Source organism: Podarcis pityusensis, assembly GCF_964106645.2.
Source record: "Podarcis pityusensis genome assembly, chromosome: 6".
In the NCBI taxonomy this organism is placed as follows: domain Eukaryota; kingdom Metazoa; phylum Chordata; class Lepidosauria; order Squamata; family Lacertidae; genus Podarcis; species Podarcis pityusensis.
Window position 1 is genome coordinate 61425482 of NC_138030.1, and position 1147309 is coordinate 62572790.

The 1147309-nt window shown below is 41.3% G+C and overlaps 16 protein-coding genes and 8 long non-coding RNA genes across 68 annotated transcripts; 17 read left to right on the forward strand and 7 right to left on the reverse strand.

Moving 5' to 3' along the window:
* Positions 1 to 7678: 7678 nt before the first annotated feature.
* Positions 7679 to 9889, forward strand: FOXD3 (forkhead box D3). Its single transcript, XM_081011849.1, has one exon. The coding sequence runs from the start codon at positions 7774 to 7776 to the stop codon at positions 9124 to 9126; it is 1353 nt and encodes a 450-aa protein (XP_080867975.1). The 5' UTR covers positions 7679 to 7773; the 3' UTR covers positions 9127 to 9889.
* A 19264-nt stretch (positions 9890 to 29153) lies between these two features.
* On the forward strand, positions 29154 to 56002 carry ALG6 (ALG6 alpha-1,3-glucosyltransferase). Its single transcript, XM_081011876.1, has 14 exons — positions 29154 to 29255; positions 33263 to 33347; positions 37525 to 37614; positions 38996 to 39084; positions 43126 to 43208; positions 44529 to 44593; positions 45576 to 45761; positions 46281 to 46416; positions 48138 to 48223; positions 48871 to 48955; positions 51189 to 51259; positions 54431 to 54499; positions 54627 to 54825; positions 55442 to 56002. The coding sequence occupies exons 1-14, from the start codon at positions 29174 to 29176 to the stop codon at positions 55637 to 55639; spliced, it is 1524 nt and encodes a 507-aa protein (XP_080868002.1). The 5' UTR covers positions 29154 to 29173; the 3' UTR covers positions 55640 to 56002.
* A 1278-nt stretch (positions 56003 to 57280) lies between these two features.
* On the reverse strand, positions 57281 to 147328 carry ITGB3BP (integrin subunit beta 3 binding protein). 5 transcript variants are annotated; one of them, XM_081011863.1, is made up of 12 exons: positions 141852 to 147328; positions 103526 to 103653; positions 96674 to 96771; positions 88412 to 88454; positions 83873 to 84008; positions 79516 to 79591; positions 78325 to 78403; positions 77073 to 77166; positions 75804 to 75857; positions 71562 to 71587; positions 64636 to 64689; positions 57281 to 61050 (listed from the first exon to the last, which is right to left on the reverse strand). In XM_081011863.1, the coding sequence occupies exons 2-12, from the start codon at positions 103550 to 103552 to the stop codon at positions 60988 to 60990; spliced, it is 750 nt and encodes a 249-aa protein (XP_080867989.1). In that variant the 5' UTR covers positions 103553 to 103653; positions 141852 to 147328; the 3' UTR covers positions 57281 to 60987. The 5 variants fall into 5 exon arrangements, with proteins under 5 accessions (XP_080867989.1, XP_080867992.1, XP_080867990.1 ...); XM_081011866.1 differs by lacking the exon at positions 71562 to 71587 and having other exon boundaries at positions 141852 to 142849; XM_081011864.1 differs by lacking the exons at positions 71562 to 71587; positions 96674 to 96771; positions 103526 to 103653; positions 141852 to 147328 and adding exons at positions 70956 to 71029; positions 139347 to 139372.
* EFCAB7 (EF-hand calcium binding domain 7) lies at positions 94486 to 148221 on the forward strand. Of its 13 annotated transcripts, XM_081011776.1 has the most exons (19): positions 94608 to 94707; positions 98667 to 98729; positions 100353 to 100540; positions 104250 to 104461; positions 104640 to 104726; positions 106706 to 106901; positions 107775 to 107899; positions 111241 to 111382; positions 111845 to 111954; positions 113375 to 113526; positions 113705 to 113838; positions 117859 to 118007; positions 118804 to 119013; positions 121198 to 121305; positions 122740 to 122824; positions 124856 to 125193; positions 126568 to 126610; positions 129687 to 129762; positions 147339 to 148220. In XM_081011776.1, exons 3-15 carry the CDS (start codon positions 100354 to 100356, stop codon positions 122812 to 122814), a joined length of 1887 nt encoding a protein of 628 aa, XP_080867902.1. In that variant the 5' UTR covers positions 94608 to 94707; positions 98667 to 98729; position 100353; the 3' UTR covers positions 122815 to 122824; positions 124856 to 125193; positions 126568 to 126610; positions 129687 to 129762; positions 147339 to 148220. The 13 variants fall into 13 exon arrangements, with proteins under 13 accessions (XP_080867903.1, XP_080867901.1, XP_080867902.1 ...); XM_081011775.1 differs by lacking the exon at positions 98667 to 98729 and having other exon boundaries at positions 94590 to 94707; positions 147339 to 148219; XM_081011778.1 differs by lacking the exons at positions 94608 to 94707; positions 98667 to 98729 and adding an exon at positions 95215 to 95298.
* PGM1 (phosphoglucomutase 1) lies at positions 132374 to 161488 on the forward strand. The gene is made up of 11 exons (XM_081011810.1): positions 132374 to 132725; positions 150644 to 150806; positions 151590 to 151736; positions 152453 to 152578; positions 153257 to 153447; positions 154450 to 154604; positions 156235 to 156350; positions 157466 to 157601; positions 158032 to 158215; positions 159976 to 160110; positions 160792 to 161488. Exons 1-11 carry the CDS (start codon positions 132480 to 132482, stop codon positions 160879 to 160881), a joined length of 1689 nt encoding a protein of 562 aa, XP_080867936.1. The 5' UTR covers positions 132374 to 132479; the 3' UTR covers positions 160882 to 161488.
* A 141-nt stretch (positions 161489 to 161629) lies between these two features.
* LOC308480410 lies at positions 161630 to 180368 on the reverse strand. 2 transcript variants are annotated; one of them, XR_013988086.1, is made up of 4 exons: positions 180134 to 180252; positions 178624 to 178696; positions 165274 to 166066; positions 161630 to 162172 (listed from the first exon to the last, which is right to left on the reverse strand). It is a non-coding gene; the product is annotated as an uncharacterized lncRNA (long non-coding RNA). The 2 variants fall into 2 exon arrangements; XR_013988085.1 differs by lacking the exon at positions 165274 to 166066 and having other exon boundaries at positions 180134 to 180368.
* A 180-nt stretch (positions 180369 to 180548) lies between these two features.
* ROR1 (receptor tyrosine kinase like orphan receptor 1) lies at positions 180549 to 338131 on the forward strand. 3 transcript variants are annotated; one of them, XM_081011755.1, is made up of 9 exons: positions 180549 to 180663; positions 291626 to 291697; positions 303212 to 303499; positions 304691 to 304721; positions 325198 to 325325; positions 326840 to 327157; positions 328246 to 328491; positions 333745 to 333956; positions 335374 to 338131. In XM_081011755.1, exons 2-9 carry the CDS (start codon positions 291628 to 291630, stop codon positions 336796 to 336798), a joined length of 2718 nt encoding a protein of 905 aa, XP_080867881.1. In that variant the 5' UTR covers positions 180549 to 180663; positions 291626 to 291627; the 3' UTR covers positions 336799 to 338131. The 3 variants fall into 3 exon arrangements, with proteins under 3 accessions (XP_080867881.1, XP_080867880.1, XP_080867882.1); XM_081011754.1 differs by lacking the exon at positions 180549 to 180663 and adding an exon at positions 180943 to 181607; XM_081011756.1 differs by lacking the exon at positions 180549 to 180663 and adding an exon at positions 231100 to 231198.
* On the forward strand, positions 194838 to 267080 carry LOC308480423. Its single transcript, XR_013988101.1, has 3 exons — positions 194838 to 194931; positions 224676 to 224764; positions 266947 to 267080. It is a non-coding gene; the product is annotated as an uncharacterized lncRNA (long non-coding RNA).
* On the forward strand, positions 309619 to 319985 carry LOC308480426. The gene is made up of 2 exons (XR_013988105.1): positions 309619 to 309732; positions 310114 to 319985. It is a non-coding gene; the product is annotated as an uncharacterized lncRNA (long non-coding RNA).
* On the reverse strand, positions 333757 to 344505 carry LOC308480405. Of its 2 annotated transcripts, none has more exons than XR_013988074.1 (4): positions 344401 to 344505; positions 339436 to 339520; positions 335951 to 336062; positions 333757 to 333897 (listed from the first exon to the last, which is right to left on the reverse strand). It is a non-coding gene; the product is annotated as an uncharacterized lncRNA (long non-coding RNA). The 2 variants fall into 2 exon arrangements; XR_013988075.1 differs by having other exon boundaries at positions 333845 to 333985.
* Positions 344506 to 344584: 79 nt separating this feature from the next.
* Positions 344585 to 377690, forward strand: UBE2U (ubiquitin conjugating enzyme E2 U). 4 transcript variants are annotated; one of them, XM_081011855.1, is made up of 12 exons: positions 344634 to 344821; positions 344911 to 345011; positions 348177 to 348258; positions 349855 to 349947; positions 351331 to 351428; positions 353047 to 353173; positions 354610 to 354679; positions 357626 to 357714; positions 360008 to 360089; positions 370232 to 370326; positions 371535 to 371677; positions 372562 to 377690. In XM_081011855.1, the coding sequence occupies exons 2-11, from the start codon at positions 344931 to 344933 to the stop codon at positions 371660 to 371662; spliced, it is 945 nt and encodes a 314-aa protein (XP_080867981.1). In that variant the 5' UTR covers positions 344634 to 344821; positions 344911 to 344930; the 3' UTR covers positions 371663 to 371677; positions 372562 to 377690. The 4 variants fall into 4 exon arrangements, with proteins under 4 accessions (XP_080867982.1, XP_080867981.1, XP_080867980.1 ...); XM_081011854.1 differs by having other exon boundaries at positions 372565 to 377690; XM_081011856.1 differs by lacking the exons at positions 344634 to 344821; positions 372562 to 377690 and adding an exon at positions 344585 to 344627 and having other exon boundaries at positions 371535 to 371681.
* A 26096-nt stretch (positions 377691 to 403786) lies between these two features.
* CACHD1 (cache domain containing 1) lies at positions 403787 to 524638 on the forward strand. 2 transcript variants are annotated; one of them, XM_081011733.1, is made up of 27 exons: positions 403787 to 404797; positions 450316 to 450378; positions 464037 to 464185; positions 470164 to 470270; positions 479885 to 480011; positions 482975 to 483119; positions 483998 to 484214; positions 487592 to 487741; positions 487975 to 488208; positions 492041 to 492190; positions 492460 to 492583; positions 494767 to 494884; positions 496350 to 496518; positions 499152 to 499294; positions 500065 to 500246; positions 501602 to 501712; positions 507107 to 507229; positions 508766 to 508865; positions 509026 to 509142; positions 510397 to 510557; positions 512590 to 512676; positions 512854 to 512970; positions 513311 to 513462; positions 514865 to 515026; positions 516228 to 516305; positions 517315 to 517416; positions 522167 to 524638. In XM_081011733.1, exons 1-27 carry the CDS (start codon positions 404555 to 404557, stop codon positions 522403 to 522405), a joined length of 3870 nt encoding a protein of 1289 aa, XP_080867859.1. In that variant the 5' UTR covers positions 403787 to 404554; the 3' UTR covers positions 522406 to 524638. The 2 variants fall into 2 exon arrangements, with proteins under 2 accessions (XP_080867859.1, XP_080867860.1); XM_081011734.1 differs by lacking the exon at positions 403787 to 404797 and adding an exon at positions 407963 to 407984.
* Positions 524639 to 532818: 8180 nt separating this feature from the next.
* On the forward strand, positions 532819 to 574972 carry RAVER2 (ribonucleoprotein, PTB binding 2). 2 transcript variants are annotated; one of them, XM_081011761.1, is made up of 14 exons: positions 532819 to 533113; positions 546971 to 547037; positions 550787 to 551256; positions 553958 to 554149; positions 557770 to 557896; positions 559694 to 559776; positions 562370 to 562468; positions 562726 to 562837; positions 564528 to 564793; positions 567167 to 567278; positions 569034 to 569182; positions 571300 to 571389; positions 572689 to 572814; positions 573435 to 574972. In XM_081011761.1, exons 1-14 carry the CDS (start codon positions 532922 to 532924, stop codon positions 573579 to 573581), a joined length of 2232 nt encoding a protein of 743 aa, XP_080867887.1. In that variant the 5' UTR covers positions 532819 to 532921; the 3' UTR covers positions 573582 to 574972. The 2 variants fall into 2 exon arrangements, with proteins under 2 accessions (XP_080867887.1, XP_080867886.1); XM_081011760.1 differs by having other exon boundaries at positions 532829 to 533113; positions 559691 to 559776.
* Positions 574973 to 575581: 609 nt separating this feature from the next.
* Positions 575582 to 609908, reverse strand: JAK1 (Janus kinase 1). The gene is made up of 25 exons (XM_081011735.1): positions 609673 to 609908; positions 600876 to 600953; positions 599098 to 599296; positions 597354 to 597477; positions 595339 to 595492; positions 594435 to 594598; positions 592682 to 593021; positions 591619 to 591801; positions 590718 to 590875; positions 589402 to 589525; positions 588458 to 588647; positions 588070 to 588176; positions 587161 to 587301; positions 586295 to 586382; positions 585913 to 586040; positions 585495 to 585630; positions 584177 to 584328; positions 583671 to 583821; positions 582797 to 582891; positions 581635 to 581827; positions 580824 to 580948; positions 579750 to 579922; positions 578895 to 579012; positions 577181 to 577291; positions 575582 to 577004 (listed from the first exon to the last, which is right to left on the reverse strand). The coding sequence occupies exons 2-25, from the start codon at positions 600879 to 600881 to the stop codon at positions 576903 to 576905; spliced, it is 3462 nt and encodes a 1153-aa protein (XP_080867861.1). The 5' UTR covers positions 600882 to 600953; positions 609673 to 609908; the 3' UTR covers positions 575582 to 576902.
* Positions 609909 to 664179: 54271 nt separating this feature from the next.
* On the forward strand, positions 664180 to 697247 carry AK4 (adenylate kinase 4). Of its 3 annotated transcripts, none has more exons than XM_081011868.1 (6): positions 664180 to 664498; positions 665319 to 665473; positions 683453 to 683572; positions 687475 to 687647; positions 689292 to 689410; positions 690600 to 697247. In XM_081011868.1, the coding sequence occupies exons 2-6, from the start codon at positions 665329 to 665331 to the stop codon at positions 690712 to 690714; spliced, it is 672 nt and encodes a 223-aa protein (XP_080867994.1). In that variant the 5' UTR covers positions 664180 to 664498; positions 665319 to 665328; the 3' UTR covers positions 690715 to 697247. The 3 variants fall into 3 exon arrangements, with proteins under 3 accessions (XP_080867994.1, XP_080867996.1, XP_080867995.1); XM_081011870.1 differs by lacking the exon at positions 664180 to 664498 and adding an exon at positions 665066 to 665192; XM_081011869.1 differs by lacking the exon at positions 664180 to 664498 and having other exon boundaries at positions 665201 to 665473.
* A 5785-nt stretch (positions 697248 to 703032) lies between these two features.
* On the forward strand, positions 703033 to 752211 carry DNAJC6 (DnaJ heat shock protein family (Hsp40) member C6). 5 transcript variants are annotated; one of them, XM_081011747.1, is made up of 20 exons: positions 703033 to 703299; positions 714470 to 714647; positions 725799 to 725949; positions 728321 to 728370; positions 728504 to 728652; positions 730806 to 730940; positions 731911 to 732044; positions 733178 to 733372; positions 734053 to 734170; positions 735199 to 735278; positions 736814 to 737007; positions 737117 to 737197; positions 737729 to 738175; positions 740487 to 740639; positions 741587 to 741658; positions 742798 to 742932; positions 746530 to 746796; positions 747610 to 747755; positions 749046 to 749222; positions 750214 to 752211. In XM_081011747.1, exons 2-20 carry the CDS (start codon positions 714635 to 714637, stop codon positions 750313 to 750315), a joined length of 2799 nt encoding a protein of 932 aa, XP_080867873.1. In that variant the 5' UTR covers positions 703033 to 703299; positions 714470 to 714634; the 3' UTR covers positions 750316 to 752211. The 5 variants fall into 5 exon arrangements, with proteins under 5 accessions (XP_080867873.1, XP_080867869.1, XP_080867870.1 ...); XM_081011743.1 differs by lacking the exon at positions 703033 to 703299 and having other exon boundaries at positions 714197 to 714647; XM_081011744.1 differs by lacking the exon at positions 703033 to 703299 and having other exon boundaries at positions 714197 to 714647; positions 740490 to 740639.
* Positions 752212 to 754461: 2250 nt separating this feature from the next.
* On the forward strand, positions 754462 to 764383 carry LEPROT (leptin receptor overlapping transcript). Its single transcript, XM_081011874.1, has 4 exons — positions 754462 to 754596; positions 756333 to 756408; positions 757623 to 757809; positions 762375 to 764383. The coding sequence occupies exons 1-4, from the start codon at positions 754581 to 754583 to the stop codon at positions 762489 to 762491; spliced, it is 396 nt and encodes a 131-aa protein (XP_080868000.1). The 5' UTR covers positions 754462 to 754580; the 3' UTR covers positions 762492 to 764383.
* Positions 764384 to 796024: 31641 nt separating this feature from the next.
* LOC308480361 (leptin receptor-like) lies at positions 796025 to 853095 on the forward strand. 3 transcript variants are annotated; one of them, XM_081011757.1, is made up of 19 exons: positions 796026 to 796205; positions 813636 to 813694; positions 815503 to 815811; positions 816603 to 816726; positions 823351 to 823556; positions 831078 to 831223; positions 832093 to 832237; positions 835523 to 835816; positions 835903 to 836020; positions 843123 to 843322; positions 845450 to 845598; positions 846959 to 847118; positions 847244 to 847326; positions 848431 to 848647; positions 849116 to 849298; positions 849951 to 850046; positions 850541 to 850643; positions 851088 to 851163; positions 852202 to 853095. In XM_081011757.1, exons 2-19 carry the CDS (start codon positions 813655 to 813657, stop codon positions 852217 to 852219), a joined length of 2667 nt encoding a protein of 888 aa, XP_080867883.1. In that variant the 5' UTR covers positions 796026 to 796205; positions 813636 to 813654; the 3' UTR covers positions 852220 to 853095. The 3 variants fall into 3 exon arrangements, with proteins under 3 accessions (XP_080867885.1, XP_080867883.1, XP_080867884.1); XM_081011758.1 differs by lacking the exon at positions 796026 to 796205 and adding an exon at positions 796332 to 796355; XM_081011759.1 differs by lacking the exon at positions 835523 to 835816 and having other exon boundaries at positions 796025 to 796205; positions 835870 to 836020.
* Positions 817065 to 884126, reverse strand: LOC308480409. 5 transcript variants are annotated; one of them, XR_013988084.1, is made up of 9 exons: positions 883908 to 884034; positions 883155 to 883222; positions 881405 to 881513; positions 878046 to 878202; positions 874323 to 874452; positions 870839 to 871006; positions 864801 to 864842; positions 859714 to 859761; positions 823333 to 823421 (listed from the first exon to the last, which is right to left on the reverse strand). It is a non-coding gene; the product is annotated as an uncharacterized lncRNA (long non-coding RNA). The 5 variants fall into 5 exon arrangements; XR_013988080.1 differs by lacking the exon at positions 859714 to 859761 and having other exon boundaries at positions 817065 to 823421; positions 884027 to 884126; XR_013988083.1 differs by lacking the exon at positions 859714 to 859761 and having other exon boundaries at positions 817065 to 823421.
* On the forward strand, positions 855216 to 859704 carry LOC308479513 (leptin receptor-like; the record flags this gene model as incomplete). Its single annotated transcript, XM_081010223.1, has 2 exons — positions 855216 to 855326; positions 856308 to 859704. 2 exons carry the CDS (start codon positions 855216 to 855218, stop codon positions 857121 to 857123), a joined length of 927 nt encoding a protein of 308 aa, XP_080866349.1. The 3' UTR covers positions 857124 to 859704.
* Positions 859714 to 874308, forward strand: LOC308480412. 2 transcript variants are annotated; one of them, XR_013988088.1, is made up of 4 exons: positions 859714 to 861860; positions 870665 to 871045; positions 871905 to 872030; positions 874014 to 874308. It is a non-coding gene; the product is annotated as an uncharacterized lncRNA (long non-coding RNA). The 2 variants fall into 2 exon arrangements; XR_013988089.1 differs by lacking the exon at positions 859714 to 861860 and adding an exon at positions 863828 to 863959.
* Positions 884127 to 884229: 103 nt separating the features above from the next.
* PDE4B (phosphodiesterase 4B) lies at positions 884230 to 1146592 on the forward strand. Of its 7 annotated transcripts, none has more exons than XM_081011763.1 (17): positions 884230 to 884364; positions 920251 to 920364; positions 923519 to 923748; positions 1085075 to 1085269; positions 1088560 to 1088596; positions 1089201 to 1089271; positions 1090835 to 1090884; positions 1117823 to 1117935; positions 1133658 to 1133751; positions 1135640 to 1135815; positions 1136544 to 1136642; positions 1136792 to 1136956; positions 1137800 to 1137899; positions 1138903 to 1139057; positions 1139178 to 1139300; positions 1142696 to 1142878; positions 1144571 to 1146592. In XM_081011763.1, exons 2-17 carry the CDS (start codon positions 920323 to 920325, stop codon positions 1144934 to 1144936), a joined length of 2199 nt encoding a protein of 732 aa, XP_080867889.1. In that variant the 5' UTR covers positions 884230 to 884364; positions 920251 to 920322; the 3' UTR covers positions 1144937 to 1146592. The 7 variants fall into 7 exon arrangements, with proteins under 7 accessions (XP_080867889.1, XP_080867890.1, XP_080867891.1 ...); XM_081011764.1 differs by lacking the exon at positions 884230 to 884364 and adding an exon at positions 916890 to 916980; XM_081011765.1 differs by lacking the exons at positions 884230 to 884364; positions 920251 to 920364; positions 923519 to 923748 and adding an exon at positions 952652 to 953278.
* LOC308480408 lies at positions 1079995 to 1102116 on the reverse strand. Its single transcript, XR_013988079.1, has 4 exons — positions 1100997 to 1102116; positions 1097786 to 1097978; positions 1097355 to 1097681; positions 1079995 to 1080243 (listed from the first exon to the last, which is right to left on the reverse strand). It is a non-coding gene; the product is annotated as an uncharacterized lncRNA (long non-coding RNA).
* Positions 1126859 to 1131248, reverse strand: LOC308480414. The gene is made up of 4 exons (XR_013988091.1): positions 1130998 to 1131248; positions 1128808 to 1129826; positions 1128459 to 1128655; positions 1126859 to 1127270 (listed from the first exon to the last, which is right to left on the reverse strand). It is a non-coding gene; the product is annotated as an uncharacterized lncRNA (long non-coding RNA).
* Positions 1146593 to 1147309: the final 717 nt, after the last annotated feature.

Genomic DNA, 1147309 nt, shown 5'->3' on the forward strand with positions numbered 1-1147309 from the left:
ATATAAGAGAATAACAGTCTGAAGGGTGTCTACGCAGAAGCAAGACCTGTTGAATTCAGTGGCGGCTACTCCCAGGTAAGTAGGGTTAGGATTGTAGCCTTGGTCCCTAAAACAGCGATCCTGTACCTGGGAAGTAAACCCCACTGAAACAAAATGAATTTACATACATAAGATTACGCTGGGAGGACCTGTTTGTGGTTGGATCAGGATCCCGGCTCAGCCATGAAGCACACGGAGTGACCTCAGCCTGACCTACCTCACGGTGTTGTCGCAAGGACAAAATGCGGAGGCGGGGAAATCCTGTAAGTCGCCTTGAGCTCCTCGGAGGAAAGGCGGAATACAAACGCAACAACTACGCGGGAATATGCTCCGCTAGCCACAAAATAGGACCAGGAATGGAAAGAAGCTTCTCTAAGCTTCGCTGTTGAGAACACTGCAAGGGGCACTATCCTGGTTCTTTGGTTAGCATCTCTGGCGGTGCCACAAACGCTTAGCCATCTCGTTTCTGCTATAACTAAGTCTGGGAGGGTCAGATAACCCGGACTACGAGAAAGAGAGAGAAAATAACTTTTCCAAAGCCATGCAGGAAACTTGGCGGCTGGAGGAGAAGGCTGAATTTGAACCCGGGACTGACTTCCAGTCAGTTTGAGGGTTAACATCAGGGGACAAGTTCAAGGCTGCACCCCATCTCTGGTAGATGGGGGGGGGGACGCCGACACACAGACACAACCCTTCTCAAAACAGGTATATATATATATATATATATATATATATATATATATATGCCCATCTCCATCTTTCCTCCCTGGTCGTTGCGCGTTTGGTTGGGTTTCAGATGTTTGTTTGTTTGTGTTTCCGCGGTTCCCTGCTTCTTGAGTGTTGCCCTGGTCGGCTTTCCCGCGTGTGTGAAAGGGGGCTTTGTAAAACGGGACAGATAAAAATGAGCCACAGCATATTGTTTGACAGAGTGATCCAGGATGATGAAGCGCCTTCTCCGAGGGAGGGGGCGCGGGCGTCGCGAAAATGGAGAATCCCTAAAAAACAGACCGAAGCGCTCCTTTCCTTTCTTCGCTTTGTGACCGGAGGGGATCTGCGGGGAAAGAGAGAGAGAGAGAGAGAGGAGTCGGCGCAGGATCACGTCCAAGCCGCTCCTTTCAAAAGGGGAAGTCATTTGTTTTGTTATCGAGACAGCTCTGGCCTGGGATTCTCCTGCGTCCTCTTCTCTCTCTCTCTCTCTCTCTCTCTCCCCTTCCCCTCCCCTTTTTCCTGACGGCGGATGAAAAGAACAATTTTCGAGAGAAAGGCCCGTTTTGATTAAATCTGACATGCTGCTGATAACTCCATGCTAATGTGAAATAATTAACATAATAGCCATAATTAAAAGCACGCTAACAATGCCATAAATTTATCACACAATTTTACTAGCTTTCTGCCCTTAACTGCTCTCTCATCGTTAATTAAACGTGTTGCCTTTTGCAGAATGGATGTTTGTACATTTCCAGGACAAATATATCCAGTTTTGGAAACAGGACGCGCTCTTTTGGTTTTTGCTTCTTTTTTGCTTTTTCGTGAATTTGCTTTTATTATTAATATTATTATCTTGATTCTATGGAACATTATTTATCTATCTATCATCTATGTATGAATGAAAACGAGAGAGAGGTGTTGAGATGAAAGTGGTGTTCCCTTTTGTTCTAAAACCTGCTTATGGTTGGGGCCACACCAGGTTGTGGCTGCAGGGAGAGGTGGATGGAGGAGCCTCGCTTGGATCCAGACTGCGCTTTTTCCATCACCTCCTCTCCCAGCCCGCTCCGGCCTTGCAGGAAACCTGGGGAAAGTGGAGTCAGAAACACGGTCCAAGGGGGCTCACAAGAGGCGATTCCCCGCCGCCTCCCGCGCTTCAAATCCGGGCCACTTCCGACGCAGCCACCAAAGATTTCAGCCCAGAACAGAACGTCTGGTCCTTTCCAATTTCTACTCTCAATTTCCCCCGCATCTCCGATTGGTCGACATGCTTCTTTGGAAACAAATGGAAATATGTGTCCGTTTTATTATAAAGCACCCCCCTCTTCTGTTTTCCTTGCCTTTATTTTTTAAAAGCCCAGTAGGTACATCTTTCTTACAAACCCCACCAGCCACCCGATCATGCAGGTCAGGGATATATATACCTAATTAATGAAAGTAATTGCGTTAAGGAGAGGAAAGAGGACACCTTGGGTCCCTCCTTTCCCTTAAAAAGATTAGAGAGAGGATCTGAGTCCAGCGTTGCGATTCGCTCTAGCCCCCCCCCCCCCGCCACCTCCCGTCCCACCTGGTCTCCGGATTCATCTTCAACTCGCTTCCCCGGCCAGATACTCTCTCGCTTTGGTCGCATTAGAAGCGAAGGGGACGGGAATTAATTTCTCCTCTCCATCATAAGTTGCTCCTCTCTCTTCTCCACACCCCCCACCCGCAACCTCGGCTCCCGGCTTTGATGCTGGTTATGTCTCTATCTGACTCCTTATCGATCTAGGCTGTACAGTTTCCTTGCCTCTCGTTGCTAAATCTTTTGTGTGCGTATATATCACATGCACACAACCTCTTTTCTACTTCTAGTAGCTCAAGTAAGGTCAAAAGCTCTTCTTCACCCAACCACAATATATATGGTAGATAGATAGATAGATAGATAGATAGATAGATAGAGGGGCTGGGGGCAGCCACCCTAAACTCTTCCAAATTGGGTGCCTCTCAGTACCCTCTCCCCACACACCTCCTGTGAAAGTTTGCTTATTATTATAAAAGGGTTTCTCTCCCCCCCCCCGCCACTCCCTCCGTGGCTCTAGCCCCCTCCTGCCCGCCCGACATCCCAGCTCAGCTTAGCGCTGATGATTGAAGACGTGTGGGTTTTAAGAGCAAACTTCAATTAGGCTTAAAACAGGATTTACTTAACACCCGAGCACTGTCAGATGGACTGGCCCGTTGCAGAGGCGCTTTCTCGACGGTGACCTTCCTTCTTCTCTGCTCCCCTCCCCATACACCTCAACCTCCTCCACCACCACCACCATATCACCCATTTCCACCCACTCCACCCAATATATTTGGACGCAGCCTTATTGGGGTAGCGGGGGTGGGGTGCTGCTTTCAAAAGCAACGCTTTTCATTTTTTCCATTTATTTTATTTTATTGTATTGTCATGCTGGACAAGGAGGGCAAGACAGCCCCCAACGTGGCCACCATATTCAGAGTGACCCGTAGTCCGGATGACAAATCCTTTCCACTCCGCCTTCCCCCCCCCCCGCAAACCCCACAGTCATTTGATGGAAATGAATGGCAAAAGGAGATTGGGACGACAGCGGCCAGCCTTCCCGCTCAGAGCTCCCTTCAACGCCAAAGGGAGACCCAAACTTTCTGTCCAAAAGGGGGGTTTACCTTTTCTTTTCTTTTCTTCCCTCCCCCGCTCCTTCTCCTCCTCTCTGCGCCTTCTCTCTCTCTCCCCCCCCCCCCGCATCAGATGGTAACACTGATTGAACAAGAGATTAGCACAATAGATCTCTAATCGAGGGGAAACGTTTCTTTTCACGCTAAGCACCGTAATTAATGGTATGAATCAATTAATTTGACTTTTATTGTGTCGAAAGGGGAAAAAGCGCAACAAATGAAAGCGAGGCTTTTAGCGTGGGTCATGGCGCATTTTGTTTTTGTTCCTCCCCGTTTACATTTCCCTGAGAGATTTCGGGAAGAGAAGATCTCTCTCTCGGAGATCTCCAGCTCAGAGAGGTCATCCAGACTCCGGGCAGAGCTCAGCCAAAGGGACAACTTTTATTTTAAAGACCCCAGGAAGAAGAAAGAGGAGGACGAGGAGATCCTACTTAGGAGCTCATTATTCCTTTCTTTAAAAGGAATCCTGTTGTGTGGATCGCAGATGCTATAAAATAAATGGGCTAACTCCAATTCCTCGCGGAAAAAAGGGAGAGTTTATGGACCGGATTGACAACATTAAAACTGGGATCATTTGAAGGAAATTTAAAAAAAAAATACACAAAAAACGGAAATCAATAGAAAGGACTGTCATCCTCACCAAAAGAAAAAGGATATGCGGAATTGGGCGAAGCACGGCGGATTTTCACGCACCCGCCCCCCCTTATGGATTTCCCCCAAGCAAGCATCTCATTACCTCGCCGCCCTGATCAGCACCTCAGCGAAAAGATAACATTTCTCCACTGTTTTTGATCGATACTTAGAAATACACTAACGTCCAGTCCGTTTCCCCACCGCGACCCAGAGAGCAAGTTCGTACTTGAGTTTTCTTTATTAAAAAGAAGAAGTAGAAGCACGTGATGAGGGCTTGTGGGGTGGGTGCTGGCTTATTTCAGAGTAGTTTCTTTTAAATCCTTTCCTTTACAGAAGTTGAGGGGTAGCGATTTGGGGGGGGACGGACACAATAAAATAAAATAAAATAAAATAAAATAAACCCAGACGCAAAGAAGGACCCTGAAGCATAGCTGTCAACTTTCCCCTTTTCTTGCGAGGAATCCTATTCGGAATAAGGGAATTTCCTTTTTTTAAAAAGGAAAACGTTGACAGCTATGCCCTGCAGCTCGGCTTCTTTTTACCTTCGTGTTCATTTAGCAGATCAAGTTACGCTGAAATAGAGAGAGAGAGAGAGAGAGAGAGAGAGAGAGAGAGAGAGAGAGACCCCTTTTAGGCGGCCGAAGAGCAGCCCCACCTCCCCGCTCAGCAGTTTCGAAAACTTCGGATTGTCCCAGTTTCCCGAATAGGTGAAACAGCGAACGCCTATCCCCTCTCGTGTGAACAAACAATTCAGAGGCAACATACACACCGAAAATTAGATTTACTCCTATGGCTCCCCTCCCGGGTTTCTTTGGGTTTGGTGGAGGAGGGAGGACGGAATAAATCAATCTTGTATTTTCCCAGTGCCACGCGTGTAATATTCGCCCCTCGACCTCTTTATTCCCCAGTTTAGTTCCCCACCGCGACACCCTCGCCGTAGCAGCTTCCCCGTGTCCTTACAAAGACTGACCCACATTTTATAGGCTGCTAACCTGGATGACAGATACAGATACTGCGCTGGCAGAAGTAACGCCACTGAGTTATATAAACATATATATATATATATATATATTGCTGGGGTGGAAATAGTTTGATTTGTCTGCAAAATGATATTCATATACAATATGAATATAGCTATAACTATCTATATCTATCTATCTATCTATCTATCTATCTATATCTATCATGTATCTAAATTAAATCTGTGTCTGTATATCGCCTTCTGGTTTATTTGGAACTGTTTGAAGGCTGTCCTTTCTCCCCTCATCCAATTCCCCTTTTTGTGACGGTTGTTGGTGTTTGTTATCCACATCGCCTCCCAAATCACAGGCGATTATTGCAACAATACACAGGATGAACAAACACAAAACAAAGCCACCCACGGAGCGGGCTGTTTCCTACCTAAACCCGAAGTTATTGCTCTCCATTGACATCTCTGACACAAGAAAAGGAAATAGGAATTTGCAACAAACTTTGACGACTCCCTCCTCTCCCCCCCCCCCCAGCTTTTCTACTTCCTTGGGAGAAACCCCACCTTGATCGGAGCTGAATGGAGCTTTTTCATTCGCACACAGCTCCCCCCCCCGCCCCATTTCCTACTTTTGCATATGCTAACGCGCCGTCCTTTCTACTTCGTTAGCACCTCGGCAAAATAATACCAGTCACAACAAAGCTAAAGATTTCTGCATTTACATTTTCTCTTTTTTTCTTCTTTTGTGGTGCGGGTTTTTGTTTTTGTTTCTCTGTTTGTTGTTGTTGTTGTTATTTTACGTCTTTTTTTGTTTTATTCCTTCTCTGCAACTGACCTAATAGATTAATCAATAGCTATTTTCTTATCTTCGGCTCCCAGCAGATGCTGCCGTTGTTTGGGAAGCTGGGGGAGGAAGGGAAGGAAAAACAAAAACAATGGTGGGGGTGTGATTTTCACAGACCTAAAGTAGTTCTGGTGGTGGCTGTTGGTGTGTGTGTGTGTGTGTGTGTGTGTGTGCGCGTGTTCTCAAAATAAATTAAAATAAATTAATAAACCAGGGGCTGGTCCTTGGTCCTGGCGATGATCCCTTCAGAATTTGATCCCGGCCCGTTTAGCACAGCTGGAGACTCCTTCCCCCCTTTTGTTATCTGACATTATCTTATTTACTTTGACAGAAAGAGCATGGAGTTCTTTAAAAGAGCAACTCCTCCGCCTTTCGCAAAATTTCAGCTTTTTGATTTTTTATTCTATTGACAGATGCGTAGATGGAATAATTTGAGCCCTCCTTTCGTTCCCAACAGAAGAAAGTTGCCGGACGAGATAGTTAAAATGAAGGCAGAGCGAAGAGGGGGCTTGTGAGGGTCTCTGTGTGTTTTTCACGTGTCAAAGGTTCTTTCTTTCTTTCTTTCTTTCTTTCTTTCTTTCTTTCTTTCTTTCTCTCTCTCTCTCTCCTCACCCCGCCACCCCCAGAGCCTCCCTGAAGGGTCTGCACTGATAACTCGGCTGCGACCAAGGGGGCGCGAGAGCCGCTGTTGTCCCTTTGTTGACAATTCCGCGCAACAACTTGAGTTTTGCCTGGCTTGCCAGCGGGGCTGCGCTGACGTCAGGGAACCACGTGGCCCCGCCTCCTAGTATATCTTGCACGGGGAAAGTAATCTATCAGGCGAGCCTTTTTCAAAAGGGACTTTCAAAGTGGCCAACGAGTTCCTCCTCACGCCCGTCGCTTCCCCCGCCCTCCTTCTTTCCTTCCCCCTCTCTCTCTCTTGGCTGCAAAGACACCACCTCCCCCCCTCCCGCAAGACCACCAGCCTAAACCTTTAGAGGGAGGGGGCAAGAAAAGAAGGAGGGAGAGGGCAGGAAAGAGAGGGAGAAAGATCCTAAAAAGAGAAGAGGTGGAGAGGAAAGGAGGTGTCTATTGAGAAGTAGGGGGGTTATAGTCAAAGCCTGGAGCCGTGGCTGGAGCTTCCCAGCCCCGCGATGGGGAGAGCGGCTCGACAGGGATCTAACCTGCAGCGCCGGCGGCACTTCCGATGACTTGCGAGCAGCAGCAGCAGATCGCGCGATCCCTCCGGCCGGGGACAGCCTCGCCGCCCGGGCGCTCCGATGCGCGCTCTCCTGCCGCCTGCGGAGACGATTCCCCGACGAGGAAGCAGCCCTGAAGTGATCCCAGCCCGGAAGAGGAGCCAGGCGAGGAGTTGGAGCGGAGAGCAGCTTCAGCCGCCTTCCTCCTCCCCCTCCCACCCGACGCCCCCCGCTCCCCACCGTCCTCGCCTCCTCCTCTTCCTCGCCGCCGCCCCGTCGCTGCTGCCGTCGCTGTCCTTTACGGAGGGGCTGGTGGGGGAGTCCCTCTTCGCCGCCGCTGCTACCAGCACTATCCTGATCCTTGATCGGAGAGAAAGAGGGAGACCCGGCTGAGAGATCGCTCCGAGAGGACTTGGAGCTGTTCCCAGATGCCTGCCCGGGGAGAAGAAGGCGCCGAGGCCGGCAGCTAGAGGAGGAGGAAGAAGAGGAGGAGGAAGAAGGAGGGGGGAGGAGCAGGAGGGAGGGGGGAGCCGCTTCCTCTGCCAGCTCCGCTACCTGTTGGAGACGGATCTTCGAAGGAGGGGGACTGGATTGGCTCCCGGGCGCCTGGCTGGCCCCCACCCTTCCTCGTTTTGTTTTGCTTTTTTAAAAAAAATATTAGCAGTAGCATTACCCGCGATATTATTATTAATCCCCGCTCTCCGTCTCCCGCCACCCTCCCGCCAGCGGTGATGACCCTGTCCGGCAGCCTGAGCTCCAGCGACATGTCCGGCCAGGCGGTGCTGACGGCCGAAGATGTGGACATCGACGTGGTGGGCGAGGGAGACGACGGCCTGGAGGAGAGAGGCTGCGGCGGCGGCGGCGGAGGGGCCAGCGACGGCGAGGCCGGCTGCAGCCCCAGCGCACTGGCCGCGTCGTCGGGCTTGCCAGTCCAGCTGGCCCTCGACGAGGCGGCCGCTGCAGAGCTGCTGCTGGCCAAAGAGGCAGCGGAGACGACGACCAGCGGCAGCAGCAACGGCGGCAGCCCCGTCGAGGAGAAGCTGGCCGGCGAGGAGGGAGCGCCATCGGGGGGAGCGCCGTCGGGGGCCGCGGCGGCGGCCGCTGCTGCTGCCTCCAGCGGCGGCAAGCCCAAGAGCAGCTTAGTGAAGCCTCCGTACTCGTACATCGCCCTCATCACCATGGCCATCCTGCAGAGCCCGCAGAAGAAGCTGACGCTGAGCGGCATCTGCGAGTTCATCAGCAACCGCTTCCCCTACTACCGGGAGAAGTTCCCCGCCTGGCAGAACTCCATCCGACACAACCTGTCGCTCAACGACTGCTTCGTCAAGATCCCCCGCGAGCCGGGCAACCCGGGCAAGGGCAACTACTGGACGCTGGACCCGCAGTCCGAGGACATGTTCGACAACGGCTCCTTCCTGCGCCGGAGGAAGCGCTTCAAGCGCCACCAGCAGGAGCAGCTGCGCGAACAGACGGCGCTCATGATGCACAGCTTCGGCGCGTACAGCCTGGCCGCCGCCGCCGCCTCGGCCGCCGCCGCCGGGCCCTACGGCAGAGCCTACGGCCTGCCCCACGGCGCCTACCCGCACCCGGCCGCCGCCCTGCAGTACCCCTACATCCCCCCCGTCGGGCCCATGCTGCCTCCCGCTGTGCCGCTGCTGCCGTCCAGCGAGCTCAGCCGGAAAGCCTTCAACTCCCAGCTCAGCCCCAGCCTGCAGATCCAGCTCAGCGGACTCAGCGCCGCCGGATCCGCAGCCGCGGCCGCTGCAGCCGCCGCCGCCGCCGCAGCCGCCGCCTCGTCGGGGGTGAAAGCCGAGCCCAGTAGTCGGCCGTCGTTCAGCATCGAGAACATCATCGGCTGCGTCGGCGGGCCGGCCGCTACGTCGTCGGCCGCCAGCGCGCAGACTTTCCTGCGGCCGCCGGTCACCGTCCAGTCGGGCCTCCTGGCGCACCAGCCGCTCTCGCTGGCGCGGAGCACGGCGGCCATCGCGCCGATCCTCAGCGTGCCCACGAACATTATCTCGGGACAGTTCTTGCAGCCCGCCGCCTCTGCCGCGCCCGTGCAGGCCAAGTGGCCGGCGCAGTAGGCTCGACGGGGCCCCCGCGGGATGCTTCCCCTCTCGCGCTCCTGCTCTTAGGACGGCTCTTGGGTTTTTTTATAATAAGAAACGGTCGTAAAGATTTTCTACCCGCCGTCTCCGGAGACAGCAGAGACTCCGAAGAAGAACGGAAAGCGGCAAAGTCCACGGACTTCTTGGGACTCCAGTCGCTGGTTCCTGGACGGCGCCCTCTTGGAGGCCGAACCGTTGCACGGACGCTTCTCCAGCGCTTAAAAACTCTCGCGCTCCCGCTCACACGTACAAAAAGGAATGCTGTGTCTGTCTGTGCAGGTAAAAAAAAGCCTAACGCTCAAAATCCCACGGCAAAGTATTTGTACATATTTGTATTCGGGCGAAAGCGGGAGGCAAAAGACTGTCTTCCCTTTTGCGGTTTTTATTTTTTTAAAACGAGCCACATTTGGGGGGGAAATAAAGGAAACACACGCGCGCGCAAGCAAAGGATTGGGAGCCCCGAACTTTCACTTTTGTTGAAGGTTCTTATTCTCCTCGGTCGTTTCCTTCGGCAGGGGAAAAATAAGCCCGAACACACACCTGAATAATGAGGGGAGGCATTTTGATTTTGGATAGGAGAAAAAGAAAAGAACAAAAAGAAATCGAGCAAAAAATGAAATAGGGGAATTCCCCTATCGTTCTATTATAGAAGTCTGTTTATATATGAATGAATATATGTATTCTAAATGTTATCCCTTCGTGTTGTACACAGCTTTGTAAATAAATTTTTAAAACGGTGCTTTTGGTTGTTGACTTCCTACTCATGGGAGCGTGTGAAATCACTCGAGGCAGAGGGGATGCCGTGGAAAAACAATTTCGCGGCGTCAGGTAGGAAGTCGAGGCCCTCAGGTGGGAGAAGATTCCGTTTAAATCGCTGGGATTCGCTTCCCCGCAAAGGTGGGCATTCCGATGCCTTAAAACGAAATAGGCGAAGGGTAGCTATCACAGATTCCACGAAAAATATCGCCCTTAACATTTTTAAAATAATGATGTTGATGATGGAAAACATATAAAGACAACTTCCCATTTAAATACCTGCAAAATTACGCAGCGCGAGTTTTAATTTCGCAAAGAATCTTATATACAGATTTTAAGATCTCGGGTTACTGAAAATGCCTTCGTTAATAAAGCAAGCTGGACCAGGGTTGTTCGCTGAGGCCAAATTGTTTCTCGGTGGTGGTGGTAAAAGGACAACACACCCCTCCCCCCACAAAGCTATAGGAGAGGAAATCGAATTAAAGACGGAATCAGCATTAACAAAAATTAAATTAAGTTTTCTATTCTCATCCAATAACCGGCTAACTTAAATTCTCCGCCAAGGTTCCTTTTCCTTACCCAAATAATGCATTTCCTCCCGCTTTTACAGCAGAGGAAAAGGCGTCAGGCTTCTCACCTGCTCGACTCTGAAGGTGTGGGTCGCTTTGTGCGATGTCTGGGAATACTGGGATTTAACTCCAGGTTTTCGAACTAAAGGCTTGGAACGGTTTTTGTTTTTTTCCCCCTTCCTGAAATAGAAACAAAGGTATAGGGCACAACCCAGAATCACCCACCTTTGTGAATGAAAGCTCCTCTTTTAACAAGCAGCTACGCGGTGAGGTTGCGGCGCGATGGAAAAAAGAAGGTGTGCGTTACAAACCGATGATCGAAGGGGAAAAAATGTCTTGAAGCAGGAAATCGTGCCTTTTTGCTGTGTCCGATCGGGTAAAGACGTCTCTATAGCTATTCCTATATATCAGTAGCCTTGTAGATAGAGATCTGTGGCTAGAGAAATGGGGATATTTGGGGTCATATTTTAAGTCACGGAGGGGCCTGGCGAGGAGGTGGAGAGGGGAGCCATTTGACTCAATGGGCGCCTTTCCCCTCGACTTTCTGAGAATGTAGATCCCACCCTATGGCGTGATATAAACCATTTCGGAGCGAATTTGTTTGCATTCTGAAAGAAAGGAGACAACCGAAAGCTTCAAAGGGTAGGAAATATGGGTATGGCGCGCACGCGGGTATATATCTGATATCTCTATCTATCTATGTATTTTATATATATATATATACATGGCAGTGGAAGTGCAAATGACCCCTCTCTCTTTGGAACAAAACATGCGCTTTGTCAGTTGAGGAAAGGCAAGGATTTCGTTCTGCTCTGTCCCTGGTCAGGAACGGGCCTTGCTCAGTTTCCTTTAGCGCAGGCAAGAGGCTGGATACTCGCCTGGATGCGCCTTTAAGGAGGGCCGCTGTCCTTGCCTGGTGCACAATTTGTTTTCCAGATAAACCATAAATATTATTCCACCCTAAGTAAACATTTAGACCTCGGGATATGTGGACGAAAATAAAGTAAGCTGCCTGGTGACGGGGGGGGGGGGCGGCGGGGAGGAGGCGGAGAGCGAGTGCTTGAACTTTATAAATAAGGACCTGCTAATCATTTGACACTCCGAGGCAAACAGGCAGCTCATCCAAGCGGGCGATTAGGTATCAGCCGCTTTTCCAAGCAGGTCCCTACATGGAAGCACCGGGGGGGGGGTGTGTTCCGTCCTCCCCCCGTCGGGCCGCTGTGGCCTCCTCCCATTTTCGCTCCTTTCTGCCCCCCTTACCAAAATCTCTCTCTCTCTCTCTCTCTCTCTCTCTCTCTCTCTCCCTCCTTTTAAAAAATCTCTCTGCTTGTCTGTCTCTCTTTTCCTTTTATTTATTTTTTCTTCCAAGGCCAGAGAAACGGATTTAACTTGCTCGGTGCGCTGCTGCCTCTCCTCCTGCTGCCGCTATAAAAGTCACAAGTTGTTTCACAGTTGTGTCTGGCTAATCGGTTTTTACACAAACAGCAAATGGTCCGTGGGTTGTGCAAAACCCCGGTCTATATTTAGCTGATACCCCTGGGAAAAGAGGAAGGGGGCTCTTCTTGAATTCACGGGCCGGCTCGCCGTTGCTGCTGAGCCAGGCCTTCGCCATGACATTGGATAACAGAGGGCTCATTCCAGCCCTGATCCTTTGTTACTTATAAAATTACTCCCTTCATATTTCCGCGCATAGCTCCAATGCCTCGCATGGCGGAGGGGAGGGTGTGTGTGTGTGTGTGTGTGTTGAGTGTCAACAGAAGCCTTTTGGTTTAAAGTGGAATAAGGTCCACGCAACACACCCAAAGGCGTCCACGGGCATCATCTGGAGGTACAAGAGAAGGAGGGAGGGCAAGGGAAAGAGAGCCGTCAACTTTCTGCCCAATTGGCTCCGCTTGACAGAAAGGAAAGGGGGGGGGAGAGAGAGGAAAACCTCGAGACTTTTCTGCTTGGACCTTTTTTTTGTCTCGTGGCGTGCAAGAGAATATATAGGGCATGATAATCTGGAAGGACATTGCTGCTTGGGTACCAGGCACCAAGGTGTAGAGTTAGGGGAATTTCCAGTTTCAACAGGAATTATAAAATTCTCTCTGTTTTTCTCCTTCTGCGTGTATCAGAGCAGCTCCTTGATCCGAGCAGGAAGGATCGGGGATCCAGATTCCAGATCGAGGCGCTTCTCCTTCTTAAGGGGATCCCCGCTCTCTGACCAGCTCAGAGGTGGATCCTTTGAGTTAAATCGAATCCTTCTCCACGGCGTTAGGTTGTGTCCATGCGGCTGGGAATAGTTAAGAGCTAGGCATTTGCATTCGCAAACCTAAAACCCCCCAATGGCTGGTGCCTGTGCTGAAGGCCACAGGAAAGCGCATTTGGAATTATTAGTGTTAGGCATAAGGAGCTGTGGTGAGAGAGACAGAGAAGGAAGGAAAGAGGGCGGCCATTGATGTTAACGCCAGGAATCCGGGGAGAAAAAGTCCGAAGAAGAGGCAGGCAGGTGAAGCTGGACTCTGGAAGGATGACAGTCTTGTAGTGGCAGAGTGACGCCTCTAGAGGGCTTTTGTCGTGCGCAGAGTTCTCCTGCTCTCTTGGATCGTTGCCTTCCAGCCTCCAGGCCCATTGAATGAAAACCGGGACAGAAAGAGGGGCGCCTCATTTTATCCTTGAATCTTGGGTTGGGGCGTCGTCATATCATGGCAAGAGGAGGAAGAGAACTTTACATTTTAGGGGCTAAACAGGGGGAGAATCCCAGAGAAAGCCACGAGAAGATGACTATCGTTGTGATCATTCAAAGATGGTCATCCTTACGCGGCTTAACTGGGGAGATGTGCAAGACACGGGAGGAGGCGGATATAGTTGGGCAGATGCTCGGATATATAGGCAGGCGAGAGAAAGGCGGGAGGGGAATTCTGGGGAACAGATAATCGATCTCGAATGCTAGGCATTGATTTCGCAGAATATATGCCCGTTTGCCTTCTGACCCTTCTGAAGCGTCAGTCAATGTCAAGAGGGACGTCATATTTTTCAGGATAGACACCTGGGTGTTTGTGTTTCATCTGGTTTGAATTGGGGAAGGGATGTTAGGTGAGTAGATGCATCTCGGTACACCCCCCCCCAAAAAAAAGTGCTGTGGAAGAGTAGTAGTTACAACAAAAACAACCCAATTCGGCTCTTTTCGTTGGTTGCTGCAGTATAGTAAGCGCAGGTGTAGGGGGCGATAGAGATAGTAGTATCTTGGTCACGTTTCGGACCCCAGGACCTGCCCGTTCCTTCCTGCCCAACTATGGCGGCAAAAGAGAAGGCAAATTCTTCCCAATTCCAGCAGTGCCACCAGCCCCTTAACAAAAGGCCAGCCCCCCTAACAAAAATCCTGGCTACGCCCATGCCACGATCCAAATTCTCAGAATACCATAATTTTTCATTTTCATTGTCCTTCCATTTTCTCTTCTCTGCCATCCTCCAGACACCCAACTGTTCAACTAAAACAAACGCCTGTTTTAACCAGACATGACACTCTGTCCTCTGGAGCATTTTCAAAGTAACAAGATAATGGGTGGTGTTCAACTAAGTCTTACTCAGATCAGACCAATTGAAATTTATGGACCTAACTTAGGCAGGTTCATTAATTTCAATGGGATTGCTCTGAGTAAGACTTAGTTGAACACTACCCTTTTAGTTGTTTATTATTATTTTGTTACATATATCCCCCTTTTCCATTAAGAATCATCTTACTAACAATAAAATCCAAACAGATAATAAGTCAGCAACATCCCAATAAATCTCACAGTAAAGTCAGACCCAGTTAAATAAAACAATTATAGCAAGGATGCAGATTAACCATAGAGCATTGAAGAAAAACACATCACTTCACTGGCAAAACATCTGTTTAAATAATATGGGGTTTACCTGTCGAAAAGTCGGGAGATTTCATCAGGAGAAGGGAATCCTTAAGATAGCCTGTTCCCAAGCCATTTAGGGTTTTGAACATTATAACGAATGGTGTGTGTGTGTGTGAGTGGGGGGGAGGTTTGGCTGGGCCAGCAGTTGGTGATGGATTGTGTCTTAGTCATTTCTCCCTTTTGGATTCTCCCGTGCTGAAGCTGAAAGACCTTACCTGGTGGCTCAGCAACTGAAGTAAAGAGACATTAGGATGAGGCTTCTTTGGAGGGCTTGGAATTTTTGGAAAGAGGCTATTGCTGCCCCCACCTGTACAAACGTTGGGACAAATTGATGGGAAAAGCTATGGCACTTTTCATAGAGTCCATGCCACCCAAGAACACACACCTCAGCTCTTAGTATGTACTGTATAAGGAAAGCAAAATGTCAGTGCTGCCCTACATCTCTAGGGTTAATCCCCGGGGGGCAGCTGGTGTGTGGAGGAATTTGTATACAGAGATCCATAGAGTTGTGTGTGTGTGTGTATGCATGTTGGGGGGTGGGAATCAATACCTTGTTCTTGCTAATAATAATTGGGATAGGGGGTGGCTTTATTATTCTCAGTTTTATGCAGCTATTCCATTAAAAAAACATTAACTGTAATGAAACACACTATTCATAGAAAGAACGGGCATTTAGCCACCTCTCTCACCTTTTCTAAGCTACTATGCAGCCTCATACTGAGTCAGGCTATTTTATTTATTTTTGTTTATTATATTTATATACCACCCTTTTCTTCCAAAGAGCTCAAGGGGGTGTAACATGGTTCCCCCCTCCCATTTCATCATCACAACAATCCTGTGAGGTAGGTTAGGCTAAGAGATGGTGACCAGCCCAAGATCACCCAGTGAACTTCTTGGCTGAGCAGGGATTTCAACCCTGGTTTCCCATGTCCTAGTCCAGCACTCTAACCATTACGCCACACTGCCTCTATTGGTCCATCTAGCTCAGCCTTCTGGGAAGGCAGGAAGGGGCCTGTCTCAGCCATGCCTGGAGATGCCAGGGACTGAACCTCGGACCTTATCGTTCATGCAGAGCACATGCTGTCTACCACAGCAACAGCCAGCCTCTTCCCAAGCTGTTAAGTTACATCTTTTGCTTGTATTGCCAGATATTAAAAGCCTGGCCTATACGATCTGCATAATCAAGTGGAAAAGCCTTTCCTGGATTGTACCACTTTAGGTTGCAGGTGGAGGGATTTTATACCTGAATGTCTGAAAAACCAAAAGGGATAGGAAAGGCTGCAAAAGGATCTTCCCCAAACTGGGTGAATTGCCAACTTAAGCTGGGTATAAGTGGATCACACTGGGGCAAAAAACCCTCATGAATTTCATATATATACATAGTGTTTGAACTAGCTACGAACTAATTAGGAAAGAAATAATTTGGGTCATGGCTCTATGAAAAAGTACCTATGAAAAAGGCAAAGTCCATGCAAGGGATCTTTAGGGAAAGGGAAGGAAAATAAAACTCGGTGCTGATATTCTCTTTTGTGCAAATTGATGGCACATCCACATCTGGAACACTTTGTACAGATCTGGTTGTCCCATCTCAACAAGGCGATTGCAGTGCTGGAAAAGGTACAGAAAGGGAATGCGAAATTATCAAGAGGCTTAGAGAAGCACTCAGTTTAAAGCAGTTATCTCCTATGCTAAATATATTTAAAAATATATTAATATGTGCACATGTGCACCTGCAATGTTGCAAGCCCCAATACTCAAACAATTTGAGTGGCTGCAGCAAAAAAACCCCACAGAATATTAAGGAAGGTAAATCCTTGGGATAGGCTGAGCCAAGTGTCCTAATGGGGATACAAATCGCCACCCTCCCCATTCATCAGATTAATCATTTGATGAATGGAAGTGGATCAGCTGTGTTTGTGGGGGGGGGGGTTATCTGCCTGTGTGCACATGTGTATTATGTGGAGTGACCACCCATTTTTAGCCACATCCACACATGGCAGGTGGCGGGTGGGTGGACCAGGGGTAAATGCAGCACTTGGGCCAAAAAGAGTTTATTACCCCTACTTTAGGGCCTAAGCACGTGCTTAAGAACCTGATAGCCCTGTTTGTGAATGAAAGGTGGCTTTGGGGAGGTGGGGTTGGAGCAGAGAATCAGCAGAGGAGTGCTTAACCCCATTCCCACCCACTGCTTTTCCATTCCAACTCCCCTTGCCTCTCTCCTCCCATTGGATTTCACATGTGTTTGACTTCACAACTGACCAGCTAACCTACTGACTTCTCCAACAAGGGGAATAATAATACTCGCCATCCTTACAGGACAGTTTTAACCACTACTGAAGTTAAGGGTATCATAGTGCTTTGAACTATGCTTGTTTAGCTGCAGCTTTGGAGCTGTGGGTGCAGCGAGGGCTTGAATGGAAGATTGCATTCCAACCTTATCCACATCTGTTTGCTTTCCATTATAGAAGTCCATGATAGGTGGTAAGCTCCTGCTGGGGATAGGGCACAGAGACTGCAAACTGAGCTTTCAAGGGTGGGGCACCAATAATTTTGGGTCCCCTTGATCCAAAGCCCCATTGATCCTTGGTTCCCCAAGCTACACCATCCTCTTTAACTAAGGGCACACTTTTGCACACTTTTTCCCCCAGTATCAGCATGGTCAGCTGTATCAGCCACAAACCACGAGGTGATATACATGGAATGTGCTTCCCCCCCTTCAGAACTATTGTTTTTCTTCATGTGCAAATGTTTCCCTCTATCGATTGCCTTGAAAACTGCCTTATATCACAGAATGAGGATCACCTAGTCCAACCCCCCTGGAATGCAGGAATATGCAGCTGTCCCATACAAGGATCAAACCTGCAACCCTGGCATTATGAGTACCACGCTCTAACCAACTGAGCTATCCAACTAGGTCAGACTATTTGCTATATAGCCCAGCATTCACACTCTGGCTCTGGAGTGCAACTCCTTTCCACCCAGCTCGGGCGATGGGAATTATGGTCCAAGTTGGTGGAAACCTGGTCGACTCTGACTGGCAGGCAAGTGGCCTTTCCCTTCCTGATCCCTTTAACTGGAGGTACCAGGTATTAAGGGACTCGGGTGGCACTGTGGGTTAAACCACTGAGCCTAGGACTTGCTGATCAGAAGGATGGTGGTTCGAATCCCTGCGACGGGGTGAGCTCCCATTGCTCGGTCCCTGCTCCTGCCCACCTAGCAGTTTGAAAGCACGTCAAAGTGCAAGTAGATAAATAGGTACTGCTCTGGCGGGAAGGTAAACGGCATTTCCGTGCGCTGCTCTGGTTTTGCCAGAAGCAGCCTAGTCATGCTGGCCACATGACCCAGAAAAACTGTCTGTGGACAAACGTTGGCTCCCTCGGCCACTAAAGTGTTCATGACTAAAGTGTTGGTGCTGACCTTTAAAGCCCTAAACGGCCTCGGTCCAGTATACCTGAAGGAGCGTCTCCACCTCCATCGTTCTACCCGGACACTGAGGTCCAGCACCGAGGGCCTTCTGGCGGTTCCCTCACTGCGAGAAGCCAAGTTACAGGGAACCAGGCAGAGGGCCTTCTCGGTAGTGGCGCCCTCCCTGTGGAACGCCCTCCCACCAGATGTCAAAGAGAACAACAACTACCAGACTTTTAGAAGACATCTGAAGGCAGCCCTGTTTAGGGAAGCTTTTAATGTTTGATGTATCATAGTATTTTAATATTCTTTTGGAAGCCGCCCAGAGTGGCTGGGGAAACCCAGCCAGATGGGCGGGGTATAAATAATAAATTATTATTATTATTATTATTATTATTATGACTGGACTTAACTATCAGGGGTCCTTTACCTTTACCTTACCAGGTATTAAACCTGTTTGGAAAGTTTCTGCTCTATCCACTGCATTGGGGTCCTCTTCCCTCAATTAATTGGCTGATGACTAATGAAGCGAGCCATTGTGGGAAAGTGGTTGGAGAGTCACAGACTAGCACCTGGGAGACCAGGGTTTGAATCCCTGCACAGCCATGAAGCTCATTGGGTGTGTGGGGATTAAATAAGGAGGGGGGATGGGGAACCAAAGAATTATAGAATTGTAGAGTTGGAAGGGACCCCAAGGGTCATCCAGTCCAACCCCCTGCAATGCAGGAATCTCAGCTAAAGCATCCAGGTGACCATTCACAGATAACCATTCAGCCTCTGCTTAAAAACCTCCAAGGAAGGAGAGTCCACAACCTCCCAAGGGAGATTGTTCCATTCTTACTGTCAGAAAGTTTTCCCGTGCTCCACCTTGAGCTCCCTGGAGAAAAGTTGGGATATGAATGAAGTAAGCAAGCAATCCTATGCACGCCCAGGATAGAGACCCACCGTGTTCAACTGACCTCGCTCCCTAAGAACCGAGTGTAGCAGGGGTTGCAGCCTGGAACCATTCGACTTGATGCGTCGACTGCAGCCGCAATCCTACTCCACGTTTCTTCCTGGAAGCGAGGCCCCATGAGACTCAGTGGGCCTTGCTTCCGAGTAGGACTGCGCTGCAAGTCAGGGAGGTGGCAGGAAACGCGGAGGAGCGGGGCTTCCCCTAGCCTTGCCTTCCCCAATTCATTCTCATCTAACAGCAGGGAAATCCTGCCGCTGCACATCCCCTTCTCAAAGGCAGAGAGCAGCTCCTTCTGGGAGCTGGCCGTGATTTACTCCCTCCCAGGCTGCAAAGCTGCGACGGCGCTTGGTTCAAGTGCGCGCTAGCAATGTTTCCAGCGCCCGCAGCAGCAGAGGAGGGCAGCTTGGAGCGCAGCCCTCTCCGGCCGTCGAGCGCCTCTCACCGCGACGCTGTCGCTTCTGCCGTGACTTTGACAGCTCTGCTGAGATCAATGCTTGGGAAAGGCGTTAAGGGCGCGCGGAAGGACGCTGGGCGGGTCGAGTCTGATCCGGGAGGAGGTGGGAAGGCTGGGGATGCATGAGATTCTTAATCTCTAAATCGTGGGTTCGAGTCCCACCTTGCGCAAAAGATTCCTGCGTGGCAGGGGGTTCGACAAGATGACCCTTGTGCCCCCTTCCAGGCTGTACAATTCTATGATTCAATACCCTCACGTTAACCCTTGGCGGGCTGGACGGTTCTGTGGACCCGCTCCTTTCCCTGGCCTGCCGCCCAGGGCAATGATGAAGACCCTGGATGAAACGATCAGGAAGAAACCAGCAAGCCAGAAAAAAACACCAAGATATTTTCTGAGCTGCAGGGAGGAGAGAAATCGGTAGCACTTTTAAATTCTTCCCGGAATTAGAAAGGAGTTGTCTATGGGCTGAGAGGTGCAAAAGAATGAAATTGGAAATCCAAACGGGTGATAGCTTTTTAAAGCAGCACTCATATGTGCCTTACTTTCAGTTGCAAGAGCCCCAGCTTGACCTTCCTCTAGGTGAGCTTATTACAGTATTAGACCTTCTGGCGGACTGAAAGGAGGACTTGGCACCCCCTAAGGCTTTTGTTGGGAAGGAAGCACCGCGTCGGTGTAAAAGGGGCTTCCTCCCAAGGAAATGTGTGCTTAATTTAAGGGTCGAGGCACATAGAAAGCAATCGATGGTGAATAGCTCCCGAAAGGATTGGCAGGGTTAGCGAACAGGTTGACAAGCAATGGTGGACTCCAACTCCCATCAAGCACAGCCAATGATGGGGCTGTAGTCTAGCGACGCTGGAGGACACTGCAGTTACTTACTTGATCTTTGGTTTCTCAGCCAACTTTTCTCCCTTCCTTCAAAGGTTTGTTTGAAGCAACAGTCCAGAAATGGTGCGACAGGTCTTGACCCTGTGACCCACACATTAATTTGTTTTCGATGGGATTTTATCACAACTAACTTTGCTGAATGCTAAAATAAAAAAGAATCTCCAAACTAGACCCAAACAAAAGTATAGAAGACTTGATGATGCATTAAAAAAATAATTTGCAAACTCTTTTATCAAGAAGGGCTGGAGCAGGTAAAACTACGATAAACTCATTACATTGATAGCTCAGTCCTATGTCTACTTAGACATAGGTCCCACTGAGGTCAGTTTCAAACATGCTTACAAAGAAGTAAGACTGCAATCCTAACCATGTCTACTAAGAAGTACCATTGAATTCAATGAGGCTTATTCCCATCTAAGTGGGGTTAGGATTGACTGAACACACTGGAACTTGCCTCTCAGTACACATGCATAGGATTATATTCTATGAGGACACAAAAATACTACTTAGACTGTATCTGTGAGATGTATTTGATATCTATGTATGTATGATTTAAATATACTGCTAAAGTCTCTTTGGCCAAATATATGTCGCTCAAATAGGAAAATCTGACATTGTCTAAGAAAGAAGGAGTTCACACATGTAGAGTTCATCACTGAAAGACTGTAGGCTCTCCCAGGCTGCCCTCCATGTCCTGCAGCCTGAGTCTGAACAACCTGGCTACAGGCACCTGCTCTCCTTGGTTCTGAAGATACAACCACTTGTGTGGATTTAGGATGTACCCCTCTACATCTACAGAAATGCATTGATAATGGAGAGAGAAACAATTCTCTTGATAGCCTCACCTGTAAGAAAGCTTTTACAGTGTTTTATTTTACATTTATATCCCACCTTTTCTCCAAGGAGCTCAAGGTGATGGCATACTTCTCCTCATCTTATTCCCACAGCAATCCTGTTAGGTAGGTTAGGCTGAGAGAGTGCATAACTGGCCCAAGGTCTCCCAGGTCCTAGTCCAACACTCTAACCACTATACTACAGTAGCGGTTTGGGGCTAACTGCCACCTAAATGGAAGGGTGAATGATCTTGGTGGTAAGATCTTAAAGCCAGAAAATGTGTGTGTGTGTGTATAACCTTTTGGCAACTTTGCACCTTTGCAACAAGAATAGAAGTTAATTCACAGTTAACTAAAAGAAGTTTCCTTTTGCTTCTGGTGTGCCCCCCCCCTTCAGGGGGTAGAAGGGATTTAATTGAACTTTTAAGTTCAATTACATCTCCTTTCCCCGTCTCAGTCAAATGTGTGTGTGTCACCTTTTTAATTTTCAAATTGCAGAATCAATCTAGTTTACTCAAGCTGTTTAAATATCAGAACTGAACGTGAGGGAGGGAGGCTTTACCTTACTGGCTTATTATTATTTTTTAAAAATAATAATTCTGATTTAGAATAGGCTGGATTAGCATGGATATTGCATTTTCAAGGACCCTGCCACTATTAAATAGACTGTTAAGTGCATTTTATGGTTGGTGAGGCCGTTCCCCTTTCTATCTGGAGGGACGTGCTAAGTTCATGTCTACCTGCTACATTACACACTCGTTGACTAAAATACTTCCTGTGGATGTAATACCAATGCTCTGTATCTTTTAAGTACATAACACTATCTGTTTTAGGACTAGTAAAACCGAACTTCATAAAAGTCCCTAGAACCTCAAAGCTGGAGACAGGGGTATCATTTGGATTTAGACAGTTATGTGCTTTATTAAGGGGAGTTGATATCAAAAGGTGATCAGGAACAGTGTAAAAAAGGTAGGTCTGTAGATTTTGCATCAAGCCTTAAAAATCCTGGGGATTCTGCCTCCCACATTTCACAAAGCATATTTTCCACCACTGAGCTACGGCCCTTCCCAGTGGCGGATAGATGTGAGGGGACCAAGGTGAGGCAAAAGACCAGAGAAGAGATGACTCTGGTCATGGAACAGAATTTTTGCTGAGGGGATAGAGAGGAAGGGCCATCTTCTGCCATGTTCTGAAGGCACAAGTGGTAAGACTTGTTGATGGGCTGAATATGTTGAACAAAGGAGAAAGCTTATAGGACTGTTGTAACCCTTTCCCTATACAGTGGTACCTTGGGTTACATACGCTTCAGGTTACATACGCTTCAGGTTACAGACTCCGCTAACCCAGAAATAGTGCTTCAGGTTAAGAACTTTGATTCAGGATGAGAACAGAAATTGTGCTCCGGCGGCACAGTTGCAGCAGGAGGCCCCATTAGCTAAAGTGGTGCTTCAGGTTAAGAACATTTTCAGGTTAAGAACGGACCTCCGGAACGAATTAAGTACTTAACCCGGGGTACCACTGTAAATATCACCACACATTTCAGAAGGATCAGTGTGCTGAACATGTGTACACAGAACATGGACAATTGGGAGACATTGAGCAGTTCCATGGAGTAACAAATTCTGCATCCACCTCTTGCATCAACAACATTAGACTGTATTAACAGAGTTTATATGCAAACATCATCTGCATCGATATGTACACCTTGACCCCAATATGTAGTCACCATCTGGTGGCTGCAGACTAATTCAGAGCTCACCATTTGGCTCACTTATTTTCAAAATAAGAATACCAGGCATTGATTCCACTAATTAAAATTGGATTTCAATGAGAAGGAATTTGAATTCTATTAATTTAAAATGTCTTATAAATGAAAACCAATCAAGCAATTTGTTAAAGACACGGCAGTTTATCTTTCTGTTTCTCTCCTTTTCTGTATTTAGCTGGCCTGATACTTAGACTAAAAGTGTGCAGGCGGTTGCTTAGGATACTTACTTTAAGGACATTAACAAGAGACTGGACAATGTAAAGCACACATTTCCTCCTAGAGGTGAGCAGCATTGACTATCTGCCATGCTTTCATCTAGTCTAATGGAAAGGCTGGTTTCTGAGTTTCAAGGCCTATTGTGTAAATTTAGGGAGAAAATTCTCAAGTTATAAAGCTCTTCTGCAATCCTAATCCCTAATCCCACTAAGATGGGAGTACGTTCCACTGAATTCAATAGGATTGACTTCTAAGTAAACGTACTTAATATTGCAGTGTTAGTTCCTTCTACTACAGGGGCAGGCTTGAAGAATCTCCATAGCTTTTCACTAGAACCCTGACAGCCTAGTGGTGGATGGCAGGACCAACTGTCTGCCCCATTCCACGAGCAACACATGGGGACAACCTGCATATTTATAGTACTGTACAAGTACAAATCTGATTCTGAATGACAGATCAGGGTGGGACTTGAATGCAACATTTTATACCTGGCCTGCATAACTTTCCAAGGATCTTATCAATAATTGATATTTTGCAGGCAAGGAACACTTAGGCTGAGAGGTAAGTGATTAGTACAACACCTGCCATGGCACTGGGAGATTTTTCATTTTCATTTTTCTTGCCAATCTACTACAAAGCCGTCAGAATTCTACAAGCAGATCCTGCTCCCATTCTATAAAATATCCTGATCCTAAGGTGCGGTCTGAAGAAGAAGAAGAAGAAGAAGAAGAAGAAGAAGAAGAAGAAGACGACGAAGAGTTTGGATTTGAAATCCTGCTTTATCACTACCCTGAGTCTCAAAGCGGCTAACATTCTCCTTTCCCTTCCTCCCCCACAAGAAACACTCTGTGAGGTGAGTGGGGCTGAGAGACTTCAGAGAAGTGTGACTAGCCCAAGGTCACCCAGCAGCTGCATGTGGAGGAGCGGAGACGCGAACCCGGTTGCCCAGATTATGAGTCTACCGCTCTTAACCACTACACCACACTGGTTCATGACATATCAACTTAGATGCAACTAAGCAGCTTTAGTGTCTGGATGGAGGGGGCTTCTTTTAAGCCAACATGGACAGATTTATTTATTTATTTGTGATAGTTGTACACTACACAATAAAAAATATCCTTTGGGTGACTTAAGAGTAGGATAAAAAAACATACCAAGCACAATATAAAGCTAAAATAAAACAAACAGAAGCAAAATATTAAAATAGCAGAACAAAATGGGGGGGGGGAGTTTTTTATCTGCAGCCGAAAAAGACCACAAATATGCAATTCCCTTTCAGCCATGAAGTTCACTGGCTGAAACAGTCATTATTTTATTCATTTATCCATCACATTTATAGCATGGTTCTCTTCACCACCATTTTATCCTCACAACAACCTTGCCCATTAATTCTCTTAATGAGCCAAGCCTGGGGATTGAGAGAGTGTTGAAACCCTGGTTCTTCTGGAGACTTCCTTCCATTGCCTCCACTTTCAAAATCTAGACTGCAATCTTCTTGGGGAAGGGACCTGCCATCTTTATACAGTGGTACCTCGGGTTACAGACACTTCAGGTTACAGACTCCGTTAATAGTACCTTGGGTTAAGAATAGTACCTTGGGTTAAGTTTGCAACTCATTACCAAACTTAAAACCATGGAGAAACCTGGTTTGAACAAAGACATTGGATTCTTATCCCATTATACATGACTAAGCCATTTCTCACCTTCTCACCCCTTGCCTTTTCCTGTAAGACCCATTACAGTCGTTAAGAGTCGTCAGCAGGCTCATCCCAGCTATCTGCCTATCTCCCATTCCCACCACCCTTCTGAGTAATACCCCTCCCCACTTTCTCACTATATAGAAGGATCTGGCAACTTCTGTTTCAGTGTATCTGAAGAAGTGTGCTTGCACACGAAAGCTCATACCAAGAACTAACTTAGTTGGTCTTAAAGGTGCTACTGGAAGGATTTTTTTTATTTTGACTTGGGTTAAGAACTTTCCTTCAGGATGAGAACAGAAATTGTGCGGCGGCGGTGCAGCAGCTGTGGGAGGCCCCATTAGCTAAAGTGGTACTTCAGGTTAAGAACAGTTTCAGGTTAAGAACGGACCTCCAGAACGAATTAAGTTCTTAACCTGAGGTACCACTGTATATGTCCTTCCAGCATTGTATTTAAGCACCCACCTGGTAGCCAGAGGAGGCAAAGAATTGACTGCAGGCAAGAGAACTGGGATGGTGGAGGAGGGCACAGCACTCTCCACCCAGCGTGGAAAACCAAGCAGGCTGCCAGAAGAGAGAACTTTTTCTGGCACAGGCCCTGCATGCACCTGAGGACCCATGTCCTAACCCTTTACCATACATTTCCACGGAGGTAGTGCTCCTGTTGCAACCCACCTTGGATCAGGTTGCAATCAGTTGAAGATCAGGGCTTCACGCCAAACACAGGTAAAGGTACTTTTCTAACCGTGCAGGGGTCCTTTACCTTTTTATGCCAAGCACGGAAATGCAGTGGGGCTGCCTGATATAGCGTGCTCCATCTCGCTTCTGCCACCTATAAAAGTATTTTGCAGCCTGGCAACTTTTGCAGCCTTGTTACTCTGTGGTGCTACAACAGCAGCCTTTCTTTAGAAAGTATGCAGCGCAGCATCCCTCAGAATTCAAGCCTGCTTCTTCTCTGCCAACGGCGCAGCAACTTCTCTAGTAACAAACGCCCTACTAAGGAACTCCCTGGAGCTGCAATTGCAAACCCCCACAGTGTTCAAACTCGACCTCGTGCAGGGTTAAGGCTCGCCTAAGGGCCGGCCTGGCTCTGCTAGAGATTGCCCTAGTTCCTAGGCTACCATCCCAGTCCACGGGGCGCGCTTCCGAATGAGAGGCAGCACTTGAGCTCAGGGCTGTGACTGAGCCGAACGCTCCAATCCGTGGGAAGAGAAGGGACGGTAACGTCACGACGCGCGCGCGGCTGCCGCGTCAGGAGGACCTTCTGCGCATGTGCCTGACCAACGAAGGCGGGGAGGAAAAGCAGGTCGGGCGCGCGCCTGCCCATTCAACTTCCTCTTCGCGCCTGTCAGTCTCGGTGAGTTCGAGAGCGTCCGAGGCAGGGGAGCCTCGCGCGGAAAGGAACGGACACGCCACGTGTTGGACTGGCGGGGAGGGGGGCCTGAGCGAGGGAGAGAAAAAAGGCGGGCTTGCATCGGGAGCGCGCTCCTGAGCTGAGCCAGAGCCGGGAGCGCGGCGTCACCCGGCTGGCAGAAATTGATTTGAGGGGCGGGCAGTTGTAGGAGGGTTGCAGGTGACGAACGAAGCGGGCGGGACCCTCTATTGGAAACTCAAAAGGGGGGGCGGGCTTTCTGAGCTGCGCCCGACTCGAGGGAGGGAAGGCAGAGCCTCGTCCTAGAAGGAGGCGTTGCTTCACCACCACCAACCACCGCCCCCATCCTTTTCCTTTGACAGGGTGTCGCTCCAACGACTTTCTCTTCTCGGGTTTGTGTTTTGTTGGCCCTGTCAGCAAAAGGGGCGACCCTGGTCCTACTCAGCCCTCTCAGATGATTTGCTTAGATGCTGTGCCTCGGCTGCTGTAAAACCCATTTCGGCCCTGGGTTATGTGAAGTAGTCAGTTTTATTGAAGAAACATGTTCTGGACGCGTGTGCAAAGTTTCTTTCCCTTTCTCTGCTGAGCCACTGAGCATCTCTACCCTCGCGCGCGCACATAACGGGGGCAAGAGGTGGAGAGTGTTTTGGTAGGCAAGTGAGCTTTTGAAAAAGCGTCTGCCACAACACTTCTGGGTATTTTTTTTGGGGGGGGGGAATAACCTCTTGGGAACTGCAGAGCAACATTGCAGGTCTGGTGTGCAATTTATGCTTAGTAATTCCATTGCCGTGTCTTACTTTATTTTTATTGTTAAAACCTATCAAGGTAAACGGACCCCTGACCATTAGGTCCAGTCATGGCCGACTCTTGGGTTTCGGCGCTCGTCTCACTTTATTGGCCGAGGGAGCCAGCGTACAGCTTCCAGGTCATGTGGCCAGCATGACTAAGCCGCTTCTGGCGAACCAGAGCAGCGCACGGAAATGCCGTTTATCTTCCTGCCGGAGCGGTACCTATTTATCTACTTGCACTTTGACGTGCCTTTGAACTGCTAGGTTGGCAGGAGCAGGGACCTATACACACCTGCAATTGCAGCATGGAATAAGAGGAAATAATATTGACAAATACAGTCTTCGGTTTTAAATATTTATAAACCTGCATTAAGCTATGGCTTAATTACACGGTATTGAGTATTGCCATTGAACATCAGGAGCCCCAGATAGATTAAATTAAACCTAGTCCTTGAATGTCCATTGTGCAGGAAAATACAAGATAAAGTTTCCAACTGTTTTGGTTTAATGGTTGACTTCTGTTTTGGTATAGGTTAAGCTCAGCAGAATTCTGAGTAAATATGAATAGGATTGCACTGTAACTCTCCTGAAGAAGAGCCTGCTGGATCACGCCAGTGCCCCATCTAGTCCAGAATTCTGTTCTCAAAGTGGCCAACCAGATGCTTATGGGAAGCCAGCAAGCCCGAGCTGAGTGCAGTAGCGTGCTTCCCACTTGTGATTGCTAGCAAGTGGTATTCAAAGGCTTACTGCCTCCAACAGTGGAGGTAGAACATAGCTGTTGTGGCAGTCAGCCACTGATAGCCTTCTCCACGAATTTTTCTAATCCTCCTTTAAAGGAATCCAGGCTGGCAGACATCACTACCTCTTGGGGAGTGAATTCCATGGTTTAACTATGCATTATGCAGAGAAATACTTCCTTTTTTCTGTTCTGCACCTTATAACATTCAGTTTCACTGGATGTTCATGAGCGCTAATAATATGTGATATTATTGATATATATGTGATATCTTGATCTTTTTTTTTCTAGACTATGCATAATTTTATACATCTCCCTTCTTTCTTGCATTTTCTCTAAATTAAATACCCTTAAATGTTACAACCTTGCCTCAGAGAGGAGCTGCTCCACCCTCTTTATCATTTTGGTTCAGCTTTTCCAGCTCCTGATATGCATGATTTATGTATTTATAATTTCTGGCTTCTGTCAGATTCTCAGAAAAGATAAACACTTTGAGTTTCTAGGTCAGGATTTGCTTTTGTTTTCACAATGGTTTGTGAATTGTACCATGTTGTCATTTTAATGCTTCACTGCTTGACTCATGGACCATTGACAACCAGGCATTATCCTTGTTATCAAGCACAGATGAAGAACATGTGGACCTCCAGAGGTTGTTCGACTACAACTCCTGTAATCCTGACCCTTGAGTATGCTGGTTGGAGTTGATGGAAACTGGAGTTCAACAACACCTGGAGACCTGCAGATTCCCTATTCATGCTCTAGTCTAGACTATCATTAAGGCCTAGCACGAGACAGAACTAAAGGGGGATATCTGGGGACAGGATTGCCATTTTGTATGTTTGATTGTCAAATGTAAACTGTGGGACCTTTCAATCTTTTCTGGCCATGTGGGATTATAGCTCCCTATCTGCTTAAACCAAGAGAATAAGTGTTGCTCTGTGCATGAGTAAATCAGCAGCAGAACATACAAGTAAACATGCATAGAACTTAGATCATGGCTGTGATTCCTTTAGTCCAGCTGTATTCTATTGGCCTTTCCCCAAATAATAGTGGTGGTTTAGCTTGTAGAATTGGATTGGTTACTTTGATTACACTTCCGAAATTTATGATCAGCTGAAGTTACATTTTCTTTGACATCTCCTGGAACTACAGTGGTACCTCAGGTTACATATGCTTCAGGTTACATACGCTTCAGGTTACACACTCCGCTAACCCAGAAATAGTGCTTCAGGTTAAGAACTTTGCTTCTGGATAAGAACAGAAATTGGGCTCCGGCGGCAGCAGCAGGCCCCATTAGCTAAAGTGGTGCTTCAGGTTAAGAACAGTTTCAGGTTAAGAACGGACCTCCGGAACGAATTAAGTACTTAACCTGAGGTACCACTGTATAGCCATCTGCACTTTTGCCAATGTAATCCGTCCAGCTAAATTCTCCTTGTGAACAGAGACTGAGTAAAAATTTGATTTTGCTGATATCCCTGGCAGCATTAGAGAATTCTTTGCTCTAAAGATTACTTTGCTGGATGCAGTAATGGCTTTCGCTGGATTTGCCTTTCCCATAGTAGCATAATCAAAAAGGCTGCATTTGCTCACTGTCCTACCTGTGGATTTATCTCTGTATATAAACTTTAGGGGCAGAAGCCAGAATTTTGTGACATCATTGTTTCTGTTCTTGTTTCAAGGTGATTTCGGAAAAGCAACTATGGAAAAATGGAGCTTAATGACAATTACTGCATTACTAGGCCTTCTTGTCCGTTGGACTGTGTCCCTTGGTTCTTACTCAGGTAGTAAATATTCTGAATGTATATGAACTATTGTAGTGAAATTACTGTTAGAAGTTTCTTAAAAGGAAATAAGTATATAGTAGTTAAAAATGAAAGGTATATAATAATCATGTTCTCAACTCTGAATAGCCTTGTTCTTTTTAAAAAAATGTGTTTTATTGCTTTTTCATCATTATTATTTTATTTGTATGCTGCCTTTTCATAGTTAAAACTATGCTCAAGGCGGCTTACAACATAGAAGCAGTGCTTTTTTCTGGGGGGATGCAGAGATATGCATACCCCTAAACATTTTGTTAATCCAAGTTTGGCCTCATTGAGGGGCAGTATTTCAATATGAGTAGGAAAATGAGAGTACCCCTAAACATTTTTAAAGAAAAAAGCACTGCATAGAACTATTTACATAATTAAAAACATAAAAGTTGTCATAGGCAATAAATAAAGCACATCAAAAAGTACACAACCAAACTGAATAATTTTCACATGTAACAAAATTTAAAATGCAATAAAGAATTTCCTTCATTTCCTGACAGCACTACAACCATAGCTATAACTATTAGAATAAAGTAGTGTTATCTTCCCATTCCCTGTTCCGCCACATCATACTCGTAACTATTTTCTTAGCATTTCATGTTTACTTTCAGTTTGATGAAAATGAAATCTATATCATTTAAGCTTGTTATAAATCTAAGCCAAATACAAAAGAGAACAGAAGAAAATATTACTGTTGTCACACAAATGTAGTGACAACTGTAGCTGTCTAATGTAGTTATTTAGAAAAAAAAAACATTTAGTCATACAGTACAGTCTTTTCACAACTATGATAAACAACATCTGACCTCTGTCTGGGTGTTGACCTCTCACATGATTCATGTGAAAGCGAGAGTAGCTGTTCTTCCTGGCCCACCTGCTTTGTTGCAACTCTAGGAACCTGCTTTACATGTGAAAAGCTCTTTGTGCAGCTTAGAATCCTTCTGATCATGTTGCTTGGGGAGCCTACTCAAGAACAGGCTCCTTTCTTCAGCCTTTCCCCAACAATACATGGATGGTGGGAAGGTGGGTCCAAAAAGCACAACTCTGGTCTCCCTTCACATTATTATAATCTAGTTACCATGATGTGGAAGTCAAAATGGGAAGATTGGTATTTAATTCTGGTTGTACCCTCACCTGTTCAAATTAAGTGAACAAAGAGGAAGCAATTAAGATTCTGCTATGTCTAATGTGTTATGTTTTTTGGTATAACAAAATTAACTTTCCAGATGCAATAGTGTCTGAATATTAAGTTACAACTACTGTTCTATTCTGACGAAAACATCTAAGAACTAAAAAACAAAACAAAAACAAAAAAGGCCAACACTTTAACAAACTTTCAACATACAAAGGAGAGTTAAGTTGAAGCTGTTAGTAGTTGTGTATATTGCAACTTGTACTGTATGCCTTGTGTATTGTAATGCATAGCGCTGACCTGCTCACTTTTTGTTTAATGTATGTATTGTTAGATGCTCACTGGGGACAAGGAACAATTCCTTGCAGTTGAGTAATTTGTTAGATCAGTCACTATGATGGACAGATATACTCCCTCTCCCCTACAGTTGGCCAGGGTGGCAATTCTTTTGTACATATATCAAGTGAAAGTGGTGATGAAATGATGGTAGAGAGAAGCTACATTTTATACTTGTTGCCTGTATTAATACAAACTGCTTATGAATCACATTACATGTTTTCTAAATAGGTACAGTAGTAGCATAAACCGCCATAAAAGACTTGGATGCAAAACCCCAAATGTTCATTCATAAAATCCAACTATGTATCCAATTTGCTGGTTACCCTCAAAATGTATGCAGGTGCTGCCCAATGCAATGGCAGTTGAGATCGAAAGGCTGACATGAGCGGTTCTAATTCAACATAGTTCCAACTTAAGGCATGGATAACCAGATATAGGAAGGTTACTTCTGTTCTGAGTCCACTATATTTCAGATGCATCAAGCTTCTTTTTTTACTTTGCTTTTCTCACCATATATTTTCTTCCAGGTGGGTTTGCTGAACTAGTTAGCATTAGTGAATGTGGCTAACAAATGACATTGAACACTACTGGTTCAATTTTTTTCATAGTTAAGAATAATATAATACAATGTAAAGGTGAAGAAGAATTAATATGAGGAATTAAATTTGTTTTTGTGTGTGAGAAATATATGTTTGTGTCATGAAGCTGCCCAAAGTCTTAGTTGCTTCTATATATGGGTTGCATCAAAAGCAATGGAGAATGTCCTGGTCTTTGACTGATCTTAGGGCAACTTTTTATACTTTTTATATTTGGGAACCTCTTGTTCTTCAAAGGCACATCTCGTTCACTATAATAAAGCAGTACTGTATGCTGCTTTGAGGATCTGCTTAGTAATAACTTTTAAAATGTTATACTTTACAGCTTTTGTCTCCCTTGCAAAAGGTGTATGGAATTAAAATGTCCCCTTTGGAAGCAATTCATTGCCTGCAGCCCATGGCTTCAATACTGCACACATGCTGTTTAAGGCTCACTCATTACAATGTGCTTTTGCAACCTAATTTCCCAGAATAGCAACCCAAGGCAAAATATAAAGTGCAAAAACTAAAAAGAAAGAACCAAATAGTTTAGCTGATCAGTTTGGTATTTAATTACTCACCACTACTACTTTGCCTTGAGATGTCAACCTATATCCTTTTGCATCATATGTACAAATAAACCCCAAACAATTAGAAATGGGTACCAATTTTTTTCAATGCATTCTGCTTGGTTCATTTTGGAAAACAACAACCACAAAGCACAGCAGATGCTAAAATGCTTGCCCTTGCTTTGTTTACTTTCACTGCTGCCTCAGAGTTGATAATTTTAACGGGCCTAGTTTTGACTGATTCTGGTTTTGTATTATATATTTTGCTGTTTGGACATCAGTTTCTCTTTGGTTTTGTAGTGAGAAGAACACTGTCATAAACTCCTTCTAGGAGAAGCTATCACTGGTTGGTAATTTTTGTAGGTTTCTCAGTCTTCCCAGCATTGTAAATAATAGTGATAGATATAGATCTGCAGTAAAAGACAGCAGTGGTCAAATATCAAGTATTTCCATCAGACATTATTGTTTTCTGTGTAATCAGTAGGACCCTTGTAGGAATGTTTCCCATCCTTTTGGTTGTGCCCTGTACCTGGAGCATGGGCTGCTGCCATGTGAATGTTTTCTTTTGCTGAATCAATCCTATTTCCCTGTATTCATCCATTACGTTGGTAAATGGGCAGAAGGAAGTTATTGCACATGTCTCTTGGCACATATTCTTAACTCTCTTCCCAAATGTCCATAGAGGAGTCTTCTGTTTGTAGAAGCACTGGCCTATCTGAAACCCTTTCCTCTTAATATCCTTCTTGTAGTAATTGTCTGCTCTCGGTGTTGCAAAAGGACAGATTATGTCCTTCTCTGCTGTTTGTGTGAATCGCTCAAACATAGATCATATGAAAGAATTATAGATAGCTTTCCTATATTTAAAAGAAACTCTTCAATCTCCATGAAGTTAGAGTCAATACCATAGAAATAAGTGTGTGCTCTCAAAAGCTAATCAGGAACGACAGGAAATGAATAATCTGTGTGCCTAATTGTTTAATGTGATACTGCCACAATTGGCTTGTTCTGTAGTATTCAATAAAGAAGAAACTCATGCAAATTTTGTACTGATTTTAAAAAGTTACAGGAAAAAACAAAGAATTTCTGACGAGGGAAGAATAGGGAACTAAGAAGAATACTCATAAAAGATGTATTCAGAAAATGGAAATGTATCCTACGTCTGATACTACCCCAAGAACTTATTCTCTTCCTAACAGAGTTGATTGTAAAATTACATGCAAATACCTGTCACACTTTTGCTACAGAGGGTATATTAATTTCCAAGCAAAGCATTGAATTGCAGGCATTAATAGAGCAAAATTAATTTATACATGCATTAACAAATGATAAATATAGTTTCCCATCTTTTTTCTTTCTTTTAAGGTGCAGGAAAACCACCTATGTATGGAGACTACGAAGCTCAAAGACATTGGCAAGAAGTTACCTACAATCTGCCAGTCAAACAGTGGTATGCCTAATTTTGATTTTTTTTTATTCCCTTTTTATATGGAAAGACTATAATCTTGGGGTGCATAAAACCTTCCTGCCTACACAGCCCTTTGCAGTGTAACCCTACATAAGGCTGCAAAGAAGTAAGCCCCAGTTAAGTGTACATAGCATTGCAGCCAATTACCATTTCCTTTACTTATTTTTGTTTCCCTTGAAATATCTCATTCTAGAGCTACTTAGATCTATATAATACCTGTATCTAAAATGTTTTAGAACAATTTGGTAAAGTAACAAAAAATATATATCGTATAACAATTCCTGTCATCTGCCTTTAAGATGAGATCCACCAATTTTAATATTTTAGCAAAATTAATATTTGAAAAAAATATTTTCCAATTTGTCCAGTTAAATATATTTTATAACTATCAGTACCGATTTGTAAGTGATACGAATTCTCTGAAAACTGGAGTTCAGACATAAGCAGTAGATTTCTGGTTTCCATATCTCTCAACTTGTAAGAGTGGTGAGCCCATTTACATGGCCCGCTCTCAGAGACTGATGGGACCAGATATGTTCCTGAATGCTCTGGGGAATTTTCCAGTGGAGAAAGCAGGTGATCCTGTCAAAGACCTTGTCGCTGTGGAATGGCAAGAGGAAATGGGCAGTAGACACAATCACTGCAGAGCATTCTCTCTGGCATTTTCGAGCCCAAGGAGTTCTTGGTACTCTCAGGAGCTCCAGACTGTAAAACAGTCCGGATGAAGACTGGAGTGCAGGTGGCGCAAGTCTCACTCTGAAGCCAACTGAACACTGCCAAGAACACACAGTCATGCCTATAATGTGGCAGTGAGGCTGCAAAAAAAGAAGAAGGAGGCTTATTTTGCAGTGCACATTGGGTCCTCTAGTTCTGTTGCCAATTTGCTACTGGACCAACTTCAAGGTGTTATAAAGCCCTTAACAACTTGGAACCAGTTTACCTACAAGATTGCCTTTTAGAGCATATTTTGTCATTACATTGTGTCCTCCAGTTGTAATAAATTGACCACTTTGATGTGCAGAAGATGCTTCCTTGCCACATGGTCAAGTCATAACTTATCTTTTATACGTGCTCATAAGTTGAGCACATAAAGAACAGTACAATATTAAGAACAATAGCAGGGCTGCAAGATACTTTGGAGGTTGTTGCCTAACAATAGAGAATACAGTGGTACCTTGGTTTACGAATTTAATCCATTCTGGAAATCTGTTCTTAAACCAAAGAGTTCTTAAACCAAGGTGTGCTTTCCCATAGCAGCGAGAGACTCAATTTACAAATGGAACACACTCAACAGAAAGCGAAACATGTTCTGCTTCCAAGGCAAAGTTCACAAACCAAAACACCTACTTCCGGGTTTGCAGCGTTCTTAATCCAAGTTGTTCATAAACTAAGCTGTTCTTAAACCAAGGTACCACTGTACTGGGATAATCGGCCAATTGACTTGGTATACTGTCACTGTATATAGTAATGATGTTGTTGTTTTTACTATGTGTGTGTGTGTGTGTATAGAGAGAGAGAGTAAAGAGAGAAATTGTTTGCAACATGACCTAATTGCAGGAATGTATTTGTCATAAAATGTGTGGTTGGTATTGGTATTGGTGAGAAAGGGGGAAAAGATTGCTTAAGAATTAGCTGTTTTTAGAAGTTGATAGCAGCATTAAAATTTACAGCCAATGGAATGATAACCAATAAATCTGCACTGTCTGCCATCAAAACCAAATACTGTACTACAATTAGCCAATACATGCTACTAGTTTAAATTTGGAAACTTACAATTTGTTCTGCATATATTGCTGTATAGTATAACAGTGTGAGCAGTGTAATGGGATGAGATTTCATTGTTTGGTGACAAACAAATTTGTGATCCCCTGTACTGGGTGCAAGGTGGCATCTTTTGAACGTTTGCCCCCTAAAGTCCTTGCCTTTGAAAAGGCAATGATTACTATTATTATTCAGGTATGCTCAAATGGTATTATCATGTACTCCATGTTCACTTCCTTTGTTCTGGAAAAAAAGTATATTAAAAAAGGTAGGCAGTAAATGAGAAATGTGATTTGTATGTAGTTTTCCTGTATGTAGTTTTTCTGAGCCAGAGGCACAAATTTAAATATTTCTGCCTTCTCTATCTTTCTTTGGAGCCCATGCATATTTATCAAAGACAATCTTGACAGCATCTTTTTCTTCTTATATTGCATGTTAGAAATGTGACAGTTCTTACCTTTTTTTCACACCTATACACAAACTTTTCTTTGGAATCTAAGTTCAAATAAGAGCATGGAATTGAATGAGATATTTACTAGTAAATCGCAAGACATCAATATCCAAATGAAGGAGTTAAAACTATCCTGGCATGAGAAATTTTAAATGGTGGGATAAGGGGCAGAGATGCAGCTTTAAGAAATATGATTTATCATGAATTGTTCATAAGATACTTCAGGCTGCTCATAAGGTATTCAAGAAATATCATTTATTGTAATAAATGTCAAAAATTGGCTGCATTTGAGTGGATAGACTGGGAAAGCTAAGAACTTGCCCCTTGGCAATTATAAAATACTAGTCACTCTGTTTCACTGAGATTTAAAGGTTCTGATGTCTTATTTTTGTAACTTTTATTTTCATTGAATAAAATCTTCTGCCTTTCAACTTGAAGATGTGGCTAAATTCTGACTGCTCTCCACAGAAACATAAGAACAGAAAAGTCGTATGAATGAAATTCCTTTATCTTTGCGCTTTCTTATTGTCCTCTAGAGGTTACTTTCTTGGGCTAGTTTAGAGGGCCTGTTGAATTTGTTGTTATTGGTATGACTGAACAGGCTCATGACCTTTGTCATCTATTGTGCTGACAACTTGGTACTGTTGTAATTAAGTAGAGTTTACTTTTTAGCCCCTCCTAATTCTTGTGAAAGCCAGCAGTACAATTTGGATACTGTTGATATGGAGCAGCTCAGGTTCAGTAGTTTGTTAGCTCACAAGAATGGCCAATCATTCTTTTAGCTCAGATGTTTGGGTTTTATGATTTTGGAGAACTAGTGTTGGATCTTAGAATCCCTTAGATAAAATTGGGCTTAAGACTGCAAAACCTTGAAGGCTGTAATGCTCTAACCACTTTTGTGGGTGAGCTGAGAGTTTGTTTGAACCATGGGTTAGAATCCGGAGCCTTAGAGGGAGAGTGTGTCAGTAACTATATTAGTGACTTTGTATTACTGTAACATTTTTATATGCAACTCTGTATTTCTTTAATACTAAAGTTGTATTTAGTATTTAGTAAACTTTAATTCTAAAGTTGTCTGTTGACACTTTAGAAAACACCATCTTGTCAAAGCCACGGACTTTGTTAGATGAGGGTCCTTGGGTACATATCTTCAGCTGAAGGTGATTGCAGAAGGTTTCAGGAGAAAGGCTGGTCAGGTTGGGGAAAAGTGTCCAATGAATGTAGGACTGACTGGAATAGAGCCTTGTATTTTTGGAGCTGCTCACATATATTGAAAAAGTGAAATTAATGGCACTGATGAATCAGATCTTGTGAATCATGGCAATTGGAACAATAATTACCTTTCATAGCCCAGTAGATTTTTGAATTATTCTAGCTTTGTTTCCTAGAAATGAAAATGTATTTCCCAGAACAATATCAGCTGGTTACAGGCACAAATTTTATATCCTTCAGAATCTTTATGTCTTGTATTCTGCCATAACACAAACATCAACAATTGCATCCAAAAACTCAGGCAAGTCTTTGTTTTATTTAAAAAAAGAATCTACAACAAAAATGCAGTAAGAGCCATATTTTAATTTTATTTTTTTTACTCTTATACTGAAACTGTCCAGCTTCGTAGAAAAACAACATGACCCTGGGTTGTATCCATTGGTTGTGCGAGTAGAATGCTGCCTGGGTGGAATGCAACATGTATAACCAATCTGTCTTGTCCTCTCTTCCCCCCTGGAAGTGCTCTGTATCCCATGCAACCCCTCCCTATAGGGTTTGGGACACTTCTGAACAGTAAGGACTGTGGTTTACTGGGCTGCAGTGCAAGTGGGGAATTGGACAGCACTGAGCAGGGGGATCTTGCTGCAACGGGGAAAGGGAAGGAGGAAGATCTGCATTCTGTGTGAGCTGCATTCTGACTACATATTTATTTCAGGGTTTCCTTTTCTTTTTCAGGTACTTCAACACCAGTGACAATAATTTGCAATACTGGGGCCTTGATTATCCGCCTCTTACTGCTTATCACAGTCTTCTGTGTGCTTATGTGTAAGTTAAATATGTGAGCATTATTTTAAATGCATTTTTATTGCTAGAAGAAATAGAAAAATGCAGGCTGATCCATGTATGGGAATTCTGATGCACACCTACAGCATTCCCCATTCACAATAAGTGTGGCAATTACACACTTATGACTGTGTACACACAAGCAGCATGTGGGAGTGCTTACCCGTGTGGTAAACAATCACAGATGAGGCAGCTCTGTATCTCCTGATTATTTAGTGGATAAAAGGGAGTTTGTAGTTGGCTAAGTTTCTATGGCTACCTCATGAGAAGAGAAGAGAAGACTCCCTCGAAAAGACCCTGATGTTGGGAAAGATTGAGGGCACAAGGAGAAGGGGACGACAGAGGATGAGATGGTTGGACAGTGTTCTCAAACGTGAGTTTGACCAAACTGCAGGAGGCAGTGGAAGACAGGAGTGCCTGGTGTGCTCTGGTCCATGGGGTCACGAAGAGTCGGACACGACTAAAAACAACAACAACAACAAAGTTTCTATGTACAGGCAACTCCCAATTTACGCAGGGGTTACATTCTGAGGCACCACGTGTTTACGTGAAATCACGTATATTTGAAACGCCATTGTAAAAGTCTGCAGGCAACCTCTGAAACTCCCTGAACAAAACCCTTTAAAAACCAGCAGCACTTACCAGGCGCCAAACTCCACCAGGGTCACTCCCTCCAAACCTCCTTTCTCAAACTCAGACCTTCCACAGGCCTCAAAGGTCAGTGCAAGCGCTCCTGGAATTGCACTTGCAAAGGCTCATGGGATTTCTAGGTGTTGTTTTTGTACTTTTTTCCATTTCTGGGCTATTTTTTCCACTTTTAAAGTCACACGATGCACGCATGTGCGATTGTGTGTCAGTTGGACACGCGTAAATTGTTAGTTGCCTATATTATGTGGTAATGCAATACCCAGCATTGTGCCAGAAGATGTGGCATGACTTCCTCTGCCTTAGTGTTATGCCTGAAGCAGAGATTGTGGTCTATTTTACATATTCTATGATCAGGAAGCAAAGAACCAGCATTTATGGTTTGTTTGGAGCAAAATAATCCATGATTGCCTTTTTGGAGAAAACACTAAGGCACGTTTTGTAGTTTGTTGTTGCTGCTCACACTGGGAGGGTAGGGAGTGAAATGGGAGCCATCAACACACATTAACTATGGTTTGCTGTGGTGCACAAACATAGCCTGTATGTGAAAAGATAAAATATTTTCAGTTCTCTGTATTGCTGATAAGTGCTTAATTATAATTGAAACTGAAGCAGTTTCTTCATGATGATTCTATGTGTGTCATCTGCATTTGTTAAGCTGAAGCAATTAGCAGTGTGAATAGTCTACTTTTTAATGTTTTGATGCTTTGTTTTATAGAGCGAAGTTAATCAATCCAGATTGGATTGCTCTGCACACATCTCGTGGGTATGAGAGTCAGCCACACAAGCTATTCATGCGGGCAACAGGTAGAAAATAGCCTTTTTTCCGACATAAGTTCAAAATGTTCCTGATCCAGTTCTATTTTTTGCAGTGCAGATTACCCATACAAGGGGTGTTCTTAAGGTGTAAAGATGCAAGGAGATAAATAATTCTAACTGGGAATGGCCTCAGCCCCCTAATGCTAAAGCAATTTCCTGCTGACAAAAGACTATAGTGGGAGAGATTGCTCAAGGTATGGGTTACATGGTCAGGGGTACAACTGACAGCCATTGCTCATGACCCAATATTTCAGATAAATTAGACTGAAGGGCATAAGAGACAGAATCTTTTCAGTGTTGACCTCATACCTATGGAATATGTGCTTCTTGGCTCCATTAGTTCATGCTTTTTAAAATGGGTCTCAAAAATCCAACCATTTGGGGCTGCTTTTAGTTGATATGCTGGGCTGAATGTTAAACTATTTAATGATCTGTGGAGAATATAGTTTTTAATTCTTTAGATATGCCAATGTGCTGCTGGCTGTGAATTGTTTTAATCTGTGGTTTTATATATTATTGGAAATTGGACATTATAGGGTTTTTTGGTTTCTGTCTAACTGCCTTGTATGAACTTAGTTCTACAAGGTAACACGGTAATATTCTACAGTAATGGCAGTATATTGAGAAGTTACCTATTTGACATAATAGTTTTGCCAATTCCTACTATATAACGTTAAGTTTTGATAGCACTCTGAAGTTCATGTCAGTTATTAACTATGGCCTATGCTTGTCTGATTTTTTAAAAAAAGAATTTCATAGTTCTTTTCTGTTAGTTTTTAAATTTAGCGGTTGGAAGGGCTGTCATGCTCAGGGATTTTTAATACTGAAGTAACGAAATTATATATTTTTAAGAAACATTGGAATGAAGAAGGTGTTATTACGCACGTTCAAAATCAAATGCTTATAGGTGCTGTGAATCATTATATAGTAGCTTTTCCCAGGCTTCAAAAAAGTTCCAATATACAACTAAAAGTTCAGTGTTCATTTGCCTTTACAGCTAAACCAAATGGAGGATAACGACAATGATAATTCTCAGATGCGTATCAATTGATAGTTCACGTGGTGATCAGTGAAGAAAAACATGGACAGCATTGTCACAAGAGTAATGTATCAGGCAGCCCAGACAATGCATTTATTGGCTTATATTCAGTCTTCCTCTGTTTCACAGGATTGACTGAAGTCCTGTAAAAATCTCTTATGACGTGTCAGCATTGTCTTATTGCTGATTATCCTGGGCAGAAGCAGACACTCCTCCACACCACCTCTTGCATTGGCCAGAAACCTTTCCATCTGGTCTCTAGTAATTGATTATATTTTAAAAATCACTAGAACCAAATTACCCTTGAAATGGTCTTTAATAATGCTCAAATCAACACGCTTGACAAATCATTGATGTACAAACTAAGAAAATGGATAGACATTCTTTTTAACAATTGCCATTAAACGAGTGCACCAGGGTTACAAAATTCAATACAGTTAAATGTTGACCATTAGTTTTAGATGTTTTAGAAGATTCTCTCTGTGTTTCTGAAGCACATGCACAGACAACAGATTCTTCCAAATAAATAAAAACCATAGGAGTCCCGGAGCTCATTCAGACACCAGGATGTGGCATTTCATGAGTGAATCCTGAAGAGCCTTGACCTCAGACACTCTTTTGTCCCTTATTGTGTTGTGGTCCCCACCTTTACTTTCGCATTTCTGGCATACCATAGTTTACCATTTCTCCCCCCCAATCTGGGTAAACTATGGTATTGCCCATGAACCAGGATGGCTTACTGTTCTGTCTGAATAACTCTTTAGTGTTGGGCTTCCAGAACAAATAGTATAGAGCTTCTGAGACAAGGCAATACTTTTAAATGATCAATAATAATAATAATGATAATAATAATTTTATTATTTATACCCTGCCCATCTGGCTGAGTTCCCTCAGCCACTCTGGGCGGCTCCCAATCGAGTGTTAAAAACAATATAGCATTAAATATTAAAAACTTCCCTAAACAGGGCTGCCTTCAGATGTCTTTTAAAAATAGGATAGCTGCTTATTTCCTTGACATCTGATGGGAGGGCGTTCCGCAGGGCGGGTGCCACTACTGACAATTCCAGTTGGCTTGAAATAGTTAACAGTAGTCTCTGTTCAAAAAAGCCTGTGTTGTGAAGAGCTCTCCAAACCACTGTGTTTATACTACCCCAGCATCATATTCCAGGTGGCTGGTGTGTTTGTGTGTGTATTTCCTAATTTTTTTGCTTTGAAATCCTGTAATCTAAAGAAGAGTTCAGTATCACTCTCTTCCATCATTTTGAATATTATGGGTGCAAATAAAGGTATCATTTCAGTTGCTCTACAACTTAAAAGAAATTTCAAGGTTATATTCTGTCATCTTGGAGGAATTTGGGGTTCTAGTCTTACACGGTTCTGAGCACATGGGCTACAATCCTTATGTAGAGTTAAGTCTTCTTTAATCTCATTGACTTCAGTGGAATTGAAGTGTCCTGTGTGCAGGATTGAAGGGTTCAGCTTTAACTCTGTCAAGGACATTTTAATTATAAATGATTAATTTTAAACATTTAGGGAAGTTATTGGCATTCTTTGAATGTAACTGAATGAAGTGAGTCAGAAAAAGAAAGAAAGCAATCCATTTTGATTTCAGAACTGCTACGAGGAACTGCCCTGCAAGCAGTTCATTTTTTGAACTCATGTATATATGGCTTGAACAGCTTCTGGGATTACTATTTTAAACATGTCATAAAACCTTTAAGCAGATTTCGAGTGGCATTGGGCTGATCTTTTTGCAGCTATACCTCTTTGGTAGCATTTCTGAAGGAAGCACTTGGTTTTATGAGAACTCATTATCAGCTATGAGTACCAGCCCTATGATGCCACTGGATCAAATTTTGTAGAGTTTTCCTAGCCTTGAGGCTAGCTGGTTTCTGATATTACCATATTGACAGTATTATGACTTATGTTTAAAATAGTAATCCCAGAAACTGCTCATGCCTTATATACAAGACATGACTCCAAAAAAAATTACTGCTTTAAGGTAGCTCCTTGAAGCACATATCATTACTGTATGAAAATGAGGCTTGCCGGGGGCTCACTTGGAGATGGTGTTTCTACAATTAGAAGCTCAAGCACTAAGAGATGATACAGCTTCTATGTTGTTTTCCCCATTGATTCCTTTACATACCTTTCCCCGCTGCCTACCGCACAAGGAGTCCAGTTTTACCATCCTGCAGGCAGGGGAAAAGGAGTGGAAAAGGAAGACCAATATGTGAGAGACATATTGACTGTGTCCTTGTTCAGCACCTTAAAGCATTTTAAAAAGCAGGGATGGGAAGCTTTTTTCCAGCTGCATTTAGGTTTCAAGGGCCAGACGTGGGCGGGGCAAAAGTGGGAAAGTTATGAAGGTAAATTTTACCTTTGTGCAGTAGCCTAGTTTCTTCTGTCTCTCACTTTTCTCTGTCTTCTAGCTAGACAAGCAATAGAATTCAGGGACACATTCCAGCCAGACAAAAGCACTTGGGGCACTAAGAAGGGACAGTGAGGGGTGTGGCCTGGGGAGAGTTCCAAGGGCCATATAAGGATGTCTGAAGGGCCACATTCAGCCCCAGACCTGGCATTCTTCACCCCTGATTTAAAGGTGTAGACTGGACACTATCTCAGGTTGAGGATCTGTCAACCACAGCATGAATCCTGTGTTTTCTTGTGGCCACAGAATCTTTGAAAAGGATATTATCCCTAAATCAGTTTTGAGTGTATGTGCAGACTTACATTTGGTTGAACTGTATGTGTGTAATGAATTATTGTGTCTATAGCACATAAGAGTTAATCTTGGCTGCTTTTGATATTTTAAATAATTCAAATATATGTCAGATGCAGGTGATGGGGAAATGGTTATGGGGGAAGGCCAAGAATAATAGCATTGTCACAGTTAGGAGACAATATTTGAAGCAGAATAATCAATAGCCCAGTTGGCTAATAAACAATAGTAGTTTGATTCATACATAAATATATTTTCTATGTTTCAGTTTTTGTTGCTGATATGCTAGTTTACATACCTGCAGTAATCTTGTACTGTTGTTATTTAAAAGAGACTTCAGCTAAGAGGAAGGTTGGTATGATTTCTTTTTCTTTCTTTTTTTGGACTTGCGATGAAAACTTTTCTTCTAGAATGGAAGGCAAGCATGGGGCTACTTAATGCTACAAAATCAGAAAATATTTTCTTCTAACATAAAATTGATAGCACAAATTGCTAGTTTGTTTTATAGTTAATAATGTTACATTGACCTCAGTTACTGGAAAGCCTTGCAAAAACAAAATGTGTTGCAAGTAATGTTGACCATTTTTTGTATAATTAAGAAACAAGGATTGCAAAAACAAACAAACAAACAAACAAACAAACAAACAAACATAGTATGCAGCATAATGCAAATTATATTTTTACTCAGAAGTAGGTCCCATTAACTTCAGTGGAATTTAGTCCCAAGAAAGATCGCATAGGATTGTGGACTTGTTTTTCTTCATTATAAATACTTTTGCCCTGCTTTTCCACTAAAAATGCCCAAGGCTGCTAACAATCTGGTAATGGCCACAGGAAAAGCCTTCTCCCAGGCCACCTCCAAACGCCACTCAGATGTTGATAGGACACAGATGTTGATAGGAGCCTCTACATCAGATGTACCTGCTCACATTGGAAGAGACTTTCTTTTTAGCCTTACTTGCACTTTAGATGCTCCCCGCCCACTTCCAATGTCCCTGCCCAATGAAGGTCACAGATCTTACTGTAGTCAAATATTTGTGTGTGCTTGGGGCTAAATTCAGTACATGCTTTTGAATCCCACATTTAACATTTAGACTGGCCCTTTTAATAGCCACGAATAGCTGGCTGAATCACAGTTTTGGCCAGTAGAACAAGATATGTTTGTAGAGTGATGCAGTGGATTCTCCGTTGCCTTCTATGCATTGTTTCAGCTGGGAGAAGTGAAACGTGTTTAAGGTCACATACTCTTTTGAGGTTGCATGGGGATGAAAACATTTTTTCATGGGCAGCCTGGGCTGCGTACCAGTAGGCAGCAGGACAAGGGGCAAAATGCAGAAGAGCAATGGATGTGCCTCTTACCTTTGTATTCTAACAAGTAGGACTACATTCCAGCCTTGCAAAAGTCACACACCCCTTTTCCTTCCATCCTCAAGACAAGTAAGCAAGCTCCATCACAGTTCAAAGCCTTATTCCAAAGCAGAAATACTTAATGAGGATGTAGGCCAGGGCTGCTGAGAAGTGTGGCCTGAGGGCCACATAGAGAGGCTTGGAGGCTGCACTTTGCCCCCAAGCCTGAGGGTTCCCCACCCTTGTTCTAGTATGTGATGACTTATTACAAAATTAGCTTATTTATGTTTCTTTTATTGTAGAATGTCTGTCTTTCTTTCCCAGATTTCTAGTGCTCTCTGCATACTGCTTTATCCGGGACTCATTCTGATTGATTATGGACATTTTCAGTATCCTTGGCTATTCTGTGATGTCATCTCTTTACACTTTACCAGTTCAATGGATTCTCTTAACCCAACACCAATCTCTTTGCTATAGAGCAACAAGGGGTGTAATGGTTTAGGGGAAGTATGTGAACAGGGAGGAATAATTCCTGTTCATTTCATAAGATCTTTATAAGAGCAGTGAAAAAGATACAGATAAAGGATACAGCCCTGTGCATGCTTACCTCAGAATAAGCCTCATTTGAACACAAGAGCAGCTAACTCCAAGGTAAACATGCATAGGATTGTGCTTAGGTATTAATGGTACAGCTAAACATGTGTCGATACATGTTTGTTCAGTATGAGGTGCGTGGTATAAATACCCGAAGGTGAGTTCACATAGGCATATTTATCTCAAGATGACTGAAATAAAAGTTGTATGTGTGAAAAAGCCATCGGAGATTAAACAGCAAAGATAACAATTTGATGTCACCTCACGTTATCTCAAAATGAGTTTCAGTGGAGGCAATCCATAGGAATGTATTTTGCATGGATCTTTATGGAAAGGTACCAAAACTGCACATCATTATGATGGTTGCAGCCAGTATGGGCAAACTACAAATTTTCAGGGTCCTTGTTTCATGTTATTTGAGAAGTGTAGGAACTGCTCCACAACTCTGCTTGCTTTTGAGTTTCTGGTAATGCCAGAACAGAGACACACAGATGATGTCGTTCCTTCAGGTTCTGTCATATTGGTCTTTGAGAGCTCAGGGCAAAATCTCCTCACAGGTAAATGCTTTGAAGTCACATTTATTTCAACTGGAAGATTAATTAAACGTCAAATCAAATTGCTTAAATCTCTCCCATTGAAATCAGTGGGACTTCAGACTTTGACAAGATTAAATTTATGGCATGGGCAATCAGTAATGGTGGCGAGAGGAGACCATCTGAAGTATTTCCTTTATAACCTAACTTTTTAAATCTGTTTTGTCCTTAACATTAAAAACATATATAATTCTGTGAGCCTTGGCTTTGCTTTGTGGGGAGTGCTTTTCCTGTCTTATGATTTGGACCTCTTGGGCTCAATAGCATTCTGCTTGGCTCTAAACTACAAACAAATGGAGCTGTACCATTCATTGCCCTTCTTCAGCTATCTCTTGGGAAAGTGCTTCAAAAAAGGCCTGGTGGGGAAGGGGTGAGTATCTTTAAAAGTTGACATCCAGAAAATGGTCCTGGAATGCACTTAGGCAGGCTTGCCTTGGGAATTTGTGCATGTCATTCATTTCTCGATTAAGCTTTTGGAGAAGGGATTCATGTCATTATAATTCTTTACTCCCCCCCTCCCCCAGAAGAACATTTTCTCCTAAGTCATTAAATAACATACTAAATAGTTTTAAGAGTGTCCATAGTGTATCAAAATACACACGACTATCTTTTCTCTTCAACACCTGTCATTAGTTAAGCACAGGTCACAAATGGACACCCAGATTTAGAAGATAAGAGTTTAGCATATCTTTTTTAACATTTAACAGTTTTCTTATCCCTGATCTCTTCTCCTGTTAGCTATCTCACGTTAGGTTATTTAATGTCTGTCGTTATGCACGGTACTTTAAAAGTCAGCTTTATTTTTTGAGAGCACACAAACATTACTATTTTCTTTCACATGAGCACTTCTTCTTCAGGGCTTGGATTATTTTAATTTTTTTTCTTACAGGCTGTTACTGTTAATGAAACTGGGGTTTACCGTAGGTGTTTCTTTTGCTCTCTGTTGGCTCCCGTTTTGTACAGACGTTGAACAAATTTTGCAAGTGTTCAGAAGGCTCTTCCCAGTTGATCGAGGTTTGTTCGAGGTATGCCTCATCTTCCCTGCCCTGCCCCCTTACAAGCTTCTTGTAAATGTTTTATATTTTTAGCTCCCTTGAGAAACCTTCACTTTGACCCTTAGGGATTTCATGTGGAAGATACACCAGAAGGCTAGTAATATGATCTGGCTTCTCTGACCGTCATTTCTTGCCAGTTATTTAATCCAGCGTTTAACCCCTAGCTCAGCTGGCATCTTCCAGGATATTATATGAGTAGACAACATTTATCCCATCGTCAGATCTATAGCTCAGACGTACATTTTTCCGTTTGACCAGATTCCATAGTAATTAACAGTGTCCTTGCTCAATCTTATCTAGAGGGTCTAAAAAAATGAATACATACTGGATTCTCTTTTTTTTACTGTTCTAAAATAGTCATTGGACTGATGCTAAAATGTTACATGCTTTAGAAGGCATTGAGTTTCCTGATTTGCTGTGTTGGAAAGTGCCATCTTGCTTTGCTAAAGTAAGGCCTAAAGGTGTTGAGTATAAAGTATATGATTTTATTACAGATATGACTTATATTAAGTGGTTTGCACCAGTGAGAGGGTGTGGGGAAGAGAGAGTGAGAAATAGTGATACAACTCATCAGTGGACTTACTTCTGAAAACCATTAACATCCCTGGTAGTGGTGCTGGCACATTGGTAGAAAAATTTAGGCTCACTTGTATGTTGACATTTTACACGAAGTGTGAGGTATATAGAAATTCACAAGCCAAAGAACTGTCAAGTAATTTGGTGCGTTTACATGTGTATTTTTAGGGAGGCAAGATATGTATTTTTTTGATCCACATTGCTAGGTTTCACTGATGTTTTATAATGAAGAAACTTCACACGATTTTATCCAGGATAGCTCAGGTATTTTTGATCTAATGTTAGCTGAAATGTTTTCTGAGCTGAGCAGAGGAGTGACTGATTTGGATATTAATCTGGATAAACTGAGAAACTGTCTACGTAAGCAGTGCACAGTAAGTTTATACTGGGTTGCCTGTGACAGGTTCTTTGAATTGGTTCCCATTTACAGAGATGCCTGCAAGTGCTGATAGTTGTAAAACTTCTCTGGCTATTAAACAGGCATCTTATATGTTTGTGGGTGCTGCCAAGCACTTGTCACCTTCAGCAAATTTGCAGTGTGTGTTCTGTACACTTGTAAGTGAACAAGGAGGGATGTCTCAGTTGTTGGTAGTAGCTTTCTTGCTGTTATGTCTACACAGCTGTGATTCAAGCAGCTGTTTAGGGATGAGTTTCATGAGCATGCTAGCTGTGTGGTTACAAATTTAATTTGGAAAGTGATCCTAGCACAACTGCTAATGTCTTTAGACTTCTTGATTTATTAGGGTTAACTCTGTCATTGCTAGCAACTAGCAAGCGGAGCTAAATATGTTCTAGTAGCAGAATGTGGCAAAATATAGTGTGGCTTCACATTTGCAAAAAAAAGTTTCAAACTTCTCTTACTTAATATGCTACAGTATTGTTATAAGAGATTTTTCTAACACAGGCTCTGGCTCTTGTACTCAGTAACGTGCTTCTCTGTTAATTAAAGGCTTGTTTTAATCAAAATGACATTGCCCACTATTTTGAACCAAGGTCACACAGATGCATTTAATCTCGGCATCAAATATACATCCATGCAAAAAGATCCCTGCCATTCAATGTATAAATAAGGCCCATCAACAAAAAATAATGCAACACTTTAAATATCTTCTCAGGATAAAGTGGCCAATGTTTGGTGCACCGTAAGTGTTTTTTTCAAAGTAAAGGCAGTGCTGTCAGCAGAAACTCAACTTAAACTAAGGTAAGTAAGAATAGAAGTCCATAGCAACTTTCAAGTCTGAATTATGTTACACTGTTGGTAGGATCACAAGATAGTATTTTAAAACAATGTAATAATATTGCCCTCTCTATGGTGGTTCCCACGTCTGTGGAATGCCCTCCCCTTATGGTTATGAGTAGTGCCAACATTGTTATCATTTCAATGCCAGCTGAAGACTTATATCTGCCCAGGCATTTTAAGTTTTGCAAGTTGATTGCTATTTAACTTGCTTTGTTTTTTCTAGCTGCTTTGATGGTTTCTTTTACAATTTATTGTTTGTTTTATGATTTGGTTGGTTGGTGTTTATTTCATTTTGTGTTCTGTACCTTACTCTTGAATCTGTATTGATGAAGGACAGGTTATACATATTTTTAAATAATAAATACATTAAATGTCAGATTCTGGCACTGGTTCAGCCATCTGCATGGAAACAGAGTTGATTTAAACAGTAGTGTCATGTGGTTGTTTTCTGCTTGTTTAATTTGTAAGTTTAAAATTAGGAAATTCAAAACAGGAACCTTATTTGTTTTTTAGTGCAGGTATGAAAAAATCAGGTTTGATCCATAGTTTTAAGAAGGTGAATCCATTGTTACTGAGATAGCATTTTTAATACATTATGTTATGTTCAGCTTTGCCTTAACATTCCTGACTGCACTTCCCAGTTGCATAAAACTAACTCTGCAGCCTTCTATCAAAGGATTTAAATATGCTTTGGTAAGTGTTTAATGAACTTTTTTTTTAATTTAATGTAATTTTTGTATGTTTTATAAAAGAAACAAATATCTTTCTCCATTCACACTCTGTTCAGTTTCATAGAACAACATATATATGTACCATAAGATCTCTTCCAATAGGAAACCAAAAACCTGGCCATTCTGAGTAACCATAGGTGCTGTATCTCAGACCAGTCTGACTGCTCATTATTCTTGTTTGCGCACCAAAACATGGTGCTCTAGAAACAGATTATGAAGTTGGAATCATCCATACGTCGTAAGACTTATTGCTTTCTTTCCCACAAACACGTATGTACATATGAACGCACACACAATCATATATAGGATGAAAATATACCACAGAATGGAAATTAGGATGAGGCGGCAAAATATGCACAGAAATTGCTATATAGACCATTTGGCCTATGCAGGAAATCTGGAGCAATGTCACCCTGGCAGATGACTGTCTGGCCTCCGCATGAATTCCTCTAGTGAGGGGAGCCCACTACTCTCAAGGTAATTGGTGCTATTGAGAAACTTCTGAAGTCTATCCTCCCGTAAGTTATGCTTATTACACCCTTGTTCTGCCCTTTGGGACAGCAGAGAACAAATTTGTTTAAAAGCTTATGATGCAATTTATCTGGTTCTAAAGACATCTAGCTCACCTAAAGTAGCTAGGTATTTCCTGACCAACTTGGAACCACAACTCCTAACCTCTCACCATAGATATAATTATAGAATTGTAGGGTTGGAAAAGGTTCCAAGGGTCATCTAGTCCAGTGTTCCCCAACCTTGGGCCTTCAGCTGTTTTTGGACTACAATTCCCATCATCCTTGACCACTGGTCTTGCTAGCGAGGGATGATGGGAGTTGTAGTCCAAAAACAGCTGGAGGCCCAAGGTTGGGGAACACTGATCTAGTCCAACCCCGTGCAATGCAGGAATCTCAGCTAGATCAGACCTGATGGATGATACATGATCAGTCATGCTACTTGTGCAAGGTTGCACACTTAAAAGTTATTTGGGCAGTGGAGTTCATCTATTCATGTCACATGGATCGTCACATATTAATCTAGATTAAGGAGAACCAACTCCGCCTCCTGGAAATGAGGAAGCCTAATTAAATAAACATTTATGTGGTAGCCTAAACAACTGCAATCCCATTAGCAGGCCTGTTGGTCCAAATTGCCCAAAAAGACTCATAAATCAGATGACTAATATTATAGGCTTGGAGAATAGCCACTGTATTGTGGTGCTCAAGGTTCTTTTTTTACCTATGCCTTATGTTAATAATCTCTGATAAACAGCCACCCTTGTCTCCGTTACTTAATTTTTGAAGTTTATCTGTCATTGCATGCTGAAGCTTTGCCTAAATAGTCACACAGTACTTTTAAAAGGATCAGTAAAGTTACTCCGCTGTGCTACTTTGTATTTCTTAAAAGTTACTTAAAACACTCTTAACAGAACACAATTATAGCAGTCCTCCAGCAATACGTAAGTGGTATTTTTCAAATTGCTGAAGGGAAGGGAACTGCCTTTAATTTTTTATTCTATAATTTTTCTTCAAAATACTTTAATCGCGCAAAAAAGCCGAGCTGGATTTAAGGAAGTTTGACTGGTCCAGCAACACAGGGCACAGAGTCCTATGTGTATCACATTTTACAATAATGTAGAATGGAAGATGGGGTGGGGGATAATTTTTTTGTGTTGCACAGGCTGCCGCTGAAATTTGAGACCTCAAGTTCCACCACTGAAAAAAGCCTTGTATGGATGAGTGTTCACTTCTTATTTTGCTTTTTTTCCAGATCAATATTACTTGTAAAAAATAACAGTCATTATTGCAATAACTTTAAAAAGGAACTGTGCTTTTCTCTCGAATGTTGTTTTTATACTGCAACTTAAAAATATTTCATACACTTAGTTATGGTAACATACCCATTTTAAATGTACTTGAAAATAAGGAAAAGTGGTCTTAAGCACAGTGACATTTCAAGCAGAATCCTGTGACCTGGCGCTCTCCAGATATTGTTGGGCTACAGCTCCCATCAACCCTCACCATTGGCAATGGAAATTGTAGTCCAAACATCTGGAACACTATGTTGGGAAAGCCTGCTTCTATGGATACATGTAAGCTGTTCCTGAATAGCAAAAGCATCCTCTACACGTTCCTGTCGATGGAAATATAAACAGTACTTGTTGCCTCTGTGTTAACACTTGTTACCTTTGTTTTTAACAGGTTAGCTGTGCATTATCCTTCTTCCTATTCTCATTCCAAGTGCATGAAAAATCTATTCTTCTAGTTTCAATGTAAGTTGCATTTTCTGCTTTAAAAATATCTTGCATCATTATCTGTTGAAATGGGAAGTAAATAAACAGCACATCTGATGAAGTGGATCATGGGATCTGATCTAGAATCGGGCTCCAGCATCTATGCAAGGGTACATCTTGAATGTGCCGAAGCACAAGAGAATTGGTTCAACTAAATAACATTATTCCCTTTGCCCAGGGTGCATGAAAGGGTATTTAGTATACCTGGCCAAAGGAGGTGCCTTCTATGTCTTATTTTTGAAAAGCTAAATGTTTTAGAATGCATTGTTGTCTTCCATCCTTTTTTATTTTTACACCCATCATGTAAGAAGTAGACTTGGGAAGTAGGAAAAGTGTGGGGAGGTGGAAAAAGTGACAGCTCTAAAATTGATCCACATGGTGGCTGGGCAAAATATTGTGAAATAATAGAAAGAGAAGGTGACACTTGGAGGTTGCAGAGTTTTGAAAAATTGAAAGGAAAGGTGCGAGACTGGTTGCATTATGCCCAAATTTTAGAGATCTTTAAAAAAGATAAAAAAATCGGCTTCCAGGTGGAAAAATCAGAATTAGAGTTGGAATTACTTGAACCTAAGACGAAAGTGCTTTCAAGAATGTATAACTTGTTGCTTAAATGGAATACTCAAGATGAGATGGTTAAATCAGCCATGATTAAATGGGCACAAGACATTGGATACAACATTATGTTTGAAGACTGGGAAAGGTTATGGACCACCGGTATGAAATTTACGGCATGTAGTGCCTTAAAAGAAAACATTATGAAAATGATGTACAGGTGGTACATGACCCCAGTCAAACTTGCAAAGATATACCATTTGTCAGACAATAAATGTTGGAAATGTAAGGAGGCTGAAGGAACATTCTTTCACCTCTGGTGGACATGTCCGAGAGTGAAGGCCTTTTGGGAAATGATTTATAACGAGTTGAAAAAGGTATTTAGGTATACCTTTAATAAGAAACCAGAAGCCTTCCTCCTGGGCATTGTGGGCCAGAGAGTGTTAAAGAAAGATAGAACTTTCTTCTTATATGCAACTACAGCAGCAAGAATTCTTATAGCTAAATATTGGAAGACACAGGAGCTACCCACACTGGAAGAGTGGCACACGCAACTGATGGACTACATGGAATTAGCCGAAATGACGGGCAGAATCCGAGACCTGGGAGAAGAGGCAGTGGAAGAGGACTGGAAAAAATTTAAGGACTATCTACAAAAACACTATAAGCTATATGAAAGTTGAGAATTTGCTAAGTTTTGAGGAAAACATGCTTCAGTATTGAGAATTGAAAATGATTGAAATTAAGTTATAACGGTGAAAAGTCTTAATTTGGAATATATAAATAGATGAAAATACAAAAACATACGAAACAAGGTATTAATTTGCTGTATAATACTCTTTTATTGTAAAGAATGCAGGGATGGAAGATTTGGGGAAGTCCAGTTGAATATGAAAAAAGATGTGGAAATGTGAATTTTCTTTTTTTTTTACTTTTTCTTTTCTTTGTAAAACAGCTTTTGTTGTGTAAATTGATGATGGATTTTGACTTTGGAAAATAAGCAATAAAAAATATTATTAAAAAAAATAAATAAATAAAATTGATCCACATGCTTCAGAGATGGCTTTTGCCAAGTTCACAAGATGCTGAACATGCATTGAAGTCACATGCTCAGCAGGAACCGTAGAACCAGGTTCCTATATCACAGAAATGTCAAATCTGAGATTTTGGGATTTACTTGGGACTGAAGAGCAGTTTTTGCATCTGTAAGTCTGTTTGCCCAGAATGTTAAACCATGGTGTAGTGCTACATGCTTCAGCTGAAATGAATCTGAGCAAGACTCAGGCTTGCACGCTACTCCTTTCCTCCTGCATAGCTGGAAGGATGTTTCTAGTATTTACTTTCCGGCTTCTTTGGAAAGTGTCTCGTTTTATCCAGACCGACAAACTGTAGTTAAACCAGCCAGCTTCAGAAACCATGATTTTAAAGCTGGCTTGTTTTGAAACTGAAATGTTGTATGTCTTTCATTATCTTCATTATCAAGCCCTTCAGTTAACTACTTTCAGATACAGTGGTACCTTGGTTTGCATACTTCTTGGTTTGCATACATTTTGGATTACAAACACTTCTAACCCGGAAGTGCGTGTCCTGGTTTGCAACCTTTTTTTGCATTACAACCCATTTTTTTTGGATTACAACCCATTTTTTTTGGGATTACGAACAAATTTTTTGGGAGGCCGCATTGGTGAAAGCGCCCCTTGGGTTACAACCTGTTTTAGTTTACAAACGGACCTCCGGAACAGATTATGGTTACAATCCAAGGTACCACTGTATTTGCTTGCAAGATTTGCTCTTATTGACAAGGGATGGGATATGGCTGAGTGATAGAACACGTCTGCACGCAGTATGTCCCTGGTTCAATTCCTGGTCTCTCCAGTTAGAGCTGGAAAAGGCTCCTGCCAGAAACGCTGGAGCCAGTCAGCACTGACATTACTAAGCAAGATGGGCCTCATGGTCTGACTTGGTATAAGGCAGCTTCCTGTGTTAAAAATGAGTCAAGTAGTAGTAAGGAGTGGGACTTGCAATAGAATGTTGAAGTGTGGGGTGACAGTATTGAATATGCCAGCCAGCCAACCTTTCTTCCATTTTCTAGGTTCACTATATTTTGCTTTGGTTCCTTTGCCAGTGCCTCATCCCCTGACATCCCACATTCAGTAGCTACTGTGCATACTCAGCTCTCCCCTTACAGTTTCCCCTACTAAATATTGCTAATGCCTTTATCTTGGTTTCTCAGTGGCCTTGTTTTGGTTACAGTTCTGGTGGCACTCACCATTTGGATTTTCTGTTGCTATATATACATGATTGTAAGAATAGTAAGTGGTGTTAACACTTCACTTACCCCCATAGGAAGGTGCATAAACAATCTCCATGTGCAATTTATTTTACTCTGTTGCCCTAATGGGCTGCTTGGCCATTATTGTTATGTATTGTGTATTAATGTGCTTGTGGTCTGTATTCTAAATAAATGCCCCTTACTCTTGTTTTGCGTCACTTTCGTTAAAACAAAAAAATAATGTATGATGTAGCAGCTCCGCTATCAACTAATTGAAATGCTACCTTGACAATGTTTATGTAGGTTTTATTTGCTTTTCCCCATAGACCCGTCTGCTTAGTTATACATGAAATTCCTTTTATGTCTACATGGTTTCTACTTGTTTCAACCTTCAGGTGAGTTTGAATATTAGTATTTCTAAATAATTCTAACTTGAGTTTATTGAGAACTTCCCACACCCTTATATATTGTTGGGCAAATAACCATGATAGGGCATGAACTAACTTGTCTCTTTCTCCACAGCATGCTCCCCCTTCTCCTGAAGGATGGCCTGCTCCTGCCATATATTGTGACAACACTGGCCTTTCTCACAGTGTGTGCAACTTCTTTTTCAATATTTGAAAATACTTCTGAGGACGATATGCAGCTAAAACTTTTCCCCACTTCCATTAGACGATGCATTCCATGGTTCAGAACATTCTCAAAGGTTATTAGGAGTTCAGTAAGTAACTTACAAAAACCTTGTCTTTTATGCACTGATTTGTCTAAGGGGTGATGCTTTCCTTTTGTTTATGTGTTTTAAACATAAGCTACTGTATAGCTGCCAAGGTCCCCAGTCACACCACTGCCATGATTCCCACCGTGTGCAGATGCTGCTGGTGAAGAAAATTGCTGGAACATTTTAAGCAGTTATCTGGGGCAGCATCTGACACTTTTAGTGTGGCATGAAGAAGCTGCAGCATGCCTTGGCTGGCACTTAACAAAACAACCCTGCAGTTTGGCCATTATGTTCAAACCAACCAACTGTGGTTAACATTGAAAACAAGCATCAAGAAAAGAGGAGAGGGAAGGATATGAGTAGAAAGTTTGATCCAGCTCATTTGGGCTTGTTCACCTCACACTAAACCATGGTTAGATTCGGCATCCTAATATGGATGACGTGACCATGTTTGCATCAACCCTGGCAATTGGTACATAAGATGTCATGTTAGGGACACATTGTATTTTCTGAAATATCTTCCATAAGGATGATGAAAACAGAGCACCTAAGCAATGAAACGACTTATTGGACATTGTAAATCAGTGATAACCAGTGTACCTTTTCTCTCTCCTTTCAGTTCCTTGTCTCAATAACTCTGATGGGCATCCTGACTTTAATGAGTGCTACATTGGATCCTCCACAAAGGCTACCAGATTTATTTCCTCTAGCTGTCTCTGCTGTATCCTGCTTGCACTTTCTATTCTTCTTGCTATATTTTAATGTCATTGCAATATGGGAATCAAGAGATAGCCGAAATCAGAAAAAAACCAATTAGGTCAAAGTGCCAACCCGCAAAACTAATGACTAAAGCGAGGGGAAACCTTTTAATATTTTCATAGAACTATGTCTTAAATCATATGTAATGTGAGGTATAAATTGCTTTCTTATTTTATGTATTTGCTGGGGAAAGCCACACAAAAATGTTTACATGTCAATTTGTGCTGTTTCAGGAATGTGAATAGCCATTATTAAGAGAGGTTTTGAAATGGACTCTTTGTCCTCTGTATGCAATAAAAGGGAAACATCATACTTGATTATTTGTTGAAGATGGAAAGCTACTGGTACCTTGAAAACAATTAAGTAATATTTTGGCCACCTTTACTGGCTTATTTTGAATAAAATTTCCAAATTAATTTAATAGTATGAGTTTCAGTTTAATGCACTTCAAATGAAATGTGATGGGGATGCAGAACCATATTTTACGGCGTATCTTGTCTGTTGCTACTAAATGCTGTCTCTTCTAGCCTATTTGATTACATACATTAAGCTGCCTTGTACAATATTTCACTATTCTCTATGATATGCTTAAAATCATCAAGGCCACTGAACTAATATTCATGACTCAGTGTCATGGTTCATGCTTCCATGACAGTCTTATTTCAGTATTAACCTTTATACTAGCTAAAAGTCCATAACAAGAGTTCCAAGGCGTTGTTGTGGCCAACATTATTTTTAATGTACATCAACATGTAAACCTCCCAGCGATATGCAAATTTTATAACCAAAATAGCATTTTTAGTCTATATGGATTCTAATTCTATAATTCTAATGCAGCAGATCTCGAAGAACTCAAATTGTGCGAAGTCCTTTTTCTGTAGCACTCTCTTGTAATAGTCTTGATATTTAATAGCCTGCAATTCAAATATTGTTGGGTTTTTAAAAATGAAGTTATTGCACGAATTCAAATCCATTTGGAATTCTTTGGTGCTTGATGGTTGTTTCCATGCCATCTGCCTGCACTGACAAAAGTATACATGGCGTATAAAGAATTAGACCAATTTCTAGCAGCCACTTACGAAGACTTGACATTTCTGCTGTATTTGACACATATTTATCATGGACATGAACAATTAGTTCATTGTTCCTAGCCAAAGTCTTACATTCAATACACATTGACTTTGAGTATTCATTTTAAATACAAAATTCAACTAGCTCTGATTTAATTTGATTTGTTGCCATATTTTAGCACCTTATTCAACAAGACACTATACACTTATCATCACATGCTTCTATTGCATATCAGCTCCACCCAAATTTATTCCTTTCTGCTGTTCTGAAAACATGTACAGCAATAAGACAAAGCCCTCAAAATGGGATAAAGTGGCACTACATCTTTCTGATACAGATTTTCAGTTTGCAAGTACATGGTTTGGTTTGCTGCCATACAAAATGCAACATAATCTGAATGTAGCTCTTTACAAAGCTCAAGCTGCCTAGTATCTTGTGCCAGGAAGCCAAAATTCTGCATGCACAGTTACAATCTATTATGCAAACAAATGCTAATGATGTCCTTCCCCCTCTATTTTTCTAATGGCCCTGCTATGCTCTATGAAAATGAACAGAAGCTGAGAGCATAGGTTCAATCATGGGGACTTGAAATTAAAACATTGTGCTGGAATGTGAAGATTATTAAAAGTAAAGTTGCCACAGAGCAGTAATACATAATTTATTGTATTAAAGGGAATGATATCTCACACCAATGAAACTTGTATTTTTCCTACACCAAGTGAGCCTTCTAAGTCTCAAGTATACAAACCCGTATACACTTTCAAACTGTATCCTTTAAAGTTTTGTATATCAATCCATCAAAGGTCCAGTGTGCTGAAAGAAACTGCATGCATAAAATGTTTGTTTAGTTCCTGTCAGTCTATATCAAGCACTCCAGGTTCCCAATATTGGATCAAAGATTATACCAAACAGATGGTTGGCTCTGTCAGCCTGGATGGTGCAATTGCCTCTCTTTTGGGTGTGCCCCAAATCCAGCCAAACTTCCTTCACGGTTGACCATCTGTTGGATGGCTTGTTGCTCAGATATGTGTGCAAAGAAACCCACTGGTGTGTGCAATTTCCCCTGGAGTGGAGGCCCAGCGTTCCTATGCAATTTGGATATATTTATTGTGAACTGAAGAGGATAGCATGTGCTGAATGTGCAGCCTTGTCACACATAGTAATGAAAGTTAAATCCTAAGCAGGGAGTTGGATTCAGAGATGCCTTGCACCAGCGGGAACTGGTGTGTCGGGATAGTTGGCAGAACCTCCCCACTTCATCGCAACAGTTCCCATGCTATCCTGTAGGATTCTCAGGGCTATGTAAGGGGAATTGCTGGGTGATGTTTCATGGACCAGGTAGGAAATCTCAATTTTCCAAACTGTTGTCTGGTTCCAACCCAATGTTTTATTGAATGATGACATTAACAATAGTCTGTTTCTACCCCATTCTTAAAGCTATTAGTGTGGTAGGAGAGCTGATTCCCCCCCCCCCCCCAAATCTGGCAACCAATGTACTCCTTTGGTTTCAGATAATACATGAGTCTAAGAAGCCCAGGACACAATTTTTACGGCCCTGATACTGATTTACCAGAAGTAATGCATGTAACATTAAGTCTGCATGTGTATACTCAGTTCTGACCAAACTAAGCCTCCTAGCCTCCACATATGAAAGGGCTATCTTATCTATGGATCACTTCCACATTTCCCTTATTAAATACTACCAAGCTTAACTTTACTCCTTTCTCATAGCAGTTATTCCTCCCAAGAGGCATAGGTACCGCAACCACTGGAGAGCCAATTCAAAGTATGGAGCAACGTGGGCCTAGTGCCAGCCTCACCTCCCTCGGGTCTAGAGCCGCAGATGGGAAAAAGCGGGCATATTCAGTCTCTAGAGTGCTATCAGCAACTGAACTGCTCCAAAATGAGGATTGTGTGGGTTTTCATTTACTTCATTAATTTGTTAAAAAGGTAAAGTAAAGGACCCCTGACAGTTAAGTCCAGTCGTGAACAACTCTGGCGTTGCGGTGTTCATCTCGCTTTACTGGCCGAGGGAGCTGACATTTGCCCGCAGACAGTTTTTCCGGGTCATGTGGCCAACATGACTAAGCAGCTTCTGGCGAAACCAGAGCAGCGCACGGAAACGCCGTTTACCTTCCCGCCGGAGCGGTACCTATTTATCTACTTGCACTTTGACGTGCTTTCGAACTGCTAGGTTGGCAGGAGCAGGGGCCGAGCAACGGGAGCTCACCCCGTCACGGGGATTCGAACCACCGACCTTCTGATTGGCAAGCCCTAGGCTCAGTGGTTTAGACCACAGCACTACCCGCATCCCAAATACAGTTTGGTAAAATATTTCTAAGATGTTGAAGCACTGCAAAAATCACTCAGGGAAGGAGAGTGTGAAACAGTCGCTCTTGCTGACAGAGCACTGATCTCACATTTCCATTAGCCATTTCTTCTGCTTGTAGTCATCAGAAGCCCGGAGCAAGTATTCCCCAGCATAGAAAAACATTAGTTTTATGTGTATCTCTTTTCTTTGTCCTTCAGATGGCCTTCAAGGGTGATAAAGTGTGAGTTATCTGATCTACCTTATGTAGAACTAGGAAATGGTTCTTAACAGACCCAGCTGTTTCTGAAAAGAGAAAAAGCTTAGTACAAGTGGCTGAGAAGCAGTACTTTAATAGCCTTGGGCTGCAATTCTGAAGAAGCCTACAAGGGAGCAAGTCCCAAGGAAATCAGTAGAACTTACTTGTAAGTAAACATGCTTGGGACCGAGTTATGATGCCGCAAACAAATGAAGAGGCAGCAATGATGTTGCCCCAATAAAGTCCCTCAAACTGTGTAAGTGAAACTGACTAGCAATTGCATCTTGAGAAGAAAAAGTCCCTCAACCTTTTCCTACTTAAAAGCATATGCATATATTTGAAGTAACTAGCACTGATAGCAGTGAAATACCTTGAACTGAAACCTGTACTCTTTACACTGAAATGTCTAAGCAAATCACTTTTTTAAAACAATTTGTCAACACCAAATTATCCTTCAAAAGTTTTATTCTATAAAAAGAATTGTGACCCAATTATAGTTGACAACTTCAGTTTTGAAATTGGTACATGCCGAACAACTTATTACTGTCTGCTTGGTTGCAAAAAGCTGCTTGCATGGGCAGAAGGCACTTACATTCCACACTGGGAGCAAGGGCTCCACAATTTCTACCTGTTTGTCTCCCACCCCTTCTGCAGCTCCCAAACCTGTTGTATAGAGCCTTCTAACTTTCAAGAGCGGCTTTTGGGGGATCAGAAGGGGACCCAGTGCAAAGCAAGAAGGAAAACCTCCCTATGTAGTGTCTTCAAACCATCATAAAGGGTATATATACAGAAGAGATGAGCAAGCACATTCTTAAGGCTCCACTCTTTGCTTACACTCAAAATGGTGAAGCTGGCATTTCAGTGTCAGTCATCTGAGAAGGTACATGCCTCAGCTTCACCACCACCTAAATTTCCATTAAAAATAGTCTTTATGTTAAAAAGTTATTAAAGATGTACTTGGCCCTCTAAACATTCCAGCATAGTTACCATTTATTTTGACTGAAACGTGATATCATTTGTGGATCTCAGTACATGCTAGGATAGGTTTTACTGATTCCTGTCCTTGCAGGTACTATTGCAAAGAAACATTAATCTCTATGGTGTTGCTTTTTAATGATTTTGCAGCATAAGTTCAGGCACCACAAAGCAGAAGAACATACTGATAGCTTTGCTAGCAGTGCAAAACTAAAGTTATGTGGTGCTTTTGTAAACCAAAGTAACTAAAAAGGCATTGCAAATGTTGCATGTGAGGCACATAAGGTTTTGCTAGCAAAATGATGGTAGTGAGCCAAAGATAGATGGAAAATTGCTTGCTTTTGGGTGTGCTGATAAGTTGCATAAACAATGCCCTGCATGTTGGCAAGCAGTTTTCATTGTTTGTGGTCAAACTGGCACTCCTTCAGAGAAAGCATGGAGCATATCATTACTGTGAAATTTACAGTTTGTTTGAAGGCCTGGGAAATAGTGTCCATCCTTAAGCACAGCTCTTCTTCCCAAAACATGAGGGGAAAGCTCACAGAGGCATTTTACCAAGGTAGGGCAAGCGTAGGGGCCTGGTGCAGAAATCCAGCTTGTGCCATTACCCATTTGCATAAAAGAGCTATGGAGAAGTGTATTATTTACATTGAGATTATCTGGTTGTGCAGATTGTAAAGTTTAAATTAGACGCAAGAAACTGTATCTAGATGTGCACCTGCCTAGTGCACTGAGCAATCCTTAGCTGGTATTTGCTGGGGAGATAGATTTACAGGCGTTTCTTTTCAACCTTTTAAGTAGGATCAGGCAGTTGTAGAATCTTGCAGCCAAGCAGAATATATTCTTCAGATATGGCCTGTGTAGGTTAAAAAAATGATTAAAATAAATGACAATTTTGGCATCCATGTTGCCCTTTGAACACACTATTTGTGGTTTAGCTCTAGCTTTCCTGTGTATATACAGAACACCTAGAAAACAAAATACCCCACTTCCTTGAAAGCATCCTGGATGTTAAAATACAAATGCTTCCCAGTATTATTTTAGTTCACAATTTAACATGGGGCAACTTCATGTGTCAGCTTAATATTTCAAGGGACATATATAATGAAAAACCCCAAATACATTGATCCGGTTGCTATTACCAAGAGCCAGTTTAGAAAGCTTCAACCTACAAAGGATTTGTTTCCTAAAAGTAGGGTTATAAAGGATTAGAATAAAGAAGTATAAACTTAGACATATTACATAGCATCCTTGGGTTTGAATATGTTCTCTGTTTTGTGACTACCTTTCAGCAAACTCCTGTTTCTTTCCTAGCTGCTCTGGAATAACGGGAGGTGATTTTTCTAATTAAGAGACATGCAAGAGCTTTGCCTTTTGTTCAACTGGCAGTTCATCAACTCATTATGCCAGCTGTGTTGGCTACAATTTTGGCTTCCATCGACCAAGTCTTAAGACTTCAGCTTGCTTTCCTGGCATGAGCATCCTACAGGGTGGTGTCCATTAGCAAGCATCGAAAGGAGACTGTGCATGCCCTCAATGTGCATGTAGCACCTCAGGAGGCAGGTGGGGAGGGGAAATGCTACACATAAGCACGTTACTTTTAGATGCTTGTGACAGATGCTAGAGAGTCTATTGCTGTGCTCGCTATGTTTGGAGCCTCCTTGGTGCATTTTATGCCATGGAGCAAGAAGCCATATTAATGCACTGCTTTTCACATTCTTGCCGCCTGCCATAGCGCCAACGTTTCCCTTGGAGGAGCATGGCTGCTACTGCAAACCTGCACGGTCACCTAAGCAGTGTTGCAGGAGTGGCAACTCCTGGATCTTTCTGCAAGTCACCTCCATTCACCTGGAGCTATATGTCATAGGTCCAATCAGAGGGATGTGATTCTAAACTGATAGATCTTTCAACAGCTGGGTTCTTCAGCTCGCTGTATCTTGCAGAAAGACACTCTACTCTCTCAAGGATCACTGTACTTTTGAAATTATGAACCAAGAAGACTGGTGGGTGTAGGAGATGGCTTTGGAGAGAGGACTCTAGATCAGGGCTTCCAGAACTTGGGTCTCCAGCTGTTTTTTGACTAAAATTCCCATTATCCCTGACTACTGGTCCTGCTAGCTAGGGATGATGGGAGTTGTAGTCCAAAAACAGCTGGAGACCCAAGTTTGGGAAACCCTGATCTAAATGGTTAGTGGGCCAAGGTTAGCAGCAGTTTAGGAAATGAGGGTTAGAACTTAGAGAAGATGAGAAACAGGAATAAGGGGGTAGAGGAGAAGGCCAGAAACAGGAATCAGAAACAGGAGAAAGCTGGAAGGGCAACAAAAGAGCTGCCTGTCTGGCGAGAGGTGAGGATTTATATTCTGATTTCAAAAGAACAGCCACATCTTTGTCTACAGGCAAAATTGCCATCCTATCATGATAGTATGAAACCACTGATTAAAATAATTGAGCAATCATTAATTAAAATGCCATTTGGTAAAAGATATCCTGCAATCAACTTCTTTTTTTAAAGGGAGTTCTGTAACAGCACAATTCATTGCACGCATATTCAGAAGTAAGCCTCACTAACTTCAGTGGAGTTTATTTCCATCTTCTAGATTATTTGAGGCATGATGGTGTCTTTTGTACTGTGGCAAGAACAAAGCAGCCATGTCTGTTCCCTCAGCAAAAAAATTGTGGTGCTTTGCAGCAATAAAAATAGCAGCATCTGTAGTATACCATACAGCTAAGTATTTACTGTCCAATACCAGAATTTGCTGCAGTACTGCCAATATGGCAGTTGATGCTCAGAACTCAAGTCCCTTTTTTGCACTGTGTGTGTATAACAATACAAACAGCACCAGGAATGCACAAGGCATGGCTTATGTTTGCTACACTGAGATTGGGTCACCTGAGATTGAGCAGGAGTCCTTATTTTATCACTGACTGACATTAAGAACTGCTAACAATTCTTTTTTCAAAACTTCTCATTCAGCTAATAATATAATGAAGGTGTTTGGAAGAGATGGCATCCTATCAGACACAACACTGGCCATGTGGAATGGGTAAAGGACCAGGTACTAGCTACAAAAAACAAATTTAAATGCAGCTAATGTAGTTCTTACCACGTGTGAAAAACTGCAGATTTTATAAAAAGTGACAATCTGTATGAGTCTGTAAACTCAGAAACAAGAGCCATACATTTTGATGGGCTTGTCATTTCCTTGACAAACATTTTTTAGCTTTGATTAGGGTTCTTGGCTGACATATTGGACAGGCTCAATGAACTTAATGTTTGCCTGCAAGGCAAGACCTGGAATATCTTCATTATGTTTCAGAAAGGATGGCATTCTTCTAAAAATTATGCTATGGAATAGCTCTGTGCAGCAAGATAATTTAATTTTGTTTGTCTGGGGACTTGTGTCCTAACCAAACATTCCTTGTCTACTTTAAGTCGAGGAACAGGATCTTGCTGCTCCCCACAACCCATCCTCTGGGCCACATGTTGCATACAATGCTGGAATGAAAAGGTCTACAGGAGGAAAGTTCAGTATATGCAGACCCAGCTGATGCAATAGTTTTTCCTGCTCAAATAGTTGGGGAAAGAGTAGATCACACAAATCAGACCTACTCAATTTAAATGGTGCATTAAACACCATTTTGTCACATCCAGCTTATGAATGTGGGGTGGCCCTTGGAGAGGGCATGGTGTTCATGTCCCACTGCACATAACTGCATGTTTTAAGATGAGTTGGGCTTTGGAAATGCCAGTACTCGAAAGTGAGAAACTTGTCTCATCTCGTTATTCAGCACATATATTCCTGGAGAAAAATGGCAATTAAAACAGCACGATTTTAGTAGAGCTTCAGAGTAAATTTTGCCTTTGCGCAAGGGAACCTCGTCAAAGTTGGAAGTCATCCTATTTTGAGCAATTGTAAAATTACATCTCATGAGCTCTCAAGTAAACTAGAATTTCCTGAGCTAGCAAGAAACAAAAATGGTTCAAATACTTGCTAAGTTTGCTTTGATGCCGTGCCAAAAATAGAACGCATTTCATGTGGTATCATCCCAGCAAATATTTCTTTGGATGAATGAAAACACAAACAAAAAACTGTTTTGGAAAACATTCTGACATATAAACTTACACATGTGTGCTAAGTAATGCCTTTTGAAAGACATTATGTCTGAACTAGCCCAGCATATTGATTAATACACATTTTGGGAATTAAATAATCATCAGTTTGCAGAGAAAATATTAATAATTAACTCTCAGAGTCATTTACATTCAAATTAAGTGAACACCAGTGAAAATAGTTCCCCCCCCCCATTAATCAAGGGGTGCTAGAAATTAAGTCCCACAAATCTACCATTCCTCAAAAAGCTTCCAATAAACACATAAATTTTAACTGTACTTTCAATTACAGATTTCAATCCTGTCTTTTAAACATGACGATCTCCTCACCTCAGTTGATGAGGGACTTAAGGTACTCAAAGCTGTTGGCAGGTTGGAGATAGTCTGTAAAACAAAGAACATTTTTTTTACATAACAAGAAAACCAATACAATTATATATTGCAGTTTATACTTGCAGTATAGAAAATGAAAAATCTAACATAGTCACTGGACACAATCTAAAATGTAGTTGGGCCCACTGTTTTCATTGAGATGCATTCATCTTGTGGAACACAAATTGCTTTTAAACACAAGTTAATGCAAATGTTGAAGATTCTATTTTAACAATAGTGGCAAAAACAGAGGCTTACCCAAAAGGTTTCATTGGGTTGTTAGAACTTCAAGCTCTTAGGATTTGGCAAGTTAAAAACGGAGGTAAGAAAGAACTCCAAGCCTACCACCAACACATTCTTGTGCTGACCATCAGGAAGCTACTTTTGTCAGGCATGTTGCTAGGTCAGCCTTACCCCAACGTGGTGCTCAACAGATGTTCTGGATGACAACCCCTATAATCCCCAGCTAGTACAGGCCACAATCAGAGATCATGAGAGCTTACAAGGTCCAAGGCATTTGAAGGACATAAGATTGGGGGGACTTGATGCTTGCTACTTTAACGGCCCTGTGGCTGAGGCCCATGACACAAGCTAATTTATATGTATAGGTATCCCTGGAGATTGCTTCTTGGGAGAAAAGCAATGACAAACCTAGACAGCATCTTAAAAAGCAGAGACATCACCTTGCCAACAAAGGCCCGTATAGTTAAAGCTATGGTTTTCCCAGTAGTGATATATGGAAGTGAGAGCTGGACCATAAAGAAGGCTGAAGAATTTCCTCCGATCGGGAGGAATCCGCTCCGTGGAAAACAGGGTCTGAACCGCCACGGCGAGGCGGAGACCCATCAAAAACCACAGGCGGGAGAAGCCTGTGGACGTGGGATTCGGCCGGTACCTTTGCGCCCCCCCTACTCGCGGGGAAACCCGATTTCGGGGTTCCGGAGCGACGTGGGGTGAGTGGCGCGGTGCCTTGAATCGACTGCTTCTTTCACGGAGTGAAGCCGCATTGCTGCTGCCGGAGAGCGCTGACTTTTTCCTGTGGACAATTGGAGCTTAAATAACTGTCCGTGAGTAGAATGGAAAATTGGAATAAGAAATTTCCTTTAATTTGGCACTGAAGCGGAAAGGTATAAACAGGAAGTCTGCCTTCCGCTTTTTGTAAATAGATTGAAGCAAAGACACGGCAAGCTAGAGCTTAGAAAATCGTTTGTAAAGGATCAATTTTCATCATTTAAAATTACTGAACCCCCCTTGGAAGCAGGAGAAGAGGGGGGAACTTTTTCTGGACTGATTAAACTTGCAGAAGACAAGTAAAGAAAAGCAATTCTCCACCGTCCTGAACCTGGGAGCAGGGTGTCAGGACAGACGTCTTCGGGAAGTTCATTGACTATAGACAAATGTTTTTGACAGATAGTTAAAAGAAGAGAAACATCTTGATTCCATTGTTCCCCTTCGCATCTAAAAGGAACAAAATATTGACAAAATATCTGAAAAAGGAAACTCTGTTGTTAGATTTGCTTTAAAAAAAAAAAAGAGAGAGAGAGAGATGGATACAAATAGAAGCTTTTTCCCCTAGAGGGAGCTTGTGAAACTGTTATTAAATTCGAACTGGGGAGCTTTGCAGCTGCAATAGATTAAGATCGTGGGAATAGACTCTGACCTTCAACACGAATGTACTCGGAGGCTCTGGTGTTGGCCTTTTGTAAGACAAGTGCTTTATTGGAACAGTTACATGAGAAGATGGATTTGATGACTGTTGGGATCGGAAAGTTTGGACAGGCAGTGGGTACTTATTTAGAACCCACTCAGGAATTAACTCAGGAGTGTGCTTTGACAGATCAGATGAGGGAGGAGGTTGTTGCTGGACCTAGTGAGGTAGAGATGGAGGGAACTGTGGCCCAGCAGGAACATGAGTTGTTGGACTTGACGAATGAACCTGGAGGAAGCCAGATTTGGAGAGACAGAGTTCTGTTTGGCTTGGAGATGGGGAGCTGGATAGACCCCCCTATGCAGGGATGTTTTGACCTTTCAAGTCTGGCTTTGGGCCGGGAGGCGTTCAGAGTTGTGCGGGCCCTTAACTTTGGAGGAACTTTGAAACATGCTTTTAAATACCACATGGAGTTCAGTGTTGACTTTGGAAAAGGGGCTGATCTGTCGAGAAGGGACAAAAACATTGTCAAGCTGGAGTCTCCCCGAGTGAAAGGAGCAGAAGATAAAGTAAAGCACAGGTATAAATATGAAGAAGATCTGCGGATGGGACATGGAAGAGATCCAAGGGCCTCGGATATAAGGTTACCAGGTTGATGGACTAGATGGATGGGATAGAAAGGACTGACAAAACCCAAGACCAGGAGAAAGAGACGTTGGATGAAGATTGAAAGAAAGTTTTAAACAAATGATTTAGGAAAATCTTGTAAAAGTAAAGAGTATTAGAAAAATGTTGGAATGAAATTATTTGGCTTTAGCAGAAATGTTAAAAAGAATTATGTAAGAATATGTCATGGTTAAGAGAATTTGGTATAAATAAGATTTAAGTTTTTGGGCCTTTTATGGTAAGATAAGGTTAAAATAGATTAAGGTAATTTAATGACAGAATATTATGAAAGATGGAAATGATTTGCTGAGATAATTAACAACTAGAATACAAAAAAGGGAGGTGTGAGGAGGTCGATGAAACAAGGTAATGACAATGATTTGGGAATATTGGATTTGTTTTTAATTTTTTTGTCTATTTTTGCTTTTTGATTTTGATGTATTATGTGTGTTTTCCCCCCTCTTTTTGACCTTGTCTTTTTTTATTGATTCGTATTGTTTAAATGCTACTTGTTTTTTCCTTCTTTTTTTTCTTTGTTTCTTTGTAATCTTAAAATTCTCAATAAATATTATTTAAAAAAAAGAAGGCTGAAGAATTGATGCTTTTGAATTATGGTGCTGGAGGAGACTCTTGAGAGTCCCATGGACTGCAAGAAGATCAAACCTATCCACTCTTAAGGAAATCAGCCCTGAGTGCTCACGGGAAGGACAGATCCTGAAGCTGAGGCTCCAAGACTTTGGCCACCTCATGAGAAGAGAGGAGTCCCTGGAAAAGACCCTGATGTTGGGAAAGATGGAGGGCACAAGGAGAAGGGGACGACAAAGGATGAGATAGTTTGACTGTGTTCTCGAAGCTACTAACATGAGTTTGACCAAACTGTGGGAGGCAGTGGAAGACAGGAGTGCCTGGCGTGCTCCGGTCCATGGGGTCACGAAGACACAACTAAGCAACAACATCCCTGGAGAATGAAGATGGTAATACTGGGGAACACTACTTTGCTTATGGGATGTGCCCACTGCAAAGTCAGTGATCATATATATATATAGTGTGTGTGTGTGTGTGTGTGTGTGTGTGTGTGTGTGTATAGGAACAAGCAGGAGATCTGAGACTCACCACCAAAGGTCCAGTCTTGTCTATGTCTTGTCCTGTGTTTATTGTAACAATATCAGGCCCCACAGTGGGCTTCTTACCATTCCATTTTGCCCTTTCTCCAACAATGCAACAAGTTAGTCAAGATACTGGCTTTCCCAGGGTCTTACAGAGTGTTCAATGGTCAGTGGGGATTTGGGGTTACATAGGAAGCTCCTTATACCAAGTCAGACTGTTGGTCCATCTAAGTAAGTGTTGTAAATACTGTCCAGCAGCCAGGACTCTTTCCCAGCTCCAGCTGCAGATGCCAGGGATTCAGCCTGGGACCCTGGCCATGCTATGGATGCCCTCTTACCACTGAGCTACAGCCCTTCTTACAGATTCTGGTCACTGCACCACAAGGGCTCTGAGCTAAATCAGAATTAACTGCGACGCTGTGTAGAGACCTTAATCAACTTTGCCATTCAACTTCAAGAGACCTGCCCAGGTCAAGGGGCATTACACAAGTCTTTCTAGAGAACCACCCTAATCTGCTTGTGCAAAGTGGGGGAGAATCTTCTGTTCCTCTACCCATCCACCAGCACAGTGAAAGGTCATGATCTAGTTGAAAGTTTACTCTCTTTTATGCATGTGTGTGCAAGTTTAAATGCTTTAAACCATGAACAGCTCTAAAGTGGAGAGGGAGAGAGGAAAAAATGGCCACCTGTCTGGTGATATAAAACCAATCTTCTCTTAAATGTGCCAGAATAATTTTTCTCCACCTCAACTACAGTTAAAACCTTCAGTCTATTCATTACTGTCCTTTTATAGTATTTTTATTTAATAAAACCTATTAAGACTACCATACAAATCTCTTTACTTATGCTTTTATCTTTTAACTGATCAATTTTTATATTGCTGACATCCCCTCTTCACCATTTGCTCATTTAAAAATTCATAGTACATGAGCTATGTCTCTGGAGAAAATGTCTATAAAATTTGTTACAGCTGGCAAATGTGTATGAGTCAGTGATAGCACATGACTAAATGCTTCACAGAAAATAAAACTTGTTTCTGTAGTAAGCAGAACTGTTTAAATGTTATTTATTTTTATGTTTCAAAGAAAATATATTGTGAAGTGCTGCATTGATTTAATACGCAACAGTGTCTGTGTACACGCTGTATAAGGAAAATTTATGAAACCTTTGCACAACTCCTTTAATTGAATTTTCCAAATCTCTCACCACACACAAATAATCAATATCTTCTGCAGAGAAAACCAGTCAGAATTATTGCAGTCTTTCTTTTCAATTTTGTTGTCATCAGCACATACAGAGCACCTGGATATTTGTAATGTCTGGATAGCAAGTTATTTACACCTCTTAAAATGTAATTGCTATTAAGTGACTCCAAACCAATGCACCTTTCCTTTTTTATTATTTAAAATAACTATTGTACGTCTCAAAGAAGACATATTTAGGAGTATTTATAGTAATGTACGAATTACTATACATAACACTTATATAATTAATAGTTTTCATTTCACCTGATATCTAATGTCAGGGTTTGGTTTTTTTTGTAAAAAGCATTGTAGGAAGAGATCTGCAAGAAAAACACGTTGTAAAAGTAATGCATCAAAGTTCATGTACAATGGCTGAATGGTAGACCTTCACATAAGGAATGCAGTTTGACAGGTCAGTGAATGTTTGTGCACATCTGTATGGTTGGTTGTGTATATATATCTGAAGCTTTATAGTCATATGCCTCATATGCATTTCTATGTCTGCCACCAAAGTTAATAGCTTAATATTTCATCTACATAGCATAGGATAGTAAATAATTGGAGAAGTTTGTAGTTTGCCTCCCAAGTATCTATCACACTTGTAGCTCCAGCCTGTGATGCTAAACATGCCAAAAGCTGTATTTTAAAATTCACACCCTAATTACAGCCACATATTAACATAAGTGTCTTTGGGGAAACAAAGCATTTTTTTGTTGAGATGAGAAAAAGATCTAATTGTGCAGTATTTGTAGGTCAAATGAATAACTGAGTTCTGACCATTTTTCTTCACAATAAGTAGTATCTCTCTACTAGACAGATTAAAGTCTCACCTGAAGCAAAAACACAAAGACACCCCACAAAAATCAATACAGCCAAAACTTTGTCTCTTACAAAATAATCTCAAGAGTGGCACAGCCTTCGAGGCAACCAAGGCTGCAATCTTACACACACTTGTCTGCGAGTAAGTCCAGGGTGCCAGCAGTATAATGGGTCCAATGCACTCTATGTGGATTAGGCCTTATGCCCCCTCTTGCAAAAGAGGACACAAATTGGTTTAAGCTTTGTATCCTATTTTGCAGTTTGGTTGGACAACCCCAAAACAAATTAGGGTCACACAAGTAAAAAAATGTTTGACAGACTGAATGTGAACAGGTAGAGCTTTTTTCCATACCAGAAAAGGCTTCACCTGTTGAATTTTGACCTGCCACACAGCTGTTAAAGACAGCTCTCTGGAAGAGGAGTGGACACAAAGCCTGAGGCTTGCTCAAGGTCATCCCCATCACAACAAACCATAGTTTATCATGTCATCATAACACAGCCAGTATAAGGCAGATCCCTCTGTTCTTCACAAAAGAACACCTAAAAAGTGCAAGGGATGAGGTAGTAACTAACAGGACTAGAGCACTTATTAGCTCTGTTCACCGTTTTAAATGTCAGGCAATATCTTCCCAATTCATCCCACAATTTTTTTCCATTGAAAATCTTTTGTTCCTTTTTTAATCTTCTGGGACAACTGGACTGGGAACCAAGTCACTACATGGTTGCAGCAGCCTGGACAACCCCCCCCCCCAAACTGTAGACTCAGATACAGTCCGCTAGCCTTCATTTGCCTACCTCTGATCTACACTGGGTGATGATGGGAAACTGGACAAGCTGGACCAAATCAGGTTGGAAGCAGTACATCAAAGCTGTGTAACAGAGAACAGCACTTTTTAAAGCCTGCAGAACTTTGGTGCTTTGTCTTGCATTGAACAAAAACATTTGTAAACAAATCTTTCAATCCTGGTTGATTAGGGAAGAGTTGAGTAAAAAGTCTCTTTTAGATCTAGCATTTACTGAAACCCTGCCTAAGAACCAGCAGGATAAAGGTTCGTTTTGTTTGTATTCACTCCCACAAAATGCTAAAACTGTTAAAAAGTTCCCCTTTGAAATATGCAGAGTGCAACCTACACACACATAAAGCATGCTTTGGACAGCAGCAAGATGACTAGATTTCATCTCCTGGCAGCTGCTCTCAAGTTTGCTTACATTCTCTTCAAAAAACATTTTGTTTACTGTAAATGCTAGTCATGGGCAAACAATGGGGCCATTTTTTATGTTGCTAATGCAGAATGATATACTAAGATCTACATAATGCTGCCCATTGACAAAGGAATGTTCTGAATTAAGTTGTTTTAAGTAGAGGCTGTTTATGTAAAGTAAATAAATTTCATGCCTTACCATGTGATGATAATGTGACATTCCATCTGTATCAAGCCAAAGAATAGTCATAGGTTTCATGTCCTGAGCGTAACTAATTAAAAATAATTATGGAAAACCACATCCAAAAGTAAAAAAGCTAAATAAAGAAGACAGTCTTTCTCCAGCCTTTATTTTCATTAGGACAGCAGAAGGGATCAAAGTTCCCATTCAAGAAGTATTTATTATATTGTTAACATGCTAAAAGTGCGTCATTTTGACCCATATGATTTCAGAGTCATACTAAATTTTCACTGCTTGGGTCATTAGTGTTACAAATGGAAGAAACATTATGATGCAGCATGTTTCACTGTTGTTCTTGAGCACAAATAAGGCTATATGGTTGCTTTACTTAGAAAGCAACTAAAGAGATGCTTAGTATACTATGGCACTGGTTTCTGTGGGCTTCATTAGGCTAAGAAGAGAGTGGGAGAATTTGTAAGCGAAACCAACTTCAGAACGAGTAAGAATTCCGCCAAATGAAAATTCCTTAAGCAAACTCGCTCTTCTGTCCTGGTTTTCTGCAGCCCAACTTGACCGATTTTCTAAACTTGCAGCTGTAAGGATTCTTGTATGTGACCAAGATTAGATTTCCCAGCTTAAAATTGGTCACGGATATTCTAGCGATTGGTTTCCAGACAGTAGCTTGGATCCAGACTTTGCTCCCATCAGCAAGCTCATCCCCTGCATGGAGTTCTCCTTGGGGACACTTGGGGAAAGTGGGAGAGAGGCAGGGCTGGCCCACCCATACAACAAGGTGAGGTGACTGCCTCAAGTGGCAAGATCCACAGGGGCAAGATCCACAGGGGTAGACCCGGCCTCCAAGGAATGCATTGCCCACTGCTGTGGCTGCAGCAACAACACATAGAGCATACTCCTTGGACGCTGGATCTGACACCTCCTCAGCAGCCCCCCACCCCCACCCCAATGCCCTCTCTACAGTGGCCTCTTGGCGAATAGGAGGTGCTGCTGGTCTCCTCCCACCCTCGTTCCTTGTTCCCATGCACTTCACTCATCTCTTCTTCCTTGGCAGGGGAGAAGCACCATTTTGTGCTTCGCCTCAGGTGCCAAAATGTCCTGGGCCGGCCCTGGAGAGGGGACTATAGTTGATTATTCTTTCTGCTTGCACCCTCTGATAGTTAGGGGATCCTCCGAAAAGATTAGGGGCTGCAGGGCAAATCAGCAAAATGGTCTTCCCCTCTCTTTCACTGGATCAACTCATCTAAAAAGATTTGAATTTAACCCGTATATGTTTATTCTGACTTACCCCTCGTATTACAAAGACATGGAGATGGGAAAGTACTGCTTCTCTGTGCTATCGTTTACATACCTAGATCCATATGTGCAATTGTTACCTTGGATTTTAAAAGCAATAATCTCATAGCTCTGGTTTATATACACAGGAACCATTCCAACAGATATTAAGTAGGCCTGGTATGTGGCCCAATGCAATTTTGTTCCCCTACCAGTTGTAGTCTTGCATAAACTCAACTCTGTTCCACTCAGAGGCAGTAACTGACACTGTGATGTTCTAAACTTCAAAGTTAAAAAAAAGAAGACGATAACTAAGGTCTATATATTACATTAAAGAGAGAAACAGCTCTTTTCAACGATCCTATGAACTGATACAAGGCAATTTTTAAAAGTACATAATAAGGAGGTGGGGAGAAACCAAGGAAAGAAAGTCATTTGTTTACTCCATGTTAAAGATAAAGAATGAGAAAACACCACTCAACACAACTGACACTTGGCAAGCTAAGTCTTCATCGTTAAAATGTCCTTTATTCTGCTTCTTTTAAAAACTAAATCATAAACCACGATGGAAAATTAATCTACTTGATCAAGATGTGTGGCTGCCTGTCTGGCATCAAGAACACACTGCTGAGCTACAGAGATTTCACTTCATATCGATATAAATGCTAAATGACTTCAAGCTTAGGAGGAAGTATTGCCTTGAGTTTAAGGCACAGGACCAGGAGTCAGCTCTCGTCTCATTTCATACTTTACCTGGGAGGGCAGACAAGCCACTCATCTTTTCAGCATTTAACCACAACTTTGTAGTAAAAGACACACAGGCACCTTCTCTGTACCAGCTGGTGGGATGGTCTATATTCATACCCCAAATGTGCTTACCTGGCTAGCACAGTGCCAAAGCTCTCATTTTACTACAGAGCTTTGTTACTACATTTCTGAACATTTTGGGGAAAGGCTACAATGGGACAGCGTTACCCACTCACACAGAGGAAAGAACAATTCCTCCTGGGAGAGCCACTGACTTACACGACCCCGGTATACATGGCAGAACAGTAAAATGGCATGGATGTTGTAAACTCATCTGCAAGGCTGGTGCGTTGCATGATAACACAATGCGCATTTAGAAAAGTGTTTTTGGAAACTCAGTCAAGTTTAATTTAAAAGCTTAAAAAAAAAAAAAAATCTGCCAAAGGGGTGGGTGTTCCACAGGATTTCATGGAAGTAGCTGGTATATTTAATCTGCTCGAAAGCTCATTCTAAGCCACTCATTCGCAGAATACCAAAACCATAATGTGCCTGTTCTCCAAGAGATGCCTATGCCCCATATCAGACAAGCCGTGACGTCAATGATGCGCTTCCTCTGTTTAATGCAAGGCATGTTCTTAAGCACCTCGCCGAAATGGGACTTTGTAAAATAGAGATCATATGTCTCTGGGATGTGGCAAGGCTGTATTCATAAATGTTTGCAAAGTACGCTCAGGTCCTCCGGTAATAGACACTAGAGAAATATTATTATCATTATTAAAGCCTTGAGATACATCAAGGCTTTATAGTTCACTCAAAAGCCTACACCTAAGACAAGGTGATGTGGATAAGGAAGAAAATGTAAAAAAATAAAAAATAAAATAAACATGGAGGCAGTTCATATACAGATAGTTAAATAAAGGTTCTTCTCAAACTGGTAGGGTGCTCATATGCCAATACCAAGAACAGTTCTGACTACCATCCTGTGCCCAGTAACTCAGATTGACAAGTTAAAGATATATTACTGGGCAAAAAACTGCAGACTTAACTTTTTTAATGGGGCTGACTAGTAAATGGGGCTCAACCTTTCCCGAAAGCCAGAGCTGAGGCCAAACCATGTGGGAAAAAAGGAGAGAACAGAGCATCTGCAGAGTGCATTCTCCTAACCACTGCATGGATAACTCTGTCCAACATGCATGGATAGCTCTGCCTCCCAGGAGCTGAGTGCAGCACCCACACAGATGGGTGAGGGGGGGGAGGAGTTGACATAATCCACAAGAGTTCCATCATTCTCACCACAAGGCCAGGATGCTCTGGATCTGGATTTGAGAATTTGTTCTTGATTCTGGGCCAGAAAGACAGAATAGGTATGTTGCTGGTGAACTGCCCACAAAGCTGCTTCGTTGAGCTAAGGCGAATTAATAAATACCCCTTAGGGACATTGTATGAACACCTTAACATGAGATAAATGCTGGTGTCCATTTCACCTTGTGTGCAGGCAAGCAAATCACTTAGCAATTGTGGCTTCCTATCTTTTGCAAACACTTCAAAATAGAGAGGTATGTATCTGTCACCCGTTATGGCAGACGGCTGGTTCTCCTCCACTGCAGCTCCTTCTGGTGTCACATCCAACAGAAGTGCAGCTGAAGTCCCCTTGGAGCCATGCCTTTTCTGCAATTGTACCTTTTATATGGAATCATTTTCCTCCTGAACTTGGGCAGGCAGGCACCATCTTTTATTCTATTTCGGCATCTCTTTAAACCACACTTATTTAACCAGGACTCTGAAGATGTGCAATTCCACTTTTTGTTCTTACTCCCCACCCCCGCCTGCTGCAGCTGAATTTTAGCCTCTATACTGTTGTGCTTTTTAATAGTTTATCATTTTTATCTTGTGTATTTTTAATATGAACACCACCGGGAGACTTCAGTAAAAACGTGGTATATAAAAACATATCAAATAAATGCATTTTTAAAATGCATAGTTTGTTCAGTTAGGCACTTCTGTAAACTGAAAGCGGCGGGTGGGGGGGGGAGTCTTTATCTTGCCAACAGCTTAAATGTCATACAACCAAAGAGAGGGCAAGAGACCTAAATTTTGCTGAAAAGAACACAAATCTGATACGGTCTCTTGCAAAAGGCCTTTTCAAGTCTTTCAGAAGAAATTTGCTAAATGGACCCCTTTGACAACTGTTTGCCATCAAAACAAATAATATGGGGGAGTTACCTTGGGCAGGCTGTCTTGCATTGGTTCTTCTTAGCAGCTTTCCTGCTTGCTTTACTAAGGAACAAAATATATTTAGATATTCTGAGAACTCTACTCATGTGATGCTAATATAGAAAAATGGTACAAATGTGTTTTTTCTCTAACGTTCCAGGAAATTTTTCAATTAAAGAAAATACTGGATTGAATTCATAATTCCTCGAGCGGAGTTCTACTCCCAGAACAGGGCACTCCCAGATCTCCCTTTCCCCTGCAAACCTTTGTACATCGGAAAAATCAGAAGAAAACAATCACCTCCCTTTTTCTCACACACACTTCTGTAGACAAAAGTTCTGCTAAATCTTTTTGGACATGGCTAGCAGCAGAGTGCAATCCTAAACACACTTACTAGGGAGCAAGCCCCATTGAATACAGTGGGACTTTCTTCTGAGTAAGATACACCCGATTGTTAGGCCAAAAGTAAAACTAGTGTTACCCCTCAATACCTTCATTGAACAACAGGCTCAGGACACATCACTGTGGCACCTAATTTCTCACCCAACTTGATGAGGAACCATTAGTGGGAAGTCTTTTGGTTTAGTCAGTCAACCAGCTACAAATACACCTAACACTTACCTCATCCAGCCCACATTTTAGCAGCTTCTCTGCAATGTTATTATGCAGGACTTTGTCAAAAGCCTTATTGAAATCAAGATACGCTACGTCCACAGCATTCCCCTGATCCACCAAGCTTGTAATGCCATCAGAAAAAAGAAATGAAATTGGTCCAGCATGACTTGTTTTTGAGAAGCCCACACTGGGTCTTAGTAATCCTAGCATCCTTTTCTAAGTGTTCACAGACTGATCACTTCATTATCAGTTCTAGGCCAAGCAAAACACTCAAAGAGGATGTGAAACAGGCTGAAGGGCAAGGGCAAGGGCATGGTGTTGGGAGAGTCATGAGGGCCAGACAGAGGCTTGGAGGGCCACATTTGGCACTTGGGCCTGAGGCTCCCTACTCCTGCTTATAGTAACTTGGATATAGAGACCTGTAATATAAATTCACTTGAGTTATACCAAGAGTGATCTGTATTGTTACCACTTATCAATTATTTGTTTGCTTAATTATGTTGCTTAATATGAAGTACTCAATATGGAAACTAATCTGTATTTCTGCAATACGTAATATTTCTAGGATACCTAGGCATGCTCATTTAAAACAAAGATTAAATATGTGAAAGGATGCATATTAATTCTTTCACAAAAACGGAAATTATGAAAAGTCCTTCTTACTTAGCTTTCTGGTTTTGCTCACTTCGCCTTTCAAGTTACCAGCGGTCTCTGAAACACCAATAATATTTTCAAGCTCTCTGGTGCCCTCTAAAGCCTGAAAAAAAATTATTTTTTTAAAAAAAGCTAAGTCTTAATGCCGAATCTTCTAACAAAACAGAACTCTTAAAACCTCCCACTCTTTCTGCATCATTAGTTTAAATGGCTGAAAAAAATTCTATATTACTAACATTTGATATTAGAAATGGAATGCTTCCGTATGCAAAGTACGGTCAACAGGTGTGAAGTTGGAAGCCTTGTCGCATCCCCACAATCTGAGCACCTTATCGCTGAAGGACACCATCAGGCTGCCACTTTGCCTTTTCAGACTGTTTGCTTGCCTGAATCCTGGTCAGCTCCCCTAGTTTACCCCAACCAATCTGTATCCGGCCATGCCTTTCAATCAGAGGAAGTGTTGCCCTGACTTTGGCTTCTAGCCTGGACCACAGAATCCATCCCAGCCTACCACCTCTGCTTTCTTTCCAGCCCTTAGGACACGACCCCACCAGGATTCAGGTACAGAGCGGCAGGCAAAACAGGTGCCCTTAGGATACTCATAGGTGTGACCTCGTGGGGCAAATAGCAGCTGAAGAGGGGCAGTTTAAATCAGGAAACAGATATAAGGGAAAGTGTTAACATGCTTTTTTTAAAAAACAAAACTGTGGGAGATGCATGATCAGACTCCACAATCACACCTAGTTTGATCCTCACAGTGGAATCAGAAAACCAACTATTTTTCTGGGTAGAGGGTGGAGACTGACCTGAGAGAACAATAGCTAATAAAATTATAGGTATTGTTAGATGTGGGCAAACTTTTTGGCCCAGTAGGCCAATTAGCTATCTGTCCCGTGGGCTAACTTCCACCCACCTGTCAAAGTCTCTTGCATAACACTTTCCAAGTGCCCATCTGCCAGCTGGTTGTCGGATGCCTGGGGACTGCAGCGCAAGGGCTTTCTGCAGAGATAAGCTGCACAACCATGTTGTCAGCTGCACAGATGATCCAGCTGCGTCTCTACCTGCCCCACACATGATGTCACATATGAAAAGTAGGCTAGGGAAAACAGCCTTGCAAGTCAAATTTGATCGGTGGACCAGAAGCTCCCCACCCCTACTCTATAATGAAGATTGCAACAATTGAGAAGAAAGAAAGAAAGAAAGAAAGAAAGAAAGAAAGAAAGAAAGAAAGAATCAAGGCTCAAGACGGGGGAGAACAGACCTGTAAATTGGTTAGGTTTTGTCTGATTTTCATAAATCTGCCCAGAGAATCTTCAACTTCAGACTGCAGTATTAATAGTCTTAAGGAAAGAGGGAAACAAGGAATTATTTAAATTGATGGCATAATTTCTGAAACAAGAACAAAAATGAATAAAAACCAAGTAACACTGATATAGCTTTGCCGGCAACATCCCTCCCCTGGCTGTGAAATACTGTAACTTGTTGGTATATAACAGGTAAATAAGTCTAGGGTTTATCGTACATCAACCACTAGCAAAATGCACACATTTCTAGCATGTATAATTATACTAATTTCCCATCATTATCTTACCTCCTCCCTAAACTCCAGCATAGAGAGTCAGTTCCACCCACTTCCCATGGATAGTGCAAAGAAACCCATCAATACTCCTGCACAAGATTCCAGCCCAGCCCAGTCCTACACATGGGACTCTTTAGGACAGGGTTTCCCAAACCTAGGCCTTTGGACTACAACTCCCATCATCTCTAGCTAGCAGTACCAGTGGTCAAGGATGATGGGGATTGTAGTCCAAAAACGGCTGGAGCACAAGTTTGGGAAGCCCTGCTTTAGGAGACAGTAAAAAGCAGATCAGGAATGGAAGGGGGGGGGGGGAGAGAAGTGGAAAAACCAGTAGGATCATCCAAAAGGCTAGAGAGTGCACCAGAAGCACAAGATTGCATGAATAAATAAAGCAAAAGGATGAAGGCAGCTTAACTAGCAATGTAACTTTTTCTCTTATAGAACAGATTTTAATTGGAGTGACATAAGCCTGAAAGAACTGAAGCAGTGCCGTAGTACCAGGCAGCTCATTGAATAGACAGACAAATTGTATAGAATAAATTCTGGGAAAACTGGCTGCCATTTCTAAAATATTGTCAGGAAAATAATTAACTCCCACAAAAACAAATTCAAGTAGGTTTTGATTTTTTTTTAGAAGAATTTTTGTGATTTTATGTTAATCTGCATTTACCTGTGTAACACTGTGATAGAAAACAAACATTTCTTAGGGTTTTTTAAAACTCAGTTTTGTTGATAATTAATAATTGCAAAAAGACTAAATAAAAATTACTCCCCAATATTGCTACAGCAGAAACGGCTTTCCCAGAGGCTCTGTTGCAATTAAATTTATGCCTCTCTATGCTTGGTTTAAACTATAGAATTAGGTAACATTACTTTTCATAGTCTTCCATTTCAGGATGCCCCCTTCTGGGTGATCTGATTAGCAAGTTACTGCGTTTCTCTCTGTTTCCTAGGAATAAGACAATCAAGAAATAAGAATTAACACTATAACCATCCTGTAGTTGAAGACAAAAATCAAAACAGTATAAAGATTTACCATCTTCTGCATGAAAGATAAACATGAACTATTTTCTCTATTCCCACCCCCTTTTCATTACAAATGCACCGTAACCTGACATTTAATTAATTACAGCTTTTCCATTATAAACATCTTATGTTAGAAAGGAAAGCTACAAATACAAAAATAGAAATGGTAAAGTTAATACTACTACTAATAGATTTAAGAGGTTAAAAAATTCCCGACATTCATTTCACTCCATAGAAATGTAAGATTGTTGGCAAATGCAAGATATTATGTATTATTAATTTGGATGCTAGGTATATGAAAGAACATGCTCAATAACCACTATAATTTCCATTTGAAATTATTTCTTTACTAACCAAAGTTATATAGCTGCCCCATAAGATCAAACTCACAAAAAACACAGAACAATTGAAAACACTACTCTTAAGGATCCTACATAGTAACATGAGAATGGTGCAAGGGACTGCAAGAGAAAAGAGTGAGGAGCAGAAAATGCCATCCTTGCCCAGTACGCTAATGGGAGCCTGCAATCGATCCCAGCGCTCCCTGCAAACAGAATGAGCCCTTCCATTTGCAGAGGGTTAGTTGCTATGCAGTGCAATTTGCCTTAATATTGTTCTCTGTACATATCAATGTTCAACAAGACTATATATATATATATATATATATGAATGAGATTTTACTGGATTTTGTATTCGATCTCATTGCGAAGGCTCAAGGATAGAGGACAGACCAAAACAAAGAGTGTAAATGAAAAAGCCCTTAGGGATATGGGGATATATGTGCGTGTGTATGTGTTTCAGGTCAAAATACATTTAGTGTAATAACAAGTGCAACTTGTATAATTGCACTTATACATCTATCAATAATAAAGAAGTTTAACACTGTTGCAAGATAAAAAGAAAACATTAAATATATAGGAGACAACTCAGAATTCTACGTCCTTACCACCATTTTGTAGCTTGGTGAAACTAGAAAAGGAAAGCTATTCCTACTTTACTGAATAATTATCCATCTAAATGTCAGCTGCGGACACGTGATCTCTCTTTTTATGTGCAAAAGGACTGTTCCCTTATGCCCATATTTAATTACAATATGGAAATATAGCACACACTCACCTTTGCCTTTGACATCCCGGCACACAGGCGTTTTACTCCTTCAGGCATTTCCCCCTTTTTTTGTCAGAAATGGCATGCGAAAAAAATCCAACAGATTTTTTTCCCTGTTTCACTTTTTCCCTCCCTCCTTCCCTCCCTCTCTCACACACAAACACAGAATCACATATGAACATCAAAAGCAAAACTCATATAATATCATCAATAAAAGATTGGCTTGGGAAGTGGGGAGATAACAGCATTTGGAGTTTTCAAGTTGTATGTACACTTCACTGCTTTAAAATGTCAGTCAGTTTTCAGTTAACAGGGCAGAATCAGCAGAGCAAAGATGTGCTTTCACAAATGGTCATATTGTGTTTTTTCTCCTACAAGCAACTGGCTGCTTTGTGTAAAATGGCTGCATTTTGCAAAACGGCCTGTGATATGCAATCAAATACAGATAGCGTCTCACTACAAGTATCTAGATCAAGTAATATGGATTCCTAAACCAGGTCCTCTGCTTCCTCTTCTTCACCTCAACAGTAACTCCTTTCTTGTATTATTCTGTGAAATTAAATCACAATACATTTCTCATCTCATGCTAAAACAACAACACCCAAATTATTTGAGGGCAGGAGCAATACTTTAGTATACCTAGAAGACTGTTAGGTTTTCAAGTACTGGCAAAATGTGTTTGGTTCCGAAGGACAGGAAGCAGAGAGTAAGGCTAAATGGACACTTCTCCCAGCAAAGGGATATAAAGTTAAACTGTGGAATTAACTAGCGCAAGTAGTAACACCCACCAACGTCAAAAAAGGTTTCAAAACAGATGGAAGATAAGGTTATCAATGGCTATATACTGCCTCCATGATCCCAGGCCCCATGCCTCTTAATACCAGTTGCTGGAAAACAACAATGCAAATCAGATATTGTCCTGCTTTTGGCATCTGGTTGGTAACTGTGGGAAAAGGATGCTGGACAAAACAGGCCACTGGTCTGATCCACTAGGGCTCGTCTTATTTTCTTATGAGATAAGCGTTTTGATTTTTTTAAAATTATGCCTTGTGGAACACCAAGATGCATGGAGAACAATATTAAGGCAAATTGCACTCGATAGCCACTAGCCATCTGCAAATGGAAGGATGCCTTCTGTTGACAGAGAGAGGCGGGATCCAGTAAAGATTCCCAAGTGGAGGATCCTTCAGGGCAGATTTTCCACAAACAGAAGTGGAGGGGAGAAGAGGGAACCATACTATTCCACTTCTGCTTGTAGAAGTGCTTCATTAGTGGAACGGATGCTCCCACCAATGATGACTTAGTTGAGATATAAACCTTTGTGCTACCATGTTCTGCAAATGTTCACTGTAAAGAACTTGCATAAGCCTGAAAAAGATTGTGCATGTATGATGATGTAGACTGACGGTAAAAGGTTAGAAGATTTGCACAAGATCAGACATACAGACAAATTAATGCAGGGTTCAGCATTATTAAAATATGATTAGCCATCATTACAGGGCTCAGTGTTAGAGCATATAATTTGAATGCAGAAGGTCCCAGGTTCAATCCTCACCATTTCTTATCAGGGCTGGGTGGGATCCCTGCCTGAAACCTTGGAGATCTGTTGCCAGTCAGTGTAGTCACCACTGAGCTAGGGGGACCGACGGTCACCCTATACACAAGGCAGCACCCTCAGTTCCATTGTACAGGGCAGGTAAGACCTTCTTTACTTTCCCCAATACAGATGCCAAACCTGTTAAATGTTATCATAGCAAGTTTCAAAGGGCAGGGAACTAGTAACAGCACAAACTCGCTGGATTAACAAACTCTGCCCACTCTACACAGTGAGAAATTTGGTTCCATTAAATTCAATGCCTGATTCCAGTTGTGTAGCTGGGGGGGGGGGGGTGTCAGACTGGGCCAGTACGTTTCCAAGCACAATTCAAAGTGTTGGTGCTGACCTTTAAAGCCCTAAACGGCCCCGGTCCAGTATACCTAAAGGAGCGTCTCCACCCCATCGTTCAATGCGGACACTGATGTCCAGCACTGAGGGCCTTCTGGCGGTTCCCTCACTGCGAGAAGTGAAGTTACAAGGAACCAGGCAGAGGGCCTTCTCAGTAGTGGCACTCGCCCTGTGGAACGCTTTGCCATCAGATGTCAAAGAAATAAACAACTCTCTGGCGTTTAGAAGGCATCTGAAGGCAGCCCTGCTTAGGGAAGTTTTTAATGACTGATGTTTTACGGTATTTTTAATTGTTTGTTGGAAGCCGCCCAGAGTGGCTGGGGAAACCCAGCCAGATGGGCGGAGTATAAATAATAAATTATAATAATTATTATTATATGGGTTGCACTTACCTTGGGGGTGGCATGCCAGAGCCCAAGATGACGCCCAAGTCCAGGTGCCCCAGAGCACAGTGTGATGCTCCCCAAAGCACCGCAGCCCAGGGCTGTGCTCACAGGGTGTTGACTGCTGCATTTCCCCCAGCAGCCAGAGGGCGGCTGAGAAGGACGCAACTGGCATGCGCTGGTCCTGCGAGCAGCACTGAGCCCGCAGCGCGCCTGAGCCATTGTGTCTCTACTGGGAGTGGCTCGGGCACCTGCAGGCACTATGTCGTTCAAAAAAGCAGTGTGGGGCCAGCCTCTGCCCCCCACCTGCCCCTCAGCTGACCTCCAGCTGGGGGGGAGGCAGCGGGCAGACTCTGTGCAGGCTCTGCGCTGCTTGAAAAAGCAACACAGGCCCACAGGGCGCCCAAACGGAACACGGCAGCTCAGGAACTGGGACTCTGGCAGCACGCCCTGCCCTGCCAACAGCTTACCATGCCCCCTATGCGCAGAACGCACATGCTGCCCCAGGCGCCCAAGCGGCTAACTATGCCACTGCTTGATTCTCCTCAGCGAGCAAAAGTAAGCAAAACTAGTCAGAGAATCGTTGAAGAGGTTTGTGAAGGCTGCAGAAAAGTTGGACTTTACCATAAAGATCCAAATTCATATTCGTGGGTGGGTGGGTGGAAGGAATCAGAATTACCGAACAAGACATAAATTACTAAATCAAGAATTTGACTTGGTCAATAACCAGAAAAATTCTGCAGTAAGTAGGAGAGAATGTTCAACTAACCATTTGATAGACCATTTCCATGCTCTTGTACATTATTGCTCCTGGGAGTTGAAAAAGGACTGATTGGGCACGTTCCTGTTGTTGGTGAATAAGACTTGAGATTCTTCTTACTCCTTGGCAATGGTGTTGCAGACACCTAAAGAATAATAAATAATGGTAACAAAACAACCTGTACAGGATTATTATGCAGTGTAAAGCACATTCATGTTTTCCTTTTCAACCTTGACAATATCCAATTCTGCCTTTATATTTCTAGTCAAGGAAGGCTATAGAATTCTCCTATAACAGATGTGGGGAATCATGCCTCTCGGTGCATTTTTAGGTATCCCACACACTTTAACACTTCAAAGCTCAAGTTCCTAGAACAAACTATGTTTCTAGTCCTTGTGCTGGTAACATGAGTCTCACGTTTAGTCCTTTATGCAAACAAAAAAGAATCAAATGATTTTCAAGCCCACCCATCTATTCCAAGGGACTAACACAAGACGTTAACTTTTTGTTTAACAATTCATGATGAAGGAAAATAGCTACAACACTCAGGGCCATCTATCACATTAGTGGAAAGAACAATCAAATTAAATGAGCAAACTACCTCTCATGTTCCAACTGAAATGGTCTTTTAGAAAGGTGACTCTGAAAGGTGAAGCTATATAAATAGCACAAAACTTGCCTTATAGCAGGGATGAGAGAACTATGGCCTTCCAGATGTTGCTGAACTCCAACTCCCATCAGCCTAAGTGCAAATGGCCAATGGTCAATAATTAAATAAGTTGTGATTCAAGAACTTCTGGAAGACCACAGGTTCCCCATCCTTGCCCTACAGTAAAACACTGTTGCTCCTTAATACTCCGGAACTATGACTGTAAATGCTCAGCGATTCCAAATTTTGAGAGCGGGTGGCGCTGTGGTCTAAACCACCGAGTCTCTTGGGCTTGCTGATCAGAAGGTTGCTGGTTTGAATCCACGTGATGGGGTGAGCTCCTGTTGCTCTGTCCCAGCTTCTGCCAACCTAGCAGTTCGTAAGCATGCCAGTGCAAGTAGGTAAATAGGTACCGCTGCGGCGGAAAGGTAAACAGTGTTTCCGTGTGCTCTGGCTTCCATCACAGTGTTCTGTTGAGCCAGAAGCGGTTTAATAATGCTGGCCACATGACCCAGAAAGTTGTCTGTGGACAAACGCCAGCTCCCTTGGCCTGAAGCAAGATGAGTGCCGCACTTCATAGTCGCCTTTGACTGAACTTAACCATCCAAGGCTCCTTGACCTTTACATGTTTTGTATAAATACTAGGTTTGGTGTGAAAATATTAGTGGATTAGCCTACCAATCCTCAACTTATGACACAGCAGCCTCGTATTTAAACCACTAGCCTAGAAGTAATAGGCAGGAAGAAACTGCATGTAGACAAGTGAGCAGGCTGGTGAAAAAAGGATGAAGAGCTTCATCACTCCCTCTGCACTGAGCACAGATGCCAAGTGGACTGCCAGAGAAGGAAATCCCCTCTTTCATGACTAGTACAGGGCTACTGCAAGAAGGGAAGAGCTTGCCTTCCTTCCTCTGCCAACCCCCAGCAGACTAATAAACTTTTTTCTTTTTTTCTTTTTTTCTGCAGACTAGTGACTTCTGTGGTCTCATTTATAAGGCTGCAATATAGCCATATTCTGCTGAATTGCTTGTGGCCTATTTGGGTGACTCCATAGATGTAGGCCTAATGTAAACATCACCCATGCAGTGGATCCTAGGTCACATCAGCAAAATCTGAATGAAAGAATCACTTGGGAACTAGCCACGTTAAGCCCCATGAGTCACCAGAGGGTGCAGCATGGCTCTTTCCAAATGACCCACTCATCAGAAGAATCCCTGCCAACAGTATGGCACGAGATGCAGAAAATGTGGAGTCGGTGGAAGAAGATTGGAAGAAATTTAAAGACTATTTACAGAAATATTGCAAAATTAATGAATGTTAGAATGATGTTGGATTGAAGTTAAGTGGTTTCTAGCTGTATAGGTACAAAAGAATATGGAAAAATTGGTTTTTAATATGTAAAAATCTAACGTTACAATATATCAAGACTAAGGATTAGGATTAAAAAGGAGGGAAAGGAATTGTTGGATTAACAAATTGAATTGGAATACAAAAGAGGGAGGTATGAGGAGGTCCGGGAAACAAGTCAACGTAAAAGAAGTGAGGAAAAGATGGAATTGTTTTTAACTGTTTTTTCTTTTTTTTCTACTTTGTATTTTTCCTTTTTATTGTTAATTTTTTTTATTAATGTGATTTTTTTTCCCTTTGAAACTTTAATAAATATTATTTAAAAAAAAAAAAGAGATGCAGAAAATGTGCTACACCTGGAGTAAGTTAAAAATATACATTACCGTAAGTATTTTGCAGACTGATAGATTGGTGTTACTTATAACCCGATTCTAAAACAAATCTTCCAAAGCAAACTTAAGTTAAAAGAAATATACTATTAGCAACGAGACAATGAGGTAAAACACTAAAAATACACCGATCAGACAGCTGTACAGTCACAAGTTCAGGTATACTGAAGTACTGTTTGCACAGGACTATGGAGTTGGAATCCCTGGGAGCCTTCCCATGGAAGCTTGGCTGACACCATCTTTGGGCTCTTTTCAACATCAGGTACTTATGTAGTGTGGACCCTTCAATTTTAAGCCTGTGTCTTCATTTGGAATGGGGGGGTGTGTGTAGTGAGTTTTGTTTTTGTTGTATTTTTTACTTTATGGTTTTATGTTGTATTTAATTTGTTGTTAGGGATTTTACTTATTTATTGTAACCCAGCCCAAGAAGTTTATTGTTATGTGGCAGCATACAGATGCCATAAGTAAATAAACCAAAGGATTAATTAAGGTGCAATCCTACACTCATTTGCTTGGAAGGAGACCTCACTGAACTAAGTAGGACTGTCTTCTGAGTAAACACGCAGAGTTAGGAAAAGTAAAGAGTGAGAATTAACATTTCTCAGTGCAGGAAGGATGGCTCTCTAGATGTTATTGGCTTCCAACTCCCTTCACTTCTGACCCCTGGCTATGCTGACTGGGGCTTATGGGCGTTGTAGTCCAACAACATCTGGAGAGCTGCAGAATAGCCACCTTTGTTTCAATTGGGAATGACTGATAGTAAACTCCTATGCGTGTTTCTGAAACATATAATAAACCATTTTCTCCCTTTCTCCTTTCCTTTTCACATAACTATTTCAATTATCTTAAAGCTCTGGATAAGGATACAACATTTATACTAGCAATAGTAATAATTCTGCTTCATAGACAGCTTTAGAAATTAATTCCATCACTGAATTTTGGAAAACCTGAAACCTCAAGCTTTCAATGAAGAAATTTTGACACTAGAAACTTCCTAAATAGTTAATCTCAACACAGACATTTTTCCCCCTTTTAATTTCCATTTCAGAAGGAAAAATAGCTTTAGGGTGGAACAGAATCATTTCAAGCTGGACTGCTCGCCTCCAAAAATGCTACTCCAACCAAGGAAGCAGATGCAAAATTACAGTCACAGCTGTATTCAGAGCACAACAAGGTGGGTAATGGAAAACTAAATTGCTAATTAAATTGCTAATGATTTTTGTTAGTGCCCCTGCTGTATTTTGTCACCTTTGCTTAAATACAAAAAGTATACAGAAGATTTTTAACACTGCCAAGTTTCCAATTTTGCTAAGTACCACTGAGACCTCTGAAGACTACCATCTATAAAGAAACTGTTGGTATGTAGAAACAAAACAGGAGGCTCATTTTATTTACCAAACATTTAGGTATACATTTCCCCCCACCAATTTTGCCTCCTTAAAGGCTACCTGCCCAATGAACTCCTCTGCATTATTGTTCATAGCAACGCCCACAGTTGGTATTGGAAGATAATAAACTGGCATATGTCGTGACATGATGGCACTGGAAAAACGGAATGGCCACATTTTATCAGAGAGAGAGATGGGGTGGGGGTGGGGGACAGCAACAGTACAATTTTATTTTTATTGTGATAACTGTAGGGGAAATTTATTGCAGTGTTAGTACTTTATCGTTTCATTATGTTAGATTAGCTGAGAGAGGTAATTATATTCTCAACATAAAAATGTCTTTAATGTTTTCATTTCAATTTTGCAGTTTATAATATGCAGATTACGGCATTATCATAATCCCATATTGTTATATGTACAGAGAGATGGCACTGCATTTGCTTCACAAATTACGGAACTAATTTCTAATAAATGATTTCACAAAGGTCCCTAACTCATCTGAGAGAGGCGTGTACATAATAAAGAACAACCACTGCAGTCTCCTCAGTTATAGCCAATTGCTTCATGTAGGCAAAGTCCGAATATTATATAAGAATAGTTTTTCTCCCAAAGACGTCTGGCAGTCAATTCTTTTCCATATTCAGGAATGCTTTACTGCAGATTGCCAAGTAATTTATGATAGTCTCACTGAACATTCTGATCATTTATGTATATCCTAGAAAATAATTTAATCGTCGTGTGCGCCACACACACACACAAACACACACACACTTACTTTTCCCATGGCAAGGCTTTCCAACTTCAGAGCTTTCTTAGCACTAGAAAAGAAAAGGGGGGGGAGCAAGTTTTATCATATTTCCAAAGCAAAGTTTATATTGATAAGCTTATCAGTGGTTATCAGACCACATACAGCATTTTTTACACTAGTAAAACTAACCTCATACATGGCATATAGTTTTTGAATACTGCTTTGAAAATTTGATCCTATCCTGATTGCCCCCCTGCCCAACCTGTCCACTATCCCAATGTCACACTACCAAAAAAATAAATAAAAAACAATTGCTTTTTATATAAAACTGATAAAGAATGAGATTATACGGACGTGCATAACAACTTACCTTCTGTGTAGGTGTTGCAATTATTTTGCTGTTCACAGAAATAATGTACTAGGCATTTAACCACCAGTACATTCAAGGTGAAAAAAGTAGTTCTTCTCATCATTTTAGCTCTTAACATGATTCAATGCTACTAGACTTTGACTTAACTAGGGAACAGATGCTCTATGTCTTTACAGGTCCCTAAACCATACCAAACTATTTTCTCGTGTTCTTCACTATACTGATTCAGGAACACGCCAAGCTTTCTCTGTAAAATCTGTTCTGCTGAACTGGATGCCCAGCTGTTAATGGCAACACTAGGAATGGAAAGCTGAATATTTATAATACTTTACATCGTACAGCTGTCTTCTAAAGAGCAGTCATCAAAATTTTATTGAATGCAGACTAAATACTCAAAGGAAGGAAAGGTCAACATAAATTAAGACTATTTTTTCCCAGAGACAACTCCAACTTTTAAACTACATTCTTAAATCTTAAACAACAGTTAAAGGCCTTTTTATATAAAGCAACTAAAAACCCTTAAAATCATCCAATAAAAGCTTCAGAAGATTATTTTAGATTAAACAAGGTTTGCAGAAACATTTCATTTCAGAATAGAAAGGCGCAGGCACCATATTAGGAATAGGGCATTTTGATTTAGTAACCAAGATCTCAATGCTAAAAATGCTCATAAGGTTTAACAAAGCCCAGATTCTGCAAGCATAAATGGCTTGGCATTCCAGCAGGGCCACAGTCTGAAATGATTTCACTCAAAGCATTTTTGTAACCTTGTCATTCTTCAAGGTGAACCATAGAAAGAAAGTTTAAAAGCATATTTGAAACATGACTGTAGTATGCTAGTTCCAGTTTAACATCTTATGTTGAAAATAGATCACTGAAAAACATTTTTGTCTTAAAAAGCAGACTAACTATACTGTGCAAGATTTACATTTTTTTATATTAAAAAGCCATCCACATTCTTGCCAAGGGATAGTCAAAGCTGAAACAGTTTGACAAAAATTCTTAACATCATGTTTCTTTTTAAATATAGTGCCTCATATTGCTTAAGGAATGTAGACTCCATTACATCTTCCACCCCAGTGGCAGCAGAGAAACATTTTATACGCTAATACATTCACTCTGCAAAGGTGCTCTAGGGGACCATGTATTTGCATGCTATACTAAGGCATGCTATGATGGAAGTTTTTATGACGGACTTCAGAGGAAGCTGGAAGCCAAAGTACAGCTGAATCTGGACTCAAGGTAGCTTTATGATTAGGATAAATGAAAAACTACATGAAAATCACATTAAATTATAGCAACCTGAAAAAAAAGACTTGACAAAAAAAAGTGGCAGAATGGTCAAGAACTATGCTATTTAAAATCTTCCAGTGACTTTGGCTGGTAGTAGTTATAGGCCTGGTTTGGACATCACACAATGCATGGGCTCCTGGAGAGATTACAGCCATTTTACTGCTGTGCTATGCTGAGCTAAACCATGGTTTGGTTTAGCATGTAGGCTCATGATTTAGCTCCCTGCAGATTAACCATGAGCGATAATCAAAATTTGTCCTGTGGTTTATAGCTTAGAGTTTGTCTGGGAAAGCTGAACCACAAGCTTGGGTTGGACAACCTGCAGGAAAAACAGTGACTTTGCACAGCAGCTAAACAATGGGGGGTGGGGGTGGGCAAAGCAGCAGGAACTCAGCAAAAAGGATGGGGACAAAACTAGAATTAGTAGGACGCCGTTTCCGTGTGCTGCTCTGGTTCGCCAGAAGCGGCTTAGTCATGCTGGCCACATGTACGCTGGCTCTCTCGGCCAATAAAGCGATATGAGCACCGCAACCCCAGAGTCGGTCACGACTGGACCTAATGGTCAGGGGTCCCTTTACCTTTACCTTTTACCTGCCATTAGCTCTGGCTCCACCTACTGGTGGCCTCCTTGCCTTCCACCCTACAAGTCCAAACAGGCATAACTACCACTGTGCCCAACATAAATGCTTGCCTCCCCAATGCACTAACAGTAACAGAGGCAGGTGGGAGCACTAGTGCCAATTTAAAGGGCAGGAAATTCATTCAAGGCTCCACTATGAAAAAAGTTGCATTAGAAGAATTTGTTTATTTCACATCACTGTTTATGTCTCATAGGATATCAGTATCAGAAAATAAATTATATTTAAGATGGACTAGCCTGTCATTCAAACTAGACTGCCACAGCTGAACAAAGTAAATGCATGAAAATGTGAATTCTAGTTATCATTGACTCTGGGTTGGATAGAGACTAACAATGCAGTCCTATGCATATCTAGGCATGAATCAGTCCTATTGAGTTCAATGAGATGTATTCCCAAGTAAACACAGTACCGTATTTTTTGCTCTATAAGACTCACTTTTTCCCTCCTAAAAAGTAAGGGGAAATGTGTGTGCGTCTTGTGGTGCGAATGCATGCTGCGCAGCTATCCCAGAAGCCAGAACAGCAAGAGGGATTGCTGCTTTCACTGCACAGCGATCCCTCTTGCTGTTCTGGCTTCTGAGATTCAGATTTTTTTTTTTTCTTGTTTTCCTCCTCCAAAAACTAGGTGCGTCTTGTGGTCTGGTGCGTCTTATAGAGCGAAAAATACGGTATATGTATAGGACTGCATACAAAGTTACAGTGGTACCTCGGGTTAAGTACTTAATTCGTTCCAGAGGTCTGTACTTAACCTGAAACTGTTCTTAACCTGAAGCACCACTTTAGCTAATGGGGCCTCCTGCTGCCGCCGCGCCACCGGAGCACGATTTCTGTTCTCATCCTGAAGCAAAGTTCTTAACCTGAAGCACTATTTCTGGGTTAGCGGAGTCTGTAACCTGAAGCGTATGTAACCTGAAGCGTATGTAACCTGAGGTACCACTGTAGTTTAACTTAGGAGTCCAGGAAGAGCAACAGCTAAATGCTTCTGTTTACCAGTTCCATGGAATGGTATGGCAGATGGACCCTTTGGGGAAATGTCTTTGTCCTTCCATCCCATCTATCCATTCATAAGTTATAGTTGGTTATGCTCACTATTTGTCAATGTACTTAAAGGAGGTAACTAATGAGTGGCAGAGCAATTCTAAGTGGGCTCAAAGAAGAGTTGGGTGCAATATCCACCACTGGATCCTAAGTCCTGCCACCTCAGCACACACCAGCCAGGGACAAAGGTGGAGGGCATTTTTTCCCTTTCTTGATATGCTAGTTGCAGGCTCAAGTAGCTGAGGGACCCAGTTCCATGGGGCTTTGGATTTGGTGCTTGCCCTTGTAATGCCTCATTTTGAGGCTTAACACTATCCACCTGCCTGGGTGCAACTGGGGTCTCCACCATGGCAGAGATCATCTGCACTGGCAGCACTCCTCTCTGCTGGTAGAGGCCAGCAGTGAGACACCAGGCCACGATCCTAACTCCTTCCAGCCATCAGCATCAGGGAATTGATTAGGAGTGTGCTCTGCGATAGCTTATTCATTACTCACAGCAACACTAGTTGTCTTCCATATACTTCTTATCAGAACTTCCGTAACCATGATATGCTACTTTAGATTTGGGATTGAACTATTGTAGGACTTGAGGAGAAGCCAGGCCCATTATTCTTCTCTCCAACACTATTTTTAATGACAAAGGAAACCAGCAAACCCCACCCCACTTTGGAGATAGTCAGCAGTGTTCTGAGAAGCCTACGCTATACCCTGAAGAGGTTATGACCAACTCTTCTATCAGCAGTCATCTCCATGATTGTACTCAAAGATAGCGTGCCTTAAACATCTATTGACCCCTCCATATGCACTACTCCACCACTTCCTATCATCTTAAGGTGGTCTGCTTCAGAGGAACATACGCAGCTGCCTTATTCTGATTCATCGGAGACAATGGAAGGGCAGATTATGTATACATTGCCACCCCAGCCCCCATAATCAGGAACAGTTAGCATGTAGCCTACCTCACACAAGATATACACAAGTGTATCTGCCCAGTTAGAAACATAGAATTGTAGAGTTGGAAGGGACGCTCAGGGTCATCTAGTCCAACCCCCTGCAATGCAGGAATCCTGCCCACAGCTGTCCCTGGGTGGGCCTGAACCACCAACCTTCTGGTTAACAGCCAGATGCACTGACCCATTGCGCCAAAGGCTCCCTGAATTGTTCTGTCTGGCTATAAGCTTGTCAGAACAGGGACCTTTCTTTCTAGCTCTATATGGAACGCCTGGTGTATGTATCAATAATAAACAAACTAACTAACTAACTAATGTATGAGAGAAACACATTTATGTACTGCTTCAGTGAGCACTAATATGCAACAAAATACTTGGAAAATGAATGGAACAGAAGGATTTTTATTACATACTCTTTTAATTCTGTATCTTCAAACACTTGTGTTTAATGTCTTGGGCAATGCTGCAGACCTAAACCCACTTAAGGATAAGTCTCATTAAACCCAAAGCACAACCCTAACCACATCTAGTCTGACGTAAGTTAGACTGTATTCAATGGGGCTAACTCCCAGGAAAGTGAGATCAGGACTGTGTCCTTAGTGGGATTTTCAACTGAGCAAACATACTTAAAATGCCTGGAAAACATCTCTTTTCACCTATTCTGTAGCAAGCAATCCCACACACTATAGGGTCTAAGTTTTGTATTGGTAAGCAGAAAACACTCTACATATGCTCAGAGCAGGGGCGCTGCATCCTGTTTCACCACTTGAGGAGAAATGGGAAGTGATGCCTTGCCCTGCTACTTCTGTCACTCCCACACCACCTACCTGCTCCTGCCATCGCCACCCGTTCTGCTGCGAGCTTTGTCACATCTGTCACTGACAGAGAAGTGACACCACCATCAGTGCCGACTCGGGTCAAGATCTCGCCAATTTGGGGCAAGATGGACGTGATCTTGCCCCCAATCGGCACCAATGGTGGCGACAGGGCACCGGTGGGGGTGTTCTGCCACCCGAGGCAGTGGCTTCACCCTGCCTAATGACAGGGCTGGCTCTGGCTCAGACACACATCTGCCATCCCTGTTTCTTCCTAAGGTTCCCTTCCATGGGTCCTTTTTATTGAGCATTCCCAATGAGATGGCAGTTTGTGGGGGCAGCAGTCACACCGCTTCATTCCCAACCTGTGCGTATCCCGCCGTAAGCAACCAGCAGCTGAAATCGCACAGCTTTTCACACCACAACAGGTCCTGCTTATATTTCTGTCCTGCTTTTGATGTGCTCAAAGACATCAAAAGGGATATATATACATATTACGGTAGCCTAATTGGAGAAGCGCCACAAAAGAAACCGAAGCACTACTAATGTACTCCCATTGCGTTGAGAACTTATTGGAGTAGTAGCCGAAGACCCGTGCAAGGAAGCCCTCAGCCTTGAATAATAAAATAATAATATATTATTTATACCCCGCCATAGCTGTCAACTTTTCCCTTTTCTTGCGAGGAATCCTATTCGGAATAAGGGAATTCCCCTTTTAAAAAAGGGAAACGTTGACAGCTATGTCCACTCTGGGAAGCTCCCAACAGAATAATAATAATAATAATAATAATAAAGCGACAAAACATCAAACATTTAAAACTTCCCTAAACAGGTATACAAAAAACCTACATAGGGCTATACTCTGGCTCTCTCCAGTTGAAATGAAATGCACATAAGGAAGGGAAGGGGGGGTGTAGGGGGAGATGAAATGCCCCGTGGGCCCACCAGGTCCTGCCCGTCTAGCCAGCTACCCCTCACCCCGCCCGCGACTCACGGCATGTCCGGCGCCCGACGCGCCTCTTCGCCTTCCCAGCCCTCGAAACTGAGATTCCCGCCGTGCAGCTCTCAAAGCGCTCCGGGTAGAAACACGGCCAGTCTGCGGGGAAGAAGGCGGGCCCTGGAAGCTCCGGGTCTCGGCCCGGCCTGGCAAAGGCAGACGCGGGTTACTAGGCGACGGCGACAAAGAAGGCAGGGCCGCAAAAAACGCCCAAGGCCAGGTCGGACTTTCTCCTCATTTGCTTCTCGTCTCACCGTCTTTTATATTCTCTCTCTCTCCGCCCCCCCCAACCTCCGCCCCTCTCATTATCACCGCGGTTATAGCGGCTGTTCTCACAAGCGTGTCAAGGACTTGCAAAAGCGAAGTGGCTTCAAGTCACGCAATTCGGATTTAAGATCCGGGTTGGTCCAAATAAAGAGGCGGCGGCGTTCTGTTCCTTTCTGAATCGTGTCACGGTCGAATAGTTTGCCGCTTTGGGGGGGGGGGGTAAACTGAGAGTGCGTGAATTTTCTTGTATTCTCAGGTAATATGTTTTTTTTTGGGGGGGGGGTGGCTGGGAAGCTATTCCTCTGCAGAGATGAGGAAAAGGCTTTTTCTGCTGGTGCCTAGATGCACTTATGCAAATCACAGCCCAAGCCCTGACTTCGACATTGGGTTTTGGAGCTCCATCTGGCAAAGTTTAAAGACCTGTTGTTGTTGTCGTTATTATCAGGGCTTTTCCCCCCAGAGGGAACTCACAGGAACTCAGTTCCGGCGCCTCTCAGGTGAGCGCCATTGCTATCCTAAGAGAAGAAGAAAGGAAGTGTTCCTGGTGAGCTCCTGCACCTCTTTTTCTATTAAAAAAAATAGCACTGGTGGTAATTAATTAATTACATTTATGTACCGCCCCTCATCACAAGATATTAGGGCACTTCACATGATTCCCCCCCAAAAAGTACCATAAAATGTTGCGACATCTTTTATTATGGTAGGAGCTGGCTCACTGGGGTTTGGTTACAGGTTTTGATCAGGCGTATTTACTTCCTGTGCATGGCAAGGAAACTGTAGAGAAGTGGTAACTAGATGTACCTTACTCTAGGGCAAGGATGTCCAACTCCCGATAGACTGTGATCTACTCACAATATAAAAACACTGGCAGTGATCTACCCATTGTCGTTGGATGGACCAAAGTTCTTGAGCTTTTTTAGGAAGCCTGAGTTGTTGAGGGTTTTTTTGGGGGGGGGGAGAAGGCGATCACTGAGGGGCCAGAGATCTACCAGGATCTACCAGGAACACCCCGCGATCTACCAGATCTACCTGTTGGACATGCCTGCTCTAGGGTTACAATTTGCTTCCAATCCTTGAATCAGATGATTCAGTATGTCATCCTCCCAAACCACGCATTGCTTGTCAACTGCACACACTGATTTAGGGGCTGGTCTGCATGGTAGAATAAGGAATTGTCTGTGCAGTTGACAGTGTCTCGTCTGATTTAAGCCCTGTTCCCTGTCTTTCCCACCCCTGGTGTCCTGTGTGTTGACTTCCTGTGTACATGAAACTCGTGCAGTCATGCATGTCTAACTTGTACACTGGAGCCTGGAGGTAGGGATAGAAGGCTTGATCCCACTTCCACCTTAGTTGCATTGAGTCTAGGCAGATTTTTAACATCTACACAGAGAATTTTGACTGCAGTGGTGTGCTTACTTGTGTGCTTACAGTTGTGTGCTTACTTAGGTGGAAATAAATCACATAGAATTGTGGGGCTTACTTCTGAGTAAACATGGATTGGTCTGTAAGGGCCTTTTGAAAGAATGTGGCTTCACATGGGTGTAGCCAAGGCGTGGGACAGCTGCCCCCCAAATCAATAAAAATACATAGCAAACTGAGGTCCTGCCCCCCCCCCCCGACAAAAGGCCTGCTCCACTAACAAAAGCCCTGGCCCCTAACAATATCCTGGCTACGCCCATGGCTTTTGCAGAGGGCGTGTTCTGCTGAGAATAATCCAAACACTGTTTCTCTTCAGGACTTCTGTAATATAGTATCACACAAATGAGTTGTGTTAGCAGGGAAAACTTCATCCTTCAGTAAGTATTGGGAGAGTTCTTCTTAGGCAGCCAGTTTTCCACAATAATGAAAGCAGATTTTGGCAGCATTTACCCATAAAATTTAATGTATTAAAATTAGGATACAGCTATTATGCCTATTACCTTGTTCTTCTGTTCATCACATCACCTAGTCTTCTCCTCTGTGTGCACTGAGGGCTAATTAGCGTCTTGCTCCTGGTCATCAATTTTGACTTTGGAGTCTAGGAAATGGTCATTCAGAGTGAATATTTTTGCAGTATAATTCAATCCCAAGTATTTTAATTGAACTTATTTACAAATATACCAGTAAGCATTTATGGAATGTTTACTCTGTTTGGAAGTAGGCACTTAGTAAGCAGTGTTTGAGAAAAGGACATAGTATGTGGAAGGTGTTGTTCAGTATTCCTCTGTGTAAAAAAACATTGCCTGATACTGTAATGCCACAAGTGTGGACAGGTGTGGGAACTGGCAAAGTCTTCCTTTGTTGGAACTGGACGTGCTGCATCTAGTACATTCAGGTCCCAGGAAGAATATCATTTGGACATGCTCTAACTCCCAAGTACATTCAATTTAAATTGAGGCTGGCTTCTGGAAGTGTATGGTGTGTTCCAGTCTGGCTGCACTGGCACAGAAGTACAGTTGGAAAGGGCAGTTATTTTAAATAAATAATGGGGGGAAATGTAGGTGTGAGATTTTAATGCCATCTATTCTATGTTGAAATAACAGAAATTAGAATTTGAAAATTCAGTCAAATTGTCTACAGCCACCAACAGTAGACGCTACAAAATTGTTCCCTAGTCTATATTTCTGTAGTGCACTATCAGTGAAGTTTATATTTTAATAACCTTAGCAAAAGAGCTTCCCTCTACTAAATAATTCTTGCATGCTGTACGTTGAGTAACATATTGGAAACATCTCTGTGCTGCACAGCTGCCCAAATAAGAAATGGCTAAGTAATGAGAGAACTGAGGTGCATAAACAAGTGTTCATATTTGATAAAACTGGTTACTGGAAAATTAACATTTATTCTCTTTTCCCTCATTGGCTAGAACTCGCTTTCCTTTGTGTGTGCTAACACTGGTGCTTAATTATTATAGTGACACCCGTTTGCAGTAACTGGACTGTGTCCCTGTTGGGTCCTTCTTATGCCACTGTAATATGAAACTGTCAGGCAAGGCGGTCTGTGCATTATAAATAGGGTACTTCATCCATGATAAGCGATTATTATCTTTCTTTCCCAAGTGTAAAAGGCCTATATAACTCAAGAAGGTGCGAGTGATTTAGGCCTCCTGAGTAAGGCTCCAATGAGTCCTGAAGGGGACCCTACCTATGTTGTTGTCTTGTTATTGAACTTGAAATATTCAATTTATTATAGTGGAATATATTTTCAGAAGTCAGCACTGGATAAAATAATGTTGCAGGCTGTTAGACCAACAGTAGCACACGATTTAATGCCCCTCTGTGATGGCCTTCTAAAAACCCTCATCACCTTTGTTATAGAAGAAAATTACTATTGACATTTACTAACCATACGTGAGGAAAGGCTGTGCAGAATTATATCAATTATTTAAAAAGAAAATGCATTTATGTGGTCCTTTTATTCTATACAATTTTCTTCTGTTGCACTATTAGGTTCTTCATCCAGGCAGCTACTGCATGTGATGGGCTGCCCAATTCACAAACCCATTAGGTTAGAACACTTGCATTTAAATCCACTTGGCCCTTTTGAAATAAACTGCCCCAAAGACAATCAGACTGCCACCCTCATGCCTATAACCCATTTATTTGGAAGAAAGTAATATTATTAATTTCAGTGGCCCTTACTTTCATATAAGCATGCATAAAATTGCAGCCTAATCACTCAGTCAGCTGTACATAGAATCAGGTGCTACATTTCCCCAGCTTCTGAAATCACAGCTTTTCTAATCTAAATAATCCCCCCACAAAGATGCTATCAGTCTCATGGAGGAAATAAAACAGGTACCTGAACTAGATGGCCCATCGGCCTGACTCAGTGTGTGGCAGCATCATATATTTTATTCTGTTGCTCTTTTTTTGGTGAGCCTCCTATCTCACCTGAATCCTGATTAACCTACCCTTTGCCTGTTTGTTCCAGATTTCTTCTGGCCTACCTAAACACTCTTACTGTGTTCCAGTCTGATTGTCCTCCTTTATTCAGGTGAATTCCTGATTTACACAGCTGACCTGGAGAAGAGTCCTGTTAGAATCTTGAATGTAAAGGTTAATGAAGTAGTTTCTACCCATTCCCTCTCAAGATGTTTACACTTCTGCTGTTGCACACCTTTATATTTAAACCTTGGATTTTCAGATCATGCTTAGGAGAATCCTTGAGCTTCCTTTGAGGTAATCTGGTTTCCTTGGTGAAAAAAATGGCAGTGGTGAACAAGCTTCCTAGAATAGATATTTCCCTGCAACAAAGAGCCACAAGGAAGTGTTGAGTGTGTTTAGGGTACAGTGCATGGGGAATAGTAAGGTAAACTAGTGCATTGTGTTAGCTGAACTTATTCTAGAACATGCCCCAGAATCACTTGGAATGCAGGGAGCTTCATGGTGGATGTTCAGGGCTTGTTTGACAGATGAGTTGCTGTGGAAAATGGTACCTTGAAGGCTGAAGGTTTGGAAACCACTACCTTATAAACCACCAGTTTTAGATCAGCTTAAGGTGGAAATGTTGCCTTTGCTAGGGACAGAAATTCCCATACATTTCATCAAAGCCAGGATTTGTGTTTAATCAAATCCATTTCAATAGAATGAGAAGCCTATTCACATGGCAATCCAGCACATGTTGGCTGCTCGCCCGCGGGCAGCTGGTCAAGTGCACCTGCCAGCCACATGCAGGATTCATCTTTCAACACACATTGGTAGATACTGGGGAAATGGCATTTTCAGTGGTATGCCAAAAGCTGATTCTGGTGTGAGGCAGCAGATGCACACAACTCAGGGAGCTTGCAAGTACAAGAATTTTGGGTGTTTTTCCTGCACCTACTATGCACTCATGCCAGGCATGAGATGGATTTTAAAAAGATAAGGTAAAAAATACTTTGTTGCAGAGCAAGTCTTAGCCATTATGGGATGTCCTGCCGTAATAATCCCCCCCTTCATGCCTCATTCTCCACTGCATCTATATTGTGCTACAGTGTAATGTGTAAACTTTTATGTAATAATGAGAATTTTCCAGCTGTTTCAGAGGAACTCTGGGTTTTCTAAAATAGCTGCTCCCTGGGATCTCCTTGAGCCGCCACCACTCCAGCAAGAGAGCTGGGTAGAGAACACCCATTCCTCTGGAGAGTTCTAAGAGCTGGGTGCCAATGATAGTTTCCACAAAATTTGCAGCAGCTGTAGCGGTTGCAGGAAAACCTCGGGGACTGGGGAAAGGGGGCTTTGAAAAACAACTCCACTCCACAGACCACCCTTCATTGCCACAGCTTTTGATAGAAACAGAACAAGGAGTCATACGATACCATTTCGTAGATTAGACAGTGTGTGGTATGCTGGGTCTATCATTGTGAGGGCAATATGAGACACCTGCAAATCTGATTTTATTATTGTGAATGGCTTTGAAAATGATGGCTATCAAAGGTATATAAATATTCTAAAAAGAAATGCAAACATATACGTCAAAGCATATTTGCAGACTATTCCCATTTTTGCAGAAGCAGAAGCTCACAGCAAAGTCCAGTAAACACCCCCTCCCACCTGAGAGGGATGGACAGATGGTGATGTGATACTGAAATATGCAAATAAAAGAAATAGGCTCTAGATATGTTTGCATTATTCACAGGATGGCTGGCAGTCAGGAGAGCAATGCATCCCTCTTCAGTGATCAGACCCCATCCCAGGAAAGTTCTCAAGCAAAAAGATCCCAGAATTATGAAGAGGAGACATTTTATAAGAACTGCAGAGCAGCTTATTTAGCTGTCTTCAAAAGCAGCTTAGAAAACATTAAATCAAAAGAACAACTGTGTTTGGGTGAGTATATTTTTTTAAGTTGTGATCAGTTTGGGAGAAATCTTGAATTCTAGCAGTAGATAATATATCTGAGTGCTTATCGTATCTTGCACATGTTAACTGTTTTAATGGATCTAAGAAACCTTGATACAATTCATGTGCCATATTTCTCTATAATCAAACCACTGTTGGGTGGACACTCACTGAAGTGCATCAGGAAGAACCCCAGGTGTCTTACCCTTGCTGCACACTAGGGGGGACACACTAGGGAGGCCCAAGGAAAGACAATCAGGCCAAGCATCTTACTGTGATCAAAATAGTATCTGTACCTAACTCTCTTCTCCCTATGAAAGGTGAGGAGAAGTAAGTTTATTTCCACTGAGTGACAAAAATAATAGCCACTTTGCATATTGTTTTTGATGGATACACAGAAAGGACACAACCCTACTCATTCTGCATGCATAGATTAATAGCTATGCTATATAAATCAGTATAATTTTATTGTTCATGGGAAAAGTTGCAAATTAATTTTAAACCAAGACATCAGTTTCTTTAAAAAATAAATAAATCATTCCAGCATGATCTAGAATAATAGAATTGTAGAGTTGGAAGGGTTCATGGGGGTCGTCTTGTCCAACCCACTGCAATGCAGGAATCTTTTGCTCAGTGTGGGGCTCGGAAGGTTTTCAAATTTCTCCAGAAAGTTAATAATCATAGAGACAGGCACACCTTACTAGGCAGGGCATTCCACAACTGAGGGACCACCAATGAAAAGTCCCTGCAACAGCTCAGTGCCAACCAGGTAGTTCCCAGTGGTGGCACCAACAGCGAGGCCTCGCTTGCCAATCATAGTCTGATATGGTTGGTATTGGGGAAGATGCTCTTTTCAGTACTCGGGCCTGAAGCCATTTAGCGCTTTATATGGTAGTACTAATGCCTTGAATTGAGCCCAGTAACTCCCTGGTAGTCAGTGTAGTCCTTTCAGGACTGGGGTCCCATTGGACTGCCCCATTTATCTACCTAGCTGCCACATTCTGTACTAGATGCAGCTTCTGGACCATCTTCAAGGACAGCCACACATAGAGCACATTACAGTGGTCCCAGCAGGAGGTCACTATAGCATGGACAACTGAGACCAAGCTGTCCCAGTCCAGGAGCAGCTGTAGCTGATGAACCAGCCTAATCTGGGCATAAGCACTCCTAGATGCGAAGCTATTTGAGACTCCATTAACAAGTTGGAATCCAGTGATAAGTTGGAATACTCCTAAACTGCAAACCTCATATTCAAGGGTTGCAAAACGCTGCTCAGAACAGGATGTACACTTAATGACCAGACATGGGAACTACCCATCTACAGCACTTCTATCTTATGAGGATTCAACCTCAGTTTTTTGGCCCCCATCCAGTTCATCACTACCTCCAGATACGCGTCCAACACTTTTGCAGCCTTTCCTGATTCCAATGGAATGAATAAATAAAGTCACATGTCATCAGCATACTTACGAGACCATGTTCCAAATCCCCAGATGACAGCTCCCAATGGTTTCATATAGAAACTAAATGACATAGGAGACAGAATGGACAGTAAAGACATGGTTGTGTACACAAATTCACCTGTGGAACAGATTATTGGTGGTGCATTGGAATGTTACATAGACGGTAGCATAAGTTTAGAAGAGAACAAAAGTATAAAAAATTTGATAAACACTGCATCCTGTTGTAATGTCCTTTCTTTGCAGTTGATGCTATTAATTAGTTATATATTGGCATCAATATACATCAAAGGATCATTGTACTTTACATCCCACCTTCTACATTTTTACAGAATACTCTGATGATTTCAGAGGCAAAGTTCTTACACATTAGCCTTACATGGCGTGACTCTAATATCAGGCTAGTAGAATCAGTTTGTAAATCTCTGTTAGCATCAGATAATCTGGATTTTAAATATGAATGGTGTGAACAAATGCTCACTTGCTCTTTTTTATGCTATTTCTTTCATCTCTGTCCATATGTCACTTGGGAAGAGGGCATGTGTTTGGCCATGTGCACTTCAAGGTCAGTTTAGGAAAGACAACGGAGAGTTCAAGCTTTCCATATTCTTAACGAGATGTCTGGATCTTTAGAAAAAACAAACAAACATGTTTTAGCCCATTACAGATTTGTGTCGAGGCTTAGAGTTCAGTTCTGGCTAGGAATAAAATCACCGGAATGGCATTGGTTATATGGTGTTTGATTAATAACACAGATTCTGCTTTGTAATCTACAACCTGGTTCTTCAAACTCTTGTTTATATGAGTTGTACTTACTTTATGAAATGTAATGTCCTGAGCTAAAATGTCTCTGTAGACACTTATCAGAGTCCAAGTCTTTTTATCAGGTACATTTAAAGAGTACAAGAAAAGAACTTCTTTTAAAAATAGTCTGAGGAGACTAGTTAGCAGTTCACAGAAAGTACTGAGTTCCCAGTAAGTATAAATAATATACCAACCAGCAGAATTTCACAATATATTTCAAGAGAGTTGGAGTTTTAAAGTGTTTTTTTAAAAAAATTTGAAAAAAATGAATATCATCTTGAAGAGGGATGCCAAATTGCCTCCCAAGAAGCTAAACCCACCCGCATAGCAAAATGTACCTTGCAGGCAATTACCACAATTCAGCAACCCATGCAACTAGATTCAAATGCCCAACAGGCCTTTAGACTTCACTTTTAAAACAAAAGCCTTCCGGACAAACTATTTTTGAATATAGGCAGAATTCCAAAGTAGTTTGTTACTCATCATTGGGGTTTGCTATTAGAAAGGGAAAGAAGCTGAAAGTTCCATTAGGCAGTTTCAAGCTCTTAAGCATAATATCAGCAACAGCTGCAGAACATCCTTGGAGGCTGGATGCGCTGCCTCCTTGACAGCTGCGCTCCCCCATGATGCCTCTAAAGCAGCGTTTTGGCAAATCGGAGGCAATACTTTGTCTCCTCCCACCCTTCTTTCCAATATATATACTTATTACCCTCTTGTTCCTGTTGTAGATCTTCATTCATTCCTTTTCCCCCTGCTAGTGGTTATTTTGTAGTTCACTCTCAGGTGCCAAAATGTCTTGGACCAGCCCTGGTAGTCACATTGTTCTTGCACCAGCACCTGCTGCATCAGGAAAGATTGCACAAATACTAGCTATTAAATACCTCCTGGAATTGCACTGGTGGGCCTTTAATGCACAATGGGGTTACAGGAGTAAAGCTAAAGGTAAAGGTACCCCTGCCTGTACGGGCCAGTTGTGACCGACTCTGGGGTTGCGCGCCCATCTCGCTTAAGAGGCCAGGGGCCAGTGCTGTCCGAGGACACTTCCGGGCCATGTGGCCAGCGTGACGAAGCTGCTCTGGCGAGCCTGCACCAGCGCAGCACACGGAAATGCCGTTTACCTTCCCGCTGGTAAGCGGTCCCTATTTATCTACTTGCACTTAAGGGTGCTTTCAAACTGCTAGGTGGGCAGGAGCTGGGACCGAATGACGGGAGCTCACCCCGCCGCGGAGATTCGAACAGCCGACCATAAGATCGGCAAGTCCTAGGCGCCGAGGTTTTACCCACAGCGCCACCCGCGTCCCTTGTTACAGGAGTAGAAAAGAGTAATTTTCAGTAGTAGCTACTTACAGAGTGTTTTAAGAAAATGATATATACACCGTCTTGTCAGTGTCACTAAATGCTTTTTTTTTTTTTTTTTTGGCTTTATTTTGCAGTACTTCAGCAAGCTGGAAGAAATCCATCTCAGAAGACAGTTAATAAATACTGGACGCTGCAAACCACCACACTGAATTTTGATGATTTTTGCTTCATCTTAAAACAAGAAGAACCTGTTAGGAAAACAGAGTTGCTCAAAGCATTTGCAAAAATAGATGTAAATAATGAGGGCTGTATTTTACATAGTGAGCTGTATAAACTTCTTACAACTGTAAGTACCTCAAAGGGTAGTTAGGACTGATACTTTTAACAATTCATATAAACCACAGGGGGAATATGTTTAAACTTTAATAAATCATTACTGTTTGTGGGGAGGCATAATAACTAAATATTGCAGTGTTTTCCCTTCATTGCTTTGCAACTGAAGCTGACTTTTTTTTTTTTTGCAGAGAGGTGAAAAAATGACCCATGATGAAGTTAATGCAATCACCAAATTGGTGGAAGTGAACAGTGATGGAAAGTTTGATTATTACAAGGTATAGTGGATAAGACTACATAGGTTTGTATCTAAAGTTACTTGAACAGACATATGCTTTTATATTGGGGATTTCCTGCCCTCTCCTTCCCACTAAACCCTCAGGAAAGGTCTTCAATGTGGTGCAGTCTTGACTGGGAGTCGGAATGGGTAAAAATTGGGGGAAAGCAGATTATAATAGTGGAGGTCCCCTGAGCCCTGACATGCTGTTCAGAGGGCTTAAACAAGAAAGAGGTGAGGCTGAATAAGTGAGAGTGATTTGGTTCTTAAACGCCTAATAGGATATTTCCATGGTGTCAAAGTTTTCTGGTCACCTTTTAGTAATCCTTTCAAAGGAGGTTACAGCAGTTCAGAATGTGATACATAGGTGTTAGAGGATCTGATTGTCAGTGCATGCTTTCAGAGAAAAGTATGTCAGGCACTAAAAAATTGCAAGTTTTTAGTTGTGATATATTAGAACAGCTCTTCATGTTGCAGACATGAACAATAGAGCTCAGTGTGGTTGGCCTTTGACAAAGTAAAGGTATAGGTTTGCAACCTTGAAGTATGCTTATTAATATGGTAATGTAGCTAGTACTTATAAATATCTTATCACACACTGTGTCTTGGATGCAAAGTACTAGGAGTGGAGGGAGAAAATGTATTGGTGCTATTCAATGTGCTGCTTGGCAAGGGAGTGTAAGACTTCTCACAGTGAGGCACCACAGTACATCAGAGGTTGTGTTATAGTATGACAACCATGATAAATAAGGAAGATACATGCTGTAGCATGGAAACTCTAGTCGGCTATAAGAATCTCTTGAGAAGGAACTTGTGCAAATGGAAGAGCTTCTCTGAATATGCAGTCATTTATGTCATGTGACACTCTTTCAATATGCTAGAAATGAAGAAGCTTTTTACTAAAGGGAGAGTCACTGTCAGCCTGAGTGTATTAGAACAATAGAAATATAGAGTTGGAAGGGACCCCAAGGGTCATCTAGTCTAACTCCCTGCAATGCAAGGATCTTAGCTAGATCATACATGTATCAGTGAAATCCAAACTTGCACTGGCAGACTTGTGCTCATGCAGTAAGTCATCCCTCTCCTCCCCGCAAACTTCACTCACACCCCAGATCTGCTCTGCAGGGTCCCCCCAGTCCTCCAAAGCAGATTTTGAAGACTGCAGGGGGAGGAGAGGCAGGTAATATCCCATTGTGTGAGCAGAATTCAGTTCTGCTTGCAAACATAAACCTTTGGACACAACCCTATATACAACTATATATTTATGGCAGACATCAAGCTTAATACTTAAAAATAGAAGGAGCGTAGAGAGTGTCAGAACAGGAGTAGTATCCCATCGAGCTATATTGACAATGTCTTTTTCTCATAAGAGTTCACAGTGAATATAGAAGAACATCCCTTTTTTAACAAAGAAAAATAGGATAAGGAATGTATATGTGTAAAATAAGTGTTGATTAAAGGCTGTTCTTTCCAAATACTTTCCCAAGTATGCAGTGTCATCTATCACAATACTATCTTTCTGGCCGTAGCTAAAGCAATGTTCTTTTAAAAAATGCAACTGTTAATTTTATGTTATCCGGAGTTTGTTAATCTTGGAGTTTACCTTATCTGAAATGACTGTGTTGTTCATTAAAGTTTCCCATCCAGACTCATAGAAAAGAAAAGAAAACTCCTTCATTTAAAATTAGACATAAAAAGCCAGTCTGTCCACAAATATGTCTGGTAGACAATATAAATCTTATCTTCGGGTACCTTTCATTTTTATTTTCTCTCAGTTGTATGATCTCCTCATTGAATCATGTCTCCATTTTATTGTGCCACTGGAGAGTGGTCAGTTTGATTCATGAAAGCAAGATGAGGATTGTACTAACAGAAGAAATGTTTTTTATCTGTTGATCTATTTCTTGCTTAGTAGTGCCTTTGTTTATTTTCCTTCTAAAATACTTAAGAGACCAAGGTGTGTGTGTGTTTTGTTTACAGTTTTGTAAATTGTATATGACAACCAATGAGCAATGTCTGAAGAACGCACTAGAGAAACTGGAGGTTGACAGTAAACTGAAGCGTCAGCAGTTTGGAAGTCAACTTGAGACTTCATCAGAACTGGCTACATCACTAATATCAAAAACAATACCAAAAACTGCAAGGAAAACAGAATCCAAACCAATGCTAAAAAGAGGTAATAATTTTTCAAACAAGAAAGCTCTACTTCATAGAGTGTCATTTCCCCTCTGCATGACACCTTGGATATAGATTTTTTTCTCTCTTTTTTGAAATGTGTGTTCATTTATTTCACTAAAAATATTTGCTTTATCAATGGTAGAAATGTCTCTCTGGTATTTCCAAAGCCCTAGGCTCAGAAGAAGTTTTGCTACATCCCTCATTTCAGCATTTTTCTTTCTCTAGCATTAGCTGATTAATGTTTGAGTGACCCCATTCACACAGCATATCCCAATAGCACTCTTCTGCTGCTGTTGCAATGCCACAGAAGAAGCAAGCTACAGTTTGGCTTTCATGTCTTCTGAAGCTTACTTGCAGTTTGTTTTTTTCCAAATAAGCTAAGAGCAAACCTTGGACCAGAGATCTTCCATATGTTGTGTTTTGGCAAATGAACTTTTCCTGCATTATGAGTGGCTGGTTCACTGAAAGCTGGCAGAATGTCCACTCTATTTAATAAAAGGGCAGTTTACAATTTAAATTTGGCCTTACCCTGATAAGATTTAGCACGGTATTATATGACACCAACTTTGTGATATGGGTTATTTAATGTTTGAATTAATAGATTTGATAGATTCTCTAATCTTTTAGTGCAAATATCACTTGGCAGCTGCTGGGTTGGAGATTCATTACCAGTAGACTTGGCAGGTTCAGTGCAAATCAAAGCAGATACCAAATTTTTCCAGTGCATATACTGGCCCAGCAAAACACAAATCAGTTTACCAGACCAGATTAACTACTATAAGGTATATTTATCATTCTGTATCTATTTTCTCACTTGATGAATGTAAATATTCATAAATAAGGTGCTATAAATAAAACTCTGCAATTGTAGGTCACTGCAAGACTTCTTCACAGTGTTCCTCAGCTCCAAGTTGCAAAGCATCTGTTTCTTCCACTATCAGTATGGGTGCCAGCAGCAACAAACATTCGAAGCTCATTGAGGCAAATGCTGCAAAGGTAGACTTCGTTAATTTAGTTTGACTCTTGCTCCCCCTCACCAGGTATAGACATTGCATTTTAAATAGAAAGCAATTTTTCTCTCTTTTATAGCTTATGTTTTATTAACTGCTTGTCAAGGGCAGCAACACAGCACACAGAGATTTCTGGTTGCAAAACACTATAAACATTTTTAGATAATGTTGGTTTTGCTGACATCCCGTTATTTAGGATCATTTTTCAGGTGTGAAGGTTTGCTAGAACAAAACATGTTTTTCTATAAAGGAAAGCACTCTTGGATAAAATTGTTAATGACTGTTTGAGAAATGCAAAATTGAATAATTTATTAGTACTTTAAATGCTTAAGTAGCCTGAAAGATTATATATCACAACCCTCTATAGGCAAGGTAATTGGAAATAAATATCTTCAAACGTACCCAGATCAGAAGACATTAATTGGTAAATATACACTGTAGCCTGAAAATATTGACTGTTATTTAGACTAATAAGTTTTACAAGTAATTTCTTTTAAATAAGTCATTCATTCAATAACCATTCCTAAGGGAGAAAGACAACAAAGTCACTTTGCTAAGTCAATATTTGTAGAGTGTTAATATTGATCTTTTCCCTTTGTTTTCCCTTTCCTGATTCAACCTTTACTAGTTTTCTTTCAGCAGAAAATAATAGCTAGAGAAATATAAAACATTAACCGGAAACTGCTAAGATACATTAAAAATGTGCACCTTGAGACCTCTGTGTAAGGGAGAACGAATGGTTATGACCACATAATATAACTGCAGCTAGAAGACTGAACTGATTGTTCTCTTGAGTTACATTTTTGTTTCAAATAACAACTCTGTATTTGTTATTGAACTCTGAAGTCCTTTATATCTTTAACATTGCTAGACAGTGACATTTGTTCTATATTAAAATTTAAAAGCATCCTCTCCAAGGATTTTTTTCTGTGTGTTTAGGTATCCAAACCCCTATGCAATTTAGCCTGTAATTCCAGTATGTTCAAAGATGATATGTTGTTGGTTATAAAAACACATACAGTAGTTTTCTACTAGTTGTAATTGGTTCAGTTTCAACAACCTATTAGATGGTAATGAAAACTAGCTTTCTAAGCTGTTAGCGAATGATCAGTTTGGTCATCACAAGAGTGATCCACCGCCTGCTTAAATAGTGAAGTTCCCAAAGATGAGTTTAGTGTTCTGAGTAGGTTTCTATTAAATTTTTGCTAATAAAAGTTCATCATTGTTCTTTTGACTTGCACCCCATTGTGTATCTCTTAATAGTATTCTGCTGATAGCTATTTGTGCATGAGGTGTTTTTGCAGGTGGAACAGGAGTATTCCGAAACAAGGTTTGGTTTCCTAACAGGTAGGCACTGCTAGAAAGGACAGGATCAGCTGAGGTGTCTGGATATTTTCCAGTATTTTTCTGAGCACTACAATTACCTCAAACCATTAGGTACCAGTTCCACTTCAACTATTTTCCCACTACATGTAATACACAAAGAAGAAAAGCAGACTCTTGCCGCATATGGGGAACTGTGTGGTCCCCAGCTTCAAATAGGGGATATATGTGAATTTCCTTTCCCATCACAAGGTGCAGCAGAAAGCTGAAACCCAAATAACACTTGGATGTCTACTTTACACTGGTTATTGCAGCATGCACAGGCTATGTGGCAAATCAAAAAAATCAAGAATATATGATAAATTTCCAAGCCATTGCAGTTTCTAATTGCAGACATCCCTGACAATTGGGAAAGCTTGATAAATTACAAGGAACATTCATCTATATGCTTATACCCCCACCCTGCCTCCAGTCTACCACATAAGAATAACAGCAAAGCATTCGTAGGAGAGCCCTTCCAGTTATGCTATATAAAGTTGAGCAGTGTATGTGATAAATTGCAAAAATATCCATCTTAGTCAATTGTCCTGTACTGAAGATAGTCAACTCCGTAATAATATGATATAAAAGAGCAATAGAACCTGTGACCCCCTTATACGGTAAGTGTTCTAGTGAATGTAGGAATAGGCTGTTATGAAATAAATGTAGAAGAATATGTAAAAAAGCAAAATCCATCTGAAATATTGTAAACCAGAAAACTTGGTGAATTTCATGCCATAATTCATTGCAAACAGCAGTAGATGCCATCATTTATGATTTGTCACTTGACTTGGGTTAACTATTCTCTTGGATTTAGGCATAGACAAGTATACTTTTTCCAGTATAACCATTCCTATGATTTAAATCTGCAGTGTCAATTAGCAAGGCATGTAGAAAAAGCCATTCTATGCTTAAACAAACACAGTGGCATCATGCAGCTTTATCCCATACATGGTATCAAGTCCTACTCCAAAGTAACTGTAAGTAGGCTTGTAGCCACAAGCCTTGTTCAATTCATTGGACCATATATGGGGAATTTTAGGCAAAATGAATGGCAGTTTATCTTATTTAATTGTGCCCAAAGCTAAAAAGCCATGGCCATTTCTCTAATACACTTTCAGCGTTTAATCTTAGTTTTCTGAGTGTGGATGTTCCTTATTATTCAACATTTTGTTCTTTCCCATGTCACACTCTGCACTGCAAATTGAAATGAGCCATACAATGTGCAAATATCAGTTTGAAGAACACTATATTATCTTGGTTTACAAGTAGATACAGGGTCTGTAGCACCACCTTATGCTCTTCAGAAGCATAACAGGCTAGAGTTAGGGTTTTTTTCTGAGTTTTTCAATCCTTTCCACAACATAGACAGTGTTTTCTGCAGAATTATTGCAGCTGAATTTTTCTGTTACTTGAGCCATACAAATCCACTCTGGCATTTAAATATTAGGAGTCAATATAGTGCAGTCTCAACAAGAGTGAATAGTGAGATGTCCCTGATTGCAACATTGTCTTAGCTAAGAATTTACAAGGTTGCCCTAGCAAGTTACTGTTTTCTCATCCTCTGCAACAACCCCGTCTGTAATGTGGGATAAAACTGGAAACCTTAAAGCGTTGTTATAGGGATGACTGAGATGATGTACATAGCATACTCTCAACACTCCAAGTGCCATATAATTTATAAGTGTTATTATTGCTGTTGTTAGCAGTACTGTTCTAAGTTGTATCAGAAGATACGTTGTTGTCGCAAGCAAATTTTCTGAAGGGGAATGTTCCAGTTTCCAATTATCAAAAGAATTATGCAGTAAATAAGGTTTGGAAAATAAACCTTCAAAAGATCGGACACTAACCTTTTAAGACTTAAAGAACCGCTTGGCCAACAGATGGTAGGAGTGACTAGCAAAGTCACTGCCTTACAAGGAATTAAGTAACTTCTTTTATATTAATTATTTGATTTGTCTCTAGGAATGGCAACAGGCACAGTCCAAAGGATGCTTCTTCTTAGAGGAAAATGGAGAGATAATTAGTCATAAATATAAGTTGTTTTTATCTCAGAGATCTACAGTATGCATTACCATTAATCCTGTGAACCTTTGCCAAATGGAAGGTAGGAATACCTTTTAAAAAACAACAACTAGGGGTTGAAAACTGGGAGATGTCCCTGTAATAGAACTGCACAAGGGATTAACGGAGCAGCCCAAGATAAAATGTAACCATTGCAGGGTTGCAAATTCTTAGTTCTAGCATTTTTTTAAAAAAAACAAAAACATAAATGTTAATATTTGCGGCATATGTTGCTGCTGTTAACAGCAACAGCAGCAGCTTTCTGGTCTTTGACCACAATAAAGATTGATTGATTGATTGATTGATTGATTGATTGATTGCTTGTATGCTGCAAACATGCATTCAATCACAAACATGCATGACAACTGTTTTCACTGCATGTGAGACCTTACAATGATAATGGGCAAAACACGATGGATTCTTTTGGTACCACTGTATTCAGCTGCATCACTCAGTTAATGACAGATCTTTGACTATTAGTACAATTTTGCTTGCTTTTTGACAGGAAAACCCTCTCCTTGGTTAGTGGTGGACACAGCTTTGTACATACTCAAAGAAAATGAAACTGAAGAAAACATACAGCTTGTCGGCTTCACTGAGCTACGAAATAAAGAGGTCATAGACATTTTTAAGTTACCTTTACTGACATTATATATGTAGCATATTAATAATGATGATATCTATAAATGGCTGGTACTTTGTGCTTTGCCATTGAGAAAATAGCTAAATTATCAATGAAGTAGTCAAGGAAACTTAATATTATTCCTAACAGAATTAATACACTGTTAATTATATACTTTCCAAATATTTCCCCTGTGAACAGATGATAAAAGCCAAAATCTGAAGAATCCCTTTAAAAAGTTACTTATGTTGGTTAGGCCTGAGAAGACTGTTGATTTCCTTCACAACACATAAATGTGGACTTGAATAAGCAACAGAACTTTCATTTTAATTTCCAAACTGTCCTCAAGTGAGTGTAGTAGAAATACTAAGATAAATCAAATACTTATTACTTTTATTTCCTCCTATACCAGATATGAGTCAATCCAAATGGAGGGATTATCTTATTATAAACCCAATGTAAATAGGAGTCCAAGGCCTTCTATGTCCAATCATTTTATTTATTTATTTATTTATTTATTTAGCACAATAAGTATACATATGTAACCCACTTCTGGTGCAGAGTGCTGATGTCTTCGCTCAATATAGCATTTCTTTTGGAGGGCCATTGCAGTGTTCCCCACATTTGGCGTACTCTGTTTTGTATGTGATATAATGCCATTATTACCCCTTTTCATCGAGGTCAAACAATATGTGACTTTAAGGATAGGATTCAAAAACATTTGGACTGGCCACATCCTTTTGTTTACAAAAAGTAGTTGCAGGAGTACAAAGACTGCCAGAGTATAGAGTTTAATCCTAAGGCCACACATAATTTTCTCATTGAAAGTTAGCTCTGAACCTGCTTCTCCAGTGTTTGAAAAACGACAATTGGTGAGAGAGATTCCCCATGCTCACACTGTTTTCGAGGTTTTACATATTGTTTTTGTTGCTTTGTAAACCACTTAGAGACTATCTTAAGCATTAAGTATATAATGGTACATAAACATATAAAATAAATTTGTTTGTTTACATGAAAATATGCCCACTTCCAGAAAACACATCAGGGAACTGGGCCCAAATCCACTGCATTCCAATCTACTTTATAGAGAGTGGGAAGGTGCAGCTCTCCTCCACATTTTATGCATTAATTACAGCAAATACTTGTGTACCCAGGTTGCCTCGTAAAGGGTGAAGCAATGCTGTGTGAGCTTTTGAGCACAGGCTTCTCCTTTCTGAGTCCAGAACTCAATTTGGTGTACTTCATTGGCTCTTACTTTATTATCTCTAGTTCCTTTTTTAATCTATGTGATCTACATGTGGGAAAGGTCTACAAGATATGAACTCAAATACTTGTTGGGCTTGTATGAGGAGAAAGAATGATGGTGGTCAGAAATCTAAAGCATCCTGCATCTATTTTTTCCCTTTGTGGTAGGTTTTTGGTTGGAGAGGCGAACTTGAAGGTGGTGTCTATTGGGTAATTCCTTTCACCACAGGCTGTAGATTCAGAAAATCAAAAAAGCAAATTAGAAGAGAAGCCAAACTTGTACATGGAGATGGAGAATTCACAGCTACCAAAGAGTTCCGGTAAGGCAGGCCAGCTTTTGTGAAATTTAGGCTCTTCATATTTTAACAAAAATATGTTGCTGAAAAAATTGTCTCCCAAAGAAATCAGTCTTCTGAAATGAACTGATGAGTGAGTCCAAGGGATGAAATGAAGGAAGCAGACAATCTGTTGAGCTGCTTTTTCTCTTCAACCTTTCAGAGCAGCCTTATCAGAAATATTTGAAATGATTGATTTGGATGGGAATGGCTTTCTCAGCCTGGAAGAGAACAACTTCTTTGAAATGAGAACTAGTGGAGAAAAGTGTGATGAAGAAGCTTGGGCCATATGCAAAGGTAACACTGAAATTATCTATATGCAAATTTAACCTCTCTATGCCCAAGTGCAGTGTCATCTATCTGAATGCCTTTGGCAATATTATTCAGTTAATCATATGATTAAATAGAAATGCTGATTACATAGATTCACAGTTCATTAGCATGAGGCTACATGGAAGGAACAATATAGTTCGCTAACTGTTAATGTAGTTTGGGTGTATTCATGGGCAACGTTATTTTTCTAATGAAAATATACCATAGAATTCAGCATCTTAAGCTCTGTGTGACATATATTGCTTTGTCATCTCCCCCCTCCCTTATTGCTTTGTGCTGTTGTTACGAGGTCTTTCTATTACTTCATAAATTCATTTCTTTCCTCTTTCTTCTTTTAGCGTGCATCTCTGTAATATCAAAGGCAGCTCCTTCAGTCCCCTGACTGTCATTTTCAGTCTCCCTGCTAGCTCTCCCATTTCCTTTTGCTTTATTTTGCTCTTGCCTGAGGTCAGACTGTAAGATGTCCCTAATAGGGGGTTATGTTGGAGAATAACAAAAAAAAGGGGGCAAACCCTCCACTGCTTTATCTCCTAATGGCTTCTACTCTTGCAGCTTCAGTAAGTCTCGTGTCAGTTGTGGGGGGCATTCCAGATGGTCATTTTATTGCACAGTAAATGTACAGTTGTTATTCATTTGTTGCAGGGGATCTAAATGTCTTTGCCCTAAGGTAATGTTTCTTTTTCATTTCCCCAGCATTCAAGCAGCAATATTTTGTTAATGGGAAAATGTGATGTTTTCCTGCACATATTCTACAGTGCAGAGCAGGAGTAGAAAAGCACAGGCCCAGGGACCAAATGTGGCCCTCAGACTCCTCAGACCTTGCTTCCTTCATAGATCACACCCCCTTACTGACTTTGTTTTGCACCCTCCTCAACTGTTGTTGTTTGGCTTGAATTGTGATGATGCCCCTTGCTTGTATGAATGGAGGGAGAGAGAGAGAGAGAGAAAGAGAATAAGCCTCTTACTTTTGCATGGCTGGAATGTAGTCTACTGTACAAAGGTAAGAGTCAAATCTGTTGTGCCACCACTCCAGACTCTGGAGAAATATGGTTTTGTGTCACAGGCACCAATTGATTAACGTCCATGACTTCACCAAAATACTTCCCAGCACATTTCCTGCATTATTTTGTAAAGCTTGTTTTATTTTAAATTACTTCTAGACTGGTATACAGGCAGCGCTTTCCATGTTAAAATGAGAGTTCATATAACCTACCATCCTCCTCCACATAAATGTCCTGCTACTAGTGTCCACCATGTTTTGAAATCCAGCGCTGAAGTATCTTCCACTTTTAGAAAGAAAATGGGTGGAAAAATCATAGAATTGTAGAGTTTGAAGGGACCCTCTGCAATGCAGCTGTCCCATGTAGGAATCGAACCTGCAACCTTGGCATTAGCAGCCCTGTGCTCTAACCAAATGAGCTATACAGGTTCTATTACATAAAAAAGAATATTGAGATATTGGCACTCAGAGGGGGAAGGGAGGCAGAATAGATTTGTGTTTGCATGAAAGGGCCCATGTTATGCTGGCTGCTTGGTCATCATAATAATCATTCATTCATTCATGTCAATTGCATTTTTTTAAACAGTTTTATAACGTGTTCACGCCTTTGGAAAAATCTGGCTGCATAAATGTTCCTGTATATGTAGATATATTTCATTGCAAATAAAACTTCAGGAGGTTCACGTAACCGCATTGAAAACTATGTCTGTTCAGCATGTGTGCACAAATGCATGCCACCTCATTCTCCTTACTGTTGGGAAGTGCGTAATGAGTTCATGCATGGCAAGAATTGCATTTCCTGACATGGAAGAGAATTGAATTAGCCCTTACTCATCCAGAGTGCTGTATGTTCTCAGTTTTGAATTTTTAGATTGTAAATACGTTTGATAAAACTATGACTGTGCATGCCTTCTGAGACTTTCATCTAAGCATTCAACTATTCATAATCCACAGACATAGTTCAATTTATTGTCACTTCTTATTTGGCCTTCAGTATCACAAATTAGGAATTGCATGCTAAGAATAAATGATCTCGCACATGGATGATATGAAGGTAAATTCATTAATGCTTATGAGAAACTTCGTTATTATTACAGCACAAAATAGAAACTGGAATTAATGAGGTGTACCAGTAGGCTTGCAACAGCTTAAATAGACATTTTAAAGGCTGTGGTGCTTTGTTAATTCCGGCTAAAATATTCAGCATTTGACAGATCCTGTTTCATATTACTCTGTAAAATCTTTAGAGCTTTTTATGTTTTCATTAAGGAACACAAATTCAGACATCCTTTATATGATGGCTTCAGTCCAAAGGACCATGTGACTAATTCCATATGCCCAAGGGAAATTGAAATTGAGGGGACTTCCATGAAGATCTCAAAATCTGTTGCTCAAAGAAGGGAATTATAAAAATCTCACTGGACATGCCCAAGCCTTTGGGCAGACATAAAGTTCTCAGCTTTGGCTTTGCATTTTGTGCATTTGGTTTCTTATATATTTGAGAGTAGGGGACACAAGTCAGAGAACAAGGAAATGTATATCCCTTCCTCAATAATTCTTACATTTTCTGGAACAAACACAGCAACAATACTTAGAAGACATTAGCCGGCCCGTCAAAAGGAAGCAACAGCAAAAGCTGTGAATAGATTACTTGGCAATTAATCAGCTGGAGGGTTCAGATGAACCTCATAAATCTTGAGAACAAAGTTCAAGCAGTTTATAATAGCACCTGAACCCTTAGATTTATTCATTTGGTAATCTCTTTTAAATAATACATAGTAAAGAATTAGCATTGTAATGAAGATGAGAAATCCATTTTTAAATATTCTGTGCTTTAAGAACATTTTAATTTTGTATTTGCTTGATGACCTGGTTTTCTAGCAAGAATTTGCTAGAAGAATTTGCTGAATATTATTGGAACCATATTACTTTTCAAAAATCAAACTTATCTAAGATATGAGCTCACAGCATCCATAACATAAAAGCCTCTCTCAGTGATGAAAGTGAATGATAATTTCATAGATGCAAATAGTGGCATTCTTGTATCAATCCAATTCTCATACCAAGGATTGCCGCTTGGTTCCCCCTCCACAATTATACACTGCAGAAGACTGTAGACATTGTTTATATACTGTATTCATTTACTTTGCAATACCTTGTCTTCCATTGATTTAAAAGCCAATATTGTGTTTATTCTTGTTGCTGAAGAAATCTAGGTTACTACTGATCTAGGTTGCTGTTTCCAAAAATGGGGATTGGCCATTAGCCTCTTTCATGCATCACAGTATATCATAGTTAATAGTTTACCATGAATATGCCCATCTTGGCCAATTTGCTCTTCCCTGCTTGCCCTGGGAAGAAGAAAGCCATAAGAGACCTTACAACGAACCACAATTTGTGGCCAAGGTTTTTATTGATTTGCTGATAAAACTCCACCCACTGCCTCAAATAATTTCAAGAGAAACTCGTTTAATTTGTCATTTCTTGCATGTTAAGTTTTCTGTGAAGCCAAATAAATAACTTTGTCATGTATACATTTCATAACAAATTTTCTGAAACACAAGGATGCAAAATCAAACCTTTATAATTACTGACATATATACCAGGACTGGGGAATCTGGTATATACGACAGCTCCTGTCTTCCCTTATTATTTCCTTGACGGCTGGGGATGATGGGAGTTGCAGTCCAACAACATTAGGAGGGTCATAGGTTCTCCACCGCTGATGCAAACATTGCCATCAAAGTGCTGGTTCTTCACAGAGTTTCACAAATCAAAAAACCACAGGCCTGCCTAAAGGAGCTTACAGTAGGAGGCAATGTGAACAAAGGAAGTAAGAGAGGAGCAAGTGTGGCAAACAACAAAATGAAAAGAGGGATGGGAAGGGCCAAGGGATAGAATCCAATGTTTGTTTCTCCTGAATACAGGCAATTTTGATCGTTTCCACTGTAGCCTGTGAAAATATTTGCCTTATGTTTTCTTAGAGAATTTTGATATGAAGAACAATGAACTCACAAGACAGGGATTTATGGATCTGAATCTCATGGAAGCCAGTCAACAAGGCAGGGATCTTAGCAGTCTCTGGATGACTTTGCGGTCAATGGGCTACAACAAAGCATTGGAATTGACTGAGGTATGATCAATGTTGGGCAAGGTGAGGGGGAAGTAGCCACAATGTGCAATTTTGCTGATCTTAAGTTGAACCAGTTACAAAGTCGTAATGTAAGTATGTGCCTCAAGCTTTGCATGTTATCATAGAATCATAGAATTGTAGAGTTGGGAGGGACCCCAAATTAATTAATAGTTTATGTGTCATATAGATACCCAAAGTAAAGGCATCACATCTGTTATCCAAAGGGAAGGTATCCAAAACTTTCTCCAGTCCAGCAGGTAAAAGGGACTAATGAGACTGACAATATGGAATGGAATCCAAAAACAGTGCAGCTGGCAATTGGTGGTGGTTCTTGCTGCAGCAGTTCCTTTGGCCAAAGAGGCAAAGCAGCTTTTCAGATGAAGCAAAAATTGAAGCTCAGAATATTCTCTGGCATGCATATGCATTTGCTACCTCTTCAGATATTGTCCATGGCCATGTAAGGCTAAGTAGTTCCCAGTTATAGCTTGGAAATAAGATAACGGTCCATTTCAGTCATCAGGGGAGCACTGGCTGCTCCCTGCTCCATTGTTAGCATTAACTGTAGCGGAGCATTATGTAGCATTGTCACAATCATAGCTAACCAGGGAAGGAGCATTCAAGGCTTTTAAAACCAACTGTTGCGCCTATCTTGCAGTTTTAGGTCATCAAATAGAACAGGTCTAAGGTCATTTTCAGGTTCCCCTACCCAAAAATTTAAATTTGGTTTCATTGAATGGATCAAAATATGATATCTACAATGATAGATATAACAAATGTCCCCCCTCACTCTTTATAGGCATGCCCCTTTTCCATTCGCGTCTATGCAGAAAAATGCAAACCCAGGATTCAACCTGTTTGTCTGGAAGCAGGTGGTGAGCAACTTAAGACAGCCATTTGTATGAGTGTGGCTAATAAAGAAGACACTAAGCCGATGGATGCCAGTGAAAATATAGTTATTTACACTTATAAAAGTGATACACGGATCACATCTGTTATTGGAAACAAGGTATTGTATGAAATATATATAACAGGAACAGCCCTTACATAAGCATTTCCTTACAAATTCTTTTTGTATTTTTACCATTTGCTTATCACAGTCAGACTGGGACCAATCTAACCCTTCTAGTTAAGGGTCTTTGTTGTCAATGACTTGAGCTGGACTCTCACGTTGAAGCCAGACATGCAGTAAGCAGTAAATTCTGATCAAGCAAAGCCAGGAAATGAGGTGTGACTGGCTCAGCGGGACAGTGCTATGTTGCTGCCTTCCTGACTGTGTCACTGCTGTTTACAGGATAAAGGTGGGGCAAGGCGATGGCAAGGTCAGAGCTGCATGGGCACTCCAGTGGAGACAACTGGGTGTTCTTGCCTGTTTACTAATCAGCTCCAGTCACCTGATGGGCCCAGAGAGGCATCAATTGGAAGTCCCTTTGCAGAACAGCTTGTTATTGAAACCACTCGTAAATGGATTTCATAGGTGATCTCTTCTCAAGTTGTTGCCTGACATCTTAATGTTGTCAGGTGATTGACCCTAGCTACATCTCAAAGTTGGGTAGGATGCAGGGTAAGTTCCCCACTTGTAGCCTAGATTGTCAGCCAACCTGTGATAGGCTTTCCCCTATGATGATTGTTGTCACCATGCTGTCAACCTGGACTTGGGTGGTGGGGAGCCTGCCTAATGACCAGTTCACCATATCCAGATTTATACTAGGTTTACAGCAAAGAAAGGGAAGCGGTTTGAATTTAAGGATCAAATGGATCACGTGAATCGGCCTAATGAACACTCTTCATTTCTCCTTCCCGATTTCTGTGTATATATTCAGGAACTAGAAAAGTTGGTATATTGGGCATTTCCACTGTATATTTTGCAATTTAGCTTTACTAGGTTTATTTCAACTTATTGCAAGTTTTCATATATTCAGTATTCATATTAGTGAAACATTTTATTGCCGACAAATTCCATTCCAAATAAGCAATGAAATATTAAGAAATAAAAAAAGGAAAATGGCAAACAGCTAGTCTTCAGTGTACTCTATACTTAATTATTTATCCAGGCTAATCAATATCACATTAGCTCAGTAACAGAGAAAAGCAAATAGACCAAACTTTCTGTAGTGTTCTTTGCAAATGAACTTTAAGGACCTTGTGTGTACGATAAAATATGCTTACCATAATAAAATATTTCTAAGCACTTTGTTTACTAAAACATGCTATACCAAATGGCAATCCATTTAAACCCGAGTAGTCCAAATAACAAAGGTCCTCTTGTCTATATTTCCCTCTACAACAGCTTTAACCACTTAGTTGCCAACAATCCCACCTTAGGCTATAAATCCGGTCCATTTTTTATTTTAAATCTGTTGATGTGAAGAACATATGTAGAAAATGGAGTGGGGGATAACCATGTATGCTGTCCTCAGCTCCTTGAAGGGAAGGTAGGAAATAAATGTAACAAACAATATTGATGATGATGATGATAATAATGCTTGTTGGTTATTCAGGGCCATTATGACCACCATGCAGGTTGCCCTGCATGACATGGTTTAATGCCTGGATATTTCTGTTTCAGCCATGGCACTACTGAGGAACCAAGCAACTTTTAATTTAAAGTTCAACTTTGCTTTCCTCTTAAGTTGTTGCAGTGAGTTTCTATCTCTTCAAAACACCTAAAAATACACAGATGCCCACTAATAAGCCCTGGAGCCTGAGAATTATTGGCCTATAGACACAATAATGACATTCATAAACATTCATGATCTCCTTGGACAGTCTACTCCCAAACCAGCCTTTGGGAGTACTGAACTGCTGGTGATAGACCATGACACAACTGGAACAAACCACTGTCAAAACCACTATTTGAATTTTCTTACTGGGTCTTTTAAGGCTAGAGATAGGGACATAAAAAGCCACACACAATTTTTAAGAAGCAAAACAAAAATAAGTTTATCTGATATTGCTGGTTGAATTTAAAGATGGGTCCTGGGCCTCAAGGGGGTTGAAAATCACTGCCCTGTATAGACTGAGTTAAAAGCAGAACTCCCATAGCTAATACTAGGTTTATGATCTTTTCAATGGACAGTATTTAGATAATTTCTTAATGGTCTTGCTTTTTCTTGTAGTGTCATTAATATTAATCCCGTGGATTGATACTGCTCTAAATGTGTTTATGCTAAAGTTGCTTTTCTCTTAACAGTCTGAAAGCAAAACAGTAATTCACCTCAACAATGAGCAAAGTAGAAACTGTGTCAGTAATAGAGGACTCAACACTTTTGCCATTGAAGTAGCATCCAACTCCATGATGGTAATTGCATCTATTTATTTAAGATATGTATATTCTGCCTTTTGACCTGCCTTTTGACCTGTCAGGGTCCAAAGGGCAGCTTAAAACAGCAAATGTAATAAAACAATACCACAAACAAACCAGGGACAAAACTGATGCTGTTTAAAGCTGTGCAGTAATACGCTGTAAACAAAACGTTATACACAACCATTTATGTCCTGTTCTTTAAAAACATTTTCTTGCAGACTTGAACACGTGAAAAGAAAAAGTGTCAAATTTTAGGAAAGTCTAGACAACGTGATAGGCTAGACTTTGAAAATACATTTTGTGTCCATGGCTGGGTATTGGCATTCATCATAGCCAAATGTGTACAGTATTTATTTCATGCTGTTGATAGATTTGTTTTCCTATTCTACAAATTTGCACAATGCTTTCAAGTACAGGATAAACTTCATTTCACCACATCTTAGATCTAGAGTTATACCCATGGATCTCACAATAACAATTTTCAGTGTTTTCCCCAGTGAACACCTCTCCAAAGTAAACCCCCAAACTGTTCTCTAAATGTGAATGTTTTGGTACAAGAACAGCTGATGGAGAAACTGCCTCTAGTGTCCATGCCTGTGCCTTTTTCTGTTCTGTTTCCCTATTACATATGACCCAGCTGTCACTAGTTCCCAGGTATAGTACTGAGTTTTTGGTAACTATACTTGAAAAGCATTCTCCCTGTTTTTGCCTTGAGGGTTCCCTTTTTGAAATTTTGTTAGCACAAGTTGCCAGACTCATTTTTCACACTTTCGCTCCCTTCACGGAGTCACTAGAGTTCAGTCACTTTGTGGGAATGAATGCATATTACCCATAGTGCACATCCACTTAAATACATGCATGTGAGCATTGAGTGCACAGCCCGCCATTTCACACATTGCAGCCGCAGAGGTATATTTTGAATGGCTTGTCACATATTGTAGAACAGTTATGTTTCTCATGCTTTTCATTAACCAAAAGTCTAGGCTTTTTCACAATAGTATATCAGGGTTTTCACAATGTGTAATAATGGAGGGAAAGGATGCTTGGCCAGTAATCCTCAGTGGGTGGAATCCACTTGGTCTTCCTTGTGCTTTTGCTCTAGTTGGAAGTGTCACTAATGGAGGGAAGGGGTGATTTTTGCTGATTTCCTTCTCCCCCCAGCAGTTCCCAATGCTTCCTCAAAAATATGGTAATTATGTAGAATTCTAGAGGTAAATCTCTAGCGTATTTACAAAAGTCAAAACATAGATGTAATTCTATAACTAGTTACAGGGGAAGTGTGGGATAAACATTCAAATCAAGAAAAATAAATGGGATGTGTGTGTTAATATATCCTAGGTAACTATCGACACTTTCCATAGTCCTTGCACAATACAAATCATTTTTCTCTTGAAATTGTTATTTCCTTTTTCTGCTTTTTGTATGCAGGTCTGTCAGCATGTGATGCCACAGAATGAGCAAGAAGAATGGATATACAGCTGTGTTTATTCTATCTTGCCTTAAGCTATCATAGGTAGGAAATGGCATTCTTTTGGTCCTTGTAGAAAAGATTCAATCTTGCACTACACGTTGATACATGGATGGCTTGATTTATCTCATCATTTTTAAAACCAAGAATCTGTTCCTCATTTTAGATTATTGTGGTTATCTTTTCAAGAATCTATCACAAATCTTCAGCCTTTGCCTTTCTGTACAGTTTCATACATAAGCAGGGGACTTAACAGAGGTGGCCTGATCCAAAAAACACGTTCTAATATTCCTAGACATTTCTGTGCATAAAGACAAACATCAGAGTGCAATATGAAGATGATGCCTCACATCAAAGTTTCTTCGCTCCACTTTCAAAACTGCAGCTTTCTGTGATTGCAAAGCTGGCTGTGGCCTTTTATCTGGGATTTGGGTCTGAAATGGTCAATCATGCATTCATAATCTTAAACCTGTACTATTGCTGCATGTTTGTGTACAACTGGTCATGAAGACTCTGCAAAAACTGCACCTGCAGGTCCACCTCATTCTCATCCTTGTGAATAATACAATCAGTGCATTGTCTGTAGCATCCATTGTCTGTGCTATCCTTCCTGCAGGTGATGGACTTGGCCTACAGAGCCCTTGATAGCTAAAATCCATGATATTTTAAATATTAACCCCTCATATTACAATGTCTAAGATATACCAAGAGGGTCCAGTTGATTATGGCAAGTATGTGAGGAGTATATAGAATGAATTTACAGAGCAATATTTGCAATGGCTCATCCACAAAAATTAACTTAAATTTTTGAAGAGTAGCCAAAACCTGAGTTTGCCATCTTTTGGAAGCAATGTGAAAACATTTTAATTGTTCTGGCTTTGGGTGGTGAGAATTAATACAACAATAAGCAATATTTAGCATGACTATTTTTATGACAGTCTTAATATGTGGAATATATATATATGGGAAGTTGCTTTTTCCAAGCTCTATTCCTTGCTCTAAATTGGATTGGGGGATGAGAATTGTAAACTGGCATAAGCTTGCTCACCTGAGCTGTAATAAACCAGGCTGTGTGCACTTTTATCAGTTCTTCCCCTCCATTCTAAAGAGTACCTCCATTCAGGGTGGGACCAGACTGTTGGTGCTTAAACTAAAGAAGTAGCAAAGTAGCTTTTGAACTGATTGGGGAAAGCCAACAGGAGCTGAGTATTGGCTTAGGATAAAACATCCCTAAGAGATGTGTGTGAAAATGTTTGATTGTCCAAATGTGAGAGGATGATACCAAATGCCATAAGGTGAAAGGCATGTGCCAGAGGCATTTGGAAAAAGAGAGCTGGCATAGGTGTTTATATGCTCATGCTAGAGATTGGCTAGAATAAAGATGGGTGGACTGGAGTGCTTGGTTTTAAAGGAGAGCAAGGAATACAGAGAGCACAATGGAAATGTGGTAGGCATGGTATGAGATACGAACACTATACAGTGGATAGGGAAGGGCACACTGGAGGTGGTGTTGCTCTGTACCTCAGTGATTTTGAGTCAAGCAAACTAGAAATCCCCACAGGGCAGACTCCTTCATGGAATTCCTGTGGGTGGCAATACTGGGCCCAAGAGTAATATAGGAATGCAGGAATGCAAACTTTGCCGCACACACACACACACAGGAAAAAAGTATCAGGCGGACAATCCAAGATGCAAATTAATAATTCAAGGAGCACATCATTAAAGCATTAAGATCAACAATAAATAATTTTACAAATTACCTAAAAAGACAACAAAATGATCTGGACTCCTTGGCAGGTTTTGAATAAGCATCCACAAATTTATTAGTTGAACACATGATAGATAAGGCAAGGATATGTACAATTTTATAACATGCAGAGAGCAATATGTGCAAAGAAATCAGAGGGGAGCTGATGGAAGTCCTTGGTGGGGGGGAGTGGGAGGGATGGGGAGGAAAAAAGGGGGGGAAATAATGTAATTGACTATTTGGACTGATAATTTGTTATGTTGAAATTGTTTAATAAAAATATATTTTTTAAAAAAGATCAACAATAAATAATATTGAATACATTAAAGGAGGAAAGCAGCTAGAGAGGCGGTTCAACTGTTGGATGACAAAGGAGTCAAAGACATGCTAAAGGAGGAAAAGGAGATCGCATAGATACAAAGAATTCAATCTTGAATGCAAACAATGTAAGAGATCCCTGTGCTTTAGCTAACTTTCTAAGGAATGGAATCTTGGGAACTGAAATAAACAGTGGTGACAAGAGATGAAATTCTAGACTTTATTGATGAAATAAAAACTGCCAAATCAGCTGATCCATAGGGCATCCATCCATGAGAAAAATTAATGTCTGTCATGGGAAAACTGGTGGAAAGCATTGTTATAGCTAGGATTGCCAAGCATATGGACAGTGGCGTAGCGTGGGGGGTGCCAGGGGTGCCGGCCGTACCGGGCGCAACTTCTGGGGGGGGCGCGAGTCCAGAGGGAAGGGGAACGCCCCTCGCTCAGCCCGCGCATCCCTCGCCCGCCGGCAGCTTCTCCTCCTCGCCTCGCTCAGCGCCGCCGCCGCGGATGCCGCCCAGACCCCCCAGCGCCCAGGGCCATTTCCCGGGGAGCCTCCTCTGGCACATGCCCCGCGCAGGAGGAGGAGGGGGAGGCGGCTCCGGGATGCTCCCTCCCGCCCCGGGAGGCAGAACGCAACGCACAACACACACACACCCTGTCGCCCCCGCGGCAGAGCAAGGCAGCCAGACGCGGAGCAGGGAGAAAGGCTTGGGCTCACCTTGGGGCAGCCTCCGGAGAAGCGAGTCCCGAGGAGGAGGAGGAGGAGGAGGAGAAGCCGCCGCTGCCGCTGCCGCCGCCGCCGCCGTGCGCCCCCAGCACCGGGAGAGAGGCCGCTGGCCGCCCGGCGGGCCATGGTTCCTTCCTCCGTCGGGCGCCCAAGGGGAGGGGGCTTTGGCTGCCTCGGCCCGCGGGGGCTCCACAAATAATAAATTTAATAAATTCCTTTTTTTAAAATAAGATATTTATTAAAGTTTTCAATTTTATACAAAGAGAAAAATGCAAAAAATAGAAAAAATATATATTAAAAACACATAAAATTCACAACTTATTTTTCAATAACATATTTCCCTGACCTCCTCATACCTCCCCTTCTTGTTTTCTAGTTCAAATTATTTGTTCAGCAAATCCTTATCTCATAGCATTACCGCTAAATAACACCTTATTTTCTATCCAAGTTCTTGAAACTTAAACTTTTACTTTAAAAAACCATTTTTTCATAACCTTTTATACCATTACAGCTAGAAACCACTTAACGTAATTTCAATCCAACATCATTCAACATTCCTTAATATTGCAGTATTTCTGTAAATAGTCCTTAAATTTCTTCCAATCTTCTTCTGCCGACTCTTCTCCCTGGTTGCGGATTCTGCCAGTCATTTCTGCCAATCCCATGCAGTCAATCAACTTCATCTGCCATTCTTCCAGAGTGGGTAAATCTTGCGTCTTCCAATACTTTGCAATGAGTATTCTTGCTGCTGTTGTAGCATACATAAAAAAAGTTCTATCTTTTTTAACACCAACTGGCCAACCCAGTGGCGTAGCATGGGGGGTGCAGGGGGGGCCGGCCACACCGGGCGCAACATCTGGGGTTAGGGCAAATCCATGGGTTAGGGGGCGCAAATCCACAGGTTAGGGGGCGCAAATCCATGGGTTAGGGGGCGCAAATTACTTGCCTTGCCCCGGGTGCTGACAACCCACGCTACGCCACTGCATATGGAAGAATAAGTCTTGCTGAAGGAGAAACAGCATGGGTTCTGCAGGGGGTAAGTCTTGTCTAACTAACCTTTTAGAGATCTTTGAGATGATAACACACTGAGCATATCCAGTAGATATTGTATGGGGTGTGTGTGTAGTATCCCACCCTTCATTCAAAGATCCCAGGATGGTTCTCAACAGAAAATGAGAATACAAAATATATAATAAAACTAAAACAAACCAATAACCTCCTAATAACCAACAGGAAGTTTACACATTGCTACCCCTATCGCTAGCAAGTCATTTTGCCAGGGGTGAGGAATTTCCAGCTGCAGATCTAATTAGGCTCCTCAGCCCCAATTTAGCCCATAAGACTATTTCTGCCAAGCTGCATCCACTTGACATCAGATGCAGGGGAAATAATAATGGTGTGTGTGTACTGCGTCATGTGTTCTATTATGCAGGGCAGGGCTTACCTGCCCCACCCATATGTTATTCAAGTTGGCACCCCTGCTGCCAACACTTTCAGCTCCCACTGCTCTGCTGTTTGCTTGCTCAGATACTGATTCAAGCAAGGGCTGTCAGCTTACACCACAATCCAGTTTTAAGTTTATATTGAGCTTATCTGGTGCACAGAGGGCATTTCAAAGAGGATTCAAAGACCATGTCCACCCTGTGGATACAGGGTCTTTTCTTCTTCGCCATATTGTCCATCGACTCTGATGGAAGAAAACAGTGTGACCGAGATAATGGCCATATTAAGTTTATATTGAGCTTATCTGGTGCACATAGTTGATGCAGTGGCCCTGAACAAACTGGACAGGGCAATGTTCTGGAATTTAAAATTAGGCCACAACTTTATTGATTCCCGGTGTAGGTTGGATTTGGCTTAGGCACTGGAGGGCTGGTGGAGGGCAGGCACATGATAGAGTCAAGCCTAGGATTAATGGGTCCTCCCCAAGACACAGGTTTACACGGATGACCCTCCCAAGCCACTGAAGAAAGCTCTGTGGCCCATCTGCCATACACCTAGGCTTTTGGACAGAGACTTCCAACTAGACTCCTCTAAGGGGTACCCTCTTATTCCACTGTTCTGTGGTGGCGTTGATGCACCACTGCACCCCCCGCCTGATGTTAAACTTAAAGAATTTCATGCAATGGCTTCTCCGCCAAAGTTGTGACCATTGCTATGGGGAAGACAAATCCAATATTAAGTTTATACTGAGCTTATCTGGTGCATCAATGTCCATTAAAGACTCATAAGCAGTTAGGGGAAATGACAGGTCCTGTTAGGAACCAGTAAGTGTCTACAGAACAGGAAGCAGAGAGTAGGAATAAATGGAGAGTTCTTACAAAGAAGGGATATAAGAATAGGATCATTATTTGGATTGCTGTTTTTAAACTTGTTTATAAATGGCCAAGAGTTAGGAATGAGCAATAAGGTAGCAAAGTTTGCTGACGATCCCAAATTGTTTATGACAGTAAGAACAGAAAGGAGTTCCAGAAGCAGCCTTCCAAACTGGATGAATGAGCATCAAAATAGCCAATGTGAGTGAATGTAAGCAAGTATAAAGTGATGTACATTGGGGTAAAAAATCCTAATTTGATGTATATGTTTTCAAGTTTTGAACTGGCAGTTACTGGCTAGGAGCAGTGGTGCATAGTTCAATGAAAATGGCAACACAATGTATGACACCTATGGAAAAAATGATTACCATGTCAGGGTTAATTAGATAAAGAATTGAGAAAAACCGAGCCAATACATATCTTTGGTACAACTGCACTTGGAGTACTGTGTACAGTTCTGGTTTTCACATTTCAAAAGGGAGAATTGAAAAAGTTTCAAAACGCCTATGAGGAAATGTTACAACTGCCTACTAAAAACAGGCTTATAATTTAAATAAGAGATCAGATTTATGTGACCTTGTCTAAGAAAGTGCAAGAAGTCTTGAAAAGCTATATTTATATCACAGCCACTCTTGTAGACTGGCTTCTTATGCTGTAACAGGATACTAGGCAAGTAAATGTCAGTTATGAAATTTAAACCATGCTTGGTCGAGTGCAGAAACTGCCTGCTTAAGTCTGTCTAAAACTGTTCTCATATATATGTTTGTGTGTGTGTGTGTGTGTGTGTGTATATATATATATATATATATATATATATATATATATAGAAGAAACTGTAGAACTAATGAAAACTTCATGTTTGGAAAGTAATTTTTAAACAGAGAAGCTAAAACAACATGTTTAAACAAGGAATAATAAATGAACCATGTATTCTAAAGTATAAGGAAGGCCTCTAAAGTATAGAGAGATAAGTAAAAATAATAAATCAAGGTACTGATTTTTAAAGTCCTAAATTTCCTTGTACCAGTATACCTTAAGAATCTTGGCAATTGTTCCATCAGGGCAAGCATAGTGTGATTTTCTGTGTATGCAGTTTTTTCCATCACCAAACATCTACTGATCCCTTTTGCTGCTCATGAATAAAGGCATCCATTTACCAAATATTGCCATGCATGGTGTCTATGGCGGTGCACACAGAATCTTAGAACTGTAGAGCTGGAAGGGACCCTGAGGATCATCGAGTCCAACCCCTTGCAATGCAGGAATATGCTGCTGTCCCATATAGGAATCGAGCCTGTGACCTTGGTGTTACCAGACCATTATCTAACCAAACTATCCATGGATTTTTCCATCTCCCTTTGTATATTGGACTGAAAAAGCCAAACAAATACGTCTCTTCCATCATAAAGTAAGGCTACATGATCTAGCACAATTGTTGGTAGTTACCATCTATATAACCCAAAGACAAGGCAGAATTCTTGTTTTCAGAGGGCTTGCCAGTGTGGGCCTCCCTGTACTGTAGCTGAAAGCATCAGCCTCTGGTAAGCTAATTTTTAAGAACAAAATAATGAGAACTGCTTTTTGTTGTTCTAAAGTAAAATAAAGCTTCATGAAAGTCAAATAGGATTTGCAAAACCATGCTTATACTTTGGTTTGTAGGATGCCGAATTATTTAATTTTAAGCGGTGATGGTATTAAGTTGTTTTTTTTTAAAAAAGACTTTTATAAAATTATGACAATATGCATAAATGCTTTGCTAGATAATTCCAAACTCCATCCTCATGCCACACTCCGCAGGTTACAGCATCATGCAGAACCTGCAAGAGGTCTCTACATGACTTCAGATGAGGCAACTCTGACCTTTATCCAAACAGTAAGTGGAGTTTTTTCTTCTTCTAATACTTGCCTATTTGAAGCTAGATTAAAGCAGTCATTCACTTTGCACAAACCAGATGTTTCATATGTGAGAGCATGAAGTAATGTCTAAGGGCTTAGGCAGACACACACAGACTTCTAAGGACTATTAAACACCTTTCCCAGGTGTCAGTTGTCTAAAAACGCCCACATTTGGGGAAATTATTATTCCAAGTATTTATTCTCTGAGTTTCTTCTTTTATAAAATGCATTTGCCAAAGTGTCAGCTGCCAAATAAGGAGAGGGGTCACCCCTGCTAAAATTGTTCCTTACAAAACTTCTTTCTTCCCTCTCATCCAGAGGGGCAAAAATACAGGTACATGTTTCTTTTTGTCTAACCATAACCCCCCCCCCCATTGCAAGGTAAAACAGCTGGAGAAGATTGTGAGAAATATCTGGGGGGAAAGGGTTAAGCAGCCCCTGTCTCACACACTCAACTTAGTCTTCCATCACAGAAGGCTACATCTGTGGCTACATTTCGTAAACTAAGAAAACTGGAGAAACTACACACAATTGAGCATCACCATAAGAGCATATGACTTGGCTCTGCAGGGTCAGACTAAAGTCTGTTTAGTGCAGCATTCCATTACCAATAGTAGCCATTATGAAAATGGCTTATTTCCCCTCTTCCATCCCAATTCTTTTTCCATTTATATTGTGCATTTTTTATTTTATTCCTGAGGGACAAGGATTGTCTTATTATTTATATCTATATTTATATTACATTCTGGGAGCCTTTTTGCCACTGATAAGTGGGGTAAAAATACTTTAAATAACTGGGGCATATGCAGTATTTAATCTTCTACCTGACTGCTCATTGTTCCATTATGAAGAAATCACTTTTTAAAAAGTGGAGTGAAGTTTGCTTCTGATTTTAATCCAGAAAAAAGCTGTATCCAAGATACTGCAACTTCAGGAAACATTGCTCAGTGTAACCAGTTTGAGAAGCTCCACTTCAGAACTCATCAGTGTACAGTAACCCAGAGCTATAAACTCCAAAAGCAATTTGTGTGGCACATAATGCTTATTTTAGAATGCTTTGATCTGTTGAGCTTTTAAAAAAAATCAAAATGGGTTGTATCACACTAAGGTCCAATCAGAGTAGACCCATGGGAACTCCTGGACCTAAGTTGTGCTTATTAATGTCAATGTGTCTACTCTGAGTAAAATTAGCATTGGCTACAATCCCTTGTTTTTAACCATTTGACTTTATTATTGACCTAACCTCCCCCCCCCAAGCCATCTTCCCTTCTCTGAAAATTGTGGCCTAATTGAATAAAATAGATTATAATTAACATTGTATGTGTATACATGGTGTTTTTCAATGTATAAGGGGGCTGGCCCCTTTCCGAGGAGCTTACTATCTTAAATTCAGCACACCATGGAGGATGAGGGAGGTGGTGACAGATAAGCAAGGAAGTAATATAGGATTGTTACACTTAACCATGCTTTGATACAGTTAAAACTGGAATGAAGAGATTATACCATACTTCAGATGTGATTTTTTTTTAAGGAGGTGAGCAAATAAAATCACTAGCAGAAGGTGGATTGGTAACCCATATGCAAGAGAACTAGTTGATGATTATATATTTGTTAGCAGTGCTGATGTACAGCTCAAAGACCCCGTTTTGCCCCCCAAAGAGCAAGGTGATGGACAAATAAAAGCTTGGACTTTGTCTATGATAAAATTTAAAAAATCCTTCCAGTAGCACCTTAGAGACCAACTAAGTCTGTTATTGGTATGAGCTTTCGCATGCGTGCACACTTCTTCAGATACACTGAAACAAAAGTCACCAGACCCTTATATATAGTGAGAGGGTGGGGAGGGGTATTACTCAGAAGGGTGGTGGGAATGGGTGAATGGCTGATAGGTGTGCTAAACCTGTTGACTGTTAACGACTGCAATTGGTCTTACAGGAAAAAGCAAGGGGTGAGATGGCTAAAAATAGCTTTATCGTGTATAATGAGATAAGAATCCAATGTCTCTATTCAGACCAGGTCTCTCCATGGTTTTAAGTTTGTTAATAAGTTGCAATTCAGCAACTTCTCTTTCCAGTCTATTTCTGAAATTCTTTTGTAATAAGACAGCTACTTTGAGATCTTGTATAGAATGTCCTGGGAGATTGAAGTCTTCTCCTACTGGTTTCTCTGTCTTGCGATTCCTGATATCAGATTTATGTCCATTTATCCTTTGGTATCTGAAGAAGTGTGCATGCACGCGAAAGCTCATACCAATAACAAACATAGTTGGTCTCTAAGGTGCTGCTGGAAGGGATTTTTTTATTTTGTTTGAACAAAGTGAAATAGTCATGAATGAAATATGTCTCGAATCTGTGCGTACTCCCGCTGTCGGCTATGGGCTGCCGCCGTCTTATACATCCATACCTGCTTCAGTATGAAATCAGTGAGCACAGGCTCGGGCTTCGTCGGCGCAGCACCCAGCCGGGAAGGGGAAGCGCCGAGTGGGGCTGCAGGCGGGCGATCCGGAAGGGGAGTCTCATCTCCGGCGCCTGCGGCTTTAAGAGGGCGGAGCTGGCTGCTCGGTGTGAGAGGTGACTGCCGAAGTCCAGCCCCGCCGCTGCTACTAGAGGCGGAGAGAGGCGAAGGCAGAGTCACCCTGCAGCCAGCCCAGCTCCCCAAGCGCGCCCGCCCGATCCAGCTCCAGCCCTCGGCACCATGGTGAAGATCGTGGCCGTCAAAACCAAAGCCTACCCCGACCAGAAGCCCGGCACCAGCGGCCTCCGCAAGCGCGTCAAGGTGTTCCAGGGCAATGCCAACTACGCCGAGAATTTCATCCAGAGCATTATCTCCACCACCGACCCCGCCGAGAGGCAGGGGGCCACCTTGGTGGTCGGCGGAGACGGCAGGTTCTACATGAAGGAGGCGATCCAGCTCATCATCCGCATCGCCGCCGCCAACGGGGTAAGGGGGGCCGGAGGCGCGGGGGTCTCGCTCTCTAGGCGCCCTGGCAAGCGCCCTGGCGGAACTGGCGAGCTTCGGAGGTTCCCTCTCGGCGCGCAGCTCGGGGCTTCCCCTGCCCTCCCTTCGTGCGTTCTCGGGCCCCGCGGCTGTCCTGCAACACAGGCGTGTGAAATGAAGCTGGGCGCGCAGGACAACTCGTTGCCCGAGGGAAAACAAAATGATCAGGCATTGCCACCACAAACCATGCTCCTTGCTTCCTGGTCATCTTTGGGCCTGCTAATCAGGCTTTGGGTTGTGTTCTGTGCGCTCTGATGGGCTCTGTGCACTAGGCTAGTGGCTGTAGGCATCATTATAAAGTTTCATTTTTCCTAATCTTCCTTTCATGCGTCCCCTCCCCATTATTTTGAGTGGAGTGTTGTCAGGATTTGCTGGTGAATGGAACTGCCATTGCATTGTCATAAGCAAGAGAAATAGCCATGGGAGAATTTAAAATCCTTGTCTAAGGTGGTAGGAAGGGAAAACTAATTCCACACCTGAAGCTTAAATCCCAAAACAAATACAAATTTCTAGTATCAAATTCAAAGGAAAAAATTATCCTGCCTACAGAGTTTTTTTTTATCATTCTCTTCCGTTTTGTGTTGCCTTAATGACAACCACAAGTGATGTGCTCTAGGCAAAAATATGTTCAGAGTGCCCTTTATGAAAATGTTTCTTGTGACTGTAGCGACTGCTAACAGAGAACGAAACACCAGTAAAGTTAGAGCAAGTTGGGACTGAGGTACTGCTTAGGTAAGTTAATTATTTTTACACACACATCCGTTGCCATTAGAGGGGGGTGTTTGTGATGGCACTCCTCTTGCCTACTGCAAAAGGCTCGGCAATCTCTGACATTTAGCTTAACCTTTCAGGCATTAGAGATATGGTTTCTCTTGCTTTGCTGCAGGAGTACGTGCAGCTCGTAACAAATCACTTGAAAGGTGACCCTCAATTTAAAATAAAGTAGGATTTTTGGAACTTTGCAAATGGACCTAAGTTACCTCTTAATATGTTTGCACAAGTGTGACCTTTTGCAAAGGCCTTGATTGTGCAAAAGCTTGTGGTTATGTACCTCATGACAGTTAAAAGTCCACTTCTTATATTTTTTAAAACTCTTGATTTCCACCCCTGCCCCCTCTCCCAAAGGCAGCTTTAATGCCAAGTGCATTGCTAGGCCTCTTGGCATGGTTCTAAAAAGGCCTCGCTTCCCTAGCAGCGAAAATGCTGGCCGCTCGCCAGCCAGGAACTAAAATTATGATTAGCATAGATTGAAAGAAACTATCCTTCAGGTACATATTTCAAACAAATGCTAATGAGGCATGAGCAATAAATTAGTAGGTTTTTCTGTCCCTTTGAAAGTAAATAGATTGCCCAATACTATTTAAAGGTAATCTTTCTAAGGGAGAAGGATAAAACTTGTAAGACTGATATCTGGGCTTCTTAAGCCTGCACAACCTGAGACCTAGCAACCTGTGCAAAGTTCACCAGCCATGCAGCCTCACAGACCCTGACAACAATCCTTGTGGTTTCCCAGTCCCAGATAGGAAATCAGTATTGCTGCGTTAAATGAACCCTTGATGGGACACTATGCATGACTCCTGGGTTGTGTCACTTGCAAAGTAATGGGTTTGCATTTCTAGTCTATGGTGATTTCATTTAGTAGTCAAAGTGTAGCTATGCCTGTAACCAATCTAGAATACATAATAACATTTGTTTGGCACTTTCAAAATGTTTCACATACGTTATCTAGTTGCAATACAACAACCCTCTAAAGTAAGTCAGCCCTATTACCCCCCTTTTGTAAACGTTGAGCCTGAGGGAGAGTAGCATGTCTAAGACCATCTAAGGAGTTCATTACAGAAGCGGGATTTGAACTGGAGATTTACTGTTTTGTAGCTCAGTCTCTTATCATTTGTGCTCCATTTGCTCTTGTCTCCCTTTACATACCTACTGTACTTGCATTATTTATAGTCTTAATGGTCTAATTGTTGAATTTTTCAAAGGTTTAAAATGATTGGGCTCAAAATTTGAGTTTGTACTATGTTTTTTAAGGTGCTGCCCTTAGAATAGGAGTGCTTACCATTTCTTGGTCTGAGGACCACTTTAACCCTTGGTTAGTCCTTCAGGGGCTTCGTGCCAGTGATGGGTGTGGTCAAAAGTGGGTAGTCAGACAGGCACACAACCCCTCCTCCTCAGCTGATCCAGGGTTACTGCCTCTACTCTGCTCATCAAATGAACGATTTGCTGACTGGGAAAGGCCTTTGGCTTTTTTGTGGCCTTTTAGAAGTGGGTGGGATGTTTTTAATGTATTTCTTTTTCCTCTTGGTATTAATGTATCGGTGGACGGTTGCCATGGGCAAGATATGGTGGCTAACAAATAATAATAATAATAATAATAATAATAATAATAGTTGTTCTGAGCTCCAGTGTTGTATCTACAACCCCAGTGTTGTATCTACATCATCCCCACTCCCCTTGCCACTACTGCCAAAATTGCTGGAAGCAGGCAGCAGGGGCAGACAAACTGGAGGGGTTGGATCAGTCCCCACCCAACTTGGGGTTAGCTGCTCCCTCCCCTAGGATGTTTTAAGTCCAAAGTTTGAAAGTCACAAGTACGGGCTTGGAAGCACATGGATCCTACAGGTGTGTTCAGCAAGAAACTCACTGTTGAGAGAATATTTGGTAGCAAGCCTATCAATGGCTGCTTGCCACAATGGCTACATTCTACCTTCACAGTCAGAGGCAGTATATCTCTAAATACCGTTTGCTGGGAATCACAAGTGGGGAGTGTGCTGCTGCACTCAGGTCCTGCTTGCTGGCTGTCCGTAGGCATCCAGTTGGCCACTGTGAGAACAGGGTGTTAGACAAGAGAGGGCATTGGCCTGATCCAGATGGATATTCTTATGTTGTGTGTGTTGTTTTTATTTTAGGCATTTATATGCCACTCTTCATGCATGCACCTTCCCAAAATGGTGTAAAGTGGCCCTATTTTACAGAATATGAGTATACACACACACACACACACACACACACACACACACAATGTATGCATGTAACAGACATTCAATTAAATTTAATCATGTGCATTGTCCGCTGTGCAAGATTCAAAGTTGCCCTAAGAAACTTGATAAAGATTACCTGTGCTTTGGATGTTTTTTTTCTGCCTGACTTAATTATAGCACATGATTAGTCTGTCCTCGGTGGACTAATCAAAGAGATCTTAACCAATGTGAATTGGCTTGTTAGCTTTGGAGGTATGCTTCCTAGTTCTGCCGAACTTTATTGTTTGCTTAGCACTTGGAAATTTTAAACCAAAATGAATAGTTTTTTGGCTGCAATTGTATGCTACTTACATGGGAGTATGTTCCATTTATGTCAGTGGTGCTTACATGTCTGATGAGCAGAGAATTCAATCCATGCTGGCAAAACAGAGTCCTGCATGGCTGAACCCTGCCAGATGTCAGCTGATGGACAGGTAGCTGTGATTTGGGCGAAGCAGGCTTGGAGACCAACTTTGATCCTATGGCAGGCCAAGATGCGTCCATGGGCCGGAGATGCTCCACCCCTTCTGTAGAAGATCCAATAGATGTGGTGATCCCTTTCTATGCCAACAACTGCATTCCTTTGCCAGTATTCATTTGGGAGTTGTACACCAGGGATGGGCAGAGCTTGAATAGGTGGTGGGCACAGAAGAAAAGAAAACTGGGCAGGCCACCTGTTCCTCTCTTTCTGCTACTTCACTCCCTCCCCTTTTTTTCTCCCTCACTCAAAAGCAATAGCATTTTATTAAGAAGCCACAGCATAAAAGTGGGGTGCTGTCCTTTAAATTTTAATCACCCCCTCAGATGTATAATGATCTTACAGCAAACTTGTTATTCCTTAACCGTAGAGGTCCTTCAGAATTAGAGCTTTAGAACAGGGTCAGCAAACTGCAGTCTGCTTTCATGTCACCTTTGGTTTAATTTAATGTGAGCACTAAGGAGGGGTGAAGGTGGATGAAAGTAGGTGAAAAGTAGGGAAAGGCTGCCCCACCTGCTTCTAACACTGGCTTTGTCCACCCCTGGCAGATTGCCCCTGAGAGAATGCAGCCTTACACAGGTTTGTTTGTTTTTTGGAGAGGGGGTGTTCCCCACTCTTGTTCTAGAATAAAGTTTTTAGAAAGGAAAGAGTAATATTTTAGACGAAAAGTACAACACAGCACTAATTTTAAACAGTTTTCAGAACACAGGGAAGTGTATATACAGATCTGTTTGAAGAAGGGAGGGCACAAATGGGCAGGCATTAGGATTGGCTTCAGCTAAATATAAAGGCTGGTTTGTCCAGATTTTGGAAGTATACCCAGGGGACCTTAAGGGAACATGGCGTGTTTCCAGAAGACTGAGCAATAGCAGTGCCTCTGCTTATGTCATAGCAATGCCAAGTGGCGAAGGATGAGTAAGAAATTAGGTCACACAGAGTCCTAGTCTTCTTCTTTTTGTAATGTGTGTTGAAGCAATTTCTGTTCAAGCTACATTGAACATACATCTGAGTAAACATGCACATTTCTGAATATGCAGTGGAGATAACTTTACATTTTTAAAAAGAAATGGTTTTCCTCTAGCCAATCCACAGATTTTGGTATTATGCTTGCAAAGATCTCCCACCATCCCGAAAACAAATCATGAACTGTTGAAATCTAAGACAAGTTTTCTCTCTGACTTCAAATGAATCTTATAATTTAGTATGTCGGAGCATAGTTCACAGGGTCTCTAGTGTTGAACAGGCCTTATGCAACCTTTTGATAGCATCCAAGGTTGGGTTGCTCCCAAATGTTTCAAAGTCTAAACTGGCACATAATGAGGCATGAACTGGGCACATGTTGAAATATACACAGGAGGATTTCAGCATACCAAATGAGTGAAATGGTAAAGTTAAAGCAACTTTACTACGTAAAAAAGTGGCTGTGTCAATCCGCATTCTGCGCATGGCAGATCATGCTTTTCTAAGGGATATCTGTGTCCAGTTAGTGTGTCTGAAAATAAATTCACGCTGCAGTCCTTTACCCACTTACCTAGGAACAAATCCCATTGTGCTCAGTGTGAATTCAGAGTAGACGTATATAGTGCTGTGTATTAACAGCGCAGCTCTGTAATACCTACTAAGAAGCCCCACTGAATTCCATAGAACTTAATTCCAGGGAAGAATTGTAGCCTAAGGCTGCACAGACCAGTGTTGGGAAACCTTTTGCCCAGAGGGCCTATTAAGCCCAGCCTCCCTCTTCATTTGGCTCACAAGGCTGCCTTTGCTAAGCCATGCCCAACTCCTCCATACCTGGCACTGTATATAGCATCAGTGGTAGGGAGGGTAAAGACAGGACAAAGCAGTGTTGATCAACTGTGCCTGCAAAGCCCTGTGCCTTTGCAAGCACCAACGATCTTTGCCTGACAGTGCACCATCAGAGACTGTTTGCAGGCAACCGTAAACAGAGAGGAAGGATGTCTGTTTACAGACATGGCTTGGATTCATTCTACAGACGTAAACAGATATTTTTTCTGCTGATTGGTGCTGACAGCATACCTTCAAAGGAACAAGCCCCTTTGAATTTGTCATCTGATGTCATAATGATGTCATGTGATTTCCACGAGGGCAATCCCACCCTCCTGTCAAAATTGGCCTACAGTGAGGTGGGAAACCACCACTCATCAATGAGGTACATAGCAGAATGAGTCTGGGTTCATTACTATGCCTAGAATTAAAGGCTAGGGATGCCTTTCACTAGTTCCACTTGGTGTTTAACAGTCATAGCTGCTTTGATCAGATATTGCTAATGGCATGCTATATGACACTGGCTTTGACAGTTGTTTGGGAAATTTAGCTTCTGCAGAATCCATTGACTGATTCTAAGCAGAATCTGTAGTTGGGCACTGACAACACGTGCCCCAGAATCTACATGCATTACAGGCAATGGCCATGTTATGTTGGGGTTGTGTTCCAAAGCACCGTGTACTTAAGTGTAAGTGTGTATATTGGGAACACCATTGAAAAAGCGTGCAAACAGCATAATCACTCTCTCCAAACCTTCTTGCTCAAACACCAACTCTCCACAGACATCAACGGTTGGTGCAAGGGCTCCTGGGATTGCACTTGCAAAGGCTTCTAGGATTGCTAAGCACTGTTTTTGCTCTGTTTTGCCCTCTCTGTTAGGGCTGATTTTGTGGCTGTGCACATATTGAATGCGTGTAAAATGTACTAAATACCTTCCAGAACAGTTCAAGATGCAGGATCTTGACCTGCTAAACCATAAATGGCACAACTTACCTAAAATGTCACAGTGTCCCCTCAGTCCCTTTTATTTGTAATGTTTAATATAAACCAAGAATATCCTTGTAAAATTAATTAGTGCCATGTTTGGACAGCAAAGGTCTCTACGTTGGCTTTCCTGGCAGGCTGCTTCAGGAGAGCTGCTCTTTCCTTTTCCCAGGAACAACAGAGGCAGAGCTACTTCCACTACCTCAAACACCACAGGAAGCTTTAAACCACCCAGGGAGTGGGTGGGAACCAGTGACACCACAACTCTCTTTAAAGCCATTAGGATAGATTACTCACCCTGACTGCATTACTGCTGAGAGAAGAGAGACCTGTTCAAAAAGCACCTAGGACTGCCGCCAGGGGGAGCCAAGTTATATTCTACAAGTTGAATGAGGATGCTTTTCTGAATCAAGCAAAGCTGTATCCGAATCAGTAATCAGGGGCGTCTGTAGGAGGTGGGGACAACAGGGACAGTAAGCCATATGTTCCAGATTCCTTGCTTTCTTTTCTTTCTTTTTTAAATAAAAAATTGTGGGAATTGAACTGCAAGGCCAAGAACTTTTAAAAAGAAAAAAATTCTGGAGCTGTAGAATGAACCAAGTTATTGAAAACTGAAAATAATGAGATTATGAACACATGCAGATTGCTGCAACAGGTAGCATATAGATGCAATACATAACCCAATGTGACGTGGAAATTATTTTTAGTGAGATAAACACTTCTGCACCTTCAGACTTGGAGGATTGCAATGAAATTGTTTTAAGGATCCTAATGTTAGCCTTTCTTTTTCTTGTCAGCCATCCTAACTTCAGAAGTAGTGTTTAATGCAGACTAGCCAATCTCAGAAATGCCAGCAGTAATGTTAAGTTGTGACAGAATTTAATAAAGTGTGACTTCAGAAAAATAGGTTTGTTTTTTTTTTTAAAAAAAACACACATTGCGACTACAGTATTTCTTCTTCTAACAGAAGCAGAGATTTTCTCCTTTTGTTCCTTCCAGTCATTGCTGATGCTGTCCTTTGTGATAGAGAAGATTTTTTTAAGTATTCCAGTGCTAATAGAAAATAGTAGGGGAAACTTCTTTTTCCAAAGTTTTGGCTTCAACCATACCAAAGATTTCATAATTGAATTCTGGCCTACATTAACCAGAAATAGTTTCCAGAAGGGCAGAAACAACAGTGTCTGGTCACACCTTATAAACTGACAAATTTATTATGGCACAAGTTTTTGTGGCCACAAGATTCTTAGCTGTTTAATAATCTGAAAGGAGAGCTTATTCTATGTTAGGAATGTACAGTTTCCCTTTGGGACGTGCACTTGCACGTATGTACCACAAGAGGAAAGCCTCTGCCTATGAATTTAACCACATTGCAAAGTTCAAGTGCATGTGTTCCACAATTTTCAATACAGACAGGGTTTTACAAAAAACAAAACAAAACACTGCTTTCTTCCCTTACCTAAAACTTGATGTTTTCCATGCTATATATTGGGCCGGTCATTTTCCCAAGGGTGAGGCTACAGTGAGGGAATATATACAATTCCATCCTGGAGATAGAATTACTGATTTGCATACATCTTAAAAGGAGATGGAAAGATGGTAAAATCCACTTATAAAAGAGTGCTGCCTCCCACTGGTATCAAAACAGGCTAAGACTTTTAAATTTATGTGTGCTCTGGATTTGTTGGGGAATTATGTGTTGGATTTGTTAGCTGTGGCATCTCGTTCACCTAATTCTGGCTTAGTTGGTGCTGATTTAGGGGCCATTTCCCCCAGGCAGTTTAGTTTAGGAGCTACTCCTTCAGTTTTTTCTACCTTTTCCCCAGTTTTGCCCCTTCAAAACTGTACTTCATCTGCCCATTGTCATACATGGCTTGTGAGCCACATGTCTGGTCAACCCTAATGGGAGGAATAAACTCCATGAAAGGTGAATTATCATAGCAGTTCGGAATATAGGGACTGAAGTTGTGGTGCTACAGGGACTTACTAGGCAGGGGGCCTTCTCGATAGTGGCACCCACCCTGTGGAACGCCCTCCCATCAGATGTCAAGGAAATAAACAACTTTTAGAAGATATCAGAAGGCAGCCCTATTTAGGGAAGTTTTTAATGTTTGATGTTTTATTGTATTTTTAATATTCTGCTGGGAGCCGCCCAGAGTGGCTGGGGAAACGCAGTCAGATGGGGGGTATAAATATATTATTATTATTATTATTATTATTATTATTATTATTACCTTTACCTGCTACAGGGTTGCCCTAATTCCTTGTGCAAAATATTTTGAGCTCCTTACACAACTCTCTAAAACCCATTAAAAGGCATTGTGTTTCTGTCTTTTAAGATCAATGTTTCAGGTTTATTCTATGGAATGGAGATGTGTTTTCTTTTTTAATTGTTTGTAATACGAATGTTAAAGCACATGGGTTGCTTAGATTGTCATATGCATTGTAGTCAAGCAAATGGCATTTTTAATAAAGTTGCTATGATCAGCTTAAAATTAGGTGTATCTGGAATGAAGTGTTTGAAATCAAAGCAATTATACTGCACTTTATCCAAGGAAGGTTGAAAATTGGGTGCAAAATTTGGCATTGCCAATAACTCTTCTGTTTGTTATATTAGCTCAGCTTACAGTATGAAGCAAATCCTTTTTGACACTGGAGAGTTTTCTAGTTATTAAAATAACAGAGGGCTAAGGAAACTGTAGGTAACTGAGAAGTCCTGACTTCCATTTTAAGAGTGACCTTTTACATGCTAGACTCCACAAAATAACTTTCGCACTACATTACCACACTTCTAACAGGGCTTACCTTCTCAACATACTTGCCTCTTGATGAAGACGATGTTAAAGTAGGCTCCACAACTGGAAACCAGGCAGTCAATTTATAAACCTGCTTATCTGGCTGAAACAATTCTAGCTTCGCATTGGTTTAGAGAGCTCAGCCTGGTGACAAATCAATCAATGCTTCTGACTGAGGAGCTGACCTACTAAACAGCTTTCTCTCCCCATCTCCTCTACCCAAAAAAGAATGTCCTACAGATTTCATTGCGTTTAAATCCCGCTTGTGGTGACAACCAGGAGCTCAGAGCCCTGCCGCTGTCGTGATCAAAAGGCTTTAAAGACTTCTACAACATCCATTTTTCCTCAGGGATTGCAGTGTGGAATTGGATGTATTCTCTCTGACAGTGATCTTTCAGAGCAAGTGCAAGAAAAGTTCTTCAGTTACAGAAACCACATTCAGCAGAAGGTTCAAGGAGCTATTTTAGGGTACAGAGCTACTTAACTGAACCTCTAACCAAGAGATCTGCTATTACCAGTATCAAGGCTGATTCAAATATATTTTTTCACTGTTGTTGTATTTTTCTATCTTTATTTTTTAATGCATTTATATGAAAAAGGATCATGGAAGACAGTCCATTGCCAATCCTGACTTTGCCAACAGCACCTTACTATGACCAGAAACCAGGAACTAGTGGATTACGGAAGAAGACATATGTTTTTCAGACCAACCTAAACTACCTGCACAATTTTATCCAGAGTATATTTTTCTCCATAGACCTAAGAGATCGACAAGGATCTACTATGGTAGTTGGAGGAGATGGGAGATATTTTAATAAGCTTGCAATAACACTGATAGTTCAGATGGCTGCTGCCAATGGGGTTGGTATATCATAAATGTGATTGCATCTCTAATACCTAACAGCTCTCTGATGTGCTGACTCTTTACGTGTTAAAAGTTCTCAACATTTTGTAATGCAATAATAACACATTTTTATCTGGATGCTACTGATTGACTACTTAGGGTCAGATATGGTGATTGGTGGGATGTGGGGGTGGGGGTTGCCTTAGCAGTCTTGGAAACTATAAATTTATGTTGTTCTGTAGTCTAGCTTTGAAAAGTTGGGTTTTGATGGAAACGTAGAAATATTTCCTATTGTTTCCGTGTTGTCGACAACAAATGGTTGGCTGTTCAGTGGATTTCAGTGTTAGATTAACATGTGCAAATATTGTGGTATAGTATAGTAAGAAGTGTATGATTGCTTGAGAGAAGGATTTTGTGTCATCATCCCCCTCCTCTGCTCTTCTTAGAGTAGCCAAAGCTCTGTCATTCTCCATCTGAGCTACTCAGTAGATGAATCGACAAAGCATGTTTTCAGTTTCTCAATGGATATAAATAGCTGTGTTATGAGAATTGCTGTAAAACCATGGTGTTGGATAAGTTAGAGCGATGCAGAGTCAGCCTCCATTCTAGTTAAATCTTTATGTTAAGAATTATTTCTATCATTTGGTACAGTGTTAGAAACTGAGATATGAAAGCTAGGAGCTAAATGGCACCTTAAACCTGGGTTATGGGCGCAACAACAGAATCTCTAGGCGTGCTTTTTTAAAAACAAGAATACAAAGCTGAAAATGAATGAACTGCAGCTAAAATATTATGTTCACTTTTCACATGGTCTACTCCTTCCCCTGCCCACCCCCTAATATTCTTAAGAGGGTCTCTTCTCCAATCTTCACAGAGTAGCTAGAAGTGGAGAGGCAGAAAAAGGTCCTCCTTTCCTTCCACTCTGCAGTTTTAATCTGAAATCTTAAATGCAGTACTGTGCCCAGAGCTCAGAAACAGCTCGCACTAATGAAATTCCCTATCACAAAATGTGCCTAGAACAATGGGAGTTTCAAACACTGATTTGGTGTAGGGCAGTTAAATCATTCGTTTGATTTGATTGGTAAGTTTGGAAGGATAATGTTAAAATTGCATTTGAACCTCTGGTGTGTACATGTGAATATTGTTAACGCAAAAGAGAAATCAATATGCATTCTAGCCAATGGAGGTTTTCCATACACGAATGTCTGAAAACTGGCATTGGAGGTTAAATCAATTTTAAAATTAATAGTTTTTCACCAGAATTTGATATCAAGTAATTCATAAGGGCATGTAGAAGACCATGGTTGTGTTTGGATATCATACACAAGCATAGTTTAGCATGCTGAGAACAAGCCCCAGGGAGCCTCAGGCTTCTGTGCCCCCTCCCAAGGCATAAGAGGGTGTAGGTGGTTCTCATATAATGCTGCATTTTAATGCAGACAGTTTTGGCTTCAGAGTTCTCAGGATCAGGCAATTGCAACTGGTTATTAAACCACATGTAAACTTGGGGGGGGGGGGGCTGAGTATGTATATTGTAGAAAGATCATTCCAAAGGTGTATCTAGTCCAACATTCTGTTCTCACAATGGCCAACCAGATTCCTCTGGGAAGCCTGCAAACAGAACAAGAGGAATAGTTCTCTCCTGCTGTCATTTCCTAGCAACTGGTATTCAGAGGCATGATCCTGGAGGCAATATACATCAATCATTCCTGGTAGCCATTGATAGTCTTATCCTTCATGAATGTGTCTAATCCCTTTTTTTAAAGCCGTCTAGATTGGCACCAATCACTGTGTCTTGTGGCAGTGAATGCTGTACTGTATAACAATGTGATGTGTGAAGGGATAACCCAAATAAAATACTTTGGAGGTATCTGCTCAAAATCAGGGAAATGAACTTCACATTGTTGTCCAAATGATACCTTAGATTAGGGCAATTTATTACCAAGGGTGGTTCTTAAAGGCAACATCTTAGCAGGTCAAAAGCTTCCATGATACAATGCTTGTGGGCTTCCTATAGGCATTTGGTTGGCCAGTGTGTGAGAACAGGATGGGCCATGGTTCTGATCCAGCTGGCTCTTCTTAGGATTGTTATGCTTCAAAAGAGGTTGGTGGGCAGGGAAGAGGCTCTCTTAAAGTTTTCAGCAGTATGGAGGAACCATGGTTAGAAACTCAATAATTGCAGCTGTCCCTCTCTCCCCCATCTTTGAATCTCAAAATGTTTAGGAAAGTAAATAAGTGACGAAAGTGTGTTGTTTCCTTCTCACAATTTAGACCCACAGGCTGTGAGCATTTATTTCATTTCATTTCATTAATGTTATTGAATTTATATACCACCCTATACCCACAGGTCTTAGGGCAGTGTACAGAATAAAATCAGAATATAAAACCACAAAATACATAATCAAAATAAAAACAACAACCAAATAACACCCCCCCCAAAAAAAACACATTTTAAAAGGGGCATAGGATGTGTTCACAGTGAACAGCTTGTGTGTGTGTTTTGATCATGTTAAAGTCAATGGATTGGATCAAGATTTAGCCATGCTTTCAGTAGCTCCATTGAAATAAATGGGAATTACCGAGTTCTACTCCAAGCCTGGCAAAGATCTAACCCAGTGAACTAAAGTGCACTCAAGTCTGCACTGATTTACAAAGGCCAAATAGGTCAAGAGAATAAATGGAACAGAAATGAGTTACTGTAAAATTGTAACATGAAGCTATTCAGCGTGGGAGCATGTCAGTCATCTAAGACCTTCTGTAGCAAGCCTTAAAGTGACCATAGGACTGTAGGAAACTCACGTGTGAAGCAGTACTTAATTCTGATTGCCACGGCAGGAATTTGTTTAGTGGAGAATTCCAGAGCCCATGCCTGTCCCGTGCTGACGCAACAATTTGTACAGTTTATTTCACCACATCCCGTGCTTCTGTGCAGCTGATTGGGGATAAGCACCCTATGCTTGCTGTACAAAGACTGTGCAGTAGCTATTGGATGATACAAACTCCCTCACTTAACCACACTTGGCCTTTCTGCTCTGTTGTGCTACAATTGGCACCAATTGTCAACAAATTTTAGAATGTCTTGTACTTGTGGGATTTATTCTTAAAGATTAAAGAGCTCTCCCCCTCCGCCCTCTACTCTATCACTGTCATGCCATTTCTTCTACACTTTTGCCACTGCTCTGCTCATTTGTTCATTTGGGCCCCTTTCTGCTTACTATTAGTCTTTCTTTCAGGGTATTGGCCACTAGGTGTGTTAACTTTCTTGAGCTCAGCTTCCAAATCTGTCAGTAAAGTAGCCCAGATCCAATTATCTTGGCAGACCTACACACACTGGCCATTATGGACTGGATTCAGTTAAGTAGGTGTGCTTGCAGGAGCCAGGACAACAAGGCCCACTAGTGCAATGGGACCCCTAGTCAGCCCCGATTATCAGCTGGTCTGGAGAACCACCAGAACAGCATGTGGGAGAAGGAGAGGAGAGGTGGGGGGGGGGTCATTTCATCAGGTGAACTGAAATGCTTGCGACTGGAAGAGTGTTATGTTGACTTCTCCTGCAGGGTTGTATCCAACTAGGTTCTACTCAGAGTAGACCCATTGAAAGTAATAAAACTAAGTTAGTCATGTGTATGAACTCCAATGGCCTCCTCTGAGTCGGACTAGTATTGGCTAAAATCCTATATACGGTATCTTCCAAATGAAAAAGCATGATACATTTTTTTTAAAGGGTTACTTTTCCATCTCACCCAAAATCAGTGCTGTTTTAGAAATGCCAGAACTCACCGGGAACACCTCCCTTGTTCTCTTATAATGGCAATGGTGCCCACCTGAGAGGCGCCGTAACTGAATTCTGGCTGAAAAAGAGCCCTGCCAAAAATTACAACTATAACAGAACAAAGAAACCAAAAACAGGACTTTTTAATCCAAATGATAACTAGACTGCAATTTAGTTCATAGCACACTTGTTTAAAGTCTGTTGAAACTGGTTATTTTGTGCAAGTAATTTAGTACACAGCTGCTACACTTGTGGCTTTAGTTCTAGAAAGCTCTTAATTTAGCAGTGTTTTAGGTCATGGAATTTAAGACCAGGATCACCTCACATTATTTGTGAGTGTCATACATTAAATACAATGTTATTAAATGTTTTTACTTCTGTGAAATGTTTTTCAACATCTGGTAATATATTTATGGCCTTCATTCATCAGTAGTTGTGGGGGTTAAATGAAATATACTTCCAAGGACATCTGCTAATATAAACTTCTTATGAGATGAACATGTCACGTCTTAGGTGTGAGCAGTGGTAGGTGATAGAGGCAGGTACAATTACCTCTTTGGAATGATGAATCCAAAGGATTTCCAAATAAGACCACAAATACTTGAGAAGTGATTCATTACCTTTTATTCTGGTTATTTTTCACTGGCTCCTATGGGACTACACTACTGTAAATGGTTGGTCAGTTAAGTAATGTATTTTCCATTTTTTACATGATGATTTAATTTAATTAAGGGAAGTTAATACGTTAGTAGCTCCCTGGCTTGGCATGCCTAGGCAGTGATATCTATAATTGGACTTGTAATTATAGGATGGTTTACAGGGCCGTAGAAGCCACATTTAGACTGCTGATGTGTCGTTCCGGTTTCCTTCCTGTCATATAGATGTTCTAAAGAAGAAAATGGTACTACAGACAGCAACTAGCTTGACTGGGGAATCTGATCTTTACTATTTAAGGGCCCAAGAGCCAGCCATGTGAAAAGAAAAATGGAGATGTACTCTGACATGAATTTGATTAAGAACATAGGTAACACAATGCAATTTAAAATGACAGAATCCATCCAGGTTGTATAAATGGATCTATTTTGAATTGGTATTTCAAATAATCAATTTATTTTCCACTTTAGGAAATGCAGCAGATGAAATATGTTTTGCTTAAACATTTTTCCTTGATCTACAGAGAACTCTTGTGTAGTACATGATGAACCCTCCTTCTTGGAGCTTAGAAAATGCTATAATGTAGATAGTAGTGACTTGTCAGTGGTGTGTGTGTGTGTGTGTGTGTGTGAGAGAGAGAGAGAGAGAGAGAGAGAGTATACATATATATATATGGATGATTTCATGGTTATGTTCTGCTAAGGGACATTCTTTACCTTTGGGATGTACAAATGAGCTGTTTGGATAGCTGCAGGAAATGAGATTGAAATGTGCATGTCTAATGTTTCAGTTGTAACTTACACCAATTTCCGCCCTCTCCCGTTCTCCCTCCCTCTCAGTCGCGTCCTAATTGAGCAAGTTCCTATGAACTTACACAGGAGTCACAACAAGCTATCAGTATACTTACTGCTCCTGAATATGGCCAGCTAAGCCAAAGTTCACATAGCTCTCACCCCAAGGGCTCAGAAGAGAGACACAAAGCTCTTCTTCACTCTTAAATAGGAAAGCACCAGAATACCTAAGTGGGGAGAAAAGTACCAGCCCTATTTATCTTAAAAGCAGGCAGAAAACATCAGAATGTTGCCGGACTTGAGAAAGTGTGTTGATGAGATGAGTTGCATTGTTGATGAGTATTGATGAGATCAGTTGCATTCTTCTGTGTTAAAAGATAAAAAAATGATCCTGTTAGTTTTGAAAAGGGGTCAGAGTTAGTACCTAATCCTTAAACCAGGTTAGTGACATAGCTCGAAATAGCTAACTACTATTGATGGCATGTTCATGGTATTCCCTAGGTATGTTAACGATAGGTCATTAACAGCAGAATTGGGGCGTGAGCCAAAAGATTGCCCCAAAAGCACATGATATCAGTAAAAGCTGCTGAGCCTTTAGCCCCTTTTTTGTGCGAATAATATTTAAAACAATTCATTTTTACAATATATTTATATATAGCAGCATTTATTTTCATGTTACCAGTGCATTTCCTATTGATTCCAATTATTTAAAATAAGTCATATACAGATGTCTTAAATAGAATATAAAGGATGAATAACAAATATTAAATAACATAACTTTTAGAGAAGGCTAAAGTATTACACTTACACCATTCCCTATGCAGTTGATCTGCCCCATCCACAGCTGTTCAAAGTTGCTTGCTTATATATTACGCAACTGACCTCCATTTCTTCAGTCTTTCTTTATAATCCCCCTGTTTCTTTAATGCTATTATTAACATGACTATTGTCACTTGCTCCCATGCCCTCCTGACTGATTCCTCCTTATGAGAGTCATAGTTTTCGTTCCATGCTTTTACATGCATAATTCTTGCTAAACCATTGGACAATCTTGGGTAGCTAACATGCCTCCACTCTTCAGGATTTCTGACTCTGACCCAGGATGCTTGGGTAAGAATCTGTGGCAGATGTTCTCCGGAGCCAGCATTATAAGCCCCCATGGCTGGTGCAGATGCCTTCTCTTTCCTCTTTTACATACTTTTGAGTGTCAGAGGCAGGGAGAAAATGGGTCAAATATTTCTGATGGGTCAAGGTCTTGATAAGGCGGCAGATGTTTGCGAACATACAAAGGGTTGAGTAAAGACTTTCAGGGAACAAGTTCTATGCACAAAACCTTTCCCCTGGAGAAAAGGTTTGTATGTATTGGGGGGGGGGGGATACTTTCCACGAATTCTTCCTTTCTCTTCTGAAAATCTGCTATAGAGTTGGGTGATCCTCCTGAACTGTGGGAGGGGTTGCATAAGGGGAATCCATGAACATGACTTGCATCCCTCCAGTGGAGACCCTCACTGGATTGCAGTCCTTCCCATAGCTAGTTGGAGTTCTGTCTGTGGAAGAGCAAGATTGGATCAAACTCATATTTTATTCATATTTAGTGGAAGAAAGTACAATGGCTCTTTGGCTTCATTGGTAGTGAGAGGCAACTTGATGAACCATACTGGATTACTGTGATAAGTTTTACAATCATAGACTCATAGATTATCTAGTCCAAGGAATATGCAACCATACAGGGATCAAACACATGACTTTGGCGTTATCAGCACCACACTAACCAACTGAGCTGACTTGTTGGCTTGAGCGACATGAACGGAAGGTATATATTAGTGAAAACCAAAACTTAGCTGTATAGTTTACTTTATAAGGGAAAAGCCACTGGTTGCAAAAGAAAAACAGGTACAGTAAAGCTTCTGTTGGAGAATATTTAATAGAAAAGAAGTACAGTGAGAACTGCTAAATTGTAATTTCACTTCCTATAAGCAGCATAGAACTACCCAAGATACGCTCAGTGCTTGTCCACACTTCCGCTTGCCTTGAGTGGTTTTCCCCTTGGCCACTCCTTTCCCAGTGAAAATGCATTTTTTAGCTCTAAATAGGAACAAACTGTAATATGCAGAAAACCCAGTTGTTGTTTGCTCAATTGAGTGCTAAAGAGCAGTCCCCTTCCCCAGGGAAAGCACCAGGACAAGAGGAGGTGTGGATAAGCCCTAAATGCTGCATGCAGTAATACAATGGAGGCTACCTAGAAGTGATCAGAAGTCTTTTGGCATTTCAAATAGAATGTGACCCTACAAATATATATGAGTTAAGTAAGAACAAAGTCATAAGTTATGGATAAATTTTTCTTTTTCTTTTTGATTATTTGTAAGTATTTATTTTTTATAATCTTAACTTTCATATAAATAAAATCTATCTTAAAAAAGTTACGGTGGAATATTAGAGCTCAAAACAAACTTGCTACACTCCACTTAGTGCATGGAAAACTGCCTTAAAAATTAAAAAAAAAAATGCAGCACAGTATTTCTAAGAATCTTTGAAAGGATTTGCTCATATAGAGTTAGCCAGCATGATGTTCTGCAGATGTTGTTGGACTCCAACTCCCATCAAGGATGGGAACTATAGTCCTACTTTTGCAGGGCACAATGTTCGCTACCCTGATGCATAGCAACCATTTTTTTAAATGTTCACAAGCTGTATGTTTCTAATGCACTGCTGTTTCCCCTTCCCTTGAATTGTTTTTTCAGATTGGCCATTTAGTAATTGGACAGAATGGAATCCTTTCCACCCCAGCCGTGTCCTGCATTATTAGAAAAATAAAAGCAATTGGCGGCATCATTTTGACAGCAAGCCACAACCCTGGTGGACCTAATGGGGATTTTGGCATTAAATTCAATACTTCAAATGGAGGTGAGTACTTCTGACCGCCAGTCCCACTCATCACCTGTGATCGCTTCCCTCTTGACTACTGTTAAATCCATTGGGTGGGCTGCTTCAGGGTAGAGCAGAAGTTGAGGAAAAGGGAGAGGGAGGGAGTTTGAAGGGGAAACCAGGAAGGAATTGTAGAAATTGAGCAGTGCAGTTAGAATGCTACACTTAGTTTCAGCAGTGCCACAGCAATGCATGCCCTCCAGAGGTTGTTGGACTACAACTCCCATCAGTCCCTGCAAGCATGGATAATAGTTAGGGATGATGGGAGTTGTAATCATTGGTACCACATTGGCTACCCTTGTTTTAAGATAATGCTGCATTTACTACTTTCTTACCCAGACGTGTCTTGCTTGGGTTAAAAAGCAAACAAGGTTTTCCTTAAAGAAAAACAATGATAATATAACTCCATTTAAGGTGTTGTTTCTTCTATGATCTACACTGTCAATACATATTCATTTCATATGAAGACAGGAGTGACTTGTCCGTTTAAATTTAAAACTCTCTTTGTGTGTGTGTGTGTGTGTGTGTACGCACGCACACACATACATACACCCCTTTTGTATCGTAGGACGTTGTAGCTTTCTTTTACCACTGATGTGCTGAGAATTATGCAAACAGTTTTGTGTTAATGTTCTGAGCACATATATTAAATCTACCTCCTTTTATCATTATCTCCAGAGGTGCACTTTTCTATCTCTGACTCTGAGAGCATATCTGAGCATATCTTTTGTGGTCTGCCATAAAAATCTGTTTTCTCCCTAGGGCCTGCTCCCGAAGGAATTACTGATAAAATTTTCCAAATTAGCAAGACTATTGAAGAGTATGCTATATGTCCAGATCTAAATGTAGACCTCAGTACCATTGGAAAGCAGCAGTTTGACTTGGAGAATAAGTTTAAACCATTTACAGGCAAGTAAAATCCATTTTCTCCTCTTATTAATGAAGGTTCTCACTTGCAATAGCTAGCAATTTAAATATTGTAGTATTATTTCAACTTTGAAAGCCTCAAAAGGAAACATTCATTGGACTGGGTTCAGACATGCTTGACTTACTTCATTTCCTTGCTTAGAGTAGACTTACTGATAATCATGACTAAACTCTGGATCCAACCCAGTCTCCTGAATGAGAGGACATGTAATCAGCCCAGGCAACAAAGACACATACATGTATGTTTTTTGTTTTGTAAAACACTAACTTGTTTAGTTCCATTTTGAACTACCAATTGATCTATCAAAGTTTGTCTCTTACGTCCATATCCCACTTTTACAATTTGGTAATTGTGACATATTGCCATGGGGCATTGTGCTAGTGGGTTTGTACACAAAAATGTTGGGCAGTTTCACCAAGGACCAAGTTGTAAATCTCAAACACTATTTTCCATTGGGGTTATATTAGCACATACAAGTTTGGAAAGATGAGGATTGTTTCCTGAAGTTGCGCATCTTTTGTACTCTTCCCTCAAAGTGGAGATGTTCCATATTTGTATACAGTAAGCACATCTCTTGGGCGTTTCCCCTATTACTGTTGCCGAATGATCATCAAAGTATCTACTTGTATTGAATTAGTAGTATCTTTTATATCATGGTTCTTCAAATAATTGTGGGTTGTTCTGTTTTATTTTTCAGTTGAAATTGTGGACTCAGTAGAAGCTTATGCTAACATGCTGAGGAATATTTTTGATTTTAGTGCACTGAAAGAACTGCTCTCAGGTCAAAACCATCTAAAGATTCGGATAGATGCTATGCACGGAGGTAAGAAAGATTACAGAGGGACACTTCCACTGAAAAAGTACAAATGTTCTACTCTAAAACTGCTTGAAGATATATTTCATATTCTGATAAGGGGAGAGGAAGAGAGACTGTTTTTTCCAAGCACCATCACTAGCTTGAGGAAGCCATTTAAAAAAGGCCTTGTGTTACAATACTGTCAAGTTTTCCACCTTCCTCTTCTTTGTTCCATGAGCTTGAGGTGAAGTTCTTCTGAACAGGGCTGCCACTACCATTAGGCAGAGTGAGACAGGTGTTGAGGGTCACAGAGTGAATGGAGTTGTGTGTCTGCCTTGCACCCTCAGAGCATCCTGCTGCTGTCAGGTGCAATGAAAGAAGATGTTCCATTGCTAGTGTTCAAGGAAAATTCTAGTTTGGTTGGCCTGTTTGTAGAAGGGGAGAGTGCCATCTTGCCTCAGGCAGCAAAATGTCTTGCTCCAGTGCTGCTCTTCAACTTCATGTACCCAAACAATTTTGTGCATTTAAATGTTGTTGAAACACTTGTGTGAAGCATATAAATATTTCTTTAAAGTGTATGAGCAGTCAACCATTCCTTAACCACATGCATTTTATAGCAAAATCTTTAAAAGAATACAATAAACTTTTGATTGCCAGTAATTTACACGTGCTTCTGTTTTATCTGTCCATTCATTGCTAAATCAGTTGTCGGCCCGTATGTAAAAAAGATCCTCTGTGAAGAACTTGGAGCAGCAGCAAATTCTGCTGTGAACTGCGTACCCCTCGAGGACTTTGGTGGTCACCATCCTGATCCAAACTTAACCTATGCTGCTGATCTGGTCCAGACCATGAAGACAGGAGAATATGATTTTGGAGCAGCCTTTGATGGAGATGGGGTATGTGGAGCTATTTTCCTCCTGGTTCTCTCAAAGAGGAGAGGACTGTTCCTGACAACATGTGGAACATGAAGAATTGGACTAGACCTATCATTGGCACAACTTACCGTATTTTTCGCTCTATAAGACGCACCAGACCACAAGATGCACCTAGTTTTTGGAGGAGGAAAACAAGAAAAAAAATATTCTGAATCCCAGAAGCCAGAACAGCAAGAGGGATCTGGCTTCTGGGATAGCCTCTTGCTGTCCTGGCTTATGTGATAGCCGTGCACAGCCTCTCCCGGGCAGCGGGATCAAGGCTCCCCCAAGTGCCAAGCTCCCTTTAAAGAGCGTGCGGAGCCACACACACGCTCCACGCAGCTCTTTAAAGGGAGCACTGAGCAAAGCCTCCCGCCTGCATTCGCTCCATAAGACACACACACATTTCCCCTTACTTTTTAGGAGGGGGAAAGTGTGTTTTATAGAGCGAAAAATACAGTATATTGAAATCTAGGATGAATTAATTGCTATGTTCTGGAGTTGTAAGGGGAACTTGTTCAGGACTGTATGCTGCTTATAGAATAATTATAAGCTAGAGGGTTGTAATTTGTATTTATTTTTTGAGCAAAGCTCTATAATGGCAATCTTCCTGCATAATATCTGGAGAGCGCCAGGTGAACATGGTGCTAAACTGAGCATAAACATCCCACTCACGTTATGCAAGTAACATCAAAATGCACATTTTAAAAACTACAATATTAATGTTTATAGAGTCCTTCCCACAGGACAGCTGGGGGCCTGGAGGTGGGAAGGGACAGTCCAGCTAGGACAGGTTCCGGGGTGCTTTTCACTTGCCAACTTCTCTCTCTTGGAATCCTGGATTGTATTGTCAATGTGTTTTAAACTTGATCTTACTCTCAGAGTTTATGCGGAGTACGCTTTTGATTTTTTTCTTCCAGCCATTTGTATCAACGAGGTAACAATCTGTTGCCACTATTATTATTATTTTACTGTCTTCATTAGGATCGCAACATGATACTTGGAAAACATGGATTCTTTGTTAATCCCTCAGACTCTGTCGCTGTTATCGCTGCAAATATCTTCAGTATTCCTTACTTTCAGCAGACGGGTGTTCGAGGATTTGCCCGGAGCATGCCAACAAGTGGAGCAATTGACAGGTAGGATTCTACATGTGGAAGGCCTTCTGCTTGATTCATTTGCTTCGGATGGCTCCTCCTTTCTGTCAGTTGACTATCAAGGATGGTTTATCTAAATTATGGGTGAACCATGATTAGGAATGAATATGTTTTACACTCTCACATTGTATCCTATTAGGGTGGACAGATGCGAAAGAGAACAGGGCTCTGACACCTTTAATAGCTGTGTACAAGAGAGAATTTCAGTTGACGTGGCTTGACTGATAAACTACTCATGCTGAAAACTCACTCTTCTCCACAACTATGAAATGTCCGGGAGCCACTGCCCACCCTCTTTTCCTGTGTGTGCTTTGGGAATGCTTGTAGGGATTGAATGATGAACAGGAGTGAGGATGATCTGTGTGCAGACAGAACTGGTCGCATGAACTGAAGGTTCCTTTGGAGTCCTGGGACTTGAAACCAAATTAACAGATTTATAGCTTCCCTAATTCCTCTTTAAGATGGTACTTTCTTAACTGATGCCTGTTCTTTTAAAATAGTGGTTCTTAACTGCTGGCTAGATTTTTATTACAGCATCTATTAAATGGATTTGTTTTTTAACAGTTTTTAATTGGTTTTATTGTATGTGTCATTTCAGTGATCAGTCTGTTAGCTGAGGGGGAGGATAAAAATTTTGAACACACAGGAAAGTGTTGGGTTTTTTTAGTGTATTTTTAATTGTTATTATGTACTGCAAGCAGTATTGGCTTGGATTCAAGATACAGGACATGCCTAGTAAGGTTCTGGTTGTTGTTACTATATTATTATATAAACAACCAATCTGCCAGGCAAGCTACTTTTGGGACTCTTCTCCCATTTTAAAAGTGTGTTGTCATGTAGCATGAGGGGCTTTTATTTGGGGAAACCAAATCCAAAGAGCCCCTTTCAGCACACAGATCAAGTTGCATTGGACCTTTGGGACCTGGCCTTGCTCTCAAGGCCCCCTTTGTCTAAAATGTTGGAATCTGATGACTTCCAGCTCATCCATTCCTAGCTGATGCTTGAGTAAGGTAAGCATGCTCTTAAAAAGCACAGGAAGCTGTCTTATACATTGCTCCATCTAGCTCAGCATTGTCTACACCAGGGGTCAGCAACCTAAGGCCCATGGGCCGGAAGTGGCCCACAGAGGTTGTTTGACCAGCCCACGAGCCGCCCACTTGCACACTGTGCTAAACCGGCACAGCATGGCACAGGTACTCGCTTCCACGGCACCAAAAATCACGTCTCTGCATGCACAGACGCCAAAAATCACACCTGCACAGATGTAGACACCGAAAATAGCAGGCGTGTGCGCTCACACACGCGATCTGGCCCACAAAGGGATCTCTGCAGGACCGATCCAGCCCAGGCAAGATAAACCTTGCTGACCTCTGGTCTACACCGACTGGCAGCAGCTCTTTCAAATGGGGGACATTCCTGCCCTTACCTGGAGATGCTGGGGACTGAACTGGAACCTTCCTCATGTGAAATAGTTCTGCCACTGAGCTATGGCTCAAAGGGGCTGACTTCCGAAATGAGCCTTGCACCTCTGGTTTATTAAGTGGAATGCCCAATAACAGCTGTTCTTCTCTATAGTAAAACATTGGTGATTCTCCCTTGACCTCTTTTGCAGGGTGGCCAAAGCAACAAAGATTGCTTTGTATGAAACTCCGACGGGTTGGAAGTTCTTTGGAAATCTGATGGACGCAAGCAAACTGTCCCTCTGCGGAGAAGAGAGTTTTGGTACTGGTAAGTAAACAGCCTCAATATCCAGTTGCTTTATTTCCGTTTTTGTACCCCGCCTTATATATTGTAAACAGAAGACCACAACATACCAAACTGACTGCAATACTATAAAAAGCAACATCTAAACAACATAAAAATTGTTTAAAACATAAAAATGCTACTATAAAATGTAAATTCAGTTCTTTCCGGGGGGGGGGGGGGGATAACAGTTAAGACACCATACAAAATGCATAAACAGTAAATCAGTTCCTGTTTACAAATATTTTAATAAAAAGGGGATTATAAAATACAACGCATACTTTAGTCAAAAGTATCTCTACACTCAAAAAGACACTCTACAAGATAGCTCCGCCGGTAGAGGATGACGCTTTATGATTCTAAGTATGCACGCTTTATAACTACCATTCCATCAGACATAGCATGAAGGCTTTAATCCCATATACATTTATGTAAGAGTAAGACACATTCTCCTTGATGGGGCTTATTTCTGAGTAGGTATGCATATCACTGTGCTATAAAGCAGAGAAATCTAGCTTAGAGCCAGCAGTAGCAGAGGTCTGGATTGAACCCCGTGATTTTCTTTTCTTAAACTCTTAGGGTGACATCTAATTGTGGCCACCCATCAATGGCAGTGGACTTCCACTGGGGCAACATAATTTACTCTTCCCCTGCAGCCTCCATGAAACCTCTTATTTGTTCAGGAGGATTAAGGGTAGAACAGATGGGGGCACGGGGAGCAAAGAAGAATAAGTTGTAGAAGGGGAAATTCATTTGCACGCTGCCCTTAATATAATAAGTTTATAAACCAAACTTATTGTTGACTATGTTTTCTGTACAAACCAGTAGATAACAAACATTTTTACCGGAGAGAGGTCTTAGTATGCAAAATACTTGTTTCAGCCCTCTGATCATAACACACATGTTTCTCAGTCAGTGAAGCATTAATTGCCTACTCTTTATTATGCTTTTAGTGCAGCCATCTACCAACCACCTGTATTTTGTGCAAGGTGCAAGTTTTGTGAGTTGCAGATTAGACATTGTTTTCCCCCACTATGGTTAACCCAAGTTTTTCTCCGGTTGTTCTACTCTTCCATTTGTCTGATTTGTGTGTGCTTCAGGGTCTGACCATATCCGTGAAAAAGATGGGCTCTGGGCAGTCTTGGCATGGCTGTCAATCATTGCTGTCCGTAAACAGAGTGTGGAAGAGATCCTGAAAGACCACTGGCAAAAATATGGGCGGAACTTCTTCACAAGGTGAGGATTAGCACATTTCACGTAAGAATTGTGTCATGGCAGTGCCACACATTTTATATGTGGCTAGCTGGAACAGGCAGAACTCCCATAGCCCCATATTCCATGAAAGGAACTGATATGCAAATTTGGAGAATCAAATTCTGCACCAAACGTTAAAATACTGATCAAACAACCTGTTTGAATGTGGCACTTGGGAAGGGGGACCAAAAGCCACTTTACAGATTCAGGAGCTGGGGTGGCTGAGTAGGAACCAAAGAAGAGAGCTCTCCCTACTGCCCCTTATTTTTAATCCAGCGCAAGAAGTTTTACTAGTAAAGCACCCAGCAGAGACTGTATAAAAAGCTAAACATGAAAAGGCATGTCAGGATGGTGGTGGTTACTGGTCATATTTGCCCCTCTGTCTCATTAAAGTCTCCCTGACTACTTCTAGGTATGACTATGAAGAAGTGGATGCTGATGGTGCCAACAAGATGATGAAGGATCTAGAGACGATGTTCTTTGACCGTTCTTTTGTGGGGAAGAAGTTATCAGCGGGGGACAAATCTTACACTGTGGAGAAAGCTGATAATTTTGAGTACAGTGATCCTGTGGATGGAAGCATCTCAAGGAACCAGGTAGAATAAAGATGGACTCGTAGATTTAAATTCCTAGAAAGATATGCTTTGCCTTATAAATCAATTTATAATGATGCCCTTAGACATGTACACAGCTTACTTGAGAAAAAAAATTAATTTTGTATTTAGTTCCATTTTGTGATGGTAAGACCATGCCTGGTCACCTGTGGGAAGCATAGAAGCCATATCAGACTTCTTTATTCTTCCCATGGCTACAAGGAGCTATTATGCTAAACAATAACTCACACAATTTAGAGCCTTATAATCACCATTTCTATTGGAAAATGTCATAAGAATGAATGCCTCTTACGTTGCCCTCCATCTCCTGAGGTCCTTTTGACTTGATCTGGAAAAGCAAGAGAAAATTTCTTTTGGACTCTTGATCATCTAAATCAGGCTTCCTCAACCTCGGTCCACCAGATGGTTTTGGCCTACAGCTCCCATGATCCCTAGCTAGCAGGACCAGTGGTCAGGGATGATGGAAATTGTAGTCTCAAAACATCTGATCTAAATAGTTGTTGCAGACTGTGCAAAAAGAGTGCCATATCCTCCTAGTGGTGCAGCAATAAAACTGCTAGCACATTTGCAAAGCTAAGCAGGGTCTGGTCTGGTTTTAAATTGGATGGGTAACTGCATATTGAGATTCCTGCATTGCAGAGTGTTGGACAAGATGACCCTTGGGGACCCTTCCAACTCAACAATTGTATGATTCTAGGATTCAATATGAGCTTCTCTCATATTGAAGGCAAATATACTTCAGAGCTAAAGTGACACAATGCTTGTCTGTTTCAATGAACAATAGTAAAATGGGTTGCTTCCCTAGGAACTATGAAATCTGAGGATATTTCACCCCTCCCATTGCAAGAATCTGCTGATGTTTCAGAAAGGAGGGGGCGGATTTTGCTCATTACTTATTCCGCTCCAGCCTGACTTCAAAGAGGGAGACTGAGTGTTATCTGTGTATAGATAAGGTCGCTGCTCATGCAGCTGTAACACTCAGTGCAGTCCAGCATCTCCATTTAGTCTGTAGATAGTTTGTATAGTAGCTGTAGAGAATAAAGGAAGTTATTCTACAGAAGCTGTCGTTCGTGTGGTTCATGCTCTGCTGTGCTCCGCTTTGGTGCTCACAGCTCTGAGTTGTGAGTCCACAGCACTTAGACCTGCTTCCTGCGTGGAAGGTCTCTGGAAGTGCTTTCCAGCTCGCCTGGCCCAGTCGGGGCTGAAGAGGTTGACCCCATTTGGTGGCACTGGCTCAAAGGCGAAGTCGACAAGATCATCTGTCCTGCTTGGGTGCAGTTAAGCTCACTTGGAAATAATTTGCCTGCCCTGGTTTCACTGGCCTCAGCCTTTACATTAGCCCCTCTAGAAGCTCTTCTTTAAATGTTTCTTTGCCCTTTTCTTGTCCAGTTCTATTTTGTGTGGTGTCTGCCTTCCCTGAGTCTTCCTATAAACATAGCTAAGTAGTTCATTTAGCTGGATAATAATTAACGGACAAAGGAACTACAAGAGATATAACTTCATGGCATACATAATATTATTTCTTTTATGCATCTTTTTACGCATGTGTCGCTCTGTTCAGCAAAAAATAATATTTGGGACTCTTGTCCCCCAAACAGCAATATATCAAGGATCACCAAAGAGGACAGTTCACCAGCTGTCGGATGTGGTTTTCTAAACGTATACACACTTTTTTGTATCTCTGCAATCTGAAAGGAGTGGCCTTCCAGGAAAACTGTTGTTGTGTGTTTTTCTCTTGCTAGGGTTTGAGGCTGATCTTTGCTGATGGTTCTCGCATCATCTTCAGACTAAGTGGTACAGGAAGTGCTGGAGCAACTGTGCGACTGTATATTGATAGCTATGAAAAGGATGCACCCAAAATATATGAAGATCCACAGGTAGGTTTCATTGCCACGTTCAGGACCTCATTCTGTTCCATCTGTCCTTGAGACTCCTTTCCTGGGGTGGGAGTGCTTAGATTCTCATCATTAGACTAACTGATACAGATTTTCATAAATGTGCTCAATTTTTGATTTATTTGTAGCGAAGACTGTGGGAGGTGAAAAAAGAAAGCATAGACTGTCCTGGTCAGAAAAGTAAGAAACAGGGATGCTAATATATATTAGCATATTTCTGAACAAAGGGGTCATAATGAGGCATACAAAGCACCAAAGCTTATTAAATGTGTAACTATGAGTGCTAGAAAGTTGTCATTCAGTGAAAACTGTGCTTATCATGATTTTGTAATGTTAAAACCAATATTGAGTCTGCACTGCATAGGATGATTATAGCCATGAAGCAGAGGCAGATTTAGGGTGCTGAGTCGAGAAGGTGCCTCAGGGGATACCACAACAATGATGTAGAATGGAAGGTGAGAGGCAGGAAGGGCCCCTCCAAATTTTGGCGTTGCATTGCACTGAAATTTGAACTCCCAAAATCTGCCACTGCATGAAGGTTTCTAGATCTTTAGCTTTATCCATCTTTGCAGTGCTTCTGAATAGGATGAAATAATAAACGTTGCACTGTTTCCAGGATTTTGACTTATTTCTCTAATTTTTACCTCTTTCCCTTCACTGCAGGTCATGTTGGCTCCCCTCATCTCCATTGCACTGAAACTTTCACAGCTTCATGAGAGAACAGGCCGCACCGGCCCCACAGTCATCACATAAATGTAACACATGAAGCCATTTGGGACAGGTTTCATGGAGTGACTGGCAGCTGTCAGTTGGAATTAGCTAGTTTTACTTGCTGTTATCAAGTTTATTCCTAAAAATGCTAGCTAGCACTGTATTTAAAAGCCCTATAAAAGGATAGATGTGATATTTTTTAAAAGTTTACACTATGTGTATGCTGATATACATTGTCTTTTTAATGTCACCTGTTACCTTTATCATTCGTGCAATGGACTTACTTAGTATACACTGCCTTTTGGTTTAGCAGGCATTGTAAGATGTGGCTGTACAAAAACAACAATGGGAGTAAACCCTGGAAAAAGATTACTCTTCCTTACTCCGGAGATCCTCTGCACAAAGGTGGTTTTCTTTGGTTTTATTGGCAATGTGTAGGCTTTCTTTTTAGCTTTGTGCAACAAAATGTACAATCACTGTGAACAGCTGTCTTTCCAATCACCATGGAATGTCTTGTTTCCAAGAGAAAAACAAGAACCCCAAAGAATCAATTGAACTTTGTCCCATGATACACAGATTGCACTGCCAGCCCTGCACAAAATTCACCATTGATACAAATGTTACAAGAGATTAAAGAAATGAAGCAGTATCACTGTGGAGTGCTTTTATTTATTATGGATTATTTTTATTATCAGCTATCTGAGGTTAAATAGCAATCTTATATAGTCATGCTGCAAGTGGAGCAAAAAACAACAACTCCAACCCCAAACTAGGTAAGATATTATTAGCATTTTACTATATATTTCTATATTATTCTTGTTGGAATGCCAGCTCCCTACTCGCTCCAGTCATCTTCATCATCATTTTATTATTCACAAAGTCAATGCTCTAGGCGCTGTACAGTTTTGTGTAAGACATCACTCGTTCCTGCCCACAGACTCTCAATTCTGTCACTATGCTTTGCTAGATGAGACATGGTTTTCAGCCGTGTCTCATTTCCTTTGGCCCTCTCCAACTACCATAATTCCTAATGCTGTCGCAGCCCACACTCTTGAGTTGAAAAGGATCTGGCATTGAAAAGGATATTGTGGAAGCCAAGAATATGTCTCTGGGGGTGTGGCCCCCATCACTAGCTGCAGTTCCTTTCAGATAGTCTGGAAGTAGCAGTTACAATTCCCTTCTAACGTTTGCAAATGTCCTTGCTTTGATTTCCCTTGTCATTTCAACATTTCAGTAGGGAACGTTGCAGAGAGGTTCTTCAGCTGGATCGGAAAGCACTTGTGAAGCTGCGCTGCGAGCTGGATCATAGATGGGAAATGAAGACATCCATATCCTCAGCGCCAAGACAATATAAAACATAAATTCAATTGTATCCTTACTTCAAAGTGAGTCCCTTGGAATCAGTGCAACAAAGTATACACACGGTTAAGCTATGTAAGAATTTCTTCCATAAGAGCCTTAATACACAAATGAGATGGCTTGAGTGCAAATTGGCCCTTCTCTCCAAAATGTTTCTCTTTATGCTCAGGCAGGTGTTTCTCTTCTTGGGAAAGTCACCAAGTTCTGATGGGTGCTAGCATGTGTGTGGGACCTGCTACCACAAGAGAATAGATTAGACCAGTGGTTTCCAATTGGGGGTCTGTGGCACCCCCACCCAGTGGTCCGTGGCACCATTCACATATCAAAAGCTACTATAGAGAAATCAAAATTTCCAAAAGTAGGGGGTCCATGGCTTGGCTTTTGAAAAATGGGGCCTGCAGTTCTTAGCTAAGTGGGAACCACTGGACTAGATCTAATAATTCTGTACTTTTAACCAACCTAAAAAGATCATTTATCAATCTCCTCACCTGAATTGCATAGAGGTTTATAGTTGGAGGCAGTATGATTCTGAATACTAGCTGCTGGAAATTGCAGGAGGAAAGTGTGCTCTTGTGCTCGGCTCCTGCTTGTGGATTTCCTGCAGCCATCTAGTTAGGCCCTGTGAGACCAGGATGTTGGACTAGCGAGGCCAGTGGCAGATCCAGCAGGCTTGTCTTGTGTTAATGATCAGAAAGTACAGAAGCCTTAGGAGTTGTGTGGCTAAATCAGGATATATTTTCGAGGATCTCTGGCAGCTGTTTTCCAACTGGACTACATTTTTTATCCACTGTTCTTTGACAGGCACCCCTTTTTCCTTCCCCCGTCTTCGTTAACAGCATGTCCCAAACGTACATGAAGTTAGAGTGAGATAAACAGATCAGGGCCTTCATCTAAGGCTTCTAATAGCTGTGCATTCAAATTGCCTGAACTTTGCCACTAACAGAGGAGCCCAATAAACTACTCTGCACAGTTTTTCCTGCAAGTGTCAAGAACCATTAACGTAAGCAGTTGCTGCGGCTTTGGAAAAACTAATCATGCTGCAAGCCCCGTCCCCACAGCCAAGAGAGCCCAGATGGAGCACGTAATGAGGCCTCCAAATTACTTTTGGGTGTCTCCTTCCCTCCCTTACCCTTTTTAATGGGAAAACTACCATCATAATTGGACATGACAGCTTCTAAATACCAAGTCCCAGGAAGGAGGAAAATATTTGCTCTCGCTTTTATTCAGTGACACAAGTTCAAACTTTTAATAGTGAAATATATATCCTTGTTTATCCTGAATGGTGTGATGTGGGGGAAAAGAAGCCCTGATCTAGATTGCAACACACTATCTGGGTGCATTTTAAAAACACCCCTCTTTAAAATACATGCTAAACTTATTTTGGTCATGCCAGTTTGGGTGTATCCATTGCAGTTCTGTGGTGGAATTGCTCTGCAAATATGAGTAAGTCCTCTCTAGCCTAGTTCTAGCATGTCTATTCCAAAATAATTCCCAGTGAAACTTATTTCCTATAAGCCATGTTTAGGGTTATATCCTTTCAGAGTTTTGAGGAAGACCAGTGCTATTCATGTAATTCCTGCTGTGTTCAATGGAACTTACTCCCAGGTAAATGTGTGTAGAATGCAGCCTCTGTTTCTATGGATGACTTTTACCTAACATTCTGAACAACAGCTGCATATTTTAAAAAATGGGCATCAGCCATTGCTTCTTCAACCCTGAATCCTACATGTAACCTGATACCTGCAAGCACTCAGCAGTCTAATTCAGTCTTCATCTTCAGACTTCATCTAAATGCGGACCTCAAGGCTTCAACATCCAGCCTAAGTTTAGGATGTGGTTTTCTTTTGTTGCAGGGTGGGGTCTGACCCACCCAGTTTGGGTGACATATAACCTGATAAAAAGAAATCTAGAAAAATCTGAGCTATTTTGTGACATTTTGGTTGGCTCTGATAACTATATTGCCCAACAGTGGATTTTGGAATAAATATTTCTCAAATCAAAAGGTGAGTGGTGTTATCAATATACTGGAACCATATCTAAATAACAGCATTTTGCAACCTTTATTTTGGATTTTAAGCAGTACTTAATGTGTGGGTAGCTTTCGGTAAAACCTTCATGCGAGAGCTTCAGTGGTCTGTGAAGCTTTGCTTAGGATTCTATTGAGCAAGATCAAAACATATTCCAAAGTGTGAGCCACAATTAACAGAAGTGAAATTCTCTGGGAAAAGGAGGAGTGCAATTTCAGTTAGGAGTATCGCCCTTTTCTCTAGCTCATACGAAAAGAATAATATTTCCATCTTTTTCACCTTCTTCCCTACTTTGTAGAAAGATGCATTTAGTAGAGGCTGCCAACATGGTTCATAGCCTGTAGAGGTCACTGTGGTCCTTAAAGAACTCGAATTTCAGGCCTTTGCGTGTGATACACTTTATAAGAACACAAGAACAAAAGTCCTGCTCTTGTCCAACATTCACAAAGACCAACCAGTTGTTTATGGGAAGCTCACAAGTAGGAGAGTTTCACAAAAGAAACCTGAAACTGTTCTTAACCTGAGGTACCACTTTAGCTAATGGGGCCTCCTGCTGCCGCTGCGCCACCGCTGCACGATTTCTGTTCTCATCCTGAAGCAAAGTTCTTAACCCGAGGTAATATTTCTGGGTTAGCGGAGTCTGTAACCTGAAGCGTCTGTAACCCGAGGTACCACTATACTGAAAACAGTTTAAAACAACTTTTATATTGCCACTGTGACAAGTAGTCCTTGATAGACCCATATTTCACAAATTCACTGAATCCCTCTTTAAAATCTTTCCCAGCTGGTTGCGGCCTCGTGGTAACAAATTAACTATATGATGTGTGAAGAAGCATTTCCCTTTATCTGTCCTGCAACTCCCACCTTTCAACTTAATTGGATGACCACAGGCTCTAGTCTTATGAGAGCAAAGAAGAAAAACGTCTCTCCATCCACTTTCCTCCCCCTCCCACATCATTTTATAGACCTCCATCAAATCCCTCCTTATTCAGCCCCCCCCCCCCGCCTGCAAACCTCAAAAGCTCCAAGCACTGTAATCTTTCCTCACCATCTTTTGGTGGCCTCTCAGTGACTGGGCACTGGCTGGCAACCAGGAGCCAAAATTTACAAGAGGCTGTGGAGGACACCTGAGAGACAGGAGAGACTGGCAGGCAGAAGTGGATTAAAGCATTATGCTAAAGCAGATTATGGGCTTCTTACTTAGAGCTGCCAGCCAATTAAATAAATCTAAGCCAATGAATGCTATGATTCTTAATTGACTGAATGATTCAACTTTCATCAAGGGTAGTTTTTCAAGGCAGCATCTTGGCAGCTCGAATGCTTCCATGATAAAATACTGGGCTTCTCATAGGCACTTTGAGAACAGGATGCCGGACTAAATGGGCCACTGGCCTGATCCAGCAGCCTCTTTTATGCATACACTAGTTTATAAAAATAGGCAATAATAATATAAAGGTCTATTTCACAACTAACGGGGGTTACTATTTTCCTGGTTTTTAAAAACCGATTAATCTATTAAAAGTTACAGCGCTAGACTCTATGCATCATTGACCCATAACTCTGCTTGCCTCCTACTTACTTGACTTGACTAGTATTCACAAATACACAGAAAGCCTGCACAAATGCAGGCCTGTCCACCTATTCACTTGCACAGCTCCCTCCTTCAAATTCACCTCACCTCGTCTTACACAGCACAGACAGAACTCTGTTCCATATGGATGTCCAGATCAGAAACCAAAAACTTTCTGGAGACAAAAATATATGAAGGATCCTTTGACTTCCCCTACCTTTAGGTAAGTTCTTCAGGGCAACTTCTTCCTGAATGAGTTTCTCTCTACTTGCTGGAAAAAGCACAGATCACTTTTACCACCTGATTTATTATTTATTATTATTTCCCTCCAGTAAGAATCTGGTCATTTCCTCCCGGGTTTGTGCAGTCAGAATGTTCAAAGTTGCCAGGAATCTTAGGCTTTGTCCAGGCAACTATTTCTCCATATACTCTGTTTAGAGGAGATAAAGGTATATTTAATATACCTGAGCAGTTGATTTTGTTGAGACCATTAAAGCTAGGAGGTTTTGTTGCATAATGATACAGGAATCTGAAATGTTGCCGCTGCAGAAGAGGCATATTGTAGATTTGATCAAAATGTTTACACATCTTGTTACTTTGGTAAGTAGACATTTCTTGACCCATGGGGACTAACAGTGTTCTAAATAAACAGAAGCAGCATCCCCAATAACACTTCCATGGCAACCGCCATGATCCAGTGTCAGTAATTTGATCACTGGAACCACTGTGATGAAAGAAGGGGAACTTTTCTTTGGGGCAGAGGGGGGTGCAGTTGTTTACTCAGTTTGTCTAATTCCTGATTTCAGCTTCTCTGTCTAGCCCAGATAAATAAAAGGGTAATATAAAAGATTGCAAATAACACCTAGTCTAGCCAATGGAACTGTTAAGGGGAAAGTTGCACTTTTGTTTTCTTTTGTAAGGACTCCTTTAGCAAATTTGTAAATATGCACCCATTTTCTCTTATGCAAAGCTAAAAATAGTTCCAAAAGTGCTCTGGACCTTGAAGAAAGGGGACTCCTTATCATGAGTATTCTTGAAAGCCATTATCAGCACTGATGCAATTCTGGTTATGGTGCTAGATTTCAGCTTTTTCAAAGTACTTATTTAAAGTGCTGCAAAAACTTCCAGAACCAGTTCTTCTTGTGACCATGGCAGGACATACAATGTGAATGTAAGTACAGTCGTACCTTGGAAGTCGAATGGAGTCCATTCCGGAAGTCTGTTCAACTTCTGAAACGTTCAGAAACCAAAGCGTGGCTTCTGATTGGCTGCAGGAAGCTCCTGCAGTCAACTGGAAGCCATGGAAGCCCTGTTGGATGTTCGGCTTCCAAAAATAGTTTGCAAACTGGAACAGTCACTTCTGGGTTTGTGGCGTTTGGGAGCCAAAACTTTTGGCTTGCAAGGCATTTGGGATCCAAGGTACGACTGTACAATGATCACTGACCACTCTGAAATACAGCCATCAACCCTCTAAACCAGGGTCGGCCCACCCACAAGGCCAGGTGAGGCAACCACCTCAGGATGCATAAGGGCAGCAGATCTGTATGTAGATCTTTCTTCCCCTCCTTATTCCCAATGTAGATCTTCACTGACCCCTTCTTCCCTGGCGGGGGAGAGGGGGAACCATTTTGCAGTTTGTCTCAAGTGCCAAAATGTCTTGGACCAACCCTGCTCTAAACTAATGTGCATAGACAGACTTTAAGAAGCTCAGTGCTGGGAGTAAAGAGGCCAAAATCTCCCTGTATGTGGTAAGCAACTTCTAAGTTCAAGAATCTCTGATCAGGATGAGAGATGCATCAGGGGAGAACAGGGAACTTAACCCTTCCCCCCCCACACACACTATTTCCTGTTTCAGATCATACTCACCAAGCTTCCCCTTGCAGAATTCCAAATTGGGCACGAAAGCGGTTCTCCTGATCTTTATAGATTTCCAAATAACAACACATACTCGGTATTCTGCAGAGTGAAATCCACGGGGGGTGGGGGGAGTTGCAGGTGGGGAAATATTATGTAACCCCTCCCCTGCCACTTCTGTGATCTCTGTTGTTCCCTCTGGAAGCCACATTTCAGTATTTGAAATTGTTGTCCTCACGCCTCTGCCTTTAGTATCTAGCGTAGACCTCAGTTTTCATGTGTTGAGACATTTAATTGAAAATGTCACTATGTTAAAAGCATGGCTGCTGTCAAAATGCACTTCTAGAGAGGGCTAAAATAACCTTCCATACAGTGGGATCTAAAGCAACCAGATGCTTGTCAACTGAATCTACCTTAAGTGCGTCTGTGTGTCTAATTTTAGGCAAAGGACAAAACCAAACCTGCCTATAAATGTATGAGTTGCTAGTCCCAGCCAGCAAGATGTTAAGCTAACACGTATGAGGCCCAGGTGCTCTTGAGTTTCCTTGTGGTTACAGCTGTTCCCCAGTTGTTGTGGATATGCAGTTGGCATTGTTTTGCCATTATCCTCTGAGCAGCTGAACAGTAGAAGATTGTACGGAAGAACAGAAGGACAGCATGTACTCATTTCACTGTTGAATTCAGTGCTTTGTTCTCTGTACTTATCTCCTGTCCCAAAGGGCTCATCCTGATATGAAGCAACATGCAAAACGATTGGAAATTATAATACAGTGGTACCTCGGGTTACATACGCTTCAGGTTACAGACGCTTCAGATTACAGACTCCGCTAACCCAGAAATAGTACCTCGGGTTAATAACTTTGCTTCAGGATGAGAACAGAAATCGTGCTTCGGCGGCGCAGCAGCAGCGGGAGGCCCCATTAGCTAAAGTGGTGCTTCAGGTTAAGAGCAGTTTCAGGTTAAGAACGGACCTCTGGAATGAATTAAGTACTTAACCCGAGGTACCACTGTATTCTATAACAAAGTAAAATCCAGGTACCCTCCTTTTTTAAAAAAAGAAAATGCAATCAGTTCTGATTTTTGAAAAAGTGAGACACTCTCCCTTGTTAGCTCCCTTCTTTAGTTCACATCAGAAATGGGATACATCCTTGCAAAAGGCAGGTACCTCTTCAACCGACACATCATTAAGTCAGCAGTGCAAACAGCAAGGCTCATAGTGGAAGTGGTGGTGAAGGATTCGGGGTTAGTGAAGGTGACGAGCAAAGAACTGTCCCATTAAACAAGCACGTCAAATCTCCCAAAATAATCCCGCACACTACACATGTAGGGTCTGGGGGATACAGAAGTATTCTGCTTTGAGTCTACTCTCAATACTATGGGTGGAATTCAACATTATGTCTGCGCAAGCATATCAGCTTGCCAGATGGAATTATCCCCCTCTCCCCACGTGCTTTTCTGGGGATTCTCCTGACACACACCCTTCCCTCGAGCCAATGGAAGAGGTGCAGTGGGAGGATGGGGGAAGCCCTGTTGAGCAAATGGAAGCTGTGATGGAGTTTGTTAGGTGAATCCTGCCCACTGTGTTCACCTTGGCCAGCAAGGCATTGCTTTTCCCACCTGCCTTGCCCCACCCTCCAGCCCTAGGTGCCTTCATAAGGGACCTGTTTCCAGAGGAAGAACTGATGAGAGAGATGCTCTGTTTGCCATCAATGGGTGGTTTGTTTCACCTCCGATGCACCACCTCCAGCCTGAAGAACCTTCAGAAGAGAGTTGCTGCCATAGGCATTATGTGGATGTGTATTTTAATGAGCTGAAAAAAGTAAAAGATGATGAGTTATGATGGTGTGGAGGCTGTCAGTATGAACTTAATGCTGCTTAGTTTAGATTTTGGTTGCTAGACGTTGTTAATATTGTTGTATAGATTATAAATGCTGTAGTGATTTATTAAGCATAGAATATGACTTTTGCTTTAAATGTGATGTTTAGCTTATTTTGTTAGTTGCTGCTTTGTTAATAGTGTTTTATAGATCATAATTGTTTCAGGGATGATTTATTAATTATTCTATGTGATTTATGTGATATTGTATTATGTTCTATCATGTTGTTGTTGCTGTTGTTGTTTAAGCCTATCTGGGATTCATTTGAATGAAAAGCAGCATAGAAATATAATCCACCCATCAATCTCTGTGCTATTTGCACCTCCATGTTGATAACCTACATAAGCTGGAATGTACATTTGAATTTTAAAGTAGCTCCCTTTTGCATGCCACTATACTGCATCAACAATGGTCACATATGAACACATTGGAGTTAGATCCAGATCCAGAGTTAAGCCCACAATTCCATGCACACATCTGGGAGAAAGGCCCATTAAACACACTGGGCCTTTCTTCTGAGTTAGCATGAATAAGATTGCTCTACACATTAGTTGCACTTAACATGCATCAAAATCAATGGGACTTAAGTGGTGGCCAACTTTTCATGGTGATTTCACTTAGATCTTACTGCAACTAACCAACCCAAATAATCACACGATACACTTTCAGTTTTTTTGTGGGAAAATGTCCTAATATGGGCTGTTCGATTTGTTTTCTTCATTTTCAGTCTGAGCAAATATGCATTGCAATTAGTGCTGCTGGTTATTTTGTTGCTAAGGGTACACACACACACACACACACACACACACCACTTTCCAGTTCCCCTTGTAGCACTGCGAGGCAAAAGTTAACATAGCCCACATGTTCACTTCTTTCCTGACACAACAAAGGGGGAGGGAGAGCAGAGAAAAACAATTTGTCATTTGTGCTTCCACTGACTATTGCAATTCAGGTCAATCGGTCTGGATGCCTGAATGGGGCAAGAAAGATTGCTATAGGCAGAAATGGGTCAGTAATAGCTGAATGCTTTTCAAGCTGCACATAGCCTTTGCATTGGACACACGTTGCATGCTTGTTTTAAATTATTTCACAAAACGTAGCAATTCCCATCATGCTGACACAGATCATAGGCAAACTTGTTGACTGTTTGCAAACACCCTCAGTGACTTAGGAAGTTTCTTCTGTCTCTGTTGCAGTCACTATGACAAAACCTTTGACATGCCTTGACAAAAGCAGCAGCTTGGTGCGTGTTTGTTTCATAAAATTGCTATATCGCTCAATTGTAGGGAAAAAAAGAAACCTCAAAGTGGTTTACAAAGAAGATAAAACAATAAAACTATCACTAAAGATTTTTTACAATCATAATCTAAAACATACAGAAAGTTAAAACTGCAATAGAATAGACTAAAGCAGATCAAAACACATATAAACTTTCTAAACATCTCGGTAGGTTTGTTTAAATATGAATGTCTTCATCAGGCAACAAAAAGAATACAGTGAATACTGTCTGATTTCAATAGGCAGGGAGTTCCAAAGTGTCAGTGTTGCCACACTAAATGACCAGGTTCTTGCAGAGGCAGTGTTTTGCTCAAGTGCTATTTAAATCAAATACATTTACATTTCCTTACATTTATGTCCCACCTTTCTTTCATCATGAAACGCAATGAGCTATGCATGTGGTTCCTAGGTCTCATCTCTAGTTATCCCATCCCAGACTTGCCTGAGTATGCCTTGGGTCTCACAGGGTATGCCATGCTGCATCACCACTGCCCCCTAGCAGCGCATTGTGCTAGAGCTGTCACATATGCAGCATATGACTATGTCACCAGTGGTCTCAGCCTACCAGATCTACTGTACTGGCAGCACACAGCGTTAATACATAAATCAAACAGAGTGGGGTGCCTACGTAGAGCTGGGAAACATGCACCAAAGAGCCCTACAGTACCATTTTCAGCTATGGAAATGGAAGCACAGGGTAGGGGGAAAGTATCTTGGCCATTTAAAATAATGGGGACAGAATGCATAGCTTCTCTATTGACTGTTTCCTGAATGGAAACAGTTGTGCCAGCTACCAATCTGATTTTAGAAAGCTTGGACAGTCAGTCAGGAGACTGTTGTGGCAAATTGCAATGCAGTGCACAGACTGAAAATGAAGAAAACAAATCGAATAGCCCATATTAGGACATTTTCCCACAAAAAACCTGAAAGTGAATTGTGTGATTATTTGGATTGGTTAGTTGCAGTAAGATCTAAGTGAAATCACCATGAAAAGTTGGCCACCACTTAAGTCCCATTGATTTTGATGCATGTTAAACGCAACTAATGTGTAGAGCAATCTTATATGGTGCAAGTGAGGAGTGTGAAGGGAAAGGGCAGCTGCTGTGGGAAAGTTAATTCCAATGGCCAGTTGCATCTGCCCCGGCCTCTAGAGGCATTGTGCTATAAGTTAGTTTTTTGTGGTGAGTGAATGGCATAGAGTTCTGCATCTTTAGTTTTATGCAACACTTAGTCCCAGTTTGGATCTGAGATAGCAATAAATATTTTCACAAAGGCCTAATTTCCTTATGCAAAAGAGCAGTTGAGCAATCCCTCCCACACTTTCCTTTCCTTACCGGCTATTGCACATCCTACCAGAATCCAATTAGATGCAGATGTTTGGGAGTTTGTGTTTGTCTTCCTCCCCACCCCCCTTTTGCAACTTCACCTAATACATCTGACTGGTGCGGCAAAAAAGCTGAACGACCACAAGGCTTAATTTGTGGAAATCCATTTGTGTAGGCAACACATTTGTACTCATCCTTAACAAAGCAGTTAATCAATATATGGTCCCAAAATAAATTAAAAAATTCTGCGATGTTAGTAGATTCCACCATCTGACGAGGCGATGCTTAACTAAACACTTTATTAATCTGATTTTTAGAGAGTGTTCAGATATAGCAGTCGTCTGATGGAGCAACATGCCTTGATGTTCCATTAGTGGTAGTTTAGAACATCTGTTAATCTTGCGGTGATAACTGAAGTCATTTTCTCCTGCCCATAAATCTAAATATAGGATCCCAGGATGCAATTTGTATGTTTTCTGGAATCCCACAAGAGATCAGAAGCACCTACAGAATTTTGACTTATCTGTCCTGCCCTTCATCAATCTTTGGAGGAGAAGACTATATAAACTAGACTAGGGTTGAAACCCATGTGGCATGAATTTGTGCTAAAGCCATTTGTATCTGCAAGAGGATTCTGGCTCTGCCCTGTTAATTGGATTAAGGCTGGTTTGAAAACTTACTCTGACAATAGTTGAATATTGGGCTTAGTCTGAATTCAGTTCTTCAGATAACTGCATATTCGACAAAACAGGCTTCTTTGATTTTTTATTTTTTATTAGCAATTGAATGAATTTGTGCTGAACTGCAAAAACTCTTCACTGACTTTAGCACTCCATATTCAGTAAGTGCAAATGATGAGCAGGTCTCTGGGAAATTAGAAGATTGTGTGTATGGCTGTTTATCAGAGGTAAACTGATAAGCTGAGCTACCCTTTTGCTCTGTGTACTTGGGTACCAAGCAGCAGATGAAACAAGAAGATGGGCTTTGAAATATAAATGGAAAGGATCTTGGACAAACAACAACACTGTATGTTTACTAAGGCTTACTAAGGAGTAGTAAGCCACTTACTAGGGAGTAGGTCCCATTGAACTTAATGGGAGTTACTTCTGAGTAAATATGCAAAGGTTCATACTGCTGAATAATGCTGTTTGCAGGTTTTAATTATTTGGCTTTTCTGAACACTGGTCTGTGTATTAGGTGGTGGGGAGAATGGCCACATTGGCTATCTAGTGTGTGAAGGTCCAACAAAGGAAGGTGAACTCCCCCCCCCCCCACAACACCATAATGAAAAGTTTGTCGAAAATTCTTCATATCTAAAGTTTGCAAATATTTAATACATACACTTTCTGCTCTGAAAGCAAATCAGGAGACAGTGACTACAAATTTACGCACACACCCCTCCACATGCTGTGAAGCTACAAGCATTAAGTTGCTCTGTAATTATAATGCCTCAAAGAAGAAAGTTTTATAATAGCAGTTTTCTGACTCTCAGCTATTAAAATCCATGGCACAAAATGAAAGAACATGATTCTAAACAACCCTGAGCTTTTAATTCTGCTCTGTAGTAGAAGGCAAAAGCTTTTTTTTCTGAATTGTGCTGATGTAATTGAAATAGTCAAACATTTGGAAAAACTGTAAACATTTTTTGCTGCTCCCAACTGGTAAGAAACCTTTAACATTTGTCCTTAAATTTTACTAACACATTTCAAAAGCGCCTAACAGCTGCTATTCTAAAGGCTGGAATCTTATAAAATAGCAACCTCACTTGTTTAATCTAACTGATTTATGGAACTTAAATGCTGCTTTCCAACTCTGCAAGGAAGACCTCTTTGGACACATTTTAATTATCCCAAATGACTTTCTTTGCTCTGTTCTATTTTGAAATCTCCTGGATAAACAATCTAACCAAGTTGACTGTCACTGTTCGCCTAAACCAGCTAGTAGCTCGGGTGTAATTGTTATGCTGGATAACATTTGAAGTTAACATTAGGGTGGTGGTCTTCATGCATTTCCTTTCAAAATAAAATATGTAAACAAAAAAAGGGATTAAAATGCACTCTTCCCTATATGCTAGTTTTATTTCACAATATATGTTTATTGGAATGTTGTTACCACTTCTCCACGCTAATGAAGGTTGCAGTTTAATAAATATTAATCAAAATTTAGAAGATGGTTTAGAAGAAGATGATTTAGAGGACAGTCTTTTCCAGCACAGGGGCCCATTCCCCCATAGATAATATATAGGGGGCTGCATGATAATGTCTGCAGGGCCAGAGGCAAAAGTAGGCAGAGTAATGCATGAGATTCTGACCTTTGTACAGTAGGCTATGTTCCAGCCACACAAGTCAGAGGTTGCTACATTCGCACACAAACCTCCCAATCCGGGCAAACAAGAGTATTACAATTCAGGGGCCCATTCCAGTAAAACAAAAGGTGCTTAAGATAGGTGTAAAGCTGAGCTAGTGAGGGGTGTGTTTTTGGGAGCCCCAAGAGATGGTGGGGGAAGAGCATGCAATTCCAGGGGTTGGGTTGCTCCTTGTGCCCCTGCTGTTCAATACTGGAGCAAAGAATACTTGAATGAAAGTTTAAACCCCAAGAGTGCAGGCATGTGGTGTTTCATTCATTCTCTCTCTCTCTCTCTCTCTCTCTCTCTCTCTCTCTCTCTCACACACACACACACCATTCATTTTAACTCAGGTGTAAATTGCCCCCTGTGCCCTTTTAACGCAACCATCAACCTGAAAACAACAACATGGGAGAGGATTGAATATTGCAGAACCATCAAGCCCAGAATAATACATAACAGTATGCAGTAAAACAGATTAAGGGGGAAAGTTTTCTATTTTTTAGAATCCCCCTTTGAAGCAAACTGTGACCTCAGAAAACAAAGGGAGGGTGTGTGTTTTTGGACAAAAACTGCAAATACACAACAGATTAGGAATTTGTATTTAAGGAACAGTCAAAAGTTTTGGAAAGCCACTTTGTCACATACTGTATAAAGTAAAAGAAACATGAAAAGAAACATAAAATCATGCAACTGTTTCTCAAATGGAAAGGTAAGTGATGCATGTGCTGGAAGTTGGGAGGGAATTTCTCAGTCTGTTTAAAGAAGCATTATATAATGCTCCCCCCCCCCCATTTAATGACCCCCATTGCATCATTTAACCTTTACATGTTTCTAGCCTCACATTTGGCTTATTATTACCTGAGAAGAAACTACTAATTCTGAGTAGTTTGAGGGTCTCCAAATGAGAAGGGTGTCATCGTACATCTGAACGGATTTTTAAAAAAATGTTCCTCCTTTTATACTCCAGAGAACAATAACAGGAAAGGGATTAATAGGAGAGGATGGAGGATTAAAAAGAGTCTGCTTCCCCCCCCAATCCCTTATTTCTGTTCCTTGTTTATAAATCTTGAGTGCTGCTCACCAGATGACTGACTGTATCTCACCACAGCAAAGCCAACATTATTTCAAATGGTCACATCAGTTTCTAAGATCCCAAGCCCTCAAGATTATACACTTCTTCCATTGTTTCCGCTTGATGCAAGCCCCCCCCCTTTAAAAGAGGCTTTTCCTTTTCATTCTTATAAACTTCAATTAAGAAGTTGATGGCTCTCACATTTCAGAGTGTATGACCCAGCGGACGTTGCACTTTTTGCCTTTATTCATTCGGAGAGCAAAATGAAATTCAGTCTACAGCGGCTGACTGAATATATTCTCTCTGACGTTTCTGCTGCAAAACAGAGCAGTACCTGAGGGCTTCAAACACAGCAGGGAGCAAAACTTCCAAGTCTTGTAGAAATCAAATAGCAAGACTTTGTGATAACTTAAACCCTTTTATTAAAAAAAAGTAAAAAGTTATCAGCTCAGATATCTCTGGATTGCAACTGTAACTGAAAACCTCATGTTTCCACTGCTAATAAACAGAAATAACATTTCTCATTCAAGGGGCAATAACGAATATAGAAATAATTTCACCCCCAATCCACTTTTGAAAGAATGGTACCCCATGTCTCACCCAGCTATAGAACAATGATGTAATTATTATCTTAACTTAGAGAATAAATATTTTGGACTGGACTCAAGGGCCAGAATATATGTGTGTGAATGTTGTAGCTAGCCTTGCTTTTTAAGAGGGGGTAGCTCATTCAATGGCCTTGAGCCAGTCACCGTTTTGCAGGAATTATGGTGATCTCTTTTACAGCATTACTTTCAGAGTGCTGAGCGTTCCAGAAATGGTAATGGAGTATGTGTGGAAAGGGTGCAATGCTCCTTGTATCTCACTGGTGCTCGTGCAATAGCCATGCTTGGCGAAATGGGATGCTTAAAGCGCTACAACATTGTTTTTATTTGTAGGAGTTAGGGGCAGCAGTACACAACTTGACAGTGTTTTATTAAAGTTTCATAGCACAGAGAGTAGTGAAAAGTGTTTTTAATTCTATTTTTTGTTTTGCACATGGTGTGTACACAGCCTTAAACATTTGGCAGCTGCACTGTTTCTTGCTGCACATTGCCTCCATGGTTATTCTCCCTTTCCTTCCAGTTCCAGAAGCATGTTTGACAAAGAATGAGGAATCTTTCTACTAAATCAGGCATGTCCAAAGCTCAACAACTTTGGGGTAAAAAAAGGTCAACAACTTTGGTTGGCCCTTTGGTCAGCCCTCACGGCTCTTCACTTTATCAAATCTGGCCCTCTTTGAAAAAAGTTTGGACACCACTGTACTAAATGTTTTGGGGGAAATGTTCATAAATTACACTATTTATTAGTATAATTGGAAAGTATGAAGCGGGAGGCATATTTTGGAAGGAATATACAGACATTCTTGCAATGTGGTTGTAAGCCCATGTGACCAACAAATGTGCAATGTTGTCATCTATGGGAAGCCAATTTCTCACATTGCAACATTTGCTTCCACATAGTTACATTCACTTTACAAATTATTCCCAGATAGTATTCTTATTATTATCATCGTTTTTTTTTAAAAAATTAAAAAGTAGTCTGTCATGCATAATTTTTCTTACTGGAATTAATTAAGGAGATCAACTGCAAAACCGTTTGCTGTTTCAGAAAAGAATGTTGGAATACACAGTTCGAAGGCTTTTCCTACATAGTTTTTCCTCTGATAGTTTTATAAGGTCTCAGTGAATTCCAGTAAATTATATATGAGAAATCTAACCGCTATACTATGGTCTGCCTTTGTCTGAGACCCCATCTTTTTGATACATTTAAAGCAATATCATATGGTTTAAAATAGTCATGGCGTCCACCAAAGAGCCCCAGGAAGGAGGAACTCTAGTTTGTGAAGTGTGCAAAGAGTTGTTAGGAGACTGTCTGACAGAGCTACAATTTTTAGAATAGTTTAATCACCAACCCCTCTTTCTAGGGGACTCTGAGAACTGTAGCTCTGTAAGATTAACAGGGGTCTCCTACAAACACTCAGCACCCTTAACTAACTACAGTTTTCAGGATCCCTTAGGGAAGTCATGACTAGCAGAGCCTTCTAAACTTTTAGACATGAATCATTCTGCGACACAGTAATTCAGTTTTGCTAGCAAACTGGATGTTAAACAAACCCCTTTCCAGTCCTGGGACGAACCCAGGGAGCGTTCACACGACACTCCTACACACTGCAGCTGACACACTAACATGTCACGACACACAGTTTGGAAAGCTCTGATTTAAAGTGTTCGGATACTGCTTTAAATGTATAGGTGGGGCCTCAGTCTTGCTTATTCTATATCATTACAGAGTTATATGGATATCTGATACTTTAATTATCATTATTTTTTAAACTGGGTCTCGTTTTGTTACTTTCTCCTGCTTCTCAGGTTTACACTACTTCTCTGGGCTTGTCTTCCCGTAAGACACACTGAATTCAATGGACCTTCCTCCAAGGTAAGTGTATATCGAATTGCAGTCTCATTCGGTTTTCAGCTCTTCCGCTGTGGCATGCCACAGGCTTTCTGATTGTTGAGAGTTAAGGGGAAAATAGCAAAAATATTTGTGTTGACTTCAGAATGCTGCAGATTAAGAGCAGATGTATTCCCCAAGCATGTGTTTCAGCTTTCATTGATGTGCTCTGAAGAACATTCTGTAGGCCAGGAAGTATATTGCATTTGCTAATTGTGGGCAACTTGGCAGATGGGGAGCTAAAAATAATGTTTTTATGTTTTATTACTGTAAATTATTTTGTTCCGCCTCTCAAACAGAATATATCTGGTGCATTTAATCTATCGATCAGTTTTGCATTACACATTTGCAGTACTTTCCAACAGAGTTGTCATCAAGGCACCAGTCAACTTTCTGTGCTAAACCAATTAATAGTATATATTTCCACAATCCACCCCCCCATCTTTCATGACTAAGAGACAGGGCCGGCCCACCCATGAGGCAAGGTGAGGTAACCACCTCAGGCAGCAGGATGCACAGGGGCAGCAGATCCCAATGCAGATCTTTATTCCCTTCTTGTACCTGATGTAGATATTCACTCACCTGTTCTTCCCTGGTGGGGAGGGAGGCGCCATTTTGTGCTTTGCCTCAGGTGCCAAAAGGTCTTGGGCAGGCCCTGCTAAGAGAGAATAGAATTAAAAAGAAGCACTAAGAGCACACTCCTAAATAAGGAGGAGGAGTGAAATAATAATACAGTGGTACCTCTAGTTATGAACTTAATTCGTTCCGGAGGTCCATTCTTAACCTGAAACTGTTCTTAACTAGAGGCATGCTTTCGCTAATGGGGCCTCTTGCTGCTGCTGTGCCGCCGGCACACAATTTCCATTCTCATCCTGGGGCGAAGTTCTCAGCTTGAGGTAACTCTTCCAGGTTAGCGGAGTTTGTAATCTGAAGCGTTTGTAACCTGAGGCATTTGTAACTCAAGGTACCACTGTAATGATAATAGTTGTGTATCCCACTTTTCCTACCAAAGGACCCCTAGGCGGCAATTAGCAAAGTGTTAAAATAGTACCTTCAAAAAAAAAGGATGTATATTAGGGTTGCCATATTTCATAAAGTGAGAATCTGGAAACAAAAGTTGTTGAGATTTTTTGGGGGGGCAAAATCTCAAAAAGAAGAAGATTTTGAGCTATTGTAAAGGAAATTCAACAAAATCTACACTTTTGGCATGGGTTGTCCTACATCCAGATTTTCCTGTACATTTAAGCAATTTTGCCCAAACACTGTTTCTGATGGCCAAATCCTGGCTTTATCTAGGAAATTCCAGACATATATCCTTCATAAATCTGGTCCTTTTTCTTCCCCATGATGCAGCAGTGGAAAATTGTCTCTAAAGGTGACAGACTTGGCTCAGGGGTTCAGTCCCCTGCTGCTGCTTCTTAGGTAAGCAACTCATCCAGTACCGGAAATGTTTTTGGTCAGCAATTTCAAACATGTTTTCCTGTACTAATAAGTTCCTCTACTTCAATTTGCATCCTGATATGGGTGAGTAAACCTGATCCTCTTGTATCTATTTAAAATGATGTGTCAATAAATAGACAGTATTCTAGCTCAGATTTAGCTGCAGCATCTTGAGAATGTGGGATATACTAGATATGGAGCCATAATGAAATGGATTGGGTTTTCTCCTGTGTTGCCACCCACTAGGTCCCTGTTAAAGGTTATTTCCCCCCCTGTGGAGCACAGGTTGCCTCCATTTGTAGCAAGGCATAAGGCCTAAACCAGGGTTGGAGATCTTTTTCTGTTTGACAACAGCATTCCATTTTAGAAAACCTTCTAGGGGCCATATTCTGGTGGTGGGCAGGGCCAGAGGGAAGTAGGCAGAGCAATTAATGTGAATTTATTTTTGTAGACTAGTTTCTACACACACACACACACATTTCTTTCTTGTCTTTCATCCAAGCAAGCAAGAGGCATTATCAGAGTTATATTAGACCCATAAAGACATTCAAAGAGAGTGTGAATGAAACAAGACCAGTGAGAGGTATGGCCTGAATGCTAGAAAGAGAGGCCTTTAGGGCTGCATTTGCTCCCCAGGCCTAAGGTTCCTCACCTTACAGACTTCCAATAGGAAACGGCTTATAGTTCTATTTCTTTTCCATCCATGTGTTTCATCCTGAGGCAGAATGTGAACGAGACTAAAAATGAATAGGGCCCCTGGGTCACATTATAATTTGAGGAGGCCCCAAAATATGTCATATTCCTAAAATGAGAGGAGCAGAGCTGCAAAGTATGGATAGGATTGCAGCTTAAATCAATTAACACAGCCTAAAATGTTTGGTAGGCATATTGGCATGCTCAAAGTAGCTTACTGACAGGGAACACTTAGAAGATATACCAGCCAAGAACCTAAACAAGAACTTTATTCTTCCTCTCCAACAAGAACAAAGCGGAAACAGGAAAGTCTTGACTCCACCCAGAGTCAAATAAAGCCCAGTGCCATCGAGCGACCACGACGCTATTCATACACATAATATACTGTACCTCATTCTGTCTTCCTAACGAAACTTAACACCATGCCCCTCAGCAGGAGCGGACTACTTTTCTCTTGCTTCGGCCGGTAAAACCACAAACCCACTTTAGGTAAGAGCAGTCTTCTGTTAGCTTACTTTCATTTATTTTCCTGGTTGGCTCAAGCCATTTTGCTGCCTGAGGCAAAAGGGCAATATGGCGCAACATCCCACCCCCACCCCCACCCCTCATACAGAAGCCAAGCAGACTGGCAGCTTGGTGAGGGAACAGCATCCCCCACAGCTCCTCAGAGCAGCAGGTTAGCTTAGGGGGCGCAGGGCAGGCTGTGAGCACCCAGCTCTGTTCTTACCCCTCACCTACTCCATCCATTGCCTCCCTCTGCCTAATAGCAGGACCTTCCCTCAGTTGCCTCAGCCTTTCCCATAAACCACGACTAGAGAGCTGTCCTTTTTGATTATTTTCATTTCCTTCTGCGCGGCCTTAAAACTAATTTTGAACGTGCTCGTGGCTTTACAATTGAAACTTCCAAGTATTTCAGAGCCTGGCTGGGCCTTCTCACACAGACAGGGGGGCGAGGGACTTCCCGCGCCGATTTCCCGCGCTAACCCAGCAGGGGCCGCTGGTGAGCCGAGCACAAGGGCTGCCTCTCCGGCCGCCTCCAGCCAACGGGGCTGCCTCGGCCTGGGATGGGTCGGCCTGGAGCGCCGCTTTGGGGAAGTGACAAGCGGAGGAGGCTGAGAGCAGCGAGAGAGCGCGCTGGGAGCGGCAGCCACCTCGAGGGAGCCGGCTCCACAGCGCAGAACCCCGCGAAGGGGAAGGGTAGGGAAGCGGGGACGGGGCAGCCCAAGTGCCGTCCCAGCAGCAGCAGCAGCAGCAGCAGCAGCACCTCGGCTCAGGATCCCGTGGATGGTGGAGAGTGCGAGGGCAGGCGAGGAGTGCCGGCTCAGGGATGCAGCGGCACCTCCGGCCGCGCGGCTGGGAGAGGAGCCCTTTCCTGCTCCAGCTGCTCTTGTGGCTGCTGCACACGCGGAGCCTGGCGGAGCCCGCAGCCCAAGGTAAGAAGAAGCCAGGCCCCCGGCCGCCCAGGCGTCGCCTCTTTGGCGGCGGGGCTGGAGGATGCGCCGGTTGGGGATTTCCTCCCTCCCTCTCCTCCTTTCTTGCTTCTCCTCTTCCTTTGCCTCGGCGGCGCTGCAAATGCCTGACTCCCTGGCTCCTTTCTCTCCGTCCCTCCAAGTTGTTGCTTGGAGTTAGGGGGCGGTTTGTCCAAGCTGCGGGTTGCAGGAGAAATTCCGGAGTCTGTAAGGCGCTGGATCAGCCAATCCCGCCGGGATCCAGTGCAGATGAACGCGGGATCCCCTGGCACACGAAATTCACAGCGGCGTTAGGGTGCGAACCCACGCGCGCTCGCACGGGGAAGGGGTTTTCGTGGGGCGCCCCTCCAAATAAGTCTGCTCTGTGGGTGAGGGTGATGGATGGTCGGGTTCTGAGAACTTGGGGTTTATGGGAGCAAGGATTCAGCCTCTCCCGGAGTGTTAGAGCATAAGAGCATGTCAGGGCCAGGAGTGTAGCCTCTGGACATGTGCAGAAAGCAGTTTCTCCCAGTGTGGGGAGAAGCGAAAACTAGGGTTTGAGTCCTGGTATGTGTCACTGCAAAAATGAACCTATAAGTCGTTTTATACGCACATACTCCCCTTTCCTACGATGCTCCTTCGTTCAAAGTGCCTCCGCGGTTGCTGACGTTGTGCCTGCTAACTCCGAGCGCCTGCAGTTGTTTTCCTCGGGAGCCGAATTGGGTGGGCGTTGCCCCAGGCTTAACTTGCAAAACAAGAGGTTCCGGGGCCCCCAGTTCGCTGAGAGTCTGCTCTGCCCAATGCTAGATATGTTTGGGATGGTTGTGTTTACTCAGTGACCGGGTGTGTGTGTGTGTGTGTGTGTGTGTGGAGATACTCTGTACATGCTCAGAAGCAACTCACATTTTCCAGCAGCAGGCGCTGAAAACAAAATCTGAGGCTGGAGCGCCGTGTCTGCCTGGAGGGGTCTCTCCACTTCGGAGTCGCTGCTGTTCAGGGTTCCTTCGACTTTTCCCGCCTCGTCCTATTCCGTTTGTTTGGCTCGCTCGTCCTCTCTAAGAGCTTTGCCAGGAACCACCCGAGTGTCTCCCCTCAACCCCATCCTCCCTCTCTCTCTTTTGCAAGAGTTTGCATTTTGTTGAATGAAACTGGAGGTCGATGCGTGAATCTGAATAAACAAAAGCCTGGAACTCGGCAGTTGTTTACTTTATTGCTCACCCGTTTTCGCACTTTTGTAGCAGAGCTCAGTGAGATCTGTGCATGCAACTGTAAAGGCCAGCACAGCATCTGCAGAGCCTAATGGTAACTGTTTAGTTAGTCAGGCTGATCTGTGGATTCCTAAGCATTATCTGAATTGGTACTGAAAAGACGACAAAGCACAATGGCAACATTTAAAGCTAAATTAATAAGGCAAGCCCAGGCCTTACTAATGGCTCCGTGGGAAGCATTTCAGGGCTTCCTTTTATTTCTTTTTTGGGCTGGTACATAATTGAAAGGGGTGATGGTTTGCTCCTGTGGATTCATTGGAACCGTTCCTGGAGGAGGGGAGGTGAAAAGCTGAGAGGTGACTGAGGCTGCAGTCCTGACCCCATTTACCTGGGAGTAAACCTCATTGGCTGAGCTGGGGAATTGGACCATGAGGAAACAAGGAGTGCCATGGTTCTTAAGGATTGTTTCTGAAAAGTCTTTAAATGCAACTGGAAAGGCAATAAATTGTCATTGAAATAGCTGCATCAGAGTCTGTAATTCTACACTTTTTTTAAAAGAAAAAACATTTGGTTGAATACTTCGTAAAAAGCTGCAGACGTAAGATCACTTATAGTGCAATCCTATGCATGTCTACTTGGAGCCAGTGAACATGGCAGCCTTAATGTGGATTATCTTAATCTGTGACTGCTCAAGAGAATATGATGATGTTGAAGCTAACTTGGTATAGATCTCACCAGTGCCGTGGATAGGAGACACTACTGAGAGCAATTCTGAGCTTAGGCCGTGTCCCTAAATATGGAAATATTATAAATAAGCCACCCATAAATATAAGCATGTGCCCTTGGTCACTATCCTTTGTCTCTTCTCTCTGATAATTGCAGGCAGGGACCTATTTTCTTCTCTCCCTCTGTCCCTGTTAGAAGACAATGTACTTGATAACACTGCATAAATAACAGAAATCAGTTAGTACTACCTCAGCCATATCCAACTACTCTTCTAATCACAGTCAATCCTTTCTGTGAATGCTTGATGGGTGAAGTAAGGCTTTCTACTATATGTCACTGAATGTGATTGACAACCTTGGGATTGTTATCTTTTCCGGGTTAATGATGAGCACAACAGGGTGATTTTATGTATATGCTTTGTATGAGACATTCTTAGACCCTATAGTTGTAATATGTGTTTCACACGTGCATAAAGCTAAATGCTTTATGATTGCCAGCTGAATGTGTGAACTAGAAAACATTGCACATGAGGTTGTCTTAGGTCATGTGAAAATCTTATACAGTGGTACCTCTGGTTACATACTTAATTTGTTCCGGAAGTCTGTTCTTAACCTGAAACTGTTCTTAACCTGAAGCACCACTTTAGCAAATGAGGCCTCCCGCTGCCGCCGCGCCGCCACCGCCCAATTTCTGTTCTCATCCTGAAGCAAAGTTCTTAACCTGAGGTACTATTTCTGGGTTAGCGGAGTCTGTAACCTGAAGCGTATGTAACCTGAAGCGTATGTAACCCGAGGTACCACTGTATGTGGTGTTAAATTGGTAGTGTCAAACAAAAATAATGATCGCTGGAACTTTTTTCAGGCTTTGCTCTTTCCACAAAACATGGAAAATCAGGATTCTCAAACTTGCAGGGAGTTGAGTACAGTAGGCTTCCCTCTGCAAAAGTTTGACCTCTAGCTGACATATCTCCAGAGGTAGGGTTTTCCGTAAAGAGGACACCTCCACTGAGAAGGCTCTTAGACCATCATTGTCTAGAGATAGTCTCAAGAGATGGCCTACCTCCAAGGATCAGTGGCTGGACTGTGACACATTGGTTAAGGCACTCAGGAAAGTATTTGGCTCCCAAGCTATTTAGGAGCTTAAATATAAACATCCAAACTAGAATCAGAAGCAAAAAGGCAACCAGTGCAGATCACAGATAATATGTGTAATAGGACTCAGGAACTGAGCATTCTGCAGCCTCTGAACTGCCCTCAAGGACAGCCCCAAGTAGAGTGTGTTACAGTAATCTAGATGTGAGGTTATCATGGCCCGGAAATAGTCCAGGAATAGCCATAAATAAGCAAAGTAGACATAGCTCGAAATATTCTTAAGGGACTAGTTGCTTGCAACATGTTCTCTGATTCAGCTGAAGTGTGTGCTGGCAACTAACTTTAGTTGCTACAGATTTTTACATTAGGGAGTAAGAAAGAATTTCCTATTTGGGAGGCCATGTACAATTCTGATCTAATATGATTATATATGCATCTTTTAATGTGGAAGGGTGAGTAAAATATCACTTTATTTTGGAAAATACTATGCAGAGAAAAAATGTAAAAGCTAATAAGTGGGTGTTTATCTTTTTCTTAGGAATATCTTCTGTGGAATTTTAAGTCTATAATTTATCTTTCTGAAGGCTTAAACATTTAATCCAGTATTTAGATAATGTTCTGCTGAGTTTTTACATTTCCCATCACTATCGCTCTTCTTGTAAAATACTATAACCAAACTGTCTCTTAAGAGACAAATTTGGAGAGTTTCCCTGCGATTCCAAGCATTCCTTCATATTTCTTCTGTAAAACATCATTCCAAGTTAGACGGTGCATTGTTATTCTTTTGGAACCAGAGCAGGACTCAGAGATAATAATGTCAATAATTATTTTTCTCTGATGCAGCTTTGCTCTTATGTTACACATGTGAAATTTCTAGCCAGGAAGAAATTGCAACAGGTAGTAACATAAAGCTTATCCAGTTTTATTTTAAATATATATATATATATATATATATATGATGTTTTAAAAAACATTTAATTGTAGTTCTTTAAATTAAATCTTTTAAATAATTCTAGACCCACAGCACTGAAAATACAGCACAAGATATTACAAAATATTTTACTTCTCAATTAGTAGATGTCAAGGAAATAAACAACTATCTGACTTTTAGAAGACATCTGTGATATCTTAGCAGTTTGAAGTTGTTGCTTCTGAAGTTACTCCCATATCACTAAGCTTGTGAATCTTCTCTCCACGTTGTTCATGTGTCTTCCACGTCTGCCAAGTTATGAACAAGCCTTTTCCTTGCACACACAGGCAAACCATAACTAAACTAGGAGGCCTCTAATTAAAGTGTGAAGCTCTTGTTACCAGTTTTGGAACAAACCAGGATAGTAAACCATGGTTTGAATTTTGTTTAATACCCTGGTTTGCTCTGAAGCAGGTAACCAGGGTGAAACCAGGAAACTATGGTTAATTGAAGACTTCTGGTTTGCTTGTGCTGTGAAGGGATAAGCAAAGGGGTTCCATGTACAGGCAAAAAGCTCATTTATGTGTAAAGTGGTACCTCGGGTTACATACACTTCAGGTTACAGACTCTGCTAACCCAGAAATAGTACCTCGGGTTAAGAACTTTGCTTCAGGATGAGAACAGAAATTGTGCAACTGCAGCGCAGCAGCAGCAGGCCCCATTAGCTAAAGTGGTGCTTCAGGTTAAGAATGGACCTCCAGAACAAGTTAAGTTCTTAACCCGAGGTACAACTGTAATGGTTTAGTAAACCGAGATAGGAACACAGGAGTGATGGGTTAGCTGCAGTTTTCCATCTTAGCTAAGTATATATAATTTTTATACATGGTGGTACATATATGACTGCTTGCTATTATCTATGCAGAAAGGAAGTAGCCATAATATACTCTATTTGTGATGAACATTTATTGGTTCCATGAGTTGACCCAGACCCATTTTCCCTCCGTAACTTTAGAGTTTCATCTGTTCCATAGATGCATACCTGTCAATGTTTCAAAATCCCAAACAGGTGGATTTACATGCTTTCTGTTGACCTAAAAATCCATCTGTCAAACTCTCTGTTCCTGACCCCTGAGCTCCTCACCCTTTGACCCAAGGTGAAGGGTAAAGCCAATAAACTGATATGGTATTTTAATAGTTCTGCTAATTCAGATCACATTTGTGTCTTGTTAAAGGTGAAAATAGAATACAACTTAAAGCACCAACAGTGAATGCTAGTTTAAGATTGTGCTTAGATAGTTTACATTTTTTAAAAATATGTATTTCATCTTGCAAACCTTGAGTTCCCTTAATTGCTGGTGACATTGACAGGAAACCTCAAAAGGGGAAACTTCACAGGGGGGACATGTATTTATTGGTCATATATGGAAAGTAGATTGGAACAAAAGAAAACAAGTAGACACATGTCAAATATTTTAAGGAGGCAACCCAAATATCTTAACAGCTTGTGTTGGCTGTTGCAAGTCTCTCTGCCTCAGCTTTGCAAGGGAGATTGTGAGATCCATAGGCTGTTTGGCAGGAGTTTCAGCGTGAAGATGGGGATTTAATGTAGAAGTACCGCGGGTTAAACTGCAGAGCCTAGGGCTTGCCGATCAGAAGGTCGGTGGTTTGAATCCCCGCGACAGGGTGAGCTCCCGTTGCTCGGTCCCTGCTCCTGCCAACCAAGCAGTTTGAAAGCACGTCAAAGTGCAAGTAGATAAATAGGTACCGCTCCGGCGGGAAGGTAAACGGCATTTCTGTGCACTGCTCTGGTTCACCAGAAGCGGCTTGAGTCATGCTGGCCACATGACCCAGAAAAACTGTCTGTGGACAAACGTCGGCTCCCTTGGCCAATAAAGCGAGATGAGCTCCGCAATCCCAGAGTCGGTCACGACTGGACCTAATGGTCAGGGGTCCTTTTACCTTTACCTAAAAATACTACCTCACCAAAGTCCCACCTCTTTGAGCTTTGATGGCCTGAGGATTGGTGCAGCAGAGGGTTTTCTACAATTTCTCTTGCTTTTATCAGCTTGATTCCTGGTGCTAACACTTAACATTTATATTAGTGGTAGGGTTCAATTTCTGATCTGTATCCCTTGAGAAAGAAGAAAATCAGTGGAAAAGGTGGGTGTGTTGAGATGCCATTTGACCAGCTTGACCTCACTGTCTTAGGTGGAGGAACATTTTTTAATCGTTGCTTGGTTAAAATAGAGAGCTGCAGATAAAACGTTTTAAGTGTGTTTTATGTGCAATATACAATGTGACACTAGATGGCGATGGTGAGCCTTATGGATAATTCAATGTATTTTGAAAACCCCTTTAAAAAAAGCATTTTCAGAACTTTTTTATACATGTGCAGATTCCACCCTAGTCAAACCAGCCATGATGGTGGTTAACGATCTAAACTCCTAGTTTTGCTTTTGTTTGCCATGATGAAAAGAATATATTTGGCCACACTGAGGGGGCTTGTGCATGGGCCACACAAAGTCATTTTGCACTGCAGGAGTTCTTTGAACCTATATCCTGTTTGGAGCATTATTTGCCTTGCCTTGCAATAAAAAATAAAAAATTCCCCCACCCATAAATAATGTTGTACTTGCTGTGGATGTCATCAACAAGGGCAAAAATAAGTGAAGAAAGTTATCACACTGGAGTGGATAAAGAAATAGGGAGGTCTTCCCTAAATTTTGAGACTTTTGAGAGTTAACAGTGGGGAACATACTCTCAGGAAACGAACTATGCAGACTGTGGACCAATATGTACACTGTCTCTTTGGAATGTTTTTGGTGTCAAAGGTGGTGTGCCTATATAAGAAAATGAAATTAAAAAAAGGTGTTACAGGGCCTCCTTGACAGTCTCTTGACAGGTAGTACAGTCCTCATCTGAATCTACAGTAATAGTTGCCAACCAAAGGGAAAATGGGAACAGACTCAGAGGTTATCTGAACATAAGGCGTGGTGGTGAAGTCACTTTACACAACAAATTTTGGGCACTGTTAATGGTGGCAAAGTGGAGGACAGACAGATCTGACCACAATCATAGCTGTAAAGTTCTTAACAGCAAGGCAGGAGACTGTGAAAAGTTGCATTTGGATTTTCCATCCAGCATGTTTTTGTTCAAACCCTGATCCTGTATGACCTAGCTCAGGGGAAGGCAACTTAAGACCCAGGGGCCAGATCCGGCCCAATCGCCTTCTAAATCTGGCCCGCGGATGGTCCAGGAATCAGTGCGTTTTTACATGAATGGAATGTGTCCTTTTATTTAAAATGCATCTCTGGGTTATTTGTGGGGCACAGGAATTCATACATTATTTCCCCCCAAAAAATATAGTCCAGCCCCCCACATGGTCTGAGGGACGGTGGACCGGCCCATGGCTGCAAAAGGTTGCTGACCCCTGACCTAGCTTTTATGTTTACCACCATCAAATCATAGAGTTGGAAGGGACCATGAGTGCCATGTTGTCCAACCCCTAGAATGCAGGAAACTTGCCCAAAGTGGGGCTTGATCTTGTGTCCCTGAGATTAAGAGCCTCATGCTATACCAACTAAGCTAACTTGTTTGTTCCATTTTTACCCTACCTATCGGGGTGGAAGAGTAACTGTTCCTAAGGAAGTATTATTTTCACATGTTACTTTAACAAATGTCTTCTGGGAGGTATGTGCTGATTTATATACTCACAAAAAAGTCTGGGTAACTTAAATTAAACTTTCCCAAGCAAGAGTTAGACATCTGAAGATCACTTGTGAGTACATAAACCTGGAGAAAAAATGCCTTCCCCGAGGTGTGACACTGGATACTGTTCTTTAGAGACAGGCAGAGAAATGCAGTGGCCATTTGAGACCCTAAAAATCTCACAGTTGAAAATGATTCAAAAACCCCTAACTAAAAGCAGGTGCTTGTTGCACAGATGTTATCTTGCATTCCAGGAATATCTATAAAGCTGCCTAATGCAAAATAAAAACAAATAACTGTGAAATCGGTCGAATAAAAGCATATCTCTTGTCAGAGCTAGCAAAGTCGTGTGTTCTCGTTGCTTAAGAAAACTGGTAAACAATGCATTTTTATCACTTTAAAATCTTTGGATATGCTTATTCAGCTATTTTAAATATTCTGGTATTGTAAAGCAGCTGAAATAGAAAGTGTTTATGGTATGGGCGTTCTTGAAAGTAGAGAGAAAGAGAACAATTAAGATTATCAGGAACGTTTCAGGCAGAGCTAGGAATCTCCACAACTTTTGAAATACAATATTCAAAGTGCTGATTTGACTTCAGAGGCGAACCTAGGGTACCTTGCACCCTTGGCAAGGAGATGTATTGGTGCCTCCCACCTCTCTCATATCACTTTACCGCACATGCTGTGGTGTGATAAGTATGAGAAGCTTCTGCTGCATTTGATCTTGCTGTGACTGTGGCGGTGTGCCCCCCCATACATCATACATTCCATGTATGGAGTGTGTGATAGGTGATTTTTGTGGGGGGCGGCAGGCCTTCGCCAACCCATAGGTATGCCTCTCTTTGACTTATAGAGTCTTGCATGGCTTGGGACCCCAAGTCCTTGTGGACTGCCCCCGCTGCATGCAAGCTTGCTTAGACCAGGCATGGCCAAACTTGGCCCGCCAGCTGTTTTGGGACTACAATTCCCATCATCCCTAAACACTGGCCCTGTAAGCTAGGGATGATGGGAATTGTATTCCCAAAACAGCTGGAGGGCCAAGTTAGGCCATGCCTGGCCTAGACCCTGAGATTGCCACCAGGTGGTTCCATTCAGTCTCAACCCTTCAGTCACAAAGGTTCTCACTGCGGATTGGACAATGATTTAGGTCATAAGCAGTGGTGCATATGCAACATGTCTATTTTTATGTGCTACCATATTGATGGCCAGCCCTGTGGGCATGTATTAATTATATCAGAATTAACAATGAGGGTTACTTAAATTGACGTTATGGTATTCCCCATTTCCTACAAACTATAATAAATATTAATTGAATTTTGGGAGACTTAAACAGAATTCAGTTTATTGTAGGGCAGTTAGTAAGTAAAATGATGATTTCAATTTTATCAGTCTGGTAGTTTTAATGCACTCGCCAACCTGCTGTCTGGGACACGTTCCCCCTTTCAAACCCCCTCCCCCTTTGATTCAGTGCTGAATATGTGGTTCATAAAGAACTCTTCCCACCAACACACCCAAATAATATACTTTCCTATCATGGAGCCTCCCCATACATTAGTAATTTGCATAGAATTATAGCATTCCAGTGTCATGATGTTATATATATCTAGGTGTCATGGGCTTATCATGTGATATATTATCCTTAAAAAAACTCCAACCCTTTATAAACTTGAAATCAGACATCAAAGTACCGTAATTTGGAGAGCATTTAAAGCTGAGAAGTGATGATGTGAAAAGAGTATTTAACCCTTTAGCTGCCATCCTTTCCCTCTCCCCTTGGTATCTTCCCCCAGGTGCTTAGAGTTTATGAGGATAAATATACATTTTATTTATCCATCCATTCATTTTTTTCTTTCTTATGGAGATTTATATCCTGCTCCTTATTCTCCATTCAGGACAACTAATAATAATGGAAACAAACTGTGAAATACAACAATGTTCTGCAAATATAATGTAACAATAACAGTACTGTATAGTAAAAACAAAGTCACATGCAGTAGGTAAAGCAAAGGCATCAGATAAAAAACAAAAATTGGAAAAGCCTGTCTTAACAAAAAGTTTTTTTAAAAATGCTGAAACATCATAAGAAAGTGGATTAGCTGAACCTCATGGGGCAAGAGTTCTGTTTAGGTGCAGCTGTGGAGGAGAAGGGCCCTACTCTCATGTCAATCACTATAATGAAAGTGGCTGACCATATCAGGCATCTGCTGCTTGCAAGCAATCTCCACCATCTCCTCTTCTGCTGTTGCCAAACTCTGGGTTTGTATTCCAGTCATGTGCCTCACGCCGTCATATGTCAGTGATGCCAGTTATGTCAAACCCCTGACTGTTCGGCAAGGCCGTTGATTTTTCCTTTTTTCATTTCTTATGTCTGCAGTTCAAATTCATCGCAGTGCACTCTGCCAATATTCCCTCAGAGCAGACTTAATGTTGGATAGCCCAGGGCTTTTGAATGACCTTGGAGACTGCAATCTAGACTGTAAGCCTAGAAGTGCTAATTGTGTTTCTGTGTTCATATCTGATGTTCATATCCTTCTGCGATAAAACTGGTATCCCATTGAGAGAAGGACCTACTAAGGTATACAGTATTGCATTGGTGCATTTTCTCTAAGTGATACATCAGGATAATCTTTGCAGAGGAGGTGCTTAGTTTTTCTTGTTTAGGATTATGCTGGAATTGCATTATAGCCACTATAGATTTAGGGATCAACCCTCATAATTCACTGCCTCTTTTCTAAGCCACCCCCCCCCCATCCTTTGGCTATTAAAACTTTGTGTGGGTATAGGGAGAAAGCAGCAATTTACCAGCGATGTCCTTTAGAATGGTTTTTGTGTAGTGAAGCTTGGATTCCTTTGACTGGTGAAAAGAGCTGAGAAATGAAGCTCAGTTCTGTGGCCTAAGGGGTTGCAGCAGGAAGCAATTCTTGTGGTGTTAAAGCAGATTGTTTTTGTTCCCTCTTACTTTCATTCCTGAAGCTTTTGTTGTGAAATCTTATACATTGGATGATAATTGGCTAATAGAAGCCAGTCTGCATACTGCATTTTTATGCAAATATAAGCATGTTATAGAATTGCTAATCACTGGAATCTCTGATATTGCAGACATCTGGATAAACCCTGGATGAATTAAACCCTCACTGAGCAAATCCCCATGAGGTTAAGTATGTTGCATTCCAATCTTTCCTCCTGCTGGCTGCAACAACTTGGAGGGTTTTATTTAAGGTTAGGGGTTGCTTGTCTGTATAGAATTTAATATTGCATTAAAATATTGTGCCTTTTGATAAAGAGATACAAATTTACAGTAAATTCTAAGGAGACAAAACTGGTAATAGCTTGAACTTGCAGGCCCACTAAGATATATTACCACCTTATGGAGTTGCTTACATGAGATCAGTGTGGTTCATACACTATAATGACTGCTTTGACTCCTGCTATCATTGGAAGCTATTTTTCATTGCTAGCTTTGCAAGTTCTCTTGTGTTTTCCAAGACTTTGAGCTATTTTTCTAGATGCATTTCACTGAGAAATACATATGTGTTTTCTTCATCAGCTGTCCGAACAATGGATAGGCTCCCTCCCTGAAACTGCAGCATTAATCCTTATTAATATTGACTCTTGGTGTCCTGCCTTCCGCTTCAGTCACTTAGGATTCTGTGGAGGACAGTGGTGATGCTTCTGGGATTTCAACTGCTCATGCAATGGTCTACTTGCTTGAATAGAATTACTCTTGTGCCCATAGTTAATACTTAGGTGAGATATTTGGGTTCATTTTTGTTCTGATTATAATTTGTCAGGATGTGTAACATACCATTTCCTCACAGCTTAATGTGTATAATAATGTATTGTACTTTGAGAATCCAGAAGAAAACAATTCCATAATTAAGGAGTACCCATGGAATATGTCCACCCTCTTTCTTCCTCCTCCTGTGCTATCTTACCTTAGGCTTAGGCCACTGTAGACTAATAATGAGGCAGTACAGTGGTACCTTGGGTTAAGTACTTAATTCGTTCTGGAGGTCTGTTCTTAACCTGAAACTGTTCTTAATCTGAAGCACCACTTTAGCTAATGGGGCCTCCTGCTGCTGCCATGCCGCCGGAGCATGATTTCTGTTCTCATCCTGAAGCAAAGTTCTTAACCTGAAGCACTATTTCTGGGTTAGCAGAGTCTGTAACCTGAAGCGTATGTAACCCGAGGTACCACTGTACAATTTTTGCACAGGGGACCTTACCACCTCAGGTTTCATGTAGGGTTGTGCATAAAAAATATATAAGTGAAGAACTGGCCACTTCAAAGCGAATACTTAAATTGCCTTTGCTGAACTGAAGAGATGAGCTTTGTTACATCCTTTGATCAACTGAATTTGTTCAGCTGTTTCTAAGCAACTGTTATACCAAGCCAGTTGCAAGGTAAGGTGATTGAGATTGGTTCACATGGTGCCAAAAGACCATTTCAACCATTTTTAGAGCCAAATCTAATAAAATGCTCAGAATAAGAACAGCAGGTTTCCAGTGAGGGAGATTCCAAGCAGTGTGCCTACATGGCATCCAACCCCCCCCCCCCCGCCGCCGCTTATTGCCAAGTCTGTGAAGAGCCCATTTTTCAAACCATGGCTTATTGTCAGTTCTGCTGCTCTTGGAATTACTTCAGATAATCCCATAAGATGATAAAAAGACCTAAGGGTAACAATCCTGTCTTTCTAAGTAAGGGGATTACGGCTGTATCTATTAAATGTAATTATTTAAGAGGTTAAACTTACACATGTTACCTGTCAAAGCAAGTGTTAGAACTATTTGGATCTTTAAGAGAATGCATATGTTACACCTACAAAGCTCTTATTTTTGTTCTGCTTTTATATAAATATTACTCTCTCTTTAAAGACATGGTTGAAGTGGAAAACTGTTCATGATCTTAAGTATGTGATGCTAACTTATCTTGAATTCTTTCCTTTCAGTTGGCAACGGAAAGATCTGTTATTATCCCCTTCAATTTAAATTCCCCCTCCCCATTTTTTCATACTTTGAAAGGACTGCAGTGGAAACTCTTAATGAGCTGGCCAGATTTCAATAGTTTGGTGTATAATTTTCAACCTGGGAACTAATTTCTTATGTTTGTAATGTTTAGAGTGTTAGTTTAGTTGCGGGAAACCCCAAAATCTTTCTCACCTACAAAGCTCACTAGGTGATAGGCATGATTTAACAGCCACTGTCCTCTCCACCACTTGACCCAAAAAGGGAATAGTCACCACTGGATGGTAGGTGTTCAGCTCCTGACAGTTCAGGGAGAGCCTTAGCATACCAACATTCCTTTCAAGGTCATCATTACCACCTTCTGTAAGGTGCATTTACAATTCCCTGGCCATACTCAGTCAATCCCCTCAAACTACTTCTTAGAAGCCAAGACGAGCAGGGGTGGGGTGACCTCCTTCAAGTGCCTTGTCAACATAATCTGGCCACAAGAACTGAAACTGATCCCTTGTACAGTGCTAAGACCTTGGACACTTTGCATATTGCAACTCCAGCACCATCAAGTTAATAGTAACTTTGTCCTCAAAGTTCCTTGCAGCTTTTGTCACAATTGACCCAGAAGATAGACTGGGACCAACCAGCTGCTTCACTATTCTGAAAAGTTCAGCTGGATTTCAACTTAAGGGTGCAGTGGTGGAAGGAAAGTAAGCTCTCTTTGCTGCTGCCATGCAGTGGGCTTGGTTATACACACTCATGACTGTGCTCAAGTCAGGGGTGGACTTTGGTAATATGTCACCCTGAATGAGGACAAAATTTGGTGCACCCCTAATAACTATTATTTTCATGCTCTGCTCCCTCTTGCCTTCTGTTCTGTGTCCCCTCAGCTTGGAGCCCTTTGGAGGAGAGGCCCCCACACCACCCTAAATCCAATGTTGGCTCAGTCATATTCACTATGAAAGCCGTTCTGTCTGTGCTGCAGCCATGATCCAGTCTTCAGCTCTTCAGAATACCAAGGAGCAATTTTAGAAGGCCAATGCCAGGCAAGCCGCTCTGGAGCAGGCATGCAACAATTGGGGTGGCACCACCCAAAGGACCCTCTCACGGCTCTCACCTCCGCAACTTAAATTCACCCACTGCATCTTCTTTTTCTGTTTGTTTGCTTTTATTCCATGATCAGAAAAGACATGTTGCATGCACAGTTATCACCCGACAATAATACTTGGAGTGAGCAACGTGGAAGGAGTGGCTGGATATAGTCTAGTTAGCCCAAAGTCACCTTAGCTCCTGTGTCAGTCAACCTGTTTAATCCCCCTCCCCTAATTGTTCTGCTCTTGCTAGAGGAGAGTTCACATTCTGTGGAAATATTACCTTAAAAATCACTTTGAGATTTTGTCTTCTCTGTTCTAAGAACAGCAGAGTCAACCAGTTGTCCATAATCAGTCTAGACATGCAGTCTAGTTTTAAATCTGGGTTTTCAATATTTTAAAGGGAGATACAGTCTATACAGTATATCCAAATAATGTCTACTAAAACAACATACAGTTAATGCAAACTTGAAAGAAGTATTTTTTAAAATGACCTATATCTCTAACAAATTATTTCATAAGTCACATATTTATGGTGGAACAAGTGGATAGTATTCTAAATGTCATTGTGCTTTATTCTTTAAAGGGGGGGGGATGATAGAAAAACCAAACCCCAAGTTATTTTAATTCAGGGAATTTGCTCTCCTGAATGGGAAATGGTTGCTTTCTTTGCTTGTCTGTGTGGCCTTTTTGTTTATACTGGCTTGCTCACAATTTGTTCAGTGAAAAGATTCATTTTAGTCCGCAAAAATGTGTTTGTTGACTATAGCCTTGAGGTTATTTCTCATCCTTTTGAGTTTTCATGGTTTTGTTCAAAGTAAAATGGTTTAATTGTGTTTCAAAGTGATGATTATTCATACAGTATTGCACAATTTATGGGTAGTCTGAGAACCAAACTGAGAACCAAACTGTCCTGTGAAATTCAATGTTTAGGATCCTGCATTAAGCAGTACTTAGCTGATTGATGTTTTTCAGTTTGTCAAGACTTTGAATGAATACTGTAGTTATTAAAAATATGTGAAACCCAGTGGAAGGGGAAAAATTAGGATGAGATGATGAGATATTTTGACAACTTTGTTAGGTCGGTGTCAGCCCCTTGGCCTACAGTGTCCCTTACTAGCAACACCGAACAAATCACAAGATTCAGACATGACCTCACTACTAAGTTACGAATGCTTTGCTAATAGAATTCTCCATTGTGGCGCCTCTGTTGACCCACTGCAGAAGTTGCATGTTTGAGCCTATCTCATGTGATATCTTGAATGTTTGAAGTCTTGGTCTGATTTAATTTACAGTATTTTGGAAGGAGTATACTGATAACTAGGTAAATCCATTATCATCTTTGTAGTCTAAGGCTAAATAGCATTTACATACACACTTACCTGGAAATAAGCTTCTGTAACACATTAGGACTAACTTCCGAGTAAACACACATTGGATCACATTGTAATGTCTCCTATTATGTTTCTGTCATAGGCAGATATGGCAGTGCAAATGCTGAAGGCTGAGGTGTGATAAAGTAATATGTTAACTCTGAGGCCTGTTAAATCTCTAGGTTGTTTTGTAACCAAATATCTCCCCCCTCCCCCTTTGTGTCACTGCTCATCTTTTATGACACCGTCAACCATTGTGCAAAATATATGCCCCTGGGAGAATCCTTCCATAGTGTGTGTTTCGGGTTGGCTTGCTATCCAAATCACTGTGACTTTCTTTGCTGAGCCTAAGTGACAACTTTCATGCCAATAATGTATATTTTATGCTGTGGCGGATGAAGAACAGCAGCCGTTTTCTAAGCTTTCATCTTCTTGTGTAATGCATCTGAGCCCGAAACATGCGGTCACCAGATGAACATTGATCCTTGGCCAGGATTTTGTTTTGTTTTGTTTTGTTTTTGCTTTTGAAGCTTTGTTTCCTCAGTGAGGGGTGAATAGTTACAAGTGGTTTAGTAAACAGAGTATATCTCTCTTTACACATACTACACTTACAGGTTTACAATTGGGATTTTACTTCCTTCTGAGTAAACGTCTGCTCTACCCCACCTTTCCTCCAAGGATCTCAAGGCAACATTTTATTCTCACAGCTACTGTGCAAAGATAGGTTAGTTAGGCCAAGAGATAACGACTGGCAACAAGGTCACCCAGTAAGCTCTATGGCTGAGTAGGGATATGAAACCGGGCTGTGAGTCTGATGTGCTAACAGACATCAGTGAGTCTGATGTGCTAACACTGACTTTGGATATATTGTATTTCTAAAAATGACTGCATCTGATAATAACTGCATCTGATATTTTGTGTTTCATTTTATTTGGGAGCTCAAGCTCTTTGAAATCTAAGCACGCACACAATTGCAATTCCCAAACAATGTTTCTCTGGTTTTGTTTTTTTTAGTCCTGAAGAAAACTGAGTTGACCATACCAAGTTAGATTGGATGCCTTATCATCTCGCCTATTCACCAAGTTGACCTCCACATAGTTATGCAGGACACTGTTATGCATTTAACAGTGGGCAGCCCACTCTTATAGGTAGTCTTTAGCCGCGTGTGTACAGTTCATTACATGTGCAAAGATACAGGGGCTTTTGTTTTTAGTAGACTACAAGCTAAAACAAGGTCTGTGTGACAAAGAGGATAAAAAGGCAAATGTGACAGGACTTATTTGGGCTGCTGTACTCATTTATTGTAACAATGCTGTAAATAAAGTACCTGTATCTAGATAAAAAAATAAAAAAGGCAAATGGGATTATGGCTTGCATCAACAGAAGTATAGTATCCAGATCATGAAACATAATGGTATCATACCATACAGTCGTACCTTGGGTTACAGACACTTCAGTTTACAGACGCTTCAGGTTACAGACTCCGCTAACCCAGAAATAGTACCTTGGGTTAAGAAATTTGCTTCAGGATGAGAACAGAAATCACGCAGCGGCGGTGCAGCGGCAGTGGGAGGCCCCATTAGCTAAAGTGGTACCTCAGGTTAAGAACAGTTTCAGGTTAAGAACGGACCTCCAGAACGAATTAATTTCTTAACCCGAGGTACCACTGTATTCTGCTTTTTATCACATTTCACGTGGTGTACTGTGTGCAGTACACAGCTGCTCAAGAAGGATATTAACAAACTGGAATGTGTCCAGAACAGGGTAACAAAGATGATGAGTTGCCAAGAGAACAAGGTGAAAGGTTGAAGGGCTTGAGTACAGTTACCCCCAACAGGTGATTAAGAAGTAAGATGATAGACATCTTCAAATATTCAAAGGACTGCCAAATATGTGATGGAGATACTTTGTTTGCTGTTGCTTCAGAAGGTAGGACCCAAGCCAAAGTGTTCAAATTATGAGAAAAGAGGATTTCGACTAAACAGAAATACTTCCTAATGGTAAGAATTGTTTCACAGTGGAACAGGATGCATTGAAAGGTGGTGGACTCTGCTTCTTTATAGGTTTTAAGGAAACGCTAGGGGTGTTATAGCAGTGGTTGCAAGAAGCCAAGGATAGCTGTTGGTGGTTGTGCTTTGTTAGTGCCATCCCAGTTTGGTTGTAACATACAGCTAAGTTTCATGACTTGTTGCTTCCACTTGTGCCAGGACAGGACCAAAGCATGTTGCTCGATTGTGGTAAACCATTAACTCTGGTTTATTGTGATGTGTGAATGGGGTCTGCCTGAAGTAGTATGGTCCACACAGATTTAGCACCTCTTTGAAAACTAGACATAGTTCTTGCACTACAAAGCTGTGTAATGACAGGGGTTGAGTGTCAGTAACTGCTAGGGATGATGGCAGTATACTGTGTCCAGTACTGGAAGTTGTATGTCTCAGCATACCAGTTGCTGGAGAGCACAAGTGGGGAGGTTTTTGTTGCACTCATATCCTTCTTGTGGGCTTCCACATGTGAGGGCACTTGGTGCATTAACTCATAGCATCCAACACACAACCCTCTGATAAAACATTTATGCATCCATCTAATTCCTCATTATCTACAGTAGAGGACTGGAAATCCGGCAAACTGAGTTCTCCTTCCACGCCTGTCATTGGCTTGCTATGTGACCTTGGCTAAGTTTCTTGCTTCCTCATTTGTAAAATGGGCACTAATAATATTTATCCACCTGTGCAACACACTTTCACATCCTTGAATCTATGAAAGGTGCTTCTGTATAAGAAACACAAGGCAGCATTATTAATAATTTCACATGGAGAAAAAAACTTAATGACTATTTGGGGCAGGTTAACGGTTTATTTCGCGAATAGGCAAAATGTTGTAGCAGAGAACAACATGGTCTTGCCTTTGTAAAGGAAGAGAAAAGGTTTAAACTGGGCAAAAATGAACGAAATAGATGGAAATCCTGTTTCTTGTTATCTCCCGTTATTACTTTTGAATATTTATTTTACATGATTTAGTGGCCATGAAAAATTATGGACCAGCAATCAGTAGAAGTCTTTTACGTTTTTCTCTAGAGAAGGAGGAAGATCTGTACTGCAGACTTATTAAAAGTTCAGCTGACTGAGCGGGGCAGGAGAGTGTTTTGAGAGAGAAAAGATGAATGCTTGGATCCTAAATTGCTTCTCCTTTTACATGAAGTACATGTGTGATTTCTACAAATTCCTCACACCGTATCCTACACCTTACTTGAGAATCCTCCAACTCCTAGGAGCAGATTTTTGTGGGGGCACAGGAAGGGGAAAGCTGTGTTTCATTAATGTGAATTTTGTTCTTTTCATAGAAAGTTAGGATCCAAGCCAGTGTGTTTGTGCGTGTGCATATATCTCACTAGCCTCACATATTTATTATTTAATCCTTAATTATTATTACTATTAGTTCAATATATATTCTCCCCTTCTTCCCAAAGGAGCTAATACATATATGTGCTCATGTAGACATATAAATATCCTAAACATGTGACTAAAATTGTGTGGCATGCTGGCCTTTGCTAGGACCTTGAGGTTGTATTTTCACTCCTTATTGCTATAAGGTTTAGATTCTAGCAGAGGCTATGCATTATATCAGTGCTGGAAGAATTGACCGTCTTTCAAGCACCCAAATGAGAATGCACGTACTTGCATGCACTTGGTAAGATTAACTACTCTGAAAATTATAATTTTATTTTGATGGAGGGATTGTGCATGTGGAAAGAGGACATTAAAATGAATTTTCTGACTGGTACTACACCTGCTTACTTGGAAGTGGTTCTATTGTATTAAGTAGAGTTCCAGTTAAGTGAGCTTAGGATGGAAGCCCAAATTTGTAAAGATGGAAAAAAGAATTGTACTAACAAAGTCTACACATGATACTTATAATGGTCATTGGAGTTCTGTTTGTAATGGTTCATGCAGGTATATGAAATTGGACTTTATAAGTGTCACATATTGCATCATGGTGAATTTGAAACTTTAATCTAAATGTTGGCAGAGAGAATTGCCCATGCCTGGCTTGTTAATTCGTCAGCAAAGATCATGACTTTATATGTCTACCCTATGCATTTGTTCATAAAGATTCATGATGCATTAATTGCCTTAATCTAGAGGGTGGTGCAAAATGTGTATGAATGATTTAGGCTGATCATTAATTTAGTTTCCTTCTGATTTTCTTAGAGCTTTATGTTCCTTAAATGCTGTCAGTGTTTTGGAAAGCTCACATTTGACCACTGTAAATTGGTTTATATTTCCAGCACGGCAGTTATTTAATTTCCTGTTGGAAGTCTACATATGTTGAGGCTGTTTACAATTTGGCAAGGTCCCAGAAGAGTCTATGGTATCATTACCATGCTGTGTAGTTTGTTGGAGGCTTTACTTATTAAGGGTCCTATCAGTACTGAGGACTGAATTTTATAAAGCTCTCCTACAATATAAGGGAGTCAAAGTGAGGACAATGTGTGTATTTTTTAAAAAAACATACTTTCCCCAAGTTATGACATCATTTTTAATCTTTATTGGCTTTTTCTTCCAATTAAATGAGATATTAATACTACATGGCCAAGATTCTAGATTTCATTTTGACACAGCATGACAGAGCTCACAGACCAAATGTCTGTAGCAACTTTCAAAACATGTTGTGTATCGGTTCTCAATTCCAGCATCCTGTAATTCGCCACACTGTAGGTCTAAGACTCAGATTGTCTCACATGCTTATCTTATCAAGTAAGTTCACCTCTTTAAGAATCACTAATGTGACACTGCTGTGGGTGTGACTCTGTACAAGACTTGGGAGCTATTTTTGAAGCTCAGGTTCTCCTCTACATATTTATTGAATGCATCTAGATGCAGCCATTCTCAACCTGTGGGTCCCCAGATGTTGTTGAACTACAACTCCCATCACCCCTAGCTAGCAAGGCCAGAGCTCAGGGATGATGGGAGTTGTAGTCCAACAACATCTGGGGACCCACAGGTTGTGAACCGCTGATAGAGGCTGGCGTTATATTTCCTTTCCAGCCCTCCACATCTCTAATGTGCCTTTGTGTATATTTGTCTCCAGACAATTGGGAACCCTGAGTTTCTGCTCCTTGGAGAGATGTGTACATTCATGAACACATAGCAGACATACTTAAGAGTCCACATATGGTGAGGTACAGTGCCTGCCACTTGCTCTCAATTTCTTCCTGGGTGGGTGGAGATCCAAAATCTTGACTTGCATGATCTGACCAAGTGAGCATCAGAATGTTCTATCCTTGTGGTACAGATGAGAACTTGGATTTGCCAGTAGCTAAGACACAACTGAAAGACAGCTTTACACAAAGGAATGTTGATATTAATGTCAGCATTTCATTCCTCCATTGCTGCATGTGTGATTGTTACATCACATGTCTGTGTTTACTTTCTAGGCTTGGAAAGTGTAAGAACGGAAGCCGGTCTTACCTCTCTTCCGCTGTACTGTATTTTTGTACTTTTCTTTCTCTCTCTCTTGGAGAAGAAGTAAGAGGATTCCATGATTGCTTTGTCCTATATACCGGTATATTGCTTAATAAATACTTAGAATGCACACACTCATGCTCCACAATCGTTTCTGCTATACTCTGCTGAGTGAGCGTGCACATGTCTTTTGATATGTGTCGCTGGTGCACACCGGGACTGAATTGTGAACGTCCCAGGCTGCGCTTCATCAGGAAGACGCCCAGAGAGGTCTGTCTCATTCTGTGGTCTGCGTGTACCCCCCAGGCGATCATGTTCCGACAATTAATACTTCGAATTGCATGCAGTCACCAAAACCTTTTTTTAAGTTACATCTTATTCTGATCATATTGATCTGTACATATTAACTGTAACAAGAATATTAATCTACCCTCCCTTTTTGCTTTGCTGTTGACGGCACAGATTGAAGTTGAGATGAGTGTGGAACACTTGGGAAAATACGGTACATTTAAATGTATTTGGGGTGAGTAAATTGATAGTATATCAGTAGCAAGATTTTAACTTTGTTTTAACAAGATTCAACTGTAACACTGAACCTAAAATAAGGAGGCAACAATTCATAGTTTACTTTGTAATTATGGATATATTTTATTTTATTTATTATTAAATTTATATTCTGCCCTTTGTCCTAGAAGAGCCCAATTGCAGACATTAAGTTATAAATAAGTAAAAACATATTTAAAACATCTTAAAAACAATTACACTACAGACTCTAGAATAAACTGTGAATTGGCACTATCTCCTCTGGAAGAAATTCTGAAAACAGCTTCCAAACAAAAATGTGCAAGACAAAAAGATGTTCTCAGCAACACTTCAAAACACAGCCTCGGGCTTCCTACATCATTTGTAGAATTTTATATGGTGATCATATGCATACTCAAACAAAATCAGTTACATTTAAAAATAAGTTGGACCTGCTTTCAAAATAATTAGTTTTAGGATCCAAGTTAGAGACAACACAACTGAATGAAGTAAAAAAAAGGAAGAACTTCTTTTGTTTCCTGCATGTTTTGCTTCTTAGATAATAGCATCAGCTCTGTTTCTCAGCTTCCACTTCTTCCCCACAGGAGATGCAGACTTTAAGGTGTGAAGAAGAGTTAATTAAAAAACAGGATTCTGCTTTTCTTTGTAATTTTTTTTTTAGCACAGAAACACCTCTGCCTGTAATGCTTTATACTTACCTATATGTACTTATCTGGCTGCTATCATCCAGTGTCTTTTTAAGCTTGAGAAAGGATCTTTTTAATTTCCATTTGGGGTCAGAATAATTGATGTCATTTTGACTTAAAACATTTCCAGCACTACAAAGCTTTTAAGGCAACTGAATGTTTCTCTTGCAAGTGAAAAGCCAATGAGACAAACCTGCATTTCTTTTTCAACCCTTTCTGAGATTGTTACAATATTTTGAGATGTCATCATTTTCAAGTGGCTGATTTGATTAATTGTTAACAAACAAACAAAAAACCTTTCAGGAATAGGAAGATTTTAAAAAGAAGAAAAGGTTTGGTTGTTAGCAGAATATCATCAGCCTGGCAAAAAAGCAAACCTCTTAAGTCCTTAGGTAATTAAAAAAAAAAATTACCCACAGGTACAGAAAGAAATGTTAATACTGACAGTCTATCAGTTGCAGCTCCAACAACTGTGCTTAGGGAACTGGGTTTTGTCCAACAGCCCACTCTTAACTATTATTTGTCAAAAGTGGAACTTGCTTCCAAACATGCGTGCAAAGGTTATAATTGCACACATGAGTACTCTTCATAACTGACATGCTATAAATGATTGCTGTGATACAGGATTTATTTTTAAGTACAAAAATAGATGTAAAGCATCTATGACAGTTTATAAACAGGAACACATGACATGAAAGTTTTACCCTTGGATTTCTCCCATGACGAAGTTTCCTCATTAATTCACAAATAGCCAGATATGTGTGGAATCACTGAGGTGGTGCTTGATCCTTTGCAATCTTCCTTGGACATGGCATGGAGGCTGGCAGATTACCTTGATTTAGATATTGGCATGTATAGTGGACCACTGGATTTTAGCAGAGCACATGTTGCACTTTGCAAGATTCCAAGAACAGATCTAGAATTGATCTGTTAATTAATTTCCTTCACTTAGGTGTTGTGTTATGTCCCACAAAGATTAGCAGTGTTGCCACCATTGTTTAACACACCTGTTTGGAGACTAGTGCCATCAGTATCCTGCCAGCGTATACCTTTTGCTGTTGTTGTTGTTGCTTTCTTAACACTCAGTCCGTAAGTTTTTGTCCTGAACTAGTGTTTGTGACCTGTGGGTTTATGACCTGAATTGTACATCCAGTTACAGAGGGGAGAGATAGGAAGCCTGTTTTATTTTACTCAGTGGATGGCAAATGAATCCAGAGCTTTTTGGTCCAAGGCTATGTTCTACATACTAGACCACACCGGAGATTAATATACACTATGTTCATTATCAAAAATATCAAACACACATATAATTGAGTTGTAACCAGAAGGTACAGCTGATTAGGTGGCTGCCTTGCTGCGATTGTTCATAGTCTTTAATTACCAGAAAGTAGTAAAGCAGAACTACAGCTACAGGTGTTTTTCTCATTTCTTTATCTTCTTTTGCATAAATATGAGTGCAGGTCATTCATAATGTGAAATTTTCCAATGGGAACCACTTATAATATACAACAGATAATGGATAACTCAGGCTGCTAGCTATCAACAAAATATGCTCTCAGCAGTTCTTTTATTACCTTGGGGATGAAAACATGAATTATTGAGGTAGGACACTTCCAGTTTCCCTTTTGTTAATTCCCCCCCCCCCCATACATTATGTTTATAGTTTACGTGTTTTAAATACTTTTCAATTGCTATCTTTGCTTTAGCATGCTTTAAAGTAATTTGAACCATGTTGGTGGTCTTCGAAGAGATCCAGAAACAGGTTTGGCTGATATTGTGTAATGTGAATACAATTAGTAGGGTGTTTTTCTTTCTACTTTCAGCAGAGAAAGCTATAATAATAATAATTTTTTATTTATACCCCGCCCTCCCCAGCCAAGGCCGGGCTCAGAGCGGCTTACAAGCAATAATAAAAACAAGATAAATGATTACAACTTAAAAACAAAAATAAAATACAACATTAAAATAATGGAACATTAAAATATTAAAATGTAGCCTCATTGCAGGAGGAGAAGGAAAAGAAAAAAGAAAGAGAGGGAGGGAGGGAATCAAATTGGCTCCAAGCCAAAGGCCAGGCGGAACAATTCTGTCTTACAGGCCCTGCGGAAAGAAATCAGATCCTGCAGGGCGCTGGTCTCATGAGGCAGAGCGTTCCACCAGGCCGGAGCCAGAGTTGAAAAGGCCCTGGCTCTGGTTGAAGCCAATCTAACTTCCTTAGGGCCTGGGACCACTAGGGTGTTGTTATTTATGGACCTTGAGGCTCTCCGTGGGGCATACCAGGAGCGGCGGTCCCGTAGGTACGAGGGTCCTAGGCCGTGAAGGGCTTTAAAGGTCAAAAGCAGCACCTTAAATCTGATCCTGTACTCCACTGGGAGCCAGTGCAGCTTGAAAAGCACTGGGTGAATATGCTCCCATGGCAGAGACCCCGTGAGGAGCCTCGCTGCAGCATTCTGTACCCGCTGGAGTTTCTGGGACAGCTTCAAGGGCAGCCCCGCGTAGAGCGAATTACAGTAGTCAAGCCTGGAGATGACCGTCGCATGGATCACTGTGGCCAGGTCGGGGCGGGAAAGGTAAGGGACCAACTGCTTGATGCGGCGAAGGTGGAAAAATGTCGCCTTGGCTGTTGCTGTAACTTGCGCCTCCATGGAAAGGGGGGCGTCAAGGATTACACCCAAACTCTTAGCGGAAGGCAATGGCACTAATTGGGCCCCCGCAAGAGAAGGGAGTTGGTCCCTCATCCCCATGCCATCCCGACCCAGCCATAGGACCTCTGTCTTATTTTATTATTATAAAAAAATAATACTTGGCAAAGTTGTCAAAACAATCATTTATTATTATTAAATTTCTATACCACCATTCATCCAAGGATCACAGGGTGATTTACAATATAAAAACATAAAAAATACCATAATAACAAACAAATAACAACAAGGCTGTAAAATTGTTGACCATCAAATTGTGGAGAAATATTTATTCAGTTATTACTCAATTCTAGGTAAAATGGTATTAATAATTATGCTGTTTAACATATTTAAATTGCATATTTTTAAACAAATAACTTTTCTGTGACTATTTGCATATTGGGACATCTGCTAAGATCTGCCAGAGAGCCTCTCTTAGCTGTGCCATCTTTAGCAGGGGGAGAGCCTTTCTAGTTCTGTGACTGCATTCCCTCTGGCATACAGTTGGCACCTACTCTCTTCAGTTTTTGACAAGGGTTGAATACAGGCAGCGACCGTTTTAGGTGTGTCTGATATGTTCAGGACCACACATGCGTGCATTGTGCTGAACCCAGAAGTGACCGCAAAACGTCACAAAAAGGGGCGGAACAGGCTCTTTGCAAGCTTTCTCAATAGTGTTTCAAATATACATGATGTTTCTTAAATGCATGGTGCCTTGGAATGTAATCCCTGCATAAATTGGGAGTTGCCTGTCCCTGCTTATGTTGAGATTTAGTTCCGGAATTTATTTGTTTGTAGTTTAACTGCCTTGCTTTCTAGTAATTGCACTATGTATTCTATATTTGTTTTAATTACAACATGCCACTGAATTACATTTGCAATAAGCAACAGGTGAGAGGTGTGTCAAATATAGGGCAGTATTTTAATAGCTAGCCCAATGAGCGTACAATGGGACTTACTCCGCTTCCCCCAATATATACACCATGCCTGCTCTAAATCTGCCCCAGAGGGTTGGAGGAACCCCTAGAACAGATTTGTGATGGGGTGGGTAGGGGAGAAGGAGAGAATGTGCTGTTGCACAAGCAGAAATTCTCAGGCTCAAAATACATGTCACACGGATGTTTGGCGAGTAGCTACATACTCCTTTTTTCTTAAATACTACAGACATAGCCTCTCCCCACCCATTGTTATCAAAATCTCAGTTCATGTTGAGGGGAAGGTTCATTCCCCACTGAGAAACACTCCTCTACACAATACCCAGGGATTCCTCAGTAGGTCTAAAAGAGCTACTTGGCAGGCAACTCCCTACAGAGGGAAATTTGAAAAACGTTCTACAGTAGTATTCCCCAAACTGTTGCCCTTCATATGTTTTAGGCTACAGCTCCCAACAGGGGTGAGGAGGGCACGAGGTTGGGGGAGGCTGTTATAGCGTGCTGTGGAGTCTGAATTTTCGGATTTTGCAGTAAAAGAAGCCTTGCACTGGATTCTTGATGGTGGTGGTGGAGATAAACAGATGATGGAATTGCAGCCAAAAGACAGCTCTGTCATGCTGCCAGAGAGGAAAAATTCCCAAACCTGTGAAGAGGTGGTTACTGCCAACTGAAGAAGGAAAGATTAGTTGCTACCCATGAAATATAAACTGAAATCCTTGTTAAAATTAAACTGTTTACATTATGTAGGTTGACACTAACTGATTCAGGGTTCACCCTCCCACTCTTTCTGCAGAACAAGGTTGATTTAAAAATTGGTATACAAACACTGAGAGAAATAAGAACAGACGGCAGTTTAAAATTTTTCACCAGTCGCCGCCCAGTGAATACTGAAATATGTATTTTTTTAAATGAAATTCAAATGATATAATGGTATCGGCCAAACAGTGTATGCATTCTGATCTGTGGCCTGGTTTGCACATAATACAAAGCCATGATCTGTTCAACAAATCACAATTTATCCGTGGGTTCTCCCACAGAAGATCATACAAGCCAGAGCTTGTCACTCCAGAGTCTGTTTTCCAGGTGGTCTTGCCCAATGCCTTTATAATTCAATAAGCATTTGGGATGGAGTAGCCAAAATAATAATAATCACAGTTTTAAAAAGGGTGGTGGGTTTGTACATAATACACCAAGGTTCATGAGGAGACCACAGACCATGGCTTCAGTTTGTGTTTTGTTGGAAGTAAACGTACCACAGTTAAGCTACTTAGGAAGGTTCACTCATAGTACCAAACTATGGTTTAACAATAGAGTCCTAGAATAGTAGAGCTGCCATCTGGTCTAACCTCCTGCAATGCAGGAATCTCAAGAAAAGCATACATGACAGAGGGCCATCAAATCATGAATTAGTGTTATATGAATTAGTGTTTTACAGGCCAATGACTTTCCAAAAATTCAGCAATGTATCCTGTGACTATGAATATATTAAGATCTTAAACAACACCTTAAGCCACCCTTGTCATGCATTTTCCCACTTCCTCATACACCATGTTCATAAGGTCCTCACTTTCATGTCTATGGTCACCTGCTAATGTCAGCACTGGTTAAGTTCTATATTTTTGTCTCATCACATAAGTAAATGTTCATTCACATGCAAGCCCTGATCTGTTGATGAATGTTTTCTGCCACGCTGCATGCACAAAGGGCATTTGCTAGGCAGTGCACCTCTGACAGCCAGACCTCCATCTTCATCTCTATACTAGGTGGGTCAAATAATGGATAATCTCTTGTACAGCATTGATTAATACAGGATAACCTCTAACTTCTCTTCCTGGACACAGGACACTATATTCTGGTCTTCAGGGAATCGAAGCAGTACATGCTCTTAAGCAGTACATGATCAGAACAATGTAATTGCATAGATGTTTTCTCAAAAGTAAGCCCCACTGAATTCAGTGGTGAGTGTAGCAGAAAGCCACTTCCGGCCTGCCCAGGAGGTGGGGTTGCGGGCTTCACGCCCACCCCCACATGAGCGGGGGCTGGTTTCAGCCCCCGCGAAAGCAGGGGAATCCCGGACGCGTCTTCCCCCCCCCCAGCCAGCCGATTGGCTGGCTGGGGGGGTGGCTTGCCCTATTTAGGGCCGGCGGAGAGGGGGCTCGCCCTCTTTTCGCCGGCTAGCCCCGTTTTCCCACCCTCCCTCCCTTTGGGTAGGCTTTAGGTAGGTCTCTGACTTTGCTATGGACTTCGGTCTGTCGCCACAAGGGGCATGGTAGGAATTTTTCCCAATTGGCAATTTACAGGCATTTGGTTTTTCGCCTACCTCGTAGCAACTCGTCACAACTCCTCGGCATTGGCGGTTAGGCATTGGTAAGAAGGGGTTAAGAGGATGTGGGGGGGGAGGAACGCCATCACCTCCCCCCAGTGAACGAAGGGTGGTCCGATAAAGGACTCCGGGGGGCGTGTCCCTGTCCGAAGCCTATGGAGGTGTGGGCTAAAGGCACGCCCCCGAGCGGTGACCCGGGGGAGCTCCTAGTTGACGTGCCTCAGCAGGAGACTCCCCCTCTATGGTGTTAACCCTTCCTGTGTCTCCAGCAAATGGGCTGGAGCCGGATAGTCGATAGGACCAATGCCTAAGCCAATGCCTCTCATTCCTGAATTCAATAAAGTTGTGGCCTAATTCGCCCATTTAACCTTAAATTATGGTGTCTTGTGTCTTTATTTATCCTGGTGGGGGGCGGGAACTCGCCACGCAAATGTGCCAAAATTGTACATACCAATGCTCAAAATGGCTTATATAGTACAAGAACTACACAGCTTTTATGGGTATTTAAAATATCATTATGTTGATATTAGCACAGTCATGTTTATTTGCCTTGAAATAAATGGTTAATTTCAAAGTGATTAAAACTCTGCACTTAGAGCACCCTTTCAGCTTGCAGCAAACTGAATGTTATGCATCACAAAGAGAGTTAACAATGATAAGTCTTCCCACAGGGCGATTGGCCTGGTTTGGCAGAAACAGCAGGGCGCTAATAGGGCTTTTCTGCTTCACTCTAAACAGGCTAGTCAAGCATCTTAACTTCCCACCAAGCTCTGTTACCTTTTGTACTTTTAATTCCAGCTTTCTATAATGCTGTCTTCTGTCAGAATAGGGGGGAAAGGGACTTGGAAAACATTCAGTTTCTATGCAACAGCATTTACACTGCTTCCCTTTGCTGTTTTTTCTTTCTTTCAAAACTTGGGCTGGTGCGTTTCAGAAGGCATTAACTAATGTATATAGTACAATGAAAGCGAATTTTCAAACATTCATAGCTGAGATTTAAAATATTCTCGTTGCATTCTAAGAAAATAAATCCAAGTCAAATGCTGGCACCTACAGTGGCAATACACATTGTGTAGAGTCATGAAGCTGTGTAATATATTGCCTTAACATTAGTGCTGGTGCCTCTGCCTGTGATGGCATCATAATGCCATTGTACTGATACAGTTAATTATTGATGTTTTCCTTCACTGGTCCCAAGGTGCTGAGCAGCTAATCTCCAGGGGCTCTACACAGACTCTTAGATAAATGCAGTGGGTGGTTTGAAGATCACATGAAATTGTGTGCTGCTAAATAATGTGTGTGTTTTTCAAATGAAAGCATTGTGCTGCATGTTGTTGTTTTTTTAAAAAAGAAAATGAATGCTGGACACAATAGGAAGTGAATACTTGAAAGCAGAAATATTTGAAGACTTGCCTTTTTCAAAGTTTTCCTCTTTGAAGGAGAGCTCAATTGGTGGCTTTGGTTTCTACTGTTTGGCTCCGCTATATCTTGGTAATCTTGGACTGGTGCTTTGTTTTATTAGTTGCTGACTTTTATTATTTCATCTATGACTAATTTGAAATGACTTTTCGTGTTTCATTGGAACACTTAAAAACATATTACTGTTATATGTTTGTTTAACTTTATATTATTGTTCACAGTCTTGTGAAAAATTCTCTAAAATGCAGAAACATTCATGACTGGAACATCAGGTTTCCTTGAAGGCCCATGATAAAAGGGATCCATAACATCAAACAGAGTGTTGTGCTTCGAACATTTGTGTAACTCTTGACCCATCACAGATACCCTTCTGTAGAATTAAAAAGGGTATCTGAACTGACAGAAACAAATCTGCCTTGTTCCAACTCTGCTGTGAGACCTCATTTGGATCCTTTTGGAAAAAAGCCTTACAGATGGAAGCCCTGTATTAGAATTGAAAGTTGTTAGCTAAGACATTATTTAGTGGGGGAAGGGAAGAGAGAGTATTTGTTTCTGAAGAACTTAGAGTACCTGTTGATCTACAAACCCTGTTTGAAAGGACCAGCTGAAGCAGAAAGCCCCAGAGGGTTAAGTGGAGGCAGGTATTCTGTAGACATGATAAGCTATCTGCTGATCAGGGAGTCTCCTGTTTCTGCTTTGGAATGAAATAGTGCGGGGGGGGGGGAGAGAGTTCTATCCCCCCCTTCCATCATTGTGTCCAAAATCTTAAAAAAAAAATCTTATTGGGTTTCTCAGAGACCTCTGGTAGCACTTTGAGCAGCAGCAAAACAATAACACAAAACACAAAAATTGTGCATGTAGGAGTTAAAAGTAAGTCGTGGAGAGGAGAAGCAGGGAGGGTGGTTGGAGTTGCTAAGGCCTCTTGTGTAGTGGAAATATATATATATATATATATATATAAAGCAGATAATCCAAAAAGGAGATACAGAGGGCACTTGGAGCCATTCATTGTTGTTGTTTGCTCTGCTTTCATTCAGTTTGACTCGCTACTTCTCAGTTGTATTAAGCATGACCCAAACTAAAGGGACGAAATGAAATTAAACTTTTATTACTTGAAGGAGAATCTTTCTTTTTTATTTTTAAGATGCCATTAAGCCAGCTTGCAATAGATCTTAAAACACTGTAAAGAAGGAAAGTATTTCCTCTGTCCTGGGGCAGCAGATTGATTCTGGCAACAAAGCATCAAGGCTTTTCTTATGCTTCTTTTCTTATGCTTCTCTTACTGGTTGTGTATCAAATGCTACAGGCCCCCTGCTGGCTCCATGTGTCACTTTTGTTCATGCCTCTGAAAAGACCACAGCTACTGTTGGGTTCTTCATCTGTTGTAGCTCTGACTCCTTGAGGCAGCTCTGGTGTATGTCCCCCCCCCCTTTCTTTTTAAATACTCTTTATGATAAAGAATATTGCATTCCTTTAGGAATCACCAGTTAACTTGGCTGCCTGCTGCTAACTGATAGTTCCCAAGTCTTGGTGCAGGAAAATGTCAAAAGAGTTGGATGACACTAAAATGTCACAAATGTGGCGTTGTGCAGTGTCAATTAAAATTGAAGTGTTGGAAGGCATGAAGTATTCTGTGCCATTTGATGATTAGCTGTTCGTCCCCAGTGGGACAAACAGGGATCAAAATGCCAAGTTTTCAGGAGTGAGATGGATGGCTGAAACACACAAGGCTGCCTTGGTGACTGCCTCCTTATTGTAGCATGTGCTTCCTAAGTGGATCTGATACGGTTTTTTCTGGGGGCTTATATTTCCTGCTTGATCTGAGCTACTTGAATGTTGCTGTGGGTTGATGTTAAGTTACTTGTTTTTTTTATCATAGTTTGCCTTTCTATCATAGTTTTTATTCCATAGGCCAGGAGTGGGCAGCCTATGACCTTCCAGGAGTTGCTGAACTACAACTCCTATCAGCCCCAGCAAGCATGGCCAATGGATAGGGATGATGGGAGTTGTAGTTCAGCAACATCTGGCAGGTCAAAGGTTCCCCACTGTGTCATAGGTAATTTATGTAGCCTACCTTGAGAACTCTCTGAAGTATATAAGGCAGGGCTGGAAATTCTAAAACAAATAAAGTTGATTAATGTTATAGAACTGTAGTGGTGCTACACTGTTCATCAGTCAGTTCACGTAATCTTTACATTGTTATCTACATCTTGTTTGGCCTGGGAAAAAGTTTTGTTGCTCAAATGTTTTATCTACTCTTTTGCTGCCATAATCCGAAGTACCGGTAACTCAGCTCTCATGCTTTGGGATCCAGCTGGCAAACTAGTTCACCTGAAATGAAGTTTGTTTGTGTTAGATACTTGTCAGGGGACTGCCATCAGTGCCGGAGGGAGAGAGCAAAATCCAGAGGGATTCCGGAGAGCGCCCTGGGATTGGAAGAGGCAGCCCATCTTCTGGGGAAGAGAATCAGCTTAGCACCAGTGGAGAAGGGGGGCAGATGGGGGAAGCGGCGAGGCGGTCCCATGACTCCTTGCCGGGGACCAGCGGGGAGAGTAGAGCTCCTCCGCTGCCTACGCCCTCCTTGCGCAGAAGCCTTTTGCGCAGAGAAAGTAGGAGGAGACTAGGCGTCAAAGAGCTTCTTTGCTGGAAGAAGTTTAAGAAACGCCCACTGACGGATTCTGCCAGCGATTGAGACAGCCACGGGTGAGTGGCTGTCCGGACAGAAAAGGTTCACTCAGGCAATCCAGCCAGGTGTTTGCACCGGCTTACGCACGAGCAACCCCTAGAACCATTACAATACTGTTATACATTTTTACTATACATAGTTGCCCTGGGGAATTGTGTAAGCCTTCACTGGTCACCCTTTGCAATCCTATTACAGTACTTGTATAGTACTTGCCTTCCAGATGACTCTACCTTTCTAGATCACATAACTATGCTCAAATCTGCTGAATTTTGAAAGCATTTCTATATTACAAATGAAGCATTGTACATGCTTTCTAGAATATGTGAAAGAATGTTTGCGTATGGATATTTTAAACTTAATATTTCAAAAATTCTTTGACAGCCATTCGACTGTGGAAATCATTCGTCCACTTCTTAGCTATGCGGTCCTTATTTATATGACACACACAAGTGTGCCCATTCCTATGTAGAATGTAGGCGAGCTTAGTAAGCTAGTAATGGGCCTGCTGAAGTAAATATGTTTTTGAAAATAAGCAAACTGGTTTTATCTATTGCAGTGTTCCTTTAATAATCAGCAGAGTCTTGGACATTCAGCAGCCTTTGCGTCTATAGGTTAAATAATGGTTTTGGAAGTCCAAATAACAATTATGATAAGGGCAGGGCTTTAACCTAGATACCTGTTCAATATGGGTGCAGTATCATTAGGCACACATTTTGAGGAAAGTAATATTTCTATTTCTTTTTCCCCTCTTACTAGGTTTGGAGAGGGGGGTGGCAGAGAGGAAGTTCAAAGCTTAAAGTGGGCACTGTGTTAATGGCTTTATGACTGTGTCCCCAGACACAGTAGCTAATTGATAGCTGGCTGAGCTGGCAAACTTCGTTAGTGTCATTAGCACTTCTTTAAACAGAGAAGTTAATTGTGCTGGGGATGAATCTGCTTCTGTTCTGTGTAGTAATAGTGAGGTTTCTACACAGGAGTGAACTGAAAAGGAATGAAAGAAATCTGTGAACGCTTCACTTATCCAGATATATTTTGAAGGTTTTTTACCCCATGCTTTTGATAGCTTTCAGACATTATATATATTTTTTTTCTGATGGCAGACTGCCTCAGTGACATTCTCTTTTATCTGGAGACATCTTTTAATTATCACAGCAGTATTGGGTTGGATCCAAGGTATTCTTCGGCATGCAGAAAGTGTCTTCCACTCACCTCATGCCAACTTGTTGTGGGAGGAAAAATGAAACAAAATCCAAATATGGCCTTTCACTGGCTCAAGAGCTTGTGCAACCTCTTGTAAAAGCATCATTATGAGAACTGCTATAGAGCCCATGTATTATGATGCTGGTCAAATGGTTATTTGCATCCATTTCCTTTCTGCACTTACCGGTAGTTACATGGCTCCAGCATATTGTGTTTTCATACATTCCAGATTAACAACAGAGTACTCTTGAGCATAGTATCCATATTCCAAATGACTATTCCAACACAAGCCTAACCAAGATCTATGCAAAAAATTAGCTTTCTTAATTTCAGGTACAGTGACAATTTTTTTAAAAAGGAATAGTGCTCCTGCACTTCTTGCTAGGTAGATCAGGGTATTTGGCAGATACAGCATTTCTTATTCCAGCACCACAAACTGAACAGTAGGCTGAAATGTTTGTGGGGTTATGTTCCAGGGGTTCATGTGCAAAAATTACACAAAGCTAGGAAGACCCCAGAACTGCCCCCTCCCTAACTTAGCAGGCTCTGGGAAGATTGCATGAGGCCTCTGGAAGCCGGTGGCTCCTGAGAGATCCACCCACAGTCTTCCAGAGGTCTACCTTGCTTACTAGGCTCTGGGAAGGTCACATGAAATCTCATGGGTTCTTCATGAGCTCTCGCAAGATCTTGGGTGGCCTCTTCTGGCTGTTTCTTGCTGTTCTCCATTTCTTTATTTTCCTGCCACCTGCGCAAAGCTGCAATCACATAAGTAAATCATGTTGTGGGTTTACTGCTCTTAACACATATGATACAAGAGCCCTGTCCTCTGAAACACCCCCCCCCCCCCAGATTTCAGAGGGCATCTCTATGTAAGTACTTTTAGTAGTGTGGCACTGTAGTCTAAACCACTGAGCCTAGGGCTTGCCGATCGGAAGGTCGGTGGTTTGAATTCCCACGATGGGGTGAGCACCCGTTGCTCAGTCCCAGATCCTGCCCACCTAGCAGTTCAAAAGCACGTCAAAGTACAAGTAGATAAATAGGTACTGCTCTGGCGGGAAGGTAAACAGCATTTCCGTGCGCAGCTCTGATTTACCAGAAGCGGCTTAGTTATGCTGGCCACATGACCCGGAAGCTGTACGCCGGGTCCCTTGGCCAATAAAGCGAGATGAGCGCCGCAACCCAGAGTCGTCCGCGACTGGACCTTACGGTCAGGGGCCCCTTTACCTTTACCTTTAGGGGACCATCATGGACTGATTGATGGATATTGTTCTGCTTCTGAACATTTCTGATATATTGGAATGGGTAGAGTTTATTATTGTCTTCCCCCATATCTCACTTGACCACTTCAGTATGCAAAACTGCAAGTAGCTCATAATGTTTGTTCTGCACTTCTAAGGAGAAGTGGAATTCTCTGCCCATTGACATTAGGTCGGTGCTGTACTGTTTTTGACACCTGCAAAAAAACTTTTTTGTTTAGGCAAGCCTACCCAGATATGTAAATATGCTGTGAATGTAACTTTATTTTATAATGTGTATTTTTAATTGCTGATTTTATTTATATTTATATTTTAATGTTTAGGTCAATCTTTTTTACAATATCAATAATTTTAATGTATATTTTATGTAAACTGCTTAGGGGTTTTTATGATTAATGCAAATTCTGTTAAATAAATAGTCTGGCTTCGAATGGAAATAGTTTCCTGCTATTGTACATTGTGAAATGAGATGGTATCTTGAGTTAGAGACTTTTAAGCATTAGGTTTATGGGGAAATATTCTATAGAAGCACTTCTTTCGCTTTGGCAATCTATTTTTATTTGCATGTGTTTAGAATGAAAATCATTTCATTAAAAAGCAATTTGTATATTCTGGAAAAGTTTTTTGTTTTTTTTTAAAAATCACCACCACCACCATCATTATTAAAAATTGAAGATGCAGTCTATAGGACCCGAAGTTACGTTCTCAGCAAATTCCATGGTGTTTGGCTGGCTGTGTTCTGAGATTATGAGAACTTGAATTCCTTTACATTCACAACCATATTAAGTTCTCCTCTGGGAATTAATTATTCAGTATAACTGTCATACAAATTAAGAATAGATTTCTTCCCACATCATAAATATGTTTTTGCAGTTTCAACTTTTCCCAAATGGGAAAATGCCATCTTAGTGTGTATGTGTATCCAACACAGTAGTGTTGTAACAAACACTGATTGTGCATGCCCATAACAAATACTGATTGCACATGCAAGTACTTTCAGCTTTGAAAGGAAACATCTCTATTATAAAAAAAAGTTGATTGTAGTAATGGATATACATGGTGAGATGTATAGTTGGTAAGTAGTTATGTTTTGATTTAAATGTTCCCCCCCCCAAAGAAGTCGCAATCTGTGTATATGTTGGCACATTCACTAGTGTGTTTCAGCCTACTAAATTTGTCACACATGGATTGAACCAAGCACAAAATAGTTGTGAGAGAGATTGCTTTTTAAAAATAAAAAGTGCAATACCATCCTTTTATTTCAGTCTTTTCTACTGCCTTGCATGAGAGCGATTTCTAAGTATTACCATATGTCCGCGTTGGTCTTCAGAGCTGCATAATAATTTCTGTGCTTTGCTCCCTAATTCATGGTAGAAGAAGGCATGCCTGCTATTGAGGCGGCTAACCTGTAACCTTGCAGCCACAGCCAACATGGACTTCTCTTTTTTTAAGAATTTTTTTTATTAACCGACCAATCACATCAAATCAAACCAAATTACATAAATTCCAAATTACACAGCCGAATTTTAAATTTTTGTTGGGGGTACCCAGATTTCAAGTTCCGAAGGGGATCCAATCAACTTCTTGCTTCTTACTGCTGTTTTAATGTCCACAAATCTAACCTTATGATGTTCACAGTACTATCCAGTCCTTTCTTATTGTTTTTCCACATCTCTTGTTGTTATTTTCATATATTTTTCCTTTCTCTTTGTGACCTCTGATAGTCTCCACAAGCTGGTTAGAACATTTTGTAATCCTGCGTGGATATTATTTTTTTTATCCAGTAGCCATATCCAGACATTTTCCATATAACATCACTTCCATACATCAAAACAGTCTTAGAGTCATTAATCTTCACCAATCTGCCTCCTTTCTCAAAACCTCTGAGGAGATTCACCAGGAATGCAGTCTGAAAACAAGTCCTTTCTTCCTCCCGGCTATAAATCCTTTGGCAAGATGGCGACTCCGAATTAATTGCTGTGCCATTCCCAAAAGCTCTTATTGCTTCTCGATCTCCATAAAGCATACTTTTGGTTAAAGTTTATCTCCACACAGACCTTAATCATCCTGTTTGGGTCAGTTCAACCGACGGTTCTAATGAGGAGGGGTTCTTGTAAATCACATAGAAGGAAAGTAAAAAAGGTCCCCCCCCCATTCAGTCCCATTGTCAACATACCCAGCCTTTGGTGTATCTTCATCGTAAAATATTCCTGTTTCTCCAACCTGTCGTCTTCTTTCGCAGAGGTCACTTAAATTAGCAGACTTCACTCCCCTTCTTCACTTGAAATATGTGCATTTGCTTCTTTTGTAATTAATTATTCCAAATTGCTGCAACTAGTGCGCGATCAGAGACAGCGTCCAGGAGAGCCGAGGTCCACACGGGGGCATTCTGCCTAGGGCCCTCACCCCCTTCTTTCGAATTAGGGGGTGATTTATGGGCACAGCAGGCAAGGACAGTGTTTCCCATTTCCTTGGGGCAACAAGGGAGGCTGCCTACTCCCATAACAGCCTCTTAATTACCCCGTGTGGGTCAGGGAGATGGTATTGTCGGCCATCTTCCAATGCGACCCCTAGTGCCCCCCCCGCCAATATGGACTTCTTAAGGGCTGCATTATATATGCTGTCATACACATGTGCCCTCACACTATTGCTGTGATGTTTCCCTTGTTATAAGCCGGGGTGGGGAAACCTAAGGCCCAGTGGCCAAATGGAACCCTCTAACTGGCCCGTGAGACTCTGCTCAGCCTGCTTTGCAGCCTCCCAGGAAAAGGCAGTTGTCCTCATGTCCTTCTTGTGACTTCCCATAGGCTGTCTACTGTGGATAACATGATGCTTGATGAGTTAGGCCTCTGGCGTGATCCAGCAGGGCTCCTCTTAAGACTATGCTGCCTTAGTGTGATTTAGTGATAGTGCAGAATATCACAGTGTTGCTCTTGGTGGATATCTGGAAGGGAGTACACTATGTAAATGCTTCAGTGAGTGCACTGGCCTTCCTGTTATGTTCTAGGTACAATTCAAGATGCTTGTTTTGATTTGCAGACTCCTAAATGGCACAGCTCATTTACCTGGCTCCACAGTTTCCGTTCTCAGTCATTGCCTGTCCCATGTATAATATCCGTATGATAAGGTAGACAACAACAAGTGGTTGCTTCCTTGCTCTATGATAATGATGAAGCACAGGGCTTTCAAGTGGCTACGCTCTGCCTCCACTATTGTAGGTTGTATGCTTCTGAAGACCAGTTGCCGGAAAATGCAAGACTTCTCTTGAGCACAGCAAGTATTTTCTTATGTTTTTACTCTTTCTCTGAATGTTTTCCAAAATCTGTGTCTGAACACTTTTTGGAGACTTTGATAGACTTTAATTGCCAGAGATAAGTAAGGATTATTTCAATAACTTGTAATTGTTTTATATTGGGATTCCGTTCATATATAGTCACTACCTACTTTGATGAATAGGTTGAGATGGAACAATTTATGAAATAAGAAACATGCACAACTTCAGTCAGTGACTCCCGAGGATTCTTTCCATGAAGAATGATGGAGTCACATAATAAATTGAGGGATGAGTAACTTGTATGACCAGCTGTGATAACATGGTGGTATTATATTGTATTTGTTTTGACTGTGTCCACAGAGAAGAAGTGATCTTCATTAAGAACCTGATATCAGGTCTTTGCTCAATGAGGGGCACACTACGCATTACATTGAAGCCATGTGTAATGAAGGCCTTGTGGCCCTTTCTCACTTGCAAAGTACTCTCAGGTCCCAGAATGCTGTGTGTTGGGAAAGAGACAGTAAGGGAATAAATCACATGCTGCCTTTGTCTATTGCTTAAAAAAAATGGTGAACAACTTATCATTTTTTTAATGTGTATTAATAGAGATGAGAGTAAGAGTTCCTTTCAGTAACGCTTTCAAAATATGCGACCTTCCCTCCCTCCCAGTGCGAGATCATATAGAAGAAATAGTAATTGGCTCAGTCTATGATCAGGTTTCAAGAAAAAAAGAAAAGAAAATATTGTTTCAAGCTGCTTTGAATGCTCTCATATTCAAATGTGAAATGGGCTGGAGGTACATGATATGACATGGCAATTTAAGGTCTTGCTTTAAAGGACATGTGCTTTTTATTCTCTAAGCGACCTCTTTCTTACTTTACTGTAGGGAAAAGGGAATGGGAAGTTAACAACCTTGTCACAAGTCCCTAGTGGGCTATAGGGTTCTACTGATGGTCTCCTCAATGCCCCCACAGGAATGGGGAAGTTAGCAACCCTGTGTGCTGCAGGACTACACTGATGTCTCCTCAGTGCCCTCATGTTACAAATAAAAACTGGGAAGTTACCAACCTAGTCTGCTTCAGAGCTCCACAGATGTTTTCTCAGTGCCCTCAAATGTTAAATTGCTGGCATTTACAAGATCTGACAGAGAAATTCTTCACGTCTGGACTAAATTTCTAACTATACTTGAGTGGGCGGGCAGATTGCTGAAATTCTTACTATATGGAACAAAAAGCACTATTCAGAGTCTCTTAGATTTCCTGCTTGGAGTGACTGAAGAACTAAAAATATGTAAAAATAATGGATTGCGAGATGAGACTGTGGCTTCCAAAAACCCGAACTTTTCAAAGTACCTAAAACATCTACACAATTTAGTTCAAATCATTACTGCTTTCCTTTCAGATGAGTTTGTAAGGTGCCATGAAGGAAACTCCTGTCTATTTAATTAAATAAATACAGAACGCTTTATTAAAAGGAAGTGTAGCCTCAAGCTGGTAGACATTTTCTCTTGTCACTCTAACTTAGCACAGTAAAACATTTTTCTTTCTCATCAAATAGCTGTATGTGTTTTACCTGACCTGTTTTAACATGGCTGGTTTTACTTAGGACTGAAAAGGAACAAATGCTTTTCATCAACTGATGCCATTTGCAGGCATGAAAATTGGGTTGCTGAGGAGGGGGGAAAACCAAGAAATAAAAGGGTTTCTAAAACAGAGTTCTGGAATGATGTTTAAAACTCTGGAACAATGCTTTAATGAGTTATTTGAAGGAGTTTTACATTGTTTACTTTCTGAAAGTTAACTGATTTTCTTTCTTTTTAAAGTAAGTAATACAAAACACTTGAAATAATTGCAGAGAGATATTGTTTTAGTTTTATGTCCGCACTAAACATTTAAACTGTCCTCACTACTTCAAGCACTGAAAAAAGGAGCTATAAAAAATGTTCTCAGGTCTTAGTTGGTTATACTTCCATCTTAAATAGAAGGAAGCCAGGATAAATGCTGGATACTGGATTTGGACCATATTCTATATGTTCCTTCTGCAAATGTCACAAAATTGTGTAAAGTATTGATTTGCAGCTCTTGCTTATGGAATCTGTCAGAAATATTCTGTCTTTATTTGTGGGCCTCTTTCAATCACTGACTTTTTTGAAGTGAATTTCTCTTAACCAGCTGCGAAGCATTGTTTTAATACCTACTGTTAGTTTCCTGATGATCCATGATATGTCTGAAGCCCCCTCCTTCTTCAAGATGGGAGCAGTATGGAGAATTCTGTCCCAGATCTCAGGTGTCATGCTCCTGCCAAACTTGCGTACTGAATATTTGGATAGACGTGCTTTTGGCAGCTATTTGCATGAGGAGGAAGGCTCCCTCTATCAAGAATGGGATTACTTTGGTAGGTGGCTCAATGTTCCCCTATCTTCCTACCAACAATCACAATCCATTCAAATACACAGTGTGGTGATCACACAGGGCCCCTGCATGTTTGACGGTCTATTGACCCTGTGCCACCACTGCAGTTGCTTTTTCCGCTGCCACCACTCCGTATCTCACAGGGACACACGGAGTCCAGTCAGTTGTTAACATTAACAAATAATCAAGTTTATTTTTAAATACAGGAACAAGCTTATGGTTACAGTTAATTTTTCTTGGCAGTTTCTTAATCTTAGTTCGTATCGACTTCAAACTGATTATTCCCAACTACCGTATTTTTCGTTCTATAGGACGCACATTTCCCCCTCCAAAAACTAAGGGGAAATGTGTGTGCATCCTATAGAGCGAATGCAGGCTGCGCTGCTAAGCCCAAAGCCAGAACAGGAAGACGGAGCACTGCGGAGCGCTCCGTCTCGCTGTTCTGACTTGGGAACAGCCTTGCTAGCTTCTGCAGGACAGCGGGGTGAAGGCACCCCGCTGCCCTGCAGAGGTTTGCGCGCAGCCGTCCCCAAGCTAGAGCAGCGAGACGGAGCCCTCCGTCTCGCTGTTCTGGCTTGGGAACAGCCTTGCTAGCTTCTGCAGGACAGCGGGGTGAAGGCACCCCGCTGCCCTGCAGAGGTTTGCGCGCAGCCCTCCCCAAGCTAGAGCAGACGGCTGCGCGCAAACCTCTGCAGGGCAGCGGGGTGCCTTCACCCTGCTGTCCTGCAGAAGCTAGCAAGGCTGTTCCCAAGCCAGAACAGCGAGACGGAGGGCTCTGTCTCGCTGCTCTAGCTTGGGGACGGCTGCGCGCAAACTTCTGCAGGGCAGCGGGGTGCCTTCACCCCGCTGTCCTGCAGAAGCTAGCAAGGCTGTTCCCAAGCCAGAACAGCGAGACGGAGGGCTCCGTCTCGCTGCTCTAGCTTGGGGACGGCTGCGTGCAAACCTCTGCAGGGCAGCGGGGCGCTGCGCTCCAAAGGCTTCAGGGATCTTTGAGGCTGGCGGTGGGGGAAAGCAGCGCTTCCCCCCACCGCCAGCCCCACAAGCTCTGGTGAATGTACCTTGAACGCACCTTGTTTTGGAGGGGGAGAACAAGAAAAAAAATCTTTTTCCCTGTTCTCCCCCTCCTATGATCCGGTGCGTCCTATGGTCCGGTGTGTCCAATGGAGCGAAAAATACGGTATCTATCTGACTCCACCTAACAATTCCTCTCACTCTCTCACAATACAACTCTACCAACCCACACCTAATCCTCCCTCTTCCTTCTTCAACTCCCAAACCTTAACTGACTTTCAAAACCTCCCACTCTAACTTTTACTCCCCCCTTGCATTCCCACTGGCCAATCACATACTCATTCATTTAACCCTTTCCTATGAGGCAAATGCCACACACAGCAACCCAAATTGCTTGGATTGTGTCATGTCTAGTTTGGCCTCAGACAACTTGTGTTGGTTTTGAAAGTCAATGAAGGCTTTATTTTCATGCTTCTTGCTGACCTTGGAAGCCCAGGGTCACAATGTGGTGTAAGAGGAAGGTTTTCAGTGAAGGTACTTTTGTTAGGGCATGGCGTAGAGGTTTCTCTTCAGGTGTCCTTATTCAGTGTGTGTACGTCAGTCATGGAGTAGCCCAGGTTTGACGCAGTAGTAGTAGGGCCATCAGTCCAACCCTCACACCTTCAATTATGTATCTTCTCATTGGACTAGGTGGTTCACAACTTAATTTCCTTTACAGGAGTGTTTCATTTTGTTTTTAAGGTGGGCGTGTGATCCACTGTTAGGGCTGGGAACAAGCTGAAATTATTTATTACAATTTATATTTGAATAATGAATTGTTTTACACTACTAGTCAGATGACAGGTAGATTCTATTATACACTGTTACTGGAGGAAAGGTTTACTTTAGTGACTATTTTGTGCTCTTCTTATAACCAAGCACGCACAAGTTCTAATTTCCTTTTGTATAATCATAGAGTACACTGTTCCAGGGCTATCTTTCCTAAAAATTCCTGCTGCCAAAATGTTTATGATGGAAATACTCTAAGTCAACTGTTTGCATAGTTTCATACTTCAAGGGTCACAGCTTTCTATGTATAGTGCACACACAACAATACCTTGCTGCTCTTAAAAACTTTTCTCCCTTTTTAGACAGTGTCCTGAAAAAACAAAAGGATGCTCTGATTATGTTGCAGTAAAAATAAACATAGTGCAGTTTTAATTGTTTGAGCTGATGAATTTGTCTACAACAAAAAGAAAAGGCAAAGGCAAAGCAGACTTGGCTGTTTATGGCATAGTCTCACAAGAAGCTGGACTCGTCCAGTAAAAGGCTTGTTATCCTTACTAGAATTTATGATAATAGCAGGAAGGCTGTTAGGATCAGTGCTAATTTAGCACTGGGATGTCGTAAGAGATTAAGAGTAGACTATGGTATTATGTATTTATTCAATCTGCCTCCCTCTTCTGCCCAGCTTCATTTTTTTAGCTGTTCTTAAATCCTGTTATGCATTACATCAGTATCTGTATTAACTCAACTGGAGTTTGCAGTCTGTTAGAAAATCCTGCTGGAGTTGTTGTTGCTTTTGTTTTAAATCAACCATTAAATGTCACTAAGGGTTAATTTCTGATATCCCAAATTCTCATACTTGAAAGCCAGAAAGAAGGGCAACAATTCATACTTTTTCCTATTGTGGCAGCCTGTCACTTAGTTTGAGTCAACAGGACTTGCCTTTGGGAAATCATATCTCAACTTTATAAACCAATATATGTATGAGCCTTCTGCTTACACATGTAGCACTTCCCTCCCTCCTTTCTAATAATGCCTTAATTAAACCCAGCAGTTACCATAGTTTCCTATTCCATCCAACCAGGAAACTGGCTTGTTCCAAACCTGGTTACCATAATCACTAGGTCAAAATGGCAAACTATGGTTGATTGACTACTTCCTGGCTTATTGCAGCATGCTGAAATGGATGGAAAGAAGGGGCAGCATGAAAATGGGGTATATTCACATTGTTCAAACTAAGCCAATGTTTCTCGCAGGACAACAAAGCAATCACTTAGATTGGTTTGCTGGGCTTTGTTTGAATTTCTTCCCCTCTCTCTCTCTCTCTGTTTTATTCAATAGGCATTTTAAAGTTGGAGCCAAATCAGTCACTTTACTTCAAAGTATCTCAGTTTGGTGGAACTGAGTTTGCAAGCAACATTTCTGTAAATGTAAGTTAATTAACTTATGTTGCGGCAAAATTTTCTACATCAAATTTTACATCTTACATCAAATGAACTGTCAAAATCATTAATGGTTATGCTAAGTAGGTTGCTACTTGGTTCATGTTCGTATTCCATATCTTGGAATATCATATCATGTCATGGCCCATCCCTGATAAGGAAAAAACACACATCTGTTAGTTTACTCTTTATCAGCAAGAAAAACACTTCAGCAGGTTCCATGGTGCTCCAGATACACACACGCTTTTAGCCTCTAGGCAGGGGTCCACAGGTCTTAGCCGTACGGAGCTGTTGCAGCAACAGAGGGCCCCTGCCCTCTTTTGGCTTATATGCCCTCCTCTGTTGAGTTGCCTGCTTACAACCTGAGACTTCTCCTGTATGGAAGTCGTCACTGCTCTTCCCTTTTCAAGCCGCTCCTGGTTCTAGGAGACAGTGGGGCAGGGAAATGGGGGGATATACTAGCCCGTTCCTCACATGACCCATCCCTTCTCCCTCCGCCACATCCTGTGTACTTTCCTCCTGCCTTGACTCTCCCTCCTGCCCCTGACTCCTGCTTTTTGGGTGGCATCACACTCCATAAATTACTTGTCCCTTCTCCTGGGTCACTCTCCTGGTCCCCAGCCTCTACCACACACACTTCGGAGCTCTGCCAGTCCCTGACATTTATGAATATGCTGTGACTATTTTGCAGTGTCTGGTGTAAATGTCTCAAGTGCCTATATTAACATAAAATAAATTCCATTCTTGTTTATTATTATGAAATTGCTGTCCCCCATGAATTTTTAAACTAAAATATTTAGTGAAGAAAATCCTGATTTATATATTTTGTAAATATTGCACATCCTGGGCTAACATGATTGTATGCAAAGGATAACAACTCTAAAGCAAGTGTGTGAATAAATGATGGAAAATCCAGCCTGCTTTTCCAAATCTCTTGTTCATTAGGGTAGATGGAATCCCTAGAAGACTTTCCCCAAACAGGTAAAGAGTATTTTAAGGCAATGCATAGAACTGGTTTTGTCATCCTCTCTTGAATTTTTCAGGTTTCAATTGCATTCCTCTTGGGAGCAACATTTCTTTGTTGCTTTTTCCATTTGTAAATTATTTGCATAATTTTCTTAGCTATCTATTATTTTCCTCTTTCCCGCCAAACTTTTTTAAAAAAAGAAACAAACATTTGGATGGCACAGCTTAGCACTGCTAAAACTGAAAATCAAGGTATTCTGGCATTTCATGTTTTACTTTAAAAGTTTTCAACTGTTTTAAAGCAAAACATATCAGTTCCTGGCAAGATAGCTCTATTTGTGACTTCTACTTTGTATTATTATTATTATTATTATTATTATTATTATTAGCAGGAGGAACCAGAGGCAGATTAAGGGCACATGTACACACTGTATGATGAACAGCATTCAGTGCAGAGTGGAGGCACCTTTTTGGAACTCTGTACAAATGATATCATTGCCATGTCATCCGCATCCCATATTCTGCTGGAATGGTTATAATCCTTTTTGTGACGAGAATGCACTTCTCAAGTGCTTCCTGCATGCATATGTACACCGAGAGCGCTTTCTCAGGTCACTTTCTATTGCGGCAGACCTGCTGACATTGCAGGACTGCGTCACTCCCCCTCACCATATTTAACTTGCCTATGAATGAAATAGGCAAAATAGGAAGCAGTATAGTAACTTAGCTGCTTCTGTATACTGATATGTATCCTCTTCATATCAGTATATCAACACACTAGTTTCCAGCCCCTCTCTTTTTGAAAGACTGCAAAATATAGATATGTATAGGTATATATGTATATTGTATTTTTCCGTGTATAAGATGCCCCCATGTATAAGACGCCCCCTATTTTGGGGGACTCAAAATTAAGAAAACACCCCTCAGCACTACCCATGTATAACATTAAACCTGTTTGTTTGTTAACTGGCTTGACCTCTCCTAGTCAAGAAGTATGCCCAGGTAGTTTAAATGCTTTCTTTTTATTGTGTTTTAAAAGATGTGACCAATGTAACCGTTTTGCAATCTCAGTAATTTATTTATAACCCAGCCCAACCAAGGCCATTGTCCAACCATGTTTCTTCATAGATGGAATGTGGGTCACGACCAGAAAGGCCTTTCCCATGTCAGTTAAGAGGTGCATAAGAGCCAGCAGTCTGACTAGTCATAAATATTCCATGTTCACTGTTTGGTTCAGCCTAGACTGATCCAGAAAGTTAATATTAAATATTTATTGCACAGCAATACCTTTGTAATAGCAAATCCAATTGAAGATGCTTTCTGAACTTGCTTCATTACAACAATACTTTCATTTTTAGTAACCTGGGCCTCGGCACATGATTTTTAATCAGACATTCATTTCACATTGTGGGTTTTGTTTGTTTGTGTTATGCAGTGCTCATTGAAACTAGTGCCTCAAATGCAGGATAATTTGAATGAGACTTGGGGTTCTGCAAGCTATTGGTTTCCACCATTGTTCTTTAATATGAAACAATGGGGGAATTTTCTTCAATGACAAGAATAAATCAGAAGGATGAATGGAAGGTAGAAGAATGTCATCATTGTGTGTTTGATTCTGCTCTCAGCAGTGCAGGTGTAGGGTTCTTTTCTTTCTTTCTCTTGTAAGAGCAGATCCACAATGTCTTGTCCTTGTAATTGATTTTACAAGATGCTCAATGATTTATGGCACATATGTACCCTGAGAGTAAGGTCAGCCTAGTGCGGAACACCTGTGTGTCTAAGCACAACCTGTCAGACCCAAATGATTTAAAACTGTCAAGTTCTATTTTTTTTAATCATTTGCCACCATTAAAGGCAAACTCACATTTAACTTTTTTTTTTTTTTGGTTCAGTTGTTGCTTGCAATGCCATATGATTTTATTAAAGGATTGCCATGCATGGCCAAGGCCCATGTTTCCCATCTGTCAAATAGGAAATCTAAAATTTGTTTCATATGATGCATTTTTAGCAAATACACCCTGGGAACACATGGAAACAACCCTCACCCCCTGGAAAAAACTACACACAAACTCTACACATACCCCAAGAATACAAATAGCATGGGAAGTTTCTTGGGATTCTAATTAAGTTCCAAAGAACCTCCAGGTAACCTAGAAGCTGTAGATTGCTTACCTAGTTGAAATGTACCCATTGTGCCTTATAGGCACAAAATATTGCATAAGAGAGAGAGTTGTTTACTAGAATAACAAGTTTTCCAGAATGTGGATTCTGACTCTGTTTCGGATGCATGAAATGATTTATTTTTCTTCAAGCCTCTTAATAAAAGAGCACCTGAAATGTTTTTCCTTTATTCCGTATCAGGATTGAATTGATAGCTGTAGCCTTTGTAGGTGTAGTTTGCACGTGGGTACTTTAATCAAGCACCTGTCTTTCAGTACAATGGGAATGTGAAGCTTGCACCCATTGCTGAATGTTGAGAGGGGTCTAGTGAGAAGAAAGCCAGAAATTACAAAACATGGTAACAATCACACACAGCTATTTCAAGCACATGGCATATTTGTTAACCAACTCATTTTTTATCATTGGATGCAGGGAATGTCCAAATTGGATAGATATTTACAAAAATATGACCATAAATCAGAGACGCAACAATATACCTTAGAGTAGATATTAGTTTTATTTTTGTATTTATTAATTTCATAAAATTTATATACCGCTTGATGGTAAAAAAACCAACAACCCTCAAAGCAGTTTACAAAATATAAAACACTACATTCAAGAAGAAGTTACAACTCCCTACTTTAAAAGTACAAAAGTTAAAATACTAAAACAGATTAAGATGACCTTGGATGAAAAGATGGAAAGCACATGCCATAAACATCATGTAGATACAAGTAGCCAAATAAGTGTTGTGAACAATTATGTTAAATTATGTAAAGGTGCAAGCTTTGAATAATAAGCCAATATCTTGTTATCACTTGCATAAGGAAATAGTTAAACAATAGGAAGGGAAAAGTTGACAGCACTGCAGCCACAAGGTGTACGTTTCAAATCCTTTTTTTGTATTTTGTTTTGCACCCACATGTCACTTAGGTCTAGACAGAATGTGTAACTTAGTCCAATTTGCTGATAAGAGATCAGATTCCTCCTTGCAGGCAGAGGTAACAGGAGTAACAATTTGTATTAGCATTTGATCCCCTTGTAGTCAGATCTTTGCATGAATATTGTTTCAGATTCTACGTGGTTTCCTTGAAGACTGGGGCAGTCTTTCTCCTCACTGATTGTCCATCATTGACTGTGGTGAAGTCAACACCAGCAACTACCAGTTGCAGTAGTGCTATTGCAAAACTACTAACCTCTTGCCACAAGAATATCAGAGAAAAAGGAGACCAGATAGCTTTGTTTTCATTCAAGTCTCTTTAGCCACTCTACACTAGAAATTTCTCATTCCTCCTATTTCTGGATAGTTTTATAACCCATCCCTCTTTCCAGGGAACTCTGGGAACTGAATAATAATAACAATAACAATAATATATGTGTTGCCCCACTCTGGGTGGCTTCCAACAGATGTAAAGCATAATAAAACATCAAACATTAATAAATTTCCCTATACAGTCATACCTTTGAAGTCGAATGGAATCCGTTCCGGAAGTCCATTCGACTTCCAAAATGTTTGGAAACCAAAGTGTGGCTTCTGATTGGCTGCAGGAAGCTCCTGCAGCCAACCAGAAGCCACGGAAGCCTCATTGGACGTTCGGGTTCCAAAGAACGTCTGCAAACTGGAACACTCACTTCCGTGTTTGCAGCATTTGGGAGCCAAAATGTCCGAGTACCAAGGCGTTCGGGATCCAAGGTACAACTGTAGTGCGGATGGGGCCTCTGTGTTAACCTGGCATGGCTTTCAACATGCTGGCACTTTTAATGGGCAACATGTATAAAAAAACCTATTCAGCAATATACATGCCTTTTGCAGGAATATGGGGAACTAAATTAAGATAAGTGGTAATTGTGCTCACACATAACCAGTGGCTCATCATAGTAGTAGTGAAGCCGAAATCTGTGTCCTCTTGTTCCACCACAATCCTATGTTTGTTTACTTGTACTGAAGTATTTTTAACAACTCTCTCTTATACAGCAGCTGGAGCTACTGTTGCTACTCAATATCAGAAAAACTTTATCTTGCCTCCAACCCCGCAAAAGCAACATTAAGTGTCTACCAGGGCAGAAACTTGCATATTCAAACATATTGTTGCAAGCCACCCCAAATTTTGCCTAGTGGTAGCAAGATTACAGGGGTCTTGGCACTTAACCAAGGTTTGTGTTCCTTTGGAATGAGGCATGGTGGTGACATGCTTTGCGATGGCTTACCATTATCAAACAAACCAGGCCGTTATCAACCTTCTGTTTCTTCAGTGACCCACCCCTAGCAAGCTGTTGCCAGGCTGGCCTCATGAAAAAGCTAGCTGGTAATATTTCCAGGCCTTGCTAAATTCTTGAATTTATGGGTTTGCTCACATTCTAACCCTTCACTGAATGTAGAGGTTATGGGAGGGGGAGTCTGCCCCCCACAATTCATAAGAATATTTTAACATAGGGGCGATGAATGTGAAATGTTGGAGCAATGGTAATGATGAGGTAGACCATAAAAAACTCATGATACCGTATAGAAAGTGCTTGTTAACATGAAGTGCTGACTTTCATGCCGTAAAACCTGCAAGTGGAGCATTAATTGGGACAGGACACAAATATTGCACACAGATCTGCACAGATCACTCACAGCTAAACCCTAGGCAGAGTGAAGTGCCTCAGCATGTTTTGCTCACCTGGAATGAGCCAGTGCACAGTGGCGTTATCATAAACACAAACTTCCAGGAGAATTTTATTGATCAGCATACTAGTGCCTTGTAATCTTTTATCATGTTTATTTATACAACCACACCTTGATCATTTATTATTCTAGTTTTAGACTCAGAGCCTGTGATTTAATGCCTTAGCAAAGGCCACCCAGTGAGTTCAAGGCTGAGTTGGGACTTCAGCCCAGATTTCCCAGGTCTACAGTGTATGAATGTTTCATGCCTAGAGAAAAACTGAGGTGGCTGCTGCCTAAGGTGCTTTGTTATTCCCTGTTTGGTACAAACAATTATGTTCACATGTCCATTTTTTAAATTTTTTTTGCAGGAGCTCCCTATTCTTAAAACTGGGGTGCCCTTGTGGAGTGTACAGCTTCTGAAAGGGTTGAAACCAGTGATCTCCTGAGGGAGTTGTGGTGCAACTTTCACTGTGAACGCAAATACAGTGATTGCAAGTAGAGATTAGCTGTTGGTGCCTGTTAATTAGAAGGTCGGATGGGGAACTGAACACTCAGCTTGCCGCCTTCCAGAGCTGTGCAGCTGAGAAATGAAAGCAAGATGTGCTGGCAGAGAATAGCAGGTGTCTGCCTACACAAACGCTGGCAGGTATATTTTCTACATCATAAAGTTTTAATTGCAAGTGTCTTACAGTGATGTGGCATTTTGTCTGTCTTTAGATGTCGTGGATTTCTTTTTTGCCTTGTGGAACCGGGGGTGGGTGGGGGGAAGCATTGTTTTTGTTTTGTTACTGCCCATACAAAATGACCTGTCAAGAAGCAGAATTTAACATATTCATAGGGTCGGTAACCTTTCTCGACCCTGTGTTTAGCACTGTTATGTACAGTGGTACCTCAGGTTAAGTACTTAATTTGTTCCGGAGGTCTGTACTTAACCTGAAACTGTTCTTAACTTGAAGACCACTTTAGCTAATGGGGCCTCCTGCTGCCGCTGCGCTGCCAGAGCACGATTTTTGTTTTCACCCTGAAGCAAAGTTCTTAACCTGAAGCACTATTTCCGGATTAGCGGAGTCTGTAACCTGAAGCGTATGTAACCTGAGGTACCACTGTACTGTATTTGCGGATTGAATTCTTTTTTGAAGTGAGATGCAGCACTTGCTTCAATATGTTTATGCGAGTAACAAATTGGTTTAAGGCTGGATAGGCTTCATGTAGTAGTTCTAAATTAAAGCCAGTAAAAGGGAGGCATTTGAATCCCATCAACAGTTGCAGGACACTTAACATTACATAAATGCTTGGCTCCCAAAACGCTTTCCTTATTTCAAATGGTTTTAATAAGATAGTGATTTATACTTCTTGAGAGATGGAACTGTTATCAAAGAATGTTAACTTGGCTCTCACATAAAGGAAACATTGATAGGCCCAGTGCACAGCTTGGTCTCTGACTTTTTTTGGGATGCAGTTTTCACTGAAAAATACTGTATTTGACATTGCTGTCTGTGTATCAGTGGGCAGGCATGTGGAAACGTTCTCTTTCATAGAGGACAAAGTATGGAAATATGCACTTGCACAAACTCTGGCTTGGTGAACTGCATTTGTTAACTTGCTTTACCCTTCATGTGGTTTATCAAAGGGCAAAGAAACAGGTAATGGCATGTATTCCTTCAGTCCTGTTTTAAGATAGGACTGTAACTTGCTCCTTTCTAATTGCTCACTGTTATAATTTAATTATTTACACTATTTCTAAACATGGATGGCATTCAGAACAGAAAAATAAAATCTGAGTTCTCCAACACTGAATGGGAAGGGCAAGAAGTGACTGGAACACTGGAAAGATCAGTTCTGTTCTTGTATGGAGTACCTTCATTATATCATGCCGATGGGCTCTGTAATTTCTGGCTGTGAATAGATGGGGCTCATGAAAGACCAAGGTGGCATGTATTGAGGTTGGATGCGCATCTGACCTTTTTCAAAACCACCATACAGATGTGAGTTTTTTACACTGTAATCCCATCTGAAACCTTGAGAAACAGAATGACAGTGTTCACTAAGATGAAGTTTAGACTTTATGGTATTTGGGAAGGGCCCAGGGCGAAAACCTTGATTCCAAACAAGAGTTTTTGGCAGGTCTTTAAAACAGCTGATGGAGGATAGTGTTGCTTAAACATGGTTACTTGGGCATTTATTTGAAAATAAAAGAGAACTCAGGTGTTTAGGATGCTCAGAAGGAGTTGGGTTCTTTGGCAGTGTGGGCTAGTCAATTCAGATGTTTACAAGATGCAAGGATTCCAGACTGATAAATAACATGATTCTGCTAAGTTTGTGTATTTGAGTGACAGCCATAAGCCTCTTCCTAATTCTCTCAATACATATGCTGAATATGGGGGGTGGGGATCAAGGCGACATTTGCTAACTGTGTTCCCAGACTCTGAGCCAATAATCCACAATGTGAAAGAGGCTTCTATGCATATATCACTGTACATGCATTGGCTACTTACGCAGCACCTTGCACAACCACTTGCTAATTCTTGGAGAGCCATGCACATGCATGGAGGCCAAGTGTGAAGCCAACAGGTGCATCCCACTGAAACAAGATTAGGGGTCCTCACTTTATATGTTGTACTGGAAGCATGAGAAACTACTTACACGTGTCCAGACTGGATCTTGTACTGTAGATATTGCTCATGGATTCATTTTCTGATGATGACATCTGGTGGACACATTTCACCACTATGAAATTTCAACATCCTCTTAAGATCTGTGAGAGCCGCAGAGATTTAGCATGAATGACATTGCATTTCTTTTGATTGATTGATCCTGACAAGGAATATCTGAAGTTCTGAAGACACAAGCTCTGCAGCAGTGATTCTCAAGTCAACAGACTTACTGAGAGCCTGATAATGAGTCATTGGCTGTAGGTAGCATTCACTTTGGCAGTGCCAAAGAATGCTTCAACTACCGCACAATTTCACTCATTTCACATGCTAGCAAGGTTATGCTTAAAATTCTACAAGGCAGGCTTAAGCAGTATGTGGACCGAGAACTCCCAGAAGTGCAAGCTGGATTTCGAAGGGGCAGAGGAACCAGAGACCAAATTGCAAACATGCACTGGATTATGGAGAAAGCTAGAGAGTTCCAGAAAGACATCTACTTCTGCTTCATTTACTATGCAAAAACCTTTGACTGTGTTGGACCACAGCAAACTATGGCAAGTTCTTAAAGAAATGGGAGTACCTGATCACCTCATCTGTCTCCTGAGAAATCTCTATGTGGGACAAGAAGCTACAGTTAGAACTGGATATGGAACAACTGATTGGTTCAAAATTGGGAAAGGAGTACAGCAAGGCTGTATATCGTCTCCCTGCTTATTTAACTTATATGCAGAATTCATCATGTGAAAGGCTGGGCTGCATGAATCCCAAGCTGGAAGTAAGATCGCCGGAAGAAATCTCAACAACCTCAGATATGCAGATGACACAACCTTGATGGCAGAAAGTGAGGAGGAATTAAAGAACCTTTTAATGAGGGTGAAAGAGGAGAGCGCAAAATATGGTCTGAAGCTCAACATCAAAAAAACGAAGATCATGGCCACTGGTCCCATCACCCCTTGGCAAATAGAAGGGGAAGAAATGGAGGCAGTGAGAGATTTTACTTTCTTGGGCTCCGTGATCACTGCAGATGGTGATAGCAGTCACGAAATTAAAAGACTCCTGCTTCTTGGGAGAAAAGCAATGACAAACCTAGACAGCATCTTAAAAAGCAGAGACATCACCTTGCCAACAAAGGTCCGTATAGTTAAAGCCATGGTTTTCCCTGTACAGTGGTGCCCCGCAAGACGAATGCCTCGCAAGACGAAAAACCCGCTAGACGAAAGGGTTTTCCGTTTTTCGATGCGCTTCGCAGGACAAATTTCCCTATGGGCTTGCTTTGCAAGACGAAAATGTCTTGCGAGTCTTGAGATTTTTTTCGCTCCCCCCCCTTTTTCTAAGCCGCTAAGCCACTAATAGCCTTTTAGCCGCTAAGCCGCTAAGCCTTTAATAGCCGCTAAACCGCTAATAGCGCTAAGCCGCTAATAGGGTTGCTTCGCAAGACGAAAAAACCGCTAGACGAAGAGACTCGCGGAACGGATTAATTTTGTCTTGCGAGGCACCACTGTAGTTATGTATGGAAGTGAGAGCTGGACCATAAAGAAGGCTGATCGCCGAAGAATTGATGCTTTTGAATTATGGTGCTGGAGGAGACTCTTGAGAGTCCCTTGGACTGCAAGAAGATCAAACGCATCCATTCTGAAGGAAATCAGCCCTGAGTGCTCACTGGAAGGACAGATCCTGAAGCTGAGGCTCCAGTACTTTGGCCACCTCATGAGAAGAGAAGACTCCCTGGAAAATACCCTGATGTTGGGAAAGATGGAGGGCACAAGGAGAAGGGGATGACAGAGGACGAGATGGTTGGACAGTGTTCTCGAAGCTACAAACATGAGTCTGACCAAACTGCGGGAGGCAGTGGAAGACAGGAGTGCCTGGCATGCTCTGGTCCATGGGGTAACGAAAAGTCGGACATGACTAAAAAGTACTAAGTCACAGTGATTTCTAGATCCAGGAGAGGAATTCATGAAGGCAAAATTCCATTAGTAGATCCTGGTAGTAAACGGCACAGATGATTCATAGTTAAAGGAGTTGGGGAGGAGAGTTGGAAAGTGTTTTTACGAGCCATGGGTGTGTTCACTGTTACATGCTCAAGGGTGTGTTTCAGCCTAGATGGAAAGAAATGAGGCAATGCTGGAATACACGTAAGTGTATGTGTGCAAAAAAACTGTGCTGCTCATCAAAATAGAAAAAAGCAACTGCATAAAAACTAGGGCTAAAATTCTGATTCCAGGGAAGCCAGTGGCAAAACTCTTAGGCTCTTACACCTTGTGTTCTTGGCTCCGCTTTTCATTTCATTTTAAATGGTATTAAGCAATAGAGTCCTGTAGGAAAAAACTAGAATGTGGATATGAAGCATGTTGGCTATGATTTTTATAGGCTGCTGCATATGCTGCTGTGGAATAGAACAGCTTTCCTCCTTGGCCTCCTTGGTATAATCTTTCTGGCTTCCACCTGGGGTTATCCAATTATGTGTTTGAACGCTGAGAATAAGCCTGTTGCAGGCTACATGTCACATATCTACTCATTTATTTAGGTGATGGGAAAGTGGGGGAAGAAGCTCAAGTCTCCCTTGGTTAGTGCGTCCCAAATTTTAATCAGTATGGTATTTCCTCTTCCTTGAAGACCAGAGGGAACACCTGTGTTTTTCTGAGAGTGCCACAAGAGACAGTTGGCAAATGCTATTGTTTCTGAGAAAACAGATGACTCTCTAGTTCAGAGGGGAAACGAATTAGAAAGTTCATCTGCATACATTGTCTTCAAAGGCTGCACAGAACTCCTTCACAAACAGTTTCAACAAATTAAAGAGTGAGACCCCCTGACACAGCTAATAAGATGTCTGGTAAATTGCTTTGACAAAGCACCCAGCTCTTATTGGAGACCTGAGGGTTTGTAGTAAAGGTCAGGGTAGGTTGGCATGACGCAATTTTTAAAGCATTTCTTAATCATCCTGCCTAATTTAATGTGTCAGAGACATGCCTTTCACTTCAAAGGATATTCTAAACTTAAAATTTCACCATCGTTCTGTATCCTTGAAATATGCATCATATGCTTTAACTTTCGTTTTCCTATCACAATTGAGTTTAAAGGTTTCACTTAGTTTCTTATTTGCCTTGATTTTAAGTATTTAGTTAATAAATCAATCTATAAATCAACCTCAGTGCAGGAAATATATATTGGGAGATTTAATGATGGCAAGTGTATTTTGAATGGATAAGCTAAATGAATGAATGAATAATTTACTTGAAGAATTATCCTAAATGCATTGCAAGAGGCAGTGAATTAAACTATTTAGTGTAATGTCATCAGCTCACAAGTCACGAATTTGTGATTAGTGAATTGAAAGGTTCATTTCACCAATTATTTCGCTAATGGTCCGATCCTATTTTGTATTCTTTAAGATGACAGATGCTGCGTCCTTTTCCTTTCATCCAATAACAAGCGAGTCTCCTATTTTGATCTGAGCTTCTAACACAGCTCTTCTCTTTGATTGCTGTTTGGAGAATGTAGGTACATATACAATGTAGGCTACCTCCACCTTTGAGTGTATCTATATTAGGACAACTTCATTAATGACTGCAGTGGTACTTGGTGAGCTTAGAAAAGAATACCAAAAAGCATATGCTTTGTAAATTGGAAAATATAAGCTTTCTAGCCAAGAGCATGAGAAAAGCCCTGCTGGATCAAGCCAAACTCCCATTAAGTCTATCATTCTCTTTTCACAGTGGCCAGCCAGATGCTATGAGAAACACAAGCAGGAGCTGTGTACAATAGTGCTCTCTTCACAAATAAACACTGGCTACAGTTTTTGGTTGAGGAGGAGAGAACTTAACCACAAACTTGGCTTCAGATGACATACACTAAGTCAAATCTTGGGTTAGCTCACATACGGTATGAGAGTAAAATAGACTGAGGGAGGAGCAAACCAACTGTGAACTGTTCTCTAGGAGCACTCACATCCCAGTAAACCATGGCTTGACCTATCATAGCAAAACATACAGCTGTATCATAGACTATACTTATAATATTGTAGGGGTTTGCCTAGCAGTCACTTTTCCTTCGGGCCTTTGACGCTAAGCACTAATTGTCAGAGAGAAAATACCAGGGCAGCTTACAAAAGGTGTGTTGAAAACAACTGTGTGATAAACTTAATGTTCAGTGCTTAAAACTAGGATGTGATCAGCCTCGGTACTGACAATGCATATAAAATTGTCTGCTGTCCAAAATAATGAGATCAGCTTTAAAGTCACGTGGCTTTTTAAAAGCTCTTTGTAATTTGCCATTTACTTCTCAGCCTTCAGGGCAGGCTTGTGTTGTATGTTCCAGCTTTGCTTTGTAACTGTGTGGGTTTGAAATTAGCCTCTGTTTTAATTAAATCAGCACTTTTCATATAATCACGTGGCTCCAGAAAGTTGCATTTTTATTTGAGTTGAGCAGCATAAGTATTAATTATGTTTAAAAATGAGACAGCTGCTTCATCATTTATTTTTTGTGCCTAAAACATTCTGGTGACAAAATATGTATATGAGAGTAGAGCTCTTTGATGGCAGGTTCACGGTTCAAATAAATACATTAACACCCTTCAGTTTTTCTCTCGTTTGGCCTGAATCAAATCTTTGCTGTTTGGATAGAACTTCAATGAATACTAAGGCTGTTAACACAAAAATGAAGATAATAATGTATATTTTTGTTACATGTTGCATTTATTGCAGAGTTTTGAATATTTAGACAAGCAACTGTGGAAGACAGGTAAATTCTTCTCTCTTGGGTCGCAGAAGCACCACCCCTTAACTATGAAAAGATAGGCTCCTATTCTCCCAATCTTGCAGAGGAAAACAGAGAAATACCAAGTCAGGTATATGATGACCCAGAGTGTTTGAGACCACATTAAGCCAGCCCCCCCCCCTTCAAGGCTTGCAGACTAGAAATGGTTAGCTGGGTGGGTGAACTTTGAATTTCAGAAGAAAAAAAACCTGTGGAGTTTGTGTTTGTCTTACCTTCTCCCACAGTGGGATCTGCCTGTCACTTACCACACCTAATTTCCTTCTGACTTCAAACACTGATTGCTGGAACGAATAATAGGTACAGCAAGTTGAGAATAATCAGGAGTAGCCAAAATTGGAAAAGCTGCAGGGAAGAACGAGGCGCTAAACCTAGCAGAGCATGTGAAGAAGTCAGTGAGAGGTGTGGGGAGAAATCTGAGAAGGGCCTGATCCTGTTATTATTAGACTAGCTGGAGAAGTAGTCTAATGGGGTATAAGGCAGCACCACATCATACACCATTATGAAAAAGAATCCTCTTTTCCAGTCTCTGAAGCAGATATAATCATAGACCCGTGGAGTTGGAAGGGGCTCCAACTCTAGTCTAAAGGTACCATATGCTTCATAGCGACGCCTTGTCATGGAAAGCCTTGTTGTAACTTTTGAAGGTTCTGCAAAGAACATTGAAGCTCACTCTGTTAACAAATATGGGATTGTCATTTTTGAACGATTCACACGCCAACCTACTTTTGAAGCGAAAGGAAATTTCAAAAGCAGTTATGTTAAAAGGGATCAGCTCTTAATAGGGGGGGGGACTTTAAAATTCAACTAGGTTGACACAAACCGTATGTGTGAGCCTAAGCAGCTTTTTGGATTTGGACTGGATTTCTCTCAGATGATGATGATGACTCCGCCCTTAATTTCAAAGGGGCCCAGGGTGGTAAGCACACATAGGAAGGATGTCAGATGCAGGATACTATCTTAATTCAAGCATGGTGAAAAGCTGACAATACCCTAAATGGAATTTCAGGCCAGATTCTATGTTCATGTCCAAAAACAACACCTCTATTCAGTTTCTGGAGAATGCATTTAATTTTCCCCTCTGAAATTCTTGGGAGGAAGATATAATACAAATCCTGACAATGTTAAATATATTGCTGCACTGGCAGTTTCCAGATTCTGGAACGCAGAGGGCAAGCATGACTGAGAATCCCAACTGCAAACTCATGTCTAGGAGTTCTTTTCCTTATTTGCAGTTCTTGCTGTTAACAAGTTATATATAAACACATATTTGGAATTTTACTATGCACAGATCAGATACTGAAATTCATATTCTAAGGTGATTGTATCCCATTTTCTCATTCAGCTTATACTTTTTCATATCAGAGTGGCAGGCACAGAGACATCCTCTTTTCAGTGGTAGTAACTGTATTATATATATTAAAGTTTATGTACTGCAAATGTAATAACTTGAGTACCAAAAATGCTATTCCTTTTTAAAAAAATGAATTTGCCACATTTCATTCCCCAACATTTCATCATAATGTTTTGCTTATTGGAGCAAAAATATGTCTAAGATCCATATTTTAATGATAAATGAATATGTGGCATTGCATGATCACCTATAAGAAGCTTTCATATAAGCATTATTAGTAATACCCATAACATGCAGATTTGCTGATTCCATATTTTTAAAAATTGCAAAAGATGCAATTTCCAGATGCATTTATGTTAAAACGATAGTTTCATGTCATAATTTATCATCATCATTATCCCCTCATTTTCTTTTCTTCTGTAATAATGGCTGCTCACAGGCTCTTGTAGAGAAGGTTGTTATAAAAACTTAATGGCTAAGTGAAGCCAAATCAATTCAAATTAGAAACAGAACAGATTGTGAAATTAACTAGTGTACCCAAACGTGATAGGCACTCTCTTCTGTATCTAGGATCCTTGTGCTATGGGACCCTCCTCAGTAAGAAGTTGGGGATGGAAGCTTTGTTGTTGTTTAGTCGTTTAGTTGTGTCCGATTCTTCACGACCCCATGGACCAGAGCATGCCGGGCACTCCTGTCTTCCACTGCCTCCCGCAGTTTGGTCAAACTCATGCTGGTAGCTTCGAGAACACTATCCAACCATCTCGTCCTCTGTCATCCCCTTCTCCTTGTGCCCTCCATCTTTCCCAACATCAGGGTCTTTTCCAGGGAGTCTTCTCGTCTCATGAGGAAGCCAAAGTATTGGAGCCTCAGCTTCAGGATCTGTCCTTCCAGTGAGCACTCAGGGCTGATTTCCTTCAGAATGGATGCGTTTGATCTTCTTGCAGTCCAAGGGACTCTCAAGAGTCTCCTCCAGCACCATAATTCAAAAGCATCAATTCTTCGGCGATCAGCCTTATTTATGGTCCATCTGCAGTGATCATGGAGCCGAAGAAAGTAAAATCTCTCACTGCCTCCATTTCTTCCCCTTCTATTTGCCAAGAGGTGATGGGCCCAGTGGCCATGATCTTCGTTTTTTTGATGTTGAGCTTCAGACCATATTTTGCACTCTCCTCTTTCACCCTCATTAAAAGGTTCTTTAATTCCTCCTCACTTTCTGCCATCAAGGTTGTGTCATCTGCATATCTGAGGTTGTTGAGATTTCTTCCAGCAATCTTAATTCCGGCTAGGGATTCATCCAGCCCAGCCTTTCTGTACAATAATAGCTTGCAAACACTCCCTTGACCTAAAGATGAAGGGGAGGTGGTCTTCCAAATGTTTCCTAAAGTTTACCAATACGTACCAATTTTACTCTTACATATATGCATACAAGAAAAGCTATAGCCCAAAAGGAATGTAATAACCTGTCTTCCACCTCCCTGCCCACCCCAAGAGGCCTATTTTTAAACCACTGGAGCAGAATCAGTTCAGTTTTTGAATCCCACAGGCAGTCTGGATACACATACCACATGTTCATCACCATGCAGGTGTGAAGGGAAAGGGAATAGAGTTTTAGGCAGCCTTGAAATGTTACACTCTTCAACGTGCTTGACATTTCTAATGCTTTTAAAAGGAATGATGGAAGTGCAGTGAGTATTTTTCACTATGAGTCCCTTGTTAACGGTGCAGTACTGGTGAGATCAAGGAAACTTGCCCTGCCTTGTTCTCTCTGGATAACTTATTTTGTGTAAGTGCCCCTTTAACTGAAAGACTTTGCCAGACATGTGAAGGAGTGATGAATTCCCCACACAAATATCAGGAGTCGGAAGCAGCCTAAAATAGCTTACAGATAAGTAATATAAAACTGGACAATTCCCAGATGATAGGTTGGGTTCCACCAAGAGTGTCTCATAACTGGTTGAGCCAAGTGACAGCTGTAGGTTTGGAGAGAAGAGTAGCTGAGTTCCTGGTAATGTGGTTGAAACCAGCGTGTCCCAATCTAGGAAAAAAAGAGTCCCTTGATAGGTGTCCTTAGTAAAGTAAAATAAAATAGGGATCTGGTGCCATACATAATGGAAACTGATACCAGTTCCTCTAATGGAGAGATGTAGAAAGTGGAATTACCCAAGGATCATTATTAAGACCTGTACCTTTTATCACGTCCATTGATTATCAAAAGTTAGTGTTGAGCCGTGAGCTGGTTAAAACAAAAATTAGTTCCAGAGGGATCTCTTCAAACAGGGTGAATGGGCAGTAAAGTGTCAAATGTGTTCAATTTAAACAAGTATAAAATGATGCACTTAAGGGTTTAAAATCCTTATTTCACAGGTGGAAGGTGTTTTGTTTTTTAAGTGTCAACACACCTGACACCTGTAGTGCACATGGGGACTTGCAGAATTAGTCCTATGCTACAGCCAGCAGTGCTACATCAATGGTAAATATTTGTGTACGGAACTAAAATGGAAAGAAGGGAATGCAATGCTAAACCAGAATTGGCTTTTTCTTTTCTTTTTAGCACTGCAACATGAGACCAGCTGCAAGGGAAACTGCTGCTTGGACAAGCCCTGTGATAAATTCCTTAATCATTTCATAGGAGTTCAGTTTTTGTATAGGAGAGGCAATGGGAAAGTGACTAAGAGTCATTTGAGTTTGTAATGCTGGGTCAGCTATTTGCTTGGCTTATACATTTTGACATCAGGACAAGATAAACCTTCTGCACAGACCTTGGCAGGTGGAGGATAACATCAGAATGTCTGTCCTGTCATAGTTTTGTTGCTCTTCTAACTCATGTTTATATGATATGTTTACGCCTTGCGTGGTTTATTGTTGCACTGAGTTGTATGTAAACTCTCCATAGTGAATCGTGGGCTATAAATGCATTTAAATAAATAATGTGACCAACTTCTCAACTATGATAACTACCTAGAACATTCCCAGTATAAAGTGCAAAATGGGCAAAAGGTCTGTTCAGTATAGTGAATTTCAGATCTGAGTATTACATGCCTTTGTGTGTACTGTATTATAAAATAGTGAATGGCTAACATGTTGGCTACAGTGTAGGGTCCTGCTATATCATTGCTATGGCTTAGTGGTTAAAAGCATGAATGATGGACTTGGTAGTCCCAGTTGAGATTTCAATCTGATAATGGACCGACTTCCTCCTTGTAGGCATGTTGCTATCTTACAGTCTTCCCATGTTGAATATGGAAAACTGTAATTGCTGGCCTGTTTCACAGGAGTGTTGCAACTGTACTGTGATGATTTATATGAAGTGATTTGAGCACTCAAGAAAAATATATTATGAACATGTTTTGCATGGCTCTTGGCACAGGGCATAGTGTGATTAACAGGCAAAGGTGTGGGACTCTGAATGTGGATTAACAAAGAAATCCCGCAATGGCTTAATCTAGCCCTGGGCAGGAAAGGCTTCTTAAGCGTTCATCTTTTTTTCTTAAGGAAGAGTACAGAGCCAATCCAGAAAATTTTTGCTCTAATTATTCACCTATTATAAATTTGAAAAAAATTAAAAGTGCTTACAGTAGCCACAAGCAATCTATGATTCTGTCATCACCCTCCATACTTGGTATACCTTCTCAGTGTTTTCAGAAGTCTTGCAACTTTAGCTGTCAGGTCTGTTTGGATAAGAGTTATGAAAGGAGCAAGAACAAGCTAAATATACAAGACCATTTAAGATGTCTAACCCTTAATGCAAACCATTTATTTTAATGGGCTTTCTCAAACAATGACCTAATTTATTGTCTGCACTGCAAATACATATCTTCAAGGGTCTTTGAAACTACCATGCTGACAGAATGTTCACCTTTTTGTTGAGAAAAGAGGTGACTGCTCAACTAAGAGTGGTTTTGGGTGTTAGACAGACTAGAGAAAGAGGATGCACAAATCAGCCTGCACTTGTTTTTACACTTCTGTGCTTTTTTTTTGGCATTTTGCTTGCAGGAAGTTTTTTTTCGTACTTGTGTATTTTGACATATTACAGTGAAGGAAGAAAAAAACAAAATGCAAAATCACATGTGCTTCCTATGACCCCAAATACATTCAAGGAGAAAGCAAGTGACTCAGGCAAGAGAAGGCGTGGGGAAATGGAAGTTTTCCATTGCAGCTGTGTTCTGGAGGGCATTTCTTCTTTTGCAGCATGAAACCTACATTAGCCTTAATGCTGAATCTTGAGACTGTAGCCCTATTTGGACATTGATTCTCTTTGTGTGTAAACACATGAGGAGGAATGTGGGGTGGGACTACCAATCGCTGCCCCCTCTGGCATGCCACCTATGCGTAGTTTAGAGCCCTCCATACATTTGAGGGCAAAGGTCTGCAGTGGGAACGCTTATCTACTCATGGAGTCTACTCATCTGACCTAGAACTCTGCACAACAAGGATGAGGAGCCTCCATGCGTAGAGAAAGTTGCCCACTGCAGACCTTTCCCTCAAACTCATGGAGGACTTTAAACCACGTACCAGTGATACACTGCTGGGAATTGGTACTATGTACCTGCTTCTCCCTGCCTGTTTGGAGACTCGTCGTCTGGTAGGGATCTAACCTTAGGACTTGATGAAGCAAGAGTTTCCTACTCTTTCGGTCAAATGTTTTCCTTATAAATAAAGATCATCGAGTTCCTAAACTTAGCTGTTGAAGAATACTGGATTATTCCAAACTAAGGAAATTTTTACTTCCAAGTGTATGTACAAGAAAATAATCTAATGGGGGAGGAGAGAGATATTTGAAAGAGAACAATTTGTGTGTGTGCGTGAAGAAAAGTCTGGCTTTTCTCATTTTCCTGCACAGACTGACTCGAAAGAGACCCCAATAAACGCTAGCTTTTTTCAAACAATACAAAATAAGTTCCCTATTTTATTGGAAACAGGCCTCCCTCTTGTGACAAATCACCTGTAAACTTGCAGGCCATTGACACACAGATACTTTCAAGAGCTCTGAGCTGAGGAGGACAAGGGGGTGAAGGAAATGCCCAAAGCAGCTTTTTTTTTTTTAAATGAACGGTTTGAGTCTCACTTTCCCAAAAGGTCCTCAGAATTCATTTTAATGAATTGCGCTCTAATGCCTCAGTCCATGTTGTTGGAAAATGCTTCAGTAGTTTTCAGTAGCTGGAACTTGGATTTTCCATGAATGGTTATGGATAATTGCAAGCTAGGACTCTTGAGCTTGTTCTGTGGTTTGTACTTTTTCATAGTATTAGCTTTTAGCTCTGTGTTTTCAGGTCTGTATTGCTTGCATTAGAGTTACACACAAGTGTGTGTAGCAAAACCACAAGGTTACTTCTGCAAGGCAAAAGCAGCTTCAGGAGGGGATCTCTCAGAGCAAAGATCTGAGCTTAACCACAGCTTTGTCACGCCCCCCCCCCTGCTGTTGCCACTCCTCCCTAATTGCTATTCCGTCTCTAGGGTTTCAGGCAAAGGGGATTAGATTTGCCTTCTATACATTTTTCTTACTAGACTTCTGTTTCAATATATTTGCTGATTCTTTTCCTCAGTGGTAGTAGGCTGCATAAAACACACTTTATTCAAAAATAAAGTGGGCATAAAACTCACAGGCGCATATTGTCTTTCTTGTGTCCTATGCAGCTCTCTGTCTTACTGCTGTGTGGTTAGTCACATGTGGGCTGGTTCTTCCATCAGAACCTGGAGTAGTATATCCTGTTGGCTTTGCTCCATATCTCCTTGTACTAATAAATCAGAAAATTGTGGTCAAAATAGGTCTAGCGGCCAAAATATTACCCCCACAGCTTAAAACACAGATGTATATTTTTATTTAGAGCAATGTTAAAATCCAGATATGAAACTCAGACTGCCTTAAACCCAGACTTTTACTTCCAGGACAAAACACATGCCTTCAGTTATTGAAAATTCACCCTTTACAGGGTTATAGCATATTTTACAGCTGGCTGTGTGGCAAAGAGGTGTTTGAATAAAGTGTATTAAAACATAAGAGCCAACTCCTAGGGGCAGGGCCCTAGGGCGGGGGGCTTTGGCCCCCACAATAAAATACTTGAGGGGGCCAGGGACCTCCAAAGTTGATTGGCATTCAAATGGTGTATGTGCACTGTGTCATGTGATTGATTATGTGGGGCAGGGCTTACCTGGGCTCCCACAATATTTTATTCAAGCTGGCACCCCTGGTGGGAAAAGTTGCTTAATTCACATTGGCTTCAAACTCTGAAAAATAGATGATTGTTATGTTGCGTAGCCCATGAACAATGCACATTGACTTAGAATAGGTATAGGAGACCTTCCTTACCTCCCTTATCACTTCCTATCATTCTTTCTTTCTTTTGCCACACTTCCTTCCTTCCAAGTGGGCTACCTGGACTTGTGCCAAACATTTGAACTGATGCTGTGAAAAGAGCTTTCCCCTTACCTTTCAGTGGGGCTTCTATCCTTGCTAGAAATTTGAACTGGTTTCTTGCAAGGTTTCCTATCCCTCTTCTATTGCTCTGTCAGTTTTGGCTACCCCTTCCCCCCTCCTGCCCTCCCACAAGTTCCCCACCTATGGCTTAGAGATGAAAGAAATGTGCTACTCGTTCTTCCCATCCAAGGAATTATTCATAGATTCATAGAATTGTAGGGTTGGAATGGGTCATAAGGGTTGTCTATTCCAATCCTCTGCAGTGCAGGAATCTTTTGCCCAATGTGGGGCTCAAATCCATGACCCTGAGAGTAAGAGTCCTATTTTGTACTGACTGAACTTTCAAAATGAAGATAAGTTCCAAAGCAGTTTGCAGTATTACATGAGGATCTGTCATTTGCGGGTTTTAAAAAAACAATCAATTGATGGCTCCTTGGAACCTAGGCATTGAATTTGTGTGACCATGACAGATTTGTAGGTTCTGTGGAAAGTCTCCAATTTTGCCACAGGACCAGTAAAGAGTGCAGAAGATGACATATTGCTCTATTTCAATCCTGAATAGCTTTTAAACTACTGTTATGCAGGAAATTAACAAATAATGCAATTACGCTACAGTATTGAGTGGAAGTTCAGAACTAAATGCAGGGGCTTATATGTGTTCTAATTAGATTACAGGTTATTAGTATCCTCATTATATTTTTTTCTCTTTTTTAATCTGCATTTTACCTTCAGTTGCAAACAGTTTTTAATATGGCGTGAGCACCTGCTATTTAAAGTGAAAAACTGAATATTCCCACTGGATAGTGGCTCATAAGAGAGTGTTTCCTTGATCAAAATGTGTTCACATACCAGATACTAAGGAAATAAAGTTTTAAATACTCATTGCATTATTCTAGTGATGCTGTCGGCTTTTTTTAAAATAGCAGTTAGCCTTTTCAAAGTAGCTAGTGCATATGTTTATACAGTGTGGAAGAATAATTGCCCCTGGTACTTACCTCTCTTAGTTTTTGGCTTCATAGATGGGGCCCTTTCTGGTTGTGCTGCAGTAAAAGATTCCTGAACCTTCTCTGACCCTTCACAGTGATACTTGAAACTGGCCCCCTTTCCATCTCATACAAGGGTAAAAATGTCTTTCCTTCCCGTTCTCCCTTTTGGCCTGAAAGTTGTCAGAGGTCCAAGTACAATGTTACTTGATCATGATTTGGAGGATATACTGAGAGTTGTTTGCCAAAAGCACAATTAGTGTTAATAATAGATTAGCATGAATTTCTGGTGTTACATGCAAAAGAATTTGGTGCTTCTATTAGCTATGCGGCTTTATGCATGTGATATCTCGTGTTTGTAACTTGCATGTGGAGAGGAGAGTGGTACAAGCATCAGTGGAGCTCAGATTCAAATACTGATGGATATTCTTATCCTGATCTAGTACAGCTAGAAAGATAAAAATAAATCTTAAGCCTCGGTTACTAATTAAACTTGCTGTGTTAAATTGACTAGTTGGTTGAATTAATAAAAAAAGTGAACCCTAGTAAACCAAACAAACATATTCTTGAATATATAAATTATCTTCCGTACAGGAACTTACACAAACTATGGATGTTAGGCATTTCTTCCTTTTCTGTCTCACATCGGAGGATGCCTTTTCCAAGCACCTTAAACTCAAAGAACCCAACTCAGAAGTGCCATGTCATTTTGTAATAAGCAACACGATCAGCTTGGCTCTAGCTGTCATATCTAATCCCATAACTTGGGAGCCTGGCACCATATGATTGAAATAACCTGGGATGACTGATGTAACGGATTTGTCTGACACCAAGGGAAGGTTTCAGCTTGCATGTTCAGTGACCAAAGTTTTTGTGCGTGAGAGAGAGTGTGTTTACTAGAGGGATAGCATCAGTAAAACACTTCACTTGTGAGGTTAGCAAGTGACTGTTGCTTGAATCAGCAACATATTTTTTCAAAACTGCCTTCATAGCAGGCAATATTCCGGTAAATTGAGACTATATATTTACTGGCAAAATACACTCAACTTTTATGGCAGTTGGTGATAAATGACAACAAGATGAATAATTACTCTCTTGGTAAAAGAAAACACATTGAGGTGGTGGTGGTGGGGAAACATACGTAAAACTGCTAAATCTACCTTAAGTAATATTATTTAGAACCAGAGAGCTGTGGATCAATGAGGGGCACATAAAGACAGTCCATTGGATTCAATTCAGACTACCAAGGCCTATCACAAAGTTCTGTGGGAGGTCGTTGGGGAGAAAGGCATTTTATCTGTGTAATTTTTAAAAGACTGGTTGGCTGGTTATGATCCATTGGGCCAACTATGGTCATTTATTGAATGATTGCAAGTAAGACCAAAAGTAACCATGAGTGTACACAGTTTGGGCATTCTGTTGAACAGAGTAGTCAAGGGGCTCCAGACAGAGATCTCCTCAGCTCATGCTACACTGCCTTCATGAATAGAATTTTAACTCCATTATGTGGAGAGGAGGGGGATGTAGCAGAGGGGCTGGGCCAGCAAACGTGGCCCCACTTTCTCCTTCATGTGCTTGGCATTGGATACCTAAATAGGGCTATTATAAACCCTACTGAACACATAACCGCGTAGGAACTACGTTGGGTGAAAAGGAACTCCCCAACTTCCACGGCACACTATTTTTCAAATGTTACCCTTAACATTCTAGTTCCTTCTCATATTACACTGTAGGTTATTACAGCAGTGAATTCCTATTTCTGTGTGAAACTTTTCCTTATTGTTTGATGATAAATCTTCCCTGGCCTTTTTCAAGTTCTCTGAGGAAAATGGTTTATAAGCTAGTGTGCAGTGGAAGGTCACCTTCAGGACAGACGTATTACCTCAGCCTCCTACTAATACAATGGTATGTGACTTTGGTTTAATTTTATATGGTGAGCTGTTAATTGGATATTGGAGACTGCTAACTTTATAGTGCTGTAAAATTGCCACAGTCAAGGTGTGCATATTTTTTTCCACAGTAGTTGAGGAAATATATATACGCACACACACACAAAGAGCAGGTGTTTGTGTCATTTCTTTCAGAGAAAAATATACCGTATTTTTTGCTCTATAAGACTCACTTTTTTCCTCCTAAAAAGTAAGGGGAAATGTGTGTGCGTCTTATGGAGCGAATGCAGGCTGCGCAGCTATCCCAGAAGCCAGAACAGCAAGAGGGATTGCTGCTTTCACTGTGCAGCGATCCCTCTTGCTGTTCTGGCTTCTGAGATTCAGAATATTTTTTTTCTTGTTTTCCTCCTCCAAAAACTAGGTGCGTCTTTTGGTCTGGTGCGTCTTATAAAGCTAAAATACGGTACTTTGAAATAATTTAGTGCACAGTTGCATCCCCCCAGTTCCTTTCTCTTTCTGAAGTAGATGGATAAACATGTTACCATGTTCTGCCAGGCCTTTGGTCAGGGTTCAGTCTGACTCCACCTCCCCTTTCATAAGAACTTGAATGAAAGCGGCCTCCCAATTTTTCTCACAGGCTTATATAAGTTCAGCACAAACAGTTGGGCCTGGTGAGCATTTAAGGTCCCCAACCCTAATCTGCGGGTTGCCATCTGATTGGATTTTATTCTGAGCCCAGTTTTGTCTGGGGAGGGCGGGCTATAAATAAAAATTATTATTATTATTATTATTATTACCCACTGCTTATTGTCTGAGCCTCCTTGTATGAGTTACAGTCCCCAGTAATCAGCTTTCCTTTTTCCATCATCAGCCCTATTGCTCATGAGGTATACCATATGAAATTAATAGTAGTACCAAGTCTTTGTAATTTTAGTGCTTAAAAATGGACGATTTGTATCCTTATTTCCTATTAATTAAAAGAAGATCGTGGTCTACTTGCACTGTATGTGCAGTAATTGTGTGTGGAGGATACAGATAGGGCTCAACTGAGTCCCACTTCTGCTATACCCCCCCAACCTTGCCAAATGACATGTGTATGTATGTGTAGGCAATATAATGAATCAAGAGGATTTCACTTCCTGCATATTATTTACTTAAACCCCGATAGATTGAAAAAACAAAACAAAACAAGCTCAAAGTGGTTTACAAAAAAATAAAATCAAGAAACATTTGCAACAGTACTTTGTGCCCATGCATGCACTAAGGTAGGGAGAAGAGGAAAAACAGGACTCTGCTGAGCACCCAGTAATTTGTGACTTAGAGATATCCTCCACATATCAATCTTTTATTTGTTTTGTGTGTCCACAAGTTAAATTACACACCCATTTTTAAGTTCCAGAAGGCCGATTAGTATTTATCGTCCAAAGGAGGAGGTGACGCTTACCATCCAAAGGAAGTACACTTGGAATTCTTGTACCCGCTGTAGTACTTTATGTGAAAGTGCAGTTTATGAATATTTAAATAAATTAATTAATTAAATAATTTTTAAAAATGCACCTGTGGAGCCAATTCCCCTGCCCACTTGGTCTAAGAAATCAAACCAGTGCCATATAAATAAACAGACTTTTTGAATGTGGTCTTTGATTGTTATTGAATAAACAGACTTTTTGAATGCGGTCTTTGGTTGTTGTTGCTCCTATTAAATTGGCGGATGCCTCAGAGACAAAATACATCATTTCAAAAATGTTTAAGTAGTGTTAAGAGTATATAAATCAGGTGTAGGGCCTTGAGGGACTGCTGCTCTGAGCTCACACAGGTGCATACATTAGTAAAAGTAATAAACCACACCAAGAGATTGGTGGACTTTGTTTCATCTTAGGTTCTGTGTGTGGAAACCTCTATATTAAGAATGATCTACTACTTGAAGTGTAGAGGAAGAAACATTCCACATTCTGCTTCAAAAGCCCTGTATAAGTGCACTACTGGTAGGAATCTGTGTTTTCTCACTGTCAGAGTAAGGACGGATGTCTAACTTGGATATTTATTATACAGATTTCAGGTGTTAATGGATTCAAACAGGAGGCATCTATTTGAAAGCCTGAAGTGATGGATAATTTGTAATATATAAACACAAATGAAGAGAAAAAAATGGCTTGCTACATTGTTGGCTGCTGAAATGTAATTTTTAAAATAACTTTGAAATAAGGTGGCGTAATACTGCATCTCCTAAAATTTGTTTTCATGCTTACTGCCATGTTATTTACATAAAATAATATGCACTATTTTAAATTGTCAAACATCAAAAAAATGAAAAACGTTACTTTATATTGCTGAATTCAAGACTGCATCTTCCACCTCTGTTTGGCTAATGGAAGCTGCAGGGAGTGGCAGTGGTGATTTAGATCAGGAAAATGGCACACAAGGAAAAGATTTAACACTCCCTGACACCAGTCTACTTCCATGATCAAATTGACTGCTTCAGACAGCTATTCTGAAATGTATTATTATTATTATTATTATTATTATTATTATTATTATTAATAATATGAGAGGTCCCAATCATGGGTGCTGATTATAAGTATTTAAGCCCTCCATGTAGGATGCCTTAGAAAATACTATTGTGTGTGCTTTTTTAATACCAATATGTCTTAGGTTCTCTATGGAATTCCGAATTTGGTTACAAGATCAAACTAAAACAGAAAAAAATAAATGTTTAGGCAGGACAACAAAAAACTTGTCTTTATATCAGTTAGCCTAAATAGTATTTTTATAAATGAAATCCAGCATTTGTGACATTCCTAATCCTTGTGCCCAATCACTCATTCTGTCCCCGAGGTTCTTCTAAGTAATTGATATTATCTGCACTGCTTTGAGTTTTATGTTGTAAGTGTATTACACGTTTCAGAAAGTTTAAAAAGAAAAGTTGGCATAAATCCTACGACTAGCAATTAATCTGCATGTAGTGCAAGACTGTACACATCCAAACCTCAAAATTCCCATGTCGACAAGTTAGGGAAGAAGCAATTCTTCATCTATAAGCCAAACTGCTTTCTTTCTTGACAGAATGTTACCTTTCAAGAGGCTTAAAAGCATTATTCTGCTCATCATATTTATAGGCCTCCTCAATGGTCTTTGGAGCATACAGGAATAATCTGGGGTGTTGAAAGAAGAGAAGTATGCAACTTACCAGCAAGATGTAGGCAAATACCACCATTTTGGATATCTCTCTGCATTTGCCAACCCTCTCCCCCAATACTTCCATTATTTTGTTTGAAGGATTGTTTAGATCAGTCAGAACAAGTTTGCCTTCAGCAGTTCGAACTTAAATGAGAAGGAAAATGGGTCTTGACTAGACTGAAATGTAAGAAATAAAGATTTGGTTTCTTACACAATGGCAATACATCCAATTGAAACATATGTTGGAAAGGCAGTTTGGCCCTGACACTATAGCAGCATCGGAAACACCCATGCTGCTACAAGATTTAATCTCTGCAACAGAAACAAAAAACTCTACACTTGCACTATATAAAACCCTACTCAACAGGAAGAAATACGATTTAGAGTATGATAGACAAAAATGGAGTGAAGAGTTAGGGGTGCAGAGAACAAATGATATATGGGAGTCAAGTATAAAATCAACAGAAATCGCCTCTATGGATCTAAGACTAAGACTTATTCAACAGAAAATAATATTCAGAGTCCACTGGACTCCAGCAAAACTATACCAGAAGAAAATAACAAGTGCAGACAATTGCTGGAGATGTGGGAGTAAAAATGCGAACTTAATACATATGTTCATTAACTGTCGGATGATAAGATCACTTTGGTGCGAGGTGAGGATATATATAGCAAGAGTAATAAAAAGAAATTGTTATTTAGGGGAACTGAATTTAATTGATTGCAAACCAGATAAAGTTACAATTAATAATGCTCTATCAATTATTTCTAATAACAAAGCTAACTGATTTGCTGCCTAGCGGTTTGGAAGTGAAGCAGTAAGGTAAGTAATTTCAACATACTTCAGATAATCTGTAAGTATGCAGAACCTCATATCTGCCCTGACAAGCACCACTGAATTTCCAGAACTTATAGAATGTTACTTTACCCAGCATGACAACTTGGCCCTATTGCTAGTCAAATGCATCACTACACCTATAACAGTCTTGATGCATATGATAGGAGGTCTATAGTGATGGATGCTGCCAAAGGATATTTGTTCCACATTTGTCATAGTTTTTGCCCAGTAACAAACAAACTAGGGTCTACCTAGGGCAGTGGTTCTCAACATGTGGGTCCCCAGATGTTGTTGGACTACAACTCCCATCATCCCTGACCACTGGTCTTGCTGGCTAGGAATGATGGGAGTTGTAATCCAACAACATCTGGGGACCCACAGGTTGAGAACCACTGACCTAGGGCAACACTACTGCTGGGCTCCAAAACTTCAAAGGCTGTGAAGGAGTTCATATTTTTAAAAAACCTGAAACCAAGTCTAATGTAAGCAGAAAGTATCAAAACTTTTATTAATTCCTCCTCCATGTACCAACAGAGAACTAGTGAGTTTTGAAAATGTTGAAATTAGCAGTTGCATAAATAGTGTGTGAATTGGTGAAGATACAACAGATCCCCTTGGCAGCCTCAGAACCCTCTAAATAAACACCAGAACCATCCATGGGGAGGAGGTGACATGAAGAAATATTAGAACTGAGGTGAAGGTCAAGGCAACTTAATGCTACCCTTTGAAAAGTGCAATATTGGAGTTGAAAATATTATTACTATAATTTTTAAGGTAGTAAAGAGAAGCAGAGGTGGGAGATCATGGGGATATCATAAAAGAAGAGTACTGGATAGGTGAATGGATGCTTACACGAATCCCCAGAATGAGAATTCGACACAAAATAAATAAATAAATCTGTACCCCTGCGTGAGAAGGATTTGAGCCCTTCTCTGCCAGCTCAGCAGCAACTGGGGATATTCAGCTCTCTGCTGCAGAATGTGACTTTGTTAGATGTATTGCAGATGTTTTTTTGAAGGCGTATGGAATAAAAGATCTTAAAACACCATAAAATGTGCAGAATAATGTTTCTAATATGTGAAAGAAATGAGTAAGTGAAGTTCATGAGGTAACATATTGTCAGTGGTACACAGTTTAAATACCACAGATGATCACATAGGGAGAACCATTTCTTATATGCTATGATAACAGGAAGAAGGCTATTTTTATCGAAGGAAATGATTCTTCATCAAAACTAGACTCGAACCTTGCTTGCAAATTGCTTTGGGACTTTTTTTTCAGTGGGAAACGATGTATAACATTTAATAAGCCTAATAATAATCCTAAACCTAATGTCCCAGCAGGGTCAGCAGCTTGTGGTATTAAAGCAGATCAGCAAAATGCTTCGATTGGTGTATCACTTTTCATGAAGTGGATTTTTCAGCATTTTGCAAAATGTAATCTCTGTGCAATTCAGTGCATGTTTAATCAGATGCAAGTTCAGTAGGGCTTACTCCAAAATAAGTGTTCATGGGATGACAGCCTGGATTCAAAGCCAGTTTTGGGCTTTAGAAAATATCCAGGGGAAACCCTCAACTAAGGATTGTCAACCCCAGAATAGCTCTCTGTGTATTTCAACAGAGATCAAGTTCAGGGAGGTCATTTGGGTGGATATATCAGTGGCTTACACTGTTTTCTCAACATTCTCTGTAATGTATTTGACTATATACATTCTGCATAGGAAGTGGTTGCCCACTCTGTAGGGCAGCCAGAGGCATTCTGGCAAAGGTAAAGGGTACTATGGTAACATTTATTTCACACACTTCTTTTCACCTTCTTACTTAAGTTGTCTTTCTTTTATAACAAAAGCGGTGTTAAAGCACATTAAGGGCTTGCAAAACTGAAATAATTGCATGTAGGATTGGTTCTGGCTGCTACAAGTCTGGTTTTGGAACAGTGATTCAACAGAAGCATTACCTCCCAGCTCTGTATTAACGTTGGCATTGCATCTATGCCCATTATTGAACTCCAAATGTAGAAAATGTTTTCTCTGTAGCACACAAAGTCTTTGTCATGATGCAGTAGCTTTTTCAGCAGCTCTTAGAAGGCAAGTTGTGGTTCTGTTTATCCTGTTTATTTTCAGTTGTTTGTTTTGTCTTTGTATCCTTGTTTGGTTTGTATCTCCCGTCTCATCTGCTACTAAAGATGCTCAGCTGCTGGATTTGATTATCTGATAATATCAGCATTAGGGAGTGTTTCTCTTATGGATTTGTTAGTGCACAGAGGAAGTTTATTTGTATGGTTCTGCAGAAATCTAGATGTGTGTGTTCCATGGATTTAGTTCTTTTGAGCAACAGTTGCACTGTGCTCTTAGTGGCTGACCTTGGTATGCTATGTGCAAATTGCTTTGGGACACAATATAATGAGGAAACCCTCAAAAGAAGATTTAGATAAAGTAGTAATAAATAAACAATAGAGAAAACACAAGAGCTATGAAGTTATTTCTATGAACTTAATATTTCTGGGTTGGATCTAGTCTAGGGCTGCAGTTTTATCCCTTAGAATACAGTGGTACCTCGGGTTAAGTACTTAATTCGTTCCGGAGGTCCGTACTTAACCTGAAACTGTTCTTAACCTGAAGCACCATTTTAGCTAATGGGGCCTCCTGCTGCTGCCGCGCTGCCAGAGCCCGATTTCTGTTCTCATCCTGAAGCAAAGTTCTTAACCTGAAGCACTATTTCTGGGTTAGCAGAGTCTGTAACCTGAAGCGTATGTAACCTGAGGTACCACTGTACTCAGTGGGAGAACTTTGTGAGGCTTGCTTTGGACTGAAAGTTAGTTGAGCTTAGTTCCCATAACAAGGAATGGAACTTAAGTCATGACTTACTTGCCCTATTCATTAAAGATGGAACCTAAGTGCAGCTTAGAATTAACACGCTGTTCTGAGCAGCTCCAAATCTCTCTCCAAATCTGTGTGTGTGTGTGTGTGTGTGTGTGTGTGTGTGTGTATCTTTCTGCGGATCTTTCTGCACATTATTTGGTTAAAGAAATGCATCACAAAATTGGAAAGGTGCAAATTTCAAAGGATAGCTCTGTTCATATTTGCATGTTGTTTCAGGACGTGCAAATTGAGTGATATTGCATTAAAATGTGAACTGAGTTGTATTTCTCCCCCACCGTAGTAGTATCAAGCATTATTTTGTAAATCCAATAACAGTGTAGCAAACTACTTAACTAAATCACTGCCTGCTTTTGTTTCCATTCTGGTTTCTTTCTTTTATCTCTTTATTTTGGGTAACATAACAGTGTTACCTTTCAAATAAGGAATAAGCCTGATGTGGACAGTGGTAGATGCATAATTTTCTCTCTCGCGTGCAAATCCCTTTCAATTGGGAAAAGCAGTGTGTACTTCCTATGCACTTCTTTTCTTATTAAAACATACCACAAGGAATAGTCACTTTATATGTGAACATGCGGGACCCATTATTGTTGGTATTGCCACATCCAGTCTACAGGAGTTACTGGTCCACAAATGAGTTTTACAAGCCTTCCCACTCACCCATATTTAGTTCAGTGGTTTGAGGATTAAAAGAAAAACCACAACACCTACAAAAACCCCCCACCTGTTAGCCTGGAATTTTACATGCCATAGATAACGGGTGAGGAACCTCAGGCCCAGGCCTTTCTGTCTGGTCCTTGAGACTCTGTTCAGGCAGACACACCTCAGCCACAGCTCAAGTATTTTTTGCTGTGCTGGAATGTGTCCTTGAACTCTGCTAATACTTCTTGCTTATCTGGATGAATGATAGAGGGGTGTATGACAGTGTGTAGAAACATGGGTGGAGCTGTGGTCTAAACCACTGAGCTTCTTGGGCTTGCTGATTGGAAGGTCGGCAGTTTGAATGATGGAGTGAGCTCCCGTTTCTCTGTCCCAGCGTCTACCAACTAGCAGTCTGAAAGCACACCAGCGCAAGTAGATAAATAGGTACCACTGGGGAAGGAAGGTAAACTGTTCTCCCCTGTGCTCTGGCTTCCGTCACGGTGCTCTGTTGCGCCAGAAGTGGTTTAGTCATGCTGGCCACATGACCTGGAAAGCTGTCTGTGGACAAACGCCGGCTCCGTCGGGCTGAAGTGAGATTAGCACCGCTCCCCATCATCGCCTTTCACTGGACTCAGCCGTCCAGGGATCATTTATCTTTACCTTTACTGTAGAAACTAGCCTACAGTCCAAAGGTAACATTAACATTCATTTTTCTGCTCATTTTTACCTCTCGCCCCACCCTCAAAGGGCATGTGGCCCTTGGAACATCATCCAGATGGGAAAGAGGCATCTGGGCTAGAAAAGATTCCTCACCCCTGCCACAGGTGATCCAGCCAAGTGGCTGTTTACAAATTTGGCATGTCTCTACCCCTGCATTTACCTTTGGAGTAGGAGACTGCCTCATACTCCTTCTGCGGTGCAAGTTTTTTACCCTCTGAGATTTCTAATATGGAAATCTCATATGGATCAGACGCCTTCACAGAATTGATGTGAATGGCATTACCAGACCCCAAGAGTAATTTTGTAGTCAGGATATATTTTCAGTGCCCACAACCCAATCAAAATGTCTGAGCTGGAGGGTGAAATCCGGGGAGCATTCGAGGGGGAAGCTTTTGTTGTAATGAGTGACTGACTTCAGTTTATCTTCGCATAGAATGGGTAAATGTATGTTTCATTCATGACAAAGAGGATCTTGTCAAAGTAGCTACACTGTCGTCAGGCTGTCCTCAAAATTAATTTTCTTTCTGGGCTTGTAAACCTAAGACCATTTATTTAATTGAAAAATCAAACCTGGTTGTTGTTTTTTAATGACAATGAATTTATTTGCAAATCAGAACCATTTCTGAGATTCCATTGTTCGTGTCCAAGACAGTATGTTGTAGGTTGCTATCGCATTTCAATGTTATTAAACATTTGTCAGCCCTCCCTCCTTTCAATTCCTCTCAACAAGCTTGTGCCCCTCTATCATCTGCATTTATTAGACCCTGATGAGAAATGTGTGACTGAATGAATGTTCCTTTTGTATTCTGCTCTACTGAGTGAGGGTGGCACTGGGGAAACTAAATATGTAGGATCATTTTGCCTGAACAAGTTATTGCTCATTCTATTAATCTGTAGGTTATTGCAATCCACATGATCAGCATTTTCTTTTGTGTTGCTTTCCCATAGAACTTTTATGATGACTTCGTTTATATATCCAGGTGAGAGGCTTGCTTTGTATGCTTGTTCTGAATTCTGAACCTATAATTAGTTTTTCTTCTGTCTGTTCACAAGTTTATTTACAGAGGCACACTAATAATTTTCTGCACATTTTACAGATACTTTTTTGGGGGGAGGGGGTTGGAATATTAGAGAGGGAAGTGACTTGAATTCTAGCACAATCTGAAGATTTTGTTTAGAAGGGAAGAGAAACTAAAATGAAATTTGATGAAAATATTCCTCACAAAGGTAAAAAATCTGTAGGTGTGTACATACATATGCATACACATGCACTGTGCATATGTCTAATGTTCTCCTAACTTGTCTAGATTATCAGTATTAGATACTTCAATCCTAATTCTTTTTCTCCTCTTTTATTTATCTCACCATTTTATATGAGAATTAAAGCAATCATATAGACATAGCTGAATTGGGTTTTCTGGTGCAGCCTATTAGAATATTACTTTCTCAGTAGTTGTGTTATTGCCTTCGATACCCAGGGGTGTCATGTTAGATTAACTTTCACTTGAGGCATTTTAGGTTCATTTGCACAGGTGTTTGAGCCTGTGGCACTCAGGGTTTGTCTATACTTGGCTGTACCAATATCACGTTTTCACACAGAGTCAGCAGCTCTAGAGGCTTTGATGGGCTGAGCCAGTTTTAAAGAAGCTGCCCACTGCTGCCCATTTTGTCTCAGCTAAGCATGGTTTAAATGTTTAGATGGCATTCTTAGAGTGTGGAGAAATCGTATCTGAATTTAGCAGATCATGTGGCAGGCTACAGTGTCCTGGTTAAGATGTTGTGCAGGAAGAAGGATGCAAGATGAATCCACTCCCCAGGCCCATCTGCTATTCATGTCTGTGGAAAGTGCATTCCAAATACCTTTGTGCCAAACAATTAATGGCACCTTGGGAATATGGGTAGCCTTCTCCTGGTGCCTGGGAAAGCAGAAGCTGGGATCAGTTTCTATACTCACCTCTTGAGAGTAGGTACAATTCCCTGCTGCTGCTTGTTTGGCCACCAGAAGAAGGCAGCTTCTTGCCATTTTTCAGTAGCTTAGACATGGGAATACCGTATCCTGCTAGGAAGCATGCTCGCTGGAACAGAACATTCCCCAAAAAGGCAGCATTACAAGCTGCCTTCTGCTGGTCAGGACAAGTAATGGGAGATCTGACTAGATGATCTCCTTATCCCTGCCCCCTCACTCCTCTTAATGTGGGAAAGAGGTATCTAATCAAATCCTTGGCAGCTGCTATCCTGCTAAAAAAAACCACCCCACACAACCTGGATATAATTGCACAGTACAAAAGTATCTGCAATAAGAGAAGCAGAGTGGGATCCAGTTAGGTGATTGCCTTCCTTCCTGCTTTCCTTCCTTCCTACAGGGTGGGAGGCAAGTGTAAAGCCTGATCTGTTACTATCACTAACCTGATTTTTAGGACAATACAGGATGAGTGGGTGGATTGGTCCTGCTCCTCTTTCATGTTACTGGGATGAAGCAGTTTCTTTTATCCTTTGACAGTACAAGGGCATGCATGGTGTCTCTACCTGTTGCCAGAACAAGAGATGCTGTGATGGATGGATAAATAATTGCTGGCCTGGCTCAGGTCCCCGAGTCCTGCTGCTGCTGCTGCTTTTCCTGGCTGGGTTTGGTGCTTTTCGCACGCAGTTCACTTGGAATGATTTGAACTAGTGTGGGACCTCCTTGCAGTAGTCTAAAGCCCATTGTGGGAAATGTAGAAAAGCACCCCAAATTATGGGCACTTCAGCTATAAAAACCCACAGTAAATTCCACAGTAGCTACTGTTTCAAAAAATAGCCTGAAGCGTGGTTTAAACATGACGACTTCCACATGGAGGTCAACCAAAACTACTTACCTTGTGGTGGCAAGGCATTCCACATGAGGGTTGTAGTAAATTAAAATACCTTTAACAGCTTGCACAGGCCCTTAGCATACAGAGCCTGCGTGGTGGTTTTGTATGGGTCTATTAGCGGCAACACATATACTATAGTCTTGTATTTTATTTTATTTTATTTTTGAATTGTCATAGCTGTCACATGGCATTTCCTTGGGGGAGCCATCATGTTTAAACCAGGCCTTATTTGATAGCCATTTGTGTCTTGAGTGTTTTCATATAATGACGTGAACATTGTTAATGGCTGTAAATCTAGGCTAATTGGAATAAAGGGGGGAAAATAGTACTTTGGGCTGGTCTAATAACTGTGGAATTTTTATCCTGGAAAAAGAATCCATGATTAAACAGGACACTAGCAGACATCTTCCACCCAGCCTTTGAAATGGAGATGTATGGATCTAAAAAGACCTGGGGGCATGAGGGATAGAGTCTGGCTTATTGACATTGCTGTATAGGAGGCACAGCTGCATGCCTCTCAAGCATTTTGACAATTTAAAGGGCAGTTAGCCCAGGCCCCATAGTTAGTTTTTTCATAAAATCAAAATCAAAGGGTAAGGAGGGAGCCAAGCAATAATTTATTGGTGTACACAGAGTACTCATTAATTTTAAAGGTTTCTTTTTAAAGGCAGGAGGAATAATTCATGATGAATTGAATTTTTAAAGGGGAATAACTACTTTTTACCTTCTCTTTTAAAATAAATTTACTCCTTAAGTAGTCTTAATTCTTGAGGGTGTTGTCTGATTGCTATTTTGGAGCGCCAATAAAAAAATGGAAAGGTTTTCATCACTCAGAGCTCGCCTTTGAGCAGCTGAAGGGGCTCATAGTCCAGGGGAAAACCTCTGTAGGTACTGGGGATGGCATGGGCCTCTCGACCTAAAGATCAAAGGGCAGATTGGTTGACAACCCTTTCCCATTTCACCCTGTAAAATGCAACCACCTTTGTGCGACTGATAACAGCATGTTACTGCAGCAGACAAAAATGGACGTGGTGGTACAGTTTGTGTAGCTCACAGAGAAAACAGTTTGGGGGCAGGGGAGACACAATTGCTAGGTGAGCATAAGGCTCCCTACTAGTGACCCCGGTCAATGCTTCACAGCCGCATATTTATACTTACAAAGACCAGTATTTTCTGTTTTAATAAACAAGTCTCTGAACATATAACCCATTGGTGAAGGTGGTGATGAAGACATACGAGACGGGGCATTCTTGGTGACAGCATTCTGCTTATGGTACTCCCTCCTAGGTTGTTTAGGCACATACCTCACGTATTTGTTCTAGGTATGTTTAGGCACATACCTCACGTATTTGTTCTTTTGGAAATATGTGGTGTTCTGGTGATATCTATCTATCTATCTGGTGATATTACCTATCTAAAATCTAGCTATTTGTATGGATGAGGATCTACTTGATGTGTTAAATGGTTTTTTTTTTATTAATGTCCCATTTGGGGGGGGTGTTTGTTTTTTGCTGCCCTGTGCTCCATTTGAGAAAAAGGGTGAGATATAAAGATAAATAATTGCTTACTTCTGAGCCCATACCTGGATTGATTTCTACATCCAAACTTCATTGCAACCTTTCATTGCACTACTAGAGAAACTAGCAGTGAATCTGGCAATTTGTTAACCAACAGGAATGGACAAAGGGAAAGTCGGAGTTGCATTGGTTCACTCTCATCCCTATGTTGTGTGGGAACTGGTAACAAGGAACTGTTGGACAAAACCAATAGTCAGGATTGAAGGACAGACTGGGAGGCAGGACCCTACCACTCATTTCAATTGTGAATTGGACAAACTATTATTTTCTCTAAAATTGGAAATTGGCTTGATTAATTTTGAACCACTGGTTACGCTAGAAGTCTAACAAGATCTGAACTCCTCCTTCATCCCTTTGTGTGAAGCTCCAAAGCTACATATCTAGCTGCATTGGCATTAGCTGGGTCCATGACAGGAGGAAGGAATTCTCTTTTCCCTTTCTCTGTCTTTTCCTTTTGACTCCACTCTGACTCTCCGGGTGCCTGAAATACTGCTACTGCTGCAGCTGCATGCAAAGTACCAGGGAAGGTGACCGAGGAGGAGGAAGTATGAAACTCTTGCCTTCCTGTCTGTTGCCATTGGATGAGGAAGTGGGTGGGACAGTTCTTCTCAGGGATGGATTGCAATTCAAGTAGCACGCTCTTCAGATGTATCTCTTCACAAAATCTCAACAGTTCCTGCAAAAATGCTCAGTCTTATTTAAATTGTTCTAAAATTCAAATTTTCCTAGCTTGCAACTTCCTTCTCTTCTGGTTCTTACGTCCCATGTAAGACATTCCTTCTCTTAAAGTGATGGGCACACTTTCATAGCACATGGTAATCAATATTAGTATTGGATGTGTATTGTGTGTTCATTAAATGAGATCCAGTTGGCAGGATAGCTGATACTTAATGTGTCTAGCTAATTTAAAAAAAAAAAAACAACTTAGGAAATTACATGGGGGAAATCTCCATATATAGTTTTCTGTTGGACTTTATTTCATATGAAACCATCTGTTCTTAACCCTCTGCTGTGATTCATTAAAAAAAAATCACTAAGCTCAGCACTTTAGAGGGAACAGTTGTAAAGTACCATTCATAGTCATGGAGAGTTGTCCAAAACTCACTGATATTTATCATCCAGTGTTCATATAACTCTGTTCATACATTCCTAATGCCAAATATTACTGAATCTGTTTTACTCCTTTTCCTCTCATATAATATTGGTGTGTGTTCTTTCACTGGAATATTATATGGCCATATAAATTCTGCATTGGGTCTATCTACTAAGACAGGGGAAGGGTGGCGGAATATCCATCCATCCATAATAACAAGATTGTGTTGTTATTGCAGATAGTTTTCACTTAACCATCAAAAATCAGACTGTGGTAGTAGTTCCACATACAAAGTGAATTTTAATAGGCTGTAGCACTGCCCTACAGAAATCTGGGCTAGAATTGCAGTTTCTGGTGGGGACTGGAATAATTTCTGGAGGAAGCCCAGCGCTTCGTCTTCTCTGGTGAGTTTCAGCTGTGCTTAGAAAATGAACAGCAGCTTCCAGTGCAGGGAGCGGATGTGTTGTAGGATAAGGGCCTAGCTTGAAACATCCCTGGACAATATTAGATGCCCACCCTGCCCTCCTGTGGCCTTCAGCATTTGCAGGCATTCTGTTGCCCCCGCCCTTTAGACTTAAAACCTGATAAATTTCAAACAGATTGGACAAAGAGAGCCCATTTTACATACAGTTCAAAAGGGCCATATATTCTATAAACTTCCTATTACTTTTGATGGTGACCCACCCTGTGTTTTATTCCACTGCTCGTAACTCTGATATTTTCTGTGTAAATGGTACAGATGTTTTCAGTCTTGCTGCTACACCTCCAAAGGATCAAACCTGTCATGTTTCAGACAAAATTTCCCAGTTCTGTACGTATCAACAGTGCTATTTTTCTAGTTGGGTTGATTGTGAAGAGACTGATTGTGGATAGACTTTGGTTGTTTATTGTCAGGGAACTGACATCAGAGCGGGAGGTGAAGGGGAGGCTCCTGGATGATGCTGGAGAAGGACCCAGCAGCAGGGGGAGAGGCGACTCAGTGGAGGGGGAAGCATTTAAGCGCAACACCAGGAACAAAAGTGAGCAGATGGGAAAATCGGAGAGAGGGCTCACGGACTCTTCACTGGAACTCAGTGAGGAGGGGACAGGTCCCCCGCTACCCACGCCCACCCTGCGCAGAAGGCTCCCGCGCAGTGAGAGGCGGAGAAGATTGGGTGTCAAACAACTCTTATGTTGGAAGAGATTCAAGAAACGCCCACTGACGGATTCTGCTAGTGACTGAGACAGTCATGATCAGAAAGGGCTGTGCAGTCAGAAAGGTTTAACAAGGCAAATTAGCCTAGAGAGGCACCAGTTTACGCACGAGTAACTCATACTCATTACATTTATTAAAACAGAAAATACTTGCTCTTTGTATGATTGTGGGGTGGTTGTGGAGAAAACTTGTCCAAGATCCCATCAGATTGTTGGAGACTTCTTGAAGCTTTGAACTTATACTTCCTTCGTTTCTGAGTGAAGAGTTGGCATGTCTTGTCAGTTTCACAGCTTTGTCAGTTCTTCCCCTTCTTAGAAGTTTGAATAGACTATTCCGGGGAAGTATTCAATTGTAGTTCTGGGCCTCCTATCTGAAAACAATGTGAAAATTGAAATAAAAACAGTTTCTCACCAGTTTCAGTTTTCATGTTACATGTGTGAATGGGACACTGTGCTGGAGTGCTGGGAAGTGGGACCACACTCTGGCCTTGACCGTACCCTCCAACATTTCTCCAATGAAAATAGAGACATCCCATTCCATAATGATAATTTCTCTATTTATACATCACACATCTTACCGGGTTGCCTCAGCACTCTGGGCAGCTTCCAACATAATAAAACATTACACATTTTTAAAAAACCTTCTCTATACGGGATTGTCTTCAGACAGCTCAGGGGTTGGATAACTCCATACCCTCCAACATTTCCCCAATGAAAATAGGGGACATTCTGGGATCAAATCAGAAACCAGGACAGCTTCTCTAAATCAGAGATGTCCCTGGGAAATAGGGACACTTGGAAGGTTTGCTTGACCCATCTCTGGTATTGGAAATGCTGCCTGGCTCCGCCTCTAGAGCTCTATGGACCCACCTAATGTAACCATCTTACCTATAATATTTATTTGCATGTACGAAGCATTCAATTGTGCTTATGTGCCTATTTGATCTGATTTGTGCCTCTTATGAACCTGTATATTCTAAATATGGATGTTTGCTTAACAATAGGATCAAACATAAACAATGAGGTAATAATTACATGTCAAGGTAGGCCAGATTTTGCTCTCAATGTTTTGCTTTTGATTTTACAACGTATCATTAACTTTAACCTGTAGGTTAGATGTCTAAAGTCCTGCCTATAATTACTGATCTAGCTATCAGATAAATCTATCTGTCTCGATTCTTTTTCTTTCTTAACATAAAATAAAACCTGTTATATGGGTATTGTGTTTCTTGGTCCTAAAACAAGACTTTTAATTTTTAATTCTCTGAGAAAATTTGAGTTATGAGTTTTTGCTTTTTAAGTTTTTAAAAAACCTCCTGCCATACAGAGATATGGGGAATTAATTTAATCCAGAGATTATTCAACTTTTGTCTTGGCTGATCAACAGACATTTGATTTCTTCCAAAGGCTGTTATGATGCCAATTGACTTCAGTGGCCAGGAACCATGGTAGCTTTACAACTACTTGCCAGCTGTTTAACTGAATTAAAAGAAGCTGAAATACTTCATTAATTTTGTTGTTTGCATAGGAACAGTAGCTATACTTGCTTTGCATCACCACAGTTTTGTGGGTGGCTTACAAGTCTTTTAAAAATCTGTCTTCTCAATATGGAAAGCAGTAGGGAGTCCCTTAGTGAATAATTTAGCAATTTAATAAAGCACTGTGGAGTGAAAAATGTGAAAGTGCTGACATTACTTTTAATCTCCAATAAACTACATGGAAATCTTTACTGTCCACATATTAACTTCCCTAAATATTCTCTTCTTTATCTGTAAACTCATGAATGTACCTGAGCTTATTTTGATGAATGAATCAGTGCAGTGGTGTAGCGTGGGTTGTCAGCACCCGGGGCAAGGCAAGTAATTTGCGCCCCCTAACCCGTGGATTTTAGCTGCGAGTGCGAGCGCGCGCCCCCCAGATGTTGCGCCCGGTGCGGCCGGCCCCCCCTGCACCCCCACGCTACGCCACTGAATCAGTGCCACAGTACAACTACTTGATGTTAACATTTTTTGTTACAGCTGTGTACAGCAACATTTATTCTACTTTTGCCCATGGGTTTCCCTTTTTGTGACTGTTGCAGTAATTTATGTCCAAAAGCAGAACAGTAGACAAAAAGCTTGGCAAACGGACTGAATTTGTGATATGTAGGATGCCAGTTTGAAAACTGCTTAAAGAAACAAGGTCTTATGATATGATTAGTTTCTTCTATGACAAGCTATGCAGTTGTAGTCTTTTAATCCCATTATATCCTGTTCCTTTGACAGAACAATCTTGCAACAGCTTACATAAACAATTTCTTTATGCAGAAGACCTGAAGTGAATCGCACAAAATTGTTCAACATATTTCTCATTGTCTCTTGCAATCAGTTCAGTATGGATGCTGGTCCCCAACATTTTCTTCTGTGTATGGATGGAATTTCATTCTAAATAGCACCTTGGGGGCTTTGTCTCATCTGAATAAAAGTTAAATGCAAATAAGGTATATGTACCTTGAGTTGTTTTCTGAGCATCAAACTGACGTACATACATAATAATCATGTTTGACTTTTCAGAGACAAGGAAAGCATGGTTCTCCATCAGTTTTGTACCCAGATGCAACCTTGCATGAGTCAAGGTTAAGATTACAGAAATATAATGTATGAACCAGACCTGCACATCTACAAAAACATCCAAACTCCTGCGGCTACTACTAAGTCATTTTTATAGTCCCTTGTCAGTTTGCCAATCCTTCGCATCAATTGCCTGATAGGATTCAAGGCCTTATGTTATCTCCCCCCAACCTAGTGCCCTCCAGATGTTTTAGACTACAGTTTCCACCAACCCCTACCAGTGCCTACATGTTACATGCTAACAGTCAAAACATGTAGTGCCACAAAATACATTACATGATGGCACCATGCTTTGAACTCCCCACCCATGATATCAGCCAGTGAGTTGGAGTGAGCGGCAGGAAATGTTGAAACGTGATGATATTGTGTCACACATTTTGTAGCACTGCATGCCATTGGGTAGAAGATGAGAAGGGATGTGAGGCTGTTCTCACAGAAGAAGGGCTGTAGCTCAGTAGTAGAGCATCTGCCATCCACACAGAATGCCCAGTCTCCAGCATCTCTAGGTGGGACCGAAAATGTCCCCTGCCTGAAAGCCTCAAGCAATGCTGTGAGTCAGTGTAGATAATACTGAGTGAGATGAACCCAAGGGTTTGACTTCCTATGTTCCTAGTGGTAACCATGTGCTCTAAATAACATATAGATCTCGCCGAATTGTTTTCATTGAGTTTCTTATTCAGTAAGCATGGGCATTTAATTTTCCTGTGGCATTTGGCCAATAACAAATAATCCTGAAACCTTTATTTCAGATAACAATGCTCGTGATTTTCAGCAGAGATTACGCAGCACAACCAACAGATTCATGAGCTACAGTGTGCTCTCTCCCTCGGCTGTCACTTCACAGCAACCATTGACTTGAGCTACCTGAACTCTTTCAAGTTCAAGACCTAGTGCCTGAGCTTGTTTTAACCCTCCTCCTTTCCCACCCCAATCTTCTTGTAGGTAATGTCTTTTAAAAAGTAAGCTCAAGGACAGGCACTGTCTTTGTAAGCTGCCCGGGGGGAGCCTTTTTAACTAGAGAAGGGTGAAAATACTTTAAAGTAAATAAATAAATAAATTTGTATAGCTTTATGTATTGCATCATAAAAACCACCTCTAAGTGATTTGCAACATGTTCCTTTTCTCACGATTTTTTTTTTTTTTTTTTTTTACAAAATGAACATCATGCTGCATCTTGGAGATTTATAAGACTAGGAGCTACTTCTTTATATTGTAATCTAGGGTTGTCATGTACCTACTTTAGTTGTTGAGCTACCTGCTGGACCTTTATGATCTCTATTGGTAGTGAAGTATGGTTGTCAGACACAGCCGCTAGTGGCGTTTCAGAGCTTTACAACTGTATTCATGATTCCATCATTAAGAGTTCTGGTTTGTGCACTGTTGTCTAATCCAGAAACTTGTTAGAATCTTTTTCTGTTACTCAGTAGGACAACTTGCAATGTTTTTGTGAATTTGCAGGTACTTGAATAAGGCCTGTCACTATGTTACAAAGTGAAGTTATGCACCATAGCTTGAGCACAATTTACAGGACCATTGGGACGAAAGGTATTTGGCTCACTCAACTGAGAGTGAAACAAATGTAAAGTAACTGCCCCTTATGGATTATTATAAGACAGGGTCAACTAACCTGTTCTGCAAGTGAAAGCTAGCACAAAGATTGCTGCCGCTAGTGTGATGAGGCTTTCCCCCATCCTACCTGTATGCGACCACTAGGCCTCCACCAAATTCACTTTGGAGGGTCAAGAGAATCCTTAGAATAGCACACCAGAAGGTAGGGGGAGAGGAAAGGGCAGATAATTCTGTCTTGCAAGAAGAACAATCTCCTTAACGCTGTTGAATTCCCACTCATATGTTTTAGATTTTTTAAAATAATCTCTCCATCCTTGTTTTCTTTCCTACTGATAGGAAAGAAGGTCAGTGTCCTTGAACTACTCTTACATTCTCAAATCTCAGTTATGGCCTCCTTTCAGATCTATTGGAATGCAACTCTCATCAACCTTGGTCAGCACATCCTTGATGGAAGTCATAATCCCAAACAAAAACTGGGGTGGTATGAGGTTGGCAAAGGTTGCAGGAGGCCAAAACTGAGATCTGAGTATCGCTCATTGCCATAGAATCATAACTACATGACTAGGTGTTATTTGCTACAGTTGGAAGCCAATACAAAATATTCCAGCAATGGATTACACTGAATTGACACTACTTCCGAAGCAATAGCCACTAATATCATTTGCAACCCAGCAGTATCATATAAAGCCAAGTGAGTTGAGTTGTGGGCTGACAAGGACAGGTCTGAAAATGAAAAAGGCCTTTCCTATGGGCATTATGACATCTGAAAACTATACCTGATACATTATAGTGGGCTTTTGTAATGAATTAGTGTTATATCACGGACACAGGAACACTTTGGACTTTAACAACAAAGTAAGCTTTATTCATTGTGAATTCAGCACAGTAGGCTGTTCTGTTCTGTGCTCTACATGAACACATGATCGAGACATACATTAGTAACTGCCCTCTCTCTTCCAGTTTCATGGGCCCATTTGTATCCCATGAAAGTAAGGAGGTATTTTCAGAGACTTGGGGGGTGAAAATTTAATATTTTTCAGGCTGGGTGGTTTACAGTGATAGAAGCAAAGTTGCAAAGGATTGCAGTATTTCTTTTACTGTGGGGGGGGGGGATCCACTTCCAGTGGAGTGGTATTGGAATTGCAATAAGCAGCAGTTTAATGCACCTCTTTTTGCAAACAAAATGGCCTCATTGTAGCAAGTACTCTTGAAGACTATGCAAGAGAAACAAACTAAAACTTAAAAAAGCAGAACTTGCCCCAGTGTCAGCAGTGTCTGCAGTTTCAGGTGGAATGGGTGGGATGAATTAACCTCCTTTGTAATTTTGTTAAGTGATTTATTTACATCTGTAATGTTAACCTTTCTCCAAGCTAATGGTTAGTGATGCAAAGGGGGAATCCATGAGAAATTAGTTTTGATCGTGCATACTGATTTGAGGTGGGCAAAGGATAAGGGAAATAGATGAGTGGCAGAGAAAATGTTTTTAAAATAACTACATTTCACATGCTTGATTCTCTCTCTTTATATAAAAACTATTTCCTCAAATCTGTTTGTCATTTCCCCTCTTTCTCTGCATTACACATTATTGAGCAGCTTTTTTTTTTTTTAGGTACGGAAATGAGACCCATGCAGAAAATGATGCAGTTAATAAAACATGAGCCTAGTTGGGTCATATTCTTTAAGTGTTGAATCCTTTTCTTTTCTTTGTGCCTGTTTTATCTGTTTAGCCTATAAACCTCCTTACAAGCAAGAGATCTGTTTTATCCTTTATAAGAGGGGTGCTTAGGTGTCCATTGGGTCTTTGATAAACTGTAGTGCTCATATTTTTCACATATACAGTTTGCTGCAAATACTTCGCACAAAGCCAGGAATATCAATTTTCTAGCAAAAATAGCTGCTATAAGAATTGGCAGAAGACCAGATTAAATCTAATGGTATAACTGAGCTCAAACCTCATTAAAACATCTCCTGGTTGCAATGTCATCTTGATCTTGACCTGGCTCTTGCCATTTGAACCTATTTCTTTGAAAACTTTGACCAGTCCAAATAAAGAGTGTCACAGGGGATAAAAAGGCTACATCAACTGATCTCATACCAAACGTATTACAATCCAACTTGCCATGATTCATCTAGCGTAGCCTGGGTCATAACATACATAGGTACAGAGACCATTCTGCATTACTCAGAAAAAGTGGATCAGGCCCCATCTGCACTATACATTTGAAGCATTATTATACCATTTTAACAGTCATGTCTTGCCCCCTCAAAATCCTAGCAACTGTAGTTTGTTAACGGTGCTGAGAGTTATTAGGAGACCCTTAGTCCCCTCACAGAACTACAGTTCCTCAGAAAGTTCCTCAGGAAGAGGCATTGGCTGATGAACTACGATAATTTCTGTGAGGGGAAAAGAGGTCTCCTAACAAATTCTCAAAACCCTTGACAAACAACAGTTGCCAGGATTCTTTGGGGGAAGCCATGACCGTGATATGATGCTGCTTTAATTGTATAGTGCAAGTGTGGCCTCAAGCTGCACTCTAAGCAAATGTTACCTAAGAGAAATGCCCTAGATCCAAAATACGGTAATCCTGGAGCATAAAATAGGGGAAACGTAACTATGCTATTCAACATTTCTGTCCTTTGTTTTGTTGGTGTTATTCCCCCAAAGAATATTAGGCCCAAATTCCTTCTGCTAAAGCCTAACTGAGACATTAGAATAGTACTGGAACTTGGAAAATGGGAAAATTTCAAAAGCAGGTTTTAGAGAAGCTTAGTTTTAATTTTGCTATGATTCATTTGTGTCTTCTTATGGTGTAATCTTCTCACCTCACAAATTCACTGTGAGCTGTTTCCTAATCATGAATGACATTCATTCATTGTTCTTACAAAATCTCAAGTAAGAACATCTATTTAAGAGGAGGAAGGAGAAGCTTTGGGGTTGGTTATTTTTTTGTTGGTTTTTGTTTTGCATTTGGGCCCTTTTCTTGCCCAGGGATTCAAATTCTTTCATGCAAAGCAGTGATGAATAAAATGTAAAAGAAAATAGATGTACAACAAGGAAAGCAACTGGGAAAAGCTGTTTCCTTTGGGATGCTGAACCACAAAAATGTCCCCCAAAACCCAGTTGGCTTGATGAAAAGGCCATGTGGGAAACATTCCCAGCCTCAGGCTGGTGACTGTTAGAAAGGATTCTTAATCATCACATCATCAGGTTAGTCAGAATGCTACTATTTAACTCAAGAGTTTTTGTGCTGCTGTGGATACTATCTGAGTATTCCTGGAACAGTAATTTCCTTTTTGACCTCTATGGATATTACTTATAGAAAGTGCAGTCATAAAACAATTCTTAAAATGTCAGGGAAAATAGCATCTAATGGGACATATGAGCCAAGGAAAGCATACTTGAGTTTGGGAGCATTCCCACCAAACCTCTGTAATCCTAAATCTACTAATAAGCCGTGCATCATTGCCTGCATAGTTCAGCATGACATTCAAAAAAGTATAACTCGTATTCCGGCTTTGCTGAAATCACAATGTTCATCCATGCATTGGGTGGGTGTGCTGACGGGGACAACGAACAACCGACACTGAAGTGCAAGATATATTATTAATAATTTAGAATGCTTGCCTTCATGGTAAAAGAATGAGTTTGATGTTGATACTTCTTAGGTGTTTCACCAATGTAAACCTTTTATGCTGCATTTGCACAGGATTTATATGCAGGGCAATGATTAATTAAATATTGTGTTTTGTTCCTATCTCATCAATTCATGAAAGGGCTGGCCCAGAATATTTTGCTGACCGAGGCAGAACAAAAAATGGCATCTCTCCAAAGCGCTGACAATTTGTCACAAACACTCCTCTGTATCTCTTTCTAGGGGTAGGGGGAGTACAAAATTAATGAGTTAAATAACTAAAGATTTGCCTGAGGTTGTCCAATCCCTGTGCCTAAAGGTAGGGCTAGACAAAGGAAGTTTTCATAAGCTAAATTTGGGTGTGCAGGATTGTATCACAGAGATAAAGGAAAGAATGGGCAGGTAGGGAGTGACTATCATCAGGAAGTCAGTAGGGCTCCAGTGTTTACTTGATTTGATGTATAAATTAAAAACCTTTAATTGACTAAAAAAGTGCCACTGATTAATTGGGTGGTTTATTAAAAGATAAGAAAAACACTAGGATACAATTGCTTATAAAGGCAAGGAGTCTCTTAGGAGGAGCATTTCTCTTTTTTATTGCACTGGAAGAAATGCCTCTTGTACCAACTGTAACACATGTGCATTACCTAAAAACAATGGGGTTTTTTTACCTGTAGTGCCCTACAGGTAAAAAACAGCTTTAAGGGCCAAATGGGGAGGCCTGCTGGGTCTAACTAGGTTCCCCACACTTTCAACTAAGGGCTTTATAGCAGCCCTTTATAGGTAAAATCGTGGTGTTTAATGAGTTTATCCGAAGAGACAATGTAAAAATGGGGGTGGGTGGAACTAGAAAGGGATTAAAAGGACTTGAGCAGTGGAACACAACAACAAAAAGAGGTGCATTGCTTGTTTTTTTCTGCTTGAATGGGGATGATGTCAATGTTGCTGTTCCATCTTCTCTAACTCATTTAAAATATGGCCCATGCTGAAAATTAGTTGCCAACCAGCAAAAGGCATCTTGAATGGCTATGAGTGTTTATAGCTTTGTGAGCATAAACTCTGGCCCGTTGGATTTTATCATCCAACATAAACTAAAGGTTTTAAGCTGTTGCTCTGTAAAGTGCTGTGCCCATTTGATGCAGTTTCAGCAGTCAAAAGCTCCTGTACAAAGGAACAGCGTGATTTTTGCTCAGATGCTGACTTGCTTATTTACCGCTCCCTGTAGCTTAGACTGTGTCTCTCCCCCACCCGCCCCAAAGTTTTGGAAAGGGCACAGTTATATGACAACCACCACCACCAACAACAAAAAAAAGAGCATCAAAGGCAGTCTTGACAAATCCTTTCATAGAGAGCCGAACTAGTATTTTGTTTCAAATGACTGAAATTTTTGTTTCCTTTTCTGAGCCAGCAGCTTGTCTTTCTCTTAAATACTGACGTTAATCTCCTTATTTGGAAGCAAACCAAGCTCCTGTATTTCTAATCCTCCCAAATAGTCTATACTTCGGATCGCCTTACATGACCAGACACTTTTACACACACACACACACGCCAACAATGCACCCTTAATACATGCTCTCATACTTAGTATTCAGGCATTTTCCACATCACCTACAGTAGACAGAGTTCTCTTTAAAGCAGATTAGGTGCCTTTTCATGCATTACAAAATGATGGCACGCTTGTTCTTTAAAACCATTCTGTTAACAATCAGAATTTTGCAAATACGTCTTCATTCAGTGCACTTTCTTCTTTTGACCTTAGTAAAGAGAACCACATGTGGCCGATAACAGAATCCATAGCTATGGTCAAGAACACTGTGTGTACACAAGACATGTGCGTGTATCCAAGGTTTTTTGTTCATTTATTGAGTCACCCACCCTCACGACTGATCCTTAGACAGCACTATAAAAGCTGTTTACAAACTAGCCTGTAGAGGTTAGGGTGGGAGGGCTGCTGATTCTGTAGAAAAACACCCCTTTGAGGATCTATACAACTTTGTAACATGCAGAAATCAGCATTCTCAGAGAAATAAAAGAATGGAACTGAGGGAATTCGGGGGGTGGGGGTGGGTGGGTATTGTGTGGGAGGGAGGGGGAAATGGGGGGGAATAAGGATGATATGTTTCTGGATAATATGTTTTGTTTTAATTTTGAATAAAAGAAAAGAAAAGAAAAAAAGAAAGAAAAACAAATACCCCAGGTACATATAGCACATGCACGCATCGAGAGACTGTGCTGGATAGTTAGCTACAAGCATGTTATGCTAGATTGATTAATTAGGTCTAAATTATCCAGAGCAGAAATGGGGAGCCATCTTAAACTTTACTGTGACTAAAAGACTGATATTCCTGCATTGGAAAGATAAATATACAGTTCCATTTATTCAAAGGATTGAAGACATGACTGTACTAGCTACCTAGGAGAAGATTGCGTATAGAAGTAGACTTCGCATGGAGAAGTATAATGAAATTTAGAAATCATTTATACAAAATGCAGCAGATTAAAAAATGTAATTGTTGACTGTTAACAATTGTTACAATGGTATACTATATTCTTTTCTTTCTTTTTCTTTTCTTCACTTCTTCACTTTTTAATTAAAAAGATAGCCCCTTATGCGTGAAGAAAAATAAAAAAATAATAATTAAAAAAAATAACCTGAGGCTCACACTCCTTTCTGCGCAACCTGCCAGGGGCCACATGGCAATGGTGAGCAGGGACAGAAGCAAAGTTATGCATAAGGTAAAGGTAAAGGGGCCCTTACCATTAGGTCCAGTCATGACTGACTCTGGGGTTGCGGCGCTCATCTCGCTTTATTGGCCGAGGGAGCCGGCGTACAGCTTCCGGGTCATGTGGCCAGCATGACTAAGCTGCTTCTGGCGAACCAGAGCAGTGCACAGAAACGCCGTTTACCTTCCCGCCAGAGCAGTACCTATTTATCTACTTGCACTTTGACGTGCTTTTGAACTGCTAGGTTGGCAGGAGCAGGGACCGAGCAACGGGAGCTCACCCCGTCGCAGGGATTCAAACCACCGACCTTCTGATCGGCAAGTCCTAGGCTCTGTGGTTTAACCCACTACGCCACCCGGTCCCATTAAGTTATGCATAGTCAGAAGCAAAATTTATGTTACCTTTGTGCAGTAGGCTAGTTTCTGTACAAACTCACATCTTTATATTCCATCCTGGCAAACAAGAGGCACCATCAGAGATCCAGCACACATTCTAACAAGGCAAAAATAGCCAAGCAGTGGCAAGTAGCAGTTTGGCAGCAATTCTTATATTTGGGGAAATGGGGAAATGTTCACAAAAATGATATTCTGTATGGCCCAGTCACACAGGCTGAGATATAGAAGGCCATCATCACCCTTACCTACTTTCCATCCTCCTGTCACTTTGTAATAATAATAATAATAATAATAATAATAATAATAATAATTATTTATTTATTTATATGCTGCCCATCTGACTGGATGGCTCCAGCCACTCTCTGGGCAGCTTCCAACATTAAAAAATGCCTATCTACTCTGGAGGAAGCCCATTGTGTTCAATGGGACTTCCTCACAGGGTAAATAATAATAATAATAATAATAATAATAATAATAATTTTTATTTATACCCCGCCCTCCCCAGCCAAGGCCGGGCTCAGAGCGGCTTACAAGCAATAATAAAAACAAGTTAAATGATTACAACTTAAAAACAAAATTAAAAATACAACATTAAAATATTGAAACATTAAAATATTAAAATGTAGCCTCATCGCAGGAGGAGAAGGAAAAGAAAAAAGAAAGAGAGGGAGGGAATCAAATTGGCTCCAAGTCAAAGGCCAGGCGGAACAACTCTGTCTTACAGGCCCTGCGGAAAAAAATCAGATCCTGCAGGGCCCTGGTCTCATGAGGCAGAGCGTTCCACCAGACCGGAGCCAGAGTTGAAAAGGCCCTGGCTCTGGTTGAAGCCAATCTAACTTCCTTAGGGCCCGGGACCACTAGGGTGTTGCTATTTATGGACCTTGAGGCTCTCCGTGGGGCATACCGGGAGACAGTGGCGTAGCGTGGGGGGTGCAGGGGGGGCCGGCCGCACCGGGCGCAACATCTGGGGGTTAGGGTTAGGGGGCGCAAATTACTTGCCTTGCCCCGGGTGCTGACAACCCACGCTACGCCACTGCCGGGAGAGGCGGTCCTGTAGGTACGAGGGTCCTAGGCCGTGAAGGGCTTTGAAGGTCAAAAGCAGCACCTTAAATCTGATCCTGTACTCCACTGGGAGCCAGTGCAGCTTGAAAAGCACTGGGTGAATATGCTCCCATGGCAGAGACCCCGTGAGGAGTCTCGCTGCAGTATTCTGCACCCGCTGGAGTTTCTGGGACAGCTTCAAGGGCAGCCCCACGTAGAGCGAATTACAGTAGTCAAGCCTGGAGATGACCGTCGCATGGATCACTGTGGCCAGGTCGGGGCGGGAAAGGTAAGGGACCAACTGCTTGATGCGGCGAAGGTGGAAAAATGTCACCTTGGCTGTTGCTGTAACTTGCGCTTCCATGGAAAGGGAGGCGTCAAGGATTACACCCAAACTCTTAACGGAAGGCAGTGGCACTAATTGGGCCCCCACAAGAGGAGGGAGTTGGTCCCTCATCCCCATGCCATCCCGACCCAGCCATAGGACCTCTGTCTTCGAAGGATTTAGTTTCAATCGGCTCCCACGAAACCATCCAGCCACAGCTTCCAAGCATCTGGTCACTGTGTTCGGGGCCGAGTCGGTGTGGCCATCCATCAGCAGATAGAGCTGAGTGTCATCAGCATATTGGTGACAGCCCAGCCCAAAGCTCCGGATAATCTGAGCAAGGGGGCGCATAAAGATGTTAAAAAGCATTGGGGAGAGGATTGCACCCTGCGGCACTCCGCACACCAAGGAGTGGCGCGACGACATTTCCCTCCCTGGTGCCACCCTCTGTCCCCGACCAGAGATAAAAGAGCACAGCCAGTTACGGGCTATGCCCTGTATCCCCACGTCTGCGAGGCGGTGGTCCAGAAGATCATGATCGACCATGTCAAAGGCTGCTGACAAATCTAAAAGGATCACCAGTCCTGACCCGCCTCGATCCAGCTGTCCACGGAGATCGTCTGTTAGGGCAACCAGAGCTGTCTCGGTCCCAAAACCAGGATGGAAACTGGACTGAAATGGATCTAAAGCCGATGTTTCCTCCAGAAACAATATAGGACTGCAACCTAAATAATAAAAAAGAAAAAGTAGCCATTTTCCCCCCTGCTGCGTTTTGCCAGTCCAGGAACATGTCGCATTCTCTTACTAGATTGCCAACAAGCTTGAAAAATCCTTGGATGCTGAAATTGCTAAGTATACACAAATGGTGCCACTGTGTCCTTAGTCTGTGCCAAAGCAAATTTCTAGAAGTTATGTAATTCTCCTCTGTAGCAGTTGAATTAAGTCAAATGTTCTGCATGTTATGAGTTGCTAAAAGAGAAGCCTTCTCTACAGAGGACTGGAGTATATCAAAAATTTCACTGGCAGATGCCAGGGCATCAGGTTTCACAAACTTCTTAACATGGGTGTACCGCGTACTTTGACTTGTGCTCCCTGTCACATTAGTGTGATGCTCTTGCTTATCGCTGTGCACTGGTTTCTAAAAATATGAGCTAAGCTATCTGAAATGCACTGTCTCCGTGGGGTCACCTGGGTGTCTGTAAAGGAAGGTCCAAAGAAAATTAACCACCTCCCTCCCTCCTGATTGCTTATAAAGCTTTTTAAAATTGTGTTTAATAGAGAACCTTCTGTATTGTTCTACTTTTAATTATCTATACCTTCTGATTACTGGAATTCATGGAAGATGTTGCTTCCTATGTAGGTCAGTAAAAACTAGCAAATTTCCATTCACATGACCAGGAGTTGGTGTTTCAATTGCAGCCACAATGCTAGAAAGAGTTCCTTCTAGGTGCTAGTCATGTATTTGAGAGTCATCACCATTGGACACAGTGACCACAATCTAGCACAAAATTAATTATGCTAAACCTATTGAAATTGATTAGCTCTAGTTTAGATTTTGACCAATGTTTTAAAGTTACCAAATCTTTAATAAAACACACATTAAAACTGTACATATATGAATGTTTACTTGGAGCTATTCTTCTGTTGCCCATTGAGGCTTACTCCCAAGTTAGGGTGTTTGTCATCAAAAGTCCATTTGTTATCAAGCAAGGCTGCAAATTGATACTGGGTTAATTTAGAACAAGTACCAGGTTGTTCATTCTAGCAGTACCCCTGGATTCACTCCTTCATGTTGACCTTCTCTCCCTTTAAGGTTTTTCCTTCCTGTGGAACATAGATGGCAGATGAAGCCTGGTTTTGTAGTGCTTGCACCTTTCTCAAAGATGATAGCTTTTTATCTCTATTTCCTCTGTGCGTGCACACGCACACACCTGTTACCTGCTGAGTGATTTGTTTTGTTCTCTTCCCCTGCCCCGCTTATGTTTAATAATTCCAAACTGAAGTGTCAATCATGTTTGGCAGTGGCTCAGGTTTTTGCTATAGACCAATAGGTTCATGAAGTCCTAGACCAAACATTTTTTGAATGTTGTGTGCTGCCAACTGTTTGCAGTAAGTAGCCTTATAATAGCCCCAAATTGGTTCTGGGTCTTTGTGAATGTGTTTGGCATTTAAAGTCCTTAACAATGTTTTAGGGTACTACAGCCAGTCACTCTAGCATCCAGTAAGGACTAGTTACATTTTGGGGATCACTTGAAATATTGTTCTGTTGCAGCAAGACGTTTGTAACAAAGCTCCATAGTTTATGAAATCATATGAAAATATATGTACTTAGTATATCCTTTGAAAGCTTCAGTTGATCTGCATAATTTTTTTCTTATGCAACTTTTTCGGTTGCAGAGATGAGAAAGATGTTAGCTATGTCTGCCTTCCAGAGAGTGTTGTTTACACTGATAGGATGTGTTTTCGAACTTAAAGTTGATCTTATATCTGACCTTAACTAAAAGACCAAGCTGCTAAAAATAGATAAGTAAATCATGAGGTGTGAATTCCACTCATGAAAAAGTTGCTTAAATGTGTATCAAGATTCACTTGCTCTCACAGCACCTCTGTTTGTGTGCCATGTATGACAACTGTTTTTTCTATTAAGTTAGACACTTAACATCTTGGCTGAATATACTCTAATCAGTAATCCCTGGACCAAGGTAAATTCCCAGAGCAAATACTACTAGAGTTGTGTTGGCTCTGTCGGGATTCACTGTAATCATCACGTTCTATCTCTGAGACTAATTTTTACCTGGGCTAATAATAATAATGTTGCTGACTTTAATAGAGAACCTTATGAGAACTCAGGCCTGCAAAAGATTAAACCAGTGTGCCCAGAATCTTCTGGTATCTTGCCATTCTACCCCCCAAGTGCTGAGCGTAGATAGTCAGTCTGTGATGTCTCATCATCAACAAGTTCCACACCTCATTCATCACTCTCAGTAGCTTTAGGCATTACTACAACAAAGAGTGGCATGGAGTTACCGCTTAGTGTGTACATGAAAGTGAAAGCCCCAGTGGCAAAGATAAAATGATAGTTTATTCTGATGTGCCATAAATAGTGGTGGTTGTAATAGCACTGCTGCGTTTTTCCCTGTTCTGGAAATTAAGATAGGGAGTCTGCTGCCATTCAGATTCACAGGGAAGGAAGCTTATAATGCTAGCTAACGATGTGGGCTCTAAGTGGTGTTTTGATAGATTCTACTTGTGTGTCGTAGTACAGTGGTACCTCGGTTTTCGAACGTAATCTGTTCCGGAAGACCATTTGAGTTCCGAAATGTTCAAAAACCGAGGCACAAAGGGCAGTCTGCAAATTTAATAGAGAAAATTGAGAACAATAACATATACACTCAGCGAAAGCTGTTCGACTTCTGAGGCGTGTTCGAAAATGGAAGCATTTACTTTCGGGTTTACGGCGGCTGAGTTCCGAAACATTCTTCAACGGAAACGTTTGAAAACGGAGGTACCGTTGTACCCTGCAGATAAAGTCTATAAGATATGTATAAACTGTAAAATTAAATCCAGAAACCTGAGGGGAAATGGTACAATTGGTATAAACCATTCTGATATTTTTTAAAAAAAATAATTAGCAGCATATAAATATTTTCATGAATAAAAAATAAATAAATAATTTATAAATATATACAGCAGGGATAACAGTAGTGGCGCCCGCCCTGTGGAATGCCCTCCCATCAGATGTCAAGGAAATAAACAACTACCTGACTTTTAGAAGACATCTGAAGGAAGCCCTGTTTAGGGAAGTTTTTAATGTTTGATGTTTTATTGTGTTTTTAATATTCTGTTGGGAGCCTCCCAGGGTGGCTGGGGAGGCCTGGCCAGATGGGTGGGGTATAAGTAATATATTATTATTATTATTATTATTATTATTATTATTACTACAGTTCCTGATTAATCAAAGGTAACAGTATGTATCCATGCCATCATTATAGCGTTTATGGGTAGTGTATAAGCTTATGGGTTGTTTATTTCAGTGAATTCTTACTGAAAAGTTCTATTAAAACCACTACTATCTGTTTCAGCAGGCTGGACACTTTAACCTGTTTGAAATTCAAAGCGCAAAACTAGTGCAGTGGAAACCCTTTAGAGTTACAAAAATTAGCACATCCGTTGCAGATTGTTTTCCAAATTTCATTGTATGAGACATCTCACCATTATTCCCATCTCCTTATACATGGAGGGGGAGAAGGGTTTACAGATGCGGCCACACAGTGAAACATGACAGAACTGGTTTTGAACTCAGGTCTTAAAAGTTCATGTTAAGATTTCAATCTGAGACCACAGTGACATTTGAGTAGCACATATCATAGCGGATGCATTATCTTGGTCAAAGTGCTTCAGGTTGTTCCACTAGGGCAGGGGTAATCAGCTAGTTCTGAATCTCTGCGACATTCTAGTACAAGCTATTCAAGGCCATGTTTCATGCGAGAGGCATATCTGCCATGGAAACATCGTATCTAGCTGGGCTTAGTCATTTGCCATGCCATACAACAAAGGCTAACAGCAGTACAGTATGTTGTGAATTCATCTACGTTTGGCTCCGGTTGATGCCAGCTCTTGTAATGGGAGATGGTTGGGATTCCCAAAGTGACCTATTCCCAAAGTCACATGAGGGAGATTCCATTTGATGAACTTCAGCAAGCAGATGATGGGTTGAGCAGGTGGCTTTGCAGGTTGCACATTATGGACAGTTCAGTGCTTCATTATAGACAGTTCAACAAGTATACGTGTTCACCATTTGTTTCTATTTATAGGGCATAACACCACACTAAAAAGTGCATCCCTTTCTCAGCTTCTGCATGCATAGCGAGTTGGCAGTATGATGCCTAATGAATCTGGGGAGATGCTACCCAAGACAGTTGATAGACAGTTAATCTGACAGTTCTTCCTTTGATGCAGTTCTAATACCCTTCTAACATTTCTGCGTGTTGAGTGCATGTGATTTTCCCAGTGCATGTTACCAAGCACAGAAGATTGATGAACCTGTTCTCAAGTCCATCACACATTATTATTATTATTTTGGAGAATTAGATGCTGAAACACAATCCAGAGAACTAAACAACAGTTTTTAGTCACCCATCACACACTGAAAACACTCCATGCAGTGTTTAAAGCTTCTTTTTTGAAACTCAGGGAATTTGAAAAAAGCTGTTTGTGATGCAGCATATGTGATGGAGCTGATGTTAAAAAATGAATAGGCTTTTAAAAGGTTCTTGCTTGACCTGTGTGCATACAGATTTGTCTAGATTGTGACCCATCTCTCTTGTTTTGACCTGGGACAGTAAATTTGTAGCTATTGGGGTGGGGGTGGGGGAGAGAAGACCAATACAACAAATAGTTTGATTATGAAAGGCTGCATCAGATTTGATCGCACATGAAACTCCTATGTCGCATATGCAATAAATCAATAAAGTTAGATATGAGTCAGCTTCTCTCTCATGTGTGTGTGTGTGTGTGTGTGTGTGTGTGAGAGAGAGAGAGAGAGAGAGAGAGAGAGACTAAGTTGGCTTACTACCAAGAAGTATTTAATTACAGTTGTGTCTCATTAGTCAAGAGTAATTTCTCATCATATATTTCATTAAATGTGTATAAAGTAGGTATTTTGGCTGATATTCAAAGGACCATGCGACTAGTTCTGTGCTACCAATGGATATTTGGATTTTCTGTTTCTTAAACAACAGTTGCCTAGGCCACAGAGTTGTTTTGCAAAGCTAAGGAGTGTGTCTGGTGTTAAAAGGAAGAAAATAAAAGAAGTCAAAAAGTACACTGAGTTACTGTAAGCCTTTGTATTCACCTAAATTTGGGGGTCTTTTTTACTATTTATATTTTGCTTTTAATTTTATGTCCAACGAAAGGTATGGAGCAGTTCTTTATAACTTGCCCTTTGCCTGTGAATCTTTCATTTATTTATTTTTACACTGACTTGGAAACTGTGTTCTAAATCCTAGATGTTGAAGAGTTAACCATTCCACAGATTGCATTTCTCAGTTCCTTTTGTTTTCAAACCAGAATTATTAGCTGTCATTGTTTAAGCGATATGATATATTAATTTCATATTTTCCTTTACAAGCATCTTAAATGCACAACTACCACATTCATGTAGATAGTTTCAGTGCTGTCGCTCAGATTGAAGCACATGATATTGAAATAATTTTTCAGTTAATTGACTTGGCATCCTACAAAGGGACTTCATGGCATATTTAAAAGTATTTCTGAATTCATTTCGTGGATTGTGGAAACCAGAATGCAGATTGTTAATGTGCAGGGTTAAATATAGAGAATGGTACTTTTGCTGTTCTCATTTATGTTTAAATGGCTGGTGTGCCTACAGGCATAGCTAACTAACTGTGAATCAGTCAGGCACAAGAGGTGCTTTGGTCTGATAGGAAGAACAGGTTCTCCCTGAATTACTTTTGATCAAGTTCCCACTGGAAACTGGATTGGCTGGCACACAGGTTTCTGTTTTGACTTCACAATGTAAATTCCAGATGGAGCATCATTTTTCTCACCACAGCTTCCTTGAATTCTATACATTGGCATAGTTCTGTTTCATGGATACTATTACAGCTGTGTTTTTTTCTTTATGTGCCTCAAATTTACCCAATATTTTGAGGAAGATGTCTGTTTTAAAAGGGACTCCTGTATTGTTGTTAGTCGTTTCCATTTATTGCTCTCGGGTTTTATGCCACTTTTCCACACACACACCCTTTCCCACAGGGTGAATAGCATTTTATTCAATTACAATAAAAATAAAAATTCCAAGCAATTTTTATTTTATTTTAAATTGTAATGTAAGAAAACAGTGAAACTACAGAATCAGGGAGCAACATGGCAACTTCAAGACGAAATACAGAAAATGGTGGCCTTTATTAGTGACCATCAAAAAGAAGAGACACAAGGGGTGAAATGTATCTTCCAAGCCATGGGATGAAATTCTAGAACCGTGGTGCCACTGTGTAGAAGACCCTGGCACAAATACTCTTTCAGCAGCTGTGCCATTTGCTATCTTCTCTTGGCAGGGATCTAACACTCGGAGGGGCAGAAGTTAAAGTTTGTATAGAAGGCTCTGTTTTCTGACCCCATGAAGCTCAGGCTTAAAGACTATTCTCTAAAATGAGAGATGCCATCTTGGTCAAGTCATGTTTTCTAATGTCAAAGTTTTGCCTTTTTGTTGCTTATTCATTTACAACAGAATGAGATAATTTTCTGTGTTATAGAATCCTGTGTTCCAGGACTCAGATCTTTCACAGGATGCAGATCTCAGTATGTGAACTGGTGTGTTCTCCACCTCCATACTGCCAAGATGCACCTTTTTTGTTGGCTCTTTAAAATCTATTAAATCGGTATTAAATGGGGTATTTTTGAAACTTACGTGATACAACCATCAGTTGTTAACGGTGCTAAGAAACAGGGCAAAAAGCACCACATGCAGAGTTATTGGTAGCAGTGACAGTCTTGTTCCTAATGTATCAAAGGAGTCCCTATCTCCTACTCTGTAACCCAGGGGGATGCCAGTGTAGTGCTTGTGGCTGCCTGTGTGCCCATCAATGCACAGTAGCAGCTGTGCAATGTCTTGGTTTCAGTAAGTGTACCCTCAAAAATCCACAATGCATGAGACTCCTGTTTGCACTGGCTCATCTTCTTCTACATGTCTCCATAGCAGCCATTTTGTGTTACACCACACTCCCATGACAGTCATTTTTTGACTGGAGCCTTCAGCAGTTTCTCAAAATTCCAAATGTATCCACTGGCCCTAAAAGGTTGGTGACTCTTGCTCTAACCCATCCTGCTGGCTAGCAGCAAAGAGGCATGGGTGAAATCAAAGGATGATTCCCCTAGCAGTACAGTAATGTCCCGATGCTTCACAATGCAGTACAGGCCCAGGACAACATGAGTCATCTTTATTTGTCCTAACCACTCCATCCTCCTCATTTGGAATTTGGGCCTGAAAGGAAAAGCATGGATACCTGGAGTGTAAGTTGTAAGCAAGCACATTTTGTGATATTGCACAGATCATTGCTGATCACAGTGCACATTGTTAAGACCTCGGCTTTAGCCTCCAATCTGTGAGCTTTGTGGAACTTGGTTTGAGGTGTTATGCATTTTCTTACCGGTGGTGTTATCTGAAATTTGTTGTTGGTTACAATGGACTCTAAAGCATTATCTCTGAAAGAAGGCATCAAAGAATATTTCTAGATATTTCTCTATTCCAGATTCTGTCTGTAATCCAGTTAGTATTTTGTGTAAAACTGCTGTGCAATGGTAGCCCTGGGTGTCAATTAGAGAGGGCGAGGGGGATTTCCCTCCTTAGCGCTGCACACATGATTATTTCTCAGTGGTTCTAACTTCACACAAAGCAACCATGTTAAAACAATTAAGTGCACTATGTTAAAACAATTAAATGTGCTATGTACAATTTAAGGAATGCATGCCAAATGCTCAAATTATTGGCTTTTTAAAAAGGTGTGGCAGTCCTGTGTTGGCATTGTTTCTATAGCTGCTCTGATATTTATAAAAATTGCCTTAACACACTGCTTCTTTGCTGTTTAACCTTGAATGTGTCCAAGAGCTCAGATTTGACCTTGCTGGAGCTCACTCCTCCTTGCTAAAAATATATTTCCTTCTCCCACTGAAATCTGAAGGTGCCCCTGGAAGGTAGTTTTTTATTTCACACTGGTGAATGGGCACACTTTAAACATAAAAGTTGTTTTTATGGGCATTCTATCCTATTTCACAGTTCACTAAAAGCTCTTTAGGTTTTTAATTAGTGATGTTTAGTTAGTATTCATGCTTATTTGAAACTAAGTATCCCTTAAATTCCCCAAGCAAAGTGTGTTTGTTTAGAAGATTTACTTAACATCTCCAGTGGCACAAGACATTTTCATGTTCTTTGTTCTGAGGCAAAAAAGAAACCTAGTCTCAAATCCTCCTGCAAATCACTTTAAAACAACAATTCCAGCTTTGAAAGTCTCTCTCTCTCTCTCTCTCTCTCTCTCTCTCTCTCTCTCTGTTCCATAGAAAAATCTCTTTCCTTGAGCTGCGTAAGAAATAGGTGTTGATGTACTAACTATACAATCCTAAATGGCAACCTGTTATGAAGTAGACCAAGCATATATTTGCTATACTTTCCACTAAAATTTTCCCTCAAAGTAACTTTCCCCCCATATATTTTCATTGGGATTTGTCTTTACAAATTCTGATGTTGAGTATTTGTTTAGCATTTGACATCCAATATCTAATGGGATTTAATATTTGGTGCCCGTTATTTGATATTTGACAGAATTATATATTTAACAGCCAATGGCCATTTTATATTTAATGTTCAGCAGTTTATAGTCTATATTTTATAATCGTAGCTTTTATATTCTGCATAGGCAGCCCAGACTCAGAAACAGGCTTCATCCCTATCGGATGCATCGGATCCACTTCTGTTATGGGGGAAGATTTTGCATCTATCATGCACACACCACTAAACAGACAAGTGGCCTGTCAGCAGTAATAGCATCAAACACCAGTCAGTTTGAAAGTAGAGGGACAAATTCCAGGCCTTCCCTCCCTTCTCTAAAAGTGATCAGCATTGTCAAATCTGACAACGTTAACTACCCTTGTTTTCCCCGAATGATGAATATTTTGGTGGTGGTTTTTTGAGAACAAAAACCTTTATGAACTATCAACAGTATTCTCCCCAATGTGATTTAGTAGACGTTCATTCAGTGGTGCATTGACGTCCTATAACAAGAACTTTATTTATAATCTGAAGTGTTTATGCTGAGTGTGAGATGACTGGTTCGAAAACTTACATTAATTTAAACGAATGGGTAACCCATCCTACTCCCCTGAGTGACGCAGCAGCCATAACGGTGGGGTACATGGGGCAAGCATAAATAGAGCACAAAATATATACCACTATGAGACTTGCTTTCTGATATCCCATCCAAGCATTTTTAATATCTTCACACCTGGTATGGATTAAGGAAATGGCAGTGAGGTTTAACCAGGACTGTTTTGCCAAGTTCCTTTCTCTATATATGTCAAGAATAAATGACTGACAGAATTTATCCAGTCAGCACATCCCCAAGCTTACTCACATTTTGTGGAGGCTTGTGAGGTTTAAAAGGCCCAGTTCTCTGTGTGTGTTCCCACTCTTGGGTTAAAAATTCCGATCTGAAACAAAAGCCTAAGCAAAATATAACCTTAGCCTGCTTTTCATAATAGTTGGTGAAAACTCAAACCTGATTAGAGTTCTTTTCTTCTTCTAAAATACTGATTCAGATTTCTATCAAGATTCCTGAGAACTGCACTTTGAAAACACTGCGGCCCCAAGAGAACGGACCCTTCGGGTTTTAGAGATGCAAATAGATCAAATTTGCATGCTATTTCCTATTCTCTGTGATTCTACAGCCTGGCCCTTAAATGAACAGAAGGCCAGCCCTGAAATGCAGGAGTGGGGACTGGATCTGGGAGGTGGGCCAGATCCTTATCTCCACACACCCCTTCAGGCTCTGCCTACCTGTCGGTTACCTGACATCACAAACATGTTAGGTGAACCCTGTGAGCTGTTAGGTGACCACTGTGGAGCATTACAGAAGTGCTGAGCATAGGACTTCCCAAACGCAGCTGATACCATTTGGGAATTGCTGCACAAGTGGCTTTGAAGGCACTGCCAATCAGCTGATTGACGTTGCCTGCAAAAGCCTCTTTTGTCCAAGCCCATCTTTACCTGCCCCATATATGAACATCAGGTTTGGGATAGGTGGGTGTGGCCAAATGGAAAGGCCTGGTGGGTCTAATTAGGCCCATGGGCTGCAGGTTCCCCAGCCCTCCTGAATTGCTTCTCACCTTGAAGAAATGGCACATTATGAATCACAGACTGAAGCACCACTGGGCCATGTAGAATTATGCTCAAGATGGCCCAATTAATTTGCTATTTTACCTCCAGCTAACTTATTACCCTGGTAATATTTGAAGGTTAGAATTCTATAGAACAGGCGGATAATACTTCTACTGCTTATGACAGGGTTGCCAGTTTAGATAAGATGGTGGTACTAGCATGGGTGGTGCTACCATTATGAGCTGTTTTGCCACAACTTTCTGGCCTTCAAACTCTATTAGAGCAACTTGGACCAAGGGGAAGCGGAAAATATCTCATGCAGGTAATACATGAATTTGGCTGATGGGCCCAAGATACAGTGAGTGGTAAGTTTAGACTAAGAAATTGTATACTTCAGGAAATGGGCATGCATACGAGGGTTTGAAACACCTCAAGACTAGAGTCAAACTCACATTCTGTACAACCATGAGTATCCCAGTGGACATGACATGGGGATGAAATAACATCTGGGCAGGTGCAAACTCGTTGACAGGAATTCCTTCCTGGCCTTGATTTACATGAGCATGAGGACTGGATTTAGAATTTTGACTTGCCATGCACATGCAAATTATTACCAAGAAGCCGTTCCTGTCAACATGCCATTCTGGGTCAGGCTTTTGTTCACCATGTCATTTTTTTTTTACAGTGTTTGAACCTATGTATATGTAAACAGACATGCAGGTAAGTTTGCAAAAACATTAACTAAATATGTGGGCTTTCAGTGCTTTCCTCACCTATTGAACACAGAAACCTGGTAATTACTGTGGCTATATGGAGGGAAAAGATAATCAAGTTATGGTTTGCAGTGCAGGGAGAAAGATATTCGATAAATACTCTATGAAGAGCTAGTGGTGGAAGATCTCCCAATGTTTCTTCAGATTCTTATCTCATTCTAGGCCATTGATTCTTTCTGAGTAACATCTCTGTCTTGGCTTCTTCATAAAACAGAGATTTCAAGGTCTCACAACAGTGATCAATATAACTCTTTAGTGTGTCTCCACAAAAGAATAATCTTCTTTACAGTCTCAGATAGATGACTCACTTGAGTGGCGTATCTAGTGCTGGGTGATGAAAGATGACCACTTTTGGTTTCATCAGTGCCAAGACTCCAATTGAGTTGTCATTGCAGTGACAATTATATCCATACTGAAAACCAGACTTCCACTGAAAGGCATATATAATATAATTATCTGTATAGCAAACACCATTAGAATAAATGCATGTTACTTTCTATTATTAATGCCGTGAGGAAGCTTTGTATCTGACCAAGTAAACTTTGAATAGACCCATTAAGATCACTGAATTTAAGTGTGTAACTAGATTTGATCCATTGATCCCAATGGGTTAAGTGTCTAAGTATCACTTAGGAGTCAGCTACATTAGTAAAAAAACAGTGTTTTGAATGTGTTATAAACATGCAACACCAGTAAAAATACAGTAGTAATAATAATAATAATTCTGTGCGATTTTCCATAGCATTCTTTCTCTTTTGTTATAACGATTTAATTTCTGACTTATTTATAGTGGGTTTCCCCCTCCTGTGTGTAGGTCCACCCTTAGATACAACCCATAATTCTTAATCAAAAAATGATCAGTGTGTATTTTACAATCATTTTCTTTAATTTAAAAAGTGATATATAAAATATATACACAAGTGTTAAACAATACTGACATATTTATGAAGCTGAAAGCAAATAAAATCAAAATGTTGTTTTAAAAGAATTAACTGGAAACTTGTTGTAAGGAATCTAGCACAGTACTTCTCAAAAAAAATTGTGGACCTTTTAAAAAATGCTAATACATTTTTTTTTCTTTAGCACTGGCATTGTCATCAAAACCACTATTCTTAAGCCTGGTTGCTGAGAAGGGCTCCTTTACCTGGTAAATTTTTAGGGGGAAATTAGCAGACAGCACAAGGGCTATGCTATGAAAATCATGTGCCCCAGGCCATGGACCCAGTCAACAGAAAAATAAATGAAACAAGTACAGCATCAAGTATAGATATTCTTGGAGGTTCTGCAACCTTTCTGCAGACCAGGAAATTCTAATTTGAAAAAGTAAATAAATAACAGAAGCAATGCAATGAGAAACATGGGTGTGCGGCTTTGGCCAAAGCTGAAGCAAAAGTAAAAAACAGAATGAGCAATGTGGTTTGGATCAAGCATCCCTTGTAGAGAGATATGCTTAGGAGAGTGTGTGGTGCTGAGGTGTTTTTTTTTCTCTTCTGATTTTCCTTTGCCTCCTGCAGCTGCTTGTGTCATCCCAGAATCTGTTTAGGAAGGTTAAATCTCCAGAGCAGATTTCTGTGTGTGAGTGCAAGTTGCAAGATGCTCCCACTGGATAAAATAATTTTATAAGAAGCTCTTCCATTCATGGAACTCAAAGCCTGCATCCAACACATTATTTATTGGCAGACTCTCAAAAGAAATATATAATCTTACTATTACTAGAAAGCAAACAATAGACAAGAAACAAAAATATTTCATCGTAAATGTGCATTGTTCTGTAAGCAGAATCTACATTTATATTTGTAAGTATCCATACAACATTTCATTTTTGCATATTTTCAGTTATTTCAACAGCCAACTGGCCATCCAAAACACTTTTATGTAATTTTAATCCTACAAAATATTCTGAGACAATTTCCCTGTTTCTAAATCTCATGGAAATTTTGGCATTCAGATTACCTGACTATATGGTACCTCTTTTAGACAATATATCATTTATATTGCCTTAAAATTCTTGGCTTCATGGTGCCATGTATGTTAAAAGTTGGTTCCATGAAAACATTTATGGATGAATTATAATGCTTTCAGCCTCTGTGTTTACATTGGGAATACTTGGCTGACTTTTAAATAAACTTTACTACCAGGTGGGCTTGAAAGAGAACTTTTTTTTCCCTTTTGTGTGTGTGTGTTCATGTGTTTGTGGGGTGTTTTTTTACAATGAGAGTGTAGTGTCCTTACTATGCATGACTTTATTGGCTTTACACAAACACCTGATTCAGTTAAAACCTAACTTTTTTAATACAAGCAGAGTGGAATTCAGTGCCACAGTCAGCAAAAACATTCCTGCTTGGCTGACAGAACAGTCTCTCCCCCGACAACCCTGCCACTGCCAAGCTGTCCTAGGGCTTCTCTCAATCCCCCAAAGCAGATTTGGGAAGGTGGGTTGAGAAGCCCAATTACACTAGCAGGAGTTCCTAGTATTTTCAAAGTCAACTGTGCCAATAATTTGTTTGTGCTCATACACACACAAGTAAGCATGGATGCCTGTGTAGTTTGAACAGCTGCTTTTGTCTTCAGTGTAATTTTGGTCTTAAAACTGGTATTAACATTCAACACCTTTGAAAGCACATCACATTTTTCAAATTTTGGCAAGTCATGAGGATGCGCTGTAGGAAGTGGAAAGGAACTTTGAGATTTGGAAGCTCCAGTAGATGATTATAGCTTGCCATATGGCTACCTGAGCCCAAAGCTCTTATGTTACATTACAGTGGTACCTCGGGTTAAGAACTTAATTTGTTTTGGAGGTCCGTTCTTAACCTGAAACTGTTCTTAACCTGAGGTACCACTTTAGCTAATGGGGCCTCCCGCTGCTGCTGCGCCGCCGGAGCACAATTTCTGTTCTCAGCCTGAAGCAAAGTTCTTAACCCGAGGTACTATTTCTGGGTTAGCGGAGTCTGTAACCTGAAGCGCCTGTAACCTGAGGTACCACTGTACTTTTATTTTGTTTGTATCCTATTCAACATTTCTGTATACAATGTTAAGCTACTGAGTGTGATTATGGCATTGCAATAATCTTCTCCTCAAAAGCTACAAAAACACATACACACACCCTGATTAGTCCCTGAAGATTTAGCTTGTATGGAATCTCATAGTCAGCGGTGGTCCTTTGACCACCGGTGTGGTGTAGTGGTTAAGAGTAGTAGTCTCGTAATCTGGTGAACCGGGTTCGCGTCTCCGCTCCTCCACATGCAGCTGCTGGGTGACCTTGGGCTAGTCACACTTCTCTGAAGTCTCTCAGCCCCACTCACCTCACAGAGTGTTTCTTGTGGGGGAGGAAGGGAAAGGAGAATGTTAGCCACTTTGAGACTCCTTAGGGTAGTGATAAAGCAGGATATCAAATCCAAACTCTTCTTCTTCTATGATGAGGCAGGGTGAGGCAGCTGCCTCAGGTGGTACGTGCTGGGGGGCAGGGAAGGCAGATCTGTGAGTGCCATGTGACCTACCTAGTACCCCCTAGGTTGGCCTTCTGCCCTCAAGTGCAATGGAAGATACATTTGTACCTCCCGAACGCCGCAAAGCTGGAAGTGAGTGTTCCAGTTTGCGAACGTTCTTTGGAACCCGAATGTCCAACATGGGTTCCGTGGCTTCTGATTGGCTACAGGAGCTTCCTGCAGCCAATCAGAAGCCACGCCTCGGTTTCTGGACATTTTGGAAGTCAAACAGACTTCTGAAATGGATTCCGTTTGACTTCCGAGGTATGACTGTATTTCCCTTTCATCAGTATTGGAGTATGATTAAACTGCCAATCCAACAGGCTTCTGTATGTGCCTTGGGGGAGGGTGGCATCTTGTCCTTCACCTCAGGCAACAAAGTGTCTTGAGTCAGCCCTGCTTATCATCATCATGACTCCTGCTTTTTCAACAGAACAGTCTTGTGCTTCAGAACAATGCTTGTCTTTGCATTCAGAACAATGCTGGCACTGCTCAGGATATCTTAATACCAAATACTTTTCAAAACCATCTATGGTATTACATAGGCTACAGCTTGTATTAACTCTTTCTTCCCCCTCTCTGATTTCTTTCAGCAATGAATGTGTCGGCTGCTGCTGATTTAATGCCTACATCATCATGGAATGTGTCAAGTGAACTAGACAAAGGTAAATGCAGGGGGGGAAAGAGGAATTAAAAATCATCCTAGATTTTAAGAAGCCATTCTTAAAGTTCCTTTGTTTTGTGCTTGATCATAAATCTGCTGTTAAAGTCACAAGAAGGAGGAATTGAGACCTGTTTTGTATGCCAAGCAATCATTTGATATTCAATTACACCCCAGTTTGTGATTTCTGAAGAATGTTGGGATTCACTCCCTCCCCTTTCTTACTTCAAGTAACACGTTCCACATGTTAAGAAAATATGTCAAGATGTGAATTATAGCAGTTTATGACCTACCTGACATTTCATCTGTGCCTCTTGGAATCTGGATTCAATATTACCTGCCTGGACTCTATGTTAACAAGCTTTGGTCTAAGTAGCCTTGCATGCACATTTTGCTATGAAATTTGGAGGCAATCAGTTAGTTGCTGGACTGGGAAGAGGAATGAAAAATCTTTTAATATTTGTATACAGCATGCAGAGAATTAGGCTGTTGAATACACACACACAGTGGGCATGTGTTGGTCTGCAATTTCATTTGTGCTTGCATGAGAAACGAGTCTCCCATGCACACACAATGTGAAGTTGTTGCATACCTGTTTTCCATGTCTTCAAATGGCTGTTAGTTTCTGTGATCTGTGTATAATCTGTACAGTAGAATCTCAGAAGCCGAACACCTGTAAACTCAAACGTTTTGGCTCCCGAACGATCGGAAACTGGAAGTGATTGTTCTGGTTTTCGAAATATTTTTGGAAGCCAAACATCTGGCATGGCTCCCCCCCCCCAACAAAAATCCTGGCTACACCCATGTACAGGAGTTCATTCCAGTCCTACACAGAGATATTGCCCACATTCCCAAAGCTGTCATTTTCCTCCACAGGGAAAAATGTATTGACACTTGTTTCTCTTGCTTCTCATCTAGCTTCACCCATGCAAAGCATCTTTTTTCTTTTTCTGTCTGTTGATCGTGTGCTTCCACTGCTTAGAAATATGATCATGGAAGGTGGAATTATTGGCCTCTTAAAATACCCTTCTTTCTTTCACTTTCTGGTCAGGGGAAAGTTGCCTTACAGCCCCTCCAAAGGGGTGGGAAGAAAATAGGAAGTTGCCTTATCCTGGGTTAGAAAGTTTGTCCCTCTCCAGTCCACCCTTACTGGAATGCTCAGACAGAGATCTTTCTCATCACTTGTTACCTAGCCCTTTCTTTAAAATATTTTATAAAAACAAAGTTTAACCAGGTTTAAAACATGCAGAACATGTGCTTTCCAATCCCACCCCGATAGGATCGAGGGTTTCCAATGGTCAGTTCTGGGGTGGGATTGCCAATCTCTTATCTGGCCTTTAAAGTACTGCAAAGCATTGTTTTATTAAATATAATAGCAAGGTCAGTAGTTCACCCACAGTGAACTTCCAGTGTTTTTAAACGTGCATTGAGAAATGACAGGTCATGCAAACATACAGCCTAAAGAAATCAACTTCCACCTGTTTTCCACAAGAGCTGGCATGTGGTCTCAGAAGCATCCATATAAACCGGATTTTAAAGCTTGTTAAACGCCTCATGTAAATTGGTTCCCAGCCAGCACTCCCAATTAAGCAGATGTCCCTATTCAGTGACCTTCACAGTTCCTGCCACTCTTCAGAAGCACTCCCTCCCCCAACAACCCCACAAATGTATACACTTCAGTGTTTCATTGGGTATGTTTTTCATGTTCTTATTAAAATATTGTAAAACTGAATGAATATTTTTTTTAAAAAACAACAACAAACTTGTTATTCTGTCTCCCCTGCCCTCAACCTGACTACTTCTCCAGTGACTGTCTACCAACTGAGACTCATTCAACTTTCGGTTTTGATTAAATAAGCTAAATTGGCAGCATTAAACAGTTGCCTGTTTATTCTTTTTATCAGGAAATGAAATTTAAAAGGGACGCAACCACCCGTGAAGACCTGTTGAAAGCAGCAATTGATGCAGCAGGGAGGTGGTGGTTTCTCACCAAAACTTTAAAGAGAAATAAATGCTGCATTTTTTTAATTAAAAAAAATCATTTTTAAAAGCATCTCCGGATCATCAAGTGCTTTTCTAGTTCTTCCTACCACCCTGATTTCTCTACCTACTTTTCAGCAGACATTTGTTACAGAGAAGAGATTATTATGTTGTTGCTGCTGCTGAATTTAACAGTTGTCAAAAGGGCATTGCACATTAGAAATCTGAGTACAGACTTTTGGGGAAAATAGAGTCTTGTTATGAAGAAACAATAGATTGTCTTAGGACTACTGAGAGGACAGACACAAGATCTTGTGATTGCAGAGCACCAGTTCATATATACAAGTCAATCGTGGCTAGAGCAGGGGTGGTGGACCTCTGGCACACATGCCTAATTAGGCATGGTACAGATCCCAATTTGGCCCACAATGTTGTTTCTTCCAAACCACACCCATATGCTACACAACCGACATAATAAGGGACTGCCAGTGCACAATCAGGAGCCTTACAGTACACACACTGTTATGTATTGGCAAGGGAGACTTCCTGTTATTGCCAGTCAGCTGATTGGCAATGAAATTGAGCCAACTGGGATGAGCTTCACTATTGAATTCCCCTTGGGGAGCTCTGTAGCCAGCTGATCCTTGAAGGGGCTTTGCAGGAAAGAACTTGCACTGGCTGCCAATATGATTCCGGACCAAGTTTATGTTTCTTGTGTCTTGTGCTAATATACAAAGTCCTGGGGAGCTGGAGATCATCAACCTAAGAAGGTAGCGCATCTAGAAGAAGGAAAACTCTGGTTTTAAAGCTCCGCTGCTTTACGGGATATCTTTGGGAGAAGGAAAGGCTAAGGTACCAACCCTACACAAATCTGGAGTGGAGTCCCTAAGATAGTTGGATTGCATCTTGCATCTTCTGGCAACTCCTGCAGCCAAGCTGGTGCCAAACGTATTGCTTTCCTTTCCTTTGGACCACATCAGTTGTTTGAGCAGCTCAGAACCTCCATACACACAGCCCGGGCTTGCCCCCTGGGAAGGTCAGTGCTGCTAATACAGCAGTCTGACTTCACCCCTAGAGGCACACTCCATTGTCTCTTGAGACAGATGGATACCAACTATAGGCAACTTGGTATTAGCATGGCTTAGGGACTGGCTGCCTAACTGCTTATGATCCTGTCCAATAACTGCAGTTGTTAGGAAGGGCATGTTAGTAATCCCTCATGGCCCCTGTTTTCTGCTCCGCCATCATCAGGAGTAGGGCTTTTAGGATGATAGTGCCTCTTCTCTTAGACAAGCAGCAACACGATATGTTTCAGACCCTTTCTGAAAACCTTGCTATTCAGGCAAGCATTCTTCAAAAGTCTTCCAAAGATGACTGCAGCTGATAGATTTCTCCTTAATATATAAAAATTCTATAGCAGCAGGGATTCTGTAAAATCATTGTCACTGCTCAAACTCCCCCCCCCCCCGCAGTTTTTGCTCCCTTTCATTTTTGGTTGAATGCGTGAATCCTATGCTCACTTACTTTGGTGTACTGCTGAGGATGGCTCTGTTAATGTTGGTTTTGAGAGGGTCAAAATCCTCAGTGTTCAGATTCTCTAATATTCTACTGAATCTAATGTTTTTGGTCACTCATTTCTGTGGTGGTTCATAGATTATCCATGAGTCTCCTCACAAAATCTTTAAATGTGAAATTGCTTCATGTGGTGAAAAGAGGTAAAATTACAGCTTTCATATTCATGCACAATTTACCTTTTCATTTTCTCTTGCTATACAGGGATATTCAGTAAATCAGGTACCCCTTATGGGACACGTGTGTGTGTGTGTGTGTGTGTGTGTGTGTGTGTGTGTGTTTTCTATTTGTGGGGTCCCATGAGTAGCTGAGGCAGTAAATTACTATGACTTTGTTTGAGAATTTTTTTAGTTACAGCACATTAGCTCTTTTGTTTGCTTTTCCACTGATAGAGTGTGTGTTTTTGTTTGAGAATTTGTGTTTCTTGAATGTCTCATTTATGGGTAATATAGGACGTAAAATGTGAAGGTCGTACAACAAAAGCTACCAAAGAAATTGACCTAAGTACCATTCACCAGTCTGCTAAACTGTTTCAGAAAATGTGTAACTTATTTCAGACTTTGGTTAGGTTTTCCCCCTTATAAACCCCAGTGTGTATAATGAATGTCTGACGTTACACACAAGGTAGCTATATATAATAACCTTGCTCTGGCTCATCCAGCTATCTCGGTTTATTTGAAAGATTAATAGATCAGAGGGCCAAGGGACGTGTTTTATTGTACATTTCTGCTCCAGATTTCCTGACATTTGGGGTTTAAAAAATAGACCTTTAACAGGCAAAGGAAGGGCTAATAAGAAGCAGATTCTAATGTGATTGTATGTCAAAATGTCAAAAATAACTGCTTATCTTTGACTTCATAGCATTACTCTTCAGCCATTTTATTCATGTAGATGGGTAGGCACATACATTTATTTATATATACACACAATCTGCTTCATTGCATTATTCTCCATCCTCTATGTATGTGTGATATATCTACACATGCAAATATATATCTATGTACGCATAGTGGAGACCTCTACCTATTTGTACACACTTTTAGCAAGTTAAGGTTTGGAATAAGACACAGTTTGGTTTCTAAAGCGACAACAAAATTCCTTGATGTTTTTCAGTAGTTTAGGTTACAAGATGATACGGATTTTTGTATGCTAGCCACAAATTACTTATTTGTTATAAACAATAATTTGTAGCACATAGCTTTTCTAGACTGTGATTTCCTTTTCTTTTTTTATACAGTTGTTGAACCTTCTATTTTAATCATACATTTGTAAATGCTACCAGTGTGTGTGTGTGTGTGTACCTCTAACAACATAATTGTTGTTATAATTTGTGCATTTGCTTTGGGCCATTTTGGAACTGATACATTTTATAAATTAGTAACAAGTGTGTAGACCTCCTGCTTGTTTTATAAACCAGATTTCAAGTACAGAAAATGTAATTCCTCCACACCAGTTTTCACTTATCAAAATTGTCACCAAAGCTCTTTGGAAATTTTAAAATGCATTCAGAAACAAAGCAGTATGAAAAATCTAAAACACAGAATTGAAAACTGTCAAAAGGAGCATAGTCAGATAGAAAATTCACTTTGTATTGACAGCTAAAAGTTTGCTTGTTCTCCTTACCATCTTTGAAAATATTGAAGGCCATTCTAGAGTAAATCTCAGTTTAAAAGATGCAGCATAAATTAATAAATAATGTCATTAAAGTTTGGTCATGTTTCATTTTTGAAATCTCATTTAATATTTCAGAATGGTAGTCACTCTAAGAGTAACTGCTTTTGTTTATTTTTGTTTTTGTGAGGAGTTATTATTCATTCAATCATATATGGCATCATATATTGTTAACTTTCTTTATACGAAAATTAGGAATAAATATAAATATATTTGTTCTAACTTTTAAATAAATTCCAGTGTCTGTTCATCTCATGCCTATTACTCTGCTGCTATACATTTGACTGTGTGCTAAGGGGATATTATTGAATTGAATTAATACATTTAGGAATGTGCTGTCTGGAATGCACTATTAAAATACTTTTGCCCTTGTTTTACTGCCTTTTCCCTTCAGTGGGGGTCAGAGACTGGGGTTTCATGGAATTTTATTCTGCTTCCTTTTCTGTTTCAAATATTGACATTTATTTATTTAAAACATTTCTTTAAACTTGATTTTCATCATAAATCATCCAGGACAACAAAACTCAATGAAGCAATAGTGGTTGACAGGAAAAGGCAAAATTAACTTATCTATTTAAAGCTTTGAAGAAGGAAACTGTATTCACCTGGTACCTGAAGTTCAGAGAGCAGGCACCAGAAGAGCATTTCATTATTGGGATGCCATCACTGAGAAAATTCAGTTCTGAGTTGCCACCTACCTAACCTCTGAAGGTGTGGGCACTTAGAGCAGGGCTTCCGACGGAGATATTATACTTAAAGAATGGGCAACTTCATATGGAAGTTTCTCTGCTCCCAAAACATACAGTGAGGTTAGAGTATATGGTTTGAGTGCCAGACCAGGACAAGGGAGACAGATTCAACTGTCCACTTGGCCATGAAGCTCACTGGGTAACTGAGTCAGTCCCCATCTCTCTCTCTTTCTTGGTCTAATGTACATGAAAGGGTTGTGATAAAATGAAGGGAGGGAACCATGTATGCCACCTTAAGCTCCTAAACTGAAGGGTGACAAAAATATAATAAATGAATCCCATAAGCTGATATGCAAAGGGACATTGTCTTTTCCTTTTTCATCCTGTGGCTTGAGTGTTGGTAGTCTAAATAAATCAGAAAGGCTGATAGAGATGTATGACACTGCGAAGCTGTCTAGCTTCTGCTGTCTGTGTTTGTGTGTGTGTGTGTGTGTGTGTGTGAAAGAGAGAGAGGAAGGGAGAAAAAAAGGAAGAAAGAACATGGCTAAGCTTTCAGAAAATATCCACCCTAATGCCTATTGCTTGCTTCTGTATATTATTAGCTCGGAAAGGAATATATGCAGTGGAACAATAAAGAGAAAACACAATCCATTCAGCACTATGTGTTTGGATAAAGCTTTCTATGAATGCTTCATTGAGAACTTTGGTGAAATAAAAGCAAGCTGGCTGAGCAAAATGAGTTGCTGGCCTTTGCTTCCTGCTTGAAATGCTGATGACCAAATATTTCCATTCACGTCTCTTTTAACTTTTTGATATGCTTCATGTGGGTTGCCAAATAATAAAAAAGCATTATTCTGTTGTCTGAAAAGTCAATTTGCATTTTCCTTGTTTTTATTAATCAATATGATGAAATGATTCATTTTAAAGACGCTCCTGCATCCTCTTTTGCTGCCATCTTCATTACCCCAAGGAAAAGGAAAAGAGGAACTAAGGTTCTTTACTTGCATTCAATTCTTATTTTTGCAGCTGAATGGCTTGGAACAGATTCTAGCATGACATCCTGGTAGTAATAACAGCAGCATTAGCAATGATAATGAGCTTTTTGCTTTTGCCTTAGCATGCCAAATGTTCATCAGAATAAGTTGCAACTTAAGTTTAAGTTAGAGTAATCCTACAAAGATTCAAATTCCTTTGCAAGAATTTGCCAGTTTTACTTAAAACGCACCTGGACGCCACCACTTAAAGTAGTAAATAGTCTGAAAGCTTTCCTGTTTTAACAATGCACATATTTTTTCTTACAATGCACATTTTGTGGTTTCAGAACTCCTTAAACTTAACTGTGTATTAAAGCACTATTCCATAATGAAAAAATGAGGGGGAAAGTTGCAGAATAAAGACACCTAATATTTAGTTTTTGCATTCTTTGTCTCCAGTTTATACTCTTAGACTCATGAAGGTGACTTATGATGTGCAGTGTTTTCTTTGGCAATGCCTCAAAACCAGAAACATATTTAAGGCCAAGCTTTCTAGATATTATCTCAAGTAATTTAGAAGTTCGTTATAGGGCACCCACTAGGCCTGCTACAGTAAGGGTCTGTCAGCATTTTACAGTGGTTTATAACTTGAGCATAAAGAAAAAAAGTCTCTGTGGGTTGAAACTTGGCATTTAGGATTTAAGACTGGGAACAGATTGTTTTAACAAATTGAAAAGTAAAATTGACTCGTTATCAAATTATATGTGGTCTAAATTTTAGATTTCTGGTTTCATCTCAAAATTTCTGACATTAAAGTATTTTCTGAAAGCGTCGTCATACATGCTTGGTATCAAACAAAGGCGAATATATGTTTTTTAAAAATGAAGAAAATGCTAACTGATTTATGGTACAATCCTTAAATCCTCCTAAATTCAGACATATAATTGGTGTATTCTGTAGCAATTAGCTTGAGTGCCATAGCCAAAAAAATATTAAAGGGTTGATGATATAATTTGGGTCAGGATTTATATTATGCAACCTGTTTTCAATGACAGTGTTCATGTCAAGAACAGGTGAAGCAGTAATAAAACAATTGTCCTTCTGAGGATCCATCTTGATACTATGGTTCTCCCTCCCCCTCTGCACAGTGACCTAGGTAGCAAAACTCCGGTTTACTCAATGCTGCCCCACCCTTTCCTCCACACACCAATTGGGAAATCCTGTTTTTACTTGAAAATGCATTTTCCTGACACTGTAATCAGGTGGGTAATCCATGGCCTTATGTGTGCAGCATCTGGTAGCACTCCGGGATCTCTCTTCCTTTCCATAAACCCTGCAGTGGCATTGGAGCTTGGAGACTCAGCCTAACAGAGCAGCGTAACATCCTTTAGAAATCTGTTCTAGCTGCTACACTTCATGGAGAGGAAAGATACCTTTGCTACTGCCCTCTGTGATGACTTCTCATGGCCTCCCACACCACACCACAGGGGTGTGATCCAGAAGCTCCTCTTGCTCCTCTTGTGAATATTTTATTTCCACTGGGTATCATGTGCTTTGCCACACTTCTTGGTGCAGTCCTGAAACAGGGAAAACTCCACAATGGTGTTGGGAAGATGCTTCAGAAATGCCTCCTTGAGACTTTATGTCCAAGTAAACCTACATAAATTCAGATTACAGGAACTATAAGAGGCAGACATAGGGTGGGAGGGAAACTTATGGATGTGTGTGTGAGAGAGTAAGATAATGAATGATGGATGGATGGCTGGGGTGTATACTTGGTGTGTGAATGGATGACTTGTGGGTTGGGGGCTTGTGTGAAAGTAAGAACGAATGAATGAATGACAAATGTGAGAGAAGGGGGTGACAAAAATAGTTATCCCTGCTGATTGTTTTGTCCTTACACATGGCTGATATACAACATGCAACCATTTTCTTCCACAACAAAGGGCTAGGTAAGCCATTGGCCTGATTCCATATGACAACTCCTTTTATCTATATCTGGTCATCTGAATACAGCTACATCTCTGTAAAATTTATATCTGTGTTTTTGTGATGATGCAACCATATTATAACTGTATATTAAATTATCCATTATTTGTCGACGTGTCAGAAACAAATCAGCACCCTGTTAATTGTTCCTCACCCGTGCTTCTTTGGAAATACTGTATGTTCTGTGTTAGTTTTCTGTACCCTTGTCAGCATGACGATCATAGAAAAATTAATATTTCCCTCTTTGACTCTATTGCACTTTAAAGCAGCTAAATTACTCTCTTTGAAGTGTAATCAAGTTCAGCATTGTAAAGAAATCTAATACTTAAAATTTGAATGCGGTTGCTCAGAAGCTGTGCACTATTAGTAAGATTTTATTAAATGCAGATTTTTGTGGGAATTCAAGAATGTATGATCTGACTCAGGCTATACTTTAACAATGAGTTTTCTTTTAAGTGTTCAAAGCATGATGCCAGATTATATGGACCCCTAAGTGAGTGGTGAACCCACTTCCCCTTGCTCACTTGTAAAATTGTAGTCAACTGTCTTCATTGCTATAATACCTTCTTCAGTAAAATGGTGATCATATATACCTTCAGCCCCTTGTGGGTTCTTTGCCCACAGTATTCATGATATTGCAACGTCTTTGATATGAAGCTAAACATCTAACCAAAGTTTACATAGGCAAAATTGTGTTAAGGTGTTAAAAGCTTGTAAAATTAGGTCTCTTTAATCACCTCCTTAGCCTTCTAAATTACAGTTCCGCAGTAGCTCTGTAATTGAAAGAAGCACATATATTTACAAAATTGTCCATTGAGAGTTAACTTTTAGGTGGGTTGGATTTTAGTAAAGATGTCCAGGAACAACATTTGCTATTGGCTACTAAATCTGAACATCTGGATAGGAAAAGGTGGCCCTTTGAAGAGAGAAGCTGGTTAAATTTGGATTTAAAGAGTAAACGTGCCATACTTGAAGGAAATTAATAGAGATAGGTAGCAGTTGGTGTTGTGTTGCATGGAAGAAAACATTGGCACTACTGATAGCCAAAAAATGGAACATAGATCCAATAATGGACATTTGAATCCTAACGCAATGCCAAAAAAAGAAGCTAGAAAAAATGGAGGCTGTAGGTCTTGTGGGAAATGAAACCAATACATGCATCAACATCAGAAGCGGATAGATTTCTAGTTCAAGAGGGGGAAGAAGTTTATTTTCTTTAAGAAACTCATTCTTGAAAGGAACCAACAGACCTGTTTTCTGACCAGATCCAGAGATACATGCCTATTTAGCTGAACATTGGGAATATTAAAGTGCTTGCTAAATGTTGTTAAAGTGCCAGCGTTACTTCATGCTACTCATTTATGTGTGAAGGCCTACAGCTACCATAAAATTATATTAATGTATATACAGATGAGTGGTCAAGCTTGTAAGGTAAAAAAGTAAAGGACCCTTGGACGGTTAAGTCCAGTCACAGGTGACCATGGGGTGCGGCACTCACCCCGCTTTTCAGGATGAGGGAGCCAGCATTTGTCCACACACAGCTTTCTGGGTCACATGGCCAGCACGACCAACTGCTACTGGCACACAGAGGACCATGTCAAGTGCCAGAGCGCACGGAAACACCATTTACCTTCCTGCCACAGCGGCATCCATTTATCTACTTGCACTTGTATGCTCTCGAACTTCTAGGTTGGGAGAAGCTGGGACAGAGCATGGGAGCTCACCCTGTCACGCGGATTTGAACGCTAACCTTCCAATCGGCAAGCTCAAGAGGCTCAGTGGCTTAGACCACAGCACTACCCGCATCCCTAGGTCAAGCTAGTATAACTTGCTAGAGAGTTGGGTTTATCTGGTCTAGAAAACTTAGTTGTGGCTTCCCATAGGCAGCTTACCTTTTCAACAACATTGCTTGGATAAATAAAGCTACTATAACAAAGGTCAAACAGGGTGAGTATGTATAAAAAGCTACAAAAAAAAGACAATTAATTTTTCAAATTAGGTAGTTGCCTTCACCTGAAACGCATCTGCTGGACTAAGAAGACAATTCACACAATATTTTATGTCCAAAATACAGATAGATATAAATGCATACTCAATGTGTTGGTTGTTAAACATACTGAAGAAAAGCTTAGCTTTGGTACCAAATGTAAGTTTCAAATGATTTCAAATTGTTTCCACTTTCAGAAATCTGATAATAATCATATAGCAATAAAATGAAACAAGTGTGCTGGGTGAACAGTGACAGAAGTAGCTAAATATTATATAAGGCAATGCCGAGCCGTTATCTATATTGTCTAAATAACATAACCATGAGCACATTTGGAATGTGAAAGAGACAGAACAGATCTTCCAACAGCCAGCTTTATGAGTATACATCTAAATGTAAGACAGCATCTTCAGTAGATTATTTGTGACACTTTCCCTTATACTACTTTACATATTTGTACGTGTTGTATGTAGCAATAGATATACATCCACTAATCTTTCTTGATAGGAAAAAGAGATTCATTCATAGTTGATATGCTAGAATACATTATTTATGTTTGAATAGAAATTTCTTGGGTGGAAGAAACTGATTTGTTTAAAACTGTGTCCAAGTGAGCAGTTGTTTTGTCTAATCCCTCTTCCTCATGTATTTGACAGATTATTTCTTGAAGCTTGATGAGCCCATGAACAATATCACCACTACCTTAGGCCAGACGGCAGAACTGCACTGTAGGGTTTCTGGGAATCCTCCTCCAACTGTGCGTTGGTTGAAAAATGATGCTCCTGTTGTACAGGAACCCAGAAGGATATCTTTCCGTGCGACGAACTATGGATCTCGATTACGAATAAGAAACCTTGATACCACAGACACCGGCTACTTTCAGTGTGTGGCAACAAATGGCAAGAAAACCGTTTCTACCACTGGGGTACTGTTTGTGAAATTCGGTAAGAAGTCCCTCTTGCTGGAAAAGTTCCTCTTTCAAGAAAAGTTGGGTAAAATGGAGGCAAAGATAAATGTTTTCCCATCATGCCCAACCAAGTTAACACAGGACATAGCTGAACAAAACTGCATATTCAGAATAACAAAGCAAGCAGATTTATCACTTTATTCAAGATTACAGATGTAATCAGATTACATCTGATTGATGTTAATACAAGCCATTGCAATCTGATTGATGTTAATACAAGCCGTTGCAATGGAGAATCTTGTGATATTGTTACATTATAAACAGCTTGTTAAACAAACAGTGTTGGAGGCAGGCGCAACTAAGAGCCAAACTACATGTTATATTAAATGTGTAAGCATTTTTTATTACTTAAATATCAGCCACACAGGCTAGGATAGCACTGAGATATTGGTGTGCAGGGATTTAATGTTTTCTTTTCCTGCTGTCCTGCTTGGGCGGGGAAACCATTTCCCACATATGATGCTGTTGGTGCCAATGGAAGCTTTTCTCCCATGGCTAAATGCAAAATGCAGCAAAAGAATTAAATCGCAGGATACGTCCACCCTGATGCTGCTTTGAGGCCCCAACCTCTGCAGACTAGATTTAAATAGTAATTTCAAAATGTGCCCTTAAACTTTTTGCATGCATTTAACATCACATTTTGTTTCTCCCCTAGCACTGCTGGCCAGTGGGCTACTTCTGCCCTTAGGCACAAGAACATGTAATCTGTTATTGTTGTTGTTATATATCTTGCCTTTCTTCCACCATGGAATCCAAGCTGGCCTTACATATGGTTCCCAGACAATCACCCATTCAGGCATTCAGCAGACCCAAATCTGTTTAGCAAGGTAGTGGCCTCATGTGCCTTCTCATATCATATACTGGGGTTACAATACTGAGCAGACTGAAAGCTAAACTATACTAACCACACACATAAACACACACTGTCTGTCATTGTATATAGAATGCACTCATTAAAATATTAAGTGATGTAAGAGCAAAATGTATACCTATTGATAGCAGAGAAATACATAGCAATAGCTTTGAATCTTATATTAGAAATTTGGAACAATAAAATATAATTAAAATTGACTTAAGCAAAAACAAAAAATTTCCTGCTGTAAACTTAGTAAAAACTAACTCCTCCTCCTCCTCTTCTTCTTTTTTTAAAAAATTCTCATTTTTCTAGGTCCTCCGCCAACAGCAAGTCCAGGAACATCGTGAGTTGTTAAATACTTACTATGTTAATTAATTCTGTAATGTTTTTTAAAAAGTAATTTTATAGTTCATATGTATTCTGCTCTGAATTCAACATTAAGAATAGAATTGTGGTATCATTTTAAATTCATTATATGTATATATTCACACATGCACGCACACACTAGGAGTTGTACAGTGGGTCATGCCCAAGCTAGAGAACTGCTTCTTCCGTCAGCTAAATCAAATTGTTTGCTTGCTTCCATGGTCCTTAATCCACCCTAACTCTCCTGAATGTTTGGAAAGAGTGCAGATGACAGACCTGAGATGTTACCCACTTTTGACAGATGCTTGCAGACACTGTGCTTTTTCTTAGTCTTTGCTGTGGGCAAAGGAAAATGTAGGCTACAGCTCAAAGCATTTTAGAATCCAGTCCTACAAACACAGGATTATATTCAGTTGAAGTCGCAACAGAACATTCTCTCCCTCTCCTCCCACTACATACCCCCTAAATCTGTTCTTAGGGTTCCCCCAGTCCTCCAGAGCAGATTTGGGAATGTTGCAGGGTGCATGAAGGAAACCCCTTTTGCACCAGTACTGATTTTGTGTCTGCATAAGTATTTAATTTAATAACACCCATAGTGTTTACTATCACACTGGCCTTGGTCAAATGCAAGAGGAGAGGAAGACTGTGGCTGTGTACAACCCCGTTTCCTGCTGACTCTGAATCCAGTGTACTCACACCACTGGTTTGAGAAGTGGTGTACACAACCCATACAGTGGTGCCTCGCAAGACGAAATTAATCCGTTCTGCGAGTCTCTTCGTCTTGCACGGCTATTAGCGGCTTAGTGGCTATTAGCGGCTTAGCGGCTATTAACGGCTTAGTGGTTTTAAGAAAAAGGAAACAAACTCGCAAGAACTCGCAAGACGTTTCGTCTTGCGAAGCAAGCCCATAGGGAAATTCGTCTTGCGGAACGACTCAAAAAACGGAAAACTCTTTCGTCTAGCGAGTTTTTCGTCTTGCGAGGCATTCGTCTTGCGGGGCACCACTATATTATCGTGTTTCTCCTGTTGCTTCTTGTGAAATACTGTGTTCTGATGTGTTTCCCCCCAAAAAACTAACTTCAATCTGAATGTGGGGGAGTGGGGGGTGGAATGACCTAGCTTTCGTCTTGGAGGAGCCAGGACCAGGTAGCACTGCCACCCTTGTTAACCACACTATGTATTGTTCAAAGCTTTGATTCCTGACCTTTCACTTGTTGCTGTGCCTGAGGAAATCACTCTAGGTTTCCTGACAGGCCCTGAGCCGAAGGACCTAAGAATGAACTCATCTGCAGGGTTTTCTGATGATCATTGAGGGAAAAGGGACCTAGTATGGTCCAACAACTCCAAACAAGCTACAGGCCGACTCGTTGAAAACCAGCAAGTTAAATGCAAGCAAGGCAGAGAGTTAAAAGCTCTTTTCATGCTGGGTTTTTCTGGCATGAAAAGAGCTTTTAAGCTCTCTGCCTTGCTTGGGGGTCAAGGCTCGCTCAGTGCACCAGTGCACTGGAAGGCTAGGGATGCTCACACAGAAGTGGTTCCAAGGTGAGAGGTTGAGTTTACATATTTTTGCATATGTATGGCCTTGAACCCCTGCATAAGATTCAAATGGACTGTGCTGTTTATACTATGGCAGCTACGGTTGACCAGTAAAATTAAGCTACTCAAGCTATTAAGGAATCTCAACTTGATTAAAAAGCTAAAAAGATATGCAGAAAAAGGGAACTGTCCATGACTGAAAGCTTTTGTTACAATGGTTTTGCCATCTTATTCACTTTAACTTTCTAAGAACTCCTGCTGATTTTTAACAGAGCCTAGTTTTGTGTATTTGCACTTAAGCTTCCAGCTCAATCCTAAACATGTTTACTCAGAAGTAAACCTCAATAGGGCTTACTCCAAATAATATGTGCACAGGATTACAACCTTAATTGCTTGATGGTTTTGCACATAATAATTCTATTTTAACTTACTCTGTGACACTAATAATGATATTACGATACTGCAATGTGGATAATCCTTTTAGCATGTTTTTTTTTAAAAAAAGTATGTGATGCTGTTAAATCATTTAGCAACATGAAAATAAATTGTTTTGCTTGAAGTAGGCGATGTAGATGGTTAATTAGCCCTGAACAGCATCTCCTGTGGGACAACTCTGATTTTAAATATTCCCATTCTTAATCTGTGATTAAACAATTCATGCTGTCAGGCCTGCTAAATACATTGTGCAGGCTAAGGAATATTTTGATTGCAATTCTCAAAGAGACTTACCTTTAAGTAAAGGTGGTGTTGTGCAAAGTGGACCAAGGATCTATTGCAATACAATTGTGTCAGTCTGGGGAAGGCTGTCAAAGAAGAAAGTGACATGTTGCTATCCTTTCTAATGAAAAATCACAAAAATGCACCTTTAGGTTTTAGGCAAGCAAATAAATAAAAGTATTCAATTTACTTAAAGCATTTTCTTTTCACTTAGTGGCATTCCTTCTTCTAGCTTTATGGCCTTGAACAAAAATCCCATGTCCGGTATATGCTTGCTTTCCTTGACCATCCAGAAGAGACTTGTAAGAAGAGGCACAACTTCTGTCCTGTTATGCATTGCCTTCGTCTACTTTAAGTTTTACTGTTAATCAAGGTGCAGTAGATTGATAGCGGGAAGGAACATGAAAAATGAGTAAAACTAAACTAAAGGTTGGGAGTTGTGTGGGGTTTTTTTTTACTTTGCTTGAGTAAGTTTTCTTCTGGAATTTGCAGCATAACAGAGTTGATAAATGTTGGTTTCTCACTTTCTCTCTCTGCAACCGTGGGCCAAAGTACACATTGCACAGGGAGATCTGTCACTGGGAGCAGTGTGAGTGCTAATAACATGTAAACCTTTTCTAGTCTGCTTCCCCACCCCCCATCATCACTCTCAGGTTACCATTTGCTCTGCATTTGTAATGCAGACACCTGCATGATGACTGTACCCCCCCCCCATGTTGCAAATAGTTCTGCTTGGGGGAAGAGTGCATGATGAAATGGTTAAATGCCCCCACCTCCTGTGCTGCTTCCTTGGTCTTACTAAGAGCCTCACCTCACCCCACCGCTTCATTTAAGGGAAATGCTGAGAATTCAGTCACATATCTTATTGGTCTAATGGGTAAAGTGTGAAAGAAATGGTGCTAAATATGGAGTTGAGTGTCCAGACTGGAACAAAGTTAGAAATTGTAATGCCCTCATTCCAAGTCCTTGAACTCTCAAGGTCTCAAGCTAGAAAGAGAGAGGTTTGTTGTGTTAAGCCATAATGAATCATGGATTTCAGTAGTAATGAACATGATGTATTACTTTCCATAAGTACCCATTCAAATGGCTTTAACAGAAAGAAAGCCAAAGTGCAGTAGTTAGATATTGTTACGTGGCAGATCAGTCAGTACTTTTTCTGATAGCTCCCCAAATGTGTGATGAAGAGTTGAAGCTAGAGAGAACCTTAATACCTCCATCCCCACCAGATGCACCAGTAGCAGTTGTTCACGAGGGCATAATATATGAATGAGGTCTGCACACGTAGAACCTAGCATAATCCTGGTCATATGGCTGATTTCCCAGGTTAAATTGATATCCAAGTGAAAGAAATTCAGTTGAACTAGATAGTGCCCATGTCCTGATATTCATCTAGTTTATGCTGGTAGGTTCTGATCCAACAAGTAATATGTACATTGAATCTTGCTTGGTGTTAAATGTTTGCAAGAGTGCTTGCACAAATGTATCAATTTACAGTTCTATGGTTTCCCTTTGGCTGAGTGGAGAAATTGTGACACCACTTACCTGCAATAGAAATATATGACAGAGGAACAGGACTAGAAATGTTATGACACCATTGAGTTGTTAGCATTTGTATCATTGGGCAGGATTGAACTAACCCATTCCTGCTTATACAACAGGGCTTTCCCCCCTCCCCTCCTCTCCCCACCCCTCCCTGCTGCACAAACTCTGTGCCTCCCCCAAATTCACTAAAGAGGGTTGGGAGAACCCCCAAAGCATTTGGGTGGGATTGGAGATCCTTTTGTCAGACAAGCAGAAATGCTGACAGAAAGATCTACTTAGCACCATTCCTCTCTCTTTCTTTAGTGCTAAAACAATCTTAAAAAAGCAACTAACAAAACCCAGTTGGAGAACATTTCAGCCTCCCATGACACTCTGTTGGTGACCTTAAAGTGAGAATTCTTGAAAGAAGAATGAAATCACAACTTATGGACAAGTTCAATTCTATCAGCTGAACAGAGATAACAAGTTTTTTAACCCCACTGCAGGTGTTAATTAGCTAGCAATGGCAGGATGTTTGTGTTACCGTCAACACTGCTTCGGGACTGGTCACTGTGCTTATTTTACATACATTTAATCTTTACTTATTGTCACAGTCTAGTTTTTTTGTACTATTTCCTTTTCCTCTGACCACACCGGCTACATTCCACACACACCCTAAAACCATGCATATGTATTCTTGCTAATTGAAGATAACACTTCATGACTCTAGTGAAGTTTTTGCCATCTTGTTCTTCAGAGTGCCACAAGATGCTTTTGACTAAAAACAAAAAAGACTAATATGGCTACCCCTCTGACAACTGTGCCAAAAATAAGATTTAAATATCATGCAACGTTAAAATACACACATATTAAAATAACAGTAAAAACAACAAAAAATGATCTTAAATATAATTGCTTGCCTGGATCAAGGCATTGTGTCTGGCTGCCTCAGTTATGTTGAGAAGCTGGCATCTTTGTGCTCAACATACAGAGGTTGGAGGGCCAGGTTGGGAGAGTGAGTATGACACTGGTATGAGGCAAGCAGTGTGGCTCAATTGCCCTTTATTCATGTAGAAATCTTTGACTTTCCCAAGTAGTATGTTATGTATAGTTCATCTGCTTATAAAGTCATATGGGAACATTTTACTTTTCCTATTCTGCTGCTAGCAACTTTTGTCATAGTATACCTTACTTGATCCTGCTTTCTTTCTCTGGTGTAAAATATAGGGAAGATACATTTATTATATGGGACGCGGGTGGCGCTGTGGGTAAAACCTCAGTGCCTAGGACTTGCCGATCATATGGTCGGCGGTTTGAATCCCCACAGCGGGGTGAGCTCCCTTTGTTCGGTCCCAGCTCCTGCCCACCTAGCAGTTCGAAAGCACTCTTAAGTGCAAGTAGATAAATAGGTACCGCTTTATAGCGGGAAGGTAAACGACGTTTTCGTGTGCTGCGCTGGTGCTGGCTCGCCAGCTGCAGCTTCATCACGCTGGCCACGTGACCCGGAAGTGTCTTTGGACGGCGCCGGCTCACGGCCTCTAGAGCGAGATGAGCACGCAACCCTAGAGTCGGACACGACTGGCCCGTACGGGCAGGGGTACCTTTACCTTTACTTACATTTATAACACAATATCCTGAATTCTAGGTTAAGGTTAGAGTCCAATAGCATCACTGAATTTAGTGGGATTGCTTCCTAGTGAACATGTATAGGATTTCACTGTAGAATAACCATTAGACTTTTTCACTGTAAGGCAGCCATTTTAAAATAATAAAAATGATGATGATGACGACGACGACAATGCTTCTTTCTAACTACCAAGAAATAGACTTGACCCCCAAAGTGTTAAAATCATATCCCAGTAGTAATCCATTATTTGCCACGCATTGAAATCTGCGATAATTTCCATGACCCAGAGAGCAGCCTACTCTTTTAATGGCCTTAGAACTGTATTACTTCCTTAATCTTCAAGCTGTTTGGCTGCTACCATGATGGATCAGCAGTCAGAAGAGAGATAGAACAGTCTGGTGCTACAACAGCAGCAGCAGCTGCAGACATGGCATAGCAGATTCCAAGAGATAAGAGGATTTCTTAAAAGGGGAGAAAATACTTTTAGCCTGGGAAAATGGGTTGAAACTTTAGCCTTTTCCATCTTCATGTCATTTCCTCTCCTTTTCCACTTCTTATATTATTATCCTAGACTTTATGGTGCACTTACATCAGTATAAATCAGAAGCAAGCTCACTGAAAGCTTTGAAGGATTTTACATTGCTGTAACTAAGAGGAACACACAGAGATATCTGGCCATAGAATCAAACTAAGAGTTAAACTAAATTAAACTAAGAATGGCTCTCCAATACAAAATCTCAATGTTAGGTTTCATTAAAAGGCACAAATCTTGTATGTCTCCACCATGTGCATTTTCAAATTTAGAAGCATTTCTAAAAAGTTTCGTGCATTAGAAAACCCACTCTAGTGCTGTGTAGCTGCAATGGATAAGAGGATGAACCGTGAGCTAGGATGTTACAGGTTAATAATTTCTGTATGCCAAGCATCTCAGAACATTGAAGCCAGATCTGTATGTGCTTGCCTTGAGCTACTGCACAATTTTTGTGTTACTGAATCGCTGGAAGAGTTGCTTAATAACAACTGGCCAAAAACAGTTAAATCTGGATATCCTAGGAACTCAACAGATTGGCAGAATTCATGTAGGGGTTAGCACTTGAGACTGTAGGGCTGAATTTCATTAATAATGTGTGGGAGTGGGAGGAAGTAATAAGCTGAGCAATTTGGGGTGTTCCCTTCTGGAAAGTTGATAGGTTCATGATGCATAGTTTTTAAACTAGGGGGTAGCCAAAAAAGCCACAGGGCTGAAGGGCGGAAACTGTGAATGCATCATTACATCTGAATTTCCATTACAGCAAAATCCTGCCTTGCCCACAGTGGGCAGATAGACCTTCAGAAGTCAGGTCATGTTTGCAAACTGTGGAATTTTATCGATAGATAAAAATAGGATCTTTGTATTTTGTTTTCTACTCACAATTTTCAGAATGGGGTGGGCTATAAAACAAGCAAACAAGCTCCTCATAGGGGTGAGGGAATCACAGCAACAAATACCTAAAGCCCCCAAAACAAAACCACTCAGTCCACTGTGGGTGTCTTAATGCAAATGGCCGTTTTGGTAAGGACTGCAAAAAGGGCAAGAAAGATGTTTTCTATGCCAGAAGTCCAGCGTTAATCCTACTCTGCCATGCATATACCATGGACTTGAAAGAGTTGGGAGACTTTATTGAATTTTTAAAATGATTGCTGATTCATCCCAGTTGAGGCAAAGTCTGAGGTTTGCTCCTTTTATCTGTGATTGAATATCAGCAACTGAGAGGCTGATCTGATAAAGCCACATGCTCTCCACTCTTCTCACTCCACGCCACAAGAATTCCAGTTTTATTTCCATGGGAGAAAAGCTTGCTGACTTCTCCTTCTTAGCCTGGCTTCATTGCCAAAGTGTATATCTTCTGTGATGCCTACTAGAAACTGAAAACAATCATTATACTGCAACCAATGTTTTGGGGGCTCAGGGCAGGGTGACTTCATGGTATTAATGAGACCATTTTATAACAGACAGCCTTGTGAAGAAGATTACATTGAAACTCAATATGAAGCCAGTAAGGCCAGATTCATTTATTGCTTTCGATGGAACAGGGCACATTGTAAGCTATGTGGCCCAAACCAGTTCCACTTAAAGTTAACAAAGCTGCCCATTGTTGTGAAGAAGTGTCAATCTTGCAGACTTCAACTTAAACAAGTTTACCCTGTGCTTCACCGATCTTTGGAGTAGCCAGTGGTCTCAATCTTTGGGAATGTGTTTATTCAGTCTAGTAAAAACATTAAAAAGGGGAATAAATCCCTGGTGACCTGAACTGCCTTTCACTGCTGCTATAAACCATAGAACATTTAGAAAGGACTTTTAGAGGTAAAGATAATATAGTTTGCATAGCCAGTGTGTATATTATGGTCTTGAGTGGTAGTTACAGAGGTCACTTGCAACTTATATTACTTCATCACAAAATCATTAAGGGTGCAGAAGAAAGATTATAAGGTGTTACATCATTTATTCCAAAAATTAAAACCATATACAGTGCTACAGTGCTGGCCATATCTAAGTAAGTAAAGTGACAGAAATGTAATGGTAGGAGTTCCTATCAGAAGTCAATTGCTGTAAAACGGGGTTAAACATTGACTTCACAATGTGGCGAGTTTATTGATCTTGTTAACAGCAAAAAAATGTGCATGGTTATTTCTGTGGGAAAGCAAAACATTTATCCACTCCCTTGTTATCTAGATGGTTTTTCAGTTCTGAGTCGACTAATGCCCATGCCACCCGTTTTCATTTATATCCCATGCAATTCCAGGGGCAAGTTACTTTCACCTTCCTTATTCAGGTTCATGTCCTGTTTTGAAAGATTTCTGTTCAGATTGCATAGTGGTGGGAGCTATTCTCTTAGTTCCAACAACAGGTCCTTGCACTGTATCAGCAATAGCTTTTCACATTCCCCCAAGTTTCAAAAGAGGCTCATCCAGCTCCACTGTGTACATTATAGGCTGACAGCCTTGCCTAGTCTTGAACTTGAGATTTATTTTTTATTTTATTTATTTAATTTATATACCGCCCTATACCCAGAGGTCAAAGATTAAACTACCCATGTCAAGGCAGAGCAGCTATTATCATTTGGAATTGTTCCACACTTGTATTAATTTAGATAACTCCTTTGTTGTGAGAACAGGCTGATACTACCTATGCCAAAATCAAGTGCAACTGTCCATTAACAAAACCAGTGATGTGGACATGGCATTGTATGTTATGATTCACATACAAAGCATATTGCTCATAAATTTAACATTGCTTCATTGCTTTGGTAGCATATAGGCATCTTTTTAAACAATACTTGGCTGAAGCTGTTTTTTTAATGCATTTGTAAAATGCATGTTTTCTATTACCAAGCCCATGATAAGAGTTTTGCTTGATATAAACCAGCTTTCTAGCCAGCCTTAGATTCCAGTTTTTGGACTTGATAAAGTAAAACAACACAAGTATGCCATAACCAAGTTTATTAAAACAGGGTTGTCTTAGACAGCTTCTTTGAAACATCTTTGTAACCTCAGGTAATAATTTTTCAGCGATAAGTCAGATAAATGAAATGATTAATGCACACAGGTTTATCTGTAGCATTACTAAGAATATCATTAAAAATTGACCTTGTCATAAAACGTTTTACAGAAGAACATTAGCCATACTGTTTACTCTATTATTATTTTTAGATGATGTCCTTGCTATTTTTAAAAGAAACCTTTAAATATTGACATAACATGTAAAAAAAATGGGGAAACATTATTGTGCCGTCCTCAAACCTTTTGCATCTATTATACTAGGGACAGACTCACATGAAATCCAACTATAGCTAATAAGTCTTGGGGTATCTTCTGAGGGACAAAGGAAGCTAGACAGTGGTGTGGCAGGGACACATGCTGCTCCATACAACTTTTTCATAACCAAATACAAGGCAGAAACACATGGTTTCCTTATCCCAGAGGATCAGCAACCTAGGCCTAATTGTATGCAGCCTTTGGTCTAATTTCCAAAACTCTTTGCAAATGGAACAGGAACAGTTATTTTGCTCTCCCCTGGCAGCCCATTGGGTGCAGAAGAAACAGGTAGGGAGAGAGAAAAGGACTAGTAGAAAGGACTGTTCAGGACTGAACAAAGCTGTACTAGTCACCTGGTCACTGCTGTTATTCCTGTGCTGTATAGTACATTTCATCCCCATGTCTAAGATGATAACGGGATGCCAACAAAAGCAGATTAATTAGGATTAAAAATCCTGGACACCTGTGAGCACCATGTTGGGTAATGGCTTTCAGAGTTATTTTCACAGTGATTGCATATTTGACTCTATGTAGCCCAAGACTCCAAAGGTTTGCTTAGGCCAATCAAATGATAGGATCTCTAACATTTTGAATAGCAGTGTTGTGTCCTGGGAAGCAGAGAAGAAATTAGGCAAGATTCTAGAAATAAGAGAACTACAGAGATGGCTGGCTAAGAGAAAAGGTTTTTTTCAAAATAAAGTATTAAATATTCCAAGTTATTGGTACATTTTAAAATTGTTTTTGTGCTATTGACGTCTTTGTAAGTTCAATTTGACTAGCATATTTACATATATATTCTTCAAAACTCTCACTGCAAGCTTGTGAGAGAAATTGTAATATAAGAGGTTTGATTTAAGTTTGCTTTGGTTAAGAGCCATTGCTCTTTTAAGGGCCCTGCATTGGGACTGTGCAGGCATATTATGGGGGAAGGAAAGGTTGCACTTGATAACTTTCACCCCTTCCATTCCCCTGACTCATATCATCTACCAAGCCATTCAGGCTGGCCCCACATTTCCACCAGGTTTCAATAAGGAATCAGCGTGTGGCTACATGACTAGCAATATTGTGACTTCTGCTCATGGTCTTTAAAAATAACATTGTCCTGAAATATAAAAATTCAAAAGTTTTAAAATAAAGCAGGGGCTGACATACGTAGGAACTGTTTAAATGTCCATCTTTAGGCTTTGTGTTTGGAGGGGTGTGTGGCTGTTGGCTTGTTTTGAAGTTTCTGTCTGTGGTGCTGACTTTCACCTTGCAAAAGACTCACTTTTCCTTGCTGATGAAAAAGCAAGATCCCAAAATCCAAAGTCAGGAGCTAGCATCATTCACAAAAAAACCCCCTCTAATTGAGACATAGAATGAAATACCTCTCAACTTGGGGGCTGTTGTGGGTGCCTGCTATAGTGGTGGTCTTCCCTGTCCCCGAGAACAATGAGTTACCTTCTGCTTTCCCCACACTCCCACACCTTCATAGACTCACTAGAAGTGATAGAAGTATAATTTGGTAATTTTGAAGAAAACACCTACTCTTCGGCATGAGTTAGTGGCAGGTCTTAATTTTCAATGAAGCACATGTCCATAGATGTTTGTTGCTTTAGGAATCAGTTTCTTATCTCAAGAGTAATCTCTTTTCCAACTTTTTCCGACACCATTTTAATATAGCTCCTGAGATTCTTAAAGCTGACCAGTTATTCCCCAATGAATAGCTTCTATTTATACGTGTCTATCAGGAGTGGAATTTATGAAAGGCGCACAAGTTATGTGAACTTCTAATGTTTTCACAGTTGTTAAACCACTTCCTCTATTTTAACTAAGAGTAACTGCATATAAGACATTGGGACTCAACAGCTGCCCCAAATGATGTTAGAAAGCCAAGGCTCTAAACCAAACAAACCCCAGATAATTTAGCAGCAGCAAAGTTGACATTTCTCCTTCACGTACAGCCATGGGGAAAATAAAGTGCACCCTATTTGAATTCTGTGATTTTACATATCAGGACATAATAGCAATCACTTGTTCCTTAGCAGGTCTTAAAATAGATAAATACAACCTCAGATGAACAACAACATATGACATATTATACCGTGTCATGATTTATTTAACAGAAATAAAGCCAAGATGGAGAAATCATGTGTGAAAAACTAAGTACACTCTTACTGCTTCCATAGGAATTAAGAGGCTAAGTAGCGGACAGGGGCTGTTAATAAAATGCCCTTGCTTAATTGATCATCAGCAAGTGTGCCCACCTCTATAAAAACTGAAGTTTTGGCAGTTTGATGGTCTGGATCATTCTGGTGTGCTTTAACCAAGGAGGAAAGATGACACAATACTCTTAGATAAGCAAGTGCATTGCTGCCTGTGAAACTGGGAAAGGTCACCTCCAGCCAATTTTAAGTCTATCATTCTACAGTGAGAAAGATTATTCAAAAGTGGAAAACATTCAAGACAGTTGCTAATCTTCTCAGAAGTGGATGTCCCAGCAAATTCACCCCAAGGTCAGACCATGCAATGCTCAGAGAAACTGGAAAAAAACCCCCAAAAGTTACATCTCAGGCTCTACAGGCCTCAGTTAGCATGTTAAATGTTAAGGTTCATGACAGTACAATTAGAAAAAGACAGAACAAGTATGGGTTGTTCGGGAAGGTTTCCAGGAGAAAGCCTCATCTCTCTAAAAAGAACATGGCAGCATGGCTTAGGTTTGCACGCGATTACACCCCCCCTCCCAGTTGAGAAGCTGTTTGAGCTGAATACAACCTTCATTCTTATGCATCTTTATCTCAAGATGGCAATCCTGGTGGCAGTTGCTTTGTTTTGAAGAGTGAGTGAAATTTCTGCTCCCTGTTATAGCAACATACACAAAGAAGAAAAACAATCCTACATCCATAGTACCTTCTTTGTACTAAAGTGTTCTTGAACTACCATGCCTCAGCCTTCATGAAAGAATAGTCCTATTCACTTTCGCTTGCCCTAGTGCAGTGGTGAGTCTTTTAGACCTGCTTTCTCCCACTGCCCTTCACATGTTGATGGTTGAACATCTGTACTGAGGAAGCTTGCTCTACTTCAGTGATTTAGAACCCTGGATAGAGCAGGCAGCCCACTGCAGATATTCAGGGAGGGGGGTGGCGACATCTGGGGGCCTGCAGGAACAGTAAGTTTCATCCCTGCTTTCCCCCTTATGTGATAATATTCATGCTGGGAAAGGAGGGAGGAAGAACAGCTGAATAGGGCCTGCTTATGTGCCAGGTCTGCTAGTCAAATCAGATGGTTACATTGGGATGAAAAGTTCTGCAAGGTTTGTCACAATAAGAGGAGCCCCCTCTTCATATAAGGCAGTGAACCATTTTGTACTAGGGGACTGCACAGAGACATGAGAGGAGCTGCTTACTGGTGACATACAACCCCCTGCACTAGAGACCACATGGGTTTTCTAAGCCCTCCTCACCAACCAGGAGGGAACTGAGCAAAAAGGCACTGGCAGTGTGGGTAAGTGTGTCCAAAAAGAAAGACTCTGCAACTGAGTACATGAAATGGAAGAGGCACACTTTATTCCATCTCAGGTCATTTGTTTCTGGGCACTTCATCAACTGGAGTAAGGGAGGGGGAGAAGGTGGTGGGTGGCCAACCCCTAGAGAAGACCAAGTAGAATGAGATTTGCTGGTACACTGCATCCATCTTTATGTGTAAAAAGAGACTTTTGGCACAGGGAAAACACTTTAAGGGGACATAGAATAAGAGTTAGTTTAAAGCTGTTTTTCCAGTAGACTTCAATTAGAATTGTTAGTGTATTTTTTCTAGTTTTTTGCAATTAGTAATATGTATTACGTTAGAAACCAGCCAACATATACATCTTAAGTTTTGTCAATTAGCGTATTTTGCTTTTCATTTAATAGTTAGATCTGGTCAGTCTGTTTTTCATCATGCTTAAATTTGTAATATTGGCTCACCAAGAGCAATATTTATTTAAACATATAGCCATAGTAATATATTATTATGCTATGTGTTCCCCCCCCCCCTTAAGGCAGGGCACTAGTGATGCTGATGGTGCCAGCTTAATAATGTCTACCAAAAAGTAAGTCCCGCTGAATTCAATGGGGCTTACTCATACGTAAGTAGTGTAAGGATTGCAGCCTGAGCTTTCTTTCTAAGAGATGAAACCACTGGTTTCATTCCATGTTTTGACCTGATACGAAGTCCTCGGATGACAATCTGCATACCCCACCCCACCCCCAAGACAAGGACCTGGAGGAGCAGGACAGGTCCTCTGAGTCTAATGGTGAGGATCCCCTTGAGGGGCTCTCTGGATTGGTACCTGATGAGGAACCCCTGGAACTCTCTGAGCAGAAGGTGCAGCAACCCTGCATTCCTCAAGAGGAAGGTCACCAAAGTATTTGGGTCCAGGCCAAAGAACAATGGTGCAATATGTGTCTGCAGACCCAGAGTAGTTAGCCTCCTTGTAAGTAAGGGATCTATTTGTGAGTAAGCCATACCTGTTACTCCACAGCTAGCAGTATATAAGGCATCCCTCTTGAGTTGTCTAGTTGTTGGAAACAACATGGGTCTTTAGCTCCTTTTTCCTGATTCTAGGTTCTCTGTTTTACTGCACCTTGCCTGACCTCCCTGTTGTACTGACCTTGGACTATTTCCCCATCTTGTTTCTGGATGATGTTTGAACCTAGACTGATTCTCTGTGCTTGACCTTTGTTTTCCTGAAATGTGCTGAATCTGCAACCCTGTCCTTATTTGTAGTACTTGGGAGTACCAAGCTTATATATTTTGTAACTAGTACCCTAGCCCCTGAGAACATCCCCTGGAGAGTGACATAATCAGATATTCATATCCTTCATAACTAAAGCAGTCTCTTTTTGGCAGGAACAGAAGAAAACTTAGAACAGAAAGGTATGTTTATTTTTAGAGGTTTGGTTTCCATGGATAAGCTGCCTTTGTTTATAAAACATGGGATAATTTGGCTTTTCTTCTAAAAAATTTTTTTTAATAAAAATTGGGGACACCACTAAAATAGTATGTCATCATTCTATTGAAATGTTAGTGAAAACCTTTATAAATACTGTATAAATCTCCACCTTTAAGAAATAAGTAGTGAGACTATACTCTGTATACTTTTCTTTATTTTGAGACTGCACATTTCCAGGTATGGTATCCACAGCCAGCTAAGCATGGAGACAAGCCTAGGACACTCACATTCCAAGAACCACCACTCCATGCATTCCGACCTGCTGTCCTCAATTGACATTTGCAGTGAACACCTAAAGAAGATGCACTTTCCCATTTTCTTCTGTTGAATTAAAGGTTGACTGTTACCATTTTGGTGCTCAACAGATTTTTGCATTGCTTGTTCATAGGTGAAAAGAGAATTCTACTAGTTAATGATGAAAATGAGGAGTCTCAGGATAGTATTTACAGTAATCCCTCATCTTACACATTTGACTTGTGGAATTTCAAACATTCATCAATGAAGGTGGGCTAGTTGAAATTGTGCAAGTCAAGTCCCAGACAAAGGAGAGAGCTTAAAAACGCTTTTTCTGCCTGCTATGGAAAGAGCCTTTAAGCTCTCCAAATTGCTTGTGGAGCAAGGCCTGATCAGCATACCAACTCTGGAAAGCTCTGGGATCTTCCTGGGAGACAATGTGACTTCCCATGAGATCTCGTGTGAGCATCCTTGGCCTTCCAGAGTCTGCGAGAGCGCTTCAAAGCTGTTTTCACAACAGGTAACCCAAGTGGACCAAGCACAAAAAGAGTTTTGACGCTCTCTACCTTGCTTGCTGAGCTTGGCACATCATCTCTGGCAGTGCTAGGGATGCTCCCTCCCTCTCCCATTAGCCATGGGGTGTGATTTTTGTGTATACTTGTGTAACTCTTAGAACTGAACCCCTGTGTAAGATAAGGCATTTCTGTAGTCAAGATAATGATCAGCATCATAGTGTGATTGCTGAATTACTGATCTTCCAAATGAATATGAGGAAATCGTATCCTGATCAACCCTTGATGGTTACATGTGATTGTTACGCTTCTCAACATACAATCAAAGAGCTATTTGCCTAACAGATCAAAACAAAAACCTGGACCAGTCCTGCCTCATCTTTTAGATCACTTATGGGCCCGTCACTCTTTTTCTATCTGGTGATGCAGAAAAGCAGAGATACATCAAGTGCCTGGGTAGGCTAGGATGTTGCTGCCATTTGGGACGGAAGTGGGAGAAGTCCTCCTCCTCACCCTATATCAAATTGTCCTCAGGTTTCTGTCAAAATACCAGTGTTAAGTAATTTGGAGACTTCAGTAGCACAGCAAAGCATATGAGCATTTTATAATGAAGTGTAGACTCCAGCATGTGATACAAAGTATTTGACCAACAAGTGTGCAAGTTACAAAGTGGGCACTATCAGAAATGGATGGAAAAGTAATTGTCAGCAAGATTATGTTCTAAATGCAGCTACATGTATTTATTTTAGATAGGAAGTCAGGGCTGGTGGTAGAGATCAGCGTGCACAGCGGAACTTCCCCTCCTTCTCCTCTCCCTGCGTGACACTGTGCCCACCCCTGCCAAAGCTGCTCTGGGAGGTTGGGGTGAAATCCAGAACAGATCTGGGTATGAGACAGAGGGAGGAGAGGCAAGCGAAGTTCCACTGCGGAAGCAGAATTCCTTGTGCAAATGGGAAGACTTTGCTGGATATAACTTAATATCTAGAGGCATAGTTTTGCATGTGGTTTACTGATATGCTTACAATACACTTATTGATTTATGTTTAATAACATATGTATTGCCTCAAGTTCCGTAAGAAGAACTTGTTAAAGAGACGTGGGACCTTTTAAGAAATCGAGGATGAGTTTGTTGCTGTCTCAGTTATTGATTACTTGGCTTGCCTGTGAAAAGAAAGGCAGTTCATATATGCCAAGTTTGCCTCATTAATGCCATCATTATCTTCAGTATTTAGAGTTATAACTAGTCCATTACACACATGGTATTCAGCAAAAAGAACAGTAGACCAAATCTTACATATAAAGGACTTCTGTCTTAAGGATTGTATAGAATCTAAGTAGTTACTTTGGGATTTGGCACAATGTTTATGGCCATGTATATCATTCTGGAGAAATACTAAGAGGTAAAAAGTATCCTGTTCTCTACCTCATAAGCTTAAAAAAAAAAAAGTTAAAGGCTCATACTGTGTTAAAGTGTGCGTATAATAATTCCTACTTATGGCAAAGAATATATGTGTGCAGCATTCCTCTAGAGAATCTCAGCTTCCTGGTCCAATGTGTCAGATAAATAGGTTTTGTATGTGCAAAAACAGTGAAGTGTTTTACTAAGGAGGACCTCAGATACATTAGACCTATATTATTTATGCTAGAAAGCTACAACAAAGCCATGAAAGGGTGGCTGTCTGGGTGGCCAGCACAGATACAACTGCTTGACTGTGAAGTTGTTGCACTTCATCACTGTTAATAAAGCTCATGTTAAAAAGGTATCAAGTATCAGCTAAAAAGGAATTTGGTAGAACAAGAGTTTTAAAAATAACCTAAGGGCTAAAGCTTTGCTGGTTCCACAAGGGAAGTTCTTTCCTCTCACATTTCAATTTAATTGGGATTTAACTTCGACTTCCTGGGCTAACAACTGAGCGTGATTATCCGGTGATAAGTAACACCAAATCCAGCTGCATTTTTACTATCTGTAGCTGTAAAATCAATGAACACTGAGTATAAGACTGGTATTGGTTCTTATTGTAACCCACAGAGCAAATTGTGAGAGTTCCATATAGCTAGGTGAAGACAGCAATAGAGCAGTAAAATATTTGTCTGAGCAAGAGTTTTTCTTGCTACAAATACTGTAGCAAGTGGAGCCTAAGTTCTGCACTTGGAATATATTATGCGAACAAATCAAACTGATTGTTTTTGCATAATGCTGGTTCTGTCAGCCAAGGAGCTCTACAGAGCACTGAAGCTCCACTCTAACCAGAACTCCAGTTCAGTCTGTTTAGGCTTTCTAAGATGTTGCCAGATATACTGCCCACAGGGTTGGCCCACCCATGAGGCAAGGTGAGGCAACTGCCTCAAGCAGCAGGATCCACAGGGGCAGCAGTTCCTGATGCAGATCTTTATTCCCCCTGCACTTGTTCCTGATATAAACCTTCACTCACTTTTTCTTCCCTGGCAGGTATGGGTGGGTGTGCCATCTTGTGGTTCTCCTCAGGTGCCAAAATTACTTGGGCCGGCCCTGACTGCCCAACCTGTCTTCAAGGTTATCCAGGCCATCATAAGAATTAGAACTTTTCAGGTTTTGTTTCTAGCTTTTATTGTAGTTTTGGTTTTCTGGATTTTGGTTTGTTTTTAGATCTTAACTGAGATTCTCAGAATATCAGTTTCTGCACCTGATGCCAAATGAGATTAAGAGCCTCATGCTGTACCGACTGAGCTACCCCAGCAGCTAATGTTCATGTGCTGATGCAGCAAGCATATGAAATACAGATGCTTTCGTACAAGATACAAAATCCAGTAGCATGCACGGTGCTCAGCAGTGATAGCCATAGCCTATTTGTCTAATCCTCGTGTTGAGTTGTAGCCAACTAAATTATACTCATTAGAATTCTACCCATTAAAATGGATGAACCTGTGTTATGTCCATTAACTTCAATAGATCTATTCTGAGTAGAGATAGCATTGAATACACCCGTTGTGCAGATTTCTTTATCATAAGTTTGGGAGGCTAGCCGTTCTCCAAGGGAAACCAGCATAGCTCCATCAAACAAAAAAGGCAAATTCTAGGCATTTCTTGCCATTTTCATAATGTGAGCTTACGAGCTGTAGTTCACGTTCAGAAATGATGTAAGAAAGCTGCCAGGAAAGATCCAAGCAGTGTTATCAATGCTGTTCCATAACTGGTAACAGCTGCTGTTGATCTGACAGCAGCTACCATAGTTTTGTCCTCCATTCAGAGCTGGAAAGGAAACCACTTCTGGAAAGGAAGTGATTACTGCAAAACATTAATATGCAAAGAAGGAGGTTATTTGCAGAGGGCTGGATTTGGCCCATTCTCACTACCAGCACTGGGTTTGTTGTGTAGAATTGTTGGCTGTATGGCTACAGAGTGGCAAGGGCTGTTTGTATTTACGAAAACCTGGACAGCCTACTCGTCTGTATGACCAAGAGCTTACCCAAAATATTTTTATATGCTAAACATGCATCCAGAATTGTGAATTCAAGGCACTAGCCTGAAAACAGTTACTTGGAGGGGATTTTGTCATCTAGTCCAACCCCCTGCAATGCAGGAATCTCAAATAAATATATTTAGGTGTTGGCCATCTGTCATGGATGCTTTAGCAGTGAAATTACCTTGCTTTGTTCACTGAAGAAATTGGATTTTTCATTATCTATTCTTCTAAGGTATCATATGAGCCATTAAATTACGTCAACATAGCATTATTATAGCTGTTTTATTACTTTATTTTGCTTTTTGCTTCAGATAACTCATGTGAAACTACCTGCATCTTCAGTCAGTAACAATGGGATCCTTATGGGATTGTGTCATTATCTAAAAGATTCCAGTGGACAGTAGATTTGGTAGTGACCACACATTTGGAAAGATACATTTTTTGCAGTTTACAAAAGTGTTGTCTAATGTACCTGCTACAACATGCATCCAGACAATGTAGTTCCATGCAGGCTTTAGAAATATCACTTTATAAGTGGACAAAGCAAAAACCTAAGTTTCAGAACTGCATCTTAATATTGTTTGTTTGTTTGTTTGTTTGTTTGTTTGTTTATTAGATTTATATCCCACTATTCCTCTCAAAGAATCCCTGGCCACATATTAGCATACTTCAAATAATACAGAAACAGTATGTGAGATAATTTTCTCTCTCCCCTTCCAAAGCAAAATATAAGCTCTGAATTTCCAAATTTTTGTCATGAAACAGAGTGAGCATGTATTTAGTTTTAAGTTGGACACAAGTAACTATTTTGTACTCTTTTGGAAAGTATGACGGAATATTATTTATCCATTTGCATTAATGTTTTCTTGCCAAGCAAAAGCTTTTACATTTTACTCCACATAGAGTTGGAACAACATTACAGAATATGGCAGAGAGTTTAGGAATATGAAAATAAATCTTATGGTTCTAATACATGTGTGTTGGTATGTTCTGCTATATATAACATTTAAAATTACCTATCTGAAAGCCCATAAAAATCTTACCCAATTGAACAGACTCTTTGCCACTCGTTTCATCTCTAGTTTTGTAAATCAAATGAATGCATTTCTTCTCAAAGTTCCTTCTATTTATTTCTTTTAAATTTAAAGCCCACTCACTTTCTCCGGCATGGCGCAGCATTTGCGTCCTAGCGCATCTCGCTGCCATTGCCAGGTCACTTCTTCCATCTCCCAAATGGCCAATGGGAGATGTCATATCCTCTCCCAGAAACCACAGATTTTTTGAATTTGGGTCCACCATTAAATTGGACCAATAGCGGGCAGCCCTGGAGCAGGAAGTGGGAGTCAGACATAGCTGACTGGAGTCTTCACTCAGGTCCTCTTCCAAGCCATAAATTCCAGCAGCCATGGGACCCAGCTCCGCGGTTAGAGCTGGATCTCCCTCCCTCCCTTCCTGTACAGCAGGACTGTGACTCCAAGGGGCAAGTCAAGCGTATGATTTTGCTATGGAAGTATCTGGTTGCCATATTTGGGGCCCGGGAGCAATTTTCTCCCCCAGACAAAAGTGGGTGAGTCTGGGCTGTTTTTATGCCTAACTCATAGCAATTGTCACAACTTTTGGCAGATTAGACATTGGGTTGGATCCTTAGTCAGGGTCAGAGGGGGGTGAGGTGGAAGTCTCCACCTGCCCCCCTTCCAGGAAAATGGGAATCCCTCTAAAGGGATCCTAGGGGAGACACTTCTTTCCAAATGCCCAGGGTTTTACTTGCCCCATGAATATGGCTTGGCCAAAACTACCCTGCAGGCCAAATGGGGAGGCCTGGTGGGCCTAATTAGTCGCAAAGGCTGGAGATTCCATAGAACAGAAATAAACCTTGCTGTGAAATGCTGTTTCCCAGACTTTCTATGGCACTCGTAGCTTGAGGCAACTGTCGATCTCTCCAGCTTTGAATATTATTGTTTACTCACACTGTATATTTCTATATGCTGCTTAGTTTCTCCTGGTCCTTAAGGTTCCATGACACCCTACTTCTTTACTGAGAACAGCCTCCACAGTGCTCATCAGGGTGTAATTAAGTTGTGCCTATTTGATTTTAGTGATGAATATGAAGAAGATGGATTTTGTCAGCCATACAGAGGAATAGCATGTGCAAGGTTTATTGGAAACCGAACCATTTATATGGAGTCCTTGCATATGCAGGGTGAAATAGAAAATCAGATTACTGGTATGTAAAGTTTGCTTCTATTTTCAGCTAGATTGCCATCATTCTTGACCTTACCATAATCTACACTATAGCAAGCTTGCTTGGGATTTAGAATGTTTAATGTACTCATAGGCAGCAGAATATATGGTTAGCTCTGTGTAAACATATTCTTAAGGAAAGAAACATTACAACTTTTGGAAATGCTACCATGAAAACGAAACTGATGCTTAAAAAGATGTAAAATGAAAATATATTTGTATATATTTTTAAGCTTCATCAACTGTGTGTGTATTTTTACAACCATTTAACTTTATAATATATACAAAGGCTACAGACAAAGTTAGTGGTGCTTAAGTTCTATCGAAAACAGAACAGTAAATTTATAATGACTTAACTCTAGCTGCATTAATGGGGTCTTCAGTGTCACTAGGGGTGACGTCCAGTTGGTGCCCCTGCACTTACAAAAGGGCTTTTGCTGCTGTGAACACCTCTGCTAATAGAAAAGGATGGGAGATTATTATTGCTTACTCCTCCTCCCTGCAGGCCCAAAGTAACTCCCCCCCATTCAGCTCCAGAGAGTTGGGGGAACCTTCAGAACAGTGTAGAAAACCTCCTATGGAGCAGCTGTAGGGTTCTTTTGTTACTGAAGGTGGCCACAGTGTCAAAGCCCTTCCGTAAGTTGTGAAGGCCATCAGTTGGATTCCACCCAACGTCTGCTTTATAGACCAGTGTCCCTTAAAGCAGGGCTTTACAATTTGTCAGTCAGCCCATCAAACTCAGGCCTTGTATTGTAACCTGCTAGTTGCGTAACAACTACCCTGTTTTAGTTCCACACAGGCAGCAAAAAGAGAAGGGAGTCTATAGCATGGGACCTTCAGCATGTCAGGTCACAATTCACGCAGTGTTGTCAATATTCAATGTGAAATAGTTTTTGAAAATTTCAAACAGACTTTCATCTCCACATAGATAGACTTCCCATTATGTATCTTATTTTGGAAGTGGTTAGCCCATGGGTAGGCAAACTAAGGCCTGTGGGCTGGATCCGGCCCAATTTCCTTCTGGATCCGGCCCATGGATGGTCCGGGAATCACCGCGTGGACCGCCAGCGCACGTTCTTTCCCTCTCCCTCACACAGCGGCAGTGCCTCCTCTCTCCTCCTGGCTTCTCCCTGCTCGGCCTAGAGGAGGAAGGGGGCTGGGCTTTGTTGGTGTCAGCAGCAGCAGCGCTCGAGCAGCCACCATTTTAAGCAACCTCTCTCCGGAGCCCTTTTGCGCGCCACTCATCTTCCCCCCACTGCCAGCCCCTGCCACTCGCAAGACATAGGTAAGCAGCCACCAGGGCTCATGGTGCTCTTGCATCATCCCCCCCCCCTTCAAAATATAGTCTGGCCCCCCACAAGGTCTTAGGGACAGTGGACCAGCCCCCTGCTGGAAAAGTTTGCTTACCCCTAGTTAGGCTATGAACAACCATTATGGTGCTGAATATGTCACTTCACATTGTATTGCCTAAACTTTTTTGGTATGGTTATATTACAGCTGCCTTCACTATGATTGGAACCTCCAGTCATTTATCTGATAAATGTTCCCAGTTTGCCATTCCTTCACTCTGCCATTACGCTTTCCCATACTGCGATGAGACTTCTTCAGCTGCAAAGCCACGGGATCTGTGCCGTGATGAGTGTGAAATTCTGGAAAATGTCCTTTGCCAAACTGAGTACATCTTTGCAAGATCCAACCCGATGATTCTGATGCGTTTAAAGCTGCCTAATTGTGAAGATCTTCCACAGCCTGATAGCCCAGAAGCTGTAAATTGTATCCGCATTGGCATCCCTATGGCAGATCCGATCAACAAGAGTGAGTGATAGCTGTAAACTTGATGTATTGCATACAAAATATCCTACCCATCTTTGGATAGGACTAAATGTCAAGAAGAATTAGTAATATGCTTTGTGGTCACAGAAGTTCATATTTTCAATTACTAGCCTGGTAGGAAGCCCCACTCATTATTCCAGAATCCATCTTCCAATGCACCCACCCATTTGTTTGGATTTAGTTTGCAAGCTGCTTATTTAGAATACAGTGGTACCTCAGGTTAAGAACTTAATTCATTCTGGAGGTCCGTTCTTAACCTGAAACTGTTCTTAACCCGAGGTACCACTTTAGCTAATGGGGCCTCCCGCTGCCGCCGGAGCACAATTTCTGTTCTCATCCTGAGGTAAAGTTCTTAACCCAAGGTACTATTTCTGGGTTAGCGGAGTCTGTAACCTGAAGCGTCTGTAATCCGAGGTTCCACTGTAGTGCATTTTAAAATATAAATTAACCACTATTATATTTTGAACTGCTTTTTGTACTATTCTTACACCAGTTAGTGTCTGGTATCCAAAGCCTTGCTCATTAAAATCCCCATTAGCCATTCCATTAAAGTAAACGGCACTACTAATGGTAAGTAAAGACTTCTTAAAGGGCCAAAGGTTGCTATGCAGTGCTTCTTTGCTACATTAGTAGGCCTGACCCCAGACACTGAGTAGAGTTCATGTTAGATCACAGACTGATTAGAATTAACATAATATCAAATGGCTGTATTTCTAAGATAGCGCAACAACAATTGGATCTCACAGCTGCTCTTTACTTTCATGCCAAAGTAAGGGATTAATTTCAGGTTTCCAGGGCAGTTTTGATTTCTTATATGTCTTTTATTCTAAAATATTTGGGATAAGTGTTTTTTTATTTTATTCCCGAAACCTAACCTTTATATGTTCTCAAGTGTATGAATGAATAGCAAGCCTAGCATTATGGCCTCTGCAAATTGAGGACCTGAATTAAATTGAAGGACATGGGTCAGCAGAATGATACCTTCTCTCACTTTCATGTTCTTACACCAATCAGTATGTGCACAATACCCCTCTGATTCACCACAATTGAACCGCTGTTGTCATTTACAGATCACAAATGTTACAACAGCACAGGAGCAGACTACCGAGGGACAATGAGTGTCACAAAGTCTGGGCGACAGTGCCAGCCGTGGAATTCTCAGTACCCACACACACACACGTTCACTGCTGTGCGATACCCAGAGCTGAATGGGGGACACTCCTATTGTCGAAACCCAGGGAATCAGAAGGAGGCTCCATGGTGCTTCACCTTAGATGAAAATTTTAAATCTGAGCTTTGTGACATCCCTGCCTGTGGTAAGTGTAGTAGAACTCTCCCATTTTGAAAGGGAAGCCTAAGTCTGGGTGCAACAAAAGGAATTCTCAAAAACCACAGTTGACACAATTATGAGCCATGCCGAGGGTTCAGCCCTACAACTAAGATGAATAAGGTGCAGAGAGTTGAGGAAGACTCATATTATGCTGGTGAGCAACCGTCAGGAGAGGTGTGGATGAGGAACACGAAGGCCTGAAGGCAAGCGACAATGCAGGCTTCATTATAATTACAGGAGTCTGATGGATCGTGTCTGTCTTCTCGTTGTTGGACTTCAAAGAGTTTGAGGCAGGGAAGCTTTCTTAATACAAGCAGCATCCACAGTTCCTGCGTTTGATGGGAAACATATTGGATCTCCATGGAAGCTGCTGGCAGGTTCTGGGAACTGTGAGACCACACCAGCCTGCTTATCAAAAGAGACCCATACACATACAAAGAAACATACTCACTTTCTACAGTTGCCCATGGGCTGCGTTGAAATTGCTTCTTGTGGCTGACATGCCAGTTTTACCACCCATGTTGTTGTGAATTCTGCAGCTTGATACCATTTCCCCATCAGGTCTATAGTGCATGTGTCTGACTTCAATTATTATTTTATCAGCTTGGATGTTACTAAAAATAGCTATGTAAAAAGTAAGATGCAAAGCAGCCTCTCTTTTCCAGAAAAGCGTGTTATTACTTTGGACTGGAGAATTTTCAAATTAATGGTTGCACTGTTCGGCATTTTGAAATGTGTACAATGTTACGGAAGTGTGAGGTATCTTAGGACTGTAATGTCCCTAAACAGAATACTCAGAATTGATGGCAGGTTGAATAAGGAAACTCACTTGATTGAGATCTATTCAAAACTAACAAGGCTTTGTGGTATTATTATAATTCTACGTAACTGGTGAATAATTTGTGCATGAAGCTTCAGAAGAAAGGACACTAAAATAATCTCAGCTTGACTGGAGACTCCTGATGTACAATATTTTAAGATATTTTAGATTGCAAAGGTGCAAATATTATGACTATGATACTATGGCGGTGGTGAAGTATTCCCAAAATTCCTGCTTCCTCCCTAAGGAAAAAAGCCACCAAGGACAGGTAGGGGAGGAGAATACCCCCCCCCCCCCGGTATTCTAGTTTTTTGATAGTTCCACTCTCCTTAGTAGGCCCAAGAAGTTCTGAAATAGACTTGAAGCTGCCAGCTAAGGTACAGTGTTACGATTGTATCTACCAGTACTAGCTAATTTTAACCATAAGCAGCTCCTGCCTGCCACCTTCTGATGTGAAGTTATATAAAAAGGGAAAGCAAGAATATAAGGAGTGATTTTTCTCTAATCAACCCATACCTAGAAATGTATGTTTTACATACATTAGCTAAGCTTAGCAGGCATACATACTTTTGCCCGCCTTCATGTCATACCGATATATAGTACTACATCTAAATATATAAAACTAATGTGTGTTTTAAAGACTGGTAAGACTATGGTCTGGTTCATATATGAAGTTGCCAGACCAAGAAAAAACATTTATTAAAGCAGGAACAAGCAGTGAACTTCTCCCACACACACCTCTGACTTCTGATTTATTAAATTACAGTTTCCCATGACTTCTGAACTGAGAAACTGCCTTATCACTTAAAGGGATCTCTACAAACCAAGATCGAACTGTGGTTTGCAATTCTGGTTTGTAGTGAGCACTTAAACCAGTTTCTTGGTCCAGATGTTATTGCAAGCCATGGTTTAACAAACCAGGAAATCATACAATTGTAAGAGCCCTGCTGGATCATGACAAAGGTTCATCCAGTCCAGCATCCTTTTCTCACAGTGGCCAACTAGATGTGCACAAGCAGGGCATGAGTACAACAACATTGTCCTCACTTGTACTCCCCAGCAATGGGTAGTTATGATACTGGAGGTAGCAGTATGCAGCCATCATGACTAGTAGATAACCTCCCCTGAAGTTCAGTTCTGCTCCATCAAAACTTAGATTGCTGAACTGAGAATGTTACATTCAAACTGGGACGATAGGTTTCCAGAACATTTCTCTACAAGATAAACACCTGAATGTGTTTAACAAACTTCCGATCCTACAGTTATAATTTATCCAAAGGATAAAATCACCACAGCCCTTAAAGCAACCCTGAAAGTATTTTAAAAGTTCTACTAGTGAGCACTGATCCATAGCATGAATCTTACTTACATATTCTTGTGAAAAATATTGGCTGATGAAAAATATTGGCTATCACGAAACAGTACAGTGGTACCTCGGGTTAAGTACTTAATTCGTTCTGGAGGTCTGTTCTTAACCTGAAACAGTTCTTACCTAAAGCACCACTTTAGCTAATGGGGCCTCCTGCTGCTGCCGCGCCGCTGCTGCATGATTTCTGTTCTTATCCTGAAGCAAAGTTCTTAACCCGAGGTAATATTTATGGGTTAGTGGAGTCTTTAACCTGAAGCGTATGTAACCTGAAGTGTATGTAACCCGAGGTACCACTGTAGTATCATTCCGGAAACACTGTCCTTGAGACTTTTCAGACGTCTTCTGTTGAAACCTTCAAATATGACAGGGCAGAATAAAAGGGAATGTCAAATACAGCTTGAGTTGAACTTAAAATGCTTTTGAAACATGTACTTCCTTGAGCTTCTGCATATGCCTCCTATCATGTACTTTTTTCTGTTATAAACAAGGAGGGAAAGAGGTGAAATGTTGCTATAGGTTTTGCTGCCAAAAATTCAGAGTCTCTGTTCTTTTCTTATCCTTGAAAGATTCATCAAGTGGCTGTGATGGTCTTGGTCTCTCTCATCTTTCATCACTTTGCTACATGTGGCTTCTTTGACTTAGTAGTTCACATCTTCTCTTCCGACTTGTCTGACTTTACTGTCAAGATGTGTCAGCCTAATGTTCAAGCTCCCACTCACCTCTCTGGGCAGGGCTTGAACTAGACCAGCATTTGGTTTTTCTGGATGGAACCCCCAATTCTTTTGGCAGCATGCCTTAGTGGCCAGCATTTGTTATGGCTGCTTCAGGAGTGTGTGGGTGGTGGGTGTCAGCAGTGATCAGCTGTTTGCAATCCAGGAGTGATGTGTAGTCCCCATGAGGTTAAAGTTCTTGCAAGAATGGGGAAGACCATTATCTTTTAATATTGGAGAAATTAAAAAGATAAACTCACAGCCTTAGACATTTTAAAAAATGGAAATAGAAACATTTGTATTACGCAAACAAGCATCTTACAAGAGAGGGAAGTTTCCATTAACTTCCTCCCCACCACACTCCAAAGTGTGCATGATCAAGAACAAATAAGAGCAACTCTCCTCCTATTACAGTATAATATCTACATGCACCTTTCTTTCTTTCCAATGGTTTTTTTTGGGGGGGGCAGGTAGGAGTTGAGAATACCAGAAACAAAAAGGAAATATGCCATATAAAAACACAAGATTAATAATTAAGGAGGACTTAATGGATTGCCTGGCATGCTATGGTCCATGGGGTCACGAAGAGTCACACACAACTAAATGACTAAACAACAACAACAAAATAACATTCACACACCACTACCATCCTTCCCAGAGGATCTTTCAGGGTGTTCCCTTCCTTCATCTGGCCCTTATACCTGGTATGTAAGACTTAGGTGTACATAAAATACCTACAACAGATGTAAGTGGCTCTCTCTCTCTGTTGCATGGCTTGCTTACTTAATTGCAAAAGACAGGAGAGCACCAGGCTGACCTATTCTAAGTGGGTTTTATAGCACACTTGGACACTTGGAAAGTCCGTAATGCCACCTACAACAGTAGGTTCTCTCAACTCTTTTGTCACCTGTCTCATTGTCTTTCTCTCTCTCTTTCTCTCTCTCTTTCTCTCTCTCTCTCTCTCTCTCTCTCTCTCTCTCCCCCCCATCCTCCATTCCTTCCTTTCGTCCTTCTAAAGCAGCTCCATTTTCTCACCATGAAGCATTAGGGTCTTCTGAACTCTACACAGAATGTTACTCAACACCTTTGGCATTTTTTCAAATATTTTAAAAAGAACAACACACACCCAAGAGTGGGAGATATATACCCATCGATATATACAATGGAAGCCTATATGCCATTCTTTCTCAGCACTTGTCACATTCAAACAGTGCCACTAATTACCCAATGGATGGCACACAAAAAACCCTAATGAATCAGAGAGCCAGAGATTAAGAGTTGTACTTTTGCCCATACCTAGAAAAGCACAATTAGAACTACTTAAAAGAAATTTGAGAACTAGCCTGCACTTGAATTTTAGGAATGAAGTTCATGTCACAGTTAAGATAATGCAGTGCCTCATTCCTTCAGGGTTCTAAACTCTAGTATCTGTTGGCTCTCTGAAATAGTATACATTATCTATGTGGCTTTTTCTGAAAAGATATGGAAAACATTCCACCCCATTTGGTTTGGCCAAGGCATTGTATACCTGTCTGGCTTCCCAAATATGTTGGCAATTTTTCAGTATAATCAAAAAGTCTCAGCCAATTTTTGTGTGTGTGGAAGGCATTGAGAGGCACCTAGCCCATTTATGGGTTATAGCATTGGCACCACAGATGGACATTTTTGTGATGTTACTTACGTAAACCCACTCTCTGCAGAGAAAACAATTGGTTCCCCTCACCCCATTAAGGCAGTTTTGAGCTGCAAAACTGCTGCTCTGCCAAAATAAAGCATTACAAAAACAATTAACTATGCACTAAGCTCTTGTTTTTCTTAATGTCTAATCTATCCGATTACAGGGCAACCATAGCCAGTTTGGGTGGGTATCTATCTTTTTGGTCCAGGTTATCTCAATTCTTTGTCATCTGCTGTCAAGTTTTTCCTAAAGAATACCTTTGCCATGTGTCAGGCCTTTTAGAGAAGCATGAACTCCAACACTAATGTGAATATAATTATTTGTTGGGGATTTAAAAAATGTTCCTCCAAGTGCACTTCATACCCCATGGTTTCTGAATAAATTCTTATGATAATGGTTTGGATTTAGCTGGCTTTTTTCCAAATAGGATCTGTGGCTATCCACTGGAAGCTCGAAGTGCCTTCAAACGAACTGTACTCAAACTTAATAGCACACAACTATCTGGTATTATTGTTGCTCAGTCAAGAAATAGAACAGTCATCAGAAACAGTTCATGTGGCACACAAAACTTGTGTTTTATTTCATGTACAAAACTGCATTCTTTAGCATGAGATTTTATGCTTTTCTTCCCATTGTTCCCCACCCCTCTTTTTCTGAATTAGACACAAAAGACTCCAAAGAAAAGAATAAAATGGAAATCCTCTATATATTGGTGCCAAGTGTTACAATTCCCCTGGCTATTGCCTTACTATTTTTCTTCATCTGTATTTGCCGCAACAACCAGAAGTCTTCTTCCCCTCCAGTGCAAAGGCAGCCTAAGCATGTCAGAGGACAGAACGTAGAGATGTCTATGCTGAATGCATATAAACCAAAGGTATTGTTGGTGAAATCTACTTTATATGCCTATGTCATAAAAGAGAAATGTTTCCACTTAGTATTCTAGTTCAAAGAACCTTTGCTATTTTGGTCTCTTCCAGCTCTTTTGGGTGCAATAGTTTTCCTAATGATGTGTCAATCCCAGCTGACTGTATTTCACAAATACTAGTAGGACAATATTACAATTGTTTCCACTCCATAAAATATTCTTTCTTCTGTGAATATAAAATTGTATTGAGTTTGGACATATGCTAACTGATTCAATAAAAACAAGAAATAAACCAAATTCCCAGTTTTGTACATGAGACTTAGGCTTTGTACATGAGACTAAATCCTGTACTCATTTACTTAGAGCTTAGTCCTATTGGACTCGGTGAGACTTACATGTGAGTGGCTATGTATAAGATTGCACTGTTAGGCTGCCATCCTAAGCACATTTACTACAGAGTAACTCAAGGCACTTGCTACATGCTTAGTATAATATCATAAATTGTGTCCGCTCTTGTCATTCATTTAATAGAAGCAACTGATAGAGATAAAGTGTCCCCTGACAAATTTCCTTTGTACTTGGTTTATGTTGGCATGGTGCCTCATATGTGTTTTACACTTCTTTGCATTTTGTACACCACCATATGACAAATACCCGTCAGACAAAAACTAAGCAGATTTATAACTGCTTAACTTAAAATGAACCCCTTTCCTGCCAAAACTTTATGACTTCATTTTCTTTCATACTTTTCCACTAGGTTGGTTAAAACAGACAATCCTGCATGAGGTCAGACAGAGGTCATTTCACTTTCATTACTAAAATATAATTTACAATATGCCAGACCTAAACAAGTTTTAGCCTAAAGGATTTGTATAATATAAACCATCTGTGTCTCAACAATACAGCTAATTTCCTGCCATCACTGCACAGTCAACTGGCTGCTTGTTTAAATGCCTCTGCGATATATTAATTCACACAGTATTTATCTAAAATTTGTAAATGGTTAGGAAAATTAGAATTCAGTCCTGAGTGTCACTTTCAAATGATAATAAAGTGCATTGGGGCTTTCTGCTCCTCCCCTTTTCTTTTTCCTCTTTTGTTTGCAATACTGCTTTGGCAAAATTGGAGTGACAGTAGCAAGGATCTCAAGTAAAGGAAAACTTAATTTCCGAAAGGTCCTGAACATTGAGTTCCCCACTCAATTACTGTCACCTACTTCATGAATGGAAACATTGAAGTTTACATGCTTTATGACGGAATTATTTTTAACTCTGTATCTATAAAGTAAAGAAATGGGAAGGGGTGTCTTGAAAACCACTGCAGCACCACTCTTGTTATAGTATCCTCCTACAGTATCAGACGTATGGCACTGAGATTTTAGCCATCATCCAAATTAATTGTTGACATGTCGTCTTCTTTCTAACAGAGCAAAGCCAAAGAGCTGCCTCTATCTGCTGTCCGTTTTATGGAAGAGTTGGGTGAATGTGCCTTTGGCAAAATCTACAAGGGACACCTTTATCTACCAGGCATGGACCATGCTCAGCTGGTTGCAATTAAGACCCTAAAGGACTGCAACAATCCACAACAGTGGGCAGAGTTCCAGCAGGAAGCCTCTCTGATGGCAGAACTGCATCATCCCAACATCGTTTGCCTTCTTGGCGTTGTGACTCAGGAGCAGCCAGTCTGCATGCTTTTTGAGTACATGAATCAAGGGGACCTGCATGAATTTCTTATAATGCGATCACCACATTCAGATGTTGGGTGCAGCAGTGATGAGGATGGTACTGTAAAATCTAGCTTAGATCATGGAGATTTTCTGCATGTAGCAGTTCAGATTGCAGCAGGGATGGAATACTTATCAAGTCATTTTTTTGTTCACAAGGATCTGGCTGCTCGAAATATTTTAATTGGAGAACAACTTCATGTGAAGATTTCTGATTTGGGACTGTCAAGAGAAATCTACTCTGCAGATTATTTCAGAGTTCAAAACAAGTCCCTCTTACCCATTCGTTGGATGCCCCCAGAGGCAATTCTGTATGGCAAATTCTCTTCCGATTCAGACATCTGGTCCTTTGGTGTTGTCCTGTGGGAGATTTTCAGCTTTGGTCTCCAGCCCTATTATGGATTTAGTAACCAAGAGGTCATAGAAATGGTTAGGAAGCGACAACTTTTGCCATGCTCTGAAGACTGCCCTCCCAGAATGTACAGCTTAATGACCGAATGTTGGCATGAGCTGCCATCTCGGAGACCAAGGTTTAAAGATATCCATGCCAGGCTGCGTTCTTGGGAGGGGCTGTCAAGTCACACTAGTTCTACTACTCCTTCTGGTGGAAATGCTACCACTCAGACAACTTCTCTCAGTGCAAGCCCAGTTAGCAACCTGAGTAACCCTAGGTACCCTAACTACATGTTTCCAGCACAGGGTATACCACAAGGCCAAATTGCTGGATTTATTGGCCCACCAATACCTCAAAACCAGCGATTTATTCCTATAAATGGATATCCAATTCCTCCTGGATATGCTGCTTTCCCAGCTGCTCACTACCAGCCTGCAGGCCCACCCAGAGTAATTCAGCACTGTCCTCCACCAAAGAGTCGTTCGCCAAGTAGTGCGAGTGGATCAACCAGCACCGGGCACGTGACTAGCTTACCCTCTTCAGGATCTAATCAGGATGCAAATATTCCTTTGCTGTCTCATATGTCTATGCAGAGTCATCCAAGTGGGATTAGTATAACCGTTTTTGGAAACAAAACTCAAAAACCCTACAAAATTGACTCCAAACAGACATCTCTATTAGGAGATTCCAGTATTCATGGACATAATGAGACCGTGATTTCAGCAGAGATGTAAATAAACAAGACTTTTGTAAATAAACCTATTTACAATATGGAATATAGAACGTTTTTAGAGGAGATTTATATTCAAATATTTTATTGGAGATTCTTCTGGCTGTATAAAGAGATATTTGCAATAAGTATCTTCTGTGAAGTTTATTTGTGCTTAACAGGATAAAGAGGTGCCAACCGTATTTTTCAAAAATGGAGTTTACACTCAATATCTTGGGTGAACCCTTATTTTACAGCTACCAAGGAGAAAGAAATTTGTGTGTGAGAGAGTGAGTGAAAAAGAAACTTAACTGTGATATGTTTTATTTAATCACAGTTCCTTAAACCAAGTAATTTCTGTCTCAGCAATCTTATTATTCTAAACCCATTTTAATATTGGTCACTTTTATGAATGAATGTGGTTAAGACAAATGTTGAGGACAATTAAGTACGCTCCTGTAGAATGGAAGTTGTACTCTTTTTTGGTCTAATGTGGTTTGAGGGCACCACAAGACACAAGTACCTGATCCAGTGATAGGGTGAAACCAAACACAGTGATAAATTTGCTTGTATTTCATTCTAATGGCACACATTGGGCATTGACTTTTATTATTTCCTCCCCTTTAAACAGCATCCACAAATCAGAAGTGTAGTGGATGTGCAATATATTATCAAAACGACAATTCCTTTTTATACAATAATTTAGTTCAGACATATTCAGTTTTGAGTATGTAAACAGTTTCTGTCTAGTGATACATCTAAGCTCATGCATAAACTAGGACAAGCAATAGAACCCTCTTGGAACTGCATACGATAAGTGAGTGAAAATTATACTTCTTGACGTTATATCTGTAGTTGCAATAGAATTTTTGTATCCCTTTGTTGCTATGCAACCCTTTAATTAAAGAAAACTCTAAATTCTTATTTTATAACAGACAATCAGTTTTCCCAAGAATATTTATTATTTCAAGTAAAATAAATAGCTTTTGTAGTGATATCCCTGAAATGGGAAGCCTACATTCCATCAGTTGTACACAACAATTTTTTAGAAATTTTCTATGATAACTTTTGTATGTCATTTCAAATAATGTGAATTAGAATTAACTTTTTACTAGAAAATTGCATTTTTATTACTGAATTTTATTCAGGTGTAATCAATCTGGATTATTTTGAAACCACTGTAATGTTTGAAAAAATACTGTGTAAATTACAACCTCTCAGACTTTTTTATTAAAATAATTTTTGTATGGATTATATACACAAATCTTTCAGACACTTGACAGTACTTTTTTTCAAAATCTTTTGCACAAAAATGTTGTCTTTGTATAGCAGAAGTGAAAAATACATCCTGCTTTTTATTTCTTGTCTGTTTCTCATTTTTTAACTGCGTGGATATGCCTTTAAAATATACAAGGTGACATTTAGACAATGTTTTAATACATATTTTGTTTTCATTGCATGCATTTGATTACTGTATTACTTTATTAATCTACTCATTGAGGATGTTGCACTAAGGTAAGCATGTAAACGTAGCAACACAGACTACTTTATGCAGAAGCTAAGTGCATTTTTGTATTTCAGACACCACCAGAGTGATATTAAACTCTGATTATTATATGCTGCTGGTTATTAAAACATGGTATTAAAGAAGAACATGCATATTTTCGGAATGATAATCAATGTTCTGAAAATCTCAGATGAATTAAGCGCCACATCCTGCTAGCCTTCCTTATACAATAAGTCAATTGAGACTATTGTTATTAGTCATTTGAGACTATTGTTAACCATCATCCATCGCCAAACTGTCCCCAGATCAATCTCACAAAGTGGGCTATTTTATGTTTTTCTGTGTACTGCTTACTTTCATGACTCTACAAACTGCTTCTGAAAATTTCCCCTTCATTTTCCAGAGTTATTTGCCGTGCAATGAGGTAAAGAGACAACTGTCTGAGGAAAAACAATTCAAAAGCCCCCCCTGGGCTCTTCTATTACTATTATTATTACAATTCTAGTCACTATTGCTAAACAGATCAAAAGTTCTCATGAGATGTATTCTGAATGACAAGCCAAATTGCATATATTTTAATTTGTGGATGCTTTAAGCATCTTCAAAATACAAGCCAATTGTGTGTCTGTTAAATATAGAATATTGGCAGTGAAAACCATGCACTGAGGAAAAACTGAGCCAGTTGTCTTGCGCAATAGAAAAAATTGTTAATGCCAACTATCAAATCTTTTTCTTCTTGCACAAGGTACAGGTTGTGTGCTTTTTTAAAAAAAACAACACTTAAATAGGAACAGGAATTCACAAAGGAGCTAATGAAGACAAGAAAGCAGTTCAACACTATCAATTGGATAATATGGGTAGGGGAAAACTTTGCTAAAGAATCAACATTTTGCAAACTGTGGTGAAAATATGGTTTCTGCAACTTGGACATACAGAGGAAGAAGTGTCACAAACCTTCACACTTTAAATGATCATTTCGTCTTTCTTCAAATAAATGAAATATAATACTTTAATCTATACCTTATGAAGCTTGAGAGATGCAAATGTAAGTTCAGAAAAACAGCGAAATTAAAGGACAAAATCCTGTCTAATCCTGCTAACAGAAAAAAGCAGCTAATTTAAAGGTTACCTCACACAGTTTAATAGTTTCCTTACCTTTCACAAAGATTCAATAGAGGGGCACTTTTACAAAGCAAGCTTCACAGCTGGAACTGGGAATTAGCTTGCAGTGAGTTAAGGACTGAAAATAAATATATGACAATGAACATGACAGGTCTGAATACTGCATGGTTCTTGGATCTGACAAACCAGCAAAATAGGATTTTATTTTTGAAATACATGCAAGAAGACTTGTACACTTACTGACCAAATCTCTTGCTGGACCTGGAGCCATACTTGTACCCAGTTCTGCATTCATGCATTCAATGGGGTAAACAAGGATGGGGCATCTGTGGGTGTAGCTTGACATCAACTCCCATCACTGTTCACCATGGTCATGCTGGCTGGTGGGAGCTGGACTCCAGCAACATGAGGGCCACAAGTTAGCTACAATTATGAGTTCTCACATATGTTGTTAGTTGCTCAAGAAAAGAATTCATGCAGTGAGTAGAATTAAGTTTGGATGGTCAACCATGAAGCTAACTGGGTGACCTTTCACAAGTCACTATATTATCAGCCCAGTCACTATACAATGCAGTTGTGCCCCAAGGAACAATGAGGCTGCTAGCAATAAAACTGAGGACACTATGGCCACATTCAGGTGCAACACGGAGCCATAGGCTATGGCTAAGCAAATTATGCTGTGTACAAGCTATGTGCTGGGGCTTGCAGCTCAAAGTCTCTCCCACATTGCACTTCTTTTCCTCCAGTGAGCAAACAAACCACAGAGTAGCTAGTGTTAACTACCTCTGACCCAACACTTGTGGTTTGTTTAGCTCCAAGCAAACCACAATCTAAAGCCAAATCTCAGTTGTAACTTGTTTGGGAGAAACAATTCCTGGGCCAGCCACGAATGCTAAGCCAGCCACTACATGGTTTGTTTGGTCACTGGAGGAATGAACAAAATGGAAGCTGTATGCACAGGCTCTTTTGCTTAATCAGGGCTTATGGCTTGATGTTACATACACAGTGAAACAGTGCATTCCAAAACTCATGGGTATGTGTGAACAGCATGCTCACTAGTAACAACTTCACTAACTGCACATTTATTTTGGCAGGCTGTTTCTTCACATAGCTCAGCTGGATCAATGCACTGACTAACCAACTAACACATGAACCAGAAAGTCCTTGAGAGTGTGGACTTCAGCCTAGAGCAGGGATAGCCAGTATGGTGCTCTCCAGTTGTTGGGCTGTAACTCCCAACATCCCTGACCATTGACCATATTGGCTAAGACTGGCTGAGGTGAATTCGACCATTTCCAGAGTGTACTATGTGGGTTGTACAAATACTATTAATTGTTTGGCTCAGTGGTATTCCCCTTTATCAACCATTTCAGCTTTGCAAGCTGGTTAAGGAAACTCTTCAAGAAAGTGTCAGAAACAATGAACAAATACAATACTTAAAGAGCCTATTTAGAACATACGTGTGATGCCCAGAGCAAGAAAAAATAAACAAAACACTGTGTGCACATTTACCCACCCCCCTTTCCAAATACCGTATTTCCCTCCATCAACAGGAAATAAAGCAGTCACATTCTCTTACATTGCACATGCAAATCACTGCTACAGCATAAAGATTTAATGATATTGGAGACCGATTATGCAGCTCTTACTCATAAAACCACATCCATCGATTCTCAGAAAAGGTCTGTCTTCTGGCTGGATCTTCAATCGCTAAGGATCATCACTCACCAAAACCCCAGTCTCTCTGTGGGCCTAAAAACCCTTTGGCTTCACAATGGGGCAGCTGCAACTTTCTGTAATAATTTTTATAACCATATTTTTATGAGGGTAGATGATTCATTCAGCCGAAATACCCCAATCATATTCTTGTTTGAGCTTGAAAAAGTAAGAACATTTATATTGCTGAGGTAGTATATAATGCTGAAAACACAAGACACTACATATTGAGACTATGTATTGAATTGGTCTCTGAGAAGAACAACCTTGAATCATCAAAATAATCTTTATGTCCGCAGTGGGACAACTGATTTCAAACCAATTTCATTTCTGAGTGGAATTGTCCATTTTATTCCAGTAGTGCTAAATATGCATGTGTTTAGTAGCTGGATTTCAACTGTTCTGACAGATTACAGTTGAATTGCATCTAGGGGTGTGCATATGTTTTGTGATGAATGGACAACTAAACAACTAGTGGTCCAGTTCACATTTATCCCAATGCTCAGAGGATGAAACATGAAAGAATGGAAGCACTGTTAAAGGTTTTCAGTGGGTGGGGATTACATGTTTTTGCTGGCAGCAGAGCAGAAAAGCAGTAGCTGCTCTTGGCAGCCACCCATCTCCCCAGAAGCTTCCAACACAGGGTAATTCTGGGATACCTGGGAAGATAAAATGGCATCAGCTGCAGCAATTATCACATTTTCCATTGGTAGCTACTAATTTTTGCTGAAAATGCAACGGAATGATGTTGCATGATGACATCTGAAGGGTTAGGTGGTGGCTTCCAATATCTGCTCTAGTGTAGCAATGGACAAAATAAATAGATAAATAAAAAAGGGGGAAGGGGAAATTTCAATGGAGATTTGAAACTATACTGAATAACAAAATGAGCACATGAAGGAAACGCAAAACAAATGCAATTTCAATGAAAGAAATGTGAGATGAAGAAAGCTTTTACATACAAAATCAAATGCAATCCCCCCAAACAAACACAAGAGCTGTTGCACACACAGCTGTGCTAAGGGTTGGTGAGATAAAATATAATCTTTACATGAATCTGGATGTGAATTAACAAGGGACCTTTAAAGTAGAGGAATCCAGCAGAACAATTTATGTTCCTGTTTCAATCCTGAGAGAGTCCTCTGAACAACAACTGCAGAATATTTGAAATATTAGGTGTCCAGAAAAAAGTCTGAATTCATTTTCATTTCTCCATCTTTGCTTTTTAAAAAAGCTTCTCTACCACAGAACAGCATGCAGGATCTTGCCACTGATGTGGGAGTATAACCACCATGAGATATAGAGGATATAGATATATACTAGATCTATAAAAGCAAGCTCATGCAGGTGGGGATATCTGCAAAAGAAGTCTGTTGCAAAATTAATCCCAGGAACTCTATATTTGCTTAGGCCCTGTGACAACATCTTGTTTTTTGAATTGTTGGCCTCTTCCCCACCCCCACCCTGTGTAGTTGTACTCTGTCCATACCTCTCCCCAAAGTATTTTATATCCAGAATCTGGCTGTTATATGATTTAGCTTCAGAATTTGGATCCTTTTCCTTATCTGGAAATTGCATCCAGATTTCATCACAGTCCCATGGAAATAAAGCACCCGCGTTCTGGTGCTGCATTTGCAAAAAATGCTTTTAAAGCAGAAAGGCCGTGGTATTGAGAACATAGTTTTGCAAATGTTACTGGCACATACTGACTTTAATTACTTTAATTAATGGCCAGTAGAATGATTTAAAGAAGCAAGTCTTACAGGAGTAGTTTTATCTTGTTTTATGACTAATACTACATCCCCTTTAGGGTAGAGATGACAAACTTGTATCCAAACATTTCATTCAACATTAGCTTACAACAAAAACTACAATAAACTGCTAAGCGAGGGAAATCATAGCAAGGATGAAATGTGAAAGCTTTTAAAACTGGGGGAAGGCCACAATTTATTAACTTTAAATTGGCCAGTGGCCCATACCAAAAATGTAGTTGTGCATGCTTTGACACTCTGTCACAACACAGGTATAAATATTTTACCTTACACCAGTACATGTGCTTGTATTCTCTCAGGTGTGTTTTTAATCAGCTCAAGGCCCAAACGCACAACACAAGTACTCTCACGCACACAACACGCGCACACACTTCCATGTTCAACAAGGCGCAACAGAATGGAGATGAAAGTTTCTATTCCTCGACTACAGATGTGCAAAAATACCCCAGAAAGCATAGAGCATCTTGCCCATCTCTTCCTCGGGTCATCATTGTGTGGGAAAGCCATGGTGAGTCAGTTGCACTTTTGCCTCCTCTGCCATTTTGCCCTCGTGTGTTGATTTCCACCATGAAGTTCTGCTTAACATACACTTCCATCAGGGCCAGATTTAAGTTTGCTGAGGCCTTAAGCTACTGAAGGTAATGGGGCCCTTTATACAGTGGTACCTCGGGTTAAGTACTTAATTCGTTCCGGAGGTCTGTTCTTAACCTGAAACTGTTCTTAACCTGAAGCACCACTTTAGCTAATGGGGCCTCCTGCTGTTGCCGGGCTGCCAGAGCACAATTTCTGTTCTCATCCTGAAGCAACGTTCTTAACCTGAGGTACTATTTCTGGGTTAGCGGAGTCTGTAACCTGAAGCCTATGTAACCTGAAGCATATGTAACCCAAGGTACCACTGTATGTCCAGCTGTCCTTTGTCAACAACAAATTGTCGCTGTTTTTTGTGTTGAATATATGCTATATGGTAATTTATGGACCTAATAGGTATCTAAAGCCATTTGCACATGCAGAATGTAGGCACCCTATATACAGAAACGAGAAAAACAGTTTTATATTAGGCAGCATGCTAGCAGGAGGGGCCCATGACTTACATCATAGGAGCCTACACAACACAAAAAACACTGTTGCTGTATGTAGGTTTTATTTTGTTCTTTATCTTATATTTTGGAAATGTACATCCAGGTTTTTTCCCCTTTAATTTTTTTTGGGGGGCCCAAGAGAATGGGGCCCTAAGATATAGCTTGTTTAGCTTATACATAAACCCAGCACTGACTTCCAGACCAACCCACACCTGGGAACTGTACCAGGACTTGCTCTGAGGCACCAAGCCTGCTCTTGATGAGCTGGACCTTAACCAACCCCCTTGGCTCCTCCTCCTGCAATCTGTGCTTCAGCCCCACAGCAGGCGTCTGAGGGATGTGGCCAAGGGGGTTGGTAAGGGCTGCTTAGCCCCCTTCGTTTTGCCTCCACGCCCCATAGCATTTTAAAGCACTTGCTTCCTCGCCCTTACTTTTTTGAACACTTGCTGCTTTTGGAGAGCCTCCCCGCTTCTGTAATCTGATTCCAGCAGAAGTTGAAGAACTGTAGTTTCAAGGTCTGGATGAAAGCCTTCTTCTGATTGGAGGTAGGACAAAAGAGCAAACAAAGGCTTGTCCTGATTGGTTGGGCGAGGGAAAACTAATGAAGCAAGCCGAGGGAAGGCACGCTGCTGTTGCTAGGTTACACTCCGTACACAGGGTATGGCCTAGTTCTTGCTCTGCCTTTGTAGTTTCCCCTGCCCTTGGGTGCTATCTATGCCAGTAGCTGACCTTATATCTAAGAATAAGAAATGGATCAGGGTTGACTTCTTTGCTCTGCTGTCTGTCTGTCTTAAAAAAAATAAAAAAAATTGCCGCTTAAAAGCTCTTCTATATCAGGATTGCTTTGCCAGGGTAACTTTGTGTTGGCAGATCGCAGCTCAATTCAATTCAACAGTTTGAAAAGGCAAAATGTTCTAACCTTTTATTTTTGTGGTCTTTAGGACAGATTCTGTGGGAGAACATGAGTACTATGAATATGCACTCGAGAGCTTACTTGTTGTTGGAAAGAGAGTTTATAGAACACGAAGAAGCCAAGATCTTTGTGAGTACAGCTGGATTCCCAACCCCCAACCCCTACAACTTTGTTTACAGTGGTCAAGATCAAGACTGAAGTATAACACTGTATCCATCATCATTATAACCCTCCTCATCGTTAATAAGAAATGTAATTTCTTCTCTCTACTGTTCCATAAATCAAGATTATTATTATTATTATTTTAATGTTACACATGGTAAGTGATGTTGAAGAGCCTAACTGGATGAAGTGGGCTAGAAATATTCTAAATAAAAAACAGAGGTGGGGCAGTTTATTATGATTCTTTCTTTAAATGAATTGTGCATTGATTTTGTAACCAAATGATGAAAAATGCTTCTGACTGGGATCCTAACTGATCCTCTGCGTATAGAGAGAATTCTTCCATTTGTAGAGGTGAGAAGGATCTAGTAGACATTCCCACTGATAACATCTTTTTGCCAATTTCTCCTTCCTATACTGCCACATATGGTGGTTCAAAGAGTCCCCCAATTCCCTAGAACAGTTTTTTGAGGGGCAAAGGGGCTCCAGGGAGAAGAAATGAGGTCAATTAAAGTCACCTCCCCATTTCTGCTGGCTCACAGGATGCTCCCACCTGCAGAACTTGAGCTTCTGACCCATCTCCCCCTTTTCTCTGAAAAAGACCTAACTTTCTTCCTCATACTTCTGGAAATGCTGGGAATTAGTTTACTATCATCTCAAAGCTTCTCTGCTAAAGTGCTTAGGATGGTGCATAATAGACCAGCCCTTCCTTCTCCATTTCCTAAGAATAAGGTTGCCATCTTAAAAAACTTCACGACAGGCAGAAACCTTACCGGTACAGCCTTTTGCAGCACAGCAGTGGGATGGTGAGGAATGTTTTGCTTGTTGATCCTCTGCACCATGGTCACTCAGCAGTTAAAAACACAGGAGAGCTAACCTGTGCCAACCCCAAGTGAAAAAGCCGTAGAGTGACCCTTCTGCCATGTAGGGGTTTTCCAGCAATGCCAGAGCAGTAGCAACCACCTAGCCTTCATTTGTGTGGGGACAACTTACAATACAGGGACAACTAACCTTTCTCAGCTCAAGGGCTGCATTTCCAGGGGGTTCATGTCAGTGGTAAGAGGAGACAGAGGCAAAAGTGTACAGAATACACCTCTCCCTCCTTCCCTCCACCTCTCTCCTCCAGGCAAGCAAGAGGCATTATTACAGTGTAAGTGTGGTGGTTAGTGTGTTGGGCTTGACTGGGGAGCCCCGTGTTCAAATCCCCACTCAGGCATAAGGTTCCTTGAGCCAGTCTCTCTCAGCCTAGCCTACTTCATGGATGTTATAAAGAAAAAAATGGGGAAGGGGACAACTGTATGTGTACCACTTTGAGTCCTTCTAGGAGGCAAAATAGAATAGAAATGCAATAAAAATTAATAATTTTTAAAAATCTAACCAGAGAAAAACACTTGAAGGTCACAGAGCTGGACCATTGTGGGATGATGTCAAGGAAGGGGACATGACCAGCTGAAAGCCCCAAGAGCCAAATTGAGGGTCCTTAAGGGCCACAGTCAGTCCCTGGGCCTGAGGTTCTGCAATCTTTTCTAGATGATATCTGTCTCAAGAGACGATGGAGTGCACCTCTGGGGGTGAAGTCAAACCATTGCATTAGCAGCTCTGAAGTGACTTCCCCGGCTTGCAAGCCTGGCCTGCTTGTATGGAGGTCCTCTGCTGCCCAGATGATAAGACCTCCTCTTGCCCTCACTCACTGATGTGGTCCAAAGGAAAGCAGATCAATACATTTGGCACCAGCTTGGCTGCTAGAGTCGCCAGAAGGAGGCATACAAGGTGTCATCCAACCGCCTCAGGGACTCTACTCTGGATTTGTGTAGGGTTTATTATTTAGCCTTTTCTTTTCTCAAAGATATCCCATAAGGCAGCAGGGGCCTAGGATCAGAGTTTTCCTTCTCCTAGATGGGCTACCTTTCTAGGTTGATGAACCCCATCTTCCCCCAGCAGTAGCCAAGCAATTATTATTTCCTTAGTACAAGGTAATGGTATATGTTATACTACTTCTCAATGTAGGGATGGGTTTTTATTATATATCCCTTTTAGTTTTTTCTGGGGGGGAGGGGGAGTAAGAATGTTGTATTGAGAAGATGATTTACATACCTATCCTTAAAGCAATAAATTTAGAATAAGGAATGGACTGTGGAACAATCTGGAGTTAAGATGAACACAGAGGAATGAACCAAATACAGTATGTGAGTTGTGTTGATGAGTTGTTTTGCTTGAGTAGGAATGAAGGGAAATGGTGGGAGAATGCATAGTGTGAAATATTATTTTATCTAAAACATCTGTCCATAGAAAGAATGGATCTTGCAAAGAATGTGGATTCCATCCTTTCCTTAGTAGGAGGCAAATAAAGATGTACATGATAGGAGACTTTTAAAATATTGTAAACACCCTTTGCCTGCGGGGGAGCATGCCCTATCAACTCAAATGAATCTATAAATAATAACTAATTTCACGAGTGATTTAGGTGAATTTATGTGTGCATAAAACAAGGTATGATGATAGATAAAAACTGCAATAAAACAACTTACAGACATACTTTGAGTGAAAATGTACAAAGTAACATGATTCAGATACACCAGGAAATCATGTTTCTCTCTCTCTCTCTCTCTCTCTCTCTCTCTCTCTCTCTCTCACACACACACACACACACACACACACACTATATATATCCAGGTAATGTACAGCCGTATAAAAATTAATAGCAATACAAAACAATTATTAAAGTGACCATTACATAGGCTATCAGCATTCTGTCTGTGTGAATGGAGCCTGTCCAAATGCTGGATTTGCACACCCCCACCCCAATCTTCTCTTCCTCTTTCATGTGATGGAGAAGGAGATGGGAAGCTTCTGCTTCTAATTTTAGACTAACTGTATCTGAACCCAAGGAACTGGGGTTAGTTTAAGTTAAGGTTAGTGAGAATAAGCCAGAATTAAACTGTGGTTTCAGATCCTAGTTTGTTGTCACTAGTCATAATCTGATCAAACCACAGTTCACCAAGTTCAAACATCACAGGGAACTGTGGTTATTTTAAAATCAGAAGCTTATGATCTCCTCTAGCACATGAAAGGAGAAGTAAAGTGATAGTCCCATCAAGTCTGAATTGGGCTGCTTTCATTTTCTTTTCTCAGGGCATTACTGTTGCTCCTGTGGGAGACAGCTTGATGGAATGGGTAGCTGAAATTGAAGGCCTGAAGGATACCTTATGGGAAGGTAGCCATACTGTTTCCTATAAATGTTGTGTTGCACTGTGATATTGCACTGCCAAAACAATTACAAATGCAATGTTTTTAATGTGCCGTTACTACTGCTTGCCAAATATATAACCCTTTACATATAAATGCTTTGCAGTCTCTATTGTGTTCTCTCTTCAATTACGTTGCAATATATTGAGGGGTTATATTATATTGTCCAGTCAGTCTGGAAGTGGAACTTGAATCAATGTCTTCCAGATCTCAGTCCAATACCTTAACAGAAGCATTTCAAGAATAATTTTACTCCTTTCACTCTTTACAATCCAATAAAATATCTATTCCTGTTGTAAACATTTGTCTGGTTTTAACACCAATGAACAATTCACACTGGGTTGTGAATACAGTGTATAGCTTTATTATGTCATGTAGTGCTTCTCAACACAGATTTGAAGCATATATGAGTGTCATTAGGTGTGTAGACAGTCCTTAACTACATGAACAGTGCCAGTGGATTCACTACAGTTAGGTAACATAGGAATATAGGAAGCTGCCTTAGATTCAGTTGGACCATTGGTCCCATGTAGCTCAGTATTATCTGCGATGACTGCTAGTAGCTCTCCAGGTTTCAGACAAGGGACACTCCCAGCACTACCCAGAGTCTTTCCCATTATGTGGAATGAAGCCCACACGCTTGGTGCAAGTATATATGTGAAAATAATTGCTCCTGTGCTTTCATATATTGCATCATGAGTTCAGTCTTAATTTTTCTAAAACTTTGAAATAATAGGTCACCTCCCTGAAATGTTTTGTGATGTAGAAAAAGATAGAAAGAAGAAGAAAAAAGATTTCAGTAACCTTTTGAAATGACTACACATGTATTGATAGCATTGCAAATTTTCAAAAGCAGATGTTTTGCAACTATGAAATATCACAGCATAGGCATTAATATGTCTATATCTTTATGTAAGAAGTGGAATAGCATATAAACTTTAAACACAATGAATTCGAGCTCATTGCTCTATTATTTGCTAATTCAGAGGTGGCTATCCATACAGCTACCATCCCCAACCTGATGCGGTCTAGTTGTTTGGGTCTGCAGCTGCTATAGTCTTTCACCATTGGCCATGCTGGTTGTGGCAGAAGAAAGTGGTACATCTGATAGGCACCAGGTTAGAGAAGGCTATCTTAGAGGTATAAATGTGACACTGTATGCATCTCTCTAAATCCCCTGATGCACCTTAGGCTCCTTCTGCCCGTTCTCTTTCTGTTCCTGTCATCTGCTTTCCTCTCACACATTTGAAGTCCTGTTCACCACAGCAGGAGAGGGAAGGAGTGGGCAACAAGACCAGGAAGAGAGTGGGTGGGAGGAGCTGCAGCTGCCTTATCTCCCATTGCTGCATTAGATTAAAAGGTTTGCATCCGGTGTCTGCATTGCAAAGTAGCAACCCTAGCTATAAATATTTCTAAAAATATGTCAATATAAAGCTACAGTCTGTGCAAGCTTACATGCGAGTTAGGCATATTGATGACAGCAGGACTTATTTCCAAGTAAATGCATGCAATTTGGGGCTACACGTGCACTTAGATGTTCTGATTTATTTATTTTTTGTACTAGGAGCTGAACTCCAACTATCATTAAGGTACACTGAAGAGTACAACAGAGTCCCTCCAAGCATCACTTTCAACACTATTCCGTTCCATCCCAATGGTAAGGATGGCACTGATGGTGATGTCCTTCCCATGGTGGTTGCTTAGCAGCAGAGGCTAGGTGTCCTTGACCCAGTCATGCTCCTAGATTTCAGAGCGGTTCTACTTCAAAGTGCTTTTTAGCAGCTACACATAATTCAAATGCTAAAGCCTTTCCTTAAGGATAGGAATCTATTGACTTGCTACATTTCTCTCAGGTCCTTAGAGCTGCATTTTAGCTTCAAAACAACCCTATAAAGTGGGCTTGCCAAAACCAACCAAAGCTAGCTGTAGTCATTACACCAGTTATAGCTTTCTAATAATTACCTACGTGATAGTTAAACTTCTAGTATAGAAAAGTGTTGTGAATATGTACACTAACCAGATGAGGCAGAAACATTGTTGGTTTGTGGACAGTCTGATCCAGATAGAGGTGTACAGGTTGATTCAGATGCAGTTACAGCCCTGCTGAAGACTCAGTTTCACAGCTTGGGAGTCGCCATTGATCCTGCACAGTTCTTAGAGTCCAAACTGGCAGTGATGACTAGGATTGTCCTTTATGAGCTTCAGCTGGTACTACAATTCTGCCCTTTCCTCCAAATCAGACCTGGCCACTATAATTCATGTACTTATAGACTTGACTGCTGCTTCTGTAGTGCACTCTAAATTGTACTGCTCTTTAAAGACATCTAGAAATTTCAATTAGTACAAAAAGACACTGCTAGGTCTGTGGTTGTTGCCTGTTTGTTGTCAACTGGAGGTAATGGGTCACATTTTTAAAGCACTAAATGGCTTTGGGACCTTGATGCATTAAGTATAGCTTTCTTCCATATGGACTCTTTCATGTACTTTTTAAGTATCTGAGGTCCTGCTCCATTCCCATCCCAACAAGCTGAAGTTTGCTTACTATGTAGGAGAAGATCCTTTTTTAGCAGTAGAGCAGATTCCATAGAACTGGATCCCCAGGCCAGTATTACTGCCTCCCTTTAGACCCACAGGTCAGCATATGTCTTTTTAAGGAGGCCATAGGTGCAGTAACTCTGTTGTCTTTCTGCTTTTTGTATAGATTACTTCTGCTAATACATTTGCAACCCCTTTCAATTTTTATTTTATTTTATCTCTGGTGTTGTGTACTTTTTTGCCTTTATTATGTTGTTTGTTCATTGCTATGACAGTTTTGTTAGTCGCTGTGAATTATTTGATAGAAAGCTAGATACAAATTTTAAATGAAAAATAACTCAGATCTTTAGATATCTGCATAGCTTTCTTTTGTTGTCTAGCTGTAGGGAATAAAACTTATCATAGCCTGTCTAGCATAATTCTGATACAAAGTTTCAACTGTCTTATTGGCATATAAGTGTATGAACCTCCATTCTGAGCATTAATGATTTGTCTTCCATGCAAGTGGACCCAAAGACTGGAAGACCTTGTCTGGATTTTCTAGATGATCCTACCAAGTGGGACAGCAAACTTACAATGACTAGTATCCTACTTTGTATCCAGGTAAAGAAAGAACCGTGCAAAAAATAATTTATCTTACTTTTCTTTTGTTATGAGGATAATTGGGGTCTGATGCCAGGATCCAAATAGCTTACTTAGGTTCATGTAATAGGTTTCCATGAGTCCAGTGAAGTCCCTGCCACCGCTCACTATTTGAAAATGTGTTCACTCTCCCTCCCATAGCACAAACTGTTTATGAAGCTTCTCTCGGTTTTACAAGTTTCAGAATCAGTTTGCTGGTTAGTAGGAGAGAGGGCCCATAAGGGAAAAAGTATAGCACACATGCACCAGCTTCAAAGAATTGTTTTCTCATTTTTTTGGATTCCAGTCACAGTATTGATTTCAAACCTAAATTGTATTTGTACAAAGCAGGAACCGTTATTCATATATTTGTTTCATTGAACGCCATAGCAGTTTGCTATTGATTTTCATAGTCAAAACATGGAACCCAAAAAGAAAGGAAATCTGTTTCAATCGAGAAGTAGTTGTTGCTTTGGATGTAATATATCAGCAGTTTTGTACAAACTCATTTCTTTGGCCCCATTTTCCAATTAAGGTATGAAATGTGGAACTCAATTTTGTTCATCTTTTGTTAATTCACCTCATTTTGCTCATGTGCTTCACTTACTCCTTATTAGCCTTGTCTGAAACAGCTTGGATAAAACTGTTGTGAGAAGCAATAAAATAAAAGCAGAAAAAGGCCACCTTTTAAAAGCTGTAGCAGTAACTTCTTAATTTGGATAAGAATTTAATCTGTATGTGAATTATGTTTCAGACAGAACTTCAGACAGTTCTAATGGTGAACATGAATAGCCTAGCTGCAGCTTTTACCAGTTCTATCTTTCATATGTTCTTTCTGTCACTCTTTCACAAGCAAACCAGTGTGGGCAAAGTAATCAACATGGCTAACTTTCCATCATGAATTTTTGAGTGTTCTGGGACAAAATGTGCCTACATTTCTTTGGTGCCGCGCAAAGACACCCAGCTGAATCTTGTTGGGGAACCCTGAGAAAAAGCTGTGAGTGAATTCCTATCTTCTGTGTGCAGAGTATTAGACTGCACACACCCCGTACATTTAAAGCACACACACACACACACCAAAAAAAGAATCATGGGAACTGTAGTGCACCCCTCACAAAGCTGCCCTTAACAAACTGCAGTTACCAGGAGTCCATCTGGGGCTGGATGTGCTTTAAAAGTATGGTGTATGTGCAGCCTAACGCTCTACACACGCAAGATAGGAATTCACCCGTAGATTTTTCTCATGGCGGGACTGGCAGCAATCACCTCTGTAAGGAAGTTGAGGCTGCAAAGTCGCTTCCCTGTTAACTGGTTTAGCCATAGAGAGATCTGGCTCACTCCACTGCCCCCCCCCCATTACTCCACGTCTGCCACTCAGCCATGGCAGTCAGGAGTGGCATGGTTTAGGCAAACAGAGCAGAACGGTGGGAGGTGGAGGCTGACCATACTGTTTTCCTTGTACATACACACACACAGCAGGATTTGCCAAAGAAGCAAATGTTTGTATCCTTCTTTACAGTCATGAAATGCTTTTACTTTCTCTGAATTCTGGTGATTCATAAAGCTTTATAAACTGGTACGCCCATGTATCTCCCTGCAGGTTTTGCTGTCTATTCCAGTTTTGAAAAATCCAGTGAACTTGGAGGCAGCTCATTTGCTGAAGAACAATTATCCCCTGTATAGGAAAAAAGTTATACAGTGTGTCAAAACTAGCCAGCACCTAGACGGTAATAAACCTCCATGCTTTATGCTTTTAGTCATAAATATATTCTTTGAGCACCATGGGGAGTTTTAGAAGAACCCGTTTAAATGGCTTTCTTAAAAAACCACTATTTTACACAAGGCAGTAAATTTTAATTAGTGTGATTGGCAATGTAACTTGAGTATGGGTTCTCTAGGCAGATCTATGATCTCACAAAGCATATTTGCCAGGCAGTGTTCAGAGGTGATGCAGAGGTCATGAGCTGGGAAATGAAGCAAGGGCAACACTGGAACAGGAGAAAGTTAGAGTTGTTAGCCAGTGATTTCTTTAGATGCCACATTTACCCTACAGCATGACCCACAATGAAAAGTAACCACATAGCAATGCCACTATTTTGCTACTACTTTACATTGAGGTTTGAGCCCAAGTAAATATTGACATTGGAACTGAGATGTATCCTGCACCTTCCATGTATTCTGATCTCACCTGAGCAGATCAAATATGTAATATAATTCAGACACGTTAAAATATGTGTAACTATAGGCCACATTCACTGGACCTCCAAGAGCAGCCTTTGTCAACCGTGGGTCCCCAGATTTTGTTGGACTACAACCAGGACTTTTTTTCAGTGGGAACTCACTGGAACTCAGTTCTGGCACCTCTCTTGTGGGTTCCAGCACCTCCAGTCATTCTAAGAGAACGAGGGAGGCCTTCATGGTGAGTTCTGGCACCTCTTTTTCTAGAAAAATAGCACTGACTACAACTCGCATCATTTCGTTCCAGCATGGCCAGTGGTCAAAGATGATGGGAATTGCAGTTAAAGAACATAGGGGGACCCAAGATTGAAAAAGGCTGAGCACAAGGGTGGTTTGGTCTTCATATGGCAAGACCCTATATGAGCATTCTTTCCTTGAGGTTGTGTTTGACTGGAGGATGCGGTTCTCAGCTGGGGTAGTTGTAGCATTATTACTATACAACAGGCCTCCTGGGTCAAGACATCATTTTTATTCTGCACCTGTGATGTGAATGGGTTTGTTCAGACAAGTTAGAATCCGTTCAGGTCTTCATTGACCCCATACAATTTCCTATGGGTTGGCACTAAGTATGGGGCAGCCTCAAAAGCCAGACAGGATGAAATGAGGCACTTGTTGCACATGGTATGTAGACAATTTGCCACTGCACTTTGAATGGTCATAGCAGTACTTCTTCAAGCTGCGGTGATTGTGCAAACTGCAGCAGTTGCATGTCCACCTCACACTTGCAAACACCAATTCACAGAACCATTGCATCCATGTAGTTTTGGCCAGGTTTTGAGACCACTGACATTCCTGTGCACTGGGTTCAACTGCATCTGAACTATGTATTAGTGTGCCCTTTGAGGGGGGGCATGATAGGATTGTAAGTGCCCAGAACATTAAGGATAAGCAAATCACATATTTTTAAAAGTTGCTCTCTTTATAGCTATCAGTTTGGAAAGATCTCTCAGCACATTCAGGCGTCCCCAGGAAGATGAAGAATATGGCCAAGAAAGGTAATAAATTATGATTAAGAGGCTGTAAATGGGCCACAAAAAGCTTCCAATTTTATAACCATCCAAATTAGGGTAACTGTATAAATTAACTCCTTTTGTATATTTCTGGTTGATCAGTTGGTTGGTTAATTGGTTAATTAGAAAACTAGTAAGCCACCCTTCAGAAAAAAATATATCAGGATAACAATAAAATGATAGAAACAATAAAGATATAAAACCTCTATAAGTTGAAACAGTGGAAGAAGCATTAGAACAAAACCATAAATATTTAGCAGGATGGATAAAACCATAATAATAATAACTGTTTATTATGGCTGAGTTTGTGTGTAACAGCTAAATTTAGTGTTACATGCATGAGCCTCCGCAAGCCCAAGTGAAGCCATAGGCTGAAATGTTCCCCACTCCCTTCCTCCCATGTGACTGGGAGAAGGATTGAACTGTGATTCAGTATCACATTCCACAATTCATTGCTTGTCACTACATATTGTTTAGAGCTTAAAACACTAGTGTGAGCATCTTAAATTAAGCTTAGAAATGAACCGGCAGCCAATGCAGCTGTTTTAGAGGAAGGTTTATACGAATTCTAAAGGCAACCCTATCCAGTAATCTGGTCACTGCATTTTGAACCAGTTGACGTTTCTGATTTGTCTTCAAGGGCAGCCCCACATAGAATGCATAGCAGTAATCTGGTCTGAAAGTTACCAGAGCGTGGAATACTGTGTCCAAATCATCTCTGTCCTGAGGCACCGTTGCCAATAACCAAATGTAGCTAGAAACAGCTGAGCCACTGAGGCCAGCTGGGCCTCAGGTGACAATATTGGTTCCAGGAGTACCCTCAAGCTACAAACATGCCCCTTCCTGAACTCCATCCATTCCCACCAGAATTTCTGTGGTAGAAAAATATTGGGACAGTTTTATGGGGCAGGAGAGCAAAAATCTTTAGAGTTGAGGGTACTAGGAAAGTAAAGAGGTGTCAGCCTTGTTGTTAGTGGCTGAAGAAGGTTCAGAGTTGAACAGTTTCTCACAACTTTAAATAAAGAGGGAAGTATAAAGTCTTTGAAGAGCAGCTGCTAACATCTTACAGGACAGCAGAAGCAAAAGCGGAGGAAAGAGCAGGGCAGGAACATCAAATATACCAAGAATAATGATGTTCTTTGTGCTCAAGATTCTTGTCATTTTATAAGATACGTTGCTGGTCTCCTTCCTCTTGAATTCTTTGAAGCCTGCTGAAATATCTGTGGTAGTAACATGCCCAGAGGGTTTTTTGGAGCTCCTATACATGGCTCCCTCTGTTTGGCTTATTTATAAAATTATGCTGCTGCTTTTATTTTTAATTATTCAATTATTTGATTTGGTGATAGGCCTATTTTACTGAAGTATGTCCAACAGTGAATAAGACACTGAACGCCCTAGGCACTAAGCTATACAAAGGCTGCATACAACTCTGCCTGCTTTCTCATAGTGTCCCCCTGCCAGAGAGAGAGACCATCCTTTTTTTCTTCATTTACACCGGACCGAAAGTCAGGAAAGAGCCCGCTGCCTAGCTCTCACCTGTTTGTTTGTTTGTTTGTTTGTTTGTTTGTTTGTTTGTTTGAATGACATGATTATACTTTTCTTTAAACACAGCACAGCATAGCTTGCTTCTGAATTTCTGAGAAGCCATAACCTGCCCTGTGTTATAGCCAAGTGTGTTGGTGTGTTTCTGATGACTTTATCAGAGGAAGAGGGAAAAGCTTTCAGTTGGAATTTCAGTGCAGCTCTGGGGGTCTTTAAATGCAATCGTTAGGGGTGAAAATGTAAAGTTTCAGTATCTTTATAAACTCCCCCCCTACACACACACACTAGTTTTTGGCATCACGGAGCCAGCACAGGCAATCTCACAGCCATTGCACCCAGAATGTTTCATTCTGTGGAAGAACCTTCTTGGTCCTTAATTCAGCAAAGCGGGAGGGGGGGGGCGGGGGAGTCTAGGTAGGCCTATGGGATGCTAACTTGCCCCTCCCATGCTCATTTCTGAGGTGATTGCCTCAGTTTGCCTAATGGTAAGGCTGGCCCTGATCTTGAGGCACCATCTACTTCATGTGGGCTGTCCATCACTTTACAGAAACTGGACTGCCATCTCTCAGGGAAGCTTCAGTTGTATGCTGCATTACAGATTCTCCATTACAGATCCTGCATTGAGCAAGTGGCTGGACTAAATTGCCTCCAAGGTCCTTTCCAACACTGGTTCTATTCTATGACTCAAAATACATCATTTCCATTGTTTCTGATATAAGACGAATTCAGTATTTATTGTGTTAGATTTTTTTAAAAAAACAAAGACCAGATCACAGATGGAAGTTAACTGCTTTTCTTTTTTTATGTGATCTCTTTCTACAAACAGGATCATGTAGAGAAGCAGGAATATGAATAAGATTTTCCATAGATATTGCCATCCTGCAAAATTTTTAAAATGCTACCAATTTTTTTTATATAAAAAAAGTCTGGATTGCTAGCAGCCTGATTCACATGGAGGTTTGTGAGTCGTGTACAGAGGGAAAAAATTGAGGGGAAAATGGTTGGTTCATATGTGAACTTACTTTGCTAAACACATCCCTAATATGAATTTTTGAGGCTTATTTCTCTTGATGTTGTCCAAACAAGTTATAAGGTCATTTTTCTTAGTTTTGGGGCAGGAGATTCATACAAAGGGATTTGGGAAATAACCAATCCAGCTCACTCAAACTGGGTGCAAATATGTAGGCCTGTGTTTCGTTAAAGTCATACTGTTTGTCTTTGTGTGGAAAGGGAGCAGTAAGAAATGTGGTCCTTTCAAGCCTCCTTTCTTTTTCATTTTCTTGCTGATTCTGTTGCTTTGTAGAACATTCTGCCAGAAAACCTGTGTCAGATAGCTAATTGCATAATCCTCTCTGAAAACTCATCCTTCTCCCAAATGTATATTTTCAGATATGTTACCTCCATATCGTATGAAGAATATTACTGGACATGGTATAAATTGGCCACATCAAAAGCTGCAGAAGAGTTTAAAAGCCCAGGTAAGCTGATGCTTTTGGCTTAGCAAAAACTAAAGATAGCAAGCCTGATTCTGATCTTGTGCTAGATTTGAGTAAGTGCAAGGGCTCATTCTCATGACCTCCCAGTATGGCAGCTGAAGTTTTAAGTCAGGCCACACAAACTTTCAGGAGCAATGCCATACACTAAGGAAATTTTTGAATGAAAGCTGGCTCATGACTTTGTGAGATTTTGGTTAGTCTTATTAAAGGTATTATAACACTGTAGCTTCTGGAGCAGTTGCTTTTTTTTGTTATGGACAAACGTAGCTACCTTCTTTTTAAGATGGTTGGATGGCGGCTAACAGATTGAGGTTGAATCCTGACAAGACAGAAGTACTGTTCTTGGGGGACAGGAGGCGGGCAGGTGTGGAGGATTCCCTGGTCCTGAATGGGGTAACTGTGCCCCTGAAGGACCAGGTGCGCAGCCTGGGAGTCATTTTGGACTCGCAGCTGTCCATGGAGACAGAGGTTAAATCTGTGTCCAGGGCAGCTGTTTACCAGCTCCATCTGGTACGCAGGCTGAGACCCTATCTGCCTGCGGACTGTCTTACCAGAGTGGTGCATGCTCTAGTTATCTCCCACTTGGACTACTGCAATGCGCTCTACGTGGGGCTACCTTTGAAGGTGACCCGGAAACTACAACTAATCCAGAACGCGGCAGCTATACTGGTGACTGGGAGCGGCCGCCAAGACCTCATAACACCGGTCTTAAAAGACCTACATTGGCTCCCAGTACGTTTCCGAGCACAATTCAAAGTATTGGTGCTGACCTTTAAAGCCCTAAACGGCCTCGGTCCAGTATACCTGAAGGAGCGTCTCCACCCCATCGTTCTGCCCGGACACTGAGATCCAGCACCGAGGGCCTTCTGGAAGTTCCCTCACTGCGAGAAGCCAAGTTACAGGAAACCAGGCAGAGGGCCTTCTCGGTAGTGGCGCCCTCCCTGTGGAACGCCCTCCCACCAGATGTCAAAGAGAACAACAACTGCCAGACTTTTAGAAGACATCTGAAGGCAGCCCTGTTTAGGGAAGCTTTTAATGTTTGATGTATTAGAGGATTTTAATAATTTTTTTGGAAGCCGCCCAGAGTGGCTGGGGAAGCCCAGCCGGATGGGCAGGGTACAAATAATAAATTCTTCTTCTTCTTCTTCTTCTTCTTCTTCTTCTTCTTCTTCTTCTTCTTCTTCTTATTTAAAGTTGCATGTATGTGCCAGTACCACATGATTGATATTTTTCACCCACCGTGTGCTCTTGAAATGCTCAAGTGATATGTAGGAGCAAGACTGGTGCAATACATTGTGTCACCTGAGGCAGACAGTGGCCATCATCCCTCCCCCCCCCCCATTTCCTCTACCTCTGCTGTTGGTTCCCCTCCTCCTTTCCCTTCTGCTGCCACTGTTACCCCTTCCTTGCCTCAACTAGTTACATTAAACTTAACTTCAGGAGTGCCAGCTTGGTCCTGCGACCATGGATGCCCGGGGCTGTGGGTGCCATGCAGTGTGCATGGCCCTAGCACTGGAATTTGTGGGTGCCCAGTCCCTTCATAGGGAATTTTGTGGGTGCTTGGACACCCAGGGCCCCAGGGAGTTGGCACCTACGCTTAAGTTTAAACAGAATTTCTAGCTGTTGCTGCAAAATCAATGGCAGCACAGGCATTCTCCCAGTCACCTTTTTCAAAATGCCTTTGCTCTTCCTCAGAGCATGGCAGGGGGAAGAAGGGGTTGTACTGAAGCTTCTTGCTGCTCTGATGTAGCAGCAGCAGGGCTGGTAGATAGGGGACCAGTTTGCCATTCCCCCAAACAGAATTTTTGAAAACTAAAAACATGTACACAGAACAATTCTAATAATAAGTTAGAATTTAAAATAGCAGCAGTAATAGAGCGAGAAATAGAAGTCACTAGTGTCTATGAAAATTGGTTATACCCTGTCTCCTGAATAATAAAAGGTTGGTGGCTCAGTTACTCGCCAAGGAAAGGCATTCTACAAATGGGACACAAACACTGAGAAGGTCATTTTCCTGGTTGCTGTCTTCCTAATGTCATCTGGCAGAAACACCCATAGAAGAAACCATGAAACATGTCTTAAATTCACTTTTGTATATAGGATTTTATTTAGGGTTCATGTTGCTCGCTGAAGTTTTCCTTTAGCATTCCTTCAACTTTCATACTATGCTGAAAGGCATAGTATGTTTAAGGATCAGGCTTGTCGTTCAGACCCTTATTGTTTCCACTAAACATAATTGTTCTCCTGTTGAAACTGTTGGCAATTCTCTTTCTAGTGTTTGAAGACCCAAACTTCATAGGAAACCGCTATGGATGGAGGGCAGAAAATGTGGACAAAGGACAATGGGATAGTCTTACGTAGGTATCTTATGAAAAGTCAAATTGTGCACATCTAGAAGCAGCAAAATATGGTGCCAAATTTGGGGTCTTGGTGTTATAGTGATTATATATGCAAAATGTCTTTGTGAGGGTATCCGCAGTAAATCAAAATGTATGCTTTGAATTATGAAGCCACAGGGCTTCATAATACATAATCATGTAGCAATAATAATAATACGGTGTAAGGTCTCCATCAGCAATGAGTTCACCTATCTCTTTTGTGAAAGTTTAACAGCAGAAAGAAAGAAAGAAAGAAAGAAAGAAAGAAAGAAAGAAAGAAAGAAACTTCTGGGGTGTTTGAAGCAGGGGTTCCCAAAAGTTCATAATGCTGTTGTTCAGAATGCAAATTTGTCTCGCTTAAATGCTCAGATGTATTATGAATTCAGCATTGTTTTCTTGAGAGGTCTTCTCTGGGTCAAAATATAAAAGGAGATTATGGATATGCATGAGCTGTAAGTTTTTAACTGCTCTTCAAAATTTCATTTCTATTTTCATCCCAGTCCTAGGTGCTAATTGTTCCAGGGAACTATGCAGTTCTGAAGTTACAGCACATCTCGAGGCAGCTCCTGAGCCTTGGGAGCAAGGGAGCTCAGCAATCCTTGAACTTGTCTGTCCAAATGAGCAAAACCTTGACAGGGTTTCCTTATAATTTCTTTCTGTAAACCCTTTCATTAGTCCATGTCACCCTAGTTAGACTCTTAGGGTAGGGTTCCTTCGTGTCAAGTGGCTGCTGAAAACTCATTGAAAATATAGGCACCTTTTGACAATAGTAAAAGCAAAAAGAAAACTGAAATGACATGTTTGACTCAGAATTAGTTTTGGGGACAATTCTCTTTATTATTTTATCCAATGTGTGTGGTTGCTGCCTCCTAAGTAGATTTAAAATCTTCTCTTCTTCTTTGTGTCTGTTTGGGATTGGGAGAAGAGGCTTGTATTTCCAGTATGCCTCTGATACCAGGTACTGGGGATATAATGCTCATGTCCTGTTTGTGGTCTCCGTGCATCTGGTTGGCCACTGTGAGAACAGAATGCTGAATTACTTAGGGCTTTGGTCTGATCGGGCCCTTCTTATGTTCTTAATTATTTGTGGAAGACTATCAAGTTGCAGGAGGCCCATACCTGTCCCTATGGATCTCCAAATAATCTTGCCTTTATTTGTTTTTGTGACTCAGTTCAGTGTTCCTTTAGTCCACTGGCTCTATAGAAAATGGCTTTTGGTGGCACAGAGGACTAAATGGACAGTATTGTTTTGCTGCCTTCAAACAACTGAGTATCTGAGAAATAAATTGTCAATAACTCTACCTGTCACCCAGCCTGGCCCTCCTTTGTTACACATAACAGTTACTGCTTCGTTTCTGTCTCTAATCACTGATCTTAGTGCCTCTGTATCTCCACAAGGAGCATCATCAGGGTCAGGATACAGCACTCAACCAAGTAAATTTGCAATATTTCACATTTTGTCTCATTAAGGAGAGGAGGAGTGGACAAGGAAGTTGACTGCTAGTGGATTCCTCTGATTTCCCCAATACTGCAACCAGCCCTCCTTTAGCTGCTACTTATTTTTCCCTGTCATTTTCAATACTTGCATATGACAGAATATGCAGAATGGGCTGGTCCTGGGGCTGTGTGGGGAGTGCGTCCTCATCCTTATAAAGGCCAATCATTCCATTTTATTTGGAACTTGCTCTGGGGACAGAGAAGCATGTGCACTCCTGTCCCTCTGACCCCAGAGCAAATAATCAGTCAGTCTGATTATAATGTCTAAAGGTTATAGAATAGATTATACACATATGGAAGAATCTATTTTACCTGACTTGCACTATGTATTTAATGTGTGTTTTGAAACATGCTGAAGAAGATTGCAACTAATTATTTCATATATATGTTTATATATACAGGGCAGGGAAAGGCACTTCACCAGATAGTTTTGCCCACAAACTCGCAGAAACTCTATGAATATCTAATTTGAAGTTCAAATTGAAGGAAAGCAAACTATGGGACTAAATGAGTTTATTTTTCTTTCTGAAGAAACTCGAGGAATATAGGGTTAATTTTTCTTTGACACAACTTCCTTGTTTTATTTCCCTTAACAGAAGTTCTTTGTGTTATGCATTTGATAATTGCTTCATTATGTAGCACCACAGCATCCTACGTGACCCAAGAAAACATTCCAAAAAACTGAGAACGTCCTTTTTGACCCATCTGTCCATTTTTTACTTTAAAAAAAATGCAGCATGAACAGGCTGGAGCTGTTTGAGAAAGCAGCATTTGCTGTGAATCAGAGCAGCTTTCTCATGTTAACTTCATAGGAACATGAAAGGAACTTGCTATGATCCCCCACCCGTTTGAATTTGCCTGAGTGAAATGGCCACCTCCCACTGCCATCTGGCGGTAGCAGACAGACACTTTCCAAGCTGGTCTCCTTTTTATTTGTTGCTTCATTTGGTTGGCAAAAAGCTGATTCCCCTAAATATTGCATGTCCAGATGAGGACGGCTGCAATCCAGTTTTGCTTGTAGTGAAAAAGTTGTCTGCGTGGCTGACCCTGTTGTGTCGCAGCATAAAGCCATACCTGAAGGCAGAGATTGGCGTCTGAATGGTGTAGCAAGGCATCTTAGAATGTTGTCTTTTGCAGGGAAGTGCCAATTGGGTTCAGCTTCAGGCAGGAAATGCCTTGAGGTGGCATTGGCTGCCTGAGGAGCACTTCAGCATGAGCAGAGATATGTCATAGGCATCTTGAGCTAAGTGCTTAAAAGCAATAATTCAGTACAGGCTTCTAAGTAAGCTCTGCTCAAGGATGAAGCACTCAAGCATGTATTTTGAGTGTTTTGCTAGTATATTGACTATATTAAGTTTATACAATGTATTGTGTGTTGTTGTTTAGTCGTTTAGTCGTGTCCGACTCTTCATGACCCCGTGGACCAGAGCACGCCAGGCACTCCTGTCTTCTACTGCGTCCCGCAGTTTGGTCAGGCTCATGTTTGTAACTTCGAGAACACTGTCCAACCATCTCGTCCTCTGTCATCCCCTTCTCCTTGTGCCCTCCATCTTTCCCAACATCAGGGTCTTTTCCAGGGAGTCTTCTCTTCTCATGAGGTGGCCAAAGTATTGGAGCCTCAGCTTCAGGATCTGTCCTTCCAGTGAGCACTCAGGGCTGATTTCCTTAAGAATGGATAAGTTTGATCTTCTTGCAGTCCATGGGACTCTCAAGAGTCTCCTCCAGCACCATAATTCAAAATTATCAATTCTTCGGCAATCAGCCTTCTTGATGGTCCAGCTCTCACTTCCATACATCACTACTGGGAAAACCATGGCTTTAACTATACGGACCTTTGTTGGCAAGGTGATGTCTCTGCTTTTTAAGATGCTGTCTAGGTTTGCCATCGCCTTTCTGCCAAGGAGCAGGCGTCTTTTAATTTTGTGACTGCTGTCTCCATCTGCAATTATCATGGAGCCCAAAAAAGTAAAATCTCTCACTGCCTCCATTTCTTCCCCTTCTATTTGCCAGGAGGTGATGGGACCAGTGGCCATGATCTTCGTTTTTTTGATGTTGAGCTTCAGACCATATTTTGCGCTCTCCTCTTTCACCCTCATTAAAAGGTTCTTTAATTCCTCCTCACTTTCTGCCATCAAGGTTGTGTCATCTGCGTATCTGAGGTTGTTGATATTTCTTCCGGCGATCTTAATTCCGGCTTGGGATTCATCCAGCCCAGCCTTTCGCATGATGAATTCTGCATATAAGTTAAATAACCAGGGAGACAATATACAGCCTTGCCGTACTCCTTTCCCAATTTTGAACCAATCAGTTGTTACATGTCCAATTCTAACTGTAGCTTCTTGTCCCACATAGAGATTTCTCAGGAGACAGATGAGGTGATCAGGCACTCCCATTTCTTTAAGAACTTGCCATAGTTTGCTGTGGTCGACACAGTCAAAGGCTTTTGCATAGTCAATGAAGCAGAAGTAGATGTCTTTCTGGAACTCTCTAGCTTTCTCCATAATCCAGCGCATGTTTGCAATTTGGTCTCTGGTTCCTCTGCCCCTTCGATATCCAGCTTGCACTTCTGGGAGTTCTCGGTCCACATACTGCTTAAGCCTGCCTTGTAGAATTTTAAGCATAACCTTGCTAGCGTGTGAAATAAGTGCAATTGTGCGGTAGTTGGAGCATTCTTTGGCACAACCCTTCTTAGGGATTGGGATGTAGACTGATCTTCTCCAATCATCTGGCCACTGCTGCGTTTTCCAAATTTGCTGGCATATTGAGTGTAGCACCTTGACAGCATCATCATTTAAAATTTTAAATAGTTCAGCTGGAATATCATCACTTCCACTGGCCTTGTTATTAGCAGTGCTTTCTAAGGCCCATTTGACTTCACTCTCCAGGATGTCTGGCTCAAGGTCAGCAACCACACTACCTGGGGTGTACGAGACATCCATTTCTTTCTGGTATAACTCCTCTGTGTATTCTTGCCACCTCTTCTTGATGTCTTCTGCTTCTGTTAGGTCCTTTCCACTTTTGTCTTTTATTATGGTAATCTTTGTACGAAATGTTCCTTTCATATCTCCAATTTTCTTGAACAGATCTCTGGTTTTTCCCATTCTATTGTTTTCCTCTATTTCTTTGCATTGCTCGTTTAAGAAGGCCTTCTTGTCTCTTCTTGCTATTTTTTGGAATTCTGCATTCAATTTCCTGTATCTTTCACTATCTCCCTCGCATTTTGCTTGCCTTCTCTCCCCCGCTATTTGTAAGGCCTCGTTGGACAGCCACTTTGCTTTCTTGCATTTCCTTTTCACTGGGATGGTTTTAGTTGCTGCCTCCTGTATAATGTTATGAGCCTCCATCCATAGTTCTTCAGGCACTCTGTCCACCAAATCTAAATCCTTAAACCTGTTCCTCACTTCCACTGTGTATTCATAAGGGATTTGACTTATATTGTATCTTACTGGCCCAGTGGTTTTTCCTACTTTCTTCAGTTTAAGCTTGAATTTTGCTATAAGAAGCTGATGATCTGAGCCACAGTCAGCTCCAGGTCTTGTTTTTGCTGACTGTATAGAGCTTCTCCATCTTTGGCTGCAGAGAATATAATCAATCTGATTTTGATGCTGCCCATCTGGTGATGTCCATGTGTAGAGTCGTCTCTTGTGTTGTTGGAAAAGAGTGTTTGTGATGACCAGCTTGTTCTCTTGGCAGAACTCTATTAGCCTTTGCCCTGCTTCGTTTTGAATTCCAAGGCCAAACTTGCCAGTTGTTCCTTTTATCTCTTGACTCCCTACTTTAGCATTCCAATCCCCTATAATGAGAAGAACATCCTTCTTTGGTGTCATTTCTATAAGGTGTTGTAAGTCTTCATAGAATTGGTCAATTTCAGTTTCTTCAGTACCAGTGGTTGGTGCATAAACTTGGATTACTGTGATGTTAAAAGGTCTGCCTTGGATTCGTATTGAGATCATTCTATCATTTTTGAGATTGCATCCCAGTACAGCTTTCACCACTCTTTTGTTGACTATGAGGGCCACTCCATTTCTTTTACGGGATTCTTGCCCACAGTAGTAGCTATGATGGTCATCCGAACTGAATTCGCCCATTCCCGTCCATTTTAGTCCACTGATGCCTAGGATGTCAATATTTATTCTTGCCATCTCATTTTTGACCACATCCAACTTACCCAGGTTCATGGTTCTTACATTCCAGGTTCCTATGCAATATTTTTCTTTACAGCATTGGACTTTCCTTTCGTTTCCAGGCATAACTGAGCGTCCTTTCTGCTTTGGTCCAGCCGCTTCATCAGCTCTGGATCTACTTGTCCTTGTCCTCCGCTCTTCCTCAGTAGCATGTTGGACGCCTTCCGACCTGAGGGGCTCATCTTCCAGCGTCATAACTTTTATATGCCTGTTGCCTTTGTCCATGGAGCTTTCTTGGCAGGGATACTGGAGTGGCTTGCCGGTTCCTGCTCCAGGTGGATCACGTTTGGTCAAAACTCTCCACTATGACCTGTCCATCTTGGGTGGCCCTGCACGGCATAGCTCATAGCTTCTCTGAGTTATTCAAGCCCCTTCACCACGGCAAGGCAGTGATCCATGAAGGGGAATGTATTGTGTATAATGTATATAATAAGATATTAGATTTTTATTGTTTTTAGGAACATAAGGCACTCCCCTGACAATTATGATCACATCTTAACATGCAGAAATGGGAATGGGAATTTTCCCAAAGACATACTCGTGCACGTGGCCCTGGATTTTTGCTGCTTCCTCTGTGCAAGCCAATACATAATAATAATAATATAATATCAAACTTTTATTTATACCCCACCCTCCCTGGCCAAAGTCGGGCTCAGGGCGGCTAACATCAGATATATAACATTGGTATAAAATCAAACAACAATTAAATTACCTCCTAAAAACAGGTCGAAATCAAATTAAAGTCTAATTAGATGGCTTTCCGCAGGGTTAGGGTTGGGAACAGTAAGTTTGAACATTTGCAGTTTCTCTTTTAACATGTAAATTTGGACAGGAAGAAAAGAGCAGAGTGATAGTCATAATTTCAGCTCCGCTAAATATACCAGTAATTTTATCTCTGTGATTAAAGCTGAATTCATAAAACATTTTAAAACAGCACATAAGTCTGTTTTTATGTAGCATTTGTTCCTACAAACTGTGGTGAGAATGGTCAGCCACCTTTTTTGTGGGCACCACTGCAAACTTTGCCTGTAGCAGCTTGAAATAAACAGTTGTCTGAAGGCCCTCATTTTCTGGAGGCCCTGTGTGCTTAGCCTTGTCATGGTGGACTTTCCATATCTGTTGGGCAGGATGAGAATACCATTCAGCTCACTAAATAGTTGGAGCCTATAGATTACTGTCTCTCAGTTCAATTACAGTTGCCTTGCGGGGTGGGGGTGGGTTTAAGTTGATAAGCACATGTTAAGTGGTCATCGGATTTCACACACTGATACTTCATAAAGTACTTAGGGCAATGCTTATTACAGAACTAGTCTCTCTGCTGCAGAATGCAAGCTTCTGCTATGTACAGAGCTCTTCTGAATTCTGCAATTAAAATGAGTTGTTTGAAAATAAAAAGCTTCAAAGCAGTCACTAGCTTCACTTACAAAAAGGGCTCTCTTTTTGACATCACATCTCTCATTTTGCTAGACCTAGTAAGCAACATTATGCACCAAAATGCTTCGTAGCCATAGTTAGTGATTGATCCTAAACATTTCTTCTTTCTGGGGTATCTCCTGCGATGACTGGGTAATATCCCCAGAACACTAGTGTGTTGTCATGTGTTCTGACATTCTGCAGGTGACATTCATGAGCAGCTTTTGCAAGTTTAGAAGGTCCTATGTTAGGCAACTGGACTTTCCGCAAGGAAGTGTATCACATATATAAAAGTCAGTTTCTGCCCTATGGTCATAGCGGGAGCAAGAAATGCTGAATAAGGTTTTACAAGGAACTGTGGGCTCATTTTTTAATAAGCTCCCATTGAGTACTGTGGGGCAAAGTTAGTTGGCTCCAATTGGTGACACTTTGGGGAATAGGTGGTGATTAGGACATTAAACTAAATTCTTTCTTGTTGCAGCGAAGTGAGCCTTAGATTTTGTTTGTTTCCCCTTGATTTATCCATATGCACCAGACAATGTAGTTTGTAACTATTTGTATAAAACAGCAGTGGCGAATAATAGCGAGAAAGGTACATATGAAGATGAAATGGGTTTTTTTAAAAATATTGGGAAGGGTGTCTTAAATTCAGTTAACAGATTGAGAGGGAGCACAGGGATTTTACCAGCTTAATGATCATTGAAACACTTTGAGCATGTAGTACATTTTTAAGAAACTCCCCCTGCAATTCTTTGTGGAAATCTAAGCCATTTATGCCCCCATGTGGCTGAAAGGAGAATTTATTTAACCAAATTAAGTTTACATTTAATTGAAAGTCACTCCCCCCCCCCCCCGTTTTGTCAGTGGGAGCAGGAGAATGGATAAATCAAGAGCTTACACAGACTTTTCATTTTTCAGAAGATCAAGGGGCTCTTGGGTTGATTTCCTTCTAGATTATGCATTGTCAGGAAGTAGAATTTGAGTTATGGTGGCAAGCAAACCACAAATCACACCGGACAAAACAAATTTTCTCCCACCAGAAACCACTGAAGCCAAAATATATGAATTTAGTGTATGTGTGTTAACTTTTGTGATTGTCATAGACATCTGTTTAACAGTGTCACAAGACTCAATCCCCTCTCTATGCCTGAACAATACTTTTACATTTAAAAAAAATAAGGGAGGAACCTGTAAGACTAATACCACTAAAGAGTTTATGTGACCCATTTAAAAGAGTGAAAAATTCAAGGTTAACCCCTCCCCATTGCAGCATTGCTCTGCAGATAATTAAGTTCTTGTTAACTTTTTTTTAAAAGTATATTTCCATTGAAAGATCTGTTTGCCCCTCTCTGTAGCACTGGAGAGCATCTAGTAATGTTGTCTAATTTTAAGGAAAGGGTGGATGTGGTTCCAGAATTTGGGGGTGGTATTGATTTAAATTTGCTTTCATTGTGGCTGTATTGGTACTCTGAGCAATCCACCCGTATGGTTGTGTGGGTAGGCAAAAAAATAATGATAACTGAATAATTCATCGTATCTACTTTTTAAGGACCAAACAACACATGTTGTGGGAGATCTGATTGGATTTCAAAGTGTCATTTTCCATGTTTTGTCTAGTCTTTTTAATGTTACCACTCTTCTATATTGTTGTGATGTGTAAGGGTATAGCTTTTCTAATATTACAGGGCTGTAATATTTCTTTCCAAGGTTAGGTCTGTTTTAGCTGCAACAGTCAGCTAAAGGATAGCCAAAATGCCCTACAGATGTTGTAGGCTGCAACTCCCATTGGTCCTGACGATTGTTCATACTGGCTGGAGCTGATGTGAGTTGTAGTCCATCTGCAGAGCATCTGGAGGGCACCATGCTGACTACATCTGGTGCATATTTCCCTCTGCCACAGCCAAGGCAGATAACTAGAGTTACTCCAGTGGAATATATACAGTGTTCAAGTATTCACCTTTACATCGCATGCTGTCCGTTGCTCAGATTCTGGTGTGAACAACTGCAATTGGTATAGCAAAAAGCATCTTGTTAATAATGTTTATTGCTCTGAAAACAATGGTGCAAAATGCAAAGAAGCAATATGAGCAGAGCATTAAAAATAAATGAATTCTGGGAATTGTGTTTGCTGTTGTGAGTGAGAGCATGTGAGGTGCTGAGGCACACGCATTCTTGTCCGCAGGAGTCCATAAGTGCATGCTTGGGAATGTGGGTTATCCTGTCAATCCTACTTCAAAGGGTCTCTTTCATGCTTTGCAGATAAGAACCTGCTTTGTTATCTTGCTGAAAGTTGGGTAAAGTGCTAAATATCTTGAAGAGCAAAACCCCAGTCAGGACCTGCCCACACTTTCATGAGGCAAGCTGAAACAATTGCCGCATTCAGCTGGGGGTGGCAAATGGGTGCCCCCAAGACCTCTGCTTGCTTGCTTGCTTGCTTGCCTTGTGGGTTTAAGTACAACATCTAGGTGCGGTAGCAACGCAGCAGTGGTGGTGCAGGGACTCTCCCAGTCACCTTGCCCAGAATGCCTTGCTCTGAGAAAAGACCCCTTGGCCCTTCCTCAGAGCAATGTAGGGAGGAGGTGGAGAGGATGCCAGTGCTTCCACCATTAGCATGGTGGCGGGGGGGGGAGGAAGAGGATAAAAGGGGGAAGAAGGAAGTGGTGTAGGTGGCCATGTCAGGAGCTAGAGGAAGAAGATAAGGAAAAGGTGGCACTAGTGGCAAGGAGGAGGAGGAGTTTGGGCAGAGGTGAGGAGGCTGTGGCCACTCACGTCAAGCAATGCAATCTCTTGTACCAGCATTGCCCCCAGCTGTTTTGATTTTGTGCATGCTGAAGTATTTTTTCAGATAAGAATTAACTTTGGACTATTCTGGAGCCCTAACCTGAAAGCCATCTGCTGCAGATAAGATTAACTGAAAATCAATTAGGTTTCTAAGACTTTACTGTAGCAAACAAGTCCATATTTCTGTTCATGGCCCAAGTTACGTTCAACCGTGCTCATTTCCTTTTTGGTTCTTTATCATTTCAGGCATCGATTGTTAATCTCTGAGTTTATCAAAAACCAAAAGAGAGAAAGGTTGGTAGAAAGCAAGAAAAGTCATCCTCTGCTAAGCCCATCTCCAGGTACTTCTGAGACTCCAAGATTTTTGTTTTTTACTTTCTTTGAAGCGACATGTGTAGGCGGAAGAAATAGCCAACTTTCCCTGAAGTAATTGGGACTGTTGCTTGTGAACTTAGAGCTAAACTGATTTTATAATATACTGTATAAAAATATAGCCATCTCTTTTCACTGTTGAAGATCATGTCATTTAGATGAATGAAAAGGTGTATGGGTGTTACACACTTCCTTCTTTGTGAAGAGCATTTGGGGGGGAGGTCCTATTAGGGCTAGGACAAAATCCTCCTATTTTGCACCAAACTACTGCTGCACAAACATGGAGAATGCCATTCCAATTCCTTTCTGGATTGCACCAGGAACCTCAAATGAAGACCTTCCAGGTGGTGGCTTAATGCTTGGAGGGCTCATAGCCTGGCTTGGAACAGTACGCCATCACAGAGAAGATTGATCTGCCAGATTGAAGATATTTCCCAAAACTTAATGATCCATCCCTGACAAATGCTTATCAGTCTTCCCTGTAACACCTCCAGAGGATGATTTCACATTCTCCCTAGGCAATCAGGTCTATGGCCCAGAAATGCAAGACAGAATTCTTTCCATAATATGCGGCTTAAATCATTGTTGCCACGCTGCCTCTTGTCCTTGCATGAGTGGCAAAGGTGAACCTCAATCTTCCCTGTGAGTACATTTTCAACATATGGAAAATGTTATTGTACTCTCCTTTAATCATATCTTCTGTAGCATAAAGATATCTGGTTTCCTCTTTTGTTCTATCTGCATGGTGGGCAGATTTCTATAAAATGTGTTAACTTTTTCTGTAAAACCCAACATGTAAACATTTTGAGCATACACTCTACCTGATGGACTTTTGCATAAACAAAACAAATTTTATACCTAAAACAATAAATATTAACCCAAATCAAAGGTTAATCTTAAGCCATATTCCCAGACACAAATAATTATATGCATATTATTTCTCAAAATGATCATAAAAAGTCACTTCAAAGTAACTACCCTACTCCTAATATACTAAAACACCATTTGAGTTCTTTGAAATATAAGCAAAATTATCTAGCACATATGTTAATATAGTATACCACTTTTAAAAATTTTAAAAAACCACAAATGTTGTGCTCCAATTTACTTACAGTTTTACACACCAAAAAAATCATTTATTCTCTTGTTTCCTTTTGCATAATTCCTACTATGAAAGCATCTGGATCCCAGAGTACTTCTGGAAGAGAGTCTAAGAACAGGAGCCAGGATGAGGAGCAATGGGAGAAGGAAGCGGAAGATCTAGTAATGTGGTCTGCAAGTCTTGAGCACATGAAATTGGATTAAACTACGATCACTAATGTAATCAAGGTTGAGAGCAATATTGTTGTTGCAATAGGATCAAATGTCCAGCCATTAACCAGACCCCCCTACCCTGTACAGTTTAATACGAGGGAGATCATCTGCATATTAACTGTGCAGTTTAATAAGTGGGTGGCATGTTCTCATAGTCAAGGGTCCTCTGCCTGAATTACAGCCCCCAAAGTTCTGTATTATGAGGCTGTGAATACTGACAAATTGATGAGCAGAGATTGATGGTGGGTCACATAAGCCTTGGTTGGTTTTTTTTTAAGTGTTTCATCATAGATAAAGACTACAAATGAAGTAAGCACACTTTAGCACCAATGTGGTGCTGTTGTTGTTGTGATTTATTTTAATACCTGGGATGTGCAGGATGCTTGATGAAGTGAAGACAGAGAAAGGGGAGGCAAATGAATGCAGAGATAGAAAGGGGAAGAGCATGGGATTGTTTCAATTGCACGTACTTAAGCTTAGTTAGAATGGAGTATGCTGACTAGGGGGATGTTCCAAAGACTTAAAAGTTTGGAGGAACCTAGAACCTCCGGCTTTGAGTACATTAGTCAGTTTTCATCTTCTGCAATCTTTTGCTCCATAGGTGATAAAACATGTAGCACCTGGTCACTTGTGGCAAACTTCCAACAATACCTTCCAGCCCCTGTGACTCCAGCAAAATCCCTATATTTGGTATCAAGTTGTTGGGTTTTACTGACCTGAAGTCAACTTTGGTGTAAAGCAGTCTAAAATCATGTCAGCCATAGGTCCAGCCTTATTATTTTTATATCATCCATATAAAAATCAACATATATATTAGGGAGCATAAATGAAGGAGAATTAGCTCACTATATGTGAGAAACAATTTCATCATTGCTACTATTTTTCTTCAGCAGGTCAAGAACATAATTGAGGATATCCATGCTTCTTCCACTGTACCCTTGTCAACATATTTCCTTATCTAATAATGACTTACTAGCTATTCCTGACCATACTATTGGTTAGAAAATATAATTTTTCTTATTATTCCATGTCTGTTTCTTGTCCTCATATAACCCATGTGCTCTGAGGCACAGCCCTGTTTCTGCTTTCACCTCAAAATCTGATGCCCGGATAACACATTTGGGTACAGCATTTACCAGCCACACAAACCCCAAACACAGAATATATATCAACCTTTGCATTTGCCACCCATCAGCCAGCTATGATATCAGACTCTTGGGATCCTTTCCCACTTCTCCACCATATGACAGCCAAGGCAACTTTTTCTGTCCTTAAAGCCTGAGTCGGTGTGCCTGCCTAGCTCACTAGACTGCTCTTAGCCACTCCCATTCATTTTGATCAGGTATGCCCAGGTGGCTTGTGCCTTAAGGCTAGTGTCTGAGATCCCAGGGTGATTTGATGAGCACTGGAAAGGAGACAGAAGGGTGAGAGGATGACATGTATCACAAGATGGGGAAGCTTTTAATGTTTGACGTTTTACTATGTTTTTATATGTGCTGTAAGCTGCCCAGAGTGCCTGGGGAAACCCAACCAGATGGGTGGAGTATAAATAATAAAATTATTATTATTATTATAAGATACAACATGCCTTTGGGAGTGACAGGCATCCTTCACTGATCACTAGGGGGCCCACTGAATTTCGCTTCTCGCCTCTGGTTCCTAGGGATATGCATAAGCCACTTCTTCCTCATCGTCTTTCTAGTGAGAGAGAAATAAGTCAGGTTATTCACAGGCAGTTCTGGCCACCCTTGTCTTTCCTGTACGCAGCAGGAATGGCCGTGATTGGACATACATGGTCATAACATCCCCACCCAGTGACTTGGGTGGTGGAAAGCTTTCCAGTGCTGCTCCCTTCCTATGGGCAGCTATCCTTTGGCAACACACAGTCTGTCTCTCACCATGTGCTTGTGCAGTGCCTAATTTGGGTGGGCTGTGATCTCAGCCAGGATTACCAGAAACTACAGCCCTATAAATACATTATATTTTCAGAATAACAGCTTGCTAGGGCCTCTGGTCATCAAAGTGCTTTGTCCAATGCAAGGCCTGTTTACTGAGTGCATCTTGTGCTGCAATAATTACCTTGAAGTACAGGGCTGATAGTTCCAAATTTAAAAGATAGTATTATCACAGATTTCTCAATTCAAAGTACTAGAGACATCGGGAGTTCTTAATCAAAAATAGGCTTTAAGCAAATGATCATTAACTCTGTGAGCAGAACCAGGCTTTTCCGTTCTGTGCATTTTTATAGGCACTATTTTACTGCAGGCCTTTTTTATGAGTTCTGGGATCGTGAGGCTTAAAGAGGGGACACAGCCAGGATTTGGACGTGGGAGGAACAAAGTGTCAAGCTGAGCAGGGCTCCACATGCACATCTGGGACCATTTAGAGCATATTCTTTGTGCGTGTGGTGTTTTTTTTTTTAAGTGCTCCAACCGATTATAGGCAAGTAGCAGCTCTGCCGAATGAAACCAAGCAATGTGAATGTGAGAAGAGTAAGTCAGTTGAGCTTACCTGACACTCCTGGATACTGTGACTGGCCTCAGCATGGGGACGAACAAACATGGTGAAGCATGCTGGTATTTTGCCAATTTCAGCATTCTCATACTCTCCAGTCGATGAAGTTTCATGCCGTAACTTTAACAGCCTGTTCCTAAAAAGAGGTATCTGCACAGAATCACACTGTAAGCGATTCACACTGGATCAGTTATATTGACTGATGCGCTGTTGAGTTTTGACTTCAATGTTTTGTATGTGTAGAAGAGGGGTGCTATATTGGCAGGTACTATTTGAATGGGGAAATGCCCGCAAATTCACTGCTTTGCAGCAGCTGGCTCTGACAGTGCTGCTACTACATTAAAGGAAATGGAGACCATGAGCTGAACCACCACATTTCTGTGACCCATAGAGCAACCTCCCTCCCTCCTATGTGAACTTATAGGAGCAGGCAGCTTAGCCTGGCCTCCTAAACCCGGCACACTAAAGCATACGTAATTCTGCTTCTCATGCTTAAAAAGAAATGGTGGTTTTAAGTTTCACCACTACTTGGAGAATAGACACCCATACCTTAGAATAGAGCCCCATAAAATGATCATGTAAAAAACCAAAATTGGTGTGTAGTTGGGTGCAATACTATTTATGGATAAAGAATATGAAGAAATCCCTTCATGAAGGAAACCAGTGTAAATGCACTGATATCACTTATGGGCTTATATCTTCTTTTGCAGTGAGAACTGGATTGCAGTGTAGTGTTCTTCAGCTCAATGTCCTCTAGAAGGCACTATATCACTGTGAAATTCACAGTTTTTTTATTCCTCTTAGGAAATAAGCCATTTGTAATTGCTTGATTTGAAGCCAGTTATCATCGTTTTCCTGCTCTTAATTATAAAAGTTTTTTAAAATCATTTTAACACAATACAGTGCATCTTTTTGTGAGAAAGCATGTTTTGTTCAGTATGATGGAATTTACAAGTGAAGGACCGTCTCAAAATGTTTTTTTAAAAAAACAAAAATACATCTAAAGAATATTGTTAAGTGTTGAATCCTGTGAAGAATTATGGCATCTAAACTTGGTATTTGAAAAGTTATTTAATGTCTTTATTAAATAAAATATTTTTAAAAGCATATACATAATAGGAGAAACACTCTGGAAGTTGCAAGGGAAATAAACAGGGTACCCAGGGGTGAAACCAGGCTTTATTTCACCCAGGTGAAAGACCCAATCTGGCACCCACATGTGCATTTGCGTACATACACACATAGGCTGGGAGGCTTCACCTGGGGCAAAAAATCCTGGCCAGCCCCCCGCCCCATAGCTACGAAGGTACCACAGTGATCAGGACTGTATGAAATCACTGAATGACGTACATTTGAGTCAGGTCAATTTCAAGTGATCCAATTTACACTGCTTTGGAACATGTTTTTTTAAAGAGCCTGGCTAGCTTTTCAGATACTTTTTAATTCAATAACTTTCTAAAGAAATGCCTGAAGTAACTGATATTATAGTTTGAAATCTTGTTTATTCTGTTATATTTTACTCCAAGAAGACCTATTTATCCTAAATAGCACCCAATAAGGCAGACATGTACGTATAAAATATTTTTTTAAAAATGTGATCCCATTGAGATCCCAAGATGAAATATTGCAGGTAGCTCTTAGAAATATTAAATAATCAATAAAAAGTTTTTGAATTTTTAAACTCATATTAATTTTTTTAATCACTTGTACTTAAATACTTAAAAATTTGTAACTTAAAGTAAGTCCATCATGTGACGTAGCATATTAAAGCCCATGAGGTTCTGAAGAGATTGGTGTTTTTAGTTTTGACGTCTCTCAATTGGATGACATAAGGTAAAAAAGTTGGATCACTTGATATGGAATGACCCAGTAGTGCTGTAACAGGGAACTGCAATAACACTGAAATACACGTGTCTTGTTAACATTATTCGCAGAAAAAGGCATTTAGTGTTAAATCTTAGTGGCTCCATTCCCCACCCTTTTAAATGCAGTCCTGACCCCCCACTATAGTCAGTGCTAAAGCTTCCCTCTATTTCAGCTCAGGATTGCACCCTGCACAGCGTATGTAAAAAACAAACTCACATACTAGGGACTTCTCAACAAACCAATCCATGTACAGTAGTACCTTGGTTACATACGCTTCAGGTTACATACACTTCAGGTTACAGACTCCGATAACCCAGAAATAGTACCTCGGGTTAAGAACTTTGCTTCAGGATGAGAACAGAAATCGCGCAGCAGCAGCGGGAGGCCTCATTAGCTAAAGTGGTGCTTCAGGCTAAGAACAGTTTCAGGTTAAGAACGGACCGAACGAATTAAGTACGTAACCAGAGGTACCACTGTATATACTGCTTACTTGCCGAAATGGTTCTAAGAGGCTCACAAGTATAAAAACCAGTTATGAAAGTATTGGCCCCACATAATTAAAATACACAATAAAACAGTTTCATCAAAACATTAAAATAAGCACCCATAAATAAAATGTACAATAAAATGCCATTAAAACAGCACTGCTTAAAACCATAAGGAAAGTTCAAATCCGCATATCAACCAATAGTCTAAAGTGCCCCAAGAATGAGGCAGATAAATGGAAAGCTCTTTTACAGAGGAAGAAAACTTCCAAGAAACTGGGGGACAGATTTTGACTCAGCGCTCATTGAAACAATATGAGTAACCCTCTTTTAAGATTACCGCAAAGTCCTTCCGAGATCTGACAGATGCAGAGCCTCCTACTCTGCTCTTCCTTCCCCCACTCTACATTTATGAGAGTGTTTCTGTTTTGACATGGTAATAATGACCTGATGAGAAGAGGCATACTGTGAGGATTAATAACAACTTGACAAGATGTGACTAATGATGATGGCAGGTTTGTTGAAGAAAACCCAAGTACCTTGGTCAGATAGTGCTGAGGAATGCAGAGGGTGTTTGAAAGTGCACACATGCAGGGCGATGTAGCAGGCACTAAGGGGGCTCTGACCTTTAGCTGGCTCACTAGTCATCAAAACTAGATTCAGGGCAAGATAAACAGAATAGAAGCAGACTGTGAAGGCACTAAGGGGGAAAAGAGGGGAAATGCTTGAAAACATATGAAGGAGGAGCTAGCCTGATAAGTTGTGCATCCTTTTGCATGGTTTTGTACGTTTTGTTGTATTTTGTGCATTGTGATTTGCTGTTATTTTGTTGATTATAGATTAGTGATTCTTTATTGCAATTGGTAAGTGTAAACTGTTCAATTATTATTTGTTGTTGTTTAATTTTGCTGTTTACTGTTGGATTCTAGTGGAATCTTGGATATTGCTTTGTTTGATGTAAGTTGTTTATTTTAAAGTTATTGTGACTTTTTATATAGGATCTGATTGTTACTATCAAGGTTTATGTATTATTATTATTATTATTATTATTATTATTATTATTATTTCTGTTGGAAGCTGCCCAGAATGGCTGAGGCAATGCAGCCGGATGGGTGGGGTATAAATAATAAATTATTATTATTACTATTGCCTAATACATTGCCACTGAATTCATGACCCCATAAAAATGGAACTCAGGTGCCAGTCAAGGAGGTAAAGACAAAAGGTGAGGCCTCACACACTGGCATATGGATAACTTCTACTCTTGCACCTAGTGACTAGCCTGACTCTTCCCACCCAATCAGAAGATGCCTAGGCTGCAACTTTCCAGAGCTGAGAGTGACTCCAGGTGTAAGCAATTAGCATACCGGCCCTCTTTAGCCTTGAAGCCCTGGTGCCGACTAAGTAACACAGGTGTAATTAACGAGAGTGAGAGCAACTTGCTGAGAGAAAAACTGTTCTCTCCTGTGCTCACCTCTTTACCCAGAAGTCTGCGCTCCTCAGAGAAACAATGTTTGTGAACAAGACCCCTCAGTATCTCGACAACAGAATTTCCTTCCAGAGGTAAGTCCAACTTTGAGCTGTGTTCCCTATGAGGGGGATAGATAGACATGTCACAGGTTTCTTCTTTCCTCGGGATTCACCTACTGTTTTGAAAGTGCTTCTCTCAGTTGAATGTACCTCCATCCCCCTTTAAAAAGCAGAATCAACCGCAAAATGCTTGAGGGAAGAAATGGGCTGGAGATGTTGCCATCAGTTCTGACCGGTCAATGCTATGCCCAGCCAGTTTCTACCAAGAGGAAACAAGTTCCCCACATCCTGAAGGTGATGCATCTGGAGGGAAAGCAGTGAGTGGGATTCCCCATTCAAAATATGCATGCAGCTAAAGTGAAAACTGGGCTTGATTTGATGTGACTTCAATTGCCTTGAAACCCTCTCGGACTGTTTGTTTGCTTTCAACACCTTTCCCTCCTCCTGTATGGTATAGTAAACGTTCCCTGTCTTGTGGCAAAGTTTCCAGACAAATGCTTTTGTTTAGAAAAGTTTAGGTGATAAGTTACTGTAGGTACTAATGGTTACACAGTGAGTTTTTGATACAGAAGTGTTGCAGAATATTCAGAATAATAAGCAGTGGCTCAGATAATGTGTGTTTGGGAATCTTCTCACCTCCCAGCAGATGCAGACTGGGGATCTCTGTGAGAACAGAAGTGGATTATTGGGCTCTGTAAACTTAACAACATTGCAGAGGTGCTGACTCTCCCCTGAAGATCTGTTTGTAGGAGCAGAATGTTTTGGCTGTCTATTGGAATGATTAAGCTCCGCCCTCACCTTTGCTTAATCCGTATATTACAGAATGCCTACCCCTATATTTGATTGTGTGAACAGGGCAAAACATGACATTTAGGCTGACCACATATCCTACCATACAGTGGACAGGCCTTTATTTGGAGGAGTGCTATATTTAAAGGGCTGTCCATAGAATCATAGACTCATAGAATCATAGAGTTGGAAGAGACCACAAGGGCCATCGAGTCCAACCCCCTGTCCAGTCGAAGTCCAGTTTAAAGATGAAGAGCCATTAAGAGTGGAGAGCATAGGTCTGCAAGTTGGCCACTAACAGTTAACACTTGGGCAGCACGCAGGTCACCAGATCTGTGGAATTTATTTATTTCAATTTATTGTAATTATTTCTGAATTTGCAGCGCTGCGTATGAATCAGCATATGCAAATCTGATACAAATGTTTTCCTCTTCTGCCTTTTTTTAAATGATTCATGGGGATACATAAGTGGCCACCCTAACTGCATGGTAGGCATGATGAAAAAGGGCACACATTGACCAAGGTACATGTCATAAGTCAATAACTGACTTCTAATGGACCTCATACTCTCTTGCTGCTGGTGAAACCTTCAGCTAAATTCCACAGCTATCATCTTAGCATCTGTCTGTCTTGTTTTAACAGACACATTGCTTTAAAAACTATGTGTCTCTGGGCTCCTGGTTTCAGACTGACTTGGAAGTGATACACCCACCTTCCTTGGCTGATGTGCTCCTGTGAAAAAGGACCAGGTTTTTTTGGAGGGGTGGTGGTTGAGGTTTGCATTCATTATACTTTCCATTCAGATTCATTTTCACTTAATAGCACCTTTCATCACAATGATCTAAAGTGACTTTTTATATAAGGACTACTATTAAAGGAAAATAGGGCGAGGAGAAAGAGAGAGAGAGAGAGAGAGAGAAGCCAGCAAATGAGACATTTCTGTGCCACTTCTTACAGACATTTGATTCAACAAGTAATAAAGGCCAGCTGCTTTGTCTGAAGTGTCACAGCAGGGTGGAAACGAGTGTGGAAGAGGAGAGAGCTGCTGGCAAAGGAAGAGCTCTGCTGAACTCTGCCAGGGTTATTATTAAATGATTAAGTTTTCACAAGAAGAAGAAAGGCTGTCTGCAGCAGTCCCAATGGCTGCAGGATAAACAGCTCAAGCCTTCAGCAAGCAGCAGCAGGAAATGGAAAGGGGGCACTACCAGCCATCCTTAGGAAATGTGAGGTTGAACTCAACTTTTTTTTAAAGGAAAGCTTATCTGGGCTCACCTCTCAGTCCAGACAGAGCCACTTGACTCTACATGTGCCCTGTGGAAGGGAGACACACAGCTCTGCTGTGGACACTTTAATTGTCATGAAGTGGGTCCAGGTACTGACTGATGTACACCTCCCTTTTAGAGATTGTGGCAGTAAACATGTAAACCTGTTTAGCTAGAGGTGCAGTAGTAGATTTTGAAGTGCAGGAACATCTTCAGGATGAACACCTCCAGGAGAGTTCATAGCCTTTCAAAAAATGCAAACAGCTGCATTGATCATGTGTTTGTGTGTGTATGTGAGGGGGTAGGAGATGAATATATAAGTTGCACATTTGTGTCATCCCCAATCTCATGTTCTGGGCTACAATTCCAATATCCCTGCTGGTTTGCTGAAGGAATTTGTGGTCCAACCTTCTCCAATCTGGTGCCCTTCAGATGTTTTGATTTAGCATAATATCCAATTTATTCTGGTCAGCTGGCAGTCATAAAATGGTAAACTGGCAAAAAAGGACTTTGCATGTTGGACTTTGGCTGGGAAGACCTGGCTGGCCATGAAGTTCACTGGCTGAACTTGGTCCAGTCTTTGAGACTAGTCTACCTCACAGAGCTATTATTATGAGGATAAAGTGGGGTGCCCCACACCCATGCTCAGCTCAAGTGCTCTGGCAAATGATCACATCACTTCCACTCTGAAAAAGTGTCCTGCAGTTGCATCACCTCACATTTCTCTTCCATGACTACATTCCCGTGGCTTTCCACAGGCTATCATATATTAACAGCTATTATCAGTACTGTGATAAGGTAAGGGAATAATCCTACTGTGGTGCACACAGTTCAATTTCTCTGCATAAATCATACAAGGTTATTTGCCGCAGCTTTTATCCATCCCTAGAAAATGTGCATCACTTTTAAATGATTATTATAAATTGGGGGAGTGAGGCTAGGCCCCAGGGGTAATCCTAAATAGTGCTGAATAATATTGTCAGACATCCCTCGTTCTGTATAATGTTTTCATATTCCAGGACAAAGTAGCTCCATAAAGCATCATGGATATTAAATCTGGTTCCACAGAGCAGATCAAAATGTTCTTTAAAGGGTAATGTTTTGTTTAGCTGCCAATGCAAGATTTGAATTCAGGGCCACAGAACCCCACCCCAGACATAAACAAATACAACTCGGCTTATTCTTTCTGCTTTTCATGTGACCATAACGGAGACCATTTGTGTTAAGAAACAATGTTTTGCCAGGGCTGAGGAATTTATTACCATTGTTTTTTAAGAATAAATTGTGAAATCCTTTGCATATTTTAACCATAACAATATACAGGATGTTGCAAGTCTCTCTCTCTCTCTCATCATCATTATTATTATTATTAGTTCTTTCTCCACCCTATCCTAAGGGCTTCAAGAGGATTTACAATAATTTAAAAACCAAAAAAATAGAATTGCATGAGGTTGGTTTTTTAAAAATAAAATAAAAATCCTCATAATGTTCAAAAAGATTTTTTAAAAGTAATAGCTAAACCTGAACTTACACCCTAGCCACAGGGTGATTTTCTAGTAGTTGAAGTGAAAGGTGGTGGCTGGTATTTTGATAATGGTAACATCTGATGAACAGAATGAAAAACTTGGGTGAATGCACAGCACCAGTTCCGCAATGAACATCCATGTGGAACTCATTTCCACTTTTGCAAAGATAGAAAATAATGGATACCAGCAAATGATTGATGCTAAATAGAAACAAATCCTCCTAAAAGCACAAAGTGCCTAAAGCGCCCTTGTAGCACTGGAAATTGACTCAAATGAGATTTAATGTTGGATAATTATTAAAGACTGTGCACAAAATGTAATCCCATCCTTCCACAGCTTGAAGTACAAGGATGCAGAATCACCAGACCTCTTACTTGCACGTGCTCAGCAAAATAGATTTCAGAATCATGCTCCCCACTTCAGAATGTTTTCCCCTGTTTTCTCTAGTTCTTGTGGTCCCTCCACTTTTTTGTATTGTGAAAAAACAACAACAGTAGTGTTGTTGCATCATGGGGTCATATCCTATCTTCAGCCGGTGTGCTGGTTCCTATATTGCTTTTACCGGTGCTTCAAAATGCAAGAGGTGCCTGAAAGAGAAGAGTGAGTAGCTGGCTAAAATCCTACTACTATTTGTTTATCACCAAGAGGTCAGATTAACAGATGAGGGAAATGAGTAGGGAGGCAAGGTTATGGGAGGGAGGAAATGTGCCCCAGGAAACCATGACCCTAGCTGACATGCAGGTCAGGGAGGTGCCCCTATAACCCCTTTCTCCTTTCTCACAGTTGCAGGAAGATTCATGAAGACTACTCGGAGGCTAGGGATATCTGGCACTGAGGAGCAGTGGCGCTGTGAGGGCAGGGCTTTGGGGCAGACATACAGGACCCCATTCAGCAGAAGAGCCCTCAGGTGCAGCATGCACCAGTTTATCGCATTTTGAAGGGAAGGAATACACTTTATGATCCAGAGAGGACTCTTATTCCCACATAGGACCATTAATTCCAAAATGTCATAACTATACTATGACTGAGAATTTATATAGCACATAGTCCGTTGCAGGGGGTTGGACTAATGTCCCTTCCATTTTGGTCCCTTCCCACTCTACAAGTGCTGAAGTAGACTAGAAAGAGGAGGCTGTGTCAGGTCTGAGAATGAGGTAAAGGCACATTTAGAGCTGCCATCTGATTTAATGCAAAGTACGGTAACTATAAGCTTCTCGGCATCCCTCATTGCATCCCACGTATATAGTCATGGTTGACATGTGTGGCACTGCTATTGATGAAGATATACTTTGAAAAAGAGCTAATTAATTCCATCTTAATCTATCATAGCTGATGAATCTCTCTCTCTCTCTTGTTACATCCTGCCTGATTAAACTGGAAGTGTTTAATGCCTTGGTCAGAGAACAGCATAAGGATGTGGCTGAGAATATTGCCCATGGTTTCTTAACAAGCAGATGTGCCCAATGTAGCCTAACATTTCCTCAGTTGCCATCCTCATCATGAAACTTGTGAGTCATTTCTTATTTGTGTAAGCATACTGTAAGCAATCTCTGGGTGGTATGAGATTCCAGGGGTTCCAGGCACTTACTCAGGGTTCAGTTACCACAGCAGAGACAGTGGTGTCTTTATGATGTATGGTTTATTCACAGAGATATACAACCTGGGCCTACAGTGGAGGGGTTCACAGCCTTAACACCCCAAGAGGACTTTGCTTCTCCCATAGCCACAGCTTTGTATTTGAGGAGAAATCAGCCCTCTGCCTTCCTAGCTTCTTGCCTTACTTTTAGCTTCTACCTCACATACGCTTTGTCATGGAAGGGAAGGTTCTTGAGAGAAGAATAAAAAATTGGGACTCCAGACAACCTGTTCATTAGGCATTCATCCTGATTCACTTGCACAAACCTTATGATAGACTTCTTCTTGTTGTTGTTGTTTACCAACCCTTTACCTTAAGGTCTGGGGGCAGGTTACAACAATCTATTAAACAATATTTATAAAATTAAAAAAACTCAAAATAAGAAAGAACACAGTCATTAAAGAAAATAGGATGGGTCCTAAAAAGACACATCTCAAGTGTCTGGTTTTATTGAGCATTTGTTCGGAATATTCATTCTGAATGCATCCTGATTTGCTTACATAGTTATAGACCTTCCCATTGATCGATCATCCATTCCATACTTTTCAGTCCATTTCCCTGACAATATCCCAATTTCAAAAAGTTACTTGGTGTTGTTTTTAAGTGGATTTGTTACATCAGGGCAAGAGAGAGCTTTAATCCACTTTAATTGGGCAAGCCAAAATTTCTGGCATGTGCTTGAATCCATCCCACAGAATACTGAGAGTCTGGAGGTGACCTAGATTGCACCAAGGTTAAAAAAGAAAGGAGGGTTCTTCCTTCTTCTTCCCATAATTCCAAACACAGTTTGGTCCTCATTTTCCTTCCTACTTGGCAAGTAGGATGGCCAACGCTTGTATTTTGCTTTAATTAAAATAGCAACAACAACACCACTGGTACCTGGACAGATCCTGGAACAGATCAAGAGCTGGCCCAAGAAAAGACCTGGAATGTAGCCTGAGCAGGTTTTGGCAGGCTCAAGTTGCACCCAAGGCGTTGATTAAAAGCATTTGAATGTCACCTTGTATCCAGAGATACATCCCTGACCATTGGCTATGCTGGCTGTGACTGGCAGGAGCTGGGAGTCCTACATCTGCAGGGCCGCAGATTCCCCGTTGCTATTCTACAATAAAATAAAGAGTGGCTTCTAGTGGATTCAGAGGCAGTGGCCAGCACAAAATCTTACAGTGTAAACCTGTGCATATCTACCCCGAAATAAGTCCAATAGAGTTCACTATACCTTACTCTCCCAGGTGTGTGTGTGTAATCCAGCTTTATTCTACTAGGTATGGAGCTTTAAGAATAAGGACGAAAGGATAAGGAAGAGTGGGGCAAAACAGGGGAGGAAACAGCCACCCTTTGCTTTTCTGCCAGCTGACTGGAAAGCAAAAGAATCCAGCCAGTCCAATTGTTGTTGTTTTTTTCTGGTTGGTTGGCAGCCATATTGGCAGGACTTGCCAGAAGCAACAGCCCAGGCTGCACTAATTAAAGAAGGATTTCTTTTTTGTGTTGGTGGGCCCTCCTCTCTCCTTCTGGAGTTCTGGGTGGCCGAGTCTCTGGAGCCAATGGAGCAGCCCCAACAGATTATCTAACAGGGCCAATTCTGTGAAGGGGAAATTCAGAAACACAGAGGGAACCTGGCAACCAGGAGTTGGGGGCATGTGGCTAATCTCACTGCAGATAAGGCCCAGCATGAATGTAATCATTCACCCACTGTCTGCTGGATAGAACATAGGAAGCTGCCTTACATCAAATCAGATCAGTGGTCGTTTTAGATCAGTATTTCTACACTGACTGACTGTAGCTATCCAAGATCTCTCTGTGCGTGTTTTAGTTACGAGAGTCTCTCGTAGACCTACCTGGAGATGCCAAGGATTGAACTTGGAACCATTTGCATGCAAGGCACGTGCTCTACTAGTGAACTGTTTCATCTTTGTCACAACTTCCTTCAGGGCTGGTGATATAATTGGTGTTCCACACTTGCTCTGCTGCAGTTAAACTATTTGGGTATAAATATATAACCACTCCACCCAATATGATTTTCCTTGGGCTCCTCACAGCCTCAGTAGCACACTGTATTATTTACCCCTGCACATAGCTGAGTAGAGAACTATACCTCTTTTTTCACTTGTGGAGGGCTAAGGCACAGTCCTTATTCCTCTCTCTTCTATTATTATCATTATTATTAATTCAGTTCCTTCCATGGTAAAATGCAGTAAACGAGATAATGATGCTTTAGTGCAGGCTTCCTCAACCTCGGCCCTCCAGATGTTTTGGGCCTACAACTCCCATGATCCCTAGCTAGCAGAACCAGTGGTCAGGGATGATGGGAATTGTAGTCTCAAAACATCTGGAGGGCCGAGGTTGAGGAAGCTTGCTTTAGTGTGTGAAAAGCAAAATCATCTTCTGGACAGTGAAGACAACTCTGGGAATATTGTGCTGCAAAAAGCCTTTACAACATTGGGGTTGGATTTTTGTTTTTGTTTTTTTAGTAAAAGTAAAGGTAAAGGGACCCCCTGACCATTAGATCCAGTCATGACAGACTCTGGGGTTGCGGTGCTCATCTCGCTTTATTGGCTGAGGGAGCCAGTGTACAGCTTCCGTGTCATGTGGCCAGCATGACTAAGCCACTTCTGGCGAACCAGAGCAGCGCACGGAAACGCCGTTTACCTTCCTGTCAGAGCGGTACCTATTTATCTACTTGCACTTTGACGTGCTTTCGAACTGCTAGGTTGGCAGGAGCAGGAACTGAGCAATGGGAGCTCACCCCATCGCGGGGATTCGAACCGCCAACCTTCTGATTGGCGAGTCCTAGGCTCTGTGGTTTAATTACCTTAGTCACAGCATGGCAGACCCCTGGCAACCTGAACCTGAAGTGGCTCAGGGAGGCTGGAATTTATCAGTCATTAGTCATGGCATGTATACTCTCAAAATGTTTTTCTGTGTTCTAGTAGTCATATTTGAATGCTTTCAAATATATGCTTGCTTGCTTGCTTAAATATGCTTCTTTATTGAGTTTGTGAGACTAAACATGGGGAGTGTATACCTTGTGATCCTTGGAGGAAAGATGGGATATAAATGTAATAAATAATCTCAGGAGAGAGGCTACATCAGTGCTCTGTCCTTCCTTTCTGCAGGATGCTCTTTTTATCTGCTCATGAATGATCCTCTGGTGGATGATTAACATCTTCCTGTTTCAAAGGATGGTTGAGATATGGATAATTTTCATACCTGTCAACTGGGACATCCTGTTTTCCCCCACAAGAGCATGGCGGCCATTTTGGGCGCCTTGCTCTCGTGTGATTTCAGGCCAAGATCTCACCCTAAAAAAAAGTGGGGTTTTGGGGTCCTCTCTCTCACTTGACTCACTTAAGTTCACTGATTTCCACTGGGTCCACTCTGGTATGACATAGCTGGATAGAACCTTGTGAATTTACTTTTAACATGAATTTGCCTGCCTAAAGAAGACCGCTTGTAGAAATCACATTCACTTGGGACAGTATTTTGAGTTTCAAATGCTGGGTGGCCTGATATTTCATAGTCTGAGACATATCCACGCTTCCTCTCTGCTGATCTCTGGCTGGTTTTTGGAACAGATCCTTTTTCGCGTTAGAGCATTGACATATTCTCGAATAATCACACATTGTCTTGGCAGTAAACTCTGCTGCCTTGTGCAATCTTCTCCCGTAATGCATCTTCACACAATGGCCCTAAACAGATGGTTGTGACGTACCTTCCCCACCCCCATTAAAACATAAATGGAGTGGAGATACTCAATTACTTGATCGTAGGTAGACTGTTGTGGGTCACAGATGAATGGCTCTTTCATTTTGTACTCGTACTTACACCACCCACCTTTTGTCTTTGAGAAAAACCACATTTATATGCCAGTATTGTACTATTTTATTTTCAAAAGACAAAGTTCCATCTGAGTTTAATAGGATGTCTCATTACCACATCCTGATTCGTTGCTCATCATGCACTCTGAAAAAGAGCCTTTGTTCTCCTTTGCATCTTTTTGCATCCTTTATTTTTATTTTTTTAAAAAAGTTGTTAATGTGCATATCAAGAGGAGGCCAGCAGAGGGGGTGCACATCTTCATGTCCTCTGCATTCATGTTGCAATTAGTTTACTAAGACTAAGAGCCTTAAAAAAAAAAATTTTAACTGCCTCTATTGCTTTTCCTTCTTTTCAGACGAATTAGGTTGCTATTTGTAAGGCTAGGGTAAGATCAGTGCCCTATTAAAGTACATGCCAAACCTTATGCTGGAGGCCAGCACTGCTGTCACTCATGCCGTTTTGTACATTCTCTTCTTTGCCTGTGGCACTCAGACTAGGTTGGCCAATTGCACATTGCCAGAAAGAGAGTGAGAGGGAACGTAGCACCCCAAAAGAGGACACATACTCGCAAAGGATTTGCAGATGCTAATATAATTGTATACAGTGGTACCTTGGTTCTCAAACTTAATCTGTTCTGGAAGTCCATTCCAAAACCAAAGCGTTCCAAAACCAAGGTGCGCTTTCCCATAGAAAGTACAGTGGTACCTTGGGTTACAGACGGTTCAGGTTACAGACGCTTCAGGTTACAGACCCCATTAACCCAGAAATAGTACCTCGGGTTAAGAACTTTGCTTCAGGATGAGAACAGAAATTGTGTTGCGGTGGTGCTGCGGCAGCAGGAGGCCCCATTAGCTAAAGTGGCAGCTCAGGTTAAGAACAGTTTCAGGTTAAGAACGGACCTCCAGAACGAATTAGGTTCTTAACCCAAGGTACCGCTGTAATGCAAAATGGATTAATCCGTTCCAGACCTTTAAAAACTCTCATGCTAGCTCTGTTCTAGCTCTAATCTGCCACAAGTTTCATAGAGTAGTGCCTATTTTGCATTTCTAGTTTGATGGGAACAACATGGGTTTTCATTTTTATTAATTCTTGCTTAGTCCCGTTTGCTTTTTCGAAGAAGAAAAATGGAAGATAATAATACCAATATTGCCATTCTTATGTATTTATAATTTTATATTTACAGTGCCGGTTCTTGTGCTTGGGATTCTGCAGTTGTGGGACCCAGTTCTAAGAAAACATTTATTGCCTGTTTGAAAGGAAGGAGTACCCAGTTCAGAGGTGAGCTACCCCCACCCTATTAATGCAGGAAATCTTAGTCTTAGATGTTTGGGTGTAGCCCTCAGATTACACTCTAATGCGTAGAACACTCATGCTCAGTTCTTTGAGTACAAGGCAGCCAAAAAAGAACCCAAGAGTAGCTTAATTTATCATTAGGGACCAAATCATTCCAAGTCCAGAGAAATTTGAATAATAGGAAATGTGGTTCTTGATCATACATAATCTAGAACCTAGAAAACTATGTTCTTCTGTACTGCATGTGCTCAATATCTCTAGAAACTGTATGTGGAACAAGGAAAGTTGTGTGTGTTTACCGGTAAGTGTCTGAGTCAGTAAAAAAGCACAGACATTGTAAAGACAAATGAGACTACCTCAGTTTTTCTATTTCTAGAAGTTTATAACTTCTTTTAATAAAAGCCGGTAGTATGTATGTATGTATGTATGTATGTATGTATGTGTTTGTTTGTTGAATCTGCCATGTGATCAGCAAACATTATTACAGTGGTACCTCAGGTTACATACGCTTCAGGTTACATACGCTTCAGGTTACAGACTCCGCTAACCCAGAAATATTACCTCGGGTTAAGAACTTTGCTTCAGGATGAGAACAGGAATCGTGCTCCGACGGCACAGCGGCAGCAGGAGGCCCCATTAGCGAAAGTGGTGCTTCAGGTTAAGAACAGTTTCAGGTTAAGAACGGACCTCCAGAACGAATTAAGTACTTAACCCGAGGTACCACTGTACAGTATTATTTTTGGTTAAAAGATGTATACTCCTTTAGCATCTTCCATAGGAATGCAATTTTTTAAAGAATGTCAGCTAATTGAAGCATACAGTATACTCCACCTGCCAGATTGGACTGAGAAAAGCTTATTATAATATAAAATATCTACCAGTACAGTAATATCACCTAATTTGGGGTGAAACACAGCTGCTGCTTGACACTCCCATGTCAGTCAACAGCAGTTAATGGCAGCATGTGAAGGAAGAACTCATATGCTGAATAGATCTTTCAGCAGGCATTTCAAGAAGCATTAAGCAAGGAGAATTGCAGTGGTAAATTTTGGTTGGTTAATCAGTGTGGAGAGAACCCATCCTGCTGTTACAGAAGTGCCCCAAGACCTTTAACAGCCTGTGTTATCCTGCATCAGTGTTCATCTCATAGAAATATCAAAAGGCAATGTTGCTGGTCATATAAAACAAATCAGAAAATCTGTTGGGAAGATGGTGAGTGTTTTGAAAGGAATACTTATAAAATGTGACCCAGCCACGAAGCAGTTTCTGCTGTACTTAGATGAGTCAAATACCCTAAGGGAGAAGTTCAGCATACAAGACTTTGTGTTAGCTGAGATGATTTCCTTCCTGCAGGAGAGAATGGGAGAGTTAATGGACCAGACCTCTTTCCCTATTACACAAAAATAGAAAATGAGACTGAAATTGTCTGTGTCAAACTGCAATCAATAATGTTGAAAAAAAGAAAATCAAGTATTTTGAATCTGCCTTTCATAAACTTCTGATCCATCAAGACAAACAAAATCCAGCAGCTATCTATGGTGGCTCACTAGGATGCAGTTAACCCCTCTTTTTTCAGTTCCAGGAAAAACAGGAGTTATCAAAAGGTACAGTATTTTTATTTTATTTGTTTAGTGATTTCTCTCCCACTCATGCAGTGCCAATGGGCAGCTTACAAAAATTTTAAACCATGATGTCATAAAATTCAATAGCCCATCTTGTCCAACATCCTACTGTCATAGCAAGCAGCGCCTGAGTTCAACAGTGCTCTCCCTTCTTGCGATTCCAGCAGCTGGTATTTAGAGGCCTTCTGCCTCCAGCAGTAGAGGTAGAACATAGCATTGTGGGTAGAAGTCATTGATAGCCTTATCCTCTATAAATTTGTTTAATCCTTTTTTATTTTATACCATAAAGTTACAAAAGAAAATACGTATATATATTAGATTAGGGCTGCCATATTTCAAAAAGTGAAAATCTGGGTTGCCATACTTCCGGATTTTCATGGACATTTCAGCAATTTTCACCCAGACTCTGTTTCCGAGGGCCGAATCCTGGCTATGTCTGGGAAATTCAAGACGCATGGCAGCCCTATGTTAAGTACATCTAGGGAGAAATTCCACATCACACTATTCTGATTGCTTCGTTGATGCAAGCATTTCTGCTTGTCAGATGGAACAATCTTCCCCTCTCCTCCTGCATATGCTGTTCTGGAGGTTTCCCTGACCTCCCAGAGCTGATGTTGGGGGGTGGGCAGGAGGCACGTATGTGGAGGACAACGTGTGGATGCCCCATTGTGTTAGTGGGAATCATTGCGCTGGTTCCCACCAGCACAACTATTTAGCTGAATCTGGCTCATCAGATTGTATCCAATCTTAGCCCTGCTCTGAAGAGACCATTGAAATTAATGTATATGACTGTTGTGTTTTTCCCTCTTAGTTCAATAAAATGGATAATCTCTGCCCATTTCTTTATTGCTATTAATGTGTAAGGTTCCGGGACCTACTTTTTATGATTGTAGGTTGTTTTGTTTTAATATTGTGTTCTAATGCTATAACATGCTGTGGGATCTTAGGGTGAAGTGTGGATAATAAACAAACAATAACTTGGTTTCATTGGTTTTAAAGGAGTTTACTTTGAGTAAGACTAGCACCAAATTCAACCCATAATCTAATCAGTTAATATGAGATGTGCATAAATATACCACTCTCTACAATCATAGTTCTGATCTGTTCTTCATAGTTATTTATTGCTGCAGCATATCTGTTCAAATGTTCCACTTCCATTGTTCCTGTCTGAATAAGCAAAGTAAACTGCAAACCATCCCCGGCATGATCTCAGTTTACTTTATTTCTTATCTTCTATAATGTAACATGCATGTTACTTTCACACTGCTAATCATCACCCAAGTTATATTTTCCATTGACTTTCTTGACTGTCTGGCTTTCTTCCCCCCCTCCACCCTCAGAAAGTTGAGCAACCAAAATAATAACAGCTGCCAATAAATTACAATACATATTAGTTCTACTTTCTGTTCATATCCAAGCTCTTTAACATTAACTAATTCTACTTTTATTGCTATATAAGTCATCTCGCATCTTTTAAAAAATATGTTACCAGTACAAATGAATACTGTAGCATTGCAACACTAGGATTTTCCTCAGTGCTCGCAGTGTCAAGAAGCAAGCACCTTTAAAGTAGTTCTCACTCAGATTAATAATGCACTGGTGACACCTGCTTTCCAAATATATTTCCACATACTTCTTGGAAGATTTTTCTTGAGAGTCTGCAATAAATTCAACAGTAATAATCTTACTGAAAAGATAATACCGTGATTAATTTTATATATTTTTCTGTAACCTATCCCTACTGGCTCTGCTGCTCTCTATTTTAAAGACTGTTCCTCTTCTCAGTCTTTGCTTGTTTGATTTCTTTAGTGTTCTTTCAGTTCAGTACTTAAAATGGATAATCTCTGTCCATTTTTTATTTCTATTAATTTTCCAAAAGTAAATTAAATTAGTTTTGATTAATGCTGTAGTCTTCTCAAGTTATACAGCTCCCAGTGATCAACAAATGTACTTCCCATCTCCTCCAACTTATAAGATTCCCATGGATATATTTTAGCTTCTCTTCCAATTTATTCCAATTAGGGCTGTGCCTTAGAGGTTCATAAACTGCTATCCGCTCCTTTATACTACACTATCCTGCTGCCAGGCAGGAGATTTGATTTATTCCAAACATGCAGATTTACTTTTACTATAACATTACTGTACAATTATATTTTCAGCTCTTTTTCTCTTGCCCAGGGTAAATAGTTCAGGGGCATTTTAATAGTCTGCTGTTCAAAAGATAATAGTGGTGTTAATTATCTTGTCTGATGCACTCTAGTAAGTCTAATAATTGAGCTGCATAGTAATATAACTATTAAGTTGCAGAAAAACTAATTGACTCTGCTTATTTTAAAATTGTTTTTCTCCCCTTGAATCATTTGCCATTTTCCATTTTACAAAAATCCACAACCTTTTGCCATTTTCTCACCTTACATTCCTTTATTATCATTCAAAAATGTGGAATAAAAGCAGAGGTCTGGAGATTATATGCATTTTCATTCAATAAATTTTTGCAAACCAATATATATTCCTCCCCTCTGTTTCTCTAGACATTCCTGAATGTTATTAATCATGGGATTATAATGCATCCCTCCCAATTTATCTCATTCAGAAGAGAGTAAGACACCCAGATGTCTAATCAGTTGTGTTTTCCACTTGTCAATAAACATTGTTTGTATCTCCTCTCAATGATATGGTGTGACAATTCCCCAAGGAAACACTCAGTGTGTGAGGTTCCACTGGTGCAACAGAATTTATGTTTCCTTTCCTTCCACTGAGTGCCCCCCAAACTTTGCCCTGGAGGGGCCCCCACAACTGTCTGAAGGTGATTTTTTAAGATGCATGAGCATGTGGGTGTAGCTGGGACAAGAGCAACAGCAGCAGATCTGTTATGCACATGGAAGTTCTGATGCAACAAGCTGTTGAATACAGTCCAATGTTGGATACAGAGACATGAGCAAGTAGAAGATATATGTGAAGAATGGAAACATAAAAATTAGCAAGAAAATATCTTTTACACAACCATATTTAACTTATAGTGGTGGGAAAATATTGCACAGGGTCCGGAGCTAAAAACTGTAGCTTTATTTACTGTGGCAAATGCACGCATATATTATTTGTTGAAAACCTTATGATTGCCTTACCTGCTTCAGTGCTTTTTTCCACCTATTTCATTCTGCTTTGTGAGGAACTGAGAAAGTATGGCAAGATCATGTAATGAGCCCTGGATACATAAGCCTACTTAATTATCAAGTAATATTATGCAACTTCTGAACTGGTTTTTTGTCCTTATCAGTACACAAATGTGTGGCTTGTCATAACAGCTCCGACAGATCTTGGCAGCCTGCTCATTCTCTTAGTCACATCTTCCTGCAAATAGTACTATTATTTGTCTGGAGGAAAAAACCATATGTTCTTGTAATACATGTTGTGATAAGTCTGCTATTCCCCTACTCCCAGATTATTCAGCTTGGGTTTAAAAGCACCCTTCAAACCGTTCTTCAGATTGTCACAAAGACAACATTAAGAACTTTTAAATGGTATCACAAGATGTAATCAAATGATGATCAGCTGGCTTTTGTGGAAGTAAGACTACTTCTTTACTAGCTATTTTTTTCTAGATTGGATATAATTTATTCTTTCAGTTATCACAAAGATTTCAGGCACTGTGTCACTGCCAAACTACTATGTTCTATGGTTTTCTATGTTACTGCTTAAGTCCTGTGATAGTTTTTCTTGAGTATATGCACTTGTAGCACTAGCCTGTCCTGTGTGGACCAGCAAAGATCTCTTGATGCACCTGAGATGATGAGTGGTCTGTGATGCAGTTTATGATGTGGTTGCTGATGCATTGCTTTGCCTAGGCTTCCCATTTTGTTTTTCCTAGTACAGCAGAAGCAAACCAATACATCCAGGGCTATCAATGGCTACTAGACATGATTGCTATGTTCTGCCTTCACTGTCGGAGGCAGTATGTCTCTGAATACCCATTGCTCGGAGCCACAAGTGAAGAGTGTGCTGTTGCCCTCAGGTCTTGCTTTCAGGCTTCCCAGAGACATCTGGTTTGTCACTGTAAGAACAAGATATTGGGCTAGATGAGCCTTTGGGTTAATTAGGTCCGGCCCTACTATTAGACAGACTGGTCACCTCAGTCAGCTGATTTTGGTTGTCATGGAAAGGCAGCAAAATGTAATGTATTATTACATTTGTGTAGCAAATGTGTAGCAAAATGTATCCAGTATACCTGAAGGAGCGTCTCCACCCCCATCGTTCTGCCCGGACACTGAGGTCCAGCGCCGAGGACCTTCTGGCGGTTCCCTCACTGCGAGAAGCAAAGCTACAGGGAACCAGGCAGAGGGCCTTCTCGGTAGTGGTGCCTGCCCTGTGGAACACCCTCCCATCTGATGTCAAAGCGATAAATAACTACCTGACATTCAGAAGACATCTTAAGGGAAGTTTTTAATGTGTGATATTTTAGTGTATTTTTGGTTTCTATGGAAGCCGCCCAGAGTGGCTGGGGAAACCCAGCCAGATGGGCGGGGTACAAACAAATTATTATTATTATTATTATTATTATTATTGTTGTTGTTGTTGTTTGTTTGTTTGTTTGTTTGTTTGTTTGTTTGTTGTATTTTAAAACAAAATTCCATAGAAGGAAAGGTGTGCTTTCTGTCTCAGGTGCCAAAATAACTTGAATAGCCTTGTGTACTGTGCACAATTTTAAATTAAAAGCCTCTACCAGTTATTCCGCCCCCCTAACCCAGGATTGGAAATTAGTTAAACATGGACTATAATAAAAATATTTCCTATGTTCTTTTACTTAACTGGTATAGGCTTTTAATTTAAAATTATATTTTGCATTTTTATGGTTATGTTCTTTGGTTAATTAATGTGTTGTACTGAGAAATATTAACCGCTGATCATTTAGAACTTTGAAATGGTATTTTTAAAAATAGTAGTGTTGTGTTTTGATGATATATATAGTAAGCTGCTTTACAAGAACAATGTGCCCTAAAAAATGCAGACTGGAAATGCATTTAATAAATCTGTTTCCAGTTGTTTGTGGTGAATTAGCACTAAAGGCCCCCTGTAGTTGAAAGGACCCAAGACAGAACTAACATTCAAACTGGAGTTGTGCAGGAGAACTTGTTTTGGAATGGACCAACCCTGTAGCTGGCAGGGGTGGGAGGGTTGGAATTGTTAGATATCTATAGAGATCTGTCTGAAGCAAGCCAACAGAACAAGAGATTATCAGTGCACATTCTTGTGTTTCTTCCTAGAACATAGAAAATGGAGCATTTCATTTCTGATGGGCCAGCCTGTCTTTATAACCTTAAAATACTGCCAAAGTTGTATAACTTGCATTGTAGAAAAGCTGGAAAACATTACAGAGGCAACACTGCTGAGGAATAAAAGAAAACATCATAGGTTATTGCCGTCCCGGTCCAGATCTAGAAATCGTCTGTTGCCTGTCTTGAACTCTTCGTAGTCTCCCTTATCTGTGGAAATACTTTGGACGTCTTTTTATCTGAGCCAGATGGTCTCATAATAGTTTCCTATCATCATTCCTTTGCTCTTTTTTATTTCAATCCAAACAATTTCTTCTCTGCTTGCCAAACTATATATTGTATGACATTCTTTCTTCAGACACACTGTGTCTCAGTCTTGGCATGCTTCCACCTGCCCTGTTGTGTCTTTCGCTTCTATAAACTTTCTGTTTCAGAATTGTGTTATCCCATCTGTTTTTACTTCAGTTCTGTTCTCTGTTAATCCTATTACATAATATATTGATTAGTCACAAAACAGAAAAAGATGAATTCCATGGATTCCAGTAGAAAAGAATATGAGATGATCTGGACTATATTTTCTGTCCTTTTCTCCATAAAATTCTAAAGAATTAATTAGTTTGCAGTTTAGGGTCTTTATATCCCAGGCCTTTATATCCCAAACTGCCATGCTTTTCACAACCACCTCATTTCATCCTGGGGATCACTAACTAAAGTTTATGCATGAGCAGATATTTTAACCTGAGTCTCCCTGGTCCTAGCCCAACAAACCAACCACTACAGTATGCAGACTTTCACCAGGCACGCATATTTTGTTTTAATTAATTTTGTCTTATAATGTTGTCTTATTCAGTGCTATTTTTTTAGAAAAAGAGTTGCTAGAACTCACCACAAACACCTCCCTTGGTGTCTTAGAATGGCAATGGTGAGTTCTGGCTGATGAAAACCCTGGTCTTATTATAATTTTGTCTTTATTGTATTCATTAAAATTAGGCATATAATCTGCCTTGTAGCTCTGTATTACATGTGTGTTGAATCCAAAAACTGTGTTTTAAAACAACAGTATGGTCCACTTTCAGTTACGATACGATACGATATCTTTATTGTCATTGTCCCTTGCGGAACAATGAAATTGAAAACTACATAAAACTACATAAAAACTACATAAAACTACATAAAAACTACATAAAACTACTACAAAACTACATAAAACATTCAAAAACCCCTAAAAACTCTAAAACCCCATTTTAAAACACACTATACTACAGAAACCCCTTATGCTGCGTTTAGAACTAGAATTGCATTAGCGTGGAAACTGTTTTTCAGGCGGCTAGTCCTGGCCTTTATAACCCTATACCTTCTTCCAGAAGGCAGAAGCTGAAAGAGATCATTTCCGAGGTGCGTACTATCATGTGCTATCTCTGCGGCTTTCTTATGGCACCTGGCAGCATAGATTTGATACAAATAATTTAGTTTCCTTTAGTTTTACTGTGTGAATGATTAGTTGTTATCATTTAGTATTTATTTATTTAAAATAAAATATTTTAAAATAAATAGTTTTTAAAAATATTTTTATTAGTTTTTAATATGAAACACTTTTACTTTATAACATATGCTGGACAATTTATTCATGCCACATCAAAAATATTGTCTCACTTCTCCTTTGTTTTTATTATTAAGTTTACTCTTCTTTACACAACTGAATTGTGTTCATCATTGCTGGTGGGATCTAATGCATTTTTTTAGAATGCTATGACTGCCCAGTCCTGACCAAACTTTGGTATTCATTCATAAGCCAACCCACTCGAAGCCTTCTCCTCCTGGAGGAAGTTGCTAAGCAAGTCATTGTTATTGCTGCTAATGCCTTTATGAACTATGTGGTAGTCTGGCACAGCACCAAGACTAACACTGTAGCTTTGGCTAATAATTATTGTTATCTAGAGAAGAACGTGGGAATTTGTGTGTGCCTTTCTTGGTCTTAGTAACACAAATCTGCAGTGCCTCTGTTTTGTATCCAATACCTTTATTCTGTACACCTGATATGTGCAAGCTGCTGGGACTTTCTCCTGCCTGTGTTGATGGTACCAATAGACAATGTGGGGATTTGGAGAAAGTGTGTATTAGGTAGAGGTAAAGGTACCCCTGCCCGTACGGGCCAGTCGTGTCCGACTCTAGGGTTGTGTGCCCATCTCACTTAAGAGGCCGGGGGCCAGCGCTGTCCGGAGACACTTCCGGGTCACGTGGCCAGCGTGACGAAGCTGCTCTGGCGAGCCAGCACCAGCGCAGCACACGGAAACGCCGTTTACCTTCCCGCTATAAAGCGGTACCTATTTATCTACTTGCACTTAGGGGTGCTTTCGAACTGCTAGGTGGGCAGGAGCTGGGACCGAAAGATGGGAGCTCACCCCGCCGCGGGGATTTGAACCGCCGACCATGCGATCAGCAAGCCCTAGGCGCTGAGGTTTTACCCACAGCGCCGTCCGCGTCCCTAGTACCTAGTGTGTACTAGTACGCATATAATACTAATTTTGTTTTGCTTGTCATTCAACCCAAGTCCTACAGTGTTGCTGGTTTTTTAGGGGGACTTTTTGGTAGCATCCAGGTTGGAATGGGTATAAAAAGACATGTGGCATCTTTTAAATGATGTGGGGCTTAGAAAATATATAAACAATTTTACATCCCACGAATTTCAGAAAAAGAGTTAAACAAGTTTAAACCTCTCCCAATTGAAATCAGTAGGACTTAAGGGAGTTTAACTGTGTGACTTTGATAATATCTTTCAGTACACTCAAAGGTAACTCTATGTCCTTGCTGCACAATGCATCAACCAAAAACATAGCACGGGCAATACATAGGCAACTTCACACAGCATCTAAAAGCTAATTGTAATTCATACTTGGTATGTGCCGAGAGATTTTCTTTCAAGCCTTCTTTCTTTCCCACATTATTCTCTTCCCCTTGTTTGTAGCAAAAAGAGAGGTATGGCTGCACATCTCAATCAAATTCAGTTTATAACAATACTCTCAAGGAACAGCCTGATTTCTTAAAATTGTCAAAGTCCTGCAATTCTAACTGTTGTTTATGATTATTGGACTATTGCGGCTCTCTAGGAACACAAACACATAAGGAGATCCCCGCTCCATCAGGTCAAGGTTCCATCTAGTCTAGCACTCTCTTCTCACAGTTGGCCAACCAGAGGCTCATAGGAAGCCTGCAAACCGGACCTGAGTGCAGACAGCACTCTCTTCACCTGAGATTCCTAGCAATTGGTATTCGGAAGCATATTGCCTCCGACAGTGGAAGCAAAACATAGCCATCAAGGCTGGTAGCCGTTCCTTTTGTCTTCTCTGGTTGCACAGTCAAAAACCAGCCTGCATTTACTGTATAGTAGATATTGCTGATGAACAGCTTATTATTAACGTTTCTATACCACCCTTCATCCAAGAATCACAGGGCAGTTTACAGTATAAAAACACAATAATACATTCCATAGTAATAAACAAAAACAATACCCCCTCCCCATATTTGGCTTAGAAGCTGCTCCCATTATCAGAGAAGTACTGTATTCACAAAGAGGGCATGAAAAGGGCATTAGAGAGTGGCACAACGTATAGGTGTTTCTGTATTGACGCCAGCAGCCTTGAAGCAAAGGTGGGGGATTTTGAGATCCTGGCAATAAAAAAGCCTCCCACACATTTTTATGTCCTTGTGTTCATTTCCCAGCTTTGCGTGATCACTGAACTCAGAGTAGCATACCTGTGGTTCCTATGAGGTCACCTCTCCACGCACTGACCAGTAGACCTGTTGAGTTCAATTAGCTGGTGGCTTCATGTGCCTTCAGGCCACATCCTCGATAACCATAGACATTATGGGCATACATACCCGGTAACATTCCTCAGATGAAAGTAGGGACATTTCTCACTCCTCCAACTCCTCCTCGACCCCCATATTTTTGTGTTCCCTCCTTCAGCGGAGCATTTCCTATCAGAAGAAGTACAAGTGCCGCTGCCACTACCACCAGCGAGGCACAGCACACATGCCCTCCACCGTCTTGAGGAAACCCCTTAATCCCAATTTTATTTTATTTTATTCTTTGGTAGATATACAAAAAGAAAAACACACGCCAATACAGTGGTACCTCGGGTTAAGAACTTAATTCGTTCTGGAGGTCCGTTCTTAACCTGAAACTGTTCTTAAGCTGAAGCACCACTTTAGTTAATGGGGTCTCCCGCTGCCACCGCACGATTTCTGTTCTCATCCTGAGGTAAAGTTCTTAACCCGAGGTACTATTTCTGGGTTAGCGGAGTCTGTAACCTGAAGCATCTGTAACCCGAGGTACCACTGTAAATGAATCTTAGAAAGGGGCAAGATTAGACACGGACACAGAAAGTGTTTTTAATATTAAAAAAAAGAGATTCCTCCTTTCTTTCTGCCTCTCAGAGCTGGCATCTCACTTGGGGCTGGGCCTTGGCGGCGGCGGCAGCGGCAGCGGCAGCGGCCGCAACCTTACCTCCTCCTTTCCCGCTCTCCAGCAGCTTCTATGAGCTGTCCAAGGGAGGAGGCTGGCAGCGGGGGTCATGGAGAGACAACCGGATGCTGCCTCGCAGCCACTGCTACCGCCATCGTTGCTGTTTAGGACAAGCGCTGGCTCATTCTCCTCCCTTAGCTTGGCAGCAGTGGCACTGGCGGGGGAAACAGGGACATTCCGGGATCTAATCAGAAGCCAGGATGGCTTTCGTAATTCCGGGGCTGTCCCTGGAAAATCAGGACACTTGGAGGGTATGTGGCATATCAGAAACCGAATGGAGCAAATTAAACTCTTTTTTAGGCAAAACTTGTTTGGGGATTAGGGAAGCGAGCCAATTAGCAATAGGCACAGCCAAAGTCTGCTTGTAACTTGAAAAAAAGAAAAGAAAAAGAAAAGAAAATCTCTCCAAAACTGAACTGTATTATTGCTTTCCATTATTAAACTCCAGGGGTGGGGGTGGTTTCGCAAGTTCAAAGTAGAAGCTGGCTGTGCCTGATGTTATTTGGTCTGTATCACCAAAAATACCCTCCGCTGATTAGGGAATCAGGACAGATTTGAAGAATGGTTGGACATGTATCACTGGAAAACATTAAATCCAGCCCCAGTATTCTATATGCTATAACTGTCTTCACCCTTGTGTTACCTGATGCATACTCAATCTAAGTATGTATTCACAGTGCAATCCTATATATTTCTATTCAAAAGAAATCCCATTTAGCTCAGTGGTTCTTATTCCTGGATAAATGGGAGGAAGATTGCAGCCTTAAAAGACCCACCTTGCAGCTTACATGGTTCATTCCTTGTCTTTCATTGCAGCTGTGAATGAGGATGACATCTGCAAACTGTGCCTCTGTGCCCATCTAAATATATAGATGTGTCTATATATGGCATCTGAAAGCTGTGCTTTGCATTCACTTTTAATGGGGACAGCCAGGTATGTTTAAGGAGGAGATAATTAGTTCATGTTCTCATTAGCTAGCAAAACTAAAAATCTGTGATAAAAATCTGAACTGGAGAGCGAGTGATAAGTATTCTAATCCTATTTGTGGGAGAAGGGAAAGAAAACCAGCTGGGAATTTATCTATCCACATTTGCAACTCTTTGTTGTTTTAATTAAGTCTAAAAGAGCCCATATTATGCAATTTAGAAGTCTGTTGAAATACATATATAATTGTAATTTTAATTCTGTGGTAATAATCAATGAATTGCCATTTTAATTATCTGGCAACAATCAACTGAACTGCTAATTGAAAGAATTAACCAAAGGGAGTTGGGGGGGATAGGGGATGCCATATGCAACTGTGTTCATTGTTAATGAAATATCACTGTACCTTTAATGCAGATATAAGATATCCCCTATTTTTAGAAGAAGTATGTTCTAAGCAGGGTCTGGTCTGGATCTCATGGAATGGCAATTCTATCTTGAAGAGAAGGAATAAGGTTTCAATTTTTCCTGGCACAAAACTGCTTACTGCTCAATCCTGAATTACACCTGCTGGCTGAGGATAGGATCACTCCTAAATCCCCCTGTACAGTAGAGGCAGAATATATACTGGCCCTGTGAATTTATGCTGGCATAGTGACATGTTTGCGCTGGTGAAGGCACAGCATTATGCCAAAAAGAAAAGGAAAGGTGGTTTAAGTGAAAACATTCTTATTAAATTAATGGAGAACCCCAAGGTGACTCTGAGCTCTATCCAAACAGAGGATAGGATTCCAGCTAACTCTTCACAACTATGGCTTAATAAGGAAACACGGATCTCAAAAATCTATGCCTATGACTACAGGAACTTAGAATGCACTTCAGGGGACTTTGGTAAAGGGGAGCTTAGCAGGGAGGGAATGTATCAAACAAAGGTGTAGGGGTACTTAGTAGAGAGGGAATGTGTTAAACAGCTAAAACTGCTCCTGGTATCAGACAATTCGATCTAAGTTTTTCAGTTAGTTGGTTGTTAGTAAGGAGTGGCATTCAGGTGAATGTAAGGTAGACTTCCGCATATTTACTCAGAATGCGGATAAGATGGAGATAGTAGCCCATGCAAAGTGCAAATCCCCTCTCTCTTGCTCTTTGACCCTCTTCTCCCCTCTGTCACAGCAAAAACTATTTCCTCCCCCACCTTTCACTGGATGGAACAGGCTCCTGCAAACCCCGTCTCTCACCCTGTGACCCATCCGCCACAACACCCCTGTCCACGCAAACCCAAGACTCCACTGTAACAGGCCCCTGCAGTGCAAAGGTCCTCTCTTGCTCTCCTAGACCCACTCTCTGCCTGCAGAAAAAATGTGCTCTCTCAAACTCCCACTCAGGTTCTTGCTCTTCTCCTCCCACTGGACCCACCCACTACCTGCAGTTTGGAGGAGGAAGAGCACAAATATGGGAAGAAGGTGTCCCATTTGAAGTCCAAATGGAACAAGGGGCACTTTTGTCCCAAAAAAGGGATGATCCCAATTTTCTAGGGATGGGTGGCAACCTTAAGTTCCATATACTTAGAAATTATGTAACATTGTGGTTTGCAATAGAAATAAATTATAGCAAAACATTTCTTTGTTGAAGGAATGTTCTCAAATGAACAGCTACAGGCAAGTGTCCTCTCATCACCATGCCCATCCCTATGTTATAAGCATTGGCTCAAATCCAGATGAACTTTGTTGTGATTATAGTCTCATAGAACCCAGGGGTGGGGTGGGGGAGTTAAGGATGGCTTTCAGTGAACTCTCATAACTAACTTGAAAGCTGAAATGAGTCCCAAATATAAACTTAAAGGTTGGTAAGGGAGGAGCTTAGTATAACCCAAATATTATATATAAAATGTGAAACAAAATTAAGAACTGTGGTCCTGCTGAACTAACGTTCAGGAGGGTTGCACAAAACAGAATCACAGATAGTTTCTTAAGGCCAATGAAAAAAAGCAACACAATAAGGTAGTAATAATTATGATGAGTAAATAATACTATTTACTAAATGTGTTACATTCAGAAAAAGCTACTGGGAACCTGTTTTAATTATTTTTTTTTTGCTGGGCAATGGCTGCCAAACTTGGTTATAAAAACACTAGCTTGGGGTGTAGGGTGGGGTAATTTATTACTGCCAGTATTTACTCCAGTGAGTAGATACTGTACATCTGAAGGGTTAAAGAGGCTGCTCTACATTATTGCAAATTATTTTCTGACACCCCAGGAGAGTATTTTACCACTTGGATGTCTAAGAGGCCCCCCCCCCCGAGGTTTTGGCCTATCACATTCTCTCTCTTTCAAGTTGCACATCCCAAGACAGAAGCTGTCACTGTTTGTTGCTAAATCAGTTAGACTTTTACATGCACGCCTGTATTTTTTTTCCTGGTGCTTTGTAAATGTTTTCTCAAGAGTAGGCCACCTCTTGTGAAAATGTGTGGAGCATTTGAAAATGTTCACCTTTCAAAAATGAAATACGCTTACAGAATATTAAACATCCCAGTGCAGTTTCCAGGTTTAATATACAGGGCAGTTATTTTTTATGGGAGAAAGAACAGTGATAGTTTTAAACAAAGCTAAATTTATTATGCTTATAGCTCCAGGAGATATAGATATAGATATAGATATAGATATAGATATAGATATAGATATAGATATAGATATATATCCTGGAGCTATAAGCATAATAAATTTAGCTTTGTTTAAAACTCTCTCTCTCTCTCTCTCTATATATATATAGAAGCCCAGCTAAAGCAAGAACAGGGAACACCATTTTTTGTATCCTGTTGTTAGGGAAAAGTTCCTAGAAGGAAGTCTGGCACAAAGGGTGCTGCGAAAGATTTAATAACAATGGGGTGCAAGGGCGTAGCCAAGGGGGGGCAGGGAATCCACAAATATTATTAAAAACCATTGAAAGTACTCAATAAAATCAGGTTCTGCCCCACCCCCAGCAGCATCCCGCCTCCGTGATTTCCCAAAAATGATGGGGTGATCCTTTAAAGATGAACTTATTTGTTTGGATCCAAAATGATGATCTACGTTCGCTAATAAACAAAGGTGGTTCTCCCTCCCCACTTTTCAATAGTTTCTGAACAGTGGGCTGTGATATGTTCTGCAGATTCTCGCAGCCCAAACAGGTGAACGCTTCGACTCTGGAAAAGCTTTGAGAGGACCCGGCTTTCCACAAACTGCACTGGCGATGATGTGGATTGGATGTGTTTGCTGGAAAGTTTCTGAATGTCTTAGAGGGCGGGGAGCAGTCAGCGGGGAGCGCGCGAGGCTTTCCCGGACTCTCGATTCCAATCCACACATTGTTGTGCACAAGAGCCTGCGCGCAGCTTGGTGGCACCAGACACCTCCCTTTCCCCCTCGGTGACTCCAATCCCGGCCCTGCCGCTCCTGCTCCTCTCTCTGTTCCGCAGTTTGCCGCTCTCCTCAGCCGCCGCTGTTTTCAGTCGGCAGCCGAGGCAGAGCTCCCAGTGTCCCCGGAGCCGGAGCGCAGGCGAGCCAAGCCACTGGCTGCCCGTCTCGGGGAGGAATCGGACGCGCGGCGCTGCTCGGCCGACCCATTCCGGCTGCAAAGAGGTCCGCGGAGGGCTCGTGCGCCCGGCGGCCCCTGCATGGAGGCGTCGGCCGCTGCTCCCCGGAGCCCCGAGGCGTAGCGCCCTCCTCCTCCGCCGCCTGCAATCCCACACCGAAGTTTGGGAGGCGCTCGGGAAAGTTTGAGCGCCGCGCTTTACGCACGGCGGTGGCCACCGTCCCCAGCAGGGCGCTCCAGAAGTCGCCCCCCGCATCATGGCGAGCAGGCCGGCAGAGCTCGAAGAGGCCGCCCGGCCGGCTCGCCGCTCCTCCGGCGGCTCGGCTCCCCCCTTGCGAAGGGGCAGCGTTGGCCAGCGGCCCCTCTGGGTTGTCTACATGGCGCTTTTCTGGAGGCTTAGCGCCGCCGATTCGGAGTTTTCCATTTTGGACGAGGCGCAAGTTTTAGCCACTCAGATGAGGAAACTGGCCACGGAGGAGCTGGGGGTTGTCACCATGCAGGTAAGCTTCCCTTCTCCCCGGCGCTCTTTCCCATTCTTCCCCCTGAATTCTTCCCCTCCTCCTTTCTCTCTCAGCTTCGCTTCCTTCTTCCTGGTTTTCTTTCTTCCCTTTCCCTTCATCCTTCCTGTTTTTCTCCCACTTTTCTTTTTTCTCCCATTCCAACCCCCCCCCCCGCTCTCTTTTCAAATCCTGTCTTCTACCTTTTCTCCCTGCTCCTCTCTCCCCCCCCCCCCCGCACCAGTGGGCTGCTGCTTGTTTATCTCCTCTGCCTTTTTGTTGCTTAAAATTTTGCTTGGAAGTGGCACCCCTCCCCTCAACTTGCAGGGAACTGGAGTTTTTACCCGCTTAGTGGCGTCCCTCGCTAGATCTCCGATGTGGAGCACCACGCTGGCTCTCACCGTTGTTGTTGGGGCGGGGGGCGGGTTAGGCAGAAAGCGCCTGTGTTTTCTCACCGTTTGCAGACTTTTGATCAGAGCAGGCTGCTGAATCCTTTCATATAAGAGCATCGATGAATGTTGAAACATGATCCGCTGGTTTCAGGCTGTTGCCCCCCTGGGCAGAGATACTTGAAGGAGGAGGCTTGGAACTGGGTTTTCTGCATAGTGTGTGTGTGTGTGTGTGTGTGTGTGTGTGTGTGTGTGTTGTATGTTGCTCCAAAGACCTGCTTCATTTTTGAGGTAGCTATGGAAATCCTTATCTTTGACAAATCCAATTTTGGCAAATTTGAGAAGCTTGAATGCTTCCAGCCACTTAACGCTAGGGTCGTAATTAGTAGCTAAAGCCAGACTACTTGGAAGCAAGTAAAATGAGATTTGATTGTTGACTAGCATTGCTTTCTCCTGGATCTTTTTGTGTGTGGTGGCAGAGTTCTCTTTAAAAAGAAAATGCATTAACAGGACGATGATCCTATGCATGTTTTCTTGGAATTAAGTTTCATTGAGTTCAGGGGGCCTTATTCCCAAGCAAATTAGGATAAGAGTGTATCCTAAAGCTATCATTAACATTTTCTCTCAAAGTTGCCAAACTGCTCGATAATTTTGCTGGGTAGAGGAAGAGAGCACTCCTCCGTTGAAATATTTTTATTTAACATTTTAGAATTTCCTCCCCACCCCCAATTTTCAACCCAACAGCTAGGTAGGAGAAAAATACTAGAAATATATCAGAAAGATAAATGGAAATTCTGAGAGGATTGGTGTAGTTTTCTTTTTTTTGGCGAAAAACAAAACACAAAAAGCAGTTTAACAAATTTTTAGTATTTTAACTCCTGAAACGCTTTTCCTGGCACTGGGTAATTTGCCCCAGTTCAGAAAGAGCGAGATGATTAGCAATTATAGTCTATCTCTGCCTTTGTGGTTGCATATTAATGACAGTTTGACTATTGTGCTTTCTGTAAAGGAGGCTAATAGCTGTGTTACAGCAACCAACTGCAGCCTCCCCTGACAAAAGGTGAAATTGGATCCCCAAACACACTGCAAATGCGAGGTAGGGTCAGTGGCAAAGGCAGTTTTAAAGCCTCCCAGATTGAAAAGGAGACGCTTCATGGAAGCAGCAGGGGTCTGTGCCCAAATGGCCCTTTATCTTCTTCAAACTGGCTCCTTTCTACTAACTTTTGAAATATTATTGTTTTGGCTCCCTCCTAGGGCTCTTGGGCTTTTGTCAGAGTTTCTTTCCCCCTCATTTATTGTAAGAAACAGCACATTAAAAATGACTATGCTTAACAAGGTAGATAGTAGTAAATTATTGATATACTGAACTATGGAGAATTTAGAAGTCAGTTCCCTTCTCCCACAAGAGCCGATGGCACATTTCTCTCCCTGTGTGTAATCTGTAGACTCTGGGAATACTGTTAAAGGAAAATGCTACTATACCATTAAAAGAGATGCTCTCATTTTATGAACTTCCCCCTTACTGGTACATGCCTATGTATAATTATGTTTGTGTAAAGTGGTCTTTTCTTTCTTTCTTTTTTACATCAGGGCATGTAAAAAATGCATTTGCATGCATTATTTGTCATGTTAATTCTTTAGCTTGTTGGGCGATTAAGTATCTGTCACTAAGAATTGTGGCTTTTAAAGGTTTATTGGCTTCCAGAAGAAATGTTTGATGCCCATACTAAATATATTGTCTTACTGTTAACTGGGACGGGTGAAGCTAGATGCCATCAATTCAGTAAAGCCAGAGATTTTCGTATATCGTGGTAAAAAAAAAAGTTCGTTGTTTTTCATTTGTTTCACCTTGTTTCAAGCTTCCCATGGTTTCTGCAGAGACTTTACTGCAGAAGGAAGTTAGAGTAAAAAGACTTAATTCAGAAGGTGGTGATTTTGTTGACTTTTATGTATAATTTAGCTGTAGATACTGAAGCGTGTTTGTTGTCTCAAATATCTGCAGTCGTAAATCTGGTATAATACAGGAGATCTCCTTATGGTCCTGTTGACATCATCAGGTGTCCATAATAATTGGGAATGTGTCAAAAAAGAACCTAGAGGAACAGTGAAGGACCTTTACATATCTTAATTGTTGTGAGTGGGTATCTAGCAGTGGAGACAGCAGGAAGGAGGCCTAAAAAATCAGAGACCAACTAAAGGAGATATGGGGAATGACAAGGACAAAGCCCAGAGAAGAGAGAATAAATCAGGGCGAGACTGCAAGTTGTGATTGTAAGGAGGTAGAATTTGATTTCAAATGCTTTAAATGATTGATCAGAAGAACTGAGGAGACTGAAATGTTCTCCCTGACAATTCAGTGAAGGAGAGAGAAGGGGTTGGAGAAGTTGAATAGGTGATTCTGGGCTTTGAATAGTTCACATCATTATGTTTGGAGTAACAGGACTGTATAAGGAGGTGACACCAACCAGAATAATGTGAAAATAAGAAAGCGGGTAGCCACTCCCAGATTTGTGAAACCAATGATGAGAGAATGGAAGGGGCAATCTGTATTGCAGTTGATTTGAAAGGCAAAACAGTATTTCTATTCCCTGTGAGTGGGGTGGCAGTGAGATGGCGTATCAAAAAAGTTTGTCAGAGATTGACTTGAGTAAATTTGAATCTATGGGAATTAGTTAAGATTGCCCATGAAGGCTGTGTGAGGAAGCAACCAGCCTCAGTCCCCCATCCCATACAGAAATGGTCCTCACAAAGGGAGAAGGGATGAAGGAAAACCTCTAAATCTTGAAGGAGCTGCAGGAAAGGTGAGAAGGGTAAGCAAGGGTAACCAATGTGACAATCGGCCTCAGAAGACCCTGTAGTGGGTGGTTGTATGCAGTAGAGAGCTTGATAAGATTCAGAACTTTTGTTAGGCGTTTCTGAATTTCCTACAGCATTCTTTTGCTGCTGTTCCAGGATTTTCGTTTACTCCTGATATGTTTCCGTCTTCTGTGTTTCATTCTTACAGTCCTAATATCCCTTAATGTGAAGTGCTTGAAGTTCTTATATAAATGTAACAAATTCATCCCAAAGCATGTTTGATATGGAGATGTGCACCTATGTATAGTTGTGGGGGAAAACCACACATCTGTTGCGCAGTGAGTGAGGTTAGTAGTAGGAATGCATTGATCTAAACATCAGGATTGTTTTTCATTTTGTATGGCACACAGAATTACTTGTAACTGAAATGTTGATGTGTGGATGTGGGGCTTTTAGTATAGATAGATGTGTTGATTTGCATTTAGTATAACCTGAAGTGTATGTAACCCGAGGTACTGCTAAAGGAATGGCATGGCTTTCGTTTTACAAAGAATGTGTTTCATCTTTGATCAAAAAAGTTAACCAACATATGTGTGGTCTGAATTTGCATGCTTATGAATATTACACAAAATGTCTAAAGGATCCTTCATTTTGACCATTTGGTCATATTCTGGTACTCGCTGGAATAAATAATCTAGAATATATAGACATTTAATCAGTAGGTTTTTTTTAGTATTTTACTGAAAGCTAGTTATACTTTCCTTAACCTAGTCTCCAAAAGTTGTGTTGTGGTTTATAAATGAGAAATGCTATGACTCAGAAAAAGGTAATACAGTATACCTAGGGTCACATCCAGTGTTAGCCATGCTCAGAGTAGACCTGTTGAAATTGATATAATTTTTCAATTCATTTCAATGGGTATACTCTGAATAAAAAATATGTGTAAGGTAACATCCTAAGGCTTCAGTGGTATACCTGGTATATAGGAATTTGGCCACAATTGTAAGGTATCTTAGTATCTTGCTATACCTTTTGTCAGGCTGTACTGGTAGGCTGGTTCTGAACTGTTTGCTTGTGTCTGGGAAATTGGAATAAATATGAAGTGACTTGCAATATCATTACTGGGGGATTTGTTTCCTGATAGACCAGTGAAATAACCTTACCAGAATTGGAATGAAACCTTAAGTACTTTTAGCTGGAAGAGAAACCCATTGAGCTCAGTGAAACTACCTTCTGAGTAAATACGCATAGGATAAGACCGTTAGCCATTGCTATTTGTGAATTCTTTGAAGAAGGAGAAGCTAGTTCATGCATGTGTACAGTATACGTCACTTGAACACTAAATACTTAACTTATTTTACATACAAGAGACTCAGCCAAAAAGTGTGAATTGTCATTATTATTTATTAAATTTCTATACCGAAGATCACAGGGCAGTTTACAATATAAAATGGTCTCCTTTGAATAATAATTGTGTTTGAATTTGGTATTGGAGGATATAAAATTACTGTTGATGATGATTAATTGCTAATAGAATAATGTGCATGTATGTGACCCTGTTGTAAGATGCAAACTAGGTGTTACATGGGAGATGCTTTTATAAAATGAAAAAGCACATTGTTATGAAAATTAGGTTTGGGAGGCTTCCAGCTTGATAGAAAACTATGTTAGGAAGGCCTTCTCTTTATGTTGTGTTAATTGTTCTGCTTAAAATCCGCCCGCCCCCCCCCCATTGGATGGATGGAAAAGTAACTGTTTTCCTCCATTATTGATTGGAAAAGAACCAAAGAAGACCATTCCTAAATCACAGTGGAAATCTTGGGGTTGGGGAGGGGGGAATTAGGAGACAATTACATGCATTCTCTATGCCTTATCCAGGTTGTTCCTAAGATGATTCTGTTCATTCCCCATCATGTATCCACTGTACATTAGTATTTGGAGATACGGTGTGTGTCTTTGTCCCTCATCCATAACAAGTATAAGTTACAAAATGTCAAAATATTTATCATGTTAGTGTATTATAATTAGTACTGTGCTGAAATCTGCCCTCCCAATTTCACAAAAAAAGTTTGTGAAATAGGCTTTAAATTTTTCTTATTCTTAGGACACATTAGAATTTATGTAGGTTTTGAGTTTTCCTTGTTATTGGGAAGTGGCCAAAGACAGTTGTGTTTGGTTTTCCTTTCAATAAACAAATCTGTAGGCTGCCTGCACTTCCTGATCTGAAAAAGCCCATGGGGGGAGACATCTCTGGATATCTCCCTCTGGACTTTAATTGACGTGTAGGCACCTGGGAAAGCTGCAGAGGGGAAATTCTGGATTCAGCCCATAGCGTTGTTGTACTTTGGCCACTAAACACCATGTAATTAAAATAGGAAAAGTAAGTGTATCATCATCACCCCAGCTCTTGATAGGTTTCTAGTGTTGCATACCCCTGATCTGAGAGGGGAAGGTCAAAGAGGTTTCTTGGCTCTGCATAGCACGAAACATCCTCATGTTTTGTATTTAATGAAGCAAAAACAGGCTTAAAATATGCAGGGGTCAGTGGATCACTTCAGAATTGGGAGTGCTTAGTAATTGGATGAGGCATTGTGCTAGCTGAAGGTTTAGCATATGAAAAGCTGCTGTTTTGTCGAGTAGAAAAATTCCCAAGATTGTTTTAACACAGAACTGCTTATATAAAAGTGAATGTGTCTGACCGCAAGGAACACCACAAATTAATTGTACTTCAGGCTAAAGCAGGAGTAGCCAGTGTGCTGCCCTCCAGATGTTGCAGGAATACAACTTTCATCATATTTGACAGTTGGCCATGCTGGCTTGGATTGAAAGGAGTTGGAGTTGAGCAGCATCTGGGAGATGATGCTACATTGGCTATCCTAGTCTAAAGTAGGACGACCAGATAGAAAATATAGGATTCCTGTACGTATTAATAGTTGTGCAGAAGAGGGAATTTTAGCAGGTGTTGCTTGACCTGCAAGCAACACCTGCAGGTTTCTCCTCTTCTACAGCTACTAAAGGTGCAAAGATCCTTGCTTGGCCATCTTTGCCTAAAGGCTTCTTCCTTTCTATTTATTGCATTATTTACACACTTGGAAAATTGTTGAAGCTAAAGGAAACATGAGAGGGAAGAAAATTCCCCTTCCTTCTGCTCTGCTTTGTGTCTTTGGCAGTGCTTTGGGCTACATTATCTATTGGCATAACTCGGCCTACAGAGAATTAAAGCATTTGTATAAAAGTCAAATTATTCTAGTTTCACCAGACAGTCGGGCTTTGTCTGTGGCTTATGACATGATGGTGGAAAGTGATCAAATAAATGTGATTTGTTAAAACAATTGACAAAGGGATCCCAGCTCTAATTATGTAGAACAAGATTCAAAATATTAATTAGCCCTAAGTTTGACAGAAACACGTTAATTGTTCTGCTGGTGTGTAAATGTATAATCTGGTGTCACTGGGGCACACATTGCTGTGGTCTGCTTCATAGTATATAGAAGACTTATGCTGCCAGGAGTTCAGACGACCAGAGGATTCTAATGGAAGAGACAAACCTATAAGCAAAGATGGTTGTGTACACTTGACTATCCCAGTGTATATCTAAATTTTGCAATACAAAAAGGTGGACATGGACTACATACTCCATGCTTGTGGGTTTCATATACAGATTGACTGAGCATCAAGAAGGGATCTGTTTATAGGCACCTGCAGATCTTGCACCACAGGCAACTTCACCTGAAACACAGTGCTCAAAGGATAAGCAAGGATCTGCAAGCTAACCAATGAGAGTGATATCATCAATGTTTTGATGAGTCAGTAACTAGTTTAGGCTGGAACGCCTCTCTTCATAGGTGTCAGCCTGTCCTTTTCAAGAACAGCAAGGGAGATGCTACTTAGCCTCCTCATACCACTGGAAAGGGCTGGAGCAGGACCTTTTCACATTGGCCAGGGGTGCCAAAGTGTTGTGCAGCTGTGTGTTTAGGCCACTGGTGGCAAGAAATTCCATGCAGGAGAATGTGTTGGCTGGAGTGCTCTTTCCTTGCTCTGCATCCAGCATGGAAACCCAAGCAGCCTGGTAGAGAAAGGAGACTCCCTCCTCTGTGTCTAGCATGGAAATGTGACAGGCTGCTACCAGAGCAACATCGTTCTCCGTCCTTCCTCTGCAAGGAAGCTAGAAATTTTGTTTTGGCAGAATATTTACTTTTGTGGGCCTGTTTACAAGGTTGGCATTTTCTTCTCAAATTGTCCAGAAGCTTCATGTCAGTCCTGGTGAATTAGCAAGCAATGCAAGTGCATTTTATTTTAAACAGCATTTAACGGTTTTCTATGGGTGTAATATTTTTGTAATATTTTGCACTAATCTAATGGCATGCAATATTGTAATATTTTAGACTGTAGTTCTGAGAACCTTGTTGCTGTCAGCTGCCTTTGGCATCCCTATGGTGAGGAAGAAAAGAGGAGCTCAATAACCATTGCTGTATTTTGAGGTGTATCTTTGACTTTCCAACCACCTACAACTTCAGTAATGAAAACTTCCTCTTAAGATAGGGGCATTCAGCTGCTTTTGTGCAAACTGTTGCTGCTCCTTATCATCCCAAAAAACTCCCATATTTCATGCAGTAAACAGGCTCTGAAAATCAGAGGCCACAGACAGTGATAAAAAAACCTGCTTTTTCAGAATGTACATATCAGTTTGATTTGGTTTCAGTTGTATGTAAAGCTTATTATATCATATATATATGAGTGAGTATCAAGGTGTTTCTGTGGTTTTTGAGCTGAATATTAACATGTTATTGTGTAGTGTCTTCCTCATCAGGTGTGCTAGTTGATGTCATACCTACAAAAATTGAAGAAAATAACAATAGTGCACAAATCATCATCATCATGGTTTATTTGTATGCTGCCTCTCTATAAGCTAAACCATGTGCTAGGCAGCTTACAACATAAAAAGATTTACATCATTACAAAATGATAACAAAAATAATCATAACCAATAAATTAAAATCTCAATGCAATTAAGCAATTCCCACATAAGACATAATAAGATCTTACAATAAAGATTAAAAAAAATCATACAAATAACAGCAAAAATTAAGCATGTCCAAAATTAAACATTGACCCCAACAAAACTCCTAAACAGTACCCCTCTTCCAATCCCAAGAGTCTCTAGGCATGCTGAGCAGCAGGTCCTGCAGGAATCATATCAAATATAGTCTCTCTGGCCTCTTTAGCAGTCCCACCCACCCAGGCCGTGTGAAAAGAGGCTGGCAAGGCAGGGAGCATGTAGAGCAAGACTTGCAGCAAACAAATGCCCTAGCATGGTCAAGGAACTCTCCTTAGGATAAAATAGTGAGATGCAACCTATACCTGTACAGTGGTCCTTGCCCATCTCCTGTAAAGATCTTTGTAGAACAGAACTCAGGTTCTAGTAATTTTCCTGCAGGCAAACTAAACTGAGTTGATCTGACTTACATGGGAAAAGTAGATTTCTCAGTTTGGTGCTATTCCTGCGAAGCAAGATGTCTTCCGATTTGTTGGTCAGTGAACGAATGGAAGTGGTTTTAAAGATGTGACTTTGAGTGTTGGAATTTGGTAGTTCCAAATGGCACTTGAATGTAATGCAGGCTACCAAAGGAAGTTGCCAGCTAACTGCTGTGGCGCATCACTCGCTTTTGAATGAAGCATATAACTGAGACAGAGTGAGAATGGAGTTTGGGCTGTTACATTCCACATGAGCCAAGGGGCCTCCTATCCTAATGCCCTGGATGAGATGTCTGAAGCTGATTTTAATCTGTTTGCTTTAGAGAGAGGGTTGTTACTTTCCATGTTGTGACCATCAGAAAAGAATGATGACCTTATGCGTTTTGTCTCTTGGAGAATTATTGCTGTGCACACTGGTTATCTGTTCATCTGAAGGAACGACAGGAAGCAGCTATTAAATTGCTAGATATTCCTGATGCATTCATATCACTTTGTTTATAAAACAAATTGCCTCTTCTCAGTAATTGCCAGGTACATGAACAAAATAATGACATTGTCAAAGGTGATGGTAGAATAGTGGACTGACAGAGGATTCTTCAATACTGAGACTGTAGGAGATTTATCGTTAAGGTCATATGCAAAGTGCATTGAAGGACCACTTCAGGGAGTTGTGGAATCCATTCATGGAAACTGTTTATGTGCAGAGAATGCGCAAAAATGTTGCAACTCTTTTTGAGGAGCAGCTCGTTAACAAAAGTGGCACCTTATTTGCATGGCACTGAAGAACAATTTGCATCTGTTTGGTATGCCTGCCAAGTTGAATATCAATAAAAAATACTACCCTGAAGACAGATGTTACGGACTAAATGGTGATTTTAAATCATGATGTTGATATTGGAACAGTTTTCCAGATGTGAGAATCAGAGCTTTTCTCCAATGCTGTCAAGTGTATATCTGTTGGCATCAAGTAACATTTCCTACCACTTCTAGAGGAGAATCGGCACAACTCTGGTGCCATGATATGTGGTTGATAGTTTGAGATGAGGCTATGCATGCTGAAGACATTCCAGGAATATCTTTAGATATTATCAGTCTTTTACCTGCAGAGAAATGGAAAATATCTTGGTCTGGGATAGATGCAACCTCTCCAGTTATTAAGAGTTCAAAGGAGGAACCAGGAAGCAGATACTTCCCAGCTGTTAATACAAAGAACTAACAGAATATATATGAGAACTTTATATGATAAACAAATATTTCAGCTGATTAGGACCTTTGCAGATTTTGTTACATAACTACTATGGTTACATAACTACTATGGTGTACATCATGTCCTTACATCCAGTCTTATACCATACAAGAAGACTGCAAGAAGATCAAACATATCCATTCTTAAGGAAGTCAGCCCTGAGTGCTCACTGGAAGGACAGATTGTGAAGCTGAGGCTCCAGTACTTTGGCCACCTCATGAGAAGAGAAGACTCCTTGGAAAAGACCCTGATGTTGGGAAAGATGGAGGGCACAAGGAGAAGGGGACGACAGAGGACGAGATGGTTGGACAGTGTTCTTGAAGCTACAAACATGAGTCTGACCAAAGTGCGGGAGGCAGTGGAAGACAGGAGTGCCTGGCGTGCTCTGGTCCATGGGGTCACGAAGAGTCAGACACGACTAAACGACTAAACAACAACAACCATACAGAGTGCTGACAATGCCAACAAGACAACCCATCAAAATAAGGCTGCGGTTCTATGCACAACTTACCTGGGGGTCCATCTTATTGAACTCAGTGGGACATATATCTGAAGGGTTTGTGTTGTAAAACGTTTATTTCAACAATAGAGCAAATTAACTCTTTTGCCAACTGAATTAAGCTTTGTGTTATAACAATTTGGTGTATACTCGGTTTGCATTAATTATAAGCATCTTGCTAGAACTAAAGTTGACCAGATTAACAGCTCAAATGTATTTCTTCTTTTTAAGCTTCTGGTTGATGTAGATTATTTAAATATCTGACAAACTTTTTTTTTTAATGTTGAAACTGATAAATGCTTTATGGGGCCATTTCCCCTTCAAAAATGGTGTATACTACTGTAATTGGAGTGGAAGTCAGTGAAGTAAAATATCATCTGTTTTACATGATTGTGTGTTGGTTTGGTTCCAATCATAACAGTGTTTTAAGAGAGACTCTGAATGCTCAGGACTACAGCATTTTTCATCATGTTCCTCTTCCACTTGCTTTTTTTATGAAACATTTTGGAAAGATATAACAAGGCCCTAGTGGAAAGGCAGTTAATGTTGTCATGCTTAGGAGGAGGAAAAAATCTGAATTTTTAATTAGGCTTTAGTTGTTTCTTCAAAGCGTCAAGGCATCATTAGTGATGTAAGTCTTGTTGCATTAGCGGAGACTGACATTTCACTTCAAACACAGAGAATGCAGCTGTCCTGTGCAGATAAAAGTTGCCAAATGTGGTGCAGCAAGGTGGATTTGTAGATAATTAGCTGTCCCATTTTTACTGCTCTGCTGAAGAACCCTGCCAGTCATGTCGGGGAAAAGAGAAAGCTGGAATTATTAACTGGGAGAAAATCCAAATATGCCATAAAACACTTCTGGAATCACTTCAGCTGTGGCAGGGCTGATAAGATGTATGTTAAGGGAGCACACAAAATGAGTACAGTATATGATATCGCAAGCTGCCGCCGCCACTTTTTTGATTAAAAAAACCTCAAAACGTTAATTTAGTCAACTGGAAATAGCATGGGCTATAATGAATCCTTTACTGTGTAGTAAAATAATTGCTTTGGATCAATTAGTCTCAACAAGACTTTGTAGCAAATAATGTAGTGTGGCATAGTTTTGAATGAACCCTTCTGGATCAAGATACCCCAAAGTAATCCAGCCTTACTGGATCAGTCCAGTATCCTGCTTTACCACAGCAACTGGTATTCAGTGATAGGCTGTCTCTTGAATGTGGAGGTTACAGTATGTAGAGTTCTCATGACTAACAGCCATTGCCAGTCCTGTCCTTCATGAATTTGTATGTCTAACCGATAGTGGCTGGTACCACACCACATCTTGTGTTGTGGCAATGAATGCCATAAATTTATCACTCCTTTTTATTGAAGCATTTTGAAAGAAAGTGGGGGTAGTACCGGTAATTCACTGGTTTCTTAGCTTTAGTTGCTCCTGCTCAATGTTTGAAGTTCCGTGATGGACCATACGAGTACAGAGATGAACCTGCAGCAGAGGTCTCCTACAAGCTTTATACGCTTCCATGTTCTTTGAAAGCCTGATCAGAACTTGGTTTAAGAGCTTAACTGACTTCACTAAGTGGTTAATACTCACACTCCTATGGTTCACCATTAATTAGATTTGAAACTATGGTCTGAAGCTAATTGCAAGTTTCAGGTTAATAGCAAAGCTTAGTTTAGCATTCAGCATCCATAAGGTTAGTGCTGATAAAAGTTTCATCTGTGGCAAGGCTGGTTGGAAGAGGGGAGGGAGGATTTGTGTCATACGTAAGTGTGAAGGAGCCCACCTTCTTGTGTGACCTAGTTGTAATTATTATATGCTGGGATTCACTGGTGTTTGCTGTGATAAACATATAGGACCAGTTCTGATGCAACAAACTATAGTTTGTTAACTCAAGAATGACATCAGGACTGTGTGCGCCATTGCTCCTCATTCTTGTTTCATATCTTGGTTAGTAGGCCAATATTATACCAAGTTTCTTGGTCCTAGCATAATGAAATGCCGTGGTTGACATTATTCAGACTAGAAGCCCCCACAGCTGTTGTGCAAGGGGAGGAAAGCAGCAGTGGGGTGAATATGCAGCCCCAATGCTTGTTCTTGACTTAATAAACCAAGTTCATGACCTCTGAAACAGCCCTAAAGTGCAAAGGAGAGATGCATAGTTCCCAACTCAGAGGACACATATGCAGTTGTACTTTGCTAGTGCATGTAATCCGAAGTGTTTAGAGAATGTACATTTCACCAGTGCCACGCAACGTATGAATGCATATCCAGTGTATTTAATAAATAAATGAAAACTAAAATAAAGTGTGAATAGTTGTACAACACATCTGTAGGCTATGTTTACTGAAGGCATTCATGTTATAAATGACTCCATGGGTGTAGCCAGGGGGGGGGGGGACAGGAAGGGGCAGCTCCCCCCCGTCAATACAATTCAATAATAATACATAGCGAACTGAGGCCTGCCCCCCCACCACAAAAAAATCCTGGCTACGCTCATGGATGACTCATGACAGTACATTTTAGTCCCATAAATTTGTAAAGTATATTCTCATAATGGCTAGTTGCAGAAGGCTTTCATCACATTTGGCGACTGTTTTCTCTTGTTATTGTAATGTAACAGTTGTTTGGTTTTAGCACCCAGAAAGTTAAGTGGAAATGGGTGTATAAATAATTTGTAATGTGTATATAGAGCGACTTTAACCTTAAATAGCACCAAGCCTTTAGATAGCAATCACCAATGATCAAAGAAGTTGCATTCTAGTTTCAGGGAGAAAAGTGGTTGAACAAGATGAAAACTAAGGTTTTAGAGAAAAACTTAACTGTGAATGAGAAAGAGAAGTTTCAGGAGAAGACAGGACTAACATTGGTTAAGAAAGTGAAATATTTAGGGGTTAACATGACTGCTAAAAATGTGAATTTATTTAAGGATAATTATGAAAAATGTTGGATTGAAGTGAAAAAGGATTTAGAAATATGGACAAATTTGAAGTCATCATTGTTAGGCCGAATTGCTGCGATAAAAATGAATGTGCTGCCAAGGATGTTGTTTTTGTTTCAAACATTACAAATTTTGGATAAGATGGACTGTTTCAAGAAGTGGCAGAAAGATATTTCTAGATTTGTTTGGCAGGGCAAGAAGCCTCGAATAAAATGTAAGATACTAACTAATGCTGAAGAAAGAGGTGGATTTGCCCTGCCAGACCTTAAACTTTATTATGAATCAGCTGCTTTTTGCTGGCTGAGAGAATGGCTGCTTCTTGAAAGCACTGACGTGTTGAATCTAGAAGGTTTCAATAATGTATTCGGTTGGCATGCATACTTGTGGTACGATAAGGTAAAAGTACATAAAGCATTTAAAAATCATATTGTTAGAAAAGCATTGTTTAATGTCTGGATAAGATATAAGGATTTGTTAGAAAAGAAAACCCCAAGATGGTTGTCACCAATGGAAGCGAAGGCACAGAAAAAACTCAATATGGAGGCCAAATGGCCGAAATATTGGGAAATTCTGGAACAAGATGGAGACAGATTAAAATTGCTGAGCTTTGAAAAATTGAAAAACGGAGTGCAAGATTGGCTCCATTATTATCAAATAATGGAGGCATACAATCTGGACAAAAAAGTTGGTTTCCTGGTGGAAAAATCAAAATTGGAAACAGAATGGTTAGATCCAAAAATTAAGAATTTGTCAAGAATGTATAACTTGCTGTTGAAATGGAACACTCAGGATGAAATGGTGAAATCAGCTATGATTAAATGGGCACAAGATGTTGGACACAACATAATGATGGCTGACTGGGAACAGTTATGGATCACAGGTATGAAATTCACGGCATGTAATGTTCTAAGAGAAAATTTAATGAAAATGATTTATAGGTGGTACATGACACCAGTCAAGCTTGCAAAAATTTACCATTTGCCCGACAACAAATGTTGGAAATGTAATGAGACTGAAGGTACATTCTTTCACCTTTGGTGGACATGCCCAAGAATTAAGACATTCTGGGAGATGATTTATAACGAAATGAAAAAGGTATTTAAATATACCTTCCTGAAGAAACCAGAGGCCTTTCTCCTGGGCATGGTCGGCCAATTGGTGCCAAAGAAGGATAGAAGTTTTTTTATGTATGCAACAACAGCAGCAAGAATACTCATCGCGAAGTATTGGAAGACACAAGATTTACCCACTCTGGAAGAATGGCAGATGAAGTTGATGGACTATATGGAATTGGCGGAAATGACTGGCAGAATCCGAGACCAGGGAGAAGAGTTGGTGGAAGAAGACTGGAAAAAGTTTAAAGACTATTTACAGAAATATTGTAAAATTAATGAATGTTAGAAAAATGTTGGAATGAAGTTATATGGCTTTAGTAGAAATGTTATAAGGAATTAAGTATAAATAGATTAATAGAGTATTAAAGGGAAAAATAAGGTTAGAATCTGTTAAGATAATTAAAGGATAGAAAGCAGAGGAAGATGGAAAGGAATTGCTGAAACAATTAACAGAAGTGAAATACAAAAAGGGAGGTGTGAGGAGGTCACTGAAATAAGTGAATGAAAGATAAGATATTGAAATTGTTTGATGTGTTTTAAACTGTTTTTGTTTTGTTTTGTTAGTTTAACGTGTTATGTAGTGTTTTTGTATTGTATTGTATTGTTCTTTTTTTTCTTATTTTGTTGTAGTGTTTAAATTGTTGGAAAAGTAATAAATATTATTTTTTTAAAAAAGAGATAAAGTACAGTGGTACCTCGATTTACAAACGCATTGGGTTACAAACGTTTCAGGTTACAAACTCTGCTAACCTGGAAGAGTTACCTCGAGTTGAGAACTTTGCCCCAGGATGAGAACGGAAATCATTTGCCGGTAGCGCAGTGGCAGCAAGAGACCCCATTAGTGAAAGCATGCCTCTAGTTAAGAACAGTTTCAGGTTAAGAACGGACCTCTGGAACAAATTAAGTTCATAACTAGAGGTACCACTGTATAATGGGACGCGGGTGGCACTGTGGGTTAAACCACAGAGCCTAGGACTTGCTGATCAGAAGGTCAACGGTTCGAATCCCCGCGATGGGGTGAGCTCCCATTGCTCGGTCTCTGCTCCTGCCAACCTAGCAGTTCGAAAGCACGTCGATGTGCAAGTAGATAAATAGGTACCGCTCCGGCGGGAAGGTAAACGACGTTTCCATGCGCTGCTCTGGTTCGCCAGAAGCGGCTTAGTCATGCTGGCCATATGACCCGGAAGCTGTATGCCGGCTCCCTCGGCCAATAAATCGAGATGAGCGCCACAACCCCAGAATCGGTCATGACTGGACCTAATGGTCAGGGGTCCCTTTACCTTTACCACTGTATAATATAGCTTGCTTATTGATTTTTTCTTGGACTCCGCCCCCCTAAAGCAATATACATGGATCCCCCTCTGTCTCTCTGTTTTGGCCTCACAGTAAATTTGAGGCAAATTGGGTTTCAGGGCTGAGGGGGATTTTGACTTTTACGTCCAAAGGTCCTAGATAGTGTACCAACAACATTCACAAGTTCTTTTTCTGCATCTTTTCAACTTCAATATATAGTGTATTCTAAAAGATGCTTGTTAGCTTGTGTCCTCCAGGACTGTTGTTCTAGGTCTGATGGATTTTTACCTTGTTTAATTGGTTAACATTTGCCTTGCTTACCTCTTTGTGCCCCTTCATTCTGTTCCAAGTGAATATTATATTGCTTTCTGAAGATGCAGCAAGTGTTGTTCTAATGGTACAATAATTATAGAATACAGAGGTGGTCAACCTGAATTGCATGTTTGTAATGGACGCGGGTGGCGCTGTGGTCTAAACCACAGATCTAGGGCTTGCCGATCAGAAGGTCGGCGGTTCGAATCCCTGTGACGGTGTGAGCTCCCGTTGCTCGGTCCCTGCTCCTGCCAACCTAGCAGTTGGAAAGCATGTCAGAGTGCAAGTAGATAAATAGGCACCGCTTCAGCGGGAAGGTAAACGGCGTTTCCATGGGCTGCTCTGGTTCGTCAGAAGTGGCTTAATCATGCTGGCCACATGACCCAGAAGCTGTACGCCGGCTCGCTTGGCCAGTAAAGCAAAATGAGCACCACATTCCCAGAGTCATCTGCAACTGGACCTAGCGGTCAGGGGTCCCTTTACCTTTAAGCTCATTCCTATTTTGCCTTTCTCTTCAGTGAAATCAGTGACTAGATGGCCTCTTCAACCTACAGAGCAGATGGTCTGTGCATGTGGGTGCATGCATGTGTATACAAGACCAGCACAGGCATATTCTACAAATTCTCTACATGATATAAATCAGTATTAATTCTGATACAATTTTAGGCAATTTCTGTTGTTGCATACAGTCAAGGCACTGCTAAAACACTCTGAAATAAGAAAATACCTGAATCATATATTATTGTTACAAAAAAACAAGACTATTGTTGCTAAAGAAGAAGAAAGGTTTTTGTGTGTGCATATACCACAGTGTGTGTGTATTCAGCAACAGCTATTGATGGTTTATACAACTTTTCTGTCAGAAAATACCAAAAGTTGAATACAAAGGGAAAATCAAAATGTCCCATAAAACCACTTTAGTAACAAACAAAAACAAATAAGAGTAACAAAAGATCAAACCACAATCCCCACAAACCAATTTTTAAAAACTACTAGCCCTTTGTTATAAAGGTTGGTGGAACAGGAGAGTCATTACTAATTTTCTAAAACCAGTAAGTATTGTAAGTAGGTCAGCCTATAGGCAGTTTTTTCTGTAAGTCAAGCATTCATTTGACCTAATGCAAATGTGGATTCCTGCAAATTAATGATAGGTGAGATTCATATGTGTGTAGGCGTTCCCAAAGTCATACTGGACAAGTTAGAGCAGGGTGGCTCTCCAGATGTTGTTCCAGCTAAAACTTCCATTGTCATGGCCGAGGTTAAGGGATAGAGTCCAGCTGCCACTGGACAGCCACCTGTTCCCCATTCTTGACTGAGAGCTTTAAGTGTTCTATAAGCAGCACCTTAAAATGATATTGGAAACAGACAGAAGTACTTAAGGCCTCCTTCAGACCTCCAGGTGTATTCTGAAACATTTCATTGATACAATAATAATGCTTTGGTGGTGGATTTATGCTCTGCTATCCACACATTTATGCTGCACTCTTGCACTATAACACAGCAAAAGTAGGAGTATAAAAACCCAACAATAACATTTGTGGTATGAAAAGTCATAGGAGTTCATCAAGAAATTACAGGATGTGCACAGTTTGAAAACAAAGTATTATATATGTACTAAAACCTTTGCAGGCACAAGCAGTCTTGAAAGTGGGATTGTGTATAATGCCATCATGAACACATATCATCAAGAATGCACAATAAAAAGAGTGTCTGAAGCGGCCCTGGAATGGACTCTGTGACTTGCCTTTTACTGGAGAACACATGATATAGGACACTTTTAATTATTTCTCCACCAAGAATGTTTTCGATGTTTTGCGCAAATTGCTAAATTCACCGAAGGGTGTGCAGTGCCTTCTCAGAAACGAATCTCCCTTTAGTACTGTGGGACTTACTCTCAGGTAAGTGTGTGTAGGATTGCAGTCTTAAGCGAGAGGCTGCTTAAAAAAGAAACAGCGAATGGTGAGCTTCTAATAAACCTCATGCGTGGGAATTGGGCAAGTGAGATTTGAATGTGTTTGTAATACATTTGGAATCAACTATGTGATGTAAGGCAAGGGAGGTGCGTGGCGCTGTGGGTTAAACCACAGAACCTAGGACTTGCTGATTAGAAGGTTGGCGGTTCGAATCCCCGTGATGGGGTAAGCTCCCGTTGCTCGGTCCCTGCTTCTGCCAACCTAGCAGTTCGAAAGCACGTCAAAGTGCAAGTAGATAAATAGGTACCGCTCCGGCGGGAAGGTAAAATGGCGTTTCCATGCGCTGCTCTGGTTCGTCAGAAGCGGCTTAGTCAAGGTGGCCACATGACCCAGAAGCTGTATGCCGGCTCCCTCGGCCAATAAAGCAAGATGAGTGCCACAACCCCAGAGTCGGCCACGACTGGACCTAATGGTCAGGGGTCCCTTTACCTTTACCTTTATGCAATGTAAGAGTAAACAGCTCCATTTCTATATACTCATACATGCTAATTGCAAAGCCGTGGAAATTTTCCTCTTAGTGTGAAAATTAAAATCTTGATCATGCGTGTAAATTAGTGTGTGAGCTTGTGCTTCACAATCTCTTTATAAAATGTGTGCACATTAAAGGGATGTTTTTAATAGAGGTACTGCCTGGATGAAAGAATCCTTTGTGGATAGAAGCTATTGTGCATTTCTGAATCTCTCGGCAGTTCCTGTGGAGCTTCCAAAGTCCCTGTGACTGAGCAAAAAAGAAGAAGGAAAAAACCCCTTCTAATTTTAAGCTTGAATGGACAATAATTGGAGGTGGAGGAAAGGGAGAGAGGGATGGGGATTGGGGGATGGGAATTGGTAAAGGATTGGTATTGGCATTTGCGATGTGAGCATTTAATACTCTTTATTCATCCTCCTGCAAATGGAGCTTTTGCATTTGCATTCTGACTGTGAAGGGAAAGCGAGGTTTTCTTATTTCATTCAGATTTAGACATCTTGTCATAGATATAAGATCCAGACCATGTGTTGGTTCAGGTTCTACCAGTAGTGTGTGCTTATTTTCCCTATTAGCTAATATTCTAACTATATTACTTAAAAGAACAGTTTACAGATTACAGGGGGTTTTTTGGTCTGGGAAATATATTACTGATTAGCAGTGGCAGAATTCTTCTTCCTCCATTAAGAAACAACAGAACTGTTTGTTCTACATGGAGGTGCAATAAATGATGCTGTCTAAAGGAAAATAAAAAGGCAGGGTGCTTATATTTTGTTAGAATATGCAGGATCTATTTTCTTCTTATTCAAGGGAGTTCATATTGGACTCTCCAGTCCCCTTGTAAATGTTTTGGCATCTTCTAAAGCGAAAGCATGCCGTAAGTCAGTGCTTGTTATCAGTTATTATGTATTTACATTGATCCGTCTCTTTCCACAAGAAGATGTTAAACATTCATTAAATACAAAAAAGGCTTGCATGGCACAGGCAACACTAAAGTGGTGGGGGGGGGATGAGTGTTCAGACCCCTGGGCTCTCACTTGTGGGGTGCCTCAGGGTTCTGTCCTCTCCCCCATGCTTTTCAACATCTATATGCAGCCGCTGGGAGAGATCATCAGGGGGTTTGGGCTGGGTGTTCATCAGTATGCGGATGATACCCAGATCTACCTCCCTTTCAAATCGGAACCAGTGAAGGCGGTGAAGGACCTGTGTGAGTGTCTGGAGGTGGTTGGAGAATGGATGGTGGCAGACAGATTGAGGTTGAATCCTGACAAGACAGAAGTACTGTTTTTGGGGGACAGGAGATGGGCAGGTGTGGAGGACTCCCTGGTCCTGAATGGGGTAACTGTGCCCCTGAAGGACCAGGTGCACAGCCTGGGAGTCATTCTGGACTCACAGCTGGGAGTCATTCTGGACTTACAGCTGTCCATGGAGGCGCAGGGACCTGGATTGTGGGTGCCAAAACAGAATGTTTAGTTGCCACGGGGGCGGGGGCGGCAACAACTTTTTATTCATTATTTTGATAAGCATGAACTAAAATGCCGTTCACATAAGTGACACATTGTTAATATCACATTTTTAGCAAAAATTGTTAATACATGTTTAATTTGGTGTTGACAATAAAAATATTAGCATCATACTTCAATTTTCAAAACACTCTACTCTTTATGATTAAGCTCCTTAACATATTGTCTATCCTTAACATATACTTTGAGGCTTCAAAGTGCATACATTTCAGTAATCCTTGAATGTCAGCCAGGCGCAAAAAATGGCTCCCAGGTGCTTGCAAGTGGAGAATCTTTAGGCGCAAAATGCTAATTTTGGCGCCCTGCTAATTTCGAACCCTGTGATAAACATGTATCCAGCAGTACCCCCAAGCTGTGCCCCTGCCCCTTTAGAGAGAGTGCAACCCTGTCCAGAACAGGCAACTAGCCTATCTTCTGGACATGGAAACTACCTACCCATAAAGCCTCCACCTTCCCAATACAGTGGTACCTCGGTTAAGTACTTAATTCATTCCGGAGGTCCGTACTTAACCTGAAACTGTTCTTAACCTGAAGCACCACTTTAGCTAATGGGGCCTCCTGCTGCTGCCGCACTGCCGGAGCACGATTTCTGTTCTCACCCTGAAGCAAAATTCTTAACCCGAGGTAATATTTATGGATTAGCGGAGTCTGTAACCTGAAGCGTATGCAACTTGAAGCGTATGTAACCCGAGGTACCACTGTATTCAAACTCAAGTTTATTGCTCCTGTTCCTGGCCTCCACTGCATTAAGGCAGCGGTTTGGGGCTTGCACAGCCTCTCCTGATTCAGAAGTTATGCAGAAATAGAGCTGATTCAGATGTTACAGAGAAACAGAGTTTTGGAATTTTTTTTTGTTCACACCATAGGATGGAATAACAATTATCCATTTGTTTCCATCTTACACAACCAGTGTATTTTATTTACTGGGTAGCAAAACAATTGAAACAGGAAATGACCTGAGATACGGTTTCCATGACACCCTTCAGTCGCGTTCAGTTTTCAAGAAGATGAAAGGCTAAAGGATGTCTTTTGATAGAGAGAAACTAATTGGATGGCTGAAATTGGGGAAGGTTTAATTTAAAGAAATAAAATGAAATGGAGCAAAAGTGGAACAGCTGTGTTTGTGTATATACTTATAGTCCTCAGTTACAACATTCTAAAGAGAAGGTGACCTAACAGAGCCTAGAGCATACAAAAAACAAAAACCCAATGCCTCTGAATGCACAGGACTTTTTTAAACAATAAAGTATATTCTGATTTAAAGTGACAGCTGAAAGAGCAAACCAGTCCCTGGCCAGACAGTGATGAGGCATGACAGAATGGCAGAGTCGTCATTGCATCCACAATCCTGTTGTTGTTGTTCATGCTGGCCAAGGTGGCAGGCAAAATTCTGTTCTGTAGCTGGCAGAGCATTCGGGCCTGGTGTTGTCAAGTGATAGGATTGGGGCCAGCTTCATATCTCTCCCCTGTTTAAGATAGGAGTGGGATCTGTTTAAGATAGGAACGGGAAGGGGAGGGGGACTGACAAAGACTTCCCACTTCCCTTAAGTCCCTGAGATCAGAAACTTTGAGCTTCTGATGAGTTTTATGAGCTTGTGATGTCTCCATTGGGTAACAAGGGGATGAGGTGTCTTGTCCGTCCATGGAACAAAAAGTTATTGGTACTTGGTTCAACTCTCTTGTCTTCCAAGATTTTGCAGAGGTATACTAATGTTTCAGTGACAATTATCTGGGAAGGGAAGGGTGGAGTCTCCTCTGGCAATCCACCAGCAAGTCATACACACACCTTTTGGAAGGCACTAATAATAAAACATAATGGAACAATTTGAAGGAATTAAATATTAAATCTTCAAAACTTCAAACAGCCCCCCTCCTTTTACTATGGTGTTGCATAAAAGGGCCATTTATATCCTTCCTTATATTTATATATTAAGTGAAGCTGAATAATTTTGAATTTTGCTGAGTTCTTGTTTTCTATAATATGACCACACTGAGGCAACAAAGCAAATGCCATGTATCTTTAATTGCTTTTATCATATCTTATAGAAGGCACGGAAGATTTACAAATCCTCCTTTAGTTGACCAGAGATTTCACTCCAACATCCTGTCAAATTATAGCAAGTTTGAAATAATATACATATGCCCCAAATACCAACATTTTAAACTATGCTGCCATTCAGTTTTGATAACAATGTCAAAAGTACACCACAGTAGCTTACAGCACTGGGCAATAAGCCAGGCTGATACTTGCCACTAAAGCTGCCAGATGCCACTAAACGCAGGCCCTGTTAGTTTTATATTTTTTATGATAAAAATGGCACAAGCCTCAATGCTTTGGGTCCAAGCTTGACACCTGCCAAGTGTAGCAACTGAGGAACAAGTCCTTTCATGTTTAACACAAAAGAGCATAAAATTCTGTTTACTCCAGTGAGCTTGAGACTCTATATCGATAAGATTAGCAGCTGTTGCATTCCTCACCCCAACTTAAACAATTGTTACGTAAACAATTCCCCCACTAAATGACTGCCCAAGTTCTTGTTGGGGCACTGGATTCCTGTAGACAATGGTAGTTTTTTATTTGGTTATGCTTTGATGGCCAACTGCAGTCTTGTCTCCTCCTGTACTTGAGTATTTCATCTGACTGCAGAAATCAAAGGAGATTTTATGTATGTTGTGTCCTGTATTAATCCTCTGAACAGCATACAAAGTGGTGTGTGCTAAGCCTTACAAGCTCAGTGGTGAGCAAACCAAGTATTGTTTCAGTACTGTTATTATTATTATTTATTAAAGCTGTATACCGCCCTTCATTCATCGATCTCAGGGTGGGTCACAGCATAAAAATACAAGATAAAAACACAAAATACACAACAACAACAACAACAACAACAACAACAACAACCCTTCCTTCCCTCAAACACACTTAAAAGGGTCTAGGATGTTAATCAGCCAAAGGTCTAGTTGAAGAGGAACATTTTTGCCTGGCATCTAAAGGTATATCATGAAGGCACCAGGCAAACCTCCCTGGGGAGAGCGTTCCACAAATGGGGAACCACTGCAGAAAAGGCCTGTTCTCGTGTTGCCGCCCTCTGGACCTCTCGCGGAGGAGGCACACGAAGAAGGGCCTCAGATGATGATTGCAGGGGCCAAGTAGGTTCATATGGAAAGGAGCAGTCCTTCAAGTATTGCAGTCCTGAGCCATTTAAGGCTATATTGGTCAAAACCAGCACTTTGAATTGGACCCAGAAACTAACTGGCACCCAGAGCATTCGGACCAGGATGTTAGAACATAATCTTTATGTATCACTTTACGATAGCCTTCTAGCAGGGTAAATGCTTTCCATTATCTAACAACATTTCCCAATCTCTTTTGATTCTGTTTTGTCTTACATAGCAGAGATACTGACATGTCACATGCCGAAAGAAAAATGTTTTTCTTCTTCTCATCTTGGTTCCATTCAACCGGGAGCTGTGGGCCTGTTTCATCTATTCATAGACTTAATGGATGAGCAACTCTTAATCACAGAATTAATGCAAGAACATAAGCTTGCGATCTTGTCAGTATTTGGAATGGAGGTCATCTGAAATGATGTACCAGAGTTGCACTAGCACACTCATTCCATAGTTTTGCAGAATATCTGTGTGGTAGATAAGCTAGAAGAGCATTCAGCATTTAAATACTAACTCCTGTTCCAGTTTCCAAAATCTGGATTCTTTTATCCAGCCCTCAAAAACCCCACCCTTAGACATTGTCAGAATTCAACATTGGCTGTGTTCACTCATAACGCTAAATCAGGGTTTAGCTTTGGGTGCAGGAACCAAAAAAAGAGTATTTGTTTTTGTTTTGTTTTTAAAAAACTCTTCAGAGTGGTTTCCAGTCATGGGGTTTATAAATTTAATGAAATAAATAAATAGGCCTGAACAAAGCCTTAGGCTTTTTCACTCCTCTCTTCTCTCCTCCTTTTGAGCAGAAGGATAATTTTTCCAGCATTTAGTTTCACTTTCAAAGATTCCTTGCTTGTTATGTATGAGTCTGAGGTAGTGATTTAAACCTCTGGTTAGTTAAACAAACCAGTTTCATAACCCACTGTTTTGAAGTTGGCTTGTTTGGAACTGACCAGAGATTGCTTTTAACCACAATGTCTGGTTTGGTATGTGACAAGGCAAGATCTCTGGTCTATACCAAATGACAAGCCAAGATTCTTTTCAGAGTGAAACTAAATGTGAGCCAAATTCTCGCGGCTGTGCAGGAGTTTTTATCTTCTCTGGTTATCTCTCCTCAATAATTCTGTATTTAATGAGCATTATTTTTAAAGTGCGTGGAAAGAATGAAAGAAAAGATGTTAGGTTTCAGGTGGTAGATTCAAGTTGAACAGCAGGCAGCAGTATGCTTAGAATTTTTAAGGGCCAAATTAAGAACACTAGCTTGTTAAATGAATCTTTTGGGTGACACACTCATATATAATTGAGCAAGAGGTTCCATAACCTGCTTCTGTCAACTGTTCTAGTGGCAATAGCACTATTTTAAGAACTCCAGATTCTCAGAATGCAGATTAAGCATGTACATTCTGTGACTTCACTATGGCTGCATTCAAATGGCAGTTTATTCCATTTCCTTAATGCTTAATTTCTGTGTTATATTTCAGCTTTCACACAATGCAAAAGCCACTTCTGGAAATCTTGCAGGCTATAGTGGAAGTTTAGCCATTTTTTTCTGTCTTAATTGCTTCCAGGGGAAAAAGTCCATTTGCAACTGCATTAACCCAGAACGTTGTGGCAGTGAAGTGACAAAAATTTGGGGCGGTATACAGGCATACAGTTCCTTACATGTTTTTATGGAGGAATCATGGAGGAACTGGGGTGAAAAGTGGGTGGAAAGGGTGGGGGAGTAGTGACATTGTCCAGTGATGTTAGTTGTGCCACACAATGCCAACTGGTGTGAATGAACTCTTAACATGACATGCTGGTATATGTCGAAAAGCCCTTATTCCATAATGCAATAGGTGTGAAAGGGACGTTAGAAAATAGTATAGAAGCACTAGCGTTATAATCAGGAAAAGTAATGCAATAAATCCCAGGTCTGAAAGCACCCTATGTTTATTTACTTGTAATGTAATCTGCTAAGGTACCGCAAAAAGACAGATAATATGCTGACTGCCTTACCTTGGTGTGAAAAACTGTTTGCGTGAAAGCCAAACAAGCCTTGCACAGCTCATTATTTCAAGAGGAAAGAATGCCATGCCATCAGTTGGGAAGGGCAGTGTTTCCCCAGGGTTTTCCAAGAGAGCATTTTCTACATTTTTAGATTGCGGCGTTGCTCATAAGATCACAAAACTTGTCTGTCAATCAGCTCTGTCCTTAGTTGTGCACATGAATCAAGCCTGCTGCTGAACACAGAATGGATTTTACTGTTGAGATAGTCTCATGTTTTTAGCGTTTTTCTAAAATACTGAATATTTTAATATAGGTTTTCGTAGTTGTAACTTGAAAGCAGATGAATGTTGTAATATGGACTCTGTCCCTGATGAAGGCCTTTGACCTCATCAGCAGGAAAGGATTTTTACACTACTCAGTAAGATGGGATGCTCACCTAAGCTTCACAAAATTATGGTGTCCTTCCACAAGAACATGCACGACACCATCTAGTACATAGTTTCCCAGGGTTTTCCAAACTTGGGCCTCCAGCACTTTTGGACTACAGTTCCCATCATCCCTGACCATTGGTCCTGCTAGCTCGGGATGATGGGAGTTGTAGTCCAAAAACAGCTAGAGACCCAAGTTTGGGAAACCCTGGTCTAGTATGATGGTTTATTCTTGGATGCCTTCCCCAACACAGGACCATGTTCTTGCCCCAACTCTCTTTGGCATATTCTTCTCTCTGTTGCCCTCATATGCCTTCAGCTTGACTGAAGATGGTGTGTACTTGCATTCAACCTGGCAAATCCCATGCCAAGTGTGGCAGGTCCTGATCTGAGAGATATTGTTTGCAGATGACACAGCCTTGACAACCCACTCAGAGGAAGCGCTACATAGACTCATCAGCTGTTTTGCCAAAACCTGCATGGAGTTCGGCCTTACTATCAGCCTGATGAACACCAACATCCTGGGTCAGGACATTGCCAGCACTCCTCACATAAGCTTCGGTGACCACATGCTTGAGCTGGTAGATGATTTTGACTACTTAGGCTCCACCATAACCAGCAACCTCTCAATCAACACTGAGCTGGACAAGCATATCGGCATGGCAGCTATGGCAATGGCTTGCATCTCCTAAAGGGTATAGGATATTGTGATGGTAATGTTCAGTACCAAGATGAAGGTCTGTCAGGCTTGTGTGTTGCACACACTGCTCTATGGAAGTGAGTTGTGGGCAACTCACTTCCATGGAGCTAGGAGTGACATATCAATGCCTTCCATATGTCTTCCATCAGGAAGATTTTGGACATCACATGGCAGGACAGAGTCAAACCAAGCTGTGTTTTCCCAAGCCCACATTCCCAGCATGTTTGCACTCTTGTCTTGGTGACGTCTACGCTGGCTTGGTCATGTCCACAGAATGGAAGCTGGCAGATCCCAGAAACATTCTCTACGAGAACCCGAGGGTCATCTGGTAGAACCCCCTGCAATGCAGGAATCTCAACTAAAATATCCATGGCAGGTGGCCAGCCAAACTCTGCTTAAAAACCTCCAAGGAAGGAGAGTCCACTATCTTTGGACGGAGTTTGTTCCACTGTTGATCAGCTCTTCCTGTCAGAAAGTCAACTGAAAGATGATATAATTGCTGGGTGGAGCCCTTCTCCAGAAACATGTACAGAATAATGGGTTATGGCTTTTTGTGGGGAGGCTGTTGTATGTTTAGAGAAGGACTAATAAATTAGAGGAAAGTGGGGGGAGGGAGTTCTTACTTTGAAGTGGGGGTGGCATGTGAAACTTGGGGATAAAACTAAAGCTCCCAGGACAACACAAGCCTAAAAATCAATGCAAAATAGGACACCATCTGGAAATTATCCTGTACCTCATTCTTTGTTTTACCAGTAAAACAAAACGAAACAAAAAACCCCAATCCCTCATAATTGCTAAACTGTCATGCAAATTAAGCCTTGGCTTTGAAAAAGATTCAAAAGGTTTTGCTCTGATTTTTCATACTTTAAAAGGAAAATACTGGGACCCTTATTCTTTGTCTGCATGAGAGAACAGCTTGCTGTATAAGACATGCAACAACCCAGTTTGTTCACTTTTATAGTATGAATAATGGTTTGGGGCTGTGAATAAACAAAAATTAGATACAGACACTCTGAAGACATTTTGTAGCAGCTTATGAAACAGGTGGCTGCTGCATGGGTCACATACAGTAGCTTTGAAATTACCTTAACTTTTAGAATTATGATTGGACGCTGTATTGAACATCTGTAAATAAATGTGAGGAATTTGCTAGCATTTGCTTCTTCTTCTTTCATAATTTACTGTGAGAGTCACCACCTCATAATTAATAGCATATGTAGAATTTCCCTAATTCCTCGGTGTTGTATCCCTGGACATTTTGTTTTTATTAGATAATGTCATTATCTGCAAATTCCACTTTGTTCCAAGAGGTTCTGGACTTTGGAAACTTCAAAGCTGTCAGTAGAAAACTTCACCTTACAACTAAGATTTAGTATAAATGCAACATACAAAACATTACAGATTTAATGGATAGCTAGATTATAACTCAGCAAATTTACATTTAGAAATGAACCTGAGCACATTCACTGGGAACCTAATTTTCAAGGAGATGTACTCACAGTTTCTATCTTTTTTCCCCTCATGTTGAAAAGTGAAAGAGGATACTGCTTTGTTCTATTAAATTTCTTAAACAGTAAACAGGAAATCAAGAAACGGTGATGGCACAGTATATACAAAGTACAGCTTTGTGGAACAGTGTCTTGCAGCTTTGACAAAACGTTGTGTTGTTTTTGTTTCTTTTAGAATCGCTGTTTTTACCTCTCATTAGTGAAAGAATGGAAGCTGCATCTACTAGATTTGCAGAAACCATGTTCTCATTCACACACACATTTCACACAGTCATACTTCAAACACGAGTGGACCAGAATCTGTAGTAACTCTTTAATATACTAAAACATACTGTATTGCTATGGAGAGAGAAACTCATTTAAAAAAAAAAAATCTGACCAGAGTGCAGTGAAAGAGGGAAATATGATAGTATAAAAAAGAGCCTTGATCTGAAGAGAAGTGTATGTTGAAGAGCCGTATGGACTCTGTTCCCTATGACTGCCCTACTTACCCCAAGGCATTTCCCTCTCTGCTGTCTGATAGCTGGGAGTTGGAAAAAGATGCCTTAATATGAACCTGCTGTGTACTTCAGCTATGATAAAATTAAGTACTCTGCTTCGTCAGAAATATGTTTGCCATTTAATGCTATCTTCCACAAATTTTCTTTATTAAAGAATAATTACTTTGGAACTGGACATACTGAGTTGATTCGCAAGACACAGTTAGCCAAACTATGGTTTGGTGAGTGTGTGACCTTCTAGAGCACAGCAAAGCAAAGGTTTGGCTTACTGTGTTGTCTGGACTTGGACTAATGGTTGAATTTTCTCCTCACTACGCACAAGCTTGTAGCCAAGTTTGTTATTTTGGTTAGTGAGATGAGAGATTAAACAAGGAATCCCAGTTTGGATGTCATGCTGAGCCAAACATCAGCTTAGATTGATTTGGCTTTGTTCTGGGAACCTACACATTTGCAAAGTCTTGCTAAGCCATAGTTTGGCTTACCATGTCCTGTGAACTGGGTCTTCAAATAGGGAAATTGTAATGTTTCATTACTATAATAACCATTACCTTACTTTGTGTCATAGTTATAGATTACTGAAACATTGGCTACATTCTGACATTGCGTGCTGCAAGGAGGAGATGGAAATCAAAAGTGAAAAGTTTCCAGTGGCCATAGTTTAGTGTTGCAGTTGACCCACTAACTTGCATTTGATCTTAACTATGATTTGTTCATAAACCATGGTTTGTAGTTAATTTTCCCCCAAACAAAACATAGTTAAGATTTAACCATAGTTTGTCAGTTTCAGGTGGGACTAGAGGGGTGAAATGGAGGAAAACTATTTTTCAGTCTCTCTCTCTCTCTCTCTCTCTCTCTCCCCCCTGCCCCCATACTGAGGAGCAGGACAGTGTGTAGATGGAAGTCCTTTAGTTGTTAGTAGCCATGAAACAAGACCTTGTCACTTGAAAATATATTCTACATTTTAAAATGAGGGCCTAACAATGTACCATGTTCACTACTTGAAAGTTGCACGTCTATAAGACTTTGCTGACCTTCCGCTTATAACTAGTTTTCTGAAATAAAGCTTACTCATGTTTTTAAACTGTAATAATATGAATGGAAAAAGTGGGTCACAGCACGTAGAGTATTGTGCTTGTAGGCAAGTGAATATATTGCAAGTACATGCGCATGTGGCCTTAACACTGTTATACAACTGTATATGGAATGAAATTCTATTAACACTATGTGTTAATCAAGTCTTGATGCTGTTTAAGTCTAGTGGTCTGAGTATGGGATGACATCCAGTGTTGCTCTCTCACAAGAAGCCCCCTTGCACAATGGGACTTTATAGCCTTTGCTTCCCACTCTCAAAATTTGCTCTGGAAAGTTTGGAGACTCTCTGGAGCAGATTGGAGGGCACAGCAGATGGATGAGGGGAGAATATGGAAAAACACATGTTGTGTAAGTGGACATCCATGAAGTATTGATATTTGCAGTAGACCTTGTGGCTAGAATTCCATAGCCAGAAAACGTTCACCTGCAATTTTTGCTCAGTCCAGGGGTATTCTGTGCTCAGAAATCTGGACCAAAAAAATAAAGTGCTCTCATTTAAACAAATTGAGCATAAAATAATGGTGCCCTTTTAAAATTATTTTTATATTGTCCCCCCCCCCCCCCGTTACTGCTAATGGTAAGAGATTTGATTAATCACCTGGTAAGCATTGCTCATAAAAAATGATAAGTTGAAATACAGGGCAAGAGTTTTACAAGACTAGGTAAAAACTGGTATAGATACAGTTTTTAATTTTTCATCATTAAACCCTGAAAATTGTGTGCCAAGAAAACTACTCCCAGCACTGCAGCTTTAAAAGATACAGGTAGAGTTTCACTTAAAGTTATTAAGCCAATTGCTTATTGAGTATTTTTGCTGCTACACAGTGAGGCAGAAGTGAGGGGTAAGATCCATGATTCCCTACCACTTCTGGTCCTGCACTGATTGTATAGCATATTTCAGGTATGGAAATGCTGGAGAAAGTTTGACCTATTGCTATCTTATTTGTGTGGCCTCTGATTCCCACCTGCAAAAGTTGATACAGATTTGCACATGGCATGAAGTGTATGCCAACTTTATGCAAATATTTGCCCTCTTGTGAGTGGAGCAAAGGGCCAGGCCACATACAGTGTACTGGGTCTGAGTCTTCTCAAGTATTGAGATAATTAAGGCAAAGGGACCCCTGACCAATAGGTCCAGTCGTGGCCGACTCTGGGGTTGCGGCGCTCATCTCGCTTTACTGGCTGAGGGAGCTGGCATACAGCTTCCAGGTCATGTGGCCAGCATGACTAAGCCGCTTCTGATGAACCAGAGCAGTACACAGAAACGCTGTTTACCTTCCCGCTGGAGCGGTACCTATTTATCTTCTTGCACTTTCATGTGCTTTCGAATTGCTAGGTTGGCAGGAGCAGGGACCGAACAACGGGAGCTCACTCCGTCGCGGGGATTTGAACCGCCGACCTTCTGATCGGCAAGTCCTAGGCTCTGTGGTTTAACCCACAGCGCCACCCGCGTCCCTATTGAGATAATTGCAAGTGTTTAATTCCCATAGGTGGAATCTAATTGGTGCTCCTAATTGGTGCTCCTAGTGCTTTTGCTCTAGAGAGGGCACATAACTATCTTTTTTGACACCTTTCACCTTATTCTGGAGAGTTCCCTAACTCTTCAGTGCAGATTTTCAGGGACTACTGCAATAGGCTGCAGTAGGAGTGGAAATTGTCAAAACAGTCTCCTTTCTTTTTTTATGAGTGGGTCACCTCCCACTGAATACAATAGGATACAGTAAGAAAGACATTGTGGTGACTTGGTAGATCATCTAGCAATGAATTAATTCCCATACGCCTGGGGGCCACCAGGGGGCGCATTGGAAGATGGCCGACAATAACATCTCTCCGACCCACACGAGGTAATTAAGAGGCTGCTATGGGAAGTATGCAGCCTTCCCGCCCCCCCAAGGGGATGGGGGGGCTGCCTTGCCAGCGGTGTCCATAATTCAGCCCCGGATTTGAAAGAAGGGTGTGTGGACACTTGGCACAAGCCCTCGTGTGAAGTCAGCTCTTCCTGACGCTGTCTCCAATTAGCGCACTGGTTCGCTTTGGCTTGAAATATATAATTGGAAAGAAGCTAAAGTACATACATCAAGCGAAGATCGGGAGTTAAGACTGCTGATTAATGGATCTCTGTGAGTGGAGCGACGGGCGGGACAAATAAATCAAGTGATGAACCACCATTAAAAAACTGGTATGTCTGGAGTGAAACGGAAAGGGGGTGGAGGAAAAAACTTTTCTTTCTTTTTTGCCTTATGTGAGTATTAATAACCCTCCACCCCAGAGAGAAGAATCGTTGCAATTTATTTATCACAAGCAGGAATTTAAGAACTGTGTGGAGTGAATTATTGTTCAAAGAGAGGATTGGTAAACATTGGAGAACGGAGGAAAGTTTTATGATGCAGTTTCAAATGGCGTCTCGCTAAGACAGGCTTGCCTAAGAAGGACGGGGGGAGGAGGACCAGGGTCATCGGAATGCGAAGGATTTTTGGAATGTGATCTAACCTGGCAGAGCCCTCTGAGATATGTTTGGCAAGCCTGAGGAAATCAATGGACAGACTGAGGGAAAGCTCTTTACGGAGGTGCGGAATGGCGTCTGTCCTTATGTGCTATGACTTTTGGAGAGTGTAAAACCCACACAGAGGATGTTTGTTTTCAACCCGCTTGTGAAGATTATCAGAGATCGCAAAGAAAGGAATATATGATAACAACAAGAAGATGAGGAAAGTAACAAAGAGACTATCTGGACAGAACTGGATAGAACTGTCTAATTAAAGCAGCAATATAAGTGATATTTGGACCCCTTTTCGGAGCTTGGAAGTATGGGTACCCCCAACAAAAATTTAAAAATCTGGCTGTATAATTTGGAACTAATGTGATTTGGAAATAATGTGATTTGATTGGCCTGTTAATAAAAACTATATTTTAAAAAAATAATAATTCCCATATGCTTGAATTGGGGACTTCTCAGACAAGAATCTTAGCAGGTGGCCTTTAAGAATTCCCAATACCATATTGGCCCAAATATAAGCCACACTCCCCCCACCCAAAAAAAATTCTGACCATGAAAAGTTAAAGTGCGGCTTAAATTCTTGACCTTACAAAAATTGGCTTTTACAATAACAATAACACTGCTGAAACAGACATACGGTAAAACAGAATGGGTGCCTGAGGAATTTTAAGGGAACGGCTTATATTCCGGTATTGCCTTTTTTTCCTCCCCCCCCCCCACTTGAATTTTAAAGGTGCAGCTTATTTGCGGGTGCGGCTTATATTTGGGCCAATTTCACATTGATCCTAGTCTGTCTTTCTGCCTGTCTGTCCGTCTCTATCAGCTATAGCACTGGTTTCTCCATCTGCAAACATTTCCTGAGATCTACTTCAGCTGGTTCTGCCTCTGCCAATCAGGCAACAAACTCTCTCTGTTTCTTTCCGCTAGCGTAGAGGTGGCAGTGGTGGCAAAACGATTTTCATACTTCTGCTTCTTCAGGGAGTAAATTGCTGTCTGTCACTAATAAGGACTTGTTTGTGGTCATGTTTCCAACCCAGTTAGATCTTGAGGTTTGTAACTGCTGTGTAAGGGCTATGGTTAGAGTTGTGGATTCCTGAGTAGTGGCAAGCAAAGCAGATCTTTTCTCCTTCACATTAAGTAACAGTGGTGAGAGTCTCTTCAGAATCTTTCAGGCATGGATTTAATGCAACTCTCACTTCTTGAAGCTTGAATACTTCATACATTTAATACTTTCCCTTACATGGCCTGCATTCATATATCAAAACATCATTGTTTTGATCTGAATCATCTTCAGATGTTCCTTCTCTCTGTGTATAATCATCTGTATAGATCTGCCCTCCCCCAGATTTCAGTTTTGGGGTTCTTTACATACATACATACATACATACATACATAATTTTATTTGTATGCTTCTTTTCCACAGTTCAAACCATGTTCAAACATGAAAAAATACATAACTGCAACTACAACTAACAAAAGTATCAGAAACAATAAGTAAAATATTTTTTTTTAAAATCGACTGAACAATTTCCACATAAATCACAAGATACAAAAAAACCCCAACAGCAACCCCCAAACAACATTGCAGCCCAAGAGTCTGTTCCAGCCTCATCTTTTGTAGCTGGAGTCAGTCAGGGCCCCACCCAACCAGGCCAGGTGGAAAAAGGCTTGCAAGGCAGGGAGCAGCACTTCCAGGAATTGGTCAAGATGGTCATGGTCAAGGTCTGCCACAGTTTCTTCCATTGTTCTTGGAAGAAAGGTCACAGCTTTACCAAAAAGAGCATCGTGGGCACAATTGGAGCTCAGTAAAAAAAGTCTGTTCCAACTGTTAGGTTTCCATTAGATAAGGAATCCATTAGTGCACCTACACCGAGAAATGATGAGGAACTTAGCCCTCAGCCTGCTTTTAAAAAGCTCATATCTCAGATTCCACTGTTTCTCCCTATGTGCTTCTAAAACAGCAAGGCACGGCCTTGTCGCTTGCAATTTAACAGAGACATGGAAAGAAAGTTGATGGGGACAAGGTTCCACCAATCTAGAAAAAAACCACAGCAAGTAAATAAGTTAAGGGGCCTTTCAATGTAGCAGCAAGAGGGAGCTAACCAGATGTCTGGGGGCAGAGAATTCCAGTACTAAGCTAGAAAGCAATAAAGATAGGCAAGAGATGATACAAATCTGGTTTCAATTTGATTTCACTTAGCTGTTTTTCTACAGTTTGCCAAGAACAGCTTAGGATGTTACAGTCCCTAGCCATTCACTTAATTTTACATTTCATTATAGCTTGAGTGTTGGGGAGGCCAGTGGACTGCCGCTTTAGGGCTGAATTTACAGACATGACAGGGACCATGGGAAAAAGCGCTTGCTTGTTCCATGCATGTCCTGTCACGTCTAAATGTAGTTACCACATGATTTGCCAATTTGCATACTAGCACAGTAGTGATTGATGGCCTTGAAGGGTGCACTGCTGTCGTGCTAACTCTGCATGTAATGAGCCGGCTTGGATGCTGTGTGTGGAAAATGCACCTTTGGCCACTGTCACGCCTGTTTCCCTTCTTTTAGATGACTTTGTCATAAGCAGGTGTGTGAAGCACATCAGTCACAGAAAATTTTCATAGCAATTCAGTGTGGAAAAGAAAAGAAAACGAATGAATGGATTATATTAATAGTGCTTAATAAGAATTAATGTTGCTACATGTTTATATAGATTATAAACTAAAATGAAATTTGTTAGGAAATGAATCAGACTACTGGTTGATGAAAAAGCTGGTGCAATAGGGAGCAATCCTATATTCATAGGGGCAAGTTCCATTTAATTTGGTGGGGGTTCCTTCTGCATATACGTGTATCATCAGATTACTGTGACTTATAAAATTATCTAAGAAATAGTATCTATTCTCATCCCTTTTCTATGCAATTAGCATTGGAATTAGCAAGATTATGTTGTAACTGTGTCCTTCTTACTTCAGAGATGGCCAAGAAAAGAGAGGCTTGCATATAACCTTAAGTAAAGTGAAAACTATTTTGAAAGGGAGACCGACATTTTAGCATTGCAATTTCAAAAACCTGACTAATAAATATTTTATGTGCAGTGAACCATCCTCAAAAATTAAATATGAATGAGTTTAAGGAAACCTTCCTCTTCTATAGTAGAATGGAAATTCTGTAATTTCAGGAATCAATGTATGGTGCGGATTCAAGTTTCTTTCAAATTAATAAGACACTGCACCCATGATTGGCATAGGGGTATCCTAAATAATGAAAATAATATATAAATATGATGTTTGGAAGGAAATTGCATTATAGTGTTTATTTTGAATAAACAGGTATGCTTTTCCTAAGGACATATAAATCTTTTTTTGTTGCAATTCATCAGACAGGCGAAGTGACAAGTGATTTATACACCCACCCCAATCTGTAATAGAAATTGTTTTAATTGTAGCAATTTGTCAAAAGCAGTAGGTCTTGCGTAATTTAGGGTAGCTGACTGAGAGAAAGCAGTTGGATATAATTGATAATTACTGGGAAATAGTCCCAGCCTTTCACTTCCTAATTTATAAGTTTAAAAATATATCTACTCACCAGCGTTGCAGGTTTCATACAATCTGCAAATCTGGGTCAGGAATGTTTTCTTTTTCTTTTTAAAACCTTAAATAAAATACCCTTTCAGGCCCATAACCACTTTCCTTTGCAAGTGAGCAATTTTTGCTACTTAGGATGTAATGCTGAACATGCTTACTTGGGAGCGTGTCCTGTTAAACTCAGTGCAGCTTACTCCTGAGTAGACATACGTAGCACTGCAATGTTAGTGGAGCAGGCAAGGAAATGGGACACTCCCCCCCCCCCCCCGGCCTGAGGATGTGGTTTTTCATTTCTTCAGTTTGTATCCTTGAGTGTTGCAGCAGTTAATATCTCCAGACCGAACAGTAATAGTTGTTGTTGGAGGAGGCGGTGTGGGGAGTATTGCTGTAAAGTAGTCTTGATTTCTGCTTTTCAGTGATTCAGTATAAGCAATAGAATAATTAGGATGACCCGTTAAATAAACTGTTCTTGACGTAAAGCTGGCGATAGATGGCTTTCAGTACTAAACCACAGGAATTTTGACCGCATGCTAAAGATTTGTGTATGGTTTTGTTAAAAAGGAGGAGACAAACCCTCCCAATGGCTACATGGCGATATTACTTGTGTGGAAAGTGGCAATTTTATCTTGTGGGTGGCTGGTTTTTAAGCTTAGGATAACATTCCAGGTATCTGTAGTCTGAAACTTGTGCCATAATAAACTTGTTAGTCTTGTTTTGTTGCAATAGCCTACTACACTGTTACCACACTGAATATTATAAATTCTTCTTTATGAAGCTGAATTCCAAACATTTTAAACTTTTTCACTTCTAGGCATTTCCCCCTGTTCTGTTTGTGCCACCATAAATTTGTTAATATCAAGACTCCAAAGGTGGTGAGAGCTTTTTTTAAAAAAAAGGAAACAATGAGGTGTTTGTTTTCAAAGGTGTGCAGTAGAAACTACTCCAGGTTGACTCTGAGGTGTCCACATAGCTATTGCCAATATTGTAAATCTGCGGTGTCATTTTTTGTATGTGGAAAGACATTTAGATAAGTTCAGAGAGTAATACCTTGTGCCTAGGCTGCTTCTTGGGCCATATACATCTATATAAGCAGCCTATAAGGTACTCCTTGTTTGCTTGGGTTACTGCAAAACAGATAGTGCTGAAGTTTAAAAGTGTATAACTTTGAATCCAAAGTTAGCATTCGTTTGTTCATTTTGTGAATTCTTTATATTTTAACCTTTGATTTTCAGCAATGTTTTGTTTATATTTTCTTTGCTTAGCATGCCACCTTTAGCAATGTTCACTTAAATATTGAATGAATGTTCTTTGTCATCCTTCAGTAACTTATTTTCAGGGTGATTCACTTTTATTTATGTAAACAGTGAAAACACAAGAACTTTAATGTACTCATGCACTGCACTCCCAGCATGTGAAAACTATATATTTCCAGCTTTGCCTGTACTGATCAGATTTATAGTGCATACAGCATTGCATGTATTGGACCTTTTTTTTCTTGTGGAGTATGAAATTACACAGGCTTATCCCATGCCATTAGAGCTGTGAGTGTGCAGCCTGTCTTGTGATTGATAGATCTGTAAAGTAGAGAAACACAGCGCCAAGAATGAAACGAAACTCTCTCGACACGAACATAATCCTTCTGAGGCCAACATTCCTCTTAGATTCTGATAGGGTTTTCCTGTTTTCTGTCTTTTAATAAATATCCACGAAGAACAAAACAGAAGTCCCCAATTGTGTTAGAATGGTTTCTCATATGACGAAGCAGCTACTCCTGGCTCATATTTTGGGAACAGAGAAAAAAAAAGTGAGTTAACTGGCAAGTCAACTTACTCAGCTAGTACAAAGCAAGACATTGGTGACCAGGAGTTACAGCTTTGATGGTGGAGATGAGATACTTCAATTTTATACCTGTGTTGGTTTCTGCAAAAATTGTACAGGTGATGGCATCTGCATTTTGCAGCTGTTCCATGTATGTGACCCCATAGCAATTGCTAGTACTGTATGTAACTGAGTCTCTTCCTTCCTTGGTTTGCCTCAGTAGCAACAGCCTTTCAGGTCACTGAGCAGCATAGGTAGCCTCCCTTTGTGCTCATTGTTAGTGCCATAACTACTAGAAACAAACACATTACCGTATTGGCCCGAATACAAGCCGCACCCGAATATAAGCCTCACCTTCAAAATTCGGTGCCTTGGGGGAGGCTTGGGAGCCGTGAACCTGACGGGCGCCATGGCCCTGTGCTCCCGACGGCCCTCGTGGCAGCTGTTTCAGCAGCGATATCGTATGGTCGCGAATATAAGCCGCACTTTAGCTTTTTACAATCAGAATTGGGGGGGAAAGTGTGGCTTATTTTCAGGCCAATAGGGTATTTAAAGACAGAGCCACATGATGGGAAGCTTCACTTCCATTGGTGGCTGCTGCTTGCCATCTTAATTTACGCAAAATGCCCCAGCCTATAGATCTATGAAATGTCAGCTGGCCACTAGCACTGGTCCTGATGAAAGAGAAAAGAACAAAACTTGGCTTTAGATTGTGATCTAGGAGGAGAGAGCTTAACAAAGTCTGAGCTTGGACAATATGCTAAGCTTAGCTGCCACTCTACATTGACCTGAAAGTAATAGGGTCTTTTCAGGTTGCGTCCTGCGGCGACCCGGAAGTACTGGAAAGGGTTACTTCCGGGTTTCGCCGCTCGCACATGCGCAGACGTGCAAAATGACGTCACACGCTTTCGCAGAAGTGGTGAATCGCGACCCATGCATGCGCAGATGTGGGTTGCATTCCTTTTAGGTTGCGAACGGGGCTCCAGGACGGATCCTGTTCGCAACCAGTGGTACCACTGTATATTTCAAAATTGCTTTTGTACTGGAAATGCTCCTCTATCTTTTACAATTGGACACTGTACCATTTGATAATGGCATTTTTGGACTCTTGAGTGTGGCTCTCCCCTTCTCTCCCCCCCCCCCCGTTATGTCATTCTGCTCTTGACCTCTATTGAGAATACAGGAATCCACTGGATAATTATCTACTATTATTGTAGATTATAGTAAATATATTTCCCTTGTCCCCTACTCCCAGGCTCAAGATGAAGAAAATTAATAGTGTATGGAGGTTTATTTCCACCATCTGCTTTATATTCTGAGGTTGCATAACATCAATTTTAGTTTTCTGTAAGATTGCCATGCGCATTGTCATGAGTATAACGTTAGTCAAATTACATAGACTAAATGCTGAATCATTTTAACATGTGGAACTAATTTTTTTCCTTCCCCCCTCCCCTTCTTTGGCTTCAAAAAAAGTATCTTGATGACATTTTTGGTAGTTTTCCAGCTCTTCTTTACTCAGGGTAAATAAGGGTTTCGAAGAGGTTATGTCTAGAAATACAGTGTCCCAGTTGGGGCTTCAATCTTTTCCCCCTATGTTTTTAATGGTCTCAGTTTGGATGTCTTCAAGTAACTGAGCATAGCTTTGAGCAATTACACTATCCCATTGACGTCTATAAATAAAATAAAGCAGAGTGCAGAGAGCCTCTGCCAGCTCAGGTTCTTTCAGAAATAGAGCCTAGTGGAACAGCCTCTTACATTGGTATAATCTGTTGTGGTAATAATAACTTGCTGTTCACCCTTTTGGGATGTTTGGGCAAGGGTTTGATTGTCATAAGTCGCTGCGAAAAGGAAGTGAAGGACTGATGTAATAAAGGTATTAAGAACTGAAGAAACTTTCTCAAAGTCTCCTTTCCGTCCATTTTGGTTTTGTTTTGTTTCTAAGATTCTCTCCCAAATGCTAATTCCAGCTAAGGGTTTGAAAATCTGTTTAATGAAGATGCTAGGTTAAATATGCTTGCATGAGATACAGGTATATATGCTTTCTTAAGCAGTGCTGCAGTGGTCCAGCCATGCTGCCTCTCCAGGATTCCTCTTTTCCTAGTTAAGATGCTCCCTGTCTTTTGTCCTCCCTCCTCTGTTCCTTAGCAAACTCCGGCCCCCATCAAAAGACAGAAAGCAAGTCATACAGGTGGATGTGGAAATAAGGGTTCTAACTAGCACATTTATTTACTCAGTGCTACCTGTCTCTTTTTTTTTGCAATCAACCAAAACTAAAACCAGTCAACAAAACAACAGTTTGATCAAATATAACAATTCAGAGCAGCAATAGCAAGCATCAAAACTAATTGGACCAAAACCAAAGAGAATACAACAATCTTCAATTGGTGCCCAAGTTATATAGGTGCCAAGAAGGACCTCTCTAGAGAGCACAAGCCTTAATTACAGTACTGGCTCAGAAAAGGACTTATCTCCACTTCCTGTATTCAAGGGATAAGGCAGAAAAGTGAATGGTATGAGTGGTCAGACTTTGCTTGTTTCAACTGTAGTTGGGAGGGGAAGTGCTTTGCCCCGTATTGGGAAAATATTTTATTGTTTCTGTTGCAGGGCTAGCTGTGTGTATGTTTGTGTACTTTCTTTAGTTTTGTCAAATGTCATAGGAAAGGGTTGACTCTTCCCCGCCCCCAGCTCTGCTGCTACAGTGCAAATTATAGCATCACTGGGGCTGCTTTTAAGTAAAAATAAATAAATGTTAGGTCTGATCACATGTAGTTTGGCCATAAGCCTAGTCAGGCTAGGAGCTTCTGTTCCTCTTTTCCTCCCATCCGTGTGAATGGCGATCTAGAATCAGCACAGATGCATGGAGCAGTATGCATTCTCAGATTTATTTAGTTATAAAAATTGTATACAGCTTAATGTAATGAACATCTCCAAGTGGTTTACATAGAAGTAATTAAAGCAGAACACCATTTAATAAAACTGAGCATTAAAAATTCATTACTTTTAAAATATTAAAAAGAGCCTATAATTAGAAAGTAGGAGTTGGTAAGAGTCTAGGCAAACTTGCATAAACCTAAGTTTTTGAGAGTTGTTTTAAGATGACCACTTCATGACCGAGGGTTGGTATTCCAAAGACTGGGTGCCATCGCTGAGAGAGCCCACTTTTGCATTGTCCCCAAGGGACAGTCTGCTGGTTGTGAATTGACCAGTAGGTCATCCATAAGAAAATCTTACAGCTGAGCTTGGTCTGTATCAGGGGACATAGTTCTGTTATATGTCCTTGTCCCAAGTTGTTTACAGCTTTAAATGTCAACAACAAACTAATTGACCATGGACTATGTTGTTAGGCTGATTTACATTTTGATAAAACATATGGTACAGTTAGTTATAATATTGAGAGTTCACAATTTGCTGCTCATGGTGAGAGCCTGGATGGGTTCAAGAGGGGCAGTGAAGGTGCTCAAAAGACTGGAATGAGAGTCTGTTAGCACAGAGTGGGGCCCTCTCTCTGATTGAGAGCAGGGGAGTGGGTTTCATTGCACCAAGTAAGAAACGGTGTGGGAACTGTTGATAGGACCATTTGGTTCTTCAGTGAATTGAATGTCCTGTTTTCTTCATCCACGTATTTTGTTAAATTGGAATTTCTAATTGTTGTAGTTTAGGTTTTTTTGCTATATAATGGAGCTGTTTATTTGTTTGATGTTTATTGGACATACTTTGATGGATTTTATAATTCTGTTTATTGCTTTCCCCCTGTATATTATTATTTTACTTCCTTGTTCCCCGCTCTGGAATCGACAATATTCAATGAAGAGTGAATTATAAGTACTTCAGATAAATGTATAAATAAACCCAGCAGTTTTGTATATGCCAGTCATGTTTAAACATGAATCAATGATGGTAATTTGTCAGATATTCCACATACAGTATAGATAAATTCGCGTATGCCACATTTTCACAGTGTGTGATGCAAAGCGCATGCAGAACTGCACTGCATTATCCATATCAAAGGGCCCAACTACATATAACTCCAATCATGCTGCTTGCAATCACACAATTTTTCCTTCATTTAATTACAGGAACCATGGGGAGAAAAGATAGAACATTTCAATGATCACAGTATTCATGTGCTGCTGTTAGGTAGCAAAAATTAAGATTTGAAGCAAACATTTTCATAGTGGAAAATTTTATACTTATTTTTTCGACTCAAACTCTCACTTGAAAACATAAGCTAAGTAACCAAACAAATGATTATCGGTATTCTTTTTTCCTAACTATATTCATTATTTTTAATGCTTCTTCATAGATCTGTAAAAGCTCAGGTTAAGGGCTAGCTTCGTATTACGGATAGAAACCTCAGTGTTAGCTAAGAGGCTATTTCTTTGTTTCCTTTGATGTCCAGATATTCAGCAATTTGTGAGTGGAAAAGAAAATGCAGTTCATTTTGCATCAAAATGACACCTTTAATGTATTTTCTTCTGATGTTAAATTAGCTTCTCTAAATTGGGTGGGGTGGGAAAGGTTTGTTTGTAGTCTTAGAAACTGATCAGAGCTTTTAATAAAGGGGATAGAATGAGAGGAAGTTTCAGTGTTGGGCTTTTTCATAATAGTTGTATCTTGCCTTTTTAATCCTTTTAGGCTCACTGGGACTTGTAAACTCAGAAGATTTACGGCCGCCCTCTCCAGGGGTGGCCTTAGCATTAAGAGTTCAAATTTCTTAAATTCCTGAAGTCCCCAAGAGGGAAAGGAATAAGGGAAAGTGACAGTCATAAGCTCAGTGGAACAAAACGTAAGATTATTCCACAGTGTTTTCTGTGACCAAGGATATGTCTTCCCTGAATGATGGCAAGAGGAGTGCTGAGGATAGAATTTGACCTGCCAAACTGCTGCTTATATCTTTATTTGCTTAGATGCTACATCTAGTTCAGATAAGGTACTTGCATCCTTAGCTGTGAATCGCCTTTTTTGCTACAGCTCTGTGATTTTTGGATGGAGGGTGGTTCAGTGGTACCTCGGGTTAAGAACTTAATTTGTTCTGGAGGTCCGTTCTTAACCTGAAACTGTTTTTACCCTGAGGTACCACTTTCGCTAATGGGGCCTCCCGCTGCTGTACGATTTCTGTTCTCATCCTGAAGCAAAGTTCTTAACCCGAGGTACTGTTTTTGGGTTAGCGGAGTCTGTAACCTGAAGCGTCTGTAACCCGAAGCATCTTTGACCCGAGGTACCACTGTATATAAATTGAGTAAACTAATAAACTAAAACTCTGTAAAGCACTGCACACAAAGTGCGGCGCTCAAAGAACTAAACCGGACAACAAAATTAATATGATGAAGTGTTTTGAATCTGTTGTTGCTCGAAGTAGTCAACAATACATTTTATCTTTTAGAATAAGGTGCTTGGAAAGCAATTTAATCTTAATATTAACACATATGGCACACTTAGGATCAAATTACTGCTGTGCTTTGGCAGTGGGTTACACTCCCACCTTAGTTAAATGTACTGTTCTTGGTTTGTTCCTTTTCCATTTCCCCCCAAAAATGCTCTTTACCATTTGTCTTTGGTCCCATATTTCTTTAAATTAACTCATTGTTGGCTTTGCCTGTATGCCTAAAATTGAAATGTATTTTTTAAGTAGTTGAGCTTAATTGTGATTTAAACTATTGATTTAATATGAGTTTCCCAATTTGTAACTCATTTGTTTCCTGAGCAAAAGAGTGCATATTATACAGTTGTGATAACAGTTAATACAGATTGGTCTTGCAAGTAAATGAAGCTTTTATGATACAAGATGCATTATCTAAAATGGGTCAGCAACCTAAGGACCATGGGCTGGAAATGGCCCATGGAGGTCATTTGACCGGCCCACGAGCCGCCCCTAATTGAGCTTCCCGCTTGCGCGCACACTGTGCTAAACCAGTGTGACACGGGGACCTGCTTCCGCAGCGCCGGAAATTGCGCCTGCACACACGCAGATGCTGGAAATTGTGGGCGCACGCACTCATGCACATGCACAATCCAGCCCACGGACAGATCTCTGCGGGACTGATCCGGCCCAGGCAAGATAAACCTTGCCAACCCCTGATCTAAAACCTCTGACCAGGAAGCACAGATGTATTTTTGTGCCACATAATTATAGCTGCTTAGAGCAGAGAGGAGGAGCCTATAGCCCTCCATTTGCTGCTGGACTCCAGCTTCCTTAACCACTGACAATTGGCAATGCTGTCTGGGGTTGATGGGAGTTGGAGTCCAAGGGCATCTGGAGGACCACAGGTCCCCCACTCCTAGCTTGCCAGCTACAGAAGGAGGTGGGAGCATTATAAAATGAAAGTAATCCAGATTGGGTTTGCATTCTCTTATCACTTATGTGAAGACAAGAGCCACACTCTTGGTTAAGCATGCTATATGGTAGCTCTTTGAATAACTGTGTTTCTACATGACATGAAAAATAAGTATTCATGCTATTTTGTTGGTAATTTTGAATATTCATAATTTGGCAGAATAATAAATGGTACATATGGGTATTTAGTTACATGATATAGGCATATTAACAATATAAATTTAGGAGCCTATAGAATAAAACAAAATTCTAAGTTTAGAAAGTGTAGAAAATAAATGGGGAAAACGATCATAACCTTTTTTCCATGGAAGTACCGGTAATCTTTTTTCTTTTAAAATACATATGTATTATGTAAAGCAGTCATGATGCAAATGTAGTTACTTTGCCTATACTTCTCTACTGATAAGAATAATAAATTTCTGTACACAACTCTTTGCTAATTTGACCAATCTCTGTATACAGATGTCTGCGGGGGGGGGGGGATGCTCCTTTGCACTCTAAACCATTTCCTCCAAACAGATTTCAAAGGGGCTCCTTGTAACTCCCAATTAGCTGATCAGCTGTTACAACAATCTCCTTTGGAGCTGGCAGTGTCAGCCAGCTGATTGGTGCAGTAAATGTGTCTTAAGAAGAGGTTGCTGTAACCATCAATTAGCAGATTGGCAGTTTTGGCAACCTCCCTTAAACACTGCTTAGAGCCTATTTTGGCATTAAGTGGAACAACAACAACAACAACAACAACAACAGGTGATTGACAGATGGGCATTCCTGCTCACCTGTCAGTGTTTGCCTGCAGCTTCAGTTCTCCACCATCAGCCCTAAAGTAGGAAAGATAGATGGTGCTCAGGAGATGTTTGGCTTGTTACATGCATCCACTGAGTCCAAGATCCGCCTTCCTATTGCTTTGGGAACAGCCCGTCACCAATAGTGAGATGGTTACTGAAGGCCCTTGATGGTAGTGGCTCAATGGAAGCTATGTACTGTCTCCTTTCTGCCCAAGCCAAGCCTTCTTAAGATCTTTGGGGGCAAAGATAGACTGAGCAGATGCCTGCCTCTGGGCTGGGAGCTAAGGTTGGATAGGCTTCCTCTCAATAACCCAGTAGAAGCCTTGATCATTGCTTTGTAGGTAAGGGTTATCCACTTCTAAAACCTCTTAGCTCCCTCACTGCTGCTGACCCAGATGTAGGAACGATAAAGGAGAAGACCAGCAAGACATAGACTGGAGAATGCGAGCAAGAAGGGAGGGTGGGAGCGGAGCTGGTTTGTGTGCTGATGTGTGTGAGTAATATATAAACAATTTAGTTTTGTCTCTCCGTAAGGAGCCTTCACTTTTTCCGTGCCATTCCCTTCAACAACATGTATGTATACAGTGGGAAAAGGGAGGTACAGAATGCTGCTGCTCCTTTTCCACTGCAGGAGTCCCAAAGCAAAGCCCGTTGAGTATAAGTGAAATCTAGACAGGCTCCTAATGAAATTTAGAATGAGAATTTTTTTTTATTAAAAAAACCTTTTTGAAAAAGCTGCATTGCATTAAATGTATGGTATATGTAAACAATTACTTTATTTGGGGAAAGCCATGTTTGAAATGTGAAGCATAGCTATTTTAAATTCATACCACTTGCACTCAATGTCAGGCACTCTGGATGCAATATCCTATATATTTCCACAAAACACAAACATCTGTTTAATTTAATTATGGAAGCGTGTGTGTTTTTAATGAAACTGCTGTGGTTTTTCCGTCTCTTATTACCATAATTCTTTTAATCCTTAATCTTCTCTTTTATATTACCTGTTCCGTATGTAGCTGCTTTTTTCACCTAAATATGCTCAGTCACTGATATTATACCGATGTGCCTAATCAATCTTTCTTAATTTTATTACAGCGGATATTCAACTCCTTTGTGTACACGGAAAAAATTTCAAATGGAGAAAGTGAAGTTCAGCAGGTAAGAATTCCTTTGCTGATCAGCATTATATGGCAGTAACACTATACTGTAGTAGTAATCAACCTAAAATTTTATATCTGCAGTAGCTGGTTTCTGTTGTACTTTCGTATATGTCTAAAGTTATGCTCTTTGTATGTAAGTAGAAGTTTGATATATTTTGGCATAGGCAGATTTTAGCACAGCTTACTATTTCATGAATTGCATGGTGCCCCCCCTTTAAAAAGAGATAATTGAGGTTTGACTCTGTCATTCTGCATCTCTCTCCCCCTTGATGCCTGTAGATGGCTGCATTCACACTAGACTAGGATTCTCTAGTAAAGTTTCTCTGAGTGGAGAAAACAGCATTCAAACCTCCTGAAGTGTAAATAAGACAAAACAAAACAAAGGCAGTTCATCTGGAAGCACTTTTGCTTGTCCTCTGCCTGCGGGGAGGAAAGCAGATCAAAGGATGATGGAATGAGCAGGGCCATGTGGGCCCACAGAGAAGGACCATTTGGAAGCAAAAAGCCCGCAGAAGAAACAAAAAGAAGATGCAACTGCGTCAATTATCCCAGTGCTGATGATAAACACAAGGGGCGGGTTACATGGCCTTCTACACTGCACTGATTAGAGCTGGCAAGGAGGCCATTGGGCCCTCTGTTTTCTGAAATGCTTATAGAAAGGATTTAAACTCCCCTCGTCCCTGTATGTTCCAAAGCATGCTAGGGCTTGTTCTAGGGTGTGTACTCCTTTCATATAGCGCTCCAGCTAGGCCTCTTGGGCTGAAGTGTCAACCTATGTGAACCAAGTTTTCTCTAGAAAACTTGGATCTCACATGCAGCTGAACATTCTGGGGAAACTGTACTGATTGCAGACCAGTTGACATTCCAGTGTTTGTCTGTCACAATTGATCTTCCCACAGATGAACTCTGGCAAGCTTCTCTGCAACCCCAGAGTTCCTCAGATAGAGAGCCACTGGCTTAGTGGCTATTGGGAAAAGAGTGGCGATAGAAGAAGGCCCTTGCTTCCTTTCCCCACGAGAAATCTCTCTTATCCATTAGTGTGAAGAGAAGAGAAGTGTTTTTAAAAGGGAAAATAGAGTTGATCGATCTTCCATTATTCTGTGGGGAAAGGAAAGATGCTGCCACTTAATTCTCATTTGTGTCTGGAATAGAGGCTAGAATCTTAATCTAAAACAAGCACCCTTTCTTTCATATCAGGTTAGTTTTCAAGCTAACAAAAACAACATTTAAAAGTTTTACCTCATTTCTCATCCCATATTTTACTGGTAATGTAAATTTAGTGTTTCTTTATTTAGTATGGTTTTATCCTACCCAACTCCTTTCTTTAAGGAGTTCAGGGCTGTGTGCATGGTTCTTCCCCACCCTCATTTTATCCTTACCACAACCTTGCAGAGTAGGCTAGGCTCAGATAAAGTGAATGGCCCAAACAGCTTCATACCAAAGTAGAGATTTGTCTCTGGGTCTCCTTTGCCCTAGCTGGATCCTCTAACCACGCCTCACTGGCTATGTAAATGTGGAATACGTGCCCCGTTGTAATTGTTACTAAGGCAAGATGTGACATATATTTGGTGGTGGGAGAAGTGGACAGTTGTCAGGCAAAGTGCAATACCTTTTCCATCCCTTTCACTGCTTAAGCCAGTGGGTTTCCAAAATTTGTTTTCCCAGAATCCCTTGGACGGTGTGCTGAGAAGTTTCCAAGCATCCCGTCATGTGTCAGTAGTACCCTTTCCCAATTACCATTAGGCAACCAGACTGCTTTCTCAAAACATAAAAAATGGAAATTGGCGGGGAAACACTTAAGTCTCCATGGTGAGACAAGAACGTTGTCATACGTCTTTAAAAAAACACCTCACAAAGTTTTGAAGGGAGAGTTGTATGAAGCAGCTGTGTTGGAATTCATTTGTAGATTTGACACTATCAGACTTGAGCTGAATAGAGACAAAGTGACTACTGCAGAAATTAATTGTCTCTGGTTAGGTGTTTGCATCTCAGTATCTTTTGCTCTCTGGATTGGATTGCATTCACATTTGTGCTTTGTGTAGTAATAGGACTTATCTGTCTTGTGCATTGCTTGCATTCTGGACTCACTTTGCAGTGTGTATATTCACGTCAACTGAGGATAACCCCAAGTTTATAGAGGTGGGATTTGACCCCCAAGTTCATGACACAAAAATGTCTTTTATCTTAATGGCACCAAAATTCTTTGTTGTTACATGCAGACTTAAAACAGAGTTTATTTAGTGATAGCCGATAAGTTCTAGTAGTACTGTCACAGGCCTGGAGAACAGAGTTCAAGTCTTCACAGTGCTCACTTGGGTGGACTCGCTAGGCCTCACCAGCTTCACATGCAATTTTGAGGCATTGCTTTCATATCAGGGTTCAAAATTAGCGGGTGCCAGGTGCATTTTGCACCCAAAGATTCTCCATTTGCGAGCACCTAAAAAGTCTGGGTGCCAGTTTTTGAGCCTGGCTGACACACAAGAATTACTGAAATGTATGTGCTTTGAAGCCTTGAAGTAATTGTTAAGGATAGACAATATAGAGTTTAACAATAAAGGGTAGAGTGTTTTGAAAACTGGAGTATGGTACCGATACTTTTATTGTCAACATCAAATTAAACTTGTATTAACAAGTTTATCTTCAGTGTATCTGAAGAAGTGTGCATGCACAATAAAGTTCATACCAAGAACAAACTTAGTTGGTCTCTAAGGTCCTACTGGACATTTTTTTATCTATTTGTATTGACAATTTCTGCTAAAAATGTGATATTAACAATGTGTCACTTAACGTTAATTGTGTATTAATTCATGCTTAACAAAATAATAAATTAAAAGTGTTACCAACCCCACCCCCTCCCAGTGGTGACTAGACATTCTGTTTTGGCGCTCACAACCCAGGTCCCAAAAGCCATTTGGCTCCTAGCTTGTCTAACCTAGCTTCTAACACTGCTTCATATGTACGCGTACCTGAAAGTCATTGAGGCTTACTTCTGAATAGACATGTATAGAATTGTGCTTTAAATGGGGTAAACACACGTGTCTGTCCCCAAGTTCCTGGGAGGAAAAGTATTTTCAGTCATCAAATGGGTGATTTTGGCTGGCTGGCAGTGCAAGTAGTCATGGCTGGAGACTTATTGAGTAATGCTTGCTGTTTATACCAGCCTTGTAAAAATCAGTTGTCTGACCAAATTTTAGAAACTGAAATAAGATACTGTCAGAGAGAGTTGACCTGACAATGATGATGATGATACTGTAATTGCAAGTACCCTCTCAGTTGCTTGGTTATAAAAACAGCTACCACCAATTTTTTATCTCCAGTGAGCTTCTTGTTCTCCTAGAATCATAGAATTGGAAGGGGCCTCAAAGGTCTCCTGGTGCAACCTTCTGCCACTGCAGCAAATCCTCTACAATGCCATCTCTAATTGGTGGCTATCTAGTCTCTGCTTAAACCTCTCATGCATCCATCACTTCTCAAGGCAGGCCTGTTTGGATGCTGTTCCGCTCATAGCATCTGGATGTTCCTCCTGTTGTTTAGTCTAAATCCCCTTCCTTGTTATTTGAACCCATCTCAGCATACTTAGTGTCAGAGGAAGCAGTTGATAATACCAGGTCATATGAACTGGCTATAAATGAGTGTTCACATATTCATTTTAATTAACAGGTTTATCACCTTGGCTTCCATCACTGGCTAAGTGGCAGTGAGCTATGATAACTGATAACATGATAATTGATAATAGTGTCACGAAGAGTATCAAGATAATTGGTATACCCTTCAAGGAGTACACTGCTATCAGCCAAGTGCTGTGTATTACATTACCATTAGTCATGCTTAGGCTCATGTTGACATTGTTCAGTAGTTCTCCGAGTTCAGTAGTTCTCTAGTTAACCATTACTGTTCAGGGCAATATTCAATGTGAAGATTGGCTTTTGGAAGATACAGGTTAGAAATACTGGGCAACAATTTCGAGTTCCAATATATATTTGACAAAAAATCGAGAAAAACATTGATAGATTAGTGTGGTGCTGTGGGTAAAATATTTTTAGTGACTACAAGCTTGCTCCTTTTTTTTTTTTTAAACCACAGATCCAAAACTGCTCTGTGGTAAAGTTCCTTTGTGGAAATACCAGAGAAGGTATCATTTATTTTCTGCTTTCTGCACACTTGATTTTTTACATTTTTTACATTTCTTTGGCACACATACAAATTCTTTATACACCCATGTTTTGCAATAGGAACCCACTTTTCGGGTATGACAGTGTTTTAATCACATGTGCTAGGCATTCCTGTGGTCCCGCTAAGATGGCAGCCACTATGTAGAACTTATACCAGTGTAACTAGCTGGTACCCTTTGTTGCTCAATCTAAAAACACAATAGTGACAGGGAGGGTGAGAGATGCAGTGTAACAACTATGAAGATCATTTGAAAAGATCCCTAGCAATTCTGTCATCACCCACCAAATACACATCACTCCCAATAACACCCATGGGTTACCCATGTTTTGTGATGGCACAAACACTTCTCCTATGCACAAGCACAGCATCAATACCTTTTACAGAACAGGTGATGTCTCCTGTAGCTACAAGGTCTCTCTGAGGCTGTGCTCAGCTAGAACCCCTGTGAGGTGGTTTCCCCTCTGCTGCATTTCCAAGTTTATATCTCCCACTGCTGTTCACATTCACCTGATTTCTTTCCCCAGTGTTGCAGAAGGTTTTATCTGTGCATTTGCTGTCTCCTGTGTATGCTCTAAAGCCCCCTGATCTGTTCACACCACAATGGAATGACTGCTTCCATTTTCAAATCACATGGAACCTGGATTGAGTGCATCAAAGATAAATATTTCTCTAAAGGCAATAGTATGTGGATAGATTGCAGTTAACGTTGTGTGAACTTGTCTTAAAAAATGGTGGTGGGAGCATGCTAGAGGCGCAGCAAACAGTGATGTGAAAACACCTTAAGGTAGGAGACCAAATTCCCAGGAAGCCTAAGTTGTAGCCTGCAAACAACCACTATTTTTTCAGAGAGAATACCAGGGCCACACAAGGAAAGGTTTAACCATCCCGGCAAGCTACATGGAAGTAGCTGGAATATTCTGAACAGAAAACCCATAGCTGACACTAGGAGGAATGCTTGAAGCGTGCGTATCTTAATACGAAAAAGCAAATGGAAAGAAGTTAGGTGTCATTTGGTGTGGATTGCCTTCCGTGATTCACTTATCTTGGATACATTGAGCTGCTTTGTCAGTGGTATGTTCTCAAACCAGCCTGTTCTGGCAGGAACTGGTTGGAGTTGTAGCCCAGGACATCTGGAGGCCTCCATGTTTAGGGAGGCTAACATAAACTAGCATGATAGCAATTGTCATTCCATTTGAGTACTCTGTCCTTGAAAAGTGACTAATGCTGGGCACTTCAAAGGATGTATTTAGGTAAGATGTTTATAAACTATGCTTCTGGGAAAGAGATGAATTCCCAAGCTGTTATGTTTGGTTTCACCCTTTTGAGTAGATAGTCTATGAATTCAAGTTTATTGATCAAGTAGTCAGTTGACAAAGAGAATGGACAATAGGTCTATTCTGTTCCTTAAAAACAGTATCCAGTGTGTGTTATTTCAGATTGAATTGTAACAGTAGCCAGAATCTGACTGTGGAAACACATCATAGATTTGATTGTATCCCCTCCCCCCGCTCCATTGAGTCTTATGAGAGATCATTTTCTTTACCCTGGCTCTGAATGGCACAACATTTAGCTGTGGTTGCAGGTGAGAAGGAGGTTTGAAGGGTATAGGATTCAGTCCTCCTCCAACCTGTCCACTCCTCCAGTCTGTAGCTTTATGTCCGCAGAATGGCACTGATGAAGCAGATATACTGGCATACTGCTCACATACCACAGTAGTGCTGATGTGACTTAGTTTCTACCAGTTTTACTTGGTTCTGCTAGTATAGCAGAGTTTCTGCCATATCTTATAAGGCAGACAATAGGCAGACAGTTCTAAAGCATAGGTGGCTCCTCAAGTATGTGAATGAACAGTATATGACACTTGTAGAAGTGCATATTCCACAGATCAAAGTGGTCAAGCAGGCATGTATGAGACAAGGTGACCCTTCAAATAAACTCTTCCTAAGTCGTTAATAGTAAAACTTTGAACTTGGCCAAGTAGCAAAATGGCTGCCAATGCAGAACTTTGACCAAAGATGCAATATGCTGATAGGATCTCACTCCTACCCATGCAAAATGGTGCAGCATCATTATGTAATGCAGTTTCTGGACCAACCACAGTGGAAGTTCACATAGAGTGTGTTGAGTAATCTAACTTTGAAGTTACCAATGCCTGGACGACTGTGATCAAGCGATCCCAGAAGCAGTCACAGTTGATGTACTAGCCTAAGCTGGTAAAAGGCTGTCCAATCCCCAAGGCCACCTGGGTCTTCAGTGACAAAGTTGGTTTCAAGAGCACTCCCAGACTGCAAATTTGCTTCTTCACATCTGATTTCTGACACTAGGACTGTACAAGTCAAGGTTATTAATAGTAGTTATAATTTATGGTAAAGTCAGTAGTCCTCCTGGAGCCAGGTGATGTTTCAAAAACAAAACAAACTCTGTATTTGAATGTACGTCCTATGGAGACAAAATTCTATTGCCATAAAGAATGGCCCCAGGATTGCTGCCAATTTTGGTACAGTGACAAAATGTCACAGAATATACATTGTAGGAATTTAATATTTAATTGAAGGACATTTTTAAAAAGACCTATAATAAATACGGTAAAATATGCTATGTGCATGAAAATAAACATTTAAATATCCTGAGATACTTTTACCACTGTACATCCCCGATCACATAGTGTAGCCAAGACAACCTTCTTGTTGAAAACTTTGTGTGAATTTGAGAGCTAAAAGGATTATTGTCAAAGTAACTGTAAAATCTAGGCCTTTTGAAACCATCTTGATTCTTTCAGAGACAGTCTCATCGGCTTTATTTGAAGGATAATGCCTTTCACTGCCATTTTCTGGGTGGTCTGCACACCACTTAAAATCATATGGGTTAAATTATACAATGGGTTTTAGAAGAAGGGGGTGGTGGTGAGGTTTCTGGTAAAGCCTCCAATATATATTGCTTACACCACGGCCCTAGATGCATACATTAACTCTTAACAATATATAAATAAATGTCTAAACATTCTAAGTATTGTGACGAATACTTAGCTGTCAGAGAAGATAGATGAGGCCCCTATAGAGTATAACTACCATGGATAAAAGCTCAGGATTGAAAAGAGCAAGAGAGTAAGTGAGCACTTCTGTTTTAATAATAACTTGGCTCTTTAGTGCTAATGAATCATGAGTACTGGAGGGTTATGTGTAGGGTAATATATACAAATGGATCGTATTAAAACAAATGCAGACAAATTGTAAGCAAACCTAATCCTCCATCAGCCATTCCTCTTATTGTTCATTAACTTCTTAACTGACACTCTAAAAGCATTTATTGCCAGTTTGTCAGCCGAGAGAACGTTTCTGGTAGGTTACTGATTTCATAATCATGTTTTTATAATGTAGAAAACGTACCAATTTTCTGCAACCCAAACAAGTGAAAAAATACAACTGTGGCTTAAAGTTAAAAAAATGATTACTATGTTAAATTTTAATACTGTTTACTAAAACCTTAGACTTTATTCTTTAAAATTCAGAGTTGTCTGTCATTTGGAAGGGTATTTCCATCAAAGTCCTTCCCCCTCTTTAATAGTAGGGAGCAAAGTCAGTATTGTGGGAGAGATTTAAGGAATAATGATGGGCTTACCCAGTAATAGAAAGATTCTCTGAGAAATCATGTTTCTGCTGCCTAGAGAATATAATACAAAGCTTGAGAGATGGGGAAAAGAGTATTATTGGCAACATATATAAAATAAGTAATTATGAAACATTTTGTTATGATATATGATATGATGAGGTGCGAAGGACTTGAAGTCAGGAAAGTTAATTCTGCTTTTCAAAATATACAGCAGCAGCAGAACTATGTAATTAATATCCACTCTCCGACAGCCTTCATGAAAATGACCTTGATTTATTCTACTCCAGCTAAGATGCTTTTCAAATTACCGTACTTCCAGTTCCTCTCTGCTTCTGCATCAGACCTTGATATGCTAGGGATGCTTTCTTCTCTGACAGTATTCCCACTTGGCTTCTGGTGATTTCAACATTCATGTTGATAAACTCTCTGAAACAATGTAAGGGGTCTTAAAAATGGAACCCTAGGCTCTAATACTTTGCCTTCTGTACCACCAAGGCAGCATGTCTCCTGAAGGAATGACAGTCTGAATTGTGCTATCCAAATGTGGAGCATCGACAACATTACAAGCCTCTGGTTAGGTGACTCAGGGAGACTGCAGCTCCACCTTGTCCTATAAATCTTCAGCTCTGGAGACAGTTTTTCAATCTGTGTAGCATCTCGCAGCAAAAAGGCCCTGCTCACCACACTTACCCCACACTCTGCCTGTGGAATGCGACTGTTTACTTTCCTCAAGATGAGCTGCTTTCTTCTAACATTTGGCTCATAAGCTGTTGCCTCTGGAACTTCGCTTTTTCTTTTCTTTTTTACTTGTCCTAGAGATTGCGCTGCTTGCTTCTAGCCCCATCACACTAATGGCTTTCTCACTCCTGACCTTTGGGGATCTGAACTTTTTACAACTTGCATTCCTGCTGCTCGGTGGACCCTGACATAGAGTCGTCTTCTGTCCCCAGCTGCTCCCTTTCACTTCCACTGTTGGAGTAAATACTCCTCTCAATGGCATGAACATTGTCTTGCTCTTGCTTCCTCTAAGAATTGCTCCTCAAAGAATTTCTCACTGTTGCTCCGGAATTTATCCTGACAATCACCTTTTCAGTATCTCCATTATATCTTCTTTCCCCAAATCTATTGAGGTTCCTTGAGGTTTTCGCCTTGGTTGTTTTCTAGTCTCTCTTTACCCACAGCTTTGAGTGCCATCTATGTGCTGATCACTTTAATCACTTCCGGGGTGACTGTTTAAAGATTCTTAAGCCAATCTAGGATCTAGGTCAGCCTGCTGCCCTTTACACATTATCCACTATTGGGAGTTAGCTGGCATTGGTCTGTGAACTCCTTTCTTGCTACTTGACAGGTGACTTTCAACCCAAAACTTATTTCTGCTGTTCCATATGGACTAGTAGCATGTCCCCCGCCTTTGAGCAAGGACTTGTGGAAGGCAAGAACTTCCTTTCAACTATAAAAAAGTCAACAAAGGATAGTTAAAGAAACCAAGATAGTTCAGGAAAAGAAGGCACATTATTGGCACATTAAAAAGAGACATACAAGCATTCTAATTAATTACTATTAAAAGGGAATCAAAGCTACTATCTTAAAGCATACAAGAGAATAGTGACTTCACATGTAATTATATAGAACAAAAACAACAACAACAATGATTCAAGATGGCGGCACGGCAGGGAACTGCATAAAGAGACTCAGCGTTGCTCCTTCCACTTCCACTTCCGGGTCACCACGATGCATGAGTGCAGGGTCGCACATCAGTTGAACACATATAAATCGGTCATTGCCTGTAGTTTCAGATGGCCTTCGTTTGATTTAAGCTGCAGAGGAAATAGTGTCTCTTTGGTGCAAAGTTATTCTGTAGGACGTTGCTAAATGTGCAGCCCCATTAAAAAAAACCAACATACACAAGTTCATCTGTTTGCTGAAGATTTGCTAGGATATGCAGGGAGAGATAACTGAGAGGGGCAACCTCTTTGATACATATTTCAGAAGTAGCTCTTAGTAATTTTACATGCAGCAACTTGTATAAGTCTGCTTGTGAGAAGGGTCAGGAAGTGTCACTGTTGTATAAACAAGCCACCAGTGCAGGCTTAACTGTAGCTCTAAGGAAGGTGTTAGCATTGTATCATATGGAAAGAAACAGCTGATAGATAGCAGGCATTCCCATAGATCTCCTGTTTGTAATTCAACCTGTCATCAGATAGGGGATGAGGCTGCTTCCTAAATCCAACTATGAGTTAAGAGATGATATCAGATACAGCTTGGCAATGGAACATACAAAATAGTTTCTGGAGAGGATATAATAAAATTTCTGTGATTGTAGCAAACTCCCTAGTTTGAATTATACAGGACAATGGCTAGCAGTATCAAGCCACTTAGGAAGCTATGGGTGACAATAGAGGATATGTTTATTAGAGTTTTGTGAATGACAAACCAGGACTATAGATTGGAAGGGTATGTTTGTCTCTTGTTGTGCTAAATTCTTTGCAGCTCTCCAAAGTCTGCTGTTTTAAATTAACAAATGAATTATTATTATTATTATTATTATTGTTGTTGTTGTTGTTGTTAATATTATTATTATTATTATTATTATTATTATTATTATTATTGGAATCATGCAGTTTTAACTCCTGCTACATCAACTGTCATTATATAAGTGCTGGCTTAATTTATGCATGTTTTGAATACAATTTTATAGCATACAAATTTTACAGCTGGCATCAATAAAGCATGCTCTGAAGCGTTTTTTAATTCTCAACCAGTGAGGAGGCAAGGAGTGGGGTGGAGGAGAGAACATCAGAGAGAGTTTAGCATTAAAAGGAGCTTTTAAAGCTCAAGGGGTATATGCAAATCAGTAAGCTGTCTCTGAGGAAATGGAGAGATTCACTGATGTTATGAAGAAATATTGTCAATAGGACCAGCAGCATTTGATGTGCTTTTTACACATGGGTATAAATATGCAAACAGGTGTTATCCATGTATGCATAGTAACCAAACTCTGGCTCCCAGATCCCATTGTTAGTGCAAGGGATAGCAGCCATCTTGGCAGGAATGTGCCATGACTTAATATTTTGGGAGCAAGAAGGGAAAGGGGGAGAATAGAGGAGAGAGTAGGGATGGGAAAGCACTTTTGTTTGTTGGGCCATATCAAAAGATGGCCACCCCTCTGCTAATCCCTCGTGCCCATTTTAAGGGGTGCACAAGGAGTTTAGCGCTCTGAATGCAGTGTTGCACCAGTCATATGCTATAGCTTCTGCTTGAATCACATAAACTAGAGTAATGTGTTGCAGTGGGCTATTAAGTATATTGTTTGGTTTATTCTAATAATAATACATGACAATACATGATTTGTATTGTCAAGAGGGCTAACAGATTTATCTCGCATGTATGCCAAGTTGGTGCTATCAGCCAGATCTACTAATATATATGACAATTTTCCTACTGAGAAAAACTGATTCTGCAGCTTTGGTATTTTCCAATAAAATGTGGAGGATAGAATACTTTATATTTCATAGTGTAAAGGGGAAAAACTCACCCAAAAGCAATTGGTTTGTGGAGGGGAAAACAGAGAAACCTCCTCAGCATTACCTCCTCACTGACAATTGAGACCAATTTAATGGTGTTAGACTCATAGCTTAGTTGGGACTATTAGCAGTCCTCTGGTGTGTTAGTAATAAATCATTCTACAATGCCAATTAGGTATAATTCTACAAGTCATTTCATTTGAACAACATTCTGTTAAAAACTATGTTCCTTGGAGACCTGTAATTGAGCTGTAGTATTTGATGGAAACAATTGAGGCAAAGTCACTTCTCTTATCAGTGTAGGGCTCATTATTCATGTAAGGAAGTAAATCATGATGAAATGACCTGTTATTAATAGTTAGGAAGGACATTTGTCAGTCTCGGAGACTAATGAACAGGCCAATTATGTATTTCAGGAATCCATACACAAATTGAGTTGTGTTTTCAGGTTCCTTTAGGTGGAATATTGTGTGTGTAAGTAAGGGGTGATTGAGGGTGTTGAAAGGCAGCCACTTAGACATTACTAATTAAAGAACTTTATCTGCCTCCGAAGGCAAGAATGCATTAAAATATGATATTGAACATTTTGCTGTGAGCTGTAAATTGTTAAAAGATTATTCTCTTTCTTGATTTAGCCTGCAAGCTGGAGGTAGCTTCTTGAAAGAATTATGAAGAAAACTTGAAATCTGCTCTCTCTCACATACACATGTATACACAAATATACATATATAATTATGCACACACACAACCACGCACACGCAATATCTTGGGATTTCTGTTTCTGGTTCCTGTTTTTAACAGGTTGCTTACAGATGTGGCTCCATGTAAAACAGGATGTGTAAAAGGAAGCCAGTTAAAGAAGAGGCACATCCTGTTTTAGGGGTAAAGAGCTACTGTTTCCGTTTTGGCACAACAGCAGCTATTCCACTTATGCAGATGATGCTACTCTATGTGTCCCCTTACTGCAAATTAGCATAGGGGAATAGTGCTCTGGTTCATAGCACTGATGGCCGAGAAAAACACTATCTGGAGAATACACTGAGTGTCAAGCATGATAATAGAATTGTATTCTGCGTACTGCAAAACTACATTTACATACGGGTTTTCAATACGTATAGTAAAGACGTATTGAGAACATTTATACACACATCTGGTTTGGGGGCCCCTAGAATGTAACTCTTATTATATTTCTAAACTGTTTCATCACAGTTAATACGGCACTAGAATTATGTGTAGGTTTTCAGCAAATCTCTATCATGCATCCTTCAAGGGACCATAACATATAGGTCTTCTAGATCAGTTTTTTCATTGTGGATGAGTGCATTTTTGGGACTCCGTAAATATGCCTGTGGAAAATTTCAATTTTATTACCACCATGACAAAAGGATATCTTATCAGCCTAAATTTACAATGCTACTAGAATACAATAGGTTAGCTTAACTACTGCTTTGTTCTGGCACATATATGGTGTTGGAGGTCAGATGAGAGCCATGCCATCCTCATGTACTACATTAGCCAAAATCAGTTAACCAGTTGTATATGTATTAATTGGAAGTTTAGTTCCTTTGATATCAGTATCGGGATGTTCGATTTCGATTAGTTTGATCTGGTTTTAGAGTTAAAGCTGAATTGAAAAATGTGCAGGTGGCCCCTCAGAAATGAAAACTCAATGCAGTGCAAAAAAAAAGTATATTAAATGCTCTGTAGCAGATTGGGTTCCTTTAGCAGAAGCCAACACAATAACTCTTGGTAGCACAGGGGAGCTTCTCTCCTTCTCTTCCTCCTGTGCTTCCACCATATTCACTCTGGAGCAGGCATAGGCAGACTCGGCCCTCCAGATGTTTTTGGCCTACAATTCCTATGATCCCTAGCTAACAGGGCCATTGGTCAGGGATGATGGGAATTGTAGTCCCAAAACATCTGAAGGGCCGACTTTGCCTATGCCTGCTCTGGAGTGTGAAGAAAATCCCCAGGACAATGGGAGAGGGGAGGAGATGAGGCTCCTTCCATCAGGGAAGCAGAAATGTTTGTGTTAATGGAGTAATATCATTAGCACAACTCTGAATATTCCCGCCGCGCCCCCCGCCCCAAATATGTGTCGTCCCAGATTATTTCATCTTTTTCATAAATTTGACCATTTGTCTTTAAACTGTTCATATTAACACTAGCTGTTCATAATAGCAAAATAAAGAAGCTTTTCTTTATGGTAAATATTGTGGGTGGGATCTTGGGTATGTTGCTTTCTTTTAGGCATTTCTTTTGGGGCATTTCATAACAAGTATACAGTATATATGCACACCCAAAAGCAACTTTGATTGACTGATTTATTTATTTTCTTTAAATTGTTTAGCTTGCAAAAAAGATCCGGGAAAAATTTAACCGGTATTTGGATGTGGTAAATCGGAACAAGCATGTAGTGGAAGCTTCATACACTGCTCATCTGACATCACCTCTGACTGCAATTCAAGACTGCTGCACCATTCCGCCGTCTATGATGGAGTAAGTATTCAAAAGCATCCCAACTGAGCATTGCCTTCTTAATTGGGGTAAGCCCATTCGTCTGGGGACATCTTGACCTGGTCTTGGGGCAGGGCCCATGTGAGAGAGGCTTGGCGGAGCAGACAGTCTGAAATGGTTTCAAGTTGAACGCTGATCCCATGGGAATTATGGACATCAGGTTGTTCTGTGAAGGCAGTGAAACCTTTTCACTCCATGGACTGCATTCCTTTCTTCACAGCCTTCCAGTGTTGTGCAGAGTTAGAAGCAAAAAGTGGGTGGAATGTTACCTTCACACAGTAGGAGTGTTTCTATAGACATATGTCCTTCTCTGTCCTCCATCTGTGAAAGCAATAAGCATTATCACTGCTCATGGACATAATTCTACCCAGGCAGAAGTATGCAAAGAGGATATAGAGAAGGAGGCTCTAAATATTTGGCCTTGAATTTGCCCTGATTTTTTGTTTGTGGCCCAGTTTAAATGGTACGTGTTGTACGATGTACTTGCATTATCAGGTCAGCTTTTAGCCAGTACGTGAAAGTATAACTATTTTCAGCCTAGTGCTTTGGTTTGGTTTTGGAACTTGGTGCTATTGAATTTTGCTAGTGTGTTGTAAAAAGCAGAAAAAGTTTGTTGTAGTAAGGCATTACAGAAGGAAAATTGGTTAATGTGTCAGGTTTCAAAATTGATTTATAAATATGAAAGACTTGTTTGGAAAACATGATTAATGCTTCTTTTAAAAAATACCGCCGGCCTGAAAGTTGAAAAGGCTGCACATTTTTGGACTGTATATAAAGTACTTTGGTTGGCAGATAAATATTAATTAACAGACATAAAAGACTCTAAACAGATAATAAACTGAAGGATCACTTCACTTACAGAATGCACATAAAATGATCTTTATATTTATTCTCTACCTTTACTAAAGAGAGTTGGCTATGGAAATAGTGACCTTTGCTGCAATTGTGTCTTGCAAATAATTATTGAGAGTCCCAGTGAATATTGGGCAGTGGGAAGCAGGTTTACTAAAAACAGATGGCTTTTATATGGTCTTATAAAAGCATACTTCTGTTTAATAGCTCAGGACTTCCTGAATTACGCTGATAAGGCATTTGTTGGAATACAGTTACAGATTTAGTGATAAGTACGTTAGCTGTGTGTGGCTTTTAATTTTTAGAAGAATTAATTTTGTAGTGCAGTTCTGAGCGCATTCTCTGCCCATACCAACCTCACTTTGCCCAGCCTATTTTGAGCCAAGCTAGAAATAGCAGGGGGCTGTTCCTTATAGGAGTTACTATTTAAGTGTGTTTCCATACAGAGTACACTGGAAGCATTGAAAGGGGCTGTGCATTGATCACTGAATATAGTTAAGTTGTGAGTGGGCAGCTCACAAATACTGTGGGCACAAGCCATGAGTTCCAAATCAACAAAGGTGTGAAGAAGTCTGTTAGCCTTAACCACACTGCAGGCCTTTCTTTCACATGCTCTGGATGAGCAGCTCCAGCACTTCTTCACAAAATCACAGAAGAGCAGTGGAAGACTTAACACATTTGAGGTTCCATTGTGGAACCATAAGGACATAAGAAGAGCCTGCTAGATCCAGCCAATAGCCCATTTAGTCCAGCATATAGTGGCCAACCAGTGGCCTGTGGGGAATACTCTAGCATTCTCTCCTCTCCTCCCTCCTGTACTTAGTAACTGGACTAGAATGATTGCCATCTGGAAGGAAAGTTGTGTTAAACAGAGGATGTGACACAGGCATGGACAATGCCAAAGCAGGCAGAGATACTGTATTTTTTGCTCTATAAGACTCACTTTTTCCCTCCTAAAAAGTAAGGGGAAATGTGTGTGCGTCTTATGGAGCGAATGCAGGCTGCGCAGCTATCCCAGAAGCCAGACCAGCAAGAGGGATTGCTGCTTTCACTGCTCAGCGATCCCTCTTGTTGTTCTGGCTTCTGAGATTCAGAATATTTTTTTTCCTTGTTTTCCTCCTCCAAAAACTAGGTGCGTCTTGTGGTCTGGTGTGTCTTATAGAGCGAAAAATACGGTACTTATAGAGGGCTGTTTTAGTCAGGTTTTATTATTCTAGCCTGAAGCTGAGTACAGCCAGATTCCAGGAGCCCAGCAATCTATGGTTAATGTTAACTGGTTTGTCTGAAATCAGTCAACTTTGAACCAAGGGTTATGAAGCTGAGTTATTTCAATAAACCATAGTTAAGGTTAACCACCATTTAGGGTTTGAACAGAAGGCTAAATTGCAAGTAATCTAAACGAGAAGCAAACTGGAGAGAGGAGGAAACACATAAACCCAAGATTTGCACAGGCAACTTCCATCATGGTTAACAATGATTTATCATGTTGACTAAACTCAACATTATTTGACTCAGTTTTTGTTCTCTGTGCCTTAATTGATTATGCTGGGTTGTTTTTTTTAAAGAAATCCTTAAGGGACATTTTCTTTATCTCAGTACACTGAGAGAAATTCTTATCACTGTAACATATTACTTGACAAGTCTAAGGTAGATTCATGAGTGTAATATTTACATGGGTAAACCAACAGATCTATTTTTGAAGATCATTTACTTCATGAATGCGATAATTGCTTCAGAAGTGGTCTGGCTCACCTTTTTAAAATAGCTGCTTAAATATTTGCTATTGCAGTTCAGCTTTATCACAGCCTTTTCTTCTGTTTACATGCCCTCTCATGGGCTGTTAAGTTGTGAGATAAGGAGATTCCCATTCTGATCTTTCAAGTTGCTGGTGGAGTTGTATTTTCAAGAATACGAAACTGGATTTGGACTCAGCTTAATGGAATTTCAACAGTGTGCAAAGATGGCTGTAGAGATTTGGAAGGACTGAGTCTTACAGTTTTGGAGTATGTGTATTATACAAACAATTTTCTTAAGCACTCTTTAGAAATTAGTATTTGATTTGTAGGAATCCAAGTATGGGATAGGCTAGGAAGACTCCTTCTAACACAAGTATTATCAGGGCATACAATGACAAAACTATTATTTCCGTCACAAATCGCTGCAGTGAGTTAAATTCTAGTATAATTAAGTGCTGAGAGAATAAAATAGAACCCCTCCCCATTATCATAAAATTCTGTCCTGAGTTCCTAGTTATTCTCACTATTAAAAAATAAATAAGCATTTAAGAAGCCTTTGAGATTATACTTAGCACCATTCATGTTAATATAACACCAGATAAACAACATTTGTTTCATCCAGACATATTGGAAAGTCTCCAGGTTAGTCAAATGGATAATGGTTTACTGTGTTTGCATTCCTTAAAAACAGGTGCATGCTTAAGTGCTTTCAGGATTAGAGCTCCATTATTAGTTCATTATAACTATTTTAAAATAAAAGCCATGTTTAATATTTCAGTACTGTACTGCAGTATGCAGATAAAATATTAATTACAAGAATATGCCTTGCTATTAAAAAACAACAACTGGTTTTAGCATTTTAAATAAAATTGTTAATTTTGAATTAGTTTGTAATGTAGCTGCATTTACCCCAGGGAAAACACCTTTATAGAAATTTAAACAAAGAATGGAAAAAAGGACAGGTCTTGTTACAACAACAGATGAGTGTCATTTTTATATACACATTCTCTTTCTTCACCCCCTATTTTCTAAAACTGAAACTGCATAGAAGAAGTTGATTTACTTTGTGAATAGAGGCTGAATGCAATCCAATTGGAGCTTACTTGAACACTGTTTTGATGTAAGATTCAAAGCTTCTGCAAATTTATTTTATCTTCTACATTTGCTGATCTTCTGCTTGTAAATCCTGTTGAAGGAGAATAAAAATGACTGCTGCCTGATGGGAATTAAATGTCTGAAGTTCAAAGCAGTTTGCACATCAGAGCAAACGTCAATCAAATGAACATCTTGCAAGCTAGGCAGGGAGCGAATTTCTCCATGGGGAAGAGATCAAAGTGGGAGTCACAGTTCTGTTTTCTCCCTCTGGATGCAGTTTCGATCAGTTGTTCATTAAAGTGAATCCAGAAGGAAGGGTTTTCATATAGTATAGAAAAAGAAAGGGGGAAAGAAGAGGGTTGGGTAGTGGGAATGGATGATACTTTTTCTTGCAGCTGAAGTTAAGAGCACATTTTGATCATTTTTAATTGCAGAAACTATTTTCCACCAAAAAACTCCCCCCACCCCACCCCTGGATTGTTTGGGGATTTGTTACAGATACATTTTTTCAAGAGTTTTTATAGAGGACATGTTTTTAAACCTGCTTAGTTAATCAACATTCTTTGTTTGAAAAAGATGGAGGGACTAGTTAAACAACTCCCCAGTCCCTATTTAGAGTGCCTATATATTTTATTTGTCTGGAGATCTAGAGTTCATCTTACATTTTTTGTGATTAGTATCTTAATCATTAGGAACACGTCAGGTTTTACGTTTAAGTGCTGTTATTGTATACATTTTAAGGATGGTGAAAAATAAAATCATGAAATTGCCAAATTGCCTGAAACAATTATTAGTACCATTAATAACATTAGTTGCTTTTAGATTTTAATGGAGGTGTTGTAAGCCATGGACACCATGCAGCAACTTCCAACGAGTACATCCTCCATTTTCTTTTATGCGGAAGGTATTTCTGGGCATGCACAATGGGGGGGAAATCCCTGTATTCATCTGGTGCATTTTCATTCTTAAGTTATAGTGGCGGCACCTCAGTGGGACTTACATCTGAGTAAACAAAGTTAACAAGGTTGTATGAAATGAGACTAATTTCCTTAAATTTTCCTTTCCTGTAATTCATATCCCTTCTGATTTTTTTATTTGGAAGGCAGAATGTAATGCAAGATGTTGGGAACAGACCTGGATATGTTTAGACTATAGCAGAAATGAGTTAGTTTGGATGGTTTCTGCTAACTTAGGTACTGTGTAAAATTTACAGAAGGATTAGCATCAAGGCCAGGGGTCGGCAAGGTTTTCCTCGCCTGGGCCGGTTCACTCCAGAGGAGATCCCTCCGTGGGCCGGATTGCGTGCGCATGCCCACAATTTCCGGTGTCGGCGCATGCGCAGACGCAATTACCGGCACAGCGGAAGTGAGTCCCCGCACCACATTGTGCCAGTTTAGCGCAGCGCACAGGGACTCGCTGAGTGGGCGGTTCGGTTCGGGGGCGGCTCGTGAGCTGGTTAAACCACCTCTGTGGGCTGCTTGTGGGCCGTGGGCCTTAGGTTGCCTACCCCTGATCAAGGCTGTGCAAAGTTGCTAACAGGCCTAAAGCAGTGCCATAGCTACCGGGTTTTTTTTGTCTTGGGTGAACTTGGCTAGCTAGGTGTTTTGCCCTGGGTGAAGCCTCCAGAGGGGTGCTGTTGCAGCTTCCAGATTGTGTGTGTGTCCATGTGCGTCTGTGTGTGTCCTGTGTGTGTGTCCGTGTGTGTGCGCAAATGCACATGGAGGATGCCAAACTGGGTCTTTGGCCCCAGGTGAAATAAAGCCTAGTTTCACCCCTGCCAAAAGATATGTAATAAAGGTGAAAGGTAAACCTCCCTTGGGGAGAGCATTCCACAAGTGGAGACTCACCATAGAAAAGGCCCATTCTCATGTTGCCACCCTTTGGACTTCTCATAGAAGAGGCACACAAAGTAGGGCCTCAGATGATGATCGCATCAATTCATATGGAGGAGACTGTCCTTGAAGTATTGCGATCCTGAGCCGTTTAAAGCTTTATAGGTTAAAACCAGCACTTTGAACTGGACCCAGAAACTAATTGGCAGCTTTTGCAGTCAGGCCAGGATTGGCGTTATATGCTCAAACTGTCTTGTTCTGTTGAGCAACCTGACCACTGAATTCTGATCTGCTGAAGTTTCCGAACCATCTTCAGAGGCAGCCCCACGTATAATGTACTGCAGTAAAACGCTCTTCCCCTAATGCAAGCTCAAGGAAGAGTCCATATTTAAACAACAGAACTAGTTTTTTTGTCTTATTAATTTTACTATTGCATTCATTTTAGGTTTGATGGAAACTTTAACACTAATGTGTCTAGAACAATCAGCTGCGATAGACTGTCTACCACTGTGAATAGCCGAGCGTTCAATCCTGGCCGTGACTTAAACTCTGGTAAGTAATGCATACTTGAGCATGTAACTTCTGCCTTTTGCTGCAGAAAACCCACATCCAGCGCCACAGCAACCGCGTTTTATCTGATGCTGCCACACTGTTTTTAATTTCCAAAACTGAATGAGAGGAATACGTTTTCCTGCAATGATGTTGATATTCCAATATACCATGTAATTGATAGGACTTTATATCAAACTTAATTTGTTTTCTGTGTAGCCATCTGCCCTGGCATCAGTAATGTCAGTTCTTCATAGTGACATTACAAAGGGGCCTCTTTGATCTTTTGAGTTCATCTAACATAGAGGTTCTGCAGCAAACTGGCATTAACTCTGATTTATGAAGATGCCCTGAAATACTTTGTTTCTTTGATGTGCTGTGGGGTTTCTATACTGGGGATTGACCCATTTGCTTGGCATGTTATAAAGCTGGAGGTGTGGTTGCTGTCTAAGACTGCAAGACTTTTCACAAGAGATTGAGCCTTCGGTTAACACTACTTTATTAGCATTGTTTTCAAATGGAAATAAATTAGCTTTACTGTTTAGAAAAGGGGATGGGGTGGTGAGAAACCTTTTGTCATCCAGTGGTATATGTGGTGGGGGTTTTTTTATAGCATGGGAGGGTTCTGATTTGACTTAAACTCCTTTGCCCCCCCCCCAAATGAAAGGTACAGATTAAGGGGCTATAGAGGTCAAAACGAAGGTGTGTGTGTGGGTTTATAGGAGATGTGCAGTCAACTACAGATATAGGAGTGTGTGTGTTTGTATTATATCAGTAATGTAGGGGGTGCAGGGGTGTGATTTTTTTTACTGGAGAGGACTTTGTCCTACATTTTAAATGGAAAAGGACCATCTCAGGAGAAGCTGCTGTGATTGTAACAAGCAGGGATCACTCTTCAGTTAGCAATTGCATTTTCTTTTCCTTGTTACAGTGGTGCCCCGCAAGACGAATGCCTCGCAAGACGAAAAACTCGCTAGATGAAAGGGTTTTGCGTTTTTTGAGTCGTTCCGCAAGACGAATTTCCCTATGGGCTTGCTTCGCAAGACGAAACGTCTTGCGAGTTCTTGCGAGTTCGTTTCCTTTTTCTTAAAGCTGCTAAGCCGTTAATAGCCGCTAAGCCGCTAAGCCGTTAATAGCTGCTAAGCCACTAATAGCCGCTAAGCCGCTAATAGCCATGCTTCGCAAGACGAAAAAACCGCAAGACGAAGAGACTCGCGGAACGGATTAATTTTGTCTTGCGAGGCACCACTGTACTTCTTCTCCACCCATTTTCTCTCATTGTCAGTCCTACAACTGATGATTTTGTAATGCTTGGAGTAAAGACAGGTGCAATTTGGTCCAACATCCAGCAATGCAGGAATCTCAACTAGATCATACATGATAAATGGCCTTCCAACTTCTGCTTAAAAACCTCCAAGGAGGGAGACTTCACTACCTTTCCAAGGGGGTCTGTTCCACTCTAGAACAGCTCTTACTGTCAGAAAGTTTTTCCTGGTGTGTGAAATGGTATATGCTGGCATGGCTTCACAGCTGAAGGAACATACTCGTGAAACTTGTATTTTTATATAGTGTATCTTGATTTCAGCAAGGCTTTTGACAAAGTTCCCCATTATATTCTTGTGGAGAAGCTGGTAAAATGTGGGTGGCCTTGTGGGGGTTTCTGGCCTTGTGGGGGTTTGGATTAGATGACTTGGGGGTCTCTTCCAACTCTACATTTCTATGATACCAGCATATCAAATACTAATTCAAGCCATTGGCCTTCCCTCGCTCACTTGCTGCTGTTACATCTTTCTCTAGCTGGGGCGGGGGGCGGGGATAGCAGTGCACTGAAGCAGGCTGCCTGAGATGGAACTAGCACAGCCTTCTTTTGTGTTTATTTCATTAACTTTTTCCAGGTAGAGGAGGTGGCACCAATGGTAGTGAGAGAAAGGGCAGAGTGCAGGGAGATGCATGACCGATTGCTTGAACAAGTATTCAGCTTGCTGGTATGAACACCTGTCCATTCCACTGAGAAGCCAGGAAAGATCTGCCATGAATTCTGATTTTAATTCACATCTGTCTTCACCTTTAGTTCATTTGCTGCTGTGTGGATATAGAGATTCTTTATGGACCCACTGCCATGTAGCTGATCCTTCCCGGGTCAACTCTTCACTGTTGGTGGCTGTGTATTCTCAAAGGAGAACTATCGCTGCTGTCACTGCCATAATAGGCCACTATATCTGGTTCTCCTCTTGTTGGTTTAATATGGTAGAATGCAGGAAGAGATATCCTAGGAGAGGTTATGCACCTTTTGAAATGCCTTTCAGCTGTCCCAGGAATCATCCATGCTACATACACTACAGCTTTGAGCTGAAAAGGTGGTTGAATGTTAACGAACATAAAAGGCAAATGTGGCTGGTTTCCTTCCCTTCCCTTTTCCTTTTCTGGCTGTCTGATTTATCCCTTGTGGGCCATGTGGGTTTCCATTTACAATGAATAATTATTATTTTGAGTTTAAGTCAGGAATCATATAAGTGAAGATATGGTATTAAAGAAAACACCCAGCCAGATTTTAAATTTAGGCCCCTAATGTTCTTTAGGGAATTGCAGCATAGCTATAAAAGAATGCTGGTGCTGATGATTCTCTTCCCTATATATGCCAGGGAGTGTCATGTAGGAGCTCACTTTTTTGTGAGTTTAGACTATAATCCTTTGCACTTCCTGGAAAAACAAACAAACAAACAAACAAACAAACAAACAAACAAACAAACAAACAGTAAAGCTTCCAGCAAATTAAGGCGAAACATTACAAAACTACTCATCATTACTGATCTGTTTTGTTAAGGGATCGGGTCTGTAAAAACTCTTGAATAATGTGGTTTCTATACAAATAGACAGATTATTCTTGATACCTAAACAGGTTTGCAGTTGATTGTAGCCTCAAAAGCCTTTCTTCCTTATCTTCATCTTCAGAAAGTTCTGATAGTTCTTTCCCTCCAGCTTGTTAGTTCATTCTGCCTTCCCTAGGGAGAGCTGCCAATTTTGCCATAACCCTGTGCTTATTTTTCTATGACCACAGTGTACAATCTTCTGTGAGATAAGCAGGGACTACTTCAGCTGGAAAAATAAGCTTTCTAACCCCCCCTCCCACTTTCAGGTATCCTTTTATTTTTCATCCAGTAAAGCTGCAAGAATTCCCTGCTGAGATTTCTTAGTTTCTTCCTTGCTACAATCCCTAAGAGGTGTACTTTGGGGGTCTCCTTTTATCTTCTTTCCAAGCCTTTTACTCTTTAAAATGCTTTCCTTTTATGCCATGTTCCTATGTGAGGCTTGCTAAGATGGCATCCATGGTATATATCCTAGCATTTAAACTAAGTAAGCAGGTATCTCTCTTGTTTCTGGTGCCCAGATAGATTTATTTAAAGCACAGTAGCATTGTTCCATAATGCATTGTTCCATTTATCTCCTCAAGGTATTGGTTTAGCAAAAAATAACCACATTCCTGCTAACACATTCCCCCTACTAACTCCTATCCTAGAAAGAATGACCAATCACTTTTGTAAAATTCTGCCATTCTGGAGCTGTGGTGCTTTTCCTGCAGAGTTGCAGTGAGCTGTTTAAAAGGGATCCTGAAAAACTTTTTGTGGAGGTAATCGGGTTTTCTGGAAGAGTAAAAGTGCCTTACTTCTAAGATTAGGAGCACCTGGAATTTGCAAGCCTGCTTTTCATGACTTTTTGGCTCCTCTGTTTATATCTCTCTCCCCTCCCCCCCTTTTTTAACCAATGTGTATTTATATAGCTGCTAAGCGAGGATCATTCGTGCATTTGATAAAATAAGCTTATATGTGAAAGCTTAGGCACCGCAAAACTCTTTCCTTGTCCCCCACCCCGCCCCTGCCCAGGAGTTAGGTAAAAATATTTGCCACATGCCCAGTAGCCGTCTCTTTATTCAGGGTTGAATCTTGGCACTGTGAAAAGGCAAAATCCTGAGGTCATCTCTTTAAGTGCAGGGTGTCCAGTAGATTTTAGCTACAGGCATGGGTGTGAACATTTAAGAGAGGCATACTGACAATGCATGACTTTGGTGCAATGCTGTCAGCTTTGCAAAATCCCACACAAAGCCCTTATTAGTTCTTCATGATTAAAAATTACCTTAAAGGCGTGAAGCACGTAACAGGAGACGGGCCCCTTGTGGAGACAACCTTAAAAAACTTCAGAGAGAATGCCAAAATGATAACGCTTGGCACTTATGGATAACACTTGCAAGATATAAAGCGTATTGGAATCATTAACTAATTAATCTTCAAGCATACTAAAAATGGAACATGATTACTCATTATGTAACAGTTACTTTAATAAGTCACATATTGAGTATTAAAGTTGAGTGCCTTAGGCTAGAATGAGAGCAGCACCCTTTCCACATTATATATGTAATATGGCAGTCCTCTGTTGGAAGCTAAAAATAGATTCTCTCTCACCTCTCCCCCCCCCTTTATGTCAGTTTCCTCAACTGTGCCTTATGTGTTTTAGGCATCCTGAGGAATGGGGCGTTGAGAGGCAGGAATGTCACTTAATGCACATCTAAAGTTCTTTAAGAAAGCGTTGGGGGACCCAACCAGCCAGATGGGTGGGATATAAATAATTAAATTATTACGATGGGATAAAAACCTCAATCTGGATCAAATGTTTTGCAGTGCAACTTCTTTTATTGTACAGTTAAATTTCAGGTAATAAAAACAGCAAATTTAAAAAGTGTTCTCTCTATTGCTAGTGATAACGATTTCCCACGGTAAAATATTTTATCGTCTTTTATCATTGCATAGTGCATGCCATCAATTGACACACACTGTTGTTTGGACAAAGCTTGCCTCCTTTTGAAAATCAGTCTGTGTTTATTGGTGGTTTTCTTTTTAACAGCTCTATATAGCTCTGCCTAAAAAGCTAACAATATGAAAGTATGACCCAATTACAATTCAGTATCATTGTTGCCCATCATAGCACCAGACCCAGTCAGTTTTGCTAACTACGCAAAAACAATAAAAGTTCAGACTTAAAGTGAAACGTTTGTTGTTGTTGTTGCCTTGTAGGTAATAACTAGCTTTAGCCAAGTACAAATACATTGTAATTTTTCAACCTTTTCATTGCAGTAGAAGAGATGTACCATATTGACCTGAATATAAGCCACACTTTCCCCACAAATGTCAACTGTGAAAAGTGCAGCTTATATCCACGACCTTATGGTATGCACCCAGGACAACTTATATTCAGGTATTTTTCTTTTCTTTTCCCCCCTCCAATTTTTCAGGTGCGGCTTATATTCGGGCCAATACAGTATGTGAATCTGGTGACCCTTAGGGTAAGGTTACCAGACATCCCCGTTTCCCAGGGACAGTCCCCAGATTTACAAATCAGTCCCCATACAAAATCCATTGAAGTTGAAAAGTGTCCCCGGATTCATTGAAAAAAATCTGGTAACCTTACCTTAGGGGAGAGTTTCAATTTGTTCTCTTGCCTGCAAGATACTTTATTCATGACTGCATCTTTTCTCTGCCCAGATTGTTTGCTGAAGTGCAAATTGGGAGTATTGTTTGTGTGTCTGACAATAGTAATGTGGGCCTCAGTTCTTCCCTAATTTTCATAGTTTTTTTCAATGTTTGTGCTTTAATCCTAAAGTTGGGAGCGTGGAGACTACTGTGCAGATGAACCCTGGCTTCATGTCTATTAATTTAAAGCAGTTCCATAGTGCAGTGAATTGAGTACGGTTCCTGATTCAATCTCTTGGCATCTCCAGTTATGAAGGTGTTCAGGTAGCAGAACTGAGAAGGACCTTTGTGGAGGCCCCTGTAGAGCTAGTGTCAACCAGAGCAGATGGAGCTGGCCCAAAGGTACCAAAAGGTTTACTTGGCTTTGATAATCAGAGCTGGATTGAATGTTCGCATTTCTACTGCAAAAAATATCCCTCTGGTACCTGAAATATCTCCTGAAATCCCAGATTGCTTAGCTCTGTTTGCCCTTGTTCTGCTATTTCTTCCCAAATCAGCAGGAGTTTTTTCTCATGGCTTTTTGCATGCAGACAACATTATCCCAGAAACCGGAACACATAATCAGCTTGGTAGCATCATGGTGATTACATATATGTGATATATGTGATTACGTGATGCACATATGATATATGTGATTACATGATGCTACCACAAAACCAGTTCCGATTGAGGGCAATGCTTCCTGCCCTCATTCTGAATGGACAAAATATTTTCACCCCTGTTTCCACTTCCTCATAATTCACTGAAAGGTGAGGTGCTTTTCACAGCTGGCAAGTGTTCACAGATGAAGCGTTCTCCCTGTGCTCTCCCTTAGTAAATAAATGTTATGGTGTATTGGGGAGCAAAACCTGTGTTTATGCACTTAATGATCAGGGCTGGTGCCTGGCTGGCCTGGCAGCCAGGAAGCTGGTGAGTGAGTGGTGCAAAGGTTTCAGCAAGATAAATCTGCTGGCAAGGCTCAGCACAGAGCAATTACTCCAGCAGACAGGTTTCTTAAATGTTGGGAGCAAATCCTGACTCAGCAATTGGGCAAGGCCAGCAGGGCTCCTTTTGAATGCCCAGATCCCCTGATCCAGCTGGGCCATCAAGTTGCAGAATACCTTCCAGCTGCTATTCAGAGTGGTGCTGCAAAGCAGCGAGGATCAGCCAGCAACTCTTTCTGTGGTGGTCCAGGGCTTAAGGTGCCAGGGCAATGCTGTTAGCTGTTTTGCTCTCAGCTGGCTGCTGACTTACAAAAATGAGGCTTAATAGTTTATGTTGCATATTAGTCGATAGTAGTCAATCTGCTTTGGAAGGTGGGGGAACCCCCAGAACAAATTTAGGAGGGAGCAGAGGGGGAGAATGTTCCACAGCACTATGAGATATCATTGAGCTCACGGAACATTCTCCTTAGCACTGCATTGAATACAATGCCTAGGAAGCATCAAATGATGTCGTGTAGAGTTTCAGAATTGGCTGCACAATACAGCTACTACCCAGATTTCTTTCTGCCCTGGAACTGTATGATCAAGATGGTGCTATATATTGGCATCCTGCTGTTCTCATCTAGCAGTGAAGATCACTTGTGTGGTTCCCCTTTGGAAGCCTAATACCAGACCAAAATAAACTGGTCCATTGCTTACTGTTAGCTTTAACAATGCCCATCCACTGCCTAAGAGATAATAAAAGCTTTCAAAGCCTTCGGGACATGTGTGTAGCTCTAGATCATTGTTCCTATGTTTTTTTATATTTTTATATTTGCATTTTGAAAACTGGCACCTGGAGTTTGCTAGTTTCATTGGAGATATTTGTATTCGAGGACGCTTGGTCCTTCCTTAAAAAAAAAGTCTATTCAGTAACATTAACTTAGTATTGGTAGATTTGCTTGTTTAGGTTTAGCTGGGAACAGCCTTATCAGGGGTATACTGCAGTTCTCCTGTTTCCCTCCCAATCTGTTTTTCTTTTAAAAAAAATAAATCCCCCAAAATGTAATTTAGCATAAGGAGCTGACATAGAGCTGGTGTTCTGACTTATTTGGTAAAATGTGTCTAACAGCTGTTTCTTCTCCAAGCTTAAATACCGCCTGAAAATTTCAAGTCTCACTCCATAAATTAAAAATCTGCACTTGAAAAGCTGTCTATTTGAATAATTAAGAAAGTGCAGTCTGGGAGAGTAAGTGAGCATAGTCTAGTAACTTGAACTTGCAGCTAGGAGCAAATTCCCCAAGGCTTATATTACTTGCTTGGCTGCTTCACTCACTTTGAGCTTTTGGATAAGTTACTGCATTTCTCTGCACACAGCTCCATATTTGTAAGATGAGAACAATCCTGCCTCATTTGTGCGTTTGTGAAGGTGCTTTGAATGGAGTCGTGGTGGGGAGTCCTGGTATCTGCACCGTATTAGTACTATTCTCTTCATACTACACAGGCTTATCTAATATTAAGACTTTTTTTTATTCTATATAGGAAAGAGCATTTAGTATTTTTGGATTGTTTGAAGCTGAGGCTCACAGTCATGAAATAAAACCAGTTACTTAGAGCAGGGAAGTTCGCCTTCGTAGAAAAAGCAAAGCTAAGAGGTTTAAGGAAGAGCAGCATAGGTCCTGTTCTGCGAATTTTGGGAAAAGATTTGTGTTCAGGGAAAGAACAAGCATGGTAACTATTAAAATGTGGCAGAGGAAGGAAAAGGAAGACAAGAGTCATACAGTGAAAATATATACAGTGGTAGCTCGGGTTACATACGCTTCAGGTTACGTACTCTTCAGGTTACACACTCCGCTAACCCAGAAATAGTGCTTCAGGTTAAGAACTTTGCTTCAGGATGAGAACAGAAATCGGGCTCCGTTGGCAACAGGAGGCTCCATTAGCTAAAGTGGTGCTTCAGGTTACGAACAGTTTCAGGTTAAGTACGGACCTCCGGAACAAATTAAGTACTTAACCCGAGGTACCACTGTATTGTTGTAAACACGCTCTTAAAGTGATATAATTAACTCAGTGGAAGAGAACAAGTTCAGTTTACAGTGAAGTCTCATTATATCATGGGTTAAAGTGAGACTTGCATGTGCTGGGAAGCATGGAAACAGTGTGAAGGAATGGGACCTGCTACAAAACGTTGCAGTATATCTTCACATCTTTCCCCCACCCACCCGAAGAACACCAGGAGAGAACTTCTGGTGCAGGGTTTCAGTCAGCAATGTTTCTTCTGTACCAGAGATGGGGAACTTGTGGCTTTCCAGAAGATATTGTTAGATTCCAGTTCCCATCACCAGCATGGTCAGTGGTCAGGAATGAGTCTGCTATAGGTCTGTAGTTCTACCTGGACTATAGATTTCATAGCTCTGTGGGGCTGAGGTATGCTTTGGGTAGCATAAAATGATAGGTGGCCACCACTGAAAGGAGCAGAGCTTGGCTCCCATTCAAAAGCTGAACTGCTACCCAGCTCTGGAAAGCTTTTGTGGGGACTGACCAAGGGACCCTTCCTTATGTAGGATCACCATTGACTTCTACATTTGTTTTTGGCTATTTGCCTTGAAATGTTTATTAAGTTCTAATGTTTCACTTATTTTACTATAGCACAGCTTCATGGTTAGTCCATATGTAGAAATCCTATTGTAGTGGTATATACAATGTAAGGCGCATTTACTGTATACAGTCCACCAAGGCTATTTCGTTCAGGAAAAATATATATCCTATTTTACCCTTTGGCCCAAAGGTTTCCTGGCTGGTAACAAAAATCCGAAGTTGCAAACACTTCCACAGCTATTCATCTCAACCAGTACCATAGGTCTGAGAAAATGCCTGGGATGCTTACTTTGCTGGTTTGTGGACACATTGCAGAATTGAGGGTGGCATGTAGCCTTGCCTAAATTTGCCTAAAGCGTTAGGAGTGAAACATGTCTGGTTTTGGGGGAGGTGTCCGAAAACATGTTGGTTAAAAAATGAAAATACAGTAGACCGTTGATAGTGGGCATTCTTACAATTATATACTCTGTAAAAAAGCATTCTCTTTTGATTTCAGTCACGTTAATGTTACTTTAAAGAAACAATTAACCTGTTATTTTAAAACATTCTTCTGATTATAATACCATTCATTCACCTTCTCTTTTTTAAAAATTAGTACTTGCTGACAATCTGAAGTCCAACCCAGGAATTAAATGGCAGTACTTTAGTTCAGAAGAAGGCATTTTTACTGTGTTTCCAGCTCACAAATTTCGATGTAAGGGCAATTACGAGCACCGCAGCAGGTACGGTTTTATTTATTTTTTATTTTTTAAAAAACAAAATCTGAACAGAAAATATATCGTTGGTGATTTTATTCGATATAATTTGTAGGCTGCCCTCCATTATGAATTGTTTTATCAGTAAGGATGGTAATATAATAATCTGACCATACCCTGTGAACTTTTAATACACTCAAACAGGCGTGATGAAAATATGGATTTTAAGTGGGTTTCAGCACATGGTGAAGTTGTAGCGTGATTACTGCCTCAGGTGCTCAAACTCTAGCTCAACAGACATTCAGTGGCCCAATGCTCAGCTGATTGCAGCTCTACAGTGGAACTGAAGATTTCAAATAGGGTGACACATGATGGTTGCTCGTGAAACAATCACATGGCTATTTCCCAGTGAGCTAAACAGTTTACTGGTATACTTAATCCCGATTGCCAACATGATAGTTCAGTCTTTTGAACAATTCCCCATTAACATCTTCACTTAAAAAAATAAAAAATAAAAATCTCAATCTAAAATATTAACAGAGCTTTCTCCAAGAAGTATTAAAATAAAGAAAGCTGAAAGAGCTTTCCAGAAAGGATGGTTATCTCCTTGCTACACACAACACTCACATACTTTGAAATTGCTATACAGTGGTGCCCTGCAAGACGAATGCCTCGCAAGACGGAAAACCCGCTAGACGAAAGGGTTTTCCGTTTTTCGATGCGCTTCGCAGGACGAATTTCCCTATGGGCTTGCTTCGCAAGACGAAAATGTCTTGCGAGTCTTGAGATTTTTTTTCGCTCCCCCCCCCTTTTTCTAAGCCGCTAAGCCACTAACAGCCTTTTAGCAGCTAAGCTGCTAAGCCTTTAATAGCCGCTAAACCGCTAATAGCGCTAATCCGCTGAGCCGCTAATAGGGTTGCTTCGCAAGACGAAAAAACCGCTAGACGAAGACACTCGCGGAACGGATTAATTTTGTCTTGCGAGGCACCACTGTATAGCAGAAGCTTAATAGGCTGCTGCCAAACCAGAAAGGTGTGGCAAGTGGAGTTCCATTATTCAATTAAGTTGAATGAGTGAAGAAGTATTCAATTGCAAATGCTGGAAGGGACTGAAGACAACTTCTAGATTAAGAAGTCTGTCAGCAGTCAAATGCCCTGATCCAGCAAAAGCTATCTACGTGCGGAAACAGGTTCCTTGTGTTCCATGTGCAAGGATGTAAGAGAAGTTTATTGGGAAGAAAAGTAACTAATATGAACATAAGATTGGAGCTGGATCAACCCAAGTGGCCCATCCAGACCCTGCTCTTTTCTTCCGGCTCAGTGTTCTTGCCATGGTTAAAAACTTCATTTGACATTACAGTGGTTTTAAAATTTGCCTCTTTTATTGCTTTATCACATGAATTCTGGGAATTGTAGTTCTACGAGAATACAAATTACCTCTTAGATAGGTTTGTCCCATTAATAGAAAGGTAATTTTCAGAGCTGCTTCAGAAGTATCAGTGATTAAACAAGGCATGTATTTGTGGCATTTTTATTCCACTCATTTGAATGGATGTTTGTCAGCGTTTCCTTTGCATGTAAGCTTTGCATGTCCACTATGTGTTTTAAAGATCCTATATGTTAATACTGTACCAGTGTATGGCTGTAGGTTGTTTTAATATTAAGAGCTGATGATGCCAACAAGTATAATCTTATAGACTATTTTCCTGAATTCCTTTTTCCTGTAATAAGAATTATCTGGGAGTCTTTGATATAGTAATATTTAGACACAAAGATCTTTTGTTTATGCCAGAGAGTCTTTGGTCTTGACAAATTGAGAGGTGGAACAGGGTGTGTATGTTCCTGTTTTGTCTTTTTAATTTCCTTTGTCGGGATTCCTTTGTCAAGATTTTCAAACCTCAGTGGAAAAAACAACAACCTTGTTTTAGTCAAACCCTTCTCAACATGCAAATACTCTGCTCCCTTAATAGACCTGACAAAGACTTCCTTTTAATAGTATGCAGAGATAAGAAAGTCTTGCAGATTATTGACCTTTATGAATGAATTACATTCTAGGGCATTAATAGGAAAGACTATCATGGCAAGAGACTTTGTCTGATGATCATAAACCCAAGCCTAATGCACTAATGCAATTTTACACAGTTTGCCTTTTTCCCTACATGCTAGCTATACTGTGCTGTAATAATTTCTCCAGCTGCTTAGCAGTCACTGCATCAGCTGATATAGATGTAAACCGGTTCAGACCTCATGCTTTCAGTGCAAAACAGGGATTCTTTGTTGAAACAAGTTCTGCATGATGTAAACATCATAATTGGTTGGACTATTACTAAATGATGGATTTAAAATTGGATACCCAAGGCTTACTCAGATAACCCAGTATAATTTTTCCTGTTGCATTCGAGAATTAGACTTGCACACACTGTTTGTGTACCATTCACACAGTTGCACAGCAGACTCTCTGGGGAAGCTAATTCACTTTTAATGCTTGAAATCTTTATCATGGTTTGTCCTCTCAAAAGTCTCATCAGGTAAGGTCACTGTTATTCCAGTGTTTATAAATATTTGGGGAGAATTTTGTCCAAGGCTGCCAAACAAGTCAGCCGCTAAACTGGGATTTGCTCAACCAAAAATAAGCAGATGAAAGAAGTAAATATAGCATCCGTATCAGCTCTCAAAACATGTTCAAATCATTGTTTAAGAGCTCTTTAATATGGTGCCTTTTGCAGTTCTTTGCACAGTGTGATGTAGTGGTTAGAATGTTGGGACTAGGACTTGGGAAACCAGGGTTCACTGCCTCTCAGCCTAACCTACCTCACAGGGTTGTTGCGCGGATTAAATGAGGAAAGGAACACCTCCTTGGGAGGGGGGAGGGGGGTGTAAATGCAATAAATATATAAATATTTACAATACCAAGGAGTGCCTTCCAATGAATTCTCCTTCAGTTTTGTTCAAAGCTTCTGTGCAGCTTCCTGACTTCTTTTTCAATTTCAGGCCTGTCTACGTTTCTACAGTTAGACCTCAGTCTAAACACATAGTTGTCATTGTGGACCATGGGGCTTCCGTTACAGAGACACAACTCCAAATTGCTAAGGATGCGTCCCAAGTTATTCTCAACTCAATAGATGAACATGATAAAGTGAGTTAACTCTTGCAAGACATGTTATGGTTTTGAATGTTCATTTTTGTTTGGGGGGGTGCCTCCAAGGCCCAGTGTGTCAGTACTGCACTTCCTCCAGTCATAGCTTTAGGCAGGCTTAGAGTGCCCCTAAAGCCTGGTGCTGGTGCACCCCCGTTTTCTAGCCTTGAAGAAATTCAGGATTTTTTTCCTCCGTGTGATTCTTGGCTTCAAATGTGCTCTGATCATCTGACGCCCAGCATTTTTGCAGGAGAAGAAGAGGATGAGCATGGGGCAACTATTGTACATATAATACTCTGCTTCTCAAGTGATCCGTGCAATGGAACAGGGATGTTTGCTGTGGTTTGCAAATTTGGGGACCTCAGCTGGCAATATATTGTGGAGGGATGGGGGGTGGGGAGAGATGAGTCTTCAGTAAAACTTCCTTCTGTGGCTACTTAAAATGTGGTAGTTCCCACACAGGTTATTCAGAAGACTCATAAACGTGATTTTGTTAGGACCCTAGCCCTTCCTGTTGTCTCATACTTGGCAATAACATCCCTTTCTCCTTCAAATCCTATGCTGGTGTAGCCCTAATGCCCGTTACTTGTAGTCTAGAAGCTCAGTAGGTTTACGTATGGGCAGAAACTGCAAGGTTTACCTATGAGCAGAAACTGTCATAATTCCTTCGCAAAACAAGGGCCAAAATCTCTCTCACACACAAGTCTAACCCTTTTCAGGTTTGACAGATTTATACCTCAAGTGTTCTTTTCTTAGACAATTGAATCTTAAACCCACATAGACTTTTCTGTTGGCTTATCGTGGGGTGTGCTATAATACGGCACATAAAGAATTCTAAACGGTAGGGTAATCCAACATATGTATTTCTCTCTCTTAAGATCTCTGTGTTAACCGTGGCAGACACAGTGAGAACCTGTTCCTTGGATCAGTGCTATAAGACATTTCTGTCTCCTGCCACCAGCGAGACAAAAAGGAAAATGTCCACCTTCGTTAGCAATATAAAGTCATCTGACAGCCCTACCCAGCATGCGGCAGGATTTCAAAAAGCGTTTCAGCTGATACGAAATACAAACAATAGCACAAAACTCCAAGCAAGTAAGTCTATTATTATGCAGTATTAATGGGGTCCCCCTCCTCACCCTCTTACCCTTGCATCTTTCTTTCTTGCATTTCCTTTTTTATTTTACTATCTCCTTTTAGCAGGGGTTATAGAGGGTTGTAACATTTTGAAGTACTAGTTTTTATTTTTATTTTACCTGAAATGACAGTGTTTGTTTTTAAATGAATGTGGTGCACAGCAGCCAAAAGAAGGTTTCGTTGCATCTTTGTCTTCACCTCTGCCAATTTTCCTTTCCTCACATGCCTTAGTAACTGCAAGGCCATGTTAGCTAGATGTTCCGCACAGAATCATCTCATGGGGCAAATAAGGTGATTCCTTTCTGAATCCAACTAATGTCTGAACTGCTATAAGTGAGTTTTCATCCACTGGTGCAGAATGACCCAGATAATGAAATATATGTAGTTCCAATTTGAAACTTAACAAATTTGGGCTTCACCAGTATCTAGTCCTGAGGCCTAGGGTGTTATGTGCTGTAGGTAAGATAAAGGTCGCACACTGTCTGCCACAAGTCAAGTAACAAACCTCAGACAAAGGGGTTTTTTCTGTATTCAAACAAAACAAAACACGCATTTCATTCCCAAGATAAATTTTAGTTTAGTAAAAACAAGGACTGAGAGTTTCATTTGTGCCAGCGCATACTCAGACTCTGTCTTGGTGTCTGTGCACAAAACCAGGCCTCACCCTTGAAATAAGTGAAGAATGTGGGAGATTTTGCAGTCAAATACATGAAAATGCTCCTAAGCAGATGCAGGGTTTGCTACCATGGAGCCACTGCAGAGCAGAAAGAAGAGCTTCAGATTGGAAGGTGCCCTTTCCAGGCAGTCTTGACCCCAGACAGTTTACTGAAGGAATCGAGCACCATTTGTGTGCAGCAGCTGCTGAAAAGCAAGCACCATGTACCGTTCCAGCTCCAACAGCATGTTCTGAGGGCAGTTGTACAACTACCAGTTTCATCTCTGCATGGGTTGCTTTTGAGCACGCCATCGCATCTAATCCGATAAAGTTGTTGTGACCTGCTTGAAGCCCAGAATTCGTTACATCCTGATGGCAGCGTGTCTCTCACAAACCTTCTATCAAACATTTGCTGTCTACACAGTCCTGTATATACGTAATAGTATACACGAGTAGACGATCCAGTTTGAAAAGACGAAAAGTAAGATGGCAGGAATTCAAAACCTCCATATTTATAGTTATAAGTGCTAAACAAGCGTATGTAGAGTACATAATACAGTGGTACCTCTGGATATGCATACCTCTGGTTACATATCCTTTGTGTTACCCAGAAGTATTTTCCCGGGTTTCGGCGCATGCGCAGAAGCACTCTACTGCATTGCATGCATGCACAGAACAGGCACCTCTGGTTGCAAATTCCTCGGGATCCGACCGGAGCTCCAGAATGGATCCCGTGTGCAACCGGAGGTACCACTGTAGTTACTGAAGCATCAAACTCCCTAACTGGTGGGGTATAAAGTATGAGCACAATACTTAGATCTATATAAAACTCCTTGCAATGCAGACAGATAAAGTCAGATTGGGCAGGTGGCACCCAATAATGAACTTTTATTTTGTTCTGTTTCAGTGTTCAGGGTTTCGACGCTGTTTTACAGTTTCAGCTTTATTTTCGTAGTTCGTTGTAATTTTTTCCTTGTCTCAAAAACACGGGCATGGTTTTTCTATCACTGTGGGAAACCCTTTTTTTCAAAAACGGCTTCGTGTATCACTTTTGTTCCTTTCTAAAATAGGCACTGGGAGCGTATGCTAGCCTTTAAAGCTGAGGTATTGTATATTGTGCACAAACAACAGAATGGAGGGGCCATACCACTCCATAATTTCAGAAATAGGACGTGCAAAGTACTTCCATTTCCTTGTAAACAATCCTCTTGCTTGTTTTCATTTCCAGCAGAAAAAAAATATTATTCTGGTGTGTTGTGAGGTTTCTAACTTCCTGCTCTCCCAGCAGGCTCTGCATGCATGTCAAATAAGCCACACAGTATTTTTATTTATTTTTTTAAATGGAGATTTGAAATGCACATTACTGAGGCATATCTGGTTTGAGAGATAAGAATGATACTGAAAAGATGGCTGTTTGCATACCTCTCAGCTAGTCTCCAAAAGAGCAGTGGCCACCTCTAATTAATTTACATTCTTACAGTTCTTTCATTCCAGAGGGTTTCACAACACTTTCATAAATGATAAATCCTTACAAAGCTGTTACGGCAATTCAGTAACCTAGGATAAAAACAGAAAACAAGTGCCAATAGTCAGATGGAATACAGTCTGTTGACAATGGAAAATATATGGCCAAGGGTTTAAAAACACTTGGGTACCTTGCAATGCAATTTGTTTAAGTATGCAATAGAAAAGTAAGATCCTAAAATTGTAAGGAAGAACAGTAGCTTGGGCTATAGAACTGCAAAATAAATTAGGTTACTGCTACGACCTCTTTAACAGTAGAAGAATGATGTTATGAACAAGTGAGTGGTGTCAATAATATTCCCCACACTCAATGTTTTCCAGGCACTGACTGGCCCACTGAATAATGCAATTCTGTAAACTACTGTCTGCCTGTTGATTTGGAAACAAACCTCAGTAATATTCTGCTACTGCTGGATGGCAAATTGCATTTTCTACTTCATCTGCCATTCTTCCAGTAGCCCAGAATGGTTGGGGATGTGGTTAGTTTGGAAGTGCTACATTAAGAGTGATGATACAGAAAACCAGCTTTCATTTCTTCTTTATATTTCCTACTTCCTTCATCCAAAGTGCCAAACTAGATGTGTGTTATGTTTGTTATGCCTATTTGCCTAGTAAACATAGATGGGAGTCTGCTTTTTTGGGGGGGAGGGGGTGTCAGAATGTGTACCTTACGTGGCTATGCTCAGATGCTTTCAGCCTCGTCCAGTTCCAATATTGAAAGGGGTGAAATAAGATCCTATAGGTTGGATCCGGTGTATTTACTCAGGTCCATTAATTTCATTTCGTCTACTCTGTATACAATCCTATATGTTGTTGCAAATTTAGGAATAAAATATTGTAGTCTCCTGGCCAACATGCACACATTGCCATCCCCTCCAAGATGTACACCACACACAACCAGTCTCCCAAATAGCACAAATCAATGTTATTGTGTTTGGATTAAAGGTTTCTTTTATGTTAGATTCTGGCTTGAAAGCTCTGTAGGATGCAGTAGAGCTCCTCCTGACCAATCTACCCGCTACCTATTATTGCAGTGGTGGTTTTTATATTTTCATTTACTGCAAAGAGTCTTGATGCTGGGAATCCAATGTTGCAGATACATAGCATAATGTAACATGTTTTCTAGTCTAACAAGCTCCCATCTTACATATCTCAGATACAGATATGGTCATAATTTACTTGTCGGCTGGAATAACGTCTAGGGATTCATCAGAAGATGGTAAAAAGACCACACTTCGTGTCATCAATGAAGAAAATGGTTTTCTTAACAACTCTGTAATGATCCTCACGTATGCTCTCATGAATGGTAAGAAGTTATCTTTTTAAAAAGAAAAGAAAAATTAAACTTCTAAGGTTCTTTAGGCTTTGATATGGTCAATGGTCAGAGATGATAGGACCAACAACCCATTGTGTGGGTAATGAGAGGGTTTTTCTACTATTTATAAAGATTTCCACATTTGTGCATATATGATGTTTCAGAATTGCTTAATAGGCCAGAGATTTACATCTTCTCATCTGACTGTAACATTTCTTTTGCAGAGGGAGTGACAGGTTTAAAAGAATTAGCATTTCTCCGAGATCTGGCAGAACAAAACTCGGCAAAATATGGAGTACCTGATCGAACTGCTTTACCTGTGATAAAAGGGAGCATGATGGTACTGAACCAGCTGAGCAATTTGGAAACCACAGTTGGCCGGTTTTATACAAATCTCCCAAACCACATGGTTGATGAAGCAGTGTTCAGTTTGCCCTTTTCAGATGAAATGGGAGATGGTGAGTGCTTCAGGGACCTGAAAATGAAGATGCTTTTAAAAAATAAAAAATGGAAAGGTTTACAATGACTTATGTATCTAACAAACTTTGTAGGTGGCATTTTTACATGTCTGCACCTTACAGAAGCTATGAAATTAGGAGAGTTCCTGGAGGTATTGTACTAAAAACCCTCCATCCACAGTACAAGAGGCTTATTTGGAAAACGAGGCCAGTGTAGCATGATGTCCAAAGATGGTGATGCAGTAGGCTATAAGTAGGTTTGCTTGTCCTAGTACACCATAGCAAAAGTTAATGGCTTACTGTGCTTTGCCCCAGTGTAAACAAGAGCAGCAAACTGCAATCCCTGGCCTAGCCTTACATCCAAACCGTGAGTACGGTTTGTTTTGCTCCAGACAAACCACAGTGTGAAACAAGTATTTATTCTTGGCTTACCAATCTTTTTACTTGAGTGAAACAAGCCACAATCTACAATCTGTACATAATGCTAAACTAGGGATTATGGTTTGTTGCTACGGAAAGAGTGAAGCAGAAATGAGACTCCACATTTATGGTAAATTATTAGCCGTTGCCCACAATGACATGTGAACCAGGCCATTGTCAAGAATGGTTTCTCTTGTTTCAATTGCTGCATATTCCCAAAGGCCTAACAAAATTCTGACGGCTGCTTTTGTTGTAGAAAAGTTACATGAGGAGGAGGCAAACTTTCACTGGAAAAATGGCTTCCGCTTTTGAATTGAGGCTCCCTCACCACCATTAGCTTTCTTTGCTCTCGAGTTCCAGATTCATGTTTGTAAGAGTAAATGCATGTCTGGTAATCCATGGGGAAGAACATTGGCTTGTGGCATAGAGGGGACTTCAAGTAGCCACTTGGGTTGCTTCTTCACCAAAAATTTATCTGTGTGACATTTTATTTTATTATTAAATTTATACACCACCCTTCATCCGAGCCAAGATAGTGCTGGGTGCTTAGATAAAAACAGAAGACAGAGCTGGATCTTGACCAGTGTCTGTGGTCAAGCTGGTGAGGTTAAAGCAGGCTGAAATTCAGGCCAGAAAGGATAGAGGTTATTTACATGCTTGGAGAAGGTGGTTAATTCCTGTAATAGGTGTGGTGGCATTTTTTCTTCCAATCAAGTTGATTGCCTAGGGCTGCTGGGTAGACTGGTGTCAGCAGTGGCCAGGAGCTATATTTGTCAACTCCATTTGTTGCGTATGTGATGCTTTTTTGGAAGAAGAAGAAGAAAGATCTTGTGGTGCTGTTCTGCACTTTTGTGGATTGACTGCTGCGATATACGTCAACGTGATGGCTGTCCCTGGAAATCTTAGTTTTATTTTATTTTATTTATTTGGGATTAAAGCTTAACCTCATTTGGAGTATTTGAGAAACCTAGCCATCATGCCTCTATTATGAGGAAAATAGAAAACAAAACATAACAGTTCCACAAGGAGTAGAGCTGTAAGCATTTTATTTGGATCAAATTCTTTCTGCCAAGTACTTTTGGATGCTCTTAAAGCAAATTCTCTTTGCTGTATCACGTGACCGATATCATAAAAGCTTCGATATATATTAAGAAACCACCATTCAGATGAGGAAGTAGATGGTTCCTTCTACAATATACAACAAAGGCATTCCAACTTGTAACAAAATTATTCTGTCATTGACTCTCCCACCTTTTTAGTTCTTAGGTAGTGTGTCAGTTTCACCGTAACAGCCAGTTCCCAGTTTTCCCACCCATTCATCTATTGTTGGTAAGATCTGTAAACACCATTTTCCAGCATATAGTAGCCTCAGTGCTGTAACTGTAAACAAGATTAAGTCCCTAGATCCCTGCCTCCTTGGATTTTTTTAATGCTGCCACCATCCCTGACATACGCATGTTGGGAGCACGACCAGCATATCAGGGTTGCTCTATCCCATCCCCTGGTCCTACCACCAGCTAGCTGAGCCACAATTGCTACTATCTCAGCTGCTGCAGCAACGGTGGTGCTGGACCCCATTGGACCCTAGCGATTGCCCCACGGTACTCAGTCCTGACTTTAGACCTACAGAAACAATATGCAGTACATAATTGGCACTTGAATTACACACAAGTGTCGTATATTATGGGCAAACAGCTGGTTTTCCAAAGCATGGAGATGTGCAGCAGCGATCTTGCTGAAATTAAGCAGGTCTTGAGTATGGTCTGTTCCTGGATGACAAACGGCCTGGGAACCCTGTGTTTGCTGCTTTGAACTCCCTGGAGAAAAGGCAGGATGTAAATAAATCCATAAATATAATTGTGTATTACTATTTCTTCTCTTTTCCTAAGCTCTTCTGTTCCCACTTATATATAGTGCTATTTATTATCTGGGATTCTTGCTGAAATTATTTTGGGAAGTCCATCATTGATCTCCATGCTACCCTGGAGGCCAAAGGAAGGAATAGTTCACCAAACTTGCATAATTTTGTGCGACTATTCAAAGGAGCTAAATATGCATTTGCAATTCAAATCCCTTTTTTCTTTATTTTGGGACGGTGCTACTTGGCAGTATCCAGCTTTGAATTGAATTTACTGGACATGATTCCTCAAATTACCATAAAAACTAATCATGCCCATCTTTAAGTGTTTGAAAACATTCATGCATTTTTCTTTTATCCAGCTACACTGGGCATAAACATTGCTGCTTTCATGTTTAGAATTATAATGCTTTCTTTTACCCTGAACCTACTGATATGCATAATCACCAAATGTCTGCTTAAAGATGCCTGTGATTAAACAATATACAAATTGCTGGAATAATAAACAAGCAAACCACAAAAGTATATTGGAGCAGCATAGCTGGTCCACTTTATGCTTCCTAACAGTTGCAATTTTATTTTTTTTATTCCTTCTACCCCACCCAAAATATAAAAAATTGGCACATAGGTTACATCAATACTGCTGATAATATAATGAGTTAAATTCCTTTAGGGAAAGTGCTGTAGCATTTAGTCTGTTAATTGGTTTGATTAATTTATTTTAATAAATTAAAAAGGTGCCCCCTATTAATCAGGCAATATATTGTTTTAATTAAGTAGATTAATTATTTCCAAGTTCTGTGCTTTGCCACACAGGATGGCTCTTGCCTTTCCTAAAACGAGATCTGCAGGCAACATCTAAACACAAAGAAAGGTGCTCCCTTTCAGAACAATTGTTGGTTCATGTACAGTTGTGTGTACTAATGTAACTGATTGATTAAATTCATATTATGGTGTTAGCCAACTTAGAGTTCTCTCCACCATCCAGTGGTCTCCTTCTTCCTCAAGAGACACTGCCCCTTCTCCCTTGCTGCCTTGTACGCCTGGACTTGCCTCCAGGAAAACGTGTGATGCCACCTTTCTGACTTCTGTCAAATCCCTCCTCAAAGACCACAGTTTTCGTGAAACCTAGGAACATACATAATGTGGCTATAACTTAAGCCCAAGCATGTGAAACTGAAACAACTGTGTATAGCTTCCCTGCATATATTACTTTACAATGGCTTTTCGGTGGGTTGTACGTCATTCCATAAAACCATATACAACTGTCTGCTGGTGTTTCGCAGCATAGTTTCTCATGGGACCACAATGCTATCCTCACAATATTATTGCTGTAGAGATTCTGAACACTCACCTAGAGTGTCTGTTGCAATGGCTAATAGAAGCCGCCCTGCTCCCTCCGAAAGAGGTAATTTAGACTGCGCATAACTTCTTGGAAGTAAATCCCACTGCATGCAATAGATTGGGCCACAAATCACCTTTCTATCTCCATATATAGCTACCGGAGAGTTCCTTATTGCTAACTGTATGCGTGCTTTTTCTTGTTATTAATAGGTCTGATAATGACTGTAAGCAAACCTTGCTATTTTGGAAACCTACTACTAGGAATTGTTGGAGTAGATGTTAATCTTGCCTATATTTTGGAAGATGTCACTTATTACCAAGATTCTTTGGCTTCCTACACATTCCTAATAGATAATAAAGGTAACTTCATGGCAATCAAAATACTTCATGTTTTAAAGGTCAATAGTCAAATCTGTATTGTTTACTTTCTGATTCAGGTTGTCTCTTTGTTTTTGTCAGCTCGTAAATAATTACCTATTGGCACTCCAAAATTCTGTTTTTGGTTTTTTTAAAAAGGGGATTGCAGTGTAGTGCTACATGTTTACTTTGGACATTTTTATATAGCAGGTAATGTGTCCTGTATATGATGATAAACATGTGTGCCAACTCCTTTTTCTTTTCATTTTTAGGCTATACCCTTATGCACCCCTCCCTTACCAGACCCTACTTGCTTTCTGAACCACCGCTTCACACAGATATAATACATTATGAGAATATTCCAAAATTTGAGTTAGTTCGACAGAACATCCTTAGGTAAGACTTTGAATTAATGCTTCATACATACTTGCTGCATGCATGCTTACGCTTCAGTGGAAATTATGCTGTACTCAATGATTACAATTCAGCAGCTGTGATTCACTTGTGGTCCTACTGGTGTTTTTAGTGGGCAGATTCTCCATACATCCAATAGGAAATCTCATGGTTTTGAATTGTGCTCATAGGTTCAGTTGCCATAGTTTAGTTTAAGGCTGCAATCCATTCTCTTCCTGCAAAAGTACCATTGAAATTAATGGGGGCAGCACACAATTATTTGAGCTTGCTTAAAGTTTCCCAACATTTCATTGGGAACATTGCTCAGGAGAATATTGGATTGTTCACAGGCCGTCATCCCAGAGCCAAATGGTACTTTCTTTCATTTCTTCTGGGGATGTGTCTCACCATTTTGAATACCTAATCACCAGATACTCATTCTGGATTTTATTTCCTGTTTTTAAAATCCAGGTATTCTTGGGTAAATTCACTGGGGTGACAAGGGACAGTCCTGTCCTCTGTTCAGATGTCTGCAGATTATTGTTGTAACTTTTCTCTCCTACTAGCTCTTATTTTAACAAAGTTAATTTGTATGCACAGTGGAACCTCAGTTCTTGAACATCTCCGTTGATGAACGTTTCAGAACCCAAACGCCAAAAACCTGGAAGTAAATGCTTCCGTTTTCGAACACACCTTGGAAGTCGAACAGCTTGCGCTGCGTGTTTTTCAGTTTTCTCAACTGAATTTGCTGACAGCCCTTTGCGCCTGTTTTTGAACGTTTCGGAAGTCAAACTGTCTTCTGGAACGGATTACATTCGAAAACCGAGGTTCCACTGTATCCTGATCTTGAAATCATGACTTGTAAGTCAATATAAACATCATTCCCATCCCCATTCAGCCATTAATAATTTTTACAGACTACCTCCACCCCAATGGATTTAACGAAGTGGAGATGCCAAGAGTGGAAACATTGATTCTACTGGTGTGTCCCAATTGTAATGACAACAGATTTTTCAGCCTACTTCAGTCTCTGTATTATTGCTGTTACATGTTTTCAAGGCTGCAGCTAGCCATTAATCTTTAAACCCTGCCTATATTGTCCTTGCTATATAAACTTTGGTATACTCCACATATTTGACCACTCACAATTCAAATCGCTTTACTAAATAAGTCTTGACTCTAAAATAAATAAATGTTACCCTTCTTAGGCTTATTTATCTTGTATTTATAAAACAGCATGGACAATAAACCTGAGGCTGCAAATATATAAACACAGAAATCAACTCTGTTGGTTTTGCTGTATGTCATCCTGCACTTTTAGTTCTGTGTTCTGCCACATAGGCTCATAAAGGAACTACATGGTTTAGAACAGACATGGAAACCATCAGTTACTTTGAGAGAAAAATGCTAGGCTATCAAAACACATCAACTTGCAAAGGACTGGACAGTGTTATACAGTCTTGCAAATAGCTTTTATACATTCATCTGCCCACTGTTTGGTCTTCTCTTGCAGCTTCTTAATAACCTTTTCCCACTTCCATTCCCTACTCACAAAGTACCAGGGCACCATCCTTTCTGTCTGCCTGGGCCCTTGTAGACTTCTGAACCAAATGCCCCTCCTGGCACTTTAAGCTTGAGAGAGGTGGCAACAATAATACCCCAGCAATCCTTAGCTGGGGAAATTGACAGCACAGTGCTATCCACCACAGCCTGTCTAGATATTGGGAACACCCGGTGTGGAAGAAAATTGCCATCCTTCAGGGTTGCCCTGTGCACTGATGCACAAAGACTGTTTCATAGTGCAAAGATTTCTGAGCAAACAAAGATTAATTTATCAGCTGATAGGAAGTGTTGTCATTTGTACTGTTGAGCATACAAGCAGCTAACTGTACCTCTGCTGCTAAACACAAACCAATGCCTCTGGTGATTTCATTCCGCTGGTGATATTATCACCGAGATCTCTCATCCAGAACCAGTCCATCTGATCAGAGTGGTAATACCACAACCAGCAATGTTTTGGGTGGGGAACTGGTAATTATAATGTAGCAAAGCATTCCACTTCCATTTTAATTAAGAAAAAATTCCTTAAAGCCCTTCTTTAAGCAATCTCATTTTAGAGTAAACAGAAGCATCAATGTTTTTCTCCCTGTTTAATAAGTGATGGATATTGTTTGTTTCCAACTTAGCCTCCCTCTAGGCAGTCAGCTTATTACTGTCCCGGTGAACTCCTCACTGTCTTGGCATGTCAACAAACTGCGAGAAATTGGGAAGGAAGCCTACAATGTGAGCTATGCTTGGAAGATGGTAAGTGACAGAGCACCCTTTAAAATATGCTAATGTATTGACACGGAAGGAGAATTTTAATTGCAGCAGAACAGGTATTCTTTTCTTAATATTTCCAAGAATTTTGAGTCTGTTGCATGGCCTCTGGGCTGCATGTTATCCGCATAGAAGCCTAGCTCTCAGTGCTGAAGGTTATACCCTTAGTAAATTGTTATACCCTTAGTTATAGCCTTAGTAAAGCTGGAAGGTAGTCAGGTGAAAACTTTAAAGGGCCTTACTATCAGCACTTCGTGTTGTCAGTAGATTCCGCTTTTTCTGTTTGCAGTTACCATTTCAATTCAAAATAAAAAAGGGTTCCTCACCCCCTCTACAGACCGACAAAGCTGTCCACAAAGGTAAAATGTTGATTTGCAGGCATGGTTTGAATCCAAACTACATCTGCAAACACACAACTTCACTCTCAGTGAGCTCACTTGCTGAGGAACAATAGATTGTCTCTTGGTGGCCATGTCTTTACTGTTTCACATATGACGCCATATATGACCCCAGTGTGGGACAAGTTGGCATGTGGTAAACAGCCTCATGGAGCAAATCAGGACCCTTGATTTGGCACCGTTAAGCTTGCCACCACTGTTCTACATGATCCAATATTCTAAAAAGTCTAAACTTCCCACTCCTGAAATTTCTTTTCTTTGAAGTATAGTTGGGATGAATTAGGAACACTGGTTCCCATATACTTCTTGCCACAGCACTAACATACACGCCAACAAGGAGGACTGACATATGTGACTACTCCCAAATCATGCCAGATCTGAGCATGGCATTTTCATAGCTGAGGGTCAATTTAAATATTCAAAATTTTAACTTGTCATGTAACGATGCCAACTCAAACAAAATATTTCATCACAATAGTGTAATGCGTCAATTTCAGAAAGTTGGAAGGAAACCTCACTCCTAAACTTTTGATGTGCCTCTTCCAAGTTGCAGCACAGTCTTCCATGTTGCAGCACAGAGTGGCTTTGACAACTTGTCAGCCTCCATGGTGAGGACAAGAGAGAGAAAAATGGGTTGTATGCTCATACACAGTGTACAGAATTATCTTTTGGGGCAGATCTATAACTGCTGACTTCCTGGGGCTACCTTTGTGAACTCGGAGCTGTGTAGTTTTTCCCTCAGTAGTTCACATCATTAAACTACTGAATTGTGCCTGTACTACTTCTTTGTCCTAGCCATTCTGGGTTGTTGTTGTTTTAAGAAACAAGAAAATATTTAGTTGCTGAGCCACTAACCTAAAAATTTTTTTTTATGCATGTCTCAATAGTTGCACATTTAGAAGTACTCTTCTAAAATGTTATTATTAATTGCCTTCCACAAGGCGATGTGCTCTAATTATATAACTTGTCCAAATTTTAATGATTCTTAATTTATTTTAATACAAATGCTTTCCTTATTAAGTTTGACGATCTTGTGGTTGTTTTTATTTTAGGTTCAAGATACATCATTCATTTTGTGTATTGTTGTGATACAGCCAGAAATACCTGTTAGACAACTTAAAAATCTCAACACCGTACCCAGTAGCAAGCTGCTTTACCATCGACTAGATCTCTTGGGCCAACCCAATGCTTGCCTGCATTTCAAACAACTTGCAACCTTAGGTAAAGCGTTTATTTTCTGAAATCCATCCATTCACCAATCCATTGCTGTAAGCTAAAATAGTTATACATTATCAAATCACCAGTCGGGAAAACCCTGTTTGATCCTTATCCAATTGTTATTTATATAAATAGCATCTAAGATGTCCATTTCATATGTTAGATAAGGAGAAGCTGAACTCTTGCAACTGTTTTCTTTTTTGTCTTGGAGATTGTATGTTCAGTGAAAGATTTCAAAAGACCCACTTTCGGGTGTATGAAAATCCAAAGGAATTATTGGCTTTATGTCCCAAGTCCTGGGGACTAATCCCAGCCCACACAAAGCAGTGCAAAAGCCTCCAAAGGCTGATAGTTAAAACTCCAGGGAACTATGTGGTTCCATAGCACAGCTCAGGAGAAGAAGGGCCCCAATCTCTGTGCTCATCTGACCAAGCTCTGGAGCATCCTCCTATTTAGCTGACCTAAAGCTTAGAAGGGAAATCTCAGTATGTTTCGCATGCAGAAAGTCTCAGGTTTAGTTCCTGGCATCTACTCTGCCTGAAACTTTGTGGAGCCACTGGTGTGATTCAGTATACAACAGCTTCCTGTCTTTCTAATTGTGTTTCACCCTTCCAGCTTTGCTGTCTGATAACTCCTGATACCCTCTGTTTTCAGTGGTGTTGCCTGTCTCAGCCCAGCATAGGCTTTGGTACTCTTAACGGATAATAATAGAGCGAAAGTCTGCATGTCTGCCCTTGCTGCTACTGCGGCGTGCTGCTTTCTTTCAGCTGCTCTCCGCATTCTCCAAATCTAATGGGCCAGTCAGCACTGTGGTTAAATGCTACAAAGTGACGTGTCTTGAGATTGTCAGCTTCATTAAAAAAACAACGAAACCCTCGTGAAATAAGTATACCAGAACCAGGTAGCTGCATAATTTACCTTTCGTCAGAAAGGTTGGGTATGGGTAGTGTTGTTACAGTTTTTCAAAGCTGAGCTTGATTCTCCTCGCTGTCAAATAAATCATTAGCAATAACGTGAAAACATTGAAGTTCTTGCCAGTCATGCTGTATCCTGTTGACTTTGGAATTATGCAGATTTTATTCCGAGCTATAAATATTTAATACCATCAATCCCTCTGAAAGAAGCCAGAAGTTAGAACTCTGGTGAGAATATACTTTGAAATATTTTTAATTGGTGAGTTCAGAGACTATAAAAACTGTGTAAAACTTCTGAATGCAGTGGAGCATCTTTTTTTTTTCTTTTTTGAAAAATACCTGCAAAGTTTTGTGTGTTAAAATACAGCACATTCATTTTAGAAATTTGCCTCAGGTTATATTGCAATAGAAAAAATGGAACTTGGAGAGAAGATAAACAATTATTTTTATGCAAAATACTTTTGACAATTTATTTTGACATTAGTGTTCAGACCCAGTTCCTTGTGGAAACAGCTTTTCACTTCCGTATATTTTGTCCCCTAAAAATGAATATGCCCCATAAAGCTTCTACCACATTGTGCCCTCTGAGGAATGACCTTCTTCCCCTGCCATCTTTTGAATAAGACTAGACCAAGTGAAAGTAGGCAGTCTTGTAAGCTTCTTGATATCACAGAGTTATAGAATTGTAGAATAGAAGAGTTGGAAGGGACCCCAAGGGTCATTTAGTCCAACCCCCTACAATGCAGGAATCTCAGCTATAAAGCATCCATGACAGATGGCCGTTCAACCTCTGCCTAAATACCTCCAAGGAAGGAAGAAGTTAAGACACTTGTTTAAAAACTATTAGCAAAAGTAGTTTTATCATTGTTGCTGCTGCTGCTGCTGCTGCTTATTTAAAGATCTAGGAATAAATTTCACTTGGCTGATTGAAAAAATTATGAGAAAAAGAATCCTGAACAGTTTTAATTCATATTTTCCATCCGGTCATATTAACTCAAGCATGTGCAATGCCAAACTAACATTGTTGAGTGCCTAAGGACCCCTTCACACAAATTTTCTCAGCCTAGGCAAGCTACTGTCTTCAGGTGGCGTGTGCAACCTTGACAGCTGCCTGAGGTGGTCTGAGAAGGCTGCTTTCACTCTAGAATAGATACACCAGGGCAAACATTGCTTATACACCTTTGGGCTGCAATCTGTATTCATGCTGACTCATGTGCACGCAGGCAGCTGGCTACCCACCACTGTCTTGCTGTGGGTGGAAACTCTGGGAAGTCCATGTGGACACCTCAAATGGAACTAGTCGCTGGGTGCCCCGAAACAGCAGACCCAAGTCTTTCTCACCCTTTCCTGTACCCCTTAAGATCCCAGGCACCAAGACCTTCTGCATCTAGTAGCTGCTAGAAGTCCTGTTTCCCTGTGGCATCCTTCAAGCACAACAGGTGTTTCTCTCCTACATTTAAAGCTCCTTCCCTTCCTTTACAGTTGAGGAAAGGGAAGAAGGAAAAGCTTCAGTAGTGTACTGTTGCTGCAACAGTACCCCCTGGTGGCCACGTACGCAGCAACACTGATGTTTGAAAAGCATCTCTTGGATTATTTTTGCGTTTTCATCTTGGGTTGGGTTGCTCCAGTATGTTACTAGCAACAGCATCACTGAGTTTTCATATGGCTGGGTTTCAGGGGATATATTCTGATGTGTATATTGCATGTATGTTGCCTTTCCAGAAAGCCCTACGGTAATGCTGTCTGCTGGTAGCTTCTCTTCTCCTTACGAGCATCTGAGCCAGCCTGAGACGAAGAGGATGGTGGAGCACTACACGGCATATCTTAGCGACAACACACGCCTCATTGCCAACCCTGGTCTGAAAGTACGTTGCTTCATATGCCCTTCATTTTTGGCTTTTTACCTTCTTTTGTTACCGTGATAAGTCTTGCTGAAACATTTATTTGAGTTTCCTTGGCTCCAGATTTTCAAGAAGCATCTGGGTTTTTGCTTCTCTGGTGGAGTCTTTGGCTGCATCCCTTGGTTTTCTGCTAGATCAAATAGATGGTTTGGTTGCAATTTTTGCACTTTTCTCAGTGCCAGGAGTACTTTGTACTTAGCAACACAAGGAGTGAATTAACTTGGCACATGAGGAGTAAGAAGGATTCTTTGCCCGGGCTGGAAAGAATAATGTTAACTGAGTTAATACACAACACACACACACTTCTCAGCTACTTGGACTCAAAAGTAGATTCCCAAAGATAGTGAGATAATGCTGTGTAACCATTTTAAGAGTCCTCAAGTAAAATAAACAATATAAAGGTTTGTTGGATCACGTGGGTGTTATCAGATCAGTGTTACAACACCAGGAACGGAGAACACTCTTTGTATTTGGGAGCATGGAATATAAAGCTGGGGACAGTATTTAGATCTACCCAGAGTAAAACATAAAATACAAAAATGCTAAGCATTTCCTTAGTATATTTGTTTTTTCATTTCTTGAAATTTGCTGTGTCCATCTGGTGTGAGAAGATTTTAAAGAAGTAATTGGGTTTAGATTATCTCCGATGAGTCTTTAGGAAACCCTGCAAGCAGCTTATTATCTTTTCAGGCAAGTCTTAAAAGAACCCTGCTAGGTCTGCCTTTGTTTTGCAGTTCTCTGTCAGAAATGAAGTAATGGCTACCAGTCACGTCACAGATGAATGGATGACACAAATGGAAATGAGCAGCTTGAACAGTTACATTGTCCGCCGTTACATAGCAACGCCCAATGGGGTGCTCAGAATTTATCCTGGTTCCCTCATGGACAAAGCATTTGATCCCACTAGGAGACAATGGTGAGTTTTAGGATCCCATTATGAAAGGTTTAAGAAAGACTTCTAGGTTGATAATTTTGTATGTGTGAGAGAGAATATTTTGTGCTGGATTCGTAAAAAGTCTTCGTGGACTAAACAAGCAGAATTTTCCTCTAGTGAAATAGTATACAGTGATGAATTCAGTACTTTAAATCTGTAGTGGATATTGCACTGGATGCTTGCGTTTTCCAAGATAGCTTCTTTTTCTTGCCCTTCTGTGCAGCAATGAATAATGAACGCATCTGCATATGGTTACTAAAATCCACCTTCCAAGCTTATCTCGTGAGGTTCTCATTATGAATTTCATATTCTTGTGGCAATCTTGAATCTCACTCTTGCATACAGCAACCCCCCCCCCCCCCCCCGGTTCTGGAGATGTCTTATGCTCTTAATTCCACACATAAGATTATGCTAGTTTTAACAGGAGTCTATTAATTATGCACAAGCATGGTTTAAGAAAATGTTTTGTGTACACAGTAAATGTGATAATAAACATGAGGGAACTCCTGAGTGTGTTACATTCCATATGCTCTGTTGAAATAAGCCATCCAGGTGGGGGTTGCAAATCAACCAAGAAACTAGTTTATATACCAAATGCAGGGTTTCCCCCTCAAGCTATTCACACTGTCAATCACTTCTGTCAAGTCTACTGGCGCGGTTTTCCTCTCGCTCTCTTTTAAATCTGCTCAGTGAGCAAAATACAGGAGAAATAAGATAACCATTTTCCAGCTATCCTGTTATTCTACATCTCAAATGTTTGCATTCTCCCCCTCCCCAACAAGAGTCTATCTTAAGAAGCTTGTTACAGTAACCTTGTTTTAATTAGCTGGATAGTCCTACAGTATATTTCACAACCAAGCAGCAGGCCCGAAGGGGCTGTCCCTGCAGCAGCAAGAAATATCACAGGAAGTAAAAGCTGCAGATACCTCCAGAAAGGTTTATTTAAACAGCAAATACCCTTCATGTTTTGAGTGCAGAAGTTCATCAAGGGCAAATCTCTGAAACAATAACATACATCACCCGTTGCATTTATTTTATTTCTGGAATTTATTTCCTATCATTCTCAAGTATAATCAACGTACACATGCAAAACCTTTTTTAAAAAAACAGTAACTAGAAGTTACTCTTTAAAAAAATGTTGATATAGTTTAGGCACATTGGCTCCCAAAAGCATAAGCAAGCTAAATTCACTTTGCACATAGTTCAGGTGTGTGTGTTTTTTAGCAAAATTCAGCTTCCATGTGTTTTGCAAACTCCCCACCCCCCACCCCAGCATTCATTGTTGCCGTGCAGAGTTATTTTATTACTTTAAATATGCTTATTTTCCTTTCTCTTAGGTACCTCCATGCTGTGGCAAATCCGGGATTAATTACTTTCACTGGGCCCTACTTAGATGTTGGAGGAGCTGGTTATGTGGTTACCATCAGTCATACGGTTCATTCTTCAAGGTAGATTTGTTTTTGGTAGTGACCAACGTCCTTGAGCCACAATTAAACCTGGCTAATATTTTATGTAAGAATCTCCTCAGATTCAACTCCCTGGAGGAGTAGCTATGTATCCAAGCTCAAGTTCAAGGGAACTAAACCATGCAGAGTGTATTTTGGTGGCATCTGAAAACATGGGCTATTAAACTTTTTGAACGCTTTAGTTTTTGTATAGCAAGTCTATATAATGCAAGAGGTGATGAAGCTAGATAATAGTAGAAGAGGCAGTGGAAGCTTGGTGTCAGTGTGGTGTGTTTTCATTTTATTTTTACCTAGCTATTTAGTTAATTTCGTGTTTATAGACTTGTTAAGGTGCACAGAGGTTGTGTGCGCAAGTTTGCATTCCCCATCCCCTATCCAATAGATGAGTTGCTACTTCTATGGCATGGATGCTTCTTCCATGTGGTTAGGGTGCCATATTGCAGCAGTTGGTGACAGGCTAGTGTGTTATTGTAGGCAGAGAGTTACACTTTGGTCAGGGAGAGCCTCATGCAGCCATGAAATTTTACCCAAGAATTATTTAAGAACTCACATGTGAAACTGCTGATCTTCTAACAAAGCTGTGTAACTTGAGCCTAAAATCAGTCTCCATACCTGAGGATAGGAAAGTGGGCAAAGTAACATTTTTAAGGGATCTAAGGAGGATCTGGATAATTACAGGTTGGTTAGCTTTTAATGGCTGTTCTGAGAAAGCTGTGGAAAGCATTATTAAACATTGAATTACCAAGCATGTAGGCGAATAATCTTGCTGAAGCAGATTCACGATTGCTTGTGCGAGGGTAAGCCCCTGTTTCACTAACCTAGAAATAAGAGGGAAGATCCTCTTATGAACATAGGAGCCAACTCCTAAGGACTGAAGTCCCCCCCATAAATTATTTGAGGGGGGCGGCCCCCACAAAGTTGATGGGTATTGCCATTCAAATGTTGTGTATGTGTCATAGCTGTCAACTTTCAGATTTGAAAATAGGGTTCAGCAGCCTTGAAAATAAGGGATCAGCAGCCTCACCTATCCCAGGGACAGTCTACGGGATATCTAACAATCCTGGATAGCAGCGGGAAGCAGCGGGAAATGGCGCTGGATAAGGGAATTTCCCGCAAAAAAAGGGAAGGCTGACAGCTATGGTATGTGTGTGCCACGTCTTGTGACTGATTATGCTGGGCGGGGCTTACCTCATCTCTCCCTCCCAATATTTTGTTCAATTTGGCACCCCTGCTTATGAATCAGTAACTGGTTCAGAAACAGGAAGCAGAGAATAGGAATAAGCAGACAGCTCTCCCAATGGAAAGAGTGTAAAAAATATCAAGGATCAAATTCATGTGTTCACAAATGATATGGGCTTAGGGGGCAGCAGTAAGGTGGCCATGTTTGCAGATGATTCCTGAGGGTTGTTAAAACAAAAAGGGATTGCATGGAGCTCAAAAGGATATCTTGAAGCTTTTACTGAATTTATTTTCATATATTGTACTCCCCCTTGAAATGTTTTTCATAAAAGTGTGGATTATAAATACGTACATAAACAAACAAAACAAAATATATAGTACAGGTGGGAAAATGGTACCAGATGTCTGAGAACAGGGAGATGGTTCCCCCCACACACACCTTTTAAATATTATTGTGAAAAATATGCCAGTATAGGCTCTCGGAGACTGTGTTTTATGGCCCTTTGATGTGTCAGTTGCTAAGGCAACAATATGTAGTCTTGAGCTGAGGAGCAAAATAGGGGTATCAGCAGACCTCCACATATGGGCAAGATGTTATCATTTATTCACAGCGGCTCTTACTACTTCTGCATCTTTTAAGCTTTAACATACACAACACATACCAAATAACCATACTGTCTCCAGTTTAAATTATCATGATTGCGCCCAGCTAATGTTGGCTGTCCTCAAAATTTTATTTTTCTTGTGTTAGAGGGTTTTTGTTCTGATAATGTAAGATTCCCCAGCGTCCATTAAAAAGGGGGGGCACTTCCGCATTGTTGGGGTGGGGGTAATATTGAAAAACAGAATAATTGACACATTGGATGAAGAGAATGAGAGGGCAGATTGGCAGAATTTAATTCAGGTAGTGGAATGCTAAAAGATGCACTGAATTAACCTAGGGCGGTTCCACAGAATCAGGGTTTTTTAAGGAGTGGTGGAGGTGCTTGGCACAATGTTTGTTTCTTATTTGAAATTTATGGTTCGCATTATGCATTTCTGCTGGGAAGTTACAGGACTTGCACTACATGTGGCTGGTCAGTAGTTCTCAGACTACTGGGAAGTAGATCTGATTGTGGGCTAGAATTTGAGACCCAGTTCTCTCTCTCCCCTCCCCCATTTGTCACATGGAAAGAGATAATGGGAGAGCCAGTTTGGCATCATGGTCAGAATCTCAGACTGGACTGATCCCCACTTAACTCCCTGGGTCACCTTGGACCAGTCACTATTTCTCATCCTGTTTTGACTTCTGAATACAGTATGGTTTTGTTCTGTATATTCTTTTGGTGTTTGCTCTGGAACTCAACAAAAATTACATTAAAAAACTTATTTCAACCCTAGTTTAACCTCCTAGGAGTGGCACCTTAAAAACCCAACACATTATTTGTGGCATAAACTTTCATGGGTTGGAGACCACTTCATCAGATGCATGGAGTGTGATCATCAGCTGGCAGATATGTATCCATGTGATTGTAGAACAGGGGGGCGAGAGAGTAAATAATGAGATCGGAAGTAAATGTCGCACACAAAGTGCAGACAGTAACAGTTGCCTTAAAGCTTAAGCTCACAGGGTTATTGAGAAGGTAAAATGGGGATGGAGAACCACACATACCACCTTGAGTTCCATGGAGGAAAGATGGGTTATGAATGCAGTACTGTCACTTGGGCAGTGGGTACCGCCGAAGTGGGAAGAAACTGAGAAGACTAGCCTGTGATCTTGAGTCTCCAGGATCTTTAGGTCTTATTCTGTCCATCCTGGACCCATGCTGGAGTGTTCCCATAACTGTTTTTTAAAAGCTGGCTGGAATGAACAGCAGCACAGTTAGCCTAGGATGGTGTGCCTACCAGATCCAGAAAGATACTGGTTGTGCCTAAACAGGTGGGAATCTTTGCAACCAACACAGGGCCAAGAAACCGAAATGTATATTCAGTTGGCAGTGTAACAAATCCCCCGTGGATATGAATTTCATATTCCCGGCGTGCCTCATCTAGAGGTTCATGCTTAACACAAAGATCAAGAGGTCGCAGATGGAGTGGTCCCTTTGGGAGAAATGTTTGTCCATCGACAAGCTGCTTCTCTCCATACTAATTTTGCCGTGCGGCTCTATTATCCATTTCAAAGGCTGCTTGGTTTCATTCAGGGCCAGATCATTTGGTGCACAGTATTACACCCAAGTTTACACTATAGCATGAAACCTGCTTACGTTGAAGTGTTCCGACTGAACTGGCTTGTGGGTAAATTATACTTTCTGAAAGGATTAGTTTGCAGTAAAGGGGCTAATTTCATGGATTTTGAACAATAAACGATGAAGTAACTATTGCATCCCAGCCCTTATTAATCATACAATTTTTCTACTACAAGAAAAAAAATAAAAAGGTCTTTTCAGAAAACATAATTTATCCACAAAGCAGTTAAGTCGGAACACTTCAATGTAAGCTGATTTATTTTAGGCTGAAGTCCAAGTTTTCTGACCTAGATGGTGGGTCACGCTGTGTCCATATTCATTTTAAACCCAAACCTTTCAAATGGGAATTAGAAGAAAACCCTTATGGGGGGGGGGGGGAGAGAATGACCTTTCAGCTTCTTGGAATTTTAACATCTTTACAGGGAATTCATATTCCCTTTCTCATGATGGAAGGATAAGTGAAAAGCTGTGAAGAATTTTAATAAGCAGAAGGTCTGAAGGCCACGCAGTTCCCCAGAAGCTGAAAGGAATCTGATCCTTTAAACAGCATCTATCCACAGAAGGCAGAAGTATTTCTGTAGCTTCTGTAATGCTTCAGGGGACCTGCAGGCCTGTGATGAGCCAAGGGATTTGTTGTTGGTTTTTTGTTTACCATTCAGGATTTTTAAAAAGTTGATCTAGCACTGCTGTATTTTAATGAAAACCAGCACTGATATTTTTTTAAAGACAAAAAAATTATGACTGATTGCTGTGTCCTTGGTACTTTAACGTAGTGGCGGCTCTGCTGTGCTTTCATAAGGAGAATGTTTTGGTAAAGATCATATTTTGAAGCGAAACAAAATGTTATAAACAATTGGTGTGTGACTTTCAGATGCAAAGAATGCTGAAATGCTCCAGTTCATTGTATACTGCCAAAGAATAGAAACTAAATTGTGGTTCAAATTTTGAGTGTTACTGGACTTAGCTGCCAGATAGATACAAAATTGTGTTTCCTCTGTTAACTTTTAGGCATGGCCCATTCTCACAAGAATTTTCATTAAGTTAATTGTACCCGGTTCGCTTTCGTAACTCCTTGTCCAGTAAGAGCTGAAGTGTTTTAAACATATGCATACATTTATGCAGTTCAACAATCAGAATCTTCTGGAAAGTTCCATTAAGAGACATATCAGCTTACTTGCCTACTTACTTGACTTGCATTTTATCTACTTTTATATTTATATTTATCAATGATATGGAAGATTCTGAGTTACATTAGTCATGATTCGCAGGAATCTTAATCCAGCTTTATGAATGTGGAACTCAACAGTATGATTTGTTAAGGTGCTGAACATCACCATGAGAATGGTGTCATGCTTTACTTTTGGTCATTTATTATGCTGCTCTTACGCTGTCCAAGCATATTGTAGGATGGAAGTGATAGGAGGTGCAAAATTTTAATTTGCTAAAGTCTTTTTTAAAAAGTCAGGTATGGACCAATGAGATTCAAGTTCACAATTCTCGAGAAACTTAATCAACTTCCTCATGGCTTTCTCATATCTGATATTGTTTTCTGTCGAAATTGGAAGGAAGTGGGCAAAAACACAGATCCGACCCTTAATTGCATCAACTACAAATGTACTACTTCCCTACCCTGACATGCAAGTTTACTGTTTTTGCCCATTGAAAATTGTGGTATTTCATAGAGTAAAATTGTTTACCACCACATGTGTGTTTACCTGAGATGTATGTTAGTTGCTCTTTCTGTTAAGTATTTTACCTAACTCTGAGGGGGGAATTGGTTGTCTCTGTGATCTAGTGAGAGGCCATTATCATGGTTTATGAGCTCATGGGGCAGGCTGATTCCTCATTGATTCAGAATCCATAGTCTGCTTTTCATTTGGCATGTCCATGACCACTATAAAATATAAAATGTTTTGGGTTTTTTTTTATAGCATGTATCTCAAGACCTTTCCACCCCTCTTTATTATTGTAGTTCACAAAAGTCTTCAGGCCATTCGGTTGCTGTGATGGGCATTGATTTCACTCTGAGGTATTTCTACAAGGTTCTAATGGACCTGCTGCCCGTTTGCAACCAGGATGAAGGGAATAAAATAAGGTAACTGTGTGTTAGTTGCATATTTCACAATGTTTTACCTGTTTTAGAATTCTGTTCAATAAAGTCTCTCACTCAACACTTTTTTTAAAAAAACAACACATTGCATTGCAACCTAAATTCATTATCCTTGTCAAATCTGTTGAAACCTAGAAGCATAATCATGTTGAATGTGTGAAGCTCTTAACCGCTGAATTGCCAAAAAAAGTAACCATTTTAATCTGTAGTAGCAGGAAGATAGAATGCAGAGCACCATAGAGATTAACTGGTTAACAGTGACAAGTGCTTTCATAAACCACTAACTTCGTTATCTAATATATGACATTAAACTATCTTCAAACAGCTTAATATTGTTGACCTGCACCAAAGATGTTAACCCTTGTCTCCAAGTTTGGACAAAACAGGAAAAAAGACTAGTCAATTGGAGATTTCCTAGTTTGTTTGGCGGTTTCTTAAGTCAACATGTGATCACCCAAACACTCTCCTATTGTTTTTTGGCTGCTATCTTAGATTATCATAAGTTAAGTATCCAAACACCTGGGTCTCTCCATCAGAGAAAATGTGTTTGGACAATTGTATTTGCTTAATAAACTGAGATAGGAATGAGCCTTTTATGCTCTTACCCAGCTTCTTTGCTGCTCCCTTCATGTGAGCCAGCAAAAAAGGCAGGAAGACTTCAGTTAACTGCAGTTTCCTGTTTCATCCATACTGAGGAATTAAAACAAGATATTAAGCCAAATCATAGCTTAATATCCTGGCATGTTCTGAAGCTGTTAACCATGGTTTGTCTCTTTGGATGAAACAGAAGACTATAGCTAATAGAAGATTTCCTGAGTTGTTCATTCCCTTGCACAAAGGTGGGGCAAAAGGGTTGTGTGCACAACCAGGAGGCTCATTCATATCTTGACTTGTTCTCTACTCCTGCCTTCTGGTTTGCTCTCCAATCCTGATTACTTCTTGGTCTTGACTCTTGACGTTTTCTCCAACTCTACTCTGGTTGCCCATGGATTCTGATTACCTTTTGGTCCTGGCTACCAGCTATCAACACCTGGCTCTTAAATACCTTCAGAATGATCCCTCAAAAGTCTCAAAAAGCAGAGTTCTGTGGACAATGCTCTTGAAAATTTAAAACTGTACCATTATAATCAAAATGCCAGCGAAAAGTAGATTTTTTGTGACCTGTATGTTATGAAAGTTAAGCTCATTTTCATGTATTTGTTTATTTTGCTTGTGTTAGCTGTGGTGATGGGCGAGAAGCAGTGTAGGGCACTGAATTTCCAGTGGCTTCAGAAACTTCGCTTCCCATTTAGCTGCATATATTCTGCGACAGATTTTCATGATTTTCAGACATGCAAGACTACAAAGTCTCTGCTTCAGTGAACAAACAGAAATGTGCAGAATGCATCTCGTACCAAAGTCTGTGATTTGTATTTGTCTCTACAGCTGTTTCTGCAAAATTGCTCTCAACATACAACGTGCTAAATGTACTTTTATAGGTATTCTGATCTAGGTTTCGTTTTATTGTACCCTGTTGGGCAGGTGCTTTATTATGGAGGACAGAGGATATCTTGTGGCACACCCTACTCTTATTGACCCCAAAGGCCATGCTCCAGTAGAACAACAACACATTACACACAAGGTTTGGCTAAGTCTTTGTACTTATCTCTATCGATCGATCTATCTATCTATCTATCTATCATCTATCTATCTATCGTGTAAGAGATATAAATGTTAATTTAGCAGCTGCTGTTGCTTTGTAAAATTAAAAAAAAGTTAAAATCCTTACCTTTTATTTGCAGGAACCTCTGGTGGCAAATGATATTCTAAACCATCCAAACTTTGTGAAGAAAAACCTTTGTAACAGTTTCAGTGACAGAACAGTCCAGAGGTTTTATAAATTTAATACCAGCCTGACGGTATGTGTGGCGTGTGGGAGGGGAGATGTATGTGTGTTTTTGTTTGGCTGTTTGTTTTCTTGCAGCTGGATGCATGAAAAATAGTAAAATACCATGAGTGGAATTCAATACCACACTACTGTCATAGTTCCGTTGGCACAAGTGTTTCTTCATGTCCAAAGGAGCGATCTCCCCTATCATCTCCCCATGTGCTGTTCTGTTCCAACCAATTTGGGGAGTCTGGGGGGGGGGGGGATTTGTAATTTTACAGTAGCTTCACATAAACTTGAAACACAAAATAAACCAAAAACAGAACAGAGGAGGCTGGTCACTCAGGAACAGTACCTTTTTCTGTGCACCCCAAACTCCAAAGCTATCTCCCCTCCCGCACACACTCATATTCATTAACTTCCTATAATTCCTGTCCATAAACTCCGCTAGCCAATCACAGTTGTGAACAGCCCAGTCAATCACAAGCATCACTGTGCCTAGCAGGTCCAACCATCATCCTTGTCCTCCTAGGTTGGCGGGGGCAGGGCGGGGTTGAACTTGAGGAGGAGGAGGAGTCTCTCAGCCTAACCTCCCTCACAGTGTTGAGTTCAGTTAGATTCACGGCTTAAGCGTCCACAGTAACTTTGCAAGGATGCATGTTGAGGAGAAAACTAGACCAAACTGGTCCAGCCTCCAGTGCCCCCCTAGGTCACCCCTCAAGGTCCAGCCACCACTGAACCCAGGTCTCAAAAAGAAACTGCATTATTTGGTTTTGCTTATAATAACCCTTTTTTAAATGATTAAAATGAATGGTGGGTTCTGATAACTAGTTTGGTGCTGAGTGGATACTTTTAAATCCTTCATGATAACTGAGGAAATAGTATAAACTGAGTTCAGGGGGGGGGGGAAATCAACTTAGAGTCAAAATGAATACTCAGGAAACAAAAGATATTGATATTGTGGATTCTGTTTCCACCTCCTGTTTAACCTTTCTATAAGAAGTCAAGGAAGACACTCCAGGTGCTATATTGGTGAGTGAGGAAATCTTCAAGAAGTGTATCCCTTAACAACCCCTTTGTGGCATGTGAAGGGGGCTTTGTGTGTTGGTAGCACTTTTCCTGCGCCAGTAACAAGAACTACGCAACCCTAAGTAGAGGGGACCCTGTAGGTTTTCATTGCAGGGTGACTTTTTTATTTCAGAAACATTTGTGGTAGTAGTAACACTTCACCTCACCAGGAGACATGTTCCCTGCCATATGTCTGATGCGTTTTCCTCTCCTTTAGGGTGATCTGACAAATCTTGTGCATGGCAGCCACTGTTCCAAATACAGGCTGACAAGGATACCTGGAACCAATGCCTTTGTTGGAATCGTAAATGAAACGTGTGACTCGCTTGCCTTCTGTGCATGCAGTATGGTAGATAGGCTCTGTCTGAACTGTCACAGGTAAGAGAATTTTTTTTTTACATCCGCTATAGTGATTGGATTAAATTTATCCAAAGTGGAGGCCTTAGCTAATGTGCATTAAAAAAAAAAGTCATTCAATGAACCATGTGTGAATTGCAGAGGAGTATTTTAAATCTTGTTTATGTAAAAAGCTTTGCACACTTCTTATTTTTGTGCACTGTAATATTTTAAGTGCCTCATGTCTGAGGCATCTGCTGAAACACAAGCAAAAGCATCCCTGGATACCTGGTTGCTGTGTCTCCCTCTTCCTTCCAGAGTAGCAGTGGCTGCTATTCCCTCTAACTATGTATATAAGAAATGATGGCACCTTTACTGTTGCACCTGCCCAGGCATCGAAAGCTGCAGCCTAGTCATATTGACTGTGGAGGTAGAATTCCCACCTGTTGCATCAAAGGAATAGAAATGCCATCTACTTAATCTTGCCCGCTGGGCAGGTAGCCACTGGATTGCCACATCTGAGCTCTGCTTCCTGCTGGGAAAGGCTCAGAAACCAGGCTTTCCCCTTTACTGCTAAGAGCTGTTCGACAGTGGAATTTGCTGCCAAGGAGTGTGGTGGAGTCTCCTTCTTTGGAGGTCTTTAAGCAGAGGCTTGACAACCATATGTCAGGAGTGCTCTGATGGTGTTTCCTGCTTGGCAGGGGGTTGGACTCGATGGCCCTTGTGGTCTCTTCCAACTCTATGATTCTATGATTCTATGATTCTATTTGCACACTCCCGAGGAATTTGGGAGTATAGTCTCTGGGTCAGCACTGTGATCTTTTAGGAATGAGATTTGCATCTTAATATGAAGCAGAGTTTGGTTCTAACATCAGCATAACTTCCTTAGTGCCTATGAATTCTTACCTGTCCCTGATACCTTCTGAGTATTCAGGCTCTATCATTAGTATTGTGTGTGAGAGAGAGTTTTGTAATAAAAGACACAAAACACACACACACACAAAAGGCACAGAACAAACCACATAGGTGATACACAGATAAGTAATAACAGTGTATAAGGCACCATTGCCTGTCATTGTGCCTCATGTGGAAGTACTGTTTTCCACATGAAGCATAATTTTATAAATTTCCCTTATTTGTCTTTTTATAAAGAGGCTTTCTAAACTTTCTTTTTCTCTCTCTCACACACACATACATATAATACCAGAACCTGGGTTATCTAATGATGGCGATTGGTGGAAGATTCAGGACAGAGAAAAGGAAGTAGTTTTTCATTCAGCACACAATAAAATTCTGGAATTTACTACCGCAAAATGTAATTTAACAGCCACCAACTTGCACGGCTTTAAGAGGAAATTAGGCAAATTCATGGGGGATATCCTTATTAGTCAAGATAACGGAGTGCAGAATCAGAGGCAGCAGAGTTTAGGATACCAGCCCACGGGAAACAACAGCTGGAGAAGGGTTTTGGGCATCTGGTTGGCCACTGTGGGAAGCAGAATGCTGGTCTGGATAGCCCTTTGATCTGAGCCAGCAGGGCCCTTTGTCCTGCAGTTGCATTGGCAATATGCTCAGTACAAGACAGAGTGCACTGAAACTATGAGATATTCTGCAGTACAGTGGTACCTCGGGTTAAGAACTTTATTCGTTCTGGAGGTCTGTTCTTAACCTGAAACTGTTCTTAACCTGAGGTACCACTTTAGCTAATGGGGCCTCCCGTTTCTGGAGCCTCCCACTGCTGCCGCACCACCGGCACATCCTGAAGCAAAGTTCTTAACTCGAGGTACTATTTCTGGGTGAGCGGAGCTTGTAACCTGAAGCGTCTGTAACCTGAAGTATCTGTAACCCGAGGTACCACTGTATATGACATCTTTGCCCAAGTGGACTTTCAGGGTTAAAGTGAAAGTGTGCATATGAAAGAGATTTGACCCAGGATAAGAGACTCGCAGACATCTTTTCTTTCTTTCTTTCTTTCTTTCTTTCTTTCTTTCTTTCTTTCTTTCTTTCTTTCTTTTAGAAATAAATGTGATTCTAATAAGCATTGTCTCGTTTGTTCTTTCTTTCCTTCCTGAAGAATGGAGCAGAACGAATGTGAATGTCCTTGTGAGTGCCCCCTAGAGGTTAATGAGTGTACTGGCAACCTTACCAACGCAGAAAGCAGGTAAGTTAGGAGTAGCACAATAATGATTCCCCCCCCCCCCCGGTAAAGTTCACCACACATATGCGTGCGTTATATTTGCTGATAGGTGCACAGCATGCTATAAGTTCTAAATCGGAGTACATTTTCTCATAACTCTTAGTAACTGATTTCCCCCCCTGTGCTTTTCCCAAACTTTAGAAATCCTAGTTGTGAAGTCCATCAAGAACCTATGACATTTATTGCAGTTGATCCCAGTCTACAAGATGCTCTTCCTCAATGTATTAATACACGGTGCAATCAAAGGATGGAGAGCAGGTGAAGTTCATGGGTTTTACATACACACACAAGCACGGGTGAATCTAAAATAAAACACCTGTAGTGTGGTAACAGCAAATCATGATTTAATTTAATAGTGGGCCTTGTCACAAAACTGTCCTTGACTTAAAATCAGCGACACTGGGAAATGAGGGGAGGTGGCCTTATACAAGCTTAGCATAACATGCTGCCACAACAAAATGGTCTTGCTTCACTTTTAAGGAAAATTACGCCTTAACTTTGGGGGGTGGGGGGTGGAGAACAGTTTCAGTAGTATGTTTTCTGAGATTTGGGACAGCAGAGTTCTAATAATCCTCATTGCCATTTCCTTGTCTTCCAGGGATTGCTTTGGTGTCTTGGACTGTGAGTGGTGCATGGTAGACAGCGATGGAAAGACCCATTTAGATAGATCCTACTGCGCTCCTCAGAAGGAATGCTTTGGTGGAATTGTGGGTGCCAAAAGCCCTTACGTGGATGACATGGGAGCCATTGGTAAGGATGGTCATTGTGGACACACATCAATGTATTTAATGCATTCATATCTGGCGTAAAGTCAAACCTGGACAGATTGCACAAGTCACTTGGAACATCCTTGCGACAGAATATCTTGGGGCTTTCCCCTGCATTTTCAGCCATTGCAAACTGTAAGATGAAGTGCCGTTGTCGGTGTGTTTGTTGATCACATTGCTCCCTGATACTCTGAGAAGCTGCGGTTGATGAAGCAGGCTGGGCAAGCACTGGGGTGCAAGTGGTGGAAATCTCTTTCCAAAGTGGACAAAGGATGTGTTTAGGACACATAATCGTGCCTGTCATGTGGCAGTGAAGGCAGGAAACAACCCATACTGTATCGCAAGCATTGCATCCTCAAGGTGTCCATTGGCAGAATTGTTTCATGTGGTCCAGAGACTCATAACCCCAGATTTAGGGAATGGATCCCTGGAGTGCATGGTGACTAGCTGTGAGCAGCTTGCCAGACACTTTGAGGACAACGTTGTTGACAAAGCCCTGAACAATTGGGCCCAGGATACCCTGAAAAGCCACCTGAACCTTCATCCAAAGGAGAGCTGTTAGTGGCTTCCCATGTTACAGAGGCCCACTTAGCCTCAATGATAATTTGGACATTTAGTGTTGTCGTTCTCATACCGTGGAACGCTCTTGAAGAAGAGATTTGGCAAGCATCCTCACTTTATATTTCCAGGCATCTTTTTTGTGCTGATGGGCCTTTGCACCTGATTTATTTTTGATTGATCAGTCACCTGGATGAATATCTGTATTATTGTTTTACATATTTAAAATGATGCTTTATGTTTTATACTATACAATGCCTTGATACATCTTATCATATGGCAGTATAGAAATATTTTAAGAAAAAACAAACAAACTTGGACAGAGAATTTTGCATCCATTCGTACCAATCTTCCAGCATATGGCTCTTGTGTGTGTGTTACCTAGAATAGTCAACAGATTTGTATTCTTACAGTGTGTCCCTTTAAAGGCTGATACATTTTAATTTTGGGAGTTTCTCTGTGCAATCAGTACAGTCGTACCTTGGAAGTCAAACGGAAGCCGTTCCGGAAGTCCGTTTGACTTCCAAGGCGCAGCTTCTGATTGGCTGCAGGAGCTTCCTGCAGCCAATCGGAAGCCGCAAAAGCCCCGCGGATGTTCAGCTTCCAAAAGAACATTCGCAAACTGGAACACTCACTTCCGAGTCTGCGGCATTCGGGAGCCAAAATGTTCGACTGCTAATGCATTCGTCAACCAAGGTACAACTGTGTTATACAGTAATTGTTGTGACTTTCTCTTTCGCTTCTAATTTACGTTTTGGGTGGTTTGAACTTTTTGCAAATCATTTACATAAGCTTTATTTTTTCCCTCCTCCCCCTCTGAAATAAAGGAGATGAGGTGATAGCTTTGAATATGATTAAAAGTGCTCCAGTTGGTCCTGTTGCTGGAGGTATTATGGGATGCATAATGGTGCTAGTTCTGGCAGTCTATGCCTATCGTCATCAGATTCACCGCAGAAGCCACCAGCACATGTCCCCACTTGCAGCACAAGGTAAGAACTTTTTAAAAACAAAAACCACTATTTTGTGGAGGGTGGGAGTTGCAGAGAGTATGCAAATTGTTCAGAGAGTTTCTGGCCACAACAGCTGAAACAACTTACTTTGAGGGTTGCCCCAGCACTTTTCTGATAATCCAAGGTTTATTGTAATCATGCGTCTCAGAATGTTCATTTCAAATTATCTGCTGTGACATAGAATGGGCCCTGCTGCCCTCTGCTGGATGCAGAATTTAAAGCTGGACTGTTCTAGCTAAATGACCTTAAAAACATAGCAGCACACCTCTTTCTAGGCTCTTGCAAATACAATTTCTCATCTTAGAGTTTAGGATTCTACATTCCTGTCTAGACTCCTGACCATTACAGATGTGAATGATTTCAGCATAAATATGTGTGCATTATGTTGTCATGATACTTTTGAATGCCTCCTGCTTCCAAAGTTCCTTTTTCCTAGACGTTTTCTTCTGCTCCAACTGAACAGAAGATGACATATACCAGAAACACAATGAGAAAGGGTATCCGGTATTAGGGAATTTCTCTTTATGAAATGAAAAAACAAGCGCATTATTCCTCATTTTATTATACCGTTTCCTAAAATTAAACTAAATAGTGTGCCCCGTGAATGTTGACAGCCAGTGTGCTAGTCCTGGACAAGCAGTCACAGGAATTAAGAAACAGCCACCATTCAATAAAAAACTTAAGAGCATAACCAGAGCCTTCTGAACATAGACTGTAGGAAGCCCATTATCTGACAAATATGAACAGTTGTTATGCTAGCACACTCACAACTGACCCTATGAGCATGATAAGCAAAATATTTTTTAAGGGCGCTGTTGAAAAAATTGAGTTTCATGATAGCAGTTTTAATAGGCAACTGCTTCAGTAGTAATTAAGTCAAAATAAGTCACCCATAGTTTGTGACTAACTGTTGTTGAAGTGGCTCAAGAAAGGAAAGCAAGAGGTTAACAAGTTTGCACCCTTGTTTTCAATATTGGTACGTTCCCTTTCAGTACTTGCTGTCCATAGTTTTAACCAAAATATTAAAATGGTTGGCAGTAGGCTTCTGGACCTCAGATCTCTTGTTCTCAGGAAAAAAGGGGGGCATCTCATGGCCATTTCCAAAGCTGGGTACTTTTGCAGGCTAATGCAACATCTTCACCCTTAACAGTTGCAATTCTCTGTTTGTAATGGTGTGTAGAAATGTCAGTCCGCATGTCCAACCTGGAGAATGAGAGGGACGAGAGGGATGACGACAGTCACGAAGACAGAGGAATCAGTAAGTATGAAGCAGTCACATTGTCGTTGCAGGTGGGGAAGACTATGGGATGAGGCTCGGTGCTGTTTCTTCCACATGCCTTTCCAACACATAGCATTTATCACCATCAGGATGACAAAAGTGCCTTACGGTTTTGGGTCCCAATCATTCCCGCATCAACCCTGCGAGTGACACTGCAGTATTTGCCTGCTTACAGACTGGAGGCAACAATAGAAAATTATTGACTTGCCCTAAAGCCACCCACTGGCTGAACAGTGATTTGAAGCTGGGCCAACATTCTGTTCATTGTATCACTCCACCTCCTGCCTCCTTACATTCTTTCAAAGATCTTACACAATCTGGCAAATATAAATGCAGCCCTTAGTTCAAACAGCTCATGAACCGCAGTTGATCTTAACTTGCTGATTTCTGTGCCCTCGCTGACGGTATGCTTGCTGTCAGACACCAAGTCACCTCCCAGAATCTAAATTAGACTTGCTAGCTTTCAAGGAGCCTGAAACATAGATATAAATGTAGCAAACTGAATCACAGCTATTATTCTACAGGTTCCAGTGGTTGCCTTGCCAGCTTTTAGCTGCCACTGGTATTTTTTGCAGCAAACGCTGTAACTTAAGGTGCCTTAAAGACAGGTGTGGGTACAATTTGCTTCCAGATTTGTCATGAAGCACACACAGTGCTGACCCTGCGACAGAAAACCAGCAGCTACTCTCCTTGTTGTGAGATTCAGAAATTTGATCGATGTGCCGTCATCCCTCCACACAGTTTTAACCCTCATGTGTTCAGACAAAGGCTGAAGATGGCGCCTATTATGAATTCCACTGGACATATAAAGTACAACAATAGATTTTTAAAAGGGAGGGGGGAGTTTGGTCAATATTGGAATTCCACAGCAACCTTATAATGATCTCTTTCATAAAATCTTTTCTAAATGGATGCTTTATTTGAAAATGTGTGCTCAGTGTAAACTTTTTTCTCCCTCCTCCCCCCTTCTTATTCTGCTCACTCCTAGTCAGCAACACCCGGTTTATAGCAGCAGTTATTGAGCGCCATGCGCACAGCCCAGAACGTAGGCGCCGTTACTGGGGACGCTCAGGAACAGAAAGCGATCATGGTAAGACTTTGGAAGTTGCTGACGTCTGTATTATGCGCTCATCTTACTTCTGCCTCTTGGCAGCATTGCGGACAAATCATCAAACAGATCGTTCCCAACGCCGCTCCTTGTTTCTTCCATACTTGAAAACAATTTTGACACTTTCCCATTCCAGGGCAAGACTTTATCCAGCATCAGAAGCTATTTTTGTCAGGGTGATCTTCCAACACGAATCCTTTAGCTTAAGTCTGTGCTCAGTATCTTAATCGTATGGATAGCACCAGCATTATTACATAACCTCTCAGCATTCCAAGAGGCGCAGGACGCCACTAATCTCACACTCCCTCCCCCTTTTGCCTCCTGCTAGTCCTGACGTCTTTCGAATTCTCCAGGAAAGAGGAGAAACTCTTCATTCCTTTGTGTCGTTTGAAATGAACTGCACAAGTTTTATAAAAACAGCCTTTAATTTCTAGCAACATGGGCCTCCTGGTTGCTGGGTTAAATTAAGCTTGTGTTAGGTTTTTGTTAAAAAAAAAAAAAGTTGAATGCTGTCTTGGCTTCCTGCCGTGCATTATATTTGAGCAAAGAACATGCGACACACAAGAAAAGATATTGATTCTATACAACCATATATGGCTATAGGTAGGGAAGATGTTTATTCTGATAGCATTTGGGTTTTCTGGCATTCCCTTTGTTGCTGGGCTATGGGTTTTGCCACATAATTGACCTATGAGAAATTGCTAGCAAGAGTGAGCAGCTGCTTCTAAGTCTTCAAACCTGTATCAAGTTGATGAGTCCACTAAGAGGATTAATATAAGTTTAGCGAGTGTTTCTGCCAGCGTTGTCAGCTGTATCTTCGTGTCACTTTTACTATAAATACGGATATGTTATGTTGCTAAATGTGGGGACAGGGAGAGGACTGTGTTTGTATTTTATTTCTTGGAGTCCTTGGATGTTTCTAGATGACAACATCTCCACCCGGTACATGAAATGAAGAGCTGATTAAGACTCCGAATACACATCTCAGAACGCACAAGAGGCACTTGCTTATTTGATTGTGTTCCCCCAATTATAATCTGTGTCTACCTGGAAAGTATGTGTTTCAGGAAGAAGTCTAACCTAAGAAGGGAAACCAGTAAGTGCCAAAGTGGTACAGTCATGGGGAAAGACTATATCACACGAGTGCTAGCACTTTTCACTTACCTCCAAAGTTACCCACCACCAAGCAAGGGTAAAGATATCATCTATCTCTGTGCTTGCAACAGTATACTGTTGCTAGGTATTTGAATCCATATTCTTCTTCAGTGCTTGCGGGTTGAAGGCAAAAAGTGGTAAATAATGACAATGGCAATAATAGTCTGGTAAAAGAATGTGGCGCATTTTATCAGTGCCTGGTGGACAAAATCAGAATTTGAAAGAGGAAACATGGCAATGTCACACTAGTTAGACAGACATGTTTTTAGCACATTTTTAAAAATATAGAACATGTTCTGTTTTGTTCGTTGGACCAAATCAAAAGGGAAAGGGGGGGAAATGTAAACCTGTGTTGTATATTTGACATCTTGTAGGAAGTATAATGCTGGTCCCCTGTGTGTATTCTGAGGCAGTTCAGGTATTTGAGAGGACTATACCGCATGAGTGTTTCCATATTACAGTGGGTTCAGTTGGTTACAGGTATGCAGCCAGACCCTGAGTTACAGGTATACATACACATAAGTTTTTGAGGGTGATGGGAAACAATGAAGTCAGAAGAAAATGAAACACAGAAAGTTCAGAAACAGTGATTATTACATCATGAATAGTGCTAAATCACAAAACAGTAGCTGTTGCTCAGACAGACTCCTTGTGTTATCACCAACTACCATTTTGTGAATGGCCACTGTTAGTTATGAAACTATCGCTGTCCATGCACTTTCTGCCTTTCATTTTCCTCTGACCTCACCGTTTACAATTCTCGGCTCACACACATGTACACGTTCCTGTAATTCACAATAAAACTTCATGCATCTAATGAAGTGGCATGTACAAACGGTTTGCCAGGTGGGGTTGAGTCACTACACTAAATTCCCAGCAGATGGACCATTTCTGCATACTGGGAAGGAAAGAAGGAATGGCGAGGTGGTGGCGAGGTCACCACAGTGCAAATGCGCTGACATGAGCACCAGATTGGCTCTGCCGGTGTGTTTGCACCATGCTGATCTCCCCATTTCCTCACCCCACCCCCTCAGTAAGCAAGAGCAACAGATTGGGAAAAGTAGCCTGGCAGTTCTGACCCACCTGGCAAGCTGCTTTTGGACAGTATTCCATAAATGCTTATGCCATAATAAGTTTGTGAAAGCTGCCACAATACTTTTGCTTTTTTTATTTAGGTGTATGCCCAGAGGTGTATTTAAGGTTATCCCTAAAAATTCTGTGTGTTTAGTGGCCCTGAAACACTGCATAATTTCTTTTTACCGGTCTGTTTCCAGAAGCAACATAAAGTAGTCAAGGACCTTGAACAATAGCTTGTGACTTTGGGCGTGTCCAACTTGGGATGCCTCGTTTTATGACTGTAAACATGTCATCTGCATTTCTCATCCTGTTTGCTGCTCTGAAATGGATCCTTGGGGCATCTACATGGCAGACGTTCCCCTTTCTCCTGTTTCCTTTTAATCAGAGAGACTGGCACAAGATTAGAGAGTGTCCACCTTCCAAACGGATCTCTGTAATTCCTTGCTTCAGACAATTTATAGTGTCCACTAGCTTTTCTAAAGATAACTCCCTTTTAAAATGAGATGTGTTTCATAACCCAGTATGTGAAAAATGGTTCCAAAGAAGCATGCTGATATATTAAGGTGTCTGATGTTTCGTAACAAATTACTAAATACAGGTTGGAGATTGTAGTATTGTGTTTGAAGGGGAGCAAGGCAGAATCAAGTAAGTCTAGAACAACTTGAGAGAGTGATATATTGCATAACAGTAAGTACAATCACAAGCAGGAAGACACCCCCAGTCACCAAATGTTGCAAATAAACCTTGCCTTTCTTGCATTTATCACCCTACAGTATTGATGCCATAAAGCAGGGATGGAAAAATCTCCAGCTTGGTTGCCTGGTGCCACCCCACGGACCCCTCTATGTGGCCCTTGAGACTGTCAGAAGCTGACAGTTTTGGAGGAAATATTTGTCTGATTGGCTTAACTAGAAACAGCTTTTTAAAAATAAATGAGTAAGCAGGCCATTTAGTAACACTTTTTGTGGCTTCGTGGTCATGGACTATTAGGAAGCAGGCGGAAGACCAGTTCATTCCAGTGAACTGTTACATGTTGAGTGTATTACTGTTTCTCACTGATTTTGGTAATAACAAAAATCTTTCACAGGGGAGTGGTGCATGCTGGGTGTAGGAAGCTGTTTTGGTTGTTGATGATTTATGCAAAATGTCGCATTGTCCAAGTTTATTTGTAAGGTACTGCACTCAATTAAATTTTGCAGTACAAAATCTGAAGACTTCTAACAAGTAGGCATACATTGCACCTTCTTTTCCTAATACTATTATTTTTAAAAAAATGTATTGTTATTGAAAACTATTTCTTGCCTGTTCATATATTTACAGAGTATGTGTACATTTCCATATATTTTTGGGTGGCAATGTTATTGGACATTGCTCACCCTCTTCTCCTCCCCCACCCCCCATCATCTTTAGGGCTTTTCTCTCTCTCTTTGTAGCGGACTTCAAAAGCTCACTTAAGTGCAGCCAGACAAATTAGCTGAAATATCCCCTCAAACTGTGGATTTTAATGGTGCTGGTTCCAATCAATGTTGCCAGTAACTGAAAGGCAGATAAATGCCCCAAAGCATCAGTGCAGATAAAAGGAAACACAAATGAGATCCCATAGGGGATCTTAAATTGTTATTTATTTTGGTTTTGTTTTCTTAGAGATAATGCCATTGTGTCTCAGTTACGGCACTGAACAAATTGCATTTGCTCAGGCAACAATGAGTCTTCTATCCAAAGAGAGATTCAGTACATTATACTGGCTCCAAACAGGTTCCTTGTATTGCTGTATTGTAGCTCTGGGCATGTTTTCATTTACTTCATTGCAAATGGTTAAGTACAAAAGATAAATGGAGTAGCCATGTTAGGGAGATCTTTATGATTACTGGACTTGTGATGGCTGTTTTCCCTCCTTCCTTTTTATGGTGACATCTGACTAGTTTAGGTCCACACTTCTGTCTAGGAGTCCACTCTGAGGTAACTTATGTTGACATACAAAACTGGCAGGTTCTGCTCAGGCTGAAGACCGATTTGATTTGTCATGGATACTTTCCCAAACATACATGAGTGTGATCTGTTGACCTCCTTGGACAAAGAAGTTAAAGCAGTATAATTATAAAGTTGCCTTTTCAAATGAAAATTTGAATCATGTGTGAAAACCAGGAATTTCAATGCAAGGCTTTATAGAGGCAAAAACCTGGGAGAGTATGGAGGAAAGCAAACAAGGGGGTTATTGGGTTGTTTTTGTTTTATTTTGATTATGTATTTTGTGTTCTTATATGGAGATTTGTATCTTGTGAACCGCCCTGAGACCTGCGGGTACAGGGAGACATACAAATTTAACAAATAATAAATCCCAACACCCAAGCGGCATTTAGGATTGCTGCATTTTGGGTGCATTATTTTAGTGGTGTAATAGAAGCTTAGGGCATCGAGCACTGTGCATTTCTGAGTTTGTTGTTGTTGTTTGCCTATATACAGTCATCGCCTCTTACCAATATGGCTTTATATTTTCCAGGCTACAGTACTATGAGTCCTCAGGAAGACAGCGAAAACCCTCCCTGCAATAACGACCCATTGTCAGCTGGTGTAGACGTGGGCAATCATGATGAAGATTTAGACCTGGATACCCCTCCTCAGACTGCTGCCCTCTTGAGTCACAAGTTCCACCATTACAGGTTGCATCACCCAGCACTTCATCACAGTCACCACTTACAGGCTGCGGTCACAGTACATACTGTAGATGCGGAATGCTAATGACCTCTGGCCTTGGGAGGGAAAAAATGCAGCTGAGAGGAGACTTGACGTTTAAACCGTTATGAGGCAGGGTTTTGACTAACTTCATTGGACTCATTTCACATGAAAACTTTACATTTCCAAAATGTAAGGTTGGCTCTGAAGTGGAAGAGAAATTAGCATGATGAATGAACCTGCCATAACATTCAATAAAATGGAATAGTAGGAATGTTCGGCCTCCAAACACAGGAAGGAAGGTTTATACAGTAAACGGAGCCTTTTGAACCCTGTTGGTCTGAGCCAAGAAAAGAGTGTGCTCAGACAAAGGAGAGAGAGAAAGAGAGAGAGAGTTTATTTCCTTAACTGGAAGAACAGAAATCTTTGCAGCCAGAAACAAAGAAAGTGCCAGTTCCAGAAATAGACATTGCCACGAGGTTTCCATTTGTTGAGAGGCTTTTTTGTGGGTTGTTGGGGTTTTTTTTTTTAAAAGAAAAAAACACACGTTCCTTTCACTTACAAATTGCTGTATGGGACCTGGAACAGTGCATCTCAAGATTTTTTAAATAAAGGATTATTTTTGTACTATTTATTGAACTCAAAACATTCATGAACTCTGAGGGAGAGGAAGATAAAAAACAAAAGCATCAGATGCTCTCCGTGAATGCAGTCTATGTTTTATTTGTGTTGGTGAAGTTGTGGTTCTTTTCAAGAAGACTTGCCACCCCTTTGAATGGGATATTCTCCTCCCCCCACCACCACCATACTATAAAGGGAAAATGAAGAAATTGTGAGCTGATTTGTTTACATGATTGAGGTTTGGTTTCCATGGTCATTTTGTACACTTTGAAGATGGTTTATAACACAGTATTTTTATATATAAATATATATTTTAACGTGGGGAGGAGGGGTATCAAGCCTCCTGGCTAAAGCACTGAGGAATCCTCTCCCCACACTCCATCCTGTTCATTCTCAGACCTGGGCAGGATTTGCTTCCATGCGCAGTGATAATTCAGTGTTTAAACACTCTTCATAACTGGTGAAATAGAAAACAATAATGGGTGGAATTCACTTGGTGACCTTATGTTTGTGGAAGGGATGGTGATTCAGTGGACACCTCTGGTTGGAGAAGGAAGAGGAGAAGCAATTTCTGCTAACCCCCCTCCCCCCCCCCGCCCTAGTGACCCCTGAAATTAGCTCTAGAGTGTTGGGGAACCCTCTAGAACAGGGTATAGGATGGTGTTATAGGGATGTGGGTGCTGCTGTGAACTCTGAGGGAGAGGAAGATAAAAAACAAAACCACTGAGCCTCTTGGGCATGCTGATTAGAAGGTCGGTGGTTCGAATCCCCGTGACAGGATGAGCTCCCGTTGCTCTTTTCCAGCTCCTGCCAATTTAGCAGTTCGAAAGCATTCCAGTGCAAGTAGATAAATAGGTACCGCTGCCACAGGAAGGTAAACGGCGTTTCCATGAGCTCAGGCTTCGTCACGGTGTTCCATTGCACCAGAAGTGGTTTAGTCATGCTGGCCATGTGACCCGGAAAGCTGTCTGTGGACAAACACTGGCTCCCTTGGTCTGAAGTGAGATGAGTGCCGCAACCCCATAGTCGCCTTTAACTGGACTTAACCACCCAGGGGTCCTTTACCTTTACCTATAAGATGATGGTGTAAGGATGATTTGGTGGTGGTGGGATTCTATTGTGGCAGATGTCTGCTGGATCAAAAGCCCTTCCCTGAGTGTAAGGGCACCAGTTGGTTTCCACCCCAATGGTCTGTTGTTTCTGACCCTTTTCACATTCACTAAATGGATAGATCAACCCATGGGGAGGTAGATGGGGAGCTTTGTAAAGTTTTGGGCCATTGTGAAAGGTTTATTTTGGAACCCTAATGATGAGCCCCTTGTCACCTTTATCTGGAATTTAATACTGCTTTAGTGATTAGCATCATCTGCTGGGTGCCACATGGGTCATCATAATTTTCAATTAGTTTTAAATCAGAGCATTTTGTTCATTGTGATTCAAATATTATGAAAACATTCTTGCACTGTGCTTATGATAAACATCCATTTATATGTAGGGTTTTGGTTTGGTTTTTTACAAGATCTCTAGATATTGTTTTAATGATAGGGTACCTAATACTTAATATGTAAAAAATGGTTCTTAAGCAGTATGGTAAAGTAAGGATGCTTGTGCTACCAGGATCCCCTTTATACTATGTATAAAATTACAACCTCTAGTGGAATAAACTGTATATAAAGTATGGGTCTGTGAGTTCACTTTGGAATAGTTCCTTTTGATATAACTGGACATAACTTTGTTTCAGCAAATTCTCATTTCAGCTCAGAAGTAGATTGTCTTCAAACATTAGGTCACTTCCCCCAACTGTGTCATCTTCGTGTCTCACTTTTCAAACTCAAAACTTCATGAAATACCGCTGTGGAGAGTGCATGTGGAAGTCACCATTTTCTGATACATGTGGACTTTACAGGAATCCAGTAACACGAACTGACGTGGACTCTCCTTGCAAGGAGCGCAGCAGCAAATGCACAACAAAGGCACATGACAAAAGAGCTAACCTCTGTTGATGTCGCTCTCTGCTGTGGCTCTCCTGACACTGGGGTGGGTGTGTGTGTGTGGGTGTGTGGGTGGGTGTGTGAAAACAGCCTGGAAATGTATACCCCACACTTGTGCTGTATGCAGCTTGGATCCATTCTTGCCATCCATAGTGATGGAGATGTGTATCTTTCAGACTTTAAACTCTGAAACAGGTATTGCAGTTGAGAAGGGTGAGAACAGTTAGCATTACTAAATCAGTGCTTTATTGAATGGGCAGGCTGAGCCTCTTCAAAGGCAGTTTTTAGATTGTGCATCAACAGAGAGTTTGAAATGACCTTACTCCTTTCTGTTACCGAGAGAAAGGGGGAAAGCACATGGGCAGCTGCACTGCAATCTTAGGGTGTCCTGGGGGGGGGAGGGGGAGAAAGGGTAATCGGGAGCATAAGCCAAGGAAAAGAATAAATTTATACCGATGAATTGATGGGAAAGCCAGTGAACTCGGAAAATCTGAAGCGGGTTGGGAAGGAGATGTACCGAGAATGAGGGTGAAAGTGTTCTGGCCAGCCTCTTAGGTTTAACAGCTCTGGTTCACCTGATCCATCTGCTGCTCAGCTTTATACTTTTTACACATGTCCTCATCAATCCAAAAGCTACAGATTTTGATAGGCACAGTATGCTCACTGCCACATGTGCAAAGCTTTCGTTACACCAACACACTTAAAAGTACTTCAAAACCCACAATTGGACAATATCATTTTTTTTTTAACCAACCAGAATGTCACAGAAGTCCTTTGAGTTCTCCTGTACCCTTCATCAAATAAGCTTTTACACAAAGCAGGAGGGTAACGAGAACGAAGAACAAAATTAAGCTGATGTAGCCATGTTGTCAGTTTGCAGACTCTGTTCAAATATGGACTTTGTTCTGGTTGGTTCTTGCATATTGTTGATGAACTAGCACAGCTTGCAACTTTTCCAGCAGTGTTTATATTCCAGATTTGCTGCCCTCCAAATGTTTCAGACTCAACTACCATCTGATGGGCTGATGGGATTTGTAGTCAAAATTATCTAGAGGGCATCAAGTTGAGGAAGGTTTTCCCAGAAGAAAGCAGCATAGAATTCGGTCACAAGGAGCATCCCTGCTAGAGGGTTGGCACATGCACCTCTCAGATCGTGCATGTGGTGGCAGCAGGGGCAGGGCATAGCTCAGTTGTTGTTTAGTCATTTAGTCGTGTCTGACTCTTTGTGACCCCATGGACCAGAGCACGCCAGGCACTCCTGTCTTCCACTGCCTCCCACAGTTTGGTCAAACTCATGCTGGTAGCTTTGAGAACACTGTCCAACCATCTCGTCCTCTGTCGTCCCCTTCTCCTTGTGCCCTCCATCTTTCCCAACATCAGGGTCTTTTCCAGGGAGTCTTCTCTTCTCATGAGGTGGCCAAAGTATTGGAGCCTCAGCTTCAGGATCTGTCCTTCCAGTGAGCACTCAGGGCTGATTTCCTTAAGAATGGATAGATTTGACCTTCTTGAAGTCCATGGGACTCTCAAGAGTCTCCTCCAGCACCATAATTCAAAAGCATCAATTCTTCGGCGATCAACCTTCTTTCTACATAGCTCAGTAGTAGAACACATTATTTGCATGCATAAAGTCCCAGGTTCAATCCCATGCCTCTCCAGGTATGACTAGGAACGTCCTCTGAAATTCATGTGAGCCAATACTTAACTAAATGGACCCAGTGGTCTGAGTATAAGACTGTTTCCTATGCCCTGGGCTTTCAGGTGCTACAAAGCACTGTAGCAAGGAGGAGATGAAACTGACCTTTCCCTCCCTCCCTCAGGCGGGAATGTCCCATGAGTGACATTCCACTTCCAGGAACTCTGAATCCCACCTACCCCATGCATCTATATTATCACCTGTTTTATCCCTGTACTGGTAGTGCTTAACTACAGTTGGCCCACAGTTAGCATGTAACAATAATAGTAAACAATAGCTTTTAACTTTTCTTGCAGGGTAGCCGATGCCACAGACTTCTGGCATTCTGTTCTCATCTTCAGAATTGGTTGAATTGAAGAATCATCCTTCATGTTGGCTAAGGAGACCCATGTTGGCTACAGATCAAGGTCACAGAAGGGGACTCATTAGTCTGGATTAAAACCTTGGCTTTTGCTGGCTCTGCTTTAACTTTAAAGATCACATGCTCTTTATCTGGAATCTGCTGCCTGCCTATGTGTACTTCTGACAATTAAGTCCTATTAATATGCACGTTTCGGGATTTTTTTACTTCATAGGGGCATTAAAGGCATGACTAGATTTAACTTTGTGTCACTACTGTTAAATTATCCTCTCTCTTTTTTTACTTGAGATCTAGAAGATAGCTAGATTTTATTATTATTTTTAATTGAGTAGTTGACTTCTGCATGTTTCTTCATCCTATCATCCCTGAGTGTAATCTGAAATGAGCACAGCACCTAAAAGAGCCTAGGTGCTTCCACACACCATTTTAATAATAATGCACTCTTAAGGAGCAAGCCCCTTACTCAGCACTCAGCCTGATTAATCTGCAGAACTCAAGATATTACTCATTATTTTCTGCAATTAAATAAGTTGCCCTACTATGGATTACGGCATCAAAGGATAAAGGATAATTTTACTGTGCACTCAGTATGAGCAATAACAGACAATATTTTCCCCCAGACTTCATGCTAATTAAAAAGAGATATTTATACATTGAAATTTTAGGGTGGGAAACTTTGCTGGTGTTAAACTCTGGACTAGAGAGTTTTCTAGACACACAGTATAGATTTGTTTTAGCCCAGGAATTAAAAGCAATTGCTATAATGCAGAAAACCTGGGTTCCACAGGGTGCTCATCATTATATATCAAGTGAAAAGAAATGTGCTGAAATGGATCTTTGACTTCCTGTAGTTGTCTATAAAAAGCCCATGTGCTTACAATTTTCTGGGCCAAAGCCAAAGGCCTAGCAATATGAAAACCAAGGCACAGCAATTCTTCTTTACACCCTAAAAGGGTGTAATACACTGGGCCCAGTACAATAACCCAGCTGAATATATTTTGCAGACATTTTCATGCATCTGCTTTCATCTTCACCCCCATTTCCATGCCTTGCCCCTTTCTTTTTCTGCAGCCCCCTTTGCATACAAACCCCATTATCACATTCACCCCCTTGCCCTCCTCCTTGCTTTTCTCAACTCTCTCTTGCACACAGACTACCCCAAATTGCCCTGCCTCATCCTTTTCCCTATTCTGCAGCCCCCTTTGTGCACACATCCCATGATGATCTATGCTCTTGTATCTTTAAGAGCATGCCTGACAGCTTGTTCAGTTGGAGAAGATTAAATTCAGGCAGTGGGTGTTGTCCGTATACGTGTGTTTGACTGTTAATAATTTACTACGTGGAAGCCGAAACTTCACGTTGAAGACAACACATGGTACCAGGTGTGAAGTACAGTCTGTAAAGGCACTATAGAATATTGGAGGATTCCATATCCTTTATCCGTCTCGCAGGAGGTAGCTGAGAAATGGAAGAGTGATAAGTTTGAATAAATGGTGTTGAAGGGGCACTGAGTATTTTTTAAAACAGCAGCAGCAGCAAGCAGTTTAATAAGGAGGGTGGGTACAACATAGAAGCTAACACCAACAAGCTAGCTCAACACAGCCTTTCTGAACTCACTTCTCACTGTACTCACACCTTGTTTTAAAAGGCCATCCCATCTCCAGTGCTTGCCCTACTGAAAATGGCCACTTTTTCCCTCTCAGTGATTCTCCATCCTTGCCTTATTCAGTTGGGTTGCCAACTGCTATAGAATAAGTTCAGATGATTGAACAGAGTTTAATCTCTGCAGTCCATTTTTAAACTGGTCACCATACTCCAGGGAAGTAATCAAATAATTTATCCTCCATGATTCTGGATCATTTGAACCAGAGAAGAACCACTTCTGGTTTTCCATTCATTTATTTGAAGATTTCTGTTGAGTAGCTATGCCTAACCACAATGCAGTAGCATCATAATATTTCACAGTAATGTCCTTCAACCATTGAATGGCAGTTCACCACTCCAGACAAGCACTGCAGCTCATGAAATGGGCAGCTGTTGTTGCATTCTTTGATTCTTTTTAATGACTATTTACTTTACCTTTTATGACATTTAGGAATCTTAACAGAAGTCGTTTCCATACCTACATAAAGATTGTAAAACCAGCTAACAGAAGGTGGAAAGAAATATTTACTTGGTCACTGGAGACTAAACTACTCGTTTTACAAAATGGTTTATTCTCTCCGTTTTAAAATGATAAAACATTAGCTGTTAAATCGACTGCAAACCCATATTTAACAAGATGAAGGATGTTACGTTGCTATACAAGGTGTGTTTATACAATAAGACACAGGATACCAGGCGAACATAGATTTTAATGATCCAGCAGGTTACAAACTTAATATGTTGTGAGTACATTACAGATTTTTTTTCTTAAAGTAGCTTTCTTATATGTTCAAATCTCTAGTCAACTGTGTCCTGAGATGAACATAATTTCAACTGCATTTCTATTTGTCTTGCCCAGAATGGATGGGTAGTATTTCAAAGTCTCTTGGCTTTTATACAAATATAGCAAAAGAGAGAGCAGTAGCAGAAGCAGACGACTTCTGATACTTGTGCCCTAATTGGTCACCCTGATATTACCTGTGTTGAGAGTGGGACAGAGGTAATGCATCTGCTTCTCAGTCTCTTGTGGCTTTTGGTACCCTTAACCATGGTATCCTCCTGGACTGGCTCTGTGGGATGGGTACTGGGTGCTGTTTTACAGTGGCTTCTTCACTGCTTCCAACAGGGTTCTGTCCAGAGCAGGGGTCAGCAACCTTTTTCAGCCGTGGGCCGGTCCACCATCCCTCAGACTATGTGGTGGACTGGACTATATTTTGAAGGGAAAAAATGAACGAATTCCTATGCCCCACAAATAACCCAGAGATGCATTTTAAATAAAAGCACACATTCTACTCATGTAAAAACACACAGATTCCCGGACCGTCCGCAGGCCGGATTGAGAAGGCCTACCCCTGGTCCAGACAATAGTGTTGGGAGACTGTTTTGACCTCATGGTCCTAGTCCTATGATATGCTGCTACAGTCTTGCTCCTGGTATTTATCATTATTGTACTGAGTTACTTGTACACCACTTAGAGACAATCAAAATTAAGTGATATATCAATTGACTACATAAATAAATAAGTGAAGTCATTGCTCAGTTGCAAACTGCAGGGAGCGGAGTCCTGCATTTGCAAGTGGGGCAAGTTTTTCCTGTTACGCCGATTGTCACCTGCAGTCACGCTGCAAAAGGAAACTGGCAAATATCTGAGACGCAAGAAGTGCTGACAAAGTGACATTAGGTTATCACAAAGGGAAATGGTCACCAGTTCTATTTGCCCTCTGCCCAAATCTATCAGCTCTGTGCAAAAACTTTGCATGAAGTAGTTAAACCATGCATGCCACACTTGCAGTAGCAGCAGCACCATCAACTCATAGGAGCACCAACTAAGCTACAGTGTTCTTAGAAGCAGATGCATTACTTCTGTCCCACTCTCAACACAGGTAATATCAGGGTGACCAATTAGGGCACAAGTATCAGAAGTCTGTAGCTATCCTGGGTTAGCCAATCATTTCAGTGCAACACCCCATATTCTAAGTTTTACTTACGGTACTTTAAATACTGGCTTGCTCGTGCAGCCAATCACAGGATCAGACAGTTGATTGGTCCGGTTTGTCAGACAAAGCCTGCAAATAGGTGTTGGTCTTTACTGATGTGCAATGTTTAATGCAACTGGAAATACAAAAATGCAGCCCAAATACAACTTGCAGCTGTAGAAAGTGAAGGGGTAATTAAGTGTGGAACCAACCAGTCTATGATGGGATGTTATAGATTGTATTGCCCAGGCCTGGCATTTAAGTAAAGCGCAATCAGGTTATTTATAACAATTCCAATATGGAGGATTCAGCAACCTTTAACTACAGGAGTCAGCTGCAATGTGTGACTAATGATTTCCCAGGAAATACTGCTAACAACTGCTGCTTGTATAGAGCCAAGAGTACAGGGAATCCTTAAAATTAATTTTAGTTATTAACTTTCATGAATAAGTTAATTGAAAGGTGGGGAAAATATTGATTTTGCTATAGAACTGTTTTGTTGGTGTTTTTAGACCATAAAACAGAAGAGGGCAGAATCCAAACTTCCCCCCACCATCAGTGGGGCTTTACAGATCAATGGAGCCAGTGTCACATCCACAGCTCTGCCTTGCCTAGTAGCTCGGGCAGAAGGTGGGGGGCAGACCGGCCAGTAAGCTTGCTGAAGCAGTGATTGGGCCTGATATTTGTTGCATGGTGGTAGTAAGACCCTGGGTTGATTGACCCCACCACCAAAACACCAAGTTTCAGGACCATTTGCTTGGCTACTACTCTACTGGCAAGCCCTCTTTCAAGGGACATGTTTGGCAGAGTGACCTTTGTGTTCCTCCATTGTTAGTGGGTGGCAGAAGTAGAACTGGGAGGGTCACAAGGCGGGGTGGAATTTCTCTACTCAACAGGAGTTCTTCATTCTGACCCCATCTGTTTATTTTATTTTTATCCAGCTGACCTGGTGGCTGTTGAAACCAAACAAGATTTTACGTCCTTTGTGTTTTTAACTTCTGAGTCAGTTTGGTTTTTTTCTTCTTTTCTTATAATTTTTTAACATATTTTTGCGATTTTTTAAATTTTTATTTAGTTAACCAAGAAAGCCATTTTAAACGACAATAATACTTATTTTTTAAATAAATTTGTATTCTGTCCCAAAGGAGTGCAGGGCAGCAAGCAACAAAGCAGCAGAGCAATGCAAAAAGTAAAAATGAAGAAATATTTATTAAACAAAATACAAAAGGGCCATATTTCTAAAACAGAAAGATTTGTTTCACATTTTATGCCCCTAGTTTTTTTCTACAGAGGCTGTTAAACGTGGCTAAATCTAAGTGTCTGGAAAGCTCATGCAAACTCCATGCCCCCATAGGAAAACAAGTACAAAGCAAAAGCAGAAAAGAAAGATCCCTAACGGCAACTAAGTTTTATTTGCTTTTCACACTCCGCCCTTCCTGTGAGGAACTTCCAGAAGCTCTCACGACTCCTAACGCGCACGAGAAATGGCTTTTAGAGTGCCATTGTAACACCACGTTCTGGCCAAACGGTGCATTGTATGCCTGCCTGCTTCGAAGTAAGTCCTTTGGAGTTCAAGTATGCATATGACTGTAGCCTAGCTCACTTCCATTTCAACTCGCCCCGTTTTCTGCGAGCTGCATATGCAGCGCAACAGGCACTGCTCCCCCCGCCCCACCTCCCCGTTGCATCTCGACTGCTGGCGAATTGCCCTTTGCCTTCCACTTCGCGCGCTCTTACGCAGCTGCTCTAGGTAGAAAACCCGGCTATTTATTAATTAAAGGGTTAGCAAAGGGGAAAGGAGAGCAGTCTTGCTAGCTAGTCGTGCTCGCCCGGCTCGCAGCTCTGAAGTTCCAAATAAGAGCAGCCGCGCCTGTTTCCGAAAACAACGGCGTTTGTTCTTTAAGCGACCTAGCAAAAGTGTGTTATCATTTTCTTTCGACCGAAAAAAAAACCCCCAGCCACGCCAAACAGCGCTCTGACTGTGGTTGTGCGTGATTCTGAGGCGAAGCCGAGGCAGCGAGAGTGCAGTGATGTACTTCAGAGGTTAGGGGGCATGTCGGGGGGCGCGAGGGGAAGGCGGAGGCGGGCGAGACCGTCCTCCTCTCCTCTCTTTGTATGCAGCGTGGCTGCTGGGTCCTGCGCGCGGGGTGGCGCCCAGCTCCCTCCTCCCCAGGCTCCCGCCCCCTGCCGCCGCCCCAGACCCAAGCCCAGCCCGCCCCGACTGGCTCTCTTCCCCCACTCGCTGCCTCCACCCCCCGGGCGGTGTGAGAGCTGCGTTCGCGTCCGGGCCGGCAAGATGGCGGCATCGTCGGGGTCCAGCGGCGCCGAGCTGCCCGGGACTCTGGGGGAGTCGGAGGGCGCGGGGGCGGGGACGCCTCGCGCTCTGGCCCCCGAGGAGATCGCCCGTAGGCTGCGCGGAACCAGGAGGGAGCTGAGCAACAGGCGCAAGATCCTGCTGAGGAACCTGCCCGCCGAGAGCAGCAGCCAGGTGAGCGAAACGCCCCCATTTCTCCCCTTCCCTCGCGGCGCGTGGGGAGCGCAGCTCGGGGCAGAGCCCTCAGAGGGGCGGCGGGGGGGGGACGACGAGCCACGGGTCCCCCGCTTTCCCCGGGGCTGGAGCAGAGAGTTAATGGGTTGCAGCTGTGGAAGAAGGAGCTTGGTCACGCAGACTTGGTCACTCAAGGAGCGTGACGGGAACCCGTGGGGAGAGAAAAGATGGCCCGGGGGCTCATCGTCTCTAGGTAGGGAAGAGGTAATTTAGAACTTGCCAGGGATAACGGAGGCGACTGGGCTGGGAGGGAGGCTTGTAAAAGCACATCCTCTCCAAAGTGGAAGAAGAAGGGGGAGGGCCCCCCCTTTTAATGTTGGGAATAATAAGATTCCAGAACTTTGCAGGTAATGATAAGTGACCCAGGTGGGTAAGTATCGTCATTCATCTCCTGAGATAGTGGGAGAGAGGGGACGTCTCTATAATTGGTTTAAAGAGAACACATGCAGAAGCCTAAGTCTTGAAAGTTCTAGGAGGGGTTGTGGGCTGGAGGGAGTTAAGGAAGAACACTCCCCTCTCGCTTTCATAGCAGCAAAACATGCGGAGTTGTCTTTCGCTTTATTGCAATGGATACAGTGCCGTGCATAGGAGTTTGCTTGTTGCCCTGTGTTGGGATTGTACCTTACACTTGGTGGCATGAGCAGCAGCTCAGCAGGAACTCCCATCCCTGAATAAAGAAAGTCAGAAGGCAGCCAGAATAGGAGAAAAGAAGCAAAACAAAATGGGCATTGCTTCTTGTTCTCCTATTTGGAAAGCAGATGAGATTTTGTTCAACATCCTGTCTGTGCCTTGTTTTTGCCTTTGGAAAAAACACTTGTATGTTCTCATCCTCCCCAATTTGTTTATTGCTTTGCATGTCTTTTACTGTTGCTGAGACCATCAGTTTTAATTATTTTTCATATTCACTCACCAAGAATATATAGGGAATATGTAGGGTAGGTGGAGGAAAGTTTTGTAAGAGTTTTATTTTATTGACTAAAGAACTTGCACATTCTAAATTGCTTCCCATTGCTAACATCAATGACACTTAACTGGAATAGATAGCTGAAGCTGTTTTTCTTTCTTCCCCCTTGGCTTTTCTAACTCTTGTGTAGAATAACTGTGTTCTGTTGCAAAGGTTGTACAGTAGTTCAATGAGAAGATACAGACGTGGATAGCCAATAGGAGGTTTTTGGAGTTATCTTTTTCAGCCTTTTGGGTACTGTTAGAAATCATTGTTTTCCATTAAGTAACAGATTTGTAGTCTTCATGATTGCGCAGGTGCATCTGAAAATTGGGGAAAGTTTGGGAAAACAATAAAGAAGTAGAACTGGGATTAAATTTTATTGTTTTAAATTGTCATAGATTTCCAACTCAAGATAAGAGGTTTTTGCAAAGGCAGTCTCAAGTTCCTCTAACATTTACAGTTTTGGAATAAAAGTATAATAATCCCATGCCATATCCAGTTATAAGTGGTCAATCTCATGCAATAAAACATGCAAATTAACCAGGACTTTCTAGCTCCTGTTATGTTCCTGAATGCTGAACAAGTTGCCTTATTCAGTGACAATCTCTGTGTGCTTTGCTTTAGTGGGTGGAGGTAGGTTATACAGAATTGAGTTTTAAAGAGGCTATTAGTCCCCATAAAATTACTGTATTGATATGCATAAAATGTTTACTAGTGGTAGGGACACACTTCTAATGAAATGCATTACTGTTAAAATAGTAAGGCGTTGGCAAGTTAAAGGCAAAGATTCTATCATGAGCAAGCTAATGAATGTCACTGAATGAGTCTGTGGATAATGAAAATGAGTGATAAAAAGAAGACAATAATATTCTGTTCTGTCAAGTACCACATAGAAAGTTCCAAAGTCTGGCATCTTTATAATAGAGTGCAAAATGTTCCATTTATTTTATTTTATTTATTAAATGTATTCATTGCTTTTTAAAAATAAGTCTCATATCAACTTGCAATAAGTTAAAATACAGGAAAGGTGAACACTAAGAACGAGGCCATAAATCAAACCAGATTAAGATCTTACAGTTCTTGCAGAGACTGTGCCAGTTCCTTTCATTTGCTGTGAAGTGGATATGATAAAAAAAAACCTTGAAACCTGTTGTGTTCCTATTTTGCCCTATGCATGGATGCGGAGGCATTCAAAATACAAAAGCTCAACTCAGTGTGGACATCAATAGACAATTCCGATTTTAAGATCACAGGTGTGCCGATTGTAAACCCCATACACTTTCCACCATCACCCTACTTAAAATAACTTTCAAAATATGTTTTACCAGGAGTGACAGTGAGACAAAAGAAATATATGTGTGCACCATGGCAAAGAATTGCTTCTGCAACTTGTCTATGGTCTGCCTTCAGCCTCAGATAGAAGTACATATTTTTGTGGTTTCAGTGGAACTTACAGGGTGAGATCTAACTAACTCTTTCTCTGAACAGACCACCCAAAAATCAATTGACTTAAATCTGAGTATGGTTAATGTTAGATATTGCACATAATGCTGATCATATATGGATACAAGGAAGGCCTTTAAAATGTCACAGCAACTTACTTTGAAATAACGTCCATTGAACTCGGACTTGCTGCTTAAGCAAACATGCGTAGAATCATACTGTAAGCCATTTTAGGTTTCAGCTTTCCAATTAGCATTCTGGGGATTATTAATTGATTTAAAAATAATGAGACCTTCAACAAAATATCACATTGTTGAGGTTCCAGCCAGCTAGTTAGAGCTTCTTTCAGAAGTTTCTGTTCCATTAGAGTGGTACCTCGGGTTAAGTACTTAATTCGTTCCGGAGGTCCGTACTTAACCTGAAACTGTTCTTAACCTGAAGCACCACTTTAGCTAATGGGGCCTCCTGCTGCTGCTGCTGCTGCTGCTTCTGGAGCCCGATTTCTGTTCTCATCCTGAAGCAAAGTTCTTAACCTGAAGCACTATTTCTGGGTTAGCGGAGTCTGTAACCTGAAGCGTATGTAACCTGAGGTACCACTGTATCTTCAACTTTTCTGTCTCTAGTACAGTGGTACCTCAGGTTACATACGCTTCAGGTTACAGACTCCGCTAACCCAGAAATAGTGCTTCAGGTTAAGAACTTTGCTTCAGGATGAGAACAGAAATCGGGATCCAGCAGCAGCAGGAGGCCCCATTAGCTAAAGTGTTGCTTCAGGTTAAGAACAGTTTCAGGTTAAGTATGGACCTCTGGAACGAATTAAGTACTTAACCTGAGGTAACACTGTACTCAGTTTTCCATGCTCACTGAGCATTCTTGGTGGGTTGCTGAGTCTCCCCAGTCCCCCATATATATACTTTAAAAACATTTCTGTACTTTCCCCTAATCTGCTGATACTTCTCTCTTGTTCATGGTCAGTGCTGTTTTGGCCACATAAGGAACTACACTGTCTGAACGAGTTTGCTGCATAGCATAGATATGTATTCAGACTCTTGTCCTGTAAGAATAATTGCTTGAAATAGATTAAAATATTCCTTAAAATTATGTACTTTCTGACAGGAAAACCGGTTCAAATGTTTTTCCGTAAGAGGGAGTCATACTGCTATGCTGTGCTGAAAAGTAATTTTAGGACATATGTCTTCATGGTCCAAATAGTCCTTGTAATAGAAACTTGCAATAGGATTGCAGGGATTGTTACCAAAAAAGGATTTCACTGCCAAGATGTTTTCATTTTCATTAGCCATGCTGTCTGAGTATTCTTTAAGCTCATTCTTTATCCAGGCTTTCTTGGATATCCATTGGAATATTGGATTACACGTAGATAGGAGTAAACACATGGTGTCTAAATATATTTTGCTTTTGGAAATATTGCAGCCTCAGAACAAGAATAATTTAGATGATAATTTGAAATTTATACAAAAAATCAGTTCAGCAACCAGCCACTCCAGGATATTGCCCAGGGAGGGAGCATTTGCCACTAGCCCAGGGCGGTCCAGGCCGCATGCAGCCCTCACTGCCTCTTTTGGCGGCCCTCAGCAATATTTGTCACCCTCTGCAGCCTTCATGCTGCCTTCCCAAAGCTGGGTTATCGAAGCACTGGGCTTTGGTAAGGAGACATGAGGGCTCTGGCAAGGTCCTAGAGACCTCCAGCCTCCATCACAAAACCTAGTTAGCGCTTCCCCAGCTTTGGGAAGGAGCTGAGAGGGCTCTGTGACCCTCTCAGAGCCTCTTTCCTAAAGCCCAGCACTTTACTTAGCCAGCTTTGGGAAAGCAGCACAAGGACTGTGTGTGTGTGTGTGTGTGTGTGTGTGTGCGCGCGCCAACTTTTGACTTCACTCACTGCGCAACAAGGCAGTGTGCGGCCTGCAGGTTCCATGTCGAAGTACTTTTGCAGCCCACTTGGTATGAAAAGTTGGAATGCCCAGCACCAGCCTTTAGTTGTTTATATTTTATTGGGAAAGTTTCTTTAGAATTGGATTCACCTCCATTCCTTGAGGTAGGGAAGAACTGTTCCCTCTTATAATGAGGCATTTGGAGCCTCCCTGGCCCATCCTGCTAGACTTTGTAAGCCAAGTGGTGCAAAGATCCATAGCCTTATCTACATCCTAAGACCACATCAACTGAAACTCATATATCACTATTGGACTACCCAATGGGAAAGGGCACTTAGACTGGAGTCCTTTCTGCTGGCTTGCAATGGACTGGCTTGAGTTATTCCAACATTGTGTCTCTATACTCGATTTCATCAAGATTCTGTAAGTCCTGGAAGCTCATAGATCCTTGTCCGTCTATTTTTAAATATACACTTTTAATTTTACAGACATCTGATTATCTGTTCTAGGGAAACCTCTAGATACATGGAGACCATTCTCTTTATGTAGAAACTGATACTTTATTTGGAGGCAGGGAGTGTTTCATACTGATAGGCACTAAGCCACCAACACTCGCTAGTTGAGAGAATGATGCCGTAAATATGCATTTGAAACTAAATTGCCATATTTTATCATTTGTACTTGTTTTGGAAATGTTTTCTGGTAGCTTTGTAGTGATACATACTTCTGTTTCTTGGCATTTGAAAATGGGGAACTCTTAATCTTTAGTCTTGTGGAAGCATAGCTTTTGGTTCTGGAATATATTTATTAAAATCAGCTGCAATTAGAAAAGTCCATTTAATGAAAAAGCAAGCTTTCCCCCCCCCAAACTGACTGCAAAATAGCAGGTACTCATCTTTGCTGCTGCTTCAACATGACTTCATTTGCCTTTTCCTAGAAATAATAAATTGTGAGAACACATAAGCTCTTGAAAGTACCATAGCTTGCTTGGTACATTAGAAATCTGACTATGATTTAGCATTTTTATGAGTTAACATGCAAAAGTGGACTTTATTTGATAGGTTAGAAAATATAAAATGTATTAGTTGATAAAACATTCATCCGCACTTTCGAATCTCTGCTTAGTGTCACAAGCTGCATTTTTCATAGTTAAAGTCATTTGCCTCAGAACTATACTTCCTGTTCATTGTAGTATGTATTTATTTTATTTTAAAAATGTATATTCTGTACCACTTAACTACAATAATCTCTAAGTGGTGTACAAGTAACTCAATTCAATGAAGATAAAAGTTAGTTCAAGCTATAAAATCAGAATTTCAGTTGTTAAAATGCCCACTAATTTTTTATTTTTTTTTAAGTCTTCAGTAGGTGCTGGATGTTTAAGAGGGAGGGGGCCTCTCCGACCTCAACAGGAAGAGAGTTCTACAAAACACTGGACATATGGCTCCTGGTGGATATAAGCCATGCATCTGAGCAATGGGGGACCACTAACAGAGGCTCACATGAAGACCCCAGTGATTGGGCAGGGGTATGAGGGATTAGTCACTTCTTTTGGCAACCTGGACCCAAATTGTTAAAGGCCTTGAACCTGGCCCAATAGCAAATGGTCAGCCAGTGCAAGCTTTTATTAATCTGCTGGCATTGCAGTGAGCAGTCTTCTAATTCTGGTTCCTTTTCATAAAGGATGCTGCTATGATTTTGCTGGTGCCTCTTATTTTGTCTAACTAGGAGACTGAAGAAGTACATATGCTAACTAATGACCAAAGGCTATACTTAGCTTTGCAGGAAATAAACAAGAAGATGGGATCCTCTCGTAGCATGGGATAGTAAGAAAGTCTTATTATAGCTATCTACTTTCTCTTTGTAATAATGTGGGCAGCACAGCTAGCTGTCAAGAAGCTAAAAGAGACCGATCGGCCTTTTCCCACGCTAGTTAAGCTGGTGTATTGGGAGTTAAGCTGATTTCATTCTCTTAAAGTCAAAGGTTATAAATTAACTTAACAGAAAGTACTTTGTAGTAGTGGGTTGGTGATCTAGCTGTCAGTAGTGAATAAGAAGGTACTATTTGAGATGAGAACTGAGATCAGAGTGTGGGTAGAGTATGGGGTTTGAATTGGGGTGACCATGGATAAAATCCTCACTCAGCTGCAGAGCTAATTGAGTGACCCTGGAGAACTTCCTACCTCACCATCCTGATGACAGGGTTGCTACGAGGGTGAAAAATTAGGTAGCTCTATTGATTCCTAGACTCCTTGGAAGAATAGTGGGATAGATGTGGATGATAAATAATGTGACTGTTGAATAGTGTTGCACTGCAAGCAAGACACTAATTTAGCTCCCAAGACACATGGGAGAATATGCATTCCTTTTGGAAAATAGCATTCCTGAATCTTCTTTCTTATTTGGAGTTCTCAAAGAAACACTTAACAGGTCAAGAGGCAGACTCTAGCAGCCCTGTTTAAAAGTGTGCTAACATTGTCAGGTTGTACAGCAGGAATGGGGAACTGGGTTTCCAGAAGCCTGAGTCCTGGGTTCTTAACTTTGCCCAACCCACCTGGCATCACTCTGAAATCAGCTGGCCAATTCTTATCTGTGGAGAGTGGCAAGCTGTATTGCAAAAGAAAATCCAAGCTAAGCAAGGCCTGAAGCTGCTGCCTGTCAGCTGGTCAACTACCCTGGAGTTGCCACCTATCAGCTGAAAGGTGGCAGCTTCAAGCCTGCTGGAATTCGCCATGCCCCACTTTGGGCAGGGGTCAGTTGCATTGCCAAGTTCCCCATGCAGAACCCAGTAGTGCAGATGATGCCAGCAGGCTCGCGCTCACTGCCAATCAGCATTCCTTGCTAATGCACAATTGGGAGTGATATTAGTTGTGTGGGTCAAGGGGGTGTGATTAATGGGTATAACTAGAACCCCTGTCGGGCCTAATTATATCCATGGACTGGAGGCTTTCCACTCCTGTTGTAGAATATTGGCCTGGTTTGCATGATGCAGTAAGCCAAACTATGCATTTGGGGAATCGCACAACCCCCTGCAGAGAAGCCACTTTGCTCCTTCCTGGTACTTCTATTAATTCCGTGGTATACTGAGCTAAGCCACATTTTACTTAGCGTGTTGCCCAAACCTGGGCTCATGGTTTAAGCTCTCCCCTTTCTAACCATTAACCGAAGCCAAGGTTTGTTCTAGGCTGCAGCTTGTGGTTAGTTGAGGAGATAAGTTGAGCATAATAGCTCAGTCAGTAGAGCACGAGACTCTTAATCTTAGGGTTGCGGGTTTGAGCCCCACATTGGGCAAAAGATTCCTTCATTGCAGGGGGTTGAACTAGATGACCCTCATGGTCCCTTCTAACTCTGATTCTATTATAAGCTCGTGTTCAGGCAACATGCTGGTCTAGCTCAGCATGGAGTGGCAGTAAAACAGGACTGAGGAAGAGCAAAGCAGCTGCGAATTTGGTTTGCCATGCCGTGCTAGCTAGGCCATTGTTTAAAGTACAGTATTACTTGCCAGAAAGCATAACAAATTCCTATATATAGAGACAGGCTTAGCTGATCATTTTAGTGAGTGAATCATTTTTAAAAATATTGTTTTATAGGTGTCAGCTAGGGATTGTTTTTATTTGATGGGTACTCCAAGGGGAATGATGTGTGCTGACAAATTTCAGAAGATGCATGTGTGAGTTTCAGGCATGCTTTCAACCTTCTGTAAACATCAAATATATATTTACACATAACAAATTGGTCGAACTGACCATTCCTTCACTTTAGTGATGGTGATTTAAGACTCCAAAGAAATGTGCCTTTCTCTCATCTCCCTATGCCAGTCAGAATCCCCATTCTGGTCACAACTCCCCCCCCCCCCTTGCATTTAACCCACCATAAGGCAGATATATTGGATTGCTGAGTAGTAGCAATAACATACTGTCAGTGTATGTAGATAGCCTGAGGAGCAGCATCATGTTTTATTAACACAGCATTTGACAGCTGTTAACCGATGAAATAAGAGACTAGTATCCAATCTGACTAAAAAGAATACACTTGATCCTATTCAGATCAAACCCCTATTACCCACTAAGCTATGTATATTGAATTAGCAGATTGGCAAGGTGGGAGTGTGTTGTGATCTAGGGCACTTTGTAGAGTAGAAGGATGTGTCGTAACAAATTCAGTTTCATTGGAGACCCTCAAGGCAGAGTGAGTGTGTAAATATATCATAATCAGTTTGATTAGGGCCAAAAGTACTCATTGTTTTTAATGCAACAACAGGGCCTTCTTGGTCACAGTTCCTCTCCCTGGTGTGGTACATCTGTCTTGCTCATAATTAACATTATTATTAACATGTGGAATTTAAAGAACATTTCTGTTCAACCAGCCATTGGTGGCTGAAAGATACTGTTCCTGGCAACTTTGAAATTCTTTAACCTGTGAGGATATTTTATTGCTTTTGCGTTGTTCTTTTATGTTTTGTTGTTTCGGGAGGAAAGACAGAATAAAAATTTAATCAGTAAGTAAAATTTGCCACGTCTTTCTGTAGAACAGGGCTGGCTAACCTTTGGTGCCTCCAGATGTTGTTCTTAATCTCCCATCAATCATGGTCATACAGTCCAACAACATTTGGAGCATCACAAGTAAGCCATACCTGCTTTAGAAAAATCTGTGGATAGACTGGGAGGGTAGCACAGGCCTCCCCTGTATAGTTTTCCAAATCAAAATCTCCATATGAAACTGATTATTGTTCCAAAGGTGCTATTTGAAGGGCAAATAGCCACATCAGGGGTGATTTCTGGTAGCAAATGGCCCAGCAGGAAATGGTTAAACTCTCCTCCAGCACAGCAGTCCTGACCTAGATTGGGAGGCCATACCAAATGCTCTTTTTAAAAGGAAGAGACATAGCCAGTTGCACATTAATTGAAAACAATGTTCCACAGTGTGCAGGTCGACTCCTAGTCAGGTTGAAATTCTGATACAGGCACTCCTCACACGCTAGATACACCAGGAGAAGCAGCAGCTATGCCAACCATAAACTGAAATCAAAATAAACTGAACAGTGCAACATAAATGGGCAATGAATATGAAAGTAGCATTAGATTATGATTTGGATAGATTGTTATTTGGAAGTTGTAATAAAAGTAGCAAAAAAAAAAAAAAAAAACCAAAACAAAAGAAACAAAAAAACAAATACTAATAATGGTTGTATCTAGTTGGCACAAGGAATTTTGCCTGTGCTGGGGAACTTCCTCTCTCCTTTTCCTGTGAGCTCCCCCAAATCTGTCCTGCCTTCCATCCCACCACACAACCCTGTGAAGCATGGGGGGGGGGGGAGGAGGAGATGAAGTTCCAATGCACAGGATGAAGTCCTTGTGCTATATGACTTCTCTGGATGCAAACCAGTGTTTTTAGTTGTAAATTGTTTTGCAAGAAGAGACTCATAAATTAAATTAATAGCTTGTTTACACCCCCAAAGTAGACCTAATTATTTTTATAATAATCAATATCTATGTATCTCTTCCTGTGCTGTGGGATTCCACTACAGTGGTACCTCGGGTTAAGAACTTAATTCGTTCTGGAGGTCTGTTCTTAACCTGAGGTACCACTTTAGCTAATGGGGTCTCCTGTTGCTGCCGCGTCGCCGGAGCACGGTTTCTGTTTTCATCCTGAAGCAAAGTTCTTAACCTGAGGTACTATTTCTGGGTTAGCGGAGTCTGTAACCTGAAGCCTCTGTAACCCGAGGTAACACTGTATTATTGTTTCATCATTACTTTTTTCCACCTTTCCTTTCTCTTCTAAACTACCGTATTTTTTGCTCCGTAAGACGCACTTTTTTCTTCCTAAAAAGTAAGGGGAAATGTCTGTGCGTCTTTTTTTTTTTTTTTTTAAATATTTATTGGGGTTTACAATAAGAGTAAATATAACAAGCAATATAACAAATATCTTAACATACTTTCACATTTTTTTTTTGGACTTCCTCACATCTCCCGCTCCCACTTTCATCGTTATAACTTTTTACCAGCAGTTTATTATCTTATTTACATTCTTATATCCCATCTGTATATTTATAATCTTATAATTCTCAGAAAGGGTTATATTTTCTCAATCTCACTTATTATCTTAAGTCATCTAAGTTAGTGGTGCTCAATTATTTATGATCTAGCATCCTGCTTAGCATTCACTCAAATTGCAATGTTTTTGTAAATAATTCTTAAATTTCTTCCAATCCTCCTCCATCTTCTCTTCTCCCAGGTCGCGAATTCTGCCGGTCATCTCGGCCAGTTCCATGTATTCTATCAGTTGCATCTGCCATTCTTCCAGTGTGGGTAGATCTTGAGCTTTCCAGTGCTTTGCAAGTAGTATCCTTGCTGCTGTTGTTGCATACATAAAAAATGTCCGGTCCTTCTTTACCACCCCTTGGCCGACAATACCCAAAAGAAAGGCCTCTGGTTTCTTTGTGAAGGTATACTTAAATACCTTTTTCAGTTCATTATAAATCATTTCCCAGAACGCCTTCACTTTAGGGCAGGTCCACCAGAGGTGGAAGAATGTTCCTTCACTCTCTTTACATTTCCAACACTTATTATCAGACAGGTGGTAAATTTTTGCAAGTTTGACTGGGGTCATATACCATCTATATATCATTTTCATTACATTTTCTTTCAAAGCATTGCATGCAGTAAAGTTCAACCCAGTACTCCACAACCTTTCCCAGTCCTCAAACATGATATTATACCCAATGTCCTGTGCCCACCTTATCATAGCCGATTTAACCATTTCATCTTGTGTATTCCATTTTAACAGCAAGTTATACATCCTTGAAAATACCTTAGTCTTTGGTTCTAACAATTCTGTTTCTAGTTTCGATTTCTCCACCTGGAACCCTAGTTTCTTGTCATTTTTAAAAACTTCTTTAATCTGAGCGTAATGTAACCAGTCTCGCACTTTATCCTTCATTTTCTCCAAACTCTGCAATTTCCAGTTGTCTCCATCTTTTTCTAGTATTTCCCAATATATTGGCCATTTAGCCTCCATATTGGGTCTTTTTCGGGCCTTAGCTTCCAAAGGTGAAAGCCACCTTGGAGTTTTATTTTCCAGCAAGTCTTTATATTTTGTCCAGACATTAAACAGTGATTTTCTGACAATATGGTTCTTAAAGGCCTTATTTGCTTTAACCTTGTCGTACCATAAGTATGCATGCCATCCAAAGGTATTGTTAAACCCCTCCAAATCTAACACGTCAGTGTCTTCAAGAAGTAGCCAGTCTTTTAGCCAGCAGAACGCTGCGGCCTCATAGTACAGCTTTAAATCTGGCAGGGCAAAGCCCCCTCTTTCTTTCGCATCAGTTAGTATCTTAAACTTAATTCGAAATGTCTGTGCGTCTTATGGAGCGAATGCGTGGTCCCTGGAGCCGAATTGCACAGGGGGAAAAAGCAGATCATGCTCTTTTTTTTTTTTTTTTTTTTTTTGAAAGAGGGAAGTGGATGTTGAAACAAAGCCGCTGGTCCACAAGCGATCGGGAGGGAGATAAGGGACGCTAGCAATAAAGTAGGCTGCCTGGGGGGGGGGGCGGTAAAGACAGCGAACTTGCAAGGAGAGGAGACAGGAAGACTAAAGCAATGAGAAGAGAAATTAGAAGAAAAGGAGGAGCAAAAAACTGCTCCAGCTAAGGAAAAGACACTTAAGGCAAACGAGGGAAGGGGGTGTTGAAAGGAAGCAGCTGATCGGCAAGCGTTCGAGAGGGAGATAAGGGACGCTAGCGATAAAGGAGGCTGCCTGGGACGGGGGAGGTAAAAGCCCATGGATCCTCAGGATTTTTACATTGGGTCACCCCAAATTCAACATCAGATCACATAGCATGTCCATGGCTACAGAGTGCACCAAAAAAAAAATCACGCACCCACTGTTGCGTGGGGCCGCAATGGCGCAAAAACGTGGTTACAAAGCATGGATCCACATGGATTCTCAGGATTTTTCATTGGGCTACCACAGCATGAACCACAAAAATCATACATACACTGTTTTGTTCAGAATATTTTTTTTCTTGTTTTCCTCCTCTAAAAACTAGGTGCGTCTTAAGGTCAGGTGCATCTTATGGAGCGAAAAATACGGTACTTTCCTTAAGCACGAGGTTTTGCAGCCCCTGTTTGTTGTGGCTATAATCACCTATTTTCCTTTTCTTCTAAAGCTCAGATTAACAGTTTTGTAATGTCATATAGTTCAGACATCTTAGCATTTTCTCATCATTGCATTTCTTGAAGTAAACTTTCTGTGAACTTTACTTTCTGTATTACCCCTCCACAAAATGACTCAGTTCATATACCATAGTAAAACAAACCTTAGTTTACAGATTGTGGTTTATTGGGAGCAAATACTGGTTCAGGCATAGCACTAAGCCAGGAGTTGTGGTGAGTTTCCCCTATGCAATTGCAGGGAGAAAGCAAAACAGCTCAGAATGGTGTGCGTTCACAGTCAACCATTAACTATGGAATAAGCCTGTTATGCCAACAGGCTCAGCATATTCTTCTTTGATGAGGAAAATCTAATGCCCCTTCTGGAACTATCTTGATTTTACCAGCCCAAATATGGTATCTATATACATTGCCTTGTCTCTAAATCTCTGAGTTTATTGTCCCTCTGGTGAGTCTATAAAGTTCCCATTGACCCCCAACCCAATTTCGAAGTCATTGACAAGAGAGGAGAAGCACATGTTCCTTTTCAGTACACAACAGGAAGAGGATGCAACACCCCTTGGAAAAAAATAAGAAGCATTTAGCACCTGTGAAACAGGTGCTAGCTGCTGAATTCCTCAGGGATGTGCACAGAATTGCCTAATTATAGAGGAGGGAAAATGCATTACAAGAGTAGTACTGTGTAAGTTCATTGAAATGCTGAAAATAATTGTGTTCTCTAATTATACTTCTCTGTGACCTTGTTTGCAATGGTAAGATGCACAGTTTCAGAATGTAGTCTTGGTGTGTTGTAGAAGCACACAATAAAATTTGGGAGCATGCAGACTTTCCCCTATGACTTTAGATATTGCTAACTACTTATTGACATGGTGTTTAATGCTGTATCTTTCAATAAAATGTGACTGCTGAAGTTTGGATCAAAAATTATATTTTTGATTTTTCATTTCTGTGAAGAACAAGGCAATCTATCTCAGTAAGAGATTTCATTTTAAACAGAAGCAGTTTTGCTGTACAATGCAGAATAAATACCATTGAGTTGCATTATTAGCAGTGGTCTACATCATCCTTATCTGGCAACTCAGTATGCCAGCCTTTTATAGTTCTTTTTTTCATTAGGCAAAAAGTAACTACTCTAGGAATTCCACTTTTCAAAGGACAGAGCTTGTGGCTGAAGTGAGTGCTCACTCATATTGATTCCTAATTAATGTTTTGTATAGCAGTATGTCTATGGAGTAGTTCTTTATTTGGAACAATTCGAAAACCTTAACATTAAAATAAAAATGTTCAGTGCACTGAGTTTCTTCTGATGGATTGTGTTGTTTTTTTTCTTTTGCCACCTCCCCAGGAAATCCATAATTTATTAAAAGACTTTGAATTGAAGTACTGTTATGTGGACAAAAATAAAAGAACAGGTAAGAACCAAGAAGTATTATTTATTAATCACCTTCCACACATTGCTTACAGCTTAAAAAACCAGTTAAAAACAAGTGATGTGTGTGTATTTATTTATCTAGCTCTGTGTGTGTGTGTGTGTGTGTGTGTATACACACACAAAAAGAGTTTACGCCCATGGCAGAGAACTAGGACTATAAGATTTTGCATACAGAGCTAGTTAAGTCCATAAGACACACATGTAGTTAAACTGTGACTTCAGTGCCCTTGTTCACACATAATGCAAAGCTGTGGTTTAATGCTACAGTGGTGCCTCGCAAGACGAAATTAATCCGTTCCGCGAGTCTCTTCGTCTTGCGGTTTTTTCGTCTTGCGAAGCACGGCTATTAGCGGCTTAGCGGCTATTAACGGCTTAGCGGCTTTAAGAAAAAGGAAACAAACTCGCAAGACGTTTCGTCTTGCGAAGCAAGCCCATAGGGAAATTCGTCTTGCGGAACGACTCAAAAAACGGAAAACTCTTTCGTCTAGCGAGTTTTTCGTCTTGCGAGGCATTCGTCTTGCAGGGCACCACTGTATATGAATGAGCCTTGAAGGATTCTGAAACTGACACTCCCCATGTCTGTTATCCCATTGTTTGCATGGGAACTTAGCATGTGCATTGGAACCTCTTGTGTGTGCAAGGAGTATGGAAATGTTGCCAGATTCAATTATTTCAATATTATCAGAACTGCCTTAAATTTCCTTTGGTTTAATCAGAAGTCTTTCATTGGTCTTATATTCATGTTCAACAACACAATTTATTTAGTATGAAAAGCAGGGCTTCCTTCCTTCCTGTTTAACTCAAGGACTAAACACCAACAGTGAGTGAGGCCAGAGCCAAAGTGGGTAAAGTTGGAGCCACCCCCAATAAGAATAAGAATTTATTATTTGTACCCCGCACATCTGGCTGGGTTTCCCCAGCCACTCTGGATGGCTCCCAACAGAATATTAAAAGCACAATAAAACATCAAACATTAAAAACTTCCCTAAACAGGGCTGCCTTCAGATGTCTTCTAAAAGTCAGATAGTTTTCCATTTCCTTGACATCTGATGGGAGGGTGGGTGCTACCACCGAGAAGGCCCTCTGCCCAACTCTTTTTCTCTTCTTTCTCTCTCCCACACAAGCTTGCACTGCATCAGTCATCACCCATTCACCATCAACTCTCCCTGCCACTCATTGCGTTAATCTATTCACATACACACAAATAACTCTCTTTCCTCCTCCTCCTCCTCTCCTCTCTCCCACCCTTTTTGCTCTCTCCTTCCCTTTCTTGCACCTTCCCTCCTGTCCCCATGGGGCAATTCAACTTAGATCAAAAGCTTCCATTGGCACCAGTGGAAGCTTTGCCTCCTAAGTCTAATGGTGGCAGCTTATAGGAAGGTCTTACTGTCCCCTCCCAAAAATGTAAATTGCCCCCATGCAGTGGTTAGACTTCTTAATGGTATTGTAGTTTGTAGGCATCATAATATAATTCCTTTGAGCAAAATAGGAATTAGTAGTTTATAAACATCACACTTACTTCGTTTCAGTTTCACTACTGATTGCTAACATATTTTCTAGAACATGAATTGTATTTATTTATATAAATAAATAAATAAAATTTATAGATGAATAACAGAATATATAAGGTTGGTGGTATCACACATCCTGATTGGTCAAATTGTGCAATACAGAATTTTTTTGAGGAAACAGCTGTTTCCCTTCAATTACAAAACATATTGTACATTATAAGGAAGCTTTGCGTAGCTGGTATCTAAACCAAAGCCTTAATGATACAGTAATACTTACTCTAATCTATCTATGTATGTGCTTAATTAGTATAAGATGGTCCCAGCTACGATTCAGTTAAACCTGCTTTTAAAAAAAAAAGTGTCACTATGCTTATAATTTATTTAGTAAACCTTTTAGACTTGAGGATAGTGTAACCTCTGATTATTCAGGCTTGAAAGAAAATGTTAGCATTCCTGATTCTCAGTGGTATCATCTTTCCACTCAGTTTCACTTCTACTTGAGCTTCGGTGTTCAGTAGAAGCAGATGATTAATAGGCAATCTGGAATAAAAGATGTTTTCTGTTTTAAACCATAATCTTGCAACCAGAGCTTCCTGGAATTGAATTTCAGGAAAAGGCTCTATTGAAATATGATATGTCAGCAATAACTCTAAAAGGTTACAGCACATGAGGCAGCACAGTCACCCCCACAAACACATCATGGCAATTTTTGACAAAACACATGGTGAGGGAGGAGGGGGCACGGAATTAATAGGTACATCCCATGTTACTTGGTTTTTATTTAACATTATACAGCTGTGTTTGTTTTGAGCTGTTGACCACACTACTAATAATATTTAAAGTATGCCCTCGCATAGTAAAGACAAAGAATATTTTCTAAGTAAGCCTTGCTTGTACAGTGGTACCTCGGGTTAAGTACTTAATTCATTCTGGAGGTCCGTTCTTTACCTGAAACTGTTCTTAACCTGAAGCACCACTTTAGCTAAAGGGGCCTCCTGCTGCTGCCATATCATCGGAACACAATTTCCGTTCTCAACCTGAAGCAAAGTTCTTAACCCGAGGTACTATTTCTGGGTTAGCGGAGTCTGTAACCTTAAGCGTATGTAACCCGAGGTAGCACTGTACAGTGATTAGTACATAAACAATATTACTATAGAACTGGGAACTATCTATGCTTAGGGTGGTGGCAAGGGAATCTTCCTCCCCAACAGTTCCCTAAAAAGCCTCTTCCGGAGGGCTGGGGAACCCTTAGGAAAGGCCTCATATTTTTAAATAGGGGATTACGGGGAAATGGGCAAGGCTTCCCCAAAATGAATCCTGGGAACTGTAGTTTATCTTTCACAGAGCTGTAATTCTTAGCATTCTTAACAAACTACAGCCCCCAGGATTCTTTGGGAAAGTTGTGTGCTTTAAATATATAATGTGGATATGACTTACATTTGTAAGAGTGGAACATCCACTTTCTATGAGCAAAGAGAACTGTAACCATGAATTCTCAAACCTTTACTTTGCTTCAGAATTCAGGAAGAAGAAGAAGAAAAAGCAATAGGCCCTGATTTACATTTTACACTGTTGCGTTCGTACGGAGCCCCCGGTCGTCTCACGGACTATTGACCCGTACACCCACTAATCCGCTGCCACCAGCCAGGTCGTCCCTGGTAAAATCACTTCAGTCTCAGTCAGCTTTTCAATTAATAAAGAAGAGTGTATTTTATTTCAGACACAAACAAAACTTTTACAGCATTCCAAATGTTGTTGCTCTTTATTTTGTTAGTCTTATTTTCCTCTCTCTATCTCTTCTACCTCCCCACACTCAAGAACCCACAGCCCTAACTGTCTCTCTATTACCAACTGCCTTTCCCAACCAGCCAACCCACGAAAACCCACCAACTACCCACCAACAACTCCCAACCAACTCCTCCCAGAACTCCTCCCAGAACTGGTTTTATAAACCCACTGACTCCACCCCTGTCCTGTCTGTGCAACCTATTTAACTATTTCCCCTCCAGCACTCTCTCATATATGTTAACGTCACATACCCTATCCATTGTTTTATGTTTATTGTGATCTTGGGGCATCACAAAAGTCAACCACCAACTTCGTAATAAATGCCGGTACTTTCCTTGCTCTGAGGCTCATCCGACAAGCCAACATTGTTGCTGAAGATGAATTGTGGTAGACTATGTAAATATCTGTTGCTGTTTTTGCTTTCTTCCAGCTTTTGTTACTTTACTGAATGGAGAGCAGGCTCAGAATGCAATACGGTTGTTTCACCAATACTCCCTTCGAGGAAAAGAAATCTCAGTGCAGCTTCAGCCAACTGATGCCCTGCTCTGCATTACCAACTTACCACGCTCCTATACACTGCAAGAGTTTGAAGAGTTGGTGCGGCCCTATGGCAATGTTGAAAGACACTTTTTGATTTATAGTGAAATCACTGGGTATTCGAAGGGCTATGGTTTTGTGGAATACATGAAAAAGGATTCTGCAGCTAAAGCTAGGTTGGACCTTCTAGGGAAACAAGTAGGTGGGAATGCCCTTTTTGCTCAGTGGATGGATGTCAATCAGTTAACTCCAGAACTCATACATTCAAAGTGCCTTTGTGTGGAAAACCTCCCTACAGACTACACAGATGCAGAGGATCTGATGCAAACTTTTTCGTCGAAATATAACCCTGTGTTTTATCAGGTATGTAGGACTTTTAAAGCCACAGCTCTTGTCTTTGGGGGCTGTGTGGTTTGACTACTCACCTTACATGGACTTTCCTTTGTTTGATTTTTAGCTTAATATGTTCAAGCTGGTGAATGATTATAGTACGCTTGTAACAGCTCCAGTAGTAGTATAAAGGTTTATTAGGGTTGGGTATGGCTGGCCTGCATTAGTCACCTGAAAATTATGTAAAAGGCCATCTGGGCCACTTCCTTGCATTTACAGAATTTCTGTTTGAGGAAGCAATTCTGGGAAACATTTTAAACTTTCACTTATAAATCTTAGAGTTTCTGGTATTTCAGGGGAGGGGAGTTGGAAACAACAGAATAAAGCTCCCTCAGTATATATAAAAATGTTATATTTTAGAACCCCAAATTGGAATTTAGAAATCATTTACTGTAAATTGGTAAAGATAACCTACTGACTGAGGAAAGCAATTGAAACATCTGATGAAGTTGTCTCTAATTCATGAAAACTTGTGCCGCAAGAAGTCTGCTAGACTTCAAGATTCCAGAAAACTCTCTGTAGTCCCCCCTCCCCTTCAATAGACTTCAGTTGGCAATCTCTTTGGATACTAGAAAAGACGGGGGCAAGAACATCACCTTTGTTTTGAAGGGGGTGAATGGGATTAGACAATTTAATACTGCTTGTTTATAGTATTGGAGAGGGGACTATAGCTCAGTGGGTAGAGCATATGTTTGCATGGAGAAGGTGCCAGACTTAAGCTCCAGGATTTCCAGTTAAAAATATATTGAAAGCCAGAACTTAGAAGGTCTTCTGCTTGAGACCACGGTGATCAGTATACTGGACTAGATGCCACAAGACTGCTCCATGTGTTCATAGTTATTTCCATTGTGCTGAGAAACATCCTTATATTTAATATTTTTCTTTCTTACCTACCTCTTCCTTTTAAACTAATTTAAACTAGCCCCTTCTCTTAATATATGTTGGAGATACATTTGTCTTAGACTATTTCAGCTGTGGGCTGTTTAGTCACAGATGTTATTTTTTTCTAAACATTATTCCAGTTTTGTTTACATGTAGTTTTGGAAGAATGTACACTGCTTCCTATCTCTTTGACCTGTCACAATATTATTGTCTAAGTATATAAATATGTTGGGTTGGTGTGTTTTTTTACAGCAACCTTTGTGGCTTAAGGATATATTTTAGGATATTTTTGGTTGATAGGCATGGTTTATTATGAAACTTCAATGCATTTTGATAGGGTTTGCACCGGTTGATTATACCTATTATGTTTTTAATGTTGTCCCAGAGTGATTCCATAAGACAGAATAAACAGCTGATGCATGTTTATCAAAGGGCAGAAGCTTTCAGCTGGCATGAAATAAGCCCTGATGAGCTCTATATTTCCTGTGAGACAAAATCGTTTTAGATGTTTTGAAAATGGGATACAAGTAAATTACCGTATTTTTCGCTCTATAAGACGCACCAGACCATAAGACACACCTAGTTTTTGGAGGAGGAAAACAAGAAAAAAATATTCTGAATCCCAGAAGCCAGAACAGCAAGATCCCTCTTGCTGTTCTGGCTTCTGGGATAGCTGCGCAGCCTGCATTCGCTCCATAAGACGCACACACATTTCCCCTTACTTTTTAGGAGGGAAAAAGTGAGTCTTATAGAGCAAAAAATACGGTAGTTCACTGTGGAACCTTCAAGATATATAGAAATGCAGCTAGTTTTTATTCATTTTACTATTTTTATTGTAACATATGTTAATTGTATTACTAAGCTTTGTAACACTGGTTGGACGTTGTATCCAACAAACAATCCCTGCTTTTCACTAGTCGATTTGATAATTACATAAAACTGACGCCATCCATATCTTCCTAGGGAATACTTACGTGACAGTAAATGCTACTGAAATAAGTCTTAAGTTGTTGGTGGTGATCCAGAAGGGTACATGTGCCAAATTCTTTCCTCTGGCCAAATATCAAGGTCTTTCCCCTCCTCCTCCTTCTCCTTCTCCTTTACTGCAGCATAACTCTCACCTCTAGTGAAACGCAAACAGCTTTTGTTAACATGGCTATTTAAAAGGCAGCTTCTGGTGCGTTTTCGGGAGACTGCTGCAATCCTGCAAAGAAGCAAGAAAACTAACATTTGCACGTGTGCAAAGCAGTTGGTTTCCTGTACCTCCACCAATAACTGAGGTGTCAAAACTAAATATATACCACCAGCTAGAATTTCATTGAATTTTGCAGATGTCACCACTGCAGTTTTTCATATTATTTAAAATGCAAAACTTTTCAGCCAAACTGTACATGAAAAAAATTAGTATTCCTCACCCATAGGAAAGAAATGCAAGGGGGGCGGGTGGGGAATGTGCCCATGGTTTCAAAATAATCCCCAGTTTAATTCCGTCCCTTAATGCTCCATAAAATAACTGTCAAATTTATTTCATAGCTCAAGTTCTTCATGAGATTAGATGGCAGGGCAGCAGTAATTCAAGTACAGTTCTGTGTGGCTGTCATCTGCAAAATATTTGTGTATTAAATTTAGCTTGGAGGGAGGAGTGATCAGCAATGTTAATCTGGTCTTAGAAACACATTACTTAGTATTTTTCACAGGTGGTTCGTGCTTGAGGTGGAAGGATATAGTGCTGTCTGGAAACTGATATAGAGAGCATGTACTTCATTCATTGTGTTGTGAAATGTCCCTTCAGCTTGCTCAGGATGAAGATAGCTCGGTTGATGGCTTTGCAGTCGTTGAGTATGAGACAGCAGAGCAGGCAGAGGAAGTCCAGCAAGGCACAGATGGCTTGACTTTCAGAGAGAAGAGAGTGCATGTTTCTTATTGTGCTCCGGGAGCTCCAGGGCGTGGAACTCTTGCTACACTTATAGCAGCACAACGCATGGTAAGAGACTGTACCACACCACCACCCCCCAGGGAAAAACATGTGACAAATGCATTTAGGACACTGGACATAAAAAACTGAATTATATATTTATATGATGGCTGTATCTTTGGGCATGGTAGGCAATTAGTGGCTTTGTTCATACATAGTACTGACCCAGGTCATGATTTAGCAAGAACGAACAAGTATGCAGATACCCACTCTTGACTTGGCAAGAATGAACGAGCATGTGACTACTCTGGGGGCAAATCATGGCTGCTTTGCTACTTAGCTACCAAAATTATGGCTTAGCATTACATGTGAACTTGTGCTCATAGTTTGTCTCCCAGAAAGGAGCGATGAGCAGTAAGCTGTGAACAAACTTTGGTTAAGGCTCATGGTTTGTTGAGAGTGAAACAACCCGGGAGCCCAGATTTGTGTGTAGAACTAAACCAAATCATTACTTAGTTCTGCGTAGCATGGCAGTGACAGAAGTTGTGGAGGAGTAAAGTGGTTGTGGTTTTCTCCATGGAAACTCACACAGCTACTCATTCTTGCTAAGCCACAATTTGGTTTACTTCTTAACTGGGCTCCTGATAAAACTGTTCTTAGTTATAAACACTGTGGTTTTCCCAGGTTTTCTCTCCCACCTTGTTTGCATCACTAGCGTATGATATGGTGATTCTTGCAATTTTTTTCCTGAACTACAAGCCAATAAAATCTCTCCTGAAATTTGAGCCAAAGGCACCTGTATATATGCCTAGAATGTTCCCCTTGCTGGATTAGGTCTAGCTACCTAATTTTGTCTAAACTCTTTGGTATTTAAAAACACAAAGGCCAGAGGGGGTGGTTATTGAGTTTTGTCTGACGCTTCAGAGCACTGTAGTTAAGCAATTTTGGAAAGAATTGCTTCCATAAGAGAGTGCTATGCCATGTTAAAAACAGGCGGTGCTAGTAGGCATGGTACTGACCAAAAAGCGGAGAAGTATACAACAATTTCAGGATAGTAGAGTTGGCTTAATTTCATGCTTGATGAGGAGTGAGGCTTTCATGCCTTGCTTGTCATAAGAGATTATTCCTCGGAATGTTGGGTAGCGAGGTATTACTGGAAGTTGTGATTTTTGTATGCAGCCTTAGATCAGAATGAATTCCACTGCGTATGTAATAGTGACTCACAAACTTCCTTAGGACATAATGTTCTTTTCCCTCTCACCCAATTTTGAATTTTCTGGCAATGGCCAGTATGACATGGCAATCGAAAGGAAGAATGAAAGCAATAGGTAGCACAAATGAGTAATGTGGAGTATAATATGGCTTGATAAACAAAAGAAGAGCAAGATGCCATGTAGGGCAAAGCAACTTTGGCACTCGCATACTGGACCTTGGTGCAAAAGCCTTGCATATCACCTACATCTAGGATGCCAGCCAGATTTTTTTTAAATGAAGAACCTTGGGATTCCATTTTGCATATGAAACCACTGAAGCACAGCCCAATAATACCTCAAAATGAGAAAAACAGAGTTTTATTTTTTATTAGAATGTAATGCTGACATGCTGAGAAACAGGCTGCTAAAATCTCAACTCCTTTGTTCTTGGATGTGTGTGCTCGTGTAACCCACTGGTAACCCATTGGAAAATTGGAAATTTTCCAGTTTCTGATTTCACAGTCCTCTCATGAGGAGAATTGGCTGTGTGACCAGGCCTTTCATGGAGACTCTATTTTGTTGGAACAGTTAAGAGTTCACTAGGAAGTTACACACATACAAACATTGATTCCTTCAAAATAAAATGATATCAATAGATAAATGTGCACTGAATAAAAAAGAACCATGGTTTTACACGGCCATCTTTCTCAAGCTGGAACACTTTCACACTGGCAGTCAGGCTCAATACCTTGATCTGAAACTGGGATCTCTTCTCACTGTGTGAGACCGTGGCCTGTGGCAGAGAAGCAGTGTGTTAAGCTGCAATTCAGATTGGTGCTAGTGATCAGGTGGTCTTGTCTGATAAAATATATTCTCTAGTAAAATCCAGTATTGGTCTTAGTTCCAGAAGAGAGGAGCAGTTGGGCAAATATTGGCTGCTTGTTTTCTTGAATTTTTAGACAGGTTAGACATATTTTGATGTCAAGTACGCACAGTTGGGTTGTGTGTGTCAAAGTGGTGTTGGAATTATGCTTCCATACTTTGTGGAAATTGGTGCTAATTGAACTGTGCCTAATGCTCAAGTATTGTTCCTCCTTCCTTTGGAAGTAAATGTTTAAGGTCACATGACTCAATGCTCTCTAATACCAAATGGTCCCAATTTTAATCTCTGGCAACTCCAGATAGGGTTGTCTGGAACCCTGGAAACCCCTGCCAATTAAAATTAGATAATACTAAGTCAGATGGACCAATGATTTGGTGTGGTTTAAGGTTATGCCTTGTGTTAAGGATTAAATATAAAATGGGCCCTGTTGAAAAGTACTGAATTAACAAAGAAAGGTACAGTACAGTGATGTGGAAGGAAGGAAAAGTTAAAAAGTGTCTATATCAGTGGTGTTGGCAGATATAGAAAGATATGAGTAACATAATCTAACCTAGTGATTTGATTGGTTGACATGTATTTTCAGTAAACAACATTGTAGGTTCTATTTTTTATATATATTCATAGAGTAGTAGTGAAATAGTTATGGGGACTTTATGTTATCTTTGAATATTTTCATTGTGATAGTACATAGGTAGTTTTGTCTTTGGTTAAATATTTTCTTAGACCAGTTTTGAGTATCTACCACAGCCTTTCTCAACTTTGGGTTCCCATATTTTGTTGGACTGCCACTACCATCCATATGCAACAGGGGCAGCAGTCAGGGATGATAGGAGTAGTAGTCCAAAAACATTTGGGAACCCAAGTTTGAGAGAGGCTTATTTGTAAAAGACTATCCGAGATTACAGTTAATATTATTAGCTTTGACAGTGCATATAATTAAGACAGCCTGCTCATCTTACTGTCTCTTATCATGACTGCTTGGAAGCCACAAAGTAAAAAATAAGATTGCCTGTTTGTAAATGTTCATGAAGTGATGCCCCTTGCAGCCACAGATCCTTACCTTTAATAAGCATATACAGTGGTGCCCCGCAAGACGAATGCCTCGCAAGACGAAAAACCCGCTAGACGAAAGGGTTTTCCGTTTTTCGATGCGCTTCGCAAGACGAATTTCCCTATGGGCTTGCTTCGCAAAACGAAAAAGTCTTGTGAGTCTTGCAATTTTTTTCGCTCCCCCCCCCCGCCTTTTTCTAAGCCGCTAATAGCCTTTTAGCCACTAAGCCTTTAATAGCCGCTAAACCACTAAGCTGCTAATAGGGTTGCTTCGCAAGACGAAAAAACCTCTAGACGAAGAGACTCGCGGAACAGATTAATTTCGTCTTGCGAGGCACCACTGTATGCAGTAATTGAAATCTAAATGGCTAGAAGGGAAAATGGGAGCATCTCTAGCCTCTGGCAGAGTTACAAAAGGTTTCTCAATGTGTTCAGTCTTACATGTGACTGAGAAGCTACTTGAAGTTCAACAGCTATATGCAAGCAACTCTGCTTTACAAAATGAACTTTCTTCTATCTTGGGAGAGAATCTGATTTCCCCCCCTATTTCTTTATAATTCAAGATGAGGAACAACAGAAAAGGTTTGCTTCCTGAACCAAATGCAGTGCAAATTATGAAAAGCTTAAATACCCCAGCGATGTTACAAATGTTGTTGCAACCCCAGTTACATGGATGTTCGAATAAACTTGGTAAGATTTTTTTAATATATCTGTCTGTCTCCGTCTCTATCTATCTATATCTATCTATCTATCTATCTATCTATCTATCTATCTATCTATCTACAGTATATCTGAAGTGGGGGAAAGTCTCCACCTTAGTAATGGCTTTTGAATACAGACTTACTGTATCAAAAACAGGTTCTGGGGCCACGTTCTTGTGATCCTTGCATTGCATTGGCCCTAATTCACATATCCTTGGAGGACCTCACTGCTTGCTTGCTTTATAGAAACTATCCATTTATTCCTGTGTTCTGACTCCTTGAACCAGTTACAGATCCGTAAGAGAACCTGTCCTCCTCTTTTTCTTTGTAAAAAATGCTTTCTGGATCATCCATGGGATATACCGGTTGACTCTTCCGAATACCCACAAAAGCTTTGGTGATACTTTGCTCAGCAGGGTTTGTTTTTCTGTGTTTCACTAATTCTAGCTTTAATATGTTTTCAAAATTGGAACATCAAGAATTAGCCCGATAGCCATAACTGCTGCATATTTGCTTTTCGTGTAGCAGCACAAGCTGTGTTGGGTGCTGCTCAAGTGAAAACTCATTTCCGTGCCAAGCAGAGTGTGCAAAGTTGGCTTGCTCTGCTTTACCTCCAAAAGCTCATGTGTGCTTTCCCTTTATATTAGCTATGGCTGGTGCATAATTAAATGCAACTGTACAGTTCTTAAGAATCAAAAAGGAGATTTTGTTTCATCCCTTTCAGATTCTGCATTGGCTTCCATAGTCTTTCACCAGCAGAAGTAACTCTAAACTGTATCATTCTCTAATTGGTGTGCTTTCTTCTTTGTGGCCAACTGGACAAAAACTGCCAGGACGTGTTCATTGTTATCAGCATTCAAGGACTTCACATTGTCATTAAATTGGGGCGGGGGGGAGGAGATAGGAAAATTCACACCTAAGAGGAATTGTCAGTTTTGTTTGCATGCTACTAAATACAGTGGTACCTCGTGTTATGGACGGGATCCGTTCCGGAGGCCCGTCCGTAACGTGAAATGCTCACAACTCGAAGTGCTGCGTCTGCACAGGTGCATGGCACGATTTGGCACTTCTGCGCATGCGGAAGCAGCGAAACCTGGAAGTAACCCGTTCCGGTACTTCCGGGTTGCCGCAGGACGTAACGCGAAAAGACGAAACACGAGGTATGACTGTACCAAAGCAAATCCAATGTGAAGTGCAAGCAACTGTAAGGCATATGAAGAAGTTTCATTGGCCCAATTTACAAGTAATGCAATGGTTTATTGCTACGTGCAAAAGCTAATGACAAGCCTAAGCAAAGCCTTAAACTTGAGCGCTCCACTCTTCCTTTCTTCTGTGTCTATGAGACTATACAAATGTTGAGTTTCACTTTTCATCTAGCTTGTGTCATGTGAACCAGATCTCTGGTTTGAAACAGACTGGTCATTTTCAAAATAAGACATGTTCAAAACGTAGCTTTTGAAGGTAGCCTTGTTAACTAACCAGAGTTTGTGACAGGCCTTAATCTCTGGTTTGTATGCAACAACAAGCAGAGATTCTAAGCTGAACTTCTCTGTGAGAGGAGGAGAGGCAAGGAGCCCTCGATTTTGTTTGGGTTCATTCCAACAAAACTATGATTTAGCATTTTTTGCAAATGATGACGTCTTAGCTATTTACACATCTAGCAGAACAATTAAAAAATAGCAAGGAAATTGTGACGTTTATAGCAATTATTCATACTGTTTATATATACAGGCATTAAGTGCTGTGGATTTATAATAAATATGACAATCTGTTTACTCTAAAGCAGTCCTTGGAGCTCCCATGAGTGTGCCCCACCTTGTAAACCCATCAATCAACCCAGCCTTTTTGCATTTCAACAATGTTCATCAGGTATGTCTATAAGCTGATATAAAATATTTTCGCAAAGTAATTTAAGTCAACATGCACAGTGAGAATTCACGTGTCAATTGTATGCTAGGGTTGTAGTCAGTATAGCATTAAGGGGAACATTGCTTCAGTGCAAATATTTCTCCTTGTGCAATGGAACATTCTCCCCATCCCCACCAGATCTGTTACGGGGTTTTCCCCAACCCAGCAGAACAGATTTGGGGATGGCACATGGATAAGAAAGGAAGTTCCATTGTGCAACTGGATCTTACTTTGCTCGTGCAGCTCTTTAGTTCAGGCACCCCCAAACTCTGCTCTCTAGATCTTTTGAGACTACAACTCCCATCATCCCTGACCACTGGTCCTGTTAGCTAGGCATGATGGGAGGGCCGAGTTTGCCTATGCTTGCTTTAGTTGAATACCACCTGTTTTCATTGACTTCTCATATAATAACAATAATATATTTTATGATCCACACTTCAGAATGGAGTGCTGAAATATCGTTGGAATTCTTACTCGAGTATAAGCCGACTTTTTCAGCACATTTTTTATGCTGAAAAAGCCCCCCTTGGCTTATACTTGAGTGAGGCGGGCGGTGGCTGCGGAGGGACGAGCGGCCCAAAAGGAGCCCTTTCTCGCTGCTGGTACCGCCATCGCCACCCATCTCTCAAGGGCAGGCACTGGAGCCATGGTTGGGAGAGGCGCTGTGCCGTGCCTCTCCCAACCACGGCTCCTATGCCTGCTTTTGCAAGCATCAGAGGTGGCGGCGGGGGGATGAGCTGCCCGAAAGGAGCCCTTTCAGGCTGCTCCTTCCTCCTCCTTTGCCGCTGTCAGCAGTGGAGGAGGAGGAACGAGCAGCCCAAAAGCAGCCTTTTCGGGCTGCTTGTTCTTCCTCCACTGCTGCTGCCACCACCAGGTTTGTGGTGTGGTGAACCAGCTTATACTCGAGTCAATAAGTTTTCCCAGTTTTTTGTGCTAAAATTAGGTGCCTCGGCTTATATTTGGGTCGGTATATATGGTATATCATCTTACAATGCAATACAATAATGCTTGCTTTCCTAAATACACTCTCAAAAGAGAGAGAAAAGGCCCAAATATCACTGATTTATTTATTAAACAGCAGACAAAGAAAAGGACCTGTTAAAATAAAGCATCTTTCAGTTAGGGAGATGTTCAAAGCATGACCTCATTTTGAACTGTCTGAGACAGCATGAAATCTTGGGATTTTTTACTTGACCCACAATGACAGATTGTTCTAAAGTTTGGAGGAGGGAGAAGTAAAGTATAAACCATAAAGCGAATATAGCGTTTCCCTTTAAAATTCTATTGTATGGCTAAAGGAAAACACATGCTAAGCCTCCAACTTGTTCTCTTAACAGACTGTCTATAAGGCAACATGAATCTAAAGATAATAAGCCTTGTTTCACTTTTCTAGAAATAACGCTGAAGCATTTGGATTTTTGTTTTTGTTTGTTTTCTAAACCAGAAGAGAGAGAGAGAGAGAGAGAGAGAGAGAATAGGTATAACGTGATATGCAGTTGATTCGCCCTCGGCAGATCAGAGGGTCAATCACACTTCTGCATTTGGAAGTGTAACTGCTAAAGTTGTGTAGGTGTTAGCTGTTACCGCTATTATGTAGGACTTTGGTTTATACCCTAAGAAAATCCCCCCTCCCCCCCCCGGGAAATATCACTGGAAACACATGTTGCATGGTTGCATTTTAAAAAGTAACCCTTTCCCAAATACATGTCATTGGTGTTCATCTCTATAGTCTTTGCCAATTATGTAACTGCTTTGCAAAGGAACAGGGATGCCTTTCCTCAAATGACAGTGAGGAGGCATGTTTGACTGATGAGGCTTGAGAATCCAGCCTTGGATTAGGTATGCAACGACCAAACAAGGAGGTGCTTTTTCTTTGCAGCAGAATTCTGCCCTGATTATACTTAACGGAAGAATTATGGTTTAAATGAGTCATTAAACTTGACCCAGAAAGATTAATTAAACTGTCATATAATCAGCTATATTTTGTTTAACACCATACTTGTGATATCATTGCTGAAAGATTTATTTTTATACTTAACTCCTGACTGATTTAAATTGCTGCAGCTTCTTTAGAATCCAGTGGTTTTGTTTTTATGTAATTGGTTGAAGAAAGTTGGCAGCTCCCTTTATCTGTGTTATACTGCAGTTTACTTCCAAATGTGTTTTTGATAAAGTTGTTTTGTTTGAAGAATGTATAAGTCCAATGTCATCTATTGAAACAAACGTTGAGGGGAGCGGGGGAGCAGATTAAATGCTTTGAGGTTCAAAGTGATTGCTGCAGGGGACTTTAGGTAGTATAAAAAAAGAAGGGAATAGATAGTTCTTCCAATTTATAATGGAGACTATCCCGAATAATAGAGTAACTTTAAATAACCTCTTAACAGAATTATGAATTGACAAAAGCAGATAATTAATGTAGCTCTTGAATTTACCTTTCTTTAAACTGAGATTGTAGAGTTTTCTGACAGACATATGAAAATATTTCTTCTTCTGTATCTGAATAATGCTGGTTTCATATATAACTCATTTCTCCCCTCCCACTTGAAACTGACAGGGACCAGTTCTTGGAAATGCATCTAGTTTGCTGCTACAGAACCTTTCCAATTTACAGCTGGCACAACTAGCGAAGCTTGAGAATATTCAGACAAATAGTGTGAGTTGAAATCTTAGACTGACCATAATAAACCTGTAGTAATCTCCTTTAGTCTATAATTCTGGATTAGATAAAAAGTGGGGAAGTCTTCCTCCTAGAGAATGTTATCTTGTTGCACACTAAATGTTTCCTTGCTTCTTTGGTCTTCTGTTAATCCAGTAGTATACTCAAATAAATTACCTGCATTTGAAAGGCTGAGAAACAAGTCTACTAAGGCATCTCTTAAACGTATGCAATTCTTTTGTACTTCTTTGCAGAAACCAGGCTTGCTTGGAGAACCTCCAGGTGTGCTGCTTCAGACAATGTTAGGAATGGGTGCTGTGCCGTCAGTGACCACAGACATGGGGAGTCACGGAGAAGCACGCAATTGCAAGTAACATTTCGATTGCTGTTATAGTAGCAAACTCCCGCTTCGAAAATATGCTTCTGACTCAGGTGGTGAACCTCAGTCCTGGAAGCCTAATGCAGCTTTCCAGGCCCCTCAGTCTTGGCTTTCAGGACTCTTTCCCAGGGCATATTCCTTGGCCATGGGTGGCCCTCTGTTTCAGGGTTATGACCCTCAATGGACCTGCTGCGCAAGTGCTTTTCTCTGCCTCGAATGTGTCTTTGAACTGTGTAAATGGCTCTTGCTTGCTGGAATTGAACAATGTTTGTGTGGAGGGGTATAGGTGCATGCAGATACCTCTGACTTTTTATGTGGTAGGACTGTAGCCTGTTGTAGAATGCAGCCCACTGAACCAAGGTAAAGAGCCATAGTCGTTGCTCCACCCACTTTTGCATGTGGCCCCTGGGAGGTTGTCCATGAGGGAATGTGGCCCTTGAGCTAAAAAAAGGATTTCCCGCAGTGCATGTATAATTAAGAACAGCAGCCCCTTTAGATAGCATGCTCTTGGCTTTGTTTTAGCAACTGTGTTAGAAACGAGAATGTTTAACGAAGACAGTTTATGGGTAGCTATGGTTGTTTGCCATGGCGGATTTCAAATACCTGGTGGAGGGACTGCAATCCTGTTACAGGATAAAGTTACCGGTAAATAATCATAGAATTGCAGAGTTAGAAGGGACCCTGAGCATCATCCAGTCCAAACCAAATGCAGAACTATGCAGTTGCCACATACAGGGATTGAACACGCAACCTTGGCCTGTGTGGAAGAAGGCAGCAGAAAAAACAATGGGCGTATCGCCATGTATTAAAAATATATATATATATTGTCTTAATGAAAGCTCCGCCTCCAGTTCTACCCATGTTCCTTCAAGAGGCTTCCATGTTTTGCAATTCCCACTTCCTCTGTCACACCCTGTTTACTTACAGAACAATGAATGTCTTTGGAATGGGGGCATGGGCGTAGCCAGGATTGGGGGGGGGGGCAGGACCATCATGATTGGTCAGTTACGTATTTCTTTCGCTTTGCTTGATCTAGGGTGGCAGCTGCCCCTCCCTGTCCCCCCTTGGCTAGTCCCATGGCTCAGGGGTGGGGTGGACGGACAGGAAACGGGGGCAGGGGCAGGAGGGCCTGAAGGAAAGCGTGGCTGGCACCATTTTATTGTAAGTCCAAATTGTTTCCTCTGTAATAAAGAGGAGGTGGACTGACATACTGCTGGGCTGGAATGGCCAGTATGTGATGGCAGTTCTGGAAGGAGTCTATGTCTTACGTTCCTCTTGTTAGCAGATGGTGGCCCTCATATTACTTGACAATTCAGATGTTTTAAGGTATGAAGCGCCGTAGCTTTCTCCTTCACCACAGAAGATTCTTCCTAATGCTTTCTTGCCTAAGGCATCCTCTTTTAATTCTTCTCTGTGAAATTTTAATGCACAAGATCCCCCTTTTCAGTCGCTAGCAACGGTTAAGGTGTAAGACCAGTTGTATAAATAGCAAAGTTAGAGAGTCTTTTGAGTTTTAATGCATTTCCTTGCCAGCCACTAGTATTATCTTTTCTGTTGCAATCATTTAAATAGATTTCTCAGTGTTTTTCACATAATAAACAACATGAGCATGATGTTCTAGTAATAATTCTTGCCTAATATAGCTTCCTTTTTTTCCATTTATGGTTGGCTGCGCAGTATCTAATCGGACTGCAGCTCAAACGCCGGTTGCAACAGGGATTGGCATGCTGCCATTCTTTCCAAATCAGCATGTATCTGGACAAGCAGTGCCAAGGCAAAACAACACGCAGGACAAGCTGTCAACCGCAGTAGGACTGACAGAAGGCACTGGCTCAGGGTCCCAGGGTTACCTGCAAAGCTTACCAAATGTCGCTGCTGGAGGCTTACGGGCGGGACATCTCAAGCAACAAGGCCAGGCAAAGAGCCCAGATTCAAGCTTGGGGGTAAGAAGTTGAGTACATTATTTTGAAAAAAAAAATGTTTTTAAAACTTGTTTTTACTGATAACTTTGTTTTATTATCATTGTAAACTGCTTCAAATTTATTTTGCTTCTCTTTACATTCAAGAGGTGTATAAATTTTGTAAGTTCAGTACAGTCGTACCTTGGAAGTCGAATGGAATCCATTCCGGAAGTCTGATTGGATTCCAAAACATTTGGAAACCAAAGCAATGGCTTCTGATTGCTTGCAGGAAGCTCCTGCAGCCAATCAGAAGCCCCACTGGACGTTCAGGTTCCAAAGAACATTTGCAAACCGGAACACTCACTTCCGGGTTTGCAGCATTTGAGTGCCAAGGTGTTTGGGATCCAAAGTATGACTGTATTGCAGTTCCATTCGGGTGCTGGTGTTGTTAAAGTCCATAGGAAATAACACCTTCATGTAATATTTCCATTACTGTTCATTCTTAATTTCACATGGATTTAAAACCACTTCTCTTATTCTTGCAGGAGATGACATGTTAGTGCTGTTTAATAATAACTACCCAGCTGAAATTTTATATTTGTAATTATTCTGTGTGGGGGTTTTATTGTGCAGCAGAATCTGATGTATAGATAATCAATGTTTCTTTTATAATGTAAAGTATATTATATTTAGTTAAAATTTCAAAACAGTGCATTGGGACCAGTGCAGAGATAATTAAATGGGCTTTCTAAACTGCAGTTAAGAAGAGTTAGGTCACGATATCATCAGCACTTTACATTGATTGCATTGAATTCCACTGCCTGTATTAACCACAGTGCAACACTGCATTATCATTGCCAGTGACATTAACTGCAATTATCTGAAACAGGCTTAAATAAACGAACGAACAAATGAATGCATGAATATGGCTATGGGTCATGGATGCTTTTGTTGTGATTTCTGCATTCCAGGAGGTTCGACTAGATGACCCTCAGGGTCTCTTTCAACTACTACAACAACAACACGACAAACCCCCATAAAATCTTAACCAAGATTTGAAATCTAAATTGATTTTAGTCATATCGAGAGTGTTATGGAGAGGGAAGAGTGTTTATTCTTGGGCAAGGAATAAATGCAGGTTACTTTGGAAACACATTTTTAACTGGAGCCTTTTTGCATTAACGTAATTTCCATGTAAGTGGTGGTTTGCAAGACGTCCGCTAGGAGTAAATAGATGTATGTTTTTGCTGTGTTGATACAAACCTGACCTGTGGTTCTTCCTTTGTCTTTCAAGAAACAATGACTGGAAAGTGAGGAAGAGTCATACAATTCTTATCCATTCACGCCTTATGCATACACAACTTATGAAAATTCAGAGTGGGGGCAAGATTCAGTATGGCGCCTGTAAATGAAATGCAACTTCCTCTTGCTCCTCTCCCCTGTCCTGCTCACATCTGGGTGTGTCTCCCAACCCACCAGAGAATGCATAAATGAGGATAATGTAGTGAGGAAGAGTTGTTGTCATTTAGTCTTGTCCGACTCTTTGTGACCCCATGGACCAGAGCACGCCAGGCACTCCTGTCTTCCACTGCCTCCCGCAGCTTGGTCAAACTCATGCTGGTAGCTTCGAGAACACTGTCCAACCATCTTGTCCTCTGTCGTCCCCTTCTCCTTGTACCCTCCATCTTTCCCAACATCAGGGTCTTTTCATGAGGTGGCCAAAGTATTGGAGCTTCAGCTTCAGGATCCGTCCTTCCAGTGAGCACTCAGGGCTGATTTCCTTCAGAATGGATAGGTTTGGTCTTTTTGCAGTCCATGGGACTCTCAAGAGTCTCCTCCAGCACCATAATTCAAAAGCATCAATTCTTCGGCGATCAGCCTTCTTTATGGTCCAGCTCTCACTTCCATACATCACTACTGGGAAAACCATAGCTTTTACTATACGGACCTTTGTTGGAAAGGTGATGTCTCTACTTTTTAAGATGCTGTCTAGGTTTGTCATTGCTTTTCTCCCATGACAAGGCAGTGATCCATGAAGGAGGGTGAGGAAGAGAGGAAAGGTTAAATCCCATTTATAGAAGCAGAAGTCCACTGCACAAACAGGATAACACAGTTGAATATCATTCTTGGACCCTTTTTTTTTGGTTTTGTTTGTTTCTATACCCATTTTCTCTCTTCATCTTCACATAGGCACCCACCCTAAACAGCAGATTGCCATAATGCTGAGTTACTGTTTCCTTCCTTATATAGGATTATAGAATTGCAGCCTGAATCTCTTCAGCTCTTTGGGTCTATGTTATGAGAAGTAAAATTTCCCTAATAGGATGTTTAATTTCAATATCTGTTCAAAATGTATTTTTTTATGTTGTTCAACCTTTAGTAGACGTGTCGAATTTTATTCACTTTTTACTTCAGAGTTCTTCAAAAAACCAGACCTCTCTGCTGGGAGAACCTCCCAAGGAAATCCATCTGAGTACCAATCCCTACTTGAACTTAGCAAGTGTGCTGCCTTCAGTCTGTCTTTCAGGTAAGCAGGTAACCGGTGCCTCTGAAGGAAACCCTTGGGTTTTCTCAAGAGGGAGAGTGTGGTTACTGTAGTTGTAAATAATGCCAGCGACCGCGGTATTTCAAATTATTTAAAAAGAAATCATTTTAAGAAGATTACCATTAAAAGAAAAAATTATCAGGTATTCTGGGCCAAGGCTGTTTAGGGCTTTAAAGGTCAGCACCAACACTTTGAATTGTGCCCGGAAACATACTGGGTACCAATGTAGTTCTTTCAGGACCGGTGTTATGTGGTCTCGGCGGCCGCTCCCAGTCACCAGTCGCATTCTGGATTAATTGCAGTTTCTGGGTCACCTTCAAAGGTAGCCCCACGTAGAGCGCATTGAAGTAATCCAAGTGGAAGATTACTAGAGCATGCACCACTCACCTTCACTGGATTTTGCCTTCTTAATCTAATTTCATATGATCAAACTAACTCATCCACGGTCTCAACTAAACTGTGTGTCTTGAACAAGTTACATTGCACATAACAGTCAGTGTCCCACCTATTTAACTCCAAGAAAATGCTGATAATGAAAGCCAAAATACTACATGTTTTGTTGACTTGCCAAGCGGCAGCAGGGCCCACCCACTTTGGATTAGGCCCACGGGGGAGGGGGGCGTGTATCTTAATCCTTTCTGTGCACACCAAAGCCTCCACTCCATGAGCTGCTATTAGTTGCAAGGGGAAACGTGTGTCTTAATTTAATTCTGCTAGTTTTGCCTCTGCAGCTAATTGCAACTATGCGTGTGTGTGAGTTTCAGAACTGCAATAGGGTAGGGTACAGTGGGACAACCCTCACTGAATGCCCATAGTCCCAGTTAAAAATGGGAGCCCCCTACAGCTGTTTTTACAGAAAGGATTTACTTGGAAGCACCAAAAACAAAGCTCCAACATAATATGCAGTTTAGCCCTAAGGCCAGAGCTTACCCATTATGAGACAAACATGGGGGTTTCCATCCTTGTGCAAATGCGCAGAGGTGGGGAGGCATTTATGGTGAGAATTGGCAGTCCTAGTGCTTTGCATATTCCACTGATCGTTCACCACAAATGCTCTATGCCATTTTTAGCTCATTTTCTCCCAGCTAGGTTCCTGGCTGAGGGGAAAACAGCCTCAAGAGAGCATTTGCTCCTTACCCCCTGATTCTCCTCTACAAAAAGCCTCTGAGCCTCTGCATTTGATCTGGCCTGGTGCCTTACCATCTGTCTGTCATGCTCCCTATATATCGGAAGTTGAGGAACTGTGAATCCCAGTTATAACTTAAGTAAATGACTACAACCTACTCCTTTAAATCAGAACTTTTTAATCAGGAACCTAGGGCTCCGTGATGATACAGAAGCATATATAGAAGTCAGAATAGTAGTGAAAAGACAGAATAGTAGTGAAAAGACAGGAAAAAAGTTTTATACAAACTTAAATGCCTGCTCTATCTCTTCCCAAGTGTTGGTAGAGGCTTCCAATCGAGGCCTAGATTCTGATATTAAGAGAGAAGCCAATGGTTAGTCAGCAAAATTGCTGTTCTGTATTACTGCCAGAATTTCATGGGAACTTATACTTCGATGAAGAATAAGATCTTCAATCAGGGTGATAACCAAGTGCTCAACATCACTCCTTCCTTTTTCAGCCTAGCTTTGGCCTTTGGGGCTATGGATTGATGGTGAACATTCTGTTTTAGATGAAGCCTTGTTTTCGATCTTAAAGGACATGTAAGAATGCTTTTTTTCTTTTTTGAGCAGCAGCAATTGCCAGCAAATCCAGTAATACTAAGCAGCAGGCCGGACTTTCAAATAACTCACTCAGTGCTGCAGCTGCTCAGGGAACCACAGCGCAACAACCGGTGGAAAGCTATTTTAACTATTCACCGCAGTATGAGGATTACACACAGGTATGTGGCTTGAATATGGTTTCATTGCAGCTGGTGGCTGTGTGTTTTGTTTGGGTCAGAGTTTGTTATAAAAGCATGACTGGGTTCTAGGCAGATGATCATTTAAAGAGACCCATAAATTATCATGCATTAAAAGCATCAGACAGTGAGTCAGATTTCTAGCTGGTAAATGTTTTGTGTGATGTAAGGGATGGTATAAGCTTTGGAATACCATTCACAGAGTCATGAACCTTTCTGTGCAGGAAACTGATAAAGTTGAATAAAATGGTTTATGTGTTGGTTTTGAATAGAACATTAATGGGAAGAGTATAACTATTACCTGTCTTGCATTTTGCCACTTTTTTAGTTCTTGTGAATTTGCTTTCTTCTAAAGTGCCTGGTCTGCCTTGAGTGTGTTGCTGCTAATTGTGGAAACTGTTGACAGCAGGATTCTGTAGGTCTCTGCTGGCAGACAATCCTGCTGTCAACAGCTTTTCATACATTTAATGGGAGTAGACACAAATGGCACCATTTAATATGGAAGCACAGTGAGGCAGATGATTCTAAACTGGTGAGGGGCTGCTAATAGTGCACCTGGAACCACATGGCAAAGTATGTCCTGTAGACCCAGTACAACTCGAGAGGGATCACCAGCACTGTTTTCCATTCAGGAAGTTTCTGACACTGATGAGAAGTAGCTATGGCATGCAGACACACATGTACAACACTGTTTTAAGGCTTGGGGGAAGTTGATCTAGTTGAGCTGCTACAGCAGCTTAGTTTATTGAATCCTGAAAGAGAGAATTAAGAGCATTTGATAATCAGCTGGTTTGATTAAGTTTCTCACTGGCATTTCTCATAATTTATTTAATCCACGCCAAAAGTGCTGAACTGTGAATGTTGCTGGGAAAGCCGCCTTTTCCTCTGTGAACATGGGGCTGAATTAGCTTTTACCAGACCAGCCCCCCTCAAATAAATACACTGTAGCTACTAGCTTGTTATTGATTATGCAAGCCAGGGTGCAGCAAAACTAACGATTAATTCACCAAATACAGCATTTATAAAATAAAACATAATAAAATATAAATTTATTCATATAAAAATTGAAATAACAAGCATTCTAAGTAAATTCTACCTTAGCTTGTGATGAATGTTGCTAAACAGATGGCAAGACTTGGATTTAGTCTTCTGTTTTAACTCAGTTTATCTAACCTGCACAAATTCCAGTTGGCCTTTCATCCTCTTCTTTATTTTTTTCTGGACAGTCAGTCAGTATACATAATAGAGGCCAACAGGTCATTAAAAATGGGTCTCATGACAACTTCAGCCTGGTTGGTTTTCAACTAGTCTTGCAAATATTTTCAAAAGCCAGAGTTTAAGTCAGTTCGTGTCACATTGACATTCTCATCCAAGTGTATAAAGACATTACAACCTGTTAGCCAAGAAGCATTATTTGCTGTAATACTCAAAGTTATCTTTCAGCCGAGACAGAGGATTTTACATTTGAGAAATACAGATAAGCACGCAAGGGCAGAAACTTGGATGACTGCAACAACAGTTACACTAAGTAAGGTCCTGAGAACAGGATGCTGGAATAGATGGGCAAGAATTTTCTTATGCTTTGAGCTGTTTTCCACAAATCGAAATTTGTCACAGGGACTGTATTGGTTTCTTTCTAAATTAAAGGATGTGCCTAATAGATGGAGCCAATCTATTAATTCTCCTGTAGCTGTGCAAATTACTGCATAAATTATAGGATTATGATTGTCAAAATATCTCAAGACCCTGAGTATTAAATATTTTCCAGTACTTCCTGAAAAACCTTTAAGTTATAAACCTGTTAGATATTGTTGGGGGACTAAAGCTGATAAATCAAGGAATCAACTAGGTAAGCACATATAAAAACACAAAATATTGCTGAGTGATTAGCTATAGGAAATGAAAGAGAATAAGTAAGTGGGAGCAGAGAAAGCACCACCTTAACTTTCTCTTGCATTCAGATGGAGCAGATTGATCCAGATTAACAAAAACAAGCATATGTATTTGTTTTTGCAAAGCTTGTGCTTTTAATATCTCATATTAATCATGGTGCGAAATTGCATAAGTTGATAAATTAAAAATTGCCTTGTCTTTTGCAGGATTCAGTCCAGCAGTGGTATCAACAATATGCCCAGGCATACCATACCATCCAAACTAGAGTAGGGGAATTAGAAAATGGTGGCTCAGAGGTAAGTGGATGATGATTCAGTATGCTTCACCAGTAGCCTATGTCAAGGTTGTCAGTAAACAAGGCTAGATTTTGAAATTCAACCAAACTAACGAGATTACACAGCACTTCTTATAATTTTCTCCCTGAAGTTCTTTCAGTAACCACATTTCAGAATCTTCAGGACACCTGTGTGCCATGAAGTAACCAAACACTATTTGAATAATTTTTTTTTTCTTTGCAAACTTGAGCTTATCCTTCTTAAAAGGTGGGGGGGGGGGAGGCTAGGCAGTGTGAACCGTAGAATTCTGAATTTCCCTTTTTGTGGGATTCTTTTCATAAATGAAAATTATCCAGGGTATTTATAGGATAGGTATTTGTTGGTAGTAGAAACATTCCTTTAATGGAATGAGGTGCATTCCTCTTATGCTCATGATCTGCATTTATAATTGCTTGAGTTTTCCTTTGCTGATCTGGGCACAGGAAATCAAGAAAATTGTTCATTGGGCTCTAGCAAAATCTCAATACCATTGTCAAAACGCCTGTAATTTTAGGGAAGCATTTTAACAAGGTGATGTAGCAAAGGTTACAGCATCTGAAAAACAGAATGAATTGGTTTTCATTGGTGTTTGGGGTAAAACATCTCCCAAGTTTGGTACTGACCATGTTTCTGGCTCAGATGTCTGAGAAAAAAATACACTCTTCCCAAACAGTAAAGGGAGATTCTCAGAGATACTTTGCCTTTAAGAAACTTACACTACAGTGGTGCCCCGCAAGACGAATGCCTCGCATGACGAAAAACTCGCTAGACGAAAGAGTTTTCCGTTTTTTGAGTCGTTCCGCAAGACGAATTTCCCTATGGGCTTGCTTCGCAAGACGAAACGTCTTACAAGTTTGTTTCCTTTTTCTTAAAGCCACTAAGTTGCTAATAGCCGTGCTTCGCAAGACGAAAAAACCGCAAGACGAAGAGACTCGCGGAACAGATTAATTTCGTCTTGCGAGGCACCACTGTACTTTTGAATACAGGCAACAACAGATTTGTGTGTGTCCATTTGAGGTGTGACTACACACGTGCACATCGCAGAGACCCAGAAGTGGTAGGAAAAGCAGGCACAGTCAAATGGGCTTATGCACCCTCTTGCTGTCACACATCATGACCTGGACTGCAACCCCTGCGCAAATTGGGGGTTGCCTGCACATTGATACTCTCCTCTTTCTGTCACAGAATTTATGATTAATCGTTTCTCCCGGAAATATGTCTCCGTTTCTGTTCAGTGGCCAGCAACCGTAGTGTTTCCCTTTCTGTGTTTTCTCCATGTAGGAATCTGATAGTGGAGTGTATGGGGACTTCAGTAGCTACTTGCAAGTCATGCCATCGTATTACACTGCCACCCAGGGGTCCTTCCATCCAGGCATTTTGCCACTGGCGCCTCAAAACCCACTGAAGGTAAGAGGAAAGAGTTGGCACGCATATTCCTGAAGCGGCTGATAAATTACACTACACATCTGTGATGGATAGCCTTTCAGCATTCTCATGTATTTTTAAATAGTATGCAAATGAGAAATTTCGTTAGGTACAGCTTTCCAAATGCAGTGGATGAGTAGGATGAAAGTGCAATAAATAAATGAGCTAGAATTCCTTCACACATACATATGAAATGTAGTCAAATTTTTATATTATATATATATAGAGAGAGAGAGAGAGTGAAGCAGAGAGACCAATTTGGAAAAGTTCTGCATACTAGTCTGTTTCTCTGTTGGCACCTACATGTTGCTAGGTTGATGTCTTGTGCTGCCACCTAGTGTTCAGAAAACGCATAATGCAGCTTAAGAATTTGTCAGGGCTGCTATACAAAGTCTTTTGACTTCATTTGGTTGCTATTGAAAAACATTCCAAGTAGCCTTATGGTTTGTCCTAGTCCATTTATTTTATTTTATTTACGTAACTAGATCTAGTGTTGGTCATCCTTAGAGAGCAGTATAGTTTGCTTATAGAAAGGATAATTCAGTATTCTTTTAAATAACTGCAGACACATTGCTGTAATAATGGACTTTTATGATGTTTAGATGGCACCAATAAGAAATGAAAAGCGGGGCTCTTCGTACCTCATCACCACTCCAGAAGATGGCCCAGTGGAATACGTTGGTCAGCAAACTCAGGGCTCGGGAGTACACTATGCAGAATTGTATCTTAAAAGAAAACGTGTTTATTAAGATCAGCATCTTGCTTGGAGTCAAAGCCACATTCATGTCATCCTTACCTTTCACTTTTATATGTATTGTAGATATTGGAGAACCAATCTATGTAGTTTCTCTGAGTAAATTTGTGTGTGGGGAGCTACTAATGGCAGATACCCTCCAGACTAGTTTCTATACATTGAGTGACAATTAAGTTATTTCTTAAGCTCTTAAAGAAATGGCAGCTTTGCCCCCTTGAGAATGTTTCTCGAATCAATAAAATAAGAGTGAGAGGAAATGTTCTTGCTGGGGAAGTTGCAGTGGTAGTCTTAAAGAAACAATTGTGCTGGGTTTTTCCTCCTTCAAAGATTTAGATTCCTGGCTGCAAAGTTAAGTTCATGTTTGATCCTGATAGCAATATTCCTTTATTGGCTTTAATGGGGCTTGCATATTGGATTACAGCCCAGACAATGGTTAGGTTGAGTATAATCATTGCAGTACAGTCTAGTCAAAGTAGGCAGATCTTTTCTGGATTAAAAAAATAATAAAATAGCAGTTGTAGCTGCTAAAGTGGAAGTACGCTAGGAAGATATCAACACACTTCATTAAAATAAATGGTTGCTGGCAATACCAAGTGTGCATGACAAAATTTCCATGAAGAGAATTGATACTAGCTGTGCATTTATAGTCTTAGGCTTCTAAGTCTATTTCTTGTTAATTGGTTTCTTTGGGGGAAAATAATGTGAATTTCCATTTAGTATCCAGTGGAACTGAATGCATTGCTATCTTACTGACTTGCATTTAGTTTAAGGATCTATCTGCTCCACACCCTATGTCTATACTACAGTACTCTTGATTAATCACTGCCACCTTGGAAATTCTTCAGTATCTTTTCTTGCACTTTATAACCATGGCAATTATTTGTGTTCACTGGACCCGGGTGGAATGTGGTGTATTCATGCTTTTTGCTGGCTTTTAATTTATTTCTAACTAAGATTCACAGAAAGCTACTTTCCTGTTGTTTGAAATAACCAATACAGCTGCCATTTTCCATAGTGACCCCAATTTGTAGGTTTTTGTTTCTGAAGTAAGATTTAAAATGCATGAGGCCCAGCATTAGCAATGGTAAAATCTGCAGTGGGAGGTTATGAAGAAATGTACATCAATGAAGGCAGCATAGCTTGTCTCCAGTGAAGAGAAATCAAGGTAAGCCTGATTGAAATCCAGTCAGATTTAAAGTTAGGTGCAGTTTACAAGTTTCTTGATTAGGAGGCTGTTATATAAAACTAATATACATTATTCAGAAGTAACAGAACATCATAGCAAGATTTTTCTTCTCTGTGTTTAGTATTATTCACATTGAATGTATCTTTTCTGAGCAATCAATTTCTCTGTAAATAAATTGGCAAGCTACACTGAAGTATAAAGCTGGCGTGGCTTATTGTGTGCTCCTGAAGGTACATTGTGAATGTTTTGGAGGGGGGAAAGGCCTGTTGTGAAGCTGAGAAAGGGGAGGAGTTGTGTCCTATGAATGCATAGTCTTGTGGCACATTTTAAAGACACTTAGGGTGCAATAAAAAGGAAGCCATGTCAAATATCGGCAGGGCTACCTTTCTGAAAACTTGATTTGTTGAGCTAGTTGAATATTTGTAACCCTAGTACATGACAACTCTTTTCTTGAAAAGTCAGTGATCCCCTAAAGTGTATGTGTGGTATTGTTAACATGACTGGAGGTCATATTGCTTGAATTTTTAAGTTTGTTGGACAGGCTGGGCAACCTCCAGGCACCATAGGTTACCCCTCACCTGTGACCTAGAAGCGCTGCTCTATTTAATTCACGTTGTACTTATGTACTAACCTATTTGCACAGCAAGGGCCCAGATTTTCACAGCAAACTGGCTGCCAGTACCAGTGAGGTTATAGCTGGCACTGTGATTCTCCCAACAGTTTGACTTCACCTTTAGAGGTGCACTCAAGACAGCCAACACCCCTTGAGAAATGTTGTCTCAGCTACGAATGAAGGCAATGCATTAATATTAATTGATAAAATCTTTATTTTTTATAAAGAATAACAAAGTGCATACAGAGTACAGTGGGGGGAAACAGGCAGGATTTGCAAGAGGGTTCTTTACTTGATAGCATTTCTAATTTGTTACACATTACATTATTGCAAATTCTGAATAATTCCTGAAAAGCAATATCTGACTTTAGGAAAAAGACTAGCCTCCAAATTAGTCTTTCATCTGTTAAGACAAGCAAATTTACAGAGTAAGGCAATGCATGCATTCTGGCCCCAGAGCTTGTACATGACTCTCTCTTCATTGCAGAACATACTGAATCCTACTAGCAAGTGCACAATGCAGGAATAATTTACATCCACCCCCCTACTCCAGGTTGGCATATGTTATCTCTTGTAATATCTTCATTTACAGAGTGTGCATTAAAATCCATGCACCATTCAGCCTTGCTGGAGAAATGTCTTCAAAACTCACTATTCTGCTTAATTGTCACTTGCAATCTGTTACCCAATAAAAACCCCAAATGTTGTCATGCTTCAGTGGTCTTTCCCCTGACATTATTTTTGCACCCCTAAGATTATATAGAGTTTTCCTTTTAAAAGAGAAGGAAAATATGAGAAGGACTGACTTCTGTGATGTAGAAATTTTGGACTAGAGCAGAATGCTCCAGGACAAGGTGCCAATGGTGTCTGGATTTTAATGAATATACTAAAAGCAAATGCTACAAATATATATCAAGAGGGAGAAACAATGCTGCGATGACAGGAGTTACTTCAGGTTTGCTGAACACAAACCACTTTTGCAAGTTGATGCAAGCTCAAAAAGTAGCTTGGGATGTGTGGCACAGATCCAAAGTCCCTTTGTGTGTAGGACAAAACTGGCGTTGGATTCCAACCAAAGTTATCTAGCACACCTCCTTAATATTCATTTTTGAATGCTGTCAAGAACATTTCTATTTATCTGCCATGATTAACATTTTGTACTGTAATGACAGCCACTACACTGTTTGGAAATCATCTTTTGCTCTCTAATACAACATGATTCAAACTTTGTATAGGCACCTATCACTTAACAAGTAGCCTTAAAAGATTTTTCCCCTCCCTCTAAAGTACTTGGCCCAGCAGCTGAGATGCTACAGGTAGACCCTGTTGGCACAGATATATGAACTGGCAAAATGTTCAGCAATGTTCTCTGCTGCTTATCGGACTCACGTGTTGGCTACTCAAACAGAAAAACCCTTTTCAGACACAACATTACCAAAGTACAAAATTACACTAGGTAAAAAAAAGGCCTTGTACACTTTTCAAAACATTTAAGTGGCAAGTATAAAATGCATGGATTACATTTTTTGGATAAGTGCTTCAAATCCTTGAATCAGATTGTGAAAGCTTGTCCGCTCACCTGGGTCTTGAACCCAACACTTCCCCATCAGTTGGTTAACCTAGTAAATGAAAAGGGTACGTTATGGCTTACACATCGAAAGATTCGGACATTAAGTTTGTGTCTACATATACAAATTGTGATTAAAAGAGCTTTTTCCTGTGAAAGCTCATAAACATCAAGCTGATGGGAATTTGCTCAACACAAGACGATGCATAATAATTCTTAATGCCTTACCTCTGGTGGGCAATTTTTAGGACATGGCAAACGTTTGCCTTCTCCTAATACCCGCACAAGCCGTGTCACTGTCATCTGGCCTTGAGTTGGTCCAATCATATTCAGGAATTCCTGTAAGTTATGAAAACCCACGTTTAATCTCATTTCTCTATTAGTAAAAGGGTACGGCTGGGCTGGATGCAAGAGTCAAGGGAGAGGGTAGGAGTGGTGCCTGCTTGATGACAAGGGCCCAAAGATAGGTAGCAGAACCTTGGACTATTGGTGTGGAGGTGGGTGAAGAGAGGTTAACGGTGGGGGGAATAGTTGGGATACGTACAGTGGTACCTCGCAAGATGAATGCCTTGCAAGACGGAAAACTCGCAAAACGAAAGGGTTTTTGGTTTTTTGAGTTGCTTCGCAAGACGATTTTCCCTATGGGCTTGCTTCGCAAGACGGAAACGTCTTGCAAGTTTGTTTCCTTTTTCTTAAAACCGTTAATACAGTTGCGACTTGACTTCGAGGAGCAACTCATAGCACGCGGTGTGGTAGCCTTTTTTGAGGTTTTTGAAGACTTTGGTGATTTTTGAAGCTTTTCCAAAACTTTTCCGACACCGTGCTTCGCAAGACGAAAAAAACCGCAAGACGAAAAAACTCGCGGAACGAATTAATTTCGTCTTGCGAGGCACCACTGTATGCATGCACAGCTGCCATTCCAAAGACCAGCAATGTTGGGTTGTACATAGGTAGAAGGGGAGGGAGCATGGGCACTGGGGTGGAGGGTTACGATAAATGGAATGCAAACAAAAGCAAGTCAGCTTTGCTGTAGAGACCAATGCGGATTACAGAAACCTGGGGAGACAAACTGGCAGAATCCAGGCTTCAGTTTATTGAATGAACCCCTCCTTCCCTCTTTGTTGACCTGTTGTGTCTAGCTAACCAAGGATTGGGACGCCCAACCCCTTAGGAACAGTTTCACATCTTTGCAAAGGATGGACCCCTAAAAGAGAAATTTCCCAAAATAGAGAGGGAGGGTGTGTGTGTTAGTTACACATCTTTGTCTCATGAGACAAAAACGAGAACCAAGTGTCCTCCAGGTCAAGCTCAGCACAACTTTAAAGTACAGGGAGCCTGCGCTTGGAGAGTTTTAAAGGCACCCAAAGAGAAGTTTAAGAACTGGTAACCCAATTTTATAATGACTATATCCAGTGCTTTTTTTTTTTCAGGAGGTACTCAAAGAGGTGCAGGTAGTGTATACCCTTAACTGTAACAACTTCATGGTGAGTACTGGCACCTATTTGTCTAGAAAAAAAAGCACTGGCTATATATCAAATTGCTTTCTTAAGATCCCTAGACAACCTAGAAGTAGTAATGGTTCTCCTGTGAACATAAATAACTAGTTTCAAACAGAAATCATGGGACCATCTATATAAAGTATGATCATTTTCATCAAATAAAAGGTCTATGTTCATCCTTTCATTTCATCCCAACTTAAGCTTAGGAGTTTCATAAGTGCTTCGGGGGTGGGGGGGTGGGGAAATCATTTTCAGACAGTGAACAACATTCCCCTAAATGCAGTGTTATCCATGTATGCACACACTTAACTGCCCTGAAATCTGGGACTTTTAAAGATTATTGGGGGGGGGGGGGGAGGACCCCTTAAAGCACTTACACACACTTTACTCTTATTTTGGAAGAAAGCATATGGGAAAGAACTTTTCCTTTCACAGCTACTTACTGCCATTGGACTGCATGCAGGATCACAATAGGTCAGTAGCTCATAGAGGGTCACTCCAAAAGACCAAACGTCTGAAGCAATGTAGAATTTGCTCTGCAGTAAGCATTCAGGAGCATACCTGTAACCATATAACACTTTCATTTACTTTTGGTACAACTGCAGCACAAAAGCCAAAACTCACTTTGCATCATTAAATAGTGGAATTCTGGATAGTGGTGTTGCCGTCGCAACAGAAACTACTAAGATGACTCCATATGCTTCACACAAAAGTATTATGCATCAATTGAACAAACAAGAAAGAAACAAATATTGAAATAATTAAAGGTAGGAGAAGATTGTAAAGAGAAACAAATATCAAAGTAAGGACTAATCTACACTGGTCAGTTAAAAACATTAAAAACGTGTTATAAAAATGTGACACCAGAAGGCGCTGTAGAGCAGTGAGCCATCGTCAATGTAAAATTGCATTGAGAGCTTATACTACTTTTTTAATAGTGTTTTCCAGATCAGTATAGATCCAGCCTATGTCTGTTTTCAGGCAAAGACAACTATGAGGCACTTTATAGTTTTGCAAGTAATTCCTATACCTAACCATAAATGTAAGCATAAAATGCATCAATAAATACATGTACATGCCACCACCTGTCAGACTGCTCTTGAACTAGAAAATGCAATACAAGAACCCTTTCTTATGGTCAAGTGATCATTATCAAGTTAAAACCTCCCATTACTTATTGATAACACCTACCATGAGGATAATCCGTAGTGACACACAGTGCAGTTTCAGCTAAAAATAATATCTCTTGCAGCAAAAACTTACTAGCTTGTCACTATATATCTCTCTTTCTTCCTTACCAGAACACAGGGCTGTCTTTTTCATCATTGACTTTGTAATATTCCTTATCCGTCTCAATTGCTTTGGTTAGCCCGAAGTCCCCAATCTTCACTCTTTGTTCATTTTCAACTAGAACATTCCTTGCAGCTAAGTCTCTATGAACATACTGTTGAGATCCCAAGTAGTCCATTCCCTGATGGTTGAAGACACACAAAATTTCAAGTATTGTTTCATTCTCTTGCAATTAATGCTTTTTACCTCAAGCACCTCTAACAATGTTCTTTAGAATTTGTACACCCAATCCTTCTGTTTGGTAAGCTTTTCAGTGCTTATAGTCTGAACCCTCCTACAGAACGAGCTAGAGTTTTGGAACTAAAGCACATGGCAGTGTGAAGAATCCCTAGGCCTTAGGCTCTTTTTACTTTTTCTAAAAAGTCCTCTCTGTTTCTGCTGCTGCTTGGTTACATATAATTTAGCCAGAGAGAAAATTAGCAACAAAGCTCACTTTAATACAAGGCTGTATTATCATTTTCAACATCGTTTTCAACTTTCATAAATGAAATCATTCACCTCATAAAACATGGGGCACGTTAAAGGTAAGAAACCTGGAGCAGAGATAAAGTGAAGGATATACATGGTTTGGTATCAGGTTGTATGAAGAACCAGCTACACACACCTTAAAACTCCTTAAACCCCAAAGTGGGATTCAGGGGACCTGTATCCTGCCATCACCAAGGTCAATAACTGGTGCCCCCACACTTGTGGACTCTGTCCCCCCCCCCCCCAGGAACTTGCCTTTTAAGCAACCCCTAAATACTTTTTGCATTTATCCAAGCTGCTTATGGCTGTTGTCCCATTAGCTTTTATTAGCCTTTTTGCTCAGTTGGCTTATTCTTGCATTTTTATTGCAACTGAAAGGCTGGCCTTAACTGGTATGGAAATGTTGAATAAATTATTTTTTTCAAAAAGCTAACAACCCACCCCCATATTCATGCATTATGATTTTAAACAGATATTTCAATTCTGAACACATGAATGAAAATTAAACATCAAGACACTGCTACAACTAGATATTAAAATATGTACAGCATTACCTTGCAGATTTGTACAGCGTATTTCAATTGCTGTTTCAGACCAATTTTATTCTTGTTTAGCGGAAGATATTCCTTTAGGCTTCCAGAAGGAAGAAACTCCATGATCAGCTTAATTCCATTTCCACCTTTGATCAAGAAAGCCAAAATTATCTCAAGCAATTTTCAGAGTCAACACCTATTATATAGTGAGTCCAGCCAGTGGTAGTATGGTAACATCTTTATTCAGGGCAGCAAGCAAGTAGAAAGACAAACAAAACCCCAGCCCTGCTGCTATATATAGACACCTAGGCTAGGACTACCCAACGCAGCTAATTAAAAGCAATCACTACCTCCCTTAATTAGTTCCTGGCTGCTCTGCTACCGTGCTGTGCCTGCAAATTCAATACACAACACCCTTGACCACATTATTATTATTATTATTACTACTACTACTACTACTACTACTACTACTATTATTTATATACTGCCCTATACCTGGGGGTCTCAGGGCGGTCAAGTATTACTTTTAAGTATTTTCCATGGTCCATTTAATCCAGTGTTTTCCTAACACCTTTCCATCCCTCCTAATATCTTTCCGTTCCAAGGAAAAGAATGATTCACAATGACCGGAAAAAAGGTCAGTTTGTCCATTTTCCCAGCTGCCATAACCAGGGGATGTAACATGCATAATAAATATGTTCAATGGGATTAAGTGTATTGTATTGCTAGAATTTAGTAATTGGTCTTTTCCTAAAGATATCTGGGGGGGAGGAGGGATAATTTAAAAGTAAACAGGAAAACTCAAAACATTTACAGAACTTCCAAGACTTACCATCTTCGGTGCAGATTCCTTTGTATTTCACGATGTTTTCATGATAAAGCTTCCTCAGGATTTCGATTTCTTTCTTTAGCTCAGCAATATGGTTCCCACCACAGTCAGGTTTCAGTGACTTTACTGCCACTTGTTCTCCAGTATTATCACCCTCAGGGTCGTACCTGCAGAGTTCAACTTTTCCAAAATGGCCCTAATTTCAAAAATAAAATTTAAAAACATGGTCAGCCACCCACACTCTTGCTTTGCAAAAGAGAGAGAAAGAGAAAGCGAGGCAGCTACTTCACCTAGGAGAATGCTTCAATGATACCCAGTGATAGGCTGCATTCGTGATCAGCAAACCACTGCAATAACAGGGTGACCTCCACTATTCAGAAGTTCCACAGAAGAAAAATGAATACGAACCAAATCCCTGCTAGGTTTCTTTTACAGACATTTGAATCTGCTTCTGGCTTTATTGCTTAGTGGATCTGTGGTTCTTGGGACAATCACTTAACCCTTATGGACCAAAAACCACTCTATGCTGGGCGCTTCCGGGTATCTGCTTCAGTCCCTCTTTGCAATACCAGAACATATCTAGCAGGGGTGGCTAACCAGTAGCCTTCCAGGTGGCGTTGGACTATGTTGGATGGGGCAAATGGGAGTTGTGGCCTTCCGGATGGTGTTACTTAGTTACCACAGATGTCAAGCAATAAACAGAATGTCTATAAAACGTGTGTGAGGTGCTTTGTCTCACTGAAGTGTTTGCTACAAGTAAAACGGGGGCCTGGAACTTACACCAAGAGAGGTGCGACTCCCAGGCAGGTTTGAGCTAAGGCATATCTCTACTCAGAAACCTTGCCCTTTGCACTCTGTGCTGCTTTTGGAGCCCTATGCATATTTACTTATGTCAGAAGGGAATATTCCACACTTCACTTGCTCTATAAACATATGAACAAATCCATTAACCTGCACAGAGAAATGGGCTGACTTAACACGTTATTCCCGTCTCTAAAAACAATAGAAGGAACACAATGCTGAATGATCACAACAAAAATACAAGCCATCTATGTTTCAGCACACTATGACTACAGGTGCAAAAGGGGAATAAGAGCACCTTGTACAGCACCTCAGTGCCAAATCTTCAAAAAATACTGAGCAGCAGCAATAGAAGTAAACATACCTCGCCTAAGTCACGAATGCGCTTCAAGAAGCGTTTCTCAAAAATGGTAGGATCAATCTCCGCATTAGGCTTCTTCTCCGAGACGATATCAGGATCTGACACAGGTAAGAATATTAGTGTGGTACAAATGAGTACTTTTACCCTTCAAATCTATTTTTACATACGCTTACTTTGCATTTCAACAGACCCCATCACCTTGCTGAATGTTCTGTCAAACTGCAGATTCCTAACATTTGTGTATCTTCCTCTAAATCATTGGCCCCAGTAAAAATCTTCCCAGAAGATGGACAATTGTTTTAGAAATGAGGGAGTTAAACTGGCAAAGGGAAGCTGGCAATATCTGAGGGCAGGGATTAGCAGTCACCCGCTCCATTCTGAACGTTCAGAGTAAACCTTGTAGTCTTATTCCTAGCCAAGAGCCAACCACCCTCTCACCAAGGCAAGCAGAATCATAGCACAAGGTGTGGGCAATAAGACTACACACCACCTCTCATTGTATACTAAGGGCTATGGAAGGGGTATTAACACTGGCAAAATAATCATTAATACACAGGAACTGATGGTGAGGCAGAGCTTGACAGCTCTACCCTTCCGTCACCCTGGATGCTTCCATAACTACTGTAACACAAACAATATTCCATGACAACGGCAATCCAAAACAGTATCGGGTTGCGGATTTTTATGTACAGAGCCATCTTGGTAACTATCTTACTTTCTGAACAGCAAATCCCTTCTGTGCCTGCGGGGGATTATATATGGCTTTTTTATACTGCCATCAAGATGTTTGCAAATTCATTAATGTTAATGTATCCCACAGAGCAAAGAAAATAAAACTGACAATGAAGAGGGGAAATAAGCAAAATAGATTACTTACTTTGTTCTTCTAGCTTGTTGATGTCTCGCATGATTGCTCTGAAGAATGGTCTCTGGCTGGGGTCATAGTGCATGCACTGCTTCATCAGGTCAGCCAGCTCCTTGCAGGATGGGACTGGAAGCGTGAAATGCCCTTCATAAAACCTCTCCTTCTGCAAGATTGGTTGGGAGACACCTGTGTTATTCTTGGAGCTAGGAAACATGCCTTCTTTCACACCCCAAGTTTCATAAGAGGCTGCCTTCCAGCAGGAAATATCCTTTTGTAGGGGAGCTCTTAGCAGTGGACTGAGGTTTTGCAAAACCCCACTGGGGTTTAATTAGGCTACTCAGAACGTGGCTTCTGTTTGTAAAACTCTACTGCGCACTACGAAAAGGTTCTTCGGCTGACATCTCCACTTGCCCTACACGCTTTCTACAAGAGAGCTAAAAATGTATTTCCACAAAAGGCAAAATATAGTAAGAAAGGGATACCTTAACGCCGCCACGCCACAGCCCCCCAGGCCTTACCTCTGCTAATGTCTTGTCTTTAAGTGGCACTTCTCCATTGTAGCAAATTTCCCACAGTGTTGTACCAAAGCTCCACTTATCAGCAGCCACACTTAATTTTTTTGAGTCTTCTACACATTCTGGTGCAAGCCAAGGGATGCGCTCAACACATTCTGGGAGGAAACAAAAAATTGAGGTGAAAACGGTTTTGAAGCGAGTCATGGTATTGGTTGCTTAAATACATGTTCCTTTTTAAACTACTTTTTTTTTGGGGGGGGGGGAGTGTACATTGAAGAGACTCACTTTTAACGTAAGCACAGAACTATTAATAGAAATAGCCACTCCTATAGAGAAAATACATGGAAGGAAAGAATCTGGAAGCAGTTATGGAATGGGTGTGGGTTCGAACCCCACATCAGGCAAAAAAAAAACCTGCATTGCAGAAGGTTGAATATGGTCCATGTGGTCGCTTCCAATCTACAATTCTATGTATCTGCCATATTTCAGCTGTGCGAACAGCCTTGAACTACCTGAGTCACTTGAAAGATTCATTTATTGCCCTCTTGTTTCTAGGGAGAAACTTGCTAAATCTTGTTTTTTCACTTTTCTAGTATTCAAAGGATCTTGATCTATATACGCACATCATTCTTAATTATTGTGTAAACAATCTGCCCATTTTGAGGTGTCCTTTGAGTGCCCTATATTGCAAGAAGGGTGTATAAATATCACATTTTCAAAAAAAAACCCAAACCAGTAATTTTGGCCTCTTGGACCCATGTATACCAAATTTCAGGGCTGCACATCATCAAGAGTTATTCCAACACTTTTTTTTTAACACAAACAAGTTCAAAGTTGCCTTCATATCATGGGCTAGTCAATTGCTTCAGAACCCTAGTTTCTGCCATTCAGTAGCACTGAACAAAATGAAAAACTATAGTTAACTGGCTTGTCTGTTTGCTCACACAAAAGGAGGAACAAAGTACTGCAAGCAGAGAGTCAAAGCCTAGATATGAGCATGTAAATGCAACCAGTGTGCAATTATGTTATGGCATTCAGTATCATGCTGTGGGCAAGTTAGTCCTTCTAATATTAACCCAATTATAATATTAAGGGCAGTTTGACTTTTTAAGCAGAAGTTGAATGGCCATCTGTCTGTCATGGATGCTTTAGTTGCGATATGGACAATGTCAGCTATTCTCAGTGCATCTCTTTGGAAAATTAGTGCCAACACACCCTAGACATACACACTGATACACAGATACAGATGCATGATACAGGTAATAACAAGTAAGGTTGTTTTCTTTACAATTCTGATAAAAACTATTTTCTAAAAGAATACCTTTTCTAGACAGCACTGTTATTGGAATTCCTGGGTCACTCAGTTTTATGAAAGGTCCATATTCATTGTCAATTCCTTCTCTTGCCAAGAGTATATTTTTTGTGCAAACGTTTCCATGAACTAGATCTTTGTCCTCCTGCATTTATAAGAGAATGTCATGAAATTGGCATGTTACGACAATGGCATCCAAATGCACTGAAAACGTTTTTGAATAATCTGAAAAACATGCTTAGAACAACAGTTCACAAAACACTACTGAAGTTCACAGAAGGCAAGCTTCCCCCTGCCCCACCTTTCCACTCACTTCAAGACTGTGCATAACTGGCTTATCAGAATGCATAGCCAATGCAAGTTGCATTTTGTGATATGGAAGACTTGCAGAAAGAATTGCTATCAGTAGATAACATCTGGGACTTACCAGGTAGCTCAATGCACTTGCCAATTGCTTTGCTACTTTGAATTTCCAAGGAGTAGTAAGCAGATCGCTCTTGCGGTGCATGAAGAGATCCAGAGGTCCAAATTCAACAAACTCTTCTACCATAATGTCTGCAACAGGCACAGGAAAAAAATTAGTGGTGTAGGAAGAGCACAGATACTTTAATCTCTTTCATGCATTTTTAATTGAGAGGGAAATTGCAGGAAAGGCATATTTCAGGCAGGTTTAACTTAGAAGCATATGCATCACCAATATATATATATAGAGAGAGAGAGAGAGACAGAGAGACGGAGATGTAATTCTAAGATGAGGAATTCAACTACCACTTCGTTTTGAAAAGCAGTACTCAAAAGATTTCACTTACTTTCCACATCACGGACACAAACTCCATGGAGGAGGACGATGTGTTTGTGGGAGATCTGCCTCATCATGCTTGCGGTCTCAAAAAATGCCTATTGCACACACAGGGTGACAGAGCAGAGATTTTAGATCAACAAAACTATGAAAGGAAGAAGCAGCAGTAAAAGCCTACAGACAGCCAGTGTCTAAACAATAACCAAGTTCAGTGATGCGCATATGTTTAAACCACTGCTTGAGTTTGTTATTATCCATGAGCAAAATTCCCCTCACCAATTACAGGTTTTATGTAAAGTCCTGCAGCCACAGAAAGATCCTGGAGTGATTCATGTGGCTGTAACAGAAACACAGGTTGCCAGTTTCTAATGACTTATAAAGGGAAGCAGTCTGCTGCATTTCTAAAGCTCCAGTGATGTGCAGTCCAAGAAGCACTTGCTGGTCTGCACCATTAGAGGAGCAGTAGCTTAAGATGCAGCTCCTGTTTCTACCCTATAATGACACGCAGGAAATGAGAAACCCCTATGCAACACACATCTTCCCCTCCAGGCAAGAAAGAAAGATTTCCTGATAAAATATGTCAGTTACTAACAGAAATTTGGGACACCCCATTCCTAACTGGGAACATGAGACAGATCTTTCACACACAAAGAGACTAGTTTCAGTTCGACAAATACCTTTAATAAATGGGTATTTTATCTCTTCCCAAGTGGAAATATGCATTGATGTAGCCTCACAAACAATTGTATGAACTCCCACCCAGGTTATAAACCGTAATTTCAAATGGGGTTGACAATCGTTTAGAGTCTTGCATTCCAGACTGCCTATAAAAACGTAGCAGCAGTGACAGCAGCCATTTCATAAAGTGAAACATACCAGAGAAAAGTGCCTGTGACTGGGGTCCAAGACTTTCAGGAGAACCTTCATCGCCTTTTCAGCCTGATAGCTCTCATCTTCCTTATACCTAAGGACCCCAGAGTAAATCTGCGTTCTTGTTCCTCTGCCAAGGTGCTCACCCTAAAGTATAGTTTAAATCCAACAGTTAGAAATTGTGCCATACTTATCCATTGGCTTTAGTATTGCAAGGACCATCACATCACTTTGAGTTTTCATTATCAAGAAGTATATTAATTGTACTATACTCATTTGATAGATAAGAGATCAGTCTTCTCTCTCAAATGAGTCCAGTGTGACAGATATAATTAGAATATTGCCTAATGGCTTCTTTTTCAAACTAACAAGATATGAATGCAATTATTTTGAAATCCTTAGCACTTGGGTTGCTATCTTTTCTTCAGATTGCAAGTCAGTTTGATGGGACAGCTTTGATAATAAGTCATTTGTATTCAAATGAATTCAAATGAATTCTGGAGTCACTAGAGTGTTCTGCAAATTGCAGTAAAGTTACTTTATGCTTTACAGAATCATGTGTGGTATGCATTTCTCATTAAGGAAGTCTTCCTCTTTAAAACAAACTGATCTGAGTAACCTTTCACCTAAAAACAGCTTGACTCATAGCTCCCTCTCCAAAAATAGATTAGAATATCCTTTTTGCAACAGATTAATAGCAGTGCATACAATAACTTGCAGGATTTTAAGAAGGCGGAAATGAACCTTTTTGTTATCACAGAACCCTGAAGGTGCATTGTAATCTGAACATTTACGACTGATTTCAACAGAAGTTGGGATAAGGTGATCAGTGTTTTCCTCCATTTTCTTAGACATTAATTAATATTTATCAAAGAGTAATAAAACACAAAATGTTTAAATGTCATGATCACTTACTTGTATTATTTCTTCTTTAAGGATTCGGTGGAAGCTCAGCTGTCCTAACGGGCAGACTGGTTGCCATTCTAGGGATTTCTTTGTCGCCACCAGCAAATTGGAGATTTCTAGAAATACAAAAACCGTTCACTAAAACACTTCAAATAGATTTGCCACTTCATGTGATGTTTCGAGAACAGTGGCAATTAGCCAGCACTGGGGTATTACTGTAGTAGGTAAAACATATGCTGAGCATACGCTTCAGCATTGCCTTGCTTAAAACACAGAAAGCTTAGATGATACAGACTTTTTCTATGAGAAACACAAGTTGAAGTTAAAGGTTTTCCGTGAGAAATATACGGTACTTCTGTAAAGTATCTTTACAGAAAGACCACCTTAAAGACTCTACCTCTTGGCTTTGGCTGACAGCACTTCTTTAGTGTGAAGACTATATTGTCTGTCCTAAGCATCTGTCCTTTTAAATGGTCCATCAACTCCTTCAGAGATAGAAATAAGCGATCAGATCCATGTAAATGACATCCATCTTTAGTCATTTCAATCTGGAAGTTCTTGTACTGTTTTGTAGGGTTCAGCATTTGCTGTGGGAAAGGAAGGGAGATAGAATAAATCATCATCAAGTTAACCCAAGTAACATGGAGATAATAATTAGGTCTAAATGTATTCCTGAGGAGATTCCAGTAAATGCAGTGAAATCATACTAGAGGTTTGTTTATCAAGCATTTGATGAAGCATTTTCATCCTATCTTGTGACACAATGAAGGAGTCCTGGATGATTCATTACATGTATGATAATGAGAGGAAACATCACATGTATTTTCTCAGCCAGAATCTGGAACAATGTCATCAATAGCTTTGCCATCCAATGTAGGTTGATCAGTTAACAGTGCCATGTCAATCAGAGAGGTACAATGACAGATGATTTTGGATCTCCTTGACACCAAAATTTCAGATTAATACTTTAACTACACATAGATCACACTCCAACTGGTAGTAGAATTACTACAGATGAGAAGGGACTGCCACACCTAGATTATTATTTAATCAACCACTCCCTGTCTCTAGTTTACCTTCCAGATAGCAGAAAGGTACATAGTATGGAGTCTGCTTAAATTTGTCACATGCAGAAATAGACTCAGCTAGTTTCAGCTTGTAGGCTCTCTCAGAAATAAGTGGGAACAAAATGTCACACTTGTGCTGGAGTCTCATGAGCATATAAAACTAGCAAAAGCAAGACTTTTCTCAATCCTAAATCCATAAATTATTTTTTATAGATCAAAGTACAGTCTTTACAGCTAAAGCTATTGGGCATATAAATGATAACTCTTATCGTACCTGTGAGTATTCACTACATATAACAGTCATGAGGATGTTATGGAAATCTGTACAGCTCCACCTCAGGACATACATCCCCTCCTCATTTCCTTCTTGCTTCAGTTTGTTGATCGCATAATCTGTGCTGGAAGTGTTCAAAAATGAGCAGTTATACGCAAAAGCCTCTTGAAAGCAAGTCTGTCATGTAGCAAAACTGAGCCAATTTTTTTTAAAAAGGGGATAACCACAGAATAGACATTTCAGGTAGGGGCCATCGGGAATTCCAAATAAAAATAAGAGTGAGAAATTCAGAATATTAAATTCAGTTTTCATTACTTTAAAAGTTTGGCGATTCTGTAGATGGCAGTTTAAGAGCAGGTTCAAATTTTGGACTGTGACTCATATTTCTTAACATTTGTTTTTTTAAAACAACTTTTTTTAAGATTACTGAACAAAGTATCCAAGAGGTAAGTTGTTTCAAAAAGAGGAACAGACAATCTACTACTACTATCTTTTATTTAGATACAGTTCCCACAAGTTGCAAAAAGTTGCAAAATCCTTATTAAACACATAGAAAGCATTCCACAACCAAGAATACCATGCTTATTCAAAAGTACCACCATATGGAGGTACCCGTATTTTTCGGCCCATAGGGCACACCGGCCCATAGGGCGCACCTAGTTTTTTGGGGGGAAATAAAGAAAAAAAAATTATTTCCCCCCCAGGCGCGGGGCTGGGGCGGGGGAAGCCCGAGCTTCCCCCGACCCCAGCCCCCAGAACAGGCAGCTCTCCACAAGCCGTGGGAGAGCTGCGTGACCTCGCGCAGCCCTCCCACGGCTTGCGGAGAGCTGCGCGAAGCCCGAAGCCTGGGGGCGCTGAGCTCAGCGCGCCCCCAGGCTTCGGGGTGCAGGCAGCTCTCCTACGGCTTGTGGATAGCTTCCTGAAGCCTGGAGAGTGAGAGGGGTCGGTGCGCACCGACCCCTCTCGCTCTCCTGGCTTCAGCGAAAGCCTGCATTCACCCCATAGGACGCACACACATTTCCCCTTCATTTTTGGAGGGGAAAAAGTGCGTCCTATAGGGCGAAAAATACAGTATCTTCTCTAGATGTTCATATTATTATTATTAAGTTAACCAGTGGCACTGAATGTGGGAAGGGAATACTTTAAGAACAACTTCAGCAGCTGAAGCTGTTATCAGTTCCTTCACTTCAATGTAACCGTTTACTTTGGTTTTAATTATTCTGCAGAGTCAAAGTGGCATTGGCAAAAAATAACATGCATGTTGTTTATGTGAACAAAACTTTACAAAGTATAGTATTTGAAGGATATCAACTAACCATATTGGACCATGGCAGCCATTTTTAATGTTGTGTTTTATCAAGGGCGGTGCGACATCAGTGCAGAGATAATGATGGGCATCTGCAGTAAGCCTGAAATACCCATCTATCAAAGCGGCAAATGACAAAGCTTCCTCACACGAAGACAGCTTGAATTCCTAGAGCAGAAAAGTAATTTCATGAAGAATTATTCCTCTTCAATTAAGAAACAAGAGTAACCAACATTTAGGAATCCATTTGTTTGCTTAGGATTTTGAAGGTTGTAAAATGTGTATCTATCACACACAGTGGACTTGAGAGGAATTAAGTTAGTTAGTTAGTTAGTTAAAAGGATCTTCAGCTTAAATCCATAGCACCTGCTCTGAGGAGGATAAACTGAAGACCCGTTAAAAGGAAACACCTCCTCTAGATCTTGGCATTTTCCTACAAAAACGTTCAGCCTTCTCTGGATTCAGATCTACTGAACCTCAGACACAGCGTCCCAGTCATGGGAAGCAGATCTTGTATGCACAATCAAACAATTTGCATAGGATAGATTGCTACCTTAATTAACAATACACAGTTGGGTTTCTGTCAGTACTTTTGCAAGTGGTTTGGATGATCACACACACATATATGAGCTAGATGAGTCTCATGTATTTTCCAGTCCTTTGATGACAGTGTAAATAGGACAAAGTTCCAATTTCAAATAAGGTTCAGCAGGCTACTGCAAAAAGGGTAAGATGAGCCTTGTCACATGCTAAAATTCTCTTGTTAATAATTTACACTGATAGAATAACCTCCTTAGTGCAACACCTGATTTTCTACCAAAGGGCATAGAATTCAGGAATGGTAATTTTGTTATCATTTGCACAGAATTCAAAAGTGTATGAACATGTGTAATGGGATCTAGAGCTCTTACCATCCTTTTGTTATCTTGCTTGTAAATGCAGACCGTGGATTCCTTGATCACAAGGTGAGTAATTTCGGGAAAGTAACAAAAACTATTCCATTCTTCTCTCTTACTTTTTTCTTCGTTTTTCTTGGCTTTGCCATCTGATCTTTTCCTCTTTGTTTTGTGTTTCTCTCTCTCGCTCTGTGTAACCTGTGTGACACAAACACATGTAGATTAGGGGCAGAAAGATAGAAGAACCCTGAACTTGAACAGTTCTGGAACTGTCTGTTGTGCCGTGTGCTTGCACAGAAAAGACATAAAAGAACACTGAATGATAAAAGTGAAATCAAATTAATTGTAGGCAATTGTGTTGGCCTACAAAAAGGCAGTTTTATATTTCTTCAATTATAACTGAATTACAGGGCTTGTCCACATTTCTGCTTGTCCCATAATGAGAAAGCATGGGTCCAAGCAGTTTTTCATTTGTCCCAAGGAAAACCCACTGTTTACCACTGAATCGGAACAAACATCAATCTGCAGAAAAACAGTTTGTTCCGATTCAGCAGCAAACACTGGGTTTTCCCAGGAGAAAATGGTGTGGCAAGTGGAATGAGCCCCAAATGAGGCTTTAGAAGTGCAAGACATCCCATTAGTATTGAACCATGATATGAGCAGGTTTGCAATGCAAACACCTGCTCCTTCATTCATTCTTGATCATCTCACACCCATAAAACAAAGAGTTCAAAAGTCCTGTAACTGAAAAGATCTCTGTCCATTGTTTGAACCTCCTTCTGTTGTACAGTTTTGTTCTAATGAAACCTTATTTAAGAAGACACTTCTACCAGTACAAAGTGTGTTTATAAAGAAGTAAACACATCTAAGCCATAGCTACCGACTGGAAGCAACTTTCATGACCTCAGAGGCTGGGTGATTTACCTATGAGATTCCCAATTATAGCTGTTTCTGAAATTAACAATGCTGTACAGATGTTATTTAAATAAATAGGTGAAATGCAACGAAACAATTCCTCTAGCGCAAGGACTTTTAGCAAGGCAACGGAACTGGCACTTAAGCCCATTAGGATACTTACAATTGGTTTCAGCCGCCACTGGATTCCATTATTGCCTGTTACCATCACTTGATAACATGGGATGATCTCAGAGTAACCCGTGTCAAAGATCTTCTCATTCTCTGATGAAATCAACAACGAGGCAGTCTCGAGTATTTCTGCACCAAAATGTTGCGTTAACGTTTCCAATGTCGCCAAGTATTTCACTTTCAGATCATGCGGAGAAACGCTGCTGTCGCAAATGGTCTTCTTGTTAAATTCCTTAAGGAAATCCTTGAAAACGTTGTTTATCCGTGTTCTGGTTAAGATGTTCCTCTGTCTTATGGTCTTGCTCAGGCTTTCAGGAATAAACCGTTTATAGCTGGGAAGGGGTGGGGAAGAGATGCATATTCATGGTTTCTGTCAATGTTTCATTTATTCTAAGCTGCCCAAGGGGATATTTCATGAAAAACAATGTATAGAGAAACAAAAAATCCTTCAAAATATCAGATAAAAATACTGAATACATATACGTAAACACATAAAAGCATATTTGTTGTTTTTGAGTGCAATGTATGTAAAGATATGTGGTTCAATTTATTCCCCTTCCAGCTCAGAAACCTCTCCTTGAAATAGAGGGTTGATATCCTTTGATGTGTCTACCACTGACAGAAGGCATGGTTTCCAAAACTTGGGTCTCCAGCTGTTTTTGAACTACAACTCCCATCATACCTACATTGCAGGGCCCTGGTGGTCAGGGATGATGGGAACTGTAGTCCAAAAACAGCTGGTTGGGAAACCTTGATCTACAGTAGGCATTCCCAAATTGTGATCTGAAGACCATCAGTGTTTGACAAGATTTATTCAAATCAGCAGGAGGTCTGCAGTCTGTGTGTGTGGATTTGTGGTTGAAGATGGGAGATAGCACAACCACTGCACTGAATATTCATATTATTTTTAGTTATATTTGTATCACTTCTTATATTGTATTGCAGTTTATTGCTCAGGTCTGATGGTTACTGCAGACTTGATGGAATATACGTTTTGTTTGATGAAGTATATTCGATTTGTTTCTATTTCTTTATGTATTGAATTGTGGTGGTCTATGGCTCTTAGCAATAAAGATCAGCAGCAATAAAAATACAATTAAGAACCATATAGCTTGGTCAACTGCCACACTCTACACAAAATGTGCCGAGCAGAGACGGACGACCATCCTGAATCACATGTCCAGATGGAACAGCCACTAAACACCTTCCCTTGACCAAGGCTAATGCCTTGGTCAAGGAGCTCTTAAGAACAAATTAGAGAGTTTACCTGGCCCCAACTGCTACCATATTAGTCATGACTAGCTAATAAAAGTAGTGTTCTGGACAACAGTAATAAGGAACAGTGAAATAAATAGAGCTAAAGGGAGAAGGTAATGCTTCTGGTAACTGCAGAAATGTGCTACTTGATTGGTACAGTTGAGACCAGGCTGAAGATTTCCAAGTCAGCAAAGACCTGGCTAAACTACCCTCTTGTAGTCATGCAATATCAACAAGACAGCACAGGCACATACTGTTGCTTTGCAAACAACAGAAGACAACTGAGTGGTGTGGAATTGTGTCTGGGATTCTGAGGGGAGAAGGCAGGAATTCAATCACATCAACTACTGAGAGACACACCATTAAAATGCTTTGAGTTCAGTGACAACTTAAGTCATTACAGTTCACACCAATAAAGGTTCAGGACTATGTACTATGAATGCCTTCAACTTCATAAAAACTTTTTAAAAATAAAAATTCCGACTCACCTGAAGTCTCTGGAAACATCTGGCAACTTCAGGTCTTTTTTAAGTGCATAGTGTGAGATTGCAAGCACAGCCATCCCCAGACACTCATTTTCAATTTCATTAATCTCCTGGTCATTTTTCGGATCCCGAACAGGTGCAAAGCATCTTATCAAATCATTTTGTCCCTAATCAGAAAGCAGGAGAAACCTGTTTTTAGCTAAAGGCATGGCTATATCATTTCAACCACCAGAAACCCATGAAGAAAACTATGTGAAACATTTTATAGCTTGAATCAGCAAACGGGCAAGGCCACTTCTTCACGACAAAAAATAAATAGTTAACACATATAGGGTCAAGAGGCCCAGGTGTATGATGCAAAAAGGTTCACAAACCTAATTTACTTATATCACATTATCTATAGGTAACTTTTCTGCAGATGTGCATCTAAAGAAATATAAAATTAAAATGAATCTATTAAAAAAATTGTTGAATATTTAGTCAGTAGCAGCCAGTGGTGTGGGTGGAGCAACATGGCTCCCCCTGTTTCCCAATACAGTGTGTCACTGGCACTTATTGAGAGGGAGAGGCAAGGTGCAGGGAGCTCAATGTGCAGCATGTGGAGGTGGGAAGCATCATATTGGCTCCACTGCCATGCACAACACTGGGCGAAGCTCCATGTGCCCTTACCCTTGGCAAGCACCAGTGGCCCACCCCACTTCACTAACCACTACTGCATTTAGACAGTGTACGAATTGAGAACTTAAATTGGATTTTATATGGATCATTTTAAAAATAATCGATCAGGTCATGAACATGATCATGAGACCCACCTCCTCCTGAAGAAACAAATAGAGTTGTACTGATAATTTTTTTTAAAAGGATGCTGCTGCTATACCACCAAACATAAAATCACTCTCTAACTTACCTGTGCAAAGATATATTCTAGAGAACTTGCATCAAGTAGAGGTGTTCCTTCTTGTGCTAGTTTCTTCTCATAAGCACTCTTTGATTTCTTTGGAGAATGTCGCCAGACCGGGGGTTCGCTTTCGTTTGTCCCATGCCAATTAGTAAAGTAAAACCTTGAGGAAGTAAAGAATGGGACTTCAGGAAACTATGTGAGGTCATGTGCAAAATTTAACCTTTTTAATATAAGACTGGAAAATAAGGACTCAGCAAATGCCAAAATAGAAACTGGTCAACAAAAATAACATTCAGCTAATAGGAATGGCAATTCGCTCATAACCACTCAAGTTGAGGCTGCTAATTTAAGCCATCTTAGCAAAGCCATCTGCAGCTGAACTACCTAGTCTCTTATACTGCTCCCCCTCAAGCCCCCCAACCTCCTTGTGCAGCCCAAGCCAGTGATGGCCGTACAACCTTCTTAACACAGAAATTCCCCTTAACGTGACTTAATCCTAGCAACTACTTCCTGCTAGGCACCAGTATCACTCAGAGTAATGACCACACAAGGTTGGGCAAAACAGAACACTAAACTCCACCCAATAGGTTTGTGACCTTGGGGGGGAAATCCAATTTACCATATTTAATATCTGGTACAGTACTGTTTAGTTTAATTGTGCCACTAACAATACTGTCACTGAAGCGATGAAAACAGAGTAAATTTAAAAGAGCATTCTGATAAGCAGGTGGTGCTATCCTGTTCACATGGGTCTCTGGAGCAGAGTGGGCAAGAGTGAGCTGTATACTGGAAAGTCCACAGTTCAAATCCTCCCCATGAACTTACTAGGTGGCTTTAGATTTTGTGAAATGTAAGTAATAAAGGAGGATTCTGATGATAAAGATCAACTGAATTAGAGCTGGGAGGTGGGTGGTATAATATGTATGCTCAGGAATTAAAAGCTAGAAAATTAGACCGTGTGTGTGTGTGTGTGTGTGTGTATACATACTATCTATCTATGCGCCTTTTAGGTAAAAAATGATGCATGAGTCTGGGAATGGCCACATCTCCATCAGATCAGCAGATATACCTTCTCATCCATCTCACTGCTCTACTTTATGTAGCCTGGAAATACAAACCATCCTAAAAAGGGTGTGTGGAAATGAATATGAGAAAGCGGCCATTAATTTGCTTTTTTCTTCCTTAACACATACACAATCTTGCATCTTGTATCTGTTTTTACTTTGCTGTTTTTTGGACTGTAGCCAATTTCTCTTTGTGCTAAATAGGACAACCCCGCCAGGGTTCAAAGAATACACTTTTGCAGGCTACAAAATGCTGTAACAATTGTTCCAATGGCAGTCAGAGATCAACGTCACCTCAAAGACCACGTTTCAAGAAACCCACAGTTCATATAAGTTTAAATCCTTATACACAGAGACTATAAGAAGTTCAGATCCTCCTGTAGTAAGTAGGGTTGACATACATCCGGAATTTTCCGGACCTATCCGGAATACCGAGGTTGGCAGCAGTGTCTGGGTGGAAATTGGCAGAATGTCCATGAAAATTCGGGTGTATGTCAGCAGTGCCATTTTTGTCAATTTTTCATAAAAATAGTTCAAAAACAGCATTTTTAAAAGTGATTTTGGAAAAAAAAAAGCTGAACAACTAGGGGGATGGGAGCTCTGTCCAGATTGGCAGTGTTTGAAACATGGCAACCCTAATTGTAAGACTACATCAAACCAAATAATTATGACTTTGTGCCTGGCTTAGCTATTCATTGAACTTATACCTAATCTTCTCTCAACACCCCTGGAAACTCAAGGCAACAATCAAATAACAAAAGTTACAATAAAATCATTTTGTGTCATAAGCAGTAAGACTAAAACCTTTTCAAACCTTTCAAGTCAGACTCTTGGAAAGAGATATCCAAGGCTACAGTCTGAGGACTGGTTGCAAATTGAATTAAATACCATATTCTACAGAAAGTCACAGGTATTTGAAAAGATTTAACAATGGAATAAAAGTCTTGTTACATGTACCTCATGCGATAATGTACTCGGAGTACAGTTTTGTCATCTATTTGGAAGACATGATTCGGGGCATACCACAGCTTTGTGTGTTCGTCAAAGAGTGCAAACAAGTTGTGGCACAATGGAGATATTGCTGTTAAAAGAAAACAATGTAAGTTCATCAGCTTGGGGAAAAGCTCACTAAATATGTATTCACACAAGTACTTAAAAAGAAAGAGGTGATAGGGAACTGAGCAAAGCACAAGACACCTAGAACTAAAGGGCACATTGCATGTGAATAGCAGCCAGTCAGCACTGTGTGCCAATCTTGGGGGGGGGGGGGTGTTACACAGTACTAGACACTTGTGAGGACAAAGTTGGATAAAACAAATACAGAAACTTCAGCCCTGTTTGCATGTTAGCAATCATGAGAGAAGTGGGAACTGTTTTGACATAAGTTGTCAATAGAAGAACAGAGGAGATATTAAACCATCCTTATGAAGGCAGCCTTGTTTAGGGAAGCTCTTAATTTTTAACAGACTATTCTTTTTTAATATTCTGTTGAAAGCCACCCAGCCAGATGGGTGGGGTATAAATAATAAATTATTATTATTATTATTATTATTATTATTATTATGCCACTGCAACTACCCTTCTGAAATTTGACAAGATGCATCCCCTCAGAAGGAACTACCATGCCTACAAATATCACTCAATTCAACCAAAATATAGCAAAGTTATTGCCTGTTCCTTTTTTTTTTGTTGGGGGGAGTAGGGTATCTAGGACAAAACCCCTTAATTTGGTGGATATTGGTCTGCACAGGGAAAAATCCATCTACTGTACTTCTGTCAAAGGGACTTAAAAAAATTATATCCATAACAGCGAGTGTGGGAGGCATGATACTTTGTTCTTCAGTATCAGGATACAGGTCTGCACCCTAAACCAAATCTGACAGCCTCAGAATCACTTCAGATCAAATGTTGCTCTTTTCCAAAGCAAGGTACAAACCGAATATTGTGACCAGTGCACACCTTGCTAAGACGGAAGAGAACATATTAGGGAACAGGACATATTAAGGAGGACTTAGTGGGTCACATTTGTACATGGTGTCCACACAAGCAGAGGCTAAACTGAGAATTTGTTAAACTAATAATTATGAATGAAAAGGGGGGGCGGGGAAGCTAATACAATATCTAAAGGAATATTTTTTTAAAAAAAATCAGAAAATTATTCTATTTAAACCAGAAAAGGTAGTTGAGAATGGAATAGAATGAGTTTGAGTGTTGGCGACTGGTGGTATCTTCTTTTTGGGACTGTCTGTCGTAGTTTAAACCAAGGCTAAGGACTGGAGGGATTGTGTTCATTGTTTGATTGCCTCATATTGTGCTTCATACTTACTTATTTTGTTTTTTATATGTTGCATTGTATATTTGTAAGTCACACTGAAAAGCTTTTATAAAGCTACTAAGCTTCATAAATATTATGATTATTTTTGCGGCAGCATCCTGGAGGGCCCAATCTTTCACTGGATAACACAGTGAAGCCATGAATTCTTGGCCAACTCTAAATCCATTAAGGGAAAAGAAACTCTAGTTTTCTCAAAAGAATCACCTACAGGGAAAGAGTGTTCCAAAGGCCCACAAACAAGTTTAAAAGGGTGGGAGCTGAAAAACCTGTTTGGGAAATTTTGGCAGACACTAGGCTACAGCACACCAAGCTAACTGCATTGGCATTCAGGTTAAACAGTAGTATAGAAGACAACAAAAAACTCACAGCATTTCCGGGCAGATTCAATGCAGAGGTCTTCTGCTGTATACCTGCCAGACGTATACCTAAGAGAAGGCTTCTCTTGCAAATAGAATGCTACTTCCAGGCCTGGTTCTTGAGCTTCTGTGTTCACTTCATTTTTCCTGGAACTTCTCAGTTTGGCACAGAAAGCCATGGCTTTGCAGTCTTCTCTTACATTAAAAAACTATATACAGGTACATGAAAGGGGAAGAACCAGAGAACAGTACACAGAAGAGTTAGATTGTACTTCCGTTTTCTTCTTGTCTTGCAGCTAAGGTTGTGTAGGCATCTGGGGATAGGCATCAATGTGAGAAAAAACTCCAGAAAATACTATTAAAAATAAAGACTCTAGTAACTATGGTCAATTTTGGATACACAGTTTTCTTGCAACAATGAGGTGCTAATGAAGAATCCTATCCAGCTTTTAAGGCACAAACATTTTTGGCTGGGACTGACAGTCAATATTAGTTTCTTGATTTTACAGTGGCACCTTGGGTTAAGTATTTAATTCATTCCGGAGGTCCATTCTTAACCTGAAACTGTTCTTAACCTGAAGCACCACTTTAGCTAATGGGGCCTCCTGCTGCTGCCGTGCTGCCAGAGCACGATTTCTGTTCTTGTCCTGCAGCAAAGTTCTTAACCTGAAGCACCATTTCTGGGTTAGCGGAGTCTGTAACCTGAAGCGTATGTAACCTGAAGCATATGTAACCCGAGGTACCACTGTAATTGCAAATAACATCAGCTATTCTGTTTGGGGCCTGGGATAAAAAAAGTTTCAGTGCACTGTCACAGCAAGGCATCTTATCTGGAACTGCTTTTGCTCTTTCACCTGCTTAGTGAAATGGATGGCTTAATGCCGTTTCCTGTGTGTAGACACTGTACATATTTCTATAAAGTGTTTTTAAAACTTAAATAGTGCTTTCCTCCAAAGGTGGGTGGCACATACCAGATATCTCACTGCAGCAGCCAGCTATGGGCAATTCAGGGGTGCAGGGTAGCGAGTGGGCTGAATGCTGTACAGGTGGCTCCAGCTATTGATAGATCCAAGACCAATGTACAGGTCTTGATCAATGGAGAGGGGCCAATTTTAGAATGCTGCTAGTGAGCAAGTCAAATGGTAGCTTCTCCTCTGCTCTACACCCTCTCAAGCTCTGATTCTGGTTCTATGTTTGCAGGACCATCCACTTAGATGCCCTCTCACATGGCGCAAGCCACTACTAACAGCACACACACTCCTAATGATATAAATACCAATATAGTATTTCAACAGTAAAAGGAGTACACCACCACAAATTTGACACTGCTGAATTTGGACTCAGCAAGTTCTGGGACTGTCAGTCGCCACAGAAATTAACAGATCCACCTCTGTATCACCAGTGGCTTCCTAATTCAGAAGGGGTCACCCATGCGGACGAGTTGTTGCATCAATCTAACTGGATTCTGGATTCATTTGTGCTCTGCATAGCATTGAGACACACACTATTGTTTCCTGCTTGACTTTGTGACCTCACTTTGTTGAAGAAGAAAAAAATCCTTTCTCTCTGTACTCAGGACATACATGCCTATCCACCTAAGTACCACTTTGAGCAACTGACAAAGTGGGCTAACCAATTCTTATACTATAACAAATTGAATCTTTAAGTTGCCACAATACCACATATACTATTGACTGGCAGGAAACAAGGACTAAACTGATTTTTTAGAAAATGGTGTGTGGTTTGGTCTTAAATTTGCTAACACTGTAATTACATTAAAATACATACCGGCATTTATATGGCTGTTTGAACTTCCAAGCCAGCTAAATAGATGTGACTTCAAGATAATCCAGAATTTATTCAACCCTGAACAAGAGAACAGAAAATAGTATCAAATCCTGAAATTTTAGGCTACAGGAAAATAATGCCAAAGATAATTTTCAGTTTACCAGAACAGGGTTTTAGGAATGCTCTAAAAATACGATACTTTAATCATCTAAATGTTCTAAACTAGAGTGGCTATATATTTGAGGTGGGGAGAGAGAGATTTCCATTCTGTCTATAATATAGCTAAAATACAGAGGCAAAGCCAACTTTTTAAAAACTCTCATCCATGTCTACTGATGTTCCAAACATCCCATGTTATCATTTTACAACAGCAAGGAATCTTTTTTCCATTGGGGAGCCACATGTCCTCATGGACAACAACATTTAAGAAGTGGTGGGATCAGTAGGTGGAGCAATGGCTACATTTCAATCATAGGCAAAAGTAGTTGAGAATGTAAAGCAGGATTGGCAAGGGTGTGGCCTGGGACAAATGGTGTAGCCCAGTGGTTTTCAACCAATGTGCCGTGGCACCCTGGGGTGCCTTGAATGATGGTCAGGGGTGACATGGGCAACACTGGCCTCTGTCCCTCTTTCCTTCCTCTTCACGTCTCTGCCTCCCAAAGGATTGCACAGCTGTTTGTTGCAGCAGCTCTGGCTACAAGCTTCCCAGGCAAATTGTGCCTCTGGGGCTGACCAGGGATGCTTCCTAGGCCGCTGTGGGGCAGTGTAAAGAGGCACCTCTCTTTGGGGCAGAGGGGGGAGCTCAGAGACCAGGGCAGCAGCTGTGGCTGCCCAGAGGCCTCCCGAGGAGAGGAGGCTGAGGGAACACTCCACAATGGAAGGTGTTATAAAAGGGTGAAAGGCTGCCAGCTCTGTAGGACCATTTTGAGTCCACACCCCCTTTAGAACATCCTAGTATTCCACTCCATAGGGTCTCACAGCAAAATTAATTTCTCCTGAAGACTACAGAATCTAGACACTCATTGGAAATGCCTTGTTTTTTAATAATAACTTAATAGAGGAACAATACATTTGAAAATTGATTATACCACAACCACTGAAACATTTGTGAGAACTACTATCAAGGAAGAATACAGATTTAAAGATGAAAAATAAAAGCTACAGCTTTCCCGAAAACCTCAACTCAAGTCAAAACTATTGCTTTTGAGAACTGCTTTCATGCTACACTTAACCCTTAACTCTGGTCTCCAATTATAGCAACTATTCCAGGAATACAGAAAGTAGTGAGTGCAATTCTTTTGCAATAATCTTCTAGGGGCCAAAACAATCAATGCCCAGTCAATAAGTACTTACTGCAAAGCTGTCCTCATATTCTTGTATTCAGTAGGATTTTTTTATTTTTTATTTTTAAAAAGCAGCTCTTCAGCAACAATCTAGTCAGTGGGACATAGTCATCCACAATATTCACCTTGGTTGCTGAGTACTCCGTATCCAACAAATGACACCATTTAGCTAGACACTTAATACAGTTGTATCATGGGAGAAGAAAAGAACAGAAATCTACACTTACGATCCACACAAACAATACCTTGTATGCTCACGAGCATTTCTACTGCTTTGGGAGAATCATGCCAGGGTGCAAAGAGCAGCTTCTTCCACCACCTGCTGCAGGGATTTGTGTAAGGTGGGGGTGGAACCTCACTGCATCTTTGGCTTGTTGTTGTCTGCTCTCTATGGCAATGGTCCCCAAACTGCCCACCCCGCACTCCAGACTGGCCACAGACCGCTTGAATATTACTGAGGGTTTTGATGGGCTGCTTAAGGATTTTCCTGCTGTTGTAGCAATTGTAATGCACTGTGTTAGGTGCTTTACAATTTTTAATTCTGTGGTCCATGCTGTAGACCACAGGGACAAAGCTGACTGCACTTTGGGAACCCCTGCTCTATGGTGTTCTATTAATATATATTCGTTGGCTAAGTATATTTAAAAGCAAGTGACAACTGTAAAGTATTTTGGGCCTGGCTCCATATACCTCGGCAGTCGAACACCTTGCGAGTCTTGGCTCCCGAACGCTGCAAACCCAGAAGTGAGTGTTCTGGTTTGTGAATGTCTGATCAGGTTCCGGGGGTTCCGATTGGCTGGAGGAGTTTCCTGCAGCCAATCGGAAGCTGCGCTTTGGTTTCCAAATGTTTTGGAAGTCAAAAGGACTTCCGGAATGGATTCCGTTCGACTTCCAAGCGGTTCTCAACCTGTGGGTCCCCAGATGTTGTTGGACTACAACTCCCATCATCCCTGAGCTCTGGCCTTGCTAGCTAGGGGTGATGGGAATTGTAGTTCAACAACATCTGGGGACCCACAGGTTGAGAAAGGCTGTCTTAAAGCAAGACCAATAACCTTGGATGGTGTGAAAAAGCACGTAATATACTGGATATACTGATGAATAATTATTCCTCTACTTGAAGCAGTAGATGTGTTAGACATTAAGAACTTAATATTATAATGGCAATTGTTTGCCCGTAAGCAGTAGCTTAATTTAGCTACTGAAAATAGTATGACATGTAATCCAGAATTTAAAATTACTCTTAAAATATTAATGTTGGAAGGCAGCTTTAGGGCATTAGGTAGTGTTTACAGAAATCTATGGCCAACATGAAAAATTTACAGCATTATAATATCTATGTACTGCTAATGGAGCTATTTCACTATTGGAAGAAGATTGCAAGGACAGCCACTAAAATCACAATTCTTTTATGGATATTAATGGAGGAAAACATTAAAGGATTCCACTGTTAACTTCTGTGGACAGGAAGGGAAACCAGTTCCTTCACAACTGAATCTTTATCTTGTTACCCAAATACTTCTTAGTAAATCTGAATAGCTGCAACTCATCTTCCCAACCAATTTTTAAGAAGTGTTTCAGATTTGGGGAAGGCAGCACATAAATAAACCAAACAATTATTTTTTGCACCCTACTCTTCTAACCAAAGGGCACCAAAAGCAGATAATTTTTATTACAAGACTTTTATGCCACTTTTCAGGACTGGGGTTCTTTCAAAGTAGCTCACAATTAAAACAACAGAAGCCTGCCCATTATCAATACAAGCATTAAAACCACATTTTAAAAAAAGAAAAACTCACAAACATAAAAAACACTGAAGGCCAGACAGAATCACTTTGCCACACAGGCCTAATTTAAAAGGTGTTGTGTTGTTTTTTTACACAGCACACTTAAAATTCAATAAGGAGGGAGCCAGCTATACAGCTAGGGCAGGGTTTCTCAAACTTGGGTCCCCATCTGTTGTTGGACTACAACTCCCAAAATCCCTAGCTAGCAGGACCAGCGATCAGGAATGCAAGGATCCTTTTCAATTACCTCCGAAAACTATTCCAATGCACTAATCATCTGGCTAAGTGTTGGGTCTGGTAAGCCCCAGGATCCTATCTGATCAAATGCTGGCTTTTCCCTTGTCAATCATAGTCTTCCTTTCCACTAGTCATAGCACAGTAGTACAGGTCAGCAACAAGTGAAATATGAAGTGGCTCTATGGTTGGCAGCACAGACTGACAGCACAACCAGCAGCTCATTTTATGATCAGATGAGGTACCTAGCACAAAATACACCAATTATAAATACAATCAGAGCATTTGAAAAGAATAACAGCTTTATCTAGATTGCTTTCAGTACTTACCATATTTTTCCGTCTATAAGATGCCCCCATGTATAAGACGCCCCCTATTTTTGGGGACTCCAATTTAAGAAAATGGGGAGAGATGTATCCGTGTAGAAGATGCCCCCAAATTTTTGACATTTTTTTAAAAGGAAAAAAGCCCTAGTCTTATACACGGAAAAATACGGTATTCAGTCATAGTACAAAAGAGTTCAAAAATGTTCTGTGCTTATTTAAAAAAAAAAACAACCAACACCCCTTTACTGATCAGCTATTGCTATAGAATCACATTTACCGTTTAGTTTTCACACAAAGATATGCATTTGACCAACTTTATGAGGGAGAAATATTAGATTGCACTATAGACCATAAGCCTCAAAGAACTACAACTACAATAGTTTTATTGTTAAAATAACCATGATTTAAATCAGTGACAGAGAACCTGTGATCTTCCAGATGCTGCTGAACACCAGATCCCGTCAGCCCCAGCCAGCATGGCCAGGAATTATGAGACTTGCAGTCCAACCACTTCCAGAGAGCCACAGGTTTCCTACCCCTGATTTCCTGTTTCCAGGAAGTGTGGGAAAAGGAAAGCAGCCTTTCATAGTACATGGAGTCTTTTTGGAGTGTCACATAAGGAGACACATGAGTCAGAGCTACTCTGGAATTCAGCAGATCTGTTCTAACCTTAAGATCAGTCTATTCAAATATCTGTACCTCTAGGATCCTTATCTAAGGTAGCCACGTTCTATTGGCCAGGCATTTCTTCTGACTAGGGAGGAGAATCCTTCCTCTGCCCCACACACATAATTTATAGCAAGGTATGGGACAAATCAAGAAAATGGGGGCCTGAAAGGTGTCAAAATGCAATAGCCAACTAGTTCTGTACTGCCTAAGAAGGAAAAGAAGACCTTCTCAGGGCATCAAGTGAAAAATTCATTCTCTCTCTCTCATCAGATATATTTTAGGGATGTAGCTAACCCTGTTCCCTCACCCACATGCAGATGTTAGAGAACTGTTTATTTTGTTTAGTTTTGTTTCTCCTCATCCTAACCACTACTTTTCACCAGTTGGCTTCTACTTCCCCTTTGAATGATGGGGTTTGATTTTATTTCTCTGAAGAAATGCTGAATTTGCTAAAATACATGTAGGGAGAAAAGCTGATTATATTTAATGTAACATGACCCACTCCCCCCAAAGGGTGCATGTATGAGGCCTTTGAGAAAGAATTATATATAGATATGGTCCAAGATCATGAAGGAGTTCATCATTTCTAAAGGAAATTGCATCCCCCTCTCCACACATAAATATTAGCAAAATGTTTAGGTGAAGAGATGCAATGGCATGCACACATACACACACAGTCACACACACGTGCGCAATAATGAAGAACAAGCGTAAAGTCTGCCTTAATACAGGTGCCTATTTTAAAACAGTATTTTACAGAAAATCATAATCATATTTGCTCAAAAGGTCTTGTTTAGCCACACACTAATGCACTCTACGTAATTCCAATTCAGCTGGTGCAGTTCTGGGTACAAGTACAATGGTACCTCGGGTTAAGTACTTAATTCCTATCGGAGGTCTGTTCTTAACCTGAAACTGTTCTTAACCTGAAGCACCACTTTAGCTAATGGGGCCTCCTGCTGCCGCCATGCTGCCAGAGCACGATCTCTGTTCTCATCTTGAAGCAAAGTTCTTAACCCAAGGTACTATTTCTGGGTTAGCGGAGTCTGTAACCTGAAGCGCATGTAACCTGAAGCGTATGTAACCCGAGGTACCACTGTACAGTCTTCCCTTCCCTTCTCACCCCCCCCCACCCTGCCCTATAACATGATGAGATCTAGAGAAAGACCTACTGGCAGAAGCATTTGGGGTACATGTATGCCCTGCATTCCTCAATTTGTCTCACCACTAAAAAAAGTTACTTAAAGTACCCGTGAAGCACCTTATTTTTTGCTGATAGAAATATATCCATGTAGAAATATATCCATGGTATAAGGTAAAGATAAAGGGACCCCTGACCATTAGGGCCAGTCGTGGCCGACTCTGGGATTGCGGCGCTCATCTTGCTTTACTGGCCGAGGGAGCCAGCGTACAGCTTCCGGGTCATGTGGCCAGCATGACCAAGCCGCTTCTGGCGAACCAGAGCAGCACACGGAATGCCGATTACCTTCCCGCCGGAGCAGTACCTATTTATCTACTTGGACTTTGATGTGCTTTCGAACTGCCAGGTTGGCAGGAGTGGGGACTGAGCAACGGGAGCTCACCCCGTCATGGGGATTTGAACTGCTGACCTTCTGATCAGCAAGCCCTAGGCTCTGTGGTTTAACCCACAGTGCCACCCGCGTCCCATGGTATAAGGTACTTACTTACTAATGGGGGTTTTTATATCAGAACCCCCAACACAAATCAGTGTATGAAGCAAAAGAAGAAGACATGCATAGTCCTGAGAAGGCTGAACTGCTGTATAAAAATACATAGAAGATAAGCTAATGTAGAATTATTTATCTGGGCAATTTATGTAACATAAACATTCAAAGAAAATTCCTAAGCAGTTTCATCTTTTTCATGAGACCCTATTCTAGTCTATCACTGCACAAGTACTCATTATAATAGGCTCCTCTGGTCCCTTCAAGTATTCAAGATAGGACACTTTCACACGCAGTCTTTCACACACGCAAATCCACTTAGCATCAGAGATCTACCATGGCTCCTGCATTGCTATAACACCTGCAACAGCTTCAGCTAAAAAGGTGTGGTTTCCTGTACACTTTAAAAAAAGAAAAGAAAGAAATGCATTACTTTTCTCCATCTGTGGGCAAAGTGTATACGCTGATGCCCACACTGCAATTCATATATTTTAAAATCAAGAGTCGTTTTTTAAAAACTGCTTACACATGCTTCAACAATTAGGTAATTCACAAGAAATGTGTTTTTGGCAGCAATCTACAACACAAAAAACAAAAAAGTATTTTGACATCAAATTCCAAGTAAACAAGCATAGGAATGAATGGAGCTTAATGGGACTTACAGGTAAGCATGTTTAGGACTGTCTGCAGTCATAGTTACCAACAACTCCTGTAGCTAACATGCAACTGTTTAATTTTAAAGGGAAATAGACTGATGCTCTTACCCCATAAATCTTATTGCCTATGAAGAGAAGGGCTTCAGGCAAGTTACATTTAGATTCTTCATTCATCCCACCTTGAAGACTTATAGGTACATAATAATATTTTAAATATAATAATAATAAACCCAAAGCATAATACAGTTCCTTTTAAACCCCTGATCTCTGCACCTGACAAGCCAAGCAGCCTGCTTAAAAGACTGCAGTCCCATAATATGTGTCTGTCTCTCTCATCAGGAAGAAATACCACTACCCAGTGGGACTTACAAACACAATTGCAAGAATGCTTGCTCCGTAGTATCCTAAATGCCCAGTGACATGCATGAATATAAAATAGGTGGAAATGCACAGTCCATTTCAGGTATTTCTAAGATGACCAAATACTGAGCTCATTAGTATGGGGAAGGGGGAGAGATGATTTCAAATTCTGTTTTCCATTGCACAAAGTGGTACTACCTAACTTTATTATGGTAATTTCATCCACATCCATATTTCTTCACTTTGTCAAAACTATAAACTGTAACATTGTAACAACTGGCTCTACCACTCTAAAGAGCCTAACAGTTTGTGCTTTGGTCACATTTTAGCCAGTATCAGTGCTGATTAACAGCAACACATTTTTCACCTGGTGAAAGTAAGTTTCACCTGGTGCAAGTTCATCAAGCTCATTCTGTACTCATATTGCTACTTTACCACTCCTAAAATCTGAAGACTAAGATGTATACCCTAAAGCACAGTAGATTGAGCAGTTCAAAATAGGCTTCTTAAAAGTACATTTAGCAAAACAACTGCTACTATTTTTCTCTATGACACAGAACTGTTCTTTCACACGAAGTCAATGTCCTTATGCAACCTTGCTAATTGTGCCCGTTTCAGTTCCTCTTTCCTCCCCTTCTCACACCATTTGTCCTAGAAGGACAGCTTCATTTCTCTGGCCCTCCCCCAAGCAAAACACAAAACAGTAAACAGGGAACTTCCTGATGCTACAGCTTTCTTCAGAAGCCGTGCCATGATTCAAGATTAGGACTATTAGTGCCCTTTTTCGAATTCTGTAGTTCAACATACAAAACCCAGCGATCGGCAACAGCTGCAAGTTCTTTTCTGGTTTTAAAGAAACCATATGGTAAATTGTGTGTGGACGGGGTCATCTGGTTATCGAGAACTGAGCAAACACACACACACCCCTCACTATTAACACCAAGCTGTCTCAAGAACACAGACCACCTCTGGTGCGATTATAAACAGGATGTCAGCCATCTCCACTTCTGGATGTTTGTTACCAAAGCGCAAGGACGACTTGTGCACGCGAGCTGGCTATGTATGCAGAAGGGAAGGAAGCGGGTTTGCTTCTCCTCTCGCTCTTCTCTTTTTTCTGCAAACCTCTGGTCTCGTACACATCCCCAGCAACAAGTCCACCCGTCACCCCCCCCTCCATCTCTTTTATTTGGGGGTGGGCAACAGTCGAATTTCTTGGCTTCTGCGTGACCGACCCCCCCCCACGAAGCCGCCTACCACTTAGTCGGGCCACCACCAACCCCCACCGAGCTTGGTGCCGCCTACTCTGGCCGGCAGCAGCAGCAGCAGCAGTTCTCGAGGGTTTCAATTTCCCCAGTCCTGCCTGTAGGGCGCCGGGGATCGAAAGCACCGTCCAAAGCAGCAGCCCTTCCCGGGAGCTCCGGCCATTGCCCCACTCCTCGGAGGGAGGGAGGCTGGCTGGCGGGTTTCCCCTTCCCAAGGCGGTCCCGCCTCTTGCACTGAGTCCCCACCCTTGGAAAAGCACCGCGGGGGCGGGGGGGGAGCTTTGTGGGCAGGAGACCCCGAGCCCTGTCCCGCAAAACGGGCAAGCGCGACCCCCAAGCTGGGCGGGCCAGGCTTCTAAGATGGCAAAAGAAGAGTCACCCCCCGGGGGGGGGGGACGGACGCCATTCACCCCGCAGCGCCCCGGGGTAGGAGGAAAAGAGGGCTCCTTTCTCGCCCTGCGCCCCTCGACGTACTCACCGCTTCCATGGGCGCCTCCTTGGGCGAAAGGGGTTCCGCGCTGCTGCTGCCCTTCCTCACTCTCTGCCCCACATACTTTCCTCTCCAGCCAGAGCAAGGAGGGTGGGGGAGAAACGCGGGGCTTTCCAGGCTCAGACCCCAAGGGGAGTCGAGGTCCGCTCCCGCCCACGCAGGATGGCGACGGACCCACTGAACCCCTCCGCTCCTCTGGCCGACGGCTGAGTGAGGAAGGCAGCTCCGCCGAGCCAGTGCGCAAGCGCCGGGGGGTTGCCCAGCGCAGGCGCACTGAAGTTTCCTCAGCCTTCGCTACGTTTTCGGTCTGTCCAGCCCCTTGTGTGTGTGTGTAGTTTTTTTTTAAAGTGACGTATTGTTCTGCAATTGCTGTTGCTGGAGTCCCTTTCTCGTGTTGCCACCCACCGAACCTCTCCAGAAGGAGGCACACGTAGAAGGGCCCCAGAAGATGATCTCAGAGTAGGTTCATAAGGAAAGAGGCAGTCCTTGAAGTATTGCCGTCCCAAGGCTTCACAGGTCAAAACCAGCACTTCGAATTGGGCTCAGAAACTAATTGGTAGCCAGTGCAGTCGGACCAGGTTCAGTGTAATAGGCTCAAAGTGTTCTGCTCTGATGAGCAACCTGGCTGCTGAATTCTGCACCAGCTGAAGTTTCCGAACTGTCTTCAGAGGCAGCCCTATGTATAACACACTGCAGCAATCTAACCTTGAGCTTACCAGAGCATAGACGACAGTAGTTAGGCTATCCGTGCCCAGATGGGGCGTAGCTGGGCCACTGCGCCATCTGAACCTCGTGAGACAGCAGAGGATCCAGGAGTACCCCCAAGCTATGAGCCTGCTCCTTCAGAGGAAGTGCAACCCCATCAACAGCAGGCGATCTCCCACCCATCTGGTCTAGGGAACCACCCACCAACAGTGCCTCCGTCTCATCTGGATTGAGTTTCAGTTTGTTGGCTCTCATCCAGTCCATTACCGAGGCAAAACACTGGTCCAGCACTTCCATTGCCTCACCTGCAGATGCAAAGGCGAAACAGAGCTGATTGTCATCAGCTGATGTACTCCAAACCTCTGGATGATAACCCCACCCAGTGGTTTCGTGTAGATGTTAAACAACATACAGGATAGGATTGAACCCTGCAGAACCCCACACTGAAGGTTCCACAGGGCTGAAAAGCATTCCCCAAGCAACAGCCTCTGGGAACAACCATCCAAGCAGGACTGGAACCACTGGACATTCACTCCAGAAGGATACCATGGTTGATGGTATCGAAAGCCGTTGAGAGGTCGAGAAGAACTAACAGGGACATGTTTCCCTTGTCTCTCTCTTGACAGAGGTCATCTTACAGGGCGACCAAAGCAGTTTCTGTGCCAAAACCAGCCTAAACCCTGATTGAAATGGATCCAGAAAATCAGTTTCTTCCCAAAGCCCCTGGATCTGGTCTACAATCTGCACCTAGATGGAGGGCAGAGTGGTAGCTAGGGGGGTGGGGGGCACTGGGTGCCACACTGCAGGGGGTGGCACTTACTCCGCCAGAGCCATGCATCTTTCCTGGGAGCTATTGGGTGGCTCAGGCTCCTGCAGGCTCCATGCTGCCCGGAACAGCAGTGTAGCCAGGCCTCCCCCTCAGCCACTCTGCAGTTGAGGGAGATGCGGTGGGCGGACTCTGCACTGCTTGAAAAAGCAACGTACCTGCACCACCCTGAGCTCCCTAGCTATGAAGGTCCGGCTTCCACCAAAGGAGCAGCATTAGATTAAAAGGACAGAAAAAAGGGGGTGGGGCATCTTCTGTGTCTCTTTGTTCAAGCCTGTCATTCTGCTCCTAGGACCTCCCCCTAACCTACCTCATTCAAAGTTGAAAAGCTAAACCTCTGCCCACTAACACCCAGCAGAGCAGGGGCCCCATTCTCCCTTGGCTGAGAGTCATACCCTAGCAGTTCTTCTGCCTTTATTACTAACAGCTTGCACATTTTAAATAGTGAGCATGTTTGTGCAATTGTTACACAACACCACTTTCTTAAACAGATGGGTTAAAGAGGAGGCATTTGTAAAGATTCATATCAGTGTATATCTTGAGAAATTATCTAATGATGCCAGACCCAGTGTGGTTAATAGAATTTTTCTACAATCAATCATTGTTTGAGTGACAAAAAAACTAGAAAGCTCTAGAATAAACAACCCTAGAGGTTAACTGACTCAGAATGAACTTCTAGTGATTTTCTCATCCTATAAACGGAGGCTGTGTATATATTACCATTTACTCCAGCTCCAGTGGTGTTTGAAGCCAAGTACACATGGCATTAGCCACAATCCATATGCATCCAGTGTGTGCAGTAATGTAAAAATGTGACCTGAAATACAGGTGGGGGGAACATCTTCACAGATGGAGACCCTTCAGCAAATATGAAGGATAAGAGATTTTAAGCAGCAAAATAACTAGCTAACAGCATGTTCCTAACCATTTCTACTCAGAAGTAAGTCCTACTGACTTCAATGGGGCTCACTCCGAGTTAAGTGGGGTTAGGATTGCTTAAAGCTGAAAGTTCCCAAAGACATTAGATAAAACAATCTGAAGTTATAATGAGATAAAAGATAGTATGTACAAATATGCATTCATCTATCACTGCCTGAAGAAGGCACTCAAAAGCAAAATGGAAAATGAATATTAGCATTCCCAGGTAGGAAGTTCAAGCACCAATGAATACTATAGGAAATTTATGGAATAATACACACCATGGCATCCTTTTTGAAGTGATAAATCTTATACTGGATACCCTGAACTAAACCCAGTTTAGTTGGCACATATGCAACCAAATGTGCAACCAAATGGCAAAATAGCATGGATTGCACAAATCAGTCAATGTTTTTGTGTATTTATATATTATTGCTATTCACGTTCTGCTTTTCTGTCCTGCAGCGGGTCTCAAGAGATAATGAGTTGATTAGCAGGGGGAAATAAGCCACAAAGGGGAAGGTAAGGATTGACTCAGTCTTGCCATAAAACATTATGGCACCAGAGTTGATGAGAACTAAAAATTGTCAGCTCCCATCTCTATGTCAAACAACAACAAGAAGCCAACTGTATGGATCCAGAGCAGGGGACATTTTGCGTTTGAGCTACAAGGTTGAATTTGGTCCCTGGTTCCCAGCTCATCATCAAACAACACGGAAGACTCTTCTTCAGGTGTTGTCTAACATCTTCACTGTAAAGTAAGAACACATAGAGAGAAAAATGTTTGGACAGGGTAGATCTTCTAGACAAGGGAAGGGCAAAATTGAGCGGCAGGGGAATTGTTTAGCAGTGTTCTGTAAGATTTCCTCCTTTTTCCTGCAAATGACACCTACTGGCACTGGCAGAAACTCAACAGATGCAAAAGGGGTGTGTGAGTTTGTGTAGTGTAAGAGGATTTTACCAAGCAGAAAAGGAAGACAGCAATGCTTGTGGTAGAAGGTGTGCAGAATGCGGTACTAGGATTTAGAAGTATACACCTCCACCCTGCCCTCCCACCTCAGGCCTTGAGCCAAGCTTAGGAATCTTATAGCTCTGTCGAAATCGGCCTCCCCGATTCTGGTGGCCTTCGGACATTTAATCGGCCCCAACTCAAATTGTTCCAGGCCGCCTGCCACGCTGGCTGGTACTAATGGGAGCTTAAGTCCAACATCATCTGAAGGGTGCCAGCTTGACGAAGGCCGCTCAGCGGAAAGCCCTGGTCTGGCCATCCATAGACAGAGATATAATAATAATAATAATAATAATAATAATAATAATAATTTATTATTTATACCCCGCCCATCTGGCTGAGTTTCCCCAGCTACTCTGGGCGGCTCCCAATTAAATGTTAAAAACAGTACAGCATTAAATATGCTAAACCCGAGTAATCCACATCTTTTCTAGGACAGCGTAGCAAGGCAAACGGGAGCTAGTCTCCTCTCTCCCTCGTTTTTTCCACCTATGTTCCATAGACTTCGTCTCAGCTGCACGACACGTGCAGAAACACGCGTCCTTTTCGTTTTGTTTTCTCGCCTCTGCGTTTCGGCTTGGCCCGCTCTCTCCAGCACGGCTGCACCGCTTGCAGGCGGCTGTTCTCCCGCCAGGGCGTTGCAGAGCCGGCCTGTGCCCTTGCTGATGCCAAGCGCAGCAAGAAGACGATGCGCCCTAGGACCCGGGCAGCTGCAGTGAGCTAGAAGAAGAAGAGGCCGGGCGGAGCCTCGCAGCCCTCGGTGCTGCGTGTACGCCGAGACGTCACTGCTGGAAAGTGGAAGGTGGGCGGAGGAGGCGGGGAGAGAGGTCTTTACCGAAAGTGGACCGCGCTTGGCGGGGTTTGGATGTGATATCCTGGAATTCCCATCAAGTATTGATTTAGTTGTGAGATGAATAGATCAGGTTTCATGCGTGCCACTAACTTTGTCGTGTCTCCCCGCTTGCCTCGAGTCCTTTGCTGGTTTTCAGAGGCTGGAGTGGGGATCAATCCTGCGCTTGCTAACCTTTCGCGAGGACCTGAGCCCTCCCGTCTTCTCGCCGCCGGAGGGGAGGGGTGTGCGCGCGCGGTGCGGGAACGAGCATTACTCACGGCTCTTCCTGGAAAGTCAAGGTTGGAGCAGTAACGATGGCCGAAAAGAGCTACAACAAATCGCACCACTGCAGATGGAAATCGTTTTCAGAAAGCTGCGTGCTGCTCAGGCAAGCAAGGTTGCTGCGGTTATTGTAGAGTCCACAACAACACCTTCATTAAAATGCCAGCCTTTACTACTTTTTTAAAAAAACATTTATTCCGCATTTGCTTTTACCACGGAAAATCCACACACCAGACCATCATTCATAGCACATTCAGAGCTCATCATCCGTCTCTCCCCTCCCCCCACGGAACTGTAGTTAACCTTCCACACAGAGTTAAACGCTCAGCAGTCTTAAAAACAACAGCAACAACAAACAGTTCCCAGGATTCTCTAGAGGGAGGGAGGGAATGTGCTTTAAGGGTAGGGTGTATACGAAGTATTTATTTATTTCATAACATTCACAAAGGGCTTGATTTTAGAAAACAAAGCGGTTTACAAAAGTAAAAAATGACACACATCTGCCGCCACTGCTAGTGTGGAAGCTCATTAGTGTAGGTTTTCGGGTGGGACGTGGAACTATGGGTATCCAGTTTGTGATGTTTCAGTGGGTGTCCTCTAACAGCACACCATGACTTCAATTTGCTCCTCGTTTCAGCTCTGCCTAGCTATTTTGTTTCCTGTGGCCCTTTCCAACTGAGCTGTCCCTCATGCATATTTGCTTATTTTTACTGATTGCCTCTTGCTGAAGTCGCATTTGAATTTCAACAACCCGGTTATAGAGTTCATGTGGGGGGGTTACCTCAGAGGCTGTGATCACGGTACACGCACTGAGATATTTTCTTGCACAAGAATGCAATATACTTTTTATTTATATTTATCTAATGGAAATGGATATTGCTCATCCCTGCAGAAAAAGCCATGGAGCCAAGCAACAATTTCGCTGTGCTAATTTCTGGTAGCAACCATGCAGGTAGGAGCAGAACCACCTTCCGCTTCCCCCAGTCACTCTAGAAGAACACCATGGTCAATAGTGCTCAAAGCCATTGAGAGGTCAAAAGAAACCAAGGTGGTTTCATTTCCACCATCTGTCTCCCAAGAGAGGTCATCAATCAGGTTGACCAGGGCTGTTGTGGTGCCAAAACTGAGTCTGAAACAAAGCTGGAACAGATCAACACAAGCCTAATACCTTATACATTATGTTCCAAGTGCCATCAATAGCCAGCTTCCCCCCTTTGAGATTACAGTGGGGATCATATAAGACTCCAAAAGTTCTGCACCTGCATAGAACTGGGAATTACCTATGATCAGTGTATAACTGATGTCTTTTGGGATTACTTGTTTTTCCATTATTCAAGCCTTTCCTGTTACATTTCCCTCTGTAATAATGAAGCCAGACATAAGTTTTGTTTTGACATAGGATGCATTCCAATGTGGGGGTTATTGCATTAGTTTTTCTGATTACAATGTTGGTGCTTCTGCCCTGATTTCCAGTGTTCCTTTTACACTGCTTTACCTGCTGTGTTGTGGAATTGTGGCTTTTTTAAATTGATGTGCTCCCATGTCATACTAAGGTCCATCCACATCACTGGCTGGCGTGTGACACAGCAGAGGATGTCATTGGACATGTCACCAACCACTACACACCCTATATGCGCATGTGTGCTTCTGTTCCCCCATGGGTTGCCTATGGAAATGGTGGGAAAGCACAGTATGCCAGGATACCACCCCAAATTTTGTCCCACAATTTTTGAAGGTTAATGGGGCTGAAAATGGTTTCCCCCCCCCAGAAGCAATTAACACAGAGATGAGTGCTAAACTTCTGCTTGATTCTGCTAGATTTCCAGAAGCAGCTCAAGTGTACTTTCAGTTTGATGCAAATGTGTATTTTCCAGTATATAGTAATTAAAGCTGGGAATACCATAGCATTAGCTAAAGTGAATCCTGAAGGTATGAAAAAGTGCCAAACATGATACTGCCTCCTGGCAAAATCAGGTGTGGAAAGGTTACCTAGTAAGCAACAATGGGGAGAAAGTTTTATAAGCTCTTGCTTAAGATACACATACTACAATGATGTCTGAAGGTGAGTAGCATAGCCTCGGAGACAAAGCATGGTACAAACAGTAGTATCTGGAAATTGGGGCAAGAAGCAACAAAGAATCTTAAGCACCTTATAGGATAAAAAAACCTACACTGGCATAGCTTCTGTGGACTGCATCAGGTGCTCTGGATAGCACCCACAAGACTTTATGCCATAAAAAATGGTTAGTCTTTAAGGCGCCATAAGATTATTTTTACTGCAACAGGGCAACATAGCTCAAATGCTACCTGTATGGAAACTGGAGCTAGGATGTTCCTTTGCCATAAGCTCCCCTTTGCTCTAGAGGGGAATGATTTCCTGCTTCTCATCAGTAAACTTGATGCTTGGTCTTTAATTCCAAGGTGGAAACAGATGATTGTTTGCTTTTCCTAGAGAGCTGAAGGCTGTTTTAAAAAGATTGATGCTTGTCAATTGTACATACCTCATTTGCATTGCTAGCAAACCGGCTTTGCAGGGTTTGGTATTGTTGCAAAACCTGACTGAACCTAGTTGGCAATGTGTGTGGGAGGGGATCAATGTTTCGTTATAAGTTTGGTGCATGTGTTTGTCAGACTAGGTGCCAGACCCCTCTAATCCCTGGACCAAGCAAGTGTTGAAATCTAATCAAGACAGGCTAGCTTCCTGAACCCCTGGATCCACCAAGTGTTAAAATTAATAGCCAGGTGAGGTGTAAGGAGAACAAAGGAAAGGGGCTCTGTGGAAGACAGCAAATGAGCAGGGCCCATCCTTCAAACTGCACATAGTAAGAAGGGCAAAAACTAGAGTTGGGAGTTGAGAGTTTGTAGTGATATGACCTAGAAGTAAAGCAGCAAGCTGGAGAAAAAAAATCAGAGCAACATTTGAATCCAAGGCTATAGCTATGGGAGAAAAAGTACTCTTTTGGGGTGTTGATGCTGTGAACCCCTCCATCATAGGCTCAGGTTGTATATATGTGTAAATAAACCATATATCCTAAAGACAGCACAGTCTCCTTTGTATGTCATCCTCAAACACCTGTCAAAGCCCACACCTAAAAGGGCCAGGGCCCCCAATGCCATTGCTGCTCCTCTTGCCATTTCTTACTGGCTCTCCGCTTGTGACCAAGGCAGAGAGAAAAAGAAAGAGTGTCATGCCATCAAGCTATGGGAGGGTAACTGCTGCTTCTTACTCCCTTATCTGGCCTTTCCTCTCTGAGAAATGGTGGGGATTGGGCCCAGCATGAGCAAGCAAATTATTGTAGGGAGGAAGAGAGCGGCTAAAAGACACCCCCTTCTAAAACAAGAACAACACATGGCTTCCTTCTGTATTCTTGCATTATTTCAAAGCTCCAAGTCATGTGGAAATGAAACCAGCCGGGTTGAATTGAGTTTGATTTTTCTTTTCTTTTCAACTAGATAATTTTGATGTATTTCAAAAAGGAACAACAGAACACAGGGCAATGTTGCTGTTGTTGTTTAGAACATAAGCTATGCCCTGACTTTGAACTTCAAAACTGGTCCCTGGCAAGAAGTTAGTTTGTTGAGTGGGCAGATTACAGTACTGCAGAAACGTATAATTTGGTATGTTGGAGGTTTAAATTCTTTGCATTTGGGGCAAATTCTGTAACCATGGGAAAGCCCTGGTTTTGCATCCAAAATATCCCACATTTAATCCCTGCCATCTCCAGTTTGGACTGGAGAAGGCTCTTGCCCAAAACCTGCAAAGAACCACAGCCAGCCAGGGCACACAGTACTGAAAACCAGTGCTCTGACTCAGTAGAAGGCAGCTGCATTTGTTCCTTATTCTCACCTGGCTTTCTCTCCCCAAAAAACAAGAAATTTTACTTTTCATGTTGACTGTTTGTTCCTTTAAAAAGTCACATTAGACGGTTAAAAAAAAAAAAAGATGATACCTAGGTGTATCATCTTTTAATCTGTTTCTAGTTGCATACTATATCTGGCCAGGAAAACAGGGCAGTTTGCCTGTCTTTATTTACCTGGTAAATGAATAATTGCCCTTTTCACCTTTTGGATGAGTCTGCAAATATAGGTATACATATCTATACAACTGCACAGAAGACAACTCTGCACGAGCATGCAATTGTTGTTTCCTAAGGGCAACACACCTGAGTTTATGCTATTATTATTATCATCATCATCATCATCATCATCATCACCTTCCTCCACTGTCAAAGACAGTTAACTTCTGAATACCAGTTTATGGTAATCACAGGTCATGAGAGTGGTGCTGCACAGAAGTCCAGCTTGCAGGCTTCCTATAGGCATCTGGTCAGCCACTGTGAGAACAGGCTTCTAGGGTAGGCAGGCCATTGGCCTGATTCAGCAGGCTCGACTGTTGTTGTTGTTGTTGTTGTTGTTGTTGTTGTTAGGCACTTTTATCCTACTGAAAAGAGCTCCAATGGCAGGGCTGATTCCATATATAAAGTTATATGGAATTACAAATGTAAAACAAGTAAAGACCAGTGCTGTGGTTTGGAATGTAGCTGAAGACAGTATCTATGTAGGGAAATAACTGTGTGGACCTTGGGCATGATAAGACTTACGTTGCAACATCTGGCCCTTGGCTGTTTAGCAAGAGAGTCTTTTCATCTCTGGGTGGCTTCTGAACCTTTATCCAGGACGGCTGTATCTGTTGTGTTATATGAGGTCAACTTATTACAGATAGCCTGTGCAGGTAATGGCAGCTGAAATGGCAGCCACAGGCAGGGTTAGGAAAAGCATGAGGCATAACCAAAACCCAGGCAGAACACTTACTGTTGCCCACACGGTAAGCAAACACCCCTGTGGCATGCCCATTGTTTGTTTCCAGCCTAATTCTTTTGCTTCGTCTGCTCCCTTTTGGAATTACTTGGGGGGAGGGGGAGAAAATTACCTAAGTCTCCAACTGAGAAGTAACCAACAGGCATGGTTGCATTGGCTGTTAATTTTTACCTTCCTTTTGTTAGCTCAGAAAGAGACAAACCCTTTAACTAAGACTGTAATCTCTTAATCCTAGATTTGATAAAACAGGAAAATGGGATTCTTAGTATTTGCTCTCCTTTTAATCATTAAAGCCCCATCTTAGTCATAAAATGGTTCCTTTTTGCTCTTGGGGTCCCCAAAGAGACCTGATTTCCTTTACATGTGACTGTTCCTCCCTGCCTTACCTCCTCCTCTGTCACTTGCTGAACAGGTGCCCTCATCTCAACCACAAAAAAACCACCGCCTTGTAGACATATGGAAAGTTATTAGCCCTTCCCCCTTCTCTCTCTCTCTCAAAACCAAACCCTCACTCTCTCATATATTCTGCTTTCAAACCCAATCAGGTCCCATTTTCTTTGGGAAACCTGCTCCCTTTTTTACCCTTTTACTCTCAGATCATTCTTCAAGGGTGTGTTCACATTACTGTCCTAGAGCATAGTTACACCCCACCTGTTGTGTGTGCACTCTCCGTCTTCCACTTAGTGTAGAAGCACAAGAACGGTGCTTGTGGCGACCATAAGGGGATATGTGTGGGAGATTTGCTATCAAACCTAACAATGCCAGTTAGTATGTGAAGGGGTTAAGGACCACGGAGTTCTAAATTTATAGAGTAGGCTTACTGATGTCACACCCCCTCTTCTCCTGAGAGGGAAAAAGTAAGGCATGTAAGGTGGTGGGGAACACTCAGAGACGGGGGATTGGTGGTAGGATGGTGATGGGTGGTCAGAGGGAGAAGCGGGAGCAGACTGGGAGGACGAGGTGTCAGAAGCTGAAGAGGTAACAGGGTTTTAGTGAGCAGGAAGTGGCTGTGGCAGAGAACAGTCCAGAATCCGAGTGTGCTGGTCCCGGGGGGGGGGGAAGGTACTAATACCGTAGCCGAAGTTCAGTCCAGAGTCACTAGCAGGGTAGACAATCACTAGATGAGACGCGAGGTCCGAAACAGGGAGCCAGGCGGGGGAGCAGGAACGCTGGTAGGGCAGCAGCAGGAAGCCAGGCGGGTAACAGGAACACTGGTAGAGCAGAAGCAGGGAGCCAGGCGGGGAACAGGAACACTGGTGGGTCAGCAGCGGGCAGCTGGGCGAGGAACAGGAACACCGGAGAGTCAGGAGCAGGAAGCCGGGCGTGGAACAGGCACACTGGGAGTGCAGATCTAGGTCTGGGTAAAGCAGGTACTCCACAACGACGTTGCTCCCGCAACCTGGGACCGGGCTGCCTGACCTTTATCTTCTTCTAAGGCCGGGGGCGGTCCCGGCCCCCAGGAGCCCCGCCTCTCTTGGCCTTAAGGCGAGCACTCCTCCTGGGAGAGACCAGTTCCCTTCGCCTCTCTGCCCTAAGCCTCTGCAGTTCAGGAGAGGCCGAAGGGTTACTGGGCCCCAGGGGAGGCTCACCTGTAGCCACTGAGTCCTCCAGCACCTCTGGGGCCAGAATGGTCTCACCTGGTGCCTGCCCCTGAGGATCTGGCACAGGTGCAGGCTCCTCAGCATCTAGGCCTTGCCCCAGTTCAGCCGGCCCTGGAGGCGGGGACTCCTGTGCCGGCTGGGATTCCTCCGGTTCACTCTCAGACTCGGAATCCCAGGCCATCACACCATCCCCCCTCCCAGGCCCCCCCCCCTCAATTGAGGGTCCGGACCCGGCTTGTTGGGGTACGCCGCATGAAACTCTCGGAGGCAGGCAGGCGCGTGGACGTTGGTCGCTGGTTCCCAGGAACGGTCCTCCGGCCCATACCCCTTCCAGTCTATGAGATACTGCAGCTTTCCCCTGCGGTATCGGGAGTCCAGAATGCGTTCCACCTCGTACTCAGGCTCTCCCTGAACCAAAACTGGCTGCGGTCGGGGACGGTTCGGGTGGAACTCGTCGGGTGGGGCCACCGGACTCAGAAGGGACCTGTGGAATACCGGGTGAACCTTCAGGGTTGCTGGCAACCGGAGACGGAATGCCACCGGCGAGACCTGGTGCACGATGGGAAACGGGCCGGTGAAACGGGCGTCCAGCTTCCGCGAAGGTCGAGAAGGGTGGAGGTGGCGAGTGGAGAGCCATACCAGGTCACCGACGTGGAGTTCCGGCCCCACCTGGCGGTGGCGGTCGGCCTGGACCTTGTACGCCTCCTTGGCCTGGCGCAGCTGCTCCATCAACAGCTGTTGCTGGGACTGGAGCTCCTGAAGCCACTCTGTCACCGCAGGGACCGCAGATGCCGGCAGCACATCCGGGAACAACCGTGGATGAAAACCGTAGCTGGCCTGGAACGGGGTCTGCTGGGTGGACGCATTCACCGCGTTGTTATAAGCGAACTCCGCCAAGGCTAGGTGGTCATCCTGCTGGTAGCTGCAGTAACACCGGAGGTACTGCTCCAGCACCGCGTTCGCCCGTTCCGTCTGGCCATCAGTCTGTGGGTGGTAAGCAGATGAGAGACAGACCTCTGTTCCGAGGGCCTGGTGCAAAGCACGCCAAAACCGGGACGTGAACTGAACGCCACGGTCGGACACCACACGCTCAGGTAGACCATGCAGGTGGAAGACATGCTGAAGGTACAGCTGAGCGGTTTCCTTAGCTGAGGGTACGGATGGGCAGGGGGCACAGTGCACCATCTTCGTGAAATGGTCGGAGAAAACTAGAAGGCAGGTGTAGCCCCGAGACGGGGGTAGCTCCACTACAAAGTCCAGAGAAACTGTGTGCCAAGGACGTGGTGGAACCGGCAACGGCTGAAGAAGGCCGGGGGGTCGCCCGGTAGGCCCCTTGGCCCGCCTGCAGACATCACAACCAGCGACGTAGCGAGCCACGTCAGCCTTCAGACGGGGCCACCAAAACTCACGGCTTACCAGATGGGTGGTCCGATACCGCCCAAAGTGCCCCGCTGCTGGAGCATCATGGGTCATCCGGAGAACCTCAGCCCGCAGCGGCCCTGGTGGGATGTACAGGCGCCCGTGGTGCAGCAGAAGACCCTGATGCAAGACCAGCCCTGGATACTGAGGGCATGACCCTTCGGCCAGTTCCCGGAGTCGTTCCTGGGCCCAAGCGTCGACCCGCTGCTGTTCCCGCACCCGAGCCTGCAGTGGCTCAACCTCCTGGGCAGTGGCGTAGCGTGGGGGGTGCCAAGGGTGCCAGCCGCACCGGGCGCAACATCGGGGGGGGCGCGAATCCAGAGGGAAGGGACAAGTTCCTTCCTCCGCCGGGCTCCCCGCAGCCACCGCCAGCCTTGCGCCCTAGCGCGCGCGCGCCCCCCGCCGCCGCTGCGGCTGCGCTCCACTCACTGCTCGCAGGAGGAGCAGCCGCTGCAGCAGCGCCGACGCCGCCACCGACGCCTGGCCGGCACGGGCAGCCTCCGCACCCCGACGCGCCGCCGGGCCTCGCCGCGCCCTGCGCTCCCCAAAAACCTCCGAGAGGAAGCCGGTGGGCGGGCAAGGCCCGGCTAAGCCTCTCGCCAGCGGGTTAAGGGGCTTTCGGTTTTAAAAGGATTAGCTTGGGAAGGGGCGGGGGGGCTGCTCGCCGGCAAGCGCCTGCTCCGCGTTTCCAAAGGCGCTCGCCATCCGAGGGAGACGGAGCGCTTGCAAGGAACGGGCTCCGTGGAGCAGGTTAGGAAGAGATCCCTTCCCTGGCAGGCCACCGGCTTCGCCAGCTGTTTCCCATTCACGATCAGGAGGAACTTCAGGCTGCTTTCAGCTTTGGTAGAGGGAATCTAAGCAAGGGGATGGAGCCGGTGCCCTGAGGAAAGGCGGCAGCATTGGGTTTGTTTTTAGTTTAGAGAAAAGGCAAGCAAGAGGCGACAGGAGAGAAGCCTGCAAAACTAAGGCATGGCAAGGAGAGAGTGGACAGAGAGGAAAGTTTTTATCCCTCTCTCTGTACAATATAACTCGTGGGCATCCAGTGAAGCTGAACGTTGGAACAGTGGCGTAGCGTGGGGGGTGCCAAGGGTGCCGGCCACACCGGGTGCAACATGGGGGGGGGGCGCGCTCGCACTCGGGTGCTAAAATCCACGGGTTAGGGGGCGCAAATTACTTGCCTTGCCCCGGGTGCTGACAACCCACGCTACGCCACTGCTCCTGGGTGGCCAGGAATGCAGCTGGTGGTAGAATCGTGGTGGGTACTGCTTGCTGTACCATGTCTGCGTTGTCTTCAGGTTTCCGGGACAGGGCATCCGCCTTCTGGTTTTGGGAGCTAGGGATGTAGCGGATCCGGAACTGGAACCGGGAAAAGAACAACGCCCACCGGATCTGCCTTTGGTTCAGCTTGCGGGTGGTCTGGAGGTACTCCAGGTTCCGGTGGTCGGTTCTCACCTCCACCGGGTGTCGTGCCCCCTCAAGATGGTGGCGCCAAACCTCAAAGGCCACCTTGATGGCCAGTAGTTCCCGCTCCCACACGGTATAGTTACGCTCCGCTGGAAGGAGCTGGCGGGAATAAAAGGCGCAGGGTAAGAGTGGCGCTTCCGGTCCGCACTGCTGAGACAAGACGGCACCGAGAGCCGTACTGGAGGCGTCAGTCTCTACCACAAAGGGTCGAGAAGGATCCGGATGCTGCAAGATTGGCGCTCTCTGGAAACAGGCCTTCAACCCTTGAAATGCCTCCTCTGCCTCCTTGTCCCAGGAAAACAGCGTCTTGGGGCGCAGTAGCCGGGTCAACGGGGTGGTGCGATGAGCATAATCCGCAATGAAGGTCCGGTAATAGTTGGCGAACCCCAGGAAACGCTGTAGGTCCTTGCGGTTCCGAGGTGCCGCCCATTCTCGAACCGCTGCCACCTTCCCAGGATCCATCTGCACCCCACCTGGTGAGAGTCGGTGACCCAGGAAGTCCACTGACCGCTGATGGAACTCGCACTTGCTGAGCTTTGCATACAAACGGTGCTCGCGCAAGCGCTGCAGCACGGTCCGGACATGACCCTCGTGGCGCGCCGGGTCACGGGAGTAAACCAGAATGTCATCCAGGTACACCACCACGTACTTGTCTAGCAAGTCCTGGAACACGTGGTTGATGTACCGTTGAAACACAGCAGGCGCGTTGCACAAACCGAAGGGCATAACCAGGTATTCGAACTGCCCGTACCGGGTCCCGAATGCTGTCTTCCACTCATCCCCGGCTTGGATCCGAATCAAATTGTAGGCACCCCGGAGGTCTAGCTTGGTGAACACCTGCGCCCCTTGCACCCGCTCCAGCAACTCTGAAATAAGGGGCAAGGGGTACCGGTCTGGGATGGTAATTTTGTTCAGGGCCCGGTAATCGTGGCAAAGGCGGAGCTCCCCACATTTCTTTTTAACAAAGAGCACTGGCGCAGCAGTGGGCGAGGTCGAAGGCCTAATGAACCCGCGCTCCAGGTTCTTGCGCAAGAAGTCCTGCAAAGCCTCGCGCTCTGGCTCTGTTAAAGAGTATAAGCGACTCACCGGTAGGGGCGCTCCGGGCTGGAGGTCTATGCCGCAGTCAAAGGCCCGATGCGGCGGCAGCTGGTCGGCCCCCCGTTCCTCGAACACGTCGTGATAGTCCCGGTACTCAGCGGGGAGCGTTGCAGCAGCCTCCTCAGTGGGCGCAGCTGCTAGCATTTCAGTCTCAGCAGGAGAACTTGGGTCTGGGAAGTGTACAGTCCGTTTGACCCAGTCAATCTGCACATTGTGAGCCTCCAGCCAGTCCATCCCAAGCACCAGGGGGAACCGGGGCATGGAGGCAATATCCAAAGTTCGCATCTCACGGTGCTGCTGGAGGCACAGGACCAGGGGCTGAGTCTCCTGAGTAACGGCACCCGAACGCAGGAGCCGCCCGTCGATTGCCTCCACCTGTACCGGTTCTGGCTTGTTCTGAAGTGGCACCCGATGATGGGCAGCAAAAGCAGCGTCCATATAGGAGCAGGTTGCCCCCGAATCCACTAGAGCATGGGTAAGAATCCAGGGTCCACCTGGAGGGTATAGACGTACCGGAACCATAAGGTGTTGTAGTTCAATTGGTGCGGCCCCATTCTGTGCTGTTTGGGACCCCAGGTAGCCAGGGCCATCAGCTACTGGGGTTGGCGGTTTCCCTGTGGCTGGCGTTTCTCAGGACAGGACCGGGCATAGTGTCCGCTTCCGCCACAATAGAGACATAAATTCCCCTCCCGACGCCGCGACTTCTCTGCGGGGGAGAGGCGTGGCCGCACTGCCCCAAGCTGCATAGGTTCCTCCAATGACTCAGCTGTGCCTGTGGGGCTGCTGGTAGAAACTGGTGCCGAGAACTGAAAGTGCCGGCGGCCCCGAGCCTGACGACGGTCCTCTAGCCGATCGTCTATCTGTAGACTCCGTTGAATGAGGGTGTCTAGCGTGGTGGGGCGTTCCATAGTGGCCAGCTGGTCCAGTATCTCGTCTGAAAGCCCCTCCAGATACTGGTCCCGAAGAGCAGAGTCATTCCAGGTCAAGTCCTGTGCCAGCAGCCGGAATTCCGTGGTGTATGCGGCCACCGTGGACTTGCCCTGTTTCAACCGCCGAATCGCCCGGTTGGCTTGACTCCCCTTCTGGGGGTTGCCGAACGCGGCCTCCAACAGATTGCAAAACCCCACATAGTCCACCAGCAAAGGGGAGTCCTGCCTGAGCAGCGGCAACGCCCACTTGGCCGCCTGGTCTTTTAACAAGCTAATCAAAAAGTGCACCTTGGTGCAGTCGTCAGGGAAGTTCCGGGCGCGCCCCTGAATGTACAGCTTGGCCTGGGCGAGAAACAAGGGAAAGCTGGCCGGGGCCCCATCAAATTTCTCAGGCAAGGCCACTGGGTACTTGCCAGGAGCCGGGGCGTCGGCCCCAGGAGCCGGGAGGGCGTCCAACCGCTGCTGAAGTGCCGTAACCGCATTACTGAGCTGCTGCACGGTGTGCGTCAAGGCCTGGTTCTCCTGGGCTATTGCCAACAGTCTAGCCGCTTGGTCGGCCATGGCCTCTGACTCTTCCCGAACGCACCCCAACAAAGAGGGAGTGCGGGTGAGGCGGGAGCAAACTGTGCTGGTCCCGGGGGGGGGGGGGAAGGTACTAATACCGTAGCCGAAGTTCAGTCCAGAGTCACTAGCAGGGTAGACAATCACTAAATGAGACGCGAGGTCCGAAACAGGGAGCCGGGCGGGGGAGCAGGAACGCTGGTAGGGCAGCAGCAGGAAGCCAGGCGGGTAACAGGAACACTGGTAGAGCAGAAGCAGGGAGCCAGGCGGGGAACAGGAACACTGGTGGGTCAGCAGCGGGCAGCTGGGCGAGGAACAGGAACACCGGAGAGTCAGGAGCAGGAAGCCGGGCGTGGAACAGGCACACTGGGAGTGCAGATCTAGGTCTGGGTAAAGCAGGTACTCCACAACGACGTTGCTCCCGCAACCTGGGACCGGGCTGCCTGACCTTTATCTTCTTCTAAGGCCGGGGGCGGTCCCGGCCCCCAGGAGCCCCGCCTCTCTTGGCCTTAAGGCGAGCACTCCTCCTGGGAGAGACCAGTTCCCTTCGCCTCTCTGCCCTAAGCCTCTGCAGTTCAGGAGAGGCCGAAGGGTTACTGGGCCCCGGGGGAGGCTCACCTGTAGCCACTGAGTCCTCCAGCACCTCTGGGGCCAGAATGGTCTCACCTGGTGCCTGCCCCTGAGGATCTGGCACAGGTGCAGGCTCCTCAGCATCTAGGCCTTGCCCCAGTTCAGCCGGCCCTGGAGGCGGGGACTCCTGTGCCGGCTGGGATTCCTCCGGTTCACTCTCAGACTCGGAATCCCAGGCCATCACACCAAGGCAGAGAGGCGTGGAGGCTGGAAAGAAGGGCAGATCAAGAGGCAGAGATCAGGCAGGCTGCTGAAGATGCCAGGGAGTCTCCCCCTCCTGCGACCAGCTCTCCCCCCCCCCCCCCGATCTCCCAGAACCAGACATGGAATGAAGAGTGCAGAGCAAAGAAGGACAAGACGAAGAAACCTCAGGTTGCTGGGAAAGGACCCAGGGGAGCAGTCATGGAGAGTGCTGGAAAGGACAGAACCTTCAGTCCTGGCAACTGCCCCACTGGGGCAAGACCTACTGGGAAAAATTGCTGTGATCACTAGGCATAAGGTGTCTTGAATAAAGAGTTAACTTCACTGATACTGTGTGTTTTATTGTTGACCTGCTCCTGACTCCAGCTCCTGACTGTCATAGTCTCATTGCTGAGCAACAATGTGCAGAGCTCAGTGGAGGAGGAAGCCAGCCAACCAGAAGAATCTCTGAGGTGTACAGTGGTACCGCCGGTTGTGGATGGGATCCGTTCTGGATCTCCAGTTGGATCCTGAGGTTTCCACAACTGGAGGGACAGCTTCTGCGCATGCACGCACGGCAGTGGAGCACTTCTGCACGTGTGCGTGTGGCAAAAACCCAGAAATATACTTCCGGGTTTACCGCTTACATATCCCAAAGTTTACATAACCGGAGGGATATATATGTGGAGGTACAACTGTACTTGCCTGGAGGCAGAAGTCAGGTCCAGTCCTAGGTTTGGGCGAATAGCAATCCACGTGGTCAGATGGTCCAGGGGTCAGGAAATCCAATGATCATGGGGTCAAGGGTCAAGGCCTAAGACGAGAAGGAAGCAGCAAGGTAGGGCCCAGCGGCGTAGCGTGAGTTGTCAGCACCCGGGGCAAGGCAAGTAATTTGCGCCCCCTAGCCCGGGGCAAGGCAAGTAATTTGCGCCCCCCCCAACCCCTAACCTGCCGATCTGAGTCGAGTTGCTGCTGGCGCTGCCGCCCAAACCACGCCGCTTGCCCGGAGGAGGGGGGGGCAGAGAGGCAAGGAAAATGCAACATGGCCCAGCAGCTGCAGCTGCAGCAGCAGCAGCGGAGGCGGGGCTGTGAGGAGGGGCTGCCTGGCACGTCCTCCGCGGCCCTGACGCGCGGGGCTGAGAGCCGCTGCCTGCCGGACGCCTTCAGCCCGGGCGCGCGCACAGCTCGTCGGTTCCACGAGACATGGGGCTCTGCTACAGCCTGCGCCCGAGGCTCTTCGGCGACTCCGGAGGCAGCGAGCGCGCCCCCCCCAGATGTTGCGCCCGGTGCGGCCGGCCCCCCTGGCACCCCCCACGCTACGCCACTGGTAGGGCCAGGAACTTCCAGTGTTGTTACCCGCATCTGACTGCTGCTGGAAGTTCTGCTTAAGAAGGCTGAAGCCAGCAGGTTATCAGTGCTTTCTCTGTGTCCTTGAAGGCTGATCAGCTGCAGGTGGAGTCACTCCCCCTTCTCCCCCTTCAGGGTTCAGCAGGTGAAACAGACTCCTGGCCCATGGCACCGACACTGAGTCAGGTAGGATGTAAAGGAACCGTACCTAAAAGGATAAAACCCAGCTTTAACGGCTCAGGACAATTTTTTATATATAAAGTTAATTTAGAACCAAATGAGACTTTTTCAACAGTACCCCTTTCTACCAGTGCAATCCCATACATGCCTCCTCAGAAGTAAGTACTATTGAGTTCAGTAGGTTTTACTTCCAGGTATGTGTGCATAGGATTGCAGTTCAAGTAGATATTTCCCCATTCCACTTGGATATTGCCCCAACATATGCAATGGAAGGTGAAACTGAAGACCAAATACACAAAATATACTTTATGGAAATAGCGTTCATGTAGTCTATTCCATGAGGAATGTGAAGCTTTTAAAAGAACTGGCTGAAATGAAGACTCTGTGCTGGGAATGAGTTTGTTTGCAATTTTTATGCCTCCAAGGAAGATATTTCCCCTAGGAGCAGGCAGCGCTGAAATAATTTGTTCTGGGAAACCAAAAAGTGATAAGGCCTTTTCAAACATTTTTATTTAAAGGACGGGTGTTTTAGTATACTATTTGAGATCTATCAATATAATGTATATATAATCATTATGAAAATACATTCATAACTGTATTTGGGTTATAACCAATATTAGTCATACTCAGAGGAGAACTACAACAATTAATGGGCATGACCAAGGTCTCTTTATTTCTGTGGGTCTGCTCTGGGTGTATATTAGTTGGATACAAGACATTATTTCCATATACAGTGGTACCTCGGTTTATGAACGTAATCCGTTGCGGAAGTCCGTTCTTAAACCGAAACCGTTCTTAAACCGAGGCACACTTTCCCTAATGAGGCCTCCCGCTGCCGGTGCCCTTCTACCGTTTGGCTTCTGTTCTTAGACCGAGGTAGAGTTTGCAAACCGGGACACTACTGGTTTTGAAGAGTTCTTAAACCAAATAGTTCTTAAACAGAGGGCTGTTCTTAAACAGAGATACCACTGTATCTAACAAAAAACTAAAATAATGGGGGAAATCTGGAGCAAAGAGTAGGAACAAGGTAATCGTGTATGAGAAAGTACTGTCTACTCTTAGCTGTGGACCTAAATGAGGAGTCGGTAATTATCTGGTTGGAAAATTAGACCAGGGCTTGCCAACCTTCATGGGTGAGTGGCCACTTTTGAATTTTGATAAACTGTTATGGGTGCCCACCACAAAATGACTGCTCTTGGGGTATGGCATAACACAAAATGGCTTCTACATCTAATTTTTTTGTGAGAGGGGGATTGTGTTCAACCAAAGATGAACTGTTCTGGAAGCTCTGCTAGTACCATCTTGGTAGTCAAAGATAACCCCACAATTATTGGTAGTTGCTGCAGCAATGAGCTCATATATGTTTATATATATATGAACCCTTATTTGTGGGCTTGAGGGTGCTGGGCTCTGAGCTCAGAAAAGGGAACTATCTGTAAGACTTTGGTATTTGCCACCTATGCCCCCATCTAGTCAAGTGAGGTGATGGGAAGTCCTAGACAAAGTGAGCTATGATGCTCTGTGTATAAAGAATATGTGCACTTTTGCTTAGGTGCAGACAAGCCATCTCTTTGGTGCAGTGTTCATCCTGCGTTTGTAAAGTCTAGGAGACCTACACCCAATCTTTAATAAAGCACTAGAACTGGCCATTCTGATTTTTTTGACATCCTTCTTTGGTATCCCTGCACCCAACCACTCACAAAATCCCTCCTTTGGGCCAGCAGTTCAGAGCAGGAATACAGGACCCCATTTTGTGGCATGCTGCCCATTGGTTAAAAGTTATACCTACATCAGCCACCACTATACTTGTTCAGTGAGCCCACCAGCACTTCATGTGGTGCCTATGAAAGTTTTCAGTAAATATTGCCTCAAAAATCAAAATGCACAAGAGTCTGTTTATTCTTATTGCTCAATTTCTGTTTGCACATTCTCAGCCTCTCATGCACTGAACATGTTCCCCAAAACATGTCCACATTTTATTGGATACCAGAACTGGTCACCCACCTTCTGTTCTGTTCTGTACAGAGGAGAGGTGCAACGAAAGATGCAGCACCACAAACATGGTAGTGGCTGTTGGGAGGATATATTTTGGGTTGCCTGACCTCCAGGGCTGACCTATACATGCTGCTTGCATGCTTCAGCCCAGCAACAGCTGGCTGCAAATTATTGCATAGATTCCCTGGCTGGGGTCTGCCCTCCTTTCCATTACTAACCAAACTTTTACACAGCCATGGAGTCCTCTCCCTTATAGAGAGTTACCATGGAAAAAGGAAAGACTGCACTGGAGTGAAGGGAATAGTCCCTAAGCCTAATTACACACATACCAATAATGGGGTGGTACACATACAAAAAGATGCTGGCCAGGGATTCCTTGTAACAAGCAAATACAGGAAAAGGTGAGGCTTTGAGAGAAGCAGCCGCAGCCCCATGTTGCCTCTGGGTTTTTGCTATGTTGCCTTCCCTGAATTGCCTTCTCCAAATCAGCACTGAGAAAGAACTACTTTTATAATGGCATGTAGTTTAGAGAACAAAGACCCAAGTTCCAGGAACCATAATGGCATAGATTGTGAAAGCATTGTCCTTTGCCAAAATCCAGTGCCAAAATCCAGGCCTGTCTTGATTCACATGCATGGGAACAGCCGTTTGTAGAGGCCCAGAGTAAGTAGCAAAATCCAGCTTGCTCCAGCTTGTTCTTCAGCCCCTGTAAGAAAAACCATTCTGGAAAATGTATCTGTTCTGATATGTGGTTGCTAAGCAGTTGCTAAAAACATCTAGGCTTGATTTTAAGGTTACTGATAGAGAATCTGCAGGGCTTTATTATACCAAGTTTTAAATCTAGCTACTGTATTAAAGAAATGTAATAAATGAAAGGGCAGAAAGGAATTAAGATGTGTTGCTTTTTAAAAGCACTATATGTAATAAAGAATATATCATGAACATAAATGACTCCAGCAAGCATTGACTTACTGCCCTTTCTCAGTCTGTCTGAGTACTTCTCAGTATACCTGAAGGAGCGTCTCCACCCCCACCGTTTAGCCCGGACTCTGAGGTCCACCGCCGAGGTCCTTCTGGCGGTTCCCTCACTGTGAGAAGTGAAGTTACAGGGAACCAGGCAGAGGGCCTTCTTGGTGGTGGCGCCCACCCTGTGGAATGCCCTCCCATCAGATGTCAAATATATAAACAACTATCTGACTTTTAGAAGACACCTGAAGGCAGCCCTGTTTACGGAAGCTTTTAATATTTGATGAATTATTGTATTTTAATCTTTTGCTGGAAGCCACCCAGAGCAGCTGGGGAAACCCAGCCAGATGGGCGGGGTATATAATAATAATATCCCACAAACTTCCCCCAGGAAAAAGGCACTGGTGGATAGCTCAGTTGGTTAGAGCATGGTACTGATAACACCAAGGTTGCAGGTTTGATCCCCATATGGGACAGTTGCATATTCCTGCATTGCAGGGGGTTGGACTAGATGATCCTCAGGGTCCCTTCCAACTAAAAAAATAACAATCTATGATTCTACAAAAACCCACTCTTTGCTGCTGAATCAGAGCAAACTGCAATTCAGGTATTCCACAGATTGTTGTTCTGATTCAGCAGTATAGAGAGGGTTTTCACAGGGAAAGCATCAGGGCAAAAATAAGAAGTGCTTGGAGAAGGGCTTGGAAAGCCTGGACTCATCCCTAGAAATGCAGAGCAAATGTAAACAAGCACTTACTAAAACTATTTTAAAATGCAAAATGCATTTTAATTGTGACATTTCCTTAAATTTCCAAATGCGCCCTCTGGCCTGAAAAGGTTGGCAGCCCCTGGTCTAAGTCTTTAATACTAGGGCAACTTTAGGAACTTCAGTTAGTCAAGCGGGTAGCAGATTCAATTGAGCACACATGGCCAATACAAACACCATAACAGTTGGCTTCTATTTTGGGAAAGAGGCCAAGGATTAAAGATCCTGAAAACATTTATATATTGTCACAATATTTTTAATGTCTTTGGAAAAATAAAATTTAAGAAATGAAGGATACAGAAATTCACAACAAAAATTGGCATCAAGAACTCTCTGCAGCACTCACTGACTTCAGTGAGTCAGTGCTTTGGCAGCAAAAGGGGCCATACTGTAAGGGGACTTGCAAAGAGACAGGAGATGTTATGGATCTTTATAAGGTGGTTTCTTACATTCAAAGTTTTCTTACATCATGACTGACACGTACGTAGAAGCACCAGGATTTTGTTCTGCACAGCCTCTGCTTACAGCTGCAGCTGTGAGAACATGTAGAATATATTGCATGTGGCCATTGCTACACAAAAGCTCTTCCTGTGCCAATCATGTGGTAATTGCAATGTTGGAAATGCTTTTAATTCAGAACATGCTAGGACCATGTTGTGGTACCCAGGAAGGTATGGTGTATGTTCTGACAGAGTGAACTTCAGTTTTGTATAGGAAATGCTATGCTGTACTCAATATGTGATATTTTCTCTAGGTTGCACACCCTGATCAGTCTAATTAATCAGTCTAATTAGCAGCATCCTACTTTTGTTATACCATGTTTTCCTGAATCCACTTTTCCCCCCATGCACAGGTTAGCTTGCAACTGTCTCTGCTCTGCTCCATTTAGAGAGAGTAATGTTCCTTTGGGAAATACTAGTTTGCTGATTTGAGTATGTTTACTATTGCAATACTTGGCTGTTTCAAACAAGATTCTTTACTGATTGCCAGGAAAAGAAAAGAAAAAAATCCCACTAATGGTAGTCAGCCATGCCAAGAACTAAAAGCAAAGAACTTAACAGACCTTGGTTGCTGGGATTGAAGTTTTTCCTATAAAAACTGGACTCAGATCTGCTGGCATAAGACAGGGCATGTATAGTAGCAGAGTTAATGCCAGAGAGGGGCAAAAGGCTAGGGAAACCCATGATGTTGATGATCTTTCAGGTTTCTTCCCTGAACTCTTAGCCTCTTCATTTTAAAAGTCTAGTCCTCTTATTAAGGGAGAGAGAAAATGAAAACAACAAACAAACAACACAAGCAATATACTGTTTAATTGCTCAGTTAGAAGCAAATATGATCCCACATTCAGGTTTTCTAGATAGTGAATGCAAAAAAACAACAACAGTGGGATAACTAACTGATGCTTGTCCACAGCACATTTTCTATGCAAATGCAGATTTTTTTTTTTTAATTAACTACTTATATTTTGTGTTATGTTGTGAATTATAAAACTCCACCCAATGTCCACTTGGTTTTACCTCATCTCTAAGTTTGCTTTACTTGAGCTTTCTTCTTCTTCTCTGAATGCCAAACTGATTTCATTTTGTACTGTGCCATGAGGACCTATTATACTCCTTTCCTGTCACTGGGAAGGCCAGGGCATCACTGCAGGCTGTTATCTAAGCGCTGGGAGCTGCATCGTTCTGAAGTGTCAATCAGCTCATCGGAGCTCCCTAAGGAAGGTGCTACATGGCTGCATTGTAACAATGGTGTAGCGTGGGTTGTCAGCACCCGGGGCAAGGCAAGTAATTTGCACCCCCTAACCCATGGATTTTAGTAGGGGCAGAGAGCTGCGAGTGCGAGCGCCCCCCCCCCGATGTTGCGCCCGGTGCGGCCGGCCCCCCCTGCACCCCCCACGCTACGCCACTGCATTGTAAACATTTTGGCAGGTGTCAATACCAGAAGCGCCATAGTACTTCAGATTACTCTGGCCCAGGCAAGTTATACGACTTGTAAACAGGCAATGGCCTGTGGCAGAAATGCAGGGAGGCACAGCCCAATGAAGTTAACACCGTTCCTATAAAATCTATCTAAGGAGGCTCTGTCCCTGACTCATTCAAATTCCTATTGAATTTTTTTTTTATTATTATTATTATTATTATTATTATTACATGGGAAACACAGTTTGTTCTGCACAGACATTTTGTGCATTTTTAAAAGCTAAAAGAACATCGCTCTGCTGTAAATCTTTGAACACCTCCACCCCTCTGCCCATTTTTGAATTATTTAGCATCTCCTGTCAACTTATAAAGTTAATTAAGGCAGTCAATACTGAGCTTCGATGTGAAGCAAGAGGGTCGCTGGGAAGAAGACAACTGGAAACCACCCAACCTTCCTTTGTCCTTCTAGAAATGCTCTAAGTGGGCTGCATTGTAACTGACAGACTTCCTTAGTGGTACTGACAAGCCCCAACCAAACACTGGGTTCAAAGCAAACATGCCTTAATGTAAAGAGACGTGTGAGCACAGTGATGCAGGCCCAAATGTAGCACACAGCAAGTCCTATAAGAAGGGTCTCCTTGGGAAACATGAACACTCTCTCTACAAACTAACTAAAAAAGGTGACAAGGCTTGAACAAACGCAGCACTGTGGCCCTGTTACAGGACTGCTAAGCAGGAAAAAGAAAGAGAAGCAAAGAAAGAAAGAAAGAAAGAAAGAAAGAAAGAAAGAAAGAAAGAAAGAATTTAAGAGCAGCTGGATCTTCAGAGAGATCAGTGGGTGAAAATTTTGCAACATGGAGATAAGCATTATCACTTGCTCCTGTCTGAAGATCAAGCTACAGTTAAAAGGGAGAGAAGCAGAGACTGGTGGAAAAAAAGAGGCAGCCTTATTCTCTAGCAAATAGATTATGCTTTATTGAGGCATGTGATTTTACAAGACAAACTGCCCTTTGGGTGCAAGGAATAAGAAACTAGGAAAATCGGAAGACCTGGTGAGGGTCATCTAGTCCAACCCCCTGCAATGCAGGGATCTCAACATGCCGTCCCCCATCCAATCTGAAACCATACTGGACCCTGCTTAGATTTGTGAATGTGCTAGCAGCTTTATTGCTGGACCACTAGGAGCAGGATTAATGTTTGAAAAAGCAAGAAACAATAAGCCCTAGTAGAAAATTACCCATACCTCAAGAGTTGACCTCACTATACAAAATCAACCAAAAATGCAAACCTAGAGCAGCGCACAAAGCATTACTTAAAGGGCCTGGTTTTTTTAAAAAAATATCCACAGCAATCAAACTTTTCAACATGTGCTTAAACACAACCAGAGAAGAAAGAGGTTTCTGTATGTTGTGAAGCTATTGAAAACACAGGATCCCTCCTAGAAAAAAGGAGGCAAACCTCTCGTTCCAATCATATTGGGATGGGGGTCAGCGATCATTCAGAACTTATCCTAGCAAAAAGAAGGCAAATATCTCATTTCAATCGTATTGGGGTGGAGGGATAATTCAGAACTTATTTTGTGGCACATAAAAGTCTTAATTCAGCATGGAAAAAAGCTAACTCTTATGGGGTTATTTGCTTCACAGGATATGAGCAGGAAGGAAGTGCTCAGCTTCTAAAAAAGAAAGTAGACAAAACATGCAATGGTATCTCTGTATGGTTGCATAAACAGCAATCGTAAATTGATTCTTGTTCTTTTCGTTACTGTGCATAATAAAAGGTGCTGGAGAGGAGTGTTTAGGACTTTGAAGTTTGCTTTGTGTTTCTGTTTAGAATAAGGTTTGTAATGTTGGGTGTTCACAGTATTTTGAATCCAGAAACTGTTTACCCCACTCAAAACACATTCATATCTTCTGTATTTCCCCTTTGATATAACAAGTACCAGATGTGTGCAACTTCAGCCAAGATCAAGACTTGGCTGAGTCCATCATGTTTGTGATGCATGGGATACAACAGAAACCAACAAACAAATTCACCCAAAGCAACATCTGACTGCACTTTGGAATGATGTCCAGATCTTAAATGCTGGTTTGGCTTTAATAATGTTTTTGCTAAAAACATTTTTTGTTTAGGCAAGCCTATGAAGACATGTTTTAATCTGGTTGGTGTGTTTTTTTAATAGCTTATTGCTGATTTTAACTGTTTTTTGAATAGTCGTTTCAGTTGCTGGGAGCTACTGGCTCCGTGCAACATAAAATAGTATTGTTCACCTGCACAGAAATCTGAAGAGACTGAACACCTATTTAGCCTGTGGAGAGCATCTGTGCAAGGCTAAATAGAGCAACCCCTCAACAAAAAAGTCAAACAACATTGTGGTCAGCGTCTACTACTATAGGCCACCACACCAAAGAGAGGATGTGGATCGTGTCTTCCTGCAACACATGTTTCAGAGAAGCAAGAATTAGAAGTCACAGAGAAATTCAACTGCCCTGATGTTTGCTTGTTAGACAAATGCTAAGCATGGAATATCGAAGAACATTCCTGGCATGCACTGCAGAACAACATCCTCTTGCAGAAGCTGGAGGAAGGACTAAGGAGATTAGCTGCCCTCCATTTGATCGTAACCAGTAGTTTGGTCAGTGAGGTTAAATCAGGAAGAACCTGGGTGGGGGAGAGTGACCATTCAACACTGGAATTCTTATAGTTATGGAAAGCTAAAAGTCAGTACTGTATAGGCAAAGATGTATAGTGGATTTCAGGAAGACTAGTTTTAAAAAACTCAGATACTAGGTGAGATTCCATGGCTAGATATACTAATGGAGAAAGAAACTCAAGATGTAAGGCACAATCACAAACGTTTCCAATGAGAAAGAAAAACGGGACACATCTTTAAAAGGCCTGTGAGGAGGGCGAGGGGAAGGGCGGGGGATTGGACTTTGTTTCCTTCGGCTACTTGTATGGATTGTTGCATATCATAGAGGCATGGATATTTCGCCTGTTTGTAAACATATCATTCTTGGTTATCCATTGGGGAGTATAATGTTAATTTAGAAACCTAGCAAATACTCTGAGACTCAAGTATCAGTGGTACCTCCGTTTACGGACTTAATTAGTTCTGGAGGTCCGTTCTTAGCCTGAAACTGTTCTTAACCTGAGGCGTGCTTTCGCTAATGGGGCCTCCCGCTGCCGCCGTGCGACTTCCACTTGCATTCCGGGGCAAAGTTCACTACCCGGGACACCTACTTCTGGGTTAGCGGAGCTCATAACCCGAAGCATTCGTAAGGAGGACAGTACATAACCCGAGGTTCCACTGTAGTTAAAACTCCATTGCACATGTAAGAGATGACATGTCTCTTCTGAAGTTAAAAGACTCCAGACTTCCTTGAGCCTGTAACCTGAGGGGGGGGGGACATGTGATTGACAAGGGAGAATGTACATAAACTGGTAGATAGCTAGGAGGCTGGCAGTTCAAGGTACAGTGGTACCTCGGGTTAAGCACGTAATTCATTCCAGAGGTCTGTTCTTAACCTGAAACTGTTCCTAACCTGAAGCACCACTTTAGCTAATGGGGCCTCCTGTTGCTGCCGCGCCGCTGGAGCACAATTTCTGTTCTCATCCTGAAGCAAAGTTCTTAACCTGAAGCACTATTTCTGGATTAGTGGAGTCTGTAACCTGTAGCGTATGTAATCTGAAGCGTATGTAACCTGAGGTACCACTGTATACAATAAGGAAAAAGCTTTGTAAGCCTGGCAGATAGGCAAAAGGGCTTCTATTTCACTATAGTTTGGTGAAGAACAAGAAGTAAACTATAAATGTGCACAAAATGGTTATGCTTTAATTTCTGTTTTTAAATCCTCAGTTTTGCATAGTACAAAGACTGTGGCCCAGGGACTGGGAACCTGGGGTCCCCCAGCACTTATGGGAATCCAGTTGCCATCAGTGCCAGTCAACAGGGCCAACAGTCAGGGGAGATGGAAGCTGAAGTTCAACAACATCTGGAGTTCGCCATTCCTACTGAAACCAATAACTTCATAACACTGGAGCCAAGCTGAAGTGGTTAAGCATTCTTTAGATTCCTCCCAGTACATAAAACCTAGGTTTTAAAATTTCAGCAAACCTAAAAATCAAGACACTCTGGCACCCTCTAGCGTCCGGTTCTTAATTTTGCAGCATTAGACAGCAACAATGCAAGACTTTCAAGGGCTGCTTCCAGCATTGCTTCTGTTTTACAAAGCCTGATACAAGTTTGAGAGCAGTTTCTGATGTTGTAACAAATGCTGATGGAAATGTGATCAAGCACTACTTTGGTTTTTATGCTTTTTATGCACCATGGAAGATGCACCAACTATAACTGCCCTCCCGCCCAATCTCTTGAAGGACAGAACACATACGTACACCCCCAAAGTCAAGGTGTGCATGTTTTGTTTTCACAGAGAAGCAGCAGCCCAGCTCAGTCACACTTCTTGCTTTGGTGGCTGTTCCATTCCCCCAACTGGGCAATCACTGAAGTCACCCATCAGAAATCGTCTATCAAGCTAAGCTCCCCAGTTTACACAGCTCAAATAATTTGGCAGTGTGACTCACATCTGTGCACTGGTTCTCAGTGCCCAGTACTGTTAATGTGGTAACTATCAACATTTCTGACCATTATTAACATTATGAAGACAAATTCTATCTTCTTCCCTACACCCATTTTCAACACTCAAGTAGGGGGGTGTAAAATGATGTGAACCCGGATTGCTCTTGATTAGCATGGAGTGGCTCTGTAAGGGGTCAGAATGTGAAGGTAGTAGCCAAATTATATAATATTGGTCTTTGGCTCTGTGTTGCATTTGCAAGCTAGTAGCAATTCCCTTTCAATCTGGTCATGATAACAAATTTGTAGCTTCAAGAACTAGCAGTGCCTGGGTGCTTGGTTTTTTAAAATCTCCTGTCCCCATCTTTTTCCTATTGTGTTGTCTTTCAGATGAAAAGCCTGCAGCTAGGATCCATCTTGGGTTTTTTTGCTTATTGATTTTATATATGTGAGCCATTCTGGGATTTGAGGCTGAAGAATGTAGAATTGCTTAAAATAAATACCCAATCAGGAACAGGCCATGTGATCAGACTCTCCTTCCCCTCTATTATGAAGCAGAGATTTCTCCACCAGGCTTAACTATGACTAACAACTAAATTGGCAGCAAGGGGAATTAGAGTTACTGAAGAAACTGAGGTTGTCTGATTAATCTAGGATCTGAAGCTAGCTGGTTTCAGGTCTTGTGTTAAGTAGAACCTAGGTTAGTCCTGCACATAGTTAATGTTGATTTTGACAGGGCGCTTGTCCCACCTGAGCATTATTATATTTTTTTAAAATAGTATTTATTAAGGTTTTAAGTTTACAAAAAGGCAAAAGGAAAAAACACCAAATTAAACAATAGCAAAACAACACATCACAATAAAAAAACAGAAAAATAGAAACAATTAAAAACAAATAAAAAAAACAAATCGAGCCTTCCCATAACTTATCTTTCATTTGCTTGTTTCCCTGACCTCCTCACACCTCCCTTTTTTGTATTCTAAATCAATTATCCATTTCAGCAAATCCTTTCCCTCTCTTCAAAATTTTTATCCTGAAAATTTATCTTGATCTTAATATAAGTTTACTTTCCCTCTTTTCACCAATTAACAGTCTATTTTTCTTAAATCTTTGATACATTTTTGCTAAAATCACATAGATTCATTCCAACATCATTCTAACATTCATTAATTTTACAATGTTTCTGTAAATAGTCTTTAAATTTCTTCCAATCTTCCTCCACCGACTCTTCTCCCTGGTCTCGGATTCTGCCAGTCATTTCCGCCAGTTCCATATAGTCTATCACCTTCATCTGCCATTCTTCCAGAGTGGGTAGATCTTGTGTCTTCCAATACTTTGCAATAAGTATTCTTGCTGCTGTTGTGGCATACATAAAGAAAGTTCTGTCCTTCTTTGGCACCAATTGGCCGACCATGCCCAGGAGAAAGGCCTCTGGTTTCTTAAAAAAGGTATATTTAAATACCTTTTTCATTTCGTTATAGATCATCTCCCAGAAAGCCTTAATCCTTGGGCATGTCCACCAAAGGTGAAAGAATGTACCTTCCGTCTCTTTACATTTCCAGCATTTATTATCGGGCAAGTGATAAATTTTCGCAAGCTTGACTGGTGTCATGTACCACCTGTATATCATTTTCATTATATTCTCTCTTAAGGCATTACATGCCGTGAACTTCATACCTGTGGTCCATAACTGTTCCCAGTCAGCCATCATAATGTTATGTCCAACATCTTGTGCCCATTTAATCATAACAGATTTCACCGTTTCATCCTGAGTATTCCATTTCAACAGCAAATTATACATTCTTGACAAATTATTAGTTTTGGAGTCTAACAGTTCTGTTTCCAATTTTGATTTTTCCACCTGGAAGCCAATTTTTTTATCCAAATTATATGCCTCCATTATCTGATAATGAAGCCAATCTCGCACTCTATTTTTTAATTTTTCAAAACTCTGCAGTTTTAATCTGTCTCCCTCTTGTTCCAAAATTTCCCAATATTTCGGCCAATTAGCCTCCATATTGAGCTTTTTCTGAGCCTTTGCTTCCATTGGGGACAGCCACCTTGGGGTTTTATTCTCAAGCAAATCCTTATATCTTATCCAAACATTAAACAGTGCTTTTCTGACAATATGGTTTTTAAACGCTTTATGTGCTTTGACCTTATCATACCACAGATATGCATGCCACCCAAAAACATTATTAAAGCCTTCTAAGTCCAACACATCAGTGTTCTCAAGAAGCATCCATTCTCTCAGCCAGCAAAAAGCGAGTGATTCATAATAAAGTTTTAAGTCTGGCAGGGCAAATCCACCTCTTTCCTTAGCGTCAGTTAATATCTTAAATTTTATTCGAGGTTTCTTGCCCTGCCAGACAAATCTAGAGATATCTCTCTGCCACCTCTTGAAACACTCCATTTTATCTAATATTTGCAATGTTTGAAACAAAAACAACATCCTTGGCAATACATTCATCTTTATCGCAGCAATTCGGCCTAGCAATGATAACTTCAGATTTGACCATATTTCTAGATCCTTTTTCACTTCCGTCCAACATTTTTCATAGTTATCCCTAAACAGATTCACATTCTTAGCAGTCATGTTAACCCCTAGGTATTTCACTTTCTTAACCAATGTTAACCCTGTCTCCTTCTGAAACCTTTCTCCGTCACTGTTAAATTTTTCTCTAAAACTTTAGTTTTCATCTTACTCAACTTAAATCCCGCTACTTGTCCAAATTCTTGGATCAGTTCCAATACTCTTTTGGTACTAGATTCTGGCTCCTGTAATGTCAATACCAGATCATCAGCAAATGCTTTCAGTTTGTACTGTTTAGCTCCAACTTGTATACCTTTAACTGTTTGGTCCCTCCTAATCATGTTTACAAGAACTTCCAGGACCGATATAAAAAGCAATGGAGAGATTGGGCAACCTTGTTGTGTTCCTTTCTCTATCTTAAATTCTTCCGTCACTACATTGTTCACAATTAATTTAGCCTTTTGTTCTGAATAAATTGCACCTATACCATTTTCAAAACCTTGACCAACCCCCATCCCATGTAGATTTTTCTTCATAAAACTCCAAGAAATATTGTCAAAGGCTTTCTCCGCGTCCACAAATATCAAAACTGCTTTAGTATTAATATTCACTTGTAACTTTTCTAGAATGTTAATTATATTCCTCGTGTTGTCAGACAAGTGTCTACCCGGGAGAAAACTGGCTTGGTCTTTATGGATTTCTTCTACTAGTACCTTTTTTAATCTTTTAGCCAAAATATCTGCAAAAATTTTGTAATCCACATTAAGCAAAGATATGGGGCAGTAATTCTTAAGCTGTGTCTTCTCAGACTCTACTTTCGGTATAAGTGTAATGTAAGCTTCCTTCCACGACTCTGGCGCCCTTTTCCCTTCCAATATTCCATTACAAACTTCTTTTAATGGCTGTATTATCCATTCTTTCAGGGATCTATAGTATCTTGAAGTCAGTCCATCCGGACCTGGAGATTTACCCAATTGCATATTCTGGATGGCCCCTTCTATCTCTTGCTCCGTTATTTTGTAGTTCAACATTAGCTTATTTTCTTGAGAGATTTTTTGTAATCCATTTGTTTTCAAAAAAGAATCAATGTCCATTTGTTTCTGAATTTTCTGTGTATATAGTTGTTTAAAATACCTCTGAAAACACTTTCTAATCTCCACTGGATTCTGTATATTTTTCCCTTCTACTTCCAAATTTGTGATAGTGTTAAGTTTTTGTCTTTTTTTCATTTGCCAAGCCAGCAGTTTTCCACATTTATTTGCCGATTCAAATGTCTTTTGTCTCATCTGTTTAATTTTCCATTCTATTTCCTGGTTCATCATTTTCATATATTGTACTTGGTATAACTTTATCTCTTTCAAAATCTCCTGCGACTTTGGTTTCACTCTCAGTTTCTTCTCTCCTTCCTTTATTTTCTCCAATATTTTATCTTTTTTCTCATTTTGGACTCTCTTTTGAATCGCATTCTGTTGTATCAAAAACCCTCTCATAACCGCTTTGCTTGCATCCCAGATTACTCTTTTTTCTACAGTGGTGTTCATATTTATCTCAAAATAGTCTCTGAGAGTTTTTTGGGCCTTCTTAGTCACTTCTTCATTCCTAAACAATATGTCATTCATCCTCCATCTGAAGGAACCAGTTGGTGTTAGTTTCAATTCCATCTTTACAGCATTATGGTCGGAGCAGATTTTCGGGCATATTTCCACCTTTCTAGTTTTTGGAGCCAGTCCTCTAGTTACCCAAATTTGGTCAATTCTTGTCCATGTCATTTTGGCCTCAGAGAAGAAGGTTCCCTCTCTTCCCAAAGGGTTTTTAATTCTCCAAATGTCAACTAAGTCCATATTGTCAGTCATATCAAAGAAAGTCTTTGGCAATCTGCCATCCTTAGCGACTACCTGTCTCTGTGTTTTATCCATATTTGTAGACACTACACCATTCATATCCCCCATCAAGATCATATTATAATCCATATAGTCCATCAAAGTCTCATGTAGCTTCTTAAAGAATTCCGATTTTCCCTCGTTTGGTGCATAAATACCTAATATCAAAAACTTCTCTCCTTGCGATTGGATTTCAATTGCTACAAATCTTCCTTGATCATCTTTAAAAAGAAATTTCAGTGATAAGCTCTCCTTTGCATAAAGTACTCCTCCTCTTTTTTTTACTTTGTCTGATGAAATAAATTCTTGTCCCAATCTTTTATTTACCAGTAATTTCCTATGTAGCCTTATCACATGTGTTTCTTGTAAGCAAATCAAGTCCAATTGTTCCTTTTTTAATACATGAAAGACTCTTCGTCTTTTCTCAGGGGAATTCATCCCATTAATATTCCAGCTTAATATTTGCAGTGCCATAATGTAATTATTTTAAGTCACCTCCAACTGCGCCCAGTGCTTCTTCTTGTTCTGACGGTAGTGCTGGTATCCCTTTCACTGGGTAGTCCAATCCAAAATTTAACTTTGCTAAGTCCAGTATAGGTGATCTTTTGTCCAGTACTCCTTGCTCTAGTACTCTGTCTGGTGATCTTCTGTCCGGTACTCCTGGTTCTTTTCCAAGTCCCTTCTGTAGATCCTCTTTGTGGGTGCTCAAAAATTTGTCTTTATCTTCAACTGATCTTATTTTTATTTTTCTTCCTTTAAAACTAAAGGATAGGCCTTGAGGAAATTCCCACCTAAAGATGATACTGTTCCTTCTCAGCAGATCAACCAAATCTCCGTAATTGGCCCTAAGGTCCAAAAGATATTTCGGGATATCTTTAAATATTTCCACTCTTGACTGCAATATTCCCAAAGGCTTCTGAAAATGCCAGCCCAAAATTTTATCTCTCTCCTCTTTGGACCGGAGGGTAATCAAACAGTCTCTTACTCTATTCTTCTTCCCTCCTCTTCCAAGCCTGAAGGCACTCACGATTTTCACTCCTTGTTCCAAGTCCAACTTCCAAAACTCTGCAAATTCCTGCATAAGAAATTCTATCAAAGTATTTTTCTCCAATTCGGGTACACCTCTAATCCTCAAGTTCGTCTGTTTTTCCTTAAGCTCAATCATAGAAAGAATCAGCCTGTGATCCTCAACCTGCCTCTGAATATCTGGAACTTTCTTTGTTTCCAGTTGTGTTACTTTGGCTTCCACAACTTCCACTTTACCCTTTGCTTCCTCTGCAATTTGACGGGTCGAGGCAGACTCCTGTATCAATTTCTGTATTGCTTCTATATTAGTATTCACCTTTTGTCCCAGACTATTTATACTTTCTGTATTAATGTCAATTTTGGCATTTGCGGCATCCACCTTCGCATTAGATGCATCAACTTTTATATTTGTCTCATCTACTTTCCTGCAGAGTTTTTCCAAAGATTCAGTTATTTTACCCAGCACCGTCGCTAAAGCCTCTTCTGATGACATTCCTCTTTGTTTAGATTGAGTTGGCACAGCTGCAGATGGTACAGAAGGACCAGATGCTGACACTCTTCCCTGCCAAGGCTTCCCAGATCTCGTTGTTGATAAATCTACTTTCTCTTTCCCAATTGCCATAACACTCAAAAAGTCCAAGGTCAATCCCACAGTCAGACAATTTTATCTTTCTAATGGAAAATTCCCCTGGTCTGGCTCTTACAACAGTTTCCACTACTACCTCTAGGGGGAAACAGTTGCAATCTGTGCTTATAATTATCCAAAATAACTCTTTTTAAAACGTAGCTCAAAAAAGAAATTTAGTTTCAATTTTCCGTTACTTTTTCTCCCCCTTAAGAGTCAGAAGGGCAGTTAGAAACAATTAAGCAGAATGTATCTCTCTTTTGACAGTTAACAGTCAGAGCGCATTCCAGATACGGCAGCCTTATTGTCTATTTGCAGCCCGTTCCCAGGGTCTGAGCAGTGGAGTTTTAATTTCCTTCCCTCTCTCTTGCAGGTATGAAAAGTCCAAAACTTCTCCCCCCTCTTCTCCTGCTTCCAGGGGGGAGTTTTCTAATTTAGAAATTGAGATTTTAATCCTTTCCAGTCGGCTCTCCAAGACTCTAGCTTGCAGCCTCTTTGCTTTGTTCTGTCTACAAAAGCGGAAGGCAGACTTCCTGTTTATGCCTCCCCGCTACAGTTCCAAATTACAAATTTCTTCCTTTAAAAAGTTCCAATATGATTGTTCTTAAATAATATCTTTGAAATCCAATTGTTCTACTCACGGGTAGTGTCTTTTTAAATCCAATTGTTCACAGGAAAAAGTCAGCGCTCTCCGGCAACGGCTATGCGGCTTCACTCTGTGGAAAGAGCAGTCGATTTACAGCACCGCGCTGCTTACCCCACTTCGCTACGGATCCCACGAACGGGTTTCCCCGCGAGTAGGGGAGGCGCTGAGGGTGCCCGCCGAATCCCGCGTTCACAGGCTTCACCCGCCTGTGATTTCTGAAGGGTCTCCGCCTTCGCCGTGGCGGCCAGACCCAATTTCCACGGAGCAAATTCCTCTTAGTCAGAGGAATTCAGCCATTACCGATGGCGCCAACCCGGAAGTCCCCACCTGAGCATTATTTAGCTGTTAACCCAATCCCCAGAATAGTTCCCACCTGCACATTTTTAAATTCATGTATGAACAGCAACTTTGGTTTTTCCCATTTATACCAGTAGTTATCTCTTTTGTGTTTGTCCCTGCCTTCTAATTTGGTGATTCTGTTATGCAAGTTAAGTACTGACAGGGCATGATCACATATAGCTGCTCACGTTTTGTTTTGTTTTTAATTCCCCCTTAAGAAGTGTGCAAAAGCACAGTGTCGCGCAATTGTCATTTGCTTGTGCAGCTTTCTGGTTCTGTGGAAATGTGAGGGATAAAAGGAAAAGTATATATAAAGTACTGTACTGTATATTAAAAGGCCAAGCACCTGGCACATCCTTGCTGCCATGATGGAAAAGAAAGGAATTGTAAATTCTCAACACACTCTTTTCAGAATGGTGCCCAATATATCTAGTGTAGAAAGTTTTCTTCTTTTTCTTTGGCGATCATTTGTAGCCGAGTAAAATTGTCTTCCATGAACACGGTCTTAGCAGTGAGTCCGTAAGTGACTGTGGAGGCCAATTCTGGATCCACACGTCCTTCCACAGTGGGTACATTGGTTTCCAGGTGAGAGTTGATCATGGATGAGGGTTTGCCAAACATGCCTTCCTCTTAGCACGTTTCTCCCTTTCATCCTGATTTGAGTTTGAGTGTCTTCAAAGTCCATGACACCTTTGGTAAAGGCTGTTCTCCAACTGGAGCACTCGCAGGCCAGCGTTTCCCTGTTGTCGGTGTTTATACTACATTTTTTTAGATTTGCTTTGAGACAGTCTTTAAACCTCTTTTGTTGACCACCAGCATTACACTTTTCATTTTTAAGTTCGGAATAGAGTAGTTGCTTTGGCAGATGATAATCAGGCATCTGAACAGCATTACCAGTCCAATGAAGTTGATGTTGAAGAATCATTGCTTCGACACTGGTGATCTTTGCTTCTTCCAGTACAATGGCATTAGTTTGCCTGTCTTCCCAAGTGATATGTAAAATGTTTCGGAGACACCCTTGATGGAATCTTTCAAGGAGCTGAAGATGGCATTTATAAGTGGTCCATGTTTCATAAGCATACAGTAAGTTTGGTCGTACAATAGCTTTATAAACAAGCATTTTGGTTTCCCTGCAAATGTCCCGGTCTTCAAACACTCTGCACTTTAATCGGGAGAAAGCTGCACTCATAGAGCTCAGGTGATTCTAGATTTCAGCATGAATGTCAGCCCTTGTGGAAAGATAACTGCCCATGTAGGAGAAGTGATTGACACTTTCCAACATTACACCATTGAGTTCAATTTGTGGTGCTGCAGAGGGGTTGTTTTGTGCTTGTTGGTACAACACTTTGGTTTTTTGGATGTTGAATGAAAGGGCAAGCTTTTTGAAAGCTTCTGCAAAGATATTTAGGATGGTTTGGAGGTCATTCTCTGAGCGTGCACACACTATGTTGTCATCAGCATACTGAAGCTCTATGACGGATGTTATAGTAACCTTACTCATTGCTTTCAGCCTGCTCAGATTGAAGAGCTTTCCATCTGTTCGATATGTGATTTCTACCCTGGTGGGATCATGTGGGATCATGGCAATGAAAATAATAGAATTGGGGTGATAATAAAACCTTGTTTAACACCTGATCCTACTGTGAATGGTTCACTTTGAGAGCCATTGTCGTCTGCTATTGTTGCTGTGATATTATCACAGAGGAGCCGTAGGGTGTTCACAAATATATATGGGCAGCCAATTTTCAGAAGCATTATGGGCATTATGATTTACAGTGTCAAAGGCCTTGGTCAGATTGGTGCCCAAAATATCTAGTGCAGAATTTTTTAACGTGGTTTGCTTGTGCAGTTATCTGGATTAGTGCAAATCTGAGCGATCAAGAGGGAGGACCCAGGAAATAGTTATTAGCACAGGTGGAAAAGAAATGACAGCATAGAGGAAGTAGTGGGCCCAGAAAGGGGAGGAAGAGAAAGCGACAATGGATCCACCCACTCCAAAGCACCAAGTTTTGGAGCCCAATTCCCCCCCCCACTCATCCTATTATCTCCATATAGAGTAAACTCAAATTTACTGGAGAGGGACAAACATGGGAGATTGGTACTGTTTGAGGTCAATGTCTTGTGGACCATGCAAATTAAATGGGAATGCAAACAGCTGAAAACATACAGTAAACTCCAGTGGATACAGGCCCTAAATAGCTAACCATGCTTAATCCTGTCAGAGGAAATTTATAGCTCCAAAAATATTGCTTAGAAACATTACCTTGTTCTCTCTCGCTCAAATTGTCTAACAATGACTGTGCAACTGATAGCATTATGTTTGTGTTTCTAGTGAAACGTTCACCATGACCATATATTTTTGTCTTTGTTCCCACAACTTGGGAAAGGGACTCACCCATCAATTCTGAATGCCAATTTAAAATGTTTAAAAGTCACAGTGGAAGATTTGTGTCACATACACACAATCCAGTTAAAGTACTTCGTTACCACTTTCCCAGGCATGACTTCTGCCAAGGAATCCTGGGAACTGGAGTCTGGAGTCTCCTAACAACTCTCAGCACTTTGACGAACCACTACAGTTCCGAGTATCTGTTGGACAAAAGCCATGACTGTGACAGTGGAATCCAAGTGCTTTAACTGGATTGTGTGGGTGTGCTGTTATGCTTTGCTAGGCTCCTTATACCTTTGGATGAATGACGGATATTTGTCAGATTCAGGTTTCCAAACTGTGTCATTTTAAAAGTGTCCTTCCATTAAAAAGGTGATTGTGCAGCAAAGTTTGATTTTCATTTTTTGGAGAGATCACCAAACCCACCTGTCACTCTTTACTCTAATGTCTATAACTTATGGGAGAACCTCTAAACAGCAGAAAGGAGTTACATGAAAAAAGCAAACTTTTGCTTTCAAATTTTATTGAAGGTACCATCTTGAAGTGAAATGTTAAGCTGCAAAAATAGTGAATGTGTGTTTTCCAGCTTTGGTATGTGCTGCTGGCTTTGGTTTTCATCAATAAAATACAGCCAGGTTTTCAGGACAGAACACAGTCTTCTCTGATCACCGCTTGCTGAGTTCCTGTGACGCTAAGATGGCTGCCATCCTTCAGTTATCACAGTACTGTACCTTTTGTATAGACAGCATCAGCACAGTGATAACTGAGCCAGGGCAGCCTGTCAGTCATTGCCTACCCATGTTCTTGGGATGACTGGACTTCCATTTACCAGATGCAGATGGCCCCAAGACTCAAAAGCTTTACTTCTCCTCAGCTGCATGTGCAGAAAGATGAAGGTCACAGGGGGCACTGATGCTCGACTCTCGTCACCGCTGAATCTGATACACACATAATAAATATACAGGAAAATTTGCTTGGAAGCTTATTCAGTAATTGAGCAACCATGCTGCAGGCACTCTAGTTAATTGTTCATGGTATGACTAGATGTATTTTTATACAAACTGCTCAGAGAACAACAAAAATCACTGGTACAGCATTTATTGACAAAATGGTGGCCGAGTCATTCCAGAGAGACTGGCATCATGCTCAAAAGACTCCTATTTGTGCAAAAGAACAACACTGTGGTTGAAAAGCCGTTCACACAGGGGGGAAAACATGGCATGGCTTGTCTTTCACAGCTCTGCTGAAACCAACTGAAATGTTGAGTCAGGATTCAGTGATGCGTAGTTATTAGACTGGCACTCCTACTAGGCCTTATTATGTCACTTTCCTCAGGAAACGTTTCACATGAAATCATGTTTTACACAATACCTATTTTTAAAAGCAGTTTTCAGACTTGGGATGGGGAGATCCTGAAAGAAGAAACATCACCCAATGAACCTCAGTTTGTTTGCTCCGTCACCAGCATGTACTTTCCAGAAACTCCTGAAGATATTTTTGTTTCAACAAGCTTTTTCCAGCTAAATGAAAGGGTCTCTGCCTTAGAGGTTCATTTTGTATTGTTTTTCACCTATCTTCAGTAGTTGTTTTGTACTCTTGTTACAGTATGTTTATAAATCACGCTACTCATGTAACTGGGAATCCCATTCAATTCCATCAGACTTGCTTGTGCATAAACATGCCTAGGTTTGTGCCACTGGACCATTACTAATAGAACAGGTAGAATAGCAATGGTGTTGCAACTGCAATTTTTCAGGCTTCTGTCTTGGGTGCTTGCTTATCTAGCTGTTGTTGTTTTTGTATTTTTTACACCTGCTTTTAATGGTTTTTATGGTATGGTTGTAAATCACCTTTGGACCTATGTGAAAGGTAAATCAAGAACTAATTAAAAAACACCACCACCACCAAGACCACCAGAGCTGTTATGTCTTGTTTTGACTACAAATCTAATCTAGGTCTCAGAGTTTTAAAATCTAAGCAGATGACTAACTATGTGGGGGGCAGGGGGGAGGTCCAAACTGTTTTGTCCACAATACATTTAAACTTCTAGGTGCCGAATAAAGAAGGAAGAGTGCAGAATTGCTGTCAGCAAACATTAAAGATCCTCTGGGTTTGCAGTGCCTGGTTTGAGGGTGGAGGGGTGGGAGGGAAGATGCCTTCAGTTGGCCTACCTCTCCCTCACTGCCTTTCTTCCTCCTCCTATTTCTTCTTACAGCTGCCTGCTCTCTCCAAGAAGAAAGCAAATAGGTAAGATAGAGAGAAGGGAGGGCTGTCAGCTGCTTCTGACCATCTTCGCACTACCATCACCTGCTTGCTCATCACTTCTGATCCAAAGAACAAGTGAGCAGCAGTGCTTAGAGGTTATGGCATGACTGGACCCCTAGATTGTGACCCACTGGAGGTACCCAGTCACATCAACATCTGACACCCATCCCAGAAGGTAAAATCATTATTACCATATTTTTTGCTCTATAAGATGCACCAGACCACAAGACGCACCTAGTTTTTGGAGGAGGAAAACAAGAAAAAAAATATTCTGAATCTCAGAAGCCAGAACAGCAAGAGGGATCGCTGCGCAGTGAAAGCAGCAATCCCTCTTGCTGTTCTGGCTTCTGGGATAGCTGCGCAGCCTGCATTCGCTCCGTAAGATGCACACACATTTCCCCTTACTTTTTAGGAGGAAAAAAGTGGGTCTTATAGAGCAAAAAATACGGTAATTTACATTACTTATAAGTACCCCATGCCAACAGCAACATTCTCTGAGCAGCTCAGGAAATAAAACATTCTTTAAAAAGCATTCAGCAATACATTAAAAAAAACACCACCAAGATAAAAGAAGATATACTGTACAAAACCTGTAAATTTCTGTTTGCATACCATTTGCTATTTTGTGTGTTTTATTCATCATAGCCCAACAGCACAATCAAAGGCAAGTCTACACAGAGGCAAGTCTTATGGAGTTCAATGGGACTTCCTCCCGGGTCTGTGCGTATAGGATTGTAGTCTTAGGTTAAATAGGGTTTTTGTGACTACCTACTGTAGCATTAATAACTGTTGTGGTACAAAAAGGAATTTCCAGGACCCAGGGCTCATCTGTGATTACATCTTTCCAAAAACAATGCAGCAAAACTCTCGGGAACTGATCCCAACAGAACTCTTGTCTCTAGTAGTGTTACTCCCTAACGGAAAGTCAGTGCCATCCAGTGCTGGAGTGTTGCATTTGTTATGAAACCTGCCAGTTCCAATTTCAGGAGAGAGATCAGAGATGGGGTGACTACTCTAGCCCGGTGGCTAAGAGACTGTTAATGCAATAGGCAGCCTCAGGCAAACTGCAACCCCCCTTCCAGTAACAGGGGGATAAGAATGTGATCTACATTACAGGTCTACCAGAACGGTTACTGAGATGAGGTATGGTAAAGCACTCAGAATATGAAAAAGGTACTGCAGAAGTGCTAAATATTACTAGCAAGTCTTCAGAGCCATGCTTTGTCACGAGGCCCAAGTTCCTGAATAATAAAATACAAAATGCTAAGAAAATATATTGGGCACTGCAGCGCACTTTCAATCTGAAAAATAGGTACTGCAAACTTTGCATTAGTGAGGAGTGGGAACCTGGGTATGTGAACTCTGAAATAGCAAGGAGCCCTCAATGAAATTTCCTTGTGATAAAGATATACGAGACCTATTGCTGAAAGGCCAGCCATCCTTATGTTAGCCAAATGACGAATGATTAAATGAACCTAGCAGCACTGTGGCCATTTAAACAGGTGGAAGCAGCAAATCACTGTGTTTCAAATGCTCATGTTACATCAAAAAAACACATATTGCAACTGATGTTTCACTATACAAGCAGGGTATAAGGACTTTGTTTCACAAAGCATTTCAAAATGTTTCATCCCAATTCAGGACCTGCCCAATTCAGGCAGCCCATCTCTAATTAGGCAGGGTGATTTTGGGCAGCATTAATATGCATATACATCAATTGCATCCACACACAAACTTATAAACTATATTGCTTATCTTCACCCCCACCACCGCCACTTCCTTCCTTCTGCTGTCTCCACCTCTATATTTAGATTGTAAGCTTGTTGGGGCAGGGAACTATGTATTGCTTATAAAGGTAAAGGGACCCCTGACCATTAGGTCCACTCTTGGGTTGCAGCGCTCATCTCACTTTATTGGCCGAGGGAGCTGGCATACAGCTTCTGGGTCATGTGGCCAGCATGACTAAGCCGCTTCTGACGAACCAGAGCAGCGCACGGAAACGCCGTTTACCTTCCCGCCGGAGCGGTACCTATTTATCTACTTGCACTTTGACGTGCTTTTGAACTGCTAAGTTGGCAGGAGCAGGGACTGAGCAACGGGAGCTCACCCCGTCGCGGGGATTCGAACCGCCGACCTTCTTATCGGCAAGTCCTAGGCTCTGTGGTTTAACCCACAGTGCCACCTGCGTCCCTGTATTGCTTATAGTTCTTTGTTAAATATCATGCTCACTGATAGTTCTGAATAAACAGAAAGCAAACAAGCCGTTTTTAAAAAAATTGTAAAGAGGGAAGCCTAGTTTGATTTTTTGCTCAGGTAAGCTTAACTTTACCTTATTTACTAATGTGCCTTAAACCACTCCTCCAGCCCCATGGAACAGAAGATTTCATCAAAGGGTTCCTGCTACATTTGGTGCTGCACACCAGTTTGTACTTTTGCAGTCAAAATTGAGCCTCAGTGCCCTCTGGTTATTCCAAGGAGCTTTGGGACATAACCTCTTACTGTACTCTTACGGGTCTTAACAAACATAGCAAGAAACCAGAGCAAGCCCTCCCTCTGCTAGAAACAGTAGTGCACTCAATTACTGGAATGCAAGTAGAATAAAAAAGGCAACCTGCAGAAAGATGTCAACATTTTCCATATGAAGACAAAAGCTAATGAAAAATTACATAAGAAGATGGCTTATATAAGTCTGGTGATTTAGGATGCCACTCAAATCAATGGCTGCTTAGCCATTAACTTCAGCGAGACGTGAACTGTAACCTCAGGCTACGATGTTCCTTGACATTTAGATCCAAAATACAAAATGTTAAATCAGTATTTCTAGAAATGAAAGAAACAGAACTGCACATAAATAAATAAATAAATCTGCATCTAAGTTCCCGAACTAACTATGTATGTATACGCCAATGAATGTTTCCAGATTACAAGATGGGAATCATAAAGCCATCAAGCAATTACACAGAGAAATCTTGCATACTTTGTTAAACACAAGAGGGCAATAAAGAGACAGAAAAACTTCTTGGAAAAATACTTTTAACGTCTTAAAAATAAATCCCAAGCAAATGTTACATAACAGCAGACAGATATTTACACAACGGGATATGAAGCCCCAGCCATCCAATCTTGGTTAGTTGGAACCTGGAATGATCCGACAAACCTATTTACCCAAAATTTCTGGGTATCTCCCACAAACCCCTGTGCCAGTATAAAAGAAAACAGGCATGTAACATAATAGCCCCAGATCCAGAGATCATACTGTGTATAAGCAGCCGTGCATAAGCTGCAAGATGTAAGATGTGAGGATTTCCTGCACTCACCACAAAACAGATGAGCAATATATTCAGTTCAGATAGTGATCACCTGTTGGGGAAGGAGACACTGCCTTGAGTCAGTCTCCCAACCCCCCAGGTCAGCACTGTATGCACACTTTCAGGTGTTGGGTGTGGGTTTTCCCCCTTGTGTTTGTGCTGGCCAGCATCCATAAGAGCAGTGCACACACAGATGGCTGTTTCCAAGTACAGACTTGGCACTCACACTTATTCAGACCTCTTAATACAAACCTGTCATTTTCAGAGACGATGGTGCCAGATGTTGGAGAAGCTGAATAACCGGGTTGAAAGAGGCATTCTTACTTGAGACCTACAGCAAAAAAAGCAAAATAACATATTGCCTTGGGGTTTTTTGGGGAGAGGAGAAAGATCGGAGGCAGTATTTGAATGAGTCCTCATTACAGTATAATTCACATACTCTGCGAATCAAATTCCCCAAGTGAAGAAATAACAGACTCTGAAATTGAACAGAGCTAGACAACCGACTTCAACTTCCTTACCCATCTTCACATGCCCATCATCTAGTAAGTATAAGTACTTCCCATATATAAAGTACATGTTGTGACTGAACCATAAAGTGAGTTTGCTGCTACTCCCAATCTTCCTATTCCAAACAAGCACAATGCAACTAAAGTGAAAAAGTGAATGTCTTGAATCTTGCCATTTAATGCCTATTAGATTGGAATGTGAAACCTTATTTTCCATTTCACTTTTCTTTTAAAATGAACACTGGGGTGCAGCTAGCTCTCCAGAATGAACTAAACAATAGGAACTGCCAATGGTAAAGAGGCTAAACCAAAACAGCACCCAGTCTCTCCAGAAAATACCTATACATGAAAATAGTGTAATAAAAATAGGCAGTGGTTTGGATCAAGAGGAAGCAGGAAAATTGAGAATTAGCAAAAGTCACCCCTTTTCATGGTGCACAAAAAAGTGCAATTTCTTTAAATATACATGTGCTCCTGAGCTCCTTGGAGAAAGAGCTATAGTTCTGGGCCATGCCTCAAGCGGTAGAGCACATGCTATGCAGTCAGACTCATGGAATTGTAGAGTTGGAAGGGACCCAGAGGATCATGTAGTCCAGCCCCTTGCAATGCAGGAATATACAGCCTGTTTATAAGGATGGTGTAAACTATATGTTGTACCACTGAGCTATAGCACACTGCACTGTTCCAACAATATTTTTTTAATTATATAATCTGTAATGACAATCAAAGTTCAGCTTGTTGCTAAATGTATTTTCCCCTTTCCCCATAGCACCATATGCTTCATTAATAGCCTCCACACTACCCAGAATTTACATCTACAAGAAGGAAATGTATCACAATCATGAGTAGCAAGAATTAATATTTTAATCAAGGGAGATATTAAGTACAATCCACTGGGAAACTTGTATGCAAGGCCTATTGAAATCAGGGCCACATTCCAATGCGGTTTGAGCAGGAAAGGGTCCCAGCAGACAATGCTGTATGAAATTACAATAAGAGCAGAGCTCCGAGTGCTCTGGGTGCTACTAAGAAGAAAATCTGTATTTTTGAAACAAATGAATTACTAACAGAAGGAAAATGTAGACACAGCAACGGAAAAGCCATACTTCTGAAAGTGTCATTAAAATCAATCAATTTCCCAATAAGTTTAATGAGCAAGACTTCTGCCCTATATTTTATTTTTGAGTTCTCTTTCCTTGAATATTTTAAAGCACCAGGCTCCAACCTTTTGTGAGTCAGGGCCCATATTTAATCCCAACCTTCAACACTGGGTAAACTTACTATTATCCATCTAAATGGCTCCATCTTTTTAGATCTTCCTTTCTCTCACTTGCTTCCTTTCTCACCCTGTCTGTCTGTCTTTTTTATTTCCTCTAGGAACAGACCTTAGGTGAGGCTCCAGGTAACATCCTACCAAATGAAAACCTATATGGCGTAGGCAAGTCCTATGCAGGTTCCCCAGCCATAGGCTTAAATGGCTGTTGTCTGTGGCTTAAGAAGAACTGAACATTGATGGTCCACAAGAATCACACAAACGACATAAACAAAATCTCAGCTGTGCCATCAGTCATCAAAAGGCTTCTGGCTGCCTTTCTTTGGTCCATTCTTCTCCTTTCCCTTCTACCACACCTTTCTTTATAGACATCTGTTATTTGAGAGTCTACATATGACAAGAGAATTCTCACTCACCCTGAAAGGCAACTTCTGCTGTCAGAGCACCAAACAAGTGAATAATTCAACACATAAATCTCCAAAATGCCTTATTAGTTATGCATTAGCTATTATTCACAGGCATGTAATCCTGTCTTTCTTTCTTTTCCCTGGAAGCCTCATGGACCAAACAACCTTCTCCAAAAAATCCTCAGATACGCACTCCCAAACCTGTGCTCTTGTATAAGAACAATGGAAGAGATCAGGTTAACATTATGGCAGCATTGATCCTATGTCTCCCAAGACAAAGGCTGCAATCCCACTTACCTGGGAGTAAGCCTCACTGAATTCAGTAGTGTTACCTCCGAGCAGACCTGGTTAGAACTGTGAGGTTAGTATCTTCATCTCTTCCCATTATCAAGTGAAATGGAGACAAATTTTGCTCACAAAGAAGTTTAGAGTCAATCGCTTCCAAAGTCCTTATTAGCACTCAAAAATAAAGGGAAGAGAAGAGCTAGCTGTTATTTCTAGAATGACTCTGTCATATTCAGGTGTGCTGTAGATCAGTGGCAGAACACCTGTTTTAGTATGCAGAAGGTTTTAGGTTCAATCCCTGGCATCTCCAGGTGCGGCTGGGAAGGACTTCTGTCTGAAACTCTGGAAAGCTGCTGCCAGTCAGTGTAGGCAATACTTAGCTAAATGGACCTATGGTCTGACTCAGTAGAAATACAGCAGCTTCCTATATTCCTATCAAAATTCACAGATGCTGCAGTCATGGAACCAAGGCCATAGACCTGGACCTTTGTCACTTATTGGCCAAAGAGAGCAAACATCCCCATATTTTGTTAAAATATAACCTCAGTCAGTCACCAAGAAGCAAATGGTTTATCCAAGCATTCTGACGGAGTGGCCATTCTGTTTGTTCATATATAAACTTAGCCCTAGAAAATCCCTGGGTTTGCCAAGTAGAGTTAAATGATCTTATCTCCCCTATAAAAAAAACCTAGGATCCAACTGCAGGTGAGACTGGGGGTTGGTAGTATCTCCACCTCTTCTCCTTATCAACTTGTTTTTGGGTGCTCTGCTGAAGCCCTCCTTCTGATAATTCCTTGATCAGAGGGACAGCACTCAGCAGCAAGAGACAGGGCATTTTCAGTGGTGGCACCCCAGCTATGGAACATCTTCCTTAGAGAAGCTTGCCTAGCATCGACTTTACAATAATGTTGGCACTAGGCAACAATGTATTTTATTACCCAGCTGTTTTAATCTGCTGGAAGCCAATTTTTTAAGCGTTTTATTCAGTTTTATTTTTCTTAAAATTATTTATTGCACACAGTTCAGAAATGAAATAAAAGATGTCTGGCAGCATGAAAATGTTTCAGGTAACACAAGCAGAAGGGACCTAGGGAAGGAACTTCAAGTCCAACCTCTTGCTCAAGGTGGGATCCTGGCAGGATAAGCTGCCCAGTCTCTGCTTAAACATGAGCGCCTGCTGCTTCCCAGGGTCAGCCTGTTCCTCTGTGTCAAATATCTCCTACTACTTCTAATCTTTAGCTGGGGTCTGCTTCCCTGATATTTTCACCCTGCCCTCTGGAGCAAGAGAGAATAAGAAACAAATAATTAGTACATTTGGATGAGCAGGAAGACCTTGAAGCTCGGCTGGCAAGTAGCCAGTTGACACAAGCGTGTTCAGAAACAGCTAAATTGCAACATAAAAATAAAACAGGAGGGAGAAAGAGAAAGGAAATGCTCCCTGGATCTTGCGGGAATAGCTTCATAGGGATTTGTTATGCCTAGAACTATCAGATATCCTTGATTTTTTTTTAGATGTCATGTATTTGAAATTTGTTCCCTAACTCCATATTTTCAGAGCTTATTCCTGGAATCTGAGGGTCAGACTGTCCCAGGCTTTACCTGGCCCAGTAGTTAATTTTCAGGATGAGCGGGAGGGCTGGTAGTGACTCAGTGTGTGATGGAAAGACACTCTGGCCATACCCAGAGGCACTCTAGTCTTACATGCATTGCCAGGAATTGAAAACAAGATGGAGGTTAAGGCTTCAGTCCTGCATGCTTAATTGGGGGTCAGCCCCAATGAACTAAATGGACCTTCTTTCTGAGTAAACGTGACTAGGATCAGTTGGCATACCACGGTTTCTGGATAAACTCAAGCCTTACAGGGCCAGTGTGAGACAGTAACACACTACTGGCTTCTGACAAGAGACATACAAGTCCTGATATCTGCTCAGCCAAGATGCCACTAGTTGACCTTGGGCAAGTTACTCTCTCTCAGAGAGGATAAATGTGGTGTGCATGCTATGACTGCTTATAATAGGGGCAGCCTTTTAAACACCCAGGGCCCTAGTTGTGCAGATGAGGGAATTTTAGCTGATGCAACTTGCAACCCACTGTGCACCTCGCCTCACCACGGTACTGGTGGGGCTAAGCTCCATCTCCCCAAATCTCTCTGTCAAAAAACACAAGATCCCCAAAGTTAGTGTTGTCAGCTGACAGGCTAGAGATCATGTGTGGTCTTTTGAAACCTCTGAAGCAAGAGCACAGCCACAGCCACTAGGCTGCCCTTTCCATTCCTTCAGCATTTCCTATCCAGCTGCCTTAACAAGCATGAGTTGATCTTGCCCTAAAGCAGACTGAGGAGAAAGGTGGGTGACAGGGGCTAGTGGTGGAATAGGGCAGGTAGCACAGAACTGCATCTTCCTTCACTTTTAAAGTGACAGGCAATAGAGAGCTAAGAGCTGACAACGCCCCCCTCTTTAATTCAAAAGATGATCATTTCATGCACAGCCTCAAGACATTTTGGCTTAAAATCCAAACTCTGCAGTAAAACAAACAGAACAGAGCGCACTACACTGAGTCACTGACAATCTGCTGCCCTTTCAGTGCATCTTCAGCTTTATTATATTGGAAGGCACCCCTGGCCCTCCCTACCTTACCAGCTGAAAATAAAAGAAGATGCACTCCAAAAAGTGCCCATACTGGAGAAACACGACTCTAAAGGAAGCTGCTTTGGACCAAATCACACCAATGGTCCATTTAGTCCCCTCCTGTCTACTCTGAACGGCAGTGGCATCTCCAGGGTTTGAGGCAGGAGACATTCCCAGCACTGAGAACAGCAGCAGGCCAGAACAACCGGCTCGCCTGCCCTTTGCCAGCCCGGAAGCTTTGGGGTATCCGAGTAGCAGCACTTGTCCGAGGAGCGACCCTCAAAAGCGCGCGGTGCCAAGGCTGCTTGACAACAGCCTCCAGCCCCAGCTGTAGCTCCTCCTTTCGGGATACTCACCCCAGCCAGCCGGGGAGCCTCCTCCGTCTTCCTCTTCCTTCTGCTTCCGAGGCTCCTCCCTCTGGATGTTTCATGTAAACAACATCTAGGCTATATTTACAATCGCTTGACTGGAAGGGAGCAGCGCCAGGATTCTTAAGCAAAATAAGAGTGCGCAACGTTTTTTAAAAAGCCACCCAGGCACCCGCCCTCGGGGGCTCACTAGCCATGCGCCCCCCCCCCGCCACCTCCACAATCGCAGCGCAAGAGGAGGTCTCCCCTCCGTAGGGTAGAAAAATTCGCCTCGTTCTAAACATCCGCTCCGTCAAAGGGTTCGGGGAGAAGATGGGACCCCACCCCTACCCACCTCCCCGTCCCTCGGGGGTGGGGAAGAAACCCCAAAGCAAAGCAAAACATTCGCTCCCGTACCCGAAAAGTGCGCCTGCGGTAGGCGTGCCTGATGGTTAGAGCAGAATAATTAGCCAGCTGTTAGGGAGCCCCGCTTGTAAACAAAACCCAGCGTCTCCAGCGGCGTGCAGCCACGGGCGATCGCGGATAGGAAGGGAAAACAAGGGGGAAGGGAACCCGAATCTGACCCGCTACTCCTCCCCTCAGACCCCGCACCCTCGAGAAACACCCCTCCCGTCTCCGTCCTATAAACATGCACCAACCTCGGTAGCTGGGCTTTCCAAGAGAGTCTGAAATGTGAATGGAGACCTGGCAGCTCGGGAGTTGGGCTGCCTGGCTGCGATGCCCTGGAAAAACACACACGCCCGCCCGCCCCCTCCCTGATCCCGTCCAACCCCCCGCTCCCCGCAAGCCGCTGCCTTCTGCCCACCCACCTTTCCAGCCGCGTTTTCTACCCCCTCTCTCTTTTTTTCTTTGTTCTTAGCGATCTTTGCATGAAGATTATCTAATGACGCAGCATAGACTCGCCACAACGTGACTGTCGCCATTTTTCTGTTTTTATTATATATCTCTCTCACTGCCATGTGATAGATTAAAAAAAAAAAAAAACACACACCACCGAGAAAGACACACACACACACACACACACACACACACACACACACTTCCGGGTCTCATGACCAGAATGAAAGCAGCAAAACAAGAAAGGAAGGAGACAACTTCTGGGGAACGTGTGGGCACCTTGTCTCGGTCCCTCTCCTATCCAAGCGGGAGTCTCAGCTGACAGAGCGGCAGCAAACACATGGCGCATCGCTTCTAACCTGCACACCCGATCAGCTGGTGGCTAAAGTGTCCGATCAGGACCACACGACGCAGGGCAGGCGTCGCTTACCCCGGACTTACTGACAGTTCAGATGGTATCAAAGCAAAACTGGCTTCGCTCCATCCTTGGCACCCGAAAGGGCTTTCTGCAACATGACATCTTGGGGAACCAACTCAAGGCATTTAATTCTACTTCCAAAATGCATTAAGGATACTAAACATTATCCCTTGGGTTTTGTTTCATTTCGAAAACTGCTGCTGTTTTAAAGCACAATGGTAAACAACTTCTTTTCCTGCTTTTTAAAACATCAATAATAAGAAGGAATGCCAGGGATTAAGGGTCAGTTTACATGTGTACACACACACACACACACACACACACTGGTGGTGCCTAACAATTGGTATTCATGCTCAGAACCAAAGGTGTGAATTGACTGCATTGAAAAAGCATTCAGATGCAGGTGACATGCAGTTCTGTGGCTGTTTAATTTCTGGTGGCAGCTTTACACATGCAAATGAGGACTGCAGCCGCCTTTACTATTTTAAATATTGGCATGAGCTATGAACTTTCATATATCCAGTATTCACACAAAATAGCATAATGGTGTGTGTTGGACCTTCGACGGTTCATATGGCATCTTCACTGTAAGCCCCTCAAGCATGGCACAGCTTCAGTGGCTGCCTCCTTCTCCTTCTCTTGTGGAGAGGAAGGAGGGCCAAAGGAGCCCCTCACCAGTGGCAGTGGCAGCAGCAGCAGCAGCAGCAGGAGAAGGAGCCAGTGGCCACTGAAACAATGCTGCTGATGCATTCAGCTCCACCCCGGCTCCTCCCATTGCACGCACAACACCGTGCGCATAATGTCGCCCCCCCCCCCAATTGCCCTTGCAAGCTGTTGCCTCTGTGCTGGAAGGAGCTTAGAGAAAAGAAATGCCATGGTGCATTTGAAGTTGCCTCCATCTTCCCCAGCTGCAACAAACATGTCTCTTCCTTATCAGTCTCTACAGCCACAGCAGGCACTGCAACCTTCCAACAGTTTGACTTCGCCCCCAAGGCGAACTCCTACATTGTCTCCCGAGGCAGACGAATGCCAACATGCCATTACATTTTATAAAACAAAATATAAAAGTTCAGGCGGTGTAAATAAAGCAATAAAAGTTCAGGCAACATATAACAGCGGTATCAACAGCACCATTAGAACGGAAACCTTCCATTAAAACAGGAATGCAGAGCCTCTGGACCAGGGGTCAAATGCAGCCTTCCTGGCCTGTCTAACCTGTGTTCAGGATTCTCCCCAAGCCACATCCCTCACTGGCCTGGAATGTGTCCTTGAATTCTCCTAATGCTTTTTGCTTGCCTATAGGTTCCATCTGCACTATATATTTGAAGCAGTATAACACTTCTTTAAACAGTCATCGCCTCCCCTTAAGGATCCTGGCTATTGTAATTTGTCAAGGGTCCTAGGAGTTGTTAGGATACAGTTTGCCTCACAGAGCTTCAATTCCAAAAGCTCTCTGGGAAGAACAATTGATTGTTAAACCACTCTCGTCATAGAGAGGCAGAGAGGGACTGAATACGGAGAGTAGCCTATTGTAGGAACCTAACATTCACATTTGTTGGTCTGCTCACTTTTGCCTCCAGCCCTGACCACCGCTATTATGCAGGCTGCAGAAGGTTGTCCAGAAAGAAGTGCAGCCCTGTGGCTGAGAAAGGTTCAGCCAGCATAAGCCACACCACACTTTGACCTCTCAGACATCCCTCATGGGATATTTCTCCCAGGTTTCTTGTGCTGCAGAAACGAACAGTTCCATGATTCTCCAAGTGGTAAGAAACTCAAAGCAGTGCTCAGATTTATTACCATTTTATGAAGCATCCTTTTGTGAAGAGGGTGTGAGAATCTCTCTACTGCTAATACACACACAGCCTAAAGAGGACGCGTATGTATGTCAAGCATGCTCAAGTAGCCACAAAATGTGGAGTGAAATTCCACAGATTTGTACTTGTACTTAGCTTACAGTATTTTGTTCGTTTATTCAATTTCTATACCACTCTGTGGTGCAGCAATAAAACTGCTAGCACATTTGCAAAGCTAAGCAGGGTCCAGTATGCTTTCAGCTTGGAAAGGGGGCCGCATGTTGAGATTCCTGCATTGCAGGGGATTGGACCACATGACCTTCGGGGATCCCTTCCAACTCTACAATCACAGAACAGTTTATAATATAAAATATAAAAACACAAAAGTGCACTACATAGTAACAAACAAATCCCCCCTTTAAAAGGCCATAGACTGCTTAATTAGCCAAAGGCTTAGGAGAAGAGGAATGTTTTTGCCTAAAGATATGCTGAAGGTCCCTGGGGAGAGCATTCTGCAAGCTCATGTTCCCTCCTCTAGACCTCTCATCAACTTTGAATAATCAACAATCAGTGCAATCTTAAAACAGGTTTACCTAGTAAAGCAGGTATAAAAATGACTCCCAGGGCCTTAGTACTTTAAGGCTGCAATGTACAGTGGTACCTCAGGTTAAGTACTTAATTCGTTCCGGAGGTCCATACTTAACCTGAAACTGTTCTTAACCTGAAGCACCAATTTAGCTAATGGGGCCTCCTGCTGCCACTGCGCCGCCGGAGCATGATTTCTGTTCTCATCCTGAAGCAAAGTTCTTAACCTGAAGCACTATTCCTGGGTTAGCGGAGTCTGTAACCTGAAGCGTATGTAACCTGAAGCATATGTAACCTGAAGTACCACTGTACTTTCTTTTGAGCAGACATGTATCAAGTTCAGCTTTGTGGCTTGTATTTTTGTTATACAGCGTATGTGTCAGGTTGTATATTCTGCAGGTGGTGTTTTGCCCTCAGAACTTGGGTACAGAAACTTTTAATGTTGAATGGTGTCGATTCAATGAGTAGTGATAGTTATGTAAAACAAATGTAGCTGCATTAATTGTAATATTTATATCCATCTCAGTGAAAAATTTGTGTTCCATAGATCTCTGGGGAACGTTGCATTTTCGAGGGGGAGGGGGAGGAAGAATTTATAGAAATGGCTAGGTCCGCCTCCAAATTGTGGCTGTTCTTTAAAAATTCCACCACGTGTCTTGTCCTCTTCCTAGACGTTGCAAACCTACGAATTAGCAGTCTTGTTAGAAGGTTGTTTCTTAATGTGTGGGTGTGGTTTTTGGTTTTTTTGTTTTAAAAAGTCATATTGTGCAAACTGCATGATACCGCCTCGTCTAACAGAAATCAAGGCAACTTCCGAGTAAGCACGATTCCGGCTGCAAATACGGTAATTGTTCCCTACTCACTCGGTGCCAGTAGGGGGACCCGCTGCCTTCCTTTTTCTCTACTGTGTTTCCAACCCTTAAAATTAGCAAAGGGGATGGAGAAACTCTGCATCCGAGGAACAAACTTCCAGGTTTCAAATAGTTAAAAACAAATAGTACGCTTTTGATAAAATGATTGCTTCTACCTCTAGACTACTCGCTGCTGATTAAAAACATTTCCTGCACGAGCTGTCCTTTGTAACATTACGAAACAGCGCCTACGTATCAAAAATCCCCATTTTAAAAATCACACATTGCCGAGTTGCACCTACATTCCAGCGTCTTCCTATAAGCAAGGTGGGTGGAGAAGGGCGGGACACGGCCGACTTCCACTGGGCTGCTGGGATACGTAGTCCAGCCGAGCGGCAGAGGTTAAATAACAGTTTTTAAAAGTGCAGATCAGTACTACAAATCCCGAAGTTCTTTGCTTCCTACAAGGGGCGGAGTTCTCCTCGCTGTTGTCTACATACAACTGGCATTTCTTTGCTTTAATGATGTGCTGGGCTGGCTGCTGCTGCTGCCGCCGCCGCCGCTGCTTTCGCGGGCAGGATGAGTAATTGAGAGCAGCAGTTTGCATTTGCAGGCACTCACTCTCTCCTCTTAAAGGCGCAGGCGGAGCAGCGGGACAGCAAGGGGGGGGGGTTGCATTGCGAGCTTGTATTTTTTCATTGGATGTCAGGATAGAGAGATAACATGTGAAACAATCAGTTGAACATTTTAAAAACGCCATTTTGCGGGTTTATTTGCTTTCCTGGTGTTCCCTCGGCCCTCCTCTCTTTTATAACGCTCCAAAGAAGTGGTGAGTTGACTTTTCTTTCTCTTTACCCTAATTGGCTATTTTTGTTTAAATCTGGGCGTGTGTCAGTTTTCCCGACTAGGATAAAAGAATGGACCGCGTTGCTTGCTTGCTTGCGCCCCCCCCCCCTTCTCCGTTCAGGCTTCAAAAGTTTTCTGGGAGTTTTCTAGAGGTCTCTAAGCCAAGTTAGTGTTTGGGGCTCTCTCTCTCTTTTTGTAGCCTGTTGCTTTAGCGGACGGCAGGGCTGAATTTTCACTCATAACGGCGCGAAGGAAGTTTCATTATTGATTTCTGTGGAATCACTGCTGCCGCTTAAAAGGCGTTTGGGGAGACTTTGTCCACGTGCAAAAAAAGGCGAGGTGGGGAAGGGAGAGTGCACACGGGCATAGCTCTCGTTCAAACTTCTGCAATTGTGTGTTCCATATTGCTTTCTCTGCCTCTGCATTTATTTAACTGGCTCTGGGAGGAAGGGATTGGAAGTGACAAACCACCATTCAGTTCTTGGTTCCCCACCCCTCGCGGGGAACATTCCTGCCTCGTCTCCGGAGGTGATGGGCGGGGAAGGAGAAAGTTTTGCTAGATCAACACGGTCGGAAACGACTGCTGTGGCTCTTGCTCCGGACTTGGAATGATTTGAAATCTGGGATGTCCTTCCCCCACCCCGTACTGGGGGTAGTGTTGTGACACGGAAGCAAGGGCAGTTAGGAAGCGTAGGACGGGACCGTATGCAATTCTCTGATAAGGCAGAGAGTTATGGGAGCCGCGCTCTTCTTTGCAGGTTTTACTGGACGTCACGGTTTTGACTCTTTGCTTCTTTTCCTAGATTGGGCGCAATGGCCTCCAAGCTTCTGCGAGCTGTTGTCTTGGGTCCCCCGGGCTCCGGCAAAGGAACCGTGTGCGAGAGGATCGCCAAGAGCTTTGGCCTCCATCATCTTTCCAGTGGACAGTTTTTAAGGGAAAACATCAGAGCAAACAGTGGTAAGTAGAGGCGGGGGGGGGGGAGAGTCCTCCTACTGCTTGAGATCTAGTACGTGCTTTGCTGCATGCAAAAGATACATTTGGGAACGGAGCAGATCAGTTGCAGCAGCTGTCTTCCAGCTCTTTTTCGTGATTTGTTCAAAATGACTGTACACAGTTCCTCTAGGAAAGGAACAGATTGGCATGTGTTGTTTTCGGTGGGGGCGGTAGCATGTATCATCGGAACCTGCACTTTGGAAAGGGCTTCATGTGGAGTACTAACTTGGGAGGAGGACTACAACGTTGCACCTTCCATCTCCATGCTGTCTTAGGGACTTGTGCAAAAGCTGCAATATGAGTGCAGGGCAAAGATTAGAACCAGTTACATGGGAGGGAGAGAGCAGCCTTTCCCCCAGTATTCTGAGAGCTGGTTGTGAAGTCCTCTGTTTAATCTAAACTGACCTGCCACCCTATATTACACAGTATCCTGTATTGTCCGAAGCAAGCCCTATATAACTTGGTGATGCATGTTTCTGAATAGTCATGCAAATGATTACACTGTGAGATTTCAACACCACCACTTCTGTATTTCAGTTAGTAAGGCTGGAGATTGTGGACAAGGTGCTTGTATAGGTCACTTGTGTGTGCTCTGGACCCTTGCCCCTCTTGGCTGATTAGAAACTAGCAGGGAGGGAACAGTTCTTGGAGGAAACTGATTTTCTAGATTCATTTCAATCAGGGTTTAAACCCAGTTTTGGTGCAGAAACCAGGGGCGAAACTAGGCATTATTTCTCCCAGGTCAAAGACGCACATTTGTGTATGCCAGAGGTTTTAAACCTTTTTGATTCCATGGCTCCCTTGACCAACTGCGTTCTTTCTGTGGCACCCCATGAGGCTCAGAAGCCCAGTAATGTCACCCCTTTCCTGCAGATCTAGCAGCCTCTTGTGCTTTTTTGAACACGCTTCCTTGTAGAGTGTTCCCTCAGCCTCTTCTCCCCTCTCCTTGGGAGTCCTCTGGGCAGCTGCTACTGCTGCCCCTGGTCTTTGAGCTGCCCCCCCCCCCCTGTTCTAAAGAGAGGTGCCTCTTCGCACTGCTCCACAGGGGCATGGGACTTGTCTGTCCATTCCCAACAGCAAGGGCTGGCAGACTGGCTGGGCTCTCTCACCTGCTTGCTTGCTTGCTTGCTTAGAGGCTACCTCAGCTCCGGGCAGCAGCACCCCCTGGCCAGCCCCAGAGGCACCATTCACCTGCTGAACTTGTAGCCAGGGCTGCTGCAACAAACAGCCGCACAAGCCTTTGGGAAGCAGAGACACCATCAGAGGAAGTAGGGAAGGGAAGAGGGCAGAGGCTAGTTGCCCGCGGCACCCCTGACCACAATTCAAGGCACCCCAGGGTGCCGCAGCACACTGGTTGAAAACCACTGGTTTTCACAGGCTGGGAGCCTCAATGGCACCCCTCTGGAGGCTTCACTGGGGGGGGGGGAATCCTGGGGGAGGAATCCTGGCTAGTCCCCTCCCCCCCAGCTACGGCTTCTGACAGAAACTGCTTTGATTGCCCTGTATGATGACCTATGTCGGGGGGGGGGGAGAGGGGGAAAATATATTCCTGTTAATTCTCCTCAGCCTCTCAGCTGTGGAGGACATTGGGGTCTCAGATTTCAGCAATGCCCTGTGCAACTCCAAAATTTGGTGCTCCTTGCCTTTCATTCTACTTCTTAGTTGTGGCGTCCCCTGCAGCGCCCCTAAGGCTCTGTGCCCAGTGTGACTGTATCAGTCGCACTCTCCTAAATCAGCCTCTGTTCTCAGTGGCTTTCAGTATCATCCGGTGGTATCCTTCTGTAGCAGCTGTCTGAGTTGGGGTGGGTGGCACTGCTTTGTGGCGGTTCCATTCCCCCTTGGCTGATCATTACCAGAGGGTGATGCTTGGTGAGTGTTCCTCAGTTCCAAGGAGTTTCCATGTGGGGTTATTCAGGGTTTGATTTTCTCCCCCATGCTGTTTAACATTTACATGAAACTGCTAAGTGGGGTTATCCAGAGTTTTGGAGTATGTTGTCAGAAATATGCTGATGACAAACATGCAGCTGTGGCAGTGGATGTTCTCACAGTAGTACCCTATATATAGGGCAGGGGTCAGCAAACATTTTCAGCAGGGGGCCGGTCCACTTTCCCTCAGACCTTGTGGGGGGCCGGATTATATGGGGGGGGGGGAATGAATGAATTCCTATGCCCCACAAATAACCCAGAGATGCATTTTAAATAAAAGGACACTTTCTACTCATGTAAAAACATGCTGATTCCTGGACCGCCCGCAGGCCAGATTTAGAAGGCGATTGGGTCAGATCTGGCCCCCGGGCCTTAGCTTGCCTACCCATGCTATAGGGTGTTGACATGTTGCCAAAAATGTGTTCTTTGCAATCAGCTTTGTTAGGCTGCAGATATGCTCTTAAGCACATTGGCTCCCAGTCACTTGTAGTTTTTTTGTGCATGTGCAGTTTTCTGGTATAAATATCAGCCTTTATTGCACATTTTGGGCTTTGTTAGTCATATCTTATTCATTCCCCAACATTGCCATTTTATCAGTTTGTTAAAAATGTAACAAAGATGAGCCTTGTAAATGATGCATGTTACCAAGTGTTTTGATAAATGAAAATGTCACTTAGCTTCCTAAATGGGAAGTTTTTTATTTAGACTGTAGCATTTAGAAAGCATGCCGCACAGGACAGAATATAGGATCAGATGCTGGCACCAACAGCTGGCCCCATTCCTGTGCCAAAACAAAGACAGCCATCTGCTTCCAAAAGGAGTCCCTGACTTGGTACAGGAATACTTTTTTAAATGATCCATTTTTCCTTTAAAGAGGGTAGCAGACATTAACATCTTTAAATCTGGCAACCAGTTTATAACACTGATGCAGTTTTGTGCTGTTCTTCCTTGCATTGCATAAGATCTTGTTTTGTAGGTGTTTGCTCCATTACAACTGCAGAAGGGAGTAGGAGCAAGCTGCCTATCTAACCACTGCCTTGTACATGCGGCAGATTTGAAGCTGAAATTTGAACCCATAGGTAAAATGTCAGAATTGGCTTATTCTAAATATTTGTTGATAGAATTTGCCTCAAGTTCCCCAGGACTGAACTTTGGCATTTAATTAGGCAGCTATTCTTCATTCTACTACTATGTAATTATCCAGTGGAATCCAGAATCAATAATTGTGCCTAAAAACTAACTATCAATTTGGTTTTGCACTTATGTATTGCTGTATTACTTAGTCTAGTAACCTCTGAATGTGCAGTTATATGGCTTTTTGCAAAATTGTGAACAGATGCATGCAAGCCACATATTGTACTATACTTACATTGCATGTTTGCTTAATAATGGAGTATCGGTTCATCAATTGTGGCAAACTTTTCCCTCTTTCATCACTCCTGTTAAAACCAGCAGCACACCTACTTGCTTAGCATGGGCTGGATCATGCCATGGATCTTGTCTGTATCAAAGAAGCATGTGATTATATAACCTGATACTAACTACAGTCCTTGGAAACAAGTTGCACTGATTTCAGTGGAGTTCATTTCTGAGTAAATGGGTTTAGGCTTATAGCCTTCATGTTGAGCCTTCCTAAGTAGCAATTTTGACAGGCTTACTGAACCTAGTTGCAGCTGTTGAGCGCTCTGTTAACGTGCTGACATCCCAATTATTTAAATGGGACTTGGTATATCTAACTGTGGGTGGCGGGTTATTTCAGCCCGGCAGAGTTTCTGTGGAATAGGTGGCTTTAAGCTCATTGTACTGAAGAAATTAGTTCAAAATATGTCTTAAGTGCTTCTTTAAATGCTGAAAGTATTCTGTCCCCTTATGCATGAATTGTTGTATTGTTGAAAGCAAAAAGGGAAAATAATGAAGCTGTTTTCCTTTCTATTCAGTGTATCTTTCAGGAAATAAGCAGCAGCAAGCAGATACATTTTCTCATTTTCCCCCATCTTGTGAGGATGAGAAAATACAGTGCTTTCAACTTTAGTGTAACTTTATTTTAATGTATTAATTTATGATGAATGTAGCCTTTAAAATGCTGGATGGAAGTATTTCATGGTTTTTGATCCAAAAAAATGCTTCCACTAATGTAAAAGTGGGAAGGGTGGCTCAGCAGGAGACAATCTGCTTTGCATGCAGAATCACAGAACTGTAGAGTTGGAAGGGACCCTGGCGATCATCTAGTTCAAACCCTGCAAGGCAGGAATATGCAGCTGTCCCATATGGGAATCAAACCTGCAACCCTGGTGTTATCAGCACCAAGCTCTAACCAACTGAGCTATCCAGGCCAAGTAATGAACTTCCCAGGTTCAATATCTGCCATCCTCAGATAGGACTGGGAGAGAGACCTTTTGAAAATCCAGCAGAGATGCTGCTAGATGATATTGACAATCCTGATCTAGGTGGACCCATGGCCTAAGGATAATGCAGCTTCTCCCCCCTCCAATGCTTCTGTGTAAGAGGAGGGGAGGACATCTTATCCAAATCCCCCTGCATCCCCAAAATTCTGTTCCAAAGGTTTAGGGCACTGTCCAGAAGGGTAGGGGAGGGAGCTGGAGGGGAAGGGGGAATTTGAGGAAACAGGCTCACCATTTCTTATGTTAGCATTACTGGAACAAAAACTATTTCACTAATGGAACAGCACCATTGGATTTCACCCACTATCTACAAATTATTCAGGACTGCATCTTGTCTCATTTATTGAAGCAAATTGCTTCTCTGCTTCAGGAAGCAAATGTCTTCATGCCTTGTAATTATAACAAGACAAGAGGTTGCAGGGGACGGCAGGAAGAGTGTGCTGCCTAGCTCTAGGGTTGGAAGCCTGTGGACCTCCATATCTTGTTGGCTCCTATTGACCCTGGCATTGGCTATGCAAGCTGGAGCTGATAGGAGCTGGAAGTTCAGCAGCCTCTTGAAGGATTACAAGTTTTCCCACCCTAGCCTGGATGAATGTATTCTGATAGTGCTGTGAGGACAAAAATGCAGCATACTGATGAATGGAGCATATTTGAAATTTTGAATGCTGGTCATTCACTAGTGCCAGCACAGGGTCTGCTGTGCCCTCATTCAATAACGGCAATAGTGTTAGATCTGGTTTGCTCTGCCTTTCAGCATCTACCCACTTAAGTGACTCCAAAACCCAGCAACAGGGAAGTACTTCCATGGTTTAATTTACTGATTATATCCCCCTTTTCTTTCCCAAGGGAAGCCGCAAGAGGCGAACAACAAACAGAAAACAATTCAGCTTAGCACAAAATATCAGAATGGTCAATATAACAAAATGCGGCATATATAAAATAAACCAAGGCTACATTCATGTCAAAACAATGACAGAAGAAATATATCCAGAAGAAATAATTCAATATCAAAGGTCCTACTTCTGGCCTTAAGATTCCCACCCTATGTTCCCATATTTGGCTTCATTTGTACAATGATGTGGGCTGCTTCTCCATGGGATAATCCCATACCAATACATGATAGATGGTATGTGCCTTGATTCTACAAGAGAAACACAGCTGTGCTTGGTATCATATTGAATGTACTTTTTCCGTTGCCCCCTTAGTCAATTGTTTGAAAACTTGTTATAAATGAAGAGTCAGCAAGATACTCTGGATAGTGTCCTAGGTTTGCCACCAGAGCTCACTCAGTTCTACATATCATTTGGGCAATTAACAAATTACTGATAAAAAGAATTAACAATAATCTTAATTGCACAAACCTAAGTTTCTAGGTATGCACTTGAATTCTTTCCACCTGGAGGCATTTAGGCACCCTATTTGATGAGTTTCTGTGGCATGTTAATAAACCTTGAGTTGCAAGGGGTTTTTTTTAGAGTGAATGTCACCCCAGCTGTGTTTGGTGAAGATTTGAATGGAAAGATTATACTTGCCTGGCCCTTGCACCCTTAAGTAGGGATAGAATACCACTCAAGTTGATTACATCATTGGATATTAAAATTCAGCATGACAGGTGTGTATGTCTTTGTTAGCAAGAACAAAGCTCTTTTTCTGATCTTTCCCTTACTCCATTGTTTCTGCATTACCCTCTTTGCACAGATACAGTATCTGTGTCGCTCTGTTATTATGTCCTTCTTAGCTAGTTGGGTAAATTTTGGACAAATAGTAATTCGGTATCTGAAAGAAAAGTGTTGTTCTTATTGGTTACCTAGGAGATGCAATGTCAGATAAGAGAACTTGGGTAATTTAATGTTATGTTCCTCTGAAGGAGAGAGTGACAGATATATACTTTTTAAAAGCAGGACATTAGTCTAAACACACTGAAACTTTCAAACTGGGACAGGAAATAAAAGGTTGCAGGACGAAGGGTGTTATGGTGCAAGGATAATCCTTCTTGGGTAAAGGAACTCAGTGTCCCAGAAAAAGAATTTGGTTTGCTTTTTTAATGAAAAGGCTTAATTATATAGTTGTTTTCTACTTTTGTTTTGTTTTGAGTGGTTCTTGGGAGATGGGGGGTTGAATGCAAGGCCAGATCCCAAACTCAACTGTTAGGATTTGCACATTTATAAATCTTTTTCACTATTGAATGAGAACAATATTGCAAATTGAAGTGGCCTCCTTCTGGTCTGGGTAAAGCTCTGTTACACACCTATGGCAGCAAGCCACTCACGCAGGTTAAATTCTTGCTCCTATTCTCAACTATAACACTAGGCAAGAAAAGTAATTGACTTCAGTTTATTATGGGCTTGCTGAAACCGTGTCTTCTTCTAATGGCAAACTCTGCCTAAGGGTTTATCCACACTTCCTCTTGTTCTGCTGCTTTCCCTCGGGGAAAACCACTCTTTAGTGCTCAGTTGCAGCAAACAGCAATTCAGCATTTTCCCAGTTTGCCATTTATTCTCAGGCGGGTTTTCCCTTGGAAAGTAGTAGATCAAGCAGAAAATTGCTCAGACCCATGTTTTCTAGGCCCTGCACAAGTGGCAGAGTGGATGAGCCCTAAGGCTAGACAACTAGTTGCAGGAGACAGGTCTTCACTCTTTACCGAAAGATATCTGAAATTATTATGAATTTTAGTACAGTGGTACCTTAGGTTACAGACGCTTCAGGTTACAGACTCCGCTAACCCAGAAATAGTACCTCAGGTTAAGAACTTTGCTTCAGGATGAGAACAGAAATCACGTAGCTGCGGCGCAGTGGCAGCAGGAGGCCCCATTAGCTAAAGTGGTGCTCCAGGTTAAGAACAGTTTCAGGTTGAGAACGGCCCTCCAGAACGAATTAAATTCTTAACCCGAGGTACCACTGTACTTGGGTAGTACATGGCTAATCAAATAACAAAGTTAAGGGTCACCTTGATGATTTTTTTATGATCGAAAGGCACAATCCTTATGGTGTTACCTTCTCCTAAGCCTCACTTCTCCCACCCTCTGATTTGTTGGTGACTCTCCTACATCCATGGGTGTAGCCAAGGTGGGGGATGGGGGGGAACTGCCCCCCTAAATTAAGTAAAAAGTATTCCACTAACTGAGGTTCTGCCCCTCATAACATAAAGCCTGCCTCCTAACATAAATCCTGGCTACGCCCATGCCTACATTCTGATTTGTCCGATAATTTGTTGGGGAGGCACAAGCAAGACTAATGCTGCTACAGCTTTCATCTCTTTGAGGCAATTTAATCAAAGGAGGGCTCCCCCCCCCCCACGGATAAGGTCCATAGGTTTGTACAGTGTGTCTGTGGGTTTTTCATAAGTCAAAATTCTCTAATTCCTTATGGAGATCAAATTGTTTCACATGAATTTTCTGGATGGGAAATTGGAATTTAATTTTATATTGGACCTGTGTCTTTAGCATTTGTTTTAGGGGTTGCTACTATGTAAGTATGCAGCGCTGCTCTGCATCATGTCATAAAGATGTGGAACAACAAATGACCAAGCGACGCTTGTTGTTCAGACTTCTAGGCATATTCCAAAAGCGATACCTTTCCACCCTGCTCTTTTGTATCACTGCTAAATTCACTCTTGACTTCTTGCCAGCCCATATAGGTTTATCATAATCTGACATGCTTTCAAGTCTTTTACGATAAACAGTCACAGTTTATTAAACAAGAAACATAATCTGTGTGTGGAATCCTTGTTAATTATGGGGAATCTTACCAAATCCAGGAGACTGCAATTTAAACCAATTGTAGCTTTTAAATAACAATTCACCCAATGTAGCAAATGGAAATTCTCTATAAAATTAATCCTTATGTATTTTATTGGACTTTCCATCTGGTTTATTTTATACTTAATGGTTGTTTTCTGTTTGGATGTTTATTTGTTACCTTCAAACTTGTTTGGTTTTTTTTAAATGCCCATGACATTTTGTCTTTTTCTTCCCCAACCCAAATTCCCATCTAGTTCTGAGCCTTCAGGAAATGTCTTCAATGCAATGCAATGCAAAATACCATGATAAAAGCAATGGGTTTTTCCTTTGCCTTGCTAAAGTTCATATTGCTTCAGAACAGTACTGAGGATTGTTATAATGGCTTTTGGGTATTGGAAGAAGCTGGTCTTAATAGATGAACTCTAATCAACTTGGTGCATAATTTACTGTGGTTAGTGTAGGATTAACTACAGCAAATATGCATGCTTCCTCATTAATGAAAACCTTTTGCTACTTAAAGAAAAACTAGAGGTTTTGTTTTGAGGATTTTGGCCTTGATCACGATGGATAGAGTGCATTTGGCAAGTGAAAGCAGTTAAAGAGCTGTTTGAAGATACCTTACACGTATACAGTGAACCACATGCAGTGGTACTAATAATTGTAGTGACTGCAAAGGCGTCCTGAGTGTGTAAATGTATGCGCAGTGGACTCAAACCACGGCACGTTCAGACCCTCTGCTTTTCCAAACTTCCCAATAGTACAGAGAAGAGCTTTCTGTGTGTACAGATCTTCTCAATGAACACACATTCATTGGAGGTGGGAGCTTGCCACCCCAATGCAATCCACCTGCAAAAATATTCATTAGAAGTGCATAAAACAGCTTAAAAGGTTTTCAAGACTGGCTATATTGCACTATAGATTTCATAGGGATTTGGGAAAGTTGCATGAATTAAAGTATAACACAAGAATTCCGTGGGATTAGAACTAGCTTCAGTGACTAACAGAAGAGCACTGTGGTTAAGCCAGGAGGACCATTTGCCAGTCTCATTGGAATACTTGCGGGGAGGGCCGTTCACATGTTTATTTGAGTTAGGCAGCAAGGAAAGAGTCACTCATGCTATAAGAATCATTTCCTAGTGTGGACAAATCTTTTACTACATCTTGATCACTCCATAGGGCATGCTTTTAAGCATGTTTGTAAAGGTTTGTAAAGGAATAGTAAAGGATTTGGCTGTTTCCATTCTTCCAAAGAGTATTCCAACTGTGGATGTAATTCTGATACGTATTAATGATTGAGAATGTCAAAGATGAATTGGAATAAAAATATGATTTATAATATAAAATCCCTCAGATTGTTTCAGCAGGAGTCCAGTTCAAGTGAGCTGTACTGTGAAGTTCTATGTACAAGTATATGGAAGTGACACTTTTTAGGTTGAATTGGGTATGCTTTAAGAATGGAAGGCGTGCCTCCACATTTTTAGGGCAATTTTACACATGGGAATAGGCTGTCAGCCAATGTACACTTACTTGAGAGTTGATCCATTGGACTCACGGGAATTTCTAAGGACACATTCATAGAATTGGGCTGTGGAACCTGTTGGTGAAAACAGAAAAAACAAACAAAAGCGCCATCTTATTAATGCCTACTCAAGAAAACTCTTATAGGATTGCTAGATGCTACTTATGTTAAAAGGGTTATTCTTTATTCCACAATAATAAAGGTATATAGAGTGCTCCTTTACTCAGCATCACTCTGTACACACTTGAGTTCATTAGTAAAGGTAAAGGGACCCCTGACCATTAGGTCCAGTCGTGGGCAACTCTGGGGTTGCAGTGCTCATCTCTCTTTATTGGCCGAGGGAGCCGGCGTACAGCTTCCGGGTCATGTGGCCAGCATGACTAAGCTGCTTTTGGCGAACCAGAGCAGCGCACGGAAACGCCGTTTACCTTCCCGCCGGAGAGGTACCTATTTATCTACTTGCACTGTGACGTGCTTTCGAACTGCTAGGTTGGCAGGAAGAGTTCATTAGTAACCAAGAGCAAATGTTAATTGCTCTTCTTATTAAATGCAAGTAAAATAAACATGCTAAATTAGATCGCTCTCTAGGGCACCAAAAATTTTGACCATGAAAACTGAAAATATTCTAATGCAAGTTTACCCGTAGCAAATTTCCCTGTGGTAGTTACCCTAATTTGCATAGAATTTTTTTCCCGGAAAAAGAGTCAATTATTTTCTGACTTTCAAATATCAGAACACTGGTTTTTCACAAGCACCATAAGTGATTTCTGCTAGTTATCTCAATTTAGGATTTATTGGCCTTTCCTAGCTAAGAAATGTGGGTTGGCCTCATAAGCGCCAGCATTCCTTGGAAAGGCCAAGGACTGTATATTCATAAAGTATTGCTTTAATTCTCAGCTTTCTTTATAGTTATTGAGGCATATTCTGAGAATATGAAGCTTTGGTTCAAGGCCTTGTGGGTTGGGAGCAGAGAGATCTCTCCCCCCCCCCCAATTTTATATAATGTAACTTTTGACATATGTGGCTCTTCACTTTATGATTAAATCGGGTATGATCTTTCACCAATTCTATGTTCGCATTGCTAGGCTCATCAACTGGCAGGGCCTAGGCCCTGTTCAACCTTTGTGCCTGAATGATGCACTTGCATCTTCCTGTTACTATTCAAAGCTGTGGATGTGGCTCTTCTATGTCTGGTTTTGCCTGCATGAAGTGTCTCTTGCCATCTGACTTTGAAAAGCAGCTAAGGGATAGTTTGCTTCCTCCACCTCTTGCAGCTCCTAGGACAGGCATTTGTCATCTCTCTCATAGAAATGGAATGCTTTCCATTGTGATACTATTGGCCAGTGGTGAAAAGGAGGAGGTGCCTTTTAATTATAATAATAGGTGTAGGGTAATTTGTGACTCCATCTTCATTGTTATTCATTCACAGTTCTAGGGATGTGTTTGTGAAGGTAGCACTTTGATGCTGTACTTGAGCAGACAGATCTTACTCTCACCCCAGATAAAGACACTGAGGTTTTGAAAACAAGCCTGAGTCTGTGAATGAATTGCCGCACAAACCAACTCACACGAACAACTGTCTTGGGGAGTGGCTCATCCTAGCAACAGTGCATTCTCAAGCTTTTAGCAAAGTTGTTAAAACAAAAAAGCAATCAGGAAGATGTTATTACAGGTCATCTGCAACGGTTGGTTTCATAACTTGTGTTTTTCTAGTTCTCTTAAGGAGCATTAGCCAAGGTTGCAGTGAGGAGTGGAAAGAATGTTGATGTGTCTGTAAAGAAAAATCTCTTCAGTGAAAATCAAAATTGATCTTCACTGACACTATGTGTGCACAAGAATCTCCCCATCTGATTTAAACTTGCTTTAGTAAAATACCTTGTTTTAACCAGTGACTCATCTTTACAGTAAAATGAATGAGCTCACTTTTCAACATAAGGTTGATTATCTGGAATATGCTGTGTATCCAACTTCTTTATGCTTCCGGCAGGGAAATGCAAATAAATACCCATTAAGTATTATAAAAAGCATTCCTAGCAATGAAGATGTGAATTAACAGTTTTTAAACTTTGGAATACCTTTTATCACTGGTAATGCTAATGATTTGTATATTTTCTTTCTCCATTTGCTTGGCACAGTTACTTGCCCCTTCTGAAGGACTTTGTCTTAAGTTCCATATTAAAATGGGAACCTTCCTGTATCCCACTTTGTGGTGATTTCTAGCTGACTCTGCCACAGAAGTGTCTTGACACCTCTCAGAATTGTCCTAAATATTATTGGTGCTTGCTGATTTGGGGCTGAAATTTATTTTGCTTCTTTGTTTAGAAATACGCCATCAAAACTTGATTCACAATAATACAGCCGTTTAAAATAAAGCTTCATTTGGACCATAACACCAAGATGTGGTAGGGCGTTATTGAAAAGGTGTCTGGGAAGGAGATGGGATGAAAAGTGTTTGGTACAGATTAGGTGGCTGCCTACTAGAGGGAGAATGTTCGCAGTGGTGCTGCCTGTTTGTCAAAAGCCCTTCTTGGGAGGATCACTTGGTGTCTACATTGTGATCTTTTGGGCACCAGGTCTCAAATGTTTAGTGTTTTTAAAGATCGTTTGCACTATGGTTGTTCCCTGTCACTGGTTTTACTTTGGAATTATTCTTCTCTTATTTTTATTGGTTTTTGTTTTGTTTCTATGTTTGTTTTGTATACTCATGGGCAGTGGTAGGGGGATCTTTTTCAGCCCAAAGGCTGCATCCCCTCATGGATAACTTCCTGATGGGTGCATGCCAGAGGTCAGTGGAGCTAGCAATGTGACCATCGTCTTTGTATAGTTGACTACAATTCCCATCATGCAAAAGTGTCTCTCTCTCTCTCTCTCTCTCACTCACACACACACACACACACACACGTGTGTTCCATTCTTCTTCCAAGCAAGCAAGAGGCATTAAAATAGTTCAAGGGCATGTTCCAGGCAGGGAAAAGTAGTTGAAGGGAAACTTGAAGAGGGACTGTATTCATCCCCAAGGCTCATCACTCAGCTCTTGGACTTTAAACTGCTCAAATAACTTATTATTAGGTGGAATATAAATAGTGTAAGTAAATATTCCTGATAAACAAAAGTGCCTGATGCAACTACTGATGGCCAGAGCCATCCTTTAAAGCAGTAAGTCCACCCAGTGTGAGAAAAGATGTAATTCAAAGATGTAATATAACACAGGTGTTTTAGTTAAATTCCTAACTAGTGTGCTGAGTTTCAGTGGTAACCAAGTTATGGAATACTCATCCCAGTTTTCGATTGTTTGCAGGGTTGGTGTCCCCTCTCAAAAAAAAAAAGGTTTTTGTTTCTGGACAGGAGCTTTGGTTGTGCCATAATTAATAATTTACATCAGCTTAGTATAAAGAATAATGTTTTGTATGAGAGCCAAACACTAGTTAAACAGCAGTCTTTTATGAAATGCTTCCAAGTGCCTGCCATTCGCTACAAGGTTAATGCTGCATTCACTTTAGCCATAAGTGGATCTGTTTTATCTCCTAGAGTTCTCTTCTATACCTGGGACATACAGGGTTTGTAGTGCCATAGAGGGAATTTAGAAAAAGCTGTGTTTATGTCTCTTTTCATTGCACCATTCCAAGATGGGGCACCAACCATGAAAACCCACCCCCCTTCAGGAATCCCTCAGATTCCATAAGTCACTGGGCACAGTGGTACCTCGGGTTACATACGCTTCAGGTTACATATGCTTCAGGTTACAGACTCCGCTAACCCAGAAATATTATTTCGGCTTAAGAACTTTGCTTCAGGATGAGAACAGAAATCGTGCTCTGGCGGTGCGGCGGCAGCAGCAGGCCCCATTAGCTATAGTGGTGCTTTAGGTTAAGAACAGTTTCAGGTTAAGAACGGACCTCCGGAACGAATTAAGTACTTAACCCGAAGTACCACTGTAGTATATAACTGTGCAAATGGAATTACTCTTGCTTGAGCAGTGGAACTCCCCCCCCCCTTCTCCTCCCACCATGTGCCCCCTGCACCACACCCAAATGTTCTTCAGAGCAGATTAGGGGAGCACAAGGAGAGAAGGGAGAACGTCCCATGGTGCAAGCTGAAGTCCTTCTGTTCATGTAAGGAGTTACTCAGTGTTACAGCTCTGTCTGTGTAGATCATCCTAATTGTCCCTCTATCCCTGCAGTCAGTCCAAATGTTACCAGGAGATGTTACCTAGACCAACGTCTAGGGCAACATGGTAACTATCACCATAACTATCAACCAGCTGTCCAGTTGAAGAAGAAAAAATCTAGGGTATGGCCTGCCTCGTATAATGAACCAACAATATTTTGAGACAACCCCATGCCCATCAATGTTAGTCATGATGTACCAAGCTAATCCATTCAAGGCGATTTTGGTTATTTATCGAAATCTCCCAGAACCACCATCCTGGGATTATCCAACAGTACCCCAGAAACCACCTCCACCAGCTCACTGAGGAGGACTTCTGAGCAGTGTAGTGGATGCTACACCAGCAGAATCCCTGCTTTGTATCTCTGGTGCCACATCACATGTATGTATACTGCTTACTAACAGCCATGCCAAACGATAGTTTGCATGTATGAAACATATACCATAGATGTGATAGCAAGCATGCATATCACCTGGAACAATGTTTTAGGATGGAGTTGGTAAATGTGTTCTGTGTGTATGAATTAGGCCATGACACACTCTTCTGTTATTTTGACTTTTGCTATGATGAATAGTAATTGGAACTGACAGCTGGTGCAGCAAATCTCAGAGCTGGCCTTACAAATATTTTCCCCTATTAACCCTGTAGGAAGGCAGGCCTGGATTTGTATCCTCTGCCACGCATTTCTGTTACAAGACCTGTTATCTCCTGTCCCATCCATCTTTATTTTGAACTGCTTCCCTGTCAGAGAACACTTACAAGCCGTGATATTTGGTTTTTCTGTCTAGTATATCTGTTGTCTCTGAAATCAAAGATTTGTTTAGCTAACGATGCAGTCTGCTGAAGAGAGGTTGTTCTAGCTTTTCTTGCAGAAACTATTGTGAAGAAATCAAAAAGCTTTTCTTGTGTCATATACTAATAAAAGTATATTTAGGGAAAGGGTTGGATTGCTCCCTTTCACCTAGTAAACGAGTTGCAGACTTTTCCACTGCATTCTTGAGTTAATATATAAAGGTACTGGTCAACTGAGAGCATTGGTAAGGAAGGGTTAGCTAAAGGAAGTTTGAATGGGTGAAAGGTTACTCAATCTTTAGGCATCTTAACATGCTGTATATATTGTTTAACAATTTAACATATATGTAATTGTAATGGCTAAATTATCAGCAGATAAAAGATGACTTAATATGATTTTGTAGTACTGGGGGATAAATGTGCCTGGTAAAAAATAAAAAAAATAAACTTAACATCTTCCTGGAATAAAGTTGTCTGTATAAACACATAACTATTTATTTATTTATTTATTTACGCTGTGGTCTAAACCACTGAGCCTAGGGCTTGCCGATCGGAAGGTTGGCAGTTCAAATCCCCTCGACAGGGTAAGCTCCCATTGCTTGGTCCCAGCTCCTGCCAACCTAGCAGTTTGAAAGCACGTCAAAGTGCAAGCAGATAAATAGGTACCGTTCCGGCGGGAAGGTAAACGGTGTTTCCGTTCACTGCTCTGGTTTCGCCAGAAGTGGCTTAGTCATGCTGGCCACATGACCCAGAAAAACTGTCTGCAGACAAACGTCGGCTCCCTGGCCAGTGAAGCGAGATGAGTGCCGCAACCCCAGAGTTGTTCGCAACTGGGCTTAACTGTCAGGGGTCCTTTACCTTTTTTATATTTCTTAAGTCTGTGTCATCTTATACAGTGGTACCTTGGGTTAAGTACTTAATTCGTTCCGGAGGTCCATTCTTAACCTGAAACTGTTCTTAACCTGGAGCACCACTTTAGCTAATGGGGTCTCCTGCTGCCGCCGCGCCGCTGGAGCATGATTTCTGTTCTCATCCTGAAGCAAAGTTCTTAACCCGAGGTAATATTTCTGGGTTAGCGGAGTCTGTAACCTGAAGCGTCTGTAACCTGAAGCGTATGTAACCCGAGGTACCACTGTACCTGTCTCTGTGTTAGCCTTCCCTAAAAAGAAAATCCAGTCAGGCAAGCTGAAGATGATTTATTTACAGCATTTTCACCTCACTTGTTAACTGAAGCCTCAGAATGGCTTACAAGAATCTGTAGTGAGACAGTTTCTGCCCTCAGGTTTATAATCTGAAAAACATTATGCACAGGGAAAGGGGCAGGGGGTAGGGAGTAAAGAAGAGAAGAGCAAGCTCACACACCAGTTCTTAAAAAATCCTGTTCTTTTAACGGCCAACTGGGATGGAAACAGTTCAGATAGCCTGATGGAATGGCTGCTGGTAGGTGATAGTTGACTGGAAGGCCAAAGGAAGTTGGTCTACTAGCAGGAGTGATGGAAAATTTGTGATTCTCTACTCTTCATCAGCTCTTAGCAGAAGCAACAGACCTGGGATAGTTTGGTCAGTAGAGCATGAGACTCTTCATCTCAGGATTGTGCATGCAACCCGTTAGGCAAAAGATTCCTGCATTACAAGGGGTTGGACTAGATGACTCTTATGGTTCATTAAACCTCTACAGTTCTGTGAGTCTTTGATCATATGCCTGTAACTTCTATGGGTTTTTTGTTGGGGGGAGGGTGTTTTCAGCCCAAGGACCACACCCTTTCCTAAACAACCTTCTGAGGGGTACATGCCATTGGTGAGTGGGGCCTGAGGCAAAAGTGGAAAGTGCAACTAATAATAATAATAATAATAATAATAATAATAATAAATAATTTATACCCTGCCCATCTGGCTGGTAAATTCTACCTTTGTACAGTAGTTTCCACACACCTATCCTCTATCCAGGCAAGCCAAAGGCATCATCAGAGCTCAATGACACATTCCAGTAAGGCAAAAGTGTGTTTGTGTTGGAGGGGGTGTTGAAGCAGGACTAGTGAGGGGTGTGGTCTGCGGGTAGGAAGCAGGGGTGCCAACTTGAATAAAATATGGGAGGGCAGGCAAGCCCCACCCCACAGAAGCGATCACCTGGCGCTACATGCACACCCCATTTGAATGTTTTGTTCCTCTTGTCTGGACTCTAATCTCATTTTACCAGCTGTCTGGCTGCTGCTGTTCCTGTTCTGACAGGCAGGTGGGTTGATTACATGCTTGTTTTAGGTCTTCTATAAAGCAAGATAACCTGCTTTTGTGGAAAGTACATTTTATCCTGTTTTGAATAATACAGTTCAATTAAAAACAATGCTTGTGATGTCACCTCATATGCTATCAAAAAGCAACTTTAAAAATGCATTCTATGTACTGTCAAGGATCTAGAACACTATTCTAAATGTTACTTTAGTAACATTCAGATACGAATAGCTTGCTGAAAAGCTATTTGGAGTGTTAATAGCTATTTTGCATCATTTACAAAAAGCAGGGGCAAAGTGCAAGGTGTTTTGTTTGTTTGCTGGGGGAGTATTTATTGAGTGCTCATTTAAATTCCTTTTCAGTGTTTTGAACTCTTTCGAGCTTAGGTCTTATTTCTGTTCAGAGCTAAAATGAAATGTTCATGTTGTTACATGCCCAAGCTATTGAATGCCTGGAAATGTAACAGCTCGGTTTACTCTGTCAGTAAGTTGCTTTGCCAGATAAGTTGTCTGTCATGCATTGTTTCCTTTTACCTCTTCTCTCCCCCTTCCCCAGTTAAATCTCTGAAGCGTCTAATCTGAATCTTCCTTACATGGCAAATTATTCATAGCATGGAGAATACAGGGAGAGTGTTTTTTATCCCTTTCTCATAACCCTAGAAATTGTGGACATCCAGTTAAGCCTAATGTTAGACTATTCAGGACGAGGCAAGCAGCAGATAATTAAACTATGGAACTCTATGCCACAGGAGGCAGCGATAGCTACCAGCCTAAAAGGTAAAGGGACCCCTGACCATTAGGTCCAGCCGTGACCGACTCTGGGGTTGTGGTGCTCATCTCGCTTTATTGGCCAAGGGAGCCAGTGTACAGCTTCCGGGTCATGTGGCCAGCATGACTAAGCCGCTTCTGGCAAACCACAGCAGCGCATGGAAACGCCGTTTACCTTCCTGCCGGAGCAGTACCTATTTATCTACTTGCACTTTGATGTGCTTTCGAACTGCTAGGTGGGCAGGAGCAGGAACCGAGCAATGGGAGCTCACCCCATTGCGGGGACTCATTCAGAATATGTCCAGAACATTATATATATATATATATATATATATATATATATATATATCTCTTAGCAGAACAATAACAAGTTATTGTTTCTTCTTTCATTCCTGAACAGATGTTGGCATACTAGCAAAGCAGTATCTTGAGAAAGGCCTTTTGGTGCCAGATCATGTATTCACACGAGTAATGATAACAGAACTGGAAAAAATGCAGACCCAGCCTTGGTTACTTGATGGTAAGTGACCCCCCCCCCTTTTCTTTAAACATTTTGAGTGCTAGTAAAAACCATTTTGCACTTCCCTCCTTCTACAGGCTCTTTTAAATTTGATTTAAATAACATGCTATTTGTGGAAAAGTAATGTAACATGAAAACAGCCTTTCCAGTATTTTTAGCAACTGGTGGTGTAATGGGGAGGTAAGTAAGAACACCCTGAGAGCTTCTAAGGACAGAGGATTCATAGTTAAACCTTTGGCAACTATGATTCCACACATGGAAACTAAGGGATGAAAATATCTGGGTTTCTTTCACAATGGTGCATTTATTGAGAAACTGAAGAAAGGTGACCACAGTCCAAGCCACCTTGGATTTCTCTTGGGGCAACTCAGTACAGTTTCGTACCTGAATTATCTTCAAGTACTAATATGGACTACTCTGCTCCTAACATCCCAACACATTCGATTTCATTTTGCCTCAAATGTTCATTTGGTGAATGAATTGGGAGGTTACTGATGATGCCTAGAGCAGTGTGTCCTGCAACTGGCTATTATTGGTTTCTGCGTCGGCACACAATTATGTTCAAGAAAGAAAATGGCCGCTTTCCCCTCAATACCTGAAAAAGGTGAAAAAGACTGGCCTACTCTTTTAGGAAAAAGAACTATGATAATACTGTGGGAGATACAGGATACTAAGCAGGAGGTATTATCTTTTCCTAAGGTCATCAGTGTGATGCCCACAGGGACCAGTGTGCCCACCAGCAGGTGCCCACAAAACATAATACTGTTGTAAAGATCCCTTTCAAAATCCAGAGTGTGTGAATGTTCAAGGCTTTCTGCTTTCCCTGTTCAGTGCCTGTTTGCTTGGCTTACCCTACGCTAATCACATAGCCTTGAACATGTCAATGTGTCATTGGATGCCACAATTGGACACCCACCATCCCATTTGTTCTGAACAGAGGAGAGGTACAAAGAGCTGTTCCTAGCAGTTCTTGTTGAAGATGGTATCTTTTCCTGCATTGATAGGATATGCCCACAGCACTTTGTGGTCCTGTCTCTTTTTCTGCTATTTAGATGTAACAGCTATTTTGTGTTATGCCATGCCCTCATGGCAGCTATTTGGTGAGTGGTGCCCACTGACCTCAAAAGATTGGCAACCCCTGCTATATTCATGTCCTGTGTTAGACTGTCTCTCAGCTACTTCTGCTGTGGCCAATGAATGCAAAAGCACTAGGAACTTATATTTTTGAAAATATAAGATGGAAATTTTATTGCTGTTTAATGGGTGATATCCTATGTAGCCTGAGGGGGTGTCTACTTGTGCAGTGGTGTGTGTGTGTGTGTGTGTGTGTGTGTGTGTGTGTCTTCTTCCTCCACTGACCCACCTGCAGGGTCCTGCTCAGGTTTGGGCAGGCTTATGTTTGACAACACAGTCCTTCTGGTAGCTAGGCCCCAAGCCATCTAGGAGTTCAAAGACAAGTGCCAACACGTTGAATTGTGCATTGAAAGCAGTAGTAGTGCTGTCTGTTGTTTCAGCATGGTCTTGACCTTCTGAAATGAAATTGTGCAGTGGTTGAAAAACACATGCTTTAGCTTTGCCATCCTTCTCAGTGAAAAATGACACATAGGAGTCTTGCTACCCTCCAGTGCTTGGGGATATGACTAAGCTGTGAGGCTCCTGGATCGGCCTTCTGTTGCATGAAACAGTGTGATCTCTCTGTGTGTCTGAAGTGTGGCAAGTAGCAACTGGTAGGTGGGAAGGAAGGCATAGAGCCAAGATAAATTGCTAATAGCAACATCATCTGTGTGCTATGAACAATTGCTAGCCATGCCTCATTTATGCTAATTTGCATCCTGATTATTATTATTTTTTTAAATAGATGCTTCATCCAAAAATTATTTTCTTTTTAAAAAGCAAGTTTCTTTGCATTCAGGAAGCTTGAGTTTATGATGAATTACTATGGGAAGAATTGATTATATGGATTTCTGAACCCAGCCTCCATATTAAAGCAGGAAGATAGAGGTCAAAAATAGAACAAATACTACTTTTGGGGGGGGGCAGTACTCGCCCATGCATACTTGAATTTAACTTACTGTAAATAATAATAAAAATTCTGCAACACTCTCCATCTCTTAAGACATTACTGAGTAATGTGTAAAGGTAAAGGACCCCTGGACAGTTCAGTCCAGTCAAAGGTGACTATAGGATGTGGTGTTCATCTCGCTTCAGGCCGAGGGAGCCAGCGTTTGTCCACAGACAGCTTTCCAGGTCATGTGGTCAGCATAACTAAACCACTACTGGTACATGGAACACAGTGATGGAAGCCAGAATTCACGGAAACGCAGTTTACCTTCCCGTAGCAATGGTACCTATTTATCTACTTGCACTGGTGTGCTTTCCAACTGCTAGGTTGGCAGGAGCTGGGACAGAGCAACGGGAGCTCACCCTGTTGCACGGATTCGAACCGCCAACCCTTCTGATCGCAAGCCCAAGAAGCTCAGTGGTTTAGAACTTTAGACCACAGTGCCACACTGGACAATGAGACTTCTAGCCAAGTTGGCAGATCAGATGAGAAAGACTTTCTTTTCTGCCCAGGGACTTATTTACTAACTAACCTTGAGTAGCAAAGCAATAAAGGCTTTCTGCCTTGAAATGCAGCTGCTACTTGGCATTAACCAACTTTTCCCAACCTGAGGCTCTCCAGATGTTTCCACCAGTCACAACAGCATGGATCAGGGATGATAGTAGTTGCAGTTCAAGGCATCCTGGGGGAACCAGGTTGGGGAAAGCTGGTGCAAAGTGTGCATTAGTTTGAGATGGTATAAGGCACATACATCTGATATAAAAGTGAAGGAGCTCTATCTAAGTTGCTTCAGAGAAAGCTCTGGGCAGGAATCTAGCCACAAATTATGCACTATTTTGCTCACTATAATATACTTATGATTTATTCAGTAGTTGTCTCCTTTTTTCCCCTTGACCAAGTTCCAGATCTATATCTCTATAATATTAAAGAGGTGGCTTGCATGAGACTTAAACAGCCACTAGCTTGAATAAATGTGTCCTTGCTGAAATACTGCAGTATTCAGAAAGAGAAATAAGTTGTTGCGGGTTCTGAAATGTTCCTGTTCATCTACATGAAGAAACCAGTGTGGGTTGAGAGCTCCAGGAACTAATGCACATGGCTTGCAGTACTGTAAAAGATCATGTTGTTTCCTAACGAAAGACATGAAGTAAATCTTTAACACTCCCTTCCTCTCTTACAGTGATTCTCACTGTTGCAAAGAACATGTGTAGATCTAGTCAAGACTGCCAGTACAAGAAGATAGCACTGTGTATTTATAAAAAGAGAAAAACCCATTTGTTCTGTTAATTCAGTATGAGGTAAACCTTGTGGTGGAAAGCAAAGCAAAACACCACTCGGGGGCTGTTGGACAGTCTGAATTGGGGAAAAATATGGTTATCAACCAGGCCCTGAGTAAAAGGAATCTGCCTTCTACTGAGTTGGGCCATTGATCCATCTAGCTTAGTATGGTGTGACACTGACTAATAATAATAACAATAATAATAATAATAATAATATTTGTACCCTGCCCATCTGACTGGGATGCCCCAGCCACTCTGGGCAGCTTTCAGCATATACAAAAGCATAATGAAACATCAAACATAAAATACCTTCCTGTACAGGTTTTGCAACGAAAGCTCATGTAGTAATTAAAGTAGCTTAATACTAGCATATTCTTTTGTGTGGGGTAGCAGTCAGAACAATCTCTGATGTGATTGCTCCTATAGCCTATTGCACTTGAGATCCTGATACTGTTTCAAGTGTGGAGTCACAACACAGGTAGATAGGTATGTGATGAATTCAAAATTCACAGCAAACTCTTGTAACAGGTTATTAATTTTTGTTCTCTTTTTGCACATAGGTTTTCCAAGGACACTGGGTCAAGCTGAAGCACTTGACACAATATGTGAACTGGATCTAGTGATAAGCTTGAACATCCCATTTGAGTCCCTGAAAGACCGCCTAAGTGCTCGTTGGATTCACCCAGCGAGTGGGAGAGTCTATAATATGGAATTCAACCCACCTCAAGTACATGTAAGATAACTAGTCCTCCCCAAACAATGTGACTTAGCAAGAGAAACCATAGACTATTCATCCGCCAGTAAAAATGGTGAATTATCTTAATAGTTGTCAGTGTGTTGCCATTGGGTTTTGATGTTGTCTTCGTTCAGGGGAACTCTCCAATGCACTGCTTCTCAGGCACACAAATAATTCCTTCCATGCACCATTTTGAAACAGGAAGGTCAGGTGAGTTCCATCTGTGCTTGCCAAATGGTAAAGAGAAGGAACCATTTGTGTGTATGAGAAGTAGTACATAGGAGATTTTCCCTGGCAGGAAACAATAGAACCCAGTGGGAACATGGAAATTCATTGAAAACTACCGTATTTTTCACCCTATAGGACGCACTGGCCCATAGGACGCAACTAGATTTTTTTGGGGGGGGGGAATAAGGGGAAAAAAGTTTATTCCCCCCCCCCAGGCACGGGGCTGGGGAACTCCGAGCTTCCCCCACCCCAGCTCCCAGAACAGGCAGCTCTCCGCAAGCTGTTGGAGGCCAGCGCGAAGTCGCGCCGGGCTCCCACAGCTTGCGGAAAGCTGCGCGAAGCCCGCTCTGGGAGCTTGCGGGGCTGGGGGCGGGGGAAGCCCGAGCTTCCCCTGTCACCAGCCCCCAGAACAGGTCCCAGAGCGATCCGGAAGCCCGAGCTTCCCCCATCCCAAGCCCCCAGAACGGGTCCCAGAGCAATCCGGAAGCTGCGCGCAGCTTTGCGATCGCTCTGGGAGCTTGCGGGCCTGGGGGCAGGGAGAAGCGGGCTTCTCCCCGCCGCCAGCCTACAAACCACATCGGGAGACAGCGGGATGGCGCGCTGCGCCTCCCCGCTGTCCCCCGAGCTTGCGGGGCTGGCGGCAGGGAGAAGCACACTTCTCCCCGCCGCCAGCCCCCAAACCAGGTCGGGGGACAGCGGAATGGCGGCGTTCTGCCTCCCTGCTGTCCCCCAAGCTTGTGGGGCTGGCGGTGGGGCTCTCCAGGCTTCAGCGAAAGCCTGCATTCGCCCCATAGGACACACACACATTTCCCCTTCTTTTTTGGAGGGGAAAAAGTGCGTCCTATAGGGCGAAAAATACGGTATTTTGTAATACTGGGTGCTACTTAACACTACAGTGGTACCTCGGGTTAAGTACTTAATTCGTTCCAGAGGTCTGTTCTTAACCTGAAACTGTTCTTAACTTGAAGCACCACTTTAGCTAATGGGCCTCCTGCTGCTGCTGCTCCGCCAGAGCACAATTTCTGTTTTCATCCTGAAGCGAAGTTCTTAACCAGAGGTACTATTTCTGGGTTAGCGGAGTCTGTAACCTGAAGCGTATGTAACCCGAGGTACCACTGTATTGGCGTTTTTGTGTACTCACCAATTGGCTTGGCCTGTGTTCCCATTTTTTCCACATTGGGTGTGGCTCTTTTGGGTGAGGGCTGTGTATAATTTGGCATGCCAGTAGCACACGTGTCTGTCTGAAGTGTTTGGCTATATTGTGCCCCTAGTTCCTTGTCACAACCAAGGCTGTGAAGATAGGCCAAAATTTGACACCTTTTTGCCTGAATGTTAATTTTATTTTTAGCGCAGCATAATCATTTCCCTAGGTAATACTAACATGTTGATTTGTTATGCCACTCTTGTTAACAGGGGGTTGATGACATTACTGGTGAGCCATTAATCCAACGGGAAGATGATAAACCTGAAGCTGTTGCTGCTAGGCTTAGAAAATACAAAGATGCTGCAAAGCCTGTAATGGAATTGTACAAGTAAGTTGGAAGCCCATGCTCCATCTAAGACTAAATTTAATTGTTACGGTGTATGTGCCGTGGCATGGCAGTAGAGTTTTCATATTATTTCATGAAAATTCTGCTGCCATAATCATGGCATATACATTTCTGGAAGCAGTTTCGTTGGCCAACTTAATATGCTCTAAACTGTATTAATTATTAGTACATTATATTATTGAACTTTGGCTAATGAAATCATAGCTGGGCATCTAGATTAAACTTTGGAATGAGATATCTTGTCTCCATATCATTTAGGAAACCAAAATTTGTGGTTCAGGAAGGTGATCACCACCCTTAAAATAAAATTAAAAAGCACTTTTAAGAGAGTGCAAGCTTTGGAACTTGGAGCATGCATGAGTGGCTATATATATATATGTATATATATTACACGCACATACTACCTTATACTGTCATACCTCTGGTTACGTCCGCTTCATGTTACATTCTTTCAGGTTATGTCCTGCGGTGACCCAGAAGTACCGGAAAGGGTTACTTCCGGCTTTCGCCGCTCGCGCATGCACAGACACGCAAAATGACGTCATGCGCATGCACAGAAGCGGCGAATTGCGACCCACACGTGCACAGATGCGCTGCTGTGGGTTGCGCTCTTTTCATGTTGCGAACGGGCCTCCGGAACGGATCCCGTTCTCAACCAGAGGTACCACTGTATTAGAAAATAGCTATGTGTACACAGAACATATGCACAAAGGTTACCACATGTTGGTGAAGCCCATGGATCTCCTTGCACGGGTTCTATTCTTGGAGAGAACCGAGTGTGATGGAAAGTGGAAGTACAGGTACTGTGCGTCCACACACATACCGTATTTTTTGCACCCTGTTCTAATCTGCAAATCCACTCCAGAGGTTTAGACAAACACACAAAATCCAAACACACAAGGCTCTTCCATGTGGGAAATAACATGCCATTTATATATAACAGTCCTTCATTTCTCTTTTATTCTGTCGGTGCCCATGGCTTGTGGAATATTTCACACATTGCCTTCCTTGGTCACAAGTGCGAATACAAGTATACACACTAAAAAAGGGAATATGAATCAGCACTCTATCATAAGATAATAATTGCATCATAACTAAACTTGCAATACCAGGGTTGGTTGGTTTGTAAAGTTTCTTCATTTACATTTTTTTTTAAATTTCTTTATTTCAGAAACAGAGGAATCCTACACTCATTCTCTGGGACAGAGACCAACAAAATATGGCCTTATGTGTATTCTCTGGTGTCCAGCAAAATTCCTCCACTCCAGGCCAAAGAAGCAAACTAAGCATTTCCAAAACAAGCAAGAGTTAATATAACCAGAGTTGATTTTCTATTAAGTTTGTGGTGTCCTGTATCTGTGCTCTGCCTTTATATATATATATATATATATATAGAAGCAGCTGTCTCCCTGGTTTTACTGGACAATAGCTGCAGAAATATAGTGATAGCTAAGAACATCTCTGAAAATGCTACATGGAATCCTAGTCCTCAGCATATTAAGTACTTGTGCATGGACTTCCAAGGAATCCTAAATTGTTATGCAGAGACAGATATACCTTAGGAGGCTTACAGAGCCTGTTGTCTGTTCCATCTAGCCACAGCTAGTTCTTCTGCATATTCAATGTGCCATTTCATGAATGTTTGGAATTGTTTTCCTTGATCTAACACTCCACAGCAATTTAAAAACAAACACTTCTTTAAATGTACCTGCAGTGCAACAAGCACTGTGGAGCATATATGCATTATATAGTTCAAATAACAAAAAATGTGTTCGAGTATCAATTAATGGGGAATGGAAATTATGGTTGTTTTTAAACATGTTGGTTTGTGGAAAATACCAACATTTAAGAATATATATAATAAAAATGCTGCTGTAATGTTTATGGAACTAGTTTGTAATTCAGTGGTGTGGATTTAGGCCATCCTGTATACTAGGATATAAAGGTGGTCTATTTTTTTATCAAGAAAAGTTGCACAACTTTGATAGTATTATTATAGCCTTAATATTATATAGTGTTACAGCCTGATAGTAACTGCCAATGAGCTTCTGCTCTCTTTAAATCACATTTAAAATTGTCCCAAATTATCTCCCAGACAAGTGATCATATGATTTAACATAATGACCTGTCCAGATGATCACTATTATATTGAGCTGCTTCACAAGTCACTTGTTTGCAAGTCACATTAAGTCATAGTTTAACCACTGAAATGGCATGCACTTTTACTGCTAGTTTTGTCCGAACCAGAGACTTGTTGTTTCCTCCCATAAACAAATCACAATCAAGAAACCTGGAGCAAATCTTGGTTACGGCTTGTGATTTGGACAGAAACAAACCATAAACCTAGGTTCAGATGTAATGGCAAGCCAGATCATTGCTTGTTTCCTGGGCAGTGGCAAAAGCAGGGGAAGAGTGCAATGCCTGCAATTTTGGCAGTATGCACTAGCATGCTGTGTGTTCACATTAAATGTTTAAGCCCTTTAGTTTAACTGTGGTTTATTGTGACATGTGAACCAGGACAGTAAGCAACAAATTTTCATGACCACACAGTCTAGGAAAAACGCTGTTACAAATGTAGAAACTGTTGCCAATATATATCAATGGTTTGATTATTAGACTTGTTCATATAAGGACAATCAGTTGCGAAGGCTCACATGTGCAAAAGGAAAAAAAGTTATGTACTGGACCAAAGACTTAGGCTATGTACACTTTAGCCGTGTTAAAACACAGTGAGGTGGTTCTCTCCCACTACATTTGAAGTTGCATTTGCATGTTGCTGTACACACTAGAAAGGGTACAGGAATATCCTACCCAATGCACATTTCCTGTTTAGTTTTTCCATGCCTGCAACCCCACTACCAGCTCCTATTTATAAAGTGCTCATTGTGCGTGCATGGTCATTATGCATGTGCAATGGCTGTCTCAAATGTACACCGCTCAGCTTAATTGCATAGTGGATGTGACTTAAGTTTTCAAATTGGATGGAAGCTGGTTTGAAGGGAACACATCAAACAGCTGTATTTCTCAAGAAACTACAGGATAGATGTGAATTGTGGCCAATAACACATATGCATGGCTTCAAACCCAGGTGGTGCAAACCAGAGCCAGATTATATGGTAATGTGTACATAGCTTTACTTCAGTTGGTCTGTGTGTGTGTGTGTTTTAACCACCTGTCTTTAACTGAAGTCCTTTCTCTCCTGTGTGAGTTTGGCCTGTTTTAAACCAATTTTCCTTTTCTCTAAGTGATCTGTCTTTGTCCACATAAATCTTAAGATCTCTTCTGTTAGTTCCAATGTACTTTTCTGTGAACGCTTATTTGCATCATTCACTAGAATCTGAATGAAAATGAAGGTAAGTAAGCACTCAGGTCTGAATGGAAGCAAAATGGTCTACTATGCACATATTCCTTGATAGCTGGCCATTTGGAATGTTGCTCTTGAAATGTGTTGCTAAGTATGCTAAGCTGACTTGAACACTGAGCAGATTGCTACCAAATAATTTTAGACCAAAAGCTGAACAGAAACACTTGATTTTTCCAGAGCAATTGTTTCAAAACTTTTTCCTCAAAGAACCAGTTTCTGCATGGCTGTTACTTCTAAAGAATTCCAGGATTCCCTGAACATAACGTAGGATTCTAGGTTATATTTTAGCTTATGATTTGGCTCTTGCAGTACATGCATGGGCCAGCCATAATTCATGATTCTTGGTGTTGATCCATGCAAAATGGAGGTGGTACCCTAGAGTATTTCCAACACACTCCCTCAGAGAGAGCATTTAATCAGATCAGTAGTGATGGGAAAGCTGGTCTGCCATTATAAGATCTCACTGTAGAACCTGTAGCAAGGAATGCCAGAGTTCTCCAGACCAGTCTTAAAGCTACTGTTGTAGATCAAATCAAATCAAATCAAATGTGCTTTAACTTTTCTCTTCACTTTCCTGCATGTTGGATTGGTTCCAGAGCAAAATAACTTGCACTTAAGACCTGTTGAATTCAGTGTGATATGTTAGTGATGAGTAACTTGTATCCCACTGAAATCAATAGGATGTAAGTGCAACTTAACTTTGTTTCCACTTTTCTATTTCCTTTCCAGTAGTACAGGCATAGCCAATGTGGTGCCCTCCAGAGTTTACTGCACTCCAACTTCCATCAACCCTCACCATCGACAATGCTCTCTGGGGCTGATGGGAGTTGTAGCTAAACATCTGGAGGGCACCATGTTGGATACCCCTGCTGTAGTATATGAAATAGTCAAAGGCTATTGGTTAAAGTGGGTGTGTATCTCCTATTAATGCGAGGAGCACAAAAATGTAGGCTGCTGTCCATGGAGAAAGAGTGTGATACTTTTCCGTGAACAGATTGTTTTCATGCTACACAGCATTGAAGTAAAGCAGACTTCCTTTTGTACCACATGGCAAAGAAATATGATCTGTTCGTTCATGGGCAGATCAGCAGTGATCTCAACCATGCTCCATCTTTCCTGCTCCTGAGCTTTATCTCCAGTCAGCAGCACTGGCTGTGGTTGAACTTTTCCCCCTGCACTCGCCCCATGGCTTGTTCAGCTGGTCAGAGATTATAGCTCAGGAGTGGGGGGGGGGCACTGCTGGGGAGAGGCCAGTGGACCAGACTGGGAAGTCCTGCAGGTCTTACCCATCTCCACCCCAGAATCAAAAACTAGTTTCTCTTTAAATGGACGAAACAAAAAAACTGGGAGTTTTCCATAATTCTTAAATGTCTAGAGACGTGTGTGTGTATGTGTGTGTGTGTATACCCATTTTTGTGTATTTTTTTCCTATATCCAGAGTTCATATAGCAGCTTTTCTAAACTGGAAGCAAATACTGTATTTTTGATGCGTAATATTTGACAGGAACTATAACTTGATCTGAGTGTCCTCAAGTTGCCTTATTTTATATAAAATGTGGGGGGAATGTATTTAGGGGAGAAATTATTCTGAATTATGCTTTGTAGTACCCACCACCAAGAGATCTATGCTAGTTTGATGATAAAATTATGCCGTTTAAGCTCCCCCGCTCCCCACTGGCTAGCGTATTATACAAGAAACTTCATACTATTTGAGTATGGGCTACTGTATTAACTGCCAAACTAAATGAAATAACATTTTAACACCAGCAGTGCAAGACTACAGCTTAATGCCATCTTACACCTACATTAGAGTTTGTTCTACCCAAAAGCTGTTTGCATAACTGTTTGAACCCACTAAGCCCTAGCGGCATAGGTATAATACTTCACAATGTCTTAACCATGGTGAACCTTGGGGGTCTCAAATTTCAGTGGCACTCTGTTTGACACAAAAATTTAGCACCCCTTGCTTCTCTTGCTCCACTCTAATTCATAGCTGCAGCACCTAGTGTGACCAAACTAGTTACGTTCCCCTAAAACCCCCTCTGGTGCAGTGGAAATGTTGGTTGTTCTCAGTTCTCTTCTCTACACTTGGATGTAAAGTGTGGATAAGCACTTTTCCCTGAACATCCACATCCTAACAGACAAGGCTCTGTCCATGATATGTATTTCCTTTTGAGAAGGAGGAGCATGCTATCTGAATGCCGCCTGAGCTTTTCAGGCTGCACTGTTGTAGAGCAAAGTGACAGGGAATGGCAAGCTGTCATCTGGCTCTGCCAGTACCCAAAAAAGCATTCTGTATACAAAGATGCATCCCAGGAACTAGACTCTAGCATTGCTGCTTTTTTCTTTTTTGCACTTTTATCAAGACAATCTGGACATTCAGTGTAGATGAAGCAACTACTATATTTGTGCTTTAGAAAGACTAAAGGTCTTCTGAAGGTCACCTGTCTCCTGAGACTGCTCATGTGGTGCTGATAACACCAAGGGTGCAAGTTCGATCCCCATAAGGGACAGTGGCATATTCCTGTCTTGCAGGGGGTTGAACTAGACAATCCTCAGGGTCCCTTCCAGCTCTAGTTTTTGATTCTATGTACTGAGGACCCCAGCACTGCAACTCTATAACATCTAATGCAGGGAGTTTCCAGAAAGAAGGTGAAGGGTTTACGTATCCCTGTAATTGGCTACAATGATGAGCACATTTTAAGCTAATAACAAAGAATCCAAAGAGTTTTAACAAAAAATCCATTATCTCTCACTGTGACTACTTCTGAGTGGGCCAGGTATACATGAGGCCATAGATTATATTGAGAAGGCTCAAATGTCCATGAATAGTCATAATGTTAATTTTTTTAAAAAAATAAGTGATTTTCCATGTGGTGCACATAATTAAATGTGTGATAAATGTATGTTTACACAAAGAATTGGACACCAGTGATAGAATGCACTTTTGTATTTTTTATTAGATCTTCATTTTTATACAAAAAGCAATATCTAGAATAACTGGGGAGATGGGTCACCAAGTGCCCTCTCCTTCCCTGGCTTCCAAGGAGAAGCTTCTTTTAGTAAACCATCTCCTGAAGGTGTCTTAAGTGATGGGAGGGACATTGGGAGATACCTTCATTCACTGAAACTCAAAGCACTCTAGTTTCAAGGGGGCAGGAAGGTCTGGCTGCCTTCTAGGGGGCTTCTTTGTTCAGCCTGTGGCAGGTGGGAGAAGACTCATATAAGGGTTTGATTCATGTCTTGACTGAGTTCTATATTTTATCATGTTTTTCTTCACCATGGGCTGTCTCCAGGGTTGCAGAAGCAGAAGTCATGTTTGTACAATGGATCCCCTTCTTTCATCTGCTTTCCCCTGTAGACCCAACAAAAGTCCTCGCCAAAGAGTTGTGCAGGGGGGTGGGGACTGACCAAACATTCTGGGCCTTATCATTTGGGGCTGCAGTGAAAGAAGGGAACCCCAAACTGGCCAAGGAATCTTGCACTCTGCTGTCTTCATCTCATGCAACATTGGATTTTAATACAATATGGTTGAGGTTACTTGCTCAGCACCCCAACTTTTCTTACCTGCTTGTATATCTATGCATTAAGAGTAACTGGCCTATGTGAGCAGAATATATTGAGTATGAGACTTGGGCTGCTTCCAGACTGTAACTAATGTTAACAAATGTTGTTTGACTTTAGAGTGATGGGAAAGAACTGCAGAAAGATAACAAAGAATCCATCCACTTCTGTTATTCTGTGTTTTTATTTCAAGGTTGTAAAACCCTTCGGCAGAGCTCAGTTTGTGCTTTTTTAATTTTAAGTAAGGTTTATTTTCAAGTCCTTTGTAAATAAGCCAGGGGAGAGCTGGAAATGTGAAACTGGGGGAGCCAAGTGTGTGGAGATAAAGGAGCTTGGATGTGCTCTTTTGACTTGGATGTAACAGCTCTGAGAAATTTGACTTGTTCAAAGTGATGGATTCACTTTACATATTCATTAATTTCATATTCAAAGCAAGAGTGGTCTAATTATTAAAATATATTGCTAGGTGAATTTTATAGAATTTATAGAAATTATTCCAGGGTCAAAATACATTATTGTTGCTGCTCTGAGTACTTTCAAAAGCGCTCCATTTAGAAGCTACCCAGATACTATGTTCTCTATTGCTTTGGTTTTTAGCTTTTCCTCAGAATCACAGTCTTCTGTAATGCACCACAATTTTCACCTCATGATGTTGGCACTTTACTGTGAATCTGATGTATTTTCTAAAGTTATGGTTCTGTTTTGTACTAATGACAGTATGTTGGGAGGGAGTTCTGTACTTAGTTGTTCTAGGGAACAGTATTTGTATGTACTGTAATTGAGGGAGGTGGGGGGTTTTTTGTTTGTTTTGGATAGTCTCCCTCCCCCCCCCAGAAAATCCTACAGCTGTATAACCATTTGATATTTGTAAATAAAGTTATTTTGAACTTACTCTGCATCTTCTCAGATGTGTTTCATTCCATTACCTACATTTGTTGGTGAAACCCAATTCTGTAAATTATAAAGATGATTCCACCTCTCTATACAGTACTATGAAAGGGAAGATCCAAGTTTTCTAAATTTGTGGTATTTGGTAAGTTAAAATAAACTATTACCTTCATGCATAGTGCTGCAAGGGAGGAAATAAGCAGAACAAAGAACACAGGACGTCTGCCAAAAATAGCAATCCTGAGTTGAGTTCATACTTCTGTTTTTCCTGTGGTATGCAGTAACATAATGTGATGTGATGTTCCATTTCCACACACACATGATAAGCAGCCCCAGTAAGCATGGCCAATGGGCAGGGATGATTGGAGTTGTAGTTCAACAACAACTGGAGGGCCAAAGGTTCCCTACAACTGCTCTAGAGGGTAGAGGAGGGGGCTTGCAGCACCAGGCTTGCTATTCATTGTTGACGTCATCTCATTTCACCCAGGAGGAGACTTAATTGTATGCAAGTCTAGCATCTTCATAAGCAATTGATTGACTATGCATATGTTAAAAAAAAACCTGTAGCTTATATCCCCCCATGTGGTGTATAGCACCATAAATTACTTAAGACATATGAGGTAATCTGCACTTTGAGTGTGTGAGTGAGAGAAAGCAGTGAGGCAGGGACGGACTGTGAATTTACAGAGTTTTGACCACAAATAGGTGATTTTCAAGCTTGTGAGATCATCTTTGTTTTTGACTAGAATTCGAAGATGAACCAACCCAGAGCCACATGCAAACAGCACACCATTAGAATTAACCAGCAGGCCACCCCTGAGCATATTCTGGGCTTAGAATTTTGTTTTCAGTCCCAGAACTGAACTGAGCTCTCAGTGCTTTCATATCAAGACCACTTCTGGTTAGCTTTCTTCATTTTGGCAGCCTTATTTCGGTGGAATGGTTTTGCTCTTGCTGTTATTAAACAGTTGGGAGTTGAATTCTTGCTATCTACTGCAAATCACCCACAGTTCTACCAGTAGATCCCAATCTGCCATTTGTTCACCCTGGTCTATGTTGACCACCAGCTCTTTAGCATTTCAGTCAAAAGCTTTCTCCAATCCTCACTGGAGATGCAAGGGCCTGAAGCCAGGACTGATTTGCATGCAAATCATGGGCTCTACTACTAAGGTAGAGCGGGGTCAATTACCCCAGTTCCAGTGCTGGGTCTTGCATTTCCTGCTTGCTTCTCCATGCCCTACACGATAAGCCATTGGAGGTGGCAATTGTTGCTAGAAATCTGAGTTGGACAATCCTCTCCCTTCCCTCTGGAATGAATTAATGTCCAATCTCCTCCTTCCCAGTCCTATGCAAAATGCTAAGCTTTGACCACTACTGTATTTATTGCTGGTTGAATCCAAATTGGTTCATGCATAAGTGGAACTGACTTCTCTTGCAACAGAACTTCACCTTCGTCTGTTCTCTTCTGTAGCTCCTACATACCCTGAAAATCTGCTCCAGGAGGTTGAGGGGGGACCCTTTGCTGAAAGGAGAGGAAAGTATTCTGTTGCATTCTTGCAGTGTTGGATTCTGCCCTGTGTCCTAAATAATGTGCCCAACAGCACAGCTTTAATTAGCTGAAATTTTTTTTGCTCTGTTTAAATATACATTACAGTCATGGATGCAACTATGAGGAAAACTGGAATAAAAATAAAGTGCTGGAAGCCCACATTTAACAAGAGGATTATATTTGTTCTAAGTGATAGATTAGAGGAAAGACATTTCTGCAGAGCTATTACATAAATCGGATTTTGTTTGTGGGCTTAGACATTCAGAATGAAGAACTCTGTTACACTGGGGCTGCTTCTAGACTCACTATTTTCAGGTGGGATTCAATCATACCCCCAGCAAACTCAGGCTTGGCAATTAAAACTGATTTGAATCTCTTATTGGACAAGCCCACCTCCACAAAGATCAGGCTCTATTTAGGAGGCCCCACAGCATAATAATATGTGTATTAAAGGGTCCTAACTTCGCATGCTAGATGGCCATTCTACCCTTCTATCGTATTGTTCTGTGTCCAAAAGGCTCTGATATTGTAGCCTATATGCATTGCCTTTCGCATGAGATCCATAGAGGCATTTACTGTAGCCTCCAACACGTTTTATTAAAATTACCTCTGACTTCAGAGTAACCCAATATATGTCTCTTACAGAGCCAAGAGCCAATATGCTGCAGGGGATAGTTTTAGACTAACTAAGGAGACTTCAGCTCAAATCCTCTCCAAGTCATGGGTTGATCTAGGTTAGGCACATAGACTTAACCCAGACTCTCACTGCTTTGTTAGATTATGAGAGGGACATCTATGCCTCCTTGATGAAAATGAGTGAGATAAAGATCAATAAAATCTGGGCCTCAAATACCACAATATGCATCATCCCATCCAGTTTTCTTGTAGGGTAATTAAGTAGCAAGCACCCCTTGCATAGGGGTAGACTTCAGGCTTCTGGAATGGACTGTGTTTTACTATAACCCCACATTCACCAACTGAAGTAAGGTGCAAAGCAGTGCGAGAAGAATCTGCATACAGAGTTGGATGCAAAATTGGGGCTTGGGTGGAGTCAATAATCTTGTGCATCCCATAACTCATTCCCTGGGATAAGCTGCAAGTTCAAGGACAAATATTCACCTGAGTTTTTAATACAGATCAGGGATGCTAACACAAAGCTCTACAACAGGCCAACAGAGCTGCAAAAAGACCTAGTCAAAGGAAACCAACCATTACTCTTATTTTACAAGTGAAGAACACTGAGATGGAAAGATAAGTAGTCAACAGAAAGAAGGTCAGCCAGGACAAATTAGTGTTGTCACTAAATGATTAGAGGACAAAAATCCATGCCAATCCATCATAAAATATCTATCAGTAGATCACCTGTCATAAGAACAAACCTATTGGATTGCATCCAACATTTTTCCTACCCTGAGTAGACTCATTTAATTTAATGACCATGAATAAATTATGTCTTAAAATTTACAACCCATTTTCTTTTTCTTATGGCTCAGCAGGGGAAGCCAAGGCCTACATCACATTATATCACATTGGTCTTTGTCTTTCAAAAAAAATTGCAGCATGTGATTCACGAAGTCAGTTCTTTGTATGCTTGGTTGGGACAGCAACACATGACATCTGTGTTACTAGTCATACATTACAAAATCAATGAGTGTAGACCTGTGTAAAATATGCAATGTTTTTACACTATTCCTGTATAAGCTCCTCAGGGAGGGATCTGTCCTCTTGTGCTCTGAAACACATCATGTATGTTAATGATTATATAGTACATGGGATATTTAATGTTATGCTTAACTTATTCACTTTTTATGGGGCATCCACACAATGCTATCATCTATTGCATGTCATCCTACATTTCCCTTGTGGGTTTTAAAAAACTTTTCTCAGACCAACAGAATATTTGCCTTTCCTCCCCAGAAGAAAAGAAGAGTAGTACAGTCTCTACAGGTGCAGGTGCCTTTAATACAAGTCTTTTGGTCTTTTATTATTATTATTAAAGGGGCAGGATTTTGATGTGGGCAAGTAAACCTGTCACAGAAGAAGAGAAGAAGAAGAGTTTGGATTTGATATCCTGCTTTATCACTACCCTAAGGAGTCTCAAAGCGGCTAACAACTTCTTTTCCCCTTCCTCCCCCACAACAAACACTCTGTGAGGTGAGTGGGGCTGAGAGACTTCAGAGAAGTGTGGCTAGCCCAAGGTCACCCAGCAGCTGCATGTGGAGGAGTGGGGAATCAAACCCGGTTCACCAGATCACAAGTCCACTGCTCTTAACCACTATACCACACTGGCTCTCAAACAGCTCAAAACAGCTCAAAACAAACAAGCAAACTCAACAGCTCAAAACAGCTCAAAACAAATCAATTTTAACCTTTGTGTTGGGTTGCCATTTATTATCCCGTTTCTTTTTGAAAATCCATTGCATAAGTACACCTTGTTCCATGCATGCAACAACTTAGTTGAATCCTGCCCAATTTGGCATGGTTTTGCAGCAAGGTCTGGATTTTTGTAGCACTAAAATCACTGAATGGTAAAGACTGACACTAGTCCACATTAATGTGATCTAAGCTAGTGAGAGCCACTGTGGTGTAATAGTTACTAGACTAAGGCTGGGGAAAAATTGGAATTCAAATCCACAAAGCCACAACGCTCACCTGAGAGCAACAACTCATGCTGCCTGGAGGTCCTTATAAAAAAGGTGGGATATAAATGTAGCTTAAAAATATATAGGCATGTTTACACTTTAGTGTGACTATGACTGGCAGCTATTCGATAGTATCTCTGGCATGTAACAGCATGCTATATATTGCAAAAATATGCATGCTGTGGCAGGCAGCTTGTGATGTATTCCTGAAAATACTAGGTGGTCAAGAGGAGAAGCAAACACAGAGAACTTGAGCAGAATGCAGGGAGAAAAAGAAAAGTCTAAATGGGACAATTGCACTTAGAACAAGATTTGAGAGGCAGTTCTCCACCCAGCAGGAAAGCTCCAAGGCTTTGAATATTCCTCTCTAGGACTGTTCACTAAGAGTCCTCCAACTCTGCCCCAGCATCTAGCTAGCTGAAGGTCTGAGTATATTTGATTTATGGGTTGGGTATATACAACACTTAAATCCTTATTTCTGTATCTGGCACAACTTTGAGACTGTTTTAAAAGAGTTCTGTATGTGAAAGAATAAGTGTAAAACAAGATATAGCAAGCCCTTTAAAAAGAGGAAAAGTTGCTAAACCTCAACTACAAATTGACTAGACCAGAAGCTTGGTGTAACAATAAAATTGCAAGCACACTTGCAAAGCTAAGCAGGGTCCAGCATGGTTTCAAATTGGATGGGATACCAAGTGCTGAGATTCCTGCATTGCAGGGGGTTGGACTAGATGATCCTCGTGGTCCCTTCCAACTATACAATTCTATGATTTTATCTGGTCCAGTTAATTTCACCAATCCAGAATAATTTATAAGACAATAGGGCTGCATTTATAAACATACACTTAAATGGGAGTAACCTACTAGGACTTATTTCTGAGTACACACATATAGGATTGCCCTATGAGAGAGAAGCAGCTGCAATGAAGAAAACAGAGTGAACTCACTTTTTTCACAGTGCAAAATGGTGCCTGTACATCCATTATTTTTGTTAATAGCTGCAGACCAACCAATGCTAAACTGGAGCTGGTTCTAAAACAGAGGTCCAGAAGAAATTGCTCCATGGAAATAAACAGTTGGTGCAGGCATGTTTTTTCTTTAGTAAGGTTACACCACAGCAGGAAGAATGGAATTTTATAAACAATCTCATACTTTACATTCTATAAAACATCAAAGCCACTTACAGATTTATATGACACAGGTCAGTATAATTTATTCTCTTCTCAGTATACTTTATATATGTTTATTTCATTTTTTGATATATAATTTGGGTATTTATTACAAGGAGGAAACTGCATTCTGATAAACTCTGGAATGAATTCTCAAGACAAAAATAGCTAAATGTGGGAATTAACTATCCAGATTTCTAAACCGCACAGATTCTAGGTTGCATGCTAGAATCTATCATAACATGTGAATTATGAACATCAGCTTCACAAAGAACACCTTTTAGCTGTTTTTCCTTCATCCTGTTTCTTGTTGGGAAAAAAGTAACAGAAAGATCTGGATCTTTTAAAAATAAATAAATGAACAAACGTTGCCTGTAGAAATGAAATGAGGAAAAACATTTTGACTCCAGATCCTCTGTTCCATGCCAGATTTTATAAAATATGCTATGTCTTCTTGCATCCTCATCCTTCCTCTGATTTTGTATAATCCGAACTATAACCCAGCATTATACACCGTTTTCATACAAATTATCACCACATCACTGCCTCGGACTGAGGAACGTAGCCTTCATGACCTATGACTGGCTGTGAATGACAAATCAAAAGTCAGCGTTTCAGAAATCAGCTGGGTTTTTTTTCCCTGCTGAGCTGCAGCAAGGAGAGGGAAGGGAGGATGAAAGAATCTGAAAATAAAGGTAAGGAAAACCTATAACTAGGAACATGTACAGTGTTATAAACATATGATGCTTGAGTCATTTATGTGGTACTATTTACAGTCTATTCTGCTGAGTAACCATTTTAAAATTGCATCGTGCATCTTGAATGCAAACAAGCCATGTTTAAAAATAAATGCAGTTATATAATATGCTAAGGGATAGACTTTGTATGAAATCTCCTTCTTATTTGAAGCACAAATTAGGATGCCAAATTTGTTAGTTCATAGCTGTGAATGCAGTATGTCTTACAGTATGACTGCAAGGCTTTCTTCAAATACCAATGTATATATTTACAGTGCAACCCTAGTCATGTCTACTCAGAAGCAAGCCTTACTGAGCTCAATGGGACTGATTCCCAGGTCATTGTATATAGGATTGCAGTCCTAATGTTTAATGTTATGTTATCTGATAATATTGATAATAGCAAAAAGAAATGGGATGTCTCCCCATTAAAATATTTATGGAAGCTTGTGGTCTACAGTAAATAAACAGACCTCTACTTCCTTTCAGTGTGTGTATGAAAAGTATCCAGTATTTGAGGATACTTGACCTTCATAATTGTATCAGAGTGATATTGCAAAACTGAACATAATTTTCTTCTTTAGGGGAAAATACTTTTAAATCTACATTACAAATCACCTGACATTTATGTCACATTATTTCTGCTTTGAAATCTGAATTATCAAAACTAAGGCTGCCCAAAGGAGTGAAGGGAGATTGGTTGAACTGTGTGCTTGTCACAATGTTGCTGAGACAGTGATGTGACATTACTGCCACTATTCGATGCTATAGGTAGGTTTATTCCACAATTTTGCATTGAAGTGTTTGGCCTTTCCTATCATGTTTCTGATTTATATACAAATGTCCTTTCAATTTAGCAAAAAATAATGTGAGCAGTATAGATTCAGATGCCGAATTTGGGATGAGGCCTCCATCTTCCAATGCTCCTTGAGGGAAAGAGCTGTTTATTTCAGTCGCAGCTTCATCTGAGAGGTACAGCCTCTTTCTATCGCCTCATGTAATTTAGATGCTACCAATAGCAGCCTGAAGACAATGCAGGGGTGCACTATATTTAGCCAGCTGTGACAGCATCTGTTTCCTTCTGATCCAAGAAACCCAAAGCTCATATGTGCAGCATTTATGAATTTCTTTAACCTTTAAGGAGAAACCATGGTGGTTTTTTTGCCCTTGAAGCTCATGGTTGTGTGTGTTTGGTTTTTTTACTGCATGCCAACGGTAGTATAAGCACTCTCATTTAATTGCTGACTGACCTAATCTGTTCTGCATACGGCTTTTACCCAGCTGCAGATTAATCCTCAGAGTAGGAAAGAAAGCCTAGGCCTCAAGTCTATATACACTGTTTCCCACTCAGAGTGGAGTTAGAGTTGTTGCAGAGTCAGGCATGTTAAAAACAACATCATGGATTTTCCCATGCAGCACAAAATCTATAGGATATTATATATTACAGAAGAGGTAATTGTATGAAGGAGATCTGTAGAGACTATTTTGAATGAATCATAAGCCAGTCATATGTACACACATTAAACCATCTTATCAATTGAATTATATAGAAGCTGCAGTATATATTCACTTCTTCACCTTCTACTTTCAAGGTGTAAATACCTTTGTATGAGAATTGCATATTGCATAATATTACATTAGCATATTGAATTAAAAGGTGAAGAATAGTTGGTACCTTTAGCTGAATCAAACAGTAAAGCTTTTCTGGGACTGTACTACTTCACACTACCAGAGGACTTGCACATTCAAAAGCCCCTCCAATAAGAAATAAAGCTGCCCAGCACATACGTACAGAAAAATGGTGTACCAGGGTGAACGCTCCTAGGTTTCGAGACTTAATTCTCCCTTACATGCTAGCTTTGTACATGAAGGGAAATATATAATGTGCTCCCGCTCCTATTGTTGTACAGCCCAGGAAATCTTTTCAACTTGATTCTGCTGAATGTATAAACATGTGCCCTGAGAGATTATTTAGGGATACAAAGAAAACATTCCTGACTCTAGATCAAAGTGATTAGGGCCAGTCTCCTCATTGGTACATGACTAGGGATAGACAAATTTGTCATTTTTTATATCTTTCAGTTTTCCAAACTTCGGTTCTCAATAGTTTGCAAGTGTTTTTTTTTTTAAGTCCCCCTAATATGCACTTTGTACTGTTTTCCATTTTGCCCAATACTGATTGTTGCAAAGCTATTTCCCCCAATAAAAAAAAATGTTCATTTTTTTTTTTACTAATATATGCATTTTATGCACACTTGTCCTCAGTATGTGGAAAAATATTTTTTTACACATCACTTGGCAAACAAGTACATTGCAAAACTCTGAGAAGTGCGACTTTTTGAACCATGGCTATTTTGTTTCACAAATTCACTAGATTTGCCTTTAAATGTGATCTGAATCAAGTTTCTCCCCCATCTCAGAATATGACTCATTTGGCTTGTTAGTGTCAAAGGGGCACTTTCCCTGGATTCTATGACTCACATTCTCAAGCCATCTGGCTGCATTACGTAAACTCATCCCTTGTTTTAAAGATACCTCTGACTTGGTGCTCTTTTTAATTATTTTTGCTGCATTTTGGTCACACAGTGCAAGATGCATGATGTGCTTTGTTAACCAGTAATTGGACTGGCTACATAGAAGATCCTAGCTCAGGCTGCAGAGTATACTTACTCAGGACTCTGAGCTCGACTGAACATAGCAGGACTTACTTCTGAGTAAACATGCATAGGACTACATTGTCAGTGCCTGAAGCTACATTGCATTTTCTGCAAGTTGAGCATAGTTCTGTAATTCTTTAGCGCAGCCAAATAATAGAAACTGTCACTGTCAAAAAAAAAGCTTTAGTATTTTGTATTTTGATGGGGCAGCTTCTGTTAATTGTTGACTGCTATTTTATATTGTGTTTTACACAGTGTTTTACTACAGATCATTTTGATTTTTTATAGTTTTAAAATCATTGCTCATATCTGTCAACTTTCCCCTTTTTTTAAGGGTAATTCCCTTATTCAGAATAGGATTCCTCGCAAGAAAAGGGAAAAGTTGACAGGTATGTCATTGCTCCTAGTTGTCTCACACAGCAACAATTCCCAGAGTGGTTTAGCAATTTTTGAGGGGAATAAGGATCTCCTAAGAACACTCAGCGTCCTTAGCTAACTAGACTTCCCAGGATCCTTTGGAGGAAGACACAACTGCTTAAAGTGGTATGACACTCCTTTAAATGTATAGTGCAGATGCGGCGACAGTTACACTTATCCTAGTACTACACATGGACATTTTAAAGTACGTCCTACCCTATCCTTTTGTGGATTTTTAAAGGTTAACTCTGGAGAAATCCTTTTAAAAGGTATTTAAAACATTCACAGAACACATACACACGCAGAGTACTTATGAGGTGAACCAAGGCCTACTCTCTCCTTTGTGTTGTTTTTTTCTTATTTTAACACTTATTTCAACACTTATTTCATCCCATTGCACCTCTACCGTGTACTTTAAACACTATAAAAATGGTACAGAAAGTTACTGCATGCCACTTTCTATGTAATGGTATGTACAAAGAGCATTTTATGAACAACAAGATGACTGATCCCATGTACTGATGGCTATTTCAGAATGGCACAGGATACCACGTACTCAGTTATTATGCCCCACAAGTGGCATAAGGAACATACCAGTACTATGTATATGCCATTTTCCATACATACATTGCCCATTTGTACATACAGTTACACACTTCCTGCAGAAAAAAGTGTTTTTACTTAAGCCACGATGCCTAAAAGCTGCTCCAAGCAGCTTTGCACTGTTACAGCAATCAATCAATCAATCAATCAATCAATCAAAAGAGAGCAAGCCCTCAGTTGACCTCCTAAGTACAATGGCTGAACCAACCCTCAGAAAGAGTCGTAGATCTAAAGAACTAAACTGCAGGTCTGTGGCCTGTTTGCACTGGTCTGATGACTGGTTTCGCAGCAAAATCTGGTATTCTCTGACATCCCAAATCTAATCTAATATCTGTTTACCCTAACTGGAAACAGTTCTCCATGCTCTCAGATACAGACCTTTCCTCAACACCTGCTACTTGACCCTTTAAAAACAAAACAAAACAATAACCCTATGAGGTAGGTGAAGCTGAGTGACTGGCCCAAGGTCGCCCAGTGAGCTTCATGGCTGATTGGGGATTTGAACTCTAGTCTCCAAGGTTCTAGGTTAGCACTCCAACCACTATACCACACTGGTTTTTATTATGAGCTCCGCCCATGTGGCCCAGATCTTCCCAACATTATCTGAATAATGTGGGAGAAGCACAAGCTGCAGTGAACCCCACACCACCCAAGGACAGACCTTAGGACATGGTAGGCCATGCTAAAAAGAATACTAATAATCATTTCAAATATTATTCATAAGGACAAACTAATGGTAGTGTGGGTCCACCACAATCATTTGTGTGCACCCAATTCTAAAATGCATGTTTCAGGACTATGGAATCTTGCCCACCCTCCCATTGCCACCACTACTGCAAGGCTTACTTCTAACAAGTCATTCCTCCAATATCACATTTTCATCAGCCAGGCTCCAGTTTGAAAGTGAATCCAGCTAGGAGATAAATATTTTGGGTGGTAAAAGGCAGGGTGCTGTGGAAGGAGTGTTCTGAACTCCTTTCTTTACTGAGCCAAAATAGGCAAGCTGGTAATGAGATGTAAGTGTTGTTGTAGGGACGCGGGTGGTGCTGTGGGTTAAAACACAGAGCCTAGGGCTTGCCAATCAGAAGGTCGGCGGTTTGAATCCCCGCGACGGGGTGAGCTCCCGTTGTTCGGTCCCTGCTCCTGCCAACCTAGCAGTTCGAAAGCACACCAGTGCAAGTAGATAAATAGGTACCGCTCCAGTGGGAAGGTAAACGGCGTTTCCGTGTGCTGCTCTGGTTCACCAGAAGCAGCTTAGTCATGCTGGCCACATGACCCGGAAGCTGTACGCCGGCTCCCTTGGCCAATAAAGAGAGATGAGCGCCGCAACCCCAGAGTCAGTCACGACTGGACCTAATGGTCAGGGGTCCCTTTACCTTTACCTAAGTGTTGTCGAACCAATTGAGAGCAGTAGCCATAAAGCTATTGTGTTAAATATACATGCAAATTGCTAAGAAAACTCAACATGGTCACATCTGATTTCAAAAGAGGAAACCACCCCGAAATGAAGAGATTGGTAAAAAGCCAAGGGGGTCAAATCTCTCTGAAATGCTTGGGAGTTGTTTAAAAACACAAAATCAGAACTGGCATGCATACTGCAGATCAGAAAAGGTATCACCAAGGCCAAGAATATGCCAGTATACAAGCAGAGTAGAGGAAGCTATTAGAGACAATAAGGTTTCCTAAAAATGGAAGTTTTGAACATGCGAGAACAGAAAGGAACAGAAATTTGGCAAAAGAAATGCAAGCAGACAATAAAGGATGGTAAAATTACATAAAATTTTAGGAGCACATTGCTAAAAACATAAAGACAATCACTGTCAACAAAATCTTTAAATATATTAGTAGTAGGAGAAGGAGAAGGAGAAGGAGAAGTAGTAGTAGTAGTATAGGGAGGGAGTGATAAGGGAGTTAAAGGCGTGCTGAAGGAAGATAAGGTTTGCTGAATGAATTATTTTCATCTGTCTTCACGGCAGAATATATCAGATCCTCCAAGTGTCCCTATTTTCCGAATTCTAATTGGATCTGTGAATGTCCCGCTTTCCCTGCCAGAGCTTGTGGCGGCTATCGGCGCCAAAAAAAAAATATTATTATTTTTTGCAAACAGAGCCAGGAAGTCTGCGCGCGAGTATCACTCTTCGCTTTTTCCTATCTCTAGGGACACGCCTGTTCTCGGTACAAAGACTTGCTCTGCCAGCAGAGCCAGGAAGTGTGCACACGAGGATCACTCTTTACCTTTTCTCTATGGTGCTAGCCTGGACTCATCATCCACCGGTGGATCCAAGGCTGCTATCTAGACCTGTCCGAGCTGTGGCATGTCGGTGCCCAGTAAGCTGCCCATGAGCAGGCGGGAAAGGCTCATTGAGAAGGTCCCTCTCTCTGTCTCCCCTTCCCCCCTTTAGGGTCTCTCGTATACTCTGTGTGCCTCAGTGCCAGGATCCCCACCCCACCCTAGTGCATTAGCCATTGATTGCAGATAAGCTGACTCTATTCTGCAATACTAGAAAGATCTAAGAAAAGAAAGAGCGACCTGCTAGTAAAAATGATCTCAAGCTCTCTCAGTCCTAATTAAAAGTTATTTGTCCAATGGGCATTTGGATAGCTAGTTAAAACACACATCTCTCATGTATGGTCAGGGAATGCCCCCCTCCTCATTTTTTTGTGTTAGCAGACTGGAGAAAGTAAGTACTGGGGCTTGGGAGGGTGGAGAGTGGAAAAAATGGCTGAAGCACTGGGACCCCATTTCCCCCCTAAAAGCTTTGCTCCCTTCCTTTGATCACTGTACTGCTTCAATCTTCATATTGTGTTTCTTTTGGCCACTATGTGACCCCCGAGCCAAGGAGATAAGTAACAATACAAGCTTTAGAATACATCTGAAGGCAGCCCTGTATAGAGGTTTTTATAAAAACATTTAATGTTTTTTGTTATGCTTTTTTTATAGGTTGGAAGCTGCCCAGAGTAGCTGGGGCAACCCAGTCAGTTGGGCAGGGTATAAATATTATTATTATTATTATTATTACTATTATTATCAAATAGGATGTCCCTATTTTTTATCGGAGAAATGTTGGTGGGTATGGAAAAGTGAGAGGGGAAATGCAGTGGAAAGCACAAAATAACAGCCAAGTGCTTGCAATGTCATGTAGCTTCTTCGAAAACATATAGGCATGACTGCTCACTAAACAACCCATTTAGAAGCTTTCACTCTTCCTTCTGACTCCCTCTTGAGGCTTATATAGTAGATGTCTGGAGGCTTGCAGCCTGTATTGTCAGCACCAGCCTTATCCACCTGTAGCCCAGCCTGGCTGATTACTGGTTGTACTCCTCATGAGCAAGTGGATAGTCTAGGAGCTGCTTCTTCACATCCAGGTCTTCAAAATATTCTAAAAAGGGTGGTTTGCCTACTGATGGAGTGGGGGAAATGTTTAGCTTTGTTAATGTTCCCACCCATCTTTTTAAACTATGTTGGTGCTGTCTTTTCATATCTATTTCTTCTTGTCAAAAGCCACAGTGCATAGGGGTAAGCAGCCATATTGACCCTGACTCACTTTAAAAGTTGCTTTAAAACATTTGGGCACTGGAAACCCTCTGTAAAGCAACACTTTGCGGCAACTGCTCTTGGAAAGTTTAATGCCTTTCATTCATTTCTATGAAACGTCTGCCACTTGCACAATCTTCTCAAACACCTTGACAATTCTACAGTGAAACAGACATTGTTCCATTGAATAATTGTGGAAGAATTCATTGATTGCCTCCCACCCTCTTTCCACCTGACCTCCCACTTCATACATTCTTTATGAAATCACATTCATTCTCTTGGATGAGGAAAGGAACAAGAGAATGACATACAGACTGAAATTGCTTGATAACTACTGCTGAAATGAAAGCCTTGGGAGAATAATCAATAAAAAGGGAAAGGCTGCTTTATTTGGTGAGTCAATGAAGAAAAACACAAGGCAAGCAAAACTAGACAGGATGCCAGTAATGTTAGAGGAAGAGTTTGTAAAGAAAGTCTTGACATTTTTGAGGGACTGAATAAATAGTTTGCTGGACAGCAAAAGGAGGTGGCTTGGAACTTCCATCAGCTGTATGTTTCAGAAGGTATGCTTCTCAACTGCCATTGACGGGAAGCCCCACTGGGCTTGATTGCATTAAGAAGTTACCCATTGGGATGGGGTGGTTTCAATACAAAGTGCTTATGAGTGGACTTCAGAAGGGATATCTCTGCTCACTAATCAGCTGATTGGTGCACAAAGCCAGCCCCTTTAAACTTGTTACCTGACATCATAATAATGTCAGGTGATTGACAGATAGGTGGTCCCACAAGGGTAGGAAGGTTCTAGCTCACCAGCCAGATCCAGTTATGCACTCCTAATCTAGGTGGCAACAAACAAATTTCATTTTACATAACAGTGTTTTGGGGGTGCCAGCTACCTCTTTCTGGAGATCCAATGTGGCAGCAGTGGACTTTGGCTGTCAGTTGGAATATTTTAAGTTCACCTATGTTCAACCTGTGTATTTGTAAATAAATGCAAATATTACAAAATGCAATAAACCTCCAGTAATCCTTCATTTGAAAGGCAAACACAAACCTCTGGAGCTTGTCACAGCTCAGACAAGCAGAGAGAGCATAACAATATACACAGATTTAATTTATAGAAGTCTAAATGCAGTCACTGAGTGGAAGTCCTAGTAATGAATATAAGCACTAGTAATGAATACACATCTTGATGCACTTCAGTGAGCTGCAGGCATAAAAGAAAGCATTACATTTATCCAAATTATCTCAGTAGTTCTTAGCTGCATTCTCTTGCAAACATTTAGCATTTTGCACATAGATGAAAGTGCAGCAGCATCTTGTGCTAAACAATGTGCATGGACTGAAGCTGGGACATAGCAGAAAGCTTTTTCCATGTTCACAGACCACTGTATAGATCTCCAAAATGTGTAGATATTGGTAAGAATATTGTCCATTTCGAAACCTTTTTTTGCGTTTGCTATAGACTATTCTAACAATATGTATGAATATTATACTGGTTCAGCAACTTATATAGCGTTTAGAAACACCATTTTATAAACAAACTTATGCGGAGGAGCAACAGAGGAGCATCTTTTTGTATGATACAATCAATCTGTAAATGTTACTCCATTCTAATAAGCTAATCATCTTCATTGCACTTGTGTGCTATAGCCTGGCTGACAGGATTTGTTCAGGAGCCCAGAAAGGATTAATTGGGATTCTAATGAATTTGCACTGAAATCACTCAATTTCACTGCCACTCTACTCTTGTTCTATAGTCCTTCTGCATCACTGTACCCAGTCAGAGGAGAACCTAACCTCTATCTGGGTTAATGAAGCTAGGACAATATAAGCATGAGAACGCAAAAAACTTCTGACACTGTATTTCATAAAATATATATTGCCTATGATTGTGTTTCTATGTTGGCTGAAAAAATATCTGTGTTGCTTTCTCACATCATGGAATAATTATGGCTAGGCTCAGGCTCTGGGATTTTTGTGGGTCAAAGGAAGAGTAAAAGCTTCTCAGTAACAGGGTACTGCTCCCAGGCAGTTTGGAGTCCAACAACTCTTTCTTTTCTTCAAATAATTGCTCTTCTTTTGATTTGCTGTAACAACAGATGAATCATTAAGGTCATCCTAAACCTAGCGACTTTGGGCATGGTGACCAGTTGCTCTTTGATATTTTTGTGTGTCACAGTTCTGCTGGCTAATCATCATTAACCTGCCTCCATGTTGACCCAGGTTCTGTTAATGCTCTAGGGAATGGTGTAAACCCTCTAGCCACCACTCTCAAAACATTTCACTCCATAGTGACTTTGTTGTATCAGTTACCATCTCAACATTTCGTCTGAATCTACTCCTACCTATCTAGCAAGTAAGACCTTCCAGTTTCCCAGGCTGCAACGTGATGGTAGAGAAGTCCATTTGTAACTGCGCTTCTCATGCTGACCCCACCATCAGGTGTTTTTTTTTTTTATTTAAAAAAAAAAAAGATTTATATACATATATTCACCCTACCAATAGTTTTTGCAAAAGTCACAGAGGTTAGCAGCTGTAAGTCAACTGCATTGAGCCCTATAACTGCTTAAATTGAGCTGATATCATTTGTGTTACTCCCAAACTGAATAGTAAGGCCTTGACAGTCTTGGAAAATGAAGCACCCTAGAGGTACGGTTAGGACTGCAGCCTTTGTAAACAGAGCTGTATAGTAAGGCTATAGAAAAAATGGCTCAAGCCATAGGTGGCAGGTTTAACAGACAGAGCCTGTTTCTACAGCACTATCTTTTCCTTTCAGAAAAGGTTTCTTAATGGACCACATTAGGGCATGCAAAGGAACTCAACTTATTTCAGCAAGTTAGGGCCACTTCCTTCCAGTGATATGGTTGTTTTTGCTTTTCTCTTTCTGCAGATGGGCCACCTATTGCCACATTTTAGGCTGCAAATCTGTGCAGTCTAAAAACCCTGTTTAACCCAGTAAGACTTACTTTTTAACTAACATAGCACCCAGTGTTTTAACACCCACATGTACCTTGATGCTATTGTTGGACAGATCCCCATCTACTTCACTTTTCCTTTAACATTCCAGTTATCCTGATTACAAACTCAGGGTAGCTCTAGGCTTCCCTTCCCCTTCCTTTGGTTGTAGTCTCTCTCTTTCTCTCTCTCGCCCCTTCCTAAAACAAGGGAAAGAGGCGGCAAAAAATAAAATAATAAATAAACCTGGGAGAACTGGGACGTGAGAAAGTGCTGGAGTCAAGAGTGGAGGGAACATACAGGGCGTGGGAGGGAGCTGGGAAAACTTCCGCTTTTGTGTAATTCTGCCGGCTGACTTAAAACCGAGGAACACTCCTGGGTTGTGGAACGCGGAGCTCTGCAGCTTTCACCGTCGGGATTCAGTAGGGCTGCTCCTGCTGTGGAGCCCCCGCGTCCCCTTTCTGCATGACCATTGAGATTGACAGTTGCATGGCTGGCGATGCTCTGTGCACGGAGAGGAGAAGCCCAATGGCAACGGAGGCACGGCTAAGGCGCCTCCCGGATTGCTTCCGGGCACCAGATCTCTGGAAAGCGATGTGCTCCCTAATGGCCAGGCCCCGGCTCTCGTCCGTGGAAGGCGAGGCGTGCCTTGCCCAGGCTGCTCCAATCGCTTCCAGGCAGAGAGGCGGGGACGGCGGGTAGGCTGCCTCCGCGCGCGCATACACCCACCAGCTCGCTCGCCAGGAAGGCCCTGCTGGGGCTGCAGCCCCCTTTCTGGGCGTGTGGCTGCCTCCGCCTCTCGGGGAAGGTTATGCACTTGTGATTCCCTTTCTTCCTCCTCCTCCTCCTGCCGCTTCCTCCTTTATGCCGGTGGAGACCCTCTGTGCCTGACTAGCCCATGAGCCTCCTCGGGAGCTACCGGAAAAAGACCAACAATGATGGCTATGAATCTTTGCAGCTCGTGGACAGCAACGGTGACTTCTGCGGCAGCCGGGAGCGAACCGGCGGCGGCGGAGGCGGCGGCAGCATCAGCAAACAAGGGGTGATCCCCGCGGTGGTGGCGGCAGCAGCAGCAGCCCGGAGCCCAGCGCGACAGCAGCACCAGCCGCTCGACTGCAGCACCATGGACAGCTCAGGTAGCGGCTTTAACTTCTTGGCCGGGGAGGGGAAGGAGGCTGTGGGTGATGGGAGGCTCTGGTTACAGCCCCACCTTGCTTCCCAGCAAGATCTGAGAGGCCCAGGCGTGCTCTGCTGCTGGGAGGATGGCAAGGCTGGCCGGGGTCCAGGCCATCCTCCGGTTTCTGAGGCAAGGAAACCTAAGAGGGCCCGGTGTTGCAATTTTAAAGAGCTTTGAAGACCAGCTAATGAGGAAACGTATCCCAGCTGTCACTCTCTTCTGTTAATTGATGGGGAAAGGAGTGAGGAGAGATGCAAAGGAACTGCTGAGGTCAGTGTATTGTTCTCAGGATGTGTGCTAAGTGGGCAGGAGAGTGATGGAGGGAAGATGGCTTAGGTTTCATTGGGTGGTGTGAAGAAATCATAGTAAACTCAGGGTGATCATTGGAAGAAGGAAAATGTATTTTTCAGAAAGTATTGGGTGCATGTCCAGTTTATCTTATGGCGAACATGCTTAAGAGCAGTTTTAAAAGGACCACATTATAACAGTGGAAAAAGTGCTTTGGGTCATTGTTTAATGGGGGTAAAATATAACTGAATATCAGATGTGGAATAAATGTTGATGTTGTGTTGGAAGTGAAGGCTACTAAACAATGGCTCATTTATTTCTGCAAACAACTATCCTGAGTGGCTTGGCCAAAAGAGTTCTTTTGTTATCTGTAAACGCTAACAAGCATGCTAGTATTGTCTCTAGATCTATTGATAGGGAACAACACAAGAATAAATTAGGAAACACTGCTTTATTGGCAGGTAAATAAAGTTGTGCCTCCTCACAATAGCAAAGGGAAGGAAAGCTTGAATGTAATTTTGCTGGAATGTTTTCTTCATGACCAGTGGAATTAGACTGGCATGCTGCATGAGTTGGGAAACTACCCCCACCCATTGCTAAATCTTCCAATTGTATAGCCAGATGGCTCACAGGATTGGTAATGAGAAGCTATGCACTTCAGGGGTCCTGGTTCAGATTGGCCTGGATTGCTGAGAGTAGTTATTGATGGATTATCAGCTATGTACTGAAATGTGTGGATGGGTGTGTTCCTTCCTTCCTTTTTTTTTTAAAAAAAAGGGTATTTCAATACTATTGATACCAGCTGTGTTTGCTAACAATTTTATCCATAGCTCTGTTTCATTTCTGACGCTAGCTTCATTTTTCCTCCAGAGAACATCTTCTTGATGTATAAGCAGTTTCCACAAAGTGATGTGCTGCCAGTCCGTTTAAAAATATATTCTCATATCCAGTGAAGTGGAATCCCAAAGCACAACTGTTAGAGTGAGAATATGATAGTCTACAAGAACTTAGTCCCCATCCTTGAATTTATGTGGTGTGATTAACTTGGTTGATATAAAGAGGATTGGACTTGAGAACTGGTTTATTCACTGTCTCAAGGTTGGGGGTAGAATTCCAGATGCTTTACATGATAGAAGAGTAATACACATGATGAACCATATGTCCTGAATTTAGGAGTCCAGTTTATAATACAATACAACTGAACTAATGGTTTATTTTAAAAAATAGACTCCATGTAGGTTTCAAAATGGTAGAAGAAGAACTAAGGCATCTGCTGTGATTACTCCTCTTCCCCCAATGAGCTGAGCAGATGTTAAATTGTAGCCTGTGCTGGCTAGGCCTGATGGGAGTTGTGACATAAAGTACTTGGAGGACACCAGGCTGGGGAAGACTAGTATAGTCACACACAATGCGTTACCTCCACTTGGTAATTAGCAGAAGGCCAAATCCCAGTTTACATGCATCAGTTCGTTTTAAACAAACAGGTGTGTTTAGTGTTAGCGTGCACCCACAATGGAATAACTTTGATCTAAGAAAACTTTGTCTTGGTCTTGTAGAGGTAAGGAGTATTTTTTCCTAACTGTTACTGATCAGAGAAGGATGTAAGGGGTAAAACTTTGGTTTCTATTGGAATAGAAGGAGAAATGAGGTCTGTGCAAACTCATAAATTGTGCTGGACTTTCCAGGTACAGTTCAACCCTCTTGACCCTTGCCCATCTTGGCTTTTTAAAGCTAACCATAGGAGATTAATAGGGTCCAGGGAGTGATTGGTGCTTCATTGGAATGGGTGAGGAACCATTTGTCTTGAAGTAGGCGGTGGTGTGTCCACTCTTTAAGAGAACCTCCCTAGACCTGGAATTCAGTGGCAAATATCCTCTTTTTGGAGAAGGTGCTTGAGAGGATCGTTGCAATTGAGCTTCAGACATGCTTGGAGGAAAATGAATGTCTGTATCCATTTCAGTCTAGCCTCGGGCCCATTCATGGCCCTAAACTGTCTTGATCACAGTGGTTGATACATTTGTTAGAAGAGAGATGGAGGGGAGTGCAATCCTGTTTATTCTTTTTAGAAGCTTTCGATACCATAGACCATAGCATCCTTCTGGAGGAGCTCAATGAGGTGGTGTTTGAGGGCACTGTATTTCAGTGGTTCCACTCCTACCTCCAGGGTCATTTCTAGAAAGCATTTATGGAAGGCCACTGACATCATTGGAGTTCCCTGTGGTGTTCTATAGGATTCCAACTCGTCCCCCATGCTATTTAACATCTATATGAAGCCCCTGGGAACTGTCACCAGCAGTTTTGGAGTTAAGTGTTACCAATATGTGGGTAGCACTTCTATCTCTCTGTTCCATCTGAATCAAGAGAGGTGGCTGAGGTATGAACGCAATGATGTGGGCCAACAATTGGAAACTGAAGCATGAAAGGACAAAGGTGTTATGTGTTCCAAGTCTTGAGTTGAAGAGGTTCTGTACAGAGTTGCAGTCCCCTGGAAGGATCAGGCTTGTCGCTTGGGGGTACTCCTCAACCCAGTGAAGTCACCTGAGGCCCAGGTAGCCTCTGTGGCCAGGAGTGCCTGTTTCCAGCTCCAGCTGGTTTGTCAGCTACACATTGTGGGTTTCACCTTGATCTGGTAACTTCCAGATTGGATTATTGCAGTGCTCTCTATGTTGGTCTGCCCTTGAAGTCAACTCAGAAGCTTCAGCTGGTTCAAAATGCAGGGACCAGATTACTGGCTAGGGTTTTCTTTAGAACTCTTGTATAATCCCTATTTTAAAACAGCTACACTAGTTGCCATTTTGTTTCTGGGCCTAGTTCAAGATGCTCACATTAGTGTTGAAAACCCTACATGACTAGTTTTGAGACTACAATTTCCATCATCCCTGACCACTGGGTCCTGCTAGCTAGGGATCATGAGAGTTGTAGGCCAAAAAACATCTGGAGTGCCAAGTTTGAGGAAGCCTGCTATAAAGTTTTCAGTGAATGCTGGAGACATACATCTTTACACTGGCCTTTGACAACTGAGAAGTGTGTTTCCAGAAGGCATCCTATTCCTGTGACTATAATTTGTTTTAACAGGTTTTATTACCAAATATCCAGATCTGCAAAACAGATATATTCAACACTATTGTAGCGACTCATTTAAGATTAGAGGAGGAGGTGTAACTTACCCTTACTTTGTTGTTCTGTGTAGTCCAGTATTTGTATTTTATAAATTAATTAAATATTATTTAATTTATTTAAAAAATAATAGAGAATTTTAAATTATTGTAACCTGCCCTGGGGCTTGCTGGTGAAGGCAGGTAATAAATGTAATAATGCTGATAATAATACAATCCTAGAAAACTTGACAGAAACGAGTGCAAAAGTTGGCTTAATTTTTCATTAAGAGCATTTGCACTGAAATTAAGTAAATGGTAAAGAGGAAAGCCACAGGGGGCAAAGTTTTCAAATACTGAATCTGCAGCTTTGAAATCTAATGCTTTTGAGTTCTGAGGCCACAATCAGAACACCACAAATTAATTGGTGTTCCCTGCATTAAGGAAGAGACACTCTCTTTCTTCCTCCACCCTAGTTCACTATTCTTCTGTGCTCTGCCCATGGGCAAACGTATCTGTAAGGTATAATGTTTTTTAGTATTGCATGTATGTGTCTGTATTGACGTGGTGGGATCGTATTTCTGCAGATCTATAAGCTCTAAGCTTCCAAAGAATATAGGAATCAAGTGTGTTGGCGCTTGATAAATGCCACAAAGTAGTATCCACACACTGGGGTAAAATGAAAGGAAAAACTGAATATAGATTTGTCTAAAGACATATAACATGTCCTATGAACTTGAGGCAGGTAAAGAGATCTTAAAATTAAAATACATATATGCTTCCATTTTATTAGAATATGCTTAGGCTCATAATTCCATGGACCTCTGAGAATAGGCAATTTCAGGCCAGCCCTGGGAGAACCTCTGTGTCTCCTTGCTGGTTATATTTTTTGTCTTGTGCATTCTTGAGATGGCTGAGTTATGATGGAAAACATGACAGAAATCTTTTAATACCTTTTTGTCCCAAGACCATAACATTCTAAATGGCAAATCCAAATACAGTTAATAATGACGTAAGACCCCTTCTGGATCAGGCCAAAGGATTGTCTAGTCCAGCATCTTTTTTTCCAGCAGTGAAAAACCAGATGGCAATGGGAAGCCCACAACTAGGACATGAGGGCAATACCAACTCCCGATGCTGTTCTTCAGCAACAGGATTTCAGAAGCACATTGCCTCTGATCTTGGAGGTAGTCATTTTGGTTCTTTTAAAATTATTGGATAGATTTCTAGTACACTGTTTAGAGTGTTTATTTTCCTTAAATGGCTTACAAGAGATCAATAAACTACATTAAAATTCAAGGCTTGAATAGCAATAAACAACTGAGAAAATTAAAATACAGTAGTAGATAAAATAGTCATCAGTGGTATGCAGCCATCATGGCTAGTAGGCTTTATCCTTTGTGAAATTGTTTAATCTAGGTTGGAGGCCATTACCACATTTTGTGACAGTGAATTTAATAATTTAACAACTTGCTGGAAGAAGTCCTTCTCTGTCCTTAGTCTTCTGCCAGTCAGCTTCTTTGAGCGACCCAGTTCTAGTATTATTCAGAGAACAAAAAAAATTCTCTGTCCACTTTCTCTACAGACATAATTCTATACACCACTATATGCCTCCTCTTTTTGCCTCTCTACCAAGCTAAAAAGCCTTGTGAGGACAATGATGCTGTCAGTACAGATTCTAACAGTGCCATCCCATATACTTTGGTTTGGAAGCAAGTTCCATAGAATTCAGTGAGACTTTCTCCCAGGGAAGTAGGTGTAATATTGCAGTTTTAATCATGGGTAGCATATTACTAGAAAACATTGCCATTGAGAGGCAAACCTGCCATGCTATGCACTGTATGAAACTGCAACTGTTTGGCATTTATTTAGTTTTAAAAGTGTGCAATACTAAGCAACAGGTCTAAGAATCGGGAGAGGGGGTTGCCTGTTCTAGATGGGGTCACACTCACTCTGAAGGAACAGGTATGAAGCTTAGGAATGCTCTTGGGGTCATCTTTGTCCATAGAAACTCAGGTGACCTCAATGGGGAAGAGTGCTTATCACCAGCTTTGGCTGGTACGTCAACTATATCCTTTCCTGAACAGGGATAATTTTGCCACTATGTGTGCCTTCCCTCATGGCTGGTCTGGAGACTGCAGCTGGTGCAGAATGCCACAACCCCAGTGGTGAGTGATGCCTCTCATCAAGCACATATCACACTAGTGCTAAAAGATATGTGCTGGCTGCCTTTAATCACTGAACCAGTTTTAAGGTTCTACTACTAACATATAAGGTCCTGAACAACTCCGAACTATGTTACATTTCCCAACTCCGAACTATGTTACATTTCTGGTAAGGGCATTAATATCACTTCTAATACATCATGGCTACATTTCTATGTGCATACAAAATACTATAACTGCTGCATGCGATGCATATGCAGGCCTAGCAGGACATAGATTAACCCAACTGCGGCTAGAAATTTCCAAACCCACTTCCTCTATGTAGCTTCCATTGTCTCAACCAAAGTGCCTCTGACTTAGCCTGCTGCAGATTCCTTTCCCTCCATGAAGAGCTTTGTTCCCTCCAGGTATCTTGTGTCTTTCCATCTCCCTTCCTTGCTTTTAGCAGAAAGGCAAGATGGGAACTCAGCCCAGAATGCAAAGAACTACTGGAAACCAGTTCTGTGAGCATCTACCAGATCCTTCAACTGCTTGTTCAATACCTCATGATCAGTGGGTATTAAGGGACTTCTGAACATCAAAAAAGACCAACATACTACAATTATGTCCGCTTCAAATTTACTGTATGCATACTGCATAGCTAGTATACTTTCAAAGTAATCAAAGTAATCAAACTGAATGCACTAGGATAATGAAAAGAGGCATGTTACATAAAACAGATAGCAATTTATGCCTGAATATAGAAGCCATGTGGTGAATATTATACAGTTGTTTAAGCTGCTGCATTTGTTCTGCAACAGCTGGTGTGTGTGGATGCATTGTTCAATTGATCACTAGCAAAAATGCTTCTGACCCCAAACTGCTCCTGGGATAATATTTTTCCCCTGCTCTCGAGATTTTGCATTGTAAGCTATTATCAGTTCTTGCAAACCTTCATGCTTAAAAAAATATACATGAGAATATCTTCATTTTTATTATTTTCATTCATTTCATTATTCTAATTTTAAAAATGTCTATGGTGAGCTACTCTCTGAAATTTATAGGCATTGCATACCAGTTCTAGTACTTCTATGAATTTAATTATCTTCCTTTTTATGATAAAGGCACATGCATATTTCCAGTTTATTACTTCTAGCAATACATCTTCTGCAGGCCTTGCTAAAAATTCTAATAATTCAGTTGTAATAACTAGACAAATGAGAGTATGTAGAAGACTGTACAGTTCTTTACCATCAGCACCCGTCAGATTCTGAACAGGTATGAAAAAACATTTCCACTGATTTCCGTAAAGCAGTGCTGATGACCATAAGCAGATAATTTTTTTTGCCATGGTGTGCTTTGTTTTTTTAGGGGTGCTGGTAGTAGTGATTTCAATATAATTGCTATATGAGGCCCTAGGGGTGGACATTGGCAATCTTTTGTAATGGTTGAAGAGCAACATTTTTGCCTGCTGTAAAATAAAGGCACCAGCTGAGCCTCTCTGGGAAGAGCATTCCACAAATGAGGAGTCACTGCAGAAAAGGCCTGTTCTCTTGTTGCCACCCTCTGGGCCTCTCATGGAGGAGGCACACAAAGAAGGGCCTCAAATGATGATAACAAGTTTTGGGTCAGTTCATATGGGGAGAAGTGGTCCTTGAAATATTGTGGTTCTGAGATGGTTCTGAGCTGTTTAAGGCAGCATTTCCCAACCTTGGGCCTCCAGCTGTTTTTGGACTACAACTCCCATAATCCTCAGCTAGCAAGACCAGTGGTCAGGGATGATGAGAATTGTAGTTCGAAAACAGCTGGAGGCCCAAGGTTGGGAAACACTGGTTTAAGGCTTATAGGTGAAAACCAGCGCTTTCAATTGGGCCCAGAAACTAATTGGCAGCCAATGCAGCTTGGCCAGGATTGGTGTAGTATGCTCAAAACCATCTTGCCCTGGTGAGCAACCTAGCTGTTGAATTCTGCACTAGCTGAAGTTTCTGAACTGCCTTCAAAGGCAGCCTGATGTATAACGTGTTGCAGTTATCTAGCCGAGAGGTTACCAGACTACAGACAGCAGAAGTTATGCTATTCCTGTCCAGATAGGGGCACAGCTGGGCCACCAGCTGAAGCTGATGGAAGGCACTCCACATGAGTCTTAAGCAACAGCAATGGATCCAGGAGTAACCCGAAGCTGTGTGCCCACTCCTTCAGTGGGAGTTTAACACCATCAAGAACAGGCAACCTCCTATCCATCTGGTCTATGGAACCACCCACTAACAGTGCCTCAGTCTCATCTGGATTGAGCTTCAGCTTGTTGCCTCTCATCCAGCCTATTAGCAAGGCAAGACAAAAGTCCAGCACACCCACTCCCATACCTGCAAATGTAAAGAAGAAGTAGAGCTGTGTGTCACCAGCATAATCCAAAACTCTGAATGAGGGAGGTTTTATGTACATGTTAAACAGCATGGGGGATAAAATCAAACCCTGAAGAACCCCACATTGAAGGCTCCATGGGGCCAAGGAGCACTCCCCAAGCAGCATCCTCTGGAAATGATCACCGAAGTAGGAAAAGAACCATTGCAAAGCAGTGTTACCCACCCCTAACTTGGACAGCTGCTCCAGAAGGTTACCATGGTTGATAGTATCAAAAGCCACTGAGAGGTTGAGGAGAATTAATAGGGACACATTTCTGCTGTCTCTTTCCCAATGGTGGTTATCATACAGGGTGACCAAAGCAGTTTCTGTGCCAAAACTGGGCCTAAACCCCAATTGAAATGAATCTAGAAATGCAAAATATCACTTTAAATTTGCTTTCTGAAACTTCATAGCTGCAGGGTGGACTATGAGAACAAAGATCCTCTATTTGATTGACAAAACTAGATTCATTTACAAAACACTGACCATTCAATTAGTCCAAAATACCTTCAGACCAGGAAATGTCAGTGAAGATAAGACCTTTGGAGTTGGGTTTCTCATAGATTAATCTCAAGAGCTAGCAGTGATCAGCTGAAGTAAGCAAAGTATTCTTTGATTTTCTAGAAGTTAACATCTCTTGTCTTTTTATATTTGCTTTTCAATAAGCCAAGAGATATCTCTGTATCAGTGAAAACAAAATAAACCAAAACAATCTGTTAGACAATGTCTCGTCTGTCTTTCTCCTTTTTTAAAACAGAAGAGTCCATTTCATAAGCCTCTTTGTTTCTAAGAACTGAATAGCACCGCCAGATCGCTTGCACATCTTTTGCCATTGCATCATTAGTGCTTGTTTTTACACAGTTTTGCCCTTGACTGTGTTTCGTATTGTTGTTGTTTAAATGACAGTTCTAAGCACAAATTTAATTGCTTTTTTGCTAGTGAGATAATAATTTGAAAAAGTAAATAAATATAAGATTTTAGTGCACATAAAGCTTAAGTAACAAGCTGATAGAAATGTCAAGGTAATGAGAAAAAGTTAAACATTCCCTCTCCCTTTTCCTATGGTAGGTGAAATCATGCAGGATTATAACTTAGTCTGCCATCAAGGCTATTAGAATCAGAACAGTATTTATTGTTATTGTGTTATCTAATTAAGGTCCGTAAACCATAGAAGAATAAAACAACAATGTACAAGGCAATTAAGACTTTCATAAAGGTGTAGATAAGGCTATTAACAGCAGCTGCATTGAATTAAAAAAAAATCCTTCCAATGAGATGTTAGCAACTGACTTAGGAAAGCATGCCTGTTACCAAATATCCTAGTCTTATTTCACAACCAAAGTAGCAGTTCTTTACCAAAAAGTTCAGAGTTAACTAGTTTATAACTGATGTACTACATACCGTAATTGTTTGTGGTCTCTGTTGAAAAAGTGGAAAGAAGAATCAATTGCACTAGCTATGCCCAAGAGGCTCTTTGGATCCCGGCTATATTCTTGGCTATGCAAAAAGGACTTTCAAATCTGTAGATGCAATGCTAAGCACATAGAGTGTTATGCAGAGGTGCCCTAGTATTTAGTAGAGCTTTACACTCCCACCCCCAGGTTGCCACTGTGCTGTCTGGTGCACAGCATTGTGGCCAGTATGTTAATTCCAAGGCAGGCTTTCCGCACCTTCCCTGTAAGCATTTGTAGGGGGAATCTGTGGACCCCTGATGAAGAGGCTACTGCCCAGAAACACAACAACAGTTAGCTTTTGGGTGCTTGCAAAGGAGGTGTGGAAGAAGAATCTGCCTTGGAATAAATAGCACAAAGGTGGCCCAGTGGGGGACCGAGCACTCCATTAGGGCACCTGCACATACTACTGTGTAACCGTTTAACCCTGTAAGTTCTGATTCTCCTCACAACATCTGCACCCATTTGCTCATTCTTAATTAGCAGCTGTGCTGTTACAAACACACCTTTGTTTTATTTTATTCTTTTGTGTTCATGTATGCTCCAGTCCAAGGATCCATTGCCCATTCAACTCTGTGGATCTGTTTCCTCCTTTGGAGTGAATGGGAATGCTGATGCAGTCATTCACTCAATATATGTGGTGTAGCTTCCACAAAACAAATTGCAGATTGACAAAATGGTTCAAAGAGAGCTGTGCAATGGGCTTTTAAGTAGGGGAACTTGCATAAGAAGAGTGAGAGATGTTAGAATGCTCTCTCTGTGCATGGATATCATTGCGCTTGCTGTAAGAATTTATCACCGCTGGGTTTCAGATCATAAGAACCCAATGTCTGGATACATGTCAGAGTGTGAATTTCCCAATGTAATTCTGTTAAATTCTCTTTAAATGGGTAGTGTATTCAAATGCTGAAAATATCTGATGCCACAGGCTTAGCCTGTCCAGGGAAGATGGACTGATAAACAGAAATTCTTTTGCATTTGTCAGAGTTGGGCATGGTTGATAGTATGCCTTTGTTCCATTCTTTTAAATGCCTTGCAACTTTACTTGAGACATGTGGTTCTGTATTTAGCAAGCCATGCATTAGTGATATAATGACTCAGATGGGCTTTGTCACATCAACACCTGCCTCTGAAAGCTGTCTCAGGTCCTGCAGTACATCCTGCTGAGCAGGAACCTGAAAACAGGCTTTCCTATCTGAAAAATGCTTCTTTCTGTGATACCCTGTTTCCTGTTGCTAGTCTCTCTCTGTTCCAGGTACATTCACCTCTGATTCTGTCCAGCCCACAGCCCACAAGGAACAGAACAAAACAGTACAGTACAGTGTTTGTTGCAGAACTGGTGCTCCTCATATGTGCCTGGTTTTGTAGTGACCATGCAATGTCATCGGTAGCCTCTCTTTTTGCACCATTTAATCTGATTTTTTGCTTTCCAGGAAAAATTCTGTTAACCTTTCTCCCCCCTAAAACAAAAATTGTAACATTCTTTGATTATGTCACTACCACAGTTAAATAACTCTGATGCATCCTGTTGTTTACCAGAGATTGTGACTAACTTGGTTAGCATTTACATCTCCATTTGCTCGTTCCTAACTGGAAGCTGCATTGTTGCTGCTGATGTGTGCTAAGACCTGGTGCTTGTGGTGGTTGGTAAATCTCCAGCAAAGCAGTGTGTGTGTGTGTGTGTGTGTGTGTGTGTGTGTTGTCTTATGTCTGGTTTTCTTCTTTTAAGGTGCCTCGTCTCCGGACATAGAGTCTAACTATGGGGGAGGCCTGTTAGACATGATGAAAGGAGGAGCAGGGAGACTGTTCAGCAACTTAAAGGATAACTTGAAGGACACTCTTAAAGACACTTCTACGAAAGTTATGCAATCTGTTGCAAGGTACTATGAAACAAAAGCCCTGGAGAGCTCAGCTAGTAAAATAGTAAGCTTAGTAATTATTTCCCTGTCACAGGGAAATAATCAGATTTTAGTAGGCTTGGACAAAGGGATTATTTAGCACCCTGGTGAGATCTTAGGAGGGAAACAGAAAAGGTTGCTGTGAATTAAGCTGAATTCACTAATGCAAAACGTAGAAGCCTGAAGTTTGAATAATATTATGATGGCCCTCAAGCCACTGTGGCAAACTCCAGGAAGTCCATAAGGAAGGCATGGAGCTACTAACTTTCCCTTTCTCTTGTTCCTCCAGCTGATACTCAGGAGCATACTTCTAGATATGAAACAGTTCCCTTTAGCCATCATAACGAATTAGCTATCAATAGCCTTATCCTCTATGAATTTGTCCAATCCTCCTTTTAGAAGCTGTCTTGTGGAAGTGAACCCCATAAATTAACTCTGTACTGAGTGAAGCTTTATTTCTGCTTGTTTGCTCTGAACTTACTGTCAGTCAAAACCACTGGTAGACCCTGAGTTATAGACAGGAAGAAGAACTTCTCTCTAGCCATAAATTATTCACTTTTTGGAAATGAATATCCTCAAAAAGGTTAGTGTAGAACTGAAAAGGGTTCAGAAAAGGGCAACCAAAATGATCAAGCAGATAGGAAAAAAATCCCCTGTGAGGAAAGGTTACTGCATTTGGGGCTTTTAAATTAGAGAAAAGGCAAGAAGAGGTGATATGACAAAAATTTATAAAAGTTTGCATGGTGTGGAGAAAGTATAGAGAGAGAAGCTTTTCAATGAAGCTAAATACTGGATGATTCCAGACAGACAAAAGAAAGTAATTTTTCACACAGTGCATAGTTAAACTATGGAATACACTCCCATGAGAGGCAGTGCTGGCTACAAATTTGGACGCCTAGAAAAGAGGGTCAGAGGAGGGTCATGGAGGATAAGGCTATCAGTGGATGCTAACCCCAATGGCTATTATTCTGTCTTTGCTGTCGAATGCCATTTTACTGGAATCACTGTTGTCTTCAGGTCCTGTTCATGGACTTTCCATAGTTATCTGTTAGGCCACTGTGAGAACAGGTGTTGGACTAGATGGGTCACTGGCCTGATCCAGCAGGCTCTTCTTGCATTCTTAACTTGGTCTAAAAGTGTGTGGAATTCAAGATAAGTAAGGGATTTGTCTGAAAGCTGAGATCTTCAGTATTCAGGCTAGTGGTAACCATGAGCACAAATTCATGAGGCAGCTTCTTTCCTAATGTTCAAAGTGACCCCTGCAGCCACCATTTTCTTGCTCTAAGAGGCCCTTCTGTCATTTTGCTCTTTGAGTCAAATGTACTGAAACAGCAAAGGAACATTTAATATTAGTTGAGTAAACACCATGGGTGGTATCTAACAAAGTAGTTCCCTTAGTGCAAGAATTTCTGTTTGCACAATGGAACTTGCCCTCCCTAAATTTACTCCAGAGGTTTTGGGGAAAACCCAGAACAGATTTAGGGAGCATGAATGAAAAGAAGAGGGAGGGGAAGTTTTCTTGGCTGCCCAGGGATCCTTGTCCTAACAGAACTACATTCTTGGATACTATCTATTGAATTATTTAGCTGCCATTATATGCAGTTATCTACAAATAAAGACCCAGGATGAGCTTTGTAGTTGTTGTTTTTTTAACTACCTAATTTCTAATATTACAAAATAGCTTGAGATTTTAGACATTTCCAACAGAGTCGTGAGAGTGAAAGGCAATGAATCCCAATTCAGGAATGAAGCAACTGTGGCCATCCCAGAGGTTGGGCTACAACTTCCATCATCCCTGACTACTGTACTTCCTGGTTGGTGTTTATGGGAGAAGGAGACCAGCAACATCTGAGGTCACAGGTTTCCCATCCCTCATATACTTTACTGTTACCTGAAAGAGAGCGAGAGAGAAAGCTCATGGGAACTATTTCTTAAACCACCTTAGGTTCCATGACAGAAGAAAAGGAGGGCTATACATATAAAAATATTTTTTTGGTTCATCTCTTAACGCATTCTGGTGCAGGGCCAGTTTAAAATCAATAGCTAATTGACATGAAATATCTTCATAATTGCAAGAGAGAGAGATATTCAGCTGCATAGTCAGAAGTGAAGTAATATGAATCCAGGAATCAGAGAGGAACCACAGGGGCATAGTGCACCCCCAAAATATGGGGAAATGCTGTGCATTACAAGATGCTGCAGTTGTCTCTTTGCTGAGCGAATATGATTATTACTTTACAGACACAGGGAAGTCTTGTGCATAGGCCTTAATGGGACATGGAACATCTATAAAATTTCTGTTGATTTTGGTGTGTGTATTAACCAGCATTTATTTTCCTGTCTTTTAAAATAGCTACACCAAGGGAGAACTAGATATTTCTTACATTACCTCAAGAATTATTGGTAAGTGTGTGAGTTACTTCAAACAATGAAGCAGTGCTCCATGTAGCAATGCAGCCATGTTAGACTTGTTAATTGTCAATCTTGTATCTTTTCTGGTTTAGAATGTAAACTTACATTTTTCATGTCTTGATAGTGATGTCATTTCCTGGTGAAGGAGTTGAACTAGGATTTAGGAATCATATTGATGATGTACGGACGTTCTTGGATACAAGACATCCTGACCACTACACAGTTTTCAATTTGTCACCGAAGTCTTATCGTACTACCAGGTTTCATAATAGAGTAAGTGACTTCTGCCGGTACTGTGATTTGACACAGACTATCACAGGGTGTTAGCTCTGTTTGTAAGATTATGCATGTTATCTTTACGACCTTCTCTATGCAAAACAGGTGCTCTACTGGTGAGCTACATCCACTCAAGTTGGCAAGGAAAAAAGAGGTGCCTAAATTATGGAAAGGCCTCTAAAAGTAGAGGTTCAGATGGGTACTTCTTTGCCTGCTTTTAACCAATATCATAAGACCATGTTATTCTGATGGACTTATATTTTTGGATGGAGCCTGTACTAAGTTTTTGTTTGTTATTTGCTGATATTTATATGGTGCTGTCTTACTGATATTTGGCTAGTTTGTGTATTGTTAGGACACTTATTGTTAGACTGTTATATGCTTCCATTAAAAAAATCGCCTTGGAAATAATGTGGAAATGAGTGCTTAACTTGTGCTGTATTCTACTATAATCCACTATAATTCTGGAAGTAGCTTTTACATCAAGCTGCTTTTATATAATATGGAAATTAGATTTTAGGGAAGTGTCATGAAAATGGAATAAACTGCCATGTGAATGCAGCTTTTGAGAACAATGGCAGGGCCTAGCCCCAAGCTGGATAAATACACTTACTGGAAACAAATACCATTGAGACTAATGAGGTGTACTACCACAGAATAATGTGGGTGCATGCAACCTGGAATTTTGTAATAGATTGTGGACAAAATGCTAGGGACTAGTGTATACTTGATACAAAGAGCACTTATTAGTCAAGCATGCAGGAAAAGTAATGCATATTTCAGAAGAGCTACTTTAATTATTATTTAAATTATTTAATTATTATTAATATTATTTAAAATAGTTTTAGGCAGTTTTTCTGGGCAAAGGCCCACCCAGTGTATCTTCTTCACTGTTCATTATTCTGTATGTGGTGTTATCTAAATTTGCACAGACAGTTCTTTTGCTGCAGTGCAAAGAATGGCTGGCACTTATATTGTTGTGCCTCAATAATAGAAGAAAGTTCTTGTTCATGGAAACTCATGTATTAGCTTAAGCTGCCTTAATCTTGTGGCTTTCAGTGAGATGTAAGCAGCCCAGTTGTACACAGAATTGCAGCCATTGTCCTTAGTTGCCACAGGTCTCTTTGCAATTATATCAATTTCATTTGGTTAGCGACCTCTCTCCCTTTATTAAATATATTGTAATTTTCAAAGTAGTATGATTGTTTTTTTAAAAAAGCCATGCCTGAAATTTTTGTTTTTAATTCCTGAATTCTGTAATAAATTGTTACTGTTAACTGGGTAGCTGCTGAATTATTGTGTGCTATGCAAGCACAGTACTCAAAACACTAGGGCTGCATGCATACACACCATACATTTTAAAGCACAGTATTATTAATATTATTGTTGTTGTTTCAACAAGTTATATACAGTTTAATTTACAATCATCTCTAAGTGGTGTGCAGAAGATTAAATAAAATTTTTTTTAAAAACTATTTTAAAAAAACTTCAACTAAAATGCTTGCTGGAATAATAAAAAAAGTCTTCAGTGGATGCCTGACCTAAACTGGAAATTTGAAACAAAATTTGACCCACAACACTGAATGCACAGCTCCTAAGAGATATGAGCTGTGCATCCAAGCCTTGGCGGACCATTAACAGTGACTCCTCTGATGACCTCAGTGATTAGGCAGGAACTTAAGGTATCAGGCAATCCCTAAGGTATCCAGGGTCTGAGGGCCTTGTAAATCAGTGTAGGAACTTCCACAACTTCTTCCAAATTATTCTGGGAACTGTCATTTGTTTAGGGCAGGTATAGGCAAACTCAGCCCTCCAGATGTTTTTGGACTACAACTCCCATCATCCCTAGCTAACAGGTCCAGTGGTCAGGGATGATGGGAGTTGTAGTCCCAAAACATCTGGAGGGCCGAGTTTGCCTATGCCTGGTTTAGGGTGCTGGGAATTTTAGCTGTGAGGGGAAAACTACAGAAAAGACTTGAATCTTTTCTTTCTAAACCATGAATTTTTATGTTTGCTAAGCAACCCTTTGTTTAATGTTTGAGAAACGTGCTTAAAGGGGCAGCTTGTCCATTAAAATGAATGGAGCAGATGACCTAACATGTTACTATGAAATTTCAAATTAACCTTTCCTTACTTTGTGACTTCTTTAGGTATCTGAATGTAGCTGGCCAATTAGACAAGCACCAAGTCTCCATAACCTCTATGCTGTATGTAAGAACATGCATAACTGGTTGCAGCAGAATCCCAAAAATGTTTGTGTCATCCACTGTATGGTAAGTCAGGCAGTAAGTAATCACTTTTCAAGAAAAGTCTGATCACAAAACAGCTTGTTTATAGAGGAACTGAGAAACTGCTGACTCATTTTTAAAAGCTCATGGTGGTGTACAATAAAGTGTGTATGGTGGTATCCAATTAAGTCATTTGTTGTCAGCGAAATTATTTGATTGTGGTGCCCTAAATATTTTGTGGTTCTTCCCTCAACCTTCTAGAGCAGATTTGGGGAGGGTGCACAAAGTGAGATGGGGGGGGGAGTTGTGCAACTGTAAATCCTTGTGCTGACAGGACCTGTTGGTTGGATTCTGCCTGCGTATTTTTATTTTTAAAGATCAATTAATTATGGATAACTTTTTAGTAAGCCTAATTGATTAAAAGTCACAGTCTTACTAATATGCTTGATGCTGTACCCCAACAACAAAGCCAAAAAGAGGAATAAAAAGGAATATCAATTCCAGCCTGTCAGGGACACAGAAGTACCTTTCTGAGTAAATCTCAGCTGAACAGAAGGCTGATTCATGGGTTACTGAGCCAGTGTGGAGATAAATAAAAGCTGTTTCATTGTGGCATTGCTACAATGTTGACAAGCTTCTTGCCACATCTGCCTACTCAATTGCATGGAGAGTCTCCACACTAGAGCCACTACTGTAGTTGCTAGGGAAATGTAGTGCTGGTATGGAGGCTGGAAGATGCAGTAAGAGGTTTGCTGATGGTTTAATAGAAACAGTTTTTCATAGACTCTGTATTGGTCCTCAGAATTAATTGTGTGGATGTCACTGGCTTATGAGTTGTATCTTTACAGTAGTTTGGGAGCATTAATGGTATTTGCATTCAATTGCTACTGTATGAATTTAGTATTAAAGCCAGGAAGCTTCTATCTTGAGAGAACCTTGATCAAATAATGTTGTATGCATTACACAGAAACTGGCAAACCTTCCCCTCTAATTAGCCTGATAGATGCTCTTGTGTTTTATTTGACAGGATGGTCGTGTAGCATCAGCAGTCCTGGTCAGTGCAATGTTCTGTTTCTGTCATCTCTTCTCTAATCCAATTCCTGCCATTCAGTTGTTAAATTCAAAGAGACCTGGAATAGTACTCTGGCCATCCCACAGAAGGTAAGTTTTCCTGACGGACCAAATGTCTAAACACGTGAAATGTGACTTTCCATTTCTTTATTTCTTGGAGTCAGATTTTATTCAGTTCCACCCTTCCTGTCTGTTTAAAGCTATGTATCTACACTGAAATCAGTGGGAATTCATTTTATCCAGTCACTGACTGGTTGAAGGCAGATTGGCAACAGTTCAGCAAAACAAATGCTTTCAGCTAGGGCTTCAATGATCCCACTGGGTTCCTAAAGCTGCATTCCAAAACACAAGTATTCCTAAATTGCTTTGGTCCCGTATAAATTAGACTGTTCCAGTATAAGTGGGAGTAATAATTTTTAGTCATTAGTAATCTCAAGCCCTGGATTTTTGACAATCACAAGAGCTTCAAGACTTTAAAATGTGGTATCCCTACCACAAATGAGGAGCTGTAATCCAGCAGCATTTGGAGGGCCACAGGTTCCTGATCCCTATTCTGAACTTTAAAGGAATATTAACTTAGGACCTGTTTTTACACTCAATTGGTAGTAGTCCTGTTGTCAGGGGAGAGAAGAGCCAAATCCTTTTGCAGCTTTCAAACAGAACTGCATCAGGGATTGCATTTGTAAGATGCTTATGTTATACTTGCTTTATCCTCATGGGATTTTTGCCCCTGAGATCTCTAATCTTATATTTTAAAATTAGACACAGCATTCCTGTTCCTTGACAGCAGGATTTCTACTATTGAAAATACTAGATTCTGCAACTTGAGGAACCCCAAATACTTTTATAGAGTTAAAGGATGCAATTATTATTATTATTATTATTATTATTATTATTATACCCTGCCTATCTGGCTGGGTTTCCCCAGTCACCCTGGGTGGCTTACAGCATATCAAAAAACATAATAAAAACATCAAGCATTAAAAACCTCCTGATACAGGGCTGCCTTCAGATGTCTTCTAAAAGTTGTGTAATTCTTTACCTCCTTGACATCTGAAGGGAGGGCGTTCCACAGGGAGGGCGCCACTACTGAGAGGGCCCTCTTCCTGGTTCCCTGCAACTTCGCTTATCCCAGTGAGGGAACCAGCAGAAGACCCTCGAAAGAGGACCTCAGCAAAGCAGTAATATGAATGGACCCCTCTTAATTATTTTTCTCATTGCAGGTATGTAGGATATATTTGTGATCTAATAGCAGACAAACCTATTCAACCTCACTGCAAGCCTCTAACTATCAAATCAGTCCTCTTCAGTCCAGTGCCCTGTTTCAACAAGCAGAGAACAGGCTGCCGGCCTTTCTGTGACATTCTTATTGGAGAAACCAGAATCTTCACGACCTCCCAAGAGTATGAAAGAATGAAGTGAGTGCCACTGTGTTTACTTAGAATACCTCTGCACCCATATATACAAAGCAGGGGAAGGAGCTATCTAGAGCACACAAGTTACTTATGCCCCCAGGCACCAGTAAACATGCTGGTTGTATCCCCTGGTTGATACGTGATCAACACCAGTCTGAAATATAGGTATGGGTATCTGCCTGGGTCTGTGTCAATACAGCTGTGGCTATTTGAATGGGAACCAGGATTTCCCAATGCATATGTGTGTAGCAGCTTCCTATCTTCACACTGGCTCTTATCATACATGAACTGGGAAGTACTGCCACCATACATGTTGGCCATGTTCTGGATGAGCCCTTCACACATTGGGCACCTACAGATACATAATGTTTAAATAGGGATAATGTTTTGCCTCTGAAGTTTGATTTTTGTACTATGGACTGTTTCAAATTCTGTGCATTTTCTGCATAGAGTATATTTGTGGATGTTGGAATAGGCTGTAGCTTGTGCTATGAGAGAGAAGGGAGGTAAACAAACCAGCCAAACCAAGACTTCCTTCTTGTTAACTGGCCCAACCTACTCCTTCTACTGGGTAGAGTGGTACAGTACTTGGGTGTGGGTTAAGGTCACTGTGAATTTTGTTTTGACAGTTCTGATTAATATTACAAGAGTTGTAAAGTAAAAGTTATTTTACTTTTCTTTAGGGAATTCCGTATTCAAGAAGGAAAAGTTGTAATTCCGTTAGGAGTCACTGTCCATGGCGACGTAGTGGTTTCTGTCTACCATATGCGATCAACTATTGGGGGACGACTTCAAGCTAAAGTATGACTTGATGCATTTGTTGAATGTAAAGCTAAACAAGTGGGGGGGGGGGTTAGCCAACTCCAGATTCTTTAATACTGTGGTGAGGTTACAGTGGGATGTCAAAATCGAAAGACACAATGAGAAGATCAAAAGCAGCTGCTGAAGTCAAATCACAAAAGGGAAGAGAGAATGGTTTCCGGATGTTTTTCAAGACATTCACTTTATCAAGGGAAATTTATTCCAATACTTTGGGGGTAATGCTTGGTACTGCTCTTCTTTCAGCTCATCTAAGCAGACCAAAAAGAAAACAGATGTTCCCTTTCTGCAGTACACAGTTCTGCACCCAATTTTTTTTTAAAAAAACTGGGAGATATGGAAGCAAAATAAGAATGAGGCAGTGGTGCTACTTATTGAAAGATGTTTGGTAGTTTGTCTAATAATATTGCTGAACAAGTATTGATGTCACTTTAGACTACAGTCCAGTTCAGAAACTTATGGAGAAACTTGAACTGTCTTCACAAAGTAATATCCCTCTATGTGGTGACAACAACACATAAATTCTTATTATGCATAGTCCATTCCCTTTCCGAAAGGGGTGGACAGATCATGCAGAACTAAGTCAGAATTTATGTTATTACTGATAACATAAAAGTGATAATAATTCTATATTGTACAGAATAATTCTATACCATGAGCAGTATGTTTCATTCGTGTCTTAGTCACATGAATATTAGGAGGGAGTGCCATCATGTTTTATGACTCAGATATCATTACATTTTATGTACTCATGGTAAGCAGGGCAAATGGGCTTCTGTTTCTACCCCCACTGTAAGAATTGAATGCAATAGAAAGATCCATATTTCCTAACCCTGATCCAAAAGTATGCAATATTTTCATACTTTGTTATAATGAAGGATTTGAATTTGCAAAATAACTGTTTAAGCCTGCTACACACTAACTTACTAATACCTGCATACTATACACCAAATATTTTATTTTTGTGAGGGGGGTTGATTTTAAAATTGTGTTTTAATGTTTTCTTTTAGATGACGAACACACAAATATTCCAGATTCAGTTTCACACTGGATTTATAGCCTTGGGAACAACGGTATTAAAATTCAATAAGTAAGTATCTCATGACTAGAAATGATGCTGTGTTCTGAGTAGTTAGCTGCATATGGATTATTGCAGCGACACCCATAAGTGTTGATATTGCAATCAAGCAACACCTATTTCAATAGAAATCTCAGGAGTTTGAGTAAATGAAGCATGTAGTTCCCTATTTATCTTAATATAGTTCATTGCAAAAGCAATGCATGCTTTTAAAATCTCTTTAGCAAAGGTAGTAGATACTAGGCTGGGCATTCTCCTGCTTCATCCCATGATTTCAGGCACATTGGAGTTTTGTTTCAAGCAGAAGGCCTGCATAGGCCCAGAAACAAAATCCACAGAGAAGCCTGTATACTTAACTGGTTGTCATAGATCTACCTAATAATACAACAAAATTATGCTCCTTAATTAAGGAATATTCTAAAATAAACTAGAGAAGTCCTGCCTTCTAGACACTGTAATTTTGCTAGTGAGTAAGATGTTCTGTTCCCTGGCATGAAAATGTTCCACTTCTCCTAGTAGCAAAATAGGATGTGTTTGAAGTTAAGGTTGAGATTAAAACTCATATGTGAAAATTCTTAACTTTCTCTCCATAGTATTTAATTGTAAAGCCCAAGGGGCCATTATGCTCTAAATTTATCCCTCTGCTCCAGGGCAGGACCATCCATACAAGTCATGTAGATCATGACTTGAATGTTTAAAACACACGTGGTCAGCAAGACTAAGCAAGGTACATTACTCCAGGTGTCTGTAAAGTAGGCAGGTTAAATTAGCATCCTGTGAACCAGCCCCTGCATGTGAGAGCCATAGCAGATAGCTGCTCTCATCTTTGCAAAGCCACCATAGAAGCTAATGCCAGTTCTTTCAGCCACGGCTCTCTTGTTTTGCCTGCTGCCTGAGGAAGCCAACCTCTGTTATGATGAGCAAGGAGACAAACACTGGTAGCAACAGTAGCATGACTGCTAAATGGGCTAAAATAGGGATGGCTATGGCAACAGCAAGAACTTTATCTGCTACATCTAGCCCAAGGCTTCTATACATGTTAGAGCTGGTTCAAGATTTCTGAAGTAGCAGAAAGGAGCCCTTTAATACAACTCTGCTCACTGAGGCACAACATGTTTTGAACTAAAATAGCTTTTTATCAGGGAGAAAGTTAAATGTGAATCAACTTTCATTTTGCATGCTCTAAAATAAAAGGTAGGTGTCCTGTCCCTGTGGATCACTATTAAATACTCCCTGAACCCATTTGGACTAGAATTACAAATCCAAACTATCCTCTTCATCTGCAATCAGAAATTTCTTCTGAGATTTTAAATAATTCAGATTGAGAGCACAAATAAAAAAATCCACTAAGGTAATATTTTGTCATTGCTCCTGTCCACTAGGATGTCACACTCTGTAAAACTTACTTTACATATATAGAATGCGACATATTTCAGCCATATCAAGTACTTCTTTGTGCTCATCCTATGCAGGCTCAATATTTGATTTTAACAGGATATCTTCAAACTGTTTTATTTTAATTTGAAGAACTTTCTGTCAATGTTTAGACCTGAATTGGATGCATGCGACTCATCAGACAAGTACCCCCAGCTGTTCCATGTCATGTTGGAGATAGAAATAGATTCTGCTGATAGACAGACTGATCTAACACCTCCATGGGAAAACTTCACAACAAAAGATATCAACCCCAGCATTCTTTTCTCATCGCACCAGGAACACCAGGACACCCTTGCCATGGCAGGTAAAAGCTCTATAGTTTTAGTGCTGCAGTTTTGACTTTAATGAAAATGCCAAAGTTGGCCATTTATTTCACACATTTTTGGTATGCCTTGACGCTTTGTACATTATAGGTAGAGGTCCTGTAGATGCGCCACAAGATAACCTGAAGAATGTGGGGCAGGGTGCATTCTTGTCATCTCTCAGCTGGCAAGGTATGGGTAACATATCTTTTCAGAACTCATAATTCACATACTAGTTTTCTTCTATCCCTTATCTCATTTCTTGTCCCCAAGGAGCTCGGGAATGCTGTGTTCACATGGCCCCATGGCAAGGCATAAGCATTTTCTTGACTCATAGGAAAGAACTGGCCAGCATATAGACATGCATAGTATTCATAGGCTCATCACACTTCATAGAGCTTCTGGCCAAGTTCTCATGACAGGCTTATTTTGTGCTCATCATTGCAGTTGACTGTAATAATGTCCCTTGGAAAATCAATGTGCTGTCAGCACTGTGTGTTTCCAATTTTGTGTTTAACCCAAAGTACTTGGGTTAAGTGTAAACGTTGCTATTGCTGGTAGTGTTTACTTCCACATGTGGGGTGTGTGTGTGTGTGTGTGTGAGAGAGAGAAAGAGAGAGAGAGAGAGAGAGAGAGAGAGAAGGGGTATTTCCCCCCTTTGTATCTAGCACTGAAGGATCAACAGAACTACTAGCTAATCTTGAGCTTCTTTTGGCCACTTAGATCAAAAACTGGAGAGAAGTAGCTCTCATCCCAGCTCTGAGGACCGGGCGGCACTGGTGCATGAAGAAAGTGAGCAGTCAGATGATGAACTCTTATCCCTCTCCAGTCAGCATAGTAACACCAGCAGTGACAAAATCCACGGGGCACCAAAGCATACCAAGAAGCATCAAGAGCCACCAGGTCCACCACCCCCAGAGGATGTCGATCTTTTAGGCTTGGAAGGCAGTCCTATGAGCAAGAACTTCTCAGCAGCACCTGCCGCACCGCCCTCAAACTCAGACTTGCTGAGTGATCTCTTTGGGGTTGGTAACTCTGGAGGACCAAATCAAGGTGGACAGTCGGCTGTTGAGGATGTATTTCAGATGGGTGGCACTGGATCTACACAATCTACCCCACGACGGTCTGCAGCTTCAGCATCCCCATCTCTGTCCCCAAGAGTAGGAGAAGGTAAAAACTCCTAATTGTGACACTTAAAAAACCCAAAACCTTCTAAAAAATTCTTGGCAATCATTTCTAAATAGGATTCTCTTTCTACTAGGAATGGGGGAGAAACTCAGTTCAGTTCACATTTGAAATGCATACCACATGCATATATTGTTAACAATAACATACATGACACTAGGGGAAATGTGCAAAAATAGTATCACAAGAGAAATGTGAACTAAAAGGATGGCAAATATTAATGAGGACTTTTAAAAAATGCAAATTGATGTGGCAAAGTGAACTTAAGATTGTACAAACAAACCCTTAAACAACTGCAGAATTCTAAGAAAGATAAATGCTGTTTTATATTAACAGTTACTTGTCTGAAGCGTGGTAGCCTAAGCTGTCAATTTTAGTTTCTAATTTTTACAATCAAGATTCAGATAGTATTATTTCATGATTATTAACTTGGAGTAACCATTGGCTTGGTTCTGAAAATTGTTAATGGGAGAAAACTTTCTGCGTGTTTTCAAATTTGGGAAATTTCCTCCTGCCCTTGGTGCTCCTGTGATGTCCCATCCCCCCCTTCTCAGGAAAGTCTCCTGACCCAGGTGAGAACCTTTTTGCTGGGTGCAGGAAGTTGGAGATGTAATGGGAGAATGAAAGTCCCCTTCTGTGAACTCCCTTCCATTCACAGTTGTGAGAGCTCAAGCCTTTGTTTATGAGAACAAGAAATTTCTTGTTGTATCAGTCACAAATCCTTTATTATCTCAAGTCATTCTGGTCACTTGTTTTCTGTAAGAAATTCTGAAATCCCCCTAACAAAACAGCCATGCTTATTGTTTACCTGATTCTGTTTCAGCCCCATAGTGTATGCCAAGGAGGCAGTGCATGTTGTGGCTGCCAGTGGAACATGCTGAGTTTTTAGCACGTAATCACAACTGCCAGCTTGCTTCTGATTGTGACAGCATGCTAAATGCCTATCCTTCCTTAGCACATGCTGGCAGCAGTCATATGTCATCCCCTCACCCCACCCCCAACACTGATTGAGTGCTGTTGTTGTCAGTGTTTTGATCCAATAGCAACTGGGCACTGCAGGGGGGGAATGTGCCATATTTTTCCACGTTTACGTGCGTTGCAACAGGAACCATTTAGAATTTGCTGGTTTTTATTAAAACTCATCACATTATTCTGTCCTTAAAAATGAAAAACCTTCATAAACAACTATTGGTATGCAGTTAAAGATGCCTGCATAGTCCTAATAAATGCATGAATTTCAGTCCCTGCCCATACTTCTATCAAAGTTTATTTGCTATCCTCACAGACTTGCTTCTGTCCCTTTAACAGATTCTCTTGCTATTTTCTTCTCTTTCTACCTGGCTCCACTCCCCATTTTCCTAGGCTTCTGTTACCTCCCACTTGCCATCCCACTCCTGCTCTCTTCTCTGCTTTTTAGCCACCTGCCTTTTAGCACTATGCCTATCCCAAATTTTCTGATGATACAAAGCCCCTCCTGTTTCTTGGTCCTATGTGAAACTTTCTTCCGTTCAACCTGATTCTGAACATCTGTCACAAAACCTGCTGTGCACTGACATTACTGACACATTCACCTTGAGCTGACAGAACACCTGAACATGGCACCACAACAGCTCGGGGGCACCTTCTGGGTACATAAGAAGCAACATGCATTTTAAATGCTTCCTCTTTGTGTCAGAATTGCTGTTCCTTAAACCTTCTAGCCTCTTAACTAAATTTAGAAGATAAGAAGAAATATCTTAGTTCACAGTGAACACAAACAGAAAGGAAACATGAGAAGAAAGTACTGAAATGCTAAAAGTGAATGAACTCACTGAACTTGTGTGCTAGTGAAATTTATGTACATTCTGGAGGAAACAGTTGGTATAAATGAGAGAGCTGCAGAACATAACGAGAAAGATCCAAATGCAAATCAAGAGCAAACTTGCCTATTGCAAGGAGTTACTGCCTTCTTGATTGTTTTTTTTGGTTGCCCGAGTTGAAATTTAAACACACTCCCATAAACTCTCAATTTCACGTGCGTGTGGAAGAAGGTTGTCACTCTCGTTTCAGCCTCTCCTGCTCCTTCCTCCGCCAGAAGATGGAGCAATGTAATCAATACCTCTACACGAGTCTTTGTCTTCTATAGTTCTTGATTTGATGGCAAATCCTTAATCTCTTCCCTAATTGTATCCTATTTTTATGTACAAAACAGTTAGGAGTAATATGGGTTTGCTCTGGAGTAAAGGAACACAGCTTAATAGTGGACTTGGGGTGAATGGGATACACGTTTAATAGAACAAATATGTTGTTCTTGCAGCAGCTGCCTTTGACCCATTTGGCAGTAGTCCCAAGAAGCCTGCCCCTGATCTTCTAGGTTCTTTTCTTGGTTCATCAAATGCCACCACTGATCCTTTTCTTCAAGGAGCACGGAGTCCCTCACCTACTGTTCAAGGAGATCCTTTCAATATGGGTAGGAAACATTTCAAATGCCCACTCTTTTGTTTTTGAATAGAAGTTTAGTGGTGATAACCATCTCTTCATACACTTGCAGATTATTCATAAGGTCAAATAGTTTCTCTTCCAGTTTCTTAAGTGGTTAGTGGGCCTCAGATATACAATACTAAGATATGATTTTCATGTTTTGAAGTTAACAGCAACAAGCCATGGGCTCCGAATCGTTCACATGCCAAACAATATGAAATTGTTTGATATGAGGAAGTTTATTGGGGAGACTGTATTCTTTTCCATAAAATTTGAAAAAGACTGAAATCCTATATACACTTATGTAGGAACAAACACCATTGAACTCTGTGGTGCTTACTTTAGAATGAACACATGGAATATGGTTGTGTGGCATCAAAAAGCATGTCATTATGAACTGTAGGTCTAGATGGGCTGGGTTTCTCTGAGGGCTACAGTAGAACTTTTCTCCATTTTAAAGCTTAGTATAAGTGCATCTAAATTTTCCAGCAGGCTGCAAGCTTAATCTAATACAGTGGTACCTTGAGTTACAAACACCTCAGGTTACAAATGCTTCAGGTTACAAACTGCACTAACCTGGAAGAGTTACCTCGAGTTGAGAACTTTGTACCAGGATGAGAACGGAAATTGTGTGCCGCTGGCGCAGTGGCAGCAAGAGGCCCCATTAGTGAAAGCACGCCTCTAGTTAAGAACAGTTTCAGGTTAAGAAAGGGCCTCCGGAACGAATTAAGTTCGTAACTAGAGGTACCACTGTATTAATATCCAGGCTTGGAAAATAGCATGTACTAATTTCTGATACAATGAGTAACCAATGCACCCAGTGTTCTGTCAAAACTATGAATATAGTGAAATAATGTGCATCCAGAATTACTGGAAGGACATTTCCTTAATTTTGATAAACATTGTATGTTAATAGGCAATTCTCTTCTTGTTTAGCTTCTTCTAGTACACCATCTGTTTCCATTCAGCCAGATGTTTCAGGTGATTGGGAATGGCCTAGCAAATCAGGTTTGTCTGAAACTAGTTTCTAACTTGTTTAAGATGATTTGCTATGTGACGTTCATTCCTATTGGCTATGAACAGTGACACTTTCCACTAATTTCCAAATAGTCCACTTTACATTAAAATGAACCTATGTGATGAGGTAATTGCACAAATGGAGACCTCTAATGGTTATTTTAAATAAACTTATCAAATTCATTTGTTCTTATTTGAACATAAAACATGCACACCAAAGATACCAAGAAGATTGTATCTCTGGTCCAAACTAGCTATGAAGTTAAATGTGTCTTTGTATTTAACATGCATTAAAAACAATGCAAATAGCCAATGGTTGGTGCTTAATAATTATAATAATTATAATAATTATAATTAAAAACATCAGGGGAGAGGAATTTAACCCTTTCCTCACCTTTTGCTGTCCTGATGAACATATGCCTTCTGTGGCTGCTGTTTGCATTGGGAATAAATCCCCCATTGGTTTAACCTCCCTTTTCCCTACCTGTTGTGATCCCAATAATCATCACCCTCCACAGAAGCTGCTATTTGCATTAAATATGTGCACATTAAATGCAATGATAAATTTGATATCGTCTATAACTTGGCCCTCAGAAACAAAACATACAACGCAGAAAAAACTAGTCTAAGCTTTAAGCAAGAACTACTCAAATTTGTTTTAAAAGTCTGAGCAAAATGTAACATTTTTACACACAAAGATTCCCAACTCTCTTTGTGCATGCCTAAACATGGCAAATGGCTTGTATGCTATTAAAACTGGCATATTATTCATACTACTAGCTACATTTACACAATTGTCAAAAGCCACTTCATAGAACATGAACGAAGTTAAAATTCTTTAGTATTTGTTCATTTGATGGCAAAATTTAATGAGGGTGCAGCCTGAGAAATTGCCACCACTGGTGAGTTTTGCCAAAAGTTATTTGGGTCGCAGCAGGAACACCTTCAATGCTCTGTTCAATGTATCTTCTTGTGTGAATTTTGTACTTATCATTTATCTCTAAATTACACGTCTGCTGAGGTGTCCGTGTGTTGAGCTGACCAACTGATAAGAAGCAGCAATCTTATATTAATTTTGTATCTGAGGTCATTAAATTATATTTTATAAGCGTTCTCTTTTTTCTTCTTAGGTGGTCTACGTATGGGGAGCAAATCAGCTGCTACCAGCCCTACAGGGTCACTACACAGCACACCTACACATCAAGCCAAACCACAAACACTGGATCCTTTTGCTGACTTGGGAACTCTTGGTGCAAATCTGGCAGGTTAGATTAAACCTGAACATTGTCCATGTTTTTGGCTACCCATTCTACTCAATCAGATGTGCATTTTTACACTAGGCAATGAAAGGGGGACCACAGTGAATTGCACAATGGAGCAATTAACCACTTGCCTGCTTCTCTGGAATGAATAGCCCTTGCAAACCCATCCATGGCAGGCAAGCAAATGCTGTAGAACTACATAGGTTGATCCTGTGATCCTGACATATTATTGCTGCATATTCAACTTGTTATGCTTTTTATGAAGCAGAAAGAGAGAGAAAAGGCAGGCTGATCTGAGAAAGATGGTAAAAGCAGGCAGATTCAGTGGAGGAGAGCTTTAAAATCTGTTTGCAAAGACTGGCAGATTTAGAAGGCAGGATCTGCTCCATCTCTTGAGTCAATTAATACAGATCGGTAGCTTGATTAGACTTTCAATAAAATGTTGTATTTAATATGAGTGAAAGGCTACTATTTACCTTTGCCTGATCCCACCATAGTTACCATGAGAGAACCACATTGTGGGATGGCATGAAGTAAAGCTATGCTTTCAAGCTCTCACCTCTTTTACACATTCAACAATGGTTTTAGCAGTACTACAACAAAGCTTTAAAACATACACATTTGTGTTGGATCTGCTGAGACTCATGATAAACTGGCTATGTATCTTAAATATGGTTCTGTTCAATTGAATTTGAAAAACCCTTAATTTGCATAAATAACTCCCATTGGGCTTTTACAGTCTTGATTAGCAAACAACAGGATAGAGCAGGTCAGGAAGGGTGTTGAAGTAAAGAAGGCCATAGAGACATTACCAGTTGAGCACTGAAGGAATTGTCCAAGCCTGCCTGTCTGTGGATCTGCTTATGTGGATCTTTCCCCATTGCTTTAAAATTCTCACCAGTCCCCCTACCCTCCAAAAATGCTTTACATTTACAGCACACAACATCCTCCAAAGAATCCTGGGAACTGTAATTTGTTAAGGGTGCTGGGAATTATAGCTCAGTGGGGGTCAAACTACAGTTTTCAGGATTCTTTGGAGGATGTTGTGTGATTTAAATGTATGCTGTGGCATGTGACCTGAGTCAGACCATGGTCTATATCAACTAGCAGCAACCCACCAGACAGCAGGTATTCCCAGCCCTATCTGGCGATGCCAAAGAACAGGGGTCAGCAACCTTTTTCAGCCATGGGCTGGTCCACCGTCCCTCAGATCATGTGGTGGGCCAGACTATATATTTTTTTGGGGGGGGGGGGAATGAACGAATTCCTATGCTCCACAAATAACCCAGAGATGCATTTTAAATAAAAGCACACATTCTACTCATGTAAAAACACGGTGATTCCCGGACCATTCGCGGGCCAAATTGAGAAGGCGATTGGGCCACATCCGGCCCACGGGCCTTAGGTTGCCTACCCCTGCCAAAGACTAAACTAGGGGCCTTCTGCCTGCAAATCAGATGTTCTAACACTGAGCTATATAGTTCTTCTATATACATTTACAAGGTGACGTTTACAGAAATAAAAACTTGGCAATATAGTAAAAATCCATGTTCACAAGACAGGAATGCATAGAGCTTTGCAAGTAGGCCTTACAGCAATATATCTGAGAGAAATTATGTCAATTAACCCCAGAAGGCTATAGTACTTTTTTTGACTATTTTTACAGAAAGCCTTTCTCCTCTGATACTTCTGAATCATGCTCTTCTAACTAACTAAAAAGGCAGCCAGTAAAAAGTGAAGAAGTTGAACTGAGTTTGGTTTTTCTTATATTCTCACTAACTTTTTGTCAGTTGAACAAAACATGAAGAGCAGTACTGAAGATCTCTTGGGCTAATTAAGTACATTTAATATGTGATAGGAAGATAAAGGGAACTGCTACACTAATTTGTGCATGGCTGCTATTGTACACAAATATTTGTGTTTGCAATTCAAGGTTAACCTCCAATACAGGCTTTAATATATGAAAAAATTACCCTGGGAAGGTGGCCTTTCCTCTCCCTGCCCCACCCATTTTAACCATATATCATGATTAATTGGATAGATCCAAGACAGATGGATCTGTCCTGTGAACAATGCAATGTGTGGGTTGCATAGGGCATCACTTAAATGTGGGGCACAACCCTAAAAGTCATGGACTGACTTCTTGTCATTGACAACAGTATGTGAAAAGTTAACCTTGCTTAGTAAATACAGTTGAGGAACAAAGTAGGAAATTCTGGGAGGGGGTGGGAAGGATGAAAATGTACTAAAACTGAGAGTAAAATGTAGGTCACTGCCTTGTTTGCAAGTACCTTCTTCAAGGGATGCTTTCGTCTTTCCTCCTTTTTCTAAATAGGCTTCCCTTCCGTCTTCCCTCCTTGGCCCCCTAATTTCTACCATAACAATAACAGCTTGCATTACCTCCGCTCCCTGTTGTTTACCACTTCATGTGTCCAAACCTCACATTGGTTCTGAAATTAGGTGTCCTGCTTCCCTCTGCTGGTGTTCTGCTGCTCTGCAGGATCAAAAACAGAAAATGTGTCTGATGTCACGTAGTGCAACAACTTGTGGCTATTTCTTCTTTTTTTGAAAAAAGAAAAGTCTGCAGTACTGAAGGGGTTCCATGATTTTAAGTAAAAAGAAGTTGAATATGCAGAATATTAATATCTGAAGTAAAAAAAACCAAGCAGCCAAAAAAACCCCACAAGCAACAAAAAGGCAATTTTTAAATAATCTATAGTTTCTACTATATTTATGTGATCAGAGGAAATGGTGGAAATGGTAAAGTTCTGGTGGTACTTTACCAAAACAAATGGGTGAAGCTTTTGAATTCTGTAAAAAAAATAATTGTTAAGGACATTGGTGTTGATTGGATTTTCATTCTGATCCAGAAATTGCTGCCTGCAAGTGAAAATACCATTATGCTTATTTTGCACAATGTTGTGTTTAGCCTTCAAATTGCTGATAGCTTGGAGAAAAAGAATGACACGTAATCTCTTTCTCTCTCTTTGCCCCCCCCCCCAATTATTAGTAGGTTGAGTAATCATATGTGATCTGTATTTGTGTAGACTGCTCCAGAATGTAATTATATTCAGTATTTACACTCTTGAGTAACTTACAAGTTTAATCTATGCCAAATCTTCCAAGAAATGCATATTTGCTGTTTTCTGGTGCAGCACATTTCAATATAAGCTATGTTGTTTCCACCTGCCCTATGCTACATTGGAATATATACCTATAACCCAATGCTACTAATATTCTTCTTTAAATGCTTATATATATTTATTTAAATATCTGTATATTAAATGATTTTGTTAACAAGTATACAAAAGAATATATAGATGTAGGTGAAATCCAAACATTTATGTGTGCATATCTAAAGTGCTTCCTGGAGACTTTATTGACTTGAGAGGTTTTTATTTTTGCTTCTTGTGCTGCACTGCAACACTTTTCCAACCTTCAGACATAGAAGGGATGGGTGGAAGCCTCAGTGCTTGGACCCAGGTCCACCTGCAGTCCTTTGAATCTTAGTAAGGAAATTACCAGATATCAACTGGTAATTCTGCTTTCCTATTACACAGGCAGTATTATTAACACAAAATGCTTTGCTTCATGTTTCAGGCTGTCCTTCCTTCGCTAGCAAACCCAGCACACCGACAGGAATGGGTGGAGTATTTCCTCCTATGGGGTCACCACAGAAACCATCTCCTCAGCCAATGGGAGGAGGCAGCTGGCAACAAGGCACTGGATACTCTTGGCCACAATCACAGACAAAACCCCAACAAAGCATGCCACATTCCTCTCCACAGAACAGGCCTAATTATAATGTGAGTTTTTCTGCAGCGCCCGGTGGCCAAAATGACCGTGGAAAAGGATCAGGCAGTTCTGGTAAATTGATTTTTTGATCTTTTTAGTCTTCCGATGCGGTTTTGTAGTTTTGAAGGCCTAGAGGTGGAGTATTTCCAAGCTGAAAATATTCAGTCAGCTATAATACAGGCGATGTGTTTTGAAATTAATTTAGACATTCTGGTTTTAAGTGAAGAACTAGATATTATTGCAGACATGATGTCATGCCCTGACCGTTGTCATCACTGTGGAATAGGGATGGGGAAACCTGCAGCATTATGACCTTGCATCTTTCATGCTACTGGGAAGATAGGAAGAAAGAAACTCACTCAGAGGGGCTGTCATATTTGGTGGCAGTCCCATATCTGCCAGAATGTTCAGCTTCACCCTAATTTGTTCTGCATCAACTTAGTGGGTGTCAGATTTAACAGATGTCGTGAGCAAATAGTTAGAAGGCATCTAGTTCTTATTTATCACACTATTTTATTCAGTTTGAATTGCTGAGTGAGTTCAAGTTCAAAATGGGCAAGCAAAACTTGTAAGATTCAACTGGGAAATCCTGCTTGTACATGGATGCTTTAGAAAGGGTGATGTGCTAAGTGACTTGTGTTTTTAGAGTGACCTGTACTCAGCAGGGGGGTGAATGTGCCATCTTTCTCACAACGGTGGTGTTGGGAATAAAAGTGCTTAAACTCCTTCTGTTTGCGCTGCAGAGGAAAAATACAGGTATGCCCATATGTACTTCTCTGCATCGTACGGAATGATTTTGTAAAGTATTTAGAATAATGTGACATTTATATCTTCTTAAATCAAGTAATACTTCCTTTTAACACTCTATACTTTTTTCCCATTAAGAATCCAAACCAAAAGTGTCTGCTGATTTTGAAGACCTCTTATCTGGTCAAGGCTTTAATGCTCACAAAGACAGAAAGGGACCAAGAACAATAGCAGAAATGAGGAAAGAAGAAATGGCCAAGGAGATGGACCCTGAAAAATTAAAAGTAAGCTGAATGCTTTGGATTTGATTTCCAAATTGTTCAAGATTTTGCTTTGACTGGATTGTATAATAGTTGAATATTTAATACTTCAGAGATGTTTTACGATGCAAGCATGATACCAAGATCAGTAACAGGACCTTGTCAGTATTTGGGTTTTGCATGCCTATATTTTTCTAGAAAGCTTCAGTATCCACACAAGGGAACTGGTTGTTCAAAACTGAGAAGGTGGGGATGGACTGTGTCTAAATGTAGGTAAGACTCTGTCTTGATGGTAGAGACTCCCTATTTGTGCAGGAAAATAGTGTGGGAGAAGGATTAAAACAGTTCCCCCATCTCCGTTCTCCTAAACTCTGTGTGGGTGAAAGTTGGCATGCATTCTTCCCTCATGCTACCTGGAAATATCTCTGGCAGTAGAGAACAGCATGCAGGTTCTAGGTCTTGACCTGTGTGGGGAGCAAGGACTGGATCAGGAAAAAGGGCGGCCTTTGGCCTGCTCCCTCAGACCTTAATTCCCTCTCATCACTTTTTCATAATCAGCCAGCTTCAAACCCTTCAACAAGGTGTGGGGGGCGGGGGCGGTGGGGGGCTAAGCCCACTTAGCCCAGCTTCTCCCAGCAATGGCTTTGGCCATGGGGGGTCTCTAAACCCATTTTGCTCTTTTCTAATTACTGTTTAAGGGGTGAAAAGGTCTGTGATCACTATGGCAAATGAAGGTGTTTAGATGGAAGATAAGTGCAAAACTCACTATGCCTTCTGTTCCAACTCTCTTCATATGGTCTGTGGGTTCCAACTAATCACTAGTTGGAATGATTACCAGAAAAACTCATGAATAATTATTATAATTAAACTGACATTAATCTTTTATAAAGGACTAAATAGGGTCTGTCCCAATAACGGTACAAGTCTTTCATTTGGAGGATTATGAATTATGTATATAAGTTACCTAATATTTATTTTGCTAAGTTTATTCTATTTATATTGTTGAATCCTTGGGCATGTGATTCACACTAATTTCCTTGGTCACTAGCTATATCCATGTATCCCACAATTCTAATTTGGAGAGTTACAGAACAATACTAGCTGAATCTCCATATTCAGAAGCAGTTTTATGTATCTGTTCTTGGAGGTAACAATTTGACATTTCCATTTGATGATATCTATCTCCTGTCTTTCTGAGATTCAAAGCAAACTGGGAAGAAGCAAACTATAAACTGTTCCAATCAAATAAGTATTCATGCTAGTATAGATATTCTCTTGCAGTTTGGTTTAGTACTACATTATCTATTTTCACAGATCCTTGAATGGATTGAAGGAAAGGAGAGAAACATAAGAGCCTTGTTGTCCACAATGCACACAGTACTATGGGAAGGAGAGACAAAATGGAAACCTGTGGGCATGGCAGATCTTGTTACTCCAGAGCAAGTAAAGAAGGTTTACCGGAGAGCAGTGCTTGTTGTGCATCCTGATAAAGTAAGTAATAATATTTTATGTTAATCTGTTACCTCATGTACTCGTTTAATGATTCCTACTTGATCCATCCCTGCAATTACTTTCACCATTATCACTTTAAAACAATACGGAGCGAAGAGTCACTGCAGTTCACTGAAAATCTTTGGTGTAGCAATTATTACCAGTTGTGTGGGAGCTTAGGGAAAGTTTATTGGGATAATTTCAGAAATAGTCTGAAAATGTGATATGGCTCAGTCAAGTGAATGAAAATAATAAGACCTTGCATGTTTACTAATTATGTTTCTGGTTTAAGTTTTGCAGCAAAAAAAATGTTTTAAAATAAAAACTGTGGTTCATAAAACTGATATGCTTAGGCTAAGAATTAAAGTCTGATGGGTCTGGAAAAAATTAAACAAGGGGAAATGTTGATAGATTGTGTGGGCAAGATGTGAGGTCATGGTGAACAACATTACTTTATAGCTCAAAACTATATCAATAGGTAAATACTACGCCGGCCTATTGGAAGTTGTAAGTCTATCTCCATAAGAACTACAGATTGCAATAAAGCTTATTCACTAAAGGCAAGTGAATATGTACCAGGAGCAACCACAACCTACTTCTATAGTGTCATTAAAACATACCCTATTACCCCAGGGTAAATGCTGCAAAAAAAAAAAACATGTATGCACAGATCAAAGATATGCTTGCCTTTTATGAGTAAGAATTGCCTCTAGGCAGCTAGGTAGGAAAACTTTATACTATGTTGACTGTTTCTTTTAATCTACAAATACCTGATAAGTAGATGTGGGGATATAGGCTAGAAAAGATTTTTGTCAACTCATAACTATTCTGGGTTAATTCAGGGTTTCATGCCACCCTTTTCAGCATGCTTGCTCTTCTATGATAAGCGTAAATTATACCTACACTCTGCTATTGACTTTCTGTATGAACAGTGTCATCTTTAAGCTTATTTTAATATGTTTGTGATGTATCTTGTTTTGCTTTCTTGTAGGCTACGGGGCAGCCATATGAACAATATGCAAAGATGATTTTTATGGAGCTCAATGATGCCTGGTCAGAATTTGAAAACCAAGGCCAAAAGCCCTTGTATTAGCGTACTTCCTCAGACATTGCTGTAGACCTGTGCTAGTGCTCATATAGTTCCTTGCCACAAGATTTTCACAGCTGAATTAGTATCTGGCTGGAAATTTGGAAAAAAATAAGACTAGCCCTAACACTAAAACCTTTCGTATGGAGAACGGGAAGGTATGGAGGCTGCTCCTTACGTATGCCATGAATTACAGATGCAAAGAGAGGAGTTCTAGAAGTTAATCTTATAGTGTTCTTTCAGGTATAAACAGGGTAGGTAAGGTTGCATTCTAGAAAACTGGGATTGCTTGTCTTGGAACAAGTGAGGTGAAATGAATGGTCTCTCTCACTACGAACCAAATAGATGCTGTGTCACTAGGAATGTGGCTTAGTCTTTGAAAGTTTGTATCCAGGACAAGCTTTGTCAAAACAAAGCATAAGGATGTTCATATGTGGTTATTTGCTGTACACTAAACTCTCATAATAATTTGACCCTTCAATTACTTCTTGTAGTGTTTCTTTTTTTTAATATGACAGCTAGGCAACTGGATATGTCTTTGGCAACTTACTGCTGCCTTAAACATAGTACTGTATTTCGTGTTTCAGACAAGCAGACAGCTAGACATTTTACACCAACAAAGAATTTGGGAAGTGTCTTTAAATTATTATTTATTTATTAACATGCAAAAGCCTGTTGAAGCATTATCCCAAATCAACAGACCACTAAAGTTGTTTGCTGTTCATTATTATTAAAGTAAGGGTGCAAGAATACCTTGCAAAAAAATTCCCAGTTAAAAAACACTTTGAAACCTGCCTCTGAAACAAACTTTGCTGCCTTCTTCAGCATTGTGAAGTTATGTTCTTAATTGATTCAAATTGTATATTTAAATTGAATCAAATATCCAGTTTTTCCAGAACATTTGTGAACACAAGCTAATGTTACCATGTAGCCTCAACTTCTGGACTTCTATAGGTAACTTACTATGTTCATGTAGTTTTGTAAGATCTGAGGTGAGCAAAAAATACGAAAATTTACTTACTTACTAAAGTTATATTGGCCCAGTAAGCAATAATGTTCATATATTCACATTATGGTATCTGATGATAAAACAAAAGTATGTTCTCTCATCTAATGAAACTAATTTTACATAGCACTTTGAACTGTTTCTCCTTTTGCAGAGAAACTTATAATGGGAGTTTTATTTATTGACATTTCCTGAATGAAATCTGGTCTCTGGCTTGCATGGGGTAGATTAATATTATCTGGTCTCCTCTCCTTCAAGCAGTTGATAGTTAAGTCAACGTGCAGCAACAGCCATGTGAAACTTGGTTGTTTATAGAGGTCCAATGTGTTTATAGATGCTGATTCGATATATTTCTTGAAAACCAAGTATCTACAGGCTGTTGAAGGCATCGTGCCACTTGACTCCATTAAACATTGGATCCCATTATGCAGCCGATTTCTTCATGGAGCTGTTGAATAGTAGCTACAATAGTCACTGTATGGGGGGAAATGGTAACATGCATCTGCCTTTTTGATGTTCAACAGGTGGACAAAAAGGTTTCCACATGCAGGGAAAACTCTCTAGATGACGTGAAAATCTTGGTCAAATTGGTGTTTTAAGACAATCTGTTTTCTGTTGTTCTATTTTCTTTATAGTGGGAAACCCTTTTCTGCAGATACAGCATGTCCACCAGCCTATGTTTATTTTTATATTAAATGCCATCTTTTTGTTGTATTGATCCATTATTTATTGCCATTACTGCCAATGTGAAACAAAACACCAAGCTCTCCTTTTTATATGTACAAGATATTAAGACGTTTGAACAACTATAACAAACTGGATGTTATTTATTAACATATTATGAAATGTTTTGATCAAGTATGTGCTTGTCTATTAAAAACATTTTGAAATGTGAATCATGTTCCAGTGACTTGTTTTAATCCTTCATTCACTTCTGCAGATATTGTGTGAATTATGCTTATGAAATATAAATGGATTCAGTTAATGTAGCATCAGTTTTTGAAATTACAAAAATAACATTAGCTTTGTGCATCAGACTAATAGATCTTTTTTTAAAAGCCCAGGATAAATTCAAATTTTAACAAAATAAATATATCATTTAAGCTTCATCTAGTTCAGTAAAAAGGAAAAAAACTTACCCAACTTAAACACCTTCTCTAACTGCAGTGCTTTCAATGGTGCATGAAAGTGAGACCTATGTGTCAAAACTACTGAACTCAAAAGGGCTTTTCCTTTTCCTTTTGGTCCTATCTGCTCGTCAATGTTCAGGTTTACTGTTCTGACTAAAACCACTATTATAATCTCTCTTTTTTGTAAATATGCAGTATACTCAATGAACTGTGACTGGTTGAAAGCATTTGTATATATATTAAAAAGGTGAAAGAACTTTCAGTCCTTTTTATTTGTATTTTATCCTATGCAGAGGAAGACAAAGCGCCTTCAAAGGGGATGTTATTAAGTATATTGATACTGAGGCTGCTGTAGCAGGTGAAAGAAAATAAACCCACTACTCCATGGGACTGAATAACCTGTTCCTGAATGTACTCTCTTGTGTTACCTTACAGTACTATCCTATATGTCTTCATAGGAGTAAGTCCCATTGAGTTCAGTGGAGTTTACTCCTGGGTAAGAAAGAATAGATAGAAATGCAGCTGTAAGTCATTTTTATATGCTGAGAGGAGCAAATGACTTCATTCTTATATAAACTTAAAACTATTGCTCCTCTTTCTGAACTTGCGTCTAACATTATAGAATATGTGTTTTACTGAATGCAAAAATGCTTCTAGCTGCCATGTCTCCCAGCTTTATACCATAGAAGTCAACTCCTGGGAGCCCCCACAATAAAATATTTGAGGGAGCCAGGCCCCCACAAAGTTGATGGGCATTTCTATTCAAATGGAGGGGGTGTGTGCACTGCGTCATGTGATTGATTATGCGGTGCAGGGCTTACCTGGGCCCCCACAATATTTCATTCAGGTTGGCGCGTCTGCTTTATACAAAACATTGGCATTGTGGTGAAATCACTTTCGGGGAAAATTGCAGTAGGAAACAGTAGAAAGCATGAATTAGAAAGGTGTGTGGGTATATAAATATGCATGAGGACCCCAAGGAGCACTAATTAGACAATGCTTAACGCTTGATTTAAGTAATGGAAACCCCTGGCTGTACAGATGCCACCCATATTTCTAAATACAGTGGTACCTCAGGTTAAGTACTTAATTTGTTCCGGAGGTCCGTTCTTAACCTGAAACTGTTCTTAACCTGAAGCACCACTTTAGCTAATGGGGCCTCCTGCTGCTGCCGCGCTGCCGGATCACAATTTCTGTTCTCATCCTGAAGCAAAGTTCTTAACCCGAGGTACTATTTCTGGGTTAGCGGAGTCTGTAACCTGAAGCATATGTAACCTGAGGTACCACAGTATCCATGGGTGTGTGCAGTCAAAAGACTTACCCTCGCTGGAAATGGATCTACATCAATGGATCCATACAAGTGCGATTTATTTGGGCGAAAAAACCAGCACGCCCACAAACTCCCACTGACTTCTTTCGAAACTGAGGTGATGAATTGTGCATGGCTGGCATGACGGCGCTTGCTTGCTGAGGTCTTTGCTTTACTAACAGGGCCATCCTACTACGTCTGTCTGCTCTGAAGTAGGCCCCGCTAACCGCATGAGACTTACTCCCAGGGAAGTGTCTGGGATGGCAGCCCAGACTAAACACCAATTTAAAGTTTTTTGTTGTTTTTGTTTTTAAGATGGAGTTAATATCAGACGAGCACATGCCCGACCTCAAAACCAAAGTTTTTGCTCTGTGGGGCCTATGCTTGACCCTGAAAGTGAGATAAGAGGCCGCCCAAGCCTTTGCAATCCGAATATGCTCTGGGAGGGCAAAGGGAAATGCGGGGGGATGGATCCACAAAAAGATGTTTGAACATCTGGCACAAGCAGCAGGAGGACCAGGACCAGCATTTTAAGCCATTTCTGAGGGAATTTCTGAGGGAAATTCCCCTCACTTCGACTGCCTTGGCGCCGCCCTGAGGCAGCTCATAGGCGTGAAAAGAGTCTTAGTTTCTTTTTTTAAAAAAAGAAAGTGCTGCTTTTTTGTTGTTGTTCCCTTCCCCCTGTGAGAAGGGGAAGGGTTAGAGCAGGAGCCACGTGAGCAGAAGGCGGAAGAAGTCGACACATTATTCTCCGCCTCCTCTGCTTCGTCGTCCAGCGAGAAAGAGAGAGCGAGCAAAAAAGGCGCCCCGCAAAAGAAAAGGAGACATGGCGGGGATTAAAGGTATCGGGCCGCTTCTCTCCTCGCGCCTCTGTCTCTCTTTCTCTCTCCCTCCGCTTTCTCCGTCGGCGCGGCTCTCTCGCTCCGCCGTCGCTATGGCTACCTCGCTCCCGCCCCTGCCCGGGGAAAGTTCCTCTGCAAATACGGCTAAAGGAGCCTTTCGCTGTGCAGCCCCCTCTCGGTTGTCGCCAACAACAGACTTCTCTCTGGGGCAGCGTAACTTTTTGCACTGCGCCGGCGCTGGGTCTCTTTCTCCTCCTTCCTACGCCCTTTTCCAGGGTGTGGATGTGAAGCACGCGGGGTGGGGAATCCGGAGGCGCCGGCGAGGGCAGGGCTCTTTTCTCTGGAGCAACTGCCGAGAAGGGCTCTGGCCGGTCACATTTTGCTGAAAATTCCTTTCCCTTGAAGCCTATTTAAAAGTTCAGGAATTTTCCCAGCTGCTGTGACCTACCCCAAACCATTGTTTTACATGCGATCGGTTTTGATTCGAAAGCAAAAAAAGAAACCCACTATAGTTCTTACCAGTGCTTTTCTTCTAAAAAAAATATGTTTATGGGTACTCTCATTTTCCTACTCATTGAAATACTGCCCCTCAAAGGAGGTCAAACTTAGATTCACAAAATTTTTAGGGGTGTGCGTCCCCCCCCCCGAAAAAAAGCACTGGTTATTACAAACTTTTGGACTTTTTGTTTATTGTAGTCACCAAGGCAATGAGTATACAGCTCATGCGGAGTGTGGTACTTCACCAAGTTTAAAATCTCTCCATCCCAATTGCAGAAGTATAATTTAAGTGATCAGTGAAGCCCTTAAAAAAAGAAAATTCCAGCAAGAGGGTCCCATCCTGGAAGTATGGCTGTCGAAAGTGAAACAAACGTTATTTACTTACTTCATAAGATTTATACACCTCTTTATAGTAAAAACACAATCTTCAAAGTGGTTTGCAAAAAAAAAAAAACAACAACAGTAAAATTAAGGAAAATTCAACAAACCCTACTTTAAAACACACAAAAGTTAAAATACTAAAGCATTGAAATTACCTCGCCTTTCTCTGCATCCAGATAGGCTTGTCTAAATGCAAGAAGTAGTGACCGCCACCAATTTGGGATAACTTAAGGAAGAGAAGACAAATTCATGGAGAATCAGGCTGTCAGTGGATACTAGCAAGTGGTGGTGGTGGCGGGGAGAGCTCTTGCACCCAGGTCCTGGTTCTGGGCTTCCCATAGGCATCCCATTGGCCACTGAAGAGGATGTTGGGGCATTGGTCTGATCCATCAGGCTCCTCATATTCTTAAGGTAGATCAGAATATACTGGTAGATCTCTGGGTGATATGCATTAGATTACTAATGGCAGCAACAAGGTGATTTCCACTCCACCCCTATGTAGGCTGCTGAAATGAAGAAAGCTAGCCAGGAGTGGATTTTTTTTACATGAAATGACTGTGGGCTCAGTTATGTTCTGGTACTAGAAAGAAATTCCTAGGTTCAGGAGGCACTTTGGTATTTAATTCTAACTTTTTTGTTTTTAATTGGCTCTGATTGGAGTTCCAGTAAAAAACAAAGTAGATCCAACAAGCCTGAATTCTGACCACCTCTTGAGATCGAACATCTGCTGTATCAGGAGGCTACACCTTTAACTGCAATGTTGGATCACTTTGTGAATTAAACTGCACAGACTGTGATTGTACAAATGAATGTTAAGCGTGTTAGTGATGTCATTCTTTTTATTTCCACTTGTGTAGCCCTGGTTGGCTTATCGTTCACTGGAGCTATGGGTCTGACGTTTCTTGTATTGGGGTGTGCACTGGAAAGTTACGGGTAAGACTGAATTAATACGAGATATATCACTGTTCTATGTTGTGTGATGGTTCTAAGCATGCTTATTTGGAATGAAATCCTTAAACAAGCGGTTTATGAACGCAGGTTGAATTCTTTTTTCATTCTTACGCCTTTCGGATGATTGAGGGAAATGAGCGGCATCAGAGATTGTAACGGGCTTAATGTGTGGGAGAGCAGTCTGACAGCTGAGAAGGAAAATGAGGGTAGTTTGGTAAACCTTTGCTAAAGCAGTGGGTGTTGAGGAATAGAAGTTGGTATGTCAGAGAAGATGCAGTAGAATGCTAAAAGGTTCACAAATTAGAATCTGAGCTGATACGGAGATAGGAGATGACAAGGGATGCGGGTGGCGCTGTGGTCTAAACCACTGAGCCTCTTGGGCTTGCTGATCAGAAGGTCGGCGTTTCGAATCCCTGCGACAGGGTGAGCTCTGTCCCAGCTCCTGCCAACCTTGCAGTTCAAAAGCATGCCAGTGCAAGTGGATAAATGGGTATCACTGCAGTGGGAAGGTAAACTGCGTTCCCATGCGCTCTGTTTTCCGTCACGGTGTCCTGTTGCACCAGAAGCAGTCATGCTGGCCACATGACCTGGAAAGCTGTCTGTGGACAAACGTCAGCTCCCTCGGCCTGAAAGCGAGATGAGCGCCGTAACCCCATAGTCACCTTTGACTGGACTCAACCATCCAGGGGTCCTTTACCCTTTCTTTAAAGAGATGAAACTGCAGAAAACAAGGGGCAAAGAAGGGAGGAGGAAGAAAATGCAATTGGGCTGGAAAACTGAGTATCCTGAAGTGAGTGGAAGAACAAATGTATATGGCCCTAGATTTATACTTCAGTGACTTTTTCCTATGTACATTGGTACGTCTGGATATGAATTTAATTAGTTGCGGAGGTCCATTCTTACCCCGAAACATTTGCATCCAGAGGCGCCTGTTCTGCGCAGGCGTGCGTGACCGTAATCCGCTTCTGCATAGGTGCGGGTGGCGGAAATCTTTCCGTTACTTCCGGGTTTGTCGCGTGCGTATCCTGAAGTATTTGCAAAGGGGACAGTACGTAACCTGAGGTTCCACTGTATATAATTATGTGTATATTTCTGTGCTCAGCTGTTACGATTTCAGAGGATGATAATAGGTTGTGCATAAAATTCATTTTAAACGGCATTAACTTCTCTCATCTTTTGTGTTTGTCATTCTGCAGCGTTTACTGGCCTTTATTTGTTTTGATATTTTACTTCATAAGTCCTATTCCCCACTTCATCACAAAAAGAGTAAGCGATGATACTGATGCCGCAAGCAGTGCCTGCAGGGAGCTGGCATGTTTCTTCACGACTGGAATTGTGGTTTCTGCCTTTGCGTTTCCTATTATCCTTGCACGCGTTGAAGTGGTAAGGTCTTATCACAAGAAAAGTTTATATGTCACCTTTTGACCCCTCACAGTCCTGGGCAAAATACAACATCCCACTCTTCTGATTGCTCCATTAGCACAAGCATTTCGGCTTGCCAGATGGAATGGACCCCCCCCCCCAAATCTTTCCCCTGTATGCTGTTCCCTCACATTCAGTCAAATTTTTGGGGGGAGGAAGCTTGGTGCTCAAGCAGAAGTCCTTGCACAGGGCTTCTTCTGATGAGAGTCATTAGGTAAATCCCACGCCCTGTTTTTCTGGTGTATGGCACATTGCCTTGCAGATAAACACTTCACAAAATGAGTCATCTTAATAATGTCTTCTGGTTAAGTTGCTGCTCACAGTAAACCAGACACAGCACCAAGCATAATTTCACAAATGTCACTGTGAGTGACGCTGCTGCCCCCTTTTTTTAAAAGAAAAGTTTACATTAAAAAAAATAATTGCTCAGCACTGTAAATAGAAATACTGGGTGAAGCCACTTCTAACTTCTCAGTTGAGGGGTAGGACCCAGAGTAACTGAGGATAAAGAAAGTTATCCCAACACTTTTCCAGGCCCTCTCAGGAATCCAGAGAGGCCTGGATGCTTCTGGTTCTTGAGGTGCCCAGCCATAATATCAAAATGTCAATACATGAAAACATAAAAAGCACTAAAAAGAGTGCAGTGTTAAGTAAGTTATTTAACAAATGCTGCTTCTAACATATGCCTTTTACCAAATCACCTCTTGCTTAAATTTTCAGCTGTGTGATAGTGTCACATTTAGGTCCAGTGTGCATAAAAGCAAGTTGTCAAATGCCAAAAAATTAACAAGTGACTAAATATAAGCCCCCCCTTTGAACTTGTAGCCCAAGCCGAACAGCCTTGGATTTGCCCTGCCCTTGCAGTTACAGTTCTGAATGAGGAAGTTGCTGTTAGTGCCATTAATTTCTTTAGTCCCATATCTCTGGGCTCAGACCCTGACATGCACTGGGGATGGAGCCCAGAGGTACTGTGAATGACTGTGATTGTAGCTGACTCAGCCAGTGTTGAAAGAAAAGTGCTGGGTGTGAGGCAGACACAGATGCTAATAACTTCCTTATTCATATTGTCTCTGGGAATCCAGCCTGAACACGAGAGGGCAAAAAGTTTGTAGTGAGCTGTGCTCTCTCTCTCTCTCTCTCTCTCTCTCTCTCTCTCTCTCTCTCTCTCTCTCTGTGTGTGTGTGTGTGTACATGCAGATGTCAGCTCCTTCACTCCTGACCTTCATGTGTTTAGTGTTAAGGCCTGAAGAGGGCTTCTTAAGTGCACTTGGCTGAACCCCCATTTTGCCCTCAGACTGAAGCAGACTGATAAGTTTTTAGTGGTCTACATGTTTACATGCATTCTGGTTTGTTTCCTTTTGAAAACTTTATTTCGCAATAAGGTTTTCACGTGAATAAACCACTGGTTGTGCGGATGGAATTCTGAAATCTCTGCAGTAAATGTTTTCTAGCTGCAGCCTAGAGGAGTGTAAACACCTAGCTGAACTTATGGCGGTTTAGGCGTAGTTAACACACACCAGATTGCATTGTCTGGCTTTGATGACGGGAGCTCCTTTATATGCCCACCTGTGCTTGCAAGTATGCATAGCAGGACTTCATACTGCTTTCCATTATCTGCTTGGCAACTTTTCCAAATCCACAGAGAGCAGGAAGGTAGAAGGAGGTGCTACATGTTGCGATTACTGATATCTGCAGTTGCTCACCTTCCATGCTTTAAGAAAGTGAACTATTACCTGCTTTAATGAATTATTTTTTGGTGTTTGTGTTAGCTATTGCAGATGCTGTTTTGGCTTTCATTCAGGTATTCCTCTCTATCCACTTCCATACCAGCAGGAGTGAGTTCAGCAGCATCAGTAGGCGAGAGCTGCTGCCCTTGCATGTTGTTATTGTGCTCTGTTCTCCTTCCCCTGTTGGTTGCCTGTGACAAGATAGGCTAATGACAACCATACTGGGTTAAGGACAGCCATACTGGGCAGCAGAATGCTTGGTGATGCTGGCTGTCTTGCTTGCAGTGTCCAGTTAGAAATCCTTTGAAACTCCAGTCTCCTGCTCACTGTTCTTAAAACATCCCTCCCATTCACAAATGGTGAACAGTCTGTTTCACCCAATTTACATTTCTATCTTGTTTACTGTTCTGTTTGCTCTCATTCACTTTGGGAGTTTAATAGGACAGGTTAAGATGAACAAACTTTTTTTTGTTTTTTGTTAGTGCACTTGACTTTGCCTTAATGATTAAGCCACAGTGCTGTGTTACCAGAACAGAAGCACGTAAAGATATATTTACATCTTTCTCATATCTACTAGTATTCTCCCTGGTTTCCTTCTCCCGAGCCCTTAGTTGAGGTTTCATAAACTTGTTATGTCTAGAATTCTCCTTTCCAAGATCTTATCTAATTTATTTTCCAGTAGTAGTACTACAGTCATACCTTGGGTTTACAAACGTGATCTGTGCGGGAGGCACGTTCACAACCCGCAGCGCCGCATCTGCGCACGCGCGCGATGTAATTTTGAGTTTCTGCGTGAGCGCCGAAACCCGGAAGTGACCTGCTCTGGTACTTCCGGGTTCGCCGCGGTCCGCAACCCGAAAACGCACAATCCGCTGCGTTCGTAACCCGAGGTATGACTGTATACATCTTCTGTATACTTAGTCCATTTCTCTTTTTAAGAATGTTAAATAAGAATAAATAATACAGTCCGACCACTAGAGAGAGCTCTAATTCCTTTTCTTACCAAACAATGTTTTGCTAAAGGTTGAAGATTGTTAAACATCTGGAAATGCAGAAACCATGGGTGGGAGGAACATTTTTACAGGTTTTTGGTGAAAGAAAATCTGTACAATACATATAAAACCCAAAATTACTTTACTGGAAGAGCTTAAAGTGAATAATGGCTAAGCCAATAGAATTTTATTTGCTGATCTATGTGGCATATTTATGAAATGTAAAAATATAAGTGCTACGCAGCACAGTGCTTTGAAGTAAGCTGCACAGAGTTCTATGAGACTTATTTGCTCCGAAGTACAGTAGATCTTTATAGGTTTGCAGCATCAATTGTATTGAAACAATATTTCTCAATAGTGCCAGTGCTAGAGATAGAATTTTGAAAGTTACTGCTTCCAAAGGTATTTAGGTATATCTTAGTTTTTGTTAGTTGAGAAAACTTAAATAAAATACTGTGGTAGAAAGTACCGAGTTTGTGTTATGGGTCTATAACTTTAACAAATAATAAAACCATGTAATAAAACCTACATTTTGTTTACTACAATCATTTTACAGCTTCTAGCTTTTTTAGGTGCTTTTATATAAAAAAGGCTGCTAGCAGTAATAATACCATTTTATTTTTATTTTTTAAAAAACTTGCATATTTTTAGAAAGTTCAGAAAACCTATAATATAATCAAGAAGTAGCATTAATATGTATATTGAGCCAAGCAGGGTTACTATAAAGTTTATATCATCAACTTTTAAAAATGGGCTGCTTCCTTTGATCATTGCTCTCAATCTTCCATGTCTGCTTTTTGCTTAATAGTTTGCATGTTTTCAAACAATATTGGTGTGCGTCCCCTGATGCACAAGATCAGGAATCGAAGGCTCATTGAGAAGCACAAGAGATTAGTGACTGTGTTGTCCAAACGTCTTTCTGCCTTCCTTGTTGCAGGAACTCAATGTTCCCAGGTTGACCAGAGTTGTTGTATATACTTCCATTTGAAAGTAGTTTTCCAGCACCAAGTTCTGAGAATAATGCTTGGTGGACCTGTAATCCTATGCCCATTTTTCTGGGAGCAAGCACTATTGAATTCATGGGACTTATTTTTGAGTAGACAGATGGAGGATTGCCCTATTAGTAATCTAGAGCAATAACAATGGAATAATAACATAACAGTTTAAATTTATTTTAACTGTAAGAGATTTACAAGTGTAAATTCTTTTTAATATTATTTTAAAACATTGTCTTTTCAAAACCATTTTACTCACAATTCAAAGATAAATGATGTCATATTTGTCTTTATTTTATCAGTTTCACCCAAATATTAGTTTGGCCAAGGTGGCAAAGAGAAGCAATGTGTGGACAATGGGATTTCCAGGCCTTCATAGTTCTAGTAATGGGGGCAGACTTTTAATTTGCTCTTTTGAGAAGACTATGGCAGGCTGCCGCTAAATTACTCTAAATTATTTTCCCCTTCCATTGTGGATGAGCTTGAAAAATTATCACTGAACATCTTGTAAACTTTTCATGAACTGCTATCTCGACCAGTTTTACTGTACTCATAAAGGACAAATAATTGTTTATATATATATCACTGCATTTTAGCGAAATGTTTAATTAGTTCCTGTAATGACTACTTAGGTATGTAACAATTTCAGATTACATTAGTTTGCTTGGTACTCAAAATTTACTGTTTGATCGTAAGCGCTTTTAGCATCCTGATGTTGTATTTCTTTGTATGTGTCTAATGCTCAAAGTAGGGTGCATTTTCTATCAATGAATAGAGAGTAAATCTTTCTTCTTATTCACTTTGTATTTCAGATCAAGTGGGGAGCTTGTTGCCTTGTTCTGGCTGGAAATGCAGTAATTTTCATTACCATTTTAGGCTTTTTTGTTCTATTTGGAAGAGGAGATGATTTTTCCTGGGAACAGTGGTAGACTTCACTATGGATTTTCATATGGATCTGCACTTTAGGGCTTACAAGGAGCTTTACTATGACACGGATCTTAGAGTACATTGTATGTATGTATGTATGTGTATACACGCATACGCATATGATGACATATATTATTTGCATGCATTAATAGCTTTACACTATTTCAAGGCTTCCCAAACTTGGATCTCCAGCTGTTTTTGGACTACAATTCCCATCATCCTTGACCACTGGTCCTGCTAGCTAGGGATGATGGGAGTTGTAGTCCAAAACCAATGGGAGAAACCATGCACTATTGGATATGGGTCCGCTTTTTGTATCTGGTGCCAGCCTAACACAGGGTAAATGTACTGCCTTTTAAGTACTAGTCTTTGTATTTAGTTGGATACATGCAACTTGCTGCAATTTGTGAGAATTTTTTGGACTGCAACATACATTTTGCAAATTGGGTCTGTCTTGCAGGTTAGATGGATTTGTAGTGATGTGGAGTTTCATTTCAACACTTAAATTTGATACAACATTTGCTTTTTAAAAACAAAACAATCCTGACGTACAGAAAAAAAGGTATTGAAAGTATATCAAATGCAAAAAAAGAGTTTCATTTTGCCAAAGTGCTGAAATAACTGTAGTAAGCATTTCTTCATGACAATAGCACAAAGACATTTTAATGGTAATGTTTGTAAAATACTCAGACTATTTGACTCTTGAATTACTCAGGGTTTGTAATGCTTTGAATACAGTCTTGAAGAGCTTTTGCATGAGTGAGAAAATGGGATACAATCCTGCAGATGCATTTCATGCATTGACAGTTCTATTCTGTGTTGCTGGAAGTTTTGAGATAATTAATTTTAAAAGTAGTTTTAGCTCTGGTAAGAGTAGAGGTATGAAAAATTAACGCTGCCCTCCTCTACACGTTTGCTTGGGAGTAACCCAGACACAAGTTTATTCTACTGAAGACAGTGGGATTTACTCCTGAGTCAACATGCATAGGGTTAGGTTGTGAAGTTGCCTTATAAATTATGCTGCAGCAAAAAAAGAGAGAAGGAATAGAAATTTAGCTTTGATCTTCTTTTCCTGGTGTTCCAAAAGTCTGTCTTTCACCATCATTTTCAGATAATACAGAACACACCTTTTTAAAGGTGGCATGATAAAGGCAAATGATAATGTTCACTTTCTGGCGCAGGGGTGGGTTTCCCGCAGCCTCTGGCCTTATTTCACAGGGCCTTCAACCTGATTTAATATGGGTATTCAAAAGAGTGTGCCTTGCCTTGCTTTGGGATCTGCCCCTCCAAAACTGACTTTGGTCGCACCCACCTTGACCGAGTGTGACCTTCAAAAGGAGATAGGTTTTGCCATCTCTGTTCTAAAAGGTGCTTTACTCTTTAAAGTGGGAACACAAGTTATTTTATAGGTGAGATATAGTGATGAAAGTTCCCACCCCCCATTTAATGTGCAAACTCAAATTACTATTTGTGGTGGTGTGAAATAAGAGTTATTGCAAGGGTTATAAAGGTTCCTGTGAGCCTGATATTATTTGGCTCCAAGCTTGTCATCCTCCCAGTATCTGTGACCTGTTAGCGATTTTCATTATATAGTAAAAAAAAAAAAAAAAAAAAAAAAATTGTGGTACCCTAAATACTCATAGTAATCTTACTCCAAAGTGCCTTTCTCCAAGATTATTGTGTTCTGCAGGAGGCATGTGCATCAAAGCCATGCTGCATGTATTTGATAAATATTGCTTTGCATTCTCTTGTTGACGATGTTTCATATACAGCATATATGAACTTTTGTAACCTTTGTAATTTATGTCATTTGAAGTACTGGAATTGCACAGTATTCGAATACATTTGTGAATGTATTTTTTAAAAACTCAATAAAATTTTACTTCAAAGTCTTTTTTGTGGCGTGTCTTCTGAATTATTGTGTCCCTTTTGATTTTATAACAAATTAAAAGAAGTAAGGACTGCACTGACCTTGATCTGTGGAAAGTAAAATATAAATGCAAGTAAAAAACTTACTGTAAGTGCAGTAAAATGAAATTCCCCAAAAGACATGGCTCTACCAATGTGGGCAGCAGTTTTTGCCTAGTAAACATAACAAGCTCAGTTAAAAGTACTTCCCATTATATAATGTTTGGCACTTATCACTTCTGACAAGAGAAACCTTATAAGAACTGTTTATCTAAACTTGCCTTTAATGCAACACAAACAGGTTCTAATTACATTTAATGGCACATTTGGGTCTACAATCAAGTGAAGATGCAATTTAAGATTTTCTTATTTTCAGCAGATTAAATTAAGCGTTTCTCAAATAAGTGATAGCTTTTGTTCTGTATACATATAATAAAAATGTAAGGTTGTTCTCACATTGTAGTAAGCTTGGCCACAGGTGTGTGACACTGCAAACTGCAGCATGATAAGCAGTGGAGGGACAGCTAGAGCACACTGCTTTGCCCCAGCCATCTTGGGGATCCACTGTTTCTGCCACCAGTTAGGATGAAGAGCCAGCCTAGCGGGAGGAATAGCACAGGAAGGTGATTGGAAGTGGTGGCTAGCTAGCTAGCCTGGTAATCTGTCATTACTGTCACCATTTATAATGAAGAGTTGGCCTACAGCAGATCTCTAGACTGGCTAGCCACCACTTCAGGTCTGTTTCCTGCAGTGATCCTCCTGGTGGGCCAGTGGTCCCACTTGGCTGCAGTGGTGGCATGAGGTGGAACCAGAATGACAAATAGATTAATGGGGGGACTGGAAGGATGACAAAGTCTAGGAGTTGGGGTTGGCACAGTACATGCGGGCTTCGTGAAGGCTAGGCAGATTTGGCAAGCAAAGGTTAGTGGCGGGGATGGGTGGGTGAGATCTAGGGAGGCTTGGTGAGGGGGTTAGATGGGGTTGGCAATTGACACCCCTAAAAACATGCATATTTTCCTTCAGCATTTAATATAGCCTTGGAAGAGCACGGGCTTACAAAATCAGTTGTTGCTTCTAACTTTTGCAAATTACAGCATTCTAACGGTTTGGGTAGATATGTAGCAGTTCTGGGTTGGATTCCCCCTCACCCTGCATCAGCTCCCATGCTGTTCCAGAGGGTCCTCCACCCGGTGGTGGGCAGGGACAAAGGCAAATGTGGATGTGATTCCTACCTCTGTACTGTTGGCTTCGTGCCAGTCACGCAGACATGTCTACACCACCATCCCATGTACACACTCCCCTACATCCAAACAAGCAAGAGGCATTATCACAGTTGAAGGACACATTTGAGCCGGACAAAAAGCACTCGAGGCATGTGCAGAACTGGGACGGTGGGTGGCATTGCGAAAGTCCTGAGGGCCAAATAGGCCCCGAGGCTCTCCAACCCTGCCCAAGGCTATGAAGCCTTCTAGAAAGAAGCTTTGATTCTCTACTGAGGTTAGTCAACATAATTCTTCATCCGTGGTCCATTGTTCCCCCCAATTCTGTTTCTTAGAATCAGTAGCAGTGGGGAGGTTGACATAGTGCATATGCCAATTCAGTGCTCCTGCTGTTGTGTTTGCACCAAGCCAACCTCTCCACTGCCTTTCTCCTCTCCTTCTGGGTAAGAAATTCAACTGGCAGGAGGTCTGGTGAGTGCTGCTGCTGCTGCTGCTCTACCACTCTACCCACTAGTGCTTAGGAGATATGTGCTGGCTGGGGCTGATGGGACTTTTTGTTCAAAGCAACTGGAGGACCCTAGGTTGGTTAAGGCTGCATTAATACAATAACACCAAAAAACTTGATGTTTAAGACTAGATCTTTTAAGTAATTGTCATTGAGACATTTTAAAAACTTCACAATAATAAACTAGTGTACCACTGTGACATTTTACAGGGCAAATACATCCTGCAATATTTCTCTCCCCTCTTTTGTGCTTTATGCCAGCTGGAAACAGAATAACAACTGCCGACTCTCTTTTCTCCCAAGGGGAAATGCGTATCTAAGGTTTAAGTGGTGTTACTTTTCTTGCCTCCTAGCAATATGCCACAAAGCAGATCTTAACATAAGACATACTCGTTGATGCAATGCTGTCTCAAGGTCCTGAAATGAGATACATTACCATCACATCCTATGTGAGTGGTGTTTTGTAGAATAGGGAAACTTCCCTTACAAGATGGAAGTGTGCACATGTGTATGTGTGAAAATTAGTGGCTGAGTTATATGAAAGTTGCTTTAATTGGGAGCTCAACAACGAGAGATTAATAGACCGCTACCATCCATTACCCTAGGACTTTTTGTGGAACAAGGACACTCAGAACTATGACCAATTACATATGCTCACATAATTCCAATTACATTTCAACCTATACTAAGTTTCAGATGAAATAATATTGAATGAATTGTGTATTTTTCTTGGTCTGAAAAATGAGTCAATGCCTGTTGAGGTTTTACCATATTATTTATAATCAGGATTAACAGACTTTGTAGAGTGAGTTTATTGAAGTTGATGTAGCTATCAAATTGTGTTTACCTGATAGACACACTTTAGGACACAGAGCAGTCAGATGAGACTGGCTGGGTTTGGTGTCAAGGTTTTCAAGTCTCAGAAATGAATGTTGGCTGTATTGAGCAATGTTTGAAAAGGTAGTCAAACGGCAGTTTGTTTTCAAGCTGAGGCCATTTACTGGAATAGCAAATGCTATACTCATTATTTGATCAATGCATTACATCTCCATTCGCTACAGTATATTTCTTCTGGGAAGAAAAAGAGAGGGGTAGCACTCACAGTGAGCAATTGGGTTTATGTTCCAAAGAGACTGTTTGTGGGAAATATTTGCAGTATGCAGTATACATCTAGGTTCTGCTCAGGGAATAGCTGACTTCCTAAGATTAGCACAAGGTTGTCTGTGGGGGAAGCAGCAATGCCGTGACCCTCATGGCAGCCATTTTGTACTATGCCACTTTCCAGTGGCTGCCATTTTGTGACAGGCAGCCATAGCACTACCTCAAAATTCAAAATATGCCAACTAGTCCAAAAAGGTTGGTAATTCCTGCACATCACATAAATAATATTACTATATATTGGAAGATGATAAACAGAATTGTTTTCTTATTTCTGTTACATCCTGATTAATATAAAGAGAAATTGGCTTATTGTAGAGGGAAGAGCAGTTGGTGGCCCTCCAAGTGTCCCTATTTTTCAGGGACGTCCCTCATTTAGAGAAGCCATCCCAGTTTCTGATTTGGTCCCAGAATGTCCCACTTTTCCTTAAGATGTCCCTATTTTCATTGCAGAAATGTTGGGAGGGTATGGAGTTATACAATTCCTGAGTTGTCTGAAGGCAATCCTGTACAGGGAAGTTTTTTAAAAAAATGTTTACTGTTTTATTATGGTTTTATATATGTTGGAAGCTGCCCAGAGTACTGGGGCAACCCAATACGATGTGTGGGATATAAATAATATAAAAAATAAAATTATGGAATCGGACGTCCCTATTTTCATTGGAGAAATATTGGAGGGTATGAAATCAGTTATCCAAAGGTTTTTTTATTTTGTAAAAACTGTTAATGCAAGTAGGTTAAAGGACAAACTTGACTGATTGTGCTTGTTTTTGGTTTTGTTCTTCTAATAGCAAGATAGACATTTTGTAGCACACGTCTCCACCAAGGTAAGGTAAGGTAGTATAAATTGTTGAAACTAATTTTATTCCCACCTCTAAATCTTTTTTGTAATGTGCAGATAATGAGGAAGTCTTCTAGTTAAACTCATTATTAGGAGCAGTCAATGTATGTTTCCCTGTAGCACTTCAGGTAATTTCATTAACTCTGTAGCATTTTCCACAGGTTTTTGCAAACTTTTAGGTTTCAGCAAGTGATCATTCATTCATACTGTCTTCTTACAGCACTATTATGTGAATGTTTACTGAGAAGTAAGTCCTATGCTTTTCAGTGTGGCTTATTTCCTGGGCCAGTGATTCCCTAGCCTGCTTTCGAACAACGGTACAAAATGAGAATATTTTCTTGCATCTAATGGCTCTTTACATTTTACGGTCTTTAAGAATGTTTAATGATTGATTTAATTGTGTTTTTATCAATCTGTTTACAAGCAACTGTGGCAAAAATGTGGCACCTGCATTTAAATGTAACTTCAATATGTTTGCTTCTTGGATAAAGGTTCAAAAATCTTATCTCTTAATGTTCATGTGGCATATGTTTATTTATTTATTTTTGTTGTTGCTATGATTAAATAAAACATACTTTATATGTAGCTTTTATGTTCAGCTAGCTTCATTAGTTGATGGTGTATATACAAAATAGACTCCAGTCTTATAATCGATGGGGGGGGGGAATACAGTTTGGAATAATGTTAGATGCAACCTTTGCAAGGGGAAGAGCTGTCTGTCAAAATTGCTGGGTCATGCTTGACATGTTTCACGGCAAGACCTTTCGGTTAAGGAAACTGATCAATATGTGTGAAATCATAATGGATAACCTCAGGGACAGCACTGAGTGGTATTGTTATATTGCAGGCATGTCCAAAGTCCGTTTCAGGGGCCTAATCCGGCCCATCAGCCAGTTTAATCCGGCCCCTGTGGCAGTTTGTTCCCTGGGGTAAAATCCTTAAAAAAGGTCAACAACTTTGGTCGACCCTCACGCATGTTCACTTCATCAAATCTGGCCCTATTATATTGTAACCAGCCGAGTAAGAACTATGTTGCTGCCCAAATGCAAAATGATGACGATGTTGATTAAGAGGATAATTAAATTTCCATACCACCCATCATTCAAGGACGACAGGGCAGTTCACAATATAAAAGCACAAAAAATGCATAACATAATGACAAACAAACCCCCCCCCCCCCCGTTTCACATTTAGCAATTTGGTTAAAGTTCAGGATGAAGGAAAATATTAAAAGTCCCCCTCCCTTCAGCTGCCTCACTATGAATTACTACAGAACCCACTTGTGGATAGTGATGTTTTTAGGTGCCCCTGACTCTTCATCTCTCACATTTGACACCATCAGCATTTTGGGACCAGCATATCCTTATTCTGTGCTATTGCAGGGTCAATTTATGTTTTCCACATGGTGTATGATAAAGTCATACATTTAGAGGAAAAAGGAGAAGAAAATGCAAAATTGCACATTGGAGTGTTCTTCGGCTTCTTTGTCTGGAGTTTTAGAAAGCCATATATTCTCTTTAATTGAATTATAGTGTCTGCTGTGTTAAATGGTCCAGCAACTAATTAATGTCAGGTTCTAGAGACATTTTTTTTTTATTGGCAGTGCTAGAACATGCGGAAATTTTTCATATTATATGTGAAAAAAGACATGCTTATTTGTTCCATAGTCCTCTTCCACTTTCCTCCCCCTCTGAGACATCTTTCTATTCAGCACGTACATCCTATTAAGCATCAAGCACATTTTGTGTACAGCATGGTTATTTTGAATTGGCTTTTAATATAATAGTTGCATGAAGAATTGTATCAAGTGACCTACCAACCATAATTACAGAACCGCTTTCATAGAACAACTAAGGTAACACATTGGTCAGAATAAGTATTGAAAAAAGAGATAGTTCCAGGTTAAGAATGAACAATAAATCCTAGGCCTGTGACTATGTGACAGGAGTTGCTATTCTATGGCTTCATCCCATAACACTACAATAATATTTGAATGCCTATAAAGTACCATAAAGTAGTATATAGCACCATAAAGTAGGTTTCATCCTGCGGTGCTGATCAGATGGGAAGGACCTGCACAATCCCCCCAACCCCACCTTCATGCATGCACATGCACATTGTACCTAACATGCAAAATTTTTGCAGCAATGTGGGATAAATACATGAAAGAAACATGTCCTTGGTGCTGCTAGGGTCAGACATGAAGAATCCTATAGTCCCCCTACGATTCAAAACTCCCAAGAATTGAATTAACATCTGATGGTTTGGGTCCTTCAGGAAATGAAGTCTTGCTCTGCTATGTCCACAGCCCCCTGATGGCACTGTGACATGAGGACCATAAATAATCCTGCTGGGCCTTCCATGTTAGTGGAGATTTAATATCCAGAGAGACACATGAGTTCCTCCAACAAAATGTGCTGATTAATTGGCTAATTTAGTGCCTCCCATATGTATTGGTAACTGTGTCTAGAGCAGGCATCCCCAAACTCAGCCGTACAGATGTTTTGGGACTACAGCTCCCATCATCCCTAGCTAACAGGACCAGTGGTCAGGGATGATGGGAATTGTAGTCCCAAAACATCTGGAGGGCTGAATTTGGGGGTGCCTGGTCTAGAGTGTCTGCAATATACAGAGTAAACTCAGGTGCTTGTCAAATTTCAGTCTCTGTCCAGACTAGTGCAGCAAACTACATAACGGATATTTTAATTTGCTTTCATTCGAAGAAATGGTGGAAGTAATCATTTTAGGAAAACTGGTGGTTGCCAACTGCACTTGAAAAACTGAATGAAAGGGCTATCCTGGAGACACAGATAATTGGAACCACTGGATAGATATACCTATCAAGTATTCTGCATGTCTTTCCTTTCTCTTGGGTTTTTAGATCAGCCAGGAGGTGGGGCAGAGACTTGGGCCTGGAAATGGACTGGAAGGCAGTGAAGATATTAAAAGTACTGGCATAATGGACTCATATTGCCCAGTCCCAATAATCTCCCTTGCCGCCATATACCGCACTAACTGCAGTCTCTGGATTATTTTCAAAGGCAGCCCATACAAATAATGCATTACAGGAGTCTAGAAGGGAGTTTAATAAGGCACGCATGACTGTAAACCCAGTAAACAAGTAGGGCTGCACTTGGTGTATCAGTCTTAGCTGTTAACAGCACTCTGAGCCACAGAGGTTGCTTATGGCTCTAAGGACAAAAATTCAGCTGCCCTCACCTACTCCTCCAGGTCCTCCAAACATACCTTTTCCGGAAAAGGGTGGATTTGTTCACTGCCTTTCATATTATTATATACAGATACGCTCATTGTAGATCTGTTGGGTTGAAATAAGCGACAGACGAATGGCAAGGTGTCGTATGGGAGGCATCTCTCGAGCAAGTCTCGGAGAGTCCCTTTTATTGAATATTACAGCATTTCCACATATGTGCTTGTTGCTGATTGGTTAACATGAAAACAATGCAAAGGTTGAATATAGGTATTAATCATCGATAGATTAAAGGTTGGGAAAGGGAACACAGAATTGGACAGGCGTGAAACCTCCTTATTAAGCTATTAACTAGTGATTAAGTATCAAGACTTAAACTATTACTAATGATTGATTTTGCATGACATGAAAGAACATAACAATCGCGTTCCGTAGATGTGGTCAACAATGCGTTAAGAACAGGTCAGGGTATAATGTTTTCATGAACTCAATATGAACTGAACATTCTAGGGTGATGAGGGAATGTCTTAGTATTAGAACGGTTTGTGCAGCATGTGCAGAAGAAAAGCTTAGAAGCAAAACTTCCCATCATGCCACAGTCATGTGCAGAGGCAAAGCTTCCCTTCATAGATCCATATTAGAACACAGTGGTGTGCTTCAATTTTATTGACAAATAGAATTAGTTAATTAACAGCCCACCTTTACAGTACTAGTTTTCCATTGCTGCAGTTGCTGTGAGTCTAGAGAGGAAAAGCTCTGTTCACTTTAAATGAGCTACTGGCAACCATTAGAATTCTAAGGGAAACAAAACCAGACATATAAAGAACCAGCATATTCTCTCTGTGTGTGTGTGTGTGTGTGTGTGTGTGTGAGAGAGAGAGAGAGAGAGAGAGAGAGAGGGAGATCTCCAGCTGTTCAAGATAAGATGTACCCTTTCCTCTCCCCTCATAATCATTTAAAACGTGCATACAGATCAGATATGTGCTTATTGACATTGAAAGGAATCCACCTTGAGGAGGGAAGTTTATACAGTATTTGTTGGACAACAGACTTGTTTTTTGTAACACTGAAGAAATGCAAAAGGTTCACATGTCAGAATGCCTTTCTCTTTCAGCAGCAGCATAAGTGCAAACCGTGATGCAAATGTTACTATAGAAACTACTTTGTTTCAATTTAAACTCCATAAACAACCTTGCGGAACACAGGTATGCTTCAGATTCATAAGGTGCAACTGTCTGGCTTTACATTTACCTTCCACTTTTCTACACATGCATATTTTACTTTGTATTAAGGCAGTTGATACCTATTATTTTTCTTAGTTACCAGTATTAGAGTAAAAAAAAAAGGGGGGGACAGGGGAAGGCTAGATTAGAGTTTATTACAAAGGATGTGACCTGTCTCTGTGCTCCCATGTGTGAAGAGAGTGAAAATGTCCAAGGCTTATTTTTTTGGCAGTTCACAGTTGACAGAAATGTGAAGATAATGTGTTCTCTGAAAAAAGTAGAATTAAAAAAAAAAAAATGCTTCTGTATGTACTCTCCCCAGTGGCTGGATCTTTAGGAAGACACTATTTTAGAAACATTATTGCTACAGATGATTCCAATTTTCTCCCTGAACAAAAACCTCAGTGTCACCAACCTGGAACGCCTGGGCACCTGCACAGGCTTCACTGGCATACCTGGGCAGGGACTCCAGACTCCAAGCTTTTGGAGGGTTTTTTTTGGGGGGGGGGGAGGGTGGAGTAAGTCTCTAGCCCTTCTAAAAAGAAAATTAGAAAATGTGCAGGTACATATCTCTGTGATTTCAGTGAACTTAGCCAGCCAGTGTGGTGTAGTGGTTAAGAGCGGTAGTCTCGTAATCTGGGGAACCGGGTTCGCGTCTCCGCTCCTCCACCTGCAGCTGCTGGGTGACCTTGGGCCAGTCATACTTCTTTGAAGTCTCTCAGCCCCACTCACCTCACAGAGTGTTTGTTGTGGGGGAGGAAGGGAAAGGAGAATGTTAGCCGCTTTGAGACTCCTTAAAGGGAGTGAAAGGCGAGATATCAAATCCAAACTCTTCTTCTTCTTCTTCTTCCCTATTGCTGTTTTTAATCAATGAATGAAATCAGAGTTGTGATGGATAAGTGAGCTGTTTGGACACCAGGCAGTAGGAGTCCCTTGAGTCCTAAAGGACTGCTGTTTCTCCATCCTCTTTAGTGGTCATTTCCTGCTTTTGTCCTGCAATCTTGGAGATTACAAGGTCTAGAAATGTCCATAGTTGGCTTTGCATTTCCCCCTAGCAAACAGAATGTATCTTTCCTGTGATGGGTTCATGTGACAGCAGGTAGTACCTAGAATGCTGCTACACAAATACTACTACACAGCTAAGGGGGTTAAACAACCCCCGCTCCCCGTCAAAGGCAAATGTGAAAACGTTGCAAAGAGGCTTAGGGGTGTGACTTGCCTGCAGAAACCAAAGACCAAACACTCATTAAGAATTAGCTGTATAGTTAACTGTCAGTTCAATGGTATTCATATCTAGTCAGAAGTTTAATGGCAGTAATTTCCAGGTAATAGATGGTAGCCTAGGATTTGGTTTAGGGTTGGTTTTGTTAGGGAAACAAGGTTCTTGTGCCTTTAAAAACAGTATGGCAGGCAGAAATTCAGCAAGCAAGTGAAGCCTTTCCTGGTATGGAAAAACAATTGTGAGAAAAGCTTCACTACAGTGACTGCAGTTTCTAATTTTGTGTTATGCCATGTCCCCCACAGCAGCTATTTTGTGGCAGGTGCCCACTGCACATTCTGAAAATTCTGAAACTGGTCCAAACAGTTTGGTGATCTCTGACCAAGAGCAATGGATAATTTTGAGTTTTAGTGCCTCCTGATGTTCCCTAGGTGTCTCTGTGCAGCCTAGGCCACTTTCTTATTTATGTGTTTATTATTTATTCCCCTGCTCACCATTCAGTTTGGAAATCTGGTCAGCTAACCATGCTGTTTCCCCCCAAATAGTAGAAAATTGCTTTGTTAATTCCAAGCCCAAGTGAGAGTGTGATGGGGTCTGGATTCTGCCCCCAAACCCTTTACCTGGATGATGCTTCAGCAGCATGAAGGATCAGAGAGGCCTCAGTCTTTTAATTCAATCACTGCAGTCAGTTCCTTTTGCTTTATCCTTTTTCTCTGCTTATATGAATGCATATCATTGCTGCTATTCATCCTGCAGATCAAATCCCAAGAAACATAAGGAAGAAGCATGTGTGTCCAAATAATACAAGATTTTCTGCATCCATCTCCTACTTTGGGCAAGGTTTGCTATGTCGTATGCTTGATGTCTTCCATGTATGCTGAAAGCTTTATTGTCCACCAATTCTGGAAATTGAGAGGTGTTCCAAATATTTCCCCTGAATAGGTATCTCTGTGTGTCCACATTAAGAAGTTCCGCAAGGCTTTTTCTATATGCTTTGTACTTGCTAATCAGTTTGCTAAAGTGAAATGCAACTTGGGAGTAATCGCAAACCAGTGCAGTGATGACTGCATATATCTGTTACTAATTAAAGGGGAAAGAATGATAAAACCTGGGGAAACACTGCAGTTTATGAGTCAACCTATTTTGGACTCGAGTCACAGACAGTTATCTAATTCTGTTATCACTGGTAATTCAACAAGGGTTTTGCATCATATCTATGAAATGCAATAAATACATTCATTTAAAAAAATTATTTTTGCAGCATGTTCATACCATTCCGTGACTGAAGTTTGCACTGAAGTTTACATTTGGGCTCATCCAAAGCACTCTCCTCCTTTGTGCCATTTTCACACACAGAGCAGTGTGGCTGCTTACAGTCCTGCTCAATAAATGTTAATCTTATAGGTGTCTTCATGGTTCATCACTGTCCTGGGGACATTTCTTATCCACTCTGCCAGAAGTTATATTTCCTTGTTGTTTTCATTCTGGCCTTTATTAACGCACTGCTAGACATGTCTGTCAAAACTCTGCTTCTGGCTCTGTTATAAATAGATCAGACTAGGGATTCTATGTTGGATTAGTTTGGTTAAAAAGAAAAACAGATATGGTGAAATAAAAAGAGGATTCCCTCGATGCCTAGATTCAGGTTTGGGGGCAAGGACTCTTTGGTCGAACAGCCCCAGCAGAGACTTAAAATCACAAAATATGCAGCAAAGTAAAGAATGGAAAATCAAAGGGCTTCCTTACAGGGAAAGAACGAAGAATGAGCTCCTTGAACGTTCTGAATGATATATTGCCAGGAGCAGTAAAGCCATATGACATTATTTCTGTAGATTATTTGCATCATGATGGTTGTTCAATGAGAGCAATGATCACATTTAGAGACCAGAACCTGGCCAAGTTTATCTACAGATCAAGATATATATTCTTAAAGGCCCAGATAAAAATTCTCAGATTTTTTGAAAACAAGGCACCACCGAATCCCCTTCTGGAAGCCAAGCACGCAAACCCTAGTAAGGAGAAACAACCTCCCAAAACCCGGCCTGGTCTCCAGAAACGAGAGCTTCAAAAATTAAAAAGGAAAGATGCCCACCTGCAAGACCTGCAACTTCAAGAGAACGAAGATGAGGATCTTTTTTCCGCGGAAGAAAATACCTTAATTAGGCAATTTTGCCATTTTCCATCTCCAATACAAGCTGAAATATTAGAAAGATTGGATATGCTAAGAATTAAGCTGGTTGGGAGAGATATAAACAAGGAAATCAAAATGGACGCCCATAAAAAGGACCAGACTTCCTATAATTTGAACCCTACACAAGAACAAAACCCAGCGGCCTGTCGGCCATGTTACCTTCAGACAATGGCTGAGATTAATCTACCCCCAATTAAGGAAGCCCAGCACACTGAAGAGAACACTACACCACCTCCAATAAGGAGAACCATCCCGAAGGTGAACTCACCAGGCTCTTGGGACAAGCTGAGGTACCTAGATGAGGCAGAATTAGGCCACAATCAGGTTCCGGAAAAATACCTACGGAAAGAGATAACACACTTCAAAGGCCCGGTGACCACTAATGTCAGTATTCAACAGTTAACAGCCGAAACTATAGAACACTTGGCTAGTTTGCCATGTATGGAGAGCAATGGGCCGGCTCATAAAAAAGTAATCCCTAAAAGCACCTTGGGAAATAATTGACAAAGATCAGACCAGAGACAAACACCAGCCGGCTCCCTATCTCCGCGGAAATCCGACATCATTAGATATGAACAGACTCAACCCTCACTCACAAATCAAGCAAAAGCAGTTGTTTCCTTGAAAGACGCACCCAACCCATCCCAGAGCCTTAAAATTGTCTCCTGGAATGTTAACGGCTGGGCGACAAAGCAAATGGATCCTGAAGCAATGAATTTCATATCTTCTTTCGACATTGTGTGCCTCCAAGAGACCTGGTCCCAACAAAGTATCATTCTCCCAAATTATTGCTCCTTTAGCTCCTGTGCTCGTAAACTAACCAACAGGGGTCGCCCCCAAGTTGGCCTCGCCTGTCTTATTTCAACCAGCTTATCCTTCACTATTTGCGAGGAAATTAAATCTTCCCCTTACTTTCTCACCATAAAGATCCATCTCTCAAAGACCAAAAGCCCATGGTTGATAACTACAGTATATCTGCCCCCAGCAATTAATGATTTCGACCGCAATGAAAGGTGGTCTGAACTTTCGTCTTGGCTCCATGATCTTCAAACAACTAACCCAGGACTCCCTCAAATCCTCTTAGGCGACTTTAATGCAAGAATAGGTCCCAACGACGATGATATAATATCTCCCGCAGCACTCCTGGACAATCCCCTGCAGCCCCCCTGGGGAAACAGATGCTCTCTTGATCCTATAACAAATGCGTCGGGGAGGCTGATGGCCCAACTGGCCATGGAAAACGATCTCTGCATCGCAAATGGTAACATTACTCCCTTGTCCTCGCAGCAATTAACGTGCATCACTTCCCGGGGAACCAGTGTTGTCGACTACATTTTATTGACGCCGGAGCTATTCTCAATTTCTACAAAAATGGAAGTGGCTGAATATTTTGGTGGTGACCACCTTCCATTGACTCTAATGTTAAACCTAATAGAGCCACTTCCAGTCCCCTCAAACTATAGAACCACGGTACAAAGCCACCCTGTATACAAAACAAAGAAATGGACAAGCCTCAGCTCCTCTCTTGCCCTGGACATACAAAAATCATTTGATATGTCTGCAGTTCCCTCTGATCCAATCCTGCCCGCTGACCAATACCGGAAATTACTTGATGCTTTCTCAACAACTTACATAACCACCACCTCGCCTACTTACCAACGCCTCTTCTCTGAATCGCCCTGGTTTGACAAGGAATGTAAAGCCCTAAGAAGGCGAATTAGGAAAATGGTCAGAATCATCAAATTTTCCAACGACCCCCAAACCCGTGCAAAGCTCATAGATATTAAAAGGACATATAGAAACATGATTCATTGCAAGAAACAGCAGCACATCCTTGAGGCTTGGTCCACTCTTCGTTCGGCTGTAGAGAGGCATGACTCCCGCTCCTTCTGGCGCCTAGTTAGACCTTCGGCACCATTCAATCCAGCTACCCAGATTCCCGCTGATGAATGGATTGCCTATTATTCAACCAGTTTCGCTTCTCCAAACCATCTTACAGATCTCCTTCAATCCCCCTCGGACCTCAGTTCCTGCTCTCTTAGTCCCACTTCTTCAATAAACTTTACCTCAACTCGCATTTTCAACATCATAATGTCAATGCGAAGGAATAAGGCCCCCGGCCCAGACATGGTCCCGTTGGACCTTTTCCTGACTGATCCTCTTTGGTGGAGCGAACACCTGACTCCTGTATTCACCGCTATCTCCTCCGCCCTAGACATCCCCGACTCCTGGAGAGAAGCTATAATAGTTCCGATCTTCAAAGGCGGCCAGCCAAACATCCCTAGGAACTATCGCCCCATCAGCTTATTATCCATCCCGGGGAAAATATTTGCCGCTGTTTTACTGGAGGAACTTCTCTCATGGGTCCAGGAGAGGAACATTCTACCGCTAGAACAGATTGGTTTCCGAAAGTCAGCGTCAACCATGGACCACTGTTTAACTCTCTATCACCTTGCCAGTAAATACACTGCTCCAAGGCAAGGCCACCTATTTGCCGCTTTCATGGACCTGGAGGCCGCCTTTGATTCCATTCCTAGGCAGAGATTATGGTCCAAACTTGCCCATCTGGGAATTGATCCGCACCTCCTCTCCCTAATTATCTCCCTTTATTCAAACACCACAGCTCGCGTCCGAACTGGTCCTAACGGCTCCCTCACTACTCCATTTCCAACGGCCAAGGGCGTCCGACAAGGTTGTCTCTTGGCCCCTTTACTGTTTAATCTCTATCTTCATGATGCAATTTCCACTTTGAAGCTAGCATCTAAGTATCCTCCTCACTTAGCAGGCCACCCCGTTGCTTCCCTTTTCTATGCTGATGATGCCGTCATCTTATCCAGAACAGCTGCGGACCTAGCAAATGCAGTTAATGCATTTATCGCCTATTGTAAGGCGGAAGCTCTTAATATTAATTATAAAAAATCGAAAGTCCTCCACTTCACTCGTTCCCGCAAACTCAAGTTGGAGCCGCTTAAGATCACAGGTGGCTACTTAGAAAAGGTAAAAGCCTTTAAATATCTAGGCTTAATATTCACTTATAATCTCTCCTGGACCACCCATCTACAATCTGCCTTTCTCGCTGCAACCACGACCTCTAACGCCATTGTCCGATTTTACCACCAGAAGGGCGGCAAACACCTTCCAGCAGCAATTCAAATATTTAATGCCAAAGTTGTCCCTAAATTATTATATGGATGCGAAGTATGGACTACAGCAATATCAGGTAACTTGGATCGCCCACTTCATATGTTTCTGAGATCTCTTTCCGGCGTCCCGAGATGTGTCTCAGGTGCAGCCCTACGACTCGAGTTCGCCCAGCCTTCAATTGTTGGACGAGCATGGAGTCGAGCCATTTCCTACACCTTCCACCTATTAGCATCGGATGCTCGAATTAAAGGTGGCTTTTCCAATCTGATCCTAAGAGATATTCATAATTCCCCTTGGAAAACTACAATTAACCTCAAATTCCGCTCTCTTCTCAATTTGAATTGTAAAACTGTTCTTAACTTAGAGTGTATCAGCCCGGTGGCCCTACCCCCAATTAAAAAGAAACTACAGCAACTTGACTTCTCTAACACAGCTTCTTGTGCAAGAGGACCGTGTTCAGGCCTAGCCCTAGCTATTCCACCCCCTGAAGGGATCCCTCTATACTGCTTCACAATTTTTTCGGAGGCTAAGCGAAGGGCCTTTACCTGTGCCCGTCTCAACTGTTTTCCTACAGCAGTTCTGTCGGGTCGTTATTCCAGAGTTCCCATCGCAAACAGAACATGCTCCTGTAATGACACGGCCCTGGAGACTATGGAACATGTAATGCTCTTCTGTCCCAACTGGACAGATGAAAGATCTCGGTTTTTAACTCCCCTCGTGAATAAGCTCCATCTCCCAATCCAGCCTTGGATAGTGTCCCTCTTTTTGCAGGATTCTGATTGTTGGATTACCGAGATGACAGCTAACTTCCTGCTTAGTGTGATGAAGAGGAAAGCGGCACTAACTTCTTCCTTAACACCACAGCTGCAGTCGATACGCCGCACAACCGAACGAAGTTCCAAGTAGCCTTATTGTACAAGGACAATCGAGTTAGGACTAATCTGAGGAGCTGAAGGACCCTTCAACGGTCCTCCTCCAGCCTCAGCAGTTTTTGTTTTTTCTCTCTTTCTTTAAGTATTCGCCCAGGACGATATCTACCTCTACCTCCCCACCCCCATTTTATGTTGTTATTTTAATGTATATTATGCTATGGCCACTCGGCTAATGCAATAAATCTATTATTATTATAGGCTGTTAGACCTTCAAACTATCCCCTTCTAAGTTGCTTCCAAAGTTCCCAACTTCCCTTAGCGTACAAAGAGACCACACATTTGGTAAGTTAAAAATGGTTTACTTACAAACTCATCAAAGGCCAGATTCATGTGTTTTTCCATACGACAGCAAGAAAATACAGGCAGTATATCTTAGGCTCCAAAATGGTGAGAGTTTCCAAATTATTTGTATAGAAACACAAGGATGGCTTGCTTAAGCCACCCGATCGAAGCTTGGAGCATCCAATTTAGACCACCTTACTGGTAGAGTTCATATGGTAGAAAGTGAAAGTACAGAGTTTGGCAAGCCTTCCTCCCAAGGTGTTCTTTCACTTTCACTCCAGAGGGACAAATAATATGTTTAAAGGCAATATAATCCACTTCATGATGCTAGAGGTCCTGTTTATTGATGAGAGAAAGTGTGGCTTCTCCCTCTTAATTGCTAGTGCCCATATTTTTGCATTAATTTCCCCATATTTTGTAAAGCCAGGAAGGTGAGCCTACAGAATTTGTGGCACCCAAACAGCTAGCCAGCCAGCCAGCATTCTGTGATTCAGTTTAATACTAAGTGTGATTTCAGGTTAAGCCTGCAAATAACCTTCTCTTAAAAGGCTACAATTCTACATACACAAGTCCAGCAGCAAGTGCAACTGAACACAATAGGCTTAAATCCCAAGTGTAAGTTTGGACTGCACAACTATTGCAACCCGCAACCACTGCAACTATTTCATCCATCCTCCTTTTCCCCCTCAGCAGATGGCCTGAATAAGTCCTGTGAACTTGAGTAAAAGGTAAAGGTAAAGGGACCCCTAACCATTAGGTCCAGTCGTGGACGACTCTATGGTTGCAGCGCTCATCTCGCTTTATTGGCCGAGGGAGCAGGCGTACAGCTTCCGGGTCATGTGGCCACCATGACTAAGCCGCTTCTGGTGAACCAGAGCAGCGCACGGATTCGCCGTTTACCTTCCCGCCGGAGCGGTACCTATCTACTTGCACTTTGACATGCTTTCAAACTGCTAGGTTGGCAGGAGCAGGGACCGAGCAATGGGAGCTTACCCTGTCGCGGTGATTCAAACCGCTGACCTTTTGATTGGCAAGCCCTAGGCTCAGTGGTTTAGACCACAGCGCCACCCGCGTGAACTTGAGTATTTTCTCCCTACTTTGTGATGTTTCCTTTAGACGCACCAAAGGTCTAGTACTACTATTGATGTTCACTGCTTGGATCTAGCACTGAAAAGGCATACCAAGTGATTCCCACAAACATGTCTTACTCACTTTCCTGCCCCCACAATGTTTTCAAATACTCCTTCTAGCATGCAAGTCTGAATCTCGCCAGTAGTGAAAAGTGGGTTGGTCTTGCACTGCCCCCTCAATAGCTGCCTTATGACCCCTTTCATCTTGCGAACCTAAAATGGAAGTGCAATATCTAAGAATGCTACAACTGGTCATGGGATGCCTGGATCATGACATACAACTCAAGGTATTGTGACCACAAAGGGAACATCCTCAAGCATGCAGATGCTAGGCGTCATTGCAAATCCGTTGACGGTGGCTTCAGTACATGGTATTTATGGTTCACAATAGCCTGGTTGGCTTAAAGTAAAAGGTTTGTTGATGGAACAAGGTCAAGTACGAAATGATTTGCAAACTGCTTTGAGGTTTTAGTACAGTCAAAAGGTATATTATTTTGTGAAATAAATAAATGCACAGAATAGTGCATTTGCAGGATAGTCATCTAGCATGGTGCTTGTACTTCTTGTACCTTAATTTCTTGTACCTTTTCAATGCAGAGCTATGGCAATTGTTCCGTCAGCATTTCCACTTGCCAGACTGAACAGTCCCCCTCTCCTTGACCTGCACACTGCTGTGGGGGTGGTTGTCCTTTCTGACCCCTCACAGAGCCACTTTGGGGATGGGTGAGAGGATGGGCAGGGAAAGCCCTGTTGTGCTAGTGGAAGTCCTTGAACAGGGTTAATAATAATAATTTTATTACCGGTATTTCTACTCTGTCCATCTAGCTAGTTGCCCCAGCCACTCTGGGCAGCTTCCAATACATATAGAAAACATCAAAAACTTCCTGATACAGGGCTGCCTCCAGATGTCTTCTAAAAGTTGTGTAGTTCTTTATCTCCTTAACATCTGATGGGAGGGCATCCACAGGGAGGGTGCCACTACCGAAAAGGCCCTTTGCCTAGTTCCCTGTAACTTCACGTCTCACAGTGAGGGAACTGCCAGAAGGCCCTTGGAGCTGGACTTTAGTGTCCAGGCAGAAAGATGTGAGAGGAGATGCTTCTTCAGGTATACAGGGACAACGCTGTTTAGGGCTTTAAAGGTCAATACCAACACTTTGAATTGTGCTCAGAAACGTACTGAGAGCCAGTGTAGATCCTTTAGGACTGGTGTTATATGGCCCCAGCAGCCACTCCCAATCAGCAGTCTAGCTGCCACATTCTGGATTAGTTGCAGTTTCCAAGTCACTTTCAAAGGTAGTCCCATGTAGAGTGCATTGCAGTAGTCCAAGTGGGAGGTAACCAGAACTGTACCACTCTGGCGAGGCAGGGTCTCAGACAGTGTACCAGATGGAGCTGGTAAACAGCTGTCCTGAACACAGAAGTGACCTGTGCCTCCATGAACAGCTGTGAATCTGCTAGCAATACTCATTCATTGAATCTGCTCCATTGTGTTTATATATTCCCCCCCCTGTATCTTTTTATCTGTTGTAAGCCATTTTGAGATCTTCTGATAGTAAGTGGTCTTTAAACGGAAAAAAGAAAGAAAGAAAGAAAGAAAGAAAGAAAGAAAGAAAGAAAGAAAGAAAGAAAAGTCAGCTTAAAAGCACATGGTGTGAATATATCGTTAAAACCCAGGAAGGGAAAAACCTGGAAAACTCCACTAAGCTCATGTCTTAATATACCCTTGGTGTTATTAAACCCTACTCCATAATGAATTTTAATAGTCCTCAAACTGGTGCAGAAAGATTTGATCTTATCGGTGTATGGAATTATGTTTATGCGGCATCTTCAGATCTGAATCTTGCAAAGTGCTCTGTGACCTTATTCCATCAAGGAACCTTTACTTAAAGCCAAGCTCTTCTTGTTGTCAGGCTGTTATGAACCATAAGTATCTTGTACTGAAGCCTTCTCAATTGCTTTGCGATGATGCCTAGCATCTGTTAAATACGTGGTGATTGTTTGTTTGGTGATTGCTCAGAGCAGTGCTTGAGCTTAAGAAACTCAACCTCATTTCAAGACAAGTTCAATACTAAATAGGCAAGAAAAATGGGGTGGGAGGACAGGAGGATACGGATCTCAGAAAGTGTTAGTTTTGCTAGAGATGTACCACCTTGCAGAAGAAACAGATTAAAACCTTTTATGCTGATCTTTGAAGTACACGTTAATATGCATCCGAGTTTTTTTGGAAATAGTGCACCTTTCACACCTCTTCATTGTCAGTCCTTTCCCTCATCTATAACACTGCCTTTATTTTTCTTAAAGAAAGAAAGAAAATCTCTCAGTTGTATTTCTGCAGTAATTGAAGTCCTGTTCCTGAGAAAATGAAAGTCTGTTGGCCGTGCAGATGGAACTATGGATATGTTAGCCATGTAAATTAAGCCACATTGTAATGAAATACATTTTTAAATATAATTGAAAGTCATTGTGAAATACAAATGAGTATGGTCTTGCTAATTTGATGCTGTGTGTCTCAGTGAAGCTATGAAAAGAACATTTAAGCTCTCCTCACTTCTTCTAAGGTAGACAAGTGCAGAAACAGTGCTATAGGCTGCATTCAGACATGGCATTTACAGTGTTACAAGGAAGTTTTGCTGATTATCATGCTAGCACTCTATTCCAATTTTTAACGTTCTATTTACACTGCAATACCTGTTGCATTATGGAACTGGGGCTTCTATGTTGCTATATCCCCATGCCATGCTTAATTTTAAATGGCAGGAAAGAACTGTATGCCGGGATACTGCCCCAAATTCCGTCGCATGAAATTGCAACACAAAAATCCCATTATTTCCCAAGTTAACAGGGTTGAAAACAGATTTTTTTTTTCTGGAAGAAATTAACATGGAAATGAGCACTAAACGTCTGTTGGATTCCACTAGATTTCCAGAAGCGGATTTTACATCATGTGAAAGATTGCATAAAATGTGCAGGTAAGGAAATGTCAAGACTATGGAAGAAAATGCCATCTGAACGCAGCCATAGTGTTACATTTCCTTCAAATGAGAGTAAAGAATTAGGTCACTTGTAATGTGCACTTAGAAATCTTTACAAATGCACAAGCTGTGCATAAAAGTAATAAAGGATGGATCTAGACACATCAAAAAACCATTTCAGGAAAATGCGTTGCAAACCACATAATGGAAAATCACATTGCCTAAAGACTGAACTCTGCAGCACCATCTGGTGCCACAGTGTTATAATGCATTTAAAACTTTTTTAAAAAACAAAACCCTAATGTAACAGTCCTCTAACCAGCATTAGTCTAGAGACAGGGGTCAGCAACCTTTTTCAGCCGTGGGCCGGTCCACCGTCCCTCAGACCATGTGGTGGGGCGGACTATATTTTGGAGGGGGGGAAATGAACAAATTCCTATGCCCCACAAATAACCCAAAGATGCATTTTAAATAAAAGGACACATTCTACTCATGTAAAAAAACACGCTAATTCCCGGACTGTCTGTGGGCTGGATTGAGAAGGCGATTAGGCCACATCCGGCCCACAGGCCTTAGGTTGCCTACCCCTGGTCTAGAGACTCTTGCAGCTACCAGGTTGCTTCTAGTCATGTTAAACTCTAGCTAAACAAAAGCTGTGAAGCACATGCCTGCCCTTGCTATATAACTGCCATAGGAGTGAGACTAGTTATGTAAGTGACCCGTCCAGTGTTCTACCACCACCACCACCTCCTTTTTACCGCCAACTCTGGGGCACGCAGGTTGCTATCGCACCAAAGCCAAGAACTGGATCAAATAACATCACCTTTTAAGGTAAGGTTACCAGACGTCCCCATTTCCCGGGGACAATCCCCGGATTTACAAACTAGTCCCCATACAAAATCCCAGATTCATGGGAAAAAAATGTGTCCCTGGATTCACTGAAAAAAATCTGGTAACCTTATTTTAAGGGCAGGTGAGAGACATTTGCTTCCATCATCATTGTTGTTTTGTTACAGTTCTTGACCACCTTCTAGCTGCTTGGAGGTACACATATTTGCAGCAATTAAGACACCGAGTCTTATTACTTATCCTCATTGCAGGGAAATTCTGTATCTTGATATAGAGGAAATTGGAGCCTGTGCTCATGTTTAAAATGTGGATACTGGGGAAGGGTGAGCTGGGGATAATATATATACAATCACTTGTGCACCCAGGACCATGGGGATATCATTTAAGATGTACATGAGGTCCTGAAGCTCTTGGTTCCTGCACAGTCCAAAAGTTTCAAAGTCATAATTTTGTAAATACATGGAAGTGATACAGGGTTAAAAACTAGCACTCAGTCTGATAAGTAACCCCCCCCCCCCAAATATATTTTTCTGTTGAATTCCTCAGAGGGTGCTTACCATGAGAAGAAATGAGGAGATGCACTTCCCCATGGATTATTTGGCGTGTGAGTTAATTTAAGTTCCTCCATGTACAGCCGCTCGCATCAGGAGAGCACCTAATCAATCATCATCTCCCTGATTTTAAGTTGTGGTCTAGCATGGGGGAAGAACTGTGTAAGAACTGTAGGAAGATTAATGCTATTTTAGAGTTTGTATTAGCCCTGAATATGTCTGGAAAATCAGAGACAATCGTTTACATACTTAAGCTGATTAAATATCAGGGAGTTTGGGTAAGAGTGCAAGGATGAAATTATTTGATTCCTTGTTATAAAAATGATTAATGGGTGGGTGGGGAGAAAGGAATGGATCAATCCGACGTTTTAACTGAATGGAGAAGCCCCAGAACATTTTAAACATCCAGAACATTTCATTTGCAATTCAAATGTTAGCTTTTATCCAGCAGGGATTAACAGAGTGGCAGGGCCAGCTTGGGATCCAATTGATCCTGGACCAGCTGAGCCCTCTTCACACCTAGAACGCCCCATTTCAGGTCCCAAGCTGGCCCTGAGAGATCTAGGCCAGGACTGCACACCAAGAGAAGGAACTAACTGCCCTCATCTCAAATCTCGCTATATGTACAGTATAGGCAATCCTCCAAAGGTTTTTTTAGAAAGTGAAACAAATGGGTTTTGCACTGGAAGAATCCTCTACCTCGTTCCCCCACTTCTACTGGTATGATGCCACTTGAGTGGTATATAAGAAAAATCTGCATCTTTGATATTTGTCTCCTTGAAACTAAGCATCCTTGGAAAACACAATCCAGTAGGAATACTGAATCATTTTATAAATTGACATGATGTGAGTGAGAGGCACAGCTTTGTAATTCTTTCTGCTACACTATAATACGTGAATACGTGGGTATTTAGGCATATTGCACTGTAAAGCTATGGCCAAAAGTACTTGAATGGAACACCATTTAATTTCTTAACAAATGTTGCTATGGCTTCAAACCAGGTTTTTTCTTCCTACTAGGCTGCCTTGTTTGGGGAGGGAGGAGATGAGAAGGTATGCATTCACAAGAGATAGATATACTTATTGTATTTTATGCATTATGTTAATACACAAAATTGTCATTGGTTTTAGTTCTGGATATTATTGCAAATAAAAACTGAGTTAATGAACTTCAAACAGGTATGTTGACTGAGTGGGAGAAAGACACTTTCAAAACTGAACATTTAAACATTTGTGCAGTCTTATTTCCTATTAGTAAGCATTTGTGGATCCCTTGTTTGAATAAATTCAGACGAGAACTGTGTGGCCAAAGCACACTGAAGATATTGAATATTTTAATATCAAACACTTGCTGTGAACATTTACAATCTTCCACTGAAGAAAGAGGCAGCTACAACAGAGAAACATTATTTCTTATTCATTTTATTGGAATAAGAGTGCAAACTAATTTACTCACGGCAATTAAGTCTGGTAAATGAATCAACTTAAATAATAGCTGTAGGTATTTAATAGCTATTGCTATAAAGAATGGGTGCAAAGTAATTCCCCACCAATGCAGATTAAAATATAACGATTGTGCACAGCTTCTTACCAGAACTGACAATGCGAATGTCTGGTTTGTGTTCTTATAATTTTCAGAGGAGAACACAGGTAAGCAATCCTGAATCACATCTCATGATTATTTGTTAGATTGCTTACCCATCTTTCACCATGATGTACCAGGGTGGGTTGCAACAATTTAAAAATAAAATATTGTTGCACATCACCCCAATCTCTGAGTGGTGTGAGGTTCCATGGGTTCCAGGCGCTTACCTGGGGTTCGGTTTCCTTGAACTGAGGGAGAGCGGAGATGATGGTATCTTTATGATATAAGGTTTATTTACACATGCATGCAACCTGAGCCTAAGATGGAGGGCCTCACAGCATTAATACCCCAGAAGGTCTTGCTTCTTCCATAGCCACTGAAATATACTTGGAGTCGAGAGTAGATTTCATGCTCTTTATTCAGCTCATAGTGGTGAGGAGGAATGAAAGTTCCCCCACAATATCTGCTTTATATACATTATTTACACAATGGGCCGCATGTGATTGGCTAATCCCGGAATTCTCCTGTAGGCCAATCAGGTTGCGGATTCACTTCCACCTGGAGCTGGATTGGGTGGCTCCTGCAGACCAATCATACTGCTGCATTGTTCTAGGACCAATCAGACTGCTGCATTCTGAATCCTATTGTTCTAGGACCAATCAGATTGCTGCATTTTGGATCCTATTCCAGTACATAACAGCCAGTCTTGGATTCAAGCAGAAATTAAGCATGGCTCTCATTCTCTGTTTCTGCCAGCAGTCTGCTTCTAGCTCAGCACACACCAGCCCAACTATGGCTTTTGTCCTTCTAACTACCAGCCCACCTATTTGCCCTCTGGCACAAAGCAACTTCCTTTCTTATACTAACACCCCATACTTAGGGTCATTGTAGCCCTTGCCTGGCTAATTCAACAATGGGATCCTCCATTAGATTCCACACACATACACCCTCAAACTCACAAAAATATAAAAAGGTACTTAAAACAATTAACAAGAAAAAAGCTTAACCATTAATTTTAATGAATCCAAAATGATCTCAAAGGTCCTAATTCAGAGAAAGTTAGTGTGATTCAGGGCTTATCCACACCTGTGTTTGCCTCACTGCTTTCCCCCAGGGAAACCTGAACTTTAGCGTTGAATTGGAACAAACAGCAATGGGGTTTTCTGTAGAATGCCATTTGTTCTGATTTAGCACCAAAGAGTGTTTTTTCTAGGGAAATTCAGCTGGGCAAAGGCAAAAACCACTTAGACCCATGCCTAGAAAGTGCAGGAGAAGCAGAAAAACCACTCAGAACCCATGCTTTCTAGGCACGGGACAAGCCAAAGTTGTGTCTGATCTAGAGCCATGCCTTATTTAGAATTCTAAGCTTTAACATTTTTGATGGGAGCAGACACTTAACAGCTTGCAGCACCTCTGCCAAAACATTTGCACTGGCTGCCCATATGCTACCAGGCCAGGTTCAAGGTTCCCCTATTAATATACAAAGCCCTAAACAACTTGGGTCCAGGATACCCTACAGACCGTCTGAACCCTTGTATCCCAACTCAGTCACTAAGGTCATATGGATGAGTGCTGTCAGTTGTCCCCACCACCTCCAGTCTCAACAGTAGGAAAGTTACAAATATGCTTGCTTGAAGCACACCATTAGTTGCATGCATACTACAAGTTTCCCTCCTTTTTTGTTCTGAGTTAGTACTTAACTCAGTTAGACCTGCTCTGCTCTACCTCACAAGATAAAGTGCCACAACCAGCTTTGAAACTTGAAATAGTTGTGTGATGTGACACAGAAGTTGGAGTTAGTGTTGCTATTTGGCAGGTGTGGGTGGGTGTGGGTGTGCATGTGCATGTATGAGAGAGTATAAAAGCTGGACTGGGCATGAACAATCTTTTTGACGTGTAAAATGATTTGCTTTGGTTACAGTCTTTGTTTCTGCACCTCTTTTCAGTGGATAGAATAAACTATTCTTGCTCCTCTTCTTTCTGAAGTGCATTTACATGGTTGAACCTCCCAGTGGCGTAGCGTGGGGGGTGCAGGGGGGCCGGCCGCACCGGGCGCAACATCGGGGGGGGGGCGCTCGCACTCGCAGCTCTCTGCCCCTACCTGGCTCTGTATTTAGATGCATTTTACTTTAATTACATCAGTATTTTCATAACAAACAATACATGTGCTTAGGGGGTAAGGGTTTCTTTAACTAATCTAGTGGAAGAGACTCGATTGCTAAAATCCACGGGTTAGGGGGCGCAAATTACTTGCCTTGCCCCGGGTGCTGACAACCCACGCTATGCCACTGGAACCTCCTCAACCTATATCTCTCTACTTCTTTTTGCTAGGCTATGCACACATAGTTCTCTCAGCCTTTAACTTATTAATTTGTTTGGAGTATTTATTTTCTCCCTTCCTCTTACACAAATTCCTGTGGATGCTCATGGGGTTGAGAATTTTATTAGAGCCAGTGCAAAACATCTTCTGGTTTGTGCCTGGGCATAGCTAAAAATTACTAACGGAACACAAAGTGAAACTAAACAAAAGCACATGCCTTGCCCCAAAGCAAGGGGTAGAACCTTTTTGGCCCACTGGACCAAATCTTTATCTCTCCCCCTCCAAACTGTGGTGGTCAACTTTGACAGGGGAGCAGTGCCACCCACCTGTCAATCATTATATATAATGATGGTGTTAGGTGACTGGTAGGTGGACAAGACCTGTTAAAGTTAACCCATGGGGTTGGGGAAAAGGTCTGCCTATTCCTTCAGGGAATATGCTGACAAAACAACATGTTTGTCATGGCCAGAGGCTAGTACCATAAAGTTATTTGGAATGGATTGGACAAAGCAACAACCGGCAAAATTGAAATCTCTGCTCACCAGCTGATGAGAAGAGTGTTCAATCCTGTGAGATACAGAGGCCAGCTTTGTAAGCAGGATTGAACACTCCCACAGTGCCCATTGGCTGATATTACCCAGTGCCATCAGATGATGGACAGGTAGGTGTGGTTTGGGAGAAATGGTCCTGTGGGCCAACTTGGACTCCCTGGTGGGCCATGACTGGCATTGGAGCTGATGATTCCCTACCTAAGGGGTCAGGTCAAAATTACTATATTGTAAGGCAACACCCACAAATTCCCAAATGCAAGCAATACATTCATTGCTGGTCTTAACACCATTGCGTGGTCCCTATGACCCTATTCCATTTTCCTAGCAAGTTGCACTATGAGGATTCATGACTGCTACAATTGGATTAGTAACACTGCTTATAGTTATAGGTTTAAAATGCTGAGAATTAATCTTAAATGCATTTTTATTCATCTTGAATGCAGCTAAGAGTGGGATGTTCAGACCTTGTTTAATGTTTTCCACCATTCTGCAATAGCATGTCTGCTTACTAATGCTGAGCATACAGCATGGATAGCGTCGTTATGTAGTTTAATCACTGGATGGCACTGGCCTAAACTGTATCTGCATAGTCAGGAGTTTCCCATTCACAAGGAGTTTGCTACTGTGTTATTTTTTTCATGAAAATGAAGTTGTTCGTCTAGCTTCCTCAAATGATGTGTTTTGTAAGCATTGCCTTACACATATCATGACTAATGCCTTCTGTGTATTGAAAGCATCTAAAATGACTAAGGACTTTTGAGTCACAGCATCACATTATTGACTAATGTTCAGTTTATTATCTGGTACAACCTGAAAAGCTTTCTCCCTAGGTAGTTACATCATTCATCTTGTGGGAATGTTCAGGATGGCAGGAGAGGATATATTGTTTATTAATAACCTTCCTAACTTGTGCTAGCAAGTTCCTTTACTTAGCAGAGTTTACATTCCCTTTTACACAGCAGAAAACTAGTTGCAAACTCATGTGAGTTTCTTAAGACAATACACAATTCAATCTGGCTTGTCCAGATTGAAATGTGTTCTAATATTTTCCTGGTAAGACCCCTTGAATCCCTCCTAAAAGAATAAAGACACCACAGTCTTATTCATAAGCAATAAAAAGAAAGTTTACTCATGATCAGGCAGAGCACAGTGTGATCCCTGAAGGCAGGCTTAAGGCTTAAATATACAAACAGGTTTACCCCATATGTGGGTTGACCTAGTGACTGCAGTTAGCAGTCTGGGAAGTTCGCAGGATGAAAGGAAGATGGAAAAGAGAGAGAGTGGCAGGATGCCTTGTCCTTTTACCAGGTCTGGAAAGATCATGCCCACCACCCACTAGTCACATGCAAGGAAGTATGCTCCAGGCCAGGAGGAACAGGAAGTTTCAACTGGCTGGACCAAACATTCCCTTGCATGTCCACTCTAGCAAAACAAGGAATGTTGTATTTGACTGCTCCCAGTGGATTACATCCCACACATCTTATATTTGTGTATTTGGTTTTTCCTTACTGTATAGAACAGGTAGTCTGTTAACAAGTTAGCAAGGCACTCCACAGTTCACAAATTTCATTGAGCATATGTGTAAATATTTCCAGCACACTATTGCTAATATTGATGAAACTGAACAGCAAGAAAAATTTCCTCTATTGAATGTAGAGTACAAAACTATCAGAAGAAGTCAGAGACTATGAAAAAAACAATGATGGGATGGCACCTTTAGACAAAATCTATCCAAGAGACAAATTTAGGGTAAATTCATTTATTCCTGTCATGGATGCTCTTAAAGCCAACCTAGACAGAAATGCAACAGGTTGTAGGAGTCCAGCTGGCAATTTTTCATTTTTGGTGAACCTGCTATCAACAGATTCGCAATGGTGGCAACATGTTAATGCAAGAATATCCAAAGAATGTTGACCTTAGTCTGCTCAGTGAACTCTTGCACTCCCAACCGTATGTCAAACAAGCTCACCCAAAAAATTAAAATTTTAGCTACCAAGATATATGTATTAAATAATATTCCAGGAGAAAATTTGGACAGGTTTTCAAAATGCAGAAACAATTTTCAGATTATTCCTGTGTTTAATGGTTACAAACTGTACTGGCGAAATATCGTTTTCTAAACTAAAAAAGGATATAGTATCATCTGTCAACAATGTCCCAAGATTGCTTGTCTGATCTAAGAATTTTCTGCAAAGAAAATTATAAACTGTGACTTACCAATTTTAATGATATAATTGAAAAAAGATCTTGTTCTGACTTTGTATGTAGTTCCTCAAAATATTTTGCTTCAGTTGCCATTTTGTTCCTACCCCTACCCTTTACATGATACTGAGCATGCTTGCCTTATGCGACGGTCAGGTCCCATTGACCTGAAGGGACTGAAATGCTTTACGCACAACCCTTTTTAATGACTCAGCTAAAAGTAACTAAATTTCTCAATGAAATTTAGGCTTTTTACTGGCTATTAACAAAAAGTTCCCAGCGCTCAAACCAATTGACTGTCATGATAGGACCACCCTTCAGTGGCGCTGTAATCACATCTTATTTAATTAACTCTTGATCCACTTCTGCCAGCAAGTCATGCAGAAGTTGAATTACGTTAAGCGATGTAAAAAAAGAGAAAAAAATAACAATGTAAAAAAGTAAATTAAGTAGTCCAGTTGGCTGTTAACATCTCCCCTTCCTCTCCGGAGGAAAGGCTGAGTCACTGAAAATGTTCATGGTGAGAAGATGGTTGCTCTCCTTTTCATTTTTGAGATGATGTCCACGTGGAGGAAGAACCAGATCTGCCCTCTCTGTCCATCTGAATCTTTTTTTCCTGGGCTTTATAGAAAGAGAAGGGGAGAGAAGCAGTGCTAGGGCCTGTTTAGCTCTTTGCTTTGGGAGAGATGAAGCATAGAGGTCAATCCATATGCTGCTGCATTTATTTTGCTGCCTGTTCTTGCTCTGAAATTGGTTGTGGTGTCAAGTCCTCTCTTCTTTGGAGTGAAGGACAAGTCAGGGCAGCTGTACTTCATGCCAGGAGAGACTTGCAAGGCAAGCAACCAGTTAGGATGGTTGCTACCCATTTTATTTATTTATTTGGAGGGTGTTGGGAGCACCAGGGCTGTCCATCTCTTTATTTTGCCCATGGAAGGGCTTTTGGAGGGGGAAAAGAGGATAGGAGAAGGTATGTTTTCTGTGGGCTTTCTGAAAAAGAGGGGAGGGAGTAGAAGCACTGGAGCACATTCAGCTCCTGTTTCCTTTGCTGACCTTGTGGAACAGGCAGTGGGCAACTGATCTGGCCATGGGAGGGAAATGCAGGGCTGGAAGTGATGGAACAAGCACAGGGATCAGCTGGTTGGTTGCTGTATTCGCTCTGCTCCATGCTGGCCACATCAAACAACTACCTGAGAAACTTTTTATAATGTGTGTGTTAGAATGGAGGGGGGTGGATGAAAGAAGCCTGGGGACTGCTGTGTTTGCTTTGCTGCCTGCCAGCCATGCAGAGCAAGTAGCAGGCAGCTACTGGAGGAACTTTAAAAAATGTAGGAGTGGGGGAAGAAGCAACTGCTTGAGACTGACCTCTGCTGAACATTAGCAGTGGGGATGGGGTTATGATAACCTTTTCTTGTTCCTGCTGCCTGCCCTGTAGCAGGCATTGTTCCAAAGTTGTGGTAGGCAGTACAGAGGCATCATTATCATCCTCATCTGTTCCCTGATGCTTACCACCAGCAAGGTCTAGGGATTGCAGCGCAAAGACACAAACACCATTGATACCATCAACGTTACTAGTACCTCGGGTTAAGAACTTAATTCATTCTGGAGGTCCGTACTTAACCTGAAACTGTTCTTAACCTGAGGTACCACTTTAGCTAATGGGGCCTCCCTCTGCCGCTGCGCCGCCATCGCACGATTTCTGTTCTCACCCTGAAGCAAAGTTCTTAACCCAAGGTACTATTTCTGGGTTAGCGGAGTCTGTAACCTGAAGTGTCTGTAACCTGAAGCATCTGTAACCTGAGGTACCACTGTATTACTCATCATTATTAATACAATTTCATATTGCTGTCCCTTTTCTTTTTCTGTTTTTATTGAAGGTGGCAGCTATTTTGTGCTAGGCCACTGTTTCTTTCACAGTCTGTGTACTAAGAAGGTGTGAGCTGAGGCCTGCAGTACAGTGTGCATGCTTCTGCGGCTTCTTCTCTTGTTCTTTTTTAATATCTTTCACTCCAAATAAAACTTTATTGACCTCTTCCAAGGTGCCTCGTGAGCAAAGCTTGGCTATAAACCTCTCTGCATTAAGTGCTGCCAAAGTCCCAGTTGTGAGGATTTCCTACCACTCTGTGTAAGTTTCTAAATGCCATGGGATGTGACACTAAACAAGCAAGCATTTATGCACACATGAGGGAAACACAGAGGTGTGTTATAGCATTGTGTGCATTGCACACTAATTATAACCATATACTGTGCTAGGCAGGTCTAGATTTTCTTTTTTAAAAGCGCTGCCCCCCCATCATATTTTTAAAACAGCCACTTGCACAGCAATCTGCAGTGCAACCCTAACCATGTCTACTAAGAAGTAAGTCCTATAGAATTCATTGGGAAAGTGGGATTAGGAGTGAGAATCCGAGGGGCTTACAATATGCAAAGTTCTCCCAATCAATCTGTTTATTTAGTTCTCAGACTTGCATTCATGGCAATTATTTTTATTTTTTGCTCCGAACCTTAACCAATCGAGGAAGCAGTGTTTGGTTGTTAAATGAGGAATGCCTTTCATTGTTTTTGTGTGTTGACTCTTCATTTTTAGTTTTTGTTGTGAGTCCGGGTGTCCAAAGATGGAAATGGACTGGACCTCTGATAAGCCCTAGTCCTAGCTTCTCTCCTCATTCTCACAGCAAGCAATATTAGTCAAATAATCCACCATTCCTGGCTATCTGCTGTGTATTCTCTTTGTGTCCCTTAATACCAGTGTAGATTCATGTTTTTATGTTTAAAAGTTTGGCGACTTCCAATGAAAGAATAAGTAAGATGGAACACAGTAGTGTATGTCACCTCAGGGGCAGCTTTTTAGGGGAAATGGAACTCTTGTTTATGTGGTGAAACCTATAGTGGACATTTGTTCTCAGTGCGAAATTTCTAAGAAACGAAATGGCCAGGTCCCCCAAGAATAGTACCAAACTGCTCATGTCCTTCCACTCCCTTACGCTCCTAAGTATTGTGCAATTTAACTTCCTATTATGTGTACTTAATTTATGCCCTGGAAAACGACAACAACTTTTTTGAAAGCTTGATGCGGAGCTCTGGCTGCTCTCCACCGAATACAACTTGGGCTGCTGTCACGAGCATATAGTGCCCAAGTGGCGGGAAAGGTCAGAGGCGTTGGGTGACGCTGAAACCGCGCAGGTGTTGGCGGCAGGTGCCGGGGGGGATGGGGTGGCCAAAGCCGCCCCTGGAGACGCCGAGCAAGGTTCGCACGACCAGCACCAGCGGCTGAAGGAGCGCATTATAAGTCCTGGTAGCGAGAGACCCGGGCGCCACGTGACGCTGGCCCCAGCTTCTGGCCAGCCGGCGCTTCCCGCGTCCCCAGCAGGGAGTGCTAGTAGCCGCGCAGGTAGCGAGCGAGAAGCTGCAGCATTTTCCCGCCCGCTGCTTGTCCTCACCAGCACCGCGCGCCCGCCAGCCTCAAGGCTCCTCTGCAGACGGCGCCGACGCCGAGCTGACCGGCTGGCTGGGATAAAGGCCGAAGGAGGCTGGGGGGGGGGGAGGCGGGGAGAGGGAGCTATGGTTCCACTGCCAGCCGGGTGAAGAGCGTGGGGCTTGAGGGGAAAGGGCGCGCGCCTCACACGAGCAGGAGCAGCAGGAGCAGTTTCTCCTTCTTCCTTCCCCCTTCTCTCTTCCCCCCTGCGTGAGAAGAGCAGCCGAGATTCCAGCTGGTCGCCGCAGCAAAGGTACGTGTTTTCCTTTTCTTCTTCTTCTTCTGCCTGGCTAGCTCTGGCTGAGGGTCTTTTGGCACCGACTGCGTTGGGGAGCGCGACCGTCAGTGGGCGCCTTGGTGCGCCACACCGCTATAACCATCACAGCTCACAGGAGCTTTAAGCGTTATTATTATTATTATTAGTATTATTAGTATTGGTATTAATATGGTGCTACCATTTTGGTCGGGTAGGGCTACTTTCAGTTAACTTTGGGTGCCTCCTGGGTGCTTGGGACGGCAGGTTGGCCAGAGAGTAAGTCTCGTTGAAGCCAGGGAGGGCTTACTTCGGAGTAAACATGGCCAGGACTGCACTGCATAAAGGATGCTGCAGGAAGGACCTGCTGAAGTTTGCGCAGGGAGGCAGGGAGGGGAAAGCGAAGAGCGTGTGAGGTGTTGCGACTGGCTGGGAGACGATTTGCCAGGCGATAGAGGCAGGCTTGCGTTTGCGCTGCCGCGGACCAGACTGCGCATCCGCGTCAGTCTTGTTGTCCTCGTCGTCTGTCAAATGGGACGTGCAACAGTTTTAGCGGAACCACCGAGGACAGGAGGAACTCTCTCGGAGTTGACATTTACAGCTGCATGTTGTAATCATTGTAGAGTTTCCTAGGTTATGTTTTAGATCTCTTCAGTCTATAAGTCAGTGAAGCTCCTTTTGTCCTTTGGAAAAAGAGAGGCAACGATGCTTTCAGCTCCTTGGTAGTTTGGCCACCTTAAACGGGCTATTTGTCTTGTTCTCTCAAAAGTTTGCACGACAAGGACTGCAAACTAAAACAAAAAGCCTGGAAAAAAAATAAACCGAAGAGAAGTTGTAATGAACGCTGGTAAGGTTTTCCTTTGCAACTCTCACCAGAGCTATAACCTACAACTCTCTTAGTGATCTGGCACCAATGGCATTTTTGCACATCATGTTTATCATAGTTCCTGTAATGCAGTTGGAAGACCCAACATCTACCACATTTTCATCCTAGCCTTCCTCCAGGGAACTCCTGGTGGCATAGGCAGGGGTTATTCCATTTTTACCATCACAACAAACTACCAAGGTAGGCCACTGCTGCAAGTTTGATCATGGCTGTGCAGGGATTTGCATTCATGAGTTGCTGCTCCAAGTCCAAATTCTAAAAAGCTTTTGGTACAATGTACTGTTGATTTCAGATTGTCAATTTGGGTCAGAGCGATAGTATTCCGGTGTTGGTGACACAGTTTGGAGAGAAACAAAGCCACAAGTGCTGGTTGCTATATCACGGTAAACCAAGGCTCATGGTTTGTTCCTCCTGGCTCCAGGGAGGGAGGAACAAAGGTAGGAGCAATTCAGCAGTGTGCACTAGCATGCTGCTCATTCACAGCAAGTCATGGCTTATGGCTTACCACAATGTGTCAATGTGTATTTACATCAGTTGGAATTGGTTCCAGAAATAGGTTCAAAAATGGTGGGAAATGTTAGATTTTGTACAGCCAAAATCTGCTGGTTGATACTAATAAAAGTCTTGCCCAACTGTGGGGTTTCCCCCCTTTCATTTTCTTATGAACTAACATGGCCCCTTTACACACACACACACACACACACACACACACACGACAGTTTTATTGATTTGAAACACATTCCTAACTTATCTCTTCTTTTGTTTGAAATTACCCAAGCAATGTGTTGTTGGCAGTAACTTTGTAACAGTCATGTAAAGATGCAGTAGCTGTTAAAAGAAAGCATAATTAAGGGTTATGCAATGGGACTGTTTAAGACTTAAGTGTTTTCATTGGCACTTGTTTTGTTTCCTAGTGTAATAATGTTCCACATTTTCAAACCTTGTGGGATTTGCATGACACAGAACAGGGTGAAGAGTCATTTTATTGAGACCTTTGGTTGTTTGCTTAATAAATACAATTTTAAATTATTTTGAAATATTAGCTGTCCTAATATTTTGGAGAGCAAATGAAAACTGCTCCATGGCTTGTGTATAGGTGTGCGTAATGAAATAGAGAGAGAGGGAACTCTTCATGTGGCTATCTGAATTTATTATTTATTATCTACATAGATGAAATCCAAGCAGCTTCCTAGAGTTTCTGCTCACCCAGTGGATTTTAAAAATCCATTTTCCATAGGATAGCTGACCCCTATGCCACATCACAAAGTGCTTTTGAAAGTCCTCCTACAAAGCAAGCCCATATAGTTTTACTCAGAATTTGCACTGTGTCCAGAACAGCTTACTCACAGTGTGAATAAAATTATGAAAGGTGCTGCTTGAAAAAAAATATCTTCAAAGACTTGCTCCATTTGTTTCACATCTTTTTGGATCCTGACTGCAGTGCCTACAAGTACAATTAAGACTAGACAAGATTTCTTCCTGTAGCAAATCTGTATAGCAGAGAGTTAATTTGTAAACATTTGAGAGAAAATATTTAATAAAAGTAGGTTAAAAATTAGGAAGCATTAACAAATAACAATAGGGTTGCCATATTTTGAAGAGCAAAAAAGAGAATGCCATGATGACTCTAATTTTAAATACCCCAAATATATGCTGGCTATAGAAGCTGTGATATATTGCTGAGGGGGGGGGGGCAGGAGAAGAGAAGAGGAAAGCAAGTCTTCAGCCACTAGTTATGTCTATGTCTCATCCAGAAAGTATAGCCAGAGACATTTTGGCAAATTTTAAAAATCTGCCCAGACAGAAATTTTACCCCTGAAAAAGAGGACATGTCCTGGAAAAAGAGGACACATGGCAACCCTAAACAATAACAAATACCAGCAAATAGTGAATTCCAGATATTTGAAAGTTATGAGGGGTAGAAGTTCTGCATGGCATGGGGAAGAATGTGTGACAGAGGCACGGGCACATGCATTCTACCCCTAATTTGCCCTGTGCTGTGCTGAAAAGGAAATATTTAAATAACCACGTTGGAAATATCTGCATGGTTCTAACAATGTTCAGCTGAACACAGTTATAAGGCCCCTTCAGACATTTATGGGGAATGCTTGCACATGAGACATGGTGGCTTTTGTCACACATTCACTTTGAATGCCTTGAGACCACAGCAAATAGGGCAAGAACTGACCTTGCATCAAACTAAGAGACATTGAGCATAGTACCATATAACTAGTTCTGCACAGCTAAGGAAGCTTTGGGCTATGTCCCCTGCCCCCTGACAACATAATCCTGTGTCACATGGTGAACTACGTTTGAAAATGAGGGTAGTTTGAAAAGTAGGGCCTTCTCGGTAGTAGCGCCCGCTGTGTGGAACGCCCTCCCATCAGATGTCAAGGAAATAAGCAGCTGTCTTATTTTTAAAAGACATATGAAGGCAGCCCTGTTTAGGGAAGTTTTTAATATTTAATGCTGTATGGTTTTTAATACTCGATTGGGAGCCACCCAGAGTGGCTGGGGAAACTCAGCCAGATGGGCAGGGTATAAATAAATAAATAAATAAATAATAATAATAATAATAATAATAATAGTTGCAAGCAGTTTTCTATGGCATGGAGGACTGCTATTCAAAGAAAAAGGGTTTTGAAAAACCCTATTCTGCATGCTAAGCCATTGGATTCTTGCCTTGAATTAAGAGAATGAGGTTTAGTGTAGAGATCAATCGAATAAATATAAAAATTGTGTTCTGCAGGAATTTTTATATATAACTTTCAATTTTTGATTTAAGTTTATTTTGTATAAGCTTCACAAGATGATTATATCCTTCAAAGATAACAAATGCAGCACCGAACAGTATGACAGTGTGAAACAGGGCTGTGCTCTTGCTCCAACTCTCTTTGGCAAATTCTTCTCCCCAGTGCTCTCATACACCTTCAGCTCAACTGAAGATGATGTCTCCTTTCATTCAAGGAGTGACAAGGGGCTGTTCGACCTGGTATGGTCTCTGCACCAAGACAAAAGTGCAGTGGATCCTTATCCAAAGATGTTGTTTCCAGATAATGCAGCCTTGACAGCACACTCTGTGGAAGCTCTACAGAGACTCCTCAACTATTTTGTTGAAGCCTGCAAGGAGTTCGGCCTTTTTCCATCAGCCTGATGAAGACCAACTTCCTGAGTCAGGATGTTGCCAGCACTCCAAGCATCAGCAGTGATGACTACATGCTTGAGGTCTACCTGGGTTCCACCATAACCAGCAACCTCCTCATCGATGCTGAGCTGAACACATATATTTATTGGCAAGGCAGCTACAGCAACGGCTTGCCTCTCCGAAAGGGTATGGGAAAATGTTCAGCACCAAGATGGAGATCTACCAGGCTTGTGTATTGAGTACACTCCTTTACAGAAGTGAGTCATGGGCAACTTACAACTGCCAGGAACAATGCCCCAATGCCTTCCACATACACTGCGTCAGGAAGATTTTGGGCATCACGTGGCAAGAACTATGGAATGTAAACATGAAATTTACGGCTTGTACTGCCTTAAAGGAGAATTTGTGGGAAATGATCTACAGATGGCATCTAATGCCGGTAAAGCTAGCAAGGATGTATAGAACAAAAAATAAGAAATGTTGGAAGTGTGGAGAGGTGGAGGGTGACCTCTACCATATGTGGTGGACTTGTAGTAAAGTGAAGGGCTTTTGGGAATTAATCTATAACGAACTTTAAAAAATCTTTAAATACACTTTCCCAAAAAGACCTGAAGCTTTTCTACTGGGATTGATTGGAAAGGAAATTGAAAAAAAAGATAAAAACCTCTTTCTATATGCCACAACAGCAGCCAGAAATATGTTAGCTCAGAATTGGAAAACAGACATAATACCGAATATAATGGACTGGCAGGTTAAAATGATGGACTATGCAGAACTGGCCAGACTATCAGGAAAATTAAGAGATCAGGACAAGCAGAAGTTTCAAGAAAATTGGAGTAAATATTTGATGTATATAAGAAACAATTGTAAATCTTTGAAGACACTGGTAGGGTTGGAATAACTCTTACAGCGTGTAGCTGATAATATGATATATAAAGTACGTGACATTAGAACTTTATTTGATGCTTACCAAAGAAATGGAGGGAAGTCAGAGGCATGATAGAGCCTAAGTTAAATATGTAACCTATATATGTGTAATTTATGAATGTATGTATGTTTACTGAAAATCAATAAAAATTTAATTTGCAAAAAAAAAAAAAAAAAAAAGGAAGATTTTGGGCATCACGTTGCAGGACAGAGTCTCAAACAAAAATGTGCTCTCTGAAGCCCATATTCTTAGCATGCTCACATTCTTGTCTCAGGGACAGCTATGCTGGCTTGGTCATGTCCACAGAATAAAAGATGGTAGGATCAGGTTCCCCAAGGATGTGCTCTACAAGCAACAAGCTTCAGGCACAGGCCCTTTGAAAGACTAACTCTGTGTTACAAAGATGTCTGCAAATGTGACATGAAGGCTGGCAATATCAGCCTTGCTGTGTGGGAAATCCTTTGCAGATGACTGCAGTGCCTTGAGATAGTCAAGTCGTGCATCTGTAGCAGTGACCAGAGAAGGAATGACTGTTGGGAGGAGTGCAGAGAGAAGAAACACCCTGGTGCATCTGCAGCAGCACAACTGGATGTCTTCATCTGCCCCAGTTGCAGTAAAACATGCCTCTCCCATATCAGTCTCTACAGCTACATCAGGCGCTGTAACTCTCCAGTAGTTCGACTCCACCCCTAAAGGCGCACTCTTCCATTGTCTTCCGAGACAGATGGATGCCAACCACAAGCCGTAAAGTAATGTCCACAATTGCAGATAACAATTATGATTTAAAATTCTATGTAAAACAAATTTACTTTCAGTATAATATTGGCATCATGTTAAAAATTATCACTAAGGTCCGCTATGAAGCCAATTATGTATGTCAAGAAAACTGATTACCTTTTGTTTGCAATCAATTGCTTCTCAGTCTTTTGACTAAGATCAAGTGTAGTGTGTTGTGTTTAATGTAAATGCAACTTAATGGTGGTGGTAGACTGACATAGTGAAGTTGTAGTTTTTTGTACTTTGTGTATTCTCTGCTTAGTGCCAGAAGATACTTCTTAAGGAAGCAAATGACCTGAAAGTGAGGAGCTTTTTCATAGTTGTCAGACCAATTCTAGAAGCTTGCCAAAATGGAATGTTTATATGCTCCATCAACTTCTTCCCTGTAGACAGTTGGAAAACTGACATGTCTATACAGAAAATAAATATTCAGCCAGCAGTACCTTCTTAATCTGTAGAATTTTATAAGTGTTTTGTTTTGCAGGGTGGAGGGGGGATTGACCTTGTCCTTTCTGTATTGTCTTTTTGTGTCTACAAAACCTACTCAGTTAAAAATATTTATGTCTAAATGTGATATACAGCCTGTTCCTCTGTGACTCACTGTCTTTGTTTGAAGGCATTATGATATGTGATGATCTATTAAATATATATGAAGTGCTTCTACTAGTGCAAGGATTTCTGCTCGCACAATGGAACTTCCCCTCTTTCTCCCTATGTACCTCCTGTCCCCTCACGCTCTCAAAATCTGCTCTGGAGGGTTGAGGGAAACCCTAGAACAAATTGGGGTTGCAGGAAGAGGAGAAGGAGGGGAAGTTCTATTGCACAACCTTGTGTTGTCAGAACTACTTCATTGGGTATGGCCCATGGTATCAAAATAACCTGTGTTGAGACTTATGCTGATTATTTATACATGTATTCATCACTGAAATAATTGATTCAAATCAGGATTTGAATCACTAGGAATGAAAAAATCAGTTTGAATAAGTTATTTGAAGAATCAAATCTCTCTTTTTGTAATCTGTGTTATTTCCTGACAAGCTTGCATAGTAATTTTTTGCCATAAAGAATTAAACATATTGCAGCACAAGCCTGGATTTACCACCAAGCAACGAACTTGGTTTAAGACTGATTTTTGTTTGTTAGGGAGAAATAAATCACAACCCTGGGTTTGGTAATCCTGGGTTCATTAATCTATTTGCTTCTCAAAGAGGGATGAGCAAAGCAGAAGTGATCAGGATACATGCACCAGAACACAACTCACAGTTTGGTTTCTTAAGCTAAGGTTTTTGTCTTACTGTTACATGCAAACATGACCATGTGGAATCCAAATCATTCCACACTTGTTGCACCCAAAAAGCTATGAGCATGAACTATGGATTGGAAAATACCTCAAAACTAGGATTGCAAATCAGGATCAAACAATGATTTCTCCTACTAGTTTGGAGGAGTTATACAAACCACAGTTTTCTGGTTTGTCACCCAGTGGTAAACCACATTTTACACAAAAGTGGAAATAATGGATTAAAACATAGCATGCAGGTGGAAGAGGAAGTGCTGAAGTTTTCTTTCAGCCTGCCAACCCTGAGCACAGAGCCTGTTGATGCTAAGCCATGTTTCAATGTTAAATGTGAAGCAATCCTCCAAATTACCTTAGCGTGGGGTGCTTCCAGTGTGTTGCTAATTTGTGGATGGGATTCAAGTGCATATCAGTAAGTTCAAGTTGTACATTTAAAGTGGATATGGTGCTCTTGCGCAGTGAAGCCACTTCAGAGAGGGGGAAAATACAAGTCTTTTTTGTCACAAGTGATGGGAAAATGCACTGTAAAATGTGGAATAACAATTGTTTGACCCCATGTTGCGTAACATCCCCATAAACAAATAAGAACGAATGATCAATAAAGGGTGGACATCATGTAATCTCTCACAAACTTTGTGGAAACCAGTTGAGATGAACGCACACCTCATCTGGAAGCAACCATGGAAGTTTCATGGACTACTTATGTAACATGAAAATAGTTGTTTCTTGGTAAGTGTGTGGCAACTCTGTAGTCATCTATGTGTGACAAACCTGTGAATCGATTACTCCAATCCCAGGGATGTAGCTCCCTTGTTTCACAGCTTACAGAATTTCTCTATCTACCTTAGTCTATCCAAGGCTAGCCTGCTATTGGTGTTGGTTAATACTTATTGATAGAAGTGTAAGGCTGCTATGCTGAAAACTAGGGAGTAATTCCTGCTGAAAACAATGGAATATACTTCTGAGTAAACACGTATAGCATTTTGCGGTATGTTACTCCTTCACTTTTATTGGTGCAACCCCGAGGTATATTGAATGTATATTTGCTTTGTTTGTTATTTTAACTTGTATGCTACTTTTCCTCCTAAACGTGGCACAACAGCAAAAATACATATCACTACATGTTTACAATAAATACTAATACCCTGCAACAGATGATTTTTAACAAGCCCCACTCTCGCTCTCGTATTCTTGTGCAGTTCTTAAAGCAACAGAATGGGGAACTCAGTGTTCTGCTGAGCATGTAGAGAATAATTGGGAAAATTACATGGCTTTCAAAAGTTAAGGGTGCAGTCATCCATACTTGTCTTGAGTGAGTCCAATTTAATATTGTGGGATTTGTTTCGGGGGGGGGGAGGATCAAACTACAAGCAGAAGTCTTGCTTTGTTTTTAAGGCCTTTACTTCTTTCAGAACACTTTTTGTAATATATAGCCACATTTCAAATTAAGAGAAAGCTAATTATATGGAGGACCCAATTTTTAGGAGTGTGGAGTGACTTCTAACTCTCAAAGAAATTAATAGGAGATGCATGTAGTTAGTTATGAAAATCAGAACACATAGCCATATGCACTATATCCATATGCATTATTAGTAGGATGTTATGCTTTGGAGGCATTTATTTAATATTCAAAAACAGCTGTTTATTTTTAAAGATAGTTTGGGTGTGCACAGTAGTCTGTTCCCATTTCATGTTAACTAACAGCTGTTGATGTTTTTATTTCACAAGCTTTTTGTCCTGTTAATAGATAAATTGAAGAAAACCCAGCCAGATGGGTGGGGTGTAAACAAACAAACAAACAAACAAAGTTTATGTTTTCACTTGCCATTTAGTGCCAGAACTACTGGATGTGTTCCCACTCTTGTATGGTTTGCATCTGATCATTGGTGACTAATTTGATGTTTGAACTATTGCTGAAAGACCCACTTATATTTTAGTGCTGTTTCTTCTATGCCGGTTCTGAAATAGAGTATAACTTCTTCACTCACCCATTGATTTTAGTGGGTCTGCTCTGAGTATGACCTAGTTGGATGCCACCCCATATCTTTGAATTCAGCATAGGAATGGACTGGATTTTAAAACATAATTAATCAAAAGTTGCCAGTTCCTGTTGATGTTAAACAAATGCTACATACATGCTGATATGTCATTAATGGTGGTTGGGTTTGTTTGTTTTTTTTAAAACGAAAAGTTTGTTGGGAAGTATCAGTCGGAATATTGATAATGAAAAACAAATTCATATACAGTATCTATGGTTCATGTCAGATCCACTGTGAAGGGATATCATCTTCTCTGTGGTGGTATTTCATCTGTGGAATGCCTTCCCTTCAGAGGTACAGTTGCTTCCATTTCCATCTCTCTATTCATTCACAGCAAACTATGGCAAGTTCTTAAAAAAATGGGAGGGCCCGATCACCTCATCTGTCTCCTGAGAAATCTCTATGTGGGATAAGAAGCTACAGTTAGAACTGGATATGGAACAACTGATTGGTTCAAAATTGAGAAAGGAGTAAGACAAGGCTATATATTGTCTCCTTGCTTATTTAATTATATGCAGAATTCTTCATGTGAAAGGCTGGACTGGATGAAACCAAACCGGAATTAAGATTGCTGGAAGAAACATCAAGAACCTCAGATATACAGATGACACAACTTTGATGGCAGAAAGTGAGGAGGAATTAAAGAACCTCTTAATGAGGGTGAAAGAGGAGACCGCAAAATATGGTTTGAAGCTCAACATCAAAAAAACTAAGATCATGGCCACTGGTCCCATCACCTCCTGGCAAATAGAAGGGGAAGAAATGGAGGCAGTGGGAGATTTTACTTTCTTGGGCTCCGTGATCACTGCAGATGGTGACAGCAGTCACGAAAATAAAAGACGCCTGCTTCTTGGGAGAATAGCAATTACAAACCTAGACAGCATCTTATAAAGCAGAGACATCACCTTGCCAACAAAGGTCCATATAGTTAAAGCTATGGTTTTCCCAGTAGTGATGTATGGAAGTGAGAGCTGGACCATAAAGAAGGCTGATTGCCAAAGAATTGATGCTTTTGAATTATGGTGCTGAAGTAGACTCATGGACTGCAAGAAGATCAAATCTATCCATTCTGAAGGAAATCAGCCCTGAGTGCTCACTGGAAGGACAGATCCTGAAGCTGAGGCTCCAATACTTTGGCCACCTCATGAGAAGAGAAGACTCCTTAGAAAAGACCCTGATGTTGAGAAAGATTAAGGGCACAAGGAGAAGGGGATGACAGAGGATGAGATGGTTGGGCAGTGTTCTCAAAGCTACTAACGTGAGTTTGACCAAACTGCGGGAGGCAGTGGAAGACAGGAGTGCCTGGCGTGCTCTAGTCCATGGGGTCACAAAGAGTTGGACATGACTAAACAACAACAAATTCATTCATTCAAAACTGATGTATGGTTACTGGATTATAGATTCGGGCTGGAAATATAAAGTCTCTTTTGCTGTTGAAAAGATTGTTTTTTAAACATGTAATTTAGTCGTCTATACCTTGTTTCAAAAGTTCTATTGCTTTTTTACCTGTGTTTTAAAGACAATGGTTTTATGGGTATTTGGGGGGTTTTAGTTGTTTTGTGGACTTCAGCTGTGCTTTAGCTACAATTCTATCATGTACACTCCTGTATTAAATTTCATGGTTTATGTTTAATTTTTATGAATATGGTATATGAAACATCCTGAGGTCGCTAAAATTTAACACTGGCTTGATTTAAAAACAAATGCATAATCTTACCACATTTCAGATGAAAAGTGGCTGCCTTGAAGTTCGGTTTCAGCTATAGTTGTGTGCCATTGTTGTGACTGAGGGGCCTTTCAGTGGATAGCAGAAGGCTCTGATGAGCTTGAGGCGGCTGTCCCGACTCTGACTCTCCTCCTCAGACTCAGAATTCAAACTGTCAACATGACTGGAGGTATTAAAGGCTGTATTAACGAAGTCAGCACAGTATTCCAATGGGTCTACAGGTTACAAGCTAGTAAAGCACAGCAGAGCATGACAGTGCATGAGTGGACTTAGCTAAGAGGTTGATGCAACATTTGACATTCCCCCGTGCTCCCCTTTTGAAGAGCAGGACAGGCACAGCTATTTGTGCAGTGGATGTCCCAAGCCTCAAGTCTGGATAAGAAGAAGAAGAAGAGTTTGGATTTGATATCCCGCTTTATCACTACCCTAGGGAGTCTCAAAGTGGCTAACATTCTCCTTTCCCTTCCTCCCCCACAACAAACACTCTGTGAGTTGAGTGGGGCTGAGAGACTTCAAAGAAGTGTGACTGGCCCAAGGTCACCCAGCAGCTGCATGTGGAGGAGCGGAGACGCGAACCCGGTTCCCCAGATTACGAGTCTATCGCTCTTAACCACTACACCACACTGGGTAGTCCTCCATCAAGGCTGGGCATGTATGGTTTGTTTGCAGTGTCACCTCCATGTCCTTGGAGATGGAAGTGACACTGACGGAGCTAACTTGCTATCAGACTTATCACCAGGTGCCTCCCCAGAAGGTGTTCCCCTGACAGGGAAAAGTGCCAGTTGGTTCAGTGGCCTGTGATATTGTGCTTGGGGTGTCCTGTGTTGCAGGGGTGCAGGCTGTTGTCTTGCTACCTTGCTAGGCCTCTTCGTTGGCTCTGGATTTCCACCTTCCAAGCTGTTGGGACCCTCTCCTGGGCCAGAGTCCTTCTAGTGTCCCATATTTCCACCCCCCAACTTGCTAGGACCTATCCTGAGATCAGACTTCTCTGAGCATCTCCCACTCCTTCTTGTCATCCCAACTGCCCTCTTTAAGGCATCACCATGGAACTCATGACAGCAACTTTCTCAAGCAGACTATTGCCACCATCCTGTGATTCAGAGGGTGGGTCCTCTGCAGTACTCCTGCCTCCCCAGCCTCACAGAACTCAAAAGCTACAAAATAAGGCAAGGGCTGTTTGGCTGACCAGCCAGCTGCTCCTGAAGCAGAGCTTACAGCACTTCCGGTCTGGTTAGGCTACATAACACTTACTCCCTGCAGTTGTAGCATCTCCTGTGGCTGGTTTAGCATGGCCATTTAGAGCTGTCCAAGGTCCTGTCTTTTTGACCGTCTTCCCTTGTGAGTCTTCAAGCTCACATGTTGCTGGGCACATGCATTTTCTAATGCATTTATGCCAGCTCAAAATGTATCTTAGTTTTGCAGTTTTGATTCTGTCAAAACTTCAGGGATATTGCAGAGGACCTATCTTTTCTGATTTGTTCGGGGGGGGGGGGGATGCTGCATATCCCTAAAATTATGTTTCAAAGTTCCTGTTTTGATCAGTCATTTAGCTAAATGCAAATTGTTCAGCACATGAACAATTGGAGGGAACGTAACAATTTTTACAGCCAGTGTCACAATACCCATGGTAACACTGCCAACAAACAACAGTTATGGTGCAGCATGGCAACAACAGCTTTATGGCTGCAGCCTGTAGACAAAGTATATTGGGGCTGAAAGAGTACAGGAAAGTGTGGGTACATAGAGGCAAAGTTGTTACACTGATGAAACTTTGGAAATTGAATTGTGGGGAAAAAACATCATAGCTATTACTTCATGCACAAATGAAATAAAAACACAACTGAGAATGTGCCCAACTGTCCCTCTGGCTCGGGAATTGAGGGGGAATGTTGGTATTAGTGGATGAACTGTTTCTTTCCAGCAACTTGTTCACCATTGGTGAGCTTCCTCATTACAGAACGTTTGACAAGCAGGAAGTCTGTATGAGGGCTATTAAGAGAACATCTCATCCTCTGAATTTTAGAGATAGTATACATGGCTATTATTTTCACTGTTCTTGCACCCTTCTCTGGGTCCTCTATTTTTTATTCTAACATTGAATGAGAAGAAGGGGGGCATCTGCTTTATGTATTCTTTCAAGACAGATGCTTGCAATAGGTTTGCTTTAGATTGGGCAGTGTGCAGCGTTTGATTGCTTACTTTGTACCCCTGCTGAGAATCGCAACATTTTTTGAACTGAGCACATACAATTTTGCAGTCAACCTGGCTAATTAGAAGTGTGTGCTATGTAATTCAGATTATCCAAGTAGAGATTGCACATAATGCAGTGTGTATTACTGCACTGAAGCTTTTGCAGACTTTACCTATTATTTCAAATTGATTGGCTAAATCCATAAAATAGTTTGAGAGATTCCATTCCTTCAAAGTAGTAAATAACACTAAACTGGTTTGGTAAGCAAATAACATTCCTCCAATTCAGAAAAATAACATAGCACACATCTCTTGGGCCTGTGCCTTGGCTTCCTGTTTGGTCTCTTGGTGCTAATGTCTTCAATATGTCACTGGCAGCCATGACTGATGGGACATTTGTGACTTGCCATGTCCAAGTGAAACTCTAGGGAATGGAAAAGAACAATTTTTCTTATTTTTATCTTATTTTATAAGCAATAAAATGTGTTTTCACAGTGGGCAGCCCTTTTTATTTCATTTTTAGCCTAGTTGTTGTGAATATGAATAATGAATTTCAATTTAATTTCCTGATTTAAAGTGATGGACTTCATTACACTGAGGCTGCATCACATTAAATTTGAATTCCTTCCTAAATAATGTTACAGACCTCGTAAGTTCACCCCATGTAAGCAGCTCCCGTTTAAGACTGACCTTGCATTCGTTGTTGGAATGCTGTTGAAAGTGGCATTCAAGTAGTGAATGCTATACATACCACATTTAAAATTAGAAGTTCTCGCCTTATGGATAGGAGCCCACACATTGTGAGCATCCCCACTGCCATCTGCAGCTTCCAGGGTTGGGAAATGGTTGCTGGTGGTATCCGCACGCATGCAAAATAATATCTGCCTTCCACAGGGCAATCCTTTAACATTGCAATGGGATGGGACTATGTGTGTGTCCATAGACCCTTTGTGAATCAAAGTCTGCAGCTGACACCTGCAATCTGCCTTTCCTATCCTCCCTCTGTCAGTGACATAATGCTAATTCAGTTTTAAATGTTTGAAAGCATCTTCCTCTTTCTGTGAGACCAGATGTGGCATGCACCAAAGCACCCAGTACTTAGCTAAAACTCCCAACTTTGATCTGCATCAGGTACAGTGGGAAATCTTCCCTGGCCAAAGTCCACCCCATCTAGATGTGATTGCTTCTGCGGGAAATTTCAAAGTCAGCTTCCACATTGACCAGAGAGTTTCCAGTATGAGGTAGGTTTTTGTGTGTGCCAGACACAGCCAGCTTGTCTTCAATTTGAAAATGCCTTGAGCAACAAATGAACTTTGGGAATCAAATAAGTTTAAAGGACCCTGTCTAGATTAATACATTGTCTGACAATGAAGTAAAGAGCTTAAGATACAGTGGATGAGATTCAGAGATGCTTTTCTGCAAATAGACCTTTTCCACAAGCGGGAGGTCAAGAGAACCCCCAGAATAGCACAAGGGTGGAAGAGCAGGGAATCGTTCCATCTGGCAAGCAAAAATGCTTGCACCAATGGGACAATTGCCATAGTGCTACATTGATTTCCTCCCTTAGTTTATTCTTCACATGTGTGAGGTCAGGAAATGCTCTTCTGCTTGTGGAAAAGAGCCAATGTTGGGGGCATGCAAGACTTGCTAGTTGAATCTGGCCCTGAAAGTCCGTAGTGTGTGAGGTCTTCCACTGGCTCTTGTGCAACAGTTTACAGAACAATAGCATTGCCAGTATTTCTTCTTCTGGAATACATCTGGATCCAACTCTCCCCCCCCCTCTCTCTCACTCTGTGTGTTTTTGTGATGCCAATTTTAGAAGTTCATTTCTTCCCTTATTTTCAGTGTTGTCAAACCCTTGATTTCTCTAAATAAATTCAACATTACTATTTAGTTGTAACCATGTGGCATGGATATTTCATGCTCAGTTCACCTATGCTGGTGTTCTAGCTATATACTGCTTAGAGTTTTGGCTCTTATATAGGTATATCCAGGCATATTTAGTGCTACGTTTCTTGTGGAAGCCCAGAAAAGAACTGGGGGGTTAAGCAGGATGTTAAGGAATCACTCTGCACCCCCAGTTTGCCACAGTGGCATGCTGCCTCAACACTCACTTTCTACGTCTTTACGGGAGCAGATATTGAGAGAGATGTACATGCAAATCTGCACAGTAATTTGTGGCATGAGCATTGGAAATATTTCCATGTTGACTGAAAACAGTGTTGCAGTTCACCCAGGCTTTTATGGGGATTGATTTGTATGATCTGAAAGCTTATGGTTTTTTTGGACTGCTAAAGGATTAAAGCCTACCATTGTCCAGATCTGACTCAGCACCAGTTCACTTGCTGTTTACTAAATAGAACCCACCCAACCCCCCAGACAAATTTTTAACAATGGCCACATCTAGTTTGGACTGGTGCATATTCAGTGAATATGGAATCTTCCCTTATTTGTAATAGAGTGGATTTGCAGAATCCATTTGGGTTACTTGAATTAATTGTTTGCTATGGATATGAGGTAGCTAAATTTTTCATTTCCTCAGAAGGAGTATCTTCTAAGGTTATTGTAAGATGCATCCTAATTATGGTTTGCTAATAGTGAAAGAGAATATGAAGCAAGGATCCCTGGACGGCACTTTGAGGTCCCAACAATCAGCTGATTATCATGGCATCAAAGCATTCTTTGCAAGAAGCTTCTAAAAAGCCCTTCATGGTGCTATGAAGCTCAGATGAGCAAGACTTTAAAGCTCTGCACAAGGCTCTTTGGAAGCCCTTTGTAAAGAGCCCTGCACTGTGCTTTGATGCACCAGGTGCACCAACCTGGCCACCTTTTTACCTGCCTACACCTGATGTCATGTATGAGGTCGAGTGATTGGTAGGTGGATGTAGCTTAGCCAAAATGGCCTGATGTGCAAAATGTGGAGGCCTTGTGGGCCTAGTTAGACCATGGGTCAGAGGTTCCCTACCCCTGATGTATGGGAAGGACAGTCTATTAACTCTTGAAGCTGACTTTAACTGGTTGCAGCTGCTGTTGTGCTAATAACTCAAGCAGTAGTTTTCCTATAAAGGTACGTCACATTCTGGCTTTGGCTTTTAAGCAGACAAAGCTATTTCGGTTTAGTAAATGTTGATAATATATACTACGGGCTGCAGAAGGAATGGATACTGTTTATTTTTTCAGAAGAGGTTGAGACATACAGTGGTACCTCTGGTTATGAACTTAATTTGTTCCGGAGGTCCATTCTTAAGCTGAAACTGTTCTTATCCTGAGGTGTGCTTTCACTAATGGCGCCTCCCATTGCGTGCGTGCCTGCTGCTCACATCCTGGGGCAAAGTTCACAACCAGGAGCAACTACTTCCAGGTTAGCGGAGCTCATAACCCAAAGCGTGCGTAACCAGAAGCGTTCGTTACTGTAGGACTGGGAAAGAGCACCTTCAAATCCTACAATGGTCTGACTGAGTAGAAGGCAGCTTCCTATGTTCCTTATTCTGGTGAGAAGACAATTCTACCCATATTCTGTTTTATTTTATTTCTGTTTCACATGCTATTAAATAACTGGAGCGTTATATAAAATGTAGACTTCTAACGTGGGGGGGGGACTCTTGCACAATGTATGGCGTTTTTCATTTACTTAAATGGAAAGAGCAGATCTGTGCTTCATAAAAGAATGTGCAGATAGCTCTGCTCTCTCTCAACTGAAATGAATGGTGGGTGTCTAGTCAGTGCTGTGTGTGCGTTGGGGCTCTCAAGGCCATAGAAAAATGAATGGACAGGCTAAATATATGTGAGTTCTGTTGACTTTTTCTAAGATGCATTGCTTCTGTTTTTCTGCTATAACATTGGCAGCATGTTATAACCACAATGGCTTCTATATTGGTGTTATTCTCAAATGCACAATAGCAGTTATAACCACTCCTTTTAAATTGCTGTAATGCTTGACCATGTAAACGTCCTTGTTGGGAGAAGAACTAAACTTGTTACAGTTCAAATACAGAACTGTTGTTACCATAGCTGAAAGCATCAACACCTCTGACAAAATGCCTTTGAATTCTAGGTTTCTTTATTTTTCCACAAATGTACAGGATCTCCAAGAACTGCAATTTTAGTAACACAGAAATCCTAATTAGGCAGTGGGGGTGGGAGAAGAGATAAGTGGCAAGTCAATCCATCACTTCCAAAGTGCTGCTGGTTCACTTTGGGAGGGAGGTGTATTTTTTTTTTTTTAAAAAAAACCCCACATTTCATTGCTTTCAGTGGGAGGGGGAATTCCTGTAAGTATAGGAGCTCAGAACTAGCAAGCAATGGACTTTGGATCCAGCAGATCCAAGGCTGTCCTTCTCAGTCAGCCTTAAGTAGGAGTTGGTTTGCTGTTTCGTAAATATTCTTTATTCTTCTATAAATGCCAGTGTGACATTATTTCCCCCGATGGTTTTTGCCCTCAGATCTGCTGTTTAGACCAAGATGAACTGGTATAATATTTTGACTGGATTTCTACAGCTGAGTAAGTTGTCGGCTACTCTTTCTAAACAACAGCATAAGAAAATAATCTTAGAAGATGCTAGTCGTCTATTTGGTGCACTTCTTTCTTGGCCAGTGTCCCTGAATTTCTCTGTATCTTTGAGGGATTTGATGCTAGAATTAGTAACAGATTGGCAGACGAATATTATAGCTCAAATCATATCAGAGGAAACATTTTTGTGATGAAATTGTTCTAGATAATGTAATAGTATAGCAAGCCGAGCATACAGTTGCAATCAAAATTATTCAACCCCCCCCCCCACCCGGTTGCAAATTGGGTTTGTTACCAAAATTTAAAGGCTTTCAGCTGTTTGCAATGAGCAAATCAAACAAAAGCAATTGAAATAGCTCAACGCAACAGATGCTTTAAGTGGTTTCCCCAATTAGCAACTTAACACTGTAAATTTTGATAATAACCCTATTTGCAATGGGTTGTTTTATAATTTGACCACATACACAGGTGCATGTTCAAAAGATAGGGAACACTATATACTATCTCAACATTAGCAACATGATTCTGTTCTGTTGATTTCTTACAAAATATACATAATATATGGTCAGAATTGCCATCTTAAAGTTAATAGCCACTAGGCTTTTATAGATCGCCTTCACGTGTCGAACCAATGTGTGGGGCTGTGCTGGCTAACACCACCAACAATGTTGCATGTGCTCACTAGCAGTTGTTGCTGTCATCCATACATGCTTCTGCAGCAGGGAGCCTTTGTGTGTTCAGCTGTGTGGATGAAGGTTTCCACGTGATCTGGAATCCTGTGAAACACGTGGTAATGATTTGGTTGTTTAATTAAAAGCATTTCTAAACTGTTCAATATTTAAAGATATCTGCGTGGTGGACAGAATTACAACATGAAAACAACAAAACAGTATCATAAAAACAGTGATACAACATAGAGAGCAGGAATTCAGTGACTGAGGGGTCCAGTCTTATGGGGCAAGGCCTAGGCATAAAAGATATGAAGAAGATGAATGATGCTTTGTTTACTGTAAGAGGAAAGGACATTTAACTGTGCAGGGGGTTCCAGGTCACATGGAAGGCCCCCTCCCTGCACATATTTGTGCTGTCCCCTTGAGCTCCAGGGGAAGGGCTGCACATTGCCTGTAATGTTGTGGGCAGGGCTAATAGTTGTCACTCCTCATACACTGATCTACTGCACGAGGCCTTTATATGTACAGAGACATACTTTTGCAAAGTAAGTACAAGTGGTTTTAGGCAGTGGGGGTGGCCAGTATCAAGACAAAAAACACCAGTTGCAAAATTTAAAAACTTGACAATATAAAATGATGTAAATAATGATTATTATTATTATTATTATTATTATTAATAATAATTTGTACTCCTGAATTTTGTAACTAATTTTTACAGGGAAATATAAATATGCTGTTCTGTAATACATTCGTTTATAATATATACCCTTCCTTGCTGAAAGATGAAGGCAATTTTGGAGTGCTTCTCAGGGGATGGAACTGTGGCTGAACTGTTTCACATCAGTGTACATAAGTCATTTTATATCTATGTGAATCTAGTTCTTGATGTTTTCTTCATGAGTAATGACAAAATAAAAGAATGGGGTTGGTGGGGAACCTAGAATTAAGCTGATGGCCAAAAGATTATTTAAGTATCAGTGAATGTATTTCTGTAATTTTATGCATGTCTTTGGAAGTGTGCGTTCAGTAATTTTGCCCAGAATTTGTTTTATCTTGTGCTAATAAATGTTCTAGCTCTCTGTTATATGAGGTATTCAGACTAATCCTTTTCCCCCCCTGTACCCTCAGATTTTCTTCGAATGGTAATTTCCTATTGCATGGTATATCAGATTCCTCCACAGAGCTTTCAGCTACCATGTGTGCCATCAGAGAAGACTTCTAACATTTCTTTGCCCGCTGGAATTGCAGAGAATGGTCCTAGCATAAATGAGGAACATGGTACAATTAAAGCCAATGCCACATCACTGGTGACTGAAGATCATTTCCTATGTTGCCAGTGGAGTGATACACATATTAACTGTTTTGTATATACTTCAGAAATGGAAATCAAGGCATTTACGTACTCAGAAAGTGGTGCTTTTACATCTCAACAAATAGGTATGCTTGGGGAAGGTACAATCATCATTATTATTGTAGAAAATCATTGTTATTATTGTTGTTGTTTTGTATACAGCCCTTCTTCCATATATCTTCCATGGCGGTTCAAAACATAAAAATACAAGATAAAAACCACAAAATACATAATAAAAGCAAACAAACTAATAACCTCCACCCCTTCCCACAAACACATTTAAAAGGGTATAGGACAGGGGTAGGCAACCTAAGGACCGTGGGCCGGATGCGGTCCAATCACCTTCTCAGTCCGGCCCGCGGACAGTCCGGGAATCAGCGTGTTTTTACATGAGTAGAATGTGTCTTTTTATTTAAAATGCATCTCTGGGTTATTTGTGGGGCATAGGAATTTGTTCACCCCCCCAAATATAGTCCGGCCCACCACATGGTCTGAGGGACAATAGACCGGTCCATGGCTGAAAAAGGTTGCTGACCACTGGTATAGGGTGTTAATCAGCCAAAGGCCTGGTTGAAGAGTAACGTTTTTGCCTGGCACCTGAAGGTGTGTTGGTGTGTAATTGAAGGTACCAACCAACCCCCCCCCCCGAGAGAACATTCCACAAACAGGGAGCCACTGCAGAAAATGTAAGAGGATGTTTTGAATTTCTTGGTATTGGTACCAGTAAAAGAATTAAGATCACCCCATAATTTAAGAACACTTGATTATTTTATTGGGATTGGAAACTTTCTTAGAAATGTGTTCTCTCCAGTACATGGTATTTCAGTGGTTTTGGCTTGCAATGAAGTTCTGAAAAATATGTAAATTTTCCATTTAGATTCAATATGGAATCTACAGTTTTGGTCTAAAGAAAGCACAGAGGAGTTATTTTGTCTTGTGGAATTATCTACTAAGTCACCATACCTGGATGAAGACCTTTCAGTGAATCTGTTGTACACATTGTAAGTATAATCTATGTCAAATGTGAAATTTATGTAGTTTACAATTTTCAGGATTTTTTTTTTTTAATTCTGCTTTACTTCTTCTAATACTAGCGGTGGTAATGGGTTTGGGAGAAGAGTATAGGAAATTATCAGCTGCCCCCATATATCAAACTTTAAAAGCAAATTGTTAACATTGGGATTTCCTCCTGTCCTGCTCTATCTTTGTCCTTTTATAAAACTGCTACTAACATGAGTTTGACCAAACTGTGGGAGGCAGTGGAAGACAGGAGTGCCTGGCATGCTCTGGTCCATGGGGTCACGAAGATACCCCATGGGGTCAGACACGACTAAACGACTAAGCAACAACAAAGCATTTTATTTAGATCAGAGGTCTCTTCTGTCAATATACTTATTGTGCAATATTTCATGGTTTGGCCATAAAGGATGAACTTAGTCTGCCTCATCATGTTGACATCAGATACTTTATATTTCTTCAGTTACTATTGGCATGTTTTCCAGCAGTACCCTTCACGCAGCCCCTTTGGAATTTTTTATTGCTGTTCCATGTGTTCTTTTGAATAGTTAGATGTTTTGCTTACATGACCTGGTGTCCTTTATGTTAAATGCAAAATTTATTCATAAAAGTGTATGTTTGGTTAACTTTGATGATAACAATGATCTAAGCATGTTGCTTTTCATATGAATGGTACACATTTCTGTTAGGACTTGTAGAAGGACTATGTTCATCTCAGCTGCAAACACAACATCAGACACTCATGATACTTATAGTAAATCTTTGTCTCCTATAATGTAAACCTACTGTGCAAAAACATATAACAGAGGATCCAGCATATTTCCAGTCTTTCCCAATCTCCTATCGTAAGTATACTACAATTGTTGATATGGGCTGCCCATATTTTATGAAAGCACTGGCTTCTCTGTAAATATGTAATAGCTATTACAGCCTTGGACATTCACCTCTGTGGGGAACAGTGAGCTGAGTATATTCTACTGAAAACTGCAAGCCTAGACCTATTGATCTCACTGGAACTTATTTCTGAGTTAGAATAGAATTGGCTGAAAATGTGTCAGCATAGAATTAGGCTGCAAATGTATCAGCAAGTAGATTCAAACATCATATCCCACATCATATTTATAGAATACAACATGCTCTCTCAAACATTTCTATGTTAACTGCAGACAAAAATAATAATAATGTGCCCCCTTTTTAAACAGAGTGACTCTAACTTTCTTGTGCCACAACAAGGGTTCTAAAATCAGTCTGTCAAACCAAGGGAAACCAAGGATTATTTCTTGGAATTTGGTGGTGGAATTAGGCTGCATGCAGAGTGAAGAGTTCTTGCTCCAGTCTTTTGGGTATCTGAATGTTGACTGCAATGAGTCAAGCAGTGTAAGCATTTATTGGGATATAAATCTACTGAGAAAAATAGCTGCATTAATTTTGCTCAAACTTTTGAATAGCTGTCCATGATTTATGATATCTCTTAACAGACAGCTTAACAGACATATATAGCCAGGATGCAGTCACAAGTACCCTCATAACCATCAAATATGCAGATGCAGCCAGGCAGTTTCTAACTCTGGCCAAGAACATCTCCTTCGCTGTTCAGTAGGATGAGCTGGAATTGACCTGCATATTTCCTCCAGTGGAACAGATTCCCTAAACAACCAATTCAGATAATGAACTTTTCATAAGAAATTTGATACCTAACTCTCACTTCTACCTTTTGGCAATATGAACATATGTCTTCTTACATTGATCTCTATGGTAGCTGAAAATAAATTACTGAAAGGCTGTTTAAACTCCCAATATACCCAGTTATTTCAAATTCTTCCTTTTAAAAAAATACTCAAAACATATTTTCCACAGATGATTTTAGAGTACAATATTTTTTTGCAAAACTCTAATATGAATAATAGGCAACAATGAAACCTTGCCAAATGCTTTTTTAAAAACAACAACAACAACATTTTTCTTGAGTGCTTCAAAGAATTTTCCATCACATTACAATGCAACTGTAACATATAAAAAAGAGAGAATACAGAACAGTGGCCAATGAATACCACAGCTGGTTTCTCTTATAACTACAGAAGGAAACGGTGGCAAGTGGAACAATGCTGACTTTCCACTTTCAAGTAGTGTAGTGTAAGCTGAAGCCAAACCGTAAAGAGTATATATTTTTTCACTCTGTTTATCCGAAGTCTGGTCCAGGAAAACATTAATTTTACAACTTTAAAAATAAAGTTCTGCAGTTTCATGCCAGTTTCAAGAACTAACCTTTCATGTTGCAAAACTAAGGGAAGTATTCTTTGCTGCTGTGAGCTTTTGTCATTATCTCCTCATGTTAGTTCTTCATGGTTTGTGAACTGTAAACACCACCCGAAAAGACCAATAAAGTTTGTGATTGTCTCATAGTAAGCTTGCAAGAAGATCAAACCTATCCATTCTTAAGAAAATCAGCCCTGAGTGCTCGCTGGAAGGACAGATCCTGAAGCTGAGACTCCAATACTTTGGCCACCTCATGAGAAGAGAAGACTCCCTGGAAAAGACCCTGATGTTGGGAAAGATGGAGGGCACAAGGAGAAGGGGACGACAGAGGACGAGATGGTTGGATAGTGTTCTCGAAGCAACCAGCATGAGTTTGACCAAACTGCGGGAGGCAGTGGAAGACAGGAGTGCCTGGCGTGCTCTGGTCCATGGGGTCACGAAGTCAGACACGACTAAATGACTAAACAACAACAACAAAGCTTGCATTCCATTTCCTCAGACTGCCTTTTAGTGCTTTGGAAGAAGCTATCATTTGGGGGCTCAGTGGATTATTTGGAAGGCTGGCCTTCTCTCATATTTCTGAACTTATTCGCACTGTGTACAATTGTCATTTTTTTGTTATTAATTTCCTTATCCTAATTTTAATATCCCCCCTCAAGATTGGGAGAAAAGTCAACTTGTGTCTACTGCATTCAGTATTGCAGGAACTGAAAGGATTTAAATTGGGAATGGTGTGAGATGCGTGAACCTAGTACTTCTGGTACATTGCTGATCTATGTACTCATCTGTCACATAGGCTGTGCTTACTTGAGCTGTAGCTAAGTTGTACGTGTCAAACATGCAGTGTATGACTGTCCCGCAGCACATTGGCACATATCTGACCAGTCTCAAAAGGGGCTGTGCATTTGTGCTACTTTTCAGCAAGCACTGAAAAGAGTACAGTGAAGGCGCCTGCTTGATCTCAACAGGCAAGGAGTTCCAAAGTGCAGATGCTGCCACAACTAAATGACCGAGCTCTTATAAATGTGGAATGGGTATGATGTGGCACCTGTCGCAGTGCCAGTTGCACTGATCAAAGTGGTCCAGTGGGCACATGGACTCAGTATTTACTTAATGGCAGTGGTGGCTGGTGCATGTTGGAACTGGTAGGGTGGAAGACAAGGAGACCAACAGAAGGTAGAGCCATAACCGATGATACGTAGCATCAACGGATCTGAATTTTTGTCCCATCCTCCTCCCTGCTGAGTTCTACAAGGGCAGCTCTTGAGACTGAAGAGTATGCTGGTAGCCATTCCACCTCCTGGACTGCTTCCAAGAGAGAAGGCAGGCAAGTGGGGGCTGGCTGATGCAGACAGGTTGGACAGGTTGGCCCCATTTGCCCCAATGCACCATCCGCTACTACATGTCACTTTTTCATGAATTTCAGGATGTTCCACATTCACTTAGATTTGTGGGTCATCATCCAAAGAAGTGTTCCAAATGTGCAGAAGAAAACAAGGCTACAGCTGGAGGCTTTGTTTCCCCCTTGACACTGGGAACATCTGTAGCAAAATAACAACAAATGACCTGGCTGCATATCTGGGTCCTGGCCACAGGGTATCTGCAACAGTGTTTTCTGCAGATTGGGAGGTCCTTTATCTCAGTTAATAGCCATACTATCACCAAGGCTCAGCACAAGTGACAGAAGTTTAAGATAGAAAGCATAGAAACATCTATGTTTACATTTCATACGCTGATGAATTAATTTAAATTAAAAAAACCTGTGTTTCAAAATAGGGGTCACTTGGCTGGGCTGCTGTGTGCGAGGCAAGCTAAAACCACTATTTGGTGTGTGGAGTTAATTACACAGTTCTCTGGATGGTCTAATGTGAGACTGGTGCCACACTTGCATTAACTATTACGGACAATTAAATGAAGGATTGATTTTTCTGCAGCTGGTCTTTAATACATATTAAATTTACATACTTCATACTGTAGTGCTTGTGCTTTACATTTTGGATAGTTCAGTTAAATAGTACATTTTTTCAATAAGAGTTTTGCTTGAGTCTATGGGAGTTTTCCAATATATTGAAAAATGCATAAAACCAAATTTATTTGGGGAGGTCAACCGAAGATATTTTGGGCTTATTTGAGTTTTGCAGAAGGAACAAAACAGAATGCTAAATAGCCAGAATATGAATACTTTCCATGGTTTATTCCAAAGCAATAGCAGGAGCGATTGGGTTCAAATGAGTCTCCTTCTTCTTCTTCTTCTTCTTCTTCTTCTTCTTCTTCTTCTTCTTGGAATTGGAGAAGCAAATTATCCAAAAACCTCCCCCCCTTCAAATTCTGTGAAATTAACATTAGAGGATTACTTGAGACTAATGAATTTTGAAGTATGCTTTCTGTGGAAACTATGCTATTGTCTCAATATAAACAGGTTTCAACAAATTTCTGCTGAAAACAAATGTAACCCTGTAAGAGTGAGAAGGCAGTTTGATAGTGCCATTGATACCTATAATGTAGACTTATTTCCCACCCTGACCTGATGTGTACGCTGTTCAGACTTGTTTTGTGTGAGATTCAGGCTAAACTGAGAAAACACCATTCCTCCACCCCAGAAAGGAGACAAAGGGTTGTATCCAATGTTAGTAGAGAGGATCCACTGAATTAATGGACAGGACTAGGTCCATTAATTTCAGCTGGTTCTACTCTGAGTAGAATTTAGTTGGCTACAACCCAAAGGCTGTAATTTGCATCACAGCTATGGTTATCTATTACCCAGTTTGTAACATCAGTTCCTTCAGTCTGTATTTTCCATTCTCCAGGCCCAGATTTGTTTTGAAATTATGTTTAAAAGTTTTAGACTTTTTATTGCATTTGTGTTTATTATTCTTTTTAAAGTTTTTTTTTAAATTGTGTAAGTTTATCTACTTGTTCCAAGGCTTGAATCTCACAGTTTGAAAATTAATTTCATATTGCCTTTCAAACCATATTCCAGTGAGCAAAAATATGTTCTTGCTTTCTGGCACTGTACTTAACATTTTATGGTATGTTTTAAAATACGTAATGAGGCTTTTGTCTTGCACAAAGACCATCCTTTAATCCCCACAGTAGGACTTCCAACTATGTGACATTTGCTGGCATAGCCAGTTTTTAAGGCTGGATTGAGGGTAGAGCCATACCCAAACATATGTGGGAAATCACTTGGAAAATGTTAAGTTTATATGCAGTGTGTAGGTTGTTCCTAAGAAAAGACTAAATGTTGCTATATGGTTTTCCCCCTCAGAATTTTGGATAAATAAAAGCTGCACAATCAAGCTACAAATCCCCTCCACTTCCCAGTGGGGAGGAGTTGCGGTGGACCACATGGCCATCCACTTCCCTCTGGGGGCGGGGGACAAAGTCCTGCTTCACCCGGAGGTTCCTGGTCACGTCATTCGCCAACCAGCCAATCCGCTGGCTGGGTGCATGGCCAGGCCCCATTTAAACTGAGGTGCGAGCCGGAGAGCTTCCTCTTTACTCGCTTCCTTGATCTCCCACCCTCCCTCCCTATTTTTCAGGTTTCGAATTTGCCCTTGCTATGGACCTCGGTTGGTCGCCCTTGAGGGGCCTGGTAGGAATTTTTCCACTTGGCAAATTGGCATGGGCCATTTCGCTTTCACCTACCTCATAGCAGTCGTCACAACTTTGTAAGGATTTGTGGTTAGGCATTGGTTGATCTTATGATGGGGGAGGGGAGTTGTGGCCATCACCTGCCCCTCCAAGTTTAAGGGTATTCCGTTAAAGGAATCTGGGGGCATGGATCTTGTCCAAAGCCCAGGGTGGGGCTAGGGCCATGCCACGACCCCGTCGGGAACCCAGGGGGAGCTCGAGTTGGTTTGCATCAACGGGCTCCCCTTACTGGTGGTTGACCCTTACTGGACTCCCTGCATGACAGGCAGGAGTCAGATATAGTTGGGTCAATTCCAATGCCTACGCCAATACCGCTCACATTCTGTAACCAAGAAAGTTGTGGCCTAAATTTGCCCGATAACATTAACCTAATATCCGTGTCCTTGTGTCTTATTCATCAACAAGAGGGTGGTCTTGGGGTCTCAACACACAATGGCATTAACTCCAGTACTCTTGCTTTTTTGTTTGATTAATATGACTAGGCATTGGGAAAAATTTAAACAAAATGATCACAACCTTTCTCTTGTCATTCTATGGGTAAAAGTGGCATTCTGGTATGTTCAGCATAGTCTTTCTAGAGGGTTTTGATCTAAAATAATTAACCCATCTTAAAAACAACATCTAGTAAAATGCTTTAGACATGCTACTTCATACAAAATATTCACAATTGATGGGTTTCTTTTTCTTTTACAATTCAGAACAGATGTATCATTGGGAAGTACCTCTACACGTTCCCTAAAGGATAATGTCACGGTCACTCACTGCAATGCTGTAAAAAACCAAAAATACAAATGTCAGATAACTTCAGCAAAGTTCAAGCATATTTACATTATGTGGCTCAAGATCACAGATGGAATAACATTGCTTCAGTCACCACTAATGTTAGTCAAGCCTACAGATATTGGTAAGTTTCAGTTTATTGGCCAAAGTGTTTAAATCAGAATAACAATAAGAGTCTGAGGAAGCTTCCAAAATGATGATTCCAGAATATACACTGAGTATACACTATGGCAGAACTTAATTCTATGAAAAACACCCTCCCTCAAAGCAACACACAAATACATAAGCTAGTGTAGAATAAAATGTTGGTATTGCAAGCCATTTTTTGCTTTTCCCAACATACTTTAGTTATATAGCAAAATATAATAAGTAAAATCAGTGATGTAAGTCCTGAATGAATTCCCTAAGATACGTGAAATCTCATCCTATTGTAATTCCAGCAATGTTAAGCTTGTTCTTGAAGCTATCATAATTCATAACAATAATGACACAATCCTTTCCCCACATGAAATTGATGGTGGAAGCTGTTCAGGATCTCAGGGCTCGTCCAGACTTCCATTTGTACCACCGCTTTCGCTTGGGAAAACTCGATTTTTATCGCTGAATCAGAGCAGACGTCAGTCAGGATTTTCATGGATTTATGTTTGCTACAACTCAGTGCTGAAGAGCAGGTTTTCCAGGGGAATGTAGCGGAGCATACAGAAAACCACTTGGACCTTATGGCTAGAAAGCATGGGACAAGTGGGAAACCTGCTTTTTCTAGGCACGGGATAAATGTAAGCCTGGACACGCCCTTGGTATTTTCAGTTTTATGCAGCATATACTTTTTCTACAAGGTAAATTTTGAGCAATGTTCATTAGATCATGGTGTCCTTAAGATTTAATCATACTGTCATTTCTGAGGTAAGAAAATTCTTGGCACAGTAACTTTGATCCCTTCGGTAGGCCGGTTCTGTTCATTGCATGGCTGGCATTGGAAGCCTGAATGACATGAGTTTCTAATGAACTGAAATGAATTATCCTGCACAGTTCTTAACCATGCCAACAAAATCCTTTTCATTTTATTTTTTAAAATGTGGTTGTTGTGGCACAGGGCCATACTACGCAAGATGGTGGCAAGTTCTGTGTGTATGAATATTGAACTGCCTCAGTCACACAGAAAAAGAGGGAAGTAAGGGTCCAGAAGCAAAAGTGTCATCTGGATAAATAGTGCAGAACTCTCCCTACACTTCTCCCCCTGCAGCTCCTCTTATGCTGCTTCTGGTACTGGAGCTCATCTGAGGAGAAGAGTGCATGGGGGAAAGAATTCCCTGAGAGACATGTAGGGAATCTGCAGGCAGGAGGAGTGTCCTGCTTGCATTCTTCCCAGGTGAGTCTTTTCCCATTCTTATAATTGGATGGATGCTCTCCCTTTTTCTGCATGGCTGGGGCAGTGTAAACATAGAACAGCCACTGTCAAATCTAATGTGGCAATTGTTAAGATCCTAGAACCTGCTTCACAGAAACAAAAACCAGCTTTCCCCCGTAATGGTTGAAGGTGTACTGCCAGCACAAAGTTAAGAATAGGCTTTAAGTTTTGCATGGAGGAAATGTTCATCTGAAAGCAGGTAAAATTGCCAAAATTACTATCTTGAAGAATACAGCCATTTGACATATTTTCCATAAATAATCATTTTTGTACCCAGGACTCCTTCCTGAAATCCATGGAATTTTTAAATGCCTAACTCTGGCTGGATCGTGCATACTATGTGCAAAGAAATATTCATTGATTGGAATTGTTAAACTGTTGCATCTTCACAGCACAATGTGGATTTGAAAAAATAAATATATATACATTAACTCAAATGAACTGCCTGGATTCTTGAGGGTGACATCGCTATCAAAAATTGTTGGAAAATCTCATTCCAACCCCTAGAACCTGCTTCATTCCAGCTCAATGAAAAAAGACAGTTAAGAGAAAAAAAGTTTTCTAGTACATTCAGAAGACGCTGAGACTCAATAAAGTTCTAAAGGGTTACTTATTAATGGGTGTTTTAAAATCAAGGTACAGATTCTTTTAAAATTAGAATTTTAGCATTTAAAAAGGTGAAAGCTTTGCTTCTGCTTTTTAATCAAGTCATGGGAAATGGTACAATCAGATGGCGGATGCTTTTAATGTTTTGTTGCTTTCTGGCTGAAGAAGCAGCTCCTTATGAACTTTTGACCATTTATGAACTGTTTAGTGTTTTAACATTCTCACCATAATGAAAAGAACATTTCAGTAGCCTATTTTTCTTAGTATCTTTTTTGTAATTAATTGAAACCTTTTAGAATGACCATTTCATGTTGCTTACAAATTAGGTTAATGCTTTTGAAAGATGATGGGATTATAGGAATAATGCCACAGTGATTCTTTCAAATCATGTCACTGAGTGGCCTGCTACTTTAAAACTGTACTATCTAGCTTAATTATATCTAGAATTAAAAATGGCACTAGGTGGAGTTCATTTCACATCAAATCCTCTGTAAGGCCTTGAAGGAATATACTCTTGTGTGTACAATCAGTCCTCTGGACCACAGCCATTGACTATATCCAGTTAAGGTTGCAACCCTGCATCCATATATAGTACCTAGGAGTAACTCCCATTGAACTGAGGGGGACATGGTTTTAAATAAACATGTATAGGACTGTGCTTTCAGTAAATGCTTGAATTGTACTTTAAGTCCCAATAGCAACTTTTAATTGTTTTCTTAGATGTATTTATTCACTGTTTATCATTTCGTAATACCCAACCAATATACAGTGGTGCCTCGCAAGACGAAATTAATTCGTTCCGCAAGTTTTTTCGTCTAGCGAATTTTTCGTCTTGCGAAGCACGGTTTCCCATAGGAATGCATTGAAATTCAATTAATGCGTTCCTATGGTCAAAAAAAGTCCAAACAAAGCCAAATTTGGTACAACAAGAGTTTATTAACTGCTCTTTAAAGTCACACATACTTTAAAGAGCATATCAAAAATTGAAGGAACAATAAATTAAGTTTCTAAACATGACAGGAAAAACATTTAAAAATCAAAAAAGGGTACATTACATTTTCTAAGACTCTGGGGGACCACTCGAAGAAGGTTCCTCTTCCACTCTTTGCTTCTTGCTGAGGAACCTGTCCATGGTCTGCTGCTTCATCCGCCTTTTCAGCAGCTCCCTGAGAGGCAACATGACCGTCGTATCAAAAATGTTCGCTTGGTCATGTGCCACGTGCTTGTCAGGGTGGTGCCGCTCTGCAAAAGCCTGCACCTCCTTCCACTTCTGGCAAATGTCCCTCAGTTCTTTGGAGGACAGCCGTTCCTCAGTTGCTTCCTCCTCTTCCAGCGAGGCCTGCTCCTGCGCAACCTCTGACTGCAGTTCAACCAGCTCCTGGGTGGTCAGCTCGTGGTCGTGCTCCTCCACCAGCTCGCAGACGTCCTCCTCTGTGACCTCCAGGCCCATGGTCCTCCCCAAGGCAACAATGTCCTGCACCACTGTCGACTCTGGTGCATCAGAGTCACTTGGTGCCACACAGTCCGGCCACAGGCTGCGCCAAGCGCAATTCAAATTTCTCTGGCTGATCCCCTTCCAGGCCGTGGTGATCATCTTCAAGCAGGTGACGATGTCGAAGTGGTCCTTCCAGAATTCCCGCAGGGTGATGGTGGTGCAATCAGTCACCTCGAAGCATCGCCTGAAAAGCTCCTTGGTGTAGAGTTTCTTGAAATTGGCGATGACCTGCTGATCCATCGGCTGGAGCAGTGGCGTGGTGTTAGGCGGCAGGAACATGATGTTGATGAAGCTGAACTCCTCCAACAAGTCCACCTCAAGGCCTTTAGGATGAGCAGGAGCATTGTCCATCAGAAGCAAAGCCTTCAGCGGCAGGTCGTTGTCCAGCAGGTACTGTTTGACAGCAGGGCCAAAGGCAAGATTGACCCAGTCCACAAACAGCACACGTGTGACCCAAGCCTTGCTGTTGGATCGCCACATGACACTCAGCCGCTCCTTGTCGACCTTGTGTTTCTTGAAGGCCCGTGGGTTCTCCGAGTGGTACACCAGCAGGGGCTTGATCTTCAGGTCGCCGCTTGCGTTGGCACAGAAGAGCAGGGTCAGACGGTGCTTCATGGGCTTGTGGCCAGGCAATTTGGCCTCCTCCTGTGTGAGGAAAGTCCTTTTGGGCATCCTCTTCCAAAACAGCCCGGTCTCGTCGCAGTTGGACCTGCTGTGGAACGTAGCCCTCCGTCTTCACAACCTCCAGGAACTCCAAGGCAAAGTCTTCAGACGCAGGAACATCAGAACTGGCAGCCTCTCCATGCCTGACCACGCTGTGGATTCCGGATCTTGCCTTGAACCGGTCAAACCAGCCTCTGCTTGCCTTGAAGACTTCTGGCTCGGCCGAGGTTCCTGGCTGTTCCCGGATGAGGTCTGCGTGCAAGGCCTTGGCCTTCTCACAAATGACGGCCTCAGTCACTGTGTCCCCTGCACGCTGCTTCTCTTCTAACCAGATGAGCAGCAACTTCTCGACCTCCTCCAGAACAGCTGGGCGGTTCTTCACGATCCTGGTGACTCCCTTGGCTGCATCAGTCGCAAGGATCTTCTCCCTCATCTTTAGGATGGTCCTGATGGTCGATGGGTTCCTGCCATACTCCCTGGCGAGGTCTGTCACACGCATTCCACCGTCGTGCTTCCGGATGATCTCCTTCTTCATCTCCAGCGTCACCTTCTCCTTCTTCCTCTCGCTGGCCTCCGCAGCAGCAGCAGTCTTCTTGGGTCCCATGGCAGCACAGCTGTTACCTTTGTAAACTCAGAAAAAGAAAAAAAAAATCAGCAATTCAAACCCAGAACCAAGTCCTTGAATTCCAAACACCCAACCCAAAATCCAAAAACCCCAAAAAAAGTTTTAAAAGTTTAACTTACGAAATGGCTGCAAATCACCAAAGTCTTCAAAATCCTCAAATGGCTGCAAAAGAAGTTTTGGGAAAGCTTTAAAAATCACCAAAGTCTTCAAAAACCTCAACTGTTCCCCCAGCCCCTCCCCAACTGTTGCAAACCCCTCCCCAACTGTTGCAAACCCCTCCTCAACTGTTCCCCCAGCCACCCAGCACACAGAAATTCAAAACCCAGAAATTTTTTCAAAAAACAACAACATGGCCCAATGGTTACAGAAAACCATAAAAATTCAAAAAAAAAGCACACAAGCTCCCAGATTCCTGCAAACCCCTCCCCAGGTGTTCCCCCAGCCACCCAGCACACAGAAATTCAAAACCCAGAAATTTTTTTCAAAAAAAAAAAACATGGCCCAATGGTCACAGAAAACCATAAAAATTCAAAAAAAACCCCACACAAGCTCCCAGATTCTTGCAAACCCCTCCCCAGCTGTTCCCCCAGCCACCCAGCACACAGAAATTCAAAACCCAGAAATTTTTTTCAAAAAACAACAACATGGCCCAATGGTCACAGAAAACCATAAAAATTCCAAAAAAACCACACAAGCTCCCAGATTCTTGCAAACCCCTCCCCAGCTGTTCTCCCAGCCACCCAGCACACAGAAATTCAGAAATTCAAAACCCAGATTTTTTTTTAAAAAAAAATAAACATGGCCCAATGGTCACAGAAAATCATAAAAATGCAGAAAAAAGACACACAAGCTCCCAGATTCTTGCAAACCCCTCCCCAGCTATTCCCCCAGCCACCCAGCACACAGAAATTCAGAAATTCAAAACCCAGATTTTTTTTTTTAAAAAAAATAAACATGGCCCAATGGTCACAGAAAATCATAAAAATGCAGAAAAAAACCACACAAGCTCCCAGATTCTTGCAAACCCCTCCCCAACACCAAGTCCTTGAATTCTAAACACCCCAACCCAAAATCCAAAAAACCCAAAAAAAGTTTCAAAAGTTTAACTTACCAAACAGCTGCAGAAGAAGTTTTGGAAAAGCTTCAAAAATCCAGCAAACTCTTTAAAAAGCTCAGAAAGGCCACCACACCGCGTGCAATGTGTTGCTCCTCGAGGTCAAGTCGCAACTGCACCTCTTCCAGCAATGCACCCTGGGTTTTAACGGTTTTACGAAAAAGGAAACAAACTTGCAAGACGTTTTCGTCTTGCGAAGCAAGCCCATAGGGACATTCGTCTTGCGAAGCAACTCGAAAACGAAAAAACCTTTCGTCTTGCGAGTTTTTCGTCTTGCGAGGCTTTCGTCTTGCGGGGCACCACTGTACAAGGCTAGAACCATAAAAAGATAAAAATCACTAAACAGAAAATACCAGCATGTATGGCTGGAATCACTCATCTGAAAGGGACTGCCTGAACAAAACATCTTGAAGTTTCAGAAGCCTAGCATTGCCAGCATTCCTCTAACATCAAAATGGAAATCCAGAGGGTTGGTGCTAGAACACTAAAGGTGACCATGGAAACAGATACAGGAGCATATGGTACCTCTATGAATGGCCCTCCTGAGGATTGTAGAGACTGCATTGGTCCATGGAGGAAGTTAGACAGTCTCTCAGAAAGCCAGGGCCCATGTTTACGGATTAGCCTGGCAGCACATTGGCAGTCAGTGCAGTGCAACATGCTGTTGGTAGGTCTCTTAGGTCAGCTCTTAGTAGCTGCATCCTGCACCACCTGCATCTTCAAGACCAACCTTAAGGAGATAGCCCCACAGAGTGCATTGCAGCAAACCAATCTTGACATCCACCAGTGCATAGACCACTGTCTCCAAGTTATCCCTAACCAGTATGGCCATAGCTGCTGTACCAGCCAAAGTTGATAAAAGGCATTCCTAGCCACTGAGGCCACCTGTACTCGATGGAGCTAGGAGGATGCCCAGACTATGCATAGGTTTCCTTCAAAGGGAGTGCAAGTCCATCCAACAGAGGCTACTGACCTTTCCAGGACATGGTAAACACTTGGCCACAGCACCCACCCTAAGGGCCTCTGCTTATGGAATTTTGCATTCAATATAGGATTGACTAAGGACCAAATGCATGTTTGCATTTAACATACGTGGCTTGCGTGTTTTTGTTTTTTTAAAATTAACAACTGTTTGTGGATTGACAATTAAGTCCCCTACAACATCCCCTCTGGCTTTTGTACAATTAAGGGAATGCTGTTAGTCACCCTGAGAATTAGAAAACATTACGTCATCCTTTTGCACTGTCTTCTTCATCACTGGAAGAAGCGCTTCACTTTTATTGCTTCACCACTACAACTGTAGGCTGAGGTTCCTTTTCATCGTTACATCCCAGCTATGAAGCCTCTCTTCCAAGCCTTCAAATGCTGAATGATAGAGGGATTTTGAATTAATTGTTTTTTCTTCTTTTGGAAACTGAACAAGCTGCCACCACAGCTCTTCCAGACCACAATCGCAACTCAGGAAAGCATTTATGAATATGTTGAAATACTTTCAGTGAACTGGGGCATGAGGCAGTAGGTTATCCTTCATAGCTTAAAGCCACGTAAGGTTAAAAAGCATGCTCCAGTTACTGTGTCCCTTTGAAAGACATTTTGCATCATTGTGTGTATGCATGTTAATGTATAATATGCATATATTATGAAAAATGAATATAAAATAAAAATGGGAATATAAGTGGCTATTCAGAGTAACCAGCATGCTTAAACTACCTTGTTGATTATAATGTTTTACAGTAAAGCCTGAACCTCCATCACATCTGCATATGGATATGACAGACGAAGGACAGTTAAAGATATCTTGGTCTCGCCCAGCATCAATATCATATCCACTTCAGTATGAAATAAAATGCTTTGCAAATTCAACTGGAAATGTTTGGCAGGTGACGCTTTTCTTGTTCCTAAATTCACTCTATGAAATAAGCAAGCCAAAGACGGAAGTTAAGTTCTGATCTAGGAAATCCTTGTCTTAATATTAACAGCCCTGAACATTTCATTTGTGAGAATTTTATAAAAATAATATCAATAATGCACTACAAAATTTCTGAACATGAATAGAACTATAGACTTTTTCATGTAACTAATACGAACAATGATAGTTTCATATCATGGCATGGTCCAGTAAACGTTGCTGCCAAAGTACTATTGAAATCAATTGAATTAAAGTGATCAAAGGGATTAAAACTCATGACTTGAGTTTTACTGGGTTGCACTAACATGGTTTGTGCTGTAGGGGCACTGATGCATGAAATTATTACTGGGGTTTGTTTTTGTTTTTTTAAAAGTGAGATTAATGCAAAATTCACCTTTAATGGAACCATGTAACATTGGCCTAGCTCAAGCTACTTGTAAAAACTCACTCTCTGAATACATTTTGAACTCTCATGCTGAGCAAGCACAGTTTGGGCCAGAAACCAAACAGATGTGTGAGCAAATAGAAACCACTTCTGTGTCAACATATTAGGATTGGCAATTCCACCTAATGATGTTCCCCATGTACATCAATCCAAAAACTACTTGGGGGGTGACTTGAAAAGGAGATCTGCAAGAACCTCTAGGTGTACCTGAAACTCCTACATGCAGTTCTTTGCATTGTGGCCATAATAAGACCACATCATATCTGGATGTAAACCGCCCCCCCCCGGTGGGGGGAGCTTTCCTCTAATTAATGTATGTCTTGGCTTCAAGTTAAAGTGTTGCAAGAGTGGCATTAAATAGTGTTGTTCTGTTTGTTTTTGACGTAATTTAATAGGTGATTGAGAAGACCATGGAAACGTCATTGATCATAAGCAATACACTATTTGATTCTTCATATGTAGTTCAAGTCCGATGCAAAAGCCTTTATGGACCAGGCCTTTGGAGTGATTGGAGCACACCTTATAACTTGAATCTACAAGGTTTGTCCCCGGTGGAAATCTGATTTGCTAGTACCGTGGAATGCAAAGAATGGACTAGGTGACCCTTGGGGTCCTGTCCAAGCCTACAATCCTATGAATCTCAACATATGATCATTATCTGTTTTGAAAAACATATCCCTATTTATAAGGCATGATGTATGAATACATGTTATAGGAATAATATATGTGTGTGGACTTTCTTCACCAGGCCAGGCTGGGTGGCACGGTTCTGCATCTGGAAACCACAGAACAAATCATACTTTCAAAGAGCAAAATGGCCAAAGAGTTCCTGGACATTTCTTACTTATCCAGTCACTATGCAAAACTGCTTTATGCACATAGATTCCCCCCACCTCCAAGCTCAGATTCTAGTTCTCTGAGGGCAGAGCCCAGTTAGAGGCACTGTGACCACTGAGTGGGAGAATGATACAAGGGATCCTTTTTTTAATGGGATATTCCCCCATGAGTTCCTTATCCCACTGAGAAGATGGGAAACTCTCCCACAAGTCTGGATGCTTCCAGGGGATCTACAGTATTAATAATAATAATAATAATAATAATAATGATATACTGCCCTATTATTATTATTATTGATTGAATTTATATACTCCCCTATATCCACTGGTCTCAGAGCAGTCTACAGAATAAAATAAAAATACAAAACCACAAAATCCATAATTAAAATAAAAACAATAACAACCCAATAACCCCCCAAAAGACCCGCCCCCCATTTTAAAAGGGCATAAGAAAGAAGGAGGCCAATTTTACTTTTCCCTCTATGAGCAAATAGCCATCCATTATTATGGTGGGGGGGAAAGCACTTGGAGAACACCTTTTTTATGGAAACAGAAAGTGCTTAACTTCTCCACCGGTGAGTGGGCCAACCCCACTGACAGGCATCAGTGTGCATGGTGTGTCTGAAAGACGTGTCTCCTTCCCATTTTCTAAGGAAAGAAAAACTTTTAGGGTGATGGAAGGATGGGCTGTAATTTTTTCATGCTTTAGTTCTGGCATCAGGTTCAGGTGTGAGGAAGGAGAAAACACAATTCCTGTGCTTGTGAATAGGAAAGCATTTTTCAGTTTCTTTACAAGGTCTCAAGGGTATGTTCAGTTTGGATGTGCAGTCAAGGAAAAATAGTCCTGGACCCACTCCTTTGTCTGCCTCTCGCAATTGGCTTTCCGGACTCCATCCCATTTCCCAGTATATTGTAAGACTCAGTTTCTGGCAATGCACACAGAATGCATGGGAAACAATGTAGTAAAGGATTATAAGTCTCTAATGCATAAGATGAAATATTAATATTCAGCAAACATGTGCTTTACTGGTCACATACCATGTTGTGATGAGCATGACGAGAACCTTAGGAAGGGTAATATCTTCCCTGCAGGGAACTCAGATAGGGCTATTCTCTCAGTGGCTAATTCTAGTGTTAAACCAATAGAAAAAGAATTAACCCATTAATGAAGTTGTGGCAGCAAAGAAGCTGTTTTGTATTCACCTCAGTGCATTAACACCAGAAGTACAAAATGCTGGAACTAAACAATTATATATTTATGTATTTAATTAGAATTATGTTCAGACCTATATTTAACACTGAAGGCTGTACTTAGTGTAAATTGGTAATGCTGCATATTGCAGTGCCTGGTTTGTGGGAACTCCCTCTGAACTGAACTGCACTGGAAATTTATTCTTTCATTAAAGAGTTACTATGCAGGAGTCAGCAAGCCAACCCTTTATAGTGAAACACTTCATTGTAGTATTTTGCCAATTAGTGATCAAACTGGGTTACTCTGGCTGTGTTTTGTCACCCACCAAAGGATTAAGACCAGTGCTATTTTTCCACAAGAAGAGGTGCCAGAACTCACCATGAACACCTCCATCATTCGTTTAGAATGGCAATGGCACCCACCTGGGAAGTGCCAGGACTAAGTTCCAAAAAATAAACCCTGATTAGGACACTAGGGACAACTGTGCCTCAATACAATTATTTAACTGTTTTTTGGTGTGACATGCACCCTAACCTGGGAGTACTAGAATCTGAGCTTGGAGCATATGGACATTTGACATAAATGTTTCCATACTATGATCACTTATAGTGATCGCTTGTATTATGATGTTCTGTATCTGCACTGTGTTTGTGTGTTTGTTTTGGAGTCCTCTTGAAGAATAGTATGTGCATAGCTGTGGGCACCAAAGCGGCACTGAGTTGCTAAAACCTTATCTATCTATCTATCTATCTATCTATCATCATCTATCTATCATCATCTATCTATCTATTTATCTGTATCTCTATCTATCTATCTATCTATCTATTTCATGTACATCCCAACTTTTCCCCAAGGATCTCAAAGTGGTGTACATAGTTCCCTGCCTTCCCATTTTATAACAACCCTGTGAGGTACATTAGGTTGAGAGTGAGTGAATAGCCTATGGTCACCCAGTGAGCTTCATGGCAGAGTGGGAATTTAAACCCAGGTTTCCTAGGTCCTAGTCTGACACCCTCGCCGCTACACCACACTGGTCCTCTTAAACTGACAAAATGGTTTCTCCTTCATAGAGTGGTATACAATACAGAAAAACTCTGAGCCCTTTTTTCAATGTATGACTCCTTTTCTAGTACATGTGCATGCCATCTCTTGTTTGCTGTTCTCTGTATCTTATGTATGCTTTCACTGAATACTTAAATTGACTGAAGCTTCCACCTGTAGCTAAAAAATTTACACACACATACAGTGTTCTTTTCTATAAAAAATGTTGAGGAAGTACTCTCATTTTGACTCAAGAAAATCACCATTTTATAGTTCAAATCGGGAAAAGTAAATACAGTAAATGGACAAAAGTACAAAGAGTCACAAAATGTTTAGGGTATGATATATATATATATATATATATATATATATATATTCATTTCTTTAACAAAATTTATATACGACTTGATTGTAATAAAACCTTGAAGTGGTCTACAAAATAAAACACTGAAATTATCAATAAAAGACAGTTAAAGATGATTTGACAACAACAAATTTCATTTCAAAAACAAATGAAAATCAACAATAAGCTAAAAACAGACTAAAACACATGTGACAGGTTGGATAAGTAATCTTAAACACTACAATTAAGAAGAAAAGGGATATTCATTGTTTTCTATTGTAAATTATCATTAGCACTCATTATATATATTTTGAAAGTTTACTGCACTGCATACATTTTGGTATGTGATTGTTTTCTTCCAATTTATAATGTTTGTCTCTATTGTCTTTTTTCCACTTTGTTTCTTGTAACAGAAGTCATGTATTTCCCTTCAAAAATCCTGGCAAGTGTTGGAACAAATGTTTCCTTTTATTGTATTTACAAAACCAAAGATAAAGTAATCTCATCGGAGAAGATAGCCTGGTGGTTAAATTTAGCAAAAGAAATCCCTAGGCATCAGTACACACTTGTGAATGACTACATTGGCAAAGTAACGCTTGTCAACTTAAATGCTATGAAGCCTGGAGGGAATTTCCTCTTTAATGCCTTATACTGTTGTAATGAAAACAAGGAATGTAATCACCGTTATGCTGAATTATATATAATAGGTAAGATTCCTGCTTATTTTTAAATTAATGTTGGTACATCCATTTTTTCTTAGATTTTCTGTTGATTAAGTCTGTCTTTCAAATAGATGTTAATATCAGCATCACATGTGAAACATATGGCAACTTGCAAAAAATGACTTGCAGATGGTCCACCAACGCAGACCCACTGCTTTTGGAGAGCACTTTGCTGTTGAGATACTACAGGTACATGTTCATTTTAATCTGATGTTTTGTGAAAAGGTGCCACATTGGAAATGGTGGTGGATCAAAGCATGAAGCAAATAAATGCAGTTGAGCCTAGGACTTTTGCTAGACCAAAGAGGAAAGCCCGAGGTGGAAAGTCTTATAATCAGGAAGCTTAGTTTGGGAATTATTTTTTTATAAGTCTTTCCCCTGTTTCCAGTCTGGTGTGATCTTAATGGCAATGTTTAGGCTAAATGTTTATCTCATATACTGAGGTCCCAGGTTTGAGATTCACTAGTAGGGTTGCCATATTTCAAAAAGTAAAAACCAGGACACCCCAAAAGTTGTTGAGCTTTTTAAAGGAATTGACCGCTAATATCATAGAAAATCTGGACGTATGGCAGCCCTATTCACTAGAGACTTCATTCCTGATACTGCTGAGCACGCTTACTCATTGTGAAGATATTATTGGCTCTTTGGCTCTATCACATCAGACTTTGCTTGGAGGAGGGGACTAAATCCAGGCATTCCCATGCTCCATTATCACTTGCATCAAGTGATCAGCTCTCTGATAGGACATTACTGACTCTGTGTTCAGGGGTCAGTAAAAGGATTTAATCCAGCTAAAATTATTGCTAAGTCCTATTAAAGTGAGACATAAATTACCGGTAGTTGCTACTCACTCCTTCCATTGCTTATAGTAGGACTTAAGCCATTGTCTTCTGAAGAGTGAGTAACTGACAATTTTCATTGTCAAGATTGCATCAGCTAGACTCCTGAAAATGTCTGACAGAAGGTCTTGAATAATATCTATTCTTTAGAAGCTAAAGTGGTTACTGATATTGTTTTGGGGATCAGTTCAAAACAGATGGTGTCCAGTTTAAAAATCCCAAATGACCAGTGTTGAAGGAACACTTCCACACATATACTCCCTATTGTGCCTTGAGGGGGCCTGGTTTATTATCTCCTTTTTTCAGGAAGCACAGTTATAAGTAACAAGTTGTTGGGCCTTCTCTAAGTAGCATGTCACCTCTGGAATTCTCTACAGGAGATGTGTAAGTAATTGTCTCTAAGTCATAGTTCTAGTGTTCTGTCAAATCTGGGCCACTGTTTTTATCTCATGCATCAATTTCACCAATGAGAACAACTTTAAACTATGCTTAGTTCAAACAAGCTAGAATCAAGCCATGGTGTATCATTCTGGCTTCTTCACTAACCATTGTATCAACTAACAACAGTCATCCAAGTCCAGACATAACATGGAGCTGTGGTTAGTTTAAGACTGATCTCACAGCCATGGCAGGATAGAAGGGGAGTAGAGCATATCTCTCAGGTAGCACTTAGGCTGGTGTAGACAATACTGAACTAGTTGCACCAATGGTACAATTTAGTATAAAGCAGCTTCATATGTTCCTATGTGCCTAAGATTAATCCATGCATGTTTAGGTAATATGAAGCCATGCCAGAATTATGTCTGAACTGGCCCATAGTTTCTAAATCACCATAATCTTGTATCACTGCAACACTGCACATAGTTCAGATAGAGACAATGTGTAGCAAACAAAGCAAATCCCTTGATCTTTACACTGATTGAAATTTTGCAGGTGAAATTCTGCAATGCTTTTCCAACCGGAGGTCAGTCATGAGTTGATGTGTATTCTTCCCTTGATGCTGGTAGTTGAAATATACTTTTCATAAAAAAAATAAAAAAATCCTGTGCTAAATCTTCAGAGAGAATTGTACTGATTTAATCTGCATTTGTTTGTCTGACATTAAGAGGGAAAATACAGCTAAATATGCCACTGAGGGGCCAATTAAATAAGCAATTTCCTTTCTGGCTGCCTGCTTGAAAGGTTTATGTGCCACAGGTATGTCTGGTCATTCTAATAATATAGAATATATTTTCAGTACTTTAAAAAAACAACAACCAATCAGCCAATTTAAGACTCACCCATATATAGTGCTTCTGTCAAAGCAACTCCCTAGTTCCATTCCTCCGGGTTGAATACAATAACCACCATGCATATTTCTCCTTTTACTAACCACAGTGCTACTTATGCCTGTGCATACTTGGTTGGTAGTGGGTTAAAGGTTAAGAACCGGTGGCCCAGCTCACCCATCACATTAAACCATAGTTTGTTTTTAACTATGGTTTAATGTGAATGAGCACCAGGATAGTACACTTGGTCAGACGGTCTCACTGCACTCCTCCCTCCTGCTGCTCCAGGAAACAAGCCAGAGTGTAGCTTATAATGAGAACTGAACCTGGGCTCATGGTTTGTTTCACCCAAGAACAAATTTTGTTTATGTAGTTGTTGACGTTCATCTGTCTTGGAAGATAATGGAAAAGTACACCTTCAGGGGTAAAGTAGAATTGTTGGAGAGTTTCAGCGTTTGTGGCTGTGAAGACCAATACAGAAGAGACATGTTGTATTGTAGGTGTGTAGATGAAGATATCTAGTTTTGCTGCTACAGGTTCAACATGGCATTTCTTCTCTCTGTGTTTCTTCCAAAAGTCATTCCTCCTCTGGTCACTGTTGTGAATATACAACCTGTCTGTCTCCAGACTGCAATAGTCTGCAAGGGATTCCCGTATGGCGAGGTTAATGTTGCCAGCCTTCATGTCATGTTTGCAGGCATCTTTGTAATGCAGAGTTGGTCTGCTAACAGCCCTAATGTGGAAGCTAGCTGCTCTCCCTTGGGGATCCTGCCATCTTCCATTCTGTGGACATGACCAAGCCACAGTAGATGTCGCTTAGAACATGCTGGAAAGGAGGTCTTAGGAGAGCACACATTTGTTTAAGACTCTATCCTGCCATGTGATGCCCAAAATCTTCCTGACACAAAGATATGGAAGGCATTGTGGCATTGCTCCTGGTGGGTGTAAGTTGCCCACAACCCATTTCCATAAAGCAGCATGCTCAAAACGCAAGCCTGGTAGACCTTCACCTTGCTATGTTTGGTTATGACAAACCAACCAACCAACAACCAACCAACCAACCAACCAACCACAAGTTCAGGTTCAAAGGTCCCAGCAAGCCAAAGCTTGCATTGTTTCATGTCAGCAACAGGGCCAGATAACTTTTCAGTAATATGCACATTAAACCATAGTTTCTTTTTATCTATTTTTTAAATGTAACATTCAAAGCAGATGTTTGCAGAAGGATTCCAGAGACCCATATGAACTTACCTATTATGTTCCCAGTTGGACATTTTATATCACTGAGTGCCAACTCCCCTTTTACACTAGCTCAGTACTTGGTTATGTCTGCTGTGTGCCACTGAACATAGGTTTGCTATGAAGCCTTAGTTGGAATTGTGGCCACAGTCATTTGGATTGCTAATTCATATTTGATCAGAAGTGGGCGAACCTGCTAGGTGGGTTGAAAACACTTGCAGGGCACAATGGACATATTTCTAACCAGAGGCAAGCAGTATGAAATAGACTAATGTTTATCAAAGCATGAGCTGGGTCATTCTAAGGGAGCACATATACTTGCTGCCAAAGTGGAGTGAGTAAACAGGAGCTCACAAGTGTTTTGTTTTGTTTTTGAATAAGCTATGATTATACTGAGAGGCAAAACAGAGCCATGTGAGTGTAAGATGAAGTGGGAGGTCTAGACAGCTCCTCAGCTTCACTGGGTGTATGCTAAGGAACTGTGCTTTTATAATATCAAAGACCAATATGGAGCTTGTTGGCGGACAGCCATATCCAGAGATGTCTATGTGCATGTGCAAAGCACTTCACCTTGCACTGGGGGTGGTGGGGAAGATTCCTCACCCCACCCCACAACTCCATTCTCTCATGCCTCTTGGTGTGCTGCTCTGGAATAGCCTCTGACCTTTTGAGAACAGCAAAGTAATGCCACTAGAAGATGCAGAAAACCATTTGCAGTGCTTTGGATGCCTGCTTATGAGTCAATATGTTTTTAACAGTGGTACATTTGGAGACAAAGCATGGCGTTTAGCAGTGACAATCTATGGCATAGTGAGCTGGGAAGCTGCCAGGTAAACCTGCCTATCAAAATACAAACGTGGCAGTGTTTACATTCCTACTTCTAAGTGTACTGTCAAAATGCAGGCCAAATGTGTCTTTATAGTAGAACCTCTACTTATGACCGCCTCTACTTGGGCCTGATCCAAGTTGCGACTGTGGCAAACTCGGAAGTAAATACTTGGTTTGCCGCAATTTGCCCATGCACAGAAGTGTGCTGCCGCCAAATGCGCCTGTGCACAATGGCACTTCTACCACCAACCGGATTGACTTATGGATGGACTTCTGGAACTGATTACGTCCATAAGTAGAGGTTCTACTGTATATCCTAGTCATTCATTCACCGGGCGTTTCTCAAATTACAGTGGTGTTCCACCCCAAAAACACATACTGTGCTTGGGAAGCATGTGAGAGGCAACACTGTTGGACTTGATTTAATGAAGCTATAACACCAGGTTGCTAACATTTCACAAAGATCCACTGCAATTAGCATACTGTTACCATTTGTTATGAGCTGAGAATTTGTCAAATGAACCAGTGTGGTGCAGTACTTAGAGTATTGGGCTCATATGTGAGAAAACCCGTTCAAATCCCTTCTTATGGGAAATCTGGTAAAGCCTCTCAGCCTAACTCACTCTCAAGTTTATTCTGCAGTTGCAGACCCAGATCTGAGCATCTCCTAGAATTGAAGGGATACATATGTCATTCAGCCCAGACACAGATATCTGGCACTGACAGCCTTCTGGCGGTTCCCACACTGCAAGAAATGAAGCTACAGGGAACCAGGCAGGGGGCCTTCTCGGTGGTGGCACCCACCTCGTGGAATGCCCTCAGATGTTAAGTAAATGAGTAATTATATAACATTTAGGAAACATCTGAAGGCCGCCCTGTATAGGGAAGCTTTTTAAGGTTTAATGTTTTACTGTGTTTTATATATGCTAGAAGCCGGCCAGAGTGGTTGGGGCAACCCAGCCAGATGGGCAGAGTACAAATTAGTAGCAGCAGCAGCAGCAGCAGCAGCAGCAGTAGTAACATGTCAATTCTGAGGTTTCCTGCCAGGGAAAGGAGTATTAGATTTGGCTCAAAGCTGCTTGGCTGTGGGATCTCTGGGTAGGCTCTCTCAGAACCTTAGTTCCCTACCTTCAAAATGAAATTATTATTTACCTACTTCACAGTAATTGTGAAGAAGAATATGACAAAGGATTGTGAAGTATTCTGTGTGCGAGAAATGCTTTATAAAAATAAATACAAGTTTTATTTAAAAATTGAGGGTAACATATAGCCCTGAATAATTTTTGTTCATGAGTGCACACACAAATGAAAATATGCTACCAATGAGCGAGAAGGAAATTAAGAAACTTGTCTCTTCCCCAGTTTCCACAGCCTGCAAAAAAGTGTACAAAGAGAATAGTATAGCTGATTCATGTTTTATAAAAATTACTCAAGAATCTGTATTTTGAGCTATCCATCTACCTTGAGAGATTCCAGATAGAATTGGTAGTTTTGATTCTTTATAGCAGGAATGGGGAACCTGGGATCCCCCAAGTATTCATGGGTTACAGCTCCCATCATTCCTGACCATTGACCATGCTGGCTCAGCTGATGGGAACTGAAGTCCAACAACATCTGGAAGGCCCCAGATTACCCACCCCTGCTTTCCAACACACTCTTAGGCCAGTATTAGAATAATTCATTCATATTCCCAACAAGATGTACATTAGAGCCAGTTATTATTATTATTTTTTGTGTGGCAGGGTTCCCAGTGACTTAAACAAGCTGCAAGGCATGCTCTTTTTCTAGTGAAATTGCCAATACATTGCCTATTGTTGAATGACTAATGTGAAACTGAATAGGAGCTGGGCACATCTTAATTTCAGAAAGACGTCAAACTCTTGGCTTGGTCAAGTGGGGCAAATCACATCTGTGATGTAAAACATTAATGTAGGGAACGTTTGTACAGATGTCTGCTTGCGAGACGGATATGGATCTGTCACAAGGTCTGTGCATTTACATCTATCTTGTAATAGGTACATTAAGAACCTTTTTTAATGATTGTTTGAGTAGCCATGACCTAAAATGGAAATGGAGAGCAGCCTTGCTTAGCCTAAAGTACAATGACCAAGGTTGCAAACTGATGTGTTCCTGCAAAATTTGCCCTGCTCAGGTTGAATGTTTTGTTTGTTAGTTCCTTAGACTACAGCTCAATAGTGCTTAATTTCTAAAATGAGAGGTACTGAGATCCAAATAGACTTACCAAAGGGATAGTCAATGTGGTACCCACCAGATGTTGTTGGACTACAGTTCCCATAATCCCTATGAGGCAGTTCAAAGTGAATTAATACACATTACCATCGGAAGAGGGGATCCCTGTAAGAGTATTAAACCTGGAGATTAAAATAACCTAAATGCACCACTGGCTTCAGGCAGTGTGGGACAAGGCAGTGATGCAGAGAACAGGTAAAAGAACATGGTGGGGATAGCAATGGCTTCAGTCTAGGCCCAAGCCTTGAAGCAAGTTAATATGAGGGTGCCATTTCAATGCAAAGAATAACCCACAGCAATGTCAGTATAAGCTCATTACCTTTTTGAGGTTCCATTCACTGACCTGGAAGGCTGTAACATCCCCCTGCCCCCCGCCATGGAAAGTGGTTATAGGTAGCCAGTGGGGAGATATAAACCTTCACTTGCTTCATCTATTTTGCATTCAAAATATCACAAGAATTTCCCTTGGATAAGCCCGACTTCTGTTTTGCAAATCTAGCACCATGATACCTTTCATAAACAAAAATATGTTGGTGAAAAAGGTAATATAACAGCAAAGAATAATTATATGTATGAGTTGTTATTCCCTTTTCAGTGTTCACAGGGATTGTTTTGGTTTTGGGAACCATTTTTAAATGACTGATTCTGAAAGAGATATTTAGTCCATTTCAGCTGAGTAGGCAGAGAGAAATTCTTAAAAACAATTATTGTTAAATTGATGGGTAAAAAACATGGTGTTTGAGGGCTTTCTCATCTGTATTAGTTTTTTTTTTACAGCATATACAAATGACAGTTTTGCATTGTTAATCCCCAGATGCATATAATCTCATAGCTAAACTGAAAACAATGTTTTCATGTCTTTTTAAGGAGTGATGTGTATTGTACAGAGTCTCCAAGTATGCCTTCTGATTCGGAGGTAAAAGAATGCTCTTCACAGAGGGATAATTCTTACGAGTGCATCTTTCAGCCTTTTTATCTCCTGTCTGGATACACAATGTGGATAGAGATTAAGCACTCACTGGGGACAGTGACATCACCACCAGTGTGTATCCTTCCAAAAGAAGTAGGTAAGTGAAAAAAATTTCTGAGAATGGATCATTGATAAGTTTGGGCCTCCCAAGGTCTCCTAGCCCAGGGCCTCCAGTTGCTTAAATCTGGGCCTGCCTAGGACCTTCTGCATGAGGGGTAGAGGACTCTACCTACCACTGAGCTATGGCCATTCCCCCTGGTGCTTTTGTACCCACAGGTTGCAGTATATTGCCTTTCTCAAGGGACTTGGGCATGCTATCCAATTCATTAGGGGTTTCTTTCAAACGATGTTGTCAAGGAAAAGTAGTTTGTAAAGTAGCTTTTCACTTTTGTAGTATACCAATAGCTTTTAAGAGAAGGGGGGATTTTGGGCCCTAGCCACACTTTCAAGATGCATATAATATGGAAAATCCCAGCTACCCCACAGTAATTCAGACTTTCATTTGAAAACTGTAAATTACAGAGCTATAATATGCTTCCTTCTCGCATAAATGCCTTTGTGCCTCCCCCTCCAGTTCCTTATCTCCCCCACCCCATACATACACACTATGGTCTCTTCTCTAAGCATTTGTTTTTCTTATGGTATTTAAATTATCCAGTCAATGATGGTGAGCTTGTGTGGTAGCCAGTGACAGCTGGTTTTATTAAAACTGAAAGAAAATTAAGTGTATGAACTACCACGGCATGCAATAACAAGATATTTCCAACAATGGCTTTAATTTTCAATATTCCTCATCTCCTTTTCCATTTTCCATCGCTTCCTTGTTACTTTTCCCCTGTTATAACTTGTCTCCAACTGAATATATACATTCATAGGGAGTACCATATATCCCCAAACTACACCCAGTTCATATGTATTCTCAGCTCCTTGGTGATGATATGCTTAGTATCATACCCAACATTTCAGATGGCATGTGGAATAGAATTTAAAGAATTATGAACATTTTGAAAAGAAAAGCTGTTAGTAACTATGAAGTGTTCATGGCTTTAAACTGGGGTGGTACCACCCTAGTTATGGAATATGCCCTCCACAGTGAGGCTCACTTGCTACCTATATTAAGATATTTTTGATACCAAATGAAGACCTTTTTATTCTCCCTGTGTTTTTACATTTTAGAGTTCTGCTTCAGTGGATTGTTTTATTGAGATTGAGATTGTTTTATTGAGAGGAGACCCACTGAAATTAATGGGCCTAACTTAGTTATGTCCATTAGTTTCAATGGATCTGTTCTGTGTAAAACTTAGTTGAATGCCACACAGTATATTTTAGCCCTTGAAACCATAGTTTAGTCCCGTTGTATTTCTTTCTCTCTCTCTCTCTCTCTCTCTCTCTCTCTCTCTCTCACACACACACACACACACACACACCGCGGCCATCCTTGTGCTTGCTTTTTTAAAACTGGTATTGAAAAACATATCAAAATTACTGAAGTACATACAAAACAGTTCTTGCATGAAGGAGTGCCTCTCCTCATACATCAGCCATCCCTACATCAGGCTCTCTTAAGATCTTCAGAGGAGGCTCTTTTCTATGTTCCATTGCCGGTGCAAGTTATTAATGTTGTGGTGAGGAAGACAGCCTCTCTTTTGTGATGGCACTACAGCTGCAGAATGTTCTCCTCATAGAAGCATAACTGGTGCCAGTGTTGCACTAATTCTGGCTCCTAGTTATCTATCTACCCAGGCATCTTAATGTCTTATACTTGTGATTGTTGAAGTACACTGCTGATTTGGCTGTCCCTGTTTCTTTCTATGTTATTTGCTTTGCTGCATTATTTTGGCCTGTCCCACTTTGTTCCATGTCCCTGTATAGCAAGCTGGCATCAGAATGAGCCAACATGGTGTCCTTCAGATGTTTATGGACCACACTGACACCATCCCTGATCACAGGCCTTGCCGCCTAAGGATGATGAGAGCTGGAGTCCAACAACACTTGTAGGGCACCATTTTGGGTACCCAGTGTATAGATGATGGTCAAGCTATAAATATTTTTAACAAAATGTAATAAATGAATTGTTAAGAAGACAGGATACAGCTATAATGAATATTAAAAAAAAATACATTGCTCTAATGCCAGTATGGTAAGGAAGAACTGACACACAGCTTTATAGGATTCTATTAGAGACCTCATAAACCAGTCAAATTTATTTTGTTTAACTTTCTAGTGAAGCCGTTTTCTCCCTCCAGTGTCAAAGCAGAAATTACAGGGGAAGCAGGACTGCTGAATGTGAGCTGGAAAAACCCAGAACTTCCAAAGAATGATCTCCAATTTCAGATTCGGTATGCTGTCAACGGAACAGAAATTGCCTGGGAGGTATGGCCACACTTAATCTTTTTTTATATATATAACATTTTTTATTAATTTTAACATATGAATTATAATACATACCATAAAACTTCACCACTTGTACAGTCTTTTTATGGACTCCCATCAGCACCTCTGATGATTCCCCGTTTTGACCACTTCTTATGCATCTCTTAAATTCATTATTGCCTTTAATTATCTTAACTAATCATCCTCCCCTTTATCCATTTTTGCAATAATTCCAATAATTCACCTCACAAAACTTCTTGCAAACCTACAAATGTAGTTTGATCATCACTATTACTTTTCAAATAGTCTGTAAATTTACACCAGTCTTCTGTGAATTTCTGGTCCCACAGATTTCGAATCCTTCCTGTTAGTTTGTCTAATTCTGCATAGTCCATTAATTTCATCCTCCATTCTTCTTTCGTCGGTAATTCTTCTTGCTTCCATTTTTGTGCCAATAATATTCTTGCTGCCGTCGTTGCATATAAAAACAGTTTACATTCTATTCTATTTATATCACTTCCTACTGGCCAGACTTAATCTAAATTAGCCTGTGCATCATGAGATGCAAGGGTGCAATGGCGTTTTGCTGCTAGTTTGTAAAAATGTGTGGATTCCAGCATTTGGTTTGTCTAGCAAAATAAACATTTGTGACATGCCTATCTTCAGTAGATTAACTTTCATCCATTGTGTGTGAGGGAGGGGGAAATTGGGGTGTATTTTTCACGCCAATGAGATTTCCACTATATGATGGGTTATTTTCAATTATGAACAATTGCAAACATAAAACTATATTTTAAAGTAAAATGTAATGAAAATATTGTAATCTTTCTTTAAAAAAAACCCACAACTTTATTACAACTGAGAACCAGTGCTAATAGTTTTGTGGGGTGTTTTTCTAACTCCTGCTAGAAATTTGCCCTTGGTTAGACAAATATGGTTTGTGCCAATCTGTTGACACCCCATAAACTTCATGACCTTTCTTGACCTTCTTCTGCCTATTTGTCTATGAAAAAATGATGGGATGTTTTACTACACCAATCTGTTAACATTGGCTGGCTTAGTAAACACACACAAAAGACAAAATTCATTGCATTTCTGGTGCAGGGTTGGTTTTTTTTGTTTTTTTTTTGCAGAAGGAAAATGGAAAGTGGTAACTGGCTGAAATTTGGGCACATTTTACAGGTGACAATTTGTGACAGTGTCCAGGGAGAACTGTTCTTCAGGTCAGCTTATGTGTGACTTGCACAATGAAAAATGCACTGGGGAGTGCTTTGGCCCCTACAAATTGGATGAAGATCTCGGCCTGTCACTCAGAAATGATTTTGTTTGTTACTAGTTTAAGCATCCTTTTTTGTTGCAGGTGCATGAGGTTTCTGATCCATTAGTTAGCTCTGCCAGCACAAAGGTGCAGGATCCCTGCGCAGTATACGTCGTTCAGGTGCGCTGCAGTGTGATTGATGGAGTGGGCTACTGGAGTGATTGGAGCAGACCCGCCTATACAGTTGTTAAGGATATCAAAGGTCAGTCAGCGTCGTACCTGTATGCTTTCAGTTTGTTGGGGTTGGTGTTTTTTGTTTTTTACTAGATTTATAACCAGATAGGCTGTTGTTTGCTTCTTACTGTATTTCCCCCCCCCCCCCCTCAGCTCCCTTGAGAGGACCTGAATTCTGGAGAACCATTAATGAAGATTCAATAAGGAACCAGAAAAATGTTACTCTTTTTTGGAAGGTAAATCAATGGAGGAGGGTAAATGAGATATTTGAAATCTATTTCAGGTTTGTTTTTTTGTGTGATGTTCATGATATATATTGTGGGTGTTGGCTGGCTTTGAAAGATACCAGACCTAAGACACTGGTAATTTCTGTTAGCAAAACCAGTGAAACATAGGTTTACAATAGAGCTCTGTGACAGATCAGAATATGATGTTTGGTGTGGGGCAGGTGGTAATGGCTTGGAGAAAATGGCCTTGCAAGCCAAATTAGGATTGTTGCCTGTCTAATTAGGCTTGTACGTCAGAGCTTACCATGAAGATCATCCCATGATGATGACCCGCCACTCTAGGCTGACAGAAAGTTTCCCATTAGGCACAGGAAAAAGATCTCTAACAAAGAAAAGAGCCTCTTGAATCTCCAAGTGCCACCTTTTTAATAAACAGAAACATTTTCTCATGAAGAATGAGAGAATCTGTTTTTGGACATGGTCCAATCCCTGTTGGCCAAAGCTAGCAGGGGCCTGGCAAGTAAGAACTATTCATAGATTATTATTCAAAAGGGGAAATTGAATTAAGTTAATAGCATTTCAAGCACCCTTACTGCGCAGCCTGCCAGGATGTCAGACATTCCCTTAACAATTCACAGGTCACTCATATTTGTTAACATCACTTATCAAATAGGAAGAAAGGAGGATGATTTGGTAGGTGTCTGATTCTGAATGACAAGCATTAATTCACAAAGGAAAAGGCTGTTTAAAATCAGGTTTCTTATGTAAAATTTATTTCACCAATTAAAAACCCAAATACTTCTCTTTGTGCTACACTACACTTCATACTATAAAACCTAAGTTTGCTTATTTTAAACCCAACATTGCTTGCCCGGCAAACTGTGTTAAATATTTTAATTTATATTTATTGGTATATAGAAGTAATCGAAGGTGGACTGTTATAGGCAGTTATGGACAGATGCATGGTAATTATTATAAACTGTAGCTTTTAGTCTTGCTAACATAAAAATGAGATACCAACCCTCATTTGCTCCTTAAAAAAACATACACCTCTGCCCAAACCAGCCTCAATCCACAATTGAACTGCCTAATGTATCTGAATTTTTCTTACAGCCACTGATGAAGAATCTTTCCTTATGCAGTGTGCTAGATTATGTGGTTGAGCATAATACTTCAGAAAACATTACTTGGTCTGACTATGTAGAAAATGATACTGCCTACACATTTTCATGGACGGAGGATGTACATGCCATTAAGGTTCTAGCTGTCAACTCAATTGGAACTTCCTCAGTCAATTTCATTTTAACTCTATCACAACAAATCAGCACAGGTAAGAAAAACATTTTTTTGATAGCTTCAAGTATTGTTAACTCAGTAATCTAGTTTATAATAAACCATTCTCATTTTGTAATGTGTTCATTTTTTAGATAAGTAGTTATTTGAGTGGTAAGGCCATGTTATTGCTCTTCTACCTATTTAATCATATGAGTTTCTGCTGCCAGCAGAAAATTAGGAGGCAGGGAAAGCCAGGCCACATGGTTCCTGCCATCTGGGCAGGAATTTGGGTTGGGGGTGGGGAGTGCAACTTTCATCATGTGCCTCCACATGCCTAAAAAAGAAGGATCTTCATGGTGCTCCGGTTTCTTTTCTTGTGAGCTTTTCCAAATTTTTAACCTGCAGGCTAAAAGCTGCAGTTGCAATATACTTCACTCTTCTCTGTAGCATCTGATGAGTTCTCTCCTAATTTGTAAGGGACAATGTACCTGATGACCAACGTGCTGTTTTCCTGTTTTGTCAGTAAACATTGTGAAGTCTCTCAGTGCCTACCCAGTGAACAGCAGTTGTGTCATTGTGTCCTGGACACTCTCGCCTGTGGCTTATATAATTACATCTTTTGTAATTGAATGGACAAACTTAAACGAAGAAGAGCCGATTAAATGGATTATGATTCCCTCAAATGTTAGGAAGTACCACATTTTGGGTGAGTTTGTACTTAAAAATCTATTACAGCTTCTCTTGTGTTTCAATATCTTCCCACCAGTACTTGATTATAGATAAAGATTTACTGCAAAACTGTAGAGGCTAGCAACTATTGTACATTTAACATAAATTCCAAAAGGTCTCCACAATAGCCTTTTATTTAACATTGGCGTACAGGTTTCCTTTCCTTTCCCTGTGATAAATGGTATACTTGGTTTCTTATAGTGCAATTTGCTCTGTTAGAAATGGTGTTTCCCAGCTCATCTTTGAAATTTATTGTGGATTATCCTTCTTAAGACAAGACTGATACAGTAACTGAATGGTCTCTGTGTGAGATGAACAGTTACAGAGGATTGTTATGTGTAGTGACTTCTTATTCTTTCCTAATTTCTAAAGGCTGTAAAGCAGGGATGGAGAACCCATGGCCCTGCAGATGTTGTTGGGTAACTGCTCCCACTATGCCCAAACAATGGACATGCTGGATGGGAGGAACATATGAAGGAACACATTAACCCTAATGATAGAAATCAAGAGAGGTGCTCATCTTTCAGCGTTGCAAGGCCCACACTGTTTTACGGATTTTATAGATTAGGAATTGTTAAAAAGTTTTAGTATGCCCAAATTAAAAATGTGCTATGTTGTCTTTGTTCCAGATAATTTCATTCTTATTGAGAAATACAAATTTAGTTTGTTCCCAATAATTCCTGAAGGAGTAACAAAGCCCACAGTGACATATGGATTCTCCAAAGGTGAGCAACTGGCATTTTTAGTAGACTTTTCCTTCAGACCAAGATTTCTTGCTCTAACTTTTAATGAGAAAAAAAATCAGATAATACGTTGGGAATGGCATGGGACATCTCGAGTCTTGATTATGCCAGGAAAATTCAATAATTTTTAAATGAATAATCTTAATGATCTGTAAGCAATTCCAATCTCTCTACTTAAAGCATACATGAGCATTTCATTATTTTTACTTAATTGCATGGTTTCAAGAGAAGAGAAAGGGAAAGTCCCATTGCATGAGCAGAATGCCACTCACACAACATTGGATACAACTTTATATATCCAAGTCTCATTTAACTTTATGGAATAACAAATCAAGTTCAACTGTACGAGCTGATGCAAACAACCAAGTCTGCAATCTTATGGTCACTTAATTGGGAGTAAGGTTCATTCTGTAGGATTACATTGTAAATATTCTCTGTAGTGATAGCTGTTTTAAACTGCTGGGTCTTATTTTCAGCTGGAATTGAAAAACAGAATGATGTGAACTTCTATGTGATTCTACCCCTAGTTATTTCATGCTCCGTTTTGCTGCTTGGAGGTCTTTTGATCTTGCACCAAAGGTAAACCTTTCCTGTATTGAATCTGTTCGCAAGTTTAGATTGAGATGAATAATTTGAAAGGTGTTATAGATTAATCCCTGGAAAGGCAATTTCCAGTAGCAGACAGCAGGGGCGGGGGACGACGACAACAGTGGCACTTACTTGAGCTCCCGCAAGTGTGCCGCTGCTGCTTACTGGGAAGGAGAGTGAAAGGAGCAAGGAAACAGGAACATCTGTGTTTTGCAAGAACATTGGCAGGTGTGCCGTAATGGCTATGCCATTAGGTAATTTTTGAAATTAGGTAATTTTTAAATTCAGTTGACATTTTTAAAGCATCTGTAGGTGCTATTGGTTTCAAGATGGCTTCTAAAAAGAATAAATCTTTATTTGTGAAATACGTATTCAGAGTGAAAAGTGATTATATCCTTCACTGTGCCAAATCAATATCTTATCGGCATATTTCAGAATGAAGAAATTATTCTGGGATGATGTTCCAAACCCCAAGAATTGCTCTTGGGCACAGGGAGTTAACTTCCAAAAGGTATGGATTCCCACTTAAATACATTTCAGTGATTTGTGAGCTTTATTTGCTTTTAACTAATTTATTTACTCATCAAGTTTTTTAACAACCCTGTAAATAATGGCCATGAATAAAGAAATGAAACTTAATCATGTGCCTGCTACTCTCATGCAAACTTAAATACTAGAATGAACGGGGCTTTCTGGAAATGAAAGCCAATGCCTACTATTAAATTGATGAAATTGGGTTCTACATGGGTTCCACAGGTACACATCCAACAAAAAAATGCCCTCATCCAGGGATCTTTTATGTGAACTGGAGACTCTAGTGTATGGAAAACTGTTCTCCTTCAAGGCTTTCACTTCATCACAAGAAGCAACCTCTCATGCTCACAGAAATATGTGCATGGCTCTCCTCTCTCCTTTGAATATAATAAGGTAGCCCATGTGAAGAGAATATTCTGCATGCAGTTGGTGCATAGGAAGCTCTTAGAATGAGTCAGACCATTTCACTCAGTATCTAACTTCCCCCAGCTTGGTTCCCTTTCAGATGTTGTTCAACTCAATATCCCATCAGCCCCAGCCAGCATAGGCAGTGGTTGGGAATGATAGGAGTCCAACAACATCTAGAGGGCACTAGGTTGGGGAAGGCTAGTTTACACTAACTGGTAGGAGCTTTCCAGGGTTTTCACAGTAACCTTTCCAAATTCTACTGGGAAATGCCAAGATTCAACCTAGGACCTTCTGAATGCAAAGCAGGTGCATTCCCATAGTGAATGGGTACATTTCTATAGGATTTTGGTGCATTTATTGGTAAACTGGACTCTGCTAGTGCAGCTGTTGTAGCTTAAATGACAACGTTTACCATTAGATAATTTTACCTTGGAATCACAAATGTTATATTAAAAATTGAGATGGGCACAAGAAATATCCTAATGATCAAGGAGAATGCTTGCTTATTAGGTTTTCCCCCCATTATAAGTTATTTCAGTTTTCATTCCCAGTGAAATATTTATTTTCTCATCTTTATTGTTAATTTTATTTCATTTCATTTAAACAGAGAATGGACATTCTTTGAAGTCTAATCATGATCACTGCCCGCTGAACCAATGTGACAGCTCCCAGACTTCCTATACAGAGTTGTTAGAAGAATTATCTATTTGAATTCAGAAGACAGAATTACTTACATATCATTTCATTATTCTGCTGATTTTGTTCATACATAATAGTGCTGGAAATGATTTTGTTCAAAATTTGCACTACTGGTATACAATTTTGAGAACACTTTCTATATTTCAGACCAGGTAAAGGGTTTGCTGGGTTTAAAGGGAGCATACATATCAAGATAGAAGTTAGGAGGACATGCTACATTATGATTTAATAACATGGGAACAAGCCTACACTTGAGAGCAACCCTCATCCCTTTCTTTCTCTTGCTTGGCTGGGAGGAGGAGTTTGGACACCTTTAGCTCAGCTTTTTGTTTATTGCAGTTTGTCATGTCATCCAGACCAGCAACTTTGGTTAACATGGGCTAAGTTTAGTTACAAACAAACTTACTTCAAACTGCAGTTTCTGAAGCAGGCTTGTTTAAACTAACCATAGTTAACGTTGATGACAAGTCCATAACTGAATGATATGGCAAACTGTTGCTGTTTGCTGGCATCCGTCTGGTGAAGCAAAATGGAAACTTCTGCCACACAGGAACATATGAGCTCAAGAAGATGCTTGGCTTGTTCCTTAATCAACTGTAAGTGAGGATAATGTGTGAATGCAACCAATGTGTGCCATGCTATTCTCACTTTACTCCCCAAGACTCCTGTTAACCAGCCTTAACTGACATGAATGCATAGAGAGAACATCAGTAGTATATGGCTGACTAAATGAGGGGTGGCGTAATGGGAAGGGAACCTGATTTTGCATTTAAGCCTGATATTTCCCATCCTTGGTTTACAACAGTAGCAATAGGAGTCCAGAATGCCATGGCCTTAGAAACATCAATCTATCTGCCATATTTCCATTTATTTATAAATGGTCTTTTAAAATGCTTTGCTAGTTGAACCGACACTTCCCAGTATGTGCTGCTGAGTGTGTTGACCACCTAGAACGTGATTATTCTGTGGCTTCAATAGAGCTCTACGTATGTACAGTGGTACCTCGAGTTACAAACGCCTCAGGTTACAAATGCTTAAGGTTACAAACTCTGCTAACCTGGAAGTTACTTCAAGAGATTTTTCTTAAAGACAAGAGATGCCTGACAACACTGTTACGGAAGTACATGTGATTTCTGTTCATGTCCATCAGAGTACTGAATGTCACACAACAAGATATATGGAAAATCCCACTTGTTTGTTTAGCTATGCACATCTACTCCACTTTAATTTCATTTCATAGATGTATACATCTCCAAATTGCCTTTGAAATGAACATAATTCTTAAAACCTTCTTAATTCCCTGACTGGGTCCTCTGTGGTTATGCATATTACAGTTTCTAGATAGTCTATTAAACTCATTTTTCTTTCTTTATTGTATTTACTTGACTATATCAATAGTGTATTAGCATTTTAAAAAGCAATGTCAATATATGTAACAGAGGATGAGTTCTGAAATCAACAGGATTTTCCATGCCCTCCCTCCAATTTCTGCTTACCTCAGTGCACTTGGTGTAGAAGTTCAGTTTTAGAAGAAGCTCCTAAAAATATTGAACATGTTTGAACAAAAAGTTTATTATTGGAAACACTAAAGGGGCTATACTTCCTAGTGTAAGTATAGCACTTATGTACAGGGCATTGTACCTATGGCTCAATGGAGGCCTTTTTCTACTTTCACCTCTTGAAATGCCTGCAGAGGTGAGAACACAGGCATCACACCAGGGTATTGCAGGGGACAGGAGGTATTTGAACACCTACCATCCAGCCATTCTTAATTACTTAGGCATGGGGAGCTGGGGATAGGGAGCAGGACGAGAGGGAAGACAGAGAAATAAGATTCTGCCCACACCAGAAAGGATGCCCTAAGGTAACATAGAAATACCAAAATGTAATTGAGATTTTCTACAAAAGAAAAATGCAACATAAACAAAGGGCATGCAGTAAAAATTAAATTAGTCATCTTCATTAACCTTAGTTGGTCTACTCTTGAGTAGGAGTAATGTTTCAGACAACCTCATGTCTACAGAATATTGAAAAATCATTATTTTTTGCAGCCACACTCCAATCCTTCAAAACTACCAAGTTACAGTTTCCTCAGTGAAGTCAGTGGGATCACTTTTTCATATCGTGAATACAAATAAATTGCATGAAGGACTTTAAGTGACTGTATTTTGCACTCTCTCGTTATCTTGCAGTTGAATCCAAACTAAATTTTATATGACAGCTACTGAAGTTATGAATGCTCCCTTCGTGTTACTATTCACAGGCTTAAATTGCTGTAAAAACGTTTTCCTGGCACTCCCATTTGATGCATATATTCAAGAGCAAATATTTAACAGCCAAATGCTTAAGCAATTTACTCTGCATTTAACTATTTTATCATTGTAGCATTGTGGGGTGTTTTTTTCCAGGAAACAGTACCTACAACATCTAACTCATATTAACTCACATTAATTCATATTCTAATTCATATTCATTCATGCTAACATATGGCTTATTTGATTTATGCAATCTGTGTCCTTGATTTGACCCTGTAGGTAAAGTATCAGAGAGCTGCATTAGAAAGCTGTAGTGGTAAACTCAAGCCCTATCACTGTGTGATCTGTGGGAGCCTCATACGTCTCTCTGTACAGAAAATCTCTATAGCACCCAAGGGACCCCTGTGTTATATAAGCAGTCTTTCTTCTCCTATTTTAGCTACTGCAATTTTTTGTATTTTGATAGTCATATAGATTTATAAGCCACTTTTCTTTAGTTTCTTCTCTGTTGGGCTTATAAAAACTGCCTACCTGAGCAGGGTAAGAGGAGAAGCTATGCACCTGGAATGCATAGCCTTATCCCATGACTCTAGAACTAGCCCTGGGTAGCTAGTAGGTAGGAAGGAAGCAAAATGGCATTACATTTTAATCAATATCTGATCGGAGTATGGGTTTAGTACCACTGGATACAAATTTGCAGGAAACGGTTTTGATTTTTCAAGAAGCCAGAATAATTCCCCATGCAGACTTAACAAATACCAGAAAACTTCTCGTCAGAGTAGGGAGCAACTTGACCAGATATCAGGATACAGTAGCCTGTTAGGTATGGCACTTGACTAAATTCTTGAAGTTGATAAGGACTGGCTGCTCTTGATAAACACTTGTACCAATGACACGTATATCCATCATTATTTCTACCGGATTGGAGAAGTAAGGGGTGCAGATAGATCGCATCATTTCTTCCATATACTATAGGCTATAAAACTTGTGAACCTTAATTACCCAGGCTGGATGGCTTTGGGTGGACTTTAATAATTTGCAGAGACTGTAATTGTTGACCACAGCCAATTTTACTTGTCAACTTGTGGGTTTTAAGTGCTGCAAAACTTTGCCCTCCCCATTATTCTCATAATTCCTCCTAAATGACATGAATGAAAAACTGGCTCAGAGCAATTGCTTTAACAAATTTTGAGGCCCTTTTCCCTGAAGTGGGTGGGTGCTCATTGTGCTAGTTGTATGAACCAGTTTGCTGCCAAAGTGCACTATAGCCCAGTCCTTCGAAGTGGAAATGGGTAGGAACTTTTTCCTACCAGTCTACTCCAAAGGCATAAATAGGGAGCAAGACTCAGGGCTTCAGCACTGCCAATGTAATGCATGCATACTTTCTCTTCATTGACAAGAATGAAAATCTGGTTCAGAACAATTATGTTTCCCTTTGTTATATAAGCTCATCAGAGACTGACCTGAAATGGAACCTTCAGTATTATCCAAACTCCAATGGTATCATAAATGTAAATGTGTTACAAATTTCTGGCACTAATCTCTCTTTTGTTATAATGCTTATGCACACTACTTAAAATAAAGCATACAACTTCATGAAATGTGAATGCCATTACATTCATCAGGCTTTTAAAGTTGTGCCAAATTAAGAATAATAAAATTGAAGTGTTTAATGTATTTCCTTTTCCCCACCTTTCTTTTCTGTTCATTTCAAGTCATTAATTAATAAATGAGCATTAAAATGTATCTTGTCTTCTAGCCTGAAACCTTTGAACATCTCTTTCTCAAGCATCCTGAAGCACTGTCATTTGGTCCTCTTCTTCTGGAGTCAGAAATAGTGTTGGAAGATATCAGTATTGAGAAAGCAATGAAAGACGAAGACAAACAAGACTTACTAGCTATTGACTCTCTGTTTGCAACCACACAAGACTTGGAGCATGACTCAGCTTGCTCTAGTGGCCATTTCAATAGTGATAGTGTCTCTGAGAATGTCCATGATGCTGAAACCCGTGGTGGAATGACAGGACAATCTAATATAAAATATGCGACTATTTTAACCAACTCCATGTCAAGTGGGCTTTATGAGCCATCAAAGGATCTAAGCAGTTCTTTTGTAAGAGGTTTTGTAGGCCATGATGCCTTAGTTCCAACATCTTTCTCTGGCGGTTCTTGGGCAATGGGAAATCAGTCATTTCTGCTATTGCCTGATTGCGATGAACACCTGTCCCCCCAAAAGCTCTCTCTTTCTGTTGTTTCTTCTGAGGGCTTCTCAGAACCTTCAGAGCAGGGTAGAACTTTCAGTGAGGAAGACAGTCCAAAGAGAAGCATGTTCTACTTAGGAATGAGCTCACTCAAAAGTGAAAATGACATCTTTTTAACAGAAAGTTCCAATGGGGTTTGTCACTTTCACACCAATGCTCTAGCTGGAGGCATGAAGTTTCCTCAAGATATAACCAGTGATCTAAATCCCTTTATCAACAAGTGTGAAACCCCTGTTCAAGCTTTCATACCATACATGCCACAGTTCCAGACAACGGCAATTAAATTGCATGAAACAGCCAGTGGTAAAGTCTAAGCTGCCACCTATTGAAGTGTACTCTTGATGTACTCTTGATTAAGGCCTCTTCTCTCTCCTCGTGATTCGCATTTTTCCGCAATGAACAGGCCCATATTTATTTATTTTTTTAACTCGTAGCCCACATATTTTATTCAACGTTGCACTTCTGTTGCAAGAATATTGCATTTTCTCCAGGTATAACAACGAAACAGCATTAGGTACCTGGCAAAATGTGTTTGCTGCCCTCCCCCTGGCTGATAATTCCATTGTAACTTTTATGTGAAATGTGGCTGAATCCAAATCTTTTGGATGCCATAGTGGCCTTACTAAATTCAAAAGGAACAAATCCTTTCCTCCCCTGTCCCCCATCTGCTCCATGACTGCATCATTCTGAGAACTTTCAAAACCAGAAAAGGACTCTCTTGCTGTATGGCGCTACTGCAAAAACAAACAAACAAACAAACAAACAAAAAACCCTTCAAAAAAAACAAAAACAAACCTCACTGAGCCTTGTATTATATCACCCCATATTCCCCCCACCATTTTATGAACATTTAAAAGACAGTTTAATGTGTGTGCTTTTCCCTATCCACATTTTTAGAAACTTGGGAGAGAAGAGAAAGCCTATCTGTTATCGGAAAGGCAGATACATGCACTCGCACACAGCATGTGTTATGTGGGAGATATAGTGAGCAACTGAAACTGGATGGGTGACTGGGAGCATGGGGAATAAAGTGAGGGCTGGATACTGCTTGATCTAGTGAAGAGACCCTTAAAATGTCCACCTATATTAGATATATTGATTTATACTGAGTGTAGGGTGTTTTGTGTTATTTTTAGTACCAAACTAAGTGCTTTGCTGCATAGTAGACTCAGAACTTACCCACTCTTCTGCTTGTCCTGTGGCTAGAAAACAAGGTTCCGAACAGCTTTTTGGTTGTCCTGTGCTTTCTAAACATGGGTCTAAGCGGTTTTGCCTTTGCTCCACCACCTCCCCCTGGAAAACACACTCTGCAGCTATAAACTGGAACAAACAGTAATTTGTGGAAAACTCAATTGCCATTGGCTCCAAATCAGCACTAAACCATGGGCTTTTCTGGGGAAAAGCAGCCAGGCAAATGCCAGTTGTCCTGAAACACATTATCTGCAAAGCAACTAGTAATAGCTCTCCTCCAAAGAGCACTGTTGTCAAAGGTATTTTCATACAATTTTCTAGCCAGGACTTTAATAGAAGGTGGCAGGGACAGCCCAGACTGTTTTGCCACCTGAAGCAAAAAGGGGAGGTGCCACCTCACCTGGCAGCTGCTGCCCCTGCTGTGCATCCTCAAAGTCGGAGTCACGGGGCTTGCCGTTTGGCTGCGTCAGCTTCCAGCAGTGAGGAGAGGTGGTAGTGGCTTCTCCTCACTTCTATGCTGGGAGGCGACTGCGGTGGCATCAGAGGAGACGCGACAGCAGCAGTGAGATCTGGCCAACTCCACTGCCACTGCTTCTCCAGCAGTGGGGGGGGGGGAGCACACAGTGTCAGGGGGTGCTGCCTAAGGCATCTGCCTCCGTTTGCCTCATGGGTGGGCCAGCCTGGAACATGTGAAAAAAATGTTGAATAGGTATGGGGGGGTTGTGTGTGTGTGTGTGTGTGTGTGTGTGTGTGTGCTGTCTTAAACAACTAGATGTGGCATTGTGCAAGCTTATTCCTAATATCTAATCTCTCAACACTAAAGCTTGTCCTGTCATTTGGGATCAGTGCCAGTCTGTTAACATGGATATGCTTGAGCAACACCTGTAATCATGATGATTCGGACCACATTGCATGGAGGGGATGCCTGAAGAGTATATGAGTACCAACACTTGCATATGCCCAGTCTCTGATTAAAATCTTCAAAGATATTTTTCATCCATTTACCCAGTGTAACAGGGACAGGGCTATCAAGTTCTAACGTTGTTTTGTTTTTTAAGTGGATTTGTCAGTGAGTAAGATACTGTTGCCCTCAGCAATGGATCTTAAAACACCAGCATGCCTTCCTTCATAATTTGGATAGAAAATTGACAGTGCAAACCTAAGTTTGTGTGTGCTCAGAGGTTAAGTCTCAGTGTGCCCAATGAGACTCACTCACTAGTAATGAGTTTAGAATTGGAGCTGATACAAAGGTAGCATAGGCTGTGTTCCAATTCCAATGTTGCTCTTCAGCAGAGAATTGTAGAGAAGTGATGCATCTCTGTCCACAAAAAGCAGGGTGGGAACAAATGCTCTAGGTATTGTTCTAGGTGGGCAGATAACTCATTGGAATTGGCTTAGAAGAGCCATGCTTCTTCCATGGATTTTGGTGGACTGAATTGGTTTAACAAATGTCCAGGTCTCCAATATCCCAGGTCAACAGGGGTTTTGAAAGCTTTCATTTGGTTGTGGCAAGTCACACTTTTGCCACAACCACAAAAGTGTTCCCACTTTCCAAAACAGCTGAAAAAACCATTTTTGACAGCACTGTGACAGCACTGTGAACAGGCATTCAAAGAGATAGCAAATTTATTGACTTTTACCATAGCTACCCCAACCAGTCATCATTTGTGTGTGTGTGTTTAAATATATATTTAATTAATTGATGCTAGCAACCCTAGTCCATTTCAAAGATTCTGGTAACAGGACCAAGCCACAGCTTTCCTAGTAAGAAAAAGCAATAATTTGTAACTATTTCACCATTCAGCTTAACTTTAGGTATCAAAAGCACTGCAGACTGAAATCTATTACATAATTTCTGAAGCTGAACCCACAGTTGCTACCTGTCTAATGAATGTACAGTACATGGAACAAAATCAGCCCTGGAGGAATTGTGTGTTTGGTTTTATCAGTGGCCTGCTGTTTTATTTGAACGTATGGGAAAACTCTTGTTGGTTTTGTAAGCAAGAAGCATTACCACGATGAGTTACCAAGGCAAAACAAAAAAACACTCAGCTCTTTCACCATAGCTCTAATCTTGATTAGCACCTTAACTTTTCTATTTGCTGTGCCTCTGAACTCTGAATGCTGTGCCTTACTGTTTGTTCATGCTGCTTAGCTAATTGTCGTACTTTGAAATTCAGGTTAGAAGGATGTAGTGACCCACTTCTAAAGTATACACACAATTCTAGGCAAAATCACGGGTAGTTCCTGCTCTTTAAGTAGTTATAAAAAGATAGGTTCATGTTTTTAACTGCAACCAACGAAGAGAAATTTCCCAAGTTTTCAGGAGCTTTATTCTTTGTCTTAGTTTCAGTGACATAGACAAACAGAGTGCATATATATACTATCTAGAATTGCTATTAAAATCTCAAAATGACATTCAGTCTTGCACTCCTATAAACTCCTATAAAAGAGGCAACATCTGCATATTCTGCATCTACCATCTGCTCTGTTCTATCTATGCCCCAGCCTAATCTTTAGTAATTACTGTAGCTAACGCTAATGATGCCTAGGAATAAGGCCTTCGACAGTGAAGATTAGAAGCCTGGGCAACTCTTATATAATGCTTCACTTTACGATTGCTTTTTGTGATTCTTCAATCTATGGTCTGTTTTCTCAGTATTTCCATTACTTCAGAGCACTGTAATGAGACTTGTAAAATCTCAGTGTTCAAATTGCCTGGAGAGCAGTGGAGGTGAATAACAAAATACAGCCTCACCAGTCGGAATTGCCCTGCGACATTCAAGAGGACATGAAAATAAACAGTTCCAATAAATATGAATACTTTTTACCTTCATGGACCAATATAAAAAGACAAGGAATTTGTATCATGCAAGTTTTTATCATTATCCCAGTCCACTTATTGTACAATATCTGGAAATTCTAAGAACTAGAATGTATGTAGGTCACCAGTAAAATGTTCCTCTAGGTCCCAAGAGGGAGATACGATTAGGTAGGCAGAACCAAATTTGCTTTGGCTGATGTACATGTATTGATGCTCACAGTAAATTTGGTCAAGATGCACAGCTTTTTGCCCAAATTCTTTCCTGTTATGTAAACACTGGATATATGATTAGAAGTGAACAGGTCCTCCCTTGATATTCCCCTGTTTATCCACACAAAGATGAAAAAGACACCAGAGGGGTGGGGTTGGGAAATTTTAAGCATTACACTGATGCTATTTCTACTTTACACTGTTCTGTCAAAATATAAGGGTCTATGTTTTATGTTCATGTCATTGATTCATTTAGCCCAGGTACTGGCAGGCAGCACCTTTCATGGTTTTGAGCAAAAGCCTTTATTGATCTGTTACATGAAGCTGTTTTAGCCAGGCTATGCTAGGAATAGAAAATGAGGCCTTATACACAATCCCAGCACTGGTCCTTTCTCATTGTAAACAGAACATCACTGGTGGTTTCTGCCTAGCACTATTCCCCCTCCCCGCAACTAAGTTTAGGGAAAATGTTTGGGTTCTAGATAATAGGAAGAATGCAAAGATATCCATGATAAAGTCCTGTCCTGAAAAAGCAGAGGACATCCTGACCCAAAGACAATCACTTGCAGTCTTTGTATGCTACCTCCTCACCCCCCACCCCCAATACTCTCATGTTTCTGGTTACTGCTCTTGCATGCACTACATGTTGCACTCGATGTCATAAAGACAATTGCAGGTACTCAGGCAACTGAAATTGGCCCACTTCCCAACACAGTGCTGATTTATTAAACTGCAATGGCCTTAGGGTGCTTTTGCATTTCCTAGGTACAGGACTAATCAAGCAGCAGCTCAGTGCTTTGGTTGACACGGTAGTATCTGCGATCTGGTAAGAGTCAGAGCATTACATGGATAGGTGAAGCGTAACCACCACAGGTGAACCACTTTGGTAACCACCATAGGTGAAGCATAGTTTCCACCCAGTCCTCAGTGGAAGTAAGCTGGGAGAAGGAGTGCCCTCACCCATAGCTAATAGCCATAGCTGGTTTGTTTTAGTCAATGACAGCTATTTCCTCATCAGGTACCTCTGCTCTGTGCATCACCCTTGCTTACTGCATACCATTGTGGATTGCTCTAGCAGCAGAATTGGTAAGAGGATGTTTTGTACATTTTGCTGTCAAAATGCTCCCAGTTGCTGTCAAAATGATCCTAGCTCCTACAACCTGCTAAATGCCGCACTGTGAGCAAAGCCCATGCAGGTCTATCTATACAGGTATTTAGAAATGATCATTATTATCCTTTGATTCTTACTCTTGTCATTTAAATTGGTGGAACACTGGCCCTGGAGAGCAACATATGAATAGCTTCCCAGTACTTTCAACAACAGTGTGTGTGATGCGCACATTGTGTAGCAGATATTTATTAGAGGAGTGATATGTTTATATGAACGTGGAGCATAGCTTACAACACTTTTTCAGGTGAAAAAGTAGCAAGCTGTATTAATTAACTCTGATTATTGACATTACTTATAAAACCTGAAATAGCAGGCCTGTTCACTACCACATGGTGCTGTAGGAACAGAGGGGTGTGAAGGGAAAGTCAGAAGGCGTAACATACCTTCTGTTGACAAGGAGAACCCCATCAGAATTAGTGGCCCCTGCCCACAGACTCTATAGCATAGTGCATGCTGACACATGTTATTGGGTAGTACTGTGCCCAAATTGCACATAAACCTGCACTTACAGCTTTTGTTCAGGAAGAATCCAGGACAGGTGCTAATGGTAGTTTTTAACCAACACCTTCCTATCAATATACCTCAGCCACTGCTAAGTGCAAAACAGGGTTGATTCTTACAACTTTGGTAGTATAGTTGTAAGTTTTGCTGAGTGATAAATTATTTATCCAGGTTACATTTGAATACACATCCAGGTGGAACATCCATACATCCATGAGTCATTTCTGTTAACCTTCAAGAAAATAACTCAGATTGAATTCACATATGCTATTCACTATTACGGGTCATTTGCAGCTAGATATGATTATATGATAGATAATCTAACTATATTTTTCAAATTGTGGCCTGTGAGTGGCATAAGTAACAAGTACCACGTTGCTTTTGTACGTCTGTAGAATTATGGTTTGTTAACCTCTCACGCCATTCTGTCTGACTATCCTTGGTATTTGAGTGTAAAAATGTTCTGGGTTTTTGTTCCTGCCGAAACTGTGGCTTGAATTGGGCTTTGAACCACGATTTCTTAGTTGTGGGGTATCTCTTGAGCTCATGCTTTAAAATACTTGCCAGAGTACTTTTGTATTTATTTTTGTGAATAAAATGTTTACTGTTGAGGTTGTATTTTAATAACATCCTTGTACTCTTCTGTGTGTAGAATCTTTGTTTAACTTTTGGGACGCAAAGCGTCTGGAGAGTTGCAAAACGGAGCCCAGTGAAGAAATTCAGTGACCACAATATGGGGCAAGAGCAGTGATGCCCAAGCGTGCAGCAATTAGAAGGTTTCAAGCGGCTACATATTTACGATCTTATGTAGAACATATTTACATATTTTTGCCACATGTCACTTGCCTTTCGGTGAACCCCACATCCACCAACAGCACAATGGTGACATTCCCAACACACTTATAGTAGTTGATCAGACATTTCTAAGACAGGACGTTTGCTGCATAGTATCAGATTCTAATGCTTCTGTTACCATGGGTTACCCAGTGGTAGCAGAGAGCAACAGCTATAGAATGCAACTGACTAAAGACATTGGGAGCAATCCAGAGAACATTTACCTTCTTAAATGCCACTGAAATCCTCAACTCTTTGAATTGATGGGGAACCTCAGATCTGGGTGCCAAGTTGGCCCTCTGATCCTCTCCATCTTACCTTCAGAACTCGCGCCAGGCTACATTCATTTTCATGCATCCTTTTTGGGTGTTTGTGTCTGGCTGGCATGTTGCCCATAATTCTGATAATGCTTTACAGAGGTGGGTATGTGAGTGTGTGTAGAAATTAGCGTACTTTGCCAAGCTAAAATTCACATTACTTGCTCTATCCACTTTCTCTCTCTCGCCCTACTCACCACTGGCATGTGCCTGCCCCCCACCCCTGCCATATTGCCCAGAAATCAACAAAAATACTGGCTGGAAAATGCTTCCCTATCCCTCCACTAGAGCTGTTAATTGAGTGCATAAGGCCCCTTGATTTGAGATAAATTCATATGCACCTGTTTTTCATTAGCTCTAGCCTCTTTTCCAACACCATAAGTTAAATGCAAGCTCAGAATGCATTAGGGTTATATTCCAGCAATTATACGTGTTCTTTAATTAAAGGTGTGTTCCCAAAAGGAGAGGAACAGCTTCAGCCTCTTTTAGAGCTCGCAAAAGCCAGGCGATCAGGTGAAGTCTTTCCTCACTCAGGCAGAGTTGCGGCATGAGAAGCTGCACACCTGAGAAATGTGAACTTCTTTTTAGTGCCCTAGTTTAAAAAACCCCCCACAAAAAACAGAAACAGAAAGGCTACCTCTTTTCAAACAATGTCACTTAGCAACTTAGCTTTAAAGGTTAAAATATCATCCAAATATCTGCAGAAAGAGTGGGTGGTTCATCCTGCCTTGACAGCAAAACTCCCACCCATGGTTCCAGCTCTCAGTTGCGAGAAAGATGATGACAAATTTAACAATCTGAGTGCTTTTGTTTTATAGCAGCAAACCCATTCTCTGTATAACGAATTACAAGAAAACTTCAGCACTTTTCGAATGCATGGAAAAGCAAATAAAAAGCCAAACTGAAATGGTTAATAATGATTTGAAATGGATGTTCAGATTACCTTTTGAAGAAGGCAGAGTCTTCTTTCCTTAATGCTTGAGTCCTGCAAATAATGACAAGTAGGCCTGTCAGTCAACAAAGGTACCTGTGAGATTTTCTGCCTCAGGTGCTAAAATAACATGGCTGTTGTTAGATACTGTGCCCACTGGCTTGCAGGGGAGGGATTTCCACTTGCTTTTCCTCCTTAGGTAATCACACATATATGTTTGGTGACTGCAGCGTTTAGTGGTGGGCTGCATATACAACACTACCAGCACAAATAAAACTCCACCAACAGCCCTTTGGGCGAACTCTCAGGCAGATCACTTTTCAGCAGAAGGTTCATACACATTTGGCTACTTAATGAGGAAGTGATGAGACATTTAGTGATGTACACACATCTATTAAGATCAATGTACCTGACAATATGCTAAGAGGTACTACTAAGCATTAAAATCAATATGTGTGCAGCTTGTCCAGAGCCACTAATTGTTCCACTCAGTTGTGTGCAACTAGAGCTGGATGAGACTCAGGGTCTCCAAATCCTGATTTCATAAACAACTGTTTTCACCCAAATCTATATGCATAAAAATAAAGGACAGCCAATTTTCTTTCCAGACTGATTCTTTGCATCTAACCCTCCCCCCCCTCAAAGAAGTTTCTATTTGTGTAAAAACTATGGATATCAGGATGAAACCTCCTGTGTGCTGCTGCCAACATTATCAAGTTTTGCAGGTCGTGCTGCTATAGTTGTGCCACTAAGTAGTTCAGGGTCAGGACCTCCCTCACTGGCACACCATGTGTTCATGCATTTTGTCTTCCGCAGCTCAAAATGTTACATGGGGGGGGGGGGAAATACGAGGCACTACACTTCTGTAAAACAAGAAAATCCTTAATAAAATATTAAAAAAAAAAAAAAATAGCAGAGGCCAAAAGCATTAACAGAGCCATCAGTGTTATTTATCCAAGAAATGGCTTCAAAAAGAGTGGTCTAATGTTGATTGCTTTCTGTGAAGGACATTTCAGGATTTTTATTCTGATGCTTCATTTGCACCCTTTTGGTACCTTTTCTGCACCCACAGCTGGAAAGAGCTTATTGGGTAGAGAACATTTGTGCCCTCACCCTCAGGGCCATGCAAAGCTGGTAACAGGCCCGGGCCAGATGGGAAATAAAGGCCCCATTCTGCTTTTACTTATCTATATTTTATCTTGTATTAATGTTTTATGTATCTTCTTTAAAATATTAATATGCTGTGTTAAAGGATCCCCCTTGACTCTCTTTACAATATCCTACCAGAGGGACTCAGAGTAGGCCTCCTGAAAATCATAGGCCCATGCCAATTGGCTCCCCTACCCGCTGCCTCTGTTTGGGCCTGCTCACCCCCATGCCCTTTCAAAAGGCTTCATTGGGTTTTGTTTCAGGCACCATGCAAAACCTGATACTATATTTGGGGGGGTCAGAAGCAGTGAAATCTCACCAGCTTAGTTAGATAGACTAGCTGGCATGGTTACTTCAACCACCCCCTGCTACAATATATGCTTTTAACTCTCTTTATGGTATCTTAATGCATAATTAGTAAAACTGACAGGTGACAGAACTCAGGTTTGCTTGGTCATTACACAGTCTGTCATGTACTCACAAGAAGGAAGGTTTTCCGGTTCATTCAATAGTGAGGGAAAACAATATGAACATGACTCTGTATTTTTCCCTCATATGTTTTGAAGCTAAGCCCTGGACATTGAAAACAATTTCTGAGAATTAGCCCCTTGGCTCAAGGCTAAGCCATTTTTTTTTTCCTGGTAAGACACTGAAATGAATTTACACTTGAAGTGACTCATTACATTCAAAATTGAAATGCAGTTATGAAGTAGGGATGAAGTAAAAGATTAGCACCTTGATGGGAGATTCTGGTTTGGAAGTATCTTAATTTCCCGGAGCTTTGTTATGAATGCAAGGTTTTACACGAGCAGCAGTTATAAGTCTTCTATTGTTTGTCCATGTGCAAATACAGCAAGGGGCACATTTATGTGTGTGTGTGCACCCTCCTCCCTAAACATGATGTAACATGACTACATCCCCAAAGGCGTACTCCTCCATTGTCTCCCAAGACAGACAGATGCCACCAACAACCAGGGCAAGTTTGTATGTATATTATGGACAATTCCTGTGATTGTTTCATGCCTTTCTTGAACTGGAAGGATTTCAGCAATCTATGTACATGTCTCTCCCCCACCCACCATCACAATGCACACTTAGTGGTGGTGTGGCACATGGTTTCTCTGTCCTTGCATACACACAGACCATGAACTGCCTTGAAGGCCTATTGACCCAGTTGGGTTGTCCTGGGATGCTAACCTCCAAGCTCATTAAAAACCTCTGGCTTCCTTACATATTTCAGGAGCAAGTATATGTTTCAAAGGAGCCAAGTGGGAATTGTCAGTCCCTGCCAAGATCAGTGGTTCTTGACTCTTTATCAATTCTTGGCACAAAGAATAATAATAAAGCTCTTTCAAACCATAACATAGTGGTTAGTTTTAGAGGGCAAAGTTCACAGAGACTTGCAAACAACCCGACATGGTGAAAAGGGGTGTGTGCCAAAGATAATTTTCAGACATTACAGAAGCAATGCCAGCTAGATGTGCAGTTTCTCAAACACAAACCAGCAGTGCCTATTTGTAAGATCTGAAGTGAAACTTGCAGGAAGATACATGACTGCTGTAGATGTGCGTCTCCTGCCATGCCAAGAGACAAAATATCTGCACTTGAGCTTTATTGGGCTCATTTGCGCTGAAGGAGATCATTTGAATGTTAGAGAAAAACACCACCCAGTTGTATTTTACATCTCCAGACACTCTTTCCAGTGATCCGCTTACATGTCAAGAGGCCACATGTGAAGACCTTACTGTGAAAGTCAGCCTCCTGCCAGATTCAGTACATTCTCTGAACCTTTTATTGAAAGATTCGGGACAGACAAATTCATGGCTTTGTTCTATCTCCATTCTCGAAGATACGCTTCTGAATACCAGTGGCTGGAAGCCTCAGGACAGTGCTGTTGAATTCAGGTCCTGCTTCCTGGATTCCCATAGGTGTCTGGTTGGCCACTGTGAGAACAGGATGCTGGACTAAGATGGGCCACTGGGCTGATCCAGCAGGCTCTTCTTATATTCTGAATGTCATCCAGATTTAGTGCACAGTTAAACCATAGAATTCACTGCCACAAGATGCAGTGAGAGCCACCAACTTAAATGGCTTTTAGAAGAGCTAAGATAAATTCATAGAGGATAAAGAAATCAGTGACTGCAATAGTTATATAATGTCTCTGAGGCAGTGGGCCTCTGAATACCAGTTGCAGGGAAATGCAAACAACAGAGGGCTTTTGCATTCATGCCCTGTTTGTGGGCTTCCCATAGCCTTTCCCACTTGGCCACAACGGAAACAGAATTCTGGACTAATTGGACCTTTGTTCTGATCCAACAGAGATCCTGTAGTCTTATGTTCAACTACATAGGCTACAAAAAGTACTTAGTTGATGGTGTGTATTTTAACTTTCTCTTCTGGCATGTGTGCTGTTCCTTTGGCCATTCCTTGCTCCCCCCCCCCCAAGTTCTTTAAAGAAGTGGTGACATTTCTGTAATGGCATAGCTCATACTAACAGCAGATATTAGATACAGTGCTCAGGACAAAAAGCAAAATGTGCTTTATCTCTCAGCGGGAGCTTTACATTCTTTTTAAAAAGAATACCTTGGCCAAATGATAGGAGGCTTCCTTCCAATACAAAAGTCACTTAAGAATTTTTTTTTAATCTGAAGTAGCATTTATCTTGCCTCTGAATTTCAAACTAAAAAGCTTCTCTCCCCCTCCCTGCTATGCTCAAAGGCTTATGCTGCAGTAGCCTGCCATCTTGTGGACTCTAAAGCAAGTTTGAATTTCTACTTGCCTTCAGTTAGTAAGGAAACCCATTATATTTAGATGATAATGGAAACAACTTCAGTTTTTTAAATAATGCACAGGAAAAACAGAATTAATGTTTGTGTGAAACTACAGTATGTGCACTGGCTGATTAAGGCTGCAATCCTGTACCCACTTACCTGGATAAGCCCCATGAACTCCATGAACTTATTTCTGCATAGACATGTATTGGACTGCAGTGTTGGGCATCCCTATTAGTGAGTTGTAGACTACAGCAGAGAACTTGCATATCATAATGTTCCTTCAAACACACAAATGGTATATATTTTTAAATCCCTAAACACACACATATACACACACACAAAGATAAAGGTTTTAGCCCAGCTGGTTTTCTATTTAAAGGATTGTTTTTGTGGGGGGGGGGGGAATGTCCCACAGAACTGGTACAGTTGAGACACAGGTTTACAACTGGGAGAAAACGAGGCTTTAATTTTCTAAAGAACATAAATATCTTAAGGCACAATACTATGCATGTTTACTCAGAATTCAATGTGGCTTACTCCCAAAATATAGGATTATACCCTTAATAGTCTGTTTTCAAGAAAAAGTTACCTTTCATAGAGATTACAGTTTGTCTTCCTCCCTTCGTTTTGTTTGTTTGTTTGTTTGTTTTGTAGGCGGTATACCTTAGGGCTATAGTGCTGAGCATTCATAGTTGGAAGTAAGTAGTTTTTAAAATCATGCAGTTTGCTTAAAGAGTATGCATTGTCAGAACAGGTCTACTAGCCTGTGACGTTTTATGGAACTATTCATAATATTTTCAGGTATGCTTTTGTAAGCAAATTGTAAGCAAAACCGGTATACTATTAGTAGGTCACATACATATACAGTAAAGTATATGCCTAGCCAGCTAAAATCAGTAGGCTGGCAAGCTTGAGTCGGTACTAAATGTTCATATTTAAACTTTTATTTACTCCAGTGGAAAGTTGCATACATGCACAGGGTGGCCACATGCATATCCCTCAAACATCCAATTTTAAGTGAGACACCCCAGAATTACAGAAGCCATCCTGACTTCTGATTCTATCCCAGAATGTCCTGTTTTTGGTCCAACGCTCTCGCTTGAGTGATCTGGCTCCTGCGAGAGCTCAGGGACAAAAAACAAGCATCCCTATTTTGATCAGTTGGAGGATATGTACCTGTATCACAAAAAAAGGGAAAAGGAATGGAAAACACCACCCACAAAAGGTCAAAAGATGCATACATGAAAAGCATAAAGGGGCACAAATAACGAGAGATTTCATCCCAGGCCTGCTTAAGCAATATGTAATATACTCTATCTGGCATTTCATATTTACGTGGTTAAGTAGAGCTCACATAAAATGTGTGCATGAATATAATACAGAGAAGGAGACTTCAGAGGGAGGAAGAGAGCAATTATTATAAAATGATACTTCATGTAGGTTCCCTTCATTAAAATAGTGTTAGGATGAGATAGGAAGCATGTTGCAAGTAGTTGGAGTATCAAACTTCAAACTGGGTGAACCTGGACTACCTCATCTAAATAGAAGGCGAGCAGAGAACCCTCACATAATATTCATCCATCACCATCACCTCTGCTATTATTATTATTATAGCTCCCAAAGTTTATTAAGAACATAGAAAATTGCCTTATACTGAGTCAGATCTATCTCATTGTTGCTGACACTGATTGGCAGCAGCTCTCCAGGGTTTCAGTCAGGGGACATTTCCAGCCCACATACCAAGAACACGGCAGCATTTCTTGAACAACCAGCCCTGTGAAGTCTCAGCCTAGATTAGTAATTTGTTTTGTAACCCACTCATATACGCCTCAATATGTAAGAAGGCTTAGTATCAACACTTACCCAGCCTCCTCCTCTGCGTCAACTGCTGAAAGCAGCTCCTCGGGAAACCTTGATCTGCCTGACTCATTAACCTGCTTTTAATTTCCATAGGAAGACACTATTGCGAAAGACCAGCCCAGATCAAATACTCCACTATTCAGAAGGCATCAAAATGTCTTTGTGATGAGTGATACTTAGGAAGATGCTTTATGCTGAGTCACATCAGTGGTCCATCTACCTCAGTACTGTGCATGTTGACTAACAGGACTCTTGACTGGAACATACCTGGACATGATGGGGATTAAATTTAGGACTTTTTGCATGCAAAGTACATGCACTACTGCTTGAAGGCAGAAAGGCTGAAGGCTCAATTTTGCTAGACGTTCGTTCTTGATAGCAACCCCAGTGGTGAAGAGCCTGGTTCATCTTTCAAGTATGAAAGACAGAAGGGCTCTGTAAGAGAGAGGAGGAGGAGGCAGAACAAAATTACCGGTGAATGTCTTACGTACTTGTTGCGAGAGTCAGTGTGCCTTGATGTTATGATTCATCTCAAATTATAAAGTGACTATTGCTCAGTAACACAAGCCAAGTGAATGGCTCTATATGGCCAGCATAGGCCACTTCTTGATACCTGCCATGAATCCGAGTGCCCATGACTCACTATGTGGAGGCTCCTTAATAAATAACTTGATGTGTCTGCACAGTTCCTTGAGGGAAAGGGAGATTTATGCCCTAATTTTCCCACTGCATTGTGACAAGGGCAACTTCCACAGGGTTCAGTCTGCTCTGGCAATATTGGCAGTGGAAGTAACAAGATCCAACCCATGTGATTCACGGATGAGACCACATCATGTATTTGTTTGAACATAATGCTAAACCACAATTTAGTGTAGTGGTGCAGAACCTCTGGCCTAATCAGGCCTGCAAATCCATTTTTAGCAAGCCATACCCACATGATTTCAGACATGGGAAAGTTCAAGGCAGGGTGGCTGTAAAAAGGAAGAATCAGAAGTGTACTCTAAGGGCTCATGCAGACTTCCTTTTGCGATATGCTTTCCAGGAACAGGCCCATGCTTTAAGGCTCCATGTCTGAGCAGTTTTTGTTTCTCGTCCTAGTGCTTTCCCTGGAAAAACCCACATTTTACCACTGAATCAGAGCAAATGGCAATCCTTGGAAAACCCGACTGCGCTTGGCTCCAATTCAATGGTAAAACACAGGCTTTCCTGGGGAAAGTGTCATGACAAAAAACAAGAAAGAAAACTCTCAGACACGGAGCTTGAAAACGTGGACCTGTGCCTAGATACACAGCACAAAAGGAAGTCTAGATGAGCCCATAATCTTCCTTTGCAGGCAAAATCCAAATGCATCCATTTTTGTATACCACCCTGAACAACTTGGAGAGAAACCTCGAGTCCTTCCTTCGCAGCCACAAATTGAAGGTACAACCAGATGATGCCGGATGAACTGGGAACCAAGGTACACCTTAAATCCAAATGATCCAATTCAAACCAGTTATCCAAATAGCATAATGACTTCCGATAACAATGCTGAATGTGGAGCGTAATGCTATAATGGATTCAATTTGTTGCTCACACTTCCCCTCGCCCCACTTAAAGAGCCATGGGTGCTTTGGAAGCAATTTCCTACCTTCTTTTTAATCTAAGCAGTTACATAATGGTTTAAATTGTCAACTGCTTCTTTAAAAATATGTGGGGGCCTATAAACAATTGCTGAAGGAGAGATTTGTCCCTCGGCTAAATCCATCTTCCCATTCACTGGTTGGCTCAGAGTTGGAGTTCCCCCACAACCTACAGGGCATGAAGAGACCACTTTTGTACAAGTGCAAAAATTAAGGGTACAATACTCTTCTCAAATAAGAAAATATTTTAAAATAAAGGAGGAAATTCAACACTGTGCTATGTTAAACGTTCCATCAGTAAGACCTTTTCAGCTTGCCAGATTGAATAATTCCTTCTCTCCTGCCCCCATGTGCTGTTCTGGAGGTTTTCCTGAACCCCCTCAAACCAATTTGGGGGGCCAGGGGATGGGAAAGGAGGTGAGGAAGTCCCACTGTGCAACAGGGAGTCCTTGCACAGGGCATCTACTGAAGTGAATCCCGCCCTCAGAGTTTTTTTAGTGCAGTACTAGCTTGGACTAGCTCAGTAGCAGCTCCTCAATGTGGCCAGCAAGTTTGGAATTAAAACAAGTACAGTGGTACCTCAGGTTACATACGCTTCAGGTTACAGACTCCGCTAACCCAGAAATAGTACCTTGGGTTAAGAACTTTGCTTCAGAAAGTGCTCCAGCGGCGCGGCGGCAGCAGGAGGCCCCATTAGCTAAAGTGGTGCTTCAGGTTAAGAACAGTTTCAGGTTAAGAACAGACCTCTGGAACGAATTAAGTACTTAACCCGAGGTACCACTGTATGGGAGAACGTGAAGTACTGTATATCCCTTCTTCCCCCTTGCTTTTCTGCTGTTGTTGCCCGAACCCAGGACAAATGGGGATTCTGGTCAGAATTCCCATCCATTCCACCCTTCCAGTAATGCCAATAGCAGCAGAGTTCAAGAGACCCTTCCTCTCTCTATCTCCTCCATTTGTTTATGTGCCCAAGAGAGCAGAGAATGAAATCTGCACCCCACATTAAATGTGAAGAGTTAATAGGGGTTGGTGCTGCCAGGGAGGTGGGGAAATGGAGGGCTGCGGATCACCACCACAACAGTTCGGAACAAAACATAACACTTTTGAGGCACTGAAACAAAGATTCTAAATTGCTAATGCGGCCCAAAGGAAGGCATGAAGCTTCCTTAAGTAAAGAAGAGCAACACCGTCATCCCCTTTCTATTGTGCCCTACTCTGTGGTGCTGTTGAGTAATTTGTAGGCCCAGACTTTACAGCCGTCCCTGTGTTTTACTTCACTTCCATCAGAATGGGGGTTCAGTAGGCCCTGTTGCATTTGCTGTTGATTCTGCTGTGTGAGTTCCTTGACTTCTGCTCCAGAGTGCTGTCCTGACAGCACCATTGACTCAAATTACTAGCTCTTCACCGCTGAGCTTGAAATGGAAGCTTGCTGCTTTCTCTTTCTCTCTCTCTTTTTTTCTGCCCAAATCCAAACAGCGGGCTTTCAGTCAGAACAGTTTCCTTGCCTGCAACATTGGGCCTACCATGTGGTCACTCCCCTCCACTGCTAGAGCTCTTACATGTACCACCATGGCTACACACACTACACATTTAAAGCACACAAACAGCCTACTGGAGTCCTGGGAACTGGAATTATAGCTGGGTTATCATTATTTTTGAAAAAGGGTGAAGGATTTTGAGTGTGGATGGGGACCCTATGTGACCCCACAGATTCCCTCGGTTTTGCACCCTCAGCAACCACGCACACCCTCTGAAGGTTACAAATATATGTAATATATCCTGCTTTGCTAGCACAGTCTCTGACAACTAACATTTTTCAGACTTCATCAATGGCAGGAGCCTGTCTAAAAGAACATTATGAAAAACCCTTGAAGCTATCCTGGTCCAAACATCTGTTCTTGCAAGGTTGCATTAGCAGGGCCATAACTGCATTAGAGTGGAGCTACAAATTCAATACAGTTGGAGATAATGGTGGTATAAGTGTTTCTTCATAGATGATAGTCTAGTGGAGGCGAAATCCGGGAATCAACAGTTTTAAAAAACACAAAAAGCCAGGCTACTGTCAATGCCTTTAATGCACAAGGCACCAAAAGTATTGCAGAAACAATAAAAAGTCCTGTGGCACAGACCTGTTGTCCATTTGTGTTGCAGCAGAATAACATGGATGCTCTTCTGGAATTCGTTGCCATCAAAAGTATTTCAATATAGGAGTGAAATCCAAGCCAGAATTTGAAGCACTTCTCAGTTTCAAATATTTGCCTTAAAAATGAAATAATTCTAATTGTAATGAAAGATTGAACAATACCTTATTTACAAGCAAGTAGCATTAACAACAGGTTTAGTGCTGTCAGTTAGCGATGAAAGGATCCGTTGATTTTGGTTACCTCAGTTTCTCCAGTCTGAAATCTAATTCTCCACATTTCTGCAGCAATTTGTGATTTATTTATTTATTAAAAAATCCTTATGAAAATTCATTGCATTTTAATGAGATCTTCCCCTCATAAAGACATTTTGCATGCAATTTTAACCAATGTACAGATTTGTGCAGAGAATTTCTCCAATATAATGTATTTTTGTATGTTATTTTGACTAATATATTTCTTTTTACACACACTTCCCCCTGATATGTGCATAATTCTAAACACTGTATGAGAACTGTATCGTGAAATTTGGAAATGTGAATTTTGAAGGATAGCTGTGCTTTGGTTCACATATTTCAGAAAGTGTGAATTTGATAGATTCACCTTTGAATGTGAACTGAATCAAATTTCTTCCGCATCCTTAGTTGTTTACTTATGGAGTTCAGTGGAACTTATTTTAAGGTAAATGTGTATAGGACTGAGATGTTGAAAATATTGACATTTTTCACAGGTACTTCCCATACTCCTGACTGGTTGCACTGTAACTACATCCCAGTAATATAAAATGGAGTCCTATAAATAAGAAACAAGTAGATTGCAGACAAATGTGATGTCCTTATTATCATTACAGTATCTCTGATAATTAACAGGTGATTGAATACGTATCAGTTTTTAAGAGGACAATCCAAAAATAAGCTAAATGTTTCTACATATTAATGGGAGCCCCTCAGAATGCAGTTGTATATAAATCTGTAAAGAAATTTATCTAGAGGAACTAGACAGGGATGCCCTTTATACCCTCTGCTCTTTGCTACTGTCATTTATCCGTAAAGGTACCCCTGACCGTTAGGTCCAGTCACGGACGACTCTGGGGTTGCGCGCTCATCTCGCTCTGTAGGCCGAGGGAGCCGGTGTTTGTCCACGTACAGCTTCCGGGTCATGTGGCTAGCATGACTAAGCCGCTTCTGGCGAACCAGAGTAGCACACAGAAACGCCGTTTATTTTCCCGCTGGAGTGGTACCTATTTATCTACATGCACTTTGACGTGCTCTCGAATTGCTAGGTGGGCAGGAGCTGGGACCGAACAACGGGAGCTCACCCCGTTGCGGGGATTCGAACTGCAGACCTTCTGATCATTTAACCTTGGGCTATAGCAATAACAGAAAACATACACATTCATAGGATCCAATATGGCTCTTTGGATACTAATATAATCCCTGTGTCTCACTCCTAGAAATCTTATAAATAAGTCATAAGGTTATTATCTAGTTACAGCGAAATATCAGGCTATAAAATAAATTATAAGATAGCACAGTGGCTACGTTATAATGTTTCGAATGAAAATTTAAAAGATGTTCAAGGGATAACCAAAATACCATTGAAATTACCATAGAATTAAATATTTGGGAATATGAGTTACAAATAAATTGGAAGATAGAGTAAAGAATGATTGATTGATTGATTGATTGATTGATTCATTACCGAAAGCTATTTCATGAGTAGGAGAAAGAACTGGAATTTTGGAATTTCTTCTCTCTCTCATGGTATGGGAGAAAATCTACTGTAAAATAAATATCCTGCCCATAAGTTTGTTTATTATACTCCTAAACATTCCATTAGTTGCTCCATCTGAAATACTGTCAAAATGGCAGAGACTGAAAGTTTTATATGAAACAAAACACACACACACACACACACACACACACACGAGGTAGCTGCCAACATTCTATTAAAAACCAAGCAGCAGAGGTATGGCAGTACCTAGCATAATAACATAATAACATAAAGTTATTAAAAAACAAAATTGGCAGGCAAGCCGCACCTACAATATAATGTCGGCCCTGGACATTGCCCAGACCTAGAGGATATATAACTGCCCAATCATCGCCATACTAAATTCCTGGGTTTTTCTGCTGTTTTCTATAAGCAACAGCTCTAAGTCCTCTATCACAGAGAGGAAAAAAGGTGTCTAAAATAACTAGATTTTGGACAGCTTGTGTGAGTCTATCAGTTAATGCTATGGTTGCAAGCAGGTGAGAAAGGAACAAAATGTTCTCTTCTCTGAGGAGTCACTCAACAATTCTTAGCACCCTCCATAAACTATAGTTATCAGGATTCTTTGGGATAAAGCATGACTGCTGAAGAGTGCTCTAGATCTATGGAGGAAGAGGGAAAAGAATGAATTGACCTCATGCCTCTTACAGTTTATAAGGGTATCCAGAAAGCGGATGGGAATTAGGGCTAGCAAAACAAATCCTATGATATTAAAAAAACTTGTCCTTCTTACATTTCAGAAGTGGCAAATCTTTCATTTTCACTAGTTTATGCACTTTTAAGCAGTTATATCCTAGCACGGGGTGGTTCCATGTCAAAGCACTCTTGAAGCTCACTTGGTATGAAAAGTTGGACCACCCTACACTAGTATATGCAAGTTATACCCTGGCTGGAGAAGTACCTTGCAAAATTCAGAGAAGTGACAATTTAGAAAAATGGCTTCAATTGGCAGAGTTTCAGAAAATGGAAATTAAGTATTTTACCATATGTGGTGGGATTGTAGTAAAATCAAAAAATTATGGGAAATGATATACAATGAGTTGAAGAAAATGTTCCAATTAACATTTGTAAAAAAGCCTGAAGCGTTTTTGTTAGGGATTGTAGGAAAAGACCTGCCAAGGAAATTGAAAAACATCTTCATGTACGCGACAACGGCAGCAAGAGTCTTAATAGCACGAGGATGGAAGAACGAAGAAATCCCGACCAAAGAACTGTGGCAAGAGAAACTGATGGACTGTGTGGAATTGACAAAATTGACACACAAACTACGTGATAAGGACAACTGTAACTTTAAAGAAGAATGGGAACCTTTTACAAAGTACTTAAAGAAACAACAAAATGAACTGGACTCCTTGGCAGGTTTTGAATAAACATACACAAACTTTTTATTGGTAACATATAGATAGATAAATTAAGGATCTTTACAATTTTATAATATGCAGAGTATAACATGTGCTGAAAAACCAGAGAGAGAGGAGCTGAGGGAAGTCTGGGGTGGGGTGGGAAGGTTGGGCTTTTTTTTTCTTGGGGAGGGGGGAGGGGGAAATGGGGGGGGAATGAAGATGATGTGTTTTTGATAAATTGCTATGTTGAAATTCTTAATAAAAAATATTCAAAAAAGAAAAAAAATGTAAATTAAGTAGGTTTGCTTTTAAATGCATACAGAATTGAAAATTCTCCCCCATACCTACTTGCGGTAAAGCGGGATGTTTCAGGAGAGAAGAATGGAGAAGAGGAAGAACTCTTCCCATGCAAAGGGGCGGGGGGCAGCTGGGTACACTTGTCCCAGGCCTCGGAAGGCTAAGCTAATAGGGGGACCCTGCTAGGGACTGGCTGTTTTTTTGTTTTGAGTTTATAACTTCATTCTAACAAAACTCCCACCCTGGGCCTCAGACAAGCTCTGCACGGGCCTGCTTCCCATCATTCTCCAGAGACTACCTTACTCCGCTGTCATTCACAGGAAAACCTCTCTTCTGAAGAAGCCTGAACAGCAGGAAAGGCTCTTGCCTGAGGCCACCTGGACTCCTGAACAGGAACACTCTGTGCATGGATTAGGGATACACTGCAAAGTTTCTGCTGTAGGGCCCCACTTGTACTGAAAAACAGAGCCCGTCTTAATATGCTCCTTTCAGTCATTTACTTCTAAATAAAAATCCTTTTTATTTAGACATGCAGTTTGAATCACAACATCTGAGACAATCCAAGTTTTAGGTTTCTACATACAGCATAACAAAGAAGTTCTGGGCTAGGTTTGTACTACAAAGGAATTACCATCAATAAAACTATAAATATTCAGGTCTGTTCACATTAAAGAAAATGCATTGGCGGTGAAGAAAGCACAGCCTGTGTTGCATGATTTTTTTTTCATGTTGCCAAAATAAATAATTAAAACTAGGCCTGAAATGCAACATTCAGCTTCCAGTTTTAATTTCCAGCTTCTGCAGTTGAACTTGATGTTGAATTGTGTGTGTCTATCAATTTGCAGAGCAATACTTTTTTTACCCCTAAATCCTCTTTTGATCAGATTTCCTTATTTTATTTTAAACTATTTATCTGATGTAGGGCACATAGCAAAGACAATGCAAAGCCCTTCAGTCACTGCATTTTCTGTCCCTTGATATGAAATTGATTTCATGTCGATATTTTAAAAACAAGTTTAAAAGGGGGAAGGAGTAACAGTTCCAGAGCCCAGCACCAAGGACGAGGCCACATCCTCATAATACATTTTAAGCATGTGATGTCTCACAGTCCCACAAAGAATCTTAGTAACTGTAGTTTACTCCCCAAAGAACTCTAATTTCCAGCAACCTTAACAAACTACACAGTTCAGGATGCTTGAGGGGCCAGCCATGCGCCTAAAATGTACTGCATGGACATAGCCTGGGACTCAGACCTCTGCCAATGATACCTCTCCTCTTCTCCAAATTCAGAAGTCCTTTTTTTGTTTGTCCACCCCTCTGCAATTGGAGGGCCTTTTTTAGTAGTGAAGCAGCATGCCTCTTTGCAGAAGCAATTAAGATCCTTATTCTACAAGACTGGTTTTTTTTCACATGCTTAATCATTCCAGCTTTAATAATACTTCCTACCAACTCTTTGAGAATATCAGCACACGTGTGGGTGGCAGAAACGCAGTGGATATTACACTGATTAAAGTCACACACAAAAAACTACTGAGTAATAGAAATTTTCTGAGCACCTATATACCAGGATCAGTGATATTCAATTCCCCCCCATAAATGATCCAGTAATAGGAAAGGGTAGTAAGATATCTCCAAGTTGTTCAGAGTCAAAAATTACTTAACTACTTAGCTTGCTGTTTGTTCTTACATTCACTAAAAATACTGAATCCCACTCTAGATGTGGAGACTTCACCTTAGCATTGCTCACAGACTTTAAGCTCTTCTTTGTGGTTAAGAACTTGCTTTTGTATAATTATGAACGCTGGGATTGTCAGAATGGAGGATTTTGCCCCTGGTACCAAATTCTGTGGTGGAATATATGCACAGTCCTCCGATTCTAATGGGTGCAGTCTACTTAGGGATACACACACACACACACACACACACACACACACGGATAAAATCCTGTTTGGAAAACTGCTACAAAATACTACATCAACTGAAATTCTGAGATTAGAGAGCCCATTACTTAAACAAAAAAAATCATCCCTAATGCCTATTTACCAATATATAAGCACATTTCCCCCATAAACAACACTAATTGACACTAACCCAAATGAGCACAAAATGCTCTCTGTAGCACGACTTCCTGGATTGTAATGATGATTCAAGCTTGTTTGTTTATTCACTAATGTGCATAATCTGAAAATCCACAGCAGGGTTCCTAATTAATATGGGAGAATTAGCAAGAGTCTGCTTTGTAGCTTCCAATTAAACTTCTGCAGAGGCAGAAGAGGTGTTTTGTGCCCTGGTGACAAGTTGCTTCTGTGGCATTGCCATCACCCTACCTGCTTTGTGTTTTTTTAATCTACGACAGTTCACATTGACATAATTGCTTCAGTCTTCATCAGAATATTTCATGTCATATTAATTATGCATTTATTTATTTTTTAATGAATGCAGGACCTGCTACTTTAATTATTCTTCAAGCATCACTGTCCTGGCCTGCCCACCATCTTCATTCCCCAATACTGACCAGCACTTTATTGTTGAGCATGCCCAGCCACCCAACCATGGGTGTGTGTGTGTATATATATATATATATATATATATATATATACACACACACACACACACACACACACACACACACACACATGAAAGAGAGACCTCTTCCCACTGCCACCTGGTAAGCAGAGTGGGAGTAAAGTCACCAGTGTTGCAGTGGGGAAAGTAGCAGCAGGAACACAGCAGTATGGGGCAGGGGGGCAGAGGACACCTGGACCAGGGCTCCTTCAGACTTGGTAGCTTTTTGCTCTTGTTGGCAAGTGATTGCTCTGAGAGTATCCACAGGAGCAATGTTTTAAAATAATTTCCCAAAGAACATTTTATTCTCTTTATTCAGGATACTAGCAGCCTCAAACCCAGCATTACTCAGAATTCTAAGGTGGGAAAAATCAGTGCATTTTTTAAAAATCAGTGGTTAAAGTCGGTGCAATTTTTAAGTTTCAGTCCACCACCTTGATTCAAAATGGTGTCCAATTGTATCAAAACATAGACGAAACCCTGCTTCTTGACTTTAGGAATCATTATGCATGATTTCGTTATGATATCTTAAGAGCTGCATAAATGCAGAGCAAAAAAAATGAACAGCTTTCAAAAATGAATAGGAGATTCTGAGATCCCTCTTCATTCTAGCAATTATGGACTTCTTTCTTATACAGGCGGCGACCATTTTGCACAGGGGTTCCATTCCTGCCCCCTGTGTGTTTCGGCTAAGTGTACATAAGCTTTCCCTGTTCAGCCCCACCCCTGTTTTCGGGCAACTTCTGGATCAGCAACAAGAAGTGTGTGACTGTGCATCAATTTTGGACACATGTAAAATGGTCGCTATCAGACTACTATAGGAAGTTAAATTTGACTTCTGTGGGGTGGGTTTGATGAGTATGAGAGGGTATATTAACCACAATTTTTCTCTTCATGTGTGTAGGTTAAAGAGGGTTTTTAAATCTCATCCTTGGCAGCAAAATAGAAGCTTTGGGAATTAGGCTGCAAAACCTGCCTTTTGAGCAAGTCCAGCTAACGAAGTAAGCTGGCTTCCCCCTTCTTACCTCACTTAACAAAAAAACAAAAACAAAAAACAATTTGTAAAGTAAGTTTAAAATATGATTTACTTACTTGATAGTCTTGCATTGGTTCACAGCAAAGGCAGCAGTAAAAACTATACAGGCAAAATACTTATATTTTGAGCCTGGAGCTGAAGCAAGCAGTGACATGTCTGCTTTAACTGTTGGTTGAAAAAGAGAGCAAAGAGAGAGAGGGCAACAGGAAGGAGAAGGGTTTGTATCTCTTTTTTCTTCCTGCCATATAAATATGCTTAAAGTGGCTTACAGCAGAAATGCAAATCAATACATCATTACAGTATCAAATATAAGTAAATCAATAAACAACTCAAGTTAAATAAATAACACTTAAAATCATCATAAAACAAACTGTCCTTCAGTTAAAACATATAAATTAATAACAAATATAATGATCATCCTAATGTAATCTCATGACAACTATAATATATCTAACAGCCACTGCATGGCAGTACTAAACCAAATTGTACAAAATTAACAAATTTTCATAGGGGCTAAAAGAACTGTGCTCATAGTTCCTAGAAGCTTGATCATATATTGTAAAATAAATAGCAATTAATACTACTATGCTATAAGGTGCATAAGAACTTAAAGTGCTAAAAAATTTCATAGCATGTTTCACAGCAGTTTGTTTGCATAAACTGCTAAAAACAACAACATCTCTTCATCAGTCCTCGCTGGGAGGCACTCTTCTGTCAACAACAAACAGATGGCTTTGATCACCTTTGCTTAGGACTCTCACCACAGTTTCCCATTAAAGACATCAGATAATCCCCAATCCACCTCTCAGATGGAGAATTCTATATTTGTAATTATTCCTCTATATTCCATGGACAAGGCCCTTTAGGATTTTTTCCTGTGAATAGCACTTGAAAGTTGCAATCATATTGTCTTTCAGTGAAGTAGGTCCTTGTAGAATCTCATGCCTTGCTTCACTGACATCATAGCATGCTCAGTCCACAGACCTCGCAACATCTTTTGCCACAGTGGTTTAACAATCAATCCCTCTTCCCAGGGAACCCTGGGAATTATAACTCTCTGAGGGGAATGGGGGTGTCCAGACAACCCTCAGCACCCCTAACAAACAACAGTTCCTAGGAAGCCATGACTATTTAAAGTGGTATGGTACTGCTTTAAATGTATACTGTGGCTGGATTCTGAGACAATGGATGAGGAAGCTGACAAGCAGTTCTATCACCCAGATTTGTTGTAAGTCTGGAAGCTGGCTGAAGGTGGACTGAGGTTGGTGGGGCAGTACCCTGTTTCCCCCACTGAACCAGCCTTTATCAATGCTTACCCACCACTGTTGCTACCAGTGGCCACCAACTCTTGCTCCCACAGGCAGTGCTGCAGCCACAGAACTGCCAGTGATTCACCCACTCACCCTGAATGGGCTTACTTGATGGCACCAGAGCTTTTGCGATGAGTGCCAAGGGCTCACTCAGCTCCAGTCTGCACCAGCCATGTTTTGGGTGATATAACATGGCATACCCTGGCCTCTACCCTCAAAACACTACAAGGTAATCCCGTCCAGGATAGGCTGAGTAACTGGCAACTGCAGCACTACTAAGGAGCAGAACTGGGGGTGGTAGTGCCTGATGGAGGCCCAGGTCAGCATGTGTGGTGGCCACCAGTGGCCCTATGCAGAGGGCCTGCTCAAGCCTTGCCAGTTGTGCAAACAGCCCCTCTTCCTCCCTTGCGGAAATGGTTTATAGAAGTAGCATTCCTGGAGGAGTTGAAGGAGACTGGACCTATCAGTTTTATGGTCAAATGCTGCTTTGCCTTACCTCTTTTATTGCTAGCTGGAATACATGTTCATTCAGTTTCTGTCTCATATTAGTATAAATCCTGGGAACTGTAGTCACACGAAGGGACAAAGAATATCCAGTTAAGAATTGTTGCATACTGTACAAAACTGCGGGGCTTCTAGGGCGAGATAAGGAAATCAATCTGGTTTCAAACCTTTAGTACATACCGTATGTGCATGTAAAACAATTTGTGTGTGGCAAGAAACAACTGTGCAAACGTGTGCTATGTAAAATACTGTACTATGTAAAGCAAATACAGGCTATTCCAGGTTTGGGCAAACAGAGAAACCTCCCCTCTTTCACAAGACCACCTCCTTGTAGGAAATTGCAGGTGGAAATGGGTAATGTTCAAATAATGACGGTGTGCAAATTTTATGAGAAAAACACAGGAATGTCATGTGCTGTGAAGTATCAGTTTGGGCAAATATGGCCACAGACAAACACTTCTTATTTGAGAAACTTCTAAACAGCTTGTAAGGACGAGTACTGAAGTCTGACAAAGCGGTGCAGACTACATTGCGATATATAACATCCCGTGTAGGCCCCATTTTATGACTTCCCTTGTCTGACGGCTAGTACGCCCCTTGCTCATTGAAGAAGGGGTAGAAGATCATTTGTGCCCCCACGGATCTCTGAAGCTAATCTTTCCGCCTCCTGCCTGAGATTTAATATTTCTCTCCCCCCCCCCGCTTCCTCCCAGAGCAACGCGGGCTCTCTGCCGTCCCCACTGACCAGGGCGCAACTGGTGTTTGCGTGTTTGGAGAGGGTCTGTCAGCGCCTGGAGCTGCCTGGGTGAGCCGAGCAGCCTCGACAAGTGGTGTCCCGCCCTCTCCCCTCCTTCACACACACACCAACTGTGTTACGTTGCCGTTCAGCGCGCTGCTTTGGGCAGCCTGGCAGAGCTCTAAGGCAGCCTTAGGTGCCGCTGTTGTCGCTGCTGCTCACGAAGAGGCGCCGCGGAGGAGAGACCGAGGCTGCTGCTGCTGCGCGCTGCTGGGGGAGCATCAGGTGGAGGAGCAACAACGAGCGCTAGTCGGGAGGCGCAGAAAAGAAAGCGCCTTTTCGCCTCTCCGGCGGAAGCAGCGAGGGAGCCTCGTTTCGGGGCGCGCGGGGCGGGCAGGCGGAGAGGGAGCGCGCGCCGCCGCCGCCGCCGCCACTGCCGCCTCCGCTGGGAAGGATAGCGGCAAAGGTAAGATACTTCGGGGCGGGGGGTGGGTGGGTGAGAGGCGAGTAGCCGAGGGACGCCGAGGTGGTGCAGCAACGTTTTCGGCCCCTCAGCCCTTACCAAAAAAACCCGTGGGTACTGGCGTGGGTTGTTTACCTAGGCGGTGTGGGGAGGTGTGCAGCACACTCGCTTCCCCGTCAGAGGGGTACCAAAAGATGACCGGGGTGGCGGTGGGGAGACGGGCGGAGGAGGCATTTAGGGTTTTTTAAAATATAAAAATTGTATTAAAATTAGTTTAAACCACCCAAAGGGAGACCAGAATGCCTCCCCGCCTGCCTACCGACGGTGTTCTGGCTTCTGGAACGTGCAGCACATATGCAAGGCTCTCTGGCTCGCGCTGGCGAGGACAAACTCCTGGCGCCTTTTCGCCGCCAGAGCACCCACAGGAAGAACAGCGCCGGTGAACTTCGGGGTGCCAAGGTGCCTGTCGAGGAGACTTCTAGGGGGCGACAGGTTAAGACTAGCCTGCCTCTTCCCTGTGCTGACAGCTGAGGCGAAGCACCCGGCGGTTGGAGGTTGGGGGACGGGCGGGTGATCCTCTGAACTTGCACCAAACAATCTCTGGAACAAAAACTCTGCCCAAACCGTGCAGTGATTGTGTGGTATCATAACTGAGGGTTAGCTGTTCAGTGGAAAGCAGGGCAATTTGCACTGTTTTGCTTATAGCTGCGCTGTGATTATTTCCTTGCTTTTCTTTTTGACCTACTTTCTGGGGGGTGGCTGGGTGGGGGGATGGATAAATGGGTTGCAGAACTGTGGGAGATATTTGAACGGTTGTGACAACACTAGTTCATGCCTTCGACTTAAGGTTGTATCCCTTAGTCTGCTTTTGATCTTTAATACGATGCATCAAGGAAAATTGGTTTTACCTTAGCATACTCATTCACCAGTGATATACATACATGGTGGATGTGTTCAGGTTACACTCGCATCTCTTTGGCCATAATATTTACACATTATATAGTAGATCTAATTAGGACTGCATCATTTCTGAATTTTACTGCTGCATTTATATAAGATTGAGACATGTGAAAAAATGGGTATCCTCACTAATAAGCAAAGTGTGTGTGCGCACGCTTCATCCATTTTTTTTCCTTTTGAAAAGTAATTTCAGTTATTAATCCTTAAGTTCTCAGCTCTTTCTAACCTGTTGCTATCACATTCATAAGATTTGTAATGGAATGACAGGACACTGGCCCACACATTTTGTTATTTTTGCCTTCTATCATATATTATGTTTAGAAAAACAAAATGAATCAGTCTAAGTTTATCTCTGTTCAGTGTTTTTTCTTGTAATAACAATAATTGTGTGGTCCATTTTCTTTCCTTTATTTTACATCTTTTTAATATAAGTTAATGTTTTTCTTTTCTGTAGTGTGATGTGGAGGGACGTGTGGGTATAGGAAGACCTTGAGAACTGTCCCTCCATTTTTGATTTACATATTGTTTGGAGGACATATTTGTGTTTTTAGGTGGTTGGTTCATAGTGAGGGTAACAGGTGACATGGAATTGATGGAGCATTGTATGTATTTCCTGAACAAGAAAAAGAGAACAATCAATTCAGTTGCTGTGCAGGGACACTCATGGAGGGTCCCATAAAGTAACTTCCTTGAAGATTAAGCATAAGATTTACAGTACATAAAAAGCTAGAGAATGCTGAATAAGAAGGTTGTATTATTTCACGTTCATTGTCAGCAGCTGTATATATTTCAAGGTGTCATTATCTACATGGAAGAAGAAAATCCTTTTACTGGAACTATACTATTTAGGAGCCAATATACCTAATATGTTGGTTGGGTAACAGTGGGTTTTTAAACCATATACAGTATTAAGAAATCTTTTTAAAAATATATATATATTTTATTTTCCAAGATTTTTTAAAAAATAACAACAATTTCCCATTCATCTTAACACCAAATTCATCTTGTTTGACTTCCTGCCACCCCCACCCCCCGGTTTCCAATTTTTTTTCCCATTTCTTCCCCTTGCATATTTGCAATACTTTTCCAATTAATTTTCGCTTCTTCATATTTAACTAAAATATCAAATTAGTTCATAAGGGCTACACCAATCCTGCTAATGTTTTGACATATTTACAGTGGTCTTTAACATAGTCTATAATTTTTTTTTTCTGATCTTCACACTAAGTTTTTCATTTCAGCATAGTCCATCATCTTAATTATCCATTCTTCCTTCGTTGGTACACCCTCCTCTTTCCACTTTTGGGCAGATAGCATTCTAGCAGCCATTGTAGCATACAGAAATAGTCTCTTTACATTCTTTGGTATTTCTTCCCCCGTTATTCCAAGCATATGAATAACGTTTCTTCCCCCGTTATTCCAAGCATATGTTTTTTTATGAAAAGTTTTCTTAAACATCTTTTAAAATTCATTATATATCATTTCCCAGAAGTCTTTTGCCTTTTTACAGGTCCACCACATATGCAAAAACATACCTTCATTATCTTCACATTTCCAACATATTTTAGAGGATTTTTTTTTACATTTTCGCAATCTTTACTGGGGTCACATATCTAAAGAAATCAGTACTGTACTTTATATTTAAATAATGATGTTAGTTTTGGTTATACATGCAACTGAAAACAAAAAACAAAATTTTTCTCCCTTCCTCTTTCATTTTGTTACCTGCAAGATTTGTGTTATGTATATTTAGTTTGAAAGGGTAGTTAAGTATGTAGAAGCAGAAAATTACCCATTACATCTTAAGGCCAAATGTATTTGTTATTACAAGAACATTAATAACAGTACTTTGCTATTTACACCCAACTCCTGCAAACACACTCAAAAGTTGTGTCCAACAAAGGAAAGATAAACACAACCATCAGATAAAGTTAAAAATATTGCAAATTAAAAGTTATTGCAGGCCAAAACTTTTTTATCTGATGCTATATACTAATATTTTCTTGATCAACTTTGTGCATAATATATCTGTATTACAGACCAGATCCTGGGGACCAAGGTAATAATTCGAAGAATGCAAAGGAGAGAAAGAGTTCTTAGGGAGATCATGTTTTAGAACAAAACAAAACACCATATACACTTGCCAGTGTTGTTCTTTAAATTAAGGCTATAGAATGTTAGGATGCTCTGACTTAAGGAGTTATGTCTTGCTTCTAGTGTGACCAGTGGGGTGTCATGACTGGATGATCTCTCAATTGGAAATATTTCTAAGTCTGAAAGGTAGTATCTACGTTTAAAATGCTTTTCTATCAGTTATTCAAGTTCTTTTGTTGTGATGGGTGACCTGCCATTTCTGAAATGGGTGCAAAATTATGTAGTCTTTCCAACGCATTGCGTGTGGCAGTGACATCTGCCTTCTACAACATACAACGTTCTCTTGAATTTCTTGCCAGTCATTCTGCTTTTGAAAGCAACAATTTCTTCAAGATGAGCACAGGTATTTCAGTGACTGGATTCACAGTGATATGACCCTGGGTTGATGGCAGACATTTGGAGACTTGTGGAATGAAAGAAGGCTTGCTGTTAGCTTTTTCAAGGTATTGTGAAGTGGCTGGCAAGGGGTTTACTTAGGAGACAGTAGATTAAAAGTATGCCACCCAAGTCTTAGGGTGCTCCTTCTTAGTATCTTCTTCATCTTTACAGTAGATGGATTGTTTGGATAGACAGATGCTTTGTGGCTTTTATGGATAATGGCATATACAGAATACCTTCTTTTTAATATTTGTGAGCACCTGATTTGTTTTCGGATGGCAGGAATCCCAGTTTCAGCAGATATGAATATCAGTGTATAGCTATCTTGTTTTGTTTGGTGAGGAGAACCCTGAAGAAAGACATGTGTGCATTTTTCAGTACAGTGGTACCTTGGTTTACAACCATAATCCGTTCCGGAGGCCCGGTTGTAAACCAAAACAGGTTGTAACCCAAGGCGTGCTTTCGCCAGTGGGGCAAAACCAAAATTGGTTGTAATCCAAAAAAAGGAACACTTCCGGGTTTGACGTGGTTGTAATCCAAAGCGGTTGCAAACCAAAGTACCACTGTGGTGCTATTGCATAAAAAATTGATTCCTGGATAAACAGAACTGATACAGTTCCTGAATTGTCACACACTTTCCACGCCACTGGTCCGTATTGCAAATATATACTTAGTGTATCATCTTCGTTGGCAAGTTCCTTAAAGATGGCTTGTTCCAGTTTGCCCATGGATAAAAATATGGTGTTAAAAGGGAGCCAAATGGGTAGCATAGGTGACCTTGTATGTCTAAGTGCTGTTTATCATTGAAAGTGAAGTTGTTGCTAAAGTTGTGCACCCTTTAGGAGGTTAATTAGAAGGTCTTCTGTTCAGAAAATCTTAAATGATTTTAATTCATCTCCATTTCATCAACCACTTTATAAAGATTTTATGGTTAGCTTCACTCTGCTTGGAAGCTATTCAGCATAGTTGTTTTTATGATAATCTACACAGCTAATAAAGTATACAAATATTATTTGTACACTTATGCATATTTTCTTAAAATTTTAGCCAGATAATCTCAGGGTGAACTCAGATACGTGTTTTTCATCCCTTGATTATTTGTATAATGTTAAACAGCCGTTTCAGGTCAAAGAACATGTGTTGAAGTTTCATATTTGCTGATGTTACCTCAAACACAATACGGTACTCTTTTAATGAGACCATTCACATATTCACCTAACACACACTGAGTGATGATGAGTGATATATATTAGTCCTCAGATTTTTTAGCATGGTGAGGAAAAAAAGCTATGATGGCTGTAGGTTGTCCTGTTCAAGAATATGTTCGGTAAAATAAAACTTGTGCCTAAAAATGGTAGCAGTGTGGCACACTGCTGCAAGAATTGGTTATCTGGATGAAAATATTGTGGAAAAGTCGTTTTCACTTGAAGATGATCTGAATTCTCAGGGTATATTGATTAGTACATTTTGTTATTGTATATATTTTGTTCTTAAGGATTATCCCCTATACTGTAATCTAAAAAGCCCTTTACTTTTATTACTAGGGATTTGAAGCAAACTCATATGAGGTTTTGGTGGGGGTTTTTTACAAAGGGGAAAAATTAATTCTGTTTTCCTCTTGATTTCTCCTTAGAAACTCCTTAGAAACTTGCGACTGAAAATCAAGCTGTTTTCTGATGTCAGGGGTACAAATTTTTGCAGGCAAATGGAGGCAAACATGGCACTGAAATGAAACAGGGTTCATTTATGCCCTTTTAAATTCCAGCCTAAGATTACAACCCACTTTTACTTACCTGTCAATTACAGCCCAGTTAATGTAATGTTTATGAATGTGTATGCTTAGGGTTCAGGTAAAAGGCTGCATGGGAAGCTGCAATTAGCTGCAGTGTATAATGCAGTCAGAACACCTAATTCTAAATGTCTTTACCTGAAAGAAATCCTCAGTGGAACATAGTATTATGTTTGTGTCCTCAAGGCTTCAACTTAGGAATTAATTCAGTCCTTTGTATACCTTTTTACCTTTATTACACAGTCTTCTACCCAACTATCGCTCAGAATGCATATGTGGGAAGCACTCATTGATAGCATCCTCAAGTCACCATCTCCCTGCATGTGAAAAAGTTGTTGCTGGCATCCATGTGTCTCGAGAGACAATGGAATGTGCCTCTGGGGGTGAAGTCAAACCACTGCATTAGCAGCACTGAAATTACCCCCCCCCCCCGGTGTAAACCTGGGAAGTGTGTATCCTGGGCTGCCCAGATGACAAGACCTCCCTCTTGGCCTTGCAGATATGGTCCAAAGGAAAGCAGAGCAATACTTTGGTACCAGCTGGGTTGCATGAGTTGCTGAAAGGAGGCGTACAATGTGCCATCCAACTCTCTTAGGGACTATACTCTGGATTTGTGTAGGGTTTACTCCTTAGCCTTTTCTTTTTCTGTAGATATCCCGCAAGGCAGCAGAGGTTTAGGGTCAGAATTTTTTTCCTCCTAGATGGATTATCTTTCTAGGTTGATGAGCCCCATCTGCCCCTAACTTCCCTCTATAGCACCTGCAGAAACCACCTTTTCGACCATTGGACCCACTATTGGTCTCATCCCTCCATTCACCAAAGCCTGTCTTCACATGCAGGGGGAAGTCCCTAACAAACCAAGGGGCTGAGACCCATCAGCTATCCTCACCTGGCTAGTTGAAGCCGTTTCCTGGAATGTGACCACTGTCACATGCTGACAGCTTCTAGGAGCCACAGGGGAGAGCTGAATGCAGGGTGGGAACTGAAGTGGGCAAACTACACCAGAAGGAGCATGGCGTGTCCCCCACCAGAGGTACTACCCCTCACTTAACATCTGAGCAAAAAGGCTCTGAGTTATGAAATCTTATATATTTAGGAAAAGAACTATTAGTACCTATGCAACTGTTCTAAATCTGGCAGTAGTCATGATGTGTAGGAGGGAGTGATATCATCCCACCATAGGCTGATTGTCACCATATTTAGAACATCTGCATAAGGCTGCTGCTTCCCCCCGTCACTTCCTTTTTTTGCAATTAAGACTATCAGCACTGTTGCCCATTGTCTATCTAATATTTGAAAAGTGTGCTTTGATTTTCATTCCAGCTTTTTCCATTAGTACCCTAACATTTATCCATCCTGTAACGTTTTAGCGTTATAAATGTAGTTCTGAAGTGGAATCGGTTCAGATGGGGTACAAGGCCAGCCCAAGGCATTCGGGTGCTTCAGCCACATTTCCATGTTCATAAGCTGATCAGACTGGTAGCTGAATCTCACTTCTACAGTAGCAGTGGAACAGTGTTGAAGCTAGGGTTGAACACTAGCCATGAAACAACACTTGAGGACAGGAGGCTATTTTATTGGTCAAAAGGCAGGTTGTGCGGCATACACAGCTGTCTTCCAATCTCTCACTGCCACTCTCTGCCCCCTGCATCTGCTACCTGAGATCAGTGGCTAAGCCGCATGCTCCGCTACCGGGGTCGGAGAGCGGGTGGGGATGTGGCTGGCGCCCCCACAGGGGTGTGACACACATCCTGGGGGCGTGTAGACCACCCACAAGGGCGCTGCCCGCAGGGGCATGGTGCGTGTTCTGGGGGCGTGATGTGCCGACTGTGGGGGCATGGTGACCAGGTGTGTGTGCGGCGGCTGTCCGGGGGGGGCCACGATGGCACCCTACCAGAATAGTGGTGCCGGGGGCGGTCCGCTCCCTCCGCGCCCCCCTTCCTCCGCCAGTGCCTGAGATGGCTGCTTCACTCTGTCTAATGATAGGGACAGCCCTGGGTATTGTTGAACAGTTCGTTTGTTCCAAGTTCCACCACTACTGTGTCCCTGTACATGTCTGTAGTACAGCCTAAAGCTGCAGTGTTGGGCTGCTATAGATCAGTTCATATATTGTATGCTATAACTGGTGTTCAGTTCTGCGTTGAAGGACCTCCCAAATGCTTTCTAGCTTCTGTTTTGCATTTAAAGCTTGAAATGAAATTGTTTCTTATTTGCACAAACAAAATTAATGAGGCACTTTTCTCTAATGCCATCAGATCTGTGTGTTTTCAGGAGACTGTGTGTCTCTTTGAAGACAAGACAATTTGACATGAGGTAAGCCATGCTACTTTTCTGGCTAGAATACTGCAAACATCCGAATTAATTGGATATATCTCACAATTTGGATCCTATAGGTTGATGTAAGAAAATGAGCAAAAAATCGCTTTTCATGTAGTATAGACATGGACTTTTAGAGGCATAGAGCATTTTCCAGAAGCAATTCAGTTAACCTGATTCATATTGGAATGGATATTTTGATTTTGAAATTGGTCCTTTGCAGATAACGAACCAGGGGTAGCCAACATGTCTGTCTTTGGACTCCAACTTGTATCAGCTGCAGCCAATGGTAAAGGATAAAAGGAGTTGTAGTCCAGCAACATCTGAAGGGCATCATGTTGACTATCTCTTTAATTAACAATACCGTCCATAGAAAGACTAAGAATTGTTAGAAAACACAGAAGAGAGATGGATTCACATATTTGTTTGCCTGTGTTGCAAATTATTACATGGTGATAAATACAGGCAAATATGGCACCAAATGGGAGTGGATTTATAGTCTATCCAGATCTTTCACTGCTGTTAAGCAAATCTCTGATTCTGCTGCAGTAGCTGAAGTGACTTCCTTTCATAAGCAAGTTACGAAAACTACACAAGACAATGAAAGTAAGTTTCAAATAATGCACACTGGGGCAAAATAATAATTAAAAAATCCTAATGTTACAAATTCACTGATGGGACCTGAACTGATGGTGACTTATCTGTAAAGAGATCTTGGGTCAGTGGTGGAAAGCTCAATGAAAATGTTGACCCAGCATACAACAGCTATGAAAAACTCAAATTCCATGCTGGGAATCATTAAGAAAGGCACAGAAAGGAAAAACTCACAATACTGTACTTGTCAATGCCTTTATCTGTGGTGCAGTCACACGTGGGATATTGCACACCATTCTGGCCTTCTTATCTCAAAAAGGATATTGTTGAGATCAAGAAGATGCAGAAAAGAACAGCTAACGTGATCATTGGGCTGTAGCAACTCCCTTATGAGGAAACATCCCAACTTTGGGGACTTTATAGTTTGATGTCATCCCCCTGCTGGAGGAATCCTCTTTGCAGAGTGACCTGAAGCACCTAAAGACAAACATCATGGAGAAGCTGCCCATATCAAGGGACTTCAGAGATCTGGCAGGATCTGGCGCTCTCAGGGAACATGGCAGCCGAATCTTCTCCTCAAGGCACAGCTCCATCACAGTATCGGAGGTGGAAGCTGAGTAGACATGTGAGTCCTAGGGAGTGCAGGTTCCTGAAGGTGAAAGCTCAGTCAACCACTGGATGTCGGAGTGCCCACATAAGGAACAAGGACTCCTCAGAAGAAAATGAGATACTCATGAGTAAGGCAGTCCTCGTGAGCTGACCAAATCCTCAGGTGACTCCGATGTCCTGCAGCTGTGCTCTGGGTGGGACTCTGAAGGCTCAGGCTTAAGAGCCTTATGTTTCAAGCACAGAATGTGAGAATTACATGTGTGCAGCCCTGACAAGTCATTGGACTCCCTGTGTTTGGGCCCCCATTTCTTGTGCTGTCTCTGCGCTTTTGACTACCTTTGAATTTGGTTCTGGTACTGTTGACACTCAGCTGCTTTTCCTGTGCAGCAGGGCATTTAAGAAAAAGTGAGTAACAGGGTCATGATAGATGTGCACAGAATTATTCATGGCAAAATGAACTTTGACAGGAGGAGGTATTTGTCTAGACTAGAAATTGTTCAATGAAGCTGAATGCTAGAAGATTCAGGGCACACTTCTCCACACAGTACATACTTAAACTGTGGACTTTAAAGGGGATTGGATGATTTCATGAAGGATAAAACTGTCAATGATTTTGTCACGATGGCTATGTATTGCCACCAGAATAAGAGGCCACATGCCTTTGAATACCAGAAGAACAGCAGCAGAGGACTATTGCTGTTCCCTGCCTATGGGCTTCTCGTTGGCATCTAGTTGGAAACTTCAGGAAATGGGAAGTTGGGATTAGATAGGCTTTTGGTCTAATTCAGCAGGTCTCTTTTATGTTTCTTGTAACAAACCCAATAAACAAGGAGGCAACATCCTATTTTTATACCACCATCCTTGAAAATGCATTCACATAGAAACAAGGCTGAGGAAAAGTTGGGTAAATCAGTTGCTTTCAGTGTTTTCGCATGGCCCTTTACTATCTAAATGTTCACTGTGGAACACACACAAGCACGGAGGAAGATGGTGTATTACTGCATATACAGTTAATGTATCCCATGACAGCAGAAAAGAAAATTATCTCCCCCTCATGTCAATTGAAAAGTAGAGCAAGAAGGTGAAGATACATTTCTTGGTGTCTTAATAGGTGATTACATAGTAGTCCCTTTTCTCCAGACATGAAATACATGCCTGTTTGAGGTTTGACCTGTAGCAGGTTTGGGTCCCCCTCTGGGGGGAAAATCTGCGCATAAATTGTCTTCAGCCTTAATGAGCAGTAGAACCATGCTCTTTTTTTTGTATTGTAGTCTCATTTAGTAATGAGAAAAGTTGTGTGGAAACAGATCCTTTATTATATCTGCTGAATTGGTAATATACTTTGTAAGGTTAAAGTTTAAGTATTCAAAAGAGATGTCTCAAAAAGAACATCACAACATTTCCAAGTTTGTTTCCAAGCTGATTTAAAACAAATAAAAGTGATTAAATGAACTGTTAGGACTATATGGAGAAGGGAGAGGGAAAGGATCTGGTATAATAATGTACAGGAATTTGAAAATAACTGTTATCATTTAAGATAGCAAAATGTTTCTTTTTTTTAAAAAAAGAAGAAACTACTAAAATCAGCTACTGAGAAAAATGCTGGAAGAAATAAAAAGTGAAATTGCAAAACGGCATGTTTGTCTTTGATATGTGTGCATCTATAAGCAGTGTCCCACAAGAATGGGTTGGGTGGTGAAATGAATGGATTTAAAACAGGCCACAACATTGTTGAATAAACTACCAGAAGAGCCCTTATTGCCTATGTCCCTGAGGCTTGCCATGACTGCCCTGCCATTTGACCCCAGAGGCCATCTTACTTCTGAGCTGTTCCAGATTAAGCTGTCTTGCTTTTTGGTCAAGGAAGGGGGACCAGCTTGCCCACCTGTCACAGTACTTGTGCACCTGCCAGAGACGGGGCTTCTTTTGCTTGGCTTCCACCCCCCATCTCCAAACCAGAGCTCAAAACACAGCAAGAACCCCAACATAGATCCCACAACAACTCAATATAAACAATGAAAGAGGACATGATATCAAATGATATTTGAGGAAAATGTCTCATCCCTAGTCAGAAAGATGGATTTGAAAGAAAGAAGGAAAGGTGAATTTCATCACACCAGTAAAGTGGTTGTACCTACGTAACTTCTTCTTGTTGTTTGGACACCCACCACCACTAAGAAACTGCATTGGCAATTTCAGTATTTGATTTAAGTGAAGCTCTCTTCTTGGCCGTAGGAGTCGTTGGACTCGATGGCCCTTGTGGTCTCTTCCAACTCTATGATTCTATGATATCTTGCCCACATCCCTGGCGTACTTGCCATTGCCATGATCCTTGCCATGATCTCAAGACAAAGTCAAAGCTTCAGTATCTCAGTCATGCCCAATCACTTTTGAGAGGCAGTAAACCAGTTGAGACTGAACCCAAGTCATTATTTCCCAAATTAATCACCAGTTACATAAGCAGGGGCTCAGGACTTCAACACTCCCATCAACTCAGGGGACAAAGAAGCCATAGCATCTCTCAGGTTTTAAATCATTTGATATGAGTCATTCTGCTAAGGTTCCAAGATGTCAATGTGCAGCAGTATGCCTCGCTATCCAGTACAAGAAGCAGCTATACTCAATGACCCACATCTTTTTGGGGGAAGAAAGCTGCGAAAAAAGAGAGAAAGAAAAACCCAGGCTTAGCAGCCAAAGCTACCTGCGTTCCTAGCTTCCCAAGCCTCAGTCCAATATAGGACGAATATGTCCTTGAATGCCATTGCTACTAAATCCTATTGATGAGGCCATCATGACTGCCCTTACGCAAAAAGAACAGAAAACATTACCACCAGCAGCAGCCTAGGAACAACCAAATAGCAATCACTATAACTGCATAGAAAAGTCATAGAAAAGGTTAACTCTTCCGCACTTCTTTTACCACTGAACATCTGAACTTGCTAGTTTTCCTTAAGATGGTAAATAGCAGCTGGGAGTGGTGATTTTTTTTTTAAAAAAAGAATGTGACAATAAGGGGAAGGATTATAAATTTGTCTCCCAGTGCCATGGTGCCAATCCAGGCTGAACTTTTCAGAAGGCTATTTGCTAAAACTGAAAGAGACAATCTATTGTTTCATTTAATTTGACCCCGTACTGATGCGGGGGGTGTCTTTCCAGTTGAAATATAGTTAATCATTAGGCAGTTGATTAGTTTGGTCTGAATGCATTATGGATGTGCTTTATTGCTGTTGCGTCAGCATGGAAATCTCACATCTGAAAATGCATGGCATGTTACAAAAGAAACTGGAAGCAGCAGCATCCGTTCTCAACTGGATAACAATTTGCAAATCACTTGTCAAGAATATGACAGACTGTACTGATAAAGAGCTATACGTGATGGCCATGTTTCTAAGGGTCCCTATAAATAGCAAAGAGCTGTGGGATATGAAAAGTATAAGTGGCGAAGCTATCCATTTCTGAACAAAATGTTTTAAGAGGCAATCTAACAAAGCAACTATGTAAAATGACACATAAACTAAGCACAGGGTGCACTGTAACAAAGACAGGTGAAGTAATTTTGCCAATTGAGGCAGAAAATTCCACAAGTCTCTCCCTGCTTCAATCCTTGGCAATAAAAATACAGCATTAAATTAAATACTATAACAGCTGACTGCTCTTTCTTGATACTCAAAATCAGCTGCATTACTCTGCCTTATTTATTTTTAAAGCATTTCTAAACTGCCTATATTTTTTAAAAAAATCTCTTTTAAGTGGTATTCACTATGTACCATATAAAACAAAACAAAAATGCAATTTGAAACAATATTAGACATCTATAAAAAACAAGTAAAACAGAGATTTGGGGGATTCAGGGACATAGATTGGGGTCCAATCTTACAGCTCAGGGATAACTTGGACAAAAAGATCAGCTTTTAGAAGATGATTGCTGCTTCACATGGCAGAGGGAGGGACAATGGACAAATGCCTGGTTTGGAGTCATTGGCCTATGATATTCTGTAGGATGTGATGCCATGATCGAAATGATCTTACAGGCCTATAGAGAGGCTGGCGTTCTTTTAGTTCTGATAGTAGGGCCAGTCTTCTAAAATAATCCAAATCAGTAAAGTGTTTCTATAACGCTTACTGTTAGATAATCCTTTAATCCTTGGGATGTCAGCATGGCAAAAAGGCACAATTTGGGACACACACACCTCGGCGAAGCCTCTGAGCATCCCTCCCCCCCCATTCGTTGTATTGTTAGGTGAGATGTAGTGAGGGTGGTTAGCTCCCCCGCCCCCAATACTACAGAATTGAATGAAGAAGCTGGAAGAACAGTGCTTTCTCTCACAACTTTATGTGCTTTTCAAGGCTCAGATGGGCAACCTGAGCTGTTGAACAGAAAGCAGTTGAAGGAAAGGGGAGCGATCTTGTGGGATGGGGAAGGGGAAAATGGAAAGAGAGAAAGTAAGGAGCTTCAGAGTCAGACGAGAGTGAGTGAAAGGAGACAGCCCGCCACCGGCCATCAAGGTACAGGTCACATCTGTCTCCAGTGACAGAAATAATGGCTCTTGTGCTTTTTCAGCACTGCCATTGTGCAAAAACATGGATCTAAGGTACAGATCCTTAGGGACCTTGGTGGTTGTTGTTGTTGTTGTTGTTGTTGTTGTTGTTGTTGTTGTTAAAGAGATCCCTGCAAAACCACCATCAAATCATAGGCCACCTGGATATGCTCTGTGATTTGTTGGTGGTTTCACTGACATCCTATGTAAAAAAAACCCATGAAGATCCGTAAGGATCCATGCCTAGAAAAATGTGATTTTTTTACTGCACACTCTACCAATGTGAATATTAATTTGATAGCTCTTTTTTTTTAAAGACTCTGTAAAATTGTGCAAATTAAAGAGAATCAGTTTAAATCCTACTGGATCCATCTTTGAGGCAGTGTCTATATGTGCACACTCAGATGGTTTCTGCCTGAGGGAGAAGTGACGGGGGGGTTTCCACAACACCCCCTCAAAATTCCAAATGTGCTGATTGACCCAAATAGGTTGGTGACCCCTGCAGTTTATCCTATAGCTATACGAACATAATTATTTGTGTTTTTTTAATCACGTGAACTGCCTTGGGGACCACTCCTATTCAGTTTGCATAACTGGAATATTTAAATTGTACTCTGCACAGTCTATGCTGGATTTGTTATTGAAAGCATCACTCAAAGTCTCTCTACATTTTCTCTCTCTTGTGGCTGTGAATGGCTCAATGGAAATGTCTTATGGCAGTTCTATATTTAAGAAAGTCTTTTAGATCATAGATGTATGCTCACTTCTTTATAGACAACAGCATTTTTTCGTAAAATAAAAAGAAGGCAACAACCAATTCACAATAAACAGCAATCTAAATTCAACAGAGTAAAAACAATGCTTTATGGCTCAGTGAATACTTAAGTAATATTCTTCCTGTTTATGTCTATGGGAAAACAAATGTGCAACTATGTAAATGCCTGATTTTTAAAGTACGACAAAAAAAAAAAGCTTTTTAGATGCAGTGTAAGGATTTTATCCCCTATAGCAGGGATGGGAAACCCATGTCTTTATGGTGTTGGACCTTCCATAGCCTGAGATAGCACAGTCAATGGTCAGGGATGATGAGAGTTATAGTCAGGAGGGGTTTCCCACCCCTGCTTTATTTTTTCCTTGAGTTATAACTGATCCGTGGAGCACAATACTATACCAGTTGAAAACTTCGTATTGCAGTGCACACACTGAGAAGGGAAGACATCCTGCCAGGACTGAGAATCTGCCTCTTTATCTATGGACTTGCTAATACTTCACGGATTGCATGGCTCTTTCCCCGCCGTCTGTCTCGCCATGTTACCTTTTCGTTTCCACAGCTATTGAGCTGCTGAGTGAGCATAGTGTTAGAACACTGTTAGCTCTGGCATTGCATGCGCTGGAACAGGGGCACTGTATGGTTAGGCTGAGTTGTCAAACAGCAGGAATATATTATCTAAGTTCATGGCAATTTATGTGAGTATCAGCTTGCAGCCATTAGAACTCTAATGTGTTTGAAAGACTGTGAGACTGTATTCCAAGAAAACAATATGTGAGTTTGAAATTGAATGACTGATTAAAGACACCCCACAGAAAAATAATGCGTTATGTTGATAGAAACCTGGATGTTTCAACTTTAAACTAACCTGGTTTACTAACCTATTGGTTCCAAGGTATTAAAAACTTTGTTGGGTCAATCCCGCCTCCTTCGAACTTCTGAATATTTGCCTGCCATCAGGGAGGCTAGGGCTAGTTCTTGAAGTAATTCTCAATGCCCTGAAATAATTGTTGTAGCAACCCCATCCCTACCTTCCCTGGACCTACTTAAAAAAGGCCTGTGTGCCCTGACAGAAGGCAAAAGTGAGGCTGTGTCTGGCCTACCACCATCCATTCCTGGTGGTTAAAATGCCATGTTCAAGTAGATGTTATCACCAGATCAACATGAAGCTGAAAAGTAGAAGCAGGGTCCTGTACGCATCTGTCCCCGACGTTTGTCAACATTTTTATGAAAGCAGATAAGCTGATGTTTGCTTCATTAAATATATTAATATCATGCTAATAATCAGGCTACATTGGACCAGGAGAAAAGTCTTCATAGATACAGATTCCAATTTTGTGGGAAGTATTATCCATATGAAAAGAGAATAAATACACAAGTTTAAATGGGGAAATAATCAGAACCAAGAGAAACTTAATTCATATAAGACGGAAGTACTGTAGGCTGATGGTCCATCTGCATTGGGATGAGATGTGCAGCCCATTTCTGAATGGGGCTACCCTTCAATTGAAAGGTCAGGCTTATAGTGTATGGGTGCCTTTTCATTTGTTGCTACTTTTTGGAAGATCAGCAGATGGTAGTGACTACCTTTTAACATTCGGTGCCCTTCCTGGAGAAGTCACACGTGTCATGCTCTAGTCATCTCAGTTGGTAGAGCATGAGACTCTTAATCTCAGGGTTGTGGGTTCTAGCCCCACGTTGGACAAATGCAGGGGGTTGGACTAGATGACCCTTGTGGTCCCTTCCAACTCTACAAGTCTATGAGTTTATGATTCTACCTCCAGGCTCAACTACTGTAACACACTGTATGTGAGGCTGCCCATGAATATCTGGGCACTGGTACCATGCTACTGACATAATTAATTGGGGCATATCAGTACAATCGTATTCCATTTACGGTACTTGGGTCACCTGTTTGTCTCTAGTAATAACTGAAGGTGCTGGTTTTAATCTTAATATTGGAGGCCTTGTTCCAGGTGAGCAGCAGGGCATTTTCAGTTATGGTACCAACTTTGTGGAATACCCTCCTCAGAAAGGCCTATACCTACAGTATATGATCACTAAACTGTTTCAGACATTGGGCCAAATCCCAACTGTTTCAAAAGGTCTCTGAGTTAAATTTAAAACTGTTTGATTGTTGTTGTTTCAGTTCTGTTGGGTTGTTTGCTTGGATTATTATATATTGTTATATTTATGCTGTTTTTTAATTGCTGCTGTAGCTCTTGCTTTTCCTGTTTTTCCTCTATATATTGTTTCCCTGTTGATTTATGTCTTTCATTGTTCCAGTGATTCTATAGCGTTAGCCATTTTGGGTTGCCTTTTGACAAGATAAGGCAGGATATAATTTTTTGAAAAAAATAGTAAAGTGGCCAGGCTATTCAGAAGGACATGGAGATTTTAATGAAGCACAAATTGATCACACGTCTTCAACGACTTGCTGTTGTATTAGGATAATTGTAACCTAACAAAAACATTTAATCCGGTACTTTGAAAACAATAATACAGATGTGCTTGTTTCTTTTGCAATAGGTTGCGGTTTTTAATATAATTCTTAAAATTACTGAAAATGCAAGACATGTTGGAGGATGCTTGGCCTAAAGAATAAAGTGTTAAGGCAATGTGATTATGGGAGTTGAATAAGGAGGTAGAATACATGATATTTGCTACTGATGTTGAGATAAGAGGTGATGTGAAAGAAATACAAGCAAGGATAAAATTCCTAACTTTTCAGGAACAAATTCTCTGGCAAACTGCAGAATTGGCTTCATTAGATATTTTGAAATGGAAATGGTTAAGAAACCATCTGAAATTATTTGGACTAGCAGATTCTACCTCCTTTCTAGTACATTTAGTTTTTTTTCTCTCCATTTTTTATTAAGTGCAGTTTATTAAGTCCAAATCCAGACAAACCTGGATAAGCTTAAGTATGATTTCGGGAAATGAGTCAGGCTTGAAAACCACAATTTTACATTGTCTTGTTTCTTTAAACCAGGGATGAGAAACTTCCTTACCTTGACAGTTTTGTTGATCTCTAATTATCATCAGCGGTAGCCATCATGGCCAGTGATCATGGGATTGTAGTCCAACACTATCTGGAGGGTCACAGGCTTTCTCATCCCTGCCTTATACCAGAGTTGACCACAGTTAATTTAAAATGGAAGGAAAAGTCTCTGGTTTTCTCCTAGTGGCTGTGCCAAGGAGATGCTAAATGTTCAAAGGCACAAACTAAAGACCTATCTCTACTCATCTGCACCCGGTACAAATATAGACCAGCTTGTTTTACATTCACTTTGGAATGCAAAACAGTTACTTTAAAATTCTTATGAAAGTGACGAGGCTGATTGCATAAGGCACAGCGTGGTTAAGGTTTTCATGAGCTATCTAGCCTTGCTCACAAAATTGTGCCTTAATCCTCCCTGCCTATGTTCCTCAACTGTGCTTTCCAGAGCAGGGAATGGTGATGGTTATGCGATATTATCACAGAGAATGTGGAGAATGTTCATTATGAAAAATCTTTCAATAGTTTATGACGGTGCATCATTTATGAGCCACTTTTCACATTTGAACCTTTATCAGTAGAGACTAGTATGCTAACATGTTACTCCTGGTAGAAAACAGACAGATTTATTGTAGTCACACACAGCAAAAATCCGCCTACAGGAATATGTGCATGAGTGTGCAACATGCGTTAAAGGCCACATAGAGATTTCATTGAACATCTATTACTCATGCAAAATGAAATTCTTTTTGAATGTGACTAATCTGTACTGCGGATGACAAGCAAAATTGAGGGAGATGCTAAATGTCCAAAAATGAAAAGAGTGCTTTATTTTATTGCTGGTGAGAAAACATGGCTTTGGGGCATAAAGAGAAATTACTCGCTTAAAAACAAAACCCAACACCTCACTGAGTGGCCCGTTTGCACAACACCCCAGTTGCACACTTTTCTCTAATACATACAGTAGGTCCACAACTTATGTGGGGGTTACGTTCTGGGGATCATAAAAAGGTAAAACCAAAATTGTGTACAATCAAAACCCATTGGGTTCAATGGCGGATGGGATTCCCAAAGTCATTTCCCCTGGAACCCTGTCCCCTTTTAAATATTTTTGTCGCATGTGCAAAATCTAAATGTACGCAAATTGCAGGCTTACTGTACTAATAATCCAGACTTCCCTAACCTTCTGCCCTCCAGGTGTTTTGAATTACCATCATCCCCCAGGAAGTACAGCTGGTCCAATACATTTGGTGAGCACCAGGTTGGGTTGGGCTGTTATAATGTATTGGCTTACAAATCATGGTTATCTCATTTTCTCAATGGTAATTTAGATATAATTTAAAATGCTGTAAGCATATCATGGGCTCCTGCTGTGCAGAATATATATCTATTACACTTTTAACATGTTCTTCCTCCAAAGAGTGGTTATATATGCTCCCTAGTCAGTTGATCATCATCCATGCAGTTTTAAGGACCAGAGATGCTTCGTCTCATCCCTAGAAAAGTGTTGGCGGCCCTCAGACCATTTCTTGGAAACAATCTTTAAGCAATTTGACATTTTCCCAGGATAAAAATTGATAATGTGTTTCATGAACTCACACTGTATATATGAAGAGCAGAAGTAGTCAATAGCATTTAAAAGAGTGTATCACTTTGAAGGTCAATATGCAGAACACTTAATTTGTGTGTTTCAGGTTTGTGTCTCTAAGTAAGCAGAACGGCTACTTTTCTTGGAATGCTTCTGGCAGGAATACCTGGGCCAGCTTCTTCTGATGTGTGTTTCCTTAATGAGTCCTACTGTGACTTATGGATTATTTAGCTGACACTGTTGCCTCACTGTAGGGTGCTGTGCATCTAAAGGTTTTTAATTCACCATAACAGAAATAATACGTAGTTTTCAAGAAGCTAACCTTTAAAATCCAGCAGTTTAAAGAAAATTGTTGTTCTGTTTGAGAAACAAAAGGTCTTGAGTTGCTATGTTTGTGTTGCAGCTATAATATAAGTGTACTTTTCTTGTTTAAAGGTATAACTGTGTTCTGCAATATTTTTTAACAATTGCCTTGAAAGACCTCCAGAGGATATACAACCAAGGAATATCCCCAGTTCACACCAGTATCTCCAAACATTTAAACATTTAAATTTAGAAAGCGGCTTCTATATCTCAAAGCATTTTTTGTTTTGTTTTGTTCCTAAGGACAGCTTAGTATGGCTGTCATTCAGCTCTGATTAAATTCTAAGTATTTCCCATACCATCTGGTCCATTTCTGTGATGTGACTAATGCATCTGATTTAACACAGGCTCTTAACAAAAGCAGTTTAGGAACATCCTAAACTGCCTCCATTATATCCTCATTGTGCTGTCCGGCAGAGTTTTTTGAGGTGGTGTGGATCCTTTTATAGTTTGGCCCCAAGACTTACAAAGCCTTAACACCTCAGGACCTCAAGGACTGTATTTACCCATATGAACCAACCCAGACCCTGCAATCATCACCCGAGGCCCTTCTTTGTGTGCCTCCTATGGGAGAGGTCCAGGGTGTGGTGAACAGGCCTTTTCTGTGGTGGCTCCCCATTTGTGGAATGCTCTCCCCAGGAAGACTCACCTGGTGCCTTGATTGCATATCTTTAGGAGTCAGGTAAAACCGTTTCTCTAAAACCAAGCCTTGGGCCATTTAAACATTCTAGGGCCTTTTAAATGTGTTTTGTTTTATTATGTATTATGTATTCTCATTTTGTATTTTTATGTTGTGAACTGCCCTGTAATCTTTGGATAAAGGGCATTATGCAAATTAAATAAACGGTAGAAATAATAAATATCCCTTGGCTCATTTTAATGAGGATTAACACTAGGGAAAGGTGATGCTAAACCTGAGTCGAGTGGAGCATAGCCATTTAGGTGCAAGAAGGGGGAGGCATAAGAGGAAGCACATTTATACTCATGTCTGGTTTCACTCTTTCTGTTCTGAGTAGCTTTACATTTTCACTGTTCTTTAGAGAATGGGATATAAATGCAGGTTTTTGATGATACAATACCAACCGATGTGATTTATTGTCTGAAAGGATTTTAATAAGAGTCTTTCATGATGTTACATTGAAAGTTCCTAGAATCCCAGTAGGAATAGCTTACCTGGTCTGAATTGTATAGCACACGTGACTGTCTTTATCCTACCCTGCTATTCACATAACTTCATGGGGGAAGATCAGAGAATTCTTTATTTCCCCTCCTACTCCCAGAGCTTAAGAAGCAAATAGATTGGCAATGCAAGTTTGTCATATTTAATGCTGGTCCCTTTCTGAAGTATTTCGTGTGTTGGCTTGTGCACGATAGTTTCTGGATAACGTTTCTTTGCATCTGAAATATTAATTGAAGATTCTATACTGAGCTGCAATAGCTAGCTTTCTTCAGCAGCGTTTCCTTCCTTGCAATTTGAAAAACAAGATAACAGTGTATACCAATTGGTAGCAGGGATAGAATAAAATCTGAAGAGTGTATCCCCCCCACCAAATAAGGAAACACCCTAGAGCAGGATTGGGGAATTCACGATGCTCTTGATCAGAGTTTCCCAAACTTGGGTCTCCAGCTGGTTTTGCATCATCCCTAACCACTGGTCCTGCTAGCTAGGGATGATGGGAGATGTTATCCAAAAACAGATGGAGACCTAAGTTTGGGAAACCCTGCTCTAGATATGTTGAACTCCAACTCTATCCTGTCCCAGCCATCATAGCCGGTAGTCTGGGATGATGGGAATTGCAGTCCAGCAACATCTGGAGGACCAGATGTTCCCCCATCACTGTTCTAGAGACCTCTAACATCCAGAGAACCCATACACTCATAGTAATTTGAGCATCGCAAACACACAGTTGGGAGCACTTATAACATTCTTATAACATTAAACTGCTTCTCAAGTCCTGCCTGCTACAAATGTAATTGCTGCTTAAAGTACTTACATAAAAACTAAACATTTATAAAAATTTTAATGCGTTTACAGATTTTTTTTTGCATGTATGTTACTATATGCAGTTCCTCTCCTGTTGAAGTCAGCATCAAAAACTCCTGTTGCTCTTTCTAGATGTTCAATAATAAGATCATGAGGCTCTGAACAACAATTGCATGAATCTAGCTTTTGGGGAGATGTTTTACTATTTAGTTGTTGCCAGACCATGCAGCAATTAAAGAGTTGGGGATTTTTTGCAGGCTGTCAAGATGGTTTAGGGCTTATCTGAGGTAAAAAGATGACCGAATTATAAGGCACAAAAATATGCTATCTGGTACTAATTTTGTAGTGGCTACATAATTATATATGGGAAATAGTTTATTGAAGTAGGACTTGGTGCATGCGATTGTACATGGAAGTGAAGGCAATTTGTTTGAAAAGGATTTTAGTAGAGAGTAAAATCCTCCACAACCTAAGTCTCAAAGTAATTCAAGGCTTGATCCTTGAGTAAGAGAAGATTATCTGCAAATACTAAAGAGTCTGTGATGGATTAATCTGGGACATAAACTAACTAACTTGTTGCCTGGAGCCCCTGTAAAATGTATTTGTTTATATATAGCACTTGTACAGCATGCTATAACGTAAAGTTCTCTGAGAGACTTAAAATAAGTAAAAAAATCCAATAATTTAATACAAAGTAAGACATAAAATCAATACACATACAACAAAAACAAAACTCATGGCACCTCCTAAAGTCAAAACACAGATTTTTAAAAAGAAACTCATACATAAGTTGTTTAAAAGACCTGATTGAACCAGGTGCCAAAACCCCATAAAGATGGCATCTGTCGAGAATTCCTTTGACGACTGTTCCATAACTGGGATGCTACTAACAAAAAGGCCTTCTCTGTGATAGCTTACCCACCTGGAGTAGGTCAAACTAATATATATATATTTAAATTCTATTTTGTTTTTGAAAGTTGTAACCACACACAGGATGGCCTTGTGCTTATTTGAATTCTTGGTCTTTGAAAATTTATCTTTTCTTCGCTTCCTTAAAAAGGATATAAAGCTAGAGAAGGTTTAGAAATTTGCCTCTGCCATAAAAAAATATGCCTTGTAGAGTACAGTCATACCTCGGGTTGAATATGCTTCATGTTGAGCGCGTTCGAGTTGTGCTCCGCGGCAACCCGGAAGTAACAGAGCACGTTACTTCCGGGTTTCGCCACTCGTGCATGCGCAGACGCTCAAAATGATGTCATGCGCATGCACAGAAGTGGCAAAATGCGACGTGTGTGCGCGCAGACATGCCGTCGCTAGTTACATTTGCTTCTGGATGCGAACGGGGCTCCGGAACGGATCCCATTCGCACCCCGAGGTACCACTGTAATTCAAATTCTTCTCTCTCTCTCTCTCTCTCTCTCTCTCTCTCTCTGTGTGTGTGTGTGTTGGTTTGAGGAGGGTATTCTACTACCTCTGCCCTCCCAGCCTCACACCAACTACTGCCTGTGGATTGATGCCATTGTCGCCTCTCTCCTTCTGCCTGAGGAATGTGGGAGTGGGTCGGACTGCCAGCCATGTGATCGCCACTGGAGACAGTCACTGGGAAAACCCCAAATGGGACATTCCAACAATATATTTGATCCCTAGTTGGCCCTGTTACATTCAAGTAACGACATCAGACTCAGTCAAGGCCCAGTCATTGCACCAGCTTCAGGCTGCCCCTCACCTTCTGCCTCATCACCATACACAACAGGCCTGTGTTGGTGGCTCCATTCAGCCTCACTGGGAGGGGATCAGGGTTCCCCCACTCAGGTTCAGGAAACGGCATTGTTAGAAATAATTTTTTCTGTGGAGAAAGGCTTACAAGTCAGGTAGAAGAAGAAGAGTTTGGATTTGATATCCCGCCTTTCACTCCCTTTAAGGAGTCTCAAAGCGGCTAACATTCTCCTTTCCCTTCCTCCCCCACAACAAACACTCTGTGAGGTGAGTGGGGCTGAGTGACTTCAAAGAAGTGTGACTGGCCCAAGGTCACCCAGCAGCTGCATGTGGAGGAACGGCGACTCGAACCCGGTTCTCCAGATTACGAGACTACTGCTCTTAACCACTACACCACACTGGCTCTTAGTTAAGGGTGGGGGAAAGATCCTTAATGGCAGAGCATGCTGGAGTGTCGATGGAGATATAAAGTAAGCACTGGAAATGCAAAAGCCCTTGTTTTTATCTGATGCTTCGAGAATTATTTGGCCAGTTCATTGTGTGCATATTCATCGGTGCACCCATTGCTGTACTTCCCATTCCTTGCTGCAGTGTGACCTTAAGTGCTTTCCTGTACAGCCCCATTCATATGCAAAGGTGTTTTCTTATATATTTAAGAATATTGAATGGAAGAAATTGGAGCAGAGGTCTGCAAAAGCATATAAATAATACACCTACAAAAGAACAGTGTGAAGCAGCAAGACAAAACTGATAGTTTTGTAGACAAAGGTAACTTTAGAAATGTCCTATATTTATATCACTTAAGGATGCTGCTGATTATAAGCTACCATCTGGCTTGTTTCACACGGAGTACAAGAATAAAAGAGATGTCATGTCCAGAGCTTTATTGCTATGAAGGAGCATTTGTGAGAGATCGGGATGCTATTCCCGTGCCAAACCTTTTTGGGAGGAGAGGGGAAACGGTATCCTTTGCAGCTCAAACACAATATATATTGTCTATGGATATGCATAGAATTTTTGAAAACCAGAGAACTTTTCAATTGCCCGCTCGTAGACTGATCAGGACTATTACACAAAATATTGCTTCCCAGGTGTTCTGAGGACGCATGCCATGGGATGTTCTCAACATCTCCCTAATAAAATATTTTTTAAAATAGTGTTCTCCCTTCTTTAAAAAACAAATATAAAGAAAACCAGCTCTTCTGAACATGGTTTTCATATCTTCCATTGAATGTTGTGTATTCTAAGCAGATAGACAGACAGATAGATGGGTAGAGATAATTTCTGAATGCATTCTCATATTTGCATATTTCTGGTTGGCATTTTTATTTATTTATTGGTAATAGCCTCAGATTTATTTATTTATTCTTTAATGAGCATTTCTGAAGCCAGTATTGGCAGTTTGATCTCTATATAGTGCTTCACTGGCACAGTCCCCATTGGGGTTGTTTATGTGTGACCTTGGGCAAGTTCCTTAATCTCTCTCTGCCCTAATTCCCCTTATCTGTAAAATGTAGATGATTTTTGCTTTGAAATCCATTAGAAGCAATGTGAGTTGGGGGTGCTTTTTTTTTATATATAATCTGCTTGTTAAAAGTAAGCAGTCGGCTTGTGTAACCAGTCTTTTGACCTGAGAGATCACACTGTAGCTGTACAAATACAAGAAGCTGTTTTATATTGATTCAAACCACTCATTAAAGTGCTGTTTGTGGCTTTACAGGATATTGGGTTAAGATGGGATAGTGGAGTCTACCTGAGTTACTGGTTTAGTGGAAATGCAAAAGATTGAACCTAGAACCTTCTGCTGCATGCAAAATATTGCCCTGCTGGTGAGGTTCAGAGAGTGACAACATAAGAACAGTGACAACAGTTCTCATGACAACATGGGAACAGTGATCTCCTGCTTGTGGAATGCTGTCCTCAAGGAGGCAACTTGATGCCATCTTTATCTAGTTTTAGGTCTGTCTCCCCTTCCGCCCCCTTTGCGTGCTTTTGGTCTTCAGGTGCTAAACGAAAATGTTCACTTCGACCAGGCCTTTGGCTGATTGGCATCCAGTCCGGTTCTTATTTTTACCACATATTTTGTGGTTTTTATATTGCAGTTTTATGTTCTGAACCACCCTGAGATCTATGGATTTAATAACTTAATAAGCAGCAGCAGCAGCAGCAACAACAACAATTAACAACAGTCAATACTTTCCCCTTCAGATTGCTACTGAGTGGGAAAAGAACCAACAACTATGCCTGTCAACAATTGCAATAGGTATCTAGGGCTCCCAGTATCAGGGTAGGGTCTATGTTCAGCTTTGGAGTAGTAAATTCCTCTCAGCCACACTCCCCTAAGAAATAAAAACAAAAGCTTTGCTTTCTTGGTGCCGAATGGGACTGGTAAGGCAGAAGACAGGGAGGCCAACAGTAGATAGAATTCCAATTTCATTCTGCTCTGTCACTGAGCTAGGTTGCTGCCTGAGAAATCTAGAGGTCCTGAAGGCTCCCAACTAAGCTGCTAATTGCTATACGTATTTGGGAGAAGTTATATTTTGTAAAGGTCAGAGTTCATCAGCTGCCATCTTGTTTAAGTTGCGAACAGAAAGATGCAGCATGAGGTAGGCCTACACAGTGAAGCTTTGCTGGAAAATGAGAGCTGTGTCCAGATTGAGGCTTGAAGCTGTTCGCCAGGAAACAGCTCTCCCCACCCCTAGGAATACGGTGTCCTTTTCCGTTCAATTAACGGTGTCACACAGTCTGTAACTAGCCTGCCAAGACTCCCAGCAAGTCTATAGATCACTCACAGGGAGGAATGGTGATTTATTTTTTTGTATAAGAGAAATCTGCAGGTTTTTATAGTTTTGTCAGTCCCAGCCATAGATTGCCACATTTTCTTTCTTTCTTTTCAGAAATAGCTTTGTAATTTGTTCTCATGAGTCACTTCAGTGCAGGAATGTTTAGCGCTGAGGGTTATCTGTATAAAAGAATAATTGACTTCCTGTTGGTGAATAGAAATAGCAGGTAGGTGGTGTGATGAATGGTAGCTGTTTGCCACTGATTTTTTTGGGGGGGGGTATTGCTTTATCTCTGTGATTGGCTTTTTTTTTAAGAGCTTCATCTTCATTCCTGTCCTTCATGAAACCTGAAAGTTGGCATACGGGAGTCTCTAGTAACTCAATGCTATTTCAGCAGTTTCCTTTACTTTGCCAATTAAGTTACTCCTGCATCATGAATTTAAAGATCCATGCCTCATGAAATTGCCAAGACACAGGTATAGACACTACTATGCAGTTTTGAATTCCTGGTCGATAAAGAACAAATGGGCTCTACTATAGGCACCCTTACACTTTCCAAGCTATCATGTGTGTCGTCTTTGGAACTGGGACAGAAAGAGAAAACCTGAGAGTACCGTGGTTTGAAAAGTAAGACAAAATGTTGGTTGAGGAGAAGGAGAGAGAAAACTGAGGGAACTTGAGTTGGCCAGGACTGCTAAGAAAAGTCATTGCAGCAAAGAGGGGGAGAGGAAACAGTAAATAGGCTTTATTTCCTCTCAGGAGAAGAGGGGATGTGACCTAACTGAGCCTACTGTAGCACTTAAAACTCTGTGGTCCTTAATCCTTTCATATACTAAGAAGCAAACATGATTTGTTATGTTTTACTGTTGAAATCTCCCACAGCGACATCCTATTTCCTCATGTGACGTCCAGTTAGTTGCAAGGGCAGCACCCACAGCTTGTGTGAGTGACCATGGCAGTGTACCACGAACCATCAGCTTGTTCCCAGCAAATTGCTTTTAGTCTTAGCATATTTGCTGCTGTCATTGGTGGGGAAACTGATGTAGGGAAGTGCCCTAAATAAACATTGGAAGGTGGGTGGGAGAAAAGCAACAAATCCTCCTAAAATAGATGCTATTTCATAATTTATCCTTCTTGGCACAAATTGCTTTGTCTGTCATCATATCTGTAGCTACTAATAGGATTTGGTTACCGGAACATGTACATGCTCCTTTTGAAATTTATTAAATGGCACTCCAGTTACTCTTTACTCAACACCCTTCACTGTAACTTGCATGTCAGAATGAGGAAAGGATATTCTGGAAATCGAAGGTAGTTTTTCTTATTTCTGTGTGATAATTGTGCAGTGTCCTGAAATGGTGACTATTAATATGCATGCACTCATTGAGACTTACAGTCTTGGGAAAAAGTAATGGTTTAAAAGCTGTGGAGAGTAAGCTCCAAATGTTTTATACCCAGCTAGATAGAAATTGCCAGTGCACAATGTTGGAATTTGCAATTCTTATTATTATAACCAGCAACTTTCCATTTACACATTCAGGTCCAAATGCAACAATGCTGCATCCCCCCCCCCATTCCAAAGCTAGTTTTAGCAAACAATTCTTCCTTCCTTCCTATATACATGAAAATGTAAGGCTGTCATCATGTAGCCCCACTGGAGGAATTATAGTCCTGCATCGCAGCCCTGGATTTGCATGAAGTCACGGTGAGAAAAAGAGAAAGCAGGTTGCAACCGTAGTAGAGGAAAACAATGGTTCTAAACAACACAGAGGTTTGAATAAAGTAGAGATGGAGCAAAACAGAGGGGAAAAATGGGCATGAATTTAGCAAATGAGAGAAATGCAAGAAGCAGAGGCTGTGGGGAAGAGGAGGAGGGAGGGAGGAAAGTTTTGACTTGACTGCCCGACATAACAGCCTGCTGCACTGTGTCCAGCTTCAGAATGACATATAATTTGGAGCTGGATTATTTTCCTAATTCAGATCATCTCATGAAATGGCACATTAGAATTTACTGTTGAAAAGAAGTGAGGTGGGTGCTGATTGAGGTGAAGTCATGTGGATCAAGGCACATACGAGGAGCTACTAATCCACAGTATCAATGGGGTAAATGAGTCCTCAGTATCCCAACCTTTGAGTGGTTCTTTAAAGGCACCTTTTAAAGTCTTTTTCCTGCAGAACAAAAGAGAAAACAATACTCCCCACATGGTTCTCTGGGTTGTAGCCACTGACCTTTGGCCTTCTTAGAATGCAAAACATTTAAATCGCTAATCATACACATTTCTAGTTCATAAATAACACAATACTCAAAAACTATAAAGTTTTAAAAAAATACCTTTTATCTCTTAGACATGCATTTTAACTCATTGACAAGTAAATGTTTTTAAAAAAATCTCGGTAGAGTTATGCTTTCATTGTCAGAATACTGAAAGAATTACTTGCACTTTCAGTTTAGCTCTGCACAAAAATTTAAACCTCGTGTCAAGAAGCAATGTAACACGTTTAAATTAATATAGATTTTCCCATCATGTTTGGAGAAAATGAAAACCAATGGCAGTATAATTGTACCTTCTCTGACAGATCGAAAGAGTTACTGGAATTTCTAAAGGAGACTAAATATGTTATACTCATTTTTAATGATTTGATTCCGGCGGCAGGGGGGGAGATTTATCTTTACAGTCCTCTAACCATTGTGACATCAAAGTAGGAGACTCCCTAATGGAAGCTGATTGTGTGTGTGTGTGTGAGAGAGAAGCCATAGATATAAAGTAGTAGTAGTAGCAGTAGTTGTTACCACCGTCCTTCATCCAAGGATCTCAGGGTGGTTTACAATCTAAAAACACAAAAATGCATAACATAGTAACAAACAAAAGCAATACCCCTCACAGTTTAAAAGATCATTGTTGTTGTTGTTGTTATTTATCTGTATTTGTATCTGTATAGGTACACGGGTGGCGCTGTGGGTAAAACCTCAGCGCCTAGGACTTGCCGATCGCATGGTCGGCGGTTCGAATCCCTGCGGCGGGGTGCGCTCCCGTCGTTCGGTCCCAGCACCTGCCAACCTAGCAGTTCGAAAGCACCTCCGGGTGCAAGAAGATAAATAGGGACCGCTTACCAGCGGGAAGGTAAACGGTGTTCCGTGTGCTGCGCTGGCTCGCCAGATGCAGCTTGTCACGCTGGCCACGTGACCCGGAAGTGTCTGCGGACAGCGCTGGCTCCTGGCCAATAGAGTGAAATGAGCGCACAACCCTAGAGTTGTGGCTCCCGGCCTATGGAGTGAGATGAGCGCGCAACCCTAGAGTCTGGCAAGACTGGCCCGAACGGGCAGGGGTACCTTTACCTATGTTGTTGTTTAGTTGTGTCCGACTCTTCGTGATCCCATGGTCCAGAGCACGCCAGGCACTTCTGTCTTCCACTGCCTCCCGCAGTTTGGTCAAACTCATGTTGGTAGCTTTGAGAACACTGTCCAACCATTAAAAGGCCATAGATGGTTTAATTAGCTAAAGGCCTACAAGAAGAGGAACATTTTCACCTGGCACTGGAATAAGACCATTGTTTCCTGCAATAGCAATGCATCACATGACTTGCCTGGCTATTGCCATAAATGAAACCGGCCTGTCGTACTATGTAGGCTTGTCAAAGGTGTAAGATCTTTGTTTCCAAATGTGTTGACCTGCCCTCTTAACAATTGGGTCAGACCGAGGAAAATAAGCAAATCTGGGAACTTTGTACCAAATTGCAACACCATGTTGGTCGTCCAGCATAATGAAATGAGGATTATGTGCTGTTTTGAGTCTGTGTCCTAACTGAAACCGCCTGCTGTTGCCCCTTCCCAATGAACAGCTACTATCCTGCAGGGAATCTATGTCTAATTCACAACTTTCCTTATTTGAGCTATTGAGCAAATTTATAATTGTTCAAACCTTTAAAATTTATAATTGTTCAAACTTTTTATAATTGTTCAAACCTTTAAAACTATGAATAGAATTAAGGAAACAAGTGTTTGTTTATATAAAAAAAGTTTGAAATAACTGGATGTACTTTAGTTTTAAAATTTTCAGCAATGTTACATGAAGGCACAGTTTCTGAGAACCTGCTTCTTCCATGTGTGCAAAGCAGTTGATTTTAGATTTGGACTATACTACCCGTTTACTTTGTTAAAAGTTGCTAGCAGATCCTAAGGTGCTGCTGATCGCTCAGGAAATTGGATGGTTTCAGTGTGATCCCAGCTGACAAGTGATATAATTACATCTGTGTTACTGGATAATCTCTTTCATCCATTTGTTGCTTCCTAAAAGCTTTTCCCCTTAATTCACTCTCAGGACTCTGCTTTTTATCCCTGAATCATCTGTTTTGGTTTGTCTGTAAGAGTTTGTTGCAGTGATCAGTATCATTTCCTTCTAAAAGCATATTTGTTTTTTTCTCACCATTATTTATTTTTTAAAGTTGAATGCCCTCCAAAACCCCACAGAACTCTCTTCTCTAACCTATTGAATAGGCAGTAGTCTCCCCCTCCCCCCACCGAAAAGATAGGAATCTTTATAGGATCAGAAATACAGTTTGGTCTCTGTAATTACAAACCTGTCATCCTGTATCTGCTTCAGACAAAATCCAAACAAAACAATTATGACTGCAGTAAATTGGTCCTTCAGAACATGCTGTCCATAATTTAGAGGTGATAATAATCTTACTTTAAAACTAGGTGTGGATAATAGTTTCTCTCTGTTGGAATTAATGAAATTTGACATGTTGAAAAGGAGGTAGGTAACGAACATTGAGTCATCTTGTTCTGAGTACTGACCTCTAGCAACAGAAAACTATGATTATTATTTTTTAACAAACACTAAAAAGACAGTGTTGCACTCTTGTTTTCATCAGCTGGTTATGTTGCTGTTTTCTAAAATCAAATTGAGTTAAGAAATTACCATACTTTCTGTTTTTAAGTGTAGACTGATCAGGTTTTTTTTTTTCATTCCGCCTTGCAGCACAAAACCTCCAGATAAAAACCTGGCAAACCAAAGGCTTATATCACCTAATAGACTTTTATAAAAATAACAAACCTTTGTCAACACAAGAAATACAAGACAAACTAGAAGACACCCAAATGCCCTGGTTAAGACAACACCAACTACATGCCCTCTTAAACAACCCAACAGTAAAATCAGCAGCAACTAGGCCCCTGACAACCTTCGAAAACCTCCTCCTAACAACAAAGGGAAACGGTAAAGGGGCGGAATCCGCAATATACAAAATACTACTCCAAAATCCCGCAAATCCCCTAGACGCAATCAAAAAACAATGGGAGAATGACATAGGCTATGAGATTAACCCCACTCAATGGACCAGAATGTGGTCTAAACCCCCCTTTAAATCCACATCAACGAAAAGAAAAGAACTCACACTGAAACTCACCTACAGGTGGTACCTAACACCAAGAAAACTAGCGCTAATACGCCCAGGAACCTCACCAAAATGCTGGAGAGGGTGCACCTCCACAGGCACATACCTCCACATGTGGTGGGAGTGTCCCAAAATCCAACTATTCTGGACAACAGCCATACGAGAAATATGTAAAATAACTAAGCAAGTTAACTAACTATATACTATATATATAAAACTATATATATTAACTATTAACTATAACTAAGCAAGTTAACTAACTAAAATAACTAAGTACCCCAGAATTGGCCCTACTAAACATCTTCCAAGACAACAATGCCCATTTACACCACAAAGAACTCATAACCCACCTACTTTCAGCAGCCAGAAACACCATAACCAGACACTGGAGAGACCTGTCAGGAGTAACCATGGACCAATGGTACCAAATAGTATGGGAAACAGCCCTACTAGAAAAATTAACTAATAAACTGAAACTGACACGGGGACAAACAGAAGAAGACGCCTTCACCCCGGTATGGCTCCCCTTTATCACATACACAGCCCAACAAGACAATGACAATAATCCACCAACAGCATACAAATCAATATGGCTAACCTGATCCAAAACACCCACCCACCCCACTCACACACGAAAACAAAGATCACCACAGCCAATCACAAACAAACAATCACACTCTAGGCCAACCCCAACCTCTCTCACCACCAAAGGAACACAAGTGAACAACACAAGCAATGCTGACACCAAACTCTACATACATTAAGCATAATAGAAACATCGCCAACCGACCCCACCCCATCCATCTTCCCTCCCTCTACCCCCTTCCCCCCTCTTTTTCTTCTCCCCCTAATGCCTCAACAAATGAAACGGATTTGTAAAAATGTTACATGGGGGAAAAAAATATGAGGCATTACACTTACTTCTGTAAAACAAGAAAATCCTTAATAAAATATTTAATAAAATTAACAAAAAAAAGAGTGCTGAAAGTAACTAATATGAACTGTAATATGAGTGCTGAAAGTAACTAATATTTTGGAGTTTCTAGAGAGCATACAAGGACCCTTGTTTTATCTGAATGGCTGAAATACATTTTCTTCAATGACTGAGATTTGGGGATTTATATCCCCAAGTACACAAGATATGGAGCATAAATTTGATGGTGATGTCACACACCAAAGAGTGCTGCTCTCTATAAGTTGCTAGTAAATAAGCCATGAAGAAATTATTTGGCATTAGATGTAGCTGCCAGACCTAAAAGTAGGTCAGTCTTGCAATGAGAGAAATGAAAAGGTTACTCTGGATGACATGATCAGGCAGCACAATAGGAATGGTCACTGCCCATGTGGGCCCAGTCATAGAATTTGAATAATGTGAGCAATTAAGCCAAATAGGCAGTTATTACAGTTAAAATATCAGATAATGATCTCAAGCTTAATATGGCAGATTGGGAGAACTACTCATGCCATTTGAATATCTGGGCTTCATTGGTTCCTGGTGAAAACATAATGGTATAAACACAATCTCTTATGGTGACCCAGATCCCTGACTTGATGTTCCAGGTTGCTCCAGCAGAAATAGAGACAGTACATGAGTTGCCCATCTCTCAAATGCTAAATGGATCCAGAGTTGTCTTCATATGTGCTAACTTCCAGCTAATGGAGAAAAATGCCAAATTGCCGAAGGTCAGCGTGTCCATTTGCCATTGATGAAGCTCAGATCTTCATCAAGATTTCTAAGTTGTGATCTTAGATGTACCCAGCAATTTAAGTGCTTCAAGCACAATCTTTGAGAAACTGGTGTGTAATGCAACTAGGGTTTTCTTTTGAAATTTATAGTTCATAATCAATGGCAAACTTGAACAGCCTCTAATCAACAAAAAAGAGCACTCTTTACTCAGCTAGACCTCAAGGCTCCAAACATTGGGTCATAGCCAACACTGTAGCTCCTCTGCTGTAAGGGAATTCTGTGTGCACAGCAGAACTTCCTCTTCCTCTCCCCGTCCAGCCCCCACATGCCCCCAGAGTCAGCTTCAGAGAGTTGGAACCCCACTAGTACAGCATTGGGTGCAACCCATAAATTCTAGTTCTCATCCACAGGAAAATGGCTGGACTATGAAAGAGACTGAAAATACAGGAAGTCACTTTCTTCAGTTAGTTAAAAGAACGGTCTCTTCTGGATATGAAGTTTACTTGCATTTAATTGGATTGCTTCTGTTTTTATACATCATTTAAAGTCAGGGTTTCATACGTGAGGGAAGAGCACGCATGGCATTCTGCAGTGTGCTGAGAAGTGACCGTTGCTTATTTTCTGACAAGAGGACTTGATATAAGGCTATTGGTTGGTTGGTGTTCAAAATCTGATTAGTCACTGCGGTTTGTTGTTTAAATATTGTCTTGTAGCTTGGTTTTCCTCTTATTGTCTCTGGAGATTCTAAGTGTCAGTGTGTTTATTTGTTTTTGTTTTTGTTTACTGAACTCTGTGTTAGAGGTGTGTATGGGGGAATCCAAAAATGTATATTCATATCTTGAAGGAATTATGTAAGCATTGAGCTACTGCATTGATTTGTTAGATCAAAGGGCCTCTGTGGAATGTTGCTGTTGGGCACTCATAGCCCACGTTTGCCTCAGCACAGATATCCAATAATTGGATTCATATTCATTTCTTCAATCAGTTTTATATGTTACGTGTAGAGAGTCAAGAGGGCCCACACTGTTGTTTCACTGCACCGGTTCTCACGGGAAATGGTGTTGCACACCACCACAATCTTCAAGTGGTACGATATTCTAGGAGTTCCAGCACTTGCCCAGCGTTCATGTTTTCTTTTGGGAATGAGGCACAGCGGAGACTGTGGTGTCTTTATGATATATGGTTTGGTTTTTTTTTACACATACATACAACCTGAGCCTATGATGGAGGGGTTCATAGAAGAGAAGAAGAAGAGTTTGGATTTGATATCCCGCTTTATCACTACCCGAAGGAGTCTCAAAGCGGCTAACATTTTCCTTTCCCTTCCTCCCCCACAACAAACACTCTGTGAGGTGAGTGGGGCTGAGAGACTTCAAAGAAGTGTGACTGGCCCAAGGTCACCCAGCAGCTGCATGTGGAGGAACGGGGACACAAACCCGGTTCACCAGATTACGAGACTACCGCTCTTAACCACTACACCACACTGGCTCCCATAGCATTAACACCCAATAGGGTATTGCTTCTTCCACAGCCACAGTCTTGGATTCAAACAGAAATCGAACATTGCTCTCACATATTGCTCTGATTCTCTCTCCAGCTTGCTGCTTTACTTCTAGATCACATCACTGCCACTCAACTCTGATTCTGGCTTTGTCCTTTTAACTAAACATGAGCTGGGGCAGGGGACCCAACCATTTGCTGTCTCCCACAGAGCCCCTTTCCTTTGTTTTCCTTAATGGCCCATCACCCAGACAATCACTTCAACAGGAAGCTAGCCCAGCTTATATTTCAACACTTGCTGGATGTAGGGGATGGAGGGAAACCCAGGAACTCTCAAAAGAGTCAACATTATCAGTTTCCAAATTCACCCCGTTGTGGGGATTTGAACCGCCAACCTTCCGATCAGCAAACCCAAGAGGGTCAGTGGTTTAGACCACAGTGCCACCTGCGTCCCAGCTCTGTCCCAGCTCCTGCCAACGTAGCAGTTTGAAAGCATGCCAGTGCAAGTAGATAAATAGGTACCGCTGCGGTGGGAAGGTAAACAGTGTTTCCGTGCGCTCTGGCACTCGTCACGGTCCTCCATGCGCCAGTAGCGGTTTAGTCATGCTGGCCACATGACCCGGGAAACTGTCTGTGGACAAACGCTGGCTCCCTTGCCTAAAAGCTAGATGAGCACCGCAACCCCATAGTTGCCTTTGACTGGACTTAACCGTCCAGGGGTCCTTTACCTTTTACCTTTTTACCTGTTTTATAGTGCTCATGCAAACTGAAGGCACTATCCAGTTCCTATCCTGCAAAGAGCTGGAACTTTCAGGTGGTTCATTGATAATGAAGCTGAGTTATGCTGTGTCATGCTATTGGTCTTTCTTACCCAGTACTGCTTGCTCTGTCAACAGGTTTCTAAGGACTCAGCAGATCTTTCACACCACAGCTGGCTTTTAACTTGAAATGCCAGGAATTGAAACCTAGAGCCATTTGTGTGTAAGGCATGTGCCTTATTGTGGTGCTATAAGTTCTTCCTATTGTGTGAATTAATCTTTCTGTGATTGTCCTAAAATGACATGGCTTGGCATGGCTTCAGGAAATGATTAAAGTGAGAAATGGATTGTTTCTAAGCACCATCCTTCTATACAGGGGGAATCATGGTGATTGACCTGTAAAGATTATTTGGGCCCGTAGTATTTTTACAGTTACTCTCGAGAAGTGATAAATACACACATGGTTTCCTTACTTTAGCTGAATAAATATAGATTAATGGTGTAATGATCAATTAAGAATTTATAATCCATCTGCTTCTTGTTAATCTAAAATGAGACGATGCATTCTGGAGATGGGATGTTTGGGGGGTTTGGCTGGTGGTGGGGGAAGTTGTTGCTGTTGTTTTTTGTATTATTATTTTAGATTTTGCTGTGATTGATGTGGAAATTGTTTAGTTTGGTTTTGTATTTTTTATGTTTTATTTATTGTTTATGAGTACTTTTGCTATGTTGTAGTTATGTATTCCTTTTCATTTTGTAAGCTGTCTTGAGCATGGCTTGAACTGTGGAAAGGTGGCATACACAGAAAAGTATGTATGTATGTATGTATGTACCTTCCCAAAACTGAACTCAGTTATTATTTTGCAAAATAATTATATTTATGGAGTTCTACTGTGTCCAAGTATTTTCATGACAAATCCACATATGAAGGCAGAGTCAATTGTGGAAAAAATGTGTGATTGATCCTTCAGCACGGACCGAGAATATGATTATCTTCTGTTTTGCTAGGTTTATTGGTCTGGCGGAAAACACCACTGAGAAGAGTGCTTGACATAACTGGGACAATTTTCGATCGCTATCATGAAGAAAAGCAGGAGTGTGATGACAGTCACCACAGATGGTGTAAGCGTGTGTTTTATATATGTACAGGGGGCTACCTTCACCTAGTTAATTCACATTCCAGTTGACACAGTTGTTTGTATATGCATTACTTTGCCTCCTGTTTAAAAGACTTCTTATTCACAACAGATACAGGCACTTACATTAAGGCATTTCTTTGAGAACATCAGCCAGTCACACACTTCCTGCTGCTTTAAATATATATCAGCAAGAAGTGCCAGTGCCCTTTGTGACACATGATTTATGATTTTGCAGAAAAACAGTATATTGGGCTGCATAGAGAACTGAAAGTTGGCTTGCTCATAGCTGAGATAAAGCTAGATGCATTGGGTGCAGAATTTGCTCCCGCTTAAAAGGAAAATGGGATTGGTACAAAGGTAGGCCCAGTAGCATCATGCAGCATCTTTGGCCTCCATGCCCATTGCTGTGTTGGCACCTTCCCTGAGTCTCCTGTGCCAGCAGGCTTGTACCTACTGCTTTAATTTCCCCCAAAACCTCTAAGGCAAGCATAGGCAAAGTCGGCCTTCCAGATGATTTGGGACTACAACTCCCATCATCCCTGACCACTGGTCCTGTTAGCTAGGGCTGATGGGAGTTATAGTCCCATAAACATCTGGAGGGTCGAGTTTGCCTATGCCTGCTTTAAGGCTATCAATGGCTACTAGCCACGATAACTATATACAGTGGTACCTCGGGTTAAGAACTTAATTCGTTCTGGAGGTCTGTTCTTAACCTGAAACTGTTCTTAACCTGAGGTACCACTTTAGCTAATGGGGCCTCCTGCTGCCGCTGCGCAATTTCAGTTCTCATCCTGAAGCAAAGTTCTTAACCTGAGGTACTATTTCTGGGTTAGCTGAGTCTGTAACCTGAAGCGTCTGTAACCTGAAGCATTTGTAACCCAAGATACCACTGTATTACATTCATTATCACAGGCAGGATGCCTATGAATACCAACTTATGGGGGACATGAGTGGAAGAGTACTGTTGCACTCATGTTCTCTTTGTGGGTGTTGATCTGTTTCAGAAGAGAGCTCTTCTTATGTTCTTAGTGTTGCTCCAGAGAAATGTGGGAACTTCAAACCATATCTCAAAGCTTTCTGGTGCTGATCGCAGTGCTGCTGCTGCTGCCACCACCAGAGACTGGCAATGCTGGAGGGCCCCATCCAGGTCTCTTTGCTGAGTTCTGTCTCAAACCTCAAACATTGAGCATATCTATTTCCTTATGAAAATAAGTTCTTTCCTGGGAGGAAATGGGGGTCACTGGAAGGTGAGATACCTCACCCTGCAAATCCCCCCCCCGACATTCTTAATGTTCAAAAGGTCCACATGAATTTCTCATGCTCTGATGTGCTCTTTTTTCCACATTTGTTCTGGACTAGTTTTAAAGTATGAGGGGTTGGAGAGAAAAATTATTTAACTAGGCTGCTAAATTCCCCTCTCCCCCACTTTACTTTTATGTAGATTGCAACCCTTTAAAAAAGGGAAGTAGCAAAGCTATATAAGGTTATTAGCTACAAGAATGTGCCATGTTAGTGACAAGAAAGAAGCTACTACTCAATATTTTTAGTCAACTATTGACCTTTCCCCAATTGTTTAAACTATTGTGATGGAACTAAGATTGCTTTCAGAAGCTCTTGTATTACCAAATTGGCCCGAATGTAAGCCACAGTCCCCCCCCCCAATTCTGCCAGGGAAAAGTTCAAGTGCAGCTTATATTTGTGACCTTACGCCACCAGCAAAGGTCCCCCCACCCCAGGAGCAGCCCAGGAGAGCGGGGCAATGGCACGCTGCCTGCCCGCTTCTCCCAGGCCTCCCCCGAGCCGTCAGGGTGGGAGGCCGCCAGCAAAGCAGCACAGCTCCCCCCCAGAGAATCGCCAGGAGTGCGGGGCAATGGCGCACAGCCTGCCCGCTGCTCCCAAGCCTCCCCTGAGCCTCTGGAAAGAAGGGGGAAGGGGGGGAGACCGGCAGCAATCAGCCCGGGGATTTTCTTTTTTTTCTCCTCCCCCTTCAATTTTAAAGGTGCGGCATATTTGTGGGTATGGGTTATATTTGGGCCAATATGGTATTCTGGTCTGTTGTTTTGCTTCACAAATTGTGCAGTTGGTCAAGCCTTTTCTTCACTAAGCATGACCTATAACGAGGTTTTTTCTTGGTTACATGGTTAATTTGGAAAGAGCTTACGAACAAGTCTGGGTTTGGATGACACACCAAGTCAAGAGTGGGGAACTTTTCTGGCTCCATTATTAGGATCAGTCTCACAGGCCATATTTAACAGGTAGACAGCCACTGACCTGTCAATTACTCGGTGGCACAATGATGTCAGGTGCTGCTAAAATGAAGGGGTTTATTGTTTTTTAAGCAGGCTCTGTTTTGTCATTGGATAAGCAGGGGTTAAATGCTGCTGCTTTGGTTGTGCACCCCGCTCCCTTCTGGGAACAGGAGCATGCAGTTAACACAGAATTCTACCTTGCCCACCTGATAACCTCATAATTCATATCAGTTAGTGGACAGGTAGGTATGGTTTTGGGAAAACGGACTTATGGGCCAGCTTGGACCTCCTGACATGCCCAAACTGGCCCATGGGCCAAAGGTTCCTCACCTCTGTACTAAGCAAAACCTTGGCTTGGTTCATGGCAACAAAGCAGCAAATAGGACCAGAGGTGTGTGGCAAAGCGACTGCATTCTGCTCTCTGGAAGCCTGCATATCTGTGTGAAGTTAAACTTTGGCTTGGCATGACACATGAATCACGCCATTATGCCCCTTTGAGTTCAGCATGTGTTTAAGTTACCTGTTTAGGCTGATGGGTGAATTGCACCCAACACCATTTTGAACTGACTTTTTACTCATTTACAGCTATTTTGTAATTTCACTGTTGTAGTCACAAGCTGGAAGCCAATCACACAGCTTGCCAAAATATATTAGTGCAGAATTGAATATGCTTATTTATCTGTATCTATACATGTTATCAAAACACACACACATACACACACACACACACACACACTATATGTTAAGAAACTATTTTATATGTTTTTCATGTGAATGAACAGTGTACCTTTCCATTTTGTATTTGTAAGCATTGTTGATATTCTAATTCATGAAATGGAATCCCTGTATAAATAAAATCTCTAATTTAGTTATTTATTTATTTTACAGAATGTGAAAGATTACTTAGAATGCGGCCTGAGCAAGTCTTATAGCGCATCTAGTAACACCCTTGGCATAGATCTCTGGAGAGGAAGAAGATGCTGCTCTGGTAATTTGCAGTTGCCACCACTGTCCCAAAGGCAGAGTGAAAGAGCAAGAACACCAGATAACATTTCTAGACCCACGACTTTGCCCCTACTGAACCTTCCCAGCATTGCCATTACCACTTACCAGGATAGGTAAGTTTCTCGAAGAGAGATTACATCTGGGAAGTTTGTTACGTATTATCTTGAGTTCTTTAGGCCTTTCTTTTGTTAGAAAGACTGTTTCATAACAATAAATGCTCATGTTTCAAAACCGGATTTCCATGGCATGTGCATTTTATAAAAACCATTAAGAGGTGAAGCAGTTTACCACACACTCTTCTGGAATTTTAAACAAAGTTGCTATTTTAGGAAACTTTATTCCTTGATCCTTTGACCATGTTAAGTGTACACCAAGAGCCATGGAATGCTGAAAAGATGAGGGTAAAAGAAAATTGAGGAGTACTGAAGGTGAATTGGCTTTCTAGAGCTTCTAACAGTTTACCTGTATCCCTGAACAGGAGCACTCCTGGGGGCAGATATACTGCAGTATTTTGTTGCAGGTCCTACTTGTTCAATTTAATTTGTAAAATATTTTTCCAGTATAAAGATGCAAAATATATATGCTTGAAATTTTAATGCTAATTTAATTACTGTATTACCGTATTTTGCCTTTATAATATCTTCAAAAATGACAAAACCAATTGTCATTGGTTAGGAAGGATATTATAATCTCAGTGGAGAGGGAAAAAGTGATTCTGCCATCTGTAACAGTCCATATTCTCAAGGAAACTTTATCTGAAAACTTTCCAGAGACTATTAGAATATATTTGAGGGCATGAGTAGAATGTGTATCTTTCAGCAAGATCTACTTAATGAATTCTGTTGGATGTTAGTGATGCCTTGTTCAACAAAAATTCATGGGGGGCGTGAAGCCCTTTCTTTTCACAAATCCCAAATGAATAGCAAAGAAAAGGCATGTGTCTTTTCTTAGGATACCCAATGCATTATGTTTGAACAGCTTGTCTCCTTTTGCCTTTAATCTGTATAGCTTTCTATTACTTTAGAAAGATGAAACATTCTTTGATCTTATTACCTTTGCATACGTTTATTTTAAAAACTTAAAACTTTTCCAACCTGGATATGTTGCAAGATCCCAACACTATTAACGAACAAGTTCAATCTAAAGTATGTTACTTAAAGTCTTAAACAGCTCAGGACTGCAATACCTCAAGGACAGCCTCTCCCCTTATGAACTAACCCAGACCCTGCAACAATCACCTGAGGCCCTTATTCGTGCGCCTCTTTTATGAGACGTTTGGAGGGCGGCAACATAAGAATGAGCTTTTTCTGCCTTGGCTCTACGCTTGTGGGATATTCTTCCCAGGGAGGTTTGGCTGGCACCTTTAGATGACAGGCAGGAAACACCTATCTTCTCCCAGGCCTTTGACTAGTTAAACAATTTATGGCCTCGCTTCATTCATGGGAGTAAGAAGCATCCGTCAGTTACCCTGTCACCCTGAACGATGATGTTATTGCTCTTCCTCTGAAAAAAAGAGAGAGGCCTGGACCTGTGTTTTCCCCCATCAGCTGTATGATTCGCCAACAGACAATGATCATTTCAACAGTTTTGTAGTTGTGTCTACTCTCTTCCCAGCTGAAAAACCTTTCCACAGCCTCATATGTGCTAACAGACTCACACCCTGCTCACAAAACACCCCTCTCACTTTTGAACAGTTGGTCATAAATAGTCCAAACTGAGGAGCTGAGCCAAGGGTGTTTACTTCAGGTTTTTCCTTTGGTTGCATTTATTTGATTTGAAGGGAAAGTGTATATTGGCAAGACCAGTGTTGGTCTGAATATCTAGCTGATCTCTGCTTATATTTGATTTCTCATTCATCTCCTTTCAATGATAGTAAAGGACTTTTAAATGATTATCCAAAGCTGGCTTTGGCAGCCTGAATAAGTGTATAGATTGCCATGAATATGCGGTATGTGGGATTGGGTGAAAGATAAAACACAGGTGTTCCTCTCTTTCTGAATTGGTTACATGTTCTACTTAACTATTTCCATCCTTAAAATATACTATTTCCAGAAAGAGCAAGCCCCATACAGTTGTCCTTCTACGCACTTATGATTATAGATTTGGCACAGTTTTAACAGTTTCTCCTTTAAAAGATGTAATAAACAAAGTTCATGTGCATGTATCTTAAAAACAGGTTCTCATTTAGCTTTAGCTAAATACAACCAGAAATTACTGGTTCGTGATTAGTTTCTTTACAACACAAGAGGGCATTGCTGCACCTCTTTTCTGATACAGTATGCATTTAATAAAATATCTTCAAACTGGTTACAGCCATCATGGATGAAATATCTCCTAATTTGTGTTTTAAAAGTATTCTTGAATTAGCACTGGCTTGTTTTTTGGGGGGATTTTAAGTTTCTGATATACGGCAGTATAGGTCATATCTGATTTAATAGGCATTGTGCAGTAGAATCCTAAACCTAAGTGTCATTACAGAATTTCTGCTGTAGTGTCACAAATACCTTTTCCGGTAAAATACTGCACAGTTACCTTGGAGCAGTGAGCCAAACCCTCTCCACTCTTCTCATTCCTAAGCGTTGGCGCCTGTTTACATGATGGGTGTTGGAGATGCAATGCTTACCCCTTCATTTGTCTGTGATTACATAAGTGCACACCCCCAAGTGTTTTTTAAGTTGTTTGTGCACTGGTTGGAATGACAAGCACCTGCAAAGGATGGATGTAGTGAAGGGAAACTGTGCACCTGAGGAAGAGCTTGGACGTTTTGAGATAAGTGTGGGATAACTTACACAATTTCTTTTCAACTCCCCACGCAGATTCATAAACTCTATTTCTTGATGCCACTGCATTTTGAAAGGGAAGGCTCTTCTGTTTACCTATGCTTCAATTCTACTAAACAATGTGAAATGAAATAAAATTGGAATAGAGGCATGTGGGTACAGCTAGAAAATTGTGGCATCCTTGCCTCACAATAGACACCTCTTCATGCTGTGATAAAATCGACTTACTCCATAGCTAAGGTGAAAAATAAGATTGGACTGCCTATGCATATCAAGACTCAAGTTGTTGTTGGCATCCGTCTGTCTCAAGGGACAGTGGAGTGTACCTCCGGGGGTGAAGCCTAACCGCTGGAGAATCACAGCACCTGCCGTGGCTACAAAGACTGGTAACTCGTAGCTGCTGCCACCTCTCACGTTGTTTTTTGTTTTGTTAGCAGCACGAAAGTGACCTCTTCAGGGTGCAAGCCTGGACAGTGTGTATGGAAGTCCTGGGCTACCCAGATTAGAAGCCCCCTCTCTTGGCATGGCTGATGTGGTCCAAAGGAAAGCAGAGCAATACATTGGGCACCGGCTAAGCTGCAGGAGTTGCTAGAAGGAGGCAACTGTTTTAGAATTTGTGTAAGGTTTACACCTTAGCCTTTTCTTCTCCTGAAGATGTCCCTCAAGGCATTGGGTGCAGATTTTTCCTCAGGGCTTACTCCCAAAGCCTATCTCATGAAATAGGTATAGCTTCAAGGCAGCGAATGTTTAGGATCAGAGCTTTGCTTCTCCTAGATGGGCTACCATCCCAGGTTGAAGAGCCCCATCTGCCCCTCATTTCCCTGTAACTATCTTCTTGACAGTTGGACCCATTGTTGGTCTTGTCCACTCAATCCACCAGATGAGGGTTTGAGACCCATTGGCTACACTCACCTTGTTTAACAGGCTGGTAGAAGCCATTTCCTGCGTGTGGCTGCTGTCACATGCTGACAGCTTCTAGGAGCCATAGGTGAGAGCTGAGTGTAGGGTAGGGGCCAATGTTGGACCAACTACTCCAGAAAGAGTATGGCGTGTCCCCCACAAGAGGTGCTACCCCTCCCTTAACACCCCCTCCCCAAATACTCAAGTATGTTGAAGGAAAGAGTGTGGAAAAGCTTTCTTGTGCATATTGTCTGCAACATTAGCATTTCTTGGAACTGGCATTCACATTTTATATTGATTGGGTTTTTAAAAAGTTACATCAAAGTGATTCATTAATCATTGACATCTTCAGAAAATCTCTTGGCAATTAGTCATGTTTTTAATCATTCTGGCAAGCTTTCTGGCATGTGACATCTGATACTGCAGGTCAATTTTTATCCTGTTATGTGTTGGTATTAAAATACCTTCTAGTCACCAGTACACTTGCATGAATTTATGTATTATCATTATCAAAACATTTTTTTTTTTACAAATTGTGCAAAACATATATACTTATTTCTCTCATGTAGACAAATTGGAGCTAACAAAATATATTTCGCTATGCTTGAATTGGTAGTCTATGTACATTCTGTGCATTGGCTATGAAAGAAAACAGTGTGAAAGAAGAAGAAGAGTTTGGATTTGATATCCCACTTTATTACTACCCGAAGGAGTCTCAAAGCAGCTAACATTCTCCTTTCCTTTCCTCCCCCACAACAAACACTCTGTGAGGTGAGCGGGGCTGAGAGACTTCAAAGAAGTGTGACTAGCCCAAGGTCACCCAGCAGTTGCATGTGGAGGAGCTGAGATGCGAACCCGGTTCCCCAGATTACGAGTCTACCGCTCTTAACCACTACACCACACAAAGGAGCAACATCTCATTTTAGATGGTTAACTTAGTTGCAGTTACTTTAAATAAGAATGCATGTGCTGCTAAGTAACTCACTTTAGATGGTATATCAAACATAATACAGGGTCCCTGCCTCTTTAAGAAGATGCTGAAGTGAGCTTTGGAGTTTCTCACCTTAACAAAAGATAAGTCTATTACTCTATGAGGCTCCTCCCTCACTTTCACTCCCCCAGTTATCACGCATTAACGAGGCACCGTGGACCATACTTGCACTGCTCAATGACATCCACAACCTCTTCCTCTGCCAGGCTTCTGTCAGAACCTCGGCTGCAGTTTCTCTCCCCACTGTTTTAGCAACGAAGGTTGCTTCAAAAGCTATCGTGCTGAAACTTAACTACAACTCTTTTATCAACCATCGGATAGTCTCCAGTTGATCTACTGTAACTTCCCGCAAAAGTACAGGACAGTTTATATACAGTTTACCCTTTGCATTCAGCTTTGAATTCTGTTGACTTCAGTTGAAGGTGCTGGTGCTTACCTGTAAAGTCTTAAAGGGCTTGGAGCTCAATACCTGAAGGAGTACCTCTTCCTATACCAGCCTGCCAAAGTCTTAAGATCACCAGCAGTGGCCTGCTTTAGTTACCTCTTTTGCAGATGTACATTGTTTTTCCTTAATAGAGAGGGTTGTTTCACCCCAACCCTTACCCCTACCCCGTTGAAGTCATGACTTTGGAATTCCCTTTCCAAGGAGCACATCTGGCAATGACATTACAGGCTTTTAAACACAAGGTGCTTAAAACAGGTGCTTCCTGTTTGGGAAGCTCAGATAAATTTTGGAATTCTGTCTTACTCTGCTGTCTGCTTGTTTCTTTCTGTTTTTCTTCTTCTCTTACTGTATTTGTTAAGTTTATTTGCTGGTTTTAAATTGTCTTTCTGTGTTGTGTGAATTAGTTTGATTCATAGTTTTGTACATCACCCTGGAACCTTTTGATGAATAGCAGTAGGGTATTTATTTATTTTAAAATATTTCTTACATTATTAAAGATTGAGATGATCTTCTATTGGGAAGTATGTAACTCTCTGCTAAAGGGAGTTTATAAGGGCCTAATCTGGCATTCTGGGTAATTGGATGAAGTTTGGTATTTGCAATAATTTTTTTTAGTGTTGCTAAACATAAAATATTTCATTTTAAAAAATGGCATTTGCATTTTTTGTGGGTTCATTTATTGTCATACATTGCTGTTAGGCAATAAACTGTGTTTGTCAAAATAAATAATAACAAAGGACTAGGAGATAATTAATCCTGACTTTCAATAAAACAAGGAATCTGGTTTGGGGTATATGGGGTTGCTTCAGAGAAAGGTCCAACAGGAATGAGTCCATGTGTAGGAGCTTCACCCATGCTGTTCAGTGGCCATACCTATCCTGTCTCCAGGACATCCAGACATGAATGATAGCATTTGGAAAGATGCTATGTAGCAGAACTCAAAATGTTTGCTCCCAGTTTGTGTGCTCATTTTTCATATTTTCAAGGGCCATTTATGACACGTATCAGACCCAACAAGTATCAGGTTTCATATACACGCTGCTATGCAAAACTAACATCTAACACATGGTTGCCTGACACTGGCAGAGTGAACTGGGCCACACTTACTTCTTGCACAGCAGTTCCCTGTATCCAGCATTATCTGAAGGAATCCCCAAGTTTCAAGGTCATTTTGTGTACTGTTTAGAATTGAAACTGATATGATTCCAGTAAAGAAGAGTTCACATATTTGGCTTTTTAAATTAATAGAAGTGCAGAAGGGACCAAACGTATTGTGGTAGTAACCAAATAATTTAGTCACCCAGGGTGTAAAGGGTTAGGAGCCTCTCAAAGAGCCAGACAAAGGTTGCTTTGGCTTTCTAGAATTAGATTGCAAGAAAGGTTACCTGTTGCTGCTGCCTCCTGCCAGCAAGGTTCCTCGGTGGGTATTTTTTGTTAGGATTGAGCTTGTTATGATCCTCTCACTTCAAGAATCTCTGTTAGAGGTGCAACACTTGCCCATATAAAACCGAGGACTTCATGGGGCAGAAGTTGTTGTATTTATCCTTGCTTTTTCTGGTTAGCCTATGGAACATGACGGATGAGCAGCAGCAAGCTTTGGTTAATTATTACATGTGCAAGAATTGTAGTAAGCAAACACAAGAGGTCTGGATTTAAACAGTAGTTAAAGCTTCCTTCCTTACCCCAGTTCTTTGTAGAAATCGAAGAAGTTGGAACAGAATTCAGTGATGAAAAAATGTTAGGGGTGGGTTAAAATGAGCAAAATGCTGGAGTATAAAGAACAAAGTGGAGAGAGTACAGTGGTACCTCAGGATGCGAACGGGATCCGTTCCGGAGCCCCGTTCGCATCCTGAATAGAACGTAAGACGCGACGGCGCATCTGTGCGTCATGTTTTGCCTCTTCCGCGCATGCACGTGATGTCATTTTGAGCGTCTGCGCATGCGCAAGCTGCAAAACCCGGAAGTAATGCTATCCGTTTCTTCCGGGTTGCCGCGGAGCGCAACCCCGAAAGCGCTCAACCTGAAGCACATTCAACCTGAGGTATGAATTTATGTCAGCTGCTTACCAACATTTAGCCAAACGGAGGACATAGATGATGCCTTCCTGGAACAGATGGCCAAGCATGCAAAAGGAAGGGAGATAGTAGTAATGGGGGACTTCAATTACCCGGATATTTGTTGGATGTCAAACTCAGCCAAGAGCATAAGGTCAAACAGATTCCTCACTGGCCTTGCAGACAACTTCATTGTCCAGAAAGTGGGAGAAGCAACAAGAGGAACAGCCATTTTAGATCTGGTCCTAACCAATGTTGATGACCTGGTTAGTGGGGTAGAAGTGGAAGGATCATTAGGCGCGAGTGATCATGCTCTTCTGAAGTTTACTATACAGCGGAAAGGAGCAGCCAAGCATACTAGGACTCAATTTCTTGACTTTAAGAAAGCCGACTTCATAAAACTTAGGGAAGTGCTGGGTGAGATCCCATGGACAGTAATACTAAAAGGAAAGGGAGTTCATGATGGCTGGGAGTTTGTTAAGAGGGAGATACTAAAAGCACAACGTCAGGCAATACCAATGAGACGGAAACATGGAAGGTGCCTAAAGAAGCCAGGGTGGCTATCTAAAGAACTTTTAACTGAGTTAAGATTAAAAAAGGATGTGTACAAAAAATGGAAAAGGGGGGAAACCACCAAAGAGGAATTCAAACAAATAGCCAGCACGTGTAGACACAAAGTCAGAAAAGCTAAAGCACAGAATGAACTCAGGCTTGCTAGAGAGGTTAAAAGCAACAAAAAAGGCTTTTATGGGTATGTTCGTAGCAAAAGGAAGAACAAAGAAACAGTGGGGTCACTCAGAGGAGAAGATTGTGAAATGCAAACAGGGGACACAGAAAGGGCTGAACTCCTCAATGCCGTCTTTGCCTCAGTCTCTCCGATAAAGAAAACAATGCCCGACCTGAAGAATTTGGAGCAAATGATTCAGCAAAGGAAACACAGCCCAGAATAACTAAGGAGATAGTACAAGAATACTTGGCTAGTTTAGATGTATTCAAGTCTCCAGGGCCAGATGAACAGCATCCAAGAGTATTAAAAGAACTGGCAGATGTGATCTCAGAACCACTGGCAGTCATCTTTGAGAATTCCTGGAGAACAGGCGAAGTCCCGGCAGACTGGAGGAGGGCAAATGTTGTCCCTATTTTCAAAAAGGGGAAAAGAGAGGACCCAAATAATTACCGCCCAGTCAGTCTGACATCAATACCAGGGAAGATTCTGGAGCAGATCATTAAGCAAACAGTCTGTGAGCACCTAGAAAGGAATGCTGTGATCACCAATAGTCAGCATGGATTTCTGAAAAATAAGTCATGTCAGACTAACCTGATCTCGTTTTTTGACAGAATTACAAGCCTGGTAGATGAAGGGAACGCAGTGGATGTAGCCTACCTTGATTTCAGCAAGGCATTTGACAAGGTGCCCCATGATATTCTTGTAAAGAAGCTGGTAAAATGCGGTCTTGACTATGCTACCACTCAGTGGATTTGTAACTGGCTGACTGACCGAACCCAAAGTGTGCTCATCAATGGTTCCTCTTCATCCTGGAGAAGAGTGACTAGTGGGGTGCCACAGGGTTCTGTCTTGGGCCCAGTCTTATTCAACATCTTTATCAACGACTTGGATGATGGACTCAAGGGCATCCTGATCAAATTTGCAGATGACACCAAACTGGGAGGGGTGGCTAACACCCCAGAGGACAGGATCACACTTCAAAACGACCTTGACAGATTAGAGAACTGGGCCAAAACAAACAAGATGAATTTTAACAGGGAGAAATGTAAAGTATTGCACTTGGGCAAAAAAAATGAGAGGCACAAATACAAGATGTGTGACACCTGGCTTGAGAGCAGTACATGTGAAAAGGATCTAGGAGTCTTGGTTGACCACAGACTTGACATGAGCCAACAGTGTGACGCGGCAGCTAAAAAAGCCAATGCAATTCTGGGCTGCATCAATAGGAGTATAGTATCTAGAGCAAGGGAAGTAATAGTGCCACTGTATTCTGCTCTGGTCAGACCTCACCTGGAGTACTGTGTCCAGTTCTGGGCACCACAGTTCAAGAAGGACACTGACAAACTGGAACATGTCCAGAGGAGGGCAACCAAAATGGTCAAAGGCCTGGAAACGATGCCTTATGAGGAACGGCTAAGGGAGCTGGGCATGTTTAGCCTGGAGAAGAGGAGGTTAAGGGGTGATATGATAGCCATGTTCAAATATATAAAAGGATGTCACATAGAGGAGGGAGAAAGGTTGTTTTCTGCTGCTCCAGAGAAGCGGACATGGAGCAATGGATCCAAACTACAAGAAAGAAGATTCCACCTAAACATTAGGAAGAACTTCCTGACAGTAAGAGCTGTTTGACAGTGGAATTTGCTGTCAAGGAGTGTGGTGGAGTCTCCTTCTTTGGAGGTCTTTAAGCAGAGGCTTGACAACCATATGTCAGGAGTGCTCTGATGGTGTTTCCTGCTTGGCAGGGGGTTGGACTCGATGGCCCTTGTGGTCTCTTCCAACTCTGATTCTATGATTCTATGATTCTATATAAATATAGCATAGGTTTTTAAATACTGACAAATACTTTCCTAATACCAGTTCAGTGATATTGTCCATACAGATTAGTTAATCTTTTAGTCTTGATCTATGCTTGTTTGGTAAGGTTTAGAGAAGCCTTCCTCAACCTGGTTCCCTCCAGATGTTTGGGGCATGTGGGGTGGGGACAGTGCTGTTGTGCTCAGGTCCTGCATTTGGGCTTCCCGTAGGCATCTGGTTTTGCTGCTGTGGGAAGAGAAATCTGGATTATATGAGCCACTCATCTGATCCAGCAAGCCCTTCTCATGGACATGCTAGCAAGGGCCGATGGAAGTTGTAGTCCAAAATATCTGGAGGGAACCAGGTTGGAAAAGGCTGGTTTTGGATGACAGGGAAGCTTATTTTTCATTTTGCACATATCTGCGCGCGTGCGCGCGCGCGCGCACACACACACACACACACACCCACACACCATTTTGTCCTTCAATGCCTGCCATGTTTTTCTTTAGAACAAGGTGACATTTCTTAAAAAGAAAAAAATAGATCATGTGCTGTTTGTAACATCTAATGTACTCCATAGGAAAATGGTTTTTAATTACAATCTACTGTTTCTGGACAATATAAATGATAGCTTAGTTTGGAAAAGAGAATTACTATGATTATCGCAAGTTTCCTTGACAACCAAGTAGATATCGTGAATGTTGAATTGTTTTAGAGCTGGATATAGACTTGAAGACTTCATCTAGGAAAAAATATTTCGGTGTGCTTTGGGGGCTTCTTTTCTTAAAATGGAGATTACCATGAAGCTTTGCCCCAAATGGTTAGGAATCTTATTGGTTTCAGCATAGACCTTGATAGGTGTTGAACACAATTACTCTCTCTTGTCATTTATGCCTTCTTTTTAAAATAATTCTGAAAGGCATGTCCACTGAACTATGGAAATATGCCAACAAAATGGGAAAGTATTCCTTGCATATTGAAGTGAAAGGTTATATGCCTTTTGGTCATGTTTACTGCTATTTAGCTTGGCATAGCTCACCGCAATAACATATTTCTATTCTATGAAAGTGTTCAGAATAAATATTTGTGATAAATTTCTTGCCATGACTGTGCTTTTTGTAAAGCCAACAGACCAAAACAGGAATTATTTTCTTGGACGAGAGAGAACTTGAATTTAATAATGCCAGGCAGGAAATAAATGAGTTAGATCTAGCATCTGTGGCTCAGCCAAATATTAGGACAGGCTATTGGACATACTGCTTTGTGCTTGCTTGCAATATAAGTTTTGTTCACATTGTCCATGTTGTTTTCCCACAACTGTTGGTCTTTAACTGTGAATACCCGTACAAAGTATGATCAAGAAAATTCAAAACCTTAAGCCACCATTTGAGCCAAGGTAAGTTAAAACAAAGGTGGGAAGGTGGTAAATAAAGATGAAAGGATGTAAAACTCCTGCCCACAGGTGAGAGCCATTATAGTCAGTTTTCATCTGCACATTTTTGAGCACATTGCAGTTTGAAGTGGAAAAATCTGCCTGTCCACTCAGACTAGCGTATTATTGTGATTGAAAACAATAGAGAAGCTTTTATTATATCTATGATACATTTCATAGATACATCTTAAACTGAATTTTGGATAGCCCATTTCTAAATTGTAAGGTTCAATAAAGAAATGAGAAATTCGGTTCAGTTTACACTTCAGTGCAAAAATTTCTGACTTGCACTCCTGAATGAATATGTGAACCAAAGTGCAGTTATCCTTTAAAATTCTCATATTTTTAAATTTCCAGTGCAGTTCTCCAACCACATATGTAGCAAGATGTGTATATTAGGGGAAGGTGTTCATAAAAATGCATGTACTAGTGAAAATAACATACAAAACTCATTATATTAGGGAAATTTGCTTGCAAAGATACGTATATCGAGAGCAATTCGCAAAATGCTGATGAATTTTTGTGAAAATGTTTTTTTTAAGTGCCGACAGATGTAGAATTGTGGAGAACTAAGAATGGAAAAATGAGAAATTGAGCGAAACCAAAATATCACAGGAGTATCAAAGTGCAAGTAGATAAATAGGTACCGGTCTGGCGGAAAGGGAAGGTAAATGGCGTTTCCGTGTGCTGCTCTGGTTCGCCAGAAGCGGCTTAGTCATGCTGGCCACATGACCTGGAAGTTGTACGCCGGCTCCCTCGGCCAATAAAGCGCCGCAACCCCAGAGTCAGCCACGACTGGACCTAATGGTCAGGGGTCCCTTTACCTTTACCTGTTTTAATGGAAATCAAAAACAACTAAAGATCCTGGGAAGGCTGTCCTTTAGAAATTGACTTAAGTCCTGGTTTTCAGCCATTTTCTTTTCAGAATTTCTTAGCTGTGCTTAAATCTAGTGCACGTTGCAGGTACTGTAGCATATATCAAGAGACTAATTGCCAAAGAGTTAATTTGTGCTGTCTGTGGTTTATCAGTAAAGTCATTTTAACTGAAAATATACAGAGAAGTGTTTTGGCTGTCTATATTTAGCATTCATCTGTTGCTGTCACAGATGAATATCTTGGATCTTTCAGCTCAGCAGGAATATTCTCTGTTTAGGGTAGCTGCATGAGTATGGTATGATTATTATAGTTTAGCGTGACGATAACCCCCTTATATAATCACATGAAACACTTGTGGGATTATTTACTACAGGTTGTGGTTTAAAATGTGAATAGATGATTCTGCTTGTTTGGACAAAGGCAGCTATGTCTTCGTTGGCAATGAAATTTATTGTTTGGGTATGCAATAGGCTCGTTATTGCTGCAGAAAATCATTCCAAGATGCAGTGCAGGTATCTGAAAATACAGAAAGCTCTGGATACAGGTAGCTGCACAAGCAGAGGAAGAGAATATGTTTTAATGATTCTCTTAAAGTAATGTACTCCCAGCAAAAGTAAAGTGGGACAGCTCGAAGTGTATCTAAAACTGGGAGAGCTGTTTCAGCAGGACCAATTAGCAAAAGAATTGAGCTGCTGAAAAAAATCAGTGCTTAGATGCAGCCCACAAAATCCTAAAATAGTAATAACCATATTTAAGGGGAAATGCTTTAAAAAGAGAGGAAAAAAGAATGTGATAGAAATGAAATTTCTTGAGCTGAAATGAGGACAGTGGAAACATTTTATAACATTGCAAGTTTGAATCATGGGATAGTTTTCTAGGGAATGAACTGTTGTGAGCCTAAAACATCTGGTGCATATAACAATTTACAGAGAAGTCACTAACATGTATTTATTAACTTGTATCCTCATCCAAAAACTGGTTGAAGTAGAACATATAAATTAAGCCATTATAGTCAAATGCAAGAAAATAGGGTTATATCTGTGTGAACCAACATACTGTGGCTTGTTTGGGTTGGGATTGTGTATTAGCCACTTTCATTGGCATATATACCATCAATTTGCAATGTGTCCATGAGAAATGATCTTCTACATATTCATACCAAAGTGTATATGGGAAATTATCTTCTATCTTGTCATAGCTACATGACAATCTTATGTTAATTGATGAGAAACAATATCAATTCCCACTGTTTTAGAATTGGATGCTAAATTGTATGAATATGCAGTAATGGTCAAGTTAGCAAAATTACTATGTTTTATCACAATTGGAAATCTTTGTTTTGTTTTGTTTGTTTTTTGCAGAATAAGGCTAACACTCCTGAAATGTAAATAATTTATTTTAGTGGTTGTGACTCAAAATATGTTTACATGGATATGAGATATGCACACTTTGTACCTTTTCTAATTTTAAGTTCTTAAAAATATTACAAAATACACATCAGTCGTTATCTACTCTTGAGATGTTCTGTTCCGTGGGACCAAGTACAGACTGGGGAGAAGGATTGACTGATGCCCCAAAGAACCTAGTTGCAGGGATTCCAAAGAAAGATGCACAAAATTCTAGAGTGTTTAGTTCTAGAGCTTTATTATAGAGATCTATCAAGAGACTTACACATAGCAATGCAATGCAGGGTTCCTGGCCACTGCCTCAGGACGGACACTGAAGCAGCAAGCACTATGACTTTGTCTGTGAGGGGCTAGTCATGTATGGGTTACTTATACGAAAAGCTGCAACGATAGCCCACTTAACCACTCCTGGTTTAGGGAGGGGCCACTAGGGGCGCATCAGAAGATGGCTGACAATAACATCTCTCCGACCCACACGAGGTAATTTGGAGGCTGTGATGGGAGCCTCCCGGATTGTGGGGGGGGGGGACTGCCCTTGCCTGCTGTGCCCTATACCACCCCCGAATTTGTGGGGATGGGGGCACTAGGCACAATGCCCTCCTGTGGGATTTCAGCGCTCCTGATCCGTGCCACTAGCTGCAAGAACTTCAAAAGAAACAATTTGGATGAAGCGAATGCACACATTTCAAGGAAGGAGGGGGAGTAAAGACTGCTAACAGAAGAGATCTCTGATAAAACAAGACGAGTCGGAGGAACAAGTATAAATCATGAGAAGATACGCCAAGACTCGGTATGGCAAAGGGACTGATGGGGGAGGGGGGAAAAAACCTTTCCTTTCTTTCCTTTATGTGATTAAACAAGAATCCCCCCCCCCACAGGTCAGAAATGTCGTTTTAAGGACTTAAGCTGTGGATTTAAGGCTGTGTGGAGATAAACTTTTGAACCAAAGCATGTTTTGAGAAGAGCGTGGAATGTATAAGGGCTTTGGAATGACGCAGTTAAAAGTGCCGTCGCCATATTGGGAAGTTCTGTCGGAGGACTTAAGTCTGGGAGGAGAAATAGAGAAATAGAGCTGTTTTTATATTGTGGGTGAAACTCCTCAGAGGGACTTAAGAACGACAGTTCTGTAATTAAAGATGGAAAGAGCGATGTTATCTATGAAGGCAATGATATATGGAAACCATCTCGATTTGAGGATTGGAAGAACGGAAAAATTCACACAGGATTATTATTGGTGTTTATCGGCTTAAGGAGACTATCAGAAGAGATCATAAAGAAAAAAGAGAAAATATATGAACAAGATGTGATGTGGAAACAGCAAGATAAGACTGGATAGAATTATGAACTTTGTTTGGACTGATTTGGACATTAACGCAGTAGCAAGAAGATGATCAGAATCCCCCTTCGGATCTTGAAATATGGGTCCCCTCAACAAAATTTAAAATTCGGCTTTATAATTCGGAATTTATGTGATGTGATTTGATTTGATTTGATTTGATTGGCCGGTTAATAAAAATTATTAAAAAAAAAAAAAAAAAACCACTCCTGGTTTAGAGGCTCATTCCCCACTGCCATTCCTTCTCCCAGCTTACTAAACCAGAAGCTAAGGCTTGAAAGCAAGCAGATAAGCATATAGGATCTCCTTTTACAGCTTGCACCGATGATTCCCCTGACTATCAAGATGGTGTTTATAGGCCTTCCAGGACATTTGAACCATTTGGTTCTATTCACGAGGTTGCAAACATGTGGACAGTCCTAGCATTCTGGAAGAAGTCAATTAATACTAAAAAAAACCCCAAAAAATTTTTACACCTCATTTAAGATGTAATTATCTTGGCCTGAAGAAAAAGTCAATGAGCCCATATGCTCCCTTCTCCTTCTCTTCTTACCCCTCTTCCTAGCCTGGCTTGTTAAAACCACAGCTTCCCATGATCATAGAATTTTAGAGTTGGAAGGGACTCTGTGGATCATCTAGTCAAATCCCCTGCAATGCAGGAATATGCAGCTGTCCCATATGGGGTTCGAGCCTATGACCTTGGTGTTATCAGCACCACACCCTAACCAACTGAGCTGTCTGCCGGCAGTGTAGTTTAAGCACTGCTTACAAACCAGGATATGAAACATGGATCAGACATACCACAGTTTATCAACCCAAGATTGTTGTGTCTGAACCATGTCTTAGTCACTCACAATTGCCCTCTGCATATCAACAAATAGCATAAAGTCCTGGAGAGGCCCTAGATGCACATTTGGTCAGATAAATACAGGCTAATGACATTAATGATGGGTATTTCAACTTCTTTTGGAACTCCAGCCCTGCCATAGCTGTCAACTTACAGATTTGAAAATAAGGGACCAGCAGCCTTGAAAATAAGGGACCAGCAGCCAAAATAAGGGACCTGCAGCCTCACCTGTTCCAGGCACTCCAGTCTTCCTGTCCTCCTGCAGTCTGGTCAAACTCATGCTGGTAGCTTCGAGAACACTGTCTAACCAACTTTGTAACCAGAGGTTCAACTGAATAGAATCTGAATCACATGCACCACAAGGCCTATGCAGCCTCAACTTAAGATGGCTCCCTGGCCTGGCTTTGCACTGCAAAGTTTGCAGCAGCACGTGCGACAAATGGCGTCCAGCATTCAAAACCCCCCTCAGCTTGCATTAACTAGCCACACACAAGGCATGCAAGCTCCACCCCCCAGTCGTTCTTAGACTCCTTATTGGGTGAACAACACAGCCAAGCAACACAGTTGGAGCCTCCCTCCTCCCTGGCCAGCAGGGAGGGAGGGAGAGGAGCTGCTTCCTTTGAAATTTAAGGGACATCCATCAATAAGGGACAGTAGCAGGACATGGCGCTGGAATAAGGGACTGTCCCTTCAAATAAGGGACACTTGACAGCTATGCCTATCCCCTAGCCATAATTTGTGTCTAGCCTGGGTTTAGTCTTTTTGTATTCCTAATCTAGCAGGCAGCCACCCTCAAACACTAGTTAATTACTGAGACAACTTGTCCTGTGTCTCCCCACCAAATAGCTATGGCCAGAAATTTCAGCCACCATCATATGAACATTGTCAAATGCCACTGCCTTGACTTATATTTTGTTCCCACATTCTCATTTCAAAATATACTTTCAAATCTAAACACTTAAAAGAGCTTATTTTCAGTTGCGATTCATTTTATGGTCTAGCTCTACCTTCCTTACATTGCTTTTTATTTTTAAGGCCTATGGCCCTACATGCCCTGTCTATATTCCTGTTTTCAGCTTCCATCTGGATTCTGTCATTACAAGCATGTAATTCTAGTTTGAATCTTTATTTGAACCTTCTTACTGCAAACAGTCTCCAAGTGGTCCCTTTCAGCAAGTCTGTTCATGGTTCTAACAGAATTTAAGGCTTGCAGAATTTAGGAATGTAAGGCTGTGGAGGAGATGGTGATGCCTAAAAGCATTGTTGCATTGCACTACTTATGCATTTGAACTATATATAACAGAATTTAAACAGAAAATGAAGGAATCCTGATGTGCTTCTCTTTCCAGTACATTAGGAATAGAATACTTTTGAAAAATAATGAATCAGACAGATTTTCTAGCAGCCGTATTTGACACAAGCATTAGCCTTTCTTTCTACTTTTTAGCCCATTCCCCCAAATGAATCTGTAGGGTGCTTCTATGCCTTTTATGTAATAGATGCCTGGAGTTACATAGCAGTTCTGTACTTCATCTGCTCTTCCTATAATCTGGAATTGTACAGCTGAAGATAATGCTAGACAACACTCTGTTCTACATGAAGAAGAGTTCTGCATAACTTAAGCTGCTATACCAGAAGAATTTGGTCATATATATATATATATATATATATATATATAGTAGGTGCCCTTTCCTCATCTGTCTGCCTCACCTGAGCTGTCGGTAAAGACCCAAGTAACATTTCTAAAAGCCCACTGCTGAACATTTATCTCAACAAACTCAACTACATTACAGTAGACTGTATTGGGTATTTGTGGTTCAGCTTCTTCTAGGATGTTAGTTGAAACACACATATGGTCATAGTGATCAGAAGCCACTAACACTTGAGAGCTGTTTAGTGGCAGGAACTATTTCACTTTAGATACGTAATGGATATGTATCTGTCAAAGTTGCGGTTTCATTTGTATCTCATTATTGGATGACAATCACAGGAGAGTTGCTTGGTATGGTCAAGTTAAGGGATGGAAACAGCAGTCAAAATTGACACATCAATGTATGCAAACCGCTTTATGCTTGCTCCTCAGTGCTGTATCAGAATCTCCAATTATTGAAGTGTGTCTGCATGTATATATTTTTATCTGTGGAAAGCTTGCTTGGATTTTGAATTCATTAGTAAAAAATACATCTGTGCACTTCAGAAGAGAATCCCCAAAGCAGCCCACATCACATCCTGCCAACTGTGATTACCCATTATGAATAATAGAGCAGACGGTTAAATATTCTTTGATAAATATTCTAAACCAACTAGATTCAAACTTGCTGAGGAAGTTCTCATTGAGAGAACACCAGCTACAATTACATTAGCTCTTGCCTGCTTTATGCTTCAAATAGTAATTTACATACACACACAACACCACCACATGCATATGCTTTTGCTATACAGAAGAATATTCTTGGTGCAGTAATAGCATTTAGTATTAGTTTCTGTTCCATGGCCTGAGGTTACTTGTTGGGGAGTGGTGTGCATGTGTACTTTGTGGCACACCATGTCAGCATGCCAGATATATTTAAGCCCATTATCTTCTCCATCTTCTGTTTTTTTAAGGAAGTAAAATGAGAGGAAGCCAGGGAGAAGCCTGGACTTCTTGATATCGCTAAGGAACCCCTCTAAGTGCAAGTGATGGGCAAGAACTACAGTGGATCCCTTTGGGTAGCTACCCAGAATTTATATGTCACCTGATGAGATGTGGCTGGTTATGACAATGGCTGGCATACACAACCACAGAAGTAAAGCTAGCTAGCTGAGATAACTGAGCAAGGAATATGAAACCATGTAGGAAGACTGACCGCAGGAACTAGGCAAGAGGAGGAAGCATCCAGAGTCCTTTGCTCAAGGTTTCCTGCAAGAGTTGCAGACTCCCCTCCTCCATTCTAAGGTTGCAAAGGGGAGCACCGAGGAAAGAAAAGGATACCATCCTGGGTGCACTGATTTACTTCAGATCATTCCACAAACAGGAATCCACACATGAATAATTTTTATGTCAAAACCATATTAAATTGAACATGGTGAGCGTAATTCACTGCAAACTTCTTCTACCCTTCCCTGTTTCAACCAATGGAAGTTACAGTACATGATCAACTTCCATTCAGGTCAGAATGGGAGAAGTTCTGGTGGATGGTGGAAATTCAGACGAACTTTCTCCGGTTGTCAGAAATGGCTGGGCCCAAGAAACAAGGTCTGTGTGAGTGACATGGACCCTTTAGCGCAGTTGAGGTATTACTATTCTCCAACCATTTGGAAGTGCAGTTATAACTTGGTTCCATACAGCACATAATATACTGTCATTTTTACCATTTTTACAGTCAATAAATTACATTCATATTTGCTGTTTACCTATTTATTATTTGTACTCAGATCCATGCTTGTCAACAACGGGAATGATTGAAGCCATTTTTTACTTAGAAGTAGCTCCCTACTTTCTAGAAAGTATATTTGGAACTATTTCCTTTAATCACCAATTGTCTCCCTGGTGGTTGGAGTTTAACACTCCTTATATAGCTAAAATTGCCTTTCCTTTCCTTTTTCTGAACTGGCTTTCTTTAAGCTCCTGCTCTCAGTTGTTTAAGGATTGTCAATCCCCACCATTTTTTCATCCTCATTTATTTTCATACTTTTGTAAAACCAAGTAATACAAATTATCGCTAGCCATTGTGCCCCTGCTGTTCCCTTCCTCAATAGCAGCAAATTGTAGCGGTTAAGGGGAGATGGTGCCAACACTATTCATGCTTCTGGGTAGCATGGTTCAGCCCCTAAGGATTCCCACTTTTCCTCATGTGGAACCTTGTGTATAAATGAAACTGAACAGTTTAGTTTCCTCCAGCAGCTAACTGCGCAGTCCCTTTCTCTTCTACCCCTGCTTGCACTGCTCCAAGCAATGGTATGCATGTCTGTCATTTTACCTGTCCACAGTGTACAGGCCGGTTTTGCAGTTGTGTTGTAGATTCTAAAAAGTCACCACAAATCAGCTCTGAAAAGACATGAAGTATTTGACAGTGATGTAACTTGGATATTCTGTAGAAAGGGAATCAATAAAGGATGGCAATTCTACACAAAACAAAAGGGTAAATTAAATCCAGGATTAGGGGTCAGATGGATTCTTGAGATGGGATGTTTTTATGTCTTGGTCATTTTGTTTCCCCTGGCCTGTAAGGACTATCAAGCTTTCCAGGTCAAGCTGAATCTTTACCACTCAGCTGTATCTGACTTGCTTCAAAACTTAATTTTTTACTTCAGTTTCCTAACTCTTCATACAGCAGCTGCCTAAGGGGCAGAGCATTGATCATTCTCGTGATTCATGAAATCTAAAAGACTCATGCTTTAATTAAAAGTAACTTCAGTTTATCATAAGAAGGGAGTAGATAGAACAAATGGATTTTCTTTTGGTATGCATCTTTTCTGCAACAGCCTGTTCTTAGAAGATGTCCACTAAAAGAGTGATGCATCTTCATGGTTGGTAAAATAAACCTGAAGTTTTGTCCAGCCATCAGAGACACTTCAAAGACTTGAGTGGGATTAGTTATGTGGGATGTGTACTTTAATCAACTTGAAATCCCAGTTCTGTGGTGGGCTAATGTTTGCTGTGGGGAATAATAATTTGCATTCTTATGGATTGATAATTTCTCCCTTTTGAGCAATCAAGCCTTGTTTTCACTGAATCATACAGTTTATAACTATTCATGTACTGCAGTTTTTGGTTAGCCCACCATCTTGGAAATGTCAAGCAAAAGATGAGGAAGGTCCTCAAAATATGTTGCCTGTTTTTAAAAGAGCTTTTCAGAGGCTGGCTTCTGGAAGCATTCAGCTGTGAAGTAGCAGATGTTGCAAACAAGCTGTGGGATGAGGAGAGTGGGAGAATTCTTTCTCACAAAATACAAGAAAATGGGTTCCGCTTGTTCTACAAATAGTCCTCCTTCACCCAAAATCTATTTGCATCAGGATAATATTGCTCATAGTCCCCCCCCCCCCGTCCTCAGCACCAACCCCTTTTTCTTACTCTGAATTAAACATTCTACAGGAAATATTTCAGGTACACAAAAAAGATTTTGTTGTACAACTTTTTGTCTAATTAACAAGGCTCTCCTAGTTATTGCTATCTTCCCTGGACCCAGAGCATTGTAGCAGAGCATGGTTGACATCCTGCACATTTTAGAAAAGGGTCGATCATCATGTTTATGTGAGGTACTCATATATGACAGCACAGACACTTGCTTTGTGAAATAATGCAGGATGATTTACCACACTCTGCTGATTACAAAGAAATGAACGGGCTGCCAGCCAATATACATGCTTCTGTGAAGGTTGTCTCCAAAGTGTGCAGTAAGCCTTTATAACTGCAGAAGCATTTGTAGCTGCCTTACTCCTTATTCTCCTCCTGGAATTAGTACTGTTTCACTTCTGTAGTGTCAGCACACAGAGTTCTGAAATTTACCTACGGCATATTTCTTTTCTTCTTGATTGCACATAATGACACTCCAAGCTGAGAAAACCGTGCTTTTCTTCATTCATTTGGTAAATATTTTTGATATGTCCTCAATGCCAAGCAAGCCATACATGCACAGTTCTGGATTGGTAATTTCCATCTACTAATATTCCATCTGATTGATACTGGCATCCTTTAAGGAATAATATTGTAGCTGATGGATACAGAGATTTCTTTGCATTTTCTTTGTTTCAAGTTTGCATTATCAGGTTTTTCCCCAACTGCTAGATTGTTACAGGTAGCTGTCTTCCTTTTCATCAGAAATAATAAAAAACCTTCTATATATAATTGTCTACCATGGTACCCAAGACACTCTAGTTGTCATCCCAGTGTTTGAACAAGAAACTGATTGAAGTGCAGGGCAATTTTTTATGCTGCCTTAGAAGGGACAGAATCTGATTCACTTAACCTTAATTGCATAGGCTCTGCTGGGCTAGTGAAAGTAAACAGCAGCTAAATGTAATTTTGGCTATCGCCGCAGGCAGATATTATTCCACATACTGTATACCCAGAAGAAATCTACTGAGCAGAGAGATGCTGTCGGTGGGTTCCTCCTGCCCACACAGCTAGGTAGGTTCTCCGCCTATAAACATAATTATAAGTAGCACCTATTCAGAACAGATAGTGTATAAGATGGCAGTAATGATAATCATAACTCTGCAAACTGCCTCACAGTCTTTCTCATCTTCACCATAGACCTTTAAGAAGTGTAACAGCACTGGGTGTGAGCTGACTTGCTGAAGACCGCCCAGATACTGGACCCAATCCGTGCAGGTTGAATTCCAGCCATATTTTCTCTCAGCATTCATTGCAAGCAATTGCTTGTACTAAAAGCTGGCATTGCTTTGCGAAATAGAAACATCATTTGAATGGAATTTTCCAAAGTTTCCTTTCTGGTTTTGGGTGAGGTGGGGGAGCTAGTGTTATCTTATCTATAATTTGTTTGAAATCACCCTTTTTTTTTTAGTTGACAGGGTTAGCATTATCTTTTGGCTTTTAGAGAACATTGTGCTAAGAAGATTCCTAGCAGCTGTTATATGAAGTTTTCCTTTCTTTTGGTTTGACTCATTGTTGCTAATCCCTTTTAGATGGTACAATGACCTAAGTGACAGAAAGAGGAGCCTTGTAACTAATTTTATCCAAATAATGTGCTTTCATGGAATGTACCTTCTGGGAGAAGCACCCAATTACTCTGCCATCAGTATTGTAAAGAGTCAATGAAACCTCCCATCTTTCCCCAGCAAGGCATACAAAATGCTTCAATGTTGTGCTCTGCCACACCAATATAGCATGATACTTTTGACTTATAACTATGCAGATAGCGAGAGAGCTTTTAATGTTGAGAATCTTAAGTAGAATTCATAGTTGTTGATAATTCTATGGAGATAATAACCAAAATATGAAAATCTAATTGGATCAAATTTTATTGTGAAATTTGCTGGTTGCTTTTGAAGATGCAAATCCTGTGAAATATCAAAAGGATAATTGCAGTGGTTTCACCCCACAAGGATAGCTTCTTATAGTTTTAGGATGGATGAAAACGGACTTATTCTAGTGTATACACTAATTAATTGTCAGTACAAATAGGTAGTTTTCTTTAATTTGGCATCGTTCATGCTTGTCCTCAACATGCTTCTTTCAGTCTAGATTTATTTTATCATCCACAAGGGTTGGATACCCGAAAACCCTCCCATTGATTAGGTTATGCAGACTTTTTTCCTTCTTCACATGCCCTCGGTTAATGAAGAATGAGGTGGCATTGCGGACTTGGTGTATGGCCACCCACAATGTAATTAGGAAGGTGTAGATACACATACATTTGCCATAATCAAGACTGCTTACATCCGTTTTCATCTGTTTCACAATAAGATTTTGCTTTTTTGGAGTGAAACCAGTTTCTCAAGAAGCAGTTGGGGAGGGGAGAGAAATGTGCAATAGATCTAGATTGTGTGCAGGCTAGGGAGAAAAAAACAAGTCCTCCTTATCCATTGGTTCTAGGATAAAATATTGTGTTTACACAGCTGAAGTGTTTTGCGGGCAATCGGCCTGAAAATTTCAGACACGAGAGAGCAGTACCACTGGGCAATAGACCTGCTAAATTGTAAATAAGTAGGTCCTGAGGCTTTTGTGTGAGGCACCTTTAAAGTAGTTAGGGTGTGTGTAGGATGGGAATTTGCCGTCCATGTAAAATAATTCCTTTTGATTATAAGCTAGAGCTGTCATGTACAAAGGAGATCCTCCCTCCCTCCCTGCCACTCCTGGGATGGGGAGCGTCTTGGCATAAGCTTAGAACAGAAGTTTCACTCTAGCAGAACTTCCCCCTCTTCCCAAAGCACTGGGATTGGGGAGTACTGGTAAAAGCATTCCACCTGGGCTCTTCCTCTGCACCCCCTCTCCACTCTGATGTTTGCTCTCTCATCCACCATCATCTTAGCCTGGCATCAGGGTAAGCTTACAGATGTTATTTTCCTTGCAGAAGATACTTCTCTGCTGTATTGTTTTTCTTTTTGGATTACAGAGGAGCTACAAACTGCTTCTACTTGTTTCTGTTTCTACAGAGTGTGGTGCAGTGGTTAAGAGCGGTAGTCTCGTAATCTGGGGAACCGGGTTCGCGTCTCCGCTCCTCCACATGCAGCTGCCGGGTGACCTTGGGCCAGTCACACTTCTCTGAAGTCTCTCAGCCCCACTCACCTCACAGAGTGTTTGTTGTGGGGGCGGAAGGGAAAGGAGAATGTTAGCCGCTTTGAGATTCGTGAAGGGGAGTGAAAGGCGGGATATCAAATCCAAAATCATCTTCTTCTTCTACTTGTGCTTCCTTGTAGAGATCCCACGTCACCTCTGACAAACCCAAAATACTGATCAGGGATCTCACGTCACCTTGTGATTCAGGATGAGTCCACATCTGATTTGCATTCCTACGTTTGCCTATAATTCCATTCCATTCCACATTAATCTGCAAAATTAAATCTTCTTAAAAAAAAAATTTCTCGGGCTGCATGTTTCCTCACAAAATATGCATGTGTATTTTGATGGTTTTAAATTGCTGATACCTGCGTTGCACCATTTGGAGAAGTGAATAAGCCAGTCCTGATCCACCCTTTAATTTCGATCTATGTGGTCCATGCTATTTCTAAAGGAATTTGAGAATATCATATTCCTGAAACATCTCCAAAGAGGGTACCATGTTCCTGCCTCCATTATCTGAGTACTATTTTAAAACAGATTCCAGTTTCTGAGCAAGAAGAAACTATTCTGCTTTCATTGTGAAAAAAATGTCTTATGAGCTAGTTACTTGTTTTCTTTTCCTTATGGATTCTTTCATCAGTAAAATTAGGAGGTGGCATTATTAAGGCCTTACCATGGAGCCTTTCTGCTGAGTAGCATTAACAGTTGTAAACCTAATTAATTTGTTCCTTTTCAAGGCATGGCAATGCTTTCCTTATCTGCAAAACAGATAAGCCACCAACTCACACATTATGACATAGGTGTTTGTTTTTTCTCTCGATACAAGCTTTAATGCCCATTTCTGAAAAAGTAACAAGCTGGGAATATAATAGCTTTTTCAACATGATCTGAACGACTGAGGGAACTAAAAACCGTGACAGTCACCACTATATAGAGAAGCGCCAGAAAGATATGCAAAATTAGGTGTTTGCTTCTAAATTGAAACACAGCCCTGAAATGAGATTACACTGATTATAAGAGTTAAATGGATAGATCAGAAGCCTGGTGGGAATGGTACCCTAGTTCTGCTATGTCTGAGATGTAGCTCATATGTGGGAATGAATGTCTTGTGTGTATTATAGCCTCAGCACTCTAAACACAATTAATCCCTCTCTCCTCCCCACCCCACACTTTAAGGTAGGACTGGTGAACTGCTGGCCCTCCCAACCAAAGCTTTTGAAAAGGGCTACCCTTCTTCCTATTTTGCCAGCAGTGGTGAGTAACATTGGAGAGGGCATGATTTTCTTAAGCTGATGCTCTTACACCCTCTGAGCTTCCCAGTTGTGTTCTTCTACTTCTTCCCCCGACTTCTGAGACCCTGTGACATGGTGCTTACTGCAGATCTTCCAAATTCTCCCAAAGCATTTTTTTTTTTTTTTTTTTGCAACGCTGCTCTCATGAGTGGTTTGGGAAGAAGAGGTGAAATGTAAGGGGAGGTTGGTTGAGATAAGTATTTCCTCCCTTCCCCTGCCACATGTTTAACCCCTTATGTGCAAATCACAAATGAAAGAGGAAGCACTGCTTCCTGCTTGGTCTGGCTCAGATATATGGGAGAAAGTCAGTGTGTGTGGAATGCAGGTTGGCTGGGGTGGGTGAATGAGAGTGAGGGGCAGCATCCTCCTCAGCCCTTTAAGCTGAGCTGCCTGGAGACGAGTCCAAGAAAGGTGCTCCCTTCCTATCCTAGGACTCACCGCATGATCAATCTGCAGCCTTGGGAAATGATTTTTTTTTTTTAATTGTTTAAGTAAGGGCTGGAAGGGGAGCAATGAGCATCTCCTGTGACTCATGGATGGCTTCATTGTAGTGGCCGAAGAAGGTCTCGTCGTCACTTTATCGGATTTCAAATACCACTAGTAGTGATTAGTGGTGGCATCTTTGCAAAATCCCCCATTGGAGGCAGCAGTGAGGAATTTGGGACACTGCTCCTTTGTGTCTAGACTGAATGTAGGGCAGTCATGCAGAATTTGGCCATGCCTTAAGAATGTGGGTTAAACCACAGAGCCTAGGGCTTGCCGATCAGAAGGTTGGCGGTTCAAATCCCTGCGATGGGGTGAGCTCCCGTTGCTCAGTCCCTGCTCCTGCCAACCTAGCAGTTCGAAAGCACATCAAAGTGCAAGTAGGTACTGCTCCGGTGGGAAAGTAAATGGCGTTTCCGTGCGCTGCTCTGGTTCGCCAGAAGCGGCTTAGTCATGCTGGCCACATGACCTGGAAGCTGTACACCGGCTCCCTTGGCCAATAACACGAGATGAGCACCGCAACCCCAGAGTCATCCGCGACTGGACCTAATGGTCAGGGGTCCCTTTACCTTTACCTAAGATTTTATAGTACAGGATTTTGCCTTGGTTTGAAAATGCTATTCTTCTGTCAAATGTGTATTATGTGTAAAGTGTTAGTATTACTCTCTCTAAGTGTAATATTGCACAATACATTAAATAACTACCCCTCCCAGCTTTATTCAAATTTAGTGCATTTGTCCTTCATTAGTTATCAGTGGAAGCAGAAGGAAGAGAATAATGTAAATGTTTGTCTATTGATCCACATCTTGCATTTTCAACAAGCTAAAAAGCTACTCATTTTCCATTGGTGTAAAAATGCATTGAGAAACCTTTTGCTGGTGAAAAGATACAACAATAGTGGCAGCTCAGGAAAGCCCACTTATGTTTCTTCTGCATGTTTCCTGCTGCCTCCATATTTTTTATTTTCTTCATTGAACTCAAATTTAAATAATCGTCTGGAAAAAGTTTATTTTTATTTTACAATTTTTGTGGCTACTAATGTGCACTCCCTGACATGTAGCATTATTATAATATAGGCTGAGAAGTATGGATCTCTCATTACAAAGTATGTCATTCCTTTTTTTTACACAGTGTAATGTTTGGGGAGGGGAACGGAATTAGATACAGATACATCTTTGTCTTGGGTTGTCCTTGTGGGAGGTACAGTCATACCTCAGGTTAAAGACGCTTCGGGTTAAATCTTTTCAGGTTGCGTCCCACGGCAACCCGGAAGTAACAGAACGTGTTACTTCCAGGTTTCGCCGTATGCACAGATGCTCAAAATGACATCACACACATGCCAGAAGCGGCGAATCGCGACCCACGCAGACGTGGGTTGTGTCCTGCTCAGGTTGTGAGCAACCAGAGGTACCACTGCATTTGGGAACAGAGGAGTGGAGAACTTGTAGCCATCCATCTGCGCTTAGACTCCAACTCCCATCAGCCCCAACCAACATGGCCAATGGGCAGGGTTGATGGGAATTGTAATATGGGAGGCCATTCCTCTCATAGAGACCAACAGCAAGAGGAAAAGTTGCTGACACCATTGAACCGACATCTAAGACACTCCCTCCAGTGACTGACTATGAGAGCTGCTCTATATTCTGTCAGGCTCTAACTGTTGTAGCATCATTTGCAGCACTGCCTAGTTTGTTTTTGTTGGGCTGTGCTTCAGGAATGAGTGAAGTCCGCATAATGCTATGTGAAGTTTGAGCAAAAACTTCATACAGTTTTTGCTTTGTTGTTGTTTAGTCGTTTAGTCGTGTCCGACTCTTTATGAGCCCATGGACCAGAGCATGCCAGGCACTCCTGTCTTCCACTGCCTCCTGCAGTTTGGTCAAACTCATGTTAGTAGCTTCAAGAACACTGTCCAACCATCTCGTCCTCTGTTATCCCCTTCTCCTTGTGCCCTCAATCTTTCCCAACATCAGGGTCTTTTCCAGGGAGTCTTCTCTTCTCATGAGGTGGCCAAAGTATTGGAGCCTCAGCTTCAGGATCTGTCCTTCTTGTGAGCACTCAGGACAGATTTCCTTAAGAATGGATAGGTTTGATCTTCTTGTAGCAACTACCAACAGCCGGATGGCATGTTTGAAAGATAGGGTGTCACATCCATACACACACACCCCCAGGCCTTTACGGATATGGTAATATTCAGTAACGTGTCTTTCACAGTGTAGGGGGAGGGGAAACTTCCTGTAGTGTTATTAGAACTGATTGTAATGTTGTTTTGATTAAAAAGTGCACAACAAGAAGGTATACATCAGCCAAGGAAAGCATTTGATGGCAAGAACAACACAAACTGCATAGAAAGTACAAAACAATGACGTAACCTGTGTGAACAGCAAGCATCCCACCCAACATTGTCTGCGCCCTACGCTGCTTCTTTTGCAAGAAAATGTTGTGCTCACTAATAGAATCAAAGGTACAATAGAATGGGCATAGATAAGGGTCTAAAGGATCTAAAGAAGAGAATGAGGTTGACCAGGACGATCAACTTACTGCATGTGCTCCTATTGCAATAGAAATACCAGATTTAAGAAACTGCAGAATCAGCTGGGCACTCACCTTTCCTTTCACCTGTCTGAAGTTCTCCTTTAATAATTTTTAAAGCTATGTAGCCTTTTCAACTTACCTCTGCCAGATTTTATTTCATTCTGTATTGCTGTATACTGCCCCAATGTTTTATGAGAGAGCAGTATTTAAATACTTCTATAAATAGATAATTTAAGAAGCAGTGGCATTAGCACCTTCTTCCTAAACAGTTCATAGTGACTATTTAACTCTCGTTTTTGTTTAGGGCTCAGGTGCGATTTCACCATAAAGCAACAGTGAGCGTGATCTTACCTTGCTGCTCTTGCTTTCCACAATAGCAGTGATTGCCACTTCCCAGGAGGCTCTTAAACTTTTATAGAATGTAAGATTGAGCAAAACTCTACCTATTTAGTTGCTTTTGCTTCCCCGCACCCCCTTGCGGGTTTAAAAATGTTTTAATTTGCTGTCTATTGACTGTAGAGCCTTTGGATGAAGATCTTTATTTTTACATTCTGCTAATAATATGGTCAATTCTAGCCTTGCCTTTGTTTGGAGATCATGAGCTGGAGGCTCTTGGTGTGTGTACAAGATCTCTTCTGAAGCAGTCTGACTGATAAAGTGCCCTTTATGTATAGAATAAGGAAGGCCAAACTTGCATCCACTTGTCAAAATAAGTTGAACCAATAAGCAGGTGGAGCAACTGCCGTGTGGGCTGTGAGCAAATAATTCTGAATGAAAACCCTTTAAAATAAAACATGCTGGATTTCAAACAGCCATCCTGTAACAAGCAGGAAAATAATCTGTGTCATTTTTCAGAGATGGGAGGAGGGAAGCAAAGTTTGTGTTGATCAGGTATTTTAAACCTAACATAATGTGGGAAAGGGCTGATGGGGAGTCCTTATGCATTTTTCATGAGCTGGTATATGCAGCTGAATGAATTCAGCGAGTGTCACACCATGTAGCTTGCAGACAAACCACATCCACAAGGAGGCTACTGACACAGAAAGCACTCTGGCGCATTTTCAGAGGGAAAGCCAGGACTGATCAAGCTCTTTTCTGAAGGGATTGACTTATCTGTTCTTCGATTATGCTGCTGTTGCTTTAGGCAGCCTTTTCATTCAGACCTCAGCTGGCTGAATGACTGGCACGGAGGTTCTCGATTTATCAGCATTTGAATCTGCAGCAATGTCTCTGGGCTGTGCTATTGTTGTGTTTTCTGAATGGTGAAAGCTAACACAACATCCAAGCTATGACAGCAAAAGATTCTTCTAAGGAACTTGCTGCTCCAGAGACGGAGATTTACATAAAGACTTTCAAAGAACAAATGCATTTGGAACTCGAGCTTCCCAGAGTGCCGGGGAACAGACCCACCTCTCCAAAAATCTCCCCCCGCAGCTCTCCAAGGAACTCTCCATGCTTTTTCAGAAAGTTGCTGGTGAATAAAAGCATCCGTCAACGGCGACGTTTTACAGTGGCACATACGTGGTAAGGCTACCTTGATATTAATATCTATTTAAAAGGGTGTTTGTGGCTTTGCTTTCTACACTTTTTTTTAAAAAAAGAAAGCCTATTATCTGTTTACAGTACCTACTGCAATAGTCAAATTATGTATATTTACATTATTTCTGCAACTGTCCTTCACGTCATGTTTTTCAAAGCAAACAATATGTTGCTCATGAGGATTCTAGTTAAGCTTTGCTAAATGTGACTTTCAGAATATATCTTTTCCAAGCAGTCTGCCCGAGTGTTGAGAATCTTATCCTGCAATGGATTGTTTTTGGAACCTTACGCTCCAATGTAAAAGACTGTGATGTGGTAGAATTTTGACATGACTGTCATTTGACTGTAGGGCAAAAATCTCCCTCTCACAAAGCATCTTCAAGAAAGGTCTAGCTGGCAGCCAGTTTTCTTAAACTGACAGTTTTTGGTTTTTCAGCCCTTTGTGTGGTGATGTAGCTGACGCTCTGATCTGGAATTTGTTATCACAGAAAATAAGTAGGAAATTGTTCTATTGATCGTGGTAGAGAAAATAATAAAGGATTAGAAACCTGATTAGATTTGATTAATCTGTGCTGTGGCTTTTCTCTTCCCGACATGAACTCTGGATACGTTTCATGGATATGCACCTAGTTCCCGCATTTTTAGGTATATGTTTGATTAACATTCCCAAGTATGTTGTAACTTGATTGTGTGGGTTTTTTTAAATAAAAAACCCCTTTCTCATGTCTATAAACATATTTGTTGATACCTAATTTATAAACTAAGGCGGGATGAGGGCTAGGTGGTGACAAAAAATTGTATGTGCTATATAAGTATGTATACATATATGAAATATACCTATTCCCTTTGATAATTTCATCTACTTACAGTGCAGGGGGGAAATCATTTAAAATATTTTAGTTTATATTTGTGTTAGGAAAATGCTTACTGATGCATTAAAACAATAACTTGCTAAAAAGGAGCTTTCCTTCTCTTTTTGGCATTTGTTTATAGCAAATGAACAGCTGTAGCAGCTGTTTTGAATATTGACCAATACAAGTACATTGGGAAAAGGAAGCCTGATGCCACATGACCACAGATTGAAGCCAATATATTCATAATAGACTATACCATAGGGAAAAGCAATGGGAGTACATTTCAGGCAGCATGTTATTATAAATCAAATTATCTTGGAATGTATCCTTCTTTGGGGCTTACCATACCAAAAAGAAATGTCATAGAATTCAATTTTCTCATGGTTCGAAATTAACTGCACGAGTCACTTCTGTGTAGTTCACTGTCCTAATATCTTAGCTATCCGTTTGCCAGTGCTGCAGTTGGAGTATGGTTTGTTTCACTTGGTCTGAAGACACTATCCGGCTTAGAGACAGTACAAATGGGTTATTGGAAGGATGATGAGAAAGAGGTCAGTCAAATACGTCAGCAGATATATGGGCAGCTGGGCATTTAATAGCACTGTAGATAGATTCTGGGAAAAGATTTCCACTTGTTTTCTCTTCAGATTGTTAAACAGCGACAGAGTGATAAAAATAAAGATGGTACACTCTTCATCTCTCTGTATCTGGCAGAAGCAGCAGAGCGCTTGGTAGTGTTCCTTATTTTTATTACATCTGATATATGTTGGCCACAAAGAAGGCCAATGGGAAACAACACTGCTTGACCAGTATTGTTGGAATCCCAGGTGACAGCTGTGCCAAGAGCACTTTTGATTGGTTCCAGCTGATTCACTGGCTATGCCTGGTGCTGGAAAATAGAGACCAGGCTGCTGTCATTAAAGTTTTGGTGGTTTCTAGGTGAGATGGCGGTAACGCACTTCATGTGAAACTGCCCTTGAAGACAGTTCAGAAACTTTAGCTAGAGCAAAATGTGCTGACCCAGCTGTTTATCCAGTATAGACCAAGACTCTCACAGCGCATAATTCCTAGAGCTAGTTCTTAACTTTGAAGCCCTAAAGGCTCTAAAGTTCTGATTACCTCATCAGATGTCTCCTTCCATATGAGCCCATGCAGCAGTTACTCTCTGACATGACTCTTCTGAGGATTTCATCTCATGGGGAATAGAAATGGCCTTCCTTCAGGGAGTGTGAGCTGTTCTGCGGTAAGCAGCCCTACAGAACTCTATGCAGCCCTATGGCAGTTGTGGACCTCTCTCGTCTGAAGGATGTTTGTAAAGCCCCTGTCCTGCTCTCTTTGTACGAACAAATGCAAAGTGGGTTGCATTTTCCATTTTCCATTGGCCTTTTGCATTACTTATACTCGTTCCCTACCTATGAACCAATCTTCATTCGATATGGGAGGTTGTCATGATTAGATTGTTGGGTACTGGCACCCTTGGTCCTTCAACTACTGTGTTGTTGCAAGACCTGCGAAGCCATTTCAGGTTCCTCTCCAGTTTCTGTGGTGCAGCCTCCTAAGCAGAAGAATCTCAATAAAGGTGAAATACTTGCCTCTCTGCTGTTGCTGTTTCTTTTTCTGTCCATATCCTTTGTGGGGTCCAAGCAGAGCAGCTTATGTATGCAGGCTAACAGAGGGCCAAACATCTGGACGCTTTCTGGGTGTGGCAAGCCTTCTATGGAAGCACCATATCTGGTATAGAGTTCTGTGACTGGGACAGCCATGGTATAGTTCAAGAGACTTGGTGCAGGTACTGGTTGTGTGCAGTGAGGCTTATGTGCACTGCCCTTTACACATGGGCCAGGGTAGGAAGCTGTGTTGAACCTAATATTTAATGATATGAGTTACTTTTCTTGTTCTTAAAATGTGGTCCTAAACTACTGGATAAATAGATTTGTTAATAAATTTATTTCTTATTCTGGACCGCCCAACTGTTTCCTGCTGCTTCTTTTGGCTACTTAAAGGATTTTGGTTATAGTTGATGGCATATTTTAATGTTGCATAAGCTGTAGCACTGCAATAGCTTTCACAGAAACATTTCCATTAACCTCCTGATAATTACTCAGGAGTGTGCTTATGCAGGTTTGCAGCTGCTTTATAAAGAGATGGCAGTAACTTTAAACACTTAAATGTCTTTTTTGTTTTACATGTGTTTATATTGTGAGAGGAGAATGTAAACATGTGTAAATCGTGTACTTGCAAATTACATTATCCTTGTCCCTGCTTTCAGAGGCAGACATTTGGAACATAACATAATATCTTTTAAAATGGACAAATGCTGTGCTTTTGTCTTTCATTTTGGATGGGTCTGAGTGTCTTGCTTGATGGTTAATTAGTACGGTTGCTGTATTTTGATAGTATTAGCATTCGTTGCAAGCCTAGTGAACGCTGAATTTGTATGTACACAAATGATGACATTTATTAATCTGCCAAACAATCTGTAGTACTACTTGTATTTGCAAATAAGAGAATTCTACCTACTCACCCACTAGAACAAATGGTTTGGAAGTTGTTTTGTGAAGCTTGTAGAATCACAAGAATCCAGATTTTTACATTAAATTTCAGCCTCATGGCTGCATCAGCCTCTAACATGGCTTTCAGTGTTTTATTTTTACGATGTCTTTCAGCTCTAATGATCCGAGGACAGCTAACAAAGTACTGTATAAGAGCAGAAAAGTTTTAATATAAAGTATTAAAACAATAAATTCAAGTAATCACAACAATAGTGGCAGAAACAGTGGAAGCAAAACATTAAAAATTATAGCAGTAAAATAAAATAAAACCAGATTCAAGTCCCCGAGGTTTTAAAAGCTCTGGCAAAATAAGGTTTTAAAATACACGAGGTGAGCTTCCCTGGGGAAGACATCCAACAGATGTCACAGTCAAGAAGAGCCTCTGCTTGATGATAGCCATTGTGATCTTAGAGGATCTCCTTTGAAGAGAACCTTAAAATACAACAGGTTCATTTGGGAGAAAGTGATCCACTAAGCGACACATACTGATGTTGCCAAAGTTCGTCATTCCCTGGCTCAGACTACAGATTTGCCCAGCCCATAATGCTTGAACGTATTGCAAAACAAAACCACTTTCCTGAGAAGTTTTTCTTTGCACAGAACTAGGATCTCCACACTAACTAAAGGGAAACCAAGTGAAGGTGTGAACTCTTGTGAGCCAGGTTCCACTTGCACTCTCAGAAATGGCCCATCCTGCCAATAGTACATCCAACTAAAAAGCAATAGATAATACTGAGTCATCCCAGGCTTTGTCATGTAACACCGCAACAGACAGAAGAACATCAGATGAAATGATCTGCCTACAGTCGCTTGTCATTCAGTGGAATGTTGGTTGCCTTTAACAGAATAACCGCCATGTTGCTGGTTGTGTAAGATTTTCCCCCTCCAAGGTTCCCCCATGTGCCATTTTTTATTAACAATGTAAATAATTACTTATATTGATATGCAGTGGACTCATGGCGATGCATTTATTATTTGAACCCCCTTTTTCTTTTTCTCTTTTTTTGAAATCTGGAGGAATATATGCCAGAACGTTAGTAGTTATGAGGTATGGTTGATGTGCCAATCATATATGTGCATATACCCATTAAAATATAACAATATATCATTGTTTGGGCAGCTGTGAGAATACAGTGCGAAGAGGATGAATACCTTTGTAGATCTGTACACTTATTCCACAAAGCATCAAAATCCTTTAAGTTAGGCTGTGTTCCTTCCGCTGCCGAAATTTATATCCAGGTGTGCTACAACAATAATTGCTTTGCTTTACTTTATTGCTTGCTGTCGTGATTTTTATGGCAAGACAAAGTGGTAATTTTGTGTGGGTCAAAAAAACCCAAAAAACAAACTACTGGTGCTGCTAGAACAGTGTTTCTACAGCTTTTTTCTCTGGACAACACTTTCAGAATAAACATTTGCTCACCCCACACCTATTTTTTTTTATTGATAAGAAATTCATTGGAAAACAAAAAGAAGCAACTCTTGGCAGTGCTTGATTTATAACACAGAACACAAGTACTTTATAATACGATTGTGGGTCATCCAGAAAGTATGAAACGATGCAGCTACATAAGAGCTGGAATCATTCCCAAAATATAGTAATAAATGACTCTTCCATATATGTACCTTAAATATGTATACAAGCTCAATGAGTGTTGTGAGCTTGCTTTTGCCAGGTAATCTCATATATATTAGGTCTAATTTGAGACAAACAAACTCTCATCTCCTCTCATCTACACAAATAAGCCTTTCTGTTTTCTGAACTTTCATGTTTGTAAGAGTTGACAGAGTTGCTTGGGCCTGTTGCTGGTCTCAAATTGAATGAGTGTTCTCCAGCATTCTGTTCTAACAGCATTTTCTGGATCGCAACTAGGACTGTCCTCAGTATCACATGAAGCTCTTGCTCTCATCTTGAAAATTTATCTATCCAAATTCTGCAAATAATAGCAACAATAATAAATTGATACTACACCACACCACACCACACCACACCACACCACACCACACCACACCACACCACACCACACCACTACACTATACTGAGATGTTTAAATGTTTCTTTGATTGTCTTTGAATATTCCCACCACACATGCCATCCTCTCCTGTCACACCAGTGTGGCACATCACACCCTTTGGAAACCACTGCTAGAAGCTAGTTTGAACATTTCACTAGTAGAGCTTAAATCATTTGTGGACCTGGTTTGACCAGGGACCATGAATGCGTTCAGAGTGGGCAATGACAATTCCACTTCTCTGAAAACTGATCATCTATGCAAAGCTGCTGAGAAAAGATACTTCCAGACGGGTTGTTTTATCTTTATTCCCTACCCACCACAGTAAAGTACAGTCTTCATTCAAAACTTCATGCTGCTTAGTTCTGAAGAGCAATAGTCTAAGTCAAATTACAAACAGCCTATATGCTCTAATTAGTTGCTTATGCTCAAAGTATTTAAGAAATTAGTAGGTTTAATGAAATATGGTTAGTCTTACGTTTTTCATTAGTTTTTCATTCAGCATATGACTCCCAATCAAATCCACTTGTACCTTCATTCTAATTATTCTTTTTCATGCCTGATCTCTCTTGAGACTTAAAGATGTGTTTACTGGGTCAGCTCTCTTTAACTCAGTGGGACTTATTGCTTGGTATAGATGTGCTTAGGATTGCAGCCTAAGGCAGAATTAAGTTGGATCTCCTGCTCAGATAAGAGATCCTGTTGACATGAAGCCTATAAGGATAGTTTCTTTGCAAAGGGACAAGGATAGTAGTATCCTGTTGGTTTTGGAAGCTGTGCTATACAATTTGTTTGCCTGAGTATGACAGTTATTCCAGTTAAAACGTCTAAAGAGTTTTCTCCACTATTCTTCTGCTGTCACTGAGCATGACTGGAGCTGAACACTGAAAATATGAGCATTTTTCTGAACGTTATGCCTTCCTGCTTAAAAGTGTTGCACAAAAAGCGAAGCACAAAAATCGAAGCTAGCTTTGATTTAAGAACTTAAGAGCAATCTCATGTTGTCAAAGCAAGGTCTGAAGGTGCCCCAATGGTGCCCCAGTTGTGGAAGTCCATTCCCAAACAGTCTCACCTGCGCTTGCTCTGCTACCCTTTAGGAATCTGTCAGGTTAAGACGTTTTTGTTCTCTCAGGCATTTTAATGGTTTTGTATTTTAAGTATTGGAAGTATGCTGTGTTTTAAACACCGGAAATGAAGTTTCCACTCTGCTGCTTTAATGGACATTTAATTGTTGTTGTACATTTTAATTATTTTGTTTCATGTACCTTGCTGTTTGCTGCTGTTCTGCACTATGAAGTGTCCTGGGAGAAATATTAGTGAAGGGTTGTCTATAAATGCCTTGAATAAAAATAAATAAATGCCTGAAATAAATAAATAATTCCAGCACCCTGTTTCCAACAGCTGAAAGGCAGAAGGGGCAGGGAAGTATCCAAACAGGGAGTGGAGGCAATGGACCTGTTTGTATTGTTTGTGTTCAGTGTTTGACATTCAGAGGCTCATGCCTCCAAACATGGGTGCTCATAAACATAGATGCTTTCAATTTTCCTATTGCGGCTGAATTTTGCATAGCTGCATATTTATATAATTTGTCTACTGAAAGCTGTTGTATCACAGCATAATTGTAGATGCAATTAAAGGTAAGCTTAGGGCTTCAGCAAAAAGAAATCAGTTTGAAAAGTAGGTGAAGGATGTTCAGGAATAAATAGAATGTGATAGTGCTTGTCTTGAAGAGGTCTTCAACGCCTTTTCATTCAAGTATCCTTAGAGTGCTGTTATAATATTCATTTCCTAAATTTCAAAATAAATGCTGCTAAAGTGCTGCTGATACAAAATCCATTTAATTCATCTCCAAATTACTCACTATTTATATAAAAAAAAATCTTTGAAATTTAATGCTTGGACCAGTACTGTCTACAAAATGTGCATTTATAGACCATTGGGACAAGTCTCAAGCCTCCTTGACACTAGCCCTGTTCAGGCATTGTTCAGGCATGGAGAAGAAGGCCGAAGAACCATGCTACCAATCCTGCCTTCAGCCTCTTGTGTGTGCCCTGCAAGAAGTCAGAAGAAAATCAACTGGCACAGTCCCACTGCTTCCTTTTGCAGTAGAAATGTTCTGTCTATGTTCTATGTATGGAAAATGCCTGAACAGGATTACTGCTATGAGATTCATTTTCAAACTGTGGATCTTTATCCAACCAAAATGGAACCATTTAAGCACACACACGAGGGAGTCTTGGAGCAGCAGTCTTGGAGTCCCAAGATATAGTTTTTTTAAAAAAAGAAACAATAAAAATACACTGAACTCCAAACAACATTATCTTGTTTGGTGGGCCCAAGATGCTAACTGTTTATTTGAGTTGGAGAAAAATATGGAAATGGTCAGTGAATGGAGTAGCCTGAAAAGGGGCATTCCTTCCTGGAACCCTTAACAGGAGTGATCCACACTGCAATATTTTATTGCATACCCCACTTGTACTCAGCTTTATATCAACTGTGCACAATTGACAGCGAACAGACAGATGAATCAGAAAACCATTCTGATTTCAAAGCAAGACAATAAAGTGATAAAACAGGACATACCACTCCTGATCTCAGGATTCCAAAACTTACAACGGTCAGTTCTGAGTGAAGGCAGGCAAGCACCCATAGCCCAGATGGGGCTCGTTAGCTTGGGGAGGGTGTGTGTGATTCCTCAGCTGGAGAAAGCTCAGGACAGGTGAAGCTCACATGCCTCGTCAACTCCAGCAGCTATAACAGGCCTGCATCCTGGCCAGGCGATAGCTCTCCTGATAGATTATTTGGTTTGCAGCCACAGTGTGGAAATCAAGGATGAAATACCAAGCAATCTACTATTCAAATAAGGCCTCAGTGTTTTCATTACTCAATAATGGAGTAGTACAGAGTTCAGTTTGCTGTCACAGGAGCTAGCATGGAATCAGGAAGCCTTGATGGCTATTTACCGTGCAGGGCTGAGTGTAACCCTGCTGGATGAGTTGGCAAGAATGGACTCGCCCAGTTCCCTGGAGGCGTTGATGCACTGCCATTATCCAAGAGGCTGGGTTTATTGAAATAAAAAAGGACGGTAAGAAACTTTTCCTCGTCTTTATACTTTCCTGGGCAACCAGCCGGGAGCTGCTGACAGCATCCTGACAAAGATCTATGCTGGGAACCAACAGACTGTGTGCAGTCTATCATGGTTGCCCGAATGCATTTCACTTCCTGCTTTCTACTGCTGTTTCCCTGATGTCCCTGAAAAGTTACTCACTAATGTTGAGGGACTCTTCAGACAGGAATCTATGAGGCCATGAAAATGCCATTGGAAGGGGAAACAATTAAATCCCAAAGCATGCACAAAACCACCAATCATAGCATACAGTTTTTAAACACGTTTAAAACAAACGTAATATTTGAAAATGTGTTCCTAATAACCCTTACATGCTGCCACCCATTAATCTTAACTCCTTGAAATGAACTTTACGTTGCCTTACAAGATGGATAGGGAACATTTTTAAGCCTAAGGGCCATAGTCCTTTTTCGGGCAGCCTTTTGGGGACCATTGATAGGTGGGATCAGAGGCAAAAGTGGGCAGAGAAATGAATGTAAATTTGACCTTTGTACTGTAAAGTAGCTTCTACACAAACCCTTCCCTATCCCCCATCCAGACAAGCAAGAGCCATTATTAAGAGTTCAAGAGGCACATTCCACCCAGGCAAAAAGAAACAAACAAAAAACAAGAAAACACCACAAAGGAGGTTGTGAAGCAAGGCCAGGGAAGGTTCTGGGTGAGTCCCGTGGGACAGAGAGGTTGTATTTGTCTCCAGGCCTGAGGTTCCCAACCTCTGTTTTAGATGATGTATAATTTCTGATTTTGGAAAATTATGAGAGGAAGACTGTTCAGGGGCATAGGCTTTTCCTTTACATGCCCTTGTTCTCAAAATTGTTATACAGATTGTGTGCTTAAAGAATAGAATATATTTGTTCAGTAAGTAGTTCAGTAAGCTAATAAATTCTGTGGCAGGTATGTCATTGTGCTTAGGTTCAAAACCCTCCCATTGGTAATTTGTTGGTAGTACTGAAGCTTCACAGAGTGCAGATAAAATGAGCAAATTGTGACCTCTTAAAATTCAGTACAAGGTAAGTGTCAGATCCTTATTTAGGCATGTGGATAAATGGGTCAGACTTACATGCTGAGTACTAGACAGCACCTAGGGATACTTTGCTGGATAATAGTCAAAGCATCTCTATCAAACCATGCCTTGCATTCAGCTTTTCACTACAGCGTCTAAGCTCTGATTCTCATTAGTGCAGAATACATATTTAATTGCTGTAGGTGGCTCTAAAGTTGAGAATTTTTCTTGATACATTTTCAAAATCCAATCTTACAGTTGCTACATGACGGAAACCAATATTGCAAGTATAACCCCATAGCAGTAATTAATTTATAAACTCTGTTTCTGGAGAATGAATGCAGATTTTTGTGTGTGTTAACTCTAAGTCTTCTGTGATGTAAACTGATTTCCTTGTAATTGTGATCCATAAACAAGTGGTGGTGGTTAATCCTTATGAACAAATTAAAATCTAGCTTTAGTAATCTTCATGGACTTTGCTGATAGTGATGCAAAGTTAAAATGGCATTTCTGGCAGCAAATAATACACCGCATATATTATTTTTTATTTTGCAGAGATAATAAGCTTAGATATGTTCAGGATTTCAGTAATGCTGTTCCTTCACATAGGCATTCAATCTGAAATCCTCTGGAAGCTTTCTGGAAACAGAAAAAAACCTGTATATAGGTAACTCATAAGTTACACACATTTAACTTATGTGTGTTCAGCTTTATACGCTTGGCAGTTTAAAAAAACGCCTGTTCAGGAGGTCCTCTAACCTTCTGGAGTAGACTTTAGGAGGATACACAGGCATATCCTCCAACATTTATCCGATGAAACTAGGGATGTCCTATTCCATAATGATGATTTTATTATTTATACCCCACACATCTTATTGGGTTGCCCCAGCCACTCTGGGAAGCTTCCAACATATATAAAAACATAATAAAACATTAAACAGTTTTAAAAAAAACCTTCCCTATACAGGATTACCTTCAGACGGCTCAGGGATCGGATAACTGCATACCCTTCAACATTTCTCCAATGAAAATTGGGACATCCTACCACACCCTCCAACATTTCTCCAATGAAAATAGGGACATTCAAAGAAAAAATGGGACATTCCAGGATCAAATCAGAAACCAGGACAGCTTCTCTAAATCAGGGACGTCCCTGGAAAATAGGGACACTTGGAGGGTCTACACAGGGAGAGGAGAGGGAGGGGAAGTCCTCGCTAACAGAACTTCTTTGGAGACTATTATTCTTAGGTGCCAGCATTGCATTGTCTTGAGTCTCTTCGGTTGGTAAAACTGTGGCATTTAGGCTAAAGCGGAGCTATGATCACATGAACCCAGCAAGAAGTACTAGACTTCTCTGTAGACATTTTTCGGGAGCAAATGCTGTGCAGTTCACACACAGACTTTATGTTCAGGAATATATTCCCATAAGAACTGTGCATAAACCTGATTCAGAGGAAGATCAAACACTGTTTTGATATGCTGTTCCTACACACTGTGGGGAAATTATGCAATGTGATAAGGCCAGTGTTTGTTTTTTCAAAAAATTCAAACCTGAGATCTCTTAAAAGATTCTGGATTGTGTCTTATTATGAATCTCTGAATTTGTTAGGACTAGGAACACTAAGTTTAGCAAAATGCTCCCAAGATGTATCACTGGAGAATTGCACATTGCAGTTCAGCTAAGTTTATTTTTATTTATTTTATTTAAAACATGAAGAACCCACTTAATCTTTTTTTAAAAACCTTTTATGCTGTTTTTGATAAGTAGTATATTTTCACTGCAGTATTTCCTCTGTCGTTTGTTTAAGCTGAAAAGACTAATGAATTGCAAATCTACTCTTACTACACATTTTTATTAACACAGAACTGTATAAAATATTGAATGAAGTGCTTGCTCCTTACACAGTTGCATCATGATTGTACCATAATTAAAACCATTCCACAGCTATGCTGGCATACAAAAGAGACCCATCAAAATTCCCTAAAGGTCAGTCACCACACTTAATCATGCAAGAAGATAATAAATGAGAATAGGAGTGACTAAGCTGAAAGAGAGTAACTGAGAATAAAACCACAGTCGTTTAGTAACTGAGCGTGATAAAATACATTTGATGTATGCTGGATGAGGGAGGGTTGTGATGTGGCACAGAGCAGCCTCCCCCAACCTGGTGCCCTCCTCCAACTGGTGTTTTTGACTACAACTCCCATCAGCCTCTGCCAGTGGAAGTGGTAGTCCAAAAGATCAAGGGGCAGCAGGCTGGAGAAGGCTGGAGGGTGAAGGAAAAGGGGATAGTACTGTCTTCCCTGGTTCTATCCCCCAGCCCAGCCTGTCACACTATGGCTGATTGGTTATCTCTGCCATGGCCCAACTATCAATGTTTCTAAGATCAGGCCTAGATCTTTGCCTAGGTAACAGTGACAGATGGAAGAATCTGTCCATTTACGTTTTCTCCATTTTTCATTGTTCCGATCTTAGATTCAGTTACACACATTTTGCAGCAATTTGCAGTATATTTATTTATTTTCAAAAGTCCTGGCGAGGAAACACATTTTAATATGCAGCTTTGGCTAATGTGCACATTTCTGCAAGAAAAATTTTCCCAGGTAGAATGCATCTTTGTATGTTATTTGCACTACTATCCTCTATTTTCTTTTTGTATACTTCCTCCTAATATATGCATTTTTGTAAACACTGTTTGGTTGGAGAACTATGTTGCAAAATTTGGATATGTGTGAATTTTGAAGGATGGTTGCATCTTGGTTCACATATTGTTCTGAAAAGTGTGAATTTGATAGAGTCAGCTTTAAATGCGTCTCTCACCCCTCTCCCCTTTTTAGAAATGACCCCCCCCCCCATCCAACTCTAATAACAACTAGATTTTGTCCTTGGTGGTTCTTTTTTCTGGTTCTTGGGTTTTTTAGTCCAAGAGCTGTTGTGGTTTTTTCGGCTCCCCTCTCCTCTTTGGATTTTGATCTGGTCCTGGGATCAACTTGCTTCCTTTGGATTTACTCTTCTGTGATAGGTTCAGGTAGTCTCACTTCCGAAATTCTGCCTAGGTGTCTTTGGGATCTGCCTCAACATGCCATGGTTCTCAGGTCCCAATCCATGCATCCAACTGCTTACAAGGAGCACTAACATATAACGTAAACTGCATTTTTTTGTTAAAATATTGCAAATTGCTAATCTTGTTTTCAGCTGTACATTATATACATTTTTATTGCTTGTTGACTTTGCCTGAAACCTCAGTTCTGCATGATTTAAAGCTGGTTTTTGTCTTTTTACAATATAAGCACAGTTGGTAGAGCATGAGACTCTTAATCTCAGGGTCGTAGGCGTTGGACTAGATGATCCTTGTGGTCCCTTCCAACTCTGCAGCTCTACGATTCTATGCATGTATAAGTTTCCCATACCTCCCAAGATTTTTCATCTTGTTTTTCTTTATTGTTGGCACATGTTTCCCTCCCTCCCTCCTTGAAAATCTCTAATTAACCTTTTTGTATTTCTTGCAAGCTTGATTTTTTTTAAAAATCCATTATTTCAGGTAACCCTTTGCTAAACTGCTAGAATTGAGCTGGGCAGATGGATTTGCCATGTTTGGGCTCTGTGCTGCTATTCTCAGAATCAGTTGTATATACAGAGAGAGATAATCCCCTGGACATCATTGACTTTACTTCTTCTGAGGTTATACTAATGCAAGTTTTCTTGGCTGAATTTTGACTCTTTCCCACTATGCGCCTTAACAAATACAGAGAAATAGTATCTCTAAACACATTATCCAAGTAGATGGCTTTGGATTCCCTATTCTATTTTTTATTATTATTTCACAGTAGCCTTTTGTGAGACTGCGCAAGAAAGAGGGTATCAAAAGTTGATTAAATATTTCTCCTTGTGTGTCCAGGCTGCCATAGGTCCCCCTTCAACTTGACAGGTTTCTTACTTACAGCCCAAGGTCATTGTTATGATGTTTGTGTCAGCCTTCTGCTTCAAGAAACCAGCACTGCAGGCAAATCTACATGCTAGCCTTTGCTAAGCAAGCAACATCATTTGCAGGAAACTCACACATGGGCTGTGCCTTAACTTGTATATATGAGCCCCATTCTATGCTCAGCTCCCATGAAGGAATGGTAAAAGGCGAGGGGGGGGGAGCGAGCATGGAATGGAATGAAAAGACGCGGCTGGCTGGAACCCTGGGCAGAACCCATTCCTACGCTGCAATACAGTGGTACCTCGGGTTACATACGCTTCAGGTTACAGACTGCGCTAACCCAGAAATAGTGCTTCAGGTTAAGAACTTTGCTTCAGGATGAGAACAGAAATTGTGCCCCGACGGCACAGCAGCAGCGGGAGGCCCCATTAGCTAAAGTGGTGCTTCAGGTTAAGAACCCGAGGTACCACTGTATTTTGTTCCAGGCCTCACTTTCTCAAAATCCTTGGCAAGTTTCAGTTGTATATTCTAACTGTAGATGCTATTTATGCCAATATTCACTGTGAATTCCGCTATTTATTTTGTTCTGAGTTGAGGGGAACAGATGTTCTTCATGACTTGAGAATCAACAGGCTGCTGGTTTGGGTTGGCTTTAGCTCTGGATTTCCCAAGTTTCCTAAGTTTTATTGGGTGGGTGGGGCACACCAAAGCATAATTATAACAATATCATACCAGTATATATAATGATAATATATAGGTAGCATATACTACCTATATACTACTAGTTTTAGTAGTAAAACTAAATATTACTTCTTGATAGAGTAAAAAGAAAGAGGGGGAAGGAAGAGATGAATAATACTACTTTAAATAATTATATAATTATAAACCATATGTAAGGAAAAAAGATGCTTCTAATATGGCAAGGGATTTATTGCACCAAGAATGAAATAAAAAGTCTAAATTTAAAAATAAATCTATTGTTTTCAATGTTATCTGACTGTTACCGTATATGTTAACTGATAGAGTTAACTGGTGGGGTTTGGGTGAGTGACCGTCCAATGCCGGCTTGTGCTGGCCTGAGTAGGGTGGAGAAAACAATATTGTTCTTTTTTTTTGTCAGGTAGCTTTCCTTTTTTCTAAAATCTCCCCCTTGATACTAGTAGGTTGGAATTAACTAACTCAGGTACAAGCTTGCCAAAGTTGGAAACTTGCTTTTGAGATCCCTGAGAAGAATGGAGGAGCTTTGGATTAAAGGTGAGCAGATTGCTATCAGACAGCTTTTACACACACACACACACACACACACACACACACACAACAAGGGCATGATTTCCTTCTGGTGGCAACCTCACACACCACATGAGATTCTACTGCAATGGAGGACCACTTCAAAGCATTTGAGGGTACAGGGAAGGCTGCTATTGGGCAGACTGTTTATTTAAAAAAAATCCATGTAGAAACAGAATACCATGCTTGATAACTCAAAATTCAGCCATTATATCTTTAAGCCTTTTCCCACACTAAACATTTCTCAGTTTTCCTGTCCTTCACACACTGATTTGCTGTGAGACAAACTGAGATAGAATCCTACTAAGAAATCCTACTGCATATTATTCACCTGTTATCATCGGTGCAATGCAAGCTATATTTTTGTTAGATTCCACTCTTTTAGTGAAAGGCATTGAGGCATTATTTTCCCCCTTCTTCATAGAAAAAGAAACAAATGCTAAATGTGTTAATTGTAAGATTTCTAATGCTTCTGAATGTGCCAGAGGTGGGGAAACAAAAGCCACAGGTATCGTCAGTTAATCCCATGTGCGTTTTGAGCTGGGACTCTTTTATCAGAGGCAGAATAAAATCTGAGAAAAGCTTTCATTCATAAATAAATGCAGTCTTTTCTATTCTAGCCAAAGAAGTGCCTACTAACAGATCATAGACTAAAGATCTGGATAGATTTGGAAATTAATTATGTAGCATCTGGTTCTAATAAAATAAAGGATGTGGCTATGATAATTAGGGATAATTGTTACTTAGTTATAGGGGGGGAAATGATAGAGAAGGGAGATTAATTTTTAACTGAGCATATGCTGTGAAGCCACAAGAGTGTACATAAAGGAAAAAATGTTCTATTGAACAAAGAAATGCCAGAGGTCCATTTCAGACACAATTATTTTCAATTCCTCTCCTAAACATAACTAATATGTTTGGATGTGAGAATTACATCTGCCAGGTAGGATTGAGACAGGATAGATATAGAAAACCTTCCAAAGGCCAGGTGTTTCATGGAAAGCTGTTGTCACCTGAAGAAAATCTACACAACATTTGCAGAATCCTGACATTCTCAGTATGCTAATAAAACTTAGTTTTGGCCATCTTCTGATTAACCTTTTAACATGCGTGACAATGTAAATACTTGCATAGTCCTAGCAGCCATTGGTGTTTGAGGCTCTATGTGATCTAGGTCATGCTACATGATGAGGCCACAGCTATACTGGCAAAAAACAAGAGGACTATACAATTTTCACAATTTAGCACCTATATCATATTCCAAAGTAGAGGTGAGTTGATTATCTACTTGCGAATGAAGCTTTTAAAGAGTACAAACAAAATGGATCTGCATACCTGCTTTTGCACTTTCCTATTAAATAGAAATCTCAGTTAAGATTTGCCTAGGTATTGTAAAGTAGAAGTTTTATTAAATGTCCAGGTTCTTTTGATACTGCCACTTCATACTCAGAACTTGAACTGTTAGCTGTGTCTGTATGTTACGAAGTCAGTGCAGCCTCCCAACATTGGCCTCCAGATCTACATGTTCAAACCAGGTAAAGCATGTCAGAGTACTAGGCTAGGCCAGGCCTAGCAAAGCCTTTGATCATTCCTCCAGCACTCACCTTCTGAAGAGCGGCGTGGGCATAGCTTCTTTGCGTGATTGTTGTCCTGAGATCTGGGACCAGGCAAACAAATAGGAACTCCTCTATAGAGGCCAGGCATTCATGATCCACTTGTGCAAATGGCATTGTCGCCTCCACATCCTTGAAGACAGAAGTGAAGTAGACATAGCCATCTCACAATTGGTTTTCTGTACAGGTGTCTCCACTGAGGGGGGGGGGTCTTCACTGACAGGTATCCGTTTGGCCATTGTAAGAACAGGATGCTTAACTAGATGGGTCACTGGCCTGTACCAGCAAGCTCTTCTTATGTTCTTACAGGCCAAGAGAGGAAGGAGATAAAATTTCTCACAGAATGTAACCCCCTAACTTCTTAATTAATTTGAGATTGGGTGAGTAGGCTTGCTGCTGGTCCTCAGTTTTACTGCTGGTGGGAGGTTCTTGACCACATTATGCCAAAACATACATGGCATTTCACCTTGGCTCTGGTATTTGAGTTTGGAATTAACTGTGTCAGGGAGCAGCTGCCTGCTTGAGGTGAAGATTTCTCTTTGCTCCCACTTTCTCTAATGCTTCCTCAGCCCACCACAATAGCCCTCTATACTACTCTTAGAGTAAAATCAAAAACTGCAGATCAAGGTATGTGAAGAGTCCCAGCTGAACCAAGTTTCTTAGTATACAATAGGTTGTCAACAAATTCTGGAGTTTGGGCAAGGCAGAACTCACACTGAATATCTGAAGTGATTTACTAGAATTTACTATGACCTTTTTTTCCTCTCTCACCCCTATCAAAATCTGAAAGAGATTAATAAGTGTCCACAAATTATCCCACAATGTGTCTGTCTAATGAGGTGGGTGAGACTGCTTATCTTTAATAATTCATACTGTTTTGTTTCTAGCATCAAAGAATGCATGCCCAAAGCAAGCCAGTAAACAACGTTTATTTTTTATTTGCACATTCTTTCTATAGATGAGTCTTGAATTCTTCTTCTTTTGCAATCACTCGTAGCCGAGTAAGATTGTCTTCCATAAACACGGTTTTAACAATGAGTCCGTAAGTGACTGTGGAGGCCAATTCTGCATCCACATGTCTTTCCACAGTGGGGACATTGGTCTCAGGGTGGGAGTTGATCACAGTGTGGATTTGCCAAGCATGCCTTCCTCTTAGCATGTTTCTCCCTTGCGTCCTGAGTTCAAGTGTCTTCAAAGCCCATGACACCTTTGGTAAAGGCTGTTCTCCAACTGGAGTGCTCACAGGCCAGTGTTTCCCAGTTGTCAGTGTTTATACTACGTTTTTTAAGATTTGCCTTGAGACAGTCTTTAAACCTCTTTTGTTGACCACCAGCATTACGCTTTCCATTTTTAAGTTCGGAATAGAATAGTTTCTTTGGAAGACGATATTCAGGCATCCGCACAACATGACCAGTCCAACGAAGTTGATGTTGAAGAATCATTGCTTCAACACTGGTGATCTTTGCTTCTTTCAGTACACTGGTATTAGTTTGCCTATCTTCCCAAGTTATGTGTAAAAATTTTCAGAGACACCCTTGATGGAATCTTTCGAGGAGTTGGAGATGGAGTTTGTAAGTGGTCCATGTTTCACAAACATACAGTAAGGTTGGTCATACAATAGCTTTGTAAACAAGCATTTTGGTTTCCCTGCAAATGTCCCAGTCCTCAAACACTCTGCACTTCAATCGGGAGAAAGCCGCACTTGCAGAGTTCAAGCGGTGCTGGATTTCAGCATCAGTGTTGGCCCTTGTGGAAAGATAACTGCCCAGGTAAGAGAAATGATTGACATTTTCCCACGTTACACCACTGAGTTGGATTTGTGGTGCTGCAGAGGGGTTATTTTGTACTTGTTTGTGCAGCACTTTGTTTTTTTGGATGTTGAGCGATAGGCCAAACTTTTCATAAGCTTCTTCGAAGATATTTAGGATGGAGGTCATCCTCTGAGCGTGCACACACTACGTTGTCATCAGCATACTGAAGCTCTATGACGGAAGTTACGGTAACCTTACTCTTTGCTTTCAGCCTGCTCAGATTGAAGAGCTTTCCATCTGTTCAATATATGATTTCTACTCCGGTGGGGAGTTTCCCTTTGACAAAGTGTAGCATCATGGCAATGAAAATAATGAAATAGAGTTGGGGCAATAACACAAAGTCTTGAATTATGAAATGCTTCTTCATATATCATACAAAGTAAACAAGTTTTCCAGGGTCATGTGGTAAAATATTTATATCATATCTGCCCTATTCAGTGACAACATCATCAAATAAGCAGAAATTGGGGAGGAAGTGACTATAATGAGGTGAGCTTTCTATATGCAATTACTTGTAGGTCTGCTGTGTTCAAACATCGTTGTACCTTTGCCCATTTCGCTAATCAACAGCCATCTTTTTGTGTGTGTGCTAATGGGGTAATAAGTCAGTATGAAGTCTGGCTCCCTCTGCTTAAAATGGACTTATCAGTTGGCTGGTAATGGGACTATGTTTTTGTTGGCTTATTAGAGGGTATTTTTGCAATGTTCACAGTGAAAGATGGCTGCTGTTGTTATACTCTAACAGGTTGTATAATGTACAGGATGCTGTTTTATGGGATGTATCTTCCTTTCTTTTTCTTGGCCACTGACGAGGAATATATAAAAATTAACAGATGTAGTCTTCATTGCAACATAGACTAGAAGTTCCACAAGCCGAGTCGCATAATTGACTTATTACTCAATTAAAGTTCTTAGAGATATTGCTTTCTTTTGAAGAGCCCAGCTGCTCAAACGATTCACTTTTGCTTTCAGTGTTAGCTGTGATAGTACTGAATGGGTGATTGCAGTAACATGCATTAATTCTGAAACTTGTTTATATGAAACAATCACACATAATACGAAATGTAATTAATCAATAGACTTTTACTCCCTCTTGAAATTCAGTGAAACTCTAAACCATTAACCAACATCATTGGAATCTTCTACATCTCAGTTTTGTGTATTGATATTAGCGTTTAGAGACAGAGCACTTCAGTAAAGAACAGATTTTGATGCAAGAGTTAGTTGCTTTAGTATTGAATTATTGATGTCCAACAGAATAGAGTGGATGCTTTTTGCCTGCAGCCCTGCTGGCATTTTTGTGTGTATGTTTACGCATCATTGTCCTCTCTCTCTCTTTAGGAGAATAGTTGATTGGCAGTCTCGTTCCCAGAAGCAGGTAGATTCTTGGTCAGCAGTTAGATCCACTTTGAGGAATTGGTGGCCATTGTGGCCCAGGTGATGTGGGCCTTGTATAGGCTCTCTTTTATCCTTCCTATTCCTTCTTCTAGGAGGGTGGGGCCTGGGGGAGTAAACACATTGCCTAGCAATTTTTAATCCGTGGGCAGAGCTTTGCCCCATAAAGGAGCCTAGAGCAAAAAGGAGCAGGTTGATAGCCATAGTAGAAAATGTACACATTAGTGGCTGGAAATGTAGCAAGGTTGCACCCACCCCCACCCTCACCCCCTGGCTGTGTTTCAAGTTGTGTTTATATGTTTCTGTTCACACCAGGAGTGGGCAGGGGTGTCTTCACCCAGTGTCCATTACCTGATTTGGTTCCCTGCACTGAACTCTACTGCATTGACGCGTACACACCTGATTGCAGCTTCTGTTTTCAAATGGAATGGAAGCTGTTTTGAGGGAAGGACAATTAAACAGGAGTATTACTCAAGAAGCAACAGGATACCTATTGCAACTGGAGACTTCAAACTTCTCTCTCTGTGTGTTCTGGTATCCTCATTTAAGGTACCTGTCCCTTCCTTAGAACGAGCTGTTTCTGCCACAGATCACACTCCCACGGGCTGTGTCCCAAATCCCTCCCAGTAACAAAGGGAGCCCTAGCAGACAAGTGGCTGCCAATCATTCCTGAGGTGGTTCACTTGCCCAAACCTCCCTAGCACTTCTTTTTCCCCACATTGGCATTCCAGCTCTTCCCTTGTTTGCCTTACCAGCCTACCTCACCTTTTAGAGGCTGTGACATGCAAGCATGATAAGCTATTCTGGCCTTTCCAGCAGCAATATCTTTGCATGACAGCTTGCATCCTGCCAAGTTCCCTGAACTGATATTCCTATTCCCTTATTCTTCTTCACCTCCATCCCAACCCACCACAACTGTCACTTAGCTCCCATCTACTGAGATAAGAGCTCCATAGCTTTCATTCCGCTCCTTTTATGGGAACATTGACAGAGTTGCACTTCCAGGCCTAAGGGAGATTATGTGAAACCATAATCATATTTTTTTTTCAGATTGCAAAGGGATCAGATATGATTCATTGCATCATATTTGCTGATTCTGATCGCTTTAATTAAATCTGTACTGGATGATGATCCTTGCTTCAGAGCATCCAATTGAAGATTGCATTTAGAAGAAGCCCTATAAGAACCTGAACCTGAACCTGAACCCTAACCCAATCAAATCTTGGGTTTGTCTGTAGTTCCTGACTCAATGCAGCTACACTTCTATGCTGCTAGCTGGTGCTCAGTGCTTGAGTTGATATTCTTTGCCCTAATTCATTTGTGTATCTTACTCATGCACTCCAGCTGCTCCTTTGAAATGGAAAGACAGTATAGGAAACTAAAGGTTGTCATCTCGTGTGAATTTCCTATCAAGTTACAATTTTCTGCCCTAATAACATCAAGATGAATCCCATTATTATCATTACAGATGGCTAGAAATCTTTCAGACTTACAAATTGTGTTAGAACGATTTTGTTTGCAGCATGGCTTTGTTGAATTTTTGGTTCCACTGAGTTCATAATCAAACACCGGTTTATGGAAATATATCAACAACCTTCTCACTTACATGTATATTTTTTTATCCGTCTATATCTTTGTAAAGGTATTGAATGGAATTCGTATGAAGAAATATTAAGGCTAAACTATGCTTAAATAGTCACTGACTCATTCCCAAGCATGCTGGGATGTCCAATTCTGTATGTTATACAATCTTTGTTGTAATGATTATTCCACTACAGCAAATGTAATTACCTAGTCAGGCTTTTAAGTCCCTGTGATGAGCCACTGGGACTTGGAAGTCCTTTGCTGGCACCTTGCCCTTAAGTAGGCTCCAATCCCTATCACCAAACAACAACCAGGTAATGACTTATGAGGAGACCATACCTGGCCATTGCCTGGCGGGTCCGCATGTGTGGAGTGGGGTGCTCCTCATCTAACTGATGGAATGGAAAGAATACAGATGCAGGGCATCAGCCAGATGGGGTGGGGAAACTTGGAGGCAGTAAAAAGCCCCACAGAAGGGGAAGCAGAGTAGTTAAAGTCCAGAGAATAGGCTGGATGAGAGTTCCCCACACAAAGTTGAGAGGCTTGGCCCTTACTCCTCCAGCAGGGTCCATTATTTAGGCACCTTCCCTTACCTCCATTGGGTGGAGCTGAAGAGAAAATAGCTGTATTCCAGATCTGCCTAGTCCCCTTCCTGCACAGGAAGCCATATGAATTCTTAAGCTCTGCCTGCCAAGTTCAGGCACCTCAAGAGAAGAGGCCTACAGAAGTGCATGTTGAGAGTAACTTTGGACTCTAGAAGCTGGCCTGTGAAGCAACAGTCCTGAAATAAAGCCATCCTTTGCAGATAACCAGTTATCATACTGGACTGTCTAAAGTGTTTGAAAGAAGCTGGGAGGCGGGGAAGGTTTAGGAGATGTAAGCTAGACTTGCAATGTATCATGCAGTTGTTGTTGTTTAGTCATGTTTAGTCATGTTGTTGTTTAGTTGTTGTTGTTTAGTCATGTCTGACTCTTCATGACCCCATGGACCAGAGCATGCCAGGCACTCCTGTCTTCCACTGTCTCCTGCAGTTTGGTCAAACTCATGTTAGTAGCTTCGAGAATACTGTCCAACCATCTTGTCCTCTGTCGTCCCCTTCTGCTTCTGCCCTCAATCTTTCCCAACATCAGGGTCTTTTCCAGGGAGTCTTCTCTTCTCATGAGATGGCCAAAGTATTGGAGCCTCAGCTTCACGATCTGTCCTTCCAGTGAGCACTTAGGGCTGATTTCCTTCAGAATGGATACGTTTGATCTTCTTGCAGTCCATGGGACTCTCAAGAGGCTCCTCCAGCACCATAATTCAAAAGCATCAATTCTTCGGGGGATCAGCCTTCTTTATGGTCCAGCTCTCACCTCCATACATCACTACTGGGAAAACCATAGCTTTAACTTTATGGACATTTGTTGGCAAGGTGATGTCTCTGTTTTTTAAGATGCTGTCTAGGTTTGTCATTGCTTTTCTCCCAAAAAGCAGGCGTCTTTTAATTTCATCACTGCTGTCACCATCTGTAGTGATCATGGAGCCCAATAAAGTAAAATCTCTTGCTGCCTCCATTTCTTCCCCTTCTATTTGCCAAGAGGTGGTGGGACCATAGCTGTCTATGTTTCCCCTTTTTAAAGGGAAATTCCCTTATTCCGAATAGAAAGAAAGAAAAGGTAGCAAGAAAAGGTAAAAGTTGACAGCTATGGATGGGACCAGTGGCCATGATTTTAGTTTTTTTGATGTTGAGCTTCAGACCATATTTTGTGCTCTCCTCTTTCACCCTCATTAAAAGGTTCTTTTAATTCCTCCTCGCTTTCTGCCATCAAGGTTGTGTCATCTGCAGTAGGCCCCTTCATGTACCTCAGTTGATGTGGGGAATTGTAGTCTTAAAGCCCATGAGGTTTTGTGTTTGAACCTTGAGACATTAGTTGAGCTATGAACTTACTGGATGGCCCTAGGAAAGTCGCTGTCTTCCAGTCTCAGTTCCCAACTTAAATTTTCCAGCTTTACAGGAATATTGGCAAAATTAAACTTACCCCCTGCTAAACTGGCCTATCACATTCCCATTACATTATTTTACTACAGTGGTACCTCGCAAGACGAATGCCTCGCAAGACGAAAAACTCGCAAGACGAAAGAGTTTTTCGTTTTTTTAGTTGCTTCGCAAGACGAATTTCCCTATGGGCTTGCTTTGCAAGACGAAAACGTCTTGCAAGTTTGTTTCCTTTTGGATTTTCAATGCATTCCTATGGGAAACCGTGCTTCGCAAGACGAAAAATTCGCAAGACGAAAAAACTCGCAGAACGAGTGGTGCCTCGCAAGACGAAATTAATCCGTTCCGCGAGTGTCTTCGTCTAGCGGTTTTTTCGTCTTGCGAAGCAACCCTATTAGCAGCTTAGCGCTATTAGTGGTTTAGCGGCTATTAAAGGCTTAGCGGCTTAGCGGCTTAGCTGCTAAAAGGCTATTAAAGGCTTAGCGGCTTAGAAAAAGGGGGGGGAGCGAAAAAAAATCTCAAGACTCGCAAGACATTTTCGTCTTGCGAAGCAAGCCCATAGGGAAATTCGTCCTGCGAAGCAACTCAAAAACGGAAAACCCTTTCGTCTAGTGGGTTTTCCGCCTTGCGAGGCATTCGTCTTGCGAGGCACCACTGTATTGCTTTAGCAGAATGTGGGCTGCAAGCACTTCAGCTCCTTACTGCTGCATGCATCACATGAGACCCCTGGGTCCATGTCAGGACAGGGATGAGGCCACGCTGCAGCCCTTCCTAAATTAAACAAATTTTCAAGAGTTGATAGTGGTATAGGAAAGAGACACAACGTGGGCTCCTCATGCATGGTATGAGACTTCTGATGATACACCGATGGTGTGAGGAGTAGCATTGCAATGGCTTTTTATTTTAAAACTGAGGCCCAGGAAAGTTGCTTAAAACTGCAATGGTATATCAGTGTTGCTTTAAAGTGGTCCATTGTGGCTGTTGAAATATGTTTTTAGTACAATATACCAAGGTCTGGAAAATAAAGATAATCTCAAAACAGCTGGAATTGTGGAGAGATGTTGTGATTTGACAACAACTAGCCTGAATGGACCTTATAAAGACAACTTGTTTTGTTTTTGTGGCTATGTTTTCATGCATCCATAGATTGTGTGGAATTCCTAGTGCTTGATAAATTAATTTTGTGGTTTCAAATGTTTATCAAAATAGAAGGAGTTTTGTTAAGTTCCTTTTGTAAGTAGTGCAGGCTTGGAGAACCTACCAGTTTCAGAAAAGAGATTTCTGAAGCTTTCAGGAGCTCTCCGTTATACTGACTTATATTAAAAGAATGAATTCTGTATTTATTATGTATGTGAATTCCTCTTTTTAAAAAGCATGTGTCCACCTGCTGTCTGCAAGTGTATTCATTTATTTTGCTTTTCTTATGTTTCAAATTGCTAATTGTGGCTACAAGACTGTTACCATCAGGCTACATGAAATTTGTAAAAAAAAACCAAAACATATTCTCTTCGTTATGTTTGGCAGTGGATATTGCCTAAAAATGAGTCAGGCTATGGAAAAAGTAACTTTGCTAAGCAGATACAGATAATATTCACAGGTGCATTGATTTAGACTGAATCCCTATTTATGTAGAACAGTGACAATAAGGCAAAAACTGGAACATGTTTCCTTAGCCTTCTTCACAGGAGAATATCAAATCCTGTATTCCTGCAAGGGAGGAATTAGTCTTATTTTACAGATTTGGAGAGGGAATCTGCGACCAGCTCTGCTCTTCGAAATGATCCATTATATCAGTGGCAAGAAGCATGACCAATGCTTTATGCAGCAATGTTGTAACCATGACACTAATGACGTCATTCAAACCATTTGTGAAACAAAGCTAGAGCTGCTCTATTCTCTGTGCAAGGGCCCGTTGCTAAATGGCTGCTGCAGGGAAACGTATACTTTTTAGATTTAAATCGACTGCAAGCAGTCTTCTTGCCTTCGTAGCTGTTTTGAATGAACTGGACGTTTTTTAGACTGCACTTTAGAATCCTTCCAAAATCCCAATGGTTGTTTTATTTTGGGAGAAAAGGTTCCTTTTTAGAGAAAGAGGGTGAGATTTGGCACAATGGGCATGGGCAGGGGTTTTTTTTAATCGCTGCCATCTGCTTGTACAGTTGTCTTCAGCTAAGGCTCAAGTGCAGGAGGTTGGAAATACAGAATCTTTCTTTTCAGCAGGTTTTCCTGAGAGGCAACTCTGCTGACTCATTCAGTTTTATTTATTCCTGACTCTTAACTGCAGGTGGGGGGGAGACCTAATGAAAAAATGGAGCTGACTGTGGTATAACATAACAGTAGTTAATGCATTAGATAAGCCATTAAAGTTGTTTCCATTGTCACTGTAGCAGAGAGATGGAGAAGTTGTATATAAACATAGAGGGAGGAGGAAGTGACAGCCACCATAAGGCAGACAAAAGGATGAAGTGTTGGGTAAAAGTATATGCATTTAAAAGTAGGTAAAGACACATACTGTATATGATGGAAAGGGCTGAAGCAGGGAACTCTGAAAAATAACTGGAGTCTTGAAGTCTGCAGAGTCTGTGTCGTTGATTTGTTCCACTATTCTTTACCTTCATGTTTCTAATCTTGCCCTTTTTAGATTGGATTCTCTTGTGTTCTGCAGATCTTCCCTTAGACCAGAAAATAAAAGTTTGACATCCCAGTGTAGACAAAGTAATTTCAGCCAGCTTGCTGGGTGAGTTGTCCATTGTTGGTTTAAAGATGAGGAAGGGATCAGTGATAAACCTGCTTTGATCCAATTCTCATTACTCATCAGCCTCATGCAGACCTCAAAATCTGGAGCTCTGTTACATGCATTTCTATGAACCTCTGTTGTTTGGGGCTTATCATGCTTGCATGGGAACCATGTTAGCCATCTGATCCACGTGTTTCCTATAGATGAATATATATATGTCGCCATCTGTGTGCATGGTGCTTTACAAAGCAGAGGTATGACAGGTCCCTACCTCATTGCATATGCATATAAAATAGACAGCAGGGAAGGAGGAAAATTGATTGTGGATAGGCTGGCAACAACACGCTATTTCAATTACACATACTTTGACTTAGTTACAGTAAGGTATAGGGATTAGGGGAGATGGTGTAAAGCAGGGGTAGGCAACCTAAGGCCCGGGGGCCGGATGCGGCCCAATCACCTTCTCAATCTGGCCCAGGAATCAGCATGTTTTTACATGGGTAGAATGTGTCCTTTTATTTAAAATGCACCTCTGGGTTATTTGTGGGGCATAGGAATTCGTTCATCCCCCCCCCCAAAAAAATATAGTCCAGCCCCCCACAAGGTCTGAGGGACAGTGGACTGGCCCCTGCTGACCTCTGATGTAAAGGCTTCTTGGAAAATGTGAGTTTTGAGGAGGGAATGTAAGGAAATAAGAGAACAATCCTGTCTTTACCTTGTAATGATTTGAAGGAGGTGGGGCATTAGGTTTGTTCCATAAAGTGCTGCCAGTTGGGGGTTCTCACCATATTGGAGGCTCCAGTTTTCCCCAGATCGATGGAAGCTACTGCTAGCAGTTCTCACATTAGCAGTGACAAACAAAATGCCCTGACACAGGCCAACTCTGGAGGGGGACCACAGGCCACTCAAAACCATATCTAGCCCAAGGTACATGCATTAGTCACCTTTGTTCTAGCAAGAACCTCCTGTGTAGGCATCTGTAGAGTACTGGAAAGCTAATAGAAAGGTCATAGAATTGTAGAGTTGGAAGGGATCCCACGGGTTATCTAGTCCAACCCCCTGCAATCTCAACTGAAGCATCCAGGGCAGGTCCATGTGATCTGTCTAGCTATGTGGTTGTGTTCTTTCTCATGCAGCCAGCAGAAGTTGCGGGGGGGAGGGGCAATGTGGCTTCCCTGGCTTCCCAATGCTGAGGTTCTTGCTGATAATTAGCTCTGCTGCTGCTTGCATCTTACCTTACAGAAAAATGGTTTGCTGTGTTTGCATGAATCTGAGCAGCTTTTTGGAGTAAAAGTGTAAGGTGCTTCAGCTGACTCAGAGTGGTCAATCACAAGACAGATTGGCAGTGAGTGCTAAGATTTGTTCAAGCCCCCAGCTGAGTAGTCAGCAATGTTGTGTTTTCTCTCTAGTCAACAACTATTTGCTATTCAAAAGAAAGGGAAATGTCCTACTCATTTCCTGCTTTAACTTCAGGAGATTGGCTGATATGGCGCTGTGTTTAGAAAGGGGTTCCAGGGACAGTAATTCCAGCTGTCATCTGAGTCAAATGGTGCTGCAGTTTGGCACAGAAAGCCCATTCCTTTCTTTCGAATTTGTTTGCTGTTTTTATTTAAAATGACAATGTTAACCCTGCAATTTGCTTTAAAATAGTATAATAAAGTAAGGATTAAAGCAGAATGCTGATAATACTTGCTATGCAAGCAAAATAAACATTTCTTTATTTGCAATAAAGTTTGGGATAGGAGGTCATGGGCATCAGAGCATGAAAATAGTAATGTAAATAGTATGCTATAAGTAAGGCTTTTGTATACTCTAACTTGACATGATGTCTCTTGGGATTTGCAAAAGGCTGTGTAACTCTCCTCTGCTGGATATATATATATATATATATATATATTCCTAGAGGATATACAAATGCTGGAGATAATTATGAAATGGATGAACAGGGAGATTAATTGCTACTTTGGACTTTTGAACTCCTGTTTAGAGTAACAGTTTAAATTCATGGAAAAATATTCATAGAAATGTTTCCTGTCTTTAATAAGATGTCAAATAGTGAAAATGATGTTAAGCATCTTTATGTTTTTGATCTGTGTAAAATGAGACACAAATCTGGCTTCTGGAATACCATTCAGAAGGTGTTGGGGGGAAGAGAATGTTGTTCCATGTACATCTTACAGATAAATGTGTACTGTATATTTGGATTTTTAATTTATTTATATCTTGCCCCTCATACGTGTTCTCAGAGTGGATCACAACCATTTAAAGCACAATACAAAATGAAAACTGTGATTTAGTGTGTAATCTGTGATTGTAATAAAGATCGGATTACTTTAAAATGCAACCATCAGAAACAAACCTATTTTACAATAAAATTAGAAGAACTAAGGCATTTTTAAAAGGTGGTGAGCTTAAAGGACAATTTGGTGGTGGTTTTTTTAAAAAAAAATAATAGGAAAAGTATTGTAGCTGGGGAGAAATTAAGTATGGTGCAGTTAATATTTTTCAGTTTTGACAGCAAGCAGTAGAAGATGATGCAGAAGCCTAAATTGCATTAAGAACCTGGAAGTTGAGGACATGAAGCATGGCATATTGACTCAAATACACTTGGAGCACTGAAGTGCGTGGGCTTATCGAAGTTATGCCTCTTGTTCAGCAGAAATAGGCAGCATCTAGAAAAAGTAGATATTCTAATTGATATCTACTGTTTATGTCACATGGCTAGCGTTTTGTTGAGGGGTGAATATCCACAAAGGAAGGAAGAACAAGAGGAGAAACAAATCCATTTATGTACAGTATCATAACTATTACCTGTTATACAATGCTGCTATAATGTATTCATAACAGTATAACCACAGTGCATTTAATATTGCAGCACAGTTTTTTCCCCTTTAGCAAAGCATGAGTCATGAACCTCTCCCTTCCCTTAAATCAACTTGTGCATTCTGTTTATTCATTCATGAAATCTGCTTGGCTGCTTTTCTGAAATGTTGTATTGTAAAGAATTTAAACCCATGATCCAGGTGTATTTTTACCTTTGACTGTTGTGATTTAGTATTGATTTAATATTTGAACTAGCTGACGTTGCAGTGTAAATGAAAACACAGATACCAAACAGACATCCCCATTTAAATTTTTGATAGATAGGCCCAAAGAAAGGCAAGTGTTCCATATTTAGTATACATTTGCACCATTAGTAGTTGTTTATGTATATAGCCCCATTGATGTGCATGGTGCTTTGCAGAATAATGACAAACACCCAGAGTCTCTGGCTGAGGAGCTTACAATCTGAAATTCACCACAGGGGACACAGGAAATAGAGGGAGGGGGAGATAAATGGAGGCAAAGTAAACAATAGATGAATATGCTCACATACATTTTACAGGTACTTAGATGTGATTTTTGAGGAAGAATGAAGAATTAAGAGGTGACATCATGCAGATGTTATGGGACAGTTACAGGCATGGGACAATTCTATGATAAGGATTTGAGGTGGGGTGTCATTCATGGTTGAAAGTGGCACAGCTGGAGGCCACAGGCAAGGTTATATTGGGATGTAAGGGTAAAGGGAAAAGTGGGGAATACCATGCTCTGAATATTTGTGCTAGGCCTATAGTTGGACAGGAAACCACTGTAAGGATTTGTGGAGGGACATCATATCATCCATGTATGAATGATTTGGTTAGTTTGGAGGTTTTATTTATATATATGCACACCATACAATAATGCCCAATGAAGGCAACATTCCTGTACAGGTGGGCACTCCCAACATAAATGGAGGAACATTTATGTGCCCCATAGCCTCTTCAACAATTCTGATGGCAGAATTATTGATAAAGGTGAGAGAGCTAAGATGTGTGAATGGAAAGCCAGAGAGAGAGTTACAGATAATTAAAGTGTGAATCATTTTGTCAAAAGGATTATGGAAGAAGGGTCTTATTTATTGCAACCTAAGACAGGGAGAAGTGCTATGTTCAGGAGTACCAATGTGAGGAAAGATAAAGTCAAGTTTTTGTGATTAACAGGTGGTGTTGGTGAGTACAGAGAGTATACAAGGAGAGAGAGAGAGATGGAAAGTCAAGTGACCCTTGAAGAATGTTATCTGAGCAGAGGAATGCAGATGAAGAACTTTCTTGTTTGAAAACAGTAAGACAAGTAAGATGAATTAGCTGAGGATATTCATGGAAGCCCTAGTGCATGAAGGGGATTTGCACTGGAGAGGTTAAGGAGATTAGGATAGAGTCGACACCTGTTGATTTGGCAGTGGGGAGATCCATGGTTTGGTGATAAATAGTTTGCAAAAGTCTGACGTATTGCAGAAATATCCCAAGAGGATCAAGCATTGAGCTAAGGAATATTGATTTTGCAGGTTCAATCTAATAATGCATCTCATAGTCAAGGTTAGTAGTTTCATAGCTAACATAATTTTACATTTATAATATAATGTTACATTTCTAACTTGCTTTCAAAGGTTTGTTGTTTATTAATGCACAGACACTGCTTTTAGAAATTATATTTTGCCAGTGTGCATTCATATAAAATAGAGTAGACATTTTCCCTGGAAACAATTACCATAAAGTATTGATTGAGCAGAATAGATTAGTAAACACAGAAGGATAGAGCTTGTTGCCATGGAAACATAGATATTTAGAGAAATGCAGTATAAGAGAATGTCTGTTGTTTCTTTTCCTCTAGTTACACAACTCAAAATAACTTCATTCCTTTCACTTGTCTGAGGATGTGTGTGTGTGTTTTACACTACAGAGAATTAGCTAATGCAATTCTTTCTTACTGTTTTCAGAAAATATGGTTATCTTCAAAATTAATATGGAAATTATTTCAAAGTAACAATTTTGGTAGCAAAAGGGGAAAAATGTGCCTATTTTTCAAATGGGTTTGCCTCAGAAATAGGGCTGCTTTGTAAATAATATGAAGATTTGCTATAGGTACCATACCAGAGTCCCATGTGTGCTGTGACATGCACAGGGAGTTCTTTCAAGCTCCCTCATTCATTTCAATGGTGGGCCTGGAGAGTTTATGTATGTAAAATTATGTGTGCTCTGGCCTACTCCCTCCATGGAGATTACTGGGCATACTTTTGTGGGTGGGCAAAATTCAATGAACCCACCAGGCAAGGAACTAATTTAGTCACACCCAGAAGTAGGTTTGCCTTCTCTTCTGTCCTCCATCTTTGAACATGAAATCCCCATGTTATGTCACAATATATCAGTTTTATCATGTGGCATCAGAATTGCTGTGTATACCACAGGTCCATCATACTACTTGAACACACCTGCTGTGCCTTCAGGTGCACTGTAGGATTCTATTCCATTGCCAGATTAAGATTCATCTCCCAGTTCAGTCAGCTTTTGTTGGCTGGAATGGCGCCATCTTGTCTTTTGCCCAGGTAGAAAAATGAGGTGGTCCTGTGTAGCATTAGAGGACGTGCTTTTTTAGAAAAACAAGTCCAACGCTCCTTTTAGTGGATGAAACTCTCCGTGTAGCTCTTTGGGTCCAGATGGTAATCATGCCTCTGGATCATACAGGATAGGGAAGCCAGTAAGTGATCATGAGCAGAAAAATTGCTGACAATAGAAGGTTTCAGAACCTCTCAAAATTCCACTCAAAACTGCCCGCTCTTGAAATTGTCCCCCTCTTTCTTTCTTTCTTTCTTTCCTTCGTTCTTAAAAAGGCTGCTGGACCTTTGTTATAATCATTTAGATGTAGCATGTAGTCTGCTTCTAAGAAAAAGCTAAATGAAGGGGAAAGGGAGGGAGACCTAGTGCTCACCATATAAATATTAAAAAGCTGTTTACTTCATAACTTTCCCAGCATTACATATTAGGAGTATTCCATGTTTCTGTCAAACTGTCTCTATCTTGAAATGAGAGATGTGCAAAACTACTCTGAGAAATGTTGCTAACCTGGCTCAAATTCTTTTTATTTTCCTCAGCGGTTATAAAGAAATTTTGCCTCAGTCCTTCTCTTCACAACATGCACTCATCCTTCACTCACATTCACTTAAAATTGTTTTAGGTGACATTTGGAGGCAAGTCTAAAGTTGGTGAACATCCCATTTCCTCCCATGAATCTAGCCAGAACTGGAAAGAAAAAAAAAGATTTTAATAGCATGAGAGGAAAGGGTAAAACTTTCTTAAGGAAAATTGACTGTTCCATAGATCTAGTTTATTTCCCTGCTCCATTAAATGCTACTCAACTTCCTTCTAAAATTGTCTCTAAATGTATTTTAAAACCTGTGGTGTTATGTAATCCCAATTTTCTCAATGTAGATTTCTCTTGTCATTTGAAATAATGTTTATATGTTATACAAAGATGAAAACATATCAGAGCATGATTGACAAGATAAATAATCTATTATTTAATTGCAAGTTGCTGAATTAATCTTGAAATAAATTCTCTTGAGGTAGCCATTTGTGGGCCATTTGCAGGCCCAAGCACAGCAGGTCAGTGACCCCGGTGGGGTGATATGTAATAGCAGAAATGATGACAAGACAATAAGCAGGAATAAAAATTGACCACAACTTTATTGAATACAGGTGTAGTAGGTTTTGGTCTAGAAACTGGATATGTCCTAAACCAACCAACCCATCTGCTGATTGATTACTCCTTCAGGGTCAGTTCTGGGTTTAGGGATCTGCCCATGAAAAAGATCAAAATGCGGTGATCCTGCCAGGATGCCATTAGGTTTTCTATGGCCCAATGGCTCCTGTCTGGACCGTCGGACAGAGTCTTCCCTCTGGACCCCTTTACTGCCCTGAATTTTGATCCTGATAAGAGGGGTATGGGTGACACCACTCCAGAACATAGGCTATGGATCCAACTCAATTCATTTTTCTGCTGGGTACTCTGGTTGCTGACTGCACTGCCTGCTCAAACACAGCTGGCATTTAAACTGGCTTTTTCCCTGCCCACCCCACCCCCTGCCATGATTGGCCATTTTGAGCAGAGCATCCTGTGAGCCCCCTATGGCCAGCTGGGGCCACTGGTGGCTGCGTGGATGATGGGCCCCCTTACTCCGCCCTCTCCCTGAGGCTGTGCTGAGCCGCAACTGCTGCTGTCCCCATGAAGGTAAGCTGAATTTATATTTCCCAAGGTTGTATTGTAAGGACTGTTTCGCTTTTATGTAACTGTGATCTTGTGTTGCTGGATTTCAAGGATACAGCATTTTCCCATACCCCTCTGCAAAGACAGTGTTATGAGTTTGTGGGCACTGATCCTAAATTTAGGGAATGTAAGTGTTAGAATTTAATCAAGGCTCAGGGTGTTAAAACTCTGGGTGCAAGGTTCATGTGTATTACGTTGTGTGTATTAAGTTCCTTGAAGAGGAAATGTATATTTAACCCCAGAGGACTTGCAAATGTTATTTCTTAATTTTCATTTGTGTTAATTTCTCCTGTCTTAACGCACAAGCATAAGTCAGTTATTCATTATCTGAGCCACAAAATATCTCTGTATGCTTGTAATTATTCTGTAATTAGTATTCTTAGTTTATTTTACTGCATTTGACCCTCATGGGTACTTAAGCATATGTCTGAAAAAGTTTTCTATAGAAGCATAAGAATAATAAAATTGAGAAACAATATCAAGATTCCCTGGAGCATAGAGTAGGGAGCCAAAATTCAAACAGTTCATCCCAACGTGGGGTTTATATTATTAACTCATAAAACAGTATGACACCCTTGCTATTGTTTTGTGATTCTACATAAAAATATGTCTTAAAATGCTGTTTCACATAAGGTCTTGGAATATAAAGAGCGAGGAAGAGGGATGCAGAAAGTGGGATAAAGCAGCCGTACCGTGGAATAAAATTTAAGACAGAAAAGGGCTTGAAGCTGAGACCTGAAAGTGAACGTATCTACTTTTGAATACCTACACCATTTTTGTGATTGGGGTTTGGGCTGGTAATTATTTTTCTTTCTTCCTGGTTAATGTCTATCTTTTCTCCCAGGTCTCAATACTATGATGATTCTTTGTGGCTGGATCTCTGTCCACCCCTTGAATGGTTAGGAAATAGTTATGCAAATGTCGTTATTATGCTGGTTGGAGATTTAACGCTTGAACAGAGATGAGGACCAGTTAATTGCTTCTATTCTGGGCCTTCACATGAATGACTACATTTTCCTCTTTAAAACATCCTAAGGATGTTTCAGCAGGAAAACAGCTGAAAACAGCTTTTACATAACTTCATTAAATTGTAAAAGGTAGGGGCCACCTGGATTAGAAAATAGGATTTTACCTGATTTTCAACTCATTGTTCCAGTGTAGGTGCTGATAGTTACATGCAGTCATAGATGAAGATGTTGAAGGCCTTTCATACAAATCATGGCCAAGTTTAATACTTATATGGTGAACACTAAGCTTCCAAATGATATTCAACCTATTCACTACTTAATTATAATTATTATATTTATAATTGGGAATTGATAATACTGTAATAATAATTATTATGATTGCATTACAGTCAGAACCTTTAGTAAGCAAAATACTTTTTAAAAAATAATATAATATCCCCTCATACTGTATTGTTTGATTAGTTAATTGACAGAGTTTAATCAACTCTTGTAGTGATGACTACGTTACCTACAATTAAACCTAAAATGGCATCCTGTTTTGAACACAAATGTTATGAAGCCAGAAATTGTCGATCAAGTTGTTAGAAAAATCAAAATGGAAGATTCCCATTTGGCTATTAAATCTGGAGACAGTTGGTGGATGGATGGCGGCTAACAGATTGAGGTTAAATCCTCTCAAGACAGAAGTACAGTTCTCTGGGGACAGGGGGCGGGTGGGTGTGGGGGACTCCCTGCTCCTGAATGGGGTAACTATGCCCCTGAAAGACCAGGTGCACAGCATGGGAGTCATTTTGTACTCACGGCTGTCCATGGAGGCACAGGTCAATTCTGTGTCCAGGGCAGCTGTTTACCAGCTCCATCTGGTATGCAGGCTGAGACCCTACCTGCCTGCAGACTGTCTCACCAGAGTGGTGCATGCTCTGGTTATCTCCTGCTTGGAGTACTATGATGCACTCTACGTGGGGCTACCTTTGAAGGTGACTCGGAAACTACAATTAATCCAGAATGTGGCAGCTAGACTGGTGACTGGGAGTGGCCACCAGGACCATACAACACAGGTCCTAAAGGATCTTCACTGGCTCCCAGTACATTTTTGACCTTTAAAGCCCTAAACGACCTTGGCCCAGAATACCTGAAGGAGTACCACCACCCCCATCGCTCAGCTCAGACACTGATATTCTGCTCCGAGGGTCTTCTGCTGGTTCCCTCATTGCGAGAGGGGAAGTAACAGGGAACAAGGCAGAGGGACTTCTCGGTAGTAGCGCTCTTCCTGTGGAATGCCCTCCCTATAATTGTCAAGGAAATAAACAACTATCTGACTTTTAGAGGACATATGAAGGCAGCCCTGTTTAGGGGAAGTTTTTAAGGATTGATATATTTATTATGTTTTTAGATACATTGTAAGCTGCCCAGAGTGGTGGGAAACCCAGCCAGATGGGTGGGGTATAAATGAGAAAAATATTCTTATTCTTAAAAGAAAAGGGATTCTAGAACACAAATAAAGGCAAAAAAGCAATATACACAAATACCATTTTGGTCCTGTTCAAACATTTCTGTTCAGTACATCCCTTTCTTGTAGATGTTGGCAACAATTGCTAGGATTGGAGCTGTTTGTTTCATGTTAATATCTCAAATATGGCTTAGAAACAACATTTGTTTGCTTGTTTTGCTGCTATATTAAAGTTGCCCAAGGTTTAGAAATTCGCTGGACCAGTACTGATTATTTGTAAGTTTGATAGCTGTTTTAGATGCAGATAAATTAATTGCTCATCTTTCCAGCCATGAGGTATCAAACGAAAACAAGATTCCCAATGAGATCTTCAAAAAAATAACACTGGCCTTGTGGGTTGCTGTCATTTGTAAGCTCTTTGATTTCATGAATTAATTTCATTACTTCATTTGGGCTGGAATGTGAGCTTGGTAGTATCTCATTTATAAAAAAAAAAAAGGAGATAGATTGCTTCCCACCAATCTCTTCCCTTTACATTTAGTTGACATGGTTTACAAATTACATACTATTATTCCCTTCTTAAAGAAAGTAATGGGCTGCTGTGGGCAGGTTTTAGCACTGGATACTGAACCACTGACAATAGGTTTTGTCTTGTTCCTTGTTGTTTTCAAATATGTGACTGTTTATAAGGAATCTCTGTTTGCTGTCATGCTGTCACCATCAACCTAGATGCCTCTTTAGCCCAGTGTAACTTCTTTTCAGTGATGTCAACCATTGAGAAAGGTCTGCTTTGAACTAATTACTGAACACCAGTTTGATTGCCATCTGTTGTTTTTACTAAAAAGTCTATTACAGATTTAGATCTTCCCCAAAATAACCTTTTAACAAAGAACTTCAGCACAAAACAGGGTTGTATCCTGGTCCCATTTTTATTCAATTATTTGAAAACCCAGAGCTATGATAGGGCAAGAGCTTATTTAGAAACAGAGGGGCAATAACATTTTTCAACACAGAGATATTTGTTCACACAGGTATAGGTTTGCACACAGGAAATGCTTGACAAAATAATTTTCAATCAATTATTTTTTTCCTTTCGCTAATTTTAAGCTTTTCCATTATTTGTAAAAATAAATATAGATTGATAGTAGAAATGGAGAATAATTTTGATTAAGATGTCGGTTGCAGAAACTAACTTTTGAGAAGAGGGAAGATATATTGTCCCTTTGGGAATTATAAAACAGTTGGAAAGAACAGAGGCGCTTCGTAATTAATTTATGTTCTTATTGTTACAGTCTTGGGCCTTTGCAGAGGTAATGGAAAATCTAATCTTCCGTGTTCAGTCAAATAAATGGGAAAATAAGGAACAGGATAAAAGTGAAATGAGAGGTGGGAAGGAAGAGATGGGGTACTTTTTGTGTGTCAGCTGGGCAGAAAGAACAGTTGCTCTTTTGGTAAACTTGTAATCAAAGCACTCAAAAGAAAGGCATGAATTATGGTGAGGTGTAAGGAGAACAAAGAAAAGGGCTTTGTGGGAGGTGGCAAATGGATGGGGCCCCTCCCTCAGTTTGTAGATCGTGAGAACGACAAAAGCCAGAGTTGAGAGCAGAGAGTTTAGCGGTGATATGACTGAGAAGCAGAGCAGCAAGCAGAGAGAGAGAGAGTGCGATGCTGCATCTCTGCTTGAATCCAAGGCTGCAGCTGTGGGAAAAACAAGATCCTTCGGGTGAGTTAGTTCTGTGAACACCTCCATAGAACACTCAGGTTTTATATATGTGGAAAGAAGCCATATATCTTAAAGACACCACAGTCTCTGCTGTGCCTCATTCCCAAAAGAAAACATGAACCCTGGGTAAGGACCTGGAAAGTCTGGAATCTCGCACCACTTGAAGATTAGAGTGGCGTGCAACAATGCCATGTGGAAAGAAGGATTTTCAAACCTGTAAAACCGACCACTTAGATTTAACATGCTGCCTTAGTTGCTATGTATTAATAAAGATAAAACCGGAGTGGATATGCCCATAAACCAACTTTTTGGTCTTGAGAATCCTACAAGTGGCACGGCTTCTGTAGCGACATGTTTCAGGATGGAGGAGGAGAAAATGAAAAAAATGTTCCATGACACCTCTCTGGAGCCTTCTTCCACTGTTTTGTATAGCATTTGAGGGCAGTGGTGCATGACTGGAGGTTAGACCCAAACCTGAACATTGTTTAGCTATATAATGCTGGGAAAGGGTGTCTAGAGAGTGGAACCTTCTTGTAGAGTTCAGGGAGGACCTCACAATTCAAGCTCCCTCAAGCCTAATTTATCCTTCCAGGATATTTTTATATGAAATGCATTGACTTATTTATTTTCTGTTTACATACACAGTCTACATTGTATATCTGTGGCAATACAGTAAGGTTAAAAGAAACAATAAAGATAAAATCGGTTAAAATGAACCATAAAATTGGACAACTTTCTTAAAATGCCTCCTGAAATAAAGAGGTTTTTACTAGTCATTGGAAGTTTGACATGGGGTGGTGATGGAGGCACAGTAGTAAGTGTGTGGCTTCCCAAAGACCTCAGTGGCTAGGAAGCAGTTAAAGGAATCAGGTGGTACTTAAGGTACCCTGAGCCAAAGTTGTTAAGGCCTTGTAAAGCAAACACATAGGCACAGTGTTCTCGCTAGGGATGAACACCATGTGAATTACCATGTGAAAGGGAGGGGGGTGTACCATGTGTTGGGATGACATTCTAGTGCTGAATGTTAGAATAAAATATCTGAGGGATAAGAGAAGGAATAAGAAGTTGGTAAAGACTCTCTGAACACAGTATTTTCACACAGGAGATGGAGGCAGAACAACAATTTTAAAACTACTTAACTGATCTGGATTACTTTAGCAGCAGATTTTGTTTGTACACTTTTCATGTTGGACAGTAGTTGTACATCAGCATGTGAAAGCCGAACATATTGCAACATTACAGTAAACATCACCAAATGCTTTTTAAAGGGGACGTTTGATCGTGGTGAAATGAATGGCAACAGAACGTCCTGGTTTTCTAATTAATTTCACGCAGAAAATATGTAGTCATGTTTTTAATCAAGTATGAGACAATACTGAGAGACATTGATGAAATAAGGAAAGAAGGTCAAAAAATACCTTTCTTCAGATAGATTAGCTAATAGTCGGGAGCATGTTTTAGTCCTGGGGTTAGAAAGCAATATAAATCCTACAGATAGTTTGTCATGTAGCTGTAATTACCTCAGCCCCCATGTCTGCTTCCTAGTTTATTTAGTTGTCTTCTCAGCATAAAAGATGCCGGTACCAGAAGAAAGAGCAGAAGAGCAGTCAGAGAATTGCAATTCACCATAAAAGGAAACCTCTGTATATAACTGTATGTAACCTATAACTCTAAAATAGTCCCTCTCCACTTAGGACATTTGAAGTTCAGTCGTCTATGTGCCATGAGTGACTTAAATGTCATTTCACCTTTTACTTTCAAAGAGTATAGGATCATCTTTGTGACATGCTCAGTCCCGAAAGTGAAAGCGCAAATGGAAGAATTTCATGAAAACTAACTTGCTTCTGTAGCTAATGACTATGCTGGTCTTTTTGCATGGCGAGGCCCCAAGCACCACCCCATTTCTTAGATAATGAAACACACGGACACCAATATTTTGGGTTAATGGGATAAATAAGGCCACAACTTTATTGGTTACAGATGTAAGTGGTATTGGCTGAGGCATTGCAGCTGAACCGACTATATCTGACTCCTGCCTGCCATGCAGCTAGTCCCATAAGGGTCAACCACCAGTATGGGGAGCTCTGTTGATGTACATCAACTGTGAGTTCCCCCAGGGTCCCCGATGGGGTCGTGACATGGCCCTATCCCATACCTGGGCTTTGGACAAGATCCACATCCCTGGATCCCTTTAACGGAATACCCTTAAAGAGGAGGAGCAGGTGAAGTTCAAAACCTCCCCTCCCATAAACTAGGTTTACCAATGCCTAACCACAAAACTTTACAAAGTTGTGACGATTGCTACAAGGCAGGAGAAAACCACATGGCTGGTGCCAATTTGCCAAGTAGGAAAATTCCTACCTGGCCCCCTCAACAGGTGACCAACCGTAGTCCATAGCAAGGCCAAGATGACAAATGCATGAAAATAGGGCAGGAGATCTGATGCAGGAGGAGAAAAAGAATGGGCACCGGCCGTGCGGAGGTTTAAATCCGGTAAGCCACGCCCCACAGTCGACCTGATTTGTTGGCTGTGGGGGCGTGATGTGGCAGGGACTCCCAATGACGTGAGCGGCATCACCATGCCCCCCCCCCACTGTGCATGGGGAGTGTTCATGGCCAGCCCACAACTCTGCCCTCCTGGGAAGGTGAGCGGTTTTGTGACATATTAAATAACCTCCAGATACTCTTAACTATGTCAAGTTTAAGAAAGCCCATAGCACTAACTAACAAAAAAAATGCATTATTCTAACAGAAATGATAAAAAAATATAAATAATAATGTTTTACATTATCATATATACTGGTACATAGGCGACAAGGCAACTAAAAATTAACTTTTTAAATCTGTTATTCAATTCTACAATTTTCTTATTCTATGTAAAACTTGAGATTAGACATTTATCTGTATTTAGATGCTTCTCATAATCTGAGACCCAAAACCCATACTTTGTGCATAAATCTGGCACTGAGAACATCAGGTTTTTTTCATGCATTCCTGACCTTTTGTTCTCCCTCCTTCTGCTTCATTCTTTGTGCCTAGGGCTACACAACCTGTCCCCCTGCTCACCAATTCATGCAGCTGTTCCTTCCTAGCTACTTGCTAGACTTGATATTGTTCCCATTCACAAATTAGTGACCATAATTACTGTCCCTGAAGATGGCTTGCATATGATTGGGTCAGCTTTGTCTTATAATAAATAGAGTGCCTTTTCTTTTCCTTACAGCACTTTGTAAAAATCACCCTTAAATCGTAACTATGGTTTCTACATCTATAGAGTTTTCTGTTCAGTTTGGTAAGTCTTTTAAGAACAGAGAGTGTCCACTGTTTCAAGGCAAGGTCAAGCCCCACTTTCCTATAGTCAGCCATGGATATCAAGTGTGACGGTGGGGTTGGGAGAGGAAAAGCATGTAGACAGTTCCAGGTTCGGTCGCTGGCATCTCCTGTTAGGGCTGAAACCCTGGAAAGCCACTGCCATTCAATGTAGGCCATACTGATCTAAATGGACCAGTACCTGGGACTCAGCATAAGGCAGCTTCTTATTTTCCTATGACTTATCATCCAGGCAAACGACCATTATAATTTAGTTTTTCCCTTCACAGGAAATGTTGAATATGCCTGTCCTTTGCAACTGCAAGCCTCTACAGAGAGCAATTCACAGGTGCCTGGAGTTCTGACTTGATTTGTGCTATGCTCCCCATGGTCAGGATCCTGACTTAGGATGTGTGCTATTTGTTTATGCTAATTTAATTCCACTATTTCTGTACACAGAACCATCAAGTTTTAGGTTTTTGTAATTTTATTGAAACAAAAGTATTGGCCATAACCTGCATATGTCTGCAACAAACAAGGAATCAAATGCACAAATGAAATGTTTCAATCAGGTAGAAGAGATTGTTTAATTCTTTCTCTGCCTACCACTTGTATGCTTCTGATCATGCTCTCAAAGTGGCTCTTCCATTAGCTGCCTATTTGCAAGGGCAAACGTGTATTTGAAATTATGGGGGATAAAAACAGCTGAAGGGGTGCAATTTGGAGTCATTAAATTGCAGAAGAGGATTCAGTGCCCCCCCTAAAGTAGCTTTTCAGTGGGGTGAGGACTGTTGAGTTTCCATTACATAGGTTAGTATATAACTGCAGTGTTGCTCTCAGTGGGTCAAAAACAAATTCTGCTTCCATGGTGTAAAGTTTCTGATTAACAATTTCTGATTCCTGTTGCAGACTAAACTGTATTTTGCAAAACGATAAGCAACTTTATTAAAATTCCAGAGGAGTGCAAACCTTCTGCCACTTGAGAGGGTTATGATATAAAACTATCGAAAGAAACCAGATGAAACACATAGAAAAACTGATCGCTTAGATCCATTCATGTATGTTCACTAACCTGTATGTACAATTAATGCCAATCTCTTAATAGCAAAAAGAAATATTTTTTGTAGTTCCCACCAGATTTTGGGGGATTTGAGCAGGAAGCACCCACTCACATTTGTTGCCTTACTCACACATATACAAATGCATGTACAATGAACACATGATTAGCCAGGAAGTGAACAACCTGCCTCACTTCCAGACATTCAGACATTGAACAGATATGGGCACTTATTCTAGGGGGGAAGGTCACTTCCGCCAATCTCTCACCCGCCTGCCTGCCACTGCCAATCACTTGCCACAGCCACTGCCGATCGCACACCTCTTTGCAGCCGCCAATTGTCTGCCCACTTGCCGCCACCAACAGCCCACCCACCCACTTTCCAATTGCCTGCCTCGTCACAGCCGCCAATCGCCTGCCCAATTGCTGCAGTCAATCACCAGCAGGCCTTGCCACAGCCACCATCACCCGCCCAATTGCTGCTGCCATTCTTATGCTTGCTGCTGCCATTAATCGCACATCCCCCCTCTGCATTTACTATCCGTGTATAAGACAACACCCAATTTTTGCCTCTCTTTTTTAGCAAAAAGCATTGTCTTATACACGGAAAAATATGGTATATATCACATTTACCGGTATGTAGAATTTTACAAAGTGGAGGTGAGAGATACCTGAAGCATGGATAATTTAGCACAATCAGCAGAACATATACTGCATAGGAGAGGCTATCACATACCATAGGATGTTGATTATCAGTAAGAGGCTAACTAGCTTGCAATACACTGTGTGCTGGTCCAGCAACAGCAGGAAGAGACAGTTAAGGGTATTTAACTCAACTTGGAACAGCTCTTAGCAGGTGGCTGCTTTAATTCTTTAAGTCAGGTAGCTGTGTGGAGGTTATGACCTTCTATTAACAATTCAGAAAACGTTTTCTACTTCACATTTTGTGGCTTTTCTGACAGTCTTGGAACTCTCAGCAGCTATTTGCCTCTCTAAACACACTCTGGAATTCAGCTCTTTTAAACTCAGTTGAGACTTACCTTTTAATCTCCATGTTTGTTGAAATAACTGGAACTGGATTGATTATTTATTTCTCTTCCATTGTGTGGCGTTGAGCAAGTCATGCTGAGCCATTATTCTAGAAAAATAGGCCTCCATTGCTTATGAGTAGATTGCTCCTAAAGAGCTGACTCATTACATTACTAGCACAAACCGTGAATAGATGTGAGAATCATTCATGATTCTGGTTTCCCATCAGCAATAAAATCTGAGATGATTTGACTTACAGTTGGATCAGTACACCGAAAAGCACTCTGGAGGATATGGGTCCTTCCCCAACTGTCATGCTTAGGGTATGCTTTGTCTCCCAAACCCATGTATTGAAATGAAGTGACTCTTCTCCCACTTCCAATATTTGCAGTGTACTTGGTGAAGACTGGTCCATTAGGGCAAACACAGCAGTGTCCCACCAACCTCAGTCTACCCTCAGCCTGCCCACACCTGCCTGTCTTCTTATGTCCAATCCAGGGGGTGAAGACACTGCATCTTGGCTTCCTCATTTTAACTCTGTGTTGCCATTGTACAAGTCAGCGGGGGGGGGGGGAGGATAGAACTAGTGGACTCCACCTGCCATTGGCTTTGCCTACTCTTGTGTTCCCTATCTTCTGCCATACCTGTCCCATCAGCAACAGCTACTGGCACAAGCCAAATAGTTGCCTAAGCCTGCTATGAATATTAGAACGCAATTCAAAGTAATCTAATCTTGATGACGGCATTCATTTTAATGGATTTATGATTGTTCTGTTGGTTTCTTATGGGATACCGTAAGTCTGCAGCATTTACACTTGTAGTTGAGCAAACTCAAAAAAATGAGCAAGTATTTCACATCCCATTTTCCTAAGTTTTCAAGAATCCTATTTAGTTCGGTTTCATCGTAGTTGCCAAAAGTATACTTTCCAACTTTAAGGGGTGGCATTATCTGAATGGGGAAAAATATATGCAGGTGGTTTTATCTGAGAAACGTTTTTAATACAAATCTGGAAGTCACTTCTGTGGAGTCTATTTCTGTCTCTTAGGTCCATAACTCTTGAAGGCAATAGGGTGCAATTCAAATGTCGTTTTGAAAATGGAGTCCCACAGAACTTCTCATATCTCTGCCTGCCAAAAACTTCGTACCTCAGCGGTGTCTCTTTTATCTGTTTAAAGAACTCTTTAGGAAACTTTTTATTTATCCATTATGATCCAAGGATAGAAGCCATTCTAATCCAAAGGGATAGCTGATTCTGTCTTTTATAGCAAAATCAACAGGGTTCCATGTTGTCAGATGTATGGATTTGTGTCCTAAGTTGACAGTGAAGGGGAAATGGTATAAGCAGTGGCCCTGTGTAATGCAAACAGCTGCAGTAGACCCACAACATTTCGATGTAGCTCCAACTATATACAAAAATGTATTTATCACTGCACCACGGTTTTCAAACTTGTTTCTCTTCATCCCAATGAGTAAACATGCCTGCCAACTGACAAAATGAGCTCTAGTCCACAAAAGGTTATGGCGAAATGAACGTGTTAGACTTCAATGCGCCATGGGAATTTTTGTTGTTTAAGCCGTTCTTTGTTACCTGGTGAATACTGCACACATTTGTACTTCTTATATTGGCATATTATTTGCTCCATGGGTTGCAATGACCCAATTGCAGCCACTTGTCTCTTTTTAGAAAATATGTGATTAATTTTAAGTCACACTGGTAGTAAGTGAAAGAGAGGCTTGCTGTGCAATATTGCACATTACTATTTATCATGGTTTTAATAACAGTAATGCTTAAACTAAAATATAGCCTTTGCATTTCTGCTTTAGTTTTCACATGTCAGGCTCTGAGCCTTCAAAAAAAAAAAAAGCTGCATAAAATAATTCTCTGGTTCACTAGTTTGCATGGTTTCTATTTTCTATGTAATACAACAAAACCAAAACACCAAACCAGCTTGCAAATATAAAGGGCAATTTTACTTCGTTCAGCAAATTAAAGTGCAACGTGCATATCAAAGCCTGGAGATACTTATAGACATACAGTCAACTAGTGGCACAACTCTGCTAATAATGTATATAATAATAGTGTCATAGCACAGTTGAAACAAGCAAATCGTTCTACAGTTAGTTATCTACTGGAAGCGCAAAGTCATGTACGTGGGAACGGTTGCAAGAAAGGGTTCTTCACATGGCCATATGTAGAGGCAGGGGTCATACGTAAGTAGTAGTTGCAGACGAGCGCCTCCTCACCATCCCACGGCAAAAGTAGTACAATTGATCAGAAGACCTGTACTCCGGATGTTAAGCAGGTTTCTCAAAAGCTTCATCAGTCCATAATACTATACACTCAGCACAATACACCAAGAATATAAGATAATCACAGGCACAGCAAGTGTAGGTCTTTTATGCTGAAGTAATGATCCCTGACTTAAGTGGCAAGAGCAGATCCCCAATAGGACAAATAGCACATGGCCTGAGTGTCAATACTGAGAAGGAATTTAGCAGCTATCTGCTGGCTTCCCTGGCCAGTTACAAATTGGTATTTATTGCAGTCCTTTCCCCTTTCTTGGCAAGCTCTGTTGCCTTCCCTAAAATTCCTGCTGAATTGTTTTCCTGAGGATAGAGGAGAGGACAACAAAATAATTGCAAGGGACAACACAAAACTATAGGGTTTAACTACAGAGCTGCTATTCTTCCGGTGGGACAATTTGGATACTTTGAGAGGGCAAATATATTTGAAATCCTGTGGCATTGGGACAACAGGAGTCTGGGTGATTAGGAATTGGGAAATAGTGAGAAAAGAAGAAGATGAATGTTACATCTCTTCTGCGCCTTACAAAGTGGCTGTGTCACATACAGTTTGACCTAAGGAGTTAAAAGGCTTTTTGTGGTGTCTTCCTGTAGTAGATTAATACAGCTACTCTCTTGTTAGTTATATTATTTGCTTAACATTGTTGTTCTGTTCTTAAACCAAAAGACTCCCAGGGCAGCTTACAAAATCAATACTAGGCCACCTCTTAAAGTTAACATTCTTACCACAACCACCTGGGATGGGAATATTTCAAGCAGCTTTATGCAGTGGCTGCTTTTAGGTGACAGTTGAGGGATGACTAAAGACAACTGGTCTCTCGGAAGAGGCAATGAAATTCTATAGTTCACCGTAGAGTTAGTAACACAATGCAAAATAATATTTGGAATATGCCTTTCCTGACTATGACCTGCAAATGGGACTAAATGAAGGGGTGGATACAGGAAATTCTGTCATCTAGAGGTTGCTTCCCATGTGACTGAGCCGATGTTCATAACAAATGCAAATTGTGCTGGGGTATTTATCGTTGCTTTTACATTGTAGTTGGTATTGGAGTGTGTGTTTTCATCTAAAAAGACATTTAAAAATAAAATAAAAATATGATGCAATTCTGATTTTGTCTGAGAGATCGACTTAGTCAGTGCTAACATCCCCATTTCAGCCTTTTCTTGGGGTGCAGTATCTGGACTTACCAGGCTGGAAGCAATTGTAAATTGTGGATGAACTCCAGGTTGTGGGAAAAAGGGAAGGAGAACAATAGAAAAGAAAGTGGACAGCTAGGAAATAGGTTTTAACCATTTTATTTTCATTCAAAAATCGAATTGCTTGTTGTTTACTGAAGGTCGTAGCGCTGCCAGGAAATATTTCAAGCCCCTCTCTTGCATTTCTCTTTGGCTGTGACTGAGGCTGAACAGCAGCAGTGCAAAGGTGATTTCAAGATAGGCTTGTTCGCTTCTTGATCCTGTGCCATCTCGTTTGATGCACGCACAAATGTAGCCAGAGGCTGCATACCAGCTTTGTTCTCCTGTTACTTTATTTAGCAAGATTACAAGAGGTGGAAAGTGTGTGAGTCATTGTTTTTCTTTTTTTCTCCTTGAAAACCCACTGTCTCTCTAAAATTGTTTGAAGCATTTTTTTTTTTACACTTGCCATAGAAAAGTGGCATATTTAACTAAAAAAACAGCCTTGTGGCACCTTAAAGATTTACACATGTATTGTGGATGTAGTCCACTTCATCAGATATATGAAGTGTTATCCTGAATTTTAGGTGTGTACACACACACACACACACACACACACACGCTTTTCTTTGTGGGCTGTGTGTGCAAAATGAGTTTGTAAATAATAGAAATGCAGAAAAGGACAGACTGTGATAATAATTTTATGAACAGTAAACATCCTGGCATTGCTGAGCCAATTGACATGTGATTCACTCCACAAGTGACAGCACTGTATTCTCTGGATGGTTTTATCAGCATCGTTTTGCAGACACCCTTTGAAGTTCTTTGTTCCAGTGTAGCCACCTTAAGGTCAGTTGCAGAGTGTGTTGGGAGGCTGAAATGTTTCCCTACTGTGTTTTTGATTCTGTCATTTCTGATGGAAGATTTGTGTCCCTTCTTTTGTATATACAGAATGGCCTGCTTGCACTGTGTAGAATGCACAAGGGCATTGCTGGCAGATGATGGCTTGTCACATTAGGGGGTGAGCAGGTGAATGGACCCCTAATGTTGTGGATGGCCTTATTAAGTCCTATAATTGCACTTACAAAGTAAGCTTGGGGACAGAATTGGCACCTGTGTCTGCCACAGGTCCCTGTGCTTATATCTCTTTTATATGGCCTCTTGTTGCTGGTGAGTAGTTAACGAAAGAGCCTCTTCAGAACCTTACCAGCATTGTACCACTGAATGTTCAAGTTAAGTGCACTGTTTCCCCCCTTTTTTTTCCAAATGTGGCATTAACTATAGTCAAGAAAAACAGGAATGACAGCAGGAAAATCAGGTCTGAATATTAAATCTTCCACATGTTAGCATACGGCTTTATCCTGATATGCAGCAAGGTGGGGGCGGGACACATCATAGAAGTTTGCTTACACTGTCAAGAAGTCATGAATATTCTATTCATTTCCAGTGACACAGTCAAGATGGCATGAGATGCTGCCAGATTTTTCCATGAATTATTTTAAACTAAGAAGCACTGTTTCTCAGCCACTAGTTTTGTGTTTGAATTTCCCCAGTGCATTTATCATAACTTGATTTTCTAGCTCTGATAGCAGAAGGTGAATGTTTTTCTTACGGCGCATATTCTAAAGCTGCACTGACTTTCTTTTGCTCGTTTTATTTACTCCCAGAAACTAATTCAAACTGGAAAATTATGAAATAATAAGTTTAGTGGTTATTTCCTCAGCAATACCCTTATTGTTTTATGTTTTCAGCAATTTTAATTCTGTTCTGCCCCTAGATTCTGTAAGTCATGGGTGCATAACAAATGTCCATTAGCTATAGGCAGTGTGACTTCCAAGAGAGCATCTGTATCAATAAATATCACTTTGGGAATGGCTATACCAAACTAATAGTTGGGACCTTAATCTTTTTGGAAGCTGCAACTCTCTGGAGTCCCTGTTTGTAAGCAAAATGGCTCATAACAGCAGCAGCACAGCATGTGTCAGAATGTCGTTCGTTCTTAGACTAAATAGCCCCAGGGCTGCAGCTTTAGATACCAATCCTCAAAACACTTTATTGGTGGAGGGTTGGAAGGATGAGCTCTATTTATTTCAGTGGTGGTTGCACCAAAGAAGCCTGAGTAGCTTCTCTATGAGGAGTAGAGGTTAGTAACACAGAAGCAGTAACAACAAATATTAATATTATAATTATTCCCAATCAAGGAAAGCTTCCAGACTGTGACTATTTTGCAGGCATGATTCTATCCTAAACCAGCAAATTTAGGTTGCTCAGTTGAAGTGGATTAGGTGTTCTTATGCAACAAACCCAATTCCGAAACGAGCAAACAAAAAGCCAGACAAACAAATCAGGGTGAATGCTCAATGTGCAAGTCATCTGGAAGCGTGGAATCAGACTGAACTTATGACTTGATCTGGAAAATTAGCTCACAGGGTGCACAATGAGTGCTGTCCCCTGCACCTAAAATTTTCAGCCTAAGGACCCTTTTGACTTCAGAATTTATCTCAAACATGCAGGGTGGTGTGTGTGTTTTTTTAAATTTAATGTGACAAAAAATATCCATATTAAGCTTTACAGAACCCGAGGAGGTCCATTGTTAGTGACTGATAAAGGTAAGGCTGCAGCTATCTGGTCTCAAGTTCAAAACCTCAGACTGTGAAGGGCCACTGGTAACAGGGTTGGGCCAGACCTCCAGCCACACAACCCAGGCAGCACAATGTCAGGCAGAAGAAAGGAGAGGAATCAACTCCAGGTCAGGGGCGTGGAACTTAAGGCCCAGGTGCTGAATGTGGTCCTTCAGGCCTCACTATCTTGCTCATGGGACTTTCCCTTGGCAACACCCGCCTCCTCAGCCCTGGTCTGCATGTTCCCCAAGTGTTTCTGCCTCGTTGGAATGTGTCTTTGCATTCTGATAATGCCTCTTGCCTGCCTGCATAGAGAACAAAGAGGGGGGCATGAATGTGCATAGAAACTGGCCTATCATACCAAGGTACAATTTGCATTAATTGTTCCACCCACTTTTGCCTCTGCCCCACCCACCACTGGGAGGGTGGAAGCTTGCCCAGAAGGGAGTGGGGGCCCTCAGTCAGAAAAGAATCCTCATCTCTGCTTCAGGTGCTACAAAACAGTATCGTAGAACCTGAAGAGTCTTCCTCTTTTTGCCTGTGAGAGACCTCAGTCTGATGTTCTCGACTCAAGTCTTACCCTTTTTTCACGAATAATGTGATTGATGGTCCACTGGAACCCCATATCTCATATCTGATTGTCCCATTCATTGCTTCTACATACAGTCACACATACTTGAATTAGAAGACAAAAGTTACTGCCATGATTGTATGTTTTCATTATACAGTGGTACCTTGGGTTAAGAACTTAATAAGTTCCGGAGGTCCGTTCTTAACCTGAAACTGTTCTTAACCTGAGGTACCTGAAACTGTTCTTAACCTGAGGGGCCTCCCGCTGCTGCAGCGCAATTTCTGTTCTCATCCTGAAGCAAAGTTCTTAACCTGAGGTACTATTTCTGGGTTAGGGGAGTCTGTAACCTGAAGCATCTGTAACCTGAAGCGCCTGTAACCCGAGGTACCACTCTACAGAGGTATGCATAACTCCTCTCTCTGCCAGCAATTGTCTGCACCACCCTTCGTCCCCTAATTATTTTGTCATCACCCCTGTTTAAATCTGTGGGCAGCAGTAGATACTTAATGCTTCCATGTAGCCTGTTGCAGCTAATTTAAAATGCAAGGCAACAAATTGTTCATTTTGTCACTTATTTGAAGGTAAACAGCATTGTTTTGCAGCAGTGGAAAAGTAACGGTTACAAAAATAGATTCTAAACAAGGAAGGCTGCATGGTTTTTTTATTTCTCTTCTGTGATATTTCATATTTGTGTGTTGTGGGAATATTGAGAAATTGGAAACAAAAATTGCCATAGCAAATGTAAACAGTGCAAAGTACAGTAGACACTTTCTGCTCAGCTAATAAGGTTTGGCTCAGCTCTGCTTTAAATTGACGTGCAATTGTATGTTAATTGTGAAACACTTTATAAGCTCTTAAGTCTTCGAAGAAGTTTCTAAGTGATCAGTGATTGCTTATAGGAAAGTTTCCTAGGTAGTTTATGTCAGTTTCCTAGGTAGTTTATTTCTGTTATTTTTTCTTCCTTCCAGTCTCTTTCTCTGTTAATTCTTATTTTCTGTTCCCTCTTCCATGTTTATCTGGGGTGCTTGTGCAGCAGGGCAGGGGGAGTTTAGAATATAGCTTGTCCTGAACAGTGAGCTTCTAGTTTTCCTGCAATTGGGATCCCGTTTAAATAATTTATGCATTGGCCTGGCTTGAGTTCGCCACTCCCTTAAAAACACTTCCAAGGTGCATGAAGAACTGGGGACCAGAGAATAAAAGAAAGGAACTGGCAGACTGGGGAGAGAAAAACAAAGTCAGCCATTATGGAGCTTCAAGTGGAATTGTCAAGGGTTGGGAACAGAGGGCTTGAAGAGACTGCTTAGCAATTCTGAGCTGGTTTCTTTGCAAAATCTCAGCTCTCTATTTCTGGAAACTGACTATCTTGGGAAACCACCCACAGGTTGCTTTCCTCTATTGATTATAGTACTGGCTGGGTGGTCTCCATCTCTGCAGTGGTTGCAAGCATCTTGTAGAGAGCCTGTCAGATTATTATAAATTGAAAAGGTAGAAACAATGAAGCTCATCACAGGATAATGTTTAGCAGGTAGGCAACCAGCTATTTTTCAATGTTTGCAAAGTGATTTAAGAGGGGCCTAATTCCAAGTAATTGGGCTTATTTTTGGAGCATTGCAATGCAATCCTATTCAAAGTTAAACATGCCAGAATCCTTGCTAATTTAAATGATTAGGATCTGAATAGAATTGGGCTGAAATAGTTAAAATGAAAACAGACAAACCCTGTAAGGTATTTCTCCCAAATTCTCAGCTACAAAGGTTGTTGCTCAGATCTCTTTCCTTTTGCTCTCCATGATATCCCCACGTTCTGGAACTTTCAATGCCTCAGCCATTCGTATATGTTGAAAATATGTTGTGTGCACACAGTTAAATTGCCTTGCTATAAAGAGACAGACTCCTGCAGGTTTGAAGCACCATTGGGGAAAGGAGGACTCCCATGGTCCCAGATCACATAGTTCACTCATCTGCAGGCTGCAAATGAAAATGAGAGCAAGCAAGAGTAACTCACTAGCATTAAGTAATCTTGGATATCAACCTTATGGGTGAAAAGGGATTATAACAAGCAGGATCGATTTGCAGACTATGGACACTGGAGGTGTTTGGATTATTTAATGTGGGATACAAGGGTGTGTTCTTGACTGTGTTATTACACTGTATAATTTGCTGCTGTCTTAAGATCAGCTGTATTGAGTTAATTTTTTCTAAAGGCATATACAGTTGTACCTTGGAAGTCAAATGGAATCCATTCCGGAAGTCCGTTCAACTTCCAAAATGTTCGGAAACCAAAGCGCGGCTTCTGATTGGCTGCAGGAAGGTCCTGCAGCCAATCAGAAGCAGCGGAAGCCCCGTCGGACATTCGACTTCCAAAAATAGTTCGCAAACCAGAACAGTCACTTCCAGGTTTGCGGCGTTCGGGAGCCAAAACGTTCAAGAACTAAGCTGTTTGAAAACCAAGGTACGACTGTACACCACTTTTTTAGTCATACTATCAGCATGGTAACAGTGAGCTTTGATAGCTTGTGAAGTTTTAGTTTGCTTGATCTAATCCGATTTTAGAGCTAGTCTCTTTCCTTTACTCCCCATATCATTCTCACTAGCCAGTTAAAGGATGCCTGTGTGATACTGTGTAAGGTTTTAACAAATGTATAAATCAAGCTTCTACTTTTTTGCTGTATGAAGGTCATATATTTAAAGCACACGTCTTTCCCCTCAAGAATCCTGGGAAATGTCGCTTACCCCCCACAGAGCTACAGTTCCCAGCACCCTTAACAAACTAAACTTTCCATAATTTGTATGCAGCCTTTAGTCTGAAACTGTTGACAGTTAATAGTATTGGATTTCTCCCACCAACAGTGATCCCATTTCTATATTATTATTTATTGCAAACATTGAATTATTTATTTATTTATTTATTTATTATTAGGGTTATGTTTGTAACTATAACCCTAGTAAGAATTTTCAGCTCTTGTAAAATGTTATCTGAGGTGCATTATATTTTTGTAGTTTGTTACTTATAAAGGTAAAGGGACTCCTGACCATTAGGTCCAGTCGTGACCAACTCTGGGGTTGCGCCGTTCATCTCGCTTTATTGGCCGAGGGAGCCAGCGTACATGTGGGCAGCATGACTAAGCCGCTTCCGGCGAACCAGAGCAGCGCACAGAAACACCGTTTACCTTCCCGCCGGAGCGGTACCTATTTATTTACTTGCACTTTGATGTGCTTTCGAACTGCTAGGTTGGCAGGAGCAGGGACCAAGCAACGGGAGCTCACCCCATCGCGGGGATTCGAACCGCTGACCTTCTGATCGGCAAGTCCTAGGCTCTGTGGTTTAACCCACAGTGCCACCCACGCCCCTTACTTATTCTAAGCATGAAGTGGTACTGTAAAGGCTAAGTCTGTAGCTGTTTCATTTTATCTGCAATTTTACAGCTCAGCTAAGGAGTGAATATGTAGTGGATAGCTGCACAGAATGTCTCTGGACACTGTATTTAGTAGGTAATAGTCTGATACAGAAAAGTATTCATCTGGAATGAAGCTGCTTTTTGAAGTGCATATATATCTGCCCTAGCTATTACTGTAATGATCACTTTAGGAAATATATTATTCCACACTATTACCAAATTGGTATTTCCTTAAGTTTGGCAGTCTACTAGCTTTTTAAAGACGAACTATATATTTGGCCTCCTTGTAACTGGCATTGCTTATTGAAGAGTGCAAGATAGAGGGAGTTAAAGGTGCCCGTGACATTTAAGTTAAAAGACTATTATTAATCTTTAAGTCGAAGTTAAAAGTTGGCACAGGCATCAGGAACTGCTACTGAAAGCCAGAAGAAATCATTTGGAGCCAGTACCACAGGAATGGCAGAACAAAACAAGGCTATCGAGACCAGAAGTTCCTTTTGTTTTAGAAGGGTTTATTGTCCCAGAAAACAATATCTTCAAGTAGAGTGTCCTGCATTTCTCTCCCTATTTTTTACCCTGGTTACATGCTTTTCTTTTCCTTACCCAAGCAACTACAGTGGTACCTCAGGTTAGATACGCTTCAGGTTACAGACTCCACTAACCCAGAAATAGTGTTTCAGGTTAAGAACTTTGCTTCAGGATGAGAACAGAAATCGTGCTCCAGTGGTGCGGTGGCAGCAGGAGGCCCCATTAGCTAAAGTGGTGCTTCAGGTTAAGAACAGTTTCAGGTTAAGTACGGACCTCTGGAACGAATTAAGTACTTAACCTGAGGAACCACTGTATGTGTTTTGAAGACACTAGTAAAATCTAGCATGCTTATCTGCTCTTCTTCCTATCCTGGAGCTTCAGCATGTACCTGTATTTGTGGCCAAGGGAGTGTTTGACTCGTGTGCCTCACTCATGATGAGCAGAAGCATCAGGGATCTAATGAATCCTTTACTAACGATTTATCAAACTCTTAAAACTATCTTAAGCCTAGGTTTGGAAGTCCTTTCACAGCAACTTCAAAAGAATGTAATTTAATTATAGAGTTTATGTGCAGGCAGTGTTTTGAATACTCCAAACGTTTTTTTTTCTGATTAACTGTCACATCAGGACATCTTGACGTCCGTGGTTCGCTTGTCACCTCCAACAGTGAAGGTTGTCTCTCTGGTGTACTGTACTGCCTTAGGCACTTCATTAGCATTCATCAACAGACCTAGTTCAGTTCTGAAGATACAACTAAACAGCATGGTTGCCCGAAATTTAAAATAAATTGATGCACTTCACATGACAGGTAGCTCTCCTTCATTCATTCGTCTGAGAACAAGCGAGGCATTGGTATATTCCCTTCTTTTTGAAATTATTTCATTTGTTAAACATTGCTGTTACATGGTGCATTAATACACATAAATATTTACATGCAGATTCCCCAAAAATGTATTTTTTATGGAAAATATTGACAGTAAACTACTGAAAGGGTTAAAGTAAAGAAAAAAATCATTTTTTTTATCTGCAAATTTAACAGGGAAAATAAAAAAGAAAAGGGGAAAATAAAATTAAAGTGGAGAAAACAAAAGAGAAAAAATATACAGATAATAACAGTAAACCACGATAAGTTTACATCTCAAATGCATAGGTACATAGTGTACAGAAACAGAAAATAACCATCATAAAGTAGTATTAAAACATAAAAACCAACAAGAATTAAAAACTTCATAAATAAAATAGACTAATGTGGGATGGCTTGAGAGAGAAGAAAAGTTTTCTGCAAACTTAAAAAGCACTGCAAAATTGAGGCTGTGTTATTTTAAAAAATGTATTATTTTTTTAATTGCATAAAAATTGCAAATTCTACTTTATATGTATGGTTGCAGATTTAGACTTTAAATGTCCCAGGGGGCAAACCAACTAATTTCCCATCCAAACCATCCCAGATAATTGCCTCAATTAATTGGTACTCCACTCCAGATCATCCCAAATTAGTTTCTATTTAACTCATTTTTCCAACAAATCTTGCTCCAAATCAGTTATACAGTGGTACCTCAGGTTAAGAACTTAATTCGTTCTGGAGGTCCTGAGGTACCACTTTAGCTAATGGGGCCTCCCACTGCCGCTGCGCGATTTCTGTTCTCATCCTGAAGCAAAGTTCTTAACCCGAGGTACTATTTCTGGGTTAGCGGAGTCTGTAACCTGAAGCATCTGTAACCCGAGGTACCACTGTATTCTCTTTAATTACCCCTGATTAAATTGCCCTCAATAATATCTACATAGTTATCTTAAATTAATTGATTTTCTCAGATTAATATTCTACAAAATAAACAATATCGCCTCCCTTCAGTTCAATTTTCCCTGAATTCCTTACCCACTCAGAAAAACTCAAGACCTGCAGAGAAGGTCCCTAGCAACACACATGGGAACTGAAAGTCTTGGAAGCAGGGCAAACTACAAACCTGCCTGTTTCTGCTAAGCTCTTCAGTGCATAGATTTGAGTGACACATTGGCAGTACTAGAGTTAAAGGCACAGCAGGTGAAAGGCAAGGCTAAGCAGGATCTGAGACATTGATCCAACAAGCTGCATTCTCTGTGCCTTCTCGGTTTGAAGAGTGGGCAGGTGCAAGCCTGAATGTGGCAAATGCTCTGGAAAAGCAAATGGGCACTTCTGTGAGTGGCATGGAATGTGTGAGTTTTATTCATGCTGGTGCTGGAATCTCCATGCCCTTGGCAGTGGACTCAGTATCCAATTTGCTCTCATACAACTCCCCTGTGAGAGGCTCCTTACAGACAGACTGGATGGACTGGGGATGGCCTGACTAAAGGTGTCTGAAATCACAGGGGTGGAACAGCTCTCTGACAACCCACTTGATCCCACTTTCCTGGGATCCAGCTCCTGCTCTCTGCTCCATCCACCAGCACTGGCATTTCCTGAGGCACCAATGCCACCTCCCTCATCCTACACAGGCTCTCCTCCAGGTCATTTAGCTCCAATTAATTATCTTTGCCTCCACCTCTTCAGGATCCTCACTCTCTGATGATAGCTCCACAGGGTTCATAGAATAATTCACTTTTTTCCAGCTAAATATGACCCCTGTTATTAGTGAAGATTAGGAAAAAAACCCCAAGGTGTTTAATCATGATTGAATGTGTATCCCACTGCTCTATCATTTCACCGTGTGTGTTTCAACAGAACACTAAAATGCAAATAAACTATAGTCATTCAGACAAATAATATATTTGTGCTTAATTCAATGGTTTAATTGCTTTAGATTATGTGAAGATTTTGTTCATTCAATCAGCTGGGTTAAGTGGCCTTTTTGAAGTTCCAATGATAAAAATATAGCTTTGTGTTATCATTTTTTCTGGCTTAAAATAACTAAACCTTGGCCCTCATTAACGAGTTCTCTTTGGGTTAAGGTTCTGTGAAGGAAGGTGAAAGGCTTTGTTTCCAAGGAAACAAATATGCTTCAGTTTTCATTGCGGAAAATGCTGTAACAGTGTTCTATAGCCAGGCTTGAAAAAAGTTAATGAGATTTTTCAAACATTTCCTAAGTATAATTAATTTTGTATTTTCCTAAAATAACGAGTGTTTCTTAAAAAGAGCTACTTGAACATTTTAAAGCGTATTTCATCATACAAAATATAGTCCTCGTTGAAATACAGAGCAGTTTTTTTGTATGAAAACATGCTGTTCAATAGTCTTTAGCTCTGTTAAAATTTGTCTTCGTTAATCCATTAAAAAAAACAAACCCTCTATGAAAATCATTTTGTATATTGCAAAAATGAGAAAAGAAGTGGCACTATATTATTGACCAAAATACCAAGTATTTCCTAAGACTTGCCGGGCTAGATATAGAGCTCTATGGGACACCTGAGGGGCACATGGAACTAACAGGTAAAGCTCTTCCGTTTGCTTAACTGTTAAACACACAGAGGTCTTCCTGACAGTGAAGTAAATCTCTTGAAGACTTGTTAAGGTCCAAGCGTTTGTCGGAAACTGTGGATGTGCAGTTATATGGATGATTGGGATGAGAGGTGTTGGACTCTCCTTCCTTGGAGGTTTTTAAGCAGAGATTGGATGGCCACCCGTCATGTATGATCCAGTTGAGATTCCTGCATTGCTGGGGGTTGGACTTGATGACCCTCAGGATCCCCTTTCAGTTCTATGAGTCTATGAAATCAGGCTTTTGAAACTGGGAATTAAGTGTTTGAGAACAAGCTAAGTTTATTATTGAAGGGTCCTAGCACTTAGATGGATAGGATAGTTGTATTTTCCCTACCCCCATAAATTTTGTTTCTAATCGGCCTGTTTTTCCCCTTCCTTCTCTTTTTTTTATAATAATTTTTTATTCATTTTCCAAACATTTTTATACAATCAACTCATATTAACTCTCACATTCATCAATTTTTGACTTCCCTCAGTTTCTCTGCAAATCTTTCGTTAAAATTTCTATTAATGCATTTCTGAACTTATTATTGCCTTTAACCGTTCCTCTTCCTTTCTCCTACTTTCTTTTTTACAATATTTCTTAATTTTTCACAGAGACTCTTCAAAACCAACAAGCGTTGTCTGTGCATCACATATGCTTTTCAGATAATCTGTAAATTTCCCCCAGTCCTCGATAAACTTTTGGTCTTTCTGATATCGAATCATCCCAGTCAATTTATCCAGTTCCGCATATTTAGTCAGTTTCATTCTCCATTCTTCCACAGTTGGAATTTCTTCCTGCTTCCATCTTTGCGCCAGAAGTATTTTTGCAGCTGTTACAGCGTATTGGAAAAGTTTACAATCTTTTCTATTAATTTCATTACCTACCAATCCTAGTAAGAAGGCTTCTGGTTTTCTAACAAATGTATATCTCAACATCTTTTTCAATTCCTTATATATCATTTCCCAGAAGCCTTTCACCTTTTTGCATTCCCACCACATATGATAGAAAGTTCCTTCTTTTTCTTTACATTTCCAACACTTGTTACATGTTTTATACATTTTAGCTAATTTAACTGGCGTTATGTACCATCTATATACCATTTTCATTACATTTTCCTTCAACACGGTACACGCCGTAAATTTTAACCTTTCATTCCATAATTTCGTCCAATCATCATATTGTATATTATAACCAAAGTCTCTAGCCCAATGTATCATTACTGATTTCACCTCTTCATCTTTTGTATGCCATTCCAACAACATTCTATACATTTTAGACAATTTTTTATACTCATTATTCAATACCTCTATTTGAAATTTTGATTCTTTTCCTTCATATCCACACATTTTACAGTCTTTTTTAAACATTTCACTAATCTGGTAGTAGTGCAACCAATCATAAACAAATTCTTTCACCTCTTCATAAGTCTTCATTTTCCATTTCCCCCCCTCTCTTACTATCAATTATCCATAAGTTATCCACCTCCCCCTCATGTCAATCTTTTTCACACTCATCACTTCCAATGGTGAAAGCCAATGGGGGAGTCTTGGTTCCAACAAATTTTTATACCTCTCCCACACATCTATCAATGATCTTCGGAGGATGTGGTTTTCAAAGCCTTTATGAATTTTTTTTCTTTTCATACCACAGATATGCATGCCACCCGAATCTATTATCAAATCCTTCTAAATCTAACAACTCTCCATTCACTAATTTAATCCATTCCTTTAACCAACAGAGGCATGATGCTTCATAATATAGTTTCAAGTCTGGCAGGGCGAAGCCACCTCTTTCTCTCGCATCTGTTAATAACTTAAACTGAATCCTTGGCTTCTTGCCTTGCCAGATGTATCTTGAAACTATTTTTTGCCATTCTTTGAAAATTGATGCCCCTTTAATTATCGGAAGTGATTGGAATAGAAATAACATCCTTGGCAGCACACTCATCTTTATCGTAGATATCCTTCCCCAAAAATATAGCTTCAATCTTCCCCACACCTCCAGATCCCTTTTTATCCCATTCCAAACAGGTACATAATTATTTTGAAACAAATCGATATTCTTGGGGGTTAACCATACTCCTAAATATTTCACTTTGTTCACCACTTCCAGACCTGTACTTTGTTGCATTTCCTCTATTAATTCTTGGTCCATATTTTTCGCAATAATTTTTGTCTTTCGTTTGTTTAAATAAAAACCTGCAACTTGACCAAATTGTTCTATTTCTTCTAGGATTCTTTTAACACTTCCCGCTGGCTCTTCTACCATCATTACAAGATCGTCCACAAATGCTTTGACTTTATACTCATTTTTCCCTACAGACACCCCTTTTATTTCTTCATTTTTTCTTATTGATTTTAGCAAAACCTCCAGCACCAAGATGAATAATAACGGTGATAATGGGCATCCTTGTCTTGTACCCTTTGTTATTTTGATGTCTTCCGTTGTATAATTGTTTACTATCAACTTCGCTTTTTGCTCTGTATATATTGCCTTTATTCCATTAAAAAATTCCGTACCTACGTCCATATGTTCCAAATTTTTTAACATAAAGTTCCATGATATATTGTCAAAGGCCTTTTCCGCATCCACAAAGATTAACATGGCTTGTTTTTCATTCCTGGCATTCAGATATTCTATTATATTTATTATATTTCTTATATTATCTTTCATCTGTCTGCCAGGAAGGAAACCCGCCTGATCCTTATGTATAAGATCTTTGCCCTTCCTTCTCATGCAATTCTTCCTCTGCTTGCTTTTTGTTTTCCTCTTTCATTTTTATCTTCTGTGTATCCTAATAATAGCCTGTATCTCCATAGGGAGGCCCACTCACACTTGGAGAGCCATGACCCTAGGATGTAGGCAATGCACAGCCAAAGCTCTGACTGAAAGTAGTTCAAAGAAACCCAGTGGAAGCAGCGGTATAATTGAAGTTGAACACTATCTTCAAAGCTGTTTTCCTTGCTGAATATTGTCAGGGACCAAAATTACCTGGGCTGTAATGATTATGCCATAGATTGATTTACCATTCTGCTTCCTATATTACATATAACATGTTACTCCGGCTGATAATTTATATCCCTTTATGCAGCATGCAATACAGATTTAAGTCGGGTATATTCATATTGGGGCAAATTAAGCAAGATACACGACATCTAGCAAACTAGACATGCCAATCTGTACAGCAAATTGTGTTGTTTTGACTGATACGTTTTCAGATAGGATGCCACAATTATTAATATGCCACAACACTGCTTTAAAAGTCACAATTTATGAGTATAAGCAGTTTTAACAAGAATCGTGGACAGTTTTAATTTTCTCATGGCCTCCTGGTTTCAGTTAATGTGACTGAAAGGAGGAAAAGAAGGCAGGGGCAAAAAGTTCTGATTTTGTATGTGTAGATATGTCTGAAGTCAACATAAATTAAAAGTCAAATGGGATTGAGAAAAGAAGCAATGTGGTACCCATATGTGTTTACTTTCCCTTCTGACTTCTCAGTAAATTGCTTCTTAAATAAGCATTCAGAATAACTGCCTTCTCTTGCTCTTAGTTCAAACAGCTAGTGCTGTGGTCAGATAGATGTAAAGCTCATGCTCCTGGGGACATTAAATCAAAAATGTGCATGGCTACGCTGTTCATGAATGACTGGATTCCTCTACTTCGTTCTCCATCATTTTAGCATTAGAAGACCCATCACTCCATCTAACAGCAAACTCAGCTGGTGAATGCTGACAGGACTGGAGCTAAAATGGGAGAACTGAGAAATGGCAGGGGTGACCTGCTTGCTAAGCAGAAACTCGAGATTTGCAAAGCACCAGTGCACTTGTATCTTTAAAAAACCCCAAAAACAAACAACCCAAGGGGGCAAAGCACAATCCAGCATGGACAAAGTATACTCAGTAGCAATGGAGTGTTGTGTGTCAGAAATAAAAAGGCAAGACAAGGATGGGGATGGAATAGTCTCCTGGAGGGACGGCATGGCTGGCTGGAATCTTGGAGTATGCAGTGCAATATTTTTTACGGGTCCCACTTGTAAAATCTGACGTTAAGCTTCCAGAATTCACCCAAACCTTGCCTGTTTTAACAGTGCTGTTTTCTAAGTGATTCTTTTAAAAAGTCGTAGATGAGATGAACTGGTTATTCTTGCGTGCATTTCAATTCTCAGAAATGCAAGATCGCTGATGTTATTGTCCACACTAGAGACTTGTCCTTCCTTCCTTCCTTCCTTCCTTCCTGGAATTTTGCTCACCACTTGGCCCATCAGCTTTTCCAGGGAGGGGCAGTGGTGAGCCTCACAACACTTAGCAGGTACAAACACGTAATGTTGCCATGGGGGAGCACCTCTTACTGGACTGTTTTAAGCCCCTCTGCCCCCTCTCTGGCATCTTCAGACTTCTTTGGCATCTACCCACCCTTCCTAAGCACATTGCAGGAATATCTGGTAGTATTTGGAGCTGAGTGGGACCTGTAACAAATTCCTTGCAGGATTTTTTGGCTAATTGACTCAGTCAACAAGGAGTCCCCCTACTCTGCACTATCTACTGTCTCTCTCTCTGTCGCCCCCCCAGCCCTGCTCCTTTGGGTTGGATGCCTGTAAAAATAGGTTGATTTGGTCACATTTTGCTGGGTATGTGCGGGAATTCAACAGGTAGGATAGGTTTTGGTGAGCATCCTAAGGCACCTTTTTGGAATGGGCCAATGGAATGGACAGTGTCTCCTTTTTCACATTGCAGGTTGGGTTTGCCTGATTGGTTATCACTTAGCACCCTGCAGATCTTTTTGTAGGTTCGTTCAATAAATGTGCTCCATGTTTAACCAATTTCACCCTGAATCATGCCTCCTTATTTCCTGGCTGCCGTTGCAAACAATTGAACCTGTAGTTCTGTTACGGAGCTTTAGAGGATTCTGTAGGGGAGAACCCAGGGGGTTTTGAGTTCTGTGAGTTCTTATGTTCCAATAAGCTCTTGCTTGCTATTTTGAGAGACAAACGATGGCTCTGCTGCTGCTGCTGCTGCTGCTGCTGCTGTTGCTGTTTTGTTTGTTTTTTGTCCATTGTTACTTACAAGCCACTTTTCAGCAAAAGTCTCCAGAGAGATATCTACTTGCCAGCGTTCGAAACTCCCATTGCTCTAGGTGCATTTTGCGACAAGGAATTTCATGAGTGCAAGCAGTTTCTGAACTCTGGGCACAGTTCTGTGCCTTAAGATTTCAGGTTAAAACTGCAGAGTGGAAGGAAAGGGGGACCTTTTTCTGCCTTCCCACTTCCAGCCACTCTCTGAAGACTGGAGAAGAGACCCCCTTGAGAATATTAGGGGGGCAGGCAGGGGGAAGCATGGCTTTGTTTTTTGCAATCTTCAGATGAGGACTAGACCATGTAAAAATGAATATAAGATTTTAGCTGCAGTTCATTCATTTTCAGCTTTGTATTCTTGTTATTTGCGTCCATGACCCAGGTTTAAGGTGCCATTCAGCTGCTAGATTTCCTCTTTCCGTTTCTAACACTGCTTCTTGTTGCCTGTTGTGGGATGAAGGAGGTAAGTACAGTACAGCGTGCTTGAAATAACACTGCTAGGCAGTATCCATAGGTCAGAAAAATAGTGGCAATGTTTTGCAACCAGGAAAGGCTGTTATAGTTTGGCACTGACTTATTCTGAAATAGGACGTATAATGTATGCAGGGGAAAGTTCACTACTGGATATTATTTGCAGTATATCATAATAATTGTTTTCCATTAATAACTAATACATCTTCCCAAACTAATCTTACTTATTTATCCAAATAGCCCTGAAATGGAAGTATACAAATGGTAGATTTCTTTTAAATTAGAATTGGAAGAAAATCATATGCCATCATTTCTTGGTAAATGTTAAAGGCAACCATACAGACATGTATGCAGGGTTGATAAATGTCATTTCATGTAGAAGGCGGATGTGTGCATGTTTTCCTTTTGATTACATTTACTCATAATTTTAGTCTCTTTAAGGTATATCTCTTGAGTTACAGATCTCCGGTGGAACATCTTGTATATAAACCGTTGAGAAATATTTTAAAAGCTTCAGATGTATACAAAGGGAAATGAGTAATGAACTCTCCCTTAAGGTATTTTTTAAATACAAAATGTAATCCAGATGGAGATGTGTTTTAATGTGCATTTATCAGAACACATTCTTGCATTTGGTTTAAAATTGTTTGTAAATTTTTTTTTTGACATATAGCTATATCTATCTGTCTGTCTGTCTATCTATCTATCTAGCTATCATCTATCTATAATGGAGATGTGTGAAAGCTAGATGTCGTTTTGTAATATATCTGCCATTCAGTGATTATTTGTGATACATTATTTAGGGTTTTTTATTATTAAAAACTGCTCAGTATTATTTAGTTAGAGAATACAGCTTCAGCTAGAACGTTCCCATGATAGTTTAATACAGCACCAAGTGTGGTTTGGTGTTTTACTCTTTGCCTCTTTCCAATACTTTAGAAGCAGGCGTGGCTAGTGGCCATGGGGACTTTTGGGGCGGGAGGCAGGAAAACCAACAGGAGAGGGAGCCAGAACCAGAAACAACTATTTCTACCTTCGTAGTCCTCCTTCACCCTGCTGAGTTCTGCAAGGTGAAAACTATGACCGAGGTTGAATGTACACCATACAATGAATCTTGGGAGAATGGTTTGTTAAGGTGCTGGGAATTGTGAAGGGTAAACTACAATTTCCCGGATTTCTTTGCCGGGGGAGGGGCTCTTTTAAAAGTATGGTTTTTAAGCAGCCAGAGGAGGAGGAGGAAGCAGACAGTGAGGGCCACCCCTGCACTTGATATAAGTAAAAAGGTGGGCAGGTTGGCTTGGAGGAATGAAGATTGTGGTGGGGGAGGCATGCCCCATTTGCCCCAACCTCCACCGTTTAACAGTGTTGTTCCAATATGCCACATTAAATGCATCCCACTTGTTCAGACATGTAGCATTGGGGATTTCCCTAGAGAAATTTTGCTTCTGATTTCTATTTCATCTTGCTTTTTCTGGTTAGGTGAGAGAATAAATGACTTTCTGACACATTAATTGGCATTATGACATCTGTAACAGCAACCCAACGACTTCTTACAACTGGATTATTTCTCGGTGTTTTTAGAAATTAGTATGGAAAAAATGGCTGTGATCAACGATCTACTTTACATGTATTTTTCCAACCAGGGACTTTCCAGATGTTTGCTGAGGATCATGGAGTTTGTAGTCCAAAGCATATGGAGAGCACCAGGTTGGGGAAAGGTGCCCTACAGTACCCGCATGCCATTTTTAACTCCTCCCATCCTTTGACATGATATTCTTTATAAAACAATGCTCTTAGTTTCAGAAGTGGTTTCTTATGCGGCATTTGAGGGGCAGGGGATAGGAAGACTGCATGAGAAATGAAAGCCCAAAGCAACCTTGGGCACACAGAACTACTTGAGACTAATATATTCTGTTCCAAGTACAGGCTTTTAAAAAAATAAAATGCAGCAATCTCTTAACACCAGTTCTTTGTGATAGGGATGTGATGAGCATTTGGGCAGGCCCTCGTGTAAATGAGCACCCCTGATCAAAGACTTGCAAGCAGAACTGAGGCAGGCACAGCTCTGCTTGCCACACTATGCTGGCTTTCATCTGCGATACTTTTCTGCATGTTCCCCATGTTCCAAGGACCAGAAACTCACCTACAAGCAGGGAAAGACAGGGGTAGAAGCAGCGGCAGTAGATACTTTGAGGGAGCTGAGCATTTATTTTCCCCATCTAGAACAAGGACTTCAAGCCCCAGAACCCCCAGTGTGAAACAGCTCTTGCACATATTATTATTAGCATTGATATATTTCTAGGACCTGTAATCACAGGCCCTGGTGGGAAAAGAAGCTTCACTTGGGGCCTTTGTAGAAGCCACACACGCCACCACTGTAATTTTCTGCCATGGGGCAGGTTGGGTCTTGGCACTGAAGAAATGGAAGGTGGAAGATGTGGATGCGCAAGTCTTTGTATTCTGCACTGAAAACTCTTAAAGCCCTTAATTATGTCCCCCCCCCCGCCGCCGCCAGCACACAACAACATTTGATTGGAATGCTTGCAAAAGCAGTGGGGTGTTTCTGCATCCCTGATCAGCATGTTTAGACCGTGTGTAGCAGTTCTGACACTGACAACATATCACATTATAATGAAATGTAGAACAATATACTTATAGAACTAGCACTAGCCATAAACATTTGGCTCTTTGAGTTCGTTTTCTCCAGTAAATTTTATTTTTCTTTACTTCTTCTTGCACGAGGATTTGCTTAACTGGCAGCGTGTGATCCCAGTTTACCACTTTACAGGGTGCAGATCACACTTACAGACATGCTATCTGTTGAAGACATAGAAATTTGAATTGCAAATCAGAGTTTCTGCAGTATTAAGCAGTATAGTCAGTAATAATGACTGAGTTGAATGGATTTGGTCTAGCTGAGTAATTTGTTGGAAGCCACAAGCAATTTCATCCTTTTAAAAATCAATCAGCGCTATTGTGCTGCATAAATTAGCCTCCAAGGGTTTGTAAATAAAAAAAGTTAAAATGAAACTCTTGAAGAGGGGGAGATATTTTTTCCAAGGGTGGATTCTCCCTCCCCCCCCCCCAAGCATAGGCATAACATTGTGTAAACCTCCTCGCCATATAGCTGGTGACAGGGGAAAGGACTGAGGCTGAGAAAGAGTACAGCTTGCCTAAAACCACTTGGCAATTTCATGGCAGGTGTGAGATTCAAACTGCGTACTGATTCCTTTCTCAGCTCTGCCTCTGAGCCACTGTGCTAAGTCAGGTTACTTTTTGGCATATATGAACAACTCTAGAGTGTGTACACACCTAATGATAATGTGCATTCACTGCCTGATGCAGATGTGTTTTGGGGGCACTGTACACACAGCACCATCCCCATGTCATCCCTGTCCCATCTAAAGCATGTGCTGCTTTAGATGTACTTCTCAAGTGCTTGCAGCTGCCATGCATACACAGCGAATATTTTCTTAAGTCACCTCCTATTGGGGTGGACCTAGAAAAGCTGTGCTACTGATTCTGCCTTTCTTCTTTTGCTGTCCAACTTGAATTCAAACCAAAATGGCATATCTAAGCCAATCCTTGTGAGCCGCAGTTAAACTAATAATAATAATAATAATAATAATAATAATAATAAATTTTATTTATATCCCGCCCTCCCCAGCCGAAGCCGGGCTCAGGGCGGCTAACAACACTAAAATAGTGCAACATTATAAAAACTAGGACACTTAGGTGTTGGGAGCTGTGTGTTATAGACTACAGACTGCTTTGGTTTTGGGAATTGTGAATTTCTGCATTCTTTGGCATTCCTGCGTATCTTTGGGCAGCAGACAAACTTGGTTGCCGAACTGAATTTGCGTGGTAAAAGTTTTATCACAGGAGGTGCCTGCCAGCCAGCCAGCCATGCATTGCTTCCAAAGCTGTTCTTTCCGAGTCCAATTTGGTTATGATGATCATGCTGGGAAATTGGTGCCTGTGGCATCTCAGAGTGAAACAAAGAAGTGGACATGTTTTTAAAATACCTATGAGAAGTCCCTTTTTTGTGGGGAAGGATACTAGAACTATTGTCAGTAAATTAAACATGCCCCCAAAACTTCCTGTTCCGGTGGGACAGCTGTCAGTCTATTCTCATTAACAAGAACATACCTGGGGGAAGGGGAGACATAAGTTATGTCACACAAGGCATAACAGTTACCCGATTCAGAATACAAATTCTACCACACATATTGCCTAGATATATTTCCGTAAAAACTTCTCTGGCTGTCAGAGACTAGACCTAGGACTTAGTGTCCTTGGAAAGCATTCCTAATCCTCCCTCTCCCAGGACCCGGCATGCGTTAAGAGTACAGTCATACCTTGGAAGTTGAACAGAATCCGTTCCAGAAGTCCATTTGACTTCCAAAACATTTGGAAACCAAAGTGCGGCTTCTGATTGGCTGCAGGAAGCTCCTGCAGCCAATCAGAAGCCACGGAAGCCCCATCGGACATTCGGCTTCCAAAAATAGTTCGCAAACCGGAATAATCACTGGTGGCATTCGGGAGCCAAAACGTTCGAGAACTAAGCTTTTCAAAAACCAAGGTACGACTCTAGTAGAACAGAAAGCTCAGAGGCAGAAAGCACAGGTCAGCCAGCGCAGGGATGAAGTAGAATAGGAGACACAGAGGGGGTGGGACTTTACTCGGAGCAATGCCATTGTTTGAGAGTCAGCATCATCCGTCTCTCTCTGTGAATAGTGAATAAAATACCACGGTAAGAACTTCTTGTTTTCCCATTTCTGGCTGCCAGCTGTAAGGGAAGGGGACCGGATTCCCTGAAGCCTGACACTGGCTCACAGTGTAAAATGAAGTTCTGCACATTAGCTTCTAGGTGGGCATCTGTGCTAAGTGTTCTTCAGTAAGCTTACTCTCAGTGAAACTCTCATCACTTTCTGTGAACTAGCTGACCAGACCATTCAGTTAAGCAAGTTTCTGTTTGGTGTGCCCTCTCTCTTCAGGTCAATTATCTTGATTTTGTAAACATTTTAAGCAGTGATGTTCCCATCTAGCTCTAAAACATTTCCTAGTTTTTAGGTTGTGTTTGTTTTCACAGGGTTATGTGCATTTAAGTTCCACACTTCTTCTTTTTTTACCTTTTCCAGAGTCAATACAATAGGCACATGCACAGAAGAGCATCAGCAATCATTACAAGCCAGGAGAGAACTTGCCAACATAGATGAGCTGTTTTTGGAATGCTTTCAGAGATAGCTCATAAATATTGAGCTGATTTTGAATGAAGCCAAGTATGTTTACTGAACATTGTGTGCAAGAGGAAGTTAATTTAATGGGCAGAACCATTCGGTGGCCTGCCTTTCTATTAACAGGTTCTCTCGCCTAAAGGACTTGCCAGTTTTATAGTTTAGCGTTTCAATATTTGTTATTAAATTAGATTGTAATGTTTTGTTTATAGTCCTACAGCTATCACTGACTGGGGGCAGCCAGCCTTTCGAAATTTGGGCTCCCATACCTTTCACAGTTAATTAGAAGGGACCACGAGGGTCATCTAGTCCAACCCCCTGCAATTCAGGAATCTTTTGCCCAATGTGGGGCTCAAACACACAGCCCTGAGATTAAGAGTCTCATGCTCTAATGACTGAGCTATCAGAGGCAGTAGACTTGTCAGTGCATATTACATAGCAGGGATGGGGAACATGCGGTCCTACAGGTTTCATGGCACTTCAGCCCCCAACAGTTCCAGCCAGCATGGCCAATGGTCAGTGATGACAGGAGGGTAGTCCAGCAACATCTGGGCTACAGGTTCCCCAACCCTTTTATATATAAAGAGAATTGTTTTGCTGGATGCTTAACTGTTTCATAAGGGACGCGGGTGGCACTGTGGGTTAAACCACAGAGCCTAGGACTTGCCGATCAGAAGGTCGGCAGTTTGAATCCCCGCGATGGGGTGAGCTCCCGTTGCTCGGTCCCAGCTCCTGCCAACCTAGCAGTTCGAAAGCACCTCAGAATGCAAGTAGATAAATAGGTACCGCTCCAGCGGGAAGGTAAACGGCATTTCCGTGCGCTGCTCTGGTTTGCCAGCTTAGTCATGCTGGCCACATGACCTGGAAGCTGTACGCCAGCTCCCTCGGCCAATAAAGCGAGATGAGCGCCACAACCCCAGAGTCCGTCACAACTGGACCTAATGGTCAGGGGTCCCTTTACTTTTACCTTTACCTTTAACTTTAACTGTTTCATAATTTACATCTTCCTGTGAAAAAGCTAGGCTTCCAAAAATGTTCCACTTTACTCTGCTTCATCCAGATGATATTCCTGGAATAATAGAGGCTCCCTGGAGAAAATTCTGTCTTTTGCTAAAGTTGTACAAGTCTGTGTTCATCTAATTTAGAGCCCCTGCTCTCTTCCTCCCTGCCCTCTTACTTTACCTCTTACAAGTCTATGGCTTGCTTAGAGCCACTCAGCATCTGTATGCTAAAGAAGCTTTCCGAGACAATCATTAAGTGATCCTTGATGTTGACTCAGATGTGTCCCAGGTCACTTCAGGCAAGTCAAATATCCATTACACCTGTAATTCAGATGCATTTGGAAATTAATAAAGCTTTGTTTAATGTAGGGCTCATTTTTTAAAATTGGAACTAATAATATATACTTAGTTTTGTGTAGTTTAACAGAAACGCTAAGGGCTAATTTTGGTTGTGCTGTCCGGATGATTTGCCCAGTTGATTAGTTGCATCATCGAAAAATCTCAGGTGTGAGATCTTTTGTTCTCTGTGACATACTATAATTTAGGTGATATGGTTAGGGGGTGAATGGTGGCTGAATTTCATGCACGCAGAGAGTGGGGCGATATTATACATGAGTTCCTTTCAGTCCTGTGATTTTACAGTTATCCTTATTGTCAGTATTTTATTGGATTAATAAATTAGCTGCCATGTCCATAAATATGTATTATGTATCAGGAGGAAATAGCAAAAAATTATAATAATGTACCCAGTATCTAGCTTGGGTGTGTGGGAGTTTCTTTCTCATGCATCTTTTTCAGACTTCCTCTTATCTGACAGATTGCTTGAGCATAAAATATACATGCCATTTCTGGACAACAGTTATGTGTCAATACAAAGCATGTTAATATCGTCCTTTTATGCTGTGGGCTAACAGACTCTGCAATTTCTAGAGCATGAAAATGGGCCAAAACTCCATTTCACTTCTAGGAGCAAAAGTAATTGAATTTTGAAAGTGATAAATTGCACCCAGAATTCTGCTGCTGTTGCATGTGTGTGAGTGCATAGATTGTATCCAACATTGTTCATCATTCACTTCCACTATGCACCCTCAAAAAACTTCTCAAGGAAGTCAGGGGGCTACTGAACACCAAGGACTCTGTCTTATGATGCTGCACTCTGGGGGACATCACGTAAAAGTGGGAACCTTGCATGAGCGATGCACAATTCATATGTTATGACCATCATAACAAAAAAGCATGGTGAATAGCCATAGAACCTGCAGACAGCTAATACAGCCCCCGGTAAGCTGCCTGTCACCACATGCATTGAGGAGATATCAGAAAACAAAAGAAATCCTGGGATAGGGCTCCAAGCTCTTTGTCCATAGGTAGAGAGATCTCTATAGCTCTCCAAATATGTCCTCTGCCCATGAACAGAAACAGCACAGCTGAAGTAAGCAGGAACTGAAGACTAAAGGTCACAACAAAATGTGGATTTAAGTCCACTAGCATCCTCTTCATTGAAACAGCTGCACCTATAAGTCAACAGCCATTTGAGGAGTGGATCAAATGAGCACATCGTGGGGAAGGGATGAGAAGAGTATATGGGCTGGAGGACAAGAAAAGGAAACAAACACACCAGATAGATGGTCCTACTGAGAGGCCGCATGCACAGGGACTATCCATTCCAACTGAAACCAGCAGAAGTCACCATTAACATGCTCTGTTTCTATCTTTCCAAGCAGGCATCCATGCAAAGTTCCAGGATGCACTTTAGCCCATCTTCCTGGAGCCAAGTAGACAGCTTAGGTTTGCTGTAGAAACACTGGACTGAGAATCAAAGAGCGTCAGAAGATCCCGTGTGATGCTGAACAACAACTTAGTCTTTTTTATAACTTTTGATAAAAGCTTTCGCTGATGCTGTTGGTGCTATCCACAGTGCTTGGAAATTCAAGAACCACCCATTCATCCACGCTGCTGTATTTACAGAGTTCTCTCACAACTCATTGGTATAAGCTGATCACAATGCTCTGTAGCTTAAGCTCCTAGTACTGTAGCATTGACATAGGCAAACCCACTGAGGCGGGCCAAGTAGGCCTCAATAGCCATGTTGGTGGAAAGCTATACAGTATGCGAGAAAATGGGGTATATGAAAAGGGAATGGGTACACAGAAGATATTGGAAATACAAAGCGCGACCACAACTTTCTACGAGTCCTCTTATATGAGTACTAATTATACCATCAGTACTGTCACATGGGTAAAGTGGTTAATTTTAAATGTCAGTCAGGGCAATGAAATAAAGCTTTCTACTTCTTCCTAGGGTGGGAAATCCACTGTAAAGGGTATGTGATGTTTCTGGCCAGCATTTTATTTTCTTTAATCCATTGAAACTTGTTTTAGTGTTTCATATGCAGCAGTGTTTCCTTTTTAAAGCAAGGTTTAAACTTTCTCGCTGAAAACCACAATTAATAAAATGGCGTAAGTGCTTATTTTTCTTTTCTTATGCCCATCATTTGAATGCACAGGCATTATTGTCCAACACTGGTTTCAAAAGTCAGGCCAATAATGATATTCTTCCAGCAGTAATGTGTGACTCATTGTTAAATGCTGCTGGCAGCTAGCGGCTAGCTGTTCAGCTGATAGCTGAGGTTGTTTCAGTGGCATTCATGCTGTTAGCCTGCTGCTAGGCTGCCTACGTTTCTTTTGTACGGTGTGATAACACATCTTTTAGAATTACCTTTGAATCTGATGAAAGCCTCCTTGTAATCAGGGGCTCCCTGCAAAAATTGTGCTTCTGTGTAATGCCTCCCCGCCCCTACTATTTTTAAAAACAATTAAGAACATGGAAATCCTGTACCCATTTGTATGGGGCTTCCCCTGAAAACACCCTTTTAAAAAAATACTATATATATATATATTCAGTAATTAGCAAAGTTGTCGGTGGTGTATGACTCCTTTCACACCTTTTATGTGTGCTTTTTCCCACCTAGTTTGTTAACGTGCACTGACACACTCCACTTATCCACATGTACCACTAGCCTGGCACTTACTGTTTAGCACTTTAAAAGGACCTGGATATTCCCTGCATGAACCTGGCAACTAGCTGTGGACATCAGGACATGCCCTGTTATATGCCACTTCACTCACATGAGGTTTGGAGAACAAGGACAGAAGATTCAGCCACCTTTTCAATGCGGGTGGCACTGTGGTCTAAACCACCGAGCCTCTTGGCCTTGCCAGTCAGAAGGTCAGCGATTTGAATCCCCACAACGGAGTGAGCTCCTGTTGCTCTGTGCCATCTCCTGCCAACCTAGCAGTTTGAAAGCACACCAGTGCAAGTAGATAAATAGGTACTGCTGTGGTGGGAAGGTAAACAGCATCTCCAAGCACTCTGGCTTACATCACGGTGTTCTATTGTGCCAGAAGCGGTTTAGTCAGTCTGGCCACATAACCTGGAAAGCTGTCTGGACAAACGCCGGCTCCCTCGGCCTGAATGGGTGTATTGAGACATCAAGTCAAAACATGCACTTTATGGCACTATCTGCTGTTTTTGATGTATTTTCCTGCTGGTTTTGTGCTGATGTGGGATTGTTTGTTAATTTACCTTTTGATACTGTATTTTTATTTTATTTTTACTGTTTTATGCCGTTAGGCATCCTATTTGGATGGAAGATACAGGATACAAATGTTATCTATAAATAATTAAAAATAACACCCTAAAGTATTGACTAACTTGGCCCCAGCACTCAGTTTAATTATTCTCTTCTAGTAATTCCAGATCATAACTTACATTTGCAGAAGCCCTGGGAACCAGCACATCCCCATCCCCACCCCACCTTAAATTGCAACAGCTTCCCATTGTGAGACATGGGATTGTGGTCCACATAACTGCATTTTTTAAAGGCTTGCAGCAATAACAAAAGTGAACCATGGCAGGAAAACTGCTTGCTACATTGAGGCAGCTACCATGGAAAGCTGTTAAAAGTAGACCCTTCATGCTTGGCTATCGCTGACTGGGCTGTTGATTTGAAAGTTAACAAGTTGAGAGACAAAATTCCTTGTGCCTCTGTTTGCGCATGTGTGCACACACACATGCTCAGAGGCTACAGACTTTAAAATCTTGTAAAATGTTCACTTGGTATCTTTAGCTGTAAGTGCTGATGCTATAATTAGCACTTTCTTTCTTTTTTACTTTCAATGGCTAAGGATGAGAAATATATTTTCTAAACACTTTTCGCCCTTTCCTGCTTTACCAGTGTATCATGCCACTGACGAAATTCAATTTTCTGTGTTAGGACTGCTTCCAGCTTGCTCAGAAATGCTAAGCAGGGAAGAGCTAGTCAAATGAGAGGTACTGCAGCTGCAGGAGTAATGTGAAGTTCAAGAACTTGATGACGAGTAAGTGAAGTTTAAAAACATATCCACAAATGTTGGATTTCACTGTGGACTTCACTTTGAAGCTGATGGTTGGACAGTGAATAAACTTCCTGCTTATCCTTCTCATTTTTGGATTTCATTATCGTTGGGGAAGGATTATATAAATGAAAACAGGAAACAGTCAAGATATTTTTTGCCAAGAATTGATGTTTCTCTCTGATATAAGCAGGGAACTATGGAAGGCCACGGAAGATGTTCTGAATGCACCCTTGAATTGTGAATAGCAAATTATTTGCATTCATACATATATATATTTGTATATGTATGACATCCAAACTGAAATGCAAGCTGATACTCAATTACAAAGTATAAAAACCTTTTGGAGCGCTCTGTGTGCAAGTTAAGCAAATTATGGAGAAATTAGAAAACCAGCTTCTGATTAAATTTAAGAACACAACAAAAAATTGGAAGATGTTAAATATTAATAATTTCTGTAGTCGCTGTCATTCATGGATATGGTAAGTTTGTTTTACCAATGAATTTACTTATGTTTGTGAAAGATAGCTATAAATATACTGAACCCACAATTGTGTTATATAAACATGCATTAGAATATACAGCAAGGCAGGAAGAAAGATAAGAAAATTTTGTGATTATATTCATAAATGTTACTGGTGTTTTGTGGTTCATTGCATCAGCACTCCTCAATTTTGGTACAATACTCTCTTTGTGGTGTGATAGCAAAATTTGCCTTAAATGTTGTTGACAGGATTGCAGGACGTGGCTGTAAATAGACATGAGCTACTGATCCTATGGATAAAGTTCTAGTTGAGTGGAAGTGTCTTGTTTACAAGGACTGCACAAGAAATGAAACAACTTGAATTGATGATATAGACTGTGAACATGTAGCTTTTAATTTCAATTAACATTTTAAGTGTTGCATTTTCGACATAGTTTTATCAATACAGTTTCCTTTCCCAGTGTTAAAATACAAACTGCTTTTTTTTATGCAGATGTTTATTAATGCTGTTTGAAGTCAGCCATTGCAATGCAATTGGAGGTAGAATGGTGTTTCCAAAAAATACATCCTCTTAGATATTATACATTTGTGAATTCTTGAATTAAAGGGTGGGTTGTTTTTTTTGTTTTATGTTGATATACAGATAGTAGTCTTACATTAGTATAAAACTGCAATTTGGGGCAGTTCCTCCTAGTAGTGGGACTAAAAGATAGTGGCTAGCTTAAGGGCACATAATTCATTCATGTCAGATGTGAATTTGAACTGGACACTTTCAAGTTTACATGGTTTGACCATACCACCACACATATTCTTACCAGTTCTAACAACCTCTGCCTCCGAAGATTCTCATCCCTTAAAATATATCTGACATTGACACTGGATCTGCAAAAAAGTGTGGCACTGTAACATGGTCTCACTGTGATGAAAGTTTAATTAACAGGCCCCCTGGGTTTTGGTTTTTGCTACTTTAATCTTTTCCTGTGGCATAAATAATAAGTTTTTGAGAATAATTCTTCTCATCCATTCAGAGTTCTGCTGAGGTACACTCTAATTTTGTTTACTGGGCTGCTCCATAGGTTGTATCTATTGCCAGTCCTACTCAGAATAGACCCAGTGAAATTAGTGGACCTAATTTTGTTATATCCATTAATTTCAATGGGTCTACTCTGACAAAGATTAGCATTGGATACAGACCTGTACTTTCCTAAAATAGGATATTGGGGAATTGAGAGACATGGCTAACATACGCATGAGAGGATTACAGAAGATGTTGTAGAGTCCTTTGACTTTCCACACAGTGCAAACGCATTGGGGGTGAGTTAAAAGGTTTGCTTTAGATTGCTCAGAATGAATCCTCTTGAGCCACAAGAAGCTTAAATGTTCTGGAAATACTCCAGCCTGCTCTAGCATAAAGGAGGCACTGGGCATTGGGAGCATTTGCCCATAATAGTGTTGATCTAATTCCGTACTACAGAGTACCCTGGTAATATTTACAACAGTTTATAAGCCAGTGTGGTGTGATTATTACATATCACACAAAATATTATCTCCTGACTCACAAGTGCTGCTTCCAGGTTATGCAAAGACTAAATCTATGATAGCAGCGAAACATTCTGCATAGAGTAACATATATCACACACCACAGAGGCTGCTAAGTTGCAAATTTCACCTAATTCTGTCAAATAAAAAAAAAAGTTATATTTATTTCTTGATTTCCCCATAATAGTGACTGGGTAGATACAAAGCTTCAGACTTTCAGATTTTGATCCAAATTAGGCAGTCTCTTGTAGTCAGTACTCACCCCAATAGTTTTAACTTTGTGTCCAGCATTATTATCAGTCTACTATGAGTGTAACTGGAAGATCAGCAAGTTTCGGACCCTGAAAATGTAATATATAATCATGTATTATAGTTTATGTTGTGTTTGAGCAGAAGGAATGCCACTACATAAAGTCATATGCTTTTTTCCTGCTTGAGACATGTGCAATTTTTAAATTGGGCTCAAAATATTTCAGTCAACAGTTTCTGAAGTGATTGGATGTTTTAAATATTACCAAAAGCTGTCATTTCTCATGAAAGCTTCTTAAGCTCTTCTTGTTGTTGTTTAAATAACTGAAGCACTGTCATTTGGATTTTTGAACTTTTAAATAGAAATTTTGCTTTAAGTGTTAATGTTTTGTCTTGTCAGATTCTGCAAACCATATGAATAATGGGGCCCTGAACTAAATCTAGGTTTAGATAGCAAAAATTGAATCTGGATTCAAAGAAGTAATGGGGTGAACCCTCCCCTTGCCCCCAAGATTAACTTGTAATTGGGCTTCGAAAACCAAACAGAAAGTACAGCTCACGCAGCACAGTTCTTACCATTTCTATTCAGAAGGCTGATATAGTGAATTTTGGCAACATCACAAGTTCAAATTCCTTTCATCAGCTATCCACTCATCAAGTGGCCTTGAGTAAACTGATGGTTCTTTGTTCGGTTCCCAATGTGCAATATGGAAATAATGCAGACCTACCTCCAGGAATTGTTTTGAGGATTAATTAAATGTGGATATGCTGTTGTCAGTTGCATTGAACTTTCAAGATAGTGTAGGTGTAAAGGTAATAAATAATATTAATGGAATACCCATGCAGGCAAAGTTTGAAGGCTTAATCTATTTCCTCATCCACCCTAAATCATAGCTGGTTCTTAAAACTTCAGGCTGTGTTACTGATGCCGGGAAGCAGGCGTATTAATTGCTTTGAATAACTTCCAATCTGTTAAGTATTACAGTGAGGCTGTTGGCCAGAATGCAGGTCCAAGTAACAATGCTTTTCTTTTCCCTTTTTTTTAAGCAATTAGTCAAGAACTGTGCCTTCATGGAACCAAGTGCAAAGAACCTCATAGAGTGACATTTTATACTGTCCAAGAAGAGGTGAAGGGTGGTCCAAATGTTTGTGTACTTGAAAAAATTAGGGAGGAACCTCCTCTACCGAGTTATTTCAGCTAGTCTGAGTACTAGTGTGGCTTCACAGAGGAAAGTCCTGTATTTGAAAAGCTGTCAGAGGGCAGTTCTCTATTTGAACATGGCCTGTATTTCAAGTGCTGTCCAGTCCAAGTGTGGTTTCAAGATAAAGAACCAGAAGAAGATGGAAATAGGGTCCTTGAAGTTCCCCTTCAGCAGTTAGCACCTGAATCAGGAGGCTGCACACTGTTACCATAAAGCACCAATGCTGCAGCAAGCAAAGGCTCTAGCAGCTCAGCCAGCTGCTTGTGGCTGGAAAGCCAGACAGGATGTTTGTGACTGTTGCCAGGGGAACAAAGGGGCAGTCCATTCTGTACTGAGCACCGGATGTTAGCTCAGTGTGTGTGTGTCATATGACCCGTACTGGATGTACTTGGGAGGAGTTTTCTTCTTGCTGTTGTTGAGTGCAGACATGATTCTCTGTACTGATGTAAGAGGCAGAAATAAATGATGTAAATAGTTTTCTGTCTGCTTCTTTCCCCTCCCTGGGGACACCAAAGGGGAGAGAGGAAGAACGGTGTGTTCCTCTCATACATCTGAGAAGAATCGCCGGACCTCGCCTGCTTATCAGCAGAGGTTGGGAGACGCGGGGAGGTCGACAGGAATATCTGCCGGTGCCTACGCTTGTGGCACATTCCTCTGACCCAGGCAGAATTCCAACAGTGGCAGCCTTCGGATGGTTGCGATTCATCGGACATCTGAATGAGAGGCTGGTGGATTGTCCTCCTCTACTCCAAGGAGGAAGAGAAGCGTCTGAAAGCAGCCAGAGGCTCCACAGACAGCTGGTGGAAAGAAGAGGTGTTTTCCAGAGCAACAAGGTTCAAGGTATGCTGCATTTCGGGCTAAAAGTGTGAACGCAGGAAGATTAATTCCCTGGTTCACGGAGCTGCGTTTCAAAGAAAACAAAAAGCTCCGGAGGAAGAGGCCTGCAGCTTGAAGGCTGAAGCCTGCATTCCACAAATTTTTGTGGTAGATAAGAAGTCCCATTGAAATGCATTGTTGCTAGGTAACGGAAAGTTGGAAAGTTACTGGCAAAGGGGCTGGACTCTGAGTGTGAGCCTGGGAAAGCGAAACAAAATCAGAGAATGTTTTGGCTACAAGGTTTACGAGCTCTTGGAAGGGACTTTTCAATAGCAGCCTGAGTTTAGCTGCCAGGTGCAAAAGGCGTAAACAATTTGCAGTTTTGCCTGCGTGAGAAAGAAAAAAACAACTGTTGGATTTTACAGTTTGTTTGACAGAGTGAGCTGGAGGCTTGGCTTCAAGATGGATGCCAAGAAAGGGGGAGGTTTGCCTTGCCCACCTCCCTTGACCAATGACAATTATTCATCTTGGTCTGTAAAGATGAAGGCCCTGCTGCAGAATCAGAGGCTTTTTGATGTAATTGAAAACCCCATCCCTGCAGCACCAACCAGAGGTTGGGAGTCACAGAATGTAAGGGCCAGGACTGCTATAATTCTGTGTGTCTCAGATGATCAGTTGGTGCATGTTCAGCATTTAGAAAATGCGAAAGAGGTATGGGACACGCTGCGTACAACGCATCAGAGAGATGCTGGTTCTTCAGCGTTGCTGTATTTTGAGAAATTGACCAATCTGAGACTTGCGCCTGATGGAGATGTTCAAGCGCACCTGACAGAAATGAAGTTTCTGCGTCAACAGATGGTGGAACGCAATTTCCGTCTTCAGGAGGAAGTGTTTTGCTTCATGATGATAAACAGCCTTAGCCGCACCTACAAGGTTGTTGCCAGTCAGCTTGGTTCCCTACCGGCCGCGCAGCTGACCGCGGAGAGAGTTTGTGCTGTGGTTCTGAATGAACACGACAGACTTGCTGCACTGGAAGAAAAAGACAGGGGGAGGGAAGAACAGAGTTCTAATTCCCCCACTGCTGATGCTACTGGGAAGCATGGTGTAGCATTGAGTGCTGTCCGATGCTACAATTGTGGACAGACTGGGCATCTACAGCGAAACTGTAAGAAGCCGCGCCAGTCAAGAGGAGCAAGGAGCAGCTCTACGAAGCCTGAGGCGTCAGGCAAAAGCCGTACCAAGTGCCAGGTGAAACCTGCAAAGGCTATGATGGCGAAAGGAGCCACGCCAGATGTTGGGAACTCGTTCATAATTGACACGGGCGCCACGGTTCATATGTGCCCGCACAGAGGACTATTTTCGACGTTGAAGAAGCAAAGCTTCACTGTGAAACAGGCCAACGGTCAGGAGTTGGAAACGACTGGAATTGGGACTGTGTATCTTGAGAGTCTGAACTTGACTATAAGCAATGTTTACCTGGTTCCAGAACTGAAATTTAATCTGCTGAGCGTGTCGCAGATTGCAAAGAAAGGACTGAAACTGTCCTATGATGCTAAAAGCTGCAAGATCTACAAAGATGGAGAACTGTTTCTTACTGCCAGAGAGAAAGATGGACTGTATTTGTTGACTTTTGATCAAAGTGATTACATGAAATGTAATTCTTCTGATTCTAACGAAATCTCTCTTGCAGGAGTGACCAGTGTGAGCACCAGGAAGGTGACTAAGACCAAGAAGGTCGACAGAGCATTTCAGCGGGTGTATGCTGATGTGATTGGTCCTCTAGAACCCTCTAGAGGCGGTGCACGATTTTACCTTGTGTGTGTGGATTGTTTCACTAATTATTCTTGGGTTTATATGATGGAGAAACCGCAAGAAACTTTAGAAAAGTTTCAGGAGTTTTGTGACAAGGTTAAAAGTATGCATGATGCTAACATTGATTGTCTTTTCACAGATGACAAACAAATTTTTCTGTTACAGAAGTTTCAGAAGTTCCTGGGTGGAAAAGGGATAGACCACAAAGTGGCAGTTTCACAAGAAGCGTGGAACAGGGGGGTCTGTGTAAAAGTGAACAAAGAATTGCAAAAGGGAATGAATGCACAATTGCTGAGTTCACATTTGCCACATGAATATTGGGCGGAGTCGTTAATGTCCTATGTTCACGTATGGTTGAGAAAAGTCTCAACAGAGTCGGGATGTTCTCCTTTTGAGAAGCTGTTCAATAGAAAACCTTCTGTTGCCTACTTTAAGGTTTTCGGGTCTCATGTGAGAACAGAAGCTCCAGGTGGTGTAAAGAATGCCAGAGGCATTTTTGTGGGTTATGAAAAGGGTCTCTACAGAGTAATTTTGTCTGAATCTGGTCAGGTGATTCTCACAAAGTTCCTAGAGAGTGCTCCAAAGCAAGAGCGGATAGTACAGACATTTCCCACAGAAACCGGTTCTGATGATGATGATGATGATGAGTTTGATCTTATTGAGTTCAGTAGTACTGATGATGACAGCGATAGCTCAGACAGCTCAGTTGTCACAGTCATTGAGAGGAAATCTCACATAATGACTAGACCCTCAGAAGAGGAGGATGAACCATTGATTAAGCTTAGTACTGGTTCTCCAGAGAGTTCAAAGGTTGAACCAGTGAGCACAGAGGATCAGAACCTCATACGCAGGTCTGAGAGAGCAACGAAGGGTGTACCACCCAAGAGGTATTCAAAGGAGTTTGCTAACCTTGCATATGTTGCTATTGTAAACGACCAAGGACAGATTGAAGCTGTGTCTGAGTCAGAGACAAAGGCACAACAGAGAGTTGTTAACCGAGGTAATGCGAAGTCACACAACCAGAGAGGTACATTGGTTAAACCAGTGGCGGGTAGTTCCAAGGGTGGAACTGAAACAACAGGGGAATGTTATAAATATAACAACTGTTTGTTTTCTTCTCTGGATGACGCTTTGCTCGCGGCACACATTGATACTTTAGGGGGAGTATGTTACCATAAAGCACCAATGCTGCAGCAAGCAAAGGCTCTAGCAGCTCAGCCAGCTGCTTGTGGCTGGAAAGCCAGACAGGATGTTTGTGACTGTTGCCAGGGGAACAAAGGGGCAGTCCATTCTGTACTGAGCACCGGATGTTAGCTCAGTGTGTGTGTGTCATATGACCCGTACTGGATGTACTTGGGAGGAGTTTTCTTCTTGCTGTTGTTGAGTGCAGACATGATTCTCTGTACTGATGTAAGAGGCAGAAATAAATGATGTAAATAGTTTTCTGTCTGCTTCTTTCCCCTCCCTGGGGACACCAAAGGGGAGAGAGGAAGAACGGTGTGTTCCTCTCATACATCTGAGAAGAATCGCCGGACCTCGCCTGCTTATCAGCAGAGGTTGGGAGACGCGGGGAGGTCGACAGGAATATCTGCCGGTGCCTACGCTTGTGGCACATTCCTCTGACCCAGGCAGAATTCCAACACACACATGCCACCTGGTCAGTATTCTCCCCTGTGGTGAGACTGACTGTATTTTTATTTAAATTATAATAACTATTTCTGTATTTGCATTTATACATCTAAATTAACATGCTAAGCTGTGCCCTCTTTAGATGATGCATGCCCTCTTTATTAATGGTATGCTACTTAGTACAGCCATCCAGAGCAAGATGGTGACATGGCCCCCATCCTCATACACAGTAGAAGGTGACCAGACTAGCATTTAAATCTTAATTTAACATTGGTGATGGGACTTGTTCTCTGCTACACCAGCACCTGGAAGCTTAAGGAGCATAGGGCAGGTAAAGTTGCCACCTTTGGCTGGGCAAAATAAAGGACAGGTCAGAGGAAAATTGGGGGGCTGAAAATTACTTTACCTGGTGCAGAAATGACTTCAAAGCTCTCCACCAAACGGGAGGGAACCAGAACCCCCTCTCTCTGACTGACCTCCCTCTGCCTGTGCAAAAACTCTTATTTCCCAGTTCCTGCCCCCCCATTCTCCACCAGGCCTATGCAAACCCTCATTCTCTGACTCCAAGTCTCTGTCTCTGAGCCACCCACCTCTGCCCACACAACCCCCCCCCCCAGTCTCCACCAGGGCCCTTTCCCCCTCAATTCTATTTCTAAACCTCTGTCTTCCTAACAGATATAGGCAACCAGTACTTTTTGCACAATCTTCAAGCTCCCATCACTTTGCACTGTTGACTCATAGCTGTAATTACATGAGGGGAGAAGGAGGAGGAGAAATGAAGGTAATGATGGAACTGAGTCTAACCAAAGCCGTGCTGCGGACGTCGTAAAAATGGGTAGCTCTCCGTTGCATTATCTCACTATAAATTTCTGATCTGAGCAAACACCATCACTTTGCCCTGCCTGGCCAAAAGCTTTGTTTATGTGATTTGTTTGTAGAGGAGCTTTTGTGTGTTCATATATTCCCTTATGGTTTCTGTGGCCCTGGCTGGCAACTAATTTTTAAAAGGAAGCATATTTTGTTTTTGTTTTTGTTTTAAATAATATTTATTAAAATTTCAAAAGAAAAAGATCACATTAATAAGAAAATTAACAATAAAAATGAAAAATACAAAATACAAAAAAGAAAAAACAGTTAAAAACAATTCCATCTTTTCATCACTTCTTGTACATTTACTTGTTTCCCGGACCTCCTCATACCTCCCTCTTTTGTATTCCAATTCAATATGTTAGTCCAGCAATTCCTTTCCCTCCTTTTTAATCCTGATCAATATTTTGAACTGCACTGAGAGGCTAAGTAAAGACAAATGCAGTATGACTTCCGGGGTGGTGCCATCGGCAATGGCGGACTCCCTCTGAACTGGAGGGACCAGCTCCATGGGAATCGGGTCTTTTCCGCTACAGCGAAGTGGGGACCCATTCAAAAATCACAGGCGGATGAAGCCTGTGACCATGGAACTCGGCGGGCACCTTTAGCGCCCCCCCAACCCGCAAAGGAACCCACTAACGGGCTCCGGAGCGAAGAGGGGGAAGTGGCGCGGTGCTGAGAGTCAACTGCTTCTTCCGTGGGGCAAAGCCGCACAGCCGTTGCCGGAGAGCGCTGCCTTTTTCCTGGGACAATTTGGCTTTTAAAACAACCACCCGTGAGTACTTAAGTTTCGGACAATTGGACTCTAAATAAGGATTTGTGAGCAGAAAGGAAAACTGGACTTAAAAGTTTATTTTAATTTGGCACTGAAACGGGAAGGTCTAAACAGGAAGTCAGCCTTCCGTTTCTTTGTAGATAGATTAAAGCAAAGACACAGCAAACTAAAGTTCTGAAAATCGCTTCTAAAGGATTAACTTTCATTATTTAAAATTGTGGAACCCCCTTCGGAAGCAGGCGAAGAGGGGGGATTTTTTCTGGACTGTTTAAACCTGCAGAAGTGAGTGTAAAGTAAAGTAACTTTCCACCGTCTTGATCCTGGAACGGGGTGTCAGGACTGACGTTCTTTGAAGCTCATTGACCAGAGACAAACGTTTTTGACAGATAGCTAAAGGAAGAGATACATAGTGATTCCATTGTTCCCCTTCGCATTTTAAAGGAACAAATATTGACAAAATATCTGAAAAAGGAAACTTTGTTGTTAGATTTGTTTTTAAAAGAAAAGAACAAGCAGAAGTTTTTCCCCTAGAGGGAGCCTGTGAAACTGTAACCAATTTTGAATCGGGAAGCTCGCAGCTGTTACAGATTACGATCGTGGGAATAGACTTCTGACCTTGCAGGACAATGTATTCAGAAGCTCTGTTGAGTGCTTTCTGTAAAACAAGTGCCCTACTGGAACAGCTACATGAGAAGACGGATTTTATGACTGATGCGATTAGAAATTTTGGACAGGCAGTGGGATATTATATAGAGCCCACCCAGGAATTAGATCAGGAGTGTGCCCTGACAGAACAGATGAGGGAAGAGGATGTTGCTGAATCTTGGGCGCCAGGGATGGAGGGAGCTGCGGCCCAGCAGGAACATGAGTTCTTGGATTTGACAAATGAACTTGGAAAAAGTCAGATTTGGAAAGATAAAGTTTGGTTTGGTTTGGAAATGGGGGGTTGAATAGACCCCCCTATGCAGGGAGGTTTGGACTTTTCGAGTCTGGCAATGGGCCGTGAGATGTTTGGGGTTGTGGGGGCTCTCAAATTTGGAGGGTTTTTGAAACATGTTCTTAAATACCACATGGAACTTAGTGGGGACTATGGAAAAGGGGCTGATTTGTCGAGAAGGGTCAAAAGCATTGCAAACTGGAGTTCCCAAGAGTGAAAGAAGTAGGAGATAAAGGAAAATATAGTTATAAATATGAAGAAGAGCTGCGGAAGGGACATGGAAGAGACTTAAGGGCCTCGGACATAAGGTTACCAGGTTAATGCGCTAGATTGATGGGATAGAAAGGACTGACAAAACCCAGGTCCAGGAGGAAGAGACGCTGGATGAAGATTGGATTGTTATTTCTTTTATTATGATTGTTTTATAAAATTGATGAATGTTAGAAAAATGTTGGAACGAAATTATTTGGCTTTAGCAAAAATGTTTAAAGAATTATGTAAGAATATTATGGTTATGAGAAACTGGTAAAAATAAGATTTAAGTTTTAAGTTTTAAGGTTTTCATAGTAAGATAAGATTAAAATAGATTAAGGTAAAGTAATGACAGAATATTATGAAATATGGAAAGGATTTGCTGTGACAATTAATAATCAGGATACAAAAAAAGGGAGGAGGAGGAGGTCAAAGAAAGAAGGTAATGACAGTTAAAGATATGAGAATATTGGATTTGTTTTTAAATGTTTGTGGTATATTTTTTGTTTTTTAATTGTGTCATGTTATTTTTTTATTTTGATTTTTATTAATTTGTATTGTTTGACTGTGGTTTGTCTTTTCTTTGTTTTTTCTTTCTTTTTTTCTTTTTTATTCTCTTTTGTAATTTTAAAATTTTCAATAAATATCATTTAAAAAAAAAAAAGACAAATGCAGTATGCAGAACATTTCCAAAAATAATGTTAAACGAATTGCCCTTTATCAGCAATACATAATGCAACTGTTTATTTTGCTTTTTGTGGTTGTGTTTTGGAAATAATACTTTAAAAAATCCAAACACAGATTGAAGGGGCTGTAGGACTGGCATGACCCACTACCTCACAGGCAAATAGCCCCTTCCTCATCAGTAAAATGCAACACAGCCTCTCTAATAATTCCTCTCTCGTGCTCTTAGGTACCGTATTTTTTGCTCTATAAGACTCACTTTTTCCCTCCTAAAAAGTAAGGGGAAATGTGTGTGCGTCTTGTGGAGCGAATGCAGGCTGCACAGCTATCACAGAAGCCAGAACAGCAAGAGGGATTGCTGCTTTGAGTAATCCCTCTTGCTGTTCTGGCTTCTGAGATTCAGAATATTTTTTTTCTTGTTTTCCTTCTCCAAAAACAAGGTGCGTCTTGTGGTCTGGTGCGTCTTATAGACCGAAAAATACGGTATTTTTCTCTAGTTTTGGCTGGTAAGGAGGAGGGTATGAGCATAGCTGTTCAGGTTCATAAAGGAGAACTCCATCAAGCCTATGTTTTTCGCACTGGGGGAGTGTGGATTAAAGAGCCATTTGCCTGTATCTCGGGGTGAGTGGCTTCGGAGTGTACAGTAATATATGTGGATGTAATAAATAGAAGGGATGCGGGTGGCACTGTGGGTTAAACCACAGAACCATCAGAAGGTCGGCGGTTCGAATCCCTGTGACGGGGTGAGCTCCCGTTTCTCGGTCCCTGCTCTTGCCAACCTAGCAGTTTGAAAGCACGTCAAAGTGCAAGTAGATAAATAGGTACCGCTCCGGCGGGAAGGTAAACGGCGTTTCCGTGCGCTGCTCTGGTTCACCAGAAACAGCTTAGTCATGACCCGGAAGTTGTACGCCGGCTCCCTCGGCCAATAAAGCGAGATGAGCGCCATAACCCCAGAGTCGGCCACGACTGGACCCTAATAGTCAGGGGTCCCTTTACCTAATAAATAGAAGGTTGTGCCAACAACCTGCCACTGTTCGCACTGGATGGTTAGATTGCTTTGCCTGTGTCTTTGATTCCACAGGAGTAAGGTCTGCAGTGAAGACTGAGCCTCTGTGTTGCTAGAAGCCTGTCTCTAGCATATTCAGTGGATGGGATGTTTTAGCAGGCGTAAAAGGAATTTCAGTAACTCCAATCTCTTTCCCATTAATGAACATTACAAATCCAAAGGATACTACAGGCAAAAATGGATGGTCACATTAGCTTTATTGTATATATTAGGCAGTGAAGTGGGGGGTTTTGGCAATGGAAGGTGTGGTTTAATAGGAAATTTGTGACAGACCAGGAGCAGGAGATCTCAGGGTCCCTAATGCAGACTTCCACATTGCAGTCATTCTGACTTGTCATGAATAAAATTCAGCTATTGATGCTGGAGTTAAATCAGATTTTTTAAAAGCATAATACTCCATCTCCGAATGTGCTGGAACTAGCACATTATTAATTCTTAAATTTCGGCATTAAAGGAAGCTATAATTGGTCTCCTACTCTCTCAAATTTCCTTATTTAGGAGAGAGATAGCAGGAGACTGTAAGCACAATGGAAAATGGGAAAGACAAATATTTTCACATACTCAAGAAACTGCAGTCAAATAAAGACAAAGAATGCATTGTTTAACTGTAGTTTTGATTAAGAAAATTCCATGAGATGAAGCAATTGGGGGGGGCGTGTTTGTGGTAATAAAGCATTGTGCTTCAGTGCTTCTTCCTGCTCACAGAGCTTTTTTTAATATAGGGATTGTGTGCGTTTTTACCATCCTAATAAGTTGTTGGTTACATTACCCTTTCTATTGTCTTCATAGAATCATAGAATTGTGAAGTTGGAAGGGACCCTCAGGGTCATCTAGCTCAACCCCCTGCAATGCAGGGATCTCAACTGAAGCATCCATGGCAGATGGTAAAATATAGTATAAAGGATATTGGTTTGTTTTAAAAGTAGTCATTTTGGGTATGCAGTGTACGCGAAGCGTTGGGTCATGAGGTTTATCCTATATATACAATTATTGCTTCCCATTTTGATTAATTCTGCAGATTTCATTAACATGCTTCTATTTTTATCCCACTCATCACTGCTAAAAAAAAAATCTGACATTGAGACATTAGTTTCTCCCCCTATCTTGTAAGTTTTCCTTTTTTTTGTAATACATTTTAAATTTCTGGTCCATCTCATGGTATCTTCATGGATGTCACATTTTCTAGTTAAATAATGTCTTATATGGGACTATATTAAATATAGACCTTGTTTGCCAATGTGCGAGATTTAGAACATAAATACAGGCATGTTTATATTCACATAATTGGGAATGTGTGTGTATTCTATATATAATCAATTCAGGAAGCTGTTTACAAAATAAAGGTTATTTGGCAAACTTCACTATCCTAGTGATTACATGTCTCTTCCTCTTGTATCCCAGTATTCCTTCAGCAGAAATTCCAATTGATTTCTACTGAGTGCTGGGTTTAATGAGTTAAGAATGGGACTTGCGATGCCTGGCTTTGTGCTGTAATGATTGTGAAGCCTATTTCACTGTGACTGAACTGGAAAACACATCAGATCATCACAGCTTTGCTAGCACAGTAACCTTCAGCAGTCTTTCCCTATGGCCATCAATAGCTTATATGCAATTACTCACTGTGAACTGTAGGATCAGCTTCCAGCTGCAAGCTTAACAGAACATAGCCCACAAGCAGCAGATGAAATATGGATTTATAATCTAATCCATAAAGAAAATCTGAGTACGTGTGCACATGCTTGAATCTAAAAGCATACTTCACGGGGCGTTCCTGATGTGATGTGGTTATAATAATAATGTTTATTACGGCCATAGGCCCATACAGATAAAAACAAGACATAAATAACAGCTTGTGCACGTGGGTAAAAACAGCCGCTAAAACACCACTGTAACAATAAAATACTATGAGATGGAATGACATACTGCGCCTTAATTAGCTTGTAGTGCTCCTTGGCAACGCTTTTGGGTAAGGACAGCGACCAGAAACCTAGCCACTTTCAGGGTCGTATGGGTATCCTTATCCTGCAAGATTTGGGCAAGGTGGAATTTTGGTGGGGTACCCTCTAGTTTCTGCATGATTGATCCCAACAAATTTGCCCGTGGCACGTTGAACAAGGGGCAAGTGAACATAATGTGCTGAAGCGACTCCGGCGTCTCCTTATCACATTCGCACATGGCGGAGGCTTGGCCCTTTGAGAATCTATGTCTCAGGACATTGGAGGGAAAAACGTTAAACCTCGCTTTGGTGAAGGCCAGCCTATGGGCAACAGTCGAAAGGGAGGAGAGGTATGATGGAACGCAGTAAGTTAAAGTAATACCAATGTTCTGGGGCGAACAAACACCTCCCCCCAGCGTATAATTTCGCTGTAAATCGATGTCATCCAGTCTTTGGTGGATCAGTCTTTGAGCAGTGATTTGATCTAGTTTTAGGGAATCTAAGGGAGAGATTCCATAACTCAGGAGTTTGGCATGAATTCTACTAGTCCAAAGGCTGGAGAATTCATCTCGCCATAAGCATTGGACAAGGTAATGGTCTGGTAATCTATGCCACAATGATAACCAATAACTGAAGACTTGCTTCCACAGGCAAGTTTCTAGGGATGCGATCTTCAATTCTAGTCGCATGGCTGCGTTACTTACGCACAGGGGGAGCATTAGGATCTGACGTAGGAATTGGTTTTGCAGAGTCTCAAGAGGAGCAAGATCTGTCATCACGGCCCAGAGCGGGGCAGCATAGGCAAGCGCGGTAACCACTTTTGCCTTGAACACCTTTAGGGCCGAGGGAACATGCAAAGCTCCATCCGAAAAGAAAAATCGGAGGAGCGCATATGACAGAGTTTTGGCCTTATTAAGTAGGTGTTGAATTTGTGCTTTCCATCCCAAATTGTATTGAAAAATAACTCCTAGGTATTGAAATTTTAGGACTTGCTCTATTTTTGCTCCGCCAAGCTTCCATTCGTATAATCTCCGACTTCTGGCGAAAATCAGAATCTTAGATTTAACATGGTTGATGGTTAATTGGTTGAGTTGACAATACGTGGCAAAGATCTTCAGAGCGTGATGTGGTTTAAAGTCTTCATGATCATGAGTCCCAGGTGCCAGATTCCTGAAAGTATATATAAAACTGCATCTGTGATGTTAGCAACTATACCCTCTGATTACTAGGAAGAGGCAACTGAAGGCAATGTCTTAAACAGCATTCCATCTGCGTCTGCCTATGCTATCAGCACTTTAGAATTTCGTAAAACTATAAGCCACCTCAGGGCCGGATTTAGGTTTGATGAGGCCCTAAGCTATAATGGGGCCCTTTATATGTCCTTTGTCAACAACAAATTGCTGCTGTTTTTCGTGTTGAATATATGATATATGGTAATTTATGGACCTCATGGGTATCTAAAGCCATTTGCACAGGTTGCCGTGCAACCAGTCCATGCAGAATGTAGGCACCCTATATATAGAAATGAGCAAACCAGTGATATTTTAGGGAGCAGGCGGGGCCCATTACTTACCATATTTTTCGCTCCATAGGGCGCACCGGACCATAGGGCGCACCTAGTTTTTTTGGGGGGGGGGGAATAAAGAAGCCCAAGCTTCCCCCGACCCCAGCCCCCAGAACGGGTCCGGGAGCGGGGGCGAGGTTGCGCACAACCTCGCCTTCGCTCCCGGAGCTTGCTGCTATCCGCAAGCCTTCTGAGCTCGGCGGGAACTCCCACCGGGCTCCGAAGGCTTGCGGATAGCTGCCTGAAGCCTGGAGAGCAAGAGGGGTCGGTGCGCACCGACCCCTCTCGCTCTCCAGGCTTCAGCAAAGCCTGCATTCGCTCCATAGGATGCACACACATTTCCCCTTCATTTTTGGAGGGGAAAAAGTGCGTCCTATAGAGCAAAAAATACGGTACATCATAGGCACCTACACAGCACAGAACACTGTTGCTGTCTGTAGGTTTTATTTCATTTCTTTTTAATCTTATATTTTGGAAATGTACATCCAGGTTTTTTTCCTTTAAATTTTTTGGGGGGCCTCCAAGAGAGTGGGGCCCAAAGCTATAGCTTGTTTAGCTTATATGTAAATCTGACACTGAGCCACTGGCAAATGCCATGTCTGCCCATAGCCCTGTTGGAAGCTTTGTTCAATAGTTCCACTTCCTGAGGGCTGTACTTCTGTATTTCTAGCTCTGGTGATTATCAAAACTGAGCACAGTTCCCTGGCATGCATAATGCTCTGTCTGCAAAACTCTCCTTTCTGTCCTACCTTTCTGCAACTGGCACACAAAGCACAATGCAGATTAAATGAAGAGTGGCTGACCCAAAACTGATTAACTTGACTCTTTATCAGCCGTCTCCACACTCATTTCCTTAGTTTAGGAAAGTAGTAGAATTAGGAAGGTGGGTGAGCATTCTCATCATAGTTGCTCCTCACAAATTATCTTCTTTGTAACTCATCACATGCGGCCACAATTGTAAGATGCGCATGAGAGAGCATATATTTTCCCCTAGTACCAAATCCAATCTGCAGTTGAAAGGCTTTGGAGTAGAAAATGAACCTGGGGTGAGGTTCAGGGACAAACAACATGTTACACTTACCTATATGTACCTTTTATCTTAGCTTTTTTCTTTTTGTCACCACACTTTGAAGCTGGCAATTTCTGCAAACAAACTTGGGAGGGGAGAGGAGAAAAAAAATACAACTTAACACTTTGCCTGCTGATCAATTTTTCTTTCAACTGAAAAGAGATACAGATGGCCATATTTTTCCCTCCATGCAAAAAGCCTGGTTGGGAATAATTATGGTATGAACTGGCCAACAGGGAAGAGGTTTAAACATACTCTTCCATGCCACTTTGCCTTGAAATTTAAAGCCTAATGTAATCCTAATGAGTTACTGTTTATCCCTCCCTTTTTAATGCAATTTTCCTGCTTCTGTCTCATTTTCTAGTTCTTGAAAACTCTATAGTTTCCCTTCCCTATTTTCATCTTTCATGTGGTAGGTTTGGCTGAAATCAGGTACCTAGATGGTATTTTCTGCAACACATTAAGTGCAGAGAGGGAATCCCGTTCCCTCAATTGGCAAGTGTGAAATCTTTGCAAATAGACTTAGGCATGTCTTTTGCTGTTCAGGAGCTAAATACCAAGCATCCATTAATAATTCACTGTACAGTGGTACCTCGGGTTAAGTACTTAATTCGTTCCGGAGGTCCATTCTTAACCTGAGACTGTTCTTAACCTGAAGCACCACTTTAGCTAATGGGGCCTCCTGCTGCCGCCGCACCGTCAGAGCACAATTTCTGTTCTCATCCTGAAGCAATTACCCGAGGTAATATTACTAGGTTAGCGGAGTCTGTAACCTGAAGCGTATGTAACCCGAGGTACCACTGTATAGTTAATTTAAGGTATAACGGTATAAATGTCTACTCAGAATTAAGTCTCTTTGCTTTTAATGGGACTTACTCCCAGTAAGTTGATACAGCCTAGGCTTTGGTTTAGAGTTGGCATGGGGGACAGCCAAGTTTTTTGTGCCTTTAACAGCTGTGTCAAAGGCAAAAATTCAATAGGGTAAGCCTTTTCTAGTATGAAAATACAATTATGGGGGAAATTTCACCTGTTCCTGTTCTGTCTGTCACGCTTTTTAATACGGGATTTATTTTTACGTCCTCCACTCAACCTGAAAAAGGGAACACAAATTTTACAAATGATACAAAGCATATGCAAATTGCATGCATGTGTTCTCTTTTGTGAGGGCCCAATCCACATAGTGTCGACACCTCTGCCAAGGGATTGCCAACGTGCCGTCTAGGCTCCCTGGAGAGAGGACCAGAAAAGGAATGGTGCAGAAACGACCAGTTATTCTTTCCCCATAATGGCATGCCTAGTCTTCACTACCATGCCTGCCTGTGTCCATTCTGGTCTGAATGGAAGCGCCCTACCTAGTTCTAGCCTTTTATGCCTTTCAGAAACGTACTTGGCCAGCCTACTCAACCCAATAAGACGAAAACAAGAAGAGCATTCAGGTTGCCACATTAATAAACAAACCACAGTCCAGGAAGAGTTATACACTCAAAATGTGTATGCATGTATTTAACCGTAGCATCAGAACAAGAACAGAAAAGCGCAAAACATGGCTTACACTTACTACAGTTCCAGTGAATGAGATAACCTGCTCCGCTACCAGCGAACCACTTATGGCTGCCCTCTCACTGTAGGGCTGTCTTACCCATAGGTGCTAGGGATGCAAGGCACCCGGGCGCCAGGCTCTCAGGGGTGCCAAGCCAAGAGTCCGGGGCCCGAAAGTTGAGTCTGAGGAAGAACCCACCCATCGGTTGGAGCGCCACGGCGGGCTCTTCTGCTGTGGGTGGCCACAAGTCTGGGGGCAACCAAGCCGGTGAGATGCTGAGGTGGGCGGCCGGCTCTGCTCTCCTGTGCACTTGGGGCTGGGCAACCTGGGGGGTGGGCAGCCGGGGGGGGATCTTTGCACCCCGGCACCGCATGTGCTTAAGACAGCCCTGAGGCTCACAAGGGAGCTCACTCCCCTCCAGAGGGAACCCCCCTACCCCCCTGACCAGGGGCAATCCGAGGCAGGGGGTGGGAAGCTTGGCACACTCTCACAGCACTCCAAAGAGGGACAACCCAAAGGAATAATTCCATTTCTCTTTGGAGGTGGCCTACCACTGTGTGGGTACCTTGGGGGTTAAATTCCTTCTACCCTGACAATGGCTATAGACAGGTGTCAATTTCTTCACTGAAACATGAGGTTTTCCTCACCAAGGCAGCGATGGTCTCCACGCCTCCATTGCTGACTCTTTTTAGGCAGTGCAGCATTTGTTGGAAAGAAATCTGTACTAAAGCTGAGAATATTGTAAAATCAATATAAGTTAGAGTAGGCCATAAAGAAATAACTGAAACGTTCTGGAGGGGAAAATATTTGTCTCTATATATAGGTTATATTTAATAGTCAAGGGAGACTAGAATAATTGCTATGTATTACTGAACCAGAGAGAGAGAGAGAGAGAGAGAGAGAGAGAGAGAAATCAGGTTACTTTAGATTATGAAAGAGGTGTTACTGCTTCATCTGCTGTGCTGGTTTTATAATTCCTCACTGCAGAAAAGAAAGAAAACTTTTAAGGGAAGTAAATTAAAACCTTTTAATGTGATTTCCCAGTTTTTACTACTGGGATTTCCCCCCTTAAAGGATGTTACAGATCAGTAAGCAGATTTCATACTTAATGGCTCTGCAGTTATATATGAAACCTTATGTTTTATTTGGATTATTAATAATCATGCTGGGCAATAATATTTCTAAGATGCTCTGTGCTATTCTAATTGCTGCAATTGCAAGGTTCAGAATGCTGAAACACTGCTGCTTTGGTGTTGAGCCAGGAGCGCCTGATTGATAATATCTGTCTCGGGTGTCACCATGAGAGAAAAGAATAAAGTCTCAGTAGATTCAGTGCAGTGCAGCTGTCTAGCTTAGCTCTAATTTCTCTGGCCCATTGACGTCATTGGGAGGTTTCAAACCAGTCCAAGACGCCTAGTAAACTTGCACATAAATGGAACAAAAATGCACTGATTCTATAATCCACTGCTCAGGAAAAGTTAGGGATTTTCTCTTCTCATTCTAGCTTGTTTCATTTCCCACATTAATTCTTTTCACTTTTAAAAACAAAACATTTCGTTAGCTAGGATGTGGAGAGATGCCTTTTTAAAAGGCAAGTGCAGAATGCAGATGTAGAAAGATGTAAAATGACAGAGCTTTGCTTATCTGTATCTTTCAGCCTTGAAAGATGATGAATTTGTAAATGTGTATAAGGATTTAAACAAGTAAGATGCTTCAATTGTAGGAGGGTTTTTTAAAAAACGAAAATGCCACCTCTGCCTCCCAACAACCCATTGTGTTCAGTATTAATCTGCTTATGTCATATTTATAGGTTTTTTGGGGTGGGGAGAGGGGGTAAAAACAAGAAAGAATTATCTAGTTTAACTGCAATTAATTCATTTAAAGCTGTGGAAGTTTTTTTTTAAAGAATGAGTAAAATAAGCAGCTGAAATAGATGCTTTTGCTTGCTAATATACATACTAGGGAATTTTCTCTACGTGAAAAGGATTTTGTTGTTGTTGTTGTTGTTGTTGTTAGCGTTATTTGCACTACACTAATATCTTTACAGATTAGATGTAGCTTTTTACTGATTTAAAGTACTGAAATTACCTGCGTTAATTAGTAATGATACAAAAGGCATTAGTGTGTTAGGAGTGTGCATTATTAAAAAGGAGCAATGTTCCCCAAATAAACCATTTAGAGCTTTGCAGGCAGCTGAATGTCTGCATTGAAGGGGGGGAAAGTAATGCAAACGTTAATTCATCTTATATTTCTTAAAGTTTGTAGTTTGTACAGCCGACCTTCCAAGTGTTCCTATTTTCCAGGGACAGTCCCAGATTACAGTTTCTGTTTAGATCCCAGAATGTACCACTTTTCCTGAGGACATCCCAATTTTCATTGAATAAATATTGGAGGGTATGGTAAAAGGTAAAGGTACCCCTGCCCGTACGGGCCAGTCTTGACAGACTCTAGGGTTGTGCGCTCATCTCACTCTAGAGGCCGGGAGCCAGCGCTGTCCGTAGACACTTCCGGGTCACGTGGCCAGCGTGACAAGCTGCATCTGGCGAGCCAGCGCAGCACACGGAAACGCCGGAGGGTATGGTAGGATGTCCCTATTTTCATCAGCCACATGTTCGAAGGTATGGAGTTATCCGACCTCCAAGCCAACTGAAGGCAGCCCTGTATAGGGAAGTTTTTTTAAATGTTTAATGTTTTCTTGGGTTTTTATATATGTCGGAAGCCACCCAGAGTGGCTGGGGCAACCCAGTCAGAAGGGCGGGGTATAAATAGTAAAATAATAATAATAATAATAATAATAATAATAATAATAATAATAATTAGGAATAGGACATCCTTTTTTCATCAGAGAAATGTTGGAGGGCATGTGTACAGTATGATGAACAACAACATCATAGTATTGGTTATAGTATAATTTGATTCTGTGAGATAGACAACATCACAGTCTGCGTGGGTGTGGTATTATGCCTTAAGGTATCGGATTCTTCCCCTGTACATTTTCACCTCATGCCCTTCTTCCCGTTTTGTGAAGGTTAAGAGAGGCGCTGTAACACCAAGTAAAACTCCTGTGTTGCGCTTCAGAAGGTGTGGACCACCCTCAACTCCTCACTTTTGAGTCACTGGAGTACTTTCCCTGGTACCAACACATACTCATGTCATGCAAATGCCTGTGGCTCTTCTGTTCCCTCACACTGCAGTGCCCTTCAGAGGCTTTCTGTTTCCTTCCCATCATTCATGCTCCCAGAATACAGAAACAGAGGCAGGACAAACAGCCACTATGGTGCTGCACTGTGTCTCCACAAAGGTGCCCATTCTGTTAGGATTGCCATATTTCAAGAAGTAAAAACCAGGACACCCCAAAATTTGTTGAGTTTTTTGGGGGGTAGACCACAAAATGGATCTTCTTTTGAGGAGACCACCAAAACTGAGCTTTTTTAAAAAAATATGCCAAAAAGCATGATTTTTCAATTGACTTGCCTAAGATCCAGGACAAAACTCTGCCTTTCAGAATTTCCCCTGGGATGTAAATACTGCATTTAGAATCCCAGACATTACTGGGAAAATTAAATAGACTTATATGTGTTGGAATTCTGCCTGGGTCAGAGGAATGTGCCACAAGCGTAGGCACCGGCAGATATTCCTGTCGACCTCCCCGCGTCTCCCAACCTCTGTTGATAAGCAGGCGAGGTCCGGCGATTCTTCTCAGATGTATGAGAGGAACACACCGTTCTTCCTCTCTCCCCTTTGGTGTCCCCAGGGAGGGGAAAGAAGCAGACAGAAAACTATTTACATCATTTATTTCTGTCTCTTACATCAGTACAGAGAATCATGTCTGCACTCAACAACAGCAAGAAGAAACTCCTCCCAAGTACATCCAGTACAGGTCATATGACACACACACACTGAGCTAACATCCGGTGCTCAGTACAGAATGGACTGCCCCTTTGTTCCCATGGCAACAGTCACAAACATCCTGTCTGGCTTTCCAGCCACAAGCAGCTGGCTGAGCTGCTAGAGCCTTTGCTTGCTGCAGCATTGGTGCTTTATGGTAACATACTCCCCCTAAAGTATCAATGTGTGCTGCGAGCAAAGCGTCATCCAGAGAAGAAAACAAACAGTTGTTATATTTATAACATCCCCCTGTTGTTTCAGTTCCACCCTTGGAACTACCCGCCACTGGTTTAACCAATGTACCTCTCTGGTTGTGTGACTTCGCATTACCTCGGTTTACAACTCTCTGTTGTGCCTTTGTCTCTGACTCAGACACAGCTTCAATCTGTCCTTGGTCGTTTACAATAGCAACATATGCAAGGTTAGCAAACTCCTTTGAATACCTCTTGGGTGGTACACCCTTCGTTGCTCTCTCAGACCTACGTAAGAGGTTCTGATCCTCTGTGCTCACTGGTTCAACCTTTGAACTCTCTGGAGAACCAGTACTAAGCTTAATCAATGGTTCATCCTCCTCTTCTGAGGGTCTAGTCATTATGTGAGATTTCCTCTCAATGACTGTGACAACTGAGCTGTCTGAGCTATCGCTGTCATCATCAGTACTACTGAACTCAATAAGATCAATCTCACCATCATCATCTGAATCGTCACCTGTGGGAAATGTCTGTACTACCCGCTCTTGCTTTGGAGCACTCTCTAGGAACTTTGTGAGAATCACCTGACCAGATTCAGACAAAATTACTCTGTAGAGACCTTTTTCATAACCCACAAAAATGCCTCTGGCATTCTTTACACCACCTGGAGCTTCTGTTCTCACATGAGACCCGAAAACCTTAAAATAGGCAACAGAAGGTTTTCTATTGAACAGCTTCTCAAAAGGAGAACATCCCAAGTCTTTTGAGACCTTTCTCAACCACACATGAAGATAGGACACTAGCGATTCGGCCCAATATTCATGTGGCAAATGTGAACTCAGCAATTGCGCATTCATCCCCTTTTGCAATTCTTTGTTCACTCTCACACAGACCCCCCTGTTCCACGCTTCTTGCGAAACTGCCACTTTGTGGTCTATCCCTTTTCCATCCAGGAACTTCTGAAACTTCTGTAACAGAAAAATTTGCTTCTCATCTGTGAAAAGACAATCAATGTTAGCATCATGCATATTTTTAACCTTGTCACAAAACTCCTGAAACTTTTCTAAAGTTTCTTGCGGTTTCTCCATCATATAAACCCAAGAATAATTAGTGAAACAATCCACACACACAAGGTAAAATCGTGCACCGCCTCTAGATGGTTCTAGAGGACCAATCACATCAGCATACACCCGCTGAAATGCTCTGTCGACCTTCTTGGTCTTGGTGCTCACACTGGTCACACCTGCAAGAGAGATTTCGTTAGAAACAGAAGAATTACATTTCATGTAATCACTTTGATCAAAAGTCAACAAATACAGTCCATCTTTCTCTTTGGCAGTAAGAAACAGTTCTCCATCTTTGTAGATCTTGCAGCTTTTAGCATCATAGGACAGTTTCAGTCCTTTCTTTGCAATCTGCGACACGCTCAGCAGATTAAATCTCAGTTCTGGAACCAGGTAAACATCATTTATAGTCAAGTTCAGACTCTCAAGATACACAGTCCCAATTCCAGTCGCTTCCAACTCCTGACCGTTGGCCTGTTTCACAGTGAAGCTTTGCTTCTTCAACGTCGAAAACAGTCCTCTGTGCGGGCACAAATGTTTTGTACAGCCCGTGTCGATTATGAATGCGTTCCCAACATCTGGCGTGGTTCCTTTCGCCATCATAGCCTTTGCAGGTTTCACCTGGCACTTGGTACGGCTTTTGCCTGACGCCTGAGGCTTCGTAGAGCTGCTCTTTGCTCCTCTTGACTGGCGCGGCTTCTTACAGTTTCGCTGTAGATGCCCAGTCTGTCCACAATTGTAGCATCGGACAGCACTCAATGCTACACCATGCTCTCCAGTAGCATCAGCAGTGGGGGAATTAGAACTCTGTTCTTCCCTCCCCCTGTCCTTTTCTTCCAGTGCAGCAAGTCTGTCGTGTTCATTCAGGACCACAGCACAAACTCTCTCCACGGTCAGCTGCGCGGCCGGTAGGGAACCAAGCTGACTGGCAACAACCTTGTAGGTGCGGCTAAGGCTGTTTATCATCATGAAGCAAAACACTTCCTCCTGAAGACGGAAATTGCGTTCCACCATCTGTTGACGCAGAAACTTCATTTCTGTCAGGTGCGCTTGAACATCTCCATCAGGCGCAAGTCTCAGATTGGTCAATTTCTCAAAATACAGCAACGCTGAAGAACCAGCATCTCTCTGATGCGTTGTACGCAGCGTGTCCCATACCTCTTTCGCATTTTCTAAATGCTGAACATGCACCAACTGATCATCTGAGACACACAGAATTATAGCAGTCCTGGCCCTTACATTCTGTGACTCCCAACCTCTGGTTGGTGCTGCAGGGATGGGGTTTTCAATTACATCAAAAAGCCTTTGATTCTGCAGCAGGGCCTTCATCTTTACAGACCAAGATGAATAATTGTCATTGGTTAAGGGAGGTGGGCAAGGCAAAGCTCCTTTCTTGGCATCCATCTTGAAGCCAAGCCTCTTCAGCTTTCCAGCCCACACTCTCAAACAAACTGTAAAATCCAACAGTCGTTTTTTTTTCCTTTCTCACGCAGCAAACTGCAAATTGTTTACGCTCTTTGCACCTGGCAGCTAAACTCAGGCTGCTATTGAAAAGTCCCTTCCAAGAGCACGTAAACCTTGTAGCCAAAACATTCTCTGGTTTTGTTTCGCTTTCCCAGGCTTACACTCAGAGCCTTCTGCGCAGCCAGTAAATTTCCACTTCCGTTACCTAGCAACAATGCATTTCAATAGGACATCTTATCTACCACAAAAATTTGTGGAATGCAGGCTTCAGCCTTCAAGCTGCAGGCCTCTTCCTCCGGAGCTTTTGTTTTCTTTGAAACGCAGCTCCGTGAACCAGGGAATTAATCTTCCTGCGTTCACACTTTTAGCCCGAAATGCAGCATACCTTGAACTTTGTTGCTCTGGAAAACACCTCTTCTTTCCACCAGCTGTCTGTGGAGCCTCTGGCTACTTTCAGACGCTTCTCTTCCTCCTTGGAGCAGAGGAGGACAATCCACCAGCCTCTCATGCAGATGTCCGATGAATCGCAACCATCCTCTGCTACCACTGTTGGAATTCTGCCTGGGTCAGAGGAATGTGCCACAAGCGTAGGCACCGGCAGATATTCCTGTCGACCTCCCCGCGTCTCCCAACCTCTGTTGATAAGCAGGCGAGGTCCGGCGATTCTTCTCAGATGTATGAGAGGAACACACCGTTCTTCCTCTCTCCCCTTTGGTGTCCCCAGGGAGGGGAAAGAAGCAGACAGAAAACTATTTACATCATTTATTTCTGTCTCTTACATCAGTACAGAGAATCATGTCTGCACTCAACAACAGCAAGAAGAAACTCCTCCCAAGTACATCCAGTACAGGTCATATGACACACACACACTGAGCTAACATCCGGTGCTCAGTACAGAATGGACTGCCCCTTTGTTCCCATGGCAACAGTCACAAACATCCTGTCTGGCTTTCCAGCCACAAGCAGCTGGCTGAGCTGCTAGAGCCTTTGCTTGCTGCAGCATTGGTGCTTTATGGTAACAATATGCTGGAGGACCCTGTAAAGGGGCTTTCTCCTTCAAGTTCTTAACCTTAGTTTTCAAACATGAAATAGGCCAGTCTTACAGCATTTTGTATGAGGCTTGCCCAATCTTGAGGCTTCATTTGGCCTGCCAATTGCATGGGCTGATGTTGCATATCCTTATCTTGATTCATTGCAATTTTTCTACAAAAATAGGTGTCAGAACTCACCATGAACGCCTCCCTCCTTCTCTTAGAATGGCAGTGGCACCCGCCTGAGTAGTGCCAGAACTCAACTGAGGGGTTCCAGAACCCATCTGAGAGGTGCTGGAACTGAGTCAGTTCCCCCTGGGGAAAAAAGCCCTGCCTGTTTTGGTCATGCAAATCCCATAGTCTGTGTTGGCAGCTCACTGGGCTAAGTTTCACTCTCTGACCCTGAGATTTCTGTAATAGCTGCATACAACATTTTCTGTTGAAAAGTGGATATATCACATTTAAACTGATGCCAATAATATGTAGTTCTCATCCCATTTGCTATCTAAATCCCTGTCTCTTACATAAAGCTGGGTCACAATGTTGTATCCATACAGAATACCTGGTACACAGCCTTAATGTTCCTCTTGTGATTATATATCACAGGAAGTTGCCAGGACTGCTGCAGCACAGCGGGAAAATCACTGGAGTTTGGATTGTGGTGTGTGCAGGTGCAACGGAAACAAGGGCTCTTATTCTGCTGATAGGACTCTGGTACATGTCTGTGTTGGTGCAGAAATCCTGTGGGATCAAGAAGCTTATTGGCTTCCAGAGCCAATAAGTCTCACATGGATTACTACTCTAGACAAGAAACTTTTAATTTTTCACTGAGCAAATATACTTGCAAATACAGCTAAAAGCACTCTCTGAAGAAAGCGGAACCATTTTGCAACAAGCCTGATAGATAATCAAGCAGAGAATATGAGATGGCCTTCCAGAAGAAATGAAGATGCCTGTGTACCCTAAACTGGATTTTCTGCAGAAATGCTTTGTGCATGTTAATTTCACATCTCTCCTTTAAAAATATGATGTAGTTGACGTCAGCCACATAAAGTAGCTCTTTAGGAGAACTGGGCAAAGGAAATAAGCCTGGGGCCCAATGTCAGTTTGATTGTGCTGTCTGGTGGATCTCTGAGCAAAGGTCTATGGCAGCAGGGAAGCTCAGATTTTTCCAGCAGTTCAAAGGCAATTATCTTCACCTTCAAGGCTACCAACAGTGCATTTTTAGATAACGTTTGGTAACTTAATTGTATGTAGATTATTTTATTTATTTTCAAACATTTCTATCCTACCTTTCTAATAACAGTAACAATAGTACTCAAGTTGCCCAAAAAATACATTTAGAACACCAAAAAACCCATTATAAAATGCAGTATAATTCATGATTTACTTCGTCACATTGTAAAATTTAAAATGATCGTTTAAAAGATCAAGATTCACAAGCAATACATTTAAAAGCCTGCTTAATAAGAAAAGGCTGGGCTGCTTGCCATCAGTGGCTGGGCAAACATCCTTTGGCTGCATGTGCCAGTCTCTTGGCACCCGTAGAGGAAAGGACCCTGCCTCTCATGGGTGAAACGTGGAGCAGAAGCAAAGCAAATGGGAATAGGCACACAGGTAAGGTCAGCTCTTGAAACATTCTGGGCTCTTTCCAACTATACTCTTCCACAAGCACTTTTGGCTGTAGAACAGAACTTCATTTCCCCTTTCTTGTGCACTCCCTAAATCTGCTATAGGTTTCCTCCCACCCTTTGGAGCAGGTTTATAGAGGCTCACAAGAGGAGAGGGAGGGCATTTTTGTTGTGTAGCCAAAAGTGCTTGCACAACTGTTCAGTTGAATATTGCCAAGATGTATTCTGATAGTTGTGTTGTGGACCAATTAGTGTTTCCAAATTCTCTTCAAATGTAACTCTGCACATAGAAAATCACAATGATTCCAGCTCAAAGGCTTGTATCAAATTTTAGTCCTACTCAAAGTAAGCCCATTTAAAACAATGAACTCTGGTCCATTAATTTCAGTTGGTTTACTCTAAGTTGAATAAAATTTGCATGTGTTAATCTTGTAAGTCAAATGTGTGGGAACTCGGGGATATTCCTGAATGCCTTTCAGCAGAGGGCTGGAATCAGGCTTGTTCGAAGGTCACTAAAGCTCATCGTGAAGGATCTACTGTCATATCATGCTTATTGTCAATCTTATACTCATGCCATGGTCTACAGAGATGGACCGTATTGTAAGTTCAGATTCGCACACACCTCTTCACACTCTGGGCTTCCAATACCTCAAGCAATCTCCTAACTACTGGTTTTCTGCCGCCACGATATAGACCTAATATTTCTGGCTGACTTTGTCACAGCCTTGATAGCTTGGCCAAATATGAGACATAGTTTGAATGAACGAGTCTTTATTATTGTAGCAACAGCTGAATATAGCATGTGCTTATACAGTTTGTTTTCAATAACAGTGCTTGGATACAGTGTTTGTGCATCATAACTAACATGCGCTTACAACTCTATTCCTAATGTAAGTCCTAACCCTGCCCTATTCCCCTACTCTTCAGCAGCAACACCAGCCACCCTTCCCCTTCTCGCTTCCCTCATGTGTACGCCCTTACCCTCAGCCAATCAGCACAGCACACCCCAACATTCTATCCCTCCCTCCTCGCACTCGCTCCTTACCTCTGTAAGACGCATAACATTTTACCGAATATCTCTTAATATACAAACTTGTACAAGTCAGCTACAATGACAAGCACCACTGGAGCACCCTAAATTGGGAACCTGACTTTTAAAGGATGTGCAGGCCTATCCAAAACGGGCCGAATATTTCCTGGAATGGAACAACTCTCAATTAATAGTACCTCTGCCTTGTCTAGAGCAAGGCTTCCAGCGGTTCATATTCCAAAAGTGGCTCCAGGCACCACTTCAAAACTTCCACCGCTTCTCTGAGTGAGATCGTTATTGTCTGAGCCTCAGACAATTCTTTGTTGGCAAATTTGCTATAATTGCTCTCCACTGACTGTAGCTTTCCAATCAAGAGGAAAATTTGTTTGGGGAAAATTTTGCTTCCAAGTTTTACTTAGCTTGCATATAAAAATGGTGCAGGAAGAAACAAACGGAAATATATCGGATATTCTACTGAAATTCTGAAGATGTGTGGGTTGATTAAAGTAGTTTTCCTGTTTGCTTTAATTTAGCTTGTTTATTAATGATGTGAACGATGAGGAGAAACAGCCTGTTAATTAATACAAGAGATGCTAATTTGGGAAGTGTTGAAAAAGGCAATGAGGATGGAGAATTAACATGTGGGCAGCTCCTCTCCAAAGACTGCAAATAGATTATTAGGGGTGGGAGAAGAAAGAACAGGAATATATTCCTTTTCCAAAGCTGCCTCGTGACAGGCAGTAATGTTGAAAAACAATAGAGCAAAAAGTGATAGATTTAATTTCACTTATTTTAGAATGATAAGGTCCATTTTTATCTGTAAATACAGACCGTCTAAGTATACTTTATGTTGTAATTAGTCTTTGGAAAACATCAATTTCCCATTGGTTGCAATTGCCCACTATAAAGATTCATAAATTTGCTCTTGAGTAGGAAAGAGGCAAGTAAAGCAGCCAGAGTTTATGGTTGTTTGTGTATATGAAGTATAGAGGGACTATGCTGTATCTAAGAGCCAGGGACAGGCAAGGCAGAAAGATGGGAGAATAAGACCTAGGCAGAGAGCCTTCTCAGTAGTGGCGCCCACCCTGTGGAATGCCCTCCCATCAGATGCCAAGGAAACAAACAACTCTCAGACTTTTAGAAGACATCTGAAGGCAGCCTTGTTTAGGGAAGTTTTTAATGTTTGGTGTTTTAATATTCTGTTGGGAGCCACCCAGAGTGGCTGGGGAAACCCAGCCAGATGGGCAAGGTATAAATCAGGGGTCAGCAACCTTTTTCAGCAGTGGGCCGGTCCACCATCCCTCAGACCATGTGGTGGGCCCGACTATATTGGGGTGGTGGTGGTGAACAAATTCCTATGCCCCACAAATAACCCAGAGATGCATTTTAAATAAAAGGACACATTCTACTCATGTAAAAATACACTGATTCCTGGACCATCCACGGGCCGGATTGAGAAGGTGATTGGGCCGCATCTGGGCCCCGGGCCTTAGGTTGCCTACCCCAGTATAAATACTATCTATATCTGTCTATCTATCTATCTATCTATCTATCTATCTGATCATGTCCGTTCCCGTTCCCAGTTTAAGTTTTGACCATTGCTTGCTTCCAGATATTTGGTTTATTTATTAGTACTTTATTAGTACACATATTGTTGTTGGTATCCATCTGCCTTGGCAGACAATGGAGTATCCCTCCAGAGGTGAAGTAAAACTGCTGGAGAATCACAGTGCCTGCTGTGGCTGCAGAGACTGGGAACTGCTGTCTACTGTATTGTATTAGCAGCACTGAAGTGACCTCTCCAAGGCACAAGTCTGGGCAGCGTGTATGGAGGTCCTGGGCTGCCCAGACGACAGTATCCTCCCTCGGCCTCACTGATGTGTTCCAAAGTAAATCAGGGCAATATGTTTGGCACCAAGAGTTGCTGGAAGGAGGTGTACAAGGCACCATCCAACCATCTCAGGAGCTCCACTCTGGATTTGTGAAGAGTTTATTCCTTAGCTTTATCTTCTTCCAAAAATATCCTGTAAGGCAGTGGGTACAGATTGTTCCTTGGGGTTTACTTCTAAAGCCTTTCTAATGAATGAGTCTAGCCGCAAGGCAGTAGAGGGATAGGATCAGAGCTTTTTTCTCTCCTAGATGGGCACCTTCCCAGGTTGACAAGTCCCACCTGCCCCTCACTTCCCTTTACAGCATATGCAGAAACCACGTTCTTTAGGGTTGCCATATTTTGAAGAGCAAAAAAGAGAACACATTTGCCAACTTCTACTTTTAACTATGGATTGTTATGACTACTATCATTTTACATAAGCATGAAAAAGAGGATGTGTCCTGGAAAAAGAGGACATATGGCAACCCAATTATTGGTCTTGTCCACTAAAAGCCACTGGAGGCTGTCTTCATATGCAGGGGAAGTCCCTAACTCACCAAGAGTTTGAGATCCATCAGCTACCCTAACCTGGTTTAGCTGGCCAGTCGAAGCCATTTCCTGGGGTGTGGGTTCTATCGCATGCAGACAGCTTCTAGGAGCCACAGGTGGGAGCTGGGTGCAGGGTTGGGACCAATGGTGGACAAACTGTCTGAGAAGGAGCACAAGGTGTCCCCCAGCAGAGGTACTACCCCTCCCCTCACACCCCATACACTCTAGTAGAAATATACATGCATAATTATGTATGCATCATGCTGAATAGTCTGTCCAGCACTCAGGTTGCATTGTCCACTTGTTCTCCATCTTCTTCAGTGGTTTCCTATCAAACTGAAAAACATATTGTTTCTGTGGATGATGTGCCTCATATGAAAATCTGTTCCCGTGGAGCTGGCTGGCAATTTTTCTCTGCTAAGAAGTAGTGATGATATAGAAATGTAAGGAAAGCTACTGCTGTAGTTCAGTGCTGTGGTAAAATGTTTTACGGAGCTGTGGAAAGAAAACTGTGTCCAAAGTGTCCTCTCCATACAATACAGAATTGTGTAGCTCAGGAAATGTGATTTTCCCAACACCAATCCTCAATATAAGACATGGCATTTTTCTAGTTCCTTCTGAAGATTTACTGCTAATGTCTACAAAAGTTAGTGAAAATTTTTAGTCTGACACAAATTTCTGGGCAGTATTTGTCACCTAGCTGTTTCTGGACTCGCTGTATTCCCTGTGCTGTGACAGAATCATTTCTACATACACACATACACACACAAAGATTAATACATATCCAGGTAAGACATTTTTAGATAGAATATTTCTTTTGACAGTTGTATAACATGTCCCTGTGGAGCCTGCTTTCTCAGATAATAGACAAGAGAACACAAATATTGGAAATGCCCCTCAAATGTTGGCTAGGTCTATGTTGGCTTTTAAATTATTAATCTATACTCATGAAGAGAAAATACTAAAGCTGGAACTACACATTTTAGCTGGGTACAATTTAAGGGGGAGAATCAGTGAGTTAGAAGGAAGCTTCTGCAAGGGTAAACCGTGTCTCAGCAAATGTTTATAGAGTTTTCTGAGAGCATCAGGAAGCATACTGGCTGAAGATTCTTGCATAAGCTTAGCAGTCATGGAATAAGAAGTGAGGTCCTCTTGTAGATCAGTAATGATTAAGAAACAGGAAGCAGAGTTAGGAATAAATGGATAGTTCTGCCATTGGAGAGATATGGGAAGTGGAGCCACACGAGTATCAGAAAGGAGAGTTGTAGTACTTTTTATAAATGATCTATAATTAGGGGTGAACAGTAAAGTAGCTAGGTTTGCTTTTGATGTCAAATTATTAAGGGTGGATAATAATAATAATAATAATAATAATAATAATAATAATAATTTATTATTTATACCCCGCCCATCTGGCTGAGTTTTCCCAGCCACTCTGGGCGGCTCCCAATCAAGTGTTAAAAACAGTACAGCATTAAATATTAAAAGCTTCCCTGAACAGGGCTGCCTTAAGATGTCTTCTTAATGTCAGGTAGTTGTTTATCTCTTTGACATCTGCTGGGAGGGCGTTCCACAGGGCGGGCGCCACTACCGAGAAGGCCCTCTGTCTGGTTCCCTGTAGCCTCACTTCTCGCAATGAGGGAACCGCCAGAAGGCCCTCGGCGCTGGATCTCAGTGTCCGGGCTGAACAATGGGGGTGGAGACGCTCCTTCAGGTATACAGGATTGCAAAGAGGTCCCAAAAGGTCTCTCCAAACTGAGTGAATGGGCAGTACAATGGGAAATGGAATTCAGCTTAAGGAAGTATAAAGTGATGCACACAAATGTGCTCCACAACTGGCAGTGGCTGAGCAGGAGCATAGAGGTGTGCATGCATAGCCAAATGAATATGTTGATCAGTGAAAAAGGTGGATGTCGTGCCAGAGATCACAGGGAAAGAGACTGACAGTTGTATTTTCAATGTCATAAAGCCACTGTACAAATCTATATTGCCTTGCCTCAAAAGGGATATCGTAGATCTGGAAAAGGTTCAAAAAGGGCAGTCAAAAATGATCAAGGGAGTGGAGCAGCTCCCCTGTGAGGAAAGATTGCAACATATATGTATTCTGTTGTTCTGTAAGATGCTTTGAGACATGCAGTGAAAAGAAACTACTTAAATTAAAAAACACTATGCAGATACTAATGTTTTGAAACAATTAACGAGTGACTTAATTCAGTCCTTTAAACCATGTTATGTGCTTAATAGAAACATTCAAAAATAGCCCCTCTGTCTTTTAAAACAGGGTCCTTCCTGTCAATTCACAAAAAAATGAGTTTGCTGAAAAGTCCAGCATAGTTAATTTCTTATTTGGTGCAAAAAGAAGCATGACTATTCTGGGATATAATGCCAGTAGCAGTGTTGAGTCATCGACTGCAGCAGAGGTAATGATAAGAGAATCTATTTATTACTCTTCTCTTCCAAACACCGTGTGGTTAGCTCATCAAGAAATTGTTATTATTCCTTCTGGATGATTTTTATTTATTAGTTTGTAATTATGAAAATATTATCAGAGCATGGTTATATCTAGAAATTAAGTCTTCACAGTTAAATGGAGAACTGCAAGATTAAATCTTACTGCTTTTTTTAAAAAAAAGTAATAATGTCGCTTCCTTGATATTGATACATAATTCCTCGTTTCTGCAGACTCTCCAGCATGTGATACTCTATTTAAATTCCCTTCATTGGAGTGTATAAACCACTACCTGGGTTAAGACTCACGGAAGAAATAGCTCCCCCAGGAAAAACAACAACACCCTGCAGTATATTGCAAGAAGTCAGTATTGTGAATCCCCTATCTGAAAACTAATAAAAGAAACATATCATTTTCAGTTCCAGGTCTCCCAATATCTCTCCCCCCCCACTAGATTTTGAAGCAAGTTAGAGGTATGACCCTTTCTGCTTTCTTTCTTCCACATGGTAGAAAACAGGAGAATAACCTCCCTAACTGGAGCTACAGAATTGATTGCATTCTGCTCCCCCTCCCCCCACAGCTGAGGACATAAGAGTCCTTCTGGATTAGACCAAAGGCCTATCCCATCCAGCATCCTGCTCTCTCAGTGACCATCCAGGGCCTCATTCAGCAGCTTTCAGGAGTTAGATGCCTTGGAACCAAACTAAACATTCAGAAAAACCAAGTGGTACAGTCCCCTTGGGAAAGCAGGGTTTCTTCTTTTGTGAAAATGGCCATGATGACATGGAGACCCCACTTAGGGTGTCATGCCTGGGTGCCCCTAAAACCAGGCAGTGCTCCTGACATTCAGTTTGGGCATAACGTTAAACCATGGCACCGATTCAGGTGATTGATTAGGTGATAGGTGTCAGGGACTGGGCAGAGGAGGACTGGTGGAGACCGCCTCCCCATCCTGACCCTTCCAGGGAGGAGGAAGAGCAAGACAGTATAGATATACAACAGGCATGTGAGGGAGGTCGCATCTCAGAGGCAGATGAGGGGAAAAGCTGGAAAATCATGGGAGGTCCAGAGCAACACCTGGCTGACACATTGTCATTTGAAAGCATTCCAGACCCTCCATCTCCCAGAACCCGGTAAACCTTAAAAGTAGGAGAACAAAGAGCTCAAAGACAGAGGGCACTTAGCAGTACCCATAGAGGAGATGATGAGGATGACAAATGAGGAAGCGGGAGAGACGGGGGTGGAGATTCACTCGGACCAATGCCACTATCCAAGAGGCTGGGTTCTATAGCCCCTCTCTTTAAAGACTGAAATCAAAAAGGGTAGACTTCCAGGTTGGCGCCTCCGGCAATGGCGGAGCTCCTCCGTTCGGGAGGAACTTGCTCCGTGAAAAACAGGGTCTGACCGCCACGGCGAAGGTGGAGACCCATTGAAATCACAAGCGGGAGAAGCTTGTGAACCTGGGATTCGGCTGGCACCTTTTGCGCCCTCCCTACTCGCGGGGAAACCCTGTTTTGGGGATCCGGAGCGACGTGGGGTGAGTGGCGCGGTGCTTTGAATCGACTGCTTCTTTCATGGAGTGAAGCCGCATTGCTGTTGCCGGAGAGCGCCGACTTTTTCCTGTGGACAATTGGATTTTAAACAACTACCCATGAGTAAAACGGAAAATTGGATCTTTAAATACCTTAATTTGGCACTGAAGCGGGAAGGTCATAAACAGGAAGTCTGCCTTCCGTTTTTGTAAATAGACTGAAGCAAAGACGTTACAAGCTAAAGTCTTTGAAAGCTTTTGGCAAAGGATTAAATTTCCATCGGTTTAAAATACAAAACCCCCCTTGGAAGCAGGAGAAGAGGGGGAAATTTTGGACCTAGTGAGCCTGCAGGAGTGAGTGAAAAATCAAATTACCACTGCTCTGAACCTGGGAACGGGCTGCCAGATGACGTTTGGAGAGAGTGCATTTGACAGAACGGTTTTGACAACTAGCTAAAGAAGAGTAAGATACTGTTTCCATTGTCCTCCTCTGCGTTTAAAAAAGAGGAAAAGTAACTGAAAATTTATCTTTAATGCTTGAGTTGTGCCTGAAAGAACTGATACAATTGGAGACTGTTTCCCTCTAGAGGGAGCTTTTGAAACTGTTACAGGAGTGTAACTGGGGGATTTCCAGCTGCAGATAAGGATTCTGAGAACCAGAGACTGACCTTGGACCATTTAAAAATGTTGACAGGAGAGGCCATTGTGACTGTTTTATGTAAGATAAGCTGTTCACTGGGACAGCTTCACAAGAAGATGGATGACATGACTTTTAAAGTTGATAATTTGGAACAGAAAGTGACTAATTTGAGTCAAAAAGCGAATACCAACACAGAAATAATTCAGGACTTGGTACAGGAATCCATTTTGACAGGACAAATGGTGGAGGAGAAGGAGGAGAAGGAGAAAGCTGCTGTTGTTGAACATAAAGTAATACAAGTGAGATCCGTGGCTTTACAGAAGCAAATTGAGGACTATAAGTTGAGGCCTTTTATGATTGAATCTAGGAAAAGTCAGACTCTGAGGAATGGATCCCGGCTTGCACTAAAGAAGGAAAGTTGGAAAGATCCCTCTATGCAGGGATTAACTGACTTTTGGGACATGGACTCGGGCCTGGAGGAGATTGAAGTTTTGGGGGCCTTTGGATTTGGAGGAATCTTGAAATATGCCCTGAAATATTTTATGGACTGTAGCTTCAACTATGGAAATTTGGCTGATCTGTTCAGAAGGAAGAAAAGGATTGACAGGTTGGAGTTTCCCCGAGATTTGCTCTTTAGCATTAAAGAAAATGAAGAAGACCCGCAGAAGGGACTTGGAAAAGAGTTAAGAGCCTCGGACATAAGATCACCAGGTTGATGGACTTTATGGAGTTGACGGAAAGGACTGGCAGAATCCGAAACCATGGAGAGGAGATGGTGGAAGAAGATTGGAAAATTTAAAGTTTATATATAGACATATGGTAAAATTAATGAGTGATAGAAAAATGGTGGAATGATTTTTTTTTATGGGCTTAGCAGAAATGTTATAAGGAGTTAAGCATATATAAGTATTTTAGCTTTAATGGAAAATAAGGTTAAAAAATATGTTATTTACAATATGATAGAAAAGGGAGAAAGATGGAAAGGATTTGCTGAAACAATTAATAGAAGTGGAATACAAAAAGGGAGGTGAGAGGAGGTCGAGGAAACAAGGGAATGAAAGATAGAGTACGGAAAAGGGATGATGTATGTTTTTAAATTGTTTTTGTTTTGTTTTATTTAGGGTTAAGGTTAGGGAGTGGGGTTTGTTTAGTTTAGTTTAATGTGTTTAGTTTTGAGTTTAGGTTGTGTTTTGTATTGTCTATATATTGTACTGTATTGTTTTTTTTCTTTTTGCTTTTTTCCTTTGTCTTTTTTTTCTGTTTTTTTCTTTCCTTTTTGTAATCTATAAAAGTAATAAATATTATTTTTTTAAAAAAAAAATGAAATAAAAAAGGACTGTTAGAAACTTTTTCTTGTCTTTATACTTTCCTGGGCAACCAGCCGGGAGCTGCTGGAGCACCCTGACACTTGGGCTCCTGCTGTCCTCCCTTCCCTTTCCTCCAGCAAGTCTGCAAGGAGGAGATCGGAAGCACCTGCTTCATATTTTTTGGTGAAATAGAGTTTGTCACTAGATCTGAGAAGGACAAACTTCAGTTAGTTGGACCCTAATAGTTTATACTTCTGCTCTCCTCTCAGCCTGGCCAGACGGGGCTGGCACCAGGTTTGAGGGGGCCCTGGGCAAAGTGCCCTCTCTGGTGGGTTACCCAAATACATGTGGCTCAGTGGTAGAACATTGGCTTCCTGACCTCTCCAGGTAGCTTTGGGAATTTCCCCTGTCTGAAACCCTGGAGAACCACTGTTATTTTGTGTAGAAAATATCGAGGTGGGTACTAAACTGGTGTGACTTAATGTAAAGCAGCCACCTACATTCCTTCCCTAATGTTAACACACACCCACATGTTGCATGCTTACAAGGGAGTGAAGGTGACAGACAGCAGTGGGCAGCAGAGTGGACAGCTCCAGCTGAAAGCTACACGGCTCCAGCTTGCTTGGCACTACTTCAGCCTGAATCTGTGAAGAGAAGCACTGCTCAAAGCAGCTGAAGCCACTGCTGCCGTCCTCATTACATCCGGAGTCTGTGGGCTCTCCCCGCAACATAGTACATGTTAGTCATAGTGCCAGGCCATAATTATGTTTGCGTTTTTCTTTTATTAAAAGGAGGCCAGCATCAGCTGCAGTGAGCTCTCTGGGCTCATGGGCTCCTCCAGAATTTGCCTCGCCATGCCAGGTGCTGACACCAGGCCTGGCACCAAACATCAGGGGATGAGAGGGAAGGGAGTGCTCACTTTTGCTGAACCACAGCTTAATGTTGCCTCTGAACTGAGCCATCATCATAATAATCTGTATAGTAAGAAGTAGGATCAATATCCAAATAAGGGAATAATATTTATATGTGGAGCGGCATATAGTTTATTTCCTGGTTTCACAGCTGCATTTTTTCAGCACTGCACAGAGAAGCTGCTATGCTGCTTTAAATATGGTTTAAAACTCTCTTCTGCCTGGGAAGTGCTGTAGTAAAGACACAACGCTCTAGATACATATGCACATTTTGTTCCTTACGTTTACACCCCATCTTTGGGTCCCTATCTAAGCCTTTTTGCCTTGGCACACCATATTTAGATTATAACTTGCTCCGAAGCCCAGATTTTGCTGGAGTAGAGAAACTTGAGGCCCAAATTTGTCTTCTGTAGTTAAGTGCAGTAGTAGCCCCTAAGCTCTCCATAGAAGTTAAACGTGATTAAGCTCTGCAAGCGCACAGCCTGTCTAGTCCATGTTGCTTTCTTCCCCGAAAGGCTGAACTTCAGCGGGTAACTTTGAATTCCTGTTTTTAATATATATATATATATAATTCCCAAGGGGAGCCGTTTTTGAAAGGCCAGTCTGGCACATGCTGTAGTTACACAAAGTAGCACTCAGCTGGTTGGGGCTAATGCTTCTCTATCACAATGCACCACCAGCAGATAATGGCATGCAGTTATCCTGTCTTGGAGTTGTCATTTTGAAGTATTATTCGGAGCTACCTAGAGTGCTCCGCTCTAGCCTTTCGCACTTCATTATTTATAAAAATTCACCCTTTTGTTACATATAATGCAGAAAATGAATACAAAAAATTATTGGGAGAGCAACTTTTATGAGTGTGTGAAATAGTTTTGTGCGCAAAAGGCTCTGCCTTTATATGCTCGTCATAAATTTTTGAAAGATTAACTGGATTTTGGTGTATTTAGACAGTACATTTTTCCTGGGAAGGAAGTGGCTGTTTCTTTTATTGCTTGCTCCATCACTGTTGTTATCTCAGTTGAGCAATCTTTTGCTGCAATCTTGCAGCCTACTTCAGTGAGACTGAAGTGCCTAACAATGGGTGTGTGGGTGTGTGGTTCCGGCCTATGCAGTACTGTATTCTCATATAAACAGTAAAGTTGGATTGATCTAGAACAGAAGTCAATAGCCTCAATGTGAGTTTGCGTATTGGTTTATAATTAGATGTACAGTGGTACCTCGGGTTAAGTACTTAATTCGTTCCAGAGGTCCGTTCGTAACCTGAAACTGTTCTTAACCTGAAGCACCACTTTAGCTAATGGGGCCTCCCGCTGCCGCCGCGCCGCCGGAACACAATTTCTGTTCTCATCCTGAAGCAAAGTTCTTAACCGGAGGTAATATTTCTGGGTTAGCGGAGTCTGTAACCTGAAGCGTATGTAACCTGAAGCGTATGTAACCCGAGGTACCACTGTATAGGCTGCTTTTCTGCCCAAAATGGCAACAGAAGCAGCATAAAATATACTAGCAGACTGATTCCTGTGAGGGAAGATGCTGGTCCTGTACCTGATCCAAAGTTAGGTTTTTGCTGACTTACAAACCATACAATCATTCAATCTTTATTACGGTCCAAAGACCCAACAAATCATTACAAATCAATACACAATTCATACAGCCTACCTCCAGGTTAATCAAGCATTTTGTTTAGAATATAGGGCTCATTTGTTATTGCAACCACCGATAAAAACTTTGCCACTGCTAACGTTCTAGCATTTGTCCAGTCTTCCAGTAGGAACCTGATGCAGTGAGCCTCTGATTTTCCCGGGAAAGATACCAGCAAGGGTAGTATCAGTTCAGCCCTGGCCTGCTCATATTTTGCACAATGCAACAAAATATGCTTTATGGAATCGATGTCTTGAGCACACGAACAAAGTCTGTCCTGGTAGGGAACTCCTCTCAACCTGCCATCCAACACTGCAGAGGGAAAGACATTTAGTCTGGCTTTGGTGAAAAGCCTTCGGTAGACAAACCATACATTTAAAGAACATTAGTTCCCCCTACCAAAGGATCCTGGGAACTGTAGTGTGTTAAGGGTGCTGGGAATAGTGGCTCTGTGGTGGGTAAGCTACAGTTCACAGGATTCTTTGTGGGGAGTAGTGGGTTTTAAATGTATGGTGTACATACCTTAAATAACAATCTGTCCTTAAAATAAATGTTTTTAAAATAGTTGAAAGCATAGGAAATATTGCAGACACATTCAGAAAGAAGAATATGAATTAATATAGCTTGGAACATACAGCTATAAATATAATGTTCTCAAGTAAGTAACAGAAGACCTGTGTTATAAATAATGCTCAAATGTGACAGAAGTTTGGTTTTTCTCATTACTTATTGTGCATTGCTCTGTGGATGATGTTCTATCAAGAAGAGGAGGTGTTTCACATGTCCACCAAAGTTAAGTTCTATTTTGAGCTGTGTTGCGAGCAAGTTAAAAGCCTAGTCAGAACAGCCTGGAGCTTTGATAAAGGGAGTAGCTATTGGTAAATCCAGTTTGTCAACAATGTTTTGGTCAGATTTAGACATTTCTCCTGGGCAAATAGCAATCCTGGGATGCTCCACTACTAACAATTGCAGCTTGGGTTCTCTATCTTCATGGAGAATAGATTGGCACAGATTCTTTTAGATAGTGTAGAAAAGGAGTTTCTCTCCCTCCCCCCTTACAATTCACTTTATCCTTCAAAGCTGGACAGTATGTCCAAGCTGAAGCTGGCACAATTTATTGTACAAGATTGGCTTTACCAAAGAACCCACTGGTCTGACAGGAAGAAAATAAGCGGCTATGAATATCTCTGAAGATGATCTAAGGAGCCTAGGGCATTGCAGTATACAGTGGTACCTCGGGTTACATACACTTAAGGTTACATACGCTTCAGGTTACAGACTCCGCTAACCCAGAAATAGTACCTTGGGTTAAGAACTTTGCTTCAGGATGAGAACAGATATCGCGTGGTGGCGTCGCAGCAGCAGCGGGAGGCCCCATTAGCTAAAGTGGTGCTTCAGGTTAAGAACAGTTTCAGGTTAAGAACAGACCTCCAGAACGAATTAAATACGTAACCAGAGGTAACACTGTAGTCCCCCCCCCCAATCAACTCACCTATGTCCAATTCTACTCCACTTTTCAGTTATTAAGTTGTATTAAAATAGTGTTGCCTCACAACATGTGGAACTCCATAGTAAGATTTCAGAGCAATGGCTTTCTGCAGGCTCACATAATTGGGTGAACGTAAGGACACAGGGTGAACTGTGTGAAATGCTAATCTGCTTGCCAGCATAAATTTGTCAAAAAATGAATTAAGCTTGCAAATATTTTACACAGTTTAGTATCCTTCTGATTTCTCTCTCCAGGTACTTACAAGCTCAAAGGTGCTCTTAAGAGAATGAATAGCTGTGTCAATGCTGTTTTGCCCTATCTTTTGAACATATATTTAATTAATGTTTACAATATCTAACATTGATTGTATAATTTTAGAAAAGTTTGGGTTAAGGGAAGAATTAAGGCTTCCTAAATTCTCTCATGCTCCAAAAAGTGTGAAAATTGTATCTTAAAGCTCCCCCACTTAATTTAGTAAGCCCTGAATATGTTGAATGGTTTTGCATATTGGGCGTACTTGCAGGCTAGGATCCATACACACAAATTTTGCATTTCTGTCCCCATGGTCATCTTCTGCAGGTTGGGGGCAACACTGAAACTAGGCCCAGGTTCAAATCTTCATTCAGCCATGAAACTTCCCTGGTTGTCTTTTGACTAATGACCACCTCTTCGCATTACCATGCGAAGCAACAGAAAAAAGTGCACAGAAACCTCCAAATTGAAGTTCATAAGAAAGAATTTGGAGCACACTCTCTTTCCTTGAACCTTCCCATGCCTGACATATCCCAATTCATTTGGGACCACTAACCCACACTTTCCCCAAAGTTCAAGTTACTACCGACTTGTACCACAGACCTTTGCTCACACCGCCTTGTTCAAGCATGCGTTCCCTCCCACACTACCCCTGTTTTGCATTCAGTCACAGGATTTGGTGCTTGCTTTCCTAATTTCGTGATGAAGAAAGTATGATCCTTCATGAAAACAAGTATCTTCATTTGCAGAAAGGGAACAGTCGAGGTGGACAGAGAAAAGGATTTTTGGCATTCTGGGTGAACTTCTAAAAGTGCTTACTGATTATTAGTACGGCATACAGGTGGACTCGTTTCCTGTGGGTTTGGGGTGTTTAAAGGTAAAGGTAAAGGGACCCCTGACCATTAGGTCCAGTTGTGACTGAATCTGGGGTTGTGGCGTTCATCTCGCTTTATTGGCCGAGGGAGCTGGCGTACAGCTTCCGGGTCATGTGGCCAGCATGACTAAGCCGCTTCTGGCGAACCAGAGCAGCGCACGGAAACGTCGTTTACCATCCCGCCAGAGCGGTACCTATTTATCTACTAGCACTTTGAAATGCTTTCGAACTGCTAGGTGGGCAGGAGCAGAGACCGAACAACAGGAGCTCACCCCGTCACGGGGATTCGAACCGCTGACCTTCTGATTGGCAAGTCCTAGGCTCTGTGGTTTAACCCAAATGTTTGGTAGCTTCAAGAATGTTGGCGATTACTGACAGGGGACTTCTTTCCAGGTTGGGATATCCTATGGTGAGGGCATTCTTTTGGGGCAGGTGTATGTCAGGAATATTGATGAATTTCAAAACTGTGTCCTGTGCTGGGTTACCCCACCCCACCCCAAAGACTCCTATGTTTTGCCAGGAATTCACTTTATCCAAAAGTGGATGGGGAGTTACAAAACAGTGAAAAACAAATTTCTGAGCAGAGCAGTACAAGGAAAAGGTTAAAGAGCTTCTTGACTTGAGAAATGCCAGGCGTTCCTTTGAAAGGGGGGGCAGGGGGTGCTGGTATGGCGCTGCTGCTGCTGCTGCTGCGATCAGCCAAACAGTTTGATGGAGATCTCAACTCTTTCATACAGGCAGCCAGTGGAGAGGGGTCTGGTAATGCCAGGTAAGGGCACTGCAAAATTACTTAGGATATTGGCAGGCAGTGAAGAGCAGGCAGGGAGAAAGCAAGCCAAGGCTTCAGTAAACAGGCCATGGTTTGTTTGAATATCACACAGCTTAAACAAACCATGGCTTTGCATGAAATGTGAATGAGGCTAGGCATCGCTGGAGGAAGAGGAGGGAATGTGTAAAGATCAAATGACATATAACACACACACTTCGGTTCCTTGCACATGAATCTGTATAATTCTGATCACTCAATAAACCATATTCAGAGAACAGAAGTAAATAAAGTGAAGCAAATAGAGAGAAAACGCTCCAGAAGAATCAGATTACTGTGAAATACCTGAGTTAGCTGCATTTAGATGAGGGTATCTGAAAAATAAAACATTGTCTTGTGGAATAGTATATTTTTTCAATAAATTTGCAGAATGCAGCCTTACTATAATCATGTGTGAAATTTAAACATATTTCATGTCCAACTTGAGCTGGCCATCCTTTCTGTTCGGTTCAGCTGTGTATATAGTCAGCGACTCTTAAATATTGGCCATTTTTGTTTTGTTTACCTTGCTCAAATAGTCTTTTTGGTTGATGTGGCTGATTAATAGAGTATGTCGCATGTGACCTTCATGGTGTTGCATAAAGGCAATGCCCACTAGATTTCTCTTGCTTTTTTGATCTTGCTCTTTACCAGACTTTCCCTGGGGCTGGTAGACAGATAATTCTCTTAGTCTCACGATTGATTGGTGTTTTGGACATCATCCAGCCTTAAGTGCTAAAGCACTTTTCAGAAAGGTCTTTCAGGACTGGAAATTGCTCTGTGGAGCACATGTGTGAATACCTTTATGCATACATGTAAAAATGTGCAGATGTGCAGATGCACAGTCCTCAGTTTTGGACCAATTTTATATTCGATGAGAAGCTGGTATTTTAATACATGTTAGAACGGTTGGTGATCCATGGGGGTTGTTTGTAAAGTATATTAGAATATGTGGCATAGTTCAACTGTGTGAGCAACTGGCTGCAACTGTCTAGTACCTGGCAGGGTGCACCTTGCTTCCTCTGTTAGTGGTGTGCTAATATCTGGATGATATAGGAACGCAGGTGGCGCTGTGGTCTAAATCACGGAGGCTCTTGGGCTTGCTGATCAGAAGGTCGGTGGTTTGATTCCCCATGGCACGGTTAGCTCCCGTTGCTCTGTCCCAGCTCTTGCCAACCTAGCAGTTCAAAAGCATGCCAGTGCAAGTAGATAAATAGGTACCGCTTTGGTGGGAAGGTAAACAGCGTTTCCGTGCATTCTGGTTTCCATCATGGTGTTCCGTTGCACCAGAAGAGGTTTAGTCATTCTGGCCACATAACCCGGAAAGTTGTCTGTGGATAAACGCCGCTTCCCTCAGCCTGAAAGCAAGATTAGCGCCGCAACCCCACAGTTGCCTTTGACTGAACTTAACCCTCTAGGGGTCCTTTACCGTGACCTTTTTACCTAATATCTGGACGGACTGTGGAATATGAAAATCAAAGGATTGTGTATCTGGGCTTGTGGCTTTCATACTATCTTCTGGGGAGCACTGGATTCCTTAGAAACTTTAGCAGACATTATTCAGTTAAAAGATTGCCAATGCTGGACAACTTTCCCTGAAGGACAGTTTTCCCAGCACTATTAGCCTTGCAGAATATAGCTACAAGAGAGCCTTGTATATAGTTTTGCGTGAACATTACGTTCATGTGGGAAATAGTGAAGCCCAGGAGACCTCATTAGAGGACTACATGGGTCCTTTTTAGCCCTGTGATTATATGTTTCTCTCTCCCCATAACAGGTGCTTGCAGGGAGGGAAGTTAAATATAGATGTATTTACTTCATCCACTTCAGGTGAGTGTTGTGTAAAATGTATCAGCAGCAACAAGAATTTCTTCCTTTCTTGAGTTTGTCACCTTGGACACTCTCTAACATCTCTGCATGTGCTTTGTCTTGTCTAATAAAGACAACATCCAAACAGGATGCCTGCCTCAGGGCATACTACTGAATCAGGTTCTTGAGCTTGATACAACTTGACCATCAGTTTATCTTGATCATTGTTGGCTTTATAGCATTGTTACATGGTTGTGGTTGGGTTGGATGACTTCTCAAGATCCCTCCCTGCCACATTCTCCAGCATCACTGGACCTAGGCAGCTGCCTCATTCTGCCAAATGGCAGGGCCATTGCTGTTGTTGACATGCTGCCTGCTCTGGCTCCGTATTGGCTCAATAAACTAGGAAATTTGAAAGGCATGGAGTCATGTCATTACTAGTTGCACCACGGCCGGCAACCGAAGGAGGAGCATGCCTGCAAAGTAGAGTGGCTGCACATGATACGTTTCTGAACATTTCTGAGATAATGTAGAACTAGGCCATGAGGCAGGACAGTAGCATAGTTTTAACACCCATTTGATAATCCCTTGAGATCCAGAGAAAACCAGGCTGTTGACCAGAATATTATTCTGATAATTTCCCCTTCATCTGTGAAACTAATTTGCAGAGCCTGGGACCTATTTTCAACCATTTCTGCTTCCCTGAGGCCTTGTGCCGTGATTTACTTTAATTTTAAATGAAACCTGAGGTTTTAAATCTTGTGGCTATCTCAGGTTTGGGATTTAGAAAAGAGGCCAACTGCAATGATATTTATTGAACTGAAGATGGCTTTCTCAACTAATGCCGCTAAGGCTTAGGGGATGGGGATGGAAACATATTTGCATTTCTTTTCTTTCTTTCTTTTTAAATAATTTTATTTTATATATACACACACACACACACACACACACACACACAAAACAAACAACAATTCGAAATCCAAATACTGAGATTACTCTGAATCTCCTGACTCCCCCCCCCCCGCATCCCTTCCATGGGTCCTAATAAAAATAATTACAACTACATTTCAGTATTTGCATTTCTGAACCAATATTTGGTCAAACGGCCCCAGTTCCTAGTTATCTGAACTCCTTGCTGGATCAAAATGTTTGTGACCAAAAAGTATGTGTGAAGAGCCTGGCAATCATAATTTATACCTGCTCAGCAGTCTTCCTTAGAGGAAACAGTCAGAGCTACTTACTTCCTACTGGTAAGTTGTAAGCAAGTGTCCAAGCTCTTGATTTTTGCTATAATTAGGAATTGCAAAGCTCGTTCATGGTGGGGCGTATTGTAACTCAAGGTTTTATGAATATAGCCATATTTTATTTACCATACTTTTCTGTCTATAAGACGCCCCCTTGTATAAGACCCACCCCCATTTTGGGGGACTCAAATTTAAGAAAATGGGGTGGGGGAGATGGCTCAGAGTTGTTTAGCTTTTGGGGGGAGATTGACTTGAGTTTTACAGCTTTAGGAGGAGAAATTGCCAAAAATCGCTCACATGCAGCATTGACGCTGACAATAGCCCACTTGCCACAGCAATAACCAATCGCAAACAGACCCTTCCCCAGAAAAAAATCTTTTGCCCGACTGAGAAAAGCTGTCTGTTGGCAATCACGTGCATCCCAGAACAGCATCTGCCAATCGCGGCAGCGACAGCCAATCCACAGCAGTGTTTGCTGCAGAAACCAATCGCCAACCCAATTAGAGAAGCAGCAGCCAATCCAAAGCAGCCCTTCTAGCAGCCAACAATCATCGCTGACCACAACTGCAGCCAATCACCTGTCCACCCCATTCACTATCCATGTATAAGACGAGGCACATTTTTGAACATAATTTTAGAGGGGGAAAACCTCGTCTTATACATGGAAAAGTACGGTACATACCATATTTTCCACAGGTTTGTGCTCAAAATATTTCTAAAGCTGCTGACAGTAATAGTCACAAGCAATACATCCCCACACCAACTTTTCTACCCATACTCAAAAGACCAGAAAGCCCCTTATAGTTTTCCTCTCAGCTCTCAGGGCAAGGAGGGTGGTTTATGGCAGGCAGAAGCAGCCTTCACTAATGACAAACTTAGTCTGCCTCTCTCCACTCCCTTTCAATTAATATCAAATTGATCTTCTCTTAGAAAAATAATGCTTGAAGTTTTCTTTTAGCATCTCTATAGTTAAAGCTCTGCACTTTTAGCCGAGGCAAAAAATAATGTCTAGGTCTTATGTAACAGTCTAGAAAATGTGGTTTCGGGGTGGGTGGATGGGTGTGTTCAATCCACAGCATTTTTCACAGAATCACACATCCGAGTTCTTTAGCCCTTAGTATTGGAGCAAATCAGTGTGTATCTTTATCTTGTGCAATGTGTCGTGCTTTGGTATCTCCTAAAATGCATATTTCAGTGAATTAATACAGTAACACAGATCTGTAATATTTTGCTTGCATGGCTCCCGCCTACTTAGAATACTTGGTACTGACAAGTAATGCTACAGAGCCACCTACTGCCCTGCCTTCGGTTAACATCTAGAAGGCAGTAGGAGGTGGGGAGGGAAACTTTCCTTTATCTTTTATCTTGCTTTTGCTGGTTTTATAACTTCTGCTTTAGCAATAAGGAATGCAATTTGTTCTTCTTGGATTTTTTTCAATTCCTTATTCTGCTAGCAGTGCCTCAAATACATATGCTAGCTTTCTGAATAGTTCCATTACACGTTATGCAGCTGGATCCCCTCCTCAACAATTCCCAGAAGTTTAGCAAATTAAGGCGCAGGGCAAGGGGGGGGAGGAAGGGAATTAACTATTTTCACTGTGCCATTTTGCTGATTAAGTCACACACCTCATTAAAAAAAACCCCAAACCCCACCTTTTTTGTTTTTGTTTTTAGTCAACATGGCAAAGCATCAGGTACAATATGGGTCAAATGGCAACTAAAGGGCAGGGTTTTATTTGGGGAAATGGCAAGGTCCCAGTCAGACACCACCTCCATTCCCCAGCCACTCTAAAAATATAATAAAAACATTTTTATTTATGAAATAGTATGTATGTTTATCATTGTAAGCAGTCTTTGGACTTTTTGAATGGTGTTTTATAAATAATATTCCACAGTAGTAATTTGTTGTACCTGAGATCTGAGCTATCTTTCCATTCTGTCTGATAAAGATTAATATGGATCTCCAAAGACTATAGAAAGATTATTATCTTACTTTCTTTCAAGAATGTATTCTTGTATTTCAAGTTAAATAAGGTGGTTAAAGATAGGATTGCCACTAAATCTCCTAATCTGGCTAAAATGCAAGTTACTATGGCATAACAGTTACAATGCTGTACTGGTGTGATTTATAGAATGATCTACATTAATTCTAAATCTAAATTAATTAAAGGTAATGTGATAAAGAGCTCAAAGACCAAATGATGATGTGTTGGAAATGGCATTTCCTAGTGGGCATCATGAACAGAAAATCTGACAAGTTGGTGCTTAGAGCTTGTGGCAGCTGATAGCCAGCAATATTAACAAAGGCAAGAGTCACAATCTAGTCTGATCCGTACATCTCTTTCTCCATGATTTAAACATGTTTTCTCTAGATAGTTCTACAAAGTATTGCCAACTTCATCCAGTTGCCCACTTCTGCCTTCAGATGGGGTGGATTTTTTGAGTAATTATGATGGGATGGCAATGACTAGAAGAACTACAGCTGGGATGCAGTATTCCAGTAGATGGCACTCACTGAATAGCAGCTGCTTGCTATGATTCATAATATGGGACTCATTAATAGTATTCACTATTGACACCTCTACAGTATTTAGAGTTTAAATCATGATGGCATGAGTTGATTTCAGGGACTGGCTGGATGTTGGAGAATGGTGGGAAGCTCTAACCAGAAAACTCCCTAGGAAAGCCCTAGAGAAGGAAGGCTCAGAGCCAGGGAAGTGGTGGTGGGACCCTGAGGACAGGTCTGAGGATGAAGGGGAACAGAATGGTTGATGCTGAAGAAGCTACAGGCTTGATTGAGAGAGAAGAGCCAGATGCTGGAAGTCATGCAGACTCAGGACATGAAGCAGAGAGGGAGAGCCCTGAGGTTGCAGAAGCATCCATCGAGCTTGTGATCTTTGAGTGGTTAACTTTGAGGTCAGTTGTTACCTAAAACTGCTCCATCTTGAGGGCCTACTGCAGTGTTACATTTTGCCTCCTTAAAATAACAAGCAACAATTGCCCGGGGGCCAGATCCGGCTCAATCGCCTCCTAAATCCAGTCTGTGGATGATCCAGGAATCAGCGTGTTTTTACATGAGTAGAATGTGTGCTTTTATTTAAAATGCATTGCTGGGTTATTTGTGGGGCATGGGAATTCGTTCATTTCCCCCATCCCCAAATATAGTCCGCCCCCCCCAAGGTCTGAGGGACAGTGGACCAGTGCCCTGCTGAAAAAGTTTGCTGACCCCTGGTGTTACCTTTGGGGTGTTCTTTAAAAATGTAGTGATCTAAAGGACCCTACAGTTGTAGAAACCAACCATTGCTTTCCTTTATCAGTGAGAAAGACAAATACAGTGGTACCTGGTTCTTGAACGAAATCCGTTCCAGAAGCCCGTTCGGCTTCCAAAACGTTCCAAAAACTGAGGTGCCGCTTCCCATTGGTTGCAACAGCTTCTTTGCACTCAGCGGAAGCTGCGTCACACGTTCAGGTTCTGAAAAATGTTTGAAAACAAAAGCATTTACTTTCAGGTTTTTGGCATTCGAGAACCAAAACATACGACAATGGAGGCGTTTGGGAACCGAGGTTCCACTGTACAGCCATTTATATGTTTACAGAAATGTAAGCAAAAAGGCATTAAGGAGTGGCCACACTAGGCTATCATTCAAGTTTCCCCCCAACACTTTAATACTCTCTATGAAAGGCATGAGAATGGTCAGGGGCAGGAGCCAAATGCAACCCACCAACCATCTCCATCTGACCCTTAAAATTATCCACAGGTTCCCTCCCTCCTCAGCCACAGCCCCTCTTCCCAGGCCTCCTTGAGTGTGCTTCCCCAGCTGAAATATGTCCTTGAACTCCAATGATTTGCTTGCCTGGACAGAGGGTAGAGAGAGATGCATGTAGAAACTAACCTACTGTACAAATACAACATGGGCATTCCTTGTTCCACCCACTTTTCCTCTAGCCCTTCCCAGCACAGGCATGTGGCCCCTGGAAGCCTGCCCAAGAGGGAGTTTAGCCCACTAATGCAGAAATGTTCCCCACTCCAGGTCTAGGAAATAGGAGGATAATACTTTCAAATACACAATCATTATTATATTACAGGAATCGCTTGATTTTGATTTTTTTTAAAGAAGGTCTTACAGTGGTATCTCGCAAGACGAATGCCTCGTAAGACGAAAAACTTGCTAGACGAAAGAGTTTTTCGTTTTTTGAGTTGCTTCGCAAAACGAATTTCCCTATGGGCTTGCTTCCCAAGACAAAACGTCTTGCGAGTTTGTTTCCTTTTTCGTAAAACTGTTAATACTGTACCAAGTTTGAAGCGGGAACTGGGATGGCAGGGAGCGAGCGAGGGAGCGACCTACCTTTTCCAGTTTCAGCCTTGGGGAAGGAGAGCGTCTCGCTCCGTGAATGAACGCAAGGCAAGAAAAGAGCGGGAGCAAATCTCTTCCAAGCGCGATCGCGAGCACGACAATTAGTCCTGAGTTCCGAGCAGAGTAACCCGATACGAGAGAGAGAGAGACTCCGGAGACAGAACGTGTGCGTAAAAGCGCACGAAAGAAAGACTGCAGAAGGAGCCAAAGAACAAATAACGGACTTGGGCGCAACAGAAGCGGGATCTAGCAGAACGACACAGAGGGATCCTCTTCTGGAGAGGGCACAGAGGAGGCAGGTGGGCTGGGATCCAGCGGATCTGGCTGGGTCTCTGCGCCGCCTCTGCCTCTCTCTCTCTCCCCCCCTCCCCACGTGGCTGCTCCATTTTGCCCTAACTGCGCGAAGGCAGGAGGAGGGGGACCAAGGAGGAGGAGGAGGAGGAGGCATCCACTGCGCTTGGGCCGCCGTGAAGGAGCCTTTGCAGGGGTGGGAAGAAGCCGGGAGCAGCTGCCGAGACTGTGGGGAGCCCGGCGGCGTGGCGCAAGGTAACGGGGGGAGCAAGGGAGAGTCCGCGCCGGGCACTTCGTGCGTCCGCCCTCGGTTCCTGGGCTCGAACTTCCTTTGGCACCTCGTGGAGAGAGAGGGAGAGGAGCGGGCTGGGGCTTTGATGTGGGACGCGGTTTGCCGGAGCGAAGACGCAGCAAGGCTTGGCGACAGAGGAAGGGGGGCTGTTTTTGTGGGGAGGTGGGAGGGGGTGTCTTTGCCTCTTCCCGGCAACAGATCCTCCAGGCTGGGAAAACTCCTCCTGCTGGGGAGCGACCCGCTTTGTGCTTTGCCCGCTATCCCGTTATAAAAGGAGTACTGTAATAATGTTCATAATACAGTACCAGGGTGCATCCGTGCTTCGCAAGACGAAAAATCCACAAGACGAAGAAACTCACAGAACGAATTAATTTCGTCTTGCGAGGCACCACTTTATATTTGCCTCTTTCTATACAGTGGTACCTCGGGTTAAGTACTTAATTCGTTCCGGAGGTCTGTTCTTAACCTGAAACTGTTCTTAACCTGAAGCACCACTTTAACTAATGGGGCCTCCTGCTGCTGCCGCGCCGCCGGAGCACAATTTCTGTTCTCATCCTGAAGCAAAGTTCTTAACCCAAGGTACCATTTCTGGGTTAGCGGAGTCTGTAACCTGAAGCGTATGTAACCCAAGGTACCACTGTATTCAGAATTAACAAGAAAAAAAATAGTGTTGAATCCAGTTAAGTCCTATTCAGAGGTGACTTACTGAAATATAGCTTACTTGGATTCAACTCATTATTTACTTTGCATCAAGCTATGTATCATATTAAATATTGCTGGCACCATTCAATCCTCTCCCTGATTACACTGAGATTTAGTTTTAATTCAAGTACAAAAAGGTGTGAATAAGAATGTGGCTGTTAACCAGAAGTTAAGGGGGAAATCATTATGATGTCACATCCATTTACCTTTTTATCTGTACAAAGCGGGTGAGTTTCTACATGTGAAACACATTTAAAAGTGTATGGAAAACAGGAGAAATGACAGTTGAGTAACACTGACCTTTCAGATGGCCTAAATAAAGCTGCGAATGCACATGAACCATGCTATTGCCCTTATGTTGTGTGCCGTACGTTGCTGAGGAGACAGGGGAATGTATTTGCATGCATGGATTGATCTGGTATCTGAATCAAACGACAATTTCAAATGAAACAGATAACGTTTTAATGGAATATCTAGAGACATTCTGTATGTGATTTTGTTTCTTAGTTTTGTGAATGGACGGTGAGCATAATTTATAAATTTATTCAGTCAGCATCAACTGAGTACTCTGCTGAAAAGCTAACACTCTACCTGAAAAGCTCACATTCTGAGTGTGACTGTTTTGGCTCACAGGGACTGTGTAAGAAAAGGAGAATAAATTGTGAATCAAGCAGCTGCTGATAAACAGGTCAGAGACAAATACACATGGAATAAGTTATAACTGAAGCTTATAAGATACCTTGATTTTTCCCACAAAGGAAAGAGATATCATTATGAAGTTCTCCCAAATTGTCCTTGTACTCTCATAATATCATAAATTGCAATGGAGTAACTTTCTTGCCATGATACGATTACAAAATGAGATCTTTTGTAGATCATTAATGGTATTTGCGATTGTAAATAAGGACAATAAATGAGATATATAAAGAGAACTTGGGAGACATTTAAACTGGAATTCTGAGTTCCATGGAAAGAATTTCTTAAATGACAGAGGTGTTGCCTACATGCCACGGGCTTCTAAATGCCACCTTCTTAATCTGGTGCAAATTAGATGAATGGTTCCTGATCATTATGGTGTGCACATGTATTCGCCAGAGAAAGCCACAATCTTGCTGACATGATACATGATAATGACATGTATACTAGCTTTCTTTGCTTAGTGTATGTTGATTTTGAAAGTCTAAAAATTGCAATATTTGGAAGCTAGAATTTGTGCCACAGAGGGTGCCTGTCTTTGTTTTCTGTCTGCAGTTAATGGCAGCTTGGAAGGGGGAATGTATTGCAGCAGAGAATTGAAACGAGGAGAAAAGATTAGGTTCCCCACTGCTCTATTTTGCAGCCCCCATCCAAATCAGGCCTCCCACAGCTGCTTTTTGGAAAATAAAATTATGTGAGAAGATCCAGTTATGGATATACAAGTTCTTTGTTCTGAGTCACAAGAGTGCTAGTGCAGTCCTGCTAAACTGTTTACATATCTCTAGCTATCTAAAAAGACACACACACAGAGCTCCACAAAGTTTTGCTTGGCGTACTACCAGCGCTAATTGGCAGTCAACACTGACCCCCCTCCCTGAGTTTCTCTGCATGTGCCAGAGAACTTGTGGGAGGAAAGTTTCTCATGTATTGCGGAATGGGGAGGAGGCCTGAAAATGTTCCTGCAGTGTAGGAAGCCACTTCCGTGAAAGGCAAAATAAATGGGCCTGAAAAAATATCAACTTCAGAGTAAATGTAAAGCAAATGGGATAGCTGTAGCTAGAAGTTCTGCAGAATTTATTAGGAAACTATAGTGGCTATACTGACTCATTTTATTATTTTATTTTATTATATTATTTATTAGACTTATTTATTAGACTTGTATCATAAGATATCAGGGCAGTTCACAAGATTAAAAAAAAGTACAGTGGTACCACGGGTTAAGAACTTAATTCGTTCTGGAGGTCTGTTCTTAACCTGAAACTGTTCTTAACCTGAAGCACCACTTTAGCTAATGGGGCCTCCTGCTGCTGCCGCGCCGCCGGAGCACGATTTCTGTTCTCATCCTGAAGCAAAGTTCTTAACCCGAGGTACTATTTCTGGGTTAGCGGAGCCTGTAACCTGAAGTGTATGTAACCTGAAGCGTATGTAACCCGAGGTACCACTGTATCACACGGACTTTCAGAAAGTGATGTTGGAAGTGCAGTGTCTTGCATTCAGGAAGTTTGCCAGGAGATTTTTAGACCAATTTTGAGTTTGTCCACGCATGTTTAATATCCCAGTATAGTAAACTCGTCTCCCACCCTTTCCCTTAAGAGATAATAAAGAGAAAGTCTTAGTGGATGAGTTAGGAGTTCTTCTGGGTTCAAAGATTTTGCAGCTGTGAAAACATTCTCTGCTGGGCTCACATCGGAGATTCAGATCTCATCCCACACGCTCTTTGAGCAAATTAGACCCAGATGCTTGTTGTTGGTCTGTCAGGTTAGCAGTGGAATTCCTGGGGATTGATATGAAACATAGCTGAAGTTCTAAAAACATTAGAATTGTAGTAATTAAATATGAGTGATTGTTTGGGATTAGTCAATTTTGTAAACATTTCGCACTATCAAAGCTGCAGTGTGATTTGATGTTATAAAGGGAAAGCAAAGGGTAGCAAACAGTTCAGTGTGGGGCAGGAAAAGCACATAATGTGGACATACATCATACCTTAGAGCTTCTTAATATACATCTGAAAATAATATGACTTGTTATCAGGGAGTCGAATCATTAAAAAATGAGTGATCAGCATTTGAACTTTCCAGTTTGGTTTTAATTCAAACATTACTTTAAAAAATAAAAAAATAAATAAAAAAGGTTAGTAATAAGCTTTCAGATGGCATGCTGATTAGTATCAGATTTAATTTTTTTTTTACAATGGCAGTGTAATCCTATGGAATTAATTCAGAAATAAATATTTTGTTTGAGAAGGAAATATTTTTTAAAGCATAGTATTTGCATGTGCATGGGACGCGGGTGGCGCTGTGGGTAAAACCTCAGCGCCTAGGACTTGCCGATCGAAAGGTCGGCGGTTCGAATCCCCGCGGCGGGGTGTGCTCCCGTTGCTCGGTCTCAGCGCCTGCCAACCTAGCAGTTCGAAAGCACCCCCGGGTGCAAGTAGATAAATAGGGACCGCTTACTGGCGGGAAGGTAAACGGCATTTCCGTGTGCTGCGCTGGCTCGCCAGATGCAGTTTTGTCACACTGGCCACGTGACCCAGAAGTGTCTTCGGACAGCGCTGGCCCCCGGCCTCTTAAGTGAGATGAGCGCACAACCCTAGTGTCGGACACAACTGGTCCGTACGGGCAGGGGTACCTTTACCTTTTTATTTGCATGTGCTACTAGCATTTTCTGCCAATCATATTCAACTACTGGGGAGACAGAATGAATTACAGTCACCAGAAATTCTGTGTGCATTGATTTGCATAGTAGGAACAAATTTCAAGTGCATTTGTCATTTCCTCACTCTCAACAGCAAGCATAATCTCAGATGAATACATGGTACAACTGCATCTGGAACACGGAGCACAGTTCTGGTTATCCAATCTCAAAGAGAATCTGGGTGAACACATACAGGCTGTTCTTCTTTGGTGATCACTCGTAGCCGAGTGAGATTGTCTTCCATAAACACAGTTTTAACAATGAGTCCCTAAGTGATCCAATTCTGGATCCACACATCCTTCAACAGTGGGGACATTGGTTTCCGGGCGGGAGTAGATCACGGTCTGGATTTGCCAAGCATGCCTTGTGTAACACGTGTGGGCCATGTGAGCAAGTCTACTTGCTTCTTAAATGCGTGCTGAAGGCAGCAATTGAGACAAAAGTGGCAGTTTTTGAAGTTTTCCATGGTTACCAGTGTTGGCTGGTATCCAGTGGTGGAAGGCAGGGAGCAACTAACAGTAGATGGAGCCAGAATTAATTAAAGCCACTCCGCTAGACTTAAGTTGTAAGAAAGAAAGCAGGAAGTTGGGGGCTGGCTGAAGTTGGTGGAGCAGTGCCCCATTTGACCTTATTGACTAGCCTCCACTGATGGGTGCTGTTGCTCCATCCCTAGTTATTGACAAGTTTTATGGTGTTAAGATGCTCATTCTACCTGTACTTTCATAGGTTGCTAAAGGGCTTTACTACTACTTTCTGAGTTCTTTCTAAACAGAAAGTTGATGGTTCTGTTTTAGAAATCATAAAGTTCATACTAAATATGGCAATCTCTGCACTGCCCTCTCTATATACATGTATACAGTGGTACCTCTGGTACCTCTGGTTACGTACTTAATTCATTTTGGAGGTCCGTTCTTAACCTGAAACTGTTCTTAACCTGAAGCACCACTTTAGCTAATGGGGCCTCCCACTGCACAATTTGTGTTCTCATCCTGAAGCAAAGTTCATAACCCGAGGTACTATTTCTGGGTTAGCGGAGTCTGTAACCTGAAGCATATGTAACCCGAGGTACCACTGTATTTATATTTTAAAGTGTTCTCTCTTTCACATGGAAAACAGCAAGGATATTGCAGTGCAGTTTCTCAATAGAGCATAAATCCTCACACACCAAAACATGCATAATTAAAGGGGGGGGGGAATCCTTCGCCACCACTTCATGGAAAGTGCAAAGGAATGCTTCATGGTGCATAAACGTACCTGGAACTGTATAACCTAAAAACCGTGCAGAAAAAGAAGGTACTAGTCAGGAAACTGTACTGTACAGGAGAATACTTTCCCCATCCAATATCACCGTCCACTAATATGGCACCTGTAAGTGCATCTGTCCCTACAGAGGTGTTCTTTAGTGCTGACATCTCCCCATTGAAGTTTGGCATGAAAGAAGCCTTCTTTAGCTGAAAGAACACTCTTCTCAAGATTAATCAAGGTGCGAGGGCAGTTTCAGGGGGTTACAGCTGGGGAGGGGAGAGTTCTGCAACACGTGGTACCCACAGCAGTTTCTCTGGTTTGCAAAGGTGCCCATGGCAAACAACCAACTACATGACTAAGCAAGGAAAATTAGATGTTTTCCAACTTTCTCGTGTTCAGCTTGCTTGCTTTTAGCTATCACAAGACACAGTTCAAGTGCAGAACATGTAAACAGCTTAAGGCACTAATTGCATCTCATACTGCATGACTTTTATCTGTTCAACAGTAATTAGGGTAGGAGTATCTTGATATTGAGAAGAAAATAGGAGGATGCAGCCCTTATCAGTTCCAAAATAAGGACTTCAGAACAGCAATGTTAGACACCGTGTTTTGAAAACAAAAATTATTAACTCCCCCCCCACACACTAATGAATCAACTGAGTCATATAGTCAACTAAGTTACTATAGTTCAAGCAGTTTATCTCCCCTATTGAGTAATGAGCCAAAATAAGTTTCCCGGCCTATGAAAAAGACATCGCAAGAGTTCCACAGTATAAATTCAAAGTATGATATCGGGCATTACAAATGGCAGCAGTGTGTGTGTGTGTGTGTGTGTGTGTGTATCTCCTCGTGGTGGATTGATGAGACTATTTTCTCCAGCATGAATGAACATTTTTAGCATTCCCTTGCAAATGATTCAGTATATTCAATTTTTAATCAGCTCACATCTGGAAACATTCGAGACTAGTAGGCTGGCTCATATTCTAAACAGTAAACCATGAACACAAGGGCTGCTGCTCAGATAAGCCTGAGCTTGTCCTCTTTCAGTTTCACTGGAAATGTATCACAGGTCAGTTCCATTTTGTTTTGTGTGTAAAAAAACTTTTTTAAAGAACACATGAAAGACCAGCATTTAAATGCTACACATTTTAATACGCATTTCTCTTAAAATATCCTCCCACCCCCAATATTTCCAGTACATCTGCGAGGAGGAAACATGAATAGGGTTGTGTCTGTGTAAGTCTTTGCAGGAACCTCCGTTGGCAATAAACCAGATCAGGCTGATCAGCTCAGCTCTCCTCCCATCATGCAGTGATAAAGCAGAAGGGCTTCATGGGAGGCATGGGCTTAATGAAGAAGTAGGAAGAGGAAAAGCTGAGAGAAGGAGAGGATTGTTGGGATGCATTCTATCCTGCTTGCAGTTTAGGGGGGCAAAGTTAAGAGGTTGGTACCCTCCAAAGAGAGGTTAGAGGAGAAAGGGGATTTGGGTGAGGGAGCCCTTACACTTCTGTCATCGAGGGAACAATAAATAAAGACATTGATGTCAAGCCTATAAAAAGAGAGTGGCGGGATTGATGGATAGGCTGTCTGAGCTCTTGTAGCAATGGCTCCATCCAATATACTCTGGAGTAAGCTTTGGAGCAGTGAGGATTCTGTATATGGCAGCATTGTTCAGTAAATGCATGTTTTGTCCAGGTGTATATCTTGCAGTGCAGTTAATTTCTAGGACCTTCAGAGAAGACAAAAGAGAATACTTTTTCACATAGGCCACAAACAGCTTACTGCCACATGATGTGATTATGCCTACTGTTATGGAAGAACCGCTGTATAAGGAAGCATTGTATAGTGGTACCTTGGTTGTCGAACAGCTTGGCTCCCGAACAAATCAGCTCCTGAATGCCACAAACCCGGAAGTGAGTCTTCCAGTTTGCGAACGTTTTTCGGAAGCCGAATGTCCGATGTGGGTTCCAACTGAGTGCAGGAAGCTCCTGCAGCCAATCAGAAGCCGTGCCTTGGTTTTTGAATGGTTCTGGGAGTTGAACAGACTCGTGGAATAGATTAACTTTGACAACCAAGGTACCACTCTACCACTGAATGCCTGGTGCTAAGACTAACCAATTCTTACAGACAAATCACCTTTGTTTGGTTGATTTTGCCTTTGTTGTTGTTGTTGTTGTTATTTATCTCATCTGGGAGATAAATTTACAGAATTGCTATTTTACTGCAAATCTTGTGTGTTCTGCATTTTGACATCTCATTTGCTTTTCTCTGTGTCCACAGTGGGTGCTCTCAAAGGTTATTCAAAGGTGGCTTTAAGCTCACATAAAGGATGTATAGATTTCTCAGAGAGCTTTAGGGGAGACGATGCATGAAGAGAATGTTTGGGAAAGGCAGATGATGGTGTGTAGTACATGGTGGGACGATTTTAACAAGAGATGCTGTCAACAAAATGAAAACTAAATGGTAGTAAAATGACAAAGAGAAGTACAACGGCAGCCGCCCATGGAAAATATTGTTCTGATGGCTTTGCCTTTCTGCATCTCCATTTCCCTGTTGCAACATGGAGGAGTGAATGATATTGTTTGTATTTGAACACATTAAATAAAGTAATGATCTAAGGTGAAGAATATGCTATCCTGTAACAGCCATGCTTGCTTTCTTCACAGCTTTGATGTGGAAAATGGCCCCTCACCAGGTCGCAGCCCACTGGACCCTCAGGCAGGCTCTTCTTCGGGACTTGTGCTCCATACCACTTTTCCAGGGCACAGCCAGCGCAGAGAGTCATTTCTTTATAGATCAGACAGTGACTATGACCTGTCACCAAAGACCATGTCCAGGAATTCCTCTCTACCAAGTGAACAGTAAGTACACATATTGCAATATACTCTAGTAGGACCATGTGCTGTACCAATGCATATTAACAATTTGATGGCCTAGGTTAAGCAGTAAATTCTGATTGCCCTTGGCTACTAGTGTCTATTAAGCATGTCTTACATTAGCTATATGTGGTTGTATATGCAGCAATGTTATTAAAACTACTTGGTGTTGTAGATTTAAAGGTTTATAGGTGAAGATAAGTTTGGCTTTAGTTGGCTTTCAACAAAAACTTACTTCCTTATTCTGGAATTATCAAATGGTTCCTCTCCTCTACCTTTTCCATCCTTTTTCCTTATGCATTTAAGGTTGCAATCCTATACATACTTACTTGGGAGTAAGTCTCAAAGAATTCAGTGTCGTTTACTTTTGAGTATAGAATTTCATTTCAAATATTTAAAAACATAAACCAGATGGTAGGGCATTATGTGTTTAGTTTGATTTATTTATAATGCTTAGTTATGATAGGGACTGTTGAAAAAATGTTTTTTGTTTGAGATGCAAGTAAAACAACTAATGCACAAAAAGTAAAGACTATAATCTCTAATTGTATACAGTATATATAAACAAAATATCCAGAGCAATATAAACACATCAGCACAGTTGTAATATGCCATTTCTAAGTCAAAAGGATAAAGGTTTTTTTAAATTAATAAAATGTTTAGCGTGTATATGGTTGATTATAAATGAGAATATATATTTAATAAAAACCCCAAAGATTTTAATGCCCTTTCTACCATGCATTGTATCTACCATGCTGAAACTCCACTGAAAATCCCTGCAAATAGCATTAAAACCAATGAAAGCCAGAAAATTTAAAGTTGACCTTTACTCAGACGGCTTTGCTCTTTTTCCAGCTGAGAGGGAGTGTACAGCCCTAACTTTGAATTTCCTGGCTCTTATTGTTGTGTATTGCAAGAACCGAGTGGTAGTTCCTGCTTGGATTATTTTCTTCTTACGAATATACACTATAATTGGAGAACATTAGAAGCAGCCTTGTATGGATACATAAAACAGAGGTATAGTATAGGTGGTAAATAGTTTCTTACTGAATATATGTTATCATAAGCAGATAATCCTTTCATAGTATCTTTCCAGCTTATAAATAAGTTGAGGTTGGCATAAATATATAGATATATATAAGCAATGGTATAGATACAGTAAGCCCACAATGTATGCGCATTTAACTTGCGTGCATTCAGCTTTATGTGTTTGGCAACTATTTAAAAAATAGGATCATACCCTAGGAAAAAAGAACCCAATGTCTTTGGACCGCAGTGTCCTTTGGCTATATGTAACTGGGCTTTAGGTGTGATCCCCAAAACGTAATCCCTACGTAAATTGCAGATTTACTGTATATAGGAATGTAAGTTGAGTGGTTAGGTTAATGTGCATAATAACTGGCCATTGTGCAAATTCATCAGGCCTCATGGAGAATGTACATTTATTCCTTCCATGAAGAGGGATTTGTGCACATTGTCAGTTCAGTATACACAATCTTCAACAGGCCCTGGAGAATGTACAAATCTTGGCTGAATTTTGTACAGTTTCCAGCTATTATGCATACAATGTTATGCAATATTATGCAACAAGAAAGGGAACTTTTACAGCTTCTCTCCCCTTCCCACATTTCTGATGGAAGTTCCCCTCCCTCAGTGCTGCTATTAAGCTAATGGGGTTTTTTTATAGTGGGTAGGGCCAATCCTAATAGGAATCACGGGGGAGAGAAGATGTAACCACCTGAAGAAGGGTTACCCAGCAGGTAAAAGAAAGCTGGGAGAGAAAGTGTAATCTGATCTTACATGCCACCGCCCTACACACTGGAAGGAGGATGGAAGGTGCTACTCAGCTGTCTGGGAAACAGCTGATAGTGGTTAAAAGGGGTGCTGGATTGCAGGAAAAAGGGCTCCTTTAGAGGAAAGGTGGGATAAAAATGCAATCAGTCAATCAATCAATCAATCAATCAATTAATAAGCTTTCAAGCCCCCCATTCCTGATTCTTGGGCAATCAGTGTGAGGGTATCTTGTGGACCATGTAACATTACACAGTGGGTCAGTAGCAGCCTAGCCTGGGGAGTACAGATTGCAGACTTCTGAACAAGAAATAAAGAAGAGGATTTGTTTCTTGGAGACTGCACATACTAATTTGATAATGTGCATATGTCCAAAGAACATACAAAATACATGGAAGGAATAGACCTACCCCAAAGCCTGTTGGAGATTATGCAATGTACTGTATGCCCATTCCCCCAATGCCCATTGGGTATTATGTATTTTGGCTGGGAAATGTGCACAGTTCCCTCATGGAAGGATTCCGTGCACATTCTCCATGAGGCCTGGTGAATATGCACAATGGCTAGCTATTATGCACATTAACCATTCAAGTTACATTCCCCATACCATATACATGCACATCTGGCACTGTTTGCATGTACCACTAAGCCAAACCATGTAAATCTAAGCTTAATGCAAAAGAACAAAATTCAGGTTCCCATATAGAATATCACTGTTTATTTGCTCTTCCTCTGGTCCTCCCGTGAATAAAGCCATGGTTTGGTTTGGTTTGGTTTGGTTTGGTTTGGTTTGGTTTGGTTTGGCTTAGCATTGCATCTGAAGCCAGATAAACCATGAGCAGTAAGTCATAGAACACAACTTGGCTACAGTTTGTGCTTTCTTTGCAGCAAGATAAGCTATAAGATAGGGCTCAGATGTAAAGCTTAGTCCAGCCATAGTTTGTCAGAAGAGGACCAAAGTAACCACCATCTTCTCTCCAGGAACCCACAGATTGGCTGACTAGTTCTCAACAGGTTTGGCTTTGTGATGCGGGCAGATGGTGTCAAAATATACTTTACAGCCTAAACGTGGTCTTCAATTCGCCCACTCTTTCATAATCACTTACCTCATTAGCGAGGTATACTAAGAAGGTAGGAAAGAGATGTGGAAAACGTCATATGTGACCAAGAGATGCAAAGATGGATGTGCATCACAGAGATGGGGTTTAGAATGCAAGGGAGCGAGAGCCAAATCAGATGCAACACTAGGAAGGTTGTATGTAGCAGTGAAGAAACAGAATTTTCGTAGTGATTCAAAGTTGCTACATGTGTGTTTCAGTGCACATCTCTACAATCTTAATCTGTATGTACAGCATGAGTATGCAACTGTAACACGGGTGTTGCCCAAAGATTTCAAACAATATGAGAATGCATCATGTTTCTTGACTATGTGGTTGTTTATTAAAATACTGTATGGGATTCTTTTTCTTTTCATTTCTTACTAGACATGGAGATGACCTGATAGTTACACCTTTTGCTCAGGTATGTTCCAAATGTTGTAACACTGATTCTTGTGCGGATGGTGGCCTATCCAAGGCATTTGAGAGCCCAGAGTATTGCACCTTTGCTTCATAAGGATCCTGGCCCATGTGATTCCTCCTTCGTCACTGCATCTGGCCTTCTGATTTGTCAGGCTTCACAGGTCTTACTGTATAGTCAACCATAATGTTTTGATCAAAGCCTCCCCATTCTGGCCCCACCCTACCTCAGGCATCCTGTTCCAAATATCATGGCATTACTAGATTGTGATAGTTGCATTATAGTTATCACTTCTTTTTCATCATCTTCATGTGCTAATTGTTTCCTACAAATAACTGTCCTGATTAAGGATGTATGAGATCAGCTGTGTATATTGTATAATGAAGTTGAATATTTAGCGGCTTTTTTGCTTGTTAGGCACGATCCAGTCAAATTCAATACTGTGAAATCCCATTGTTTTAATGGGAAAGTGTCAATCATGTGCTTAGTTCTCTCCCACTACTTAAATCAATGAAGCTTTAGAGTATTTAACTGTCTAAATGTTTCTATGTACGTTCTGAATGCTTGCACTTGTTTCAATATTAAGTGTGGCCTTATTTTTTTGTAGGTCTTGGCTAGTTTGAGAAGTGTAAGGAATAACTTCACGTTATTGACAAATCTGCAAGGAGCATCAAACAAGTAAGTTGTCTCCTTAAAAAAAAGAAGTGCTACAAAATTCACTGAGCTCCCATCCTATGGATGCTTACTAAAGAGGAAGACCACTGAAATGAGTGGAATCTAGGTTTGACAAAATATGCACAGAATTGCACAATAAGGCATATCTTCAATCTCAGACTGATTTTTACCAATGCTGGCACCTGATTAACACTTTGTTCAGTGAAAAAGCATGAGGCCCAATGCAGTACATGCAGCCTGTCTCATATTGAACTCATGACCAAATCGAACTGATTTTAATGAAACTGGATTTTAGTCACTAATAGTTTAAAATGTGTCCAGGAATTTTACCTAGCCTGTTGAACTAATTGTGAGTGCAAAGCAGTATGCTATAAATCGGGCACTCCTAAGCATGGCCAATGGCAAAACTGCTTAAAACATTGTATTCTATTGAGGTTTGTATGACAACAGTAATAAGACAGATATGATGTTGCTGGACTCCAGCTTCCATCAGCCCCAATCAGTATGGCCCATTGTTAGACAGTAGTGTCATTACACCAATGTTGGGACGAGAACACAGTTGAGAAAAATAGTGGCTTGTGTCAAGCCACCTAACGGGTTCATGCTGAGGTGAAAGTTAAACTAAGGATTTCCAACTTCTAGTCTATTTTCTTAGCCCTCTAGATTGCAGGGGAAAGGCTGCAAACCTAACCACTGTCACCTGGGAGTAAGCCTGACTGAATTCGGTAAGACTGACTTCTGAGTAGACATTGTTAGGATTGTGCTGTAAGCTAAGAAGTGTTGAATTCAATAAAGATTGAAGTCAGACATTACATGTCCCTTCTGCATTATACAATGTGAAACAGTGTCACATCAGATAGCTATTTCTCATATGGCTATGTCTGAAGAAAATGAAGCACTCCTTCTATAACTTCAAAACCTCCATCATCTCTTTACTGTCATGGAGGCACTTGTAACAGAATTCATTATAATTTACTCTCATTTGAAACCAGTTTAAACTGATGATTATTTGAGAGAATTGGCTTTTTCACAGGATGTCTATTTTTGTTGGTCTTGGAGAGGCTTTAAGTGGTATTAAAGCAACCTAGAATGTCACATATAACTAGTACTCTCTCTCTCTCTCTCTCTCTCTCTCTCCTTGTAAAGGCATCCCAATGCAATAAGTATGCATGTGTTGCTCTAGCCATATCAAAAGCACTTCTTCTTTCAGCTCATGATTTCATAGAGTGCAACCTCACTTTTCCTAAACTTGCACTCATGTGGAAGTTGCTTGCAAATGAATCTATGTGGCAGTTGCGCCACATGGCAAGTGCCGCATGGATCAGGCAATATGCAGTATCCTCTATTCAAAACATTCCAGTTTGCTGCTTATGGATACATGGAGAGAAGAAAAAACATTGCTAAAAGCTGATCCATATAAAAATAATCTACATTCACACAATTCACATAACCATCAGTTGTTCATGTGAAACGGGGAAGAAAAAAAAAACCCTTCTGACTGTATTAACAGATACCTACCAGCCCTGGCAATATGAATCTCACGATGCATTATTTATACCTATACAGGAGGTCACCAGCAGCAAATCAACCACCAGTCTCCAGGGTTAACATTCAGGGTACGTATTCTGTTGAATGAACAGTGTTTAAGTGGCAATAATTTTTTATTTTAATAAACAGTTAACAGTACTATTGATTCCATTAAAACCCATTAGAGATATAATATTTCAATCATCAGGGCTAGGTACATTTACAGCATAGAGCAAATCTGTGTCATAATTGTACAGAATATAATCAGAACTGCCGTGCTTCCCCCTTGTTTCTTTGTATTTGTTCTGGTCATTCATGAGAGGTGGATAGAAAACTATTTGACAATTTTATCACTGCAACACGAGTGGGTAATCCAGGAGAAGCACTTTTTTAAAAATGTGCAATGGTTTGTGTCTAAGAAGATTGTTATTGTGGAAAGGTTAGTGGCTGTCTATTGAGAAAACTGGATATAGAGAATCCAGCAGATGGCAAGATATGCATGCAACACATTAGCTGGAAGAAGGGGGAAACAGTAATAGAATCATAGAATCATAGAATCATAGAGTTGGAAGAGACCACAAGGGCCATCGAGTCCAACCCCCTGCCAAGCAGGAAACACCATCAGAGCACTCCTGACATATGCTTGTCAAGCCTCTGCTTAAAGACCTCCAAAGAAGGAGACTCCACCACACTCCTTGGCAGCAAATTCCACTGCCAGAAAAGCAGAGATATAGGAAAAGATTCAGTGATGTAATGTGTGGTGGCTTTACACTTGATTTGTGACCAGCCTGGTTATACAGCTTTACATAGAGACTTCTGTAGCAGAGTGATGCATTTCACTGTCTTAAATTCTTTGTGCAGATACAGCAGGGGTCATTAACTTTTGGGGGCACTTTTGCAAACAGAAGAAACTCATGGACAGAACACACATCCTGCAACTAAACACGCAGAGCAACCCATTCCATTGGCTCCAATGCTTCTTTGAAGCCTAATTTGAGCAGGGGAAAGGGGGTCATGTGGACAACAGGGAAGGCTTCTGCAGCCATAGGTGCACCACCAGGCAACAAGTTGGTGACCCCATGTTGGCTGTACCTAACTGTTGGCAGTGTGTTCTTAAGCTGAAATACTGTATTGCATTTCATTAATCATTCATAAGTTGTCTTGGACTATGAAAAAGCCTTTTCAAAGTTCATGCAGCAGGCCTACTCATAACTGTATATGCCTTCTTGGGCCATGCAAGAGCCCTAAGCATAAGCCTGCGTTCAAGAAACCCTTAGTGAGTTAAGGACTTTCCCTACATGCAAAGACAGGCTCTGGTGGATTGAGTGGACAAGACCATTAGTGGGTCCCAACGGTCAATAAGGCAGTTTTCTGCACGTGCTGTAGGGGGAAGTGGAGGGCAGATGGGTCTTGTCAATCTGGGAAGGTAGCCCATCTAGGAGAAGGAAAACTCTGATCCTAAACCTCTGCGGCCTTGTGGGATATCTTTGGGAGTGGAGTCCCTAAGATGATTGGATGGACCTTGTATGCTTCCTTCCAGCAACTCTTGCAGCCAAGCTGGTGCCAAACATAATTGCTCTGCTTTCCTTTGGGCCACATCAGTGAGGCCGGGGGGGGGGTCTTGTCATCTGGGCAGCCCAGGACCTCTATACACACTGCCCAGGCTTGTGCCCTGGAGAAGTCACTTCCCTGCTGCTAACACAGCGGTTTGACTTCAGCCCTGGAGGCACTCTCCATTGTCTCTTGAGACAGATGGCTGCTAACAAGAACAGCAAAAACCCTTTACTGATGACAAGTGCTGGGATACTGATGACAAGTGCTATGCCTTGCTGTCTTCTTGCTCAAGAGGCATCAGCTGGAACCAAGAATACTACAGTGGTGCCTCGCAAGACGAAATTAATTCGTTCCGCAAGTTTTTTCTTCTTGCGAGTTTTTCGTCTTGCGATGCACAGTTTCCCATAGGAATGCATTGAAAATCAATTAATGCGTTCCTAGGGAAACCGCTTGCCAGGCTGGCGGTGCGGAGAAGGGCTTTTCTCCCCACCGCAAGCCTTCAGGACAGGTACGGGAACAGAGGGGAAGGCGCACAGCGCTTTCCCTCTGTTCCCGGGGCTTGCATGGGAGGAGGGTTTTTCCTCCCCACCGCCAACATTCAGAACAGCATTCTGAATGTTGGCGGTGGGAAGGAAAACCCTCCTCCCACCCCAAGTCTTCAGGAAAGCCATCCGATGCCGGGCGGCGGGAGAAGGTGTGTCCCCCCCCTCCCGGCATCGGAGCTTCGTTCCGATGCCGGGCGGCGGGAGGAGGCATTTCCCCCCCCCCCCGCGCCCGGCATCGGAGCTTCGTTCCGATGCCGGGCGGGGGGAGGAGGCGTTCCCCCCCCCGCCCGGCATCGGAGCTTCGTTCCGATGCCGGGCGGGGGGAGGAGGCGTTCCCCCCCCCGCCCGGCATCGGAGCTTCGTTCCGATGCCGGGCGGGGGGGGAGGAGGCGTTCCCCCCCCGCCCGGCATCGGAGCTTCGTTCCGATGCCGGGCGGGGGGGAGGAGGCGTTCCCCCCCGCCCGGCATCGGAGCTTCGTTCCGATGCCGGGCGGGGGGGGAGGAGGCGTTCCCCCCCCGCCCGGCATCGGAGCTTCGTTCCGATGCCGGGCGGGGGGGGAGGAGGCGTTCCCCCCCGGCATCGGAGCTTCGTTCCGATGCCAGACGGCGGGAGGAGGCATTTCCCCCCCCGCCCGGCATCGGAGCTTCGTTCCGATGCCGGGAGGGGGGGAGGAGGCGTTCCCCCCCCCCGCCCGGCATCGGAGCTTCGTTCCGATGCCGGGCGGGGGGGAGGAAGCGTTCCCCCCCCCGCCCGGCATCGGAGCTTCGTTCCGATGCCGGGCGGCGGGAGGAGGCATTTCCCCCCCCCCGCCCAGCATCGGAGCTTCGTTCCGATGCCGGGCGGGGGGGAGGAGGCGTTCCCCCCCCCGCCCGGCATCGGAGCTTCGTTCCGATGCCGGGCGGGGGGGAGGAAGCGTTCCCCCCCCCGCCCGGCATCGGAGCTTCGTTCCGATGCCGGGCGGGGGGAGGAGGTCCGAGGACAGTGGGGAAGACGCGCTGCGCTTCCCCGCTGTCCCGGAGATTTCCCTATGGGCTTTCGTCTTGCGAAGCAAGCCCATAGGGAAATTCGTTTTGCGAAGCGCCTCCAAAACGGAAAACCCTTTCGTCTAGCGGGTTTTCCGTCTTGCGAGGCGTTCGTCTTGCGGGGTACCACTGTACTACCAAGCTCAAAGATAGCTTCTCTTAACAATTCTAGAAATTACTCATGGTTTTTGTCACTCATCCTTTTGTTCCTTCCAACTTCCCTCATAGGACACATTGGCATTGGCATTGGTCACCATCATCTCAGCTCTTTATACATGCCAGTACTCACTTCATGCTTCCAGGACACAAGACTGCCAGTCCTGGCCCCAGTTCTGTTTGCTGTACAACTTTACCACTATGCTTCTAAAGCCAACCCTTTGTTCAGCAATTCCTCTGCATGATTGGGCTCCCATCAATACCATGCCTTGATATTTGGATAATGCATCTAATGACAACATATGTTCTTATGTTCCAATAGTACATAAGCAAATCCATACTTTTTTAAATGTTTAGTTTACTCTAAAAGGAGGGGAGAGGAAATGATGCCCGAATTTAGGAAGTGTGATTAATTTGGAAACAGATGGCCATTTAGAATCCCAGACAGCAACCATTAAACTTAATAAGAGAGTTTCTGTTCGTTTGGATAAATGTGACATATTTCTTGCCAGCTTTCAGAAAAAATAAAGACTAGAGATCAAGAAGTTAAATACTTTTTTCAGTAGGGTCAGCAAGATATATATAAATAATTCTTCTGGCTTCTGTTTCATGCTATGGCAGAGTAAATTATTTTACCCAACAAAAGACTATCGTCTCTGTAGGGGTTCTTTTGACACTTTCGGGTTGTTTGAGAAACAAGGAGCACTGTTGTTTGCCATTTTCTGTTGTGAATTTCTTGCAGGGGGGGGTATTGCATCATCCTCAAACTGAAACAGCAATCTTTTACCATTGAAAAATGCAGTTCAATCCTCAGATGATCATTCATGCCTTAGCAATGGTTGTATGGCATTTGACTGCTCAGGTATAACAATACTGAATATTGCTTGTGTAATCATGAGTGAAGAAGCTCCCAGTTCTTCCACGCACCCCAAATGCCAACACAATGTTACTTTTTATCATTTCACAAGTATTCCTTTGAATGACAATAATTTCACATATGGTCTTTTTTGTTTCTGCTTTCTTTTAAAATGGAAATATCAATCAAAGGATCCCCTTAAAGATCCCTGCTACACATATCTGGTCAAAATGTTGATATTTAGTCACAGGGAGAAGAAAAAACATACAAATAATAGAAACAGTTCTATGCCTAGTGAAAACAATACACACTAGGTTATAATTCCCTAGTGTGTCAACCCATGTGGCTTGTGACTATAAAAATTCAGGCTGTGATAATCATGAAAACATTCTTGGACTCTTCAAAATATTTTCCCAATTATAAGTCCTAAGATTTAATCCTAGTCAGTAGTTTAAAGAGATAATATTGATCTTTGCATACCTTTTTCCCCCTGAATGCTGTCCACTGTGTTCATAGCAATTTCAGAATTTCACGTGTCCTTAAGCACTAGTTCAATATATGCATTCATCTACTTTGGGGTTGTTTCCAACAAGGTCACCCCATTTGTGCAAGGACTTCCACTCTTCCCCCCTGTGTGCCTCCATAATCTGTTCTGGAGGTTCTTCCGATCCCCGGAGCACATATGGAATGGGTATGGAGCATGAACAGAGGAGGGAGAGGAATTTGCATTGTGCAAGCAAAAAATCCTTGTGCAAAAAGGACATCTTGGTTGGATACGACCATGTCTCTTTATATTAATTGCACTAATTTGGTTCTTATTTTTTTTTAATGTGCAAACTACACTGTAGATTACTTTGCTTTTAAGTTTTATGGTTTAGTGGAGATACATGTTTACCGTGTCCATTATTTGAAACAATATACTAATAGAGTAGGGATGTGGAACTACCATCAGCCCCAGAACATGGCCAGTGGTCAGGAATCATGTAGTCCAGCAACATCTGCAGGGTCAGTTTCCCCATGCCTGTAACAAACTAGGTGCAAATTTGTTTTTATTTTGTCCAAGTGTCTAAGAAAGATGCACAGATATTTAAAGTATACGAGTGGTGCTTCCTAGCAGATCAATGTTATTTTCCATCACTGGTTGCTTCTCTTGTTAACAAGGCTAGGTACTCCCTTCACATCATCATAGAAGACACACAATCAACTAGCATCAGTTGAATCAGAGGAGATTGTTCTCTTTGCTTTAGAAGTGTGACTTGTATCCTGTTGTGAGAAGCACAAAATTCTTAAAGCCAGCTGACAAGTGTAATGTTCCTTGATGAAGGAGGCAGACCTCGTTCAGCATTTGCACTGGAAATGAACACAACACATTTCTTGGCACTAAATAGCATTGCCAGAACTTGGCAAGCAAACGGCAATTCTTCACTCATTATGTTTTCTTAAAAGATTATACAAGGAGTTTCTTTGCCCCACAGCAGAGCATAGAATTGTAGAATTATGGAATTGTAGAATTTGAAGGGACCACAAAGATAAATCTAGCCCAATGCCCTGCAATGCAGGAATCTTTCGCCCAATGTGAGGCTTGAACCCACGACCCTGAGAGGAAGAGTCACACGCTCTACCGACTGAGCCATCCCTCGGACAGGACATAGTAATATTCACCACAGATATAATGTTCAGTGCATTTTTAATATTGGAAATGCCTCATGCACATCATGACAGAAAACTTTATGGCAACCCTGTAAGGTAGGCCTTTGCTAATATCTCCATTTTGCCAGTGGGGAGCTGAGGCAGAAAAAATACTGGCTTGCTTATGCCTACTCAGTGAGCTTGTGGCTCGGGCAGGATTTGAACTGGAGTTTTCCCAGCTCACATTCTGTTACTACACTATACTATCATGAATGATTACTAATTTAATGTTCTTTTAAACAGCTGTCCAGTCTTGTCATGAGATGTTTTCCTTAGTCTTAAAGCCACAGAGAGGACGAATAACATGCATTAGGAATACACCCTGTGCTTTGTCCTAAAATCCAGCCAGATTCCCCCCCCCCTTTAATTTTGTTGTAATTACAGACCACAGGAACACACAGAACTGTTTTCACAAATTAAAAGGACTCTTAAGGGGTCAAAAAGGCAAGTATTTGACAAATAAATAAATCTAGTTTGTGGGAACATCTGTTTTGCAACTGTGTGAAAAACTTTTAGTTCAAGGCAACAGTAATATAATAGATATTGTTACTGATCCAAGTTGCTGTACCACAGCCCTTGGCAGCAAAAATATATATGCAAAAATGTACCACTGCATTCATACAGTTACATGCTGCTTCCATGCTGTTAATGCTTCTAAGAAGTTGCGGTTCCACTATCAGCTGGAAGCAGTCTCATGCAATGTCAGCCTCAGATGCATATGGGAATACAGTGATACCTCGGGTTACAGATGCTTCAGGTTACAGATGCTTCAGGTTACAGATGCTTCAGGTTACAGACTCCGCTAACCCAGAAATAGTACCTCGGGTTAAGAACCTTTCTTCAAGATGAGAACAGAAATCGCATGGCGGCAGTGGGAGGCCCCATTAGTTAAAGTAGTACTTCAGGTTAAGAACAGTTTCAGGTTAAGAACTGACCTCCAGAACGAATTAAGTTCTTAACCCGAGGTATCACTGTAGATGCATGGGGCATATTCATTATAGCTGAGTGGTAGTAACATGATGTAGCATTTCTTCTATATGTTTTTTCAGCCATTCTCCAGCAGCTAGTGAGAAAAGAAATTGTATTCAAAAAAACAATCAAAGGCAAAAGAAACTTTCAGTGAAATTATCATGGATGAGTTGTGGGTTTTTGTCATGCTTGCCTTACTTTTGCGGTGGCCAAGAAGGAATGGTGAGTGACCTTTTATTCTTCAAATCATCTCGCTAGTGGTCTGACTTTGCTGCCTCCTGGGTGCCTGCACTTAATCAAAGCCCAGGAGAAGACTTCCTTCCAGAGGGCTTTTTCAGCGCAGGAAGTACAGCAGCCAGAGACACGCTGCAGAGTCCTGGAGAAATGTTTACTGGAAAGACAAACAGATATACTATCCTTGGCCACCTTGCAGGAATAAGGTAAGCTCAAAACCCACAGAAATTCTGAGCTGCCTGGACAATGAGGTAGAAAAAATGGAAGCCTCTTTTGCATATGAAGAACGATTTTGAGAAATTGAACAGGACAGATTTCAGCACAGTACTGCTGAGCATTTTGGAATCTCTCCTTGCCTTGAAATGACCTGTTCTACACATCATTGCCTGCCAAGAACACTGGAACTTATAGTCAAGCATTATTTGCCCTCCACCAGGCAAATACACATTTTTTTCCTCAAGTGTGGGGCCTGGCAAGGAAGCATGGGGAAGAAACATAGGTCAGTGGTTGAGCAAATGCTTTGTGTGCAAAAGATTGCAGGTTTCATCCACGACACCACCTTGTATGACTAGGAAAGACCTGTATCTCAAATACTGGGAGATGCTGGATGTCACTGTAGACAATAATGAACTAGGTAAACCAAGGTATAATGCACTTTCCTTTGTTATAGTTGAACAGTTTATGATTTTAAGTCTCTCTCTCACACACACAATCCATCAAGGTATTCCAAATGTTTGAAACTTAAACCATGCCATGAGTCTGGAGAAATGGTGGAGCTCAGGTGAAACGGACAAGGAGTGGGGAAAAGACTTAGCATCTGTGCTTTTTTTTTAAAAGGAGTATGTTTACCTGTGAAAATACAAAATCAGTTTTGACCTTTCATACAAATGGACAAGCAAACTCTTTAATCTTTAAACATCAACATTGCTGTGGAAAGAAAAATGAAAGTTTAGGATAGTTCTAAATCCCCAATCCCGCATCACTGTCTTGTGAGTATTGGAGTGATCGTTCTGTGATATTTTGGCAGTAGACAAAGCTGTAATGTAACTTTTGTATTAATGTTTATTTAAAGAAGGGGATTGTTCTAAATAAACAAATTAGGTATAAACGTTTTACTTGAACTGAAAGCTAAATTATCTTCAAGACCACCCTGAGATGAATTATTTTACAGATTAAATCGGCATCTCCAGTATGATTTCCTGTCCGCGAGCCTCACTGAACACAGTGGAGTTCTTACTTCTGAGTAGACATATATAATATTGGACTGTGCAGGTATTACTTGAGTCTGATGGGGCTGTAGCATAATTTTTAAAGGATGAAATCATTTTATTATGACAGTGAATTGTTGCAGAAACAGATTGAGGGTGGGGAGGGAGAAAGACAAAAAGAGAAAGCTCCTCAAGTTTTTTCAAAAGAAAATAAATGCAGCATGATAATGAATTACATGCCCAACAGTACAAAATCTGGCTTTTATGCTTTGCAACATTAGCTTGTGGATGTGTGCAACAAATTGCATAGTTTCCCAAGGCTCATGGGATTTAAGTATAGTAAAAGCTCTGCTGTTACGAGCAGGTGTGAAATGGTGTTTTTCCTTTATTACTGCATCAGCTGGCCTTTTCTTAAACTCCTTACATGCCTTTACATGAACAATCAAATGTACTTTTTTATATGGGTGTCTTCTTGTGCATGAAAGTCCAAAGAAAAAGATAAATGGCTAGGTTGTAAATTATCTAAAATAGCATCGTAACCAAATTGTACAACTATTTTGAGAACTTTTTATTTTAATCCATATAGATTATGGATGTGCATATAGTAAATGAGCTGTGGGAATTTGCCATCATAGCCCCAAATCTCATGACAATCTCTGAGGATTTTCTCACCTAGCTCAGGGTATGCATACTGATGCTTTGGGATATAGACTCTAATTCATGCACCTACTCAGTTATGCAGGATAAAATACTATAACTGTTTGTCATATATCACTTGCAGAGTACTTCATAGTCTTCATAGTGGTTTTCTTGCACAATAACCTTATGAGGTAGGCACAAAGGAATCATGGTAGAGCAGTGATTTCCCTAAGGCCACAGAATGAGTCTGTGTAGGATTTGAACCCAAATCTCTCAGACCCATATACTACTCACTGTATCCTGGTAGGTCTAAACTGAAGCCATTTAAGTTGACCTTTAGTAATAGGACAGCTCTATACTAGGAATACAGGGATATAAAATTACTGCCTTTGTGACAAAAAGACTTTAAAGATCAGAAGTTACGTTACTTCTATGAAAACCAGTTCAGATGCAAAAAATAAAAAATAAAAATGTTAAGATAGAATTTATAGTAGGGTGGTTTCATGCTAAATATCTAAATTTAACACATACTTGAAAATGGCTAGTATCACCATCACATAAGTAAGGAGGGATAGAAGCAAGCCAGGATTAATCATGTAAGTAACACAGACTTCAACAGGAAAGGTTTTTTTTTTGTTGTGGTTTTTTTTTACCAACAACCAAAACACAAACAGTGAAAACCCCCAGGTGGCTGATACATTGGGTATACATAAACAATAATAACATATTCAAATCAACCATATGTACAATTCTATATACCTTAACACTCCTCCCTCCACAAGGTTTATTTAACTTTTAACATTTTAATTGCCCCAAATTGTTCAAACCTGCCCAAATAAGTCAATATTTTCTCAAACCAATCCTCCTCCTTCTCACTGACCTTAAACCCTTTCATTTTATGTATCTTCACAGTTAGATATTCTAAGATTATAATATTTTTCAATTTTTCCCTCCATTGGTTCACCCCTAGCTCTTCTGCATTTTTCCAATTACTCGCTATAACCTGTCTGGCTGCAATTACCATCAATTTTACCCATTTACATTCCTCTTTTGTTTCTAACTCGGTGCTACTCAGGCTAATAAGAACCATTAATTTAGATATTTCCACCTTCCTACCCACAATTCCCGATTCAACAGGAAAGTTAAGCATGTGCTACTGAAATGTCTGGGCTTGCACAACAATCCTAAACATGACTACTCAGAGGTGAGTCTGTCTGATAAAGTTCAGAGGGGGTCACTTTCCAATAAATGGGTGGTAAAGATAGGAAACTGCCTTATACCAGCTTAAACTATTAGTCCATCTTGCTCACTATTGTATATATACTTACTGGCATCAGCTGTTCAGGGTTCCAGACAAGTCTCTGCTATTTCTTTGTGAAAATGCCAGGTTTTGAACCCAGGATCTTTTGCATGAAAAGCATGGCCTCTTCCATTGAGCTATGGTCCTTCCTCTGGCTTTAAAAGAATTTAGACTGGCTAGATTACACTGTGTGTTTTTGAAAACACAACACAGTAGATTCCTACTGGTAGAAATCTAAATTAGAAACTCAACGGTGCCTCTCAATTGTTTTGTTTTTAATGTGAAAGCTTTTTTAAAAATTAAAAAGCAAATTTCTAATGAAGCTTGATGTTGCAGATAGCTGGGAACAGCCAACAAGAAAGCTGTCATTTTGCATTGTAAATGAAAATATTGCAATCTTTAAAATATACATAAAGTCTGCTGGAGAAAATGAAGAATAGTTCTTTTGTCAGATAATACTTAAACTCACCCCACCCCACCCCAAATTAACTGACTAGTGTCCAATGATCCTGGCTACAATAGTGGCTTCATTTCCTGCACTGCAAGGCTAGTTCATTCCCACAGAGAATCCACTTCTCATTTTCCCATTGCTTAGAAATACACACCCCCTGAAAGTTGGAATCATGCATCTTACTAAGTATTTCAGTTATGCTATTGACGTCAATGCAGTCATTAAATAGATTGCTGGCCCTCCCAACAGTAAGCTTGTGCCAAAGACCTAGAGGCAGACACGTTTTAAAAGAAGAACATCAGGTTTTCTTTTTAGAAGTTCAGAAAAATAAGAGGCAGCGTTTCTCCCTTCACGTCTCTCTGCTTCACAATCCCTCTTCCGTCTTTTAGAAAATTTCGTTGCTTTTCATTGTTGGTAGATTCACTCAGGGGTTGCCATTCTGTTGCTATGTACATAAACAACCTTAAATGAGAGACTTAAAGAGTAGTTTCTTGTGATCAGCTCCGACTGAAAAGCAACGCTAATTTTACGTTCTTGTAGATGGATTTGCTTACATATATCATGTAACATTAAGTCAGCCAAACCTTTTTAGCCTTTGACTCCAGACGTTCTTCAAGGATTGATTTCATGGAGTCTATTAAAAAATCGCTGCCATTTCTCCTCAGCGAGCCTCCTGTGGGCTCTGAAGATGTGTAAGCCAATCACGGTTCCATAGCAACCGATGTAAACTGTTCCCTGTCACCCACACCTGTGGACTCTCATGTTAGGCATTCCACACGTGCTACACCCATCATGCCCTCAGCCATTCCACCCAGTCCAACTGCCATCTATGGCAGCTGAGCAAGCAACAGTGATGTCAGTGGGACTCCCCGAGCGTAGCCAAGGAACCCTTCTGAGGTTCCAGAGGGGAGGAGGGGAGGCAAGCGCTCTTCCAAGACGAGAGTGACTGACAGATTCATTCATTATGTTAACCAGGGCAATACATACATCCTAGAGCTGCCTGCCCCATCCTCTTTAGATACACAGTGCAGGATATGCAGCTGTCCCAGACAGAATGGATCTGACAGGCAAGAGTTTTCTTTAAAAGGCCTTTTAGAGCTCCACAACGGAGGATTATATGGCACCCTTAAATATGTGGTGGACGACCTTACCTTTTGATGGAACAATCAGGTATGTTTTACAACGAAAGCACTAGAATTGTTTTCTAGCGATTTGTAGGTAATCGAGCCTCTGCTTTATTGCCATTTGCCCTTCCTTATTGCTCCCTGCTTTTTTCAGTCTGTTAGGAAGATTCCTCCATGTAGCAAAGCCAAGTTCCTTTCATAATGTGCTCCAATGTAAACAGGAGGGCTCCAGCATCACTTCATACTACATTTCTTAAAAAACCCACCGAGCTGAATTCTGAGTTTTGTATACCGTATGCAGACAGACTCAACCTTGAAGAAAAGAGTCTGTCTGAAAGTGAAGGCCTGGGTTAATTAAATGTGCTTTATTGAGAGTGGTGATAGCTTTTCTACAGTGACGTGTTTCGCCCCAAAACTGACATTTCTTGTCTCGAGGTGATTTCAGGCCTCCAATTTACTTACTTACTAACTTGCATCTATACATTTCCATGTCCAAATGAGAACTTCATTGGACTCTTGTCACCTGGGGCTGATTCAGAGCAGTGATCCTTTGAGCCATCCCAGCAACCTATCATCCTGGCCTCACAGATTGCCAGCTAGGAATGGGAAGGGTGAAATTTAGGAGCCTCAAAATAAAAGAAGGGGTGCATATCAACAGTGTGTCTGTAAGGAAGGATTTGCACATGCCAGATATTTAATAAAGCAAATTTTTAAGTTGTGTGAAATCAAATTCAAAATACTATGTGTATATAAACTTCTGAAGCTGAGTTTTAGAGAATGAGAACTACTGCTGATGACTCATTCAAGCACTGGGAAAGTAGGTTGTAATGATTAGTCAAAGTTCTTTCTTTAACTCTTGCTGTTATGGGCCATATCCCATGCCTTCAGTTTTCCTAGCTCCTTCTGATGTCAGCACCAGTCTGGAAAACCTGGGACACGGCTAGAATCCATTATTGCATTATATGATTATGAGGGCATGAAAAGTTTACTTCTGATGCTACCATTCGCTACAGAAGAAGACTAAAAGTAGTGCCTACATGTACTACTTGAGTTGAATTTTTATTTTTATTTAATTTGTTTTCAATTTTATATTTAAATTTAAATTCCATAAGGACTCCTGAGCCACTTTATGCAGTAAGTTACATTAAAACCATATCTAACAATAAAAAGCAACAATAAAGACAGCATAAGCAAAATCAGTTAAGTGGATATAGCATTAGGAACAACTATATAAATCCACCAGATATTTTGCTAACACCCAGAAACTATAGATTAGAATTTTTAAGTGTCTCTTGGATGACAGTTCACCTTATTTTTTCAAACTTTAATTTGAAAGGCAGACTTGCTGTTTTTGCTTTACCCTGTGGAAAATAGGTTCATGCTATTATCTATGCGGTTATTAATCCCTGTGAACTAAACAAATAATACAGTGGTTTAGCTAGGTAATTTGAGATGAGGGGGCTTTAGCTGGTCATGTAAAATTTTTCTCTCTCCCACTGCTATTCCATATTTTAAAAACTTCTAGATTCCTGATTATCTGTGTGGGTGGCTATTTGAGAGAGAGAGAGAGAGAGAGAAATTTCCAATCTTTTTAAAAAATAATAACAACTTGGAACATGTACAATTTAGCATTTTAAACTCACTTAAGTGTCATTGTATAATCATGACTGCTTTGTTGATTCCAAACACATTTACTTTGGAAGAAGGACAATTTTGTTGTAGAAACAGATAATAGATTCCAAAAGTAAAAATAATAAAATGAGCATCTTTAACCATATATATATATATGAGAAAAACATCTCTAGATTGGTGTTTTATTGTGGGCATCTTCTGCAACATGTTCTTTACATAATAATAGTAGTGGATTTATTCTGCTTTAGAAGTTGTTCTGTGATGCTCCTCCAATGTTACCACATTATTGATGTCTGGAGGAGCTATTGCACAAGGAAAGCAGGACAAAAATAAAGTAAAATGACTGTGGTATGAAAAAGTAGCAGGATATGCAGTGGCTGAAAGTGAAGCAGTGTGACCACCTCAGAACTTATGTAGGTGCGAACTGTATCAAAAGCGGGATTGCACCTGACCTTCCCAGTAGCATCATGAGCACAAGTCATCATGGATGCGGATGCACAACAGTGTTTGTGAAACAATAAACATACAACAAGACAACTCCAGCATGGCCATGTTGGCCCAGGTGTTGATGTGGGGTGCTTTGCTAGTGCCCTCATCACCTTCCATTCTCAGAATTGTCAAGGTGGAACTGTGAGGCCCTGGACCTCAGCCTCTTGTTTGAGCCCTAACTGCACCATTGACGTAATGTATGGAATACTGCACCAAGTTCATTCCTCACTAGTTAGCAAATCTTAGAAGAGTCTGTTCTTAAGAATGAGTCACTCAGGCTCCCGTAGTTAACAGTGCCGCCCACCACAGTGTTGGGCAGATTTACTCAGGAGCAACTTCGGCTGTATCCTGTGGGGTTTATTCTAAAGCACATTTAGAATTGCAGCCTTACAGAGCAATCCTAGCAGTTGGGTGTGTTGTTGTTTTTTAATTGATCTTTAAATTGCATTATATGGCTGACATGTTGTGACTCTTAAGTAGCAAATTGTCACCAAGGGTCAAGATTCCAGGGCAGGCATAAAGTTCTCATGGGCTGTTTGCTATGCGAAGAAAGTAAAGAAGTCTTAGGTAACTGGAAATGTTAAAATAACTTTAAATAAGCAATGAGAAACAAGATCCAGTATTTTTGTCTAGGTTTTTTTTTTTAAAAAAAAATCCTTTAAAAACCCCACCATTATATTACAGCATATTATTAACATTTATATGAAACTACTAGATGATGTTGCCTATTTCTCCACTATGTGAAGGTGATTGTTGGATGGGTTGAGTGTATGTACCAGCCTTAACCTGTAGAGTTTTCTGAGTTGCCACTAAGCCCAATAAGAAAGAAAAAAAAGTTAAACAACCCAGTTAAACTAATTAAAAATTAAATAACTGAAGGAGGGTTCTTCTAGTTCCTGTTCATCCCTCTTCCTCTCTGTGATTTACTTGGCAATAGATTATTTTTAAAACTGATTTCACCACAAGAGAAAATGAATTTCATTAAAAATGCATCAAAACCACAGGCATTAAACCACAGTTTTGTTAGTCAAGGATGGTTAAATTGCTAAAAGTGATTTTAGAAACATTCTTAGGTCTATTAGCAGACTTTTATTTTTAAGGATTTTTTTTTCTGAGCTGCTGATTATGGATTATTCCATTGTGTACAGAATTACAGTGTTTTAGCAAGCTTTCGTGCATGTAACAAACAATAATGATGAGAGAAAACTCTGAGAATATTGTCATTATTTTATCATGTGTGTGCCAGAAAATGCAGGTGTTTAACATGCAAGAAATAGATTTCTCATACGCACTCAGAAGCTTATTTTGATGCATAAAATAAATGCTTGAGGTTTCATTCTTCAGTTAATCCGCGTACAACCTATGAGCGGACCTAAATAAAGATGTGGATTATCAAGACATATTTTCATAGAAACAGAGGCCAGTGGATAAGTAGCAAGTTATTGACAACATCTCATGAACATTCATATTTGCTAATTGCCTCCAGCCTGGGACAGGGACTCAAAGTGGCTTACAGCTATAAAATAAACAGCTAAAAACATAGGGGGAAAGAAATCATCAAAAAAAATTAAAGTAAACATTAAAACATACACATTATTACAATAAAACATCACAGTACCAGCCCTTTCCTTAAAAGCGGTCAGTTCCCAGAGCCTGTTGGAACAAGAAAGTCCACTCCTACTAGTGGAAGGACAACAAGGAGGGAGCCGGTCTAATTTTGGCTGAGAGCCCAGGAAGACCTGTTCCCTGCCTTGCTGGCCTTCTCCTACCTGGCCTGGGAGGAAAGGAGACTGCCTGCCTGCCTTCAGCTACGAAAGCTGCTGAACAGGCTCTTTGGCTGTGGTATTGTTTAGAGCTTTTGGTTGGGGTTTATTGCTGCTGTTATTGATACTGATATTATTTTTGTACCTTTTTTTTTTTTAGATCCATCATATGATTTATGTGGATATTGTTTCCATTTGGTTGTGTACTTTTTGGTGTGTTTTATCTATTTTTGTTATGTTTGTAATGATGTTACTCTTGTTGCAAGCCACTTGAGCATGGTTATAGCTATGGAAAGGCGACATACAAATAAAATGATGATGATGATGATGATGATTGACGGCAATTTCTCTAGGAAAGGAGTTCCAAAATCTGGGAGCACCTACCAAGAAGGCCTTCTCCTGCATCACTATCAAGTGTGCCTGTAAGGGGGTCAGGACTCAGAGATTCATAAAAATGAAACCAGATTCATAAAAATCAGTAGACATTTGTGGACTTTTTAACATAATTAAAATATATTTTACCCTATTTGCTTTGTTTCATATACTGCCTTAGTCAGGGATTGTTATGTCATCTTTCCATAAGCATTTCTAAATGGATTGACAAAGGGACTTGAAACATTGTGATAAGGAAGCAAGGACGTTTTGAATTTTGCCCACAAAGTATTAATGCCTCAGCCTAGTTCTTTATCCTGGCAATGAGTTCTGCCAAGAGCCAAATGCAGGAAACAATGTACTGAGGCTGCCACAAATCAGAAAGAAAAGTGACAGCACTTGTATGGTGCCAAATGGAAGTAGCAAAATGCAGGAAACATTTTGTCAAATGTCACTTAGCAATGATATCATAAGGGGAATCAAGGAATGGGATTTGCCTGCATACTAGAAATACCACAGTCAATGGATATGTAGAAGCAGAAATAGCCAAGACTACAGAGACTTATCTTCGGACATTGAATGAAAACGAAAGATTACACAGATCTCTCTCCCAGAGCAAATGGTTGATTCATCACATTATCATTTTACTGCCTTGGCTTAGTTCTTCAGCACCCAGCTGAATTCTTGTGTATGTTCATGAATCATGGAGGAAATGATGAATTGCTTGTCTGTCAATTCTAACAAAAAGTTAGAACATTGAGGAATAACTCTGCAGGTTAACAAGTGCATCTTTTGGGATAACATTTCAAAATGAAGTAAATTGCTTTAAAATATATAAAGAAAACAGAATTAGCGGAGGAGAGAGTAAATGGTTATTAAAGTAAAACAATATATTTGAATCAAGCTAAGTATTAATTTATTGGAACTCAAAGATAACAGCATGGATCAGACAACTGAAATAGTTGATTGCCAAGACCTCAGAGCTCTGCTGGCTCCTATTGATTCTATAAGGCTTTCGCCCCGCCTCCAGCTGTAGGTGTAGTTCTTACATCAAATTGTGATCGCTGATAGTATAACTTCGTTTTGCTTGGTGGTGTCAGGTCCTTTTGCAAAAACATTGCTCTGCAGTTGGACTTTGTCATAGGCTTCCACTGAAGTGCCGTGTACATCAGCTGAGTTATGGTCTTCCTAGATTTTCAGAGTTGTGTCATCTACTTTTGAAAAAGCTCAGAAGCATTTGTAATCCCAGGTGGCAAGATTTCGAAGAATATTTGGTTTATCCAAGGTGCTTGTCAAAAACCTACTTGGAGCACTGAGGCACAGCCTTGCCTGTCTCAGATTTAATAGAAAAATAGAGCTGGGTGTTGTCAACATACTGATGACATTGCGCCCCAGACTTCCTGATGATGGTTCCTAGTGATTTTGTATAGATGGTAAATGGGGACAAAATACTGCCCTGCATGATGAACACAAGCTGCTCCTCATTCTAACTTGTTTGTATGGAAAAGCATAAAAGATTTAATAGGTGACCCACTAGGCTGTGTAAAAGCAGTTTTAGCTTATGCTGGTTGAGGAGTTTTGGAATCCCTCGTAAACCTCCTCATAAATAAGTATTACATCAGCTTCTGCATCTATTTTGAAATTAAGGATTGTCCCACAAATAGCTAAGTTTACTCTCCAGGGTGGGATGGTGTCTTTACAAAATATGGAGCCTAAGAAAAACTAGCTGCCCGCTACCATTAGATATGCTATACATTTTGGCGACTAATTAGGCGTGAACTTTCATACATATCAATTACACATACTCATTACTGCAGGTAAATTCCCCTGCAAGGCAATTACTATGCGGAAGATATTTGACAGGAACCGCAGGGACTTCCTCTATTGGGAGTATCCTTAGCTTGAACCACTGTAGCTTCCTCTATTATTTCCTTGCAGTGTCACCATGCTTGTTGTTCAGAACAAAACCAAAACGAAATACACGATCCCAGGATTCATGCAGAGTTCCAGCTGAACCAAGCTCCTTTGGGCAAACCCCTTGTAATATTGAGCTGATGGTAGAATCTTGAGAAATGGAAGTTCCCCCCCTTTCCCCCCCTCTTTTTTTTTAAAAAAAATGATATTTATTAAGAATTTTAAAATTACAGAAAAAACAAAAAATAAAAAGAAAGAAGAAAAAAACAAAGGAAAAACAAACCACAATCCAACAATACAAATTGATAAAAATCAAAATCAAAAAATAACAACAAAACACGTAACAGAGCACAATCAAAAAGTAAAAATAAGCCACAAAAATTTAAAAGCAAATCCAGTATTCTCAAATCCTTAACTGTCATTGCCTTCTTTCATTGACCTCCTCACTCCTCCCTTTTTTTGTATCCTAGTTGTTAATTGTCACAGCAAATCATTTCCATATTTCATAATATTCTGTCATTACATTACCTTAATCTATTTTAATCTTATCTTACTATAAAAGACCTTAAAGCTTAAAACTTAGATCTTATTTATACCAATTTCTCCTAACCATGATATTCTTACATAATTCTTTAAACATTTTTGCTAAAGCCAAATAATTTCATTCCAACATTTTTCTAACGTTCATCAATTTTATAAAACAATCCTAATAAATTTTTTTTTTCTTCCAATCTTCATCCAGCGTCTCTTCCTCCTGGTCCCGGGTTTTGTCAGTCCTTTCTATCCCATCAGTCTAGCGCATTAACCTGGTAATCTTATGTCCGAGGCCCTTAAGTCCCTTCCATGTCCCATCTGCAGTTCTTCTTCATATTTATACCTGTACTTTACTTTGTCTCCTGCTCCTTTCACTCGTGGGAACTCCAACTTAACAGTGTTTTTGAACCTTCTCGACAAATCAGCCCCTTTTCCATAGTCCACACTAAACTCCATGTGGTATTTAAAAACATGTTTCAAAGTCCCTCCAGAATTAAGAGCCCCCACAACCCCAAACATCTCACGGCCCATTGCCAAACTTGAAAAGTCCAAACATCCCTGCATAGGGGGGTCTATCCAACCCCCCATTTCCAAACCAAACCAAACTTTATCTTTCCAAATCTGGCTTTTTCCAAGTTCATTTGTCAAATCCAAGAACTCATGTTCCTGCTGGGCTACAGCTCCCTCCATCTCTGGCGCCCAAGGTTCAACAGCATCCTCTTCCCTCATCTGTTCTGTCAGAGCACACTTCTGATTTGATTCCTGGGTGGGCTCTATATAGTTTCCCACTACCTGTCCAAAATTTCTGATCGCAACAGTCATCAAGTCCGTCTTCTCATGTAGCTGTTCCAGTAGGGCACTTGTTTTACAGAAAGCACGCAGCAGAGCTTCTGAGTACATTGTTCTGCAAGGTCAGAAGTCTATTCCCACGATCGTAATCTATTGCAGCTGCAAGCTCCCCGGTTCAGAATTGGTAACAGTTTCACAGGCTCCCTCTAGGGGAAGAGCTTCTATTTGTTCTTTTCTTTTAAAGGCAGATCTAACAACAAAGTTTCCTTTTTCAGATATTTTGTCAATATTTGTTCCTTTAAAATGCGAAGGGGAACAATGGAATCACTATGTTTCTCTTCTTTTAACTATCTGTCAAAGACGTTTGTCTCTGGTCAATGAGCTTCCCAAAGAACGTCAATCCTGACACCCCGCTCCAGGATCAAGACGGTGGAAAGTTACTTTGCGTTACACTCTCTTCTACAGGTTTAAACAGTCCGGAAAAAATCCCCCCTCTTCTCCTGCTTCCGAAGGGGGTTCAACAATTTTAAATGATGAAAGTTAAACCTTTACAGGCGATTTTCTGAACTCTAGTTTGCCATGTCTTTGCTTTAATCTATCTACAAGAAACGGAAGGCTGACTTCCTGTTTAGACCTTCCCGTTTCAGTGCCAAATTGAGGCAAATTTCTTAGTCCAATTTTCCTTTCTACTCGCAAATCATTATTTGAAGTCCAATTGTCCAAAATTTAAGTACTCACGGGTAATTGTTTTAAAAGCCAAATTGTCCCAGGAAAAAGGCAGCGCTCTCCGGCAACGGCTGTGCGGCTTCGCTCCACGGAAGAAGCAGTTGACTCTCAGCACCGCGCCACTTCCCCCTCTTCACTCCGGAACCCGTTAGTGGGTTCCTTTGCGGGTTGGGGGGGCGCTAAAGGTGCCCGCCGAGTTCCATGGTCACAGGCTTCATCCGCCTGTGATTTTTGAAAGGGTCCCCGCTTCGCCATGGCGGGAAAGACCTGTTTCCCATGGAGCTGGTCCCTCCGGATCAGAGGGAGTCCGCCATTACCGATGGCGCCACCCCAGAAGTCCCCCTCCCCCCCCCCCTCTTTTTGCTGCAGAGTGCTTTTTAAAAAGTAGCTGGATTGCTTTTGGGGACTTTCACTTCGCCTGATTTTGCAGACACGAGTGAGTTTACCCTTTTCAGAATGGCTGCTGTAACTACCCCGTAGTGTTTGTGAAGCAGAGCTTACTTTTTCAAAGTCATTCCCAATTTTTCTTTGCTCCTTATTCCGAGGTTTGCATAGCTGGTTACTTTGCCATCTTTATGGCTCTGTGAAAGGTTGATCCCCCTATTAGCTCCGTCCTTTCAGGAAGCCCTTTGCTTCGAATTCCAAGCGCCAATCGCTCTCTAAGGTGCTCTTCCTTTTTATTAGTAAACTCAGCCTGTTCATACAAGGCACTGACAAATGATTGCACTGGTTCCCAAGGCTTCCAAACTCTTCGATAGAACTGGAGCCTTCTCAAAATCCAAAATCCTATTGGAAATGAAATGGGCATCCAACCTGGCTAGAACACTCTCCACAAAAGTAAATGATTTATATACATTGCTGGCTTCTTCCCCTATAGCATAATGATTTGCCTTTCTCCATGGAACTTTATAGCAAGGCAAAGCAAGCATGCTGCAAGATTGTTGTAGTTGAAAGCTTCTGGTGCCCTGGGATGTTTTACAGATGAAGAGCGGTATTAAAAAAAAATTGGGTGAATAAATAAAACAAGCAGATGTTCCCATTGGAACCTGCAAATCACAAGTACTTTATCTCTAAATTTATTCTGTTGGTTAAATAAATGTGGTCATAAATAGAATTTACCATATTTTATTCTCACAAGCTGCTCTCACCTCAGTTCATGATGCCATCTGAATACTAGAAGATTCAGTAGCATAAACCAGAGCACGACAACCTTGGGGTTTCTTAGCTCATAGACTCTAGTTACCAAGTGTCATCACTCTCCTTAGTCCTGTGAAAGTGTCAGGACCATTGTTTGTCTCAAAAGCAAGAGTCTGAAATGTGCAGGCATATAGCTGTCATAGCTATGGTGTGTTCTGCATGAACTGTTCTACGTATAAAAGTTTTTATGTGTTCCCTGCGCTCCTTTGCCAGGAATGGTCTCTTCCCTAATTTTGGTGGTGAAGTTGATTTTCACAAACAGTTCCTTTGTGCACATAATCAGCTCCATTCATTGAAATAAATGGCAGGATTTGTGTTTACCAAAATATCTGGATTGTGTTGCCTATTTACAACCTTTGCTGCATGTTAAAGCATTATGCAGATTGCAATACCTCTTTTCTGGAATAAGAATTGCCCATGCAGTTGGCCCCGTCCACATGATTTTGCTATTAATAAGCATACCACTGCAGCCTCATATCTTGTCACAAGGAAGCTTCTCCCTTCCACAACTTTATAGACTTGTCCGGGTGGAGCAGAGTGTTTGGAACATTGAACTCACAAACCAGTGTTTATTCGGAATCAAGCCACAAAATAAAATATTCAGCAAAGTATTTGTTAAATCAGTTTGGAAAATATCCAAGTAAAAGAAGCAATGGCATCGTAATTAGGCATTCCAGGCAAGGACTAAGCTAGGATCCTTAGCACTTGGATTCATTCCCAACAATGTGCATTTTAGAGCTGCGGTTTATGAAGCTTTATTTTCCCCCAAATAAGAATTATTAAATCAGTGCTATCTAATATAAATGTGCATGCATAAAGACACAGCCTCACATACGTATTAACTGTGGAAGACCACAATTTTTTGCTTGGCTATCTACTTTCTGTTATGTTTGGACATGCCTGAATGAAATGCTACTCTTTTAACTTTGAAAGTTAAATAAAGGGTGTTCCTCGCGTTCATGTTTAATTTGGGATTAATTAACAATCAGCTGAACCCTGCCCAGATGTGTGTGCAGTCACTTGCTGTAGGTCACTATTTCTCTTTCTCAACCACATTTCTAAACTCCAACGTGACTTTCAAGCACATGGTTGTTGCTTAGTCAAATCATGCTCGGAAGTAAATAGCACTTTTTTTCTTCCACTGTAGAATGTTTTCTTCTGTGATCTCCTGGTAGGATTTTTGTGAAACTGAATATTTTGCTACAAGTCAATGCCTCTGAGTCCTGAAACACTACAGAAATATAAACTAGATTGTTTTAATAGCTGCCTGTTAGTTTTTATTAAAAAGTATTAACTTTAGCAACTAATTAGAAGTAGTGACATTAACAAAGTTTGCAAACAATGGGTTCATAATATGAATTTTCACTGTTTTTAATGCTAAGACATCCTATTTGTGTTGGATATTCTCACTCTTGAGCTTTTACTCCAGTCGTAGTTAATAACAAAGCGTATTTCAAGTTAATGTCCCATTTCTGCCTATTTGCTAACAGCATTTAGCAGACCAGACTGGCAAATCCTATAGCAGCTGTTGGTTCATGTCCAGAACTCGATTACTTTAACTCTTTACTCATTCAATATTATGTGAAGCCATCCTTTCTATTTAATCACTGCATTATAGTCCAGTCTTAGTTGTGAGTATATGTTGGGGGTGATCTTCCACTACAAACCCTGCCTCCTTCCCCTATGATTACTTACCAGCATTCAGTCTACTTCAACATGGGGAGGAGTTCTGGGGGGACAATGGGTGATATGCAATGCACAACTGAAATGTGTGCCAGTTCCCTACTGCCAATTCTGCTGCTACTAAAACTGTGGCTGTATCTTCCTCCTCCACATTCCCACCTGCTTTCATCCCACACTACAGTTTCCAAGTGACAAAACAAAAACTCACATGTGCCAAACCATTGTGAGCCCATTTAGCACTTTCCCCCATTGTTCATAGAAAAAGCTTATAGGGGCCCAGGTATTATTCGAGGTAAATGGTGTTTCTGCATCACTACTTAAAATTTGGTTTAGGGAAGACCCAAATCAAACTGTTACTAGAGTGCACGGATACAAAGCTGTTTACAAAATAGGTGCAGGTATTGAGATCCCCTTTCACTGTTGCCTGGTATTTGGGCTTTAAATGTTGCCATTACTGGAACTGCTACCATAAAGAAGCGTGTGGAGGCTCCTCAGATAAGCAGCTATTTTGCAAGAACAGGTTCTCAGTCACAGACAAGCCAACTCCACTTCCTCTTGCTCAGAGAATTATAAGAAATTGTGACACTGATGTGAAAGATAATACTTCCAAGGAACTTCCTCTCTTTCAAGTAACATCTTAACATGAAATGCGGCCTTCCTTAAATTATTGACCGTCTTGTAAAGCTGTATATGTACATCATTTCTCCCCTTACACAGTTGTCCTTTTTCAGGAAGACTTGAGAAAACTGCTTATGCCAAACAGTATATTTCCCCCTCTGCAGACATCTGCGGGGGGGGGGAGGAATGCTCCATAGTGGGGGATAGTGGCTTGAATCCCCACTGCTTTCTCCAAAGGAAGAAAGCAAACCACCTTGACTGCAATGTCACATATGGTGCAGGAGGTCGTGTTTTACATGGCATGACCTTGCAGCACAGATTATTTAAATCCATTGGTTTCAGTGGGTCTACTCTGAGTATGACTACTATTGGATGTCACCCAGAGAAAATAACTCTCCTGCTGTAGCCCTTTTAAGCACTCGGAATAGAACTTTATGTGAAAGCACGTGGTTCCTTTTCATTGCCTTGAGTTGGAAGGGAGGGTGAGTACTCTCTACTGCTTAGAGATTTAAAGCTGCACAGATATCTATATCTATATCTCTATCTCTATCTCTATCTCTATCTCTATCTATATCTATATCTATATCTATATCTATATCTATATCTATATCTATATCTATATCTATATCATCTATATCTATACAGTGGTACCTCTGGATGTGAACGGGATCCATTCTGGAGCCCTGTTCGCATCCTGAAGTGAATGCAACCCGCGTCTGCGCTTGCACAGGTCGCGATTTGCTGCTTCCGTGCATGCGCGTGATGTCATTTTGAGCGTCTGCGCATGCACGAGCGGCGAAACCCGGAAGTAACACCTTCTGTTACTTCCAGGTCGCCGCGGAGTGCAACCCAAAAACTCTCAACCCGAAGCTACTTCAACCCGAGGTACGACTGTATCTGTATCTATATCTGTGTATGTATCCTCCAACAATATGGTGCCCACCATATTGGACAACAGCTCCTTTGCTGGCTGTGACTGATAGGAATTGTAGTCCAAGCCATTTGGAAGGCATCATGCTGATGGCTGGTATATGAATAGAATTGAATTCCCAGTTGTGTTCCTTATTTATTTCTGGGTTGGCACTATTTTGGAAGACAAGAGAAATAGTTGTACCTAGAGGAGGAGGAGGAATAATAATAATAATAATAATAATAATAATAATAATAATGATAAATTTATTATTTATACCCCACCCATCTGGCTGGGTTTCCCCAGCCACTCTGGACGGCTTACAGCACATAAAAAATTGTAAAATGTGCATAGCTGTTATACGCAGGTAATCTCAGTGTTTATATATATAACTGAGATACTGCAGTGACACCCTGAATGAAGATAGATATAGATTTATTCAACAGGTGCTGAGCAGTCATGGCAGCTGCTCTTTTTCTTTTCTTTTTTTCCATCTTCAGACTAATGATGCATTGTTTTGCTTCGGACTTCCTGTACCATTTCCAGCAACAATATCATGGCATTTTTGGCAGCCGGCCACCATCATTCTACACACACACACACACACACACACACACACTCCTGGAATTATGCTATGTGTCAAAGCATTATACCAAGGGCATTCAAGGGAAGGGCAGAATGGTAGCCACAAGTGGCAGCCACTGAGAAAGATTCCACTGGGGCCACAGGCAGTGGCAGAAATATACATCACTTACATTGCTTAAAGTGAAAAAGAGAAACGCACCACTTGCCATCATAAGCATGCCACATGAACCAAAAGGATTTGACCCAAAATCAATAAAATAGCCCCTCCCTAAATTTGCAACCTGCAAATGAGGTAGCGGATTTATCAGGGGGCTGTCTTTCAACTCTAAATATAATTTGAGCTTCCACAATCCTTGCACCAGCAAACAGGTTTATGCTGGTGCATAACTTTTGAGTCAACGACTATCATGGGTTTTTAGAAGTAATTTTTATGACCAAATCTGAGGTGCTTGCTACCTGTAGTCCAGACAGTTACTAAGTACTTAAAGGTCACAAGCCTGTGTTCAAATTTACATAAACTTGCATATACTAATGTACTTGTATTGGTGTTTCTTGGCAAATTAAGATGGCAGGTCACTGGAGCCCCAGCCTCTTATAAGGAAACTATTTTTTCCCTATAGTTTGTTTGTTTTATTATTTTGTGAAAGGGAGAGGAGATCCATGCCCTCCTTGGGCCACATCTGCCTGTGATTCTTTGTGGGTCCCTTCAGCAGAATCCTTTATTTGTTTACTCAGAAGTAAATCTTAGTAAGTTCAACGGGACAAATTTAGCTCCATAAATTCATTTAAGATTGCAGCTTTAGAAAAGATTTTAAATAAATGCTTGTTCCCCAGATCAAATGTGCAAAGGCAGGAAAATAATGGTAGTGTACTACAGGCAAAGGGGGACACAGGTAGTGCTATGGTGTAAACCACATAGCCTAGGGCTTGCCGATCAGAAGGTCGGCGGTTCGAATCCCCGCGACGGGTGAGCTCCCGTTGCTCGGTCCCTGCTCCTGCCAACCTAGCAGTTCAAAAGCACGTCAAGTGCAAGTAGATAAATAAGTATCGCTCCGGCGGAAAGGTAAACGACGTTTCCGTGCGCTGCTCTGGTTTCGCCAGAAGCAGCTTAGTCTTGCTGGCCACATGACCCGGAAAAACTGTCTGCGGACAAACATTGGCTCCCTCAGCCAGCAAAGTAAGAGTCGTTCGTGACTGGATTTAACTGTCAGGGGTCCTTTACCTTTACCTTACTACAGTCAAATTTTAAATCCCTTCTGGAAATCCAGTTCAGAATTTCCTTGTGTCTTTGGCATGAACTAAAGGGGAGTTTAAAGTTGGTTAAAAGAAGCAGGATTTCCATTTTGCCAGTTTAAATAAAAATCCAGTATTTCTGTGGTTTCCTGTTAAGAGACATTTCATTGAACACCTAATTTAATAGATACGGATTTAACAACAAGAAAAATCCCTCTCTTTTAATGCAAACGATCTTTCTGAGGAGAGGATTATCACAGCTGCAGAAGTTCAGGGAGTTTACTTCCAGTTATTTTTTCCTGCCCGTTTGTTTTTTATCTGAAGTTAGTTTTTTTTAAGGGAAAACTGAGAGATGCAGATTGATTGCCTAATCTCACTCGGTGACACTTTAAAAGTCTTATAAAAAAATCTCCACACATGATTAATGCTTGAGAGGAGACGGAAAAAACCCCTTTGCTTACGAAGAACTTGCTTTTCCTCATCTGTTCTGTGAGTGCATAATATACAATGCAGATGAGCCTGTCAGAGGTCCCTCCCCTTACATCCCCTGCGAGAGGAAGTTTGTTGATGTAGTACTGACATTGCTTCTTCAAAGCCAGCAAGAACAAAAAGAAAAGAGAAGAAAGCCCATGAAACCACAACAGCCACTCCAAGGCGAGACGTGCATTGATTTGTTCTGCTGGAGAGTGGAACAGGAGCTCGCAGAACTCATGATGAAAGAGCACAGCAGCAGCAGCAGCTACAGCAGCGTCGGTCCGAGCCGTGTCAGCGATTCCACCATGGAAAGCCTGCAATCACTCAAGCCTAACTACATGCCTGTGTGTTTATTTGCAGAGGAATCTTATCAAAAATTAGCAATGGAAACTTTGGAGGAATTGGACTGGTGTTTAGACCAACTTGAAACCATTCAGACCTACCGATCTGTTAGCGAAATGGCATCGAATAAGGTAAGAGGAAAATATTTATCCCCCCCCCCAATGGTTTTGAAAAATGGAATTTAGTTGCATAGGGATTTAAACTCCCCCCCCCCACATATACAGCTGTATCTGCAATCATACCTGCTACTGATTTTACCAAAAACAAAGTTAAAGAAAATGGGTGAACTCTTACACACCACCTCTGCTTCTTATTAAAGCTGCTAAATATTGGTAGTTCCTATCATTACACTATGGAGGTGGAGCAGTAGACATGTGTGGCATCAAACTTTGCAAGCTCTCAAGCAGAACACGGTTGCATCCAGAAATCAAGTTTTGCTCTTTGATTTTGTTAAATGGGTACCTAGGTGATTTGTAAATCGGGGGAGTGGGGTGGATTATTGTATATATTTACATACTTGGAACAATTCCTGATTTTGTATTAATTATCCCTTAGATACAAAGGAATAGCAACAATTAGGCAGTGATATCAAGTTAAAGGAGTGTTTGTAGGAATGGAACTTAAAATCCTGATGGGATTATAATTGGGACAATCAATAACTTTGGAAATAATTGTTTTTAGTAAATTGTCTGTGGTGCTGATAATTACGGTACAGTTATCTTCGCAGTTGTCATGCAGCAAATATAGTATGTATTGCTTTGATTTCAGTTACTGCATTGTACATTGTAAAACAAAGGTGTTCTGGTTTTGTATACAGTGGTACCTCAGGTTAAGTACTTAATTCGTTCCGGAGGTCCGTTCTTAACCTGAAACTGTTCTTAACCTGAAGCACCACTTTAGCTAATGGGGCCTCCTGCTGCTGCTGCGCTGCCGGAGCCCGATTTCTGTTCTTATCCTGAAGCACTATTTCTAGGTTAGCGGAGTGTGTAACCTGAAGCGTATGTAACCTGAGGTACCACTGTATTAGTAGTTGCATATGTAATGACAAGTCATATAAAGTGTTGCTATGTTAAGAGGCACATTTCTAAAAGGGGTAAAAATGTGTTGTAGAAGGTTGGCTGATATGCTTGTGTGTCGTATGTATGCCTTCAACCAAACCACTTGGAGAGCCATGCTGATTGTATGGGTTTAACTTAGAGATATAATGGGGAGATTTTACAATTAATTACTAACACCTTATCCTTTTACAGTATAGTTAAAACCTGTCGCTCGGTCTGTATTTACACCAGAGTCGCTCTTTCATTGGCTATTAGCCTGAATATTGATGGATTAAACAAAAGGCACACCTACTTCCCTGAGGCCGTGGGCACCTTATCTGCTGTGATCCAGGCACTGCTCAACAGAACAGTCTTTTGCACTGTTAATGCAGTGAGTTGAGCTACAGCTTACATGATTCCAGAATCAGCATACAGTGGTACCTCGGGTTACATACGCTTCAGGTTACATACGCTTCAGGTTACAGACCAGAAATATTACCTCAGGTTAAGAACTTTGCTTCAGGATGAGAACAGAAATCGTGCTCTGGCAGCAGCGAGAGGCCCCATTAGCTAAAGTGGTGCTTCAGGTTAAGAACAGTTTCAGGTTAAGAACAGACCTCCAGAACGAATTAAGTACTTAACCTATATAACCACTCTATATAACTTTCTCCAGGTGCTCTTATTAACACTGGTACAGTGGTACCTATGGTTACATACACTTCATGTTACAGACTCTTCTGGTTACAGACTCCGCTAACCCAGAAATATTACCACGGGTTAAGAACTTTGCTTCAGGATGAGAACAGAAATTGCGCAGCGGCAGCAGTGGGAGGCCCCGTTAGCTAAAGTGGTACCTCAGGTTAAAAACAGTTTCAGGTTAAGAACGGACCTCCGGAACGAATTAAGTTCTTAACCCGAGGTACCACTGTACGTGGCCTTTTATGATAAGCAAGCTATGGAGCCTAATATCTTACTCTGTTTCCTTCTGCAAAGGTATCAGTTTTCACACGCTGTTTTCAACATTTTCTTTAACAGAACCCTCCTTTTAATATCCAGCCTTCATAGACCCAGCCACAAACTACCTACTTAACCCTGCTCAGGTCACCATCATGCACTTTGCTGCTTAATAATAATAATAATAATAATAATAATAATTTATTTGTACCCTGCCCAGCTGACTGGGTTGCCCTAATTTGTATTTAAATTAGGGATTAATAACCAACTTCACAACCCTGTTGTGAGCAATAATGAGATATGGACATTTTACACAAAAAAAGGGCTACGTGGCAATTAAACAGGAGGCAATAAAGATAGAATAAGGTTTCAGGCAAAGGACTCCCAACCCTCCTCTCATCTTTAATTTGCATTTTTTTTACTAGATTGTGTAAAATAGGTTAGAGCATGGTGCTGATAACGCCAAGGTTGCAGGTTCGATCCCCATATGGGACAGCTGCATATTTCTGCATTGCAGGGGGTTGGACTAGATGATCCTCAGGTCCCTTCCAACTCTGCGATTCTTACTATTTCACGTAAATGTATCCTTATGTGCTTTTTAAGGATTTGGATATTGGACATGTGCCGTGCAACTGGAACTACAGCATGATTGTAGCTTTTCAAAAGCTCTTAAGAAGCCTCTTAAAATATGTCAATTAATTAATAAATTGTCAAGTTTTCCACATCCGTGAAGTATCAGAATGATCTGCCTGTCTTCCGTCGTCTGCACAGAGATATGGCAGTAGCAAAACAGTCTGATGCTTTGAAAACAGGATGCTTCTACCTCCCCCTTAGTAAAGAATAACGGAAAGAGCAACAGTAGAGAAAGGAAGAAAGCATATAGACCCAGCATGATCCCAAGTGCAAGAGCTGTATAAACAGTGACCTATCTTCCTGACCTCTGCTATTGCTAAGTTCCTGGCCCTCTGCCACTGAAGCCAAACTACGTCATTTGAGAATGATAGTGGGCATGGCACAGCTGTTGTAAGTGTGACTCGAATTTCCTGTCTCCTTCCTGACAGACGTAGTTTTGAAGTACAGCGTTGCAAAAACAGTAGACAAATAGGGGGGTGACTGGTTTCTAGTGTAGTGCACTTATTCAAAACTGTTACCAAAATACGTTTCTTGATCATTTTGGTGATGGGAAAGAGAACCTTGGATGAATGTATCCTGTTTGTAAAATACTTGTAGTAAAAAAGAAGAAGCAAATGTTGCTGAAATGAATAATTACATTACTCAGAAATATGAGGAACTTAATCTCTGGTGTTCAACAGCGTGTGGCTCTGACATTCAGATGAAGAAGCATAGAAAACAGTTCAGAAGGTCCCCGGAGGAGCAAACAGCAAAAAGTAGCAAAGCATTCACTGTGGCTGGGCATGTTCCTGTTTCGTTAAAATGATACACAAATGTTGTGTTAATCCCATTCAGCTATAAAATACAAATTAGCATACTTCCTGCTGCTGTTGGCTCCTGGTTCATGATGTGTTTCTTGTGCAACTCTTTGTTTTGATGAAGTTTCCAATCCTATTTTTATTGGCATTACTTATTTGCATTTTAGAATCCTTTCCACACAAAAATCTTAGCGGCTGATTATTATTAGGTGGATCATATATAGAAGTGGTGGTTTTTAGAAATCTCATAAGGTAGCATGACATATATTCCAGGTATACAAGTGTACTTTATCGTTTTAACTAAAGTCACTCAGTGTGTAGAACTAGTGCTTCTGATGAATAAGAGTAATAATTTGAGATCTGAATGCTTGTGGAGGCAACCTACAACATTGCCTACTAAAAGGAGGAACCAAATAATGACCTGCCCAATACACTCAACCTGCTTTTCATTATTAGAACAGACATCACTTTGTGTTTTTCCATGGCCTGTATAAAGCTGAGATAAAAATAAGTTGTACAGTATATTTTAAAAAATCATAAATACTGCACTCAGTCAGGTCTTCAGGTATCCTGGGCATGCTTATGGCCAATTTGCATAGCTTGTTGAAGAAATTTAGCCTTTACCTAGATGATAATTTTGTATATTGTGTTTTGCTCATTGGCCTGGAGAACATGCATGTCTTCTTTCTACATTTATAGAATCATAATGTTTGAAGGTACTTCAGGAACCGTATAAATCAGGAGTGGGGACCTCCGGCCTGGGGTCTAGATGTGGCCCTTCAGGCCTCTCCATCTGGCTCCCAGAACTCGCCCCAGGCTACCCCTCTCACTGGTTCTGCTTTGCAACCTGAGTGCTTTTGTATCGTTGGAATGTGTCCTTCAATTCTGATAGCGCCTCTTGCTTCTCCAGATGGAGAAGGGAGGTCTGTATGAGTGTGTGCAGAAACTACCCTTCTGTACAAAAGTAAAAAAAATGTTTTTGTTCCTCCACCATCTGTGGAGGTTGCCTAGAGGGTATGTGGCCCTTGGGGGCTGCTAAAGGTTCCCCATGGCAGACCTGATCTAATCCAAACCCCTTCTGATACAGGAACTATCCCTGATATTAAGCCATAGCTATCACTGGAAAAAGAACTTTTTTTAAAAAAAAAGAAGATATTTATTAAGGTTTTCAAGATATTACAAAATAAAAAAAAAAAGAAAAAGGAAAAATACAAAATAAAAATAGTTAAAAACAATTCAGTCTTTCAATCACTTATCTTTCATTTGCTTTCCCGGACCTCCTCACGCCTCCCTTTTCTGTATTCCAATTCAGTTTGTTAGTTCAGCAAATCCCTCCCCTCTTTGTTTATCTTAATCTTCAATCTTAAAGTATTGTAACATTAGATTTTTACCTATAAATAGTCCATTTTTTCATATTCCCTTATAACATTACAGCTAGAAACCACTTAGTTTCTATCCAACATCATTCTAACATTCATTAATTTTACAATATTTCTGTAAATAGTCTTTAAACTTTTTCCAATCTTCTTCCACCGACTCTTCTCCCTGGTCTCGGATTCTGCCAGTCATTTCTGCCAGTTCCATATAGTCCATCACCTTCATCTGCCATTCTTCCAAGGTGGGTAGATCTTGTGTCTTCCAATACTTTGCAATAAGTATTCTTGCTGCTGTTGTGGCATGGAAAAAAGAACTTTTAATGAAGGAGAGTCTGCTCCCTTCTAAAACCACTGTCAAACTTGTCAGCTTCCCCAGAAAAACTGGGACATCCCATTTTTTTCTTTGAGAGCATGGTGGCCCTTTTGGGCGCCTTGCTCTCTTGTGATTTCTGGTCAAGATCTCACCCTGAAAAAGCTTTTCCCCCCAAGTTCGTGATCTTACGGGCACCCCAAAACACTCATCTTTGGGCACCTTGCCTCTAAAATGCTGTTCCCTGAGCCATGATTATCTAAACAGCTCATAACATCAAGAAGCTACTCCTAATTTTTAACGGAAATCCCCATGCTTGTAATTTGAACCCACTGGTTCAGGTTCTAACTTCTGGAACAGCAGAGACAAGAGTATCTATGTGACACTCTTTCAAATGGTTAGAGATGGTAATCATGTTACTCCTAACAGTAGCTTTTCAAGGCTAAACATACCCAACTCCTTGGACCTTTCCTAATAGGACTTGGGTCTCCAGTCCCCAGCCCCACCTTATGACTTCATTGTCTTTATTTATGGGCATGTGACTTGACTGAAGTCAGCCATGACCTTCACAAAGCACACCAGGATATGATCTTTCAGAATTACCTAAATGACCCCAAGGGGTATGTGTCCCTACATCACGTAGGCGCTTGCTGAAATGTTCCATTATGGCTCTAGTCTGTCTTTTGTTAGCAATTTACATACTAGACTATTGTCTGTTATCTGTAAATGAAAATCTATTGGTGTAAACAAAACATTCACTGCACTATTTCAAAAGGGGTTTCAGTCACATAAGACACGCAGGGTCACGCCTCAGTTTTAGGAGGCTAAATAAACTAAACATGAGGACACTAATGTAAACTCTGGAGGTAACTGCTGGCTGCCTTCCAGCTGTCTATGTGCCTCATTGCACAATGTCCATATTGGGAAAGAAGGGGGTGTCTTATTATAAGTTTGCAAGCTCTAGATTTTGCTCACTTGGTACGTGATGGTTCCCTAAAGGTGTGTCAAACTGTTCCTGCTTTTCAGTTTACTGTAACTTCCTTTGTTTAATATACATTGCAAAATAGCTATAAGCCTCCCAAAGACTGACTAGATTAGCTGTTGGGCAGTCAGCTATAAAACCTACTCCTTTCATTCCCTTTGCTTTTTTTTAAGTGGAGTTTAATAGCTGTAAATCAGGGAATTTTGCCTAGATTTATGACCTTTGGTTTGGCATTCCTTTATCCTGATAGGCTACAGCTATTTGTCCTTGCCTAAGCAAATGGGGAAAGTTGCTACAGGAAAGAATGTTTAGACTAATCAGTCATTAGAGGTGCTCCATTATTATCAATAGATTTCTTAAATGAATCATAACCTTATAATAAATCTCACATACCCTGGAGCAATTTAGTGACTATAAACTTTAAATGGCTAAGTCTTTCTCTAGTAGCTTAAGTTATTATTACTAAACTCTTTGTGAGAGTTTATGGAGGTACTGAGGAACATTCCACCTGATAACTGAATTGGCTTACTTTGTTTTCAGTCAGGTTCTTCTAGCACAGAGAAAAGCAAACAGTTTATTTTCTATAGCAAGGAGTGAGTTGTGCAAATAATAGTTTTTTGGGCCTATTTAGGATGCACTGCCAAATTAGGGAGTTGCTGTTGGCATTGCTAAACATTTGTATAGCGCTAAAATAGACTAAATACTTTAAAAACTTATGTAAAATAAATAAATAAATAAAAATAATAGGACATAATAAGCTTTGTATCCAAAACTAGTCCTACTCAGCATAGACCCGTTGGAATTAATAAACAGAAATTAGCCATGACCATTAACTCTTGTGGGCAAACTTCAAGAACTCACTGGGGTTTATTTACCTTTAATATCCTACCTAGAACTTGAGAGATTGTAGAATACCCAACTCTGATTTAGGGAGATGCTGGTTGCCATTACAGAATACAGATGGAGCCTATGGTGTGCTAGCTGTTTTTTTTGGGCTTAGTTAGCACTGAGGAACAGAGTTTTGGCTATTTTCACTTGCAAATTTGGAAACTGAGCAGTTCCATTTCATATCCTTAACACTGGGTGACTTTGATTAATTGAAATCAACAATTAATAAAGGATTTTAATATGCCATAACGTCTCAGGAATGCCAGTGATCTTGCAAATGATCTTGCAAAACTGGCTCAATAAGCAATTGATTTGAGACCAAAATTTGTATAAGAAAGCTTGATGGAGAGGAGTTAATGTGTTTATTTTGGACTGTCCTTCCTCTTTGTCCCCCACCTTTTTTTAAAAAAAGAAAATGTAACACCGCTGTGAGATAAATGGAACTGATAATGAGGGAAATGTACATTTATTTATTTTTTATATTTTTGTTCTTCAGCCAAGATTCAAAACTAAATCTCTCTGTGATGTGCAGACATGTATCCTCTCACCTTTTCTAAATTGATGTTGATATCCTGTTTGGAACTGTATACAACTCATGTCCTTTGTTTGAGTTTGAGCATGGTGCCAAATAAAGAATTTAGTGGGATTAGCAAGAGTCTCTTTCCCCAAACATGGCACCAGACAATGCCAACTTCTCCCATGTTATCACTGATTGTGTTTCTTCCTCATGTGGAACTTCTGCACCAGATTTGTTTTTAAAAAGCAGGACATGCATTTTTTAAAGGCAGTTGCTAAAATAACAGAGGTTGTGTGTAGTTTTGCTTACTGTGAAACAAGAAGAGGGGAAAAAACTTTGACAAGATTCTCGATATACCCTCATAATGTGAACTAAACTGAAACACTGCTTAAAGGTTCCATCTGAATGCATTGCAACTATATCAAAGAGGGAAGAATAAAGTTTCCAAGGAGGACTTTGTTGTTGTTTAGTCATGTCCAACTCTTCGTGACCCCATGGACCAGAGCACGCCAGGCACTCCTGTCTTCCACTGCCTCCTGCAGTTTGGTCAGACTCATGTTGGTAGCTTCGAGAACACTATCCAACCATCTCGTCCTCTGTCATCCCCTTCTACTTGTGCCCTCAATCTTTCACAACATCCGCGTCTTTACCAGGGAGTCTTCTCTTCTCATGAGGTGGCCAAAGTATTGGAGCCTCAGCTTCAGGATCTGTCCTTCCAGTGAGCACTCAGGGCTGATTGCCTTCAGAATGGATAGATTTGATCTTTTTGCAGTCCATGGGACTCTCAAGAGTCTCCTCCAGCACCATAATTCAAAAGCATCAATTCTTTGGCGATCAGCCTTCTTTATGGTCTAGCTCTCACTTCCATACATCACTACTGGGAAAACCATAGCTTTAACTATACGGACGTTTGTCGGCAAGGTGATGTCTCTGCTTTTTAAGATGCTGTCTAGGTTTGTCATTGCTTTTCTCCCAAGAAGCAGGCGTCTTTTAATTTCATGACTGCTGTCCTGCTAGCCATTCCAGTATCCCTGCCAAGAAAACTCCATGGACAAAAACAAGGAGGACTACAGGAATATTAAACAAAGTCGTAAGTTTGTCAGTCCATCTGTCGGACTCATCTCCTAACTCTTTCTGCTGCCATATCCCTTAATGCTTAACATATTCAGAATAAGGAAATTTGTGCCTCCATCTTTGCTGAATACAGATTTCACTTTTGATTTCGTCTGAATATCTTACAACTTGAATTGATCTAAAAATCCTATGCAGTTCTTTCCCATTCAAGCACTTCCATGCTTTCCCATGGAAAGAAGTATGAAGAAAAGTAAAAAAGGTTGTAATTTATCATGAAATTGACCGAAAGGGGTTAATTGAACATTCCATCATTCCATGTGTCCAGCATTGGTCCAGCATGCTGAAAGTCCTCATTCTTGGCACTGGCGCTTATTTTAGAAAATTACAGGACTAGAAAGCATGAGGGGAAATCATCAAGTCCATCTACTGCCTTGAGACAGGTGGATTATGCCCAGTGTACTCTATATTAAATAGACCAAGAACTAGTTGCTGAGGTAATTATGTGGGATTTGAGCTCAGTAGCAAGAACTTTGTCAGTTCTAATAGTAAGTTCATGCAGTTGATGTGAGAAACTTTGATAAACAAATTTACCCAGGATCATTAATAATATTTATTTATTTATACATACCCCGCCCATCTAGCTGGGTTTCCCCAGCCGCTCTGGGTGGCTTCCAACAGAATTAAAAGCACAACAGAACATCAAACATTAAAAACTTCTCTAAACATCAGGGTTGCCTTCATATGTCTTCTAAAAGTCAGATAGTTGTTTATTTCCTTGACATTTGGTAGGAGGGCATTCCACAGGGCAGGCGCCACCACCAAGAAGGCCCTCTGCCTCGTTCGCTACAGCTTCACTTCTCGCAGGGAGGGAACTGCCAGAAGGCCCTCGGAGCTGGACCTCTTGAGTAAAGAGAAGGAGATGACTAATTTATTACTGTAAATGTAAAACATCAACATTAATGCAAATCTGAAGTAGTACTTCCCAAAGCCTTTTAAAGAATTGTAAGTGCAGTGTTTTTAAAAACAACAAGAAAAGCAGGGACACCATCATACTTAGCAATTCTTACAATAGGCAAACCTATTAACTGAAGAATGACTCAATGTCTGGCACAGTTAATTAGCTCATAATTGTTTTTACAGTAGCCTGAAAACATGCATAACAGGAAAACTTCACAATTGGGATCTATTTTTCACAGCTTTACATTTGCATTGACCATTGTTAAAAGATAATGATAGAATGGGTTTTAAGCTTAATCATCTATTCAGATGTTCACAAAGTGTGATCTTGTAAATGATTATGTGTATGCAGTATCTTTATTTCACTGTCTTAATTAAAATAATACAATTTAATCTCACTCTACATGCAGGGAAAAATTATGAATGCAAATTAAGCTGTGAAAGCTCACTGAAATATACAAACTGCTGCATTCATTCAACTTACCTAACCCAAAGTAGTTATAATTTTCTGTTGTTTATATGCAGTAGTTATTTTACATGTCACTTTTAGTAATTTAGATTAAAAAAAAATTTTTTTACAGAGGGCTACACTAGTATTCATGGATTTATTCAGGGAAATCAGTATTTGCTTACCCTGCAGGCACAATTGTGTTTCTATGCAGCATCTGACATCAGTCAGTGCTCCATATAAATGTTATAAAGGCTTGTTTGTATGGTACATACTCAATGTGAATAAAACTCCATCTGAAGTTGCTGACCAAGCAAGCAATTTATCTATATACCAGTTGCTTCAAAAGGTCACTGGATTACATTTTGTTAAGCAGAGTCATAACTTATCAGTGCCCTGTATGTTCCTCCCTTCCTTTATCACGGAAATTCCACTGAGTGGCACAACATTTGGACATGGCAAAAACCAAGAGAAAGTTAAGCAGCATATATCTGAATGCAGCTGACATCAATGGACCCCTCTTCTGAATTCAGCACTTGCTCAATTGATCCAAATTAGATTCGGGCATGCCTAACTTCCAGTAGCATCCAATTAAACTGGTGCTTCTTCAGATTGCCATTTAGGCTTGTGGGCTTTCTATAGGCATTTGGTTGGCCATTCTGAGGGCTTTTCCACACTTACCTTTTGCCTCACTCTTCCCAGGCAGAGGTCTGTGCTTTAATGCTCCATGTCTGAGCAGTTGTTGGTGAGGTTTTTTTGTCCCCCTGAGCTTTAAAGAGCAAAAACCCGCTCTTTAAAGCTAAATCAGAGCAGACGTCAATTTGGGTTTGCTGCAAAGGGATGTTTGCGCCAATTGAGCTTTAAATCGCAGGTCGTGCCTGAAAAACACAGAGGAAAGTTAAGTGAGCATAAACCCTGAAAACAGAATGCTGGGCTAGATTGGTCTATGTTCTTGTCATGTTCATGATGACGGTTCTTGTCATGTTATCTGCACACACACTTACCTCCCACTGAACCTAATAGAGCTTACCTTTGAATAGACATACAAAGGATTTCACTGTTAATTGTACACATCCATCTGAAAGGAAGTGTATTGTGAGCGAAGGAAGTTTGGACAATGAGTATGAGAGGAACTCTTTCTTAGACCCATGCAGTCTTCAGCCTGCTCTCATATAGGCCCTATTTAATTTATAGATGGCTGGGCTCTTCAAATGTCAGCAGAAAGGCAATTCTCCCCTGTAGACTGCTGGTCAGATTATATATATTATTTCCCCAACTGTAAGCAAATTTAAGAAAACCACTTCCTGTTCAAACTTCTTTATTAATATTGCAGAGCTATACCTTTGTGTTCAATATAAAATTAAATGTCTTAGATTACATTGATTTGGTTCTCAGAATAAAATCTTCCTTAATTGAAAGCCTGGCGTTCTTTCGCTTTTGACTAAGTTGTTGGCGCACCAGTCCATTGATCTGAGTCCTAAATGAGATTCATGAGCTTGAAAGTCATTCCCCTGCGCCTACGTGGCTGGGATTCCTGACCTTCACAGGGAGCATCATTCACACCTTCTCTTGCCCATATCTTATGACATATTCCTGAGCAAACCCATCATGAGCCGGTCGGAGAGTGACGCACACCAGAAGCTGCCTCTGTCCATGTGACGCTTCTCCCAGAGCACCCACTTGGAAGCACACAATGCTGGCAGGCAATTTAAAAGACTTCTTTTCACAGTCTGTAAAGGAAACGGTTCAGATACATTGTAGCTTATATTTAATGTCAGAGTTTCATAATTCTTTGTTGTTTGTACATAAACACCAGGATTGTGCGCTTTCTCTTCTAGCATTTCAGATTTTGGCTCCAAAATCCAAAGCATTCATATTTGCCATTCAAACCCAAACTGTGGAAAGTGAGGGCAGCTGAGTACTGTAGGAGTAGTAATAAGCCAGAGTAGCTAAAAGTTCTGAACATTCTTTGACGGCTGATTCTCAGATTTGTTTTTTATTTGGACAAAACATGTATAGGTAGTATTGACTGTGTGCTCTTCCTGCAATCTAAAAGACACAACATAGGCTGCTGTTAGCAAGGTTCGTGTTGCCATTGAACTGGTTATACAACCTGTTCAGTTTTCCTGTTACTGCGTATATAGCCCACTTGGGAAAATAAACTAAGCAGTCGCATAGAGGACTTAAGAGTATGTGTCTAACAGATGTTGTTCTGCTGCTGCTAGTTTTCAGTCTTCACTATTTTGTTCTGGGGTCAAAATTATTCATGGCTTCTGAACGAATCCCTTAGTGCTTTCCATCACAACTTGGAGCTATTTCATTTTCACAGCAATCACTTCAGATCTGTGAACACTGTAGAGTATTCTGGTGTGTGGAGGGATGGGGGAATTCTGTTATGGTTATGGTTTATCGATCAGCTGGTGTGTGGTGAGTTCAAACCTGTAGGACGAGCTGTGCAACTGATTTCCCATGGGGAAGCCGATTGCATAGCCGATCCTTGCAGAAATCCTCTTTGCTGTCCCAATGCTTGGGAAGCACTGAAAACAGGGCTGAGAAGAAAGGACATTGTGCGGTGCTTCCAAAATGCCCCAAAGCCAGCTGGCTCTTCCAAAGCATCAGCCATAGGGCTGACAAAACTCCTTGTGCTGCAGTTCCCGAGCACCCAACAACCAGCTGGCTGTGTAAAGCATTTTGGGAAGCAGTGTGTGAAGCAATTAGCAAGCCCACAATGATGTCAAATGATTGACATGTGGGATGTCTCATCTACCAGTCAAAGGTGGCCCTAAGGGTGGGATAAGAATAAGGTTCATAAATGGTTTATTGGAAACCAATCTTGTTTCTACCTGTTAAAGGTAAAGGTACCCCTGCCCGTACGGGCCAGTCGTGTCCGACTCTGGGGTTGCGTGCTCATCTTGCTTAAGAGGCTGGGGGCCAGCGCTGTCCGGAGACACTTCCGGGTCACGTGGCCAGCATGACGAAGCTGCTCTGGCGAGCCTGCACCAGCACAGCGCACGGAAATGCCGTTTACCTTCCCACTATAAAGCGGTACCTATTTATCTACTTGCACTTACTTGCACTTTCAAACTGCTAGGTGGGCAGGAGCTGGGACCGAACAACGGGAGCTCACCCCGCCGCCGGGATTCGAACCACCGATCATACGATCGGCAAGTCCTAGGCGCTGAGGTTTTACCCACAGCGCCACCCGCGTCCCTGTTTCTACCTGTTAGGATGGAGAAAATCCCGTGCAACTTCTGTTTAGTGGTGGTGATTAGTCAGTCAATTCCAATGGAACCTCTTCAGGTCAAACTTTTTTAGCCCTGCAGAGTAGAGTTAGCAGAAGTCTCTACTTCTTAACAGCACATTTATGTAGCTTGAATTCCAACACTAAGCTTACCTTGTTGCAAGCAAACAAGGAGTTCTAAGAAATTATTTACATAATATCTGGGCATGGGGTACAATTAAAATTTCTGGGCAGGCTGGTTCTTCATATGTGATAAAGACCAAACAAGCAATTTATCTAAAAAATAGCTAAACACACCTGTATACTATTTTAAGCATTTGATTTGTGACTGAAGAAAGAATAATACTTCTAATGCAACTTCCATATAACAGACTATTCTTTATAGTTCATATGTATTCTATCATGATATAGATCATGACGTCATGATTCTGGTACCAAAAATGCTTAACAGCTTTTAAGAAGTAGATAAAAATATTTTTCTGGTCGCAGCTTTTGTAGCTTAGGTTTGAACCAATAAATAGCAGGATTTCTTTTGTCCAAAGAGACGGAGATTCTATATTACTAGACTTGCTTTACACCCACTTTGGATCTCAGGAATTAGCTTCCAATTTGCTTAAAGCACTCTTGGAATTCCTGTAGCAGGCCATTAGGGCTGCATGACAGTAATCTGAAGGGAAGCCTGTCTGTAAAGGAGGGTGGCTGTCATGTGGTGCTGTTGCCATAGTACCATGGTATTCTTTTGACCAGCTGTATATGAACTCTTGAAGAAGGGAATGAGATATGTGGGGTGGGGGTGGGGAAGATAGCAGCTTTACATTATAAATCTACGCTGGCTGCTAATTAAAAACAGAAATAATATGAAGCTCACCTTTATTTTTAGAATATCCCTGACTTCTAAAGTGGTCGGGGGAAGAGACAAAAGCGGTGCAAATGTGCTTTAAATGACAACAAATATTCAGTCTGATTTATTTTACTTTACTGAGTGCTTTTAGTGTGGATTCATACACTGACATAAGAAGAGGCAGCGTTTGCATGCAGTGGTTCCTTTGCAGCCTGGGCTTGCAAATGAAAACATGCAGCATCCTGCATCAAATTGGGCTTCTGAATAACTTCTTTTAGGGAACAGGCTATGGAAATCATCTTACATTTTGCTCTGCAGATATAACATCACTTTCTATGTTTGCTAAGAATTTCAGAAGTGAAAGCTGTCTGGTTTTCTTTGCACTGAAACATTAAAATACTTCTTAGCCAGACATGAGCATATGTATCTTCTCTGTATATGTAAAGAAATACAAAATCATATTAGAATGGGTAGGGAGAAAACAATTATAATTTTAAATCAGTGTCCTAAAGCTGTGTTTGAAAATCTCTGTGAGTGAAAGGGGATTTCCCATAATGGCAATGCAGTGATCTGGAGGAGGAGGAAGAAGGGGGGGGGGGGCTGCTCGCCTTATTTTGCCTTGTTTAGATATGCACGGTGCTTCCTCCATTTTAATCTTTCTTTTGAAAAGATGGCTGTACAGTATAGCTAAATCCAGCAATGCCTACAAAAGCAGCCATCAGTTCATTTTCGCTCAGTTCAGCAAAGGAACACTAATTTGGAAACCCACCTTCAGAAAACTAAGCAACCAGGACTATTCATAATTCATAAGTGCTTTAAGGCAGCTTGCTGGAAACAGTTGGATTAGCTCTCACTCCTCTCCGCAGCCCTTTTACATCATTTTTGTGTGTGTGTTTTGCCGACAAAACCTCCAACAATACATTCTTTTCTGCAAAACTGGAATACAAACCTTGGTGTTGTCTTGGAGTAGCAAGTAGCCATTATTACAGGAATTGTTGACTTTTACCAATATTAATCTCACTGACCGGGAAATCCTTCTTCCTGAGGAGTTCCTCCCTCTGATCTGCAAATTCTTCATAAGAGATTTCTCACTTTTGGCGTGCAAAGTCTTCCAAAAATGCCTGAGGCAAACTATTTGTTATCTGTATCTTGGGGTTATATCAAGGTGGGTTTAAAATAAAGAAAAGCAAATAATAATGTCCAGTTGTGTTATTTATATGTAAAGTATATATCAGAATCATATTTATTGCTATATAGCCTTAAACATGTTAGATACTTTTACAGTAAGGTGTAATATTGCCATACAAACAGAACGTCATGAAAAATAGGAGCATCATTTTATGATCATTTACATAAAGTATATTTAAGTTGTATGCAACTTGATAATCCAGCCAAATTCCATATTAACGTTTCATTTTTCACCTGGCAAAAATGTCTATAAATTGATGTTGCTTTTGTATTGTATGTGGGACGTTGCTAAATCGCTCATGATCAAGATTTAGAACAGGTTTATAACTTGTGAGACCAAAAACAGCTCTAAAATCGACATAGTTTTCCAGAATTAGGTAAAATGTATCTGCCTTTTTAAAATGATATTTTTAAAAACTGACAGCACCATAACCTTAAATCGCACCATGTCGTCTAAAAATATTTCTTATATGTTTATAGACTATCTATAAAGGCATTGCTGAATGATGTCATCTTTAAGTTAGTTAATAATGTCCCATTTTATTTACTGTGCATGTATCGCTCAAAAAAACTGATGGTTTGGGTTTTCTTTTCTTCTAATTACGAATAGTTCAAGAGAATGTTGAACCGAGAACTGACACACCTTTCGGAAATGAGCCGATCGGGGAACCAAGTGTCTGAATATATTTCAAACACTTTCCTGGGTAAGTTATTTAGCACCAAACCCATTCCATTCTGTATCTAAGTTAGGTTTTAACAAGCATGGCCAGGCTCTGATGTGCATGCAGGGCTGTTCTTACAGGTGCAATGATGCTTCAGTGATGTAGCTGCACTTAGTTAAACTATGGAACTCACTCCTACAGGAGGCAGTGATGGTTACCAATCGAGTTGGCTTTGAAAGAGGATTAGACAAATTCATAGAGGAGAGGACTATGGAGGCAGTAATGCTTCTGAACACCAGGTTCTGGAAACTATACAGGATGAGAGAGTCCTCTTGTCCTCGAATCCTGCTTGCAAGTTTCCCACAGGCATCTGGTTGGACACTGAGAGAACAGGGTGCTGGACTAGGTGGGCCAGTGGCCTCATCCAGCGGGCCCTTCTTATGTTTACAACCCCAACCCCTTCCTTTCCAATCCCAAACCCACTGCGCTGCCCAACAACCCATTTTAAGAACCTAGTGGACTTCTGCTTTGAGTATAGTCATTTGTTTCTCTCATCGAAAATTTTTTTTAGTGGACTTTAGGAATCAGTCTCCACTGCAATGAAAGGAGCTGTGGTCAGGCAGGGCGATCGTAGAAGCCCCAGTGCTGTGTAGGGATGAGCTTGAGCAAAGAAACTGGACAAAGTGCTGTGGGGCGCACATTTCATCATGACATGTCTTGGGCAGCAGATGAAACCGTGGCGTATGAAGGGAGCGTGATTTATTCCTTGACACCACCTTTAAGCAGAAGAAAAACCTAAATAGTAAAATCTAGAAGTATAAGAGCATACAGGTGCTATCGAGGGCAGAAGTTAATGTTGCAGGCCATTGCTTAGCAACCCTCCATACTCCATACTCCCCAGGCTTGAAGTAGTGGGGTTGAGAATGGTGTTTGCTTGCCTGGGGCTATTCATCATGGTGCATTATAAAGCTGAAAAGTTAGAGCAGCCATGTCAGCTAACTCTGTGGACAGCCCTACTTACCTGCTTTTATATTCTCTTCATCTGATTTCTGCTTTGACTATAGCCATTCTTTTTTCTTAATGAAAGTTTTTTAGTGATTTTTTTCTTCATTATATGGAGCAGTGACAAAGTATTTAAATACTAGTACCTTTCCACAACCAATGCCCCCCCCCAAAAAAAAACAACTTTCAGGCTTCGCTCCCTTTGCCCAAATGCATCCAGTAAGATCTGTTGCAGTTTTGTTCTGTTTGGTAGTGTTTAATAGTGACAATTTATGTGTGTGGGTATTTGTTTCCCCCATTTTAAGCAGTCAGCAAACTTTCAGCGATAGTGTTAACCTATGGTTTTTCCAAAATAAGCATTTTGACGCACGCACACACACAAAATTAATCTGAAAGTCCACATTTCACTTAGGATTGTGAACACACACACACACACATTATGACATTTTAAATGTTTTTACTCTTGTTTTACCACCAAGTAAAAATAACTCGTTTGTCTTCAGTGGATATTCTTAGGTGAACACTTTAACCCACAAAGTGAACACTTTGATCCACAGTCTTTATCCAAGCACTGATAAAATGCACAAAATATCTATTGAACAAATAATGAAGATATCACTGTGTTAAAATTGTCAGTGATATTGGTCCCTTTTTAAGGGCCTCTGCCATTAATGGCTCCTGTTGACTTCATCCATCACATAGCTCCACCTTTGGTTATTAATCATTAAAAATAATCTTGGCAATAGTAATAGTTTTTGTCTTTATTTGTAACAGTATCCAAACATTAGATTTATAAATCCATTAAATTATTTAAACTATTTTGAATAAGCAAGCAGTATAATATAAACATTGTACACAAGTGATATTAAAACAGATGATACTTTGCTCCATAAATTTTGTAATTCATTTCTCTATATGTTATTCACAGACAAACAGAATGATGTGGAGATTCCCTCTCCCACACAGAAGGATAGAGAGAAAAAGAAAAAGCAGCTCATGACACAGATCAGTGGTGTGAAAAAGCTAATGCATAGTTCAAGCTTGAATAATACTAGCATTTCAAGATTTGGTGTGAAAACAGAAAAGGAAGACCATCTAGCCAAGGTGAGTGCAGTTAACTTATCGTTATTTTAGTCTTTTGGTGTAAGATACCACTTGCTACCAATGGAGAGAGAGATTTTGGTCAGCTGCTTAATATAGTATATAACACCAGTATTCAAATGTATATTCTGATTATATCAGAAAAGTATTCTCTTATGTAGTTTAAGAATTCACCATTACAGGGTCTAGTTTTGACTCACTACTCCCTAGCACATAATTGGTGCTGGCATAGTAGCAAAAAATAGTTAAATACAGTCATACTTTGGAAGTCAAACAGAATCCGTTCCGGAAGCCCGTTCAACTTCCAAAACGTTCGGAAACCAAAGCACGGCTTCTGATTGGAAGCCACAGAAGCCCCATTAGATCTTTGGCTTCCAAAAACAGTTCGCAAACTAGAACGATCACTTCTGGGTTTGCGGCGTTTGGGAGCTAAAACGTTCGAGAACTAAGCTGTTCGAAAATCAAGGTTCGACTTTATGTTCATATATGTAGCTGCAATTTAGGAAGAGATGTTCTTCCTTGTTCCTTTTACATGATATATAATGTTCTTTCGATAACTATCTTATTAGTGTTTGAGAGAGAGAGAGAAAGAGAGAGAGAGAGAGAGAGAGAGAGAGAGAGTTTTGAGTTTATAAATATAGCTATAGACTACTTATGGGCTTGCCTTCATTGCATTAGTGTTGTATATCCATTATTTTTTGTTTAATATTGAGTGTTTTCTCCCCCTCTAGGAGCTGGAGGATCTGAATAAATGGGGTTTGAACATATTTAACGTTGCAAGATATTCACACAGTAGACCTCTCACCTGCATTATGTATGCCATTTTTCAGGTTCGTAATTTCACTGGTTATATATTGCTTCAGATGGTTGCATTTAAAGGCAGCAACAACAAACAGTCCCATCCCACCCACCCCCATGATGAAGCCTTCAGGTTTGCATCACCTTATAACCTTCTGCAATTTAAATTACCTTGAAACAGGAGAGAGATCTGCTAAAGACATTCAAGATCTCATCAGATACCTTCATAGCTTACATGATGACTTTGGAAGACCACTACCATTCCGATGTGGCCTACCACAACAGTCTCCATGCAGCTGATGTAGCCCAGTCAACACATGTCCTCCTGTCCACCCCAGCCTTGGATGTGAGTAGCTCCCCACTTGCAGTGAGAAATACTCATGTTGCAATAGTGAATTTGTTTCGCAGATTAATTATTTATTTACAACAGTTCTTTGTTTTATTTTAATTCTTCTTCCTTTGTAGTTGCTTTCACCCTTCTGGGATTCTACAGCTGTTCCCATATGCTCTTGCATTATTGGTAGTTGCACAATTAAACTGATTTCCACACCACTAATGGAGAACCTGTGGCACTCCAGATGTTGGGCTTCACCTTCCATCACCCCAGTCAGCATGACCACCGGCCAGTGATGGTTGGGAATTGTAGTCCAGCAACATCTGGAAGGCTTGGGTATATAGTTAGTAAGATTAATTTAGACCAGGCTTCCTCAACCTTGGCCCTCCAGGTGTTTTGGCCTACAACTCCCATGATCCCTAGCTAGCAGGACCAGTGGTCAGGGATGATGGGAACTGTAGTTTCAAAACATCTGGAGGGCCGAGGTTGAGGAAGCCTGATTTAGACCTTGATTTCTAAGATGGAACTTCTCAGCAATACTCTGATATCAAAATTTAAATTTTTACATGGAGAAACTTAATATTGAATGCAGTAGATTTATATTTGTGCAGTTACATTACCTGTAGTGGGTATACAGGGTCTATTGTGCCTAGAAGAATGTGTCAGAATGGAGGGAAAGTGGCAAGTGGTCCTGAAAGTTTTAAAGTGTGTCATTTTAATAATGTGTGACTAAAACAGTTTAGTTAACTCAAGTCCTACTTTAAGAAATGCCTATGATTTGGTTTCTGTTGATGTCTGTGTGCGTGGTTAATGAGTTCAAAATTATGATCTATCTATTGCTCATTTTTGCCTTAGGCTGTCTTCACTGATCTGGAAATTCTTGCAGCCATTTTTGCAGCAGCAATTCATGATGTGGATCACCCTGGTGTCTCCAACCAGTTTCTTATTAATACAAGTGAGTCCTATGTTTATTACACACACTGTCAGGGGTTCAGGAGCAGAGGCACAGGAAAGGGAGGAAATAGAGAGCGAGGGGGAGGAGTCCGAAGGTAATGTTAGCGATGACAGCGGTCCGAGGTCTCTGAGTCTTTCCAGCGAATCGGAAGATTCACAGAAAGGGGCTCCCATGGTCAGAGCAAGGGGGGTGCCGAGGGGGACACCCCAGGAAGAAGGGGCCAGAGGGGACTCAGAGAGAAGCAGTTGGAAATCAGGACCAGCGTCCACACCAGAGTGCAGTAGGGGGGAGGAGTCCCAGGCATCGGGATCAGGCGGCGCACTGCCAGTGGGAGGACATGAGTCAGGATTGGCCACGCCTCCATCGGGGAGCGAGGAAACGGTCGAGAGGAAGGTTGAAGGCTGGGCGCGCGCGCCAAGTTCAAATGTACAGGAGGGCGGTGCAGTTGGCAGCCCGGATAGGGAGCCAGGTCCCAAAGCCCGCCGAAAAGACGGGGAGGAGTCAGGGGGGTCAACGTCAGCGTCAGAAGAATCCAGGAAGGAAGGGACCCCGGGGGGTAGCAGGACCCAGAGGAGAAAGGAGAGACGGAAGAGGTGGAGTAAGGCTAGAATCTTAAACTGGTGTACAGGGGGCGGAGACTCAGATGGAGCTTCGCCGATCTAACCATGAGACGTAGAGTTGCACGCAGCAGCTTGAGAATGGAAACTGTAACTCAATAAAGACTTTTGTTTAATGATCGCTGGCTAGCGTGATCCTCTGTGAGCTAGGATCTGGAAGCAGCTCTGACACACACACACACACACACACACACACACACACTTATCACCAATTTGGGCAGTTATACTTCATGAAAATTATTTACTAATTAGATCTTTTTTAAAAAAAATCTTGTAATAAATATAATACATTCATTTTAAATCATGAAGCCTCGAATATACTGAAAATGAATTTCCTTAGGAAATAATGAGTTACATTATCTGTTTTTTGTGGGTTTTTTGGTCAGATTCTGAGCTTGCTCTGATGTACAATGATGAGTCAGTCTTGGAAAATCACCACCTTGCTGTGGGTTTTAAGCTGCTACAAGAAGAGCATTGTGACATCTTCCAGAACTTGACCAAGAAGCAACGTCAAACTCTCAGGAAAATGGTGATAGACATGGTAAGGATTTGGTATCCCACCCCCTGAAAACTTCTTACTGCTCATTTTTCTAATGCATGCAACTGAAATTCAGGTTTCTACTTCCTTGCATTTACAACAATTATTTTTCTTTTCATATAGGTCTTGGCCACAGATATGTCCAAACACATGTCCCTACTGGCAGACCTAAAGACTATGGTGGAAACTAAAAAAGTGACAAGTTCCGGAGTTCTGCTTCTAGATAACTACACAGACAGAATACAGGTGTGTATGGGAGCTTCTGTTTTTGTGATGCTACTTCTCTTTTAAAAAGGCATACTGCTTACTGTGACTTCCTTTAGGGATCAAAACAGAAAACATGACAAGTTATGTTCTTGATTTACTGTGGAGAAGGTGTGTCCAGAACCTGATAGTTTGCTCTGCTGTGCATCAAAGGACTTCTAGCACAAGACATTGCGCTGTTGTTCTGGTGGAAAAAGCTGGCCTATTTTCAGGTAGTTGAGCGGCTGGGGGGGGGGTAACTTTCTAAGGTGAGGATACAAGGCCACCTGCAGCTTTAGGATGGCATAGTAATGGCTGTGGAAGTGACTTGCACCAAAGGGGGTAGTAAGAGGAAATCGGGTGGGCAGTTGACTATACGCTACTGTAGATGTTGCAATGCAAAATTTCCCCTGTGCTTGCAACTGCATTTGGAAACATGACTGAGCTGATAAGCACACTGACATTTGTGCACGTAAACTATATAATCATACAAACCTCTCCACCAGATAGGAATTTGGTGTTTGTGGTTTCCTACATTCTTCAAACCCACTTGGAGAAGACAGGATCCCACAGTCATAAGGAGTACAATCAGTTCAGTGATCATTTGGATTTGTAGTACAGCCAAGCGTTGTGCAATCTGAAAGTTTCTTCTTCACATGCTTGTGGCTTCCAAGGATTAAGACTTGTCATGGGTGGCAAAGAATATTGAAAGAAGAAGTTTATTCCTTAAAGACAGGGACTCTCTTCCAATAGTTTACCTGCTTTTTCCACTTTGATGATGATACACCTAGAAACAACCATTTTAGAATATTCCTAGAAATTTCTGTGACTTGAAAAAAATATTTTTAAATGAGGGTACTTATTTTACCCTTATCTTGATGAAATATTTGTCCTACAGTTCCTCAGTGCTTCAGGTTATCTATCACAACAGATATGCCAGAAGTGGCAATGCACAGTGCCCCATGACAAACCCATTGTTCTTCAGTTCTGAGTTTCTCCCAGTTGGCACAGAATTCCCATTTCTAAATAAGCATTACATAAATATGAAAGAAAAATATCCCTTCACAGAATCTCCTACATTAAACCTGTGGCCCTCCTGATGTCACTAGATTCCCAATCACCATCATCCACCACTATTGGTCATGCTAACCTGGACTGGAGGGAGCTGGACTCTGACAGCATTGTGGGAGGGGGACAGGTTCCCCATTCCTTCTATAAGAATTCCCTTTCACGCAGACTAGAGCTCAGCCTCCATAGCTCAAAGTATTACATTTAAGACTTTCAAGTTGTCCTCCATTGCTGCTAAGTTCTTTTCACACTAGCAGCTGAGAGCTACAACAGTTATATAACATATTCCAGCTTCTAGGAAGTAAGTAGGGTGGAAAGAAACATGACTAAACAGACATTCGGATATCTATTATGCTTGGAAAAACAAAGGGCCAGCTAGATGCCAGTCTTGGCAGGCACTGTCTGTGAACCTGCATAAATCAGGGTCACCAATTCTGAATCAGACTCATGAGTTTGACAGCTCAGGTGCTACAGAACCACTTTTCATTTGATTTATTTCCTCCAAGGAGCTCAAGCTGGTAAATGTAGTTTTGTCTTCCATTTTATCCTCACAGCAACTATGTGAAGTAGATTATATGGCATGCCATATTACGTCTTCTATAAAGATCAGGAAAAAAACTGAAGTGACGCTTTTTCGACTAACTGAGGGAGGTTAGACTGAGAGATAGTTCATCCCATGGCTGAGACAGAATTTGAAATTGGGTACCTCAGTCTCACTACTATACTAACACTCTGTAGGATTTGCTGACACCCAGATGAACCAGGGACCTTTAGATCTTCACTCTAACTCTCTCCCAACTGATCTTGAATCAGATTCAAGATACGAGAGTCTGGACACATTTCTTTCTTCCACACTTGTATCTTTAAGGCACAAGCAGCGTAAAGTAATTTGGAATGCAACTCTAAGCTAAAGGGTAGGTAATAATAATAGATAATAGTAACTTTTATTTGTATCCCACCCTCCCCTGCCGGAGCTGGGCTCAGAGCAGCTAACATCATATAAAACACAATATACATAAAAACAAACAAACAATGGATTAAAATGCATCCCAAAATTAATTCAAATAAGTTAAAATTAGACTGGAAAAATGGCCATCCTCAAGTTAAAATTGAAAACGGTTAATACTCGCCAGGACCAACTATTTCCACTGATATTATAAGGACCTGTGAGCGGGCTGGGAAACCTCCTTCGTACTTGTTCATACAAAGAGAAAATGAGTCAGACTGAACCCTGGCCAAAGGCCTGGCGGAACAGTTCTGTCTTGCAGGCCCTGCGAAAAGATGTCAAATCTCGCAGGGCCCTGGTCTCTTCTGAGAGAGTGTTCCACCAGGGCCGGGGCCACGACCGAAAAGGCCCTGGCTCTGGTCGAGGTCCATCTAATCTCCCTGGGGCTCGGGATCTTCAGGGTGTTGTTATTTGTATACTGTAAGGTCCTCCGTGGGGCTTACCAGGAGAGGCAGTCCCGTAGGTACGAGGGTCCTAGGTCGTATAGGGCTTTAAAGGTTAAAACCAGCACCTTAAACCTGATCCTGTACTCCACCGGGAGCCAGTGCAGCTGGTATAAGCAGATGTTTGTCCTGCTCTGTGGTGTGGTGAGCCAAGGCCCAACCAGGATCTAAGAAAAGGAGATGTTCAGGCAAGAGACAAGGCAGAGCTCTGAAGTCACTCCAGCAAGGAATAAACTGAGCCCTTATATAGCAGCAGCAACTAAAGCCTTACTGGTAGCCCTGCCTGCACTGCAAGGGGCTGCTTTACTTAAAAGAACCAAGCCTTCCCCAATACTGCAGTGGAGCAGAGAAGCCTCAGGTCATCTGCTGTAAAGTCCTCCAAGTCCAAGAATGGCAGTGCTGCATCCTTGGGTTGGAGAGGCAATAGTCCCACAGCACTTTGGGGGCTGGTCCTGCATCCCCCATCCCTTCAGGTTTGGAATCCTTGCCTCCATGACCAATGAAACAGGACTCCTAGTCCCTGATTTAGTCCCACTTCTGGGGTTTAGGTTTAGTTTTAGTTTAGTTTTGCACTTGAGTATTCAGGAGAGTGTTAGTGCAGCTTGCACAGACCGAAATTATTGCTCATCATGCATATCCACAGTTAATTAGGGTGATATAACATGACCTCTCACCAAATAATCCACATGTTGACTTAGTAAAAATGTATTTTAATGTTCTCTTTTTATAAAATACTCCAAAATAAGGGCATTTTTGTGATCAAAATGTTCTTCTTTTAATGTGAAATTGTACAAGATGTGCCAGCAAGTAGAGAATGAAATGTTTTTCTATTCTGCCTGATTATGTGAGCCTTCATATTAATGCAGGTTATGCAATTACAGGTTCTCCGAAATATGGTCCATTGTGCTGATTTAAGTAATCCCACAAAATCCCTTGAACTCTATCGACAGTGGACAGACAGAATCATGGAGGAATTTTTCCAGCAGGGGGACAAAGAACGGGAGAGAGGAATGGAAATCAGCCCAATGTGTGACAAGCACACAGCTTCTGTGGAGAAGTCACAGGTATTTGACTTTACTTTACCTCCCCCCCCCCCCACACACATAGTCAGTTGGGGTTTTGCCTTGAGTTTGAGCTTTTTCTAAGGTGGGGTGGATGTCCTCCCCACCCCCAATTCTGTGTTATTTGCATTTACTGGTAATTCCAGAAGGTTTCTTTTTTTATCTGGTGCTGAACACAGATTGATTCCAAATATCTAGATGTCTCTGAAACCTTTGCGGACTTTAGCAAAAAAATCCTCCACTGTCAGCTATGAACATCTCCATTGTGTGAGGGATATAATCATTATTTTTTATATTCCCAATTCTAGTTGCAAATGCTTGAGAACCATTTTGGGGTAATGCCTATATCAGGGGTAGCCAATACAGTGTTCTCTGTATGTTGTTAGGCTGAAATTCCCATCAGCCCCAGCCAGCATGACCAATGGTCAGAAAAGATGGGAGCAGTAATTAAACAACATCTGAAGGGCACCACATTAGCTATGCCTGGGCTTGAGCAGTGGAACTTAAACTGTAGGGACCGAGTGCTCACTAGGTTATCTTTGGCTGGTCTATCTCACTGTCACTGGCTAACCTACCTCACAGGATAAAAATAGCAGAAATTGTGAGGATAAGATAGATGGGAAGTTGTATGCTGCCCTTAATTCCTTGGGAGAAAATCAAGTTGAAAAAAACTAATAATAATAATAATAATAATAATAATAATAATAATAATGGAAAATATAGCACAAAAAAATAAACAATGTCTTTTACAATCCCAAAACAGGTAAAACAAACTCTATGCATTTTCCTGGTTCAAGTTGTCTGCTAATAGAATAAACTTTCAACTTAGTGTTTTAAAAGTTGAAAAATTTCTAGTGGCGTTTCTTTATGGCTATAAAATGCCAAAGAACCCCACCTTCTAATAACCAGGCAAAGCTATTTAACTTAAAGGTCTCTCCTGAGCATACTCTGCAGGAAGTTTTCGTCACCTTTTGGCTTAAGCTGTCTCAATGGTTACAATGGAATTACAACGGCTCATTTAACATCCTGTTGTGTCTGAAGAAGGCAAATGTGATTTCCAAACCAAACATCCTAGGACTGCGATGGGCTCCTTGGAGAGCTGTTTTCCTGCTCTGTAAAGTTGCCGTCCAGCAGCTTTTGGAATTAAGTGACAAACCTTTGGCCAGGCGGAAGACGATAGCTTTTATGGCCATTCAGTTTTCTCTCTTCTGCACTTCCTGTTGTCAAGCAACTTAGAACTAGCTCAGTTCAGAGCTTACTCATCAGACAAAACGTGAAGGCATCATTCTTTCCCCACAATGACACACCATTTCCACAGAACATTACTGTATCCCCACACTGAGTGCAAGGGACTGGGTGTAAGAGCACTTGCCTCCTTTCTCTTTCCTGGTGGAGGAGAATATAAATATTAAAGGGAAACATCATCCACCCCTCTGCTTCTGTCCAAAGATACAGTGTGTTGTGCAATGTTAACAGTTGTAAACTGTTACAAAACTTCACATCAGAGGTAGGGATGGAAGGACATGTCAATTTCAGCTCTCAGTTTCTCTCTCTTTTTTCCCAAGCTTAAATGCAGTTCACCACATTTTGCACCCATTATAGCGGCAGCTTTTCATGTTGTGTATTTTCTTACAGTTCTTTCTTTTGTTCTTAAGAACTTTAGACCCGTGGTAACTACTTTCTATTGCTTTGCAGGTTGGCTTCATTGATTACATTGTCCACCCGCTTTGGGAGACGTGGGCAGACCTAGTGCAGCCAGACGCCCAAGATATCCTGGATACTCTAGAAGATAACAGGAATTGGTACCAGAGCATGATCCCTCAGAGCCCTTCTCCTCCCCTTGATGAACGCAACAGAGACTGTCAGGGCCTGATGGAGAAGTTCCAGTTTGAGCTCACGCTTGAAGAAGAGGACTCTGATGGGCCTGAGAAAGAAAGTGATGGTATCAGCTACTTCAGCAGTACAAAGACACTCTGTGTGATTGACCCAGGAAGAAGGGGTTCCCAAAGTGAAGCTAATATAGAAATTGTGACAGAAGATACATCACCTATCGATACCTAATATATTGTTATCTGTAAGGGTGAATTTAAATACTTCATGCACATGCAGGTTGTCTTGCTAACTAGCCTGAAATCGAGGTCTTGGGCCAGCACCTACCATTGGCTAAAAGACCTTTCCAGCTACTTGAGATTGGAGTCAGGGTTAAAGAGCGTGTAGTGATTGCTCAGGAAATTAACAGGTGATTTATATTGCAGCTTAAGCTTTGTCAGCCAAAAAAAACAAAATCTGGAACCAGTGTGAGTTGCAACTGAACAAGCCTGATCGTGAACAACACTCGGCTGAAATATTTTCTATTCTTAAGAGATTTTGAAATCTAGACAGGTCTGGCATCTAGAACTACTGATTTGTAACTCTGCATTTAAAACTTGTCCACCTGTCTGCAGACCCGTGTGCCTTTTTTATAAAAAAAAAACTTCCACGTCTTTTCAAGAAACCTACTAAGTACACAACAAAACATGTTTGATATTGATGTATAATTTTTTTAAAAAATATTCCTGTTTTAACGAAATAGGTCTTCCTTTGTAGGGGCAATACTTGTTTCTTTATTGCAGTTTAATCACGTTGACTTGCTAAATCAAGCAGGGTGCCCTCCTCTTTGCATTACTGCACCATTGGTCACTTTATCAACCCTGCAAAACCTGTGTTGTTAGCTACTGAAAAATGTCCCCCCACCCGCCCCCAGTTAATTGTTTTTGACCTTTCTTTTGCACAGGATAAAGTGTAGCTTTCTGTTCCATAGCACAATACAGCACATGTAAAAGTCAACATACTGAGGTAATGTGATGTGCATTCTCCTCCCCTTATTTTTTTTAAAAAAACACTCGGTGGAAGTTGCACGTTTGGTCCTTTGTGTTTTCTCTTCCCCACCGTTCATGTCCCCTTTTCTCTCTTGCACTTGCCTTGAGCTCTAACATGTCCAGTACTGTTTATAACAGTGTATTTATTACTTAATGTATATAATGTAATGTTTTGTAAGTATTAATTTATATAAATTAACATTGCCTGTCAGTGGTGATGTTACTTGTGTAGAATACTCTGCATAAGAGTTGCCTTTCTTGTAACCTTTTGTATTGCATAAAGTAGAGAAACCTGAACATAGCTTAAAAGAGACATATTGAACCCAGAGAGGGCATTCAGGTAGCATTGGCTCACGGGGGTTTCATTTTCACTGGCATTTGGGAAATCATCACAGTTGGTGGGTGATGGAGAAATATTTAGAATCATCTGTTCAGATGATGTGAAACTACTGAAACTTTGAAAGAGGAAACCTACAGTAAAATGCCACAAAATGTTAAGTGTCAGTTTCCAATTAATGAACAACCCAATGTGAATTTCTATGACAAAATGTGAACTGGTGTTATAATTGTGCTGTGAAACTTCTTCCAACAAAGCTTGTTAGGCATGTATACAGTGCCAATCTCAGTTTGTAAAACTATGTTCCAAGCTTTCAGTCCAACTTGTGACTAACTAGTTGATGAAATAGCACAGTTGTGCATGATCAATGGGTTTGTATGTCTATTGAACACTGCATTGTTCCAGGTGGTTATTTTGTTTCAAAGTTTCACACAATGTATGTTGTTATAGTATTATATATTGTGTTCAGATGCATTCTTAAGAGATTTTTATATGAAGTGAATAAATTAAAGCATGACTTAGGTTGGGCTTTCCTAGATGTTCTTTTTAGTTATCTACTGTGCTTCAGTTGCATGTTTAATGCAGAATTTTTAAACGTCACCATTGGTGGTAGTGAACAAGGTATGAATCGCTCAACACAAACACACATACTAGTCACTGGTAGAGACAAGATACTGAATTAGGCAAATCTCTTACTGATTAATAAATACATAAGAACACATAGGGTGAAACAGATTTTCTACCTTAAGAGTCTCATACCCTGCAGCAAGTTATGGCAGTGTTGTACCCCATTAATTTTTGTAAAACTCAGCAGGTTTTTAAAAACTTATAAGCTGCCCCATGGAAAATATTTCTGAAACGCGGGGTATAAACGTAATAAATAGGGAACTAAACACATAAATTTATTTCATGGGCTTAATAATTTTCCTTAGCCTCCATCTCAACACCAGTTGGTATTAAATGACAAACCAACATACACCAGTATCTTAAACCAGTTCCCCACAAATGAAATGCCCATTTTATCAGCATCGCAGAGAGCAGTAAAATGTAAGCAAAACTGTCTGGGTACCTGAAAATTAATATAGAAGAGCCATCTGCCTCCTGGTGATGGCTGGAAAGCAGAAGCAGAAGTTTGTAAAATGTCTATGCAGTAGTGGTCTTACTTCTATATTTTAACTAATAAACATAGTTTTTCATGCGTTGGAGAACTTCCCAAGAGTGGCTGCACAAATCACTAAA

Bases quoted from the DNA above. Each gene is read 5' to 3' on its own strand.
- LOC308480361 (XM_081011757.1), top strand. From the start codon at position 813,655: ATGAACTGGTATAATATTTTGACTGGATTTCTACAGCTGA. The intron at 832,238-835,522 runs GTTTGTCCCCGG...TTCTTGTAACAG, and splicing joins TTATAACTTGAATCTACAAG to AAGTCATGTATTTCCCTTCA. The intron at 843,323-845,449 runs GTAAGTGAAAAA...TTAACTTTCTAG, and splicing joins TATCCTTCCAAAAGAAGTAG to TGAAGCCGTTTTCTCCCTCC.
- JAK1 (XM_081011735.1), bottom strand. The intron at 589,526-590,717 runs GTTAGTTGATAT...GAACACTTCCAG, and splicing joins GGCTGCCATGGTCCAATATG to CACAGATTATGCGATCAACA. The intron at 588,648-589,401 runs GTACGATAAGAG...CCTTTCCCACAG, and splicing joins TATGTAGTGAATACTCACAG to CAAATGCTGAACCCTACAAA.
- AK4 (XM_081011868.1), top strand. From the start codon at position 665,329: ATGGCCTCCAAGCTTCTGCGAGCTGTTGTCTTGGGTCCCCCGGGCTCC. The intron at 687,648-689,291 runs GTAAGATAACTA...TCTTGTTAACAG, and splicing joins TCAACCCACCTCAAGTACAT to GGGGTTGATGACATTACTGG. The intron at 689,411-690,599 runs GTAAGTTGGAAG...TCTTTATTTCAG, and splicing joins CCTGTAATGGAATTGTACAA to AAACAGAGGAATCCTACACT.
- LEPROT (XM_081011874.1), top strand. The intron at 756,409-757,622 runs GTAAGACTGAAT...GTCATTCTGCAG, and splicing joins TGTGCACTGGAAAGTTACGG to CGTTTACTGGCCTTTATTTG. The intron at 757,810-762,374 runs GTAAGGTCTTAT...TTTGTATTTCAG, and splicing joins TCCTTGCACGCGTTGAAGTG to ATCAAGTGGGGAGCTTGTTG.
- DNAJC6 (XM_081011743.1), top strand. From the start codon at position 714,410: ATGAGCCTCCTCGGGAGCTACCGGAAAAAGACCAACAATGATGGCTAT. The intron at 728,653-730,805 runs GTAAGTGACTTC...TGACTTCTTTAG, and splicing joins CTACCAGGTTTCATAATAGA to GTATCTGAATGTAGCTGGCC. The intron at 747,756-749,045 runs GTAAGCTGAATG...CTATTTTCACAG, and splicing joins TGGACCCTGAAAAATTAAAA to ATCCTTGAATGGATTGAAGG.
- RAVER2 (XM_081011760.1), top strand. From the start codon at position 532,922: ATGGCGGCATCGTCGGGGTCCAGCGGCGCCGAGCTGCCCGGGACTCTG. The intron at 554,150-557,769 runs GTAAGAGACTGT...TTATAATTCAAG, and splicing joins TTATAGCAGCACAACGCATG to ATGAGGAACAACAGAAAAGG. The intron at 562,838-564,527 runs GCAAGTAACATT...TTGGCTGCGCAG, and splicing joins TCACGGAGAAGCACGCAATT to TATCTAATCGGACTGCAGCT.
- EFCAB7 (XM_081011780.1), top strand. From the start codon at position 100,306: ATGCAAATAAAAGAAATAGGCTCTAGATATGTTTGCATTATTCACAGG. The intron at 106,902-107,774 runs GTAATAATTTTT...CTGCAATTGTAG, and splicing joins CAAACCAATGCTAAAAAGAG to GTCACTGCAAGACTTCTTCA. The intron at 107,900-111,240 runs GTAGACTTCGTT...ATTTGTCTCTAG, and splicing joins TTGAGGCAAATGCTGCAAAG to GAATGGCAACAGGCACAGTC.
- CACHD1 (XM_081011733.1), top strand. From the start codon at position 404,555: ATGGCGAGCAGGCCGGCAGAGCTCGAAGAGGCCGCCCGGCCGGCTCGC. The intron at 512,971-513,310 runs GTGAAGTTCATG...CTTGTCTTCCAG, and splicing joins AATCAAAGGATGGAGAGCAG to GGATTGCTTTGGTGTCTTGG. The intron at 516,306-517,314 runs GTAAGTATGAAG...GCTCACTCCTAG, and splicing joins TCACGAAGACAGAGGAATCA to TCAGCAACACCCGGTTTATA.
- FOXD3 (XM_081011849.1), top strand. From the start codon at position 7,774: ATGACCCTGTCCGGCAGCCTGAGCTCCAGCGACATGTCCGGCCAGGCG.
- ROR1 (XM_081011754.1), top strand. From the start codon at position 181,502: ATGCAGCGGCACCTCCGGCCGCGCGGCTGGGAGAGGAGCCCTTTCCTG. The intron at 291,698-303,211 runs GTAAATGCAGGG...TGTATTTGACAG, and splicing joins GTCAAGTGAACTAGACAAAG to ATTATTTCTTGAAGCTTGAT. The intron at 328,492-333,744 runs GTAAGTGTAGTA...TTTCTGAATTAG, and splicing joins TTGTGACATCCCTGCCTGTG to ACACAAAAGACTCCAAAGAA.
- UBE2U (XM_081011856.1), top strand. From the start codon at position 344,931: ATGAGTACTATGAATATGCACTCGAGAGCTTACTTGTTGTTGGAAAGA. The intron at 360,090-370,231 runs GTAGGTATCTTA...TTATCATTTCAG, and splicing joins GGACAATGGGATAGTCTTAC to GCATCGATTGTTAATCTCTG. The intron at 370,327-371,534 runs GTACTTCTGAGA...CTACTATGAAAG, and splicing joins TCTGCTAAGCCCATCTCCAG to CATCTGGATCCCAGAGTACT.
- ALG6 (XM_081011876.1), top strand. From the start codon at position 29,174: ATGGAAAAATGGAGCTTAATGACAATTACTGCATTACTAGGCCTTCTT. The intron at 29,256-33,262 runs GTAGTAAATATT...CTTTCTTTTAAG, and splicing joins GTCCCTTGGTTCTTACTCAG to GTGCAGGAAAACCACCTATG. The intron at 37,615-38,995 runs GTAAGTTAAATA...TTTGTTTTATAG, and splicing joins AGTCTTCTGTGTGCTTATGT to AGCGAAGTTAATCAATCCAG.
- PDE4B (XM_081011763.1), top strand. From the start codon at position 920,323: ATGAAGAAAAGCAGGAGTGTGATGACAGTCACCACAGATGGT. The intron at 1,088,597-1,089,200 runs GTATGTTCCAAA...ATTTTTTTGTAG, and splicing joins TAGTTACACCTTTTGCTCAG to GTCTTGGCTAGTTTGAGAAG. The intron at 1,090,885-1,117,822 runs GTACGTATTCTG...GTTTATTTGCAG, and splicing joins CTCCAGGGTTAACATTCAGG to AGGAATCTTATCAAAAATTA.
- ITGB3BP (XM_081011863.1), bottom strand. From the start codon at position 103,552: ATGAAGATCTACAACAGGAACAAGAGG. The intron at 79,592-83,872 runs GTTAGTTGAACA...TCTTATTCCTAG, and splicing joins TGGAAATGGTCTATCAAATG to GAAACAGAGAGAAACGCAGT. The intron at 77,167-78,324 runs GTCTGTTCTCCC...ATTTTTTTTCAG, and splicing joins AAAACCTAACCAATTTACAG to GCTTTAGAGGGCACCAGAGA.
- PGM1 (XM_081011810.1), top strand. From the start codon at position 132,480: ATGGTGAAGATCGTGGCCGTCAAAACCAAAGCCTACCCCGACCAGAAG. The intron at 150,807-151,589 runs GTGAGTACTTCT...TTTTCTCCCTAG, and splicing joins ATTCAATACTTCAAATGGAG to GGCCTGCTCCCGAAGGAATT. The intron at 160,111-160,791 runs GTAGGTTTCATT...CCTTCACTGCAG, and splicing joins AAATATATGAAGATCCACAG to GTCATGTTGGCTCCCCTCAT.